Raw genomic sequence first — 1,129,009 nt, 5'->3', positions numbered from 1 at the left:
TACTGGGAGACCTCAATTTCCACCTAGAAAAGAACAACGACAACAACTCCATCACCCTTCTGGACAATCTCGCCAACCTCGGACTCAAACAACTTGTAAACACCCCCACCCACAACGCAGGACACACACTCGACCCTATCTTCACCTCTAGCAAACACATCTCTTTCAGTCACACTTCAGTTCTCCATTGGACGGACCACAGCTGCGTCCACTTTGTCTACAAAAAGACCACAACTCACAACCATCCTCAACCTTCTCTGCGAAGAAACTGGAACAAAATCACCATCGACCAGATCTCCTCAGCACTTCTTAAAAACCCCCCTGCCCTCTCATCGAACCCCAACCAAGCAGCCATTAAACTCACCCAATGGCTAACCAACAGCGCCGACACCCTAGCACCTTTGAAAAAACGTCAAATCAAACTAGGCAGCTAAAACGCCCCCTGGTTCAACGACGATCTTAAGAAATCCAAGAAACTTTGTCGCTCCCTTGAGAAGGCCTGGAAAAAAGACCCAAACACCATCACCAGGGACGCCTTCAAAAACGCCACACGCATACACCACCAACTGATCCGGATTGCCAAGAAAACCGCATTCAAAGACCGACTAGACAACAACGCTCACAACAGCAAGGAACTATTCAACATAGTCAAAGAATTTACCAACCCCACTGCCAACTCCAATGACATCACTCCCTCTCAAACCCTTTGCGACTCCCTAGCTTCGTTCTTCCACGACAAAATCGCAGACATCCACAACAGCTTCGACAACCAACCCGGACACCATCCCACCCAACCTTCTGCCGTACCTTCAACCCCCTTGAACATCCTTAATGACTGGAACCCAATCTCCACTGAGGACACCATTCGCTTGGTGAACTCCATCCACTCAGGATCCCCCACAGACCCATGTCCTCACCACATCTTCAACAAAGCAGACTCCATCATAGCACCCTATCTCCGAGACGTCATCAACTGCTCCTTCAATTCCGCCACCTTCCCGGAAAGCTGGAAACACGCCGAACTCAGCGCCCTTCTGAAAAAACCCACAGCTGATCCCACTGAACTCAAATACTACCGCCCCATTTTGCTCCTACCATTCCCGGCCAAAGTCATCGAGAAAGCAGTCAACAACCAACTCGCTGCCTTCCTCGAATCCAACAACTCCCTCGACTCTTCACAGTCCGGCTTCCGAGCCAAACACAGCACTGAAACCGCCCTCATCGCAGCAACAGACGACATTCGAACACTACTGGACAATGGAGACACAGTCGCCCTCATCCTCCTTGACCTCTCCGCAGCCTTCGACACAGTCTGCCACAGCACCCTTCTACAACGCCTCAACAACATCGGAATCCAAGGTAAAGCACTGGATTGGATCACCTCGTTCCTTGCCGGTAGAACTCAGAGAGTCCGCCTCCCACCGTTCAAGTCAGAGGCCTCCGAAGTCATATTCGGCGTACCACAAGGATCTTCACTCAGCCCCACCCTCTTCAACGTATACATGAGCCCCCTCGCGACCATCGCACGCCAACACAACCTCAACATCATCTCCTACGCTGATGACACTCAACTGATCCTCTCCCTCACCAAAGAACCAAACACCGCCAAAACCAACCTACATGAAGGAATGAAAGAAGTAGCCGAATGGATGAAGCTCAGCCGTCTTAAACTGAACTCAGACAAAACAGAAGTCCTCATCTTAGGTACTTCCCCTTCCGCCTGGGACGACTCCTGGTGGCCAACTGCCCTAGGAAAAGCACCCATCCCAACTGACCACGCACGGAACCTGGGCGTCATCCTGGACTCCTCACTCTCGATGTCCAGACAAGTCAACGCAGTTTCATCATCCTGCTTCAACATCCTCCGCATGCTCAAAAAATCCCCACCGAAACCAGAAAGACGGTCACCCACGCACTGATTACAAGCCGCCTGGACTACGGAAACACCCTATACGCCGGTACCACCGCAAAAATTCAGAAAAAACTCCAACGCATCCAAAACGCATCAGCCAGACTCATACTAGACATACCGCGTAAAGACCACATCTCCGGTCACCTAAGAGACCTCCATTGGCTCCCTATCAATAAGAGGATAACGTTCCGCCTCCTCACCCACGCACACAAAGCACTCTACGAACTTGGACCAGAATGCCTCAACACGCGACTATCCTTCTACTCCCCCTCCCGCCAGCTACGTTCTTCCAACCAAGCCCTCGCTGCTATTCCTCGCATCAGCAAATCCACCATGGGGGGTAGATCCTTCTCCTACCTAGCGGCTAAAACCTGGAACTCCCTCCCCATTCACCTCCGCCTCACTCAAAACCACCTATCCTTCAGAAAACAGCTTGAAACCTGGATTTTCGAGAAATAGCCCCCCACCCTTCCTCAAGCGCCTTGAGACCCTCTGGGTATGTAGTGCGCTATATAAATTATCTGACTTGACTTGACTTGACTTGACACAATGACGTCCTAGAAGTGGCGAATTGAAATTCGATAGATTTCACTGCGCCACTTCTACGAGGCTTTTTAAGTGGAAACGCCCACCCTGCATACATTATACCTGACGCAGGTCTAATGTATTCAGGGCTTTACAAAGTGATGCATCTGCTTAGATGCGTCACTTTGTAAATAGGGCGCAGCATGGCGCATTTTTTACGGCACTAGTGCCTCACAAAAAGTGACATAACGACGGTGCAAAAGTGTTGCATAGCCTCATAAATAAGGCCCTCGGTTGGGTGTGTTTGTGTGTGTGTACACTTGAATGTAACAAGAACAACAAAGCAAATTGAAATAGAGATACTATTTTGCTAGAATGGCTACAGTGGCTTATAGAAGGGGCTTCAACCGTGCCTTAGACACCCCTCTTAACTGCACCTTTTCCCTATATCACGAACACCTTCCACTGCACAAGAATTACACATTTGGCTCCAACACTGGCACTTAACTGACATCAGGTGCTACCGCAACCCAAAAACGTAGGTGCCCCACACCAATTAAATGTCTACATTGATAGAATCATTGGCTCACTCTCTTTACTTCCAACCATATCCTATACAGACTATTTGGGTCAAACTCACTCAGACCACAACCCTCAAACTCTACAATTTGCTTGAGACACATACGCCTCTCCCATCCTTAGCTGGCGCCTACAACCTTCACTACGAGAAGACCCACCCTTTTGTGCTTCCCTTGATGCAGCGATCACCGAATACATCAACATCAACAATAACAGCAACACACCCTCCACTAAATTGATAGAATGGGATGCTTTTAAGGTTACAATATGGGGACAAAGTCTTGGGACACAATAGTCCATACGTCAAACACTTGACAGAGGCATATCAACACTTGAACTCCTAACTCTCAAAAACAAAGCCATCCAACATTCTAGTGGTATGTCCTGACTAACAGAAGTCAGACTGGAAGACTCCGCCCTGCTGGAAAGACTGTGCTGCCTTGGGTGCATAAAAGGAGAATGCCTGTTGCCTTGTTTTTCCCTTTTTTGCGTGTATATATCCCCTGCCTGTGATGTCCTGGCTGTGGGCGGGCTAAGCACCCACAGAAGTGGTTATCTTGTAAGCCTTATAGCCAGAGGTGTTGATTGTAATGGCTTTGCAGATGATGCAGCTGATTTTGAAGATGGTGTCAGCTCAGCTGGCAAGGAGTCAAACCCCATTCCGGAACCATGAGTCAGACAAGGGCTACTGAACCCCAACCGTGGTGGTTGAGGTCTTTTGCCACAGGTGTCCTGGGGCTGCCCTACCATGACTTTGCAAATTGGCCTAAGTGCAACCCTTTCCACAGTTGATTTTCAGGGTAGGATGAGATGTCACAAGCTTTTCATGGACGTAGTTTGGGGAGCAAGACCTCAGTACTCAACTATCAACCAATTGACACAATGAGGTATTCTACAGCCCAGTGCTTGTCTTTATGTTAAGGAAAGTGCTATTAATATCACATCACAACTAAATACTGTACAATTTATGAATAAAACATGCAGGATTGTAGATTTCTGAATTTGATCATGATGTGCTTCAACCTCTTCCATTCCTATAAGCCTTCTCTTTTCCCTCTAGGGCAAAGGGTAACACTGTTATCATCACACACTTTCTATAGGTCTGGGCACGAATAGGCTCAGGTGCAGTTAGCTTGGTTTCAATAGACATCTAGGTTTACCAACAGTTTAATATTTCTTTAGTACCAAAATAATAGTCTCATGCAGGTGTGATGGGTTGGCCAGTCCGTCTTCGCATGTCACATGTCACATTCCCTGGCAGGTTAAGCCCCACAGTTTAGCTGTAAGAATGTTCTCCACAATCTGGGTGTGTCTTTGTTGTAGCCACACTATCCCTTCTTTTCAGCTTGGAATCTTTGATGGGGGGCCAGAGTTGCTGGATTTCTGGGTGGCCTCAGAAGACAGACATGGAGAGGCTGGTCTTTACGGTAGTGCCTGGCTCAGTAACCTTCAAGGTCAGCAATGGGCAGGCTCTCATAGGGTTATTTGACCCTCTAGCCTGAATTTCTTGGGCAGGGGTATTCCCAGGCCTGATCAGGCTCTCACTGGCCGTCACACAATATTTCACTCCTTGCCAGTACCAGTAGCACCAGATCAACAAATCAGAAGTCAGTTGCCAGCTGACTTGACACAGCTCACTCGAATAACTGCATATAAAGGTCAGGGAGATCCTATCACGGCACAGGGCGTCTCCTAGTACACTCTGTTGGGTGTTCCGCTTTCTGGTGTCCTCCTTACTGGTAATCTTTAACTTTGATAACTTTATTTCGGTCAAAACAGACCATAAAAGTGCACATAAAATCAGAACATATCACAGAGGGTTAAAACAATAAATTACATGTACAGTAAAACTTGCAGATAAAATTAGATTAAACCAGATAGTTATCAAACGGTACAGTAAAATTGATAGATGCAAGATTATAAAAAACTTCTGGTAATCATTTTAGGCACCTCCTCATAGATAATATCCTCTTCTGGAGACAAGCACTCTCCTTCCATCCCTAACAGGCAGGCAGAATTCTAGGCAGACCCTCAGCTTCTCTAACAGAAACTGCAGGCTTGAGGTGATGTCTCCTTACCTCTAGGAGACTGGCTGTTAGGCTGACACTAGCCCTGGTTACACAGCAGCTCTTTGAATACACTGCAGAACACTTCTTCCTTGATCATTATGAACTTGGGAATTTTCTGAATCCCTTTCTGGGAGGAATTATTTCTCTTTCTTTAATAGAGAGAGCTGGTACCAGCCATCTTTTTTTTCTTGGCAATGTGTTCTTTGAGATTGAGGTCAGTGTCAAGGATAAATATGAGTGAACAGGCATTGAGTGAAAGTTGGGTTCGAATTCTTTTTAAGTCATGTCAGTTATAAGCATGGGCGAATTTTGCGAATTGGCAATTTGCGAATTTGCGGATTTGCGAATTGGCAATCCGCAAAATTCGCGAATTTGTGCGAATTTGCGGATTTTTTTTGTGTGTTCGCGCGTGTTCGCGAGGTGCTTTGCGTGTTCGCGGGTGTTCGCGAGGCGCTGTGCAATTTCGCGGGGTTTTTTTTTGCCTGCTTAATCACTGCCATCCTCTAATTTTTTATGCCCATCTGCCCTCTGTACCACTTGTTTCTGTGCCCTTCTGCCCTCTGCCCCACTCATTTTTTGTCCCCTTCTGCCCTCTGTCCCACTTTTGTGCCCTTCTGCCCTCAGCCCCACTTAGAATGGCGCCGGCAAGCTGCCAGCGCCATTCTAAAATAGCTAGAAATAGCTTCAACAGGAAGCACTAATAGATAAAGTAAAGCAGGTGCTCGAGTTGAAGGTCAAATTAAGTTACACAATCATTAATCACCCCAAGTTTGGAGTGATTAATGATTGTGTAACTGAATTTGAGCAGCACCTGCTTTACTTTATCTATTAGAGCTTCCTGTTGAAGCTGGCTTTTGTAACTATTTTAGAATGGCTCTGGCAGCTTGCCGGCGCCATTCTAAAAGAGTTACAAAAGTCAGCTTGAACTTTTGACCCAATCCGATCCGTTCGCGGATTTTCGTTCGCGGATTTTGCGGGAAATTCGCGAATCTCGCGGATTGCGAATTTACCGAAAATCCACGAAATCCGCGAGCGGAACGGATTTTCCGCTCATGCTTAGTCAGTTAGCCAGATTTGGACGAGTTGTTGCATGCTGTTTTTTGGCGAATGGTAGGAATTGTGTCTTTTCTAGGTTGAGCTTTAAGCAAATGCTGGATAATCAGACCAGTATGAGGTGTAGGAGGTGTTTGTGGAATTGAATACCTGGATTGGAGGAGCCTTTCACATTGATGTGTATGTTGTTGACATATTGGTGAATGTTAATGCTATTAATAGTGAATAGAGCACCAAAGGGCTCCATGTAGAGGTTGATGACAAAATGGAACTAAATGGAACCCTGCATGACTCCACAGGTAGTAAATATATATGGACATTGCCAGTGAATCTCATTCACGATTTCGGGTGTTGTTGAGGATGAGATGATCGACAGTCTCAAAGGGAGCTGAGAGGTCTAGCAATATAAGGAAGAAGGGGTTCAATTTGTCTATGTTCAGGACGACATAATCTATGATATGGAAAGTATCTATCTCTGTGCTGCAAAGTGAACTAAAATCGATTTGTAGGCGTGCAGGAGACGATTGGTATTAATGTGATCTTGAAGTCACCCATAGAATGCTTTTTCATTGATCATGCCTATGCCTATGATGGGTATGTGAATGATGGGTGAGTTGAAATAAAAAATATTGTCCCAGGCTTGGAAGCTTACCAAACCCACTACATGCTTCACACAGGTACTATGCCACAGCTGTGTTTCTACTATCAGAACTATTTCCCATGTAGCCCATAGCAACGCCTGGTACCAACATTGCAGTGAAATTGCTGAGGCTGGTGGAAGTCTTTGTCATTGGAAGCTGCCCTATCAGTAGGATGAGTATTCTGTATTTTTTGGGCAATGTCGTTCCAGTTCGCCACTGGGTCTTCACTACATGTATGTGACCATTTTTAATAGGAAGTAGCTGGCTTGCCCAATAGTACAGGTGAATATCTGCCACAGCAAGGTTTCCATTGTAGGGGGAAAAAGCACACTGTCTGTGTGCAATACGCTTCTGTTCACACACCCAGAGGAGTGGTTTGCGTAGGGAGGGGATTTAAAAATAGAAATAAAACTTATCTTACAGGGTCCCGCGCCGCCCCTGATCCTGGCCGAGTCCTGTGTTTTCCAGCAGGAACCAGGCAGCCTGCCTCTTCTAAGCCAATTACAACACTGCATGGCAGCATTGTCATTGGTGGGGACAGCGCCCAGCCAGCTATGGGGAGGCAATTTTCTGTATGTAACCTGCATGCAACCTACATAGAGAAAATGTAGAGTGCGCATGACTGGTTTGGCTGGCCCCAGAGGGCCGACCAGTCAGGGTCCACAGCATTGGCCAAGCCACTCCTCCCGACCTGCCCGCCGCCAACCAGGCATGCCCTTCTGCTTTCTCTCAGTGAGAGAAGCAGAAACATAAAATGGTATTTAAAATACCATTTTATGTTTCTGCTTCTCGCACTGCGAGAAAGCAGTGGGGCAGCGCTCCTCCGCCCTAATGGAGGAGCCTCCCCTGCTACTTAGGTAGATTCCGGTCTATTGATACTCAGACCCAATGCATCACCAAATATTCCCAACATTTATGTCAGTCTATATATAGTAGTCATATTGTTTAAAGACAAAAAGGAGGACATTGTTGGCATAAAGCCATGTCCTGTCCTACCTAATAGTTGCCCAGTGGAACCTTTGTAAATGTGCATCTCTCCAAACCAATTGCACCAAGCGTTCATTAGTAAGGGCAAAGAGAAGGGCCGACAGGAGACAGCGCTGTCTGGTACTACATTCAATCAAGTAGGGAGAGCACATGACTGTTTACTCTCACTCGTGCCAGAGATCCTTATATAGGATTTGCACATATCTCTGAAAAAGGGAACCTATGTTCATACATTTGAGCAAGGACATCATGAAGGGTCAGTGAATGGAGTCAAATGCCTTTTCAAAATCTAGAAAGAGCAGCGCTTGACATTCCTCTATGACTTCAGAACACACAGCCTCCTAAGATCATGAGTGCTGTGGCCAGGCATGAAGCAGTTTTGATAATTATTAATCATGGGCCAGATGTACAACAATTGCATTTTGCGACTCACAAATTGCGCCGCTTTGCGTGTCGCAAAATGCAATGTACAACAGTGTCTCAGACACTGTTTGTGATTCCCTGTCGGTTTGCAAATTGCATGTCTCATCAATATTCATGAGGCAAGCGCAATTTGCAACCCCATTGGGAATGGCTAGCACTCCCAGGGATGGTGAACAGCAGACTACCATGTTTGTGACTGCTTTTTCACCACCCCCTTTTGTACCACCCCCTTTTGTACTGCTTTTTCAATAAAACAGATCTTTTTTTTTTACTGCAGCCCATTTCCCTTAAAGGAAAACAGGATGCATTTAAAAAAGAAAAATTAAACATTTCAGTTTAATTTTTCAAGGGCAGGCAGTGGTCCCTGGGACTACTGCCTGCTCTTAAATATTTACGCACACACTCACAACGAGGAAGGGATCCCTTGGGGACCCCTTCCCATTTGCGAGTGGTTTACCACCTACTTGAAGTAAGTGGTAAACTGCAAGTGTTTTGCTACCGCAAATGCGGTCGCAAAACAACAGTATATGGCATGTTGACTCGCTATTAGCAATGGACGCCCCTTCCTAATAGCAAGAGTCTCAAATGCTATTTTGCAAGTCAGTGACTCGCAAAATAGCATTTGTAAATGACTGGAACCTTTTTTGCGGTCAAAAATTGGCCGAACTCCCGTTTGCAGCCACAAAAAAGGGTTGTACATCTGCCCCCATGTCTCTTGTCATGTTCACCAGCCTGTTCACCAGAAGATTGGCATATATTTTAGTTTCAAGGTTTATCAAAGATTAGGCTGTATGACAATCCCCAGTCCCAGGGGGGCTCGTCAGGTTTAAAGAGCACAGATATAGTTTTGCATCTCAAATCACAGGGCAAAGAACCAAGTTGGTGGACCTCCTCATACATTTTCAACATGGGAGGGGATAGGTGTGAAGCATATGTTTTTTTAAAGGCTTCACCAGGGAACCCATACCCGTAACCGGAGGTTATGCGTCAAATCTCACCTATACTTACCAGGGCATCTAGTGCCCTGCTTCCCTCCTCAGAGAAGTGGGAGACCATCAAGTCCTAAACAATGGGTAAATGTCAACCAGCCCGTAGAGAAAATACTGCTGAATATAAGGACTTACAGTAAGCCACAAATTCCTGCGCAATTCCTGTCGTAATGAAAGTCCCAGCTGATCAAGGCAGAGCTGCAACGTTTTGTCAGTATAGGAGGATATTAGTTCAAGTTGTAAACCCCAGATCTTGTCCTTGGGACTTCCAATCTATTTGTTTATACGTTTCTTAGCACCTGTTTGAAAGGAGATAGCTTGTCCCATATGACTGCCTTCAGGGCTTCCCATAAAATGAGGGAGGTGCAACACAGTTCCTTTTAAGAGTAAAATAACAAAATATCTGTGTCCTGAGATGGTATCCACATTCAGCATCAGAAAGACACTAGGTGCTTAGCCTGCACTCACCATCCGGACGTTCACCAGGGAGGCTGAAGGAAGCCAAAAGCTTGGTGTGATCAGTTAGAGCCAGATGTAAATTGCAGATCGTTTTTAGGTATCTAAAGTCAGTAGCTGGCATGAGATGTAGTTAATCTTCGATGAGGATCTGTGAGAGTAAGAGTAAACAAACATTCTAGGCAGAGGGTTGCTGCAAGTGGCAAGAGTCAGACATGGATTGGGTAGAGAGGCCAACAGTCCTGTGGGGTGTTGCTGTACTCTGGGCATCTACCAGCTTGGTCCATTACAGATTTGAAGTCCCCTCCAACAACAGTTGTTCCCAAAGGGAGCTGAGTCAGTGGGGTATAACCGCCCCAAAGTGCTTTTCATCAGCGCAAGGGGCATATATACAGAAATGACAGACCCTCTCTTCTCCCATGGGGTACCCTCAAGTGCTGTGTATCTCTCAATATCCTTGTTGTACAAATGTGTGAAGTGTCATCGGAACTGCTTGTTTTCCTGTATCACTGTACCTCTAGTATTATGTGTGTAACCAGAGTGAAAGTCTTTGGGGTATCCATATGGGGGCAGCAGGTGTGTCTCTTGCCGTATTATTTTCTCTCGATATATTGAAATACACCATCTCTCTTGACCTTATCATTCAGGTTATTTACATTCCAAGACAGTAATTTAAAGGTTTTATGTGAATGTATAATGATGTCTCTGTCGAAAATAAAAAGAGTATTAAGGTAGCTGCGGAGTGTCGTACAACTAGAAACCTAAAACAAAAATGACAAAACATAATAACAATGATAGAGCTCCACCAAGCTATACTTCCAAGCATGAAGCATTTGTCCCCTACTTGAACATTCTTTATACAGGTAATGAAACACACAATGCAGATCAAAGGATATTGTTAAGCGACCCAGAACGGTGATAGTTTAAACCCAGATCTTTTGACTGGGTGTGAGTGTTTGATTGATTCAGATGCTCCGTCCATCACCACCCCCTTTTGTGAGGCTGAATCCATGGCACCCCTGAAAATCATTACTTGGAATACGCGAGGCCTGAATGACAGACGCAAGGCGAGGTTGGTTTTTGCATCGCTGAAACGTCATGGTGCAGATATTTGCTTTCTTCAGGAAATAAACCTGACCAAATATAGAGCTGCGCATTTGTGAGCAGGGTGGATTGGCGAGCAACATGTGTTGTGCTATTCCATTTCTCCGAGGGGGTTGCTATTCTTATTAGGAAGGAGCTGCACTGGCGCACGCGGGTGGCTAAATGTGATCAACAGGGGACATATGTGCTGTTGGCTGGCACCTTGGAGGGCACCCTTTTAAGCGTGTGTCGGTATATGGGCTTAACGCTGAGGTCCCTAATTACTTTGCGGAACTCTGGAGACATGTGGATGTCCTTGGACCGGGAACTGTAGTGTGGGGAGGAGAGTTCAATGTTATTTTAGATCAGCAGTATGATAGGTCAGGTGTCTCCCATCACCCTCACTCTCAGGCGGCCACCCTACTTTTGTCTTTAATAGTAGATAATGGGTTAATAAATGTCTGGAGGGCCAGGCACATGGATATTGAGGAGGGAACTTGTGTATCTTCAGCAAATTCCTCCTGGCTGAGGATTGAATACTGACTTATGTCCAGAGGTGTGGACACATGGGTAACTGCTATATCCCATTCACCCAGGACCTTCTCGGACCACTAACCGGCACTTCTTGAACTTGTGGTTCCAGACTATTCGGGTTGGGCATTCACAAGGCGAATCCCACCTGGAGCACTGAGGGATCAGGCATTTCAAGAGGCCATATGTTGGATGTTAGTTGAATTCTTCAATCATAATGAGGGTACGGTGGAATCCCCTGCCGTGCTCTGGAAGGTGTGGAAATCAGTTATAAGGGGGGAATGCCAAGCAAGCCGGAATTCTTTGAGTGCTTCGCAGAGATCTTGAACAGCTTGAGAAAGAGATACAGGTTCTTGAGCGCGAGTACTATGCTACTCAGCGGGCAGAATTGCTAGACAGCATACACAATAAAATAGACACATTTGAGGAGGCTGCATTGCCCGAAACACACTATCTGGGATGCGGAGCACAAACCAGAAGATATAGTGAAGGAGATCATGGGGCAAGAATTTTGTTGGCCTGTTCCATAAATTCTAGGATAATGACTACATTGCTGAATTGCGCAATGACGAGCATGAGCTTGTCATTGGCCTGGCGGCAGTGCAGAAGGAAATGCTGTCTTTTTATTCTCCTTTGTATTGTATAGCGCAGGCGTAGACCACCCTGTTTTTACTGCTTTCTGTAACTCACTCCAATTACTGTGACTTTTGGAAGGGCACCACCCTTCCAAAATATATATCTTCCTTTCTTAGATGAACCCTTCACAGAGGAAGATGATTCAAGTTATCAGGGCTCTCCCGGGCGATAAAGCTCAATGCCTGGATGGCCTGTCGACAGCTTTCTATTAGGAGTAAGCATCCTTCTTTTACCCCACACTTGATAGTCCCTGGAAAAGGGTGAATTACCCCCATTGCTTAGAGAGGCACTCCTTGTTACTATCTTGAAGCCCGATTAGGATCTACATAATTGTGAGTTATGCAGGCCCCTATCTATGATGAATGTGTATAGTAAAATTCTGGCTTTGTTAATCGCTCCCCCGGATCAACTAGTATTTCACCTGGAAAGAGCTACCACGCATAATTTGTTAACTTTTTTCGCAATCCTTCAGGCATAGAGCTATCAATTGCAGTGAAGGCCATTTTTCTAGATGCCACTAAGGCATTTCATTCACTTAAATGGCCGTACTTGCTTTGCTGGCATGCTTAAGAATAAGCCCTAAATGTACCCAATTGATTGGTCTTCTTTAGCCAGGCCCCACGGTGCTCTTCCGAATCAATGAAGTGGTTTTACCATCGTTTAAGGTCTCTCGTGGCACTCAGCAGGGATGCCGGCTCTCTCCAATACTTTTTGCCATCACTATGGGGCCCCTAGCTGCACATCTTAGACAACATCATGCTCACCGTGGCCTCGCCTTCAGCCATTGGGTGGTGCTAGTCTCAATGTATGCTAATTATGTCACAATATATATTAAGCATCCTGCTAGAAACTTGGACCCCTGATTATGGATTTATATGAATTGGAGATCTCACCGGAATTTCTAATAATTGGGCTACGTCGGTGGCTTTTCTACACTCTGATGCCACTGAGGAGTTCTCTTCAGAATTCCCCCTTCAATGGGCCAAGGAACCAATCATACATTTGTGAATGTGGTTAAGTTTGGAGATAGAAGTCCTCTTGAGATCTCACTATGGTTGCTTGATGGAATGGGTGGAGTGCTGGGTAGTTCCATGGGTGTGCCTCCCGCTTTCTATGGCGGGGCTGCTAGCCATTGCTAAAACGATTATACTGCCTAAATTTCTTTATCTGTTTGACACAAACTGCTTCTGATTGTGCAGATTTATGCAGCTAGTGTTTTCTATTGTGGTGAACTTTGGAGCAGTAAGTCATCTCTAATAATACTACATATATTACAAAGATATAACCACTGATATCTACAGGTGCAAGATACTTTTTTCATTTACAGGTATGTTGATTGTGCATATTATGAAGCAATACTTTATGTAACAAGTATAACGTAAATTCTAGAAAAGCAGCACAATACTCATTGAAGATAAACATCTTGTTCCAGGTCTCCCTCCCCGCAGTACCCTCCCTAATTCCCTTCCCCCGTCTTGCCACTTTGATACTGTGCAATAAAGCCTGCGTCAGAGGTGATGGAAGGTGGGCTTCTTGAGGGTACTGCTCCTGAGGAATCCCATACAATATTACAAGTTCTGATAGAATAATGTGCCCACGAATTTGGTTCCTCCCGAACAGTAGCTTCATGAAGGCCACCTTGGAAGATTTATGTGCTGCATTGGGTAAGATGCAAAAAAGCTTTCTGCTGCCAGACAAGAAACGGCAGTGTTAGTACATATAGTTACTTAACTACAAACGCAATTAACTCCTGCTTCTCAATTGCACTCAGCTACTACTAGTACTCCTTCTACTTCTACCTTCTCAGTACCTGTCCCAGTATCAGTCCCATTAGCTCCCCTGAAAGATTTGCAGGAGATCCTAACCAGCTCCAAACCTTTTTAGCACAAGTACAGTTACACTTCATGGTGAAATCTACATCATTCCCAGATGCTCAATCTCGTATATCGTATTTGATTTAGAATCTTAGTGGGGATGCCGCTATGTGGGCAGTTCCTCTGGTACAATCAGATGATCTCTTACTCTATAGGTGGAGTCGCTTCAGCAGTGGGTTCAAAATAGTTTTTGACCAACGAAAAATTACCGGTTCAGCTGACTGTGATTTACTAGAGCTAAAGCAGGGCAATAAAGACTTGGTCCACTACATAACCCAATTTAATGGTTTAATAGCCGAAACTGATTGGCCTGAAGATAAAAGTGCCGCTTTGTACTATCAGGGGCTTCGAGATGAATTAAAGGATCTCATAGCTCCAATAGATCCACAACCAAGAACCTATGAAGAACTCATAGCATTAAGTCTTCGTTTAGACCATAGAGTGGCAGATCGTCGAGGAGACAGGAAAGGGTAAGAATTTAAACCTACTCTACGTCCTAAGGAAAAAACACATTCCATACCACAGGATACTAGTGAACCCATGAACATTGGAGGTATACGTAAACCACTAACACCAGAAGAAAAAGAGTCCAGTCGTAAGAAGGGTTTATGTTTATATTGTGGTAGAAAGGGATATTTTGTTAAAGACTGTCTACCAAAACCAAGCCCTACCATAATCAAAACGGCAAACTAGAAAATTTGAGGAAGAGCCAGGAGACTTCCTCGAGTAATAATTCAGTCTCTCCTGATCAATCAGACGCAAACACGTTACAAATTTCAGTTCCTCATTTAATACTAAATGTCCAATTTGATTTACTCATCAAGAAAACAGAGTTGCCGTGGTCATAGTGGATTCTGGGGCCAACAGCAATTTTATTGATGCTGCTTTTGTGACAAAACTAGATGTACCTACCTTGCCAAAACAAAAACCAGAAATGGTTTGAGCAATAGATGGTACACAACTAACTTCAAGGTTAATCCCTCATTCCACCATTAAGCTGATCATGGCTTGTTATATCCAAAGACCAAACTCATGTTGAATCCCATACAATATTACAAGTTCTGATAGAATAATGTGCCCACGAATTTGGTTCCTCCCGAACAGTAGCTTCATGAAGGCCACCTTGGAAGATTTATGTGCTGCATTGGGTAAGATGCAAAAAAACTTTCTGCTGCCAGACAAGAAACGGCAGTGTTAGTACATATAGTTACTTAACTACAAACGCAATTAACTCCTGCTTCTCAATTGCACTCAGCTACTACTAGTACTCCTTCTACTTCTACCTTCTCAGTACCTGTCCCAGTATCAGTCCCATTAGCTCCCCTGAAAGATTTGCAGGAGATCCTAACCAGCTCCAAACCTTTTTAGCACAAGTACAGATACACTTCATGGTGAAATCTACATCATTCCCAGATGCTCAATCTCGTATATCGTATTTGATTTAGAATCTTAGTGGGGATGCCGCTATGTGGGCAGTTCCTCTGGTACAATCAGATGATCTCTTACTCTATAGGTGGAGTCGCTTCAGCAGTGGGTTCAAAATAGTTTTTGACCAACGAAAAATTACTGGTTCAGCTGACTGTGATTTACTAGAGCTAAAGCAGGGCAATAAAGACTTGGTCCACTACATAACCCAATTTAATGGTTTAATAGCCGAAACTGATTGGCCTGAAGATAAAAGTGCCGCTTTGTACTATCAGGGGCTTCGAGATGAATTAAAGGATCTCATAGCTCCAATAGATCCACAACCAAGAACCTATGAAGAACTCATAGCATTAAGTCTTCGTTTAGACCATAGAGTGGCAGATCGTCGAGGAGACAGGAAAGGGTAAGAATTTAAACCTACTCTACGTCCTAAGGAAAAAACACATTCCATACCACAGGATACTAGTGAACCCATGAACATTGGAGGTATACGTAAACCACTAACACCAGAAGAAAAAGAGTCCAGTCGTAAGAAGGGTTTATGTTTATATTGTGGTAGAAAGGGACATTTTGTTAAAGACTGTCTACCAAAACCAAGCCCTACCATAATCAAAACGGGAAACTAGAAAATTTGAGGAAGAGCCAGGAGACTTCCTCGAGAAATAATTCAGTCTCTCCTGATCAATCAGACGCAAACACGTTACAAATTTCAGTTCCTCATTTAATACTAAATGTCCAATTTGATTTACTCATCAAGAAAACAGAGTTGCCGTGGTCATAGTGGATTCTGGGGCCAACGGCAATTTTATTGATGCTGCTTTTGTGACAAAACTAGATGTACCTACCTTGCCAAAACAAAAACCAGAAATGGTTTGAGCAATAGATGGTACACAACTAACTTCAAGGTTAATCCCTCATTCCACCATTAAGCTGATCATGGCTTGTTATATCCAAAGACCAAACTCATGTTGAAGAAATATCCTTTGACATCAGTTTGGTGTCATCCTCAACATGCCGTGGTTGACGGACATAACCCAACCATAAATTGGGCTAAGAGAGGTATTACCTTTCATTCTAAATGGTGTCAACAAGAATGTTTACATCCATGAGTAAAAATGTCTATACCTTCACCACTAACTAAAAACAACGCTTATTTATCACTACAGCTGCAGAACAAAACATTGAACTACCTGAGGTTTATGAAACCTTTCAAGATGTATTTTGCGAACAGTGTGCTGAACCCCTACCACCTCACAGGACATATGATTGTGAGATAGATCTTAAACTGGGTCAAAAATTCCATGCAGTAGAATGTACCCACTAACTGAGGAAAAAATCAACATCTATGGGAATACTGAGATCAATATCTAAAAAAATGGTTTTATAAGATCATCCAAGTCTCTGGCTGCTTTTCCTCTGCTCTTTGTGCCTAGGAGTAGCGGTAAATTAAGCATCGATTATGGGCCATTCAATAACATCATAATAAAAATCGATACACCTTGCCACTGATTCCCGTTCTCCTGGACCAAGTAATATCTACAACAGTTTACACTAAATTAGATTTAAGAGGAGCATATCACCTTGTATGAGTTCGAGCTGGAGGTGAGTGGAAAACTGCCTTTCGAACTCGCTTCAGCCTGTTTAAATATTGCGTAATGCCCTTTGGCTTATGCAACGTCCCAGCGGCATTTCAATTCTTTATCAATGATGTTCTTCAATATTTTTTGGACAGATTTGTTATTTCCTATATTGACAATTTATTGATTTACTCAAATTCCATCACAGAAAATGAAAAACATGTGAAACTCATTTTAACCACTTTGTGCCAACATGGTCTTTATTGCAATTTGTCAAAATGTGAGTTTTATACGTTTAAAGTGGAATTCTTAGGGTTTATACTTTCACCTCAAGGAATTACATTGGCCCCTAGAAAGGTACACTTAGATTGTCCAGAATCAAGTTCTGTAAAAGACTTACAGCGTTTCCAAGGATATGCAATTTTTTCTTGATGCTTTCTTAAGTAGTTTTCTACCAAATCAAGTCCTTAACGAAAATATTGAGGAAAAACGTGCAATTTCAATGGACCCCTCAAGCAAGGTCAGCCTTTCAATCCTTGAAAACAGCATTCAATACGGCCCAGGTCCTGTGTCATCCTAACACTGATCAACCTTTTATCATTGAAGCAGATGCTTCTGACACAGCAATAGATGCCATTCTCTTTCAAAAGGATGAACAAATAAACCAACTACATCCAATTGTATTTCTGTCAAAGAAATTCTTACCAGACAAAATGAATTATACAGTGGGTGTAAAGGAATTATTGGCTATTCATCCTGCTTTTATGGAATGGTGCCATTATTTGCTAGGCGCAAAACATACTGTAACAGTTTACACAGACCATCGTAATCTTAAATTTCTATGTTGTGCCAGAGCCTTAACACCTAGGCAGTTACGGTGGACATTTTGTTTTGCGAAGTTTGACTTTGTAATCACTTTTATACCTGGCGCCGCCAACAAAAAAGCAGATGCTTTTTCTTGATGTGAAAAACAATGTGGAGAAACAAGAAATTCCATAACCGCAATCCATGATTCCTCAAGATCAAATCATAGGAGTTACTGTATCAGAATGATTCTTTCAGGACATAAGACAAACCATGCCACTAAAGCAAGTTTTACAATGGCAACAAAAAGACAAAGACAGATCCATTATACAAGGATTACCCTTTCACCAGAAAAATTGTATACGACCTATCTAGAACATTACAGAAAAAGATTTTGCAATGGTGTCATACAAAATCCTTAGCTGCACACCCAAGTATTTCAAAAACTCAAGATCTTGTTCAAAGACATTTCTGGTAGCCTACATGGAGACAAGATACAAGGAAGTATGTATCACACTGTGATATATGTGCCCAAGCAAAAGTAGAACATGGCTTAAAGAAAGGACTATTTCAACCTCTTCCAACTCCAACCGGTCTGAGGGAATATATATCTATGGATTTTATTACAGACTTGCCTAAAGATCAAGGTAAAACCACCATACTAGTGGTGGTTGACAGACTTTCAAAAATGGCTCATTTCATTGCTTGTGACAAAATACCTACTACAACTCAGTTAGAAACGCTGTTGGTACAAAATGTGTTAAAACTACATGGTTTGCCTCATACTATAACCTCTGACTGTTGTGGCACAATTTACATCGAAAGTCTGGAAAGCATGGTGTGAAACGCTACAAATCAAAAGTAACATGTCCCCAAGTTTTCATCCTGAATCAGGTGGCCAAACAGAGCCCGTGAACCAGGTGCCTAAGCAGTACCCCCAATGTTATCTTTTTAAACAACACGGTTCTTGGGTTTATCTCCTCTGGGAAGCCAAATTTACATAAAACAATTTAAAACATGCCTCAGTAAACAAGTCTACGTTTTTTGCCACTCATGGTTACCAGCCACATTATTCTCAAATACTGTTAGCACAGCCTAAGACCAACATACCCTCTTTAATCTCCAGATTGCGAGAAATGACTAGTACCATGAGAAAATTACAACAAAACTTGATGAAAGCAAAAACAGCATATAAGAGATTTGCTGATCAAAAAAGAAAAGCAGGTCTTATATATCAAGTAGGAGATATTGTTTTGCTCTCTACGCAAACTTTCCAATTTAAAAAGAAATATACATTTCATCCACGGTTAATTGGACCTTTTGAAATTGAGAAATACATTAATCCAGAAGCATTTAAACTAAATTTACCAAAATCAATGAAAATATATCCAGTATTTCATCCTTCCCTATTGAAACCAGCACAAAAGAGACAACTAGTACATCCACCACCTCTCATCATTAAAAATCAAGAGGAATATGAGGTACGGAGCATCATGGATTGTAAATGCATTAAAGGAAGCTGTGGTATCTAGTTTCATGGAAAGGCTACGGACCCGAAGAAGATTCTTGGGAACCAAGTGATGCTGTCCATGCACCACGATTGAAACGAAAACTTCACACACAACATCCACAGGCTCCTGCATCAAAAGGAAGTGTTACTATTTTTGATGGGGTGGACTGTCATGATCCTGTCATGTCAAGCAAACAAACACCAAATCAGGTGGCATGGTTGAGGAATATTTAAAACCTATTTATTTTCTTCATAATGTATTTTATTTACTTTTATTTGTATTTGCCAAGGTTTGTTATTCATATTTGTTCTTGCCAAGTGTAGTGAACAATAGTGGGTGTACACCTTTGCTTTTACCACTGCTTGTTGATGGATGATAGTCACAGACTTTTTGTCCTTCTGCAGCTCCGATAGTTTTTCCCGAGAGCTATCATCTAGAATTTTCCCGGAGCTTCCTGGAGTCTTTAAATACCGACCGCACCCTGTTCTCAGTCCGGATTATTGAGAACCTGGATCTCGAGTAGCAACTGTTTTTAGGTTATTGGGTGAATCTGCTTACTGACGCATTCTAGATTCTGTTTCCTCTTCTTTACAGGATGCAGGTAGGGTCGTTCCTTTCTTGTTAGTTTCTGGGTTGAATTTCATTTAAGTTTAAAGTGGCGGTTTTTCGTATTTGACATTTGTCTTTGGCATATGTACAGTGGCGTAGCTAGAACTTCTGGAGCCCAGGGCTATCCTCCAGATTGCCACCCATGGCAGGTAGCGGCGGGAGGGTGGTGGGGGTGATCTGGGGAAAAATTACGGGGAGCAGCAGGGGTGCATTGGCAGGGTTTAAGTTACAACGCCACTCTCTACTCCACTGCATAAGAAAGGGTGTGAAACTGCGGCGTAAGCATAGAACAAACCTCGAAGGTCAAGTCTCAGTTAATGAAAGTCACCCAGCACTAAAATGGTAGCTAAACGCATAAGTAAATGTATCCCTTCCTCCTCTTACACCTCTCCATATTGAACTGCTACTACAAGACCACAGCAATAAAACCACCCGCTAGACATCAAGCACAACACCAAAACAACTCCCACATAGGTCACACTCTACACCCACACTCTACCAAACAACAGTATTTAGAAACATAAGCAAAACTATAGCAATAGAACAGCTTCCTTATCTCTTCCATCCATGCATCTATCTATTCATTCTTTCACCTTTCCATCCACCTACTGGCATCCACTATTTCACCTTTAGATTCTGTCATCCATTCATTCTTTCATCCATCAGTCAATATTTCCTCATTCTATTCATTTATCTATCTATCCATCCATCCAGTTTGCCATCCATCTATTATGCCATCCATCTGCTCATCTATACAGTCTAAAAACTAACCATCCAGTCTGCCACCCATCGATCTATTCACTCTGCCATCCATTCTCTTTGCCATCCATCCTCCACTCTGTTATCTTACCATCACCTCTGCCATTCATCGATCAACTGACATCCCTTCATCAATTCATTAACTCTTCCATTCATCCACTCGGCCATCCATCAGCCTACTCTGCCATCCATCCTCCTATCCTCTCTTCCATCCATCCATCAATCCACTGTGTCATTCACCCTCTCTGCCATCCACTCTGCCACCCATTCACCATCAATCCACTCTGCCACCCATCCATTCATCAACTCTTCTATCTATCCATTCAACCACCCATCCACTCTGCCATTTATTCATCCATTAATCCACCCACTCTGCTTTTCAACCACCCATTCCTCCACTCTGCCATGCATAAATCCCCTCTGCCAATCATCCATTCTGCCATCCATCCGCTCATCCATCCATCCATCCATTTATCCACTCTGCCATCCATCCTGCCATTCATTAATCAATCCATCCACTCTGCTATTCAGTCACTTTGCCTTTAATCCATTCACAATGCCACACATCTATCCATTTACTTTGCCATCCATCCAATCTGCCATCCATCCATACATTCATTCACTTTGCCACCCATCTATTCACCCTGCCATCCATTCATCATCCATCTACTATGACTTCCATTCACAGATCTTTCGCCCACTCATCCATCCCTTTACTCTATCCTCCTTTCAGCTGTCCCTCCACCTATTCATTCACTCAACAATTCATCCATTTGCTCTGCCATCCTTTCACTTGTCCATCCACCTATCCATTCACGCACTCACCCATCCTCCCATCCCTTTACTTTACTATGCTTTCATGTGTCCATCCATCATCATTCACTTCTTCTTTCACCCACTCATTCATCCACATATCCATTCATCCCCCTACTCCATCATCCCTACTTCCTTTTTTTCACCCTTTTCTTCCAACATTCCTTCTTTCTTTCCCTGTTCTATTTACCAGCTGTCGGTTTTCGTCGCCCCTTCTTGCTCTTCTATTCAGGCTGTATCCTGCATTAAGGATGAGCTTTTGACTGCCGAGTGGTAGATAGAAGTTGCCCATAAAGAACGCCCCTCCCCCAACCCAACGCTGTAGCTGCTAAAGAGGGGGTTCACAAGGCCCCTGGCAGCAAGCAGTTGTTATAACAAAAATGTTCTACTGCATGGAACACCAACTGATTCGCCTCTCCAACAAATAAAGCAGTATGTGCTGACTATTGAAAAGAGAAGTAGCACTCACCTTAAATAAAAACAAAAATCTGGGTACCTTTGTCGTGATACATTCTGCCCTGAGTGCAAAGCGCCACAAGGGTGTTGTCCCATAATATCATTGTAAATATATTGTTTGATACATATATTGTATCCTATGTACTGTCTATAAAATATTGCAATATTTAGATTTAATAATAGAAAATGTACAACCAGTGGCACAATTGTGTGGGAAACAATATTTAGGACAACGTATTTATGCCAGACAATTCTTTGTATATGATATTATTGCATACAACCACCACAGTCTCTTCAGTTCTCTTACGATGCACAGGTTTAAAATACTAACCGGATCTGTTTTGGGATTACAATCCAACCCTAGGATGTACTTCTTACTTTATTTCATGATTTGATGTTCTATTACAAATTATATATAGTGCACCAGTGCCATTGGTATGGCTTTGCAGCACTTTGCTGGTTAGGTAGGGCCTCTCTATGCCCCGACGAGTTTGACTATGGAAAGGAGGCATGTGTCTCAAGTGGATGGGTGGAGTTAAGCTGGGGGTAGATGGTACCTGGTGAGTACCACAATGTGTCACGGTGAATACCACAATGTGTCACGGACAGTGGAAGGGCTTTGGTGGGATGCAGAGTGACGTAGGTTGTAGGATGAATGGGGGTGTATCTGTACCGTACTCTGATTCTATTTCGCTTGTAGGGTTTTATAAAGCGCATAGCTATCCAAGTAGGGCCTCCCAGCGCTAAGATAGCAGCAGATAAGGCTCTTATGTACAGTGTACTGGACCAAAGGCAGTTTTGTTTTTTACAACAGATACATCCTGCGCAAGTTGCCGTCCTCTGGAAATGGGGCTGTGGAAGTTCTTCCTGCTTTCACGTGAGACATGTTTGATGTCCTTCTTGCTAGTCCACAAAATGTAATCAACTGAGTCTTTGCATATTGCGGCGCTGGGAGTGATCCTTGCATACCAGAGCACACGAGGAGATGAGAGCAGAGAGATGGGCAGGGCGAACATAGGATATTCGTCTTTTTGGGAGCACTGCAGTCAATGTCGGACATGGGAACGCTTAAGAGAAACTGAATGAACAAGTGCAGTCCTATCCTAACTAAAGCTTACCTAGGACCTCCTTGGAGCGGACGTGGTCAGTCTAAAACTAAGTGAGACTGGTGTTCTTAATGTAGCTGGACTGTCTGCAGAAAATCGATTCAGAAAAGGGGGTGGTGATGAACAGAGTGTCTGAATTAAGCAGACCACTCTTACCCAGTCCAAAGATCAGGGCTTGATCCATCACCGTTATTTATCTCACATTTATATTAACCCCTTCACTGCGGCAGCTATTCCGCCGCAGTGCTCAGGGGCGGGGGGCTGCTCGGCGCGCCCATGCTGGTGACGGAACTGCTCCATCACCAGCCGCGGTTGCACTGTGCTCATGACGGAGCGGTTCCGTCACGGCCCCGCCCGCTCAATGGAACGCTCAGCACAGGCGCCGAATACGTGCCGCGCAGGCGTGCCGAGCAGGCCGTGACGGAACCGCTCCGTCATCAGCACAGCGCGACCGTGGCTGATGACGGAGTGGTTCTGTCACCAGCAGGGGAGGGGTTAAAGACAGAATTCAACTGTTCACCAAAGCGCACAATTAATGTTGAAACCTCATTCTTGAATTCAGTGCCTACTTATTATAAAACAGAAAGACATTTGATGACATAAACTGCTACTGATTGTGCAAGTTTATGCAGCTAGTGTTTTCTATTGTGGTGAACTTTGGAGCAGTAAGTCATCTCTTATCCAAGCACACACTTAATGTTGAAGCTCATTCTTGAATTCAGTGCATACTTATTATAAAACAGAAAGACATTTGATGACACAAACTGCTACTGATTGTGCACGTTTATGCAACTAGGGTTTTCTATTGTGGTAAACTTTGAGCAGTAAGTCATCTCTTATAATACTACTGATGGTTACAAAGATATAACCATTAATATCTACAGGTGCAAGATACTTCTTTCTTTTACAGGTATGTTTATTGTGCATATTATAAAGAAATACTTTATGTAAAGAGTATAACGTAAATTCTGGAAAAGCAGCACAATACTAATTGAAGAAAAACATCTTGTTCCAGGTCTCCCTCCCCACAGTACCCTCCCTAATTTCCTTCCCCCGTCTAGCCACTTTGATACTCTGTGCAATAAAGCCTGAGTCAGGGGTGCTGGAAGGTGGGCTTCTTGAGGGTACTGCTCCTGAGGAATCCCACACAATATTACAAGTTCTGACAGCTGGACTATGGCACACGCTCTATGCTGGAATCAACTCTCAAGTGACCAAAAGACTCCAGGCCATACAAAACTCGACAACCAGGCTCACTCACATCCCCCTATTTCGCACTCTCATCAACTGCATCTCAAAGATCTCTACTGTCTCATGAGCCACAAAAGAGCACTCTTCAAACTCCTTGTGCAAACATACAAAGCCTAACACAAATTGGTCCCACGTATCTTAACACTACATAAACTTCCACACATCTACCAGATACCTCCGCTCAGTCAGATTCCTACTAGCAAACATCCCAGCATACACAGAACCCAATTCGGTTGTTGTGCCTTCTCCAACCTCACATCTAAAGCCTCAACCTACATGCCTATTCTCATCAGAGCCTCCTCCTCAGTTCTTGAATTCCCCCAAAAAACAAAGACTTGGCTCTTCACCGAGCCCTGACCTTGACTCGCCCCATACAGCTCCTGTTTTAGTGCCAGAATACCCTATAAAAATACACATAACATAATGTGAGTCTAAATGTTCTAATCTTAACTCCACATCTACTCAGGTTCATGATCTAATGGTAGTCGGTATTGTGAATTTAGTGCAATTGCAGTTTGACATTTTGACCATAACATTCTGAACCCACGCCCCCTAACCCGAGAAATGTTGTTTGGTGTTAGGGAGCAATTCCAGGACGCGAAAGTAGAATATGCCTCTAGTAATATAACCTTGATATTATCAAAGCTCCTACCATAAGATGATGTTATTTCCTGGTACTGTCAAGATTCGGCAGACAGTATGAAGTTTGCAGTGACAAGCCAAAGCCACTGCTTTAACTTGAAATGATAAAAAGAGATGGTCATTCACAGGTATGGTGAGATTAACTACCACCAGAGTGAGTCGATAGTAGTGACAAATGAAACCAGGCCAGACATCTGGATTCTAGTACATTTAATTGCCATAGATGATTACCTTACCTTTGCTACAGTGAACCTGTAAAAGTAGCACACCATCCATTTATTGGTAAGTGACCGGAAGAATGTTTCTGCCTCAGAAGGTTTGGCTTGATCAATGTGGAGAAACAGTGGAGCATCAACTGCATGGCTGAAATCTTGGAGTTCGAATTTGAAATATATGCTGTAATGGGTTTCAAGTATACTTCGAAAAGCAGGGGAATTCCTCAGGTTGAGTGAAACCTCCCTGAGCCACCTGTTAAAGCCATTCTTCTAACAATGAAATCCATGTTACGGCTGTCACAAAAATTTTTTACCTCCACGAGCCTCAGGATAGTGGTTGTTAATACGCTGTGTCAAACACTGCAGAATGATCTAACAGGATAGTGTCAGTGCCACCGACTAAATCTGCTATCTGTTGCAGCCCAGCTGGCAAGACTGATCAGGTCCTCAGCTTTGCCTAAAGCCAGCTTGAAAGGGGTAAATGAGACCATTAGGTACCAGGAAGGCATAAAGTTATTGCATGACTGAGTCTTAGACAGCCTAGCCGGGTATGGGCCTTTCTATAGATTCATGTAGTTAGCCAGTTGTAATAGATTCAGTGAGGAGTTTTTCAAGAGTAGCAACACAAAGTTTTAAAAAAAAAGTTTCTAGCCGCTGGCCCAGAACAAATCAAAGAGTTAAATTCCGTTTTTTGAACTGAAGGATAAAATGTGCAGAAATAGCTCTAGCTCCAAGGGATTAAGAATGTGGAAATATGGCTTTAGGTCTCCTTGGCTTGGATGTGCAGAGAGATTGCATAAGGTTCCCCAGGGTTAGGTGTGCACTGAGATGGTTCTCGGACCCAAAGATTTAGCTGTGCAGAGAAAGTTCTTGTTGCCAAGAGGCAGATATGCAAAGAGACGGCTCTTGCTCCATCGGATTATGGATGCAGAGATGCCTTTTGGTCCTAAGTGGCACTGACAGAAAGATGGTTCTTGGTCCCACATGGTAGGATGTATGAGAGGTGCTTCTTGGCTCTATGGAGTCAGCTGGGTAGAGATATGGCACATGGTTCAAGAGGAGTAGGGATGCAGATAGAACATTCTTGTTCCTAAGGGGTAAAATATTCATAGAGATGGCTCTTGCTACATGGGATAAGGGCTGCACAAAGATGGCATTAGGTCCCACAAGCTCATATGTGAAAGAGATGGACTCTGGTCCTGTGGGGTTAGGTGTGCAGAGATGGGGGCTTGCTTTCAAGGAGCTATCGGTGCAGAAAGATGGTTCTTTCGACCACATGGTAAGTTGTGCAGAGAGGTACTTCTTGATTCTATATAGTTTGATGTGCAGAGATACAGTTCTTGATACTAAAAAGCCACCTCAGTTAGGACCCAGCCATATGCAAATCAGTCTTGACCCTGCTCCAATGGGAACAGTCCAGCCCAAACTGCCATGCCAGGTTCTCCCTGAACAGAAACGCAAGTAAGCAAAGACTGGTTTCACACTGATTAAGTCTCATCAGCAAGGTATATAGCTTGGTTCCAGGGGCATAGTGAGCACAGGATCTAGTCTAGGCATACTCTTGTCACTTAGGGCATCAACTGCACCAACAACAAGATGATTAATTTGCATATGGCCTTGGCTAACCAAGGTGGGAAAATGGGCCAAAAATATGGATTTGGATAAAGGCTGAGTAATTATCAGTGACTGAGATTAATTCAAGCATTTCATCCATCACTTTTTTCTATACTTCACTGGTCTGATTCTTGGTACTCGGCAGTGAGATGTGCAGAGAGATGGTTCTCATACCCAATTAATTTGATGTGCTGAGAGATTGTTCTTGGTCCCAAGTGATTAGGTTTGCTGAGAAATGGTTCTTCGTTGTATGCAGTTAGATGGACAGATATATGCACATGGTCCCAAAGGAGTATGCGCATGTGCAAAGAGATAGTTATTGTTCCTGTGGGCTAAATATGCAGAGAAATGGCTCTTGCTCAATAGGATTGGGGTGCAGAAAGATGGCTTCTAGTCCCATAGACTTGAATGTATGATGTAGGAAATTAAGTACTTCTTTTAGATATAGTTGCCCCCACTTTTTGGCCACTTTTATTGGAAGTACACTGGGTCCCTGCCAACCGGAGCACAGTGCCAGTGCTCATTCCCTAAAAGCTTCGCCCATGTAAATTGAAACCCAAGTGGCTAGGACTTTAGCACCCTTATATGACCCTGGTACATGGTACCCCAGTAGCCAGGGCATGGTAACTACGAGGGTCCCTAAGGGCTGCAGCATGCATTATACCACCCAAGGGGACCCATATGCAAACTACATGCAGACTGCAATTGCATCAGTCCATTAGAGCTTTAAGTCAAGGTACATTATATAACATTTGAGCCGAGTTTCATTGCTAGTCATCGCAAGTGCTCAGGAAGCCATTTTGGAGGACATGTACTCAGCACTTGTCATTACGAGTTACTCAGCTACATGATGGCTTCACTGAGAGTAATGGTGTGTGGTATCAAATGCCTTGTCTAATTAGATCTGTACTGACACCAGTATCAGATTTATTGGGACATGCACCCAGAGGGCACCTTGGAAGTGCCTCCTGTAACCCTACTAGTGTCTTAGATTGTTGGCTGACTGATACCTTCCAGCCTACCACCACAGACGAGTTTCTGCCACCCTGTAGGGGAGATATTGTGCTCTCAGAGGCCAAGAACTATGCCTGCTTGGCAGAGGTGTTCACGTCTCCTCTGGCAGGATGCCTAGCAATTTAGCATATCAAGGCCAGAGAATTATAAGCCTCTGTCACCTTTTACATGTAACCCCAGTTTCTGCCAGACCTGGGATGTGCTGCTCCTTGTCCTGGGGCCCATTTGGCACCATACCAGGTGGGAAATTAGTGATTCAGGAGGCGTGTTTCACCCACAGGCTATCCACACCCCTAAGGTGAGCTACCTGAAGTGAACATCCAGAGAAGGGGTTCAACATCTTATCTTTGATTAGATAGAGACTTCTGAGTCAGGGTTATGCCCACTCCCCACAGGAAGTAGGCATGTATTTCACAATTCACTCCCTGTGCTCTTGTACCTACCACCAGGGGGCCACATAGTGGGACTTTCCATTCGTCTAATAAGCTTACAAATCCTCCCCTGCATGCATATCCTGACTTCCAGCCATTTGGACACTTATTGGGTACTGAAATCCATTCCCAATCCATGCCGGGTTTTGTAAAAGCCAGCCTGCTTATACTTGAAGCCAGCCTACTCATGCCTGAAACTCCATTACCCAGAATTCCCTGCTCACTGCTTTGTCTCCACCCCTGCAGGCCAAGGATGAGTGGAGGAATTCAGCTCACCTGTGGCTGGCTGCTGCTAGCCTGCTCACACCTGCTGCATATGATTACTGTGAGCTCTTTTAAGCCCCAGCTTCCTTCAGGCCAAGGTTGGTCATTGTAGCTGTTTACTGGTGAGACCGATGTTTGTTTCCGGTGCTCCCTGAGCTTTTGCTATTCTTGTTTCCAGTGTTTCCTGAGCTTTAGTAATGCCTTGTTCCTGACCTGCTGTTGTTTTCCTTGTTCTTTAATTAGCACTGCATGCAGTTCTACCTTGACCCCTGAGCCTTAGTATTCCTTGTTCCTGAACTGCAGCAGTTTCCCTTCTCCTGAATTAGTACTGCTTGCAGTGCTACCTTGTTTCCTGAGTTCCTGAGCTATAGCTATTCCTTGTACCTGAATTAGCACTGCCTGCAGTGCTCCAATTTCCTGAGTTCCTGAGCTATAGTTCTTTGTTACTGTTCCTGGGCTTCAGCTATTTTCTTGTTCCTGATTTGCACTGCTTGCAGTGCTCTCTTGACTCCTTGTTTCCTGAGCTGTAGCTATGTCCTGTTTGCTTGAACTAGTCCTGCCTGCAGTACTACCTTGACTCCTGGGCTATAGTAATTTCCCTGTTTCCTGAACTAGCACTTCCTGCAGTGCTACCTTGACTCCTGAGTTTTTGCTCAAATCGTGTTCCTGCCCCAGCGCTGCCTTTTATGCTACTTTGTTTTCTTGATTCCTTAACCTGCACTATTCTAGTATACCCTTGTAGTCTCCTTTCTGTATATCCCTTCCCAGTCCCTACCTTTCTTCCCTATTCTTTGGTTCCAGTTCCTAGTTTGCTGTCTTTCTATTCTGCTGGCTTGCTTCTGTTATCTTGTATGTGTGTTACCTGCTTTCTGCCAAGTGTGCCCTGTGATTCCCTTCCTTTCCTGTTACGCACTCCTCCTTGCTAGGTCCTTCTCTTTTGTGCTTGTGTTTAGTTCTACCCAATTGCTGTTACTGCCTTGCCTTTTCCTGTATGATTGCCAGGATCTGTGGGCTCAGCTGACTACCTAGATGGTGTTTCTTGTTCACTGTGAGTATTGTCTTTGAGTTACATTTATAACATCACCTTAGGTATAAGCTCCACAGACCCTGCCTTCGCATGCATATCCTACATGTGGGTAATCGCAGTCAGTATCTGTAACAGCAATTGTTGGTGAGAAACTTACTCAGCTTCAGTCTTACTGTGTGGAGCTCCTGAGTGCTTTACCCCACACTCCCCTTTATTGTTAATGTTGTTTCATATATATGCCTTGCACATTCGTCCTGGGTGTAGATTTTCTGAATGCTAAATTGCCTCATGAGTGCCCTTTCTTTCTGAATTTTATCCATCTTGTTCCTTCGTGCAGGCTTCCCCTTTGGATCTCTTTTCTCCTCTGACTTCTTGTATGATCCTGGGCAGCGCTCTACTCCGCTTTCTGTGTATGTTTTTCTACCCAGTTCCCAGTCCTTGCCCAAGTCGCCCAAGTTGTAGGTAGCCCACTGCCCAAAAAGCTCCTAAAGTGAATAATGCAGGTCCCTCTGACACCAGGTCTGTGGATCAACTTCCTGGGAACTGAAGAGGACAAAGAAGAACACAATTGTGAGAACCATGGACCTGCACAAAAACTGGAGTCAAACTCTTACTTGCTACTTGCTCCTTAACTATTACAGAGACCCAACTCGTCCTGCAGCTGTGCATCCTCCCTGACACTTGGAAGACTGTCTTGCACTTCAACAACCAGCTATCATCTCCCTTGTAGTGCAGGTGTCATCCCCCTTCATCTGAAGGAGGCAACCGCATCTGCCTGGTTCTCTGTGTTGCTGACCATTTGGCCCACCGAGGGAGCAGCACTTCAGAAGGAGTTCATTGTGGATTGAGGAGGCCAGCCCCGTCTCTCACTTGAGTTTTGAGATGCTAGACCCTCCAGGAACTTCCTTGCCCTAATACCCTGAGTACCAGGGAACTTGCACCAGCCAAGGCTTTTTTCATGTTCAGCCAGGACACCACTACCTTGGAAGCCTTCCTGAACATCAATGGACATCAAGACAGATGAGACCCATGACCAGAGTGGACCTGCTGTTTTGTTTTTCTCCCCTCTGCAGATATTCTGACAACCATGAGAGCCTCAAACTCCAGTGGCCAGCCAGCCAAGTCCGACTGCAGATGAGATCCTCAGCTCAGGTCCACAACTTTTGGTTGCATCCCCCTAGCCTAGGGCTCCCTTCAACCTGAGCCCTGACCTTTGGATTCCTCCGGACTTGTCCCCAAGTCCCCTTTACTTCAACGGTGTAGCGGTCGAGGCTACCATCCCAATCAGCACATCTGCACCCGGACACACCAGAACAGGTAAAGGAAAACTGCTGGTGGTACCTTGGACTTTGGCACCCCCAGCACCTTAAGTCCAAAGTGCCCCTCTGAACTCCCTTTACAAGTACCTGTTTGCTATATGTGTTTATAACCTACAGAATAACATTGGAGCGTTCGAGGCTCATGCCTCAAAACCGTTATTTTAGCTATTTTCCCTTTTTCCCTCTAATAATCTATATCTCCACTTGTACGAAAGTTATTTAAAAATCTTGGTGTCTATATTCCTATAAAAAACAATGTTATTTTCATAAATTGGTCTTTGATTTCTTATTGAGTATGTGAACCATGTATTGACAGTGTGTTTACAACAAATGCTTAGCACTCCCCTCTGATAAGCCTGAGCTGCTCGATCACAATACCACAAATAAAGCACTTGGGGCTAATATAGTGAGCACTGTAAACTAATAAGAGTAGTCTGGACTTTTTGCATGGTGTGCCCTTACATTCGCATTACCACGTAAAAAGTCAGTTTCCTACATACAAGAGGTCGCCTCTGGTAACATGAGAATAGATGTGCAGAGGTGGGTCTTGTTGACAATGGGCTAGATGTGTTGAAAGATTTTACTTTGAACCACAGGGTGAGGTGTAAAGAGTGGCAGCTCTTGATTCTATGTATTGTAATGTGCAGAGATATGGTTCTTGGTACTACAATGTTAGATGTGCAGAGAGATTGTTCTTTGTCCCAGTGGATCTGATGTGCAGAGAGATGGCTCTTGGCCCGATGTGGTTAGATGTGCACACACATGGCACGTTATCACACAGCACTGGATATGCAGAGAGATGACCCATAGCGCAGTATCTTTTCAAAAACGGAAAGAACGAAGACTAGCTCATAGGGAATTATTTTCCCAAATCAAACATCGTATCCACATTCTGACAAGGACGAGGGAACCACTTCGCTTAATTACACCTTCTTGTTGTGTCCCTTGGTGAAGATTTCCCAGCATCCTTCAGCTGCATGGGTTATGTTGCTTCCAACACCAAGCCCCGTGCACATCATTCATTGTGAGATTCTGACAGCTCTAGCAGCATTTTATTTTGAAACTAATATAGTTAGAGAAATATATAACACTTCCTGTGGTTGTACACCAACAAAAGTATACATTTTTAAGACATTGCCAAAGCTCAGGATTTCGTTGTCAGTTTTAACAATCACCACAATGGACCTTTGGTGCTCTGCACCCTGATCACAACTAACTTTGAGAGCTAATACCTCAAATAGGAAGTTAATAAACTTTGTAAATACTTTCTAAAATAATACGAAAAGTCCAACAGAAAAGAGCAATCAAGCGCTACAGCACTGTATATGGGGGCAGATTTATGTTAACTGGCGCATCCCGAGGGATGCGCCAGTTAACATGCGCCACAGTGCGCCACAGCTCCGCCACCCATGGTGCGCCGCATTTATGATGCGGCGCACCATGGGGCAAAAACGGCACAGATGCGTGACGCATCTGTGCCGGAAATGTGGCGCATTGCTGGAGTTGCGTCGCAAGCACGACGCAGCTCCAGCAATGCTCTGGGGGGGGCCTATTCTTTCAATGCTGCCTCAAGCCTTACGCCTGCTTCAAGCAGGCGCAGGGTTTTGACGCAGCATTGCCCTGAAAGTGACTGAGTGAAATCTCATAGATTTCACTCAGCCACTTTCAGGAGGCGTTCCTGCGCAGGAACGCCCCCCCTGCGCAGGAACGCCTCCTCATGGCGCAGTGCTGTACAACGTGACGCATCTCCTAGATGCGTCACGTTGTAAATAGGGCGCAGGGATGCGCCACGTTTCCGTGCCGTTGCGTCACGCAACGGCGGCGTAAACGGGGTGCAAGCCCTTCATAAATCTGCCCCATTGTGTTTTGGTGTTGCTCTGTATTCCAAATTACTATCTGTAGAAATCACCTTAGTAATGAGCTGTGCCCTGACATACGCCTTCCAAGTGCACCGGCCTACCTGTGTACTGTGGGATTCTGTGCATGGTGCCGTGGTATTCTTTCTCTGGAGGGATCATGGCACACGGGTGGGCTGGCCGAGCCTTACTACTGAAGGAGAGAGCTCACCTGATGTCATGCAGGGAACATGAAAAGCCAATCCAGACAACTGAAGTTGGATGAGGAAAACCAACGCACTCTTCAGTAATCCTTTGAGAAGATTTTTGATCTGGTAAGAGTTTTACGAAAGAAACGTCTAATTGACAAAACATATAAAAGGGCCAGATGTACGACTCTTTTATTTTGCAAGTCGCAAATTGCGTTGTTTTGCAACTCTCAATTTGCGATTTGCAATTTGCGACTCGCAAAATGGAATGTACAACAGTGTCTCAGACATTATTTGCAATTCCTAATGCAATTCCTAATGAGGTTACAAAGGACCTGCCTCATCAATATTCATGAGGTAGGTTGAAATTTGTGACCCTTTGGGAATGGCCCGCACTCGCAAAGGATGGTGGCCTCCTAGGTTCAGTAGACTACCATGTCTGTGACTGCTTTTTAAATAAAGCAGTTTTTTTTTAAGTGCAGCCCGTTTTCCTTAAAGGAAAATGGGATGCTTTAAAAAAATTAATTTACTTTTTTTTTAAGGGCAGGTAGTGGTCCCTGACACTACTGCATGTCCTTTAAAAATGTTTGCGCATGTGAGAGGAATTTAAACAAGAACAAGCATTTGCAATGCATTAAGTCTTGCATTTGCGAAATGACTGTTTTTTATGTATTTGTTTTGGTTAAAGACTTTAAAAACACAGATAATATTGGCCTTTTGGGAAACTTTGAGGCTTGGTGAAAGGTCAAAAGTCAGAAACTGCAGCTTTGCGTTTGCCAGCAGACGTGAGAGGGCAGAGAGACAAAGATAAGGAGACAGGCTGGTGAGGAAAGAGAAAAAGTTAAGAGTAATGAAGGGAAAAGGAGGAGTGCACAAGGGCAAAATTCAGAACAGAGAGAAAAGGCAATAAAAATGATGGTGTGAAAGATAGCAAGGAGACTAGAAAGAAGATGTCGATAGGGACATGACAGAGGAAGAGACAAGGGGAAAAAGGGGTATCAAATTACAACAATAAGGCCATAAAAGAGAAAGAAAGTGAAATCAAAAAGACAATTATAGATGAAAGTGAAAGGAATGAAGGATATGGAGTGCACAGTGATATTAAATTGGGGTTTAAGAAAAGGATGGTAGGATGTAGGAGAGAGAGAATAGGATGAGAAGAAGTAGGAGAGAGAGAAGAACTGGGAAAAGAAGAAGGGAGGGCAAATTGCTGCAAAGCCAATAGCAGGGCCGGATTGGCGATTCCGGTCACCTAGCAATCCCCCGGTAGGCTTTATGGGGTGGGGGCTGGTTTAATGACAGGGGGCCGGTTCCATTGCTGGGGGCGATTTGGGCGTGTGGACAGGTGATAGGTATTTTAATGTGGGGTGGTGTTCCTTCTTGGGTCCGCCTGCATCAGCAGAAAAATTGCATTGGTGGCGGGGGAGACGAGCCTCTGAAATTACAGTGCACTGTGGTTAAATGTCTGTGGATTGTGGCATTTGTGTTAGACAGTTCTGGGAAACCTAAAAAATTATTTTAAAAAATCTCCAAAATAGATGTATTAAAGCTGACTGATTAAATGCAAAAACATGATTTGTTTGGTTCAGCATTCTGCCTTCAGTTCTTCCACTGAGCTCTTCCACTGTGAGAGAGTGGACACGTTTGTCATGTCCAGCCCACAAACTCGATCTAAGCAAAGTTTTTAATCAACACCTCCATTTTGCCTCCATCTAATTAAACAACACTATTGGAATTAGCATGTAAATATTCCCTTTACTAGAAACAAGTTTCACACAGATGTGGCACTCCTCGTTTTTAGGTTTTGACTGGCGATGCGCTTTGCGCATGCGCCAAAAAAACTTATGTTTTGTGTGTGGGGTCGGGTCTACGCCCCCTCCATTCCCCTCCTCCCATTGGCTAGCTCCATAAATGGAGGCTAGCCATTGGGAGAGGGCTCTGTCCGTCAATCTCGGACCAGATTCGGGGGCGTTCCCGAGAATTTTTGGCTTTTGGCTACGTCAGTCGAAAGCCTGTTCTCGGGAACGCCCCCGAATCTGGGCCGGCATTGACGGCACCCGTGATCTCCTCTTCGCCTCTCCTCCCCCTTGACCCTGTGATAGCCCAGGATCTTCATGATAGTTACTGGGTTCATCACAGACTGTGGTGAGAGCATAAAGTGCGCTGAAGGCATCATCCAGCCTAGTGGGGGATCCCTTGTGTCTTCAAGAACGTGATGCAGGCGGCCAGATTATGGTTGTCTGACTCCCAGAGCTCTGGTGACCAGCATTTTGGCAGACTATGTAAAATATAAAAGAAACGTGCACAGCCGCCATTGTCTCTGCTTGCTTATAGCATGGGTGGAACGGGATGCCGGATTTCCATCACACAGAGTGTAATGCTGTGCATTGTGAGCATGCCTTTGAGAAAGATATGTAAAGAGTTGGCTGAGCCACCGCGTTAAACAAAAGAAAGGGGGGCGGCCGATATTGTTAAAGCTATAATAAAAAAAACAAATCCAAAGATACGAGGTATGCACTGGCCGTGGAGCGAGGACGGTAGGGAGCAACTTTCAACAGCAGCTTTTAACACATGTCATCTCCTCTGCATGTATTTTGGCAGACTATGTAAAATATAAAAGAAACGTGCACAGCCGCCATTGTCTCTGCTTGCTTATAGCATGGGTGGAACTAGATGCCGGATTTCCATCACACAGAGTGTAATGCTGTGCATTGTGAGCATGCCTTTGTGAAAGATATGTAAAGAGTTGGCTGAGCCACCGCGTTAAACAAAAGAAAGGGGGGCGGCCGATATTGTTATAGCTATAATAAAAAAAGCAAATCCAAAGATACGAGGTATGCGCTGGCCGTGGAGCGAGGACGGTAGGGAGCAACTTTCAACAGCAGCTTTTAACAAATGTAATCTCCTCTGCATGTCGTGCCTACTACAGCAACTAGGAAAGACATTAACAAAATAGTGCTCATTAAACGTAAATAAAACGTACACCAGAAGAACACATGTAACCAGGGCAGTCCTCATGGGAGGCTGTAACAGGAGAGAAGGAGGGACTACTAAATGAGTAAACCAATGAAAACCAATCTAAACGACACTCAAAGGAGCCAATAAGTGCAGAGTGCAGATTCAGAGTGCAGATTCAGAGTGCAGATTCAGAGTGCAGATTCAGAGTGCAGATTGCAGAATGCAGAATGCAGATTCAGAGTGCAGAGTGCAGATTTAGAGTGCAGATTCAGAGTGCAGAGTGCAGAGTGCAGATTCAGAGTGCAGATTCAGAGTGCAGAGTGCAGAGTGCAGATTCAGAGTGCAGATTCAGAGTGCAGAGTGCAGAATGCAGATTCAGAGTGCAGATTCAGAGTGCAGATTCAGAGTGCAGATTCAGAATGCAGATTCAGAGTGCAGAGTGCAGATTCAGAATGCAGATTCAGAGTGCAGAGTGCAGATTCAGAGTGCAGAGTGCAGAGTGCAGATTCAGAGTGCAGATTCAGAGTGCAGAGTGCAGATTCAGAGTGCAGAGTGCAGATTCAGAGTGCAGAATGCAGATTCAGAATGCAGATTCAGAGTGCAGAGTCAGAGTGCAGAGTGCAGATTCAGAGTGCAGAATGCAGATTCAGAATGCAGATTCAGAGTGCAGATTCAGAGTGCAGAGTGCAGATTCAGAGTGCAGAGTGCAGATTCAGAGTGCAGAGTGCAGATTCAGAGTGCAGATTCAGAGTGCAGATTCAGAGTGCAGAGTGCAGATTCAGAGTGCAGAGTGCAGATTCAGAGTGCAGATTCAGAGTGCAGATTCAGAGTGCAGAGTGCAGATTCAGAGTGCAGATTCAGAGTGCAGAGTGCAGAATGCAGATTCAGAGTGCAGATTCAGAGTGCAGAGTGCAGATTCAGAGTGCAGATTCAGAGTGCAGATTCAGAGTGCAGAGTGCAGAATGCAGATTCAGAGTGCAGATTCAGAGTGCAGATTCAGAATGCAGATTCAGAATGCAGATCAGAGTGCAGATTCAGAGTGCAGAGTGCAGAGTGCAGAGTGCAGAGTGCAGATTCAGAGTGCAGATTCAGAGTGCAGAGTGCAGAGTGCAGAGTGCAGAGTGCAGAGTGCAGATTCAGAGTGCAGATTCAGAGTGCAGAGTGCAGATTCAGAGTGCAGAATGCAGATTCAGAGTGCAGATTTAGAGTGCAGATTCAGAGTGCAGATTCAGAGTGCAGATTCAGAGTGCAGAGTGCAGATTCAGAGTGCAGATTCAGAGGTCAGATTCAGAGTGCAGAGTGCAGATTCAGAGTGCAGAGTGCAGATTCAGTTTGCAGAGTGCAGATTCAGAGTGCAGATTCAGAGTGCAGATTCAGAGTGCAGATTCAGAGTGCAGAGTGCAGAATGCAGATTCAGAATGCAGATTCAGAGTGCAGCTTCAGAGTGCAGATTCAGAGTGCAGAGTGCAGATTCAGAGTGCAGAGTGCAGATTCAGAGTGCAGATTCAGAGTGCAGATTCAGAATGCAGATTCAGAGTGCAGATGCAGAATGCAGATTCAGAGTGCAGAGTGCAGATTCAGAGTGCAGATTCAGAGTGCAGATTCAGAATGCAGATTCAGAGTGCAGATGCAGAGTGCAGATGCAGAATGCAGATTCAGAATGCAGATTCAGAGTGCAGAGTCAGAGTGCAGAGTGCAGATTCAGAATGCAGAATGCAGATTCAGAATGCAGATTCAGAGTGCAGATTCAGAGTGCAGATTCAGAGTGCAGAGTGCAGGTTCAGAGTGCAGAGTGCAGATTCAGAGTGCAGAGTGCAGATTCAGAGTGACGATTCAGAGTGCAGATTCAGAGTGCAGAGTGCAGATTCAGAGTGCAGATTCAGAGTGCAGAGTGCAGATTCAGAGTGCAGATTCAGAGTGCAGATTCAGAGTGCAGAGTGCAGATTCAGAGTGCAGATTCAGAGTGCAGAGTGCAGAATGCAGATTCAGAATGCATATTCAGAGTGCAGATTCAGAGTGCAGATTCAGAGTGCAGAGTGCAGATTCAGAGTGCAGATTCAGAGTGCAGATTCAGAGTGCAGAGTGCAGAATGCAGATTCAGAGTGCAGATTCAGAGTGCAGATTCGGAGTGCAGATTCAGAATGCAGATTCAGAGTGCAGAGTGCAGATTCAGAGTGCAGATTCAGAGTGCAGATTCAGAGTGCAGAGTGCAGAGTGCAGAGTGCAGATTCAGAGTGCAGATTCAGAGTACAGAGTGCAGATTCAGAGTGCAGAATGCAGATTCAGAATGCAGATTCAGAGTGCAGATTCAGACTGCAGATTCAGAGTGCAGATTCAGAGTGCAGATTCAGAGTGCAGAGTGCAGATTCAGAGTGCAGATTCAGAGTGCAGAGTGCAGATTCAGAGTGCAAAGTGCAGATTCAGAGTGCAGAGTGCAGATTCAGAGTGCAGATTCAGAGTGCAGATTCAGAGTGCAGAGTGCAGATTCAGAGTGCAGATTAAGAGTGCAGAGTGCAGAATGCAGATTCAGAATGCAGATTCAGAGTGCAGATTCAGAGTTCAGAGTGCAGATTCAGAGTGCAGAGTGCAGATTCAGAGTGCAGATTCAGAGTGCAGATTCAGAATGCAGATTCAGAGTGCAGATGCAGAGTGCAGATGCAGAATGCAGATTCAGAATGCAGATTCAGAGTGCAGAGTGCAGATTCAGAGTGCAGATTCAGAGTGCAGAGTGCAGATTCAGAGTGCAGAGTGCAGATTCAGAGTGCAGAGTGCAGATTCAGAGTGCAGATTCAGAGTGCAGATTCAGAGTGCAGAGTGCAGATTCAGAGTGCAGAGTGCAGATTCAGAGTGCAGAGTGCAGATTCAGAGTGCAGAGTGCAGAGTGCAGATTCAGAGTGCAGATTCAGAGTGCAGATTCAGAGTGCAGAGTGCAGATTCAGAGTGCAGATTCAGAGTGCAGATTCAGAGTGCAGAGTGCAGATTCAGAGTGCAGAGTGCAGATTCAGAGTGCAGATTCAGAGTGCAGAGTGCAGAATGCAGATTCAGAATGCAGATTCAGAGTGCAGATTCAGAGTGCAGATTCAGAGTGCAGAGTGCAGATTCAGAGTGCAGATTCAGAGTGCAGATTCAGAGTGCAGATTCAGAGTGCAGATGCAGAGTGCAGATTCAGAATGCAGATTCAGAGTGCAGATTCAGAGTGCAGAGTGCAGAGTGCATATTCAGAGTGCATATTCAGAGTGCAGATTCAGAGTGCAGATTCAGAGTGCAGAGTGTAGATTCAGAGTGCAGAGTGCAGATTCAGAGTGCAGATTCAGAGTGCAGATTCACAGTGCAGAGTGCAGATTCATAGTGCAGAGTGCAGATTCAGAGTGCAGAGTGCAGATTCAGAGTGCAGAGTGCAGATTCAGAGTGCAGAGTGCAGATTCAGTTTGCAGAGTGCAGATTCAGAGTGCAGATTCAGAGTGCAGATTCAGAGTGCAGAGTGCAGATTGAGAGTGCAGAGTGCAGAATGCAGATTCAGAGTGCAGATTCAGAGTGCAGATTCAGAGTGCAGAGTGCATATTCCGAGTGCAGATTCAGAGTGCAGATTCAGAGTGCAGAGTGCAGATTCAGAGTGCAGATTCAGAGTGCAGATTCAGAGTGCAGATTCAGAGTGCAGATTCAGAATGCAGATTCAGAATGCAGATTCAGAGTGCAGATGCAGAGTGCAGATTCAGAGTGCAGATTCAGAGTGCAGAATGCAGATTCAGAGTGCAGAGTGCAGATTCAGAGTGCAGATTCAGAGTGCAGAGTGCAGATTCAGAGTGCAGATTCAGAGTGCAGATTCAGAGTGCAGAGTGCAGATTCAGAGTGCAGATTCAGAGTGCAGAGTGCAGAATGCAGATTCAGAATGCATATTCAGAGTGCAGATTCAGAGTGCAGATTCAGAGTGCAGAGTGCAGATTCAGAGTGCAGATTCAGAGTGCAGATTCAGAGTGCAGAGTGCAGAATGCAGATTCAGAGTGCAGATTCAGAGTGCAGATTCGGAGTGCAGATTCAGAATGCAGATTCAGAGTGCAGAGTGCAGATTCAGAGTGCAGATTCAGAGTGCAGATTCAGAGTGCAGAGTGCAGAGTGCAGAGTGCAGATTCAGAGTGCAGATTCAGAGTACAGAGTGCAGATTCAGAGTGCAGAATGCAGATTCAGAATGCAGATTCAGAGTGCAGATTCAGACTGCAGATTCAGAGTGCAGATTCAGAGTGCAGATTCAGAGTGCAGAGTGCAGATTCAGAGTGCAGATTCAGAGTGCAGAGTGCAGATTCAGAGTGCAAAGTGCAGATTCAGAGTGCAGAGTGCAGATTCAGAGTGCAGATTCAGAGTGCAGATTCAGAGTGCAGAGTGCAGATTCAGAGTGCAGATTAAGAGTGCAGAGTGCAGAATGCAGATTCAGAATGCAGATTCAGAGTGCAGATTCAGAGTTCAGAGTGCAGATTCAGAGTGCAGAGTGCAGATTCAGAGTGCAGATTCAGAGTGCAGATTCAGAATGCAGATTCAGAGTGCAGATGCAGAGTGCAGATGCAGAATGCAGATTCAGAATGCAGATTCAGAGTGCAGAGTGCAGATTCAGAGTGCAGATTCAGAGTGCAGAGTGCAGATTCAGAGTGCAGAGTGCAGATTCAGAGTGCAGAGTGCAGATTCAGAGTGCAGATTCAGAGTGCAGATTCAGAGTGCAGAGTGCAGATTCAGAGTGCAGAGTGCAGATTCAGAGTGCAGAGTGCAGATTCAGAGTGCAGAGTGCAGAGTGCAGATTCAGAGTGCAGATTCAGAGTGCAGATTCAGAGTGCAGAGTGCAGATTCAGAGTGCAGATTCAGAGTGCAGATTCAGAGTGCAGAGTGCAGATTCAGAGTGCAGAGTGCAGATTCAGAGTGCAGATTCAGAGTGCAGAGTGCAGAATGCAGATTCAGAATGCAGATTCAGAGTGCAGATTCAGAGTGCAGATTCAGAGTGCAGAGTGCAGATTCAGAGTGCAGATTCAGAGTGCAGATTCAGAGTGCAGATTCAGAGTGCAGATGCAGAGTGCAGATTCAGAATGCAGATTCAGAGTGCAGATTCAGAGTGCAGAGTGCAGAGTGCATATTCAGAGTGCATATTCAGAGTGCAGATTCAGAGTGCAGATTCAGAGTGCAGAGTGTAGATTCAGAGTGCAGAGTGCAGATTCAGAGTGCAGATTCAGAGTGCAGATTCACAGTGCAGAGTGCAGATTCATAGTGCAGAGTGCAGATTCAGAGTGCAGAGTGCAGATTCAGAGTGCAGAGTGCAGATTCAGAGTGCAGAGTGCAGATTCAGTTTGCAGAGTGCAGATTCAGAGTGCAGATTCAGAGTGCAGATTCAGAGTGCAGATTCAGAGTGCAGAGTGCAGAATGCAGATTCAGAATGCAGATTCAGAGTGCAGCTTCAGAGTGCAGATTCAGAGTGCAGAATGCAGATTCAGAGTGCAGAGTGCAGATTCAGAGTGCAGATTCAGAGTGCAGATTCAGAATGCAGATTCAGAGTGCAGATGCAGAGTGCAGATGCAGAGTGCAGATGCAGAATGCAGATTCAGAATGCAGATTCAGAGTGCAGAGTCAGAGTGCAGAGTGCAGATTCAGAATGCAGAATGCAGATTCAGAATGCAGATTCAGAGTGCAGATTCAGAGTGCAGAGTGCAGATTCAGAGTGCAGAGTGCAGATTCAGAGTGAAGATTCAGAGTGCAGATTCAGAGTGCAGAGTGCAGATTCAGAGTGCAGATTCATAGTGCAGAGTGCAGATTCAGAGTGCAGATTCAGAGTGCAGATTCAGAGTGCAGAGTGCAGATTCAGAGTGCAGATTCAGAGTGCAGAGTGCAGAATGCAGATTCAGAATGCATATTCAGAGTGCAGATTCAGAGTGCAGAGTTGTTATGGCTGTCTTTTTGCTAGCTCTCTGGAGAAGGAGAATGATGGAGAGTGACTCCAGCCTATCACCCCCATAGCATAGGGATTAGGCCGATAGACAGGGACCCTGTCATACATATATAAAGGCATTTGCGTGTTACTTCCCTTAGAGTAAGGCTTATGAATTTAAGTGAGGGGTTAGATATATAAGTATTAGTCATGATTCACTCATTTGCTAACATGCCGATCTGTTTTTCATGGAGCTATGCATATTATGGGCTCCGTAGGCCTTAAACGAGACAGACTCCATTTTGCTTTCTGCCTGGTAGCTCGAGAAGGCTTTCTAGGTCAAGTGTGATGTTTTAGTTTTAAGCTGTTGTTCGCTTGGAGAGAACCGGTTCAGGCTGACCCTTATCGAAGGAATGTATTTTTCTCCACTCCGAAGACACAACTTCAGGCCGGCTGGCTGGGAAAGTGTCCTTGGTACGGGGAGGTACAAGAATTTGGTGGGCGGCAGGTTACTGGCCGTGAATTTCCATGAAGGAACGGGCTTTGATATTAGCGAAGGTGTTAGTCTTTTTGTCAGTTAGTTCGTATGCGGCATCTAGCCGTTAGCATCTCTGCCATTATTCATTTTCATGGTGGACAAGTCGCCATCTTTGAAGTCGGAGAAAGATTTAAGATCGAAACTCTCTGAGATAGACTGAACGAGAAGTGGCGCGGAGCGCACTAATACAGAGAGAGAGAGAGACGGTAGTTAATAAACAGCAAGGTTCCGAGGTCCTGAGGGAGAGCAGACGAGGTTGAGCCTAGCGGTGCAGACGTGTACTTGTGACGGCTGAGGGTGACTGCAAGGCGAGCCAGGACCCAGAGACGAGACAGGAGCCTAGATGACTGCCGAGTCCCGATTTCCTAATAACCAGGTGATGTCCGACCGATTCCTGTAGCCTGTGCACTCTAATCTTTATCTTTTATTCCCTTTGCAAATGTATTATTGCATAGTAATGTGATTCATGTTTATTGTTAATAAATATCCTAATTCATATAGAATTACCGTGTGCCTGGTGCTTATGTTCAATCTTGGTAAACGATACTCCTAGGTGAAAGCTAGGCACGTGAATGGATGAGTAATCCCAATCAGGTAAGTGGTGATCACACAAATAGGGAGTGAGTGAACCTTTGATGCCAAAAGCAGCGAGTACACTATATAATCTGGACCCATATCCAAAGTCATTATTGTAGTTTCATTCCGAGTAGACAGCTGAGATAATATCCTAATATATATATATATATATATATATATCGGTGTTCATAGGAATGTGGTCGTCGTTGATATGCGGCGTTAATGAGAGCACTGGGGGGGTCGAACCAGTGTTTATACCCACAGGATTGTGGCTTGCGTAAATGAGAGCACTAGGTGGTTGAACTAGTGTGTAGGTTTCGCAGGATCGCGAACGGTTTGGAAAAGGGAGCATTGGGTTCTGCAGGCCCGTGTGTAGACGCACCAGATTGTGTGTCAGATCTGCCCTAGGGTAGAACGGTCTGGGTCGGGGTGACCGCGAGGCCAACTGATGTGAATAAGATATTGTAGAAAATCTGTATATGTATATTGTCATTCCCCATTCTTAGGTGCAACCTGTATATTTATCTGTATATCTACTTATTGTGAATACGATCTAAGAAGGGAAGGTGAGTACGTTTTGGCTGGGTCACAGGGGCCCCTGGGGGCTGATCCCATCTAAACAGAAAATCCAGCCATTACATCTGGCGTCACGAACTGTTTACGAAGCCTGTGTGCATTGTGTTGTTTTCATCTCGTTGGTTTGCGCTCGGCTTGTACGTATAAAATTTTGTTTATAATTGTGTATATAATTTTTTGTGTGTCATTATGTTTGTGAAAAAATCACCGTCGGTTTTTAAATTACCGATCCAGATTCCCGGCTGGGAGTCTACGCCTTACGAGGCTTTGGCCCGTGAGTGGGCTGATTCTACTGGTTTGAGTGAAAATTGGTCTTCATTCTTGGAGCAGGCGGAGCCTGCTGATGTGATTTCGTGCCTACAGAAAGCGCCAGTAGTGAAGGGTGATGAGCTTCCTATTTTAGGACGCAGAGGGTGGATTATTCTTAATGCATACAGAATAATGCATGAGAGGTTTGTGCAACTACAGAAACAGTTTAAAGATTCGGAAGGACAGTGTGTCGAGTTGCAAAATGCGCACACTTTGTTGCGTTGTCAAAATAAATTGCTTGCCGATAAACTTGAAACATATCAGACCATTGCCGAAAGGGCTGCGGTCCGTATTGCACGATATAAGTATAAACATCGTCGTGGACGTGTGTCTTCACGCAAAGTGCGTATGGTTGTAGCAAAAGCTGGAATGGATTGGAACCCCGATGAGTGGGACGGTAATATCTGGGATTCTCATACTTCTGACTCCTCGGCAGAGGAGGGTGACAAGCGCGAGTCTTCTCGCTCCGGACGTGATTGTAAATCTGCTTCGTGCATTGATTCAACTCCCGATTGTGACCGTGCTCGTTCTTCCCGTGCGGATGACGTAGCTTGCCCTGATTGTGCTGTTAAATCTAAGATGCGGGCTTCCTCGGAAGCTCTTCCCGCAGTTTCTGCTCACCCGATCTTTCGACGGAAATTACAACAAGCCCCTGGTAATCCGGGTGGTATTGCTCTTGACTGTATTGAAGATTTTACTCAGCAGGAGATCAGCGACATCCTGCAACGATTTAAACAACGGCCTGGTGAGACCTTGCTTACCTGGATGGTGCGCCTTTATGAGCTTGGCGCTTCCGGTATTATGCTCGATGCTGTTGATTGCTTACGATTTTGCTCTTTGAGTTCTGATTCTACTATTCAGGACCATTTTCGGAATTTTAATGGTAATGTCCAAACTTCTTTGCTCCAGCTTGCGTCTGATGGCTGTAATCATAAATATCCAACTGAGTCTGATTGGCCCTCTGATGAAAAGCCGTGGTATACTCTGCGCGATGCGTCGCAACGTTTAAAGGAAGAAGTCATGAAAACCTGTATCTTCCTTAGTACTGCTGACAGATTATTGGATGGTCTTTTAACATCTTCTGTGCGTAACCGCATTATACGTACTTCTCCTGTTGCTTACAAGCAGGTCATGATGACTTTATTGATTAACCAAACTGGCAATCCTTTGTCTGCTGTACTTGAGTCTGTTCGTCAGCTTGGTGAGCTGGGTGAATGGTTTAAACCTGAAAGACAATCCCGACCTGAGGGTCGTACTGGTGGGGACTATAAGTTCTCTAGACGTGACATGTTTTTTGCTCTCATTGCGGATGGTATCAAAAGGGAAGAGATTGATGGTGAACCTAATAATGTCCTATGGGATATGTTTCGTAAGCGTGGTTTGGATCGAAAGGAAGGTGCCCGTCGTGTGCGAAAGAATGAGTATGATCGTGGTTCGGATGACAGTGGTGATGAGAGGCGACGTGTGAATTCTGATCGCCGTGATGATCGGCGCCATGAACGTGGTGGTTCCCCCCGTCGTAATGAGGGGAGGGGGAGAGAAGATGATCGTGAGAGGGGAGGAGATGATCGTGGCTCTAGCAGACGTAGAGATGCAAGGAGTTATTCCCCTGACGTACGAAGGAGGGAGGATCGTAACAGACTCTCTGACCGTAACTCACAACTTTTTGAACCCGATACTAATCCGTTTCGTACTGGAGATGGATATGAACAAGAAATTCTGATACCCAAGAAAACTGAAAACATTTACCCTGATCTGTCTTGGTTGACGGAACGCAGGAAAAATGACTAGGAAATAGGTCAAGCTCCGGTACGCAGGTGGGCCCACAGAGATTACAGACCCTATGTAGATATTGAGATTTTTTGGAAACATCGTAATATCCAAAGGGCCCGAGCGTTAGTTGATACTGGGGCGGAGGCCACTTTAATTCATGGTAAGTCGAGAAAATTTCATGGACAGTCTTTCACAATTACCGGTCTGGGTGGTAAAGAAACACCCGCAGTTCAAACTGCACTTGAAATTAAAATTGGTAGGATTCCTCGTAGAGAATACTCTGTGTTGGTTGTGCCACTTTTGGAATACATTATTGGAATTGACATTTTGAAAGGTATGGCTTTGCATTTGGATGATGGTTACTATCAATTTGGTACTAGACAGTACATTTCGACCAGACCCGTACGGGTTGGCCGTTTACGCATGCCACCTATTACGATCCCTCTAGCGACGAAAGTGATTTCTCAGAAACAATATCGCATCCCGGGTGGTCATGAAGAAATTACAGCTACGATTCAGGATTTGGTTGACGCGGGAGTCATTACTCCGGTCACATCTGCTTGGAATAATCCTGTTTGGCCCGTGCGCAAAAGTGACAATTCTTGGCGCATGACTGTTGATTATCGAGAATTGAACAAACATACACCTAAATTGACTGTTGCAGTGCCTGACATTGTTACACTGATTGAGAGAATTCAAAAGCATCCAGGTACGTGGTATGCTTCTATTGATATTGCTAATGCATTCTTTTCAATTCCGATTGCCCCCGAATGCCAGGAGCAATTCAGTTTTACATGGAATGGACGTCAAATGACGTTCCGGAGTCTTCCTCAAGGCTATGTACATAGTCCTACGATCTGTCACCGGCTGGTGGCGGAACATTTGTCTGAAGTGCCCACGATTCCACAAGTTCAGATCTGTCATTATATTGATGACATCTTGATTCAAGGTGAAACGCAAGACCAGGTACAGTCCCATTTAGATCAAATTATTGATTGTTTGCGAGCAAAAGGTTGGGAAATTAATCCTGACAAATTACAAACTCCATCCCAAGCTGTAAGATTTCTAGGAATTAATTGGCATGAGGGTCACAGAGAGGTGATTCCACAGGTTAAACGAAAAATACTTGATTTTGTTGTTCCCAGAAATAGGAAAGAGGCGCAATCCTTTATCGGATTGTTTGGATTTTGGCGTCAGCATATTCCCCATTTGAGTCAGATTTTGGCTCCTTTGTATCGAGTCACTCGTAAAAAGAATGCGTTTGAATGGGGCGAACCTCAACAGACTGCTTTTAATTTGGCTAAAGAAGCTATTCAGTATGCTTTGGATTTGTGGCCCGTGAGTGATGGTGATGTGGATTTGAATGTGTCCGTGGAAGGTCTGTATGCCAATTGGAGTTTGTGGCAAAAGCAGGGCAGTCAAAAAGTGCCATTAGGTTTTTGGACCAAAAAGTTGCCAGAGGCTGGTGAGCGTTACTCACCTTTTGAAAAACAGTTGCTTGCTTGTTATTGGGCTCTGGTGGATACCGAGCAATTGACTTTAGGCCATGCTGTGATTTTGAGGCCTGAAATTCCCATCATGCAGTGGGTTTTGAGTTCACCGAAGTCCCATCGTATTGGACATGCTCAGGAGGCTAGTGTGATTAAATGGAAATGGTACATTCAGGAAAGGGCACGTGTGGGTCCGAAAGGTGTGGCGGTTTTACATGAGCGAGTGGCGCAGGCGCCCTCGAATGAGGTTGAAAGTGAGTGTTCGGTTCCCGTAGTGCAGGAGTCTCCCGTGAAGTGGGGTAAATCATTTGATGATCTGTCCGCGGAGGATAGAAAACATGTGTGGTTTACGGATGGTTCTGCGAAGTTCATTGGTGACAAAAGACATTGGAAAGCTGTTTCCTATAACCCGATTACACAGAAATTGTTAAGTACAACTGGAGATGGTAAGAGTAGTCAATATGCTGAACTTTATGCGGTTTACCAAGTTTTGAAACAGGAGTTACCAGGTACATGTCATATTTTCACTGATTCTTGGTCCACTGCAAATGGACTAGCGGTGTGGCTGCCGACGTGGCACTCGCATAATTGGGAATTGCATTCAAAAGAGTTGTGGGGTAAAGAGTTGTGGCAAGATATTTGGGAACTGCTTCCGCAGAGTACTGTAACAATCTTTCACGTGGATGCTCATACTCCGATTGACTCCCTTGACAAATTTTTCCATAACATTGCAGATGAACAGTCTAAAATTTCTGAGGCAGTGGTTGACATGCAAGATTCTGATTTGGCGGGATTGGCGAAATGGGCCCATCAGAAAGCAGGACATTTTGGAGAGAAAGCCACTAACAGGTGGGCTGCTGATAGAGGAATTCATATTCCCTTTTCTTTAATTAAAGATGCCATTTTACATTGTCCCATTTGCCAGCATTCAAGAAAGAAAGGGGTGCCTCAAATTGTTCGAGGCCACTTACATCGAGGTAAATTGCCCGCCCAAATTTGGCAGATTGATTATATTGGTCCGCTCCCTATGAGCAGAAATTGTCAATACATTTGTACACTGGTTGATACTTATAGTGGCCTTTTGGTCGCTTTCCCTTGCAAGAATGCTACCCAAGTGAATACAATTAAAACTCTGGAGTTAATTATTCTGTACTATGGTGTCCCATTCCAAATTCAATCAGACAATGCATCCCACTTTCGTGGAAGATTGGTGCAGGAATTCTGTATAGAGAATCATATAGATTGGGTGTTTCATATTCCATATTATCCACAAGCTTCAGGACTGATTGAGAGAATGAATGGCTTGTTGAAAGAACAGTTGCGCAAGTTGACTGATGACCGTTACAGCCAGTGGAGAGATGTCCTACTTCAAGCTTTATTAATTTTGAACAATCGTCCTTTGTTACATGCTGAATCTCCTTTGATGCGTTTGTTTCCTCCACATGTTGACGCGAAACCTAATTCTGTTGCGACCACTGTCACATATTGGGTAATTACCCCCGGTGCTTTGGCTCCATGTAGAGCAACCCCAGGCTCCGCAGGCCTCGACCTGCATGCATTAAATGATGCACACTTCCCAGGAAAAGATCGAATCATTGTTGAAACTGGCATTGGTGTCTCTATACCTGCCGGTAGTTTTGGATTAATTGCCCCTAGATCTGGCCTGGCCCTGAAAGGTGTACAAGTACTCGGAGGAGTGATTGACAGTGATTATCAGGGAGAGATTAAGGTTCTCTTGCTTAATAGCAGTGAGACTGATTTGTTGATCAAAAAGTCTGACCGTGTTGCTCAGTTACTGATTATGCCTGTATTCAGTGGTGAGATCAAGAAAGGCTCTGCCCCAACGTTGCTAACTGTGCGAGGACAAAAAGGCTTCGGATCGTCTGATCTTCCTGGAGCTAAAATATGGGTGCAATCGCCTAAAAATCCTCCTGAACAGGCTGATATTATTGCGACCGGTCATGACAACACCGTTTTGGTGATGAAGCCAGGGAAAGATGGCTGGGAAGCTGTCCCAGCTGATAAATGTTACTTGCGAGAATGATTAAGGCCTGTGTTTCTATTCTTTCAGATCATTCTTTGGACTGCTGCTGCAGGATGTGTCGGCGTTGGACTCCTTTTGGCTTGCTACGCCGGGAGAGGAGAGGATCCACCGACGCCGAGTGATGGGATAATAAGAGCCGCGCGGTCCGCGTGGCGCGCCTCTTCAAATTTTTGGATCACACTCGCGAAGCGAGTGACGAACTCTCCGCATTTTTGCCTTACCCCCATGAAGTCCGTCACTGACATTTTAGCGACCTGTTTGGTTGCTGTCCCTGCATCTACTGAAACTCTACATTATGTATTTAATGTATCTAATGCCCGACCTAATGTTATTCTGGGCGATTTCGCGGCCCATGAATTTTGTCCCTCATGTACTCTTCTTCCAGACCTGGATGTCCCTATTAATTCCAGGATTACTACTTTTAATATTACCCCTGGTGATCTTTGTTTTATTATGACCTGCAATCCTAAGGCCATTTCTGAGTGTCTGCGGTTGAAACTCCAAGCCGCTACTACTTTTTCATTTCATCAACGTTTGCTGTGTTCAAAAAGACTTCCTAATTCATGTCTTTCAGTGAATAACAATATGACCTGTAAAAGTTTGGTTGTAGCCACTAGCCATTATCGTTCAATGTTATTACCAGCTGGATGGCTCTTTTCCTGCGGGAATTCATCTTGGCCCTATATTCCTGCAAATATTTCTGGTGGCCCATGTGCTATCACTAGGTTAAGTTTGCTAATGTTTTCTTCACGTCCTTCTTCCCATTCTCGTATTGTTCGAGACTCTATGTCATTACATGAAAATTGTGATTCCTCTGTTCATCTTTTTTCTAGATCTGAATATCTTGGTTTAGCTTTTTCTATTATTGGTGTTCCGGCATTGGCCGTTTATAATGCCAAAACAATCGGCAAAATGGCCTGCTGGATGGTGAAGTCAATCAATCAAACGTCTGCTGTTTTATCTGATTTATTATTAGATTCCCAAGGTGAACGTAGAGCTATTTTGCAAAACCGTGCTGCAATCGATTATTTGTTGTTGAAACATGGGCACGAGTGCTCTGAATTTGAAGGTCTATGCTGTTTTAATTTATCTGACCATTCTAAAGATATCCAATCCCATATTAATAAACTCCACGACTTGACTGCAGAAATTAGAGAACACATAGATCAGGGTTTCTTTGACTGGCTTTTTAACTGGCTCCCTGACATGCATTTTTTACGACAAATTTTGGGAGGGGTTATTGTTGCTGTTTGTATCCTTATAGCAATTTGCTGCTTTATTCAGTGTATCCCTTCCCTATTACAATTTTTTAGACTTACTAAGACTCGTAGATCAGTTAGTTTTGTTTCATATTATTCGTCTACTGACGTTAGTTCCATTTAGTTGGTGGATAATAGACTGGAGTCAAGGGGTGTAATGTTATGGCTGTCTTTTTGCTAGCTCTCTGGAGAAGGAGAATGATGGAGAGTGACTCCAGCCTATCACCCCCATAGCATAGGGATTAGGCCGATAGACAGGGACCCTGTCATACATATATAAAGGCATTTGCGTGTTACTTCCCTTAGAGTAAGGCTTATGAATTTAAGTGAGGGGTTAGATATATAAGTATTAGTCATGATTCACTCATTTGCTAACATGCCGATCTGTTTTTCATGGAGCTATGCATATTATGGGCTCCGTAGGCCTTAAACGAGACAGACTCCATTTTGCTTTCTGCCTGGTAGCTCGAGAAGGCTTTCTAGGTCAAGTGTGATGTTTTAGTTTTAAGCTGTTGTTCGCTTGGAGAGAACCGGTTCAGGCTGACCCTTATCGAAGGAATGTATTTTTCTCCACTCCGAAGACACAACTTCAGGCCGGCCGGCTGGGAAAGTGTCCTTGGTACGGGGAGGTACAAGAATTTGGTGGGCGGCAGGTTACTGGCCGTGAATTTCCATGAAGGAACGGGCTTTGATATTAGCGAAGGTGTTAGTCTTTTTGTCAGTTAGTTCGTAGGCGGCATCTAGCCGTTAGCATCTCTGCCATTATTCATTTTCATGGTGGACAAGTCGCCATCTTTGAAGTCGGAGAAAGATTTAAGATCGAAACTCTCTGAGATAGACTGAACGAGAAGTGGCGCGGAGCGCACTAATACAGAGAGAGAGAGAGACGGTAGTTAATAAACAGCAAGGTTCCGAGGTCCTGAGGGAGAGCAGACGAGGTTGAGCCTAGCGGTGCAGACGTGTACTTGTGACGGCTGAGGGTGACTGCAAGGCGAGCCAGGACCCAGAGACGAGACAGGAGCCTAGATGACTGCCGAGTCCCGATTTCCTAATAACCAGGTGATGTCCGACCGATTCCTGTAGCCTGTGCACTCTAATCTTTATCTTTTATTCCCTTTGCAAATGTATTATTGCATAGTAATGTGATTCATGTTTATTGTTAATAAATATCCTAATTCATATAGAATTACCGTGTGCCTGGTGCTTATGTTCAATCTTGGTAAACGATACTCCTAGGTGAAAGCTAGGCACGTGAATGGATGAGTAATCCCAATCAGGTAAGTGGTGATCACACAAATAGGGAGTGAGTGAACCTTTGATGCCAAAAGCAGCGAGTACACTATATAATCTGGACCCATATCCAAAGTCATTATTGTAGTTTCATTCCGAGTAGACAGCTGAGATAATATCCTAATATATATATATATATATATATATATCGGTGTTCATAGGAATGTGGTCGTCGTTGATATGCGGCGTTAATGAGAGCACTGGGGGGTCGAACCAGTGTCTATACCCACAGGATTGTGGCTTGCGTAAATGAGAGCACTAGGTGGTTGAACTAGTGTGTAGGTTTCGCAGGATCGCGAACGGTTTGGAAAAGGGAGCATTGGGTTCTGCAGGCCCGTGTGTAGACGCACCAGATTGTGTGTCAGATCTGCCCTAGGGTAGAACGGTCTGGGTCGGGGTGACCGCGAGGCCAACTGATGTGAATAAGATATTGTAGAAAATCTGTATATGTATATTGTCATTCCCCATTCTTAGGTGCAACCTGTATATTTATCTGTATATCTACTTATTGTGAATACGATCTAAGAAGGGAAGGTGAGTACGTTTTGGCTGGGTCACAGGGGCCCCTGGGGGCTGATCCCATCTAAACAGAAAATCCAGCCATTACAAGAGTGCAGATTCAGAGTGCAGATTCAGAGTGCAGATTCAGAGTGCAGAGTGCAGAATGCAGATTCAGAGTGCAGATTCAGAGTGCAGATTCGGAGTGCAGATTCAGAATGCAGATTCAGAGTGCAGAGTGCAGATTCAGAGTGCAGAGTGCAGAGTGCAGATTCAGAGTGCAGATTCAGAGTGCAGAGTGCAGAGTGCAGAGTGCAGATTCAGAGTGCAGATTCAGAGTACAGAGTGCAGATTCAGAGTGCAGAATGCAGATTCAGAATGCAGATTCAGAGTGCAGATTCAGAGTGCAGATTCAGAGTGCAGAGTGCAGATTCAGAGTGCAGAGTGCAGATTCAGAGTGCAGAGTGCAGATTCAGAGTGCAGATTCAGAGTGCAGAGTGCAGATTCAGAGTGCAGATTCAGAGTGCAGAGTGCAGAATGCAGATTCAGAATGCAGATTCAGAGTGCAGATTCAGAGTGCAGATTCAGAGTTCAGAGTGCAGATTCAGAGTGCAGAGTGCAGATTCAGAGTGCAGATTCAGAGTGCAGATTCAGAGTGCAGATTCAGAATGCAGATTCAGAGTGCAGATGCAGAGTGCAGATGCAGAATGCAGATTCAGAATGCAGATTCAGAGTGCAGAGTGCAGATTCAGAGTGCAGATTCAGAGTGCAGAGTGCAGATTCAGAGTGCAGAGTGCAGATTCAGAGTGCGGAGTGCAGATTCAGAGTGCAGATTCAGAGTGCAGATTCAGAGTGCAGAGTGCAGATTCAGAGTGCAGAGTGCAGATTCAGAGTGCAGAGTGCAGAGTGCAGATTCAGAGTGCAGATTCAGAGTGCAGATTCAGAGTGCAGATTCAGAGGCCAGAGTGCAGATTCAGAGTGCAGAGTGCAGATTCAGAGTGCAGAGTGCAGATTCAGAGTGCAGATTCAGAGTGCAGAGTGCAGAATGCAGATTCAGAATGCAGATTCAGAGTGCAGATTCAGAGTGCAGATTCAGAGTGCAGAGTGCAGATTCAGAGTGCAGATTCAGAGTGCAGATGCAGAGTGCAGATTCAGAATGCAGATTCAGAGTGCAGATTCAGAGTGCAGATTCAGAATGCAGAATGCAGATTCAGAATGCAGATTCAGAGTGCAGATTCAGAGTGCAGATTCAGAGTGCAGAGTGCAGATTCAGAGTGCAGAGTGCAGATTCAGAGTGCAGAGTGCAGATTCAGAGTGACGATTCAGAGTGCAGATTCAGAGTGCAGAGTGCAGATTCAGAGTGCAGATTCAGAGTGCAGAGTGCAGATTCAGAGTGCAGATTCAGAGTGCAGATTCAGAGTGCAGAGTGCAGATTCAGAGTGCAGATTCAGAGTGCAGAGTGCAGAATGCAGATTCAGAGTGCAGATTCGGAGTGCAGATTCAGAATGCAGATTCAGAGTGCAGAGTGCAGATTCAGAGTGCAGATTCAGAGTGCAGATTCAGAGTGCAGAGTGCAGAGTGCAGAGTGCAGATTCAGAGTGCAGATTCAGAGTACAGAGTGCAGATTCAGAGTGCAGAATGCAGATTCAGAATGCAGATTCAGAGTGCAGATTCAGACTGCAGATTCAGAGTGCAGATTCAGAGTGCAGATTCAGAGTGCAGAGTGCAGATTCAGAGTGCAGATTCAGAGTGCAGAGTGCAGATTCAGAGTGCAGAGTGCAGATTCAGAGTGCAGAGTGCAGATTCAGAGTGCAGATTCAGAGTGCAGATTCAGAGTGCAGAGTGCAGATTCAGAGTGCAGATTAAGAGTGCAGAGTGCAGAATGCAGATTCAGAATGCAGATTCAGAGTGCAGATTCAGAGTGCAGATTCAGAGTTCAGAGTGCAGATTCAGAGTGCAGAGTGCAGATTCAGAGTGCAGATTCAGAGTGCAGATTCAGAGTGCAGATTCAGAATGCAGATTCAGAGTGCAGATGCAGAGTGCAGATGCAGAATGCAGATTCAGAATGCAGATTCAGAGTGCAGAGTGCAGATTCAGAGTGCAGATTCAGAGTGCAGAGTGCAGATTCAGAGTGCAGAGTGCAGATTCAGAGTGCGGAGTGCAGATTCAGAGTGCAGATTCAGAGTGCAGATTCAGAGTGCAGAGTGCAGATTCAGAGTGCAGAGTGCAGATTCAGAGTGCAGAGTGCAGAGTGCAGATTCAGAGTGCAGAGTGCAGAGTGCAGATTCAGAGTGCAGAGTGCAGATTCAGAGTGCGGAGTGCAGATTCAGAGTGCAGATTCAGAGTGCAGATTCAGAGTGCAGAGTGCAGATTCAGAGTGCAGAGTGCAGATTCAGAGTGCAGAGTGCAGAGTGCAGATTCAGAGTGCAGATTCAGAGTGCAGAGTGCAGATTCAGAGTGCAGATTCAGAGTGCAGATTCAGAGTGCAGAGTGCAGATTCAGAGTGCAGAGTGCAGATTCAGAGTGCAGATTCAGAGTGCAGAGTGCAGAATGCAGATTCAGAATGCAGATTCAGAGTGCAGATTCAGAGTGCAGATTCAGAGTGCAGAGTGCAGATTCAGAGTGCAGATTCAGAGTGCAGATTCAGAGTGCAGATTCAGAGTGCAGATGCAGAGTGCAGATTCAGAATGCAGATTCAGAGTGCAGATTCAGAGTGCAGAGTGCAGAGTGCATATTCAGAGTGCATATTCAGAGTGCAGATTCAGAGTGCAGATTCAGAGTGCAGAGTGCAGATTCAGAGTGCAGAGTGCAGATTCAGAGTGCAGATTCAGAGTGCAGATTCAGAGTGCAGATTCACAGTGCAGAGTGCAGATTCATAGTGCAGAGTGCAGATTCAGAGTGCAGAGTGCAGATTCAGAGTGCAGAGTGCAGATTCAGAGTGCAGAGTGCAGATTCAGTTTGCAGAGTGCAGATTCAGAGTGCAGATTCAGAGTGCAGATTCAGAGTGCAGATTCAGAGTGCAGATTCAGAGTGCAGATTCAGAGTGCAGAGTGCAGAATGCAGATTCAGAATGCAGATTCAGAGTGCAGCTTCAGAGTGCAGATTCAGAGTGCAGAATGCAGATTCAGAGTGCAGAGTGCAGATTCAGAGTGCAGATTCAGAGTGCAGATTCAGAATGCAGATTCAGAGTGCAGATGCAGAGTGCAGATGCAGAATGCAGATTCAGAATGCAGATTCAGAGTGCAGAGTCAGAGTGCAGAGTGCAGATTCAGAATGCAGAATGCAGATTCAGAATGCAGATTCAGAGTGCAGATTCAGAGTGCAGAGTGCAGATTCAGAGTGCAGAGTGCAGATTCAGAGTGAAGATTCAGAGTGCAGATTCAGAGTGCAGAGTGCAGATTCAGAGTGCAGATTCAGAGTGCAGAGTGCAGATTCAGAGTGCAGATTCAGAGTGCAGATTCAGAGTGCAGAGTGCAGATTCAGAGTGCAGATTCAGAGTGCAGAGTGCAGAATGCAGATTCAGAATGCATATTCAGAGTGCAGATTCAGAGTGCAGATTCAGAGTGCAGAGTGCAGATTCAGAGTGCAGATTCAGAGTGCAGATTCAGAGTGCAGAGTGCAGAATGCAGATTCAGAGTGCAGATTCAGAGTGCAGATTCAGAGTGCAGATTCAGAGTGCAGATTCGGAGTGCAGATTCAGAATGCAGATTCAGAGTGCAGAGTGCAGATTCAGAGTGCAGAGTGCAGATTCAGAGTGCAGATTCAGAATGCAGATTCAGAGTGCAGAGTGCAGATTCAGAGTGCAGAGTGCAGATTCAGAGTGCAGATTCAGAGTGCAGATTCAGAGTGCAGAGTGCAGAGTGCAGATTTAGAGTGCAGAGTGCAGATTCAGAGTGCAGAGTGCAGATTCAGAGTGCAGATTCAGAGTGCAGATTCAGAGTGCAGAGTGCAGATTCAGAGTGCAGATTCAGAGTGCAGAGTGCAGAATGCAGATTCAGAATGCAGATTCAGAGTGCAGATTCAGAGTGCAGATTCAGAGTTCAGAGTGCAGATTCAGAGTGCAGAGTGCAGATTCAGAGTGCAGATTCAGAGTGCAGATTCAGAGTGCAGATTCAGAATGCAGATTCAGAGTGCAGATTCAGAGTGCAGAGTGCAGATTCAGAGTGCAGAGTGCAGAGTGCAGATTCAGAGTGCAGATTCAGAGTGCAGAGTGCAGAGTGCAGAGTGCAGATTCAGAGTGCAGATTCAGAGTACAGAGTGCAGATTCAGAGTGCAGAATGCAGATTCAGAATGCAGATTCAGAGTGCAGATTCAGAGTGCAGATTCAGAGTGCAGAGTGCAGATTCAGAGTGCAGAGTGCAGATTCAGAGTGCAGAGTGCAGATTCAGAGTGCAGATTCAGAGTGCAGAGTGCAGATTCAGAGTGCAGATTCAGAGTGCAGAGTGCAGAATGCAGATTCAGAATGCAGATTCAGAGTGCAGATTCAGAGTGCAGATTCAGAGTTCAGAGTGCAGATTCAGAGTGCAGAGTGCAGATTCAGAGTGCAGATTCAGAGTGCAGATTCAGAGTGCAGATTCAGAATGCAGATTCAGAGTGCAGATGCAGAGTGCAGATGCAGAATGCAGATTCAGAATGCAGATTCAGAGTGCAGAGTGCAGATTCAGAGTGCAGATTCAGAGTGCAGAGTGCAGATTCAGAGTGCAGAGTGCAGATTCAGAGTGCGGAGTGCAGATTCAGAGTGCAGATTCAGAGTGCAGATTCAGAGTGCAGAGTGCAGATTCAGAGTGCAGAGTGCAGATTCAGAGTGCAGAGTGCAGAGTGCAGATTCAGAGTGCAGATTCAGAGTGCAGATTCAGAGTGCAGATTCAGAGGCCAGAGTGCAGATTCAGAGTGCAGAGTGCAGATTCAGAGTGCAGAGTGCAGATTCAGAGTGCAGATTCAGAGTGCAGAGTGCAGAATGCAGATTCAGAATGCAGATTCAGAGTGCAGATTCAGAGTGCAGATTCAGAGTGCAGAGTGCAGATTCAGAGTGCAGATTCAGAGTGCAGATGCAGAGTGCAGATTCAGAATGCAGATTCAGAGTGCAGATTCAGAGTGCAGATTCAGAATGCAGAATGCAGATTCAGAATGCAGATTCAGAGTGCAGATTCAGAGTGCAGATTCAGAGTGCAGAGTGCAGATTCAGAGTGCAGAGTGCAGATTCAGAGTGCAGAGTGCAGATTCAGAGTGACGATTCAGAGTGCAGATTCAGAGTGCAGAGTGCAGATTCAGAGTGCAGATTCAGAGTGCAGAGTGCAGATTCAGAGTGCAGATTCAGAGTGCAGATTCAGAGTGCAGAGTGCAGATTCAGAGTGCAGATTCAGAGTGCAGAGTGCAGAATGCAGATTCAGAGTGCAGATTCGGAGTGCAGATTCAGAATGCAGATTCAGAGTGCAGAGTGCAGATTCAGAGTGCAGATTCAGAGTGCAGATTCAGAGTGCAGAGTGCAGAGTGCAGAGTGCAGATTCAGAGTGCAGATTCAGAGTACAGAGTGCAGATTCAGAGTGCAGAATGCAGATTCAGAATGCAGATTCAGAGTGCAGATTCAGACTGCAGATTCAGAGTGCAGATTCAGAGTGCAGATTCAGAGTGCAGAGTGCAGATTCAGAGTGCAGATTCAGAGTGCAGAGTGCAGATTCAGAGTGCAGAGTGCAGATTCAGAGTGCAGAGTGCAGATTCAGAGTGCAGATTCAGAGTGCAGATTCAGAGTGCAGAGTGCAGATTCAGAGTGCAGATTAAGAGTGCAGAGTGCAGAATGCAGATTCAGAATGCAGATTCAGAGTGCAGATTCAGAGTGCAGATTCAGAGTTCAGAGTGCAGATTCAGAGTGCAGAGTGCAGATTCAGAGTGCAGATTCAGAGTGCAGATTCAGAGTGCAGATTCAGAATGCAGATTCAGAGTGCAGATGCAGAGTGCAGATGCAGAATGCAGATTCAGAATGCAGATTCAGAGTGCAGAGTGCAGATTCAGAGTGCAGATTCAGAGTGCAGAGTGCAGATTCAGAGTGCAGAGTGCAGATTCAGAGTGCGGAGTGCAGATTCAGAGTGCAGATTCAGAGTGCAGATTCAGAGTGCAGAGTGCAGATTCAGAGTGCAGAGTGCAGATTCAGAGTGCAGAGTGCAGAGTGCAGATTCAGAGTGCAGAGTGCAGAGTGCAGATTCAGAGTGCAGAGTGCAGATTCAGAGTGCGGAGTGCAGATTCAGAGTGCAGATTCAGAGTGCAGATTCAGAGTGCAGAGTGCAGATTCAGAGTGCAGAGTGCAGATTCAGAGTGCAGAGTGCAGAGTGCAGATTCAGAGTGCAGATTCAGAGTGCAGAGTGCAGATTCAGAGTGCAGATTCAGAGTGCAGATTCAGAGTGCAGAGTGCAGATTCAGAGTGCAGAGTGCAGATTCAGAGTGCAGATTCAGAGTGCAGAGTGCAGAATGCAGATTCAGAATGCAGATTCAGAGTGCAGATTCAGAGTGCAGATTCAGAGTGCAGAGTGCAGATTCAGAGTGCAGATTCAGAGTGCAGATTCAGAGTGCAGATTCAGAGTGCAGATGCAGAGTGCAGATTCAGAATGCAGATTCAGAGTGCAGATTCAGAGTGCAGAGTGCAGAGTGCATATTCAGAGTGCATATTCAGAGTGCAGATTCAGAGTGCAGATTCAGAGTGCAGAGTGCAGATTCAGAGTGCAGAGTGCAGATTCAGAGTGCAGATTCAGAGTGCAGATTCAGAGTGCAGATTCACAGTGCAGAGTGCAGATTCATAGTGCAGAGTGCAGATTCAGAGTGCAGAGTGCAGATTCAGAGTGCAGAGTGCAGATTCAGAGTGCAGAGTGCAGATTCAGTTTGCAGAGTGCAGATTCAGAGTGCAGATTCAGAGTGCAGATTCAGAGTGCAGATTCAGAGTGCAGATTCAGAGTGCAGATTCAGAGTGCAGAGTGCAGAATGCAGATTCAGAATGCAGATTCAGAGTGCAGCTTCAGAGTGCAGATTCAGAGTGCAGAATGCAGATTCAGAGTGCAGAGTGCAGATTCAGAGTGCAGATTCAGAGTGCAGATTCAGAATGCAGATTCAGAGTGCAGATGCAGAGTGCAGATGCAGAATGCAGATTCAGAATGCAGATTCAGAGTGCAGAGTCAGAGTGCAGAGTGCAGATTCAGAATGCAGAATGCAGATTCAGAATGCAGATTCAGAGTGCAGATTCAGAGTGCAGAGTGCAGATTCAGAGTGCAGAGTGCAGATTCAGAGTGAAGATTCAGAGTGCAGATTCAGAGTGCAGAGTGCAGATTCAGAGTGCAGATTCAGAGTGCAGAGTGCAGATTCAGAGTGCAGATTCAGAGTGCAGATTCAGAGTGCAGAGTGCAGATTCAGAGTGCAGATTCAGAGTGCAGAGTGCAGAATGCAGATTCAGAATGCATATTCAGAGTGCAGATTCAGAGTGCAGATTCAGAGTGCAGAGTGCAGATTCAGAGTGCAGATTCAGAGTGCAGATTCAGAGTGCAGAGTGCAGAATGCAGATTCAGAGTGCAGATTCAGAGTGCAGATTCAGAGTGCAGATTCAGAGTGCAGATTCGGAGTGCAGATTCAGAATGCAGATTCAGAGTGCAGAGTGCAGATTCAGAGTGCAGAGTGCAGATTCAGAGTGCAGATTCAGAATGCAGATTCAGAGTGCAGAGTGCAGATTCAGAGTGCAGAGTGCAGATTCAGAGTGCAGATTCAGAGTGCAGATTCAGAGTGCAGAGTGCAGAGTGCAGATTTAGAGTGCAGAGTGCAGATTCAGAGTGCAGAGTGCAGATTCAGAGTGCAGATTCAGAGTGCAGATTCAGAGTGCAGAGTGCAGATTCAGAGTGCAGATTCAGAGTGCAGAGTGCAGAATGCAGATTCAGAATGCAGATTCAGAGTGCAGATTCAGAGTGCAGATTCAGAGTTCAGAGTGCAGATTCAGAGTGCAGAGTGCAGATTCAGAGTGCAGATTCAGAGTGCAGATTCAGAGTGCAGATTCAGAATGCAGATTCAGAGTGCAGATGCAGAGTGCAGATGCAGAATGCAGATTCAGAATGCAGATTCAGAGTGCAGAGTGCAGATTCAGAGTGCAGATTCAGAGTGCAGAGTGCAGATTCAGAGTGCAGAGTGCAGATTCAGAGTGCGGAGTGCAGATTCAGAGTGCAGATTCAGAGTGCAGATTCAGAGTGCAGAGTGCAGATTCAGAGTGCAGAGTGCAGAGTGCAGATTCAGAGTGCAGATTCAGAGTGCAGATTCAGAGTGCAGATTCAGAGGCCAGAGTGCAGATTCAGAGTGCAGAGTGCAGATTCAGAGTGCAGAGTGCAGATTCAGAGTGCAGATTCAGAGTGCAGAGTGCAGAATGCAGATTCAGAATGCAGATTCAGAGTGCAGATTCAGAGTGCAGATTCAGAGTGCAGAGTGCAGATTCAGAGTGCAGATTCAGAGTGCAGATTCAGAGTGCAGATTCAGAGTGCAGAGTGCAGAGTGCAGATTCAGAGTGCAGATTCAGAGTACAGAGTGCAGATTCAGAGTGCAGAATGCAGATTCAGAATGCAGATTCAGAGTGCAGATTCAGACTGCAGATTCAGAGTGCAGATTCAGAGTGCAGATTCAGAGTGCAGAGTGCAGATTCAGAGTGCAGATTCAGAGTGCAGAGTGCAGATTCAGAGTGCAGAGTGCAGATTCAGAGTGCAGAGTGCAGATTCAGAGTGCAGATTCAGAGTGCAGATTCAGAGTGCAGAGTGCAGATTCAGAGTGCAGATTAAGAGTGCAGAGTGCAGAATGCAGATTCAGAATGCAGATTCAGAGTGCAGATTCAGAGTGCAGATTCAGAGTTCAGAGTGCAGATTCAGAGTGCAGAGTGCAGATTCAGAGTGCAGATTCAGAGTGCAGATTCAGAGTGCAGATTCAGAATGCAGATTCAGAGTGCAGATGCAGAGTGCAGATGCAGAATGCAGATTCAGAATGCAGATTCAGAGTGCAGAGTGCAGATTCAGAGTGCAGATTCAGAGTGCAGAGTGCAGATTCAGAGTGCAGAGTGCAGATTCAGAGTGCGGAGTGCAGATTCAGAGTGCAGATTCAGAGTGCAGATTCAGAGTGCAGAGTGCAGATTCAGAGTGCAGAGTGCAGATTCAGAGTGCAGAGTGCAGATTCAGAGTGCAGAGTGCAGAGTGCAGATTCAGAGTGCAGAGTGCAGATTCAGAGTGCGGAGTGCAGATTCAGAGTGCAGATTCAGAGTGCAGATTCAGAGTGCAGATTCAGAGTGCAGAGTGCAGATTCAGAGTGCAGAGTGCAGATTCAGAGTGCAGATTCAGAGTGCAGAGTGCAGAATGCAGATTCAGAATGCAGATTCAGAGTGCAGATTCAGAGTGCAGATTCAGAGTGCAGAGTGCAGATTCAGAGTGCAGATTCAGAGTGCAGATTCAGAGTGCAGATTCAGAGTGCAGATGCAGAGTGCAGATTCAGAATGCAGATTCAGAGTGCAGATTCAGAGTGCAGAGTGCAGAGTGCATATTCAGAGTGCATATTCAGAGTGCAGATTCAGAGTGCAGATTCAGAGTGCAGAGTGCAGATTCAGAGTGCAGAGTGCAGATTCAGAGTGCAGATTCAGAGTGCAGATTCAGAGTGCAGATTCACAGTGCAGAGTGCAGATTCATAGTGCAGAGTGCAGATTCAGAGTGCAGAGTGCAGATTCAGAGTGCAGAGTGCAGATTCAGAGTGCAGAGTGCAGATTCAGTTTGCAGAGTGCAGATTCAGAGTGCAGATTCAGAGTGCAGATTCAGAGTGCAGATTCAGAGTGCAGATTCAGAGTGCAGATTCAGAGTGCAGAGTGCAGAATGCAGATTCAGAATGCAGATTCAGAGTGCAGCTTCAGAGTGCAGATTCAGAGTGCAGAATGCAGATTCAGAGTGCAGAGTGCAGATTCAGAGTGCAGATTCAGAGTGCAGATTCAGAATGCAGATTCAGAGTGCAGATGCAGAGTGCAGATGCAGAATGCAGATTCAGAATGCAGATTCAGAGTGCAGAGTCAGAGTGCAGAGTGCAGATTCAGAATGCAGAATGCAGATTCAGAATGCAGATTCAGAGTGCAGATTCAGAGTGCAGAGTGCAGATTCAGAGTGCAGAGTGCAGATTCAGAGTGAAGATTCAGAGTGCAGATTCAGAGTGCAGAGTGCAGATTCAGAGTGCAGATTCAGAGTGCAGAGTGCAGATTCAGAGTGCAGATTCAGAGTGCAGATTCAGAGTGCAGAGTGCAGATTCAGAGTGCAGATTCAGAGTGCAGAGTGCAGAATGCAGATTCAGAATGCATATTCAGAGTGCAGATTCAGAGTGCAGATTCAGAGTGCAGAGTGCAGATTCAGAGTGCAGATTCAGAGTGCAGATTCAGAGTGCAGAGTGCAGAATGCAGATTCAGAGTGCAGATTCAGAGTGCAGATTCAGAGTGCAGATTCAGAGTGCAGATTCAGAGTGCAGAGTGCAGATTCAGAGTGCAGAGTGCAGATTCAGAGTGCAGATTCAGAGTGCAGATTCAGAGTGCAGATTCAGAGTGCAGAGTGCAGATTCAGAGTGCAGAGTGCAGATTCAGAGTGCAGATTCAGAGTGCAGAGTGCAGAATGCAGATTCAGAATGCAGATTCAGAGTGCAGATTCAGAGTGCAGATTCAGAGTGCAGAGTGCAGATTCAGAGTGCAGATTCAGAGTGCAGATTCAGAGTGCAGATTCAGAGTGCAGATGCAGAGTGCAGATTCAGAATGCAGATTCAGAGTGCAGATTCAGAGTGCAGAGTGCAGAGTGCATATTCAGAGTGCATATTCAGAGTGCAGATTCAGAGTGCAGATTCAGAGTGCAGAGTGCAGATTCAGAGTGCAGAGTGCAGATTCAGAGTGCAGATTCAGAGTGCAGATTCAGAGTGCAGATTCACAGTGCAGAGTGCAGATTCATAGTGCAGAGTGCAGATTCAGAGTGCAGAGTGCAGATTCAGAGTGCAGAGTGCAGATTCAGAGTGCAGAGTGCAGATTCAGTTTGCAGAGTGCAGATTCAGAGTGCAGATTCAGAGTGCAGATTCAGAGTGCAGATTCAGAGTGCAGATTCAGAGTGCAGATTCAGAGTGCAGAGTGCAGAATGCAGATTCAGAATGCAGATTCAGAGTGCAGCTTCAGAGTGCAGATTCAGAGTGCAGAATGCAGATTCAGAGTGCAGAGTGCAGATTCAGAGTGCAGATTCAGAGTGCAGATTCAGAATGCAGATTCAGAGTGCAGATGCAGAGTGCAGATGCAGAATGCAGATTCAGAATGCAGATTCAGAGTGCAGAGTCAGAGTGCAGAGTGCAGATTCAGAATGCAGAATGCAGATTCAGAATGCAGATTCAGAGTGCAGATTCAGAGTGCAGAGTGCAGATTCAGAGTGCAGAGTGCAGATTCAGAGTGAAGATTCAGAGTGCAGATTCAGAGTGCAGAGTGCAGATTCAGAGTGCAGATTCAGAGTGCAGAGTGCAGATTCAGAGTGCAGATTCAGAGTGCAGATTCAGAGTGCAGAGTGCAGATTCAGAGTGCAGATTCAGAGTGCAGAGTGCAGAATGCAGATTCAGAATGCATATTCAGAGTGCAGATTCAGAGTGCAGATTCAGAGTGCAGAGTGCAGATTCAGAGTGCAGATTCAGAGTGCAGATTCAGAGTGCAGAGTGCAGAATGCAGATTCAGAGTGCAGATTCAGAGTGCAGATTCAGAGTGCAGATTCAGAGTGCAGATTCGGAGTGCAGATTCAGAATGCAGATTCAGAGTGCAGAGTGCAGATTCAGAGTGCAGAGTGCAGATTCAGAGTGCAGATTCAGAATGCAGATTCAGAGTGCAGAGTGCAGATTCAGAGTGCAGAGTGCAGATTCAGAGTGCAGATTCAGAGTGCAGATTCAGAGTGCAGAGTGCAGAGTGCAGATTTAGAGTGCAGAGTGCAGATTCAGAGTGCAGAGTGCAGATTCAGAGTGCAGATTCAGAGTGCAGATTCAGAGTGCAGAGTGCAGATTCAGAGTGCAGATTCAGAGTGCAGAGTGCAGAATGCAGATTCAGAATGCAGATTCAGAGTGCAGATTCAGAGTGCAGATTCAGAGTTCAGAGTGCAGATTCAGAGTGCAGAGTGCAGATTCAGAGTGCAGATTCAGAGTGCAGATTCAGAGTGCAGATTCAGAATGCAGATTCAGAGTGCAGATGCAGAGTGCAGATGCAGAATGCAGATTCAGAATGCAGATTCAGAGTGCAGAGTGCAGATTCAGAGTGCAGATTCAGAGTGCAGAGTGCAGATTCAGAGTGCAGAGTGCAGATTCAGAGTGCGGAGTGCAGATTCAGAGTGCAGATTCAGAGTGCAGATTCAGAGTGCAGAGTGCAGATTCAGAGTGCAGAGTGCAGAGTGCAGATTCAGAGTGCAGATTCAGAGTGCAGATTCAGAGTGCAGATTCAGAGGCCAGAGTGCAGATTCAGAGTGCAGAGTGCAGATTCAGAGTGCAGAGTGCAGATTCAGAGTGCAGATTCAGAGTGCAGAGTGCAGAATGCAGATTCAGAATGCAGATTCAGAGTGCAGATTCAGAGTGCAGATTCAGAGTGCAGAGTGCAGATTCAGAGTGCAGATTCAGAGTGCAGATTCAGAGTGCAGATTCAGAGTGCAGAGTGCAGAGTGCAGAGTGCAGATTCAGAGTGCAGATTCAGAGTACAGAGTGCAGATTCAGAGTGCAGAATGCAGATTCAGAATGCAGATTCAGAGTGCAGATTCAGACTGCAGATTCAGAGTGCAGATTCAGAGTGCAGATTCAGAGTGCAGAGTGCAGATTCAGAGTGCAGATTCAGAGTGCAGAGTGCAGATTCAGAGTGCAGAGTGCAGATTCAGAGTGCAGAGTGCAGATTCAGAGTGCAGATTCAGAGTGCAGATTCAGAGTGCAGAGTGCAGATTCAGAGTGCAGATTAAGAGTGCAGAGTGCAGAATGCAGATTCAGAATGCAGATTCAGAGTGCAGATTCAGAGTGCAGATTCAGAGTTCAGAGTGCAGATTCAGAGTGCAGAGTGCAGATTCAGAGTGCAGATTCAGAGTGCAGATTCAGAGTGCAGATTCAGAATGCAGATTCAGAGTGCAGATGCAGAGTGCAGATGCAGAATGCAGATTCAGAATGCAGATTCAGAGTGCAGAGTGCAGATTCAGAGTGCAGATTCAGAGTGCAGAGTGCAGATTCAGAGTGCAGAGTGCAGATTCAGAGTGCGGAGTGCAGATTCAGAGTGCAGATTCAGAGTGCAGATTCAGAGTGCAGAGTGCAGATTCAGAGTGCAGAGTGCAGATTCAGAGTGCAGAGTGCAGATTCAGAGTGCAGAGTGCAGAGTGCAGATTCAGAGTGCAGAGTGCAGATTCAGAGTGCGGAGTGCAGATTCAGAGTGCAGATTCAGAGTGCAGATTCAGAGTGCAGAGTGCAGATTCAGAGTGCAGAGTGCAGATTCAGAGTGCAGAGTGCAGAGTGCAGATTCAGAGTGCAGATTCAGAGTGCAGAGTGCAGATTCAGAGTGCAGATTCAGAGTGCAGATTCAGAGTGCAGAGTGCAGATTCAGAGTGCAGAGTGCAGATTCAGAGTGCAGATTCAGAGTGCAGAGTGCAGAATGCAGATTCAGAATGCAGATTCAGAGTGCAGATTCAGAGTGCAGATTCAGAGTGCAGAGTGCAGATTCAGAGTGCAGATTCAGAGTGCAGATTCAGAGTGCAGATGCAGAGTGCAGATGCAGAGTGCAGATTCAGAATGCAGATTCAGAGTGCAGATTCAGAGTGCAGAGTGCAGAGTGCATATTCAGAGTGCATATTCAGAGTGCAGATTCAGAGTGCAGATTCAGAGTGCAGAGTGCAGATTCAGAGTGCAGAGTGCAGATTCAGAGTGCAGATTCAGAGTGCAGATTCAGAGTGCAGATTCACAGTGCAGAGTGCAGATTCATAGTGCAGAGTGCAGATTCAGAGTGCAGAGTGCAGATTCAGAGTGCAGAGTGCAGATTCAGAGTGCAGAGTGCAGATTCAGTTTGCAGAGTGCAGATTCAGAGTGCAGATTCAGAGTGCAGATTCAGAGTGCAGATTCAGAGTGCAGATTCAGAGTGCAGATTCAGAGTGCAGATTCAGAGTGCAGATTCAGAGTGCAGATTCAGAGTGCAGAGTGCAGAATGCAGATTCAGAATGCAGATTCAGAGTGCAGCTTCAGAGTGCAGATTCAGAGTGCAGAATGCAGATTCAGAGTGCAGAGTGCAGATTCAGAGTGCAGATTCAGAGTGCAGATTCAGAATGCAGATTCAGAGTGCAGATGCAGAGTGCAGATGCAGAATGCAGATTCAGAATGCAGATTCAGAGTGCAGAGTCAGAGTGCAGAGTGCAGATTCAGAATGCAGAATGCAGATTCAGAATGCAGATTCAGAGTGCAGATTCAGAGTGCAGAGTGCAGATTCAGAGTGCAGAGTGCAGATTCAGAGTGAAGATTCAGAGTGCAGATTCAGAGTGCAGAGTGCAGATTCAGAGTGCAGATTCAGAGTGCAGAGTGCAGATTCAGAGTGCAGATTCAGAGTGCAGATTCAGAGTGCAGAGTGCAGATTCAGAGTGCAGATTCAGAGTGCAGAGTGCAGAATGCAGATTCAGAATGCATATTCAGAGTGCAGATTCAGAGTGCAGATTCAGAGTGCAGAGTGCAGATTCAGAGTGCAGATTCAGAGTGCAGATTCAGAGTGCAGAGTGCAGAATGCAGATTCAGAGTGCAGATTCAGAGTGCAGATTCAGAGTGCAGATTCAGAGTGCAGATTCGGAGTGCAGATTCAGAATGCAGATTCAGAGTGCAGAGTGCAGATTCAGAGTGCAGAGTGCAGATTCAGAGTGCAGATTCAGAATGCAGATTCAGAGTGCAGAGTGCAGATTCAGAGTGCAGAGTGCAGATTCAGAGTGCAGATTCAGAGTGCAGATTCAGAGTGCAGAGTGCAGAGTGCAGATTTAGAGTGCAGAGTGCAGATTCAGAGTGCAGAGTGCAGATTCAGAGTGCAGATTCAGAGTGCAGATTCAGAGTGCAGAGTGCAGATTCAGAGTGCAGATTCAGAGTGCAGAGTGCAGAATGCAGATTCAGAATGCAGATTCAGAGTGCAGATTCAGAGTGCAGATTCAGAGTTCAGAGTGCAGATTCAGAGTGCAGAGTGCAGATTCAGAGTGCAGATTCAGAGTGCAGATTCAGAGTGCAGATTCAGAATGCAGATTCAGAGTGCAGATGCAGAGTGCAGATGCAGAATGCAGATTCAGAATGCAGATTCAGAGTGCAGAGTGCAGATTCAGAGTGCAGATTCAGAGTGCAGAGTGCAGATTCAGAGTGCAGAGTGCAGATTCAGAGTGCGGAGTGCAGATTCAGAGTGCAGATTCAGAGTGCAGAGTGCAGATTCAGAGTGCAGAGTGCAGAGTGCAGATTCAGAGTGCAGATTCAGAGTGCAGATTCAGAGTGCAGATTCAGAGGCCAGAGTGCAGATTCAGAGTGCAGAGTGCAGATTCAGAGTGCAGAGTGCAGATTCAGAGTGCAGATTCAGAGTGCAGAGTGCAGAATGCAGATTCAGAATGCAGATTCAGAGTGCAGATTCAGAGTGCAGATTCAGAGTGCAGAGTGCAGATTCAGAGTGCAGATTCAGAGTGCAGATTCAGAGTGCAGATTCAGAGTGCAGATGCAGAGTGCAGATTCAGAATGCAGATTCAGAGTGCAGATTCAGAGTGCAGAGTGCAGAATGCAGATTCAGAGTGCAGAGTGCAGATTCAGAGTGCAGATTCAGAGTGCAGAGTGCATATTCAGAGTGCATATTCAGAGTGCAGATTCAGAGTGCAGATTCAGAGTGCAGAGTGCAGAGTGCAGAGTGCAGATTCAGAGTGCAGATTCAGAGTGCAGAGTGCAGATTCAGAGTGCAGAGTGCAGATTCAGAGTGCAAATTCAGAGTGCAGATTCAGAGTGCAGATTCACAGTGCAGAGTGCAGATTCATAGTGCAGAGTGCAGATTCAGAGTGCAGAGTGCAGATTCAGAGTTCAGAGTGCAGAGTGCAGATTCAGAGTGCAGATTCAGAGTGCAGATTCAGAGTGCAGATTCAGAGTGCAGAGTGCAGATTCAGAGTGCAGAGTGCAGATTCAGAGTGCAGAGTGCAGATTCAGAGTGCAGAGTGCAGAGTGCAGAGTGCAGATTCAGAGTGCAGATTCAGAGTGCAGATTCAGAGTGCAGAGTGCAGATTCAGAGTGCAGATTCAGAGTGCAGAGTGCAGATTCAGAGTGCAGATTCAGAGTGCAGAGTGCAGATTCAGAGTGCAGATTCGGAGTGCAGAGTGCAGAATGCAGATTCAGAATGCAGATTCAGAGTGCAGATTCAGAGTGCAGATTCAGAGTGCAGAGTGCAGATTCAGAGTGCAGATTCAGAGTGCATATTCAGAGTGCAGATTCAGAGTGCAGATTCAGAGTGCAGATGCAGAGTGCAGATTCAGAATGCAGATTCAGAGTGCAGATTCAGAGTGCAGAGTGCAGAATGCAGATTCAGAGTGCAGATTCAGAGTGCAGAGTGCAGATTCAGAGTGCAGATTCAGAGTGCAGAGTGCAGATTCAGAGTGCAGATTCAGAGTGCAGATTCAGAGTGCAGAGTGCAGATTCAGAGTGCAGAGTGCAGAGTGCAGATTCAGAGTTCAGAGTGCAGAGTGCAGATTCAGAGTGCAGATTCAGAGTGCAGATTCAGAGTGCAGAGTGCAGATTCAGAGTGCAGAGTGCAGAATGCAGATTCAGAGTGCAGATTCAGAGTGCAGAGTGCATATTCAGAGTGCAGATTCAGAGTGCAGATTCAGAGTGCAGAGTGCAGATTCAGAGTGCAGATTCAGAGTGCAGATTCAGAGTGCAGATTCAGAGTGCAGATTCAGAATGCAGATTCAGAATGCAGATTCAGAATGCAGATTCAGAGTGCAGATGCAGAGTGCAGATTCAGAGTGCAGATTCAGAGTGCAGAATGCAGATTCAGAGTGCAGAGTGCAGATTCAGAGTGCAGATTCAGAGTGCAGAGTGCAGATTCAGAGTGCAGATTCAGAGTGCAGATTCAGAGTGCAGAGTGCAGATTCAGAGTGCAGATTCAGAGTGCAGAGTGCAGAATGCAGATTCAGAATGCAGATTCAGAGTGCAGATTCAGAGTGCAGATTCAGAGTGCAGAGTGCAGATTCAGAGTGCAGAGTGCAGATTCAGAGTGCAGAGTGCAGATTCAGAGTGCAGAGTGCAGAGTGCAGATTCAGAGTGCAGATTCAGAGTGCAGAATGCAGATTCAGAGTGCAGAATGCAGATTCAGAGTGCAGAGTGCAGATTCAGAGTGCAGATTCAGAGTGCAGATTCAGAGTGCAGAGTGCAGATTCAGAGTGCAGATTCAGAGTGCAGAGTGCAGAATGCAGATTCAGAATGCAGATTCAGAGTGCAGATTCAGAGTGCAGATTCAGAGTGCAGAGTGCAGATTCAGAGTGCAGAGTGCAGATTCAGAGTGCAGAGTGCAGATTCAGAGTGCAGAGTGCAGAGTGCAGATTCAGAGTGCAGATTCAGAGTGCAGAATGCAGATTCAGAGTGCAGAATGCAGATTCAGAGTGCAGAGTGCAGATTCAGAGTGCAGAGTGCAGATTCAGAGTGCAGAGTGCAGATTCAGAGTGCAGAGTGCAGATTCAGAGTGCGGAGTGCAGATTCAGAGTGCAGATTCAGAGTGCAGATTCAGAGTGCAGAGTGCAGATTCAGAGTGCAGAGTGCAGATTCAGAGTGCAGAGTGCAGAGTGCAGAGTGCAGATTCAGAGTGCAGAGTGCAGAGTGCAGATTCAGAGTGCAGATTCAGAGTGCAGATTCAGAGTGCAGAGTGCAGATTCAGAGTGCAGATTCAGAGTGCACAGTGCAGATTCAGAGTGCAGATTAGGAGTGCAGAGTGCAGATTCAGAGTGCAGATTCAGAGTGCAGATTCAGAGTGCAGAGTGCAGAATGCAGATTCAGAATGCAGATTCAGAGTGCAGATTCAGAGTGCAGATTCAGAGTGCAGATTCAGAGTGCAGAGTGCAGATTCAGAGTGCAGATTCAGAATGCAGATTCAGAGTGCAGATGCAGAGTGCAGATGCAGAATGCAGATTCAGAATGCAGATTCAGAGTGCAGAGTCAGAGTGCAGATTCAGAATGCAGAATGCAGATTCAGAATGCAGATTCAGAGTGCAGATTCAGAGTGCAGATTCAGAGTGCAGAGTGCAGATTCAGAGTGCAGAGTGCAGATTCAGAGTGCAGAGTGCAGATTCAGAGTGAAGATTCAGAGTGCAGATTCAGAGTGCAGAGTGCAGATTCAGAGTGCAGATTCAGAGTGCAGAGTGCAGATTCAGAGTGCAGATTCAGAGTGCAGAGTGCAGATTCAGAGTGCAGATTCAGAGTGCAGAGTGCAGAATGCAGATTCAGAATGCATATTCAGAGTGCAGATTCAGAGTGCAGATTCAGACTGCAGAGTGCAGATTCAGAGTGCAGATTCAGAGTGCAGATTCAGAGTGCAGAGTGCAGAATGCAGATTCAGAGTGCAGATTCAGAGTGCAGATTCAGAGTGCAGATTCAGAATGCAGATTCAGAGTGCAGAGTGCAGATTCAGAGTGCAGAGTGCAGAGTGCAGATTCAGAGTGCAGATTCAGAGTACAGAGTGCAGATTCAGAGTGCAGAATGCAGTTTCAGAATGCAGATTCAGAGTGCAGATTCAGAGTGCAGATTCAGAGTGCAGATTCAGAGTGCAGAGTGCAGATTCAGAGTGCAGATTCAGAGTGCAGATTCAGAGTGCAGAGTGCAGATTCAGAGTGCAGAGTGCAGATTCAGAGTGCAGAGTGCAGAGTGCAGATTCAGAGTGCAGATTCAGAGTGCAGAATGCAGATTCAGAGTGCAGAATGCAGATTCAGAGTGCAGAGTGCAGATTCAGAGTGCAGAGTGCAGATTCAGAGTGCAGAGTGCAGATTCAGAGTGCAGAGTGCAGATTCAGAGTGCGGAGTGCAGATTCAGAGTGCAGATTCAGAGTGCAGATTCAGAGTGCAGAGTGCAGATTCAGAGTGCAGAGTGCAGAGTGCAGAGTGCAGATTCAGAGTGCAGAGTGCAGAGTGCAGAATCAGAGTGCAGATTCAGAGTGCGGAGTGCAGATTCAGAGTGCAGATTCAGAGTGCAGATTCAGAGTGCAGAGTGCAGATTCAGAGTGCAGAGTGCAGAGTGCAGAGTGCAGATTCAGAGTGCAGAGTGCAGAGTGCAGATTCAGAGTGCAGATTCAGAGTGCAGATTCAGAGTGCAGAGTGCAGATTCAGAGTGCAGAGTCAGAGTGCACAGTGCAGATTCAGAGTGCGGATTAGGAGTGCAGAGTGCAGATTCAGAGTGCAGATTCAGAGTGCAGATTCAGAGTGCAGAGTGCAGAATGCAGATTCAGAATGCAGATTCAGAGTGCAGATTCAGAGTGCAGATTCAGAGTGCAGAGTGCAGATTCAGAGTGCAGATTCAGAATGCAGATTCAGAGTGCAGATGCAGAGTGCAGATGCAGAATGCAGATTCAGAATGCAGATTCAGAGTGCAGAGTCAGAGTGCAGAGTGCAGATTCAGAATGCAGAATGCAGATTCAGAATGCAGATTCAGAGTGCAGATTCAGAGTGCAGAGTGCAGATTCAGAGTGCAGAGTGCAGATTCAGAGTGCAGAGTGCAGATTCAGAGTGAAGATTCAGAGTGCAGATTCAGAGTGCAGAGTGCAGATTCAGAGTGCAGATTCAGAGTGCAGAGTGCAGATTCAGAGTGCAGATTCAGAGTGCAGATTCAGAGTGCAGAGTGCAGATTCAGAGTGCAGATTCAGAGTGCAGAGTGCAGAATGCAGATTCAGAATGCATATTCAGAGTGCAGATTCAGAGTGCAGATTCAGAGTGCAGAGTGCAGATTCAGAGTGCAGATTCAGAGTGCAGATTCAGAGTGCAGAGTGCAGAATGCAGATTCAGAGTGCAGATTCAGAGTGCAGATTCAGAGTGCAGATTCAGAATGCAGATTCAGAGTGCAGAGTGCAGATTCAGAGTGCAGAGTGCAGAGTGCAGATTCAGAGTGCAGATTCAGAGTGCAGAGTGCAGAGTGCAGATTCAGAGTGCAGATTCAGAGTACAGAGTGCAGATTCAGAGTGCAGAATGCAGTTTCAGAATGCAGATTCAGAGTGCAGATTCAGAGTGCAGATTCAGAGTGCAGATTCAGAGTGCAGAGTGCAGATTCAGAGTGCAGATTCAGAGTGCAGATTCAGAGTGCAGAGTGCAGATTCAGAGTGCAGAGTGCAGATTCAGAGTGCAGAGTGCAGATTCAGAGTGCAGATTCAGAGTGCAGATTCTGAGTGCAGAGTGCAGATTCAGAGTGCAGATTCAGAGTGCAGAGTGCAGAATGCAGATTCAGAGTGCAGATTCAGAGTGCAGAGTGCAGATTCAGAGTGCAGATTCAGAGTGCAGATTCAGAATGCAGATTCAGAGTGCAGATGCAGAGTGCAGATGCAGAATGCAGATTCAGAATGCAGATTCAGAGTGCAGAGTGCAGATTCAGAGTGCAGAGTGCGGATTCAGAGTGCAGATTCAGAGTGCAGAGTGCAGATTCAGAGTGCAGAGTGCAGATTCAGAGTGCGGAGTGCAGATTCAGAGTGCAGATTCAGAGTGCAGATTCAGAATGCAGATTCAGAGTGCAGAGTGCAGATTCAGAGTGCAGAGTGCAGAGTGCAGATTCAGAGTGCAGATTCAGAGTGCAGAGTGCAGAGTGCAGAGTGCAGATTCAGAGTGCAGATTCAGAGTACAGAGTGCAGATTCAGAGTGCAGAATGCAGATTCAGAATGCAGATTCAGAGTGCAGATTCAGAGTGCAGATTCAGAGTGCAGATTCAGAGTGCAGAGTGCAGATTCAGAGTGCAGATTCAGAGTGCATATTCAGAGTGCAGAGTGCAGATTCAGAGTGCAGAGTGCAGATTCAGAGTGCAGAGTGCAGATTCAGAGTGCAGATTCAGAGTGCAGATTCTGAGTGCAGAGTGCAGATTCAGAGTGCAGATTCAGAGTGCAGATTTGTTGGACGTGGCCCATCTGGCAGGTCCGCCCCTGAAGTTTTTATGGTATATGTAACCTGGGGAGGGTGATTTCCCCTCTGAGTGAGTGTGAGGAGAGAGCGACCTACCCTTCCATAGGAATGCATGGGGAATGGATGAGTCCTCGGTAGTTCCCGGTGCGTAGGGTGTGCAGGGTCAAGTCTGGTATGTATGAACTCGTGAGATTGAATGCTGCGCAACGGTATATGAGGTATGAGTGTGTCTAGTGTAGAAGTCCCCCTTTTGGAAGTTGGCATATTTGTGGAATATGTGCCTGGAGTATGATTGGCCGGGGCTGGCTGGTGAGCCTGGCTCCCAGGATCTGGGAGGGTCTGCCCCGGTGGTGAATGGAGTGTTTAGCATGCTGATGTGAGGGGAGGAGTGAGCCTGGGTCTGCTTGTGGATTGACTGTCTGGTTTGAGTGTCATGAATGAGGCTGGGTTTTCCCCAGACAATGCTGGCTCCACCCCCTGGGGTGCGGCTGATGTTCCTAGCCTGGCCAGTGTAAAGAATCCCCCCATAACCAGTTCCAGCTGGTTCTCCCCCTGCCTGCCCCTTCAGACCAAGAATGTGTGTATAAAAAGGGTGCTGTGACACTCTGGACTTGTTCTTGTTCTCAACTTGAATCTACCAGGAGCTGCTGCTGCTTGGGCTCAGGGTTGGCTTGCCTCCCTGGGCCCTGCCCTACTCCTGGACTCCTGATGGTTTTCCCCCTCCTAGGAGCGGCTACGCTCCACCTGAGGTCCTAGACTCCCTATGGACTTTGCTACCTTCATCTAGCCTCTGGAGAGCGCTTTTCTCCTGATCCCCCAGCGCTGAGAGCGCGGCATCTATACCCTAGCGCTTGGGAGCGCTGGATTCATCGAGCCGGTGCCACCCGGCATTTGCCCTGCCCCACGGAGTTGCCAGACGCCCAGCGAGTGCCTACCTCGCCTACCCCCTTGCGTGGCATATTTACGAGGGAGCCTACTCCTCGCTACCTCCCCGAGTTCACCGCTGCAGCCCGGAGTCGGCTGTGGAGGCGCTGTGCCCGCCTCCCTACCCAGGGCCGCGCTGCCATTGGCGGCCCCGGATAAAGCATTGCCGTCCCGCCATTGGTCCTGGCCGCCGGGACTCCTTCCGCGTCATTGCGGGGCCGCGCAGGGATTGGCCCGACCTTGGAGGGCTTCCCCAGGCGCACCCGGCAGTCTATGGCTCTCCCGGAGGAGGGAGCGCCGCCATCGCCACGCCAAGAAGCTGAGGCCCCGTGAAGCCGCCGCCTCTATCAGCCGGTGAGTGCGGACGCTCCTCTGCCAGGGGGAGTGCTGTGGGTCCGCGAGGCCTCCTCCCTGGGTCCCAGAGTCCGGAAGGACTCCCACGATGCTCCGCATACGGCTCCTCCTTCCTTGAGCCCAGAGAGGCTCCCTCTTGGCCCCCCCCTCACCTCTGAGCCCGGCGAGGCTCCCCCCTTTGGCCCCCTTTACTCCCGAGCCCGGCGAGGCTCCGCCTTGGGCCCCCTTCATCTCTGAGCCCGGCGAGGCTCCCCCCTTTGGCCCCCTTTACTCCCGAGCCCGGCGAGGCTCCGCCTTGGGCCCCCTTCATCTCTGAGCCCGGCGAGGCTCCCCCTTTGGCCCCATTTACTTCCGAGGCCGGCGAGGCTCCGCCTTGGGCCCCCTTCATCTCTCAAGCCCTGCGAGGCTCCACTGTGCCAATGCCCCCCTCGTTCTCGAGCCCGAGTGGCTCCTCCAGTTGGCACTCCTTGTCCCCAGGGTCGGCGAGGCCCACACGACGTCCCTCAGTTGCCCAGCACTTAGTGGGCAACTGCTACGTTTAGGTTTGCCCTGGGCTCCCTGCCATGAACATTGAGACTCTGGGCCCCTTGCCCTAGAAAGGCCCGCTGGCCTGTGGATGGCTATGGGCTAAGACTAGAGTGATCCCTACAAGTATTCTATGTTGCACCTCTACCGGTGCCCCTGTATGTTGTGTACCTTGACCTCCTTCGCCCCCCTCTGAATACCAGATGTCCCCTGTATGTGATTCCTAGCAGTGGTCCCTTGGCCCTGCGCTGTACCTTCTCCCCTGTAGCCCCTGCCCGTGCCCCTGGCACCTTGTACAATGTATGTTCCTATGTGTCCTGCTTAATACAGAAACTATTTTTATATACATATGGTGTGGAGTTCCTTTTGTGGGAGGTCGGGGATGTTGTTGTTGGTGGGTGCGTGCGCAAATGCTTCACATGTCCTCCGAGTTAGGCCTGGCTGCCCGCGCCGCGTTACCTAGAGGGCGAGCAGGGGTCGATTTTACATAGGAGTGGTGGTCTCTGACTGGCTGGGGTGCAAGTCCTGGCCGGCCGGGGGTCTCATTTCCTACACTGGTGGCTAGCGGTGGGATCCGGACTTGTGTTTGCGCAGTACCACAATGATAACTGGCCTCCCTACAAAACTCTGTATTGTAAATGGTCGCAAAGAAAAGAGATTATTGTTTTAAGAGTTTACGTAAATGTCCGTCCTATGAAAGATGTGTTCTGGTTAGATGGCCCTAGCTAGGGAGGGTAGATCAACTCCCTAGTACAATGTGTTTTCTGGACTCACCGGAAGGGTGGGATCCAGTGGTGGCAGCATAATTATGTTCAATGTATATGGCCCCTGTCCATTCCTTAGAATAATGATACCTGTGCCACATAGGGTCAGGTCAGGTTGCTAAAAAATGTCTGTGAAAAATGTTAAAGATTGTTAGAAATACCCGTCCTGTGGAAAGTTTTAAGGGTTACTTAAATATCTGTTCTGTAGAAAAAAATGTACATGTATGCTGAGAGTTAGGTGTCCCTAGCTTGGGAGGGTAAATCATCTCCCTAGTGTAATATGGTTTTCTGGATTCACCAGAAGGGTGGGATCCAGTGGTGGCAGCATAATTATGTTCAATGTATATGGTCCCTGTCCATTCCTTAGAATAATGATACCTGTGCCACATAGGGTCAGGTCAGGTTGCTAAAAAATGTCTGGGAAAAATGTTAAAGATTGTTAGAAATACCCGTCCTGTGGAAAGTTTTAAGGGTTACTTAAATATCTGTTCTGTAGAAAAAAATGTACATGTATGCTGAGAGTTAGGTGTCCCTAGCTTGGGAGGGTAAATCATCTCCCTAGTGTAATATGGTTTTCTGGATTCACCAGAAGGGTGGGATCCAGTGGTGGTTGCAAAATTGAGTTCAAATATGTATGGTCCTTGTCCCTGCCCTAGAGTAATGGTACCTGTGCCCCGAGGGTCAGGCTGAGGAATCAGGGGCGGTGGAAAACTGTCCTACCAGTCCAGGGAACGGTATGTGCATGAATGTTGAGGTATGCTGAGTAATGGAGTATAAGTTCTCTGGGATGGGGAGCTTGCTGAATCAACGTTAATCTTGTCCTTCCTTATCCTGATGAATGTGTTGGAGGCAGCATGTGTTCCGTGCACCGCTGAATGTGGTTGATGCGTCAGGTGTCCCCCCCCCCTTTTTGCCCTGCTAATTGTGTTTGATGCATCATGCGTTCCGTACCCCACTGAATGTGGTTTAGGCGTCAGGTGTCGCCCTGGCTGAATTTATGTTAAGTTGTATCCCGGACAAGGAAGACCTGCTGGCTCGGCCGCGGCTTGCCTTGGGGAGAGCTGAACCTTGAGACCTGCTGGCACTGCTGCAGCTCGTTTTGTTAAAGTTATGGTAGTTGTATCCCGGACAAGGAAGACCTGCTGGCTCGGCCGCGGCTTGCCTTGGGGAGAGCTGAACCTCGAGACCTGCTGGCACGGCCGCGGCTCGTTTTGTTGAATTCATGTTAGTTGTATCCCAGACAAGGAAGACCTGCTGGCTCGGCCGCGGCTTGCCTTGGGGAGAGCTGAACCTTGAGACCGGCTAGTACTGCCGCGGCTCGTTTTGTCGAATTTATGTTGAGTTGTATCCCGGACAAGGAAGACCTGCTGGCTCGGCCGCGGCTTGCCTTGGGGAGAGCTGAACGCTTAGTTCCCAGGTGGAAGACCAGTGGAGGAAGGAAGTTCCAAGACTGTTAGGAAAGTGTGTTCTGAGGGTGTTTCTCCTGGGAGAACGCGGAACCTCAGAAGTAGAGGTAGGGTGGGGCATTCTTGCCCGTGACCTCTGGCAAGCCTGAGGGTGTGGACCCTAGGTGGAAGGAACAGTGGTAGTCGTGGCTACCCTGAGAAAGGGAGTGGAGAAGGGCTATTGTGGGCCCGGGGTTACCACCCCCCACTTCGGATTTGCAGGGACCAGTGGTATCTGGGTGGCCTAGGGCCTGGTCCTAGTCACGGACAACTAAGGCGTGCCAGGGGGGTGGCCTGGTTGGACCTATGTCTTTCTTATTTTTTTTTATTTTTTTATTTTTCTTGATTTTTAGCCTGTGTGTGTCTATCGGCCCAGGTAGGCGTCGAACTGTAGGGTGTCTCGGTAGCGCGAGCCACGTCCATGTTCTACCGCCCTGCAGCAGGGAAGTCCATCACGGTAGTGATTGGTCTACCCGGCGTTTGGGCTGGGAGGGGCATGTGTTGGACGTGGCCCATCTGGCAGGTCCGCCCCTGAAGTTTTTATGGTATATGTAACCTGGGGAGGGTGATTTCCCCTCTGAGTGAGTGTGAGGAGAGAGCGACCTACCCTTCCATAGGAATGCATGGGGAATGGATGAGTCCTCGGTAGTTCCCGGTGCGTAGGGTGTGCAGGGTCAAGTCTGGTATGTATGAACTCGTGAGATTGAATGCTGCGCAACGGTATATGAGGTATGAGTGTGTCTAGTGTAGAAGTCCCCCTTTTGGAAGTTGGCATATTTGTGGAATATGTGCCTGGAGTATGATTGGCCGGGGCTGGCTGGTGAGCCTGGCTCCCAGGATCTGGGAGGGTCTGCCCCGGTGGTGAATGGAGTGTTTAGCATGCTGATGTGAGGGGAGGAGTGAGCCTGGGTCTGCTTGTGGATTGACTGTCTGGTTTGAGGTCATGAATGAGGCTGGGTTTTCCCCAGACAATGCTGGCTCCACCCCCTGGGGTGCGGCTGATGTTCCTAGCCTGGCCAGTGTAAAGAATCCCCCCATAACCAGTTCCAGCTGGTTCTCCCCCTGCCTGCCCCTTCAGACCAAGAATGTGTGTATAAAAAGGGTGCTGTGACACTCTGGACTTGTTCTTGTTCTCAACTTGAATCTACCAGGAGCTGCTGCTGCTTGGGCTCAGGGTTGGCTTGCCTCCCTGGGCCCTGCCCTACTCCTGGACTCCTGATGGTTTTCCCCCTCCTAGGAGCGGCTACGCTCCACCTGAGGTCCTAGACTCCCTATGGACTTTGCTACCTTCATCTAGCCTCTGGAGAGCGCTTTTCTCCTGATCCCCCAGCGCTGAGAGCGCGGCATCTATACCCTAGCGCTTGGGAGCGCTGGATTCATCGAGCCGGTGCCACCCGGCATTTGCCCTGCCCCACGGAGTTGCCAGACGCCCAGCGAGTGCCTACCTCGCCTACCCCCTTGCGTGGCATATTTACGAGGGAGCCTACTCCTCGCTACCTCCCCGAGTTCACCGCTGCAGCCCGGAGTCGGCTGTGGAGGCGCTGTGCCCGCCTCCCTACCCAGGGCCGCGCTGCCATTGGCGGCCCCGGATAAAGCATTGCCGTCCCGCCATTGGTCCTGGCCGCCGGGACTCCTTCCGCGTCATTGCGGGGCCGCGCAGGGATTGGCCCGACCTTGGAGGGCTTCCCCAGGCGCACCCGGCAGTCTATGGCTCTCCCGGAGGAGGGAGCGCCGCCATCGCCACGCCAAGAAGCTGAGGCCCCGTGAAGCCGCCGCCTCTATCAGCCGGTGAGTGCGGACGCTCCTCTGCCAGGGGGAGTGCTGTGGGTCCGCGAGGCCTCCTCCCTGGGTCCCAGAGTCCGGAAGGACTCCCACGATGCTCCGCATACGGCTCCTCCTTCCTTGAGCCCAGAGAGGCTCCCTCTTGGCCCCCCCCTCACCTCTGAGCCCGGCGAGGCTCCCCCCTTTGGCCCCCTTTACTCCCGAGCCCGGCGAGGCTCCGCCTTGGGCCCCCTTCATCTCTGAGCCCGGCGAGGCTCCCCCCTTTGGCCCCCTTTACTCCCGAGCCCGGCGAGGCTCCGCCTTGGGCCCCCTTCATCTCTGAGCCCGGCGAGGCTCCCCCTTTGGCCCCATTTACTTCCGAGGCCGGCGAGGCTCCGCCTTGGGCCCCCTTCATCTCTCAAGCCCTGCGAGGCTCCACTGTGCCAATGCCCCCCTCGTTCTCGAGCCCGAGTGGCTCCTCCAGTTGGCACTCCTTGTCCCCAGGGTCGGCGAGGCCCACACGACGTCCCTCAGTTGCCCAGCACTTAGTGGGCAACTGCTACGTTTAGGTTTGCCCTGGGCTCCCTGCCATGAACATTGAGACTCTGGGCCCCTTGCCCTAGAAAGGCCCGCTGGCCTGTGGATGGCTATGGGCTAAGACTAGAGTGATCCCTACAAGTATTCTATGTTGCACCTCTACCGGTGCCCCTGTATGTTGTGTACCTTGACCTCCTTCGCCCCCCTCTGAATACCAGATGTCCCCTGTATGTGATTCCTAGCAGTGGTCCCTTGGCCCTGCGCTGTACCTTCTCCCCTGTAGCCCCTGCCCGTGCCCCTGGCACCTTGTACAATGTATGTTCCTATGTGTCCTGCTTAATACAGAAACTATTTTTATATACATATGGTGTGGAGTTCCTTTTGTGGGAGGTCGGGGATGTTGTTGTTGGTGGGTGCGTGCGCAAATGCTTCACATGTCCTCCGAGTTAGGCCTGGCTGCCCGCGCCGCGTTACCTAGAGGGCGAGCAGGGGTCGATTTTACATAGGAGTGGTGGTCTCTGACTGGCTGGGGTGCAAGTCCTGGCCGGCCGGGGGTCTCATTTCCTACAAGATTCATAGTGCAGATTCGGAGTGCAGATTCAGAATGCAGATTCAGAGTGCAGAGTGCAGATTCAGAGTGCAGAGTGCAGATTCAGAGTGCAGATTCAGAGTGCAGATTCAGAGTGCAGAGTGCAGAGTGCAGATTCAGAGTGCAGAGTGCAGATTCAGAGTGCAGAGTGCAGATTCAGAGTGCAGAGTGCAGATTCAGAGTGCAGATTCAGAGTGCAGAGTGCAGAATGCAGATTCAGAATGCAGATTCAGAGTGCAGATTCAGAGTGCAGATTCAGAGTTCAGAGTGCAGATTCAGAGTGCAGAGTGCAGATTCAGAGTGCAGATTCAGAGTGCAGATTCAGAGTGCAGATTCAGAATGCAGATTCAGAGTGCAGATGCAGAGTGCAGATGCAGAATGCAGATTCAGAATGCAGATTCAGAGTGCAGAGTGCAGATTCAGAGTCCAGATTCAGAGTGCAGAGTGCAGATTCAGAGTGCAGAGTGCAGATTCAGAGTGCGGAGTGCAGATTCAGAGTGCAGATTCAGAGTGCAGATTCAGAGTGCAGAGTGCAGATTCAGAGTGCAGAGTGCAGATTCAGAGTGCAGAGTGCAGATTCAGAGTGCAGATTCAGAGTGCAGATTCAGAGTGCAGATTCAGAGGCCAGAGTGCAGATTCAGAGTGCAGAGTGCAGATTCAGAGTGCAGAGTGCAGATTCAGAGTGCAGATTCAGAGTGCAGAGTGCAGAATGCAGATTCAGAATGCAGATTCAGAGTGCAGATTCAGAGTGCAGATTCAGAGTGCAGAGTGCAGATTCAGAGTGCAGATTCAGAGTGCAGATTCAGAGTGCAGATGCAGAGTGCAGATTCAGAATGCAGATTCAGAGTGCAGAGTGCAGAGTGCAGAGTGCAGATTCAGAGTGCAGATTCAGAGTACAGAGTGCAGATTCAGAGTGCAGAGTGCAGATTCAGAGTGCAGATTCAGAGTGCAGAGTGCAGAGTGCATATTCAGAGTGCATATTCAGAGTGCATATTCAGAGTGCATATTCAGAGTGCATATTCAGAGTGCAGATTCAGAGTGCAGAGTGCAGAGTGCAGATTCAGAGTGCAGATTCAGAGTGCAGAGTGCAGATTCAGAGTGCAAATTCAGAGTGCAGATTCAGAGTGCAGATTCACAGTGCAGAGTGCAGATTCATAGTGCAGAGTGCAGATTCAGAGTGCAGAGTGCAGATTCAGAGTTCAGAGTGCAGAGTGCAGATTCAGAGTGCAGATTCAGAGTGCAGATTCAGAGTGCAGAGTGCAGATTCAGAGTGCAGAGTGCAGATTCAGAGTGCAGAGTGCAGATTCAGAGTGCAGAGTGCAGAGTGCAGAGTGCAGATTCAGAGTGCAGATTCAGAGTGCAGATTCAGAGTGCAGAGTGCAGATTCAGAGTGCAGATTCAGAGTGCAGAGTGCAGATTCAGAGTGCAGATTCAGAGTGCAGAGTGCAGATTCAGAGTGCAGATTCGGAGTGCAGAGTGCAGAATGCAGATTCAGAATGCAGATTCAGAGTGCAGATTCAGAGTGCAGATTCAGAGTGCAGAGTGCAGATTCAGAGTGCAGATTCAGAGTGCATATTCAGAGTGCAGATTCAGAGTGCAGATTCAGAGTGCAGATTCAGAGTGCAGATGCAGAGTGCAGATTCAGAATGCAGATTCAGAGTGCAGATTCAGAGTGCAGAGTGCAGAATGCAGATTCAGAGTGCAGATTCAGAGTGCAGAGTGCAGATTCAGAGTGCAGATTCAGAGTGCAGAGTGCAGATTCAGAGTGCAGATTCAGAGTGCAGATTCAGAGTGCAGAGTGCAGATTCAGAGTGCAGAGTGCAGATTCAGAGTTCAGAGTGCAGAGTGCAGATTCAGAGTGCAGATTCAGAGTGCAGATTCAGAGTGCAGATTCAGAGTGCAGAGTGCAGATTGAGAGTGCAGAGTGCAGAATGCAGATTCAGAGTGCAGATTCAGAGTGCAGATTCAGAGTGCAGAGTGCATATTCCGAGTGCAGATTCAGAGTGCAGATTCAGAGTGCAGAGTGCAGATTCAGAGTGCAGATTCAGAGTGCAGATTCAGAGTGCAGATTCAGAGTGCAGATTCAGAATGCAGATTCAGAATGCAGATTCAGAGTGCAGATGCAGAGTGCAGATTCAGAGTGCAGATTCAGAGTGCAGAATGCAGATTCAGAGTGCAGAGTGCAGATTCAGAGTGCAGATTCAGAGTGCAGAGTGCAGATTCAGAGTGCAGATTCAGAGTGCAGATTCAGAGTGCAGAGTGCAGATTCAGAGTGCAGATTCAGAGTGCAGAGTGCAGAATGCAGATTCAGAATGCAGATTCAGAGTGCAGATTCAGAGTGCAGATTCAGAGTGCAGAGTGCAGATTCAGAGTGCAGAGTGCAGATTCAGAGTGCAGAGTGCAGATTCAGAGTGCAGAGTGCAGAGTGCAGATTCAGAGTGCAGATTCAGAGTGCAGAATGCAGATTCAGAGTGCAGAATGCAGATTCAGAGTGCAGAGTGCAGATTCAGAGTGCAGAGTGCAGATTCAGAGTGCAGAGTGCAGATTCAGAGTGCAGAGTGCAGATTCAGAGTGCGGAGTGCAGATTCAGAGTGCAGATTCAGAGTGCAGATTCAGAGTGCAGAGTGCAGATTCAGAGTGCAGAGTGCAGATTCAGAGTGCAGAGTGCAGAGTGCAGAGTGCAGATTCAGAGTGCAGATTCAGAGTGCAGATTCAGAGTGCAGATTCAGAGTGCAGATTCAGAGTGCAGAGTGCAGATTCAGAGTGCAGATTCAGAGTGCACAGTGCAGATTCAGAGTGCAGATTAGGAGTGCAGAGTGCAGATTCAGAGTGCAGATTCAGAGTGCAGATTCAGAGTGCAGAGTGCAGAATGCAGATTCAGAATGCAGATTCAGAGTGCAGATTCAGAGTGCAGATTCAGAGTGCAGAGTGCAGATTCAGAGTGCAGATTCAGAATGCAGATTCAGAGTGCAGATGCAGAGTGCAGATGCAGAATGCAGATTCAGAATGCAGATTCAGAGTGCAGAGTCAGAGTGCAGAGTGCAGATTCAGAATGCAGAATGCAGATTCAGAATGCAGATTCAGAGTGCAGATTCAGAGTGCAGATTCAGAGTGCAGAGTGCAGATTCAGAGTGCAGAGTGCAGATTCAGAGTGCAGAGTGCAGATTCAGAGTGAAGATTCAGAGTGCAGATTCAGAGTGCAGAGTGCAGATTCAGAGTGCAGATTCAGAGTGCAGAGTGCAGATTCAGAGTGCAGATTCAGAGTGCAGATTCAGAGTGCAGAGTGCAGATTCAGAGTGCAGATTCAGAGTGCAGAGTGCAGAATGCAGATTCAGAATGCATATTCAGAGTGCAGATTCAGAGTGCAGATTCAGAGTGCAGAGTGCAGATTCAGAGTGCAGATTCAGAGTGCAGATTCAGAGTGCAGAGTGCAGAATGCAGATTCAGAGTGCAGATTCAGAGTGCAGATTCAGAGTGCAGATTCAGAATGCAGATTCAGAGTGCAGAGTGCAGAGTGCAGATTCAGAGTGCAGATTCAGAGTGCAGATTCAGAGTGCAGAGTGCAGAGTGCAGAGTGCAGATTCAGAGTGCAGATTCAGAGTACAGAGTGCAGATTCAGAGTGCAGAATGCAGATTCAGAATGCAGATTCAGAGTGCAGATTCAGAGTGCATATTCAGAGTGCAGATTCAGAGTGCAGAGTGCAGATTCAGAGTGCAGATTCAGAGTGCAGATTCAGAGTGCAGAGTGCAGATTCAGAGTGCAGAGTGCAGATTCAGAGTGCAGATTCAGAGTGCAGATTCAGAGTTCAGAGTGCAGATTCAGAGTGCAGAGTGCAGATTCAGAGTGCAGATTCAGAGTGCAGATTCAGAGTGCAGATTCAGAATGCAGATTCAGAGTGCAGATGCAGAGTGCAGATGCAGAATGCAGATTCAGAATGCAGATTCAGAGTGCAGAGTGCAGATTCAGAGTGCAGAGTGCGGATTCAGAGTGCAGATTCAGAGTGCAGAGTGCAGATTCAGAGTGCAGAGTGCAGATTCAGAGTGCGGAGTGCAGATTCAGAGTGCAGATTCAGAGTGCAGATTCAGAGTGCAGAGTGCAGATTCAGAGTGCAGAGTGCAGATTCAGAGTGCAGAGTGCAGAGTGCAGATTCAGAGTGCAGAGTGCAGAGTGCAGATTCAGAGTGCAGATTCAGAGTGCAGATTCAGAGTGCAGAGTGCAGATTCAGAGTGCAGATTCAGAGTGCAGAGTGCAGATTCAGAGTGCAGATTCAGAGTGCAGAGTGCAGATTCAGAGTGCAGATTCAGAGTGCAGAGTGCAGAATGCAGATTCAGAGTGCAGATTCAGAGTGCAGATTCGGAGTGCAGATTCAGAATGCAGATTCAGAGTGCAGAGTGCAGATTCAGAGTGCAGAGTGCAGAGTGCAGATTCAGAGTGCAGATTCAGAGTGCAGAATGCAGATTCAGAATGCAGATTCAGAGTGCAGATTCAGAGTGCAGATTCAGAGTGCAGATTCAGAGTGCAGAGTGCAGATTCAGAGTGCAGATTCAGAGTGCAGATTCAGAGTGCAGATGCAGAATGCAGATTCAGAGTGCAGATTCAGAGTGCAGAGTGCAGAATGCAGATTCAAAGTGCAGAGTGCAGATTCAGAGTGCAGATTCAGAGTGCAGAGTGCATATTCAGAGTGCATATTCAGAGTGCATATTCAGAGTGCAGATTCAGAGTGCAGGGTGCAGAGTGCAGAGTGCAGAGTGCAGATTCAGAGTGCAGATTCAGAGTGCAGAGTGCAGATTCAGAGTGCAGATTCAGAGTGCAGATTCACAGTGCAGAGTGCAGATTCAGAGTGCAGAGTGCAGATTCAGAGTGCAGAGTGCAGATTTAGAGTTCAGAGTGCAGAGTGCAGATTCAGAGTGCAGAGTGCAGATTCAGAGTGCAGATTCGGAGTGCAGAGTGCAGATTCAGAGTGCAGAGTGCAGATTCAGAGTGCAGAGTGCAGATTCAGAGTGCAGAGTGCAGAGTGCAGATTCAGAGTGCAGATTCAGAGTGCAGATTCAGAGTGCACAGTGCAGATTCAGAGTGCAGATTCAGAGTGCAGAGTGCAGATTCAGAGTGCAGATTCAGAGTGCAGAGTGCAGAATGCAGATTCAGAATGCAGATTCAGAGTGCAGATTCAGAGTGCAGAGTGCAGATTCAGAGTGCAGATTCAGAGTGCAGATTCAGAGTGCAGATTCAGAGTGCAGATTCAGAGTGCAGATGCAGAGTGCAGATTCAGAATGCAGATTCAGAATGCAGATTCAGAGTGCAGATGCAGAGTGCAGATGCAGAATGCAGATTCAGAATGCAGATTCAGAGTGCAGAGTGCAGATTCAGAGTGCAGAGTGCGGATTCAGAGTGCAGATTCAGAGTGCAGAGTGCAGATTCAGAGTGCAGAGTGCAGATTCAGAGTGCGGAGTGCAGATTCAGAGTGCAGATTCAGAGTGCAGATTCAGAGTGCAGAGTGCAGATTCAGAGTGCAGAGTGCAGATTCAGAGTGCAGAGTGCAGAGTGCAGATTCAGAGTGCAGAGTGCAGAGTGCAGATTCAGAGTGCAGATTCAGAGTGCAGATTCAGAGTGCAGAGTGCAGATTCAGAGTGCAGATTCAGAGTGCAGAGTGCAGATTCAGAGTGCAGATTCAGAGTGCAGAGTGCAGATTCAGAGTGCAGATTCAGAGTGCAGAGTGCAGAATGCAGATTCAGAGTGCAGATTCAGAGTGCAGATTCGGAGTGCAGATTCAGAATGCAGATTCAGAGTGCAGAGTGCAGATTCAGAGTGCAGAGTGCAGAGTGCAGATTCAGAGTGCAGATTCAGAGTGCAGATTCAGAGTGCAGAATGCAGATTCAGAATGCAGATTCAGAGTGCAGATTCAGAGTGCAGATTCAGAGTGCAGATTCAGAGTGCAGAGTGCAGATTCAGAGTGCAGATTCAGAGTGCAGATTCAGAGTGCAGATGCAGAATGCAGATTCAGAGTGCAGATTCAGAGTGCAGAGTGCAGAATGCAGATTCAAAGTGCAGAGTGCAGATTCAGAGTGCAGATTCAGAGTGCAGAGTGCATATTCAGAGTGCATATTCAGAGTGCATATTCAGAGTGCAGATTCAGAGTGCAGGGTGCAGAGTGCAGAGTGCAGAGTGCAGATTCAGAGTGCAGATTCAGAGTGCAGAGTGCAGATTCAGAGTGCAGATTCAGAGTGCAGATTCACAGTGCAGAGTGCAGATTCAGAGTGCAGAGTGCAGATTCAGAGTGCAGAGTGCAGATTTAGAGTTCAGAGTGCAGAGTGCAGATTCAGAGTGCAGAGTGCAGATTCAGAGTGCAGATTCGGAGTGCAGAGTGCAGATTCAGAGTGCAGAGTGCAGATTCAGAGTGCAGAGTGCAGATTCAGAGTGCAGAGTGCAGAGTGCAGATTCAGAGTGCAGATTCAGAGTGCAGATTCAGAGTGCACAGTGCAGATTCAGAGTGCAGATTCAGAGTGCAGAGTGCAGATTCAGAGTGCAGATTCAGAGTGCAGAGTGCAGAATGCAGATTCAGAATGCAGATTCAGAGTGCAGATTCAGAGTGCAGAGTGCAGATTCAGAGTGCAGATTCAGAGTGCAGATTCAGAGTGCAGATTCAGAGTGCAGATTCAGAGTGCAGATGCAGAGTGCAGATTCAGAATGCAGATTCAGAGTGCAGATTCAGAGTGCAGAGTGCAGAATGCAGATTCAGAGTGCAGATTCAGAGTGCAGAGTGCAGAGTGCATATTCAGAGTGCAGATTCAGAGTGCAGATTCAGAGTGCAGAGTGCAGAGTACAGATTCAGAGTGCAGATTCAGAGTGCAGATTCAGAGTGCAGATTCAGAGTGCAGAGTGCAGATTCAGAGTGCAGATTCAGAGTGCAGATTCAGAGTGCAGATTCAGAGTGCAGATTCAGAGTGCATGTTGGACAGGCCCCAGAAGGCGGCTCGCTCCCTCCCCGCATGACAGAGCCCGGACACCGGCACTCCAGAAGCCACCCCCAGAAGTAACCCGTAACCCGTCCCACACGGGACACCTGGCCCGAACATCTCCGTAACACCGGCCTGGGCCTCCACTGACACCATCGCCCGGGCCCAGCCGCCATCTTGGACCATGCACCACGAGGCCGCGTGGCCTCAACTCGACCCTAACCCTGGGCCTGGCCAGGCCCCGACAGCCCGGCACCACCATCCACCCGGGAGGTGAGCGGACCACTTGGCAGGTCAATGGGAGAGAGGAGTTTCGATGGCTCTCCCCCTCCAGGTGTCGATCGCCCCCAGCTCCCCCGGGCGCTGGCTCCACCCCCCCGCTGGGTGTCTGGACTCCCTCATCCCGGACCTCCCGACCTCCAAGTGCGAGGGTCCGGACATCAAAGGGCACCAGCCCTATAACTGGGGCAGCTCCAGAGCAGGAAGGCAGTTGTATCCTGGAGTCGAGAGACACCGTGAAGAACTCATCCTTGACGGACTGCTGGCGCTGCCGCAGCCCTGCCTTGTGAACTGTCGTCCTGCCTGCTGGCGCTGCCGCAGCCTTCTGCAACCTTCATCCTCGTCGGGACCTGCTGGCGCTGCCGCGGACCGTTGTAACTACCACCTTCGTCGGGACCTGCTGGCGCTGCCGCGGACCGTTGCTACCTACGATCATCACGGGACCTGCTGGCGCTGCCGCGGCCCGTCCTCCTAGAACGCCGAGCTCGAGGATTGTGAGCTAACCATCTTTTCACCGCATCTACCAGATTGGTAACAAGACTGTCCCGCTACTCCCTTTCCCATCCAAGAGACTAGAATCGAGGGGACCCCTGAGTCCTGACCTCCTTGTACCATTCTACCGTACTTCAAGATTGCTTATAAATAACGTTAAACCTTATCTTTGTGTGGTGTCCATCTGTGGGGGGGAAGTTACTTGTCTGTACGATCGCTGGAGACGGCTCTCCCCGGAGACCTCTCCCCTTGTCCTCGGCCGACCCTCCAGGTCCCGTCTAACAGTGCAGATTCAGAGTGCAGAGTACAGATTCAGAGTGCAGATTCAGAGTGCAGATTCAGAGTGCAGATTCAGAGTGCAGAATGCAGATTCAGAGTGCAGATTCAGAGTGCAGATTCAGAGTGCAGATTCAGAGTGCAGATTCAGAGTGCAGAGTGCAGATTCAGAGTGCAGATTCAGAGTGCAGATTCAGAATGCAGATTCAGAGTGCAGATGCAGAGTGCAGATTCAGAGTGCAGAGTGCAGAATGCAGATTCAGAGTGCAGAGTGCAGATTCAGAGTGCAGATTCAGAGTGCAGATTCAGAGTGCAGATTCAGAGTGCAGAGTGCAGATTCAGAGTGCAGATTCAGAGTGCAGAGTGCAGAGTGCAGAATGCAGATTCAGAGTGCAGGGTGCAGATTCAGAGCGCAGAATGCAGATTCAGAGTGCAGAATGCAGATTCAGAGTGCAGAGTGCAGATTCAGAGTGCAGAGTGCAGATTCAGAGTGCAGAGTGCAGATTCAGAGTGCAGAATGCAGATTCAAAGTGCAGAGTGCAGATTCAGAGTGCAGAGTGCAGAGTGCAGATTCAGAGTGCAGAGTGCAGAGTGCAGATTCAGAGTGCAGAATGCAGATTCAGAGTGCAGAGTGCAGAGTGCAGATTCAGAGCGCAGAGTGCAGAGTGCAGATTCAGAGTGCAGAATGCAGATTCAGAGTGCAGATTGTGTGGGTGACTCTATGTGTGTGTTGGTGGCTTTGAGTGTGTGGCTCTGTGTGGGTGTAAAATGCAATAGGTCATGCATTTGCGAGCGATTAAGCTATTGGCATTGTAAATGACAGTGCCATTTATTTCTGATTTTTTTTAAAAAAACACCCCCCAAAAAATTTCATGAGCAATGCCAATAGCTCTACCTTTAATATTGCCGAGACCATTGCATTGTAAATGCTTGTTTACACTGTCACCCTGCCTCGGAGACACACATTTCTCAGTCAGTCCCTTCAACGCTCAGTTGGAAGTTGCCAAAACCCATTTTTTAACTTTAGACACGCAAATATCCGGTTGTATATTATTAGATAGGTTGAGTAGCCCATTGAGTCTGTTTGTGTTTTTCCTTTTGCTTTTCATGTTAAAAATGCGAACTCGAGTAGCGGAAAACCCAGAAAAAACGTGAGCAGGCGGACTACTCGCTTGTAAAAAGCTTTCTGAACTTCCTAGTCAACTGCTATTAAACGCGTAAAGTGTATACATGTTGTATGTGGTCTTTTTTAGGGTGTGCAGGCAAAAATGGGGGTAAAATTGGGGTCTGCAGTGCTACACGGTGAGCTCTCCTAGATATCAAGTGTGTATGTTACTGTTTTAAACACATTTTTGGTCTGGCAATAATTGTCAGTATGGAACTAATTAAGTTCTATCAAGCCCTTTGTGTGGTGAGGAGGGCCCCTCAGTGTTACACATGCTTTTACGGAGGTTTAGGGACCTTGTTGCTTCACTGCTGATTGGGCTCTGAGACGACCATCCTGCCTAGTTGCCTGTTGTGAATGGGTATAAACAATAAACGTCCGATTATGGTGCCGGTTGGACCTATCCCCCCTCAAGAACACAAAGAACCTACTGACATTTTCTACCTGAAATAGACCATCTAATTTGGAAAGACCACCCTGTGTCCTTCCTGATTTTATTTTCACCCAGTCACTAATCTCAAACTTATACTCCTTTCTCTCCAGGCTCACATTTGTCCCCTTGCCTCCTACACCATTTCAACCTTTCAGCCATGCAGGGACCAATTTAGTACCAGGTAAGCATCACACATCTATTGAAATGGGGGTCGCAGTGTGTGGGGGGGCTCTGTGTGGGTGTGTGTGTGGAGGGCTCTGTGTGGGTGTGTGGCGGTGCTTTGTGTGGCTGTGTGTGTGAGGGGCTCTGTGTGTGTGTGTGTGGGGGGGGCTCTGTGTGTGTGTGTGGGGGGGGCTCTGTGTGTGTGTGGGGGGCTCTCTGTGGGTGTTTGTGTGTGTCATTTGCGAGAGATAAAGCTAGTTGCATTGTAAATGACAATGCCATTTATTTATGTTTTTAAAAAAAAACATAAATAAAAATAATGTCAAGAGCAATGCCAATAGCTCTAACTTTAACAAAGGCAAAACCATTGCATTGTAAATGCTTGTTTGACCTGTCCTCCTGAATTACTGAACCTGGGAAAGCAAAAGGGGCCTAAGGGGCAAGGGACTAGGCCCCGGGCTGGGAGTCAGACGGGACCCGGTCCGGTCCTGGACCTCAGAGGGTGTGATGGCCAAGTTTGCGCTGACGCCTATGCCTGAACTAAGTTGTGCCGCACTCTACCCTACAACAGTGGGTCATTGAGGATGGGAAAGAGAGTCGAAGGAAGAGGAAACAAGAGGAATACGTGAGAGAAGGATGGAATCAAGTACTGGGGTGAAAGGAAGGAGGAACAAGGGTATGGGAGGGAGGAATTAGAGAGCATTAACCAGGATAGAAATTAAGTAAAGAATCTTAGGTGATCATGGAGAGATGGTAGGGAAGAGTGAAATGGAAAAGAAAGGAACACAATGGAATGAGAGGGGAGATTATATTTAGAACATGGGTTAGAAAAAAGGTGAGACAAGGAGGATAAGAACTGAAAGGATAAGAGAGCAGAGGAAAAAGAGAGGAAAATCAAATGGCAAAAAAGGTTTCAGAATGTTGAATTTGACATCTGAGTAAAAAGCGTAGAAGGGAGGATTAGGAAAAAGAGTAGCAAGGGAAAGAAAGGTAACCGGGAGAATGCCCTTCTTTCTGGGAAAGAACACGTTTTAAAAAAAGCATGATAAACAGCTACATGAAGATTATTGAATTTGTCTGAAAGTACTTGAACAGGAGTGAATGTGAAGATGCCAGGGGCCTCTCATAGATAGGAAATGTGTTTAATAGCCAAAGTACTGGAGTCAGAACATCCTATTACATCTCCCTAAACTTGCAGTTGCAGTTTAAGGAGATAGTGGTCTTGTTGTAACTGGTGCTCCTCAGTGAGAAGACACTAGATGCCACCCCTAGTGTATTTATCAAAATGCAAACAGAAAATAAGATGTATACTTTATAACGCATGCTATCAGAATAATGGTAATCAGAATAATGGTAAATAAATTGGTCAAAAAATGTCAAATTCATACTATGCAATTCATTTTTCTTTTTAATTTTAGTTCAGTTCGACAACTGTTTATCCACACTGAAGTTAAGACCTTAGTTTTTTTTAACATCTCATTGTACAAGTTCATGGGTTGTATGGCATCACAACGCGGGCTTTTACCCCGCGTGCCATTACAACGCTGTTTTTACAAAGCAAGTCGTTACAACGACTTGCGCTGGTGGCGCTGGATAGTGGAATAATTTAATTTTCTATTCCAACTTCAGCCCACGTTACAGTAGGGAAGGTTTTGGAATAGAAAATTAAACTATTCCCTATCCAACAGTGCCCTCCAGCGCAAGTCGTTGTAACGACTTGCGTTGTAAAAGCAGCGTTGTGATAGCAGCGCGGGGTAATGCCCGCGTTGTTATGGCTGTTTGCCAAATTCATGACATTGAAGACAACAGCCAAAGCATGTTTCACAAAAGTGTAAAACTGCTTTCTCAGGACTCCTTCTCGGAATTTGGAAAAGTTACTTTTCAATCTATTTATCAGATATTGTGTTCCAAATTTAAAATATCAATGTATCTTGTTAGGACGGCTTATTCTGTTTTATTTATTTGTTATTGTTTTTCATGCCTAGCATTTACTACATTACCTCTTTCTTCCCAATGCATGCACCAGATTTACCTCACTTGGTACTGCCTGTGCATATTCCCTACCAAATAGAAGCAGTCTCTACTGTATTATACCTGTAAAATAGCATCAGTTCCTTCCGACCTGCAGCATGCCTGCTGTTGAGTTTACCCCACTACTTACTAGTATGCATCATAGCTTGCTGACTGTACAGTTGTACATGACCTGTGTGGCTACCCAAGGCCATCTCAGCCTACTGCCTGTGCAAGTGCATTCTTGCCTGTTCTTGATGCGCCTCTTTCCATAACTTAACACAGTCAATGAAAGCAGTCTTCAGGCCAGACTTAAATAAGAAACACAGATGTGCCTGTGGTGTTGGAAGCCTGTCCATTTTTCTACCGGGCTTATAGCTTTTTCTGATATCCTTGGAAACCAGTCATCATCTTCACAAGGAGCACAATGGAGGACATGGTTTTTCCCAGATTGTAAACAAAGCAATCCCCTCTTGCCAACCAGACCTGTTCTACCATTGGTTGGTTTGATGGTCTTTGGTTAGTAGGGGTTTTGCATGGCCCCAGCTCGAAACCCTCACAGTGCGAACTCAATGCGCGCCCTTTCAGCGTCTGATAATGAGCTCACTGATGGTGTGAGGAACATGGAGGATTTTCCTTGCTTAGCACAAATGTGTGCATAGGCCGTGCGATTATATTATATGATGGCGCACTGTTTTTATTTTGAACCTGTGAGGGCTTTATCTTGGATATACTGTGATAAAGCTGTTGGGCCAAACTCTTACAATGTCCTTTGCAAACATCTTTGTCCTCTCATCAAAGCTCAACCATATAGCCATTCATACATCCTTCCATCCATTTAAATGGGATTACTCTCCGTAGTCCACTCCAGGTTCTTTTGAGATTCAAAAGGCTGTGCACATGCGATGCACATTTCAAGCACATGCTTGTCATAAAGTGTCCTACAAATTGTCACACAAGTGAATTGTCACAAAAGTGGCTTGCCCTTGAGGACAACCTATTCTTCATGTTCACGGTTGGGCTAAATGGTTGGTGGGGTCTGTAACTATTTGCTGCTGATACAATGGCAATGGGATATGCCAATTATTAACTCCTCAAGTAAATGGACATACGTATCTGCTAATCTGCTTCACATAACACTCAGAATACTTGAAAAGAACTTGAAAGAATATGCATCCGTAAACTCTCTCCTGTGTTACACATTCAAAATGATACTGGGACTTCATGGGGAGATGCTCTTCAAGGATGGTGAGCTGTAGCACTATTCTTCCACAGGCCTTCCCTGTAAAGTGTTTTTTAGATACATTATTGTTCATACTGACTGCTGAGACATGGTTAAATAAGTCCTTGTCGGCCTATGATTTCTCCAAATTAAATGCAGGTTTGATCTGCTTTATTACATCAAAAGCCGTGTTTTTAGGCTCTTAGCGCTCAGTGCACTTTACCACCACTAACCCGTGCTAAAGCGATTGTTCTCTTTCCTTTAAACATGGTAAAATTGGCACATTTAATTTACTTGTAAGTCCCTAAGTATGTGGTTCTATATGTACTCAGGGACTGTAAATTAAATGCTGCTAGTGAGCCTGCAACACTTATTGTTACACCCACGTAAGTAGCCTATTTAAACATATGTCAAGGCCAGGGCCTGTCATTACAGCCTACCTGTGCAGTTGTAAAACTGCCATTTTGACCTTGCAATTGGAACCTTTTGCCAGGCCTAAAATTGTTCCCTTTTACTACATATGACACCAGGATGTCACCACTACCGCAATCCCTAGTAGTGATTACTAACTGTTGTGCTTGCTTTCTACACACCATATGGGGGCTGGTCTTACTTTTACTTTGTTCTCTCTGATTCACTACTTGTGTCTATTTTTGGTCCTCTCTGAAAGAATGTCTATGGGTACATATGACTGGGTGGGTAACCTGGTGCTCTTTAAGGTCATCATCTACTATTTACTGTGCTTTAAAAGTTGGTATAATTGAATATGTAATGAAAAATGTGCTGTAAAATTCACCATTTTGGTCTGTCTTTTTCCAACATTTTCTTGGGGGGAGAAACCCCCCCAAACTCCCCTAGTAGCGGTCAGGCTCGCTCACTGCACTTGATCCCTATGTGTAGGACGGGGGCTGGTCTGGCAAAATTTGCCAGGGCTGCTTTCAGTTCCCAGTCCAGCCCTGGCCACTAGGTCTCATAATTTGGGCCCTAATGGCTTTACTAATGTTTCTAGCAATGCTGTACAGCATCCACAATGCTATGAAGCATGACTAAGAAACCCACAAAACCTGGATCGGTAAATGGAAAATAAGAAGCACTATGGTTGGGGGAGCATCACAAAGGATGTGGGGGGAGCATCACAAAGGATGTGGGTGGGGGAAGAATTATAACGGGCATAGCCGGGGTAAACAATTTGGGTGGCGTGGATGGGAGGAAGCAACTTGTAAGGGCTTGAGAGGTGCAACGCAAGATAGAGTGCAAGGGATGGAAGCAACAAAGAATGCGTTTGGGAGAAGAAACAGGAGAGACAGCAATGTGATATAGGCTGTGGCGAGCCAAACATGTGATAAAAGCAGTGTATGTGGAGAAGTACATGTGAGCAAGTGCTACATTGAATGGTCGGGGAGAACAACACAGGCGACAAATAGGAGCACAGAGTGTAGAGGGAGAGAAGTAGATGGAGGAAGAAAACTGATTACACATGCACTCTAATTTATGAAGTGCTTAACCCAAAAGAAAATTGTAGCAGTGGAAAAGCAAGCAGTGGAAGGACACTTGTAAAACATCCATGTTCCAGGGAAAGGACATACTCAAGAAGAGAAAGGAAAAGGCCACACTAGCTATTTACAGAGTATTTTTTATTTTCCATTTAAATTCTTCATTTTTTATGAGTTCATGCTTTATTAATCTGCTAATATTTAGTTCCCTAAACAGATGCGGTGCTTGCAGCGGTCAGCAGACAACTGGTTGAGAACCATGACTCCAGGGTAATTCAAGAGTTTAACACTTCTGAGCAGAAAAACTGACCCATCGTGAAAAACAAACTAGCAGAACTGTGTGTTTAAGATTTTGCTAATCCAACAATTTCCTCGAACAATATCCACCTAGGAAAACACGTTCACGCGGCTTAAAAACAAATATTGAGATGAAGATTTACACAGTAAATCTCATTACTAGGTAACTGGATTGTCGTCCCGTACTCTAGATGTTAAAGAAATATAGATAAACGTTTTCTAAAAAATGAAGGATCAGCTTATAAAAGGGCACATAATGTTATTTAACACGTTAATAGAGAGAACAGAACTGTGTTAAGTTGTACAAAAATACGTTTCAGTTTAAAGACTTCTGGAATTTGCAATATGCAAGTACTCTAGCTCACTTCCAATGACAACAAGCAAACAATTCATGAACACTCTAGGCTTCAGCAAAGCTCCTGTGGCATTTGCAGACCGTAATACCGACAGCGTGTGTTGAGTGGCTCAGCAACCGGTGCTTTAATAAGGCGTATCGATAAGATATCGAAATAAGTTTCTGTTAGACGGGGACCTGGAGGGTCGGCCGAGGACAAGGGGAGAGGCCTCCGGAGAGGGCCGTCTCCAGCGATCGTACAGACAAGTAACTTCCCCCCCACAGATGGACACCACACAAGGATGAGGTTAACACTCTTTATATACGATTCTTGAAGCAAGGATATCAGCGATACAGTGAGATCGGGACACGAGGGTCCTCTTAATTCTAGTCTCTGGAAGGGAAAGGGTAGCGGGACAGTCTTGGTACCGGTCTGGTACTGAGGTGGTACGATGGATAGCTCACAATCCTCGAGCTCGGAGTTCTGGAAGGTCGGGCCGCGGCAGCGCCAGCAGGCTCGGTTGATAAGTCTCACTTGAGAAGGGCCGCGGCAGCTCCAGCCGGCAAAGGCGATGGTTCACACAAGGATGGGCCGCGGCAGCGCCAGCAGGTCCCGACGAGGATGTAGGTTGCAGAGGGCCGCGGCAGCGCCTGCAGGTCCCGACGAAGATGTAGGTTGCAGAGGGCCGCGGCAGCGCCAGCAGGTCCCGACGAAGATGTAGGTTGCAAAGGGCCGCGGCAGCGCCAGCAGGTCCCGACGAAGATGTAGGTTGCAGAAGGCCGCGGCAGCGCCAGCAGGCAGGACGATGATTCACAAGGCAGGGCTGTGGCAGCGCCAGCAGTCCGTCAAGGATGAGTTCTTCTAGGTGTCTCTCGACTCCAGGATACAACTGCCTTCCTGCTCTGGAGCTGCCCCAGTTATAGGTCTGGCCTCCTTTGATGTCCGGACCCTCGCTCTTGGAGGTCGGGAGGTCCGGGATGAGGGAGTCCAGACACCCAGCAGGGGGGTGGAGCCAGCGCCCAGGGAGGCTGGGGGCGATCGGCACCTGGCGGGGGGAGAGCCATTGGCACTCCTCTCTCCCATTGACCTACCAAGTGGTCCGTTCACCTCCTGGGTGGATGGTGGTGCCTCGATGTCGGGGCCTGGCCAGGCCCAGGGTTGGGGTCGAGCTGAGGCCATGCGGCCTCGTGGTGCAGTGTCCAAGATGGCGGCTGGGCCGGGGCAATGCTGCCGGTGGTGGCCCGGGCCGGCCGATGTCGGGGTGTTCGGGGGCAGGCGTTCCGTTGGAGACGGGTTGCGGGTTGCTTCTGTGGGTTGCCGGGGTGGTTCTTCTGGTGACACCGGGAGAGCCGGTGTTCGAGTCTTATGATGTGGGGAGGGAGCGGCCCCTTCACGAGGCCTGTCCAACAGTTTCTTTATGAAGAAGAGAGCCCTGACCATGACAATATACTAGTTCTCTAACCGAATCGGCCGACTGTTCGAATGGAGCACATGTGACAGGAAATTAAGTTTTCCACAACTCATTTCCAGGAATTCAAGAAATAAGTCTAATCAATCAGTGGTCATACTCAACACAACTGACAACTAGTAAACTTCTCTTTTTAAAATCATTGGACACAAACATCGACCAGCTAGCTAACTTTTTTCAACAGCGTTAACTGTGGAGGAAACAAATACAGAACTGAAGAGCATATCAGACCCGACAGGATGGTAATGCCCAAATAAATGCATTCATATGGGAGGTTGCTGCTCAAATTTTTTCTAATCCGCAAAGTGCTCTTTAAAAACAATACACCCCTTTCCTTAACACGAATCTCAGATGATCCACTGATGATGTACTTGAACTAAGTGAAAAAAGACGAAACATCATAAAGTCATGCAAGGGATGGGAATTCAGTATGCTTGCAAAAAACCCGATTTGCTTGAATCCTAAATAGTGCAAGTGCATAATTCCGAACACTTTTTGTTTTTCCACACGCCACAAATACTTGAATCGTAGCTTCCCCACTTGGACAATGAGTATAGTAGGCATATCACGTGCGATTCGTCCCACAAAACTTTGCCCCCTCTCCCACCACAAAAAGGCACCATACCAGTGGGTGGTCTTCACTGCGTAGTCTTTATTAATTTTTCATCAAGCCATCTTTATTTGCTGAGGCACTGTCAACATTCGACCAACTTTTGTTACAAAAACAACACACATTTATAAACATTGTGATAAGCAATATTCATTTGAACCGCAGTTTACAATAGTATTAACAATTCAGGATCTCCAGAGCCCCTCGGGATGCGGGTTGTACCAGCAGGCCACAACCCACCTCCATTGCTTCCATTTGAGGTAACTACCCGTCGTCTACCCCCTAGACGCGGCCACCAAGGCACTGCTTGGCGCCTTTTACTGTGCACCAGCTCTCACAAAGTTGCTTCCTCCAAGCACCGGCATCTCGGGTAGGGCCGGAGAGTCCAGGACCACCAGCAGGACAGCCCCCCTCTCCCGCCAGCCCGGAGCCCCATTGGACTGCCCTCTCTGTTCCAGGATTAGGCCAGTCCCCGCCAAAAGGAGTCCTTGCCATTTTCCTTGCCCAGGACCCCGCCACAGGACGAGGAGCCTACTGGCGCTCTCGTCCCCCCCCAAAAAGCTGCTCCACCTTCCAGATCTAGCACTAAGGCCCCCCATATAGTGTGGAGAATAATTCCAACACTGCATTGGACAGATGTATCCCATCTGCCAGGCACAATCCCATTTTGATCACTGTATCATGGTATGCATAATGGGGCGTATCGGGGCAAACCTGCCAACAACTTCCCGCAACTCCTGATGCCTGAATCATGGTATGCATAATGGGGCGTATCGGCGAACCTGCCAACAACTTCCTCCCCCTCCCGATTCCAATCAATCAATCAAAAAGTCTTTATTGCAAATTTTCATCATAAAAGACATACTATATAATACAAAATCATGACATAACCTCCATTTCATATGGAATAAAATTGAGTATCATGTATGTTTATACATAAAAATATAAATAAGTATAAAAGCTAAGACCAATTCTAAAAAATGTATTAAATACACAGATTGCAAAAGACTTTGACAACTACGTATTAACCAATTATTAAAAGCTTCAACAAAACCCATGACCCACAGGGAATACTTTTACATCAAACTGTAGTATCATTTACATCACTTGATTAGGAGCTAATCTTAAGAATCCGGAGAACCCAAGCCCAACTTACAAATTTGGCTACACCTATAACCACTAAGGGAGAGGTATCTGTTTTCAGGATTCTGCTCGCCGCCAACGCAGATCTAGTCCCCATTGACCGACAAACAGGTCTTAACCACTGCCGTCTGGGTCGATGATATTCCGGGCAGACAAAAAGAAAATGGTCGACCGGTTCAACCTTGTCCGCGCAAAATGGGCACTTATCTCTGCCTAAATTGGTCCATCTGCTCATTAGCCCTCGTAACGGTAGGGTGCCTATTCTAAGCTGGTGATACAACTTACGGTCTAAAGGTTTCGTTATGATATCCCAATATTCTTCCAGGTGCGGGTCGTCCTTGAGACCAAGAAAGATTGCCGTCAGGGAGCTGCCAATCATAGATTCATATTTCTTAGCTTCTATCCATGACCAGTACATATCCCTTAAAATCTTTTTAGGGTGAAAGACCGCTGTATCGGGCTTGACCCATAGATCCACCAGACCCATATCGGTCAGTAGTATTTTGATTTCAGACAGCCAAGGGATTCTGTGGGAGCATCCTAACCCTTTAACTTCAAGTAAGGCCTTGGCATATAAGGACAATTCCGGTGTAGTCCACAGATGTTGCCAAAACGCCAGTGGTCTATACCGTATGACGTCCTCGACAGGCTGGCAGCCCAGGTCCTACACTAGGGGAATATGTGGGGTGGATTGAGGTAACCCTACCACGGACCTCAGGAATTTATTCTGAGCGACCCTTAAAGGGGCCAGGTTACTAAAACCCCACAATTCTGCACCATACAAAACGGCGGGGAGGATTTTTAAGTCATAGATTTTAACTAAGGGGGCCAACGGTTTAGTTAGGGAGAGCTTATGTTCTTTAAGCAGAGCCCCTCCTAGTTGAGCGCGCCCCATTGGACTGCCCTCCCTGTTCCAGGATTAGGCCAGTCCCCGCCAAAAGGAGTCCCCAACCATTTTCCTTGCCCAGGACCCCACCACAAGACGAGGAGCCTACTGGCTGTGGGGAAAAATATATCACAATACCATATTCTCCTCCACACTATCTCAGACCTACTCAGCTAACCGCTCTGACCAAGCTGCTTGTTCCGTGCTCCTGAACACCCCTCCCCTTAGAAATCTATTAACACCTGACCCCATGACCTGTAGTGCCCTCATTGACACGTCATGGGTTAACAGCTGTGGAATGCCTCTGAATCTTGCAGGTTGGCTTAAACTTGCTTTCTGGTCCCTTGTGCCCATATATTGCTCTATGTTCTGGGCTTGCATGGCACTTCTATTTGTATATGTACAACCGTATTTGGCCTTGGCCGCATCTTATGAGTTTACTGATGACTGCACTTTCTGCCCTATATATTCTGCTGTGACTATTCATGAGGGGCAGAAGAAGCTTGTTCCAAGACGTGACACTGCGTCTGCATTCTGCCTTGGCATGCCAATAAACGGACAAAGGTGCAAGAACATTTCCTGTGTTTTGGGAGGCAGCTGTGGTTTATTTGCTTTGCGTCTTCGTCTTCGCTCTGAGGAGGGTTGGAGGATTTATTACCCAGCTTAATGGATTTATTACCTAACAGAAGTGGTGTTAGAAGTGGGATCATTGACAAAGGTGCAAGAACATTTCCTGTGTTTTGGGAGGCAGCTGTGGTTTATTTGCTTTGCGTCTTCGTCTTCGCTCTGAGGAGGGTTGGAGGATTTATTACCCAGCTTAATGGATTTATTACCTAACAGAAGTGGTGTTAGAAGTGAGATCATTGAAGGACTGTAAAGTCACCAGTTGGTAAGTAGGCTGTAAAGCTAAAATAACTTGCTGGCGTGACCTTTCAGTGTTTCAAATGCTCAGTTAGAACATAGTATTTTTTTAAAACAAAAAAAAGAGAGGAGGTAGTAACCGGCATCTAATCTAACTAGGGGACTGTAGAGAAACATTGATTGATTTTTTTTCATCATTGATTGAAGTCTTTTCCATCAAGTGATTGAAATTTTTATCATCATTGAAATATTTCTCTGTATCAACACCTTGGAGTTGATATGCGGCAGGGGTCTCCGGTACCCCATAAGCGACAGGAGAGCCTAGACACGACAATAATTTATGACCCAAGAGTAGAGGGTTGAAAAGATAAAAACAGCCCTCCCAGAGTGTAGCGAGGGAAGCGGTGACCATTGGCTGGCTGCAGGACACAAGGAAATGTGTTTTCAATTTTGCACTGTCCTGTCATTGATCAATGACTGTATTTAATTATGTTTAGAGTCTTTAAAAAGTATTGTCCTGCTATGTTTATTTGAAAATGCTTGTATGAGTGATATCAAAACAAATTGCATCAGAGAAGTCAAATTGTTTTATGTGGTGTCTGAGTGTTCCACAACTGTATATTTTTTCTCTCAAGTCTCTCTGTCCAAATCTTAACAACATTTTACTTCCAGGAGACATATTTGTTTATCTTTCAGGGTTTAAAAAAAAAATTGTGAGTGAAGGGCACAATGGGTTCTGACAATTCTAAAGGAACTATGGAGGTGGTAAGGCCTCGCATGGTGAAAAAGACAAAGAAATTATTTAAAGAACTGTCATTAGAGAAGGATTTTAAACTACCAGCAGATAGCCCTGCAGCTCAGGTTGTGAAAGATACAAATTGTTTAGAATATGTAACTCCTTTTTGCGCGCTAGTATGGACGTGGAAAGGGAATGAAGGGCTGTGGCCTAGATTTGGTTCTCTTGAGATAGATGATATTGAACGTTTGACAGAAAGAATACACTTAAAGGGTGACCCATCATGGGATTCACATTATGTAAAAGATTGTTTACAGCAGTGGCTTTCAATTGCAAAAAATAAAGCTCTCCTTTCAAAAAAGAAAGGCCAGGGGAATGCCTCCACTGAATATAAAGACGGTTCTGCAATAGCAATGGTGAATATTGAGTGCAAAAAGCCTACTAAAAAAGAGCTAGAATTAGCAAAATATTGGCCCTCATCTTATAGCCAGTGTTTATTGGAATTAAGTAACTATGTGCAAACAGAACAGCATTTGTTGTCACTATGGCAAAAGTGTGGGTTTTCAACAATTGAAGCAGAACATGTTAAAGAAATACCAAATGCCACTACTTCTAGAAGGGCTGCTGCTCTGCTATGTATTTGGACGCACCGCCAAGTAAATATTGATATAAATACGTTGAAAAAACTGTTTATCGCCTCCAAGCCTCAAGGCCTTTTTGTCAAACTGGGGGAAGGAACAGACAATGAGCAAATAACTAGTAGCGCATTGACTGAGGAGGAGATGTTGTTGCTTACTGAGGAAGAAAGGAAAAGACAGAGAGTAGATGCAAATAGTGAATTTAATTCCGGGGTCTCTCATAGAGCCAGCAATGAGAACAGCCACCAAACAGTGGGACAAAACACCCAGTCTGCGGGGCCTGTTTCTCCTGCACCTCAATTCTCATCCCCTCTTCCAGTACCTTCAATTTACCCATCACTTTCAGGCCCCTACAAACAGTGTGAAAGACATAACACACCTGAACAAGCACTGGCTTCACAACCAAGCTTAGCACGTGTACCTTATTTCCACATATCCTGGAAGGTGATTTAACTAGGGTACCTGACATACCAACTAACAACAGAGAGGTCAGTTTTAGAACACCAGTCCTGAATGGGCACTTATCCTCAGGAGGGTATATGCTACATGCTTTTGAATCCCCAGCCCAACCTTCCACTTTTGGTCTGAGTGAAGACTTAGGGCTGAGTGCAAAAGAGAGAAAAGATGAGGAACATGAGCAGTTGGCACACCTGAGGAAAGAGACAGATGAGTTCCAAGAAGAAGTGAACACTGATAGGGAGGAAATACAACGCTCCATTAATAAACTACAGGATAAGCTAGAGAGAAGGGAACGGCTGATGCATATACAGTCACAAACACGGTCCCTAAAGGGAAAGGGTGAGAAATCATATACTGATGACATATTATTGAACACTAAACTAACTGCACCAAAAATAGTGTTGGGGGGGACAGCCATGCTAAAACCTTGGACCCCCTTGGAGGCAAACCAAATGACTAAGGACGCGCCTGACCCACTGAATGCCAGTGTAAAATATTATGAGTGGCTTCATAAAATATGTATTGCCTATACCCCCCTCCCTCGATATGTAGAAATGCTATTAAAAATAGGATATGGGACCAGATGGTCTTTAGTAAAAAGTGCATTCCAAATTCCACAGGAAAGGGATTGGACCATACTGACTAATAATATGGATGTCACAGAAAATAGATTGATTAATTGGTTAGAGTCTATCAGGGACACAATTAATGGCCTAGCAGTTAAACATGGTGATTTTTCTCAAGTCACTGCCACGTTGCAGAAGCCAGGTGAGTCAGTGGCTGATTACATCTTAAGATACAATGAAGCATGGGATAACAGTGCAGGGGTACCACGCACCACAGAGGCCTATAAGGTATTGGCTACGCAAACCCTTATGAATGGATTGCTAGCTTCTGTGGTCCACAGTTGTAAACTACGCCACCCTGATTGGTCCACTAAAGGATATCACGAGGTGTGCACGCTTCTCATAACTATGGAAAGAGGTGGTATTTTTAAGGTAAGGAAGGACATCGCTAAAAATGACAAAGGAATGATGTTGCAGCAAATACAAAGAGAGGAAGAGCCAGAGGGAATGTACTACCAGGGGGCACAGCAAAGACAGGATAATGGACAAGGATACCAGAGGAGAGACAAGAGTAGGGATCGGTGGTATAATTGCCAGAGGTATGGGCACTGGGCACGCAATTGTAGAAATAATAGAGGTAGAAGGGACTGGAATGAGAGAAGAGACCGGTATAATAGAAATGATAGAAACAGGAATGAAAGGTCAGACAGAAATGAGACCCAGCCATCTGCACCACCCATGCCCAGAGACCTGAAGCAGACCGAGCACTCCCTGAGGAATCCATTCCAGGAGCAACATGGATCAGCATAGGACAACGCGGAGAGAGAGATGGGACAAACTGCAGCAACCAGAGCCCAGTGCTTTATGATGAAGGTATCAGAGACACCTGAGGAGAATCCCATGTTTCAAATTAAGGTAGGAGATAAAGAGATCGATTTCCTAATAGACAGTGGTGCAACCCTATCCGCAGTAAGAAACAAGTTGGGTCCTGGTAGTGGTGAAACAGTTACTACTATAGCAGTAAATGGAATGATGATGCATGAAGAATTGTCAGAACCCCTACCAGTTTCTTTTGATGACCTCACAATGACACATCAGTTTCTGCTGTCACCAGATGCACCCATCAATTTGCTGGGGAGAGACCTCCTCTGTAAATTGCATGCAACATTATATTTTTCACAAAATGGGATTTACTTACAAGTACCTGAGGACAGGTTAGAATTCGCTAATAGAGCACTTACTGCTTGCAAATTAAGTGAGGACTCTGTGTTATGTGCACCCCCTGTCTTCTCTCTCTCTCCAACACGATACCAATGGACTACATTACATGGAGGTTTTTAAGAAAACATGTTCCAAGAACTGTTTAAATACAGCCCTGACATTGAGAGTGAATTGGTCACTCATTTAGTGCAGTTGACATTAGTACCTGAGCCCATACACTGTACTGCAGCATTTTTCACAGGAGCAGTGCCTGAATGGTACGCCTACAGGGCAGATAAACATTTGCACTGGACAATGGAGTTGTTTGAGCACACATTATATGTAGGAAAATAAGGGTGTGCAGTGAGCATTGAACTAGGACCACAGGAAATGAGATTATTTCAAGTGCCAGATTCTGAACCACATGTATCCATAGCTGTAGCACCAGGTTACTACCCTAAGGATTTGGGCCCCATGGTCAAACGCCTTCAGGACTTACCTAGAACTAAGGATTTTACATTTCCTTTAGGAATGGTGTCTGTGTTAGGAGATGGAGAAGGATGGTGTTGGACGTTGTGTATGAACAGAAAGGACAGGACTGCAGTTTTTGACAAACTTGAAGGGAATATGGCTTTACAGCTGACTAAAAACAAAATCTGAGAGCAAGTGAACTCAGAGGTCTGGGCAAAACACAAAAATGAGGCAGGATTATTGAAAACATGCCCTCCCTATAAAGTGACACTTAAAGAGAATGCTGAATTACCTTATGTCCGTCAGTACAGGCTGTCACCTCAGGTAGAGGAGGGAATAAAACCTGTGATTGAATCTCTCTTGCAACAAGGTATCATTAAAAAGACATCCAGCCCCTGTAAGTAAGTAAGTAAGTTTATTGCTTGATTAATTAAAATCTTAGCAGTCAATAAGAAATGTATAAAAGGATACATATATGTGACGTTATTTCATATTATCTTAAAAAAAAAAAAAACAGCGTGATGGATATGCATTAAAATCGACCAATTTTCTGGTTAAAATTACATACAGTTTTTTTGTGATGAAGGTATAAAATTTAAAAAAGAAGTAAGGGTAAGTCCCCGTCTGAGGGTGACGCCAGTATCCATAGTTCTAGTAGTCTATTGTTTGGTCGTGGACGACTGCCTCAGGATCGGAACGTAGTGGGAGTCAAAGAGAGTTGCCGGAATAAAAGAGCTTGGGTGCGCGCAACTGTGCTCAGGCTGCGGCGAAGAGCTTTGTTTGGGCAGTTTTCATGTAGCGGACGAAGCTGCAGGTTAATTTAACGTTGGCCCCGCTGAAGCACGCCTTCACTGCCTGTCTGCACGTCCGGATATGCATTTCATTTATATGCGGTTTTAGCAGTTCTCTCCTCTCCCGGTCTAGGAACTTACATATGCATAGGAGATGCAGCATATCTTCTTTGGTTTCGCCACATAGTCTGCATTGTGTAGATGTGAATATACGTTTCCAGGGAGGCAAATGTGGTTTGACAGGAAGGATGCCGATCCATCCAGCCCCTGTAATAGTCCTATCATTCCATTACCCAAGGGAAATACTGGGCAGTATAGGTTCATACAGGACTTACGACAGATAAACAACATTGTGGTTCCCTTAGCACCTGTTGTGCCTGACACCAATACCATATTATCTTCCATACCTGTAGAGGCAGTCATTGATCTCTCCTCTGCATTTTTCAGTATTAGAGTCCATCCAGAGAGCGAGTACCTCTTTGCTTTCACAGTGAAAGATACCCAATATACTTTCAGAAGACTGGTACAAGGCTATACTGAGAGTCCCACGGTCTATGCGCAGGCAGTAAAGAGAGACCTGGATAGCCTATACCTGGAAGGAGGTAGTATCATCTTGCAGTACGCGGATGATTTACTCGTGGCATCTCCATCACTTGAAGCCTGTGAAAAGGACACTGTAGCGCTGCTGCATCACCTCCAGGAGAGAGGACACAAAGCTTCATTGTCAAAATTCCAGTGCTGCCAAAAAGAGGTGGCTTACCTGGGTTATGTGGTATCCAAAGGAACACGCCGCATATCACCTGACAGGATAAAAATGATTCAGGGCATGCAGCCTCCGTCCACCAAGAAAGGAATGCAGTCATTCCTGGGGATGATGAACTACTGCCGCCAGTGGATCCCTGAGTACAGATCCTATGATGCCATCCTGCGACAAAGTACACTACAAGATGCTCCCAACAACATTGTATGGACTAATGAACTTGCAATCTGTTTTAAGAAACTGAAAGAGACTTTGTGTACTGCGCCAGCCCTGGGGCTGCCTGATTACAAACTGCCCTTCCATCTCTATGTGTCAGAGCAAAATGGCATTGCAAATGGTGTGCTGACACAGCAGCATGGCTCTGGAAAAAGGCCTGTGGCATACTACTCCGTGACTTTGCCTGCAGCAGTAACTGGGCATCCAGCTTGCTTGAGAGCAGTGGCATCAGCAGCTGTAATGGTAGAGAGGACGGCTCCCATTGTGTTCGACTACCCTTGTATTGTTTATGTGCCACATTCGGTACAGTTGTTGTTGTCATCTGCAGCAACACAACATTTTTCGGCGGCCAGGCAAACAGGTTATGAGGTCACTCTGTTGTCTAACACCAATATTACCATTAAAAGATGCCCACCTGTTAATTTTGCAACATTATTACCTCCACTAGGTGATTCAGATGAGACCCCTGACCATGACTGTGTTGAAGATGTAGAGACATGCACCACACCCAGACCAGATTTGCAGCAAACACCATTGGAAAAAACTGACTATGAGTGGTACACTGACGGTTCCTCCAGCAGACTAACAGACACTGATTACAGAGCAGGGTATGCTATAACAACAGTAGACACCATAATTGAAAGTGCAGCCCCCCCACCTGGCACATCTGCCCAGCAAGCCAAGCTGTATGCTGTCACAAGGGCATGCATCCTAGCGGAGGGGAAAGATGTTAATATTTACACTGATTCTCGTTATGCCTTTGGAGTTGTACACGATTTTGGCCAGCTGTGGCAGTAGCGTGGTTTCATAACAGCCGCAGGACGCCCCATTCAAAATGGCCCCTTAGTAAAGAATTTGCTACAGGCAATACTACTGCCCAACAGAGTAGCAGTAATAAAATGTGAGGCACATACAGGAGCTAATACTGAGATAGCCAGAGGTAACGCGATGGCTGACACAGCAGCAAAAAAGAGCATGTTACAGCCAGTACAGATGGTGCCTTCAATGGCAAAAAGTATTCCAAAAATACAGCTGATTCAGAGACAATTGTTGCTAGCTGATGTGAAAGAAGCACAATGGTCTGCACCTCCAGAGGAAGAAAGAGCGTGGAGTGATGCTGGATGAGAGCCAAATGATGAGGGATTGTGGGTACACCAGGATGGGAGGCCTGTGGCCCCACGCAGTATGTTCCTGCCTCTTACAAGGCTTGCCCATGGACCCACTCACATGGCTCAAGGAGGGATGAATGCTTTGATTAGACAAGAATGGTTTGCACCAGGGATAACAGCTTTCACTGCACAATTCTGCTCCCAATGTCTTGTCTGTGCCCAACATGCTAAAGGTCGGTCCCCCGCTACCCATGATCACTTGCCAGTACCAGAGGGTCCCTTTACCAACCTTCAAATAGACTTCGCCTACATGCCCCCAGTGAATGGATTCAAATATTTGCTGGTATGTGTGGATCAGTTTTCAAAATGGGTGGAGGCGTTTGCCACTAGGAAGAATGATGCAGCAACTGTTGTGCGATGCTTGATGAATGATATAATACCCCGATTTGGGGTCCCCCAGAGCATAAACAGTGACAGAGGGGGTGAATTTGTTGCTGCCATTGTGGAAAAGATGTGTGAGTGTTTGGGAATAGAGTGGAAACTGCATGCCCCTTACCACCCACAAAGTTCAGGGCAGGTGGAGAGAATGAACTCCACAATAAAACATAAATTAGCCAAAACAACTGATGCAACAGGCCTGAAATGGCCAGAGGCGCTGCCTTTAGTGCTGCATGCCATAAGAGCAACACCGTCTAGAACAACTCTCTTGTCCCCCCATGAGGTATTGATGGGGCGGCCTATGTCGGTGGGGTTGAGGTTGCCTCTCACAGCATCCCAAGCAGCACTGCTGTGGACGGATGAGCAGATTTCTGACTATGCTGTACAATTATCAGTGGTATTGAGGCATCACCATCTCCAGGTGAAGGAAGCTTTGCCCCATCCTTCCTTAGAACAAACACACCCTTTTAAACCTGGCGACATGGTCATGGTGAGAAAAATAAAAAATGTTTCTCTTACTTCTAGGTGGACTGGACCCCACGTTGTGCTCCTGGTTACCAGAACATCACTAAAGGTGGAGGGGCGTCCCAAGTGGCTGCACGGAACACGATGCAGAGCTGCACCAACAACGCCTGAGGCAGAGTCACCTTTAACAGATGAGCAACGGCCACAAGTGGAGCAGCGCGAAACACAGACAAGGGGGAGACAGACCAGACCTTTCCTAACAACGCTGAGGGTCCTTCATCAAGTGTCCCAAGAACGGTGACACCAACTGATGCTGTTGAGTGAAGCACCCAGGGCAGGTCCGTGAAACCGCCCCTGAACAAGACGACTACGGACCAGGAGGAGAAGCAGATGACAGCACACCACAAGAACTTTCATTATTGACACTTCCAGAAAGTACCCTGGAACTGAGACAGAAAGGCACTGCCTAACAACATTTTAAATTCTGAAAGTGACATTTACCACTGTCCAGAAAATTCATTGCATTATGCTAACAATATTTTTGAGTACCTTAATTATGTGTGTGCTACCTGTACTGCAACAACCTGCTGACCATCCCCTCATTGCAGTACATGAGGTACCCACGTTGTACCATACTGCCAAGTATTCAAGCCCAATATCAAGTGTCTCCTACAGTAGAATACAAAGACAAGGAAAAAGCATTTCCTGTATGTTTAAAGCATCATGTTTCAGGATATAACCCAGCTTCGTGATACTTAGGACATTTAAAAAATAGCCAGTGTCCTAACATATTAGAATTTGATAATATCACAGGGAATTGGAACATAAAAGACAGACAGTAAGTAGGAACTGGACAGCTAAGGTACGAGGAAAACAAGTAAACTATACTTTGCATTACTGGAACATCACTGTAGATAGAGAGACACTATTAATAACACCTGATGGTCTTCTATATGATCCATTTATTGAGCAAAAGAATAAGCATGCTAGGGCACCAAATGTGATGTCTAAAATATTAGAATACCCCTTATGGTCAGCTCGCTGCTCGTACATGGCACCATGGGCAAATTTTACGCTTATAAATTCTTCATGGATTGATTACAAATGGCGTGATCAATTCCAAAATACTTTCCCTGAAGGGGTAGGCCTTCCGCTCAGTAAATATCACACATTAGACACACAGTTACAGGTCGGAATGTATTTTGTTTGTGGCACTAAAGCATACAAGGTGCTTCCCCGGCACTGGGAAGGCATGTGTGCTATTTCTTACCTTACACCAAACATTTCAGTCGTGCCACACATTGCAGCCCATGAGCCACTAAATTTGGGGAGTTTTGCTCATAGATATAAAAGAGATATACAGGCACCTATTCTGGAAACTAGACAAGGTCTATTCTTTGAACTAATGTGTATATTTATTCCTGGATATGGGGTATACGATTTATAATTGGCTCTAGTTAATATGTCTGCTGAGCTAGCTGTAGCATTCAATGCAACAAGAGATGCACTTCAACAGTTGCAGATGGAAATTTACTCAGTAGCTGCCATGACTATTCAACATCGAATTGCACTTGACCTCCTGACACTACAACAAGGAGGACTGTGCGTTTTATTAAATTCCTCTTGCTGTTATTTTTTAAACAAAAGTGGGAACATAGCAAGGGATGTGGCACAAATTAAGAATGCAGTTCAAATATTCCGTGGAGCAGGAAAAATTACAGATTCTGATGACTGGTCCTGGCTATGGTCATGGCTACCAACAGGATGGTTAAAGCACTTACTTTTGGCCCTACTGGGTATATTTTTAACAATAGTGATATTTTTGTGTTGTCTTCAGTGTTGCTACTCCATGGTACAGCAATGGTGTAGTAAAAGCATCCATTCAATTTCCGCAGTTAAAACTCTACCTCCTACAGAACAGTAGCTAGCCTACAAATATCTCCAAATACAACAGGATGTAGAGAAAGCACACAAAGAAACATTTCAATTAATGGCTATAGAGATATAATATAAAAACATTAAGTATTAGTATATAATTCTATCTATGTAGAAAAATGAATACGTCTTGGATGGTTCTACGCCAATATATGCATGGTATTTAAAAACCGTGTGATGCTAGTCAAAGATAAGTACTTTTTCGATATTTCTACCAATGTATATATTCATATTTTTCTTACAATGGTATTTGATATTGCTATCAAAAAGGAGGGATATTGTGGGGAAAAATATATCTCAATCCCATATTCTCCTCCACACTATCTCAGACCTACTCAGCTAACCGCTCTGACCAAGCTGCTTGCTCCGTGCTCCTGAACACCCCTCCCCTTAGAAATCTATTAACTCCTGACCCCATGACCTGTAGTGCCCTCATTGACACGTCATGGGTTAACAGCTGTGGAAAGCCTCTGAATCTTGCAGGTTGGCTTAAACTTGCTTTCTGGTCCCTTGTGCCCATATATTGCTCAATGTTCTGGGCCTGCATGGCACTTCTATTTGTATATGTACAACCGTATTTGGCCTTGGCCACATCTTATGAGTTTACTGATGACTGCACTTTCTGCCCTATATATTCTGCTGTGACTATTCAGGAGGGGCAGAAGAAGCTTGTTCCAAGACGTGACACTGCGTCTGCATTCTGCCTTGGAATGCCAATAAACGGACAAAGGTGCAAGAACATTTCCTGTGTTTTGAGAGGCAGCTGTGGTTTATTTGCTTTGCGTCTTCGTCTTCGCTCTGAGGAGGGCTGGTAGCTTTATTACCCAGCTTAATGGATTTATTACCTAACACTGGCGCTCTCGTCCTCCCCCAAAAAGCTGCTCCACCTTCCAGATCTAGCGCTAAGGCCCCCCATATAGTGTGGAGAATAATTCCAACCCTGCATTGGACAGATGTATCCCATCTGCCAGGCACAATCCCATTTTTATGCCTGTATCATGGTATGCATAATGGGGCGTATCGCGGCAAACCTGCCAACAACTTCCCCCAACTCCCGATGCCTGAATCATGGTATGCATAATGGGGCGTATCGGCGAACCTGCCAACAACTTCCTCCACCTCCCGATTCCATTTCCGCACTAACGTGTCCACTGCCTCTTAAGGCCCATTGTCCCCCCAAATTCGATGCAGGAGCGCCTCCGACCAAAATCATGATGGTGCCCGGCAGGAAGCTCCTTACCCCTGAGAGTGTAGAGAAGAGTGCCTCCTTCACCCGTCTTCTGCCCACCGGAATAATGCTATTGCTGCCTGCATGAATCCCCAACACATCCTTGATGGGCATGCCTTTATTAAGCGCTCCCTGCAAATGGGCCGTGAGCCCCCCAACTGTAGCTCCCCCAACTCTATCCAATGATGCTGAATTCCCTTCACCCTGTGTGCTCACTCCTCTCTGGATGCGCCAAAATGTGCCCTGCTCTGCTTATACAGGAATCACCGCACCAGCAGTCCCACAGCCATCATCCAAACTAGCTGTGGTCTGGCATACCGTCCAAAACAATCGGACCTCCATCTGCCTAGACTTTTGATGGTTTCTGATGAGTGACCCAAAGTTTACCTTTGTCCTACGCCCTCCACGTTACTTGTGCTGCACACCCCCTCTGTCCTCACCAAGGACTGCTGACGTTTAAGACCAGAGCCAACCAGCATACAGGCAACTAGCACTTTAAGTACACCTACCCTAATGTTCCTTGAGGATTTAGCAATTCCCCACATTGCCTGTGTATTTAATTTTGCCACCTGTTACTGAGATGAGCCTTTAAAATGCCTTACCCATTCCATGCTAATTGTGCTGCGAACCCTCGGTCCTCCCCCAAGACTGATGGCGCTTCACAGTAAGGGGCAACCCAGCATGTCAGTGATTGGCAACATAAGTACCGCCACCCTAATATTGAATTTGCCAGCCATTCCACACCTTGCCTGTGTATTATGCCACAAAACATCGCCAACTGTTATTGGGACGTGCCTTTGAAATGCCTTACCCACTCCATGCGAATTGTGCTGCTGCAACCTCAGTCCTCACCAAGGACTTCACCACCCATTAGTGGGACGAGCCTTTCAAATGCCTTACCCACTCCATGTTAATTGTGCTGTGCCCCTCTTCCTTCACCCAGGACTGCTGACGCTTAAAGGAAAAAAAAAAACATATACGTAACTGGCCATTTAAGTACAGCTATCCTACTATTGAAAGCTTTGTAGTTGTACAACTATACATCTATATCCAGGCCGATAATTTTTAGTTCCTTCCACTCTGTTTTTGGCAATGTAACAGCATTGAAAAGGCTCCTGCGCAATTGCTGATGGTTCCTTTCCTTCCCGACTCAGGCACTTACTGCCTGCTCAAGCTTTAAACCTCCCCGCTGTCTTTGATGCCAAAAAGCCTCTGTGCTAAGCCTCTGGGCTACTTACATTTGGCTTCCTCTAATTCACATCCTCAAGGAATGAATGAGCATCAATGGTGCTTTTTTAACTGCCCCATCCTTATGTGTCTTACAGATTACCAATAGCTAGAATAGGACGCTATCTTTCTAACACGACCATCCCAAAACCAGAGTTCCCACCGGGCACTTATGTTCCAGTCTTGCTTAATGTATTGTTGAAACCACTTTAGAGCACTTCTGAGTAGCTCAGGAATTCTTTATTACCATTGATTTAACCCACATAAGAGCTGCATTTCATGCCCAGATGAATACTACGAATGATCATTTGTCATTACTGAATAGAACAGATGTATGTTTTGAAAATAACACAGTTCACACAAACTGGAGGGTTACTAACAAAATACATCTATATTATTTAAAATAACACCACTATTGTTTCATGACGTTCATGTCCATAAAGGAAGGGTATTTGTGTTACGGCATAAGCACTTAAAGAGTTTGCAATTGTTCAAAGACTATTTCTATACCATTACTGTGTAACATCTCTCTACCCGGACATAACCGCTTTACATGACACATGATATAAGGCAATGAAATATCACACCGGAGCGCACTGTAAACGTGCAAATGACACACAGACTAAAAACTTGGCAATTTTAGACAATACAGGGGTGGTGTGTGGTGCAGACAGATTACCTTGTACCAGCCAGATCCTTCCAGACTGACTCCTCGGCTGTGAGCATCAGTGTGCAAGTCCCCTTCTTAAAACCTCAAGTGATTCTAAAATTGTTTAGACCCAGGAAGTCTCATGTAAACAAAAATCCACAGCCGAATTACTTAATCCCCCATCTGTTGTCATTTTTGACATATTCTCTCTGACTGTAGAATATTCCATCCCTAAGACAAACATGTGCAACTGAATGTGCAACTGACAGCAGACATGAGTGACAGTTCCTCTAGTTTTCCCCACTCTGAACTCATTAACCGATCATAGCTCCTCAATAGACTGCGTTTAAATGCAATCTCCGACATGAGCGCCTCTCCGGTGCCTACCTTTAGTTACGGGCGCCATCCGGACTGCAAACTCAGCAAAAACCTCTTCCAAATATTCCTTTACACCACAGTAAATAACAGAACGTAGATCGGCAAGATGGCGATCTGTAAATTTGGCGCTAAAGTAGAGAAGTGAACTATCGACCAGACCGGCTCTTAAAGTAGGAAACTCGAACCCTTCCCGTGAAGCCAGCTCCTGTGCTGTCATGTTCGGAGACATCAAAGAAAGACTTCATCAACAATGTTCACGGAAAGGTCTTGGGAGTGTGCATCCATATGTATTAAGCAAGCAGGGGGATTACGGACTTGACTGTACGGTCCAGGGACTTTTATAGGCCCAATGCGCAGGGCAGGGTAATGAGCCTGTCCCTAATGTGGCTATCGCTCCCTGTTTGTCGCAGAGAACGGATAACTTCCTGTTATAAGCGAGAGTAGCACCTAAAATAAGATGATCGTCTTTTAAATAGACAATTGTATAAGCATCAACTTATTTTTTTTAAGTCTTACAATCATGTATTAATTATTATGCTGCTCCTTTATGCTCACTAATGGAAACTCTTGCGTGGAGTTTTACATAGCGTGAGCTAAACCAAAGCGTTTTTACATGAGCCCCAAAAATGCTTAATGTGTAATCCAATAAGTGCCATGGCCCTCATGAGGAGGCCACCCCAGCTTGCACCCTCCATTGCCACTGCCTTCGCTGCCAATAACAGTACTTAGAAACTACTAACCGACACGCTGCTACACGTGCACCACTTCAGAGTGTATGAAGTGTATGAGGCCCCCAAATGCTGCAAGATTTGGGGGGTAAGAATTAGTGTTTTAAGTCTATTGCGTTAAATGCTGGTGCTGAGCACCGGAAAACCATCGGATCAAATTAAGCACTGGGCCCCAATTACTTTACCGATGGACACCTGAATTCTATTACCGGCTCGGGGGATTAAGTGATCTGCCCAGAGTCAACGCCTATTAAGTATCCCTGCAGAGACTGGAAGCTGTACCCACTGAATAACTCTCTCTGGGCCCACATGGAAAACTATTGTGTGTAGTTTTACATAGCGCTACCTAGCCCGAAGGTATCAACTTCCTAGTAGCCCCATTCCATTTTTGGCACGGGATTAAGTGGTTTGTCCAGAATCTCCGCACGTACACGCCGAGACTGGAAGCTGTACCCATTGAATGACTCTCTCTGGGCCCAAATGGAAAACTATTGTGTGGAGTGTAGGAGAGTAGGGTCTGCTATCCAATGGTCACCCCAAATTTTTGCTTTTTGCTTCACTGGTTTATGACTTAATGTGGCTGTGGGCCTGCTAATCAGACCCACAGCCTGCTGTTCTCTCTCTAAATTATTGCCAATGCACTCTAGGTGCATTACGAATTGGAACTGGTTCACCTTATGAGCCCCTGTAACAGTGTACCATAGGTACCCAGGGCATAGGTGCATCCAAGGCCTACCAGGGGCTGCAGCATGTATTATGCCACCCCTGGCCTGGCCTCCAGATTTGACACAACTGGCTGATCACTCAGCTGGGGTAAGTCGGTGTAATCACCTCTTACTTAGATATAGTATCCCTATATCTAACCCTAAACTGGACACATATGTTCCTATCAGCCACTCCTATGGAAGGCCTCATCAATCCTGGAGGCAGAGTGCTTGGAAATATGTGAGATGGTGCTCTAGCATGAGCTGAGCCTGTCTGCAGCTGTCGGGAACCACTCCCTAAGCTGTTCCGGGATATTGCCATACCATATACTCTTAAGGGCATTATAATCCTCGCGGTTATATGCTATCTTTGGTTTGGCTTTATCAAAACATGTCGAGTAAGGTGTCATACGAATTGGAATACTATCCCCTCGACAGTTCTGTCGAAGGGGATAGCATTCCACCCTTCTAGAGGGACACGACATGTGTGTAGCCTTAACCCCGGTTAAAGTTAACCAGAGCCTCAGCATCACAAAATGGATGCTGCCACCACAGACACGAGTCTGGCCTCCTGCTGCTGGGAGTCCTTCCAGCGAGGAAGGCCCGGACAAAGGGTTTCCTGCCTGGGGAGGTGCGAGCACCACCCCAGACAGGGTTTTGTGTATTGGGTAGGACAGGGCTGAATAGAAACAGACATGCCCGAGGCACACAAGGTGTCCCCGTGCATAAGCCAGTCCAAACCGGTCCTGGGACTTTCCAGACCCAGGACTGGCGAGGAGCTGGACAAAGGAAAGGGGGTGTAACTGGCCCCCTTCCTGGTTCCTCCCAGAGGAGGGACCTAGTAGGTGATCCACCCCTCAGATTGGGAATAAGAGTGGGAGCAGTGCCATTGCACAGCAGATCATCCTGAATCAACTTTACACGAAGAAGAAGACTGGACTTCGACATTCTGCTGCTCAGAAGACTGAAGAGAATCTCCCTTGTGGCCTAGGAGTGGCCACCCTGTGAAAGCAGGCACCAACCAGCAACTTGACGTCTGCTTTGCCGCCACCTCCCGCTGGAGCCCGAGCCCAGAGCCTGACAAGACCCAGATTCCCAGACTTCTCACAGCCCGATCCACAGTCCCTGCAAAGAAGGGACCCGTGGAGGCACCGAGTGACATGGGACCGGACCTCTTGAAAGACACCCGAAAAGCTGACAGCGCAACAACCAAGGCACCCTCGACGTTGTGCTTTGGGGACTGAGAACCCCCACCACCGAGCAGCCCTTGCACCGAAGATCAGCTCCCCAGCATCTCCACGATCTGCGTGGGGCCCTTTTGCATTGTGCCACTTGACGCGCCATCCCGGCCACTAGCCACGTGGTCAGCGGCCATCTTGGCAATGAAACCGACAAACTACACTGCGGGTCTGGTTGCTCCAGACTTGCCCTAGCTCCTGCAGAAAGGAGCCCCCGCTCTGACCTTGCTGGTCCGAGTGGTAAGCATTTTTCGATTCATGCGTGGCTTGCATTAGCCAAGGCCTGTTTGCTCCGATCAAGTTGCCGACACCGCCAACAGCGAGAAGCCTACGTCGGACAGCTCATGACCGACTCCTGGACGTCCTCGACCCCCGGTGTCCACGTGCCTGCAGAGAGAAGCTACACCTAACGCCTGTTTGCACCCAACATCGCCTGGTTCCAATCTGGTTCCACGGTAGTCACTGGCTAGTGACTTTGAACATTGTCCCCTCTGCTTTCAGGTCTTCACATCTTCAGATCCACCCTTGGATCCACCGGAACTCTTCACATCGAGCCGCCTGCAGCATCTTCAGCTTCAAGCACCATCGACCAGCGTGACGAAACCCGACACCACTTCGACCCTGTGCACCCGCTTCCTGTGGGTGAGGTAACTCAGCTCCGCCGGTGTTCCTACACTGGTACACATCTCAAGGGCCTGTGTCTTAAGTTTCAGCTTTATAGGTCACTCGGAAGGTTCCGAACTAACTAACTTTGTACTTTTAACGCACCATAGACTTTACATTGGAAAGTGCGTGCACTTTGAACACTGCACCCGAGTCCCGCGGGCCTTTCCCGACTTAGTCACTGCTAGTCTCGAATAGCTCCAGCGATTCCCAAGGCCCTAGGCCTGTTCCCTTTCCGATTGGTACCTCTTATACCACTTTCTTAGTATATGGTTTAGGTGGCCCCTAGGGCTCATCCATATTGTGCAACTTTTGTGTATTTTAAACTGTCTTGTGATTTAGCGCTTGTGCTTCTGTGCTCATAAAGAGTCCAGGGGATTTTGTAGTTAATAAATCTATATATATTTTCAATATATATATCTGTGTGGTGTCCCTTTCATTTGGTATTCAAGGGGGTTGTGTATGGTAATACAGCTGGCTTCACATGCCTTTCAGAGTTTAGCCTAAGACTGCTTTGTCCACGTTACCACTAGGATAACTGGTCTATAAGGTTGACTTACAACCAATCATCATAAGGGTTGCTTGGCATGGTACAAAGTGATCACTAGAACTAGTGAGCATTATATACCAGGCCAACTTCTCACATTGGTGAGCAGCGGATTGGGATCTGAGCTTGCTGTTGTTTTACCATTACAATCTTTGAGATTATCATCTGAAAGATCATACAGGTACCTGCTAGGTACATATAAAACAAGACTAGTATACTTAAGTTCTACTGAACTTAGTTGTTGTAGAGCAAAGTGAGTAGCACACCCTGACTACAACTACTAGATAGGTTTAGTAGGTAAACACCAGTGTAGGTAGATTGCAACACATCCACCCACACTAGAGCAATGTCTGGAGCAGAGGGTTCCACTGGGAACATCCCTGTTGAGAGTGACCCTCCAAGGGCACCATCCAAATTTGCTATTTTTTCCTTTAAGGAATTAAGACAGCTTTGTGTCTTAAGGGGTCTGAAGACAGGGCCTTCCCCTACTACAGACCACCTTAGAGAGATCTTGGATCAGTCTGAGACTCTAAAGTCCTCTAAGGCAGACCCCACAGGGAATGCTGAAGGAGGCCATCCTTCTGAGGATGACACTGTAGAAACCCCTGTCCCTATCATCCTGGTAGATGTGGAAGCCCCCATCACTGGAGCTCCTCAGGTAGACCCAGAGGAGGAAGAAGAAGAGGAAGAAGAGACAGAAGAGGGGAGCAGTGAGTCACATGAAGACGGAAATAGTCAGGTGCTGGTCAGTAGACTGAACCAGGCTAACTTAAGCCTATTTGGGACTGAATCTGGTAACAACCCATTCAGACCCCCAGGTGGACTTAACCAGAAGCCTAGGAGGAGAAGGACTCACTCAGGTGACTCTAACAACTCCCATGCTTCTAGAGGTTCTCATGGTCACTCCAGAAGGGAGATGGCTAGCCCTCAGAGAAGGGAACATGAGGCCAAGATGAGAGAGGCTGAGCTTAGGATCCAGAGGCGAGAATTAGAGGTTGCCCTGGCCCAAGAGAAACTTGCTAGAGCAAGACAGCCTAGAGAGAGTGGGGTAATAGAACCCACTGGTGGCAGCAATATCCACAAGGATAAAGACAGGTCTTTTGATAACAGAAACCTGAGTAAGATTGTGCCCCCCTACAAAGCTGGGGATGACATCCATAAATGGATAACTGCAATGGAGAGAGCCTGCAGAGTACAGCAGATCCCTCGGGAGCAGTGGGCAGCAATCTTGTGGCTCTCCTTTGAAGGTAGAGGCCGAGACAGACTCCTCACAGTTAGTGATGGGGATTCTAGAAACTACCTGGTCCTGAAGAGTGCTCTGATTGATGGGTTAGGCTTAACCACTGAACAGTACAGGTTAATGTTCAGAGATACCCAGAAGACACAGACTCAGGACTGGTCTGAGTTTGTTGAATGTGCCACTAAGGCTCTGGAGGGATGGTTGCTGGGAAGCAAGGTTACAGACTATGAAGGATTGTATAATTTGCTGATGAGAGAACACATTTTAAATAATTGTCAGAACCAGCAGTTGCATCAACATTTGGTTGACTCAGATTTGACCTCTCCCCAAGAATTGGGAAAGAGGGCAGATAAATGGGTAAGAACCAGAGTTAAGCAAAAGAACCAGAACCAGAACCAAGGGGGTGACCAGAAGAGGCCTAGGCCTGTTCCCTTTCCGATTGGTACCTCTTATACCACTTTCTTAGTATATGGTTTAGGTGGCCCCTAGGGCTCATCCATATTGTGCAACTTTTGTGTATTTTAAACTGTCTTGTGATTTAGCGCTTGTGCTTCTGTGCTCATAAAGAGTCCAGGGGATTTTGTAGTTAATAAATCTATATATATTTTCAATATATATATCTGTGTGGTGTCCCTTTCATTTGGTATTCAAGGGGGTTGTGTATGGTAATACAGCTGGCTTCACATGCCTTTCAGAGTTTAGCCTAAGACTGCTTTGTCCACGTTACCACTAGGATAACTGGTCTATAAGGTTGACTTACAACCAATCATCATAAGGGTTGCTTGGCATGGTACAAAGTGATCACTAGAACTAGTGAGCATTATATACCAGGCCAACTTCTCACATTGGTGAGCAGCGGATTGGGATCTGAGCTTGCTGTTGTTTTACCATTACAATCTTTGAGATTATCATCTGAAAGATCATACAGGTACCTGCTAGGTACATATAAAACAAGACTAGTATACTTAAGTTCTACTGAACTTAGTTGTTGTAGAGCAAAGTGAGTAGCACACCCTGACTACAACTACTAGATAGGTTTAGTAGGTAAACACCAGTGTAGGTAGATTGCAACACATCCACCCACACTAGAGCAATGTCTGGAGCAGAGGGTTCCACTGGGAACATCCCTGTTGAGAGTGACCCTCCAAGGGCACCATCCAAATTTGCTATTTTTTCCTTTAAGGAATTAAGACAGCTTTGTGTCTTAAGGGGTCTGAAGACAGGGCCTTCCCCTACTACAGACCACCTTATAGAGATCTTGGATCAGTCTGAGACTCTAAAGTCCTCTAAGGCAGACCCCACAGGGAATGCTGAAGGAGGCCATCCTTCTGAGGATGACACTGTAGAAACCCCTGTCCCTATCATCCTGGTAGATGTGGAAGCCCCCATCACTGGAGCTCCTCAGGTAGACCCAGAGGAGGAAGAAGAAGAGGAAGAAGAGACAGAAGAGGGGAGCAGTGAGTCACATGAAGACGGAAATAGTCAGGTGCTGGTCAGTAGACTGAACCAGGCTAACTTAAGCCTATTTGGGACTGAATCTGGTAACAACCCATTCAGACCCCCAGGTGGACTTAACCAGAAGCCTAGGAGGAGAAGGACTCACTCAGGTGACTCTAACAACTCCCATGCTTCTAGAGGTTCTCATGGTCACTCCAGAAGGGAGATGGCTAGCCCTCAGAGAAGGGAACATGAGGCCAAGATGAGAGAGGCTGAGCTTAGGATCCAGAGGCGAGAATTAGAGGTTGCCCTGGCCCAAGAGAAACTTGCTAGAGCAAGACAGCCTAGAGAGAGTGGGGTAATAGAACCCACCGGTGGCAGCAATATCCACAAGGATAAAGACAGGTCTTTTGATAACAGAAACCTGAGTAAGATTGTGCCCCCCTACAAAGCTGGGGATGACATCCATAAATGGATAACTGCAATGGAGAGAGCCTGCAGAGTACAGCAGATCCCTCGGGAGCAGTGGGCAGCAATCTTGTGGCTCTCCTTTGAAGGTAGAGGCCGAGACAGACTCCTCACAGTTAGTGATGGGGATTCTAGAAACTACCTGGTCCTGAAGAGTGCTCTGATTGATGGGTTAGGCTTAACCACTGAACAGTACAGGTTAATGTTCAGAGATACCCAGAAGACACAGACTCAGGACTGGTCTGAATTTGTTGAATGTGCCACTAAGGCTCTGGAGGGATGGTTGCTGGGAAGCAAGGTTACAGACTATGAAGGATTGTATAATTTGCTGATGAGAGAACAAATTTTAAATAATTGTCAGAACCAGCAGTTGCATCAACATTTGGTTGACTCAGATTTGACCTCTCCCCAAGAATTGGGAAAGAGGGCAGATAAATGGGTAAGAACCAGAGTTAAGCAAAAGAACCAGAACCAAGGGGGTGACCAGAAGAAAACAGACCAGAAGGGTGGGGAGCAGAAATCTAAAGACCAGAAGTCTTCAACAGGGCCCCAAACTGATACAGAGGGTGGGTCCCAAACTTCTAAGAAGAAGAAGAAAGAAGGTCAGAAGAAACCCTGGTGTAAAACTTGTAAAAACACCTCTCACTGGACAAGTGAGTGTAAAAAGGGTGGAGCCCCCAGCACTGCAGCCCCTAAGGCAACTGCACCCACTAGTACAGCTAGCAGTGCTGGTCCTCAAACCAAGGGGGTAGTGGGTATCACTTTGGGAACTGAAGGAGATTCTGACCTAGTCAGAACCCTTACACAGGCTGTTCTGATTTGTGAAGGGGACATAGATTTGACCCCTGACATCAGTCCCAGTAACCTTGGCAAATACAGACAGACGCCTTTGATTAATAACAAAGTGGCTCAAGCTTACAGGGACACATGTGCCAGTGTCACTATGGTGACACCTAACTTTGTGGACCCTGGACAGTACATGCCAGGTGATAATTACCTGGTGACCAATGCCAGCAATGTCACTACTACACATAGTGTGGCACTTGTTAACTTTTCCTGGGGAGGGGTAACTGGCCTAAAAAGAGTTGTGGTTAGTGCTGATCTCCCAGTTGAATGTTTGTTGGGCAATGACCTGGAGAACTCTCTATGGTCAGAAGTTGAGTACCGGACTCATGCAGAGATGTTAGGGATATCATCACATGTCCTTGCTGTGACCAGGTCACAGGCCAAAAAGTGCCTCTCTGAACCTCAGGTCTTGGATCCTGGAACAATGAACCAAGCACCTTCCAAGAAGAAGAACAGGAAGGTTAAGGTTGTGCCTTCCCAACTGCCTGCAAGTGAGGATCCAGCTTCACAGGAAGCTGGTCTTGAGACCCCTGAAGGAACTGTCTCTGAAGAACTTGAACCTGATCAGGTTGAGTTTCTGGGGACAGGGGGACCTTCTAGGGCAGACTTGGGGCAGGCTCAGTTAACCTGTCCTTCTCTTGAACCCCTCAGACAGCAGGCTGCTGCTGAGGCTGCTGGGAATGCTCAAGGTGCCCATAAAGTTTATTGGGATGAAGGACTCCTTTACACAGAGGGTAGAGACCCCAAGCCTGGTACAACCAGGAGGTTGGTTATACCTCTGCAATTTAGGGGTTTCCTTCTCACCTTAGCCCATGATATTCCTTTAGCAGGATACTTAGGCCAGAATAAGACCTGGGACAGGCTTGTCCCTCACTTTCACTGGCCTCACATGTCTGAAGACACCAAGGAGTTTTGTCGCTCCTGTGAAACCTGCCAAGCCAGTGGTAAAGCAGGTGGAACAACAAAGGCCCCCCTGATACCACTACCTGTGGTGGGGGTTCCCTTTGAAAGAGTGGGGATTTATATTGTAGGTCCAATGGATCCCCCTACGGCATCTGGGAACAGATTCATACTGGTGGTAGTGGATCATGCCACCAGGTACCCAGAGGCAATTCCACTTAGGACCACAACAGCTCCTGTTGTGGCCAGGGCCTTACTTGGAGTTTTCTCCAGAGTGGGGTTTCCTAAGGAGGTAATATCTGACAGAGGTGCCAACTTCATGTCAGGATATTTGACAGCTAAGTGGAAGGAATGTGGTGTCAACTACAAGTTCACCACTCCTTATCATCCACAATGTAATGGGCTTGTTGAAAGATTTAACAAGACCCTGAAGGGCATGATTAAAGGATTACCTGAAAAGCTCAGGCGAAGATGGGACATCCTACTGCCCTGCCTTGTGTTTGCTTACAGAGAGGTCCCTCAAAAGGGGGTTGGCTTCAGCCCCTTTGAATTGTTGTTTGGGCACCCTGTAAGAGGACCCCTGTGTCTGGTGAAGGAAGGATGGGAGTTACCTCTCAAAAAGCCTAAGCAAGACATAGTGGACTATGTACTTGGTCTCCGCTCCAGGATGGCAGAGTACATGGAAAAGGCATCCAAAAACCTTGAGGCTAGCCAAGAATTACAGAAAGCTTGGCATGACCAAAAGGCTGTCCTGGTTGAGTTTCAGCCTGGACAGAAGGTATGGGTGTTGGAGCCAGTGGCCCCAGCAGCACTCCAAGACAAATGGTCTGGACCCCATACAATTCTAGAGAAGAAGGGAGAGGTTACCTACTTGGTGGACCTAGGAACTCCCAGGAGCCCCCACAGGGTGCTCCATGTCAACAGATTGAAGGCATATGTCAGCAGGGCAGACATGGGCTTGCTCATGGCTACAGATGAGGGACAGGAGGAAGAGAGTGACCCTCTCCCAGACCTGCTCACTCAGAACCCTGAGGATGGCTCAGTTGATGGTGTGGTCTTAGATGGCAGCCTCACTGAACATCAGCAAAATGACTGCAGACAAGTTCTACAGGCATACAGGCATATGTTCTCATTGACACCCAGTCAGACTAACTGGTGTACCCATGTGGTGGACACTGGTGACAGTCTTCCTGTAAAGAGCAAGATTTACAGGCAACCTGACCACGTCAGGGACTGTATAAAGACTGAGGTGCAAAAGATGCTGGAATTAGGTGTCATTGAGCCTTCAGAGAGCCCCTGGGCTAGCCCAGAGGTTCTGGTCCCCAAACCTCACACCAAAGATGGCAAGAGAGAGATGAGGTTCTGTGTGGATTACAGAGGACTAAGCATGGGCGAATTTTGCGGATCTCGCGTTCGCGAATTTTGCGGATTTGCGAACTCGCAATCCGCAAAATCCGCGAATTCCCGCGAATTTGCGGATTTTTTTTTTTTGTGTTCGCCCGTGTTTCTGCCAGTTCGCGAGGGTTTTTACAATTTCGCAATTTGCGAACTTACCTGTCGGGTCGCAAGTTTTGCGAACTTGTTGTTTCTACGTGTCCAGCCTGTTTGGGACACTCTTCTTCATCACTGCCACTCTCTGTCACCACTGCCACTCTCTGACTACTCATGCCACCCTCTGGCCCACCCATGCCACCCTCTGTTTCATCACCACACCCTCTGGTTGTCCAGTGTACATTATTTTCGGCAAAGCAAAGCACACCTTCCCTGCCTCAAGTGACCTGAATTAATTTGGGGCTGATTAATGTGTCATAGAATATTTTTTTAGCTGGCACCTGCTTCCTTAGTGCGCCCTGATTAGTGATCTTTTGCACTTGCTAAGTGCTTTCATTGTTGCAAAATTAGTTACAACACCTGCCCTGCCCCAACTGACAATAATGAATTAGGGGCTGATTAATGGATTTTAACTTCCAGCCTGGCTCCTGCTTGTATCCCTTAGCTGTAATTCAGGACCTTTGTGGCATATGTGTAACTATTCTGAGGTTCAGAGCAGGGTCACATAATAGTTTCAACTGGCAACTGAACTCTGGAGGGGCCCCTCAGGAAGCACTACAGGAAATGGCTACTAATGATGAGCCTGAACTTTTGAACCTGGTAAGTAGTTACTTTCAGTTTTGCTAAGATCGTATTTCTGCAATTTTGCACTTATTCGCGGGGCGCGAACTCACGCAAACAGTGCGAGCAGTGCGAGCAAAATCCGCTGCTCGCGGATTTGCGGATTTTGCGGGAGATTCGCGAATCTCGCGGATTGCGAATTTCCCGAAAATCCGCAAAATCCGCGAGCGGAACGGATTTTCCGCCCATGCTTACAGAGGACTCAATGCTGTCACCAGGACAGATGCACACCCTATTCCAAGGGCAGATGAGCTCATTGACAAGTTGGCTTCTGCCAAATATTTGAGCACATTTGACTTGACAGCTGGCTACTGGCAAATCAGGTTAGCTGAGGAGTCTAAAGCCAAGACAGCATTTTCTACCCCTAGTGGGCATTATCAATTTGTGGTAATGCCCTTTGGTTTGAAAAATGCACCTGCCACCTTCCAAAGGTTGGTGAATCAAGTCCTTACTGGGTTGGATGACTTTTGCGCAGCATATCTGGATGATATTGCTGTCTTTAGCTCCACCTGGGAGGATCACCTGGTCCACCTGAAGGAAGTGCTTGAGGCTCTGCAAAAGGCAGGCCTCACTATCAAGGCAACAAAGTGCCAGATAGGGCAGAGCAAGGTTGTATACCTGGGCCACCTGGTAGGTGGAGGCCAAGTTCAACCACTGGAGAGTAAGATCCAGACCATAAAGGACTGGTCCCCTCCAACTACCCAGACTCAGGTCAGAGCTTTCTTGGGCCTGACTGGGTACTACAGGAAGTTTGTTAAGAACTATGGGTCTATTGTGACCCCTCTTAATGATCTGACATCTAAGAAGATGCCCAAAAAGGTTCAGTGGACAGAAAACTGTCAAAAGGCATTTGATGACCTGAAGAAGGCCATGTGCTCTGCACCTATCCTGAAGAGTCCTGACTACTCAAGAGAGTTCATTTTCCAAACAGATGCTTCTGAGTTGGGAGTGGGAGCAGTGCTTTCACAGCTTAATGTAGATGGCCAGGACCAGCCCATTGCTTTTATTAGCAGAAGGCTGACCCCCAGAGAGAAACGTTGGTCAGCTATTGAGAGGGAGGCCTTTGCTGTGGTGTGGGCCCTGAAGAAGTTGAGACCATACTTATTTGGCACTCACTTCAAGATTCAGACCGACCATAAGCCCCTCTTATGGCTTAATCAGATGAAGGGTGAAAACCCCAAACTACTCAGGTGGTCCATTTCCCTACAGGGGATGGACTTTACAGTGGAGCACCGCCCAGGGACTGACCATGGCAACGCAGATGGTCTCTCCAGGTACTTCCATTTAGAACATGAAGACACAACTGGTCAAGCTTAGTCTAATGTCTCTGCGTTTGGGGGGGGGGTTGTGTAGGAGAGTAGGGTCTGTTATCCTATGGTCACCCCAAATTTTTGCTTTTTGCTTCACTGGTTTATGACTTAATGTGGCTGTGGGCCTGCTAATCAGACCCACAGCCTGCTGTTCTCTCTCTAAATTAATGCCAATGCACTCTAGGTGCATTACGAATTGGAACTGGTTCACCTTATGAGCCCCTGTAACAGTGTACCATAGGTACCCAGGGCATAGGTGCATCCAAGGCCTACCAGGGGCTGCAGCATGTATTATGCCACCCCTGGCCTGGCCTCCAGATTTGACACAACTGGCTGATCACTCAGCTGGGGTAAGTCGGTGTAATCACCTCTTACTTAGATATAGTATCCCTATATCTAACCCTAAACTGGACACATATGTTCCTATCAGCCACTCCTATGGAAGGCCTCATCAATCCTGGAGTCAGAGTGCTTGGAAATATGTGAGATGGTGCTCTAGCATGATCTGAGCCTGTCTGGAGCTGTTGGGAACCACTCCCTAAGCTGTTCCGGGATATTGCCATACCTTATACTCTTAAGTGCATTATAATCCTCGCGGTTATATGCTATCTTTGGTTTGGCTTTATCAAAACATGTCGAGTAAGGTGTCATACGAATTGGAATACTATCCCCTCGACAGTTCTGTCGAAGGGGATAGCATTCCACCCTTCTAGAGGGACACGACATGTGTGTAGCCTTAACCCCGGTTAAAGTTAACCAGAGCCTCAGCATCACAAAATGGATGCTGCCACCACAGACACGAGTCTGGCCTCTTGCTGCTGGGAGTCCTTCCAGCGAGGAAGGCCTGGACAAAGGGTTTCCTGCCTGGGGAGGTGCGAGCACCACCCCAGACAGGGTTTTGTGTATTGGGTAGGACAGGGCTGAATAGAAACAGACATGCCCGAGGAACACAAGGTGTCCCCGTGCATAAGCCAGTCCAAACCGGTCCTGGGACTTTCCAGACTCAGGACTGACAAAGAGCTGGACAAAGGAAAGGGGGTGTAACCGCCCCCCTTCCTGGTTCCTCCCAGAGGCGGGACCTAGTAGGTGATCCACCCCTCAGATTGGGAATAAGAGTGGGAGCAGTGCCATTGCACAGCAGATCATCCTGAATCAACTTTACACGAAGAAGAAGACTGGACTTCGACATCCTGCTGCTCAGAAGACTGAAGAGAATCTCCCTTGTGGCCTAGGAGTGGCCACCCTGTGAAAGCAGGCACCAACCAGCAACTCAACGTCTGCTTTGCCGCCACCTCCCGCCGGATCCCGAGCCCAGAGCCTGACAAGACCCAGACTCCCAGACTTCTCACAGCTCGATCCACAGTCCCTGCAAAGAAGAGACCCGTGGAGGCACCGAGTGACGTGGGACCGGACCTCTTGAAAGACACCCGAAAAGCTGACAGCGCAGCAACCAAAGCACCCTCGACGTTGTTCTTTGGGGACTGAGAACCCCCACCACCGAGCAGCCCTTGCACCGAAGATCAGCCCCCCAGCATCTCCACGATCTGCGTGGGGCCCTTTTGCATTGTGCCACTCGACGCGCCATCCCGGCCACTAGCCACGTGGTTAGCGGCCATCTTGGCAACGAAACCGACGAACTACACTGCGGGTCTGGTTGCGCCAGACTTGCCCTAGCTCCTCCAGAAAGGAGCCCCCGCTCTGACCTCGCTGGTCCGAGTGGTAAGCATTTTTAGATTCCTGCGTGGCTTACATTAGCCAAGGCCTGTTTGCTCCGATCAAGTTGCCGACACCGCCAACAGCGAGAAGCTTACGTGGGACAGCTTGTGACTGACTCCTGGACGTCCTCAACCCCCGGTGTCCACGTGGCTGCAGAGAGAAGCTACACCTCAATGCCTGTTTGCACCCGACATCGCCTGGTTCCAATCTGGTTCCACGGTAGTCACTGGCTAGTGACTTTGAACATTGTCCCCTCTGCTTTCAGGTCTTCACATCTTCAGATCCACCCTTGGATCCACCAGAACTCTTCACATCGAGCCGCCTGCAGCATCTTCAGCTTCAAGCACCATCGACCAGCGTGACGAAACCCAACACTACTTCGACCCTGTGCACCCGCTTCCTGTGGGTGAGGTAACTCAGCTCCGCCGGTGTTCCTACACTGGTACACATCTCAAGGGCCTGTGTCTTAAGTTTCAGCTTTATAGGTCACTCGGAAGGTTCCGAACTAACTAACTTTGTAATTTTTACGCACCCTAGAATTTACATTGGAAAGTGCGTGCACTTTGAACACTGCACCGGAGTCCCGCGGGCCTTTCCCGACTTAGTCACTGCTAGTCTCGAATAGCTCCAGCGATTCCCAAGGCCCTAGGCCTGTTCCCTTTCCGATTGGTACCTCTTATACCACTTTCTTAGTATATGGTTTAGGTGGCCCCTAGGGCTCATCCATATTGTGCAACTTTTGTGTATTTTAAACTGTCTTGTGATTTAACGCTTGTGCTTCTGTGCTCATAAAGAGTCCAGGGGATTTTGTAGTTAATAAATCTATATATATTTTCAATGTATATATCTGTGTGGTGTCCCTTTCATTTGGTTTTCAAGGGGGTTGTGTATGGTAATACAGCTGGCTTCACATGCCTTTCAGAGTTTAGCCTAAGACTGCTTTGTCCACGTTACCACTAGGATAACTGGTCTATAAGGTTGACTTACAACCAATAATCATAAGGGTTGCTTGGCATGGTACAAAGTGATCACTAGAACTAGTGAGCATTATATACCAGGCCAACTTCTCACATGGAGTTTTACATAGCGCTACCTAGCCCCGAAGGTATCAACTTCCTAGTAGCCCCATTCCATTTTTGGCACTGGATTAAGTGGTGTGTCCAGAATCACTTCTAGCTGCACACTTATTACCTCATTGTTGGACAGGCCCCAGAAACGGGCTCGCTCCCTCCCCGCTCGACAGAGCCAGGGCACCGACCCTCCAGCAGCTACCCACAGAAGTCACCCGTGACCCGTCCCACACGGGACACCTGCCCCCGAACATCTCGGTGTCACTGGCCTGGGCCACCGCCATTACCCTTGCCCGGGCCCAGCCGCCATCTTGGACACTGCACCACGAGGCAGCGTGGCCTCAGCTCGACCCTAACCCTGGGCCTGGCCAGGCCCCGACATCCCGGCACCACCATCCACCCAGGAGGTGAACGGACCACTTGGCAGGTCAATGGGAGAGAGGAGCGTTGATGGCTCTCCCCCGCCAGGTGCCGATCGCCCCCAGCCTCCCCGGGCGCTGGCTCCACCCCCCTGCTGGGTGTCTGGACTCCCTCATCCCGGACCTCCCGACCTCCAAGTGCGAGGGTCCGGACATCAAAGGGCGCCAGACCTATAACTGGGGCAGCTCCAAAGCAGGAAGGCAGTTGTATCCTGGAGTCGAGAGACACCTAGAAGAACTCATCCTTGACGGACTGTTGGCGCTGCCGCAGCCCTGCCTTGCGAACTGTCGTCCTGCCTGCTGGCGCTGCCCAGGCCTTCTGCAACCTTCATCCTCGTCGGGACCTGCTGGCGCTGCCGCGGCCCGTTACCATCTACGACCTCCTCAGGACCTGCTGGCGCTGCCGCGGCCCGATACCCTCTACGATCTCCTTGGGACCTGCTGGCGCTGCCGCGGCCCGACCTCCTAGAACGCCGAGCTCGAGGATTGAGAGCTACCATCATTTCATCCACTACCAGTTGGTAACAAGACTGTCCCGCTACCCCCTTTTCCTTCCAAGAGACTAAGAACCGAGGGGACCCCTGTGTCCAGACCTCCTTGTACCATACTACCGTACTTCAAGATTTGCTTATAAAGAATGTTAAACCTTATCTTTGTGTGGTGTCCATCTGTGGGGGGGAAGTTACTTGTCTGTACGATCGCTGGAGATGGCTCTCCCCGGAGACCTCTCCCCCTGTCCTCGGCCGACCCTCCAGGTCCCGTCTAACATTTGTGGCCAGCGGCGCGATCCGAACCAACGCGTACCGTACAGAGAGTAACTCACCCCACGACTAAACCACAATGCCAACGAAAGAGAGTGGATCCACACAGAAATTCCAGATGGAGAAATTGGAAGAGTACAGCCATCGAGAGCTAAAACAATTTTGCATAGAACTAGGCATTGCTACCACCGGTCTGAGCACGAAAGACGATTTCAAACACGCCCTAGAATCTTGGGCAGAAACCGGTGCCGTCAGACCCCGGGACCAAGACGTCGAAGCACCAGAGACAAACACCACTTCTCCCGAAGAAAGGAGAGCGGGTCTCTCCCGGGAAGAGATCCAAGAGTGAGAAAAAAACAGACTCCACGAATTGGAGTTGGCACGGCTCAAGTTGGACGGAGAGCTGAAACTAGCAGAACAAAAACTGAACTTAGAACACTTACGGCTCCGAGAAGAGCGGGAAGAAAAGCAAAGACAAAGAGAACTCGAAGAGAAAAGACTGGCATACGAACACGAGCGCAAGCTAGCTGAAATCGAACTGCGAAAACAAAACAAAGAACTAGGGGTGCCCGAGCAACCGCGCACCCCGGGCGCTACAGAACCGAAAGTCCACATCCCTTAAGATGTCGTCCGAGAATATTATAGGAACGACGACATACAACAGTGGTTCAAGGCCTATGAGATCGCCATGACCTCCCACCGGATCGATCGAAGTGACTGGGGAGCCGGCCTATGGGGGAGGTTCGTCAATGAAGGCCGCGATGCCCTGCTACAGCTCCCGGACCATCAGATTACGTCCTATGATCACATGAAGGCCGCCCTCCTCACTTGTTATGGTCTCACACCCGAGATGTACCGCCAGAGGTTCCGCGACTGCACCCGGATCCCGGGTACAACTTGGGTGGAATATGTGAACTATTTCAGCCGAGCCTTCGAGGGATGGATCAAGAGTAGCCGCGTAACCACATACGAGCAACTCTTCAACCTCATTGTATGGGAGCACCTCTCCAACAACTGCTTTGTCGAGCTCAGGCAGCACCTCCTCGACAGTAAATTGACTGACCCTCGGCAGCTCACCGCTGAGGCTGACCGTTGGGAGAGCACCCGAGTGGCCCGGAGTGGGCCAACCGAGCAGAACCGAAACAACCAAGGTCACCATCGTCCCCGAGGAGGAGGAGGCCAGGGCCGGGGCAGAGATGCCGTCCCGGCAGCTCCCGCCAACAACACCCCGCCCCCGGCTGGGCGGGGGAACCCTCCGATGCGCCCGGGGTTCCGAGCCAATGTCACTTACCATCGGTGCCAGCGGGTCGGCCACTATGCCAGCGACTCGAACTGCCCAAAGAACCAGACTCCCGGGCCCCGCCAGGTCGCGGCCGCCGCCCTAGGAGAAGAACAAACGTCCGAGGAGCATGAAGAATACGAGCAAGAGCAGCCAGAGTGGGAACCTGCCGCCATGGTCCTGGCTTGCCTAGGGGGAAGAGACATGATCCCGCGGGTCCCCCTACCCGCGAACACCAGAAAGTACAGCCAGTGGGTGAACATCAATGGACGCAAGGCCGAAGCCCTGCGTGACACCGGGGCCAGCGTGACGGCCGTCCGCTGTCACCTGGTGACCCCAGAACAAATCCTGCCAAACGTCCTTTGCCCCGTCCGATCGGCCGACAACTCTGAGAGCCTGTGTCGGATGGCCTGTGTCCCCTTTGAATGGGGAGGAGTGTCCGGCATGCTAAAAGTGACTGTCCGCGATGATGTCCCGGTGGACTGCCTCCTGGGAAACGACCTTGAGAGTTCCCCGTGGGCGGCCGTTGAGAGAAGAGAACACCTGGGGATGTTGGGCCTCCCGGACTGGGCGTGCGTAACAACCCGGTCCATGGCCGCCCGTGCCATCCCCAGACCCGAAGAACCCGAATAGCCAGCACCTCCTCCCCCGATCACTCCAGAGGAAGACACCGTCCCTACGGACCCCCCAGAACGAGCCCCGGAAGAGCCCGCTCAGCGCCAGGACCTTCCAGACCTGGCTCAGTGGCGTCAAGAGGGGGGGCCCACCCAAGAACAATTCCGGCAGGAACAACAGACCTGTCCCTCCCTCGAGGGACTCCGACAACAAGCCCTCGCCCAGAGCGCGGGAGACACCGCAGGGGCGCACTGGATCTACTGGGACAATGATTTACTATACAGCGAGCAGAGAATCGCTGAATTGGGGGCCAGTCGGGTGCTGGTGGTGCCCCTCCGCTTCAGAGACTTCCTGTTGAACTTGGCACATGATGTCCCCCTGGCTGGGCACCTGGGGCAAGACAAAACCTACAACCGTCGGGTGACTCACTTTTACTGGCCCAAGATGAGAAATGACGTTTCCAACCACTGCCGGGCCTGCCCCACCTGCCAGGCCAGCGGAAAGAGCGGCCGAAAACTCAAGGCACCCCTACAGCCATTCCCCGTCGTCACCACCCCGTTCGAACGGGTGGGAATAGACATTGTGGGGCCCCTGAACCCCCGAACAGCACAAGGGCACCGATTCATCCTGGTCCTGGTGGACCACGCTACTCGCTATCCCGAGGCCATTCCCCTCCGAACAGTGACAGCACCCGTGGTAGGCCGAGCCTTGATGGGAATCTTCTCGCGAGTGGGCTTCCCCCGGGAGGTCGTCAGTGACCGGGGCACGAACTTTATTTCAAAATATATGAAATCCCTCTGGCAGCAGTGCAGAGTCACCTACCGATTCACAACCCGCTATCACCCACAAGGAAACGGACTGGTCGAGCGGTTCAACCGCACCCTCAAGGGAATGATTATGGGGCTAGAGGAACCCCTACGCCGCCAGTGGGACGTGCTCCTCCCATGCCTCCTCTTCGCCTACCGAGAAGTCCCCCAGAAGTCCCTCGGTTTCAGCCCTTTCGAGCTCCTATACGGGCACCCTGTCCGAGGGCCTCTTAGCTTAGTTAAAGAAGAATGGGAAATGGCCCCCCTGAAAACCCCTCCAGACGTCTATAAGTACCTCCTGACCCTCCGCAACCAGACCAGGCGATTCAGGGAGATCGCTAAAGCCAATCTTGAGGCCAGTCAGGAGGACATGAAGAAATGGTACGATCAGCATGCCTCCTCCATTGAGTTCGAACCTGGTCAGCAGGTGTGGGTGATGTCCCCCACCGAACCGTGTGCCTTGCAAGATAAATGGACAGGACCCTTCAAGGTGGTCGAACGCAAGGGCCCTGTCACCTATCTCATCGACATGGAGTCCCCCCGAAACCCCCTCCGGGTCCTCCACGCCAACAGACTCAAACCACACTTCGTGCGCTCAGAACTCAGCCTACTGATGGCTACGGACAGTGGGGCGGAAGAAGACTCCGAGCCCCTCCCTGACCTTCTGAGGACCCGGGAAAAAGATGGTTCCGTGGACGGGGTCCGACTCTCCGATGCCCTAACCCCGGAACAGCAGCGGGACTGTCGGGCCCTCCTGCTGCAATTTGCGAACTTGTTTTCCCTCACCCCCGGGGTCACCCCCTGGTGCCTTCACGACGAGGACACTGGAGACAGTCCTCCTATCCGACACCGGGCATACCGAGTCCCCGACCGGGTGCGCGCCTCCATCCAAGAAGAGGTCGCCAAAATGCTCACACTCGGAGTCATCGAGCCCTCAGACAGCCCCTGGGCTAGCCCAGTCGTACTGGTACCCAAAGCGGCTGCCCCGGGCACCACCCCCGAGCTCCGGTTCTGCGTCGACTATCGGGGTCTGAACGCTGTCACCCGAACCAACGCCCATCCTATCCCCCGAGCAGATGAACTGGTCGACCGCATGGGGGCTGCCCGCTACCTGAGCATCTTTGACCTGACAGCGGGCTACTGGCAGATCGGCCTCACCCCCAGGGCTCAAGAACGATCCGCTTTCTCCACCCCGGATGGGCACTACCAGTTCACAGTGATGCCCTTCGGTATGAAAAACGCTCCAGCCACTTTTCAACGACTTGTGAACCAGGTATTGGTGGGCCTCGAAGACTTCAGCGCCGCCTACCTGGACGATATCGCAGTCTACAGCCGCCACTGGTCCGACCACCTCTGCCACCTCCGAGAGGTCCTGCAGGCCCTTCAACGAGCCGGCCTCACCATCAAGGCCAGCAAATGCCAAATCGGCCAAGGGTCCGTGACCTACCTCGGACACCAAGTGGGGAGCGGTCTGGTGGCCCCTCTTCAACTCAAGATCGCTGCCATCCAGTCCTGGCAGCCCCCCGTCACCCAGACCGAGGTACGAGCCTTCTTGGGGCTCACCGGATACTACCGGCGGTTTGTGAAAGACTATGGCAGCATTGTGGGGCCCCTCACGGAACTCACATCCAAGAAGCATCCCAAAACGGTCAATTGGACCCCAGACTGTCAAGCGGCCTTCGAGAAGCTGAAGGCCGCCATGTGCACCGCCCCGGTGCTCCAGGCCCCCGACTACAGCCGGGAGTTCATCGTCCAGACTGATGCCTCAGACCATGGCATTGGGGCCGTCCTCTCCCAACTGAACCCCGAGGGAGTCGACCAACCAGTGGCCTTCATCAGCCGACACCTGCTGGCCCGAGAACAACGCTGGAGTACCATCGAGCGGGAGGCCTTCGCAGTGGTGTGGGCCCTCAAGAAGCTCCGACCCTACCTCTTCGGTACCCACTTTCGGGTACAAACAGATCATCGCCCCCTGCAATGGTTAATGCAGATGCGGGGGGAGAATCCCAAGCTGTTGCGATGGTCCATCTCCCTGCAGGGGATGGACTTCACTGTGGAGCATCGCCCTGGCCAAGACCATGCCAATGCGGATGGCCTGTCACGCTTTTTCCGCCTCGACGAGGAGAGTCCCCAAGAGGATGGGTGACTCTCCCCGCCTTCAGCTGGGGGGGACGCATGTTGGACAGGCCCCAGAAACGGGCTCGCTCCCTCCCCGCACGACAGAGCCAGGGCACCGACCCTCCAGCAGCTACCCACAGAAGTCACCCGTGACCCGTCCCACACGGGACACCTGCCCCCGAACATCTTGGTGTCACTGGCCCGGGCCACCGCCATTACCCTTGCCCGGGCCCAGCCGCCATCTTGGACACTGCACCACGAGGCCGCGTGGCCTCAGCTCGACCCTAACCCTGGGCCTGGCCAGGCCCTGACATCCCGGCACCACCATCCACCCAGGAGGTGAACGGACCACTTGGCAGGTCAATGGGAGAGAGGAGCGTTGATGGCTCTCCCCCGCCAGGTGCCGATCGCCCCCAGCCTCCCCGGGCGCTGGCTCCACCCCCTGCTGGGTGTCTGGACTCCCTCATCCCGGACCTCCCGACCTCCAAGTGCGAGGGTCCGGACATCAAAGGGCGCCAGACCTATAACTGGGGCAGCTCCAGAGCAGAAAGGCAGTTGTATCCTGGAGTCGAGAGACACCTAGAAGAACTCATCCTTGACGGACTGTTGGCGCTGCCGCAGCCCTGCCTTGCGAACTGTCGTCCTGCCTGCTGGCGCTGCCGCGGCCTTCTGCAACCTTCATCCTCGTCGGGACCTGCTGGCGCTGCCGCGGCCCGTTACCATCTACGACCTCCTCGGGACCTGCTGGCGCTGCCGCGGCCCGGTACCCTCTACGATCTCCTCGGGACCTGCTGGCGCTGCCGCGGCCCGACCTCCTAGAACGCCGAGCTCGAGGATTGAGAGCTACCATCATTTCATCCACTACCAGTTGGTAACAAGACTGTCCCGCTACCCCCTTTTCCTTCCAAGAGACTAAGAACCGAGGGGACCCCTGTGTCCAGACATCCTTGTACCATACTACCGTACTTCAAGATTTGCTTATAAAGAACGTTAAACCTTATCTTTGTGTGGTGTCCATCTGTGGGGGGGAAGTTACTTGTCTGTACGATCGCTGGAGACGGCTCTCCCCGGAGACCTCTCCCCCTGTCCTCGGCCGACCCTCCAGGTCCCGTCTAACACTCATCAGTGTATCACCCTAGGCACCAGTATTTGTTTGCTGGAATCTCCAGCGAAGTTTTACTTCAACAGTTCAATCAGTACGTTTTTTTTAAAAAGATTACTCCATGTACTTCTTAAGTTCAAATCCAAAGGTTGCTTTATTCACTTTGTATTCATTTCAAAATTCAAGACAATCCGTGTTCCAATGCATTTCGGTGTTTAACCACACCTTCATCAGGGAACGTCTACAATTTAAATAAACAAAATACTTTCTCAGTGCATGTATCAAAACAAACAACATTTCTACGCGCAGTACTGTCAAGTTTTATCTGTAGATTAAGTGAACTTCATTCTGTCAAATGTAACCATTATCCGTAAGTGTTTCAAATACTCTCTAAGTTTAATTACACTCGGGGTTTGCTACTAAGTTTACGCGCTTGTTGCATGTTACTGTGGGCGCTACCCCTACAACTCCATGAATAACGGTTATCTCTATGGAGGTAATCCCCGCCAATTCTCACCTCGTTCAAATAGTGAAATCAGCTCATTCTGCTCCCGTGGAGTCGTCCTACTCCGTTCGAAGTTCGAGTAATCTAATCTCACTACGCGCTGGTACGCGCATGCGCTGTATGTAGGTAAAACTTTTTTTCCTGTGTTCTAACTTTATTGTTCACTACGCTGCCAGACCAATTATCGGCTCGTGCGGGCCCATCAATATAACTTTATGCGGTTGTGCTGTGCTTATAACGCAACATTAAGTTCAGATAATGCGATATAACTTAAATGGTACTAGAATTTATCACAAATAACAAGTAAATTCAGTCCTGTCATTCATTCCATTGGGCTTCAGACTGCTGAGGTAATAAATCCAATAGTTTTCTCTTTTTAAGAGGTTTTTCTTGTTCATTGTCCCTTCTTTTTTAGGGACTATTTCCAATATACATGCCCTTAGTTGGTTGATGTTGTGATGTTTTTCAACAAAGTGCATGGCCACTGTTGATTTCAATGATTGTGTCCTTATGTTACTCTTGTGCTCATTGAGCCGAAATTTAAGCTTTCTTTCCGTGTATCCTACGTACACGCTGCCACATGGGCATTTTAGTAAATACACTATGTTGGTTGTATCACAAATGGCATTCACTTTTAAGGGTATTTTATGTCCTTTCATCGGGTGATTGATGCTTGCACCCTTCATAATGTTGTGGTAGTTTCCACAATTTAAACATGGTTCTGTTCCTTTAAAGGTCCGTTGACTAGATTTTTGTGTTGGTGTTGTTAACAGTTCTCCGATGTTTTTACCCCTGGTATGAGCAAAGAGTGGTTCCTCATCGAATATACCTTTGAAGTCTGTTTCTAGTTTGACAATCTGCCAGTTTTTGTGTATTATTCTTTTGAACTGAGCACTCACGTTAGAAAATTTGCTGACACAGGTTATTCGTGGTTTTTTCTCTGTTTGTTTGTACGTTAGTAATTCAGTTCTGGGTTTTTTAAGAGCTCTCTCTTTGGATTTTTTGATGATATCCTCCGGGTATCCCCTTGATAGGAATCTGTTGCCCAGTATGTTCAGTTGCTCTTGACGGTCATCATCTTCCGAGACCAATCTCATAACCCTGAGGAACTGTGAGTAGGGAAGGTGGGTTTTGAGTGACTGTGGGTGATGACTCCTATATTGTAACAAATTGTTTCTATCTGTTGGTTTCCGATAGAGATTTGTTATGAAAGTGTTGCCCTTTTTGGTGATTTCTACGTCCAGAAATTGTATTGTGGTTTTGTTGATGTTCCAAGTGAATTTTATTCTGTCATTCCTGTTGTCCAAAATTCCTAGTTGTTGTTCTAGTGATGCTTGCGTCCCCTTCCACACTAGGAAGATATCGTCTATGAATCTCACGTAGGTGAGAAGATGAGTGGCCCATTCTTGGTTATTGTAGATATGTTCTTCTTCAAAAGATCCCATGAACAAATTGGCATACGCCGGCACGGCGCAATTACCCATCGAAGTTCCATTCAGTTGGATAAACCAACGGTTGTTGTAGGTGAAATAACTGTTCAACAAGGTAAACTGCATTAGTTCCATCAAAAAGATTTGTAGGTCTTCTGGGTAAGAGCTATTCAATAGGGCTTTCTCGATAGCCTCCAGGCCTTCTTTGTGTGGGATAGCAGTATACAGGGTTTTTACATCTACAGTTGCCATGATAGTGTTGTCTTCCAATTTCACCTGTTGTAGTCTTAACAGAAAATCGGTGGTATCCTTGATGTGTGATAAGTTTTTATTGACCAACGGTTGTAAATGTTTATCAATGAATTTTCCAACTGGTTCATGAATACTCATCTTTGTCGATACTATAGGCCTACAAGGCGGGTTGTGCTGATCTTCATGTACCTTCGGTACCATGTACATAGACGGGCTTTTTGGATTTTCTTGAGTCAGATAGTTCTTGGTTTTTTCACTGATAGTTCCTCTTTCCACGGCTTTTTTCAAAATTATTTGAAGAGTTCTTCTTATTTCTTCTGTGGGGTCTCTTTCTATTTCCATGTATGTGTTTGTATCACTCAGATGTGTCATGACAGCTCTTTCATAGAAATTTGTGTTGAGTATCACCATAGCACCTCCCTTGTCTGCTTTTTGACAGACAATTTTTTCGTTTCTAGCCATACTCTCAATGGCTCCAAACTCTTTCTTAGTCATGTTTTGATATTTGCTTCTTTTGTTGGTGTTGATTTTACCGATTTCTTGCTTGCATAGGTTTTCGAATAGATCGATGGTTTTGTGTGAAACTGGTGGCATATATGAACTGGTAGTTTTTAATCCTTTTAATTCATCGTCTTTGTTTGTGGGTTTGTCAGTTACGATGTTTTCAAAGAAATGTCGGAGTCTCATTTTCCGTGTTAGTTTAAAAAGGCTAACTTCAAGTTCCAACTGGTTGGTACGTGCGCAGGGTACAAATGATAAACCACGTTGTAAGGTGTTGATTTGGTGTTCACTCAGGGTTTGATCAGAGATGTTTATTACTAAATTGTCGGTGTCCTTCAATGGTTTTTCTTTTTGTCCTTTTTTGAGGTCACTGTTCTCGTTTGTGGTGGGGCTTTTTCTTTTGTTTTTGTTGCGTCCCCTCCTGGGTCTTCTACTTCTTCGGGCCTGAGACTAAAAAAGGATCCGCTGTTGAAGTTCCCTCTGTTGGCGTTGTTTTCTCTGGTGGTGTGGGTTTTTGTTGGCTTGGTGGTTTCTGCGTTCTTGAAGTTGATCTGTCGCTATCCGAAGATGAAGTGTCGGTCTGTGATGTGTATTGCTTGTTTTGGCGCCTTTTCGCATACACTTCAGCCCACGTGTATACCTCTTGAAGCTTATAATCAAGGGTATCCCTTTTATACTTCCTGAGTTTACGTTCGTTCACTTCTTGAGTATGATGGGCTAATTGTGTATTTATGTCCTCTAAGATTTTCTTAAGTTCTTCTTCTGTGACTCCTTTCTTTAATTCTTCAGTTGTTGTTTCTATTTCTGTTTTGAGTTCCTCCAATATTTTCGCCAGTTCCTCTATGATCAATAGTATCAAATCTAAGCTGCACTTATTGAGTATTGCAAACCAACGTTCTGTGAAAAGTTTAGAGTTTTTACAAAGTGATGGCTTCAGGGCTATTCGAAGGCCTCTCGGTATTCGTTGCGCTTTGTGATATTGAACCATGGTGCTCGCGTGGAGACGTTGATTGATCTCTTTTCTTGTGAGATACATGAGATGTTTTATTTTTTGTTCTTTGTTTCTTGTGAATGTATGTTCCGTTGTTTCTGTTTGAATCAGTGAATAGATTCTTTCACTGACCTCTGCCGTGAATGCGAAAGTATCTGCCCTTTTGTCCGTTGATTTAGTTATATCTTCGTATTGCATTTTGTTCGTTGGCGTGCTACTTCCCAGTGGGGGGAATATGCAATCAGCTTTGTGTATCGGGTTGTGCACCGCCTGGATATCAACTCCAATTTCCACTGTGCACTAGGGTATCACTCCCCTCCTGGAGTGTGGGTCAAATAACTTCTAGCTGCACACTTATTACCTCATAAGTGTATCACCCTAGGCACCAGTATTTGTTTGCTGGAATCTCCAGTGAAGTTTTACTTCAACAGTTCAATCAGTTCGTTTTTTTTAAAAAGATTACTCCATGTACTTCTTAAGTTCAAATCCAAAGGTTGCTTTATTCACTTTGTATTCATTTCAAAATTCAAGACAATCCGTGTTCCAATGCATTTCGGTGTTTAACCACACCTTCATCAGGGAACGTCTACAATTTAAATAAACAAAATACTTTCTCAGTGCATGTATCAAAACAAACAACATTTCTACGCGCAGTACTGTCAAGTTTTATCTGTAGATTAAGTGAACTTCATTCTGTCAAATGTAACCATTATCCGTAAGTGTATCAAATACTCTCTAAGTTTAATTACACTCGGGGTTTGCTACTAAGTTTACGCGCTTGTTGCATGTTACTGTGGGCGCTACCCCTACAACTCCGTGAATAACGGTTATCTCTATGGAGGTAATCCCCGCCAATTCTCACCTCGTTCAAATAGTGAAATCAGCTCATTCTGCTCCCGCGGAGTCGTCCTACTCCGTTCCAAGTTCGAGTAATCTACTCTCACTACGCGCTGGTACGCGCATGCGCTGTATGTAGGTAAAACTTTTTTTTCTGTGTTCTAACTTTATTGTTCACTACGCTGCCAGATCAATTATCGGCTCGTGCGGGCCCATCAATATAACTTTATGCAGTTGTGCTGTGCTTATAACGCAACATTAAGTTCAGATAATGCGATATAACTTAAATGGTACTAGAATTTATCACAAACAACAAGTAAATTCAGTCCTGTCATTCATTCCATTGGGTTTCAGACTGCTGAGGTAATAAATCCAATAGTTTTCTCTTTTTAAGAGGTTTTTCTTGTTCATTGTCCCTTCTTTTTTAGGGACTATTTCCAATATACATGCCCTTAGTTGGTTGATGTTGTGATGTTTTTCAACAAAGTGCGTGGCCACTGTTGATTTCAATGATTGTGTCCTTATGTTACTCTTGTGAACTTTAAGCTTTCTTTCCGTGTGGCCTACGTACACGCTGCCACATGGGCATTTTAGTAAATACACTATGTTGGTTGTATCACAAATGGCATTCACTTTTAAGGGTATTTTATGTCCTTTCATCGGGTGATTGATGCTTGCACCCTTCATAATGTTGCGGCAGTTCCCACAATTTAAACATGGTTCTGTTCCTTTAAAGGTCCGTTGACTAGATTTTTGTGTTGGTGTTGTTAACAGTTCTCCGATGTTTTTACCCCTGGTATGAGCAAAGAGTGGTTCCTCATCGAATATACCTTTGAAGTCTGTTTCTAGTTTGACAACCTGCCAGTTTTTGTGTATTATTCTTTTGAACTGAGCACTCACGTTAGAAAATTTGCTGACACAGGTTATTCGTGGTTTTTTTCTCTGTTTGTACGTTAGTAATTCAGTTCTGGTTTTTTTAAGAGCTCTCTCTTTGGATTTTTTGATGATATCCTCCGGGTATCCCCTTGATAGGAATCTGTTGCCCATTATGTTCAGTTGCTCTTGACGGTCATCATCTTCCGAGACCAATCTCATAACCCTGAGGAACTGTGAGTAGGGAAGGTGGGTTTTGAGTGACTGTGGGTGATGACTCTTATATTGTAACAAATTGTTTCTATCTGTTGGTTTCCGATAGAGATTTGTTATGAAAGTGTTGCCCTTTTTGGTGATTTCTACGTCCAGAAATTGTATTGTGGTTTCGTTGATGTTCCAAGTGAATTTTATTCTGTCATTCCTGTTGTCCAAAATTCCTAGTTGTTGTTCTAGAGATGCTTGCGTCCTCTTCCACACTAGGAAGATATCGTCTATGAATCTCACGTAGGTGAGAAGATGAGTGGCCCATTCTTGGTTATTGTAGATATGTTCTTCTTCAAAAGATCCCATGAACAAATTGGCATACGCCGGCGCGGCGTAATTACCCATCGAAGTTCCATTCAGTTGGATAAACCAACGGTTGTTGTAGGTGAAATAACTGTTCAACAAGGTAAACTGCATTAGTTCCATCAAAAAGATTTGTAGGTCTTCTGGGTAAGAGCTATTCAATAGGGCTTTCTCGATAGCCTCCAGGCCTTCTTTGTGTGGGATAGCAGTATACAGGGTTTTTACATCTACAGTTGCCATGATAGTGTTGTCTTCCAATTTCACCTGTTGTAGTCTTAACAGAAAATCGGTGGTATCCTTGATGTGTGATAAGTTTTTATTGACCAACGGTTGTAAATGTTTATCAATGAATTTTCCAACTGGTTCATGAATACTCATCTTTGTCGATACTATAGGCCTACAAGGCGGGTTGTGCTGATCTTTATGTACCTTCGGTACCATGTACATAGACGGGCTTTTTGGATTTTCTTGAGTCAGATAGTTCTTGGTTTTTTCACGGATAGTTCCTCTTTCCACGGCTTTTTTCAAAATTATTTGAAGAGTTCTTCTTATTTCTTCTGTGGGGTCTCTTTCTATTTCCATGTATGTGTTTGTATCACTCAGATGTGTCATGACAGCTCTTTCATAGAAATTTGTGTTGAGTATCACCATAGCACCTCCCTTGTCTGCTTTTTGACAGACTATTTTTTCGTTTCTAGCCATACTCTCAATGGCTCCAAACTCTTTCTTAGTCATGTTTTGATATTTGCTTCTTTTGTTGGTGTTGATTTTACTGATTTCTTGCTTGCATAGGTTTTCGAATAGATCGATGGTTTTGTGTGAAACTGGTGGCATATATGAACTGGTAGTTTTTAATCCTTTTAATTCATCGTCTTTGTTTGTGGGTTTGTCAGTTACGATGTTTTCAAAGAAATGTCGGAGTCTCATTTTCCGTGTTAGTTTAAAAAGGCTAATTTTAGGTTCCAACTGGTTGGTACGTGCGCTGGGTACAAATGATAAACCACGTTGTGAGGTGTTGATTTGGTGTTCACTCAGGGTTTGATCCGAGATGTTTATTACTAAATTGTCGGTGTCCTTCAATGGTTTTTCTTTTTGTCCTAGTGCACAGTGGAAATTGGAGTTAATATCCAGGTGGTGCACAACCCGATAGACGAAGCTGATTGCATATTCCCCCCACTGGGAAGTAGCACGCCAACGAACAAAATGCAATACGAAGATATAACTAAATCAACGGACAAAAGGGCAGATACTTTCGCATTCACGGCAGAGGCCAGTGAAAGAATCTATTCACTGATTCAAACAGAAACAACGGAAGATACATTCACAAGAAACAAAGAACAACAAATAAAACATCTCATGTATCTCACAAGAAAAGAGATCAATCAACGTCTCCACGCGAGCACCATGGTTCAATATCACAAAGCGCAACGAATACCGAGAGGCCTTCGAATAGCCCTGAAGCCATCACTTTGTAAAAACTCTAAACCTTTCACAGAACGTTGGTTTGCAATACTCAATAAGTGCAGCTTAGATTTGATACTATTGATCATAGAGGAACTGGCGAAAATATTGGAGGAACTCAAAACAGAAATAGAAACAACAACTGAAGAATTAAAGAAAGGAGTCACAGAAGAAGAACTTAAGAAAATCTTAGAGGACATAAATACACAATTAGCCCATCATACTCAAGAAGTGAACGAACGTAAACTCAGGAAGTATAAAAGGGATACCCTTGATTATAAGCTTCAAGAGGTATACACGTGGGCTGAAGTGTATGTGAAAAGGCGCCAAAACAAGCAATACACAACACAGACCGACACTTCATCTTCGGATAGCGACAGATCAACTTCAAGAAAGCAGAAACCACCAAGCCAACAAAAAACCACACCACCAGAGAAAACAACGCCAACAGGGGGAACTTCAACAGCGGATCCTTTTTTAGTCTCAGGCCCCGAAGAAGTAGAAGACCCAGGAGGGGACGCAACAAAAACAAAAGAAAAAGCCCCACCACAAACGAGAACAGTGACCTCAAAAAAGGACAAAAAGAAAAACCATTGAAGGACACCGACAATTTAGTAATAAACATCTCGGATCAAACCCTGAGTGAACACCAAATCAACACCTTACAACGTGGTTTATCATTTGTACCCATCGCACGTACCAACCAGTTGGAACTTGAAGTTAGCCTTTTTAAACTAACACGGAAAATGAGACTCCGACATTTCTTTGAAAACATCGTAACTGACAAACCCACAAACAAAGACGATGAATTAAAAGGATTAAAAACTACCAGTTCATATATGCCACCAGTTTCACACAAAACCATCGATCTATTCGAAAACCTATGCAAGCAAGAAATCAGTAAAATCAACACCAACAAAAGAAGCAAATATCAAAACATGACTAAGAAAGAGTTTGGAGCCATTGAGAGTATGGCTAGAAACGAAAAAATAGTCTGTCAAAAAGCAGACAAGGGAGGTGCTATGGTGATACTCAACACAAATTTCTATGAAAGAGCTGTCATGACACATCTGAGTGATACAAACACATACATGGAAATAGAAAGAGACCCCACAGAAGAAAGAAGAAGAACTCTTCAAATAATTTTGAAAAAAGCCGTGGAAAGAGGAACTATCACTGAAAAAAACAAGAACTATCTGACTCAAAAAAATCCAAAAAGCCCGTCTATGTACATGGTACCGAAGGTACATAAAGATCAGCACAACCCGCCTTGTAGGCCTATAGTATCGACAAAGATGAGTATTCATGAACCAGTTGAAAAATTCATTGATAAACATTTACAACCGTTGGTCAATAAAAACTTATCACACATCAAGGATACCACCGATTTTCTGTTAAGACTACAACAGGTGAAATTGGAAGACAACACTATCATGGCAACTGTAGATGTAAAAACCCTGTATACTGCTATCCCACACAAAGAAGGCCTGGAGGCTATCGAGAAAGCCCTATTGAATAGCTCTTACCCAGAAGACCTACAAATCTTTTTGATGGAACTAATGCAGTTTACCTTGTTGAACAGTTATTTCACCTACAACAACCATTGGTTTATCCAACTGAATGGAACTTCGATGGGTAATTGCGCCGCGCCGGCGTATGCCAATTTGTTCATGGGATCTTTTGAAGAAGAACATATCTACAATAACCAAGAATGGGCCACTCATCTTCTCACCTACGTGAGATTCATAGACGATATCTTCCTAGTGTGGAAGGGGACGCAAGCATCTCTAGAACAACAACTAGGAATTTTGGACAACAGGAATGACAGAATAAAATTCACTTGGAACATCAACGAAACCACAATACAATTTCTGGACGTAGAAATCACCAAAAAGGGCAACACTTTCATAACAAATCTCTATCGGAAACCAACAGATAGAAACAATTTGTTACAATATAAGAGTCATCACCCACAGTCACTCAAAACCCACCTTCCCTACTCACAGTTCCTCAGGGTTATGAGATTGGTCTCGGAAGATGATGACCGTCAAGAGAAACTGAACATAATGGGCAACAGATTCCTATCAAGGGGATACCCGGAGGATATCATCAAAAAATCCAAAGAGAGAGCTCTTAAAAAAACCAGAACTGAATTACTAACATACAAACAAACATAGAAAAAACCACGAATAACCTGTGTCAGCAAATTTTCTAACGTGAGTGCTCAGTTCAAAAGAATAATACACAAAAACTGGCAGATTGTCAAACTAGAAACAGACTTCAAAGGTATATTCGATGAGGAACCACTCTTTGCTCATACCAGGGGTAAAAACATCGGAGAACTGTTAACAACACCAACACAAAAATCTAGTCAACGGACCTTTAAAGGAACAGAACCATGTTTAAATTGTGGAAACTACCACAACATTATGAAAATACACTTAAAAGTGAATGCCACTTGTGATACAACCAACATAGTGTATTTACTAAAATGCCCATGTGGCAGCGTGTACGTAGGCCACACGGAAAGAAAGCTTAAAGTTCGGCTCAACGAGCACAAGAGTAACATAAGGACACAATCATTGAAATCAACAGTGGCCACGCACTTTGTTGAAAAACATCACAACATCAACCAACTAAGGGCATGTATATTGGAAATAGTCCCTAAAAAAGAAGGGACAATGAACAAGAAAAACCTCTTAAAAAGAGAAAACTATTGGATTTATTACCTCAGCAGTCTGAAGCCCAATGGAATGAATGACAGGACTGAATTTACTTGTTATTTGTGATAAATTCTAGTACCATTTAAGTTATATCGCATTATCTGAACTTAATGTTGCGTTATAAGCACAGAACAACCGCATAAAGTTATATTGATGGGCCCGCACGAGCCGATAATTGATCTGGCAGCGTAGTGAACAATAAAGTTAGAACACAGAAAAAAAAGTTTTACCTACATACAGCGCATGCGCGTACCAGCGCGTAGTGAGAGTAGATTACTCGAACTTCGAACGGAGTAGGACGACTCCACGGGAGCAGAATGAGCTGATTTCACTATTTGAACGAGGTGAGAATTGGCGGGGATTACCTCCATAGAGATAACCGTTATTCATGGAGTTGTAGGGGTAGCGCCCACAGTAACATGCAACAAGCGCGTAAACTTAGTAGCAAACCCCGAGTGTAATTAAACTTAGAGAGTATTTGAAACACTTACGGATAATGGTTACATTTGACAGAATGAAGTTCACTTAATCTACAGATAAAACTTGACAGTACTGCGCGTAGAAATGTTGTTTGTTTTGATACATGCACTGAGAAAGTATTTTGTTTATTTAAATTGTAGACGTTCCCTGATGAAGGTGTGGTTAAACACCGAAATGCATTGGAACACGGATTGTCTTGAATTTTGAAATGAATACAAAGTGAATAAAGCAACCTTTGGATTTGAACTTAAGAAGTACATGGAGTAATCTTTTTAAAAAAAACATACTGATTGAACTGTTGAAGTAAAACTTCGCTGGAGATTCCAGCAAACAAATACTGGTGCCTAGGGTGATACACTTATGAGGTAATAAGTGTGCAGCTAGAAGTTATTTGACCCACACTCCAGGAGGGGAGTGATACCCTAGTGCACAGTGGAAATTGGAGTTACTATCCAGGCGGTGCACAACACGATACACGAAGCTGTGTCCAGAATCACCTCATGTTACGCGTCTCTGCCGAGACTTGAACCTGGTTCCCTCTCTCTGATAGCGACAGCCCTAGTTGCTTGTCCACTTCCTCTCCCCTTTCGGTGTTGGTTAAGTTCACCGCCTATCTCTGCTGTATATTTGTAACCTTTGATGCATCCGCTACCTTGGGCAACAATTTATTTATTTATTTTTGCCTCCTAGGGAAGCACGCATAATGCCCAATTGCACCTCCACCCGGTTGCATGTTTTAAGGCCTACTGTGCCCCGCTAATACTGGGTGTCTACCCGGCCTTAGGTGATACCACCTAATGGTAACAACGCTGCACAGCCCTATCCTCCACCCCGAGGGCAGGTTTCCTTATTGCAGAGGTTCCAAAAAGCCGAAACCTGTATTTCTTCTTCCGCTATGTGTACCAGTTAGAATTAGACAAACTTATGCTTAGCTCGAGTCCCGGTGTGCTGCCTTCCAAGCCCCGCATATCACCTTGCGGCTACCTAACCTGCGCGATGCTTATCATAATCACACTCGCCTGTTTTCCCCCAATCCTTCGTGGCATCTGCCCGGCCTTACCACTTCACACTGACTATGCTAGATATTTTGCAGCGCTTTGAAGCAGGATCTGTGAACCAATCTGCATACCGCCTACAATTTAGTTAACATCTGGAGCACAGCAGCCTTCGCCAATGTCTGTTGCCATTGAGACCTTGCCCATCCGCAAGCTTCTGCCAGTTGCAGCAGCCTTCGCCACTGTCTGCTGCCATTGAGACCTTGCCCATCTGCCAGTTCCTGCCAGTCGCCGACCTGCGACCCCGTTGTCACCATGTTCACGTGGTGCGCCTCCCGCCGACATAAATGGAAGAGAAAGTTCCAGCCATTAAACTTCTGTGTGCTTTATCTCCTCCCTATAACCTCTAGTAGTGCAATCGTGGAGCAACATTTTCAGAAATACCATATGATTTGAGGCATTTAACTGATATGCGTCAGCAATTCTCTGTTGTAATTTTCCCTCCTCTGTATTAATGTTAACATCTTACTGTCAGCAGTAAACTGTGTGGAACCCCTTAATGAGCTAACCAGGGAAACTTTCAAACCTGCTGAGCCTCAAAGTGTGCCAAAACTCCCCCCCCCCCCCATTCCCCGCCTCACACTCGGCCGTCTCGCCAATCCTGCGCTTGTTTCCAAACCAAGCGCTTCTTCCCCCGCTGCCTTCCGGTCCTTCCCATAACGCCTTATTTGCCTTGCTTCCCGCTTTTATAAACATCACGTTGTACCAGGAAGCGTTTAACGAACCCTCCTTCTTATTAAAATTAATTGCTAAAAGTGACGGTCAAACTGCACTAAATTACCTACCTTGCCAGACCCGGGCCTCCTTTGCTACGCTGTGAGGCCCTCACACCAGTGCCCACCGCAACTTGCTTCTGGCTGCAACCCCCTGGGCTCCCGAGGCGAGAGGACAAAGAGGGCTTCTCCCAAGTGTCTGTCTTGTTTTCGTCTGTCAGATTCCTTCTGACAGTGATGAGTTTTTGGATAACGAGGCAGTAGCCTTATTACTCCACATTCATTTAGAATTGTTTAGTCGCTGTTTAGGTTGTCTTATTGATGTGTCTTGTGTCCAGTGCTCTTATCACCTGCTCAGGAGGGGAGGGGCCGTGCTGCCTGCATACCTAAGTGACGCTCTACCAGCCTGCCCTGCCTCCTCATATTTCCTTACGACCCCTTCCACTCACCTTAACCAGCGGTACCCTGTACCAGCCTCCCTCTCGCTCGTGCACAAAATGCCACTAAAGGCCCCCCGCCCCTAGGAGCGGGGGGGCCTCTCAATCCATGGCCCATCATTTTACTTCACTGTTCCTCTTCCCTAACCAACATGTTAGAGAGCATGTTGATGTGATTCAGTAGAGGAGCTGTGCTATGCAAAAAAGGCACTTGTAATTAGTGGTTAATACAAAGTAATCTTCCTTCATATACAGGCTATATTAATAGAGAACGTGACAAACGGACACATTTTAGGTAACTAGTGACAAAATCTTCCTAAAAAGATGTATTATTAAATTCTTTAGAGTTTAGAGAGCCTTAACTCCACTTCTCTACCATGGGGGTGCCTTATATGTAAGAAAAGGAAAGGTTAGGGAAGGTTAGGGCCTGGCAAGTGGGTGCACTTGCCAGGTCGTCGTGGCAGTTTAGAACTGCGCACAGACACTGCAGTGTCAGGTCTGAGATACCTTTGCAGGACTATTCGTTTGGGTGGCACAATCAATGCTGCAGGTCCATTAGTAGCATTTGATTTACAGGCGCTGGCACACTTAGTGTACTTTACTAGGGTTTTACCAGTAAATAAAATATGCCAATCATGGATAACAAATTACAACCACAATTTATACAGGGAGCACTTGCACTTTGACAGTGATCGGCAGTGGCAAAGGGCCCAAAGCATCTAAGCCAGCAAAAAGGAAATCCAGCACAGCATCAAACAATACAGGAGGTAGAGGCAAAAGGTCAGGGGAACCATGCCAAGATGCTGAGTCTAACAAAGAGCTATTTGTGGGGTGCAGTGCTATCTATTTAGGTGTCTACATGATACCATGGCAGTTACTTGTAAAGTGGTGGTGAAATAAGCTCCTATGTGATATTTTTTAATATATCCTTTGTATTAGAGTTCATTTGTAGGTCAGTGGTGTTGCAAAGATATTTTCTAGGCATCGTTATTTTAGTCCCTTTTCACCTTATTGTTTATCTAAGTTGCATAGTTGTAGTGTTGGTGATCTATGCAAGGGTAGTAGACCTTATTACGTTGTGTCAGTGAAAGGCTGTATCTGAGTTGGCTAGAAGAGATTGGTATTGGAAGGGTTAAACTCATATTGTCTGGCTAGTAGTGTGTGGTAGCAGTTAAGCCCACTGAATTTCACAAATGAGGGATATTTCTGACATGTATTGCTGTATGTGGATGCTACGCATTTGTTCTACTTGTGCTAGAGTGTCACTCAAAGTGTTACACATTAAGTACTAAACTATCAGACATAAGCAGGCTGAAAATAAAGAAATGTCACACATAACCAAAGATAAAACCTGGCAGCTATGAGTAAAATGAAAGAAGGGATACGGAAGGAGGATATGTACATAGCTGCCCAGTTTTCAGATTGCTTATATTTGTCATTTGCATAGGTACAGGTGGTCATGAGTGTCATACTACTATATAATGTTCGACACTTTGAGTGATACTTTCTTACCAGCAAAACCAAGCAATAAAGTCCATTTAAAGTCCTTCATATCACAAAATGTCACCTTCCAAACAATGACAAGCAGTAGCCTGAATACATGGTACATTCTAACACCATTAATACACCTAAGAAGTAGCTTGACCCAACCCAGAACATCCTAACTCCATTAACAGTATCAGAAACAGCAAAGCCACCCATAGTGTTCAAACCTTGTACACATCCAGCAGATCTACCCCTACTCAATGTGCTCTAACGCTGTTTAAATCCATCAGAGCCAGCCCAGTCAGTTCAAAACCATTCTAACCCCATTGCCATCCAGTAGAAGAAGTGCGGCCCTGTCTTGTAAATGCAAAAATAACAATTGATAGACAGTATGCAGAACAATTTCATACATTCACCCCAGTACAGAGATCTGGGCCTAAATCCATCGTTTTTTGCTCACCATGCCATTCCAGTTTGGACCCAGCCATATGCAAATCAGTCTTGACCATGCCCCCAATGGGAACAGTCCAGCCCGAAATGCCCGGCCAGGTCCTCCCTGACTGGAAACAAGCATCCTAGGACTGGTTTCGGGGTTTCACCCCTCTTCAACCAGGATAGCTTGATTACAGTGGCATGGAATGCACAGGACTTACGTCTGAGCATACCCGTCCCACTCGACGAGACAAATGCAAAAAGAACTATGATGGGCAGTTTGCAGAACAATTTCATACATTCACCCCAGTACAGAGATCTGGGCTTAAATTCATCGTGTTTTTCTCACCATGCCATTCCAGTTTGGACCCAGCCATATGCAAATCAGTCTTGACCCTGCGCCCTATGGGAATAGTCCAGCCCAAACTGCCAGGCCAGGTCCACTCTGGACTGGAAACAAGCATCCTAGGACCGGTTTCGGGGTTTCATCCCTCTTCAGCCAGGATAGCTTGATTCCAGTGGCATGGAAAGCACGGGACTCACGTCTGAGAATACCCGTCTTACTCGGGGAGACAAATGCAAAAAGAACTATTGATGGACAGTATGCAGAACAATTTCATACATTCACCCCAGTACAGAGATCTGGACCTAAATCCATTGTTTTTTTGCTCACCATGCCATTCCAGTTTGGGCCCACCCATATGCAAATCAGTCTTGACCCTGCGCCCAATGGGAACAGTCCAGCTAGAACTAACAGGCCAGGTCCTCCCTGGACTGGAAACAAGCATCCTAGGACCGGTTTTGGGGTTTCACCCCTCTTCAGCCAGGATAGCTTGATTCCAGTGGCATGGAGAGCACGGGACTCACGTCTGAGCATACTCGTCCCACTCGTGGAGACAAATGCAAAAAGAACTATTGATGGACAGTATGCAGAACAATTTCATACATTCACCCCAGTACAGAGATCTGGGCCTAAATCCATCGTTTTTTTGCTCACTATGCCATTCCACTTTGGACCAAACACATGCAAATCAGTCATGACCCTGCGCCCAATGGGAACAGTCCAGCCCAAAATGCCAGGCCAGGTCCTCCCTGGACTGGAAAAAAGCATCCTAGGACCGGTTTCGGGGTTTCACCCCTCTTCAGCCCGGATAGCTTGAGTCCAGTGGCATGGAAAGCACGGGACTCACGTCTGAGAATACCCGTCTCACTCGGGGAGACAAATGCAAAAAGAACTATTGATGGACAGTATGCAGAACTATTTCATACATTCACCCCAGTACAGAGATCTGGGCCTAAATCCATCGTTTTTTTGCTCACTATGCCATTCCACTTTGGACCAAACACATGCAAATCAGTCATGACCCTGCACCCAATGGGAACAGACCAGCCCAAACTGCCAGGCCAGGTCCTCCCTGGACTGGAAACAAGCATCCTAGGACTGGTTTTGGGGTTTCACCCCTCTTCAGCCAGGATAGCTTGAGTCCAGTGGCATGGAAAGCACGGGACTCACGTCTGAGAATACCCGTCTCACTCGGGGAGACAAATGCAAAAAGAACTATTGATGGACAGTATGCAGAACAATTTCATACATTCACCCCAGTACAGAGATCTGGACCTAAATCCATCGTTTTTTTGCTCACTATGCCATTCCAGTTTGGACCAAACAATGCAAATCAGTCATGACCCTGCGCCCAATGGGAACAGTCCAGCCCAAACTGCCAGGCCAGGTCCTCCCTGGACTGGAAACAAGCATCCTAGGACCGGTTTTGGGGGTTTCACCCCTCTTCTGCCAGGATAGCTTGATTCCATTGGCATGAAGAGCACGGGACTCATGTCTGAGCATACCCGTCCCTGTCTTGTAAATGGCAGCCGTTCAGGCTTCGCTAAATCTTAAAATAAGAACCCCTAGGCTATTATTTTCTGGGAATGGTCAGACCACAACTAGTATATCCCATTCTTTCTGTAACCCCATTCACAGCCCTGTTTAACTCATCTGTGGCAAAAGTAAAAATAAAAACAGCCCAGTTACATGCTGCCAGGCGGAACTAGTGTTTTCATGCTGCAGACGGGGCTGGGGATGATCATTCAGAGCCTTGGAATGCTACAGTACTGAAGATGAGAAAGTCCGAAACCGGTAAGGTAAGGCCTGCCTGTTACTGAACCTCCTGTTTCAGGCCAGAAAGAAACTGTTATGTTCTGGGCCCTAGGCCCACATACCAAATGAATGACCACACAGACACTAGATTAGGTCAAGTCAAGTCAAAAAGGCTTTATTTCGACATATAACAATATCTTAAAAAGCATACATACAATAAAAAATACTTTTCAGTGCATTTAAAATAAACCATAACTTTCTGCTATCAGAAAATGGATCTATAAGTTTCTTAAAATACGCATTTAGTTTAAAACAGACCATGATTAAAAATGTAATTAAACAATTTGCCTAAGTCTTTTTGACCGAATTCGCCATGCCCACCCAAGGTACTTCGAGGTGGCACATGCGTAAAAAGTACGAGTGTCTGAATAGAGAATCCTTAAAGCCACGTTACAATGCCTAGTGCCCAGAGTACGACACATGGGCTTAAGCCATTTTGACCGTGGAACTATATATGCAGGACACTCAAATAAAAATTGGGGGACAGATTCTCTGCGCTGTGGGCAGAAGGGACACCACGGAGCAGTCTGGTATGGAATTTTCCAGTGACAAGTAAATTCCATTACGGGGAGAAGACCAGTTCTGAATTTAAAGTACAGGGACCTTTCCCAAGGGGCTGAAATAGTGTCCAGATACAGTTCTCTAAAGGGGGTATCTTTGGACTCCATAAAGTTTCTAGTTGACTTGCATATCGAGGTGGAGGAATTCCTTCTATTTGTTACCCAATTCCAATATAGTTGTTTTATTGTGGATTTGGGGGGGGCTGACTGTTGGTGCCATGCTTCTTCCAGCCCCAGATTGGTAAGTAAGGCTTTAATATCCGTTAGCCACTTTATTTTCGCCCACCCTGTCGATCTTAGTATCTCCCGCAGACCATCCGCATAGCTTGAGAGTTCGGGAACTCTCCAGATGCGAGCCCACAGAAGCAAAGGGCGTATCTTCGCTAGATCTTCTATAGCCCGACAGCCCATGTCCAATTGCAGAGGCAAGATGGGGACAGAAGGGCCAAGGGACATCAGGCTTCTCAAGAAGGAATTCTCAGCTCGAGTAAGGTCTTTCAAGTTCGACATTCCCCATAATTCCGCCCCATACAAGGCAGCACTTACTCCTCTGGCCGCGTAGATGTCCAATACTGCAGCTATGGGTTTAGTTGAGGCTGCTCTCTGCTCTTTTAGCAGGGTCCCGGTAACTCTTTTTAGATTTAACAACATCTTGAGCAGATGCTGGTCCCATTTCATGGAATCCACCAACCTGATGCCCAGGTAGTCGAAGGTTTTAGTCCTGTCCAATGCCACGGAGCCCAATGTTGGCGGAGGGCCCAGTTTTTGCGGAGGGTTCAAAATAAGGTACTTTGTTTTATCTGTATTTATACAGAGTCCTCTTTGTTTACAGAAATCGTCAAAGCCTGAGAGAAGCTGTTGTAGGCCCATTGGCGATTTTGACAGGAGCAAAGTATCGTCCGCAAAAAGCAGGGTGGGAATGGAACGACCTGCCAGACGAGGGGCATCTGCTGGAATCCTTAACAAGTGGTCCACCACCCCATTGACATAGAGCGAAAAGAGTGTTGGGGCAAGAACACACCCTTGCCGCACTCCTCTGTTCACATCTATTCTTCGGGTTTTTTGGCCATTGGGACCCCAGCGGATTTGGGCATAGTTGTTTTCATGAAACTTCATGACCAGGTGGAGCAGGTAAGGTGGCAGGCCAAGATCATTAAGAACCTTCCATAGATTATTTCTGGGGACCAAATCGAAGGCCGTCCGGAGGTCGATGAAAGCCAGATATAATGTACCCTTCACAATTGTGACGACCTTCCAGTAGATCATAAGAAGCCTTAGCGATTGTTCAATTGTTCCAGTGCCAGCACGGAACCCTGCCTGAAAATCCGAAAGAATCCTGTTCTCATCTGCCCATTGCTGTATTCTTGTTAAAAGAACCTTGCCTGCGACTTTTTGTGAGCAGTCGATCAGGCTGATTGGCCTGTAGTTCCCTGGATCTTCTCTCGAACCTTTTTTGTGAAGGGGAACCACTTCAGCGGCCATCCAAGAAGCAGGCAGAGGTGCGCCCTCCATAGCAGCATTCAAAACCGAGGAGATCAGAGTGCTCCAATCATCTATGTCAGCTCGGAGCAAGTCACCCGGAAGACCATCGGGGCCAGCCGCCTTGCGTGGAACCAGAGATTTTATTGCACCTTCCGCTTCTATCTTAGTAAACAGACTTTCCTCGGATCTTTCCATCACTCTAAGGGGCTGTGGTAAAACGAAATCCAACGCTTCAACTGCGGTTGCCGTATACAATTTCGAAAAATGTGTGAACCATAAGTCCTCGGTTATGTTACAGGTGATAACTGTATCAAGGGGTCTGTTCTTCTTGTGAACTAGGTCCCAGAAAGCTTTTGCGTTTTTTCCGCCGCTGGCAGTTCGGAGATCCTGCCAGAACTTGTCTTCCCAGTCTCTCTTTGCTGTTTTAAGCTCCGATTTATAGCCCTTCCGTTCGGTGGATATTAGGGTGGCATTTCCACTTTTCACCGCCAGTATCAGGGCTCTCTTCTTGGCACGACACTCCTTCGTGTACCATCCTGACTTGCCCTGCTGGTTATTGCGATTAGGGTTCCCATTTTTTACTTTGGCCTTGAAAAGGTCCCCAATTGAGAGTGAGACCTCACAGAACAATGCTGTAATCTGATTAGGGCAAATAGGCTGGCTTTTTAAAATGGCACAGGCTGTGGAAGTAACAGTTCTGATACATGCCATTTTCTCCTCATCTATTGCACCTTTGTCCCATTTCAGGCGTCTTAAGCAGTTAGTTGGAACCACTCCTCCCAATGGCCCTGTCGCAAGAGCATCATGAATTCCACATCCAGGGAGGTTCTCTTTCCACCAGGTTGATAGGGTCAAAGAAAGGGCATTATGGTCACTGTCCAGGGAGGGTAGAACTACCATATCCTTCATGTGTGCCCACAAGGAAAAGTTTAGAAGGATATAATCGATCCGGGAAGAATGACCGACTCTGTTATATGTATGAGCCCCCACTAGATTAGGGTACCGTGAACTAGCCCAGAGCACATGCACTCAGGCTCTTTTATTTGTGGGGTCACCTGACTGGTGATGCCCGTGTTGGATTGGTGAGGGGGTGTGTGTGGGCCAGCCCTTGGGGGAGTGGCTGGCAGAAACACTCGACTGTGTCCAGCAGGACACAACAGAGACTACAGCACCGCCTATTGTCTTCACGGTGGGAGGCAGAAGCCCGGCATCTGGGCACAATCAATTGGCAGTGATCAGTAAAAAACGGACTTCAGGTGTGGTCAGTGGAAATGAGCTCTACCCTACTGGTTTGCTACCTTCTTGTGTTGCACATGGACGAGGCACCACTTGGATGGCATAGTGGGTACGGCAAGAAAGGCAAAACTGTTGCTCGCCACTTCAGTGTCTGCTCTCAGCCAATCCTGCAGCGTGGTCACAGAGAGGCAGGCGCCTTGCCAGTATTGCTAAAATATAAAGCAATGCACTGTCCCTGGATCCACGTGAGGGACCAAAGCATTGGCACGTATGGCAGGTCTGGATTGCCTCTGTTCACGACAGACAGACAGACCACTTGGTACTCTCTCTAGCCGGGCAGGGTATCTCGCTTCATTAAACTGCCTCAGAAACTGGGTGATTTTCCGGAACAGGGTGTGGTGCAATGTATTCCATTTTCTAAAGTTGAAAATTAAGTTTGACGAGGCAAAGAGCATGCTGCTGGGCAGCACATTGACCTTGCTGCTTAATTGTACTGCAGCCTCCCCTAATTACAGCACACATCAGACTGGTCCCTGGGGTAGTATATTTGCCTGATGTAGGCATTTTAAAGCAGTGATGCGGACACCAGCTCTAAAATGTGTTAGTCTAACCCCTAATGCACGGTACTGGCAGGATGTATTTAGATCCTATCTTGGAATACATTTGAACTCCTGACTCACAGGTTTCAAGTTTCCCTGGTCCATATGTGAGTAGTTCATCCTGTTTTACTTAGAATTGTGGGTCTGCGAATCAGCTTTGCTCACTGGTCTATTTGGTGCTGAAGTATGAGACCCAGAACCAGGGCTGAGGATTAGTTGGTCCTTCTTATAGGAGTTATATGGTAGGTGCTCTATTTATGAACTGAATGTTATTTTAGAGTATGGTATGAAAGGGGTAGAGCAACTTAGTTTCTTACCAAAAAAAGGTTGTGGAAAAGCACGGATATAACCACATATATGTTATTATTCCGGAGCTTCCTGGAACTCTGCGTAACAACAACTAATTTTTATCCAACCGATCTATGCGCTATATATACACAGCATTATTATCCCTATTTAATGATGCACAATTCTACTAAATAGGAGGATTAGCAGAAGAATCTGGCACTTCCGGGATTCGAACTCCTGACCCAGGGAATATTAGCCTTGCGTTAACTCACGGAAGCCATCTTGCCAGCAAAAAATATTAGTGTGAGGCAACCACCCCTCTGGTGTTCATGCCTCTTCTTCCTCATCATCATCGTCATCCTTCTACGGTGGACCAGCTACAGCCGTTCGCACGGGGCCCAAAGTGGGCACCTCGATCTTAAAGTACCGTATGTTTCCTTCTAATAGAGCTCGGCTGACTAGACAAACATGGCTGCTGCATGTGAACGAAGAAGACAAGCAATGATGGGTGTGAAGGAAAACAGGGGACAACAACGTTGTTTGGAACGTGGTGGTCATTTTATAATTCGCTAAACGGAACAGAGCGTAACACTACCAATACAAAAACGAAAAAACAGGAAAGTTTTGGATTAGTCTTTAGAAAAGCATTGCATATGGCAAGCAGGAAACCCACACATTTAATGCATAGAGGTATAAGAAAATATGAATTTCATAATACATTAAATCTACTTGACAATAATAGTATGTATCAGTTGCGCACGTATTATCTTTTTAGAAATTAAACTCGAAAATTTTTAGATTTTCTATATTTTTGCAATATTAGCATTGAATTTGACACTGAGATGGTGCTTTAAGATGGCTACCACACTCACCTCGCTCCCTAAGGTACCTTTGGCCACAGTGGACTCTTCCCTTCAGTCGCCCAGTTGGAGTGCACAAATTAGGCATTTTTTTTTAAGTGTGGTGAAAACAAATATTTTAATACAATCAAAACAAATCAGTACACTAGGTGGTGTGATTTCTACACAATATGGCTTGTGCAATGTATAGTTTTATCAGTAAAATGTATGTCAGTGCTATTGTAACGGCAATTAAAAATATACTGGCTGTGATAGCAGTGTGCTGCCATACCGTTAATACTCCACTCTATGGCACTCTCCTCTACTCTCAACGCCACTCTACTGCACTCTACTCTACAATTCTCTGCTCTACTCCACTTAATACCACTCCATGCCCCCTCCACTCTACAACACTTCTCCATTCTACACCACTTCATTCTACACCACTACACTCTATGCCACTCTACTCCACTCTATGACACTCCACTCTATGCCAGTCTATGTCACTTTATTCCACTCTACGCCACTACTCCACTCTATGCCACTCCACTCTTTGACACTCTACTCTACGACACTCCATTCCACTCTATGCCCCTCCAATACACTACACTCTACCACAATCTATCCACTTCACTCTATGCCAATCCACTCAACTCATAACTTAGCATTTGGAGTTGTGTAGTATCTTTTACCTACGTTAGTGTGAATGGTGTTTATAAGTGATGTAATCTACGAGGAATTAATTAAAGGTGTTTTATATATTAGGACTGAAAGCCTTTTATTACAAAATGACTCCAAAGCAATAATTGTCGTGGGGATGACCCGTATATTTACACAGTGTTAAGTTACCAGGGGTTTATTAGGAGTTTAAACGCCATTTTTACTTTCCTGCTCTGCTCTGCACACGACACGCACTTCTTGGCACACAGTTACATTGAAGAGAACCCGAGTTGTCCTCTGATTTTGCTAGAGGCTCCAGTTATTGAGGAACATGTATGTTCATTTCCATTTCTGAATTGGATGGCTGAAACGTTTTCGGATGAGAACAATGACTTCCTATTTAAGGCGTTAGCAACGTATGGTGCATACACGCTGTTGGAGTAAGACACTTTTTATTTTTTTCTCTCTTCCATGACTGACGTCATGTCTTGAACAGCTAATTTTTCCTTCCCCCATTTTTCAAACCCTTCGAGTTTTTGTTTAATCGAGTAAATTATACTACATTTGTGTATTATTCCCAAATTCGGAGTTTGGTCCCGTTTTCCCGTTGTGACAAATTTGAACTTGGCTCTGGCTCTCGAACTTGAACTCTGTGTTCCTGATTTGCCCCCACTGCTTCCACGTGCTCTGATCAAGGGAGGGTGTTGTGGGGATGACCCGTACATTTACACAGTTTTAAGTTAGCATGGGTTAATTAGGAGTTTAAACGCCATTTTTACTTTCCTGCTCTGCTTTGCACACAACACACACTTGCGCTATTGTTTAGAGAACACTGAGTATTTTGCTTCACATGAAAATAACTTGTTTTGCTGCATTTCTAAGCTGCTTCGATAGTTTAGTCTGTACAGTATGAGCCAAGATCGTCAAGGTTATCTTAGACACTGTGGCTGTTGTTTTAACTGATCAGCTCACGTTCTAGCCATAACATATATGCAGCTGTGGCCACCTCTGATATTGGCGCGTTTAATAATGCACTGCGTAGGCATGATCACACACATGGAAGAACATTCGTATGCTGAGAGCTTGTACAGAATCTGATGTGATCCACTTCTGCTCAATACCAGAGGTATGGGGCCGCCTATGTAACCCTGAGAGACCTTCTTTAGTTATAAAATAACCTACTAGCAAGGGAGGGTGAAATATAGGTATATTTAAACCTGTTTCCATTTAGCATTCTAACATGCTTTCTCCCTTTGTATTTTATGGAATAGTAGCTATGCTAACAATCTTGTTTCTAATAATATGTCTGCTTGTATTAGCTAAAGTGCTGCATATGAGGTCACGGTACAAAAGGGGGGTGGTGATGGACGGAGTGTCGTGCTTGCGTGCGAGGACGTGGTTGGCAATTCTCACCTCCAGTTGGTTGGCAGAATCAATGCGCATGCGCGAAGGGCCGAGCATGCGCAGATACATCATTCCCGACATTTAACCACCCCCTTCCCTGCATTGAACGCTTCGCGTTCCGTTCCGGTTCAGAGGTCGTTTGTAGTTCGTGTCCGGGTCACGGTGGTGGCGAGCAGCGGGATCCGTCGGGACTTCGGCGGGCATCGAGTCGTCTCCTGGCAAGTAAGGTTTATTGAATTGACATCGATGTTGTACGCACCTTTTCATAGAGTGTGAGGTGCGTTTGTCTAGTATCACCCGCGAGTACTTTCACATTGTTTATTAAGCCTCGGCAGCAGTTCCCTGAGCTACTAAGGGATTGGTTAAGATTGTTTTTGCAGTTTAGTTGGAGTATTTATTTTTCACGCGGTGCGTGTTAGATTTATGGTGAATTTGGAAGACTGTGTTCTTCCCTGGATACTGACCGAGACTAGTGGAGCATTGATACTAATCCCGGCGTTTAGTTATAGTTTAACTGGAACTAGAGGAGTGTTGATTCTAGTTCCAGTCTTTGAGGCTTTCTTTAAACCCATACACAGGTAGGCAGAACGTTGTATTCTCCTCAATTACCTGTGTAGCACAGAGATAAGGACACTCACTTTACAATATATTACAGGATACAGAGACTACCATTCCTGGCTACCATACCTTACAACCCTAAGTACATGTTGCCAGCTCTCTCATCTCACCCCGTAGGTAACTTTCTCGCAATCCTTACCTTTCCTACTACACTTAGCAATTACTACACTAACCATTGTTCTTTGTATTCACATAGGATTCCAGTATTCAGAGATTTGGTGGCTCCCCAGGAATAACAGTTACTCCTCCGGTGTATGAAGAAACCTGTGTTTTCTTTTTCCCCCACTTTCCTTGTTTTGTCTCCCTGTGTTCCCTTGACGGGCATCACTATCCTTGCTCAGTGATATCATTCTGGCAGGTGGAGAACCAATCAGGGGAGGCAGTGGAAAGAGCATCACCTTCCAGGTACTTCTGAGGCAACATTCGTGTCAAGCATTACACGGAGCATCTGAATCAATCAAACATTCACACCCAGTCAAAAGATCTGGGTTAATTTCCATCACCGTTCATTAGCCCACTCTGCCACCCCAGTTCAGACATGGCTATATGCAAATCAGTCTGACCCTGTGCCTCATTGGAACAATCCAGCCCGAACTGCCAAGCCATGTCTTCCCTGGACCGGAAACAAGCCTTATATGCTGCCGTAATAATTCTCGGTAACTGCCGGGGTTTGTCGGCATCGGGGACATCGCGTAAGGCATTAGACACCTGTAAGTTAACCGCATCTCCCTTGATGTTAGAAAGGACGAGATCAGAAACTACATCAAAAGTGCCAATGAGTCTCATTCCCAATTCAACTGCAGCCTCAGGTCCGTGCTCATCCTAAGCACGCTTAATGACCGTCTGCAGGACAGCCATTGACGGAGTGTCGAAGCACCTCGTGCACACTGCCGCAAACATTCTACCCCATGACTCGCAGTCACCGGCTTCCGGTAACCAAGTATTTGGGCAAACTAATTGTAAGAATCCTGTATTTTTCTACAGGACTCGAATTAGGAAAAACTGCCTCCAGCGGGCCAAACTTCTCTGCAAGCCAAAAAGGCATATCATCCTTATCTTGGGGACGCTTGCCCATAACCGCATCACGTCTGAGCATACCCTGCCACACTTATGGCGGCCAAAAGCGGTACAAAAGGGGGGTGGTGATGAATCAAACCCAGATCTTTTGACTGGGTGTGAGTGTTTGATTGGTTCAGATGCTCCGTCCATCACCACCCCCTTTTGTACCGCTTTGGCCGCCTTAAGTGTGGCAGGGTATGCTCAGACGTGAGTCCCTTGCTCACTTTGCCACTGGATTCAAGCAAGCCGGGCTGAAGACGGCTGGAATGCCAGAAACCGGTCCTCGGAAGCTTGTTTCCGGTCCAGGGAAGGCATGGCTTGGCAGTTCGGGCTGGACTGTTCCCATGAGGCACAGGGTCAGACTGATTTGCATATAGCCATGTCTGACTGGGGTGGCAGAGTGGGCTAAAGAACGGTGATGGATCAAACCCAGATCTTTTGACTGGGTGTGAGTGTTTGATTGGTTCAGATGCTCCGTTCATGACCACCCCCTTTTGTACCGCTTTGGCCGCCATAAGTGTGGCAGGGTATGCTCAGACGTGAATCCCTTGCTCACTTTGGGACTGGATTCAAGCAAGCCGGGCTGAAGACGGCTGGAACGCCAGAAACCGGTCCTGGGAAGCTTGTTTCCGGTCCAGGGAAGGCATGGCTCGGAAGTTCGGGCTGGACTGTTCCCATGAGGCACAGGGTCAGACTGATTTGCATATAGCCATGTCTGACTGGGAAGGCAGAGTGGGCTAAGGAACGGCGATGTATCAAACCCAGATCTTTTGACTGGGTGTGAGTGTTTGATTGGTTCAGATGCTCCGTCCATCACCACCCCCTTTTGTACCGAATATGAGGTCACGGCGTTAGAAATACATATTTCAAACTTGCTTGTGTCTTCTTTTACTCCCTGTTTTGGACTGGTATGCGAGTATAACAAAAGAGGGTTCTTGTTTTCCACACTGCCTGAGGTATCCTAAGTCGCCTGTTCTGGGTTGTCTCATCATTGGTATTTTTGCTATAGGACAAAGAGCCAATGAGACACTGATGCTAGTCTGGTAGGGGATGTTGGGTACTAAGGTGAGTTTTGGCACACCCTAATTCACTAAGGTCCTAAGTCTCTGTGCACAGTTCTGTGTAGGAGCAGAATCCCTGCAACATGGTGCCCAACGTGGTTGGTCTTATTTACAAGACGCTTGAGTAGTGCTTATAACAGTCCATGACCCCCTCACTATTGTTTCCGGTTAACAGTGGTGACGGATAAAACCTACCTATAGTTACATAGGTCCTTTAAAGCTTGAATCTATCAAAAAGGTTTCCATTTGAATTACTACCCAGTTGTGCTTCATAGTATTGCCCTGTACTTCTTCTTTCTGTGTCTTAATGGCTGACATTGACATACCGCAGCATAGTGGCATTGCGGTTTGCAATCATTTGCAGGCTCATAATGTCGGCTTGGAGGGCATGGCAATTATTTTGGTGGTGAGTGCTGTGGTAGCATACCCTTTTGAGATATTCTAATCATGGGTGACGTTTCCTGCAGTGGAGGCGGCTACTCAGGTGTTTCACACTTATATTCACACAGTCGTGCCCGGGGAATATGTTCATTATAAGACACAAGAGGTTCCGATTTCTGCATGGCAGCACCGAGTTTGGTTTAATGACGCCCTTCCCCACAGCTTAACGGCGAGTAGATTAGGTCCTTTGTCCATTCCTGGCGCTTCTTGGCCTGTTTTGGCTGTATTTACCCCGCATCCTCATTCGGGGACTGTCCCCGATGCTGACTTAAGGATCCTATATAACTCCGCAATTGGGGTTATTAGGGCCCTTGTCCAATATATCACCCACAGTTTCCAGGACGGGCCTGTTGGACTTGGCCCTTCTGGCAGGTTCACCCCTGAACTTTTTGCATTTGAACTCTGAAATAATTATAATGATTTCTAGTCTTTGCGCACTTTAGCACTGTGGCGCAGTGTAAAGTGCATGCGCTCTCTGAGTGCGTGTGTGAGGATGGCCTGCCCTCCCATAGAAATGCATGGGGAATGTATGTGTCCATGTTAGTTCCTGATGCGTGGGGAGTGCATGTGCGAGTTTGGTATGTGTGGACTCGTGTGATTAAATGCTGCGCAATGATGTGTGCGGCGTGAATGTGTCTAGTGTGGAAGTACCACTTCTAGAAATTGGCATGTTTGTGTAATTTGTGTCTGGCGTGTGATTGGCTGGAGCTGGCTGGTGAGCCTGGCTCCAGGAGTCAGGATGGGTCTGCCCCGGTGGTGAGTGTTGAGATTAGCATGCTGATGTGAGGGAGGGGCTGCACCTGGGACCTGAATAGGGCTGGGCTTTCCCCACACAATGCTGGCTCCACCCCCTGTGGTGCGTCTAATGACCCTAGCATGGCCAGTGAATAGTAAGAGGGGCTGAGCCCATCAGAGTGCTCCCAAACCAGCAGAATCTGGTTTTGCCCCCACCCTGCACCTTTAGACAAAGGGATTTTCTGTATAAAATGAGGCTGTGACCTCATGTTCAATGTTCTTATTTCCTGACTCAAATCTACAAGGGGCGTGCTGCTGCTGGGGCCCAGTGGAAGGCTTGCCTCCCTGGGCCCTGCCCAGCCCCTGATCCCTGGAGGACTTCTTCTTTGGACCCTTTTTGCTTGGACTGGGAGGGCTGCAAGACTTTCCCTTGTTTTCCCCAGTGGCTCTGTGGAACTGGAGTTCTTTCTCCTCTAGCACCTGGGGCGCTCCTTCGCCATTTTTGCCCGTTTATTTCACATTTTAATTAGCAGGAGCCTACCCTGCATTGTGCCCAGTGCGCAGGTGCCCACCCTGCGTCTTCATTTTGTTAATATCACTTCTTAAGGGTGCCAATCCGTTTATGTGTTCATCGGGTGCCCACCCCGCTTCCACGTTTGATTTTATGCCCGAGGGTGCCTGCGCCTCGTTGTGTGCCGAGAGTCATTGCGGCGGCCCGAGCCGCATTAAAAAAAATGGCCGCTGCGTCCGTGGCCCGCCTGGTTGTGGGCAGGGCTGCCGGACGGAAGTCCCGATTATGCCCGGGAAGCGGTTTCAGAGAGAGAGGAGGTGGGGAGCCCACCCCGCCTCCTCAAACACCCGGGAAGAAGAAGTGGCGTCCTCCCGCGGCTCCCGGGGAGTAGAGAGAGCCCCGGGAGAGAGGAGCAGAGGTATTGCAGGGCTCCCGTGTCCTGGAGGGAGCCCCGGCAGAGAAGTCCCACACCGCAGACAAGAGAGTAGCCGCCACGTGACCCCCCGTGTGAAGCCAATAAGCTTAGACGACTGGGGAGGGGGGGGAGACAGAGTAAAGGGCAGCCCCGGGTGCTCAGTGGGCCGCCCCTACAATCGGGGGCAGTTTTTGTCAAGGAGCTAGATGGCTTCCCCGTCCCCACCAACAGCCGTATTCGAGCCCGAGAGGCTCCTGGGGGCATTCACTGATTTCGAGTCCCCCGAGAGGGACTCCAACGTCCGGCCCCATTTATTTAGAGCCCACAAGGCTCCTACAGGATTGGGCATTTGTACTTCGAGCCTGAGAGGCTCCACCAGTGCGGTGGCATTATTGTATTTTTAGGAGCCAGAGTTCTCCAGTAGGCCCAGCTGTTTACGAGCCTAGAGGGCTCCCATGCACACAATATGGATTTCTAGAGCCAGAGGGCTCCACCCTTTTGCGCGGTCTTTCTTCCTAAGGGCTACAGAGAGCCCCTGCCGCATTTTGCTGATTCTTAGCTGCCCAGTAATTAGTGGGCAGCTGCACCGTTTAGGTTTCTTTCTTTTAGGGACATGTGTTCTTCTGGACTTAGGAGTGAGTCGCATTCCTTCACCCCTACCCTGGCCTTCCCCAGCTGCGCAGCACTTAGTGCCAGCTGCAGCATTTAGGCCCTGTTCTGTCCCTGTCCCCAGCTGCCCAGCAAGTAGCGCCCTCCTCTGAGCCCCACACCTAGGTCGCCCCAGTCAAGCGCTTGGAGCACGCCGGCCATCCGAACAGGCCTACTGAGGAGATCACTCGCATTATCCCGCGCAACCAGAACGGAAGGTACGGTCCGCATCCACCGCCAGTTATTATATGTTCTATGTTCTAAAAGTGTTACTTCTACAAAGTGCTAATTCTAACAACAGCTAGTTTTAAAAGTGCTTATTTCTGACAGTGGTCCAGGTGGCCCTGTCCCATTTACATAATCCCTTGTAAATTCTGCCCGTGCCTATGGCACATTGTAAAGTGTGTGTTTACTATCTAATGTATTTGGTAATACAAAGGCTATTTTTACATATACCTTGTGTGGAGTTCCTTTTGTGGGGGGCCTGGGATGTTGTTGCTGGTGGGTGCGTGCGCAAATGCTTTACACATCGCCTCTGAGATAGGCCTGACTGCTCGTGCCAAGCTACAAGAGGGTGAGCAGGGGTTGTCTTGGCTGGTGACTTCCTTGCCCTGACTTAGAATGGTGGTTTCTGCCTCGCTTTGGCGCAAGCCTTAGCCAACCAGAAATACCCATTTCTAACAGGGCCCCTGGTGTTGAGGCGCTTCCAGCTGGACCGAGCGGAATGAAGCATAGTCCTGTGATGGTTAATGCGGTTTTGGGCAAGCGTCCCCAAATAAGGATGATATGCCTTTTTGGCTTGCAGAGAAGTTTGGCCAGCTGGAGGCAGTTTTTCCTAATTCGAGTCCTGTAGAAAAACACAGGATTCTTACAATTAGTTTGCCCAAATACTTGGTTACCGGAAGCCGGTGACTGCGAGTCATGGGGTAGAATGTTTGCGGCAGTGTGCACAAGGTGCTTTGACACTCCGTCAATGGCTGTCCTGCAGACGGTCATTAAGCGTGTTTAGGATGAGCACGGACCTGAGGCTGCAGTTGAATTGGGAATGAGACTCATTGGCACTTTTGATGTAGTTTCTGATCTCGTCCTTTCTAACATCAAGGGAGATGTGGTTAACTTACAGGTGTCTAATGCCTTACGCGATGTCCCCGATGTCGACAAACCCCGGCAGTTACCGAGAATTATTACGGCAGCTTATAAGACTATAGGCCGTAATAGTTTAGGTCTCAAGCCTTTTTCTATGAAAGAGAAAAAACAGACTCAGGCTTCAAAGTCTGATGAGGTTGATCAGCCCAAATTTCAAAAGCAGAATTGGAGTAAAAACAAAAAACAGGGTAAACAGCAACAAAAACAGGAGTCCCATTCCGCATCACCGTTGCCTGCGTCTACTGAGCGCGTATATGATTTGCGCGACCGCTCTACAATCAAATCACCTGATCTATTTCAGGTTCCTGATCAACGCTCTCCTCGTTCTTTACAGGACACATCGGCCTCATCATCCGGTGGTGGAGGCGGCGGCAGAGGTCGGGGTGACCAGAAGAGTCGCGACCAGCCCCGCCTGAAAGACAGAAAAGGCAAGCAGGACGATTCTTCACAGAAAAGACCCCAGTTTCAGAGAAAGAAAGTTGCCGCTTTAACAGCGAGATATGCCAAAGATAGTGAGAACGCAGCTTCAGAATCTGACATGGGCCCTGACGCTGTTGGACAGCGTGGCGGAAATTACCATAGTACTAGAGGCCCTGCGTCCACTACTGAAGGCGACAGCGACTGACAGGTTTGTTGTTGTAGAGACAGCTGACACTAGAGTAGCTCCCCCTGACAGGCTTTATGAGATTGACCTTTTAATTGAAGGTGACATGCAACGTACCATAAAAGGGGTATTTTGGGAAAATCTTACGACTACCTATGATATTTTGTTAGCGGAGGCTGACTGTCCCCCACCTTTTGTTCTCACAGCTCCGAGAGCGGAGAAGGTAATCCTCCCTAGTTTCGCTCACACAGTGTCGAAAGAGCGTGTGCTGAATTCTGCAGAAAAGTGGGCTAAGGCGCTTGCGCCGGCTTTGTACCTTACTCATTGTGGTTGGGATACATTTTCCCCCGACACAAGATTCCCTTGCGGTCTATGAACAGCTTTAACCTCAATATCCCATGCGGCGAGAAGCGAAGGCTGCCGTGGCAGAAATCCTGGAACAATTGAAATATCAAGGAGTAATTGAAACTTGTGTGTCTCCGATGAATAACCCACTTGTCTCTGTGAACAAGCCTGACGGTTCGTACCGTTTGGTATTGGATTACCGGCATTTAAACTCGCATTGCCGTACCTGTGCAGTACAGAATACCCACAGCTCTGCTTTAGTGGATGGTCTTGTGCGAAAACGGTTTTAAACCACACTCGACATATCCAATGGTTTTTTTGACCACAATTTGTCTGGTCTCAGTTCCCAATGGACCAGTTTCACCAGCGGTGGCAAACAACGCCAATTTAGACGCTTGGCCATGGGCTATAAGAATAGTCCAGGTGTGTTTTGCATCGACCAGAAGGAAGACTAATCTTTATCCGTAACACACAAAACTATTATGCAATCTAAAGACATACCCACCTACAAAGAAGCTTTACTTTCCAAAATAATAATATATGTAGCTGGCGAGTCTTGTATTTCATTGTGAAATCTGAAATCAACCATCTCAAAATACCACACACACACCGGGAATGTGAGAAAAACACTAGTGCTTTATCAACCAAGTTAGCTCCTCAGGAAACGCACTCATGGGATGAAGACAATTATAAACCCGACCCACAGACACTAACCAAGAAAGAAAAATCATACACATGCAGCAAGAGCTTTAATTTGTCATCGCTACTAAAGAACCATAAGCAAACACACAGTAGAGAAAAATTGTGCAATTACAATGAATGTATGAAGAACTTTAGTTAGTGAACACTCCTAAAAGATAATCAGCTAACACACACAGGGGAAAAATCATACCATTGCAATAAATGTGCGTTGAAATTCAGTCAGTTATTAGACCTCCAAGACCTCCAAACACATACAGGGGAAAAACCATCCAAGTGCAGTGAATGTGGAAGTAGTTTTAGTGATTCCTCAACACTCAGGAGTAATCAGCGAGCACACACAGGGGAAAAGCCATTCCAGTGCAGTGAATGTGTAAAGAGCTTCAGTCTCTTATCACATCTCCAATCACATCAGCGAACACATACTGGGGAAAAACCATACCATTGCAGTGAATGTGGAAGTAGTTTTAGTCATTCCTCAAATCTCAGGAGTCATTGCCACCAGCAACACGCCTGAGTCGCGCCAGAGTCAGGCCCGTCTGCGCCCGTCCGCGCCAGACCAGCGCCAGCAGCCAGTCCAACTCCTCGAAGTAAAGCGCCCTATGGCCACACTTAGATACTCCAGATTAGAGCTCCTTTCCCTAAATACCTCCCTTTCCTCCAGTAATAGGCACATCCTGAAGCACGTACCTTTGTCCTTGTCTAACCATTTTATATGCTTGTATGGAAATGTCCGTTCCCTCCCCAAACACTCTCTTGAAATATGGGCCCTATTAGACCAAGAATAACCAGACCTCTTTTTTATCACGGAGACCTGGCTCCAAGAAACATCTTTCCCGGACTTAGCAACAGCTCTGCCTACGGGTTATAGTATTCTAAGACTAGACAGGACCGCCAAGAGGGGAGGAGGAACAGCAATAGTCTACAAATCCTCCATACAAATCTCGACTATTGACATGCAAATTACTGAATGGGGTGAATTCCTCATCTTTTTCCTTGATCTAAACGATAAGGAATCCTGGAAAGGAGCGCTTGTCTATAGACCGCCTGAAAATAAAACCTACTTTGCCAATCAGCTATTGGACACTCTGGCCCCTCATGTCTTAGCCTGTAAGAATTTTCTGCTAATAGGAGATTTTAATCATCATTTTGAGCTGAGGCAAGATATACATACCTCTGAATTAATAAACAGCATCAATGCATTGGACATGACACTACTAGAAACCGGTCCTACGCACAAGGCCGGACATACCTTAGACCTTCTATGCACTAACTCCCAGGGAATTCAGATTGTGGATCTCTATCCAGTCCTATGGTCTGACCATGTGATAATAAAGTTCAACATTAGAGTGAATGTGATCAAACCTGTCCACCCAAAGAAGGTAAAAATGAGTAGGGCCTGGAACAAAATCAATTCTGACTCTTTTACCAGCGCTTTTACGCCTCCCCTTGTGACTCATAATGCTGATCCAGATAAGGTGGTAAAAGACCTAGATGAAGCAATCACCATGGCATTAGATCACATAGCCCCTAAACAGCTAACTAAATGCCCTAACACAAGATCCCCCTGGTTCACATCAGACTTAAAACTAGTGAAACAGACCACTAGGTCCGCCGAGCGTAAATGGCATAAAACAAATAATCATATGGATAAACAACAATATAATACTGCACACAAGGACTATATGAGCCAGATAGCCGCAGCGAAGAAAATCTATCTAGGAACTTGAATTGAACAAGCGGTAAACTCACATAAAGAGCTATACTCCATATTAAAGGAATTTTCAAATCCCTCTTCTTGCCAGCCACCTACCACTGAGTCCCAAGAGTGGGCCGACAAGCTTTCCACCTACTTTAAGGACAAAATAGATGATATTCATAAGGCCTTTCCCAAAGGGACTGAACAATCTAATGCTAAGGACAATGACACAAGTTCATTTAATACGTCTACTCCTGAACAAACATCCTTGTTTAAAACCTTGTTAGAATTTCATACTCTCACTGAGGAAGAAGTTAGCAACAAATTAAAGAAAGCAAAATCAGGTTCCCCAAGCGATCCTGCATCGGCCCAGATTTTAGAAAAAATAGCCCTTGCCATGATAACTGAAATAACGGCAATTTTTAATCTATCACTAGCCCAAGCCACCTTTCCTGCGTCTTGGAAAGAAGCAACGGTTAGACCCATTTTATTAAAAAAATAATGCTGACCCGAAGCAACCAGTAAACTATCGTCCTATCTCCCTCTTACCACTGTTTGGCAAAATAATGGAGTCCCTAATCAATATCCAATTAACCAAACATTTGGAGGACAATATGCTATTGGACACCTCCCAATCGGGCTTTAGAGGCTGCCACAGCACCGAGACTGCCCTTCTGGAGGTAGTTGATAACATCCGGCTGGCCATGGATGCAAAGCAATCTGCCATCCTGATCTTATTGGACCTGTCCGCGGCCTTCGACACCATCTCACACAGCGTTCTGTTAAGGCAGCTGGCTGAGATTGGTGTCGGGGGTCCCGCACACAGGTGGATCAAGAACTACCTAACAGGGAGACGGTCAAAGGTCAAAATTGGTTCATTCTCTTCACCTTATGTGGAAAACGATAAAGGTGTCCCGCAGGGTTCAATTTTGAGTCCAACTTTATTTAACGTATATTTATCACCACTGGCCAAGGTAATCAAAGCCTATGGCTTTGATACGGTATCCTACGCTGACGATACCCAGATTTTGATAACCTTAGGCCCCAACCCTTTAGAAGCTAAAGTTAGATTCCAACAATGCATGATTTCAGTTCGTGAGTGGTTGACAAACAATTATTTAATGTTAAACGCCGGAAAAACGGAAATCATGCTGTTTAGTATGGCCAATAAAATTTGGACGGATGATTGGTGGCCTCCGTCTCTAGGCCCATGTCCAGACCCGAAAAATTCAGTTAGGAACCTTGGAGTCACCATCGATGACAAACTGTCCATGTCCCCACATATAAATAAAGTTGTTCACACCAGCATTGGGCTAATGAGAAGCCTCAGAAAAATCTTCAAGTGAATTCCACTCGCTTCCCGGAAACCCCTTATTCAGGGCCTTATAATCAGTCGCCTTGATTATGGCAATGCGCTACTTGCTGATGTGAACGAAAGCTCCTTAATCAAGCTTCAGACCCTCCAAAATTCAGCAGCGAGGTTGACCCTCGACCTTCCACCTCGCACCCCTTCTGTCCCATGTCTAAAGAAACTACATTGGCTCCTAATAAGAAAACGTAACAAATTTAAAATATGTTGCCTGGTGCATAAATCTATAAATGGACATGGTCCCAAATACCTGCAGAGAAAACTCCAGGGTTATTGTCCAGGGAGAACCCTCCGTTCATCCATCAAACACCTTTTAAGAGTCCCAAAGGTTAGGACGGTCAGAAATGGGGATAGAAGCTTTACCAAAATAGGTCCCACCACTTGGAACACTCTACCATTGTCCATCAGAACTGACCTTAATCATAAAACGCTTCGTAAAAATCTTAATACTTGGCTCTTTTAAACTGATATAAAATCTCCTGTCTGTCTATCTCTAGTCCAGCCTTCCGCAAGCGCTCTGAGACCGAACGGTGATTCATGCGCTATATAAAAGTAAATACATAAACATAAACATTTGCTGCCCCTATTGTCTCTCTCTTGAAGGGAGTCGACCCAGATGCGTGTTTGTATTTGGATGACATTTATCTCACAGACAACGAAATATGGGTGCATCTGTGTCGCGTTGACCGCATAATTTGTTGTTTTGCGGACTTCGGGTACAATTTCAACTTTGCAGAGTCTAATATTGCAGAGTACACAGTGTTGTTCCTGGGCTATGAGCTCAACAATGAAGGTAGAGGATTGACTCCTAAATTCTTCGAGAAATGCGCACAGTTGCGCGCTTCGACAACTCTGAAAAAATTACAGTCTTTGCTGGGATTTTTTAATTTTGGGCGTACTTACATTCCCGGATATACCCAGCGTATCAAGCTGCTGTATGCTTTGATACAACCAACTTTTACCAAATCGTGCTGGCTGCCTGAACATTCAGCCCTTTTGCAATCTTTGCAGGCTGATCTTCTAGAATATAAATTCTTATTGACTCGTGATAATCGCACAAACCTGGTGATAAGAATCGACCCTGGGATGATGGGTTTCACGTACCTTACTTTTAACGAAGGTGACACAGTATCCATCGCTTACAAGTCACACTTGTACACTTCGGCTGAAATGCGGTTTTCCACTGTGGAAAAAGTTTTGACAACAGTGCAAATGGAGATTCTGAAGGAAGGCGCACTGTCCCAGGGATAGCGCATGTTGGTTGTTACCCCGTATCCTTCCCTGGAGGCAGTGACGAAAGCCAGTGTACCAAATTCTAAAGCTTTGCACCCCCGGTGGATACAGTGGGCGACATCATTGACATCTCCGGATGTCACCTTTGTTTTTGATGCCTCTTTGCAGTCGCAGGAGTATTCACAGTATGAATTTGTTCATCCTGCTCCTTTGACAATGCGTCCTTTGGAGGATTTCCATTGTATCATTTACACTGATGGTTCTGCGCATGTCGCGCATGGGTCTAAGCATGCATATGTCTCAGCCTGCGCAATTGTGGTCGGTACAATGGTGAATGGAGAGTTCAAGTCCGATGTCGTGCATACACAGACGTTAGGGGACTGTACTGCCCAATTGACAGAGCTCCGTGCTCTTCTGCTTGCATTGGAGTACGCAGATCATGGTGTGACTACTCTTATTATGAGTGACTCTTATTACTGTGTCCATTCTAACAATGACAATCTGTTCTTTGGGACTCAAAATGACTATCGAGACTCTAAAGGTAGCACAATAAAACATAAAATGATCTGGGTCCGAGTGGCTGAACGTAAAGAGCGACTGCCACTTGCGTATGTTATTCATACTCTCGGTCATCAGCATGTCGGAGTTCATGCTGTTGGCAATAGTTTGGCCGATGAGGCCGCAAAAAAGTCAGCAGTTTCGACATATTTGGTTGCAGCAGTTACACTTTCCAACAGTAAGATTGATGATGATATCTTGGCAGCAATTGCCGCTAATGAGAAGGGAAGTAAATATCCTACTAGATTTCCTTCAAATTATTCTTATCACTTAAGTCCTGATAAAGTTCCTTATGTGAAAATACCTGACGTTGGTGAAAGATTGATTTTCAATGCGGACCGCAGGCCCTCACTGATTACAGCGGCCCATGAAGGTGTTGTGTCCACGCATGCGGGCGTTTCGGCTTCTGTATCTCAGCTACAACAACGTTTCTGGTGGCGGGGACTGTACAAACAGACACATGATTATGTCCTTCAATGTGACATTTGTCAGCAGATCAAGCCTTCGACTGTTGCGCGTAAGCCCCAGACACAGTTGTACATATCTAATAAACCACTTGGGAGTGTTTATTTAGATCACTGCGGTCCTTTTTCTTCTGATACTGCGTATAAGTATATCTTAGTTGCAGTTGATTCTTGCACACGCTTTGTATGGGTGTGGCCTCACAGCAGCGCTGATTCGCAAACTGTCATAAGAGACTTACGTGTCTTTGTGGGAATTTTTGCCTGAGGCACCTTCCATTCAGACCAGGGTCCAGCGTTCGCCTCTAAGGCGTACAAGGATGCCATGAGTTCAATGGGGGTCCAAGTCAAATTTTCGTCTCCATACCGGCCTGAGGGCAACAGTGTTGTGGAGCGAATGAACCGTGATTTAAAGCAGTCTTTGACAGCCAGGGTTATAAGTACTGGCAGGAACTGGCTAGCCCATCTCAATAGCGTACAACGTGCACTTAATAATCTCCCTAGAAGGTCTCTGGGTGGGTGGACCCCATACGACATGCTCTTTGGTATCAAAATGTTCGTCCCGGACCTTGAAGGTCTAGACCAGGCGGCGGCTGCTGCCCCCTTTGACGTAGATGCACATTGTCATGTTTTACAGAATCTAAAAGAGGCGAGAGACAGTCTTGCAAATGAACACTTGCCCTCCACATCTGATGCTGCGTTACAGATCCCGGTAGTTGTCTGGCTACCCCGAGTTGGAGAACTGGTCCAAGAGAAGATCGAGAACAAGAAAGAATTTGGCCCCTCGTATCAAGCTCCAGTTCCTGTGCTTGGCGTGCAGGGCACAAGAACAGTCGTTTTACCACTACTTCCAGGTCGTAAAGAGAAAAGGTACATCTCCATTGACAATGTCAAACTACACAGAGTGGCCGATTCTTCTTAGCATGACATCTGGGGTCTCCTGTCCGGCACTACAGAGGCATTCTGTTTTACTTTTGGCTCCTAGGAACAGGCCTGATGTTGCTTTAGAGATGCCTGCAATTTCAAGTCCCTTGTTGAATACAGTACCTGAAGCCCGTCTTGATGATACTGAATACACTTACCCCATTGACTTATCGATGCCTGATTTACAGACCTGTGTGGCCAATGAGTCCAGATTTACATTTGACACTAACTCTACAACATCGAAGTCCCCTTCAAAGATTTTGATTTTTGGTACGTGGTTGAAAAAACATTTTTTAATTCCCCCTTGGACTTACGTCTGGTTGGTACTTTTCTCAATTTTTGTGTTCATGTCGATTGGATTTGTGGTGTATTTTTTCCGTCTTGTGAATGGACACTACGTTGAGCAACAAACGGTTATTCGACCAATTAATGGAACATTGGCACCCCATGCCTCATCCCACATCCACAGATTAAAGAGAGACTTGGCCTTTGTTAATATTACTGCTTGGCTCGTTTTAGATGGGATTGTATGGGACACTGTTAAATTCCAGATACATGGTCCCACAGAGGTTATAAATGTCACTAACATACTAAGAGTTTCTATGGGGGAAGTAATTAAGCAAAATATACATTCTGATGATTGGAATGTTCAAGCCATTGAGGCTTTGTTTTCGGATTTGAAATACTATGTAGCCTTTGATGCTGAGGATTTATATTTAGATTCTGCTAATTTGTATTGTTACCAACACTTTGGAAATCATTACCTGCACAAGGCAAACACAGGAAGGAATAAAGTTAATTATACCCAATGGGAACATTGTCCCGCTCCTGTTGAGGGTTGCTCCAATGCTCTTCTGAAGAGGTTCACATATTTTACCGATTTCAATCAGTCAAATCCTAATGCATTTTATTTTAAGTTGACAGAAAGGTCCTCTTCCAAAGTTAGACTTACCCACACTAAATTATTATATTCCAAGTCCTTTCTTGACCAATTGGCCATTGGGGGCTATGAACTGTGGAAAGATACCATTGATCTTAAAAAATTAAAAGCTATGCATTGTGCTTGTCTCATCCCGAACCATATGTTTTTTTAATACAACTATTTCACAAACCATCTGCTTTGGATTGGCTACTACTAAAAAATTATATGCACCTTCTTTTCCCGAATTAGAACAGTATCCCGGCTGGGATAATTATACAAGAATATCTATTAGGTACGATGCTGATTTCTTCATCTAACATTTCCAGTTTGGATCCTGAGGGCTGGTTGCTTTGGCACAAAAGTGCTGATTCTTGTCCACATCGTTTTCTGGGTTTGTCCCCTGGATATACACAGGTTAGGGTTGACCCCCGGTTTGAGAGTGACCATTCCATCACTAACTATTCAGTAGGCAAGCTGTGTCAGAATTGGCTCAAACACTCCACTTTGGAGTCAGTTAAGCTTCATATGTCTAAACTGACTGGCGATGTTGATATGAATGACTTTGTGAAAGGTCCTGCAGCTGGCAGATCCAAAAGGTGGATTTATGCTGTTTACAATGAAGTTTGGAAGCTGTCCCAGATTAAGGCTGCTTCACGATTAAGAGCTATTGATCAAGCTAATTTGGAAAAAGTGCTTGCAGTTGTAGATAATAGCAATAACATGCTTTCTTCCCGCATTTACACTTTAGACAATATTGTTTCATCTGTGGTTGATATTGTGCAAGAAGATGTGTCGGTTTTGTTCATGGACAAAATCAACTGCGTTCCATCATGCAGTTTGCGTGGACTTTGCAAACGTGGAAGGCTAGTTGAGTGCCTTGGGACTACATGAACACGTCCTCCTTGTTTGCTCCTTTTAATTTGACTGAAAAACAACAGTTTATGTCAATGAAAGATGCAACGTTTTCTATGTTACATATTGAAAAGTTAGAACCGTTACCATTTTCTGTGGCTGAATACAATTCTGCTGTGTGGTTTTTTCATGGGTTAATCACACTCCCTTTTCCCTCTTTTTAAATTTGAAGCTTGCATGAAGTATTATTCCATAGGCAGATATGAACCTTTAGGCAGCGCTTATCTCCATGAAGCTTGGTCACTGCCATTTACATACAGATGCCTGAGGGAGGGTAGAGAAAAGTATTTAAATAGTGAAGATTGCTCAACAACACCTGATCACTCATTAGTGTGTAGGAATATCCAATTGCATGGCTCTTGTAACCAGAACGCGCCTAATTTGGCCTGTGTTTTAAAAGGCACACCCACACCTGCTATCACACCAACATTTACATTACTAGCAAACTGTAGTTATTTACTTTTGTATAATGAAGACTGTTGTGGGATGTTATCCGGAATTCCTTACGTGGTACAGTCTCTGAACGTGTAGTTTGTTAAAAAAAACATAATGTTTCCTCCTCCACATGTGAAGCTGGATGTTTCCATCTGGCTGTCGATTCCGACCTTGAAAGCAGAGTTCAACAAGATGAGTCGAATAAGAGCTCTATTGTCCCAGAAAGAGGTTGCCCTCACATCTGCTCGTGAAACATTTGTCCTTCACGTGGCCAACACCCACACAGAAATGCTTTATTAAATACAGATTTGCCCCTGCATTTTGAGGAGTTAATTCACACTATCTTTAATGCTTCCTCGACCACAGGGCTGGCTCACTTTTTTAAAGCTGTTAGTAGTGGCCTTGTAACTTGTTTTCAAACTATATTTGGTGTGTTCCCAGCATTTTTTCATTCCATTTTTTCCAGCCTGTTTGGTGGATTTCCCTTAATGCTCGCTCTGATTGCAGGAGTGCTTCTACTGCTTTGTTTATTTAAAAATGGATGCACATCCTGTGTTACAAGACGCTCTGCCCCAGTTGTTGCTGCTCCGCAACTGAATGCTTAGTTATTATGGAGCGCTGCCTCTCGCTACATTGAGTGCGGCATATGGATTATCCTTTCGATTTTCCTTTTTCACATGCGTGCAGCCTGTCTTTCATTGCCTGAGCTACAATTTTGACTGGGCCCTTGATTTGTGTTTCTGCAGTACGGTGTCTCCCAACGCGGATTATGACCAATTGATGAGCCCCTTAGTTGCTCATGAATTGCTTTGTTCTGGAGGAGGGATTATGGCCTTTGCGCAATGCATGGAGTCCTGGGGCGTTGGAATGTTTTTGCAGCGGCGCATGACTTCTTGGCACGCAGTTACATTGAAGAGAACCCCAGTTGTCCTCTGATTGTGCTGGAGGCTCCAGTTATTGAGGAACATGTATGTTCATTTCCATTGCTGAATTGGATGGCTGAAATGTTTTCGGATGAGAACAATGACTTCCTATTGGAGGCGTTAGCAATGTATGGTGCATACACGCTGTTGGAGTAAGACACAGCTAATTTTTTCTTCGCCCTTTTTCAAACCCTTCGAAATTTTGTTTAATCAAGTAAATTATACTACATTTGTTTATTATTCCCAAATTCGGAGTTTGGTCCCGTTTTCCCATTGTGACAAATTTGAACTTATCTCTGGCTCTCGACCTTGAACTCTGCGATCCTGATTTGCCCCCACTGCTTTCACGTCCTTCGATCAAGGGAGGGTGTTGTGGGAATGACCTGTACATTTACACAGTGTTAAGTTAGCATGGGTTTATTAGGAGTTTAAACGCCATTTTTACTTTCCTGCTCTGCTTTGCACCCTACACGCACTTGCGCTATTGTTTAGAGAACACTGAGTATTTTGCTTCACATGAAAATAACTTGTTTCGCTGCATTTCTAAGCTGCTTCAATAGTTTAGTCTGTACAGTATGAGCCAAGAACATCAAGGTTATCTTAGACACTGTGGCTGTTGTTCTAACTGATCAGCGCACGTTCTAGCTAAAACATATATGCAGCTGTGGCCACCTCTGATATTGGCGCGTTTAATAATGCACTGCGTAGGCATGATCACACACTTGGAAGAACATTCATAAGCTGAGAGCTTGTGCAGAATCTGATGTAATCCACTTCTGCTGAATACCAGAGGTATGGGCCGCCTATGTAACCCCGAGAGACCTTCTTTAGTTATAAAATAGCCTACTAGCAAGGGAGGGTGAAATATATATAGGTATTTAAACCTGTTTCAATTTAGCATTCCAACATGATTTCTCCCTTTGTATTTTATGGAATAGTAACTATGCTGACAATCTTGTTTCTAATATTATGTCTGCTTGTATTAGCTAAAGTGCTGCATATGAGGTCACAGCGTTAGAAATAAATATTTCAAACTTGCTCGTGTCTTCTTTTACTCCCTGTTTTGGATGGTATGCGAGTATGATGAAAGAGTGTTCTTGCTTTCCACATTGCCTGTGGTACCCTAAGTCTTCTGTTCTGGGTTGTCTAAGCATTGGTATTTTTGCTATAGGATGAAGAGCCAATGAGACACTGATGCTAGTCTGGTAGGGGATGTTGGGTACTAAGGTGAGTTTTGGCACACCCTAATTCACTAAGGTCCTAAGTCTCTGTACACAGTTCTGTGTAGGAGAAGAATCCCTGCAACATAATATTATGTTTTGCAATTCTTTATTGGAAGATTAAAACAGTGTATAGGGGAAGGCTGATCAGGGAACATAAGATACCATATGTGAAACAGTAATACTGTACCAAAAACACAGCACAAGATGAAGCAAAGCACTAGGTACATAGTATTTGATATTTCCATGATGCAAGGGCCCTTGAAGAACAAAGAAGGGCACGTGGTTCTACATCTCTTTACCAGGATGGTCAGCAGGGTAAGGGAGCCAGAAGCATATAACATGACCAAAAGAAACAAATAGACAGCTGCGGTCCGTGCAGGTAACAGCAGCGGGGTCACGTGGGGGGGGGGGGGGGGATTGTGAGGGACAATGCAGAGGGGAAATTAAATAAATAAATAATTTTCCTTTAGCATCGTCACTCGAAATCCCCCCACGCGGCCCCACCGCCCCACCACTGGTACCTGCATGGACTGCGGCTGCAAAAAGAGGAATCACAAACAGGGAATCCAGAGTCACATCCACACGTCCGGAGGGGAGGGCAGAGAGGTGGAAAGGGGAGAAAATGGGAGAGAAGTGGAAAGAGAGGAAAAAAGATGAGAGGCAAAGAAGAGAGATGTGGAAAATGTGGGAGTGGGAGAGAAAAGTGGTAAAAATATGCACGCACCCTAAAGGACTGTGGCCAGATGTTATCTCAAGGGCTGTGTCTGTGTGATTTAAAATCTGGTAACCCTCTTGGGGACAGAGGAGTTCTCAATTAAGGGCTAGTGGGGCTTTATTCCAAAGGAGGGACACCCAGGTGAGGAGGAAGGTCTCTGACTTATCCTGTAGGTTATAGATGACCCACTCATAGGTAGCTGTCTGGCACATTGTCTAAGCCATTCATCCTGGTAGGAGGGGGTGGGGGATGCCAGTGGCAGAGAATGCAGATCTTGATATTGTTTAGGATTTTTAAGTCCAGCTTGCAATTCCGTCACTTGACTTTCACCGCTGTAATATCTGAGATGTTACACAGAGCCCATTTGCCACTTGCTGATGTTCGTGAGCAGCCAAATAGTTTCTGTTTAACAATTTGATAATCTATTATTCACCTGTAGGGTGAGAAGTAAAGAGAGCAACACACAATCATGTGAAAATACACTATTTAACATTTTCTTGAAATGTGAGTTCAGCTCAACTGGATTAGTTGCCCAGTTTTGATGACACTCAGATCTCATCCCTGAAGCTCAGCAAACTGCCTTTCATGTGTCTTGCATAGTTTTCCTCGAACCTCTCATTCTGGGCAACGGTGAAGTAATTTTTCCAGTCTCCGGCCACACCTGGGAGGTAAAAAAAATGATGTCAATGAAGAAATATATTGATTTGTTAGCTCTTCAAGTGTCAAGGAGGGATCATCACAAGTTGTCAACTGCAATAGGATGCTTTGTCTGTTTTGGTAGTGAGACCATGCTGTGATCATTTAAGGGTCTAAATACTATGATGCTGAACCTCTTATTGCCAAGTACCCACAAGGGAACGTTTGCTCAAAAAGAGAACAGTTGTAAAGTAAAAGATGAGGTATTAACATGCAATTGCTATTAACATAAAACTGTTAGTTGTCACAACAAAATCTTTCCAAAGGGACTATATAAAATAAAAGCATTGTTATTAATAAAAAATCTGAAATCAATAACAATGGAACTTAACTGATAATAAGTAATAATTTTCAAATGAACACTACTGTAACCTCCCAAAATAAGCAACAGATCCTAAAAGAAGCAGGCAATCCACTAAATATATGAATTGTCTATGGTTAGAAGCTACAGCTACAAGACGTCAGCTCCTGAATATACATATATATCTTTTATATACAGATGTGACGAGTACAATACCCTTCTCCTCATTCAACGCCGATAATAAGTAGCATATTTACACTCGGCACATCTCTATATATGGTTTATGCCACATTATGGCATTTTTGTGTCTTTGTTTTTTTTTTAAAAGGTATTTAACCAAAAACCGGATGAGAGGGGTTATATTTGGGCAGTATGGTAAAATCACATTGAGCAAGCCTCCTGAGCATTACGAGGATTGTTTATCTGTGAAATCATTGTTACATATAGCATGTGTAGTCGAAAGATACATGTTTCTCATTTAAATTATGCGGTACTGTGAATATATATGTGTGTGTGTGTATATGTGTATATATATATATATATATATATATATATACATACATATATATATATACATATACATGTTTTTATTATTTGAGAGTGCAATAATGGAACCTTTAGTGATGAGCATTAGGGCAATAGAGGAGGTGACATAAGAGCAGCACTTAGCACTTTCTCAATCTGGATATTCTACAGTAACAGCATTTCTCATGAACTTTTTAAAATAAATTTGCATCTGTGAGGTTTGTGAATGGAATATCGTACACATTATGCATCCTAGTATTAGTGCAATAGAGGAGATGTTATAAGAGCAGCTAATGGCACCTTCTAACTTTCAGATTTGATAGAAAAAGCACCTTGCACCTTATATCCAATACTGGGAGTGTCTGGAACTGAATACTAGGTTGCTTTCTTCCTTGTGTAGCACCTCTCATCCCTGGTACCTTACAGGGACAGCACATTGCAATTTATAATTCATTTTATCTGTGTATTTTACTGTTTAATACATGTTACAAAAAGCACTTTGCACTTTATATATATATATATACATATTTTAACATTAATACATGGGCTCATTGAATTGTTCCAATTGTAATAGAGTTTTAGGGATGTAGACAGCACTGTTCCATTTTTCTATGATACAGATCATTATAGACTATACAGCCACTCTAAAAACAACTGCCCATTAGGACTGTGTACTTGGCTTGATACAAAATCTGTCTGTTAGCGAGCCTGAAACTTGTGAGTTATATTCTTTAATTGTGTTCTTCACAATTATTTTTTTGACCATTTGGTTTGCTTCGGTAATGAACCAGCAGTAATGATATACTTTATTTGATAGGAATTAGAAATGTGTTGTTTCACCTTTAAATACTATATGAAGTTTTCAATTGGTGGTGGGAAAGGGTACAGCTGTCCCGTTAAAATGTCACTCTGCACTTACCGAGTGGCAGTCTCCACTGGGTATAGTTAGGTCATTGTTTCCATAAGAAAATCGTTTTTTGTGTTGCTAATAACTTTTGCACCGTTTGACATTTCGTCACAAAACTTTCCAAAAAAGGGTTATTTTTTGCCTAGCTTGTGCATAGAACGTTTTGTGGTGATCTGTCCAGTAGAAGCAGAGAAAAAGGGTGCGTCTCCATAGGCAAAATCCTAATGCATTTTCCATCAACTTCTTTAAGAAACACTACTGTAAAAACTGCAAAACGGAATTACACAAAATTTGCCAGGAAGCTAGATCTTGGTACACAGATTTTGCCTTTTCGTGATTTGGTGTAAATCTATTCAGTAGTTTTTTGAGAAATGAAGGTTTAAAATATTTGTATATCTGGAGGGCTGGGCCCACAAGAGGCATGCACGAGCGCCAATTTTGTTGTGAGTGTTATGATTGACTCAGGGAGCTTTTTTTTCCTTGGACCAATACACTCCCGCGGGAGTCAGACTCCAGCGGGAGCAAGCGCTCTGATGGGATGCCAGAAACATCAGAAAAATGTTGGTGGCAGCCAATACAGGATACGAGGACATAGGGACTTATTTAGATCTTGACAGAGAGGTTACTCTATCACAACGGTGTCAGATATCACATTTGCTGAAATATAAACCACATTATAGCTTATGGGGTTTATATTTTGATGCATGGGACATCCGTCACAGTTGTGACGGAGTAACTTGTTTGCCAAGATCTGAATCAGGACCTTAGTCCCCAGTCATGAACTTAAACACAAAAAGTGATATAAGGGGGCATGTTAGGTATACTCTGCCCCCCTAGGGCCCATTGGGGGGCCTAGAGGGACTCCTTGGGGCCACAATTGAAAACAACAGCACTTTTTTGCGATTCTATGGGACTCCTGCGGGATTGGGGGAAAAACTAAATGGCGGCGCAGGGCTGCATTGTTTATTTAAGGGGAGGGGGCATGCGTTCCCCCTCCCCAAGCCAATATAGGCTCTGTGGAGTCCACCCCTGATGCTGCATTCCATAATGGTTGTGCGGCCAAACTCACTGAGTCAAAATGGGCACAAAGAGCCCACCCCTGGGGCTGAAATGTCCTCAAAAGGGGTGAATATGCATGGCCCCCCTCCCGAGCCTTCATAGACCCTGAGGCTTTAATTAAAGGAGAGGGGGCTGTAGTGCCTCCCTCTTTAAGCCATTATAGGCCCTGGGGATCCCACCCCCGGGGTTGATAAACTTTTAAAAAGGGGCCTGTAAAGCCCCCCTCCCTGAGCCTTCAATAGCCCTGGAGACCCCATCCCCCATGGCAGGTTCACATGCTGTATTCCGGGGAGCCAAAGCCCCTGACCCAATAGTTACCATGTCCTCACCTGCAGGCAGGTAAACATGTGTTTTCTGCGATCTGGCGGGAGCATTTTATAATCTCCTGCCAAACCGGAGCAAACACAAAGTCTCGCCCAGCAGGTGGAAGCTTCAGAAATGCTTCGGCGAGGTGGAACCAGACTTGTTCTCTGTTTACCTGCCCACAATGATGCGGGCAGGGAAACAGATAAAAGATTGCTCCTGTCCGGAGGGAGCAGCATAATTGCCTGCTCCCTCCAGGGGGGAGCAATGTCAGCTCCCACAGCATGCGGGGAGCCAGCTGGTCTGTGGGGGTCCTGTGGCTCCCCCAGCCCCCCTCATGTGCATTGTGTGTGCCCTGGGTGGCTACTGGGGCATCCACCTTTAAATAATGGGGGCTCGGGAGACAGGGTCATCAGGCAATAATAGGCTCAGGGAGGGGACTGTATGGCCCCCTTCCCCTTTTAATATACATACGGCCCTGGGGAATAGGGTTCCCCGCACTTAATGAGGTTCGGGGAGGAGAGCCACGCACCCCCCTCCCTTTCAAATAAAATACAGACCTGGGGGATGGGGTCCCTAGGGTCTAGTGAGGCTCCAGGGGACCACATGTTCCCCCCTCCCCTTCAAAATACAGCCCTGGTGGGTCCCCATAGCCTAATCAGGCTGACGGAGAGAAGCCATGTGTCCCCCTCCCCTTAAAGAAACACAGCCTGGGGATAGGGTTGCAGGAGCCTGATAAGGCTCAGGAAGGGGGGTCATGCAGCCCCTTCCCCCTGGGGGCCCGGGGCGTATGAAGACTCAGGGGAAGGGGACCACATGTTCCCCCTCCTCTTTATTATTGGTTGGGCCCCAGGGAAAGGATTCCTGGGGCTTATAAGGCTAGGGAGGGGGATTTCAAAATAAACAGATAGGGAAGTGTAGAGGTATTGGTGATAGAATCACCCTCCTAAAATATGTATACAAACAATGGGATTCTATCAATACGTGCAGAAAATGTATATATTTTTTGTGATGAATTTTATTTATACAAAAGAAAAGGGGGCTGGAGGGCTAATCTTTGCTAATGGCAAAGGTAAGCACTATGTGTTTTTAAAATACCCCTCACACACTAAGAACCCCTTAGTGTCATGCTTCATCATGGGGGTCTTCCCGTCCCTCTACGGGGCGGGGCGTGCTAAGGGAGGGGGATCACCTGGCCCCCTTCCAACTTTTTATTGTAGTTAGCCCTAATAGAAGTGGCCCCCAGAATCTAACCAAGCTTGGGGAGGGTGGCTGTGTGTCCTCTTCTGTGTTTATTTGCATTTGCCCCCTGGGATGGGGACCCTGGGGGCAGTTAAGGGTAAGGGAAGAGGCTGCACTGCCCTCTCCCCTTAATACATATGCGTTGGTCCCAAGGAATGAGGTCCCTGAATCCCAACAGCACATGAAAAAACCTGATTTGGTGTGGAGTTGGCAGCCTGCTGTTGTTGTAATCGAATCTAGGCCCCTACTGTAATTTTCCCAATTCATGCCCTTATATAGGTATACTTTATCATATCCTTATACAGGCATAGAAATCACTACCCTATTTGGTCTAAACCATACAGCCCAAATACGGCATGGCTACTTCCACTAGGTTCCGAGAATTAACAACGATTTCTTGGAAAAACCCGCCTTCAACAGCTAGGAACTTCCCCCTGCTTGAAAATTAAGTTCTCCAAGAACTCCTGGTGTTTTCCAAGAATTTAGCCTTTAAGTGACGATATTAAGTCCAAACATGCGTCAAACTCGGCACCTTCAAAGTATAAATATGCTCAGGTTCGCCCAGTCAAACACACAGTGGTTTGGAGCAGATCGACTATCTACTTGCCCGATGCCCTGCAGCAGCAATTGCCCGTAGGAAGCAGACCCTCCAGCTGACGCACTGAGAAAGACGCTGTCTTTTCTCTTGCCTAGAAATCCAGCTCCAGTGTTTCCGGCTTACCTTTGCGGGTATCTGGGAAATCGAGTTCTGAGAGAGAGAGATACAAGACCTCCTTCATTCTAAAACCAAGGTAAGGAGCTGATTAGACCTCTTAGAGAATTCTTGGAATAGATTACTGGTAGAGAACTTCTAAACTTAGGCAACTCCTCACTTAGTACTAGACTTAGGTTAGGTACACCCGGGTATGCGTATTTTAGAAGCACCAGTTGAGTACTTTTAGTCATTATTTATTACTGTATGTATGTTATATATTTTATGCACTTTATGGCTTAGAAACCATATCATGCTTTTACAGTACTACTTTATAATACTGTGTGTATTATATATCTTGTACTTTATAACCAGTATTACGATTGTAGCAGTTCATTTCCAATGCTTGAGAAAGAAGACTGTTCAATAAATACTTTTATTGGAAACGCCCGTCTCTCTATTTCTCTGCATCTCTGGTGAAACGAAGCATGCACGATTGACTGAGTAAAATAGTTATCTATTGTTTCCGCGACTCTAGAGATTTGATTTCTTATTCTTGGGAAACAAAGTTGTCAAGTTTATGCGGTTGTCAGAAACTAATCCCTTCTTGTGAATTCGAGAAAGTTTCTAGTGACCTCTGAGCTAGCTGGCACTCACTATTAAGTTTAATATATTCGGTAGAGACCAAGTAGACCTCAGTCCTACGAGGGGGCGTGGCTAAGCGCGCAACAAGAATGGACGCCTGCGGGTAGAGCTCCGTGCCGAGCTCCCCTTCCCGGCGCACTTCTCCGCAGAATCACCCTGCAGAGCCGGCCGAAAACCACCGGCGTGAGGCCCACACACCTTGACACAGCACCTGTCCGATTTTGGTGCCGATCGGACCCGTCACGCTGCACCGGGGTGTCCCGAGGAGCTGCTGCCGCACATGTCGATCCCAGGCCCGGCGGACACCCAAGACACGCCGGGGATCCGGTGGCAGAGGTAGGCCCGGAGGTGCGGCCTGCGGCGGACACCCGCGGAGCGTGCACACCCGCGACTGAAGTCACCCACGGCTTGCCCTCAACAACGGGTGGGCACCGCACCCTGTGCACAGTGGCGCTTGGGGTTGTCCAGGTACAAGGGAGGCCGAGAGGAGGAGCCCTGAGACCGGAGGCCGGAACCAGACGTGTACGTAGTCCCGGAGCCGACTCCCATCACCGGACAACACGTGGCCCAACACCGTGGAGTGGCGGATGGTGAGCGATTCAGACCCGAGTGTCTGAGGGGGCGGACATCGGGAGAGTAACCTGCGCACGGCTGTGGAAGGCCTCGGTCGAGGGTCACACACACATGGTACAACGGCTGTGGCGCAAAGCGCGCGAAACCCTCACCGGCAGCAGCGCCGGAGACTCGCAATCGCCAAAGAGGCGAGCAACACGCCTCGGAACTGGTCACAAAGCAAACTCCCGACCTCGAGTGGGACCCCAGTGTCCATGCCACGTGTGTAGCACCGGCGCGCATAGGCGCCCGATATCGGACCCCCAGGCAAGACTACAACATGGCGCCCACAGCGCTGCACCAGTGAGTGCCAGCCCTAACACTCTTCCCGTAGGGGGAGACCGGTACCGGGCACGCGGCCCACAGGCAGACGACGACATAGGTGATCGCAGGCAACCCACCTGGCCGCCACCCACATGTGAAAGGCCACAAATAAGCCCACGACGAAGGCTGGACCGGGCAGAACAGCGACGAAACCACGGAGTGAGCACGGCCCACCCCAGTTGCGGCGTTGGGAGGTGCAGCGCACCAGGGAGCCCACTGACGACCGGTGAGTCCAGTCGGCGCACAGCAGGCTGTCTGGGAGGAACACGCTGCAGCCGAACGCCACAAGTGGGCCAGCCAGTGTGCCCACCCAGATCTGACCACCAACAACCACCATCACACAAGCGAACACGCTAACTGCTGGCCCACCACTGGCCACTGCCTTGGAGTTTCAGCCCCGATCTCCTTCCCTCCACGGATTCGCACTCTGGCCCACCTCCCGGGAGCCAACTCGCTACGGGCCTCGCTGAGGGCGCTAGCTGCTGACCTGGGCACTGATATCTAACGGGACCAGGGCGCGGACCGGGACCGGAGGCGCAAATCACAAAGGCAAGATGGACAAATCTGGCAAGACCGCCGATCAGGACCAGACAGCGGCAAAACTTGACACCATGCTAGCGGCCATGGAAAGGCTGGAGGAGTCTATCCAACTCACTCGCACCTCCCTGGCCACCAAGATCGACAGCGTGGCCATAGACCTCACACACCTACGAGCAGATCATAAAAAACTGGCGGACCGCACCACGTCCCTGGAAGGCAACGTGAAGGAGCTCCAACCCCAAGTAGGACAATCGAATAAGCACATACAGGATCTGCTGAACAGGGTGGAATTCTTTGAAGACAGAGACGAGGACGCGGAAGGCAGGGCACGAAGGAACAACGTGCGGCTGGTTGGAATTCCGGAGAAATGGGAAGGGAGGAACCCGGAGGAACACATGGAGCGCTGGCTGACATCTATCCTGCCGGAGGGTTCACTCTCGCCTCACTTCGTGGTGGAACTCGCCCACAGGGTTCCCACCAAGCCCTTGGCGACAGGCTCTAACCCGAGACCCATGCTTCTCCGTATATTGAACTACAGAGACAGAGACTCGATCCTCCGTGAGGCACGCAAACTCCAGGAAGTGCGAATTGACAACGCACAGGTGACGTTCTTCCCGGACTACGCAATACAAGTGCAGAGGCAAAGACACTCCTTCCTAGCGGTGAAACGATGTCTGCGCCAACAAGGCCTACAATATTCCTTGTTATTTCCGGCAAAATTGAGAGTGATAGCCGGTGAGCGGACACACTTCTTCACAGACCCTAACGAGGTGGAGGCATGGCTGGACAGCGGCACAGACACTGCCCCCAGAGCGACTGCGGACCACTGTGGCGGGCGCCAGCCTGGCGGGAGCAGGAGGCGGCGCCGACCTCGACAGCGAACACAGATGGGCGCGAGCGGAGCGTCGAGAACACCCCCACCAGCTGACGCTATGCAACAGGAAAAACAAGATGCCCTCCGCCTCGTGATGGAATTAAGTCGCTCCCCCACACTGAGTGGGCCGGCTGGAGGCAGCACGCGAGATCTTCCTAGCGACGATGAAGCCATCTATGGTGTGCCGGACTCTCAGGCGAGAAGAAGCTGGACCGGATGTCACTCCTCAGACTGCAGATTACATCAGCTGACCGAATCATAGGACACGACACCCTGGAGCTCCTTCCTGAGAACTGCGACGCTAACCACGAGGGAACTGCTGACCTACGCCGCGATGCACTGGCCGACAGGGACTCTCGGGTCGGCAGGCGCCGCACCTAGCCCTAACTGAAAACTGGGAGCAGAGAAATTGACTAACTCCTTTTTAAACGGATGTATGGCCTAGTGACAGCTTGGCGGCTGGTGTACAATCGGCACACGGCTCCTGGGAACCCCTGCTCAACAACCGACCGACCAGGACACGTAATGTATGGTGTTTAATGCATGAATGTATGGCTCCCCTGTATATTGAATAAGGCCTGGGCTACCATATACCTCCGGGGGAGGGGGGAAGCCCTCATAGAATGACACTGTTAACTTACGAACTATAGCTATAGCGCGCACTGCATAGCAACCCCCCCAGAATTAGACTTTGTTACTCTCCTTGAGAGCATGGACGGGAGCATGTTTGGCCTCCGACCTTTTGGTATTCCTTATGTTCATTTTGTTAAATGGCTAAATGTTCCACTAGCCGTGTTATTCACCCCCCCTTTTTACACTAATGCTGTGGTGTGCAAGACTGGATGTACTTTTGATAGACAGTGGGCAGATTGGACACACAATGGGGATTATGGGGCTCGCAGGGGTTGCCGGGGGGGATGGGACAGGGGAGTTGCTAAAGAATTGTAATGTCTGCGATTAAAATATGTACATGGAATGTGAGGGGTATGCACACACCATCTAGGCGATACCAGATTTACTCATACCTCAAACGCCATCATGTCCAGATAGCCCTCTTACAAGAGACACACCTCTGTGAGTCGGAGGTCAACACCTTACGACGCAGGTGGTGGGGACAGTTATATGCCACACACCACTCTTCCTATGCCAGAGGGACACTGGTGTGGGTGCGACCGGGCACCCCATGGGCCTCACTGGAATCTCAAGTGGACCCTGGAGGGAGGTATGTAGTTCTCAAGGGCAGGTTAGACGGGAACCCACTAGTACTGGCCTCGATCTATGCACCCAATACGGGGCTGTCGGACTTCTTAGCGCAATTGTCGAACACGCTGGCATCATGGCACGGCATTCCGTGGGTACTGGGTGGGGATTACAACTGCACCTTAGACCCCGCCCTGGACCGTTCCCGCCCCCCACCGCTTAACTCACCAGCACAACACGCCGCACGCGCCCTCAAGGACTGTTCTGCACAATGGGACTTGCAAGATACGTGGCGCAGCCGTAACCCCAACACCAAAGTTTACTCATACTACTCGGGGGCACATGACCTACATGTTCGCCTCGACAGGTACATGGTCACCGGGGAGATGCTGCCAATTGTCAGGGACACGCGTTACATGGGCCGCACACACTCAGATCACAACCCACACCTCATGGAACTAGCCTGGGAACAACCAAGACCGCCGGTACCCACCTGGAGGCTGCAACCTGATCTATTACTAAATGGCCCATTTAGGACCTCAATAGGTGCACAAACAGCGCAATACTTTGAGGACAGTCATGGGACAGCTTCCACGCCTCAGTTAGAATGGGATGCATTCAAAGTGGTCCTCAGGGGGCAGTGTCTAGGCACACAGGCTCATTCCAGACGACAGATAGAGGCAGACCTAAAACGTCTGGAAACAGACCTGCTACAAGCAGAACAGGAGGCAACCGAGGGCGCCAACACTAGACTATTAGAAGCGAGGGCGGATCATGACAGATTAGTGGGTAGACTAAAGCATGTCAACTATGCTGCTCACTCGGCCCGCACACACCGCTATAGCGACAAACCAGGCAAATTATTAGCCTGGTTGATACAGCTTGAAGACCGAACCTCCCCGGTAATGGCGATACGCCCAACCAACGACACAGAGGTGTATACACAGGCGGACATCCATGCCGCTTTTGTGACACATTATGACGCGTTATATCGGTCACAACTGCAGAATCCACAGCCAGATATCATGGCGTACCTAGACGAGGTGACGCTCCCCACTCCGACCAATGATCAACGAGATGATCTTGGGTCGCTGTTAACGGCGGGTGAGCTACGTGATGCCATCTTCGCCCTCTCCAATGGCAAAGCCCCAGGCCCGGACGGGTTGCCAGCTGAATACTACAAGGCCTACTCGGACATCCTAATCCCCGAACTACTCAGAACATACTCGGCGGCACTAGAGGACTCATCCTTACCCAGGTCCATGAATGAAGCAACATTGGTATCTCTCCTCAAACCGGGCAGGGACGGCACGCTCCTCGGCTCATACAGGCCTCTGGCACTGTTGAATACAGATTACAAAATCCTGGCGTCGACCCTGGCTCGAAGACTGTTTGCCCTGGTGCCTGCCTTAGTGCACAAAGACCAGAACGGCTTTGTTCCAACGAGGTGCACCTCCCAAAACATAAGGAGGCTGTTTCGAGTGCAGGAGTACGCGATCCGGAACTGGCCGAGATCGGGCTGCTTAATTTTAGACCTTGAAAAAGCGTTCGACTCCGTGGAATGGCCCTATCTACTGGCGGTGCTGCGCAAATTCGACTTGGGCGACGACTACATTGAGCTGGTAGGATTACTGTACATGAGGCCCGAGGTGAGAGTACGCACGGGCAGACTGCTATCCGAGGCCATTCGAGTAAGGAGGGGCACCAGGCAAGGCTGCCCACTGTCCCCACTACTCTTCTCACTGGCGATGGAGCCTCTAGCCGAGCGACTGCGTAGCAGTGGCACACAATGGGGCATTCCACTGGTGGATGGCACACACATAATATCGCTGTATGCTGACGACTTACTTCTGTACGTCAGAGACCTCGAACACCTGCCACCGGAACTATCGGACATCTTCCGAGCGTTAGAGATCATGTCGGGCCTAAAAGTCAACTGGGCCAAATCGGGGGCGTACCCATTTGCTCCCGACACCCCGGACCCTGAGCTCAGGATCAATGGCGAGAGGTTGCCGTGGCACCAAACCATGTTCAAATATCTGGGAATTCACATTTATAGAACTCCCCCAGACATCTTAGATGGAAATTTGACACGAGCCATAACATCCATCAGGTCACAGATCGCCTTTTGGAAGACTCTCCCCATCAATGTGCCGAGCAGGGTGACTTTAACGAGAATTGGTCGTCCTGCCCAGACTCTTATACTACTTTGCGAACATCCCACTATACGTCCCGGCCCGCATCTTCAGAGTATTAGAAACCATGCTTAGAGACTTGATTTGGAACACGGGAAGGCCCAGAGTAGCACTGACAAAATTGTACATTCCAGTTAGCGATGGAGGCCTAGCGGTACCAAACCTGGAACTCTATTATCTGGTGGCGCAACTGCAATGGGTAGTGGCTTGGCTTTCAGGTAGAAATCATGAGGACACAGCCACAGCTGTGGACACACTATCTTCGCTACAGATACACTCATTATTCCACCCGCTGACACGCGCTAGGAAACACACCCAACTACATGTAGAAGTGGCTGCAAAATGCTACACTCGATGCCTACGACTTACCAGAACCACCACACCGTATGCCCCGGCGCTCCCACTTCTAGGCACCCCCAAGGCCGCAACCGTGGTTACAGAAACGGCCCTGGAGCAGTGGACACGCTTGGGTATAGAAACCATGGCAGACCTATACACTGACGGCGCCCTGCTCCCCTTCGAGACACTTGCCGCCGACACGGGGTTACCGGCAGGGCAGTTCTTACAACACGCTTCCATAATCAGAGCGTTCACACAGAAATGGGGAAACATTACTGAAGAGCCTCCCATACACCAACTGTTACAGTGTATGCACGTCATGGGGAATGGCACACACGTGGTGCACTGGCTAACCCAAGCGCTGCTCTCACACACACAATGCACCTTACAACCACTGTGGGATGAGTGGGCGGTGGACAGAGGGAAGGCCTGGACAGACAAGGAGTGGGCGGTGATACTGGCAAGCCCCAAGAACATCCCCCGCAACGCCCGCTTTAAACAGATCCAGTTCTACATACTGCACAGAGCATACCTCTCCCCAGACAGGATAAATCTATACTTTCCAGGAGCGGCGGCGGGGTGCCCGAGATGCGAGACGGAAGGAGCGGATCTCTTACACGTGCTGTGGCAGTGTCCGCAGATCCAAACGTACTGGCGGTCAGTGTTACCGATATTGGATCGGAGCACGGCGATGCCGATCCCTCACACATGGGAGGCATGTCTGTTGGGCCTCTACCACAGAACCAAGCACAACAGAGTGCCCTCCCGCTTCTGGGATCTTGGTCTTATTACGGCCAAGAGACTAATCACTAAACACTGGAAACGCTCAGAACCACCCAGGACAGAGCACTGGCGCACCTCCCTGGACAACTGGGCAAAGGCGGAAAGCATCTCCCTTCACAATGAGGAGACAGCAGGGCTGCGCAAATTCCCCATTGCGGCGCTTTGGGACGAAACACTACACTCCTTCCACAGAGAATACCAGACACTAGAAGAACCTACAGGACACACCTCCCCAAGCGGAGAACACGGAGACAGGCGCACAACACCAGGCACTGATGACAGTGGCCCCATTGCTGGCACTCCCATCACATAGTCGATATGAGCACTGCCCCACCAACCCCCCCCCCGCCCCACTCGCGAAATGCGCCCACCGCTGATACAGCATCGCCCTCCCTGTACCAATGGGGCGAGCACGAACACCACCCCCAAACCCCCCCCACTGCATGATCGGGTGTCCATCACGCCACACGCCATATACTTCCAAGTTTGGTAACCCCATACCTCCCCGTTCTTACTATCTTCACCTCTCCTTTACAACGTGATAACGAGGATGGCATGATTGAGCTATAATTCCACCATTGTATTTCATTGTGATGTAACGGTGTAGTATATGTTTTGCTCCGTGATCCATGTATACAACTTTTGAGTTTCGTGATACGGAATACTGTACAATTCCTGTTTTCTTTATCCTGTGAACCCAATAAAGGATATATTTAAAAAAAAAAATTTAAAAAGTAGATCTCAGTCCTACGTCTAAACTACAGTATATATTATTCCAATGCGCAGAGCCTATTGGGAATATAGGAACTACACTACATGGCGCCCAAAGGTGATAATTTAACGCTAGATACTAGAGTAACTCAGTTGTGCTTTTCACACAGACCCCTTTTTCCCGTAAAATACTCCAATAGACGTCTGGAGTGGGTAAATGGATAATATCCGCCAAAACTGAGTAGGACGAAAATCCTATGTATTCGTTTTTGGTTTATTCAACGTTGAAGGACAGTGTTCCAAAATATTGTGCACCTAATTTTTTGTTTCCTTGAAACTTGTTCTGCAAACTTTCATTAAACAATGTCGAATAACAGCGACAACAACGCATCCGGTGGAGCTGCAGTAAATGCGAACCAACCGGGTTTAGACGTTACAGGGTTTAATGAAAACGACGATGATGCTGTAATCATCCGGCAAATATAAGAAAAACCATAACTATAAAACTTATAGAAAATGGGGTATCATCGAGAAGTGGTAACGTTATATTTGTAATAGAGGCACATGAATATCGGCAGACAGAGGTATTCTATTCATGAATTACTTTTCCACAAGCAAATCCAGTAACACAGGAGTTCCACTACTACAAAGCAGAGGAACCTCCAGCGGAATACGTTCCTTTAGAGGACGTTGAAATTCCGCTAACTTACCAGGAGCATCATCTCAGGTTTAATGGCGTCCTACAACATCAAAATCACATTACCAGGCTCGGTCCACTAGGTAGACCAGGAGCTACATGGCCGGTACTAGCCAGCTATACACCACATCCTGACATTAACGGAATGACAGGTCCAGAACTGTTAGCTCAGCTGAAGCAGTTAATTAAAATACACAGACAATTTGTTCAATATTTCATGAAGACTTTAACAGTCCAACCTGCTATAAGGATTCCACAGCACACCCCTCACCAGTGGAATACAAATAAAATAACACCACAGACTATACAATCAGTCATTGGTAAATTGCCCGCAAAAAGGGAACAAATTCCGTTCTGGTTAGCTCAAAAAATTACTCAGATAGAAGCAGTATTTCCCGATAGTACACCTCATGAGAAACACAGAATTCTGACAATCTGTTTACCAATGGGGATAGCACCACATGTGGAGGACTGTGACACTTTGGGTACAGTCTTTGCTTCAATCTACACAAAAACACCAGGTGTACCGACCATGGTGGTGATACCAGACGTTCTGAGGCAGATTCAAAATGAATACGGTCCAGAACCGGCCTTAAATTTAGGTATGAAATTAATGAAAGATTTCAAACAGGTCTCAGCTATATTATTAGCTAACATTAAAGGTGAAGCAGCATCTGTGGCAATCCGCCAAAAGTTAAAAGAAACAGATATAACAGATCAACCATATGAGCTTGCTAGAATTATTGAAAAATCTTATGACGAATTAGGAAGAGATAGATTGGGTGGGAAACCAGTAAAACCTGAATTAACAGAAAATCCTGAAAAGGTGTTTATTAAAAATAATCTCACTACTCCTAAAAAGAAGTGGGAAAATACTAAACAGACTTTTCCTAGAGAGAAAAGTTCTCAGTCCAGAGGAAGATCTCCCCAAAGGGGAGGTTGATCTCCCCAACGGGAGCCCTCTGAAAAAAGGTATAACCTTAGGAATAGGGATAATTTGAAAAAAACCTGACAGATATCAAGATAATGATACACGTCCCTCTCGATCTTTTCAGACTTCCTCGCAGAAATCGGAAAGAAGAGACAGTCAGAACACAAGGAGGAACGCGTCAAGTCCAAAGACAAAGAACCCGTTCACGAAAGTAAAAAATCTCAATTTCCTAAAAAGAAGGTAGCAAGCATAAAAATCAGACATGCAGAGGATCTTGAGGACACAACTCAAGAACGGGGAATGGGCTCAAACAATGCTAGACAGCGCAGCAGAAGTCACCATAGTTCGCAGGATCCTGAAGGATCATCTGGAGACAGTGGACTTGAATGAATGCATTCAGGTTGAAACTGCAGACACCAGGGTTAGTGTACCCCACAAGTTATATGAAGTAACGCTCCGGATGGAGGGGGACATAACTAGAAAAATAAGAGCACTCTTTTGGGAAAAGCTCTCTAAGGGCTATGATATTCTTCTAGCTGAATCTTTCCTTCTTGGATGGGTTTTCTGCAATCTGTACCGGTGTGGTCCAACCGCAGCGACGCACTACCAGCAAGCACGCCGGAGCCTGCTCGAAGATGGACCATGGTGGGTGAACACGAAAGTGATTAAGGGCAGGCTGGCGACGCCAAAGACAGACTTTGGCATGGTCCCACGGGAATTTCGAAAAGTGGATTTCTCGGGGCACAGCGAACTTTACATCCCGCAGCAACAAAAATGACTTGCAATACAATACCCATTGGAGGGTTTTACAACAATGCCTAATTAATGAACCACATTTACCAGCAAACACCACGAGCCATGAGGGGCGGTCCACCGAGGACAAAACTACTAATGAGGAAAGAAACATGTGGTTCCCATTGACACTAATGAATGCAGTCACGGCGCACCTCTGAGGAAGTTCGAGTTGGAGAACGAAACATGTTAGGATTGCCGTTTTGCTGAATAAATGAGGGATGTAAGCTTCGCGTGTGATGTGCGGCTGATTCTTTCCTTCTTGGATGGGTTTTCTGCAATATATATATATATATATATATATATATATATATGTATGTATATATATATATATATATATATATATATATATATATATATATATATATATGTATTCTGCATTTCTCCACTCCCTTCTGCAACTTGTCACCAAAGACTGGAGCACGGACACCAAGTAAGTGCAAGAATTTCTTTTATTTTTCCTTTAGTTACTAATTGCCATTATGCTTTTCATATAATGAATTTAAAGTACAACAACACTTGAAAGCCTGAGTTTATTTAATGCAACTTTAATCTACATATAGTACCTTTCTTTATGCATCTATATACCTTCCATGTACTAATGGATCTATATATTTATTTCTTTTCTTCTCATTCAGCATATCCAATGCACTACCCTATTTCTCACCCTATACCGCTCTCAATATATCCTCTACCTCAACTTTCAAACTCATTCCAAACCTCATTCTATTACTCTTTCCAATGCACTACCCTATTTCTCACCCCATACTTCTATCAATATATCCTCTACTTCAACTCTCTCCTTCATCACAAACCCAATACCACTAATATGATCCCCAAAATATCCCTTTCTAGACTTTTCCCTACTCTACTATACCTTGCATCATCTCATACCTCTTTTACTATTCCAATCCCCCACAACAAGCCTTTCTAAACTTTTCCCTCGCGCTCCCCCTCCATCTCCCTTTTACTTATCCCAACCCTCCTCCTACTTCCCTCACCTATCCCTCCACTATCCTTTTCAATCCAAATAACAAACTAACATGTCCACCACTCAAATTAATTTCATATTTCACTATACTAATTCACCATTGATCCTTTGTGGGTTCCGGAGTTGCGTGATACTTGCCAAAAAATCTCTTCAACACCCCATCAGGGATAGCAAGTGCTATATAAATGCAAACCTTGTTTCCCTTTTCTATCCCTCCGCTTGCCTTCTCACTCCAAATAACTGACTAACATGTCCACCACTCAAATTACTTTCATATTTCACTATACTAATTCACAACTAATCATTTATGCATTCTGGAGTAGCCTGCTACTCACCAAAAAAGACCTTTGACGCCTCGCCAGGGATCATAAGCGCTATTTAAATGCAATTACAAAACAAAATAATACATGGGGCTTGCCCAGTGTGAAATGGCACATTGCTTGGGTTGCGTCTGTTTCAGACAGACTCCAGCAATGTGTCATTTTTCTGCCGATGATACGTCAGGATTCCTAACGTATCTCAATCCTTGCGACATGGAGGCCTTACAGTAAATATGGCGGCCCTATTTATGAGGCCCTTACGCCACCATTGCGTCACTTTTTGTGACACTGTGGCGGCATAAAAAATGCACCACACTGCGCCATATTTACAAAGTGACGCATCTAGGCAGATGAGTCTCTTGTAAACCCCTGTGCTACATTTCACTACAACAGGTATAATGTATGCAGGGTGGAAGTTTCGACACAGAAAAAGCTTGTAGAAGTGTTGCAGTGAAATCTATGAGATTTCACTGTGACACTTCTATGGCCTCACTGCGTCAAATCCTTCCGCTTGCTTGAAGGAGGCGTAAGGGGTGACACAGGCCTTTTCACATGTGGCTTGCCCCATGTGAAATGACACGTTGCTGGAATTGCGTTTGTTTCCAGACATACTACAGCAATGAGCCATTTCTGCGCAGACAGATATGTTAGGATTCCTGACGTATCTGTCAATCCTTACGACATGGAATTTTCCTAACCGTAACCAAGGTTCATACTTTTTTTCCATTGACTATATGTGTGTGCATGTGTGTGTGTGTGTAGTCTGTCTGTGTGTGCGTGCATGTGTGTGTGTGTGTCTGTAAATAGCGAGAGAGAGAGATAGAATCGATAATACGTAACTGTGTAAGACGGTCCTATATTGCAATCGAGAGTCCTATATGGCCAGAATATGGCAGCTGGTTTAGGGTCATTTTTGCACCTGAAAGAATTTCCCCACCATCCTGTAAGGGAATATCAAAGGGGAGCACAGGGTTCGGGTATTTTTAAATGTCAGGGTTCTCAAAGGAGTCACCCACAATGGCTTTGACCTTATCATTTTAGATATCACCCAGCTGTTTGAAAGCACAATATTATGTGATCAATTTCCAGGGGAAATAACATGTAATATGTATCACATCTTTTGGTAGGTACCCGAAAGTGTCACAGTTTCTGTTAAGTACCATAGGCCCAAAACGATAAACATTTTCTACCAGGGTGATAAAGTGTGAAATAGAGTAGCTAGAAATGTGGGTTCCTCTCCCACACTTCGAGCTACTCGTCTGCAACCAGGACTCGATGCTCCATCCTCTCCAGAGAAGCAAGTGCATCCTTACCTTTCCTCATGAAAGGACTGATGCTATGGTCCAGGAATGCCTGTGGTAACGTAGAGTAGTTAGCCATTGGGTTGTCTTTCATGGACTTGAATGATGTTAGACGGATAATATTTTCCAGAACTTTCTCCTCCAGGTCCTTATTCAGGAGCCGTGCCACTTTCCTGATTTCTCGCATCGGGTCCTATCAGAAAACGAATAGAGAGAAACTTATTGGTAGACATGGAAGTCAAACGGTCAGACCTCTCCCAGTAAGAGGATCAGAAGAAGCCCGGTCATTGGATTCTTTCTAGAAGTTAGAAACCTATGGTAATTACACAAACGTTCTCACCTCCTTCATGTCCTCATAAAACAGGTACAGGATGCAAGGGTCATCTCGTTTCTCCCACCAGCCCTTCACGTGGTCGTGCCACAAACCACACGACACTGTTAAAAAAGACAGAACCACTCTGATCATATAAAAACTCATTCACTAACTATTTCTGGGGACTGCAAATGGCGCCTTTCTAAGGTGGCTACTTGTAGCAATGCTGCACTTGGGGAAGGTGGTCTTTTTGGCTCCTGGTATGCAAGATGTGCCACGTGAATTGTTTTCCTCGGAAATTATCAACAACGTAGAACAGTATTTAAATACCTAGGTGTTGCCTCCTGGTGTATTAATGAGATGCATTAAAAATGTTGGGGCATATTATCAAGCCTGTGCGCTAAAATTATCGCTGCTTTATCGGCCGAAAACGGCCGATAAAGCGGCGATAATGGGCTTGATAATATGCTCTATGGAATTCCAATCGAAGCACATGTTAGATGTGAAGACATCTAACATGGGCTTCGATTGGAATTCCACAGAGCATATTATCAAGCCCATTATCGCCGCTTTATCGGCCGTTTTTGGACGATAAAGCGGCGATAATTTTAGCGCACAGGCTTGATAATATGCCCCGTTGTGTACAATATTGGAGTTAGACAATCCATAAAAAAGGATGTTTTATGCTTGCTGCTTCTCATTTCTAAGGACTGCAAATAACTGATGCTACAGCTACCAAATGTAATGCTGCTCAGTTTAATAACCTGGGAAGCATAAAAGGCTGAACTGGTCTTGCAAGCTTGAAAGTCTTGGTCTGCAGGTCAAAGCATAATTAAATATCAAGCACATAACCTCTGAAGCCATATTGTGGCACTGTGTACATCTGGGGCCTCATTTATGAAAAGTGACGCATCGCTGCGTGAAAACAGCGATGCGTCACTTTTCAGTGCGCACTCCTTGCGACACCAATGATGCATCATATTTAATGTATGACGCATCATGTCGCAAGGACTTACAGATACGTCAGTATTTCTGACGCATCTGTAAGCGCAAAAGTGACGCATTGCTGGAGTGTGTCACAAAAGTGACGCATCTCCAGCAATGCGTCCTTTCACATGGGGAAAGCCCCATGTGAAAGGGCTTGCGTCAGTCTTTCGCCTGCTGTGAGGCAGGCGCAAGATTTTGACGCAACAGCATCCTAAAAGTGACGCAGTGAAATCTCATAGATTTCACTGCGTCACTATTACAAGGCTTTTTGCGGGGGAACGCCCCCTCTGCATACATTATACCTGACGCAGGTATAATGTGGCGCAGGGGTTTAAAAAGTGACGCATCTCCCTAGATGCGTCACTTTTTAAATATGGCGCAACAAGGCGCATGTTTTACGCTGCCGATGCGTCACAAAAAGTGACGCATCCGCAGCGCAAAACTGACGCAAGGCCTCATAAATGAGGCCCCAGGTGTGTTCAAACTGTCTCCAGAAGAGCCTAAGCCATCCCAGGTTCTCCTGAAATCCACAAATGATGCATTTACAAAGCATGAAAGTTTCAGTAAATAAAAAGCGATGGGTAGAATACTTCATCTCAGCTGCTGGTAATTAGTCCGACAGCATTCCAGTCCGTTTTGTTTTCTGCCCACTGTGCCACTCCAGACAGAGACAGCGATAGGCAAACCAGGCTTGGTGCAGCCCACACTGCCAGGCCAGCCTCTGCCTAAATGGCAACACAACAGCCCAGTCTGGTTCAGAGCAGCTGAAGCTCTGGCGGACGCCCCCTTCTGGATGCAGGTTGGAGAACCTGGTGCGCAAGGAACTAGATCGATGAACGATAATGCCACGTGAATACCCAATATTTTCACTGCGGTGACATTCAATCAATCATCATTCCACCCGTCTCTCTGCTAGAGAAGGAATCGAGCTGAATTGCAAGGACTTCATTGTGGAATATAATCTACTGCCACCCTCTGATAGGGGGCAGAGTTTAGTCTAGAGCCAGATCACGAGAAAGGAAGGGCATGTAGGGGAGAGATGAGGAAGCAGGAACACTTGATAAACGAAATTTGGACTGAGAAAGTTTGGATGGAAAAGGATTTGCAGCATATCATGAACCTCACCATGGCTCTGCCACCACCCAAACCAAGCTCCACGAGGGAATACGGGATCCATTACATATGCAAGAGGAGGGGAGCCTGTAGAAGTGCAATGTATGATGGACTCTTGAGGTGAAATGTACACACGTTATACGCAATCCTTGTCTGCCCCTCTGCTAGGTGAAAAGCGAATGTGCAGAGCCTGGAATTAAGGGGCCCATTAGGATGCCGGGCGGACTTCCATCTGCCTGCCGCCACCCTAGCAGTGCTGGGACCGGCTACCAGTGGTGCGGCGGTCCCGCACCGGTGATTAGGATGCCACCGCCACTGTGGCGGTGGCATCCTCCATTCCCAGCATTGTGGCAGGCGATGCTCACAACACCGCCCGCCACAATGCTGGGAATGCGCTGCATGCATTGTCATGCACAAGGTGACAGGCACCGCGAGGTGCCTGCCACCATGTCCATGACAATGCAGGGGGTACCATAGGTACACCCCATGTGCACCACCTAGCCTCCCAATAACCTGGGGACCCGCAACGGGCCCCCGTAAGACAATTCTGCATGCCTTTCCGTGGCAGCAACACCGCCACGGAAAGGCCTGTGTCCACCCCCATGCTAATATGGATGGCAATGTCTAGCAGACACCGCCACCTTACGAAACCCTTTTCTGCCCGGTCGACTTGTCGACCGGGTGGAAAAGCGGCGGACGGTCTTCCCGTCTGCCGCGGTACACCCCGCCATACTAATATGGCAGGGATAAATGGGTGGCGGGCGGGGAAGGATGTAGGGCGGATCGCGACCGCCATGCGGGCGGTGGCGATCCGCCCTACATTCTAAAGGGCCCCTAAGTGTTAGATGCACCCACACCTAGGCTTACACACCACTCCGTTCAATACTGGAGTTAAAATGACGGGAGCACACATGCTGGTTGGCATGGGTCTAGAGTAGTCCACTGATCCGCAACACCAATACTTTAACAAGGGCCAATTTCATCCAAGCTGAAAGCTGCCCACTTGCACCCCTTTCCGTCTTGCTGGCTGTTATCTCACCAGATGTCCCTTGTGCTTCTCATCTCTGATTATGACCCCTACTCTAATTCTTCATGGTGATGCAGCACCGTGCTCCCAAGGGGGAAGGGAGCACAGATATACACTGCTGTTGTGGTGTCTCAGTTTGCTTTCTGGCCCGGTATTTGTGAATGGGCAGGCGCCAGTAGAGTGGGCAACATTGTAATTTTTTTCACAGAAATTACGTGAAGGTAAGCCTTTTGTGCTTAATGTAATTGCCCGCTGTCTCTCGGCAAAATATCACACAAGAGCACACCTTGCCTAGAAAAGTCACACAAGATATTAGGAGGAAACTAGTTTGCAGCGAAAATGCATCCCTCAAGAGATTTTCTGCTCGAACCAGTCTCCCACACGCAACTGTGTGACCGCAAATATGGCCAAACAAGTTTATGCAATGCAAATTTCTCGTAATTCCCAATTTTGGTGAAACGTTGTCAATGTAATAAAATTGTCACCCGGGTATAGTAGTCAGTACTGCATGATCAAACTTTGGACTGACTCTGAATAATTATTTCTCTCACCTTCCCCAGCCATGTACTTTTCCAGGAACTCCGCCCACATCTTTATGGGGGGGAGTACTTTCACTGCCATCTGGAAAAAGTAGAATGACACAGCCACGTCCTTGGCATTGCGGGCCATGTATAGAATCTGCATAGAAAAGAAGATAGGAATGTTAGGTCCAGCAGGCATTCTGTTAACAAAGATGGACTTTCATGATTGCCTTAGAGGTCACGTGATCCACCTCAGCATCTATCACTTCAGCTGACCTCCTGCAGACAAAGCAGTGCAAACTCTGGGGTTTGGCCATTCCATGGTCCAGCTCTGATTCCTACAGGTTTTGTCAGATGCCTAGCTCTGATATTGAACACCCATCTGTTTATGAGGTGCTAATAAACGTAGTGGCAAACAAGTTCCTGTTAACAACTGAATTGGCAATATTGGTTGTGAGAGAGCGCAATTTGAGTAAAAATGTAGAAGTGCATAATATTTACATGTAGGATGCACGAATTTAGTTAAAGCACATTAGAGTGTCGAAAAATATAGAATTGCATATACACACGAGTGTTTAATCAATATAGAATGCATATTTTAGAGTGTGAAACTAATGTAGTAATCTTTAGAAATGTTAGAAATGTTATTAGATTCCATGTTATGTAGCTGGTGCAGAAGAAAATGTAATGCTGCCAAACGTAGAAATGTGCAGGCCTCATGGCAATGTATGAAGAACAAAAACGTGCCTTTACATTTTCGCATAAGATGGATTTGCTATTATTCAGAATATTATTGATCATATGTTAAAGTTATGTTTTATAGAAGTGTTACATATAATCAGGGTGTAATAGGTTAGAATATTGTTTTAGGCTAAGAAATAAAAGGTTCACGGAGTGCAGGCCTTTTGCAAGTAATTTAGTAGGCCTGGAAAGATAAAGTTGCTTCTTTGATCTGCATGTGCTAGTTAAATTCGAGTCTCGTTAAGCATAAATTGCTGACCATGTTCGAAGTTTTACGACTTGAGAGATAAACTGGAGGTCGGAATTTGGGGCCCAATTCATGGGTGTCTGTTTGCAGGTGTGAGGGGGTTCCAATCAAGAGTGTGATAAATAGAGCTCTGTCCTGGGAGACAGGCACGGGCCTGGAGGAGGCTTCAGGAATTTCCAGGGGGGTACCGGCGAGCCGAGAAGAAGCCTGGGAAGCAAGGTCAACGCTAACAAGAAGCCCAGAGGAGTATCAGTATGGAAAAAGCCAGAACCGAAACCACGCGAGAGGTGTACGTGAGGGGCGTCTCTGAGGGGCGTTTCAACTGTAATTGTGATTTTGTATAAGGGACAGCACCCTGGGGTGGAGAGTAGAGCAGATGGCCTGAGGATCCTTAGAGAGCGGATGGGTAGGCAGAGAGAGCATGACTGCAATGCACAGATTTACACCAAAGACTAAGGGAAAGTGAGTGAACTTCTTCGGAAGTCACCTAGTCTAGTGTAGGGACAGTCTAACCTGTTTTTTCTCTTTTTGTAAATGACGCTTAAGTTACAACTAGTGTCTATTCTTGCAAACTTGATGGTATTTGAAGTGGTTTTGGTGGTATTTTTCTGTCGTCTAAGATCGTTTAGAGAATTCATGTTTGTCTTAGTGCCAGTATACCTTTTGAACCATATATTGAGATGTTTGTATCTCCGGTTATCTTTAGCTTTGTAATAAAACTTTAAAACTTATTCGTGGTAAGTGGTTCTTCAGAGTCGTGCCAATTATTGGTTTGATTAACCTGGTAGTGGATTGCTTTTACTCTATGACAGGCAACAAAGATTCAGTCGACCTAGGTGGGGATTTAGATCTAGAGTGACCAGATAAGAGATCGGAAATCCCGCCTTCCCAGTTGTGTTTGTTCCATAGATACATCCCCAGAAAACGTTGTTTCAAGCAGCAGTCTTTCCGTTTGACATTATGTAAATGCTGTAAAATTGGTGGCCCCCAAAGACGATCATCAATAGGTTACAGGTAGTCAGACAAACCGGTAACGTGTTCAAAGGTAGCAGGGAACTACTTTTGCTTTGCAACACCCATATGGCAGTGACTGGTTGGTGCAGAGGGGTCATGTAAAAGTCAAAGAAGAGAAAGTTGTGGAATCAGCTTCCCTGGTTAGCTGTGCACATTAGAGTGACAAGTGTAGAGTGAGTGTCAGGACTCAGGGAATAAAGGGGTGAAATCAGTATGATTCTGCAAATAAATTAACTGGAAGCAATGTCTGAGGATAGCAGTTTGGGGTCGTTAGGAAGGTGGCATCATTTGTAGCTTGGTCAGCTTGCCGCCAAAATGTAGAGTTGCTCCCTGCAAGCAATGCTTGTTGCCAAAAAAACCATAACCTCTGTCTGTATCACATTCATATGATCCTCTGTAATGCAGTTTTAGTAACTGCATGTGTAGTCCTGAATGTACCAACCATTCACTCAGTTATGGATGTTGTTCTATATTACCTTGATGATGTTTCCTGTGACACTGAATATGTTGGCAAACTTTCATGCTTTTTGTGGACTCAGAAGCGACTGTGCCTTGCACATTTCCTGAGAGCATAACCTAATTTTCAAACCTGAAAGAAAAGTAGGGTTTTGTGATCATAGTAAGACAAGTGCTATGCAGGTAGATGATATCTTCCCCTCAAGGACTTTTTGAGCTTCCTTGGGGAGAAGATCCACCCCCCTAAACATTAGATAAGCTTTAGCTGCGAGTAACAAGCTTCCTGAAGTATTCTTTATTGACTTGTATTAAGAGAAAATCTTTATATATTGGTTTACTTGTTTATGCTTTTAGCTTTTTGGCTCCAACTGACCTGTTCTAGCGAGGGCCATGGACAGTTGAAGTGACACTTGTCTTTGATATTTTGCTGAGCTGCTTCCTATTTCCCATTGAATGCTAGTTGTTCCTTAAACTTCCCAACAAGTTCTGTTTTAGTTTTAACACAGTGATCCAGCATATTGGTATGATACTACTTTATTGTTTCTCTTGACTAATACCCAGAGTATTGTCTCTTCATTTTTAAATTTTCTGCAACATCATGTTCTTTTGTTAACTTTGTGTATGTAAGTCTCTTTTCGTTTATAGCCTATTTTATGCTTAATGTAAAAAATATCCATGCTTCAATATTTACATAGGATTAAAATCTTAATTAAAATTAAGAATTAGGGTCATTTCAATAATGCTTTTGAGAATAAAAATTATTTATGATTAACTGCCCTAATCTTTTCATGGAATGCCATAGTATGTGAAATTTTATTTAAAAATGTATAGTGTTTTATAATCATGTTTGTATTTGGTTTGCAATCTTAAAGAAATCCTGTCATTTTAGAAGTCGAAAATTGCAAAAAACACAGTTGATGGACAGAATGCAGAACAATGTCTTACATTCACCCCAGTACAAAGATCTGGGCCTAAATCCATTGTTTGTTTGCACTCCACACCACCCTAGGTCAGACAATGGCTATATGCAAATCAGCCTTGACCCTGTGCCTCATGGGAACAGTCCAGCCCGAACTACCAAGCCATGTCTTTCCTAGACCGGAATCAAACATCCAAGGACCGGTTTCTGGCTATCAGCCTTCTTCAGCCTGGATAGCTTGAATCCAGTGATGTGGAGAGCCTGGGACTCACGTCTGAGCATACCCAGCCCACCCAGGGTGAAAATTACAAAAAACACAGTTGATGGACAGAATGCAGAACAATGTCTTACATTCACCCCAGTACAAAGATCTGGGCCTAAATCCATCGTTTGTTTGCACTCCACACTGAACTGGGGTCGCAGAGTGGGCTAAAGAACGGTGATGGATTAAACCCAGATCTTTTGACTGGGTGTGAGTGTTTGATTAATTCAGATGCTCCGTCCATCACCACCCCTTTTTGTACCGCTTTTGGCCGCCATAAGTGTGGCAGGGTATGCTTAGACGTGAGTCCCTTGCTCACTTTGCCACTGAATTCAAGCAAGCCGGGCTGAAGACGGCTGGAATGCCAGAAACCGGTCCTCGGAAGCTTGTTTCCGGTCCAGGGAAGACATGGCTTGGCAGTTCGGGCTGGACTGTTCCCATGAGGCACAGGGTCAGACTGATTTGCATATAGCCATGTCTGAACTGGGGTGGCAGAGTGGGCTAAAGAACGGTGATGGATTAAACCCAGATCTTTTGACTGGGTGTGAGTGTTTGATTGATTCAGATGCTCCGTCCATCACCACTCCTTTTTGTACCGCTTTTGGCCGCCATAAGTGTGGCAGGGTATGCTCAGGCGTGAGTCCCTTGCTCACTTTGCCACTGGATTCAAGCAAGCCGGGCTGAAGACGGCTGGAATGCCAGAAACCGGTCCTCGGAAGCTTGTTCCCGGTCCAGGGAAGACATGGCTTGGCAGTTCGGGCTGGACTGTTCCCATGAGGCACAGGGTCAGACTGATTTGCATATAGCCATGTCTGAACTGGGGTGGCAGAGTGGGCTAAAGAACGGTGATGGATTAAACCCAGATCTTTTGACTGGGTGTGAGTGTTTGATTGATTCAGATGCTCCATCCATCACCACCCCTTTTTGTACCGCTTTTGGCCGCCATAAGTGTGGCAGGGTATGCTCAGACCTGAGTCCCTTGCTCACTCTGCCACTGGATTCAAGCAAGCCGGGCTGAAGACGGCTGGAATGCCAGAAACCGGTCCTCGGAAGCTTGTTTCCGGTCCAGGGAAGACATGGCTTGGCAGTTCGGGCTGGACTGTTCCCATGAGACACAGGGTCAGACTGATTTGCATATAGCCATGTCTGAACTGGGGTGGCAGAGTGGGCTAAAGAACGGTGATGGATTAAACCCAGATCTTTTGACTGGGTGTGAGTGTTTGATTGATTTAGATGCTCCGTCCATCACCACCCCTTTTTGTACCGCTTTTGGCCGCCATAAGTGTGGCAGGGTATGCTCAGACGTGAGTCCCTTGCTCACTTTGCCACAGGATTCAAGCATGCTGGGCTGAAGATGGCTGGAATGCCAGAAACCGGTCCTCGGAAGCTTGTTTCTGGTCCAGGGAAGACATGGCTTGGCAGTTCGGGCTGGACTGTTCCCATGAGGCACAGGGTCAGACTGATTTGCATATAGCCATGTCTGAACTGGGGTGGCAGAGTGGGCTAAAGAACGGTGATGGATTAAACCCAGATCTTTTGACTGGGTGTGAGTGTTTGATTGATTCAGATGCTACCGTCCATCACCACCCCTTTTTGTACCGCTTTAGAAGTCGAAGCGGGTTGACTGACTGTGTACTATGGCAGATTTGGTTGAATACATATGAACTGAAAAGAAGAAATCACTGAACGGATCTGAATTTAATGACTCTCAAATAAAAAACTACAGACCTATGTATTGCATGTCCTTGAATGGAAATAGACTAGACTTCTCCCATTTAAAAAGGCTCCATGGCCGTACTGTCACTTACACTGTGGGAAAGTATTTTGCCGTTTTATCCCTGTAAGGGGCAGGAAATGACACATTTTATTTAGCAAGTGGAAGTGAACAAACATGTGTTCATTATTGACAATACCAAACAGTGGTCTAGAATCTTTCAGAAATGTTCGGAAGGATTGTGGAGACTTCTTTGGGCCAAAATGAGAACTTTAAATGTGTACTGGTTGCTCTATATCACACAAGGTAATACAAATAAAATAAGCATCTTGAAGATCCAAAGACGCCAAAGAGTCGTTGGAAGCTTCAATGCTGGAATCTTTTGTAGCCGTTCTGTTTTGAAACTGGACTTTTCCTCGTTTTGATTTAATATTTAGATCCCCGATGCCTTCTTTCCTGTGTTCCTTTTAACCATGTAGCTATCTAAAGATTTCATTGGCTAGATCTGACACAGGCTACTGAGATTTCTACTGTAGGAGTTCTCAGACTCTTACTCTCCCTCTCCTTCCACTTTACAATCCAACCATCTAATTCTCCGGGTAGTTTTATCTGCAATAGTATTTTAGGCCTCCTGTTGTGGCCTGGGTTCATCTAAGGATCGAAAGTTCTCTTTCTTCTCCCTCTTGCTTCCATTTCTTCTGATTTATTGCCAACTGCCCTAATCGTTCAGTGCGCTGCTTGATTAAATTCCTTTACCCCCAAAGTGTGTTTTTATAATTCTTTGTGGGATGATGTATGACGGTTTCAACCTGCTATTGATATGGGTTCCTTTTGATCTCCTGCACGCCCTTACTTCACGGTGTGGGTTTTTGGATGATGACTTTTGACACATCAAGGGTGTTTCGCTGATGCAAAATTTTGGTTTTTAGTCTCCCCAGATGTTGGTTGTGGGTTGGCTATGGTTTACATCTCTGAATGATGCGGGTTTCAGTGTGAGTGGGGTTAGGGTTTGGGTAGTGGACTACTTTTGGCATTGCCTGCATCCCTCATTTATTTTCACTGGCACTTTTATTCCACATAGTCCAATGGCGCAATAACACTTAGGACATTTTTTTTTATTGCAGGCCCACTGCAAGACCCCATTCGGCGGGTCACGGGGCAGATGGGGGGTGGGGGAGATGGGGTTACTGGGTCCTCGGACACTGGTTGAGGTTGTTTGCCACTGGTGACCTGGTTACACCCTACTATGGTTCTGCAAACTGGGTCATGTACACCCATTCCGACAAAGACTCTCGGGGTAACGTGGGAGGACAGTCAGAGGTTTCACAGAGAGGTAATGTGGGGGTCCATTACTCAGAACTCCACAGTCAAGCCCAGTGCTTAGCTTTGTAAGATAAAAGTGCTTTGATAACACAGCACATGTAATACTACACAATTCACTGGGGCTCAGCTATGGGGTTGTCATTCCAAATACAATTCCTACATAAGCATTTACACTTTCCAGTGCTTTGACCGGTCACTCTTTTGACAAGGGAAAGCCACAGCAGCTTTACTCCGGACTTGGCCTGCAGCAGGTAAATAACATGGCAGACTTCTTGTAGGGTGCCAATCCTAGCAGATGTAGCTTCTAGGCTGCGTCCTGGTAAAATGTTTTGCGAGCATTTTGGGCCTCTGTGCCAAGATCACAAGAAGTACACATCTGCAGAGAGAGCCTTCAGGCTAGGTTGCGGATTCTAGTTTGGCGGCGACAGCAGCTCCCCTACTGGATTCATTAGGAGTTGGGTAGCAGTAGTATCAGGCCTACATGCACTACAGGGGTTTTGGACAGATTTGGATTCTTCTCAGGCTTGATTTCTGTAGGCAGTACACTGCAGGAAGGCAATGGAAGACTTGGAGACCCCTCCCAACATTGATTACCTCTGCCGTCGCTCATAAGGGCAGTCAGTCATTTCTGAGTGTTTCACGTGCCAGGAACACAGTTGTTTTCTCTTCGTGGGCAGTCACACCTCCTGCAGAACCAGCACTCTCCTTCACTCCCTGAGCAGGAAGGCAGGTTTCTAGGTGCTAGGCACACCTTCAACTTCTCCAGCATGTTGTGCAGACTTCAATGATGACCCTACACCTCCTGGAAACTGGCTGCCATGAAGACTTCAGCCCTGGGCACATAGCAGCTCTGTGAGTACTCTGCAGAGCACTTCCTTTCTAGGTCGAGCAGAACCTGGAACTGGAACAAAGTGAGCGGTTTCCAGACAGGGATTGTGGATCCACTGTCTAAGATTTCAGAACCATGCTTGAGGTGGTTCTCTTTCGGATATAATTTTTGGGCTGCTTCTCAGAGACAGCCTTTGTGGAAGGTGATTGCTCTCACTGCAGGTAATGGACCGGAATATCCAAAATAAGGGGACAGTGAAATGAGAGATCTCTGCACCTGGTGGTCATCAGCCTTCCTCAAGCAGTAATCAGAGAGATACAAAAGGCTAGGCACTGTCTAGAAACATCTTGACCTTGAACAACAGAAATTACAGTCCTACCCCTCACCCTATCATCTATCAAATGACAGTGCTCAGGAAGAACGAATCAGTGGCCTTTTGGTAACAAGCCCCTAGCTAAAATCCCACAAGCAGCCCTGTTTCCTTCCTTCCTTCGTCACTTCAGTGTCTGTATGTCCACCCTCCAGCCACAGGAATTCAATCAGTAATCTCCCTTAATGTGTGGAAGCAGCATCACTCTCCTATTTGTGCCATGTTAAACCAGGGGTCATGCAAAATGGGTCCCACTGGCCCCAGTACTCAGACTCATACCACTCAAAGAGTCGTAATATCACTCATGTAATATAGGAGACGTGGCCAGGCAAGATGGGCAAGTAGATGTGCCTGCTGGCACTCCAGCCGACACAAATAGTATCCTGATATAATCCTGCGACCCCCTGTTAAGAATGGTTTCCAGATAACCTGCCGGCATCACCTGCGGTGTATCTGAGGGCTCTATCCTGTTTCCTGGAACTGGTTGTCTGTTCTGGTGGGACGCGGTCTGCGGAGATGAGTCAGCGCCATCTGTGTATGAGGTGCAAACAACTCTGAGGCCAGGCGTAAGCAGCAAAGGGCGTGGCCTGGCAGTGGTCTGGAGGGCTGGCTTGGGCATTCAGAGGACTGGGACCTCGGGAGGGCATCCGGGAGGTGGTGGAGTTGGAGAGGATCGCTCACTTGGACCCCGTGACGAAGGGTCGGGGAGAAGACCTCCAGAGGTGCACTGGGGCCACTTCCTATACCTGGCAACTCACCTGCAATGAAGGAGCGTCGATGGCTGGCCTATGAGCATGGTGGAGGCAGCCCTACTGGGCTGCAATACTCTGCTGGGGGGAAAGAGGAGAGGCCTGGTTACAGCTGCTCTAGATCTCTCCCGAAGAGAGGAGCCTTTTTGTGGAGCCTGCAGATGATGTGCAGGGACCTGTGTGCTGCTCTTATGAGCCCCCATAGGTGAGGTGCTTGCTGGGGGTGTAAGGGGACTCCAAGCACCTACTCAATATAAGACTTCATGAAAGTTAATGCCCTGAGCACCCTGATGGTGATGGCCCCTACAAGAGCAGGGGTCAGTGATTACTAGACTTTTAAGATGACCGCAGGCCTTGTGGGCCGGGAGATTTTGGGCATTGTTACTGGGGTATATACCAACAAGAAAATGTCCTGCTGAGGAACATGACCATACTGATTGAGAGGCCAGCTAAACTTAGGAAAGAGTGCCTGCTTGGGGGAACGCAAGGCTTGTGATACTCGGACAGTACTTTGCATGGCCCCCTTGTCCTGAACCTTGGGCTTGGAGTCTAGCGACGCAGACACCTCTAGCCCTGAGGGTCCTGTATTAAGCACACAGCTGTGAAAGGATTCCTGGGCAAAACCCAAGCGCATATCAGGAGTAATAGTGCCTAAGTAACAGTGGCTGGGGTGGAAATCCTGGTAGAGCTTATCGAGGCCTCTCTCATCTGCTTGTTGTGGGTGTCCGACGGTGGTTGGCTTGCGAGCTTAATGATGGTGAAGGAGAAGGAAAACTGGGCAACTCAAGCCAACAAAATTCTTAACTAGGCACAACCAGTGCTTCCGATCCCAGAGCCAAAAAGGTAACCTCGGATGGAAACATAGAAACAATACTGCAAACGACTCCCTCCCCGGGGATATGTTGGCAGTGATTCAGAATTCATGGGAGGAGGTGGTACATAAAACCGACTGTTACAATTGATGTCAACTTGTTGCGATCTGATCTATATAAGGTATCGGACCGAGTGACAACCGTGGAACAAAATAGGACTGCTATGCAGGAGGAAGTTTGTATACTCTGTGACATTGTTATTGGTCTACAAAGACAAGTCATATGCTTGGATGATCATGTAGAGGATACAGAGGGGAGATCCCGTAGGAATAATTTGCCATTTGTGGGGATCCTTGAAAGGGGAGGGCAGTCCAGCAAACGTTTGTAAGAAAAACACTGTTGAGTGAGTGCATAGGGCCCTAGTACTTCCGCCTGGACCTGGTACACCACCTCAGGAAATTATAGCATAGTTGTTCAATTTTGAAGACAGAGCTGTAATCCTACAGACCACTGGAACCTGGGGGCCTCTGCAGTTTGAGAGACATCCCAACTGCATCCCAACTGCATCTATCTGGATTACACTCAAAGGACACGATTCACAAAAGTAATCTGAGACAAAATCCTAACTTTACGACTTTCAGTATTCCCAAAAGGCATTTAGGAGTAGTAATTTTAGAATTCCTAACTTTACTACTCCCAAATGCCTTTTGTGAATACTTAAAGTCGTAGAATTAGGATTTTTCTCAGTTTAGGAGTAGTAAAGTTAGGAATCCTAACTTTACTATCCTAAATACCTTTTGTGAATACCCAAAGTCGTAAAGTTAGGATTTTGTCTCAGATTACTTTTGTGAATCTGGCCCAAAGAGTGCAGGACAAGAGGAAAATGCCATTTGTGGGGTTCCTGGATAGGGCAGAAGGACAGTCCACCAAACTTTTCTTAGAAAAATGTATCACTCCCACTTTAGTTCCCAAGAGACTCCCTAGGTTTTTTACTGTTGAGCAAGAGCATGGGGCCCTAGTACCTCTGCCTAGACCTGGTGCACCGCCTCTGGCAATTATAGCCCAGTTGTTCAATTTTAGAGACAGAGAGGCAATCCTACAGGCCACTGGAACCCGGTGGCCTCTGCTGTCTGAGGGACATCCTATCTCCTTGTATCCTGAATAAACTCAACGAGTGCACAACCAGAGGAAATTATCCTTTCTGTGAAAAAATACTCTGTGGGGCTTATTCACAATCCCCTTGCGCTGCCTGTGCCTTACTTTTTGTGGTGCACCGGTGGCGCGTTTTGCTACCCCATATCTACAAGGACTGGAAAAGCCACCCGGCATGACTTTTCCTATCCTTGTAAATACGGCCCTTTTACACAAAGAACTATGCGTGAAAGGGGTGTTCCATTGGAGTTGCCTTTGGGTGTTCCCATGCAACACCCATGGAACCTGACATATTTCCAGAAAAATCATAAACCTGAAAATGCGTCTCAATGCTACGCCTCCCCAGGGTAGGAGTTGGGATACACAACGAGGAGAAGTGTATTTATTTCTCCTCGTTTCTTTCCTCTTTCTATGGATGCTGGATTCTGCAGCACACATAGAATGAGGAAATCACCTCTGGTGATTGTTTATGTGCAGGAAGGAGTCCCTTCCTGTACATAAACAATCATTACAACAATGACATTTTGCAAGTTCCATGTGTGCTAATGCAGCACAAGTAGAAGTTGAAAAACGCCATTTAAGGTTGTTTATTGCAGGAAAGGACACTTTCCTGCACATAAACAATCATCCCTGTGATGCAGGCATCCTTGCACCATGGTGCAAATGTACCTGCGTCTGCACATGGCAGCAAATTATATGCCAGAGCATAGGATAGCAAAGGGATGATTGTAGATATGATGCATCCCTGTGCTTTGAAAGTGCTGCAGCCTGGCGCAGCAGAAGGGCTTGCGGTGCGGTGCTGCGGCACTTTCTTGTAAATGAGGCCCTTAGTCTGAAATACAGCCTCCTTTTGCCTTCCAATTCGAGAATGGAATACAAAGAAATAGTTATGGGGTTTTTGGGATGATGAGGCCAGTGACTGGTTGGATTTCTGGGGAAATTCGGGTGATCGCCTGGTGTCTCCGACGGGGTCGAACCAACCATCAGCATCGAGCTGATCTGGCCGTGGTCAATGACGACTGGGCCATTGAAGGACAAGAGACACCAATGCAGGATCCGGGAGGATCCAGGTCTGCCCAGATGGTATCTTACAGGCTACAGAGGTTGTCCCTGACTCCGATGTGGCCTCCCAGGAGCAACAGGGAGACAGAGATCAAAATGATAACACTTCCCTCTGAATGTGTGGTTTAGACTTGTGATTGCCTATTGTTTGACCTGACATCATTGGTGTAGGCTTCCCTTGTATTTTTGCCATTGCCTCCTGTTATTTTGCTGTATGTTGGACTTCGTTTTGCTGGTCGAGATGCTTTGGGCATTTTGCCACTGCAGTTCAGTGCCAAAGTGCAAGTACTCCTTGTAAATTGTTGTTATGGATCGGTGATTCCATGATTGGCATATTTTGATTCACTAGTCAGTCCCTAGTACAGTGCACTGTGTGTTCCCAGGGCCTGTAAATAAAATGCTGCTAGTGGGACTGCAGCACCGATTGTGCCACACACATAAGCAGCCTGTAAATGTAACTTAGACCTGCCACTGCAATGTCTGTGCTCAGTTTGGTACTGCCATGTCGAAGTGGCAAGTGAACCCACTTGCCAAGCCCTAACCTTCCCTTTTCTTACATGTGAGTCACCCCTAAGGTAGGCCCAAGGCACCCCTGTGGGCAGGGTGTAGTATTTGTGAAAGGTAGGACATTCCCTGATGTGTGTGACATGTCCTGATAGTGAAATACTGCCAATTTTGTTTTCCGCTATTGTAAGACTATCTGTCCCATAGGATAGAATGGGAGTTATTTATAACATCTTATAAATATTACTTCCCATTGGAACAAGATAGGAAAGTAAACTTTATTATGCCTCAACTCAGAATGTTAAGATGCATCTTTGACTGAGGGTGATTTTTACATTCTGGGTTTGAAAATACCATTACCTAACTATCCAGTGTGCCTCTGCTAGGTTGTGTTGACTGTCTGGCTTTGGAGTGACAGGGGCTGGGAATATGAATTCTGTTCAGACGGCCACTTCAGGGGTTAGGTGAGTCTTGCCTTTTCAGGGTGAGTCAGGACTGAACTGAACGGACCTGGGCTGCATTCAGAGTAGGGGGTAGGAGATATATTTCACACCTGAGTGGGCCTGGTCTGCCTTCCACAATGCTGTCTCCACCTACTGCCAGGAAGCTGCACCAGAAAAGACAAAACTGATTTTGACTAGGCAAAGAGCTTCTCTGCCACAGAGAACAAAGGATTTTGTATTTTTTTTAAAAGAGGTGCCCAGACCCCAGACTTTTAGATCACTTCTGGGAATCAAGAGGATCCTTTGTCAAGAAGAAGAGCTGGAGAAACTCTGTCTTGGGTTGGCCTGCAGTGGTTGTTTCTGCCAAGGAAAGGACCCCTGCTTGAGGAAGATCTCCAAGGGCTTGAAGTAGAGCTTGCCTCCCGGTCTGAAGTCCCAGGGACACAAAGATTCACCACCAGAATTCCTAAACTTCCTTGCTGGGAGTTTTGACCGCTAAGAGGTGCCTGCTGCTGTTTTGGACCCTTGGAGGCTGTTTTCCGCTGGCAGCTGGGAAAGTAACGCAACTTTGAGAGGCACAACGCATCCGTACCTGTTTCCGACGCATCACCGAAGAAACCGATGCAGCGCCTGCCCGTGTCTTGAGAAATCGATGCACGCCGAATCGAGTGCACCGATCTACGAAGGCCGAGATCACCGCACCAATTCCGATGCAGGCCATGCTGTGCGGCTGCAAGAACCAATGCATTGTGGGAGCATGGCTGAAGAAACCAATGCAAACATTGTTGCTGCCACCGCATTGAGAACCAAGGCATCCCCGATCCCCAGACTTATAAAGTCCCACTGGTAAAGACTGTTACTTAGTGTTGTTAGTATTGCATTACAGTGCCAATGGCTGGTCACCCAATGGTGAACCAGACTGGGAATGGGAGTTGGACATTTCTTATGTTATCTTTTTTTATTCCTAGTGTGGATTTTCCTTTTATTTTAGTGGTAGATGTGACATGCAGCATTTCCTTGGGGATTCAACGGGAGGGATCCGGGGCGACGATGGGGGGTATCCTTATATACAATACTAGCAGCCCGTCCCGACGTTGTCCGGGTATGAATTGCTGCCGGCCAGTAGTATATTGTTTTGTAGGATTTCGTTTTGATAGCATTTCTTATCTGTAACAGGCCTGTGAAACGCTCCGATTCACAGTGCACTGCTGATGCACTTAAGAGTGCCCGTTCAGTAGTGTGTGAACTCGAGTTTCCCTACTTTATTTTTCCTTGCAATAATATATAGCGCAAACTCAAAAGCATGGCATGAGTACAATTTACATTACAGAAGAACACATTCATTTGTGGTAGGCACGGGGAGACAAAGCGATTTGCCTGGAATCACAGGATGTTGAGCTGATGCTGAGATTTGAACGTAGCTCCCCAGCTCTAAAGTCCACAATTCTAGAACTTGTGGCGGGAGGTGTGTCTAAAAGTGTATGTTGGTGCTGGCCATCAATGAGAGAGACCTGTGCATTTTTCAAATGGGTGGTGAAAAAAAAAAAGTATGTTGCTGGAGATGTGGGCCGCCGTGCCACCAATGTACATACTGGGGGAGGGTAAACACCCATTATTCCGCAACTTTCTTTCCGCATACCATCACTCCGCATACTTTCATTATGAAAGTACCATGACTCCGCAATGCCATTATAACGCATGGCATTACATTTTATATGCTTTTACCACGCATACATTTACAACGAAATTCGTTGTAAATGCATGAATGGTAAAAGCATGCTTTTTTTAAATGTTTGGATAAGGTAAGTATGGGTATAGGGGTATATGTTTTGGGGTATGGTGTTTGGGTATTTAAAGGGTTCAGATATAGTTTTGGGTTATGGGGTACAGGGGTAGTTTTAAGGTTTAGGGATAGGTATGGGTTTTGGGGTACAGGGGTATTTTTAGGGTTCAGGGCTAAGTTTGGGTTTTGGGGTATAGGGGTATTTTTAGGGTTCAGGGGTAGGTTTGGGTTTTGGGGTTCAGGGTTATTTTAAGTGTTCAGGGCTAGGTTTGGGTTTTGGGGTACAGGGGTATTTTTAGGGTTCAGGTCTAGGTTTGGGTTTTGGGGTACAGGGGTATTTTAGGGTTCAGGGGTAGGTTTGGGTTTTGGGGTACAGGGTTATTTTTAGGGTTCATGGCTAGGTTTGGGTTTTGGGGTACAGGGGTATTTTTAGGGTTCAGGGGTAGGTTTGGGTTTTGGAGTACAGGGGTATTTTAAGGGTTCAGGGCTAGGTTTGGGTTTTGGGGTACAGGGGTATTTTAGGGTTCAGGTGTAGGTTTGGGTTTTGTGGTACAGTGGTATTTTTAGGGTTCAGGGCTAGGTTTGGGTTTTGGGGTACAGGGGTATTTTTAGGGTGTAGGGGTAGGTTTGGGTTTTGAGGTACAGGGGTATTTATAGGGTTCAGGGCTAGGTTTGGGTTTTGGGTTACAGGGGTATTTTTAGGGTTTAGGGATAGGTTTGGGTTTTGGGGTACAGGGTATATTTATAGGGTTGAGATGGGTTAATGTTTAAGGGTGTTGGAGTATTTTAAGGAGTAAGAGTGGGTTATGATTATGGGGTGCAGGGGTATTTAAAGGGAGCAGGGTGGGATTAGCACACGATATGAGACATGGCATGAAGGGCGGAACGTACCACACGCCCCCAGCATTTGTCACGACCCCAGCACACGCCCACAGCACAACGCAGACACGCCCACAAGGGACTACTTTGCTGGCACGGTTCTTTTACCTTTTAAATGTATATGGTGGGCGTCTGCATAGCCCATGTCCTTCTGCTTCAACTGCCCTTTCCAACGCTGTATTGGGTGTTGTGATTGGTGCTGTGGTTCCTGAGATTACCCGCCTCAAAGGTTTGGGCTCTCTCTTTATTATATTAGTATGGAAGTATGGATGGATAATGTCCCTTAACGTTAATACAGTGGGATCCTAACTTCTGTCGCTGACCATGGAATGTATGTGGCCTGGCACAATACACAAAGCAGTACCATGTCTTACACTATCTCCGTACATATAAGATTTAGATTGCGCTCCTTCTGGAGATGAATCTAACGTGATCAGAACTGGAATATATGTGCAGGTGTTGGAGGGGCATATTCATAGGGACCACATATTCCAGATATGCTCGGGAAGCACAAATCTGGGTGGCTCCAGTGGTACTCCAAGAGGTACTGTGTACACAAATTGATCTAGACAGCTGATACGCTGATACTTTGGAAGGTTTATTGGATGATCTCCCACTCTCACTAATATCGCTTTATGCACCTAATACTAACCAAGCTCTGTTCTTGCAATCTTTGACCCCAACACTGTTACGTTATGCACTAGCACCGAGTTACTGAGGAGGGGACTATAATTGCACCACGGACCTCATTGACGACCGCTCCTGCTCCCCAATGCTAGGAGCACAATCAATATCTCTCTCATATCCCTTACAGAGATGGGTCACTAATACCCAGGTGAAGGATGCATGGCGCAGTCTGAAACCGGAGACTAGAGAGTTCCCATACTACTCTGGTTTACACAACCTACATACCAGGATTGATCTTGTTTATTGCTCTTGAGACGCCCTTGCCAGTGTGCTACGGTCTGAATATATTGGACTTACTCTCTCATTGCCTTCTACAATTGCAACTGAGCAGGGGGACAAGCAGGCCCAAAATACCAATTTGGCGCCTTCATGTGAAGGCACTCTGCGATGCCCCATTCAGATCGATTCTTTCCGGGTATTTTACCTCTCATTTTCAGGAAAACAAGAGGTTGTGCTCCATGGTTACACAATTAAGGTGGTTTATGGTACTAAACTAATCCTTCGTGGACCCGGCCCATCCTGGGGGAGGAGGCATGACAACTCTGCACAGAATGGGCTCTTTTTCTGGACCCAGCGAGCGGAGGCTTTCTACCTAGGAGTCCAGAAATCTGTCTGGAGGTGGAAAATGGTGGGAAGCCGTTCAGAAACCACACAAGGGCTGGTCGTTTTTCAGGAGACATCTCTAAGATGACCTTTGAATACATTTTACATTAAATCCCACACTGGCACCAGTGTGGATTTAATGTGCTGAGAAGTGTGCTATCAAACTTCGCAGGTTTCAGTAAAACCATTATGGAACTGTGGAGTTTGTAATGACCAACTCTCAGACCACATACTCTTTATGGCTTTACTGCACTTACAATATTTAAGAATGGACTTAGGCACCCTAGGGGTACAGTGTCCATACACATTTATCCTCACCTATGGTCTAGTGCACCCTGCTAGAAGGGTGGCTTACCGAGGCTATAGGCAGTGGACTTCTCTGGTCACAGTGCCATTGGTAACCATGGTACCTTTTACAAGGGGCTTACCTGTGGCCAGAGATGTGCCAATTGTGGGTCCAAAGTAACCGTTTTTGGAAAGAACACAGGCCCTGGAAACTTGATTGGCAGGGACCCAGGGCACATCAAGTCAAGTTGCATCACATGTCAGGCATAAAGTCAGGGGTAACCATGCAAACAGGGACACTTTTCTATAGTAACCCATTATACATAGATTTTTTTAAAGCCTTGTATTTATGTTCTTTCCTGTCCCTTTCATTATGCTTCAGTGGGACCTTAAGTTGGTTCTCGCTTTCCTAATATGCCCTTCTTTGGAGCCCCTTCATAATTGCCCCCTCCAACTGCTCACCATCAAAACAGCCTTCTTGGTGGCAATGACATCTGCCAGGAGGGTGAGCGAGCTGCAGGCTCTATTGTCAAAGCCCCCATTTCTAGAAATATTCCCAGACAAATTGGTGCTTTGCGCTCAGGCCGCTTTCCTCCCGAAACTAAGTGGTAACTCCATTTCATGTGGAGCAATCTGTTACCGGGCCCACTTTCTACGCTCCTTATTTTCTGCTGTTCTGTCACTTTCTTTCACTTCTACACTTTTCCACTTTTTCCTCTTCCCCCTTTTTCTCATTGTGTCCTCACCGCTGCTCGTCCCCGCGGACCGCCACTTTCGAAATTGCTGCTTTTCCCACCTCCCAGCTGTCACGCCCTCCCCCTCACCCTACATAATGGCAGCCGATGCGCGGTGAAAGAGCGATCTTACTGACCTTGTCGGTACGTAGCTTTCCCGCGCCGCACAGCTATGCCTGGTAGCTGTTGCACCTGACCCTTCCAAATCCTGAGTTTGAGGTCCTCCTCCACCCACAGGCACTCGCCTGCGCCTCATCCTTGGTGGTGCAGTGGGGAGCATCTCTGCTTTGCTGATGCCCTGCCCTCTGTCTCTCTGCTTTCTGCCTTCTCTCTTGATCTCTTTTCCTCCTCTCATCTTTTCTGCTCTCTTTCACTTTCTGTATTTTTCTGCTCTTCTGTCACTTTTTTTTGCATTGTTCTGGACCCTCTTCTGTGGTTGAGGTGTGGCGCAGCGGCCAGGGTGCCTGACTCCGGACCACGGGGTTCATGGTTCAATCCCCAGTGCTGGCTGCAGGTTAGTCCAGCACCATGTGAATCTGGGCAATAGCTTGCTTAATCTTCCCAAGGGCCCCCAGGACACCTCTCAGGAGGTAGCTGCCTTTACAAATGCTGACATTTCATTTCTGCTCTTCTGTCACTTTCTGCATTTTTCTTCTTTTCTGTCTCTTTCTTTCACTTGTGCACTTTTCCACTTTCCACTTTTGTGCCTTTTCTTCACTGTGTCCCCACTGCTGCTTGTCCCCTGCAGCTTGCCCCCCTCCAGTGCCCTTTTCCCGCTACCGGCTTTTACCACCTCCCAGCCATCAAGCCCTCCCCATCATGCTACTTAATGGTGGCCACCCAGTGACTGCACAGCAGGTGGATTGAACAAGCGTGCTTCAGCGTGCCAGAGGCAAGTCTGTTTGCACCCATCCATGCCTGGACCATGCCTAGGGCCCTGGTCCGTGGACCACCCCCCGATATTACGCCAGCACCCTCCACACCGGACACCACACCGCCTGCCACTGCGCATCGCCGAATGGCACCCAGGGCTCTTTTTCCTGCCGTAACTGCAGCTGCACCATCGCCAGCCACTGCACACCAGACACACCCATCACTCGACCGACAAAGACCGGACCAACTGCCTCACCTGTACCCTGCTCAACACACGCTCCCTCTGCAAACAAGCCATGGATATCTGGGAGCTACTCAACTCTGTCCACCCCAACATCGAATTCCTCATGGACACCTGGATGAACTCCACCTCCGCCCCAGACATCGCCACTGCCATCCCGTACAGCTACAAGATTATTCACAAGGATCGCATAAACAAACCGGGTGGAGGCATCACCATCATACACAAAAGCACCCTCCACCTCACAACCCACTCAGACGTCCACTTGACCAACATGGAGCACCTCCACTTCCAGGTCCAGACCAACCTGAACACCACACTCCATGGCACCCTCATCTACAGACTCCCCTGGACCCCATCCACGCTTCAGCAACTCCATCATCGACTTCATAGCACCCCATGCTCTTGCATCCACAGACTACATCGTCCTCAGCTACCTTGACTTTCACCTGGACAACCCCAACAACAAGAACACCACGTCCCTGCTGGAGAACCTCGCCACTGTTGGACTTGAACAACTGGTCATATCCCCTACTCAGCAGGACACACGCTTGACTACCTCTTCTACGCCAGCAACAACATCACCTTCAGCCACACCACTGAGCTCCTTTGGACCGACCATTGCTGCGGCCATTTATCCTTCAGCAAACTCACGTACACCTCCATGCAAACCGCTTCCCTCGCAGATGTTGGACCAAGATCACAGTAGAAAAGCTCACTGCATCCCTCAGCAAAACCCCACCACTAACATCCGCAGATCTTAATACACTGGCTCCCCTCAAGAAAGTCCCAGGCAAGCGAAACTTCATTAATGCCAGCTGGTACTCCCCCGCCCTTCATGAGTTCAGACGCATCTGTAGATGGCTCAAGAGGAAATGGAGGTGCAGCAAGACCCTGTAAGACTGCTCAGCCTTCAAAACCGCTTTCACCGCATACCACCACCTCATTAGAACAACAAAGGAAGCTGCCCTACAAGAAAGGGTCAAGACCAATGCACTCAATAGCAGAGAACTTTTGGCCATGGTCAAAGAATTTGTCAAACCCAGCTCAGAGACAGCAGACATCCCACCCTTCCAAGACCTCTGCAGCAACCTCACAACTTCCTCCACCGCAAGATTAAGGAGATCTACAACAGCTTCGATACTGAAGACACTCTTACCCCACCCACAACCACCACACCCAACGACACCGGAACCCAGCAGATCCCACTCAGCTGGACTTTCTTTACTGCTGACAACACCCTCAGGATCATGAAGAGCATCCACTCCGGAGTACTCTCGGACCCCTGCCCACAGCACATATTCAACAGAGATGGCACCTCCATCACCCCATACTCTGCTGCACCATCAACTGCTCCATCAACTCTGCCTCCATCCTGGAAGACTGGAAACATGCAGAGATCAATCCCTTGCTAAAGAAACCCTCTGCTGACTCAATGGACCTCAAGAACCTCAGACCCATCTCTACTCCTCATCCCAGCCAGGTTCATCGAGATGGCCAACAACAGCCAACTTTCCGAGTTCATCGAAGCGCTCCACATCCTGGACCTCACCCAATTCAGATTCCAAAGCAACCACAGCACCGATATTGCCCTCCTCGCAGCCACAGGAGACGTCCGCATCCAGATCAATGGAGAAAAAACTGCAGCCCTCCTCCTAGACCTCTCGGCCGCCTTCAATAATATCTCCCACCGCACCCTATGCACAAGAATCCTTGACACCGACATCATATGACAAAGCCCTGGAATGAATCCGCTCCTTCCTCACCAGCTGAACACAGAGAGTCAGACTTCCACTGTTCTACTCAGATCTCACAGAGATCAGCTGCAAAGTGCCTCAGGGCTCCTCCTTGAGCCCCACTCTCTTCAACATCTACCTGGCCCAGCTCACAGCCATCATCAGGAGCCACGGACTTAACATCGTCTCCGATGCATACTACACCCAGCTGATTCTCTCCCTCGCCAATGAACCCACTGTTGCCAAGAACAACCTTGACCATGGGATGAAGACTGTCTCCACCTGGAGAGGGACAGCTGCCTCAAGCCATATACCTCATCCTGGGCTCCAACCCCTCCACCTGGGACAACTCTTGGTGGCTCACAGCACTTGAACCACCCACACCCACAGACCACGCACGAAAACTCGGCGGCATTCTGGACTCCTCGCTCACCATGAACCGCAAGATCAATAGCATCTCATCATCCTGCTTTCACATGCTACGCCTATGCTATGCCTACTCCGAAATATCTTCAAGTGGATCCCCACTGAGTCCAGAAATACGGTCACCCAGGCACTCATCAGCAGTACACTAGACTATGGCAGCACATTCTACGCTGGCATCACCCAGAAACTCCTCAAGAAACAGCAGAACATTCACAACGCCTCCGCCAGATTCATCCTCAATATTTCCCCCGGAAGCACATCACCAGCCACCTGAAGGACCTCCACTGGCTCCCAGTCAACAAAAGAATCACCTTCAAGCTCCTCACACATGCCTACAAAGCCCTACATGACGTGGGACCTGAGTACATTAACCACCACTTGCAATCCACGCGCCCACCAGAGACCTCCGCTCTGCCCAACTAGCTCTGGCCACCATCCCACATTTCCACAAGACCACAGCCGCAGGAAGGTTCTTCTCCTACCTACCAGCAGAGACCTGAAACGCCCTGCCTCTCCACTTTAGGAAATCTCAGTCACTGCCTCAATTCAGGAATGTCTGAACTGGGGTGGTGTGGAGTGCAAAAAAACGATGGATTTAGGCCCAGATCTCTGTACTGGGGTGAAGGTATGACATTGTTTTGCATTCTGTCCATCAACTGTGGTTTTTGCATTTGGCACCCCGAGTGGGATGGGTATGCTCAGACGTGAGTCCCATGCTCTCCACACTACTGGATTCAAGCAAGCCGGGCTGAAGACGGCTGGAATTCCAGAAACCGGTCCTCGGAAGCTTGTTTCCGGTCCAGGGAAGGTATGGCTTGGCAGTTCGGGCTGGACTGTTCCCATGAGGCACAGGGTCAGACTGATTTGCATATGGCCATGTCTGAACTGTGGGGGTGTGTAGTGCAAAAAAACTATGGATTTAGGCCCAGATCTCTGTACTGGGGTGAATGTATGACATTGTTCTGCATTCTGTCCATCAACTGTGGTTTTTGCATCAATTCAGGAAGGACATCAAGACCTGGATCTTCGACTGAACCACAGTGCATTTGATGGATCAGCAGCACCCACCTCAGTGGGGGAACATCCTTTACAACGCAACTTTTACCACGCAGAGCCTTTACAACGCAACTATTACAACGCATGCCATTACAACGCATTGCGCTGGGGGGCGCTCTAGGATAGGGAATAGATTTAATTTACTATCCAACACCTTCCCTACTATCCACGGGGACTGGAGTTGGAATAGTAAATTAAACTATTCACTATCCAGCACCCCTCAACACTATGCGTTGTAAAAGCTTGCGTTGTAAAACTTGCGATGTAAAGGCATGCATGGTAAAAGTATGCGTTGTAATGTCATACATGCACCTCAGTGCCTTGACACCCTTATGGGTGAGTAGTCCTGCTTTACAAGACATTGGATTGACTGGTTGATCGATTGAAGGGTTTGTCACTGGGGCCAGTTTTGTAGCAGTGGTGCAATATCGCCCTCCAGTGGCAAAAGCAGCAAGCACGTGTTTCCAGACTCCTGGGGCCAGCCAGCACTTCCCCAGGGGCTGACAAAAGAATATTGCCAGGGCTACCTTGGGTCCTCAGTCCGGCCTTGCCGCTGGGTTCCTTCATTCTTTACACCTCGCTTACCTGACATCTGCATAGGGTCTGGCATGAAACACACAACGAGCCAGATATGTCTAGACTTTTCCAAACCATTCTTACACATGAGACTGGTTGTCGCTCTATAATATTGTTATTCAACTCCTACACGGGGACGGGGATGTGCCCTTTGCTGCTCTCTGGGCTTACTGGGACAAGACACTATCCATTATGCTCACCAATAAGAAGTGGGCCTAATGCCTGGGGGTATCAAAATGCATGTCCTTGAACGCTAGACGTAAATAAACCCAACACTATTACCTTCACCACACGCATCTTCTGCCACACAGACTCCCACGTACGTACCAGGGGACTCCGGACTCCTGACCACACTCTCAAGATCCTAAAGCAAATTTTATTCACATGGTATGGTCATGCCCTCAGCTGACTCCTTATTGGGCAGCGGTAAAAGCAGTACTCTGTGGAGTTGTAGTTTCACACAGTGCATACAGCCAGCCTTTATTATCTCTTAGGGATTACTTCCCGTACAGCAGAACATAAAGCCACTAACACATTTCTAGACCTTGCTTTGGTTTTGGCCAAGCGTAAGATAGCAATGTGTTGGAAGTTGGAGGCGTCACCGCCCATCAAGCTGAGGCTCTGCAATTTATGCACTGGCATTATAGCAGAACAGGAGGTGTCACATTTCTCTGGCATTATAGCAGAACAGGAGGTGTCACATTTCTCCGGCATTATAGCAGAACAGGAGGTGTCACATTTCTCTGGCATTATAGCAGAACAGGAGGTGTCACATTTCTCTGGCATTATAGCAGAACAGGAGGTGTCACATTTCTCCGGCATTATAGCAGAACAGGAGGTGTCACATTTCTCTGGCATTATAGCAGAACAGGAGGTGTCACATTTCTCTGGCATTATAGCAGAACAGGAGGTGTCACATTTCTCCGGCATTATAGCAGAACAGGAGGTGTCACATTTCTCTGGCATTATAGCAGAACAGGAGGTGTTACATTTCTCTGGCATTATAGCAGAACAGGAGGTTTTCACATTTCTCTGAGCGGTCCGCTCGGTTGCATCTAATCCCCCAAATTGGCAGAGATATTTAGACGTGGCTAAATCTGGACAAGCAGGTGTTTATTCCTGAATGTGTGTGTGGAAGCGAAGGCTCTGACCCTGCTGGGCCTGTGCCCCGAGGCATGCCTTCCCACTTCTCCCCCACCCCCTCTGCCAGAGATGATGGTCTTACTTAATAACCCTGCAGACACCAACCTCCCTCTCCACGTACCCCGTTTATCATTGCACCACATGGCAGTCTCTAGTTGTTTCTTCCACATGTTAATTGCTTTTCACACTGTTTACTATACAGCACCTCTCCAAGACTACAAATGCACGTATGCACGAAAACTGTGATGCAGTGTACAATCTATGTATATTTTAAACTGTGGTAGTCTTGCAGTGGACAAATAGTGTGCATTATAGTGGTATTGTTTAAACCAGACAACTGTACCTAATGCTATTAATCCTAATATTGTCAAATTATCAATAAATATATATATTTTATTGTTTTAAACAGATGGGGTCCCAAGAGAGCAGTTGGATTATGAAAACAAGCAGAAATTAGGCCTGGCCATATCTCCTCTAGATGGTACCTAGTCAAGCTGTGGGACATCACCATAAGGCCTCCCAAGATGTAAACAAAACCCAGTCTCCATTTGAAGGCTGAGTACAGAAGATGCAAAAAAAGCTAAATGGGATTGAGCCTGATGCTACTAAAACCTGCAGATATCTCCCACCTCCATGGTTGCAATCATTTTTTCCATGCGTCCCTTCTGCCTCCTTTCGTCTCATGATCCAGCCAGACTTGGTTACCTTGCAGTTGTTTTTCCAGAAGGACTCAGGGATGAGATGGACAGGAAGGTGGGTCTTGATCAGTCGAGGAGACGGCAAGGCAGCTAACTGTTCGACCCCTGAAACAAAAGATCCAGGCATCAAATCGGACCAGCACAGTGGAGTGTTGGACTACCACTTTTATACACTGACTAATGGTGGGCAAATTTGTCATACCAAAAGGAGGAATGTTGAATTTCAAGCATTCCTGAAAAACTTGCCCTCCTTCCCCAGTCAGGTGGGAGAGTAAGACAGATGCTTTCAAAGCGAAAAACGAGGGCATTCAGGCACCCTAATCTAGCTCAGAACTTGTAGATCCCATTGCTGATCCTGGGGTCCTTTTGTAATGCTCCTAAGCTCTACAGACCTCTGGCTTTTGTGCCCAACAACCTGTTGCATCTAGTGGTTGTGGAAATGTTTGAATCTTAAAACCCGGTTAAGGCAATTCTTTTTTCTGTTGAATAACCACCTTGCCAGTCACTGTGGTTGCAATCCGTGAAGAAATTATGGCTACTCCCAATGCTACTCTCTTACTCCCACGGGTGGCTGGCGACATTTTAAAGTGGTGGGGTGTAAATGTCTGTCTTGAGTACCATCTGGCAGTGAGCCCAATTCTTAGAATTCTGGAGACCGAAGATTGATCATTGCAGCAGGGACAGTAACCAACTTAACTACCTTAGCAAAAAGACTATGGGCTCCATTAGGATGACGGGCGGACTTTGCCCGCCCGTCATCCCATCGTAGATCGGGACCGCCCGCCTAAAGGGCGGGGGTCCTGACATTGGCATTAGGATGCGCCCGCCACAGTGGCGGGCGCATTCCTCAAATTAACATTGTGGCGGGCGGTGCTCACTGCACCGCCCGCCACAATGTTAAAAACAAATGCACGCATTTGCATAATCGAAGCGGCAGGCACCGCGCGGTGCCTGCCGCTGCGATTATGCAAATGCAGGGGGGTACCACAGGTACCCCCCCGTGTCCCACCCCCCTTTGGCCGTCACTCTGGGGGCCCACAGGGGCCCCCTAGAGTGAACACTGCATGCCTTTCAGTGGCGGCATTGCCGCCACGGACAGACATTGAAAAATGCCTATTCTAATATGGCTGGCGGTGTCTGATAGACACCGCCAACATGTTATCCCTTTTCCGCCCGGGCCGCAAGGCGACCGGGGCGGAAAACAGGCGGGCGGTGTTTCCCACCGCTTCGGTCCCCTCCTTAAGATGTAACACACAGTTATATGTAATCATGATTTTAGTCCACATAATATTCATTATATGTACTAATTATGGATGTGCGTGCACCTATATTCAAAAGTCAAGTGCACTTTAACTGCTATGCTAACTTAGCGTAATTAGAGACCTTATGTTCTCGAGTTCCAATGTTTAACTGTTCATGTGAGAATTGTTTTGTTAGCATGTGCTTTCCTCTGCAGGTGCAGCTGCAAGGCTTTGTTAGTTAGTGAAAAAGCATTATTTTATTATAGCGATAGTAAGGTATGGGAGGAAACCTTTGTTAAGGAGAAGACTTCAAACTAAGTGGGAGACAAATTCTCATGGTGGAGAAGGGATGGGCAAGGTCAATTGACTGTACCCAATTGAAGGTGTGGGAGAAGAGCTGAATATTGCAATTTCAACAGGGGAGAAATGGAAATGTACTTGAGATGATGACGTTGGTTATCTTGAATACTGTGGATCATGTTTAAAAGCCACTATCACCACCAGAACGTCACTTTTTTGATGCTGTGATGGTGATAAAGGCTTTGTCTTATTTAGAAGGCAGTGTTAAGCCACTTAATGTCCATCAACTGTTGTTTTTGCATTTGTCACCCCGAGTGGGATGGGTATGCTCAGACGTGAGTCCCATGCTCTCCACACCACTGGATTCAAGCTATCCTGGCTGACGACGGCTGATAGCCAGAAACCGGTCCTAGGATGCTTGATTCCGGTCCAGGAAAGACATCGCTCGGCAGTTCGGGCTGGACTGTTCCCATGAGGCACAGGGTCAAGGCTGATTTGCATATGCCATGTCTGAACTTGGGTGGTGTGGAGTGCAAAAAAACGATGGATTTAGGCCCAGATCTCTGTACTGGGGTGAATGTATGACATTGTTCTGCATTTGTCACGTTTTAGGTGCTTCATTATGGACTACATCTCCCAGAATGCCTGCTATGTAGTCTGTCCTTCCTTTCCTCTTTCAATCCCGCTCCTGCTTTCTATATCTGTCTCTCTCAGTAAGCCCTCGGTCCTTGTCACCTGTGGTGTTGCCCTTCACGAGTTCTCATTGGACCTGGAACCTTGATATTCGGCGTTCTGTTTCACTCTGCTTTGGGATGTTACTAATCACTCAGAGACGCGCTGTGAAAGAGTGATTGAGAATCGAGCCTTCGTTTGCTGTTTCCGCGGTGTGTGGGAACCTTTGACCCCATCTGGGAGCCGCGCTGTGAGAGCCGGGTGAGAGGCTCTCTGCTTCCATGAACGCTTCCATTTAGAACGTGGTAACATTATCGCGCATACTCTCGGAAGTATCGGATATTGGATATACGGAGCGCCAGCATGTAGTACATGCTCGATGCTCCTTTACGTTGTGTTTATTTTTTTTCTTCTTTTTGGGGCACGGCTTTCCGCTGAATATTTTGGCTTACCTCGGAGCTGGTGAGCAGCTCGGATTAAGAACTTTCGAAATCGCCGGAAGCAAGAATCATTGTCTTTCGTGTTCTACGCAGCTGTGCAGGAAGAAACTACTTTTGTGTAGCTAAGTAGTTTTTCATTCATATGACTGTGCAGCATTATCTACAAAGAACCTTTAGCTTTCCAGAACTGTGGTGCTTGGGCAGCTACTATTTGTTTGACTTTGCTTTATTTTTTCCTTTTTTTGCCCATGTCTACTTGGATGAATGCGGCAGCTTTATTAAGTAAGTGTAGTCCCACACATTAATGTATAATTGATATTGTAGTCCGAGGTGGTGTGCAATTATTTGTGTCCTTGTGTCTCTATGCAGGAACCAGAACACAGATTCAACATATGGTGTCTCTCCTGTTGTCGAGGCCTGTAGATGGTTTCTGGCTGCCAGTCCTTTATGTTTTATTTCTCCACTTTTCCCCTTCCCTGGGTGAGGTCCTCATAGGGGAGTATTTATGTATACGACTCACTTGAGGTGCCGTTCCCAGGGAGGAGAGAAACTAGCAACTACATTGCTCCTGCTGTACCTGATGCTTAAGGTTAGTCAATCTGCCTGACGTTGTGACAGCATTCTGTCCATCAACTGTTGTTTTTGCATTTGTCACCCCGAGTGGGATGGGTATGCTCAGACGTGAGTCCCATGCTCTCCACAACACTGGAGTCAAGCTATCCTGGCTGAAGACGGCTGATAGCCAGAAACCGGTCCTAGGATGCTTGATTCCGGTCCAGGAAAGACATGGCTTGGCAGTTCAGGCTGGATTGTTCCCATGAGGCACAGGGTCAAGGCTGATTTGCATATGGCCATGTCTGAACTGGGGTGGTGTGGAGTGCAAAAAAATTATGGATTTAGGCCCAGATCTCTGTACTGGGGTGAATGTATGACATTGTTCTGCATTCTGTCCATCAACTGTTGTTTTTGCCCTGTAAATAAGGCACCCTTTCACGCTATACTTAGAGTGAAAAGGGTGGGTAATGGGTGTTTCAGTGGGCGTTCTCCAGCATCACCCATTGATTTTGATGCTGCCCCACATTAACGATTCAGAAAAGGGGGTGGTGATGAACAGAGTGTCTGAATTAAGCAGACCACTCTTACCCAGTCCAAAGATCAGGGCTTGATCCATCACCGTTATTTATCTCACTGCACCATCCCAGCTCAGAACCTGGCTATATGCAAATCAGTCTGTCCCTGGCCCAGTGCATCATGGGAACAGGGCAGACTAAACTACCAAGCCAATTCTTCACCAGAAAGGAGACAAGCTACCGGGGACCGGTTTCTGGCATTTCAGCCGTCTTCGGCCCGGCTTGCTTGAATCCTGATGGTGCAGTGAGAAAGGGACTCATGTCTGAGTATACCCTGCCACACCTATAGTGGCCAAAAACGATTCAGAAAAGGGGGTGGTGATGAACAGAGTGTCTGAATTAAGCAGACCACTCTTACCCAGTCCAAAGATCAGGGCTTGATCCATCACCGTTATTTATCTCACTGCACCATCCCAGCTCAGAACCTGGCTATATGCAAATCAATCTGTCCCTGGCCCAGTGCATCATGGGAACAGGGCAGACTAAACTACCAAGCCAATTCTTCACCAGAAAGGAGACAAGCTACCGGGGACCGGTTTCTGGCATTTCAGCCGTCTTCGGCCCGGCTTGCTTGAATCCTGATGGTGCAGTGAGAAAGGGACTCATGTCTGAGTATACCCTGCCACACCTATAGTGGCCAAAAACGATTCAGAAAAGGGGGTGGTGATGAACAGAGTGTCTGAATTAAGCAGACCACTCTTACCCAGTCCAAAGATCAGGGCTTGATCCATCACCGTTATTTATCTCACTGCACCATCCCAGCTCAGAACCTGGCTATATGCAAATCAGTCTGTCCCTGGCCCAGTGCATCATGGGAACAGGGCAGACTAAACTACCAAGCCAATTCTTCACCAGAAAGGAGACAAGCTACCGGGGACCGGTTTCTGGCATTTCAGCCGTCTTCGGCCCGGCTTGCTTGAATCCTGATGGTGCAGTGAGAAAGGGACTCATGTCTGAGTATACCCTGCCACACCTATAGTGGCCAAAAACGATTCAGAAAAGGGGGTGGTGATGAACAGAGTGTCTGAATTAAGCAGACCACTCTTACCCAGTCCAAAGATCAGGGCTTGATCCATCACCGTTATTTATCTCACTGCACCATCCCAGCTCAGAACCTGGCTATATGCAAATCAGTCTGTCCCTGGCCCAGTGCATCATGGGAACAGGGCAGACTAAACTACCAAGCCAATTCTTCACCAGAAAGGAGACAAGCTACCGGGGACCGGTTTCTGGCATTTCAGCCGTCTTCGGCCCGGCTTGCTTGAATCCTGATGGTGCAGTGAGAAAGGGACTCATGTCTGAGTATACCCTGCCACACCTATAGTGGCCAAAAACGATTCAGAAAAGGGGGTGGTGATGAACAGAGTGTCTGAATTAAGCAGACCACTCTTACCCAGTCCAAAGATCAGGGCTTGATCCATCACCGTTATTTATCTCACTGCACCATCCCAGCTCAGAACCTGGCTATATGCAAATCAGTCTGTCCCTGGCCCAGTGCATCATGGGAACAGGGCAGACTAAACTACCAAGCCAATTCTTCACCAGAAAGGAGACAAGCTACCGGGGACCGGTTTCTGGCATTTCAGCCGTCTTCGGCCCGGCTTGCTTGAATCCTGATGGTGCAGTGAGAAAGGGACTCATGTCTGAGTATACCCTGCCACACCTATAGTGGCCAAAAACGATTCAGAAAAGGGGGTGGTGATGAACAGAGTGTCTGAATTAAGCAGACCACTCTTACCCAGTCCAAAGATCAGGGCTTGATCCATCACCGTTATTTATCTCACTGCACCATCCCAGCTCAGAACCTGGCTATATGCAAATCAGTCTGTCCCTGGCCCAGTGCATCATGGGAACAGGGCAGACTAAACTACCAAGCCAATTCTTCACCAGAAAGGAGACAAGCTACCGGGGACCGGTTTCTGGCATTTCAGCCGTCTTCGGCCCGGCTTGCTTGAATCCTGATGGTGCAGTGAGAAAGGGACTCATGTCTGAGTATACCCTGCCACACCTATAGTGGCCAAAAACGATTCAGAAAAGGGGGTGGTGATGAACAGAGTGTCTGAATTAAGCAGACCACTCTTACCCAGTCCAAAGATCAGGGCTTGATCCATCACCGTTATTTATCTCACTGCACCATCCCAGCTCAGAACCTGGCTATATGCAAATCAGTCTGTCCCTGGCCCAGTGCATCATGGGAACAGGGCAGACTAAACTACCAAGCCAATTCTTCACCAGAAAGGAGACAAGCTACCGGGGACCGGTTTCTGGCATTTCAGCCGTCTTCGGCCCGGCTTGCTTGAATCCTGATGGTGCAGTGAGAAAGGGACTCATGTCTGAGTATACCCTGCCACACCTATAGTGGCCAAAAACGATTCAGAAAAGGGGGTGGTGATGAACAGAGTGTCTGAATTAAGCAGACCACTCTTACCCAGTCCAAAGATCAGGGCTTGATCCATCACCGTTATTTATCTCACTGCACCATCCCAGCTCAGAACCTGGCTATATGCAAATCAGTCTGTCCCTGGCCCAGTGCATCATGGGAACAGGGCAGACTAAACTACCAAGCCAATTCTTCACCAGAAAGGAGACAAGCTACCGGGGACCGGTTTCTGGCATTTCAGCCGTCTTCGGCCCGGCTTGCTTGAATCCTGATGGTGCAGTGAGAAAGGGACTCATGTCTGAGTATACCCTGCCACACCTATAGTGGCCAAAAACGATTCAGAAAAGGGGGTGGTGATGAACAGAGTGTCTGAATTAAGCAGACCACTCTTACCCAGTCCAAAGATCAGGGCTTGATCCATCACCGTTATTTATCTCACTGCACCATCCCAGCTCAGAACCTGGCTATATGCAAATCAGTCTGTCCCTGGCCCAGTGCATCATGGGAACAGGGCAGACTAAACTACCAAGCCAATTCTTCACCAGAAAGGAGACAAGCTACCGGGGACCGGTTTCTGGCATTTCAGCCGTCTTCGGCCCGGCTTGCTTGAATCCTGATGGTGCAGTGAGAAAGGGACTCATGTCTGAGTATACCCTGCCACACCTATAGTGGCCAAAAACGATTCAGAAAAGGGGGTGGTGATGAACAGAGTGTCTGAATTAAGCAGACCACTCTTACCCAGTCCAAAGATCAGGGCTTGATCCATCACCGTTATTTATCTCACTGCACCATCCCAGCTCAGAACCTGGCTATATGCAAATCAGTCTGTCCCTGGCCCAGTGCATCATGGGAACAGGGCAGACTAAACTACCAAGCCAATTCTTCACCAGAAAGGAGACAAGCTACCGGGGACCGGTTTCTGGCATTTCAGCCGTCTTCGGCCCGGCTTGCTTGAATCCTGATGGTGCAGTGAGAAAGGGACTCATGTCTGAGTATACCCTGCCACACCTATAGTGGCCAAAAACGATTCAGAAAAGGGGGTGGTGATGAACAGAGTGTCTGAATTAAGCAGACCACTCTTACCCAGTCCAAAGATCAGGGCTTGATCCATCACCGTTATTTATCTCACTGCACCATCCCAGCTCAGAACCTGGCTATATGCAAATCAGTCTGTCCCTGGCCCAGTGCATCATGGGAACAGGGCAGACTAAACTACCAAGCCAATTCTTCACCAGAAAGGAGACAAGCTACCGGGGACCGGTTTCTGGCATTTCAGCCGTCTTCGGCCCGGCTTGCTTGAATCCTGATGGTGCAGTGAGAAAGGGACTCATGTCTGAGTATACCCTGCCACACCTATAGTGGCCAAAAACGATTCAGAAAAGGGGGTGGTGATGAACAGAGTGTCTGAATTAAGCAGACCACTCTTACCCAGTCCAAAGATCAGGGCTTGATCCATCACCGTTATTTATCTCACTGCACCATCCCAGCTCAGAACCTGGCTATATGCAAATCAGTCTGTCCCTGGCCCAGTGCATCATGGGAACAGGGCAGACTAAACTACCAAGCCAATTCTTCACCAGAAAGGAGACAAGCTACCGGGGACCGGTTTCTGGCATTTCAGCCGTCTTCGGCCCGGCTTGCTTGAATCCTGATGGTGCAGTGAGAAAGGGACTCATGTCTGAGTATACCCTGCCACACCTATAGTGGCCAAAAACGATTCAGAAAAGGGGGTGGTGATGAACAGAGTGTCTGAATTAAGCAGACCACTCTTACCCAGTCCAAAGATCAGGGCTTGATCCATCACCGTTATTTATCTCACTGCACCATCCCAGCTCAGAACCTGGCTATATGCAAATCAGTCTGTCCCTGGCCCAGTGCATCATGGGAACAGGGCAGACTAAACTACCAAGCCAATTCTTCACCAGAAAGGAGACAAGCTACCGGGGACCGGTTTCTGGCATTTCAGCCGTCTTCGGCCTGGCTTGCTTGAATCCTGATGGTGCAGTGAGAAAGGGACTCATGTCTGAGTATACCCTGCCACACCTATAGTGGCCAAAAACGATTCAGAAAAGGGGGTGGTAATGAACAGAGTGTCTGAATTAAGCAGACCACTCTTACCCAGTCCAAAGATCAGGGCTTGATCCATCACCGTTATTTATCTCACTGCACCATCCCAGCTCAGAACCTGGCTATATGCAAATCAGTCTGTCCCTGGCCCAGTGCATCATGGGAACAGGGCAGACTAAACTACCAAGCCAATTCTTCACCAGAAAGGAGACAAGCTACCGGGGACCGGTTTCTGGCATTTCAGCCGTCTTCGGCCCGGCTTGCTTGAATCCTGATGGTGCAGTGAGAAAGGGACTCATGTCTGAGTATACCCTGCCACACCTATAGTGGCCAAAAATGATTTAGAAAAGGGGGTGGTGATGAACAGAGTGTCTGAATTAAGCAGACCACTCTTACCCAGTCCAAAGATCAGGGCTTGATCCATCACCGTTATTTATCTCACTGCACCATCCCAGCTCAGAACCTGGCTATATGCAAATCAGTCTGTCCCTGGCCCAGTGCATCATGGGAACAGGGCAGACTAAACTACCAAGCCAATTCTTCACCAGAAAGGAGACAAGCTACCGGGGACCGGTTTCTGGCATTTCAGCCGTCTTCGGCCCGGCTTGCTTGAATCCTGATGGTGCAGTGAGAAAGGGACTCATGTCTGAGTATACCCTGCCACACCTATAGTGGCCAAAAACGATTCAGAAAAGGGGGTGGTGATGAACAGAGTGTCTGAATTAAGCAGACCACTCTTACCCAGTCCAAAGATCAGGGCTTGATCCATCACCGTTATTTATCTCACTGCACCATCCCAGCTCAGAACCTGGCTATATGCAAATCAGTCTGTCCCTGGCCCAGTGCATCATGGGAACAGGGCAGACTAAACTACCAAGCCAATTCTTCACCAGAAAGGAGACAAGCTACCGGGGACCGGTTTCTGGCATTTCAGCCGTCTTCGGCCCGGCTTGCTTGAATCCTGATGGTGCAGTGAGAAAGGGACTCATGTCTGAGTATACCCTGCCACACCTATAGTGGCCAAAAACGATTCAGAAAAGGGGGTGGTGATGAACAGAGTGTCTGAATTAAGCAGACCACTCTTACCCAGTCCAAAGATCAGGGCTTGATCCATCACCGTTATTTATCTCACTGCACCATCCCAGCTCAGAACCTGGCTATATGCAAATCAGTCTGTCCCTGGCCCAGTGCATCATGGGAACAGGGCAGACTAAACTACCAAGCCAATTCTTCACCAGAAAGGAGACAAGCTACCGGGGACCGGTTTCTGGCATTTCAGCCGTCTTCGGCCCGGCTTGCTTGAATCCTGATGGTGCAGTGAGAAAGGGACTCATGTCTGAGTATACCCTGCCACACCTATAGTGGCCAAAAACGATTCAGAAAAGGGGGTGGTGATGAACAGAGTGTCTGAATTAAGCAGACCACTCTTACCCAGTCCAAAGATCAGGGCTTGATCCATCACCGTTATTTATCTCACTGCACCATCCCAGCTCAGAACCTGGCTATATGCAAATCAGTCTGTCCCTGGCCCAGTGCATCATGGGAACAGGGCAGACTAAACTACCAAGCCAATTCTTCACCAGAAAGGAGACAAGCTACCGGGGACCGGTTTCTGGCATTTCAGCCGTCTTCGGCCCGGCTTGCTTGAATCCTGATGGTGCAGTGAGAAAGGGACTCATGTCTGAGTATACCCTGCCACACCTATAGTGGCCAAAAACGATTCAGAAAAGGGGGTGGTGATGAACAGAGTGTCTGAATTAAGCAGACCACTCTTACCCAGTCCAAAGATCAGGGCTTGATCCATCACCGTTATTTATCTCACTGCACCATCCCAGCTCAGAACCTGGCTATATGCAAATCAGTCTGTCCCTGGCCCAGTGCATCATGGGAACAGGGCAGACTAAACTACCAAGCCAATTCTTCACCAGAAAGGAGACAAGCTACCGGGGACCGGTTTCTGGCATTTCAGCCGTCTTCGGCCCGGCTTGCTTGAATCCTGATGGTGCAGTGAGAAAGGGACTCATGTCTGAGTATACCCTGCCACACCTATAGTGGCCAAAAACGATTCAGAAAAGGGGGTGGTGATGAACAGAGTGTCTGAATTAAGCAGACCACTCTTACCCAGTCCAAAGATCAGGGCTTGATCCATCACCGTTATTTATCTCACTGCACCATCCCAGCTCAGAACCTGGCTATATGCAAATCAGTCTGTCCCTGGCCCAGTGCATCATGGGAACAGGGCAGACTAAACTACCAAGCCAATTCTTCACCAGAAAGGAGACAAGCTACCGGGGACCGGTTTCTGGCATTTCAGCCGTCTTCGGCCCGGCTTGCTTGAATCCTGATGGTGCAGTGAGAAAGGGACTCATGTCTGAGTATACCCTGCCACACCTATAGTGGCCAAAAACGATTCAGAAAAGGGGATGGTGATGAACAGAGTGTCTGAATTAAGCAGACCACTCTTACCCAGTCCAAAGATCAGGGCTTGATCCATCACCGTTATTTATCTCACTGCACCATCCCAGCTCAGAACCTGGCTATATGCAAATCAGTCTGTCCCTGGCCCAGTGCATCATGGGAACAGGGCAGACTAAACTACCAAGCCAATTCTTCACCAGAAAGGAGACAAGCTACCGGGGACCGGTTTCTGGCATTTCAGCCGTCTTCGGCCCGGCTTGCTTGAATCCTGATGGTGCAGTGAGAAAGGGACTCATGTCTGAGTATACCCTGCCACACCTATAGTGGCCAAAAACGATTCAGAAAAGGGGGTGGTGATGAACAGAGTGTCTGAATTAAGCAGACCACTCTTACCCAGTCCAAAGATCAGGGCTTGATCCATCACCGTTATTTATCTCACTGCACCATCCCAGCTCAGAACCTGGCTATATGCAAATCAGTCTGTCCCTGGCCCAGTGCATCATGGGAACAGGGCAGACTAAACTACCAAGCCAATTCTTCACCAGAAAGGAGACAAGCTACCGGGGACCGGTTTCTGGCATTTCAGCCGTCTTCGGCCCGGCTTGCTTGAATCCTGATGGTGCAGTGAGAAAGGGACTCATGTCTGAGTATACCCTGCCACACCTATAGTGGCCAAAAACGATTCAGAAAAGGGGGTGGTGATGAACAGAGTGTCTGAATTAAGCAGACCACTCTTACCCAGTCCAAAGATCAGGGCTTGATCCATCACCGTTATTTATCTCACTGCACCATCCCAGCTCAGAACCTGGCTATATGCAAATCAGTCTGTCCCTGGCCCAGTGCATCATGGGAACAGGGCAGACTAAACTACCAAGCCAATTCTTCACCAGAAAGGAGACAAGCTACCGGGGACCGGTTTCTGGCATTTCAGCCGTCTTCGGCCCGGCTTGCTTGAATCCTGATGGTGCAGTGAGAAAGGGACTCATGTCTGAGTATACCCTGCCACACCTATAGTGGCCAAAAACGATTCAGAAAAGGGGGTGGTGATGAACAGAGTGTCTGAATTAAGCAGACCACTCTTACCCAGTCCAAAGATCAGGGCTTGATCCATCACCGTTATTTATCTCACTGCACCATCCCAGCTCAGAACCTGGCTATATGCAAATCAGTCTGTCCCTGGCCCAGTGCATCATGGGAACAGGGCAGACTAAACTACCAAGCCAATTCTTCACCAGAAAGGAGACAAGCTACCGGGGACCGGTTTCTGGCATTTCAGCCGTCTTCGGCCCGGCTTGCTTGAATCCTGATGGTGCAGTGAGAAAGGGACTCATGTCTGAGTATACCCTGCCACACCTATAGTGGCCAAAAACGATTCAGAAAAGGGGTGGTGATGAACAGAGTGTCTGAATTAAGCAGACCACTCTTACCCAGTCCAAAGATCAGGGCTTGATCCATCACCGTTATTTATCTCACTGCACCATCCCAGCTCAGAACCTGGCTATATGCAAATCAGTCTGTCCCTGGCCCAGTGCATCATGGGAACAGGGCAGACTAAACTACCAAGCCAATTCTTCACCAGAAAGGAGACAAGCTACCGGGGACCGGTTTCTGGCATTTCAGCCGTCTTCGGCCCGGCTTGCTTGAATCCTGATGGTGCAGTGAGAAAGGGACTCATGTCTGAGTATACCCTGCCACACCTATAGTGGCCAAAAACGATTCAGAAAAGGGGGTGGTGATGAACAGAGTGTCTGAATTAAGCAGACCACTCTTACCCAGTCCAAAGATCAGGGCTTGATCCATCACCGTTATTTATCTCACTGCACCATCCCAGCTCAGAACCTGGCTATATGCAAATCAGTCTGTCCCTGGCCCAGTGCATCATGGGAACAGGGCAGACTAAACTACCAAGCCAATTCTTTACCAGAAAGGAGACAAGCTACCGGGGACCGGTTTCTGGCATTTCAGCCGTCTTCGGCCCGGCTTGCTTGAATCCTGATGGTGCAGTGAGAAAGGGACTCATGTCTGAGTATACTTTGCCACACCTATAGTGGCCAAAAACGATTCAGAAAAGGGGGTGGTGATGAACAGAGTGTCTGAATTAAGCAGACCACTCTTACCCAGTCCAAAGATCAGGGCTTGATCCATCACCGTTATTTATCTCACTGCACCATCCCAGCTCAGAACCTGGCTATATGCAAATCAGTCTGTCCCTGGCCCAGTGCATCATGGGAACAGGGCAGACTAAACTACCAAGCCAATTCTTCACCAGAAAGGAGACAAGCTACCGGGGACCGGTTTCTGGCATTTCAGCCGTCTTCGGCCCGGCTTGCTTGAATCCTGATGGTGCAGTGAGAAAGGGACTCATGTCTGAGTATACCCTGCCACACCTATAGTGGCCAAAAACGATTCAGAAAAGGGGGTGGTGATGAACAGAGTGTCTGAATTAAGCAGACCACTCTTACCCAGTCCAAAGATCAGGGCTTGATCCATCACCGTTATTTATCTCACTGCACCATCCCAGCTCAGAACCTGGCTATATGCAAATCAGTCTGTCCCTGGCCCAGTGCATCATGGGAACAGGGCAGACTAAACTGCCAAGCCAATTCTTCACCAGAAAGGAGACAAGCTACCGGGGACCGGTTTCTGGCATTTCAGCCGTCTTCGGCCCGGCTTGCTTGAATCCTGATGGTGCAGTGAGAAAGGGACTCATGTCTGAGTATACCCTGCCACACCTATAGTGGCCAAAAACGATTCAGAAAAGGGGGTGGTGATGAACAGAGTGTCTGAATTAAGCAGACCACTCTTACCCAGTCCAAAGATCAGGGCTTGATCCATCACCGTTATTTATCTCACTGCACCATCCCAGCTCAGAACCTGGCTATATGCAAATCAGTCTGTCCCTGGCCCAGTGCATCATGGGAACAGGGCAGACTAAACTACCAAGCCAATTCTTCACCAGAAAGGAGACAAGCTACTGGGGTCCGGTTTCTGGCATTTCAGCCGTCTTCGGCCCGGCTTGCTTGAATCCTGATGGTGCAGTGAGAAAGGGACTCATGTCTGAGTATACCCTGCCACACCTATAGTGGCCAAAAACGATTCAGAAAAGGGGGTGGTGATGAACAGTCAGGTTCTGAAACTGGGATGGTGCAGTGAGCTAAAAAACGGTGTTGGATCTAGCCCTGATCTCTTGACTGGGTGAGAGCTTTCTGCTTAATTCAGAGACTCTGTCCCTCACCACCCCTTGTTGTAAATATTTTTGTCCACCCTAAGCGTGGAAGGGTATTCTCAGATGTGAGACCCTTGCTCATTGCACCATCAGGATTCAAGCAAACCGGGCCGAAGACGGCTGTAATGCCAGAAACCGGTCCCCGGGAGCTTGTTTCCTTCCCAGTGTAAGAATTGGCTTTTGTAGTTTGGTTTGCCCTGTTCCCATCATGCACTGGGACAGGAACAGACTAATTTGCATACAGTCAGGTTCTGAAACTGGGATGGTGCAGTGAGCTAAAAAACGGTGTTGGATCTAGCCCTGATCTCTTGACTGGGTGAGAGCTTTCTGCTTAATTCAGAGACTCTGTCCCTCACCACCCCTTGTTGTAAATATTTTTGTCCACCCTAAGCGTGGAAGGGTATTCTCAGATGTGAGACCCTTGCTCATTGCACCATCAGGATTCAAGCAAACCGGGCCGAAGACGGCTGTAATGCCAGAAACCGGTCCCCGGGAGCTTGTTTCCTTCCCAGTGTAAGAATTGGCTTTTGTAGTTTGGTTTGCCCTGTTCCCATCATGCACTGGGACAGGAACAGACTAATTTGCATACAGTCAGGTTCTGAAACTGGGATGGTGCAGTGAGCTAAAAAACGGTGTTGGATCTAGCCCTGATCTCTTGACTGGGTGAGAGCTTTCTGCTTAATTCAGAGACTCTGTCCCTCACCACCCCTTGTTGTAAATATTTTTGGCCCCACATTAACAAGCGTGGCGTAAATATGGGGTAGCGTCAAAATTAAGACCAAGAAAAAACTGGTCTTAACATGGTGCAAGAAGGAGAAATGCTTTATTTCTCCTTGTTATTTGCTGTTTAACCGCAAAATGCTACGCATGATTTTCTATGTGCAGGAAGGTAATTTTATATGGGAAGAAACCGTTACATAGACCTACACACTTTGAAGCGCTAAATGCATAGGAGCGAGCGGCACATGCTAGAGAAAAGGAGAGATATCAGGGTAAAGCCAGAAAGGTAGTGCGTACATATGCTGATGCTAGATGAGACACATAACAGAAAAGGTAGAGAATAGATATGATAGAGAGAGCGAAGTTGTACCCTGCATTGACTGACAAAAAAAGGGGACAGGGAGAAAGAAGGAGAAGAGACAAAGGTATAAAGGAGCAGGCAAGAGGAAAGAGGATAGCGATACGAGTGATAGTCTTTTGGATGTGTTGGTTTCAGAATGCCCACCTTCATACAATGAGCCTTACATGATGAGAGGGGGATGCACTAATGTGAGTGGTCAGACGGGAGTGGCTACCTCCCCAGTGAATGTGAATTCTAATGCGATGTGGGTTACTCCTGTGAATGCGAATCAAAAAATGAGGGGAGGGGGCTCAGGAATGTGAGTACCTAGCTCTTCCACAGGTCTCAATGCTCCAGATGTCCTTAATGTTCATGTTACTACCGGTCCAGTGGCTCCTGTATACAATCCCAACTCAGCAGGAAATGTGAGACATAATTTGTCTCTTCCAGCTAAATCTCAAGTTTCAGGGAATGCCCCTATGAGTTCATGTCCCTTTAGTTCCAATAAATGTGAGTTCTCCTTGTGGGGTGAGTTCAGATCCATTGAGAGATCAAACAACATTTCAACCTTAAAGGACATTCCAGGGATTACCAGACATTGATACTAAATGCAAATAGTAGTACACTTAGATAGGGAAGAGTGCCCAAAGCTCCTGAGGGCCAGTCTAATCTGGGCATCCTAGAATCAGATGAGTGGTTAAAAACTTTTAATGAAGAATCAAATGGAAGTGGAAGTACAGAGTTGAGTCAGGGTACAATCAGGTCAACCCCAAAGGTAAATGTGGTGGATGTAGTCAAATTGAAACTGGAGTTGGTTGAAATGATTAGTGGAAGTCTTGAATTTGCCCGAAAAGATGTTTTACAGCAAAATTAACTTTTTTTTATGAGCAAGGACATTACGAGACGAGCAAGGCAAGCTCATGAAAAGCTCATCAACCTAGCCAAAGAGTATGGAGTAGATTTGGAGCAGACAAAGGCCTTACAAAAGAGCCATTGACTTGCTTTGTCTGATCAGGATATCTAGAATTTGAGAGTACCAGGGTTGAAAATGCAAATTTGAGAGTTGATTTGAGCATTAGGATAGGATTTGGAATACATTAGATAAATGGGAGGACAAGTGGTGATGGAACTAGGGTCCCATAAGATATATGGGGGAACCCCACCTTTAGGAGAAAGGGAGCAAGTGTCACAAGTTTTACCCCACTGGAATTACTTACCAGAGGGCATGTTATTGTGTCTTGGAGTAGAAGTGATTTTACGTTATTCACAAATGATTTCCTACAATTGAGAGAGAAGCCTGTGGAATGGTACTAACAGATTGATCAGTTTGTAAAAATGTCAAAGTTACCGTAGGACTGATATGATTACCTTGTTTGACATTGTTGTTCCAAGCGATTTGTAGTCTGTATGCAAAATAGCAACAGAATGGCCTGAAAGGGAGCCAGAAAGAAATGTATAAACACATGGCCCATCAGGTATTGTAATGAAAAAATATGATCAGGTGATGACTTGGTTGAAATCTAAGCTGCTACAACAGGTTATTGATTGGGTTAAGATTGATAGGACGGCCCCAGAACCTAAACAGACAGTTCATACATTCTATGAGAGATTGTTACAGGCAGTATAGCTGTGAAGAGCTGACCCTTACCTCCAGGGGGCGGCGAACCCATGTGGACTCCCACACCTTCGGAACAACCCGTACCGCAACTCAGACAACCCAGGCTACTCCTCTCTCTATCTCCCCACAGGCGCCGACGGTAACACCGGTACATGGCAGACCGGAAGTGACCTTTCTTGACCCCGGAAGTGTGGCGGGTACTGAAGGACCGGAAGCGACCACACCTGACCCCGGAAGTCATTCTACTGGATTCCGACCAGATGGTAGAAAAGCCGACGACTCGGAGGACTCAGCGTTCCCAGCAGCGGACTCGTGGCAGGAGTTAGCAGCACGCGAAGAACCAGCAGCGGAAAGCGGAGGAGAAAGGAAGAGCCGAAACGAAGAAGAGGAAGAAGACGTGTGGTGTGAGGACTGGTGGCGTCCTCAGGAGGTGGCTGGAGAGTGGCCGTAACTGGGAAGAGAGTTACGGCGGGGCACGTGAGTACCTTGTTACCTTTCTCCGTGTTTCCCCTTTGTAGTAGTGTACATAGCGTACGTAGTCTCCCGAACCACACTCACTGTAAAAACGTACACCGACACTGTGTTTCCCCCTCCCAACCACTCTCTCTACCCGCTACCCGTCTTTTCTCTCTCTCTACCTACAGTACCACCCTCCCTCACGACCGTTTCAAACCCCTCTCACTTCCCGGTGCAGGTGACAGTATTACGAGGTTCGTTGTCCTCTGGACTAACCGCCCTGTGTCTCTTTCTATTTACCTCCGAGGGGCACACCGTTACCTACATCACGGAAAGACGACCTCAGCCCAGCAGCGGACATCCTACCGACGACGCTTCCCCGGAACCTCATCCCTACACCCTTACCTGGACTTCCACCCGGACAACCGTACTTCCTAGACTAACTTTCTGTAAAATCAATAAAGTTCTCGCTAATCATAGCGCACTTCATACGGCCTCCACGCCTGTTATTCCGGCCCGCCCTAACCCCCACTCCACAATAGCATAATGGAGACGTAGGAACCTAAAGATATAGAACAGTTTGTGTTGCGGTTTGTGACAGGATTGAGATCTGAAAATAGTATGATGATTCAACAGCATTTAATATGTTGGCAGAATAAATCCATTTTACATTATGCCAAATGCTGTCATGATGCAATTGAGATGAAAGAGAAGAGTCTTAAGGAGAAGCTGATGATTGTGGAGATGAAAGCAGCATAGAGGGACAACCAGAGTCAGCCCTTTACGGTAAATGTGGCCCCTATGCAGGGTGTTTCTCAGCAGGGAGCTTCTTTGATGCAAGATGGAAGAGGTTTTCAGTTGCAGGGTAGAGGTCGAAGTATTCCTCATGACCCGAGTACTGGAATTGATGTCCTAGGAAAAGTCTAATCTATGCCACTACTGTAACAGGTTGGGGCATTGGAAGCGCAAATGCTGTCCTAATCCAGCTAATCAGGGACAGAATTTAGGGTTCGCACAGCCTTAGAGTAGTAACCCCATGCAATCCCAAAAAAGACTGAGACCGAGGCCCCGAAATTTTAATGCACCCCAAGGTCCAATGATGCAAGTCCCACAACCCTGATCCCACTGCAGACTGCCAATAACATTAGATTTAATTCAAATCAAACTCCAAATATGAACCCAAATACTTTCCAGAACCAAAATATAGCCCAACAGTTTCCGGTATTTGATACATCAGAAGAATATGATGGTGCCTGAGGAGGAAGACTGTGCACTTTAAGCAGTCTTAGAGGTAGACCTGATAAGCCCATTTGTAGATGCTGAAGTAGCTGGCCCCCCTGTGACATTTATGAGTGGCACTGGTGCTGCCTGCTCTACTGTAAGAACAGTGAGGTTCCAAACCTACCCCTCTCAGCAAGAATAATCTAAGTAGTAGGAGTGGCGAATAAGCCATTGCCAAGTCCATTGACAGAAGAGGTTCCTGTAAAAATTGGATCCTTTGCTGCAAATCATCAGTTTGTGGTATGCGATTCGAGCCCTGTGTTTTTTTTGGGATGTTACTTTTTTGTGCAAGTTAAATTGCATAATCTACTGAACACTCAGAGGCAGAGAATTTCAGACTAATGATGAGGACATTGCATTCAAGGTAGCAAAACAGAATTTAGCTGTTACGATTTTCCCCATGGTGACAGTTGATGAGTTGACCTTAGATCTCAGAAATACTCTGAAGATGGATGTCTGGGATTTTTCAGGAAAGGACATTGGACTCATTAAAGGAGTTGAGCCTGTCCGTATACAAGTAAGGCCTTTTGCTGAGTACCCAAGAAACTACATGCAATTTAACCCCTGAAGTGATTGCTGGTATTACTCCGATGATTGAGAACATGATCCAACTAGGATTTTTAAAAGAAATCCTTGGTAGTCATTGTAACTCACCTATTCTGGGCCTGCGGAAGCCAAGCGGTAAATACCGCATTGTGCAAGAACTGAGGAAAATCAACAGTATCGTAGTTCGAGGTTGTCCTGTGGTACTGAATCTAGCTGTGATATTATTTCAAATTCTATGTGAAGCTGAATGATTCACTGTCATTGACCTTTGTCAGGAATTCTCCTCCATGCCGCTGCACGAGTAAAGCCAGTGTCTGTTTGCATTCAGGCTCGGCAGTCAAAGTTTGGCATGGTGCTGAGTTCCTCAAGGGTATACAGAGAGTCCATCCACCTCGAACTAGATCTTGAAAAATAATCTGGAGTTTTTGATCATGTTCTGCAAATCAGTGTTGGTCCAATACATTGATGACCTACTGATTGTGTCAAACACTTGAGAAGCTTGCAAAGTTGATAGTATTGCCTTGCTGAACCACTTGGCCAAGAACAGACTTAAAGTGTCCCCGAATAAGTTGAGTTCTGTTTCACAAAGGTCCTGTATATAGGACATCACATTGTGAGAGGTGCAAGGGAGGTGTCGCAGCAATGAATCTTGCCAATCAAGCAGCTGAATCTGCTAACAACCTATTTGGGAATAGTGGGTTACTGTCATCACTGGATATTCAACTTTTCCCTAGTGACCAAGCCTTTACAGAGGCTGAAATACAAGGATGTTTGGATCTGGTGCCAAGGGACAATGACTGGTGGGTGGCATTCCTGGACCTGAAAGAAAGACCCTGCCATGCCCTGGCACTAGGAATGCCTGATTACAACAAAGCATTTTTGCTTTCATGCAGACCGTGGAAGAGTTGCACTGCCTCAGAGCTAACACAAAATCACAGAAGTACACTATTTTTCGGCTACATTAGATCCCATAGCCTCAGGTTTGCCTGGATGTCTGAAATTCATAGCAGCCACAGGTTTCAGTATTGAGAGGTGCCAGAATTTTGGGATGGATCACCCTTTGACTATTTCTGTTCCACATTCTGTCAAAATGCTGTTGACTAGAATTTGTGCACAGAACCTAACGAATAGCAGGCTTACTAAGTACAAGCACATTGTTTTTTGTGATAGAAAATTGAACCCTGCTACTTTACTGCACCTACATGATTGTGATGTTGATGCTGCTGAAGTACAACATAACTGTCTCACTCTTACTGAACTCTGCACCAAGCCAAGACCAGATATACATGATGAACCACTACCTGAATCACATTATTCCCTATTTGTGGATGGCTCATGTGTGAGAGACCAAGAGGGAACTTGGAGAGCTGCCTATGCATTCTGTACTGTTTAATGGGTAGTGGAAGCTGCCTGGTTACATGGAGTATTCTCTGCACAGGTAGCCAAATTGATTGCCCTTACCAGAGCATGCTGCTTTTCAGACCAGCTGAAGGTGATGATTTTTACTGATAGTCAGTATTGCTTTGGTGTCGTTCATGACTTCAGACTTTACGGTCTAAAAGGGGCTTCATGACCTCATCAGGTTCTCCCATTTGCGATGGAGAGCAAGTATGTAAGCAGTACTTTGGCTGTTTAAGGCTTCGCAGTTGCCTGAGCAAGTTGCGGTTATGAAATGTTCCACACATTGCAAGGGAGATGATTATGTGACCGTTGGCAACAGATATGCCGATGAAGTCACGGAATACTGTGCTCATAACGCTTGTATGGTTAATGGGGCGTATATCAATGAGGGAGCAGACTAAATTGATTACAACCTTTTGCTAACAATTGCTGATGCTTGGGAGGAAGTTAAGAGGGTGCAAGAAGAATTGACAGAGACAGAGCAGCAGGGTTGGGTAAAGGCAGATTGTGCAAAGAGAGATGATGACATTTGGGTTTCAGGAGTTGGAAGCCCTGTGTTGCCTAATAGTTTGTTGCTGCCTATGGCTAGGCATTATCATGAACCAATGCATGCGGGCAGAGAACCCATGGTGCGGTTGTTTCGGCAGACATGGTTCAATACTAAATTCAGATTGATAGCAGAAGCTTTGCGTCACAGGTGTGTTGTTCATCAACAGATGAAGGTAGGGAAAAGGACTGTAGTTACACTGAGTCACATTGTGAGATCAGGAGGTCCCTTTAACAGGATGCAGTTAGACTTTATTGAGATGCCTGTGTGCAATGGGCTGAGATACATCCTGGTGGTGGTGTGCATTTTTTCACGTTTGGTTGAAGAATAACTGACTAGGAGAAATTACAGTCTCACAGTAGCTAATTGAGGAAACCTATCCCCAGGTATGGATTTCCGATTTGTCTGGAGTCAGACCGAGGAACTCATTTTAATAAAGAGAATGTTGTGTGCAGCATTACAAGTGGAGCAAAAACTACATTGCAGTTATCGACCTGAGGTTTCAGGCATGGTGGAACAGGTCAATGGAACTTTGAAATCCTGATTGGCTAAAGAGTCTGCTTCAACATCTCTGAAATGGCCGAATGCTTTGCCTATTGTGTTGGCGAGTCTTCGCAGTGTACCTCATTGGAGGACAGTATTGTTGCCCCACGAGATTATCATGGGGAGGGCTATGCGATTGACAGCTGTACCTGCAAATACACTTGTCAATATCACAGATTAAATGATTCTTGATTATTGTAAAGGATTGGCTGACGTAGTGCATTCTGTGTCTCATAAGGATGAAACAGCCCCTACCACTCCCCATCAGGAGCAATGCCATGACCTTAGTCCCGGTGACTGGATCCTGGTGAAAACGCATGCAAGGAAGAGTAGCCTGGAACCTAGTTGGTGTGGTCCCTACCAAGTGATTCTGGTCACCACAACCACTGTAAAGTGTGAATGTCTCCCCAATTGTGTGCATGCTGCCTAAGCTTGCAGAGTTTAGAATCCCCTTGATGAAATTACAGCACCTCTCCCAGAAGTGCCAGCGGTGGTCGAGAGACCACTGAAGCAGGGTAGTCAAGCTGTAGGAAACCAGTCAGAGCCTGAAACAGCACTTGATCGGTCTGAGGGGCTCTTGATGAGTCGACAGGAGGAGCTGAAGCCAGAGAAACATTTACAGAGGTGGTAAATGAGACAGAGTCAGACCCTAACAAAGGACTTGTTGTGGAGCCGCGAGTGGTGGGGTAGAGAGCGTTGGCACAGAAGGCAAGAAAGGGGGAAACTGCAGCTGCCGACTTAACGTGAACTTCCAACAATTCCTGAAATATCTGAAGAATCTGATTTGGGTGGTAATAAAGGTAGAGGGCCTGCTTTGAGGAGATCAAAGAGATTGAAGGTGCTGTGTCAGAGATACTCTTCTACTGAATTGTCATACTTAGCTACAGATGACTGAGGGAGGGCATTTGGAGAATTCTGGGACAGTATTGGAGATTCATCTACTATTACATGATTTTCAGTACCAATTGCATCTATCTTTAGAACTTCCTGTGCCAACAAGAGTTAGCCATGTGAGATATGTTACCAGGATATGATCGACTTCCCGTTGTTGAATGCGAGAGAACTTCTTGTGCAACTGAATGAACTAACTTGTTCCCTTTTGGAAATAATCATCAATGAACTGTTTGTTATGAGAAGACTGTGGGGCTAATTGTTTATCTACTTGTGATAAGAGACTTTTAATAGACTGCTGAAAGAGAAAAGAAGGTTACATAGGCCCAAGCAATAAAGAACTGTAGGGTTGCCTATTAGAAAAGCATGGAGTAGGGCAAGGAAAGTTTCAGGTAGAACTTTGAAAATAAGAGCTGCAGTTCCATTGCTTGAATTTTGTTTTGCTTTTGCACAGGTGAAGGTTGACAGAGAAGACTCTGCTGCTGCTATTCTTCACCCACTGGTCTGATTTTAGGGAAATTATGTTAACAAATCCATATTTCTGTAGACATAGGTACATACTAGGGATTACCTTCTTAGTTCTAGTCGCAGTACTAATTTTGTTGCTTGTAGGACTATATTCCCCTACCCCTAAGGCAGTAGATGAGAAGGTTAAGTCTAAATCCAAATCATCACATGTATCTGATACCTGTACTCACTAGATGATCAAGATGTACATACAGATTTATCTAGAGGAGATTACACTCTGAATGCACTAGATTTCTTTACGAATATTTCAACACCGCGTGTGCATGAGATTGCTACATTTGCATGCAATTGCCTCCTTCAGTGGTTGAAGGCATAACTTATCACCATATGCTTTTAACATTAGTTAGTCATTCCCTTCCTATGTCCCAGGGCTATAGAGGGGGGAGTGGGGGGGGGGGGGGGGGGGAAGGTCTAATAGGAAAAAAAAAAAAAAAAAAAAAGTTAGTCATTTATTGAGTCTTCTCTATAGGCAGGGTCATTTTCAGTATTATGATTCGAATTATGATTTGATTCTCTCAGGCATTCTAATGGATTAACAAGGATACCCAAATGGTTTCATGAAAAGAAGGATCATCGATAGGAGTACAGAAGCATTATCCTTAGATTGGCAGCATGCAGGGAAATTATGTATACAGAACGCTAAGAATGAGTTGTATACTTTGTTTGTGGTAAAGAGTGAATATGGTCATACATTCGAAGATAGAGCATAGTGGGAATTATACTTAGATGAAGACAGTCCTTGTTATTCCTGGAATTTATTTTATTTGTGGGAAAAATGCTTTTGTCAAATTGCCCAGGAAATTGTATGGTGCATGCTACCTTGGAGTGGTGCGTCCCAAAATATATAACGTAGGGAATTTGGATCATTCTGTGTGGGAAGTGAAAAATAGACCCAAGAGAGGAGGTAATCAAGGAGAAAATATGGGAGATATTTTTGGTGCAATTATTTCAAATGTTTTAGTAATACTGAATGACATCAAGATTAGAAAACTGTCCACTGTAGTCAATAAGTTGTCTATTAGTACGGCAGGAACTTTATTGGTTGTAGAGACTGAAATGGTGCTCTTAGGTCAATGGTTTTTCAGAATGGGCTTGCATTAAACATTCTTCTTGCAAAAGAGGGAAGAGTCTGTTGAATGCTGAACGTTCAACAATTGTGTACCTATATTCATGATAAGAGCAAGGATTTTCTGAAGTATATTAAGAATATTACTGACTTACAGAGAGATTCGAGTGGTTTGACAACTACAAGTGCATGGGAAGCCATTGGAAATTGACTTAGTGCAGTAATAAACTGGTTTGGAAATCTGGGAAGTGGAATAATAGGTTCTGTCTTGGAATCTCTTATAAGTATTGCTCATTGTGCAATAGTTGTATTGGTGTCTTTTAAGTTGTATAAGATGGTGAAGGCAAAGAAGGGGTCTGCTATGCTCTCAGCGTACGGGTAGGAATAGGTAGAAATATGTAGAAATCAGACTACCATGGTTGGACTGTTTATTCTTTTCACCATGTTCATAATGCTGTTTACCTTATTTTGTTGTATCTGCCTAATGAGCAATCACACTCATTCTTTCTAAGCAAGACTATGATTGTTTCAATAAATGTATTCAAAACTATATTTGTATCTTTCTTGTTTTAACCGTGGACATGCATACGGAATCAACAAAAGGGGTAAGATCTGTTACCACGATACCCTTGGGGATCACAGTGCCATGTTCGAGGTTGCCAAAATCACCTGCCACCCCAGGAAAGTTAGGAGTTTAGGTCAGGCACTTTGAGCTAGCTAGGAAATGGACTGACAGTCTCTGATGGTGTAGATGGACTCAGTCCATATATTCTGAAATTCTGGTGTCCTAATAAGCAGCCCTATATTTTCAAGTGGGAACTGTAAAACAGGATCACCTCTCAGTAAAACAACCAAATCATGCTGCAAACAACTTCAAGTTTTGTCAAGTGAAGCTCACTGTTTATCCCACGAGGTGGAGCCTCGTTTGTTCAAGAATGCAACATTGTCTTCTTTGCTTCTATGACGCTCTGGTTACAGGCAGAGTCATAATGTGACCAATGGAGATGCCTCCTTGACTGCACAGTGGACCCAGAACATTAGAAGCCAGAATTCACTCTTTAACTTTACCAGGAGAAGTTGGAATATCACAGGTATGAAGTGCTTAACAAGAGCATGTCAAATTCACCTTTAGGTTTTATTCCAAAAACTCTTTCTCTGTGTTGTTCTCAGCACTTAATGCTCCTTCTGTTCAAGCACAAAGAGGCCAATGTACATGCATCCAGACCCCTTAAATGTTCCTTCTTTGATCCAGCTATTTTTTAAATTTGCTGCCAGCCAAAGTACAAGATTTAAATCGCAAGATGAACGCACTCACGTGCTCTTTCTTTCAAACAATAACAAATGTGCTGAGCTGATCTACTTGGTATTCTGTTAAATGCTTTTTAAATACAAACAACACAATGATATAGCATTGCAGCTTAGCATGCACATTTTCCACTGAACAATTCTCTCCTACCACCATAGCTGCCAAGTTTTCAAAATGTTTATGTGTGACATTTCTATGTATATGAGGGAAATTACTATGTCCATGGGTTGCCAATCTACTGCCAAATTTTTGACACTTTGAATTATGCTTTCTCATGGGAAAAACAAATCAATTATTAGTGTCTAAACTAAACCAATATTTGAGCCAGGAGTCAGATTGTCCAGTCACTAACTTTACTCACACATTGAGGTAGGCTGCAAGGGACATAGCTATGACAGCATTTTTTCAACATGACACAGCTTCCCTCACTGTCAAGGAGATGAGCGACCATGTTGCGAACTGTATTGTGGCGGGTGACTTGCCAACACAAACTGGTATTGTGTCACATATTACCCTACAGAATGAAGCACCTGTGGCACACTTTGACTGTCAATTTTGAAACGCGGCTGATCTTTCGAATAAGTAGAACCATGCTAATTGGAATGATTTGATTAGGAATGTTCATGTTGGGCCAGGTGTATGACAGTTTTTAGCGATAACAAGCAGAAAATTGGGCCGTTTGCAACAGCTAAAAAGGGTTGTAGCATGCGCAATCCCTATTTTGCAATAAAATGAAACCAGATTGGTGCAAGGCTCTGTGCACTAAACTTTAAAAAGCATTGGCAGGAAACCACCATGAGAGTGGTTCCTGCCAATGGTCTATTTCTTAATTTGGTAGGTGGAACTTCTGTCAGGATGACAGAGTAATTTACAACATCTCCCTGATGGAAAAATGGGCCGCCCACCAACATGAAAGAAACCTTGGAATTACCAAAGATTCCAAGTTTTTAATGAATGCCCAAGTGGATAAATTAGCAAGGTCAGGCTTCTTTACCAAGAAAACTCTGAGATGCATCTTCCCCCACCTGGCATTTCCACACAGGGTCCAAGCCGCTATCTCTATTGTGTTGTCTAAACTTGATTACGGCAATGGCCTCTACCACAGATCATCTTTATCAACTATGAAAAGACTACAATGGATTCAGTACTCTGTTGCCAAACTACTCCTGCATGTAAAGCCACATGCCCACATCTCCCCTTCCTTGAAGTCCCTACATTGATTACCGGTTGCCAGAAGATCCACATTCAAGCTGCTTGTATCACCCACAAAGCAATACATGGAAAAGAACCACTTTTCATCAGGAATAAAATCCCCAAATACATTGAAAAAAGGAACCTAAGCTCCAGATTGGCACCTGGCCTCAAAATGCCACCATACAAGAAAATAACAATAGGTGCACATCTTTCTCTGCTCAAGCAGCCAAACTATGGATTTCCCCCCAAAGTAAGATTTACAGATAACTATTTTATCTTCAGAAGACTACTCAAGAGTTGGCTCTTTCCTATTTAACCACCATACTGAAACACAAATGTACAGCATATCCCTGTGTATATAAACATTTAATTTGATTGCATTTATGTATATAGGAATGTGTATTTCTTGATATAAATATGTATAATATGTACTTATGTATCTATATATTTATTACTTTATCCCTACTGTAAAAAAAATGTTGACTCTCTCCAATGCACGACCCTATATTTCACCCTATACCTCTCTCAATATATCCTCTACCTCCACTCTCTGGCTCATCCCAACCCTCATTCTACTACTATGATCTCCAACATAACCCTTTCTAGACCCTTCCCTCTTCTATCCCACATTGAATCACTCCAAACCTCATTTTAATATTATGTACTCCCAAACAACCCTTCCACATTTTTCCCTCACCTATCCCTCCTTTGACTCATCCCAAAACTCATTTTACTACCATGATCTCTCTAATCCATTTCGAGAGATTCTTCCCTCTTCCACCTCTCCTTATATTTATCCCAAACCTCATTTTACTACTATGATCTCACAATAAACACTTTCTAGATGCTTCCCTCTTCTACCCCCCCCCCCATTCTCAACTAGCAGCCTCACATGTCCACCTCTCAAATTAACTCAAATTTCCCTATACTAATCTACCACTAATCCTGTTTGGGTTCCAGAGTAGCGTGCTACGAACCTGAATGCACTTTCACACGTTGTCAGTGGTAGTAAGCGCTATATAAATTCAATTACAATATAAATAAGGCACTGTGTAGCATGTCTTGGGTTTGGGTGGTATATGCCTCAAATTACCTACACTGTAAACTAGAGCTGTTGTATCTTCCTGTCTGATATTAAGCACAAAATAAGTGTAGTAGTCAGTCCAGGAAGAAAGAAGCAGATGTTGTTTAGTGTCAGCAATCTACCTGTTTTGAAGTGTTCTATAGTACATGGGAGCCTATAATCCCTGCATAAAAGCCCAACTCTAATTTCCTTCTTGTTCTGTAATAAAGAAATGAGATAGCCGTTCAACCGTAATAACTTATTAGACTGCAGTTCTGACATCACAATGCCCACTGCCAGAGCCAGAAACCGAGGGGAAAGGGAGGTCTATGACAATAATTAAAGCTGCACTTTAAAAAGACCAAAATGAAACATGGCTTTCCCTTCCATGTGTATTTAAATGAACAGTAATAAGCAAAGAGGAGATACTTATGGCAATGTTTATTTTTTTCTGGTTTACGTAAATATGGGAAAACAGAATATCTCTGCCTTTAGCCTCATTCCCCTATATGGTCACAGAACTCTTTAGTGACTTTTAATATTCTTATACTGTACATCAGTTGACTTTATCCTATACATAATTCAGCAAAAAGGAGTAGAATGTTAGTCTTTGGACCCAGCACTAGACTTTTAACTACTGATATACATTATGAGTAAGGTTCATCATGTAGAAGGCTGGCTTAGTATATGGGAAGCACTCTAAGGAGTGACCTTGCACTAAATCAGGCAACACTTATGGTGATTTTAGTTGTCTTTTATAACCACAGGAAGCGTTCAAAGTGGTAGCTGTGGAGAGTGGCCTCCAGGCTTATCTTGAAGGAGTGTAAAGCAGCTTGTTTTACCACATTTATTCGACAGTGAAGAGTAGATGAAAAAGAACTACACATTGTTTTACTACAAAAAAGTCTATTTATTATGAAACACAATCACAAACACATTGATATATCTCCTAACCCGATGTATCAACAATACATACAAAAATACTTTGAAATAATCAGGTTAATAGCACAAATATACACTGGTCTCCTATGGAAGACCAACACACATACTAAGAAAGTGGAATGTGAACTGCAAAGGAGAACAGTACTTGGATCAGAAGACTCAGAGGACCTGGAGAAACAAAGAACCACCCACAGTAAGTACCCAGGAACCCCACTGAGGCTGTGTGCAGAGTAGAAACACAGTTGTGTGCCCAATGGTAGTCTATAGATAAGTTATGGTTGCAGTTTTAAAGAAGACGAACCCTTCCCAGAGGACCCCAAAGAAATCCTTTGGAAGATGGAAGGTTGGATAGCCACCCCCCCCCCCCATGGATGCACCAGTAAACAGGTTACCTCCACCAGGGAAGCCAGGTGCATAGGAGTGAATTGATGTCAGAACCTGCCGTAGACGACAATGGAAGACTTTGATGAAGATGCCTCTGGAAAAGCCTGTGAAGGAGTCTGGTGGAATCCAAGGATGGATTCTTGAAGAGGAGAACCTGCAAGCAGAAGGGATAGAGTCTATGCCACTCGGAGGTGACCAGAAGGCATGGAAGCACAATGCCCACTGATGTCAGGAGGTTTAGGAGTGAAGACAGTGACTTTGTTGCTGCAGATGTGAGGACCAGGCAGCACTGGGAAAGACCAGAAACTGTGCACATACTGTCTCACGTCAGATGTTGGTGTCTAGGTGGTCGGTGTTCAGTGGGAGCAGCAACAAGCCTTGGTATCCGCAAACGGCCTGGAAAGCGAAAAGATACAAACGCTGGGACCAGCGAGGTACAAGGGAAACACAAGTGCAGAAGAGTCACAGTAGGACCGAGCAAACTGGGGAGCTCACTGAAGCAAAGGAAGACCCTAAGAAGAACCACAGGCCGAAGGCACAGGAGTCACAAGAGAACATCCAATAGCTCACTAAAGATGGAGGCCCACCATGCAGAGGAGGCAGAGAGGACGCTGTTCTTGGACGGATGAGGTGCTGGAGGCGGTAGCTTCTTGTAGCCTGAAGAACTCTAGAGAGTAAAGCCAACCAGCCTTGTGTGAGAAAGTTCCTCTTTTGCATGGTTAGTCACTCACTTTATGTCTGGTTTTGATGTAGTTTTGAATGTACTGCACAGGGTCCCTGCCAACTAGGTCCCCTGTGTCAGTGCTTCCTCCCTAAAACAAATCCCTAATTGGTCCTTCTACCCCCTGTAAGGCCCTAGTAAATGTTACCCTGGATACCTAGGGCTTGAGAGCTGAAGAGGGTACCTTGCGACCACACTCACTGGGACCATGTCTCTGCCCTTGCAGCTTGCATGCTCATGTGAGAGAGAAAAATGACAAGGTCAACATGGTACCCTTCCTGAGTGCCATGCCCGCTAACACAGCCTGAAGGCATAGGCAAGACATCCCTCTAGCAGGCTTCCTAGTCCTAAGGCAGGGTGCACTTTACCACAGGTGAGGGCATAGCTGCATGAGCTAGTGTGACCAATTATATGTACATTTCACAGACCGTCCATAATTTGGACCTCATGTCCATTGTCCATGAGGATCCCTTTTATGGACACCTTTTGTCTGTAATTTTGGGCCATGCAGGGAGCAGAGCTGTTCCCCTGCAAGCGGCCTCAGTTTACTGATGGGGCCACCTCGCACTCATGCTCGAGCACAAGAGCAGCCCCACCCCTCCCATTGTCATTCTGTATGTTTACTGATTGTTACATACAGAATGACAATGGGATAGTATGAGCTGTTACAGCATGTGGTGGCCTCCTCCTGCCGCGGTCTAGGGCAGGGCATTCTGTTAGGGTTGGATGGAAGAATGTACAAAACAAATGTACAAAAACGCCCATGCTGCTATGTACCAGTTCATTAAAAGAAGCTTCCGAAAGAAGTTAAAAAGAAGAGATTAAAATTCTTACACAGTTTTATCATTTGAGAGCTGAAGCATTTTTAATATTATATACAACAAAGCCATAGTAGCTGCTTTTTATTTATTTATACAACTAACATCCATTGAAAAAGCCAACAGTCAAGGCTTGTTGTAGGTCTAATGCTACTAGATGCAATGTTAGAAACAGAAAAATATGGGCGGCACATTATGCTCATCACATATTTTTAGATGAGGTGTTTTAAGCCACACCCTTAATTACATCAGACACGCCCCTTTGCAAGACCCCCCGTTTTTTCATCCCACTTAAAGCCCTGGAAACAACACCATGTCACAGTCACTTCACGTCCTGGCACTGTGCATCACGCATGACTTCCAAGTTTTCAGCTTGCCTATGTGCAAGGGCATAGTGAACCCTCCCCCACCCCACCCCTTGCTTTAGGAACTACAGCAAGGGTGAAGTTCTTTATGAGCCTCTTCTGTTTGCAACTCAGTAGACAAAGGCTCACCTCATAATCAATGTGAAAAGCTGGGTGAGTGAATAAGAGAAAGAATGGGTAAAGGGCCTGATGGATTAGTGAAAGGATGACTAGATGAGTAAAAAGGTGAAAGGATGGATAATGTGAGAAAGGATGGATGGATGCGTGATTGGAAGGACGGATGAGGGTAAATAGATGGATGTATGGGTGGAAGGGTAGATGGATGGGTAAAAGGGTGGATGGATCAGTAAAAGTATGGATGGATGAGTGAAAGTGTGGATGATGGGCAAGTGAATGGGTGTATGGATCAGAGAAATGATGGATGGATTGATAAGTGCAAGGGTGAATGAATGGATGGATGAATGAGTGAATGGGTGGATGTAAGGATGGATGAGTGAGTGAAAGGGAGGGTAAATGGACAAAAAGATGGATAGGTGAGTGAAAGGATGGATGGATGAGAGAAAAGATGGATGGATGAGTGAAAGGATGGATGAGTGATAGGGTCAATGGATGGATTCATGATTGGATGAGTAAATGGATGAGTGGGTGGATGGGTGAAGGGGTGCAGGGTTGATGAAAGGACAGGGGGCTAATTGAATGGGGAAAGGAGAGAGAAAGGAAGGATGCATGGATGAGTGAAAGCATGGATGAATGATTGGCAGATGGATGGGCCAATGGGTGCCGGATGAGTAAAACAGGAATGTAAAGATGGATGAGTGAAAGAATGCATACATGAGTGAAAAGGAGGGTAGAGAGCTGGAAGAAAGGATGGATGATGAGTGAAAAGTTGAATGGGTAGATGAATGAATGACTAGGTCGATGGCTGAATAAGTGGAAGGATGGGTGAAAGGGTAAATAGTTGGATGGATACGTGAATAGATGGATGGGTAGAAGACTGGATGGATGAGTGAAAGGATTGCTTGGGTGAAAGGGTAAATGGTTGGATGGGAGAGTGAATGGATGGATGGGTGGAAGAATGATGGATGAGTGAAAGGATGGATTGGGTGAAAGGGAGGATGGACGATGGATGGATGAGTGAAAGGGTAGATTGAGGGAAGGATAAGTGAAATGATGGATGGAAGGATGGCTGATAGAGAAGTTTGCAAATGGTTGAAAAAGTTTGGATATAGATGGGCACTCAGATGGAAGGACAGAATGAATGGTGAAAGACTGAATGAGTGATGAAAGAATTAAAAGATGATAGAATGTACATGAAATGGTGAATATCAGGGGTTTGATAGAAGGATGAAGGGCTAGGTCATTAGACAAGAGAGCTCTTCTGGGGAGGGTTGTGATGACTTACTTTGCTTTCTTGGTGCCTTACGAGCTTTAGTTTAAAGTGGGAGGTATTTAAATTGTATGGCTACTCCCTTCCCTATGTGTTACTATTCTGTATTTACTGTGTGCTTATATGTGGAATCTATATGTCATGCGTATGACATTTTGAGTGACACCCAACTTGAATGTTACACAAGTAATTGTAAATGTTTGAATGTTTTGTTTTAGGTGTAAAGTTTTACTGAGAGCCTCATAGTGCCATGAGCTGTGCTTGAGATGTGTACTGTGTTTGTAGCAATAGGCATGGTGTAAAAAATAAACGATGTAATAGTGTATCAACAGTGCCTTATTTAAGAAAGCTGCAGGGAAAAACATCTTTGTGACATCTGTCAGCTAGGGCAACTCTCTGAAAGCCCCCATAAGCAAATTCAGATCCCATATTTTAAGTTCCACTTGCTGAAATACCCATAATGTATTCCCTAAAGATGGTTAATCACAGCAATCCTCCCTTTAGTTCACCCATGCGTGCCGCTTTCCATCCTAGAATGGCACTCAGATATGAGATGCTAGTAACAAAGTCTATCCGAGCAGCTCTTCCTGACCACTTCTCGCACCAAACAAGCCTGCTCGGGACCATGAGTTGTAAACAAAATATCAGACTGGACAACCCAGTTCAGTAACCATATAAATAGATTATTATAATATGAAATACCGCAAAAAGAACTACACAGTTGCTCAAATCTGTGCGCATACCGAAAAAACGTGAAGTGCACGTTTGACTCAACCTATTAAAAAACTTGAACTTAAGTGGTTGTCTATTTACTTACTATTATACTATCGCGCATCTTCTTCTGATATGTCTGTAAAATGTACCTTTTGTCCCATTGATTTATCCTGAATTTTGACCTTCTGCCCTGAATTTTTGTCCTGAATTTCAACCCTTTGTCCTGAATTTTTACACTTACCACCCTGAATTTGCACCCATGCCAGTTGGTCACCCTAGCATGAGCAGATATGCCCTTGCAATATTGGGGTCCATTTCTTACTATTGTAAGTGCCAGTGAAGCCATAGCGAGTACATGGGTTGGAAACTCAACAACTCGAGTTCCCCAGCACCATGATGGCTTCACTGAGCACAGGAGTGTTTGGTACCAAACTACTCCTTTCAATAAATCCACACTGATGCCAGTGTGGGATTTATTGTACTATGTACCCAGAGGGCACCTCAGAGGTGGACCCCGGAAAACCTGTCAACCCTGTTGTGGTCTCTTATCAGCTATAGGCAGCCATCTACCACCAGACATGTTTCTGGGCCCCTGGGTAGAAAGCCCCAGCTCCCTGGGACCAGACACAATGCACATTCTGGGCAGAGGCTTCAACCCTCCTCCCCAAGGATGGGCCAGTGCTTTAAGAGGGAAGCTCAAAAGGCCTGCCTCCTTTGTAATCCAACCTTCAGCCTCTGCTACAAGCAGCAGATGGCAACTCCTGGTTTACACCCCCACTTTGGGCAGGAAAACCGGCGGGAAAGAATCAAAAGAATAGGAGCTGTGCCCACCTCTGCCAACCCCACCCCTAAGGTGGAGGAAGCGAGGTGAACGCAACTTCCAGTCCCCTCCATCTTGAAGATGGGGAAGCCCTCTAATCAGGGCTAGGTCTATGCCCCCTCCTACCGGAGGGTGGCATAATAGAGGGTGTAATCCCCCAGGTAAGTGCCCATTGGCCCTACTTACTACTCTAAAAACACCTCCTAAATTTAGCATTTAGGTGGCTCTCCCAGACCTAGAAACTAGATCTGAGAGTACCTATGAAGAAAGAAGGCACCCTGCAGCAGAAGCCTGAAGACGACGACTGCCTTGGCACCAGCCCTACTGGCCTGTCTCCAGCTTCTATGAACATGCGACCTGTCTTGCAGCCAGCGACCTCTGAAACATCTGGGAGGACTACTGCCTTCAACAAAGTCTACAATCTCCTGGGGACAGTGGACCTGTCTAGAAAAAAAACAACAACAGAGACTCCAGATCCAGGCGGATCTGCAACTCCGGCCCACTCTGCACCTAACACCTACGGCCCAAGTCTGAGTGGCCCGTCTGCCCAGTGAAGTGTCCCCAGTGGCCAGGACTCTGAATCCAGCATTGGCAGACCTCTCATGAACCCCACTACGCCGCCTGCAGAGTGAATCTGAAGGGTCCCCACACCGCAACCAGCCTGGTAAGAGGATTTCCGCTGTTTAAAGGCTCCCATGCACTCTCAGCCCCCGGGCTTTGGTGAAGTCGACCAGCGGTGGCCTTGTGACCTCCCAACACCGTAACTTACCTGTGCTGTCACTGGTAATCTGCCTGGACACACCAGTTTGACGTCTGCAGCCTGTTTCCAAAAAGAAGATACTCCTTAGGATTGCATTGGGCACCTGACGCTGTGTTTGTACCCTGCAGCCGGCCGCCCCTGTGCCGCTGGTGTTGTATGTTTGGTGCTGCTTTGTGTCCCCCCCAGTGCTGGTCCTTATACCCAAAGCTTGGCCAGTGCAACCGTTGCACTTTCCTGCAAGCAGCGTGGGTCTAAGGACCCCCAATCTCCTTTGAACTGCATTGGGCCAAACTCCGATTTTGACCTCTGTACCCAGCCTCCACATGTCACTGGTGGTACAGTGTTGGTATTTACCTACTCCTTGCTCACTGCTGACCTTTGATCCTGAAGACTGGACTGTAAGTTGAGTACTTACCTGATAACCACAAAACAGTTTTTCCCGTAGAATAACATTGAACTGTTCAAAAAATATTCTAAATGTCAATTTTTTTTTGTGAAAAGTATTTTTTATTAAAAATGTACTTCCCTTATTACAAAGATCTTGGTCTTAAAATAAGGTACAAACAAAGTATTTTTTTAATTGGTCTGGATCTCCTTCTTTAGTCATGTGCCCAAATATTGATCACTGTTGTGCAATAAATGCCTTACACTCCTCTGTGTTCGGCCTGAGGCTGCTCACCCACACTTCTACTAATAGAGCACTTTGGGTTCTAAACTGAGCCCTGTACTCTTCTGGGGATCCCCTGTACTCTGTGCACAGTGTTACCACCTAGTGGTAATTTCATATACAGAGCCAGCATCCTACACCTTGGCAATGGCAAGTCGACAACGTGCACAGGGTTTTGGTCCCAGCGGCCCTGAAGAAGGATACTGTCCTCAAAATTGCAAAGACCGGTCAACCCTCTAGGGAGCTGCAGAACCACCACCTGTGTTTCTGGGCCACAGGAGATCCGTAGGACGACAGGAGCAGCAGACTGGTCAGCTTTGGTGTGATGCCTGCAAATGCAAGGGAGTAACGTCTTCACTCCAAATGAGATTTCTTTGGATGCCCTTGATGCCCACAGGTTTTCTGGAGAACCTGGGTGAAGCACAGAAACAGACGAGACAGAAGGCTTGAAGAAGAGTGAAACCAGGAGCAGCAGCAGGAGTCTTCCTTGATGCAGTCTCAGTTCCAATCACAGTTTCAGATGTTTGAAGAGCGTCTTGGTTTAAGAGATGAGTCTTGTTCCATGATCTGAGGAACCACCCACAAAGGAGCCCTTCAGTATCCTAGGGAAAGAGTTGGAACCACTCGGAGTCCCTCCCTGAGGAGAGGCTGGACAGAGGGGAGGATACTCCCTTGTGTAGTTCACACCAGAGGGTTCCTAAACTGGCTCAAACCGGAGTATGCAAGGATGGCACCAAATGTACCCTTCAATGCAGTCTGGTGGCACAGCAAAGTGCCCCCACTCCAATACACTAAGTCCTGTCTGAGAATAAGTCCTGTCAGGGAGGTGATCACACCTTCCTGTGATAGGAAACCTATTGTTCTACCGCCCCCTGCTTGAGCTCAGTTCAGCAGCAGGAGGGCAGATCCGTGTCTGTGGTCGGCAGCAGCACAAGCTTACTGGCAGATCCTGAAAGGCTGTTACCGGGAGTACAAGGGGTTCCCCTAAAGAGTCACCCATTACATGGGATCATACTTCCAGCACTGGTATTGGTGTTGTGGTATGATTTCAACATGTTTAATACCAAACTTGACCAGGTTCGATGCAGCCAATATATAGCTAGACATCTTGTAATGACTGATGTCCACTATATATCTTAAAATGGCTGACCACATTTACAAAGCTTGGAGAATCGACACCAGGGCTTATAGGGATGTCCTGCTCATGCAGGGGCACTCTCACACTTATAACCAAGCACCCTGCCCATAGGACTGAAGGTCCTACCATAGGGTTAACTTATAGGTTTTAAGTGCAGTGACCTCAGATATAAAGAAACATATCTGTTGTGAGGGGTGCAAGCACCATCTTACTCAGGTTGAAATGGCAGGCCTGTTGTCAGAGTTTAAATCAACTCCCATGGGAGGCACAGAACATGCTGCAGCCCATGGGAGACCCCTGGTCTACCTATGCCTGTGAGTACCTTGGTACCATATACTAGGGACTTACCCATGAGGGCATACCAGTAGCCAATTGGGCATGTACTAAAGTACTTACCAGAGCCAATTTAGGGAAGAGAGCACAGTTGCAGAGGTCCTGATTAGCAGGATCCCAGCAGACTACAGTCAAAACACACTCACCAAGCAAAAATTTGGGTTAGCCATGAAAACAGATCCTACTATCCTACAATTTGCAAGCCCGCATTTGGGTGACAGTATGGGAATAACAGAATGGGGTACATTGCAGAAATAGGATGTATTGGTAATGATTGGCATTGGTTACATTACTAGAGTAACAAGTAGCTCTCCGTTTCAGGATTGGTTGCCTTGTTTTCACTCTACTACAAGATGATAAGAGATGGAACAAATCTTTTAACCATTTTTCCCCAGAGCTATTTTAATTTGTCAATAGTATTAAAAAAAAAACGCAAGAGGTTTGTATTGAATGCATTTTAATTTACAGCATTTAAAACTGGTTGCTCTTGTAACTTGTGAAGTGTCTCCAGTGCTGTTTCAAACAAGACATTTTAGAAATACGGCATCACAGTTTATACCACCAACAAATCCGAATGACACTGACTCAAAGCAATTTTTCCATTCCACAAATGCAACCAAAATGCAAATGTCAGCGAAACAGAAGACTTTATGTGATATGTAACCCAGATGTATTGTCAACAAAGGTATAGCCAAGTAGCTAGGCAAACCCTAAAAGCATCCGTGCACAAAAGTAAAATCTGCTTAAAAAACCCTTAAAATCAGGAGAAATAACATTAAAAGAGGGCAATAGTGTGCATTTTGAAGCCTACTAAGAATATGATGCATGTTTTTACATATACAGCCTGATTCATCAAAGACCCGTTTTGCGAGTCTATAATAGCGATTCATAAGGAATCGCTATTACAGACTCGCAAAACTGGATTCATGTAGGAATCGCAAAAAGAATTGCGATTCCTACACATTCCTTATGTGCGATTAGCAAATTGCTAATCGCAAATAAGGAATAACTCCCCATTCATTCCTATGGGCCAAAAGGCCCATAGGAATGAATGGGGAGTATTCCTTATTTGCGATTAGCAATTAGCTAATCGCAAATAAGATAGCGATTTTAAGGGTGCCATGGGTGTCCAAAGGACACCCTGTAGCACCCCTTAAATGCAAATTCAAACAGGTGTTGCGCACACACATGTCCAAATGAAATGAAATGAAATGAAAATAAATTTGTTAAGCGCGGTTGCTGCCCACAGGCGTCCAATCGCTGAGTTGAAGCAGAGATGCGGCGGAGCAGAGGAGTTTAAGGCACGGAGGATTGGGCAAACAGTAGTGTTTTCAATTTTTTCCGGAATGAGAGCAGGTCTGGGTTGGTCCGAAGTGAGAGGGGGAGAGCATTCCAGAGCTTGGCGGTGTTCAAAGAGAACAGCCTACCCCCGGACCTGGCTCGCTTCACTCTGGGAACTACTGCCAGGAAAGCCTCCGTGGACCGGAGGTTCCTGTTTGGGTGGTAGGGGATGACAAGGTTATTATTGATTGCTGGGCCCGTCTTCCAGAAGGCACGATGCGCAATGCACAGCGCCTTAAATGCCACTCTCTGCCTCACTGGCAGCCAGTGAAGACTTTTCAGTCCAGGTCTGGCTGACTGGGTTCGCAGGATCTGCAGCAGGGTGCGTGCGGCGCAGTTTTGTACCACCTGCAGCTTCCGGAGAGTCATCTCAGGTGCCCCTACGTACAGGGCATTGTTTGAGTCCAGGCGGGACTGGATGAGGCCTTGTACTGCCACCTTTTTGGCATCCAGAGGCAGAAGCGGGAGGACCTTCCTCAAGGTTCTGAGTAGGCCAAAGCATGTGGCGGACAGCTTAGTGGCCTGGGTGGAGAAGGAGAGCTTTTTGTCCAGCCACACTCCTAGGCTCTTAACACTATCCTTAGGGGTGGGTGGAGAGCCCAAAGCGTGGGGCCACAAGGAGGTGAAAGGCACTGGTGAGGCTGGGCCTAGAAGCATGAGCTCTGTTTTTTCTCCGTTTAGCTTTAGGGAGGAGTTGGTCATCCACTCCTTGACGTCCTCTAGGCATTTCAGCAGCCCTACCGGGGATTGCCTGTTGTTCTCTGTGGCCAGTGAAACCACTAGCTGAGTGTCGTTGGCGTACGACACGATTTTAATGCCGTACGGTTCGACGACCCCAGCCAGCGGTCTCATGTATACATTAAACAACACAGGGCGCAGGGAGGAGCCCTGCGGTACTCCGCAGCTCAGAGGTTTGCTGGATGACACTGTATCACCGTCGAAGATCTGAAAAGATCTGTCAGACAGGAAAGAGTCGAACCACCTTAATGCGTCACCTGAAACTCCGATGTCGTAGAGACGGTTCAGCAAGGTGGCATAGCTGACCGTGTCGAAGGCGGCACTTAGATCAAGGAGGATCACTGCCACTGATCCTCCCTGATCCAGTACCCTTCGAGATTCTTCGGTGACCGCTAATAAGGCGGTTTCAGTGCCATGCTTCGGTCTGAAGCCTGTCTGGGATGTATGTAATAGGGAGTGGTTCTCTAGGAACTGGACCAGCTGGACATTTATATACTTCTCCAGCACCTTGCCAGCCCAAGGGAGGAGTGAGATGGGGCGGTAGCTGGAGTGATCATCAGGGTCCAGGCTAGGTTTCTTCAACAGCGCCCGCACCATGGCTTGCTTCCAAGCTGTGGGGACTGAGCATGCGGATATGGACGAGTTTAGATGTTCCAGGATTACAGGCAGGGTGGCTTTGCATGCCTGCATCAGGACTTCTGGTGGAGCTGGGTCACGTGGGGAGCCCGACTTAACTTGGCGTGCCACTTTGCCTAGGGTGTCAAGGTCCAGAGGAGGGAAGTGCTCAAGAGTAGGCTGGTGTGGGGGAAGAGGCAGTCTAGGGGGGGGTGGGTCAGTCGCATCCGGGGCTGTGGCAACTGTTAGGAAGGTGGAGTAGATTTTCAAAACTTTATTGTCGAAGAAGTCCGCAAGCTCATTGCATTGGTCCTGAGTTTTGATCGGAGGGTGGGCAGTGTTGACACTGGTGCATTGTTGAATTATGTGGAAAATTTCCTTGGGCTTTGATTTTGCTTCCAGGATTTTATCAGAGTAGTAGGTTGCCTGGGCCGTCCTAACCCCTTCTCTGTAGGCTTTGATCGCCTCTTTGTAGGATGCCTTTTTGTCCGGGAGGAAGTCTAATCACCAGGCTCTCTCTCGTTGCCTACAAAGGCGTTTTAGCTCTCTTAGAGAGTCGGAGAACCAGGGAGCTGTTTTCTGCATTCTCTTTGAGGAGTATCTGCGAAGAGGAAGGATCGTATCTAGTGAGTTCGCGATCCAACCTACATAGTTTCCGTTTGCCACATTGGGCTCTGGGCAGGGTGGCGGACGGATGGAGTCCAGGTTGTGCATCCAGGATTCCAAGGGGAGCTTTGTCCAGTTCCTCCTGGTTGTAACTTGGGGGGGTAACTGGGGGGCTTTGTGAGTAACCCAGGTGAACGGGACCAAAATATGGTCCGACCATGGGAGGGGGATGGGTTGGTCAACAGTCAGATCAAAGCAGTTGCTAAATATTGGGTCGAGTAGACTGCCCTTTTCATGGGTCGGAGCTGTCACCAGCTGGGACAGTTGAAGAGCTCCAAGGTCATCTATTAGCTCCTTAGCAATGTGGTCTGAAGGGGAATTAAAATGGAAATTGAGGTCCCCTAAGACCGTATGATTGGCAGAGGATAGAATTCTTTTCGCTAGAATCTCTGGGAGAGACCTATGGAACACTTTTGCTGGCTCAGGGGGGCGGTAAATCAAAGTGCCGGAGAATGAGTTATTCGCGTTGAACTCTATGCAGAATGCTACACTCTCGCACTCAGGGATAGTTTCTCCTGTAGTACGGCAGCGGTACTGGTCCTTTAGTATGATCGCCAGACCTCCGCCTCTCCCTTCCAGTCTGTCCAATCTGAAGATATGGTAACCTGCGGGTAAGGCAGAGACCACATCTGGCTCAGATTGAGCAGTGAGCCAAGTCTCTGTTAGGAAGACCGCGTCTGGCTTGTGCTCCTCGAGCAGCATGGCAATTTGTGTGCTATGTTTTGGCAGTGATCGGCAATTTAACGCATACATGCAGTATTTTTGTGCCGAGGCCAACGGGGAGGTGTTGCGGAAGGAGTGTTTGCAGTCCGGGCAGCGGGAGGGGAGCTCTGTAGGTGCATAGATATGAGTGCACTGGGCAACAGCTATGCTTCCTATGCTGTGTAAGGCCGCCGAGCTGTATGTCCTGCCCTGGATAGGGGGGGAACCAGGGTTCGTGGCCCCTGGTCCCGTCTGGTCGCGGACGGGCGCAGACGGGCTTGCCTTTGGCGCGCCTTCGGCACGCCAAAGGACATGTGTGTGTGCAACATGCAACTTAGAAAAATACTTTTAAAAGCATTTTTCTACGTTTTCGCTATTTACCACGAGGTTTGACCTCGCGGTAAATAGCGGGCCGAAATTGCGAATTCGCAATTTTTAAATGGATGATGAATTGCATTTAAGGAATCTCAAATAATGATTCCTTAAATGTAATTCCTCGCAAAGTTGCGAATTCGCTATTACCGATTTTTGCATTTGGGATGATGAATCCCAAATGCAAAAATAGCGCTCGCAAAGGGCCAGATTCTCAGAATCTGGCCCTTTGCGAGCCGATTTCGGCTTGATGAATCAGGCTGATAGTCTCTCAACAAGTTCTATTAAAAAAAGAAGCAATATATGTGAGACACAGGGATGATTAGGTGCAAACACAGTTCCAATGCGGCATTATTACATGACATCATGAAGGTGAGAGAGTTTCTCTGATTGGTTGACATTCTTCCTGATGTTAATACTTACTTTAATGGTACCATAATAAAACTAAATGCATGTAATCTATGAACAAATCATGAAAGTAATCCCCACAGAGCATACTAGTGCTATTAGGGGGATTAAAATGAAACACGCCAAAGAAAGAACAAACACAACACTGAACTAGCTTTAAATTTAAAGAGCATGCTAATTTGTCTTTTTATTGAAATCATCACATTTAACTTGAATGCTCTATTTGACCAAACCTGGCTCTTTATGGTTTTCAAATAGAGCTGCAATTTCACTTTGTTTTCTTTTCCTTTATTACTCATGCCCTCCCTTCCTAAACATGTGAATGAGTGCAGCACCACCTCATCACCAGTGCAGCACTACCTCATTACCAGCACAGCACAGCACCAGGTCCACATCCGTGCACCACCTCACATCACTGCACCACCACCAGCACAGCTCAACCTCCGCACTAGTGCAGCCTTACTTCAGCAGCAAACTCAGCATCAATGCAGTATCACTTCAGCATCAGCGCAGCATCACCTGAGCACCAGCATAGCACTACCACCTCAGCATGACTCAGAATCACTCCGCACCGACATAGCATCACTCAGCACCAGAGCAGCATTTCCTCAGCATCACTTAACACCACCACAGCACCACCTCAGCATCAGCACAGCACCACTCTGCATCAGTGCACCACCACCAGTGCAGCACCAATTCAGCACCAGCACAGCACCACCTTAGCGCCACCTGAGCAGCAACTCAGCAACAACGCAGCACCACTTCAGCATTAGTGCTGCACCACCTGAGCACTAGTGCAACATCACCTCAGCACAAGCACCACACCACCTCAGTATCACTCAGCACCACCTGAGCACCACCTCCACAAAATCACACCACCAGTGCAGCACCAGCACAGCATCACCACAGCACAACCTCAGCATCAGTGAGGCACCACTTCAGCACAGCACCACCTCAGCATCAGCACAGCACCATCTCAGAATCAGCAAAGCACCATCTCAGCATCAACACAGCACCACCTCCTCATCAGTGTGACACCACCTCTTCATCAGTGCAGCACCATCTGAGCATCAGTGCAGCAACACCTCAGCTCCAGTGCAGCCCAACCTCAGCATCAACGCAGCACCATCTCAGCATCAGGACAGCACCATCTCAGCATCAGCACAGCACCACCTCCTCATCAGTGCAGCACCACCTCCTCATCAGTTAAGCTCCAACTGAGCATCAGCGCAGCACCACCTCAGTACCAGTGCAGCAACACCTCAACACCAGCACAGCCCCACCTCAGCTCCAGTGTAACCTCACCCTAGCAGCAATTAAGCACCAACACAGCACCACTTCAACATCAGCGCAGCACTATCTCAGATTTCAGCACAGCATCACTTCTGCACAGCACCAACTCAAAGTCACTGAGCACCACCTGAGCACCAGCGCAAACCTATCACCTCAGCATGACTCAGCACCACTGCAGCATAACTCAGCACCATCACAGAATCACTTAGCACTACCTCAGCATCACTTAGCACCATTTCAGAATCACCTGAAGACCACCACAGCACCACTTCTTCATCAGCACAACATAATCTCAACATCAGCACACCACCATTTCCTCATCAGTGCACCAACACCGATGCAGCTTCACCTCAACATCAGCACAGCGCCATCTCAGCATCAGCACAGCATCACCTCTGCATCAGTGCACCACCACCAGCACAGCCTCAACTCAGCACCAGGGCAGCCTCATCTTTGCACCAGCGCATCCCCACCTTAATAAGAATTCAGCTCCAACGCAGCGCCACTTGAACATCAGCTCAGCACCACCTCAGCATCAGTGCCGCATAACTTCAGTACAGCAACAACTCAGCATGATGCAGCACCACCTGATACCAGCTGAGCACCACCATCTCAGCATGACTCAGCACCACCTCAATATAACTCAGCACCACCTCAGTATCGCTCAGCATCACCTGAGCATCACCTCCACACTGCACATCACCACCTCAGCATCACTTAGCACCACCTGAGTATAATTTAGCATCACCTCTGCACCAGCACACCACCACCTGAGCATCACTCACCACTATCTCAATCTGCCCTCCGTCCACTGCTCGTGATGTTATTCAGGTACTATTTTCCAACCTCTACCCTCCCGTTGTTTATGTCCCCCTCTAAAAAAAAGCCTTTATCAAACAAGCATTAGAACAGTCAGGAAGAAGTTGCCACTATTGCAAGGACAACAAAACAAGAAGATATTTTTAATGTTCATTTTTTTTAATAGGGTTGTTCCGTTGTACATAATGTCTTCTTAGTTATATATATGGTAACAAAAATGTTTCGAACACTTTTTTATTATAACTTTTCAACAAGCTTCACAGCCGCCACACTACTCTACAGCATTTCTTAAACACATTGGCAAAGCCATTAGCTCTGGCTAAATACTTATAGGGTCCCAAAGGCGAGACCTTTTTCTGAGGTTCATCCACAAAACATTCTGCATTCCATGGTTGAATTGCTTACCAATTTTCTGACTCCTTCTTTCTGCTGTAGGTAAATGGGAGGGGCAACTGTGTGTGGAGGCACTTTGACAAGAGAAACCCTGAATAATGTCACTACATTATGATGTCCTTAGGAGAGAGGTAATACCTTGCAATGATCCTAAGGAATTTTTAATCTCATGTTGAAACAACCATACATGATGACTGTACCTGTTTATCGTTTTTATTTTTTTAAATGGCAATACGTTGTTATAATAAAAAATACTCTTGTTCTTTTGTCCATCACTTTTACTGAAAGCCTGCTTCATGCCTTTGAAAACTCTCTTCAGATTTTCTTTATCCTCCTTTATTCTTTTTTTTTTTTCAAATACTCATCTGCCTCAGACCACATTTGACAGAAAGTAAATAGTCAATACCGTAACAAGATCTCAGGAGACATAGGCACTTGGATTGGTGGGGCCCGGTGGACAATGCCCGCCTACCGGTATATGACAATCCCACAAAAAGTCGCATACCCCTTTCCTAGTAAAGGGGTGGTCTCACTCTCATCTGATAGTAGATGACCGATGACTGTTGGTACAGGCCCGTATAAGATGGAAACTTGATTTCCCAATGGGACCGACCCAGTCTGGGAGTATCCAATGAGGCCTATTGATAGGACCAAAGATGGTGTTTTTAAACTCAAAACATAACCAACATAAACCCCCAAAAACTTTTTCTGTGCCCCGAAATGCTAGCCACTAAATGACTAACGCTGAGACCAATTAAGCAGACCCTCCCATATTACTTTCCTTTTGCTGTTCTGTAATCCACCCAGATCTATCTTAGAAATCCATACTAATATAATAAAGAGAGAGCCCAAACCTTTGAGGCGGGTAATCTCAGGAACCACAGCACCAATCACAACACCCAATACAGCGTTGGAAAGGGCAGTTGCAGCAGAAGGACATAGGCTATGCAGACGCCCACCATATACATTTAAAAGGCAAAAGAACCGTGCCAGCAAAGTAGTCCCTTGTGGGCGTGTCTGCGTTGTGCTGTGGGCGTGTGCTGGGGGAGTGACAAATGCTGGGGGCGTGTGGTACGTTCCCCCCTTCATGCCATGTCTCATATTGTGTGCTAATCCCACCCTGCTCCCATTAAATACCCCTGCAACCCATAATCATAACCCACCCTTTCTCCTTAAAATATCCCAACACCCTTAAACACTAACCCATCTTAACCCTATAAATATACCCTGTACCCCAAAACCCAAACCTTTCCCTAAACCGTAAAAATACCCCTGTAACCCAAAACCCAAACCTAGCCCTGAACCCTATAAATACCCCTGTACCTCAAAACACAAACCTACCCCTGAACCCTAAAAATACCCCTGTACCCCAAAACCCAAACCTAGCCCTGAACCCTAAAAATACCACTGTACCACAAAACCCAAACCTACTCCTGAACCCTAAAATAACCCTGTACCGCAAAACCCAAACCTAGCCCATAACCCTTAAAATACCCCTGTACCCCAAAACCCAAACCTACCCCTGAACCCTAAAAATACCCTTGGACCCAAAACCCAACCTACCCCTGAACCCTAAAATACCCCTGTACCCCAAAACCCAAAGCTAGCCCTGAACCCTAAAAATACCCCTGTACCCCAAACCCCAAACTTAACCCAGAACCCTTAAAATACCCCTGTACCCCAAAACCCAACCTACCCCTGTACCCTAAAAATACCCCTATACCCCAAAACCCAAACCTAGCCCTGAACCCTAAAAATACCCCAGTACCCCAAAACCCATACCTATCTCTAAACCCTAAAACTACCCCTGTACTCCAAAACCCAAAACTATATCTGAACCCTTAAAATACCCAAACCCCCCAAAACATATACCTCAGTACCCCAAAACATATGCCCCTATACCCATACTTACCTTATTCAAACATTAATAAAAAAACATGCTTCTACCATTCATGCATTTACAACGAATTTATTGTAAATGTATGCATGGTAAAAGCATATAAAATGTAATGCCATGCGTTATAATAGCATTACGGAGTCATGGTACTTTCCTAATGAAAGTACGCGGAGTGATGGTATGCGGAAAGAAAGTTGCGGAATAATGGGTGTTTACCCTCCCCCGGTAAGTACATTGGTGGCACGGTGGCCCACATCTCCAGCAACATACCATTATTTTTTCACCACCCATTTGAAAAATGCACAGGTCTCTCTCATTGATGGCCAGCACCGACATACACTTTTAGACACACCTCCAGCCACAAGTTCTAGAATTGCGAACTTGGGGAGCTACGTTTGAATCTCGGCATCAGCTCAACATCCTGTGATTCCAGGCAAATCGCTTTGTCTCCCCGTGCCTACCACAAATGAATGTGTTCTTCTGTAATGTAAATTGTGCTCTTGCCATGTTGTCGAGTTCACGCTATATAATATTGCAAGGAAAAATAAAGTAGGGAAACTCGAGTTCACACACTACTGAACGCACACTTTTAAGTGCATCAGCAGTGCACTGTGAATCGGAGCGTTTCACAGGCCTGTCACAGATAAGAAATGCTATCTAAACGAAATCCTACAAAACAATATACTACTGGCCGGTAGCAATTCAAACCCGGACAACGTCGGGACGAGCTGCTAGTATTAATAGAAAAATGTACAACCACTACATTGACTTGCAAGAGCACATGAATGGTAACAATTTGATTGTAGGAGGTGGATATTGTCATTTTGATGTTCTGAACCCTCAACGTATTTGAGATATAAACACAAATCCCTCTTTGTGTCTCCCATGTGCCAACCGCAGTGCTGGAATATGGAATGTCTTAAAACCGTCAAGGTGTAGCTCATTTAACAACCACGTCTCCTTGAGAGAAAGAATATCAAAGTTGTTAATAAAATCAATCCAAGCTGAATTATTTGCCTAGGACTGGAGGCCAGAAACATTCCAAAAGACTACTCTAACAATCCCTTGGACTGATTCAACTTGAGCATTTAAACCATGTTCGCTCTCACCCTGTCAATGGCATCACCCATTTGCATTTCTGCAACCACACTGCAGTCATCTACTACAAAAGATGTAACAACGTTAGGTTCTCCACCACTTCCTAGTTCATTCTGAACAGCTTTTAAGATTCCTACAGAGGATAACTCACCTTTACTATGAGGATCCATAGAAACATTATGGTTATGATGATTATGAGTTAATGAAGACGATATCGCTGCTGACGTATCACAATCATCTGTGTGTGGTACACTATCGGGTTCCAGGGGACAAGCCCTCAGTAGTGCTTTGGGGGCCAAGATAGCTACAGGGTAGTAATAATCATAGGTTGCCACGAGTAAATCCACCTCCTCAAGAAATGGTAAAGGCCCAAACCTGTTTTTTACTTCTAAATTGTAAGTCGGATTACTGTTACATTGTTTACTTGTGTAAAAAGCAGAGGGCCTTATTTATGAAGGTCTTGCGCCACCGGTGCGTCACTTTTAACATGGGAAAAAGTGAAGCACCGGTACGCGCAAGGCCTTCATAAATAAGGCCCAGAGTACTTATCGGGCACTCTTTCGGCCGGTAAAAATAGCCCAAAGGAAGAACATTAATGCCCTCTACCATGAGATTATTTACACCAGTTCGACTTAGGATTTCATGAACTAGGGCAGAGGAACCCAGAGAAAGAACTACGCAATCCCCTTTAAAGGTTTTCTACTAGTGGCCCCCCACGGGACGCGTCTCACCATTTTAAAAGAGGTAAACATCTCCTGTGTCAAGCCAGCCTTAACACCTAGATAGTGTATGGCTTTATTCCTCAGGGTGACCCAAGATTCTTTATCGCCCTCAGAAGACGAAGGAACATTTGCCAGAACCAGTGTGCAGGGGACGGCAACAGGAGGAAGGTTTAAGCTGATATAATTTGATGGGATCTCTTGATTATATGCCACGCGAGTTCCTTGATTAGGGCAAGTATCAGGTTGAGGTAAATCACCCCGTCTATCATCATTAGATGCTCCCGTGCCCCCTCTTACTCCTGTGTTATTTGGCCGTAAGCCACTAGAAGTTAGCCTCTTTATTTTGATGGGGCCCACTACTCTACTAGTGCTCTCACTCTCACTGCTCTGTTTGCTGCGTCCCGGAATACTGGCTCGTGATATCTGTCTGAAAACTTTACCAAATTCGTCACCCCCACCTATCTCGGGATGAATGGTTGTCGCTTCCGTTAGGCGCCCTGTGATAGAAACTAGACCCATTTCAATGTTATCCAGTCTCTTCTCTAGGGTGCCAATAGAGTCTTTAATAAATGTTGTTAGATCAGTTAATAGGCGCATGATTCCCGACATATTATTGTTGGATTGACTTTTACTATTACTGCTGTTTTTTGAGCAAGTTACCCGTTTTTTAACTTTATTGGTAGTTAAAGTGTCCTTACCCTGATATGATTTAGGATCAAGTTTTAAACTATTAGGAGTATTAGGAGCTTTGTGTATCAGTGGCGGTAAAATTATGGGGGCATCTTTCTTCTTAGAGATACACACTCTTTTTGGCGGTGGCAGTGTTGCAATGTCTGGGTCATTTAAAGAAATCTCATCATTCCCAATCTGTACACAACCATTTAAAGATTCTGTGGTTGCCCCATGAACAATTGTCTACCCCTCATGCACCCTTTAATCGAGGGATTTGACCCTACTGTTTTCGGCCAGATCATGTGAATCCTTATTCAATGCCTGCTCGGCATTAAAAATGTGTTTTTCAAGGGCCCCCACCGCCCCTGTCCGGTATTTCATTAATGGCATATTGGTTGCTTTAGCCTTATTTACTGTCTGGCCAGAGATTGAATTTTGTAGCTCTTCCCCATGTCGTAAATCACAGGACAACCCCAACACAATCAAGTGAAACAGGCCTCAGAAGTTGGAACACTAAAAACACATAAAAATACACCTCGCAGGTTCGATTCGTTCCCCGTTTTAAATGGGGAAACAATGAAGAAACAGCCAAAAGTCAAATGAATTTACCAAAGGCTGATGATTTGGACCCAGAAACCAAGAGCCATAGCCCAGCCCAGCCTCTTCCGGCCATTGACGGGCAAGGACAGGCCCGCTCTTGGCCAGCGTGCGTCAAGGGGCGCAGGAGCCCCGCGCGGCCTTTATGCACCCGCTGGCGCGGGAATGGCGCACGCCTCCTGCCGCGATGCCGCTGTGCCCCCTAGGATATGAAGTCCCGTGACAAGAATGTCCATCAGGCTGGGGTGGCAGTCCGTGAAACCAAGAAGGCTGAGGCGGGAGCAAGAATCTCCGTGCGGCAAGGGTGAGGCAAGGGTGGCGGCAAAATCAGCTAATCAGGCATATAAGAAGAAAAATGACAATTTACTTTAGGAAAATGTACTTTATAACTTCAGGGAGCCAAATATGCACCACAGGTCACCACAAACGTTGCAGGAGCGTAACACAGGCCCCCACAGCCCCCATGGTGCGGGGGGCCCGAAGCTCCAAGGGGCCCCCTCGGCACTGCACTCTGTCCGGAGAGCTCCTAATTAAGCCTGGAGGGGGGCCCTCTACATACCTTGCAGGGAGGCCCCCTCAATTTTCGTTACCCCAGTGAAACATTGTGTAGGTGTTGGAAGAAATGAAGCCACACAAATGAGGTAACATTGAATTCAAGCATTTAAACAGGTAGGGGCGCCAAACTGAATATGCCTTCTAAAACAACCAGCTCACCCAACTGTATGAGAAGGCGGCAATTCCCACCTCCTCCTTTGTGTAAAAATGAAAGGAAATTGAAGATGGAGATGTTCCAAAAACAGACCAACCAGAGAAGCTTTTGCATGGTACATAAGAGGAACCACAATCCAGACCCTCATCCCGAAACAGCACACACCTTTGCGTTATAAAATAAACAAGCGTTATGCTGCTAATGTAAATAATATATTTATTCGAATTAACACCCAACAACTGATCCAGCATAATCCAGCAAAATGCATATTAGAAGGAATAGCGCATATACCCTAAGCATTGTTTATCACACACCCTTGAAACATTTGTCTAATTCTCCCTGTGCTGCCCTTGACTTGATTATCTTCCTATAACGCTGCCTGCTTGCCAATGCATGCAGTACCTTTCCACAGACCTGTCACAGACTTTACGGTCTTCAGTATAATGTCCCTTTGTACAGCCTGCCTCCCAGCACTCCTCCTATCACTCCCATCCCTCTAATTAAGGGGTGCCTATATACACTGTGTACCTTTGTATTTTTGTGCAACTTGGTCTCGGCACTTTACTCCTAGAATCCAGTACCAAAAGCCAACTTGCACAGGAATATTAGTATGTTGCAACTAATAGGGAGTTCGGAGACTGTGGGGCATATTACCAACAACTAGCGATAATTATCGCTATGTTGGTTTAGCGGCGATATTTTTATCGCCGAGCTGCGGTGATTTTTATCGCTTAGGAGCCTTGCTATTATCAAGGTTTATCTCCTAAGCGATAAAAATCGGCCGAAATGCATGAATATCGCTGTAAAGGCAGCGATATTCATGCATTACCGAGCTAATGCTCTTAGCCATGTTATCCACCTACCATTGGATAACATGGCTAAGAACTGCTCAGGGGCAGGTGTTAGCTTTTGGAGATATTCGCGCTTAGCGCGAATATCTCCAAAAGTAGGTAATAGGAGATAACGATGTTAGCGACTGTTTCCAGTCGCTAACATCTTGGCACGCCCACTTTGCATGTCATTAGTGATAAATATCACTGACATGCAAAGCAGGGCCCAAGATGGTCGCTATCTCCTACTAGCTGTCGCTAACTGGTGTTAGCGACAGCTAGGTAATAGGGAGATAATTTTATCTCCGCTTTCTTGGCTTTAAAAGCCAAAAAAGCGCAGATACCCCCCTTGATAATATGCCCCTGGATACCTGACACATTACGTGGAATATTTTATTTCCAAACGAAGATTAATACTAATCAAGAAGCGAAAACAATGTGAATTAAATTTGTCAGAAACAAGTACACAGAGATAATTTTCTGCCTCGAGGCAGCAGCTAGTCAATTTCCAGCTTGTTAATTCCTGTAAATCCCACTAATGTGAGGTGTTGCAATCTGTGCCAAACGAATCTGAAGGAAGACTATTAAAAATGATGCTTACCTATAATATTGATGTAGAGTCTTTGAGGCAACTTCTTAGGAAAGGTGTGTCTTTTGTTTGTGTGAAGGAACACGATGTAGCTTTTGAGAATATCAAAGTACAAGCAGCCCGTCCCGACGTTGTCCGGGTATGAATTGCTGCCGGCCAATAGTATATTGTTTTGTAGGATTTCGTTTCGATAGCATTTCTTATCTGTGACAGGCCTGTGAAACGCTCCGATTCACAGTGCACTGCTGATGGACTTAAGAGTGCGCGTTCAGTAGTGTGTGAACTCGAGTTTCCCTGCTTTATTTTTCCTTGCAATATTATATAGCGCGAACTTGACAACATGGCATGAGCACAATTTACATTACAGAAGAACACATTCATTTGTGGTAGGCACAGGGAGACAAAGAGATTTGCCTGGAATCACAGGATGTTGAGCTGATGCCGAGATTCGAACGTAGCTCCCCAGCTCTAAAGTTCGCAATTCTAGAACTTGCGGCGGGAGGTGTGTCTAAAAGTGTATGTCGGTGCTAGCCATCAATGAGAGAGACCTGTGCATTTTTCAAATGGGTGGTGAAAAAATATGAGTATGTTGCTGGAGATGTGGTCCGCTGTGCCACCAATGTACTTACCGGGGTAGGGTAAACACCCATTATTCCGCAACTTTCTTTCCACATACCATCACTCCGCATACTTTCATTATGAAAGTACCATGACTCCGCAATGCCGTTATAACACATGGCATTACATTTTATATGCTTTTACCACGCATACATTTAAAACGAAATTCGTTGTAAATGCATCAATGGTAAAAGCATGTTTTTTAAAGATGTTTGGATAAGGTAAGTATGGGTATAGGGGTATATGTTTTGGGGTACTGAGGTATATGTTTTGGGGTGTTTGGGTATTTTAAGGGTTCAGATATAGTTTTGGGTTATGGGGTACAGGGGTGGTTTTAGGGTTTAGGGATAGGTATGGGTTTTGGGGTATAGGGGTATTTTTAGGGTTCAGGGGTAGGTTTGGGTTTTGGGGTACAGGAGTATTTTAAGGGTTCACAGCTAGGTTTGGGTTTTGAGGGACAGGGGTATTTTTAGGGTTCAGTGCTAGGTTTGGGTTTTGGGGTACAGGGGTATTTTAGCGTTCAGGGGTAGGTTTGGGTTTTGGGGTACAGGGTTATTTTTAGGGTTCAGGGCTAGGTTTGGGTTTTGGGGCACAGAGGTATTTTTAGGGTTCAGGGGTAGGTTTGGGTTTTGGGGTACAGGGGTATTTTAAGGGTTCAGGGCTAAGTTTGGGTTTTGGGGTAGAGGGGTATTTTAGGGTTCAGGGGTGGTTTTGGGGTACAGTAGTATTTTTAGGGTTCAGGGCTAGGTTTGGGTTTTGGGGGTACAGGGGTATTTTTAGGGTTCAGGGGTAGGTTTGGGTTTTGAGGTACAGGGGTATTTATAGGGTTCAGGGCTAGGTTTGGGTTTTGTGGTACAGGGGTATTTTTAGAGTTTAGGGATAGGTTTGGGTTTTGGGCTACAGGGTATATTTATAGGGTTAAGATGGGTTAGTTTTTAAGGGTCATGGAGTATTTTAAGGAGTAAGGGTGGGTTATGATTATGGGGTGCAGGGGTATTTAAAGGGAGCAGGGTGGGATTAGCACATGATATGAGACATGGCTGGAAGAGCGTAACGTACCACACACGGCCCCAGCTTTGGCACGCCCCCAGCACAAGCCCACAGCACAACGCAGACACGCCCACAAGGGACTACTTTGCCAGCACGGTTCTTTTACCTTTTAAATGTATATGGTGGGCGTCTGCATAGCATATGTCCTTCTGCTGCAACTGCCCTTTGCAACGCTGTATTGGGTGTTGTGATTGGTGCTGTGGTTTCTGAGATTCCCTGCCTCAAAGGTTTGGGCTATCTCTTTATTATATTAGTATAGATTCAGTTATGCACTCTTAATAAAAAGTGCTCTGCTGCCATCTGGTGGATAAAGAGGTTTCATGCTTTTACCAAATAACTCACATTTCTGTGATGTTACCTGCAATTTATGGCTTGAAATCTTAATTCTGAAACCTTTGGAGCGATCATAGTGCCCCTGGCTAGCAGTATTTATTATCGTCTGGCAGTTGGAACTGGATTGGACCTAACCGAGCAGGACCAAGTCTGATTTGCATATAGCTGGTCTCTGTCTAGAGCAACATAGGGGGTGAAAAATAATGGTCTGGCTCAGAGCGATTGTCAGTGGCTGAGACTAATTCAAACTTTTGTCCATCACTTTGTTGTTGCATCAGACACATCAGAAAAGAGACGTACACTGTGTTGCAGTAACAATTCCACTGACCTCCTCCAAACCCACCTACCCTTCCCCTTAAACCATTCATGTTTGTGTGTTTACATTTGACCCTTTCCAGCACTTTGCTGCCTCTCGGATAGGTTCATGCTATATATAAAACATATACATATATGCATATATATAGGCCAGAAGAACAGGGGCCCCAGGAAAAGGAGAATCTCTAGCTAAACCACTTTTGTACATGACAGAGACAAAGCAGTGAGAAGAGACAAGGACCCACATGTGCAAAGGCTTTTTGTGGTCACAAATGGGCCTCTTCACAGAATCTGCCCCTTTGCAAACACATAAAAAACCTTTTAACATGTACAAAGCCCTCATTGTGATTCGGTAACCTATTACCATATCGCAAATTGGGTTTGCGATTTGATATTAGGAGGGGGGGGGTGTTTAGGGCATCCGTTCCTAATACTGAATCGCAGAGGTATGTCTGAATGTTGTGCAATCGAAATGCGGTCTCAAAACATTTGCATTTTACTATCTACTTCAAGTAGGTAGTAATCCATTTACAAATGGGAAGGGAATCCCAAAGGAGCCCCTTCCCCTGTGAATGCTTGTAAAAATATTTTAAGAACAGGCAATGGGCCCATGGACCACTGTCCACTCTTATAAAAAGAAAGCAAAACTTGTCATTTTCTTTTTAAAAAGCATCCCATTTTCCTTTAAGGAAAGCAGGCTGCATTTAAAAAAAAAAAGATTGCTTCATTTAAAAGATTTGAGTCAGGTTTTTGCAAAGCACATGAATGCCCTCAGGCATCTTGGCGCTGCTTCTGTCTTTAGGAGGGAGATGCTACCCTAATTGCTACAAGCCAAGTTTCAAGAGATTTCCTTCGGGACATGGGGAGAGAGTTCCTCAATTTTGCAGTTGCCAAAATAAAACTTCTATCTCCCCATGAGGCTCGTTTAAACTTGGGAATCACCAGAAACTTAGTTGTGGATGATCTCAGTTTCCTTGACGGGCTGTACCATGTAAATCTGTGCTGCAGATAGTCTGTGCCAACATAATGTAATGCCTTAAAGGCTGTGCATTAGGCCTTCAAATAAACTCTTTTTTTCTACTGGAAGCCAGTGCAGCTTGTCCAGGGCCCTAGGCACAGATTGATACTTGAGAATTCCCAAAAGAAGCTTTGCTGATGCATTTTGATGATGACACAACTCACGTATCTCCACACAGTCACACTGATGGCCCGATTTATCGATATCTAAGAAGGTAATGACTAAGGCTGAAGCGTCCACATTCACTGGTCATTAAGACACTCATGCCATAGTGTCCCGATATTGAAATACGACACAAATCAGATATTAGCAAACCAAAAATTATCGTCTCTCGTACATGTCTAAGGCGGTTGTAGCCGCCGTTACTGGTCGCGTGTATACAGGCCGATCATGATCGCAATGCCCGGATCTACATGAGGACTCTGATCTGAATCAAGTAGATAGAAAGGATGCACACTTACCTTCCCGTCGGTACTCCGGGCGTCTCTCCTTGGTGAAAGGAGTCCCAAATGATGACAAGGGCGGAACCGAGAGATGACTGATGGGTACTTTTTCATCTGAAGAAGTATCATGCATTGGAGGTGTTGATTCTTTTCACAACACCTTGACTGAAGATTAGGTCAGTGGTCAGACGTTCCTCTACACTTTATGTCCTAGACCTACAGTTACTCAGTGTTTTGTGGGTAATAGTAATAGGGAATGTAACTGTTTATGGTCTTTAAAAATTCTCCCTAGTACCCTCCTCTTATCGGTTTGTTTACTGATGCATTTTGCAGCATCTGTAGTTTGTGGAGGAATCTTTTTTTTATTATTCTGAAATAGAGCATTGCCATAATCTAATTTGGACAAGGCCAATGCTGTCACAATAGTTTTTGGAAGGTCAGATGAAATGTAAAGACAGACCCTTCTCATTATTCCCAGGATGAAGAATATAGATGAAACTAAGGAATGGACCTGATCTTCATAGTTTGATTTACTATCAAAGACAATACCCACATTTCTGAATTTCCTCACAGGCAAGGGCAATTAGCCCATTTACTGAGGCCACCAGATTGGTGACCAGAAAACAGGTGTCTTTGCCTAGAAGAAGGACCTCCGTTTTCCCGGAGTTAAGTTTTAAGCAATTGACCTTCTTTCAGTTGTCTATCTGTCCCATACAGGAACTAAGTGCCTGATTAAAACTTTGGCGGTGTGGCAGCAGGCCGTCATGCCAACGCGCGGCTGCCACACTGCCAAAGCCTTCTGCGGACTGTCCGACAGCTTAGTTTTTTCCTGATCTGGCGGGAAGTGCTTTGACTGTCCCAGGGAGTAAGCCTTAGAAAGGCACCATAAAAACAAATGCCAGCCCACCCACTCGCTTACCTGCTCTATCAGCTCTAAAAATCGAGTACTCTGCCAGGATCGTCTTAACCAGGTCTTGACCAGATGCTAGGTCTGCCTAGGTTTCAGTGACAAAGGTAAAAATCTGGTTTCTATGCCCCTAAAAACTCAGCAAAATCCAAATTATGTTAAATTATCAACCTTTCATTAAGCAGGGTGTATGTGAAAGACTTGTGTCGGCTGTTCAAGAGTCAAAGAGTGTCTGTCTTGAATAGTGAAGAACCAAAGGTCAGACGTGACAAGATTTCACTCAGTCACTTTTAGGCCCATACTGCGTCAAAACCCTAAGACTGCTTGAAGCAGGCGTAAGGATTGACCCAGCATTAACTAGATAGGGCCCCCAGAGCATTTCTGGAGCTGCGTCGCGCTTGCGATGCAACTCCAGCAATGCGTCACGCATCTCTGCGGTTTTTGCCCCATGGTGCGCCGCATTGTAAATGCGGCACATCCATAATGGCGGAGCTGTGGCACACAATAACTGGCGCATCCCTGCTGATTTGCAGGGATGCACCAGTTATTGTAAATATGTCCCTGCAAGTGTCTGTTTAAATAGCCCGTCATCAAGGGGGTGCGTTCAGGAGTGAGGAGAACAGTGCAACTCAGCGCACAACAATACGGTGAGGACAAATAATAGAGCAACTGGGGTCCAGCAATCCCTCTGTTTCCTGGCTCCCGTGAAGAACAATCCGTTCTGGTAAAACAAAGCAACTCAAATTTAAGGGTGAAACTCAACACATAAAATTATTAACAATGGAGGCAGCAGCCTTTCCAATATAGCGCCAAGAGCCTGGCACCTCCTTTAAAACCGGCACACTAGTGCCTACAAGGAACGCAAATGTGAGCGCAATGAATAGTTGCAATCGAAGCATCCGCATTCTAGCTACGTGGACGCACAGAGGGGCTGTTTAAATAGCCCGTCATCAGGGGTCCAGAAGTGAGGAGTCAGAACAGCGCTACTCAGTGCATGACGATAAGGTGAGGGCAAATAACAGAGCAACTGGGGTCCAGCAACCTCTCTGTCAATCAAAGCAATCATACACTTGGAGGTCTGCTGACCCCAGTAGGCCACCATCCCTGTGATTTTAGCGATTCCCAATGGGTCACAAACTGAGATCTACCTCAATAATATTCATGAGGTAGGTCTATTTTTGACTCACTTGGAATCACAAAATGTGTCAAAGACACATTTGTACATTGGTGTTTGCGATTATCAAATATCGAATCGCAATAATTTGCTAGTTGGTAATCGCAAACAATTATCTTTATACATGTGGCACAAAATGTCTTCAGGGATAATGATGTAAAGAACAGGGAAGCAAAAGTCAGCTCTGAACCCAGATGTTAAATACCCAGCAACTCTTCTGACTATAGAAATGCCCTGCATCAGCTTGCAATTCAATTTTTATTTTATTTTGCTATTTTAGCAGTTTGTAGCATTTTTAAAACATAGTCTCCCTTTGCACGTCTCAGCTAGCACATGAGTATGTGTGATGTAAACAAGAAGTGACTAAACCACAAACCTGCCAACTCCTGATAACTTTTCTCCATGTGACGAGAGGCATTGTAGGATGTGGGGCTCTGTGCTGAGCACACCCTAAAGCACTTGTACTTGCCCCTCTGCCAAAATGAAACACAAAAACTTCTGAGGCTGCCACTGATGTCCTGAGGAGGTTTCACACCCAGGAATGGACATCAGCTGTGGAAAGCCTCCAAACAAGAGCTCATTAACCCATCTTTGCAGGGGTTTGTAGTTCACTTGGCGTTTCACCACGTGTTATTGACTCTTAACTGGAGACCTGATGTGACACAATGTGGGACCTTATGAGTTGGAAAGTCTGAAACCAATAGTTTTGCCTTTTGTTTAGTTGCAGCATCTCTTCTCCCTTGCTAGGAGAGTTAGTGATCGAATTTCCTAGCCTACCTGCACAGTGATCTGACTGCATCAGTGCGTATGACAATAGATGGTAAATGCACCGCTGGGTTTAGATCAGCTAGAGGGGTTAGACAGGGGTGCATTTTAGCCCCCATGTTGTTTTCATTGTATATCAATTCACTGTATTCAGTTTTATCAACTGCTACACCAGATATACCTAGCATGGGTGGGTCCCCTCTGCCCGTACTGATGTATGCCGACGACACGGTCCTCATTTCCAGAACCCCAATTGGATTACAGTTGCTCCTTGACTCTTTTGGGGCCTTTATGCAGAAATTAGATCTGGTAGTAAATATGGAAAAGTCTCACGTTATGTCAATTGGGAAAGGAAAGAAAACTACAAAAACCTTGCGATGTAATGGTGTGATATTGTCTAAAGTTAAAACATTTACATACCTTGGTGTAATTTTCGATGACTTGGGCACCTGGACCCCCCAGATTGCTAATAAAGCGATGGCTGTACGAAGGTCATTTGCAGCCATATTGAGCTTCGCAAAGAGACTGGGAGGGAAACCTACTGAAGCCATACTTTCCCTGTATAGAGCCAAAACCCTGGCTCTGGCTAGATATGGGGCTGGGATTTGGGGATATAAGGATCTTGCCCCAATACAGAAAGAAGAGAACAAGTCCATGCGTTCTCTATTGGGTCTACCACAGTCCACACCCTCTTTTTCTGTCCTTTCGGAATTAGGGCAAGGACATATCGAGGATGCCCTTAACCTGGCCCCACTACTCCTCTGGGTGAAATTATGGATGAATCCTAGTCTGACTTTAAATCGTAAAATTATCAGCGACTGTATGGGGAGAGATAGAGTCAAAGACATAAAATGGCTGAAACACATCAAATCCGTAGTTACACAATTGGGCCACCCGGAATTGTATTGTAACCCGGAAAGGCTGTGTAAAGACAATGTCACATGGATTAACGTCCAATTTATGAACTATAGAAACACCCATCGTGAAGCCCAGGAAATCGAGAAAACTACAGTAAGGGCACACTACACAGTAATGTCAACCATGACCATTCAGCCTTATTTGATGGTAGTGAATAGGCCATATCATCGGTGGCTACTGACGAAATTCCGTTTTAACCAGATGCATCTCCTATTGGGTGAATATCTGAAATGGAATAAGCCTAGGGATAATGCTCCTTGTAAATGTGATGCCTACACTGATCAAGACTTGACACACTTTGTATTTTTTTGTCCCTTTTTTGTTGAGGGAAGGAAAAAATATATTTTACCACTTCTGAGGGACAAGGGATTTAAGCAAGTGAAACCCGCATTGTTGTTCCTACAACTCATGGAGACCCCTATCGTGATGTTTGGGGTTGCCAACTTTTTGGTAGCAGCGATGCGCGCCAAACGGCATAGATTACTGAATACTTCAATGACGGAATGTATTATGGAATAGCCAAGGTTTAGATTAACTTTTTCCATCATGTGTTGTTCATTTTTGCTCCCTGTTGTGTTCAGGCTTTCAGGATGAAGTAACATGGTAATGAAACTACCTATATATCTAATCTGATGGTTTTTTGGGTACATGAATTATTTCTAATGCTTTAATTGTTTCTGACTTTTTCCCACACAATTGTTCTTAACCGTTTTTAACCGTTTTTAACAATTGCCTGTAATTGTATTGTATCATTGATTTGTGTATGTTTGTGTATGTATGTGTATTCTTTTATAAATGTGTGTGTAGTATACTTTTATGATTTTAAAATAATCGAATAAAGTATTTTTGACTCTGACTCTGAGTCAGTGATCGACCTATTTACTTTTCTTTACATTAGTCATAAATGTCTGTACCTGGTGGCATTCCTGGAGAGCACATTTCCAGGTAGGGAACCCGGTTGAAAATTGTATCTCTGCTGCACTTCTTGGCATCTCCATCCTGGTAGATCATGTCCACAATTTCACTGAGCCAGGTGGTCCCTAAAAAAGTCAGAAAATCACTGATTAGACAGTGGTGAAAACCAGAAGAAGCAGATGTAGGTGGGATATCAGACGGATACTCTGAAAGCTGCATGGGAGATGGGAAACGGATGACAGACTGGAGGCAGATATACAGTCCAGTAGCTAAAAAGCTTTAAGTAAGTGGCGAATTAGTGGGGTGTGGGAGTGGTGGAGTAAAGCAATGCAGAAAGTGGACTTTGTGAATGTGCGATGAGAGGGAACAAGGCATATAATGGGGTTTTATTCATTTCAGGTACAGTGACATGGAGAACAACATGCGGGCTACTTATACAGGAAATAGAAACAGAGGTGACAAGATAAAAGAGAAATTGACATGGTTCCAGATCACAAAGCAGTTTTGACTTGTGCAAGAACATGACCTTGGTGATAAAGAAGGTAGTGTTAGTAGCAAATACCTTTTACCGCCATATCATAATAGCAGATTTGTGAAGGCAGTGATACAGGAAAAGAATACTTGTTTGCAGTGTAACATTTAAAGGCCTGTGCCTTCTTAACTGTTCATCAAACAGAATGTTGCTGCAAGGGTCGCTTGCCTATTTATTTTTTTGGCTTTGTGTTATGCTACTGTATTGATATATCTAAGTAAACAACTGAACATAAATTAATAGACACAAACCAATATAAAAAACACACTTAAAACAGATTCTGTCATATCACAACAAGATTGTCAAAACAGAAGGCAACACCAAGACCGCAGTACAACACAGCAAACTTTCAATGCAATAATGCAGCACAAAAATAAAGTAGTGTTAGGACATCAGAACACATGACCACCAACCACAAGATGCCACACAATAAACATGCACAAACATTCTTGTCACACGTTGCTACCTCCAGAATCCCGGTGTCATAATACAATGGTAAAACATATATGGGGCAACCAATGGCTTAATTTACCACCAAGGAAATGAATTAGCACCATTGAAAAATGTTTTGTGATCTGGGTCTTTAGCAATAGGGCCCATTAATGTCATCAGTGGAGGAAATAGGGGAAGACAAGATGGGTTCTAGATCTAGCATCTATCACTGATCTGGATCTGACCTGGCGTCAAATAAATATGCTGAATTTGTCCCGGTTTTGATATTCGCCTTGTCGTGTATCATGCATATTAACACGCTTCAAGGCTACGCCGTTTTCTCACTATTCACATTTTGCTTTTGGGATTCGTGGTCACCTTCATGTTCTCTAACTCACTGAGGGGCATATTACCAAGGGCCATTATCGGTGCATTAGCTGGACTTTTTCTCTCTAATGCGGCGATAATTTCATCGCCCTATTACCAAGCTGTCGCTAACACCAGTTAGCGACAGCTTGTAGGTGATAGCAGGCATTTAGGGGCCCACTTAGCATGTCAGCGATAATTATCGCTAATGACATGCAAAGTGGGCGTGCCAAGATGTTAGCGACTGAAAACAATCGCTAACATCGCTATCTCCGATTACCAACTTTTGGAAATATTCGCGCAAAGCACAAATATCCCTAAAAACTAACGCCTGCCCTGAGCAGTTCTTAGCCATGTTATCCAATGGTAGGGGGATAACATGGCTAAGAGCATTAGCTCGGTAATGCATGAATATCGCTGACTTTTCAGCGATATTCATGCATTTCGGCCGATTTTTATCGCTTAGGAGATAAACCTTGATAATAGCAAGGCTCCTAAGCGATAAAAATAGGCGAAGCACGGCAATAAAATTATTGCCGCTAACCAAGCATAGCGATAATTATCGCTTATGCTTGGTAATATGCCCCTGAGTTAGTTAGTTACCCACGCCACTCTGCGAGCACGTGTCGTTTTTCGGTACGCATCTAAGTTATTCAGCATGTGCACCTACACCATTGTATTCACGTTATTATTGTACTCGGGTAGCAGCACGCCCCAACTAACATGGCATAGTCTTTCCTTTTTTTAGAGTAGCATGCAATTTCAGTTTTTGATATTCTCAGCCCCGACCTCGCGCTATATCCTCTGTATCCTTTTTATTTTTTTCACAGATACTCCCCCTAATGAAGAGCATCGCTCGAAATGCATAGGGGATGCATTTATGAATAACGTGTATATATGGAATTGCTTAAGAAATCGCAATAATGCAGTGACTTTACTTTGAATGTACTCAACGTTTATTTACGCTTTTTGAGCTTTTGAAGATTGGTTCAAATTAAACCATTTACGTTTCAAAAAGCATTGGAAGTTACCTTTTGATTCTACATCATTTAACGCGCTGTCAACGTTTTGTGAGAATTCGGGATTTATCTTACACTGCGTAAGATTTTCTTGGTTGACTGAATGTTTCGAACTCAGCATCATGATTGCAACAGGGTCTACCTCTGGACAGAAAAGCAGGTAGCAACCGAGAAGAAGTATGAGAACTATCAGTACCCACAGTACATGGGACTGAGTGAAGTTTGTAAGCCAGGAAGAATGCAGGAGCTTACCTGGCTATAGAGTTCTGGTGCGAATTGAGCATGCATTCCAACAACCAGTCATCATGACCTAAAAACCAGATATTTTAATCTCGGGACATAGTAAAATAATATCTCTTGTGTAACCACCGAGTTAGGGCATACTTGAAGACTTGCAAGAAAACAGAGGAGTAGGGCATTGACGAATGACGAAGGAAAAAGGAATGCTGAAAGACACCAGCATGGTTCTTAATCATGCATAATGGAGATTTGTTTGTTGAACAAAAAGTTGCACATAGCAAATCATGTTAACCCATAGTTTTCCAATGTACTTTTGCACAATGCAGAAATCACATGCAGGCATTCCCATAAACCATGCAAGTCTATTGCTAAAAAATTGAGAAATCCTTGCAACAATAAGGTGGTGAAATGGACCAGCACACCAGGCATATTGAACAAATAATTGTAAATAATAGAGTGTCCAAAGGTCATTGTCAATCAATTATTTGTGATCAAATAATACATGCTTAGAAGTCAAACGCACTTTCGTAGTAATGACCTAATAGGAACAGCGTGTGCCGGAGTACATAGGATTAGCCAGAATATGGTGACCAAAAGAAGGGTACAAGCCGATTTTGCTTTGAGTTCAATGAAAATAAATTAGCTCAGGTATCACTGTAAAGAAAGAAACAAGTGAAGTAGAATAATTTCAAATGTAGCGAGGAGAGACTACATGTCCTTACCTATGTGTGCCAGTGAATTGACTTGAACATTGCGGGAACTTGTGCAACAGATAAGTCAGCAGATGCTAGATACCCTGCAGGGCGAAGAGCTAGAGCATTAATGTCTGGGTGTGTATGCTCTTTTGTATTGTAGTTGGAGAGCAATTTTGGGGGAGAGTAAAGACTGGAGCACCAACCACTGTTTGAAGACGAGGCAGAGATACGCTTGAATGGTGTCTAAAAGAGAGATATCAAGGGATAGATGTACTTGTGTGGTGTCTGCAAGAGGGAAAGGAAGACATGCTTGTGAAAGATCTCATGGAAGTGGTCTACAGTTTACACAGGACCACTGTCTGTGCATGATGCACATGGCCGATAAAAACAGCTCATCAGCATGATGTTCCATATCATAAAAAAAAATCCGGAATGCCACATGGGAGGAAAAATAAAAAAAAATGTCCGAAATTGTATAAATAATTATTACATGGGTATAGAAAAAATGTATTGCAAAAGATACAATCATGGATCATCAATTACAGAGTCATGGACAGTAAACAATGCTTTCAAAGATGTCATTCAAACATTGTGAACACAAGAACCTCTAAAAGGTGTATGAAAACCAAAGTCTGACAAGCAATCAAACGTTCATCATTGTGATAAGTTGACTTTCAGATAGCCACACATGAATCTGCAATTGACTACAGTGAGAGGCAGTGAGCCGTGCCTGACACTGAGCTGCATCACGGGGGACTACATTTCCCACCACCCTCCAGGAGACTTCTCACATAGAAATGTGATGCAGGCCTGCGGTCTGTGTAGCCGCAAACAAACCTGCAATTGACTTTGGAGCGGGGCAGTGAGCCATGCCTGACACTGAGCAGCGTCACGGGGGACTACACTTCCCACCACCCTCCAGGAGCCTTCATGCATAAAAATATGACGCAGCACCAAGGCAAGGGCAAAGCCTGGTCGGGCCCGTCCAAGCCCGTCCAAGCCTGAAGGAGGCCTGGCTGAGCCCCACCCTCTGACCTGTGTAAATGGAGGTGGTCCACAGCTACAGTCGGAAGGCACCTGCCAAGAATGTGTAAGCGAAAGGCAACGAGTGAACAACTGGGGGAAGGGGGTGATAGTTAACACCCTCTTTTAACAAGGGCTGCAAATGCTCTCTAGCAAGAGATAGAGCTCACTGAGCACCGTCTCTCTTTGGAAGAGGGTATGTGAATCATGGGTCCACCTTTACCCATACCCGAGGCTCCCTATGTTCCTCCTAATAGTTTCCATGTGACTTTGCTCAAAGATGAGTCCCCCTCACTATCTGAATCAAATATTCAACCAGTGGCCAAGAGGAAAAGGAGTGGAAGGAATTCAAAGTCTAAACCTGCAAAAGTTTCAATAGTTGCGGAGTGGTGACACCCATAGAAGGAGTAAAGAGTACAGATCAGACATAATTGGACCTAAGGGTCAATGAATCTATTCTTTTGTCTTCATAACAGGGGTAGCTCCCTCTGAGAGAGTGCCACACTTTTCTATAGGGTCTCGAAGACTAGAGGTGGTAGATTCCTTCCCTTACTTAGGGGTTTTGTTTGATAAAAGCCAGTCCTGGTCAAATATGGTGGGTAACAGGGGCCTAGTGATGGAGAGAAGTATGGCAGCCATCTCCAGCTTCATCTAGAATCTGGGTTCAAAACCATTTGAACCCATAAAAAAGATATATGGGGTGAAGACAATACCTGCTGCAACCTACGGGGCAGGGGTATGAGGTACCGCTCCCATAGTTTGGCTTCCAAAACTTGAGGATAGATTTTTTAAAAGACGTGTGTTCCTCCCAGTTCCTGTTCTAATTTTATCTGCCACCTAAAACTGGGATTAGCATATGTGACTGACAACATAAGGCTTGCACCAATATTGTTAGGGCATTCAATATGGCGTAGGGACATGGTAAATTTAACTTGAACCATTATAAAAAACTGTTTGAAACTGGATGACACGCACAAAATTACTTAGTTGCAGTATGTAAGGTTAATTTTGACCGTACTGGGATTAGCTGAATTGTTCATAACCCTAATTCATGCCTAAAGATTACAAAGAAGGAAGAAAAGGCAATATTTTCAGCCAAGGCAACATTTGATAGATAGGAAAAGAAACATGCAAAGTCAACAATACTGTTATACCAACGGACTCCGCCCACATTAGAATACTCATACTTAGATAGAATTGGGAAACTACACCACAGATGTATTTTACTGAGGTTCCGTTTGAATTTAATCCCTGCTACTGCTTGATTATTCTGCTTCATTGCTCAGACTTATTGAGTTGGTGGTCCTGGTTAGCCATTATTGAATGAAGTTGACCATTATGCTTTATCTCACACTTGCCTCTTGAACTTGAACTCTTTATGTGTATATGTTAACACCATTTTCATGTCATTCTTTATAATATGGATTCTTACTTTTATTGGACGTTCTGAATGCATTATTTGTTAATATTTGTTCTAACCATATTTTTCATGATCAATTCTGTAATTTGACTGATAATTTAACTAATTAAATAAAAGAGGGCAAACTTACTAAATTAAAATAAAACCATTAAAACTTACACCTAACTCTCGTTATTGACTGAATTTAGAAATTGTATTGTGATTTTAATTTATGTGATGCATAGCTCTTGATCTTCTGATAAACGACTGCAAAGGTCTGTCACAGAGAAGTGAGAAAAAAATACCCCAAGCAGGGATCAACCTGGTTGGTGAGTGATAGAGATGTTTAACCATTTATATTTAAATTGATTTCCGCTCCAGCAATTTTATTCATCAAGTGTATTGAGTTCATCCTTCCTGGATCATACACACATGGTACATTTGCATTACGGAATCAAAATTTTGGTGGAAAAAATCCCACGAAGCAGAATGGACATGGTGCTCCTACAACTTGCCAGGAGATAATATCTCAAGTGTGACAATTCTATGTAAAGTGTTCAACCAGGGGAGTTTCAGTAGTGCTACAGTTGATCTAACTGCAGTGTTGCAGCCTCCTAGTTTTTACGGCTTTTGTGGCTTTTCCAAAGTATATATAATGTTAAGTCAGTGGAAGAAGTGCCCATCTGGCAAGTAAAGTTTTTACCTCATCCAGCATAGTTTTATAAATCTGCTGAAATAATGCAGAAATCGTGTTTATATAACCCCTGCGTAGCTAATCGGATGCTGTACAATATACTGACACTGCAGATTTAAAGACAGCACTGCAGGTGAGGCTTTACATAAAAAAGGACTCTGTTTTACTTTGATTGCTCTTCTATCCTCCTACCCTCGTATATTCTTAGATTATATTTATGGCCGCTGTATTACAGCTTTTAGATATAAAATCACATAATTTACACACAATTTGATCTTAGAATTTGTTTCTAACAAGGGGACAATGGATTCTGAGCAAGGATTCCAACCACAGGTGTTCAATAAACAGAATAAAGAGTATAGGTTACATTGGGCATCCCTGATTTTAACCAAGACACCTACTTTTGTAATTATGATGAGTCATGCCTCTGAACCTTGACATAGATTCCAGATCATTTTTATGATAGAATCTGGAAACCTAAACTTAACCCAAAGTAAAATCAAGGTATCACAATTTACCAAATTAAATGCCTTCTCTGCATCTAACATCACAATTGATGCTGCTTCTTGGAGGTTAGAAGATAGTCTATTGGTTCAATCAAAACATTTGTATTGGCAGCTATCAATCTGTTGGCCAAAAAGAAAAGTCATTCTGGTCTTTATGAACCAATGTTTGGTCTGGAATTTTGATTTGTGATGCCCAAACTTTAGACAACTGTCAAGATCTTCGGCAGTGGGCTGCTAGATCACTCCAGGGATCTCCCCCTGCTATAAAGATTCTGCTTCTGGATCCTAAACAGCGAGAGCGCTGAGGAAGCCGAATGTGCAGATGCTGAGGGTACACTGATGGTATATGGCTGCCGGAGTCAAGAGTCAGCATATACGATCATATTATTTGATACCCTTTGAACAAACTTACAGATTAGCAGCTTCTATTCCGCAAAGACAGTACCAGTGCCAACGCGTACTGTAAAGTGCTCCTGACTTCATGGCAAAGATCGTTTGGAGACTGGGATTCATCAAGGTCCATGTGGGAGAGTCACCAGGTTTCTCTTTGCGGTAAGTGCAGCACTCTGCCGTGAGGAGTAAGGGTAGTGGGCTTTTTTACTACCCAACCAAGAGTCTCCAGGCAAGCTCACATAGATATAGCCCATTATCTGGTGTCTAGTGCTGTTGAATGGAGTGGCACCTAGTGATTGAACACCACAGAACTAAATGCTGATCACATATGCTGGCAGGGGCTCTGCAAGGGAACCGTCCATTGCAGCCCTAACATAAGGTAGCTACATTCTGATGGGGCAAGTTCTACAGCAACAGGCTCGATGCCTCCCCTCCAGAAAGCCAAAAGACGCACTACACAGACACACCTTGCGCAGCTCTTAAAGAGAAAATTCTGACTCATAGAGACACTGTGCATAGTGCTATCATGGTGATAGCTGCCTCAGTGGATGTCGTAGAGCCTCTAACTCAACAAGTAGAGACTAATGAAACATCATTACTTGGGTGTTTACTTGGAAGATTCGCAGCTCAATTGAGGAAGAGCACACTGTTGTTAAAGCAATCTTCAGGGTCCATTATAAGGTGTTCATACAGCACACCATCTTTTTTCATTTGCCCCCCTTTGGAAATTTACAGGAGCAAGCTTGTGGGGCAGCCCTATACGAAGCAGATATCTGGGGTCACTGCAATTTGGAGATGTTGGAAACAGCAGAGAATAACTTTCTGAAATCACTGCTAACAATTCTGCCTAGGATCCTAATCCGGGATCTATTTCAGAGTGCAGCAATAAGACAGATACAATATTGGCTAAGGGTCTGGCCACAAGAGAACTGGAGCCCTATAGGGAGTGGCTCCAAGGTTTCCCAGAGGCGTCTTGTGTGGATAGGATCCTGTGGTGTGCCTACATAAAGTCATGGCAATACAAGTTGGGCTTGGAGGAATTTTGGTCAAACGATATATCTGGTGAAGCCATCAGAAAGCTCAAAATGGCCTATTGGCCTCAAGTCTTGGGAGAAAAAATTAGCAGGCCACTTTGGGCAGTCTAACCAATGAGCTTCTTTTATTTAATGTGGTTTTGAGTTCGACCCTTATTCAGATAATGTCACAAACCTGTTTGCAAGAATACATTTTTATTAAGGGGCACATTACTGTTAGCTCCCTTCACTAAGTGCCCCATGAGATGTGAGGCCATTGAATCCATTGAACATGTTTTATTTTTTTTTGTGGTCTATAAAAAGCAACGGAAATGTTTGACATTACCATTATGTAGAATGTTGGGTCTCAGTGACCGCACCACCGCACTTAGAATATGCATTACAGACACAAGTGGACCAGTTGTCTTTTCTGTTTGTAAATTTCTGATATGGTATTTGTGGATAAAGAAAATGAATTAGGAAGATAGGTTTTTTATGGACATCTTACATGTTTTAACTGTTTATATTTCTTGTCAAAGGACTGCAATCTGTTTTTATCATTTTTTAACCTACAGCATTTTTATATGTGTATATGTGCACTGGCATTTTATATTGTTACTTTGTATGGTTTATTATGAACTGAAATAAAGGATATGATGATGAAATATCATTAAGCACTTCCTCTAACTCAAGGCAGAAGAGAAGCGTGCTGCCTCTGCTGGGGATTATTATCCGCTCTGTTATTCTGTCTGGCAATGGTTCTACAGAGGAAGGAGAAGAAGCTGCAGCCTGGGAGAAAATCAAGCAACTCAAGCAACTCCATCGCAGGTTCGTCCTAGTTTGGAGAACTTAAGGTGGATGGTGAAAAGACTAAAGGAATATTCACTTTTTGCAAGGTATTTAAATGGCAGTGCAGAAATGTCTGAGCTACTGAGGGCTGCAAGCGTGGCATTTTAAGATTGTTTAGTGGTCTACAATGGTCCTATTACTTCCGGTAATCTTCATTACTCTGGGTCCCGTAGTCCTCGACACCGTCAAGAACAATATGAGATATTCCATCTCGCTGACAGAAAAAAAGAAGAAGAAGGAATGCTGGACCTACCCTCCCCCTGCCGCTGGGAGTACATAAGCGTACAGGTCCCAGAATTCCCTCTGAAATACCAAGCCATGGATGAAGGACGGCAGTTCGGGAGGGAGGGAGGGAACCCATGAAGGTGTTGAGGACTACGGGACCCGGAGTAATGAAGATTACCGGAAGTAATAGGACATTACCCCAAGGTCCCTCCATCCTCGACACCTTCATTAACAATATGAGAAATACCAAAGCAAACCCTGGCATTCATCCAAAAAAAACACAACAAACCACCAGGACAGCAAAGAAACCCAGAGATTTATTGAGAAAAACAGAAATCATGGGCGAACACAACCCAACACCCCAAAAGCAAAACCGCCCTCATCACCCAGTATATTGAGAAGGCGGTAATGCCTGATGAAAGTATTTGAAGAAGCCCAGGTGGCCGCCTTACAAATCTCAGAGAGAAGGACACCCCGGACCTCAGCCCAAGAGGCCGCCACCCCCATTGTAGAACAACCCTGAAAACTCACCAGAGGAGGGGCCCCAGAAAGAGAGTAGGCCAAGGAAATCACCTGCATCAGCCAGTGACCGATAGACACAGAGGACGCCCTACGCCCACGGGAAGCAGCCCCAAAAGAGACAAAAAGGGAATCAGTCACACGAAAAGCCGCCGTGCGCTTAAGATAAATGCACAAAGCCCTGCATACATCCAACAAGGACCAACAGGGCCCACCCGTGGAATCCAGTCAAAATGCCATACAGGGCGTCCTTGTCAATGTACTTCCCCTTAAGGTCAGAGTCCCCAGCCCAGGCAGACTCATCGCCAGAAGACACAGAGGAATCCAAAGCCGGCCCTTTGCGGCGGGCCCCACCATCACCCATCTCCAAAATGGTCTCCTTGATCAAGCGCTTCAAGCGCGCATCCTCACCCCCACCGCGGCGCCTGGACCGGGCAGGAGACGGAGAGCGGGAATCACTGGAAGAAGAGGAAGAGGACCTCTCCCTATGACGCCTTTTCCGCGAACATTTCCCCATAATGAAGAAGGCACACAAGGAATAGTACACTTGGAAAAACAGCAAGTACCACAAAAGCACACAAACCGCTATGCGGTACTCACCCACTGTCCCGGTTTTTAAATCCTCCGAAAACCGCCGGAACAGAAATGCCTGACCCGACTCAAGACGGAAGACAGGCATCGGCAAAACCGGAAGGCGTCATCCAGGCAAGCCAATCCAGAGCCACGAAGGAGGCCATGCCCCCCAGAAAGCCCGGCAGACCAGGAGGGGCGACCATCGGGCAAACGCTGAGCCCACGCAGTACAAACATCCACGTGTGGCCCGGAGAAGCGTCCACATCAGCCCGCGCCACTCCCCCCAAGCCCGGCAGGGAGGGAGAGGCAATCCACCAGAGGGAACGGAAGTCCAGCGCAGGACCGCACATGCTCCTCACACACCAAACATCCTGTCAGAATGACAGAAAAAAAGAACAGAGGGATTGCTGGGAACTGTACGCTTATGTACTCCCGGTGGGAGGGGGAGGGTAGGTCCAGCAATCCTTCTTCTTCTTTTTTTTCTGTCAGCGAGATGGAATATCTCATATTGTTCATGAAGGTGTCGAGGACGGAGGGACCTGGGGGTAATATGAGGCCATCTTGAGCTGGTTTTCTTCGTTCATCTCCGAAAGAATTCTTTTACAGGTAACTCATCTTAAGGATAATAGTCCAAAGCTTACCATACTAAAGACATAGTTGCATGCATATTTCACATCTGCCGTACTAGCTACGCATGTGGTGGCAATATATCTGGCTAGGTCTTTAGACTGGCAGGTGAGGGATGTGGTAAGGGAGAAGCTTGGGAAATGGATTTGGTTAACGGTGCGAATTTAAGATTTTGCCTTTAATCTTGTGAATTATTATGGCCCAATATTAGATGAAGGGATCTGTATAACCTCGCTATGGAGGCAGAAGGGCCCATGATCTATAGAGGCAACTTGAATTTTCACTCAAGACTTAAAGCTAGACACCTGTATTGAGATCAAAAAGCAACTGAAACTCAAAACTGCCTTACCTCTTGCAGTATCTATCTGGAAGATCCTTGGTGAGTAAATCATCCAGGCAATGGTGCAGTATACTTGCTTCTCTCGCCAATTTAACACTGCATCATGACGACTAATTCTTAGTGACACAGACTTTTAGGTGGCGGAATATGGATATTTTGACTAATGCTTTTTCAGATCATTCCATTGTATATATTCATCTGAAGTTAGAAGATATAAATACTGCAAGACCTAGGTGGCAGTTCAATAAAAAAACATCCTGGTAGGCCATGAATAGCTTACAGAGATGCATATTTATCAAGGACTTTTTTATATTAAATCACAAGTATCCACAGCCTTTTCAATATGGGAGGTCTTTAATGTAACCCTGGGTGGAGCACTCCGCTCTGCCAGCGGAGTTTATGGTATTTTGCCTACGCTGCGCTCCGTTGAGATCGCTGAGTTGAGGCAAAACACTGATCCCATAGCAGAGCGGATTTAGCCGGTTCCTCCACCCTTCCTAATTTAATGAGGCAGCCCAGAGACGCCACAGCAGGTAAGTGCCTTTTTTTGTTATAATTAAATTAGGGAGGGTGGAGGCGAAGGAAGGGGATGGGAGCAGAACAGAGTGCAGTTCCACTGAGTACTTTTCCATCTCTGTGGAACTCCGCGTAGTGCCACTCCGCCAACTCAGCCCGGGCTTACTTTAAAGCCACATTTTGTGGCCTCGTGATTGTGTATAAATCTAAAAAGAATACACTGCAAAGCGCCTGAATATGGGAACTACAATTGGCACTTGATTCAGCTCATGGTACCTTTGTATGGGTACAGTCGGATGAAAGAGCAAAGGTAAAAGAGCAGCTCATATTGGCTAAGCGCCATATAAGAGACTTGTTCACCTTTGAGGAAATTAGAAATTCTAGGACCTATCAGCAATAACAACATGAAGAAAGTCAGTTGATAGTAAGACTTTTTGCCTGGTCCACACCGATCAAGCAGGTTTCACAATGTATTACTAAAATTGAAAATCCTTTCTAAAATACAATTCAGACAGATGATAAGAAATTGCAGAAGAGTTCCTCCAACATTACAAGAATGTATATGAAAGCACCCAAGCAGTCCCTATGTCCAGTCTCAGACAATGTTTTTTGCTTAATTAGACTCCTTGAGTTATCCATAGATCAAAAATATAACTTACTAGAGCGCATTTCAGTGCAAGAGGTGGCAGCCGTTCTGCAGAAAATACCCAAAGCTAAGGCAAGGGGCAGTGATTGAATGCAAACTGAGGTGTATAGGGTTTTTGCAAAAGAATTGCTTCCATTTCCGATAGATCTATTTCATTTAATTAGGGAAGTAATGGCTATGGCATCTACCTTTAAACAGTCCGTGATAATCCATTTTGTGAACAAAGATAAACTACATTTGAATGTGAACTCATACCGCCCAATAAGTCTTCTTAAGGTTGGTCCCTATAGTCAAGGGTGTACTGTATAACGTGGCAATGTCTGCAAATACATTTCTTAATAACATTGCTGGCAGCATTGAAAGTGCTTACGAAGAACTTTCTGTTGCTGATGTTGGAACATATTTTTGGGACCAATAGATGTTCCCGATATGTTTACCAGGTCCATTTTGTCAGTTGTCTGAGAAGTCTAGCTGGATCGGCTCTGTCCGATAGACGTGAACATTGAGTTTATTGCTAGTCGATAACAGGGAAAAACTGATTTCAGATTTCCTGTTGAATACTAAATGATTAATTAAAAATTCCTAGTGAACTCTGCAAAACGGAACTTCTGACGGTCACCTGGAAGTCCCTCGCTGACAGGAGGAACCTTGTTTCTTGGCCCCGCTGTTTCCTGCGCCGTGTGTGTGCCATTGCCTGACTGTCTCCCCCGTCGCCGCGGCCTACGAACTCAGCGGCCGCAGTGCGGGGGGACCACATTGACCAGAGCAACATGCGGGACTGCCCCGCCCACCAGCCGCACTTCCGCGCCTGGAGGCGCTTAAAGATCCTGCGCTTGTCCGGGGGAGCGGGTGAACTCTGCAAAACGGAACTTCTGACGCTCACCTGGAAGTCCCTCGCTGACAGGAGGAACCTTGTTTCTTGGCCCCGCTGTTTCCTGCGCCGTGTGTGCGCCATTGCCTGACTGTCCCCCCTGCCGCTGCGACCTACCAACTCAGCGGCCGCAGTGCCGGGGGACCACATTGACCAGAGCACCATGCGGGACTGCCCCGCCCACCAGCCGCACTTCCGTACCCGGAGGCGCTTAAAGATACTGCGCTTGTCCGGGGGAGCGGGTGAACTCTGCAAAACGGAACTTTTGACGTTCACCTGGAAGTCCCTCGCTGACAGGAGGAACCTTGTTTCTTGGCCCGCTGTTTCCCGCGCTGTGTGTGCCCCATTGCCTGGCTGTCCCTCCCGCCGCCGCGACCTACCAACTCAGCGGCCGCAGTGCGGGGGGACCACATTGACCAGAGCACCGTGCGGGACTGCTCCGCCCACAGCCGCACTTCCGAGCCCGGAGGCGCTTAAAGATCCTGCGCTTTTTCCGGGGGAGCGGGTGAACTCTGCAAAACTGAACTTCTGATGCTCACCTGGAAGTCCCTCGCTGACAGGAGGAACATTGTTTCTTGGCCCCGCTGTTTCCCGCACCGTGTGTGCGCCATTGCCGGACTGTCCCCCCGCCGCCGCGACCTACCAACTCAGCGGCCGCAGTGCGGGGGGACCACATTGACCAGAGCACCGTGCGGGACTGCCCCGCCCACCAGCCGCACTTCCGCACCCGGAGGCGCTTAAAGATCCTGCGCTTGTCCCGCGTCGCGGGAGGTCGCCGGGATGAGCCCTGGCAGAGGGTGGGCCGTCTGTGGCCGTCCGGGGCAGGAGGAGGCAGGGCAGGGCCACCCCCCTGACTTCGAACTCTCTACCAACGGCTATACACGTAAGATCTTTGGTACGGTCACTTGTCCATGGACTTGTATTTGGAATTCATTGACCGATAAAGTGACTATTTATTGTTACCCTTAAAGATTCTATTTCAGCACACTTACTTACAAGGGAAATGAATCGCCGTACAAGTGGGGGCAGGAAATCCTTGGTGGGTGGGTCTGTTCAAGGGACTCTAAATCAGTTCATTACAAGGGCTGCTAGTGCCTTGGAAAGAGAAATAGTTTTAACTGAAAGAAAGCTATCCTCAGAATTACTACAAAAAAAACGCTCCTCTCTGGGTCCTATTCAAAATGCTACTACCCCAGATCCTAAGGTATTGGATAAAGCTGTAGAGGGAGAGATTGGTCTTCCTTTCCAACTACAAGATCAGTACGTACTCACTGATTCTAGTAAGGAGTACGACTTAGACGCCCCTCACACTGAATTGCCAATAATAACTATTACAGAGGGGGAAACCCAACCCAAAACTGATTCCTCTACGAAGGTGGACCATTCATTAAAGTCAGGACAGGGAAAAAAAAGGAAGCGCCGGGGGTCCTGCCTAGAGGGTAGGCGTGCAAAAACCACTAAAATTAACCCAGGCGCTCCCAAGACCCTAATTTTGAATAATGAAGATAGGGATACCCTGTCCCCTTGCCCATCTACATCTTCTAATACAAATCTAGAATTAATGGGAGCCATAGAACACCTATTGAAATCCCTCTTGCTTCCCTTAGTAGAGAGAGTGAAACGGGTTAGTGATCAACTGGAGTCTCTTAAAGAAGTAATTGCAACTAATACCAACCGGCCAAACATCCCGGCCGCTCTTTCCCCAAAATCGGTATCACTAGGGCAACCGATAAAGGATAAAACGTCTGCACCACAGGTTCACAAAGATGGAATTACCAGTAATTTACAAACAAATAAACAGGCACCCCTGGAAGTGGACAATGTCACTACAAGAGAAAAAGAGGGAAATAAGGTTGGCAAAGTAGGCTCACCAGTTCCCAAGCCCATACAAGCCGTGAGAGAATATCTAATGAACAAATCTACATATGGCGCCTTACAACACATAGACCTCCCACCAGAAGCGGCACCCTATGTTTTAGCCCTGACTGGGGTTCCTAAATTAGCAGCAGGGAAAAGGAAACTTATCCTGGACTCAAAAATAGGGTGATATATTGGCTTCGAAACAACCGGCCTCTACCACCCAATCTAGAAATGAAATGAAATGAAATGAAATGAAAGGAAAACTGGATTTCTAGAGCGCATGGCTGCCCGGGGGCGTCCCAGCGCTGGGATTGTACTATATATTGTACTATATATCGAGAGATATTGCATGTTAGACGACTGGGCTGGGTAGGACAAAGACCAAAAGATAAGAAAGGTGATGTCATCATAATAAACTTTAGGGACCGTAGGGTCATTGCATACATGAGGGATTGGTATCTGGAAAGTGGGGGGTGGGAAATATCCACGTATGACTTAAGCTATTTTTATCCAGCATCCCTGGTGGCTAAATCGCAATGACCCTGGAACCCCTATTCAAAAAAATTTAATTGCTAAAGGTTTTGATATCCCAATGTCCAATCGCTTCTCACCCCTGTTAGGACTTGAGGGGGTAGACTGACTCGCTAAGCGATCTTCCGGCGAGTGCCTTCCTATAAGCCAGATAGCTACATCAGAGGCCAGATTAGTCGATGGAGATGCAATTAGGGATGATGGTAAGAGTCCCCTTGTTTTAGGGGAACAATACCCTGATATTCAGGCTCTAGAATCAGCGAAGGACCATAGCCCAGACCCATGCCGCATTGATCAGTGCAGTAGATCTACTACCAAAACCAAGAATAAAAACTTGTATGCCAACACCCTCACTGCCACCCTTTTGCGGGTCACCAAGAGACCCTTAACTAATGTGTCAGTTCACTCAATAGTCTCCTGGAAAATAGCAGGGTTAAAGAGTAAATTATTATCTTTAGACTGGCTAGCATTCATTGACCGTTATACGATCATTATATTCGAGGAAACCTGGCAGGTGGACCCCCAGTTTAGGCAGGGCTACCTAAACTTTTTTGTTCCCGCAATTCGAACTACAAGAGGTAGGCCAATGAGGGGCTTAATTATCTGGGTCAAGCAGGATGCCAAGTACAAGGTTACCCAGATTGATTCTGGATGCAAGGACATCCTTATCATAAGGTTAGAATGCCCTATTGAAATCCCTCTTGCTTCCCTTAGTAGAGAGAGTGAAACGGGTTAGTGATCAACTGGAGTCTCTTAAAGAAGTAATTGCAACTAATACCACCCGGCCAAACATCCCGGCCGCTCTTTCCCCAAAATCGGTATCACTAGGGCAACCGATAAAGGATAAAACGTCTGCACCACAGGTTCACAAAGATGGAATTACCAGTAATTTACAAACAAATAAACAGGCACCCCTGGAAGTGGACAATGTCACTACAAGAGAAAAAGAGGGAAATAAGGTTGGCAAAGTAGGCTCACCAGTTCCCAAGCCCATACAAGCCGTGAGAGAATATCTAATGAACAAATCTACATATGGCGCCTTACAACACATAGACCTCCCACCAGAAGCGGCACCCTATGTTTTAGCCCTGACTGGGGTTCCTAAATTAGCAGCAGGGAAAAGGAAACTTATCCTGGACTCAAAAATAGGGTGATATATTGGCTTCGAAACAACCGGCCTCTACCACCCAATCTAGAAATGAAATGAAATGAAATGAAAGGAAAACTGGATTTCTAGAGCGCATGGCTGCCCGGGGGCGTCCCAGCGCTGGGATTGTACTATATATTGTACTATATATCGAGAGATATTGCATGTTAGACGACTGGGCTGGGTAGGACAAAGACCAAAAGATAAGAAAGGTGATGTCATCATAATAAACTTTAGGGACCGTAGGGTCATTGCATACATGAGGGATTGGTATCTGGAAAGTGGGGGGTGGGAAATATCCACGTATGACTTAAGCTATTTTTATCCAGCATCCCTGGTGGCTAAATCGCAATGACCCTGGAACCCCTATTCAAAAAAATTTAATTGCTAAAGGTTTTGATATCCCAATGTCCAATCGCTTCTCACCCCTGTTAGGACTTGAGGGGGTAGACTGACTCGCTAAGCGATCTTCCGGCGAGTGCCTTCCTATAAGCCAGATAGCTACATCAGAGGCCAGATTAGTCGATGGAGATGCAATTAGGGATGATGGTAAGAGTCCCCTTGTTTTAGGGGAACAATACCCTGATATTCAGGCTCTAGAATCAGCGAAGGACCATAGCCCAGACCCATGCCGCATTGATCAGTGCAGTAGATCTACTACCAAAACCAAGAATAAAAACTTGTATGCCAACACCCTCACTGCCACCCTTTTGCGGGTCACCAAGAGACCCTTAACTAATGTGTCAGTTCACTCAATAGTCTCCTGGAAAATAGCAGGGTTAAAGAGTAAATTATTATCTTTAGACTGGCTAGCATTCATTGACCGTTATACGATCATTATATTCGAGGAAACCTGGCAGGTGGACCCCCAGTTTAGGCAGGGCTACCTAAACTTTTTTGTTCCCGCAATTCGAACTACAAGAGGTAGGCCAATGAGGGGCTTAATTATCTGGGTCAAGCAGGATGCCAAGTACAAGGTTACCCAGATTGATTCTGGATGCAAGGACATCCTTATCATAAGGTTAGAATGCCCAAATGCTAGAGACCTGTACATCATAAATGTATATGCGAGGGGAAAACCGGGTGGCAAACAGTCAGAGGTAGTCTCTAAATTGGGATTGCACCTGGACAAATTTAATGGTAAAGTTCACCTGCTGATAGCGGTTGACTTTAATTGTTGCTTTGAGCCCCTTGACCAAAATGACATTAATCTAGCCAAGGCGGAAGATAGTGCATGGGGCATCCCGCAACTAACTATTCCCCCGATTAAGCGATGGACTCGGGCCACACTCCAGCTCAAAGCCTTATGCCTAGAACAGGGGTTGCGTGCAGTTAACGATTCAGAAAAGGGGGTGGTGATGAACAGAGTGTCTGAATTAGGCAGACCACTCTTACCCAGTCCAAAGATCAGGGCTTAATCCATCACCGTTTTTTAGCTCACTGCACCATCCCAGCTCAGAACCTGGCTACATGCAAATTAGTCTGTTCCTGTCCCAGTGCATGATGGGAACAGGGCAAACTAAACTACCAAGCCAATTCTTATACTGGGAAGGAAACAAGCTTCCGGGGACCGGTTTCTGGCATTTCAGCCGTCGTCGGCCCGGCTTGCTTGAATCCTGATGGTGCAATGAGCAAGGGACTCACATCTGAGTATACCCTTCCACGCTTATGGTGGACAAAATGATTCAGAAAAGGGGGTGGTGATGAACAGAGTGTCTGAATTAAGCAGACCACTCTGACCCAGTCCAAAGATCAGGGCTTGATCCATCACCGTTTTTTAGCTCACTGCACCATCCCAGCTCAGAACCTGGCTACATGCAAATTAGTCTGTTCCTGTCCCAGTGCATGATGGGAACAGGGCAAACCAAACTACCAAGTCAATTCTTATACTGGGAAGGAAACAAGCTTCCGGGGACCGGTTTCTGGCATTTCAGCCGTCGTCGGCCCGGCTTGCTTGAATCCTGATGGTGCAATGAGCTAGGGACTCACATCTGAGTATACCCTTCCACGCTTATGGTGGACAAAATGATTCAGAAAAGGGGGTGGTGATGAACAGAGTGTCTGAATTAAGCAGACCACTCTTACCCAGTCCAAAGATCAGGGCTTGATCCATCACCGTTTATAGCCAGGTTCTGAGCTGGGATGGTGCAGTGAGCTAAATAACGGTGATGGATCAAGCCCTGATCTTTGGACTGGGTAAGAGTGGTCTGCTTAATTCAGACACTCTGTTCATCACCACCCCCTTTTCTGAATCGTTTTTGGCCACTATAGGTGTGGCAGGGTATACTCAGACATGAGTCACTTGCTCACTGCACCATCAGGATTCAAGCAAGCCGGGCCGACGACGGCTGAAATGCCAGAAACCGGTCCCCGGAAGCTTGTCTCCTTTCTGGTGAAGAATTGGCTTGGTAGTTTGGTCTGCCCTGTTCCCATGATGCACTGGGCCAGGGACAGACTAATTTGCATATAGCCAGGTTCTGAGCTGGGATGGTGCAGCGAGCTAAATAACGGTGATGGATCAAGCCCTGATCTTTGGACTGGGTAAGAGTGGTCTGCTTAATTCAGACACTCTGTTCATCACCACCCCCTTTTCTGAAGCGTGCAGTTAACGGCAGGACCAGTGCAGATAAAGAAGGAGCTCCAACCTTTGATAATGGGGTGCGCACCAGCAGAATAGATTATATATTGATCAATTTAGGGTTTTGGGAATCTATTCATGATATGTCTATCATAACAAGAGCAGAGAGCGATCATAATCCCCTCAGTTTAACTTTGGACCTGAATGGTTCATCGCAGGTTGATACCAAAATAACTACCACCGACCTACCTCAAACAAATGATCAACAGAGGGTGAAATGGTTTCAATGCATATTAAAGGAGGATCACATCTCAGCTATGGGGGAATTAGCTGAAAGGGCATCCGTAGAGTTAGAAGATTGCTTACTAAACGAAGCTCATCTGTCCAAGGTTTCTATTATACATTTAACACTTTTTAGAAATCTTAAAAGGTATTTTATTAAAGAGGTGACAGGTTCTAGACATTATACCAAAAATCACAAACCAGTCCACTGGTACGATGAGAGCTGTAGGGTCACTTATAAAACACTAGCTTTAGCAGTAAAATCTAAAAATAGGGATGTAATCCAAGATGCAAGGCACAAGTATAAGAATGCTCAGCGAGAAGCAAGAAAAATCTGGGACGAAAAATACTGGCAGGAACTATACGAGGCTAGTAGATCCAGAAATATGGCAGGATTTTGGGACCTGGTGAAATGGGGTAAGGGCTGTCCCAGAGCTAAACCAGAAAACAATGTCCCTCCAGAAACATGGGTGAAGCACTTTAAGATGCAGTTTGCTTGCCAGGACCGGACAATGGGATATCCCCTACCAATGTCCCTGTTAATACTTCACAAACTCCTTTACAATTTAGCCAAAAAGAGGTAGAGTATGTCTTAAAAATGGTCCCGAAAGGTAGAGCGCCAGGTCTGGACACCATACCAGCTGACCTTTTCATTCATGGGAAAGATGTATGGGCAAAATACATAATGCACCTCGCAAATGCGATTGATAAAGGCTCCCCAATACCTGACACCTGGAAGGGAGCCGAGATAATTCCAATATTCAAGAAGGGTGACCGCTCGGACCCCACCAATTATAGGCCAAGCAGCCTAATAGAATGCATTCAAAAGGTGGTGGCCAGGCTAGTTCTATTGAGGATTCAATGTTGGATTGACGATGTAGATGCACTGTCACTCCTACAAGCTGGTTTCCGAGCACACACAAGCACGGTGGACCAGGTTTTTAGATTTGCCACTATTTACTGGAAGTGGGTAGTTCTTGGAGGGGGAACCCTATATGCCGCTTTCGTCGATCTAAAATCGGCTTTCGATTTAGTGCCCCGAAAGAAGCTGTGGCAAGTCCTCCAGGACCAAGGTATGCTATCCGAACTACTTGCGTTTTTAGTCAAACTCCATGAAAACAACTATGCCCAGGTGCGGTGGGGACAACAAGGACAGGCAACAGATAGGTTTAAAATTCTGAAAGGCGTAAGACAGGGATGCGTCTTGGCCCCAACATTGTTTTCTCTGTACATCAACAGGGTTATCAAATACTACAAGGACTTTCCAACTGATGCTCTCAAGGTTAGTGGTGAGTCGATACCCCTGTTGATGTTTGCAGACGACACCCTTTTGATCTCAAAGACACAGCAGGGTCTACAAAGAGCAATTGGGCGTTTTGAGACCTTTTGCAATGATTATGGCCTTGTTATCAATGTGTCTAAAACCAAATTTATGGTGATGCACAGGCATAAAAATGTGATAGGGAGAGCACTAATGAATGGGGAGCCTCTTGAGCAAACCCAATCTTTCACATATTTGGGCATCACACTAGGATCAAGACTTGAATGGAAACCCCATATCAACCAACTGGTAACCAGACAAGCCCAGTTGGCGGGAGTACTTTTAAGGGAACTGCTCTCCTCGGCTACCCAGCCCATAGCCCCAGCACTAAAAATCTATGGCACAAAAATCCGGGCATCGGTGCTGTATGGGGCGGAAATTTGGGGGACGTGTAACATCACAGCCCTGGCTATCGCCCAAATTAAAGTCATTAGAGGCCTAGTGAGGCTACCTCCATCCACCCCACTTCTACCTCTATATATAGATTTGGGCTGCCAGAGGATAGAGGATGTAGCACAATTCAGACCTATAGCATATTGGCGGAGGGTTTGGGTTACCCCAGAACTAAGCCACTATGCTCAGGCACTCCTTGAGGTAAGGGATATGGATACTGGCAATAGAATAAAATGGTTTTGAGATTCTAAGGCCATCTATACCGCTATGGGCCTTGTTGATCTCTGGTAAAATCCAGCGTGAAACACCTTCCCCCACGTAAGATCCTCAAGAAACTGTATTGGTCAATGGTCTCTTCACGAGACTTCCAGAGATGCACCGTGTCCTCACTACAATGTGAGTTTCTTGACCTCAAACACCTGCCAACTTATGAACCCTACTGGGATATTATTACAAACCCTCAGGACAGGAAACGGTTCCATCAATACAGGGTGGGCACTTTGCCAATTAACACTTTTACAGGCAAATGGTCCAATGGTGGGAGTGTCATGTGCCCTTTTTGTATTACACAACCAGAGAGCCTTGCTCACATCCTGTTTATCTGTCCGATGTACAAACTCCCCCGATTAAGGTGGATCAAGCCGATCTGCCTTCAGAAAGGTATACTAAAAGGCACAGAGGCCCTCCAGATTTTTAAAACAGACAGCTCTGAAATTCTCATAATTGCTGTATCTAAGTTTCTTAGCTGGATGTGGGCAATACGCAGGAAAAATCTGAACTCTGTAGCCCTCACTATTGTCTGAGTAAACCTGTGCACTTTACGAAATGCTGCTTCGTATAAAATGTTCTTCTTTTTATAAAATTGTTGTAAATACTGTTCTTTTTAATGTCTTTTTAATCTATTTTTAACATATTTATGATCTTAAACAGAATTTTTTAATTAACACAAGGAATAGCAAGTGGACAGAACTGGATGGAAGATCTAATTTGAAATGCCCCACTTTTTCACAGATGTTCTACTCCGGCATGAAAATAATTATTTGTTACCTTAATCTCTTTTAAACTTTTGTTGTATTTAATATGTTTGTCTTTCATGACATGATGTCGAAATAAAGACCAATTGAATTGAATTGAATTGACTCTGTCCGATAGACGTGAACATTGGGTTTATTGCTAGTCGATAACAGAGAAAACGTGATTTCAGATTTCCTGTTGAATACTAAATGATTAATTAAGAATTCCTAGTGGAACATTGTATCTATGCATGTATATACAACAAAAAAAAAGCATCATATGTTCCAACTGATTAAGGGCGAAACTCTTGTAATTGTAATTACTGTGCATTATGTTTACTTGCGTACTGGCTGTTTTGCACTAAGCACATGTTAAACTTTATAGGACGAGTGGTGTGTGTTCTTTCTTGTAAAGCGGTGAGGGGTTAGGAAAGAGGGCTTATAAATTAGGCGGTAAGAAAACGGTTTGGGTGCAGTTGATAAAGTATTAAGGGTAAGGAATTTAGAGGATAAATGTAGGGGCAAGAGGTAAGTATAATTGGATAATTGTGTAAAGTAAGGGGATAAGTGTAAAGGGCTAAGGTTAAGCTTTACGGAAAGGGGTAGGGAAAGGGAAAGGCAGAGGGAAAGGGGAAAGGAAAGGGAAACAGGAATGGCTAAAAAATGGAGGCTATTCACAAAAATAAAATGACGTGAATAAATTCACACGTGCAGTTTTACTCTTACACTTTGTAGTATGTTCACTACTTTAGGCTACTCGCCATTTACAAGTGCAAATTTACTACAAAGTGTAGGCCTACATGTCTCCATCGCCTGAATTCAGGGAGAAGAGCTTAACTTACATGTATAAATCTACTACTTATATCTTTTCACTTGTTAGTTTTCTCCATTGGGGCAGAGCTCTTCCCATGGTAAAGTACATGGAAAAGTTTATTACAGTTTAGATTTTTTTTTAAAATATTTTAAGATAAATATACATGTAAACTAATTTAGAATAGTTATTTTACATGTAAAAAAAAATGGAAAGCTAAATTGTGAATTAAATATTTAGTTTCAATATATTATCCCACCTAATATATACATTTTATGTTTATGTATTATGTTGCAAAAAATATAAAATGTTATAAACTGAATTTATTGAAAAAATTAAATTATTGTATTAAAGGTATTATTAACATATTTTGTAATCAAGAAATACTATGTTTTATTTATACATAATTTTATTAACATTAACTTAAATATATTTATATTTTTTTTATGTTAAAATAAGTAAATTTAGGTTCACATTAGTTCCTATGGACTTTTATTTTGAGTCCCTGCCGCCATTATTTTTCATGGGATGGTGTTACAATAACAGTAGCCATGTGTGGTGCAGAACTTACTCCAGCTCTGATCTGTAAAACATTTACAACTGTTTTGGGTGCTTTTCAGCTGTAATAACTGTAGTGTGTGAGAAGAAATGGGTTTACTCTTTTGTGGGTGTGTGCATGTCACTCCCTAAACCCTCACTAGCCCTCCATTAACTTCTCCTTAACACTCGACATTTCCCAATTTTCCAGTCACTTCTTCCTGTCCCTCACCCGCTTTCTACTTAAACACAAACCTACATGTGTGGAGATTTCCACAGTCGGGTCGAGATCTCCACACTAAAAAGACTGAGGAGGCAACGCTGTTGACCATGGCATGTCATGCCACGTCATGTCACATCATGTTGCGTCACATAAGGTCACTCTTTGTCACTTTGCATCATGTCACGATACGTTGCGTTACTTAGATTTGTAGAGTGCATTATCACCAAGGAGGGTATCCTAGGAGCTGAACAGATGAAGAGCAGGTCAGAATCTATCACACCTTAGTCCTAGTGAGACTACTCAAAACACTAGGTTTTCAGCTTCTTGCAGGATTCAAGAAGTGAGGAGAAGGCTCGTATGTGTAGCTGCAGGTTAATTCACTTGAGGGGCAATGTAGGAGAAGGCCTGATTGCCAGACCTGATTTTCCTTGAACATGGGATTTTGGGAAGTAGAAGCCCAGATGAGCTGAGGTGTCTGGAATGTTTGTGAAAGCAGATGTGATTGTTGAGGTATGCTGGGCCAGTGTTATGTAGTGCATTTAAAGTGTGTATGAGGAGTTTGAATTGTGCTCATTTGTTAATAGGGAGCCAGTGGAGCTCCTTTAAGTGTGGTGTGATGTGAGTGCGATGTGGGAGTTTGAGAGTGATTGCAGGTTTGTGACTACAATTCAGAAGTACATTAGTTCTATTATTGTAGTTCTCCTAAACATATTACAAAATACAATTTGTGAATAGGCCCCCACAATGTGTAAAGTTAAAGAGGTAATTGTAAGGGATTAAGAGTACGGCATTATTGGTTAAGGGTAAGGGGTTAAGAGCAAGGGTGTTTACATATTGGGATTTCCTGCACACAAGAAAATATTTATAAAAATACAGGACTTATTTATTTATATACCAAACATTTATGGTAAAATTCATGAAATAAGTATACACATGACTGACTGGTGATAATAATAGAGTAAACAAGCATTGCCAATGCCAATAGTGTTAGTTTAATGTGCTTGAACCTTCTCGCCTAAAAGCATCCATCTCAATCAGCATTCACACTGCTCCCCCTGCACTGGCATAGACACAACACTCACCCTCTTTCACAGACTGCTTACCTTGTATTCATTTCTCACTGACCACTTACTCTGTACTTACCATGTATTAATTAACAATGTACCTAGCAATTGTACACCACCCTGTCTAAACACACCCAACACTCACCATACACTTACCACTTGTTACCCTGCACTCACCTACCGCTAACTCTGCACTCACTCAACCCTCCTCTGCACCCAGAAACTGCTTGATGTAAACCCAAACACTGCTCATCTTACACTCATACACCACTCACCCACCTAACCATGCATACCACACCACTAAAACACTACTTATGCCGACTGATCCCCCTTCATTCGCCCACCTCTCCACTCAACTCTTACACACCTCTCACCCTGCACTCACACACTTTTGTTCACCCTATACACACACAACTCATGTTGCACAATCACATATCTCTCACCCTATACGCACAAGCTACTCCCCTACACACTCACACTGCACAATCGCAAATCACTCAGCCTGAACACTAACACACACGTAAATTTGTCTTATGCACCTCACCTCACACAGTACTTAACCAACTCTTACTCTGCACTAACCCATCTGCTCACATACCTCTCGCCCATCTGCTCGCATACCTCTCACTCTGCACTCACCATCTGCTCATATAACTCTCACCCTGCACTCACAGATTGCTAAAACATCACTCACACTGACTGCTCACCATAACTCACACGTCACTCACCCTGCACACTCATAGATATGTTGCTCTGCACTGGGACACCTCTTACCCTAATGTCAGACACTGCTCAACCTCACTTACGCACTCCTCAGTTGACACACTCAATTCACACTGATATCACTCACCCAGCAATCATGCAATGCTCACCCTGCACCCGCGACATTGATCACCATGCTCTCAGCCACTGCTCACACACCTATCACCCTTCATCCAAACACCTTTCTCCCTCTACTCACACATTCACCTGAACACTCGCCTCTCAACATTCACACACATTAACACACCACTCATTCTGATCACTCACCCTGCACACAAACACACATCAACATGTGCAGGCTCCTCTTACTCTGCACACTCACTGACTGCTCAGTCTGCATACTCAAAACTCATCCTACACACACAATTGACCCTAAACACTCACACATTGTTTATCCAACACAAACATAACACTCATCCTACATTCACACTGCTTGCTCTGCGTTCAGGCACCACTCACTTTGCCCTTAGACACCCATCATCCCGCACACTGAGCCTCTGCTCAGACATTGTTAACTCAGCTCTCACAAACCACTCACATATCTCTCACCTTATTTATTTTATTTTATTTTTTGGTATTTATTGAGCGCTTATATCACCCATGGGTTTCATAGCGCTAGCTAAAGAAACAGAAAAACTCAGGGCGGTCCAGGCAGCGAGTTAGAAGAGCCATGTTTTAAGTGCTTTGCAGAATTTTTTGTGGTCAGTTTCCAGTCGGAGCTGTAGTGGCAGAGCATTCCATACCTCTGGCGCAGTTCTAGAGAAGGATCTGCAACCTTTCCTTACAGTGCGGATCTTGGGGACGTTTAGCAAATGTTTAGTATTAGAGCGGAGGGTTCTAACTGGGTGATATTTGGTGAGTTTCTTAGCTAGATAGATAGGACCAGTGTTATTGAGTGTTTTGTGAATCAAACAACATAGTTTAAAGTTGATCCTTTTTTTGATATGGAGCCAGTGGAGAGTTTCTAGACTGAGAGCCGATGGAGAGGGAGGCGCCTCTGACGCGCCGAAGACAAGCCAAAGACCTGCGGTCTGCGCCCGTCCGCGACAGGACGGGGCCAGGGGCCATGGAGGTATCACCAAATACCCTGCTTGTCCCGCTCCCCACCAGGATTACCTATTCAGCTCAGGTAATTAGGGATCTACAGACTGTCGACTGTCATAGAGACTCTAACCTTATAGTAGAAGGGCCTTTCACATGTCTATATTGCAAATCCCAGTTCTCTACCCTGAAGGGAGAAAGTCCTGAAAGATGTGTGAAAACCCATACACCCTCTTTCAAAACATCCAAAATCGCTGGTCACAAAAACATCCTCTGCAATGTACGCTCTCTACCTAAGCATACCTCTGAAATATGGGACCTTATCTCCACGAACGAGCCTGATTACTGTTTCATGAGTGAAACTTGGCTCAAACCCCATTCCACTCCCTCTATTACTTTGGCCATTCCTTCAGGATTATATAATAATCAGGTTAGACAGACCTAAGAAAATAGGTGGAGGAATTGCTATTGCTCATAAAAATAATATCAACTGCTCTGTTTTGGCAGAACTCTGCACCCCGGACATTGAATTGCTGATTTTTAAAATAATTCATTCCACTAAACAAACCAGATTAGGTGCCCTGGTTTATCGTCCCCCAGGACCAAGTTTTAACTTTGTCAATATACTACTGGAAAATCTTGCGCCATATGTGCACAAAGACAAAGAATTCCTGCTAATAGGTGACTTCAACCTACACAGTGAACTCAAAAATTGTAAAGAAGCACAAGAATTTCTAAATGATCTCTCACTGCTAGGTCTCGAACAACACAATGTGGACCCGACTCACGTGGCCGGACACACCCTAGACATTATCATTACCAATTTCTCCAGTGTTACATGCCTTCCCCCCACACAGGTCAGCTGGACTGACCATTTTATCCTTGAGTTTATTACTCCCTATCCTGTAACCACTATCCTCAAACCTACCAACATCCCTAAAGTACGGCGGCAATGGCACAAAGTTAACGAGACCTCCTTTGCAGAGAAATTTGTTCAACCCTTCCATATGGTTTCTGAAGATATCAACAAAGCTGTTGATATGTTCAGCAAAATTACTAAAACAGTCATAGATGAGATAGCCCCCTTAAAACAATTTAGACCCCGACCAGCAAAAAAACAAGAGATCTGGTTCTCTGAAGAGCTCAGGAATCTAAAGAAAACAGCCAGAAAATTAGAAAAGATTTGGAGATCTACCCATCTTGTAACTGATAGGAGACATTACTGGGATGCTTTAAGCATATATCATAAAGCTATTAGAACAGCGCGAAAAACCCATATCACCACCCTTATTACGGCTGCAGACAATTACCCCAGAGTATTATACCAGGTCCTGCATTCCTTTACTAATCCTACAGCATGTGAGAGTCCAGACACTTCTTCACAACTACTTTGTGACAATATATCTCAATTTTTCTCTAACAAAATAGATCTCATCTATGCGAAAATAGTCAACTCTAACAACACGTTGACTACCAATGCAGTCTCTATCTTTCAAGATTCAGAGCTTAATAGCGGTCCCCATACCTTAGACCTCTTCCCCCCTATTACTCCCAAAGAGGTGTCTCTACTCACGATGCAGGTTAAAAGTGGAAGTCCTGATGACATCATCCCGGCAAGACTTATGCCCACCTTGCTCGGAATTTTATCTCCCACCATTGAAAAACTTATCAACTTATCCCTCTGTACAGGCTCTGTTCCCAAACAGTGGAAACAGGCCTTAGTTAGGCCAATCAGGAAGAATTTCACAACTCCCTGGACTGATCTATCAAATCTCAGACCAATCTCGTTGCTACCTTTCTTGGGAAAGCTCACTGAGAAATATGTTAATCGTCATTTATCCAGCTACATTGAGAAAGCTGGCGGCCTAGACTACTCCCAATCTGGGTTTAGGCCGAAAGCCAGTACAGAGTCCACCCTTCTGTCTGTTACTGACGACCTGCATATGTTTCAGGACAAAGGCTACTCGGTAATTTTGGTGTTATTAGACCTGTCAGCAGCGTTCGACACCGTGTCACACAACATCCTTGTTGACCGGTTGTCGAACGTAGGGATTAAGAACAAGGCCCTTGCTTGGCTAAGGAGTTTTCTTACTGATCGCACCCGACTGTCACCATGGGTGAATACCGATCAACTGAGGTAGAGATTACGAAAGGGGTGCAACAGGGCTCCTGTTTGAGCCCAACACTCTTTAACATCTACGTGGCACCCCTGGCAAGAGTGATGCGCAAATTTGGTTTCATTCCCGTGTCATATGCGGATGACACGCAGCTCCTCTTTCCCTTTCAAAATCTCACCACGGAAATAAGAAACTCCTTCTCCGCTGGCATGAAAGCCGTCGCACAGTGGATGTCCACCAACTTCCTACAGTGCAATGTCAACAAGACGGAAGTAATGCTGTTTGGAGATGCCAAATTACTGTGGACCCCAGACTGGTGGCCATCTGATCTTGGTACTGTTCCGGAGCCCAAACAGATCGTCAAAAATCTGGGGATTCGCCTTGATCATGACCTTTCCCTCAAACAGCACAGTAACATGGTAGCTGGCTCATGCTTTCACACCATCAGTATGATGCGCAGAATTTTTCCCCTGCTACCGGATTCTTTCAGAAAAACCCTAGTGCAAGCCCTTATATTGAGTCGCATTGACTACTGCAACGGGTTGCTCCTCTCTGCTAATGAAGGAGTTCTGGATAGGCTCCAGGTGGTCCAGAATACGGCAGCTCGCCTTGTCCTAAACGCCCCCCCTAGAACAGCATCAAAACCTCTCCTTGAGAAACTACATTGGTTGAGTATTCGACAAAGGGCCAAGTTTAAGATATGTTGCATTATTCATAAATGCTTAAACGGACATGGCCCCACATACCTGGAGCAGAAATTCACCCCCTACATTCCCTCCAGATCCTTGAGATCTAGCGAAAATTCTCTGTTGGTAGTACCCCGTGCTAAAAAAACTAGACACGGAGGGAAAGCTTTTTCTGTTGCAGGGCCCACACTGTGGAATAAACTTCCTCTGGCCCTCAAGCTCTGCACAGATCATTTAAAATTCAGGAAACAACTGAAAACCCTGCTGTTCACTGATAAAATCTAGCCCCATGCCTCTTTATCTGCATACATATTGAAATTTTATTTGGTATCACAGCGCAGAGATACTCCAGTTGGAGTCGATTCCAGCGCTATAGAAACCCACAAATAAAATAAATAAAGAGCGGGGTGGGAGATTTGAGACCAGTCTTGCCGCGGTGTTCTGTAAAACCTGTAGTTTGGACAAGAGTTTTTCATTTATGGATGTAAGCAACACGTTACCATAGTCCAGGCGATTAATAATGAATCCCTGGACAAGTGGCATACGGGAGCAAAGGGGAACCCTTGCACCCATACACTACTCACTTTGCACTCGCACACCACTTACCTTCCATTCACCCACTGCTCACCCAGCAGAGAGACAGTGCTCACACTGCACTCAAACAACACCTCAATACTTTCCCCCATGACTGTGCTCCTCCATTCTGTGTTACAGACACTGAATAAAAAACACTGAAATATCTAATTATTTGTAACCTAAAAAGTATCTCAATTCCGAGGCTATTCAATCATTCAAAAAGAGGTGGCTTGCTCACAGTGATTGAGAAACGAAAAAACAATGATCACAGCTGCTTATAGGGTAAGCAGTCTTTCTGCCAAATCAAAAGCTGTACTTATGCGAGCCAACATCTGTGCAGAGCCACTGTCCCTTTCTGTAGTACTCCTGAAAGTTTTTTTTTCAATCACATAAAGCTTGGCGACCGCTGCACAGTCTAGCTATTCAGAAAAGGGGGTGGTGATGAACAGAGTGTCTGAATTAAGCAGACCACTCTTACCCAGTCCAAAGATCAGGGCTTGATCCATCACCGTTATTTAGCTCACTGCACCATCCCAGCTCAGAACCTGGCTATATGCAAATTAGTCTGTCCCTGGCCCAGTGCATCATGGGAACAGGTATCGCTTTGTTCGCCCTGAGTTGGCAGGGTATGCCCAGACGTGGGTCCCTTGCTCACTCGACCACTGGATTCAAGATAGCCTGGCTGATGAGGATTATGAATACGAACCGGTCCCAGGATGCTTGTTTCCGGTCCAGGGAAGGCATGGCTTGGCAGTTCGGGCTGGACTGTTCCCATGAGGCACAGGGTCAGACTGATTTGCATATGGCCATGTCTGAACTGGGGTGGCCATCCATCATCCCCTTTGGTATTGCTTTGTTCGCCCTAAGTTGGCAGGGTATGCCCAGACGTGGCTCCCTTGCTCATTCTACCACTGGATTCAAGATAGCCTGGCTGATGAGGATTATGAATCCGAAACCGGTCCCAGAATGCTTGTTTCCCATCCAGGGAAGGCATGGCTTGGCAGTTCGGGCTGGACTGTTCCCATGAGGCACAGGGTCAGATTGATTTGCATATGGTCATGTCTGAACTGGGGTGGTGGAATGAGCTAAAGAATGGTGATGGATTAAACCCAGATCAGTTGACTGGGGGTGAGTGTTTGATTTGCTCAAACGCTCCATCCATCATCCCCTTTGGTATCGCTAACAGAAGGTGTGACACCGTCCACACGTGGACACGATCTCTCTTTGACCTCACCTGCTTTGGGATAGGTGGCGATGAGGACGTCATCCGGCCTTGCCTCGAACTCCTCCACTCGCGGAAAGTTTTCTACCATGCTCCTGGGCATGATGGTCCCTCTGAAAGGGACATATTCATCAACAGCGAGAGCATGCGAGACATCCATCCTGCAAGAAAAGGGAAAGCTGATTAGGATACCACGCATAGCTGTCAGATTCAGTAATGCCCTCCTCTGAAAAAAGAGATGTACGTTGTGTGTATATATATATATATATATATATATATATATATATATATATATATATATATATATATATATATATATATATATATATATATATATATATACATATATATTTATATATATATATATAAATATATATATATATACACACATATATGTATTTACATAATCACAGGTGTTTTTATCTGCATATATTCGTGACTGTGTGTTCGCTTGTTTACAATTGAATTTATGTACTTATTAGTTTACTCATCATTTTCACTCAAGTATGATTTATCCAATAATTCACTGTTCTGTTTATATAATTGTCTTTTCTATTTACTTGTTCATTTAAATAAATATTACTGGAAGTATTTTCCTCCTCAACTATTTCTGAGGTTATGCCTTTACTTGCATATGTATTAATATATTTACTTATTGTTATGCATGTATTTAGTTGTGTATAGTTACTCAAAAAGAATTTAATAACTTTTAATTCATGTACTTATTTTTGAGTTCTTAATTTAATAGTCACCTTTTTTTTCTGTATACCTACTAATGGCAATCTTATAAAGAAGGATTATAAGGCAGTCTGCCCACGTGCACGGCTGATTGCTTCACCAGCTGATTCGCTACCATGGTGCAGCAGGTGCAGCAGGTGCAGTCGCACTGGGGCTCAGATGCCTGAGGGGCCATTGAACCCTGGTTATTTCAAATTTCAGACTTCAGACGACAGTAAAGTTGCAAATGTCCTTACTTGCACTGAGGCACATGACACATTGGCTACGCCATTGCGCCTCGCTCTTTCTCTACGCCTGTTACCTCCCCTGGAATCATAACATCTCAGAGGACGACTACTTGCCACAGTCACAGAGCAAATCGGATTGAGAGCATGAAAATAAAAGCTTCAATTAAATAAATGAACCCGCTCAAGCAATCGGGGTCACCATGATCCCAGAAAGGGCCTAGCAGTCTTTCTTCCCCCGCTGAGAGGCAGACTGAGGGTGTTAATCCACAATCTGTCCCTCAGGAGGAAAGAAAGTCCACTAGACAACAGGGAAACATGGTAAAAAAAGAAGGGGTGAGGTTGGCTCAACTGGGCATCAGCCCTTGATTCCCACCCAGAAAGGGCCCAACTCTCTTTCACCCACCCAAAGGGCAGATTGGGGGCTTAATCCCAATTTGCTCCCCACCCCAAGGGTGAAAGCCCACTAGAGCCGGGGTGAAATTGTCAGGAACCAATAGAAGAGGTGAAGGAGGCCCACCTAGGCATTGGCCCATGCCCTCATCCCAGAACGTACCCAACAAACTTTCTGTCCCTCTAATTGGAGCAGATAGGGATTTAATCATCGCTTTGCCCCTAACAGGGCAGAAAACCCACCAGATACCAGAGAAAAAGACAAATAAACAAGAATTGGTAAATGTAATATTTGATTATTAATCATTTTGTTGTTGATGAAAGTTTTAGCTTGGTGAGCAGTTGTATAATATAAGTTAATGCAACTACGTAAAAGTGTTATGACTTGTTTATTGAGAAAGACAATATATTGTGCAGTAAGTGGTAGTAATATAAAGGTTGATTAGCTGAAGGGCAGAGGATTTCACTAAAATGAAATGCAGCCAACACCGTTCTCCAAATAAACATGTGAGAAGCATCTTTTAGTATGCGTGAGAAGTTGGCCTGGTATATGCTGTCCACTAGTTAAAGTGGGCACCTTGTACCAGTCCAAACAACCCTTATTGATGATTAGGTTAAAGACAACCTTTATAGAAAGCTATCCTAGTGGTAGCTGTGGAGAGCAGCCTTCAGGCTAGTCTTGAAGGAATTTAAAGCAGCTTGTTTTACCAGATCAGAACCTCCTGAATGACCAAATTAAAGGAGAACCACACAAGTGTTATATAAAATAGATGCATTTATTACTAAACACTCTCTACTAATCTCTTTATGAGATTAGAGCACAAGGCACACAATACGTAATCAATAGAACAACAGTAAATACCACAATACAGAGCGGGCTCCAGGGTGACAACAACAACTTTACTAGACACAGTGCCTAGAGCACGTAGAATCGTTGGGACCCCAAGGAACCACCAAAAGGAGTGACACAGGGAACCCACAGAGGACGGGTGCAGTGTGAGAACACAGACGTGAGCTCCGTACAACTCTATGGGAAAGTCGCGGTTGGAAAATTACAGTTTAAGGACACTTCGGAGAGGACTTCAAGCAAACCCTATGGAACATAGAAGGTTCTAAGGCCAGCACCCTTGTGAGTACTGAGGTACCCGTGTTACCTATGCCAGAGGAGCCGGGTGCATAGGGGTCAAGTGGTGTCAGAGACCCTACTCTTTTTCAATGGCGTAATGCGAAGAACTGCTGTTGCTGGGAAGATGAAAGTGTCGGGTGGAATCCAATCCTGGATCCGAGGTAAGAAGAACCTGAAAGCAGAGCGGACAGAGTCTGGGTCACTTCAGGGTGACAAGGGCGTGGTCGACGAATGTCCACCGATGTCGGGTGCTTTAGGTGAGAAGATAGGATGGCTGACTCTGCAGCCACGGGGACCAGAAGACATTGATGATTACCAAAGCCCAGAGGTGAACTGTCCCATGAAGGATGTCAAGTGCTGGGGGGTCAGTGTCCGGATTGAACACCAACAAACCTTGGCAACGGCAACACACACGGGCAGAGGAAACAAGTTATGGTGAGGACCAGCAAGGTCCTGGGGACTCTCCAAGCAATGGAGAGTCTGGGCACGGCTGGAGCAACCAATGGACCAGGGATAGCGACGGGACCACGGGCTGAATCACGAAATACCAGCCCATAGAACACTTATGGTGTGTAGGCCGGAAATCTTCTGTGGAAATACTGCTCGGGGTCAGGACTACATGTAGCCCAAAGCACAGCAGCAGGGATCGCCACATAGCATATGCTGCTGCAAAAGTACACAGTGCACAGGGGTTCGGGTTGCACAGTCCCCACAAGGGATACAGGTCTCAGAAATGCTTAGAGGTCAGATCAAGCTCAGGAACGCTCAGGAACCCACCTCCTGTGTTGCAGAAATCGTTGGAGTCCTCAGGAGCTCCAGAGATGCAAACCGGTCAGATGCGTAAAAGTGCCTGCTGCTGCAGTGGAGTAACTCCTTTACCCCAAGAGAGATTCTTCTGTCATCCAGCGAAGTGTAGACTGTCGAAGTACGTGGTTTCTGCTTGCAGAGTTTACTCCAGGTAAAATCTAAAGTTCTGTAGTCAGGGGTTCCTACTTTATATCCAAGGAAGGGGTTGGACAAACTCTGGGGACCCAAGTATGGGAGGATCAGGACAGAGGGGTGGCTACACCCATGTCCTTTGTCCAGTTTCGCACCAGAGCAGTAGCAAATGGCTCCTGCAACTGGTTTGAGCTCGACTATGCACAGGGACACCAAATGTGTTCCCGGGTGCAGACTTTCTGGCACTCTCAGAGTGCACCCACCCAGCCCCAATACACTAAAGCCTGTCTGGGAGGTGGTCACACCTTCCTGTGAGAGGAAACCTAGTCAAGTCAAGTCAAGTCAGAGAATTTATATAGCGCACTACATACCCAGAGGGTCCCAAGGCGCTTAGAGAGGGGAGGAAGATTACTTGTCAAATATCCACGTTTTAAGTTGCTTTCTGAATGCTAGGTGGTTCTGGGTAAGGCGAAGGTAAGCGGGGAGTGAGTTCCATGTTTTAGCAGCCAGGTATGAGAAGGATCTGCCGCCCATGGTGGTCTTGTTGATGCGAGGTACAGTGGCGAGGGCTTGGCTGGAAGAACGTAGTTGGCGGGAGGGGGTGTAGAAGGACAGTCGTGAGTTGAGGCATTCTGGTCCGATGTCGTAGAGTGATTTGTGTGCGTGGGTTAGCAGTCGGAAAGTGATCCTCTTATTGACGGGTAGCCAGTGGAGGTCTTTAAGGTGACCGGAGATGTGTTCGTTGCGTGGGATGTCTAATATGATCCTGGCTGAGGCGTTTTGGATTCGTTGGAGTTTCTTCTGGAGTTTAGCGGTGATGCCTGCGTAGAGGGTGTTTCCGTAGTCCAGTCGGCTCGTGACCAGAGCATGGGTGACTGTTTTCCTTGTTTCGGTGGGGATCCAGCGAAAAGTTTTTCTCAGCATGCGAAGAATGTTGAAGCAGGAAGAGGATACGGCGCTGACTTGTCTATTCATTGAGAGTGAAGAGTCCAGTATGATGCCTAAGTTCCGTGCGTGGTCTGTCGGGATGGGTGCCTTTCCGAGGGCTTCCGGCCACCAGGAGTCGTCCCATGCAGAGGGGGATGTACCTAAGATGAGGACTTCTGTTTTGTCTGAGTTCAGTTTCAGACGGCTTTGTTTCATCCATTCGGCAACTTCTTTCATTCCTTCGTGTAGGTTAGTTTTGGCGGTGCTGGGGTCATTGGTGAGAGAAAGGATTAGTTGAGTGTCATCCGCGTAAGAGATGATGTTGAGGTTGTGTTGGCGGGCGATGGTCGCGAGGGGGCTCATGTATACGTTGAAGAGGGTGGGGCTGAGTGAGGATCCTTGTGGTACGCCACAGATGACTTCAGTGGCCTCGGACTTGAATGGTGGGAGGCGGACTTTCTGAGTTCTTCCGGTGAGGAACGAGGTGATCCATTCAAGTGCTTTTCCTTAGATTCCGATGTTATTGAGGCGTTGTAAGAGGGTGCTGTGGCAGACTGTGTCAAATGCTGCAGAGAGGTCGAGGAGGATGAGGGCGACTGTGTCTCCATTGTCCAGTAGAGTTCGAATGTCGTCTGTTGCTGCGATGAGGGCGGTCTCAGTGCTGTGTTTTGCTCGGAAGCCAGATTGTGAGGAGTCGAGGGATTTGTTGGCCTCGAGGAAGGCGGCGAGTTGGTTGTTGACAGCTTTCTCGATGACTTTGGCCGGGAATGGAAGAAGCGAGATGGGGCGGTAATTTTTGAGTTCGGTGGGGTCCGCTGTGGGTTTCTTCAGAAGGGCGGTGAGTTCAGCGTGTTTCCAGTCTTCCGGGAAGGTGGCGGAGTTGAGGGAGCTGTTGATGACGTCTCGGAGGTGCGGTGCTATGACGGAGTCTGCTTTGTTGAAGATGTGGTGAGGACATGGGTCTGTGGGGGATCCTGAGTGGATGGAATTCATCAGGCGGATTGTGTCCTCAGTGGAGATTGGGTTCCAGTCGTTAAGGGTGTTCACGGGGGGAGACTGTTCAGCAAAAGGTAGGGTGGGTTGGTTTCCGGGTTGGTTGTCGAAGCTGTTGTGGATGTCTGCAATCTTGTTGTGGAAGAATGAGGCTAGGGAGTCGCAGAGGGCTTGAGAGGGGGTGATGTCGTTGGAGTTGGGCGAGGGATTGGAAAATTCCTTGACGATGTTGAAAAGTTCCTTGCTGTTGTGGGCGTTGTTGTCAAGTCGAACCTTGAATGCTGTTTTCTTGGCCTTTCGGATTAGTTGGTGGTGAGTGTGGGTGGCGTTTTTGAAGGCGTCCTTGGTGCTAGTAGTTGGGTCTTTTTTCCAGGCCTTTTCGAGGGAGCGGCAGAGTTTCTTGGACTTCTTAAGATCATCGTTAAACCATGAGGCCTTTTTGCTGGCAGGTTTGTTTTGACGTTTCTTCAGTGGTGCTAAGGTGTCGGCGGTGTTGGATAACCATAGGGTGAGGTTGGCGGCGGCTTCGTTTGCGTTAGAAGAGTGGGCTGGGGTGTTTAGAAGGAGCGATGCGGAGATCTGGTCCGTGGTGATTTTGTTCCAGTTTCTTTGCAGAGTTGGTTGGAGGTGGTTGGTGGGTTTTGGTTTGTTGTAGGTGAAGTGAACGCAGCTGTGGTCAGTCCAGAGGAGCTCCGTAGTGTGGCTGAAGGAGACATGATTGCTGGAGGTGAAGATGGGGTCGAGTGTGTGACCTGCGATGTGGGTGGGGGATGTGACCAGTTGTTTAAGTCCGAGGTTGGCGAGATTGTCCAAGAGGGTGGTGGTGTTGCGGTCGTTGATCTTTTCAAGGTGAAAATTGAGGTCTCCCAGAAGGATGTAGTCTTTGGAGGGGAGCGCGTGAGGAGTGATGAAGTCCGTGATGTCTTCACTGAATTTTGTGCGGGGTCCTGGTGGTCTGTGTCAGGCCTTCCCCTGCTCGTGATTGGCTCAGTAGCAGGAGGGCAGACTTGTGTCTCTGGCTGGCAGCATCCATTTTGTGATACCCAGGTGGAGAAAGCTGGTACGGGTGTACCGGTGTTTCACAGAAGTCCCTCTAGAAGTGTGGAATCATACCTCCCCTGCCAGTTACTGGACAGGAGGTATGAATCCAAGGTGTTCGAACCAAACACAACATGTTTCTAAGCAGCTGTTTTAAAGTTAGCATTTACCACGAGGTTATAATGCACTTAAATATATATGGTTGGCTGCATCACAGACAACCCCGGAAAATAGGTTCCGAAGGTGGCAGAGGGGCTCTGCATGCAGGGGCCCCCTCTCACATAAAACCCAGTACCCTGCCTTCAGGATTGATAACGCCTGCCATAGGGGTGACTGATAGTTTTATATGTGCAGTGATTTAGAGTAGATACAGGTAACCTATATCTAAGTAAGGGGTGCATGCACCACCTTACACAGGCTGCAGTAGAAGATCTGTGGTGCCATTTCGAATGTGGTGCCATTTCGGGGTGGCATAATACATGCTTTAGGCCCTGGGAGGCCTCTGGGGTACCTATGCCCTGGGTGCATGTGTACCATATACTATGGACTGATAGGGGTACCCGAGGATCCAATCTGGAGTGTACCTAAAGTACATGCAATCAATTTAGAAGAGAAAGCAGATAGACTGAGGTCCTGAATAGCAGGATCCCAGTCAGTCTAAGTCGAAAACAGTGATACATCAGCAGAAAGTGGGGGTAACCATAAGAAGCAGATCCTACTCTCTTACAGTACGGTTGTGATTTAGTGGTGAAAAGGGGCATCGTAGAAACTACGAGAAGATGAGTTAAAAGTCTTCAGAGAAAAGATAACATTATACATCTTAAAAGCATGCTTGAAATGTACGCTCACACAAGATTGAATTAAAAGCGTTGGACAAACCAAAAAATGCATCTGAAAAGCACTCATATCATATGGAGTCCTAATGAAATATCTACATCGTCTGTGAAGTTGTTAACTAATATAGAGGGAAGGCGACCGAACAGAGGGAGATTAGGTGAAGTGCAGAGAACAAGTAAACAATCGTATGCAGATATACTATAAAAAGCATGTTAAATGTTTGTCTGAATGTGCCTGCCCGGCAGATTTACTCCAAGAGACCACAACAGAACTGTGAGAAGCTTTATCTGTTGTCTCTCAATACTTGTCTCCTGTCCATGTAGTTCATGCTAAGGCCTTTTATATTTCACTTTTTGGCCCTCTGTTTAATTATATGCCAATTTTTTTAAGGCCGGCAACAGAGTGTGCACTCTAAGATAGTCCTGGACTCCTGATCCAAGTCTAGATTTCTCACTTTTGATCTCTATCCATACAGTTATTATGGACTTTTTCTTAGCCACTTTTATTAGGTCGAGCATTTGAGACCTTTTTAAAAAAATGTTTTTATCTTTTTATTGAATTTTCTGAAACACAGGATAAACAGTACATGTGCATAGAAGTACAGTGGCAAAATAAATAAATATACAGACAGAATGTATTAGTGCTCTTGGAGTAGGGATCGAAAGAGGGGGTGAAGAGAAGGCTGTGTAGGATTTAATTTAATGACATGATTGCCATGATGACACATGCGTTTGGCAAACAACAGTCAAATAAAGTAGGTTGTGCAAATCTTGAGATACATATTGTGTTTGGTCGTACTAACAATACATCACATTAATCATGAATAAGTATTGGCAATATTATGGTAACCACTGTCTGCCTCTTGACCAAGTTGTGTACTTAATGGGAGAACCAACTGTGGAGTTGATATACAATGTCTAATCTGGTTGCGAGTAGGACATAAATCATACACAGTGGGATAAAAAGTACAAAAGCCTTATGTGGGCATTGAGGGAATCTAGGTAGAATATGTGTTATAAGGTAAATTGACTGTGAAAGAGAATGTCTTAAGAGAGAGTAGCTCTCTCCTGAGAGATTTTTTTTACTGTGGATTATAACTAAGTAGTTTGGTGTCTAATGAGTACCATATTGGTCTATGAGGGGAGCGCCAGGGGGAGATTTGTAGTGTCACATTTATCAGCATCTCTAAGGAAGGTTATCCATTCTTGCCACATTCGAAAAGATATTGCCTTAAAATTCCTCCCATTATGTAGAATTAAATTGCATGCTAACGTGAGCATTAGATCCTGTAGAAGGTGATCACCATCAGCTTTCAGCTGATTGTCTACAGGGCAGAGTAGGAAGCATGAAAACTCCAGTTTAGAAATAATATTGAAAGTGTGTTTTATGCACTCCAGTATTTTACTACAGAATGTATTTAAGATCGGGCACTCGAAAAGCATATGTGCTAGATTGCCTACGTGTTTCGCTCAGTTCCAACAATTAGGACTAGGAGTGAGTCCTATTTTAAAAAGTTTAGAGGGTGTCCAATATGATCTGCTGATAATCATATATTTAGTTTGAGATAAGGTTGGTGATATCTTAGTAGAAAAAGGAGATTTGTTCATGTAATCCCAGTCAAACACCGCATTCCTAGTGTTCAATTTTGCTACCCATTTTTCTTGGTTACGTGAGAGGGATTTGTTTAGATTGGGTAGCAGAAGCTTATATATGTCTGAGACCATTATCATTATGACTTGTTCTGAATAAATGGCCTAATAAGTTAGAGAGGGATGGAGTTATCGCCTTGAGGGATTTTTTAGAGATTTGAACTTTGAGTTGCAGTAGTTTGTAAAAATCCATGTTTTTCAGGTTGAATTGGTTCTGTAATACTGAGAACGGTAATGGTGACGAGCCATGGTAAATGTCTTTTGGTAGATTAATGCCACTACTCGACCAATCTGACCAGAAGATTGAGGAGCCATTAATTTTGAGACTGGGATTGCTCCATAAGGAAGAATTGATCTTTGTAATTTCACTTCAGATTGTGTATCTAGATGGAGGAGGACATTCTTTGTGTTTTTGTATTATGTTCCTGGAGTGTGGTAAGTGTGTTGTATGCATAGTTGCCATAGCTGCAAGAGGTGCATTGTTAATGAGAGATCTTTCTATGGCTAGACAAGACGGTTCGTAAACTGGATTGTTAATGAACCAGTTAGAACCCTGCTTGCAGAGGTATGCAGTTTGGTGATTCCTGAAGTTAGGCAAGCTGATTCCACCTTTGTTTTTTGCTAGTTTAAGTATCTTCAAGGAGATTCTGGGCTTCTTCCCTAGCCACAGGAAATTATTAAAGGTTTTATCCATTTTGTTTAAAAAGTCCTCAGATAACATCATTGGCAGCATACTACTCAGATAGATAACTAATGGTGTAAACATCTTTTTTAGTGTTTAAGCTCTGCGCCACCAAGAGAGGAATTTAGGCGACCATGAGTGAGCTAATTTTTTTATGTAAGGTTTTCTCATTGGTGTGTAGAGTAGTGATTAGATCATTGGTGAATTCTAGCCCTAAATATTAAATGTACCCCTGCTGCCACACTAGTCCAGATGAACCTAAGATGTCTTTATTGCCACATTGGTTGAGAAGTTTAACTTCCGATTTATCTTTGTTAAGGGAGTATCCAGAAACATTGTTGGATTGACTACATTAGAGCTGATATAGAGGAGGGGGCATTATCTGTAATGATGAGCACATCGTCAGGGTACGCCGCCAGCTTGACAATAGTGTTGTCAAAAGTGATCCCTGAGATGTCCTGATTTCCTCGAATATGTTGTAGAAAAGGTTCTAGAGCAAGGAAAAAGAGTGGAGGAGAAAGAGGGCAGCCTTGCCTAGTATCTTGCATTAGGTTGAAAGAGGAGGAAACTATACCACTCGCTCTGTTATGTTATGTTATCATGATCTTGTAGAGCGCTATATCACCCAGGGGTATCTAAGCGCTAAGTGCTTGGTTTGTATTACAAGGCCATAAGCATTTTAATCAGATTGTTCCCTAGATTAAATTTCTTTAGCGTTGCACTTAGATATCTCCAGTCCAACTTATCGAAAGCTTTTCGGCATCTAGTGTGATCTCCACTTTGGGTGAGTTTCTTAATTTAGCTTTTTCGATAGTGTGGCACAGTAGTCTTGTGTTGTCACTGGATAATCTGTGCTTTAGGAAGATGTGCATGTACACCTGAATCAGTATTTTACCATGCAATTGTATTCCATGGTAAAATACCGATTTTCAAAGCCCTGTGTCAATGTTAAAATTGGCACCTACATACCAAACATGCATTTTCAGTAATTTTACCGACTGGTATATTTACCGATTCGGTAAAATATACAGAATTGGTAATTTTACCGATTCTGTAATTTTACTGAATCGGTAAAATTACCGATACGGTAAAATTACCGAAAATGCATGTTTTTTATCCCCCTACATCTCCATGGCCATTTACCGGTCGGTAACGGCTGAATTCGGCCGTTACCGGCCGGTAAATGGCCAAAATCTCCCACCTACATCTGGCCCATAGTGTCTGGTAAAATTCTCTAAAGATCTCAGATATTCTATCAGGATTGGTCGTAATCTTACAGTCCTTGTCTTTCATGGAATTGATATCATATTTTTAGAAGTTTGAACTTTAGGTAAGATGCTAGTGATTTGACAGCTTTATTAGAATCACAAAGTTTAATGCTTTTCTGGTTATTAATCCAGATTCCAGCACTTGAACTAATGATGTTGTTGTAGTCAGAGTCAGAGTCAGAGTCAAAAACACTTTATTCGATTAAATTAAAATCACAAAAGTATGCTATACATTCATAGTTAATTATTGGAGTATATAACATTTTTTTTATAAATAACTTAAAAACAAGACACATTATATACAAATCCAAATTTCATATTTACAAAATTCATATTTACAAAAGTTATAGAAAAATTGAAATTTTTGTCCTCATACTGCACTATCTGTGATTTACTACAGAATTTCATTTCATTTATACGGTTTGTGATATGGAGTATGTTCGATGATTTATTTACAATAATATTAACAAACCTATAATATAATCATTTACAGTGCTACCCCGACTGGGCGTACAGTTTTTAGCAGAGGCTAGGACAATTAATCGGTAACCTCACTCTATTTCGACGAGACCTGATGGACATAGTGAGAAAATTTGCTACCCCATACATGATTAGGGGTGTTTCCATTAATTGTAAAAACAGAAAGGCCGGTTTCACTTGGGTAAACTTATGATCATTTAATATTGGCTTAATATATTTCTCTCTTGCAGTTCTGAAAAAAGGACAAAAAAAGAGGAAATGAAGAGAATCCTGGTCTGAGAAATCGTCACACTTACAGGGGGCGTTCTCATGTGGTTTACACCATTTATTGTATTCGCCTAACAGGAAGTGAGATTCTGTAATTTTACTGAATCGGTAAAATTACCGATACGGTAAAATTACCGAAAATGCATGTTTTTTATCCCCCTACATCTCCATGGCCATTTACCGGTCGGTAACGGCTGAATTCGGCCGTTACCGGCCGGTAAATGGCCAAAATCTCCCACCTACATCTGGCCCATAGTGTCTGGTAAAATTCTCTAAAGATCTCAGATATTCTATCAGGATTGGTCGTAATCTTACAGTCCTTGTCTTTCATGGAATTGATATCATATTTTTAGAAGTTTGAACTTTAGGTAAGATGCTAGTGATTTGACAGCTTTATTAGAATCACAAAGTTTAATGCTTTTCTGGTTATTAATCCAGATTCCAGCACTTGAACTAATGATGTTGTTGTAGTCATACTTTTTATTTAATATTGTACTAAGAGTATCGCTGTCTTTGCTAGTGATATGTATTTTTTCTAGTTCTGCGATTTCTCTTTCCAGCTGAGCTAGTTTGGAATTGGCTTCTTTATTCATGTTGGACCTTATCTTGAGTATGTCACCTCTCATTGTGTGAGGACTGAAGTTTCACCTTCCTTATTCTCTAAGAGAAAGTTATCATTAGATTCTGTAATTGCTTTAATGTTACTTTCAGAGGAAATGATTTCATCGTTGAACCGCCATAAGGGTTGTTTTTTGCTTGATGTATGGTCAGTAATGGAAAGTGTGATGTAGGAGTGATCCGATATTACTCTAGGTTCTATTGTGGATTGGTCCACTTTACTTTTCGCATTACCCGTGATCAAGATGTAATCTATGCAGGAGTATGATTTATGGGGAAAAGAATAAAATGTGTAGTCCCTTTCTGAGGGATTCTGAATTCTCCAAGCATCTATTAGGTTACATTTTGCGCAGATTTTTAAAAGTTTTTGGTGGGATTTGTTCGAGTGAAACGGGAACTTTGATTTTTATCTAAATGTGGATCTAAAGGGAGGTTGAAATCGCCAGCTAGTATGATAGTGACGGTATCCAGAATTTTTTCTAGCTGTGTATAAATATCTTGTCAAAAGGTAGGGTCATCTTTGGTAGGCGTGTATATATTAATTACATAAAATTCAGTGTTGTTTTTGACTCACTTTGTGATGCACCATCTTCCCTGTGAGTCCGAGAGGAAAGAAGTTTTTGGCTATTAAGGTTATGACTCCACTCTTTTTGCCAATTGCTGCGGAACAGGCAACATCAGGGAATTGGTGACATTTACATTTTAGGGATTGTGTGTCATCAAGCTTAGTTTCTTGGAAGAGGATAACATCTCCTCTTTGTTTGTTGAGGTGTTCAAGGATCTTCCTTCTCTTAACTGGATGATTGATCCCTTTCACATTCAAAGATACTATTTTAATGGATTGGTTTGTTCCCGTCATTGTTACGTGTTGTGTCTGGTGGTGGTGAGTGATCTTTTTGATTTCACCTGTTTGGTGAGTATCATTCGTGAATGATCACTCAGGGTCAATAGTGTTGTGGATGTGGCAGGTGATAACATTTGATTCTTCCCTCTGGATATGACATTCAGAACGAATAAATAGAGTATGAAGAGTAAAGTGTAAGAGCGCCTATGAAAAATGTACTGCAATCCCAATGAGCCCCAACCCATACAAAACCCCTTTCCCAACCCCCTCCTCCAAACAAAGCTTATGGACATGGCGATTAGAGGAAGGACTGCTCTTTCACAGTGATGGAGCAAGGTTGCACACGTAAAGCGACTTGCTTGTACTCAACCCTCTCAAATAACTCATAACGTACTAACTAACATGTTTTGTCTAATTAATATTGCATTACACGACATATCTAGCATCTAGGGGAAGCTTGACTATGTGCTTTTACTAACCATAATTCGCTTGTATTAAAACGGCCGCTGCTACGCAGAATTTTCCATTGCCCACGCGTCTGTCGCACTTATGTGACAAGACGTACTCTCTGCTTTGGTGGCAAACTTTTGCTTTGGCGCACTAGAACTAAGATGGCTGCTCTGTGTTATAACATGCAAGAAGCTTGCATCGCTGCTTTTGCTAAGCTGTTCGTTTTACTTAATAAATAACGCTGAAGTTAAATATAAAATAATGGGAATAGAGTAGAGATAAGTGGTATATAGAACATTCATTTATTCTTTGTTCTAAAATGTTTCTTTTCTACCTTGCTACTAGCTCGTGTTTGGGCCTGAGATGTGCCTGCAACTCCATTTTGAAATCCGCATCGCACATGCGCACCAGAATCCAGAAACACTCAAGTCATGACATTGAATGAATGCCAAGGACAGTCTTGACTGAGATGCACCTGGGAACTTCACCTCTTGACACTTTGGAGAGGAAGACAATATTGTTAACATTGTATTTGTTATTAGAACATTCATTGTTGGGTGGAATAAAAGTGCATGGGAAAATAAATTGATGGGTGGGAACGCTAATTTCAATATTCAAGAGAAAAGTCTAATTTTGGTATGGTGTGATGACCTCTCCTCATTCTTTTGTCCAATCAAAATTGAAGATCCTTACACTTGTAACATTGGGGAGTGGTACACTGCCCTGGAAAATGGTATAACTAGAGTAGGCTTAGCTAGATAATTTGTCCGACTTGTCCGAATAGCTGACCTGTCACTGCCCCAACGCACTCAATAGGTGATCGAGAGCAGAAGTGCTGGTGTAGCACTCTGTCAGAAGATTCGATAACCCAATTGGGGTTCTGGGAAGGAGTTCGATAACCCATTCGGGGTTTTAAGGGAGAAGATTTCGCTAACCCAATCGGGGTCTGACTGTTGGCTGCAGTGAGGGTGTAACACAGGTGTTGTGCCTTAGCTGTGGGTGCCAGTCTTAGCCTGAGGTGGATCTGTCCTGATCCAATTTGGCTCGTACCTGTCCTGATTCTGGTCTACACCCGTTCTTTCCTGCTGGCACCTGCAAATCTTGGGGTTCTGTCCTTTATCCCAGCCCGTGGCCAGGGTTGGTCTTCACACCATTTTAGGTAAATATTCTGTGTGGGTATGTCATATTGTTTCCTTTTTTCAACCCTTCCTATTTGTCAAATGCTTAAAGACAGACTTATAAAATCTTTGCATATTCTCATTTCAATTTTTATCTTCCTAATCGAAAGATCTTTGGTTGTGAATGCTTGGATTATGACATTTAAGAATTTTTCATAGATAAAGAATTTAAACCTTTCCCGAGTTTGTGGTTATTCAATGAGTGCAAAACATTATTTACTGCCTATTATGCTAACACCTTTGATCCTTTAGGATTCAAGGTACCAGTGACTAGGATTGGTAAGTCAAATGGTATAGGACCTGAATGGATAAGCAAAATTGATTAAGCGTAGGTTTACCTGTTCAAAGTATGTAGGTTGTTTATGGGTCCAGGTGAGTATGGTAAAACGGGCAGGTGAGACAGCGCTCTATCAGTTCTTTTGTTAGCAGAGGTAAGGTTAGGGTTTAGTTAAGATAGGTAGTTAGTTATAGATAGTTGTGGTAAACTGAATTGCATTTATATATTTGAATTTATATTGATTTTATGCATTAACCAAACCTGTTTGCATTTGTTATATGTTTGTTTTGGAATCCCTGGGGGAAGAATAAGCAGGTGGTAAATGGAAGCCACTCTGTAGTGAGGTTGCTTGCCTGCAGGAAGTAAGTGCAGGGTTAGGTAAAACCGGAAGCACTTTTTAAGGACTTTTCTGTATGAGTGTGTGAATAATTGATAGCAAAGAGTTCGCTGGCAAAACTTTATTTCGATATCACCAAAAAAGGGTCACACTGGAGAAGTAGCAGGTTCTTCTGAGCTTGATTGACAGCAAAGGGGTTCGCTGGTGAAACTTTGGCCTTATATCACCTAGAAAGGGTAAGCCCGAGGGAGTAACAGGTTCTCTGATGCTTGCATGAAAGGTAGACGGAAGGGATCTAATTGTAGTGTATGGAGAGTAAGCGGAAGGGATTTACTCGTAGTGAGTGCAAATCATCTTTTCTTTGAATTTAGTCACTCAGGCACAGTGGCGAATGTTTTTACGTTGTTAATTAATGAAATGTGTATTTGAAAAGTGAAAAGAAATAAGTTTTGAATTACCTTGCAAAGAAGGGAGTCAGTTGCGGAGCAGCGCTGACGTCACATAGAGCCGGTATTGGTTGAGACAGCGGGTGTGTAGCTGAGGTAATACTGTGAAGGAGGGGTGAGTGTAGGAGCGTGGGAACTCGTCTCACAGGGAAAAGCAGCGCAACCATTGGTTGAGTCTATTTGCATTCTAACTTTTGATTGGTCATTGAAAATAAGAAACCCGTTGGTATTGGAGAATCTTTTGTAAACAATCGAGTATCATCTCAAAGCAAAGCGGCATAAAATATATGTGGCATATAGGTCCAATTGAAGGAAGTAGACCTGATAGAAAGTATCTACGATTTGCCCAAGAACAGTACATAAGAGGAAGACCTTATATCATGTACGGAGAGAAAAGAAAAATGTCATTTATTAAAAAGATGAAAAAAAAATTAAGAAAGAAAGGCGATCAAAACAAGAGAAGGGATTATCATTCCACCACCAAATATGCCAGCATCATATATGATGGTTGAAAGGGGCTATCACACTTGTGTGTGGTTAGAAAATTGGATGGAGTACACTAAAGATGACAGGGTTTTAGCATTTCCAGAGAATGGTACTTTTAATGGCAGGATTTTAAACAATTTGAGAACTTGCATGAATGAATTAGATCCCAGACCTAGATTAACACAGTATGAGGCATTAGAGGAATGGGAAACTGAGGCTTTTGAACGAGATAGACCCAGAAGTAATAGGAATTGGAGTAAGTTTTATCCACGTTTTCCAAAAGAGACAAGAGACAAGCAAATGAAACAATGGAGACAGTCTATGTTAGTGGAGGGATTGTACCCAGTATTGACTTTACAAGAACCTACAGGAAGTAAGAGGACAGAGAAAACTAAAAATGTAATGATTAGTGGTGAATCAGACGATGATTATTTGGAGGATTTGTTAATGAAAAATCCACCACCTTATAATGAAGAACCAAGTACAATTAATCCTAGTGCTCCGTTTCTGAAACTACCTTTAGTTACGCAAGTAGTACATGAAACCTCATTAGAGAAATTATTACAGGAAAGGGAATGAAAAGCATTGAATAAACAAAGAATTGAGTTAATGTAGAACATTTCCCTATTGAATACAAGTCCGGAAGCCCTAACAATTCCGGTAACTATTGGTCCTGTTGTTTCTTTGTATGGAGATAAGCAGCCTGGTCCTAAAACTCCTGTTCTAACTACACCCGCAGTACAGCCAAGGAAAGAGACATTAATTGTGGATGATCAAGCAAGTGAATGTGAGTCAGTGATTTCCCTGATGGATTTACCTATAAGAGAACCAGAAGGTGACTTGGTCAGGAAAAATACTCCTGTAAGTTCTAGAGAGGTATGGATGAAGACATCCTCAGGTCAAAAAGTGCCACGGTAGTAACTCCAGAAGAAATAGAGAGATGGTCCCGAGAAATAGAAAAAACTAAATCACAGCCAAAGGTATTGGGCATATTCAAATTAAGAGTCGAATTAGAAGAAATGATTGCTGGAAATGTGGGATTGGACAGGTTAAATACATTCAGTGAAGACGAGTTATTGTTCATATATAAAAGTATTACTAGAAATACAAGAGTGTTTCATGAGAAGTTAATGAATGTGGCCTCTGATATGGGAATTGGCATTGGCAAATCTAAAGTGTTACAGAAACCATATTGAGTTGAATTTTCTGACAAAGATTTAGAGAATATGAATGTGTCAGGTAGAAAAGTGCAAATTAAGGAGCTTATGTCTTTGTTGCAGAACTGGGGTGACATAGATAGGTGGAAAACTAGATGGGCAAAGAAAAAGGAAGAGGCTCAAGCAAAACAAACTGCATCCGAATATATATTAAAAGAATCAGAAAAGGTGGAAAGGCTATGTCTCATGAGAGAAGTGCCAGGTGGAGGTTATGTATATGTCCCATGGTCCCAACAGGATATTTTGTCATTTACAAATGATTTTCTGAAACTTCGAGAGAAACCTGTAGAGTGGTACAGACAAGTCGAAAGATTTGTGAAGGTTTCAAAATGTCTATGAAAGGATTTGGATTGGTTATTTGACATTGTTGTTCCTGTAGATTTGTGGACAGAATGTAAAATTTCTGTTGACTGGCCAAGTGATGAGTACCCTAGAGACCCAAAGACAGGAGCACCATCAGATGAAGTAAAGAAAAAATATAATCAAGTAATATTATACTTAAAAGGAAAGTACCCCCTAAAGAAACAGATTGGACTAGACTACTCAGAATAAAGATGAATCTGTGTATGCATATTATGAACGTCTTTTACAAGTGTTTAAACAGTATAGTGGTCTGGAAAATATTGATACAAAAGACATGACGCATTTTATCTATCGGTTTGTGTCAGGAATAAGACCAGAAATTTCACAACGGATTAAAGATCATAAAATTTGCTGGCAGGCCAAACGGATCGATGAAATTCTTAAATATGCGAAATATTGTGAAGACGAACTTGACAATAAGCGAAAAGAATTAAAAGAAAAAGTAATGTGGGCACAAGTAAAGTTAGCAGAGCAACAGGTGCTCCAATTAAGCCAAATAAAAAATAATCAGGCTCAAGGAGAGGGTAAAGGGGGTAGACCAAAGGGAAAGTTCAACAGAGATTAAGCTAAAAAGAAGTTCCCATGTCATGGGTGCGGAAAATTGGGGCATTGGAAGAACGAGTATAAAGCTGTACTGAATAATAACAATATGCAAACTAATCATTTGAATCCACAGACGCAGAATGAGGTGTTAAAGAAATAGCAGCAGGTAATACAAAACCAGTTACCCCTTGCACCTATGCCAGATTCTGGGAGCAAAGCAAATTATAGTGTGGATACCACAAATTGGGAGGGAAGTGGTAGGAGAGACGCAGTGATATCCCAATTCCTTTTGAGTGACACATTTTTTGAAGAAGACATTTACTGACGGTACCTAAGAGAGGGGAGGACGAGGAGTGCGTGATTGGCGCATCCTTGCTGGTAGATCAGTCAGGTCCATACATTCAAGGAAAGGTTGAGGGAAATGATCTCACCTTCCTATTGGACACTAGCGCTACCCGTTCTACTGTGAGAACAGCAGACGTTCCAAACCTACCCCTCTCGGGAGAAGCGATCCAAGTAGTGGGCGTTTCTAATAAACAAATTAGTACCCCAGTCACAGATCCAATGGAGGTTAGAATAGGTAATTTTAAAGAAATGCACAAATTTGTCGTATGTGATTCTAGCCCAGTAAATCTGTTAGGTAGAGACTTGTTGTGCAAAATAAATTGCACCATCTTTTGCACCCCAAGTGGTGTTGAAATTCAAACCCCAGACGAAGATGGAATCTATAAATTAATGCTATCAAAACAGGAAGATGAGAATTAAAAGTTGACTGTAGAAGACCTATCGAAAGAATTACAGCATACAGTAAATCCTAATGTGTGGGATTTTACAGGCAAAGATGTAGGACTAATGGCAAATGTTGATCCAATAAAAGTGACAGTCTTGGAAGGATCAGTTTACCCAAATATTCGACAGTACAAAATGAGCCCAGAAATAAAAGCAGGTGTTGCAGCAGAAATAAAGCGCCTAATTGAAACAGGCATTTTACAAGAAATAAGGAGAAGTCCATGTAATTCGCCAATAATTGGTATAAAGAAACCAAGCGAAAAGTACAGGGTCGTACAAGACCTCGGCAAAATTAATAAGATTGTTGTCCCATTGTGTCCAGTTGTGCCGAACCCTGCAGTGATTCTGTATCAGATACCATGGGAAGCTGGATGGTTTACTGTAATAGATTTGTGCCATGCATTTTTCTCCATACCATTACATCCAGAGAGCAAATATCTTTTCTCATTCTCATTCGATGACCATGTGTACCTTTGGAACAGTGTCCCTCAGGGGTACACGGAGAGTCCATCAATCTTTAATCAGATCTTGAAAAAGTGCCTTGAGTCTGTGGTACTGCCCGGACAGTGAGTACTGGTCTAGTATATAGATGACCTATTGTAAACAGAAGATATATCCTGAGCTAAGAGAATAGTATGAGATATATACAATCAAAAAAACAAATTTGTGTATTCTTTGTTTCTTCCTTTTCTTTTATTCAACAAATGATCTTACCAACAAGGTCTAGCCGCCAACACGTGTTTTGTCTATAGTGGTATCGACCACAGACTTCTTCAGGGCTAGAATATCATAATACATATAATCAGGAATTTTCATATCATATACTAAAACAGGAAAAGATGTTTTATATTATTTGAATACAAAACAGAAAAGAATCAGAGTAGATTTCTAAAGGTGGCAAGATGCACAAGTTTATGAGAGATTGAAAAAGTGTTTTCACAATCTAACATTGTACACCAGAATGATCCCATAGATTCCCATCATGTAGTGAACATGCCAGTGTGAGGATCATGAGTTACTGTGACATCCATTCGTAACTCAACGTTGTGACTAAAATTACATAAGTAAAATCAGAAAAATAAAGGCCAAAACACCCGATGTGAGAGAGTAGAAAGGAAAATAATCCACACACAAAAATGAATCTCCTTAGAGAAAAACACCAAAAGAACCAAGATAGCTCACCTCTAGCTAGGCTATCAATTCTCAGTCTTCTGATTGTAGATGTCAATATGGTAATGGAGTATCTCAAGTGATCCATATTCGAATAAAAAAACCGAAGTATATTTATAGCAGTTATCAAATTTCCTGTGTTACATATAATGGTGAGTAAGTATAAAATCATAACTCACTGTATGTTTGAAGACTTCAATGCCAATCTATCAATGATTGCAATATGCACTCCAACGTAATGGAGGAACCAGTAAAGCACCTAATAAATTTCAAAAAGAAATAGACAAAGACATCACTAGAAAAGACCTCGAGACCGCATCTCATCTAAAAATCATCTGTCAGCATATTTGAAAATACTTTACTAATTGCGGCCATTCTTTTGTTAATAATATCTAATGAAGTTGTAAAGATTAGGCACATTAGTCTGAGTTCACAACTCCAAAATCTTCATCTAGGCTCACAAAATAGTGTAATCTCAAATATAATTTTTTGCCAAAACAAAAGAATATTCTCAGTATATTATGTCAGTCGACGGCCCTATTTACATGTATTATTAGATCCATGCAGGTATGTAACTCCAAGGTTGAATAAAACCGGCGGGACAGTTTCTAAATTCTCCCGCTACTTATCCGCTTAATGCAGAAAGCCGGTTATAGTCTCGAACTCCCGCATTATTGTCGAACAATAATATAAGTGTCCTAACGCCATCGTAATCTCGAGTTCCAAAATCAGCGCCATGTTATATAGACTGTGTAGTTACTACAAATGTTTAAATCAACATTTAAAACGTATATAAAAAGGAAAGTTTCAATGTGTACATTCTTTGATTCATTCATAGTTTAAATTCTAAAATCCAATGGGCCAAAAAGCGGTGATACATTTTTAAAGTTACCCAATAATTCCTTTGATTCAAATACAGTTAATAACCAGTCTGGAGGTTGTATACCTTGCCAAACATGGCCAAGGCGAGGGAAAAAACCTAAAGTCCAAAATCTATCAACGAACAAGTATCGTCCAAGAGGGAAAAGTAGGAATGGCGTCCCACATCGGCGCCAACTTCATATAGTGTTTCGATGTGTGCTCGTTAACAACTATGAAATCGGGCGCCATGTTGTGTAAACGGAGGGGTTCCCAATATGGAAAAATTATTGCAGCACGTGGAATAGTAAACGACCAACCCTCCACCTCAATCACCATGAAAAGGGACATGTTAAATAAAAAACTTAAAAGAATTAAATCGAATCAAGAGGGAAAAGGAGAGTTGAAAATAAGAAAAAAAAGGAAAGACAAGAAAAGAAAAACCAGTGAGCAAGAGATTAATAAGGTCGTCTAATCTTTAAAAACTCTTTTGCATGATTCCATTATTCCTTTGGTTCCCATCCACACTATCGTGGCTGTATATATATATGTACATTATCAAATCATTTAACATATGACAGTCAAAGTCACACAGGTGAACATGAATTCATAGAGGTGTCAATATTACTTTAAATCAGCATTAAGGATTCATATAAGCGATGTTTTATGACATAACGAAGACAATCGTATATCTCCAAAGCAAATTACAACGTGATAGTACATGAACTATTATTTTCAATAAGGCATATTCATATAAACAATGTTTTATGACATGAAGAGGGCAATCGTATATCTCCAAAGCAAACTACAACGTGATAGTACATGAACAAGGCATATTGATCAAAAACCATTCTGTAGTCAGTTCATATTCCAAAAGACCATGATAGATGTCCCCCAATTACATCATATAAAGAATTCACTCTCAATTCATTGTTTTTACTCATCTTATTTGGGCTATTGATTCTTGACATAAGCTAGATTGCTCCAGTAAGTGGTGTTGTAATCTAACAGCCAAGGAAATATTGCAATTCATTATCAAAATTCAAACCCCTATCAACAGCATGAGCTGTTCCTTTAACATTGCTCCATCCCACCATTTACTTATCTCAGATTTTTTCAATCGTTCTAAACGCATACATTTCTACTTTAAAACTTCACTTGAACTATTGGTTCCTTGTGCTGCGGCTTTATTGATCGATGCACCTGAATTCAGACTTTTAAAAAGATCGTCAGCCACATTGCCTCTCTCATTTCTGTAACACATTTTAACAATAAATTCTACAAGGCTTAATGCCAAATCACCCACCTGCTGCACACCCAAATAATTAATATATACAAAGTTGGATGGCTGGGTGATAGTTGCGCTGGGTTATGGTGATAGAGTGTCTATATAAACAGTAAAGCAAGCTCAAAGGATATGGCGAAGGCCATCCACCAACAGCCAAACAGGTAGAGAATAATCAATACCATGTAAATTGTAAACAAAAGATATATCCTGAGCTAAGAGGACAGTATGAGATATATACAATAAAAAAAACTAATTTGTGTACTCTTTGTTTCTTCCTTTTCTTTTATTCAACAAAGGATCTTCCCAACAAGGTCTAGCCGCCAACACATGTTTCGTCTATAGTGGTATCGACCACAGACTTCTTCAGGGCTAGAATATCATAATACATATAATCAGGAATTTTCATATCATATACTAAAACAGGAAAATATGTTTTATATCATTTGAATACAAAAAAGAAAAGAATCAGAGTAGATTTCTAAAGGTGGCAAGATGCACAAGTTCATGAGAGATTCCACTCACAGTACATGAGCTGGAATGTGACTCGCAAACTGAACATCTGCACTTATCATTCCATGGAATTGAAATTCTGCCCCCAGATGTAAGAGGTGGGAATCGTGAACTTAGATTGCGTCAACTTGAGGCTCGTTGGATCATGCGAGCTCCTGCTGTTGATAGGGGTTTGAATTTTGATGATGAATTGCAATATTTTCTTGGCTGTTAGATTACAACACCACTTACTGGAGCAATCTAGCTTATGTCAAGAATCAATATCCCAAATAAGATGAGTAAAAACAATGAATTGAGAGTGAATTCCTGATATGATGTAATTGGGGGACATCTATCATGGTCTTTTGGAATATGAACTGACTACAGAATGGTTTTTGATCAATATGCCTCATTGAAAATAATAGTTCATGCACTATCACGTTGTAATTTGGTTTGGAGATATACGATTGTCTTCTTCATGTCATAAAAAATAGTTTATATGAATATGCCTTATTGAAAATAATAGTTCATGTACTATCACGTTGTAATTTGCTTTAGAGATATACGATTGTCTTCTTTATGTCATAAAACATCGCTTACATGAATCCTTAATGCTGTTTTAAAGTAATATTGACACCTCTATGAATTCATGTTCACCTATGTGACTTTGACTGTCATATGTTAAATGATTTGATAATGTACATATACATGTACATAGAAATAAGAGTGAGGATAAATGAACACAAGTCAGCCATCCGCACAAAGAAAGCAACTGCCCCACTTGTGACGCATTGGCTCGAGAAGGGCCACCAGGTCGATGACCTGAGGTGGTGCATCCTAGAAGTTGTCAGTCTTAATAAAAGAGGTGGAGATCTGACCAAAAAACGCAAGAAAAGGGAACAATACTACATGTCAAGGTTCAGTTCTTACAAAACAGGACTGAATAATAAAGAGGAGTGGGAGAGAATCCTATAACCCATAGCCCAAAATTTGTACGTCAGTAAGAAAAAAGAATAAAAATCTGCCACCAACAGTTTAGCCCATGTTGTGAAAACTGTGTAGCATCTATATCCAGATACCCTAACAGACAGGAATACCTCTGTGGTAATAGCAGTAATAAACTAGTAAATCAGACTTAATAGTATAGTATGCACATAATCAGATAGTACAACATCGGGAGTGGATCCTAATAAAACAAGATTTAGAGCATAATAGCGTAGTAGCACATAATAATTAATAACATTAAACACAAATCTACAGTACTAAAACTCATTTTTAAAAATTAATTATTAAAGGTAGTACAAATAATTATAACTCAGAAGGACCTATAAATCCTTCTGAATTTGTCCCCTATAAACAGAGCTGGAACAACTTATAGGACAATAGAGTACGAATCGCGAAACAACTGTAAAGTGGTCTACATAGATCTATGAGAATACTGTGAAGAAAATCATATAATTAGTTGCCCAATTCAAAATGGCGGCCATTATATACATTCGGTAAACGAATACCGGAACATTCAACATTGGTACTGGGATCACAGCGATGTTTAATATAGCAATAAACTAATTAATGCCCGAATATAAATTGGAACGTTATGACTTTTTAAAAAACGGATAGATCGGAAGAAACAAAATAAACACGAATTGCGGATCTTTTAAAACCAATACATAGCGGTTAGAGATGAAGGCAGATAAATAAAGTGCAAACGATAATAAATAAATATATAGATCGTGAGAACACTATAAAAAATTGGATGTATAGGGTAAGACTTTCCCAATCCAAAATGGCGGCTGCATAAAAAGTTCGTGAAACCCCGATCGTGACAGTTTAGGAGGGGATAAGAAGTATGAAGGTAACTAGGGTATTGAATTCATGTGTCCTCGACAAACTAAATTAGGATGCCACTAAAAAAGAACGCATTGGTGCCGAAGATATAATAAATAGTAGCGAGAATGCAAGAAACTGGGGAAATAGATCTTCGTTTTTTTATTAAATGTTTTATTTTTTTTTCTTCGTGATGCACTAAACGAAGAATATATAAGATCGACTATCAAACGACCAATGAGATAGGCATAGACAGTAAGCCAAATCATGAAATACAGGTTACTGTGTAACCAGAAGTAAGGGATTCTAATCCGTTACAAGATGGCGACCACAACTAGAGCATCAAACCTCTAAGGACATATGTTTTAATTTGAATAGGGCTGCCAGGTGTGAACAATTAGTTAATCAATGAGAGTATATATACTAGGTGGACCCAGAGAGGAAACCATTACCAAACAACTCGAGAAGGAGGAGGACGCCACGCAGTTCAGCTACCTTAACCAAGTAAGTAAGATGGGGGCTTGTCACTTAAACAGATGGAGAGTAGAGATAGAACACATTTCTAATAATAATTTTTTTTAACTACCTTTGGTCTTTCTAGAGTTGGCAGCTAATCTAGAAAAGCCCAACAGAGTGACCCTTGACCTCATACTAAAGTACTAAAGGAATAAAAAAGGAGGAAATCAAGTATTAAGGAGGCTTTTTCACCAACAAAAGGTAAAATTTTGAAGCTAGAGAGTAAGGACAGCCAGAGGAAAATAAAGCCCAGATAGTCTAAAAATGTAAAAATTATCTTTCAGACAAAGTGGTGAGATATACAATCAAAAGGGTAGCTCCCAGAGGCGTCCTTCTAACTTTCTAAGACACCAAAAAATAGGACCGGTAAGCACCACTTTTCTTGCCTAGACAAATAAGAATAGGAAGCTAAGAAAGTGTTGAGAATAACCTGTAGAAAAAAGGTCCAAGAAAAACAACCCTTTATAAAAAGAGACGTTTTTCTGTCCCAATAGGATTGAAGTGGGTCCATTTTTTAATCAACCCGGGTGGAGATCAAGCTGAACCAATACAGAAGGTAAAAAATAAAAAAATTATAAATGGCAGCACAAGAGGGCAAAACGTAGGAAATAGTCCAACAACAGGGTAACTAAAATATGGCGTGTTCCCTCCTAGAATATACATACATAGAAAAGAGGAAAACGAACAAAACCTCCCTAGGAGAGCTGAAGAAAACCTGCTCAGAAACCTAGAAGACACTGCCAGGAAGACAAAAATATAAACCTGAGTAAGTATATAGAGGTACCTGTGGGTGGGACTCTATATATATAAAAAAAGTTTAAAAAAGGAGTGAGATCTGACTGTCCTTTTTTAGATCCATTCAAAGCTCACATCACCGGTGTTGGAAAAGTAAAACTGCTGACACCCCAGCCTAGCGTCAAAAACATACTATGCTAGTCAGGTCCCCCCTCTTAGGAGTACTAAGATGTGGTGACTTAACACTACAGGGTACAAAGGGATTAGTCTCAGATTACAAGGTTACGGGGTTACCAAATAATAGGATATCAATGATAATGCCAATAAATCAATGTGCAATTGTTAGATTAAATGTTGGACCTAATGAAATGTATTGTGACACGTTTCTTTAGATATGATTTATATGAACAAGTCCTGAAGAAGGTGCGAGAGTACTCAAGGCACTGAAACGCCGCGTCGACAGTTTGTTCTTGATGTTGAATAAATATGATGTATATGTAGACTTGTGTATTTATGCCTTATGGCAATTTTTATAAAAAACTGGAGTTTTTATTTAAGGTGATCAACAGCAAAAACGAATGTGTATAAACTTGAATTTGTTTTGTAATAATGTGTCATTATCATTTTTTTTAAATCTTTTAATAAATGTATGAAACTTTTAATCTTTGTGTTTGCTATATTTTCATGCTAATTTGTGGTCTGATACATATCAAGGTGTAAATTTGGTAACCCACTCAACAATCTAGGTCCCCCCCACATTGATGCAAATGCCCTTTTGGGCTTCTAGCACTAGGCAATAACTGCCAAATCTAGGAAAAGGAGTTTTTTTGCTTTCATTACATTGTTGACCCAATCCTTTTCCTGTCAAAGGGGTAGCTCCCTCTCTAATATTGACATACAGCCACGATAGTGTGGATGGGAACCAAAGGAATAATGGAATCATGCAAAAGAGTTTTTAAAGATTAGACAACCTTTTTAATCTCTTACTCACTGGTTTTTCTTTTCTTATTTTTCCTTTTTCTTCTTATTTTCAACTCTCCTTTTCCCTCTTGATTCAATTTAATTCTTTTAATTTTTCATTTAACATGTCCCTTTTCATGGTGATTGAGGTGGAGGGTTAGTCGTTTACTATTCTACGTGCTGAAATTATTTTTCCACATTGGGAACCACTCGGTTTCCACAACATGGCGCTCGATTTCATAGTTGTTAACGAGCACACATCGAAACACTATATGAAGTTGGCGCCGATGTGGGACACCATTCCTACTTTTCCCCCTTGGACGATACTTGTTCGTTGATAGATTTTGGACTTTAGGTTTTTTCCCTCGCCTTGGCCATGTTTGGCAAGGTATACAACCTCGAGACAGGTTATTAACTGTATTTGAATCAAAGGAATTATTGGGTAACTTTAAAAATGTATCACCGTTTTTTGGCCCATTGGATTTTAGAATTTAAACTGTGAATGAATCAAAGAATGTACACATTGAAACTTTCCTTTTCATATATTTTTTAAATGTTGACTTGAACATTTGTAGTAACTACACAGTCTATATAACATGGTGCTGATTTTGGAACTAGAGATTACAATGGCGTTAGGACACTTAGGGCCATATGTATCATAGTTCCGTTTTGCGATTCCTAAATAGCGATTTTTGAGGAATCGCTATTTAGGAATCGCAAAATGGTATGTATGAAGAAATTCGCTTTTTATTAGCGATTCCTTAATCTTCCGTAATTGCGAATTCGCATTTTACGAATTCGCAATTAAGGAATAATTTCCAATGCATTCCTATGGGCCAGGAGGTCCCTAGAATTGATTTCCAAATAATTCTCAAATTGCGAATTCGCAATTTTCTAATTGCAATTTGAGAATTATTGCAAGGGTGCAGGGGTGTCTCAAGGACACCCTGCTGCACCCCTGTAAATCACATGTGTGTGCATATGGCGCACATACATGCCCTATGGGCATGTATGTGCATTACATGCCACATTCAAAAATACAAATTAGTGTATTTTGAAAAGAAATTGCAATTTACCACCAACTGGAAGTTGGTGGTAAATTGTGATTCCTTAAGCTGAATTCGCAACAGTAAAATGCTTCATACATAGCATTTAATAAATCGCAAAATTGCGAATCCTTAAATGCTATGGCAAATTAAGGAATCGCAAGTATTTGCGATTCCTTAAGATGCGATAGTTTGATACATATAATTTTATGCAAAACAGCCTTTTGCGATCCGCAAAGGCCAGATTCAGCGAATTTCGGCCTTTGCGAATCAAAAAAGGCTTGATACATATGGCCCTTAGTCCCTCTTTGCTCTCGATTTATAGTGAGTTCGGATTTATAGCCTGCACAAACATCGCGCCAGCACGAGACGCTGTGGTTTATCTGATCGGTTTGGACAGCACACAGTCCTTGGTAAGTTTTACGGGATTTGTGTTTTTCCCTGTTTCTATATTATTGTTCGACAATAATAAGGCGGGAGTTCGAGACTGTAACCGGCTTTCTTTATTAAGCGGGTAAGTAGCGGGAGAATTTCTAAACTGTCCCGCCGGTTTTATTCAACCTTGGAGTTACATACCTGTATGGATCTAATAATACATGTAAATAAGGGCCGGCGACTGATATAATATACTGAGAATATTCTTTTGTTTTGGCTAAAAATTATGTTAGAGATTACACTATCTTGTGAGCCTAGATGAAGATTTTGGAGTTGTGAACTCGGACTAATGTGCCTAATCTTTACAACTTCATTAGATATTATTAAAGAATGGTCGCAATTAGTAGTGTATTTTCAAATATGCTGACAGATGATTTTTAGATGAGATGCGGTCTCGAGGTCTTTTTTAGTGATGTCTTTGTCTATTTCTTTTTGGAATTTATTAGGTGCTTTTCTGGTTCCTGCATTACGTTGGAGTGCATATTGCAATCATTGATAGATTGTCATTGAAGTCTTCAAACATACAGTGAATTATGATTTTATACTTACTCACCATTATATGTAACACAGGCAATTTGATAACTGCTATAAATATACTTCGGTTTTTTGATTCGAATATAGATCACTTAAGATACTCCATTACCATATTGAAATCTACAGTCAGAAGACTGAGAAATGATAGTCTAGCTAGAGGTGAGCTATCTTGGTTCTTTTGGTGTTTTTCTCTTAGGAGATTAATTTTTGTGTGTGGATTATTTTCCTTTCTGCTCTCTCACATCGGGTGTTTTGGCCTTTATTTTTCAGATTTTACTCATGTAATTTTAGTCACAACGTTGAGTTACGAATGGATGTCACGGTAACTCATGATCCTCACACTGGCATGTTCACTACATGATGGGAATCTATGGGGATCATTCTGGTGTACAATGTTAGATTGTGAAAACACTTTTTCAATCTCTCAAAACTTGTGCATCTTGCCACCTTTAGAAATCTACTCTTATTCTTTTTTGTTTTGTATTCAAATGATATAAAACATATTTTCCTGTTTCAGTATATGATATGAAAATTCCTGATTATAAGTATTATGATATTCTAGCCCTGAAGAAGTCTCTGGTCGATACCACTATAGACGAAACGCGTGTTGGCGGCTAGACCTTGTTGGGAAGATCATTTGTTGAATAAAAGAAAAGGAAGAAACAAAGAATACACAAATGTGTTTTTTTATTGTATATATCTCATACTGTTCTCTTAGCTCAAGATATATCTTTTGTTTACAATTTACATGGTATTGATTATTCTCTACCTGTTTGGCTGTTGGTGGATGTCCTTCGCCATATCCTTTGAGCTTGCTTTACTGTTTAAATAGACACTTTATCACCACAACCCAGCGCAACTATCACCCAGCCATCTACCTTTGTATATATAGATGACCTATTGGTGGCGCCCAAAACTCGAAATGACTGTGTTGTTGATACCATTGCTTACTGAATCATTTGGGTGAAGGAGGACATAAAGTGTCACCTGAAAAGCTGCAATTTTGCACCACATCAGTGAAATATCTGGGGCACCAGTTAGAAAGAGGTGTCAGTAGGGTTAACTCAGAAAGGATCTGAATAATAAAAAACATGAATCTACCTCAAACTCAGAAAGAGATCAGAATGTTTCTTGGAGTTGTAGGATACTGCAGACAGTGGATTGTGGGAATTGCAGTCTTAGGAAAACCATTGATACAAATGACAAAGAAAAGAGCAAAAGACCCAGTAGAATGGGATGAGGAAAGCATGGCTGCTTTCTTGAAATTAAGAGACTGTTTATGTACAGCTCCGGCATTAGGGATGCCTTACTATTCAAAGGAATTTGCACTATTCTGTGACACACAAGATAATTGAGCACTTTCAGTTTTGACCCAAACTCATGGTCTAATGAGACGTCCTGTGGCATATTTTTCGTCCACATGGACCCAGTTGCATCTGCATTGACAGGATGTCTGAAAGGAGTAGCTGCAACTTGCATGAGCCTTGAGCAAAGTAAGTCCTTTATTATGGGACATCCAGTGACCATGTATGTTCCACATGCAGTGGTGATGTTTTTGACAAGAACCGAAACTCAGTATTTGACTCCTAGTCGGCTGACTAAGTATGAGCGAATCATTGTAGGTGCAGGAAATGTAACCATTGCCAGGTGTAATATTTTAAATCCAGCAACCCTGCTACCTGATTCACATTTTGCAGAAGTAAAGGGAGAAGTCGAACATGATTGTATCGACCTGACTGAATACAGTACTTAACCACATCCTGACATAAGAGAAGAGCCATTGATAAATTCAGAATATGAGCTATTTGTAGATGGCTCATGCATGAGACATGAGGAAGGAGGTTTGAGTGCTGCCTATGCTGTGTGTACCTTGGGGGGTCCAATTGAAGCATCCTATTTACCTGGAGTCAAGTCTGCACAAGTAGCCGAATTGGTTGCATTAACAAAAGCTTGCAAATTTGGGAAAGTAACCATTTACACTGATAGCCAGTATGGTTACGGAGTTGTGCATGACTTTGGCCAGCTTTGGATGCAAAGGGAGTTTCTGACTTCTTCAGGTACTCCTATTAAAAATGATCACTATGTAAAAGACTTGCTAGAAGCAATTCAATTACCAAAAGAAGTGGCTGTTGTCAAATGTGCTGCTCACCAATCTGGAAATGACAAAGTTACAGCTGGTAACCGATATCCTGACCAATTAGCCCAACATTGTGCCAAACATAAGATGGCAATAAACAAGAAAATTGATACACCTGGAAACAGCTGCCAACTTACGTTGCTTGAAGGAGCGAGAACATGGGAAGAAGTGAGAGATTTGCAAAATGAAGCAGAACCAAAGGAAAGGGAAGAGTGGAGAAAGATAGGTTGTCAGAGAAGGGCTGAAGATGGTGTCATTGTTTACTATGATGGTAGGCCTGTGTTACCAGACTATAAGCTTGCTCCTATGGCTAGGATGTACCACGGAGATGCCCACCTAGGGCGGGATGCCATGATTCGATTGTTCAGACTATCTTGGTTTAATGCGAAATTCAGGAACATTGCAGAGGGTCTTTGCCAAAGGTGTTTAGTTTGTCAGCAAATGAATCCTGATAAGAAAACTGTGGTTTGCCCTGGGAAGATTGGGAAAGCAGAAGGCCCATTCATAAGACTACAGGTTGATTTCATCCAGTTACCCCCTTGTCGAGGATAAAAGTATGTCCTTGTCATTGTCTGCCTGTTTTCAAAATGGGTGGAAGCTTACCCTACAAAGAGAAACAATAGCATCACTGTAGCCAAACTCTTGCTTAGAGAACTAATACCACATTTAGGTTTTCCAGTAACAATTGAATCAGACCGAGGGTCTCATTTCAGTAATGAAATAATTGGTCTAATCTGTGAAGCATGCAAAATTGAGCAAAAGCTGCACTGTGCATACCACCCAGAGGCTTCTGGAGTGGTAGAACAACTGAATGGCACAATCAAATCAAGATTGGGAAAGATATATGCATCTACCAAATTAGAATAGCCTGATGATTTACCTCTTGTTCTGATGGGACTCAGAAGTATTCCAGATAGGAACACAGGCTTGAGTCCACATGAAACACTCATGGGAAGAGCAATGAGGCAGGCATGGGTGCCAGGACACAAGCTGATAAACATTTCTGATGACTTAGTGCTAGAATACTGCAAAGAACTGGCTGACCAAGTGCGTTCTATCTTTCACCAGGTTGGGGAAGACGCTGTCGCCAGAAAATCAACTCCAGCACATGATCTGATTCCAGGTGATTGGTTTGTGATAAAGGAACATACTTGAAAGTCTTGCCTAGCTCCGAAGTGGGGAAGGCCAAAATTGATATTGGTCGCCACTACAGCTGTAAAGTGCAAGGGAATTCCGAATTGGATCCATGCGAGTCACACCAAAAGAGAGACCGAACCTGATGAAACTGAAGCTGAAGTTTGTACAGCTGAGGGATCTCAAGATATCGATCCTGAAGTAGCTGAAGAGGAACAACCGAGCACCAGTCAGGATGATTGGATTCCAGTAGTTGACATACCTGCAGATTTCGTAAGAACCAGAAGTCAAACCTACTTAGATAGACAGAGTGATAGTGAGGATGAGTCAGGAATAGAAGAACGTACTCAGATTACAGAAATCCAAGCCAATAGTAATTCTGCGGAGGACCAGATAAGGAAAGATCAATATATTCAGACATTTACGATACCTGTCAATGCTCCTGAGTCTGAGGAGGGACAAATAGAGATTAGGGTGAGAACTCAGGCAGAAGAAAATCAAGAGAACGAAGAGCCTGAGCAGGACCAGATAGATGTAGAAAAATGTGTTCAGGAAGAAGAAGGCGAACAAAGCCAAAATCAAACTCTGCACACTCATGAACAAGGCCAGATTAGTATTCAGGCAGAAGAAACTAAAATAAGACCTGGACCTAGTCAGATAGAGAGGGATACAGGGGACAGCGTTGATGTAGATGTGCCACAACTGAATGAAAATAAGAGAACACTCGAAGAAGGTCAGAGCACAGTGCCAGCTAAAAGACCCAGAAAGGGAGATAAGTGGCCTGGTTTTGTCAAAAGATTGAAATTTTGCCTTAAAACAATAAATGAAGAACCAGAGCAAGTAAACGAAATATCAAGTCAAGCTGGACGATCTACAGAACAACTAAGAAGGAGAAGTCCACGACAGAAAAGACTGAATAACAAGTTCAGAGGCCCTGAATGGACTTACGTCATCCTTGAACACGTAGAAATAAGTGACAAAAGTGGTGACAAATTAATTGCTGATCAGACTGACGCAGAAGTGAGACCTACTTGAAAAAAGTTCCACAGGTTAAAAGACTGTGTAAAAGTCACAAAGAGGGGTTAAGTCTCCTAGTCAGCAATGGCTGATCATACTGTTAATGGAAGACCGAAAAGAAACTGTTTAAAAACATGCTGTAGAATCTGCACATATAGTATAGTGACAGTACTCATAGTATGGTTAAGACTGACAGTAGTTATTCCTTATCTAATGAGTAAAAACATACAGAATAACACTAGTGTACCTGAGACAATGGATGCACCTAGGAAAATAGATACACACGAAAAGGCACTTAGCATTAAACCACAGAAGGTAGATTTAGAAACATCAGATGAGGAAAGATTATACTATAGTAGAGTTAGAAATAGAACACATTTGAATGTATTGCTAACCTATTAGTACTCTATGTAGAAGCCATGGAGATAAATGATTGCTATGTTTGTATGAAATTACCCACATCTGTTGCAGAAGGTGTGACGTACCACCATTTGCCTCTGACCTATTGTATTTCATGTAGTATTTTAGCTAGTTTATTTTATAAGAAAGGACCCTTACAATATTATTAATCTAATTCAAATGTGATATTTTCCGAACTTCCTATACGTAGTAACCTGAATCCTGTACATACTAAAAGTGATGTAACACGTTATATGGGTGAATATTTTCTAAGAATATGTACAATACATATAGCTGAAGCACACAAGAACAATTTAACATGCATTTTACATGAAAAAGAGAAAATATTTTAAAATTTTGTTGAGAAAAGAAGACAGGATTTCCAGAGAAAAGCCAATGAACAGAAATGAAAGATTCCTAAATGGACTGAAAATACAGGGGTTACCTCAAATGGCAAGACTCAAGCTGCTATGATGCTGGATTTCGAAAAGAAAGGAAAACTCTGTCTCCACAGGGAGAGAACGAGTTATTATAACAATATATTCATATATTCATTGGCTCCAGTGAGTGTGAACACAATTATAAGGTAATTGGGGGTTGGGGATTCAAAGATGGAACTGAACCTGTGTTTCCTGGAACGTATTATATTTGTGGGAACAAAGCATATTTTAAATTGCCTGACCACGGGTATGGGACTTTCTATTTTGGAATAGTATTCCCGAAAATATACCATGTAAATAAAGCCACTGGAAGCAATGAAGAAACTAATGGACTAATACGTAGTAAAAGAGCTAGTTTTTCTGGAATCGTAGGTGATATATTTAGTGCATTGATACCTTCAGTGGGAGTAGTTCTGAATACTCAAAGAATATGCAAATTATCAACAGTGGTGGATCGCTTATCGACTGACACTGCTGGAGGATTTCTGATGATCAATACCGAATTGGTTGCGATCAGATCAATGGTTTTACAAAATCGACTTGCTCTTGATACATTATTGGCAAAAGAGGGCAAAGTCTGCAGAATGTTGAAAGCGCAACATTGATGCACTTACATACCAGACAAAAGTATTGAATCAAAGGGTATGTAAAGAACATTACACATTTGGTAAGAGAACTTAAACCACTGGAGGTTGATAGTGCATGGAAGAAACTTACAGATGGTCTCTCCTCTATAGGTAGTTGGTTTTCTAATGTAGGGAAATGTTTTGTAGGTAAAATACTGATGCCAATGGTGGGAATAGCCCTGATGATATTAGGGATAATGATTTGTTGCAAATGTCGTAAGCACAAAAAGACATATACAGTAAAGAGAAGTGTGGCTCAGGGGTTAGAGGCGGCAGACCTGAAGCTGGAGTTCGGCCCTGGACCAAGGTTCAATTCCCCGCCTTGGCGGGTCTTGGGCTCAATAATCCCACGGACTCGATAATTCTCGCTCCGGTGCCTTCTCGACTCACGGGTTCACACTCTGGGACTCTGGGCAATAGCTTGCTTAATCTCCACATCGGGCCCTCGCGGTGGGATGTCTGGCTTTCACCTTGTGGATACCCTGCCAGGGTTATCTCACAGGGGAATACCAGGACGGGTTCCCTAAGCAAGCGCGGAGATGCCCCAGGGTAAGTCATGCGCTATATAAGCTTCATACATTTACATTTACATTTAAATAAAAAAGGAAAGGAAAGAAATATTGATGAAATTGAGTTAGAAGAATTGAATGGAAACTTGTACAAGAAAGTGAAAAACTTCCACATAAATAATGAAAAGAAACAAAACAGAAAGTTTGAAGAAATTGAGTTGAGTAAAATGTAAAAGTTGGCATCTGTTTCATTAATTAGTGATGGTATAAAATATCATCAAAGAGGGGATTCATGGGGCAAGGTTGTGCATATAAAGCGATTTGCTTGTACTCAACCCTCTCAAATAACTCATAACGTACTAACTAACATATGTTGTCTAATTAATATTGCATTACACGACATATCTAGCATCTAGGGGAAGCTTGACTATGTGCTTTTACTAACCATAATTCACTTGCATTAAAATGGCCGCTGCTACGTGGGATTTTCCATTGCGCATGAGTCTGTCACACTCATTTGACATGACGTACTCTCTGCTTTGGTGGGAAACTTTTGCTTCTGTGCACTAGAACTATGATGGCTGCTCTGTGTTATAACATGCAAGAAGCTTGCATAGCTGCTTTTGCTAAGCTGTTCGTTTTGCTCAATCAATAACGCTAAAGTTAAATATAAAATAATGGGAATAGAGTAGAGATAAGTTGTATACAACACATTCAATTATTCTTTGTTCTAAAACTGTTTCTTTTCTACTTTGCTACTAGCTCGTGTTTGGGCCTGAGATGTGTCTGTAACCATTTTGAAATCCGCACAGTAGGCTTAGCTAGATAATTTGTCCGACTTGTCCAAATAGCTGACCTGTCACTGACTCAACGCACTCAAAAGGTGATCGAGAGCAGAAGTGCTGGCGGAGCACTCTGTCAGAAGATTCGATAAACCAATCGGGGTTCTGGGAAGGAGTTTGATAACCCAATCGGGGTTTTAAGGGAGAAGGTTTCGCTAACCCAATCGGGGTCTGACTGTTGGCTGCAGTGAGGGTGTAATGCAGGCGTTCTGCCTTAGCTGTGGGTGCCAGTCTTAGCCTGAGGTGGTCCTGTCCTGATCTAATTTGGCTCGTGCCTGTCCTGATTCTGGTCTACACCTGTTCTTTCCTGCTGGCACCTGCAAATCTTCGAGTTCTGTCCTTTATCCCAGCCCGTGGCCAGGGTTGGTCTTCATACCATTTTAGGTAAATATTCTATGTGGGTATGTCATTGTATTGTTTCCTTTTTTCTACCCTTCCTATTTGTCAAATGCTTAAAGACAGACTTATAAAATCTTTGCATATTCTCATTTCAATTTTTATCTTCCTAATCGAAAGATCTTTGGTTTTAAATGCTTGGATCATGACATTTAAGAATTTTTCATAGATAAATAATTTAAACCTTTCCTGAGTTGGTGGTTATTCAATGAGTGCAAAACGTTATTTACTGTCTATTATGCTAACACCTTTGATCCTTTAGGACTAGGATTGGTAAGTCAAATGGTATAGGTCCTGAATGGATAAACAAAATTGATTAAGTGTAGGTTTAACTGTTCAAAGTATGTATGTTGTTTATGGGTCCAGGTGAGTATGGTAAAATGGGCAGGTGAGCCTGCGCTCTATCAACGGTACAGGCTGTTAGAACTGTTAGGACTGTTATCACTGTAAAAGCATCACACTGACTAGCATGTAACTAGTATATAACTGTATACTGTATTCTAGTATGTAACTGGGGTGTATAAAACTGGGGTGTATCCTCCAATAGTAGATGAGCTTATAACTATTAGCTATCACTATTAGCTATGTTATCAACAATTATTTCATTTTATCATTTGTAACAAAAAAATATAAGATTGACCTTGACTTCTAGATATTTTATGACCATGGAAGATGGACAGATTGTGAATGATTGAAGTGTACTGTGCCTCAATAAATTGCATCACCAGTTAGTCTTGCATTACTACAGATACAGGCACAGCCTTGATATGACTAATCTTGAGCAGACTTGTAACATATGGTCTACCAAAGTTGCCTTTAGGTGGTCGAATATTGCAGCGATTAAGCAAAATAGTCTATATACGTTTCACCTTTACACTGCTTTGTCTTGAGGCATCTGGATTTTGGGAATCTTTATCAGGTCATCAGGTCTTGTTACCTCAGACCATTTTGGAAGTGGTTGAATGTAGTCACTTATAATCACAGGTAGTTACCAATAGGCACCTGTAATCTAATTGAGAACTAAGGCATCGAAAACACCTAACACCTAACAAGGATTCACAGTCAACGATTCATATGTTAGGACTCCGGTGTGAGGAGAGATGGTTAGTTAGAGAATTCCCCATGTTTGGATCGATGGATGGTATCGAGTCGTGTTGTACTGAAGGAAGATGTATCCATCTGGGAGTCTTCATTGTCCTCCAGGAATTTTTTGAGAATATTAGGATCGCTGAAACATGCATGCTACCTTGAGCTGAGATTCTGTATTTTGCCGGACCGGAGAATGATCCTTGAATGTTCATATTTTTCATTATATCCACTGTACCCGAGCACACCTAATCATTATTTCTATAATCCAATTCAAACATATGTTGCAATAGGAACAAAATAAATTGATAAAGAAAGTCTTTTCATAGCATGGTACAAGTTCCAAAATCAAAAAAAGACTTTAGTCCAATTTCCCAGAATTGAGCTTCAAAGAAGTGCTTGAGTCACGCTCTCCAATCAGATCTTGTGGATTTTATTTCACATAAAATATATGTTGACACAGCAGCAGCCGACGCGCGTGTCACCCACAGGGCTTTTTCAAGGCTTAAACACGAGTGGAGAATCAAAAAACCTTTTTTGATTATGACTGCCAAAATGTAGTTTGGTAACTTGTTGGAGCGTTTGTTTTCTTAACCACAGCTTTATTTTCTCCCCATATAAAAGCACGTATTTAAAGTTCCCGGTTGAGACGTAGTTTAAAGAAAAGATGTAGTCCAGGCAGTCTGGGGTAGCCACAATTCATCAATGTGTCATAAACGGCTCGTCGAACCCTGATAAGTCCAGTAGCCATACGAGATTGGGACAGAAGAAACGCGCCGAAGAGAACGCCTATCTTTTCCAGGCTACTGGTCTTATAAGGGTCCGACGAGCCGTTTATGACACATTGATGAATTGTGGCTACCCCAGACTGCCTGGACTACATCTTTTCTTAAACTACATCTCAACCGGGAACTCTAAATACGTGCTTTTATATGGGAAGAAAATAAAGATGTGGTTAAGAAAACAAACGCTCCAACAAGTTACCGAACTACATTTTGGCAGTCATAATCAAAAAAGTTTTTTTGGAAGGAGGAGCTTCACGGGCAAGCAAGATGGCCGTGTAAGCTCGGAGCTCCGGAGACCCTCCGACCCTCCGCACCCATCCTGGTTGAGATCCTGTTCAACGATGGTGGATTCTTGTTGGTGAATGGTCGTAGAGACGGGATCTGCTTTCCGATTCCAAATCCGACACTCCTGGCCGAAGATACGTCGTGTTGAATTTCTGTGCCAGGGGCGGACCATTGTCCCGGTGATGGCCGGCGGCTGCGACACTGCAGTGCCCGATCGATGTGCCGAGTGAGCGACTCCTGACTGGGTGGCGGAGTAAACGGAGTCCCGGAGTTGCGGAGTGGCCTGTAGCTGACTGAACATCTGTGGCTGATACACTCCGCGCCTGCCTGAGTACTCGAAGTGACCTCGGAGTGCCAATCCTTTGTTCTGCCCCTGGCTCCAACATGGCGGGCAGGGGAGACCCGGACAGAACGGCAAACTGGGCCAGCAGGAAGACGGTCCAACCCCAGACCAACAAGATCGACCGGTACACCCAACAGAGGACCTCACCAACGGTGGCCGCTCATTCAACGGATTCCCTACACGCGGGTTCCCCAGATGAGTCGGAACCGACGCTCCGAGACATCATGGGGGCTATATCTGGCATCAGGACGGAGATGCATAAACAACATGAAGTCCTGACGCATAAAGTGGACACTCTGGCGATCGACCTTAACTTGATCAGGGCCGATTTTGGTAAAACCAATGAAAGGGTCAAATCATTGGACATTAAAACCGCGAGTCTCACGACGGACGTCTCGGACCTGCAGACGGAGGTCCGGAATTTACGGTCGATCAATGACCTATTCTCAAGGCGGCTGGAAGACTTTGAGGGACGGGCCAGGAGGCAAAACGTGCGCATTATTGGGGTGCCGGAGGGTGCAGAGGACTCGGCCACTAACCTCTTTGTCGAGGATCTGATAAAGACTGATCTGGCCCCGGCGGGCCTCAGCCATTTCTTCTCTGTCGAGCGGGCCCACAGAATGCCGGGCGGGCCGCCGAAGACGGGCGCCACACCGAGACCCATCATCGCCCGCCTGTTCAATTTCAGGGATCGGGACGTGATCCTGCAGGCCTCGAGACGACATGGGCCCCTCAAGTTCCAGAACGCGGATGTTAATTTTTATCCGGACTTTACTAGGGCCGTCCAGAGACAGCGTCAAAGTTTTGCGGGAGTGAAGCGGCGTCTCAGAGACTTGGGTTTGAAATACTCCATGATGTTCCCCGCTAAATTGCGTATTGAGCGTAATGGTCGTGCCATGTTCTTCGACATGCCTGAGTCAGTGAGCGACTGGCTGGACACTCTGCCGCAAAGAAGCGAAGAGCAGGGGGAACATTCGGAAGGTGCCTCTGGAGGCCCTGATCATCAGGAGTAGTACTCGTCGTACTAACTTTGTCGGTTGGTGTTCCTGTCGGCTATGATCAGCAAGTCATACTATTGCACTTTAATGTGAATATCCTTTCTCTAACATGGGGGGTGGCGGGAGGGGACAACGTGACCTCCTTTCTCCTCTAGGGTCTTCTTGTAGTTTAGTTCATGGGGCGACAGGCACACTGCTGGTTGGGGGAGCTCTTTAGTCTGATGCAGGGGTGCAGGTGGGGGGTGGGGTGCGGGGGGGGTTTGTTTGTTTTCCTTGTTTCTTCTTTCCCTTTTTCAGGCAATGCAATGTATGCTATAGTTCGTTTACGGTATCTGTGAGGTCTGCCGGGGTCGGCGGCGGCTCGAGATTTGATGATGGGGGTAGGAAATTGAAAGTCCTGTGTTGGAATGTTAATGGCTTGGGTGATCGTATCAAGAGAGGGGTGGTATTGCAACTGTTTAGAAGACATATGCCTGATGTTATATTGTTACAAGAGACACACTTGGTGGGTAATACGTGTTGTGCACTCAATAGGAAGGGTTTCAAAATGGTGGCTCATGCTGGGTTCTCCTCGGGGTCCCGAGGGGCGGGAATCATGGTGCGCACGTCTCTCCCATTCGAGATTACCTCCACTGTCGTGGACGAGAGGGGGCGGTACGCCGCCGTCACTGGGAGATGGGAGGGGCGGTCCTTGATTCTGGTTTCAGTTTATGTCCCCCCGGGGTTGCAAAACAACACTTTTCAAGATCTCGGGAGCGCCATTTTGAATCTGCCTGAGGGGCTGCTTATTGTGGGTGGGGATTTCAACTCAGTTTGCTCCGGGACCTTGGACAGACATCCGCCAAGGGATCTACGTAGTTCGCAATCTTGGTTGCCCGATTTCCTTGACACCATGGGTTTGATTGATTGCTGGAGACTTATGCACCCCGCCCAGAACCAATACTCGTTTCATTCTGGGGCACATGGTAGCCTCTCGAGAATAGATTATGTTCTGACCTTAGCGGTCCATGCGCCGGCGATTTCTGAGGCCCGCTTGTTAGCACGGGAATCTCGGACCACTCCCCGGTGTGGGTTTCCTTTGATTTTGACATTGCGATTACCGAGCGGCCGGTGGTGGTCAACCCATGGTATTATCGGAATCCAAAGACGCGTGGACTCCTGGCCAGGGCCATCGAGCTCTATTTTACTGAGAATACTGGGTCGGTCTCGTCAGCCGCCACCCTGTGGGAGGCGTTTAAGGCTGTGCTGCGAGGTGAGGCCCTCACCCTCATAGCAGATGTCCGTAAACACAGAGATGCCGACATGGTGCGCATTGAGGCAGAGATTATGGAGCTGGACTCTCGATTGGAGGCGGGCCCGACGCCCGAGTTGCTCCATACCCTCTCTCTTAAGCAATCGGAATATCGCGACCTTGCCTCCGACGCTGCCATCATTATGGGTAGGGAGCAGCAGGGCAGAATTTACGATGCCGGCGACAAGGCAGGTAAACTCCTGGCTTGGCTCGACAAGAAGGAGAGAGCGAGCTGAGTAGTTCCGGAGGTGCTGGGAGACGACGGCCTGATTGTCACTGATCCGAGGGCGATAGTCGAGTCGTTCTCGGACTACTTTCAGGGCATTTACACCTCGACCTCAGATCGGTCCGAGACCGACTCCGGTGCTCTCCTGGCAGAGATCGACCTCCCGTGCCTGTCGGAGGCAGAACGTGACGACTTAGACAGGGTCATCTCTACAGATGAAATTGCACTTGCCATCCGCTCCCTTAGGTCTGGTAAAGCACCCGGCCCTAACGGTATTCCGGGGGAACTTTATAAAATCAGACCAGACGTTGTTTCTCTGCCCTTGCGGAATATGTTCCTGGAGGCGCGAGATACTGGCATGCTTCCCCACGACCAGAGGCTGGCCACCATTGTGGTCATCCATAAGGAAGGGAAACCAAGAGATCTGTGCCGATCGTATCGTCCCATTTCTCTGTTGAACGCAGAGCCTAAGATTCTAGCCAAACAGCTTGCCAACCGACTGATTGGCGCAATCGGCGACTTAGTGCACCCGGACCAGTCAGGCTTTATTCCACACCGCAACACTGCCCTTAACCTTCGTAGACTCCACGGAGCCCTGGCTAGGGCCCACACGCTTGAGGAGCCGGCTGTTCTGGCGTCACTGGAAGCCACGATGGCCTTTGACTCCCTGGAATGGAACTACCTGTGGGCAGTGTTGGCGAAGCTCGGCTTCGGACCGGAATTCGTAGGGTGGGTCCAGCTGTTGTATGCTAGCCCACTGGCCAACGTGATGGTCAATGGTCGAGTCTCGGCGTCCTTTGTTCTTCAGAGGGGCACCAGGCAGGGCTGTCCTCTGTCGCCCCTCTTGTTCACACTCGCACTTGAACCATTGGCGGCGTGGTTGCACAGCCACCCGGATATGCATGGTATTCGCTGGTCTCCTGAATTTGAGGACCGAGTGTCCTTATATGCAGATGATATCCTTCTGTACCTCACTTCCCCTTGCAAGTCTCTCATCGTGGCCTGCGACGTGCTTCGCGTCTTTGGTCAGCACTCCGGCCTGATTATTAATTGGTCGAAGTCGCATCTATACGTCCTGAAAGTGGGGACACCTCGTCTCCCGAGGGACTGTGGCATACAGGTAGCGCGACAGGGGTTCAAATACTTGGGGATCTACATCTCCACTGACCCAAAAGCACGCTATGAGAATAATTTGCTTCCCCCTCTTCTTCGCCTTCGATGTGACGTGGAGGGGTGGCGTAAACTTCCTCTCTCCTTGCTTGGGCGTGCCGCGTTATTTAAGATGATGTCCCTGCCGAGATTCCTGTATGCCCTGCAAAATACCCAAGGCCCCGGTCCCGGCCAGGTACTTTGGCGAAATCGAGAGCTTGCAACGTGCCCTGCTCTGGGACGGCCGGCCGGGCATTGCTATCACGAAGCTCACGCTTCCATGGTACGATGGGGGAATAGCGTTACCTGACGTGAGAAGATACTACTGGGCCACCCAGCTGGCGGCTATCAATCATGGCCTGTATGGCCCTGCGGATAATCCAGGATATGCTATGGATCGGTGGCTCTTGGATGGTGGGATATATCATAGGGCGCTGTACACGAGGTCTCTTGATAGGCGGATGTCTAGACCAACGAAAACTGCTGTACACATCTGGAGAACGATCACAAAGGCACAGGGGTGGAAGGACAGGCTCACAATGGCGACTCCACTCTATGACTCTGAGATCCTGGGCAAACTGTGGCACACTAAAGGTTTTGATAAGTGGGACATGATCGGGATCTCCAGGTTGGAGGATATGATGTTGCATGGGGAGGTGAAGTCCTTCGCCCAGCTGCAAACGGAGTTTCACCTGGGTGTGACTGAACACTTTCGATATGCTCAGCTCCGCCAAGCCGGAGGGTGAGGCGATTCCCGAAAGTTCTCCCTTAGAAGACCGTGTACTGGACGGCCATATGCCGGACAGTGCCATCTCCCTGACATACAAAAAGCTGATCAATGTGCGCACGGATCTTCTTCTGGGGGTGAGAGACCAGTGGGTGCGGGATGGGATAGAGATCGACGACGAGGACTGGCAATGTGCTGTGTCGTCCCCCAAGGAGGTTGCTGTCCCCGCCCGTCTTCGATTGGTACAGCTGAAGATCTTGCACAGGGTCTATTTCACCGGCCCCAGACTGATGCATATGGGATATTCTGCCAACGGCCTCTGTCGGCGCGGCTGCGGGGCCCTCGCCACTTTCATGCACATAATTTGGGAATGCAACGCGATAGCCGCCTACTGGAGGCGGGTACATGCGATCATGAATGAGGTTACCGGGGTGGAAGTTCACGCGGAGGCCCTAAGATGTCTCTTAAATATCTGGGGCCCGACGGACTATAACATCGCTCAAACCCAGTGGGTGACTCTTGGGAATATGGTCGCTAAGCGGGACATAGCTCAGATGTGGGGAGCAGCGACAGCCCCGAAGGTGGTGCAGTGGAAGGCCAATATGGATTGGTGTATGTTTCGGGAAAAGACTGTGTATGTGGCCAGGGGTAAGCCCAAGAAATGGCAGAAGTTATGGGGGGCCTGGAATGAGTATAGGGGTGACATTTGCATACCACTGGAATCCGTTCCGCTAGAAGAACACTTGACCCCGTAGCCCATGACTCCAACTTACGATTGTATGTTTTATTCTCCTGTGTTTCCTTCCACCATCGGTCCTTAGTATCTACATTGTTCTTAATGTAATTGTTGTCACTGTGCTTGGCTGACTCCTCGAATGTGCCTCACTGCATATTGGATTGATTGCCTTCTTTCTTGGCGCTTGTTTCGGCGCCCCTCTTCTGTACTTTTCTATTTCTTATAATTTAAATAAAATTTAAAAACGTAACCTTCATTCGCTCTGATACATTGCTTCTTGCACTCTGATTTGCTGCTTCTTGAATTGATGCCTAGCCTCCGGGATGTAAGGCTAAATAGCTGTGTGCACTATTTTAAGATAAAGGTTTTAAAATTAAAAAAAAAAAAGTTTTTTTGATTTTCCACTCGTGTTTAACCCCTTTAGTGCTAAGGCATTATCAGTAGTCTCATATAATTTCCATTGAAATCAATGGAAAGTCCATGACGAGTTACCGTTGTCATTAGCAGCCAAGAGGTTAAGCCTTGAAAAAGCCCTGTGGGCGAAACGCGCGTCGGCTGCTGCTGTGTCAACATATATTTTATGTGAAATAAAATCCACAAGATCTGATTGGAGAGCGTGACTCAAGCACTTCTTTGAAGCTGAATTCTGAGAAATTGGACTAAAGTCTTTTTTTGATTTTGGAACTTTTACCATGCTATTAAAAGACTTTCTTTATAAAAAAAAAATGTTCCTATGGCAACATATGTTTGAATTGGATTATAGAAATAATGATTAGGTGTGCTCGGGTGTAGTGGATAAAATATTGGGTCAGGATTCTTGGGATCCATAGACTGATTGACACCCCAGTGGTTGGGTGTAAAAACACCCTTTTAGAGCACCTCTCACTTAGTAACTTGCAAGAAAAGAATTCTTTTTTTTCGGACTTAGATAGTCAATAGATGTGTGGATCAATCTGAGCAAACCCACTATTTGTGCCCTTATATTCATATTTTTCATCTTTGTGCGAAGAGCAAGCCTTTATGAGTTTCCACCATTGCTTTCGAGTAGTCCTGGGAGATGAAGATTTTATTGTCCTTCCATAGGATGTGGTTGTGTTTCCTCATGTGAGCTAATATGAGCTTGATGTGCTCATACCTTAATGGTTTGCACACAATGGGCTTGGTGACTTTTGATGTTGGAGTCTCCTTGCAGTGACTCTGTGTGCCCTGTCAAATTCAAGTAGTTTCTCAAATTTTATGTTAGTCGCTTGCGAAAACCAATCTTCTAAGAAGAGAATACATGATTCATATGAGGCTTCTTCTCCCTCGGGTATTCCGAAGATACGTAGGTTCTCACATATGTTTCTGTCCCCCAACTCTGAGAGATCTCTAGAGAATGACCTGGAAGAAATAGTGAGTGTTTGGATGGATTTTTTAACAATGTTTTCACTGCCTTCCAGACTACTGATCCTCCTCTCAGCCTCTGAGATTCTATTTTTAGTTTCTCTGATTTCCTGGCGTATGGCTGAGATATCACTCTGCATGGTCTATATGACCTTGGTCGATTTTGCTAAGTCGTGGACGTCAGCCAGTTTTTTAAGGAGCATCTCCATTGTAGCACTGATGTCTTGTTTAGACTTTGTTGGAGAGTCTGGGTTCAGGTGATCTGCTTTCACTCTCTTGAGCAACTGTTTATTGTCCTTATCCGCCATTTGGTTTTCGGTATGATTGACACGCTGCAATAAGAGGAGTTACGGTGGTGAGTAGCGTGGGTGAGATGTTGTGTGGAGCACAGTATACACTGTGTACAAGTTTGTTGAACTGTGCACAGGGTTGTTTGATTTGTTTAATACTGGTGCCGGGATGAAGTACACAAGGCACATAGAGAGACAAAAGCCTGTTGTAAGAGCAGTTAGAGGCTATTAGCTGATAGGAGGTCAATACCAATAGATTATGAATGTCTCCGTAGTGCTTGTCTGTGTCAACCATGTGTTTCTTCACCTCTGATTGAGTCACCATCTGATCACCTCCTGATCACTTCCTTGAAGTGTGTGATTCTTGGGCAAAATTACGGTGAGTTAATTTATTTAGAGTACCTTCCGACTTCAGTTAGTGGTGCCATCTGAAGGTCAGGCAACCTTGCAAGCATGTCAGGTAGATGCTATTGCGACCTTGACTGACTATGAGCAATGGCAAAGATGAGGAAGTAGTAGCACTTACTTGGGAGCCGCCATCTTAGGTATCGGTTACCGGTTCAGTCGTGCTCATCCAGATTCCCAGAATGATCTTCTCTATGCAGTCTTTCATAAATGTTCAATGTTTATTGTTCAAGAATCACTGGCATCATTTGTTGACTCGCATACAACTGTAGGCAAAGCTAGCAACAGCCCATATTAGGGTCTTAGTCGTGTGCACCTGTGAGTAATGCTGGCAACCGCCTATATTATGGTTTTGGTCGTGTGTATCTCTGTGGTGGGAGCCGCCATTTTAGATATCAAATCAGTGTCAGTGGTGTAGACAGTCAAGATCGGTGGACTACAGTGCGGAGTGTTCATTGATCAAGAGAAGACAGTAGCAAACCACCTTATTTTGCAAGGCTGTCTTGTGAGATTGATTCACAAGTCAATGTTGGTCGTGTGCACCTCCGTGGTGGGAGCCTCCATTTTAGAAGGTCAGGCATTCAAGATGGGAGGTTTATAGTGGCCAGTGCTTATTGAACAAGTGAAGCCAAGTACATGCCACATACATATCTACCTGATTCTTGCAATACTGATTTGCGAAGAAACATAATGTGACCGTTGACGTGCTTCGCGTAGGGAACATCTTCACGTTGGGAGCCGCCATTTTGGGTATCAGGTCAGGCAAAACAGGTTAAACAGATTCGTAATCTTTCAAGGATTGCCTTATCTTTGTAAGCCTTCTTGGATATTTGAATGTCATTAGTGTGCATTGTATTCATTGTTAAATCATATACAGCTGCATTCATTACTTTAAATAACACACCTCCACAGCGCGAGCCGCCATTTTATGCACCAGGATCAGGCAAGTCTGGCAGGACGGGCCGATGGTCTATAGTAACCCAGAGCGGCTCTCAGTCAAAGTAAAATGTTGAGTCCTTATCTACCTTTCTCTGTGAGACCGCTTTGCAAATTCATTCCACCATGATGCTGACTCGCAGGGTAGTATTGCAGCACTATATGTCAACAAAGGGAGAGGTAGGGAGAATCAAGGACACTCTCTTAATCCCCGGTTAAATGTCATACAACAAAAGAAGAGAGGTCTGGTCAGTAACAAGACTGCCAGGAATATGGAGCAAAAGATAGAAGGGTTTTAACACAATCACTCTGATTGAGTAGGAAGGCCCTCACACACCGACCTGGTCAGTGTCATGCAAGAATCCTCAAAACCGGACCCCGACGAATCGTCGGGGTCCGGTTTTGAGGATTCTTGCAGGTTGAGAAGCGGGTTGAGAGCGCTGAGGGCGATGTGCCAGGCGCGCTCCAATCCTCCTCCCGAGACCCATGGTGCTAGTAGCGCCCTATTTTAAAGTGCTGATACACCCCTGAATTTGGGGTTTTTAGAATGAGCATTTGCTCTTCTATTTTTTAAGCACTTTTTTCACTTTTTCTTTTTTCACTTTCACGTCCCCAGGTTAGGGTGGACTATTAGAGTGTCCATACCGCCGGGGTATAGTCCTGAAGAATGCCTTGGTGAATACATACCACTAGTACGGCAGAAACATGTTGACTGATTAATTTAATCACGTGGTATTTAGCTGAATTTAACCAAATCCTAACAACCTTGGCACTTAAATTCAGACACATATACCACCTACACGTGTCTTAGGGATCACTCATTAAAGGTTTTTTTTATACCCTTTTAGGCACTCTTAATCTCTATTTTTCACAACACGTCTTCCCCACACGACCAGCTCCGCAGTCTTTCTGGCGTCGCAGCACACTGAAGAGACACTCGGTCTCTTCGGTGGGGCCTGATGATGAAGCATGACACTGACCAGGTCGGTGTGTGAGGGCCTTCCTACTCAATCAGAGTGATTGTGTTAAAACCCTTCTATCTTTTGCTCCATATTCCTGGCAGTCTTGTTACTGACCAGACCTCTCTTCTTTTGTTGTATAGTATTGCAGCACCCCAAAACTCTGCTTTGCAGTACACTCCGATCACGTCCGAGTCAGCCTCAAATCTTCAATCTGGCTAGTCTGCGAATCCTGCATTCCAAACGCTGCTATGACCAGATCACGCAGACCAAAGATATTCACAGCTATGCTTTTTCTGTTCCTCAATTATTAGTTTGTGCTCCTTTATTATCGAATGTCTGTACCGCCGAAGCGGAGCTGTGGACTTACGCCGCCATCTTCCTCGCTCTCCAAGCCACGCCCTAAAGCATTCAAGACCTTTTGAACTTCTCTTGTGGGCTTAAAGCCATCCCCCTACTTTTGATTTCTTTCAGTGTGCTTTAAAAATCCTAGCTTGCTAGTGGTCAGTCCTGCCTCTTTCTCCCTCCATTTTCTCTTCAGTTCCTCACAGGGACCAGGGTCTAAGTACGGTCTCATTACACTATGGTTCGTTATCTGTTCTTTGGGAGACTATTTTTTGTGTGGTTTCCTGCTCTGTTACCTCCTGCCTGTGTTCAGCTTTGGTGCCATAGCTGCTTATATTTTGCTATAGCATTTCTCCCTTCCACCTTTTCTTAATGGATTGAAAGTCGTAAATCTAAATAATGGCAGAGCCGAGTCATGAGCTATCTCTTCACTGTACCCAGCTCCCAGAAGACCCCAAACTAACAGACTCCCAGTGCGCTCACATTTCTTATGTTATTACGGGGTCCTTCCAGTTCTTGTTTTTATTTTTTATGTACCCATGTTAAAGTCAAGCCCAGTAAAAGAAAGGAGGCGATTCTTTGGTCTGTTTGCATTTATTATTTATTTAGCTAGTAATACAATCAGTTCTGCCTCTAGGCGCTATGAGAATTCGAACAGGAGACAAGCCCGGTATGGAGAGTGCTCCACAGCTGTTCTGAAGAGCTGGGTCCAAGGTGCTGGGGTGGAGGGTGCAACCAACCACAGCCGATTGCACCCTCTGCAGTTTTGACCATGGATTTTCAGGAGAACAAGTTTGTTGGTTGACCTGTTTGGACTTTAAATTAAGCGAGGCCAGGGTGCAGCGCGAAATGAACTTATTCAGCGCAGAAGAGGCAGCGTGAGCTATGCTGGAGCCACGAAAGCACACACAAGCTTTCAGTACGAGCCCCCTCCGAGGAGACATGGTCCCTTCACTGTAAAGGAGTCGTGCGATAGAAACAAACTAGAGAACATATCAAACATATCCACCATTGATAAATAAGCACGCACCAGGAGATCGTCTTACATTTGTACATTAGAAGAAAAAAAAAACACAACCCTCAGCAGCTCACCTAAAATTGCATTGCTATCGGGAGGGAAATATTTGGCGAATTAACCGAGCAGCGCTCTGAAGCTGCCTAGGAACGGATAGCGCTGAATAAAAGAACCAGATAAATAAATGGATATTTATAACTTGAAACGGTGCGTTTATAATGTGCGAGCCTGGCGTTACATTGCGCACGGTTCAGAGAAGTGAAAGTGTCCTTTTTCAATAAAATACCAAAAACAGTTTTATGCTTTACATTGGAGTTGCATCTCTGTTGGGGGCTAGCCTCTGTATTTAGCAATGCCAATAGCTCAAACTTAATTAATGCGAGACCTATTGGCAACGCCAGTGCTTGTTCTAGTGAGACGAGGCTCACCCTGTGCTTCTTATTGGAGTGGTCAGTGTGAATTTTCTGGGCTTTCTCCAAATTGCTCCGGACTACCGCTGGGGACCACTTACTTTGTAGCATCAGGTTCATCCACACTGTGTTGCCTTGTGTGAAGGGGTCTCGGCCCCGTAGAATCTTAAACAGGCTATAACCTGTAGCAGTGGGAGTTATTTAATACGCCCATACTGTGTGTCTAATATCTGTCTCACAATTCTTTCCTGCGCTGATGGCTGCTTGCACGGACCCCATGATCACCCTGTTTAATATCTCTGCGAGGCCATATACTGTAGGATGGTACACCGGGGTGTGTTTAGTCACAATGCCATTCCTTTTCATGAATGCAGTCCATTTCTCAGAGGTGAACTGGGGGCCATTGTCTCTTGTAAGGACTTTCAGAATGCCCTCTCTCAAGAATGTGGCTGTGAGGAAGGCTACAATCCTGTCTGTATCCGCTTTTTCGCACAATTCTACTTCGGGCCACTTGGAGTATCGGTCCATCAACACAATGGCGTACTTGGGGACACCCCATGTGTCGAGGATGGGTCCCAGAATGTTGGCCAACAGTTCTTCCCATGAGCTGGTGGGAGTGGTGAACTTCCCCAACGGTGGTCATAACATAGTTTGTGCCTTGTCCAATTTATTGCATTGCTTGCAGGCCCGTACATGCTTCTCCACTTGGCTGTCGACTGCTGGCCACCAATAAGATTGTTTGACTCGAGTTTTCGTCTTCACAATTTCTAAGTGGCCCTCGTGCATGATCGTGAGCAGGCGATCCACTAATTGTTGTAGAGGTATCCCTTTGTCTCCTCGCAAGAGGAATATGGCGTTTTCGCTAATGGACAGCTCCTACTGCACTGAATTTCCGGAGGTGGGCGTCTAAGTGCTTCTTCTCTGGACACCCCTGCATGACGCATCTTTTCACACTCTCGAGAAGGGGATCTTTGTCAAACGCTTCCTTCCAATCCTGTGCGCTTATGACCTCTTCCTGATCATTGGTGAAGGTAATCGTGTACTCGTCCCGTTCTGTATGTGCGGGCGCACTTTGCATCGCTGCCGATCTGCTGAGGTAGTCCGCCACTTTGTTCTTAGTTCCAGGCATGTATTCGACATCATACACGTAGTCCGATAACCTGAGGGTCATTTTTGCAATGCGCGGGGTGGTGCTGGCATGTCCGCTAGACATAAGGACTTTAACTAGCGGCTTATGGTCCGTCCTGAGGAGGAACCTGGAACCCCAGAGAAACTGTCAGAATTTTTCCATTGCCCAGATGGCCACCAGCATCTCCTTCTTGATGACGCTGAACTTCACCTCATTGGGGGCCAGAGAACAGGATGCGAAGCTGATGGTAGTCATGGCGCCATCCGTGGACTTTTGTGACAGAGCTCCCAGTCCTTTTTTCGCTGGCGTCTGTGGTGAGGATGGAGAGGGCGGATTGGTCACAGCCATGTAGGGTCAACGCATCACAAATGTCGTTCTTGATTCGCAAAAAATCTTCATTGGCCTCACTGGACCAGACAAAGGTATTCTTTTCTTTGAGCATCTGGTGTAGGTGGTGTGTCTTGGTGGCAAAGTGTTGTACAAACTTGATATAGAATTCGGCCAATCCGAGGAAAGAACGTACTTCTTCCTTGGTTTGAGGTGGTGCTGACTTGATTGCTTCCACGTTGGCATTCTTGGGAGAGATGCCTTTATCGCTTCTCTCGTGTCCTAAGTAGGTGACGGCGTGGAGGCCAAATTTGCACTTTTCCCACTCTGCTGTAAGGCCGTTTCGTGACAGGATGCATAATACCGTAGAGATCTTTGCATTGTGATCTTGTTTGGTCTTGCCCATGATCATGATGTCATCCTGGAAGTACTGCACTCCACTGATGTCTTTGAACAGTTTGTGCATCAGCTTCTGAAACACCGCTGCAGCCGATACTAGGCCAAAGGGCATCCGCCGGAACCTGTAGCAGCCGAATGGTGTGATGAATGATGTGAGTTTCCTACAGGAGGGCTGCAGCAAAATTTTATGGTAGGCCGCTGTGAGGTCAATGGTCTAGAACCATTTGATCCCCTTGGTCTGGGCCAACATTTCATTGATTTTGGGCAGTGGGAATGTGTCCACTATGATGTTTTTGTTGAGTTCCCTCAGGTCGATGCAGAGGTGCACTTTCCCGTTGGGCTTGCATGCGACCACCAACAGTGGGAATGTGTCCACTATGATGTTTTTGTTGAGTTCCCTCAGGTCGATGCAGAGGTGCACTTTCCTGTTGGGCTTGCATGCAACCACCAAGGGAGCAAACCATTCCGCACTCTCGATTGGCTCGATCACCCCATTGTCTTCTAGGCGCTGTAGTTCCATTTGCACAGCCTCCCTGCAGTTGAATGGAATGTTCCTTACTTTATGGCATACTGGTGTGGCTCCTTCCTTAAGGCAAATTCTATGTGTGAATTTGGTGAGCTTGACTATGTGCCTCCAAAAACTGCTGTGAAGTCATTTTTCCATGCTTCATCTTCACTTGCCTGTAGGTTGCCTGTCATAAGTACCTGTGTGGCACCACCTGGATTTAGTTGGATCCCTAGCGCCCCTTGGTCTGCCCAGCCTAGTACAGAGGGCCCTTTTTCCGCCACATACAGTTTCCTTTCCAAGGTCCTACCCTTGATCTCAAAGCAGGGTGGGCCGAAGCCTACCATGGGAATTCTCACGCCCGTGAAGGTGACGGGGTGAATGTCTGTGGGGTGTAGGTGAGTGCCTAAGGTGTGCACGAAGTCCCTCTCCTAGATACTACGCTGGATGATGGTGTATGGTGACCCTGAGTCTGCTACCATGAAAACCTGTACACCCCCTATGGACATAAGCAAGAGGGTTTCTTGGTGCTGTTACAATCAATACCCAGAACCTGGTCATTAATGCAAAGAACACAGTCCTCATCAGCTTCACCCTCCACCCCTTCAATGTCAGAATCCCGTAGGACACATTTTACAGAGGCGTTGATGGGCTTGCGTCTACACACTTTTCCAAAGTGACCCATCACACCACAATAAGAGCATTTGACACGAAAAGCTGGACATCGTCTGTCATTGGCCGACTGCGTATGACTGCTGCATCTGTAACATGTATTCTTGTGGTCACTGGGTGCCTTGTGGGATCCAGCCGCTCTGGCTAGTGGTTTCCTGTTAAACTTGGTCCCACTTGTGGGTGGAGGTTTGCTGTTGTGGGATTTGGTGTCAGTCACTTTGCACACTGTGGCCTTACTGGCACAGTCCTTTTTCGCAGCATCAGCACACCATTTGGATAGTTCAGCTTTCATGACCATAGCAATGATCTCATTTAGGCGGGCATTTCCGCTAACCCACAGCTTTTCCTGAGTATTAGTATTGAGAGTGTGTATTATTATCTGGTCAACCACCAGGTCATCGTGGGGGTGTGCGAACTTGCACGTGACCGCTAACCTTTTAAGCGTCGCCACGTAATCCTCCATGGCCTCCGTGTCTGTATGCTTCCGTTGGAAGAAATTATAGCGGTCTATGGCCGTACACACCACTGGTTGGTAATGACTATCCAAGTCATCCAGTGCATGTTGAAAGACATCATCATTATTGGGGAGCCTAGTCTTCTTTACCATATGCTTGTAGAATCTAAGACCTTCTAGCCCCAGATTGTGCAAAAGGATTTTCTTCCTGTGTTTGCTGGAAAATGCTTCTTCCCCTTCGTCCTCCAGGGCTGACAAGTAATTTAGAAAATACCCCTTCCAGTCCTCTCATTTCATGGCAGGTTCACCCGGTTTTGGCAGAAAGGGGACAGGATTTGTGAGGCAAAATGTCTGTGCACACATCTTGACTGGGCTATGAGTCCGTGATCCACCTGGTGTGGGCTAGTGACACTAGGGCGGCAGCGAGCTGGGTGGGTATGGAGAGACTGCCCGGGGTACGTGACTTTTGGCTGTGTGGTCTTGACCCTTGTGCGCAATGGGCTGGTGTGTGTAAACATCCTACTCTTCTACTCCCTCAGTGCTCGTGGAGGTATCTTGGGGTGTGATTGATGGGACCTCAAGTCCTGATGAACCCTGTGTGTAATCTTCCTGACAGTCCTGCAATGGGCACCTCTGCAAGAACTGCTTGTGGCAGCAGGGTGAAGAAGCGCAAGGGAGGGTCCCTGTGGGAGGCTCCTCTAATAGGCAGGCAAGCAGGCACTCCCGGCACTTACTTGGGACCAGTGGTAGAAGTGGGCGGGGACGGAAGGGCACGGCGTGCCCCTACTTCTCAAAATTATTCCAGTCCGTTCCCCTACTTCTTACTCTCAAGAAAGCATCCCGGGACGGAAAGAATAGTTCTCCTTAAAAACGATCACTTTTTTTTCTATTCGATTCCAGGGGCTGCTCGCACTTCTCTGTGAACTCCAGAGGCTGCAGCAGCCCCTCCCTGACCTCTCAGACTGCAGGCAGGCCCATTGTCATTCCGATTGAGGCCGATTGGCCCCTTTCGAATGACAATGTGCCAGCAGTGCTCACTTAAAACTTGGCTATTCAGTAAAGTGTTTGGCTCTGACACATAATGTCTGCTCTCCCCGGAGTATTAGCGCCATGAATACCTTTGGGTGAAAGTACACTCTATATATTTCATCTTGTATCTTTATTGGTGGTTGCCCTGAAGTTTGCAAATTAACTACTTTTAATGGGAAACATTTGCAATATTTTATGGTGGAGGCCTGGAGTTAAATATACCTTTTCTCCATTTTCTTGTGTGTTTTTTGTGAATGTTTGTAATGATTTATGTATTTTTTCATTGTCATGTTGTTTTAACCTTTGGGGCCTGGTCTGCACTGCACTAGACCATGAGTGTATTTTTTAATATAGTTTCATATTATCATTAATCATTTAGTGGGTTGTGGAAAGATTACAATCAAAATGTATGTTCTTTTTTCTCTAAATGTACCTGTTGGTGGCTAGGTTTGGGGTTGCTCTCAGAGTTCTGGCACATGTAGCCAGGCATCTTCTTCTGTTCTCAGCTAACTTCTTCTTCCCCATTTGCTTGTGTACCATTTTGTTGTGAGTTAGTTTATGTGTGACATTGTTGATACTGTGTTTGAGGTATTCTTAAACCTAATTTAGCTTCCGTTTTTGGCTTTGCTGATTTAATGGTGGTGGGTAAAGGGCAGGTGCATGTATGTGGGCCCAGTCACATTGGGTAAATGAATAATATCCTTGCCATCCTTTTCCTGCAATGCTACATGAGGCTTTTCAGAGGTGGGGAGGCAGGGCGCGGCAACTGTGTTCTTTGTTGTGTATACCTTCTTCATTGCTATCCATGCAGTTATAGCTATTTTTGTTTAGCCAGTGTGTATGTTTACCATAGGCCACCATTTTGTTTTTGCGCGCTATGTCTTCATATGTGCTAGCAATACAGCAGTGCTGTGAGAAGTTGTAGCGAAGCGAGCATCTGCTTCTGTTAGTCACTACAAGACTTGTTAACCTGAAAATTGTGGTGGTAGATCTACAGGACCCCCTTTTGCCCTCCGTGGCTGTCCAGGAAAGCATCATTTCTGCAACAGCAGGAATGAGTGCAGCAGGTTGTAATTCCTGTTCACTCTTTGATTCCGAACAGAGACCTCTTGCCAATGGTTGGCATCTTTTGGCACCTGTTACACAATCACAAAAGCGTGAGGTTCTGGGGCACTTTGATAAGAAGAAAGCCTACTTGTACTACACAAAAACATAGAATTGTTGCAGAAACAGCCTGGAGTGGCGGGGTGATAGAAAAGCAAAGGGGAAGCATCCCTGATATACCTTTCAGTAGATACTGTGCAGAGCAGTGACGGGACAGAAGAGGCAACAGGAAAGAAGAAGTAATAGGCCAGGAGAGGTGACCAGAGCAGGAGAAGGAACGGGCAGGAGAGGTGAGGGGAAAGGAGAAGTGACGGGAAAGGAGAGGTGACGGGAAAGAAGAAGTGACGGGAAAGGAGAAGTGACGGGACAGGAGAAGTGACGGGACAGGAGAAGTGACGGGACCGGAGAAGTGACGGGACAGGAGAAGTGACGGGACAGGAGAAGTGACCGGGCAGGAGAAGTGACGGGCAGGAGAAGTGACAGGCAGGAGAAGTGACGGGCAGGAGAGAGTGACGGGCAGGAGTAGTGACCGGCAGGTGACGTGATGGACACGTGTACATTACGGGCAGGAGAGGTGACCAGGCAGGAGAAGTGACCAGGCAGGAGAAGTGACTGGGCAAAAGAAGTGACCGGGCCGGAGAAGTGACGGGCAGGTGACGTGACGGGGCAGGAGTGGTGATGGGACAGGAGAGGTGATGTGGCAGGAGAGGTGACGGGGCAGGAGACGTGGCAAAGCAGATAAGTGATGGGGCAGGAGCGGTCATTAGGCATGAGCAAGAGCGGTAACCGGGCAAAAGCGGTGAACGGACAGGAGCAGAGAACGGGGCAGGAGCAGTGAACAGGGCAGGAGAAGTGACGGGCAGGAGAAGTGAAGCGCCAGGAGAAGTGACGGGGCAGGAGAAGGGATGGGGCCAGGGAATTGACGAAGCAGGAGTGTTGATCGAGCATGAGCAGGAGTACTAACTGGACAGGAGCAGTGAAAGGGCAGGAGCAGGCATTTCCCAGGGCGACTTGAAGGGTAGGGGGCTAGTTTAGTTTGGGGGGACCGGTTTTGTACAAGTGCAGGAGTTTTAAAAACACTGCAAAGTTCTTCGTATATTCAGAAGGTTTCGGTCAACAATACATGTGCCAAGATAACTTTGGTGATCAATGTACCTGCTGGAGAGAGATGGAAGCATGTTTTGTCTAGTGGCTGTTTTACTCATCTAAGGTAGCGCAGAGGGGTAATATGCCTGCTGCAAAGAACATGTACCATGCATATCAAAGAGCAATATTTTATGTGCATAGTTCAGTGGGTACTGCTTTGTGTTCACTTCCCCAATGAAAGGACACTTGAATACATATGGCCTGGCAGTTCGGGCTGGACTGTTCACATTGGGTGCAAGATCAAGACTGATTTGCATATGGCTGGGTCCAAACTGGAATGGCATGGTGGACAAAAAACGATGGATTTAAGCCCAGATCTCTGAACTGGTGGGAATGTATGACATTTTTCTGCATTCTGTCCATCAATTGTTCTTTTTGCATTTGTCACCCCGAGTGGGACAGGTATGCTCAGACGTGAGTCCTGTGCTCTCCATGCCACTGGAGTCAAGCTATCCTGGCTGATGAGGGCTGAAAGCCCGAAACCGGTCCTAGGATACTTGTTTCCAGTCCAGGGAGGACCTGGCCTGGCAGTTCGGGCTGGACTGTTCCCATTGGGTGCAGGATCAAGACTGATTTGCATATGGCTGGGGCCAGACTGGAATGGCGAGCAAAGAAACAATTGATTTAGACCCTGATCTGTGTACTGGGATGAATGTATGACATAGTTCTGCATTCTGTCCACTAGTTATTCTTTTTGCTATATTATGATTGAGCTGCTACTTGGCTGACATGAATATAAAGGAGCCTTTGTGGGTTTCCGTGAGCCTAGATTCTCCTGAGGGGTCCCTTTCTCTTCTGAGCCCTGCTTAACACATGTGTACAGGAGGAGCCCTGTATTCATGACCTCAATGTTTGAGACAAAAAATAATCATGGATTTCTGAACAATGAGAGTAAAAGCATTAAGGTAACATGTAGTTCCTGCTTATATTTCGCACGCTTTATGTAAACCTGTATTCCCTATGAGTGTTTGCTTTTTCCTGAATTAAACCTCAAATAAACATGTTTATCCATTGTTTGAATTAAATAACGTTATAAGCTGTAACTGCTAAACGTACTAAAAATTGGCATGTTGTGCTATTTCTAGCCACACCCCTGACTCCACCCACTGATTCAATCTTCGGTTATTCCCGCCCCCTGATTCTCCACCCACAGTTCCCCTACTTTTTTTCCCACTTCGACCACTGCTTGGGACGTGCCCCTAGTCTGGGGCACGTGGTGTAGGTCTGCAGGGCTCTGGCAGCTGTGCTATGCTCCGCAGTTCAAGGGTGTTTCCACGTGGTGCAGGCTGCAGGTTCTGGCAGCTGTGCTCTGCTCCGCAGTTCACGGGTGTTTCTTTGTGGAGTTAATCAGCACACGCTGTCTCATGCATGGGGGCTGGAACTCCCTCCTGGCCGCTCAGACTCTCCAGGGGGGCCCTGCTCTTGCCCCTCGACCCTCTCACACGCTCTCCCGCACTGAGGATGCGCGCCCCGGGCGCTTCTGGCCGTCGTTCCGCGAGCGGGAGCGTCGCGCAGCGGTGCGTGCGGATTCAACCAGCCTCGCCGTCAGTTTGTAGTGCTGGTTTATTTGTAATGATGACAGGAACACCGGGTATGTTCACTATACTGATTTATTACTAGCGGAGGAGCGCCGGGGTCACTCCTGCACTGCGATCCTCCCAGTGCAGAACATGGCCACCGCCGCTCCCAGCATGCACCAGCTATCACGTGGTGCAAGCGACTAGAACACTACACTACATGTAGGCATGTTAATAAAAAACTGCATGTGTGTGCGCTGCGTCAGAGCAGACACACACACGGGCGGAGTGAACACCACAACTGCGCATGCCTATTCATTTTCCTCCAGGGCCTACTTTGCATGTTAATGATTGTTATTGATAACTACAGAGCAGGTCCAATAATCCATCACATTCCCTCACTACATTACACGCAGGACCGACACAGCCATTCATCTTTCCCACTTTAATAAATGGTTTAAACCTGAACACTGTTGAAAACCGTGGGCATCACTACCCCTCCTCCACACACACTCTCTCTCACCAAACCAAGGCTCCTTCCTTTTTCTCCGATCCTTAAATGTAATTAACACTTAGGGGCACGATGTGGAACCTGTTTAATTTTTTTAAACTAAACCCACTCAATTGGAAGATCAATATTCCTGGAATTAGAAAAAAAAAGATTCTAAAGTTTTCTTTTCCAATTGTTTTAACAAATAAATACGCTACTTTTTATAGATGCATGGGTTAAATGCAATGCTAAACTTCGCAGTAGAGATGAACCATCTATATGCATTCCATTGTTTCGCAAATACGTGTGAATGTGTACATATCTGTTCAATGGTACCAACCGTGCAGCTTTCATTGTAACAAACTAGACGCGTTTTGAGACAGTCAGTTCATAGCTGAAGGGGGGACCCAGGGAGAGCCAGGCGCGAGCCGGTCTCTTCCTGGGTAGGTTCGCGCGAGAATCGGGAAATCAGGTGGGGACTGATTAGGGGAAGTAATATAAGGGAGACAGGCTGGCGGTTGGGGAACTGCGTGGCGGGAGGCTAGAAGGGAGGTTTGTTTTGCGGCGCGCGTGGTGTACCTTGTTTTCCCTGGTCACATGGAGGAAGCGGCGGAGGTCAGGAGGGCCGTGCAGATACTCTGCGAGGCCGGGCGCGAAGACCTGCTGCGGCCGGGTGTCCCGGCGGACGGGCCCATGCTTGTTTTGCCCGCCGCAGCTGTGGAGCCCCCGCCGGGTGACCCGGGCGCCCTCCAGCAGGTATGTGATTTACCGTTCTTTAGCGCTGGTTCACGTGGGGCGCCCGGGGGGAGGCGGGGGCGTTCCGTGGGCCGGCAGGCTCCGCGCTCAGGCGGACTGGCCCCGGGGAAGTCGGGGAAGCCCCAGGCGGGCCCCAAACCAAAGCGGGGGCGGAGCCTTTGTATTTACACGGGCACTCGCTGACCCCTCCCCCTGCTGTGATGCCTGTAGACTCCTTAACTACAGTGCCCCCTTTGCCGGAAGGGGTTTCTCCATACCTGTGGCTGAATGGTCAATGTTTCCTGCTCTCCCCCGCCACGCCGGGGCCTGGTCCTGCTCCCCTCCACACTTTTGGCCCCCCACTTCTGGGTGGCGCTGCTGCTGGGCCACATTCCGCCGCGCTGCCGGCTCCCCCCCCCCCCCCCGAGGCCCCCCCCCTGCCTTTGTTGTGGATTCAGTGGGCACTGTACCTAGCTTGCTGCCCCCCCCGGCCACCAAGTCTGCGGCCACCGGTGTACCTGGCCCCCAGTCTGCCACCCCCACGCCCTTGGCTCCTGGTGGGAGGGGTTTGTTACACAAGGGGGTGCCCCCGTTTCCTGGGACAGCCCTGTTCCCGGTCCCTAGGGGTCGGCCAGGTGGCCTCCAGGGTGGTCCTGCGACTCGGTCGGGTGGTGTCCATGGTCTGGCGTCGGTGGGTCGTCCATTGGGGGGTGATTGCGGTTCCGCTTTAGGGGAGCATGTTGTTGCGAACCCTTCCTTGTCCGGCTCGAGCGGCCGCAGTTTTCAATCTGCGCCTCCGGCTGGGCGGCTGTTGGCAGTTTCTACGGGCCCGGGAACTGTCCACACGGCTGTTTCCAGTGGTGGGCTTTCAGGGGAGTTATCTGGAGCGGATAGCTCTTCTACAGCTTTCGGTGCACACAGCTTTCAGAACATTGACTGGCAGTTTTATGATGGGGGTATTGGTGATGGGGCTATGCCCAGTGGCAGCGCGCAAGTCGCATTTTCTGATGAAGCTTTCTGTGGGAGTTTTCATGATGATGATTTGGAAGAAGGGGAATTGAGAGACAAATATGTTGGGCTTTTGGCAGCACGGGCCCAAGGGGGTGGGTTGGGGCAACCCACTGTTTCTCGTGTTTTGCAGGAGTCTCGTGCGGACCATGCAGCTGTACGAGGGGCAGTGAGGTCTGGACCTTCTCAAAGGGATCGTGGGGCTGTTCAGCCACAGTCGGAGCAGTTGCCGAGAGGTAAGGATGGGTGGTGGTCTGTGTGGCAACCTAGGGAGAGTCTCCCTGTTAAGAGTACAAGATCTATTGGTACGGGTGATGGGGTTGTGGTTGAGCGAGTCGCTCTGGCACTGAGGCTTGAGCGGCCGGTGATTTCGAATGTTTCTACTGTGCAAGTTGCAAAGGATGTTTCTGCAGCAGGGTCTGGGGGGGTGGCTGCCACACGGGTCACGGAGGATAGTATCCTACCAAAGAAATTGCCTTATTCCGGGGTGGGGATGCCGTTGGGGTCACATTTGTCTGAAAAAACAAAGAATCTCATATGGTCTGGTGCATTTGTGGATGTTTTTCGGCTTCTACATAGGGATGTCCAAGCTAAAGAAGGGTCGAAGGAGGAGGAATTAGAATTGGCTCGGAGGCCTCGTGTTCCGAAGTCAATAGAGAATTGGACTTCGGCCTTTCTTATTTATGCCAGCGTTTATTGCCAACGTCATCCAGAGAAGGCAATAGACATGTTTAAATATGCAGATGTCATACGCAAGGCTCACAGTTACTTTGGAGGCTTTGCCTGGTTGTCCTATGATGACGAATTCAGGGCGCGCATGAGCGCTTTTCCTGAGCGTTCATGGGGTGAGGTTGATTCCGAGTTATGGCTGCAGTGGATGGCTTCGGCGAATCCGCCTGCTACGACCCACACGGCTAGCGGGCAGCCAGTGTATTATCGGCCCTTTTCAGCTCGCCCCGCTCAGTCTGGGGCGGGGGTTTGGGGCAGAGGTCAATCATCCGCCTCTGGCACATGTTGGCATTTTAACAGGGGTTCCTGTAACAGACCAGCTTGCAGGTATAAGCATGAGTGTTCGCAGTGTGGGGGGAAGCATGCGCTCACCCAGTGTTTTCCCGGCCAGCGATTTGGTGATCAAGGACGGGGTTCAGGGGGTAGGGGACAGCCGCAGCAAGCTGTTTACAAGGGCTCCTACTCCTATTAGGCAAGATGTTCTCGATCTCTGGCTGGTGGAATATCCTGATTTTGAGGCTGCTAAGATTTTGTCTTGGGGTTTCCGAATTGGGTTTCGGATTGGGTATCAGGGACCCAGAGTGGGCAGGTGGTCGGACAATTTGAAGTCTGCGAAAGAGAGTCCCCATGTTGTGCGGAAAAAGCTGGATGCTGAGCTGGCAGCGGGTCGGATTGCTGGTCCTTTCTTGAATTGTCCTCTGCCTGACTTGATTATATCGCCCCTGGGTGTGGTACCCAAGAAGGCGGAAGGGGAGTTTCGTCTTATCCATCACCTGTCATGGCCCGAGGGTGCATCCATTAACGATTTTATCGATCCAGCTGACTCAACTGTCAATTATGCTTCAGTGGACGATGCCTTACGGCTCGTGCGCACGGCTGGGGTTGGGGCGAAGAGCGACATTCAGTCGGCTTTCCGGCTATTGCCCATCCATCCTTGGGATTTCAGTCTGTTGGGAATGCATTTTGATGGTAGTTTCTACGTGGATAGGGTGTTGCCCATGGGCTGTTCAGTGTCATGCTCCCTTTTTGAGACATTCAGTACATTTCTGCAGTGGCGCTTCACTTTTGTTAGTGGCCACGTCTTGGTCTGTCATTACCTTGATGATTTTCTTTTCATTGGGGAAGGTCACTCTGGGCAGTGTCAGTCGGCTTTGACCATCTTTCAGGCTCTGGCAGAGGAATTTGGCGTGCCATTGGCGCCGGATAAGACAGAAGGTCCCTGTACATCCCTGACTTTCTTGGGGATTGAAATTGATACCTTGTCTATGGTGGCGAGATTACCCGAGGCTAAAGTGAGGGAAATGTCTTCTTTCATACATCTAGTGTTGGGGGAGCGGAAAGTTGTTTTGAGGACTGTCCAGAAGCTTTTGGGGTACCTCAATTTTGCTTGCCGGGTTGTTCGGGCGGGCAGGACTTTCTGCAGACGTCTGGGTCTTTCCATGTCAGGCGCAAGCCTTCCCCATCATCGGGTGCGCATTACCACCGCTGTGCGTGCCGATTTGACTGTATGGCTTCGTTTCCTGCAGGAGTTCAATGGCGTGTCCTTGTTTTTTGCGGACGAGGACATGGTGTGGCAAGTCCAGTTGTTCACGGATGCGTCGGGAGCTCACGGCTTCGGCGTGTTTTGGGAAGGTCGATGGTGCGCGGCCGGCTGGCCGGCGCACTGGAAGGAACAGGGTCGCAGCATAGCGTTTCTGGAGCTCTTCCCGCTGCTGGTTGCTTTGTATCTCTGGGGGGGGGAGTTTCAGAATCGCTCCGTATTGTTCCATGTGGACAATTTGGCAGTCGTTCACCTTGTCAATCACCAGAAGGCTCGTGACTTGCGGGTTTTGCGGCTCCTGCGCGCATTCATGCTGCGGTGTCTGCAATTAAATATTGTCTTTAAAGCACGGCATGTTCCTGGTACTTCTAATTGCATCGCTGACTCTTTGTCTCGCTTTCAGTGGTCCGAATTCCGCAAATTGGCTCCTGGGGCGGACATGGAACCCACGGCGATCCCACAGTACGTATGGGACCTGGGGCATTGAGGGTACAGCAATTGGTCGAAAATTCAGTGGCTGACTCCACAAGGCGGGGTTATGTGAAGGCCTGGCATGAGTTTCTGCAGTTTGGTAAGGATTTGGCGGGGCCAGTCGGGGCCGGGGTGTCCGATGAACAATGCATCTTACAATTTGTTTTACATTTGGCGGACAAGGGCCTATCGCCTACAACCATTTCTGGCAAGTTGGCTGGGGTTTCTTTTTATGGGCAGCTTTGGTGGGGGAGGGATCCTGTTGGGGGGGTGTTGGTTCGTAAAGTGTTGAAAGGTTTGGCCAGGCTTCGGGCTGGTGGTCAGCAGCTCCGGCAGCCGGTGACTTTTGAGTTGCTCTAGTTGCTGTTGCCGGAATTGGAGGTGTGTTGCCAAGATGATTTTGAGTGTGCCAAATTTCGTTTGTGTTTTGTTTGGTTGTTCTTTGGGGCATTTCGGGCATCAGAGTTGTTGGGGTTGAGGGGTAGGGTAGGTATGACCAGCGGTGAGGTGGTGTTGGAAAGTGATAGAGTGCGGCTGTGGCTGCGGGCGTCCAAAACCGACCAGATGGGGAGGGGTAAGTGGGTGTTCCTTGGCAGGAGTGGTGTCCTTGCATGTTGCCCGGTTGGAGAATGGGAAGTTTTTGTGGCCTCCCAACATTTTCTACAGGGGCCCATTTTTTGTCATGCTGATGGTAGTCCTATAGTTGCATCTCAATTGTTGGCTGTATTACGCAAGGTTTTGTTGTGCCTGGGGAGGGATCCTGTTCAATTTGTTACCCATTCCTTCCGAATTGGGGCGGCGACAGAGGCCGCTAGGTTGGGGTGGGACTGGTCTCAAATTTGTCGCATTGGACGTTGGCGTTCCAAGTGCAGTGAAAAGTATGTGAGAAAATAGTACATTTTGCTTGTCTAACATTTCTTTTTCTCCTAGGTCCTTGGCCCTCAGTCGCCGGATCCAAAAGAAGGGTGTGGATACTGGGGCACTCTTTTGTTAAACGGGCAGCTTTAGCCGCTGCCAGTCAGCTTTGTGGGAGATCACTTGGTTTAAACAGCATGTCGCACGAAGTCTCCTGGCATGGAACGGGGGGCATGCGCTGGGGTGGGCTTTTTCCCGCCTTGGCTGCTTTGGTTTCACAATGTTTGGGGGGCCCTCCGGATCTCCTGGTACTGCATTTGGGCGAAAATGACTTGGTTTCACTCTCTGGTTTGACTTTGTTAAAATTGATGAAGCAAGACCTGGAAATCATCAAGACCACATGGGTGAGCACCATGCTGATATGGACTGAGTTTGTGCCTCGTTTGCAATGGCGCGGGGCGAGGAATCATTCCGCCCTGGAAAAGGCTCGAAGGAAAGTTAATAGAACAATGCGACTTTTTTGTCACCATTTGGGTATCTACAGTTTGGATCATTACCATTTAAAAGTCTCTGAACATCATTTATTCTGTGAGGACGGTGTGCATCTCTCTTCTTTGGGCATCTCTTTTTACCTTCTGGAACTCAGGGATTTGATTAGCAAAGTTCTTCAGGTGCAGTTGTGGTGTGCTCCTTCCTTTCCATTTAGGTGGGGCAGGAAAACGCTAAAGGTTTTCCTGGGTGGCGGATTTTTGCTAGTGGGGTGGGCAGCCTGGAGCGGGTTGGCCATCCTGAAGGGTAGCTCGTTGGGTAGTACTAGGGGTAGTAGGCAGGAGTTTGTTCGGGGTTTTGGGATTTAGGTTTCGTAGGCTCACTGTAGAGTTGAATTGTGTAAATAAATAAATAATGAATGTGTTCATGAAATTTATGATGCACCTGTCTTAAAATAAAGTGGCCTTTCTTGCTCCTAAAAGAGGTGTGGACAGTGATTTCTTGCGCGAGGGGGGACCCAGGGAGAGCCAGGCGCGAGCCGGTCTCTTCCTGGGTAGGTTCGCGCGAGAATCGGGAAATCAGGTGGGGACTGATTAGGGGAAGTAATATAAGGGAGACAGGCTGGCGGTTGGGGAACTGCGTGGCGGGAGGCTAGAAGGGAGGTTTGTTTTGCCCCACCCACCCTCCCTCATTTTTATTTTTATTTTTGTGGGTTTTTATTTTTGCGGTACTCTAGGTGCTGCTTTGTTTTTAGGTTTGCCACTGTTAGGTCAGGTGCTTTTGTTCTTGTAGGAGGCGGATTTTTGCTAGTGGGGTGGGCAGCCTGGAGCGGGTTGGCCATCCTGAAGGGTAGCTCGTTGGGTAGTACTAGGGGTAGTAGGCAGGAGTTTGTTCGGGGTTTTGGGATTTAGGTTTCGTAGGCTCACTGTAGAGTTGAATTGTGTAAATAAATAAATAATGAATGTGTTCATGAAATTTATGATGCACCTGTCTTAAAATAAAGTGGCCTTTCTTGCTCCTAAAAGAGGTGTGGACAGTGATTTCTTGCGCGATGTCTGTTTGCCCAGAGCTCTCAACATACCCGAATACTGCTGTCCTTGTAAAGCCACCTCCAATAAATTCTCCTGCCCCTCTCCGTGCACTGGAATTCCTCGTTTAGGATGCCTCGAGCCACAGGGGCAGATCTGGGGGTACTTTCAGCATCCACTAACACTTACCACAGTAATGCTTAAATGTCTGAATGTCCTGGGGACGGAAAAGGCCGAGGGGCCAGTAGGCACTTGGCTCTGCTAGAGACTGGTTTCACTTTTAAAACTGTTGCAGCCAGAGTCAGGCCAGACGTGGTTTATCCTCCTTGTCTGTGTGCTTCACGTTCCAGTGTGGTTTTTGAAGAGTTGAATGTACATAGCATTCATTTTTAAAATATAACCACTTTATTTCTTGTAGACCCGGACTTTCTCGAATATACGGCGTGATACAGAGCAACGTCTTAGTATCATAGCACCCGGTCGGGTTCATTATGTCAACCTTTAAAGTTTGAATTTGCTACTCGTGCATTTGAAGCAGTATCTTGCAAACGGCGCACATACCCCCATATCAGACCCAAACCACTGCACTACCTTATGGCTTTGGATTGAATGTATTGCTGCAATATAGACACAATACCTGCACTTTGAAATAGAGTTGCTTCACAAATGTATCAGCGAAGAAGTTCTTTAAATAGTCAAAGATTAACTTACACTTTTAGAGGGGGCTTTGGGTACAGCGCTATGGAACTAGGGAGTAGCATAAGGGGCTCATTATCCAACCTGCAGAAGTCACAATGTTATTCAGCTACAACAGTTTCTTGAGCTACTACCTGGTGAGCGCCCCGTACTGTGTTACCACAGTGTTAACGGACAGGCCCAGTACAGTTTTACCAAAGTCTGAGGGGCTAGACTCTGTACAGTGTTACTAAAGTCTCAGGCTCCGTACAGTGTTACCATATTGCTAGTGGACAAGCCCAGTACAGTGTTACCACAGTGTTAATTGACAGACTTATACAGTTTGACTACAGTGTTAGGGGCTATGCTTAGTACAGTTACCACAGTGTTAATAGATAGGTCCAGTACAGTATTACTACAGTGTTAATTGATATGTCCAGTACAGTGTTACCACATTGTTAGTGGACAAGCCCATTACAGTGTTACCACAGTGTTAATTGACAGACTTGTACAGTTTGACTACAGTATTAGGGGCTATGCTTAGTATAGTTACCACACTGTTAATAGGTCCAGTACAGTATCACTACAGTGCTAATTGACATGCCCACTACAGTGTTACCACATTGTTAATGGGCAAGCCCAGTGTAGTGCTACCACAGTGTTAGTAAAAAGCTCTATTGTGGATGTAGTTTGGATGAATTATATTAGCAGCATTGGTGTAACACTTATTACCACCCTTGTATCAAGGCACTGTAGGAGGTGTGCAACAGTTGTTATCCAACTTACTTGGTACCCACCTTTCAACCTTGGGCACAGTTATTTGAACGGTGCACAGACATAATATCGAGTCCAAAATATCGTTTGGACAAAAGATCGAGTATTTAATATAGACTGGACAAAATATCGACAGGACAGAATATAGACAACAAAAATATTGTTTTTAAGGTAAGTGAAGTAATATCGACTGTAAAAAATATAGATAGATAAAATATCGAAATATATAATATAGATAGTTAAAAATATCGATTTTGTAATAATATATAATATTTTGTAGTGTATTTTTATGTTATAATATGTGTGAAAAGTGTGTATTTATGTTATAAATAATGTTATTAAATGAAAATTTTTTTATGAATATTGCGTAATGTAATTCTGTAGCGGGTTGTGGGTTTATAGGGGAATAGGGTGGGAAGTAATTTAATTATAATTAATTAAATATATAAATGTATTTATTGATAGTAATCGGTAATTAATTGTAACTTAATTTATATTTGTTAATTAATTTAATTAGATTTTTCAAATCATTTATATTAATTGATAAATTGGTAATTATGTAAATTTTACTAATTTAATTTCTGTAGCGGGTTGTGGGTTTATAGGGGAATAGGGTGGGAAGTAAAATAATTATAATTACATGAATATGTAAATTTATTTATTGATATTAATTAGTAATTAATTGTTAATTAATTGATATTAGTTTATTAATTTAATTATAATTATTAATTTATTTATATTAATTGATTAATTGGTAATTATGTAAATTTTACTAATTTATTTTCTGTAGTGGGTTGTGAGTTCATAGGTGCATAGGGTGCAAAATAATTTTATAATATTTAATTAAATAAAAAAATAATTGAACGTTATTTATTTGGAAATAATTGAGAAATAATTTTTAAGTAAAAAAACATTATTATTAATGTATAATTAATTTGTATTAATAGGTGATTAATTACAATAATTATTGTTAAATAGTAATTTTAAAATATTATTTATTCTATTAGATAACATATTTATTTACTTTTTATTAATTATTAATAGATATTCACTGTTAGAATTTTAAATAATATAAGAAATATTTACTTTCCCTAATGTTGTATTCTCTGGAGTGGGAATAGTCATTTTTACCCCTACCCTATCCAACGCTTTCCCTACTGTTGCACACACTGGAGTGAGAATAGTAATTTTAACCCCTACGCTATCCAACACTTTCCCTACTGTTGCACCCACTGGAGTGGAAATAGTAATTTTAACCCCTACGCTATCCAACGCTTTCCCTACTGTTGCACTCTTTGGAGTGGGAATAGTAATTTTTACCCCTACGCTATCCAACGCTTTCCCTACTGTTGCACCCACTGGAGTGGGAATAGTAATTTTTACCCCTACGCTATCCAACGCTTTCCCTACTGTTGCACCCACTGGAGTGGGAATAGTAATTTTTACCCCTACGCTATCCAACGCTTTCCCTACTGTTGCACTCTTTGGAGTGGGAATAGTAATTTTAACTCCTACGCTATCCAACGCTTTCCCTACTGTTGCACCCACTGGAGTGGGAATAGTAATTTTAACCCCTACGCTATCCAACGCTTTCCCTACTGTTGCACCCACTGGAGTGGGAATAGTAATTTTAACCCCTACGCTATCCAACGCTTTCCCTACTGTTGCACTCACTTGAGTGGGAATAGTAATTTTAACCCCTAGGCTATCCAACGCTTTCCCTACTATTGCACTCTTTGGAGTGGGAATAGTAATTTTTACCCCTACGCTATCCAACGCTTTCCCTACTGTTGCACCCACTGGAGTGGGAATAGTAATTTTAACCCCTACACTATCCAACGCTTACCCTATGCTTGCATTCTTTGCAGTGGGAATAGTAATTTTTACACTTTTGTTATTGTACGTTAATAATATTGGCTATTATTTAATTATATTTTGTTACTCTATATATATGTTTTAAGAAATATGATTAAAAAAAATTATTTTGACTTTCATTAATTATTTATTATAAATTAATTTAAGTATTTTAAAATATATTTTAGTAATTAATTATTAATATTAATGTAATTTAACATTGTTTTTATTAAAGTCAATATTTTTTACAACTATATTTTTGTAAACGATATTTAAAACTCGATCTTTTTGTACTTACCTGTTAGTACATAGAAACTCGATATTGTGCCTGTCTATATTTTGTCAACGATATTATTGCAACTCGATATTTTGGCAATCGATATTATTTCAGTGATCCTATTTGAACATGTGACCTACAGGTTGTACAAGCTGTAAATCGTAATCATTGTGTAGGGGTAACCCACACTTAAATGAATGAACCAGCCCCCTCCTCTAACTGTGCTAGGTTCTGGAGCAGGTACCAGAGGTGGTTGCATCCTGCAAGACTGTGAAGTCTTGCTTCTCATTAAAAGGTCACAGATGAATTTATGTCAAATTGGATAGCATTTGGGATTCAGTTGGGACCAACCAATCTGTTTCTGAGGTATCGTAATCATCAGCACTTAAGGTGTGTGTGTATTAGGTGTCCACCTATTGCAGGCAGGGTGTGTCCCATACTAAAGAAGCTCCATGTTTTCTGCGGAGCCTAAAGGAAGACAACCTGTGATTCTCATCTCTCCCTCACACTGCCACTATCCCCTCTTGTCTCACAATCCCACTGCCCCCTCTCATCACTCCCTTTCTCCTCTCTACACTGCCTGCTCACACATACCGCTCCCCCAGCTCCCAGATGTAAAGGTGAGTTGCCTTATAACCCCCTCTCCCTTTCGCTCTTCCCATTGTTCTTGGGAAGGGGGAGGAGAGGGCCTCAGGTGATTTTAGCCTTAGGGCTTTCCTGGCGGCGCAAACCAGCGCTAACCGTATCAGCTCCCTGTGGGCCCTGGCGGCCGTTATGGCGCCGGTCCTCGAGGCCCCCTTGGGGGGCGGCCTCTGCTAATATCTATCTCTTCTCCCTTTCTCCCTCCCACATGCATTCTCATTCATAACCCACCACCTTGTTTCCATTTTTACCCCGCAATATGCACTCTATGTTGTTTCAGGAAAGGGGGGGGGGTCGGCCCCCATGCACGCATGGCTGGGCCCGGCCCCCCCCCCTTGCCCCTGTTCATTGGTCGGTCCCGCCGTTGACCCGGAAGCGGTTGAGTGCTTCCGGGTCAAGGGGCGGGACCAAAAGGAGAGTTAAAGAGCCTGGGGTGCGCGGGAAGCACCCTCTTTGTGCCCGTGCTTCCCAGGCTCGCTCCTCGCCCCGTTGTAGGGGCTGATTATTTTCTGTTTATTTTGTTTTTGCAGGTTTAGGAGCGGATCGGGTGCGGAGGTCGCTAGAAGGGGACTCCGACAGCATCGCGGAGCAGCCAGCTGGTATTGTGCGGGCCGGAGAGGACTGGGGGTCGTAGCCGCATTGCATCGGAGACACGCGGGCGGATCGTACGGCACGGAGCATCTGGTATTGTGCGGGCTGGGACGGCAGTGGTGCAAAGATCGGCTCGACTTAGCTGCCAGCAAGTTTCTCGGGCCCGGTAATGCGCAGAGGGTTTGTGCGGGCGGGGACAGGCGGGGCGGCTGTGCTGGCCGGTTTGCGCAGTGAGTGAGAGCCTGGCGCAAATAACGGCAAGGTCCCGATTTATGCACCATACAATAGGAGGGCAAAGGGCTTAAAAAACACAGTTTGGGTTGTTCATTAGGAGCTAGAATCGGCCCGACTGTGCGTGGGAGGTTTTACGCAATAGAAACAGCACGTCCTGGATGAAGCTAAGCAGGGTCGGCCCGGGCAATAGCTGGATCGGAGACCAAAGCTAGTTTAAAGGGGTCACAGCAGAGCAGTGCCTTGATTATTGCAGACATTTTTTTCTCTGCTGAATACTGTGTTGATTTAAGGGGTTGATCGCCAGGCCTGTTATTGGGCAGGACACACTGGAATATTCAGTGAAAGCGTAATTTACAAGGTTTTGTATTGTACATTAGGTTTTCAGGTCGGCTGTGAACAGATAAGCTACCAGTTTTTCAATAATATTAGGGGAGGGGCTGCACAGTGTGAGGACCAGGTGGGGCAGTAGGGGGGCTGTGTGTGTATGATAGGGGTGATTTGAGGCCCCTGCTGGAAAGGACTTTTGTCTCGTTTGAGCCAGGTTTGGTTTTAACGTTTCTTTCATCGTAGGATTACAGACAGTGGGCGCTGTGGACCGCTAGCGGAGGAGCTCACGGTGGACGGTGGAATCCGAGGACACAGGCAGGCCTGCATTTCACTGCTTCTGGCGGGCCGCGGGGCTAGAGTTCGCTCGCCCAAACACTCCAGGCTAGCTGGTTTGTGCGGTCACAGTTGCGTGGTGCTTACGGCCAGCTTGGGAGCCTCCAACTTGCTGACAGGCACAAGGCACATTGTGCCCATAAGTAACGTATCATGTAGTGCAGGTGCTAGTAGAAAAAATGTCTGGTAAACGGGGCGCAGGGAAATCGCGCATGGAGCTAATGTTTCAAATCATGATGCGCAGAATGTCAGCAATGGACAAGAGGTTGGGAAAGGTGGATAAATTTGGAAAGACGGTGGCGGAATTGGGTCAGAGGGTTGATGCACAGGCAGGGCCATCAGGGAGGCCCAAGCGGATAATAGTGCCACCTAAACCGAGGGGCGAATTTGAGGCCCCACCTAAGCGTGGCAGAGCTAAGAAGGGTTGTAGTCGCCCCCCCCAAGCCCTGTGTAGGAGGGGGGTCCCCGGGGCCAGTCCCTAGCGAAGCGCCCACAGCACCCTAGACGCCCACGACAGCCCCACCTATCCCGATAAGTGTACCGGTAGCACCGGCCCCAGCCACGCCACCTATAAACTTAGTCTCAACAGTGGTCCAAGCCCATCCTCTGGAGTGGGTCAGGTACCACCAGAACTGGCAGCACAGATAGCGGCAGTGCTTCCGTGGTTGGGGATTGGGGGAATGTTACCATCCGCAGCTGACCCCACGGCCGAGGCACAGAGAATGGTCGCAAAAATCATGGTGGCTAGGGGCGAAGGTAGCATGCCAAGCACACCAGTTTCTCCCCAAACAAGTCCGGTGAGCAATGCGGGGACAGTCAAGACCGTAGAATCAACGCAACTCGCTGAAAGTGGTAAGGAGGTTGCCTTGCAGGTATTGGGCAAAGGCACGATACCCTCCAGGGGGGAGAATTAGAGTGTGAAAGAATTGATTTGGGCAGACAAATATGTGAATATTTTCTCATTGCTGATTGACAACAGGGAGTGGGAATATGCCAAGACACAGAAAGATATGATGTTGCCTAGTAAATGGCAGTCTCAGTTGTATAAATTCAGGGTGGAAGGGACACTCATCAACTGGATCAGGGCCTTTTCTGTGTTTGTGGCGGTTACCGCTGAACGTTCCCCCTCAACGCAGGCGGAGATGGCTTGTTACCAGAGTAGGATTACAATGTTCAGTGAGAATCATGGGGGGGATGCTTGGAAAGAATATGACATAGCTTTCAGGAAAGCTAGGGAATTCAACAGATCTTTAGCCTGGGACAAAGTTGACTCAATTTCCTGGCATTCTCAGTTTGAAAGGGGGCAATCTGCCGGTGCTAGCACTAACTGGAACACAGGATATTCGCCCAAGCCCCAGCAGTTGAATGATGCGATTGACGAGAACATTTGTAGTGTGAAATATGCGTTGTTTGACCAGGCAGTGGAGATGTTGAGAGTTTTGGGCCCAGGGGCATTGATGGCAAAATCAGACATTGAGTCAGCATTTAGACTACTGCCAGTGCATCCATCTGACCAACATCTGCTGGGGTTTTCCTTCGAAGGCAAATATTATATGGACATGTGTATGCCCATGGGTTGCTCCATTTCATGTGCTTACTTTGAAACATTCAGTTCCTTCCTGGAATGAGTTCTGAGACAATCTACGGGCCACCAGCATGTGATGCATTACCTCAACGACTTTCTTTTGCTGGGGGTGGCGGGCTCACAGGAGTGCGCGTGGGCATTGCGGGAGTTTTGCGTGCTCATGCGTGCTTTTGGGGTCCCGCTGGCACCAGGAAAACCAGTGGGGCCATTGACATGCCTAGAATTCTTGGGCATTGAACTTGACTCCGTTGAGGGTTGTTTCAGGTTACCCAAGGAAAAAATTGCGAAGTTCAGGGCAACCCTTCAACAATGTTTGGTGAAGGAGAAAGTCACATTGCAGCAGTTGCAGCAGACAGTTGGCCAGCTGAATTTTGCATTAAGGGTCATCCTATGGCACGCCCATTTTCCCGCTCAATTGCGCAAGCCATGAAGGGCCTGCGAGACAAGCACCATCGCCCGAGACTGTCAGTCGAGGTTCGCCAGGACATGGGGATATGGATTGCATTTCTGGAGGATTTCAATGGCAGAGTACTGTGGGGTGCCCCCACTGTGACCTCAGCAGAGTTAGGACTATGGACTGACGCTGCTGGCAGTGTAGGGTTGGGCGCCATACTGGGCAACAAGTGGGTGGCACAAAGATGGCCCAATTGGTGGGAGGAAAGTGGTTTGACAACAAACACTGGGTTCCTAGAACTGTTCCCAATCTGGGTTGCTTTAAGGGTCTGGCCAGATCAATTGTCTAATCGATCTGTCATTTTCTGGTCGGATAACAAGACTGTAGTGGAATGCATCAATCAACAGGCATCACGGTGTAAGTTGATACTCCGCCTTATAAAGGAGATTGTGCTAAGGTGCATGAAGTTGAACGTGCAATTCAGGGCCAAACATGTTCCAGGGGTCTTGAATAACGCAGCTGACGCCCTTTCTCGCTTTAAGATGCAGGTATTCAGGGATCACCTACCAGCTGCAGAGGCCTCCCCAGCTCACTTCCCATTAACACTTTGGCAGATTGGTGCCCCCAACTACATGACCTCGTGGCAGCCAGCCTAGCTCCCAGGACCATAACAGCTTACGAAGGGGCGTTCAGGTCTTACTGTAATTTTCTGGGACAGGGTTGGGAGAACAAATGGGATCAGGAGGCAAATTTTAATGGGTACATGGACAAATTGCACAAGGAGGGGCGCTCAGCTGCGACAGCTAGCAGACACAAGACAGCTGTTTCCTTTTTCGCACAGACAAGGGGAGCCAGGGATCCTACAAAAAGCTTCCTAGTACAAAAGGCGATGAAGGGGTGGCGGCGCCTACAGGAAAACACTGCCGATGGCAGAAGGCCAATAGGTCTAGAACGGTTGGCAGTACTATTGCTCGCCCTGCCGGACACATGCAGCTCTTCGGGAGAGGTACTCCTATTCAAAGCCGCTTTTTCCCTGGCATTCTACGGGGCATTGCAGGTAAGTGAACTAGTGGCTTGCAACAAACTCAACAGGTTAGGTGGCCTTCAGCTGAGTGATATTACTATACGGGGCGACTCAATGTGGGTTACCATCCGGAGATCCAAGACTGATCACGAGGCCTGGGGGGAGAGTTTGGTGCTACACCGGGCACCGAATAACCCGTGCTGCCCAGTGTCGCATGTGGAGGCGTTCATCAGACAACGGGCGGGTGAGGCAATGGGAGCATTGTTAATACATGCAGAAGGTACCCCATTGACCAGGTTTCAGTTTCAAAGAGTGTTAGCAATGACTATCGCCAGAACAGGTTTGAACCCCAAGGAATTTGGAACACATTTTTTCCGGATAGGGGCGGCCACCGAGGCCACTGCGAGGGGATTGCATGCCAACAGTGTGAAGAGGATTGGGAGATGGTCTTCCAATGCCTATAAGCGTTATGTGCGGCTGCACATGTTGTAAGGGTCAGCCCACCTTCCCTGATACCTGCCTTGTTTATGTTTATCTTTTAGTTTCTCTTGCCTGTGACGCAGGGCTAAATTACTACAGGGTCAGAAAATGCAACCATCAACATCTCAGCAACGGCAAGAACACAAGAGGACACATGTAGTATTTGTGGTTGGTCATTCTTATGTGAAGCGTGCTAAACCAATTTTCCTTTCAGGATGGGTAGACGGAGGGCGGAGTGCGGGGGTTTCAATGTTTCCTTTCATGGCAGAGGGGGGCTCCGCCTTAGCCAGCTTAAGGGCTACATCTCAGACTTACTCGAAAGACACACCCCACCGCCCTCAGTGGTCATCCTCATTTGGGGGGGAATGATTTGGTGAAGCTAGGCAGAAGGGTCTTGTTGGCAGAGATCATTTCAGTGGTAGGGTGGCTGGCGAAGTTGTTACCAGATTGCACCATAGTGTGGTCACAGTTGATACCTAGACTTCAGTGGAGGGGGGGTGAATCAGACATGGGTGCATTTGGGGAGAACAGTTCTACTTACGGGATGGGGTCCACTTGACCGAAGCAGGTAATGACCTACTGGTAAGGAACATACTGGCATGGGTAGAGGGTTTTGCTAGGAAGGTATGACCTTTCAGTGTAGGCATTTTGGGGGGGGGGCAGATAGTCGGTCAACTATGCTGGCCTATGGCGGTAAGGTCATAATCGGTGAGCAGCAATTTAAGGTCCTTATGGGGCGGCACCATTAGCGAATTGGGTTGCCCAGGGGGAGGGGGCACTGGTCTCTCCTAGAACTTCAGAGGCAGGATATCTGCTTGCTTGGAAGGTGCGGGGGAGGGAGTCATGCTTTCCTCGGGTTGGTAGCCACCCCGCACATACACTATGACGTCAGCAAATGGCGCGAGCGTAAGGGCCCTCCTTTTTGGTTAAATGGAATTCACGGAGCGTACGAGGGTAACCAGGAGAGGGACGAACTCTCCCGGTAACCGGGCCCTTGTCGCGCATGCGCACTCAGATGTGAGGGCGTAGCTGGGGAAAGGATCTGACACCAGTTAACGACCTTGCCGTAGGCCCAGAAATTATTAGAATGCAAAATTGATATGTAGGATGTTAGATTCAGTTAGGAAACACTCTGTATTAGACATTTGTTAAGGTTAGCCCATCATACCTGTCTAACTTGCTATAAATCTAATGTCTGAATTTTTCATTTAATAATTATGTAAATAATGTTTATCTTACTCATTTTAATTTGTTTTCATATTTTAATAAATACGGCCGGAGGGTGGTGAGACCCCCTGCCTTCCAAAAAGAATTCTCTCAATGACTGATTTCTACGTGGATGGTAAATATTGTTACATGATGAGGGGGGGTGGTCAGTAGTCCCAGACCATGAGGAAAGGGGGGGCCGCTCGGCCCCCACGCACACATGACTAGGCCCGGCCCCCCCTTGCCCCTGTTCATTGGTCGGTCCCGCCGTTGACCCGGAAGCGGTTGAGTGCTTCCAGGTCAAGGGGCGGGACCAAAAGGGGGGTTAAAGAGCCTGGGGTCCACGGGAAGCACCCTCTTTGTGCCCGTGCTTCCCAGGCTCGCTCCTCACCCCGCTGTAGGGGCTGATAATTTTCCCCACCCTCCATCCCTGTTAGCAGAATTCAATTGGGACGTTGGTAGGTATCACCGGTGATGTTGTGAATGCTGTAATTATGGATGTGATTTTTCTTCCTTAGGCCTTTTTCCCTTGTACAGGCAATATTAGTAAATGTACTTAATTGATTGTGTTAATGCGTATTTACTGGTTTTTCTCCTTAGGCCTTTTTTCCCTTCATAGGTTTCTAATTGTTGTATTTATTGCGTTGGTCAGGCGGTAAGGTCATAATCGGTGAGCAGCAATTTAAGGTCCTTAGGGGGCGGCACCATTAGCGAATGGGGTTGCCTAGGGGGAGGGCCCACTGGTCTCTCCTAGAACTTCAGGGGCAGGATATCCGCTTGCTTGGAAGGGTGCGGGGAGGGAGTCACGCTTTCCTCGGGCTGGTAGCCACCCCGCACATACACTATGACTTCAGCAAATGACGCGAGTGTAAGGGTCCTCCTTTTTGGTTAAATGGAGTTCACGGAGCGTACGAGGGTAACCAGGAGAGGGATGAACTCTCCCGGTAACCGGGCCCTTGTCGCGCATGCGCACTCAGACTTGAGGGCGTAGCTGGGGAAAGAATCTGACAACGGTTAACGACCTTGCGGTAGGCCCAGAAATTATTAGAATGCAAAATTGATATGTAGGATGTTAGATTCGGTTAGGAAACACTCTGCATTAGACATTTGTTAAGGTTAGCCCATCATACCTATCTAACTTGCTGTAAATCTAATGTCTGAATTTTGCACTTATTAATTATGTAAATAATGTTTATTTTACTCATTTTAATTTGTTTTCATATTTTAATAAATACTGCCGGGGGGTCGTGAGACCCCCTACCTTCCAAAAAGAATTCTCTCAATGACTGATTTCCACGCGGATGTTAAATATTGTTACATGATGGGGGGGGTCGGTAGTCCCAGGCCATGACATACAGCACCATAATTACCAAATCACAACAATGACAAGTGTGGCAAATTGACCCTCTCTGTCCTGTTAAGCCATCATCTTGTTGCATTCCTTCACTTGATTCCCTTTTTTTCTAATGAAAGTCCGTTTTGTGCATGTATGCTTCAAGGGTGTGACACTTAAGAGTTGGGTGTTCCTAAAGTGTTTTTTATTTTTATTTCAATTAATCCTTCTCTCAGAGATGCATTCGTATACGTGAGAGCAATAACAAAAACATTTTTTTTAATTCTCCAGCAATGCAAAATCATACTTGTATGCTGGTAATGAAACTACCAAAAGTCAGGATGGACTCTAGCTCTGTTAATTAATTGTAAATGAACAATTTTCATAACCATATAACAGTTAAGCTAAAAGCGCATCACTATTGTACCCAAGAAAAACAATTAACTATAACAGATGAGCACTTTCTGGATGAGCTTGTGGCCTTACGTTTTATCTAATATTTCTTTAATAATTACATTTGATCCAGACCATGACATACAGCACCATAATTACCAAATCACAACAATGACAAGTGTGGCAAATTGACCCTCTCTGTCCTGTTAAGCCATCATCTTGTTGCATTCCTTCACTTGATTCCCTTTTTTCTAATGAAAGTCCGTTTTGTGCATGTATGCTTCAAGGGTGTGACACTCTTTAAAAGAGTTGGGTGTTCCTAAAGTGTTTTTTTATTTTTATTTCAATTAATCCTTCTCTCAGAGATGCATTCGTATACGTGAGAGCAATAAACAAAAACATTTTTTTTAATTCACCAGCAATGCAAAATCATACTTGTATGCTGGTAATGAAACTACCAAAAGTCAGGATGGACTCTAGCTCTGTTAATTAATTGTAAATGAACAAATTTCATAACCATATAACACTTAAGCTAAAAGCGCATCACTATTGTACCCAAGAAAAACAATTAACTATAACAGATGAGCACTTTCTGGATGAGCTTGTGGCCTTACGTTTTATCTAATATTTCTTTAATAATTACATTTGATTCAGTAATTAACTATTCCATTAGGATTCACTTGTTTCACTTGGAGTCACAATACCGAACAAGCAGCTTCCCTGCATGTAGGTCATGAGGAACGGTTACTCGTGCCGAAAATATTATTCATCTCTTTCAATTCTGGTCTCTCTCTCTCTCTCTCTCTCTCTCTCTCTCTCTCTCTCTCTCTCTCTCTCTCTCTCTCTTCTCTCTCTCTCTCTCTCTCTCTCTCTCTCTCTCTTGTATTCTCTCACACCTCTCTTTCGCTCTCTCACACACTCTTCCCAGCTCTCATATTGGTTCCCTTCAGGTCTACGAGCACACTTTCTTTTCCATGCCTTTTCAAGAATTCCGTCCCTCAAACCCACGCTCTCTCTCTCTCCTCCTCTTCTTGGGGTGTCTTCTGTCTACTCAGGCGCGCTCTCTTTATGTGTCTATGGCCTGATCTCCCCTTCTTTTTCACACACTCTTTCTGCTCCTCTGTCTGGAATTCACTCACCACTTCATGCACAAACTACCTATCCCTCTCCATCTTCCTTTCTATCTATTCTGTGCAGCTCCCACCCCTATCTATTCACCATGCCACATAATTCCACTATACAAATACACTATACACCACACAATTTCACAACTATCCAGATTCAAACCACATGATTCCACTCCAAACCAAATACATCCACTCCACTCCAAACTAAAACACACGGGTAAAAGACATTGTCATTTACAACTCCAAAAGATCTAACTCTCACAAATGCGAGACCGGTTGCATGACAAATGCTTGTTTCACTCCCCATTCTGTCTATCTGCTCAGCTGTTGGCCTGGAACTTGCAAAGGAAATAATGAAATGTCACTCACAAGAACAACAATGTTCTACTTTTAAAAATAAATACAGACAGGAAGTATGTTGTTTTTTGTCTGAATGTAACTGTAAAAATCTGTAAAAACTGAAATCTGGCAGCCTTTCTTACAATAAGCATTGTGGGCCGTCTAGAGCCTACCTTAGGGGTGAGTTATATGTAATAAATCAGGAGTTAAGGCTTGACAAGGGGTTTTATTACCAAGTTGAATTGGTAGTATAAAATTGCATTCAGGCTGCAATGGCGGGCCTGAGACATATGTTAAGTGGATGCTTTGTGGCACAATAAGTGCCGCAGGCCCACTAGTAGCATTTAAGTTACAGGCCCTGGGAATATGGCATACTACTTTACTAGGGACTTATAAGTAAATTAAATAAGCCAATCAGGTGAAAGCCAATCTTACAATGCTTTAGGGGTGAACACAAGCACCTGACCACTGGTTAGCAGTGGTAAAGTGCACAGAGTGCAAAGGCCAAAAAACAACAACAATTCAGCGAAACAAGGGGGTGCAGGCTAAAGGTTTGGGGGAAGACCACCATAAGGCAGACAGGTCTAACAATAATCATGTCCAGGCCTTTGCAGAATCTTAAAATATGAACAGATGGCTGGTATTATTCTTTGGGAAAGGTGGCAACTCTACACACAATCCACATTTGGAAGGTTTTTACAGTATCAGGTACATTTGAGTTTGAGCAAGAATGAGCCAGAAGTTTCCAAAACACTGTTAATCATCATTATCAGCGGCCCACATCAGCTCCCTCCATCAACCAGTCTCTTATTGTTCCAGGTCCTGTTAACTCAGTCTGTTAGACCAAACAACCAAGATTTCTCGATTGTTGCAGCCAAGCTTTGGCACACGCTCCCAATGAGATTAGTAAAGGAGTCTCTTTTACTTAACCTAGAAAGCCTCTTAGAATAATACTACCCCGTCCTGAGCGTGGCGGTATTGTCAGTTGTCTTAAGCACCAGGGAAGTTAGATGTACGTTGCACTTTATAAATTACATATTAAAGTTCTGTTGGGGTTTTGGTGTGGCGACAGCTTTTCTAAACATGGTAGGCCTTTCTTCCGGTAAGCATTTTGGATATTGCATAGTGTGAATTTGATCTTAGCATCTGGTAGGAGCTTTATGGGGGGTTTACGGAGGGTCTCTATAGATCACACAGCTGTTTTCTAGGTGTCTCAGTGCCCCACTGGGGCGCTCCTCCCTTATGGTGGAGGAGCATGCTCCCCGCTGAAAGCCAGAAGACAAATGACTAAATTAAAATGATTTTTTCTTTTGAATTAACATTATTTTTTTTTGTCCTGCTGGTTGCAAGCCGAGGGAAGGGTGGGCCCATCCACACTGATGCTGCAGCACCAGGGAGGAGGGGGAAGTGGTGGACACTGCTAAGTGTGCATGACAGTTTGGCTGGCCCTTTGGGGCAACCAAACCGCCATGCACACTTAGCCTTTCTCCTACCCAAGCTGTGTTGTACAGCTGGGTGGAGAACCAACGCAGGCTCCCAGTCCACATCTGAGCGCCGAACCAGGGCGCTCAACCCAATCCCAGCACTGTGCAGTGCTGGGATTGGCATCTGAGAGCCTGCGCAGTGTGCAGCAGTCCTTCAACGCCTGGGAGGCAAGGATCGGTAGGAAGGCTTCGGCCGTTGAAACAAGTAAGTGCAATTTTATGTATTTATAATTGTCTTTTTTAGTTTGTATTCCCCCTCCCCCGCCGCACCACTTAGGAATACGAGCGACCACTACTGGTGCCCCATAACAAAACACCGGAATGTGTCAATCTGACAGGCAATCTGGAGGAGAGGGAAACTTGTGCGGAGTGGCATGCCAATCCTTTTAACCACAGCATTGGTTTGGGTGAAGGTGAATAAACAGTCTATATAACAAATCAGCCCTACTTTTTTCAATTTCTCAGTAGTGAAGGGAGTGAATCCGAGGCAGGATGGCCCATTGAAGGGGTAGGTGTTGTAAACTATTTACTGATGGACTGGAATCTGTGTCAGTTTGGCACTGCAAGATGTACAAGCTAGAAAAGGCCTACTATAAATAGGCTGTGTTTTGGGGTGCCTTGGGATGTTACGGGCCAAAAAAGTGTCCACACACTTGCCGTTTCAAGCTGGTCCGTCTGGCAGTGCCTGACTGCCACACCCACTGAAGATTCCAGTCCAACACTGAGAATGTCTGTCCACAAATGGAGTTTCAGTTTTTCCTGCGTATCATCCGATGTGGAATGGCAAAGAAACTCTGATTTAGTCTGTGTGTGTCTGCGCGCGTATGTGTGTGTAAATTCCAGACCTTTGCTGGACACTGCACTGTGATGTCTTGGAGGATGGGTCCGAAAATTACATGCATACTGATTTATTTTTGCCACAGAAATGAACAATACTGTTTAAAGCAAGTCCAGAAATGCCAAATCATTCATTCAGGTGGGTCAGCAGTAAAAACATGGTCGACAGTGTCGTAAACTGCAGAGAGACTAACGAAAACCAGAGCAGTTTCTTGCCATCGTCAAGTGTAACAAGGAGTTCCCTCATTGAAGGCTTTGGAGCAGCTGGGCACATGTATCTCAAGGGCCAGATGACCCTCAACCGGTTTCTCTGTAATAGGGTAGTGAATGGCTCCCAGAATATTAGGATGAACACTGTTGGTTAAAGCCTCTAAATCAGTATAAAAGTGAGCCCAAGCGGTCTTCCACAGAACCCTAGGCGTACAGAAATTATACCAGGTGCATCCAAATTAGGCTTAAATTGGATAGTGTAAAAACAACCACTATTTGAATGTTTTGAGGGGGGACCAGTAAATTGAACTACCTTGAAACAACGTACTGAAGCTACTTGAGAACCATCTAGAGCCCGGATCCAGCAATCACACGGCCATTATAAAGAGTCGCCAGGTCAATGTTAGGTATAACTAAACCAGAGGCTGAAAATCATCAAGTCACTAAAAGGAACCCAAATAATCTGGTACGAGAGCTCATAAACACCCGTCATAATGCCTTCAAACAGCAGGGAGAACACATGAGTACTAGGGAAAGTCCTTTCAGTCAGGCCCTGACTCGAAGGGAAGATCCAGGATTCCGGGTTAATCAGAGCGATTCTTCCTTACCTGACCAAGCTTGTGTGACCGTGGCGTTACTTGTACCTTGTTCTTCACATTTAGCCTAGGTCATTATCTTAACTGATATGGTTTATTGAGGATTTTTTTATTTACACTATATGTGTGCTTTTATGCTTTTAACATATGAAACCGAATAACGACTAATTTGATTTACCCAGTATTCTAAGGATGACCTACGCCTCCTATTAGAGGCCACTCCAAATGTCCTGACTTTAATAGAGTCCCTGGTGTGAGAACTAGAGCTAAGGAATCTTGGGACGATCTCAAAAACAAGGCAATACATTGGATTGCTCAGGGAGTACCAGAAGCAAACGTGCGCTTTAAGGAAATCCTGATGACAAGAATGGTCAGGTAGATTGGTAAATTGCAAAATACTGTGGAGAGGGGCTGTATAGTCCTGAATCTTTTAAACACTTGGTCAAATATATCCTCCAGTCACTGCAGAGCCCGAATCCCTTAAGTGGTAGCCCGAGGAGTAACATTAGAGCTGTTCCCCTGGGTTTCTTCTACACGCCCGAACTCTGGGCACAAGTACAGAGTCTAAGTCCATCCACAGAAAGGCTGATTACTTTAGCCCAGAGTATCCCAGCTCCTACTAATAATCGTTATGACCCTTAGAAGGCCAGCATGATTTGGACAGACTCATAGAATTTGAGCCCGCAGACCCTGGTTAAAAGAAGTGGCAGCCTTCTCACCAACGCCATTAGCACATACTGCATCACCCACAATCATTGAGCACATTTTACAAGGGGTAGAGGCTTTCTCCTACAATAATCCCAGTCTTTCTAAAATTACTATCATTTCAGAGAATATATCTGGTTTGGCTAGCAAAACAGACTTAGAGGACTGGGCATAAAATGCTAAAAAAAAGACCATATTATTTGCATTCAAGAAACTTGGTCGACAATATCAATACACTTCGATGGATATATATCATTCTGTACTTTGGCTAAACCATCAAACTTGGGTAGGTCCAAGGGGGGCCTTCTTGCACAAGTTTCTAATATCAATTTATGTTGTATATTTTACAGTCAAAGTGTGAAATCCCGGTATTGTATAGAATGCCTAGGTAATGTATAGAATGCCTGATGGTTTTCGGCAAGCTATGAAATATACGTTTTTTGTGAAAATGTTACATACTTTTCCTAGGCATTCTATACAATTCCTAGGCATTATACAGAATGACCAGTACCATTTACGCAAAGTGTTAAAAGGCCACAAGATGAGATTCCTAGGCATTCAGCAAAGTGTGAAATCCTAGTATTGTATAGAATGCCTAGGTAATGTATAGAATGCCTGATGGTTTAGAGGTAAACTAGGAAATATACGTTTTTTGTGAAAATGTTACATTCTTTTCCTAGGCATTCTATACAATTCCTAGGCATTATATAGAATGACCAGTACCATTTACGCAAAGTGTTAAAAGGGCACAAGATGAGAAGCCTTTATTAATTAATACGCATTTGAAACTGAAAGAACAAAACTACGAAATAAAGCACAGGATATTCTTACCGGAAAACAATGAAAGCAGAACTGAGATTGAAGTACTTGTTACACTCTCTATTATTATTATTATTATTATTATGAAGCACTTGTTACACTCTCTATTATTATTATTATTGTTACGCTCTCTATTATTTTTTCAAGCTTTTCCTCAGTCTCTACGTCTTGTAAAACGTCGTCAGGCAGGGACGACGTCGAGAGACCTACTCTAGCTTTGCAGCCGATCAGAGCTTCTTATGGTGACCTCTTAATCCCAGAATGAAAAGCTCTGGTATTCATAAATTGGACGAACCGCAATCCCTCACTCCAGCAGCTAGTTTTTTCATCTTGCATCCAAGCACACAGCATATTTTCAATGTCCTGATTAGCTCTTTCGATGCTCCTCTGACTTTGTGAGTGGCACGGCTTGCCATGGACGATCTTCAAGGTGGGCCAATACTCCTTTAGGCTGCTTACCCCATTGTTTGCAAATTCCCTGCCGTTATCGGACTGTAGAATCGTTGGAGCACCATGCAACTTAAATATGTCGAAGAGCTTGTAGGCTACTTCTTCCGCTCTCTTTGATTTCAGAGCCCTGAGAACTACAAACTTAGTGAGATGATCTTGGTACACCATTATAAACTTGTACTCTTTGTCAGGATGGGACTGAAAATCGATGAGATCAACCTGACAACGGGAGTTGAATTCAGAAAAAAACATTGGCTTGACCACAACACCTTTTTTAACACCTTTTTGCTTCTTCTGGCAAGGCTCACAAAGGTGAATGTACAGCTCAATATCATGATGGGTAATGTTCTTATACTTGGGTGAAAGTTCTTTCAACATCCTGTCCCGCCCTCCATGACCAACAGCCAAATGGGCCTTATGGAGTACGCCAAATAACTCGGAGTCCGTGACGTAAAACTGAATAGCACTCGTACCTTCTTTAACAGGATAGATCAACTTAGTCGTATTCTCGACCATCATTATTACGTCATAGTGTTTCACCAGCCAATAGTCCTGTGGTTCCTTCTTAATGGTCGTCTTATCCTTTTCCACATGGTCCGCTAACTTTTGGTAACTGGTTTTGGTTAGGAAAACACAGTTTTTAGTAGCATTGGCTCTTACTTGAGATAATTCATCGCAGAACCGTTGTTGCATGTCAGCATGGCGTGATTCCTGTCTTGGCACTACACTCCCTTCCGACATGGTGATTCAAGAACAACGGGAAAGGATGATGGCAGAGCGTCTGTGGAACCTCAGCCGGATGCTATACACGACCTCTGACCCTGCTTGCAGGCAGGTTGCTCTCCACACCACTGCACGGCTGCCACCTGCTCTTTTCCTGGTTACTTGTGCTGTCTGTGCCCCTCGCTTGCTGGCAACTTGTGCACTCTCTGCCCCTCGCTAGCTTATAACCTGTGCTGTCTCTGCCCCTCGCTTGCTGATAACTTGTGCTGTCTCTGGGATTAGGTGTATTATATACTTTGCCGGCAGACAATCCGGCAAAGTATACAATGCCTAGGCAATGTATAAAATATCAATTATTTCATACTTTGAGGTTCGATTTCCAGGCATTCTATACATTACCTAGCCATTCTATAGAATGCCAGATTTCACACATTGCCGGGCGGGAACAAAATGGCGGGATTAGGCGTATTATATACTTTGCCGGCAGACAATCCGGCAAAGTATACAATGCCTAGGCAATGTATAAAATATCAATCATTTCATACTTTGACGTTCGATTTTCAGGCATTCTATACATTACCTAGGCATTCTATAGAATGCAGGTTTTCACACTTTGACTGTAACATATACATCAGAAGGTAACCCTGACATATTAGTAATAAATGTTTAGAATAAGGTCTTTGACTCTGCTAGGGCTGAAGTGATGAAAGCTCTTGAATCGGACTTGTACCATTTCATTGACCAATCCAGCAAGGACTACTATGTAGTCTGAGCAGGGGATTTTCATATCACAGTATGCCCCCTTCCGTCCAAATAGGTGTGTGGTCTCACATACAGGGGAAATGATCTGGCCCACTTCAAACATTGTCCTTATGGTTCAGCACTAAATGATCTTATGCTGAAACACAAACTAAAAATAGAAGAACCTTGTAGCCTTGACCGCCACCCTCAGTCTTCACCTTTCTTAGGGAGAGGCTGTAACAGTAACATCAACCACTTCCTTACCTCGAATAGTGACAGAAATATTCTACTGGAATCACAGGTGAGAGGAAACTGTAAAAGTGACCATAACACTTTATATTAAAACGAATGACTAATCTACATATAAGTTCTGATGCAGGTGAAACTGATCACATTATTCCCACTAGCCTGAATGGTATACAAATAAAATGGGCAGGTGTGGATCCCCCTAGTTTTTTGTAAGACCTAGTAGATAGGAACCTGGAGTCCTTCGTGATAATCCTGGCTCCAGAAAATAACTATTAGGAGACACTAAAAGTCCATATTTCCATTTCTAATTCAATCAGCCAAATATTGACCGTGAGGACAAAAGGCCAAAGGAGATATAATATAGGTATGAAACAACCTCATTAAAACGTTACATCAGAGTCTCAGGGTCACTATGGCAGTCTGGGAAGTTAGAATTAATTATGAGAAGGCAATAAACAACAGAAAGAAAGAATTACAAGCGGAATCATAGGAAGAACTTAGTACAAGCTAAGGATACCCGGGGCAGCACAACGTTTTGGAGAACTAGTAATGCCGCACTGTTCTCCAAGGGGCGAGGACCTGACCTGGAATACTCAATCACTCCTGCAGAATGGATGGACAATTTTGGCTCCGTTTTTTTGCACACCGGAGAAGCAGGAGTAGCTATCCTGACTCCTGTGGTTATTCCGTCAAATTATATGGATTTCATCATGGAGAAGATAGAAAGGGCACTGAGCAAACGTCTTACGGGGAAGGCCCCCTGACAGGGTATCAATGGACACTTACAAGTCTGAATTGGCCTTTGGGCCACACTCATGACCATGGTATTAAACGTGGCAAGAGCAGTTTATGCACCTTGTTAGAAATAGGCGTCTCTAGTTGGTAATGCTTGCACCCTGTCCAAGTAGAGACCCTTCCTTGTAGTCAGGGATTTACACACCTGAAATAACCCCTGCTCACCATCTTGGTAGCTTGGCACGATCCATCAGGCTTATTTCAGAGCAATGTGTAAAGCCTTTGCACATAACACACAGCAACACAGTGAAAACACTACAAATGGACACCACACTAGTTTAGAAAAAGAAAGTATTTTAAAGCAAACAAGACCAAAACAGCAAAAATCCAATATACATATATCAAACTTTGACTTTTAAAAGGAAGAAAAAAGTTCTGTCTATGGAAAACTATGGATGCGTCAATTTTGTTATAAAGTACCTGTGATGCAGCAAAACTCACAAGCACAACAGGCATAGAGAAGGTGATACACCAGTTCCTAACACGCAGGGAAGGTGATGCGTCAGTTACTTGCTCCAGGTGAGGTGTTGTGTCAGTTCCTTGATGCCACGCAGGGGAGGTGGTGCGTCGGTTCCTTACTGGAGAGGAGGTGATGCGTCGGTCTCTCACTGTGCAGGGAGGTAATGCATCGGTTTCTTACTGCAGCCCTGGCGTTGATGTAAATTTGTCACTGAAGTGCGGTGCATGGTAATCCGAACACACTAGAGGTTGTTGCAGTGGCGGTCACACAGGCACTGCGTTGATTTCTTCTGCCTCGGTCCAACGATGCCTCGTTTTTTTTAGCCGCACAGCAGGGCCTGTGTCAGAGTCAATGCGGTGATCTCGGACTTCAGACATCGGTGATCAGGACTCTGCATGCAGAGGTTTCTCGGGTGCATCAGAATTTCTTCTGCATGGCAGTGTAGCATCAAATAAAACAGCGGCAAGAATAGCGAAGCGTGAATATTCTTGTTTTTTTCAGTTCTTTACAGCTTTCTGTAGTAGTAACAACCTTCAGGGGCCCAGAGCTGGAATAGGCACCCACAGGCAGGTCAGAACTCCCAGTAGTAGAGTTCAAGTAGAGTAGAGTTCAAGGAGACTGTGTCCTTGAGACTTCAGAACAAGAGGCAAGCACACACAAGCCCTTGGAGAACCTTCTCAAGCAGATTTCACAGAAAAGTCAGTCTTTGCCCTCTCCTTAGCAGAAGCAGCAATTGCAGGTCAACCCACCAAAGCAACACACAGCAAAGGTGCAGTAATCCTCCTCATAGCTCTTCAGCTCTTCTTCCTTGGCAGAGGATCCTCTTGATTCCAGAAGTAATTTAGGTTTAAAGTATTTTATTGAAGCAGGGTAAGGAAGGAAACAACAAAAACAACATAAAACCACAGGTGCCCCTCAAAATCAGTGCGTTTGGTACATTAGATACATAAAGGCAGTCCTTTCGACACGGTGGGCACAATCGTGCTTGGGTCTCACAGCTCGCGCACCTGTGGGTGAAAACAAGAGGGGAAAAAGGGAAAAAGGAAAAAGGGAAAAAAAGGGGGGGAACAACCCTGCCCCTCCTCCCACCCAACCAACAACCCCCAAACTCCCACACCCCCTCCCCCACCCCCTGTACTGTGCCGTCAACCACACGCTCATCCCCTGTGGCAACCTACTGTCTACCCCCACTACCAGTAGCCAGCTTGGGCCGATCAAACAGGTGGGTCCGGCGGTGGTGTCAGCCGCAACAGTCTAAGATACCTAGGGCAGGTGATTTCTTTGAATTCTGAGCATAACAAATTATGGAAGGGCGCCCACAGCTCCTCAAAAGCGTCCACATCTCCCGCCACCATCAGGGACAGCTTCTCCATGCCAAGGACATGCCACAATCTGTGCAGCCAGCCGACAACAGTGGGGAGCGTGGTGGAGCACCAGTGTATGAGTATGTTCTGTACAGCTGACCCCAAAGCTATCGCTGTCTGTCTACCCCTTTTAGATCTGAGAGGGTACATCAATCCATTCGGCAAACCCAATAGGACATATGCAGGGAAGCGGGGTAATTCTATTCCAAAGCATTTGTCAACCTCATTGAGGACCTCCTCCCAGTAAGGAGCCAAAAGGGGACAGTCCCACAATATATGGGTAAGCGTGCCAGTCTGACCACAGTTGCGCCAGCATGTCCCTGGTATTGAGCGGTCCATCTCGTGTAATTTCTCAGGAGTGCGATACCAATAGGTTGTGATTTTGGTGAAGGTCTCTGTGAGCCCGGTGTGATAGGCAAAGTGGCGAGCTCGGTAGGAGATGTGGTCCCAGTCAGTATGGCTCAGCTCTCGACCAAGCTCCCGTTCCCACCGCTCCCTGCCCGGGTTGTAGATGTGAAAGGGGGGGGCTGCAGCATCTTATACAAGTCGGAGATGAGCTTGGCGTCCGACGAGCGAGTCACTAGCCAGCGCTCGTATGGTGTGATCGTCCGGTCAGCCGTCGCGCGCACCTGAGGCTGTAGCGCCCAGTGACGCGCCTGCATGTACCGCATGCGTCCCGTCTCGGGGAGGCCATAATCCCGACGCAAGTCCTGGAAGGGAATGATACCCTCTGGGCCATATAAATGATATAAAGTGCAACAACGGGCCGCCCGCCAGTGATCATAGGCTCCCGGCTCCATACCCGGGCCAAAGTCCGGGTTACCAATCAGCGGCGTGAAGGGAGAGGGAAAGGTAGTGAGTTCGTGCTTGGTAGCCACAGAGTCCCATACACGAAGTGGGACCCGCGTCACAAAGGAGGCATAAAGGTTAGGGGGCCGATGGGCCCGTCTCAGGAAAGGCACCTCTTGTAGCGTTCTGCCTGCTACCGCCTGGTCCTGAAATAGCCAATGTTTGTCCGACTTCCACCGGCTCCACTCCACCAAATAGCGCAATTGGGCGGCCTGAAAATACTTCTGCAGGTCTGGTATCCCAAGTCCACCAGACTCCGGCGCCAGCGTAGCTATGGTCCGTTTAATCCTTCGCCTACGGCCCTGCCACACAAAACGTGCGATGGCCGATTGAGTCTCCGCGAGCCATCCTTTGGGAGGCTGTAGCGGGAGCGCCCTGAACAGGTACAGGACCTGTGGTAGAAGGGTCATCTTCACTGCGGCCACCCTGCCCAGCAGCGACAACGTGCCTTTATCCCAGCGAGCCAATTCCTCCTTGATCTTTGCACTCAAAGCTGTGTAATTGGCCGTGACCATCGCGGGTAGTGAGGGTGCCAAGAGGATCCCCAGATACGGGATCCGGTCCTCAGACCAACTCAAGGGGAAAAGCCTCTGCAGGTCAGCTCTGGTGGCGGTAGTCAGCGAGATATCGAGGGCCGCAGACTTCCCGAGGTTCACCTTGAAGCCCGCCACCGTGGCAAAGAGGTCCAGCTCCGCGATACATGCAGGCAGGGACCTCCGCGGGTCGTCGAGTGTCAATATGACATCATCCGCGTAGAGGCTGAGAGCATGGTGGAACTCTCCCATCCGGACACCTATGATGTCGGGATTCTGGCGGACCCTTTGAGCGAACGGCTCCATATAAAGAGCGAAGAGCAGAGGGGACAGTGGGCACCCCTGTCTTGTACCACGCTCTATTGGAAAGTGCCGAGAGCTGCCCCCGTTCACCCGAACCACCGCGGATGGAAGGCGGTAGCAGTTGAAAATCAGGTGCCGGAACTTCTCGCCGACCCCAAACTTGCCCAGGACTTTCTCCAGATAAGGCCAGTGCACCCTGTCAAACGCCTTTTCCGCGTCAATGGAAAGGAGCATGCGTTCCCCGGGGATCCTCGAGGCGTTCTCAAGGATGTGAGTCACCCTCTTCGTGTTGTCCACAGTCTGCCTGCCTGGTACGAAGCCGGCCTGATCCGAGTCGACCATGCCCGGGAGATGGAGCGCCAGACGTGCCGCCAGAATGCTAGTGAAAACCTTCAGGTCTGTGTTCAAGAGCGAGATGGGGCGGTAGGACCCGCAGGCAGTCCGGTCTTTGCCCGGCTTCGGGATCACTGAGACCGTAGCCTGAAGAAATTCAGGGGGAATGGCACCCGGCTCCGAGAATGTGTTGAAAAGACGTGTCAACAGAGGCGCAAGCTCCTGACAGAAGGTCTTATAGAAGAGAGGGATGAAGCCATCAGGTCCCGGAGCCTTACCAGTCTTGAGCCGGGAGATTGCTGTGACCACCTCCTCAATCCGGATCTCTCGCTCCAGATATTGGGCCTGATCCGGCGTCAACAACGGAAGCGACACCGAATCTAGATAATCCGTTTCCACCCGTGCGGAGGGGGCCTCGCCAGCATAGAGGTCAGCGTAGAAGTTGCGGAAAACTTCCGCGATCTGTCCGTCTTCCGTGACCGACCCTCCGGTAGGGGTAACTAACTCCTTCACCCGGCGCTGTTGGTGTTGCACCCTGAGCTTGTGCACCAAGAGCCGGCCGCACCTGTCCCCACCGGTGTAATACTTGTGCTTCAAGCGAAGCACCGCGTACTCCGCTCGGTCTGTGTCAAGAGCGGACAGGAGTTTCCTGGCGGCCTTCAATTGCCTCCAGACACGGGGGCACCCGTTCTGTGATGTACCTGTTCCAGCTCCCGCACCTGTCGAGTAAGCTCGTCCCTTTTGAGCTGGCGATCCTTAGTCTCCGCCGAGGAGATAGCGATAAATTTGCCACGGAGCACAGCCTTCAGGGCAGCCCATTGCGTCGCGCGGGTGGTGTCGCCATTGTCGTTTACACGCTGGAAGTCCTCTATGGCCGCGCGAATCTGTTGCACCGTCGATCGTCTGTGCAGCAACGTGTCCCGGAGACGCCAGACCCCCCTCGGGCGAGCCACTGGAGGTAGACGGAAGGTGCCCTCTACCGGTGCATGGTCGGAGAGAGAGAGGACCCCCATGTCGGCGTTTGAGGCTAGTTCGAACATCGGGCCCGTCACTAGTAGATGATCCAGCCTCGCGTAGGACTTGTGGGCATGGGAGAAATAAGAATATGCGCGAGTCGCGGGGTGGAGGCGGCGCCACATGTCGTGCATGTCGAGCTCCTCCAGTCGGGTACGAACCGAGCCCGAAAGCTCTCCCAACTGGCGGCGCCGCTGCACAGACCTGTCCAGAGTCGCATCAAAGACCACATTCAGGTCCCCCCCTAGTATAATGTGCCGGTCAGGAGTGGATGCCACGTCTTCCAGTGCCCTGTGCAGAAATTGGTCCTGATGGTCATTGGGGCCGTATATGGAGCCTACAGTAAACACCAAGCCCCCCACCTTGATCCTGTATGCCAGAAGTCTCCCCTTCTGCTCCGCTACCTTCTGCAAAACCTCCCCTCTGAACCCTCTGGAGAACAAAAGCCCCACACCTGCCGTTTTAGAAGCACTGGAAGAAAAGAGTTGCGTGGGGAACTTAGGGGTGCGCATTCTGGGACAATCCTTGGCCAGCAAGTGGGTCTCCTGCAATAGGCAGATGTCGGCCTGGGAGTTCTCTAACAGGGACAGGACAGCCCGCCGTTTAACCGGATTATTCAGCCCCTTCACATTCAGAGTAACAACTTTAAGGGCCATCATGGAGGGGAACACCAGAAACGCACACGTAGGCGGGCAAGGCCAACCGGGCAAAGCTCAGAGGCCACAGCAAGAAACATCATCTCACAGCGAAAGCAATCTTCCCAACGGCACAGTACAGTCCCCGAACCCCAAAACACCCCAACTGTGTGGACCCCCCCCTCTCCCCAGAACCCCGCACACCCAGCCCCACACTCCCCCAACCCCTCTCCCCCCAACAGACCCCCCAACAAACCCCCCAACTCGAAACTTTCCCCAGCAACTCCCCTTCCTCCCCCCTGCTCCCCAAGCCATTCAAAAAAGTCATTGTCCCAGTCCGGTCCTTATCGGACAAGGCCGTGGAAAGTCGATCGAGTGGACGTCCAGCCACCACCACCAGCACCCCGCCCCCCCTACCCCTAGAACCCCCGCACCTGCAATGATGAAAGGCTAGTGTAGACTCCCCCCGGAGTAAGTTCAGGCCGTCAAGGCCACATCGCCGTTCGTTGTCGCTCTGGAGGCCTCCTGGATAGCGCTCGACATGTCCGCTCGAATCGTGGGCGAGTCAGGCCTCACAGGCGGCGGGGATCTCCTCTCACCGATCTGTTGCCAGCCGTCTCGAGTGCTTTGCCTGCGGCGCGGCGCCGGGGTGTCTGTGTCCGAAGCCGTGATCCCCAACACTCCGCAGACATCCTGGAGGGACCGGAGCTGATGCAATGTTCCATTCCACCGGAAAATCAACCGGAAGGGGTGCCCCCACGAATACTGCGTTTCATGCTCCCGAAGGAAGTCCGTGGCAATTTTAAATGTTTTCCTCTTCTGCAGCGTGATCGTGGATAAGTCTTGATATAGAGCCACCGGGTGATCTCTGAAGCGGAAAGGCTGCTGCCGCCGCGCCTCGCGGAGAATCCGCTCCTTCAAGGGGAAGTCTGGCAGAAAGGCCAAAATGTCCGGGGGGGGGCGCCGAGGCCCTGCGAGGACGGCCAACCCTGTGCGCCCTGTCGATACGTATTTGGAAGTCCTCAGACTCCCCCAAGATTTCACGGAATAGGGCTCCCAGGTAGGCGGCCTTGTCCTCACCCTCTTCGTTGGACGGAACACCCCGGACCCTAATGTTGTTCCGCCTGGACCGGTTCTCAAGGTCCTCGGCGTGGGCCTGTAACTCAATCTGCAGTTCCCGCAGCCGTAGGACCTCCTGCTGCAAGTGGGTGATCTCCTTGTCTCTAGAATGACCAGCCGCCTCCACAGTGTTAACTCGCTCCCCCAGGGAGTCCACTTCTCTCCGGACTTCCCGGACCTCTCCGGCCACCTCCTGCTTCAAAGTCTGAAAATCCTCCCTTAAGGAGCTAAACAGCGACTCCAGGAACGACCGGGTCACTGGGGGCTCTCCGTCGTCAGCGCCCCTGGAGTGAGCCGGGGGGCTCGGGGCAGGCTGGCCTCCCCCGCTGCGCAGGGCACCGCGCCCCAACATGTCCGGCAAAGCCCGATCGCCTCTCCTCTGCCCCCTAGCATTCGACATCTTGGGAGGTGGGAATCACCGACGTCCACAGCTCGGCGAGCAGGCGCCACAGGTCGGTGCAGTCGAGCGGTAGAGGCCGGCCGGTCCCTCTGTCTCTGGCTGGGGGGCACTGCCTTTCAGAGGCCCCGGTCGAGGCCGGGCGGCTGCTCAAAGTTCTTCAAAATGGCCGCCCGTCACAGTCAATGGGGCCAACGCCCAGGGAACGAGGCCGACCCCCGTCACGGGACCACTTGCAGGGCGCACAGTCAAAGGGCAGGCTCTCAGGGCGCGAGGCAACCAGGGCCGGCTCGCTGGGACGTGCAAACACGCTGGAAGCGCGACCTTACTCCGTCGCGGCCACGTGGGGTAGGCCTTCACGAGCTCCGGGCTTGCGTAGCCGCCGTAGGCCGGCAACGCCTCCGCTGCCACCGTCTGTTCGGCTCCGCTCCGTCGATGAAGGCCGCCTCGGCACCCACCCAGGCGCCGCTGCACGGGCACGCCGGCAGGCCACTCGCAGTCGCCAGGTCACCTCGCCGGAACACCAAGTCTGAAGGTCTCGCGTCTCTCGGGCCTCCCGTAGATCTCTCAGCGGGCACCGCCTCAATCGGTACCGGAGCGGAACCACCGCCGCGGCAGGACAACTGGGGCACACCGACTGCTCTGCACCACCACGGGGATCACCAGGTGTGGTAGCCGCTCGATCCGGGGGAGATCAGCGGTTGTGAGCGGTGCAGGGTTTCCAGGGGCTCGGGAGCTCTCGGCAAGTGCGTCCTGTCAGCCCGCCATCTTGGCCACGCCCTCTCCAGAAGTAATTTAAAGTTCTGGGATTGTAGGTCTAATATGTATACCAATGTTACCCTTTGAAGTCTTTGTTCAGATAGTCTCTCTTGCTCAGTAAACCAAGTTTTGTACTCCCTGGTCCAGTTTCACTACAGGAAGTGGAGACAGGATTGTGCAAGTCAGCCACAGACTATTCCGGTGTTAGTGACAACTCCTCTCACCACTCTATCACAGGATGGCTCATCAGCATATGCAAGGCGTACCTCAGCTCCTTTTGTGTGAGTGTTTGGAGTGAATGCACAAATAGGCCCCCTGTCAGGCTAAAACCAGACGGTGAATCCACAAGCAATCAGAGGCACACAGGAGGGTTAACAAGAAAATGCCCTCTTTCTAAAAGTAACATTTTCAAACGCACAGTTTTAAAACCACCTTCGCTAAAAGGTGTGTTATCAAATTCTGAGTTTAGAGAGCCTAAACTCCAAATCTCTAGCTGTTCGCAAACAATAGTTACACTTGTAAAATGTTGCAAGGCAGGGCCCTCTATGGAGCAGAACTCTGGGGCACTGGTAACACAAATTGTTTGCCTAGCATTGAAAATCGTTTTCTTAGATCTTTGTTAGACTTCCCTCCCAGTACCCCTCTGACTCCTCTTTATTTGGATTTTGCCCATAGACAGCTGGTTTACAAGTTAGACTGTAAACTACTCATAGTTCATGGTTCATAAACCTTATTTCGATTTAAAAGAAAATCACAAAAGTTGGAACAACATACACATAGAGGTCAAGTAAAATAAATCCAGCATGCATCTAAAAGATTATCTTAAATTGAAACAGCCACCCTTGAATTTCATGATAAAACAATAAATAACTTTTAAAAAAACACTAAAATACACCCCGGCAATACTGCCGCCTGGAGAATCGGCCATCATTACTTTGAATTACAAGGAAACATCAATACAATACAGTAAAGTGCATAGTGTAACTTTGATCACATCTTACTACTAGACATGGCGTAAGCATTTACCTATTCCTCCTTTCATTCCATCGAATCACCCACACCCAGCCCAGGAACTTTGCATCAGCGATCACAATGGGCCCATCCATTGATGTTTTAGGATCCTGAATGCCTCGGGGCTGGACCTGGTCCCCAAGTTTAAACATATGGGTTTCATCCATTGGGACCTGGGTTTACGGTACACTGGGCAGGCAAAAAAGATGTGTCCAAATGACTCTTTCGAATCAGGACAAAAGGGGCAGTTGCTAGTATTTGAGCTACACCATTTATTAGTAAAAACATGTGTAGGGAGCGATCCCACCCTAAACTGGTGATACAGTTTCCTGTCTTTAGTGTTGGTAATTAGATCCCAGTAACCCTCATATTTGGGTTCATGCTTACTGTCAAGGAAGGTTTTGGACAAAGAGGGACTAGTTGAAGCTGCAAAACGCCTCATAATTGTCCGATTCCAATAAGCTGCCTTTAACTAAATTTTAGTTGGTCGGCAGAGGAGGTCCATAAACGGCTCATCCCCATCTCACAGAGTGTATTTTTAACACACCTTAACCACAGAATTTTTCTAATGACATCAAGTTCTCTGACTTCCAAGACAGCCAGGGCATAGTGTGAAAGCTCAGGTGTCACCCAAAGCCTCCTCCAGTATGCAGCTAGCCTGTAATGTGCCACATCCCTGATTGAGTGGCATCCCAAGTCTAAATATAAGGGTAATAACGGGGTAGACTGAGGGAGGCCGACTATGGACCTCATAAATTTGTTTTGTGCTGCCACCAGAGGGTCCAAATTGGCGTAACCCCAAAGCTCTGCCCCGTATAAGATTGAGGCGCCAATTTTGGTGTTATAAATTTGTAACACAGGGGCAATTGGTTTGGTGTGTGATAGTCTCTGCTCCTTCAGCAGAGCACCCGAAAGTTGGGCATGCTTAACAGTGAGGCAGTCTATTTGGGGCTTCCAACTTAGTTTTTTGTCGATTGTTACCCCCAAGTAAGAAAAAATCTCCGTTTGTTCTAAAATGCCTCCCATCATTTTGACGCTAACCACGATGTTCTTAAAGCTATGTAGGACTATATATTTTGTTTTGCTCACATTGACAATAAGATCGTGGTCTTCAAAAAACTCCTCAAATCTCGTGAGGGCACATTGAAGGCCCTGTCTCGTCTTGGAGAGAATAAGGGTGTCGTCAGCGAACATAAGTAACAGGATCTTAAACCCAACTAAAGACAGAGCATCCGTGGGAAAGTTCTCAAAGTATTGCACTACCCCATTAATGTATATTGAGAAGAGGGTGGGTGCTAAAACGCACCCCTGTCTCACCCCCTTCTCAACCGGGAACTTTTCGGTGGTACTTCCCCCCGCATTCCATCTCACTTGCGCGTAGTTGTCGGCATGCAACTTGATCAGGAAAGCCAGGATATCCAGCGGCATGCCTAACTTAAAAAATGTACGCCACATCTTGGTGCGGGGGACGAGGTCAAATGCCGACTTAAGATCGACAAAGGGTGCATAGATAGTGCCTCTCCCTAGTATTACAGTACGCCAATATATAAGAATAAACCTGAGCACCTGATCTACTGTGCTGGTGCATGGCCGAAACCCCGCCTGGAGATGGGAGAGGATGTCGCATTCCTCCATCCAAGCCTGGATTCTACTGAGTACCACCCTTGCTGACACCTTTTGAATACAATCAATAAGGCTTATGGGCCTATAGTTCCCAGGTAGGGAGCTATCACCTTTTTTAAAGGTGGGAAGTAATACTGCTCCTGCCCAGGTACCGGGCATGGGTGCTCCATTGGCGATGGCGTTCACAAGAAGCTAAATATATGATGCCCAGGTATGTATGTCATGGAGAAACAGATCAGCAGGAATGCAATCGGGCTCAGGCGCCCTGCCTTTTGGGACAAGGAGTAGAGCGTTTTCAGCTTTTTTCTTAGAGAAGTGTAGAATTGAGATGGGGGGTGGCATTTCGAACAGATCGTGTGCATCTCCAGCACAAGCAAACTGGCCTTTGAAATATGAGACCCACTGGTCTGGCTCCACGTGATTCGTGGGCACCTTGCTAGGGGACCCGCTACCCCACTTAACCATGTGCCAGAAGGCTGTCATGTTTCTCCCAGTACATGCATTAAGCCGTTCGGCCACATTTGATCACCCCAGTCCCTTTTGGCACGGTATTGGGCTGCCTTATATGCAGTCCTAGCCTTAGGTATGTCTTCCCTGTCTTTTGACCTAATTGCTAAAGCTAGACTTCTATAGGCCATGCGGCAAGAGGTATTATACCAGGGAGAAGCTTTATTGCCTGAGTGAATCGTGGGTTTTTTGGTTTTAGTGGCAAACAAGCCTTTGAGCTTAGTAAGAAAGGTCCTCATGGACCTGCACAGCTCTAGAATTAGACTCTTCCTGCGCAGCAACGGTCTGAAGAATATCTAAGGCGTTAGCTACCAACCTACTCATTTGTTTCACATGCTCGTCCTTTTTAATCACATTTGCCCATTTGACTCGTCGAGAGTCGTTTGTCATTTGGGCCTCTACATAATCTACACGTGGTGCCAACCCTGCTCCACGAGATATATGCGAGGGACGTAAGGAGAGTAGTAGCGGGTTATGGTCACTTTCTGGTCATTTGCAAACCACCATATCTATTAAGTTAGACCAGAACTCATTGTTGAGTAGGAAAAAATCTATATGACTGATACGATGCCCAGTGCTAAAGGTAGGCATACCATGCTTGTCAGATCTAGATCTCCCGTTAGGTGCTCTAACCCCTTGTTCCAGAAAAAAAACTTTTAACTGGAGTGCTGCACTCAACCATCTTTTTATTGCAGGAAGATCCAGCGGAGGAATGGACCACTGAGCGTCCTCCTCTGTGCTGAAATTTATATCATGTAAATCCAGGGGTTCAAATGTGCAGTTACAATCACTGGCTATTATTACGTTGTTATCACCTCTATGTTCTAATAAAAAAAGCATCTAAAAGTGTTACCGTAGGAGAAGCTATCCCACCTTGCAAACCCCTTGAGTACACATTAATGAGTAGCAGGTCGGGAATATTTCCCTGGTGTAGACTAATTATGAGAATGTCCCTACAATTGATATGGATCTCCTCCATCTTAAGTTGGTCAAACTGCCTAACCCAAGTAGTCAGTCCCCCTTTTGGTCTACCACACTGCCCTTGTTCGGCAGCTTTGGAAACATTTAAATAACCTTGGCGGAATACCTGGTCCACGGCCCAAGTCGCCTGAAAAACCAAAATGTCTTGCTCCTCAATAAATGTGGAACATTTAACAGAGGCTGTTTTTTGTAAAAGCCAGCGATGTTCCATGAAGCTAATTTAGGAACTACAGTATCACTATGAATATCACTGTAGCCTAACTGTGGTCATAAGCCACACCTCACCACAGGAGAATTAGCCCCTTCAGTCCTGAGGTTAGCTACAGATGTTGTACCACAAACACTCCCGATACCACTCCAGTGCTAACCCGAATGCTTTTAAAAATTCGGCCCATTTAGTGTGAGTAAAAGTGGAGTATCTATGTTAATTGGGCCTAAAACCCGGTCGCCCTCTCCCAACTCAGCCATTGGAGGCGGGATCTTGTTAGGGACCAATGGGCGACCTAGTCAGTCAATATCATCCAGGTTTGAGAAAAGTTCAAATCTGTTGTGGGTTGGTACTTCATATTCTTATAGACATTGTACATGGGGTAAGTCCCTATGGTCGAACCTTCCGGTTACTTGAAAAGAGATGTTTCGGTAAAAGAAACCTAGTGGCAAAATGCTAATATCGTCCCTGCTCACATGCCTAGCCCTAGCCCTCTCTAAGATGGTTTTACCTATCAGTGGGGACCCAAAGTTCAACACAACACAGTCACCTCTGATGTATTTCAGTGATTTCCCTACCCATGGAGTTCTGCGTATCATTTTAAATTCTTGGAATAAGTGGTTACCCAGCCCAGTTCTGACGTTCAGCAAATGAAGTGCCTTGTTTCTAAGTGATGACCAGTGTTCCCCATTGCCAGTTGATAAGACTGGCACATTAGAAAATATGATCGTATATGGCGTGGCTTCAGGTGGTAGGTTGAGGGAGTCACTGGGGCTCTCCATGCCACCCTGTGCCGTCCCTAGATCTTGGCGCCCAGCGAGTTCCCTCCTGGGGCCGGCCTTTGCTGTAGTGGTGATTGCGCTACGGGAATTTGCAGTGGGAACCTGCACAGCAATATTTGCGCAAAGACCAACTTCAATGATGGGCGGTTGTATTATATGCGCCACAACCGGACTGGGTTCAATCAAACCACCAGAATTTCCATTACTCGATGTAGGCTTTGGGGAAAAAAGGTGTTGTTCTATCAGTCTTGAGTCTATGCCAGACAATTTTGTGAGTAGAGGATCAAGCATTGCTGCACGTTTCTCTTCAAGTTTAGCTAGAATATGGTCTTCAAAATCACTAGACACCTGTCGAGGATTGGCCGAAACCCTGGCACCTGATAGACTCGGAGTACCTAGGTCTGGAGCAGCATGGAGGCCACCCTTATTACCACAAACAGTCCCTCTTGTTTTTGCCACTTTACTAGCCGGGTGCATAGTTTGAGGCAGTGCACATGCTTTTCTTTTTTTGATTGTATTAGCACCCTCCCCATCCTTAATATGCACTGATTGTTGCTGGTGTGTAAGGATCTTGGCCAGGGGGGAGTGTGTGGGGGTTGGGATGCAGGCTAAATTAGTTGGATCATTTGATTGGGATACTGGGGACATAGAAGCCACTGGCGGCGTACAATCAGTTGTTCAATTTGAAATTATCAAGGGACCGGGCAAGAGAGCTTCAGAGGAGGCTCGATGGGGATCTAGGGAGAGTCTCCTCTGGGTAAGCTCAATTTAATGTATTAGGACAGACTCAGCCCGCATAAGAAACGCGTCCAGAGTGCCCACAACCCCTGGGCCACCTGCCCCCTTCCGATTAGCCTTGCTCATGACAACTTAATACAAGTAAAACACAAAAAAGGAATAAAGATATATGTAACACTGCAATTAATGTGAAAATGTCAAAAACAACTAACCAAGTCCTGAATGGCACAGGAAGACCAATGGAAAAGGGGTGACCCAGCCCTGGCTCCTCCTGGCTCTGATGGGCGCGGACGGGCCCGCCCTTGGCCTGGGAAGCACCAGGGCAAGCCCGAGCGCGTCCCACGCTGCGGGAGCCCTCTAGCGTTTTTAAGCGCCTCCTGGCGCTTTCTCTCTGACGCGGTGACTGGCGCCTCGAGAGGGACGCTGGGAGTTGTAGTCTCTGTGTGTGCGCACCAGCGACGGGAGCAGGATGGCAACAGGAGCGGCGTTGCAGTTCCCTTGGACTGTTTCCTGGAGAGTTACAGGCAGTGCAGCAAAGGTTTGTAGGGACCAGCGCTGCGGGAGCCCTCTAGCGTTTTTAAGCGCCTATCGGCGCTTTCTCTCTGTCGCGGTGACTGGCGCCTCGGTAGGGACGCTGGGAGTTGTAGTCTCCGTGTGTGCGCACCAGGGACGGGAGCAGGATGGCAACAGGAGCAGCGTTGCAGTCCCCTTGGACTGTTTCCTGGAGAGTTACAGGCAGTGCAGCAAAGGTTTGTAGGGACCCGCGCTGCGGGAGCCCTCCAAGCCCGGACTGGCCGTAGCGGGTACCGGGCAATCCCCCGGTGCGCCGCAAGGGTGGGGGCCGGTTTTGGGCCCCTGGGGGCCGATTTTGTTACAGGGCCGAAATCGGCCCTGTAACAAAATCGGCCGAAAACCGGCTATGGGAAAGAGCTCGGCGGCACCCCCAACCCCCCGGGGCTGGGGGGGCGGCCGAGCACTTTGCCAGGGCCGGTTTTGGTTCCCAGTCCGGCCCTGGAGCCCTCTAGCGTTTTTAAGCACCTCCTGCCGCTTTCTCTCTGACGCAGGGACTGGCGCCTCGGGAGGGACGCTGGCAGTTGTAGTTTCCGTGTGTACGCACCAGCGACGGGAACAGGATGGCAACAGGAGCGGCGTTGCAGTCCCCTTGGACTGTTTCCTGGAGTGTTACAGGCAGTGCAGCAAAGGTTTGTAGGGACTACTAATATTTTGGTATTGACTGTGGTCCGTTGAATAGTGTTCCCCTTATCGTGAGGCTCTGTCTGGTCTTTTGAAATTCTCCCAGGTAGCCTCGATTCCATGGTTCAGCTCTTTGAAGGATTTATTGAGGAGGCTTGGGATGAAGGATTTCTAGTCCAATCCAGAAAGTCTGGCTCTTATTACAAGGGCCAGGCTTAAAGCGATGTTTTGGGAATCAATATCCGAAAGTTGCATTTACTATTCTTTTGTCCATACTACATATCTCTGAGGAAAAAATGGATAATTCCGTTATGCTGATAGACTGGTCCCAGCCACTACCGAGAGGTGTTGAGAATGGTGTTCACTGACACATGCAGGGTAATGGTTTATGGCCTTGCCACATACTGGTAAGCACTGTGGATGAAGTGTTCTAAATGTATTGCATGAAGTGCTGTATTTTGTACATGCTTTTATTTTTCCTGTTTTTTAAACTATTTTATGGCACCTATGTCTTTTTAACCCAAATAAACACGAAAATGTATTTTTTAATACTCTGTTTTTTTATACTCTGTTTTTCTATTCCCCTTGTGCTGTGTACTCTTTAAGATCTCTGTGAATAAAATAAAGTTATATATGATGATGATAGCCTATGGGATTCAGAAAAGGGGGTGGTGATGGACAGAGCATCTGAATTAAGCAGAACACTCCTACCCAGTCAACAGATCAGGGCTTGATCCATCACCATTTTTTAGCTCACTGCACCATCCCAGCTCAGAACCTGGCTACATGCAAATTAGTCTGACCCTGGCCCAGTGCATCATGGGAACAGGGCAGACCAAACTACCAAGCCAATTCTTTTACTGGAAAGGAAACAAGCTTCCGGGGACCAGTTTCTGGCATTACAGCCGTCTTCGGCCCGGCTTGCTTGAATCCTGATGGTGCAGTGAGCAAGGGACTCATGTCTGAGCATACTCTTCCATGCTTATGGTGGACAAAATGATTCAGAAAAGGGGGTGGTTATGGACAGAGCATCTGAATTAAGCAGAACACTCCTACCCAGTCAACAGATCAGGGCTTGATCCATCACCGTTTTTTAGCTCACTGCACCTTCCCAGCTCAGAACCTGGCTACATGCAAATTAGTCTGACCCTGGCCCAGTGCATCATGGGAACAGGGCAGACCAAACTACCAAGCCAATTCTTTTACTGGAAAGGAAACAAGCTTCCGGGGACCGGTTTCTGGCATTACAGCCGTCTTCGGCCCGGCTTGCTTGAATCCTGATGGTGCAGTGAGCAAGGGACTCATGTCTGAGCATACCCTTCCACGCTTATGGTGGACAAAACGATTCAGAAAAGGGGGTGGTGATGGACAGAGCATCTGAATTAAGCAGAACACTCCTACCCAGTCAACAGGTCAGGGCTTGATCCATCACCGTTTTTTAGCTCACTGCACCATCCCAGCTCAGAACCTGGATACATGCAAATTACTCTGACCCTGGCCCAGTGCATCATGGGAACAGGACAGACCAAACTACCAAGCCAATTCTTTTACTGGAAAGGAAACAAGCTTCCGGGGACCGGTTTCTGGCATTACAGCCGTCTTCGGCCCGGCTTGCATGAATCCTGATGGTGGAGTGAGCAAGGGACTCATGTCTGAGCATACCCTTCCACGCTTATGGTGAACAAAACGATTCAGAAAAGGTGGTGGTGATGGGCAGAGCATCTGAATTAAGCAGGACACTCCTACCCAGTCAACAGATCAGGGCTTGATCCATCACCGTTTTTTAGCTCACTGCACCATCCCAGCTCAGAACCTGGCTACATGCAAATTAGTCTGACCCTGGCCCAGTGCATCATGGGAACAGGGCAGACCAAACTACCAAGCCAATTCTTTTACTGGAAAGGAAACAAGCTTCCGGGGACCGGTTTCTGGCATTACAGCCGTCTTCGGCCCGGCTTGCTTGAATCCTGATGGTGCAGTGAGCAAGGGACTCATGTCTGAGCATACCCTTCCAGGCTTATGGTGGACAAAATGATTCAGAAAAGGGGGTGGTGATGGACAGAGCATCTGAATTAAGCAGAACACTCCTACCCAGTCAACAGATCAGGGCTTGATCCATCACCGTTTTTTAGCTCACTGCACCTTCCCAGCTCAGAACCTGGCTACATGCAAATTAGTCTGACCCTGGCCCAGTGCATCATGGGAACAGGGCAGACCAAACTACCAAGCCAATTCTTTTACTGGAAAGGAAACAAGCTTCCGGGGAGCGGTTTCTGGCATTACAGCCGTCTTCGGCCCGGCTTGCTTGAATCCTGATGGTGCAGTGAGCAAGGGACTCTATCTGAGCATACCCTTCCACGCTTATGGTGGACAAAACGATTCAGAAAAGGGGGTGGTGATGGACAGAGCATCTGAATTAAGCAGAACACTCCTACCCAGTCAACAGGTCAGGGCTTGATCCATCACCGTTTTTTAGCTCACTGCACCATCCCAGCTCAGAACCTGGCTACATGCAAATTAGTCTGACCCTGGCCCAGTGCATCATGGGAACAGGGCAGACCAAACTACCAAGTCAATTCCTTTACTGGCACGTCTGTTAGTTGCGTTTGTACTTCCTGAATAGCTGAACTTGCGTGCGTAATTGTAGTTTGATTATTTGTCAGCTGGAAATAAAGGAGTACCTGCAGGGCACTCGCTCTCTCGGATGTCATTGAGAATGTAGCGATTAGATGATCTACCCAGGATTGTTCTGTCACATATTTATCATTTTTGGTGATCTTATAAGGGTGTTTGCTTGATCCCAAAAAGCTTTGGGGTTTGATCTTCTAGCATTATACAACAGTTTTGACCAAACATTGTACTGCTGTATTTTATTACCCTCCCAGATTTGTTTTTTCAACTGCTTTTTAAGTTATTGTAATTGCCCCTGTTTCATTTCTAATGCGTTGTTACCCCTTGTGGATCTGATAGCAGCTCGTAGTTTTTTCCCTACATTTTTAGCTGTCAAACTCAATGTTCTGCGCTCGCAGTGCGGCATGCTTCAATGTAAATTTGTTGAGTTAGCATCGCTGGGGAGATTTGTTAGAAAGGTAACCCAGACGTCTATCATCAAGCCAATTAGTGAGTCTTGAGATGCCCCCAGTTCCCTTGCCCACTCTGCAAATGTGGGAGGTGAACTACTGGTCCAATGTAATCTTTTTAAGATTTATAGTTGTTATGGTTCCATTCTCAGATACTACAGCCACATGCCTTGGAAATGTGGTTAGTAGTTGTTGCCCAGAATGATTGCTTTCTGTAGAGTGTATAATTGAAAATGCATTTGTTTGTGCTAGCAGTGGTAATGTGACAATTGTGTAATCTAAAATGGAGCTAACATTGGTGCACTTGTAAGTGCAGATTGGAGGTCTATCCTGATCCACTCTGCCATTTAGTACTCACATGCCCAGATACTCTAGGTCTGTCTAGTTGTTGCCCAATCTGATCAGTCCTTGAGAAGATGGGGTGCACTTGAATTTGTACTGCGTATATTGCATTAGCATTAGTTAACTGGTCGTCTTCTTCTGGAGTATATATTAAGTTTGAATTGAAGTTTCCTGTTAAAATTATTTCCCATGCGGGATGCTCAAACCGGAGTTCTGATATAGTTGTAATTAAGGTTTTGAATAGTTATTTTTTAATCTTATGCTTTGGATGTGTATAAAGGTTGATGAGAATAATTGTTCTTGCATTTTTATTGAATACCAGATCCATTTTTAGGTCTCGTCTTGGCAGCGCGCATGCGCTGTCTCTCCGAGACTTCAAGTAATCAGTATCAGGGGGTGAAACTCCTGGGTACTTACTATTGCCGCTTGCCATTTATTAACACTCGAATTGTTCTTCTTAGCAGGCTTATGGTTGGCTGTGCATTGGAGAAGTCACTTCCGTTTTATCCGGAAGCAGCACAGCCTAACTACAGTTTTCATCAGCTTTAATGTTTTAATTGTGCCTAAGGGGACATTTTTTTTAGGATTGTTCCAGCCCAGCATTCTTACTTGCATGCATAAATAGCATGGAGCTCCTCACGAGCGCCGCCTGTTAATTACACACAATCAGCACGGCGCTCGTCATAACGCAAGTTTATACACACACCGTACAGGGGCACTTTAAAGATAACCCACTTGACATAGCGTGGACATTGAGTGAAAGACGACAGATCCATAAAACGGCTTCATGAGGGAGTCACAGTGTATATCTTTGGAAAAAAAAACTTGCGCTGAAAGTTTAAATAAATGATGGGAGCGGGCCCATGCTACCTTCTGTCCCGACAGGGGGCTGCACACCATCACCACAATGATGTCACACACCAGCCGCTGTATTCCAACAGTGCTTCCCAGGATTTACAATGCACCTGTTAAACTTGCTGTGTAAAGAGGTCAGAGGCTGCGTGGGTCTCAAAGATTAGAATAAGGGCCGACAAGGATGGCTCCTCGTTGACAGCCGTTGCATTATCAAGTTTATGATTATCCATTTGTATATCTCTGCGGTCACGTTTTACTATCGTAAGCGGCGCAGCATTTTATCTTAAGCCCTCACTGAAGCCGTTTCCTTCGGCCTGGGTAGCTCGGCACAGTTTAACAAAATATTGCACAGTGCCGGGTTTCTCGATTGGGTTCCACATGAGCTGCAAAGTATGGATGCTGGGGCTGAAAAGCAGGTTACATCAGGACACAACTACGGAAAATGCTGTTCGCATCGAGACAAGTGAAGGTTCAGGGTGAAAATGCACACATTTAAATGCTTGCAAAAGGCTTCGGGGAATAACATCGAGTGAAATCAAAGAAATATATGAATTATACCCATCATCTAGTCCAATCTCTAGGGCTTATTGTCGTGATATGAGCCTCCATTTGTATGCGCACCATCCTTTTGCCTTGCACCCATGATTTCAAGGTGTGACCAAAACAGCGCTTTGAAGAACGTACTGGCTAGAACTCAGGCTGTTTTCAGCAAAACAAATAAAAGGGAAGGGTAGGGCAGAAAGCGGCGCCATCTATAGAAGTTCTGCTATCCGTGGATAGCATTGCAGTTGCTTTTTGTAGTGGCTCCATCGCATGGCTTTGACCCCCTCGCAGTCGTCGTTGTCTCCCCCAGAAAGACACCAGCCTTGTGTTGACTGCCATAAGCTAACGTTACATTTCAGGTGGACACTGAGAGCTAATAGTGAGACAGCTGTCAAACACCTGTCCTCGGAACAAGTGGTAGAAGTGCTGCATTTTTGTGGTTTCATTATAGTGGGTAACGTTTCCCCATAGCCTCTCCGCTTCATCCTCCCTCGAAAGGTGCCGGTGTAGTCTTTAATTGTCATTCCCTCTGTTGTTTAGCATATTGAGAGCAATGCAACACGTTGGCGTTCTACATATAAGAAATATATCTGCATGTCCACAATTGCTTGGGTACCGTCTGTGGAAGTACGCGTGATAACAGCGATCTTCATTACTTTTAGGTCAGGCCTACATAAAAGGGTAGGCTTTGGTTGCCTCATGTGAATACATCGTATAAATAAAATATATATGTACATAGGAAACGCTTGGGGCCACCCTCTTTATTTATTGGTGTGTTCATCAGTCCGTCACACTTTGCTTCCACCAACCACGGCATTCAACAGGGGGCGATGGGACAGCTCATTTTAGGTATCTCTTTGATCACACAGGCACATCTTTCTAAAACGTAAATGGAAATGCACTTAAGTGCTAAGGCTATTGGTCAAGTATTTTACTTTGCTGTGTCTTTTTTTCTTTCCATTCCATTCTTTTTTGTCATGGTGAGTATAAACTATATCTCGGGCTAAAGCAATCCAAAGCGAGTACACCTGCCTGAAAGTATCTATAAAAACAAGCATTTGCAATGCAATAGGTCTCGTATTTGTGAGAGTTTGAGCTATTGGCATTGAAAATGACAATGCCTTTTATATATGTGTTTTAAAAACTTGCAAGCGTCAGAACTCTGTCCATCACCACCCCCTTTTCTGAATCGTTTTGTCCACCATGAGCGTGGAAGGGTTTGCTAAGACATGAGTCCCTTCCTCACTGCACCATCAGGATTCAAGCAAGCCGGGCCGAAGACGGCTGTAATGCCAGAAACCGGTCCCCAGAAGCTTGTTTCCTTTCCAGTAAAATAATTGGCTTGGTAGTTTGGTCTGCCCTGTTCCCATGATGCACTGGGCCAGGGACAGATTAATTTGCATGTAGCCGGGTTCTGAGCTGGGATGGTGCAGTGAGCTAAAAAACAGTGATGGATCAAGCCCTGATCTGTTGACTGGGTAGGAGTGTTCTGCTTAATTCAGATACTCTGTCCATCACCACCCCCTTTTCTGAATCGTTTTGTCCACCATAAGCGTGGAAGGGTATGCTCAGATGTGAGTCCCTTGCTCACTGCACCATCAGGATTCAAGCAAGCCGGGCCGAAGACGGCTGTAATGCCAGAAACCGGTCCCCAGAAGCGTGTTTCCTTTCCAGTAAAAGAATTGGCTTGGTAGTTTGGTCTGCCCTGTTCCCATGATGCACTGGGCCAGGGACAGACTAATTTGCATGTAGCCGGGTTCTGAGCTGGGATGGTGCAGTGAGCTAAAAAACGGTGATGGATCAAGCCCTGATCTGTTGACTGGATAGGAGTGTTCTGCTTAATTCAGATACTCTGTCCATCACCACCCCCTTTTCTGAATCGTTTTGTCCACCATAAGCGTGGAAGGGTATGCTCAGATGTGAGTCCCTTGCTCACTGCACCATCAGGACTCAAGCAAGCCAGGCCGAAGACGGCTGTAATGCCAGAAACTGGTCCCCGGAAGCTTGTTTCCTTTCCAGTAAAAGAATTGGCTTGGTAGTTTGGTCTGCCCTGTTCCCATGATGCACTGGGCCAGGGACAGACTAATTTGCATGTAGCAGGGTTCTGAGCTGGGATGGTGCAGTGAGCTAAAAAACGCTGATGGATCAAGCCCTGATCTGTTGACTGCGTAGGAGTGTTCTGCTTAATTCAGATACTCTGTCCATCACCACCCCCTTTTCTGAATCGTTTTGTCCACCATAAGCGTGGAAGGGTATGCTCAGATGTGAGTCCCTTGCTCACTCCACCATCAGGATTCAAGCAAGCCGGGCCGAAGACGGCTGTAATGCCAGAAACCAGTCCCCGGAAGCTTGTTTCCTTTCCAGTAAAAGAATTGGCTTGGTAGTTTGGTCTGCCCTGTTCCCATGATGCACTGGGCCAGGGACAGACTAATTTGCATGTACCCGGGTTCTGAGCTGGGATGGTGCAGTCAGCTAAAAAACGGTGATGGATCAAGCCCTGATCTGTTGACTGGTTAGGAGTGTTCTGCTTAATTCAGATACTCTGTCCATCACCACCCCCCTTTTCTGAATCGTTTTGTCCACCATAAGCGTGGAAGGGTATGCTCAGATGTGAGTCCCTTGCTCACTGCACCATCAGGATTCAAGCAAGCCGGGCCGAAGACGGCTGTAATGCCAGAAACCGGTCCCCAGAAGCTTGTTTCTTTTCCAGTAAAAGAATTGGCTTGGTAGTTTGGTCTGCCCTGTTCCCATGATGCACTGGGCCAGGGACAGACTAATTTGCATGTAGCCGGGTTCGGAGCTGGGATGGTGCAGTGAGCTAAAAAACGGTGATGGATCAAGCCCTGATCTGTTGACTGGGTAGGATTGTTCTGCTTAATTCAGATACTCTGTCCATCACCACCCCCTTTTCTGAATCGTTTTGTCCACCATAAGCGTGAAAGGGTATGCTCAGATGTGAGTCCCTTGCTCACTGCACCATCAGGATTCAAGCAAGCCGGGCCGAAGACGGCTGTAATGCCAGAAACCGGTCCCCGGAAGCTTGTTTCCTTTCCAGTAAAAGAATTGGCTTGGTAGTTTGGTCTGCCCTGTTCCCATGATGCACTGGGCCAGGGACAGACTAATTTGCCTGTAGCCGGGTTCTGAGCTAGGATGGTGCAGTGAGCTAAAAAACGGTGAGGGATCAAGCCCTGATCTGTTGACTGGGTAGGAGTGTTCTGCTTAATTCAGATACTCTGTCCATCACCACCCCCTTTTCTGAATAGTTTTGTCCACCATAAGCAAGGAAGGGTATGCTCAGATGTGAGTCCCTTGCTCACTGCACCATCAGGATTCAAGCAAGCCGGGCCGAAGACGGCTGTAATGCCAGAAACCGGTCCCAGGAAGCTTGTTTCCTTTCCAGTAAAAGAATTGGCTTGGTAGTTTAGTCTGCCCTGTTCCCATGATGCACTAAGCCAGGGACAAAATAATTTGCATGTAGCCGGGTTCTGAGCTGGGATGGTGCAGTGAGCTAAAAAACGGTGATGGATCAAGCCCTGATCTGTTGACTGGGTAGGAGTGTTCTGCTTAATTCAGATACTCTGTCCATCACCACCCCCTTTTCTGAATCGTTTTGTCCACCATAAGCGTGGAAGGGTATGCTCAGATGTGAGTCCCTTGCTCACTGCACCATCAGGATTCAAGCAAGCCGGGCCGAAGACGGCTGTAATGCCAGAAACCGGTCCCCGGAAGCTTGTTTCCTTTCCAGTAAAAGAATTGGCTTGGTAGTTTGGTCTGCCCTGTTCTCATGATGCACTGGGCCAGGGACAGACTAATTTGCATGTAGCCGGGTTCTGAGCTGGGATGGTGCAGTGAGCTAAAAAACGGTGATGGATCAAGCCCTGATCTGTTGACTGGGTAGGAGTGTTCTGCTTAATTCAGATACTCTGTCCATCACCACCCCCTTTTCTGAATCGGTAGCCTATGGGAGTGCTAGTCCTTGCAATAGTGAAAAACAAAATACTTAGTATTTCACTATTGCAAAACACACTAGTACATGTCCTACCTTACACATAGTAGAGAAATAAGACTTCCGCTGTGTGAACAAAATCACATCAACAATTCCACTCAATAACACACTATACTCATAAAGTACACACTCTTATTTTCCATCAATCTGTGAAGAACTATGTCTAGATATATACCCCAAATTGAGATGTAGCGTTTGACATTATTTTATTTTTTATAAGAACTCTGTTCTCCAGACTATTAATAAAATCTTGATACCTAAACAACAAACAATAAAGTTCATACATGGTATGCAATACGACACCTAACACAATACACACCACTTTTAAAATCCGGCGAAAAAATGCAAAAAATCAAATAAACAAACAATGAATGAAAAACAATTATACTAGGGGGCCCTTTTTGCACAATTATACATAAGCTGTTGCATAGGCTGATCCAAAGTATAACATCAGATTAAAAGCACTGGTAGGATAATTATTTATTCCTTCCCAGGATTCCTTGTAGTTGGATTCAAGTGGACTGGCGTCGATGCGTTTCGGTGGTATGTGCATACATTTAAAACTACCTTCTTCAGGACACAGAAAATCAGGAATTTGTTACTCCTCCTTTTTCTTCATTATCTCAAATATGAGGATCGAAGGGAAGAGTTCGTAATTCCAAATTAATGTTTGAAAACTATCACTTTTAAAATAATACTTCTCAATATTGTATAATGTGTGATATAATCTGATGTATTAATGTGAAAAGGTTCTGCATGTTAAATACACGTTCACTTTTGCTGCAATATGTCTTTTAAAAGGAAGATGTTCCTAAAGTTGAGCAGTGCAGAACTTCCTAGTCAATTTCTTCTTTTCACACACGCTAGCATTTAAATAGATGCTTGACTGTTTATTTCTCATCCTTTTATTGTTAGTGCTGAGACAAGTAAAGAGCAGTTCACAGCTGCTGTTGACCAGGGGGCCGCATGTAAAGGTCGGGAGGACCGTACTTTGAGTAACAGTGTAATAGACAAATGAATCACAGTAATTCCATTGGTTTAAATTGCCAGGTGTGATTTTCTCTTTTATTTGTTCATTTTTGCTTTTTAAATGATCAAATGTTACTAAGTTTATTCCTCACTGTTAATGTTTTTTTATTGTTATTCTGTTAATGGTGCAGGACCTACTCCTGTTGTAATTTTTCAGAATTTCTTGTTTTGTATATTGGGGGTGGGGGTTATGACCGCTTGTGTGATGAGCCGCATGACAGTTCACCAGATTTGTCATACATACATATTAAATTTCTGCAAGGCAGATACTTTAGCAGCTACTCACACATCCGTACCCAAGCTCTGTCCTCAGAAAATGTATATTGGCGATACGTCACATCATACACGGGATGTTTTGCCCACCATCATCAGCTGGGTTCTACTTCATCACATAAGCCCTCATAGCAGGGCCCGGACTTTTAAAAGCATAAGCTGTTCGGTGAATGAAACTCCCTTCCTGCATTCGAGAGCTGCCGGTTCTGAGGTAGGTCGTGAGGTATAACTGGTGCCAAGGGGAACCATCAGGAGTCCATGTTCTTGGCAGTACTAAGTGAATGGGGCCCTTGCCCTGGTGTGAACACGTGACATACAGGCGGGACTGAGAGAAAGTGCAGAATGACTGGGCTTCGTAGATATGTAGTGAGAGTCAACGCAAGTACTCTGAAGAGCAACAGCGAGTGTAGGAAGACTCATTACTCAAAGATAATCTCTAGCCTATTAGTATGCTTGTTTCAGGGACAGAAATGATTCACTGAAGTTCTAAAGGGAATAACAATAAACTATCAAATGGAGGATTCTCACCTGAATACAAAAAAAGTCAGCCTTTACTGGTTGATAATAGTGCATTGACCATGCACTAGAGGCGTGGCATTTTCACGAGGTGAGGGCTGATTACATTTATGCTGAGACTGGATTCTTAGAGCTGGTAACAAAGAAGAAGGGAGAGAACTGTCCGAACCTCATTTGCCATGTTGGATGTGTCAAAAGTTAACATAAATGGAATTCGTACCTCCTTATTGGTTGAGGACAGAGTTTTATTGCGAGGAAATGGCACTGCACTGGATCATGGTGAATTTGCTCGTCAATGAAGTTGATAATACCTGTTATTTAGCCAGAGAGCGGATAAAGAACAGGGGACGTTCACTATTTACCACCCAAAATAGTGGTCAACTTAACCAAAATGTAACCAAAAAGATCCAACCACCCCAAAGGTCCTGAAACTGATTTATGCAGACAGCCCACACAATCGCCGAAGGAAACAATACATAAATGAATTAGTCCTTTAGGATTCGAGTCACTACAATAAAAATAATATTTACTTAGATTATGACGGTTACTACAACAAGATGGAGGTTTCAAAGCGCTGTAAGGAACAGGTGTTGTTTTACCATACCCACGCGCCATCATTTTACCGATTTGAAAAGGGTTTCGCCGGCCAGGAGTCATATACAAAACATATCTCTGTAGGAGGTGCAATAACCACCTGAGCTGTCATGCTCATATTGAAAGGTCTGACCTGGAGGCAAAAAGCAGAGTAGTCCACCGAGCTATAGGACAGAATATTTGGAGCATATAGTCATTATCAATCGTTATCGACCAGATAGGCCAAATAAATAAACGAGGACATAACCTTTCTTTGAAAAAGTTAATAATTAGCTTTACCTGTTATGTTGCTGGACTTCGGTCGTGGTGAAGAGTAGAGGTCGGCAGAAGATAGGTAGGAATTATTGGGTTGCGTGGGAGGGGGGAGAAAAAAAAACCCTGTTAGCGTTCAAGTAGCGCCTGTACCCTTGGCCCGAATTGGTTTCCTTCCTCCCCTCACCTCCCCCGCTTAGTTACTCTACGACCCTGTCACTCGGTGACCGACGCCTCACCTCTGAAAGTGTAAACCACCCACGCAGCGAATGGGCACGTCCCTGCAGCTTCAAAGGTGACGCGAGTTGTGAAAAGAGGAGCGGCGGACCTGGCAGAAGGTGCGGGCGATATCCAACTGGAAATACACCTGCCCCAGCACAAAGGTCAGAGGCGCGGCTCGGTCCAGGTTCTGAGCAGAGCTGCACTAAAGAATGCAGGCGCGCCAAAGAGTGGTGGCCCTCAATGTTTGAAAAAGTGCAGCACAATCAGCTGCTCAGATAGCGCTCTGGGAGGAAACACACTGGCGCTGCCACTAAACTAAGAAGCAACAGGGGGTCCGGTTTCTATTCACAGGCCTGTTGCTACCTCACTCTGTACACAAACATATATGTGCGTGCCTCTCCTAGCCTACCTTAATTACCCATCTCTTACCTCCTTAACACCGGTGAGAAGGTGGTCGGCAGAGTTTTAAGTGGGATGAAAAAAATTGGAGGTCTCATAAAGGGTGCATGGCTATTGAAATAAAGGGCGTGGCTTAAAACAAATAAGCTAAAAATCTGTGTTTACCAAAGTGTGCAGGCCGATTTGTATTTTGCTATTTCTAGCGTTGCATCCAGATATGATACAACAAGTAACATCATACCTACAGCAAGTCAGTACTATTGGCTTAGTCAATGGTTGTGAGTTGCATAAGATAAATAAGCAGCAACTATCGCTTGTATCTAATATTGAAAAAGCTTCTTACAGCTTTGGTGGCACCACGACAATGTTGCTGCTCCTGAGATTCTAAAAGAGAAGGGAAATCCACAGAGAAAATGACTCTTAACCTCTTTGCTGCTAGGTCGGCACCTAGGGAAACCTAGCACACCTATATATGTTTGAAAACTAGACACCCAGGGGAATCCAGGATGGGTTGACTTGACTGGCTCTCACCAGGTTCTGTTACCCATAATCCCCTGCAATCCTAAAAAAAAGTCCAAAAAAACACATTTTCCTCAAATTTCTGTGGTGGAAAGTTCTGTAATCTGCATGGATCCACAAATTTCCGCCCACCCGGCATTCCCCAAATCCTTCTTAGAAAAATGGTACCTCGTTTATATGGGTAGGTCTAGTGCCCACGACAGGAAATGGCGCAAAACGCGACATGGACACACCACAATTTCACAGCGAAAAATTACCCTTTTTTCTGGCAAAGTACCTAGCTGAAGTTTTTGAACCCTAGCTCTGCCGGAACCTTTAGAAACCTAGCAAACCTATACATTTTTGATAACTAGACACACAGGGGAACGCAGGATGGGTCATTTGACTGGCTCACACCAGGTTCTGTTACCCAGAATCCCTTGCAAACCTAAAACATTGTAAAAAAAAACACATTTTCCTCACATTTCTGTGGTGGAAAGTTCTGGAATCTGCGTGGATCCAAAAATTTCCACCCACCCCGTGATCCCCAAAGTTTTATGAGAAAAATGGTACTTCACTTGTGTGGGTAGGCCTAGTGGCCGCAACAGGAAACAGCACAAAACACAACGTGGACACACCACAATTTCACAGTGAAAAGTGACCCTTTTTTGGCAAAGTGCCTAGCTGTAGTTTTTGAACCCTAGATCTGCTGGCAGCTATGGAAACCTAGAAAACCTATACATTTTTGAAAACTAGACACCCAGGGGAATCTAGGATGAGGTCACTTGACTGACAATTACCAGGTTCTGTTACCCAGGATCCCTTGCAAACCTAACAAATTGTCAAAAAAACACATTTTCCTCACATTTCTTTGGTGGAAAGTTCTGGAATCTGTGTGGATCCACAAATGCCCACCCACCCCCGTTTCCCAAAGTCTTCCAAGAAAAGCGGTTCCTAACTTGTGTGGGTAGGCCTAGTGCCCGCAACAGGAAACGGCGCAAAACGTAACGTGGACACACCACAATTTCACTGCGAAAAATAATCCTTTTTGCAAAGTGCCTAGCTATAGCTTTTGCACCCTAGCTCTGCCCGCACCTATGGAAACTCAGAAACCTATACATTTTTGGAAAGAAGACACCTCGGGGAATCCAGGATGAGGTGACTTGACTGCCTCTCACCAGGTTCTGTTACCCAGAATCCCTTGAAACCTAAAAAATTGTAAAAACACATTTTCCTCATATTTCTGTGGTAGAAAGTTCTGGAATCTGCGTGGATCCACAAATTTCCCCCCACCCCGGTTTCCCCAAAGTCTTCCTAGAAAAACGGTACCTCACTTGTGTAGGTAGGCCTAGTTCCCGTGACAGGAAACGGTGCAAAACGCAACGTGGACACACCACAATTTCAGTGTGAAAAATTACCCTTTTTTGGCAAAGTTCCTAGCTGTAGTTTTTGAACCCTAGCTCTGCCGGCACCGAGGGAAACCTAGCAAACCTATACATTTTTGAAAACTAGACAACCAGAGGAATACAGGATGGGGTGACTTAACTGCCTCTCAGCAGGTTCTGTTACCCAGAATCCCTTGTAAACAAAACAAATTGTCAAAAAATACACATTTACCTCTCATTTCTGTGGTGGAAAGTTCTGGAATCTGCGTGGTACCACGAATTTCCACCCACCCCGCATTCCTAAAAGTCTTCTGAGAAAAACGGTACCTCACTTGTGTAGGTAGGCCTAGTGCCCGTGACAGGAAACGGTGCAAAACGCAACGTGGACACACCACAATTTCAGTGTGAAAAATTACCCTTTTTTGGCAAAGTTCCTATCTGTAGTTTTTGAACCCTAGCTCTGCCGGCACCGAGGGAAACCTAGCAAAACTATACATTTTTTAAAACTAGACAACCAGAGGAATACAGGATGGGGTGACTTAACTGCCTCTCAGCAGGTTCTGTTACCCAGAATCCCTTGTAAACAAAACAAATTGTCAAAAAATACAAATTTACCTCTCATTTCTGTGGTGGAAAGTTCTGGAATCTGCGTGGTACCACGAATTTCCACCCACCCCGCATTCCTAAAAGTCTTCTGAGAAAAATGGTACCTCACTTGTGTGGGTAGGCCTAGTGCCCGCAACAGGAAACGGCGCAAAACATTACTTAGATACACCACAATTTCACAGTGAAAAAGAATCCTTTTTTGGCAAAGTGCCTAGCTATAGTGTTTGAAAACTAGATCTGCCGGCACCTATGAAAACCTAGAAAGCCTATACATTTTTTTAAAGTAGACACACAGGGGAAGCCAGTATGGGGTGACTTGACTGCCTCTCACCAGGTTCTGTTACCCAGAATACCTTGCAAACCTGAACCAATGAAAAAAAACACATTTTCCTCAAATTTCTGTCGTGTAAAGTACTTGAATCTGCGTGGATCCACAAATTTCCACTCACCCCGCATTCCCCAAATTCTTCCGAGAAATATGATACCTCACTTGTGTGGGTAGGCTTATTGCCCACAACAGTAAACGGCGCAATACGCAACGTGGACACACCACAATTTCACAGTGAAAAATTACCCTTTTTTGGCAAAGTGCCTAGCTGTAGTTTTTGAACGCTAATAATGCCGGAACCTAGGGAAACCTAGCAAACCTATATATTTTTGAAAACTAAACACCCAGGAGAATTCAGGATGGGGTGACTTGACTGCCTCTCTGCAGGTTCTGTTACCCAGAATCACCTGCAAACCTAAAAATTTGTCAAAAAAACTAATTTTCCTCACATTTCTGTGGTGAAAAGTTCTGGAATCTGCGTGGATCCACAAATTTCCACCAACGTTTTGCTACCCAGAATCCCCTGCAAACCTCAAATTTAGCTGAAAAAATAACTTTTTTCTCAAATTTCTGTGCGGGAAAGTTCTGGAATCTACATGGATCCACAAATTTCCTACCACCCAGTGTTCACCCAGGTCTCCTGATAACAATGGTACCACACTCATGTGGGTGGGTCAAGTACCCGTGACAGGCAAGAGCCCAATACGTATTGAGGAGACATCAAAATTACCTATCACAAAACAACCTGAATTTGCAAAGGGGGTCACATGGGTTTTTTTGCTCCGGGCTCGGCGACCATCTAGGAAAACCTACCAAACACACACATTTCTGAAAACTAGACACCCAGGGGAGTCCAGTGAGGTATGGCTTGCATGGGTCCCCTAACGTTTTCCTACCCAGAATTTCCTGCAAACCTCAAATTTAGCTGAAAAAAATCACTTTTTTCTCAAATGTATGTGTTGGAAAGTTCTGAAATCTATGTGGATCCACAAATGTCCTACCACCCAGTGTCCGTCCAGGTCTCCCGATAAAAATGGTACTTCACTTGCGTGGTTAGGCAAAGTGGTTAAAACAGGATATGGGCCAAATCGTATTGTGGACACTTCAAAATTACCTATAACAAAACTACCTGGTTTTTTTTTGGGGGGGGGGGGCACTTGGGTTTTTGGCCCGGGCTCGCAGCCATCTCATGTGGGTGGGTCAAGTACCCGCGACAGGCAAGGGTCCACAACGTATTGAGGAGACATCAAAATTACCTATCACAAAACAACCTGGATTTGCAAGAGGGGTCTCCTGGGTTTTTGGTCCCAGGCTCGGCGGCCATCTAGGGAAACTTCCAAACCCACACATTTCTGAAAAGTAGACACCCGGGGGAGTCCAGTGAGGTATGGCTTGCGTGGGTCCCCCAACATTTGCCTTCCCAGAATCCCCTGCAAACCTCAAATTTAGCTGAAAAATTATTTTTTTCCTCAAATTACTGAGTGGGAAAGTTCTGGAATCTTCGTGGAGCCACAAATTTCCTTCCACCCAGCGACCCCCCGGTCTCCTGATAAAAAAATTGAAAATGAAAGAACATTTGTGCCGTCACGGTGATCCCACGCAAAAATGTATGGAAAAAGTGATTTTTCAGCTATATTTGAGGTTTGCAGGGGATTTTGAGTAGGAAAATGTTGGGGGACCCATGCAAGCCATACCTCGCTGGACTCCCCCGGGTGTCTAGTTTTCAGAAATGTTTGGGTTTGGTGGTTTTCCAAGATGGCCGCTGAGCCCGGGGACAAAAACCCAGGTGACCCCCCTTGCAAAACCAGTTTGATTTGTGATAGGTCATTTTGATGTCGCCTCAATAGGATTTGGGCCCTTGCCTGTCACGGGTACTTGACCCACCCACCGAGTGAGGTATCATTGTTATCGGGAGACCTGGGGGAACACTGGGTTTGAGGAAATTTGTGGATCCACGTAGATTCCAGAACTTTCCCACACAGAAATTTGAGATAGAAGTGATTTTTTCAGCTAAATTTGAGGTTTGCAGGGTATTGTGGGTAGGAAAATTTAGAGGACCCACGCAAGCCATACCTCTCTGGACTCCCCCGGGTGTCTAGTATTCAGAAATGTATAAGTTTGATGGGTTTCCCTGGACGGCTGCCGAGCCCGTAGCCAAAAACACATGGAACTGTCCTTGCAAAACCAGATTGTTTCGTGATAGGTAATTTTGATGTCGCCTCAATAGGTTTTGTGCCCTTGCCTGTCGCGGGCACTAGGCCTACCCACACAAGTAAGTTACCACTTTTCTCGGAAGGCTTTGGGGAACGTGAGGTTGGTGGAATTTTATGGATCCACGCAGATTCCAGAACTTTTCACCTCAGAAATGTGAGGAAAATGTGTTTTTTTAGACAAATGTTTAGGTTTGCAAGGCATTCTGGGAAACAGAACCTGGTGAGAGCCAGTCAAGTCACCTCATCCCGGATTCCCCATGGTGTTTAGTTTTAAAAAATGAATATGTTTGCTAGGTTTCCCCAGGGGCCGGCAGAGCTAGGGTTCAAAATCTACAGCTAGGCGCTTTGCAAAAAAAGGTCAGATTTCACTGTGAAAAGGTGGTGTGTCCACGATGGGCCGTTTCATGTTGTGGGCACTTGGTCTACCCATGCAAGTGATGTACCATTTTTCTCAGAAGACTTTGGAGAACGCAGGGTGGGTTGAATTTTGTGGATTCACGCAGATTCCAGAAATTTCCATCACAGAAATGTGATGAAAATGTGTTTTTCTGGTCAAATTTATAGGTTTGCAAGGGATTCTGGATAACAGAACCTGGTGAGAGCCAGCCAAGTCACCACATCCTGGATTGCCCTGGGTGTCTACTTTTCACAAATGTACAGGTTTGCTAGGTTTCCCTACGTGCCAGCTGCACTAGGGCCCAAAATCCACAGGTAGGCACATTGCTAAAAAAAAAGCCTGAGCCTAGTGGGCTTTCTGCCACCCTGGGGGGAATCGGGGGAGGGTTTTGGCCTAATATGCCCCCAGGGGGGCAGAAAGACTGCAAATATTGCTGGCGCCTAGTGGGCCTTCTGCCTCCCCAAGGGGAAGATCAGGGGCCACTGCCCCATCTGCCCTCCCGGGGGGGCAGAAAGACTGGAATTTCTCTGGGTGGTGGGTGGAGGTATTGTCATGCCCATTTTGGGCATCCCCTACACAAATAAAACAAAAGAATCCCTGGTTTCTAGTGGGATTTCTGTCCCCGGGGTGGGGCAGATTTGGAGCTACAGCTCCCATCTGCCTCCTGGGGGGGCAGAAAGACTGTCATTTTTGTGGGAGGGTGGGGGTATTGGCGTGCCCGTTTCAGGCAACCCCACCCTAAAAATCTCTGCAGTCAAGTGGGCTTTTTGCCCCCCCGAAGGAGCAGATTAGGGGCTAATGCCCCATCTGCCCCGCAGGGAGGCAGAAAGGCTGTAATGGTGGCAGGGGGGTAGGGGCATTGGCATGCCCATTTTGGGCAGCCCCCACCCTAAAGCAAATTGTGCCAAAAAAATCCATGGCATTTAGTGGACTTTCTGTCTCACCGGAGGGGGAGCTTGGGCGCTACTGCCCCATCTGCTCCCGGGGGGGGGGGAGAAAGGCTGTAATGGTGGTGGGGGCTTTCTGCCCCCCCGGGGGGGCAGATGAAGGGCACTGTTATGGTGGCGAGGGTGGGGGCATTAGCATGCCCATTTTTGGCAGCTCCCACCCTAAAAGAAAAATGCACCCAAAAGGCTTTCCACCCCCCGGAGGGCAGTTTGGGGGCTACTTCCCCATCTGCCTCCCAGGGGGGGCAGAAAGACTTAATTGTGCCCATTCCTTTATGGGGGGTGCGAAGGCCCTTGCCCAAAGGGCCGCTCCCCCTCCCTGGTGTCTAGTGAGTGGATCCCTTCTTGGGGATCGCTCTCCTGGGGCAATCCCCAAGCAGTGTTCCCCTGGGGAGGGGTACCATTGAAAAGGGGATATTCTCCCCTTTTCAATGATCCTCCTCCCGTATTTCTATGTGCTCAGGGGGCTGAGATAGCCCCCTGAGCACGTAGAAAGTGAATCGAGCCTAAAGACTCATTTCTGTTTCGGTTTCTTTGAAATGACGTCAGCGCAACGTGCGCGCTGATCTTCAATTCACGGAAACTGCTGGGGGGCCTCAGGAGCTGGGGAGACAGGGGAGAAATAGAAATCCCTCTGCTTTCTCTAGCTGAGGGATTTTGTGCCCCTGTCCTCATGACGGAATGGTTCCATCATGAGCACAGGGGCACCAATGCCGTCATGAGCATCAAAGGGGTTAAAGGATTTCCCTTCCACTGCAATGCTCACCTGGCATGACATCATGCCGTTACTTCTCCACTACTGAGAAGTGAGCAGTGTGAGCGTGCACACATCGATGTGTCTGCTGTCACAGCAGTCCGGAAAAAAACGGACCACCTGTCCCAGTGCTCAAAACAGAGCCCGCTAGAGAACCGTTTCAAGGCCTCCTTTAAAAAACTGCTGGTGCTCAGCACTGGTGAGACCCGGCCCATTTAAAGCCCTGGTGGTTGGCGATGGCAGGGTAATGGGATGAGAAAATATAGGATTGCTGGGGGTGAGAGGGAGATGGTAGGAGAATTGTTGGAGATAATAGGTGATGAACATGGTGACTGCAGTATAATGAAATCAAAAAAGATTAAAAGCAGTTTAGGAAGAATCACTGTCCCCGGTTAGTTGGAGACTGCTGAATGCACAACCTTCATGCAGACAGGTCAGTGGGCCCCTCTAAGGTTGGCGCTCTGGGTCTGGGCCCAGCCCGTCCATGCCAAGGGCACCAAGATTAGGATTGCATAGTGCCTGGCACACCTACATTCAAACCCATTTTGATGAGGCTGGCACCTGTATACCTGCCTAGAGCATAGTTACGTAGGCGGTGGTTGGACAAAACAATGACCGGCTATGTAACAGTTGCTTCTCAATACAGGTAAAATAAAATAATTAATACTAACAGCAAATGTTTGAGTGACAGCAGCAGAACTTTTATGATGCTGACCTGGAATAAAGGGGCAATGGTATCTAAACTTGCATATTCACTCACCCATCTGCTTATACTTTCCTCTCAATCCCACTGTAGGAAGCTGGCTCTGTATATCATATTGCCACCAGGTGGTAATACCATGAACAGAGTCCAGGGGTCCCTCAAAATTGCACAGGGCTCAATGCAAAACCTAAAGTACTCAGGTAGTGAGGGCGAGCAGCTTGAGGCCTAACACAGAGGAGTGTAAGACATTTATTGCACACTCATGATCAATAAAGGGCACACGCCTCAAGAAGGAGATCTGGGCCAATTTGATAAAATCATACTTTTTTGTGTTTTTATTTTTAAGACCAAGAACTTGTTGCTAAGGTAAGCATGTTTTTAGTAAAGGTACTTTTCACAAGTAAAAGTTGAAAATGCAATTTTCTAACAGTTCAAGATTATCTTGTGGAGGAAATCAAATGAGGGATGTATCAAGCGAGTATACAACTTACAGTTCTGATGTTCGGGTGGTCAGACCCACACAGAGTGCAGGGCCGGTCGTGGGGGACTGAGGCACCTGTACGGTGCAGATTTCGGTATCTTCACCGAGGCAGTCAATACTGGCAATGATCTTTACCCTCGCAGTCGGTGGGGGCAATGAGCTAGATAGGGTTCAGCAGGCAGCAGCGCAGGTACCGTCGCAGTCGCTGGTGGTCAGCGTCTTTGGATTTGGTGGGGTTCGGCCATCATCGGATTGTCTTGAAGAGATCGCGGTAGGGCAAGCAGTGGAGGAGGCGACCAGCCTGGCCACTAGCAACAGGGTTCAGGTTCTCGGGCGCGAGCCGTGGTCACTCAGGTTGTGGGGTGAGAGGATCCCTCAAGGGCGTGGAGGTCATCCCGGTACAGGGCTTTCTCATGCAGGGTGAAGTCACGTCAACACAAGTGCTGGTCCTCTACCACTGTGGTCTTTGGTAGATCTTTTGTTCCAATGAGTCTCGTCTACACCAGTGACGGTCCACAACTGTGGTGGTTCTTGGAGTTCTTTTGTAGCAGGGAGTCTCGTCAACAAGGGTCGATCCTCCCTACGGTGGTTCTTAGAGTTTGTTTCTTTTAGGACAGCTCAGCTGTCCGCGGATGATTGGAGTCTTTGTTGAAGGCATCTCTCCTGCCCTTGAAGTTTCTTAGTGAAAGCAAACGTTGTCCCCACACATCACAGTGACCACGACCTGATCCAAGTAGTGTTTAAACTGTCCCCAAGGCTGACACCTAAATTAGAATGTGGCATTAGGGACTTGGCATACTCAAATGACAAATTAGGATTTGCTTGGCGAGGGGTTAACAAGGCTGACCTGTTCCATATGTTAGTCGGGGACAACCCTGAACTTTTAAACTCCTACTTGTCTGAATGGGAACCCAATCCCGAGGGGATAAGCTCATTCGCTAAATTTTGAGAGACCGTAAAGTATTCAATATCAAAAGCTGTCATCGCCATGCAGCAAGACTCTAGATGGTTTAATAGAGAGTGCTCAGTGATTAACAGATAATTATGAAAGGCCCTATCAACTAACCCAAGGTGCCCCTTTCTAATTAAGTCACTTAGACAGAAGTATAAGCTTGTCTTATTGCGTAGGAAGAGGTAAGTACTATCTAATCAATGGGCTAATCTCGCTAATGCCGCCACCCTAAGGATGAGGAAACATTTTGGGCTGCCGTTAAAGACATGGGGCTATCATTAACACCAATTAGCTACAATATAACCAGCAAGGCTTGGGAAGCTAATTTTTGGAAGATCTATACTGCCACCTCCCAGGAGGAAGACTTGTATGGGCCCCAAGCCCCCATTGGGGTTTCAATATCTTTATCTGAAGTTGAGGAAGCTATACACCAGAGCCCGGACAATAAGGCCCCTGGTCTTGATGGGTTACCCATCGACCTCATTAAATATAAAACCGAATTCTGGGCTCCACTGCTCCTGAATGTTTTTAACAACTTATCCTGTGCCCCATTACCTGGTCATCTAGTACCATTATCCAAATTTTTAAAAAGGGTGATTGCTCCTCACCCAGTTGTTATAGACCAATCGCCCTGATTGATAACACTCTGAAAATTTTAAGGAGGGTCTTATATAACAAGATTAAACCTGGTCTGAGTACAATCTCATCTTACAACCATGTCAAATGTAGGCACGATCGAGCAATGTCTAAACCATAATTTAATAATAAAGAAATACACCATTGCTCAGAAGTCAACCTCAGCTGCAAAGCATGAGGCAGTTACGGCTCCAATCAGAAGATGGTATTCGCAACCCTGCCATCGGCCTGTTAAGCGCTGACATGTAAGAATCATGGGTGGTAACAGTCTCCTGTTTTTTATATGGCCGGCAAGGCAGAAGGAGGGAAGTGGAATCTGTCACCTCAGTGCTGGCAACAACCCCCCACCCCACACTCCACAGATCATGGTGGCTCCAGTCTGCTGCACGTGCCCACTAGGCCAGGGAAATACTTTGTATTCCTTCAGCCTTTTGAACAGGGAGCCAGATCCTGGTACCCCTGTTCAACAAGACTGTCTGACAATGCCTAGGATTGCTTTCCATGGGGCGTACAAGTCCCCCTGACAAAAATGCGTATCCAGTAGATTCACTTGGTGAGTCCGTCGCACTTGTGCCTTACCAGCCAGGGTGCTAGCATACCCCAGATATATAAAACCTGGGATTACCCCGATGTCCTGGAACCCTGAAGAGCACTCAAGAGTTTCCCACAATGCACAGCAGTGCAGGAGGAAACTCTAGGGGTTCCCCAGGTCCAGAGGCTTTGTGCTAGGTGCTATTACTACCATGTTACCCTCCAGAGATGCCAGATGGAACTGGGAAATCAGTATGGCAGTGATTGGAGTGCCACACTGATGTTCACCACTCCCATCACTGCCCTGTCCCTGCAAAAGAGTGATACTACTGTCTGTTGCTGTGCTGTGGGCATAGTGTTGTGTGGCAATTGGATTGCAAGCCTGGGCTAAGGTTAAAATCAGATTACAAAAAAGAGAATCTGACAAGGAGGTGGAGGATACCACCATATTAGTATACATCCAATCCATTTGGTCTCTGTGAGCATTACTTTAAGATGTCTAGATAAAAAGGCTGATACCTTTCTGGGACCGCTCCCTGACGATGAGAAGGGACAAACAAACATGATTAGAGTCCGGTATAGGTGATCAGTCATACTGGGCCCCTACACATTGCTACAGTATCAAAACAAAAATTGGATGTTGATTGCTATAAGTGTCATACTATGCTTGCGGTTTACAAATATTTAGTGAAATAAAACATATTTACTCACAAGGTAAACATGTACATATGTATGTCAACTGGAAACGTATTTTGCACATATAATCTCTTAGCTTTTTATTTCACCACAGGAAAATCATTTTCTTCTCGAGAAATACCTTCCCCTATATTTCATGAAATATGCAGTGTTCTCTACCAAATCCTACCCTTTAAACAGTTATCAAAATATCTTTTAATATTACATTTACAAATGTGCTATGGTTAAAATGGGTATGTGAAATGTTGTGCCCTCTGAAGACCATGTGTCAGAAAACCCTGTGTTACATTGTAGAACTTGTATTAGACTTGTATTACAGATTCCCCATAAGGGCATGAAACACTCAGATTCCCATAGGTTCCTAGCGCCCTTCTGGATGATTAACTCAAATAAACAATCACTGGCATAGTCAATAGGTCTAGCTTGAATGTGCTGCACCCTGCAGTAACACAAGCACGCCATTCACCCTGCACTCATATTGGTCGAGTCTTCTAAACAAGGTGTAAAGGGAACAGGAGTGAGAAACAAGAAACAGTGTCTGCCTGCTCTGCTGCCATTAAATATGAATACAACAGAGAATGCAGGAGAAGAACAAAGCATGCAAGAGGGCACATAAGGCTGAAGCAGAGAGTGAGATACTTAGGAAAAGTACCAGCAAGGGTATTTGCAGAGCCGCCGCTAAAGGGGGCCTTCGAGTACCGATGCCATAATCGATGCTGAGCCCTGGAAAAATCAGTTCTGGGTGCCCTAAAGCACCTAGAAGCAGTAATGCTGTAGCCCAAGGCCCCCACAGGTGCCAGAGAGGCTCCAGGCCCCCCGGCCATTGGGGGGGGGGGGGGATCCGACAAGGTACAAACCCCCCAATGGGGGGACACCACCAGTAGAGGTGGGAAAGTGGGGCGGGACATGAGTCACCGCTCACCCTATGTAGCTCCTATCATCGTAGAGCAGGGACGTGGCGCACCAACGTTATTTAAGAGAAGAAACAAAAACAGTGATCTTGTCAAGATAGAGGGGGGCAAAGGGATTACACAACTACCGGTTAGCCAGGTCCCCCATCGACACACAGCAACTCCACAGGCTAACCAATAAATACCACAACAAGACAGACACTGCAGTCCTTTTGCAAGGTTTTGAGGAAGGGTTCATCATACTATTTGAAGGCCCACTCCCTCTAGGCGGTGCAAACAACCTAAAATCGCCGCTACACCACCCTGAGGTGGTTTGCAAAAAACTGGAGAAAGAGAAATCCTTGGGTAGGATAGAGGGCTCCCTGCTGCCTCACATGCATGAGGGGTTAGTAATCTCGCCACTGGGGGTAGTTCCCAAAATAAGAACCAGGCCAGTTCAGACTAATTCACCACCTCTCCTTTCCTGAGGGGAAGTAGTAAACAACGGGATCAGTGCTGAAGCTTGCTCCGTGGGGTACCCTACAGTCGACGACGCCATAGACTTAGTGACATCCTCAGGCCAAGGTGCCCTCATGGCGAAAGTAGACATAGAGTCAGCCTTCCGCCTCTTACGGTGCATCCTTCAAGTTACCACTTCTTTGGGTTTCAGCGGGAAGGGGCCCTGTACATTGATAAAGCAATGCCTATGGGGTGCACAGTTTCTTGTGCATACTTTGAACAATTCAGCACCTTCCTGGAATGGGCCCTGCATGATAGGTACCCCGTGAGGGGTAAACTCCACTACCTAGATGATTTTCTGTTCACAGGCCCCGCAAAGTTAGCAGAGTGTAGTGACACACTGGCGGAATTCTAAGAGTTAGCTGAGGAGCTAGGGATCGTGCTGGCCGCTGAGAAGACAGTTGGCCCAGCTACAAAAATTACATTTCTGGGGATAGAACTAGACTCAGGTGCGAGAACAGCCAGATTAGCCGAGGAGAAAGTGAGGGATTTCAGAGAGGAAATAAGGGGCCTCTGCGGCTGCAACAAAGCAACTCTCGGCGACCTCTAATGGTTGATTGGCAAACTCAATCTCGCTGCCCGGGTCATCCCTGTGGGAAGGGTTTTCGCCAGGCACTTAACTCAGCTAACAGCAGGACTCACTCACAAACACCACCTGGGGGCACCCGCTTATGTGGGACACATTCCTTGCAGATTTTAACAGTGTCCTAATCTGGAGGGAAGGCTGGGTGACAGCCAGGCAGATAGCCCGGTTCATAGACGCTGCAGGTAGCACAGGCTTTGTGGAAATCCTGGGCGACAGATGGTGCACAGGCCAATGGCCAAGCAGGTGGCACAAGCAGGGCATCAGTGACAACATGAATTTCTTGAGCTGCTCCCCATTATAGTGGCACTAACTGTCTGGAAGCGGAAACTGAGGAACATGAAGCTGACGATGTGGTCAGACAACAAAGGGGTGGCACAGGCAATCAATAGGGGCTCAGCCAGGTGGCCAGACATGCTGAGACTAATATGGCGAATGCAAAAAACAACAGTTGATGGACAGAATGCAGAACAATGTCATACATGGAAAATATGGGCAAAACAAGAAGCAAAATCGAGTGGTTTATCTAGATGGCATTCACCAGCAAAAAGTCTAGATCATGGGCGCAGGCCCACAAGTCCGCCGTTGCCCACTTCACAAAGATTTACGCAGGCCAGGACCCCATAGCCTACCATTACATTTAAGCGGCAATGAAAGAGTGGAAGCACTCAGAGAGGTATGGGGAGACAGCAGGTGACCCATAGACTCCCGAGATTGGGCCAGCTCATGGGCATGCTAAGGGAGATAACGAGGGATAATTTCGAGCTCCACCTTTTTAGGGAAGCCTTTTCCACTATATTCTTTGGAGCCGTTCGACTCAGTGAGCTAGTAGCGCCCAGGAGGGATGGGCCAGCGGGGCGGTGACTGCAGGCATGATGTCAGACCCAAGGTAGCCGAGGTTGAGATATTACTAAGGCGGTCAAAGACGGATCAGACCAGTAAGGGAGCAGTAGTGCAGCTAAAGTGCATCAAGGACCACAGATACCGTGCCATCATCTACCTGCACACGTCCTTCAGGGAAGGGTCCGCTTTTCAAGCATGGTGATGGGAGCCACCTAAGCTAATTTCAATTCACGGCAGTGATGCACCAGGCCCTCACTAAAGCAGGGCTACTCCCAGTGGCCTTTGGCTCTCACTCATTTAGGATTGGTGCAGCAACCTCAGCAATGCAGCACAGTATGACTGAGGCAGGGATACAAGCAGTCAGTAGGCAGATAGCGGTCCCGAGCATTCAGGACCTACATGATACACCAGCTCCTGTAAAAATCCTTGGTACAGACATAGGGGTTGCAGCATGGGGAGAGCGCAGCCTCCAGTACGAGAGGCTGTCTGACATTTGTGACCATTGCTTCAGCAAGAAAGCAACCCCGCCTGGTGTGGTTATCCAGGCGGACCTCATGGAGGCAGCAAGGTACTTTGGGAGTACGACCATCATTTGGTCAGAAGTGATCTGCAGAATGGTGTGGCGGAGAGCCAAGTCACACAAAGCAGTCGATAACTTGAAGAGAAAACTGAACATTGCGGTTAACAAGTTCTGCAAAAACAACAGCTTGGAAAGCATCAGGCATGGGCTCATCCACCCAGGCCGCCCAGAACTGTATGGGCGGGATGGGGTGCATCTATCTGAAGACTGGATGCGTGTTTTTTGGGGTAAACCTGTGGGGTGCAATGGCCCTGGCAGTTTGCAAGGAAAAAAATAAGGAGGTTGGGGTGGGGAGCCGCAGGAAGACATTAGCCTTTAACGGCATGGCAGAGAAGAAATGGTACAATGGTTGGTTGTGGAGACAGGGCGGTGTGTAGGAGTAGGGCCACTCACTTTGGGATGCCTCACGGTAGGGTGAGTTGGTCTAGAAAAAAGGGGGCAGCAAACAGAGATGGCACTCTCAGCCCAGACCCCGCCGGAGAACAGGGCACAAATGAGACTAACAAGCTACCCCCTGCACAAAAATATCGTGGAAACCAACGAACAATTATATGACCCAGAAGGGACAAGAAAGGAGATAAGACTACAAAAGAACTAACCAATGAACTGTCGGGCCATTTACGAACTTGTGATGTGCATACGATGTACGGCAAACAATGTGTATGACATGCAAAATATATGATTTATGACCCAAAGAATGACAGTTTACAAATGATGATTTATGACCAGGTGTCAGACAATGTATTTTTTTTTTTTTGAAAATCTGTTTATTAGCATAGTAGGTAAAGCAGTCACAGAAATTTCCAGTCCTGGAGGGAAACAGGGTAATACATACATAAGGTTGCTTAGAACATATAATTGCATAGTTGTCTTGAGTTTTCATTTTGTTGGTGACAAGAACCGTCACACTATAGACAAACCCCGGTCAATGCTATCCCTCCCCCCACCCTCAACAAACCCACCCGACACTCTCACAAAAACATATGATTGAACAATCATTAGACTGGGGCACTTACGGTATTACAACATATGGCTCCATCCGTCTGTACACATAGATGGAATGAGACAAGTACAGTGATTGTGAATGGGGGGGCCCCTCGCACCTCTCCATAGCGCACCACGGTCAGTGACAGTGCAAGTCAGTCCGGCTAAGGACACATTTATCCTACATTCGGAGAGGCACCTGCATCCTCGTCCTCACCGTCGTCCCCAGTTTCAAACATACCTAATGTGGTAAACCAGTCCAGTGAGATTGGCGTTTTCCTCAGGCCTCTGTATTCCTCCCGCTGCAGCGCATCTCCCTCTGCCTTACCCCATCGCACCACCTCTGCCTTCCACAGTTCAGGGCTGGGAGGTTTGGGTGACTTCCACCTCATCGTGATGGCACGCTTCGCCAGCAACAGGGCCAGGTCCGAGAAACGTGCCGCCACGGTTCTGGTGCGTTGTGAGGGCCCCAACCCTAGTAACGTGCATTCCAGTGTAGGAGATCGGGACAGAGCGCCCGCTTTCTGGAGCGAATCATGAACCGTGGTCCAGTAATATCCTAGTTTGGGGCATTGCCAAAGCATGTGTATTAGTGATACGTCCTCGGTATCACATCGGGGGCAATTACTTTTCGCATCAGGAAACATCATATGTATGCGGTGTGGGGTCAGGTAGGCTCTGTGTAGTAGCATCAATTGAATGAACTTAAACTTGGGGTTCCTAGCTACTTTTTTGGGAAACTGAAGGATACGTTCCCACTCTCTATCTCTCAGGGGCCTACCAATGTCCCCCTCCCATGCTGCCCGGAGTGGTGACAGATCGAATGCCCTCCCCTTCTTAACACTAGCAGTGAGCCACCTTGTCAGGTGGGCGCCCGTGCCCATCAGGTAGTGCATTGTGATGAGAGGATTTGTAGCTGGCTCTTGGCCTCCAGGGGACCACTTGTGTGCGATATAGTGGCGAAGGCCAGCGTGTAGAAGGAAGGTGCCTCTAGGGACTCCATGGGTAGTTCTAAAGTCTTCAAAGGTCAATAGGTGCTCTTCCGCGAACAGGTCACCTACGTGTGACACTCCCGCGTCATGCCATTGTTCCAGCGAGTCCGCCGATAGAGTCCCCGTGGCCAGCGGGATACCCAAGAGCGGGATCGTGAGTGCATAAGTCGACCCAGGGGACGTATACTTTAATGCCTTTCGCCAGTAAGTTATCACCAGTTTGAGGAGAGGCGGGGCATCCCTCGGTATAACCGAGTTGGGCAAAAGTAACGTGTGTATTCTCCCCATTGCATGCTCCCTATCCGTCATATTGATCTCCTGAAGATTGCGGCCCGCTACCCAGAAGGCCAGCCATTGCAGCTGACACGCATAGTTGTAGGCTCTAAAGTCAGGCAAACCCATGCCACCGGCGTCAGAGGGGAGCTGCAGCTTGGACAGACCTATACGCCTGCGGCCGTGCCCCCACACAAGTTCGGTGAGTAGAGTGTCTAGGGTCTTAAAGGTTGCTGCTGGGATCAGGTGTGGCAAGTTAGTGAAGTGGTAGAGAAGGCGGGGGAGCATCACCATCTTGGATATCGCCACCCTGCCGGGTATAGAGAGTGGTAGTGTGAGCCAAAATTGTATCTGCGATTTCAGTGCTCTGATGGCCCTCCCCTTGGTTACCGTCAGGCATTTTGTCGGCTTCCCTGTAGATCTGCATCCCCAGGTATCTGAAGGTGGTTTCAGCCATCTGGAACTCGTGGGGGGCGAAGGGTAGGGGAGTAGCCAGGCCTGCGGCAGCAAATGTGAATCCATAGGATTTGGATTCGCTTATGGTCAGGCCTGAGATCGACCTAAAGTCCTCAAAGACCTGGGCAATAGGGCTCAAGTCGCCCCTCAAGTCCCGGAGATATAAGATAATATCATCCGCGTAAGCGGGCACTATATGTGCCGTCCCATGTCTTAGAATGCCATATCGGGGGGCCATCTGGCGGAGCCTACAGAGCATCGGCTCAAGGACAAGGATGAAGAGGAGGGGGGAAAGTGGGCAGCCCTGTCTGGTGCCCCGTGCTATAGCTATAGGGGCTGATATATGGCCTGAGGTGCGCACTCTAGCTGTGGGGGCGGTGTACAGCAATCTGACCCAAGCGAGGAATTTGGGTGGAATCCCAAATTTAGACAGCGTGTCAAACATATAGTCCCATCTAAGGGAATCAAATGCTTGTTTCAAATCTAGGGATATGCAGCCTTCGGAGCTCGTGTCCTCACGGTCACCGAGCATGAGCTGGGCTAATCGCCTGAGGTTCATGGCCGTGTTGCGGCCAGGGACAAAACCACATTGGTCCGAATGGACCAGCTGAGGTACGTATTGCACGAGCCTCGATGCCAGCACCTTGCTCAATATCTTGGAGTCAGTATTGAGAAGGGACAGGGGTCTATAGTCAGCCATCTGAAGCCCTTCTTTAGCAGGTTTCAGAAGGGACGTGATTAACGCCTGCATAGACGATTGCGGTAGGGTAGTTGTCCGTAGAGCTTCTAAATAAATAGCGTGTAACAGTGGGGCCAGTAGGTCTATGTATGTTGCATAAAAGTCGGCCGGTAGGCCATCTGTTCCAGGGGTCTTGCCCTTTGGAAGGGCGCGTATTGCCTGTCTGATTTCAGTTATAGTGATGGTGCGCTTAAGGTCTTTGATTTGCCCGTCAGTAAGTTGAGGCAGGGCTAAGTCCCTCGTGAAGGCCTCGAATGCAACCTCGGGAAGGGGCTGTGGGGGGGATGTACAGCGTTGTGTAGTATTCCTTGAACGCAGTGTTGATCCCGACCTGGGTGGTAGTTGGGCTGCCTGCTTGGTCCAAGATTTTCAAAATGGGGTGGTTCACTGGGGAGTCCCGCAAGAGGCGGGCTAGAAGGGGGCAAGCTCTATCCGCCTGTGTATGCTGCCTGGTCGTGTATTCTCTATAGTCTAGGAGCCTCAGGTCTTCCAGTAGCTCTGCATGTCGAATGTGAGCTTCCTGAAGTGGTGTGAAGGGTGCATGGGTGCCGGCAGCCTCATTCTCTAGGGACGCTAGGGAGCCCTCCACCTCCTTCAGTTGATTAATTATCTCCCGTTTCCTGCCCATTCCAGCGGTCATTGCTGCCCCCCTCAGACAGACTTTAAATGCATCCCATTCCACTTGACGGGTGCTGGCCGTGTTCATGTTTGTGGAGAAATAGGTTACTATAGCATCGGACAGCGAGGCCCGGAATACCGAGTCCTCAAGGAGATCTGGAGACAGTCTCCAAGTGGGGATGGGGGCTAGTCGCCTGCCCCATTGCCAGGTGAGTTCTACGGAGCTGTGATCGGACAGAGTTTTTCCCATGTGTTGGGCCTGGACAATTGCATCTGCTAAGGAGCGGGAACAGAAAATTTGGTCAATTCTGGTATGAAGCTGGTGTGGTGGGGAGAAAAAAGTATATTCCCTCTCTTGTGAATGTGTGCTGTGCCATGCATCAGTCAAGTCCCAGCCCTCAGCCCACCCAGTAAGAGCATCCGCTTGTTTCCTACTCTCAGTCGCCTGTAAAGGGGGATGTGACCTATCCAATGTAACATCAAGCACAGCATTGAAATCACCCCCAATAAACCAACGATGATCAGCCCATTCCGCCAGCGCCCCGTTCACTGTTAACAAGAACTCCGATTGATTTGAGTTCGGCGAGTAAACACATCCAAATACAACAGCATCCCCGTCTAACAGCCCCCGCACAAATACATATCGGCCTTCCTTATCGATTCTTTGCTCTAACATCTGGAAGGGGACAGAGCCGCGGAACCAAATCGCTGCTCCCCTCGAAAACGCAGAATAGGAGGTAGCAAATAGTTGTCCCCTCCATTTCTTGCGCAGCTTTACAGCTTCAGCAGCGTTCAAATGTGTCTCTTGCAGGCATGCAATCTGAGTCCCCCTGCGATTAAGCTGGGCCAATATTCTATGACGTTTCTGCACTGCTCCCATGCCACGCACATTCCAGGTGCACAGTTGGTAATTATTAAGTGGTCCCATAACCATCTGTGTGGTGCGACCCAGTGAAACGCCCGGGCCCCCATGTCAGTTCTGCGTTGCGATAAGGTGAGAGTGTCGTGAAAACAAATAACCCCTGAACAAAAAGGTCCCCAAGCCAACGTGCCCGGGATCCAAACCGTGGTGCCCAACGTGGGCACAAGTCAATGGAGTCCGTGTGCATACCGGGGGGTGACAGGCCTCTGTCGACTGTCACTGAACGGTCTGCATGGGCTAGTTAGTCCTCAACAAAGTGGGTCTCCCATGCAACCCACCACATACGAAAGGAGGGGGCGGGGGGGGAGTTCAGTTATACATTACCACCCGGAGGGGATCATATTCTCAGCAGATCAGAACTCCTCTGCCATTTGGGCTGTAATTTTCAGGAACAGCGGCAAGCTGTCCACTGAGCCAGACACCTCTGTATGAGTGTCGGTGGTGGCGGTGTGCCTGTCTCCAAGTGCTTCCGCGTCGTGAGCTGCCAGTGCCTCCTCCGTGAGCTGCTGCCGGTGAGTTAACGACGGGCGGCTAGCCACCCGAGTACCAGGAGGGTGCGTCTTCGCAGAGGGTCCATGGGAAGAGTGGTGTCCCGGGCTGGGAGTGTTGTGCCGTCGGTCCGGTGGGTCTCCGTGGTCGCTGCGGCCGCCTCCGTGGTGCTCCTCGAATGGGTCCTGTGAGGTCGGTGGCGTCAGAGTGACCTCCATCCATTCCTCTGCCTCTTCTGGTGAGTTGAAGAAGTGGGATTTGTTGTCGTGCAGAATTTTGAGCCGAGCAGGGAACAGCAGCGCATATTTCATATTCCTGTCTCTTAATTTGCGTTTTAAACCCATGAATGTGGATCTGGCGCGCTGCACAGTGGGCGTGAAATCAGGATAGACTGAAATGTTTTTATCTTCAAATCGTATCGGTGCTTTCTCCCTGGCCGCACGCAGTACAGTGTCCCGGTCTCTGTAGTGAAGGAGGCGCGCGATCAGGGGACGAGGGGGCGCCCCCGGTTTGGGGGGCCGAGGAGGCATCCGATGTGCCCTCTCCACGCTGTACAGGGCAGTGAGATCTTCTTGGCCCACCAGCGTTCGTAACCAGTCCTCCACGAATTGGGTGGGGTTCCTCCCCTCGCTTCTCTCCGGAATGCCCAAGATGCGGACGTTGTTGCGGCGCGCTCGTCCTTCGGCCTCGTCCACCCTGTCCCAGAGATGTTTGAGCTGTTTCTCCACTCCCTCCAACTTCGTGGAGTGCTCCGTCTGTTGTGGCACTAGGTCATTCAGCGCTATCTTCTGCTCCGCTACTCGTTCCGCCAATTTGTTATGGTCCGCCCTTAATAGCGATAGGCCAGTCGCCATATTGTCTATACGCGATTCCAGGGCTTCGCGAGTCGCTCGTATCTCATTGAGGATAAGGTCCAACTTTGCGTCCTGGGACCTTTTTCCAGTCGGCGGAATGATGTCCATGTTGGAGGAGGCCAGCGGGTCCTCGGAGCCCGTGGACTGCAGGTCCGCCGCAGCGCCCTGTTCATGAGTCTTGCCCCTATGTTTGCCCATGGATCTCGTTAGCAGGGTGGCGCTGGAAAGGGCACAGCAGATCGCCGCCGCCCACCCTCGTGTCTACTCTGAACGCCGGACCGCGTCCACCGCAGGATCAGGGTGTGGTGGTCAAGGGTGGTAGTAGTGTAGACCCAGGGTTTGGCAGGGAGTGCGTGGAATCTCTGTCCGTGGCGTCGGTATCGGGATAGGCGGCTTCCACCGGGGGGGGCCCCGTGGGCAGAAGTGACCTTAGCTCCCAAGAGGACAGATGAAGGGAGAAAGACGGTCTGTTGCAAATGTCAAGTGAGTCGGCCTCACGCAGGAGCACTTGAGAAGTCTGGGCTAGCGCGTGGTGGCAGGTCCGCAGCGCATGTGTCTCACCCCCTTACCACTGGCTGGGGCCGGCTGTCTGGATATCCAGGATCTGCTGTCCACTGTCCGCTGTTTGCTGCCGGGCACACTGACCCCAACAGTGCGTCACTCCACGTGAGATCCCTGTCGCAGTTCCACCGGTCGGCAAGTGTGTGGGCCAGGGAGATGTCTCAGCGCAGGGCCGGGGACACTGTCCGTCCAGGACCCGAAGACAAGATGGCGCTGATGATACTGCGTGTGAGGCCTGCAGTGCCCGGGGAGGTCCGGAGCAAGCCCGGTTAGTAGCGCCGGTGTCAGGAGCCTGGCGCCGCCCGCCCCACAGTCCCGGTCAGCGCAGCAGATAACAGGCGGCTCGCTCACTGTGTAGGCTGGTGGCGAGCCGGCCAGCCGGTCAGGGAAAGCCTCCACTCGCTCCGCAGGTCCCCCAGCAGGGTGGCCGGGCAGGGCTCCGCAGCGGAGAGGGAGGCCGCAGGGTCGCTGTAGGAGCAGGGCGCTTCTTCAATGGCGGTGTCTGCCGCTGGTGTCCACCTCTGTGTTCCGGCGCGGAGTCCCGATCGGACCGCGCCAGCGGCTATGGGGAGGCCGGGGAGATTGCCCACTCGAGCCTGGGGCTTTACCACAAGCAGCAGGCCGCGGCCGGGGCAGCCGTAACAGCGCGCCAGCAGAGCGGGCAGAGTGGAGAGACACCGCTCCGCTTCCAGCAGGACACCTCCGGGGGCCCCAGGTACAGCAATCAGGTGGGTTGCAGGTGGGGGAATCAGGATAATTCGCTTGTGTGGAGGACTACGGACAGAGCTCTAGAGCTACACGTCCACCATCTTCGCGTGTCAGACAATGTATGACCAAAGTATATGCATGTAATCCTAAAAAACTGCGGCCAACAATGGCCACTATAACCACAACACATGTTGGCTGTTTATTAGAGAAAACATGGTTCGGAATTTGCATGTACACTGAAGTGGGCACAGTGCGGGGGTTTATGTGTATCACACATAAGGGTATATTCTCAAGAACGGGCGATAATTATCGCCAACCTAGGTTAACGCAATTTTACATAACGCCATCTATCGCAGGAAACTAACGCTGTGTTAACGGCGTATTCTCAACATGCATGCAACAGGCGATAGTTCACCGATAACATGTCAAATGTCTGCGTTAAATTTACCGGGATGCCGCTAAAAAGGAAACCTGAGCGTGAAAAAAGTGGCAATGGGCCCAACAGCGATAAAAATATCAGCGACAATCAGTGCCAGGCTTGCTATTCTCACGTATCAGGTGGGAAAAATCACCATAAAAGCTGTAAAAAACAAAACAAAACTCAAACAACTGAGATGCACCTGGAGGAAGCTGGACTAACTACAGAGGCCGACTAGGACCCCACAAACCCCCTGGAGGACCAGCCAGGGAAGGAGAAGGGCAAGGAGAAGAAAAAGAGGAACCTGCGATTCAGTCCGCAGGAAAACAAGATCCTGATTACAGAGGTGATAGAACACCACCAACAACTGTATATCACCTCCACTGTGTCATTGACAACTAAAAATGCAATATGGCAGTCCATCTTGGCCAAGGTGAATGCAGTCGGAGTGAAAAGAAGGGAATGTGGACGACTGCAAGAAGCGCTGGAATGATGTGAAGTGCAAAACCAAGCTGAAACTCGCTAACAACCGGAAAGCCGCAATACAGACTGGAGGTGGGAGTCCAGCACCATTGCAGGAGCTGGATGAGCTGGAGGAAATGGTGTCCACAGTCATCAGTGGGAAGACGGTGGCAGGAGTTGGGGATGGGACACTGCTCAACATGACCTGACCCAACAGCAAAAGGGTGAGTAACAGGCAGGGACTGGGGGGACGGGGGAGATGGGCACAAAGGCACACATGCACAATTAAGTATAGCACAGTGCACACCCACAATGATTCTGGATCATGTCCCTGATCTCCTTAGCATACTGCAGCACACATAGAAACAGCAAGTAGGCCCCCGTCGACAATGTGCTCAGAGGGGGCCCTCCCCACACATCACTAATCTCACAACAAACCCATGCATATGTGCTAAACCCAGCAAAGCTGCGGGTCCGTGAGCAACACCGACAATGCAAGTAACACTGCATGACGATTAGCATGGCTGCAGTCCAATTATCGTGACATGGTGCACGCCATGACACAGAGGTGGCTGAGTGTGGACCACATCCATAAAGGAGCAGGTCACACTCTGACACATTCACGGGCACAAACAACCCCTGACAACAACAAGACATCTGCAGACAACCATGCCCAAGAGTCCCAACTCCCACCAAGAACCCAATGTACCCAAGTCTGCAACATCTCAGCACTGTATAAGCACAGAAGTGAAAGGCACACCACCTGAAAGGGATAAGGGCTAGCAAAATCAAAGCAGCAGGGGTGACTCTCCCACTATGCAGCACACACACATTAGAATCAGAGCACCTTAACATTGACAACAATGTGGTACAAACTGCAACACTTTCACAACAGAACAGAGGACACAACTGCTTTAGCTTGTGTGTAGAAACTGGCCAGTCCCTTTTGGCATAGCAGGAAACTGTGAGATGATAACGTACAAGTACAACCCTACATCCCTGATGGTGTAGAAATGTCCACTGTCCCGCATCAAATATGCATCTCCCAAACAGTCACAATGTACATTGTCATGCAGTCTGTTTGTAAACTTGTCCAATGCGTGAACATACATGAAACACAGTTAAACTTCATCTCTCCTTTACATTTCAGAGCGAGAATCAACACCTCCTGCAGAGCAGACCATACATCTCTTCACCATCAACACCGACGCCCTCCAACAGCTCATGGACACCCTCAGCACCCCACCCCCAGGAGCAGGGCAGCCCAGCTGCATTGAGGAGACCCCACCTCTTGCCAAGACCACACAGCAGGAAGCACTCACCACCACTGCTGTCTCCCAGGACTCCCACAACCAACAAATGGCAATCCACTACCGTTTGTTAGAGTGCCAGAAGGAGATGGATGATCAGATGCTGGTGGGATTCGACCTCATTGCAGCCAAACTAGTTGCCATATGTGGGTGTCTAAGTCCCATCAGGTACCACTTACAGACCCTAACGGTCACCCACAGTCTGCTCCATGCTCTCCAAAAAGCCATGGCTGACATCGCTGGAGTCCTGACTCTGAGACAAGAACAACTGTCTAGTCAGAGTGGCTCCAGCGATGTCAGCCGGGAGTTGGGACACATGCAGAGGATCATGGAGAACATGGTGCGGATGCAGGCGGAATGAATGGCTGCCATCTCTGCACACCAGCGAGATGTAGCTGGAACCTTCCATGCCCTGCAGATCCTCATCATGGCATTGCTGCCACAAGGCCGGCGTAGATGAATGCTGTTGCTACTACTCCATCCACATCTTTGCCCCTGATGTGTCAGTGCCTCACATTGCGGCAGACAATTCACCTCTGGCCCCTGTTGTGTCACTGGCACACAGTGCAGCAGACAATTCACTGAGGGATAAAAAATTAGATTTTTCATACACGAGGAATAGTGGACATATATATCAATTGTGATAGCATGATGTATCTATACACCCCCTCTGCTTAATATGCACGTATATATGCTGTAGCCGGCAGGAAAAGGTTCATTTTGTCGTTATGTTCCATCCTAATAGAGCAGTCTGAGAACCAGGCAGTCGCCATCTTCTTTCCTCTGTGTCAGGACAAGCTGTGATCACGTGCTATTCTCTAGTATTTGTCAAGTCCCAGTTCATTTAAGTTACTGAGAGCAGCTACAGGTGAACTGTTTTCCCTCTGTCCTGGTACTCAAGGTTGCATCTGGCTTTGGGTGCGATAAGCGCATTCCTTTAGGCGCCTTGCCTACCTTCCCGGGCACCAGGACAAAAGGGAGTCACCCCTTTTGACCTTCCCAGTAATAAATAGTAAAGCTTTGAGCCAATCATGTGTACCATATATGGTCCTTCCTTGGAACCCAAGGGCTGAGTGGTGTTTTTCCATTTACGGTGACTTCATGTGATTGAACTGAAAGTATATATGTTTGGTTTTGACTTTAAGCCAGCAGTCTTCTCTGCGCACCTGATGGGTGAGGGTCAGAGAGGCTCCTCTATAGAGTATTTTGCTTAATAAACGGTTGAACCTTCGTTACTGCCAACTGACTGATTATTTTGTAATGGTCTTAGGACTATTGGTAGATGTAGTCCTTTATGTTATTTTTATGGCACTTCAGTTGGCGACTCCCGCAGGACTCCGTGATAGGGTCGTCCTCCCGTAACCGGGTAGAAAGGACAAAGAAAGGGGAGCTCTGGTCGAGTGGGTTGACTGACCGAAAATTCTGACTTACTCCGCTCCCGCGATCAGGGAGCCCCAGCTGCTAGTGACCCTTCGCCGGAGTCCTACGGGCATAACCAGGGAGCTGACCGTGTTGGTCTTCAGGAGTTGGCAGTGGAGAATACGCAATTGTACCTGCGTGCACCAGGTGAGTGAATTGTCTTTGATGTTTTGTGGACGCCCTGTTGAGCAGTGCTTTTGGAAACAGTTAACTGTATTGTATCTGGTGGTCGGTGTACCACGGAGAACTTTGGGGGTCTGACGGGGCAGCAGTGTGGCTGCACGGGTAGATGCTCCACTGATTTGTTTTGTGAATAATAGAGACGCCGATTGGACGCCTTGGTGTGGCTTGTGCGGTGCGCACCTTGCCAAACTGCTTTCGGAAAGGCCCGTGGTTGAACTTGGTTAGCCTTTGGGACATATCTGAAGCGATGCTAAGGCTGCGGGCTTAGTCAGAATAGTCCCAGGGGTGAACCAGGAAGGCTTCGGGATGGTCTGCAGGACAGTCTGTGGTTAATACCTGTCTGACAGTCTCTTGGTAGACTTTGGACTGCTTGATTTCGGTATCTGTTGGTCTGGAATCTGAATTGATTAGTTCTCCATGAACGGGAGTCGACGGGCTCCGTACTTTTGTTTGGAAAAAGACATGTCGTTTTGAAATTCTTTCTTGGTGTATATATGGGGGGGGTTTGACTACCCAAAGATGTGTGAATAGTTGATTCAGTAGGTATATGATGATAAGACTGCATGTTATAATAATTGTTTGGGTGAGTTAATATCTTTATGGGTGTGGTAATGAGCAAATATATCTCTCAATGGTACATGTGCAAGAAAGTACAAAAATAAAAGGCAGTGTATGTGACATTTGTTGTATATAAAGAAGTATACATATGACTCAGTGATTGCATCAGTAACTGTATGGATAACTATACTTGTAATAGTGATTTTATAAAACTAACTATGAGTTACTATCTATATGAATAAATGAAGTGCTGTTTGTATAAGTGTTAGGGGTAGTGTTTTAGGCTTTAGGGTAGTGTAGTGGTTTGTATAGTGAACGGGTTCTGCTGGGGATAGATTTAGGGTTTAAGGCAGTGCATTGGCCTTTGTGTAGAGTAGGGGGTCGTGTTGGTAGTAGATTTAGTGGTTATGGTAGTACACTGGTGTTTGTGTAGTGTAGGGGTTCATGCTGAGGGTAGTGTTTTAAGGTTTAGGATAGTGCAGTAGTGTTCATCTACTGTAGGGGGTAGTCTTTTAGGCTTTAAAGTAGTGCAGTGATGTTTATGTAGTATAGAATTTCATGCTGAGGGTAGTGTTTTAAGGTTTAGGATAGTGCAGTAGTGTTCATCTACTGTAGGGGGTAGTCTTTTAGGCTTTAAAGTAGTGCAGTGATGTTTATGTAGTATAGAATTTCATGCTGGGGTAGTGTTTTAGGATTTAAGGTAGTGTAGTGGTAGGGGTTGTGGTGGGGATTGTATTAACATTACATTATGACCACCCTAAGCACAATTATCAGTAGTAACCATCAAAAAATTCCAGGTGAAGTTATCAGCAGAATGCTAGGAAAACGTTTATCAATATTAAATGCTTCTAATCAAGTAAAATTCAAATCATCACATGCAGCGTGCCACAAATGGTATTACCACAGCAGTAAATCTCCCCAACTTAGATTTAAAGTGGATAAACATGTTTCATGTGACAGACCCATAGGCCAATGCTGCAGCTTCCACGTGCTTCAACACCCTTCACATACTCATCAAGACCTTAAAATAGACCCACCCCCTGAATCAAGGAAGACCATCACCCAAGCACTCATCACCAGCAGGCTGGACTACGGAAACGCCCTCAATGCCGGAATCAACAAATCTCTACTCCATAAACTTCAGACTGTCCAGAACACTGCAGTCAGACTCATCCTCAGCATCCCACGACAAGACCACATTACCCAGCATTAACGAGCACTCCACTTGCTCCCTGTTGAAAAAAGAGCAACCTTCAAGCTGCTCACACACACCTATAAAGCTATCCACAACACCAGACTCCAATACCTCAATCTCCTTCTACACCCCCCTAGAAACCTCCACTCCGCTGACCAGGCCTTGGCCGAAATCCTCTGTATCCATAGAACCAGACAGGAGGTACACCCTTCTCCTACATCATGGCCAAGAGCTGGAATGAACTCCCCCTCAGCATCAGATGAACCCCAACACTGAAAGCATTCAGGAAGAGCCATAAGACCTGACTTTTTGAATCACCAAAGCTGCATAAATCCCCCCCACATACTCCCCCAGTGCCTGGAAACCCTCACAGGTGAGTAGTGTGCTCTAAACATCCCTAATTGAATAATTGATATGCCACCACAGTGTGTGTTTGAGTGTTATCAACAGGCCCTGCCATTGGTTTGGCTGTCTGTAACTCTTAAGGATAGTGAAATGAGCAATACTACCTTCTTTAATATACACAGAATCTCTGAGATTGTCTTGGTTTGGCTACTCTTCTGAGAGCTACTTTCAGGGTGCTGGTTGAGCTACCAGTAGCTTCCGAGCTACTAGTTGGAGAACCCTGGTATGTATAGTGAGTGGGGAATTGTAGTCCTGAAGCACAAATGTGAAGGTTATTACACCACTACATGCATAATACATAGCACTTTGAATCACTCCATTCCCTAAAGCCTGGGTCACTACATGAGAACATGCTTACTGGCTGAATGATTACATTAATATAAGTAAAGACACTGGGTGAATTCTTAATTGGTTGACTTTTTACTTTAGTGAATGAATTACTATATGGTACTAAAAGAGTCATTTTGAAATTGCAACAGCAGTCACAATGTGTTTGCTGGAGTATATAGATAGTGACTGGGGAATTGTAGGCCTGAAGCACAAATGTGAAGGTGGTTACACCACTACATGCATAATGCATAGGAGTTTGACCACTGCATACCCTAAAGCCTGGCTTACTGCAAGAGTATATGTACTTATGTAACTGCAAACACATCAACCAACCAAATCATTCTCCCTCAATTTTGCCAAATGGACACTGATTCATAGTGTGATTCTAGACAAATAACAGTATCCCTTGCAGTGTATAAAGAAAGATTAAAAATATTAGATAAATAAATGTATTAAAACTCGGAGTAATGGAATTAAATAAATTAATAGTCGGATATAAATTAGAATACTCAAAGTTTAATAGAGAGTATCTCTGGCACGGGATGCAGGGAAAAAAGGGGTTTAGGGTAATGAAGAATAGTAAAAAAAGTTTTACAAAAAAAAGTAAAGTGACTAGAATAATAAGTCGGAAAAAAAAGGGGAATGAATGTTAATGCTCGTATTTAAAAAAAAGTAGCCTACAGAAATGCTTTAATAAGAAAAACGAGTTTAAATAAAGCATTTTAGAAATTATACGAAAGTTAAAAATTATGGAAAGAGGCACGTTTACATAAACATGTGACACACTAAAACAGTTGAAATGAGAATGCCTGTCAACTGAAAAATGTGACTTAAAAGTTGGAAGAGCAATAAATTGATCCCATAGAGTGTTAAGTAATCAAAAAGTATATAAACCACACCCGTGGGATAATTAGTTTCGTTTCAGAGAATCAATACGGCCGAAGAAACTACGAGCAAGGTAATGATTCAGGGCTGCAAAAGCATCTTGAGAATATTTTTCATTTCCTAAGAGGGAACATATTGTTAATGTATATTTAAAATACATTAAACATTATCTTCCTTCCAGAGGAGTTGAATGAATTTCGACGGAGGAAGGAAAGAATATCGAAGAGAGGTAAATTATCTGAATGGGTATATGTTTGATATTTTTTAAAAAGAAAGCAAACATATTTAAATGATTATAGAATGTGGTATGATTAACCCCTTCCATGCTGATGACGAACCCCAGCCGTCATGCACTACGGTGCTCGTGTGCTGATGACGGCTGGGGTTCGACACGGCCCGCCCCTGTTTGTGTTGTTTACAGCACACCAGGGGAATCGCGGCCGCATGGAAGGGGTTAAGTTTAAATGGAATATAATAACAAGTTGACAAAAGAACCATTACAAGAAATATAGGTTAATTAAGGAATTACAACGTGCAAAGTAATAATTAGGAGCGATGCCATCATCTTCAATTTATCTTTCATTTCCACAGGGGGATCATATTGTTAATGTATATTTTAATTTATATATAACTTTATGATCCTTCAACTCGAGTTGGATGACTTTCAACAGAGGATTTCAAAACATAATAAATAATATTTTTTTTAGCATGCAAGTATTTCTTAATGATTGAAAAATGTAGTATAAATAAACTATCGACGAAAAAACGAAATACTTTGGAATAATGGAGAATACTCTTTATCTTCTAGAGTGAAAATGTTTTTATATTGAGTAGTGCTTTTACCAATTTTCACTCGTGAAGAACAGGAGGATTATCTTCGCAAGCACTTCTTTTGAAAAAAATAATTTAATTGTGGCTTCAAATGTAAATAATTATTTCCATTTTTAAAAATGATTGTTAAATGTAATAATGAAATGAAATGTACATAAAAAAAGAAAGATGAAATAATGAGGGAGTGTTTGTTGTAGTACTTCTATTCTAATTTATCTAAAAGTAAAAAAGCCCAAACATTTAAATAAAAAGGATGGGGCAACACTTATATAATGTAAACATAAGGAATGAGTGCTTATGATAAAATAAAATAAATGTGATCCAACGCGTGATACCAATGAATGAAAAAAATGTGCATTTCACCCATATGATGATTATAAGAGACTCAATAAAAATATTTTGAAAACATGAGCATTTTTCTTTCAAGGATGGTTTGAAGAATTATACATTAATAAAAGAACATAGTACTCCACGCTAAAGGAGAAAAGTCAGCACAATTATGATACAATAGAAAATAGAATAATATTTTTAAATACCTTTACAGTCAACAAACTCATAAGCAGAGAACACAGTTTAAGTTAAAAACACCCTACCACACTTAGGCGCCCATTATGATGTCGGGCGGATTGCCCCAGCCAGGCTGGTGGTAGCCACCGCCGGCCTGGCGGGGGCAATCCGCCCGACATCCTCTCCAGAATTCCCGCCCGCCATATTAGAATGGCGGGGAGGACCACAGCGGACGGAAAGACCGTCCGCCGCTTTTCCGCCCCGGTCGCCTTGCGGCCAGGGCTGAAAATGTTTAATATGGTGGCGGTGTCTATTAGACACCGCCAGCCATATTAGCATGGGCTTTCAGACATGCCTTACCGTGGCGGCAATGCATAAAACGGAAAGGCATGCGGTCTTCACTCTGGGGGCTCCCTGTGGACCCCCAGAGTGAAGGAGGGGTGGGGGTTGCACACGGGGGTACCTGTGGTACCCCCCTTCATTTGCATAAACAAAGCGGCAGAAACCGCGTGGTGCCTGCCGCTTTGTTTATGCAAATGCTAAAAATGCAGGATGTGCCCGCCACTGTGGCGGGCACATCCTAATACCCCCGCGGGAACCCCGCCCTTATGGCAGGTGGTCCTAATCCCCGCTATGATGAAGGGCGGACAAAGTCCGCCCCTCATCCTAATAGGCCCCCTACTTTTTGAAACGCATTGTAAAATAAAGTGCGTCACAAAAATGGGCTACATTCATGGTGAGGGTATTGTAACGTCACATAGAAAAAACAAGTCAATCAAAATTAGGATCAGGAAGGTAGAGTTAACCACACAACAGCCAATCAAATGTTTTTCAAAATCTGGGCAAGGAAAGGGATTGGTCGGTAATACGTCTTCTTACAATGCTTCACAACCAATGAAAAAGAGGTGTGTAGAAAGTTTCTGTTTTTAACATACAAGCAAATCAGATGACCTTGCAAGTACACGCAGAGAGAGGCAATTATTAAAGATGACTTGGTTTCACAAGACCACGAAAGGCTTCTTGCAGAATAAGTATGCACTTATCTGCCAGACCCCATTTAATGATTAACCAGGCTCTCAAGCCTAAACACGTCGGAAATCATCTCTCATCACTTTCTCTTTTTCCAGGTGGACCGTGAAAGTGCGTGTCTCCTTCTCCTTTAACTTCTTTCTTTTTCATAGCAATTGTTACTCATACACTATCCAGCAAATACCACACAGATGCAACCCCCTGGATTTCCAATAGTAATTGTTACTCATACACTATCCAGCACATACCCTACAGATGCACCCTCCTGGAGTTAGAATAGTAATTGTTACCCCTACACTAACATGCACTTACCCTACAGATGCACCCCCCTGGACTTAGAATAGTAATTGTTACCCATCCCACAATACATAAAGCCCCGGGGGTAGTGAGCCCCGGGGCTGGGGGGCCCCCCAGGGTCCCCCATAAAATTTATTAATTTTGCCCAGTATTTACCCCCCCCGGGGCAAATTATAAGGGCCCCCCATAAAATGTAATAATTTTGCCCCCGGTATTTACCCCCTCGGGGGCTAATTATAAAAAAAGCTCAGTTTTATTTTATTCATTTTACGCACCCTACACGCACCAGCCGGGTTTAAAAAAAAATTGTGGGCGCTGGCGATCCTTCCGGGACCCCCTAAGCAGGTCTAGAGGGTAAAATTATTTCTACCCTACCCCCTTTGTACGTTTTGCACACATATTCCACTAACTCCCTCATCCTAGCTTCTACCGAGGCACAAAATGGCTGCCAGCAGTTCCTGATTTCGAATGTTGACAACCACTTGACAGCCAATTAGCATTCAGCGTGTGATCGAAAGGGTGCGCTTATGGTACGATGTTAATCCTCGCACACTTACCTGATGAACGAGGTGCCGCTTCGCTGAATTAGCTTTTTTTAAAACTGTCACTTGCACTTTAGATTTTAAAATTGTATCGCTTTGCCAGAACACGTGCAGCCTGATGAATGAGGTGCCGCTTTATTGAAATAACGTTTTAAAAAACTGTCACTTGCACTTTACCTTTAAAAATTGTATTGTGGTGCTCAAATTGCTCATACTTCAACCCTCGTACTCCTCTGTGCCCCGAGGCCCCGTTCCAGCCCGCCTGCGCCTGTCCGCACCTGTACCGGGACAAGGGCCACAACTCATAGTCCTTCCACATCAGACTCCACCCTGGTTTACAATCGCCAAGCCCTCCTCAACTTACGTCCACCGACCAATTGCCCTGACTTCTGTTTTAATCTTATAAACCCTCTCTATTACCATAACATCTGCCAAAGCTGCCATTACAAACTAAGGGCCCCACAACGAACACATGCATGCACCCCACCCTCTCCTTTAATGAACATGAAACAAATCCAAGAAGCACTCATTAACGCCCGATCCCTAGGTAAACACAAAGATGAAATCGCTGAGTTTATCAGTGCTCACAAACTTGTCCTACTTTTCATAACCAAAACTTGGACTAACCCCTCGTCAGAACCTGACCATCTGATAGCCACCCCAGAAGGCTATAACATACTCAGACAGTACAGAAAGCTAAAAACGGGGGGAGGAATCGCCATAATCAACCGAAATCTACTAAAAACTACCATTAGCTCAGTTCCACTTCCCACATGTGAGGCACTGCAATTCTCTGTCACCCTAGGTCCCTCCCAACGTTTCAAAGGTATGCTTTTATACCGACCACCAGGCAGCAAAACACAATTTCTGGCCACCTTTTCGGAAATGATGGAGTCCCTTGCCACAGACAACTCCACTACCATCTTAGGTGACTTCAACTTTCCCCTAGAAAATTTCGCAAATAACGATACCAAAAACCTCATAACTGACCTAGAAACCCTCAGTCTCACGCAACTGGTTACTAGTAGCACTCATGAAGCAGGTCACACCCTAGATGGCTTATTCACAAACGATAAAAATATAAACATCACTAAGATCTTCCCCTTAGGGTGGACAGACCACCATGCGGTCATGTTCACGATTTTATCCGACTCTCCTCCACACCCCGACCATAACACTCGTTCTTCACATACTTTTAGGTCATGGAAAAATCTGGACTACCAGCAACTCAGAGATCTACTGCCCTCCTCAATAACTGTGCTCTCCCACAATCCTAACATAGCAGCCGGAGAGTACTCCGAATGGCTCACCACGTCCTTGAACAAATTAGTCCCCACCAAATCAACATCTAAAAATCATAGTACACCCTCAGCACCCTGGTTTAATGAGGCTCTCATATAGCAGAAACAAATATGCAGGAATAAAGAAAGACACTGGAGAAACACCTACTCAAGCGAAGAGAAGGAAACATACAAAAAAGAGCTTACCCAATACAAATTCGTAATCCTGCAAGCAAAAAGCAGCTACTACTCATCCCAAATTGAGCAAGCCAAAAACTCTAACAAATAACTCTACCAGGTTGTAACCAAACTATCCCACCTACCCCCACAATCCATCCCTAAACTATCCCAATCATTCTGTAACAACCTAGCCACATTTTTTTTTGATAAAGTAAGTAACATCTACACCCAATTTTGTGACTAAACCAACACAGACTCCCCTTCCACTGCGACCACCAAAAACCACCCTACTTTTCTGCAGTTTGACAACACCAATCCCACTCAGGTTGCCAAAACAATGAACGCCATCAAATCAGGGTCAGCCAAGGAACCTTGCCCATCAGCCATACTTCTCCCGATCTCAGACATCATAGCACCTCAACTCACCAACATTTTCAATGGAATGTTTAATTCCGGTATATACCCGACAATCTGGAAAGACACCCTCCTCAAACCTCTTTTAAAAAAAAACCATCTCGATGCAGACGACTCCAACAACTACCGACCCATAGCCAGTCTGCCGTTCCCTGCCAAAATCGTCGAAAAACTGATGAATCACCAAATCTCCCAATTTATTGAAGAGCACTCCCTCCTCGATGACACCCAGTTTGGTTTCCGGAAATACCACAGCACTGAAACTGCCCTCATCAAAGCCACAGATGAGATAAGAGCGGCCCTAGATCAAAGAGGAGCGGCGGTGCTCATCCTTCTGGACCTTACTACGGCCTTCGACATGGTCGATCACAAAATCTTGATTGACCGTGTCACTGCCATAGGCATCCAAGCTAAAGCAAAAGATCTTCTGTCATCCTTCTTAGCTTACCGTACTCAGACGGTCCAGCTAGGAACCTTCCAATCCGAACAAATGACGTTACCCTGTGGTGTCCCTCAAGGCTCATCCCTCAGTCCAACCCTTTTTAATATCTACGTAACAGACTTGCCTAAGGTCATTAAGGACTGTGGGATGAGCCTAACATCCTACGCAGACGCCACCCAATTGGTTCTCACCATCAAAGACAATGGAGACTAAATTGCCGCCAACTTCCAACAGGGCATGCTGGCCATCAGCAACTGGATGTCAATAAACTGTCTCAAAATTAACTCCAACAAAACAGAGGTCATCACATTCGGCAAGCTCACCCCTACCTGGCCTGATGCCGACCCACTGACCTAGGCCCTCCTCCCCTCCCAGTCACTAAGGTAAAAAATCTGGGCGTTCTCATCGGCGACAAACTCACTTTTTCCGCACACGTTAACTCCATCGTCTCCTCCTCTTTCTTCAAGCTAAAAACCATAAAAAAGATTCTCCCTTTTCTTCCCCCCAACTCTGGCAAGACCCTGGTCACCGCTTTTGTAATGTCCTCTGTGGACTATTGTAATGGACTGTTGGTCAACGCCCAACTCAAAGTCATCAAAAGACTACAGTCCATACAAAACGCTACGGCCAGGTTGCTCTCTGGCACTCCCAAGTTTCAACCTATTGCCCACATCATCAAAGGCAGTAAAGAACAGAATAAAATTCAATGCCCTCTGCATCGCCTTTAAAGCTGCGCAAAAACAGGGCCCGCAATTTCTTCTAAATCCCCTTGCATTTCACATCCCCAAACGATCACTTCGATCAATGAATGCATCCATCATGACGGTCCCTTGAACCAGAACTGTCACTTGGGTGATTGCAGTTTCACAGTATCAACAGCTAAACTCTGGAACTCCCTTGACCCCGACATCAGATCAGCCCCTACCTTGACTATCTTTAGGAAAAAAGTGAAAACCTGGATTTTCAACCAATAAATCTGCTCCCTTTCAATTCATATTCTGCTCTGTCCACAGCGCCGAGACGCCCTCGGGCATTTGTTCGCGCTATACAAATCGCATAAAGAACTAAATAAATAAATAAATTCACCGCGCCCATAGATATATAAATGACTTTAAGTGTAATTTTCTCAGGAACTACTGAACAGATTGACACCATTTAAGCAAAAGGCACAAGTCTGAACTGAGGACTACCTCTTTGCCAAATTTGATGTAATTCCGTTCAGCCGTTCGGGCTGTAGCTGTGGCTAAAGGTCCTACGGGAAATTGCATGGGGAAAACATGTTTTGGGACCCCCCATTTTTTCTCGGCCCCCACTTAACGAATCACCCCGAAACTTTCAGGACAGGTGCAGACCAGAGCTGGCCAAAAGTTTGGACAATTACGCAAAGATTCATCAATCCGCGCCAAAGTTATTGGGAATAGAATGTTGCGGATTTCCTATGCATAATAGGTCCTAACTATAACTACATATATATTACCTTCTGGTCAGCTCCGGTCCGATCCTATCCTGAAAGTTTCATGGTGATTCGTGAAGCGGGCCGAGAAAAAAGGGGGGTCCCAAAACGCGTTTTCCCCATGCAATTTCCCTTAGGACCTTTAGCTGCAGCTATAGCCTGAACTGCTGCTTTGCACAGTGGTGAAGGTAGGGGGCGGGCCTGAGATGATATGTGTGGAAACACACTCTGTGGCGCGTTTTAAGTTGGGAGATTAACTCCCCTTGACTACTGAGGGTCCCTGGGGGCCAACGAGCCCACCAGGTACCTCCAGTAAGCGCCACAGAGCTGCATTGCAGAGTGTTGTAAAAAGGGGCGTAGCCTCTGAACACCTCTCTGCAACGCAGCCTCCTGGCGCATACTGGAGGTACCTGGTGGCCTAGTTGGCCCCCAGGGACACGCAGGATTGAGGAGTAATTAATTCTCTAACTTAAAACGCGCCACAGGGCGTGTTTGCAGACATATCACCTCAGGCCAAGCCCTTTCCTTCACCACTGTGCAAACGCGCCCCGTGGCGCATTTTAAGTTGTAGAATTAATTCTCTTTCAATACTGATGGTCCCTCAGGGTCAAATAGCCCAACATACATCTCCAGTGTGCGCCCGGGAGCTGCGTTGCAGACAGGTTGTCAGAGGCCGCGCCCCTTTTTACACTTCTATGCAACGCAGCTCTGTTGCACTTACTGGAGGTACCTAGTGGGCTAGTTTGACCCTAGGGTTCCTTAGGATTGAATGGCACTTAATCTCTCAACTTAGAATGGTGACAGGGCGCGTTTAAACAGTTGTGAAGGGAGGTGTCACAGTTCATGCACCGGTAACGCTGACCTCTTTGTACCGATCTTCTGTTGAGTTCTAGGGTTTAGAACTACATTCCCCATCATTCTCATCTCTCAGGCGCCTGAGAGACATGCAAAACGAGAACTCAGAGAAACTGGATCTGCCGAAAAAACAGATACAAAAAAGCTAAATAGAAGATAAGAGATGATGTCTTCCAACGCCAGCCTTGAACAATGATTTGAACGATAAGAGAAACATACTTGCCCCAGAAAACTTCACTTCAGATGAGAATTCGAGAAAGCCTAAACAGATTAATTCTGTTACGGTCCTGAAGAGAATCCCTCGAATCTAAGGGATTCGAAACGCGTCGACCTTGTTGTATGACCTTGCTGTGTTCGACTTTGTTGTGTTTTGACCTTATCATCATTTATCTGATTTCCTAGGCCAATCGCTGTTGTAAATAATTTGAATTTCTTAAAAGTATCAAGTATCACCTAATGTGATCTAAAGAAAAAGATCCAATGTTGCTTTTAGAACCTTGGATTTAGAAAGGTTCTAGATCTAGGGATTTTATCCTCACAAAAAAACTCTTTCCTTTTCCCACAGACCACCCCCACTGTTTGTCTAACACATTTGTATATATGTTGTAAAAATGACGTTGTATGAGTCTGATGAATGTGTTTGAATTTAAGTGTCTAGATTGTACATCCTTGTATTGTTTCACACATCTTTCCAACACCCCCATATATATATATTCACAAATTTGTCTTAACATTTCGAGTTCTCCCCTCCTTCCTAACTTGCAATTAATATAAATAGGAAGCATTCACTTTTGCTAGTGAACTATCAATGTCGGATGTTTAAAAATTAAAAATTTAAAAGAAATAATTTTTCAAAAAACAAATAAATATATTTTTTGGAATGAAGGCATTGGCTCATGGGGGCACGCCACCAAGTGACTGTTTACACGGATCATCGCAATCTGCAATTCATGAGAGCCGCACGTCACCTCACTCCTCGCCAGTTACGTTGGATGCTGTTTTTCGAAGAATTTCATTTTACGTTAACCTACAGGCCTGGAGTGAACAACAAGAAGGCTGATGCCTTAACACGTCAGGAAAACACAAAAATGCATGCTATAACGCCAGAGAGAACCATTATCGAACCCTCTAAGGTTCTGTGTACGACGCATAGCGAGAATTTTCTGCTGAACGTCAAAACAGGGGTACAAACCTGTGCATGGAGAACGTGGATAAGACACCATAAAGAGTGGACGTTGAAACAAGGCATACCCATGAAAGGGTCACAAGTCCTGATCCCTACCGCAGCATTACGGAAGACTGTGTTTTCATGATGCCATGATTTACCTTGTGCTGGACATGCTGGATATGCCAAAACGTTGGAGAAGGCATTACGACAGTTCTGGTGGCCCTCAGTACATCCTGGTCTGCAAAGGTGGGTGAAGGAATTTACGAAATGCGCCCAGATGAAGGCGGACAGACAACAACCTCAAGGATTGTTACAACCTATGCCCACTCCTGAACTGCCTTGGGAAAGGTTCTCTGTGGACTTCATAGTAGGCCTCCCTAAAGATCAGTCAAGTCAAGTCAAGTCAAAAGATTTATATAGCGCGCTACATACCCAGAGGGTCTCAAGGCGCTTGAAGAAGGGTGGGGAGTTACTTGTCGAATATCCACGTTTTGAGTTGTTTTCTGAATGCTAGGTGGTTCTGAGTAAGGCGAAGGTCAGTGGGAAGTGAGTTCCAAGTTTTAGCTGCTAGGTAGGAGAAGGATCTACCTCCCATGGTGGTTTTGTTGATGCGGGGTACAGTGGCAAGGGCTTGGTTGGAGGATCGTAGCTGGCGGGAGGGGGTGTAGAAAGATAGTCGTGTGTTGAGGCATTCGGGTCCGATTTTGTAGAGTGCTTTGTGTGCGTGGGTTAGGAGCCGGAAAGTGATCCTCTTATTGACGGGGAGCCAGTGGAGGTTTTTCAGGTGATCAGAGATGTGTTCTTTACGCGGGATGTCTAATATGAGCCTGGCTGAGGCGTTCTGGATGCGTTGTAGTTTTTTCTGGAGTTTTGCGGTGGTGCCGGCGTAGAGGGTGTTTCCGTAGTCCAGTCGGCTCGTGACTAGAGCGTGGGTGACTGTTTTTCTAGTTTCGGTAGGGATCCAGCGAAATGTTTTTTTGAGCATGCGAAGAATGTTGAAGCAAGATGAAGAAACGGCGTTGACTTGTCTGTTCATCGAGAGTGAGGAATCCAGGATGACGCCCAGGTTCCGTGCGTGGTCCGTCGGGATGGGTGCTTTTCCAAGGGCCTCTGGCCACCAAGAGTCGTCCCAGGCGGAGGGGGAGGAACCTAAGATGAGGACTTCTGTTTTGTCTGAGTTCAGTTTCAGACGGCTGTGCTTCATCCATTCGGCTACTTCTTTCATTCCTTCGTGTAGGTTGGTTTTGGCCGTGTTAGGGTCTCTGGTGAGTGATAGGATCAGTTGAGTGTCGTCGGCGTAGGAGAGGATGTTGAGGTTATGTTGGCGTGCGATGGCCGCGAGGGGGCTCATGTAAACGTTGAAGAGGGTGGGACTGAGTGAGGACCCTTGAGGTACGCCACAGATGACTTTAGTGGCCTCTGACTTGAATGGTGGAAGGCGGACTCTCTGGGTTCTTCCGGAGAGGAACGAGGTGATCCATTCCAGTGCTTTTCCTTGGATTCCGATGTTTTTGAGGCGCTGTAGAAGGGTGCTATGGCAGACTGTGTCGAAGGCTGCGGAGAGGTCGAGGAGGATGAGGGCGACTGTGTCTCCATTGTCCAGTAGAGTTCGAATGTCGTCTGTTGCTGCGATGAGGGCGGTTTCGGTGCTGTGCTTGGCTCGGAAGCCGGACTGTGAGGCCATAGTAGTAGTCATAGATTACCTCACCAAAATGGGACACTTCATTGACTGTAACCGGGTTCCCACAGCAGGGCAGTTGGCACATCTCCTTTTGGTACATGTCGTGAGACTACATGGACTCCCCAGGGTTATAGTCTCTGACAGGGAGGCGCAATTTACGGCTCTTTTTTGGAGAACCAGATGTACAGAACTACAGCTCTTCTCTTCCCTCTCTACCAGTTTCCACCCTCAAACCGGTGGGCAAACAAAGCAGCTGAACCAAACGCTCAAGCAATTCTTGCGATGTTATGTGCAGGATAACACCGATGCCTGGGTGAATTGGCTCTGGGTGGCTGAGATCGCATACAACAGCACACAACACTACTCCACACTTCACACTCCTTTTTATAGTTCTTATGGCCACCATCCTAGGTTTAACCCTCTGTTGCTCCCAGATACCAACGCCAGACTGCCGGACGTCAGGGACAGATTGTTGCGTGTCCGCAAGATCCTCCTTGCCACACGCTCGAATCTTATACGTGCCAAGACAAGGTACAAGGCTCAAGCTGAAAAACATAGGAGGCCTTGCCCTGTGTACAAAAAAGGGGATCGGGTGTGGTTGTCCACCAAACACATATGGTTCAAGAAACATAGTGTATTCAATCCCCGGGTTATTGGCCCGTATAGTGTGATAAAACACATCAATCCTGTGGCAGTGAAACTGCGCTTGCCGGCACATTTCAGGATTCACCCTGTTTTCCACGTGTCCCTCCTGAAACCCTCACACTGCCCTGTACGGCGGTGCCCTTCGCCTATATGGGTGCTTCAGGACCGAGAGTATGAGGTTCAGAGGGTGCTGGATAAGTATGGGCGGAAAATCCGTTCCGCTCGCGGATTTTGCAGATTTTCGGTAAATTCGCAATCCGCGAGATTCGCGAATTTCCTGCGAAATCAGCAAATCCGCGAGCAGCGGATTTTATGGCTTGCTCGCACTGTTCGCATGAGTTCGCGGCTTCCCAGTTCAACTTCGCGCCCCGCGAATAAGCGCTAAATTGCAGAAATACGATCTTAGCAAAACTGAAACTACTTACCAGGTTCAAAAGTTCAAGCTCATCATTAGTAGCCATTTCCTGTAGTGCTTCCTGAGGGGCCCCTCCAGAGTTCAGTTGCCTACTTGCAACTATTATGTGACCCTGCTCTGACCCTCAGAATAGTTACACATATGCCACAAAGGTCCTGAATTACAGCTAAGGGAGACAAGCAGGAGCCAGGCTGGAAGTTCAAATCCAACAGTGACACATTAATCAGCCCCTAATTCATTATTGTCAGTTGGGGCAGGGCAGGTGTTGTAACTAATTTTGCAACAATGAAAGCACTTAGCAAGTGCAAAAGATCACTAATCAGGAAGCACTAAGGAAGCAGGTGCCAGCTAAAAAAATATTCTGTGACACATTAATCAGCCCCAAATTAATTCAGGTCACTTGAGGCAGGGAAGGTGTGCTTTGCTTTGCCACAATAATGTACACTGGACAACCAGAGGGTGCTGTGATGAAACAGAGGGTGGCATGGGTGGGCCAGAGGGTGGCATGAGTAGTCAGAGAGTGGCAGTGGTGACAAAGGGTGGCAGTGATGAAGAAGAGTGTCCCAAACAGGCTGGACACGTAGAAACAACAAGTTCGCAAAACTTGCAACCCGACAGGTAAGTTCGCGTTTGCGAAATTGTACAAACCCTCGCGAACTGGCAGAAACCCGCGCAAACACAAAAAAAAAACAATCCGCAAATTCGCGAGAATTCGCGGATTTTTGCGGATTGCGAGTTCGCAAATCCGTAAAATTAGCGAACGCGAGATTCCCAAAATTTGCCCATGCTTAGTGCTGGATTCTAAGCTGGTGAGGGGGCGCGTGTATTATTTGATGTCCTGGAAGGGCTACGGGCCGGAGGAGAACTCCTGGGAACCTGCTGGGGCAGTTCATGCCCCTCGCTTGGTGGAGAGGTTCCACCGTTTGTGTCCGAATAAACCGGGTGCTGGTCAGCGTCCCTCATGAGGGGGTATGTACTGTCACAGTTCATGCACCGGTAACGCTGACCTCTTTGTACCGATCTTCTGTTGAGTTCTAGGGTTTAGAACTACATTCCCCATCATGCCCGGGACGTAAGCAGCGTGATACGCATCCGGAAGGAGGAGGGGGTCATTGTAAGTTCGGGTGGCCCGGAGGTTGAGGCAAAGACCCTGCTTGCGCTGGCTGAATCAAAAGCAGATTTGGCGGGTGTTCTAAGCCAGAGGGTTAAGGAGAAATGGGATGCCACTCAACTTGCGCATTTTGAGTATGGGGAAGGAAGTAGCAAATTGCTAGCTTGGAAGGCGAGAAATGATCGTGCACGAAATTTGAAAAAGGAAGTGAGGGAGGTGGAGTCAGGTCAGATGGTTACGGACACTAAGAGTATAGTGGAAGCCTTCCACAGGTATTTTATGGGAGTATATAAGGAGGATCTTGCACCTGAAACCCAAGTACTAGAGCGGTGGTCAGTGGCGGCGAAGCCACTGTCTGATGACATCCAGGAGGCATTAAATCTGGAAATATCGCAGGCAGAAGTGGAAGAGGTGATTAAACAAGTAAAGCGGGGAAAGCACCAGGACCTGACGGGCTTCCAGCTGAAATGTACAAGGCACTGACTAATATCTTAGCGCCTTTTATAACTCAGCTATTTAATGAGGTTTTTTTGGGCAAGGCTTCTCTGCCTCCCTCATGGAATGAGGCGAATATTAAATTAATAGCTAAGCCTGAGAAGTCCCCAAAGAATATGGATTCATATAGGCCTATATCACTATTGAACTGCGATTATAAGTTGTTTGCAAAGATTATGGCCGATAGGTTGAGTAAAGTTATACACCAGCTAGTGCACGAGGACCAAAAAGGGTTCATTAAGGGCAGATACCTGAAGCAACTAACTTTTTCCCTTATTGGTAGTATAGATGTGGCTTCTGCTTATGATCTTCCCTTGGCGGTCATCGCATTGGATGCCGCCAAGGCGTTTGATCGGGTAAATTGGGTGTATCTACAGGCCTTGATCAAGCACCTTAAACTGGGCTCAAACTTTAGCACCTCCCTTGCCTCATTATATCAGTCTCCCATGTATCGGGTACTGGTTAATGGGAGCCCCTAGCCTGTAGGATTAGAGCAGCAGAGAGGATTACCCTGTTCAAATTCGAGGGGTGGTCTAGGAAGATCGGGTTATATGCCGACGATATAATTATAGATGTCATCAGTGATGTCACTGACCATGTCATGAATGATGTAATATGTGACATCATCAGCAGTGAATTGCGGGTGCGCGAAATATAGTTAGTACAACTAACTATATAGGAGCAATTTCAATGGTTTTGTATGAGTGAAATGTCCAGCTAACTATAACAACCCTAAAACTTATAGTTTTATGAGCGAATTTCAAAGGTTTTTTAAAAGCTAATTTCTAACTATATAAGGCCTGAAGCCAGTGATTTTTTCAGTGAATTTGCAAGGTTTTTGCAAATGCTAATTCCTAACTATATAAGGGCTGAAACCTAGGTTTTTTCAGTGAATTTGCAAGGTTTTTTAAATGCTAATTCCTAACTATATAAGGCCTGAAACCTATGTTTTTTTCAGTGAATTTGCAAGGTTTTTTAAATGCTAATTCCTAACTATATAAGGCCTGAAACCTATGGTTTTTTAATAGAATTTGCATGTTTTTTTAAATGCTAATTCCTAACTATATAAGGCCTGAAACTTATGGTTTTTTCATTGAATTTCGACGGTTTTTTAAATGACAATTTTTGAATGTATTAATTTTTTTTTATACTGATTTACTACATTTTTGCAGGCAGGTGTTTAGAGGGCTGGCCCCCCTTTTTACAACACTCTGCAGCGCAACCCCTGGCATGTTTGCAGAGGGGGAACTAATTCTCCTTGCATACATGGGGTTCCTGGGGTCCAACTAGCCCACCTGGAACCTGCAGTATGCGCCAGGGGGCTGCATTGCAGAGAGGTGTAATGAGGCCACACCCTTTTTTACACCTCTCTGCAGCGCAACCCCTGGCGTGTTTGAGGAGTAGGAACTAATTCCCCTTGCATACTGGGGGTCCCTGGGGGCCAACTAGCCCACCAGAAGCCTCCAGTATGCGCCAAGGGGCTGCGTTGCTTTGCCCCTGGGGCGGCAGTTCCCGGGGAAGTGTGGGGGGATTGTGGACCCCCCACACTTCTTTATCACTATGCCTCCGCGATTTGGTCCCCCCGGGGGTAATTTTTAAAAAAACAGACCAGGTTTTTTTAAATTTATTTGGTCCTTTTTTGTCCTTGTGCGACCACCTGGGCAGGCCTAGGGTGTCAAGGTGTATCTACCCTGCCCCCTTTTTGTGTTCTTCACGTTTGTTTTTTTGCTTTCTTTTGCCTTTGTCTATCGAGCACAAGAGGGATGCCAACACTTCCTGGTTAGAAGTGTTGACAGCCAATGAGCATGCAGCTTTCTCAGGAAGGCATGCTGATTGGCTGCCACTGTCTGTCAACACTAGCACAAGATGGATGCCAACACTTCCTGGTTAAAAGTGTTGACAGCCAATGAGCATGCAGCTTTCTCGGGAAGGCATGCTGATTGGCTGCCACTGTCTGTCAACACTCCAAACCAGGAAGTGTTGGCAGCCATCTTGTGCCTCGGTAGAACCAAGGCACAAGAAAGCAGTGAAACAAAGGTGCAAAACACGCAAAGGGAGCAGGGTAGAAGCATCCTGACTCCCCAGGCCTGCTCAGGGGGTCCCACAAGGGCCCCCCAGGCCCCCAAATTTGTTTTATTTCTTTTTTTTTAATTCGCGGGGTACGTGCACCGTATGAGTATGGTAAGCTTACTGTAAGCTTACTGCACTCTGTACAGTAAGCTTACTGTACTCTGTACGGTACGCGTACGGTGCGCGTACCCCGTGATTTAAAAAAAAACTGGGAGTAAAAAGGTTTTATCTTTTAAGATCCCAGGAAAGAAATAATACAATGAAGATCAAGAAATTTCTAACATGTAGTACACCCTATACTGTGTACTGTCTGATCTGCCCATGTGGACTCCAATACATTGGGAGTACCATTGAAACTAAGAAGAGAGTGCTTGAACACACCAGGGCTATCAAGAACTGTGATATGACATATCTGGTAGCCCGGCATTTTCAATTGGAACATAAGAGTGATAAGAATCTCCTAACATTCTTTGCCCTGGATCATGTTCCCGAACATCCTAGAGGAGGTGACAGGCTGATGATGTTGAGGAGACTAGAGTCTCGATACATCATCGACCTGCAAACGCGAAATCTTGAAGGATTAAATACAAATGAGGAACTAGCAGTGCATCTAGGCAAATGATAATGAAGTGATATGAATTTTTATCTGTTTCAGTGCAAGAAGAAAATTTATGAATTGTGATAGTTATAACTCTTAGTGTTGGATGAATGTATGAATTACAGAGTAAAGAGTCTATGCTTATGCAAGGCTTGATGGCAATGAAAAGGTATGTTGTTGAGAGGCAATGCCCATCATGGGCTTTATTAAGCATGGTATTGCGCCATATATGATGTAAATGTTCGTCTATGCTAATGCAGGATTTTTCGCAGCGTATGAGAACCAGGAATTGGGCTGGAGTATATACATTCATGGGTTGTATGTACTTACAGACAAACAGCGCAATAATGATGCACTAATAGCGTAATATTATACTTAAAGATGGCGTATGTATATAACAAAGTCCTCTTTTCATGTCTGTGCACTTGTAAATGAAATTACGTTCATAAAAAAGTCTGTGTCGGGCGTGCCAATTTAACATCGACCAAGGCAACTGCCGAAACGCGTCTGGCCACTTTGAGGTTGAAATAAAGTGTTCAACTCGCCCCTGAGAGGGCTTTCCTTTCTTTACAACGAGGAAGTTTGGAGCATGGATATATATATATATATATTCACTGAAAAAACCATAGGTTATAGACCATATATAGTTAGGGATTAGCATTTACAAAACCTTATTTTACTCGCATAAAACCATTGAAATTCGCATATATAGTTAGTTGCGCTAACTATATATCGCGCACCCGCAATCCACTGCTGATGATGTCACATATTACATCATTCATGACATGGTCAGTGACATCACTAATGACATCACTGATGACATCTCAAATGACATCACTGATGACATCACTGATGACATCTCAAATGACATCACTGATGACATCACTGATGACATCTCAAATGATATCACTGATAACATCACTGATGACATCTCATTTGACATTACTGATCACATCAATGATGACATCATTCATGTGATAATACGATGAACCTCTTCAGACTCTAATATAACCTTAGATACACTCAGTGTAAACAGACACTCACAGACTGTCACTCATCCATGGAGTTACTCACACACCTAGTCAGTCATGCAAAGAATCAATCGCATCTCCATTTCCTCAACTATACAGTTATACACACCTTACTTATTCAAACATATACTAACACATATTTACTCTCTTATCCAATCCCTGATACAAGTTCACAATGATCCATACAGCCACTCAAATATTCACTGGCTCTTATGCACAGTTATTTATATATGTCAACTCTCACATGTACTGTGTTTTACATATGTACTTACTTTGACATGTAGCACTGAGATATCCATTCACTCACCAATACACTCATGCACACAGTCAACCGCTCATACAGCTGTTTCCACATGCACTTTTGAACCCATAGATCTAGTGAATCAACTGCTCACACATCTATGCACAGAGTCATACACCTCCCAGCCACCCACACACACACTCAGTCTCCCATACAAATACTTGGGCAACCAACCAATAACCCATATAGTTACTCATATAGCTCCTGATCAACACATGCAGCAGTTTACAGAACAACAGACATAATGATGCACACATTAAGACAGTTTAGTCACTAACCCATGCACTCAGTGAGACACATTTAATCACTCACTCATACAGTCAGTCATGCACCTACTAAATCCTTCATCCAGACACTTATACATCCACTCATTCTTCAATATGTAAGACAAATTTTAACTTTTCAGAAACAGACAGCCACTGGATGATGTCATCAGTGATGTCATCAGTGATGTCATTTGAGATGTCATCAGTGATGTCACTGACCATGTCATGAATGATGTAATATGTGACATCATCAGCAGTGGATTGCGGGTGCGCGATATATAGTTAGCGCAACTAACTATATATGCGAATTTCAATGGTTTTATGCGAGTAAAATAAGGTTTTGTAAATGCTAATCCCTAACTATATATGGTCTATAACCTATGGTTTTTTCAGTGAATTTTCAAGGTTTTGTAAATGCTAATTCCTAACTATATATGGTCTATAACCTATGGTTTTTTCAGTGAATTTCAATGGTTTTTTAATAGCAAATATCAAATGCTGTCAAATGTCAAGTACATGATAGGTAAAAACATTTTCGTGTTTATGCACGCTGATGTGCTTTGAACGCTGCCCCCCCCCTCTTTTCTCTTAGGAGTACTCTCTCTTTGCAGATAGTGAAGGGTAGTTAACGCAGGCCTTTGCCCCCGTTGTAATCCGTCGTGCCTGCTTCTCTCTCCATTTGATTGATTGTTATCTAAGCATTTACTGTTTTAGAATTGGTTCTCTTTGGTTCATTCTGTATTTACAAACAAGCACAGAGTCGCAATACTCTGTTTAGTCTTTGCAGATAGTGAAAAATAGTTTAAAAAAACAAAAGGAATCGAGCAAAATCAGTAGGCCACTAATGGGATCTGTTTTTGACCTCGCTAAAATAGAAACATTAAGAACAACCCCTCATGAGAAATACGAAACTAGTAAGATGAAATTAGCTCCACACCATGATGGCTGCAAGAAAGCTCGACTCCGCCGCCCACCCCACCCAAAATAACGACAAACCCTATGCAAATATTATAAATATATACAACACACCAGCAAAGTAACAGGGTAAAACGTTTTATTAAATAACTATATACATGACAGCCTGCTGCAACATCGATCCAAATGCCTTTTGGTGACTCTTCCATTGTCAACATTGTCCCACAATCCGTTTGACCTGAAACGATTACACAAATAAAACATTTGTGAGTTTTAAATTTCCGGAGAAGTATAATTCACCAATAGTTTTCTCTGTAGATCTTTTTCCATTAACAATCCCAGTTCCATCACCCGCCCAGGATATCACTACTGTTAGTTGTCATTGTTGCTTCTGTTTTAATAAAAAATGTTTTAAGGTGTTTACTGTTTTTGTTGCGATGTATATATTTATAAGTTATTAAAGTGTTATAATCCTACTATTTTTTTAATCGATTATTGCTGTTTGAGATATTCCCTGTCTACAAACAGAGAAGAATAGAAATATTCTGTCTCCCTTTGCAGATAGTGAAGGATAGGTAATGCGGACTTTTGTCCCCCGTTATAATCCGTCATGCCTGATTGATTGATTGGCTGGAAATTTATTGTTCAAGGAATAGTTCTTTCGAGGAACTCTCTGTTTGCAAATAACGTGGAATAGAAATATTCTGTCTAGTCTTTGCAAGTAGTGAAGGGGGGGGACCTTTGTCCCCCGTTGTAATCTGTCACTCCCCACTGATTGAGAAACTACTTCCACCCGGACCATTTATTAGAGGTACATCATCTGACTCAACCGGAGAGAACCCCTAATAAAGAAGACATATGTAAAATACGAAGTAATCCCTGTATCCTGTTAAACAGAAACTTTAGCATGAAACACACTTGAAAAGGAAAGGAAAGAAATCGAACAAAATCAGTAGGCCTCTGATGAGTTTTTGACTTCGCTAGAAATAAGAAACATGAAAATGGTGAAAGAATCCAAGCTTGACGTTACGGCAGCCACGAGGTAGCTAGGCTCCGCCACCCCCCCACTGCTCCAAGCATGTCTGTCCCACCGCCCGCCACGCCCAATAACGGTAACATGAAATAAATACAAATCAGCAGATACCTACCCCCATTCCGGAAACTCCCGAAGTGCAACAGGTTCGCGGCTACGCCCATCCGGAAGACGAGGCCTTCGGCACGTGTAGGGCGAGTCCTGCTGGCAGCCGTCGGCCGGGAGGTCATCCCGTAAGGTGGGCCGGGAGAGGAGCCGAGGCTGACGGGATTCTTCTTCTGTCTTAGATAATGACTGCGACAACGGGGGGGATGTCTTGCATATGCCACCGACCCCCCCCCCCGTATCTCCAGGTCTGGCCCCGGCTTGATATGAGCTCCCCGTTCGGGCCTAAAGCGGCGCCCTGCAGGCCACGGGGGGGGGATGTCTTGCCTCTGCCTCCAACCCCCACCCTCTTATCGCCTGGTCCGGACATCACGGATATCAACGCCAGGTGTCGGCGTGGGGTGCGCTGGGAGGGAGAGGCGGCGCGAACGAGCCTCTGCCACCCCCCCAGGTGGGGGCCCCTCAGCTGCACCCCCAACGCTCCACTCACCCAACAAAAGGGTTCGTCCACTCTTGCGATACAGCGACGCTCCACTCGCCCAACAAAAGGGTTCGTCCACTCTTGCGATGCAGCGACGCTCCACTCACCCAACAAAAGGGTTCGTCCACTCTTGCGATGCAGCGACGCTGCACTCACCCAACAAAAGGGTTCCTCCACTCTTGCGATGCAGCGACGCTGCACTCACCCGACAAAAGGTCTCGTCCACTATTGCGAGGCAATGATGCTCCGCTCACCCAGCGGGGGTCTCGTCCACTGTTGCGGTGCAACAGCGCTTCTGAGTTCAACTACAAAATGAGTCCTGCATCCAGAAACGTTCTCCTCAACTTTGAAGATTCTATAAGAGCCATGGGAATGACTGCCATGATCACCCACGGAACGACCACGACGTAGCCGCGGGACGTCGGCGCGCTCATGCCGGCGCCGGCCTCAGTCTTGAAATCACCAAAATCCTGCAAGACTACCAACTTGATCAGTTCCGGTGGGACACCAGTATGACCCGGTAGGAGAGATTTTTGCCTCCCACCCCTCTTTGACTGATGGTTCATGTCGCCAGTCCCCTCTACTACCCTTCAACGTAAACTTTTGGACTGCCGAAAGAGGTCCCGGTCCAACCACGAGTTGGTGGAGACATTTTGACTATACTTGGACCTTCCAGACCTCACCCAAAATGGCGCCGGTACAAATGAAACTATTGTGCCCCGATTGCTTAGCCTTGATATCATGAGATATGTATGCAGTTTTTAGCACATGAATTGATATGGGATAAGACTGATTATATGTTCGGACAATGAATTGATCCGGGATGGGTATTGATTATACGTTCGAACAATAAATTGACATGGGACTTGTACTGATTACACATTCGGACAATGAATTGATATTAAGTTCTAATACATCGTTGATTACTGTATTTATTGAAGGTTAGAATTGTCGAAACTTTTGGTACTTGCTCACAATGAATTATCGATATGATTTTGTCGCACTTGTCGCACTTTTTACTGATTATATGTTCGGACAATGAATTGATCCGGGATGGGTATTGATTATACGTTCGAACAATGAATTGACATGGGACAGGTACTGATTACACGTTCGGAAAATGAATTGATATTAAGTTCTAATGCATCATTGATTACTGTATTTATTGAAGTAATACTGATCTCTCCGCATGAAATTAATTTTCCACATGCTACACAAGTCAATCTCATCTGCCCAAAGTTCTTTTGCAGATTTGGGACCGTTTCCCTTGCCTCTGACTCACTTATTGCTAAGTCATTGGTGGATGTTTTTGCCGGTCGGGGGTTATCCCCCAAATCTCGAAGTTGTGCTTTAGAATAATTAAGAGGGTGCCACCTCTCCATGTGCCGATGCATGGTATGATTACCATAGCGCTATTTTTTTTCGGTCCCTCTCGAGAGTTTTTTTTTGCAGATGAGGCAGGTAACGAACCTGGCTTTAACTTTCTTTTCATGAGAAGGAAAAGAAAAAAACTTGCCAGATAAGATTCACTTTCACATGGGACGTTCTTGGCATTTCTTTTAGTTTTTTAATGTACATGTTCATAAAACGATTACACAAATGAAACATTTGTGAGTTTAAAATTTCCGGAGAAGTATAATTTACCAATAGTTTTATCTGTAGATGTTTTTCCATTAACAAACCCAGTTCCATCACCCGCCCAGGATATCACTACTGTTCCCCATGTCATAAACCATTGTTGCTTCTGTTTTAATAAAAAATGTTTTAAGGTGTTTACTGTTTTTGTTGAGATGTATATATTTATAAGTTATTAAAGTGTTATTTTCCTTCTACTTTGTTGGAGTGCTATATATTTTTAATGTGACACATAATTGTAAAGACTTTGATGTACAAAAAGGCATCCCTGGAATCTTCCGCTTCAGGCTCAGTCCCACACACCCTCACAGTGAGAATCCCCTCTCCAATCACAATACAGGATGGTTATCAGATTGCAGGAACGCGTGTAGTGTGACGGATCTCATCGGGTGGGGGCCTTGATCTACTGTAACTTCTTTGAAGAGGGGTGATTCTTTACAGTTGAGGCCATAAACTACATCTGCAGGGCTAGGTGATAGCCTGGGACGGGCCTGGACAATCGGACACAGAGGAAGAGGAGTGTCAGAGGGTGCAGTAGTGAATAGGGTGAAAGGCAGGTGTCGGGCGGGCACAGGGTGTTATTCTCAGAGAAGAACAGCGCAGATGGGAGGAGGTTTCTGGCCCATGCATGAGAGAGAGAGCGGGAGTGACCAGTGCGTGGGGGAGATGCTTGCGAGGGTGCAGACAGTGGGTCTGGTCAAGGCATCTAAAATAGCTGCTGTGCTTGACAAAAGTGTGGCATTGCAAAAAAGGCAAGATGGCGCATACAATGTTTATCAATAATGATTTATTTATAACAAATAAAATATTTACTCGCAGTGACAAAATGGCGGTCAACACTTCCTGATTTCCATCGAATCGAACGTTAACAGACGTCACGCAGCAAAAAAAATAAAACCCTCACGCACAACCACTGGAAGACATGTATCAACATATATGAGCCTCCTCAGCCACCCTCAAAAAACATAAGGGATCAGGATACAGGGTATAAGGGGGTCTCCCGTACCCTTATACCCCCTTATACCCTGTAATTTAATTAAACCGAAACACAAAATGGCGAACTCCCGTTTCGCTACCAGTTCGCGATCCGGGAAGCGCTTCTACCGTGAAAAATCAAATTTTTTTTATTTTCCCCACGGGACCCTCTTTAATAACCCCAACATCATTCCTAGGGGGTCAAGAGGGGTCTACCTTGCCCCCTTTCATTAAATTCCCCCTTCGTTTTTCACCTCTTCTTGTCTCTCGATCCTACTGAGAGACAAGATGGCGGCCGCACCGGACTGTTTAGAATGTTGACAGACACCGGAGAGCCAATCAGCATCGCTTCGCAAAGCTCCGTGACGCGAAAAGTACGCGATCTGGAGCGCTATCTGGGACGCTGTCACAGATATATACATTTTTTAAAACGTTAATTTCTCAAAATCCACTGGAGCACATATATTGAGGCCCAGCAAAGGCACATCGGGCTAACAGTCCCTACAATTTTGCCAAGTTTCGTGCAAATCCATTCAGCCGTTCGAGCTAAAAGTGAGGCCAAACGCCCTATGGAAATTAACATGGGAAAAACGCGTTTTGGGACCCCCCTTTTTTCTCGGCCCCCCCTTAACGAAACCCCCCCAGATTTTCAGGGGCTGCTCAGAAACAAACTGTGCCATTTTCCTGAAAATTTCAGCCGATTCCTTCCACAAACGCCAAAGTTATTAGACATAGAATTTTCAAAAGTCCCATAGAGAAAAAATCCTAACTATATATACCTACTGACTATATATATAAATGCTCCAAATATATATATGCGCTTAAAACGAATCTGCAGCACAACAGAAAAGTTTGACGAAGGAGCTAAACTAATGATGGAACGGTTGAGGGCTAGGGGATACAGTGAATCCACCCTTTCCAGAGCAGTAACCAAAACAAAGGAAAGGTCAAGGGAATCCCTTTTAACATCCAAGCCTGTCGAAGCAGCAGGCAGTGATGAAACCCCATGGCTGATAACTACTTTAAGCCAGCAACAGCGTAAAATTAAATCCATCATACACAGACACTGGCCCATCTTACAAACTGATGGTGTATTATGCTCGAGAGTCCCTGATAAACCCACTGTCACCTTCAGAAGGGCTTACAGCATACATAGCAAACTGGTTAAGGCCAGTCCTGAGCTGGGTAGCGGCTGTGCCTGGCTAAGCAGGAGGGGCTTTTTTAAATGCTCCTCCTGCCGGGCATGCAAATTTGGGCAGAACACCACGCACTATGATACTCCATTCTTCCATACTAAAACTGCAATTAAGGGCAATTTCAATTGCCGCACGGAATTTGCTGTATATGTCCTGACGTGCACCTGTGGTTTGTGCTATGTTGGAACCATAAAGTCGCAGGTGCATGTCAGGTGCAAGTCAGGATATTGCAGCATCTCCGGCCCATTGTGAACAATGACGCAGCCTATCCTGTGGCATGCCATTTTCACATAAAACACGGCAGGGATCTGTCGTGTTTAAGATATTTTGTCATCGATGCAGTGCCCCCATTGAGAAGGGGTGGGGACAGGGAAAGAATATTAAGGAAGATGGAAACAAGATATATCATTTAGCTTGACAGCAAACAGCCCAATGGTCTGAACGCGACCGAAGATCTCCATAACTTTTTGTAAATTCACCTTTTTGGTCAGTATTGGTCCGCAGCAAGCACATGAGAATATTGTCAAGTTCTGGTCATTCTATGAGTAATTAGAGTCCGGTTAGGACCTATGTCAATATTAGAGACCCATAGAGCTGCACACATGCACATACTCAGGGCACATAAATGAAATTAATGCACCTGATAATTCTATGAATTAATAGCATGTGTAAGATCAACCCTATCCTTTTCAAGTATTGTATATAGTTCTAAAATTCAATCAGTTTCCTTTTTTTTTCTTTGTGTTTACCCTTTTATTTTTGTTTTCCACAAATTAAGCACATGTAAAGACTAGCACTTATACTTGGTTTTAAGTATGTAAATTGTAAATAGGTCTTAATATTTATGAAATACAGAATTTATCAATTTTAAATTTTGAATAAATATGTAGGAAAGAAGTTCGTGGGTAAACACTGTGGTTTTTCACCACATTTATATAGACTTTCTCATGAATCAATGGTTCACAATCGGTACAACATTTATCAAATTAGTATTTTCTAACAAGCTGCACTAGTCACTTTATGTACCATTGGTATCTGCATTTATGCAGTGAGGATATTTGTTAAAATGAAATTTGTGCAATTATTACAATATTTTTCAATGTGGTTTTATAACATCATGAAATCATGGGACCATTACACATAGTAAAACAATGTGATTTGTTTTAGGAGATATATATATTTTACAGGCAAGCTTGTAAATTTTGGAGAACGCGACATGTCGTTTCCTGAATCCCATATGTATTATGTACCGTTTCTATGTCCATGAACCTGGTCATGTGATACACTGCAGGAGGTGTGGCCCATAGGAGGGGTCAGGGAAACACAGCATTAAAAAAGCAAGCTGACACGTCAATCAGGCGTGTGAACAAGAGTACTTGATACTCGAAACGCGTCGCTTGAAAGGTAAAAAATAAATAACATCTTGCCTTAAGCCGTGGGGTCCATCTCTTCTTTTGCCACGCTCCGTGGAGGTCTGAGGAATTGCTTAATATATATATATATATATATATATTCACTGAAAAAAAACATAGGTTTCACACCAGTTATAGTTAGCTGGAAATTTTACTGACATAAAACCATTGAAATTCCCACGTTATAGTTAGTTGGACTCACTATAACTTGCGCGCCTGCAATGCACTGCTGATGACGTCACATATTACATCACTCATGACATGGTCAGTGACATCACTCATGACATCACTGATGACACCATCCAGGGAATGTGTGTCTTTCTGAAAAATCAATATGTTTTATATTTTAGTTTCTATTTTTGAATATGTGTTTCAAAGGTTACATTACACTGAAAGGAGGTCTGTCACTCGGTCACAAGGATGGTGTCACTGTTTTTTTATTCTTTTTTGTTGTTTTATATTTTTTAGTATCAGTATGAGTGTCTGTATGGTTTGGTGGGGGTATTACTTAGCACATAGATGCATCAATGACTGACTCACTGTTTGTATGTGTTTTGAAGACAGCATATGTGCAGGACTGTATGGGTGGATGAGTGTGTATATGTGTGTGTTAGTGAGTGAATGACTGTCTCACTAGTGTCTTAATGAGTAACTACATATGTTTTAATCTAGTATATGTGAGTATTGATGTATATAAGTGAGTATATATGAGAGTGAGAGATTGTAAGAGTTCCTGTTTAAATAAGTATGTGTTTCTATAAGTGATTGTTTAAGAGAGTAAGTATGTGTAAGTTTCCTTAGAAGTAAGGTGGTAGTGTGTGTTTAGCTGTATATGCAAATAAATGGATGATCAATAGTTTATTTGCATGTGTGATTATGTGTGTGAGTAACTTTTGGATGACTGTCGGTGTGTAACAGGATGTATAGGTGTTTCACTACATATGATGAGTGAATATATGTATGAGTGACTATATAGAACTGTTGGTGAATGAGTGGATGTGTATATAGATGGCGGTATTACTGAATTGGTTGTTGAAACTGGTATGGGTATCTCTATTTTTTTGAAAATTTTAGTTTCTATTTTTGAATATGTGTTTCAAGGGTTACATTACACTGAAAGGAGGTCTGTCACTCTGTCACAAGGATGGTGTCATCAGTGATGTCATGAGTGATGTCACTGACCATGTCATGAGTGATGTAATATGTGACGTCATCAGCAGTGCATTGCAGGCGCGCAAGTTATAGTGAGTCCAACTAACTATAACGTGGGAATTTCAATGATTTTATGTCAGTAAAATTTCCAGCTAACTATAACTGGTGTGAAACCTATGGTTTTTTCAGTGAATTTAATAGGTTTTTTAAATGCTAATTCCTAACTATAACTAGTGTGAAACCTATGTTTTTTTCAGTGAATTTCAAAGGTTTTTTAAATGGTAATTCCTAACTATAACGTGTGTGAAACCTATGGTTTTTTCAGTGAATTTCAAAGGTTTTTTAAATGCTAATTCCTAACTATAACGTGTGTGAAACCTATGGTTTTTTCAGTGAATTTCATAGGTTTTTTAATAGCAAATTGTTGGGCTACATCTGGCTGATATTTGGGCTACATTTGGTTTTTTTTGTCTCTGGTGGCCATCTTTGGGCTACATTGGGCTACATTTGGGCTCTAACATATATATAGCCCAATGTTGCCCAATATATATTTTTTCAAAGTTAATTTTCGTAAAAACCACTGGAGCATATATCTTGAGACATAGCAAAGGCACATCAGGGTACCAGTCCCTACAATTTTGCCCAGTTTGGTGGAAATCCATTCAGCCGGTCGGGCTAAAAGTGAGTTTGACCGCCCTATGGAAATTAACATTGGGAAAACACATTTTGGGACCCCCCTTTTATCTTGGCCCCCGCTTGACGAATCCCCCCACATTTTCAGGGAAGGAGCGGAGCGAGCCACGAACTTTGAGAAATTCGCGAAGATTCGTCCACCGGCGCCAAAGTTATTCCCAATAGAATGTTGCGGATTTCCTATGGAAAGTAGATCCTAACTATAACTACCTACTGGCGACCGCCAGTAGGTAATATATATATATATATATGTCACGTTGTTAGTCCGAATTCCCTGCTAACCGGCGATCTCTTTACGGTGCGGTTTCCAACGGCAGGACCACGCCGATAAATATTTCAGAACACTTCTGGGAATCCAGAAAAAACGGGTCGCACTCACCAAAGGTAATCGCTTAGTAAAGTTTCCTTTTTATTTAGTTTTCATTTCATTTTTCAAACGGTCACTCCAGAACAGGACAAACAAAACCGACGCCTTTCGCGGCAGCCGCTGCTTGATCACGGCATATATCCACAGTTTTTTTCTCGTGATTTCAACAAGTTTGAAAAACGGACAATTACATCATTTTCTGTTGTTCACTTGAGCTGCCACTTAGGCTTGTGGGACATGTAGTATGTACTGAATATCGGAAATGCCAATCGTGCAAACATACAAAACTTAAATAACGATTTTATCAGTAATTGGCAACATTATTACCTGACACATTGCTTGTTTGCCCCCGTTTGTTAACGATGCAGTATAATATACAGTGCCTATTCACCAGTTCATCACTATATGTGATACGATGTGATATCATCTAGTATATTTAGAACATTTACATTCTACATTGCAGTATTTAAACAGTTTTATACTATAAATGCACATATAGCTCCTCCGACTGATTTAAACCAAACGGGGTCATTGTCCTGAACTTCAAAACATGTTGAGATTCCTTTCCAACGAAATAGTGATAAAGATAGCCGATAAGGGCGGAAATGTCGTTATTTTAGACAAACAGGCCTATATAAATGAAGCACATCGACAACTTGGGAATACAACCTATTATGAAAGGTTACAAGTGAATCCAACAACTAAAATGAAAAGAGAAATAGACCAACGAATCTGTAATTGGACAGCTCAAAAATTAATCGATGAAGATGAAAGAAAATATTTAGTGGTGGCCCACCCAGTGATGGCCACCATTTACTTCCTCCCAAAGGTGCACAAAGATGCTGTGCAACCTCCTGGATGACCGATAGTCTTGGCAAATGGATCTTTATTGGAACCTATGATATCACATCGTATCACATATAGTGATGAACTGGTGAATAGGCACTGTATATTATACTGAATCGTTAACAAACGGGGGCAAACAATGAATGTGTCAGGTAATAATGTTGCCAATTACTGATAAAATCCTTCTTTAAGTTTTGTATGTTTGCACGATTGGCATTGCCGATATTCAGTACATACTACATGTCCCACAAGCTTAAGGGGCAGGTCAAGTGAACAACAGGAAATGATGTAATTGTCCGGTTTTCAAACTTGTTTAAATCACGAGAAAAAAACTGTGGATAGATGCCGTGATCAAGCAGCGGCTGCTGTGAACCTCATCGGTTTTGTTAGTCCTGTTCTGGAGTGACAGTTTGAAAAATGAAATGAAAACTAAATAAAAAGGAAACTTTACAAAGCGATTACTTTTGGTGAGTGCGACCCGTTTTTTCTGGATTCCCAGAAGTGCTCTGAAATATATATATATATATATTCACTGAAAAAACCATAGGTTATAGACCATATATAGTTAGGAATTTGCATTTACAAAACCTTGAAAATTCACTGAAAAAACCATAGGTTAGAGACCATATATAGTTAGCTGGACATTTTATTGACATAAAACCAATGAAATTCCATATATAGTTAGTTGCACTAACTATATATCGCGCACCCGCAATCCACTGCTGATGATGTCACATATTACATCATTCATGACATGGTCAGTGACATCACTGATGACATCACTGATGACATCTCAAATGACATCACTGATGACATCACTGATGACATCTCAAATGACATCACTGATGACATCATCTAGTGTCTGTGTGTTTTTGTAAAGTTTAAATATGTTTTACATATTGAAGAATGAGTGGATGTATGGAAGACTGAGTGTGTGTGTGGCTGGCTGGGAGGTGTGTGACTCTGTGCATATCAATGTGTACTTGTATCAGTGATTGTATAAGAGAGTAAGTATGTGTTAGTATATGTGTGAAAAGTATGGTGTTCTGTGTTTAACTGTATAGATGAGGAAATCGAAGTGTGATTGATTCTTCACAGGACTGACTAGGTGTATGAGTGCATATGATAGTGTTGTAATAATGAGTGACTGTATGTATGAGTGATTGTATGGGTGAATGAGTGAATGTGTGTGTAGACGTAGGAATCAGTGAGTGCGTATGTAGTAACTGGTATTGGTGTGTCATGATGTCATCAGTGATGTCATTTGAGATGTCATCAGTGATGTCATTTGAGATGTCATCAGTGATGTCATCAGTGATGTCACTGAAGTATGGTGTTCTGTGTTTAACTGTATAGATGAGGAAATGGAAGTGTGATTGATTCTTTACAGGACTGACTAGGTGTATGAGTAACTCCATGGATGAGTGGCAGTGTGTGAGTGTCTGCATAGGTGTATGAGTGCATATGATAGTGTTGTAATAATGAGTGACTGTATGTATGAGTGATTGTATGGGTGAATGAGTGATAGAGGCGGCAGACCCGAGAGCAGAGGACGGCCCGGGACCAGGGTTCGATTCCCGGCGCGGCAGGTTTCTGGACCAGGGTCAGCGGACTCGATAATTCTCTCGCCTCGGTGCCCACTCTGATCAGCGATCACACTCGGCAACTCTGGGCATTAGCTTGCCTCATCTTCACTAACGGCCCCACCAGACCGCCGGGGATGCCTGGTCTCACCCTGGAGATACCCAATAAGGGACCATCTCTCAGGGAAGCCAGGAAGGGTTTCGCAGCGGTCGAAGCGCCTTGGGACCCTACGGGTAAGTAGTGCGCTATATAAATGCCAATACATTACATACATTACAATACATTACAATGTGTGTGTAGACGTAGGAATCAGTGAGTGCGTATGTAGTAACTGGTATTGGTGTGTCATGATATCATCACTGATGTCATTTGAGATGTCATCAGTGATGTCATCAGTGATGTCATTTGAGATGTCATCAGTGATGTCATCAGTGATGTCACTGACCATGTCATGAATGATGTAATATGTGACATCATCAGCAGTGGATTGCGGGTGCGCGATATATAGTTAGTGCAACTAACTATATATGGAATTTCATTGGTTTTATGTCAATAAAATGTCCAGCTAACTATATATGGTCTCTAACCTATGGTTTTTTCAGTGAATTTTCAAGGTTTTGTAAATGCAAATTCCTAACTATATATGGTCTATAACCTATGGTTTTTTCAGTGAATTTCATTGGTTTTTTAAAAGCTAATATCTATAGCTGTAAAATATATTCTTTATTACGTGACGTATCACGTAGCCACGTGAGACGCCTCATGACGCGTCGCATAACCGTGACGTATCGGTTCTGCAGCGCAAACAAAACCCGTAACGTAAGCGTGCCGGAGCACGCTTACAGATATATATATTTTTTTTAACCTTAATTAGACAAAATCCACACATGCACATATCTTGAGGCCTTGCAAAGGCACATCAAACAAACAGTCCCTACAATTTTGCCAAGTTTGCTGGAAATCTATTCCCTTAATTTTTTTTTTACTGTTTCTCTTGGTTTTCCCCTTGTTACGCTTACCGGGACGCTACCCGGTACGCGAACCGGACGCTCCAAAAACACAAGATGGCGGACTCCCGTTACGCTGCCGGTTAGCTGCCCGGTTCGCGTACCGGGAAGCGCCTCTACCGCGAAAAATCGCGGGGGACTTTAATATCCCCCTCATCAATCCTAGGGGGTCAGGAGGGGTTTACCTTGCCCCCTTTCCTTCATTTCCCCCTTCTTTTTTCACCACATCTTGTCTCTCGAACCTACCGAGAGACAAGATGGCGGCCGCTCCGGACTGTTTACAATGTTGACAGCTACGCTGCCGGTTAGCTGCCCGGTTAGCTGCCCGGTGAGCTGCCCGGTTCGCGTACCGGGACGCGCCTCTACGGCGTAAAATCGCAAAATTTATTGCCCCGCGGGGCACTTTAATATCCCCCTCATCAATCCTAGGGGGTCAGGAGTGGTCTACCTTGCCCCCTTTCCTTCATTTCCCCCTTCGTTTTTCACCACATCTTGTCTCTCGATCGTACCGAGAGACAAGATGGCGGCCGCTCCGGTTTGTTTAGAATGTTGACAGACACCGGAGAGCCAATCAGATTCGCTTCGCGAAGTTCTGTTACGCGTCAGGTACGCGAACCGGGGCGCTAACCGGAGCGCTGTCACAGATATATATATTTTTTTAAACATTAATTTCTCAAAATCCACTGGAGCACATATATTGAGACATAGCAAAGGCACGTCGGGCAAACCATATCTACAATTTTGCCAAGTTTCATGTAAATCTATTCAGCCGTTCGAGCTAAAAGTGAGTCCAACCGCCCTATGGAAAAATGAATGGGAAAAACGCGTTTTGGGACCCCCCTTTGTTCTCGGCCCCCCCTTGATGAAACCCCACCAAATTTTCAGGGGCTGCTCAGAAAAAAATGTGCCATTTTCCTGAAAATTTCAGCCAATTCCGTCCACAAACGCCAAAGTTATTAGACATAGAATTTTCAGAAATCCCATAGAGAAAAAATCCTAACTATATATACCCACTGGCTATCGCCAGTAGGTAATATACATATATAAACATATGTAATCTGCATATCTATATAAATATAAATGCATGCATACATATACATATATGCATACATATGCATGTTATTTACATGAAAGTTTTAAAAACACTAATAAAAGCAAAGCTAAAAAGCCACCTCATTACAAACAGAATGGCTTTAACTTAAACGAGGGCGAGATCTATTGCATTTTCAATGCTTGTTTACTTTGGTTCTATCAAGAAGGCATTCAGATGTGTCACACATTTGCCATAAATTCTGAATGTTAGCACTCTAGTTGCTCATTAGATCACTGTAGTAAAGCTAGTGCTCACCAGGGAAGTCTGCTGCTAATCATGGTTTGCAGCCATTTTCCCTCATTTTTTATCCCGCAGACTTTCAGTCCGCATACCATTATCCCGCAAGGTCATTGAGCTCGCATACCATTATCCCGCATTTTTTCAAAACGCATGTGCATTTATCGCGCATGCCTTTACAAAGAATTACGTTTTAAAGGCATGTATGGTAAATGCATTTGCGTTGTGAAAACCACGATGACGAGAGAGGTAAGTGGGTTTGTGTTAATTTTTTCGTGGGTTAGTGATTGTGTAGTGTAGTGTAGTGTTGTGTAGTGTAGTGTTGTGTTAGTGTAGTGTAGAGTTGTGGTGGTTGTTTAGTGTAGGGTCATGCTGGGGGTAGTGTTTTAGGGTTTAGGGTTGTGTTGTAGTGTTTGCGTAGTGTAGGGTCATGCTGGGGGTAGTGTTTTAGGGTTCAGGGTAGTGTTGTAGTGTTTGCGTAGTGTAGGGTCATGCTGGGGGTAGTGTTTTAGGGTTGTGTTGTAGTGTTTGCGTAGTGTAGGGTCATGCTGGGGCTAGTGTTTTAGGGTTTAGAATAGTGTTGTAGTGTTTGCGTAGTGTAGGGTCATGCTGGGCGTAGTGTTTTAGGGTTTAGGATAGTGTTGTAGTGTTTGTGTAGTGTAGGGTCATGCTGGGGGTAGTGTTTTAGGGTTTTGGGTAGTGTTGTAGTGTTTGCGTAGTGTAGGGTCATGCTGGGGTGTAGTATTTTAGGGTTTAGGGTAGTGTTGTAGTGTTTGCTTAGTGTAGGGTCATGCTGGGGGTAGTGTTTTAGGGTTTTGGGTAGTGTTGTAGTGTTTGCGTAGTGTAGGGTCATGCTGGGGGTAGTGTTTTAGGGTTTTGGGTAGTGTTGTAGTGTTTGCTTAGTGTAGGGTCATGCTGGGGTGTAGTGTTTTAGGGTTTTGGGTAGTGTTGTAGTGTTTGCGTAGTGTAGGGTCATGCTGGGGTGTAGTGTTTTAGGGTTTTGGGTAGTGTTGTAGTGTTTGCGTAGTGTAGGGTCATGCTGGGGGTAGTGTTTTAGGGTTTTGGGTAGTGTTGTAGTGTTGGCGTAGTGTAGGGTCATGCTGGGGGTAGTGTTTTAGGGTTTAGGGTAGTGTTGTAGTGTTTGCGTAGTGTAGGGTCATGCTGGGGTGTAGTGTTTTAGGGTTTTGGGTAGTGTTTGCGTAGTGTAGGGTCATGCTGGGGGTAGTGTTTTAGGGTTTAGGGTAGTGTTGTAGTGTTTGCGTAGTGTAGGGTCATGCTGGGGTGTAGTGTTTTAGGGTTTTGGGTATTGTTGTAGTGTTTGCGTAGTGTAGGGTCATGCTGGGGGTAGTGTTTTAGGGTTTTGGGTAGTGTTGTAGTGTTTGCGTAGTGTAGGGTCATGCTGGGGGTAGTGTTTTAGGGTTTTGGGTAGTGTTGTAGTGTTTGCGTAGTGTAGGGTCATGCTGGGGGTAGTGTTTTAGGGTTTAGGGTAGTGTTGTATTGTTTGCGTAGTGTAGGGTCATGCTGGGGTGTAGTGTTTTAGGGTTTTGGGTAGTGTTGTAGTGTTTGCGTAGTGTAGGGTCATGCTGGGGGTAGTGTTTTAGGATTTAGGTTAGTGTTGTAGTGTTTGCGTAGTGTAGGGTCATGCTGGGGGTAGTGTTTTAGGGTTTAGGGTTGTGTTGTAGTGTTTGCGTAGTGTATGGTCATGCTGGGGGTAGTGTTTTAGGGTTTAGGGTTGTGTTGTAGTGTTTGTGTAGTGTAGGGTCATGCTGGGGGTAGTGTTTTAGGGTTTAGGGTAGTGTTGTAGTGTTTGCGTAGTGTAGGGTCATGCTGAGGTGTAGTGTTTAAGGGTTTTGGGTAGTGTTGTAGTGTTTGCGTAGTGTAGGGTCATGCTGGGGGTAGTGTTTTAGGGTTTAGGGTAGTGTTGTAGTGTTTGTGTAGTGTAGGGTCATGCTGGGGGTAGTGTTTTAGGGTTTAGGGTAGTGTTGTAGTGTTTGTGTAGTGTAGGGTCATGCTGGGGGTAGTGTTTTAGGGTTTAGGGTAGTGTTGTAGTGTTTGTGTAGTGTAGGGTCATGCTGGGGGTAGTGTTTTAGGGTTTAGGGTAGTGTTGTACTGTTTGTGTAGTGTAGGGTCATGCTGGGGGTAGTGTTTTAGGGTTTAGGGTAGTTTAGTTGTTTAGTGTATGCTAAAGGCATATTCGTTCTAAAAGTTTTCGTTATTTTAATTTGCGGCCTAATAGTACATGCGGGATTTTTTTTGCGGACTGATGGTATGCGGGATTTCGTCATATATTCGCTAATCATACTTTCTATGGCAAAATGAACCCCCTCATTTTGTTCCTTTTTAAATTAAATGTTTTAAGAGTTACCACTTTATTCCAATCAAGATGGCTTCAGGTGTGCCATACCTTTGTAATAAGTAGGACTGTTAGCACTCTAGTTGTTCTTTAGAACACTCTGGGACAATCTGTCATTGGGCTATAGTTGGGCTACATCTGGCTGATATTTGGGCTACATTTGGTTTTTTTTGTCTCTGGTGGCCATCTTTGGGCTACATTGGGCTACATTGGGCTACATTGGGCTACATTTGGGCTCCAACATATATATAGCCCAATGTAGCCCAATATATATTTTTCAAAGTTAATTTTCGTAAAAACCACTGGAGCCTATATCTTGAGACATAGCAAAGGCACATCGGGCTACCAGTCCCTACAATTTTGCCAAGTTTGGTGTAAATCCATTCAGCCGTTCAGGCTAAAAGTGAGGCCAACCGCCCTATGGAAAATTGCATGGGAAAAACACGTTTTGGGACCCCCCTTTTTTCTCGGCCCCCCCTTGACGAAACCCCCCCAAATTTTCAGGGGCTGCTCAGAAACAAAATGTTCCATTTTCCTGAAAATTTCAGCCAATTCTGTCCTCATAAGCCAAAGTTATTCGACATAGAATTTTCAAAAATCCCATAGGAAAAAAATCCTAACTATATATACCTACTGGCTATCGCCAGTAGGTATATATATATATATATATATATATATATATATATATATATATATATATATATATATATTACCTACTGGCTATCGCCAGTAGGTATATATAGTTAGGATTTTTTCTCTATGGGACTTTTGAAAATTCTATGACTAATGACTTTGGCGTTTGTGGACGGAATCAGCTGAAATTTTCAGGAAAATGGCACATTTTGTTTCTGAGCAGCCCCTGAAAATTTGGGGGGGTTTCGTTAAGGGGGGGCCGAGAAAAAAGGGGGTCCCAAAACGCGTTTTTCCCATGTTAATTTCCATAGGGCGTTTGGCCTCACTTTTAGCTCGAACGGCTGAATGGATTTGCACGAAACTTGGCAAAATTGTAGGGACTGTTAGCCCGATGTGCCTTTGCTGGGTCTCAATATATGTGCTCCAGTGGATTTTGAGAAATTAATGTTTTAAAAAATTTATATATCTGTGACAGCGTCCCAGATAGCGCTCCAGATCGCGTACTTTTCGCGTCACGGAGCTTTGCGAAGCGATGCTGATTGGCTCTCCGGTGTCTGTCAACATTCTAAACAGTCCGGTGCGGCCGCCATCTTGTCTCTCGGTAGGATCGAGAGACAAGAAGAGGTGAAAAACGAAGGGGGAATTTAATGAAAGGGGGCAAGGTAGACCCCTCTTGACCCCCTAGGAATGATGTTGGGGTTATTAAAGGGTCCCGTGGGGAAAATAAAAAAAGATTTGATTTTTCACGGTAGAAGCGCTTCCCGGATCGCGAACCGGGCCGCAAACTGGTAGCGAAACAGGAATTCGCCATTTTGTGTTTCGGTTTATTTAAATTACAGGGTATAAGGGGGTACGGTATCCTGATCCCTTATGTTTTTTGAGGGTGGCTGAGGAGGCTCATATATGTTGATACATGTCTTCCAGTGGTTGTACGTGAGGGTTTTATTTTTTTTGCTGGTGACGTCTGTTAACGTTCGATTCGATGGAAATCAGGAAGTGTTGACCGCCATTTTGTCACTGCGAGTAAATATTTTATTTGTTATAAATAAATCATTATTGATAAACATTGTATGCGCCATCTTGCCTTTTTTGCAATGCCACACTTTTGTCGAGCACAGCAGCTATTTTAGATGCCTTGACCAGACCCACTGTCTGCACCCTCGCAAGCATCTCCCCCACGCACTGGTCACTCCCGCTCTCTCTCTCATGCATGGGCCAGAAACCTCCTCCCATCTGTGCTGTTCTTCTCTGAGAATAACACCCTGTGCCCGCCCGACACCTGCCTTTCACCCTATTCACTACTGCACCCTCTGACACTCCTCTTCCTCTGTGTCCGATTGTCCAGGCCAGTCCCAGGCTATCACCTAGCCCTGCAGATGTAGTTTATGGCCTCAACTGTAAAGAATCACCCCTCTTCAAAGAAGTTACAGTAGATCAAGGCCCCCACCCGATGAGATCCGTCACACTACACGCGTTCCTGCAATCTAATAACCATCCTGTATTGTGATTGGAGAGGGGATTCTCACTGTGAGGGTGTGTGGGACTGAGCCTGAAGCGGAAGATTCCAGGGATGCCTTTTTGTACATCAAAGTCTTTACAATTATGTGTCACATTAAAAATATATAGCACTCCAACAAAGTAGAAGGAAAATAACACTTTAATAACTTATAAATATATACATCGCAACAAAAACAGTAAACACCTTAAAACATTTTTTATTAAAACAGAAGCAACAATGGTTTATGACATGGGGAACAGTAGTGATATCCTGGGCGGGTGATGGAACTGGGTTTGTTAATGGAAAAACATCTACAGAAAAAACTATTGGTAAATTATACTTCTCCGGAAATTTTAAACTCACAAATGTTTCATTTGTGTAATCGTTTTATGAACATGTACATTGAAAAACTAAAAGAAATGCCAAGAACGTCCCATGTGAAAGTGAATCTTATCTGGCAATTTTTTTCTTTTCCTTCTCATGAAAAGAAAGTTAAAGCCAGGTTCGTTACCTGCCTCATCTGCAAAAAAAAAACTCTCGAGAGGGACCGAAAAAAAATAGCGCTATGGTAATCATACCATGCATCGGCACATGGAGAGGTGGCACCCTCTTAATTATTCTAAAGCACAACTTCGAGATTTGGGGGATAACCCCCGACCGGCAAAAACATCCACCAATGACTTAGCAATAAGTGAGTCAGAGGCAAGGGAAACGGTCCCAAATCTGCAAAAGAACTTTGGGCAGATGAGATTGACTTGTGTAGCATGTGGAAAATTAATTTCATGCGGAGAGATCAGTATTACTTCAATAAATACAGTAATCAATGATGCATTAGAACTTAATATCAATTCATTTTCCGAACGTGTAATCAGTACCTGTCCCATGTCAATTCATTGTTCGAACGTATAATCAATACCCATCCCGGATCAATTCATTGTCCGAACATATAATCAGTAAAAAGTGCGACAAGTGCGACAAAATCATATCGATAATTCATTGTGAGCAAGTACCAAAAGTGTCGACAATTCTAACCTTCAATAAATACAGTAATCAACGATGTATTAGAACTTAATATCAATTCATTGTCCGAATGTGTAATCAGTACAAGTCCCATGTCAATTTATTGTTCGAACGTATAATCAATACCCATCCCGGATCAATTCATTGTCCGAACATATAATCAGTCTTATCCCATATCAATTCATGTGCTAAAAACTGCATACATATCTCATGATATCAAGGCTAAGCAATCGGGGCACAATAGTTTCATTTGTACCGGCGCCATTTTGGGTGAGGTCTGGAAGGTCCAAGTATAGTCAAAATGTCTCCACCAACTCGTGGTTGGACCGGGACCTCTTTCGGCAGTCCAAAAGTTTACGTTGAAGGGTAGTAGAGGGGACTGGCGACATGAACCATCAGTCAAAGAGGGGTGGGAGGCAAAAATCTCTCCTACCGGGTCATACTGGTGTCCCACCGGAACTGATCAAGTTGGTAGTCTTGCAGGATTTTGGTGATTTCAAGACTGAGGCCAGCGCCGGCATGAGCGCGCCGACGTCCCGCGGCTACGTCGTGGTCGTTCCGTAGGTGATCATGGCAGTCATTCCCCATCGGGGGTCGGGGGCCCCCGTGGCTCTTATAGAATCTTCAAAGTTGAGGAGAACGTTTCTGGATGCAGGACTCATTTTGTATTTGAACTCAGAAGCGCTGTTGCACCGCAACAGTGGACGAGACCTCCGCTGGGTGAGCGGAGCATCATTGCCTCGCAATAGTGGACGAGACCTTTTGTCGGGTGAGTGCAGCGTCGCTGCATCGCAAGAGTGGAGGAACCATTTTGTTGGGTGAGTGCAGCGTCGCTGCATCGCAAGAGTGGACGAACCCTTTTGTTGGGTGAGTGGAGCGTCGCTGCATCGCAAGAGTGGATGAACCCTTTTGTTGGGCGAGTGGAGCGTCGCTGTATCGCAAGAGTGGACGAACCCTTTTGTTGGGTGAGTGGAGCGTTGGGGGTGCAGCTGAGGGGCCCCCACCTGGGGGGGTGGGAGAGGCTCGTTCGCGCCGCCTCTCCCTCCCAGCGCACCCCACGCCGACACCTGGCGTTGATATCCGTGATGTCCGGACCAGGCGATAAGAGGGGGGGGTCAGAGGCAGAGGCAAGACATCCCCCCCCTGTGGCCTGCAGGGCGCCGCTTCAGGCCCGAACGGGGAGCTCATATCAAGCCGGGGCCAGACCAGGAGATACGAGGGGGGGGGGTCGGTGGCATATGCAAGACATCCCCCCCGTTGTCGCAGTCATTATCTAAGAAAGAAGAATCCCGTCGGCCTCGGCACCTCTCCTGGCCCACCTTACGGGATGACCTCCCCGGCCGACGCCTGCCAGCAGGACTCGCCCTACAAGTGCTGAAGGCCTCGTCTTCCGGATGGGCGTAGCCGCGAACCTGTTGCACTTCGGGAGTTTCCGGAATGGGGGTAGGTATCTGCTGATTTGTATTTATTTCATGTTACCGTTATTGGGCGTGGCGGGCGGTGGGACAGACATGCTTGGAGCAGTGGGGGGTTGGCGGAGCCTAGCTACCTCGTGGCTGCCGTAACGTCAAGCTTGGCTTCTTTCACCATTTTCATGTTTCTTATTTCTAGCGAAGTCAAAAACTCATCAGAGGCCACTGATTTTGTTCGATTTCTTTCCTTTCCTTTTCAAGTGTGTTTCATGCTAAAGTTTCTGTTTAACAGGATACAGGGATTACTTCGTATTTTACATATGTCTTCTTTATTAGGGGTTCTCTCCGGGTGAGTCAGATGATGTACCTCTAATAAATGGTCCGGGTGGAAGTAGTTTCTCAATCAGTGGGGAGTGACAGATTACAACGGGGGACAAAGGTCCGCATTACCCACCCTTCACTACTTGCAAAGACTAGACAGAATATTTCTATTCCACGTTATTTGCAAACAGAGAGTTCCTCGAAAGAACTATTCCTTGAACAATAAATTTCCAGCCAATCAATCAATCAGGCATGACGGATTACAACGGGGGACAAAAGTCCGCATTACCTATCCTTCACTATCTGCAAAGGGAGACAGAATATTTCTATTCTTCTCTGTTTGTAGACAGGGAATATCTCAAACAGCAATAATCGATAAAAAAAATAGTAGGATTATAACACTTTAATAACTTATAAATATATACATCGCAACAAAAACAGTAAACACCTTAAAACATTTTTTATTAAAACAGAAGCAACAATGACAACTAACAGTAGTGATATCCTGGGCGGGTGATGGAACTGGGATTGTTAATGGAAAAAGATCTACAGAGAAAACTATTGGTGAATTATACTTCTCCGGAAATTTAAAACTCACAAATGTTTTATTTGTGTAATCGTTTCAGGTCAAACGGATTGTGGGACAATGTTGACAATGGAAGAGTCACCAAAAGGCATTTGGCTCGATGTTGCAGCAGGCTGTCATGTATATAGTTATTTAATAAAACTTTTTACCCTGTTACTTTGCTGGTGTGTTGTATATATTTATAATATTTGCATAGGGTTTGTCGTTATTTTGGGTGGGGTGGGGTGGGCGGCGGAGTCGAGCTTTCTTGCAGCCATCATGGTGTGGAGCTAATTTCATCTTACTAGTTTCGTATTTCTCATGAGGGGTTGTTCTTAATGTTTCTATTTTAGCGAGGTCAAAAACAGATCCCATTAGTGGCCTACTGATTTTGCTCGATTCCTTTTGTTTTTTTAAACTATTTTTCACTATCTGCAAAGACTAAACAGAGTATTGCGACTCTGTGCTTGTTTGTAAATACAGAATGAACCAAAGAGAACCAATTCTAAAACAGTAAATGCTTGGATAACAATCAATCAAATGGAGAGAGAAGCAGGCACGACGGATTACAACGGGGGCACCGGCCTGCGTTAACTACCCTTCACTATCTGCAAAGAGAGAGTACTCCTAAGAGAAAAGAGGGGGGGGGGGGAGCGTTCAAAGCACATCAGCGTGCATAAACACGAAAATGTTTTTACCTATCATGTACTTGACATTTGACAGCATTTGATATTTGCTATTAAAAAACCATTGAAATTCACTGAAAAAACCATAGGTTATAGACCATATATAGTTAGGAATTAGCATTTACAAAACCTTGAAAATTCACTGAAAAAACCATAGGTTATAGACCATATATAGTTAGGGATTAGCATTTACAAAACCTTATTTTACTCGCATAAAACCATTGAAATTCGCATATATAGTTAGTTGCGCTAACTATATATCGCGCACCCGCAATCCACTGCTGATGATGTCACATATTACATCATTCATGACATGGTCAGTGACATCACTGATGACATCACTGATGACATCTCAAATGACATCACTGATGACATCACTGATGACATCATCCAGTGGCTGTTTATGAAAAGTTAAAATTTGTCTTACATATTGAAGAATGAGTGGATGTATAAGTGTCTGGATGAAGGATTTAGTAGGTGCATGACTGACTGTATGAGTGAGTGATTAAATGTGTCTCACTGAGTGCATGGGTTAGTGACTAAACTGTCTTAATGTGTGCATCATTATGTCTGTTGTTCTGTAAACTGCTGCATGTGTTGATCAGGAGCTATATGAGTAACTATATGGGTTATTGGTTGGTTGCCCAAGTATTTGTATGGGAGACTGAGTGTGTGTGTGGGTGGCTGGGAGGTGTATGACTCTGTGCATAGATGTGTGAGCAGTTGATTCACTAGATCTATGGGTTCAAAAGTGCATGTGGAAACAGCTGTATGAGCGGTTGACTGTGTGCATGAGTGTATTGGTGAGTGAATGGATATCTCAGTGCTACATGTAAAAATAAGTACATATGTAAAACACAGTACATGTGAGAGTTGACATATATAAATAACTGTGCATAAGAGCCAGTGAATATTTGAGTGGCTGTATGGATCATTGTGAACTTGTATCAGGGATTGGATAAGAGAGTAAATATGTGTTAGTATATGTTTGAATAAGTAAGGTGTGTATAACTGTATAGTTGAGGAAATGGAGATGTGATTGATTCTTTGCATGACTGACTAGGTGTGTGAGTAACTCCATGGATGAGTGACAGTCTGTGAGTGTCTGTTTACACTGAGTGTATCTAAGGTTATATTAGAGTCTGAAGAGGTTCATCGTATTATCACATGAATGATGTCATCATTGATGTGATCAGTAATGTCAAATGAGATGTCATCAGTGATGTTATCAGTGATATCATTTGAGATGTCATCAGTGATGTCATCAGTGATGTCATTTGAGATGTCATCATTGATGTCATCAGTGATGTCATTTGAGATGTCATCAGTGATGTCACTGACCATGTCATGAATGATGTAATATGTGACATCATCAGCAGTGGATTGCGGGTGCGCGATATATAGTTAGCGCAACTAACTATATATGCGAATTTCAATGGTTTTATGCGAGTAAAATAAGGTTTTGTAAATGCTAATCCCTAACTATATATGGTCTATAACCTATGGTTTTTTCAGTGAATTTTCAAGGTTTTGTAAATGCTAATTCCTAACTATATATGGTCTATAACCTATGGTTTTTTCAGTGAATATATATATATATATATATATTTATATATATATATATTGCACACAAAATGCCTCGCACTTGAAACGGAACCTTGAAGGGCGGCCAGTGTTACTGCTGCGAGGCTTTTCAGAAATAATTGCCACAAACCCTCCTTGTGAACAAAGAGGGACACCAGCCCTGGCTGAATTGCTGAATTTCTTTTATTCGTGGAAACAGCACGAAGACAAAACGGCTTCCTTTCCCAACGTTTCTGCTACTGCAAGCCTTGATCACGGGAGAAGTCTCTGGCTTGTTGAACTGCCCACGTGGTTGATTTTAAACCCTGCAGGCCGTATTCTCATGCCGAGTGCGCAGGGGGAAAAAGACTGTTGGCTTGAAATGGAGGCGCTTTAATATGCGTGTAATCCTTCATTGTACCTGTCACTTCCCCAGCGCAGAAGTTCAGTCAGCCATAAAGTACATTTCGTGTTCTCATGTTTTCCACTCATGTAGAAATGCAGCTTCAGCCCCCAACTTCCACTGCCTGGAAATCGCTTTCACAGAGGGCAAGCAGGTCCCGTTCTACCAAAGTTAATTGCACACAAAATGCCTCGCACTTGAAACGGAACCTTGAATCTTGATTGGAGGACTGTTTGGGGGTAGGAGGCCTGTATCACTACTCCCAGCATGCCCCCTGTCCCACACTCCAGCAGCATGGAGGCCTCACCCACCCAGGAGCATGTGTCAGCCATTGCACTGTTCCCCCTCAGCTAACATGTAGGTAGCCATCTTATATTGGAGGACTGTTTGGGGGTGGGAGGCCTGTATCACTACTCCCAGCATGCCCCCTGTCCCACACTCCAGCAGCATAGAAGCCTCACCCACCCAGGAGCATGTGTCAGCCATTGCACTGTGCACCCTCATCTAACAGGTAGGTAGCCATCTACACTCTTCTTGATGTGTGTGTGTGAGACCTGCATCCCTACACACAGTAACAATTGCATGCAATGCATTTACACCTGACATGTATGAGAAAATGATGTACCTCTGCACCATGAAATTACACAGTCTTGCAATGAATAATACTAGTGGTGACTTCACAATTGTGTAGTGTACAGACAGTTGATGACACGCAGATGACACAATACTTGCACAGTGCCCAACACTGACCATTACCCATCTAATCCACAGGTGATGAAGAACTCACTGCTGAGGACCACAACAACGAACAGCAAAGCCAGTCTCCACCCCCTGTACATGGACTCTCTGATGTAGACTCCCAGGACAGTTTGGACGATGAGCTCCAGGCCGGCCCATCTGGTGTGCCACAGACCCAGAGGTCCCAAGACCCCATCCTCTCCACCACCACATCTGCTGCAACAACAACAGCACAGCAGACCCCTGCAGTCACGCCCTCTGCCATTACCGCTGCCACCCCCGCCACCACCACCACCGCCAGTACCACCAGTACCACCTGCAGCACCCTCCCTGTCCCAGGGGATAACCAGGCCCACCAACAACTGTGGAGGGCAGAAAGAGTGTGCGTGGACCCAGAGTGGCGAGGCAACAGGTCCGTGGCAACAGGGCAGGTGGGAGGGCTAGGGTCACCGCCAGACCTCAGGAGGAGTGGACACCATCCCTGGATCACTTCACCAGAGTTGTGGAGGCATACCAACAGGTCCAGGGACAAAGTGACCGGTCTGATGAACTATTACGGGAGCTCATCCTGCTGATGAGGTCCATCGACAACCGCCTTGGACAGATGGTGGACCTCATGGGCCAGCAAGTGGCGTTACTGAGGGACAGGCCATCGTCCCAAACAACACCTTCGCCCCCCTCTGTTGTGCTACAGGATGACAGTGCACCATCCTCCCCTGCGGCCACAGAGAGGGGTGAGTCCTCAGACGCCGCTGGCCAAGCAGCAGCCCCCCCAAGAGATCAAGGGGGCATCCAAAGAAGAGCCTGGGAGTCTCTGGAGGCAAAGCACCAGCCACACGCCAGTCACGGAGCCAGCCCTGATGGCAACCCTCTTCCCCACTGTATTGACTCTTTGAACTGTCCTTCCCTGCAGTGCCTCGTGAATGGCACATGTCTGTTGAACTGGGTCACCACATCCATGTGGTCTCTACTCTTGCATCTCATCTACTATGACTGTCAACTCACTGCTCCATCACCACCTACATGTGAAAATGACCGCACCCCTCACATGTCAACTTTGTAAATAAAACACCTTACACACTACAACTTGTGAAGTCTTGTCTTCAGTGCTATTTTGACAGTGTCCAAAATGTCCATGGTGTATACAAAAGATGTACATTATGTAGGCCAGGATGACTCCGTAGCACCTAGGGAGACACAACAGAACAACAGTCACTGGCGTCAGTGTGCTATCACAGGCATAACACAACACCAAACATCAACATAACTGTACAGGCAGACAACACAATGTGCAGCAAGTATCAACAAACAGCGTCCTGCATGTGATCATGTGAAATGTCAATGACACATTTTCGCATACAGGTCACTCCACATGTGCCTGTCTGTTACATCCGCGCATAGCCCTTCACAACAACACCAACCACACCAGACAATGTACAAGTTGTACCTCGTCACCCACCTTCAAGTGAAGTAGCAGTCGATGAGCTGTTGGCGCAGGTCAACTCCTTCCTCCTCTCCACTGTCCTCATCACTGGACTCAGGTCCTTGAGCAGGCGGTGGCCTTGGTTCCTCACCATCGTCCATGAGCAGGGGGATCCCCTTGTGGATGGCCAGGTTGTGCAGCATACAGAATGCCACAACGATCTTGCAGACCTTCCCAGGCGAGTATGCCAGTGCACCTCCTTTCCTGTCAAGCAAGCAGAATCTTGACTTCAGCACGCCAAAAATCCACTCGATTACAGGCCAGGTCCTGCCATGGGCCTCATTGTATCGGACATCACCCGGGGTCCTGGGATTCCTGAGCGGACTCAATAGCCATGGCCGACTGGGATATGCCGAGTCACCTGTGAATAACAAACATCCATTGCAATGTTGAACAGCCAGAGTGCAGCAGGTAACACACAGCATGCCATAGCAGTAGGCATACTCACGCACAATCCAAGCACGCTCGGGATGCAGATTTTCCATCATCCGTGGCACCATGCTGCTCCTCATGATGTACGAATCATGTGCAGAGCCAGAAAATCTTGCACACACATGGGAAATGGTCATGTCCGCAAGGCACACCACCTGCACATTGATAGTGTTTATAATTTCTAAAAATGTGCTTAGTTGCCTGTGGTGGCACCAGACCTACATGGGTGCAATCGATGGCACCAACAACATGGGGGATGCGCCCAAGGGGATAGAAGTCACCCTTCACACCTGCCAATTCTGCTCCCCTAGGGAAATGAATGTAGCGATTCTTATATCGCATCCAGGCTGCAAGAACATCCCTCAGCACCTGGCTGAACATGGGCTGCGACATCCCTCCAGCGCTGGCCAAGGTCTCCTGGAAGGAACCAGCTGCAAAAAAGTGGAGGGCTGCCATCACCTTGTATGTGGGTGGGAATGCTGTTGGACAGTGGCAGCGAGGCTGCAGGTGGGGGCTCCAAAAGATCACACAGAGTCTACAGTGTTGATCTGTCGAGGCGGAGTTTCCGAATGATTGCAACATTCTCCATGACCTCCAGCACTGTCAGGTGACGTAGGAGATTTGGCCTCGTCCTAGTCGAGATCTAAATGTGCAAATGTCAGTGACAACCATCATGAGATGGCCACAGCACTCACAGATGTAAATGTAAATGTACATGTATTTATATAGCGCAAATCACTGACCGAGGTCGGTATCTAAGCGCTTGCTTAGGGAACCCGTCCTGGTATTCCCCTGTGAGATAACCCCCGGCAGGGTATCCACAAGGTGAAAGCCAGGCATCCTGCCGCGAGGGGCCGTTGTGGAGATTAAGCAAGCTATTGCCCAGAGTCGCAGAGTGTGATCCCATGAGTCGAGAAGGCACCGGAGCGAGAATTATCGAGTCCGTGGAATTTTTGAGCCCAAGACACGTTGAGGCGGGGGATTGAACCCTGGTCCAGAGCCGATCTCAGCTTCCGGGTCTGCCGCCTCTAACCCCTGAGCCACACTTCTCCATGTTGTCAAGGCAAAACAAAGACTGCCCTGAGAGATGCATGGCACACCAGGTTACATGGGTGGCCAGTTGAGACGAACAGAGGGCACACCTCTCCACTAACAATACACAAGTGCCGCAAACAACACATAGGTCAATGTGAATGCACACATACTGAACCACACATTTCACATGTGCACGTCTGGTGCTGTACCATCCGCAAATGTGTCTAAAATGACCATGACTTTGTCATACACATCTGCTGTACCTGTCACACCTCAATGCATCATGTAAACTCTGCACACATCCACAACATAATGATCACTGTAGACGGAAAAATTTCAGTTGTGTGCATGAGCTGATGTGAAAGCACCAGTCTGGCACAATGCCATACAGTGAGACAAGCCTTGACAAGCTCAGCACTGACCCACAACACATTGATTTCTTCAACATCATTGTCACCAGCATCAAGAGTGTCAAGCATCATAAACCATCAAATGCATAAGTGACATGGCAGGGATCACAGACCAAAGTGCGTCACACAGAACGTGCGTCCACCTGTGGATGATATGGAAGATGGCATTGTGTGTACAATGATGATGTGCCCTTCAGCATGTTGCTGCTGTGTACTGATGCAGTGTTCACGATGGACATAGCCAGTAAATGTTACTAAAATGGCGGTAGCTACCGCCTGGCCCCGGCGGTGTGACATCAGCACCACCCCCTTCACAAGTGCGGTAGCCATTAGCATGGAGACATGTGTATATGGCTGTGTGCATGATCCGCCACCCAGATGGCGGTAGCTACCTCCTGGCCCCGGCGGTGTGATACCAGCACCACCCCCTTCACAAGTGCGGTAGCTATTGGCATAGAGACATGTGTGGATGGCTGTGGGCATGATCCACCACCCAAATGGCGGTAGCTACTGCCTGGCCCCCGTGGTGAATCACCGCCATGGAGCATTGCCTACAGCCAATGGCAGCGATGATCACGGTGGCATGATGCAGATTTGAAAATCGCGGAAGGCATGCTCCGCCACCGCGGAGGCGGTCATTGGATGGGTTTGAAAGATGCACCATCGCGGTAGCGCACCCCGGGCCCCCGCGGAGCATCACCGCCATGGAGCATTGCCTACAGCCAATAGCAGCGATGATCGCGGTGGCATGATGCAGATTTGAACATCGCGGAGGGTGTGCACCGCCACCGCGGAGGCGGTCATTGGATGCTTTTGAAAGAGGCAGACCTGGACACCCAATTGTTTCAGCTTTTCAGCTTACAAACAAGCCCAGGGGGCTATACATCTGTGGGAGTGAGCCTCACATTTCCACTGCTCACAGAGCCTGCTGCCTGGGACCCTCTCCTGCTGCTGTCTCAAGAGCCTGCTGCCTGGGACCCTCTCTTGCTGCTGCCTCAAGAGCCTGCTGCCTGGGACCCTCTCCTGCTGCTGCCTCAAGAGCCTGCTGCCTGGTACCCTCTCCTGCTGCTGCCTCAAGAGCCTGCTGCCTTGTACCCTCTCCTGCTGCTGCCTCAAGAGCCTGCTGCCTGGGACCACTCGCCACTCACTTCCACCACAGGTGTCCCATGTCCACAGGGATGGCAAAGACAGAGAAGATCCGTGCCAGTCCATTCACAAGTGAGGAGCTGGAGGTCCTTGTGGACGAGGTGCTGGCACAGTACCCAAGGCTGTTTGGTGGTCCCAATGTAGTGGTAAGTCACCAAGAAGGTAGCTGTAGGGCCGGGGGTTGTCAGACGTGTAGTTGTGCTGCTGCAGTATATGCCTGGGGGTGTGGGGTTGTGTCAAACACTGACAGACAAGCTGTCTCCAGGGCGAGGGAGTGTGTGTGTCCCAAAGTCACTCTTTTCCATGCCTGTACTAGTATGTGTGAGTGGGGTGTGTTACATTGTCAGCCATACAGAGCCACCGGATGTTAGCCATGTAGGTGCCAGGACAGTAATTGATTGTGTGAATATTTCAGTGTGCCCCTGTTGTCTGACTCAGTGTGACCCAGAGAGTAGGTCCAGTGCCTGCCCACCCAAACGAGAAAACATCAGCAGACTTGCATGCTCCTTCCTCCAGTTCCTTCACAGTGAATAGTAGATATGGCCCATCTGTGTCCTGTATAATTGCACACTTACACACTTCTGTCGATGCATATTTTGTTGATGCATCCTGCTTTTGTGACATTGTCATGGTCCCTCAACGCCCCAATGTGTGCATGCAATCACATCCGTTTGGGCAATGCAGAGTGCCCTTGTCAGGGGTGCCACAGTTTTGGAGGGAGGGAAGTTACAATTGGTCCTGAGTCTGTGTCTTTCTACTGCACTGATAGATGTTGGTACCTGACACTGTGTAACTGGTCATTTACCCTTCTCTTCTCTCATACCTGCAGCTCAAGGTACACCAGCATAAGGCCGTGTGGAGGGCCATTGCAGCAAAGGCACGAGCCCTGAGGGTATCGAACAGACGACGCACCCACTGTCACAAGAGGTGGGACGACATCAGCCGGCTGGCAAAGCAAGTGGCAGAGATGACCTTGGGGATGCTACCACGCACAGGGCGTTTGGCATGGTGCAGCATGACTCCACTGATGGGCCGCATCTTTCCAGTGACTCATCCAGACCTGGATGCATGTCTGAAGGAGCATCGCCAGCAAGGCATGGGTGGTGAGTATCTGGGGAGGGTGCCTTTTGCTGGGAGTGGATGCATGTGTACAGTGCCTGTGGCAGCGGTGACCCATGTGATGTGTGTGTGTTGCTGTGCTGTGCTGTGTAATGTGAGTGGCTGCTGGGACCTGTGCTTGTATGAGGCATTGGGCCACCCTGGCCTTACTAAGCTGATCCTCCCTGCTGTACTTTCGCATTGCCAGATGTGTTAGGCTCCACATGGTCATTCATCATTGGGATAGTGTGGGGAATCTATTATGGGGTGAACAGCAGTGTCCGCTTTCTGAGTGTGACTTCATTAATGCCTACTTTGCATGCACCATCATCGTTGAAGCCCACACATCTGAAAACAATGTGCCCCAGATTACAACATGGTGCTTGCTATGGCCTACTTGGCATTGTGGACTGTAATGTCATAATAGGTGTGTGCGTTGTACCCTCCTGTTCCCTGAAGGTCTGTCAGTGGTAATTGTTGTACCCACATCAAGTCTCTAGGTGAGGGCAGGGCAAGTTGTGTGTGTGGTGCACTCCATCTACGGGCATGGTGTAGTGCTGTGTGGCAAATGCAAAAAACCACAGTTGATGGACAGAATGCAGACCAATGTCATACATTCACCCCAGTACAGAGATCTGGGCCTAAAGCCATCGTTTTTTTGCACTCCACACCACCCCAGTTCAGACATGGCCATATGAAAATCAGTCTGACCCTGTGCCTCATGGGAACAGTCCAGCCCGAACTGCCAAGCCATGCCTTCCCTGGACCGGAAACAAGCTTCCGAGGACCGGTTTCTGACATTCCAGCCGTCTTCAGCCCAGCTTGCTTGAATCCAGTAGTGTGGAGAGCATGGGACTCACGTCTGAACATACCCATCCCACTCGGGGTGACAAATGCAAAAAACCACAGTTGATGGACAGAATGCAGAACAATGTCATACATTCACCCCAGTACAGAGATATGGGCCTAAATCCATCGTTTTTTTGCACTCCACTCCACCCCAGTTCAGACATGGCCATATGAAAATCAGTCTGACCCTGTGCCTCATGGGAACAGTCCAGCCCGAACTGCCAAGCCATGCCTTCCCTGGACCGGAAACAAGCTTCCAAGGACCGGTTTCTGGCATTCCAGCCGTCTTCAGCCCGGCTTGCTTAAATCCAGTGGTGTTGAGAGCATGGGACTCACGTCTGAGCATACCCATCCCACTCGGGGTGACAAATGCAAAAAACCACAGTTGATGGACAGAATGCTGAACAATGTCATACATTCACCCCAGTACAGAGATCTGGGCCTAAAGCCACCGTTTTTTTGCACTCCACACCACCCCAGTTCAGACATGGCCATATGAAAATCAGTCTGACCCTGTGCCTCATGGGAACAGTCCAGCCCGAACTGCCAAGCCATGCCTTCCCTGTACCGGAAACAAGCTTCGGAGGACCGGTTTCTGGCATTCCAGCCATCTTCAGCCCAGCTTGCTTGAATCCAATGGTGTGGAGAGCATGGGACTCACGTCTGAGCATACCCATCCCACTCGGGGTGACAAATGCAAAAAACCACAGTTGATGGACAGAATGCTGAACAATGTCATACATTCACCCCAGTACAGAGATCTGGGCCTAAAGCCACCGTTTTTTTGCACTCCACACCACCCCAGTTCAGACATGGCCATATGAAAATCAGTCTGACCCTGTGCCTCATGGGAACAGTCCAGCCCGAACTGCCAAGCCATGCCTTCCCTGTACCGGAAACAAGCTTCGGAGGACCGGTTTCTGGCATTCCAGCCATCTTCAGCCCAGCTTGCTTGAATCCAGTGGTGTGGAGAGCATGGGACTCACATCTGAGCATACCCATCCCACTCGGGGTGACAAATGCAAAAAACCACAGTTGATGGACAGAATGCAGAACAATGTCATAGATTCACCCCAGTACAGAGATCTGGGCCTAAATCCATTGTTTTTTTGCACTCCACACCACCCCAGTTCAGACATGGCCATATGCAAAACAGTCTGACCCTGTGCCTCATGGGAACAGTCCCGCCCGAACTGCCAAGCCATGCCTTCCCTGGACCGGAAACAAGCTTCCGAGAACCGGTTTCTGGCAACCCAGCCGTCTTCAGCCCGGCTTGCTTGAATCCAGTGGTGTGGAGAGCATGGGACTCAACTTGTGTGGCATCAACCTGGCTCACTCATGGCAGATATTATGCGTTACAGGCACTGTTGTGGTCTATGTTGTGTGTTGCTGCACAGTGATTGCAGGGTGTAGTGGTTACCATGCAGAATTGGGCCTCTCCTGTACTGCATTGATTTGAATTCTTGTGACCAGATGATGACACTTTCACAACCCTATATCTCTCATTCATGCAGATTCGTAAGAGACCACGGAGGAACATGTGCCAGAAACCAGTGGTGGCGAGACTAGCACAACAGCTGCAGCGGAGGCCAGTGACACAAAGCCCACCAGCACATCTGAGGGGGACCGAAGTATGCAGGAGGAATCCGTGGCTGAGACACATAGTAGCACATCATCTGATGCCAGTGGGGATGCATACATGTTGGCAGGCACAGGGGATGGGGAGTCTGCATCATCATCTACCACCCACAGGCCAGTGCCCAACCTCCCATCCATTTCCTCTGGTGCTGCCTGTATCCATGTCACTAAGAGGAGACGAGTCACATTCACACCTGGCACTGCTGCCACTGCACCTGTACCCCCTGCTGCCCTCAGTGCAGAGTATGTAGAGCTCCTGCGCCAGCTTTGTGTGGGCCAGACCGCCATGCTCAATGCCTTCAGTGACCATGACAAGAAATTAGGCCAGGTGGTTGCATACATGGAGGGCATACACTCTGAAGTGGGTGGGCTACACCGTACAGTCCAGGCGTTGTCATCCACAGTGACGTCTGCCCTTCAACAGGCACATGCTCCCATTCCAGCTCAGGTGCCTTTGTCCACCCCCCAGTCAGTGGCCACATCAGATGACAGTGACCACGGTTCGCCTGCATCACCAAAGCGATACAACACAAGGAGCACACAACAGACACAACCCAAGCATTCCCACCCACAGACACCCTTCCCACTGAAGAGCAGGGCCACCCCAGAATGCACAGAGAAGAGACAGTCAGGGAAGAGTAAGGCCAGAAGAGCAATGAGGCAGACATCAGGCTCAGATGCCGCAGAGGCATCACCAGCAAAAGACTCTCTTGTCACTGAAAAAACACACAGACCTACCCATGCAGTGTCTGTGCCCACTGAGGAGGTGTGGCATATCAGGGGTACACCTAGGAAGAGCATAGGGACACATTCACCCACCACATCAACCCCAATTCCAAGACCATTGAAGCAGGTGGAGGAGGGCAGTGTAGAGACCACCCCAGGCCAAAAGGCTAAGGAGGGCACTGTAGACACCATCCCTGGCAAAAAGGCAAAAAAGGGCACTGTAGAGACAACCCCTGGCCAAAAGGCTAAGGAGGGCACTGTAGAGACCACCCCTGGCAAAAAGGCAAAGGAGGGCACTGTAGAGACCACCCCATTCTAAAAGGCTAAGGAGGGCACTGTAGAGACCACCCCTGACAAATAGGCAAAGGAGGGCACTGTAGAGACCACCCCTGGAAAAAAGGCAAAGGAGGGCACTGTAGGGGGTACACCTGGCAAAAAGGGAAAGGAGGGCACTGTAGGGGGTACACCTGGGAAAAGGGGAAAGGAGGGCACTGTAGGGGGTACACCTGGGAAAAAGGGAAAGGAGGGCACTGTAGGGGGTACACCTGGCAAAGAGGGGAAGGTAGTCCAGAGGCGTAGCCAGACCAAGCGTTCCGCAGGATCCAGCACATCACCAGAGGATTTGCCACTTTCTGCACCTGATGTGGGACAGTTGGTTTGTGTGCCTGTTCTGTCATCACCACTTCCCATCAGCCCCAAGACAGGGAAGCCATTTCATATTCCCAAAAAGTGGAAGGGCACCCCTCAAACCTCTCCCACCCACACTGTCAGAGGTCTGCATGACTCCACCTCCACGTGCCACTATGCCACCTGGTCCACACAGCCCTCCAGCTTGCCAAGTCACTGTTAGCCCCACATCACCTGTGGCTCTGTCACCCCAGTCAAGTGGGCCTGCTGTCCCCGACACACAGCCAGGTCCAGGTCCGCATGACAGCCAGGAGTGAGTTGAGATCACCCTCATACGCCTGTGCCTCATACAGGTGTGCTAGTCCTGACCATTGTTTACAACCTGGGTGTGTTGCTGGCCCTGTTGCTCTGCTGTGTTGGGCTCTCTCCCCTGTGCTATGGACACAGGCCCTGTTGCTCTGCTGTGTTGGGCTCTCCCCTGTGCCATTGACACTGGCCTTGTTGCTCTGGTGTGTTGGGCTCTCCCCTGTGCTATGGACACTGGCCCTGTTGCTATGCAGTGTTGGGCTCTCCCCTGTGCCATGGACACTGGCCCTGTTGCTCTGCTGTGTTGGGCTCTCCCCTGTGCCATGGACACTGGCCCTGTTGCTCTGCTGTGCTGTATTCTCCCCTGTGCCATGGACACTGGCCCTGTTGCTCTACTGTGTTGGGCTCTCCCCTGTGCCATGGACACTGGCCCTGTTGCTCTGCTGTGTTGGGCTCTCCCCTGTGCTATGGACACTGGCCCTGTTGCTCTGCTGTGTTGGGCTCTCCCCTGTGCTATGCACACTGGCCCTGTTGCTCTGCTGTGTTGGGCTCTCCCCTGTGCCATGGACACTGGCCCTGTTGCTCTGCTGTTCTTTACTCTCCCCTGTGCCATGGACATTGGCCCTGTTGCTCTGCTGTGCTGTACTCTCCCCTGTGAAGCCTATCATGTACTTGCTGTCTCACCTGTGCCATGGACACTGGCCCTGTTGCTCTGCTGTGTTGGGCTCTCCCCTGTGCTATGGACACTGGCCCTGTTGCTCTGCTGCGTTGGGCTCTCCCCTGTGCCATGGACACTGGTCCTGTTGCTCTGCCTGCTGTGCTGTACTCTCCCCGGTGCAGCCCATCATGTACTTGCTGTCTCACCTGTGCTATGGACACTGGCCTTCCTGTTTGTATTTAACCTGTGCATAGTATCTTGCATATGATCATCATTTTGTGCCTTGCTGTTGTCTACTATTGTTCTACTGCTACATCTGTGCAATATGTGAATAAATACAGTTACTCCTGTTGTGTGTTGTGTCAGTTTCCTTGCTGATTAAAGTCATTTTGGTGTTTGCATTTGATTGGCTGTGCCCCATGCTCTATGTATCACATCAACATTGCAAAGCTCTTTGCACGCATTAGATTTTTAGACAGGGGTGACAGGGTCTTCTGTCCATTCTGAACCCAATAATAGTGTAATCTGTGATGGCTATTTTACATGCCATGCAGTTTTCTTCTTGGTGATTTTCTATTGTTGGCTACACTGTTCACATGGAAGGTTGGGGGACACTGCCAGCACAGGGTGTGATGTTGTGCAAAGGTTTGGAATCAGGCTGGGATATGTAATGATGTATGTGTGTCGATTCCTTTATGTGTGCCCAGCCGTGTATGTGTATGGTCATCTTGTGTTGGCCCTTAGTCCTGGTACCATGGCCTACATGAGATGCATGGTCTTGGGTGTAGAAGAGGTGTGCAGTGTGAAGGGTGTAAGTTTGTAGTGGATGTGTGTGTGCCCCGGGATTGTGAGAGACACACATGTGTCACCCAGGAGTTGTGTGCCTGTTGTTTGTTTTGTCTTGCCCTGTGTATAAGATTGTATGCACTTGTGTGAGCTGTTTGTTGTGCAATGTGCTGTGTGTTGGTGTCTCCATCCTGTTGTGTGTGTCTCCTACTTGTGGTGTTGGTAAGTTAGAAGTGTGCAAAGTGTGTGAGTTGCACATCAGTGTTGTGTTTATTTGATCCTCAATGTGTCTTGGGTGTGTTTGGCTAGACTGTGTGGTCCTGCTGCTCCACACTGGCATTGTGTTTGTCATGCATTGCAGGCACATGGTGGCTTTTCTCCTCCGGTATGGCATGGTATGTGTGGTGTGAAGCCATCCCCTATGTGTGCCACTTGTGCCTGGCCATTGTGGGTCTTCCCTCCCTCTATTTGTGTGTGGTACACCCCTTACATGTCTTCTAATGACATGCAGGGTATTTCACTTTGATGTCAGCTGTCACCTTGGTTTCCATGTGTGTGTGCCTCCACATCACTTCATTTGCGAGCTTGTGCTTTGTGGTGCAGTTCTTGGGCCATGAGTGTTGTTCCCATCTGGACATTTCCACAATGGTGTATGTGTGCTGTCCTTGTGCTATTGGTCATTCTTTAGTGGTCATGTGCACTTCAGCTGTATGTGCTGCCCAGTGCTCTGGAGGAGATGGCTTGGTGATTGATTTTTCCGGTTCCGGTGCGCAAGTGGCAGCGAGGAGGAGACGTGCAGAGCGCAGAGCTGAGGAGCGGAGGAGCGGCGGAGCCGTACCGAGAGAGGCACTGCAAGTTGCACGGCAAGTCCGTACGAAGAAGGGCAGTGGAGCAGCGTTCGGAAGAGGTGGGGCAGCCGTGCGGTAGTACAGTGTCGCAGCGTGCTGAGCTGAGCACCGCGAATCGCAGCCGAACCGAACCGAAGGAGACAGCAGAGGGAGCAGAACAGTTTGAGCTGCGAGCTGCCAGCTGAAGGAAAGTTGAAGGAGACGAACGGCAGTGCAAAGGTTCGTTCAGCGGCAGGAGCAAAGATAAGAATAAAAGTGAAAGAGTGGGGTAAGGGGGGCTTCAACCAGTCCCATTTTAATCCTGGTCCCGAATTTCACGGCGTTCTACAACTGGATGAGACTCGAGTGAATTAGCAGGTACCAAGTGTTTTAAGTATACTAAGCTGAGGAAAAATGCTGAGGAAACGCGGCGGTGGAACAGGGAGTGATTGAGGGGGAGCGGCAGGTTGCGCTGTGAGCACTGCGAGCAGAGGCATGAGCCGTGAGCCGTGAGCCATAGTTATAAAATTGATTTGACTTGTGCATTGTGTAGCATGCATTGATTTATGCCGGCTCTGGTTTTATCCTGAAGCTGAAGGCGTGGCTTTTCACCCAGTAATATCTTTGCCACCTGCCTAGAGCACTGTGTTATGTACTGATTTTTTTCCTCTTTGCCAAAGCGCCGGGACACTCTTGTGAGTAGCTGTGCGCTATAGAAGAGCTTTATAATATAATATAACATCTTGTGACGAGGCTCCGCCAGCTCTGCCCAGCCCCGCCAGCCTTTTTAGCTCTCCTTGGTTCCACTCATAAATAATATTACATTACGTCCCTTATATCCACTAAACCTCCTGTTATTTCCGAAGAGTTTCTGTTTCCGGAGGAGGAGGAGGAGGAGCTAGCTCGAGCTGCGGCTGTGTGTAGAGTATTCCATTCTGCCACAAACGTTGCCATAATCCTTTTCCATCAATTCGCAGAGTCTACTACGGAGTCTATTACGGTTACTACGTTTATCACGCCACCATATCCCCAGTGCCAGACGGGGGTCAGAGTGTGGATCTGATTGGTTTCTGATTGGGCCACTGCTGAATCGCCCAGGGCTAGGGCAAGGTGGTACATGAATAGTAGTGAGTAGTAGTGAGGTATCTATGAGGCAGCTGAAGAATTTTTGAGCCAGTCAACTCTGCTATCTTTTTCAGGGTGGAATTCTACTTTAATCTAAACTCATTCGTATGGTTATCTGCCTTCAATATCTCTTATTAACAGCTGGAGGAATAATAGGTCTCAGTGGCGTTAAATCGCTGGGGCAATGGTAATGTCTGTTAGGCGATTGCGCTCACAGTCTAAAGCAAAACAGAAACTATAGTAACCATTGTTCAGAGTGCCAAGAGCCTCCTGAGTCCTTTAAAACCTCAGAAAACTATTCGTAGACGTAGAAGTGGTGGGCATCTAACATTGTTGAAATCTTATCCATCAGTAAAGTCAATGTTTACTAAAAAGGGAAGAAGTACTAAGTATGGAACTGGTCAAAAAAATGGAGACAAAGGGAAGGAGGGGAATATAACAGTGGTTTCAATGGACTCCGAAATAACTGCCAAGGATGGAGTGGAGAGTCATATAATAGGTCCAGAGGTACTTTTCCCCGTTATAACTATTGTAAAGATGAAGGGGGATGAACCAAATGTAGGACCCCCTCTATCTGTAAGAAGAGCCGATCTGCAGCAAGCTGATGGGGATGATCTGCAGCAAGCTGATGGGGATGATAATAATTCGGAAATGGAAATGGAGATGGCCCTATCCAGTCTTGAGACAGTGGGCTCCCCTCAAGGCAAGGGCAGTGAAAGAAAGGAAGCCAATTCAAAATCTCCGCTAGCAGATCTGATATCCCTTTTTGAAAAGGCAAAAGACAATGTTAGCGTGTCCCAGAGGCTCATGTCGGACTCCTCTTTAGTAAAAATAAGTGATCTCACTCCAAAAATGGAATGGCAGAAAGAAGGCAGCTTACTGATTGGGCAGGCGAAAACAGAGGATTTAACTCTTCCGGATATTGCCATTCCATTGGAAAAGAATGCTGATCGAGTGAAACAGCTAGAAAAACTGGATGCTCAAGGTTTGGTTTCTGAATCTCATCATAACAAAGAAGGATTGACATCTCGAGAAGGAGTTCATACACACACGCCTATTATGTATAGTAGTACTCCTACTAAATTATCTTTGGTACCGGACTTACATGATTTCTCTGGTGAAGAACAATCAATGTCATATGATAAAAGGATAAGGAATTCCCTGTATTCACTGGTCATGAATGAGAATACAGGGGCAGAGGGGCTAATGAACACGTTTTTTAAACTGGAAACCACCCTATCCGCAATCCTGTCTTTGCTGGAGAAAAGTACTTCTAACACCGATCATATTCTCAGAGTCCTCACACCCATTTTAGGAGGGGTTTTACATCTTAAACATCATAGACAATCTTGCGTGAATTGTGCTTCTGCTACAGTTAGTAAATCATGTCAAACGAATAATATAATAAATAATGCTGATAAAGTGTATGGGATAGGGAACCCAAAAGATTTGTTGGCAGACTTTGATAGCTTGTCTCCTCCAAGAAATACAACCTCAAGTCCGACCCATGTTAACATTAAGGATTCTGTAAAGGTCCCCATATTGGGGGAAACGTTAAATGTAAGAGTCTCTCCCGTAACAGACACAGTGCGTGGTTTTCCTATCTTCAATATGTGTAAGTTAAAAAAACTTAAACCACAACAACCAGATGAAATAATTACTATCCTAGAGAGTTCTGCTATGGGGGAAGCTTCTATAGTAAGAAAGGGAGCAAATAAAAACGGTCATAGGAGAAAAAAGAAGTTGAAAAATCGCCGGTTCCCAAAACGCAAGCAGAGAAAGTTGCGGTTCCAACCAGCAAATGAAAAGGAAAACTCTTACATAGCCCCTGTGGACGAAAAGAATACTATGTCTTCTGTGGGGCAACTGAAAATGAGTATGACACGGAATCATGAGCAGGATCTTGCCCTTCAGCAGAATAGTTCGCCTATTAGGCCGAACACCAATCAGAATAATGATGGGGAAGGTGAAGGCAGGTTAAGAAGGGGCTCTAATCAGCACAGTAGCCTAGGTTTTAAAGAGGCTAATTTAAAAAGCACCGTAACATTCCAAAGAGAAGAACTAAGTGGTGCCGCACAGGAGTTAATTGGTCCCGTAGTGTCTTCAACGATCCCAGAATCAATTAATATCGGGGGAATTAGTCGGAGAATGATTATAGCGGATAATAAAAATAAAGGGGCGAATTTAAATGACGATCTCTGCAGAAGTCAGCAAGATATTAATGTAATCAGGCTTCCTGAATCAGGAGCTCAGCAAGTGAATAAGACTTTCGTTTTTATCCCACTCTTTGATGCTGAATTAATAACATTGAATAGAAGCGCTCTCCTTAGAATTATATCTGAAATAGATGATTTAAAGCTAATTACCAGTAATGATATAGAACTGGTTCATCTAGACTGGAGGTAAAAACCACATGTAACTAAAGTTATTTTTACATCTGCAGTAGTGTACTCACTCGTTTTAGCAAATGTGGACGGATTTAGAAAAAGAGGAATAGACGTTCTAAATTTTATGGTCCCTTGTGTTGTCCCGCCCAAAAACCCCGAAATACCTAATCATCGGCAGGGTAAAGGATTTATTAAACAGGAGGGAGAGAATATACCAACGAAATTTGAAGTTTTGGAAATAACAGTAGGAAGGGTATCGGGTGCAAGAGAAATTAAGTTTTCAGCTCCCGAGGTCCAAGAGGTCCTTAGTATAGATGGGGGAGATGATGTGTCTAAATGGAGCTGGATCGCAAGCACTTTGAATGGGGTAAAAACAACTAACACAAAACCCATAGAGCGGGGGTAGCCTTTTGGGGACAATTGTGTCGTGGAACATGGCGGGGCTAGGAAAAGAAAAACATAAGCTCAAATCTTTAGAATACCTAGCACCCAAGATAATTTTCCTCCAGGAGAAGTGGGCAAGGGAAGAGTTTCAGTTAGAGAACTATTATGTGTTCTGTAGTGAGGCAAAAAAATCTATAAAGGGGCATGCTAGTGGGGGTCTAGCCATCTTGCTAAGTTGTGAGTTAGCATGGGACCCAGTGATATATAAACATTCTTCAAATTGCTGTATCTGTGCTAGGTAAAAATGGAAAAAGATATCTTGGGACATGCAACCTTTCTGCTTTTGGTAAACGTGTATATTCCACCAGGGAAAGGATTTACTCCATTAGTTGACTCCATTTGCTCTTTTGTGCAAAATTTATGTCGTGATGGAGAAAAATTATGCATATTGATGGTAGGGGACTTTAACGCTAAAATAAGCAACAGCTCCATCTCGTCCTTTTCCAATGTGAACTTGGAGTATGTTTGGTTTATACCAGAGTCAATATTCCCGGCCAATTTAAAATCTGACAAACGTGGCCTTTCACTGTTGCAGAATCTTAGGAATCTTGACCTAGTATTATTAAATGGTAGATTCCCAGAGGACTCTCCCGCAGCAAACACCTTTCACGGGACATTTGGCTATTCCCTTCTTGATTATATGGCAGTGTCTTTTCAATTATTTGGGGCATGTTCACAGTTTAAAGTGCTTCCCACTTAATTGAGTGACCATAACATCTTGGCTGTAAATTTAGCATTAAACTTTGAGAAACCTGAACTCTGGAATCAAAGGAATGACAATGTAACTTATTGTCGAAATAATGGTCGCACCTGCTGGTCATACAAGAACCTTCCGAACTTCCAGTGGGTATTTAAAAATATTGTGCCTAGTTCAACCTTGGAGAGCCTGATTATGAATTACGAAAGATTAATGGGTGCCATAAGAAATCTGGGTAAAAAGAAGCAAGTTGTACGAACCACCCCTAAAGTAATATTCCCTACTGAAATTAAAAAGCTTAATAATAAGATAAATGGGTTGATTAGATCCCAATTTACGGATCCTAGCCCAGTAAGACAAAAAGAGATATATAGATTAAAACAGGTCCGGAAAAGAAAATTAGCAGCAGTCCGTAGGGCCTCTGAAGATGAAAAATGGGTTAACCTTAGGGAGGTGGCACGCTCGGGGAATACTAGAAAGTACTGGGCCTTAATAGCTGAATTCTGTGATAGCAGAGAAAGGTCTCAACCCATGGTAATTCCAGAAACAGAGTGGTCTATTTACATGTCCTTACTGTATGCCCCTAATCTATTAGATGAGGAGGTTGAGGGGTCTGTTAATACTATAGCATTGGCAGGTGATGTAGAAGCGCCATCAGAGAGGGAAATTGAAGGATATATTAAGGGGTCGAGATACTCGGGTGCATTGGGTCCGGATGATGTCCCTGTTGCCATAATAAACAAGCATTTACAATGCAATGGTTTTGCCTTTGTTAAAGTTAGAGCTATTGGCATTGCTCTTGCCATTATTTTTATTTATGTTTTTTTTAACATAAATAAATGGCATTGTCATTTACAATGCCACTAGCTTTATCTCTCGCAAATGACACACACAAACACACAGAGCCCCCCCCACACACACAGAGCCCCCCACACACACAGCCACACAGAGCCCCCCACACACACAGCCACACAAAGCCCCCCCACACACAGCCACACAAAGCTTCCTGCACACACATCCACACAAAGCTTCCCACACACACAGCCACACAAAGCTTCCCACTCACACAGCCACACAGAGCCCTCCACACACACCCACACAGCACAAGCAGGCAACAGGGGCACACGGAGGCACAAGCAGGCAACAGGGGCACACGGCGGCACAAGCAGGCAACAGGGGCACACGGAGGCACAAGCAGGCAACGGGGGCACACGGAGGCACAAGCAGGCAACGGGGGCACACGGAGGCACAAGCAGTCAACGGGGCACACGGAGGCACAAGCAGGCAACAGGGGCACACGGAGGCACAAGCAGGCAACAGGGGCACACAGAGGCACAAGCAGGCAACAGGGGCACACGGAGGCACAAGCAGGCAACAGGGGCACGAAAACGGAGGCACAAGCAGGCAACAGGAAAACGGAGGCACAAGCAGGCAACAGGGGCACACAGAGGCACAAGCAGGCAACAGGGACACACAGAGGCACAAGCAGGCAACAGGGGCACACGGAGGCACACGCAGGCAACAGGGGCACACGATTACTGGTGGCTGACATTATTTCATGAAGTTGACCCATCACTTGTTTTGCTTTCCTTAAACAGAACAGTCAAAACCTAAAAAGCAGACTAACACATCATGTTTTTTGAAGCCCTGCCTCTCCTAATGTCTTCTAGCTTATTATAACAATTTACCAAATACACACATACCTGAGCACATTATTTACAACAGAATTTTACACTATGTCTCTTTAATTTTTGATTTGTGTGCATTTATGTATGGTATAATGCACTCTGGGTTAAGTAGTAACTGGTCTTGGTACCAAATGACCCAATTTACTATAAGCTCTTTATTTTGATGAGTCATCGATCTTGATAACTATTAATTCTCTATTAAGTACGTCCCGATTTCTATCTGGACGTGTATTGCTTCCAGCAACATCCTGCTCTGTATAAACGTTAAAAACATTCCCATACTGGTCTGTAACTGCACGTGTGCTATTACAAATGAAAAATCGCTCTTCATCTAAACTCAGATTGGGGCAATATTGCGTTCGTGGGACAGTGGACTCTTGGTCTAATATCATTCTCAATCTCTTGACGCTTAAGCTCCTTCTTACGCGTCTATTCAAAGGGGAATAATAAGTTGCTACCTACAAACTAGTGCACACAACCACCTACCGTACTCCATGCAATCAGCTTACCTGACCGTCGGTACATCGTCACGGTCATCCGAGCCATCGGGAAGGTACAGAGCCATTCAGGAGCAGGCTAATATGGTGCTACGAGGGTCTATCATGTCCGGGTACGCATAACGCAAGAGAGCGTGATGACGTGATCCCGGTACGTCTCTGTTGGGTGGGAAATGTAGTGTCAGAGACGTATAAGAGTCTATAGAAAAACAACGCACAGGGTTTCGGAATCCGCTATGGGTGTCATTTACATTTGCAATGTAAATTACGAAGTTTCTCCCACATTTGTAAATTGAAATGGGACAAAGGCGGGTGAAAGTCAATGCACGGTCCTTTTCCTAGCTTGTATTTATTCATACCGAGGGATTTTTCATGCAAATGCCTGTAAGCGCACATGGGATGTTATAATTAGATTTCACCAAGTGCGTTAAAATGTAGGTTACCATACGTCAGCATTGAATGAAAATCGCTCTTTTAAATGCTTCACATCTGTTTGCGTATGACCAGGGCAGTTCTGATATAGTTTTAAAAACGTTGCGTATAGCATAAAATAATCGATAGTGCGTGGGATTCCCTCTAATCACAGCAGGTTGATACATATAATAATAATTAAAAAAAGAAGACTATTAGAGAAAGAACACAGTTTTGAAATAATGGACAGGCCAACTCCCCTCGCCCCCTTACACCCCCGGGACAGACAATGAATGGCCGCACCACCAAACGGAAAGAAAAGCTGCATCTGCGAGCCTTACAACAAAGGAGGCGAAACCAGAACACACCCGCCCCCGCTCATGAAACTGGTGACAGTTCAAGCTTTCCCTCATTTTTTATTGAATTGTAAGATTACCTCCAAAACATCAAACTCCAATAAATAACGACTCCTACTTCAGCAAAACAACAACAGGGCAGACGCCCACATCTCCAAATAGGCCCTTCCGTAACAAACAAGGAACTTTGCAAACTGCCTGGTCATCCTACGTCGATCATGAATTTGCACTTAACAATGGGCGGTGGTAAACAAGCCTCATATCAATACGTAAAAAGACGCAAATTAGTGGCTAAAAGGAGTCAATTTGGATCCACACTGGAACTATCGTTCTATCTGTGAGGGTGTACCATTCGGGCCGTGACGGAATCCACTGCCTCCAACTCCCCAGGGTGGGCGTCACCGCAGTGCCGGTCCTAGGCCTTCTGAGGCCCCGGGCGAAAGGGAAGATGTGAGGCCCCTCCAAGTGACATCACAGAAAGTGACTTCACAGGACTTTTGATCTTAGTTATTTGGCATCATTTGAGTGCATCCCACTGAGCGGGGGCTGGCCATAAAATCATGTCCAGGGCCGTCATTGGTAGCGCTTTCGCGCGCTACCAGATTGACGGCCCTGGGACCCACTGTCACCTGCATGAGGAAGATTCAAGGCCGGCGACGCCAGCGTCACGTCATCACCAGGGCACGCACCACCACCAACCAAGCTAGGTGGTGGGGGGCGTGCAGGCGTCTTTGCGTGCGTGCGCAGACAGTGTTGTTCCTCGTATTGTGCAGGAGGTGCTGACTTAAAAGTAGCAGCAGGCTCTGCTCATAGATGGGACGCAGAAGACCCTAGGTGAAGTAAGAGAGAGAGAGGGGGCTTGGGGGGCCAAGGGGGCAGTGATGCCTAATGAATAATGGCTGAATGAATACAGAGCTCTTAGAAGTCTCCTCTCGCACTTTCTTTGCAGCCAGCAGACACCCTTGAATTGAATATCACAGAAATGCTGATTGTAGGCACACGCATCAGAGGCGGTAACAGATGTCCCCAATGTCAAGTCAGAGGCGAGGCAGGCAAGGACGGTCTGGAAGTAAGTGAGCAATGTGTTCAGTCAGGCACTTTGACCTCGGGGCCACGTGCAACAGAGTGTGGAGAATGAGGCCTGGTAACTGTCTGCAAAATAAACACACTCGATATTATTGGACGGAAGAATGCAGAAATAAATCTGAACCTTTGATACCAGAGCTCCGCCGAAGCAGCCGACCCTCTCTACCTTCAGCTCCAGCCATCGTTCATAATAAAGACTGGACTAGCCTGTCCTAGGGGCCTCGCATTCTATGCCCCTATCTTTAATACCAGAGCTGGACACGCCTGTCCTAGCACCTCGGATCACTGTTCTCCCACTGCCTTCATAACGGAACATTGACTTCTCCCAGGCCTCCTTCCCTGCCTTAGTTAGTTACTGCCTGCAGCCTGCGGCCCGGTCCCTGCACGAGTGCTGTGCTCACTGCGCAGCACTTTTCCCCATCATCATTTATTTATTTATTCCCGCAACTGCGGGCCGGCGGCGGGGCCCCCCTGAGCGTGAGGCCCTGGGCAGCTGCCCATACCGCCCATGGCTAGGACCGGCCCTGCGTCACCGGGCTCACAAGGAACAGGGCTCCACTGGGAACAGAAGTGCTTTTTTGTCTGATGGGGGCAGCGAGTGGGCGGAGTAATTAAATGTGGCAGGGCGATTGGATGCAGTACACGATTGTGTCCGATTGCAGTTAAAGGGCCTTTCTCTGGGCAGGTTGTGTTGGGATGAAACTGGGAGGCTTTTGCTAGGGTGAGGAGTGAGCTATGGGTGTGGAAGGAAGTCGCACGATTGATGGAGCAGCATATTAGCACTCTCTCCCTGGGCTCCAACTGGTGCTTACAGTGTTAATAAAGCAAGGAACCGAGCCACTGCTGTGCGGTACTCATTTTTAAAGCGGGGGTGAGCGAGTACCTTTTTTTTCTAAGAAAGTTCGCATGAAGAGTGTTTCTGATGCTCGCCCCGTATTCAGGCCTCGCACCATCCGCTTCTTCGGGGACGGTAAGGTCTTCAGCGGGAGGGAGGCGGGAACGGCCACACACTGACAGCGGAGGGGGGGGGAGCGGGAACAGACACACACGGACATAAGGCAAAAAGCACTCACGCAAGCAGGAAGGCGGGTGCCGGCTCAATGCCGGACCAGATTCGGGGGCGTTCCCGAGGGCTTTTGGCTGACGTAGCGTGACGTAGCCAAAAGCCAAAAAATCTCGGGAACGCCCCCGAATCTGGTCCGGCATTGACGGACAGGCCCGTCTTCCAATGGCTAGCCTCCATTTATGGAGCTAGCCAATGAAAGACGGGGGCCGTTCCTGTCTCCCGTAAAATTCTCATTAGGTTTTCGCCTAAGCGAAAAAGATGCGCAGAGCGCATCTTTCGCCAGGCAAAACCTAAAAAGGACTGGGGCGATTGGGCAAAAGCACTACAACCCTTATTCGTCCATTGCTACAATTTTGGGGACATCCCTTACTCCTGGAAAGGAAGCATAATAGTCCCGCTTTATAAGAAGGGCCCTAAAAACTCCCAGGCAAGTTTTAGGCAAATCTCCCAGCTAGATGCGACGGGAAAACTGTTTGCGAAAAGTATCCTGGTTCATTTACAAGAGTGGGTATTTGGAAATAATTTAATTCCCCTTGAACAATCAGGGTTTAGGAAAAATAGTGGTACTTTAGATAATATCTCTGCTCTGCAAACTTTAATTGATAAATATCCCGTCGGTCGGAAGACACCATTGTATGTAGCATTTATTGATTTCTCCACAGCGTTCGACAGGGTAGATCGGGGGACGCTGTGGAGGAAATTGATCACTATGGGGATCCCGGGGAATCTGCTAAGAGTAATAATTGCTCTCCACTCTTCAACATGGACCCAAGTTTTGTTAGGGGGGACTCAAGGTCTCTCAAAGAAAATTTTAACTAACAATGGTTTGAAGCAGGGGTGTTTATTGGCTCCTTTGCTTTTCTCAATCTACATAAATGACTTACCAAGACGGATTGGGGAAAGCAAAGGGGATCCTCCTCAATTGGGTGACCTAAAAATAAGCTGTTTGCTGTATGCAGATGACGCTATACTAATGGATTTAACCCCAATTGGACTGCAGAGACGACTGACGGAATTGGTTAGGTACACTAAGGAATACTTTTTAAAAATACATGTCTCAAAGTGATGATTTTTAGTTATAATGGCTGTAAGGTTAGAGCAAAGCTAAAATGGTTTTTAGGAGATGAAATAATGGAAATAGTCAAATTTTACCCTTATCTAGGAAAAATCTTCACTAATAGGTGTTCTGCTAACAGACATATGGACGACTGCAAAAGTAAAGCTATTTCACAAGCCTCTGCAATTAATCGCTTGTACCTGCAATGTGGTAAAATACATTTTTCGCATACTATTGCAGTGTATAAAATAAAGATTCCCCCCAATTTGAATTATGCAAATGAAACGATAGATGAATGCGATTGGGTAAAGTTCGAAAAAGTGGAAGGTAAAATTTGCCGAAAATTATGTAATCTGAGTTATGCTGTATCAATCGCCGCCCTTAGGCTTGAATTTGGACTTCTTTCAACATATGTTTTAACAATGGCAGCTTGTTTAAGGTGGGGAAATGCATTGATAAATTGTCAGGAGAATCTTTTAAGGTTGGCATTGCATAAGGAAATTTTTACTAATATGCAGTCGAAAAGTGTAATTTTTAGGAATTTTTTTAAGTCTTTAAGCAGTTTCGGTTTAGACTCTGAAGGGGCAGCAGGTTTGGCCAAAATCGCATTAAAGCATATAATTAAAAGAAGTATATATGTGATCTCGCGGGAAAGAGACTTGAAAATATGCCGTGTGAATGGAAGGTTGGACTGTATCGTGGAGAGCTCTATAGTTAAAAATCCTCAGCCGTATGTTCTTTGGAACTTGAATCATGGAGTTCGCAGAGTGATTTTATTATTAAGACTGAACCAGTTGCCTTTAAGGGTTGTAACAGGAACGATACTGTGATCTATGCAATGGTGGCATACAAGATCTTAATCATGTTCTGATTGTGTGCCCAACGCATCTTTCAATACGCCGCAAATACTTAAGGCATGGTTTTTTACAGTATAAAATTTCCACTGCAGAACAAGCCCGTAACTTTCTCCTGTTTCCCCCATCTGAATTGATTTGTTTTAAAATGTTTCGTTTTTTTAAAGAATTTTTGAATATCTATTAGAAAAATTAGTGGGCGAGGGTGATCCTTAGGTTTTTATAGTATTGTATGATGTGATTTTATGCACTAGCTCTTTTTAAGTACTCTACGCATTTTAATCAGTAACTAAACATGATATTCAGTAATTGATTTTTAATTGTGGATTAGTATTCCTGTAAGAAAGTTTATTTTCCAAACGCATTTTCTTAGAAGTATAGCTCCTGGGCAACTATTTGTGAGAAATGCTCTAGAATAGGGTATTTAATGCACTAGCACTTTATGTAATGCATTAGCACTTTATTTAGCACTTTAAAAAAATATTTGCTGCTATTGTGATTCTATGTTATTCTCCTAAATTGTTGTGTGTATATAGGACGATAACTGTACTCTTTTTAAAATATGTGCCAACTAAACGTAGATTATTTTATAAAATTAGGGAGATAGTTAAAAGTTTTACCCACCTGAAATGATCGTTATTAGCCTGAAGTGTTCTCTATTATAACATTGATGCCCATTGGAAGTGATGAACTCTATGAAGTAAAATGTTTTCCATTCCTTGCAGGATGCAATTAAGAAACTGAACTTGTAACTTTCTGTATTTTGGACATTGACTTCCGTAGTTCTCAATAGCACAGAGTCTAAATGAAGAAAAATGATTATGTTTCCTTGGGTGTAATCTAGGAAAATCGAATTTATACCTTTTTATATTTTAAATATTGTGATTTGTATGAAATGTTGTTTTATGGATATTTTATGTGGCATTCCTCGGAATTCCAAATCATATTAAAATATTGAATTGAATTGAGATTGCTTGGTTCTTGTATCCCAGAATGGTGCATGTGTAGTTGTTGTGTTGGATGTGTGTGTGTTGGCTGTGGTATTGTTTCACTTCCTGGGTTTGCTGTTGTATTTGTGCTGTGCTGGTTTGTGGTGTGTGTGATGAGGTTGTGACTATTATGTCTGTGTGTGGCTGTTGTGCTTGTCATGCACACACTGCTTGTAGTGCATGCAGTGTTGTGTGTATATTGCGAGAAGTTGGCCTGATATGTGATGTGCACTATTCTAGTGGGCACCCTGTGTCAGTCCAAACAACCCTTATGGTGATGGTTGTAAAGTCAACCTTATAAACCAGCTATCCTAGTGGTAGCATGGACAAAGCAGTCTTAGGCTAATACTTCAGAGAGCTTGTGAAGCCAATTGTTTTACCAATAATAACCCCTTGAATATCAAATGAAAGGACACCACACCAGGTATATATAAAATATATATGCATTTATTACTAACACAACCCCTCTGCACTCTTTATGAGGTCAGAGTTCGAGATACAGCACAAGTGACTCTATAAGCATACTATAAGTTGCACAAATACAATTCTGCCCTAGGGGCCGCATGAACCATATACTAAATAAGTGGTATAAGAACCAATTCAGAACAGGTGAATAGGCCTAGGGCCTAGGGAATTGCTGGGACTACACTGAACAACCACATGTTAGGAAGTAGGAGTCTCACAGGATGCGTGTGCAGTGTCTAAACACACACGCGAGTTCTCATAGACTTTAAATGGGAACATAAAAGTTAGAAACTAGTTGATTTCGGACAGTCCGGGTGGACTTGCGGGGAAACCCAGTTAAAACAGAACACTTGGATAGTTATTACCCACGGGAGCACCGGAGTACTCGAGTTACCTCACCCAGGGAAGCCGGGTGCATAGGTGTGAAGTTGTGTCTGGTTTCGTCGTCCATTCCTAGGAGAGCTGCAAGAAGATGCTGCAGGCGACCAGGAGGAAGATGTCCGGATGGATCCAAGGGTGGATCGGAGAAGTGAAGAACCTGAAAGCAGAGGGGACAGAGTCTGGGTCACTAGCCAGTGACCAGGAAGTAATCAGGAAGGAACCAGGCGATGTCGAGCTGCATACCACAATGAACCGCTGCCAATCTTAAGTATTGCTAATGAAAGTGAATTGTTATATTGTGAGTGCAGGCATCTCACAATAGATGTTCCGTGGGAACAGATGTCGAGCTGCAAACAGGTGAAGAAGTGAAGCTTGTCTCTGCAGTCACATGGACCAGGAGTCGTCGACGATGACCAGGTGCTGGGTACGGACTGTCCCATGAAAGCTCTCGCTGTTGGCGGTGTCGGCTTCCGGATTGGAGTCAACAAGCCTTGGCAAAGGCACCCCAAGCAGGAAGTGAAGATCGGCTTCTTTTACAAACCAGCAAGGTCTGTGGAGCTTCCCCTTTACACAGCTGTGGCCTGTGGAGGGAGTTCCAGTGGGGCAGGCAGGCGGGGCGGGGGAGAGGCTGGGTGGGGGGGGGTGATAAACACCGGAAATGGATGATTGCAGGTAATTAACCAATTAAATTAATAAAACAAATTTTGTTCTGTGCCCTGCATCACAAAATGCGATGCAGGGCACGGACGAAATTCGTTTTATTAATTTAAATGGTTACTTACCTGCAATCATCCATTTCTGGTATTTATCACCCCCCACCCTGCCCCTCCCCCGCCCCGCCTGCCTGCCCCACCAGAACTCCCTCCACGGGCCGCGGCTGCCTTTACAGTAAAGCAAGAGCAAGCCCAGAGCAACCAAGCAAGCAGCATTGTTTTAAAATGGAGTCTTCAAGATGGCCACTAGCTAGCAGGCTAGCAACCGCAAAGATGCGTCAAGAGGAAATGCAAGAGCAGGCCCCACGTTGCACTCATGGAGTGTGGAGGGCTGTACTTTGGCGCACTTACAACTCCGGTTTGGAGCTTCTCAAGTCCCAATGCACAACTTCGAGGACACCTCAGAAGCTGCACAATTTAGCAAAGAGCAAAATGGCCAGGTGTCCGGTCCCACATCTCTCATGTCCGCCACGGGTCTCAGATTTGCTGGAGGTGTGGGTCGGCGTCAAAGAAGTATGGAAGTCCAGTCCTGTGAAGCAGAGTTGTCGGGATACTTTGGGAGCGTCGACAAAGCAAACAGGCAATTCGCTAGGTGGTGCCTGTTTGCACAGGGTGGTCACTCCTTGACCACAAGGGAGATTCTTCAGTCTTCTAGTTGCAGTAGAATGTCGAAGGTCCAGAGTTTTGTTTCAGAGTTTCAGTTCAGGATAATCTAAAGTCTCTAGACTCAGCTCTACGAATTGAAGGGGCGGGATTACCTGCTAGGTCCCTCCTATGGGTGGGACCAGGGGAGGGGGTTGATACACCCCTTTCCCTTTGTCCAGTTTCATGCCAGAGCTGGGACTGGAGTGCCCCAGCAACTGGTTTGAAACGGACTATGCATGGAGCACCTTGTGTGCCTCAGGCAGTGTCTCATTTCATTCAATTCATCCTGCCCCAATACACTATAGCCTGTCTGGGGCGGTGCTAGCACCTCCCAAGGCAGGAAACCTTTTGTCCAGGCCTCCCTCGCTGGAAGGGCTCCCAGCTGCAGGAGGTCAGACTTGTGTCTGTGGCAGCAGCATCCATTTTGTGATGCTGAGGCTCTGTTTAACTTTAACCGGGAAATCTACAACTACATGTCTTCTCCCTCTAGAAGGGTGGAATGCTACCCCCGTCACCAGAACTTGCGAGGGGGTAGTATTCCAAAGCATATGACACCTTACACGACATGTTTTGATAAGGCCAAACCAAAGTTAGCATTAACCGTGAGGATTATAATGCACTTAAGAGTATATGGTATGGCTATATCATAGAATAGCTATAAGGACATGGTTCCGAAAGCTTCAGACAGGCTCAGCTCATGCTAGAGCACCATCTCACATAAATACAAGCACTATTCCTCCAGGATTCTGCCATAGGAGTGACTTATAGGTATATATGTGTCTATATGTAATGATAGGTATAGGGATACTATACCTAAGCAAGGGGTGATTACAAGACCTTGCCCCAGCTGAGTGATAAGCCAGTTGTGTCAATGTGGATGGCCAGCGAGGGGTGGCATACATGCTGCAGCCCCTGGTAGGCCCTGGATGCACCTATGCCCGGGGTACCTATGATACACTGTACAGGGGCTCACAAAGGTGACCCAATACCCAATTGGATATGTACCTAAAGTACATGGTATGAATTTCGGGAGAGAACAGCTGGGCTTTGGGTCTGATTAGCATGCCCACAGCCACACTAAAGTCGAGAAACCAGTATATCAGAGCAAAAAGTGGGGGGGACCATAGGCAGCAGACCCTACTCTCCTACATATGTGGCCTTGGCATTGCCTGATGTGCATACTCTGATGTCCTGTGGTGTTTGTTGATTGGTGTTTCATGTGCATCTGTGGTTGGTTTGATGTGGCAGTGAGGGTTTGTCCTGATGCACTTCTTTGTGTGATATGTGTTATGGTGTTTGTGTTTTGTTCCTGAGTGATGATGTTGTGAACTCCTGTTGTGTCTGTGCTCCCATTGCCTTTCCCCAGTTTGGCTGACAGGGTGTATCTGTTTCTGTTGGGGTTCAGTATGTGTTCCTGTAGTGTTTGTGTGTTGTTCTTGTGCAGGCATCTGTTGAGTCCTCCCTGTGTGTGTGTTGGGTTTGTGGCTACACCCAGGGTGTGTGTTTGTTTGTGTGTGTATATGGTGGTAACGATTGTGAGCCTTCAGTGTGTGTGGCACTGGCGTTGTGTGTTCCTTATCAGCCACTCCTGCAGTGGCTGTCTCCCTGGTTGTGTGTTGAGTGGTGCAGGGTGTGTATTGTGCTTGCTTGCTGCAGTGTTTGTTGCTTGTTGGTGTGCTTGGGGGTGCTCAGGATGGGCACCTGCCCTGTGATTTGATGGAGTGTGTTGCTGTGTGGTTGGGGCCGTGTGTCCCTGTGGTGTTTGTGCCCTGCTCATGCCTTGGAGTGGCCCTGCCTTCTGCATAGTGCGCATTTGTTGACCGCGGAGGTGACATGACTGGGAGCAGGACGTTGCTGCTGGTTGGCGGTCAATGTGTGCCCTGGATGCTGAGGGGTGCCTTGTTGTCAGGTGGGTCATGTGGGGGTGCCCTTGTGGTTGTGTTGTGACCCCCAGCGGGGTGTCTGTGTGGTGATTGTACCCTGTTCCAGCCTGTGTGTTGTGTGTTGCATTTGTGTAGTTGCGTACCTGCGGCGGTGTCTGCGGCGGCCCATCTGAAGGTAGTGTTGTAGTAGGTACATCACCGGATGCATATGGAGGGCTGGGTCCATTGCGTTCATGACCGGTTCTCGGCTATCTTGCTCCGCTGTCGAGTTTCCGCCTGCTCAGGTTGGGCGGTGTCTCCGCTGCGGTGCGTCTGCTTGTTTGGGCCATCCTAATTTGTGTAGCGGGCGGACGTCATTCCGCACGGCGGTGAGTCTCGATTGGCTCACACCGCCGCGGGCGCACTTTGATGGCGGTGTGCGGCTCCCGCGGCGGACGGGAAATTACCTATGTTTTGCTATCCTAATGTGGCAGACGTGAGTACCGCTGCTCACGGGCAGAAAAAGCTGTTTTTCCGCCCCGTCACCACTGCAGTGGTGCCACCGCCTGACATCCTAATGGGCCCCTATATGTCTGATGACAAGTTTGGCGGGCAGTGTTACTCCATAACAAATGTGATGGATATCCCATCCACCAAATTACAATTCCATTATTTTATATGGAACTTGTAATACGGTGAATGGGCTATCTAAACGGGAGTACTTGGTGCTCTGATTGGGTGCAATAACAACGTTCTGTCCCAGGACACCAGTGGTAAAAAGGTCTGATTGGCAGAATCTGAGCCCAGGATCCCCTCTGCCCAAGGGCTACTGCTGCTGAGGGCTAATAGTGAGAAGCAAGTATGGGGAGAAGAGGAAAAAGCAAAGAGGAGGCTAGCAGAGAAAAGAAGCCGAAAAAGAGCAAGGGTATAAAAATTGAAGCATCAGCAATTATCTGGAAGGGATTGAGGGGCCGAAACAAAACCCACTATTTAGTAATCATTTGTTGTCGCTATCTGGGATGGGCATGTTTGTTTTGAGCTCAAGTTCCTTGTACATTGATTCATAAAGCAACAATTATTTATTGCCAATTGAGAACGGCTTGAGACTTAAGTAACAAAATGTTTTTTCAAATCCTTTAATTAGGGCTCCCGGTTATATGGTATTTTATTTATCAACATTTCCATCTGTATTAATCCATATTTATTTTTTGGGCAATTTATCTGAATTTATCCACATTTATTTTTGTTGCAAGCAAAAGAAAAGGCTGCAGCTAGTGTTTCCCCCATTAATTTAAATTAAGGAAACTCAATGTATTCGTCTGAAAACGTTGCCATTGTAGTACAAGCACATGTGCATTTCAAGAGACATTAATGACATTAAGGCTCTTTCTGGTTTGTTAATTAAATTAAGACCACTGAAAACCCGTTCAGTATTTGCCGATGGCACTGGAATGGCCATGAGATTCCAGGAAAGATTACACAGTGTTGGCCTTTCTTGCTTCTGAGAACACAAGTATTTCATTGCACTGATCTCTATTTGTGGAACAATGTGCATTGGATAACGGCATACCATTTCTTGTAAATAGTGAGACTGCTTTTGCCCCAGCCCCGCTGACCTCCTTGAAATTATCTTCATTCATGCCCTCTCTCTCCGGCCATGCAGTTGTCAGTCAGGTGCTGGGGTGCAGAACATCCAAACAGCATTCTTGAAACTTTGTTGGGCACATTTCAAAAGTTCTCTCTGCTTTCAAAAGAGCGCTGAGGTCATGCCAACTCAACCCAACCCACTTCACAGCAGCAGTGTGTGCTGCAGAGAAAGCTTGTCTGCCCCTCCACCACAGTAAAACTATTTTGACATTCTTAGTCTGAAAACCTGTGAGTGCCCAAGTAGCGTTTCAAAAATAAATAGGTGAAAAATGTTCCCTTTCTTTAGGCCGAAAGGGTGAGAAGCACAGCTTTAGAAAGTGAAAACGACACTGTGGGAAAAGCGTTCAGGCAGGCTATCAGGTTGCAATGTGCCATTATGTTTCAAATATGCTCTAAGTGCTCCAAGTGTATTCTCTGCGTAATGGGAGAGTGAGGCGGGCGAATGAGGGAACACTGAAAGAATACTGGAGCCTGTACCAAAGTGCTGCTAAAACCACAAGTATTGCACGCATTGCACTGGAAATTGACACGTGTGTACACACCCTAATGCCTTTCACCCAAAGAAAACTTTATAGGTCATAAAGCTATGATTGTCACTCTTTCTGCTATATGTCCAACGTCAAAAAAATATAACCCTTTACTTTCACAAATACAAAGTCTGTGTTTAACTAAAAAAATCCACATTTTTTTTTAGGAAAAGCATTTCAGTACTGAACATAAATATACCATCATATAATTTCTTGTAAATGCTAAGACTATTGTTTCCCCAACCCCACCGACTTCATTGACATTATCTTCATGTATGCCCTCTCTCACCAGCTACATTGATTTCAGGTGCTGGGGTGCAGAGCATTGCAAAGGTATTCCTGAAACTTTTTTGTGCACATTTTGAAAGTTCCCTCTGCTTTCAAATGAGCCGTGAGGCCACTGAAGTTCATCCCCTTGTGAATGAAGAGGGGATGAGTGTCGTGACGGAGAGGTTGGGATCCGACAGTGTGGGCGACTGACAGTAGGGCAGTAGGACCCTGTGGGTCCTCAGGCAGAGTGACCAGGTCACCGGACACCAGATCCGGTGGCAGGGACAGGAAGGGGCGGACAATGACCAGGACAGAGACATGGACGGACGTGGGGACGAGCAACTGCATGATGTAAGAATAAAGAAGATTGAAACTAACCTGTGTCCTGTGTATGGTGTACACCCCTGCGCACAGCATGGACACGACAACTGGCGACGAAGGAAGAAACGATCGTCACGACGTGCGAGGAAAATCGTCGTGTGTGGATTAGGATCATGGAAACATCAAGGTGACGCCAGGAGCTACACGGGAGCCCACCCCGATCAGCGTCCTACACAGAGTGACAAAGCGCGGTAAGGAGCGCTCAGGAGCAGCGGAGCAGCGTTAGTGCCGAGCAAAGTTGTGAGGCGATCGCGCTCGCGCGTTTAAATGCGAAATCTCGCGAGACGTGAAAATACCGGCGGCCATCTTTGGATCAGGCAGAATAGGCCAATGGGAGCACAGCAATAACGTGGCGGCCATTTTGAAGTCAGGAAAGCGAGATTTAGAGCGCGAAATCTCGCGAGAACAAGGGGCGGCCATTTTAGATGGGACAAAAATACTAATAGCAAGAAGAAAAGGACAGCGGCCATTGCAAGGGCAGGCAAGAAAAGAAAAGAGCAGGAACACAAAGAAAAGTGAAGAATAAAGGGGAGAAAACAAATAGAGATCGCCCAAAAGCATAGAATAACTAACCTATCAGGAAGAAGAAAAAGAATAAGAGACACAACAAATAGTGTCACAGTAACAGGAATACTACAAAAGAACAGAAAGGAGAAGAAAAGAAAACAAAAGGACAAGAAAAACAAAGAGAAGGATAAGAATAACAGAAAGAGAAAAAAAAAATAAAACAAATAAAAGGACAAGGAAAAAGGGGACACAAGAGAAAAGAAAGTAGAAAAGTTAAATCAAAGCACAACACAAGAAGAAGAAGAAGACGAGAAAGACGATAAAAGGTAAACACAAGAAGACAGAACAGATAAAAAGAAGAAGGCAAGAATGGCAGATCCAAAGCCCAGCGCGCAATACAGGAGACGAAACAAGGACGAGAAGAAAAGACAGAAAGAAAACGAAAATAAGAATGGAAAAGGTCTGAAAAGAGAAAGAAAATAAAAGTTTGAGTGAAGAATAAAGGATAAATAAAGCGCAAAAAGGGCGCACAAGTGAAAAAGGGCAACAAGAGAAAGATAGAAGACAGTGCAATAAGAAAAAGGAAAACAACAAGTGAAAGGAAGAGAAAGGACATAAAGAAAAAGACAAATCGACAAAGAGAAAAGAAGAAAATAAAGAGAAAAGAAGAAGAAAAGAAGAAAGAAGATAAAGAGATAAGAAGAAAATATAGAGAAAAGAAGAAGAAAAAAAAGATAAAGAGATAAGAAGAAAATAAAGAGGAAGAAAGAAGATAGAGATAAGAAGAAAATAAAGAAGAAGAAAGAAGATAAAGAGATAAGAAGAAAATAAAGAGAAAAGAGAAAGAGAAAGGAAGAGAGAAAAGAAGACAAAGAGAAAGGAAAGACATAAATATAAGAATAAGACGCAGGAAGGATGCAAAGATAAGAAAACAAGGAAATACAGAAGAAGAAGACTAGAAAAGCCCAGAAGAGGCCGAACAAGAAAAAAAAAAAGGACGAATAAGAAAGAAGTAAAAAAAAAAATAAAGGAAAGGCCAGAGATAAGGCCAAATAGAGGAAAAGACAGAAAAAGAGAAATAACAAAGGAAAGAGGGACAAAGACCACCAAAGAAACAGAAAAGAGAAAAGGAGAACATAGAAGAAAAGAAAACAAAAGGAAAGACACAAAGACAAAGAAAATAAAATGGGTAAAAAGGAGCAACGTGACAGGACTTTGGCGCAGGAGAAACAGCAACAAAAGGAAAGGATAAAGACATACAATGAGCAGAGCGGACAGGCGCTACCAAGGAAGATCAAGGCAAGGGACACTGCACGGCCAGGACCAAAGGTGGTGAGACAGAAAGAAACAATATCGATATTAAGACAACCGGTTCTCCAAAGATTCACTGGCGGTGACGAAAGTGAAAGGATTGATGATAATGGCTGTCTCCGACCGACAACAAACAACAAGGAAAAGATAGCGTGTCAAGGAGCTAAAGGCGGATGAAGAAGAAATGGCAGCGGCAACTGCAGCCACATAGAAGGAGGAGGATAGAGGACAAGGAAGCGATGGAGACACTAGATCACCAAGGACATTCAGTAAATAACAGAGACTCATTGAAGAGATGTAGAGTGACAAGCTCTCTCTCTCCCTCTCTCTCTCTCTCTCTCTCCCTCTCTCTCTCTCTCCCTCTCTCTCTCTCTCTCTCTCTCTCTCTCTCTCTCTCTCTCTCTCTCTCTCATTATTTCACCTTCATCAATATAACTGTGAATGAGGACTATGATAAATGTGTCACGAACTTTTGTTTGCAACAAGGGGGGAGATGTCGTGACGGAGAGGTTGGGATCCGACAGTGTGGGCGACTGACAGTAGGGCAGTAGGACCCTGTGGGTCCTCAGGCAGAGTGACCAGGTCACCGGACACCAGATCCGGTGGCAGGGACAGGAAGGGGCGGACAATGACCAGGACAGAGACGTGGACGGACGTGGGGACGAGCAACTGCATGATGTAAGAATAAAGAAGATTGAAACTAACCTGTGTCCTGTGTATGGTGTACACCCCTGCGCACAGCATGGACACGACAATGAGGATGTTGCTGCCTCCAAGAAAAGAAAACGCAGATAGTCCCCATTAACCGCACTTAGTTACCCTACCACTTCCTCACCTTGCAGTGCTCCTGTCTCTTGTGAACACCCCTCTTCTCCTTTGTTCTTGTGACCCTATTTTTGGCTAATGGCGTATTATTGCCATTGTGATGGGGAGGAGAGCGTTCTTCACGTTCAGAGCCAATTAGGAAAAACCTGCTCAGGTTTGTCAGTACTTTTCAATTTCTTTTTATAAATGCAGATAAAGGAAAAATAGTTTTGCGTCTGTATTTATATGGAAAAATCAATTTAACCAGAAGCCTTACTATTAAGTCTCTCGTGTACCTCCACCACTACTGTAAGAAGGTGGGCTCTTCATTCTGAATTTCAGACTCTTGGGGATCAGTCAGCTGGCGTATTGGACTATAGGGAGAGGGGTCGTGCCACAGGACAGTTATTACAGAAAGTCCAATTCAGCATGGCTTCAAGGAGTGTTTGTTTCACACCAGTCTCACGTTTTCATTATGAGTACGTGGCTTTGCAGCGTCTCCTGAATTTACTTGGGGATCTGATTTTTTTACTCACTTTTGCAACTCTTTAATGTGTCCTCAATTTAACACGACACATATCTTAACATTGGCTCGTGTTTTATCTGAAATATTTTGACACCTGATATTTTTTTCCTCGCCCGCAACATTATTGATTCAGTTTTTGTCCTCGCATGCAACAATGTAGAACCGCCTAGTTATACATGAAACCCTTACTTTGTTCAATTTCTGGTGCTAGTATAAGTAAGGATTTTGTCACTGCACATTTTATAAGTTTGATCATTTTTAGGTCGAAGACTTCGCCGTCTGGTTTGCTAAACACATCTTGGGGACATTCAAAAAGCTTTCCTGGGAATGTATTCTGCCGGTGGCTTGCCATTAGCTCTGTGGTTTGTAACTCACATTTTTTGGCTTTCTGTTTGCTGGCTCTTTTCCTTTAGGCTGTCCAACTTAAGTTTTTCCCTCCCATTGCCCAAACCTTACAGCATTCCTTCACGAACTTGGTTTCTATAAACAGTCTTTAATCTTGTTCTTATCTTGTCCCATTTGCTGTGCATTCAAAGACAGAGGTCAAATGTCAGGCTCAATCTTACAGGGAGCTTGGTGTTTAATTTTCTTTATATTACTTCAAAGTCAGAGAGTTTATGTGACAATCCTGCTGAGTACCCATGTCAGAGGACACGATCTAGGATTTTTTTTTCTAGCACAGAACAAAAAAATAAAGTATGCTGATGTTTCAGAGTAGCTCACTAGGTGATGAAATTTGCAAACATTATCGTTTGTGTGGCACACATTATTGTTTTAGGTGCAAATGTAATGGTCATTTCAATTGAAATGTCTGTAATGGCAGTGCACTACCACACCATGCATACTCCACCCTATGTCACTCCACTCCACTTGATGCTCTTCCACTCTATCCCACGCCTCTCCATTCTATGCCACTCCACTCCACTCTACATAATGCCTCTCCACTTTTTACCCCATACACTCTAAAACACTCTGTGACGCCACGGCATTCAACTTCAAGACACAACACGCCACTCCACTCTATGTCCCTCCACTCTACATTACTTACCCCTCTACCCCACTCTAATGTACCTCACTTCACTCCAATCTATTCCACTCCACTCCAATTTACCCCGTCTACTCCCACTCCTTTCCCAACAATTGACCCCATTTACTCCACTCATATCTACCCCACTCCACTTCAACCAATTTACCCCACTCCATTCCAATTTACCCCACCCACCTTAACTCCACTCAACCCCACCTCAATCTACCCCACACCACTCCAATCTACCCCACTCCACTCCAGTATATCCCAATCCACCTCACTATGAACCCATCAACCCCACTCCACTCCACTACGATCCAACCTACCCCACTCCACTCCAATCTACCCCACTCTACTCAAATCTACCCCACTCCACTCCATTCCATCCCTCTTCACTCTCTCTAATCTACTTTTTCACTCCAGTCTATCCCACTCCACTCAATCTAACCCCGCCTCCCTGGCCAATAACTGCAAAAGTTTGCATCCTCTGCCAATGTAGAAAAGGTAAAGGTCTGCAAAGTTTCATGGAGATTCATAGTTACCCCCCTCCAGTCTAGCCATTGTACTCAAATCTACCTCATTCCACTCAAATCTACCCAATCCACCCCAATCTAACACACTAGACTCAAATCTACCCCAATCTACTCCACTCCAATCTACCCCACTCTAATTTACCCCAATCCATCCCGCTCCACTGAACCCAAATTCAACCCACTCTACCCCAATATACCCCACTCCATTCTATTCCACTCCAGGCCACTCCAATCTATCCTAGTCCAATGTACCTGACATCATTCCAATTTACCCCACTCCATTCTAAACTCCATTGCAAAATTTCTTACTCTCCACTCCATGTCACTAACTATTACCCATCCTGAACAGCTGCCACACTGGTGTACTACATTGCTAAAATAGGTGAGACCTATTGACTTTGCCATTCATTGTTTGGTATTTGGAAATACCAACTCTCTGGGTTGTTGTAGTGGTCTGGCCATGCCTTCATACAAAGCAACACTCCCAATTTATTTGGAAAGTTCAAGATTCTTTGGTTACAAATAGATGCAGTTGTACTTCCTCATTACACGTTTTCCACTTAATTGCAAATGAATGGGTATAAACAGTGTTGGGGTTGTGTAGACAGGCTGAGGGATCTCTAATCGTCAGACGTGGACAGGGTGAGGCCGGGAGGCCTAGAAGGTGAGAGTGGACATAGAGAGCTTTGAATCATTTAGGGTATTTGAGGCATGGGTGTTGTTAGGCCATGCTGTGTGTGAGTAGCATAGAGATCATAAAGGGTATAGATGGTGTCAAGGAGTTTACAAGGTGTAAGGATTATTGTAGCAGCTAGGCAGATGCTACTGATTTGCAGAAGGAAATATTGTAAGGGGCAATATATACACATTGAATTTGGTGGCCAGGGCCATTCACTGTCGGGTGTGGTTGGTATAGGGTGTGAAGGGAAATGAAAGTTGCCACCAAACTGTCAGTGTTTACTGTGATCAAAGAGTAAAACATGGAAGGTAAAAATTCTTTATATGTAGGAGGATGAGCTTGTAAGGCAGAAATACCCACATGGCGGGGGGGGGTTGCTTGCAGCCTTTAGACATTTACTCAGTGCTCCTTTGTGAACAGCAGCACTGAGCTGTGCTTGATTGAGCACTAACATTCAGAAAGATGTTAAACAAACTGGCAAGTATTTAATTACACTTCAGGTGTCCTGCACCACTTGCAGCCTTGCCAAGTACCACGCATTATGGGTTTGGGCAATGCATTATAGTGCACCTCACAGCATTCCTGCACTAAAATGCATGTGTCAAACAAAAAAAGCTTGAGGCACTTTTCTTTCAGTGATACTTGAGTGCAGCCAGCACTCATTTGTTTAATCTTATTACAGTCTGTGCTGGCACTGAAAAGTGGTGGCAGGCATTTCCATGGAAACCTCAACTGGGCCCAGCTTGCTGAAGCGTTTCTTCCCTGCGTGTAGTCAACATTCAGCATGATTAGGCAAGCTAAGTTTAAATCACCACTCTGTATAGCCTGTGAGCCATATACACAGACTTTTAAACCCAGGGGCACACTGGGTCTACAATCTAACAGCAACAGGACTGCTCTTGCATATCATTATGTGGAGCCTTTTAATGGCTGCTTGTCGGTCTGTTGTTTGGGCAGGTGGGCCATTTTTACTGCTGATTAACCTAATATGAGCACTTTTATGTAGTGCCCAAAACTCTGGCCACATATGTTGAGGAATACATATATATAACACCCTATGTGTGCACTTAATACACATCTGACATTGCCTGGACAAGCTTCAGAAACTGTTCAGAATCAACTTAGCGGTCACTTTATTTTTCTGACTACCATGTTTGCTTGCTCATCAGATTGTTCATTTCCCTTACACTGTACGTCTGTTGTATAATTGGCACAGTGCATAATTAGCATAGTGCCAAACTTGCATCTCTCTGTTGACCATATTTGGCACCATGTCCCTTTTAGTTCTGTTGGGGTGGCATTACTAAGTATATGTTCAGTTCAGTTCAGTTCAACTGCTTTATTTCGATTGTTACATCATAAAAGCAACACATGGAAAATACAGCATGGATACATTTAAAACTATTTACATTCATTAAGAGTTTTTATCCCAAAAAATTAAGAGCAAATAAAAATTTAAAATTGCCTGATTCCATAGCATAAAAACAGGATCCTAACAATCTTTAAAAGAAATAACAATTTATCGATCGGCCGTAGAATTAAAAGTCAATCAATTAAACAATAGTTAATAGCCGTTTAGTCCTGATGGACCATGCCCATGATAAAAATTTTGCAAGGCCGAACACATACATGGGCCGAGTATCTGATATTAAAATTCGGAGTGCCACGGAAGAGTGCCTAGTACCCAAGGCCCTACATACAGGTTTAAGCCACAGTTGCCTTGGGCGTACATATGCCGGGCAGACAAACAAAAAGTGTTCTACTGACTCCGTGATGGTGCCACAGAAGGGACAGAATGCAATTGACTGGTACGGTGGCTTCCAATGGGCTGTTAGGGCACGTCCAGGAAGAGACCCCGCTCTGAATCTAAAATACAGGGCACTGTCGTAAGGTTTCCAGACCATATCCAGATAGAGCTCTCGGTAGGGTGCGTCCTTGTGAGTTAAAAATTCCTCTGTAAGCCTACCAAGAGATGGGTCCGTAGTGATTCTGCTGCTTACCCAGTTCCAATTGTCGTGTTCTATCTAGGACCCCGATCAATATTGTGACCTTATGCCCCTATACGGCTATAATCAATCCATACCCCTATAATGGCATAAACGATCAGAGCCATATTTCAGAAACTCGTCTCTGCAGCTCATTACAGTATATGACACAGCAGAAGCCACTATCTAAGATTCCTAGATTACACACCGAGTTCTTTCAACAGATAAAACCCCCAGCAACCTGGGAAAGCCCCGCTTGCTATGTTTTGATTAGTAATAGAACTCTAATTAGCACTGTAAGAACGACCGGTTCTTAGTGACATCTTTATTGATGTCTTATGTCCAAAAACTTACGTCAAACAAGGCACCTTCCAGGTATAAATAATACCAACGTTGCCTTAAGCAAACACAGCGGTGGTGGTAGAGAATACAGGAGCAGAAGAGCTGTCCCTTGCAGAGCCCAGCAGATGCGAGAAGCCCACGGACGCTGCCCCTCCTCCTCCTTGACGCGCTGAGAAAGACGCTGTCTTTTCTCCTGCTGAGAAAATCCAGCTCCGGCGTTTCCGGCCTACCCTTGCGGGTGACTGGAATATCGAGTCCTGAGAGGAGATACCAGACCTCCAACATTCTATTCCAGAGGTACAGTGTTGACTAAACCCTTAGAGAGAATTCTTGAAGCAAACCCTTGGCAAAACCAACTTAACTTAAACTGTTACTTACTCCCTCCCACGTATTAGGCTTAGGTCAGGTACACTGGGGTAGGCGTATCTAGAACCATCAGTTGAGTACATTAGTCAAATGTATATATGAATGTATATATTTTATTCATTTTAACCATTGTATGGCTAAGAAACCATATCAATGCTTTTACAGTATTATTTCGCAATACTCCTTTTACTGTACGCACTTTTTATAATAACAAGTCTTGCAATTGTGGCAATTCATTTCTCTTGCATGAGAAGAAAGACTGTTCAATAAATAATACCTTTTATTGAAAACGCCCGTCTCTCTATTCTCTGCATCCTGGTAAAAGTAATCTTGCACAACTGACTGAGTGAAATAGCTGTCTATTGTTTCACACGACTCTAGAGATTGACTCTTATTCTAAGGAGCAAAGTTGTCATGTTTATGCGGTTGTTGGAAAACTGAATCCCTTCTTGTCTGTGCCTGGGAAGCTGATCACTTCCTATTCAGTCAAGAAAGTTTCCAGTGACCTCTGAGCTAGTTGGTACAAACCCAATTAAGTTTAGCATAGTCAGTAGAGACCTAGAAGACCGCACTACTACGTCTACACTGCTGTTTATGTTATTCCAATGTGCAGGGCCTATAGGCAAAATAGGAACTACACTACATGGCGCCCAACGTTTGGTAAGGCGATAAAACTAACGCAAGATGTTAGAGTAACTCAGTCGTGCTTTTTCACACAGACCCTTTCTACCGTAAATACTCCAATAGACGTCTGGAGTGGGTGAAAGGTTAAAATCCGGCCGAACTTAGTAGGAAGAGATTCCTATGTCAAGCTCTGGTTTATTCAACGTTGAAGGATACAGTGTTCCAAAATATTGTGCACCTAATCTTTGTTTCCTTGAAACCTGATCTGCAACAAAAGACCTTCCTGACAGTAAAATGCCAGGAGAAGGCGGGAACAACGGAACCACTGATGCCGCAGTAAATGCGACTCAGCAGGGTCCCGATGAAATTAATGAACCGGGTGCGATAATCATCCCGGTCAACATAAGAAAAACTATAACGTTAAAACTTATAGAAAATGGACTGACCACACAAGGTGGCACAGTCGTCTTCGTGATAGAGGCACACGAATATCGGCAGACAGAGGTATTCTATTCTTGGATAAAATTTCCAGCGGCAAACGCTGCAACACACGAGTTCCACTATTACAAAATAGAGGGTCCACCGGAAGAGTACGCTCCTTTCGAGGAGATTGAAATCCCATTAAAATACCAAGAGCACCTGCTCTGGTTTAAAGGCGCCCTAAAACATAATGATCATATTACCAGGCTGGGTCCACTAGGTAGACCAGGAGCAACGTGGCCGGTTCTAGCCAGCTACACACCACATCCGGACATTGCAAAAATGACGAAAGAAGAACTTTTAGCACAGCTAAAAACATTAATTAAAATACATAGACAGTTAGTCCAATATGTAATGCGGACTGCAACAGTCCAAACAGCTGTTAATGTCCCACAGCTGACCCCTCATCAGGGGAACACAAATAAAATTACACCACAGAACATACAATCATGTCTTGGTAAAACACCCATAAAACGGGAACAAATTCCTTTCTGGTTAGCGCAGAAAATTACTGAAATAGAGGCAGTATTTCCGAATACTACCCCTATTGAGAAACACAGAATTTTGACCATCTGCCTTCCAATGAGGGTCGCACCACATGTTGAGGACTGTGACACTTGGGGTACAGTCTTTGCTTCCATTTACACAAAAACACATGGTGTTCCGTCAATGGCGGTAATACCAGATGTGCTAAAACAGATTCAGAATGAATACGGTCCAGAACCTGCTTTAACTCTTGGTATGAAATTACTGAAAGACTTCAAGCAGGTCTCGGCTATATTACTAGCCAATATAAAAGGAGAAGCAGCATCTGTGGCGATCCGCCAGAAGTTGAAGGAAACAGATATAACAGATCAACCAATTGAGCTTGCCAGAATTATAGAAAAATGTTATGAAGAATTAGGTAGAGACAGCTTGGGTGGGAAACCAGTAAAACCCCAAATACTCGAAAATCCTGAAAAATTATTTATTAAAAATAATTCTAACACTCCTAAAAAGAGCTGGGATGGAAATAAACAATCCACTCCCAAGGAAACAGTTTTCCAGTCCAGAGGAAGATCTCCTCGACGGAGGGAAAGAACTCCGACTCGAGAACACCAGTCTCCCCAGAGGGAGCCCTCTGAGAAAAGATATAACCTTAGAAATAGGGATAACTTGAAGAAGCCTGATAGATATCAAAGTATTGATACACGTCCCTCTCAATCTTTTTCGCAAAAATCGTAATGAAGAGGACGGTCAGACCCAGGAGAGCACACCAAGTCCAAAGACAAGGAACCTGCTCAAAGTAAAAAATCACAATTTCCAAGAAAGAAGGTAGCCAGTATTAGAGTAATCGAACATGCTGAGAATACTGAGGACACAGCTGAAAAACGGGGAGTGGGCACAGACAATGCTAGACAGTGCAGCAGAAATCACCATAGCTCGCAAGACCCTGATGAGTCATCTGGAGACAGTGGACACGAATGAATACATTCAAGTAGAAACTGCCGACACCAGAGTAAGCGAACCTCATAAGATATACGAAATAACACTGCGTATAGAGGGTGATAAGACCAGGAAAATAAGGGGTCTATTTTGGGATAAACTCTCAAAAGTCTATGACATCCTGTTAGCTGAAAAAGATTGGCCCCCGGAGTTTGTCAGGGAGTGCCCTCGTGGCGAAGAAATGAATATGCCTGCCTTCTCGAATCACATTCCGATTCACACTAAATATATATATGCAAGGAAATGGGCAGTGGCCCAGGCACCAGCATTATATAAAAATCATGTAGGATGGGATGAGGACTCTCCTCCTCACAAAATCCAGTTAAAAAGTCAACCGACTGCACAAAGGCAGTATCCAATTAAGCAAGAAGCTAAAAAACAAGTCAGGGAGATTTTAGATCAACTTGAATACCAGGGGGTGATTGAAACATGCACCTCTCAAATGAACAATCCTTTGTTTCCTGTCTCCAAACTGGATGATTCATATCGTCTAGTCTTGGACTACAGACACCTTAACTCATGTTGCAAAACATTTGCAGTACAAAATTCGCATAGTGCTGCACTAATGAATAACATAGTTCGCAAAAAATATAAAACGACACTAGACATATCTAATGGTTTCTTTTGTCAAAATATTGCACCGGAAAGCAGGTACTTGACCGCTTTCTCAGTAATGGGGTCACAGGAAAATTTCTGTAGGCTCCCACAGGGATTCAAGAACAGCCCAGGACTATTCTCAGCCAGAGTAACAGAGTTACTACAAATATATGATGATGAGGCATTATCTTATGTCGATGACATCTATCTCACAGACAACGACTTGGAGACTCACTTGAAAAGGGTAAATACCATAATACTTGGGTTTGCAACAGAGGGTTACAAATTCAACTTTAAAAAGTCTCGAATTGCCCATCTGACAGTATTATTTCTAGGATACGAATTATCAAGTGAAGGAAAAAGCCTAGCGGACAACTTCTTAGAGAAGTGCGCTGTACTCCAAGCACCAAAAACGCTGAAGAACTTACAATCAATTCTAGGCTTCCTGAATTTCGGAAGAACTTACATTCTAAATTATGCTGAGAGGGTTAAACCTCTCTACGAACTAATTAAACCTGATTTTAAACCAATCAACTGGACTCAAAAACACACAGAAATTTTGAGATCATTGCAAACAGACATGTTAGCAAAAACAAAATTAGATACACGTGACAATACACGCAGCCTTGTAATCCGAGTCATCCCAGGAAGATGCGGATTCACGTACCTGACCTCTAATGAGGGAGAAACAGTACCAATAGCTTAAAATTTCACTTGTACACACAAGCAGAAAAAACATTCAGTCTCACAGAAAATACTGTGAAAGCAGTGCAAACTGCAATAGCGAATGAACGAGAACTAGCACACGGCAAAAGGATCATTGTCCTCACAGCGGAATCCGCCTTCGAGGCGCTATTCAGCCCAGTAAACCTGCCTACGGTGTCACTGGATCTGAAATGGATACAGTGGGAAAATTCTCTTGCTGCGGAAGACGTGAAATACTATTTCGCGCCGCACATGAAAAAACTGAATGATTTAACTTATGAAAAAGAATATCCTCTGCCAATCGAAATTCTTCCTCTACAACAATACTCCTGTATAATCTACACAAACAGATTTGTACAGCATTACAACGTAGAAAATAAATCCTACGATGCAGCCTGCGCGATTGTTAAAGGTCGCTGGCTGTGCGGTAAATTCAGACCGAAAATAACAAAAACTGAATCAGTGAGAAACTGTTCGGCTCAGCGAGCTGAAATCAGATCTTTAAAGATGGCGCTTAAAAATGCAGAACGTGAATTCCCGACACTAATCGTGTGCGATTCGCATTTCTGCGTCAACAACTACAATAATAAGTTGCAGAGTTGGATTCAAAATGATTACAAGGATGACACAGGTGCCACAATCAAGCATAAAATGCTTTGGAAACAGGTAGTTCTTTTACAGAAAGAACTACAAAAGACTCACGTGATACACACTCTGAGTCATCAACGTGATGGCGTTCACGTTGCAGGGAATTGATTGGCTAATACAGCCACAGCGGAAGCAACTAAACCGGCTTCCGTAGCCACAAAAAAGCGTTCAGAAAAATATATAGACGGGGAAACCATGCTGGCAGTAAAAACGTCCTTAAAAGGCAACTGTGCAGCACTACCCGTGAACTATCCACTCAATTATGCATACGTAATTGATGCAAACTCCGTTCCTTTTGCTCGAATCCCTGGAGTGGGGGATAGGGTAATTCCAAACATGAACCGGAGAAAGTTATTAATAGCAGACGCACACATGGGTGAAGGTCCAAGGCACAAACAGATGAAGGAATCTCTCACTGAATTACAATCAGTATACTGGTGGCCGGGGATGAGCGTGCAACATCAAATATATGTAGTAAAGAACTGTCCCGACTGTGACAGGGATCGCAGTAATGAACCGGTCCAGCCTGTTGCCCAGTTACCGTTTATAGACAGGGTAATGCTGTCTATATGCAAACCAGCGTCCTATTAATTGTTTAAGACTACATTCACTTTAAAAATGTGGCCCCAGCGCTCGGCTGACGCCAAAACTGTTATAAAAGATCTGCAAGTCTTTATCGGCACATACGCAATTGCCATGTTCCATTCTGACTAGGGTCCTGCTTTCAGCTCTCAAGCTTATAAGGAGGCCATGGCCAGCATGGGCGTTGGGTTGCGATACTCTTGTCCATCACACCCTGAGGGGAACAGTGTAGTAGAAAGAAAAAACCGAGACATAAAGCAATCTATAACAGCGAAGGTATTAGGTTCGGGTGATGGGTGGGTCAAACATTTAATAAGTGTCCAACGTAGTCTAAATAATTTGCCAAGAAATTCTCTAAAAGGTTTCAGCCCGTACGAACTATTGTTCGGAACTAGAATGCATGTTCAGGACCTCGATAGTCAGGCTTCAGTGGTAAAAGGTAAGAATAAAGACTTTGACATCAAAGATCGTTTGGCTGTTTTAGAGGACTTGAATGAAACAAGAAAATCCTTAAGCAACATAAAGTTAAAGCAACAGCCAACTACCACTGAAGACACACCCCCTGTCCCAGCAAGACCTGTCTGGATTCCATAGATTGGGGATCTAGTCAGAGAGAAAATAGCGGTGAAGAAGGAATTTGGGCCTTCTTACAGAAAAGCAGTACCTGTCTTGGCAATCAACGGAACAAGATCAGTAGTACTACCGCCTCTTTCTGGTAAAAAGGAGAACCGAGTTGTATCAATCGACCTGGTAAAACCACAATCATGTGGCCTATAATCAACAGTAGGCCAAGTGGACTCCCAAGAAACAACAGAATACCCAAAGTTGCAACAATCCAAGAGGTTCAAACTGAAAGACTAATCACATTTGATAAACCTGCAGTACACAGAGAGGGACTATGCAATAATGCCATGGAACTCGTGCCTCTTGAAACACAGATTGAAACAGTTCGTCATGAAACACCAGTCTACAATGATGTGGCATCAGAATGTGCTAGCGAAAGACAAATTGAGAAACAAATTCCAACAATTGACAGAACTGCCTCTGGCTACTATATCAACTTCGATACCTTTTCTGAAGATCAAAACGACCCTGAAGTGAGACCAGAAACAAAGACTTTTAAAGAAAAAGCAACAGAACTCTTTCATCAACTCAAGGAAACTTACCTTATTTCTCAATGGTTAGAGTTTTGGTTTGGGCTAGGTGTATTTTTCCTCCTACTTTGGCTCATCATGATACTTTGTTTGGGAACATTCATTGAAGGGAAATACAGTTCAATGGACACAGCAAATCAGAACATCAACTTAGTTCTAAAACCTGACAAATCATCCCACGTGAAGAAAAGAGGACTATCATCAGTAAATGTCACAGCCATTCCAATACCCGGCGGGGTAGTATGGGACAAAACTGACTATGAAGTATATGGCCCGGTCGAGATCTTGAAATATCCTCACCAGTTCAAGGTTTCGTTAAGTGACTTTGTAAAACCAAGTACATTCTCTGATGATTGGGATTTTGAAAGTATAAATAATATGATGTCAGATTTAGTGCTGTCAGCAAGATTTACAGAACATGATTATTTACAAGGTTCGTCTAATTATGAACAGATGTACTGCTTCTCACATTACGCTGACCAATACTTACATAAATCTGCACACCCTAGAAATATTTTTAAATATAACCAATGGGAACATTGTGCTACTCCACCTAAAAGCAGTTCGAAAACATTCTATGAGAAATTCCAGCACTTCTCAGGGTTTAACACAAGTGATGCAGAAACGTTTTATTATAAACTGTTGGATAAAACAGGGACGAAAACAATGCTGACAAATACTAAATTGATATATTCAGAAGCATTTTATGAAAAAATGATGACATTTGGTTTTGATTTCTGGAAAAACAACATTGAAACAAAAACAATCTGGGGTACAAAAGATTGGCAGGTACAAGGCCTAGAAGCATTATTTCGAGCCTGCATGATCCCAGAACAAATAATGTTCTTAAAGGACACAATTCACCAAACAACCTGTCTTGGCCTAGCTAAGATTAAAGACCTTAACAAACTGTCTATTCCAAAGCCAATACCTGATAATGCAACAACAGAAGTTGAAATAGACGTATCTAAAATTTTACATCTAAACAGAACACATCCTGATTGGAAAAAGTGGTTAATTTGGCCTACTGACACGAATAACTGTCAAGATAGATTCCTGAACAAAACACAGGGGTTCACAATGACCAGACCAGACCCTAGATACTCCCAGAGACAACATCCAGGGATAGTAACAACATACAGTGTAGGGAAGCTGTGCCTGGAATGGCTAGAATCATCCACACTGGCAGAAATTAAGCAACACTTATCTTTACTTAATGATGGTGCTGATTTGCGCGATTTCATTCTGGGACCACGCAAACAGCGTCAAAAACGCTTCATAGCGACCAGCATATATGCGGCGTACAGCGAGGCTTGGAAAGTAACTCAAATTGAAACAGCTGAAAAAATACGAGAAATTGATCGTATTAATTTGGAAAAATCACTTTCTGTTGTGGACAATGGGTTAATGACTCTGTCCTCCAGAATATATTCACTGGACAGTATTGTATCATCTGCCATTGATATAATAGACAAAGACTTGCTAATGTTATAACATGGCCAGTCGCAATTGCGTTCTATTGTACAACTAGGCTGGATGATGCAAAATCTTCGTTCAGGCTATGTGCCATGGCGTTTAATCAACACAACGTCATTGTTTTCCATCTTTAACCTTACTGATAAACAAATCAGCTTGGCACAGAAAGGAGCAGACTATACAATCCTGAGCATCAAAAAACTTGAGAGATTACCATTGACAATGTCAGAAAGACCTGTCATTGAATGGATAATACACGGGATTATCACAATTCCGATAACAACTTTCCAATTTAAAAATTGCCTTGAATATATACCGACTGGCCAGTATGAACGATTGGGTAAAGGGTACATTAAGTCAGCATGGAAATTACCATATACACACACATGCTACAGTGACAGCAACAAAAATGTATTTCTTAGTGGTGAAAATTGCAAACATTCACTAAGCGGTATACTTTTGTGTCAGGGTATTAATTTACACGGGCCTGTGAAGGAACTTCAAACAACTTTTCATGCCACCAACATGTCACACCTGCAACGCAGATAGAGCCTTTCTTTAAGCAACTCTCTAACAGGAGTTACATTCTAATAACGGATCACAGCTGTTGTGGCTTGATGCCAGGGAAAGCATATCTCGTAAGCGTAACTTCCATGGTCACTTGCTGTATGCAAGCATTGTTTCCAAACGGCCCTGAAGATTCCGAGACGCCGATTTGGCCTCCTTTGAATGTCTCTTCTATACAAATTGATACTTTAAGCAGAATGAAGTCTGTGCTTTTACAGACAACAGTGCCCATAACGTCATCAAAAGAGACGTATGATCTCCAAGTTGCAAGGACAGCTTCGGAGATACATGACCTTTTATCAACAAATTGCCTCGTGCATTTCACAGAAATGCTTAGCCAAATTCTAAATATGTCAGATGCCGTAGGTATCTCAGGCGTATATAAGACAATTTTTTTGGGACTGTTAACACCATTCAAAGCAATCCTGGGAATTATTCCTAATTTTGTCCATTCAGTCTTTGGCGGCATACCCCTAACTTTGGGACTTGTAGCAGGCATTTTATTTTTGACCCTCCTGCTCCGATATGGCAAGCCAAAACACAGACATGACTCCGGCAAGGATGGAAGAAACGATCCTAGCAGTACGCTACCGGGACCGCATAACTAGAGTCCTTGGATTGGCCAGGCTGAGAGATCTGAACATGACCTGATTTCTTTCATTCAGACCTATATGGCAGACCTGCATCTTACCTGTACTTCGATGTATGCTATGCGGAGAAGAATGCATGTTAGACACCTGTCTTGCATTACCATCAGCAGTACCAATGGATATCGATACTTTGCTACAGGGCTTTAAGTGGGATGACAAAACTGGAGGGTCTCTCAAAGGGGCGTGGTCAATGTAATTAGGGGCGTGGCTTTAACACACGCTAAAAAATCTGTGTTTAGCATAGTGTGCCGCCCGACTTGTATTTTGCCGTTCCTGTCATTGCATCCAAATATGTGAGACAACAAGTCACATTACACCTACAACAAGTAAGGACTATTGGCTTTGTCAATGGTTATTAGTTGCATAAGATTAATAAGCTGCACCTATGGCTTGTTACATATAACATTGAAAAAGCTTCCAATTGAAACCCTGGTGACCCTACTGCAATGCTGCTGCTCTAGCGTTTCAGAAATAGAAGGGAAATCCAGAAAGAAAATGACTCTTTAAAGGATTTCCCTTCCACTACACCGCTCACCTGGCATGACGTCATGCCGTAACTTCTCCCCTAGTGAGAAGTGAGCAATGTGAGCACGTACACATCGATGTGCCTGCTGTCTTGAAACGGGTCTCTGTCAGGCTCTGTGCGCCCTGGCACTTTTTTCTGGACTGCACTGACAGCAAAATGCTGTCACTGCAGTCCGGAAAAAAACGGAGCGCCTGTGCCAGGGCTCAAAACAGAGCCCGATAGAGACCCGTTTCGAGGCCCCCTTTAAAAAACTGCCGGTGCTCAGACCCCTTGAGACCCGGCCCACTTAAAGCCCTGCTTTGCTAAGACCTGTAACAGCTCACGCATCGTGTTGTCCCCAGCGGCTACCAATCCTGATGACGGCATTCGTTGAGACTCCTGCGCTACGACTAGGTGGCGGCAGTGAAGCGGTACAAGAAAGCAACATCACCCAGGTACGGCCTTCTGTGAGCATTGCTGATCCAAACATCGATGATAGCAATCATTCTCACACCTGCCAAGTTACAGCATTATCGAACTTGGTCGAACTGTCACCTGAATATGTAGACCTATTCTTTAAGAGCCTGTCTGATATGATGTTCTGCCCTGAACAACAACAATGATTTTTTGGGAAACACATTCCGGCGCACAGCGTTCCCATAAACTCTGAATTTGGCCTTCAGTTTTGATCAACAAAAACTACTAAAAAACGTTTGGAACTCTATTCCCCCGTTCACCAAGAAAACATTTTTGGGGGGAATTGAACACTTTTTTTCACAATATTTACAGTTTTTCTGGCACAAAAACCTTTCCTTAAAGTAGAACTATTCATAAAGAACAGAACTTCTATTTTTAGGTAGATCTATAGACATAATAACTTTACCTCAGCCTCTAGCACATGTTACAGCAATTGCATTTATATGTGATGAAATAGTCTCGCCTTTTTTTTCTGCATTCAGAGACATTTCATGTGTAATTTTTTTCGCAAAATCGTTCGATTGATTACATATGCTATAATTTTTTTATGATTTCTATGCTTAAAGACGTACAGTACCTATATTTTCATGTATTTCAAAAACGCCATTTCAAATGCAATATGTATTTTGGGGTGGGAAGTATTACACACGCATCTTATTGCTTTAGTTTTTAGTTTTTAGTAATTTGATGGACATAAATTCGTGGAGTGGGTGTCGTGTTCTATCTAGGACCCCGATCAATATTGTGACCTTATGCCCCTATACGGCTATAATCAATCCATACCCCTATAATGGCATAAACGATCAGAGCCATATTTCAGAAACTCGTCTCTGCAGCTCATTACAGTATATGACACAGCAGAAGCCACTATCTAAGATTCCTAGATTACACACCAAGTTCTTTCAACAGATAAAACCCCCAGCAACCTGGGAAAGCCTTGCTTGCTATGTTTTGATTAGTAATAGAACTATAATGAGCACTGTAAGAACGACCGGTTCTTAGTGACATCTTTATTGACGTCTTATGTCCAAAAACTTACGTCAAACAAGGCACCTTCCAGGTATAAACAATACCAACGTTGCCTTAAGCAAACACAGCGGTGGTGGTAGAGAATACAGGAGCAGAACAGCTGTCCCTTGCAGAGCCCAGCAGATGCGAGAAGCCCACGGACGCTGCCCCTCCTCCTCCTTGACGCGCTGAGAAAGACGCTGTCTTTTCTCCTGCCGAGAAAATCCCGCTCCGGCGTTTTCCGGCCTACCCTTGCGGGTGACTTGAATATCGAGTCCTTAGAGGAGATACCAGACCTCCAACATTCTATTCCAGAGGTACAGTGTTGACTAAACCCTTAGAGAGAATTCTTGAAGCAAACCCTTGGCAAAACCAACTTAACTTAAACTGTTACTTACTCCCTCCCACGTATTAGGCTTAGGTCAGGTACACTGGGGTAGGCGCATCTAGAAGCATCAGTTGAGTACGTTAGTCAAATGTATATATGAATGTATATATTTTATTCATTTTAACCATTGTATGGCTAAGAAACCATATCAATGCTTTTACAGTATTATTTCGCAATACTCCTTTTACTGTACGCACTTTTTATAATAACAAGTCTGGCAATTGTGGCAATTCATTTCTCTTGCATGAGAAGAAAGACTGTTCAATAAATAATACCGTTTATTGAAAACGCCCGTCTCTCTATTCTCTGCATCCTGGTGAAAGTAATCTTGCACAACTGACTGAGTGAAATAGCTGTCTATTGTTTCACACGACTCTAGAGATTGACTCTTATTCTAAGGAGCAAAGTTGTCATGATTATGCGGTTTGTTGGAAAACTGAATACCTTCTTGTCTGTGCCTGGGAAGCTGATCACTTCCTATTCAGTCAAGAAAGTTTCCAGTGACCTAGTTGGTACAAACCCAATTAAGTTTAGCATAGTCAGTAGAGACCTGGAATACCGCACTTCTACGTCTACACTGCTGATTATGTTATTCCAATGCGCAGGGCCTATAGGGAAAATAGGAACTACACTACACAATACAAAGTTTTTAGGACAGCTTTCGGAGGGGAGGACCGACTTTCCCAGGCTTCACTGAGTCCCAATTTACCAAGCAAAGCCTTAACATCGGTTAGACTAAGTATATGTATGATCCAGAAACCAGTCACTCAGGGAAGAGCACCAGTGTGTGCACGGACTTATTCCTTACGGCCCAGCAAGCATGCATGAATACAGACAAATATATGTAATTCTTTCCCTGAGCAAACTGTTGTATTGTGTTTTTCTTTCCTTGCTGCTTGGAGATTGTAAAAGTATTTATTTCCCTAACAAATGGGGTCAGAAGTGGGATGATGTGTTGAGCAGGTGGTAAGTGAGGTGACTACCTTGCTGCTGTGGCCTTTCAATGCGTAGAATATAGTTGGTAGTGAAACAGGACTGAGAAGTAACTACGTTACTTTTAGTCAGTAATATTACACTTACTGTGGCTTATCCTTAAGAAGGACTATTATCCATGCAAAAGAGTCTGTAGCAGGATGGGATTTTTTTCCCAGAAGAAGAACCCCTCCTAGGTCATAGTGAGTGGAGTGTCTGATTGGCAGGACAGAGGGAAATTATTTTCAAATATTGATCAATGACTGCATTTGAATTGTACTAATGGTGATGTGCAGATATGTTATGTTAATATGTATTTATTAAGCGCTCGTACGCCCGGGGGCTTCATGGCGCTATAGAAAGAGAACACAACACAACAGTTAAAAGTGAGATACAGCTCAGCAATATGCCTGTGAGAATAGCGAGGTTTTGAGGGAGTGTCTGAAGCTAAGAAGATCTCCGCTCAGTTTCAATTGTAAGGGAAGCGAATTCCAAAAGGTGGCTGAAGGGTGGTCGAAGCAGCTACCACCTAGGCGCTTCCTTTTGTAGGATGGAACAATCAGTAAAGATTTTTGAGCAGAGCGGAGATTTAAAGATGGATTATATCTGAAGAACAAGTCGTTTATGAACTTCGGGCCTGAGTCTTGTAAAGATTTAAAAATAATACACCCAGTTTTAAATGCGATTCGCTGCGCAACAGGCAGATATGTTTTGTTACATTCGCATAATGACTGTGTTTCTGTGAGTAACACATAAAATTGTCAACAGTTGTTGAACTCTTTCTCCCCCTTGCTAGCTGATGCATAAACTTTTTTTCCTTACAGGAGACCTTTGATGGATTTATCTTTCACGATGTAAGTGCACACATTGTGAGTAAAAAGTACATTTCATTGGAGTGGATCTCTGAGACAAACGATGGTAAGCCCACTAGAAAGTTTTTTAAAATGCTGGCAGGAGAGAAAAGTTAAAAAATTATCACCAGATAGCTCTGCAGATAAAGGTTAGAATATTAACTTCTCCAAATTAGGTTAAGTAGTGTGTGCACTAGTGTGCACAGGGAGCGGGAAGGCAAAAAGTGTAGCTTTAAGAAAGCCTAGATGTGTAGGCTGCACCACACAGAGCTGTAAGAGCAGATACATACCTACATTCTAGAAATTGCATTTATAACATAATAATTTTAAAACTCACTTTACCAGTTAAAAAAACACTCAATAGGAGAGGAGAAGGTCTCACAGGAAAACATTATTTTGTGTGTTTAACACCACCAGGGCATGTAAAACGTAGAAGTACATGACCCTGCCTAATCAGCTAACAAGCACCTACCTTAGAGGTAACTTATATGTAATAAAGGAAGAGTTGTTTAACCGCATGCGCGCTAGCGGGTTTTCCCGCTGCGCGTTGAAGATTCGAAATTCGCAGGTTACGTGACAAAGCCAGCTCGTCATGCGCGCAGCGCAGGTAACGCCCATGACGAGCTGGCTTTGTCATCCGCATCGAAGGGGTTAAGGCTTGGGAAGTACTTTTAAATGCTAAGTCAAAGTAGCAGTAAACTACACACGCAGGCTGCAATGCGCAGGCCTGCGACAGGTTTGAAAGCCTACGTTTGTGGGTGGGACAAGCAGGCCCACTAGTAGCATTATTTAATTTGCAGGACATGCGCACATGGTATACACCAGCAAGTGAGCTTTAACAAGCTGCTGAGTGCCACCAAATAACTGATATTGATCAAGGTCTGTTCTTGTGGCCTTTTTAGTGTACCATACAGCAAACAGGGACAACTAAGATTAGCATATGGGGTGATTAATAAGGGAGGGAAAGCTAGAAACTAGAGTTTACCCAGAGTACAGCATGCCATCCACCCACGCTATGGCAGCTACTGAAAATTCATTCACTTTCCTTCTCTTTAAAACTACCCATTTGACCTGGGACACACTGTGGCAGTTTTCAGTACAAACATGGTGTCTCAGTAAGATTTATGAGTCCATGTGCAGGGCTATAAATAGACTAAAGCCCAGGAACGGAAATGGCATAGACAAGCAAAACGTACACACTTGTATTAAAAGTCACAATGTACACACTTGTATTAAAAGTCACAAGTCTTGACAGTTTAGAAATATTTTTTTAGCATTTTGGATAAAAACAAGATGAACGGCAGGACTTTATTTCCTTTTTATACATTATTTTACAATTTCTTCCCTTTGGAAGCACATTTGTGGTTTTGATTGTAAATAAATCTTGATTTCTAAACGGTAAAACAAACATTTCTATGTTACACTGAAGGATAATGTTCTCAGCAAGAAATGAATCAACATAGAATTAAAATCTATATAAATAAAAATGTAAATGTTCGTTTGTTCAAAATCGTAAATCTCCGAAAGTTCTTCACCGATTGCTTTGAAATTTTGACACAACGTTGGATTCGAATACGCGCGTGTTTTTATATACACAACGTTGGATTGGAATACGCGTGTGTCGAATACGCGCGTGTTTTTGATCGAAAGCCTAAACAGACACATAAAAATTTCAATGTTTGTTTGTTCAAAATCTTAAATCTCCGAAAGTTCTTCACCGATTGATTGTAAATTTTGACACAACATTAGATTTGATTAAGCGCGTGTTTATATATACACAACGTTGGATTTAAATACGCGTGTGTCCAATACGCAAGTATTTTTAATCGAAAGGCCGAACAGACCCTATCGATTTGGTTAATGCGCAACAACTACAAGGGACGCATAGAGACAATAGTCTACATATACTAGGATGGATAGTTGGTGTCAGGATGGCAGACCAGGAAGTGGGTGGAGGGAGGGAAGAGGAGTTGGTTCACTTTGCAACATTAAGAAGGGACGCATAGAGACAATAGTCTACATCAGAGGTCTTCAAACTTTTGGATGCCGAGACCCCCCTGTCAAGATTTTCAAGCATAAGGACCCCCTCCTGACAAAAATTTCTAAACTTCTAGGTTATGAGGAAGGTGAGGACCAAATTATGCAACAGGCTTCACTAAATTGTGTGAGTAGAAAATGTAAATAACGTTCTGTGATGCTGCGTATTTTGGGGTAGCATTGCTTTATTATTTAGAATTTTTTTAACACAGTAATACTGAGTAAAGATTTCACCCCATCAGTACCAGTTTATAACCAAAATACAGCAATTAACATCAGAAAGATGTCTAGTCAACCTATGTGAAGGGCCTCCCACTCCGCAGGAATACGCGTTGCCACATTAGAAGCTCACCTGGCTATGGCTGGGAGCAGCAAGGGTGCATTCAAACCGTGGTGGTCTTGTGCAGAGTTAAGCAGTTTACGCATGCCCCTTTCCTCTCACCCCCTTCCTTCCATCACTCTCTTCTCTCCTCTCCTAACCCCTCACATTACAGGCTGATGGTTATTAGCCCCAGGACACCTTTTGGTAACAGTAGTGCACTACAAATGTAAATAATAGGCAGAAGCAGGCGATCCACTAGACCCGAACTTCGGGGGGGGGGGGGGGGGGGGGTTAACACTTCCATCCAGGGCTTGTCCAAGCACTGGTCGCACACGGTGCAACACTCTTCCCACCTTCTCCATGAATTCCCTCACTACCACTCACCAACAATACACCTCATCTCTCTATAGCACCTGTCTGACAAACATTTCATTTTTTTATAGCGCTACTCTTAGTTTACTCACACTCAGTTCTCTGATGTGCATGGTACATCTTCTTTGTACCAGGCACTTTAACCTTCTGCACTGTGTGGGTGACAAGAGTGCCCATGTGACTGCACGGTTAGCAATGCAACAGTGTGAGAGTATGGTAAAAGGAGTGACTGCAGGGTGAGTGAGGTCACCATATGAATTTGGGTTTGGCTGTAAGTGCAGAGTGGGACGAATTAGTGCATGGTTAGTGATGGCCTTCTTTGAGTGAGCTACAGATTGAGCAGTAAGGGGGGGACAGGTGAGTGGAGTGTCACATGAGTGCAGGGTGAGAAGTGTGCTCGTGTGACTGCAGGGTGAGGTACTGAGTGAACAATGCAAGCAAATTTTTAGTGCAGAGTGATCACTGTGAGAGCAGGGTGAGCGGGTGAATGTTGTGAGTGCATGGTGATCAGTGTGAGTGCATGGTGATCAGTGTGAGTGCATGGTGATCAGTGTGAGTGCATGGTGATCAGTGTGAGTCCATTGTGATCAGTGTCATGGTGATCAGTGTGAGTGCATGGTGATCAGTGTGAGTGCATTGTGATCAGTGTGAGTGCATGGTGATCAGTGTGAGTGCATGGTGATCAGTGTGAGTGCATGGGTATCAGTGTGAGTGCATGGTGATCAGTGTGAGTGCATGGTGATCAGTATGAGTGCAGGGTGAGCGGGTGAACAGTGTAAGTGCATGGTGATCAGTGTGAGTGCATTGTGATCACTGTGAGTGGCGGGTGAATGGTGTGAGTGCATTGTGATCAGTGTGAGTGCATTGTGATCGCTGGGAGTGCAGGGTGAACGTGAAAGCAAGAATGAGAAGTGAGTAGTTTGAAAGCAGGGTGCATTCCTAGAAACTGGAAGCGTAGGGTTCAACAATTGCTATAAAGGCATTAATCAGGGTTCGAGGGTGGAGGAAATAAATAATGTGCGATCCTGCTTCCAGTCTAATGATTAGGGTTACCAGCTCATTATCACCTACAGCTGTATTTTTTGCACTTATCTGTGAATACTTAGAACAGCAAATATAAATAGAAAGCACTTTTAATTGTTAGATAGGGATGTCTCAATGATCCATGACTAATAATTAAAGAAAATAAAGACAGAAAAGTCACATCACTAATTAATACATACTTTTTTATTTATAACTCAATTTAGTGTCAAGAGCAGGTCTCTGCAGGATCTTTAAACAACACATAGCAGACATGTTTCTTTTGGCAACCCAACTTTATATTTCTTTACATTAAATGCATTCTCACACTACAGCAGTAAGTGTAAAAATACAAATGTAAGGAATAGGCAGAGTGGGGGCCCAGGGGGTACTGGAACCATAAAAAAACTAAGCTTTGGTAATCAGTTAACAAAGGCATGTAAATATGCTAATGGTCTTTAAAGACCTGTGAAAAACTTGAGCCGGAGATAAGACTCCAGACACTGCCCAGCTGAGGCCCCAGGAGCACGAGCTGCACTGCAGCAGCCCGGGCTGAGACACAGGATGGGGGAGGAGGGGGCTAAAGCCCTGGAGGCCAGGGCAGAAGTGACACTGCGAAGGCGCGACCCCCTTTGAATCGCTCCACGGCCCCCCTGGGGGTCGCGCCCCACAGTTTGAAGACCCCTGGTCTACATATATTATGATAGGCAGTTGGTGTCCGGATGGCAGACCCGGAAGTAGGTGGAGGGAGGGGGGAGGAGTTGGTTCACATTGCAACATTAAGAAGGGACCCATAGAGACAATAGTCTACATATATTAGGATAGACAGTTGGTGTCAGGATGGCAGACCGGGAAGTGGGTGGAGGGAGGGGGGAGGAGTTGGTTCACTTTGCAACATTAAGAAGGGACGCATAGAGACAATAGCCTACATATATTAGGATGGACAGTTGGTGTCAGGATGGCAGACCGGGAAGTGGGTGGATGGAGGGGGGAGGAGTTGGTTCACTTTGCAACATTAAGAAGGGACGCATAGAGACAATAGTCTAAATATATTATGATAGACAGTTGGTGTCAGGATGGCAGACCGGGAAGTGGGTGGAGGGAGGGGGAAGGAGTTGGTTCACTTTGAAACATTAGCGCGTGTTTATATATACACAACGTTGGATTCGAATATGCACGTGTCCAAAACGCGTGTGTTTTTAATCGAAAGGGTGAACAGACCCTATCGATTTGCTTGCTGCGCAACAACTACAAGGGACGCATAGAGACAATAGTCTTTAAACATAGTATATACCCACAAGCATTGTGAAATTAAACATATTAGAAGCGTGCGCTTACTCTTTTCTTTCTCTTCCATTTAACCAGACTGAGCCACAGCAACGCGTGGCCGGGTACAGCTAGTTATGAATAAAGATATTATAGTGTAAAGTATTAAACTCGTTTTTGCATTTTTATGATCTCTATAATGTATAAGATAACTACTGTAAATATAAGTAATGTAACTATTTCCAATAAAATTTCGAAGCACTTCATTTTTACGATGCAGTACAATGTAAGGCAATCGCTTTTATGGTGCTTTTACTTTTCTGTGTTATTTTTTGCAACGTGTTCAAAGTGCACATTCAGATTTCTGTTGTAAATGGGCAAATATGTTGTGAACAAAATAAGAAGATTTTGAGCTCTAACAATGCCAATATTCCTGCATTTTAGTGACAAAATGAAAATGTGAGTTCTTGGTTCAGTGTGGCTTAATGGTTATGCAAAGAAGAGAGTTGTTATGGATTTCTAGGTGCATATTGGCATTCTGAACTAATGGTGTTAATGGGTGCTACAGACCACACTGCACAGAAATACAAAAACAGCAACATTTAGATCCTACCTTTCCAAGCATACTCAGTCCGTAGTCATGCTTTTTGCCATGCACAGCTCTGATGGGACTTTGAAAGAGGTCAAACACTGAAAGGCGACTGAGGGTAGTACATTTACGACAACAGTTTTAAGTGTCAAAGGCCGAGTTCAGTATTTAGCACACTGGCGTCACATGACAGCAGGTCATCATGTATACTTCTAAATTTTTAAATATGTAAATGCAATGTATACATTTATTCTATAGCCCTTTAAGTAATAGCAAAGAAAATAAACAAGGTGAACTGGTTGGAGGGGAAGATATTTATTTTCAGCAGTTTTGATTCTATTTTGGTCTGCAGCAAATTCTTCATGTAAAAAAAGTCTGTAGCCACACATGTACGAACAGTCTTGTGTCGTATTAGCTATCACAGCACTGAACGTAGGACAGTTTCCTATATGTTAAGCAAAAGCACACTAGAGTTCAACTTGTTGTAAATAGGCTTTCCGGATCAGAGAAAAAATGTATATGAGAAATGGGTGTAGTTTTGAAGAATAGTTCAACAATAACTTAATTCTTTTGTATTACATTTCCTAAATATTCCATGAGGAGATAACGCACTACGGGTAATGTACAGACAAGAACATAGCAGTTCAAAAGTGTCGACATATAAAAATGTTAATTGAACTTGGCTCTGATGATGTTTGATGCTTTCACGTGCCTAGGAAAAATTGGGTCAAATTGATGCTTTATGCATGTTAAAATTTTCAGGATATCGTGATTAGTAATGTAAATACATTTAATAAATGGAATAATTTACATAGAGGTTGCAATGAAATGATGGTTTTGATTCAGCCCTCCTGAAACTAGATTGGACACACAGGTGAGTTCTAAGTCCGAGGATGAAAATTATTGACCCCTTTATGGTATATCTTGCAGTGTCAATAAATACATAGAAGGAGGCAGTGTTTCACTGAATAGGAACTTGCTTCAAGTACCACCACAGTGCACAAACAAAACTGGCTAAAGGAAGCATTGCAAATTCTGTTAGAGGCAGAGTGGACATCACTGTTTTCTTGAGAAACAGTACCTTTGGGGAAGATATGCAAAGTGGGGCTTGTCCTACTAAATAACATTAACAAGGGGCGAAGTATAGATACCAGAGAAGAGACAACAGTATGGATCTGTGTTATTGTTGCAGATGCCAAGAGACTTACAGGAGAACAAGCGCTACATGAGAAACACTTTCTAGAGAAAACAAAGTATCAGCATAGCAGAACACCCATCACAGTGATTTTAAGATTAAGGTATAAGACACACCAGAGGAGAATACCATGACTCCACTCAAGGTAGGAGATAAAGTGATCGATTTTCTTAAATTTTAATTTGGATGCACCCCACAAATTTGCTGAGGATATACCTGCTCTGCAATCTTTTTGCAATAGAGTACTTTTCAATAAACGGAATTTACTTAAAAATACCTGAGGACAAGTTAGAATAGAGCACATACTTCTTTTTTTTTTTTTTTTTTTTTTTTTTTTGGGACATTTGTAGAGCGCTGCGTTACGCACACCGGCGTGTCCACGCGCTGAAAGTGGGAGAGGCAGCTATCAGGGGACACAGAAACTGAGCGGACAATTATTTAGTGTAGAGAAATGTTTTAAGTTTCGTTTGGAACCTAGCCTCCTCCGGTTCCAGGCGCAAGTCCGCTGGCAGTTTATGCCAGTTAGTTGCCGCTAGGCATCTAAAGGACCTACCTCCCATGCGGGCTTTCTTGATTCTCTGGATCCTCAGTAGGCCGCCCCCTGTGGATCTAAGCGCACGTGTTGGTTTGTACACTTCGATCAATTTAGTCAGAGGGTCGGGTGCCCTGCCATTCAAGATGCGATGACAGGTGCAGAGGGCTTTGTATTCCACTCTTCTCCTCACAGGGAGCCAGTGTAGCTGCTGGAGGGCCGCCTTAGAAGGCGCCCTTTTAGGCAGTCTAAGAATCAAACGCGCTGCCGCATTCTGCAGCACTTGCAGGCGAGCCATGCTTTTTTCTGGAGCCCCCAGGTACAGCAGGTTCCCATAGTCCGACCTAGCTGTCACCAGAGCATGAACCAGGGTTTGACGGGCTTCAATCGGGAGTAAGTCAAGGACTTTTCTCAGCTTCTTCAGAATCCCGAAACAGACTCCCACCACCCGATTTATCTGGGGGCCAAAAGTAAGACCCGCGTCAAACCACACCCCCAGATTGCGTGCCTCTTGGCAGGGCGTTGGGGTTGGTCCAAGGCAGGATGGCCACCATGCCGACGACCAGGCAGACTGGGCTCTCCCCACCACCAGCACCTCTGTCTTGCTGCCGTTCAGCTTCAAACAATTGATGGCCATCCATTCGGCAAGATCTTTCATGCACGAACGGAAGCCATCAGCAGCAAGACAGGGCGCGTGCGATAGGGAGATCACCAGCTGCGTATCGTCGGCGTAAGAGACCAGTTGGAGGCCATGGCTCTCCACAATCGAGGCAACAGGCGCGACATACATATTAAAGAGGGTTGGGCTCAATGACGAGCCCTGCGGCACGCCTTGGCCCAGAGGCACCCCCTTTGAATAGCAGTCTCCCTGCCTGACTCGAAAGCTTCTCCCATTGAGGAAATCTTGGATCCATCTCAGCGCGGTACCAGAGATGCCACCTCTGTTCAGACACTGTAGCAAGATGTTATGCGCTACAGTGTCGAACGCCGCGCTGAGGTCCAACAGGATCAAGGCCATAGTTTGGCCTGCATCCACACCCTCTCTCAGATGTTCCATAGCCATAAGAAGGGCGGACTCGGTAGAATGTCGTGGCCTGAAGCCAAACTGCGTCGCGTGGAGCAGTCCCCTCTCTTCCACATGCTTCATAATTTGGGTATTGACCACCTTTTCCGCCACTTTGGACAGAAAAGGCAGGAGGGAGATGGGCCTCAGATTCTCTAGTACCTCGAAGCCTAAGTTGGGTTTCTTCCGGAGAGGGAGCACCACCGCCTGTTTCCACCCCTCAGGCAGCTTTCCTGATCCGCAAGAGACGTCGAGGACGTGCCTTATATAAGGCTCCAGGACTTCCAGACTATCTGCCAAGCGTTTCGGCGACACCGGGTCCCACGGGGACCCTGATTTGACAGAGCGGCACACCGCTACTAATTCCTCAAGAGGAGGGGTGCGGAAGTATGTAATATGCCCTGCCGTCTCTGTGTCCCCCAATGCTACCTCAAGGTCAGACCCTGTCGGCGGATTAGGGAAGGTCGAGTTGATCTTCTCTACTTTAGCAGAGAAATATTCGGCGATCCGGTCACATGACTCCGTTGAGCAACTCTCCGGCTCAGTAGGTGCATTTACCGAGGTCAAGGATTTATAGATGCCGAAGAGTTCCTTGGCGGAATTTTCCGCCCCCTGGATTTGTCCAGCATAGTAGGCTGCCTTAGACTTTTTTATCAGCCTATGGTGAAGGCGCCTTTTTTCCAGAAACAATTCCCTGGCCTTGTTATCATAAGACACCCTCCAGACTTTTTCTGCCCGCCTACAGTCCGCCTTTGTTAGCCTCAGCTCAGCACTGAACCATGGGGCTGAACGATCTTTCCGAGCACATGTGGATGTGCGGCAGAGTGGGGCTGTCTGGTCAAGCGCTTCAGTGATGCGCTGATTCAGGTTGGAGACCGCTGTTTCTATGTCTTCGCCCCCAGGCTGACCATCCCTACTTAAAGCTTGATTAAAATCCTCCACCGAGAATTTAGCCCACTTCCTCCTAAGATAATTAGGGGGTGCCTGGCTGGCTTTGTTGGATTTTATGCTCTGTATGGAGAATGTCACCAGAAAGTGGTCGGTCCAGGGGATGGGCTCTATACCTGACACCTCCACACCTCCCCAATTAGCATAGACCGGGTCCAAAAGGTGTCCCTGTCGATGCGTGGGGTCCACTAGCTTCAGATCCAATTGAAGAGCAAGCATGTCCCGACAGAAGTCCTTGACCCCTGTGTCCTCTGGGCAATTTAGGTGCAAGTTCAGGTCTCCTAATAGGAGGAATTTGTCCCTGCGCAGGGTCGCCTCCATGAGGCTTTCTAGCAGGCTCTCCCTGAACTTTGTGCAAGCCCCTGGCGGCCGATATACCAAACAGCCATTGATCGTCGTGCCCCCGTTGATTTTAATCGTGAAAAGGCCCGCCTCTCTCTCCACGATCGGCGTGCGCTCTAAGCAACAGCCCAAAGTTTTCCTAAAAATGATCGCAATCCCCCCTCCCACCCCCTCTGGCCTATCCTGCCTGACCCAGGAGTAATTCTCCGGCGTGGCCTCGATAATGTCAGAGTCGGAGAACTGGTCTAACCACGTTTCCGTTATAAACAGTAGGACGATCTTTTTATCAGTAATCAGCTCGAACACATCAAGCCTGTGTTTACGTAATGATCTCACATTCAAGAGACCACAAGACAATGCCTGTTCCGTGGTATCCCGCGGCATGGTAGTAACACGGAAACCACAGTGAGGGCATACCCTATCGCTGCTCATCATACCGTGCATACATATGGAGGCAGTGCGAGGACGGAAGCCAAGGAGTTGATCCTTAGTCCAGTAGATCTTACGACCAGGGGTTGTCGCCCTAGCCCGCAGTCGGCCGCGGACGGGCGCAGACGGGCTCGACTTTGGCGACACTTCGGCGCGCCTTCGACGCGCCCGCTGCGCTCGTCCGCTGCGCTGCCTTGTTAACATCCGCCTTATATGCCCCAGAGCGAGTGCCTCAGGATGACTAGACCGCTAACCGGTCTCCCCCGCTCACCGGAAGTGGCAGTCTCGACCTTCCACGCCCTCCGCGCAACGGTGCTAGTCACCGCGTCGGACCAGGGCGGGAAGGAGAGGAGAGAACAGCCCCGGCGTCCGCTAAGGCAGGTAAGCCTGCAATTGACCCCACAGATTCTTGAAACTTTAGAGAGGATTCTCTAGTATGTGTAACCCCTGTCTTGTCTCTCTCTCTCTCTCCACCATGTTACCGATAGCCTACGTTAAAGGTATATTTCTATAATGTCATGTTTCAAGAACTGTTTAAATGCAGCCCTTACATTGAGAGTGACTTGGTCACTCATTTAGTGCAGTTGACATTAGTACCTGAGCCATACACTGTACTACAGCATTTTTCACAGGGCTAATGCCTCAGTGGTACGCCTAGATGGGAGACAAACATTTGTACCGGACCATGAAGTTGCTCAAGGACATGTTGGGTGTGGATAAAGATTGCTGTACCGCGAGCATTGAACTAGGCCCACAGGAAGAAAGATTATTTTTGTGCCAGCTTCAGAACAACACTGTCTATGGCTGAAGAAATTTATTTAGCCCTAAACGTTTGGGCCTAATGGTCAAGCGCCTCCAGTAACAAAGCACTAAGGATATTACATTTCCATTGGGACTTGTGTACGTGTTAAAGGATCATGGTGTTAGACTGCAGTTTTGGTAAGTGTGAAGGGAATATGGCTTTACATATGACTAAAAAATAATATTCTAGAACTTGTGAACTGATAGTTTTGTGAAAAAACAAAAAATGTCCTTCCCATAAGGTGATATTTGAAAAAAGAGAGGATTGGTGAAATCATGTTGTCCAAATACACAGATGACTTTATGAACTTGTGGTTCCCTTAAAGCCTGTTGTGCCCGACACCAATACTGCTTTAAAGTCCATCCACAGAGTGAGGGCCGTTTTGCCATTGCCCTAAATGATACCCAGTACACTTCTTTCACTGGGAGTCCCACGGTCAATGGCAGGCACTAAAGAGAGACTTTATCACCTACACCTGGAAGGTGGTAGCATTATCTTGCAGTACGCTGATGACCTCCTTGTGGCATCTCCATCACTTGAGACCATTGAAAAAGACACTGTAGCTCTGCTGAACTACCTCTACGGGACAGGACACAAAGCCTCATTGTCAAAATGTCTGCGTTGTCAAAAATATGTGACCTATCTGGGTTATGTGATATCCCAAGGTACACATGCATGTTACCTGACATAATAAAAATGATTACGGGCATGCTGCCCCTGTCCACCAAGAAACAAATTATATCCTTCCTGGGGATGATGAACTATTGCTGCGAATGTTACATGAATGCAGATGCTATGATGCCATCTTCAAACACGGTACACTAAAAGGTGCACCAAACAACATTCTGTGGACTAATGAACTTGCAAACTGTTGTAAGGCATTGAAAGAGTCATTGTGCACTGCGTCAGCATGGGAAGTGCCAACTACAAACTGTCCTTAAAACCTCTATGTGTAAGAGCAAAATGACATCATAGATGATGTGGTGTTGCAAATGGTGTGCTTACACAGCTGAAAAAAGACCTGTGGGGTACTACTATGTGACTTTGCCTGAAGCAGTGACTGGGCGTCTGTGGCTGTGATTATAGAGAGCATGTCTCCCATTGTGGCAGGCAGGCATTGAAAAGTGCTGATACACCCCCTGCGTTTGGAGTGTCCTCCTGGATTGGGCCAAATGTTGCTTACTGTAAAAGCATGGTTAGTGGGGCCCTGATCTTTTTTGAGCTTAGGGTATACACTGCTATAAATGTTTTATACTGCAGTTAATATGGCACTTTAGAGTTTATTGTATATACTGCATATAATTGTATGATAAATACCACCCCAGCCTACAGCTTGATTCCTTATTGCGACTCTGCATCTCTACCATTCAACCATGCGCCCGCCTAACCCCACCCGGAACTCTAATCTCGTGAGTTACGGACCCAACTCCTGGTCCATTAACTACCCAGACAAAATGACCAGTAATGCAAAAGAGAACTTCAAGCACAGTACACAGCGACCAACGGCAACACGAAAACTAACTAAATGGAAAAACACCTTCTCTCTTCCCCTTCAAATCTCCAAGTCAGTAATCATTCCCTATGGTGAAAAAATCTCCACTACCATCTCCCCGACCGTCAAAGGGGAACTCACCCGTTCCATCTACAGAACTGGAACCATTCTCATACAGGCCACTGACCCGCACCTCACTACTTTTGACTACCACTTCCCCACACTTCTCTCCTCATTAACTCAACTGAGCCACCAAACCCTATCTCCCCTATCCCCCACCACACTTGCTAATAAAGTGGAACCGATCCAATCATCCTGCCCTGAAGAACCTCTCTTCAACTCATGGACATCCACCATCACTCCCTACAATCACACTACCCCTATTGTTACTCTCAGTCGCCAAACACCCACCATCATTACATCAATTGATCACACCAGGAACAACAAACTCATAATTAACAAACACCACAAGGCCGATCTCGACCTTGACAGCTCGGACTCTAACCTCAACCCTCCCGTGACTGAAATCCACACATGCACTCCCCTCTCAACCCCTGATAATCTAAACCGTCCCTCACAAACTACCCCTTCCTCCAACACAGACCCTTTTCCCCCAACCCTTACTTCCCCCTTCTCCAATGTCATCTTAAATCCAGCAGTCACTCTCCCCCCTACTACTACTGCACACCTCCCCTTCCGATGTCCCACATCCACAGGCACAACCTATCTCCGCTGCTTACCTCACTGACAACCCCCGTGACATCCCCATGTCCAATGTCTTCACCAATCCAGCAGACACTTTCCCCCTATTATAACTGCCCACTCCCCTTTCGCCATTGCACACCCACATACACAACCTGCCTCCACCGCTAATCTCATTGACACTCCCCAGAACTCTGACTTCCTACCTAGAATTTCTCTCCCTCCTCACTTGGACAGTAGACCCTCTACTCCTCCTCTGAACTCCTTGAATGGGAGCATTACTAATCCTGCTCCCCACGTCCCTTCTCCTAATCCTACTGATTCCGTCCAATCCCACACCCCTGTTCACTCTCCCTCCATAGACCCAAGTCATTCTCGCCCCCTGCCAAATACCTTAAACTTTTTCAGCTCAATAACACAGCAACTGAACAGAATGGAGTGGAAAATTAACTCCCTTGCGGCCGATTTCCTATACTTACAACAACACCTTCTCAACAAGACCAAGCCACCATGCTCCCTCTCCCAGGGTAGATTTGCTCCTACCCCACTCAATACCTCTCCTAGATCACCCCTCCATCCTCCAGTTCATCAGAGAGTCAGGCACTTTGACCCAACTGGGATCGCCACCCCTATTAGGTACCGAAACCTGATGAGATCAACGACTCTCACCCGCTTTGAGCCAGATGTCAGCCCCTTTCCCCATCCCTGTTATTGTTGGCACTAACAGAATCCCTAAAACTGTCCACTCACCTAGACCTCCTGCTCAATACTCCTCTATCCACCTAGCTCCCCCCACCATCGAGGCTCCCCGCCCTCTCTCTTGCATGCTCCTAAACTGCAGATCAGCAGTACAACATGCCACAGACATTGCTGAAGCTCTATTCGCTGAAGAAATTGACATTGCTTTCCTCACAGAATCCGGTCTCAATGTCCACTCCACCCCCATTCTTGACATTCTCACCCCTCCAGGGTACAACATCATCAGACAAGACAGACCTATCAAATCAGGGGGGGACTAGCCATCATTCACAAAGCTGGAGTACAGATTACCAAACTTAAACCTGCAGAATACCAATCGTTTGAATACATGGGTGTCAAACTCACTGCCAAGGGCACCTCACTCATCAAATTCCACACCATCTACCAATCTTCCTGGAGAGCGTACCCTTATTCCCTGAAGAACTAACAGACCTAATAACACATTTCTCCATGACAGACATAAAAGACATGTCCAAGGGTGACCTCAATATCCACTGTAATGACCCAGAAGACTCCACTGTCCAGAACCTATCCAACCTACTTGAAATATACAAACTCAAACAACTCTGCAATAAACCAACTCACATCAAAGGTGCAACACTGGATGCAAACATTACCAACAATTGACCTGATCTCTCTAAGAGTGATTTCTCTCACTGACTGGTCAGACCACGACCTCATTCTGTTCAAGATTGGCACACTTGTCAGCTACCAACCTATTTGTGATGACAAACCTAAGCACTGGACCAGAAACATCAAAGAAGTCCCTTTACCCGAACTTGAATCCAGGATTCATGCCGTCTACAACTCCAACCCTCCTCCTAGAGGACCGTTGAACTCACTACATACTTTAACAAAAAAATGACAGAGGTTTTAGACCAAGTAGCTTCACTCAAACTCAAACAGATGAGGCGAACCAAATCTAAACCCTGGTTCAACATGGATCTTAATATTGAAAGGCGTCAACTCAGACAAACGGAAAGGTCTTGGAGTCTAAACCCCACGACCTTGCACCTAGCACAGCTTAGATCTGCTCGGCTGGCATACAAAAAAGACATTTTTAGTGAAAAGGCATCTTTCTTCCGCAGATTCTCTAGTAAAAGAGAGAGGTACCCCACACCAAAGGGATAGGGTACCAGAACTGACTCTATGTCAAAATAAATTCCCTTTGGGTTGTTTTAAGAAGAAGACACCAATTCTTACAGACTACTAAACAAATATCATTCACTCTTTAGGACCTTTCAGTTGGAGCAATGCAAAATACAACAAAAACAGTTCTATAAAAACAGAATGGATTCAATGTGACAATTTATTCATATAAAAACCAAGTTAAAAAACAAATATTAAAAAAAAATTCTTTTGAAAGAATTAGAATTTGGTAAAACAGACAGTAAAAAACGGAACAAATCAAATACACATTCTAGAACTAAACCTAAGCAATTCCTAAAAGTAATAAGGGAGGTGCAAAATCAAGGTAAAAGTTCTACAACAGTTAGAGTGATCCTTGTTCATTGTATATTGCACTTCTCCCCTTAGCTCAACGTGTTTCAACGGACATTAAAATACAGCCGCCTTCATCAGGAGTATATTGGCTGTCTTCCCAAAGTTAATTTCTGAAAGTTAAACAAATTGTATTTTAGATTCCAATTACATAATAAAATATAATATAAATAATACTATACATCACAGGTGAATCCATAGTAAAAACAGAAATGACAAAGTTAATAAGAACAGTGCTCCAAAGTATGGCCTTGTACGTTCTAAAAATGAGAAAACAGTTACCTAGAAACACACCCAAAATATAACAGTGTAACAGTATCAACCAATAGTATCCTATTTTGTAGAGCAGAAAGAGATACAAATGCATTGTAAGTCATACATACATCAAAGAGACATGACCTACTACTTAAACAATAAAAAATGTACACATATACATCACAAAACATTACTTCTTTATGAGGTAGTTTTTCAGGCAGTTCATTACAGGGAACAACATTCTCCTATACTTTTAAGACGTTATTTAACGTTTCATTATGGTTCACACTGGTGAGTGGTGTTGGACCCAGTAAGCAGAAACTTACTTGGGTAGAAAAAGGTTGGCGCGAACCCCACATAAACAAGGTATTCACATTACCAATACTGTACCGCTAAGCTCAAACGCAGTTGAAGAGACCAATAGATAGAAAAATGGGAGTATACCTTATTCCAATACTCGCGGGTCTTTCTATGACGATTATCGTCCACACAAGAGTGATCGGCTATTACTTGAGGTCTAAAGTCACAAAAACAGGAGCGACATCAATATACACTCTATCTGTATTAGAACTAATCAATTCACTCCCTTGGAGTATACTACTTACATTGTCTTAATTCTTTATTAGTCATATATAGAGGTCATCCTTGCAGTAATAGGCATACGCTGTAGATGAATCAGCCGTAGAAGAAAACGTATCAATCTAGGGTCACAATGAGAGCGACAGTAAATTGTCTATTTTTATTTTTATTGTTATTTCCACCACAGTTGTTTATCTCTAATTACTCACAGAGGTAGTACTTACATCAAAATATCCCTTGCTAAACAGCAATGTGGGTCAGTAGTTTTGGAGATTGTCTATCCAAGAACTAAGCGTCGAAAATATAATCTGTAATTAAATGTATACGTCCGATTAATAAACGCACCAAACAGGAGTGCATTATGTATGTGAGACAAAGAGTTTAATACTCACTTATAAAAAGACAACAAAATGTTTCTGCACGCGGTACGGAGGCCTCTCTTGAATCACTAAGTAACACAAGCAAAGCGATAGCGATTTAATAGAGAATATTGGTGCTACAATAAAGATAACTAAAGCTCTAAGTAGGTGTTAAAGAAACTCACGTTGAGAGAGCTTAAATAGATCGACACTGGGTCCAATGTCCGCTTAATAAAAGAGATTTTAGCCTCAGCTTCTGTGAAGAATTAAATACAAGAAAATATCAACATCGGGAATGCCGAGGTTTCCTCTAAATCACAATGATTATTATAACATAATACTAATATTTCCAGTATCAATGTTACGGAAATGTGCAAAACGCGTAATTAAATGCGCGCATTTAGATACAGCCAACGTGCATTGGCGTCAGAATTTAAAGAGACCGAACACTGTGATCTTCGGCGTTTCTAATAGATATAGAGGAAATACTACCGATGCTTCCCACACTAACCAGCAATGGGCTAACATATCGAAATCAAAATATAAGAAGGTTATAAAATGATGTATATATATATGTATCATGTCGAAATATCATTACTGGGTCTCAAACGTTAATTGAGCAATTTCAATAGTGGTTGACGCTTGTGCTCGAAATAGACGAAAGATAGCACACAGGGGAGCACGCGTCAAAAAGTCATTCTATGAGTACCTATTGCCCACTAAGACATGACTAAATAAAAAAATTGTATTTATGAAGAAAGATTTCTTAGAAAACCATTGGCATCAAGGCCTAACTGGCAAAGTTGTTTTCATATTAACCCTAGCGTAATTCATTTCTTATATTACCGAGATGTCAATAGACAGATATTACATTCTTTCAGATACAGTCACAAGTGGCACCAATTCCTGTGCCAAAGATGAATGAAAGGAAAATATATACATAGTATGCAGGGTGTAAAACCAGAGCGAGGTACTGAGGCAGATCTATTTGCCACTAACTATTCTCTACCACTCTTCGCGTGAGTTGAGTCCATTCCTCACAGTATCTAGATATGAAATATACCACTGTTCCCTTTGTTTAAGGACATTGACAATGTTACCACCGCGTTTTCCAATCTTTACCCTCTCCAGTATGAACCATTTGAAATCGTGTTCACCATGTTTCATTTCCAAAAAATGTGGTACAATTGGCGCTGTTATTTTTTTGGTTTTAATAGCTGATCTATGTTCTTGCAGTCTGATTCGCACTTCCCTTCCTGTTTCACCTACATAGTATAGCCCACACGGGCATTCTAAGAGGTAAATAATGTTTTTACTCCTGCAATTATTATGGGTCTTACATTTGATCAGTTTTTTATTGCAAGTTATTTCAGCAGCCACTATACATTGATCGCAGATATTGCACATCCCACATTTAGTGATTCCAACCACTCTAGTGTTGTCTAATGTCCTCTGGTGATCGACTGTCTCATCTTTGTATGTGTGTACCAGGAGGTCACGAAGATTTTTATTCTTTTTAAAAGCAAAAAGAGGTTTCTCCAGGGCTGTCTCTTCATCGTGGTTCAGAATATGCCAGTGTTTATTAACCGCATTCTTCATTTGATTACTGATGTGGGAAAATTTACTGACAAACCCCACTTTATTAAGTGGTTCTTTCACTTTCTTTGTTTTCTGAATTAGGGCATCACGATCATAAAATCTGGCCCTTTTTAGAGAATGATTTAATAGTCTTCTGGGGTAGCCTCTGTCTTGGAGCTTTTTCTTCAGAGTAGCTGCATGTTTATAGTAGTCATTAATATCAGAACAGTTCCTCCTAAGTCAGAGGAACTGGCTAAAAGGGATGCTTTCTTTTTGTGACTTAGGGTGGAAGCTTGAAAAGTGAAGGAGGGTGTTCTTGGCCATAGGTTTAGTAAAGAGTTCGACCAGCAACACCCCCTCAGAGCTTTTGATTGAAATATCAAGAAAGTCCACTTTAGTTCTACTATAAAATGAGGTAAACTTCAAATTCGGGTCTCCTAGATTAATCCAGCTAAGGAATTGTTCCAGTACTTCAATGGTCCCTTCCCAAATAAAGAAAATATCGTCGATGTAGCGGTACCAGCCCGCTACATTTTCGAAGAAAGGGGCCAACTCATTGTCAATATGTTTAGCCTCAAAGTTCCCTACATACAAACAGGCCAGACTGGGGCACATGTGGCCCCCATGCTGGTCCCCTTAAGTTGTTTAAAGTATTGACTTTTAAACAAAAATATATTGTTTGTAAGAATCAAACGCACACAGTCCACAATAAAATCCTTATTGGCACCCCCAAGGTCTTGGTTGGAGAGAAGGTCATCAATGACCTTGACTGTGTCTGCCTGGGGGATATTCGTATAAAGAGACTCAATGTCCAGAGTAACTAGACATTGAGTCTCCTCACAGAATGGTAATCCCTCAACCAGTGAAATGATGTGAGCAGAATCTCTGACATATGACTTAAGGCCACACACCAGAGGCCTCAAAAAATGATCCACATATTTACTTAATGGCTCTAACAGAGAATCAATACTACTCACAATAGGTCTTAAAGGGGGGTCTGATTTGTGCTTATGAACCTTTGGAAGGCCATAAATTGCAGGGATTTTTGGTTCCAGTTTATTTAAAAATTTGTGACTTTAGACCTCAAGTAATAGCCGATCATTCTTGTGTGGACGATAATCGTCATAGAAAGACCCGCGAGTATTGGAATAAGGTATACTCCTATTTTTCTATCTATTGGTCTCTTCAACTGCTTTTGAGCTTAGCGGTACAGTATTGGTAATGTGAATACCTTGTTTATGTGGGGTTCGCGCCAACCTTTTTCTACCCAAGTAAGTTTCTGCTTACTGGGTCCAACACCACTCACCAGTGTGAACCATAATGAAACGTTAAATAACGTCTTAAAAGTATAGGAGAATGTTGTTCCCTATAATGAACTGCCTGAAAAACTACCTCATAACGAAGTAATGTTTTTTGATGTATATGTGTACATTTTTTATTGTTTAAGTAGTAGGTCATGTCTCTTTGATGTATGTATGATTTACAATGCATTTGTATCTCTTTCTGCTCTACAAAATAGGATACTATTGGTTGATACTGTTACACTGTTATATTTTGGGTGTGTTTCTAGGTAACTGTTTTCTCATTTTTAGAATGTACAAGGACATACTTTGGAGCACTGTTCTTATTAACTTTGCCATTTCTGTTTTTACTATGGATTCACCTGTGATGTATAGTATTGTTTATATTATATTTTATTATGTAATTGGAATCTAAAATACAATTTGTTTAACTTTCAGAAATTAACTTTGGGAAGACAGCCAATATACTCCTGATGAAGGCGGCTGTATTTTAATGTCCGTTGAAACGCGTTGAGCTAAGGGGAGAAGTGCAATATACAATGAACAAGGATCACTCTAACTGTTGTAGAACTTTTACCTTGATTTTGCACCTCCCTTATTACTTTTAGGAATTGCTTAGGTTTAGTTCTAGAATGTGTATTTGATTTGTTCAGTTTTTTACTGTCTGTTTTCCCAAATTCTAATTCTTTCAAAAGAAAAAAAATGTTATATTTGTTTTTTAACTTGGTTTTTATATGAATAAATTGTCACATTGAATCCATTCTGTTTTTATAGAACTGTTTTTGTTGTATTTTGCATTGCTCCAACTGAAAGGGCCTAAAGAGTGAATGATATTTGTTTAGTAGTCTGTAAGAATTGGTGTCTTCTTCTTAAAACAACCCAAAGGGAATTTATTTTGACATAGAGTCAGTTCTGGTACCCTATCCCTTTGGTGTGGGGTACCTCTCTCTTTTACTAGAGAATCTGTGCACGGTCCTTTGTGGCTGGAGAGTTTCTTCTCTTAACTATGGATCATATTAAGACCTTTGGGTTTAGTGATGATCAATTACAGCGTATTATCAGCACAAAAAATGGAAATAAAATCAGTGTCGTATCCAGTAAAGGAGAAAACTGGGGCAAATTGTTAAACTTTAAAAAAAAGCTTATTAGAACAGAAGCTCATGCTGATTTCCTTGTTGAATATGTTAAATCTGGCACTATCCCGATAGGCCTTCAGGTCCGAAATGAACCTGGATTGTTTACTGAGAATAGGAAATTCTTAGAAACCTGGACACTGATCTCAAATAGATGTAGCAGAGATTGGATGCTGCTCATTATTGAAACTGCTCAAGGTCTTATTATACTTGAACAGGAGGAAATTGATAAACTTGAAACAGAGCTTAAAAGCTGTCCAGCTCTTGAGGAGGCTAAAAAGAAACTGGCTGATATCAATAGAGATGTGGAAGGATACAGCGATTACCTCCTAAATAAGAAAACCAACAAACTTAAGAAGGATATTGAACGTTACTCTGAAGAGAACACATACCCCTATCTAAAAGAAAATTATTACCAGAACAAAAATGATGGCAACTGGGATAGACCACAAAATCGACAGGTCTATTCTAGGGGTGGTAATAAACAGGTAACATTTTCCGAGACATCAGGCTCTAGCAGTGAGGAGGATGAGTGCCAAGGCTCAGAACCTGGTAGAAACACACGCGACCAAGGGTTTTTTTTAGAGTCACGCCCCAGGAGAGCGCAAAGGTACAACGGGAACCAGGGGCGAGGCCAATTCAACCGGGGCCGCCAACAACAGTTCAACCGTGCCCCTCCTCAACAAGAATATATGAACACACGAAGCAAACAATATTGGAGACCAGCAAATTACCAGTCATAAATCTTTCTAGTAAAAATCTCAGCAATGTTGAAATAGAAATTTTGAGTAGAGGCTTTAGCTTTGTTCCATCCACATCCTTAGACAAATTCCAACTAGAAAAAGACCATCGATCATTTTTTAGAAAGATCAGACTTAAACGGTTTTTTGAAAATAGAGACAGTAGAATCCAGGAAAATATATCTGGTTTAAAACCCAAATCTACCTTCACACCAACTCTTGGCATGGTAGGCAAAAATATTGAGGCCTTTGAGCTAGCTGTGGAAAGCGGTATAGACAAACTTATTGACAATAACAAGAAGCCGCTTTCGTTCAATATCACAAAGAACGAGAGAGAAGCCTTAGATAAATTAAGGAATGATAACTCCCTTACAATTAAGCCAGCAGATAAGGGTGGAGGAGTTGTCATTTTTGATACTGTCAATTATGAGGAAAGAATGCTTAAGCTTCTGGAAGTAAAAGAACATTACACTCATACCAATGCTGGCTCCCTTGCTAAGATGTCACAAGACTGTATTACCCTTCTCACCAATGCTAAAAGGGAGGGTTATATTTGTGAAGAAGAGTTCACATTTTTAAATAACCTGGAACCAAAAATCCCTGCAATTTATGGCCTTCCAAAGGTTCATAAGCACAAATCAGACCCCCCTTTAAGACCTATTGTGAATAGTATTGATTCTCTGTTAGAGCCATTAAGTAAATATGTGGATCATTTTTTGAGGCCTCTGGTGTGTGGCCTTAAGTCATATGTCAGAGATTCTGCTCACATCATTTCACTGGTTGAGGGATTACCATTCTGTGAGGAGACTCAATGTCTAGTTACTCTGGACATTGAGTCTCTTTATACGAATATCCCCCAGGCAGACACAGTCAAGGTCATTGATGACCTTCTCTCCAACCAAGACCTTGGGGGTGCCAATAAGGATTTTATTGTGGACTGTGTGCATTTGATTCTTACAAACAATATATTTTTGTTTAAAAGTCAATACTTTAAACAACTTAAGGGGACCAGCATGGGGGCCACATGTGCCCCCAGCCTGGCCTGTTTGTATGTAGGGAACGTTGAGGCTAAACATATTGACAATGAGTTGGCCCCTTTCTTCGAAAATGTAGCGGGCTGGTACCGCTACATCGACGATATTTTCTTTATTTGGGAAGGGACCATTGAAGTACTGGAACAATTCCTTAGCTGGAATAATCTAGGAGACCCGAATTTGAAGTTTACCTCATTTTATAGTAGAACTAAAGTGGACTTTCTTGATATTTCGATCAAAAGCTCGGAGGGGGTGTTGCTGGTCGAACTCTTTACTAAACCTATGGCCAAGAACACCCTCCTTCACTTTTCAAGCTTCCACCCTAAGTCACAAAAAGAAAGCATCCCTTTTAGCCTGTTCCTCCGACTTAGGAGGAACTGTTCTGATATTAATGACTACTATAAACATGCAGATACTCTGAAGAAAAAGTTCCAAGACAGAGGCTACCCCAGAAAACTATTCAATCATTCTCTAAAAAGGGCCAGATTTTATGATCGTGATGCCCTAATTCAGAAAACAAAGAAAGTGAAAGAACCACTTAATAAAGTGGTGTTTGTCAGTAAATTTTCCCACATCAGTAATCAAATTAAGAATGTGGTTAATAAACACTGGCATATTCTGAACCACGATGAAGAGACAGCCCTGGAGAAACCTCTTTTTGCTTTTAAAAAGAATAAAAATCTTCGTGACCTCCTGGTACACACATCCAAAGATGAGACAGTCGATCACCAGAGGACATTAGACAACACTAGAGTGGTTGGAATCACTAAATGTGGGATGTGCAATATCTGCGATCAATGTATAGTGGCTGCTGAAATAACTTGCAATAAAAAACTGATCAAATTTAAGACCCATAATAATTGCAGGAGTAAAAACATTATTTACCTCTGAGAATGCCCGTGTGTGCTATACTATGTAGGTGAAACAGGAAGGGAAGTGCGAATCAGACTGCAAGAACATAGATCAGCTATTAAAACCAACAAAAATAACAGCGCCAATTGTACCACATTTTTTGGAAATGAAACATGGTGAGCACGATTTCAAATGGTTCATACTGGAGAGGGTAAAGATTGGAAAACGCGGTGGTAACATTGTCAATGTCCGTAAAGAAAGGGAACAGTGGTATATTTCGTATCTAGATTCTGTGAGGAATGGGCTCAACTCACGCGAAGAGTGGGAGAGAATAGTTAGTGGCAAATAGATCTGCCTCAGTACCTCGCTCTGGTTTTACACCCTGGATACTATGTATATATTTTCCTTTGATTCATCTTTGGCACAGGAATTGGTGCCACTTGTGACTGTATCTGAAAGAATGTAATATCTGTCTATTGACATCTCGGTAATATAAGAAATGAATTATGCTAGGGTTAATATGAAAACAACTTTGCCAGTTAGGCCTTGATGCCAATGGTTTTCTAAAAAATCTTTCTTCATAAATAAAAAATTTTTTATTTAGTCATGTCTTAGTGGGCAATAAGTACTCATAGAATGACTTTTTGACGCGTGCTCCCCTGTGTGCAATCTTTCGTCTATTTCGAGCACAAGCGTCAACCACTATTGAAATTTCTCAATTAACTTTTGAGCCCCAGTAATGATATTTCGACATGATACATATATATATATGAATCATTTTATAACCTTCTTATATTTTGATTTCGATAGGTTAGCCCATTGCTGGTTAGTGTGGGAAGCATCGGTAGTATTTCCTCTAAATCTATTAGAAACGCCGAAGATCACAGTGTTCGGTCTCTTTAAATTCTGACGCCAATGCACGTTGGCTGTATCTAAATGCGCGCATTTAATTACGCGTTTTGCTCATTTCCGTAACATTGATACTGGAAATATTAGTATTATGTTATGATAATCATTGTGAGTACGACTTTCATTTCTACTGGGCACTTCGAGATCTTTGTCCTTCGTCTTTGTTGCTGCTACTTAGCCGGGCGGTAACATTTTCCGTTGTGTATTTAAACGCGCGGTTACATTGTATCGCGGTTCTCTTTGAAGAAAACTGTTTGGACTGCACGTGGGACGCCTCAAGCCACTAAATGAAAGGTATTTCTCTTTCCGAATCGCGTTTATTTACGACCTCTTTGATTTAGAGGAAACCTCGGCATTCCCGATGTTGATATTTTCTTGTATTTAATTCTTCACAGAAGCTGAGGCTAAAATCTCTTTTATTAAGCGGACATTGGACCCAGTGTCGATCTATTGAAGCTCTCTCAACGTGAGTTTCTTTAACACCTACTTAGAGCTTTAGTTATCTTTATTGTAGCACCAATATTCTCTATTAAATCGCTATCGCTTTGCTTGTGTTACTTAGTGATTCAAGAGAGGCCTCCGTACCGCGTGCAGAAACATTTTGTTGTCTTTTTATAAGTGAGTATTAAACTCTTTGTCTCACATACATAATGCACTCCTATTTGGTGCGTTTATTAATCGGACGTATACATTTAATTACAGATTATATTTTCGACGCTTAGTTCTTGGATAGACAATATCCAAAACTACTGACTCCACATTGCTGTTTAGCAAGGGATATTTTGATGTAAGTACTACCTCTGTGAGTAATTAGAGTTAAACAACTGTGGTGGAAATAACAATAAAAATAAAAATAGACAATTTACTGTCGCTCTCATTGTGACCCTAGATTGATACGTTTTCTTCTACGGCTGATTCATCTACAGCGTAGGCCTATTACTGCAAGGATGACCTCTATATATGACTAATAAAGAATTAAGACAATGTAAGTAGTATACTCCAAGGGAGTGAATTGATTAGTTCTAATACCGATAGAGTGTATATTGATGTCGCTCCTGTTTTTGTGACTTTAGACCTCAAGTAATAGCCGATCACTCTTGTGTGGATGATAATCGTCATAGAAAGACCCGCGAGTATTGGAATAAGGTATACTCCTATTTTTCTATCTATTGGTCTCTTCAACTGCTTTTGAGCTTAGCAGTACAGTATTGGTAATGTGAATACCTTGTTTATGTGGGGTTCGCGCCAACCTTTTTCTACCCAAGTAAGTTTCTGCTTACTGGATCCAACTCCACTCACCAGTGTGAACCATAATGAAACGTTAAATAACGTCTTAAAAGTATAGGAGAATGTTGTTCCCTATAACGAACTGCCTGAAAAACTACCTCATAAAGAAGTAATGTTTTGTGATGTATATGTGTACATTTTTTATTGTTTAAGTAGTAGGTCATGTCTCTTTGATGTATGTATGATTTACAATGCATTTGTATCTCTTTCTGCTCTACAAAATAGGATACTATTGGTTGATACTGTTACACTGTTATATTTTGGGTGGGTTTCTAGGTAACAGTTTTCTCATTTTTAGAATGTACAAGGACATACTTTGGAGCACTGTTCTTATTAACTTTGTCATTTCTGTGTTTACTATGGATTCACCTGTGATGTATAGTATTGTTTATATTATATTTTATTATGTCATTGGAATCTAAAATACAATTTGTTTAATTTTCAGAAATTAACTTTGGGAAGACAGCCAATATACTCCTGATGAAGGCGGCTGTATTTTAATGTCCGTTGAAACGCGTTGAGCTAAGGGGAGAAGTGCAATATACAATGAACAAGGATCACTCTAACTGTTGTAGAACTTTTACCTTGATTTTCCACCTCCCTTATTACTTTTAGGAATTGCTTAGGTTTAGTTCTAGAATGTGTATTTGATTTGTTCCGTTTTTTACTGTCTGTTTTCCCAAATTCTAATTCTTTCAAAAGAAAAAAAAATGTATATTTGTTTTTTAACTTGGTTTTTATATGAATAAATTGTCACATTGAATCCATTCTGTTTTTATAGAGCTGTTTTTGTTGTATTTTGCATTGCGCCAACTGAAAGGTCCTAAAGAGTGAATGATATTTGTTTACTAGTCTGTAAGAATTGGTGTCTTCTTCTTAAAACAACCCAAAGGGAATTTATTTTGACATAGAATCTTTCTTCCGCAGCCAACTAGATCTGGAGAAAAACAGACGGAGAGAACTATTCAACATTGTCAAAAGCCAAACAAACTGCACTCCCTCTCACAAAATCAAAGCCACCAAAGAGCGATGTAAAGAAATTGCCACCTTCTTCCCTAATAAAGTCTCAAAACTGGATCAATCCTTCATCCAAACCGCAAACCCTCCTTCCCTCTTAACCTGCCCCCCTTTACCCACCCTTCACCAATCAGAAAGAGTTCTTACCAAGGACAATCAGGTCTGCCTCCAGCTAAAGAACAATGCGCATTGGTCAGACCTTGACCTAATGCCGGAAAACGAGGTCTTCAGTATAATTTCTAACCTAAAATCTTCTTCCCACTCTTTGGACCCCCTCCCATCCACAATTATAAAAGAACTCAACCACACCATTTCCCCTTTCTGGACAAATATCATCAACGCCTCTCTCATCTCAGGCTGTGTCCCAGACTCCCTTCAACTAGGACAAATCACACCCATTCTCAAGAAACCAGGGGCCGACCCTAATAATCTTAGCAACCTCAGACCTATCTCCACCCTCCCGTTCCTTGCAAAAACATTGGAGAAATGAGTTCTCCTCCAACTCAACAAACACATTGATGAGTTCAACCTCCTAGACACCTTTCAATCAGGATTCAGGATAGGCTGTAGCACTGTAACAGCTATGCTCAACATCTCTGACAATATTTACAAGGCTTTAGATCAGGGGTCTCCAAACCGGTCCTGGAGGGCCGGATCCATGCCAGATTTTTAAAATTACTACATGTATCTCAATGGGGATATCCAAAAAATCTGGCATGGATCCGGCCTTCCAGGTCCGGTTTGGAGACCCCTGCTTTAGATGAAGGTGATGCCAGCCTACTCATCCTTATTGACCTATCTGCGGCATTCGACCCAGTAAACCATCCAACTCTTCTGGAGGCCTTGTCGAAGCGCTCCGGCATTAATGGCACAGTACTAAAATGGTTCACCTCCTTCCTTCAACACCACTCGCAACAAATTAAAATCAACTTCTGTCTCTCAAAGCCAACAAAAGTCACACTTGGGGTCTCACTAGGCTCGATCCTCTCCCCGTCCCTCTTCAATCTCTTCATGGAGCCCCTCACAATCTTCTTGAAAAAAGCTGGAGTGAATTACCACCTTTACTCTGATGACACACAAATCTATTTCAAAATCAAGTCTCCCAGCGACATCCGACACCTCAATGTCACTCTAAACGAGATCCAAACTTGGTTCAACGCTAATCACTTAAAGCTCAACCCAGATAAAACTGAACTAATCCTATTCTCTCCAAAAAGCAACCACTGACCAATCCAGGAGTGTCTCAAGAATCTGGTTGCCCTAAACTGCCCCCTCTTCCTATCAGACTCAGTTAAGTCTCTAGGCATCATCCTTGACAAGAACATGTCAAGACTGGACGCCTCAGGGCAACTGTAGCGCTTTACAAATCCCATTTTCATTTCATTTCATTTCAATGGAGGCCCACATCAAAAACTCTGCAAAAGGTGCTCTTTTCTCACTAAAACACCTCAAGAAATTGAAACCTTTTCTTCCCCATGATGACCTCAAGACAGTAGTTCAATCCCTAGTTCTCTCTCAAATCGACTACGTGAACGCCATCCTCACAGGGACTCTAAAAGCTTACCTAGCCCCACTAAGGGCAGTGCTGAACATGGCCGCTCGATTCATATCTGGAGTAAAAAAAATTGAACACATCACTCCAGCTCTCAACTCCCTTAACTGGCTTCCCATGGAAGGGAAGTATATTTACAAGCTGGCCTGCATCACACACAAAACTCTTCACTCTCCGGCCCCCAACTACCTGAACAACGAACTGGTAAGAGCAGGTTAATCCAGAGCTCTGAGAAGCTCCAACTCACTCCTTCTTATCCCTCCGAAACTCAAACAGAAAACCACCCAGTATCGATCGTTTTCTAGAAACGCTCCCAGGATGTGGAATGGTCTCCTTAGAGTCCTCAGATGCAACCAGTCCTTCTCCTGTTTCAAAAGAGACCTGAAACTTCAACTCCTTAACAAATACTTTCCTGACCAACATCAACTAACCTAGGCTTCAATATCTGAGTTGACTCCTCTCTCTCTAGACATTCATGGATAGTTGGTGACCGGACTGTGTTAGACACGTCCGTTTGTTTTCTCTCCCTCCCCTGCACTGTTTACCTATTTTTCATGTTGTATTTTTTTTATCTCTGTTTTGCTTCCTTACTGCCTTCCCACTATGTAATGCAATTTCCTTCTGTTTTTTACAGTGTGTATGTAAAACGCTCTGATACCTATGGGTCAAGCTAGTGCAGTATAAAACTTTTTTTTTAAAATGTGTTGGACTCTACTATTAGGGCCATATGTATGAACACATTTTCCCATAGACACAGAATGGGTAAAACCCTTTGATACATCTGGCCCTTAATGTCTAGGTGCCACATTTGGTACAGTTGTTGTTGTCATTAAGAGCAACAACATTTTCCTGCTGGCAGGCACACAGGTTATGAAATTACCTTGTTGTCTAAATGTCATATCATAATAAGATGCCCACTTGTTATTTTGGCAACAGTATTACCTGCAATAGGTTATTCTGATGAGAGCCATAAGCATGACTGTGTTGACACTGTAAAAAACGACACCACAAAAAGGCCAGATTTACAGCAGACATCATTAAAAAAGGCAGACTATGAGGTGTACACTGGCTGTTCCTCCAGCAGACTCATAGACACTGTAATTACAGAGCAGGGTATGCTATTACAACAGTTTAATTCCAACAGTTTACACCATAGTGGAAAGTGCAGCTCTGCCATCTGGCACATCTGCCCAGTAAGCTGAGCTGTATGCTGTAACAAGAGCATGCAGACCAGCTGAGGGGAAAATGTTAACATTTATACTGCCTCACATTATGCCTTTTGGAGTTAGCCTTACATAAAAAAGGTAAACCCAATGGTACTGGGACCTGGGTGAGAAATGTTACGCTATAAAGTGGCCCCAGTAACTAAGGACTAATTAGGTTTTGAAAATTTAGAAACATATAAGTGAAAAGGATGAATCTGCAACAGTTATATCATAGGGGAACGCTATTTTATCACATTACCACACCAATCTTATTTTTCATTTTTTGGGAAAAATTACCAATCTTCAGAGTTTAAACAAAAAGTGCCCAAAAGGACAGAGAAATAGGGGAGGGTAAGTGCATTTGGAGTGACGATCGTGATCATGTGAGAAGCATGGAAAGAGATGTGAAATCATAAATCATATCGTGAATTAAGTCAGACAAATAATAGCAAGCCAAAGCTCCATGAATTCGTTATATACATTTGAACATCACTATGCCCTATTCTTGGAACACAGTAGAAATCTTTGTTGATGCAAGGGCTAGTTGGGAGCAAAAGGAATGTCGACGTTTTGACCCCGTAGACAAAACGTTAAAATTGAATATACCAGAACCTTTTCTTATTTAGGTGTAGTCTTGGACGGAGCGGGCTCTTGGGGTCCAGCAGTAAGGAGCAGGACACTCCTATTTAAAAGATCGACTGCGGCCCTAATACATTTTTCACAGAAATTGGGCACAAGACCACCCGAGATCCTACTTACTTAATATATATATGGCAAAATGCAGGAGCATAGCAATGTATGGTGCAGGCATTTGGGGTCTTTGTAACGTTGCATCAATTCAAGCAGTAGAAAATAATTTTCTAATATGTATTTTAGCAGTCCCGCAGAGCACACCTGTTTTTACCTGCCATGCTGAACTGGGCATCGAGCATATTACAGATCTTATTAAATTGCAACCCATTTTATTATGGCACAGGGTCTGGTCCACACCTACTCTAGGGCTGAACAGAGAAATCATTAAGGATGCTATGGCCCTGGACCAGGCAAGAAATATCCCATGGTTAAATTATGTCCGGAAGACACTTAACGATTTGGGCAGACCTGACTATTATGATAAGCCGGAGTCGGTCTTTGATATATCCAGAAAAGCAATGAAAGTCTTATGTATGAGCCACTTTAAAACACTCAGAATAGCAGGGGAGATCAATAAAAAATCTGTTTTACAACACCAGATGATCATGGTATGCTACACGATGCAAACCTATTTGTGTAATTGCCAGAAGGGTTTTGATAGATTTTTATTGACCAGGTTTAGGTTTGACCTATTTCATCACCTGGTATCTTTCCCGGAGAAAAATGACTGGTCTAAGAATCTGGTGCTTTGCCCCTGCGATAACACCTCTCAGCAATCTACCATACATGTGGTCCTATTTTGTCATTATTATGCTAATGAACGAGCAAAGTGGATTAAGTGGTTTCTGAGGCAGGGGGCATGGCGGCAATGCCGTCCGGCGTATATTTTTTTACAACAGCTGGATAGTGATTATTGCATTATGATTATGATTGGTCTGCTAAAGAGCATCCTGAAGAGACTAAATGAAATTAGGTATTTATAAACTGGATAGATATATGTGTTTTTACATGGAATGCCTATCTATATTTTAGATACAGATGCACTGTCTGCATGGTAATTTCGTATGAATTGGACTATTTTATCTTTTTTAACTGTCCCTTTTATGATTTTATATTGTTGCTAAAATCGAATAAAGTATTCTTCTTCTAGTCCTTAGTTACTGGGGCCACTTTATAGCGTAACATTTTGGAGTTAGCCATCATTTTTCCAGCTGTGACAGTGATTACGTAACAGCATATTGGTTATTATATTTTTATCCCACATAGGAACTTATACTAAAATAGCCAGAGGTGCCGCCATTGCTGGCAGAGCAGCAAGAGAGAACATGTTACAGCCAGCACAGATCGTGCCTTTAATGGATGAAAGCATTAAAAAAATACAGCTCATTCAGAGACAATTGCTGCTAGCTGATGTGAAGAAAGAACAGTGGTCCACAACATCAGAAGAGGACAGAGTGTGGATTAATGGTGAATATGAGCAGAATGATGAGGGATTGTGGGTCTACAGGGATGAGAGGCCTGTGGGCCTATGCACTATGTTAATTTCCCTTGCTTGCAAGGCTTGAGCATGGATCCTCTGATATTGCAAAAGGAGGGATGAAGGTGCAGATACATTTTGCTTTTCAGTGAATTATTAGAAATGTTCGTGTGTGTGGATACATTTTCAAAATGGATGGAGATGTTTCGGACAAGGAAGACTGATGTAGCAACAGTTGAGTGATTCTTGATGAAAGATTGTGTACACAAGTTTGTGGTTCCCCAGATATAAATATTACAAAAGGGGGGGGGGGGACTTTATGGTATGTTTTGGTAACAGAGTGTAAAGTGCATCCCCCATACCATCCCCCAAAGTTCAGGCCAGGGGAGAGGATGAACTCTGATTAAAAGAAATAGATTAGTAAAGACAACTGATGCAACAGGCATAAAATGTCCTTGATGCAAAATCCATTTCTCATTGTAGGGGTGCAATATAATCACATGCGTAGACTGCATCAGCATATAATCTTTTGTTGTGTAAACCTAAGTGTTAGGATCTTGTATTCTAATAGCATGAATGTGATGTGTGTAGGCCAAAACGTAGAATATATGAAGAATTCCGTAGTAAATCAAATGTAACCAGCAGAAAACAATAACAATAAACACTTGTGTTGTGCAACTGACAATCACTTTATTATTGAACATGCGTATTAATCGTGTTGTTTTATATATAGATGAAAATCTTAACTTTATATGTCTTCATTTCCATTTAACTTCGTAATGCTCATATGAATTTCTCTTATTTTAGCTGAAAATGAAGGCCTGAAATGCATTTGTCCTGGAAACTCTCGCATTTGAATTAATAGTTGAATTTCATGTGCATGTTAGATTGTGTTCTTTCTCATTTTTATGTTGCAGGTGGAAGAAGAGCCCTTGTTAGTTAGAATAATGTCTTTGTTTTCGGAGCTAGGCAAGGAGAGAAGAGGATACATTTGGAGCTAAAACCGCATTTTCTCACAGGAGAGGGCCTGGGAATCAAGGTCATTGTGCTTTTTTTTTTGGGAGTAATCATCATCTCGTGGAAAACTACCTATGAGAATGTAGACTGTTCGGATGGTGTGACCTGAAAGGAATCATTGGAAGACACCTGGATATTTGGAGTTTTGCGAGTAGAGAAAGAGCCCCACTCTTCTCTGCCTTTTGGAGAGAGAGCATCTTAGAACAAGCCCTGTCTCAGTAGCTTCATGCTATTTGACCCAACTGAAGTGGAGAGACTTCGGAGGAAGCCTCCAAAAGCTGACACCTTAGCCTATCATGCCCCGATAAAAACTTCATTAGGGATGTCACGTTAAAGGTAGTGTAGGGATAGATTAATGCTTTATTTCCATCAACCTCCTATGCAGGGGAACCTGGACTCTAGTTCTTTGATCTTTTACATCCTGATTCTTGAATTGTTTGTGCATGTTGAACCACCTTACCCTTATTAATAGATGTGGCTTTAAATTGGTAACAATGTATTTCTACACCCTCATCTTTTTTGAGTTTAGAAAGCTTTATTGATCAAGATAAACCAAGTAAAACATCATTACAGAATCACAATCAATAAAGGGAAAAAACATTATATAATTAAAAAGTGAAATATAAAAGGAGCAAAAACCCCAAAGGGGAAATATAAACAATATACTAAGGGAAAAAGCATTTTTTGAAATTTTATGGAAATGGAAATGGAACAGGAAAGAGAAAGGGGAAAAGGAAAGAAAAGGAAAAAGGAGTGAAAGAAAGGCGAGAAGAAAAGGGGAAAGAAAGTGGGAGGATAGAAAGGAGGGAGAAAAAGTAGAAAAAGGAGAAGAGGCATATTAGGGTAAACGTCTGGAAAGAAAGTCAGTTAAGGGTAACCATAACAGATCTCTTTTGATTAAAAAAAGAGTTAGTTGTAGCATATGCACGATCAAGTCTGTGATGATGACATAATAAATTCCACCAGGCAGTAGAAGAGATCTTTGAAGTGTCTTTCCAGTTAGATGTGATAATCTGCAAAGAAATAGCTATAAACAAATCTATAAAATTACAAACACTGCGTGGAACACTCCAAATAGGAGAGGAACCACCTAGAAAAATATGAACAATATCAAAGGTATGATTTGAGTTAAGAATTTCATTCAGCTTGCACCATATATGTTGCCAAAGGGAAGCTACCAAGGTACATTGAAATAACATATGAAACAAGGTGCCATCAGGGTGAGAGCATGACCAACAATGGCTAGACTCTAGGACCTTGAACTTAAAAAGGTCATGTGGAGTAAAATTATAAAAGAAAAAAGGGGTCTGAGTGGTGCTAGCGGAATGAGAAACTGTGTGGATTTTAGACCAGATAGACTCCCAAGTAGGAAAGGAAAACTCTTGTGCTAGATACTTTTCCCATGCAAGTTCAGATTTGGATTTGGGGCGATCAGGAATAGGTTGGGAGAGGATCTTATAAATGGCAGCCGCTTTGAGTGGGGAAGTGAAAACTAAAGGAGTGGAGTCAGTTGGGATAACATCAGATAAGGTGGTATGAAATGAGGAGAGTGTAGTCAAAGCTATGGTGAAGTCAGAAAATTGAGAAGAATGAGTGTTAGAAATATGAGATGAGGTGCAAAGAGTAGGTAAATCCAGTACATAACCATCGACAAGGAGATCGTCCAAATACATAATGCCTTTGTCAATCATTTCCTTCCAGAAGAGGGCCTTGTTATTAATCCTTAGGGAGGAATTATACCATAACGGGGTAAGGGAGTGTAAGTGCGCTTGAGTACACCCTCATCTTGAGGTGTCTGTATGTCCAGTGGTGTTGGGCTTTGTAATAAATAGATTAACCTTATTTAGTAGTCTGTGATTCTTATTGGCCCAGGGAACTGCAACTGAATGGATTGACATTGTTAATAATTTCTTTCCCCTCTACGCTCTCATGCTGAGAAAAAGTGCCATTGAGGTTCTAGAGCAGATCCAGAACATGCTTTTCCGGCTCCTTCAGCCTCATGCTCTGCGTGTAGTCCTGCACGCCATAAGGATGAAGCCATCTAGTACAACCTTAGAGACATGGTCATGGTGAGAAAAATAAAATATGTTACTCTTACTTCTAGGTGGACTGGACCAGAGACAGTGAATGGATGCAGCAAATGGATTAACCGTAAAAGACGCATGTCTGCACTACCACAATGTATAAGACACAGGTACCAAAAATTGATGAACATCCCAGAAGAGCTGTGCAACACACCTGACAAGGAGAGGACAGATCCGACTATTCATAAGAGCAACACTGCGGGCTCAACATAAAGTGTCACCAACTCACACTATTGAATTAAGTTCACAAATAAATCTCTTCTTAAAAAATAAAAAAGACCTGGTATTAACAAAAAATAAATACATTTCATCCAATCATATATCTTAGCTAAAAAAAATTCTCAAAGAAAGGAAAAATTGACGAAAGGGGACAACACAGGGCAGGTCTGTGAAACCACCCCTGAACAAGAGGACTGCGGAGCATGAGGAGAAACAGATGGCGGCACACTGCGTGCCTATACATTAATGACACTTGCAGAAAGTGCCCTGGATCTGCTTGACTGAGTGACATTGTAGCATTGCATAGAGCAAACAATATTTGTTGGACACCGAATTAATGGTATGCTGCTGTATTGGTACCATCGGCTGATATCACAATGCCACAGGAAGTAATATGCATTGAATACTACCATATCATTTTGTCTATGCTTCAATAATCACTATCCCATCAGAGTGTAGATACGTGACAATACATGCATTCCATCTAAGCACTGTCACTGTCACTGTGGAATGCCACCCAAAGATTTGCATATATATATATATATATATATATATATATATATATATATATATATATATATATATATATATTACCTACTGGCGGTCGCCAGTAGGTAGTTATAGTTAGGATTTTTTTCAATGTTAAATCTCAAAATTCTATTTGGAATAACTTTTGCGCCGGTTGACGAATCTGCCTGAAAATTTCCTGAAAATGGCCTCGCGGCGTTCCGGTCCTTCCCTGAAAGTTTGGGGGGGATTTGTCAAGCGGGGGCCGAGATAAAAGGGGGGTCCCAAAACGCGTTTTCCCCATGTTAATTTCCATAGGGCGGTCGATTTCACTTTTAGCCCGAACGGCTGAATGGATTTCCACCAAACTTGGCAAAATTGTAGGGACTGGTAGCCCGATGTGCCTTTGCTATGTCTCAAGATATGTGCTCCAGTGGATTTTGAGTAATTTAGGTTCAAAAAAATATATATATCTATAGCAGCGCACCGGTGCGCGCACCGGGGAGCGCTCCAGGCGCGCCACGCGAGGTGCGCATGGAAAGCTGATTGGCTCTCGGGTGTCTGTAAACATTCGAAACAGTCCAGAGCGGTCGCCATCTTGTGTCTCGGTAAAATCGAGACATAAGAGGTGGCTAAAACAAAGTGGGAACTGACCATAAGGCGTCAGGGATAGACCCCTTTGACCCCCTAGGTTTGATGTGGGGGCTATAAAAGGGCCCCGCGGGGCATTTAAAATATTTTTTTTTTTTCGTTTTGCGCGGGGGAAGCGCACGGTGCGCGCACCGGGGAGCGGCCCTGGGAGCGCACTATGATGAAAAAAGGTGACAGAGTGTTTAAAAAATGAAGTTTTGATTTAGAAATTGGAGGTAGTTCTAAAAAGAACTTTTTTTTTCTTCTTTTTGTTGTTTTATATTTTTTTTGTGTTTTTTGAACTTTTTGTACTTTTTTTGGCTTTTCAAAACAGTTTTATATATTTTTTTGTATTTTTTTGGGGGAGAAACAAAAAAAGGGAATTGAAACTGGCTCAACTGGAGCAAAAAAACAAAAAACCCAAAAAATTACTTCTTTTTGGGGCACTTGTGATTATCACCTGCAAGGACGATGAGTTTCACACTTTGTTCCCCATAGGAGATAAGTTTGCCACAAGCTTTGCAAGTAATTTTAAAATCAGCAAACCTCGGCTGAATGCAAGGCATCACCTCAGATGTTTCTGGTTGCGAGGAAGTGGGTTGGTTTCTTTGGGAGGGGGTCCTTGATGAATGGGGGAGGTTACTGGCCAGTTCCCGGAACTCTGCACGAGAGTAGTTGTTTGGATGCTTTCTTGTCATGTGCCGAATCATGGTATAGTTACCAAAAGAATATTTCTTATTTGGGTTGCCCCGTGAAAGTTCATCATTGCAGATGAGGCAAGTGACTTTTGGCGCATTCACCTTTTTTTTCCCCTCTGGAATTGAAAAAAACTCCCAAATGAAGTGTGGTTTGGGTTTATAAGGTGTGTTTTCTTCAGGCAGCCATCTTCTTCTCCCCTCCTCCTCTTCCTCTTCCTCTTCCTCCTCCTGTTCTTGACCACCAACATAATTTGGAGCTGGTCCTCTTGGTGGTTGTGGTGGTGGTGGTGGGGCAGATGCACCAGCTGATGCTACTAATGAAGCCATTTTATAGTACAAAATATTACTCAAAGAGCAAAAAAGTAGACAGAGCAACAAACAGGTCTTCCTCAGTCAAAGGACAAAGTCAGAATAAGGAAAAAAGGTGGGGTCTTTCATCATTTAGAAAAAAAAACTGTCCTGAACCAATGAGAAGTGTTATTTTCAGGTCACAAGACCAGGGGCTTCATCATTATGAAACCAAAACTGTTATGAACCAATGAAAAGTGTTATTTTCTGCTCACATGACCCGACGCGCTTACGCTACGCGCCCGGGGCGCGCCCGGGGGCGCGCCCCGGGTCGCGCAGCGTAAGCGCGTCGGAAGTTTACGTTGTGCGATCGTATTCGCTCGAGTACTTCCGGGTGCGCTTACGCCGTGCGTATCACGCGGTCGCGGCTACGCGATACGTCACGATTATGTTTTCGTTTGCGATATTGGCGCTTACGGGACGCTCCCCGGAGCGCGCCCCGGGGCGCTTTGTAAAAATACGCTTTTCGGGGCGCTCCCCGGGGCGCGCTCCGGGAGCGCTCCCCAAAATAATTTTTTAAAAAAAAATTGGGAAAATTGTAGGGACAGGTAGCTCTATTCTGAAGTGGTTTGTAAAAAACATTAACTTTAGAAAAATATGTATTGTGCTACATTGGGCTTAATATATGTTAGAGCCAAAATGTAGCCCAAATGTAGCCCAAAGTAGCCCAATGTAGCCCAAAGATGGCCACCAGAGATCAAAAATTGAAAATGTAGCCCAAAATTCAACTAGATGTAGCCCAACTGTAGCCCAATGAGAAAATGTACCAGAGTGTTAAAAAGAACAACTAGAGTGCTAACAGTCTTATTTATAAAGTGAAACTTATAGTTAGGAATTAGCATTAAAAAAACCTTTGAAATTCACTGAAAAAACCATAGGTTTCACACCAGTTATAGTTAGGAATTAGCATTTAAAAAACCTATTAAATTCACTGAAAAAACCATAGGTTTCACACCAGTTATAGTTAGCTGGAAATTTTACTGATATAAAACCATTGAAATTCCCACGTTATAGTTAGTCGGACTCACTATAACTTGCGCGTGCAATGCACTGCTGATGACATCACATATTACATCACTCATGACATGGTCAGTGACATCACTCATGACATCACTGATGACACCATCCTTGTGACACAGTCACAGACCTCCTCTCAGTGTAAAGTAACCCTTGAGACACATATTCAAAAATAGAAACTGAAATTTTTAAAAAATGGACATACCTATATCAGTTACAACAAGCAATTCTGTACTTCCACTATCTATATACACATCCACTCATTCACCAACAGTTCTATATAGTCACTCATACATATACTCACTCATCATATGAAGAGATACACCTATACATCCTGTTACACACCGACATTCATCCAAAAGTTACTCACACACATATTCACACGTGCAAATAAACTATTGAACAACCATTTATTTGAATATAGAGTTATACACACACTTCCACCTTACTTTTATTGAAAATTACACATATTTATTCTCTTAAACAATCACTTATAGAAACACATACTTATTTAAACAGGAAATCTTACAATCTCTTACTCTCACATATACTCACTTATATACATCAATATTCATATATACTAGATTAAAACATATGTAGTTACTGATAAAGACACTAGTGAGACAGTCATTCACTCACTAACAAACACATATAGACACTCATCCACCCATACAGTCCTGTACATATGCTGTCTTCAAAACACATACAAACAAAGAGTCAGTCACTCATGCATCTATGTGCTAAGTAATACCCCCACCAAACCATATAGACACTCATAGTGATACTAATAAAAATATCAAATAACCCATATACATACGCATGTAGCTACTTATCAACACATGTAGTCACTTATACACAAAGTGAAACACTAATATATGTATTTAAATATTTAAACATAACTCACTAATATTTATTTTTCAGAAAGACACATATTCACTGGATGGTGTCATCAGTGATGTCATGAGTGATGTCACTGACCATGTCATGAGTGATGTAATATGTGATGTCATCAGCAGTGCATTGCACGCGCAAGTTATAGTGAGTCCGACTAACTATAACGTGGGAATTTCAATGGTTTTATATCAGTAAAATTTCCAGCTAACTATAACTGGTGTGAAACCTATGGTTTTTTCAGTGAATTTAATAGGTTTTTTAAATGCTAATTCCTAACTATAACTGGTGTGAAACCTATGGTTTTTTCAGTGAATATATATATATATATATATATATATATATATACATATATATATATATATTCACTGAAAAAACCATAGGTTATAGACCATATATATAGTTAGGGATTAGCATTTACAAAACCTTATTTTACTCGCATAAAACCATTGAAATTTCATATATAGTTAGTTGCGCTAACTATATATCGCGCACCCGCAATCCACTGCTGATGATGTCACATATTACATCATTCATGACATGGTCAGTGACATCACTGATGACATCACTGATGACATTATCCAGTGACTGTATGTTTCTGTAAAGTGTAAATATGTCTTACATATTGAAGAAAGAGTGGATGTATAAGTGTCTGGATGAAGGATTTAGTAGGTGCATGACTGACTGTATGAGTGAGTGATTAAATGTGTCTCACTGAGTGCATGGGTTAGTGACTAAACTGTCTTAATTTGTGCATCATTATGTCTGTTGTTCTGTAAACTGTTGCATGTGTTGATCAGTAGCTATATGAGTAACTATATGGGTTATTGATTGGTTGCCCAAGTATTTGTATGGGAGACTGAGTGTGTGTGTGGGTGGCTGGGAGGTGTATGACTCTGTGCATAGATGTGTGAGCAGTTGATTCACTAGATGTATGGGTTCAAAAGTGCATGTGGAAACAGCTGTATGGGCGGTTGACTGTGTGCATGACTCTATTGGTGAGTGAATGGATATCTTAGTGCTACATGTCAAAGTAAGTACATATGTAAAAAACAGTACATGTGAGAGTTGACATATATAAATAACTGTGCATGAGAGCCAGTGAATGTGTGAGTGGCTGTATGGATCATTGTGAACTTGTATCAGGGATTGTATAAGAGAGTAAATGTGTGTTAGAATATGTTTGAATTAGTAAGGTGTGTATAACTGTATAGTGGAGGAAATGGAGGTGTGATTGATTCTTTGCATGACTGACTAGGTGTGTGAGTAACTCCATGGCTGAGTGACAGTCTGTGAGTGTCTGTTTACACTGATTGTATCTAAGGTTATATTAGAGTCTGAAGAGGTTCACCGTATTATCACATGAATGATATCATCAGTGATGTGATCAGTAATATAAAATGAGATGTCATCAGTGATGTCATTTGAGATGTCATCAGTGATGTCATTTGAGATGTCATCAGTGATGTCATCAGTGACGTCATTTGAGATGTCAACAGTGATGTCATCAGTGATGTCACTGACCATGTCATGAATGATGTAATATGTGACATCATCAGCAGTGGATTGCGGGTGCGCGATATATAGTTAGCGCAACTAACTATATATGAAATTTCAATGGTTTTATGCGAGTAAAATAAGGTTTTGTAAATGCTAATCCCTAACTATATATGGTCTGTAACCTATGGTTTTTTCAGTGAATTTTCAAGGTTTTGTAAATGCAAATTCCTAACTATATATGGTCTATAACCTATGGTTTTTTCTGTGAATTTCATTGGTTTTTTAAAAGCTAACATCTGTAGCTGTAAAATGTATTCTTCTTTAAATCCCAAAATATATTTAGATGTTTATTGATAATTTTTTTTTTAATATTTTTTTTCTTCGCTTTCGGTTCGCGAACCGGGAAGCTTTCCGTTAGCTCATCTTGATGCCGCGACCTAGTCCGCGAACCGGTAAACGTTTCGTTAGCGTAACTGTGACGCGTCGCGGAAGCGCGACGTATCATTGTCGCGTAATGCGTCTTATGACGCGCCGCGTTAGCGCTCCCGGAAGTGTTCCGGACCGCGAACCGGAAGCGATCCGGGACGCGGCGCGCACCGCGTAACGTAAGCGGAACAGGTCATGTGACTTGTTTATCAAACTTTTCATTGGTTCATTTCACTTTTGGTTTCCAAATGATGTATGACTAGGTCATGTGACCTAAAAATAACACTTTTCATTGGTTCAGAACTTTTGCTTTTCCAAAATCATGAAAACCCCTCCTTCTTTCCTCACTCTGACTTTCATCTTGGTGAGAGAAAGACCATTTTTCTGTACTTCAGCAATGGCTTCTATCCTTGCTTCAGCTGGTGGACCCCCACCACCACCTCCACCTCCTCATGAGAAGAGAGGACCAGCATCTCAATTCATTTCCAACAGAGAGGAGGAAGAGGATGACCTTGAGGAAGAGGAGACTGATGAACCTCAGTTTATACAGGAGCTGCCCCGTGTTTCCCGACGGAAAACAAGTTTTATATGGCAGTTTTTTTCAATCCCTCGAGGGGAGAAGAAGGTCAATGCGAAGTATGCCACCTGCCTCATATGCAAATACCAATTATCTAGAAGGCACAGAAAAAAAGTATAGTATGGGCAACTATACTATGCATCGCCATATGGCCAGGTGGCATCCACTAAACTACAGCCGGGCAGAGTTGCGTGACCTCCAAGATAATCCCCGACAACTCCTGTGGCCAGGTCAACGTCAACTATCTCTCTGACAGGAAGAGAGGCACAGGAAACTGTGCCAAACATACAGCAAAACTTCAAACACATGAAGTTTACCTGCATATACTGTGGTGCTCTGCTCTCATGTGGGAACATGAGCGTGAAATTAATCAACATTGCGTACGAAAACCACAAGTGCCCTAACCCACCCAAACAGTAATTTTTTTTTTGCTCCTGTTGAGCCCTTTTCAATGCCTGTTTTTTGTTGTTTCCCCTCCATGAAACACAAAAAAAAAACATAAAACTGTTCTAAAAATACAAAAAAAACAAAAAATGTTCAGAAAAAAAAGAAAAAAATAAATAAAACAACAAAAACATTAAAAAAAAGTTCTTTTCAGAACTACCTCCCCTTTCAAATAAAATTGCTAGAATGTTTAGCACTCTGGCAAGCTCTATTTCTTTTGGTTCGCTTTCCGGTTCGCTGCCCGGTTCGCGAACTTGAAGCGAACCAAAAAAATATTTTTTTTTTAAAAAGAAGAGTTACTATAAGGGAAGTAAACAGAGAGTAATGTTAAAAGAAAGACAGCTATAGGGAGTAAACCAGAGATACTGTTTAATAGATCTATTTATTAATTCAGGATGACGATAAGGTGTGATCTCTCCTGAGGTTTGTTTAAGGTGAGACCTACTCAGGGTTACAGATCAATTTTACACTTGTTGAAGAATACAGAGCAGATAATGCATGTGAAGGCCTACCAATGAAGTAAGTCATGTCCTCTTATTACATCATTCATGACATGGTCAGTGACATCATCAGCAGTGCATTGCGGGTAAAAAGAGTAGAAAACATTTACCTTATAATTCTTGTTAACTTTTTTAAATATTTTTTCATACTTTCAATCTGTAAAAGAGAGAACAAACATTTCCAAAAATATTCAAACATGTATTTAAAAATTAGAAAAGAAAAGGGAAAAGGTTCAAGAAGAAACAGTTTTTCAACAACTTTGACATTTACAGAAGCCTCTGCTTCTCTACGTCCCCTACACAATCCTAAAGATGTATATTTTAAACAAACAGTATCTTTATGCTGATGAACTGAGGCCTATTTTGGAACATGGTGCTTCTTTTGCACTGCTGATGTCTCACAATAGTGATGCAATAGCAGCGCAAAAAAGATGTAAAGCCATCATAAAATTGTGTCTAACATTTTAAATGATTGTTTCAGGATGCAAATAAGATGTGTGCTTTCAAGAGCTTTCTTTGAGGTGAGGCCTATTCCTTGTTTTTTAAAAAAACAGTACCCAGAAGTACAGCACTGTAAGCATTAAAATTGACACTTACAGAAGACTCAGTTTCTCCATATCTACCTCACATTTCTAAATGTATATCATAAGTACAAAAAGCAGAACATTAATTATACATGTTAAATGGTTTATTTTTGCTGTTCTCAGAATGTATCAAATTTCACTTAAATCAGTGACTTGAAGGTATTCATCATGTAACAGCGGGGAAAAAAAAACACAATCAAAATGATTGTGTTTAAAAAACCCATACAACCTAAGAAATCTGAATTCAAAACTCCTTAAAATTAACTTACTTTCAATGACGTCGAAGGATGTCCTATGAACAGCGTCCACTCTGTTGTGCTATAAATATTTTCAGCCCGCCACTTTCTGAAAGAAAACCTCCATCGTTTTGAAAAATATGTTACATAAAAGAAAAGACTTCTCACATTCTACCACATGTTTCCACTAGGCCAAATCATGTTGCAGCGATTCCCAACTCTTGTAATTCTTCCAATCAAATCCCGTCATTTTCTATTTTCGCAACTTTCAAAAAGAAAACATTTAAGATTATTTTCACAATCCTGGACTACTAATATCTTACCCTTCTTTGTCACTCATGTTCTCCTTTTCCTATGACACTGATACTGCTTACTATGAAGCAGACTTACTTGCATCAGGTTTATATAGTTGGATTTTTAAATTGACATTATAATTAAAAGTTTTGGACCAATAATCTAGACAGCATTGCAGACTTACATTCCCTCTACTTGATGAACCTTTTGCAATTCCTCACAGGAAATCCCGAGATTCTTTCTTTAAAATTTTGGTTTTAAAAACACCAGGTAAGAATTTTTAAGGTCAAACGGCAATTTTTTTTTGAAAGTTACAACGGAATCATTGCAGAATGACCAGCCGTTTCGAGACTTTAAATAAGCTGTATAATGTCCTGATGTTGTTGAAGGACCATCGTGATAGATAATTGCTACAGTTACAAAAGTCCTTCCTGATATTGACAGCTGAGAAGCCACAAATTTTTTTATTAAAGTTGACAATTTTGATCCATCAGGCCTACATCGTTGGATCATTAAAATGACATACTGGCCATATCTACGTATAAATAATGTTGACATAATTTCAGATTTACATTGGCTACACTCCATGTTGTGATCCGCTGCATTTACTAGCTTATTAAAGGAGACTGATTTACTGTCTGGCAAAGTTAAATATATAAATCTTTCTGAGTCTACACTAGTAGTACTTGATACCATACAGTTCTCGCAGTCATGCTGCCATTGATAAGAAAGCCCAAACAGGTGATCTACATCTACACCCTCATCTTGCAATGCATCAAGCATATACATTAAAAACTCCTGACAATCTTGCTGATTATTTTCAGAGAAGTCTGTTTGACCTGAACATTCATCTAACAGATAACGAACTTCAGACACACTTTCTACTTTTGTTCGATCAGTGCTACATTTCTCGAAAACAGAATTCAACAAACAGCATAAAATTTGTTCTGAATTCAACAGAATCTGTTCTTTTAAACTCTCTAGTGAAAAGAGAACATTAACCACTACATTTGCATAACAGTTGACACCAGAACTGTTTTCAAATTGAAAACCGACAACATCTTCAACAGAATCCACTTTCTTTCTGCTAACAATTTTCGGTTCATTGACTTTTGGTCTTTTTGCTACAACCTCCCTACTATTACTGATATTTCTACGTTTCCGGCCTACCACACGTTTCTCAAACAAAGGATATTGAGGCAAATGTGGCGCATACTCTCTTCTTAACCTATTGTATTCCTTAACACAATCTAGATCCGCACAAATGTTTGTGACATCACAGTCAATCAAGTACAATCCCAATAAAGTTCTAACTCGTGACAATGCCACATATGCCATACCCTCCTTGAACACAGAACTGCCAATATTCACCAATGCACTGTCTACACTTAAACCTTGCGATTTATGGATTGTCACCGCATATGCCAAGCAAACAGGAAACTGTTTACGGCGAACATATAAGTCTTTAACAAGCAAAAACCTAGCAGAACAACGACCAATTAGCTGTACTTCCTCAATGCCATCAAATTTAATTTTTAAAAATTCTATTCCATCTCTATTTCTGTATTTCTCAAAATCAACAACATTACCCATTGATCCATTTACCAGACCTCTTTCAACATGTAAATTCCTTCTCAAAATGATTCGGCAATTTAAACATACATTCAAAGTCTTTTCAAAACCCGCTGTTTTAGATATAGTCTTCTCTAATGAATCCAATTTTGATTTCAAATTCTCTGACAAAATAATTGTTGATCCCATATGCTCTATTTTGTCAATAGCTTCAAGTTTCACAATCTCTTGCTTTTCTAAATTCAACATTTTGTTGTTGAAGATGGCACATTCTGCAAGAGTTGGCATCAAACATATTCCGGATTTCTTCTCAGTAATTTTCTGAAAAATATTCTCAGGCACAATCTCTTGTTCGGGATATAAATTTGAAAGTAATCGTGCATTTAAAGCTTCTTTTCCATGCTCGGTCACTTTTCCAATTCTAATATCTTGTAGAATATTCTTGTAATCTTCATCCTTCGCCTGACGCATATTTTCATGCAGTTCAGCATAATTGAAGTTTAACCATATATTGACGTTGCCAATGCTCCCTAGGCACTTCCTGGTATCTTCATGCGTGAGTATTTTGAACACAGGTTGACCTTTTACTGGTGTCAGCTGCAGAAGATCTCCGAAAACAATGATGTGTTTGCCACCAAATAACACATCATATTCAGTTTTAAGTACTTCTTGCATTCTCAAATGCACAAAGGCAAGCATGACATTGGAAACCATGCTTACTTCGTCAATGATAAGTAGTTTCATTTTCCTCAAGACTCTTGAAACTTCACAGCAAGCATCCCCAGATAACTTGTGGTATTGTAATTTGTTGTCATGCTCCACTGGCACCATCAGTAGACGATGCAAAGTAATACCTTTAATGTTATGTGCTGCCAGTCCAGTAGGAGCGGTGACAACACAAGACAGCGATGACTCAGTCCTTTCCTGCAAATAACAAGAAATTGCTTTAATGAGGAAACTTTTTCCAGTTCCCGCTTCTCCACTCACGTACAGTCGGACAGGCTTCAACGATGTACATGAGCACTCTTTCTTCTCATGACTTAATCCGTGCTCAATTTGCTTGGTAACTTCATCATATATTTTCCTCTGCTCAACGTTGAGTTGTTTTTCCAAGTCTTCTAAGTTAACTGAATCCTCCTGAGCATGTGCCATGGCTCTTTCCACTTCATTCATAGCAGTGGCAGCTTCATTTTCGATAATAGGTCCTCCAAGTGGATCTTGACTCAATGAAACAGAACTCTGACTGTCCTGAGAACTGTCTCTGGCAATCTCGGCTGCAATCGTTGCTTCCTGCTCAATTTCCAAAGTTAGCATTTCTTGATATTTGGGAAAAGCAGGACATTCTATGGTCTCCTTAGCAGCAGTGAAAGAGTCTTCGTAACAGAGGAAATCTCCAAGCAGTTCCTCTTCTGCACGCCAAGGCTTGAAAAGTTGCAAAAGTGCTAAATAGAAAAACTCCTTTTTTTCTGGAGATTCGCCACTCAATTTTCGATGGTTTACTAATTGGCATTTTCTTTGCTTGACCAGGCATCCCTCACTTCCAATTACAGCATACACTCCTTTCTCAATATCTTCTTTGATGTTCCTCTTGAATATATAATTTTGTAGAACCTCATATAGACAAACATTCTCAAGGTGACTGCTTCGATTTGGATAATATGTATCCAACATGTTGGTCTTCAAAATGTCGGTACTGTTTGGTTCCTTTTCTGCCAAATACTCAATTTCCCGGACAGGTTTTAGAACTCGATTTCGCGTTGCAGCAAGACCAAGACTCGCCCAAACGATACTCCTGGATTTGGCATAGAGACTTGCTGAAGACAATCGATCAGAACATTCGTAAGCTCCGATTTCTCGATGCGACAACATCTTCAGACTGAAACTGTACAACTTCTTGCTGAGGCTCTTTTCATGGGAAATGTCCTCCCACATATCCTTCAGTTCTGTCTTTTCTTTTTTGGTGATGTAAGATGTCACATACCAAGCCACAGCCATACAGTTGTCAGCCACAAACTGTATATCCATGTTAGCATTCCACATGGACAAAATCACTGGGTTGTAGTCGTTGATGTACTTGGACTCTTCGTTCCTTTTCAAATTGTATGTATTTTTGGGTGATTTCCTCGTCACATTATGTCGCAGTGAAGACATCAAACTGTTCACTCTTCCTTTAGAAATCACCGGTCGTGGAAAGTTGAAACGACATTTGGTGTAGAACTTGTCCTTGTTTCTGAATTTACGACGACAGTACTTTCCACAACGATGGCTTTGGAAACGTAGAACTTGTTCTCTTAGGCTTTTCTTCTCCGTTGCGTTTGGAACAGCACACGTAGAATACTGTTCTATGAAATTCATCACTAAGTCATCCGGATCTGTTCCAAATTTAGGTGCATCCTTGATCCACAACAACATATTTATATGAGGAGCACCTCTTGCTTGGTACTCCTTTCTCCAGAAGAAATCCAACACCTCTCCAAGAGGTGGATTCTTCTTATTTGTGATGAAAGACATCATAGCTTCAAATCTATGATTGAAGTACCTGCATACATTCACTGGATCCAAAGAACACAGTTCTCCAGGTGTCTTGAATTCAATGTTTTCAATATTTCCATTTGCCTCTCGTAGAAATTCAAGTAAGTCTTCCCAGCCATACTCGGCACAGCTCAGAGTGAGGAACCATGTCGGAGTTCCTAAGTTCCTCAGCATACATTTTAAATCACCATGACGACGGTACCAGTACTCATTAGTACCACGCTGACACGCCATGAGATTAATTAAGTGAGAATCCAAAATACTGTCTTGGACATTGACTTTATGCATAAAATCACTTGCCGAGATGTTTCGCATCTGTATACCACTTTTTAAGATGTGGTTCACTGCATATGACAGTCCAGACAGATCGCTTTCAAACAGGAGATGAAACAAATAGGGAATGCATTGACGAAACCTAGGATCTTCTGCATACAATCGTAAAGTCCGGTATTCAGATGCAGGAATTTGATGAGGTCGCTCATCATATCTTCCTCCTCGACCTGTGGGAAATAGCTGTGGGAAACACCGAGCTTCCAAACTTTCCTCCCAAACACTAATGGGACTCCCTTTGGCTTGTTTCATTTGAAACAACTCAATAGCATTCCCCATGACTTCCTTGGAATGCAAAGGATGAACACTATAATGTTCATATATTTCTTCACTTTTAGAGGCCTCTACTTTCTCAATTTGGCCAGCACACAAATCGCTATCCTCTTCATCACTTACTTCCTCTTCTGCAACATATACATTCTTATAGTACTTATTATTTATCTTCAAATACAATGTTGCCTTTTTGACTTTCCTAACATCCACTAAATCTTGCCATATTTTCTTATTCTTTGTCGGAACCCCATTAACCAAGATAACCAGAGGTTCCTCTTCCACTTTTTCTACTCCAATTGTGTTAATGTTTTTGTTCAAATCTAGAGGCAAATAAACAACTCTTCCCTTTAATCCTCTCTGTAAATCTGCTGGAGGCAACTTCCCTGTCTTTGGCTCCATTCTTACAATAGCCTGAAAGGGATGGATACTTTGAATCAAAATAGATTCATAAGTATTTAAATCCTTCAATTCAGAAGGAATCTCAACCAATTCCAGATTATTATGAACTGCCCTAGCAGGCATCTGGTTTTGGTTTAATTTATTACAACAATAAGTACACACACGTTGATCCGATCCCAAATCAAAATAATTTTCTACCATCAAGTATGTGGCAAAATCCTTCCATTCACTATTATTTTCCCTTTCACTTTTTGCATATAAATCCACTAACTTAGTCTGATTCTTATAATAAGTGCGTCGACAACATACACAAGTGAAATTAGGCCTCTCACTTGATTTAATCTGAAACGTGGCAATTTCCTTCTGAAAATTATCTGTACTGGAAACCTGTACATAATCTTCAACATTACCCTCTACTTCTGGGTCAATTTGAACATTCTCATCTTTACTACCAAAGTAACAAAACTCAATTTCTTCACAAATATTCTTCACATCTATTTCAGAACCATGCAAAAGAGCAGCACATAATTGTTTAAGCATAATTGCTGGACTCTTAGCATAATACAACATTCTCACTAAGTTTCTCACTTTATTATGATGCACTGCTAGCATCCTGAAATGATGAAAAACACTCTGGCATACTCTCCTGGAAAGACAAGCCAGTGAATGACCACGCAAACCTGTCATTTGTCTCACTCTGCAAGGATCTAAATCTTGCAACAACTTCATTTTCTGCTTCAAACTTTTCTTATTAAATGTCCGTATAAAATCACAAAGCAAATTGATGGAAACCTGTCGCACACTGCAAATAGAACTACACTTCCAAATGTACACAGGACCCTTAGGACGTCTTCCTAAAACCTCATCACTTAGCGCCTCTTGTGGAAAATTAATACGTTTTGGTGAACATTATCTGCGCCATCTTCCCTTTTGCCCCGATGCCACACTCTCTGTCGCACACACCCACCACTTTAGCTGCCTTGACCAGACCCACCCTCTGCACACCCCTGACCCCCAGCACGGCTCTTCGCCTACACAAGCACCCCCACGCACTGATCACTCCCGCTTTCACGTGTCTTGCGCGTAAGCGGCAGCCATTTTTTTAAGCACCATGACCTTCCTACCCCTCGCCGATAGCCAGCGCGTCTCTCTCTCTCCTAACCTCGCAGGCATCCCCCGCACGCTGACAACCCCCTCGCTCTCACATGCCTTGGGTCATAAACCCCTCCTCAGCGCAGATCTGCCTCAGAATCCCATCCTGTTCCCAGCGCGACACCTCCCTTCATTCCTTTCAAAGTCTCAGGCCCTTTGATGCAAACCTCCCTTTTTCCTGTGTGCCCGTCTGTCTTCCTTGTTCCCAAGCCACCACCTGGCCCTGCGGATACTGTTTATTACCCCGTACAGTAGGAAGCCTCCCCTCCCCATCAAAAAAGACCCTCGAGCCGATCAAAGCCCCCACCCTACGAGATCCGATCAAACTCCACACATTCCGTGAATCGGCGGAATGTCCTGCTGCGCGATAATCATCACCTGTTGTGACCGGGGTGGGGAATTCAACTGTAAATGTATGTGGGAACGGGCCTGAAGGGGAGATTCCGAGGATGTTCTTTCACATATCAAAGTGTTACAAGAATGTGTTACGCGCAATAAAGATCATAAACCTGAGTATAAGAGGCCAGGCCTCAGTGATGCGGTTATAGCACCTCGTGACGATACTTGCTGTCCGAATTGATGTGTTCTCCTCCGGAGAGAATAAACCCTCGTTTCCTGCCTTTCAGTCTCCAGCGCCTGCTTCTTCATTGATTAATATTGGTGGGTCATAGAGGCGACACCGCCGGGCAACACAAAAGGGTCTTTGGTTACTGGTTGTCTTTGCACCCTTTTACAATTGGCGTCCCAAGCGTGGGGCCCATCAGCGACTCGTGGATCCAGTGGGAGAGGTCCTGACGACAGAGTGAACGACTGCAACGATCGGAAGGTACCCTGTCCGATAGACCCTCGTCTGACAGCCGATCATCCGAACTTCACTGGTTCCGAACAGACCTCTCTCGAGTGATCTACGGTCCTGACTGGGAACCATCAGGAGTGCCACGAGGAGTACGAAGGAAAGAGGACGATCGTGCGCTGGATTCGGAAGACAAGAAACTGTCCATACGGTCCGGGTAAGGTCGTGTAAACACGACAAATCGCGAAAAAAAATTGATAATTGATGGAAAATACTAGTATTTGTTCTTTGTTAATTTATTTGGAGTTTCGCTGTCGGCAAACGGAGAAACAACCGGCTCTCTCTTTGCAAGCAGTGAAGGATAGGTAACGCACCCGTCGTGCCTATCTTTCTCCCCCACTGACCAATTGCCCCTCCCCATTGATTAACTGTTACGGATTGTTGTCTGGAGACTCTCTGTCTGCAAACAGGAAAGAATAGGTCCCCTCTTTGCAGATAGTGAAAGGGTAGGTGACGCAAACCTTTGCGGGCCTACTTATTCTCCCCATTGACCATTTTTATTATTTTATTGACCAAACATTGATTGCCCGATATTGGTTCTTGAGGTATTCACTGCCTGCAAACAACGTAGAATAGAAATATTCTGTCTAGTCTTTGCACGCAGTGATAAGATAGGTAGTGCTGACTATTATCCCCATTGTGATCCGTCATGCCTGTCTTCTCCCCACTGATGGATAGCTGGTTCAGCCCGGACCGTTTATTAGAGGTGGACCATCTAGCTCCGCTGGAAGGCACCCCTAATAAAGAAATGTTCACAAAGTATGGATTAATTACCATAGCCTATAGTAAGCTATGGCACAAGTATACCAAAGCAAACCAAGAGAAACAATGGCCACTGATAGGATCCTTCGATTTAGACAAAATAGAAACGGTAGAAATAGCCCTTTGTAATAATAAGACAACGCCTATTATGCTCGATAGTCTCGGTATGTGGCGCAAAGAAGCTACGCAACGAAAGGAAAGAGACGAAGTCAAAGTAGTTAAAGAAACGCGACAGGTAACCCTCCAAACGTCTGGTAGGCAAAAGGAAGGGCCAGCGACGACACAGTTCCGAGGATTAGGCACTAAAAGAGAACGGTGTAAAGGGATGTGCCGACGGGACAACCCCGAGACACAACGACCCAAAAGTAATCCCCCGACACTATGCACAGGACGAACAGATTTAAGGCAAAACCAATGTGCTTTTTGTAAATGTCTCGGGCACTGGAAAGCCCAATGCCCGACTCTACAGAACATAGGTAAGAGCGGAGGGTCGACAGAAATAACAGGTCGGCAGAAAGGGAGAAGGCGCGAGATAAAAACAAATCAGACTAACACGGACAGGACGGATAGAACCACCACGTTTGATTATGCTCGATGGCACAGATTTCGTCAGACCAATTTCAACGACATGTCTGAGTTCTGGGACTGATTGCTCCCTGTTGCCCCCCCCCCCCCCATTCTGAAAAACAGAAGCAATTACAGGCCCGCGTAGACAATCCCCCGTTAGAAAAAGGACTCAAGGAAACCAAGCATTTGTTATATAATTTAAGGTTTAATTACGATAAAGATAACACACAACCAACGATAAATAGAAAAACTAGTAAAACATTCTTTAAAGTAAACTGTACTAATAGGAACAATACAAAACATATTACGCTCACTCCGGAAGTTCTCAAAATGTAACAAGTCAATGGTCCCGCCCATCCGGAAGGTGAAACACACAGCACGTGTGGGGCGGGGCCAGTCATCAGCCATAGACCAAAAGAAATCGCCGACGAGAAGGTACAGGAGGCTCCATGGGCCGACATGAAATGGTCTTCCCATACTCTCCTTCCTGGGGTGACGTCCCCTGGGCCATGAGTAGGGAGGGGGCGGATGCAGATGACCCCCTCCCTCGTATCTCCTGGTCCGGCCATCACGAATTCCTCCATCGAACTGGCGCAGGGGGACTGGGAGGGAGAGGTGACGCGGACGAGCCTCTCCCACCTCCACAGGTAGGAGGTTTCCCAGCCCCGGCCCGGCGCCGAAATCCTCCAGCCGGGCCACAGATCTATTTGCGTAGCACAGGACGTACAATGCCTGACGGACCTATTTCCGCAGCACAGAGCGTACAATGTTCAACGGGCCTATTTTCGCAGCACAGAACATACAATGTCCGACGGGCATACTTGTGCAACACAGGACATACAATGGTCCCCCAAGAGTCGGAGTCAGGGGTGTAGGGTGGTCATCATGTGCACCCCTGATTCAAAGGGGCGGCGTGGGATGCGCTGAGAGAGGAAGGCAGCACGGACAAGCCTCCCTCACCTCCCCAGGCGAAGGCTCCACAGCTGCACCCTGGCGCCCCGAACCAAATGTCCTGCTCCAACAGCATGATGTTCTGTCTCTGTCGCCACAAGAAGTTTCTTCCACTCCTGAAAGACACGACGAAGGGCGGCGGCTGCAGGGTCTCAAAATGGCGTCTGGGCCCTCTGGAAGGCGGGTCTAGGCCGCCGGAGTAACTTTGTCCGGAATTGCAACTCGGGCACTCGCCCACCTGGGCACGAGCCCCCACCTCCGACAAACATCCCCACAGCTTTGAAGATTCTACCAGAGTCCCAGAAGCCCTCGGCCCCTACAGGCTTCCGGTAGGGAACAACTGGAACGACCACGACATAGCCACAAGATGGTGGTGCCCTCGTGTCTGCACCAGCTTCAGTCTGAACCACCCAGGAACATTATGGGCTAACGAACTTGAGTAAGTTCCGGCTGAGCATCAACGTGACCCGGTAAGAAAGATTCTACTTCCCTCCCCCTTTTTTGATTGACGGTCCACACCACCAGCCCCTCTGTTAGCACAGGTTATTGAACTGCCGAAAGGGACTCTGGTCCAACCGCCGATCGTCGGAGACATTTTTTCCTTGATACTACTTCCGGACTAAACCGGCCTCGCCTAAAATGGCGCCGGTATCAAACAGGAACTAACGGACACCTCGTGGTGTTCTTTGACTAACAAGACTTGATGTTCTGAGTTATGTATGTGAACCTTTGTGCACCTGATGAAAAAGGGAGGAGGGTTCACTTGGCGAACATTTGAAAGGATCCTGTTAAAATGTTGATTTCAATGTACGATTTATTATGATATTTATTGTAACCGATACATAACGTAGCTTGCGACGCACGCCCACGGTATACATCTAGGAAATGTGATTGCAATTAGTCTGACTGTGTTTCAATTTATGAAATAAATACCCTATGATCCCTCAATTATTAAAAGACGTTTTCAGTTTCTTGCAAATAACTAAGTAGACGTTTTTCAATGTTTTTAAATACTGCAAAATAGCCCCCCCTACTGTATGTGCTTCAGCCATCGCCGTGTCCGACCAAATACGATTGCATTCACATATTTACTTACTGAACGATTACGCAAATAAAGGTTTTCCAAACTATGAACAGGTATAGCATACTTTTGTAAATGTGGGAATTGGCGGGAGGGCTATTCTGTGCGCAACAGTTTTGCTCTCTTTTCAAGGTTATTAGAAAATGATTGTTCGGCCCTGGATTGATGATCGAATCAAAAGGTATGATACGCTGCCTCCAAATATGCGACTAGGCTCAGGAACTAACGCATGAAGAAGGACCCCGACTTCTGAGAATGGGTAAAGTAAAGCGGTGTGAATGATAGAATGTTATAAAGGTATGGTGGTCGAAGGTACTAAGGGACAGGGTTGACCGAAGAACCGATATGCCTTAGAACATCACAGTTTTGGGAATGATTTAAGGATCCCGGTGGCTAGATACATCTACAAAACCAGGTACCTCGCGCTAGGCGCCTCTGATTCCTCTTTTTAGCGTTTCCCTACACACGATCTATAATGCCACCCTCGAACCCCCCATGAACAACCTATCACACTGCCCGCCCCCTTGACTTCAGACACCAGGACCCTAGGGATTATATCCAGAGAAGATAAGTACGGGTATGTGGTAAGTAAATAACTTTCGTGCCCGTACATTTGATATGCTCGAATGTTGTCCCCCCCCCTCCCTTTCTTCCTTTTTCTCCCTCTACAGGTTACATTGGAATAACGACTAGGGTATGGTAAAAGATCTGGAGCCATACCATGTCCGATACACGAAGCGGACCTACGCTGCAAGATGGCTCCTAAAGACACCCGACTCAATGCATGTCCTTATGTACCTGGCCTAATGCTCTTCCGTCCCAAACTGCATGCTTTCTACATTCTAACACAAACCCAAAATGTTTCATGTTGAGTAATACACTGAATAGCCTAAATAGTACATGGCCACTCTCCATGTCACACGTGTACTATTTAGCCTATTGTTGATCTCTCTCTCTCCCTCTCTATCTGTCTCTCTCTATCTTTCTCTCTCTATCTTTCTCTCTCTCTCTCTCTCTCTCTCTCTCTCTCTCTCTCTCTCCTCCACTCTTTCGCTCTTCCTAGCAACTGGCACCTAATTGGCGAACCACTACACCTGGTGCACCACCTGATTGGCTCCAAATACCACAAGTATTTGCACAAATTTGTCTTAAATATAAATTGCATCGATACCACGTTACTACCTCTCCTTTTCTGCTAAATATTGATGAAACCTAGATTGACCAAAAAGAAAGGGACAGGTAAGACGACCAAGGTTCTCTAATCTGACCCATTTTGAGGGAACTACTTGTCAGTGGCATCCATGATAAAATGTTTCTGGTAAACGCGACCTTCCCTGTCCCGAAATTATCTCAACACCCAAACAGTAAAAGTGATCGAGACACCCCCGTTTTCCCAGAATGCCCCCAGTTTTGTATCAGCTGCCCGGGACGAGAGTTTAAAAATGTCCCTTGCCCCAGTTCGCTATATTCCTAGTTGTTTTCCATTAGACCCCGCTCACCCCAAGGGTGGGTTGAACAGCCATCGCAAGTCCGAGTTTTTTTTTAATAAAGTAGCCAGGTTGTAAGAAACTATGTAGAATTTAGAATAATGTTTGCGAAGTTAGAATTAAGTCAAAAATGAAAGAACTTGTTGCAAGTAAACCTGTTGAAAGTAAAATGTTTAGCCGAAAGATAGGATGCATTGATATAATGAAAAATCGTTTAGCCTATGTTCGTCCCTCAGAAAGATATCTATCAGACCATGGTGAATAACACGTTACACTTTTTCGTAAAATACAAAGCCCTGAAGACCGGTCAAGCATTGCAAGACTCGTACTAGGGAAATGGGTCACTACCAGGAGAACTGACATGACTGTAATAAACGAATGCAATGAATGGGTATCAGACCTCGTATCACGACAAATGAATGTAATAAACCGACAAAACGCCAAAGAAATAACCACAAAGGGAAGTTGTTGGGAATCCAGCAAGCCCATCATCAATTGTTTATACGTTGGCTGCAGACCTCAATGTTACGGATGTTTACCCCAGTTGCTTGGTGTTGGGAGAGAAATAGATTTACGTAATTACCTTCCTCTGCAAAATCTCTAAAGACTGTCTTTTCAAACTCATTTAAGGGTACCACTGTCGGAGGAGAAAGAGACCGGATGTGGGAGCACGCGGCCTGACTGCAGATCGTGGAACCTCAGCGACGGAGGCCAAGGCGAGACCACAACAGTAAGGAGTCGCAGGACAAGGCACTGTTTCCGACAAAACTAAAGGAAAGGGCTGACCTGAGGCCCCTGCTCTATGATCGACGCGTGCCGAAAGGTCCCCGCTCTCTGAACATGATTATGGACTCGCCTGTCTAAAATTTTCCGTCTCCCTGGTCTGTTCCCGACCTGGCCCTGCTCCATCCCCTCCTCCTCCGACCTGCCATAAGGACTATTCGCCCACACACCCTCCCTCCACCTGAACTTTCAAAATCCTCTAAATCCTACTGTGCCATCCGGAGAAGGGTATTTCCTGCGTCAAAGAGGAGGGAGCCCCGACTAAGTAGACCACGAACTGTGTTAAATCTCAGAACACGTGACCTAAAAACACCACCAAGGGTCACCCCAAAGAAAAGCTAAACGAAGTATGTGGTTCTGCCCGGTACCGAACACCTTGAAGATGATGGAAGCAACAGGAAATACCCACCACAGAAACCCAAGAACAGACAGACTCCACAACTCAAAGACAATTGCACCCTTCACCACAATCCTTTTCTGTCTCCTTCTAATGACCACTCCCTGGATTATGGAAGAAAATGCATCTGCTCCAAAACCGTAACGCATTTCTCCCATGAGGTCTGGCGAAACAATACAAAGGCACTCTCCTGCCCGCAGACCTCCAACGGCTCAACCCACATGGACATTCCTGCTAACGAACGAATTGTAATACAGGTGTTCAACAGTGCCAACAGAAGACGACAAAGAATGCTGAGAACTGACTAATAATGGTCCACGACCATAAGACACTGGGAACACTGATTATTGTTTTTACTATGTCTCATTTCTCTCCCAACCACCATTGAATTGACTATGCTCCAACCGAGTACAAAAAGAACCTACTTACGTGGTAACCTATCGGCTCCTATTCCGAATGACTACAAGCATCTATGATCTGTACCCAACGCTCTCACTGCATAATTTTTGTCTGATATTGCATTACTATGACTTTCCTGCAACAAAGCTTAACGATGAGCCCGCCCACTGGATGAAAAGATTTTAAAAACGTGATGTTTTCCTTCACCTGGGTTATCACTTCCTTACTTATGACCACAACGGTAGACATAGATAGGAAATAGGCCAGCAAGATGTCTTAGAAATGTTAAAGGGAGGACTGTGGAAAATTAATACGTTTTGGTGAACATTATCTGCGCCATCTTCCCTTTTGCCCCGATGCCACACTCTCTGTCGCACACACCCACCACTTTAGCTGCCTTGACCAGACCCACCCTCTGCACACCCCTGACCCCCAGCACGGCTCTTCGCCTACACAAGCACCCCCACGCACTGATCACTCCCGCTTTCACGTGTCTTGCGCGTAAGCGGCAGCCATTTTTTTAAGCACCATGACCTTCCTACCCCTCGCCGATAGCCAGCGCGTCTCTCTCTCTCCTAACCTCGCAGGCATCCCCCGCACGCTGACAACCCCCTCGCTCTCACATGCCTTGGGTCATAAACCCCTCTTCAGCGCAGATCTGCCTCAGAATCCCATCCTGTTCCCAGCGCGACACCTCCCTTCATTCCTTTCAAAGTCTCAGGCCCTTTGATGCAAACCTCCCTTTTTCCTGTGTGCCCGTCTGTCTTCCTTGTTCCCAAGCCACCACCTGGCCCTGCGGATACTGTTTATTACCCCGTACAGTAGGAAGCCTCCCCTCCCCATCAAAAAAGACCCTCGAGCCGATCAAAGCCCCCACCCTACGAGATCCGATCAAACTCCACACATTCCGTGAATCGGCGGAATGTCCTGCTGCGCGATAATCATCACCTGTTGTGACCGGGGTGGGGAATTCAACTGTAAATGTATGTGGGAACGGGCCTGAAGGGGAGATTCCGAGGATGTTCTTTCACATATCAAAGTGTTACAAGAATGTGTTACGCGCAATAAAGATCATAAACCTGAGTATAAGAGGCCAGGCCTCAGAGATGCGGTTAGAGCACCTCGTGACGATACTTGCTGTCCGAATTGATGTGTTCTCCTCCGGAGAGAACAAACCCTCGTTTCCTGCCTTTCAGTCTCCAGCGCCTGCTTCTTCATTGATTAATATTGGTGGGTCATAGAGGCGACACCGCCGGGCAACACAAAAGGGTCTTTGGTTACTGGTTGTCTTTGCACCCTTTTACACTCTTCTGTCTCTGTTGTCACAAGTTTTTCTTTTTCAACTGGACAGCCATCCTTCACTTCATAAGCTCGACCACTGGTGTCAACTGCAAACACCAAATCATTATCCTGAAAATAACTCTCCTCATTAAAAAATGCCTCACAACTTGAACTATGCATCCATTCTCCGGAAAAAACTTCACAAAAGTTACTACGATTTACTACTCTCTTCCATCTACTTTTTGTTTTGAAATCAGAAATTACCTTGCTTAGTTTCCTAATTCTATTGATTACCAAAATAAACAACTTTCGCTTAATTTCAAAAGCATGATCAATAATTTTCTCTACATTTTTCTTCTTCTTATAAAATGCCACTTTCTGTTGGCCTTTCTTAATATTTTTTAATAAATTAACTATTATCCTGTTACGGAACATTCGTTTTCGAATGTCCCTAAACTGTTGTTTCCTTCTACTATCATGCACAGAGTTATCTCTTCCTCTACCAGTAACATTTTTGATGGGTCTTTCCTTTCCATTTAAATTGCTTTTCTTTTTCTGAACTGAAACATTTTTGGGATAAATACTTTTTTTACTAAAAATATTTCTTAAGAATGATTTTGTGCTCTTACCCGGAGCTTTCTTGGTGTTTTGAAAAGTATTTGGGGAAGAGGACTGCTGCAATAAAAGATCATCCTGCTGTCTTTGACGTTTTCTAGCCTTTCTAATTCGGTTTTTCGTTGGCATTTTTCAAATTAAGAAAAGATCTGCAGTTGAATCTGTGGAAAAATATAATAAAAAATGTTATTAACCACTATTACCAAACAGTAAATGAATAACAGTCATCAAAAACTTAATGCCCTACTTATTATTTAACATAGCAAATCTTTTGCACCAGCACTGCATCACAAAAATGACACACAGTGGTACAAAACAGGCATACAACAATCATAAATCTCTCCCTAATATTTTAAATGATTAATTCAGGATGACGATAAGGTGTGGCCTATCTAAAGGTTTGTTTAGGCCCAGATCTTTGGACTGGGGTGAATGTGTGTCATTGATCCACATTCGGTCCATCACCTGTTTTGTTTGTTTGAGGTGAGGCCAACACATGGTTGCAGATAAGATTTTCACTGAAGAAAACAAAGGAGATAATACATGTGAAGGCCTACCAATGAAGTAAGTCATTATTTGAAATCAATTACATTTCTGGATATGTCCTGCTAGAGCTTCATAGGTTGTTTTGGGTCATATTTATAAGGCATTTGAGTGTCTATTATGTTATTTTACCCTTTTTAAATGGAAAGCGTACCTCATGGGGCAAGTGTCTTGTAAATACGCTCCCACTTGTGCTTGGCAAATTTAGATTTTGATTATGGGAGTTACATAGCCATGTTAATAATGTCCAAACAATGGTGCTAGGGCATTCCAGAAAACGCTTTCATGTGTCTCAAGGACATTTTCAGTCATTTCCTCTTGAATGCAGGTATACAATTGATTTATATGCTGTGTTTAAAAACGATTTTTTGAAATCAATTACATTTCTGGATATGTACTGCTAGAGCTTCATAGGTTGTTTTGGGTCATATTTATAAGGCATATGAGTGTCTATGATGTTATTTTTCCTTTTTAAATGGAAAGCGTTCTTCATGGTGCAAGTTTCTTGTAAATACGCTCCCACTTGCGTTTGGCAAATTTAGATTTTGATTATGGGAGTTACATAGCCATGTTAATAATGTCCAAACAATGGTGTTAGGGCATTCCAAAAAACGCTTTCATGTGTCTCAAGGACATTTTCAGTCATTTCCTCTTGAATGCAGGTATACAATTGATTTATATGCTGTGTTTAAAAACGATTATTTGAAATCAATTACATTTCTGGATATGTACTGCTAGAGCTTCATAGGTTGTTTTGGGTCATATTTATAAGGCATTTGAGTGTCTATTATGTTATTTCACCCTTTTTAAATGGAAAGCGTACCTCATGGGGCAAGTTTCTTGTAAATACGCTCCCACCTTTGGACATTATTAACATGGCTATGTAACTCCCATAATCCAAATCTAAATTTGCCAAGCACAGGTGGGAGCGTATTTACAAGACACTTGCCCCATGAGGAATGCTTTCCATTTAAAAAGGAAAAAATAACATCAAAGACACTCAAATGCCTTATAAATATGACCCAAAACAACCTATGAAGCTCTAGCAGTACATATCCAGAAATGTAATTGATTTCAAAAATCGTTTTTAAAAACAACATATCTGTTTCAGCTTACATAAGAGACCATGGAATGGGCTCCATGTACAACAATAACTTGTGTTACTGCATGCCAGAATGCTACACCGAATATGCAATTACAATTTCTCAAAGAAACAAAATCTATTTGTATATCACTAGAGACAAAGCCACATTTTAAAAACACAGCTTTCTTCATCATTTTCTCCTTAAATCATACTATTCTCTATCTAAATTAAATAAATCTTTTCTCACCTTAGCAAATACTTTTTGAGTTTTGAAAACAGTCTCAGAAATACACCAAATTGTCTTCAGCAGAAGAAAAAGGATGCACTCCAGAGGCTGCAGCTATTGAAAGCACAGAAATACAGATATTCATTTCACATATCTCTCATATTAGCCAATCATAACTCTTCCCTCACTTTTTTCAAATCAAAACCCTTCCCCCCTCTGCCCTCTCTGCCTTTTTTCCATAGCAACCACCTCCTGGAAGACCTCTCATGTTTGCAAATTCACACAACAATGTTTCAATTGAACTCTGAACTCTCAGTGCACCTGCGTATCCAGTGCAATCTTTCATTAAATGTTTCTTCCTTGACCATTCAAATTACATCTTTCAAAGAACACATCCATGCACCCTAACTTTCTGTTTTCAGAAATGGAAATGCACCAATCACTGCTAATGAATCATTAGCACTGGAAATCCACAGGTTTTTTTCTTTACACACTTCTACTGTTTCAACTGCCCTTTCATTACCACACTTCATCTGACTGCAGCCCAACCTTCTCTCACCATGTTTAATGTCTGGATTGTTGGACATAGTTACATCCACTGGGCTCAAAGGTATGCTGAGAACAGAAATTTACCTAACCTCAATTTACAAGATGTGGAAATTAAGTGGTTGGGCCAAAGAGGATTAAAATGTCACCAATTGATACCATTGGTGAAAACCTTTATGCATTTGCCAAAACCTGACCTGTTAATTGTGCACTGTGGAGGTAATGATTTGGGCACTTTGACTGGGGTAGGTCTGGAAATGCTTTTAACCTCATAGCTGCTATTACACATTCCTCCCCAGTGCTGCGCTGTCCATTAGAACTAGTGCTGAATGGACGTTCAATGGTCGTGCGCAGCACTGGGGAGGTAGCGCTGCTGACGACCATTGGCCGTCAGCAGCACTTAAGGGGTTAAAGGACACCTTTGAGCAATTAATGGCACTTTTTCATCAAACTGCCTTGGTATATTCCAATATATGCCAAAGACAGAAATGGAGGTGGTCCAACCAATTTTGTCCACAAATTGAGAAAGCGAGGAAGCATGTAAACAAATCTGTTTCAGCTTTCATGAGAGACCATGGAATGGGCTCCTTGTACAACAATAACTTGCGTTACTACATGCAAGATATCTACAGAGGAGATGGAGTTCACTTCTCAGATGAGGGCAACAGAATTTTCATTCTGAATTTAAGACTGTGCATTGGTACCTACTTATAAGTACCTAAATGTACCATAAACCCAAAAGCTCTTCTCAGAGCTACCCTTCATCTGATCACTCACAATTATTATTTTTTTCTAACTTTTTTCACTAATTTTCCACAAAGTACGCTCCCCGGGGCGCTACCCGGTTCGCGAACCGAAAGCTAACCTCGCGGAATTTTTTTTAAAAAAATTTTTTCCGCACATATAAGCCTCCTCAGCCACCCTCAGAAAACCTAGAGGGTCAAGATAAGTCTACCATGACCCCTTCTACCCATTCTAAACATTATTTGCCCTCCATCTTGTATCTTAATGCGACCGAAACACAAAATGGTGGACTCCCGTGACGCTTAAGGTTCGCGAACCGGGCCGCTTCCCGGGAAGCGGTCCTAAAAAAAGGTGGGAAAGTAATTTACAGAAAAACGACTAGAGACACTCTCACCAAATATAGATTGGCTCATACTACATAACAATCCCTTTCATTTTCACAAATTTGATTGAAATTCCATTTAGCCATTAAGCCTGTAGACCTCTCTAAGTACCGTGAGGTAAATTACTTCACAAAACACATCTGAAGTGTTGGAATTGACAACCAATGAAAATGTTACTTTCATTTTCTACTTTTATTACCTGACATTTGATTGGTTATATACCTGAATATATATAAAGGAGGAGAAGAAAACACAGCCATTTTGACTGCTACTTCTTGTTGTACTTGTACATCACATTTGAATAGCTATCAAACACTTCAACTTGTTTGTGAAGGTAAGTTGTTATTTTTAAAACTGAAGTATATTGTGCACTATAACTTAATATGGTAGACTTTTTCTGATAGATATATACTATCCCTCTATAGTAGTTATAGATTTAGATAGACTTCTCTGTTATAGTTATGAATGGAGTTAGGCTTCTCTTGGTTAAATCACATACACTTTTTTTATAGTCCTATTTCCACTCTGATACTATACACTGCCAAAAGATAAATTCACTGATAAAAACTGCCTATCTAAAATTAATCCCTATCTCTACTAATATATATTTTTTTAATCAAAATTTCAGGCAAAATGGAAGGCGAGCAACAAGTTAAATTTACAATTGTAGTGGAGGAGAGCAGCCAAGAAAAAATTGATGATTTTATGGATCAAAGTAGAGACCAGGAACTACTTCAATGTGTTGAAGCAGTGGATAACCTGCTTCAAAATGAGGACATGTTACACCCTATATTCAATTTTGAAATTTCTGACACTGAAATGTTAGAAAATTTAATGAATTTTGAAACACAATCAAAATAAAAAAAAATACTTTAAAAATAAAGAAAACAAAAAAAAAACAACAAAAACAACAAACAATTAACATACAGTATTAGAAAAGTCTATCATTCTTTTATCCTTATAGTACGCTGCCCAGAACGCTTCCCGGTTCGCGAACTTGGCGCTCACCACGCAAAAAAAAAAAAAAATAATAATTTTTTTTGACCCTCCTGGGCCCTTTTAAAACCTCCACATAAAACCTAGGGGGTCAACGAGGATCTACTATGCCCCCTTATGGTAATTTCCCCCTTTGTTTTGGCCTCCTCTTGTCTCTCGATCCTACCGAGAGACAAGATGGCGGCCGCTCCGGACTGTTTAGAATGTTGACAGACACCGGAGAGCCAATCTGCTTCGCTTCACAAAGTTCCGATACGCGAAAAGTTCGCGAACCGGAGCGCTGCCCAGAGCGCTGTTACAGATATATATCTTGTTTTAAACGTTAATTTCTCAAAATCCACTGAAGCACATATATTGAGACCTAGCAAAGGCACATCGGGCTACCAGTCCCTACAATTTTGCCAAGTTTCGTGGAAATCCATTCAGCCGTTCGGGCTAAAAGTGAGGCCAACCGCCCTATGGAAATTAACATGGGAAAAACGCGTTTTGGGACCCCCCTTTTTTCTCGGCCCCCCCTTGACGAACCCCCCCCCGAATTTCCAGGAGCTGCTCAGAAACAAAATGTGCCATTTTCCTGAAAATTTCAGCCGATTCCGTCCACAAACGCCAAAGTTATTAGACATAGAATTTTCAAAAATCCCATAGGGAAAAAATCCTAACTATATATACCTACTGGCGACCGCCAGTAGGTAATATATATATATATATATATATATATATATATATATATATATATATGTCAAAAAAGAGGCTCCATTTTGCCGGGGGCCCCCAATCCTGCAGGGCGAGCTCTAAGACCAGGAATGGAGATCCTGGGAAACTGCGGTTTTGCCACCAAAGATAAAGAGCCCACCGACTTGCTGAAAGCTGGCTTTTATTTCGTCATGCAATGCAGAGTAGAAATGCACTTTTAAATCCTTACGCGTTTCAGCCTTAAGCCTTGTTCACAGGTGAGTGCAGTTTTATAAATCTGTAGTCCAAGTGGTCATGTGGTTCCATGTTGTAACCACTATCCCCAGAATGCATCAGTTTTTTCAATTATGCAGCACGACATGGCATGTATTTCCAATTCCTCACAGCCAATGTCCAGAAATATCATTTCCATATCTGCAGATGCACACTGGTAAATCTATTCAGCACAGTGCGGGTCCCTCCGCATTGCTAAATTGTTGCTTGTCATGCGGTGCCGTCAGAGAGAGAATCATCTCCCTCCTCTCCCTTTCTCAATCAGAATGCTGCCACATTGCTACGGAAGTCCTTCGTGCTGGCGCATTTGAGAGCGGATCATGCCCCCTCCGTTTTATGTCAAAAAAGAGGCTCCATTTTGCCGGGGGCCCCCAATCCTGCAGGGCGAGCTCTAAGACCAGGAATGGAGATCCTGGGAAACTGCGGTTTTGCCACCAAAGATAAAGAGCCCAACACCGACTTGCTGAAAGCTGGCTTTTATTTCGTCATGCAATGCAGAGTAGAAATGCACTTTTAAATCCTTACGCGTTTCAGCCTTAAGCCTTGTTCACAGGTGAGTGCAGTTTTATAAATCTGTAGTCCAAGTGGTCATGTGGTTCCATGTTGTAACCACTATCCCCAGAATGCATCAGTTTTTTCAATTATGCAGCACGACATGGCATGTATTTCCAATTCCTCACAGCCAATGTCCAGAAATATCATTTCCATATCTGCAGATGCACACTGGTAAATCTATTCAGCACAGTGCGGGTCCCTCCGCATTGCTAAATTGTTGCTTGTCATGCGGTGCCGTCAGAGAGAGAATCATCTCCCTCCTCTCCCTTTCTCAATCAGAATGCTGCCACATTGCTACGGAAGTCCTTCGTGCTGGCGCATTTGAGAGCGGATCATGCCCCCTCCGTTTTATGTCAAAAAAGAGGCTCCATTTTGCCGGGGGCCCCCAATCCTGCAGGGCGAGCTCTAAGACCAGGAATGGAGATCCTGGGAAACTGCGGTTTTGCCACCAAAGATAAAGAGCCCAACACCGACTTGCTGAAAGCTGGCTTTTATTTCGTCATGCAATGCAGAGTAGAAATGCACTTTTAAATCCTTACGCGTTTCAGCCTTAAGCCTTGTTCACAGGTGAGTGCAGTTTTATAAATCTGTAGTCCAAGTGGTCATGTGGTTCCATGTTGTAACCACTATCCCCAGAATGCATCAGTTTTTTCAATTATGCAGCACGACATGGCATGTATTTCCAATTCCTCACAGCCAATGTCCAGAAATATCATTTCCATATCTGCAGATGCACACTGGTAAATCTATTCAGCACAGTGCGGGTCCCTCCGCATTGCTAAATTGTTGCTTGTCATGCGGTGCCGTCAGAGAGAGAATCATCTCCCTCCTCTCCCTTTCTCAATCAGAATGCTGCCACATTGCTACGGAAGTCCTTCGTGCTGGCGCATTTGAGAGCGGATCATGCCCCCTCCGTTTTATGTCAAAAAAGAGGCTCCATTTTGCCGGGGGCCCCCAATCCTGCAGGGCGAGCTCTAAGACCAGGAATGGAGATCCTGGGAAACTGCGGTTTTGCCACCAAAGATAAAGAGCCCAACACCGACTTGCTGAAAGCTGGCTTTTATTTCGTCATGCAATGCAGAGTAGAAATGCACTTTTAAATCCTTACGCGTTTCAGCCTTAAGCCTTGTTCACAGGTGAGTGCAGTTTTATAAATCTGTAGTCCAAGTGGTCATGTGGTTCCATGTTGTAACCACTATCCCCAGAATGCATCAGTTTTTTCAATTATGCAGCACGACATGGCATGTATTTCCAATTCCTCACAGCCAATGTCCAGAAATATCATTTCCATATCTGCAGATGCACACTGGTAAATCTATTCAGCACAGTGCGGGTCCCTCCGCATTGCTAAATTGTTGCTTGTCATGCGGTGCCGTCAGAGAGAGAATCATCTCCCTCCTCTCCCTTTCTCAATCAGAATGCTGCCACATTGCTACGGAAGTCCTTCGTGCTGGCGCATTTGAGAGCGGATCATGCCCCCTCCGTTTTATGTCAAAAAAGAGGCTCCATTTTGCCGGGGGCCCCCAATCCTGCAGGGCGAGCTCTAAGACCAGGAATGGAGATCCTGGGAAACTGCGGTTTTGCCACCAAAGATAAAGAGCTCAACACCGACTTGCTGAAAGCTGGCTTTTATTTCGTCATGCAATGCAGAGTAGAAATGCACTTTTAAATCCTTACGCGTTTCAGCCTTAAGCCTTGTTCACAGGTGAGTGTAGTTTTATAAATCTGTAGTCCAAGTGGTCATGTGGTTCCATGTTGTAACCACTATCCCCAGAATGCATCAGTTTTTTCAATTATGCAGCACGACATGGCATGTATTTCCAATTCCTCACAGCCAATGTCCAGAAATATCATTTCCATATCTGCAGATGCACACTGGTAAATCTATTCAGCACAGTGCGGGTCCCTCCGCATTGCTAAATTGTTGCTTGTCATGCGGTGCCGTCAGAGAGAGAATCATCTCCCTCCTCTCCCTTTCTCAATCAGAATGCTGCCACATTGCTACGGAAGTCCTTCGTGCTGGCGCATTTGAGAGCGGATCATGCCCCCTCCGTTTTATGTCAAAAAAGAGGCTCCATTTTGCCGGGGGCCCCCAATCCTGCAGGGCGAGCTCTAAGACCAGGAATGGAGATCCTGCGAAAACTGATGCATTCTGGGGATAGTGGTTACAACATGGAACCACATGACCACTTGGACTACAGATTTATAAAACTGCACTCACCTGTGAACAAGGCTTAAGGCTGAAACGCGTAAGGATTTAAAAGTGCATTTCTACTCTGCATTGCATGACGAAATAAAAGCCAGCTTTCAGCAAGTCGGTGTTGGGCTCTTTATCTTTGGTGGCAAAACCGCAGTTTCCCAGGATCTCCATTCCTGGTCTTAGAGCTCGCCCTGCAGGATTGGGGGCCCCCGGCAAAATGGAGCCTCTTTTTTGACATAAAACGGAGGGGGCATGATCCGCTCTCAAATGCGCCAGCACGAAGGACTTCCGTAGCAATGTGGCAGCATTCTGATTGAGAAAGGGAGAGGAGGGAGATGATTCTCTCTCTGACGGCACCGCATGACAAGCAACAATTTAGCAATGCGGAGGGACCCGCACTGTGCTGAATAGATTTACCAGTGTGCATCTGCAGATATGGAAATGATATTTCTGGACATTGGCTGTGAGGAATTGGAAATACATGCCATGTCGTGCTGCATAATTGAAAAAACTGATGCATTCTGGGGATAGTGGTTACAACATGGAACCACATGACCACTTGGACTACAGATTTATAAAACTGCACTCACCTGTGAACAAGGCTTAAGGCTGAAACGCGTAAGGATTTAAAAGTGCATTTCTACTCTGCATTGCATGACGAAATAAAAGCCAGCTTTCAGCAAGTCGGTGTTGGGCTCTTTATCTTTGGTGGCAAAACCGCAGTTTCCCAGGATCTCCATTCCTGGTCTTAGAGCTCGCCCTGCAGGATTGGGGGCCCCCGGCAAAATGGAGCCTCTTTTTTGACATAAAACGGAGGGGGCATGATCCGCTCTCAAATGCGCCAGCACGAAGGACTTCCGTAGCAATGTGGCAGCATTCTGATTGAGAAAGGGAGAGGAGGGAGATGATTCTCTCTCTGACGGCACCGCATGACAAGCAACAATTTAGCAATGCGGAGGGACCCGCACTGTGCTGAATAGATTTACCAGTGTGCATCTGCAGATATGGAAATGATATTTCTGGACATTGGCTGTGAGGAATTGGAAATACATGCCATGTCGTGCTGCATAATTGAAAAAACTGATGCATTCTGGGGATAGTGGTTACAACATGGAACCACATGACCACTTGGACTACAGATTTATAAAACTGCACTCACCTGTGAACAAGGCTTAAGGCTGAAACGCGTAAGGATTTAAAAGTGCATTTCTACTCTGCATTGCATGACGAAATAAAAGCCAGCTTTCAGCAAGTCGGTGTTGGGCTCTTTATCTTTGGTGGCAAAACCGCAGTTTCCCAGGATCTCCATTCCTGGTCTTAGAGCTCGCCCTGCAGGATTGGGGGCCCCCGGCAAAATGGAGCCTCTTTTTTGACATAAAACGGAGGGGGCATGATCCGCTCTCAAATGCGCCAGCACGAAGGACTTCCGTAGCAATGTGGCAGCATTCTGATTGAGAAAGGGAGAGGAGGGAGATGATTCTCTCTCTGACGGCACCGCATGACAAGCAACAATTTAGCAATGCGGAGGGACCCGCACTGTGCTGAATAGATTTACCAGTGTGCATCTGCAGATATGGAAATGATATTTCTGGACATTGGCTGTGAGGAATTGGAAATACATGCCATGTCGTGCTGCATAATTGAAAAAACTGATGCATTCTGGGGATAGTGGTTACAACATGGAACCACATGACCACTTGGACTACAGATTTATAAAACTGCACTCACCTGTGAACAAGGCTTAAGGCTGAAACGCGTAAGGATTTAAAAGTGCATTTCTACTCTGCATTGCATGACGAAATAAAAGCCAGCTTTCAGCAAGTCGGTGTTGGGCTCTTTATCTTTGGTGGCAAAACCGCAGTTTCCCAGGATCTCCATTCCTGGTCTTAGAGCTCGCCCTGCAGGATTGGGGGCCCCCGGCAAAATGGAGCCTCTTTTTTGACATAAAACGGAGGGGGCATGATCCGCTCTCAAATGCGCCAGCACGAAGGACTTCCGTAGCAATGTGGCAGCATTCTGATTGAGAAAGGGAGAGGAGGGAGATGATTCTCTCTCTGACGGCACCGCATGACAAGCAACAATTTAGCAATGCGGAGGGACCCGCACTGTGCTGAATAGATTTACCAGTGTGCATCTGCAGATATGGAAATGATATTTCTGGACATTGGCTGTGAGGAATTGGAAATACATGCCATGTCGTGCTGCATAATTGAAAAAACTGATGCATTCTGGGGATAGTGGTTACAACATGGAACCACATGACCACTTGGACTACAGATTTATAAAACTGCACTCACCTGTGAACAAGGCTTAAGGCTGAAACGCGTAAGGATTTAAAAGTGCATTTCTACTCTGCATTGCATGACGAAATAAAAGCCAGCTTTCAGCAAGTCGGTGTTGGGCTCTTTATCTTTGGTGGCAAAACCGCAGTTTCCCAGGATCTCCATTCCTGGTCTTAGAGCTCGCCCTGCAGGATTGGGGGCCCCCGGCAAAATGGAGCCTCTTTTTTGACATAAAACGGAGGGGGCATGATCCGCTCTCAAATGCGCCAGCACGAAGGACTTCCGTAGCAATGTGGCAGCATTCTGATTGAGAAAGGGAGAGGAGGGAGATGATTCTCTCTCTGACGGCACCGCATGACAAGCAACAATTTAGCAATGCGGAGGGACCCGCACTGTGCTGAATAGATTTACCAGTGTGCATCTGCAGATATGGAAATGATATTTCTGGACATTGGCTGTGAGGAATTGGAAATACATGCCATGTCGTGCTGCATAATTGAAAAAACTGATGCATTCTGGGGATAGTGGTTACAACATGGAACCACATGACCACTTGGACTACAGATTTATAAAACTGCACTCACCTGTGAACAAGGCTTAAGGCTGAAACGCGTAAGGATTTAAAAGTGCATTTCTACTCTGCATTGCATGACGAAATAAAAGCCAGCTTTCAGCAAGTCGGTGTTGGGCTCTTTATCTTTGGTGGCAAAACCGCAGTTTCCCAGGATCTCCATTCCTGGTCTTAGAGCTCGCCCTGCAGGATTGGGGGCCCCCGGCAAAATGGAGCCTCTTTTTTGACATAAAACGGAGGGGGCATGATCCGCTCTCAAATGCGCCAGCACGAAGGACTTCCGTAGCAATGTGGCAGCATTCTGATTGAGAAAGGGAGAGGAGGGAGATGATTCTCTCTCTGACGGCACCGCATGACAAGCAACAATTTAGCAATGCGGAGGGACCCGCACTGTGCTGAATAGATTTACCAGTGTGCATCTGCAGATATGGAAATGATATTTCTGGACATTGGCTGTGAGGAATTGGAAATACATGCCATGTCGTGCTGCATAATTGAAAAAACTGATGCATTCTGGGGATAGTGGTTACAACATGGAACCACATGACCACTTGGACTACAGATTTATAAAACTGCACTCACCTGTGAACAAGGCTTAAGGCTGAAACGCGTAAGGATTTAAAAGTGCATTTCTACTCTGCATTGCATGACGAAATAAAAGCCAGCTTTCAGCAAGTCGGTGTTGGGCTCTTTATCTTTGGTGGCAAAACCGCAGTTTCCCAGGATCTCCATTCCTGGTCTTAGAGCTCGCCCTGCAGGATTGGGGGCCCCCGGCAAAATGGAGCCTCTTTTTTGACATAAAACGGAGGGGGCATGATCCGCTCTCAAATGCGCCAGCACGAAGGACTTCCGTAGCAATGTGGCAGCATTCTGATTGAGAAAGGGAGAGGAGGGAGATGATTCTCTCTCTGACGGCACCGCATGACAAGCAACAATTTAGCAATGCGGAGGGACCCGCACTGTGCTGAATAGATTTACCAGTGTGCATCTGCAGATATGGAAATGATATTTCTGGACATTGGCTGTGAGGAATTGGAAATACATGCCATGTCGTGCTGCATAATTGAAAAAACTGATGCATTCTGGGGATAGTGGTTACAACATGGAACCACATGACCACTTGGACTACAGATTTATAAAACTGCACTCACCTGTGAACAAGGCTTAAGGCTGAAACGCGTAAGGATTTAAAAGTGCATTTCTACTCTGCATTGCATGACGAAATAAAAGCCAGCTTTCAGCAAGTCGGTGTTGGGCTCTTTATCTTTGGTGGCAAAACCGCAGTTTCCCAGGATCTCCATTCCTGGTCTTAGAGCTCGCCCTGCAGGATTGGGGGCCCCCGGCAAAATGGAGCCTCTTTTTTGACATAAAACGGAGGGGGCATGATCCGCTCTCAAATGCGCCAGCACGAAGGACTTCCGTAGCAATGTGGCAGCATTCTGATTGAGAAAGGGAGAGGAGGGAGATGATTCTCTCTCTGACGGCACCGCATGACAAGCAACAATTTAGCAATGCGGAGGGACCCGCACTGTGCTGAATAGATTTACCAGTGTGCATCTGCAGATATGGAAATGATATTTCTGGACATTGGCTGTGAGGAATTGGAAATACATGCCATGTCGTGCTGCATAATTGAAAAAACTGATGCATTCTGGGGATAGTGGTTACAACATGGAACCACATGACCACTTGGACTACAGATTTATAAAACTGCACTCACCTGTGAACAAGGCTTAAGGCTGAAACGCGTAAGGATTTAAAAGTGCATTTCTACTCTGCATTGCATGACGAAATAAAAGCCAGCTTTCAGCAAGTCGGTGTTGGGCTCTTTATCTTTGGTGGCAAAACCGCAGTTTCCCAGGATCTCCATTCCTGGTCTTAGAGCTCGCCCTGCAGGATTGGGGGCCCCCGGCAAAATGGAGCCTCTTTTTTGACATAAAACGGAGGGGGCATGATCCGCTCTCAAATGCGCCAGCACGAAGGACTTCCGTAGCAATGTGGCAGCATTCTGATTGAGAAAGGGAGAGGAGGGAGATGATTCTCTCTCTGACGGCACCGCATGACAAGCAACAATTTAGCAATGCGGAGGGACCCGCACTGTGCTGAATAGATTTACCAGTGTGCATCTGCAGATATGGAAATGATATTTCTGGACATTGGCTGTGAGGAATTGGAAATACATGCCATGTCGTGCTGCATAATTGAAAAAACTGATGCATTCTGGGGATAGTGGTTACAACATGGAACCACATGACCACTTGGACTACAGATTTATAAAACTGCACTCACCTGTGAACAAGGCTTAAGGCTGAAACGCGTAAGGATTTAAAAGTGCATTTCTACTCTGCATTGCATGACGAAATAAAAGCCAGCTTTCAGCAAGTCGGTGTTGGGCTCTTTATCTTTGGTGGCAAAACCGCAGTTTCCCAGGATCTCCATTCCTGGTCTTAGAGCTCGCCCTGCAGGATTGGGGGCCCCCGGCAAAATGGAGCCTCTTTTTTGACATAAAACGGAGGGGGCATGATCCGCTCTCAAATGCGCCAGCACGAAGGACTTCCGTAGCAATGTGGCAGCATTCTGATTGAGAAAGGGAGAGGAGGGAGATGATTCTCTCTCTGACGGCACCGCATGACAAGCAACAATTTAGCAATGCGGAGGGACCCGCACTGTGCTGAATAGATTTACCAGTGTGCATCTGCAGATATGGAAATGATATTTCTGGACATTGGCTGTGAGGAATTGGAAATACATGCCATGTCGTGCTGCATAATTGAAAAAACTGATGCATTCTGGGGATAGTGGTTACAACATGGAACCACATGACCACTTGGACTACAGATTTATAAAACTGCACTCACCTGTGAACAAGGCTTAAGGCTGAAACGCGTAAGGATTTAAAAGTGCATTTCTACTCTGCATTGCATGACGAAATAAAAGCCAGCTTTCAGCAAGTCGGTGTTGGGCTCTTTATCTTTGGTGGCAAAACCGCAGTTTCCCAGGATCTCCATTCCTGGTCTTAGAGCTCGCCCTGCAGGATTGGGGGCCCCCGGCAAAATGGAGCCTCTTTTTTGACATAAAACGGAGGGGGCATGATCCGCTCTCAAATGCGCCAACATATATATATATATATATATATATATATATATTTATATATATAATCTTTACCATCGTACATTAGAGATACAGGCCACTTTTTATCTAAACTTGAGGAGGTTATTTGGAGTCCATATTACCATTTTATTGTAATGGATATCTGCTCTCTTTATACTTCGATTAATCATCTGGATGGCTTACAGGCTATTCAACACTTTTTGTCAAGCAGGGATATCAAATTTTATGAACACAGTAAAATGCTGATAAAAATGATTGAGTTATGCCTCTACAATAACTTTTTCCTTTTTACCAACAAGGTTTACCAGCAGCTACGGGGCGTGGCCATGTGTGCATGCTTCGCCACCAGCTATGCGTGTTTACACGTAGGCTGGTTGGAAAAGCATGTCCTGGGTCGCGCCTCGGATGCTGTAGGAAATCAAGGTACTGGAGTCGTACAATTTTGGCATTTTATTGATGATTTATTTTCAATCTGGCAAGGTTCTAAAGAAACTGCGGAGCAATTTGTGAAGAATATTAACAACAATATGCTCAATCTAGAATTTACGGTTACCATCAGCAAAGAGAGGGTTGAATTTCTGGATGTTGAAGTATATATCTGTGATAATAACATCCACACTAAACTCCACAGGGAGAGTACAGCCGGCAATTCAACTTGCCATGCCTCTAGTGCCCATCCCCGCCACATAATTAAAAGCATTCCCTATGGGGAGTTTTTAAGAATTCAGCGCATATGCAGCAATGAGAATGATTTGGAATTATGCTTAAATGAATCATTTCAAAGATTATTAAATCGTGGTTACAGAGAAATTGATCTTAAGAATGAATTAAAGAAAATGTTTTTAATCACTAATGCCTCGCTAGAAATTAACAGTATTGACAATACACTGTTGTTCTTTTGCCCTGCCGGATTGTTGAGGCTGCCAGAAGGGGACCGCTGTAGGTATGTGACCATTGCCGCTCCCAGAGTCTAAATCGCCACCTACGCGGAGGGGACTACATTACCCAGAAGCCCGTAGTGGCGCTGCCTTAGCACGTCACTACCGAGTGCCAGGAGGTGCTTAAAACTGAGGCAGGCCCCACGCAGCGTGGGACGCTGTTGTTTTTTTGCCCTGCCGGATTGTTGAAGCTGCCAGAAGGGGACCGCTGTTGGTTTGTGGCCGCTGCCGCTCCCAGAGTCTAAATCGCCACTTATGCGGAGGGGACTACATTACCCAGAAGCCTGTAGTGGTACTGCCTTAGCGCATCACTACCGAGCGCCAGGAGGTGCTTAAAACTGAGGCAGGCCCCACGCAGCGCGGGACTCTGTTGTTCTTCTGCCCTGCCGGATTTTTGAGGCTGCCAGAAGGGGACCGCTGTTGGTTTGTGGCCGCTGCCACTCCCAGAGTCTAAATCGCCACCTACGTGGAGGGGACTGCATTACTCAGAAGCCCGTAGTGGCACAGCCTCAGCGCATCACTACCGAGCACCAGGAGGTGCTTAAAACGGAGGCAGGCCCCACGCAGCGCGGGACACACGCAGGCGTGCCCGGGCGCTGCCCGGGCAAAGCCCGGGCCAAGGACGGGTCCGACCCGTGCCCCTCATCGACCAGAAGAGGCTGGGCTGGGCCACCCCCCTAAAGATACTCTAGGACATTAAGTAAGACTTTGAGCAGGATTTCATGTATTATTTTCTATTGTGCATTGTGTACTGTCCTTAAGCTAATTTGGTATAGACATGAATAATAATATACATAAAGGGGGGGTAGGAGTGGTTCGGACCCTGGATGCCTTTCTTAATCATGCAGAAAGTGTGCTCATGCATGAAAATGAGATTATTGAAAGGAGGCTTTCATTAGATCCTTTAAGCCTACCCCCTGGACAAGCCGTCATTGAAGACCTAATTTCTGATCCTAGAATGTGCTCTCAATCTTCAATTTTGTCTAGTGGTAGATCCCAGTTAGGCTACCCCCATCAGGCCAATGATGTGAGGACTGCTAGTATCACTGCAGCTGTTGATAGTAAGGCCCGAACAAGACAAAAGAACGCAGCAATAGCTCCTGGTACAGCTGTTCAAACAAGGAAAAGGAAAGCATGTAATGCCCCGAGAACGAGTGCCCAGGTTGCAAAAGTAGCTAGAAATAGGAGCACGGGTCCTGTAAGGGGAGGGTCTACTATGTTATCTGCTGAGCTAGTTCACATTGGGGACGATACACCAGGTAAGGATCGACCACAGCATGGACAGCCACATCTAAATTCCAAAGAGCGTAATGAAGATTCTATGAAACAACTTAAAGATTTATTCACAGTTTTATTGGATCCGCTTTTGTGTAGATTAAATGTAATAGATCAAAGGCTAGCCAATATAGAAGACCATCTATTTAAAGCATCTGCTAACCCTAAAGGGAGTGGTACTAGTGAAGCATTAGGGCCCATACGGGCAGGTAACTCTTTTAATTCTTAAGTCCAAATACCGGCCCGTGAAGATCCCCCAAACCTTACCCCTCCTCCGGTGTGTCCCAATAATCTTCTTGCCCCGGTGACAGTAACATCTAATGCTTTACACCCATGTAATCAGTTGTCTAATGGCCCTGTGTTGAGGCCTCAGGTGGAGGGCAGTGGCGAAAAAATCCCAAGGGTTTTTTTTAGATCTACCCGCAGAGGCAACACCTTATACCATAGTGTTGGCAAATGCTCTGCTTTGGGACCACGTGAGGAGGAACACTGGTCCTCACAAAAAAATAAGGCCCTTCACTTTTTGGATGTAAAAACAGGGCTTGGGAATCACCTATTTGATACATTCTTGATGGCTAGAAGGGTGGCTTGGGTGGGTAAATCTGTAAAAGGTATGGCCGGGGACAGTATAGTTATTCGTTTTAGGTCTCCCAAGCTACTCAGGTGCATTCTGGAAAGGGCAACATCCCCCTTAATTAGGGAAGACGTTATATTCCCCTGGGGTTTTTCTACCGTGCTAGCTTATCCTTAACCATAGGTATCAGGGTCAAGTGCTGGGACCAATCAACTATGTTGTCCCAATTCGTAACAGATACGAGGCTCTGAGTTCTTTGGAAGAAAATGATTGACTGGGTTACCCATTTCAAGATTGTAACTGTGTGCACCCAGTTAACAGGGATTCAGGAAAGATGGGTCTCATCAAATTTAGTCATCAACAGAGGGGTTTTCAATTGGATATAAATACACCCACAGTTGGCCAACCTCATAATGAAATTATTACAGAGGCTGATGAAAGTCCCCTAGTAATATATCAAGAGGTAACGAGTTCACAAATAGTCAGGGCTGACATATGTGTTGAGGAAAGATTTGGGGCCCGATGTAGGTAATCTCGATTTACCTACTCTTAAATACCGAATCATACCGATTAGTTATTTAAGAGTAGGTAAATTGGAAGTAGGCAGATGTAGGTAATTTTTCTTTTTCAATTACCGAATCTGTAAGATTCGGTATTTACCGATTCGGTAATTACCGAATTGGTATTTGCCATTGATTCCTATGGGCCTTGAAGCCCATAGGAATCAATTGCAAATACTGATTCGGTAATTACCGAATCGGTAAATACCGAATCCTGCCAGGGGGAACGGGGTGTCACTTTGACACCCTGTAGCACCCCAATGTCAGGCCTGTGTGCCATGTGGCACACAGCCATGTGGCACACATACATGCCCTAAGGGCATGTCTGTGTGTCACATGGCCAGGTGTACATGCACAGATGTGCATGTACACCGGAATTCGTTATTTACCATGCAATAGTATTACATGGTAAATAACGAATTCTTAGGGGCCTGTGGCACTGTTTAAAGCGCCACCTACATCTGCATTTACAGATTCGGTATTTTTACCGAGTCTGTATTTACCAATTCGGTAATTTTACCGATTCAGTAAATACAGATTCGGTAAAAATACCGAATCTGTAAATACATGCCCCCTACATTGGAAAAGGCATTTACCGGTCGGTAACGGCCGAATTCGTCCGTTACCGACTGGTAAATGCCTACCTACATCGAGCCCTTAGTGCGGTGCAAAATGGCGGAGATATTCGTGATGAGGTACGTAATTTCTGCCTTATTTCAAGGAATATAGCTGGCCTGAAAAATAAACCACAGTCAATGGATTGGTGGTCCTTTATTGATACTAACGTTATTGTGGTTTTACAAGAGGCTTGGTTAGTGGACCCGGTATTTAGATCTGGTTATATACATCTTTACAAACCTGCCATTGCTGCGCAAATGGGGAGACCGATGGGGGGGCTTATCATCTGGGTAAGGCAGAGTGATAGGTATTCAGTCCAGCAGCTGGATACGGATGGAAATGATATATTGGTAATTAAGATAAGAAGAAATGGTGCAAAGGACCTTATAATTATCAATGTATATGCAAGAGGGCTACCCGGAGGGAAAGGCTCAGGTACTATTGCCCTTCTAGATTCCTATCTTAATATGTACAAAGGAGTGAATGACATAGTGGTCACTGGCGATTTCAATTGCACTTTTGAGCCCCTAGACTCAAATGATATTGATCTAGGACACAAAGAAGATCTGTTATGGGAAATCCCCCAATTATCCTTGGCCCCGATTAAGAAATGGTCGGAGGTGGCCATACAACTTAAAGTTGTATGCTTGGAGCATGGACTTAGAGCGGCTAATGGGAGGACCATGTCTGATAAGAATGGGTCCCCAACTTATAGCTGCGGGACAAGAAGTAGCTGTATTGACTACATACTTGTTAATAAGGAATTCTGGCCAAATGTAATCGATATGATCATTGAGGAGAGGGTGGAGAGTGATCATAACCCCCTGGTGCTGAAAACGGTATGTGTGGGTAAAAATTCAGATGATATGCGCCCACCGGGAGTTGAAACCCATCTAAGCAATGACACCAGAAGAGTAAAATGGTAGAAAATATTACTAAAAGATGACCAGATGGAGGCTATAAATACCTTGGTGTCCAAAGCAATGGTAGATCTCCTAAGCTGTCAAGACAAAACAGGAAATGAGTCCAAAGTTACACTGGTACATAATGATTTTTTTAACAAGCTGAAAGGCTATTTTATTTCTAAAATACTAATTAAGAAAGAGCCTGCAAAGGTATCCGTAGATTCATAGTATGGGAATACACATAGGGTGGCTTACAAAGCACTAGCTTTGGCAATTAAATCTAAGAACATGGATAGCATCCACCAAGCTCGAGTGGAGTAAAAGCTGGCACAATACAAAGCCAAGAAAGATTGGGATGAAGATTACTGGCAAGAGTTGTATGGTGCCAGCTTAGATAGGAATATGGTTGGATTCTGGCATCTGCTGAAGTGGGGTAAGGGTAGAACTAGCCAACCACCACCAATTATGTAGCGCCAGAGAAATGGGTTTCGCATTTTAAAAAACAATTTGCCATGAAACATGGAGACTGTGATTTACCACAGGGGCCCTTGGATAATCAAGCTGATATTCCTGTATTGTGTTTTACCAAACAGGAAGTAGAAGCTGCCCTAAATAGTGTACGAAGTGGCAGAGCTCCCGGGCTTGATTGTGTCCCTGCAAATTTGTTTTTGTACAATAAGGCACTCTGGGTAACATACATACAGACTCTTGTAAAAACGATTGCAAAGGGCTCCCCAATCCCTGAGTCATGGAAAGGAGCGGAGATCTTACCTATTAATAAAAAAAGGGGATAGATCAGATCCGGGTAACTACAAGTCCATCAGTCTAATTGACTGTTTACAAAAGGTGACAGCTAGGCTTGTGTTGAGTCGTATTCAAGATTGGATCGATGAATGTAACATCCTCTCCCTGTTATAGGCGGGGTTCCGCTCACACCAGAGTACAATAAACCAGGTTTTTAGATTTGTTTTAATTTATTGGCGCATCACGATCCTTAATGGCGGGAGATTATATGCCGCTTTCGTAGACCTAAAGTCGGCTTTCGACTTGGTCCCTAGAGCCAGGTTGTGGGATGTTTTCGCCGCACAGGGTTTGCCCAGGGACTTGTTGGCATTTCTGATTAAACTTCATGAAGCAAACTTTGCCCAAGTCCGTTGGGGCCAGCATGGCCAAGTGACTGTTAGATTCCAAGTTGCATGAGGGGTCAGGCAGGGGTGTGTATTGGCACCGACTTTATTTTCACTTTACATTAATAGGGTGACGAAGTACTATGATAATCACCCTACTGATGCCCTGACTTTAAATGGTAGTAAAATACCTTTGTTAATGTTTGCCGACGACACCCTGCTACTATCAAAAACCCAGCAAGGTCTGCAGATGGCTACAGCAAGGTTCGAGCTATTTTTTAAGGACTATGGTCTCATAATAAATGTAGACAAGACTAAGTTCATGGTCCTCCATAAACAGAAAATAGTAAAAGGGATAGTTACTATGAACAATGCTATACTTGAGCAGGCAAATGTTTTTACTTACCTTGGTATTACACTAAGTCCCAAACTTAAGTTGCATCCACATTTGGACATGTTATTGCTTAGACATGCTCAACTGTCTGGTGCTCTGTTAAAAGAACACCGGCTATCCCACACCAAGCCGATTGCCCCTATATTGAAAATTTACAATGCAAAAATTACAGCATCACTATTGTATGGGGCAGAATTATGGGGTTTCAGTAATTTAACTGCACTCTTGACCTCGCAAAACAAATTCATGAGGGCTATTACGGGCTTACCCCAATCCACTCCTCTATTACCGCTTTATTATGATCTGGGAAGCCAGTACTTGGAGGACGTGGCTCGTTTTAGACCAGTGGCCTACTGGAGGAGGCTCTGGGTTACCCCGGAGCTTACCGAGTATGCCTATGCTCTCTTGGAGGTCAGGGATGCAGCTGGTGCGGGGAAAATTTTGTGGTTGAAGCAGGTTAAGTCAACATTGTGTGACTTGGGGCTGAATATGTTGTGGCAAAACCCAACTAATGTTATATTTCTGTCCCGTAAAGAACTAAAGGGGCTATACTGGAATATGGTTATGATGAAACGCTTTTCATCTATGACAAGTACTTCCCTGTCAAGGGTCTTCTTAGAGACCAAACATATACCCATTTACGAAAAGTACTGGGACCTTATAACGGTTCCTTGTGATAGGAAATAGTACCACCAATTTAGGATAGGCACCCTTCCTATCAAATCATTCACAGGTAAATGAGGTACAGGTTCCAGTATGGAATTCCCGTTTTGTCCAACACAACTGTAATCTATTGCCCATGTTTTCTTTATTTGCCCAGCCTATAGGAATTTGAGGCATAAATGGTTAAAGCCGATTTGTCAGTTGATGGGGATCATTACTGGCACTGAAGCCTTAAGGATCTTAAATACAGATGGAAATGAATTAGGTATAATCGCTATCGCCAAATTCTTACATGGCATGTGGATAATCCGTGCCCATGGTGTGAGTAATCAATGAATGTAAGAGATGTGATTGTATTAATTGGTTTTACTGATGCCTGGTATATAGATGGTGGCTGTTTTATGGATATTATTGTTTTTATAATGAATTTTATATTGTTGTGTTCTTATCTAGGACCCTAATTCGATATTCCCGATTTATGCCCTTGTGAGGTTATAATCAATAATGTTCTGACAAAGGCATAAGAATCAGATTCATATTCAGTAATAGCCCATGCAATCCAAAACACAGCACGGCTACTCCCATCGACTCCTAGAAAGCACAATGCGTTCTTTAAACAAACCTAGCCTCCAGCAGCCGGGAAAACCCCCCTGCTTTTGTTTTGATTTGAACAAGAACTCCTGATGTCCTGCAAGAACTGTTAGTTCTTGGTGACGTCTTATGCCCAACCTTACGTCAAATCCGGCACTTTTCAGGTATAAAATACCAACAGTTGCCTTAAGCAAACACATGGTGGTTTGGAGCAGAGCGGCCATCTACTTGCCCGAGAGCCCAGCTGATGCGAGTGCCCGCGGAAGCCGCCCCTCCTGTTTGACGCACTGAGAGAGACGCTGTCTTTTTCTCCAGCCGAGAAAATCCAGCTCCGGTGTTTCCAGCCTACCCTTGCGGGTTGCTGGAATATCGAGTCCTGAGGAAGGAGATACCAGACCTCCCACATTCTATTACCAAGGTATGGAGCTGACTAAACCCTTAGGAGAATTCTTGATGCAGATTCTTGGCAAAATCATCTTAACCAACTTAACTTAACATCGCTACTTACTTGTCCCTTCCCAAGTATTAGGCTTAGGTCAGGTACACCGGGGGAGGAGTAGTTAGAAGCACCAGTTGAGCCTTTTAGTCAATGTATTTATGTATGTATATATTTTATCCATTTTAAAGTATCATATGGCTAAGAAACCGTATCAATGCTTTAACAGTATTATTTCATAATACTACTTTTACTGTACGCACTCTACTTTACTTCAAGTATTGCAATTGTGGCAATTCATTTCTCTTGCATGAGAAAGAAGACTGCTCAATAAATAACACCTTTTTATTGAAAACGCCCGTCTCTCTATTTCTCTGCACTCTGGTGAAACTAAGTATGCACTGCTGACTGAGTGAAATATCTGTCTATTGTTTTCACACGACTCTAGAGATATACTCTTATTCTGAGGGAGCAAAGTTGTCATGTTTATGCGGTTGTCGGAAACTGAATCCTTTCTTGTCTGAGCCAGGGAAGGTGATCCATCCCTCTTCATTCAAGAAAGTTTCCAGTGAATTCTGAGCTAGCTGGCGCAAACCTAAATTTAGTTTAACATAGTCAGTAGAGACCTAGATGACCTCAGTCCTACGTCTACACTGCTGTTTATGTTATTCCAATGTGCAGAGCCTATTGGGAAAATAGGAACTACACTACATGGTGCCCAACGTTTGGTAAGGCGATAATGTAACGCAAGACAATAGAGTAACTCAGTCGTGCTTTTTCACACAGAACCCTTTTTCCGGTAAAAACTCCAATAGACGTCTGGAGTGGGTGAAAGGTTAATATCCGCCGGAACTTAGTAGGATGAGAATCCTATGTATTAGTTTTTGGTTTGATCAACGTTGAAGGATACAGTGTTCCAAAATATTGTGCACCTAATCTTTGTTTTCTTGAAACTCGATCTGCAACAGAAAACTTTCAGTCAGTGAAATGGCAGAAAGTGACGAAGAAAGGGAGCGAGCAAGACTAGCAGCTCGACTCTTAGAGGAAGACGCAAGTCTCCATGAAACTGAACTGGATGAAATACTCATTCCGGTCAATGTAAGAAGAACTATAACTCTAAAACTTATAGAAAATGGCCTGACACCGCGAGGTGGTACAGTCATATTTATGATAGAAGCACACGAATATCGGCAGACAGAGTTATTCTATTCAAGGATAAACTTTCCAGCAGCACACGCTACGACAAAAGACTTCCACTATTACAAAATAGAGGAACCTCCGGATGAATACACTCCTTTCGAGGAGATTGAAATTCCACTAAAATACCAAGAGCACCTGCTCTGGTTTAAAGGCGCCCTAAAACATAATGATCAAATCACCAGGCTCGGTCCACTAGGTAGACCAGGAGCAACGTGGCCGGTTCTAGCCAGCTACACACCACATCCAGACATTGATAAAATGTCAGTTCCGGAACTTTTAGCTCAGCTAAAACTCTTAATTAAAATACATAGACAATTAGTCCAATATGTCATGCGGACCTCAATAGTCCAACCAACATTTAACATTCCACAGCAGACCCCTCACCAGGGAACCATAAACAAAATCACACCACAGAACATACAGTCATGTCTTGGTAAAGTACCCATAAAACGGGAACAAATCCCATTCTGGTTAGCACAGAAAATTACTCAAATAGAGGCAGTATTCCCGGATACTACTCCTACTGAGAAACACAGAATTCTGACTATCTGCCTCCCGATGGGGATCGCACCACATGTGGAGGACTGTGACACTTGGTGTCACATCTACATCTTGCTTCCATCTACACAAAAACACACAGTTTCCCGTCTATGGCGGTCATACCAGATGTATTAAGACAGATTCAAAATGAATACGGTCCACAACCAGCTTTAACTCTGGGTATGAAATTACTAAAAGATTTCAAGCTGGTCTTGGCTATATTATTAGCCAACATAAAAGGTGAAGCAGCATCTGTGGCGATCCACCAGAAACTGAAGGAAACAGATATAGCAGCCCAACCATTGGAACTTGCCAGAATTATAGAAAAATCCTATGAAGAGCTAGGAAGAGATAGTTTGGGTGGGAAACCGATAAAACCCCAACTAACTGAAAATCCTGAAAAAACATTTATTAAAAATAATTTAAAAACTCCAAAAAAGAGTTGGGAAGGTAATAAACAAACCATTCCCAGGGAAAAACGTTTCCAGTCCAGAGGAAGGTCTCCTCAGCGTAGAGAGAGATCTCCAGGTCGAGAAGACAAGTCTCCCCAGAGGGAACCCCCTGAAAAAAGATACAACCTTAGAGATAGGGATAAAATAAGAAAACCAGACAGATATCAAGATGTTGATACACGTCCCTCTAGATCATTTTTACTGAATCCGTCTCGATCTTCCTCACAGAAATCGGAAAGAAGAGGACGGTCAGAACACAGAGAAGAGCACGCCAAGTCCAAAGACAAGGAACCTGCTCATCAAAGTAAAAAATTACAATTTCCCAGAAAGATGGTAGCAAGTTTTTTAAGATTAAAAATGCCAAGGATACTGAGGACACAGCTGAAAAACGGAGAGTGGGCACAGACATTGCTAGACAGCGGAGCAGAAGTGACCATAGCTCAAAAGACCCTGATGAATCTTCTGGAGACAGTGGACACGAATGAATACATTCAAGTGGAAACTGCAGACACACGAGTTAGTGTGCCCCATAAGCTATATGAAATAATGTTACGTATAGAGGGAGATAAAACCAGGAAAATAAAAAGTCTCTTTTGGGAAAAACTTTCAAAAGGCTATGACATTCTGATAGCTGAAAAAGACTGGCCACCAGAGTTTGTCAGGGAGTGCCCTCATGGCGAAGAAATTATTATGCCTGCCTTCTCGAATCATATCCCGATTCATAAAAAATATACTTATGCAAGAAAATGGGCACTAACCAAAGCTCCTGCTTTGTACAAAAATCATGTAGGATGGGATGAGGACTCACCTCACCACAAAATCCAGTTAAAAAATCAGCCCACTGCACAAAGGCAGTACCCAGTTAAACAAGAAGCTAGAAAACATGTCAGGGAGATCTTAGATTAACTTGAATATCAAGGGGTGATCGAAACATGCACCTCTCAAATGAACAATCCTTTGTTTCCTGTCTCCAAGCCAGACGATTCATATCGTCTAGTTTTGGACTACAGACACCTTAACTCTGGTTGTAAAACAGTTGCAGTACAAAACTCACATAGTGCAGCACTAATGAATAACATTGTGCGCAAAAAATATAAAATGACATTAGACATCTCTAATGGATTCTTCTGTCAAAACATTGCACCAGAAAGCAGGTATTTGACCGCTTTCTCAATATTCGGGTTGCAAAAACATTTTTGCCGACTCTCACAGGGATTCAAGAATAGCCCGGGATTATTCTCAGCAAGGGTAACAGAGTTACTACAAATATATGATGATGAAGCATTATCATATGTTGACGACATCTATCTCACAGACGATGACTAGGAGACTCACTTAAAAAGGGTGAACACCATAATACTTGGACTCGCCTCAGAGGGTTACAAATTCAACTTTAAAAAGTCACAAATTGCCCATCTAACTGTCCTATTTTTAGGTTATGAATTATCAAGTGAAGGCAAAAGCCTGGCAGACAATTTCTTAGAGAAATGTGCTATACTCCAAGCATCAAAAACGCTGAAGAATTTACAATCACTACTAGGTTTCCTGAATTTCGGAAGAACATACATTCTAAATTATGCGGAGAGGGTTAAAACTCTCTATGAATTAATAAAACCAGATTTCAAACAAACCAATTGGACTCAAAAACACACAGAAATTTTGAGATCACTACAAACAGACATGTTAACTAAAACAAAATTGCAAACACGTGAGAACACACGCAATCTTGTAATGCGAGTCATCCCAGGAAGATGCGGATTCACATACCTGACCTCTAATGAGGGAGAAACAGTACCTATAGCTTACAAAACACATTTGTACACTGAAGCTGAAATGAAATTCAGCTCCACCGAATTTTTTTTAACTGCAGTTAGAACTTCTGTAGCAAAAGAACGAGACCTAGCCCAAGGCAGAAGAATAGCTGTTTTTTCAGCAGAATCAGCCCTTGAGGCATTAACAAGTCCTCGTAACCTGGTTAAAGGGGTATTAGATCCAAAATGGATAGAATGGGAAACTTCTTTTGCTACAGAAGACGTGAAATACTATTTTGACCAAAAACTGAAAAAACTAGATGATCTAGTATATGAACGCGAATATCCTCTGCCAGCTGAAATTCTGCCTCTGGAAAAATATACCTGCGTAATCTATATGGACAGATTCGCGCAACACTATGATGTAGAAAATAAAGCATATAGTGCTGCGTGCGCGATTGTTAAAGGTCGCTGGCGCTCTGGTAAATTCAAACCAATGAATACCAAAACAGAATCACTCAGGAAATGTTCAGCTCAGCGAGCTGAAATAAGAACCTTAAAGATGGCGCTTGAAAATGCCGATCGCGAATTCCCCACACTAATAGTGTGCGATTCGTATTTCTGCGTCAAATCCTATAACAGTGACATGCAGACATGGATCAAAAATGGTTACAAAGATGACACAGGTGCTACAATAAAGCATAAAAGGCTTTGGGAACAAGTAGTTCTTTTGCAAAAAGAACTACGAAAGACTCACGTGATACACATGATGGCGATCACGTTGCAGGGAATTCATTGGCTAGTACAGCCACAGCGGAAGCGGTTCACCCTGCTACCGCAGCCACTGAAAAGCTTTCGGAAAAACACATAGATGGGGAAACCATGCTAGCGGTAAACGCCTCATTAAAAGGCGATTATTCAGCATTACCTCTCAACTATCCACTCAATAATACATACATTATTGATGCAAACTCCGTTCCATTTGCTCGAATCCCTGGAGTGGGGGATAGGGTAATTCCAAACACGAACCGGAGAATCTTCTTACTACAAGAAGCACATATGGGGTTGGGTCTGAGGCACCAAGAGATCCTGAAATCTCTGATGGACCTACAATCAGAGTACTGGTGGCCGGGAATGAGCATAGATATCTACTATTTTGCAAAAAATTGCAAGGACTGTAACAGAGATCGCAGTTGTGAACCGGTCCAGCCTGTAGCCCAGATACCACTATTACATAGCATCAGGCTATCTATAGCGTAGAAATCCTGTCGGAGAAATGCGTCCCCATAATAATTAAGACTGAATTCCCCTAAAAATGTAGACCCCAGCACTCGGCTGACGCCAGAACTGTTATAAAAGATTTGTGAGTCTTTATCGGCACATATGCAATTGGCATGCTACATTCTGATCAGGGTCCTGCATTTAGCTCTCGAGCTTACAAAGAGGCCATGAACAGTATGGGCATCGCATTGCAGTATTCTTCTCCCTTCCATCCTGAGAGAAATGCGGTTGTGGAAAGAAAAACCCGGGACATAAAGCAATCTATAACGGCGAGGGTATTAGGTTCGGGTGATGGGTTGGTCAAACATTTAACAAGTGTCCAACGTAGTCTTAATAATCTGCCAAGAAACTCTCTAAAAGGTCTCACTCCAAATGAACTATTGTTCGGAACTAGCATGCTTATTCAGAACCTAGATAGTCACACTTCAGTGGTAGAAGAAAAAAGCTTTGATATCAAAGATCGTTTGGCTGTTTTACAGGATCTAAATGAAAAAAGAAAAAATCAAAGTAACATAAAGTTGAAACAACAGTCGACATCCACTGAAGAAAAACCACCTGTCCCAGCAAGACCTGTCTGGATTCCAAAGATTGGGGATCTGGTCAGAGAAAAGATCACGGTAAAGAAGGAATTTTGGCCTTCATACAGAAAAGCAGTACCTGTCTTAGCTATCAACGGAATAAGATCAGTAGTACTACCGCCCCTTGCTGGTAAAAAGGAAAACCGAGTTGTATCCATCGACCTGGTAAACCCACAATCATGTGGCCAATAATAAGTAGTAGGCCCAGTGGACTCCCAAGAAATAGCAGAATACCAAAGTTTGCTACAATCCAAGATGCTCATGCTGAGAGACTAATCAAATTGGAGAAATCAGCAATGAATAAAAAAAGGACTGTGCAATAATGCCATGGAACTGGTGCCTCTTGAAACCCAAATAATAACAGTTTGTCAAGAAACACCAATCTACAATGATGTAGCCTCAGACTATTCTAATGAAACAAAGAAAAATGCAAAAGCAAATGAAAATCAGGAAGCAATTCCAACAATTGACAGAACTGCATCAGGCTACTTCATCAACTTCAACAATTTCTCTGAAGGCCCAAGCGAACATGAAGAAACGCCTCCAACACAGGTAGACACTACCTTTACTTTCTATAGTATAAACTGCAGATCGCTTCCTCAACATAAATTGGATATTCTGAATGTTCTGTTGGACTACAAACCCAGTGCCATGTTTCTCACCGAAACTTGGCTAACAGAGAGTTCAGGGCCTGATATAGCACTAGCCCTCCCACCTGACTACGCCATCGTTAAGAGAGACAGAGAGGGAAAAATAGGTGGGGGCATTGCTGTTATCTTTCGTAGATTGTTTACCTGCAATCTGGAACCAATTAGTATCCCGGACTGTGAAGCTACAATATTTAAGATTACACTAAATAATAATTTTACATTCTCCGGTGTCCTGGTATACAGGCCCCCCTCCGGGAATCTTAACAATTGGGCAGCCGATTTGGCCAGTTTTATTACCCCCCTTCACCTCACTTCTAAAAATCTCACCCTGCTCGGTGATTTTAATATGCACTTTGATGACCCTAATACAGCCTGCTCCAATTTACTGGAAGACTTAGCAGTACTGCAACTAAGACAACTAAACTCTGGCCCCACTCATAAGGCGGGACATTTACTAGATCCCATCATCCCAAACATCCCTGAACTTAGATGGAAGACCACGACTCCAGTTTGCTGGTCAGATCACCACCTTATACATTTCGGCCTAACATTACCAACACCTACTCTAACAAACTCTGTATGGCCGGTTTCGTCCATGCGAAATTGGAAAAAACTAGATGCTAGCAGACTTAACGAATTTCTGGCCATCAGTCCTCCGGCTCCTGCCTCAGACATGGAAGGTATAGCCAATGCAATGCAATCCTGTTAGGAAAAGGCCGTTGATACCTGTCTCCCCCCTGCTCAAACAAAAACAAATGTACATCGACCCCCAGGCCCCTGGTTTACTGAATGCCTGAGGACGGAAAAATAATAATAATAATAAAATCATTTATAAAGCGCCTGGCTGCACAAACAGTGTATCCCCGCGCTGTAAACGCCGCGTGTAAACACCTTGAGAGGCAATGGAGGAAGGATTATTCTACTGAAAGAAAGAGGGAATATCAAATCGCTAGAAATAAATACCATTCTGCATGTACCAAAGCTCGCGCCCTCCACGTTGCCAATACCATCAATTCCGCATCAAACAAGGCAAAAACACTTTTTAATACTGTTAAAGAGCTCGCAGGTGCCAACACAACTGCCAACGCCCTCCCGTTGAACACCAAATAATGCCAAGACTTAGCGTCGTTTTTCACTGATAAAATTGAAAACATTATTCATGTCATTAAATCTCAACCTCTCCCCAATGACCTTCCAGTCTTTCTGCCACCAAGCCCACCGGTTAAAAATATTCTCAAACATTGGCCTGAAATCACCTTGGACTCACTTAAGTCCTCTCTTAGGTCCATCAAATCCGGCTCCCCCCGAGACCCCCTCCCGGTAGGTACTTTAAAAACCCTTGAGGACCCAGCTCTGACTATTGTTGCCAACACTCTTAACTCCTCCCTCACTCTTTCCACGGTACCTTCACTGTGGAAGCACGCCATGGTCAGTCCCTTATTGAAGAAACCCTCGGCAAACCCAGAGGTGCTGGCATATTATCGACCTATATCCCTTATACCAGCTTGCTCTAAGCTTCTTGAGAGACATATTCACTCTGCTCTCACCCTATTTACCGAAAACAACGCCCTCCTCCATCCATCCCAGTCCGATTTTCGTGCGGTTTCTCAACTGAAACAGCTTTATTAGGCGTCACGGAAGCCATTAGGAAGCGCCTAGATGGGGGCCAAACTGTCGCACTCATATTGTTGGATTTGAGTGCGGCGTTTGACACCATCTCACATGCCAAACTGCTGACTACATTAGATAGAAATGGCATTCGAGGTGCAGCACTTGAATGGATTAGGTCTTTTCTAATGCACAGGACCTTTCAAATCACCTCATCCCTTGCCTGTTCCGACACCTTCAGTGCACCACATGGAGTCCCGCAGGGCTCCATTTTAAGCCCCCTGTTCTTCAACATCTACCTTCGGCCATGGCCGACTTAGCGGACAGGTCTGGTCTTACCCTTATGACCTATGCTGATGATTCTCAAATCATCTTTTCTTTGTCCGAGCCAAAATCCCCAGCCCCTTCTCTCCTCAGACAGGGGCTACTCCTAGGGAAAAACAAACATCTGTGGAACCCTTCCCACTGGCCAGCCAAGTTAGGGATCATCCCAACCCCAGTTGACCATGCAAGAAATCTGGGTGTCTGCCTCGATGACACTCTATCCATGAGGCAACAGGCCAACAAAGTAGTTGGCCTTTGCTTCACCATAATGAAATGGTTGAGGAAGATCCTCTGGATGCTGCCCCCTGCAACCCAAAAGACCGTAGTAAACGCACTGATAACATCGCGTCTCGACTACGGTAACATTCTGTACATGGGATCAAATCAGGCCGTGATCAAAAGGCTGCAGCTTGCTCAAAACTCAGCGGCAAGACTTCTTTGTAATATCCCCAAATTCACCAGTATATCCAAACATCTGAAGGATTTACATTGGCTCAGGATTGAGCAACGCATTAGGTTCAAAGCTCTCACCTATATGTTCAAAATTAAAAATCTCACGGCCCCCAAATATCTGCAAGCACTTGTCACCCCTTACACCCCTGGAAGGATGCTGCGCTCCCACTCAGGAGCATTTTTTGTGATCCCCAGATACAAATTAGCAAGAATGGGGGGAAGATCTTTCTCCAGTCTGGGGCCCACTCTTTGGAATTCCCTCCCAGCTAATATCAGGACAGAGGAAAACTATGCCAGATTTAGAAAGAATATCAAGACCTGGCTTTTCAATAAATAATTCTCTGCAAGCCTTCCTGCGTAACTTCGCCCAGCAACATGTTGTCGGCGCCGGGAAACCCTTTTTGGGTAGCTGTGCGCCATACAAATGTAAAAAATAAAATAAAACACAAAGTTTTAAAAACAAAGTAATTGAACTTTTCCAACATCTGAAAAAGACTTACCTAATTTCACCATGGATTGAATTTTGGATTATGTTAGGTGTACTTTTCCTCCTGCTTTGGCTCATCATGGTTATATGTTTGGGAAGATTCATTGAAGGAAAATATAGTAAAATGGACACAGCAAGTCAGAACATCAACTTGGTCCTAAAGCCACACACATCTTCTCACATCGAGAAAAGAGAACTATCATCAGTAAACATCACAGCCATTCCAATACCCGGTGGTGTACCATGGGGCAGAACTGATTATGACATTTTGGGCCCGGTCGAGCTTTTAAAGTATTCCCACCAGCTCAAGATTTCATTAAGTGATTTTGTAACACCTAGTACCTTCTCTGATGACTGGGACTTTGAAAACATTAATAATATGATGTCAGATTTAGTAATGTCAGCAAAATTTACAGAACAAGATTACTTGCAGGGTTCATCCAATTATGAAGAGCTTTACTGCTACAACCATTATGGTGATCACTATTTGGATAAAAGTGCTCAGCCTAGAAATGTTTTATCCTTTAACCAGTGGGAACACTGTCCTACTCCACCAAAAGGCAGTTCAAAAAAGTTTTCTGATAAATTCCAATACTTCTCAGGACTTAATAACAGTGACCCAAGAACGTTTTATTTTAAAATGTCAAATAGAACAGGAATGAAAACAATGTTGACAAATACTAAATTGATTTATTCAGAAAAATGTTATGACAAAATGTCTACATTAGGTTTCGAAATTTGGAAAAACACCATTGAAACAAAAACAATCTGGGGTTCCAAAGATTGGCAAGTACAAGGCCTAGAAGCACTGTTTAAGGCCTGCATGATCCCAGAACAAATTATTTTCTTGAATGACACAATTCAACAAACTACTTGTCTTGGCCTTGCTAAGATACAAGACATGAACACACCATCTATTCCAAAACCTATTCCTGATAGTGACAGCACTACTGAGGTGGATATAGACGTTTCTAATATTTTATACCAAAACAGAACACATACTGATTGGAAAACGTGGTTGATCTGGCCAACAGACACGAATAACTGTCAAGATAGATTACTGAACAAAACACAGAGGTTCAAAATGACCAGACCAGACCCTAGATATTCCCAGAGACAACATCCAGGGATAGTTACAACATACAGTGTAGGGAAACTATGCCTTGAGTGGCTACAGAAATCCACACTGGCTGAAATTAAGCAACACTTGACTTTACTTAAAGACGGTGCTGACTTGCGTGATTTCTTAATGGGACCACGCAAACAGAGTCAAAAACGTTTCATAGCGGCCGGTATATATGCTGCATACAACGAAGCATGGAAAGTAATGCAAATTGAGACAGCAGAAAAAATACGAGAAATTGATCGTATTCATTTGAAAAAATCACTTTCTGTTATGGACAATGGGTTAACGACTCTGTCTTCCAGAATATATTCACTGGACAGTATTGTATTGTGTGCCTTTGATATAATAGAGCAGGACTTACTAGTGCTACAACATGGTCAGTCTCAATTACGTTCTATTGTACAGCTTGGATGGACGTTGCAAAATCTGCGTTCAGGCTACGTACCATGGCTTTTAATCAACACAACGTCATTATTCGGTCTCTTTAACCTTACAGATAAACAAATCAGTTTGGCACAAAAAGGGGCAGATTATACAATCCTGAGCATTGAAAAACTCGAGAGATTACCATTGACAATGTCAGAAAGACCTGTCATTGAATGGATAATACATGGAACGATTACAATTCCGATAACAACTTTCCAGTTTAACTACTGTCAAGAGTATATACCAGCAGGCCAGTATGAAATGTTGGGTAAAGAATACATCAAATCAATCTGGGATTTACCTTATACACACAGATGTTATAGTGAAAGAAACAGAGAGGTATTTCTTAGTGGTAAAAATTGTAAAAAATCCCTAAGCGGTAAACTTCTGTGTCAAGGAATTAATTTGCATGGAGCCTGCAAAGGATCTTCAAATAACCTTTCATGTCACCTGCATGGCAAGCCAGCAAAACAGATAGAGCCATTGTTTAGACCACTTTCTAATGGTAGTTACATTTTAATAAGTGACCACAGCTGTTGTGGCATGCTGCCAGGAAAAGCCTATCTGACAACTGTAACTTCCAGGGCCGTTTGCTGTATGCAAGCATTGTATCCACACAGCAATCCAGATATGGGGGCTGCGTTATGGCCTTGGTTGAATATCTCTTCTATTCAAATTGATACTTTAAGCAGAATGAAGTCTATTCTTTTACAAACAACTGTGCCTCTAACTTCATCAAAAGAAACATATGAACTGCAAGTTGCAAGGACAACAGCAGAGATACATACCCTTTTATCAACAAATTGCCCCGTACATTTCGTAGAAGTATTAAGCCAAATCTTAAACATGTCTGATACCAGTGGCATCGCACATGTATTTAAGACAATTTTTTCGGGACTGTTAACACCATTTGAAACAGTTCTGGGCATGTTCCCGAATTTTGTACATTCTGTCTTTGGCAGCCTACCCTTAATCTTGGGACTCGTGGCAGGAATTTTATTTTTGCTTCTTCTGCACCGATATGGCAAGCCAATCCACAGGCAAGACTCTAGCTACGATGGAAGAAACGATCCTAGCAATACGATACCGAGACGTATCACTAAGGTCCTCATATTGGCCCGGCTAAGAGATCTAAGTACAACCTGGTTTCTTTCATTCAGACCGATCTGGCAAGATTGCGTCATACCTGTGCTTCGATGTCTGCTATGCGGAGAAGAATGCGTGTTGGACATCTGTCTTACACTACAACGCGTCGGCGTCCTGCTCCACCCAGATACTGCAAACACCAGGGCACAATAGGAATATAATTCGCACAAATTCTACACTTCCGCTTAGTTTTGTGTGTTCCTATTTTGTTGCACCATATGTCAAAATTAATACGTATCTAGTGGTGGTGGAAACAAGTAGGCTCGTATTTCATTTTTCTGTCCACTTGTTCATTTTTCATTCAGGATTGGTGCCTCAGCACAACGTTATATTTTGAGGCATAGCACAGTTGTTTTTCGTAATCACAATTGTTATTTGTGTACATTGTAATTTTATGTATTGTTTTTGGTTTCAATGCACTTGTGTACTTCTGTGAATGTGGTGTGCATCCCTTGATGCCAAAAAACGTTTCAAAAAACTTTTTCATAAAATACAAGTGATCAATCACAAATGGTTTGTCCGCCTAGCAATTAATTATACTAGGTGCGCATTTGTTTGTATTCATTCACACTGTCCGGCACTTTCTTTTGTTTGGTTTACACTACAATCAGCAGTACCAATGGATATCGATACTTTGCTAGGTCCGGTAACGACTCATGCATCGTGTTGTCCCCAGCGGCTACCGATTCTGATGACGGCATTCGTTGAGACTTCACCACTACGGGTATGTGGCGGTGAGGTAAGAGAGGAAAGCAGCACCAAACAGGTACAGCCTTCTGTGAGCATTGCTGATCCAACCATCGATGATAGCACTCACGCAGAGAACTGCACAGTTGCAGCATTTTCATACTTGGTCGAACTTTCACCTGATGTAGTAGACCAATTTTTTGCGGGCATGTCTGAGATAATGTTCTCTCCAGTCAACGAGAATAACTCTTAATAAAAACAATGAGCACACAGCGTTCCCTGAACTCTGAATTCGGCCTTCAGTTTTTGATAAACAAAGCTACAGAAAATATTTGGAACTTTTTCCCCTGAAAGCGAAATTATTTTTGCCCATATTTTCAAAATATTTACTTTTTTTGGCACATGGTACTCTGCTTAAAGTAGAACTATTCTTAGAGAACAGAGCTTCTATTTTAGGATACTAGAGACAATATTTTACCTCAGCCTCTAGCACATATACAGAAATTAGTATAAATATGTGATGAAATGGTCTTGACCTTCTTTTCTGTATTTAGAGCCATTTCATGTGTAATTTTTGCAATTCGTTCAGCTGATATATATATATGCATTTCTCTGAATAATAACACTGCTTGAAAAGCGTACAGTACAAATACTCATTTCCGTGTATTTACCGTATACCATTTCAAATGCGAAATATGTATTTTGGGGTGGGTCGGAAAAAAACACATGCACCTTTGAATGTTTAATATTGCTTAGTTTTAGTAATGATGGACATCAATTCGTGGAGTGGGTGTCGTGTTCTTATCTAGGACCCAAATTCGATATTCCCGATTTATGCCCTTTGTCGTAATTGGACAATGGCCGAGTTAGCGCTTAGCTGTAGCTACACGTTTTCTGTTATATTGGCCATACTCGAAAGCGCCATTTTGTAGTGTTACGGCGGCCATCTTAGATCATGAGCGGCCTCGTGGCCAGCGTACCCTTTAGTCCGTTGTCCGTACCACTGACCACTTGAGTTTGCCCAGCAACAGGCTATTTTTAGTAATGGTCAAGCCTGTACATGCGCAGTCCCCTCTGACCAGTCACCCCTCAGGAATGTGCCGCAAACTGACCAGTGGGTTTGAAACCCTCCAATGAGCTGGCAGTGTTCCAAAACATGACCATATATGTACATAATGTTCTGTAACTTTGTGCCGCCTGTCCTTTTTATTACCTGTAAAACGTATAAAAGAGGGGGTCACACCGATGTTCGGGGTGATACTTCTTGCATTACCGAAGGGTGCTGTAGGAATGTACCACCACCCCATGGGGTCTTAATAAACTTGTTCTTTGAATTTTTCAGTTTCCGTGCCAACAGTCCTTCCAATGTAAGTGGGTTATCTTTGGAGCATGTAGGCCTTGGGAACCCGATACTACAAATTGGCGACCACGAAGGGACTCATCGGCGACTCGGATGCCCGAAGGAGAGGTCGTGACGAAGGTTTGGACACTCGCCATGGACGCGCGCTGCCACTGAGTGACCCGAGTCTTGGCACCCACGGTGTTTCTTCCTTTCCTTCCGATCTGACCTTCCAGGTGGCGCCGGTCTCCGACTGAGTTTTCGACCGTCTGTGTTGCTGGATAAAGCGCCGTTTGGCTGATTCGATTAAAAGGACCTTGGCAGTTGGAACCTGGACCTTTGATACTTTGGGTAAGATTTGTGATCGGTAAGGTAGTCTGCGGACGCTTACTGAGGTTCTATGATTTGTGATCGGTAAGGTAGTCCTCGGACACTTACTGAGGTTCTGTGATTTGTGAGCGGTAAGGTAGTCTTCGGACGCTTACCGAAGTTCTATGACCTATGATTTTGATTTGAGTTAGCTAACATTTGTGAATTTGTGATCTTTGAATCTATATGTGTAGTGCACTTCACATAGGCAGGCATGTAGAGATGTTTCTCTAACTTTGTTTTTTTTTCCCTGAGCGGCACATTTGTGTGAAGTACTGTAAGTGCCATTTTTCTACGGTATCGCGCTTTTGTGGTACCACCTTGAACATGCCTGTTTTAAGCACACTCCGAGGGATGTGCTGTCTTGGAAATGGTACCACAATTAGGTTAGCGGAAGCACAGCCGGCTCCCCCAGAGGGAACACCAAATAGGGACATGTATATAAAGTATGGCCTTCCACCTATAATGTACAGTAAATTATGGAATAAGTATACTAGATCTGATCCTGAATTGCAATGGCCTCTACATGGGTCGTTCGATTTGTGAAAAGTACAGTTTGTGGAGCAATGTCTGTTTCAGCGAAGGTCTAGACAGAACATGTTTGATTGTGTGCGAATGTGGGAGAAAGCGGTGCGTGAGCGAATGAAGCGCGAAGTTGCCTTGGCGGACAAAGAGCAGCGCAAGGCTGCTCGGGATAAGGCTTTACAGCTTGAGGAAAAAGAGGAGCAGGAAAAGAAAGAGAGGGAGGAACGGGAACGTAAATTGCAAACGGCTGGTCAATTCCCTATTCGTCGACCGCTTTATCCTGTCCTTACTAATGAAATTGATGATTTTTCTTTATTAGATCGATCACCGCCTCCGTACGTTTCGCCTACGGCTCCACTTGCAGAATCGGATGATGAAGGACAGGATAAGTCGGGAAAGAAGGGGATATCTGCTCTCAGGTTTACGGCGGAGAGATCCGCGCATTTACGTAGTTGGGCTCGTAGAGTGAATACGAAGTATGTTTCTCAGTCTGACCTTGTTTCTGAAAGGGGTACCTGGACAGACCAAGAGTTATTGTATTTTATGTCTACTTTGGCAGACGAAGTTGTTACCTCATTTCGTAAAATTTCAGATACATTAGAACCTAAGGAGGTGTCAGTTCATCGTGAGAATTTAGAAAACGGTGTATTCGTTCTTGCAGATGTCGATGCCTTTTACAAACAACTGATCAAGCTGCGGGATGAGACTAGCAGATTGCGAGACGAGCTGAAAAAGATTAAGGAGTCCGGGCTGGAATCCGACGGGCAGTCTAAGGAGTGTTCTCTCCGGGGTTCAGATAAGAGTTCCGCAATGCATGTTATGCCTATGCGTGAAGCTGCACCTTTGTATGTTGCACCTAAGGGGGAAGGTACAGATGATGATAAAAGGTCGAAGGATGCGAAGGGGTATTTTGTATATAATTGGGTGTATACGCCTTGGAATAGAGCGGATGTTATGGCGTTAAAAAATTCTCTACCTGACCTTCGTAAAAATCCGGCAGCATTCTATGAAGGGGTGGAAGGGGCTATTTCATCTTGTGTGATGACTCTGGTTGATATAGATTTGTTTTTTGGGTTAATACTTCCGCCTGACATGTGGAGACAAATTCGTAAAAATAATGATGAGACAATACTAGGGGGAACATGGAAGGAGATAAATCAAGCAGACTTAGAGAGGAAACCGGCATGCAAGCCTTGCCAGCTGATTTTAGATCTTCCAACGGCTATTTTGATTAAATTAAAAACGCTCGTACCTTCTAAAAAGATAGATTGGACCATGTTAGCTTCGTGTAAGCAAAAGCCAGATGAAACGGTCTCAGACTTTTTTACACGCTTCGAAGAAGCGTTTCACGATTACAGTGGTCAATCTTTAACAGATGATACAGGTCGGCATTTGTTTGTAGATAAGTATGTGGCTAATCTCCTGCCGGAGATTGCCAAACGATTGAAGTCGAGTGAAAGTTCCTGGGCCACGGCGACCCCTGCGTCTTTGTTGACTATGGCTCAGTATTACGAGCGGCAGGAGTTGGAGGCTAAAGAAAGTGTTGATAAAAAGGCGAAAGAATTGAAAACGAAGGTGATGTTGGCACAGGTTCGTGGAACACAGGGTAGAGGGAACGACAGGGGTAGACGAGGTGGAGGAAGTACGTCGTATGGTCGTACGGATATTGCGGAGGATTAATGTGCTTATTGTAAGGAGTTTGGTCATTGGGCTGAGGATTGTCCGGTACTACGGGAGCAACGTAGCCAGCGTGGTCGAGGAGGTGGTAGGTCGCGGGGCGGTTATGCGGGGGCGAGAGGTGGCGGAGGTGATCGTGGAAGGGCTGAGCAAGGGGGCCGTGGCCAGGATGAACGAAATACTTTTGATAGACGGAATCAATATCAGATTTCAGAGGGTGAGAATGTGGAGCACCAGGATTATGTGCATGCGTAGGACTGCGTAGGATGGGGTGCGGAACCAATTGAAGTGCTGGTAGATCAGGAGGGTCCGTATGTAACAGCGGGCATTTTGGGTTCTACTGATCAATTCCTAGTAGACACCGGAGCTACTCGTAGCGCATTGTCAAAGAAGTTGGTTCCGAGGGCTCCCCTGTCTGGCGAAATGATAACATGCGTAGGGTTTGATGGCACACCCTCCCCTAGCCCTTTGTCTAAACCCCTTGCACTCTGTCTTGATAAATTTTTTAGTTTCGGCCAATTTTTGTTATCTCCCTATACCCCAGATAATATCTTGGGCCTTGATTTGCTTAAATATTTTCGAGCAACGATACGGTGCGCTCCTGAAGGAGTGCGGGTTATCCTGAATGACAATTACCCTGACCCGAATAGGTTTTATACCATATCGGAGATTCCCGCTTTGGCCTCTCTCCCGCACACGTTATGGGCGACCTCAGACACGGATGTGGGGGAGATGCGTATTCCACCTATTCATATTACTGTTAAGGAGGGGGCCTCTTTGCCACGAGTGCCACAGTATAAGATTTCAAAGGAAGGTGAAATTGCCCTGACTCACATTGTTCAAGACTTGATTGCTGCTGGGGTGGTGGAGGAGGTTTCTTATAATGTCTGTAACAGCCCTATTCTCCCGATCCTTAAAAGAGATACTGATGACAAAGTCTATCGCTTTATTATTGACTTGAGAGAAATCAACAAAATTGTCATTCCCCAATACCCGGTGGTGTCCGACATTACGACCTTGCTCACACTGGTACCACCAACAGCCACGACCTTTAGTGTAATTGATTTGAAGAATGCGTTCTTCTCCATTCCTGTCCATCCTGATAGCAGATATTTGTTTGGCTTCACGTTAAATAATAAATCGTATATATTTTTTCGTGTTCCTCAAGGTTACACTGAGAGCCCGAGTATCTACAGCCAGGCTCTGAAAAGACAGCTTGATTCCTTTGAGTTGCAGTCGGGGGTTGTTCTGATCCAATATGTGGATGACCTTCTGCTTGCCGCAGATTCTTATATACAATGTGAGGAGAGTACGGTTGCGCTGCTTTCCTTTTTGGCACAGAATAATCACAAGGTTTCTAAGAAAAAGCTTCAATACTGTAGACCCAAGGTGACCTACCTCGGTCATCTTTTGTCTAAGGAGGGGCGTGCATTAACATCAGATCGAATTCAGGCGATTTTAGACACACCAGTCCCCCGTACACAGAGAGATGTACGCGCCTTCATAGGGTTAACGTCTTTTTGTAGGCAGTGGATTATGGGGTTTTCGCACATTATAAAACCCTTGTTAGCATTACTGTCCAAAGCTACGCCAATGCCTCTTGAATGGACAGATGAATGTCAAAATGTTTTTGAACAGTTGAGACAAGCCCTTTGCTCTGCCCCCGTATTAGGTACACCAGATTACACGAAGATTTTCACATTGTACGTACACGAGAAAGATGGGTGCGCGTTATCAGTGTTAGTGCAGACACACGGGGACAAGCAGAGGCCATGTGCGTATTTCTCAGCCCTTCTTGACCCTGTAGCACGAGGGTTACCTGGGTGTTTTCGAGCAGTCGCAGCAACAGCAGTAGCGATACGGCAGAGTGAGGGAATAGTGTTATCGCACAGACTGTTGGTGTTAGTTCCTCATGCAGTAGATGCCCTGCTAAACCAAACAAAGACCCAATATCTCACGAGTGCACGGTTAACAGGATATGAGCTTACCCTGTTGGCGCCACATATCACACTAAAAAGATGTGCTACTCTGAATCCTGCCACCTTATTGCCCTATCCGGTCGAGGAGGGTCAGGAAGAAAAACATCATGACTGTGTTTTCCTGACCGAGGAACAGACAAAGGGTCGTGTTGACCTACAGGATATGCCACTTCCAGATGTGGATGGGGAACTGTGGGTTGATGGATCATGTTTGAGGCTGCCAGATGGCACAACTTCCGCAGCCTATGCAATAACGACACTTAAGACAGTGGTGGAAACAGCTAGAATACCACAGAAATCGGTTCAAGCAGCGGAGCTGATAGCCCTGACAAGAGCCTGCGAATTGAGTGCTGGCCTATGTGTGAACATATACACAGACAGCCGGTACGCCTTCGGGGTAGCACATGACTTCGGTCTACTCTGGAGAGAGCGTGGGTTTTTAACTTCTCATGGAGTACACATTATGCACGGAGAGTTGGTGCGTGATCTCCTCAACGCGTTGCTTTGTCCAAAGAAAGTAGCGATAATTAAATGTAGCGCCCATAAAAAGATCACTGATGAAATAGGTCAGGGAAATGCCTTTGCGGACAGCATAGCGAGACAAACGGCTATGTCCCGAACTGACTCCCCCATGTACGTGACAAAATCCCAAGCAGAGCGATGGAATGATGCTAGAGCGGAAATATTAGACATTCAGAAATCAGCTACTGAATCAGAACTTGCATCATGGGCAACTGATGGGGTGCTAGACGATGAAGGGTGTTGGAGAAGCAAGGACATGGAGAAATGGAAATTGCCTGCAGCTTACTTGCAAGCGATGGTCCAGATGACACATGGGTTAGCGCACGTGGGGGCTCTTGCAATTACTCGATTGTTAACGAGAGTTTGGGAGCATCCCGAGATTGCTAATACTGCTAAGAGAGTAGTGCAGACCTGTCTGATATGTTTGCAGCACAATCCTGGAAAGGGGACCCATACTCCGAAAGGAGGGTTCGTTCCACCTTCTGCGCCATTCGAGGTACTCCAAATGGATTATATCCAGCTTGAGCGCTGCAATAACCTGAAGTACGTTTTAGTGGTGGTATGTGCTTTTAGCAAATGGGTTGAGGCCTTCCCCACGAAAGATAATACAGCACTGACAACAGCTAAGGTGTTGCTCAAGGAGTATTTCCCTCGATTCGGAATTTGCAAATTTTTGTGGAGCGACAATGGGCCTCATTTTGTCGGGAAAATTGTGGAATACGTGCTGAAGGGGTTAGGGATCCAGCAGAAGTTTCATGCTGTGTTCCACCCTCAGTCGGCAGGTCTTGTCGAGCGGTATAATGCCACGTTGAAATTAAAATTGGCTAAGATCGTGGCGTCCACGTCATTAAAATGGCCGGATGCCTTACCGCTAGCGTTACTCTCTCTTAGATCAGTGCCCCACTCACGAACAGGCCTTACACCATATGAAGTGGTGTTTGGAAGGCCTATGAATATCTGGGGGGTGCCCAAGCCGCGATTGATACATGATGTGCCTTGTATAATGATGAACGATTATTTGGCACGATTAACAAATGATTTGCTTTCTATTCATCAACAGGTTCGAGAAGCGCTCCCTGACAACTCTGCTGGAGATGGCCATGATTTTCGCCCTGGTGATTATGTAATGATCAGGTCGTTTGAGAGGACGAATAGCTTGGAACCGAGGTGGCGTGGCCCCGAGCAGGTCCTCCTGGCTACTCGAACGGCTGTACGAGTGACCAACAGGAAGCGGTGGATACACTCATCCCACTGCCGTCGTGTCTCTCCTGACCTGGTGAATCCTACTGTGTTGACCGACTACAAAGAGATTCTGGATAAAGAAAAGAGCCCAGCGGCGACATCGGCTGAAGCTGAGGGAGCCTTCCCGGACCACACTGTTTCTGGACGAGAGCACTACAATCTACGGCCACGATAAGAAGATTTTTTTTAGGTTGTTTTTTGAAACTGATTGGTTACCGCTCCAGGTTTGTGAAACGGAAACCGGGAATTCCAAGGGGGGGGGATCAGTTCTGCTCAGTGTAGCGACACCCGTCTTGGCCCGGAGAAGAAAACATCGGCTACCTCAGAGTTCAGCACCGTATTTTTCTTTTTTAGGTATAATACACACATATGTACATTTGAGAACCTTGTGAACTTTTGCACTTTTTGAACATTTAAGACTTTGAACTATAATTGAACTATGGCGTCGTCTGCATCACGGGACAAACGAATATTGGGTGCCATCCTTTTGTTCTAACGATTGTGGTGATAGCAGTAATAGCCTGGGTAGTTGAACTTGTGGTGCCTGCACGTAAACATTTGCTGCCGACTACCCCGGCTCCGCCTGAACATTTTCACTTCACTTTGCCTTACCATGAAGAACGGCACCGACAGACTTATTTGAACAATAGTTTTATTCAGATCCTACATCATACGCACAATATGACAAATACATCTAACTGTTGGGTGTGTGGGATGTTGCCTGGGCACCAGAAGAAAGGGGGTACTCCACTCATTCCTCTCCCGTTTTCACATAATGGATCCTGCAATGCCTGGTACACTCTGCTCTTCACTTTGAGATGGCCAACAAAAGGGGGGGTGCTTTTCCGTTTAAATAAAGTATGTTACCATGACCGAGATGGGTATCCACGTGCTGAGGGTACTCGATTTGAATGGGAGGAGTACCGCCCCGATAATGTATCTGCCCCACGAGTTTACAGCAATCAACGGAATATCAATGTATCGAGTGCACATGTCATTAACGTTGTTGCCACTAAAGCTGATCTGTGTATACGCAATAAAGGTACTATTTCTGTTGGGAGAAGCGAATGCAACACCACACTCACATTTGACAGTCCTAATGGTATATCGTTTGTAACATCCCGCAATACTTACTTTATCTGTGGAACGAAGGGTTATCATCAGCTTCCATTAGGATGGTCAGGCACTTGTTATGTATCTTTCGTATTGCCCCCTGTATTCATTGCCCCACCAATGTATCACAATGACTATATTTTGTATCACGACTTTGTGTTGAATCGAGCTAAACGTGCTGTTGTGTCGAATGATATTGACCAGACAGATACTACTTTGCAGCAGTACGTGGATTTTAATTTTGGACTATTTTCCTTTGTGGGGGCTGCTCTGAATAGCAGAAAGATACGACGATTGACCCGTGTTGTTGAAGCTGTAGCCAATGATACTGCCATGGCATTGGGAAATATAACAGAAGAACTGCAAATCTCTAGGATTGTTACGCTTCAGAACCGAATGGTTCTTGATGTAGTTCTAGCCGACCGTGGGGGGGCATGTAGAATTATCGGAAGTAGCTGTTGCGTATATGTACCTGACAATTCACCATCTGTTTATGATGCTATTACCAAGCTGCATAAGATAGCTGCCGAAATACATCCGGACAATGGCACTTGGACTCTTTCAGGGTGGTTCTGGTCAATGCTCTCCACTTGGGGATGGAAGCTGTTAACTATTTTATGTATTATTGTGGTGATACTGTTTGGTGTATGCTTATGTATTCAATGTGGTCCAGCTTTGTGTTCTATGTGCCTAACGGCTTGTATACCATCAAGACGAACTCTTGCTCATGACAAAATGATGCTTCATAAAGAAGTAACCCAAATAATGTTAATCGATATCGAAGATGAACACCCAGATTATGTTCACTATGAGGTAGCTTCAGCTAAACGCTAAAAGGGTCGTCTGTCGTAATTGGACAATGGCCGAGTTAGCGCTTAGCTGTAGCTACACGTTTTCTGTTATATTGGCCATACTCGAAAACGCCATTTTGTAGTGTTACGGCGGCCATCTTAGATCATGAGCGGCCTCGTGGCCAGCGTACCCTTTAGTCCGTTGTCCGTACCACTGACCACTTGAGTTTGCCCAGCAACAGGCTATTTTTAGTAATGGTCAAGCCTGTACATGCGCAGTCCCCTCTGACCAGTCACCCCTCAGGAATGTGCCGCAAACTGACCAGTGGGTTTGAAACCCTCCAATGAGCTGGCAGTGTTCCAAAACATGACCATATATGTACATAATGTTCTGTAACTTTGTGCCGCCTGTCCTTTTTATTACCTGTAAAACGTATAAAAGAGGGGGTCACACCGATGTTCGGGGTGATACTTCTTGCATTACCGAAGGGTGCTGTAGGAATGTACCACCACCCCATGGGGTCTTAATAAACTTGTTCTTTGAATTTTTCAGTTTCCGTGCCAACAGTCCTTCCAATGTAAGTGGGTTATCTTTGGAGCATGTAGGCCTTGGGAACCCGATACTACACCTTGTGAGGTTATAATCAATAATGTCCTGACAAAGGCATAAGAATCAGATTCATATTCAGTAATAGCCCATGCAATCCAAAACACAGCACGGCTACTCCCATCGACTCCTAGAAAGCACAACGTGTTCTTTAAACAAACCAAGCCTCCAGCAGCCCGGGAAAACCCCCTGCTTTTGTTTTGATTTGAACAAGAACTCCTGAAGTCCTGCAAGAACTGTTAGTTCTTCGTGATGTCTTATGTCCAACCTTACGTCAAGCCCGGCACCTTTCAGGTATAAAATACCAACAGTTGCCTTAAGCAAACACACGGTGGTTTTGAGAAGAGCGGCCATCTACTTGCCCGAGAGCCCAGCTGATCCGAGTGCCCGCGGAAGCCGCCCCTCCTGTTTGACGCACTGAGAGAGACGCTGTCTTTTTCTCCAGCCGAGAAAATCCAGCTCTGGTGTTTCCAGCCTACCCTTGCGGGTTGCTGGAATATCGAGTCCTGAGGAAAGAGATACCAGACCTCCCACATTCTATTACCAAGGTACAGAGCTGACTAAACCCTTAGGAGAATTCTTGATGCAGATTCTTGGCAAAATTATCTTAACCAACTTAACTTAACATCGCTACTTACTTGTCCCTTCCCACGTATTAGGCTTAGGTCAGGTACACCGGGGTAGGCGTAGTTAGAAGCACCAGTTTAGCCTTTTAGTCAATGTATTTATGTATGCATATATTTTATCAATTTTAAAGTATCATATGGCTAAGAAACCGTATCAATGCTTTTACAGTATTATTTCATAATACTACTTTTACTGTACGCACTCTACTGTACTTTAAGTATTGCAATTGTGGCAATTCATTTCTCTTGCATGAGAAAGAAGACTGCTCAATAAATAACACCTTTTCATTGAAAACGCCCGTCTCTCTATTTCTCTGCACTCTGGTGAAACTAAGTATGCACTGCTGACTGAGTGAAATATCTGTCTATTGTTTTCACATGACTCTAGAGATATACTCTTATTCTGAGGGAGCAAAGTTGTCATGTTTATGCGGTTGTCGGAAACTGAATCCCTTCTTGTCTGAGCCAGGGAAGGTGATCCATCCCTCTTCATTCAAGAAAGTTTCCAGTGACCTCTGAGCTAGCTGGCGCAAACCTAAATTAAGTTTAACATAGTCAGTAGAGACCTAGATGACCTCAGTCCTATGTCTACACTGCTGTTTATGTTATTCCAATGCGCAGAGCCTATTGGGAAAATAGGAACTACACTACAATATTAACTTATTGTATTTTTGTATGTCCGGAATATGTAACTTTGGATCATTTCTATGGGTATTTTGTAAGGATGAATTCTAATGTTTTTATGGTTATTGTTTTAAAAATGTAAATGTCTTTTATGATTATGTAATCGAATAAAGACTATTTGAATTGAATTGACAATACACCCTTTATAGGTGAGGTGGTGCCTATAAAAGAGGACATGACGGTTAGATTAATTACTACTTTTAGTAGTCAGGAGAGAAAGATTCGCAATATTCTTAAATCTAACTGGCCGATCCTTAAAACTGACATTACTTTGGCACCCCTTTTGAGCGAGGTCCCCTGTGTTACTTTTCGAAGAGCACCCTCTATGAGGGATGCTCTAGTTAAGACCAGTCCTGAAGTTCTGAAATCCTCAAATTGGCTCTCCAATCGCAGTGGCTTTTTTAAATGCAGTTCTTGCAAAGCCTGTAAGTTTGGCAGCAACACGAGGAAGTACAATGATGCTTTTACTCACACAGCTATCAAGATTAAAGGTTTGTTTACCTGTAATATGGATTATGCCGTTTATGTTTTGAGATGTACTTGCAATTTGCAGTACATTGGGAGCACTAAGCTCCAGGTTTACAATCGTATTCTACAACACTTACGTGCAATTGTTAACTCCGATCCCAGCTACCTGGTGGCGCGTCAATTTAAATTAGTGCATCAAAATAATCTCAAGGACTTGAGTTATTTTGTAATTGACGCAAGTCCCTAGATCTAAGAGAGGTGGTGATAGGGAACGCAAACTTAGACAATTGGAGAGCCATTACATTCTTCTTCTTGATAGTAAGATTCCGAATGGTCTTCACACAGGGGATGTATATATAGTGAAAGTTAAAAAAAGTTAAAAAAGCACATGATTTGGTTTCTCCAATTGGTTTAAGGAGAAAAAGTGCACACATAAAAAGAGGGTCACTGCTCCCATGGTATATTTCAACTTTACGCATCCCATGTGTACTATTTATGATACATGTTAAGTAAATACAAGCATAGTGCTCCTATACCTTAGCGTCAAGTTCAATAAAATCACAATTGATGTGTTACATTTGATCTACAATAATATTAAAGCACAGTGCTAATAAACATACATTGTTTTATGCTAGTAACCCATATTTGAAAAAATTTACAAAGAACAATGTTTAGCCTCACTCTATGTAGAGACTAGCTCTCAAAGAAATGCCTCTTATTACCTCACCATTGGCAAATCTCAATGTGCAAATTTGTGCAAAAAAGTGCTTAAGTGAAAGTGCAAAGTTATATATACATAGTAGCTTGTTCTTCATACGTCCTATTGATTCTTTTCTTATTTCTAAGATTCTTAAATTGTTTTCATGATTGTAATACGCTCTAGACCCAATCTCCGGACGTGACGGTTTTTGATGTATCTAGTGAGGAAAGAAATATACTTACAATTCATTTTAGCGTCTCAAACTTTAGAAGATATTGTCAATTACATAGGAGTATATTTCGTGTGATACAAAACGTCAGGTTCAGGGACTTCTCCCAATACACAGTTAAAAGGAATGTCGCAATGGAGGGAACCGGTTAAAGTTCCCCAAAACTCAATAAAACCGAGACTACCTCAGGAAAAACTAAGTAAAAGAGAAACTCCCCCAGCTAAAACCACTAATCCACCCCTTCCCACTGTGTGTGTGGATATAAGACATAAATATAGCAGCCATTAATCTTAAATCTACAGTTAAATCTACATGTTAAAACTGATAATAAAATCTCAGAACTCCAAAGCCGGCAATATCCTCCACTGAAGCCCGTTAAAATCTGGAAAAGCTCCAGACTAAAACTTGGTAAAAGAGAAGAAATTAAACCCGCTAAAAAGCAAACGAGATCCATCATCAATTCATATTAGCAGCAAAATACCTGAAACAATCTGTAAGGTAGCGTTTGGCTGCAGTGGCGCGTCGCGCTTTAGCGCTGTTACTCGATTTTAAAACTACTTCCTAGTAACTATTTGCTTTTCATTTGCTTTTCACTATTTTGTATCCCCTGATTTTAAAGCCCTCTTACCTGCATTTTAAATCGTGACCAGCACCGCTACTTCAGCGGGTCCGGTTCCTGGGGTGGGAGCCCATTTCCGGCGCCATCTTGGAGTGGTGTGGGGTCAGGCGCCAGTACTCACGTGCGCTCTACTGCGCAGGAGCCAGCTAGGCTCTCCTACTTAAGGCGAGTCCTTTAGAGGCTCTGCCTTGACAAGGTAGCGTTTGGCTGCAGTGGCGCGTCGCGCTTTAGCGCTGTTACTCGATTTTAAAACTACTTCCTAGTAACTATTTGCTTTTCATTTTTTGTTGGTATCCCCTGATTTTAAAGCCCTCTTACCTGCATTTTAAATCGTGACCAGCACCGCTACTTCAGCGGGTCCAGTTCCTGGGGTGGGAGCCCATTTCTGGCGCCATCTTGGAGTGGTGTGGGGTCAGGCGCCAGTACTCACGTGCGCTCTACTGCGCAGGAGCCAGCTAGGCTCTCCTACTTAAGGCGAGTCCTTTAGAGGCTCTGCCTTGACAAGGTAGCGTTTGGCTGCAGTGGCGCGTCGCGCTTTAGCGCTGTTACTCGATTTTAAAACTACTTCCTAGTAACTATTTGCTTTTCATTTTTTGTTGGTATCCCCTGATTTTAAAGCCCTCTTACCTGCATTTTAAATCGTGACCAGCACCGCTACTTCAGCGGGTCCAGTTCCTGGGGTGGGAGCCCATTTCTGGCGCCATCTTGGAGTGGTGTGGGGTCAGGCGCCACTACTCACGGGTTCTCCTACTTAATGCTCCTCCCCCAGCGCAGCGGGATCGCGCAGCAGGGTCGCCTTTCGCTTAGCCTGAGTCGTGCCAGAGTCCTGCCCGTCTGCGCCCGTCCGCGCTACGGCCGTGCGGGGCGCTGCGGGTAGGTGGACCGTATCTGGCAAGGCATATCTACGTGAGTCATGATGCTCACATACTCCAGAGAGAGTCTATGGTCTATTGGTCAGGCCACTTATCGATGTGTGTTACCACCTGTCCATCCTCTCTGTGGCCCTTATCATTGCCCCTGCAATAGGTGGATGCTTGACCCCCCGGGGTCTATCCACCGGAAGGGCACCCTATCCGCCCCCCGGGCTAATGGCCCTGTGCCCACTCTGCGGGTGCTGAATCTGAACGCCAGATCGGTGGCTAAACATCATCAAGCCATCTATGACCTAATTGAGGATGAGGCCCCCGACGTCTTCGCCATCACAGAAACCTGGCTTCAGGATGCGGACGCGGTCATCATCAATTTAGCCTGCCCCCCTGAGTACTCTATGTACACTCTGAATCGATCTACGAGAGGTGGTGGCATAGCCCTCATAGTCAGGTCCTGTTTTACCTGTAAGTGGAGCGGCCTTAACATCGCCGGCTGTGAAAGCGCCTCTTTCAAGATCTCAGTCAGCCCCCAGTTTGCGCTCTCCGGGATGGTTGTCTACCGTCCTCCTGGTAGCGATGTAGTGTTCAGAAATACATTTCCTGATGCTGTCCATGGGATGTGCTAACTTTTCCATCTTGGGCGATCTGAACCTGCATTTTGATATTCTGACCAACCCGACGGTAAGCAGTATTCTTGCTGACTTAGAGGCTCTTCAGCTCTCCCAGCAGGTATCTCAGCCCACCCATATAGGGGGACACATTTTGGACCCCTTCTTCACCAACTTGGACGAGACTAAGGTTATGTCCATCTCCCCTCTAGGGTGGACAGATCATTTTCTGGTGACCATTCAATACCCTCTGCCTGAGACCCCCCCCACTCCATCGGTCAGAAGGGTCTCCAGGCGGCATTGGAATAAACTTAGGCTGGAGGATCTGCACCGTCTCCTAGCGGAAGAGCCGCTAGGCCCATTGAATAATGTGGAAACGGGCTATGATCAGTATTGCACTTGGATTTCCAAGGCCTTGGACTCTCTGATTCCCATTGTCTCGAGTAAAGTCAGCACCAGAGAGTCGAGTCCTTGGTATGACAGTGCACTACGTACCTTGAAGGGTATTTGTAGACGGGCGGAAAGAGCATGGCGGAAGTCTTATGGGGCTGATTTGAAAGCCGCATATGTTGCTTCCGTCAAGACCTACCATTGTGCTATCTGTAGAGCTCGTGCAGCATTTTACGCCGCGGAATTCTGCAACAGCTCAAACCCGTCCAAGACCATATTCAAGGCCGTGAAAGATCTCTTGAAGAAAAGGACTTCCTCTGTGGCTGTGGGGTCCATCTCCCACTGTGAGTCCTTGGCCTCCTTCTTCTTGGAGAAGGTCCAGGCTATTTACCGGGCCTTCCCCAGTACGGGGACTGATCTGGGAGTCCTAGATGGGGTTCAAGGCCACTCTACCCTGCACTCTTTTCCCCCACTACTCTTGGAGGGGTTTAACAAATTTGCTTCGCAGATTAAATCTGGCTCTCCGTCGGATCCAGTAAGACCCGCTCTTTTTAGAGAACAGGCCTTTTTGGGACGCTCGGCAGTATGTTCCCTAGTTAATCTCTCACTGGACTCAGGTGTGGTTCCAACTAAATGGAAGCAGGCGGTGGTCTCTCCAATCATCAAGAAGCCTTCGTTGGACCCCTCGAAACCCAAAAGTTATCGCCCCATCTCATTGCTACCCTGGCCGGCGAAGATTGCGGAGGCTCATGTCAATCTGGCCTTGTCAGAACATCTTGCCGGGACTAATGCCCTAGACCCTACGCAGAATGGCTTTCGTGCTGGGCACAGCACGGAAACCGCCCTTCTTGCCATGGTAGAGCACCTACGAGCGGTGTTGGATGCTGGTCAGACGGCGGTGCTGGTATTATTAGACCTCAGCGCCGCCTTTGACACTGTTTCCCACAGCATTCTATTGCACCGGCTAGAGGAGATCGGCGTTGGGGGACAGGCTTTGCAGTGGTTCCGCTCCTTCCTCGACAATCGTTCCTTCTTTGTGGCCATCCCCCCCTTCAAGTCCAAATTCCAGCCGCTGGCCATGGGGGTTCCGCAGGGATCCTCGCTGAGCCCCACGTTATTCAACCTGTACGTGAGACCGCTGCCTGAGGTCGCTAGGCAGTGGGGCCTGACTTTGGTCTCATATGCCGATGACACTCAGCTGGCGGTTACTCTCAGCGGGGATGCGGAACAAGACGCCCCCAGGTTTCAGAATGGACTGAAGGCGGTGGCCAGCTGGTTGACGGCGAACTGTCTCCAGCTTAATGCCACCAAGACAGAGATTATGATTGTCGGTAAGAGAGTGGAGCTCTGGGGTGACAGATGGTGGCCGTCAGAACTGGGACCGACTCCGACTCCGGTTTCGGAACTAAAAAACCTGGGAGTCTGGCTGGATGCTGGTCTCACTTTCGTCGGCCATACCAAGAAAACAGCAGCTTGCTGTTTTGGCCTTCTTCGGGGCTTAAGACCTGTCCTTAAATTTTTCGATGCCCCAACTAGGCAGCTGGTGATTCAGGCTACAGTTATCTCTCGCCTGGATTACGCCAGCTCCCTCCTGGTGGGGGCCAATCAGGCAGAAATTACCCGCTTACAACAGGTACAAAATGCCGCAGCCAGAGCGATAGTCGGTCTGCCCAGATTCTGTCCTGTTTCCAATGTCCTTCGCTCCTTGCATTGGCTACCAGTGAGGAAGCGAATCCATTTTAAGGTCCTCTGTTTGACTTTTAAAATTTTGAAGGGAATAGGTCCTCAGATTCTGTCTAACTTCCTGTCATTTTATGTTCCTACACGCGCTCTGCGTTCCCTGGGCCAGGCTCTCGCTGTGGTCCCTAGATTCAGGCTTTGTCGTGCCGGTGGACGCTCTTTCTGTGTCAAAACTGCAACCATCTGGAACTCCCTCCCGGTGGAAATTCGCCTGCTGGAGGATCTTATGCTTTTTCGGAAAGCCATTAAAACATTTCTGTTTTAGTCATTCTTTTAGCTGCCCTTTTCTGTCTTGGCCTCAGTTATGCTATGTTCTACCTTGTTAAGGCGCCAGGACGCTCCTTCGCTGGAGCAGCTGTGCGCACAATAAATACCTATAACATAACATAAATCTATAAGAAGTTGTGCAAATCATCGCTGTTGTTGAGGCCATTCGAAATTTTAGTATCTAGCAACATAATAAACTCTGATTCAACCTATCTTAATCTTTTCTTTCTGTTCCCACTCTGATGTTTTTGGGCACTGAGCTGATGACATAATATCTCAGATCATTCAGGTTGTTATTATGTACCATTTTTAGATGTCGTGCCACAGGGTAATTAGGGTCCGAATTAACCACTGCTCTAAGGTGTTGCAATATTCTATTAAAAAGCTTGCAGTTTAGTGCTACCCACATAAAGTAGGTGGCACGTGCATTCTAAAATATAAATTGCATAATCTGTTCTGCAAGTGTAATGACCTTGAATTTTAACTGGTTCTGGACTAAAGGCAGTGGTGTATTCCAAAACATTTTTTTCCAAATTTACATGCACGGCATGAGCTGCATTTATAAAATCCTGATTTTGCTGAGAGCCAGGTATGAGATACTACAACTTCCGGACTATTTCTTACCAGTGCATCCCTCATTGAGGGTGCCCTTCTAAATGTTAAGCTAGGAAGTTCTGGCAAGATATGTCACATGGTTATGTCAGACCGAATACTTGGCCAGTTTTTATATAGTATCTTCCGAACCTGTCTCTCTTGTCTGCAAAAGTTTGTTATCAGCCTAATATTGCATTGTGGTTCAATATCAGTGATATTATGCTCTTCCTCCATCTGCCCAGATGATAAAGGGATCTCAGGTATTGTAGATGGACAGTTTGCATGACTAAAACCTTATCTCTAGCTTTCTTTAGATCCATGGCTTTATATCCTCTCTTAATAAATCTTTCAAGAGCTTCATCCTGACATTTTTTCAAGTCAACATCGTGACTGCATATGCTTTTAATTCTCAGAAACTCCCCATATGGAATACTACGTATGAGGTGTTGAGGATGTGAGCTGGTAGCATGGAGCACAGAGTTTCCAGTCATCAACTTCCTGTGCAATCTAGTATGAATGCTGTTCTCTTTAACATAAATCTCCACATATATATATTACCTACTGGCGGTCACCAGTAGGTAGTTATAGTTAGGACCTAGTTACCATAGGGAAATCACAACATTCTATTCCCAATAACGTTGGCGCTGATTGATGAATCTTCGCAAATTTTCAAAACTCGTGGGGCGCTCCTGTCCGCTCCTATCTTGAAAGTTTTGGGGTGATTCGGCAAGCGGGGGCCGAGATAAAAGGGGGATCCTAAAACATGTTGCCTCCATGCTATTTTCCAATGGAAACTTTAGACACGACTACAGCCCGAACTGCCGAACGGAATTACACCAAATTTGGCAAAAAGGTAGCCCTTAATTCAGAAAGAACTCTATTTGTTAATGGTGTCAATTCGCTCAGTAGTTGCTGAGAAAATAAAAATTAAAAAAATATCGATATATAGAGGCGTGCAGGATCCTTGCACCCTGCAGATCAGGATTCGCGCCCCTGCCGATCACGAGCTGCATTCTAATTGGCTGTCAACACTCCAAAGCAGGAACTGTTGGCAGCCATCTTGTACCTCGGTAGAAGCGAGGCACAAGAAAATAGAAAAACTAAGGCGCAAAACAAGAAAAGGGGGCAGGCCTGACCCCTAGGTCTGCTTAGGGGGTCCCACACAGACCTCCAGGGCCGTAAAAAGGATTTTCTTTTTTTAAAACGCTGAGATGCGTGTACGCGGATCTAGCCACGAAAATGAAAAAACAAAGCACTGGCTCCTGTGCTTCGTTATTAATTAGTCCCCGGGTGGGCCAAGTCCCGGGGGCATCTCAAAAATATATGTGCGGGAAACATGGGAGACCCCCGCAGCCCCGGAGACGGCCACCCCCGGGGCTTTCTAAAAATATTTGGGGGGCCCCAAGCCCCGGGGACCGCCACCCCCGGGGCTTGTTTTTTTTTTAAATAACTGACCTGTGTGGGGGGCTCAAGCCCCCCCACATGCCCTGGGGACTGTAGTATCCTGCGAGACTCATTCTAGTGTCCCGAAGGAAGTTGTCATGCCAGCCACTCCCTCGAGGGCTGGGCACACTGCACCCCCACACCCATCCAACACAGGTGTCATGAGTGATGTGACCCCACTAATAAAAGGGCCCGGGTGCACGTGCTCGTGGCCAGTTACTGATATAAGTTCCCTGGTGTCTGTGTCAGTCTGTGGCGCCATGTGGGCCTGAGGCCCTATACTACACTGGCGACGAGGCGGGTAGCTGACCCTGCATGTCTGCTGAGCTGCCCTTCGTTGTTCCGCGTGAAAAGGAGGAGGTAATCCCGGCAAGCAGCACCCCGGCGCACTCGGTCACACCACCCGAGACAGAGGTGAAGTGTGTGCCAATCGAGTCGCCCATTCACACCTCCTTGCTCCGGAAGGATCAGTGCACAGAGGCTCGCACATGGCCCCATCGCTGGTACCACGGCCGTGGCCGCGCGGCGGAGGACAGAGGACACCAACTCCCTGAACTGGCATCCCTGCAGAAGGTCCAGGCAGGTGCCCACGCACTGCTGACATTGCACCCCCGGTACCGGGCTGCAACACAACCGAGGTCAGTCAAAGTCGCTGCGAGCCCTGAAGCGCCCACAGGCTATCCCGCTCGCTGAGCCGGCACTAAGAGGGAAGAAAGAAGAGACGGCTCCCAGCAGTCGCCTGAACCCCAAGAGAGCGCTAAACCACACCATGCCCGCAGGTGCCTGCATCTGCGCAGAGGTAGCCGCCTCCTTGACCTACACAGTCCAGCAACCCTAAGAAGACCGCGACGTTGCGACACTCAAAGCCCCACCCTCTCCCTCTCACCGCGTTACCGTGAGCACCACGACAGTCCTCACGCGGTGGTGTATGCAAAGCAGAGAAGTGCCACAGAGGGTGGTGTCGATGCGGCGAGAGGCCCTGAGCCAGTTCACTGTGGCTGCTAGAGTCAACAAAGAGACGGAGCCTGCAGGCAGCGCCATCTCGCGGCCGCCACGCAGGCAATCTGCCCTGAGACACGCAACAGTGAGAGAGCTGCAGCACGCTCTGTGAAATAAACTGTGCATGCATTGTTTCATACCGGGCAGTGGCATAGTTCTCCTCCGCCAGGCACTGTTGGCGGCCACCAGCTCCCCACGGGGGCCCCTCGACCATCTGCACAAGAATGAACTCTTGCCTGCGCTGTTGATTCTGCGTAGCCTGCAATCGAAAAATAAAGCTACGGCACGCCGCAGGTGCCGCCAGCGCCCCCAGCGCCCATTTGTTCCCTCCACACCAGGACACCATAAAAGGCCTGCACGAATGCACCACAAGCCACGGGGACACCACACCGGGCTCGCCTCCTCAGCGCCAGATGCAACACCGTGCCTGCGCCAGGGAGGAACACACAGCACCAGCAAAGGCTGCCCCTCCTTTCAGCTGCTATGGCCCAGAGAGGGAACAGACCACGGACGCAGCGCCACCCAGCAGCCACTTGCCTGCACCACATATAAGGAACCAAAGCAACCACAGGACTCAATGAAGAGCTCCACCACCCAGAAACCCAGCAATGCACCAACCCTGAGAAGCCCCTGCGACCCGGACACCACGGTGCGCACCCATGCACAAGGCCACCACAAGAGGGAAAAGCAAAGCTGCCGATATCTCAGGCATTAGCCACACCTGGCAGCCCTCTAGAAAGGGAACCACACAGTGTTCATGACCCCACACTGTAGCCCACAGACAGTCACTGCACGGGCCCTGTGTCACCCGACAGCACCATACAGACCTGCAGTACTAGAACACTGCATCTTGGTAACCAGCTGGCAACGGCGGTCAACAGACCCTAGAGTGCGCACCGCCGCCACCAGGAAGACTGCCGGCCCACGCCTCAGCCACTCGCTGCACGCCAATGAAGAAGTGGCAGTCATCTGCTAAGATATGCCAGCACATGCAGTCACCAAGTGATCGAGATACAACCCAAGGCCCAGGACTACAATCGCACAGGCATGTGCCTAGACGCACAGGATAGCGAAACCCAGCCAGACAGCAAACTCCAAGAGAACACAGGAAGGCGGGGTGCATAGTGCGCCATCCAAACGGATGTATGACGTTACAACGCATGCTTTTACCACGCATGCCGTTACAACACAGTTTTTACAACGCATACCATTACAACGCATAGCGCTTTGGGGTGCTGGATAGTGAATAGTTTAATTTACTATTCCAACTCCAGTCCCCGTGGATAGTAGGGAAGGTGTTGGATAGTAAATTAAATCTATTCCCTACCCTAGAGCGCCCCTCAGTGCAATGCGTTGTAATGGTTTGCGTTGTGATGGTTGCGTCGTAATGGTAGTGCATTGTAAATGTTTTGTTGTAAAGGCTGTTTACCATCCAAACAAGCTGCTTAGACTCCGGAAAGGAAAGGACTGTTACATAACACAGAGTAGTCCCTGGGAGCCTGGAGTTTCTACAGCCCAAGCAAGCGCTGATCACGCTCAAGCAGCAACACCAAAGACGCTGCGATACAAGCCGCCACACTCAAGAGCCCCAAGGTGCCCCCCGCTGCACCAGCGCAAATCAGCATCAGAGCAGCCAGAGCACTGCCTGCCACGTCTGCAAGCACGGGGAGAGACCGACAAACCCCTCAAAGAGCTACAAGAAACTTAGAGCTACACCTGGACCGCCACCACTAACAAAAATGGACAGCCAGCAAATGACTGCGACGTCTCATGGGTAACTACCCCACTACAAGCACAAGAAACACTGGTGCTGAGCACGCGCCACACGTGGCTGCACAACACCACCACCGGTGAAGAGGTCTCATCCCCCACTCCTACTGGTGAATAGGCACAACCTGCAACCACCCCACAGGAGCCCAAAGTGCCAGAAGAAAGCGTCCAAGAACGAGACCGAGCACACACAGAGCACGCAAAGCCAGAAGCTCGCAGAAAGCAGCACCAGTGCACCTGATTGCACAGACAGCATCCAGGAGACATCTCCACAAAGAAGGACTGCTGAATGCAGGTAGGAGGGCACCCACATCTCCACCGCCCCAGGGAAGCCCTGCAGTAGGCCGAAGACCACCCTCGGTGTCCTCCCTCACACTGCCTCCGCCGCGACCCAAGATCAGCAAGAGAGGAGTCGCACACCCCACGTGGCAGGCCACCACAGCAACATGCGCTCCAACAAACAGCGACACGAGACCGGACGTCACGTCGCCCGGCAAGCAAGGAGCATGTCACAAAGTGACCAGTCCAGACAAGCACACCGGAGCAAAGGCAGAAGCCGGTGCCATGACAGCGCCGCCTCGAGGTCAAAGCGCAACGCCCTCGAAGAAAAGAAGAAGAGTGACAGCCCTGTCACCACAAAGACTGATGAACACAGGTGGGCTGAACAAACCAACAAAGGGAGAAGACAGGGGACTCACAGCAAGCCAAGAGCACACCCTGACACACCAGACAGTCACCACGGCGGACGGACGTCCCTGGATACAGCCTCATAGATGAACCGAATGTAAGTCGCAGCAAGCGCCAACCGCGTCTCATCCTAACGCTTCCCCTGGCGACCGTCCATCCCGAGCGTCGGATGTCTAAGTCAAGCGGCATCGCTGCCCCTGTTCGCAGATGCCACGGGTGAAGATCAACACAGAGTGTCTGTCCTCACACCGCCTCAAGATGGAGTCGGCAGTGGCCCCAAGCCATGCAGGAGAGGATCACTACACTCTTCGTGTCAAGCCGCCACAGACACTCCAGCTCAACCAGGCGGAGGCACCCGGCTTCCAAGTCCCTCTGGACATCCAACACTCCCTGCAAGTCACCACTACCTGTCATCCCGAGCCACCACATGGCTGGTAACCGCCATCACACCAGCCATCAGCACCTGAGTCAGGCACCACTCCCAGAAGATCGGCGGACTGGAGTCCTGCACCGTCGCCACACCAGCCGACAAAAGAAACCAGAGGCCATGAAACCAGAAACCTGTGAACCTGGCCTACACCGGAACCGCTGCAGCTAGCGCAAGTCTTGGCCAAGACTCATCCACCCGTAAGAGTTGTGCGTGCGACCAAGTAGCGGCTCCTCAGCGGTCCTGCAGCTGCCCCCAGATGGCACACAAGTGGCCTCCAGCGCAGCCCTCCCACAGTCCCGCAGCAACTCCAACAACGGGCCTCCCCAGGTGGGAGGGCGTGAAAAGACCGGTCACAGCCAAAACGTTCAACAGGGACAGTCGGCCCAGCAACACCTTTGTGAATTTTCACGTGGGACTCCATCCATGTTCACGACGTAACGCACTAAATTGAACTGTTAGAACATACCACAGACCAACACCGACATCAGCAATGCAGAAGTCGTGCAAGACAGCAGGACATGTCATCTTCAGCGAACCGATGGTCTGCAGCAGATGTCTCCAAGCCAGCGGGCGTGTCCTGAGCCCTCAGGTTAAACTACGGGGGCCCGCCGAGAAGGTTCTGCCGCAAGCAAAGTCACCAGCCCAAGTCTGCTGTCGTCCAGCCACCTGACTCGAGAATCTGATGGAACCTGTGGTATCCAGTTAACTGTTTGCTTGATCCTTACAGGTTGGACTAACACGTTTGTTCCTCAATAAAGTTGGGGAGGAATGTAGTATCCTGCAAGACACGTTCTAGTGTCCCGCAGGAAGTTGTCATGCCAGCCACTCCCTCGAGCACTGGGCATACTGCACCCACATACCCATCCATCACGGGTGTCACGAGTGACGTGACCCTGCTAATAAAAGGGCACGGGTGCTCGTGCTCGTGGCCAGTTACCGATGTAAGTTCCCTGGTGTCTGTGTCAGTCTGTTGCGCCATGTGGGCCTGAGGCCCTATAGTACAGGGACCACCACCTACCCGGGGCTTTTCAAATGTTGTGAGGGGGCCGCGAGCCCCCCTCCTGAAGCCTTTGATGGCCCTGGGGACCACCACCCCCAGGGCCGGGACCGCCACTGCGCAAGAGTCGTGTACCGTAATGTGCATGTGTCGCGAATGCGCGGGAGAAGGAGTCACGCACCGGACGCATACAATTGCGCACATCAAGTAATATTACATTTATATGATGTAACAGAAAAACACGGAGCCGTCGCACACTGTACACAGATCCTTCACGACTTTTTGAAAATGGCGACTAGAATGTTGTGTACCGTAATGTGCATGTGTCGCGAATGCGCGGGAGAAGGAGTCACGCACCGGACGCATACAATTGCGCACATCAAGTAATATTACATTTATATGATATAACAGAAAAACACGGAGCCGTCGCACACTGTACACGGATCCTTCACGACTTTTTGAAATTGGCGACTAGAATCCGCGCACCCACCGTGATAGGTTAGCTTTGGGTGCGCGACTCCGAAAAAAATTGGAAAAAAGAAAAAAGAACATAATATAAATATATTAAAATAATTTTTTTTTAAAAGAAGTAAACAATATTTCAGTTTGAATTTTTTGGGGGCATTTTTTTGCAATTTTCAAAAAAATATATAATGTTATTTAATGAATAAAATATTTATAAATAAACAGTTAAAAAACTGTAGAAAATCAGTACAAAAAAATAGATATTACTACTATTACACTTAAAAATTAGCATTTAAAAAACCTTTGATATTCACTGAAAAACCATAGGTTTCAGAGACAGGACAGTTAGAAATTAGCATTTAAATAAAAACATTGAAATTCACTGAAAATACCATAGGTTTCAGGGGTGTTATAGCTAGCTGGACATTTCACTCGTAGAAAACCATAGAAATTCCTCCGTTATAGTTAGTTCTACTAACTATAAGTTGCGCGCCCGCAATTCACTGCTGATGATGTCACATATTACATCATTCATGACATGTTCAGTGACATCACTGATGACATTACTGATGATATTTCAAATCTCATCAGTGATGTCACTGACCATGTCATGAATGATGTAATATATGACATCATCAGCAGTGCATTGCGGGCGCGTGAGTTATAGTTAGCAGAACTAACTATAACGGAGGAATTTCTATGGTTTTATACGAGCTAACTATAACACCCCTGACACCTATGTTTTTTTCTGTGAATTTCTAAGGTTTTTTAAATGCTAATTTCTAACTATAACATCTCTGAAACGTATGTTTTTTTCAGTGAATATATATATATAAATATTTATTTTTACTGTAATGTAGCATTTGACTATCTTAAAGCTTCAGCAGCTGTTCAGAAGCAAATTAGAGGTCACGTTTTTTTCTGACTACCATGTTTGCTTGCTCATCAGGTTGTTCATTCTACTTACGCTGTATTTCTGTATTATAATTGGTATCACAACAGGAGAGAGGGACTAGGAGTGCAATGAAAGGTCCAGTACCCCTTCTCCTAAAAGGGGTCAGTAAGTGAAATCACAAGTGTTGGGTACTTGTTCCTGTTGAAAAAAGAAGAAGAGACTAAGTATACTCATAAGAGATTGGTTGGATAAGAAGTAGTGTGGAGGAGATCTTCCAAATTTGGAAGTGATTCCCTCACACAACTGTAAGGGTGTCATGCTTCATCATCTGGCTTTTTGCTCCCCCAATCTATTCCACTCCAATCTAACCCATTCAAATCCTACTACAATCTACCCCACTCCAGTCTACCCGTATCTACCACAGTCCATCCAACCCCACCCAACTCCACCCATTACACCCCACCCCACTAACTTTTACCCATGCTGAACAGCAGCCACACTGGTGTACAACTTGGCTAAAAAACTGCCATAGTTATCGCATAGGTGAGACCTATTGACTTTGCCAATGTCTGTTTTTCTTTGGGGCCTCACATGGTAACTCAGCTGTATTTGCTGGACAGTTAGTGGGTGTGGGAACGACATAGGGGCAGTTGTGTGCAGTGCATGCCATATGAAAGATCTGAGTTAGGACGGCTGCTATAGGCAGGTATCCTGGCAAGATTTTATTAGGACACTCCGAGAAATGCACATTTCGGCTGCCTGCCATTGTGTAATCTGCAAACTCACATTTCAGTGTCAGCAGATGTCAGGAGTTCTGGTCTCCGTTTTATAAAGATGCAGCAATCGTACATCTCCAAACATTACAACAGGGGCGCAAACTAGTCTGTGACAATAAACCCTTCCTACTGTCTGAATACCTAAAAACAGTGGTACAAGTAGATGCCACGTCACGCTTAAATTACAGAAATGACCGTATAATTCCCTCAAGCAGGCGCGCAACGTCCATTGGACTTCAACGAGATTTCATTGATGTTTACAAATTATTGCAGTGGGAAATACAGATAAACGAGGGTTTTAAAGAGCAGGCTTGGGAACCAGCACGTCATCCAAGGGTATTGATTAACATTGAGACTTGGATGTCTGCATTTTTAATATAAACAAGTGTGCATTGTGAAGTATTTCCTGACAGGTCAGTGTATATGTTTAAATACATGAACATCATTAGAAAAGCACAAATGAACACTGGGGCTTAGCATGGCCCTGCTATGATGCAAAGTTCAGGACTGGGCCACGTGTCTATCCTGGAAACCCATGAGGGAAAGTGGAATGCACATTTTGGTTACAGTGGATGGCCACCACCTGAATAGAGCCAGATTTATTTACAGAAAATGCTTTGTTATGCTGTGTGGATTTGTAAGCCCAAAACACCCACAAGGGTATTCTCTCTCTTTGCAGGCGTGTGGGGCTAACCTCGAGGTGAGCATTCGAGGAGACAAATCTTCAGCTTCTAGTGGAATTCAAAAAGAGATGAGGAGGCTCGAAGGTGTTGTGGTTGGTTGTTCAATGCGCTAGAGGTGATGTATGAGAAGGCACAACCTCCTGATCTGCTTTGTGAATGAGTGGTACTTGTTCTAGTGAGAGTCCATCTAAGCAGAGGTGCCTGGTGGGTAACTCATGGTCACATTGGCATCTGACAATCGTCGCCGGAGGGAGAAACGACAGAGCTTAGAACAGAAAGTCTTAGGGCTTGAGGTCATACACAAATGCACTGGGGCCCCAAGAGTGTGGAGGAACTGCAAACAACATGACTGCTTCTCAAGCACCTACACCTAGCAGGGCAAATTAGGCAACTGCATGCCTGAAGCACAAATTCTACTTAGGGAGTAACCGATGTGGCAAGATGCTTGAACACGACCTCTGGGCCAAAATCCATGCAGATTGGTCTAAGTGAGTCAACCCAGCCGTCCACTGAGGTGCACGCAGATGCACAAATTACATCGGTGTTCCAGAATTTCCACAGCACACTATACACAGCCTCAGATAGCACTTTCGATGACTTCTAGGATTATCTCAAGGACAGCCTGCTTACCTCTCTTACACCCCATGGTTCCGAGACACTAGAGAACCACATTCGAAGGTAGTATCAGCAATAGCCCGCCTGAAACTGATTAAGTCCCCTGGACCCAACAGCTTTTCCCCCGGAATTCAACAAGGTCTTTCACCAAGACCTAGCCCCAGCATTCACACACCTTTATAACTCCATTGCCAACACCAGCTCTGTCACTGACGCTATGGTAGAAGCCTCAATCTCTGTAATTCTGAACCCCAGCAAGGAAAGACTCTCTGTGGGTCCTATAGAACCATCTGTCTCCTGAACATTGATGCTAAACTGTTGACTAGCATTCTGGCTCACTGGCTCAACCCTCTAATGCCTGGCCTAATTGACCCGGATCAGGCAGGCTTTTTGATTTCACTGTCAATGCAGAGATAACACCAAACCCATTTTACATTTAATGGATAAGATCCATAGATTCCAGAAAGAGGCTCGTCTCCTCTCTATCAAAGCAAAAAAAGTGTTTAATAGAGTCCATTGACCCTACTTGTTCGAAACTTTAGGTAACTTTGGTTTCAGAGATAAATTTTGCAATGGGCTCGTAGTTTCCACAGTGCTCATTGGGCATCAGTGAGAGTTAACAAGGTGATGTTACAGCCTTTCCCCATTCCAACGCAGAACACAACAGGATTGTCCCCCACCCCACCTTTTATTTTCTTATTCATTGAACCCCTAGCCCAAAGGGTAAGGTCTAACTCATCCATCTCTGGAATATAGTTCAGTGGAGACCACCATCTCATCAACCTCTTTAATGATGACGTGATTCTAGCTATGACTGACCCAATGTCCTCTCTCCCTACCCTCTCCCTGAAGAACTCCATACTTTTGGTAATCTATCCAGTTTTAAGGTAAACATGCAAAAGTCCCAGATCTTAAACATCTCAGTAGCTCCACCTCATGAAGCTCATCTTTGCTCCCTATTCCCTTTTGAATGGGGAAAATATTCTATACCCTACTTTGAGCTCAAGCTGACACATACTGTCCCTAAAACCACCACACTCAACTACGTGGCCCTTACCTCGCAAATATTAGCTGACCTTGTACTTGGTGCCGCCTCTGCCTTTCAAGGCTGGGCAGAATAGAGCGATATTAAAATTCCTATTCTGCAACGCGTTCTTTACCTCTTTCAGACCCTTCCACTGACCCCACTGACACAAACTTTGCTGTCCCTGCAAATAGAACTTAAAAAGTTTATCTGAGATGGGAAGAAACCGCACCTTCAGAAACGCCTACTATATCGTCCGACACGGGAAGGTGAACTGGCAGTGCCCTTTCTACTGTAATACTACTAAGCCTCTCAGCTCTGCTTTCTAGTGGAGCGGATGGTCCGCTCTCAGAGAAGCATTGGTGCGTCACTGACCTGGACTGTAGTAGGCTCTCATATATGGAAAGAACCCTGGCTCCCACCATAGGCATAGGGCGTGTGGACTACTATTCCTAGCCTGTGACTAGCTAACGTTTCCAAGTATGGGACGCTGTAGCAACCAAATCTGGCCTGACTTCCTTTCCTTCCCCTAATCATGGCTAAACCAGATTTCCCTCCAGGGATGCAACAGGACAGGTTCCGGCGCTGGCAGGAGGGTGAGTACAAATGCATAGGATGCATGTTCGATATCAAAGGGATCATTCCATTTGAACACTTAAAATCTGACTAAGGTTAGAAAGAGGCAGACAGTATCCAAAACCTCCAGCAAATACACTGGGTGATTCATCTCTCCATTAATCCACACACAGAGATGCCCCTCACGCTTTTCCTCCTTAAAAAAGATGATAAGCCCCTCATTACTGAGATTTACATCATGCTGGGAAAGGAGGTGTTACCAACTAGAGCTACGAGACAAACTAGATGGAAGGCTGAACTTGGTAGGGCACTCTTTGACAAAGATTGGGAAGACAGCTACTACAGAGGCCCACGACATGCCGTTCCGGTTTGAACCAAGCCATTTGCAAATCAATCTTGACCCTGTGCCCAATGGGAACAGTTCAGCCCGAAAAGCCAGGCCAGGTCCTCCCTGGACTAGAAACAAGCATCCTAAGACCAATTTCGGGGTTGCACCCCTAATCAGCCAATTTAGCTTGACTCCAGTGGCATGGAGAGCACGGGACCCAAGCCTGGGCATACCCGTCCCACTCTGGGTGACAAATTCAAAACGAACAATTGATGGACAGAATGCAGAACAATGTCATACAAACAACCCAGTACAGAGATCTGGGCCTAAATCCATCGTTTTTTTGCTCACCATGCCGTTCCAGTTTGAACCCAGCCATATGCAAATCAGTCTTGACCCTGCGCCCAATGGGAACAGTTCAGCCCGAACAGCCAGGCCAGGTCCTCCCTGGAATGGAAACAAGCATCCTAGGATCGGTTTTGGGGTTTCACCCCTAATCAGCCAGGATAGCTTGACTCTAGTGGCATGGAGAGCACAGGATCCATGTCTGGGCATACCTGTCCAACTCAGGGTGACAAATGCAAAAGGAAACAATTGATGGACAGAATGCAGAACAATGTCATACTACACCCCAGTAATGAGATCTGGGCCTAAATCCATCAATGTTTTGCTCACCATGCCGTTCCAGTTTGAACCCAGCCATATGCAAATAAGTCTTGACCCTGCGCACAATGGGAACAGTCCAGCCTGAACTGCCAGCCTAGTCCTCCCTGGACTGGAAACAAGCATCCTAGGATCAATATCGGGGTTTCACCCCTCATCAGCCAGTTTAGCTTGACTCCAGTGGCATGGAGAGCACAGGACCCACGCCTGGGCATACACGTCCCACTCTGGGTGACCATTGCAAAAGGAACAATTGATGGACAGAACGCAGAACAATGTCGTACAAACAACCCAGTAAAGAGATCTGGGCCTAAATCCATTGTTTTTTGCTCACCATGCCGTTCCAGTTTGAAACCAGCCATATGCAAATCAGTCTTGACCCTGCACCCAATGGGAACAGTCCAGCCCGAACTGCCAGGCCTGGTCCTCACTGGACTGGAAACAAGCATCCTAGGACCGGTTTTGGGGTCTCACCCCTCATCAGCCAGGATAGCTTGACTCTAGTGGCATGGAGAGCACCGGACCCATGTCTCGGCATACCTGTCCCACTCACGGTGACAAATGCAAAAGGTAACAATTGATAGGCAGAATGTCATACATTCACCCTAGTACAGTGATCTGGGCCTAAATCCATCTATTTTTTGCTCACCCATTCCAGTTTGAACCCAGCCATATGTAAATCAGTCTTGATCCTGCGCCCAATGGGAACAGTCCAGCCCGAACTGCCAGGCCTAGTTCTTCCTCAACTGGAAATAAGCATCCTAGGAACGGTTTCGGGGTTTCGCCCCTCATCAGCCAGGATAGCTTGACTCCAGTGGCATGGAGAACACAGAACTCACATCTGGGCATACCCGTCCCTCTCAGGTTGATAAATTCAAAAAGAGCAATTGATGGACAGAATATAGAACAATGTCATACATTCACCCCAATACAGAGAACTGGGCCTAAGTCCATCATTTTTTTGCTCACAGTGCCATTTCAGTTTGAACCCAGCCATATGCAAATCAGTCTTGACCCTGCGCCCAATGGGAACAGTCCAGCCTGAACTGCCAGCCTGGTTCTGCCTGGACTAGAAACAAGCATCCTAGGACCGGTTTCGGGGTTTTACCCCTCATCAGCCAGGATAGCTTGACTCCAGTGGCATGGAGAGAACGGGGCCCACATCTGGGCACACCCGTCTCACTCGGGGTGACAAATGCAAAAAGAAAAATGGATGGACAGAATGCAAAGCAATGTCATACATTCACCCCAGTACAGAGATCTGGGCTTAAATCCATAGATTTTTTGCTCACCATGCCGTCCCAGTTTGAACCCAGCCCTCTGCAAATCAGTCTTAACCCTGCTCCCAATGGGAAAAGTCTAGTCCGAACTGCCAGGACAGGCCCTACCTGGACTGGAAACTAGCAGCCTAGGACCAATTTCGGGGTTTCACCCCTCATCGGTCAGTTTAGCTTGACTCCAGTGGCATGGAAAGTACGGGACCCACGCCTGGGCATACCTGACCTACTCTTTGTGACAAATGCAAAAGGAACAATCGATGGACAGAATGCAGAACAATGTCATACAAACACCCCAAAACAGAGATCTGGCCCTAAATGCTTCGTTTTTTTTCTCACCCCGCAGTCCCACTTTGCACTGAGCCATATGCAAAGAAGTCTTGACCCTGCACCCAATGGGAACAGTCCAGCCTGAACTGCCAGGCCAGGTCCGCCCTGGACTGGAAACAAGCATCCTAGGTCCGGTTTCAGGGTTTCACCCCTCCACAGCCAGGGTAGCTTGACTCCAGTGGCATGGAGAGCACGGGACCTCGGGTGGCAAATCAAAAAGGACCAATGGCTGGATAGAATGCAGAACAATGTCATACATTCACCCTGTATAGAGATCTGGGCCTAAATCCATTGTTGTTTTGCATACAATGCTTTTCCAGTTTGAAACCAGCCATATGCAAATCAGTCTTGACCCAGCACTCAATGGGAACAGTCCAGCCTGAATTGCCAGGCCAGGTCTCTGGACTGGAAACAAGCATCCTAGGACCGGTTTTGGGGTTTCACCCCTCATCAGCCAAGATAGCTTGACTCCAGTGGCATGGAGAACATTAGACCCACGTCTGGGCATACCAGTCCCACTCGGGTGACAAATGCAAAAAGAGCAATTGATGGACAGAATTCAGAACAATGTCATACGTTCACCCCAGTACAGAGATCTGGACCTAAGTCCATTGTTTTATTGTTCACCATGCCATTCCAGTTTGAACTCAGCCATATGCAAATCAGTCTTTACCCTGTGCCCAATGGGATCCATCCAGCCCGAAATGCCAGGCCAGGTCCTCCCTGGACTGGAAACAAGCAACCTAGGTCCGGTCCCAGGATTCTTGTTTATGGTCCAGGGAGGACCTGGCTTGGCAGTTCGGGCTGGACAGTTCCCATGAGGCACAGGGTCATGCCTGATTTGCATTTGGCTAGGTCCAAACTGGGGTGGCATAGTGAGCAGAAGAACAATGGATTTAACTCAGATCTTTTGACTGGGGGTGAATGTATGATTTATTTAGCATTTCGTCCTTCATTTGTTTGCATTTCACTTTTCACTGTAAGTGAGATGGGTATGCCCAGACATGGGTCCATTGCTCAATTGGCCACTGAATTCAAGCTAGTCTGGCTGATGAGGGGTAATACCCCGAAACAGGACCCAGGATGCTTGTTTCCGGACCAGGGAGGACCTGGCTTGGCAGTTTGGGCTGAACTGTTCCCACGAGTCACAGGGTCATTACTGATTTGCGTATGGGTGGGTCCAAATTGGGGTGGTATAGTGAGCAGAAGAACAATGGATTTAGCTCAGATATTTTCACTGGTGGTGAATGTATGATTTATTCAGCATTCCACCCTTCGTTTGTTTGCGTGACCCTAGGGCTGTAGTCGGACAGCTGTGTTAACCAAGATTTAATCATTTTGATTTATGGTGCTGACCCCCTGGGTTCTAGGCGACCAGTTGTGTATGTTTACAACTGGCCGTGTCTTTAAATAAACAGAATTGATCCATAAAATAAAGTCAGAGTACAGGAAAACACATAGTTGTGGTTTTCCCTTCCTGAGTTTTTGGAGGCATTAGTCCCTAATGGCTACGGTGTCGCTGTGTAGGCGTTCTTTTATCAGGTTTGAGAAGGTGGGAGAAGAGAAATTAGTGAAGGATGGAGGGGAAGAATTAGCAAAGAAAGGATATGGAGTAGGTGCAAGCCTATGGCACATTTTAGAAGATTGGTGCATGGGATTGAAAGTTTGCGTGTTGGTGATATAAAGAAGTCGATGGTGGTTTCTGTCGGGGGTGTTAGGATGAATTAAGGGTGGCTGGGTTTAAGTAAACTGATTGCATTTTGTGAGGTGTGGTTTTGGTATATACTGATTATATATGGTAAAGAATTTGGTTGAAGGACCTGAATAATAAAGCAGCCTTTTCTCTTTAATGTTATAGCGTGCCATCTCGACTGATGGTGGAAATCAACGGAAATTGTTGCCTACAGGTTGAGCGCCTCAAGAATAAATCCTTCGCTCTCTGGCTTCCTCAAGCCATACACCCACGTTATAGAATTCATTACATGGACCCTTGAAACTGACTTGCTCCTTCATCCATTATAACTTCTGACTGAAATGCTAAAACACTGTTACCCATCTAATTGCTCTTACTTCTCCATTGTACTAAATCTGGTTCTGAAATTACTTTTGATCTTTCAGATCACTGATCTAATTAGGTTACCTTAAATATGTTTATTGTGGAAATACTCCAGCTCTGGTAATGCTGCCTGTTAATGTGGTGCAAGTCTTGACTTTTGAATACATGTTTTTGGTCTTAACTGATGTTAAACTCTCATTCATTCTCGTTATCACAATTTCTGCATAGTATGGCGTATTGTTTCTTTGTTATTCCAAAACATTGGTATTCTTCTATATCTGATGTGCATGTAAGTCTTGTGAAGCTCTCTGACACTCTTTATGGCCTTGTTCCCCAAAAATGAGAGAGGAGGAGGTTGGGGTTGTCCCTTGACCATGCTAACTGGTGCTATTGTGTGCATCCTTGGAGCTGCTCTGCAAACCATTCTTTTTAATGCGGTGCATGTTTCTTGTCCTTGCTAATGCATTATTCTAGCTTCAGGACCAACGGTACCCATAGAATGAGCAAAGAGCCCAAATAAACTGCTGGTCAAGGCTGAATATCAGGGGCGTAGCCCGGGCTCCCGCAGCGCATGGTGTGGGGAGGGGACCCAAAACCCTCCTGAGGGCCCCTACCTTTCAAAGGGGGCTCCATTATGCCCAAGACCTGTAAGATATGGGAGATTCGGGGCCCCTCATGCCATTCTGTTGGGTGGGGGGGTATTTGCATTGCGCCACTGCTGTATTTCTAAATGTTGAAAAGCCAGGCAGTGGCCCTGTAGAATACCTGTAGTACTTCAATCCTGCTGTATGATTTGCTTCCCGCTTGTTTTGAGCCCACTCACTTTGGGGAAGAGGGGAGCAGCACAGACCACTGACACCAAGTTTGTGCGAAAAGGGCTACGTCATTGAAACGGATGCCCATCACATAACAACCTGGTACTTTGCCTTACAAAACTACATCCTCACTATACAAATGTAATCACCTATGATAAGCTACCCCCACCCCTAAATTAGCAACATCATACTTGCACCAGATTGGCCTTCTGTAACTGAGATCTCTAAAATCACTTCCCTTTTTTATACCTCGATTAACCTTTCATCCCATTCAACTTCTTCCCTACCCTTGGTTAACCAGGAGGGAACTTGCCTACCTGTTCTCTTTCAGCCTAAACTGCTGCCGACAACAATAATAAACTTCTGTAAATCATTGCAACTTCTCAGCCAACCGCTGGTGCACCTGAATAAAGTGACAACCTGAATAGCATAGCATCCCTTTGCACACCTGATTGCAATAAAACATGCCTAGCCCCCAAAATCCGTAAATCAAGCCAGTGGACCCCAAAATCCCTAAATATGGGGACAGGAGGGTTGGGACAAAAATGCTACCACACAGCTACCAGCCACTATGTCACCAAGACAGAATGTTGGCTGGTATTTCAAACGACAGGCTATATATCCCTTGGGCTACATATGTAGCCCAAATTACACCCAAACCCTGAGCAGTTGTCAAACTGCTCCACTTCCCCAAAATACCATGGTGTCAGACCTCCCTGTGGTCAGCTGGCCCCTAAATCCCCCTTGGGGAAGAGTGGAGAAGAAAGACCATTGACACTAGGTTTGTGTGAAAAATGCTGCTTTATTAAAACAGGCATACATCACAAAATAACCTTGGCCTTTGCCTTACAAAACTAAAACCTCACTATACATTTTTAATCACCTATGATAAGCTACCCCCGCCCCAAAAATATCCCTACCCCAAAAACAACTTAAATCAGCAATATCCTATTAGCACCAGAGCTGGTCAACTGTAACAGAGAGCTCTAAAATCTTTTCCCTTTTTCTACCTCTATTAACCTTTCATCCCATTCAACTTCTTACCTACCCTTGAACATCCTAGGTTAACCAGGAGGGAACTTGCCTACCTGTTGCCTTTCAGCCCAAACTGCCGCTGAAAACAACAATAAACTTCTTTAAATCAAGGCAACTTCTCAGCCAACAGTCACCCAGAAAAGGGGGAGGCAAAATTGCTCACCTCTTTTTCTGGCCACCCCCACCCCGAAACCCATGTGTACTTGAAGAGATATGAGCCCAACTACTGAATATGCTGTACTTTTGCCAAAACAAACTTTAACTGTAACAGGTATAGTTCCATGCCCATGAAGGACAAATGGACACATCTCCTTAAAAATATTCTACATCCTCATAATGGAGATCTGAATGGACTACTTTACCTAAACCAGCGTCACTTCAGAAAGGACGCAACTCTTTATTTAGCTTCCTCCTGGCCTTGTCAATGGATGACGGCTTGACAGCCCCACGCCAAACCCTTCTGGGTATGAATTCAGTCCAAAGTATGTGGAAACCTGCCCTAGCCTATGGATCTCTACCAAGTCCTCCTTCATGGATTTTATTAGCGCTAAGGCCTTCGGGAATACAAGGTCATTCTAGCTTAGGTGAATCAGAAGCAGGGCTGGGCTGGGATCTGGGGGCTTGCTATTGAGAAGCTGTGCTGCTGCATGAGCACTGTTGCAGGCTGCTTTAGCAACACTACTGCTGCTTTTACTAAAGGGGGATGATACTGCAGCACAGCTGCAAAATTGGGCCACGGTAACAAAAATGGCCCCCACTGCTCAAAAACTGGCCCCCACCCATCCGGCCCACCAGGAAAACACCTGGTGCCTGCTACAGCCAGTCCAGCCCTGATCAGAAGAATATCAGGACATTTCTCCCAAACAAAAATTCTATTCAGACAGGGAATAAGCTCCCTCCATGTCATCCCACCTTTTTCCACCCAAGTGATTGAATATAAAGCATTGTTAAACTTCAGATTTGCCCCATGGCTGCTGTCCCTCATTTGACGCTCTGCCAACTTAACGAAGGAGTGGCCCACAATCCAAATCTTCAGCCCTGCAGCCTGAGGCCCGGGAACAGAACCTGTAACAGAAACAAAGCTGACAACCTGTACAGTCACTGCTTCAATTCTTCCACATTGAAACTCTGTAAGCAATTTGATGACCATCTTCACAGCTCCATGATGTACCCCTGACCCCAACCATGCCTGCCCACTTCCATAGCTATCCGTATTCTGACTGTGTCCCGAACTTGCGTGCATCCGAGCCAATCAGTGCCAGCACCTTGCGCATAAAGGACATCAGTTGAAAAGATGTAATTGGCTTACCATCCTCGTGTTTAAACAACTTCTCCCCAATAGGGATTGTCCCAGGTTCCAGGTCACAGGGCTGTACCCCAGCGCACCAGGTAAATGTAAGCTACAGGATATATTCACAGGAAACCCCTCCCGCTTTTTTCTTCTAGTCTGTCTTAGACTTGTACAGCAAAACACCCAAAATTTCTCACACCGACTAACCTCCTCCTTGCCCCCCAGCAGCTCCAACACTAGAATTGCCCCAAAAAACATCCCCGACATAAGGGCTGAAAACAGCACTCCCTCACTATCCTAGGAAGGGCTTTGAGTATCTCACTTACTGTGTCCAATTCCATGGCCTTCGATTGGGGCTGCCTTGATCAACTTCTCTTACATAGCCCTCTAAAATCCTTCACCCAAGTTTACCAGGTGTAACTCCACAAAACCTTGCCCATAAAGGCACTAACTGCTTACTTGCCTGAAATAGTCACCCTTGACAGGCCTTTGTCCATGAGGGATAAAGAGCACCACATTATCCACCCTATCCGATTTCTTCGACCTCCACTTGCCCCCGCCAATAATTCAGACCAATCCTGATAGTACACCCTTCTCATTGAAATTGCTAAAGAATCAGCTACCAAATGAAGCATTCTATTTCACCTTGGGACCAAAGCTCCTCCGGCATCCTTGTCCTCACTTGGTCCGCCTCCCTGGCCAGCCCATGGAACCTCTCCCACTGTGTACAAGTCAAGGCATCAGTAATGTCATTGTCCACACCGGTCATGTGTCGGGCTCTAAAAATTATGATGAGTTTTAAGCAGTGCAAGACAAAGACCCTCAGCACCTGCCACAGCTGTGGCTCCCTGACCTATTAACCATGTGCACAACTGACATGTTGTTGACTCTTTAAAGGACTATCCTGTGTGACTACAGTCCCCCCCTCCATAGCACCACTGCCACTACAAAGGTAAACAATCTAGGAATGCAATGCTACAACCACCCTCCTTCCATGCTGCTGACAAGTCTTCTGCACACCTATGTCCTTGCCAATAAAGGCCAAAACCGCAACACCCCGCTGCTTCTGAAAAAATCTGCTTGAAAAATTAGGAGGCCCCCTATCTTGGTTTGTCTGGGACCAGAGGGAAGAGAAGAAAAAACAAGTGGTGTCCCACAATACAAATACCAATATTAAAGTCACAGAACTTCTAAATGGGAAGTGTTGTGAATCTATCAAAGATGTAAATCTGAACATTAATACTCAAGTGCGAGAGAGGCAAGAGGTAAGAGGTTATGATCTAGCTGGTACACCACTGTTATTGAAATCCTAACACAATTACTAACACAATATTTACACAAATTTTGCAAAGTGGATTAAAGAGGCTGTTCACAAGAGTTTTTTTTTTAAAAATGTATACAAAATGTTTTCTTTTTATTTCATAGTTTGGTATCTCAATGCTTTAAAAACATATATGAATACACATCTCAACACTTTTGACAATCAATGCAAAGTTTATAAAATATAAAACATAATACATAAAACAAGAATCAAGGAAATGTCGACGCTGCGTTTTGGCTTTTTTCATATACAAACACCTTCTTCAGGACAGATTCTAAATTAAAGAGACACAGAATTACCAAACAGGGATTTTCGCAGTGTTTCTTTGTTGCACATGGTTAAAACTTTCCCCTATACATATATAACTCTTAAGTTCACATGCCCTATTTCTCTTTAAGTTTACACAGTGTCTTGTATCAATTGATATTGTTAAACATTTGTATTGTTGCAATCTATTACCTCTACCTCTTTCTAGTCTGGTCACCATATTGGTTCATGTCAAATTCTTTGAGTATCTATCTATACAGGGCAACCTCTACATTGTTTTATATTTTAATGACGCCGGAATGTCACATACCTCGAAATTGAAATAATTTTGCTTGGACTCAGTAGTGAACTGGAGTTTGTACTGCCTCAGGATCCCTTTAGATATATGGGTCTGTGGGCAATCAGTGCTTGTTGTGAGTATTCTATCAACTGACTGTAAAGCAGAAAGAAAATAATTAATATGCTGTCTGCACCATTTGTTAGGTCCTTACTGCATAGCTAGTAGAAAAACCACTATTACCTTGAACAAGAATAAATGAAGCGATAAACATTGTCCAGGGGAGCCACCGGTTTAGAGGAAATACTTCTTAATTGTATTTCTGCAAGTAAGATGATGGTCAGGGTTACTAGATGTCTCTTCTATTTTTGTTCAATGTGTATGCTTAACACCATGGCTGCTGTGCATTTTCCCCTCCTGTGCTTATTTGTGAGCTTTCCCATTATAGTTGACGAGCTCAGCTCGTCATCAGCACAGCTCAACTGTGCCTCATGATGAGCTGAGCTCGTCATGAGCATCAAAAGGGTTAATAAGGCATAGGACTCACCATTCATAGGGTAAGCGAATCACTGAAAACGTAGACCTTCTTCTGCTGGGTTTCTTGGCACATAAGGACTCAGGGGTCTACCTCCCGTCTTTATGGAAATTCAGACTCACTCTGTGAAGATAAAGGGTATAGTTTTTGCTCCCTGTACATTATGGACTGGTGGGAAAGTTTTAACCATGTGCAACAAAGAAACACTGCAAACATCACTGTTTGGTAATTCTGTGTCTCTTTAATTTAGAATCTGTCCTGAAGAAGGTGTTTGTATATAAAAAAAGACGAAACGCTGCGTCGACATTTCTTTGATTCTTGTTTTATGTATTATGTTTTATATTTTATAAACTTTGTATTGATTGAGATGTGTATTCATCTATGTTTTTAACGCATTGAGATACCAAACTGTATGAAATGAAAAAAAAAATTGTATACGCTTTTTTAACATAAAACTCTTGTGAACAGCCTCTTTAATCCACTTTGCAAAATGTGTGTAAACATTGTGTTAGTAATTGTGTTAGGATTTCAATAACAGTGGTGTACCAGCTAGATCAGAACCTCGAACCTCTTGCATCTCTCGCACCTGAGAATTAATATTCAGGTTTACATCTTTGATAGATTCACAACACTTCCCATTTAGAAGTTCTGTGAGTTTAATATTGGTATTTGTATTGTGGGAAACCGCTTGTTTTTTCTTCTGAAAAAATCTGAGCATCTCCCTCCATTTCAGTTAAATCTGCAAGTTAAATCCCAGTAAAGGATTGTAAGAAGGCTCTCCACATTCTCAAGTCCTCTTTAACATCGGCCGACAGCCTGATGTGATCGTGAGGTAACGGTAGTCCAGAAAATGATATCCCTGGCGAACTTTAGATGACCCAACAGGACATCTACCTCTTTCACCAGCACCCCCAAGTCACCCAAGAGTTCCCCAAAGCTGACCAGCAGGCGCTGGCAGTCTTCAGAACTGGATTTTCCTATGAAAAAGAAATTGTCCAGGCAATGCATCATATGTTCGTGCCCTGTGCACCAAGTGATTAGCCACTGCAGAAACGGGCTGAAACACTCATATAAAGCAAATAAAATGGAGCAACCCATTGTGAACGTCCTAGTTAACCAGGAGGCAACTTGCCTATCTGTTCTTTTTCAGCCTGTACTATATGCCTTCAAATTGAATGCCCAGCAGTTGAATGTGGGCAGGTTGTACTAGCAACAAATGGAAGGCAGACTTAATGTTGCTCTTAGCCCTAAGTGCCCCTGTCCTGCTCTTTCCACTTAGGGCAAGGCCACATCAACAGATGAAAATGTCACAGAAACCTGTTCTGCTGATATGAAATCATTAACTGACTGTCTTTTCGGCCATGAAAGATGTTGAATTAACCTAAATTGTCACTGCTGTTTTTTGGGAACTAAGCTGATTGGAGACACAATGAGGTGCTCTGTAGGCCATTCCTCAAAGGGGCCCGCCATCCTATCTTCCTGAATTTTTTTACTTAATTTGTCCCACATTACCTGTGCATGCTCACTTGCTGACTTCAAGTTCACTGCCCTGCGGCACATCTCAAGCCACAGTAATCTAATCTGAAACCTTCCATAGAAACTTGTAGTAGTAGCCTAACGTTGTCTGTCCTGTCATATTGTGAGAGCCAAATTCGAGTCAATCTAACTTAATGGGCTTCCCCTCCAGATCCCTGTTTCCCCCCCACTTGCCCTGTAGCCAGTGGCCTGTCCATATTGTTGCCCTGATACAACCCCTTGCTGACCCCTCTGTGCCATCTGCGGCTGTCCATAACCTGCTGAATAACCAGAAGACTCACCCATCCCAAAGAAATTGACAAATGGGTGTCTGCCTGCACATTCAGAACATTCATGCCGGAACTTACAAAATTCCCTCATGCAGAGTCCTTCATTGAAATCCAAACAGGCCCCACTATGGCTACCCTGTCTTTTGCCTGAAACCTCCCCACTCCCTGTTTGGGGCGGCCCTGAAAGGGCTTATACATGATTGGCAATCCTCAAGCGGTAAAAACCGTCTTGACAAATTTTGCCGGGCCCATCATGTGATGCCATAAATCCATGTCCAGTTTCCCAGATTAAGAGTGGTCTGCTCAATTCAGACACTCTGTTCATCACCACCCCCTTTTCTAAATCGTTTTTGGCCACTATAGGTGTGGCAGGGTATACTCAGACATGAGTCCCTTTCTCACTGCTCCATCAGGATTCAAGCAAGCCGGGCCGAAGACGGCTGAAATGCCAGAAACCGGTCCCCGGTAGCTTGTCTCCTTTCTGGTGAAGAATTGGCTTGGTAGTTTAGTCTGCCCTGTTCCCATGATGCACTGGGCCAGGGACAGACTGATTTGCATATAGCCAGGTTCTGAGCTGGGGTGGGGCAGTGAGATAAATAACGGTGATGGATCAAGCCCTGATCTTTGGACTGGGTAAGAGTGGTCTGCTCAATTCAGACACTCTGTTCATCACCACCCCCTTTTCTAAATCGTTTTTGGCCACTATAGGTGTGGCAGGGTATACTCAGACATGAGTCCCTTTCTCACTGCTCCATCAGGATTCAAGCAAGCCGGGCCGAAGACGGCTGAAATGCCAGAAACCGGTCCCCGGTAGCTTGTCTCCTTTCTGGTGAAGAATTGGCTTGGTAGTTTAGTCTGCCCTGTTCCCATGATGCACTGGGCCAGGGACAGACTGATTTGCATATAGCCAGGTTCTGGGGTGGGGCAGTGAGATAAATAACGGTGATGGATCAAGCCCTGATCTTTGGACTGGGTAAGAGTGGTCTGCTCAATTCAGACACTCTGTTCATCACCACCCCCTTTTCTAAATCGTTTTTGGCCACTATAGGTGTGGCAGGGTATACTCAGACATGAGTCCCTTTCTCACTGCTCCATCAGGATTCAAGCAAGCCGGGCCGAAGACGGCTGAAATGCCAGAAACCGGTCCCCGGTAGCTTGTCTCCTTTCTGGTGAAGAATTGGCTTGGTAGTTTAGTCTGCCCTGTTCCCATGATGCACTGGGCCAGGGACAGGCTGATTTGCATATAGCCAGGTTCTGAGCTGGGGTGGGGCAGTGAGATAAATAACGGTGATGGATCAAGCCCTGATCTTTGGACTGGGTAAGAGTGGTCTGCTCAATTCAGACACTCTGTTCATCACCACCCCCTTTTCTAAATCAGTTTCCCAGATTAAGCATTGGGGTCTACCATCATGCGGGCTCAGAATTCTTCTTCCCTAGAACCTTCCTTGGACCTGGGTTTTGCCTGTGGAGCAGTTTCAGCATTTTAATATACTCCCCCTTCCAAATCCTCTCCTTATTGGACTGCATGAGGTGGGACCCCAATGGCTTAGAAGTTTCCATATAAGGCAACTTTTTGAATTTCACCTCTTTACTTTCAAGCGCGTTCCTGAGTCTGTACTTGCATCGATTTTTTGCCCCCTCTCATGTTCTGAAACTACCCCCATGTCAGTCACCTTACCGGATTTTCCCGTCTGATCTGTGCTTGCAGTTCTTTTTTCTTTGACCTCCTGTTTACTGTCCCCTTGCTTCACTACAGAGTTGTCTGTGCCCACTTTTTGGTCCTCCTTTCAAACACTAGTGTCCCACACAAATAGTCCTTTCCTTAGACGGGCCTCGCTGCTCTCCTGAGGCTCCCTTGCCTCCACCCCAATTGACAACATGCATTTTGTGTAAAGCCCACAACTATGTATCTTTCTTGGTGCCAAGGTCGCTGCCTGCTTGGGGGCCCTTTGTTTCGCCACCTTCTCTTGCTGCCAGGTCCTGACCCATCCTCCTGAGTGCTTCTGCACATGTGGGACCTGGAAAACACTAGGTGCAGATTATTTAGAAGACCGCCCCACCACACCTTCCTGCTACCAATTCAAAACCTCTGCCTGCCCCTTGTCATTGTCCCTCATCTCCGCTTCTTCTAGTCTTTCTTCTTTGTAATCAAGTGTGGATGGTTCCGTTTGCACCCCTAAGTCTATACGTGCAACGTCATCTACCCGCCTCTTAAGAGGCCCACTTTCATGAATCATGCGATCATATGACAACCTACTGAGGGAGCCGTACTTTGCCCTCCCCACCTCCCCAATGATCCGGGACGCTTATTCTTGTGCTCCTTCTTGCTGGGGGATGCTCCACATTCTCCTGCCTGGTGCACCGCAGCGGCCACATCAGACCTTCTTGGGGCAGTGATCTTGAGGTCCCCCGACGTATTCCAGCTAGCCGTATAGGCTGCGCTCTCTCTTCACCTCAGGGTCATTGAGCTGCACATGGATCTCCGAAGTTAGGCCCCACAGCCAATGCACTGAGAAGCAAAACAGAACCAAGGCCTGGTGTGCTGGTAAAAAATGACACACACTGAAGCTCATTTCATGCCCTCCCATCCATACCCATACTTAGCCTACTTTCCTCTGCTTGGTTTGCCCGTGGGTTGGGGCCTACCCAGGATGGCAAACTGACCTCTCCTGCTGCCTCTCCACTTTCCCTTGATCTCTGGCATGCCCCTGCCTTATTCACTCTACAATATACCCTGCTTGGGGGCTTCACCACTGAGGTGCTGTGTGAGTTCCCCAATCTTAGCCTAAAGGCCTCATGGAGGTCCTCTCTCTAAACATCCTCCGCCCCTCACTACATTCCTAAGTAGCTGTCACGACCACCAGTCATGGCTGTCCAATCAGCTGCGATCATGGACCCGCTGGGTCCTCATGGAGCCCCTGAGGCTCCACAGGTGCCCCCATGCTCACGTCACTGCTCCAAACTGCCCTGACCCCATAGGTGCCCTCTTCAGCCAGGTATCACTGCTCCTGTCCTCTTATGCAGGCCTTTATCTTGTGCTGAGCAGAGGTCTTCCTCCTTCTTCCGAACCAAAGTCTACACCTCTTCTAAAATCAACTGGTCATATACCTTGCGAAAATCAACTTGCAAACGTACCTCTCCAGCCTCTGCACTACTATTCATTTGAGTTACCTCCTCGTCTGATCCCTTCTCCTCCCTCTCCATAGTGCTGGCTTTGTGCGAGCGCAGTCCTTAAAACGTATCTCCATTAAATGCCTCCGACTTCACCCTCCATCCACGTAAAGCTGCGCTCATGTCCGCAAGAAGGGAAGCACTGTTGAAGATGGTGACTCTACTGCGGCTACTATATTTGTTTGGAGTACTCCCGGTCTGGATCCCGGTGGGGATGTTCTGATACCTCCAAACACTGGTTACGTCATTCCTATGGGAAGTGGGGAGACATAAGGTGGCACTAACCACGCTGAGAACGAAGGCAGCAAGTGGATTCTTTGCTATTACATTGCGCTAGTGCATCATCATAGGGTTTTGTTTTCAAATATGCAAACCTCCACCCGGAGGTAACCACTGGATTTGTAGTAGTGTCCAGAGAAAGGTAAGAGCTCAGAAAATAGTGAGGTAAAATTCTTTGAATCGCCTTTATTGAGCTACATTTATTAATTAGAAAAATAGGTAATTCAAACAAAATAAAAAGTTAACGTGCATGGATCGTGCTAATGGACCACTTGCACTATTTGTGTATTAAAAAACTGAGGTCGACATGTTTCAGCCCCCTATACCCAGATGGGTCTATGGGGCTTTCTTTGGGACCATTAAAAAAGTACTCACACGATTTGTGCAGCAATTATAGAAGTGGTTCTGTTATTCCACTCCAGATACAGAAAGGGCAATAGTACCTTAATTTAACAGTTTGTGTACTTCCTCGGAGGGCGGAGAGAGTATCTTACTCAAGTGAAAGCTTTGCTTTCACTTGAGTTAGATTGAACAAGCACTTGCAATGCAATAGGTCTCGCATTTGCGAGATTTTGAGCTATTGTAATTGTAAATGACACTGTTTTTTAGCAAAGTTTTTTTTAAAACCTGCAAGCAACAACTACAAATTCAAAGTGCACATAAATAAAAGCCACTGTCATTGTTATAATCAATGCCAAAAGGACAAAGTTTCGAAAATGCGAGACCTATTGCATTGGGAATGCTTGTCATCCTTCTGTTCAGGGGATTTTCTTCTTGCCTGCAACAAGTGGCGCGTACTTTGTATTTTAGTCAAAGGTCCTGTTTTGTTGGGGGTTAATAATGATAAGCAAGTCTAGGCGAAAGAAAATCCGGATTCGAGAGAAAAGCTTGGAAAGACTAATATAATAGAGGCGAGCGATAACAAATATAGCTAATCGAATTACGGGTTGCCCCTTCCCCACAAACAGATTTTTGTAGCCATTCGTCGTCTTTACCTGCTTTGGTTGCCCAGAACTGAACCAGCTGTGTTATCGCTGCCTTTCCCTCGGGAAGCACGCATTTCTTCTTGCACCCTGGGTTGGGCTGGTGCCAGGTGAATGGGCTGAGTCCCGAGAAGATTTTCGAAAACGCTGAAAGAGTCCGTATAAGAGAGCCCTTCCGCCACTACTGGAGCCAGCAAAGATTCATAGCGAGTGGACTGGTTGCAGCAAAGCGGCGCCAACAGATACAGACAATCAGGGTACAAAGGCAAGTTTTGTTCTTCACCACTTACTAACTCTTATGGATTCTTTACGAGCTACTCCTGATTTTATCGTGAAAAACGGATGCACAGACTATTGTCGAATTCTCTCTTGCCATATTATTGATAGTGAATCTTCATGACTCGTACTCAGTCAGGGGCGTAGCTTGGTCAGCATGATTCATTGGTTGGGGTCGGGGTGGCGGGTCTATCAGGCAGGGTCGTCTTGTTAAAATACATGATATGAGAAGCAGGTCACGAGACGAGCCTAATATGTAGTAGAAAGAAAGTGAAATGCGGATTTTTGGGGGCACTTAAAGCATACATGCCAATATTTCAGAAGAGCGAAGTGGGAGATTTTTTTTAAAAATCGGGAAAAACGGGCTTTGAATCGGGTTACTGGCATGTATGGGCTTTGGAAGTGTGCTGCTGCAGTATCGGACATTTGAAGCGCAAACGCACGTTTTTTTCTTACCTTTAAGAAGCATGGAGCGCAATGTTAGGCAGAGAGAGGGGGGTGCAAGTGTTATGTATGCACTGGCCTGACAGGTTGCTAGCAGAGCATAACCCCCCCCCCCCCTTCCCTTTGTGGCAGCCCGAGCTGAAACAGCTTCCCGTGCAAACACACAGTCCCCAAGTACTTCGCAGGTCTTTAAAAGACCATTCGTGTGTTAATGAGGCTTTGTTGGGTTTTCACCCCTTCTAGAGCCCCAGGATCGGCACTTTGACTATTGCTGGAAGAATTAGCACGTTACACAATACCAAGCCCTGTCAGCTGAAACCCCAAGGAATCGGGTTTTTGCTTGCAGGAATCGGGAGGCGGGAGACTAGCCTTGAAATCGGTAGTCTCACGCCTGAATCGAGAGAGGGTTGGCATGTCTGCAATTAAAACGCATATTTTCCCAAAATGTGTAAGGCTTTTAAAACATAGACGCAAGAGTGTGTGTGTTTTTGTCCAAATGAGCATGTACAAAAAATCCCATTTGACATCTGACGGCCACTTTACATTACTCGACTGAAAGCCCTTGTACCAAACTATTTACTATAAGGAATACATTTTTAAGAGGGTGTAACACCCTGGCCCGGATTCAGGAATTTTTATTTGGGTGGGCCAAAGGTGAATTCAGGTGGGCCACTGCAGCAGTCGCGACTTACAGCAGGAAGACTTACGGCAGGAGTAATGCCCAGCCAATCACAATGCTGCAAGCAGCGCTGTGATTTGTCAGGACGCCACCCAGCTACGAGCTTATGTGGCCCAACAATCTTTGCGCACTCAGGAGTGGGCACACCATTCCTCCCCTGCTCTCCTGTACAAACGCTATTCTGCAAGACGGTATTAGGAAGGGGTGTCCCTTGATAATATCGAGCCACATTTGCATGTATCATTGTTTTGCGACTGCAATTAAAGTCGCAAACACTCGCAGTTTACCACCTACTTCAAGTAGGTGGTAAGCCACTCGGAGAGATAAAGGGGTTGCCAGGGGACCCCTTCCGCTTTGTGAAAGGATGTGAAAATATTTATTAAGAGCAAGCAGTGGTCCCACTGACCTCTGCCTGCTCTTAAAAAATGAAACCGACGGCAATGAGGAGGTTTGCCTGAGTCTGCCGCTCCGTCAAAAGGTGGGAGCAACTAGTCGATATCCGAACCCCACACCACACAAAAAGAAAACAGAATGACCCCCCCAGGTGTCGGTAAGACTCTAGAAGAAGAGGAAGTCTGAAACAAAGATCCACCACGGAGAATAAATGAGTAATTACCAAACTTCTAAGGAGCTGATGCGAGGAACAAGATGGCGCCTCGAAACTGAAACCGCCACCACGAAAACATAAGACGAACAAAAGAGCTACGGAGCGCCTATACCAGCAGCGACTCCCCGGCAAATAAGGTCAGTTTAAGCGGAAACCCCCATGACACCCCCCCCCCCCCCCCGCAGTGAGCAAGTGTAGCCCGCCGACAGTAGCGCAGCGAGCAGCGTAAGGAACTAATGCGCATAGGTAAACAACAGCTGCAGCAGCTGCGGGGCAACGGAGTGAGACAGCACCGCTAGGCAACCGGAACAAAAGAGCCTACCCTCAAAGTATCCTCAGGGTGCAAGAGCGGAGAACTCGATCCGGGTACAAAACTGAAACTGAAAATACCCTGAGACGAGGCCGCCATCTTAGAAGGAGAGCTCGTACGGCACACCACGCACAAACAGCGCGCTCCAGAAAAGCCCACAGTGAAGATCGCCGAGGAGCTGGTGAGCGGAGGAAGAAAACAACCCCCAAACTGCAGGGGAAAGAAACAAAATAGGGCCACAGTAAACAACCTCAGGGCTACAGGGCAGTGGAGCATATGCAAAAACAACCCCCAAACTGCAGGGGAAAGAAACAAAATAGGGCCACAGTAAACAACCTCAGGGCTACAGGGCAGCGGAGCATATGCAAAAAAAAAAAGAAAAGAAAACTGAAACTAAACTCCCCAAAGTGACTTACCCAGGGAACGAGTCAGCCATCTTAAGGGTGATCCATACACACCGCAAGCAAAAAGCACGATCCGGACTGTGAGATCGACGAGAGAGCGGTGAACGGTGAGGAGGACAACGGAGCACCCCAATTGCGGGGGAAGAAACGAACAGAGACTCAACCATCTCCCTCATCCAAAGAGCAAGGAGGGGTGGCGCACACACGTAAGCGCTACCGGACGAACGAACAAAGCCAGTGGGGAGTAGAACAGGGAGAGCAGCGGTGCGCACCACCAACTAGGGAAGCTCCTTGCAACAAAGGCTAAATGAAACAGGAAACCTCGCAACGTCTCAGGCCAAGAAACCTAAGCCCTTGGGTCCCTGCAGAAGGGACATAGCGAGTAAGGAAGTACCTAGCGGGGACAAATAAGACAGTGTGACAAAGAAGAGTGGGCCAATTACTCGCAATACCCATACAGGCTCATCCAGACGAGTGCAGCTCCGGCCCGGTAAAGGAAAATGAAACTGAAACCAAAAGACCCTCAATAGGTAGACTTCTTAGGGGAGGTGAACACTACAACCCCAATCAAGCCGGCAGCTCCACCGAGGAGACACACAGCGGTAGCGGAAAAGCGCTGGGGGTCAATGGCTACATAGTCGCAAGATGCAGGCATAAAGAGATACCACTACCAAGGCAGAGACTGGCACGACCACCCTAAATGAAAACGTCAACAGGACGGGTGGCATCATCAAGGATATCGCAAAGACACGCCAAGCAAGATACAGGCCTGCCTATCCCTGCTGACATCCAAAATAGCGGCTCCCCAGGGCGCAACACCATCCAACCCTGCAAGATTACACACCAAGCTGTCCTAAAGGTGAAATCCAAACAGGGTCAACATGGACTCTCACAGGAACAGAGAAATCAACCAACAGCTCAAAAAAGAGGCAGAAGATTTGAACTCCACCAATCGAAGAGAGGACTGTCAGCCATGGCGGAGAGCGAAGGGAAAATTCAACCGTAGTCGAAAAAGAACAGGGGGGACACATTAATGGACTTTCCCATCAAGCAAAAACCGGATATCAACAGCACACTCAAAATGATTCTGAAAAAGCTGGCTGAGGTCCACGACCTAACCAAAACCACGAAACAGACTACTGATGCAAACCAACTGGAACTAGCAGCTGTAAGAGTGGACATGCACACGGCAAACAACAGACTGACAGTGGTAGAACAGAGAATAAGCGACATAGAGGACGGGGATCAACAAATAAATAAAGACCTTAAGGCGCTAACTAAGACCACAGCAGCCCTCCAGAGGCAGACGGCGGAATTGGAAGACCGAACAGAAGGGGGAACATCAGAATCTTAGGAGTGCCGGAGGGCGAGGAGGATAAGGCAGGCTACTGCGTGGCCTTCATCGAGGAAATGATACCCAAAATTACAAACATCAAATTCGATCACCCCTTCGAGCTGGACAGAGCATACAGAATCCCAGCCTTCAAAGCAGCCACAAGGGCGGGACCTCACCCAATAATATGCAAGCCACTAAGATCACAGCATGCAGAGGCACTATTCGGAGTTGCAAGGAAAAACCAAAATATGCAGTGGAATGGGCGAGGCTAATCCTCACACAAGACTACTCCAAGCCCACAGTGGACATAAGAAAAGGATTCCTGGCCCTGCAAGACAAAATGAGGAAGGGAAACATCATATTCTCATTTGTGGGCCCCACAAGATTCTGAATAAACGATAAAGGAAGAAAGCATATCTTCGAGGACCCAAGAGAACTAAGCATGTACCTAGAAGGTCCGACGCAACAGGAGATGGAAACATCCCAAACAGGAACAGGCAAGAGAAGAGCTTCGCCGGAGCTAAGAGTGGAGTGAACAGGAGGATATACAAGGGACAAGATGAACACTCAGGAATAACAACCGTATCTACCTCCGATCAACCACCTCTATCTCAAGACCAAACCAATATGACACAGAGAACATCTTCCTCAGGGCGGGAACAGGAGCGAACAAGAAGATGACCAAGGGATAAGAGGAACACTCGGGAACAACAACCATATCTACCTCAGATCAACCGTTTCTGCCTCAAGACTAAATCAATATGTCACAAAGAACATCTACCTCAAGGCACTGTGAGAAGAGCCGTAGCAAGGCCAAGCGAAACACCATGCCGCAGCAAACAGAGACGACTATGTATATCCTTATATCCTTTTTATATGTGATATCTGTAGGTTCCTATGATGGAGGGAGGGATCAGGAGGGGACGCTTATACGCAAATGGAGAACAAATGTATTTATTTATGAGATTTGTAGAGCGCACAAATACCCGTGGGTGTCTCGGCGCTGAGGACAGCAGACATGTACTCTGTAGCAGAGAGCTTACTGATTGAACAGCCAGGTATTTGTCCTTCTTCTGAAAACTAATAGAGACGGGCTGGATCTAATCTCAGCTGGAAGGACATTCCAAAGTTTTGCTGTGGCCACAATGAAGCGCTTGTCACCCCAAGAAGCGTTTTTTGTACGTGGGACAGTAAGCCCACGATTAGCTGTAGAAGAGCGCAAGGACTGAGTAGGAATGTAAGCTGCTAAAGCCTTGTTAAGGAGGGGGGCGTGGCTAGCCGAGCAGCGAGATGGCCGCTCTCTGAGTGAGCTCCGCCGGCTGCTACGAATAATCCTTGAATAATCCTGTTCCTGGCGACTGCGGACCCTCACCCTTCTGGGGTTCTGCTCCTTAAACCCGGGTGATCCTTCTGCCCAGGTTTGGAGCGCGACGGCGGCTGATCCGAGCAACGGGACGAGCCACCGTTCTCACCGGCAGGCGAGCGGACCTGGTCCCCGACCGGAAGTGCCTGCTGTCGAGGACCGGATACCACTGTGCGCCGCGGCTGCAAAGGCCCCAACCACTCGGACCCGTACTGAGGAGCGGACCGGACGTGCCGCTGCCATAGCCACTGCTGGAGCCTGTCTGCGGCGGCTCCCTCACTGAAGACGAAGCTGCTTCCGCTCGGCATGAACCTCCGAGGGGATCGCTGAGACCGGCGCACCTGGGCACTGGACGCCGCGCCGTTTCGTGGCGCTCCCGCAGCCGCCGGAGCGGCACGGACACTGAGGGAGCCCGGTGGGGGCCGGTAAAGTCGCACTGGCGTTGGTTGAGGCGCCGCGGTGGCGTGAGCGGAGGTGGGCGAGCACTGCAGCGGAACCTGGACGGTTACAAGTAGGTTGTGGGCTATACTGATGAATGGAGACGCCGAACCCTTCCTCCGCTATGTTACTTGCTGAGGCTTGATACCACGCGACTGGGGGGACGCCTTACCGCGCTGCACCCCAGACACCTGCGAGCTGCATTTTCACTGCTGGTGCGAGCCAATCCTAACATACGCTACGGGAGACCGCCATTTTGTACACGTGGTGGCCCTGGCCTGAGATCGCCTACAATCCCAGCTGAACACCGTGAGGCGGATCCCATTACCCACTGAACTGCCTCAGTTGCGCCGGGCGCACACTTATACCGCCTGAGGAACCGCCTGTTAGCGGAGCACTTGGCGGCTGTGACGTGGTAGGGTGCTGCCCCATTGCGATACCGGAGGACTCTCGGACCGCGAGTATGGGGAAGAACGATGTCAAGCAGCCTAAACTGAGCTTTGACAATAAGAAGCCACCGAAGACCACGGCGGTGGAATCAGATGGGGGCGCAGCGTCGGCGCGGAATGATACCCCGGACATAGATTTTGGGGCCCTCATCATGGAGGTGAGAACCAGCTTGAAAAGCATAGATGCCAAGCTTGACAACATGGCGGCGCAGCTCGAATCTGTGAAGGCGAAGGTGGACACCCACGAGAAGAGGCTGGACTGTCTTGAGAATCGACAGACGGAATGTTGTGAATTCCAGCAACAGGCCAAAAAACACATCACGGCGCTAGAGCGGGAAATCGACAGCTTGCGCACCAAGTCGGACGATTTAGAAGCGCGCTCCAGAAGATCCAACGTCCGCATTACGGGCATTCCAGAAACTACGAACACAGGGAAAATGGAACAGTTTGTGTCAAATCTCCTCCATGAACTGTTTGATCCGGATCTGTCCCCGGTTTTCACGGTGGAGAGGGCGCACAGGTCCCTCGGGAAACAACCTCCGGTGGGTGCTCCACCGCGCCCAATTCTGGCTAAACTGCTAAATTACCAGGATAGAGATGTCATTCTACGCTTGGCGAGAGAGAAAGGTAAAATCTTACATCAAGGGAATCACATTTCTTTCTACCCGGATTTCACCCCTCTGGTGCAGGCGGCCCGTAAAGAATTCCTGCCTGCAAAGAAGATCTTACTGCAAGCTGGAGTGCCCTACTCTCTCCTATACCCGGCAAAGTTGAAGGTTCAGCATGAAAACGCCTCTCATTTCTTCACTGACGCCAAATCCGCCCTCAAGTTCGCTAAACACATATGTGCTGGGGCGAGGAGGAAATCGCCGAGACTTGAGGAGGCCTCAGACCAACTGAGTGACAATGATTGACGTCTCCACGGCGCTTCCCCGGAGCGGTGACTATTGTGCTCTCTGCCTTGAGATTGGTCACCCACGAGGTCATGCTCCCACTGTACTGTCCCTTCTGGGGTAAGTCATTGAGTCGCCTTTGCACTAACTTTTGGCCGTGGCCGCCGCGCCCCGGCTGGGACGATAACTGCCTCTAACCCCTGTGGAGTATGGGGTGGGGGCCACTGTCAGGACCCAGGAACTTGAAAGTTTGACTGTAGCCACCCCGCGCAACCGGGGCTGTTTGCCGGGCACACCACGCCTCATGGGGTGCCTCCCTTTTTTGTTGTTGTTGTTGGGGTGTTTCCACGCGTTGCGTGAACGCTTATGGGATATGTCACGACCTGATTGGGGGGTTGCTGAGGGAGGTGGATGGGGAGGGGATGTTCGAATGTTTCGAATTTTTGTTCGTGTTTGGTGCAATGTACTACTACACATGCCTATGTATCTAACTGCTGCATCTGCAGGTATGGTGTCTGGGTGCCTGGGAGGCATTACAGGGCGGGGATTGTTGGGGGGGGCGAGTGACAGTCGAGTGCTTTAATGGGAGGTGTTAAACTCTGGACTTGGAACATTAGGGGCCTGGGGGATTTTAAGAAAGCTCGTCTGCTGCACGGAATGTTGTCCAGACACAATGTGGATGTGTGCTTCCTTCAGGAGACTCATCTGAATGTCGCCCCATCGGCTCGCTTGAGAAACTCCAGATGGGCACATGTTTATTCTTCCATATACTCAAAGTATGCGAGGGGTGTTGCGATACTTATTCGTAGGGGGCTTGATTGGAGGGAATACTCCCAAGTTCGGGATGAGGAGGGAAGATATGTCCTGCTCCATGGGTCATTACAAGGTCGACCTATTGTCCTGGCTGCAATTTATGGACCCAATGTGGACGATCCCGATTTTTTTAGAACTGTCTGGGCGAAAATAGTGTTGCTGGATTGTCAGTCGATTGTGCTGGGTGGGGACTTCAACATTGTGCTGAATGATGACATGGATCGTAGAGATGTGAGCAGGCCACAGCACACTAGGGCGCGCCAGGCGGTGTCTGATGTCATGAGTGAGGGACTGCTGACTGATGTGTGGCGGGCTCGGCACCCGGGAGTTAAACTGGGGACATGCTACACGTGTCATAAGGACGCTTGGTCACGGCTGGACTTCTGGTTGGTCTCCCCAGCAGTTGCGACATGGGTCACTGATGCGGAAATCATGGCTAGATCCTTGTCGGACCATGCTCCATGTATGCTGGAATTGCACCCCCCAGGCACTGCACATAGGGCATTCCAGTGGCGGCTTCCCCCACACGCACTCACTGACCCTGTGTTCGTGGAAGAAATAAGGGAGGATATTAATAATTACTTTACTGAAAATGCTGGGTCTGCCACATCTGAGGCAGTTGTTTGGGATGCCTTTAAGGCTGTCATTAGGGGCCAATGTATTGCACGCAAAGCGGGGGTGCTGCGCACTATACGGGGTGAGCTGGCTAAACTTGAAGGGGAACTGAAAGCCCTAGATGCTGCGTTTAGTGCAGACCCGTCATTGGTGACTGCTGGTGCTCTGAAATCCAAATTGCTGGCCTTTCACGAGGAAGCCGAGCGGGAGGTGAAGTTTTTAGGGAGACAAGCAGAGGCGCGTAGATATGGGGAAGGAGATAGACCTAGTAGGACCCTTGCCAGGCTGATTGCTCCCCGCGCACAGTCAAATTATGTACACACTATCTATGATGCCACTGGTTGCCTTGTCACAGGCCAGGAGGCGGTGTTAGGCGCCTTCGCAGACTTCTATGCTTCCCTGTACACCTCACGACAGCCCACTGCGCCAGCGTCGCTGCGAGACTTTCTTGACTCCATAGCGCTGGTGTGGTTCAACAACAATCATAGACAATACATGGACCTCACAGTTACGGTACAAGACATCGCCCAGGTGATTAAGAGTATGCCAGCCAATAAGGCTCCTGGCCCAGATGGCCTGACCACCTCCTTCTATAAAACATATGTTACTGAACTGGCGCCGAGACTGCACTCTGTATTTGTCGAGGCCCTCGAATTGAATTCCCTTCCGGACTCCATGCGTGAGGCTCTAATTATTACACTCCTCAAGCCGGATAAGGATGAGCAGCAGTTGGACTCCTATAGACCCCTGTCCCTTATAAACGTTGATGCTAAGATTTACGCGAAGGTCATTGCAGATAGGTTGCAGCCGCTGTTACCTATAATAGCACTCCCGGATCAATCGGGCTTCATACCTGGCCGCGCGACATCACACAACCTACGGACGATTTTCTCGGTCCTTCATTATTTGCACCCGTCGGTACAGGCGGCGGTGGTGTTTCTGGACGCCACCAAGGCCTTCGACTCACTGGAATGGCCCTACCTGTTCAGTGTTTTAGGGCGGATGGGCTTCAGTCTGAACTTCATGACCCTGATTAAGCTCCTGTACCAAGAACCGAGAGCCCGGGTGAGCGTTAATGGACTCGTCTCCAAGCCATTCCGTATCTCACGAGGGACTAGGCAGGGTTGTCCTCTGTCACCGCTCCTGTTTGCGATTGCAATGGAGCCGCTGGCCGCCAGGGTCAGACAACACCACACTGCTAGGGGCATTGGCTTCAGCGCTAGGAGCTTGCTAATCTCGCTGTATGCGGACGATGTAACACTGTATGTCCTGAATCCCAAAGATAACCTGAGCCCGCTACTCCGTGAATTTGTACGATTTGAAGGACTGGCAGGGATATCCATCAATTGGGCGAAGTCGGTGGCCTTCCCCCTGACGGTGAGCACTGTACGCCCTGCTCCTGACTACCCGCTCAGATGGGAGTCAGATGCTGTCAAATATCTGGGCGTCTGGATAAGTCGAGATGTGCAGGAGCTGTGGTCGATGAACTTCGGAAGAGCGGTGGACTGGCTGGAAGGGAAGGTCGAGATCTGGAATAAACTACCACTGTCCCTGGTCGCGAGAATTGCATTAGCTAAAATGGTGATCCTCCCTAAATTCTTGTATTTGTTTGTAAACGTGCCGCTGCCTATGACAGCGCACTTCCATGCCCGGGTCCGCTCCCTTCTGCTTAAGCTGGTGTGGTCTGGAGGTCAAGCCAGAGTCTCCTGGGACCTACTCACGCTTCCGCTAAAACAAGGTGGTCTGGGTGCCCCAGATTTGAAACTCTATGCCCTCTGTGCGCAAGCCCAATTCCTGCACTTCTGGGCGTTCCCTACCCCCTACCAGCCGCACGTGGCAGTGGAACTGGCCGTGGTCGCCCCCTTGCCGTTGCGAGTGGCCTTGTATGGTAAGGTTACTTGCCCGTCACGAGAGGTGGACACGGTGGAAATGGTCCGCTGGTCCTGGCGCGAACTCCAGAGGCGAGCCGGGCTCTCCATGCTTTATGCACCGGCTGTCCCCCTGAGGGGTAACCCGTTGTTGCCTTGCCTGACGGCCAGGGGCGACGTCCTCACCATCAGTGGTAATCGGCTTCTCACCTTTGCTGACTTATATCCTGAGGGCTCCTTTTTCGAGATGCCCGCCGACACGGTGGACCAACCCTGCACATTCGCTGACATATTGCTGTATCACTCCCTTAAGGAGTCTTGCAAGAAGATAGGGCCGTGCTTCCCTGAGGAGCCCAGCGCGCTCGCCGCCCTACAAAACTTGCTTTCTAGGCCTTCCCCCAAAAAGCTGGTGTCCAGGTTGTATAATTGTATGCAGGAACAGGCGCCAGTGACGGTGGCCGCGGCCAAAGCCGCCTGGACTGCAGACCTGGGGGACGAGATGCCGGAAGACGCATGGGAGTTTTGTTGTGCGCAACTCACGGCCCTGTCCCCAAATTATCGTCTGCGGCTCATCCACTTCAAATTTCTACACAGATATTACCGTACTCCGACACTATTACACCGCATGGGAATCCGGGAGGACGCAGCTTGCTGGAGATGTAGAGGTGACGGAGCGTCCTTTATCCATATGGCCTGGACCTGCCCCAAGTTGTCTAACTACTGGACAGAGGTCTTCGCGGCCATTAATCAAATCACCCAGCGGGAGGACTCGCCGTCTCCACTGCTAGGGCTGCTGGGGTATGTTAAGGACACTGAGCCCTGCGACAGGAAACTGCATGCGTTGCTCTTATTGTATGCCAAGCGCCAGGTCGCACTGCGGCAGACCGGCCCCCCCCTCTCTCGACAGCTGGATCAGAGACGTGACTTACGGCCACGCGCAATTGACGCATTACTGGGAGACCATGCCCACCGCTTCCAGACCCACTGACATATGGGGCCCGTTTCTACAGTGGACCTCTGCACGCACGAACACTGACACCCCACATGCCTCACGTGATACAAGCATTTCGGATGATATGGGCTGAGGGTGCGCACTGCGTAGGTCATTTCGGGTGGTCCTGTATTCCCACGTTGACACTGGCATACCCTGCCTGGACGCATGCTGTGCGCCTGCGGCCTTCACTGGCCTGGTTGGAGTCCCTGTCCCCCCCCCCCCGCGCCCACCTGGTAGCCCCGTGCTCTGGGCTTTGCCCCTGCCCCCCCCCCCCCCACCCACTCACCCCGCACCTATGCGTGACCGGACGAGGCGACTTTACACTCTCACTCTGGTACTAGATGGCACTTGCAATGCAGGTCGTGTGGCTGGCCCATGAGACCTTCTTGTGGATTGACGCGTTGTATGGATGTGTTTTCCATGTACTTGCACCTCTGTTTGTAGTTTCTAACTTGATTTGTTGGGGGGTTGGTTGGGAGAAAAATGGTGCCGACGGACGCATCCTATTCGGAACATGAGATAGCGAGTGTATTACCGCTCCTTCGCTAGGGGCGGCCTCGCTGGTTTCCTATCTCCTTCAATTGCTGGAGGCACTGTACAAAACGTAAGACCGTTTCTTTGCTGAAGTCATACTGTGCACATTCAAAATTCTGTTGTGATTCATGCTTCCATCTATATGTTATGCCCGGTTGGGTGTTGGACCCTATCTGGGTCTCAGAACTTTTTGTATGCACTACTTGATAGCGGCCTGCCTCCGGGTTGTTGGCGTGACGCAGTGTGAAACTTCTCTTTCCTTTGTTCATAATAAATGTCTTACACCAAAAAAAAAAAAAAAAAAAAAAAAAAAAAAGCCTTGTTAAGGAACTGAGGTCCAGCGTTGCAAGAAGCTTTATTAGCAATGCATAGAGCCTTAAACTTTATGCAGTTTTTCACAGGGAGTCAGTGATATTATCGGACGATGTGGGAAATAGACTTGTGTTTAGCAGTTCATGATAACATTCTGGCTGCAGCATTTTGAACAAGTTGGAGTTTATAGATGACTTTGTTTTGGGCATTCATAAGAAGTCCATTACAGTAGTCAATGGTGGACATGACCGGGGTACTAACTAATGTTTTCCCCGCAATCAGAGGTAGGAATGGCAGAAGCTTTTCTATTATGCGCAACTTGTGGAATGATGATGATGATACTACCGAGTTGGCATGGGGAACAAAGGACATTCTGTCATCAAATATGACGCCTAGATTCCTAACCTTGGTCACTGGAACAGGGGGAGGACACTGCAAAGAAGGCCACCAGCTGGGGGACCAGGTTGGTGATAGCTTACCCAGTATCATCACCTTTGTTTTTCTCAGAGTTCAATTTGAGACAATTAGTGGTCATCCAACTACTGATGGCAAGCTTGCCCTTCTGAAAGTTAACTGCCACAGTATTGCCATCATTATGTACTGTGAGCACCAATTGGGTATCATCGGCGTATGATGTAAGGCCCATCCTGTATGATTTGATGATTTTAGCCAGGTCCGACACATAGATGTTAAAAAGTGTCAGACTTAAAGAAGATCCTTGTGGAACACCACACGGGAGGGTCAGTTGAGATGAATTAAAGGGGCTGAGATTTACTGATTGTGAACGGTCAGTAAGAAAAGAAGACAGTAAGGCTCTGGTCATTTGTTGGATGCCTATTTGTGTGACACGGTCGATCAGAATGGCATGATCGACCGTGTCAAAAGCTGCTGAGAGATCCAGCAGTATGAGGACAGCCGTCCCTCCCTGATCGAGAATAATTCTAATGTCTTCTGATGCTTTTATGAGCACCATTTCTGTACCGTTGGCTTTACGGAAGCCAAATTGAGTGTCATCCAAGAGTTAATGATCTTCAATGTACTTGGAGAGCTGGGTATTTATGACTTTTTCAAAAATGTTGGCTGGAAAAGGCAGACTAGCTATGGGTCTATAATTCTTAGTTTCATTCTGATCCAGATTTGTTTTTTTCAATAGGGGTTTAATAATGGGTTTTTTCCAAGTTTTGGGATAGATGCCTGATGTAAACATTGCATTACAGATGTTAGAAAGTGATGGTGCAACTAGATCAGCTAGTGATTTGAGAACTGAAGGAGGGCAAGGGTCAATGGCAGAGCCGGACTTGATGGTGGCGACAACAAATACGCACATATACTATACCGGGTCAGCTGAAGGGCACCCGGGGGGTTGAGAAACATTAGAATACTAAAATAATGACTCCCAGGGAGACGTAACGGCGATCTTGTCGTCGCACGTTCAGAATATGAGGTTTTGTAACAGAGGAGGTGGGGATGGAGGGGAGGAAGGGGGGAGGGACTGTCTGTCGTGTCTGTATATTTTGAAACTATCCACTGTCTTCTATGCTATCTACATCCTTCTATCTATACACCTATATACAAGAAGTAACATGTCGTCTGGAACTGGTGGGGGGAGCAACAGAATCAGCGCGGTAAAGTACAGGTACCAACCACCACTTCCGTAAGGTCACCCAGGCAGGAAGGGAGGGCTCGCACGGAACACAAGATGGGGAAATGGAGAGGGCCAAACTGTGCTAACACGCTATAACCAATGACACAAAATGACACGTCTAACCTGGCGACTAACCTAAATATTGTCTCCCTCAATGTCAAAGGCCTCAACCACCCAGTCAAAAGGAAAAAATACTAGACTACCTAGCTAAGACCAAGGGGGATGTGATCCTGCTGCATACAATACATGACGAATCTCAACAGAATAGGCCATCAGGTATCACACCTCTACAAGCTACTATGTCCTAGCACCACCAAAATTAATGATAAAGCAGCTACATACTGAGAAAAACAACTTGACACCACATTTAGCGAGAGCGAACTGTATCTCCTCTGGGCCTCCCCCTCACGAAACAAAATCTCCCCGATACTAGCACAGACAAAATTCTGGCTACTGCAAAAGACATACTGTACCCCGGCTTTCCTGGCGGCGCTGGGCCTCAGGGAAAATGACCTGTGCTGGAACTGTGACAAGGAAAAGGGGGACCTAACACAGCTAATATTCTACTGCCCAAAATTTAAAAGATTCTGGGAGAAAATATTCACCTTCATAAAAAAAGCGCTGGGGTGCACACTAAAACCATAATTCTCTACCCTTACCACCGCATTCATGACCGCAGAACTAGACTCACAACACAACAGGGACCTGTTAGATCTCCTACTGACAGCAGCTGTGAAAAGAGTACTCTCCAAATGGAAGGATACAGCTAAGGCGACTTTCAAGGGATGGCTCAACCTTGTGACGTACCTCAGAGGCGCGGACAGTACTGCCCTGCGGAACTCACCATGGAGACCAGCTTCCAGGGGAATGTGGGCTTCACTGGACGAGTTCCTGGACCCCTACGAACCCCCATGAAAGAGGGCTTATGCCCTCAAGCATACCCCCACAAGCCCAGAACACACCCACAAAGGAAGTAATCTTCTTGTATACTTTCTCCTCTTCTCTATTCTTCATCCTCTATCCTTTCCCTTTTCACTTACTCTTATTATTTGAGCGAGACTGTGGATAAGGGGTCAGCCAAACATATATGCTATGTACCTGTATCCTCGACAACGACAGCCAGTTTGGGCTGCCACCCTGCAATGATAAAGCGATGATAATTGTATGTGTAAAAAAAAATCTATAAAATACGTTGAAATTAAAAATGAAATGCATCCCATGTAAGGTCCCTTTGATGGGAAGAGGAGGTTTCTGAGGTGAGAGTATCAAGCAAGTAACACTACTCAGCCTTCTTCGTTGACAACCTTCAGGGAGAATCTCTCTTCTTTACTACCTCCACCTGACCCCGTACTCTGCAGCACACTCCCTTTATGCCCTGATTATCCATTTTCTACCATCCATCTCTCATGTACCTTATCTCACAACTGACATTGGGCCCAGCCCCATATCAACCACCATCCGGCTCCTTTTTAGGTTTCGACCTGGCGTAGCACCTGCGAAGCAGGTGCTACGCACAGGGCGAAAGCTTTTGTTTACACTATGGGGGACTTGAACACTCCCCTTCTCCCATTGGCTAGCTCCATAAATGGAGGCTAGCCATTGGGAGACAGAGGCTGTCAATCACGCTTTCTGGTGAAAACGCGATTCGGGGGCGTTTCTGGGACTTTTTTTTAAGCCCCGCCCCTTTGTCCCGGGCCGCGCTGTCATTTGCTGCTGGCCCGGGACACCCCCCCTGACGTCATTCCCGGGCCGCGCTGTGATTGGCTGCCGGCCCGGGACCTGACTTGTGTAACATTTGTCTCCTCATCACATGGGCCAGAAGCGATAAGGTGTGGAGAAATGCTCAGCATCGCCTGGCAACAGATGTAGGTGGTTTGCCTATTGTACAAATTTTCTTTGCCACAGCTTGTCTAACTCGTAAAATGCACAGCCCTGACCACCGAACTAATGTTGTATATTGAAGGAAGGGCTAACTTGCCGTTCCGGTTAACTTCGGCAACCCCGTTTGCCCTGTCGTGGCAATAAAGTTATTTGAATCAGAGACAGGAAGGGGGAGGGACGGGCCCGTCCCACTGTCCTGCGCTCGTGTTTCTGCCCTACTCGCACCCTTTCTCCGAGGAGCGCTCCTCCCACACTCGCCTGCCCTGTGAACGTAGCAGGTCCACCGCACCGGGCGGCATTGGACTGGGCGGGGCTAAGAGTGAATCACGGACACTCCCTTCAGGAGAGAGGTATTCACAACACCCGGAAGCCTCCCACCGGTAAAAGAGGTGAGTGCCGGGAGCCGTCAGAGGGGCTGCAAAGTCCCCGGGCCCATCGGTAAGAGTACCCAGGTGCACCGTGGTTTTGTCCTAAATGGAGTACGGGGTTAGCCCCAGCTCTCGGGAGCTAGCGTTAGATGTCTGTGCAATTAAATAATATTGAGCGCAGTGCAGAGAGGCGTTACAGGCAGCACTAGGAAAGCTGCGTGATGCAAGAAAGGAAGAAGCCTTGCGCTTTCAGAAATGGATGGGGCTGCTGCTTAATGAATGCTGGGCAGCCTGGGTGGTTTGGCATGAACTGGGGTTAACACTGCCCCTCTGAAGCCAGGGCAGTCACTCTTCACCTTCAGTCATTACTGTAACTTCCCACATCCCCTTCTCTTGGCTCCGTCATTCCCTCCGTGGATAATAACTATCTCCGTGCTTCCTTCCACTGCAGCACTGCTCTCACCTCCCTCCAGTCTCCCCTTCCTCTGCAAGGCCGTCTGCACCCCCCTTCTCGATCCATTAGCCAGTCACCCTTTTCCTTCCTTCTACCTCCAGTGGTGCTGACTGCGGGGATCAGTGTTAGACCCCATGGTCACCGGCTCCAATCTGTGCGGGCCCGCTCGGTTCATCGCCTCCCAATGTCGATAAATCCTCTATAATTCATCAATGCACTTAACCGTCCCCACTGCTCAACACACATTACTGTACTCAAATCCAGTGGGTTCGTATAACACGATGTATTGGAAACATGTGCTTTATGTCTTAAGTCAACTAATGGTCGACTTCTACCTGGTGTTTTTATCATACCTGCCTATATAAAGCACCTCGAAACGCTGCAGCAATGTCCGTGCTGTAGTAAATATAAATGCATTCTTACAATGATTGCCGTTGAGCCGTAGTAATTTTCTCTTCACCATAGCGTATTCCCTATTGACTCCCTGCTCCCCCATCTTTACACACCCCTCCCCCTCCTTCTGTGCCCACCCGCACCACGCAGTGCAGTCTACCTGGGCCGCCCTCCCTCCCCGACAGGTATGCTCGGGGGGGGAGGGTGGCTCCCTCCCAAGCTGTGGTGATGGGGGGTGCTTAGTCACGCCGGTGAAGCTTCATTGTGCTGTAATGAACGTGGGTCTCAGTCCCATTCGGGCCTGCACGCACCGGTGCACCAGGGTGGGCGTGGCCTCACTTCCCAGGTATATTGTTGTGATGACAGTGCTGTGCCTGTAGGAGTGGGGGTGTAGTTATACGCCCTGCCCCCTGTCACAACCGAGACAACTTGGGCATGTTTTGTGTGAACTTGGGGGGGGGGGGGGCGGATGTAGAGATACCCCCGCTCCCTGTGATAACCCAGGCAGTCTGGGAATGTGTATTGTAAACCTGGCGAGGGGGTAGATGAAGCGATACCTACCCGGCCTCTGTGGTGATAACCCAGGCAGTCTGGGCATATGTTGTTTATAGTTGGCTGGGGGGTGGGTAGTGACACCTCCCCGCCCTTCTGTGATAACCGATATAGCCAGGGCATGAGCTGTTTAAACTGGGGAGGGGAGAGGGGGTAGATGTAGTGATGCGTCTCCGCCTCCTCTTATGACCCAGATAGCCTGGCAATGTTTATTTTTTTAAACCGGAGATGGGAGGGAAGGGGTTGATGTTGTGACACCTCCCCACCCTTTGATAGCTCTGCAGGTCTGGCCGGGTGTTTGCTTGCCTGCCAGGTGTGTGGCTCACATTACCGCCGCAGTGACTCGTCAGCTAGGTGCTTCTTACACCCAAGGCGTATTCTGGAGAGGAGGGGTGGAGTGGAGGCTAATACCGACTGCCACTTGTTTAACAATGTGTGAGATTGCTCTTTCTACTGCACGTGCTTTCACATCTTCCTTAAAAGAAGTGGGACTCAGTGCCAGAGCCTTTCCATTCTTTATCCATTTGTAGGTTTCGCCTACCAGACACCGTAAGCTGGATGGAGAAGACCTATTGTGGGCTTACTGCCCCTCCTCTGCTTATTACTGGCTGGCTTTGTCGCTCTCGTTTGCTGGCTTTCTTTAAACATGTAATATCATCCTGGGTTTGTTTCTGCTCTGGGCTATTGCCTCCTTACCATGATTTGGCTTGGCCGACTTGTATCCTTTCACTGCTCGCTTTTTTTGCATAAACAATCCATGAGTACTTCTTTTCCATCACTCTCCCACGTGGCCCCCCCCCCGAACTCTGGGTTGCCGTCTCCCTCGTGTTGCAAACTCTCCTTCGTGTGCTTCTCTACCCTACCAAACTCCACCAACTCCCAACCCCAGTATAGCTTACCCTCGCGATCGTGCATCATACCACCACTTTTAAAAAATATATATTTTATTTTCAATCAATTTATTTTTAAAGACGGATCAGGAAGCAGATTACAGCTTTTTGTTCAGCATTTAAAAAAAGCACTACTGCGCTGCCTTTAGTCCAATTTTTTTATTCTCCGATCCATCTCTGATTGGTTAATTAAAAAAATGCTGCCTGCATCATTTGGTTGGCACATACATGCAAAATAGTGCATGCACAGGTCATCAAGCATTTGCACACCTACAAATTGATGCAGCTGCTGAACCTGTGTCATCGCACTGTTTTGTTTTTTCTTCTTCTTCATCTGGCCATGCTGTACAGAATTGCCAAAAGGCATTGGTAAAGGTAGTAGCTCACAAATACAGATAGCTATTGGTTTTACCAATGGTTGCTGATTTTTTAAAAACGTATCTTTGTGTTTGAATTATGCCACCAGTTTACTGCATTTCAAAGTCAATAGTACAGTTTATTTGCACCAAAGAGAATCCTAATATCCTGTGATATGCATTAAAACTAAAATATTTATTGTTACCTGTTCTAATCCCAGCAGCCTGCTGGGAATCACCTGTACTGTTTGTTCTATTAAAATTACATGCAATGGTAAATTTGATTTTTAATACAGCTTCTGAAAGCCATAGTGGTATTTTAGCCACCCTTTCCAATGTAATTGCTAAATGTCTACGGGGAATATAGAATTAACAAATGTTTTTCTACTCCCCATGAACCCATTATCGCTACAGAACATCCTCCCAGATCCATCTACTTATCCTGAAGAATGACCTGGACGGACTTTCTAAGGAGGACTGGCACTCCTCTTGAGTCAGACTTGTATCTTTTATGTGCTAATAAAGTAGATCTGCTATGCCCAATAAACTGATTCTATTGCCAACTAAGTGGTTTTCCAGATGTAATACCACATATGGTTGTACCTCGGCAGAGTTTGATACACTACCTCTCCTCTTAATCTTACCACCCAATGCATTACACGATCCATGTAAATTCTTAAGGGTTAACTTTTAAAGTCGTCATTTGAAGTTTCTTACTTTGTTTTGTCTCCCACCACTGGATAACCTGCATATATTTTGCTGCTGCATGTCACATAATTCACCCGGTCTTCATAACTAAAATCCCAATAAAACATACAAAATAAAATGCTTGTATTCCCTCACCCACCACTCCATAACCGTGTGCAAGGGAAACAAAACCAGGGGATAGTTAAGCTATCCACTTCCCTTCCGGATACTTCAAGGTGATGGTAGATTTTATCTGGCAGCCAGGAGCTCCTCTAATTACCGGCCATCTTAGTTGTCTTCCCAGCCCCGCCTCAATTTCTTTTTAACTTAGATTTCTTTTTAATGCAAGCCTGCAGACGTTATGTTTTGTGAGTGCTATGTTTTTTATATTCTTTTTACTTTTGCAGCATATGCTTGCATTAAAAAAATATAACCATTGCCCCAGGTAGCCAAAATACTGGCTTTGTCAATGTTTAATAGTTTTGGTGTTAAAATTATTGCACTGGTACTGTAATATGAGTGGGCATTTGGAAGGAAATGACCACCCCAATCAAATATCCTGCCTCTATAAATGTGCACTGTCATTATGCTGTAGAACGCCTAGTGCACACTGGTGAAAGCACGATTCAGTAATCCTTTTGATCCAAAACCAATACTAACACAACACGAAAAACTTTACTTTGGTATTCTTGTAGAGTAAGTAAGCCGAGTTGAAACAGACCAACAGCAGATGCTGATAACCCATAATGTACAAGCAAAATGCAGTACTGAATGTAAATAATAGAAAACACATACCAAGTGGCTGAGTTTACTACATTTTATCAGTTAATATTCTCAGGAGGAAACGTCTTGAAGCTCTAAGTAGAGGGGAATTATTAATAGCCTGGGTCAGAGATGGAATTTTGGGCTTGTGAAATGTGTATGAACCCAGAATGCTGGAAAGTCCTTGACGGGAGTGTCACCATCTGACGATTCGCATCCATGCCCACTTCTTATTTTGGACACCAGGGGCAACTACTCACAGGGTCCGCCAGCTTCTCACTTCCCAACCATCCTCTAACCTTCCTACCAGTAGCCGCTGCATGCTTGCTTGTCACACTACCTAGTAATTCCAAGGCCTCACAATGACAACCCTGCAAGTGCCACGTATGACTGACCAGTGAGTGCCTCACACTGTTTACTAATCGTTTCCGCACACTGCTCACCAAGACAGGCTTCTCACACCGCCAACTTATTTTTCAGCACACCCGTAGCAGCTCCTCACACTACCTACTAGTGCCACCTCCATTCATTGCATTGAAGTGCTCTCTCCTCACAATGAAGATTAACTACATTTCTAAGAAATTGCCACTGCCCAAGTCCCATCTAGTCTGGGTAAGATTAAGAGAGTAATGTGTCCCTTTCCACAGCTTGTAACTGACTGTGGTTATAGAGGCCCAGAGTCTTCGATCCTTTGGTCCACAAGCAGATGATCAGAGAAATGTAGATTCTCAACAAATAGGGAGAAGTAAAAAAAAAAAATAGATGATCCAGCAAATGAACTGCTTCAGACACTGAAGACAGTGTAGCAAGCGCCTCCAATCAGACCCTAATAATAAAGACAGGTAGTCGACCTAAAAGTCAAAGCTAAACCACTCGGAGCCGAAACCAGAAGTTCTCAAAGAAGCCAGTTCTCAAATCCGTGACTCGCTCCAATACATCTGAGACAACACATTCACAAAGCGCATAAACAAGCACAGAAGTGACTTCGAAACACACTCATATCAAGCTACGATTAAACAGGTACAAGCCAAACAGTCCATTAGGGATTATGGAGGATCACACAACGCCAGCCAATCTGCATCCGTCACTGAACCATCCACGGAGGAAATCACTTCCCATTACATTCTTGTAGCTTGTGCGACAGATCCTGTCCTTCAGGGCACTACACTAAAAAAAACCAAAAAAAACGTACATTGTATCATGTCACAAAAACACATTCAGTTTTACTTAAAAATATCCTTTTTGGGTTTCGCCTCGCCAAAAGGCTGCGCAGCAGACTTTCCGCACAAGGCGAAAGCTTATGCCTAGAGATGTGTACTCATGTCCCGCCCCTCTGTTCCATTGGTTAGCTCCATAAATGGAGGCTAGCCATTGGAACAGAGATCTGTCCGTCATGGCCGGAGCAGATTTGTGGGCGTTCTGGACATTTTTACTCATCCCGCCCCCTTGCGATCGTCATGCGGCGGTGGGCGGTGTTTATTTAAATTTTTTTACAGCTTTGTTTTCCACCATTTTGGAAGTGTCCTTTGCAGGGGTGGGTTGCGCGATGTCCCGCTGTCCGTTCAGGCCCCCCCTCCCGCTTTCCGTGTGCCCGTTCCTGCCCCTCCTCCCGCTGTCCGTGTGCCCGTTCTGCCCCCCCTCCCGCTGTCCGTCTTCCCGTCCCCCCTCCCGCTGTACGTGTGCCCGTAGGTGCTTGTTTCCTTGGCCTCCTCTGCTAACTAGGTCTGTCGCGGATTGGTGTGATCGGCTGTTCGTGGGGGGGTTTGGTGTGTGTGTGTGTGTGTGTGTGTGTGTGTGTGTGGAGAATTCCAATTTCTTTCATGTTCAGCGAGACAGGGGAGGTATTCTTGCCGGTGCGCTTTCAGCCCGCGCACCTCTTTTGCTTGGCCCCCTATGCAAGCTGGGCCTGTCGAGAAATAGATGCGCCCGGGGTTTGTCTGCAGGTAATAATGAAGAGTTCCCGGCGAAAAATCACAAATGGTTTTCCGTGTTCTTAGGAACAGAGCAGCTCTATGACTGACTGAGCTGTGTACGTGTTTAAAACACGTTTGAGGACGGCAAATTTCTCCAGTCTGGGAGGAGATGTGCCCTAGCAGCTAGAGCTGGGTACCCAGGTTTGAATCTTCCTCTGCTCAGCATCATATGATTGTGGGCAAATTGCCTAAGCCCGCCGTGCATACACAAATATGGTGAAAGAGTGTCACTTCAAGTTTGCGAATACCTATGTCAAAAAAGACTGCCATAAAAATCTTGTGTTAACACTTTTGCAGCTGCAAGCAGACAGACTCAATGAAAGTGCGGGTAGAAGAATCATTAAGACGCTTTACATTTTGCACGGTACAGTGATAATAAATAGTTTTTTTCTATTTAAAGAGTGTGCACTTAGGTATTTTTTTCTCAGAAAAGCGGGAAGGTGAGCTATTTGTAGCCAGTTTCTTTCTGTTATGACATCCACCCCTCTTTCCACCTCTGCTCAGTTACAAGCGTCTTCCTCCTCACTCCCACCACTTCACATGCGCGCACTGTTCACATCCAAAACGAGATGTCACCTTTGCACGATGTGAGATGTTGCAGCGGGTTGACACATCCGCCAGGCAGTGGGTCTCAAGTGGCATGTACGATAGAATGTCAAATGTGCTATGCGCTCACTTGACGGCTTACTGAGGCAGGGTGAGGATCCCGGAAGTGGGGGTACATGACAGAAAGTCATAGGCAGGGAGGGTGCACATGCCAGAAGAGCACAGGGTTCAAAGAACGACTCCATTCTATAAACTAACAATGAAGAAATCTGTGAAGTGGAAAAATAACCCTCGTGGGAATCTCCCGAGAAACACAGCCTGCCAATATTTTAATGGTGTTTTTAATTTGTCCCATTCCTGTCAATATTGCTTAATTAATAGTGTTTTTTTTATCTGTCCCATTGCGCATAATCCATTGCTGGGGCTCCTTCAGGGTGCGATGGCTGGTGCAGTTGTCTATGGTGCTTTGTAACACTTTAATGGCGACACAGCTGCACGTGTGTTGTAGTGCTGGATAGATGTGTAGTGGGGTCTGATGCAGCTGCAATAGGTCTCGCATTTGTGAGATTAAGCTATTGGCATTGTAAATGACAATGCCATTTATTTATCTGCTTTCAAAACCAACACATAAATACAAAATTTGTCATTTACAATGCCAATAGCTCAAACTTTTACAAAGGCGAAACCGTTGCATTGTAAATGCTTGTTCATTATTCCCAGTAAAAAACATTAGTAAAACTTAAAACATTAAATATAACAGTAGATATAATTAGAACACACTTTAAAATATGTTCCAAGGTGGCCCTAATGACCCAGCTGCTAATTAAATAAACAAAAACAGAAAGGCCATCACCAGGCTGGCTTTAGCGCTGGTGTGAAAGTCTTTATTGGTGCCCCACCACTGACCTCTTTCTCGCTATCCTTACTACCACCCTCCAACAGTGCCCTTCATCTCTCCGTAGTCTCTCCCCCTCATAAACTCCTCCTCAGACTCTCATTCTACCACCCTCCACCAGTGAATCCCATTTCTCTGTAGCCCCCCCTCCACCCTATGACGTGCTTCTCAGATTCTCTCATTGCCACCCTCCACCAGTGCCCCTCATCGCTCCATAGCCCCTCCCCCATGACCACCTCCTCAGATTTCCTGACTACCACCACCCAACACTTTAGCTCATCTATCTGTAGCCTCTCCCCCTCATGATCTCCTGCTCAGACTCTCTCACTACCACCCTCCACCAGTGCCCCTCATCTCTCCAAAACCCCTCCTCCTCGAATGCCCTCACTGCCATCCTCCAACAGTGCCCCTCATCACTCCGTAGCCTCACCTCCTTCTGACCCTCTCCTCAGACTCCCTCACTACCACCCTCCACCAGAGCCCCTCATCTCTGCATAGCCTCCCATGACCTCCTCTTTGGATTACCTCACTGCACCCTCCAACAGTGCCCCTCATCTCTCCATAGACTCTCCCTCTATTCACCTCCTCCTCGAATGCCCTCATTGCCACCCTCCAACAGTGCTCTTCATTTCTACTTAGCCCCTCTCTCATGTGCTTTTTCATTAGTTGTATAGCGCTACTCGTAGTGTAGGGTTTCACAGTACTTTATATTACGCACACATTATGCAGAGACAATGAATCATACAAGTGTGTAAATCAGCCTATGGGGAATGTCACATACGCCAATGAGGATTACCAGGTGTAGGACTCACATGTAGAACTCACATGTCATTCATACTGGTGGGCAGTATGTTTTAAGAGGGTTAGGTCTGGAGAAGCACAAACACAGAATTTAAAGCATAGCCTAGTGGTTGGGGGCTTGGCTTTACTGGTTACAATGTATATCTGCCAAAACAAACTCTTTATAGCAACAATAGAATAATTAAAGACTTGGGAAATTCCAACTATATCGCAACACACTAAAAAGGTCTAATTGTACCATTCAGGTTTGTATGCAGCCCTTTGATGACCGTTCATAGGTCACTGTCCTATGATAGGACTGTAACTTCTGAACTGCAAGTAACACAAGAATCTCTGTAACAGAGGCAGTAACCCACTGAGCTAGCCACATAAACTACAATTTATCTGTATTCCAAAACTACATAGAGAGAAAAGATTACTCTCCAGCAGGATCGCTAATCACCAGAGTTATCTGGACATTTTTTTTGTTGTCTTGCATTTGTGGCAGAGCCAGTCATGAAAATGATACAAACGATTTAAATTAAATATACACGGCATACACAAAGTATGGGTCTTGCTGGGCCGTCACATATTTAAAAAATATGAATAAATAGCCACCCATTTTCAAAACCTACATGAAGTATGTATCTTGCTGGGCCTTTGCTTATCTTTTTTTTAAAAAACGGAATAGCCACACATTCTTTTACCTGCTTGGTTGGAAATCTGTCTCAAAGCCAGGGCTTTAAGTGGGATGAAAAAACTCAAGGGTCTCTTCAAGGCGCGTGGCTTAAAAACAGGTAAGCTAAAAATCTGTGCTTAGCATGGTGTGCCGCCCGACTAGTATTTTGCTATTTTGCGGTTTCTGTCATCGCATCCAGACATATGATACAAAAAGTAATATATTACCTATAACAAGACAAGATTATTGGCTCTGTAAATTATTTTTAGTTGCATAAAATGACTAAGCCGCAACTATGGCTTATATAATATATTGAAAAAGCTTCCACTTAAAGCCCTGGTGACACCACCACAATGTTGCTGCTCCTGAGTTTCAAAAAGAGAAGGGAAATCCAGAGAAAAAAATTACTCTCTTTAAAGGATTTCCCTTCCCCTGCAATGTTCACCTGGCATGTCGTCATGCCATCATTTCTTCACTAGTGAGAAGTGAGCAGTGTGAGCTCGCGCACCTCGATGTGCCTGCTGTCACTGCTGTCCCGAAAAAAAACGGACCGCCTGTGCCAGCGCACAAAACAGAGCCCAATAGAGACATGTTTCGGGGCCCCCTTTAAAAAACTATCGGTACTCAGCACCGGTGGGCCTGGCCCATTTTAAAGCCCTGATCTGGTAAGCAGCAGAAGGGGTCAGGAAAGGTGAATCAGGATAAACCAACTCCTTTTCTCCAGCGCTGAAGAGAAGGAAATAGCCACGCAGCACCCAAAGGTTACCTGGTGCCAAAGAAAGGATTTGTCCCCTTCGCCATGCCCCTATTCTAACTGCTCGAGTGGGCGGGTACACTGCCCACCTTTCTGAAAGGAGGTGCATGATTGGGGTACCTGTGAGAGAGAGCTCAGGCCCAATCACGCAACTCCTAGAAGAAGAATTAAAATTACGTTCAGAGGAACATTTTAAATTATAGTGCCGATTTTTCTTTTGGCCTTCTTGATGTCACGGCAAGAGCCAAGGTTCATGTTTGGGTGGGCCTGGCCCAACCGGTCCAACCGCTAGAACCGGGCCTGGTAACACCCCAAACAAACCCTCTGGAGCTACACCCCCATACTGACCCCTCAATTTACCATCGCACATAATTACTTTCCTTCTGTATCCTCACACATAACCCTGTGATATCTTATTATTTTTTACCTTTAACTTTATAGTGATTTCTGATCATGTTTCGTATTATTTCATCACTGCTCTCTCAGTGCTATTATTACTTTCAAATTTTCTTATGTTCCAAAAGTAGAGGTCTGGTCAAGCCTTCTGATTTTTGTTCTAGAGGGGTTTCCATGGCTCTACAGTACTCATGAGTGCTGGGGAAAGAGGGTGTCTGAAACTGTCTAGTAGCTTAGATGGCCTTTGTAAATAGATGGTACCATGAGGCACAGAGGGCATCAGGTCCTGTAGGCAGACCTGCAAACTCACACTGTGCCACAGTGTGACACACGATATCGGCCCCTTTTATACTCATATGGCGTGGAGCCAAAATTAAATGGTGGGAAGGAAAACAATATGAAAAGCACTGTAAACAGTGGATTTTCAGCTCATTTTCAGAGGCTTTACAGTGACCGTTAATGGGCTGCAGCAGCTTTTTTTCTTCTTTTTGGAGGAGGTGGCTTGTGGTCGGGGTGGGGACAAAAGTGCCTCTTAGGTACTTCTTAGCACAAGGCCCCCCCTCCATGACTCCTCCTCTTGAATGAATGAATGACTGGTATTTATAAAGCGCGCAGCTACTCCAAAAGGAGTGTCCCGGCGCTACAGGTTCACACAATACTGCCCTGAGATGGTTTAGCTCCTGAAAAGCCAGACTTTCAACAGTTTTTTTTAATTAGTCAGATCCGTGGAGGTTCTAAGGGGCCTACGGAAGTTTATTCCGTGTTTGTGTGCCCATGAGGCTAAAGGATTTACCAACCCTGTGTGCCAGGCGTACCTTAGGGACACATACATACATACATGCATACATCGCAGCGGATGATCTGAGTGCTCTTGTAGGTGCATACCAGCAGACACATCTCCTAAGGTAGCTGGCCCACTTGCCATGTAGAGCTTTAAAAAAGTTACCATGGCCTTACATTTTACCTGCTCCCTCACCGGAGCCAGTGATGGGCTTTAAGATGAGGGGCCATGTGGGACCTACATTTTAGACGGAGAATTGCCCTAGCTGCTGAATTTTGCACCACCTGAAGGCGCTGTAGGAGGAAGTTCGGCAGGCCCAGGTAGAGAATGTTTGCATAGTCCAGTCTGGACGTGATCAATGCCTGGACCACTATCCTCCTAGAATCCTATGGGAGGAGCCGAAGGAATTTTCTCAACATCCGAAGTAGTTCAAAGCAGGACTCTACCAGGGCCTGAACTTTGGGAACGCATAGAAAGGGCATTTATCAATATAGATTCCCAAATTCTTCACTGTGGATTGAGCCAAGCTGGGGGGGGGGGGGGTGAGAATTCTTCTGGCCACTATTGGCTCCTGTCCTGCACTACAGGTAAACTGAAAAAAACAATTTTCGATTTGTCAGAGTTGCATTTAAGCTGGTTCTCCTCCAGCCACCTGTAGACCTCTGTAAGACCAGATCTAATTGTGCCCCGTCAAACTCAGTTCTTTGTTGCAAGAGAAAATCAGCTGAGTATCGTCAGCATATGAAATTATCTTGGCCCTATAGGCCTCCACCTGTGGTGCTAGGGGGGACATATACAAGTTAAAAAGCGTTGGGCTAAGTCAAGAGCCCCGAAGAACTCCCACCTGCAAACTGGGCATGGGAGATGAGAAAGGGGGAGTCCAAATAACCTGTTCTCTGTCCTCCAGATAAGATGCTATCCAGGCTAGGGCAAAAATTGGGGGACCCCCTCTTGTACTGCTTGAGGCCAGGGAAAAGAGGGGAATTACAATCTGAACAATATTAAATATTTCCCTCTTAGCCTATAAATCCTTTTATTTAAACGTTGTTTATACTCATTTGGACAGACATCACAATACAACAGTGACACATGTAATCATCTCGTAAAGTAGTGTGTAGTGTAATTTAGGTGGGCACTGAGGCGTATCTGCTTACTGTGGGGCTTGGCACTGAAGAATGAAACTACAAAAGTATCTTAGAGTACATGTAGGGGTTGAGGGATAACCTTGTATAGAGATTAGCAACCAAAATATGGATCAAGCACTGACAAATAGTAGAATGATGGAACATGTGTGGTGGTCACTTCTGTCTCTCAAAGGTAGACCCTTAAAAGCAAATACCTGTCTAGTTGCTTAGTGCTCATCCTTAGGAGTTGTTCATCTGCTGTCCCTGTGTAGGCTCCAGAGCATATACGAGATGGAAGATTGCTCCTCCCAAGAGCAGCGCTCTGTCACCTCTTGGGACCTTTCTTGCTTCATAATCAAGGCAGTTTATTTTGCATGATACAGACCTCTTCAAAGATGATACATGCATGTACAACCACATTTAATTTCACTGTTTTCTCAAAGAACCCTGCACATGTTTGAGCAACATGGCTTGGGCAGTCTCTGTCATACACACACCAAAACATTTTACATAGCCACACTGCACTCTTGCACTTTCTATTCATCCACACACTAGAATCTAATGCTAACCGTCGCACCTATCACTGCATATTTCTTCACTTCACCCAAGGGAGTTGGAACAAAACATGAAAGATCACACCTCTGGTCCTCACCACAACATTGAAACACGAATGATGTAGTCTAAATGACTGAACTACACTCATGCAAGCCATATGCAAATGCACTTCAGAACATTGTCACCAGAAGTGCACCCTCATAATCACTGAATATTCCCATCACTGTCACTGGTTTCATTCGTGGAGTGCGACTGTGGCAGCATACCAAGTTTGGTAAATTATAGTGACAGGCCTTTTATCTGTGAGACATGAATAAGTGACCATAGGCCCTTTCATCTAAAGTTCTACTGCTCATGATGAAACCGGAATCCTGAACACTGACATCCCATGGATTGTACAAGTGCGTGTGCACTAGGATAGATTGTGTGACCTGCACAAGGGGTAAGGCTTGCAAGTTCCATTTTGTAAGCCCACAGCATGGCCCAAAGTACAAGATGGATGAGAGGTTGCTTTCCCCAGACCGCATATGTGTATTGCTGACCTCTCCTAGATAGGAGGGGGGACAACCAGACAGTATAGTGAAGAAAGAGGAGACATGCTTTTTTACCTTTTTTGGTGTGTGATTGTGTTAACTTGATCGTCACTCAAGTATCCGTGCATAGTGCTGCTATTGCTGCGAGCAGTTGTTTCGGGATGCCCCATCTTGCCAGCTTTCTCCATAAGACATTATGGTCAATGCCGTCAAAGGCCGCAGTATAATCGACAAAGCAGGCATACAGAAGGGGACCATTTGTTTTGTGTGCCTTTGAGCGCAGATAAGTGAGGGCGATGACTTTGTCTAAAGTTGAAGCATTGGGTCTAAACCCTGTTTGGTAGGATGGAATTATTTTATTATCTGTTATCCAGTGTTCTAATTCCTGTGTATTTTGGCAAAGTTTTGCCATACGGGTCTATTAGGGCTATTAGCCTGCAGTTTTCGGGTCGGGTCTACCTTTTTGTGTATCGGGTGGGGGATCGAACCCTTCCATGATTCCGGAATGACTGATGTGTCAAGACATTCACTAAACAGATTGAGCATCACTGGAGCCCAGAATGTTTGATATTCTTTAAAAATAATCCCAGGTGTCCTGTGCCCCATTCCCTCCTGCTGTTTTTTATTATCTTCAGTATCTCCACCATAGTTACTGTTATCTAACTGTCCTCCAGAGCGTCTAGGAATTTCTTCAGCTGGTCGAGATGGAAGATCTGAGTTTTGACTGAGTCCACAAATAGCTATCCAGGCAAGCCCGGCAACAGGAAAACGACGTGGTTCACAGACGTCCTCAAAGAATCGAAGAAATCCTGCCAAACTCTCGAGACAACCTGGTGCCGCGAACAGATGACAGAAAACATGACAGCACTCAAGAACGCCACCCGCAAACACCACCAGCTGATCCGCACCACAAAAAAGACATTGTTCAAAGAACGGCTGGACAACAAGACACACAACAGCAAGGAACTCTTCAGCATCGTAAAAGAGCTCTGCAATCCCAACCCCAACAGCAACGACATCACACCGTCGCAAGACCTCTACAACTCCCTCGCCACGTTCTTTCACCGCAAGATCGCCGATATCCACAACAGCTTTGGCGCCCAGACTCCGCCCCTAGCCACCGAACCAACGCCCCCTACAACCACCCTCAGCGCTTGTACTCCCATCAGCAGCGAAGACTCCGCCAACGCTATGAACACCATCTACTCCGGCTCTCCTTCCAACCCATGCCCTCACCACATCTTCAACAAAGCCGACACCATCATCGCTCCCCACCTACGGAATGTCATAAACAACTCCCTCGCATCCGCCACCTTACCAGAGAGCTGGAAGCACGCAGAGATCAACGCCCTACTAAAGAAACCCACAGCGGACCCTAAAGACCTCAAAAACTTCCGCCCCATCTCTCTTCTTCCCTTCCCAGCGAAAGTGATCGAGAAGATCGTCAATAAACAGCTGACTGCATTCCTCAAGGCCAATAGATCCCTCGACCCAACCCAGTCCGGATTTCGAGCCAACCACAGCACCGAGACCGCCCTCATCGCAGCCACCGACGACATCAGGACCCTACTCGACAACGAGGAAACCACCGCCCTCATCCTCCTAGACCTCTCAGCCGCCTTTGATACAGTCTGCCATCGCACCCTGATAACCCGCCTCCACAACGCCGGGATCCAAGGTAAAGCCCTGGACTGGATCACCTCATTCCTTTCTGACAGAACCCAGAGAGTCCGCCTCCCTCCCTTCCACTCCAAGGCCACCGAGATCATCTGCGGCGTACCCCAAGGCTCATCGCTCAGCCCAACCCTCTTCAATATCTACATGAGCCCCCTCGCCACCATCGCACGCAAACACAACCTCAACATCATCTCATACGCCGACAACACCCAGCTGATACTCTCCCTCACCAAAGACCCAGCCACAGCCAAACTCAGCCTCCAGGAATGAATGAAAAACGTCTCTGAATGGATGAAACTCAGCAGTCTGAAACTGAACTCAGACAAGAAGGAGGTCCTCATCCTCGGACCATTCCCATCCACCTGGGACAACTCCTAGTGCCCCACAGAACTGGGCACCGCACCGACACCCACTGACCACACACGCAACCTAGGATTCATCCTGGACTCCTCTCTCGCGATGACCAAGCAAGTCAACGCCATCTCATCTTCATGCTTCAACAACCTGTGCATGCTCCGTAAGATCTTCCGATGTATCCCTACCGGAACTAGAAAGACGGTCACCCAGGCACTCGTCACCAGCCGACTAGACTACGGGAACGCCTATACGCAGGAACTACAGTCAAACTTCAGAAAAGACTCCAACGCATACAGAACTCATCCGCATGTCTCATCCTCGACATCCCCGCCACAGCCACATATCAGCCCACCTGAGAGACTTGCACTGGCTCCCCGTGAACAAAAGGACCACGTTCAGGCTCCTCACCCACGCACACAAAGCGCTCCACGACATAGGCCCTGAATTCCTCAATAACCGCCTCCCGTTCTACACTCCAACACGCAAACTACTCTCCGCCAGCCTCGCCCTCGCCACCGTCCGACAGAACCACCGCCGGAGGAAGATCATTCCCCTACCTGGCGGCCAAAATGTAGAACTCCCTCCCCGCCCACCTACGACTGACCCAGGACCACCTCACATTCAGGAAACACCTCAAGACCTGGCTCTTTGAGCAGGAGCGGCACTCCCCCCCCCCCCCCCAAGCGCCTTGAGACTCCCACGGGTGAGTAGCATGGTCTACAAGTGTATTGATTGATTGATTAGGGCTTGCGCCCGCGTTGCAGCACAAGAGCCCTTTTGTATGTGGTTTTTGAAAGCTGCTCACACGCTTGTGCGTGTGAGCAGCTTTCCACGGCTGCCATTGGCTTTCGCGTGCTTTTTTTAAAAAAAAGCAAGCGCGCAATTGGGCAAAGGCGGGCGCATGTCCCGTCTTTGTAACGCCCATTCCTGACGGTGGCCAGCATGCGCAGCAGCGTGCGTTCGCTTCTCTGTCGCGCTCCCTCCCCCACTCCTCTGTGGTGCGCACGCACCACTAATTGTTTTTTGTTACACTGGTGATCGCGACACGATCACTTTCAGTGCCGCTTGTTTTTATACTCATTAAGCACTGCTCCTATGTCTCCCAACATAACACCGCTCTCTTCTCTGCACATTCCTCACACTCCTAATAACCTAAAAGAGTGAAAGATTGCTTTCATCCAGAACTGTCCAATCATCTCACAAAACTGACCCTTCACCTCTCCCACAAACACCCCCACTCTGATATGGGTCTCTAGCTATCTTAAGGAAGCTGTTCATATAAGGGCGTCAACCTTCACCTCTCCTCTGTACCTTTGTCCAGCCCCCTCAGCTATCTTTGCCTTGCGGGTGTTGCCCTCCCATGGTGCCAGCTTCTGTCTCTCTATCGTGCCCCCCACCCCGCCCTCCTCGGCTCTCATTACATTAAGATACTTCTTGTCCCTATCGGGCTCCCTACCCAGGGTCGGATTGGGATCACAATTCGGCCCGGGCACTGACGAAAAAAGTGGCCCACATTCAAGAGGCGTGGCCCATATTCAAGGGGCGTGCCCTTTCATGAAACACTATTTGCACAGACAAGGAATGAAAGTGGGAGGATACTGTTCTTGCACAGGACACAGGGCCAAGGTGCCAATGGCCTACATGCAGATCAACTAAAAAAAATAGCATAGCCCCTTTCTGTCACAAAATTATTCCAGCCCTCCAGCACAGGAGCACCTGAAAAGCAGCAAAGCCCCTGCTATTACTAACCTACTTAGCCCTCCCCAGACCTTCAGCTCAGGAGCACATGAACAGAGGTAAGGCCCCTGCAATTAGTAAATTAATCAGCCCTCCAGGCCTCGGGAAAATGTCCTGGCAGGGGAGCACAAAACACAGCTTTCTGGGTCATCCAAGGTAGCCAGGGGGAGGCTGAGGTGAAGCTGGTGCATGGGAAGTGCCTTCCCAGTGTGTTCTGGCAGTTTGAGTGTTTACCATTTACTGTAGTATTACCCTTGTACCTGTGTATGGTACCCTTTTGTAACTTGCACACATCACTTTTCTCTGGTATCACACTGTATGCTACCTCTCACTTTTGTTTGCTTTAGATACAAGTGCCACCATTGCCTCATGTAACGTTTGTTCTTGTGCTGGAGTGTCTGCCATTTATTGCAGTATTATACCTCTACTTGTACTTTGTACGCTTTTGTAACCTGCACACATATCACTTTTTCCTCCTGTAATGTACCGATTGCTACCTCATGTATTTTGGTTGCTCACTATTGTCACTTTTGATTCATGTAACTTAACGTTTGCTTTTGTAATTTGTCCACTTGTAATTTTTCTCCTCATGTATTATTGCTGTTCCTTGTGTGAAGCGCTCTGACACCTTCGGGTAAAGTCCGCGCTATATAAAATCGCATAAATAAATAAAATTAAAAAATTCCAAACATCACCTGGCCCCCATAGCAAGACCCATTCTTCCTCGTCCACTGTGCCCTGAATGTGAAGGGCTGTGGACGAGGTGCTAAGACTAACACCGTTTCTGGGCTGCATGGGCCCCAGGGGGGGGCGAGGTGAAAATGGCTCAAAGGCCTGAGAAACACCTGGCCCCCAGGGAGGCCGATTCTTGCAAACAATCACCCCTCCCCAGCCCAGCCTCCGCTTGATTGCTTGGCAGGGCAGGGGTGAAGGAGAGGCCACAGCTGACAATCGCTGTCCGGCCGCACAGCGAGGCTGCTTTCATTTTCTCTGTCTGTCTCCGTGCCCTCTGTGGACTGGGACAGGGGAGAAAAAAACGGCCCACAGAGGGCACTGAGGCACCGGCCCTTCGGCCCATGCCCGAATGCCCGCCTTGCCAATCCGCCCCTGTCCCTACCTCCACCTCTTCCACGTTGTCCGCCCTACACTAGGGATGTTGTTACCATACCTTCTCTTCTCTCTTTGTACCTCCACCCAACCGCGTGACCCCTGCCTCCTAAACCCTCGTCACCTGAAGGATGCTACCTTCTTTCAGGCCTTCTTTTCCACCGACCCTCACTCTCCATATTATCGGCACTCGTGACATGAATGAATCTGGTCCTCTCATGCCCTCAGTCTCTGCTTCCTCCATCCCATCCTTATATCCTCGCCTCTCGTTATGATAAGGTTGCTGGTCCTCTCGGGCCCTTATCCTCTGCTCCTTTAAATCTAGGCTCTCCTAGCTCTCTCAGCAGGTTAACAACAGGTTTAATTTGATTAATTCCGCTGGAATGTCAGAAATGCCGGGCATGACTGTATTTCATGGCTTTTATGTTCTTGGAGCCCATTTCCCATAACAAGGAAAAAAAACAGAATGACATAACAAAGCATGCTTACCACCACAACCTGAATTCACACACAGAGTCTGCCTCTCCTCCTCTCAAAGAAACGCACAAACACACATGTGCCGTCCTGACTAAATCTCTATCACAACAGGACATCAAACACCCATTCCTCTACCACTCTCCACCACGCACCCTCACAAACTTTCGGCCCGCTTCTCAATCAAACGTTAGTTTTCCTTTTTCATCACAGGTCCTCCCTCCCTCTCACTACACATAATTTTATGCTGTGGACTGTAGATCTCTGTCATTGTGCCCACACACTCCATTACTTTCTCGCTCTCTTTCTCTCGCTCGCACACACACCCGCTCGCACACACACACCAGTCCTCATCTTCCCATCACATACACACACACACACACACACACACACACACACACATAATTTCCACCTCTTCCCATTACATACACCCCCTCCTTCTCTCTTCCCATCCCACATACATATACACGCACACAAATGGCTCTCACCCTAACACAAGAACCTGCTTTCTCCTCTCACTCCCCATCACACATACACACAGGAACACCACGCTCTGTTCTTTGATTACATTGTCCATCATAAACACCAGGTACCATTACCCCAAAATCACAAACACGCACACTCATTACGTCCCCTGACACTTATCGCATGACTGGCAATGCAATAAAAAAGGTCTCACATTTGCAAGAGTTTGACCTATTGACATTGTAAATGGCAATGCCTTTTATTCATTTTTATTTATGTTTTGAAAACCTGCAAGCGGTGCGTAAACACGCACTTTGTACTTATAGTCCTAGCTTACGAGAAGTAAGGCTGGCAGTAAAAGAGGCGCAGTTACTGTCAGCCTTGCTTCCATATACTCATCGCTTGCAGATTTCAAAACACATAAATAAAAGACATAGTCTCTTACAATGCCAATAGCTCCAACTCTCTCAAATGCAAGACCTATTGCATTGCAAATGCTTTTGTGTAAGTGCCAGGACTATTCCTGATACATTGGGCTGTAAATTACTAACTGCAACTGCCGTTAGGTAGATGGCAGGGTTAGGCCTCTGCAGTATCTGTTGTTAGGGAAAGGAGTCTTTTGATGGGGAGAGCACTCTGAGACTACCAAGCAGGCAAGGGTTGGTGTCACACTGACAGCCAAATCCCCAGGGGCGATGGGACATTGCCTGAAACCCAAACTGAGGAATTATTGCACTGTCTTGGGTGCCAAGACATCTACCCTGTGAGTAAGGGAAGGAAATGCCAACCCTGCAGGAGGAGCTAATTGTGAAAGGGACTGATGTAGGGAGCCAAAGGCATTGTGGTACTGCTAGACTGGGCTGGACAATCTTTCTCACTTATCCCCAAAGTAGCCACTAAGGCACTTAGAGCAGTGTGTGTACCCGAATGGTAGGCCGGACTGAAGCCAGGATATGCGTCTGTTGGTAGCCAGTGTGCCCCACTAGTGGAATGTATGACCATGGGACTGCCCAAGTGTGCCGTTAGGTCAGAACCAGTCCGGAAGGTCAGTGACCTGAGAGGTGCACTTTGGGTGCATCATGAAGAATCAACGTCTTCGCCTCGAGGAACTGTATGCTGAAAAGATCACCTAGCATCTGCCAGGATGACGAATCATCACCTGCAGGCATCTGATCCTCGTGCTCAAGAAGAGGTGCAAAGTACTCAACGGTGTGTAAGAGTGAGCTGCTCTGGGAGTGAAGTAACCACCAGAGCGCAGGAGGGTGCCACAATCTGAGGCCAAACACCCGAAAGAGGTCTACCGAGGGGAGCTTCCACTCCTGCCTTGACCCTCGTAGTGAAATGCTTCATGACTGGCTACTACGTAGCTCCCTGGAAGACTGCCATTTGCTGTCTGGAATCTTCCTGCTACCAGTGAGATCCCACTCTTGTGGGAGGGCTGAATGCGGCCCAACACTAATCCTGAGGAGGGGGAGCCACAGAGTCGGGAGAACCCATGAAGGGGCAGGTGGCGGGGTCATTGGATTAGCAGTCAGCATAGCTGCCAAGGTTTGACATTGCTTATGTGTGACATTTTCATAGTTTCAGTGTACTTGTGAGTGACATTCAACAACCAATGTGTGACACTTAAGATTCAACTGTCAATAAAGTTTCCCCTTTGGGTGAACTTGAAAGAAAACCACAGTTTTATACAAGACAACAAGAATTGACCTACATTCACAAATGTGCAGCAAATAATGAAAAACATGCAATAGTCATACAAAAAGAATGTACATTTTATTTCAGTAAGTTAAAACCCAGATTTTAGTAAACACATAATAATACATCAGTAATTCATTACACAGAAAATGGGACAATATAAAAGGAAAATAATTCCTATTAAAAAGGAGAAAAAGAACACCAATTTCAATAGTTCAATAAGATATGCTCCATGAAGATATGTCAGATTTCACAGTCACATGAGCTTCTTATTTCTATTGCAAAATGTTTCTCCACAAAAAAGTGCATCGACGCGTTTCGGTTATGGCAAACAGATATTCAAGGCCAAAAACCTTCCTCAGGATTAAAATTGATATCCCACTTAAAACAATATCTGAAAATGAAAATACATAAAATAAGATATACACCATATGACTATAACAATACTACATTACAGCATGTGATTACAGAACTGCTCCTACATTAAACACTCACAACATGAAGACTGTGGATATTTATAAAATTTCATAGTTATTTACTATATTCGAAGTGTCAGCCACAAGCACTTAAGGACACTAGTTATACATACATATATGTTCCTTTATAGATGAATCATTTTAATGATTCATACTTATTATACTTACAGTTCATAATTTACAATCGTGATATACACAATTATGTATGAACTGCAGTGAAGAGTTTGTATTCAAACTGCGTGGTAAGGTTAGAACAATGTACCCCCCCCCCCGACTCTCATTGTCCTAATTTTGCTAAAAGTTTTAGTTTGGGTAAAAATACATTGTTTTTAGTAAAACCAACCACTGTGGTATGTTTTAAATCCAGACCAACACTATTTAAATATACTGCCTACCAGTATGGATGACATGTAATTCTACAACTTAATCCTCACTATTTTATGTAACATTTCCTTTAGAATGATTACAAACGTATGAATTATTGTCTCTCTATATTGTGGGTATGATGTAAAGTGCTCTGACACCCTACACTAGTAATGGTGCTTTATAGTAGTTTCAAGATCCTCTTTTAGTTTCTCATTCCTCATATGGGTGTAACTTTTGGTAGTTATCCGTTTCCATGGATGTCATTGCTTGATTTGACTCGGGAGAAAGTGTCAATCTTAAGTGTCACTAACAAAAGAGAGGGACCCAAACAAACCAAAGGGGTAGGGTACCAAAAGACACAACTGTCAATAAAGTTTCCCCTTTGGGTGAACTTGAAAGCAAACCACAGTTTTATACAAGACAACAAGAATTGACCTACATTCACAAATGTGGAGCAAATAATGAAAAACATGCAATAGTCATACAAAAAGAATGTACATTTTATTTCAGTAAGTTAAAACCCAGATTTTAGTAAACACATAATAATACGTCAGTAATTCATTACACAGAAAATGGGACAATATAAAAGGAAAATAATTCCTATTAAAAAGGAGAAAAAGAACACCAATTTCAATAGTTCAATAAGATCTGCTCCATGAAGATATGTCAGATTTCACAGTCACATGCGCTTCTTATTTCTATTGCAAAATGTTTCTCCACAAAAAAGTGCATCGACGCGTTTCGGTTATGGCAAACAGATATTCAAGGCCAAAAACCTTCCTCAGGATTAAAATTGATATCCCACTTAAAACAATATCTGAAAATGAAAATACATAAAATAAGATATACACCATATGACTTGATATACATGCCACACACTTTAGTGTTGTAGTTCGAGTCCGCTATCGTAAGAAGTTTAGTCCGTCTTTGAACATTTTTTCGAAGGCGCCGTATCACCCGGAAGTCATCTCAAACCCGGATGCGAGTTAGGCGAATACGCGCGCATAAACTATATAAAAACATCGGTCCTCATAGCTGCCAAATATCTTTGGAGGACAGAAAATAGAACCCCACGCTACGGCCCTTGGCGCCACATTAGCAGGTATGTTATTAGAGCAAAACCGTTGGTTTTCGGTCTACGTTACATGGAATTGCGTGACTTTAACTCCGTGTTCTGTCTAACGTTGTTTTAGGCTGCGGGCGGTCGGACTAACTATCGGAAATAATTACAGTCCGGTGGCGTGTTCGTTTGTAGGACGTGATTGAGGACGTCTTTGGACCTGTGTAGTATATATTTATACGCACAAGAGAATGCTTTTAAAGGTAATTTAGATTAGTGAAAAACTTTCCTAGCATTATGCTTTAACAGTTTGCTGATAAATACGATGCGAGGCTGTACATCGGCCGACACTGTTGAAAATTTTCTAACTGATCCTAGACATAGTACAAAGTAGGCAGGTTACCATAAGTTGGACTATATATGTCTACACGAGAGAATAATGTAATGTTGCCTATAGGTCTAGAATTGGAAGTACCAAGGTGGCAAAGACTCACAAAATTTCTAACTGTCTTTACAATATAGTGCGCTTTACTTTGGCTCTGTATATGTGGTTTTTAAAAACAGCAGAAGCAGCGCACATCATCTGTTATGGCACACTTACTATAATCACCATAACCATTACAGGACCAATATCTAATGCACTTAAGGCATTAATTGTTCTGTACCACTTATTGCATAGTATAATAAACAGCTAAAGATGTGATGTGAACCAATCACAGTCCACCCCTGAAATGTGACAAGTAATCTATCTTGGTGGTTGTTGATATATAGAACACACCCCTAACCATTTATCAACCCTTGTAGGTACACTGTGAAGGTGGCCGATCATTGTAATGCTGTTGACTGTAAGCAACACTGCTTGAATTTTGTCAAGGTAAAGAATTTGCATACCTAATAGAGCAAGATTTTAGAATCCATTAGTTAACAAATGAGTCTCTCTGATTTTCATATCCACAATAGATTGAATGTTGGGTATAATAAGTATGAATCATTAAAATGATTCATCTATAAAGGAACATATATGTATGTATAACTAGTGTCCTTAAGTGCTTGTGGCTGACACTTCGAATATAGTAAATAACTATGAAATTTTATAAATATCCACAGTCTTTATGTTGTGAGTGTTTAATGTAGGAGCAGTTCTGTAATCACATGCTGTAATGTAGTATTGTTATAGTCATATGGTGTATATCTTATTTTATGTATTTTCATTTTCAGATATTGTTTTAAGTGGGATATCAATTTTAATCCTGAGGAAGGTTTTTGGCCTTGAATATCTGTTTGCCATAACCGAAACGCGTCGATGCACTTTTTTGTGGAGAAACATTTTTGCAATAGAAATAAGAAGCTCATGTGACTGTGAAATCTGACATATCTTCATGGAGCATATCTTATTGAACTATTGAAATTGGTGTTCTTTTTCTCCTTTTTAATAGGAATTATTTTCCTTTTATATTGTCCCATTTTCTGTGTAATGAATTACTGATGTATTATTATGTGTTTACTAAAATCTGGGTTTTAACTTACTGAAATAAAATGTACATTCTTTTTGTATGACTATTGCATGTTTTTCATTATTTGCTCCACATTTGTGAATGTAGGTCAATTCTTGTTGTCTTGTATAAAACTGTGGTTTGCTTTCAAGTTCACCCAAAGGGGAAACTTTATTGACAGTTGTGTCTTTTGGTACCCTACCCCTTTGGTTTGTTTGGGTCCCTCTCTTTTGTTAGTGACACTTAAGATTGACACTTTCTCCCGAGTCAAATCAAGCAATGACATCCATGGAAACGGATAACTACCAAAAGTTACACCCATATGAGGAATGAGAAACTAAAAAAGGATCTTGAAACTACTATAAAGCACCATTACTAGTGTAGGGTGTCAGAGCACTTTACATCATACCCACAATATAGAGAGACAATAATTCATACGTTTGTAATCATTCTAAAGGAAATGTTACATAAAATAGTGAGGATTAAGTTGTAGAATTACATGTCATCCATACTAGTAGGCAGTATATTTAAATAGTGTTGGTCTGGATTTAAAACGTACCACAGTGGTTGGTTTTACTAAAAACAATGTATTTTTACCCCAACTAAAACGTTTAGCAAAATTAGGATAATGAGAGACTGGGGGGGGTACATTGTTCTAACCTTACCACGCAGTTTGAATACAAACTCTTCACTGCAGTTCATACATAATTGTGTATATCACGATTGTAAATTATGAACTGTAAGTAACTAAATAATCTCTGTGACAAAAGCAGTAACCCACTGAGCTACTCACATAAAATGCACTTTAATGATCCGCATGTACATGTTATTTGCAGCAGGCATAGTAATCCTCTGTGCTACATCAGGGTGGGTGCAAACTGCCACTGATAGAATGCTGATGTTGCTCCAGCAGGAACATTATTCACAAGAGTTATCTTGGCATGATTTTAATCGTTGCCAGAAAACTCTTGGAGACACAAGGGATTCGGCAGAAGATGTTTTTTAATTGTGAAAACATCTTCGTGGTTAAAAGGGACGATTCCCGGACTCCTTCTCACTCACAGGTGGAACCAGTTTAAAACATAAGTACACAGACTACACAAGCCTCTGCACTGCAACAAATGAAAGTGAAACGAAATTGAAAACACTCCATCAGGAGACGGAAGCCTGACTGCTGAACATGCGGAACCCTGCACCACAACAGCTGAAATAAACGCTGCTCTATTATTAAAAGGAAAATGTTTCCTACCTTACACTTGAACCTACTTAAAATTTTGGGAAAATGAGGCCCCTACACTTCGAGGAAAGCCAAGCGTGAGAGTGCTAAGACTCACATCTGTCAATTGGGTATGCATGCATTATTGAATGTGTAGTGGACTTCCATGTGTTCTGTGTAATATCGAACTTGTCTTTTCCACGAAGAGAAGCACTGAGCTGGACTGTGATCTTATTGCACTGCTGTGGGTATGGTATTGATTCCTGAGCCTGATTTACCTGCGCCATTAACTCCACGAGGAGCCTGTGACTGCTCAACCCCCTACCACTGAGAGTCAAGTGTGGAAATGTTTTTCCTTGGCCCCGTTTGCAGTGCCATAGTAAGACATGCCCCAGGACTGCAGTAATAAAAGACCTCTACTCTTACATTGTGGCCCAGTTGCCCCTGCCTGCTCCATGGTCTCCTCAAGAGGTGTCATATTGGTCACGTTGGACTGGTTCCAGATGTTTGCTGTATTAGTGTTTGGCTGCAGACAGACATGGTGTGTACAAGTGGATGCAAGTAGGAGGACCTCATTTTTAAATAAAATGAGCAGGTTGGTAAGTGAGAGGTGCTCATGTACAACAAGGTGAGAAATAGTGGAAGGGAAAATAGCCATTCTTGATGTCAGCATTGAAGGATAAAACTCATCAATCAAAGCATGGTGAGACCCAAATGCCTCTTGAGCGGGACAAATATAAAAATTGGGAGAATAACCAAAAAATCGAAAGGAGGGAACGGAGATAGATTAAAATGCCATTAAACCACGAGCAAGGGTCAATTGTTTCTGATAAACACTTTAATTAGTTTGTATTTGTGAGAACATAAAATGTAAACATAAAACGGCACCATTACACACTCTATTAGTGTCCCTCCATGAACAATATGCAAGTCACTTGTGTGGGTCAAAGGAATCGGACCATCATAGTCCCACCATTTCCCCGAAATCCAGGCGTGTTTCCGAGGACACCAATCACTTGAATTTGGGTTCTTCGATTGTTGCTGACCAGTCCATTGCAGAAAGTTCAAAACATAAAGATAGTGGGGTAAGACTATTATTTTGAAAAGGGCCAAGTGTATTGAGTGGTAGTAAACCCATTGTTAAATGTCGATGTTGAGAAGAGTCGCCAGGTTAAGATTCCATGTCAGCTCCGGCTTGCAGGAAATGTGTATGCCTAAGTGTTTGAATTTGAGTCTCCTTATCGGTATGGACCAGGACCCTCGCGTGACTGTGGTGTCTCCTTAGAATGTGATCAATAGTGATTTATCTTTGTTTACTCAGACTCAGGATGCTCCCTGGTACAATTCGAGGATCTTAAGGCATCATGGCCATTTGAGATGAGGGTTTGCCAAGTTGAGCAGGACGTCGTCCGCGTATAGTGCAATTTGCTCTTCAGTGGAGTTTTCCCATTGCCAGACATGCATCTGGGTGTTGCATTGCACTTGGCTGGCCAGGGGTTCTATTGTAAGGGCAAAAAAACAAGTGGTGAAAGGGGACAGCCCTGTTGAGTGTCCCATTGAATGGGGAAGTGGTCTGATAGTGCTCCGTTTTTAGTACGAGGACCTGCTGTTGAGAGTATAGCATGTCGATATATAACTTTGCAGGTGGGGGCTGAAGCCCATCTTTTCCAGGACTGTTTCAGAAAGTTCCAGTCTACGGAGTTAAAGGCCTTTTCATAGTCTAGCATGAGTGGCATCCCGGAATGCCTGGATGGCCTATAGTACAAACTGTAGGTCTGTGGGATCTGCACTTTTACGGTGTTGGCAAGTCACATTTTGTGGCACTGTGCCTCTTGTGGAGATAGTGGCAACTTTGTCTATCTTGGTCTGGGCGCTGGTCTCGGGGCCTCTGTCTTTCTCCGTTCTGTCTTGTCTGTGAGTGGGGGGTCCCGTATTGTTGTTTTGTGAGAGTTGCTTCCTGTCACAGGACACTCCAGGCCTGCTTTACTTCTGCGGGTGTGAAGAGCATCAGTGCAGCCTAGATAAAGGCTGAAGTTCCAGTGGCATTGTATGGTTCCCCCTCCAAGAGGTTCAACATAAGCAGTTTTGTTCAGGGCTTCTACAACACCCTACCAGGCCTCGCCTCTCGGTGGAACAGCCCCTGGGTGTGGCGGGCTACGATGTTTCAGAGGCTGCGACTTGCCCCTTGGTTTGGAACAGCACGAGCAGCCTCAATCAGGTCTTCCTTGCGTTGGCAGTCAGAGTCCGTGTCCCAGGTACAAGGGGCAGCTGCAGGCGGTGCCAGACAGTAGGTGGTCGACTTCGCCAATAATTTGTGAGAGAAGGAGAGAGTGAGGCACTTCGGTAATGCTAGATTGGGGAAGGTCCTGAAGAGCAGTTACAGCGTGTCTGCCAGCTTGGCAAGGCAAATCATGGCTTCCAGCAAGGGACACATTTAATTCCATTCTTAGCTACAATTGCCAGAAGGTGAGATTTACAATGAAATGGGATTGGTCTCTAGTGAGACCAGGATTAGCACATGGCTGAAACCCCGACCTTCCCTCCTGTCTGGCGCCCCTCCCTTGAAAGAAAAGCTGCTCTAAGTTGTTTGCCTGATACAGGGAGGGAATGACTCTTGACCCAGGGGCTCAACACCCATTCGCTGAAAGGGCTTTAGCCCCCCCTCCAGCTGCTGTTAGAGGGGCTAGCTGGTCTGCAGCAGATGGCCCAAAAGGTCATTCTCATCCTGCTTGAAGTTAGAGAGCCATTTATAGTTTTACAGGCCTCTCTAATTCTTTTTTTTAAGTGTATTGATTCTTGTGATTTCACTTTTGTAACAATAAACACTCACCTGGGCTACATAAGGTGTTCTAGGGGTAGTCTGTAAGCAGCATTGAACTTAAATGTCATCCACTAAGCAGCATGTGTATTGTGTTGTGCATACTCCTATTGGAACGAAAGGAGAGGAAGGCTACTATCAGCATGAAATTATGGCAGAGCTAGAAACAGTAATATTCTGACACCTGGTTTGGTTTCCAAAGAAAAGTGCTACATTAAAATAGAAATCTTCTGGTTGAAGAAGGCAAGATGGGGACCTCGCGGATGGTCGTGTAAAGCTTGAGTTCCCGGACCCTGCTCTCCATACTTGGCTATGGAACCTCCCCACTAATTTGAAATGCTCTGAAAGGAGATAACACAAAGTACAAACCTCGCCTCCTGGGATTGGAATGCTCTGGTACGGCGGCATCCCGAGTGGTGGTGTTGCATTTCTTGGAGCTGGTCTGCCATTCTTCTGGGTCTTCATACGTGAAGCGGGTGACGCCCGCAGCGCAAGCACGATCAATGAGTGAAGGAGGAGTTGACCTGGCGGCGCCCCAGTGGTAACGCCTCCAAAGTCTGGACGAGGGAAGGTTCGTAACCTGATGGAAGTTGGAGGAGCAGCTGGTGGCAATTCTATATGTGGAGGAAAAAGTGGCAGTATGGGAGATCCAGCAGCTGAATGGCAAGAGACCACACAGGGAGAAACCAGCGGTAAGGCCATTGTGCCGTCTTTGTTTTTCCCTGGAAAATCAAAAAAGCAGCCTAACCCCCACATGCAGGCCCTGCTAAGGAGGTTAATGGACAGATCAATAAGGTTGGGGAGACTTTGATTACTAATCTTGATCAGAGGGATGCTGATGTGAATGGTGTCTGTCAAACTGTGGGCATGCCTCGCAAAACTACTACCCAGAGTGCAGGAGGGAACAAAGTGCTTCAGAATTTGATAAAGGGAGAGGTGATTGTAGTACCACTGATATTGGGGATCCCCTGATCAAACAAATTGCACCGGATGGCTTCAGTAAGAATCCCTCAGATTAAACCAGTATAATTGAGGGGCAAAGGAGTGAACCCTCTAGCGTTGACATTATAAGTTCAAAATAGGATGACACCACCCAAAGATTGGTAAAAGAAATTGATTCAGGGGACAACTTCTTCTCCCTTTCTGATCCCTCGGAATCCTCGGAGGACGAGACTGAACCAACTACTCGGTCTAACCGTAGGGGGGGATCCCCGGACAGTGGCCATAGTGAGATAAGTAGCTCCCACCAAAAGATCTTGGCACTGACAAAGGGGGCAACCCAGAAACTACTCCACGAACGGTACCAAAGAGAGGTGAATTAGGTGAATACCTTAAGGCCAATATGTAGCACTGATGCCATGCTATTGGACTATTCTTTTCTAGCTGAATCCGGGGCAAGTGGTATGACTAGCTCTACTCAGTCAAGTGAAAAGGCATTGGAGAAATCAGGGGACATTTCATTGGCGGTCATATATCAGAGCATAATGGTCCATGGAGAGGAGACTCGTATTGAGAGCCAGCTGACTCTGGGGGCTTGCTGGAAACTCCAGAACTCGGTTCGGCATATTGCAAAATCCTGTTCAGAATTTGTAGAAAGATTCATGCGAGGCAGAAACACCGATCTCTAACCTGGAGGATGAACTAGCAGCTCAAAAGGCAGTGACAGAAGCATTGGGCTCATCGAAAGATGACACACAATGGAAGTTGACAGACCTTGAAAATCGTCTTCGTCGAAACAATCTGCGGGTCTTGGAGATTCAGGAAGGTGCAGAAGGACTGGATGCACAAACCGTCCCTGGACTGTCGCAATGGGATTGGAATATGGAGATCCAGAGAGCGCAGAGATTCCCCTTTAACACCTTGGCTGCTTGAGATATCCCCCTGCTGTGCTGAAGGTCAATAGAAACGGGTGTGGTCATGACGAGCTGAGCTCGTCATGAGCACACAAGCAGTGTGCCTCATGACGAGCTGAGCTCGTCATGAGCATGGAAGGGGTTAAACAACGTGAAAAATCAGGACAAAGTGCTCCTAGGTCTACAGCAATTCTAATCTCAATTAATAACGTTTTAGCTCGAGAAGCAGTCTATGATCTAGCCCGCCCAGATCGAAAGAAAATGGGGAAAAGGGTGGAGTTTTTTGTGCGACCTGATTATTGTCCCTTTCAAGGCAAGGGGGCTCAAGCCTACTTGCTAAACCCAGCTAAATTTAAAGTTATATTCAATGAGCAAGTTCGGTTTTTTACTGCAGAACCTCAGGCCAAAGAGTACTTGCAGTCTTTATAAGATGGGTCATAGGCTAAGGGCAGCCTGATTGAATAGGAGGTCTTAGCTTTGTTCTGGCCTTTGGTGCTCCTTTTGGGTGTGTTTGTCTCTCTTTCTGATTCTGTTGATGGGGATACTGTTTGAAAGGGTATACATTAATTCTGCGGGAGGGGGTAATCCGGGTGGCAGGAGCTTGATCCATCTTAGGGACCATTGGTCCTAAAGCCTCTTTTCAGGGTAAGGGTGGAGGGGGGGGGGACAGGGCTTTGGCGGACACCCTGTGATGGAGGATGGAGCGGTGGGAGTAGGTTGGGGAACATGGGGAGGGTAGGGGAGCACAGGGGCTGGGAGGGGGTGTGGGGGTCACAAGATAAACCAATCCATGACATTTTGAGAACCAAAAGAGATGAGCACAGGCAACTGAATTATATGGTCGTAGAATGGATAGAAACACCGATATTTGATGTGGGATAGGAAATGTAATATAGGATAACGTGTCTGCTCCTTTAAGGTATGTGGACTGAATAACTATGGGAAGAGACAACGGTTGGCAGCGGAGCTACGGGTGGCCCAACCAGGTTTGGACTAGATACAAAAAACTCACATTCTGTGGTGTAAGCGGAAGGTTTGAGCTGAACTTTGATACTCTGTACTGATATGTACACAATAATCTACAACAAATTGAGGAGTAGCGGTTGTAGCTAAACACAGAATACAGGGGTCAGGAAGAGCTCTGGCAGATAAATAAGGGCATTGGGCTATCATTGAATGCATAAAAGGTGTGTGTTTCTACATCCAATATCACATCAAATTTGGGTCACATTTCAAGATGTAGGGACAAATCATATCAAAACCAAGACTATTTGATGGAAGGTGCACCTTAGATTTATTATCTAGTACCATGGAGTACATATTTCACATTCTATCCGTTGTAGTGCATGGTCTAGGAGCATCCTTCCCCCATGAAAGCAAGAGAGTGTTCTCCTTCTCTAACGTCCCACACTAAAAATATTGGAAAGGTATTATGTGTCTGTGTAAGTGCAATGTGAAATTAAAATTTTTTTTTTGTTTGAACAAAGCAACAGGATACGACCTATGCAACTGGCCAATTGTATTTTAGAATTAAAAAAAATCATGATAATTCTGGACACTAGAAAAATAAATTCCAGATCCTGCCAGAGCCATTGCCCCAAAGTATTTGGAAATGCAACGTTTGCCATTCATCTTGCTAAATGTCCTTAATGGACACCCCTGTAAATGTTGAATCCTATTTTGCCGAGATCATTCTGCCTGGCACTGTGTGCTTGAAAATACCCAACTCACCACATTTTGCCCAGATAAATCCCCCCATTGTAACACATCGGCCCAGAACCATGAAAGAAGGCCCCAGAAGTATTTTTGAATTAAACTCTGAAGATGGCTTCGCCCCCACTGTTCTTGTCTTAGACGCCCCCTCCCGAAGTTCGAGTCAGTCGCGCCCCTGCCTTGACCTTATGTTCCTCGTTTATCCTGGTTCTTTCAGTAAAAAAACAATGGGATTTAGGGCAATGACAAGCCAGGCAGCATTCTTTCAGCACAAAACACATTTGCACAGTACGTTCTGAGATGTTTCCTGTCATATTCTTGTTTTTTATTACGGGTGGACAGAGAACTCCGCTCCGCCAGCGCAGCAGACTTAGCCAGTCACCTCCGCTCACCGGCCCGGTCTCTGCTTCTAAAAGCATCCAGGCCGAGGAGAGCCTCCCTGGGCCCTGATGGACCCCCGTCCCCAGCGCCCAGACACTCAGATGGCTTGCAGGTCCTGGGGGCTCCTGCACCCCGGGGCCCGCCAGACGGAGATCTAGCCTTGGCCCAGGTCCCAGCTACCGAAACCTAGCCAGGACTGGGAGAACCTCCCCAGGCCCCTGTGGACCTCCGTCCCCAGCGCCCGGACCCTCGGCTGGCTTGCAGGTCCAGGGGGCTCCTGCACCCCGGGGCCCGCCAGACGGAGATCTAGCCTTGGGCCAGGTCCCAGCTTCCGAACCCTAGCCAGGACTTGGATAAACCTCCCCAGGCCCCTGTGGACCCCCGTCCCCAGCGCCCGGACCCTCGGCTGGCTTGCAGGACAGGGGGCTCCCGCATCCCAGGACCTGCCGGACGGACACTCCGGGACCTGCTGGACAGAGCTCAAGCCCCGGGCCCGGTCCCAGCATCCAAACCTTAGCCAGGCCGGGGAGAGCATCCCCGGGTCCCGGTGGATCCCTGTCCCCAGCGCCCTGACCCTCGGCTGGCTTGCCGGACAAAGGGCTCCCGCACTCCGGGGCCTGCCGGACAGAGCTCAAGCACCGGGCCTGGTCCCAGCTTCTGAGCCTTAGCCAGGCTGGGGAGAGCCTTGCGGGCCCCGGAGGACCTCCGTCACCAGCGCTCGGACCCTCGGCTGGCTTGCAGGACATGGTTTCCTGCACCCTGGGACCCGCCGGACTGAGCTCAAGCCCCAGGCCCTGTCCCAGGTCTGAGCCCTAGCCAGGCCGGGGAGAGCCTGCCCAGGCCCCGATGGACCCCCGTCCCCAGTGCCCGGACCCTCGACTGGAAACAAGGAGGGTTAAGCCCATCCCACATCCTCTCTCCACCGGTCTGCCTGGGAATCCCATTTTCCTTGACTATTAACCCCCCACATAGAGGGGGGCTTACAGAACCCTGGGAAAGGACAAAAGTAGGAGTTGCCGGGTGGCCATCTGGTTACCCGGCTCACAAGGCCATATGGTCACCCGGCCCACAGGGCCATCTGGTCGCCCAGCCCGCAGGGCAATCTGGTCGCGCAGCCAGGCGACCAGATGGCTGGGGACGCCCAAGCACCAGATGGCCTGGTAGGGTACCATACCCAGTCACCCTTGCAGTCCGACAACAGCGAGGGTGGCTAGGTGCTCCGAGGCTCCTTCCCCAGGGCTGCCCGCCTCCCTGCTCAACTTGCATGGGAGCAGTGGGAAGGGGAGGCCTGGCGGCCCAGGCCATCTGGTCACCCTGCTGACCCGCAAGGGATGGTGGCCCTCATCCTCATACCCCGGTGGGGCAGGGAAGGAAGGGGGAAGCCCCCATGCCGGTGGACACGTGGTGGAGGCAGGCTCCCGCCTGCGTTACCCCCTCAGCGTCCCTCCCGCCGGCCCGGCGACAGAGGGACCCACCCCTGAGTGTGGTTGAGGAGGGCATTCACAGGCACCCACGCACGGAGAGACAAAAGCTTGGCTCAGAGAATGACTTTCAATAAATCGCAGCGAGGTAGCTCCTCTACTACTTACAAAACCCTGACCCAGAATCAGATCGTCTATGAATGATTTAGCACCGGGTGTCCCACGAACATGCGGTGCACTAAGGGCGATGGAGGCGGCCCCCTTCTCTCCACGCTCCGGTCCCCGAGTGAGTGGCTCTACGCACCGGCCCCCCGAGAGAGGCCAGCTATCCCAGGCCAACCGAGGCTCCACGGCACTGCGGTATCGTTACGGTTTAGGGGGTATTCTGACTTTGAGGCGTTCAGTCATTATCCCACAGATGGTAGCTTCGCCCCACTGGCTCCTCAGCCAAGCACATACACCAAATGTCTGAACCTGCGGTTCCCCTCACACTGAGCAGGATTACTATTGCAAAACACATCATCAGTAGGGTAAAACTAACCTGTCTCAGGACGGTCTAAACTCCGCTCGCGTACCCTATTAGTGGGTGAACAATCCAACGCTTGGTGAATTCTGCTTCACAACGATAGGAAGAGCCGACATCGAAGGATCAAAAAGCGACGTCGCTATGAAAGCTTGGCCACCAAAAGCCAGTTATCCCTGTGGTACATTTTCTGACACCTCCTGCTTGAAACCCAAAAAGTCAGAAGGATCGTGAGGCCCCGCTTTCACCGTCTGTATTCCTACTGAAAATCGGGATGAAGCAAGCTTTTGCCCTTCTGCTCCACGTGAGGTTTCTGTCCTCACTGAGCTCGCCTTATGACACCTGCGTTATCGTTTGACAGGTGTACCGCCCCAGTTAAACTCCTCACCTGCCACTGTCCCTGGAGTGGGTCGCACCCGGCAGGCAGAGGGTGCTTGGAGCCAGAAGCGAGAGCCCCTTGTTTCACCTGGTCCCCGGCTGAGAACCACCAGCCTGGGAGGGGTGTTCCATCATACCCAGCCCCTAGTGATCTAGTGGAAAGCTACCTCTCTTTCTGGTAACCCGTGTGCACCGAGTGATGGAGGGGACCCAGGGCGCAGAGGCGCCCGACCTCCTGGAGCCCTGGCTGGGATCGGGGAGGCGGACGAGCTTCATCTGGACATCCAGGCCGGCCCGGCCATCTGGTCGCCCCATTGGAAAGCATTGCGTGCGCCCAGATGGCCGAGGGGGGTAAAAGGCGCGACCTAATGGCCGGGACCTAAAGGACGACCATCTGCCCTCCCGAGCCTTCGCAGTAGGGCTTCTGCCTGCCCTTGCAGGGCTCGGGGACCCCGGCTTGGCCTCAGGCACGGGTTGACCGCCGGAGCTCTCAGGTCCGGGGGGAGGACTGCCCAGGGTCCATGGAGCCCATCCCGGGCACTTTGCCACGTCACGGGCCGGAGGAGGGAGCCCCCGGACAGAGGGGAGTTGTTGTCCGGGCATAGCCCATTTGGTCCCAGGCTGAGAACCGTCAGCCCGGGAGGGGTGTTCCTGCAGACCCTGCCTCTAGTAATCCGGAGGAAAGTTGCCCCTCTTTCTAGTTACCCGTGTACACCGAGTGACGGAGAGAACCCAGGACGCGGAGGCGCCCGACCTCCTAGAGCCCTGGCTGGGATTAGGAAAGCGGCAAGCCCTCATCGGGACTTCTAGGCCAGCCCTGCCATCTGGTCGCAGAATTATAATTTTGATTATGATTTTTCATCAAACCTGAGCAGGGTGATAAAAAGAAATCTACTGTTTGTCTTTAAGCATTACAGTATGAGGAATTGAAGTTAGCTTAGAATTTAGACTACAGATTATCATCTATTTAAATGTCTTTTCATTTGAAAACATCATGGGGATGTGACTGATATGACCCAGGATCGTGGGGTTTACTTCTGTTATTATTTTCGAATTGTGCTTGTTTCTATTTGGAGGCGTTTTGGAATACAACCTTTCATTATTATTAATAGCCCTGATGAAGTTCTTATGGAATGAAACGTGTTGGCTGATGTCCAAACTCTGATTATTGTAAAAAATAAAAGAACTTTATGGACTTATTTTATTGATTTTAACTGGTGCACCCTCTACAACGGAAATATCTCATAACAAAACGTATTTGTAAAGCTAATAAGTCTTGCCATTGGGATTTATTGGCTTTGCCAATGCCTTTTAGCCTTGCTTTACAGCATCGGCAGGATGCTGTGCTTTATGGTGAAAAGCTAAAAAAACAAAAAGGCACAAGGATGCTTCTGCGTCATTTTGTAGGCATGCACATGCTCAATCCTGCATGCACACCTACTGATCTGTAATGTATCAGTAAAAAAAACAAAAGAAATAGAAGTAGAAGCATTGAAAAACGCTTTTAAGGCAAACAGGCTGGCAGCAATTTGCTGCCTGATCTCCGCACTCAAAAACAAAATACATTTTTAAAAAGACAGTGGGTAAAGCAGCAACAGGAAGCTAGAGGGTGGGAGGTAGAGGTAGCATTTGAAGGGAATGCAAACAAGTGAGAAAGAAACATGAGGGGAGAAGCATGCAAGAGCAACACAGAAGAGGTGGGGAGAAGCACACAGGCAAGAGAAGCAACACCAAAATAGATGGAGTAGAAGCGAGAAGTACATGATGGAGGCAGCTGGAAAACACATGCACTCTACTGAAGTGCTTAACCAAAAAGAAAAAAAGTAATGCCTGAGGAGATAGTAGCGGAAGGACACAAGGAATGGCTCAGTTACCTACCGGTCACCCTCATTACACAGAGCCCAGGACTTTCCTCTCGCAGGCCTTACCAAGTTTGCAGCTCCCATGCTCGACAGAACACCATTCCCTAGCTGAAAAAAAACGTTCCTCCAAGATGGCTGCCGATTATCTAAAGTACCAAAAAGTAAGAACTAATATCCTGGCATAACTAAGCCAGGAAAAATATATAAAACTGAAGATCAAAAATCATATAAACAGGTGGCAGGACCAGCTCAGAACTCGGAGCAATGAATGTTACCAGTATCTGTAATGTATCAGTAAAAAAAAAAAAAGAAGTAGAAGTATTGTAAAACGCAGTTAGGCAAACAGGCTGGCAGCAATTTGGTGCCTGATCTCCGCACACAAAAAATCCAAATACATTTTTAAAAAGACAGTGGGTAAAGCAGCAACAGGAAGCTAGAGGATGGAAGGTAGAGGTAGCACTTGAGGGAAATGCAAACAAGTGAGAACGAAACATGAGGGTAGAAGCATGCAAGCGCAACACAGACGAGGTGGGGGAGAACCACACAGACAAGAGAGAGCAACACCCAGATAGATGGAGTGAAAGCGAGAAGCACATGATGGAGACAGCTGGAAAACACATGCACTCTAATGAAGTGTTTAACCAAAAAGAAACAAGCATTTACAATGCAACGGTTTCGCCTTCGGAAAAGTTTGAGCTATTGGCATTGTAAATGACAAACTTTTTATTTATGTGTTGGTTTTGAAAACAGATAAATAAATGGCACTCTCATTTACAATGCCAATAGCTTACTCTGTCGCAAATGCAAGACGTATTGCATTTGCACACACACACCCACACAAGAGCCCCCCACACACACACACACACAAGAGCCCCCCACACACACCACACAAGAGCCCCCCTCACACACCAGAGCCCCCCACACACACACGCAAGAGCCCCCCACACAAACACACACACGCAAGAGCCCCCCACACACATACGCAAGAGCCCCCACACACACGCAAGAGCCCCCCCACACACACACACGCAAAGAGCCCCACACACACGCAAAGAGCCCCACACACACGCAAAGAGCCCCACACACACGCAAAGAGCCCCACACACACGCAAAGAGCCCCACACACATGCAAAGAGCCCCACGCAGAGGTCAGGGGTGGCACAGAAGCAGAGTTTCACCAGCTGAGGCTCGCATGAAGCCTCTAGCATGAAATAGAGGGAGGGTAAGGGAGAAGTGATGAAAGAGAGGAGGTAAACAATGAAGGGAGAGCTCCATACGTGGGGCGGGGGGTCGAACTTGGCCAGAGGTGGAGGAGGTGTACCCCAGATTCGAGGGACTGCCCCTTCCAGCAATCTAGGAAGCTCTTTTCAGGAGAATTTGTTTGAAAAAGCAGGTGGAGCAAGTTGTTCCAAGGGGAATAGCTGTTTTTATTATTACTGCTGATAAGTTATCTGTGCCACCTGCTCTTGTAAGTTTTAGCATCTCAGTTGTTTTCTTAATGATTGGTATTGAGAACCCCTCTTTGATCTCTTTATTAGCAAGAAATGTTATCAGGCTATAAAGTAGTGTCCTCCAACAGTGAGAAATGCCCTGCGTGGCCGAAACAGGTCGGTGTGACAGACTGGCTCTGTTTACTTAATTAAATACCTGAAGTGAAGGATTTCTGAGTGCGGCGTATTTTTGCTAAAAAAAAAATAGATATATATATAATCCTGCTATTGTTGTATACACACAGCTTGTCAACTAGTAGCAAGGTGATCCTCATAGCTATATGCATTGCGTAACTCATACAAAATCATTATAGGTTTCTTTGATGAAGCAAGGTAATAGTGTATTGCCTGTTGCACAAAACGGTGAAGATTTAAAATCATATGATGTATTAATCAATACAAGACAGGTTCCTTTTAAATCCAAGTACAGTTTGAAGTAGAATCCCCAAACTGAAACTGCATATTAAAAAGATTTAATTAAAAAAAAAGAATGACTGGTGCAAACTAAGTCAGACTGTATTATTCATTCAACCACATATCGCTTGTTCTTTTTCAAAGAAAAGGAATACTGAAGAAAATATTTAGAGCGCACATAGAAATCATTTTTTCACCACTTAGTACAAGGTCTGGAGCAAAGTCTGCTTTGATGCCGCTAAGAATTAGGAACAACGTTTTTTTCCGTTTAACGTCCTCCGTGCATGAAAAGCATAGGACAAAATAATTCCAATGGGTTAATGTCTCTATGGTTACCAGGTCACAAGCTCAAGCTCGAATGCCATCCCAGGATCCCTGGCTGACATCAAAGGGGCTGATTTACTGTAGCTGCTACTTCCTCCAGAGGCAGGCAGATGGCGTGGCCGCCTCCACGGAAGTGTGTTCTTAATCTGGGGCCCTGAGTTTTAGCTGCGATAGTAGTTTGTGCAGGGGTCCTCAACGAAAACATACACCTTAGCGATGCCTATGCAATGCATGCATGAGGAAACATTATGCAGTACGTTGTATCGAAAATATTGGCGTTTCTGAAACCTTTAATGTTGCTGTGAGGAAAATATATATATAGAATACACAGTATCGTTCCGAAAAAGGCCACGTCGACCAAAGTGCTTTACTGCCGGTGGGAAGTCTGCGTTCTTAACTTAAACATAGAAACCTGCCACATATCACCACGGAATGCTTGTAACGTCAAATAAATATACAACAATAAGCTCCACTGCGGTGCCGAATATAAAAGCGATCATACTAAGAGTGCGTGCTGCACTTGAATGGGCGCCGTTTCTCATTGGAGAACCGGTTACTGAGTATCATCCCTGGGGTACAGGGGGAAATGCATTGTGTATGAACGTCCAATTGAAGAGTTGCTGGTGAACCCCTGTATTCTAAAGGCACAGTTGAATACAATCAGGAAGCAGTTGGCCCTCCCCTTAATCGGTAGGTAGATTACACACATCCAGAGTTGAAGGCATAGGATTCCTTCCATATCTCTGACAGCGGTGTGTGTGCAACACTACCACTGCCTACGCACACAACTTAACCATAAAGTAAACTATCAAGATGAATAGGATGAAAGACCACGAGCAATTAAGCAGATTAACGTGCAGTGTACGAATAGGGCCGACTGTGGGCGGACACCTTAGACCACAACAACGATTCCAAAAAACACACTTAGATGCGAACTAGTTCCCAAGAAGGCACTCGTCTGCTGTACAACCGATAGTAATATTGGAGAGCACGAATGGATGAAACAAACTTCTACATAAATGCACTGACTAGAAACAAACAGCCCAGCAAAACACAGTGCTTAAAACACCTGCTACCCGCCCTTCAATAAAATGTGTTAAACCCCATGGTAATGAGTCGCCTTAAACGACCGCACACACGAGTTTATAGTCTACATATTTATTTCGTGCAGGGATGGAATTGCACGACAACGTTTATAAGGGGTCAGACACATCACAATGAGAAATAAACTAACCCTCAATTCTAAGCCAAATGAGCATCTTAAACAGGGAAGCATGAATAACTATAAAAACCTATCCCAGGGCGGCGTGAACACCCGAGCAACACAGCACTCACCGTGGGCGGAGGCGCGGGGCTGCAGCTGTCCTACTCGGCAACACCTGCCCGGCAACGTCCTCCGCTTCTTCCGGGGCTCCCTCCAGGCAGGCCACGGGAGCCCCGCGTGGGCCGCCATACTTCTTGTGGGCCGCCGTCTTCCTTCTTCCCCTGGGCGGCGGGGGGGCGGGCACTTCCGGCCGGCCGCGCTAGGATTGGCCGGCCGGCTGAAGAAACCCCCGGGTGGGACGGGATACCACAATTTGTGAGGACACGGGGGGGGGGCGGGAGAGGACGAGGGGGGCGGGCGGGAGAGGACGAGGGGGGCGGGAAAGGACACGGACGTCGGGAGGGAGGCGGGAAACGTGGGGACGGCGGGAGGAGGGACACAAGGCAGGACAGCAGCAAGCACGGCCCGGCCGGACCAGATTCGGGGGCGTTCCCGGCGTCGCGTGACGTCGGCAAAAGCCAAAGAATCTCGGGAACGCCCCCGTGTCTGGTCCGGCATTGACGGACAGGCCCCTCGTCCAATGGCTAGGCTCCATTTATGGAGCTAGCCAATGGGACAGGGGGGCGTGTTCCAGAGTGCTTACTGTACTCAATAGATTTCTCTGGAGGCGGAGCCTAACGGCTCCGTCCCCCAGCGAAACCTAAAAAGCACAATGGCCACGGCTGGTCTTTCCGAGCTAAGACGAGAGGGAAATGCAATTTTCCAATTAAATTAAAGAATAAGCATATGTTGTGCACACAGCCACTCTGAAGGTGCACACATCGCATGTGCGTGCACATACATGAAGTTAACAACAAAGTGCAGTAGTGAATGTTTTCGACTTGGGTTTTTACTTTTTTATAAACTTCGTTATTCTATCACGCCTCATCTTGACGATTGTTATCCTTTGGGCACGGTGCAAAAAATAAAGGTTTGTTTGTACACTTCAATGTGGTATCCAACACCGCCAAAGCAGATGTTTGCCATCACAGACCAGGGGGTTAGAATGCCTGTGCTAAACGAATTTACGGAGGTGATGACCCCAGTTATTGTGCAAGAACCCCTTGGAGGCCCTTGTCAAACACTACAAAAATGACGAGCAGGAAGCAGCATTCCGTTTGCACAGTAAAGGATGTTTACATTTTGATGGGTACGTGAAATCTGAATTATTACTACATTTAAAGACTGAAAACGCGATGCTACATATAATATCCAAATCCAACGTTGAAAACTACACCGGACAAGGGAGCAAGACATTTTTACGCGGTTTAGTCCCTGTCCAGCCTAGTTCATGTGGAAACTTTTTGGGCTAATTAAAAAACATAAGTGTCCGAAAACTAGGCCAGGATACAGCAAGATGCTTCCATCTGCGCGGAAAAACCACCTGTTCTCGGAAGGTCGTTCTAAGAGAAAATGCATGTCTTGTGGTAACAGTTTTAAACATAAGTACCCGCTATATTCAAAAAAGATAGGAGGGTGGGGGCGATTCCCACGCTTGTGGCTGAAGGCTCTTTACAAATTCCACAAGGGTAGCAGCCAGGCGGACTAATCTATCGATTCTCACTATTTAGAAGGAATACCCCCTTCTTTGAGTTAGCCATGCTGACAAACTGTTTAAAACTTTCTCCCTCTTTAAACCTCTCTCACTCAAGTCAACGTAAAAAACCCAACCTCGCCGTTTTACGTTGTAAAACATTTCAGCCACAATACCCACCGCATATTCTAGGCACAGGTGCACACCCCCGCCCCTCATCTACGTCCTTGGACCCTACCGTGTCCTCCGCCGGTGCCGCGGGCGGTCCCATTCCGGGGACAGGGGGGTCAGAGCGTAGGCAGGCCGGGCAGTTCTTCACCCTGGGAGCGGCTATGCCCCCGCCCGCAGCGGCGAATCCACATCACATCCCCGGGACGGCCGACGAGAGGCGACCGTAACTCAGAGCCGGGTCCTGGAGCCGCCCACAATCACACAGGAGGCTGGAGCCGCCCACAGCCTGCGCAGGAGCTCGGGAAACACAGCCACAGTCCAAAGGTGCCCGCACCGCTGAGGCAACAGCCAGCGAAGTGAGCTGGAGGAGAGGAGGCGCCTGCGAGCATCACTGCCCAGGGCCAGCGGGAGGAGGGGGCTCTGGAAGGGGGAGGGGGCGCACCAGCAAGTGCAAGGAGCCTGCGCCCGCACGAGACAGGCGGGAGAAATAAAGAGGCTGTATATGCATATCAAAGAGTTAGGACTTGGAGATAAGAGATTATCACTCGTGCAAATAGAGGGTGGGAAAACAGGAGGGGCCATATAGCGCCATGGCAGTGACAGAGATAGGGCGGCACTATGCTGTCACGAGAGAGGTAGGAGAGGAGAGGCAGCGAGATGCTACACACGCTCACGATAGAAACAGCAAGATACAAGGCCCTACGTACATGAGCAAGAAGAACGAAGAAAACGGCAAAAATCAGACGTATACCATTTAAAAGGGGCAAGGGGTAGCAACCGCTAATCCTCGTGTGCCTAATTAAAACTTACTATCGCTGTGATTTAACTAATGTAGCCAATGATCATTTTAAAGTTACAAATGAGTCTTTGCTAGTTTTAGTATCATGTTAGCATTTATTGCAGCCTCAAATGTGTCACATGTACTGATTACAAACAATGGCTCAATTACAAACAATGGCACCATTACAAACAAACGCACAATTATTTGCGATTCTGGTTAATGCGGTAAAAATCACACGGAAGGTCTTGATCTGATGCCTCTACTGGGCGAAGTTTGTCACTTCTGCAACCCCTGTGACTTTAGTCAGTTTCGCGCTCGGGAGGCGAGGCGCACGTCCGTGACGCTTTGGCGAGCGAGCGCACAGCCCCCCAGCGCTTCCTCTCTTCAGCCGGTGTCAATACCGGGTGCGGGGTGGAAGGCGATCTCCCCCAGCTTCTGGGCCGAAGACTCACCCTCGCAGGCACGGCCCCCGTCGCAGCTCCCACTGGCCTCCGCTGACGTCGAGGGTTCCCCCGGAGTCAGCCACTCACAGCGCGGCTCCCGGGGCAGATCCTGATGACGCGGCGAGGCTCCAACCAACGGCGGCGCAGCTCACGGGGACAGGCCCACTGCAGCGGCCAATCAGAGCGCGCCTCTGCCGACGAGCCTCCGAAAAGCCACCAATGCGGTCGCAGCCCCTTCGTGCCTCGGCCAAGGTGCCGAGCAGCTGCCGGTTGACCCCCGGGCGGGACGGGATACCACAATTTGTGAGGACACGGGGGGGGCGGGAGAGGACGAGGGGGGCGGGCGGGAGAGGACGAGGGGGGCGGGAAAGGACACGGACGTCGGGAGGGAGGCGGGAAACGTGGGGACGGCGGGAGGAGGGACACAAGGCAGGACAGCAGCAAGCACGGCCCGGCCGGACACAAGGCAGGACAGCAGCAAGCACGGCCCGGCCGGAGGAGACTCGGGGGCGTTCCCGGCGTCGCGTGACGTCGGCAAAAGCCAAAGAATCTCGGGAACGCCCCCGTGTCTGGTCCGGCATTGATGGACAGGCCCCTCGTCCAATGGCTAGGCTCCATTTATGGAGCTAGCCAATGGGACGGGGGGCGTGTTCCAGAGTGCTTACTGTACTCAATAGATTTCTCTGGAGGAGGAGCCTAACGGCTCCGTCCCCCAGCGAAACCTAAAAAGTAATGCCTGACGAGAAAGTAGCGAAGGACACAAGGAATGGCTCGGTTACCTACCGGTCACCCTCATTACTCGGAGCTCATTACCTCCACGTCCGTCTTCCTGTTGCAGTCCCTACAAAGTGAGCCAATACCTAAGCAAACCAAGGTTGATCATAATACAAGAGAAATTACAAAACACTATCCACATACTGCAAGTATAATTTTAATAAATAATGATTTGGGAATCAAACATCATGTACAGAAGACAAACCTCTGGTGCCAAAATATGCTAATGCCTCACCCCGTCCTTGAAGATGGTAATGCGTCATGAAAGTGTGGGAGGAAGCCCAATTGGCTGCACTGCAAATGTCATTTAATGAAACACCTTAAACATTGCCCATGAAGAATCTATGTCCCAGGTAGACTTAGATTGGACAGAAAAAGTCAGACTGACTTTTGAAACCTCATAAGCTTACATAATTGCCAACCTAATCCATCTTAAAAGAGTTGAAGACAAGGGCCTTGATGCAAGACCAAATGTAACAAACAAGGAATGAGTCTTTCGAAAGGAAGGAGTAGCTTGATGTACATGTAGAGAATGACCATTCTGTACATCTAAAGAGGTTGGATTGTGATAAAAAAAATGGCAAGTCAATGTCCTCTTTGCTGTGGAAATGAGAAAAAACTTTCAGAAGAAAAAGAGGACTGGGCCTTAGAAAAAACCTTGTCATTACAAAGTCGCAGAAAGGGAGGAGAAGGAAGAAGAGCACCTATCTCTTCGATTTGCCAACCCAAACAAACAGTGACTTGGAACAGAAATCTTAGCTAAACAAATTTAAAACCCCAAAACTGGAAGGGCTCAAAAGGACTGAACATCAAGGCATGGAGAACTAATGGGAGGTCCCAGGATGAAACAGGATAGTGGGTAACTGACCTGTGCAAAAATAAAGATCTCAAAAGCCATGAGACAAGCTGAGAAATGGAAGCAACCTCTGCCTCCGAAAAAACAGAATTGCAGCCCATTAGGAATGAATCGTTTAAACAACCAAACCCAAAGAGAAATCACCCTTTAAGAAGCATCCAGAATTCTGAATTCATCACAAGAAACAGGAGATAAGTTTCTAAGTTTCGCCAATGGCAAGCATAAACATTGCTGGTACAAATTTTCTGGACAATTGAATAAATTCGGCCTTCTCTGAAAAACAGCTCTGAGCCAGAAGGGTTAGCCTCTCAAAGGCCAGGCCCCAGACAAAGACGTCTGAGGGAATCTGTCTGAAGCTGTGGAAGTCTTAATGGAGAGGGATAAATCGTAAACTTCCAATGGGATTGAACGTTGACATCCAGAAGATGCAGAGGAAGCCCTGGTCTTCTGGGACACTCCAGGACAACCAAGAGAACCTCCTCATGATCCTGCCGAATTTTTCTTAACACCTTGTCAATTAATGGGAAAGAAGAAAATCCAGGGAGAAGACCCCGAGGCAAGGTGATGGGCAAGGAATCGCAAGCCCAGACCCTACTAGAGGTAGCCACACTGCAAAAACGAGGAAGAAGAGAGTTTGCCTTTGTGGTGAAAAGATCTAACTATGGAAGGATGAACTTCTGGACAAGTTGATTGAAAAGATTTGGACAAAGGCAGAGAGGAATCGAGGAGAGAAATTTCCGGTTCAGGCAGTCTACAGGCACATTCTCCTTCCGTGGGATGAAACCGATGTCTCTCAGCCCAACAGCTGATCTTCAGCAAAACGAGATGTAGCTGGGGAGTCACACCCCCTTGCCAATTGACGTATGCCCTGACAACCTGATTGTCTGTCTGATTTAAATATTTGTAATAGAAACAGAGAAAACCAAAGGAGAGCCTTCCACATAGCTGCTAGCTCCTTCCAGTTGGAAGATTGAAGCTGTTTTAATGAGTTCCATTTGCCCTTGGTCTGCTGACCCCCTTAAATTGCTCCATACCCCACCGGCAACTGCGGTGATGATTGAGGATGGAGGAGGAATCAGAAGTAATCCCTTGTCTAGAGTCTAAGGAGAGAGCCTCAATAATTGAAGTTCTAGAGAAATGCCAGACCTCATTGGGTTGAAAGCCCGTAATTTTGAGACAGGGGATTCCAAATCTGTAACAAGGGGTGGACTAAGAGTTACCAATGAGACCGGCTGCAGAGAAGAATGACCACAGCCAAAGCCATTTGTCTACGGCTCTGCAACCAAAGCCTCGCCGGATCAGTGGAATGAGATAATAGGAAGGACAGATGAACATCAGGTTTTTCTTTCCGTCCTCAGTAAAGAAGACCTTCCCTCTACCTGCCGGAAACAAAGTTCCCAGTAACTGCAGTGTCTGAGAAGGCTGGAAGTACGACTTCTTGTAGTTGAGAAGAAATCTGAAACTCATTAGAAAGTTGCAGGCCTGTTCACATGATCTGTTGCCTTAGGAAGAGAACAAGATTCAACCAGCCATTCATCAAGATAAGAGGATACCTGAATACCTTGAGAATGTAAAATACCCCTCAAAGTTGCCAAGAGCTTGGTAAAAATTCTCGGAGCCGAGGAAAGGCTGTAAGTCAGGACCTGGAACTGATGATAGTTCTCGTTGATGACAAATCGCAAGAATTTCTTGTGCGTAATTGAAATTGACACATGCAGAGATGTATCCATCATGTCCAGGGAACCCAAACAGTCTCTTTGATGGACTAGTTGCAGGTTGGGCTCTACTGCCACAGTCTTGAACGAAGGGTGAGGAATATATTCAGCCCTTTGAGGTCCAGAACTGGGTGATAGCCTCCTGATGCCTTTTTCACAAAGAAAAGAAGAGAATGTAATAAATGCCAAGATCCTGTTTGACTGGAGAGACTGGCATGATTGCAGACTTTTCCGGAAGGAGCTGAACTCTGGACAGAAGGACTTATCAGCTTATTGGATGCCTTGGCAGAGGAGTTTGACAAAAGCTGTCGTGAGGCAGGATGGAAAAGTCGATGTGATATCCCTTTGAAACAATCTGAAAAGCACAGGTATCTGTTATTCAATGATCCCTTTCGTTTCAAAGAACAGCAATCAACCCCCCTCTACTGGGATTGTGGCATTGCCAGGCTTTTGGAGGAGCAGAAGTTAAGGAACCAGATGGGTGGAACTAGGATTTGTCATTGGCAGGGGCCCCCACCATGACATCTAAAGGGCTGGTTGAAGGTTTTAACAGAGGAAGGACCAAAAGCTCTGCGATATCCAAATGCTCTGCCCCTTGGGTATTGACTATCCACCTTCACTGTAGGTAGCACATCCTTTGCAAAACCATTCAAGGGATACTGCTTTGAGAGAAAAAGTGGAAACAATGATTTGTTAATGTCCTTCCACTCATTGGTGATGATGACCCTGTGCCCGCTCTATGTAGAAGTAATGATTTTGGATCTGGCTGATAATATTTCATAAGGAAATCCTTAGTACTTGCTTGTAGCATAGGCAAATCCAGATGTTCCTTAACAATGTTAAAAGATCTCAGCTAGTTTTTTGCCTTATACTTTGCGACCCTGCATGTCTTCCTCTTCTAGATCGTCTTGAGGGGCTTCATCCTGGAAAGGTATTTTTGAAGGAGATGGTGCTGCAGAATCCCTCGCTATAAAGGCAGCCTCTACCGCTGCCTCAAAGATCATCGGGTAGACTGCAAAGAGGGGGAGCAGATGAAGATCTAGCTTTCTCCTCCATTACAGCGAAAAACAGCACACCGGCAGGTAACAAAGCAAAACGTCCTGCTTTTCCGGTTTCCAGGATACAAAATCTCTTGGCTACCAAAATCTCGCTGGAGCCGCCATTTTGAAATCAGGTAGTGTCCAGAAATATCCTACAGCAAGCCAATGAGGATGACAATAAAGCCAACCATTGGTAAGCAATGGGCTGACTTTAAGCCTAGTGCAAACTGACAATGGGCCTTTTCGCAAAGCAGTTAGCTTGTGTTGTCTGATAGGCAAGGCCTAAAAAGACTGAACGTGCAAAATTGGTTCTAAAATGCCTTGAAAACACCCAGAGACGGAGCTGTGTTTGGAGGAAGTGGATTTGGTGTGGGTCCTGGAGCAGGTGAACTTGCAGGAGTGGCAGGCGAATGGACCGTGGGTGCGTCCTGGGGTAGCTTCACAGCATTGGAGAGTGCGTCCGGGGTTAAGGGCAAAGAGGGTGGCGACGTCATATGTTATGCGAGTGGAGTGGGTTTTGCGAGGACCAGGGGGTCTGGCGCTGGGCGCGGTCCAAGCGCGGACGGGCGTAGACGGTCTTACCTTTTGGCGCTCCTTCGGCGCGCATGGGGCGCGACCGCTGCGCTTAAACGCTGCACGCAAAAACATCTGTCATAAATGGGTGGTGGGGGGGAGGGGCGAGGGAGGCTCAGCTGGGAGGCGGGGCGGACTCTAGAGGACGGGCTTGCAGGCACTACAACAACAAAATGGCAGCAGATAGGAAAGTAAACACAGCCACAAAGATCAATGCAATGATGAGACAATGTATGCAAAAGCGCTACTATGAACTATTTCCTGATCAAGTGAAGCACAGTCAAATAATTAGCGTTACAGCAGCGTCAAAATAAATTATCGTGCTAAAGTTGGCAAAACGCCCTGAGATTCCGTTTAAATGTAGGCAAAGCTAATCCCGTTAAAGCAGATTTAAGAGACAGCAGATCTGGTTAAGGAACGCAGCACAACAATACCAGCCCGAGCAGGGAGCTTGGGGAGCGACCGCTATCAACCGCGTCGAGACGGTCTGGAGGGAGAAGAGACTTACATGGGATGACTAGAAGCCTGGAGGAAGAGGGGAGCAAAGAGGGAGGGAAGAGAGGCCTGGGGGGAGAGGGGAGGGAAGAGAGGCCTGGAGGGAGAAGAGACTAACTAACATGGGATGACGAGAAGCCTGGGGGAAGAGGGGAGCAAAGAGGGAGGGAAGAGAGGCCTGGAGGGAGAAGAGACTCACATGGGATGACGAGAAGCCTGGAGGAAGAGGGGAGCAAAGAGGGAGGGACGAGAGGCCTGGGGGGTGAAGGGAGGGAAGAGAGGCCTGGAGGGTGAAGGGAGGGAAGAGAGGCCTGGAGGGAGAATAGACTACCATGGGATGACGAGAAGCCTGGAGGGAGAGGGGAGCAAAGAGGGAGGGACGAGAGGCCTGGAGAGAGAGGGGAGGGAAGAGAGGCCTGGAGGCAGAGGAGAGCAGCAGAGGAGGGGCGAGAGGCTTGGATGGAGAGGGGAACAATGAGGGAGGGAGAAATCACATTGTTTTGACATCAGGAGTTGAGGCGCACAATGTCAGCCCCTTGAACTTGAGAGCATCCTTGGCTCATGCAGATTAGACCCCTTTCTTATCGGCTTCGGCAAAAGTCACAGGTCACACAACACATCCTGACCAATAACAAAATGAATACAACACAGGTAGTTTGTCGTTAGATGGCGGTGGGTGTATACAAGCCACAAGTTTCTGTGCCAAGCAAGGCTCACCTCCCCTGGAGCTCTGCCTCGAGCATATCTCGGAGAATGGCTGACAGCCAGAGGGGTGGAGGGGGCGCAGTGCCCCAGCAGTGCATGTGCTGCCAAGGCACATTCCAACCCTGCTGCCACTCTGGGCTGTGCCAACTCACACATGCTCTTCTCGGAAGAGGGGCGAACAATGCAGAGTGCAAATGGAGGGAGATGGAAGAAATGAGGGAGGGACGAGTGGCCTAGAAGGAGAGGGGAGCAGCAGTGAAGGGGTGGTGAGGGGAGAGGGCTGCTACCGAGAGGCGTGTGTGAAAGATAAAGGGCGGTGTCCATGTATTGGGCATGGAGCTGATACAGGAAAATGCTCATTAAACGTGAGGACGATGGGCGCCGAAGGATTAAAAATAGCAAACAGTAAGGGAGGGTGAGGCACAGGGTAATTTCTCTAAAGAAGATTTAAGGGCTTCAGAGCAAGCCACGAAGAGCAGCATTTTTACTGCATGTTTACAATCGCTGCGCAGAAGACAATGTGGAAATCTACTACCAAAGCACAGGCATATTAAGTGACATCAAGGGACAATGAGAAGGATTAACAAACAAAAGTAAAACAGCCGGAAGTAGAGAGAGAGAGACCGTGGTGTAACATCCAGAACTGGCGACTTAGGACCTGGGGAGCAGGTTTCGAGTCTCGGCAGTGGTAAAACTGTGCATTTAAAAATAAAAAAAATACATAACGATCGTCAGTAAAACGATGGCAGGAATGCGATAAACCCCCAAAAATATATATCCAGCAGGCGATGTTAAGGTGACTTGGAGAAACCCTGGAGGTCATAGGAGGAGTGGCGAGGAGTGACTCAGGGGAAGTACCAAAAACAAAACAAGCATTTACAATGCAATGGTTTCGCCTTTTGAAAAGTTTGAGCTATTGGCATTGTAAATGACAACATTTGCATTTATGTGTTGGTTTTGAAAACAGATAAATAAATGACATTGTCATTTACAATGCCAATAGTTTAATCTCTGGCAAATGCCATACAAAGCACACAGACCCACACACACACATACCCACACACACACATACCCACACACACATACCCACACACACAGACCCACACACAGCGAGAGCCACACACAGAGAGCCACACACACACACACAGCCACACACACACACACACAGCCACACCCACCCAGAGCCACACACACCCACCCAAAGCCACACACACCTACCCAAAGCCACACACACACTCAGGAGAGCAAGCACAGCAAGGGGGAAGGGACGCAAGCACAGCGAGGGGGCAGGGAAGCAAGCACAGCGAGTGGGCAGGGGAGCAAGCACAGCCAGGTGGCAGGGAAGCAAGCACAGCCAGGTGGCAGGGAAGAAAGCACAGCCAGGGGACAGGGAAGCAAGCACAGCCAGGGGGCAGGGAAGCAAGCACAGCCATGGGGCAGGGAAGCAAGCACAGCCAGGGGGCAGGGGAAGCAAGCACAGCGAGGGGGGAGGGAAGCAAGCACAGCGAGGGGGCAGGGAAGCAAGCACAGCCAGGTGGCAGGGAAGCAAGCACAGCCAGGTGGCAGGGGAGCAAGCACAGCCAGGGGGCAGGGAAGCAAGCACAGCCGGGGGGCAGGGAAGCAAGCACAGCCATGTTTCCAGTGCTTGGCTATTCTGAACAAACCATTGGTATCCGGCCTGCCACTCAAACTAAAACAACTCCCAGAATACCTTCTTTGAGCATTGGTACCCAGGAACCTGCACTAGCCTAACTGACAGGGTGGGTGTGTCTCAAACGCTGTGGGGTTAGGGTTAGGTAAGACGTGTGGAGTAGGCCCTTTTTAAAGCACCCACCCCTCAGACAATATCCAAAAATGTGTGAGATAATCAGTGTTTACGTGTTCATTCACAAATGCACTTTCTGGAGCTAAATTCAGCAAATATTGTTCCTATGAGTCAGCACTCAGAATGTACCCTCGCAAATAGTGTTTGAGCCCACAAATGTTAAACTTCGGTGTGAGATATGGTTTGTGAATGAAGCCATAGAACTCCCACGCCCTACAAGTGACTAGTCTCCAACAAACATAATCCTAGAAATAGCAGAGAGGCACAACTCATAGGCACAGCAATAAAACTCTTTAAAGTGGGAAACGGAATGGCAGGAAATGTGGCACAAAACTGCAGACCTATCATTTCACTTTTAGTCCTGACCCATTATTAGCAGGTGAGGTGTGTCTGCAGGAAGGAAACAACTTGCCAGCTCTGTAATACAGATAAACCCTAAACAGAAAGCAAAGAGAACAGCACCATTGGGGAGGGTGCAAAGCCAAAACACACACAACAAAGAGAACGTCAAGACACAGCAACAACCAGTACAAGAAACACCAACATGTAAAGCAAAACAAACACAACTGTAAAAGCAGTAATATTAAAAACACGCTGGAAACAAGACAAACAACAGACACGAAAAAGGCAATATAAAGAGTACACGCCAACTGCATATAAAATAAGATAGAATAAGATAGAATAAAAGGCAAAATAATTTCAACAAAAAGAACAAGACATGCAAAAAAGAGACAACACATAAAATATGACACGCAAACGAAGTAAAGCGCCAACCACCTGTAAAATGAGGCTGCTCTTACAATGAGTGCCCACCTGAAGTGATGGGAGGTCGATGGAAGAGCCATCTCCTCACACTACATACACTCTATTGAACAGCCTTACTGTGAGGACCTCGAGTGGGAATAAAATAAGTACAATAGGGTGCGTCCACGTACGTAATAGCACCGTTCCCACTCAAGTAACGCAATGACCAGCATGAAGCAGTGTGACATCACCACGGCAGATCAAAGAGCACCAAAATCTTCTCGGTACAAACACGTCACTGGGTCACACTGGTGTAGCGGCTCCTCCTGCGAAGGTGAGGGGGGACCCACCGGGTCAGACACAGAGGACGTGGCAAGCCGGCTAGCAGGACAAATGTCCTGCACTGTGCAGCGAACAGAAGAAAAACGAAAGAAGCGACCTTTGAGAACTTGTGAAAGAGGCAGGGTTTCTGAAGAAAGCATTACTCACGTCTGTACCTGACCCCACCATCCGCTGGTGACTCAAGGTGACTCAAGGGATGGCAAATATCTTCTGGGAACAACCTGAGAGGCTGCAAGAATGCGGATCTCTGGGGCCTAAGCTGGGCGCTCCTACGCCAGGCCTTTAGAGACAGCTGGCACAGCCTCAAAAACAACTGCACCCGCTGTGTACTGCAGGAAGGACGCTGAAGAGGGGGCATATGGGGGGCTGCCCACAGGAAGGGGGTCTGGCCACAGGTTAAGAGAGAGCGGGGAAGAAAGGAAAGGTGGTGAGTATCGCAGGATAGAGGCAGAGGGAGGATGGAAGAGATGTAACTTGGAAAACTTTGCATGTTCTACGCTGAACTCGCTGCTAAACGTTGCACATGTTGCACTTTGCTAGAAATTCCATCTCAGAAGGTCCAGCTCTCTCGGGTAGGGGGTAGATATTTCCAAGCGGTGGCTTCTCAGCTGTGGAATAGCCTACCCTTCTCTCTGACAGATCCCGGACCTCCTTACTTTTAGGAGGAGTCTTAAAACATGGCTCTTCCTGCTTTGAGCTTGCTGCAATGGAATGCTTTTGGTTGATGTTATGTGGTCTTTTTGTTAGGGGTGGTCGAATTAGACCCTAATCATAAGTGTTCAAGATGAATTCCCCAGGGCGTAGAATGCACAAGTATAGAAACCCTCTTGTGTTTTCTATCAGACTTTTGCTCCTTTCCCTAAAGCCTATTACTGTGTATGGTATGGAGTTTGTTGACGCTCCCTAGGCAGGTTAAAGAGGAATCCCACCCACGAATCAGTGCTTGGCTTACTGTTCGGTTAGTGACCACGCCCCCTCTACTCAGCGTTCTGCTCCGTGAGGTTCCCGTAGTGTTCAGAGCTCCTGCTGAATTCTCTTGTTCCCGTTTGTGCTCCTTTCCAGTTCCTGACTCTTCCACCCTTTGGGTCACGGTATTTCTCTGTGTTGGATTTGTGTCCTGCCTGTTGTTTTGCCTTCCGCCCTGTTCCTTTGCCTTTCCTCGTCTCGGCACGCCCTTCCCCGGTGCCGTGCGTCCCCTTCAGCCTGGATACCCCGCCTGCCCTTCTCTCCTCTATAGTGTCAATATCCTAGCGGGCAAATCCAATAACTGTGTGTTTTCTCCGCAGTCAATTGTGATCGAGGAGGTTTTGTGTATATTTGTGATTTGCGCTTCACTCCGTCTTTAGCTTACGAGTGGAGCGTATTTTGGCTATCACGTTTTGTTGTTGTTACGCCCACTCCGTTCTGATCTTCGGTACCTATTCAGACGGGGTGTGTCTATTGTCCGCGCTTTATGTTGTTTGTTTCCTTTCTCCACTTTGTCTTAAGTTTATGAGTCGGAGGAAGGAATTGTCTGTGTTCTATGTTTGTCACTCGCTCCACGCTGTCTTGAGTTTATGCGCTGGAGTGGGAAGATCTGTATCACTTTGTCTTTAGCTTTATAAGTGATACTATTGTCATCAGCTGCACTTGTGGTGCCCAGTCCTGCTCTGTCTTAAGTTTATGAGTAGAACGGGCATTGGTGCATTCCACCTTGGAGATATCCTGGCTAGTTGTCCTCCAGATTCTCTGCTGTATCTCCTGGTTCTTGCCTGGACTTCTAGCTTAAAGCCCTGATACTCTTCTATGTGGTAAGTGGAATGTTATGTTGAACACTTGTGTACCAGCCTTGTAGAGTACTGGTGAGGTTAGTATTGTTGTCTATTTATTTTCCAGTCTCCTGCCATCAAGACTGCAGCTACGCCACCTTGCTGGGGGAGAGTGGTATACTCCCTGGGAAAATTCCCCCCACACTTTTAGGTAGCAGCTGCCTGTCAGCGACGTTATACCTTCTCGCTGTGGTAGTTGTTGTCTGGAAGTGTGTGGGACATTCATCTTTGCTCCTGTGGACGAACTACCTCCTCTCTCGAAGGGGATCCTTGACACTTTGTTTCTCAGCGCTGGGACACTCCTGGGAGTAGCCGTTTACAAATATTAGCTAACATAACATAAGATAACATGTAGGAGAGGAAGGAAGCAGGTAAAATGGAGGAGAGGTGGTGGTGAGGCATTAGGGAACTAAAGAAGGTAAAGGGGAAGTAATAAAGGATGCAATGGTGTGGGTGAGGGATAAAGAAGGAGGCAAGAAGGAAAGAACGACAGAAAGGATGGGTCGAGGCATAGGAATGAAGGAAGAGATGTTGGAAGATCAATGGAGGGGCGCATTTAATGCGGTCTACGTAATTGTTTGTTCATGGGATGATGCCCCAGAGTAACACTATATGTAAAACTACCACATCAAAAAAAGACGGCACCAGTTTCTACCTCCGAATCGGCATCCCAGTTCCGATTGGGGTCTGTGCCGACACACAGACTGCCGGACTTCTTAGAGCGGGTCTTGCACCACATGCGGTTCTAAAAGACACAACAGCGAAGCGATGACCCGGGCAGGAGACAACTTTCAGGTGACAAGTCACAGACACATTCCTTTCCTGCAGAGAAACCAGCCATTCGTCACTGAGCAGGGCACAAATACTCGGGTGACCGCCGGTGGTCCATATTTCAACCTCGTCTTTCAGTCCCACACAACCTGCACTGAGCACGCGGACACAAGAAACGCATGTGCACTAACTTAGGCATGCTATAGAGTGTATTACGGGAGCCCTTGGCTCTGGCAGGGAGTCTCGAAAATACACTTTCTCCAGATATTGAAAGCCTGTTGTTAGAACATTAATGTCTGGTCCATTAATCTGTGCTACAAAGAAGCCCCGCTGCAGCCATCAGCGTCTTCATAGTCCAGACTGCAGTGCAGGTGAAAGGCACGGTAATGGAGGCCCTGCTAAACATAGTAGTCACTGCGCCAGTATTTCCGTTGGCCTAAAAACTAACACTGCACAAAATACAAGGACTAGTTGCACGCCAATGAATTTTAAACAAGGAAAGGCACGGACAGCGGGAGGGAGGGCAGGAAAGGCATGGACAGCGGGAGGGGGGCGGGAAAGGCAAGGACAGTGGGAGGGGGGCGGGAAAGGCACCGACAGCGGTAGGGGGGTGCAGGAACGGGCACACGGACAGCGGGAGGGGGGCGGCTGGAATGGCCACAATCAAAAGCACTCACCTGGACCTGGACTTCCTCCGGCGGCGGTCGGCTGCGGAATGACCAAAATAAACATGGACGACCCAAAAAATAAACCCCGCCCACCGCCGCACTGACGTCCTAAAAGGGGCTGGATGAGAAAAAATCTCAGGAACGCCCACGATTCGCCTCGTAGAATGACGGACGCCTCTTTTTTTCCAATGGGTAGCCTCCATTTATGGAGCTAGCCAATGGAAAACAGAGGCGGGACAAACATCCATACTGTAACTCAAAAGATTTCGCCCTGCGCGAAAGTCTGCTGCGCAGCTTTCGGCGAGGCGAAACCTAACTAGGCACAGCCTCCTCCTGCGGGACAACCAAAAGAAATCTCTGGGAAGAGGTGTAGCACAGCGGCCAGGGCAGCTGACTCCAGAACCCGGGGGCACACGGTTCGATCGCCGGCGGCAGATCAGCCCAGCACCATATGACTCTGGGCAATAGCTCGCGTAATCTTCCCGACGGCCCCCTAGAGCCTTGACACCCTTAGGTAATTGTTTGCTCTTTTCAAATACTGGACATTTACATTTGTGAAATCGCCATTGGAGGAAGGAGTCACACGAAGGAGGGACAATTGCAGGAATAGATCAGTTTGAAGCTAGCATTTCTGGGGGCCGCAGCTAACAGCCATTGGCAATAGGTGGGTTTGCCAAAGCCCCACAGAGAGATACAACAGGTTAGTGCTAATGCTCACCCTAAAAAGAGTGTGTATACACAAACAAAAATTGACAAAAGTGAAAGAATACAAGTAATATACCACTGCTCTGTGGGAGGGAGCAAGACACCAAAAAGCAGGATAAAAAACACAGATGACCCAGATACAAGCAAGCTTTTGGAAAGGACACAAGAACAAACAAATTAAAAAACGATGGGCAAATGTAAGCCCACAGAGTAGATCCAGCATCGTGTCTCGAAGAGACAGAGCATGCAATGCCTAGAGCAGACCTAAAAAGAATACTGGGGGATTTAGATTAATTTTTCACCTACTAGAATTCGGCTCGTTCACAACAGCAAAAAAATGTAATCAAATGGCTGATATTTTTGGGTGATAAAGATGACAGCTCCAACAAACCTATGGCTGCGTTCTCTATGAGTATGTTTTAATGTGCTCACCTCTGAGGACAGTATTGTCTTCCTATGATGAGTGTCCTGTTCTGGGCCCCTATGTTTTGTAGTAATTCCTTCCCAATTCTCCTCGTTGTGCCTCCCTACGCCTCCTCTGGGGAGGCATAACATTCAGACGAATTCCGAGGTTTATGATTTCTCGTAAATCTGGGAATGTGTCAGATTCGGTGGGTGTTGCGTGGGAATAAAGCAAACACAAGGAGATGATGGATGGAGCACTGAAGCTTTTCAGACACTCACCCCCAGTCACAGATCTGGGTTGAATCCATCATCGTTCTTTAGCTCACTTTGCCATCCCAGATCAGGCACAGCTATGTGCAAATCAGTCTTGACCCTGTGCCTCATGGGAACAGTCCAGCCAGAACTGCCAAGCCATGTCTTCTCTGGACCGGGAACAATCATTCCGCTACCGGTTTCTGGCTAATAACCCTCATCAGCCAGGCTAGCTTGAATCCAGTGGCAAAGTGAGCAAGGGACCCACGTCTGGGCATACCCTGCCAGCTTTGGGCGAACAAAGCAAACACAAGGAGATGATGGACGGAGCAATGAAACTTTTCAGACACTCAACCGGTCACAGATCTGGGTTGAATCCATCATCGTTCTTTTGCTCACTTCGCCACCCCAGATCAGACACAGCTATATGCAAATCAGTCTTGACCCTGTGCCTCATGGGAACAGTCTAGCCCGAACTGCCAAGCCATGTATTCTCTGGACCATAAACAAGCATCCTGGGACCGGATTCGTGCTAACAGCCCTCATCAGCCAGGCTGGCTTGAGTCCAGGTGCAAAGTGAGCAAGGGACCCATGTCTGGGCATACCCTGCCAACTTAGGGCGAACAAAGCAAACACAAGGAGATGATGGACGGAGCACTGAAACTTTTCAGACACTCACCCCTAGTCACAGATCTGCGTTGAATCCATCATCATTCTTTAGCCTACTTTGCCACCTCAGTTCAGACCCAGCTATATGCAAATCAGTCTTGACCCTGTGCCTCATGGGAACAGTCCAGCCCGAACTGCCAAGCCAGGTCTTCCCTGAACCGGAAACAACCATCCTGGGACCGGATTCTGGGGAACACCCACAGCAACACCCATGGAACGCCCCTTTCACACAAAGTGCTGAGTGTAAAGGGGACGTATTAACAAGGAAAGGAAAAGTCACGCAGGATTACTTTTCATGTCCATGTAAATATGGGGCAGCAAAATGCCCCGTTGGTGTGACAAAAAGTCAATAAGTCTCTCTATCTACAAGGTCTCACTCAGATTATTATACTCCTTGTGGTGATAAAATCAGTATAGTTAAGTATAGTAATAATAACATGTTCTATTATATGTGCAGAGTACCAAAATAGCTTTTACTGAGCTGCTGTTTACAATGGGATCGAATATCCTTGATCTTGAACAAGTATTTCGCTCTATATGTGTTCTCTAAACAATCACGTTTAAAGCTTAAGCATTACCTGCTTATGTACCTTTCTGCATATAAAATTGAAGGCTTCGCACATTATTTTGTCCAGCAGCATGGTGCTCAGTGCCGGTACATTACATAGGGAAGTTAGCACTATAGTTTGGTATGTTGACCTGTGTTATGTCAAAAAACAAATTGAGGTGGGGACTGAAGCTGGGGCGAGGTGTGGAATGCAACTAAGCTGCCAGACACGTGTGGGAGTAGCTAGCGCACTTTGTGAACCTTACAGACAAGGGCTGTCTTGGAATAATGGTGGTGCTCGGAGTGTTTGGAAAGATGGCAGATTATCTGGGTGAGCTGTGGTGGCAGGAGGAGCAGGAGCCTACTGGCAAGGAAGCATCAGGTATTTGAAAATATGCAAGGCATGTGCAGTCAAGCATTTTCTGTAAAAGTCTGGCTTCTCTCACTGTGACTCTCTAATAAAAGAGAGAGGGACCCCAAAACCAAAGGGATAGGGTTCCACAATTGACGTTAGTCTGAAAGAAATTCCCTTTGGGTAAAATAGCAACAGTACATAAGTACTCACAAGCATACAGACAACAATTTACAGGGAAGCAATGTAGATAAATAGGATTCAACCACTATATGTGAAAACACTCTCAAAACATTTCAAATTATAAAAACAATTTATTAAAGATACATTACATTAGATAAAAAAACAGAAATTTGGGAAACATATAAGGACGGTGTAATAATCAATAAAAACAACAACATTCAATTAAAAAGGAGTATGCAGGAAAAAAGGATAGAAACCATTCATAAGAAAACAAATTTGGTTTCCTCCTTAGTGTATATTCCTAGATTTACTCCTTGGGCGTCGACGCGTTTCGGCGGTGTAAACATATTAATCCGCCTTCATCAGGACAGTAGGACAATACAGTTTCCCAAATAGATTCTGAAATTTAAATAAAACCAATTTTAGGCTTACCAAGTTCATAACATATGGTAATCAGAAAATCACAATCTTTAAAAAACCCTAATGTTTCTAAATCATTGTACCAACATATTTACATTGCTTCCAAGACACAGTACATTAAGCAACTCATCAAAATACATAGCATCCATAGTTAGACAACAACAATTCAAGATTTCCTATTTTTCTGCACCAACCTTAAGAGTACTGATATATACATATTCAGGCCTGATGTAGAGTTCAGGAACATTTGGATTTATTTTAGGGTACAGGTATTCCCAAATTACATAGAGGGAGAGGTGGCACTAGATAAAGAGCATTGGTACATCACCTACCTCAGATGTATGATAGGTCTGACCAATATTGCAAGGGGTATTCCGCCTCCTATACGTCAGAACAAGGAATTCGTCCAGCGAATTATTTTAAATATGAGTTCGGATACGTATTCAGGTACCTATTCATAAAGAAATAAGTTTCAGGATATTGCAGGGTAGCCATTTTCGAGGCTACGTTACAGAATTCACATAGGACTATGACTTATATCTGTCTTTTACCTGCATCGCCATTTGGGCTATGTTTTATGAGCTTCGGGCTATGTTTTATGCGCTTCTGTCTTTAGTCATGCTATGCCTGTTTATTTCATGCATACGCAACTGCTTATAAAATCACTTATGTTAATTTCAACATCAAGTGAGAGAAATTGATTATCAGCAAACCAGTCTAAAGGCTTTTATTTAGCCAGTATTTTTATACGTGGCGAATTCATACACTTAAGCCAGAGAATTAGTTCAGAGAATTAGTTCAGGTACTTACTATTTAGTTTTTAATGATGAGAGGCGTAAATACGTCTTTAAAGGTCGTATACTTCTCCAGTTAAATGACTGGACACTGCAAGAAATTTGTATATATATATGAGCTACGCATGTCTTACCGGTTTTTACAAATATTAAAGATGCGTGCTTATTTAAGTGGGATACTTACGATTGATTAAAAATGCTAGTACATGAGCACGCAGTAGTGAAGATTTACACTTTAAACTTCGGTCCTGCTCAGGCGCAATTAAAATACAGCATGGGTTCCGGGATTTGTCCAAAGATACCCGCTGTGCAAGGAAAGTCCTCTCTATAATCCCTGTATAATTAAACAAGAAAGAGGGGTCAAATGCCGTTATTAAAAACGTGCTTCTTTCTAAGAAAAAGCTATTGCCATATAGCGTAGCCCCTACTAGCGGTCTGCATACCTTAGTCTTTCGATCGTCGGACGTCCTGCGTGCTCCTCTCCGTGTCCCCGGCTAGCATCGTTTGGAGGAAACACACGGATTTAAATACCCAGCATTACGCGGGTGTTTGTTGATGACGGGGGCGGGAAACAATAGAACGGGGAAAAAGACTACCCGTTACTAATGATTGCGGCAACCGCGTTCTGTTAAAAATGATTTCATTTCCAATATTTGGAATGCTCAAAGTGCTCTATATTTAATAATGAAATAGTTGGTATTTTAATTTATATTCACGGAGCGTTTTAGTTGCACGTTGATTAATGTCAGAATTTAATAGAACGTGAGAAAAGACCGTGAAAAGAGATACTACCCGTAGTCGTGCTAGCGTTAATCAGTGAACACATCTAATTGTAAAGACGTATTTTTTTCTTTTTGGCCACTTAATTTTTACATTATGTTGGCGATTTGATTTTCAAGTTTATGTCTGCTTGACAAATTCCAAGATTAGTAATTCTTCGTTAGGTTTGTCAGCTCAAAGATTATAAAATGGTTATAAAGATGAGAATATACTGGAGATCCGGTAGCTTAATAATTATGGGCAAGGAGGTTGCATGTATAGACAGATCGCTTATTCACATTAGGAAGCATACAACTGACATGTTTATATACTTATACTCCAAACTTACTCACAGGAACACCACAGAGCCAAAGGTATCCTATATTGCTCCAATGATCTTGTCCCATTCTTCTCTTGAGTTAAGCCCTCTCCTCACTGTGTCTAAAAAGGAGATGTACCACTGCTCTCTCTCTTTTCTCCTAGCAACCATATTGCCACCTCGTTTGCCAATTTTTATTTTTTCCAATACGAGCCAGCCAAATTTGGAGAGGAGAGGGGCGGAAAAGGCGGGTGATGAACCCGCGCGGGCACGCCTCCAGGGGACATGGCCGGCAATCTCCATACTGCTGCCATCGTGTTAGAGGGCAATAATGAGGACCCACCTGTGCGTTATTGGCGGCGAGGCGCCGGGGGAGGGGTGGGGTGCGCTTTGTTGGCCGGCAATCTCCAAAAGGCAAAACTGCACTACTGCTGCCATCGTGTTAGAGGGCACTAATTCGGACATAGAGGGCACTAATTCGGACACACCTGCGTTAATGGCGGCGAGGCGCGGGGGGGGGGGGAAGGGGGGTTGCTTTGTATCGTCTGCGAATTTGGCCGCTTCCATGTAACCAGACCACGAGGGGCCGCAGCAACCCCTTCTCCATTAAGCGGGAGACGATTAATGCGTGACACTCGGCCGGTTTCCATCAATGCCTGCCCTGCGGTGGGTTTAAAGCAATGCGAGTAAATTCGACATGGGTTTAGGGAGCAGGTTGCTGAGTGACTCAGAGGAGCCCCGCAGGAGGAGGCGCCTTCTCCCGCTTCATTGAGCGGGCCTCGCGTCCGGTGTTGTGGGGGAGTGCGGGAGGGGGCCTAAGGGGGCTAAGGGGGCCTGAGGCTGGCGAGGAGCAGCCTGCACAACCGAGCAATGGAGGGGGCAGCAGCAAAGAGGGCGCCAAGAGGGAGGAGCTCCCCCTATAACCGTCCCGGAAAAAAGGGGTTGGCCTACCTTGCGTGACCCCGCCCCCCCTCCCTCCCCTGGGCTGGCCTCATTTCCCTGCGCCCTACTACGGGGTTTGCCCTCCTATGGGGACCCCTGCAGGGACCTCAGGCCTCCCTCATAGTGGAAGAAGCGTCAAAGTAAAAACATCCTGTATTTAATACTTCTATCACAATTGTCCGAGTAAAGGTTTCTGACCGGGATGGGTTTAATTTGGTCTTTTATTGAAGAAAGCAATCTAAAAATAAAAACCTAAGCTATACACATACAAGATACAGGACAGTATTGTTCTATCTGATGTATACATTGATTTACTAAAATGCTACGGGCAGTGAAGTGATAGCATATGCTCCTTGACACTCAATGACATCACAATAAGTGACATAATTTCACCATTAACCCTGGTGGCATCACAGGAAATGTCACATGGTCTTCAACCATGCTAGAATTACTGGCCGTGACTTCACTGAAGTTAAAAAATGCACAATAAATGATAGTGAAAAAGAGGATACTAAAGTAGCTAAATGAACAAAACTAGGCATGGCCACCTCCTGCGAAACAACCAAAAAAAAAACAGTAGTGAAATCGCCATGGGAGGAAGGAGCCTTGTAGTAAACGACTTCCCTGTGGTGCTCTACTGATTAGAATGTTCATGACATCATAGAATGCCTGGGGAACTTACATTAAAGGAACTTATAACTACAGTGGACTCTGCATCTTCCTTTACTACAAGCCTCACAAAGGAGGAACAATTGCAGTAATAGACTAATCAGAAACCAGCATTTCTGAATGCCGCAGCTAACCGCCAATGGCAATAGGTGGCTTTGCCAAAGCCCCACAGAGAGATACAACAATTTGTCGCTAATGCTCGACCTAAAAAAGATGAAAAGATGTAATTATTGCATTTGTGATCACTTATTTTTGCCCTTTGTCCCATGCTGCCTTTGTGCTTGCAGATTCCTCTGACTCTGTCAGAGGGTTCACCGAATAGATGGCCTGAGCCTGTCACTGCTTCGTTCAAAACCTTTGAACACATTTCCATCAACATTGCTTTCCTTCTCTAATACAGAGACTTCTTTGGTATTCCCTAACATGCAGAAGATTTGCTGGGTCCATGCATTAGATCTGCGTCAACCTGGACACTGGCAAGGGCTTGGCTAAGGAAGCCATCATAGCAAACACCACTTGAGCAAACTCCTGAACACTGCCCAAGAATGTGTCATCATCTGCTATGCCGATGGTTCTCTGCTGTGCTATCAAAGTATCCTGGCCCCACCTTAACTTGGTGGTATGAGCAGTATAGAGCAGTGCTATACGAGTCCATTTACCAATAAGAGCTTGAGCAGTTCTCAGCAGGGAAGCCTGACAGGAGAGACTGCCTCTGGTGATTCAGGAGCAGAATTGATGCGAGGTCTTGTTATGACTCTTCAAAACAACAGATGATATATAGTTATTGTTCCCCAATTGGAATATAAATACTGGTACATTTCTGTATTGCAGTGTTAGATATATTATGTAACGATAATGTATATACAGTGTAATAACTGTAGATGCATATACAAGCTTCCTGTTCATTAAGATGAGACATAATACAAGATATTAATATTATAATGGAAATACACTGAATATACATAACCACATGGATGATATTTAAGAGAAAGATATGTCATTTAAAACAAAATAAAACATGGAAACTTACTCAGGACACTTTTTTTGCTGTATCGATTTTTGGCCAAATGGCCTACACTACACACAGTGATCCCTTGGAAGCACTTCAGAAACCTTTCATACCCATTGTGGTATCTTTTATATATCTGTTTACGATGGTGCACACATTATGATTGGCCTTGGGATGGATGTACTCTGCTATCAACTATGGGATAATACTGTCCCTTCCCTCAAAGGTGCTTATGGACACAACAATTTAAGATCCGATTTCATATTTATAGGCAATCAATCTTTCACTGTGTGGCTCTGTGTGCAATTGGAGTGGAGGAATATTTTGCACTGTATATTTAAAATGTGGGCAGGATTTTTTACTCCACTTTGGATGAAGCCTCATCTCAATCATGAGTGGCGATATGAATAGAGACCAGTGTCAAAATCATCATAATAATTATTGAGGTTATAAATCTCATACACTTCCTTCTTAGAAGTGGCATGGGAGCCTTAAACCTTTGCTCTTTAACCTACTTTCACCATATATGCCTGGTCTTTCAGCTTGTCTTGCTGTTTCTTTTTCTTTGTACCATGAGTGTCTCATCCTTTGTGAAGGACTATCAATATTGCCTGTCAAGGACCTAACCGTGTCCTAGCAGTACTCATCATCACACTCTCCTGATGATGTAGAGTAAGGCTTTTTTTGATAGCGGCTGTTCGGATGGCCGATAGCTATCGCAGTGGTCAGGAGACTGCCCGACAAGCAGTCATCGGTTCGACCACCGCATTAGGATGCGACTGCCAGGCTGGCGGTTGGAAAGTGCTCCTATGCACAGTGACTTGTGCTGCAGCCCATGAAATGGGTTGTAGCACAAGCCGCTGTATAACTGAGCACTTCTTGCACATCCATATGCCATGCACCATGTGGTACAAGGTACACAGTGCATGGAGGTATGTGGGGGCACTACGTGTGCCCCCTGGGCTACTTTACAGTGGCCCACGATGAAAGGGGGTCCTATTTGGGGCCCCCAAAATCCGTATCTGTCTGTCTTTTCATGAAGGTCTTTCAGACATAAAAAGGCTGTCGGAAAGGCATATTGTAATCCCGAAGGCGGTGCCGGCCTCGGCTCTGCCTCCATTCGGGATTTCTATTCCGACCGCTGCCCTGATGGGCTCATTGATCCTGTCGTAGGCCACGATTTCCCCCCCCCAACTGCATTCGGTCTGACTGCTTGGATCGTAGTATGGCGGTAGGACCAAAGGGTTGTTGGTTGGTCGAACCGCCACCAACGACCTGTAGGTGGCGGTCCAACAGACATCGTAATCAGGCCTTAAGTTTGCTTTGGGCTTTCATTGCGTACATACAAATGTCATCTATAAGATCGGACTACCTTTAAATATGGATGCTTGAACTGTCGGAGCTTGTATCCTACCAGAGTGGACTATTAGGATTGCTCTATGAGGAATATTCATTATTTGAAACTTGGACTAGAATAGTATTCTTCATGAGAGACATGGGGATATATTTTATGTCTGAAGATGCTTTTAATGTGTTGTTTGAATATGAATTATAGAATCTTTTTGTGAGAATAACATATGTTGTGCAATAATGATTTCATTTTTAGTTTGCTTCCCATTATTACTGTTTTATAAAACGGAAGCTAGAATTGGTTACCTGTTTTAGAGGGTGCAGATTTTAATTAATTCAGTATGTGCAGAAAAGTGCACGAAACTGGGTATTAAAATGGCCCCAATGTAGAAGCCAATAACTCTTATTTAGGATTGAAGTCTTAGGACACTTCAGGGTGTCTTTAGCTAAGTATAATGTACAAACACTATCTTTGTTGTATTTAGAGCAAAATGTTGGGGCCGGTACAAAAAATGCAAGCAGCACTGAGCTGGAAATGCTAATGAGGGAGTTAAACTGAATAGGGTTGTCTACATTACTGTTAGCTTCAAAGGCATTCTTGTTCACCATGGGTGACATTTTTGTAACTTGTGCAGAACTTGACCAATACAGGACTCCAACAAGACCAACTGAACCTGAGCTTACAAAGCAAAAGCTAAGTGGATACCAAAAGGAACTATGACATAATAGACACATAAACTGAAATAGCAACAGGAAAAAACCCAAAACGAGAAGGAACCAAAAAAGTCCTAAACACAACAGACGTGGGGGAACGTAATAGTTGAGTGTGAACTAGAATGAACTGCCTAACAATCAAGCAACACTGTCATGCATCTGCTCCATGTTGATTTAACCTTAAATACTGCCTTTGCCTAGTCTCACCCAGACAAGCACCCTGAGCAAAACTCAAGTCAGCATTGTACATTACCCTTCTGTGGGACGGCGACATGTAAATGCTCAGTTATTCAGCAGGGACCGCAGGGGCCTTCAGGCTCCCCTGCGGTCCCCAACAAGGTGGCCATGCCCTGGGCGATGGGGTCCTCAGGGCAATAACAACCCAGGGAGGGGGGGGGCTGTGCTGGCCCCCCTCCCATTTAAAAAATAAAATGTTGAAGGCCTGCCTTGGAAGTTGGCATTGTGGGGCCGAAATAGACCTGGGGAGGCGGGCCACAAGGCCCCACTCCCATGTAAAAAATAAATAAAAGGGGGGGTGTGGCCAAGATGGCGGCGGAGTAGGACGCTCTCTCGAGTCCCTCCGGCGCCGTGCCAGAGTTTAGCCTTGTCATAGCTCCATTGGCGGCCTGCTTTTCCTTGCCTGGGCCCCGCTGCACTTCTGGAGTCGAGAGGCCGGGTCTGGGGCCTCGGTGGGTGCCGCGGAGACTCGAGTGAGGAGTTGGCGGCGGCGGCGACCTGCGGCCTAACGGAGGCCCTGCAATCCCCGGCCTGCAGTGGGGCGAGACGCCGGACTTCCGGTCCGTGGCAGAGCGACGCAGCCCTGGATGGAGAGGCGGCATAGAGCAGACGACCAGCCGGCAGAGCAGCACGATGCCTCAGCGTCACATCGGGGGCCGGGACCGGCAGGGGGTGCTGCGAATCGAGGCGGCGGAGCCCGGTGAGTGCTGCGGGCTTGCGGCTTCCCCTCCCCCCCGGCCCGATCTCCGCTCGAGAGGAGCGGACTGAGCGAGGCTTTACAGGCTGTTTTCTGCCCTTGGGGGGTAATCCAGAGCAGAGCGGAGACCGGTGAGGGACACAGCTGACCTGGCAGACCTCTGGGGGGGCCCCCCGAGCACCTGGCGACCCGGACTCGAGTTCTTTGGCCTTGGGGGTCAGGCAGGCCCGGAATTGGACAGCTACATCCCGCGGGAGGGGTCGTGGAGTGGGCCTGAGGCGGGAAGGCCCTGATCCCTGGAGCCTGAGCTGGCGGAGCCCGCAGACCTGGGATCTGCCCATAGTGTGGAAGTCATTGCCCAGTGGAGGGGGTTACAACTCCCCGCCACGCCCCCCTCACCTGGCTACAATTGTGCAGAGGGTCTGCTGTGGAGCGGAGAACTCCTTTACTCTGCTGGTTTCCTGGTCGCTGGAGCGAAGCCTGCATCTCCTAATCTTGGAGCAACGTGCCTACATTGATTTCCTGCAAAGCGCTAGCTGACAGCGCTGGTGAAAAACCTCTCGCGTTTCCCGCTGCGCGGGAAACACTCGTGTGAGGAGTGAAGGCGACGGGCGGTGGCTGGTCAGTGTGAAACTACAAAGCCCACAAACCCATCGGGGCCAAGAACAACTCCCCGCCACGCCCCCCTCACCTGGCTACAATTGTGCAGAGGGTCTGCTGTGGAGCGGAGAACTCCTTTACTCTGCTGGTTTCCTGGTCGCTGGAGCGAAGCCTGCATCTCCTAATCTTGGAGCAACGTGCCTACATTGATTTCCTGCAAAGCGCTAGCTGACAGCGCTGGTGAAAAACCTCTCGCGTTTCCCGCTGCGCGGGAAACACTCGTGTGAGGAGTGAAGGCGACGGGCGGTGGCTGGTCAGTGTGAAACTACAAAGCCCACAAACCCATCGGGGCCAAGAACAACTCCCCGCCACGCCCCCCTCACCTGGCTACAATTGTGCAGAGGGTCTGCTGTGGAGCGGAGAACTCCTTTACTCTGCTGGTTTCCTGGTCGCTGGAGCGAAGCCTGCATCTCCTAATCTTGGAGCAACGTGCCTACATTGATTTCCTGCAAAGCGCTAGCTGACAGCGCTGGTGAAAAACCTCTCGCGTTTCCCGCTGCGCGGGAAACACTCGTGTGAGGAGTGAAGGCGACGGGCGGTGGCTGGTCAGTGTGAAACTACAAAGCCCACAAACCCATCGGGGCCAAGAACAACTCCCCGCCACGCCCCCCTCACCTGGCTACAATTGTGCAGAGGGTCCGCGCATCGCGGGACGCGCGCGGGCGACGCCGGGCTAAGCCCGGGCAAAGGGCGGGCCCTCAGTGGCCGAGGTAGGCCGGGCCGGGCTCAGGTATTTTGATTATTGAGTTGTATACCCTGTGATACTCGGGTGTGCCATTATATTATAAGCTTAAGTATTGCTAGAGATATTGAACGATTGAACGCCACTAACTGTATGAACTTTTTCTCTCATGATCATTGAGTGAATATTTATAGTATTTTATACAGTGTTTGTTGTTTTAAGAGTGTGGTTATCTTGTAGGCTCTATTTCCATATGCTACTATGGAGTGTAAGACATTACGATCTGGGAAAGTTGTTATGGAGAATTATGATTCATTTCCTAATTTAAGTCATGTCGGAAAAAAGAAAACTAATAGAGGCATCATGAAAGGTCAGATGCAATTAAATCAAATTTGGGAGAACAGTTTGAGTAAATCTCTTGAAGTTCCTAGAAAAGATGATACTGAACTACTACCGCAATTGAATCTCTGTTCAAATACGGAGGAAGCTGGTTTTCCAGCTCTTACGGAGGGAAAAAAAGGGTCTCTGAGTCAGACTGGAGAGGCCAACCGTTTAACATGTGCTGTGAATATGATTGATGCTGTCCCCTTGCTAAAATCGCAATCCTTGACCCATGAAACTCCTATGGGGAATGGTATTCTGGAAGAGGATAAGGGCGATATCTCCATACTCAACAGCATTGATTTAGAACTCTGCGGCCGATATATAGATAAGACATCTTTACCCCACTTAGTAGGTAATAAAACTCCTCGTGGTGAAACCCCATCCTGTCTACTATTATATAGTAGTACGCCCTCCATCAAATCTAAAGATAGTCTTTCTCCGCAGTTTGAGATACAATCCCCGCACTTTAACATGTCAGGGATTTGTCCCCTCACATCTTCAAATTTTCCAAAAAACGAAAAACCTATCTCAGAGTCACTCATTGCCCTGGAACAGATTCTATCCTCTATGTTATTGCTAATGGGAAAATTTGCTGTAAATTCTGACTGTATCTTGTCTTCGGTTACTGAGATTCTGCAGGCCTTGTTGGCACAAAATGGGAAATTGGTAGAAAAGGTACTTAAGCCTCCCTCTACTCCTGTTGACACTGGTCTTTCTGTTCTTAATGAGGCAGACAAAAATATAGAAGAGAGGGGAGAGGCTCATCTGGGATCTTCCACAGAGGCGGGGATGCTTAAGTCACTTAATCAACCTATTTCACCCGCCTCGCATTTGAGGATTGAGCCTTTGTTACCTGAGCAGGAAGAGAGTGTCTGTGAAGCTCCTACAACGGGGGGCCACGATCTCTTTCCTATTTTTGTACAGGACAAAAAGGAGCCAGAAGCTGCCTCGGGGTCTCCAAAAGTCACCAAAATGAAATCAAGAGAAAAAAAGGGGAATCCTACACGTAAATATAAAAAGAAAAGACCTAGACAGATTATTTTTCCAAAACATATAATAACTGTAACACCTGCTCCCATAGAAAGAGGGCATAGTATTCCCCCTGTTAGTCCGGAGAAGGTGGAAGTGGAAAATATCTTAGAGGATTCCAAGGGACTTCCCTCGGCTGAAGTAAACACGGATATGGTGGTCTCTGGTTTAGTAGTTGATGCCCCTGTTCCCCAACTTACAAGTACAGATGATAAATATTTCCCGATAGTAACACGAGTATATAATCCAACTGCTCCTATTTTTCTGCCCCAGAAGGAGATAGTTAGGAAGGCAATACCACAATTTGTAAAAAGTCCAATCTCATACGTGGATACTTGTGTACTAGATTTTCTCCCATTATTTGACGCTGATCTAAAAATGAATAGATCTTTGCTACTTAGCTGCTTTAAGGAGATTGAAAGTTTAAAGTTGGTCCTATCAAATGATATAGATTTAGTTACCCCAATAAGATCATTAAATGGCCAACGAATAAGGGTAAAATTTTATTCGAAGATAATTACTAACTTAGTTCTCCAACAAGCCGATGCATTCCAATGTAGAGGTATTGACGTCCTACCCTATGTTAATAAAAATTTGTGCCTTTCTCTTAATGAAAGGAACACAAAGCTAAACATGGGACAGGATGTCCTTCCGTTATGTAATAACGATCTAAAAATTTGGATCTCTAGAGGCAAACGCATGGTTTCCCAGGTTTGTCCTGTACCTAGTAGTACAGACAATCTATTTACTGAAGACTCTGCGATGTGGAACTGGCTACCTGGAGTTCTCTCAAACACCACCTCGAGAAACCCACGGTCACCCTCACATCTTTAACCATTGTTTAAAAATTGTCTCTTGGAATGCTGCCGGCTTGACTAATTGCCCTGAAAAATTTGATTATCTCTTCTCCCAAAATGCAGATGTCTTATGTATCCAAGAAACATGGTGTCATATTTTCCCACATGTTGGAAATGATTACTTCGTACTGGAGGCTGCCGCAACGCCATCAAAGAAGGGCCATGCTAAAGGCGGAATTGCCTGTTTATTATCTAATGCACTACAATGGCATTTCGCACACTATAAGGACGAGAGTAATCTATTCCAAGTTATAACTATTTCTAACCTGGATCCTGGTGTCCAACGGACCTCGTTTATCATAGTAAACGCCTATATTCCACCTGAAGATAATTTTACGGTAGTTTTAAAACGTATGTTTTCCTATCTAAAGCGTCTATTAGAGGTGGATGATCCTCCATACCTATTATTAGTGGGGGACTTAAACTGTAAAGTGTCTAACACTTCCCTAGACTTATTTCGAAACAAAGCAAAGGAAGAGGTTTATAATATCCCCCAAGCCTCTTTGCCCAATAAAATAAAAACTAATAAAAGGGGCAAGATTCTCCTCGGGGAACTCAATGCCATAGAGGGAATTATTATAAACGGCAGAATGCCCTCTGATACTCCAGCTAATTACACTCATGGTTCATTCAAGGGAGAATCTATTTTGGATTACGTAATTACAGACTTTGAAATGTTCTCTTTCTGCAAAGATTTGGTAATCTCTTATACCCCCTTGAGCGATCATAAAATCATTAAATTAACTGTCTCTTTAACATCTCCTGAAGCTGACCTCTGGTCATTAAAGAACAGAGGTTTCACCATTAATAGTCACTCAGATAGATGTTTTTGGAGATCTAGTTATAACAAAGATGTACAAAACATCCTTACCCAATTTCTAACTGAGCTTGACTATTGGCAGGGAAGGGAATTTATGTTCCTCGAAACCCTTATCCAAAAAATTACTGAAATAGTTAGGACTTCAGGAAATTTTAAAAAGAAAAGTTTCTCTCCTAGTCCTCTATTAAGGTTGAATAAAGAAATTAATAAAGTTGTTAGGATGCAATACCTAAATAGATCTGGAGAGCTTGGGTTAAAACTAGCTTTATTAAAAAGAAGGAGGGTGAGATTGAGAGCCAAATTAAAAAGAGATAAAGAAGATATCTTATGGATTAAGCTAAAAGAGGCATCTAAGTGTAAAAACGTCAGAGATTTTTGGTCCATAATAAGGCAAGGATGTGGATCTGTAACAACGTCCACTCCGATTGCAATCACAGAAAATGTCTGGACCCAATTTGTGACTACTCTATATGCGTCCAACCATGTAGGGACCGATGTTTGGGTTCCAGATTTCAATTCTGACGTTATAATGGAACTCCCCACTGAGCACACCATAGCCAGTGCAATCAGGAGTATGCGCTCTTCTGGGGCTATGGGACCAGATGAAGTGCCTATGTCCACAATTAAGCAAGATGTAACTACTTGGAGTAGGATCCTTCTTCCAGTGTTTCAGGTGTGTTTTAAAACAAGAGCAGTCCCGGACTCTTGGCGGGGAAGTATTCTGATCCCAATTTTTAAAAAAGGAGACCGGGCTAATCCCGCTAATTACCGTCTAATTGCATTATTGGATGCTATAGGGAAAATTTTCGCTAAACTTTTATTAATATCTATAACCGAATGGGCAGATAAAAATAAAATTATACCCAGGGAACAGACAGGTTTCCGAAAAGAGCACGGAACTCTGGACAATTTAACCATGCTACAGGTAATTGTAGATAAATATGTTCGTGTGCGTGGTGGAGGCGTATATGCAGCATTTATAGATTTCTCTGCAGCGTTCGATAGGGTGGACAGACCAACGCTGTGGAGAAAGCTGTCGGCATTGGGTATGCCGGGGCATTTATTGGACTTAGTTAAGTCCTTGCATTGGAACACATGGTGTCGGGTGCTACAAGGAGGTGATAGGGGTCTCTCCCAAGCCATCCCATCCCGTAATGGCCTAAAGCAAGGATGCATACTGGCACCCACTTTGTTCTCCCTATACATGGCTGATTTGCCAACTGCTGTTGCTGACTGTGAGGGATTAGCCCCAAAAATTGGAGGAACTGCCATACCCATTCTAATGTACGCAGACGATATTCTTGTTCTAGATCTGACCCCGAAAGGTCTTTCTAATCGTCTCCATACATTGAATGAATTCGCTGATGCACACTTTATGAAAATCAATAGTTCAAAAAGTAAAGTTATGTGCATCTTTGGAAAAAAGAAATGCAGGTCCAAGAGTTTTAATTGGACATTAAGTGGTGAAAAACTAGAGGTAGTTAACTCCTATACGTTTTTGGGCAAAATAATATGTTCTAACCTTAGTGAGAAACCCCACATTGAAAATAACTCTAGAAAAGCAATGGCCCACGGGAGGGGATTATGTTCCTTGTACAAAGCGACTGGGAGGAGACACTTCTCATGTTGCCTGGATGTATTCCGTGCAAAGATTCCTGCTACCCTTTTGTATGGAATGGAATTGGTGGATCCATATCAATGGGAGTTTATGCAAAAAATGGAGGGGAAGGTATTAAGGAAAATTTCTTCTTTAAATTCTGCCTGCTCCACTTCATCTTGCAGGCTGGAATTCGGACTGCGAAGTTGTAGGGCTCAAGGGTTAGCTGCTCTAGTAAAATGGATAACATGCTTGGCCCGAGGCAAACCAGGAACCTTACGCGAAAGCTTAAAAAAGGAGCTCTTGGGCAACTTTAATGAGTTCTCGCAGCTAGTAAAAAACTTTCGACTGGCTGTTTCAATACTGGAATTGGATGAAAGTACGTTGTTTTTACTTTCTCCATTAGAACTAAAGCTAAAGTTAAAAAGTATGTCCTGGGAATACTGCTACAAACTGGATATACTTGCCCAACAGAAAGAGAAAGATAAAGATAGGGAACTCCTGGTTTTAACCTATACACCTAAACAAGCCCAACAATATCTAACTTGGAACATTCCACATGGTGTCCGTAGGGTATGGTACCTCCTTCGCCACAATTTGCTTCCACTAAATACATTACTTGCAAAATGGTATGGAGTGTCCCCCGTGTGTAATTTTTGTAATAATGCCGTTCAAGATTTTAAACATGTTCTGCTTATTTGCCCAGGCCTGTACTTATTGAGGAAAAAATGGATAAAACCAATCTGTATACAAATGGGAATTACGAATGTAAAAATGTTTTTTAATGCTCTCCTCTGCCCCCCTAATGAAATGTTCTGTTTTAGAATTTTTAAATATTTTAAAGAATTTTTAGATATCTATTAATGTGATTCTGGTGAGATGTTAATGAGTGTAATTTTGCATATAACAAGTGGTCGTTTAGTCGTTGTATTAAGTTTGTGTTTTTAAGTATGTTTACATGTATGTTATTTTATGTGGCCCTCATTGAGAGCCAAATCATAATAAACTTTGACTTGACTTGACTTGGAGGGGGTTACTGGGAGGCCTGGTTGCGCTACTCTGCCTCCCCGAGCTCTCCCCGTGGTACCCCGAGGCGCCTTGGTTAGGGGAGGAACCCTGCTGAAGAGTTGCCACCGAGACTTGGACATTGAACTGAGGTCTGGCTGGTCCTGCTTGCGCACCGCATAAGTGAGACGCGACGGGAGTGCCAGGCGCCTACTGTCTGCTGCGGCCGCACAGGAGGGGTGCACCAGAGCTCGGCCCGACTGAAGGGGGTCGTTTACATTTCGTGGGCCAGTGATCTCCGGCCTTGCATTACGTCTGCACTGCACCTGTGCCTCGTCTTGCTGTGTTGCGGAGCGGGGTGCCGAGGTCGCCTGAGTGGAAGCTGGGTCCACCCAAAGAGAGCGGCTGCGGTGGCTTGGATAACGCGTCGTGGGTGGAGCGCCTGCCCTGGTGACGGAGAGGAGTGGAGGTCAGTTGGAGTACCGGAGTCGTCCCTGGCTGCGAGGGGGCCACTGCGCCCTGCCGGAAGTGCCGCAATGTTGAATGCGTCCCGCAACAAAGGGAAGGCTGGTAAGGATGGGGCGTCGAAGACTACCCTGCACCCGGCATCCCCCGGAGCCAGCGCGTCGCCTAAGAAGTCGGATGATGAGGCCCCTGCGACTAAGGCCTTCATGACGGAGCTCTTTGCCTCCATCAAGGAAGACATTTCGGAATTGCGTGCCCAACTGGCATCGGACCTCCGAGAGGTGCGGAGGGATGTGGATGGTATCCGGGAGCGGGTGGCCACCTTGGAAGACCACGATCTGAGTGTTGCAAATGACGTGCATCAGCTGCAGCAAGACATCATCCGTCTCACCGAACAAAACCTAGACCTCCAGTCCCATACCGAAGATTTGGAGAACCGTTCTCGACGGAACAATATTCGCATTCGAGCGGTGCCATGGGACGGGGAGGCGGGGGACCTCCGGGGCTATGTCCAGGCCCTTCTACTGCAGGTGCTAGGCGACGACGACATCCAGGAAATCAGGATGGACAGGGTGCATAGAGTTGGGTTGCCGAGGAGAGGGGGGCCACTTCCGGACATCTTAGTTTGCATCCATGATTTTCAATTAAAAGAACGCATTCTGCGGAAGGCCCGAACCATTACCTCACTGCAGTTTAGGGAGCACAGGCCGCAGCTGTACCAGGACCTAGCGGCAACGACCCTCCAGAAACGACAGGAGTTTCGCCCAGTGACTGCCTTCCTGCGGGAGCGTGGCATCTCCTACTCTTGGGGTCATCCCTTCCGCATTATATTTCGGTGGGAGAATAGATTGGCGCAGATTCGCTCCCTCCAAGTGGCGAAGGATCTCCTAGGCTTGAATGATGTGCCTTCCTCGCAGGCCGCGGATGGCTCTCCACACAGGAGGCGCAGGCGCTCCTCCTCTTGGCAACGGGTGGGCCCAGATTTGGATACCAGACGGCCTGACCTCTCGACTAGCCTCCAGGAGAGGGGGGCCGCTGTGGCCTCGGTGGCCTCAGCGACTTTGGCGTCCTCCCAACAGAGCTCTGGGGCTGCCTAACTTTTGGCCGATAGCAGGCAGGCGCCGGAGGGGCGCATGACTTCGAGTACCGTGGGTTTGAATGTACTTTTGGAGAAGACACCCCGGTTCGTGGTCCCTGGGGGCACCTGATGTGGTTTCCCGGCCCCATCCCAGGAGGATTCTTCTGTTCCATCCTCTGCTGGGAATGTCAAATGTGCTGGTTTATGGTGCCTTGTTTTTTTTACTATTTTGTTTGGGGGGAGAGTTTGGGGGACAGGGGTTTTGGGGGGGGTTGCATGGGGGTTCGATGGTGGCGACGCGGGTGCTCTTTGGCTTATGTGGCCGGATTGGGTGTGGGTGAGTGTGGAATGCGTGTCGGTAAGGGGGTGTCATGAGGTGGCTGTAGAGCGCCCTGATCTGTTACTCCATTATGCCTGTTAGTATAGGAACTTGGAACGTTAAGAGCCTGAATTCGCCGCAGAAGCGACAGAAAGTATGGAAATATGTGACTGATCACCAGTTGGATGTGGTGGGGCTCCAGGAGACCCATTTAGCGCGCAAGGACGAGCTGCGCCTTAGGCATAGGGCGTATCCCCTTATATATAGATCTTCTGCGTCCACAAAACACAGGGGGGTTGCGCTCCTCTTTTGCGCTGCGCTACACTTCCAGCCTGTTGACGTGCGCAATGATAAGGAGGGCCGCTGGCTGATGGTGAAGGGGCATGTTCAGGGACGGCTGTGTACCTTTGTGGTAGTGTATCTCCCCAACGCTGGCCAAAACAAGTTCCTACAAAGCTTATTGCAGAAGGTGGGCGATTTTGCAGAGGGTCACATTCCTTTTAGGGGACTTTAACTTGGTGTGGGATAAGACAGTGGATAGCTCTGGGACCCATAGGGCTGACACGGGATGTTCTCTGCCTCTTCGCAGCAGTTGGTGGGGGAGCTAGGGCTGGTCGATGGTTGGCGCTTTTTCCATCCTACCTCCCGGGATTACACATTTTTCTCTCATGTACACCACTCTTACTCCCGACTGGATCACATTTTCCGTAGCCAGGCTCTTAGAGGAGATGTTCTCGATTCTACCATTCTTCCGCTCTCGATCTCTGACCACAGCTTGCTGGTGCTTAGCCTCCGCTGGTCGCCACCTGGTGGCGGGCAGCGGAAATGGTACTTCCCGGCATCGGTAGTGCTGGACGATACCTTTAATAAGGCGTTACGGGAGGCTATCAGGGAATTTTTTGTGCTTAATCCCGTATCAGACACCTCGGTCACCAACACTTTGGACGCCTTTAAGGCGTCCATCAGGGGCACGTGCCTGGGCCTCAATGCACGCCTTAATAGGCTGAGGCGAAAGGAGCGGGAGGACCTGGAGGCGGAGTTGCTGACACTCGAGCAGGCTCACAAGCTCAACCCGTCGAGAGTGACTCTCCGGCCCCTGACAGCGGTCCGAGGGAAATTGAGGGCCCACTATAATAACAGGACCGAACTCACCCTGCTGCGGCTGGGAAGACAATCCTACTCCTGTGGGAACAAGGTGGGCAGACATTTGGCGTGCCAGCTGCGAGACCGGAGGGAACGAGAATATATCGGTGGGATTCGTGATGCGGCGGGGGTGTTACAACATCGGGACGAAGCAAAAGAGGCCGTTTTTGGCCGCTTTTATGCAGATCTCTACACGGGGGACAGGTTGGACGCGGGGGTTCAGAAGGAGTATTTACGGCGCCTGCCCCTCCCCAGGTGTCTAAAGAGTGGAATGAGCTGTTGGGGGCCCCGATAACCAGGGAGGAGGTGCTTGAATCCATTAAGAGTCCTAAGTTACACAAGGCCCCTGGGCCGGACGGTTACACCGCCGTTTTCTACAAAACGTACGCCACTGACCTCTGTGATTTTTTGGTATCCCTCTTTAATGGTATGGCCGAGTCCGGCTCCTCACCTGGCTCCCTGGCGGAGGCGGTGATTACGGTCCTGCCGAAGCCTGGAAAGGACCCCACCCGGTATGCCTCGTTTCGCCCCATAGCGCTCCTTAACATAGACGCTAAACTATACTCGGCGATTCTGGCGCATAGGCTACAAGACTTAATGCCGGCGATTATTCATCCTGACCAATCGGGATTTATCAAAGGGCGCCAGACTCACAATAACACACGCAGGGTGGTGCACCTGATTGAAAAAGCAGACAGGTTCCGCATTCCGGCGGTTCTGGTGGGGCTGGACGCCGAAAAGGCTTTCGATCGTGTGGATTGGAACTTCTTCTTTCATACAATGACGGCCTTTGGCTTCTCGGAAACGTTTATCAACATGGTAAGGGCTAACTTTAGCGATCCTAGATCCCTCGTGGCGGTAAATGGTCACATGTCGGCATTCTTCCCGCATTCCAGAGGCACTAGGCAGGGATGCCCCCTTTCCCCCCTCCTATTCGCGCTGAGCATAGAGCCCCTAGCGGTGGCAGTGCGAGAGCATGAAGGAGTAAGGGGTCTCCCGTTTACAGGAGAGCAACATAAAATCACGCTTTTCGCGGACGATATTCTATTTTCCGTAGCGGATCCGGAACACTCGCTGCCCTGTATCAGAGAGCTCCTGCTGCAGTATGAAGAGGTGGCTGGCTTCAAAGTTAACTATAGTAAATCGTATATCTTAAATCTTACTCTTTCGCAGGCTGCGATCGACCGCGTGCGGCCCCTGACACCTTTGGCCTGGGCCGACGGTTCAATTGTCTATTTGGGGGTCCACTTGACTCTGACAGTGGGCAAGCTGTTCTCAGCCAACTTCCCGCCCGTGTTAGCAAAGACCCGAGCGGAATTGGACAGATGGAAACCTAAATTTTTGTCCTGGCTGGGTAGAATCCATGCCGTTAAAATGGTCCTCCTCCCTAAATTCCTGTACTTATTTCAAGCCCTGCCCATTCCTTTGGACAGCGATTATTTTTGGCGTCTCAGAACCCAGATACTGCGCTTTGTGTGGCAAGGGGTTCGGGCGCGATTCTCCTTTGAGGTACTGCGGCGGCCAAAATCCGAGGGCGGAGTGGGACTTCCTGACTTACAGCTCTATTATAAAGCAGCGCAATTAAGAATCCTGGTGGAGTGGTCGCAGCAAATGTCGGAAAAACATTGGCTGCACATGGACCGGAGCGTGGCTGGCAGATCGGTTTGGGACTTGGCGTGGAAACCAAAGAAGGACCGCCCTCTGAACGCTTATATCAGTACCCCCACGAGTACCACTCTGAAGGTGTGGGACACCCTGGCATTGGACGATCGTTGGACTACATTCCCCTCGCCGTTCACGCCCTTGCACTTCAATCCGGTCTTCCCACCGGCGTGCCAGGAGGGGGCCTTTGACGCCTGGAGGGAGGGAGGCTGCAGGGCCTTGACTCATTTGTTCCACGGGCAAGATCCCCTCACATTCGCTAATTGCGTGAGGGACTACGGGGTCCGCTTGTCCGACGATATCGCCACGCACAACTACTTCATTGGGCCACGTCGCCGGGGGTACTAGAGGCAGCTACGAGACCTCCGTCGCCATTCGAAGCCTTCCTTCCTGGTTCATGGTTCACCAAGGTGCATCTAGTGGGGACTGTGGCTTGGCCGCCTTGGACATAGCGAATTGGGCCTGGAAGCTTCCTACTTGGCCTTTGGAACGCTCAAGCTCGTTGATAGCCTCACCGAACTGTTACTATGCGGCTATATGATTATGAAGTCGTGATTTTGGTTTTGATGTGCATATGTCGTCTTGAGATATTGACGCTTTATAGCTTCGAATTCAGCCCCCTGCGTGGGGAAATGTACGGCACCTCGGTGGCCTTCCCTGTTTTCTTGTCTTTCTCAAAATAAAAATGTAAAAATAAATAAATAAATAAAGGCTGTGCACTGGTGGCTGCGTCAGAGATTCTGTGGATGATGTCATCAGTGATGTAATATGTGAGGTCATAAGCAGTGCATTGAAGGAGCATGAGTCATAGTTAGCTCAGCTAATTATAACTGCTGAATTTCTATGGTTTTGTACGAGTGAAATATCAGTCTAACTAGAACAGTGAATATCTAAAGATTTTTAACAGCCCTGTAACCTTTGTTTTTTCAGTGAATTTCTATGGTTTTTTAAATGCTAATCCCTAACTATAACTTACCTCTAACCTTTGATTTTCTTCAGTGAATTTCCGTATTTGTTTAAGTAGCAATGCTCTTTGCAGAATGGTGTGGAAAGGGGACAGGGCCCCTCACCAGCTGTCAGAAACCCTGCTGTGTTAAACTTGAAAGTACCAGGAGGGCTTTTTGGTCCCTAAGGTGCCTTAGCATCCAAGAGAACTTAGTTCCCCAGCCACTAGTGTGCTAGGAGAGGTGTTTGTAGGCTAGTGCAGAAAGGGTGTGTGGCTGCAGAACACCTCTTAGCAAACTGACTGTATGGAACTTGCTGGAGGTAACAAGAGGGATACTTGGCCCCGATCTCCCCCTAATAGCCAAGGAGACTTCATCCCCCAACTAGTACTATGCCAGCAGGCACGGTTGTAGAGTGATGCAGAAAGGACGTTCTTGATGATTGTACAGGTAGTGCCTGTATGATTCTCTGAGTGATATTGCCAAGCACAGACTGCGAATACCAGGTGTTTTTGACAAAGTGTAAAACACAAATATAGACATACTAGCAGCCCGCCCCGGCGTTGCCCGGGGCAGAAGTGGGCTGGGGGCAGCATTTTAGGCTCCTGTGCACTCCCGCCCGGACCCCCGCCTGCCCCGACATTGCCCAGACCGCCTCCCGCTGTTAGGCTTCTGTGCACTCCCGCCCGGGCCCCCGCCCGCCCCGACATTGCCCAGACCGCCTCCTGCTTTTAGGCTTCTGTGCACTTCCGCCCGCCCCGACATTGCCCAGACCGCCTCCCGCTTTTAGGCTTCTCTGCACTCCCGCCCGGGCCCCGGCTTGCCCGCCCCAACATTGCCCAGACCGCCTCCCGCCGCCTCCCGCCACGCCTTTGTCTTACCTGAGCCGCCGCTCCTCCCCGCGCTCCGGACTTCACCGCCACTCCTCGCCGCTCGTCACCGCTCCTCCCCGCCTGTCATCATCATGCACGTCTAGGTCGCGGTCAGTGCTCCGTCGCAGCCGGCGCTAGTTTTAGGGGACTACTTTGTTTTTAAATTTAAATTTTTTAATTTACATTTTATTTTTATTTTATGTCGCCTATGTCCATCTACACACCCTGCGGATTCCAACAATGTATTGAGTGTGTGGATTGGCGCTGTGGTTCCCGAATTTACCTTGCCAAAAGGTTTCTGTTCTCTCTTTATAATAGTAGTATAGATTTGACATAAGTGTTCATTGTAGCTATTTAGCATGATACTAATGTAACGTTCTCCTTTGTATTTATTTGTCGAAATAACTAAATCAAAAATGCATTTTTCTCCTTCAAAGCAACACCGGAGGTCGCAATGACATCAGTAGTCACTAATACAAATGAAAAAGTGTAAAACAGATATATAGACATATTTTACACAAAGTTTCGGTCTAGATGTATAGTAACATATTGATAAACATTATTTTAACAACATATTTGTAAAAAAAAACAACCGTTTCAAAAAATTACTTTCAACATCGGAATTCACGAACACAACATAACTTTCAAAGAAGCATCAAACTATCCATTGTTACCTAAACTCATGGGGTTTAAAAAACTGCAGCAAAACTAGTGCAATGCACAATGTGTGACAGGACCTTTCTAGAGGGACGAACAAAAAATATTGCTGTGGGACAACGTCCATCTCATATTATCTTGAAACCAATCATAGATAACGTCTCCAACTGGCGGTCTACAAGAGGGAAGCTGGAGGACCATCTACATCAATACCTGCACAGAAAGTCCCTTTAGCGGTACAGACTACTACAATAGATATGGCTCCACAGTTTTCAAGAATGGCCACGTATTGCTTGGACTTCAGTGTTGTTATAACAGCTGGTGAGCAGTGTGTTACAGCTATTCACAATGATGCCAAAAATCATACATGGTATTTCTTTTCCCCTTTCATATTTTTTTGCACATCTCATAAGAGGAGTTCATAGTGAGCAGCAAGAATGTAATGCAAAGCTGAAGGACCCTCAACTTCAATAGCAGCACAACAACACTGAAGCAGAGAGTCCATTCAAAAGTCCAATCTCAATTCCAGGATTTGGCTCCGCAGTGTTCCCCGTTGGCATCATACTGCATGGATTGTGGAGTTGTAGTTAGTGCTTGAGAGCAGTCCATAACGGCCCTTCGCAATTCTGGAAAGAAAAATAAATGTTGTTTTTTTATTTGTACCCTTCATAGTTTTTTTACATTGGCAGGCATGTTATTATCTTACAGAATGGGTATCTAATATCTATGTGTTGTTCATTTTATTATCTTCCTAATTATTGTAACACTACTTACATATAGCTTGCCATATAGACAAGTCAAACCATCCCTCTACAAATAAATACACTGGTAACTTTTGCCAGTTTTTATAATTTACTTTTTCACTTTTTAAATTTGTCAACAGTCTGTGTTTAACCTCATAGATGCTATTAAACATTCCTCCCCAGTGCTGCGCTGTCCATTGGAACTAGTGCTGAATGGACGTCCAATGGTCGTGCGCAGCACTGGGGAGGTAGTGCTGCCGTCGGCCAATGCACCGAGGCAGCACTTAAGGGGTTAAATATTCTAGTAAATGCATCACCAACATATACAAACATACTCTGGGGCAGGTTTACAACCCCTTGCGCCTCTTTTGCACCGCCGTTGCGTCACTTTTGTGACGCAGCAGCGGCGCAAAAGATGCGCCATGGTGCGGGCTATTTACAACGTGACGCATCTGGGAGATGCGTCACGTTGTAAAGCCCTGCGCCTTAAGGAGGCATTCCGGTGCAGGGGGGCGTTCCGGAGCAGGAACCCCTCCTAAAAGTGGCTGATTGAAATCTACAAGATTTCACTCAGTCACTTTTAGGCCAATGCTACGTCAAAACCCTGCACCTGCTTGAAGCAGGCTTAAGGCTTGACGCAGCATTAGTAGAATGGGCCCCCCCAGAGCATTGCTGGAGCTGCGTTGCGCATGCGACGCAACTCCAGCAATGCGACACCTTTACGGCACAGATGCGTGACGCATCTGTACCATTTTTGCCCCATGGTGCGCCGCATTGTAAATGCTGTACATTCCAATACGTAAACTTTCATATTGTTATGATATGAATTTATATTTACAAAACATCACTCATTACTGTATATAATGTCCTACTATTTTTCAAATATCAAGGTATAACTTTTTCTTGATCTTAACCACATCAATTGGTCTTGGTCCTATCTCATATATTCAAAGTCATATATCTTTCACTTTGTCAGTTTACATTTATGGCACAACATATAACTTTTGTATACCATACAAACAGTCACAATATCTGACTTTTAACAACACATTTATGTAGCTCTATGACTAATGGGTGTCGCCGACGCGTTTCGACCTTGTCATGGTGGGACATGCACGTTTATTTTATCGAGGTCTTCCTCAGGGCTGTGGTTACACTGTCTGTAGGACAATCTTCCAATCTATAAAATTAACAATGAATATGGTTGTTTTAATAATGGGCATTTATGATTCAAGGAGTACCTTATATCTTCTCGCTATATTTGACTTCTGATTGTACATACCCGCTTGGATGTGATCGCTGGGTACCTTGTCTTTTCTCTCCTGTGTGGTATAAAGTGTTTGTTTAGATTCTAGGTGTGGGTCATACTTCTGTTGTGGCTAACATTTGTACACATTTTAATACTTAAAACACATTACTACCTACCCTCGGTATCTTTTATCTGTTTGTCTCGAGGTATTCTTGTCGGTAGACTCTTATCTTTGTCTGGCTTTGTGTTCTTTTTGGAGTGCTGTGAAGGGAACCATAAGTCTAGTTTAAGTTATTGGTGTCTTTGTGTTCTCATTGGACATTAAGGAACTTTATTATGTTTTACTGGTGTTCCTCTATGTGTGGGGTGGACATATTCCTTAAACTGGATTAGCTTAGCGATGGATTAGTTATGGTTTAATAGCCGTTTTGTATGTTTGCGTGTTTCCTCTCCGGGTATACATTCAAACAATAGCGCTTTAGTTGCCGAGATTCGCGCTTTGCATAGTCTGACTGAGCCTCTTTTTTTTGACGGAGTTCGGTCATTGCATACATTGAGACCCTTCCATGATTGTCTCGCACTCCACGCGTCTGCAACAACTCGCAGACCACTCCGTGTCCACAGCATTTCCCACGCGTCTTACTTCTACACGTGACGCCACGCGACCACCTACTGTGCCCATGTCTGACCTCAATCCCAGCGTTTGTGGTATTGTGTTTGCATACCTTTCTTGTTTTATTTGCTCCACTTGTTCCTCACACAATCGTCTTTTTGCTCCAGCGTCTCTTCTCCAACTTCCGTGTTTCGGCTTCTTTGGACAGCTGTTGGCGGGTGACGTTTCTTCCTTAGTCTCTTTTCCGTGTCACGTGATACATGGGGGTTCTGGGTTTTGTAGTTCTAAAAATGAACCTTCTATATTTCGTCTGGATGTTTTCGTGGTCGGCATTTTTAATGCTTAAGGTGTTGTGTGTCCATCGATCTCTTTTGTTTTATTTTTAGTGGTTGTTGGCGCATTGTTTACACAAATAACTTTATCATCTCTGTTCATTTGGTCGACAACCGTGTTCTTTTCTTTATCTCGGTGTCAATTGTCATGGTGTACCTCTTGGGTTATGTTCTTGGTTCTTTTTATTGAAAAATTATTTCATTATTATCTTTTGCCGGTCTCTATGTTTTAAATACAGTTGGTCAGTTCTGACATTTCGTTCAGACCGTTTTCTGTTGTCCCCAAGTATAGAATAATTTTGGCTTCGAATTTGGACATAATATTTTCCACATTGCTGCCTACAATGTGCTTAAGTACTGTCCATTTTAACTCTTTTTCTGAGTGGCCCATCTCGATGTAATGTGACACCATAGGTGCATTTGGTGTCTTACATTTGATCCGCGACCTATGTTTAGTTATTCTTTTCTTTATTTGTTGGCTTGTCTTTCCTACATATGCTTTAAAGCATGGACACATTACGCAGTATATGACATTCTGCGTGTTGCAGTTGGTAAATTCCTCGTGGTTGATGTATTTTTTCCCATATTGAAACTTGGTGCCTTCTATGGTGTTAGCACACGAGATGCAGTTGCCACATTTCTTGTGTCCTTTTACGGGTGGTAAAGCCAGCATAGACCTCAGTGATACATTCTGTATTTTGACCGAAGTATTTGCCCTCACCAGTTTGTCTTTGATGCTTAAATTCTTTTTTAAGGCAAAAATCGGCAAATTGTTGAACTGCTCTAAACTTTTTACTGTGTTCCAGTTTTTTTCTGATTATTTTTTGTATTTCATTGATCACGCCAGAAAAAGTCGTGACACATACCAAGGGTGTATTAGTGTCTTTGCTTTTGGGAGATAGAAGGGTCTCTCTCGGTGTATACCATGCCCTTTTCATGGCTTTTTTTAGTAGCTTCTTTGGGTAGCTTCTCTCTAGCAGTTTGTTTAGGAGTATTGTAGCATTGGCAAAGTAATCTTCTTTTTTGCTTCAGTTGCGCCGTATTCTAATAAATTGACTTAGAGGTAAGTTTTCTTTCAGATTTCTCTGGTGGAAGCTTTGAAAATGAAGGAATGTATTTCTGTCTGTGTCTTTCGTGTATAGAGTTGTATATATATATGTCCTTCTTGATGTCGTATAAGGAGATCTAAGAAATTCATCTCTACTTTGCTCTTATTTATGGTAAATTGGATGTCTTGGTTTCTATCGTTTAACCATCTTGTGAAGTTTCTTAATTGCTCTTCATTACCTCGCCACAGCATAAAAACATCATCAATATAACGGTACCACATTTTAATGTGGCCGTCATATGGATTGTTATGGAAGATCCATTTTTCTTCGAACATTGCCATAAACATTATAGCCATTTCTGGAGCAAAAGGACACCCCATCGCGGTGCCCTTCACTTGAACGTATTTGGTACCATTGAATGTAAAGAAGTTGCTTTTTAGACACATCTCAGCCAGCTTTAGTATATATTCTGTGGGTACGTTCTGTGGGCGTTCTCATTTGTCTAAAAAGATTTCCATTACTTCTAAGCCTGCCTCTTGTTGAATGTTTGAGTACAGGCTTACAATGTCAAGTGTGACTAGAAATTCTTGTTCTTCTTCGAAAGGGTGGTCTTCCAGGATCACAATTGCCTGCATCGTGTCTTTAATGTAGCTTGTTGTCTCGGCTACTAGGGGCTTCAGGAATGTATCGACGTATTTCGCCGGACTCTCAAGTATGGAGTTCACGCCTGATATTATAGGTCTTCCTGGAGGATTCCTTTGGTCCTTATGTATCTTTGGTAGTATATACATTAGGGGTGTCCGAGGATTTTCGTTGTTCAAAAATTTGGCTTCTTTTTTGGATAGCCACCCTTCTTCTTCTCCTCTGTTTATAAGTATCTGTAGTTGAGATCTGATTTTGTTTGTCCAATCTTCGTCCGTCTTCCGGTAGTATTGTTCATCGCTTAGTTGTCTTATTACTTCTGCTTCGTATTGTTCTCGTTGGAGTATCACCAAACCACCACCTTTATCTGCAGGTTTCACAATGATTTTCTCATTCTTTTTCAAGTTCTCTAGCACCTCTTTTTCGTGTCTGGGCATGTTCCATTTCGTGTAGATTCTCTTATTTTCAAGTTAGGACAGATCTCTCAGTACATTTTTCTCAAATGTCAATAATTCTATAGGCATATTTGTAGTGTTTGGAAAAAAGGTAGACTGATTTTTTTAAGCCTGAGTAATTCCTTTCCGTGTGGTCTGGACAGTCTGAGAAGAACATTTTTAGTCTCATTTTCCTGAATAGTTGTATGATTTCCAGTTTGCTAAGTGCTATGTCTGGTTTAACTGTAGGGATAAATGAGAGCCCTTTTTGTAACACGCTTGTTTCTTCTGGTGTAAGTTCATGGTCTGATAGATTGTATATAGGGTTATTCTCTCTTCCTACCAGCGGTAGACATTCCTTCTCGTGGTTATTTGTCCCTGGAATTGATTGGATTGTGGATTGTACCATCTCAAACCTCTCGCTCTGCCTCTTGCTCGGCGATTTCCTCGGTCTAGAAAAGGTGCCGGCTGGTATGTTTGTCCTTGTTGGTTTGTAGATGTACTGGTTGACGGTGTATTATCACTCGAGCTGTCTGATGAGGATGATGCATCGGAGAATGTCAAAAATTGCCATCTACTTCTTCCTCCGTATGTACGTAGCACTCCTGTGTTTTGTGGTTGTTTGAAATAGTCTTTATCCAAATATGGGTACGTCTTTTTTTCGGAGAAATTACTAATGTCTTTCTGAAGTTTTAGTTTTTTGGCTTCTTCCGTTGTTTTTTGGAAAACGTCGTTTTCTTTTTGTATTTTAAGGAGCAGTGCTTGTGCGTTCTCGATGGCCGTGTTGTTCAGCAAAGCTTCTTCTAATTCTTTGATCAGTTCAAGTTCTTTTAGGCTCAAACGTTCCGCAGTTTTGATTGAGTGGAACATCCAATCTCTTGAGCACTTTGTTCCTATATGGCTGAAGCCGTCCAGATATTCAGGTTGGTCTACAAAAATGACTGGAACATTCTTTATCTGTTGGCCAGCTGGTATGGTCCCTGCTTTCAGATGTTCAAAGAGAACTTCTCCCTGTAATGCAGTCCTTATCTGTTTCTTTTTTAATCTAGTTATTTTCTCTAGTTCTGATTGGTGACTTAAAGTGGTTGATATGTTTCCTGGATTGAGTGTAGAAGGTCTTTTGAGGAATTCTTCTATCTCTTCTTCTCTGAAGCTCAAAGTTTTAGGTTCTGCCATTTATTTTTGAAAAGGTCTTATAAGGTTTTTTTTGTTGTTGTTGTCCTCCTTGAATGTGCCCCTGTTGTTTATCTCTTTCTGATGTCTTATGGGTTGTTGTTTTTCTGTCGATTGGACATGGATTTTTGCTTCTTCAACTGGGTTCTAGATGTCCTGTTGAGAAACCTTGAGCTATTTTTTGTGTTTTCTAACCTCCCTCGTAGACATGTATCTACTCTGAAAAGTGGTTTATATAAATGGGGATCATTCCTTTAGGGGAACAGGGACTTGAATCGAGTTATATTTATCACCAAGCACAGTTGCCCCTGACACCATTGATCACAAATATTCTTTTGTAACAGTAGTCCCTTTTATTGACTCTGTATTTTTTAAGTTATTTCACTTTTCCTTACTATTTTTTATATATCACATTTCCAATCATCTTCTTTACTTTACTTTACACATAATTAATTTACAATATTTACAATATTTTTACTGTACATTCCAATACGTAAACTTTCATATTGTTATGATATGAATTTATATTTACAAAACATCACTCATTACTGTATATAATGTCCTACTATTTTTCAAATATCAAGGTATAACTTTTTCTTGATCTTAACCACATCAATTGGTCTTGGTCCTATCTCATATATTCAAAGTCATATATCTTTCACTTTGTCAGTTTACATTTATGGCACAACATATAACTTTTGTATACCATACAAACAGTCACAATATCTGACTTTTAACAACACATTTATGTAGCTCTATGACTAATAGGTGTCGCCGACGCGTTTTGACCTTGTCATGGTGGGACCTGCACGTTTATTTTATCGAGGTCTTCCTCAGGGCTGTGGTTACACTGTCTGTGGGACAATCTTCCAATCTATGAAATTAACAATGAATATGGTTGTTTTAATAATGGGCATTTATGATTCAAGGAGTACCTTATATCTTCTCGCTATATTTGACTTCTGATTGTACATACCCGCTTGGATGTGATCGCTGGGTACCTTGTCTTTTCTCTCCTGTGTGGTATAAAGTGTTTGTTTAGATTCTAGGTGTGGGTCATACTTCTGTTGTGGCTAACATTTGTACACATTTTAATACTTAAAACACATTACTACCTACCCTCAGTATCTTTTATCTGTTTGTCTCGAGGTATTCTTGTCGGTAGACTCTTATCTTTGTCTGGCTTCGTGTTCTTTTTGGAGTGCTGTGAAGGGAACCATAAGTCTAGTTTAAGTTATTGGTGTCTTTGTGTTCTCATTGGACATTAAGGAACTTTATTACGTTTTACTGGTGTTCCTCTATGTGTGGGGTGGACATATTCCTTAAACTGGATTAGCTTAGCGATGGATTAGTTATGGTTTAATAGCCGTTTTGCATGTTTGCGTGTTTCCTCTCCGGGTCTACATTCAAACAATAGCGCTTTAGTTGCCGAGATTCGCGCTTTGCATAGTCTGACTGAGCCTCTTTTTTTTGACGGAGTTCGGTCATTGCATACATTGAGACCCTTCCATGATTGTCTCGCACTCCACGCGTCTGCAACAACTCGCAGACCCCTCCGTGTCCACAGCATTTCCCACGCGTCTTACTGCTACACTTGACGCCTCGCGACCACCTACTGTGCCCATGTCTGACCTCAATCCCAGCGTTTGTGGTATTGTGTTTGTATACCTTTCTTGTTTTATTTGCTCCACTTGTTCCTCACACGATCGTCTTTTTGCTCCAGCGTCTCTTCTCCAACTTCCGTGTTTCGGCTTCTTTGGACAGCTGTTGGCGGGTGACGTTTCTTCCTTAGTCTCTTTTCCGTGTCACGTGATACATGGGGGTTCTGGGTTTTGTAGTTCTAAAAATGAACCTTCTATATTTCGTCTGGATGTTTTCGTGGTCGGCATTTTTAATGCTTAAGGTGTTGTGTGTCCATTGTTCTCTTTTGTTTTATTTTTAGTGGTTGTTGGCGCATTGTTTACACAAATAACTTTATCATCTCTGTTCGTTTGGTCGACAACCGTGTTCTTTTCTTTATCTCGGTGTCAATTGTCATGGTGTACCTCTTGGGTTATGTTCTTGGTTCTTTTTATTGAAAAATTATTTCATTATTATCTTTTGCCGGTCTCTATGTTTTAAATACAGTTGGTCAGTTCTGACATTTCGTTCAGACCGTTTTCTGTTGTCCCCAAGTATAGAATAATTTTGGCTTCGAATTTGGACATAATATTTTCCACATTGCTGCCTACAATGTGCTTAAGTACTGTCCATTTTAACTCTTTTTCTGAGTGGCCCATCTCGATGTAATGTGACACCATAGGTGCATTTGGTGTCTTACATTTGATCCGCGACCTATGTTGAGTTATTCTTTTCTTTATTTGTTGGCTTGTCTTTCCTACATATGCTTTAAAGCATGGACACATTACGCAGTATATGACATTCTGCGTGTTGCAGTTGGTAAATTCCTCGTGGTTGATGTATTTTTTCCCATAATGAAACTTGGTGCCTTCTATGGTGTTAGCACACGAGATGCAGTTGCCACATTTCTTGTGTCCTTTTACGGGTGGTAAAGCCAGCATAGACCTCAGTGATACATTCTGTATTTTGACCGAAGTATTTGCCCTCATCAGTTTGTCTTTGATGCTTAAATTCTTTTTTAAGGCAAAAATCTGCAAATTGTTGAACTGCTCTAAACTTTTTACTGTGTTTCATTTTTTTCTGATTATTTTTTGTATTTCATTGGTCACGCCAGAAAAAGTCGTGACACATACCAAGGGTGTATTAGTGTCTTTGCTTTTGGGAGATAGAAGGGTCTCTCTCGGTGTATACCATGCCCTTTTCATGGCTTTTTTTAGTAGCTTCTTTGGGTAGCTTCTCTCTAGCAGTTTGTTTAGGAGTATTGTAGCATTGGCAAAGTAATCTTCTTTTTTGCTGCAGTTGCGCCGTATTCTAATAAATTGACTTAGAGGTAAGTTTTCTTTCAGATTTCTCTGGTGGAAGCTTTGAAAATGAAGGAATGTATTTCTGTCTGTGTCTTTCGTGTATAGAGTTGTATATATATGTCCTTCTTGATGTAGTATAAGGAGATCTAAGAAATTCATCTCTACTTTGCTCTTATTTATGGTAAATTGGATGTCTTGGTTTCTATTGTTTAACCATCTTGTGAAGTTTCTTAATTGCTCTTCATTACCTCGCCACAGCATAAAAACATCATCAATATAACGGTACCACATTTTAATGTGGCCGTCATATGGATTGTTATGGAAGATCCATTTTTCTACGAACATATAGAATAGAATTATTGACATTTGAGAAAAATGTACTGAGAGATCTGTCCCAACTTGAAAATAAGAGAATCTACACGAAATGGAACATGCCCAGACACGAAAAAGAGGCGCTAGAGAACTTGAAAAAGAATGAGAAAATCATTGTGAAACCTGCAGATAAAGGTGGTGGTTTGGTGATACTCCAACGAGAACAATACGAAGCAGAAGTAATAAGACAACTAAGCGATGAACAATACTACCGGAAGACGGATGAAGATTGGACAAACAAAATCAGATCTCAACTACAGATACTTATAAACAGAGGAGGAGAAGAAGAAGGGTGGCTATCCAAAAAAGAAGCCACATTTTTGAACAACGAAAATCCTCGGACACCCCTAATGTATATACTACCAGAGATACAGGAACTGCACTCGGAGGAGGCGCACCCGCCGAACGCGCTGCAAGAGCCAACACACGGCTCCGTGCAATACATATCTTGAAACCGACATCGATACCGCCATAATTCTTAGAAAGAAAGTACTTGTCTGATGAAACAAACGCATACGTAAACATCTATATTGGGTCGCCTCCGAGTACATTATAATACGCCCTGATTTATTATTCATAAACAAGATTTTAGACTGTTGCTGGACGCACTCGAACCAGCTTTCATAGGTCACGGGCCCGGCTGGGTCGGAAATATCACCAGCTAAGCGACCTTTTTTGACGTCGATACGGCCTTCTAGCCCTGATGAATCGCGAAGGCGATGAAACACGTGTCGGCTGGCTGTAATCTCCATTAAAGACTCCAAGATTCACTCATCTTTTGGATTTCTTATACTTCTGTCATAATTGGTGTTGAGATTTATGTTAATTGTTACCGAACAATCTGTATACTCACATGGGAGTGCTTCGGCAAATTGTAAAGTATTTAGCAGTAGTTGTCTCTACTCTAGGGAGTGGTTTAGGTTGGTCCACTCGCCGAATAGCACCTAAGATATTTACAATAAACAGAATTGTATGCGTATAAACTGGCTGTGCATCCATCTAGAACTGAGCTAAAAACCTTATCTTTATAGAATAGAATTATTGACATTTGAGAAAAATGTACTGAGAGATCTGTCCCAACTTGAAAATAAGAGAATCTACACGAAATGGAACATGCCCAGACACGAAAAAGAGGCGCTAGAGAACTTGAAAAAGAATGAGAAAATCATTGTGAAACCTGCAGATAAAGGTGGTGGTTTGGTGATACTCCAACGAGAACAATACGAAGCAGAAGTAATAAGACAACTAAGCGATGAACAATACTACCGGAAGACGGACGAAGATTGGACAAACAAAATCAGATCTCAACTACAGATACTTATAAACAGAGGAGGAGAAGAAGAAGGGTGGCTATCCAAAAAAGAAGCCACATTTTTGAACAACGAAAATCCTCGGACACCCCTAATGTATATACTACCAGAGATACATAAGGACCAAAGGAATCTTCCAGGAAGACCTATAATATCAGGCGTGAACTCCATACTTGAGCGTTCGGCGAAATACGTCAATACATTCCTGAAGCCCCTAGTAGCCGAGACAACAAGCTACATTAAAGACACAATGCAGGCAATTGTGATCCTGGAAGACCACCCTTTCGAAGAAGAACAAGAATTTCTAGTCACACTTGACATTGTAAGCCTGTACTCAAACATTCAACAAGAGGCAGGCTTAGAAGTAATGGAAATCTTTTTAGACAAAAGAGAACGCCCACAGAACGTACCCACAGAATATATACTAAAGCTGGCTGAGATGTGTCTAAAAAGCAACTTCTTTACATTCAATGGTTCCAAATACGTTCAAGTGAAGGGCACCGCGATGGGGTGTCCTTTTGCTCCAGAAATGGCTATAATGTTTATGGCAATGTTCGAAGAAAAATGGATCTTCCATAACAATCCATATGACGGCCACATTAAAATGTGGTACCGTTATATTGATAATGTTTTTATGCTGTGGCGAGGTAATGAAGAGCAATTAAGAAACTTCACAAGATGGTTAAACGATAGAAACCAAGACATCCAATTTACCATAAATAGGAGCAAATTAGAGATGAATTTCTTAGATATCCTTATACGACATCAAGAAGGACATATATATACAACTCTATACACGAAAGACACAGACAGAAATACATTCCTTCATTTTCAAAGCTTCCACCAGAGAAATCTGAAAGAAAACTTACCTCTAAGTCAATTTATTAGAATACGGCGCAACTGCAGCAAAAAAGATTACTTTGCCAATGCTACAATACTCCTAAACAAACTGCTAGAGAGAAGCTACTCAAAGAAGCTACTAAAAAAAGCCATGAAAAGGGCATGGTATACACCGAGAGAGACCCTTCTATCTCCCAAAAGCAAAGACACTAATACACCCTTGGTATGTGTCACAACTTTTTCTGGCGTGACCAATGAAATACAAAAAATAATCAGAAAAAACTGGAACACAGTAAAAAGTTTAGAGCAGTTCAACAATTTGCCGATTTTTGCCTTAAAAAAGAATTTAAGCATCAAAGACAAACTGATGAGGGCAAATACTTCGGTCAAAATACAGAATGTATCACTGAGGTCTATGCTGGCTTTACCACCCGTAAAAGGACACAAGAAATGTGGCAACTGCATCTCGTGTGCTAACACCATAGAAGGCACCAAGTTTCATTATGGGAAAAAATACATCAACCACGAGGAATTTACCAACTGCAACACGCAGAATGTCATATACTGCGTAATGTGTCCATGCTTTAAAGCATATGTAGGAAAGACAAGCCAACAAATAAAGAAAAGAATAACTCAACATAGGTCGCGGATCAAATGTAAGACACCAAATGCACCTAAGGTGTCACATTACATCGAGATGGGCCACTCAGAAAAAGAGTTAAAATGGACAGTACTTAAGCCCATTGTAGGCAGCAATGTGGAAAATATTCTGTCCAAATTCGAAGCCAAAATTATTCTATACTTGGGGACAACAGAAAACGGTCTGAACGAAATGTCAGAACTGACCAACTGTATTTAAAACACAGAGACCGGCAAAAGATAATAATGAAATAATTTTTCAATAAAAAGAACCAAGAACATAACCCAAGAGGTACACCATGACAATTGACACCGAGATAAAGAAAAGAACACGGTTGTCGACCAAACGAACAGAGATGATAAAGTTATTTGTGTAAACAATGCGCCAACAACCACTAAAAATAAAACAAAAGAGAACGATGAACACACAACACCTTAAGCATTAAAAATGCCGACCACGAAAACATCCAGACGAAATATAGAAGGTTCATTTTTAGAACTACAAAACCCAGAACCCCCATGTATCACGTGACACGGAAAAGAGACTAAGGAAGAAACGTCACCCGCCAACAGCTGTCCAAAGAAGCCGAAACACGGAAGTTGGAGAAGAGACGCTGGAGCAAAAAGAGGATCGTGTGAGGAACAAGCGGAGCAAATAAAACAAGAAAGGTATGCAAACACAATACCACAAACGCTGGGATTGAGGTCAGACATGGGCACAGTAGGTGGTCGCAAGGCGTCACGTGTAGCAGTAAGACGCGTGGGAAATGCTGTGGACACGGAGGGGTCTGCGAGTTGTTGCAGACGCGTGGAGTGCGAGACAATCATGGAAGGGTCTCAATGTATGCAATGACCGAACTCCGTCAAAAAAAAGAGGCTCAGTCAGACTATGCAAAGCGCGAATCTCGGCAACTAAAGCGCTATTGTTTGAATGTAGACCCGGAGAGGAAACACGCAAACATGCAAAACGGCTATTAAACCATAACTAATCCATCGCTAAGCTAATCCAGTTTAAGGAATATGTCCACCCCACACATAGAGGAACACCAGTAAAACGTAATAAAGTTCCTTAATGTCCAATGAGAACACAAAGACACCAATAACTTAAACTAGACTTATGGTTCCCTTCACAGCACTCCAAAAAGAACACGAAGCCAGACAAAGATAAGAGTCTACCGACAAGAATACCTCGAGACAAACAGATAAAAGATACCGAGGGTAGGTAGTAATGTGTTTTAAGTATTAAAATGTGTACAAATGTTAGCCACAACAGAAGTATGACCCACACCTAGAATCTAAACAAACACTTTATACCACACAGGAGAGAAAAGACAAGGTACCCAGCGATCACATCCAAGCGGGTATGTACAATCAGAAGTCAAATATAGCGAGAAGATATAAGGTACTCCTTGAATCATAAATGCCCATTATTAAAACAACCATATTCATTGTTAATTTCATAGATTGGAAGATTGTCCTACAGACAGTGTAACCACAGCCCTGAGGAAGACCTTGATAAAATAAACGTGCAGGTCCCACCATGACAAGGTCGAAACGCGTCGGCGACACCTATTAGTCATAGAGCTACATAAATGTGTTGTTAAAAGTCAGATATTGTGACTGTTTGTATGGTATACAAAAGTTATATGTTGTGCCATAAATGTAAACTGACAAAGTGAAAGATATATGACTTTGAATATATGAGATAGGACCAAGTCCAATTGATGTAGTTAAGATCAAGAAAAAGTTATACCTTGATATTTGAAAAATAGTAGGACATTATATACAGTAATGAGTGATGTTTTGTAAATATAAATTCATATCATACAATATGAAAGTTTACGTATTGGAATGTACAGTAAAAATATTGTAAATATTGTAAATGAATTATGTGTAAAGTAAAGTAAAGAAGATGATTGGAAATGTGATATATAAAAAATAGTAAAGAAAAGTGAAATAACTTAAAAAATACAGAGTCAATAAAAGGGACTACTGTTACAAAAGAATATTTGTGATCAATGGTGTCAGGGGCAACTGTGCTTGGTGATAAATATAACTCGATTCAAGCCCCTGTTCCCCTAAAGGAATCATTCCCATTTATATAAACCGCATTGTAAATGCAGCGCATCATGGGTGGCGGAGGCATGGCGCACAATTACTGGCGCATCCCTGCTAATTTGCAGGGATGCGTCAGTAATTGTAAATATGCCCCTCTGTATTTTACAGAACACTGTGGTAAATTTTGTAATCTCTTTTTTAAAACTTTCACCTGTAATATATGTGTCTTGTTCTGCAACTCCTCCTTTCAACAACTCTTCATTTTCCCTAGAATCCTGCTCAGAACCACAGAAACGAAACTGCACATCACCACAAACCTTTTCTACGTGTGCTACACTACCATGCAAAAGTGCTCTACTTATTTCTCCTAAACATAAAGCTCCTTTCACATAATGCAGCCTCCTATCTAAAGGTCGCATTGTTGAGTGGTGTAACTTATTTTGTGTTTTAAAATTTGCATTGGAAAGATACATGGTAATTGTCTTAATATATCAATGGATTGCTGTCTAATGCTAGAAATACTACTACTACAATTCCATTTGCATACAGTACCCTGACTACACTTTCCTTGTACCTCTTCTGCAATAACTTCTTACACATTTCTAGATACTATCACCTATTTTGCTCTAGGACTACCATTCTTCATTTCATAACATTGTCCTCTTTAATCAATTTATTTATTTGAAACATTTTTTAGAGCGCAAACATGACCCAAAACTGGGTATCAGAGCGCTGTACAAAGGGTCCATGGCAAGAGTTTTAAAACAAGGGTGCAGTACAAAATAGCACACAAGAGGTATCTAAAAAGTTATAGCAGGTAATACATCAAAAAGGACATGTGAAGAGAAACATAACAAATTTAGAGCGATCACTAAAAAGATTGTCAAGCTGGCCGTGGAAGTGAATTAAAGATGGCATCAGGGCTATTGCTGTAGATGGTCGTTCAGTTTTAGCCACTTGACATGTTTTTTGAAAGAGGTAATCGATGGGTTGGATCTGATCTCGGGAGGAAGAGCATTCCAAGTTCTAGGAGCAAGACCAGATAAGGCACGTTGTAAGTTATTTTTGTATTGAGTTTGGGTGGTTTCAAAAGTAGAGTATTAGAGCTTCTTAAGTTCTGACTTGAGCCAGATAGCTCAAGTTGTTTTGCTAGGAAGGCGGGGGTGTTGTAGCGAATAGCTTTGTGGGTCAGGCAAGCAATCTGGAAGCGAATCCTTGCTTCAGTGGATAGCCAGTTAGGCTGAATTAAGTCTGGCGTGATATGGTCATGTTTTCTGGAGCCCGTGATGAGTCTGGCGGACGCGTTAAGAGTGGCTCTCAGCAGAGCCAGACTAGTTTTAGGAAGGCAGGCAAGGGCCACCAAACCATATTCCAAGCATGAGATAATTCGGGATTGAACAGCTGTCTGGATGTCCTCAGGAGGCAAGAATGGCTTGACTTTCCTTATGGAGTTGACATGATGATTAGCATCCCTAATAGTGGCACTAATGTAAGCTTGCATGTTTAGGTATTTGTCCAGGGTGATGCCTAAAGATCTAGCAGAGTCAACAACATGAGGGGTGCAGTTGAGTGCAAAGAGTTGTTTTTTCTAGTCTTGGGTAGGAGCTGAGTGGTTGGGGAGGGAAATCTGAAGGAATTCTGTTTTAAGGGAGTTTAAAAACAGATGATTATGTGTTAGCCACTATTGTGTTTTCCAAATCACATAATATAGAGTTTTTATGTCATCAGGGGAGGAGATCTTCAAATAAAGTTGTGTGTCATCAGCATACATATGGTATTGAATGTTGGAGTCGTTCAGAATATTGGAAAGATGTTCCATAAAAAGGTTGAAGAGTGTGGGCGACAGTGCAGAACCTTGAGGTACTCCAATTCTGACTGGGGTACTGGCAACAAGTGATTGGTTAACTTTGATTCTTTGGGTACGGTTATGCAAGAAAGAAGCAAACCAATTTAAGAGAGGGCCTGATAGCCCCGTCCTGTGTTGAAGAATAGCATTCCGGTTTTCATGTTAAATAGTGTCAAATGCAGTGGACAAGTGAAGAAGGATCAGAAGACCAGGGACATTTTGATCAAGGGATCTCAAGGCATCATCAACTATGTGGGTTAGTGCTGTTTCAGTACAGTGCCCTGCTGGGAAACCAGACTGGTAAAAGTCAAGGAGCTGAAATTTCTCGATGTGGTTGCAGAGCTGTGTGTGGGCGCATTTCTTGAGTAATTTCGCTAAAGTCATGATGCTAGTGATCAGATCGAAATTAGTGAGATCCGCTAGGTCAACATTAGGCTTCTTAGGGATGAGAGTGACTTGCCCCATCTTGAGGCAGTCAGAAATCCTCCCTTGTACAAGAGATTCTTGAAAGATCCGGGCCCAAAGTGGGAGAATGGCTGAATTGAGATCTTTGAGAAGTTTAGCGGTACGTGAATCTTTGAAGTGGTTAGAGGGTTTGAGAGACGCCAGGGAGAGTGCCAGCTCAGCATCATCGGTGAGCAGGATGGAGTTCCAAGAAGCGTTTTTTTAGGAGAGCCTACAGTGGGATGTGATAAAGCAATCTCTGCCTTAGGTACACCCACTGCTTGGGAACTCAAGGACCACTGATTAGTTGCAGAACATTGCAGTTCAAGTTACATTTTCCTTGCCTTCACTGAGAAGTGAGCTGAGAAATCTTCCTCACTGTGATACGAGGTCATGAGTGCCAAAATGTGGTTTATGGTATGAGTGGCTTGTTTTTGGATGATTTCAAACAGTTTCTTGGGTCTATTTTTAGCGCTATCCAGCTGGGTCCTAAAGGTATCTGATTTCGCACTGCGAATGTGTTTGTTGTATCCGCTTCTCATCCTCCTTAACTGCTTGAGGCTTGTAGTGGAGGGAGTGTTTCTCCATATTCTCTCTGAAAGCCTAAGTTTGCAACGTTCATCATTTAGGGATTCATTAAACCAGGGTTTGGATTGTTTGGTCTATAGCATGAACAGATTTGTTATCCAGGAGATAGCTTTATGTATCCATTGTTCACTAAAAACTCTACAACAGCTGCTTCTATTAACTAATCTTTTCTTCTGGTTTTGTTTCCTTATGCAAAACACAATTTTGTCAAGAGACTTCATTCTATTTAGAATCAAAATGAAAAGCTTCCTCTTCAAAGCAAAGGCCTTATCAACTACTCTCTCAACCCGTCCTTTCTGTTTCACTTCATCTCTCCTTTTTCTACACTTTTTAAAAATATAACACTAAATTTACAAGGCTGTACCTATGTAATCATTATAACATATGCACAGAACCTATGCACCCATATAAACACCCACTTACAACTCATGCAGTCATTGAAATACTGAGGCACACTCATGCACTAATGAAACACTTAGGGTCTACTCATGCACTCATGTAATTACATAGAGAGTACCATTGTTGTAAACCTATCACCCATATTGTCTAAAGACTACATATGCCTCAGTAAAACTTGTAAATACATGGGTTTGTGGTTAAATACATCAGTACTCCACAGATGATTAAATGGGTGCCTAGGTAGTGCCTAGGTGATTCCCTGACTATGTTATAACTCCATGAGTCATTCCATATCTGCATACTTACTGCCTGTGTGTTGGCATGAGTATACCACTAGTATCTGGGTTTTTGAATGAGTGCGAGTTCAGCCTGAATGACTCGACAAGTGTATGGCTAATGCTTCAAAAATTCAATAGATGCAGGTAGGATGATTAAATGAGTGTAACTCTAGTGCCTTGATTGCAAGAGTGCATACATAGTATATAGGTGTTTTATGCAGTGCATGGATAGTTATTTATATATTGTTTAAGCCCATGCATAGCACCTAGCCTATTGGATGAGTGGATGAAAAGTGTTTCAGCGATTGGATGCACCCCATGTCTTTTTGTCTGACTGAACAGGTAGTGCCTGGATGATTACATAACTACATGGGTAGTGCCCGGAGAATTGAATAAGTGCATTAGTAGTGCCTATCTTATTAGATGAGTACATGACTAGTGTCTGCATGATTCCATTGTTAAAGCTTGAGAGATTGGATGAAAGTAAGTATACTGCAGGTGTGATTGTATTAGTGCAAGACTATTGGCTCTGTAATTAAATGACTGTATAAGTACTGGATGGGCGATGGGTTTACTACAATGGTACTCTGTATGTAATTACATGAGTGTATGAGTAGAGTCTGAATGTTTCATCTGTGCACACGTATGCCTCAGTATTTCAATGACTGCATGGGGTGCAAGTGGGTGTTTAGATGGCTGTATAGGTTCTTCACAAATGTTCTAATGATTGCATAGTTACAGCTTTGTTAATTGGATGTCAATAGATAGTACCTAGGTGATTAGATGAATGAATACATAGTGTCTGCATACTTCAATAACTACATCATATCTGCCTGCCTAACTGCAAGAGTAAATGCATAGTTTCTGGATAATTGAATAACTCCAAGGAAAGTGAATCACTGATTTGATGACTGCCTGAGTAGTGGTCGGGTGATTCCACGAGTGCCTGAGAAAGTACCTTCATTCCTGTTAGATACATATCAGTTGTCACTATATCTCTGAATCATTGGTTATCTCCTTCTGTCAGTATCAAACTACCTGTTTTACTGGTATACATGCTTTTCTTCTTAGTTATTTGTGAGTGAAATATAGGTATCACACGTGATATATAATTTCATATATGGCCCTCTAGAAACATATGTTGCTTTGTTACTGAGCGTATACATGCATCAGTAAGTTTCTAAAACGGAAAAAAACATTTTGAACATTTTCAGAGCACAAAACCTTTTGTGAATGGCATACCTACACCATTTCTCAAATACTTCTTCTGCTTCTAAAACATATATTCAGCATAAGGCCAAACCCCGGGGGATGGGGCCCGGGAGGAAGGCCGCGCGGCCCCCCTCCCTCTATAAAATCATTAATTTAAAAAAAAGAAAAAAGAGGCAAAGCACCAGGGGATGGGGTCCCCGAGGCTACTGGAGGCCTCAAGAGGGGGGCCAGGCAGTCACCCCTCCGTAAAAAAAAAAGTTAATATGTGCCCATGCCCGGAGGATGGGGTCCCCAGGGCCCCAAATATTGTAAAAGAAGGAGGGCCACAGCGCCCCCTTCTAAAAAAAATTAAATAAAAAAAAAATTGGCATCTCGCCGGAGTACCCGCCCCCTCCCTGCAGCACTCTGCAAATGCGCCCTCTGGTGCCTTGTAACTTGGGGAATTAATTAATCTCGAATACTGAGGGTCCCTGGGGGCCAACTAGCCCACCATGTACCTCCAGTATGCGCCACAGAGCTGCGTTGCAGAGAGGTGGCCCAAGGCCACGCCCCTTTTTACACCACTCTGCAAAGCGCCTCAAAAGGCATTTGGCATACATTCCTAAAAAAGGGAGTTGAAATAATCCAACCGGGAAATTACCAATGCCTATACAATTCGTTTTCTAGTATACTCTGGTAAGAATTTTAAAAACTTGGCTAGAAATTTTAGCAAACAAAAGTATTCAGCAGAGACATCCCTAATATGGGAATTAAAGTAGAGGTCCAAATCAAAATTTATACCAAACATTCTTACAGTCTGGGCAGGCGCAGGAGGAGTGCCCAGCGAGTGTGGCCAACAACAAGCCAAATTAAACAGAGAAGAATTGCTGAAGACCTTTAATTTAGACTTTTATTTAAGCTTCTGTCAATGTGATTGCATCCAGTCTGCGGCAGCTTTCAAGCAGCCCTGAAAATGCACTTCCAGAGATCTGTGAACCTGCTGGAAACTGAGTAACAGTTGTATGTCATCAGGGTACAATACTATCTTAAAGCCCAACAGTTCAGCTGTCCCCCAAAGGAGCCTTATAAATGTGGATAAGAATGGAGCACAGGCTGATCCCAAAAGTACACTAAAATATAAGTCTGTGAATCCAGATGGTAAAAGGTGGAAGTTGTACAACTTGTCCTCAAAAATAAAGAAAAGATTTCAACCATTTGAGAGCGACATCCCTCACCCCTATTATTTCCAGATGTTCCAGTAGAGTATTATGAGATACAGTGTTTAACACTGCACACAGACCTAAAAGAACAACCACAGCTTTGTTACCCACATCCAGCACCAATTTATCAAATTTGAAGACCTCCATATTGCAGTCTCTATGCTGTGCCCTTGACAGAAACTCACCTTGGAAGCATGCACAATCCTGTTTTCCTCCAATAATAGTGTCAGTTGTGTATTACCCAACTTTTCAAAAACTGTGGCAAGCACTAAAAACCTAAAAGTATTAAGGTTAGAGATATCTGCCTCAAGTGCTTGTTCCAACAACGAGGAACAACAGTAAATAATGAATGATAATAATTGAATGAATAAATCATTGCTATAATTTTTTAACAGAGGGCTACATTCTTTAGTAGCCACAGAGGGCAGGGGGCTAAAAGACACCCAGATCTAACTGCTAAAATGCACATTTCAGTATCTCTAAGTGAGACCAGGTCAAAAGAATTTAAAATTGCTTCTTCCATGGGATGTATCATGAGGCCCGTTGGGGTCTTGGTTATTTCATACCCTGTAGGGAATGATAAGTGGATATCCTCGGCCTTTTATCTAAAAATGAGCTGCTTGTTGATCTACTAATGCTTGAGAGGGGGAATATTTTGTTGATTACCCAAAGGGGACCGTTCAGCACAGGAAGAGCAACGGCAACCAGGAAGTCTTGACTGGTTGCGGATATGGGCTGTACGGTTTATCATGTGTGGGAGAAACAAAAACGTGCCCAGTGCCAGGACCTCACATGAACTGGTTGGCACTCTCGGACCGAGTAGATATTTACGCAACGAGCCGGTGCCCTACACAGCACCAGGCACGTTTTTGACTGTCCCACACAAGACAGACTGTGCAGCACATATACCTAACAAGTGGAAACTTCCTGGTTGCCAGATCTTGACACTGTTGCTCTTCCTGTGCTTTCTGTTGTACTTTACCATTCAGCCTTGAGAAGCCCCAGGTCTGCTTGCTGTAAGGGGGTGAAACACATGCTGGCAGTCTTCACTTAACGTGTTGCCCGAATCGTCAGGATTTGTTCATAGCAATCTGTTGAAACAAAATAGGTGATTCTGAACTCAAGAGCCACTCTCAAGCACAGGCTTTTATCGCAGGAAACTTGCACAGTAAAATTAAAAAACCACAGACCTAATTTATTAGAATAAAATGTATGTTAAAGCATCATCTCAGCTCTGACCTTACTCTAAAGCATGCACTTCACTCAGTGGGTTAGGGATCTCCCATTAACAAAGGACATCTAAGAGAACTTAATATCCCCATTGCAAAAGGACAGGCTGACAGAAAAGTTTTAACAATCTTAAAAGTTTCCCTGCATGAATTTTTGGATTTAGCAATTTGGTGAGCAAACATCGCTTTTGTTTTCTCGATACATTTTTTAAAGTCTTTCAAAGTGGCATTATATACTGCATTATCCTCCGGGCAATAGCTTTTCCTCCAGATTCTCTATAGCCTTTTACGTGCTTGCTTCATACTTTGGAAATGGGAGAAAAAACACACCGAAGATGTATGATTTCTCATAGGCCCTATTTTGTTAATCAGGGCAATCTTGTAAGTAAGACCATGTGTAAGGAAGTTAGCGTCCACTTTCATGTTGCCCAACGGTGTGTTGAAAATACCAGACAGTCTTAAGACATCAATAACTCTGATTTTGTGCCTAGGGCATGAAGCTACTTTCAGAATGTGTGGTGCCTCTCGTAAGTGCAAAGGAGACCTAGAGAATGGGATGAAATGGTGATCAGACCAAGTCACCGGCTAGAGTTTGCCCACCTTGAGAGAGGTACAGTTTGTACAAATCAGATCTAAAGTATGGTCTAATTTATGCGTAGGGCCAACCACCTTTGAGGCAAGATTGAGATCACAGTAAACCTTTCCAAGCTCCACGGCTGCTTTATTGTTGGGCTCATCCATATGTACATTGAAATCACCTAGAACAGTGACGTTGGAATAGTGCAAAAACCACAAGGTAAGAGCATTTAATAACTTTCCATCAAAGTAACAAAATAGAGAGGCGGATGATAAAGCAAGGCCCCTGAGAAAGACACATTGTTAGAAATCTTGAGAGAGATCATAAAGCTCTCTGCGCTGCCAAGCTCCTTCTACTTTCATTAGAACCATGATAGAAGGATCAATAAATCATGGAGATTCCTCCCCACCCCATTGCAGCCCACTCGGTCAAGATGTAATATAGAGTATTCATAAGCGATTGCCAGGGAGATATTGGGCCTGAGTAAGTGCTCAGCCCGCTTTGGTGATAAATACCATATCCAAGGTGTTGTCACTTAAGAGGCTCTAAAATCCAATTGATGTTTAGGAATAGACCTCACATTAATTAGGCATGCACAAATAGCCTGAAAATTGTTAGATTCGGATAAGTTTTTCTGCGCCGGACAGCAAAATGAATTGGGGGGTTGTAACATTCTAGCCTCTAATAGTATCGTTTTGTTTTGAAACCACATAAGCTGCAACTATAGGCCTATTATTTATTTACTGGGTGTAGGGGACTAAGTACTTGTTGCAGTAGCCCCCCCACACTCTTTTTGCCTGGTTTTGTGATGCAACCTTGACTGAGGTGTACTGGGTCCCTGCTAGCCAGGTTCCCAGTACTAGTGTTCTTTCTCTAAAACTGTACCACAATTGACACAACTTCAGCTACCGCTGTAAGTCCCAAGTAAATGGTACAGCTGGTACCTGGGGCATTGGGGCTGAAGAGGGTCCACTAGGGCTGCAGCACAAATTGTGCCACCCTAGGGGCCCGTCACCAAGTTCATACAAACTGCCATTGAAGGCTGCGTGTCTTGGTGAAGAGAAAGAGTCGAAATGGAACACATCCCTGTGTGCTATGCCTGAAGACAATGCATGCAGTATCGGTAAGATGCCTTCTATAGGCCTTACAGTCCTAAGGCAGGTTGCACTATACTACATGTGAGAGCCATAATGCATGACCAGATAAGCCCCTGAACTGGGCACTTAGGTAACTGCCACTACAAGTAAACAGGGAAGCCATGTCAAAACATGTGCGGGCCCTGGTAAAAAACTAGTTCCCCAGCTACATGATGGCTTCACTGAAAATAAGAATGCTTGATATCAAACATCTCGTATTGATGAACCCATAATGATTCCAGTGTTGGATTTATCAATACATGCACCCAGAGGGCACCTGAGAAGTGCCTCCGGAAACTGCTGGTGGGCTGACTGACTAGTTTTAGCCAGCGTAACACCAGAGAAGAATTCCTACCACCCCCCCCAAGGGAGAGCCAGAAGCCACCTGCAGCCTCTTTGTGTAGGCCCCTACAACTACAACTGCTCCCTGTGACAAAACCTGACACCTAAGGACACCTCTGTGCTTGTCACCCCTGGGCCCTGGAGAAAAGAACCAAAGGTGCCCCCACATCCCTGGACATCGCAAAAGTTGAGCCCCCTTGCTGGTTCAGCTAGACTTGTCCCTCAGTCCAAGCCTGCAGCCTCTTTGTGACCAGACCGATACTCCATAGAAGTGAATGGGCACCAGACACTTTAATTCACCTCCGCATCTGGACTCCCCAGAACCTTCTGAAGTGAGCTTTTGGTGCTTCTTTGAACCTTGTCCCATACTCACCTTACGTCCAGAAGATCAGTCTCGTAAGTCTCTGCTAAGTGCCTTGATCATGCATGTGTTTTTCCTGCATAGCTTAACATTACGCAGAAAATTTTCAATTCCGATTTCATACATCAAAAATCACTTAAAATCTCCTGATACTGAAAAACACCCCTCTGCACCCAGACACCCCAGTGCCTCCTCGGGTGACCTGTTGGTGCTGCCTAGGACCTTGCCCCATACTCACCTCATGTCCCAGGGAAGGTTCCCATAAGTCGTTAGGTAACCACATGCAGCATATGTTTTCTCCTTAGCTTAACATCCCTGCAAAGTGCTTTAATCACAATTGAAAGTATAAAACAGCTGTTTACTTCAAATATACTATTTTACCTGAACAAATTTTCTCTGGTGCCTAAACATATATCAAGATACAGGCTATTTTTATAAATTGGTGTTGATCTCCTTCTAAATAAATTAAATGTAAATCCAGTACTTGTATAGCGCACAAATCACCCTCGAAGGGGTATCTCGGCGCTGGGGGCCGTTGGGAAGATTAAGCGAGCTATTGCCCAGAGTCGCATGGTGCTGGGCAGACCCCTGTCGCCGGAGCCGGGGATCGAACCGTGATCCCCAGCGTCCAGCGTCAGACGCCCTGGCCGCGGCGCCACACCTCTTCCCTGGAGTCCTTCTGGAGTCATGTTGTCATTTAATAATAATTGTGTGTATTTGCAAATGTCTTACACTCCTCTGTGTTAAGCCTAAGGCTGATCTAGCACACTACCCCTAACAGAGCACTTTGGGATTGCGTAGCAAGGCCCTGTCTTCTTTTAAGGGAACCACTGGACTCTTTGCATGGTATATCAATTTATTGTTATAGCACATTAAGAGCGCGTTTCCTACACTGGGTTAAAGCAGTGTGTTTCAAGAGGAGCACAAGGTCCAGCATTCTTGGAAGGCTATGTTCAAGCCGCCTTGAAATACCAGCATTTGTAAAGCGCACAGCTACCTCCGGAGAGGTGTCCCCACTCTGGGGGCCTTCGGGAAGATTAAGCGAGCTATTGACCAGAGTCACAACGTGCTGGCTAACCTGCCGCTGGCGCCGGGGATCGAACCCTGAGCCCTTGTGTTCCGGAGTCAGCCGTCCTGGCCACTGCACCACACCTCTCTGCAGTCTTAACAGAGAGTCCCTGTTCCAAGTGATCCTGGCATTACCATAAGATGGTAACCTGACAGCATGGCTGGTGCTGGCCATGGTCGAGTTGAGGAGGGGCTCTGACTGGCTAGCCCCTGGCACTCCTTCGGTGCTCCTGTGGGAAATCAACACCACTGCCTGCATTTAGGGCAAGGAGTTGGGCCAGCCGCTCCCCGTGCTCGAAAATCAGTAGATCGCTAACACATAAAATGGCACCTCTAGATGGCCAAGGGAGCTAGTGAAAAATATCAGCCCACTCGAGAAATCCTTAAATTCAAAATGATCTGGAAAGTTAACTCCGTTACCCACAACAAAGCCTCCCGACCAACCAATACTGCCCATGGTTTTTCAAATAGATTCAGGCTCAGTACCAACAAAACAGATCAATTCATGGCATAAGGTACAAACAGTTAAAACCTCTGCCTCATGCAACAAAATCTCCCTAGTACTCTCACAAACGAAATTCTGGCTACTCCATAAGGCTTTCTGGACCCCTGCACGCGTATTCTCACTAGGCCTCAGGGAAGATGCACTATGCTGGAACTGCAGCAAGGAAAAAAGGGACCTAGCACACCTAATCTACCGTTGCCCAACACTCAAAACATTCTGGGAGAAAATCTTTGGTTTCATAAATAAAGCACTGGGCTGCACACTAACACCTGATCAGAGCAGGGCAAAGACCTACTAGATCTGCTGCTGACCGCGGCGGTAAAAATGGTCCTGGCCAACTGGAAGGACACAAGTAAGACATCATATAGAGGCTGGGTCAATTGGGTTACGCACCTCAGAGGGGCGGATAACACTGCACTACAGAACTCACCCTGGAGGCCAGCAACCAGGGGAATGTGGAAGTAACTCAGACACGTACCTAGACTCTTACGAACCCCCATGAAACCATTTCCTCTCGGCTACAACGCCCCCTCGGTGGGCGGTGGGGCTAGAAGATGGAGCGCTACTACCGTGGCCCTACGAGAGACGGGTGGGCTGAATCGACTACCAATCTCGCCACAAGCAACCCAGCGGGGTGACGGCTTTGTCACGCGACTATAAGTCTTATTAGTCTCATTATTACAGTACCTTTCTTGTATCCTCCTTTCACCTCTTTCTTTTCTGCTTCTTTCTATCACCCTTTGCCTAATTTTCAGCAAGTCAAGTCAGGGGTGTTAGCTAACCACATATTTCAAAGTGCCTGTAAACACTGCTCTACAAACTACGTTTGGCTAAGCTTGTAACAGAAATGCTAATGTAATTGCTTATAAAATTAATAAAATACTTGGAAATAAAAAAAAATAAAAAAAGAATCCTTGGTGCGTAGCATAAAGTGCAAATTAGTTTGAAATCCATTAATATCATTTATACATTAAAACGTTTCACCTTTTAAAATGCTCCACATAGATAATAAATGCAGAGATTCAGAGTATGTAAAAGCACTAAATCAAAAACCACCTACCACTGTCATACCAAATCTAGGTGATGCTGGTATCCTAGTCAAACTATTAAAAGCTTAGCAAGTCTTATTAGTCTAAACATTGCTTATTTTTTGTGCCCTGTTTTAGTTTTCCGCCTTGAAACTTAAGTTCCTTCTAAAAATGAAAGTGAAAATGTCTGGGAGGAAATTTTGGGGGGCTGAGGGAAGACACAAACAGCAAGAGTCTCTGTGAGCTGATCTAAAATAAAGTACTGGGCTTGCATAGACTATTGATGACAGGATGGCAACATGGGACGTGACCCAGTGGTATAGGTGTCAGGGCAGGAGTTTATCAAGTTTTGTGTCTCACCCTCATGAATGCAGGGTGTCAGTCTGGCTAGGGTTTGAACCATGGCCCAATCAGGATTCATCTTCCTTGACATCATTCGCCCATAGAAGTTTACTGAAGAATTGGGCTTGGGTTGTGAACCTCTATTTACATGTTGCCTCTTTTGGCACAGGAATACAGCCGAGATCTGGGTGTTTAAAGGTTGGGTAAGTTCTGGGAATACTTGATACTTGTATTGCTCTTCCTCTTGTTATTTTGCTCATGTAGTGTAATGTCACTCACATTGCCTTTTAATGGTTGCCTGGTGTCTGCTCATGTCATTATCTGGTTTACCGGGCTGACTATGATGATGCTCTTTTGGTTTAAATGCCCAGCACTTCCTTTCATTTCACTACGTGGAACAGAGACGAGGGAGCTCAAGTGCCCCAATATCCCATCTACGTCAAACGACCAGGGGACCAGCAGACCTTAGCTCGACTATGACGACGCTATATCATATTGCCCTTGAGGGGTGGGAGGGCCTGGGTGGCTGCAGTACATTGGGTTGATTTCGGGAGGACGAACGGGGGGAGGGAGGGTGGGTTTGTTGCATTTGTTTTCTTACCTTGAACATGTTGGGTCGGGTCTTATTGTTTTGCAATATATTATTTGTAACACAATGACAGCAACAATAAAAAGATTTAAACCTAAACATGCCCAGCTCTGTGTCGCTCCTCTCTTTACGTTTGACCTGTGTAGGTGGCTATAAGCAGAAGAAAAATGAAAAGCCAGCACCAAGAAATCATAAATACCATACAACAGGTTGCAATTGACACGTAAAATGGACAATGAAACTAATTTGACAGTCCAGCTTGCATATATCTCACGCAACATCAATATGTCACGTTGTTGTCTATAAAGGTGCTTACATCTGCCCTTCCCTCCTTGACACGTCACACACTAATATCCAAAAGTATAATAATGTCAGAAATACAGAAAAAAAATAGGGCTTCAATTCTGCACTCCACAGACCACCACCATCACAAGCACCACACTGCCGCTACCACTGTGACCTCCACCACCACTTTCACCACCACCACCACTAATTATCATAATAGGCTGACTGAAGATTGCAATGGCATGTGATAGAGAGCGCAGGTCACCCAGCTAGGAAATTTTTACTAATACTCACCTGGGCCCATAATTTCCAAAACTACACACCTTAATCATTTACTTAGGTAACTCACGCACTACTATCAGTATAATTTGTGATTCTCCACTGCTAATTCCTATATCTATAACCTAGCAATGTAGATACCAGGAACCTAAACACATAGGATCAGGGAGTTGAGTTATAAGCTAGGTTCTCAAAACATTTATAACATTTGTAAATATGAAATAACCACAGACTCTGGGTAGGTTTAAAGTTTTATCTAATCATCTTCTTCATCATATGTCATGAGCATAAGGTTAAAACAGATCAAACTATCAATAATCAAAATCATAAACAGCGTATAGCTATGCAAGAGATAGAGTATACTCAGCATTTAAGAACTTAGAATAAAGGGAAGGTAAAATGAGGAACTTGCTAATATTAGATCACAGTCTTTCGCAAATTCAGATTAAAGGAGGGTAAAGAAAGGGAACATACTAAACCCAAAGACGTTCAAAATTCAGATGACAGTTTAAAGAAAAACTTATAGCAATTCGAGATTTAGAGTTTTAGCATAAACTGTAGGGAAGGTAAGATTTGGAACATGCTATTAAATTCAGCTTATCTCCTTAAAAGAAGGGTAAGACAAGGAACATATACTAAATAGAAACGATTTAGCATTGACTAAAGGTGGGTTGAAAAATGGAACATACTATCAGTCAGCAATACATGAATATCTCATTTACCAAGGGACGGGGAAGAAAATGGAACATATGCAATCAAAACTTTGCAATTTCAGGGAGGGAAAAGAGAAGGACGCTATTTAGAAAAGACAATTACCCACACAGACTTTATATTTACCTAGGATAGAGTGAAGACCAACCCTGGCCACGGGTCAGTTTGGAAAAGACGGGAAGAACCCCCAAGGACTTAGGTTCCAGTAGGCGAGCAGGTGCAGCTCATGGACAGTCAGGACAGGATAACCCCAGAATTTGGATCAGGACCGGTTCATCAAAGGTTAAGACCAAAACCCGCAGCTTCGGTTGCAACGCCTGCGCTACTCCCTCTCTGCAAGGAATCTGCCAATAACCCCGATTGGGTTCTCGAACCTCCCAGCAAAGTGCTTCGCCAGCACTTTCAATTGCCAAAACCCCGAATGGGTTTCTCAAACCTCCCAACAAAGCGCTTCGCCAGCACTTTCAATTGCCAAAACCCCGAATGGGTTTCTCGAACCTCCCAACAGAGTGCTCCGCAGCTCTCTGTTTCAGTCACCTATAGAGTGCGTTGGGTCAGTGACAGGTCAGCTATTCGGACTAGTCGGACAAATTCTCTAGCTAATCCTACGCTAGTTATACTGTTTTTCGGGTCAGTGTACCACCCCCCAATGTTGCAAGTGTAAGGATCCCCAATTTTGATTGGACAAAGGAGGAGGACAGGTCATCACACAACCTAATTTCTAGACGTTCTCAGGCTTAATATTCAATTTCTGTACCCGCCCCTTAAATTCCAGGTTCTCATGACATATGCTTTTCGGTGAACAATGGTGAATATAATATTCGTATATAATTGTTACAACTGTAGTACAGTTCAGCTTCTTCTAGCTGGGTTGAAGTTTAGGTTCCCAGGAGCATCTGGGGGGTGATTTTCAACCAAGCAGGGCCACCGTACCTACCTGCTGCGCTGTGACGGTCATCCCTGGGTTCCCGACACTGCTGGTCTCCCTGCTGCCACCAGCAACATCCCGCGGCGGCAGAGGGGGAGACCACAGCTCCCAGGCTGCACAGAGACTGCCCCGCCCACTACCACGCATTTCGCGCGCCCGGAGGTGCTTAAACAACGGAGGCTCCTTCTAAGGAGCGGGGGTGATTTTCAACCTAGCAGGGCCACCGGACCTACCTGCTGCGCTGTGATGGTCGTTCCTGGGTTCCCGACGCTGCTGATCTCCCTGCCGCCGCCAGTAACATCCCGCGGGCGCAGAGGGGGAGACCACAGCTCCCAGGCTGCACAGAGACTGCACAGAAAGAGAGAGTTCTCCCAGTTAATTTTAGGTCCAGAGGGGGGAGACAAAGACAAGCAAAAAATATGAAATACCTCTATGGGGACCTATATTACTTTGACATTGAATAAATCCAAGCTATTTTTATAACAGGATGCCAAAGAGGAAAGTGGAAACTTCAAAGTATTATCAAAACATATACATTTTATTTTTCTTTTTTCCTTTTTTCAGATAAATATATTTTGAGACATTTGTGCAGCTGTACATATCATTTCATCATATATCATGCTCAACAAATTCATGACTGTTACACAAATATTTTGAAAAAAATCTATAAAGTGCAAATGCAAAACAGTAAAGCATAAGAACAAATGTGCCCTCTAATAACATGTAATCTTAACATTCATACATACATGCTCGCATACCAATCATACCTTTTCTTTTTTTTAAAAACGTACCTAACAACATAAACACATAGACTAGATCTCACAAGACATAGAAAAATGACAACCCGAAGGTGTACTTGATGGAATACAGTAAGAACTAAGATGGAACAGTTCTGCCAGTTAACTTTTTGGTCTAGATGGAGTTGACCAGTTCATATCCAAACAGTAGATGTTGCACAGAGACTGCCCTGCCCACTACCATGCATTTCGCGCGCCCCGAGGCGCTTAAACAACGGAGGCTTCTTCCGCGTCGCGGGACGCGCGCGGGCGTCGCTGGGCTAAGCCCGGACAAAGGGCGGGCAGTCTGTGGCAGTCCGGGGCAGGACGAGGCTGGGCTGGGCCAGAGACTCTACATGTTGCGGATGCCATCAACCCTAATACTGTGAGACCTTGTGAACTATTTTCATTGTGTTTTTAAAGTTCGTTGTGCCCCAGGAATTGGCACAATTGTAATCTTATTGTATTGTTGAATTTCATGTCGGCTTTCGGTCACTAGTAGTAGTCTTGTTTTAGTTATATTATACTTTATCTTGCTTTCTTCTCCCCTTTTTAGCTATGTCTAAATCAAAATCTGTGAACAACCCATCGGTTTTGGCTACACTTGATAATTACCTGGTTAAGGTGGTCAGCAAAATTAATAATGATAGGCGATTGTCCTTGGGGTTAGGAAGTCCTCCCTTGTCACCTACCCCACTACTTACATCAGCCCCATCAGTTCCGGGCGACCGTAATGGCCTTAATAATCCCGATGCTACCGATGAGGAAATCACTGAACAACCGGTGTCAAACCAAGTTGTAGTGGATGACTCCACTGACACCTTGATACAGTGCTCCCCGACCCCTGCTCCCAGAGTGGTCAGGGCCTGCAGAAAAGTCCAAACCAAACGAGGTGGAACTCGTAACACAAAAAGAAGAGCAGTTACACCTCCTAGAAATACTACTGAGGATGGGGAGTCTGTGGTTAAAGATGGCGCAGTAACCCTGGACATTGGACAATTTAACCTTTTGGTTAGCGCCATTGATTCTAAGATAGAAGGAATTATCAAACCCCTGGTGGCTAAACACGACCAGCTTTCTGATGAGGTGATAAGACTAGGGGGCCTTTTGAACACCTATATGGCTTCAGTTAGAGGCACTAAGACCCACGCTGAGAGCAATGTTACCAGTGTTAGTAAAACCTCTGCGAGTAGATCTAAGGCTCCAGTTGAGAGCATCAGCAGTAATGTCAGTATTGCTGCTGGACAAGAGGGTGGACCATGCGCCAATAAGATAGCTACGCAGAGTGCGCCTTCTGCGGCCTATTTGGATAAGCAAGCCGTAAAACTAGATGAGACCAAAGAGGGATGGACTGAAGTAAAAAGTAGGCGTTTTATTAACCTCCCACCTGATTGTGCACCATATGTGGTGGTCTTAACTAATGTACCATCATCTGAAACCCATTTGAGCCATGGCCAACAAGAATCTCATGAATCATTAAAAAATAAAACTGTTTCCTGGCTGACTAGACAATGTGGGTTCCCAATTGCTTATTCTGATCAAATGTTGACTACCAGAAGAATTAACTGAATAGGGAACTCAAGGAAGAACTGCAGGGGCGATTGCGTCATTGTTAATTTTAAACATCTACAACATGCCACTACCGTCCTGCTTAGAGGAGCTTCCCTACCGATTCTTGATAATAGTGTGTGTGTGCGGTCACTTGGATTATTTTATAGCCACCTTAACAAAGCTCCTAATGGCAACAATAGTACCAGGCCTTATACGCCTTTGCATAGACCACTATTTGATATACCGATCCAAAATCGATTTAATACTCTAAACTCCTTGGATGAAAATGACTGACATGGGAGCTGTTTAACCTGCCTGATTTAAGAGGACGCTGTTTTGGGGCTGCTCACACGGAGGTCGCTCTGTGCTACATTTGTGCCCATACCTCGCAGCACCCGCTACGCGGGTGCCGCTTCGACTATCAAGATACCGGGAGGTGTTCTCCGGCTGCTGATTGGGCTGTGCAAGTGCCTGGGACCGCGGAGGGTGAGCGAGCGGGATAGCGACCGGCGCAGGGACTCAGTTGTCCAGGAGTCCCTGCGAGACTACAACACCTGGTCTGCGTTGCTTGCTCGGCCCCGCCCACCGGCTACCACGGCTTAAAATCTACCAACTCTCCTACCCAAAACGGGAGCTGTTTAACCTGCCTGATTTAAGAGGACGCTGTTTTGGGGCTGCTCACACGGAGGTCGCTCTGTGCTACATTTGTGCCCATACCTCGCAGCACCCGCTACGCGGGTGCCGCTTCGACTGTCAAGATACCGGGAGGTGTTCTCCGGCTGCTGATTGGGCTGTGCAAGTGCCTGGGACCGCGGAGGGTGAGCGAGCGGGATAGCGACCGGCGCAGGGACTCAGTTGTCCAGGAGTCCCTGCGAGACTACAACACCTGGTCTGCGTTGCTTGCTCGGCCCCGCCCACCGGTTACCACGAGGGTATTAAATCAATATTGAAACCCGCTCCGCGGGAGCGAGCGGGAGCGCCGGGCTAAGCCCGGGCAAAGGGCGGGCCCTCTGTGGCCCTCAGAGGCTGAGGAGGCTGGGCTGGGCCCGAAGTCCTGGACAAATCCCTGAGTAAGTAAAACTATTTCCACGATCCCTTTCACTGTCAAACTGCTAGATGGCTACTGCCGCTGTCAGCGCTGCCATTACCGGCTCGGATAAATCTGGGAGCATTTCAAACAGAACACTGGATGATTATTTTCCCAAGGCTGCTCCCGAGGGTAATAAAGAACTATTACTTGCTGAGAAGCGGGCAGATAGGCGTCGTTCAATTGAACGCATTAAAAATAGGACACTGTCTGAGCCCATTCTTTCTGTCACCTTGGACAATGAAACTAATAACACTCTGACAGATAATCTATCTCCAACTGCCAGTGTGCCTCTATTGCTTAAGGAATGCCTAGCTCCTGCCTCTTCACCAACGCAAACTTGGGCCGAGTCACAAATTGAGGGCCAAGATCTTCCCAGTACACCTAACCCCGTAGCAATTTTGATTTCTCCCACTATTAGGCCGGGAAAGGTAGTAAGAGGGAAACACCAGAGGACATTGGCAAATAAAGTACATGGGCCTCCACCCCCTAAAAAGAGGCGGACAAAAATGGACACAAGTAAGTCCAAGCTAAGCCACGTGGATTTTGGTAAGAAGACTAGTCTTGCCACTACTATGACCTTGGGAAAGTCAGCTAGCAAGCAAACAACGGCAACTACCTTAATCCCGTTAAAACCCACAACACCCCCTTCCCCATCAACCACATCGCCTGACATTATCCACACTCCAATGGAAGAAGGTCCGCAGACAATCTCTCCGAAGAATCTATTGGACGATATTGAAATGATTGTGTGAACCTATATGTTAGCTCTATCTGATAGACTAAAGGGAGTGGAATCAAGGTTGGGGAGGATTGAGTTGGACTTGGTAGCTCTTGGCCAACTGGAAAGGCCATTAAGACCCCAGAATGCTACACAGCCCCAAAAAGCCCCACATACAATGTGTACTCCCTCTATTGAAAAGGCAGTTGTAAAAGCTACTAACTCTACTATTGATAACAACATAGTAGTGGCTAATGCAGCTGCCCCCAGCCACCCAACTATAGGTGCTCATTCTGTTAGTAAACCGCCCAAAAACTCTGACCCAAAACAATTACAATCTTCCAAGAGTAGACCTACCGCAACATCAAATTCTACGGACACCCTAGTTAATATCCAATCCAGGGAACCAACTGTTCTCCCAAACTGCCTGCCTAGAGTTGAAGAGAAAGAGGTTGGTCACGTAAGAGGGGGTCAGGGAAGGATACCACCTGCGGAACTTCCACCGGAAGCCCTACCATATGTAGTGGTGCTTACCGGGGTTCCTGAGTTGACAAGTGGTAAGCGGAAAGGTTTCTTTCAGCTAAAGAATAAGATCATGCACTGGTTGTCATTGTACAGACCCAAAGCCAACAATGTAAATGGCGAAATAGTTCATGTGCGCCGTCTGTCTTGGCTGGGTGGCAGAACAAAGGATATAGGGGGTGACATTGTAGTTGTAAATTTCAGGGACAGGAAGGCGGTCCAATATATTTTGAGTTGGCCTTACGGCAACGAAAACAACTGTATAGTGCCACGCCCATTAACTTATTTTTATCCAAGATCAACTGTATTCCCCCCTCAACACGCAACTAGCTTCATGCCCTTTAACACACAATTTTCTAATATGGAAGTAGCTAGGAACCCTGCTTATTTGCACCATCCTGTCCCACCCCCTTTGATCCATGGGTGGAACACTGTACCAATTAATCACAACCTAGGAGGAAATGGTAATATGTCCAATCTTATCCCATTTACTCCCTTGGAACTAACAAATAGGTTTGAGCCATTCAGTGGCTTGGAAGAGTGTGATTGATGTTTAAAGAACACGGAAGATAATAGAGGTACTGAAAATGTTTCATGTATTTTGGGGTGTATTGTGGAAAAAGGATTAAGTTGTTTGAAGCCAGGCTCATACACTGCCGTTATTTGCGATGAAACAAACAAAAATAGATTGTCTGCTGCATTACCTGTAGTGCTTCCTGGGACAAAAGAGGGCTTATTCTTGTTACCATTCGCCCAAGTCAAAAAAGTAGAGATGCTGGGGGGATTGAAAAGGTGTCGTGTACTTTGGGACACAACTACCGAAAAGAAGGTGATAGTAGTCCTAGGGTGGACACATGTTCTATTGTTATAGGTTCAGATGAAGTGAATAGGAGCTCACCAGTAGTTATACCTGCTGTGCCCCATGATACGAACAAGGGACCTTCCCTATTTACCCTCGTCTCATGGAACATTGCGGGGGTGCGTGCAAAATTGAATGATCCCGACTGGAACGCATACATAAATACTTTTGACATTTGTGTGTTGCAGGAAACTTGGGCCACAGTACAACTGCACAGGGTTGGCTATAAAACCTACCAAATAGAGGCTGTCCCTTCTATGAGAGGTCGCGCATCTGGAGGCCTCTTAGTATGGGTCAATGTTTCCATTAAATTAACTATTAAAATGATCAACACCGACTCCCCAGACATTCTTTGTCTAGAAATAACGACAGTGGATAATAGGGCGTTTTATTTATTCAATGTTTACAACAGCCCTCAATCTTCCCACAAGGAATCCATGTGTATAGGGAAGTTGGAGTCGCTTATGGATTCACTAAAAACAGAATCAGGTGTTATTTTATGTGGAGACTTGAACTGTAACTTTGAACCAATCTCAGGGATAGCTATATTGTTTGAGGAGGAGGACAACGCCAATGCAATACCTGCCCTGAATGAGAATTGTATGGTTGCTGGTACAGCATTGGCCTTACAAATTACACGGTTCTTGACCTCACATGGTCTGAGAGCATGTAATGGCCGTATGCCTTCAGATAGTCCGAAAGCCCCTACATTTAAGAAAGGCAATTATGGGAGTAAATTAGACTACATTATCGTCTCCTTTGATCTCTGGCCCTTTACAGTGGACCTAAAGGTCAAAGAAAGATACGAAAGCGACCATTACCCCTTAGAAATGAGTTTTTTACTAAGCATGGTAACAGGACTTGACAACACGGAGGGAGGTCACAGTATAGCAACCTTAACCACAACTGATAATATTGTTCTTAGTAACAATCGTAGGGCGGTTAAATGGGCATTTGTGCTAGAAAAAGAGGATTTACTGGCCAATATTTACTGCATTTTTGCAGATACCCTGGACCCATATTGTCCCCTTAGCTGCAACCCTAAAGAATGTATTGATTTACATAAGTCCCTTTTCCGCCAATTATTAGAAATTCTTACTAAAAAACCTAAAAGAGGTGCAGGTAGGACTAGTGCAAAAACCGTAGGCAAACCTTGGTATAACAAGGAATGCCGCCCCGAGGGAGAGATTGCACGGATAAAGAATGGAAACTGGTCTTGGCCAGCCCTGTGAATGTCCCGCGTAACTCCCGCTTCCGCACCATCCAGCTGTACATACTACACCAGGCATATCTATCACCAGACAGAATTAATAAATACTTCGCAATAGACACTGCAGCATGTCCCAGATGCGATCTGCTAGATGCTGACATCCTGCATATGCTTTGGGGCTGCCCGACACTGTCCAATTACTGGGGGGAGGTGACATCACTCCTGACACGCAGCACAGGCCCGGGACTACCCAACACGTGGGAGGCATGCGTTCTTGGGCTGTATAAGAGGACTAAACAGAACAAAACACAAGCCCGGTTCTGGGACCTAGGCCTTATCACAGCCAAGCGCCTGCTCACCAAGCATTGGAAAAGCAGAGTACCGCCAGCTCCCGCGCACTGGTATGCATCCTTCGTTAACTGGGCCAAAGCAGAGGGCACGGCACTGCGCGGGGAGGAGATAGCGGGTCTGAGACAGTTCCCGATTGCACACATCTGGGATGAAATCCTGGGGTCCCTGCAGGCAGAGGGTGTGGCCAGGGGAATCGCGCAGCGACAGCCGAGGCGGGCAGGCCCCCCACGAGCGACAACATCATAGACAGGGCTGCACACCACGGTCACCCCCCCCTCCCCTCCCCGAGGGCGACACCGACCCTCCGGCACGTACGCCGCGAACACGGTCGGCCACGCTAATGAGGGCTCTCCACCACGTAATGGCCTGCACGCTGCTCTCAACCCCACAACCCTGACACAGCCCACACGAGTACACTTCCTCCCCCCCTACTTCTGACCCCCTCTGCACATTCCCATGTTGAAGGTTTCGCATTCCTGTTCTCCCCAGCTACGGGAATACCCACTACCACATAGCGACAGACAGACACCCCTGGCTAAACCCATGGCAAAGAACACGGGAGCGGGTGGCACCCACCGAAAATGTCGCAGGGGCGACACATACGATTGCCACACATGTCGTGCAACAAGCGGACAGCTGGTGGGACGCCGCCGCTCACTGACCCTGTTCACCACCCGCTTTACAACTAACCACACGGGACGGCCGCAGCTCTCTCACTACACTGATGCGCTCCTAGCACATGCATAAGCAAGTTGAAGAGACATTGCTGCCGCATGCACCGTGGGTGCATGGAGCTGCACTGAAACCGTAGGCACACTGGGACGTACCGATGTGCACAGTACTGTTTTTTTTTTGTTGAAAAGTTATTGGTTCAATTATAAATAAAATGTAAAATGAGACGTCATTTACAGTGATGGCCGAGTGCTAAAAGCGCATGTTATGTATAATTTACTCGTGGCACGACACGCCGGACAATAAGTAGACCTATGCATAATGCCCTCCCCTGTAAACATCTGCCTCGACAATGCACAGATTTTTTTTTGCAGCCGGCCCGCAGGGTTGTAGGCTTTGCTATATGTACTGCACTTTTTGACCAATAATAAACGTCTTCAAAAAAAAAAAAAAAATAACAAGGAATGCCGCCTTGCCAAAACTGCACTGATTAACGCTGTTAAAGGGGAAAGTCCGTTAATAATTAGAGAGAAAAGAAAGGCTTATAACAAAATAATACTAAGAGCTAAATCCTCATGGGATGAGGAATTGTGGCTCAATATGTTAATAGCCGCTAAAAACAAGGACCAGAAACAATTCTGGGAACTGGCAGCTAAGGAAAATAAACGAGAGAAAGGTTCCAGGGAGGTCTACTTAGATGAAGACACTTGGGTCAAGCACTTTTCGTTATTGTATGCAGCCAAAACCCCGACCGAGGCAGCAAATGATGTACCCCCGCTCACAAAACCAGCTAACACTCACCAGGTAGTGTTCACTTTAGAAGAAACAGAGGCAGCAATTCTTTCAATTAAGAAAGGGAAGGCGCCAAGGCTTGATAGAATCCCTGGTGACCTGTATTTGTATAATATTGATGTCTGGGCACCCTATTTAACCCATTTATTTAACATAGTTGGGGCTAGTGAGCACATTCCGGATACTTGGAATGGCGCAGAAATCATCACCATTTTTAAAAAAGGGGATCGTGGTGATCCAGCAAATTACCGCCCCATTAGCCTTTTAGATATCACGCAGAACATATATGCCAGGCATATTCTAAATAGAATAAATTCATGGTTGGAGGAGGAGTCAATTTTATCTAAATACCAGGCGGGATTCAGAAGCAAAACAAGTACTATTGATCAAGTATTTAGGTTATGCTGCTTGTATTGGAAGTATGTCATCATCCGCAAAGGTCACTTGTATGTGACCTTTGTAGACCTACGAGCAGCATTTGATCTCATTCCACGAGATCTACTTTGGGAAACCCTGAATAGGCAAGGGCTGCCTGGCGACTTATTAAAACTTGTAATAGGATTGCATCGGGAGAATTACGCTAAGGTTAGATGGGGCCCAAATGGGGAACTCACAGACCCGATCCCGATAAAAAGGGGAGTGCGACAGGGCTGTGTCCTGGCTCCTACTCTATTCTCCCTTTATGTAAACGATATTGCAGCCTACATGGATAATTGCGATAACGATTCTCCTCGACTGGGAGGGGAACGCGTTGCGTCCCTCCTCTTCGCGGATGATACAATCCTAATATCGCAAACGCCACGTGGCCTACAGATCCTATTAGACAGGTTCCAACAGTACTGTATCCACAAAGGTCTAGAAATCAATATAAAAAAAATGAAATATATGGCACTGAACCCGCATAAAACTTTTAAAAAGAACTTAATGTTAAATGGGCAAAGATTAGATTACGAGCACAGTTTTACTTACCTGGGGGTCTTGATGGACTCTGCAATGGGATGGGGCCCACAATTGGAAAAATCTAAATTGGTGTTTAAACAAAATTGCTTCCTAATTACACAGAGATACAACAAAAGTGTGAACAAAGCAGTTACTCCCGCAATAGAGCTCTTTAGATACAAGGTACAATCCGCCTCCTTGTATGGGGCTGAAATTTGGGGGCCAGTATGTAAAAAATCTTTTGAAGTACTGGAAAACAAATTTGTCAGGGGATTATTAAAAGTTCCAATCAACACCCCCCTGATACCCCTATTTTTAGATCTTAATATTAAACACACAGATCAGCACGCTATATTGAGACCATTGCTGTTGTGGGTCAGATTATGGACAACCCTGGAATTATCTGACTATAGAAATGGGCTGAAGGAAGTACTAGAGCTGGATAGAGATAATAAGATCCTTTGGTTTAAGCATGTAAAAAACTGGCTTACCAAGCTCGGATTATCACACTTTTGGAACGAGCCTGAATCTCTAAACTCAACTTCCAAGAAAATTGTTAAATTAAGCTTCTGGTCATACGTGAATTATGAATCTGTGTATTCAAGAACTCACGGCCCTCTTACTGAAAAATTTCTTTTGGCAAAAAATGAGGCTCTATTCGAACAATTTCTAGATGAAATTCAACCTCCACTGGCAAAATCTTTATATCTAAAATTTAGGTATGGAACGTTGAGGATAAAAGTAACTGAGAAAAGATGGGGGAAGACTGACAAAGAACATTGTACCTTGTGCACCAATAACCAAAGGGAGGACATTTTCCACATATTGTTTTTTTGTCACAGTTATCACAACGCTAGGAAAAAGTGGATAGTCCCCTTGTGTCATAATATTGGCTCTACTTCCCACAGGGAAGCTGGCAGAATCCTAAGTATGGACACCAGTCAAGTAATCGTGTTCGGTATTAGCAAATTTCTATTGTCCACTTATTTTGTTAGAAGGAAATTATCTCTTTCATTTTAAACTAAAGAAAGTTCTATTCAGACTCCCCGTAACCATGAACAAAGCCAATGCATGCATTTTTAATTCTGGTTGTTAAATTCAATTTAATGTTTTTTTAAACTTTTCTACTGCTTTTAAACCTTTTTAATATTTATTTGACACTGTGCCAAACTGAAATTATGAATCATGTGCTTTTTTTTTCTTTTCTTTTTTTTTTGATGATATACTAGCCAACGTGTTAAATCTGATGAAATATAGAAGTAATGTAGTACTAGGGTGCCCTCATAACGAATGTCATATTGTTGTATATTTTATCATGAACTGTATATTTTATTGTTATCTTTTATGTTGCAATGCAACAAAATAAAGATTGAAATTGAATTGACTGACATGCCCAGGATGACCAGTGTAAACCTGACGAAACACGAAGTGCCCAGCTATATAAGGTGGTTGATAATACCATTGCACCAGAGTCTAATGTGGTGGCCAATTTAAGTCCGACCACCGAGAGTGGGACCCAGAGTTCTGGTAACGGGAATGAGGAAAATGGTACCAAGTGCCCTCTGCCTTCGGATGGAATAGGAACAGGGGGCAAAGGGATTACAATTTTTAGCTGGAACGTTGCAGGACTAAAATCTAAGGGGAATGTTCTAGGCTGGTCGAATTTTATTAACACCTATGACATTCTTTGTTTCCAAGAAACATGGTGCAGGGAAGAAGTCAGTTATGAGGGATTTGTCTCCTATAATTTGTCAGCGCAGGGTACTGGACCAGGGAGAGCAAATGGTGGTCTATTGATACTAGTTTCTATACAACGCCCGAATAGTAATAAAAAAGTATATCACTGTGGGGGACCACGTTCAGATTCTTTGGCTCGTGGAAGACAAAGGGCGTAATATCCTGTTGTTAAATTATTACAATAAAATTTTTGATAACACCAGGGTGAAAATTGTAACCAACCTGGCCAGTACAATTGAAAATGTATGTCTAGAAGGGAATGTTAATTTTGATTTTATTTGGGTGGGTGATTTTAATATTACATTATGTGAACTGTCAACACAAAAGGTCTGTGGGGTCACTAATAATGCTGGATGGGATGATTTGCACTTTGGACATAACAGTTATGGAGAAGCATTACATAAATTCATGGTCTGCTACGACCTGGAAATTATGGATTACATGAAAGATGCAAACGGTCAGACCATTCCGACTTTTAAAAACCAACATTCTAGCTCTGTTATTGACCATGTGATTGTTTCCTCCGATATTATCTCGTGTTGTGCCCCCCCCCAGAATTGAAGAAAGTACATTAAATGACCACAATTATATCATTCTGGACACAACTTTCTGGGGTAGTAGCTTGGTTAAAGTAGGGATCACAATCTCTAATGTTGAGCCACACAGACCTAATGGAGTCAGATTAAGATGGTGTAACGACCGGATTTTTGTACCAGATAGAATCAGCTCACCAAGACACCACTAACCCAGCAGAAATGTAACCACCTCCCTCCTTAGGACCTATTTACAACTGGTATCTGTGTTCCTACCTAAGGATGGGAAATTAGCAATATACAAGCTTAGATCTTCTAAAACACCACACTCATACAATATAGTCTTGCGGCCACATGGGCCCAGACTAATCTACCCTGAGGCAGTTCTGATTACTTACCATTACACACTGACTACACCCAGTACTCGCTCAAGCCACAATCTTGTGGGTATATGCACTGTATCCTCCCAGTGCTCTCACTATTTCATACAAACACAAGCCACAATCCTGTGGGTATACACATTGACTACAGTCAATGCTCTCATTAACGCAGCTACACACCGACGATCACTTTCCTATGAATACCTTCAGCTCTCTCTCTCTCTGTTGGGAAGTTTCTCTCATACATCTAATACCTACTGGGGATGTCTCATATATTTTATGTGATACACAAGAATGGCCAAATTACATTGTGTAAGAATTATTCCTTATTTCAAGAGCTCCTCTCCTCCTCATTATTCAGTTACCATTTACCTGGACGGGAATTGCATCCGTTCACATAACAGCATCTGACTAGAAGAAAGGCTAACTTTACCATAAGATAATAAAACATACACACTAGTTCACTAAGAACTAGGGTATCTTTATTCATTAACAATATCAACAATATAATACTGCACTATAACACATAGCCTGACAAGAAAAAGGGGAATAGACACATACACAGATCTGCGGGGTCTCTTTATTATAATGGAAAGCTTTATTACTATAACACATCCACATGTAACTGACAGGGACTGCAGATAGCTAAAAAGGGAATGGATTATACTGCACACCGCTGAAAGAAAAAGGATGAGCAAAACAGTAGGGAATCTAGCCTAGGAAATAAAAGACAAGATTAATGTTTATGGGCACTAATATAACAGGACAGATATCACCTGATTAGTATAAAGTCTTGCTCTAGCTGTCATCTGGGTTCCTCTCTCGTCTGTGCCTTGGCTCATCTCAGATTCTCCCCTGCACTCTTGGACACGCATCTGCGCTGATCACTCTGCACTGGATTCCTCTCCCCCACGAACTGTCTTCACCTTTCAGCTTCAGTCTAATGATATAGTTTCTGCCGCTCTGATAACCGTCTGCTCCACTAGTTTCTTCACTCTGTCTGATTATCCCAGCTCCACTGTCCAACTCATTCCAGCTGCTCCCACAGACTAATCCACGATATAACTTCAGTCTCTTCTAAAAGGCATCACTCCAGACTCCAGCTGTTAACTGCCTGCTCCAACTGATCACAACTCCTTCTGATAAGTAACTGCTTCTGACTGCTTTCTTCAGCTCCAAACATCATCTGCCTTCTCTCTGCAGCTTCAAACACCATCTGCTCACAACTGCTTCTGACAACTCCAGCAACCAACTGACTGCTCTCTGTTCCAAACACCAACTCACTGACTGTTCTCTTCAGCTCCAAAAACCATCTGACTTCTCTCTCTCCAAGAACCGACTGACTGCTCCGCCTCTTCTGTACTTCGCTAATATGGAATGCTCTCTCCTCATGGAAAGTTCCAGCCAGTAGCCTCCTCTCACCGAATCCATGCACCAGGCTCCCTGCTCCAGACGCCCCCACAGTGATCAACTGCTTGTTTCGTCTAGAGACCTGAGCCCAGGGACATTTCTTGATAAGATTCAGCTCCGGCCGGTTCTCTCCAGTTTGCAAAGAGCGAACAACACCTCATAACTAAAACATCACCTTTACCCTGCAAGCATCTCAGTCTGCAGGGACAGAAAGCAAAATGGAGTCTCTCTGGTTCTGGGCCTTGTAGGCCCGAAAAGGATGAAATAACACTTAGCTCTGTCAGAGTACATACACAAACCATACCAATATGTAATATAAAGTCAGGACTACACGATCCACCCTCTACTATAGGTAGGATGATGAAAGGACACATAATTATGTCAAAGCCAATAGGCAATAGATGGATTAGAGTCAAGAATAAGGGATCTATCATCATATAAAGCAGCTATCCTCTAGTTTATGCTTCTAGGTCTGAAAAGAGGCCTAAAAGGACCAAAACAAGCTAAGAATAGGGATCCAGGATGGTAGCAAGCTTAAAGTCACCATCACTCAGAAATAGAGCCAAAAACACGGTCAGAACAGATGGGCAGGGTAAAAGGCCCATGACCTAATCAGTTCTATAGTGAAGGACAGTCTGGCAGAAATTATTTTCATTCTTGAAAATGGTGCTGATTACGAGAAGATTTTAACCTCTTTTGTTGGCATTAATAATTCTATTGATGCCAGGTTCACTAAACACAATATTGGCCAGCGCAGAAAAAACTAGGCTGGTTCAACCATCTATGTACCATCTCTTTATCTAAACTTAAACAGGCACTTGCAAAGAAGCCCAGGGACACTGATTCCATCATTAAATTACGAGCGGACTACAAGCTTGCACTGAAACAGAGGAAGAGTGAATTACAGCAGCTGGCCTGGGATTCTCTTAACCAAGCAGCGGAACTATCCAATAGTACTCTGTTTTGGGCAACGGTCAACTCTCCTTTTCTTAAAGATGAAAAAATACCGGAGCTGACCTTTAATGATCCCGAGCGAAGGGTGGGTTTCTCACTTTTCTAACATCTTTGATTCCAATGGAAGTGTAGACACCGACCCTAGCAGGTGGGTTGTTTTATCGTTTGATATAACAGCTGATGAGGTTGAACTTGGCATACGTTTGAGCAAGGGGGGGAAAGCCCAAGGCCCTGACGGGGTGCCAATTGATGTATACAAGGCAGCACCTGAGATGTGGGGACCTCTCTTGGCTAATGTTTTTAATGCAGCTGTGTGTTCTGAGGCCCCTAAAACCTGGGCAGAATCTATTATTGTCCCCATTTATAAAAAGTGCAGCAGGTCCTACGTGAAGAATTATCGCCCCATTTCTCTTCTTGACTCCTCAGTTAAGATCATGAGTAGAGTCATGCTTGTCAGGTTAGAGGAATGGGTCGAGCGAGAGGGCATACTGGCTGATAGCCAATATGGCTTTAGGAAGGGCAGGGGTACACTCGATCAGTGCATCAATCTTGAATTGCTGATCGGGAAATATACCGAAGCAAAACCTGGCTCACTTAACTTATGCTCTGCTGACCTGAGCAGCGCCTTTGACATGGTAGACCATTCTATTTTATGGTCAACCCTGTTACAGTTGGGGGCTCCAGAGGGCATAATTTTCTTTCTCGCCAGGTTGTATGGGAACCTACAAACTTGTGTGCGCTTTGGCACCAAAGGTGAATGCACCCCAAAATTTAGTGTTAAAAGAGGTATTAGGCAGGGCTGTGTATTGGCCCCCTTACTTTTTATATTATTTATTAATGGAATCGATGCCATTCTGAAAAAGATTAATGCAGACGCCCCCCAGATCAACGGCGTCCCTGTTCCGGTGTTATTATACGCCAACAATGCCGTTCTATTATCTAGAACTTCCCTGGGACTACAACGTTTGATTGATAGTTTTTCTACCTTTATTAAGGATAGGAAACTACTAGTCAACAAGGGGAAAACATACACTATGACCTGTGGGGTTAAAAGCAAATTTTCAAATGCCTTTTTTATTGATAGCGAAAAGGTGCAGCAGGTAGATAAATTCTGCTACCTTGGTATCACCTTCTCCAAAGATGGATGGAAGAATTTAATGATATTCGGAACAAAATGGCCAAAAACTCCTTTGGTGTTTTTCGATTTGCTGCCAAGGTTGGGGACCGACGAACCAGGGATATGCTTAAGATTTATCAAGCAAGATGTGTATCCATTGCATTATATGGGGCGGGTGTATGGGGCCACAGTTGCGATAATAATTATTTGCAAATAGAGGTAAATTCCTTCCTAAAAAAGCTCCTATGTCTGCCACCTTCGGCTCCAACTGAGTAAATCCACCGGGAACTAGACATACACTATTTGATAGACCCGCTATTCCTAAGGCCACTTATGATCTGGCGTTCAATTTGGCTTAAGGCGGAAAAATCTTTTAATAGGTCTATAATAGAGGATTGCTTGACACTGGATAAACATCTTAAGATACCTTGGGTAAAATATGTTGTTGGCTGCTTTTCTGAGATATTTAACCTGAATATCTTGCTTGATCTAAGTGCAGCATCTAGGATACCCATAGCTGAGCTGAAAAGTACATTTTTGGCCTTTAGAGCAAGGAAGCGGGCCTTAGCCTATGGTACCTTGACAACTGTTGTGTTCTAAACTAGATATAGTCTGGTAGAATGTTTTCCTTTGTATTTAACCATGGTGACCAGGCCATCTCACAAGTTTGTACTTACCAGACTTAAATTTGGTTTGGCACACCATCTGGTGGCTCTCCCATCCATTAAGAAATATCCGTCGGGCCATGTTTATGTGATGGCGTTTCTACTCAGAGCACTTTGCACTTTCTATTGTTTTGTAAACTGTACTCAACTTTCGCACTGCATTTCTGAAACCGGTGTTTATTAAATATGGTGTACGTACAGTTAATCAGGCAATGATTTTAATCTTTAATCTGGAATTGGCTGATATCTGTTTTTATACAGCCACGTTTTAAAATTACTGTGTTAATGCCAGGAAAAGCATGTGTTTTTAATGAATTATGTCTGTAACATTGCATGTGCCGAATAAAGCTTCATGAATTGAATTGAATTGATTTATTAGCATGCAGAGTGTGTGTGGTCACTTTGCACCAAAACAACTATAGGCATAGCATCAGGAAGTTAGATCCTTGGTCCTGCAGAAAAGCCATGGGGACTGGCTGGACACCTGCAGACGGTTAGAACGCAAAGAACAGACGGGACAAGCCCTTCTGGGATATTCCTCTTATCTCCCCACTTCTTTTGAGTTAAACAGATATAGACTGCAGATGTGTGATTGTGTGTCGGACTGCATGAGAATATTGTAGTGAGTACTCAACCCCAAACTGTATATAATTGTCCAAATTGTTAATTTTGATTACAGGCTGTATCGGACTTCGATGGATTAGTCTTCTAATAAAATCAAGTTTTTTTGTAAAAAAAAAATAACTATAGCATTATGATTAGGCAGAAAGAACAGCTTAGCGAAAGCAGCAAGCAAGCTTTAAGAATATGAGAACACAGAGCAGCCATCTTAGCTTCATTGCGCATGTGCAATTAGTTTCCCACAAAGACATTGAATACGTCACGTCACATGGTTATGACCGACACATGCGCAGTCTAAATTCCCGCGTAGCAGCGGCCATTTTAGATTGCAAGCAAATTAAGGTTAATAACACATAAGCAAGCTTCACTCGGTCGCCCCGTATAATGGAAAATGTGCAAAATTAGTCAAACTAACAATTTGGTTATTTTATTAACGTTATTCGAGGTTCATGAATACAAGCAAGTCGTTTAACGTGCGAATCCTTGCTCCATCAATCCCCTCTTTGATGATATTTACTATCATCACTATTAATGAAACCAGATGCCAACTTTTCACATTTCACCCATTTCAATCTCTTCAAACTTTCTATTTTGCTTTTTCTCAGCGTCTTTATTAGGATGAGAATTTTTCACTCTTTTTTTAAATCTGATTATTCATTTCTTCTAATTCGAGCTCTTCAACATTTCTTTTTAGTCCTCGCCTATTGACAGTATATTACTTTTTGTGCTTTCGACATTTGCAGCAAATTATTATAATGAACACTAATAAACCTATTCCCGCTATTGGCATCAGTATTTTACTCACAAGACTTTTACCTAGATTAGAAAAACAATTACCTACGGAGGAGAGACCATCAGTTAGTCTCTTCCAGGCACTATCAACCTCCAGTGGTTTGAGCTCTCTTTCCAAATTAGTTATGTTTTTCACATACTTCTTAATTTCAACACTTTTGTCTGGTATATAAGTGCAACAATGTTGCGCTTTCAACATTCTACAGACTCCGCCCTCTTTTGCCAATAAGGTGTCAAGAGCAAGTCGATTTTGTAAAACCATAGATCTGATTGCAACCAATTCGGTATTGAACATCAGGAAACCTCCAGCAGTGTGAGTTGATAACCGATCTACTACTGTTGACAATTTGCAGATTCTGTGTGTATTCAGAGCCACTCCCACTGTAGGTATCAATGCACTAAATATATCACCTATTATTTCTCCAACACTTTCTCTTTTACTACGTATTAATCCATTAGTTCCTTCATTGCTTCCAGCGACTTCATTTACATGGTATATCTTTGGGGAGACAATACCAAAATAACAGCTTCCATACCAATGGTCTGGCAATTTGAAATAAGCCTTGTTCCCACATATATGATAAATTCCGGGAAACACAGGTTCTGGCCCATTTTTGAAACCCCAACCTCCAATTACCTTGTAATTGTGTTCACATTCACTGGAACCAATGAATATGTTATTATAATAACTGGTCTTCTCTCTTTGAAGACAAAGTTTCCCCTTCTTTTCGAAATTCAGCAACATAGCAGCATTAGCTCCACCATTTGAGGTGCTCCCTATATTTTCAGCCCATTTAGGAGTTTTCTGCCTTTTGTCATTCACTTTTCTTTGGAAACTTTCTCTTCTTTTCTCTGCCATATTTAGAAACATTTTCTCTTGTTCGTGTAATGAACATGTTAAGTTATCTCTATGTGCTTCACCTAAATCTATTGTACCTATAGTTAGAAAGTACTCACCCATATAACGTGTTACATCACTCTTAGTATGTACAGGATTTAGGTTACTACGTATAGGAAGTTCAGAAAATATCACATCTGAATTAGAGTAATAATACTGTAAAGGTCCTCTCTTATAGAATAAACTAGCTAAAATACTACAGGAAATTCCATATGTTAGTGGCAAGTGATGGTATGTCACACCCTCAGCTACTGAAGTTGGTAGCTTCATACAGACGTAACAATCTTCTATCTTCATTGCTTCTACGTAATGTACTAAAAGGTTTACAAATACATTTAAATGAGCACAATGAAAAGCAATAGATAGAAGGTTATAAGCTCGCGCTCTATTGTCAACAGTACTAAGTAGAACTATTAGAGCTGCTACTAGGGATAATAATGACGTCTATCTATCGTCATAAATAATGTAGTAAACCACATTAACAAAATTATATACAATGTATCCCGAGCAGAATCAAAATGTATACAAAACAACTATTGAATAAAACATCATATTCCAGAGTAGGTGTCAGTCTTCTTCTTTGTTCTTTACAGCATCTCTTTGGATTGCTAGCCAACACGTGTTTAGTCTATTTATAGCAGTTTATACATTTAGAATTCCTCAGGGCAGTATTTTTATTTGCGAAACTGGCGTCTCCACTAACTTTCTGTTTCAAACGGCGTTATGTATAAGTAAAATCCAAGTCAAACGATCGAATCAATGAAGAAGTAGCACTACAGCACGAGTACGCCGTACTCGTGCTGCCATCGTGATTGAAAACAACATAACCAACATTGATGTGAAAATCGGACTTGCCCTGACGAGGGTTTCGTTCATTAATATTAACAGAGGTGCTACTTCTTTGTTGATTTGACTTCGATTTTACTTATACATAACGCGGTTTGGAACAGAAACTTAGTGGTGACGCCAGTTTCGCAAATAAACATACTGCCCTGATGAAGTCTAAATGCATAAACTGCTATAAATAGACGAAACACGTGTTGGCTAGCAATCCAAAGAGATGCTGTAAAGAACATTAAAGAAGAAGACTGACACCAACTCTGGAATATGATGTTTTATTCAATAATTGTTTTGTATACATTTTGATTCTGCTCGGGACATTGCCAGATTTGTGAGCAGCGCACTTGACCACGGCCAATTCTTCTGGTAACTGGATTGCCTCCAGTAAGTCTTGCACATAATTTCCATTTCTAATAGGAGTACCTGAGGAAGTCAGAAACTCCCTTTGTACCCATAATTGGCCAAAGTCATGCACAACACCATAACCATACTGGCTATCAGTGTATATGGTTATTTTCATGTTCCTTCCAAATTTACAGGCTTTTGCCAATGCGACCAATTTAGCTATTTGTGCAGACTTGACTCCATGCAAATAGGATGCTTCCACTGGACCTCCCAAAGTACATACTGAATAAGCAGCGCTTAAGCCTCCGTCCTCATCTCTCATGCATGAGCCATCTACAAACAGCTCATAATCTTTGTCAGTCAATGGCTCTTCTTTTATGTCAGGGCGTGGTTTTGTGCTATACTCAGTCAGATCAAGTCAGTCATGCTCAACTTCTCCTTTCACTTCTGCTGTGAGTGAATTTGGTAGTAGGGTAGCTGGATTCAAAATATTACATCGGGCAATGGTTACATTTCCTGCACAACAAGAATTCTCTCATACTTAGTCAGCCGATTAGGTGTGAGATACTTAGTTTTGGTTCTGGTTAATAAAATTACAACTGCATGTGGAACATTCACAGTTACAGGATGTCCCATAATAATGGACTCACTCTGTTCAAGACTCATGCAAGTTGCAGCTATTGCTTTCAGACATCCAGGTAATCCAGCGGCAGCCACTGGATCCAAAGTAGAGGAAAAATATGCTACTGGACGTCTAGTTAAACCATGAATTTGGGTCAGGACTGAAAGTGCACAATTGTCTCGTGTGTCACAAAACAGTGCAAACTCCTTTGAGTAGTTAGGCATTCCTAATGCAGGAGCTGTACACAGACATTCTCGTAATTTCTTAAAAGTTGGCATGCTTTCATCATCCCACTCCACTGGGTCCTTTGCTCCTTTCTTTGTCTTTGTTATTTTTATCAATGGTCTTGCTAGGACTGCAAATCCCACAATCCACTGCCTACAGTATCCTACAACTCCAAGAAACATTCTGATTTCTTTCTGGGTATTGGGCAAATCCATGTTTCGAATTATTCTAATCCTTTCTGTGGTAAACTTTCTGATACCTCTCTCTATCTGGTGCCCCAGATATTTCACTAAGGAGGTACAGATTTGTAATGTGTCTGGCAACACTTTATGTCCTCCTTCACCTAAATGGTTCAGTAAGGCAATGGTGTCAACGACACAGTCTCTCTTACTTTTAGACGCCACCAAGAGGCCTATATATTGCACCAGGACTGATTCTCCAGGCAATATCAAGGATTCAAGGCATTTTTTCAGAATTTGATTAAAAATCGAAGGACTCTCTGTGTACCCCTGAGGAACACCATTCCAAAAGTAAACATGACTGTCAAATTCAAATGAGAAAAGAAATTTGCTGTCTGGATGTAATGGAATTGAAAAGAATGCATGGCACAAATCAATGACAGTAAACCATCCAGCATTCCATGGTATTTGGTACAAAATCACTGCAGGGTTTGGCACAATAGGACAGCAAGGAACAACGATTTTATTAACCTTGCGCAGGTCCTGTACGACCCTGCACTTACCACTTGGTTTCTTTATTCCGATTATTGGCAAATTACAAGGACTACTCAACACCTCTTGCACAATGCCTGCTTCCAACAACATTTTTATTTCAATAGCAACCCCTGCCTTTACTTCTGCACTCATTTTATACTGTCGAGTATTCGAGTAAACTGCATCTTCTTTTATGGTTATTTTAATTGGGTCAACGTTTGCCATTAATCCTACATCTTTTCCAGTAAAATCCCATGCTTCTGGTTTCACTGTCTGTTGGAGCTCTTCAGGTAAGTCTTGTATTGTCATTCTTTTAATTTCTTAGTCCGGTCTTATTAGCATTAATTTGTAGATTCCGTCTTTATCTGGGGTCTGAATTTCGACGCCATTTGGTGTGCAAAAGATGGTACAATTCATTTTGCACATCAAATCTCGTCCTAGTAAGTTTACGGGACTTGAATCACAGACAACAAATCTATGCATCTCTTTGAAATTCCCTATTTTAATCTCCATAGGTTCTGTAACTGGGGTACTAATTAATTTATTAGAAACGCCCACTACTTGGATCGCTTCTCCCGAGAGGGGTAGGTTTGGAACGTCTGCTGTTCTCACAGTAGAACGGGTAGCACCAGTGTCCAACAGAAAGGTGACATCATTTCTTTCAACCTTTCCTTCAATGTATGGCCCTGACTGGTCCACCGGCAAGGAGGCGCCAAGCACGCACTCCTCGTCATCCCCCCTCAGGCACCGTCAGTAAGGTTCATCACAGAGGAATGTATCATTTAACAGAAATTGCGAAGTTGCTGTATTTCTATCCTCCCTTCCTTCCCAAATTTCGGTGTCTTCACCCTGTTGTGCTTTGCTCCTATAATTTGGCCTAGGTGCACGAGGTAACTGATTCTGTTTTACCTGTTGCTGGGTCTTCCGTGGTCCCTCATTCTGCGCCTGTGGATTTAAATCATTAATTTGTACATTATCATTCTGCACAGCCTTACACTCGTCCCTCCAGTGCCACATCTTTCTGCACCCACGGCAGGGGAACTTTTTCCTGGCCTCTTCTCTACTCATTTTTACCCTTGGCTTTCCCACATTTCCAGGGCCCTGATTCTGAGTATTTGTCATTTGCTTAACTGCTGTTCTTGGTGCTCTGCCAATTTTACTTGTGCCCACATGACTTTTTCCTTTAATTCTTTTCGTTTATTTTCTAACTCATCTTCACAGTATTTAGCATATTTAAGGACTTCATCAATTGGTTTTGCCTGCCAGCAGATTTTATTGTCTTTGATCCACTGTGAGATCTCAGGCCTTAACCCTAACACAAATCGATAAATGAAGTTGGTTATGTCTTTCATTTCAATATTGTCTAGGCCACTATGGGCCAGATGTAGGAGCCCTAATACTGGTCGGTAACGGCCGAATTCGGCCGTTACCGACCGGTATTAGGGTTTCCAGATGTAGGGGGCCTATATTTTACCGATTCTGTAAAGTTACCGAATCGGTAAATTTACAGAATCGGTAAAATACCGAATCGGTATATTTACTGATTCGGAAAAACCACATGTAGGTGGCACTCCTAAGAGTGCCACAGGCCCTTAAAAATTTGTATTTTACCACCCAATCCTATTGGGTGGTAAAATACCGAATTCAGGTGTGCATGCACATCTGTGCATGCACACCTGTGCAATGTGGCACACAGACATGCCCTTAGGGCATGTCTGTGTGCCACATTGCACACAAGTCCAGAATTGGGGTGCTAGAGGGTGTCAAAGTGACACCCCCTGCACCCTTGCAGGATTCGGTATTTACCGATTCTGTAAATACCGAATCTGTATTTCACATTGATTCCTATGGGCTTCAAGGTCCATAGGAATCAATGTGAAATACAGATTCGGTATTTACAGAATCGGTAAATACCGACTCTCACAGATTCGGTAATTTTTTACTTACATCTGCCTCCTTCCAATTTACCGACTTTTAAATACCGAATCGGTATGACTCAGTATTTAAAAGTCGGTAAATCGGATTTACCTACATCTGGCCCTACATGTCTTGAACACTTGTAACAGACGCTCATAATATGAATGTACAGTTTCATCTCGATTCTGAGTAGTTCTATCAATTTGGGTCCAGTCTGTCTCTTTTTCAGGCACCTTTCCTTTCAGGTACAACATCACCTGATTGTATTTTCTCATGACATCTTCAGAAGGAGCCCCTGTCTTTGGATCCCTAGGGTATTCCTCACTTGGCCAATCAACAGCAATTTTACATTCTGTCCACAGATCTACGGGAACTACAATGTCAAAGAAACCATCTAGATCTTTCAGCTTATACTCAACTCTGAGTTGAGTTAAAAGTTAGGTACTCAAAACATTTATAACATTTGTAAATATGAAATAACCACAGACTCTGGGTAGGTTTAAAGTTTTATCTAAGCATCTTCTTCATCATATGTCATGAGCATAAGTTTAAAACAGATCAAACTATCAATAATCAAAATCATAAACCGCGTATAGCTATGCAAGAGATAGAGTATACTAAGAGTATACTAAGCATTTAAGAACTTAGAATAAAGGGAAGGTAAAATAAGGAACATGCTAATATTAGATCAGTCTTTCGCAAATTCATATTAAAGGAGGGTAAAGGGAACATACTAAACACAAAGACGTTCAAAATTCAGATGACAGTTTAAAGAAAAACTTATAGCAATTCGAGATTTAGAGTTTTAGCATAAACTATAGGGAAGGTAGGATTTGGAACATGCTATTAAATTCAGCTTATCTCCTTAAAGGAAACGATTTAGCATTGACTAAAGGTGGGTTGAAAAATGGAACATACTATCAGTCAGCAAAACATGAATATCTCATTTACCAAGGGACGGGGAAGAAAATGGAACATATGACGCAATTTAGAAAAGACAATTACCCACACAGACGTTATATTTACCTAGGATAGAGTAAAGACCAACCCTGGCCACGGGTCAGCTTGGAAAAGACGGCAAGAACCCCCAAGGACTTAGGTGCCAGTAGGCGAGCAGGTGCAGCTCATGGACAGTCAGGCCAGGATAACCCCAGAATTTGGATCAGGACCGGTTCACCAAAGGTTAAGACCAACACCCGCAGCTTCGGTTGCAACGCCTGCGCTACTCCCTCTCTGCAAGGAATTTGCCAATAACCCCAATTGAGTTCTCGAACCTCCCAGCAAAGTGCTTCGCCAGCACTTTCAATTGCCAAAACCCCAAATGGGTTTCTCGAACCTCCCTACAAATTGCTTCGCCAGCACTTTCAACTGCCAAAACCCCGAATGGGTTTCTCGAACCTCCCAACAGAGTGCTCCGCAGCTCTCTGTTTCAGTCACCTATAGAGTGCGTTGGGTCAGTGACAGGTCAGCTATTCGGACTAGTCGGACAAATTCTCTAGCTAATACTACGCTAGTTATACTGTTTTTCGGGTCAGTGTACCACCCCCCAATGTTGCAAGTGTAAGGATCCCCAATTTTGATTGGACAAAGGAGGAGGACAGGTCATCACACCACCTAATTTCTAGACTTTGTCAGGCTTAATATTCAATTTCTGTACCTGCCCCTTAAATTCCAGGTTCTCATGACATATGCTTTTCGGTGAACAATAGTGAATATAATATTCGTATACAATTGTTACAACTGTAGTACAGTTCAGCTTTTTCTAGCTGGGTTGAAATTCAGGTTCCCAGGAGCATCTCTTCAGTCAATCAGCTCCTTGGTGGGATTTCAAAGGTCATCTGCTCTGGAGACTCGCGGATCTCGCGCAGACGCAGTTTCATTCAAGATGGAGTATATCATGATAGAACAGGCCAAGTTTAGAAGTGTTACATGAAATGGAAAATAAACAGTTTTAGAACATAGAATAAATGATTTCACTGTATACCATGAATGACTATACTACAACCATTACTTTATAATAACTATAGCATTATGATTAGGCAGAAAGAACAGCTTAGCGAAAGCAGCAAGCAAGCTTTAAGCATGTGAGAACACAGAGCAGCCATCCTAGCTTCATTGCGCATGTGCAATTAGTTTCCCACTAAGACATTGAATACGTCACGTCACATGGTTATGACCGCCGCATGCGCAGTCTAAATTCCCGCGTAGCAGCGGCCATTTTAGGTTCCAAGCATATTAAGGTTAATAACACATAAGCAAGCTTCACTCGGTCGCCCCGTATAATGGAAAATGTGCACAATTAGTAAAACGAACATGTTGGTTATTTTATTAACGTTATTCGAGGTTCATGAATACAAGCAAGTCGCTTAACGTGCGAATCCTTGCTCCATCAATGGCATCCTGAGAATCAAGGGGAAAGTCTCCAAATTCCCTAAAGTGCTATCACTCAATACTAATGGCAGAGTGTGTGCTATATAAAGGCTGATAACATAACAGGTAATACGCTGAAGAAATTGTGATCTATCCACTAAATAATTACTTTTCTTCCATATCACCTTTCATACCAAACTTCTTGTTACAAAAATCCGTAAGTGGTGCTCAATTTTTTAACAAGTGTCATAGTAGGAGCTATCTTGCTGGCATAAGGAGGGGTTTGTGTTCTGGGTGATGAGACAACCTTTTGGCTAAAGGGTGAGACGGGATGCAACAGCAGGGTACTGATCCACAGGAGCTGATATCTGTGGGATAGGTGGAAGACTAAGGACTATGATTAAAGGAACTGCAGGAATAAGTGGGTCATAACGATGGCGGACGGACTTATGCCTGTCTGCCATTGATGCTGGGATTGGGACCGCGCCTGTGAGGTGGCAGTCCCGCACGTTTGATTAAGATGCGAGCGCCACCTTGGCGGTCGCATCGTGCCTGTTTGCGGTGCGTTGCCGTGGGTGCTGCTGGCTGCAGCACCCGCCGCTATGCTAAAAATGCTTGTTGTGAGTTTCCCTGCACTACAAGGCAGGCACCACCCAGTGCACATCCACCTCCCCCAACATTAGGGGGGCCCACAACAGGCCCCCAAATGCAATCCCCACCAGCTTTACCGTGGCAGTTTCACCTCCATGGACAGGCTGGCGTGGATACAGCATCATAATTTGGCAGACGGTGCCTGCTAGGCACACCACTATTTTTGAGATGCTTGGTGGGTCCGCCAGGCAATCGTAACGATTGCCTGTAGTAGCCACATGGTGGACGGGCTTTGTGTCTGTAAGCACACCGGCCGCCATTGTAATATGGGGGGCGGAGAAGTGCTTCGAGATGGCGGTGAAACCGCCACCAGCAGGCTGCCGGTGGCAGTTTCACCGCCATTGGAATGAGCCCTAAGTGTTCGAATTGTGAAATCTAAGTTGGAGAACTGTGGCAATAAGTGGTGAAATTGTGTCACCGTGTAACTTTAGGAAAGAGGTAAACTAGGCACACGAGGGATGGAAATGTGGGATTATTACATCAAACTGACAGATAAGAGGAAATATTGAGACACAATAAGGGAAATGGATAGATGGTGGTGAGGGGAAATTATGATTGGAAGAAGCATCAAGGGATAGTCAGGAGAATTTTAAGATAATGGGAGGACCTAGTGCCCTAAAACAGAGTGCTAACGAGTTTACACTTAGGATATTAGAAGGTGATGCATGTCTGAAGATAAGGAGTATCCAAATAAAGCCTTCAATAGCATAATAATTGATACAGGCAAAAGAAGAGAGTAGAGATAGAATTTGAGTAGCGCATACTATAGCTAGAGGCACCCTACCTTGATACGGCTGACTAGGCTGTCCTCTGTGACTCTCTTCACACACATTCAATATTGCAACAAACCTTAATGAAATTTACATTTGTAGATTTATATAGCACAGCTTCTCACCCGTGAGGGTATTCAGGCGCTGTCCATGAGCATGGGGAGATTAAGTGAGTTGGACAGAATCACAGGATGTTGAGCTGACGCCGAGATATGAACTCGGATCCCCAGCTCCTGGCTCGGCAGCTTTGGCCCCAAGCTCCTTTTTTGGGGGATCATCGCTGGATTGCACGGCCAGGGAGCCTCCGGGAGGGGCTTTGTAACAGAGGGAGTGCTGAATTGTTTATGTAATTGCTGGATCACTGTCTCTTGCTGTAAAACCAATAAAAAGTGTTAATACAAAAAAAGGCCTTATAATTTAGATGCAATATAATGTTGGTGTTCATAGTGGCACACAGGCGTTACCGACATTTTTCTCACTTGAACATTTCACTCCTCAGCATGGCGGAACAGCAAGATTACTACCGGCGAGAATGGCAACTTATCCATGGTGTTCCCATAATCTGGGCCTTTTCCCAAAACTGGGAGCGGATCGACAATTTCCAAGCACGATGTGATGACATTGTCATAGCAACCTACCCCAAAGCAGGTAAGCTGCTCAACACCAAAGGGTCTTAAATAGATCGTAGATGTGTTTGTGTGTGTGTGTGTGTTTTACTACCCCTGTGGACACTGTGGTGTGATAAAACACTCAAGCTGTGGTGGCATGACTGCAACATGTGGACCTGAAAATAAGTCCACACAAGCCAATGTCTTTTAATTGATAGTGAACAACTTCAGCAACATCTGTAGCGGTTTTGTTTTATTAACTTGGTGGGGACCTGTGTTTCATCATGTGTGTTTATTTTTTTGCTCATCTGCCGCTGTAACCAGGAAGTGGTATTCCATGCTTAAACACCCCAAGGAATCTTAACACACTTCAGTAAATCTGATCCCCGGACTAAGACCATGCTGATATTGTAGGGACAGAATTGCTGACACTGGCTACTTATAAACAATTGAACAGGCTTTTCAATCTTGTGTAAACCTTTCTTATTTAATTGAAACAAATATTTAGATCACACGAAGTGCTTTCATTTGCACACTGTGTTCCAGAATTATTAAAAATCAAGTGGTGCGCACTTTCCGCGCCCAGGCCCTACCGGGAATATTGGATCCGGCTGGAACCCCGATTACGGATCCTCCGGCCATAGCGGAGAGCTTTGCTACATACTTCGCCGACCTCTACGCCCCTTCAGGAGTGCCTGGAGCCTGCCACAGTTGAGAAATTAATTACTGATTTGTCACCCAATGTGCTGTCTGATGAGCAGCGGGACCAGCTGGAGGCCCCCTTATTGGATGAGGAACTGGGAGCCTCCCTGCGAGAGCTGAATCCCGGGAAGGCGCCCATACCCAATGGGTTTCCGAGCAAGTTTTTTCATCGATATAATGTGCAGCTGGCCCACCATTACCGGGCTGTAGTGGAGGAGGCGCGGGCCAAGGGGATGCTTCCCCCGGACTGGAGACATGCGGAGGTGGTGGTTTGTCACAAGCCAGGGTGCCCCCCAGAATGTCACGCATCTTAACGCCCCATCTCCCTTTTAAATGCGGAGGCCAAGATTCTGGCACAGGCGATGGCCAATCGACTGCTGCCACACATTGCGTCGCTGGTGCACCCCGATCAGGCTGGATTCATGCCGCAATGAGCTACTCAGCACAATATTAGAAGGGCGCAGGTGGCGGTTGCGGCGATTCAGCGATTTGGGGAGCCGGCAGCCTTACTTTTGGTAGATATGGACAGGGCATTTGATTCCCTGAGTTGGGTCTACCTGTTTGCCCTGCTTCCTAGATTCAACCTGGGCCCGCGATTCCTTTCCTATGTGAAACTATTGTACACAGGCCTGACAGCGTCGGTGTGTTGCGGGCGCAGCCTCCTCAACCTTTGCGATTCAGAGGGGCACGCGGCAGGGCTGTTCCCTGTCGCCATACCTGTTTGCCCTGGCTATGAAGCCCTTGGCGGCTTGGGTGCGCATGGATGCACAGGTACATGGGTTTCAGTGGGCCACTGGTCTCTCCAATAGAATAGCATTGTATGCGGGCGACGTTCTCTTCTTCTTGACGGCTGTGGACAGAACGGGCCACAGCTTCTGCGTATAATAAAGGTCTTTGGGAAGACGTCGGGTCTCTATCTGAACCCCAGCACATCCACACTGTGGGTTCTGGGTGGGCAGACGAGGGTGGATGCATGGGCGACCGTAATTCAGTCGGCTGCGGGTGGATTGAAATATCTGGGGGTGGTGCTCTCAGAGGTACCGGCAATAGCCTGGGAGCGTAATGTGGCACCTGTGTGGGAGCGGGTGCGGGTAGACATTAAAATGGTAGCACTCTCCCGACTTCTCTACCAGCTGCAGAACCACCCGTATCCGATTTCGGCTAGATGGTTCCGACTGGTGAACTCTGTGTTGGGGCAGTTTCTGTGGGAGGGAGGGAAGGTGCGAGTGGCAATGCGTACATGTTTCCTCTCTACCTATTGTGGGGGTTGGCATCCCCGGATCTCCTCTCATATTATCAGGCCTCTGACCTGCTGGTCCTCAATGAGTGGTGGTATGGGGACAGGAAGGACCCGGCATACGCGCTGGAGCGCTGCCTTATGGGCCATCACACGTTGCACACAATCCTGTACTCAGCGAGGCTGCAGAATGCGCTGCCGCCGGCTACAAGAGTGGTGTTCATGATTTGGAGGCAGGCGCTGCAGCGCATGAGCTGGTGAGGCGTCTTGACCCGGGAGACTACACTGTGGAACAACAGCAGGCTGCCACAGTTGGCGGCCCTTTCGGGGTTTAGGGGAAGGACACCATCGGTATTTCCACCTTGGGCGATGTAGTGGGCGACACAACACTTAAATCCTTTCGGGATCTCCAAGAGGAGTTTCATATGCCTCAGACGCAATTGTATCTGTATCTACAGCTGCGTCATGCGTTATACACTAGCCTGCAGGGTCTGGAGTCCATTCTTGAGTTCAGCCCCATCGAAGCTAAACTCTTTACGAAAGATTTAGGGGAAAAGAAGATTTAGCGTATCTATCAATCCTTGGTCGTACATTTCTCCTCCGCACTTCGGAAACTCCGTGGGGACTGGGAGGCAAACGTGGGCAGGTTGGAAGAAGAGGACTGGGCAGAGGCCCTGGCAGCCTCACGGGGGGCGGCCATTGCAATGTGGCTTCGCCTAGTCCAATTCAAATACCTCCACAAGGTCTACTTTACTAGGATGCGATTGTGGTGGGCGGGGTTGATCGCCTCCCCGGTATGTCTGCGTTGTGACCAAGTGAGGGTACATTTGTCCATACAGTGTGGCTGTGCATATCATTGGATCGTTTCAGGAGGGGGGTCTTTGCTTGTCTCTCAGAGGTCCTGGGCTGGGAGCTTTCCCGCACACCACAGCTGGCACTGCTGCATGTCATGGAGGGCAATGTCTATAAACTGCACCTTTTGCTTTTGGGTCTCACCCTGGCAAAGCGGGACATTGCTAAGGCATGGAAGGCAGCGAGGGCTTCATCGGTGGCAGCTTGGAAAAACGGCCTGGACTTTTGCATGGGCCTGGAGCAGCCCATCTTTGTGGCAAGGGGGGCTCGCGCAAACACTATAAAATTTGGAACCGATGGGCGAAGTATCGGGGCCTTTGGCTGGAACCCCCTGCAATGGAAGAGCCCTTGCTGCCAGTTTAAGTCGAGGATTTCATATGGGAATAGCGGGTAGGAGTAGGGGGGGGTGGCGAGTTGGAATCGGGATCTTCTGAGCATTTTTCCTTGCTTAACTGTGGACAAGGCGATATGGACTAGTACGACGTTTGGGGGGGTGGGAGTTGGTGGGGGGAGTTGGGGATGGGGTGCGTTACTCTTTTATGCTCCAGTATATGGGGTTGTTGTTTACGGGGGATGAAAGAATACAAAACAAAAGTAGTTTGCTGTCTTGGATGTACTGGGAATGTTTTGGCAGATGACGCTGCACGGTATATGCAAATTGAATAATAGAATTTGTTAAAAAAAAAATCAGGTTGTGCAGCGATGCATGAAAAGCACATGACTAACTTGTTTGAATTGAAGACAATTGCAATATCAAATTTACCTAGAGGTGAACATCAAGAATGTCATTGAGTGACATTCAGGCAAAAAAAATCTTTTTAGCATATAATGTCAAATACCATACCAAGGCACGAAGACATGTTAGCTGTCTCTTTCATGAGATTTTTATTTGAGGTATATCCTACAGTATACATTTCTACATGCCTACAATTTCACTGGGGTCAGTCACCTAAAATGAGTTGTTTTGCAGAAATTCAGCATTTTACATGTTCAAATATGAGGTGATATTCCACTTGTGATTCCTTAGTGGTAGATTGCATGCAAAATTACTTCATGATACATTAGTAGATCTGGTTTTACATGGTTTTCTAGTGGTTAATGTGCTGCTCCCCTCTTTCTTCGGCATCCCTTTATTGGATCTAGGCCTTTGTCTAGATCCAAATGGTTTTATACATCAGCGTAGCTCTCACTGCAGGTTCTTGTTCCATGAGATAGTGATCAGTGCTCTTGTCTCTTAAAACTCCTCAACTGATTGATACCTGCCAACCCTCCTATTGGTGACTGTGCTCAACATTAAGCTGAGTCTTTCCACTCTATGTTGAGCCTTCTCACATGTTAGAGTTTTCCCATGAGCACTGGCTCCTTCAGCCAGCATCTCTCGCCATTTGGTCAGTTCTGATATAGGCCTAGGCAATTTTGTTTGTGCTCTTGCAAACTCAGAAAAATCCCAATTGTTCTTTATATATTTTATGCCTCTTTTTTCTCCTCAAAAGTTGCTAAGATCTATGATGCCTTTCCTGTGGCAGTACATAAGGAAGACTATCCAGTGACCTGCGACCAACCCCGGTGATATGATTATTTTTGACATCCCTTCTTTGGATGAACTCAATTCTCTTTTTGACTATCAAATCAGGTTCGCCACTTAACTCAGCCCATCTCACAATTCTGCGCTTGGGTACTACTGTTATCCTTCCCCATCTATCTAAACTGATTGCTAAGTCTATCAACTTAAGTTCCGTCCTCAAGAAATGAAAACATGCCAAGGTGACTCCATTCGGAAAAACCTTGCACTGGATCCCTCCGTTTTAGAGAATCTCAGACCGATATCCCTACTATCTTTTTGTACTACAATTTTAGATAAAAATGTGAACAATCTACTGACCACTTTGATAGAATCCAAAGAAGCGCTTCATCCATCTCAATCAGCCTCTAGGCCTCATTATTCTGCTGAGTTGGCTCTTCTCCTGTTAAAGGAAGTCCTCCGACAGAATGCGGACAAAGAACAATCTTCTGCCCTTATATAACTGGACCTAAGCGCTGCCTTTGACACTGTATCCCACCGCCTCCTAATTAACAGGCTCCAGGAGTGTGGGATCGGTGGAAAGGCGCTTAAATGATTTAAGTCCTTTCTCCAGGATCGAACCTTTCAGGTTACTCAAAAGCCCTATGTTTCTGAGACCTTCACCTTGGCTCAAGGAGTTCCACAAGGATGATTCCTGTTTGTAAAGCACAAACATATCACCCTTCTTAAGAGTTTCAAGGCACTGGGGGCCGTCAGGGTTTTTAAGTTAACTATTACCCATAGTCACATGATGCTGAGTTGCCGCCAGCACCAGGAATCGAACCGTGAACCCCACGCTCCAGAGTCAGTTGCTCTGACCGCTGCGCACATCCCTCCCTAATCTATCTTGAGTCCGACCCTGTTCAATATCTATATTAGACCACTAGCGAATATCATCGACGAATACAAGGTTCAGTTGGTGTTGTATGCCAATGACACCGAAATTATTGTTACTCTCTCTGAACCGACTATATTTCAGCAGATTGTTTCAGATCGTGTCTGGCTGTAGTTGCCACTTTGATGGCTGACAGTTGCTTGAAATTTAATGAAATTGGATGCAACCAAAACGGAACTCCTGATAGTAGGGAAAACCCTCTTGATCTGGACCTCAGCCAGGTGCCCGTCTCCCTTGGTCAGCCCCCGAAACCCAAACAGAAAGGAAAAATCTGTCCGTTTGGTTTGATTCCAAACTCTCCTTCGAGGATCAGATCAGAAACACAGCGGACAAGTGCTTCAATACCCTTAAGGCCCTTATAAAAATCTTGGACTTACTTCCAATGAAGTCTTATGAAACCATTGTGCATGCACTTATTACTTCCCAACTGGACTATTGCAATGCCCTGTACCTCAGGCCCACTAAGAGCAGTCTCAACTCACTTCAGAGAGTTCAAAATGCCACGTCTAGGCTTGTTCTAAATACCCCTAGAAGATCCTCTGTGTCGGAAGCTTGCAACCAGTTGCACTGGCTTATAGTAACCCAAAGAATTAAGTTTAAAGCCAGGTTCTTCTGCCGCCGCATTCTTCACCGGCAAGGCCCCAAATATCTGCATCCATGATTCAACCATACATCCCTGGTCACGATCTCAGATCATCTGCAGCAAAACTAGCCAAGTTGCCCAGGGCAAATAAAGCCAGAATGGAGGCATGCTATTTCTCCTTTTTGGCCTCCAAAATGTGGAATCCCCTCCTTATGATCCAAAGAGCAGCACCCGTGGAGAAATTTTTCAGAAGCAAACTGAAAACCTGGCTGTTCTGCACCTCTTGATAACTTCCCCGTTGTCTTTAGATTCTTTATCGTCTCTTTGTCCGTTGGTCAGGGCCTCATTGCGGGGTGACAACGTCTGATGTAACCAGGTGCTTTACAAAACACATTATTATTATGTAACTGATGCTTGTTTGCATATTTTTCACTCGTCGCACAATGGTTACAGCACAAAATGTCTTTTGAGAACTGTTAAACTGGAAACATGACATTGCATGTTCCCTGCATTCAGTGCTTTATTTGAATCTATGGTTATCATTGGGGGACCGCCAGCATTTATTTTTGTGAATGGACACTTTTTTGTCATCAACTAACATTTCCTGAGAGCAAATGAGGGAAAATCACAGAAAGGGGAGAGAAGGATGAAGAGGAAAACGGAAAAAACGTTACAGAGGGAGAAAGCAGGAACCTGCAATAGTAAGATAAAGGGGCAGGGAGTGTCTTTTAGTCGATTGAGGAGATATGAGGGTCAATCCAGAATACGCAACCTCGGTATTTGGTGCCGCAAAATGTAACTGGGCCCTCCACGAGCTTCTGTTCATAGCACTATGGGCCAGATGTATGACCATTCAGTTTTGTCGGTCGCAAACCGCGATTTTCTGCCACTCGCAATTTGCGACTTGCAAAACAGAATGTTCTAATGTGATCCAGATGTATTTAGCGATTACCAATGGGGTTGCAAATGACCTGCCTCATCAATATTCATGAGGCAGGTCGCGATTTGCGACCCATTGGAAATGGCCAGCAGTCACAGGGATGGTGGTCTGCTGAGGTCAGTGGTCAACCATGTCTGTGACTGCCTCTTAAATAAAGCAGTTTTTTTGGTCTCACCTAGGCAGCGTTTGCGCTGTCTTTGCAAGACATGCTGTATTCAGGTATGGACTTGAAGCTCCGGCCATGGCCCGCCCATCTTTTCAATTGGCTCCTGTTACTGTGTTTTCTAAATGGTTGCTTTTGATCTGCGAATAGGCTTAGTAGTCCCTCCTTTGTACCGCCTTTCTTCCTATTGTAACCTCCCATGAGGAGTGGTCCTCTTACTGTGTTGTTACTCAGTATGTTTTATTTACAGTTTGTAAGCACTATTTTACTAATGACCTTCTCCTGGTTGCTGTTGCAGACACGACAAGCTCCCCCACTTTACCCTACACACAGCACATGTAGCGAGGAACACCTTCATCTTCATCAATGGCAGCAGTGCCTTTCGTTTCCATGGTGCGGCTAGCAAAACTCTATTTTTCAATAATATATGCTTTTAGTAGCCAGCACAGCATGCTGCCAGTGGGCCGCTGTTTACTAAAAGCATATATGTTATGTTATGTTAATTGTGTCTTTTATAGCGCTCGGCTACTCGAAAGAGTGTCCCGGCGCTTTATTGACAGCCTGAAAAAGACAAACACAACACAGAGATTAAAGAAAACGGAGTCAGCAAAATAAAAGGGAGTCTAAGAGGCAAAAAGCCAAGTTTTCAGGCCCTTTCTGAAGGCCAGCAAATTTGAGGTACTGCGTAGTGTCGGGGGCAGAGAGTTCCAAAGCTGTGGAGCCCGGGACATAAAGGAGCGACCTCCAATGCGGGCCTTCTTCACACGAGGAACAGTGGCAAGAAACATCGACTCTGATCTCAGAGATCGTGACGGACGATAGAAGGCGAGCCTCCTTTGAAGGTATTTAGCCCCCGAGGCGAAGAGGGCCTTGTGTGCAAGAGTTATGGCTTTGAAACTATCCGCTTCCGGATAGGCAGCCAATGAAGAGACTGCAACAAGCCAGAGACTCTGACTCACCTGTGCAGGCCAAAAATGGCTTGCGCTGCCGCATTCTGAACCACCTGCATCCGTTGCAGGAGATACTCCGGCAGGCCAAGATATAGGACGATGGAGTAGTCCAATCTTGAACCAATTAAGGCCTGTACCGTAGTCCTCCTATGGTCCTCAGATAGCAAAGGAAAAAACTTCCGAAGCATACGGAGGAGACCAAAACAGGTGCCAGTGAGGGCAAGGATCTGAGATCTTAAAGTCAAGCCGTTGTCAATTTTAATCCCCAAATTCTTAACCAACTGAGACGATCGCACCGGAGGAGACATATCAGCGGGCCACCATACCTGCCAGTCTGGATCGGATTGACAACCGAAGAAGAGTACCTCCGATTTGTCTGAGTTGCACTTGAGGCTGTTCAGTTGGAGCCATTCGAAAACAGCCCAAAGGCACTCACGGATACTCTCTCCATCAAAATCCTCTCCTTTCCCACAGGTAAAGAGCAGCTGGGTGTCGTCGGCATAGGATACGATCTGGGCCCCGAAAGACTCAGCCAATGCTGACAGAGGGGTCATAAAGATGTTAAAAAGAGTCGGGCTAAACACAGAGCCCTGCGGGACTCTGACTCCCAATGGCGGCATCTCAGCAGAGCTAAAGGAGGCCCAGACCGTTTGTCGACGGCCAGCCAAAAATTATCTAAACCAGCTAAGCACCGTCCCCCTCAGAACGATCTCATGAAGTCTGACGAGCAAACTCTCATGGGGGACGGTGTCAAAGGCCGCCGACAAGTCAAGCATTATCAGCATGGCTCTGCCACCCGAATCCAGCGGCTCCTTGATGGCTTCGGTCACCTCCAGCAGCGCCGTCTCAGTGCTAAGATTAGGGCGAAAGCCCGATTGAGTGGAATGAAGTAGATCGTATGATTCCAAAAAATTAGAAAGCACAGTGTGCACGTGCTTCTCCACGATCTTAGCCAATACAGGAAGGAGAGAAATAGGCCTATAATTGGCCAAAACCTTGGGATCTAAACCAGGCTTCTTAATGAGGGGAATGGCCATAGCCTGTTTCCAGGCCGGTGGGACCACCCCCTGGCTCAAAGAGAGATTCAGGAGGGGATTCACCAACGGATTTACCACTGCCGCCATCTTCGCCAGAAATTTGCCCGGACATGGGTCGAGCGGCGAACCCGATTTAAGATTGGCCATGAGTGTCAATGACGATGGAGCTGAAATAGGCGGAAAGTCTGTCAGGACTGACCCTAGGGGGACCGATGGAACTGGTCCGTCCTCAGAGCAAGGGGAGACAACAGCCGGCCTCAATGGAAAAGAGTCCTGAATCAGCTTAATCTTAGTAGTGAAAAAGCTGTCGAGATCCGACGCCCATATCTCGGTAGGGGCGGTCTGAGTCGCATTCGACCGTGGGGAAATTAATTCCCTAACAATCGTGAAGATCTCTTTGCAGGAATTAGAGGCAGCCTCAATCCTCCTAGCAAAGTAACTCTTCTTCTCAAGGAGGATATCCCGATGATAGGCCTTGACCATGGTTCTATAATCGAGTCTGGCTGCAGAATCTTACTGAGCACGCCAGGCACTTTCAGCCACCTTGCACTGCCTGTGGGAAGCAAGCAGCGCTTCAGTGAACCAAGGAGCAGAAACCCGTTTAGATAGTGAACGGGAGCCCTCGAAGGGGCCAAATCATTCAGCCTGTCCACAAGCCAGGCCTGCAGAGACTCCAGGTCCCTATCTAAAACCCCAGTGAGAGGGCATGGATGTTCGCACAATGCCTGCGCCAACATTTCTGGGGTCACCTGATGGTATGCCCTCAACGCTAATCCTTGCTGTCTGAGGGCACTGCTCGGGGTTTCTTATTCCCCCAATATGTGAAAATTGACCAACCGATGATCTGTCCAAAGGACCGGCAGAAGTGCCGTCACCTCAATGGGGGACGTAGAGAAGACCTGATCCAAAGTATGGCCTTTATCATGCGTTGGTTCAAAAAGATAGGGGGCCAGGCCCAGGGGGGCCGTAATATCGGACAGTTTGATCACATCTGGGTCCGAAGCCTCATCCATGTGAAAATTGAGATCTCCAGCCAAGATACAGTGGTGCAGTTGTTACATTTCGACTTGCGTTTTATTGTAGCAGACATATTGAGAGATGACCAGTTGTAGCTGCGTGTCCAGGACACTCGCTCAGCCGGGTGTCTTTTTGCCTCACACGATGTAATCGGCTTGTATGTTTGATCACTTATTTTTCGCTTGTTTAAAATGTTATTACAAATGACTCGATCTCACGAGGGGGACTTTCCATCATCCATTATAAAAGGCAGCTGCTCATCAGAAAACGCCATGTACAATGCTCCGTGCCAATGAGGGTGAACACATTCTGGCACACTTGGAATTCAATTTGGATCAACAAGGAGAACTGAAACTTAAACCACATAGTTGATACATGCATGCACTTGCCACTGCACAGCTGTATCGCAAACATAATAACAGTACAAGGTGGCTCAACAAGCAAAACATCTCTGCCGACTTGGGATGTCATGGGCGGACCATACTTCTAAGGTGGGTAAATGTAATATCTTTACAATGAGTAATCGTAACAATTGCTATTTACAGCATGTAAAGATGTCAGGAGCAGTGCTTTAAAAATGTTATTCTTGTTCATAGGGTTCTCATTCAAGGTAGCAACACACCTTAACAGCAGCCCCTGCAAAACTCCTGGTTGGAAAGGGTAATGATTTACCTATGTGCTTCAAATCATTATGAGCAAGGGAATTGCGTCAGAGAGAGAACTGATTTGCAGAGGATCACATAATGCGAGGAGGCAAGGGACACCTGTGATAGTGTGTGAGTCTGCTGTTTACACCGGTGACACTTGTTGTTTTCCTGCTTCAGTGGTAATTGTTTGTATTGCTATGCATAAAAAGAAGCCCTATGGTTTCATCTGAATACAGCATAATTTGAAAAGCAATAAATTCATCTAGACGCAGCATGATTCCAGTAGACACCTCCCTTCGGCCTGCAGGAAATGGTGTCATTTTTCGCAGACCGTGCATGTGTTACATAACTTTACTTACTTTGGGGCCGATTAGGATGGCGGACTGAAAGCGTCCGGACCGCCAGTCTCGCGGGAAATGACCGTCCGACCGCACCGTGGGGAAACCGTCGGTGCTATTAGGATTCCCCTCCAGCAAAACCTGACCACGGGGGACGGATGTCTCCAAAGACCGCCGACTGTGGATGGAACCATAGAATAACCGACCGCCGCGGACAGAGTAGCCGCGGTAACAGGCTCAACCGCCGACAGTGCAGCGGAGTGACCGGCCGCACGATTAGGATAACACCGCCAGGGCAACGTAAAGAATCACCCTCCACGACCGTAGCGGAAAATAACATCGATAAATGTAAGTATCAGCGGAAGGGCCAAAGCTAATCCACCATGGGGGGTCAGACTGCAAAAGAAATGGTGGCAGCAACGTACCATACAATCCAGCAAATCAGAACCCAAACCTACCATGAACACATCCCTCCCCCCAATAACCATATCAAAAACACACCCCCATGGTGGAAAACCTGACAGGCAAGGGTCCACACCCACAACATACCTGACTGCAAGATACCATTGGGACATAGCCACAAAGAAGAAAATAAAAGGATCCCCTCCCATCCCCACAATCCTTTGCATCACAGCAGAACTGAGAGGAAGAGGCACACAGTCGGGTCCGTGCGGTGGGCTCGTGGCAATGCTTTCCCTCTCCTTTGTGGTGCTTCCGCCGTCTATGAGATGGAGGTGTTTCCGCTGCGGTGTTCTGGTTTGTTTGCGACATCGTGATATTGCGGACGGTCGGGACATCATTCCGCACTGCGGTGAGCCTGGATTGGCTCAGTCCGCCGTGGTGTCTGGTGTGTTCCCGCGGCGGTTCACGTTTTTACGCGGCGGACGGTAAATGTGCCCAGTTTCCCTTCCTAATATGGCAGACTGAAGGCCCGCTGCTGGCGGACGATGAGGTGCATTTTACGCCACCTACAGCGCAGCGGTCATGCGTCCGGCCGCTATCCTAATCGGCCCCTAAGTGTTATTATGCACACACTAGGAAGAAAGTGCACAGGCAATTTGGCAGTGTGTTAGTAAACGGAAGCGAGACACTGACAAAATGGACGTTTACCAGTGATGCTCTAGTTTTCTTGAAGGGTGTTGCAGCATGTGCTGGTTTTGATAATTACCACGTTTGCTGATTTACTGAATGTGATGTATCTATATCCCCGGAGGCACTCCAGCTAATTCTTGGCTAGAGATTTTGTTTCCAGTGACGCGAAGAGCATTCTGATTCTATTTACTGGTTAAGTCATCGGGGGTGACCCAGGAACCATCGCCCGGATCACAAAACAGTTTTGTGTCAGAGGCATTACAATTTATTCAGCATCCCCCCCCAACCAGACCTTCCGTCCGCCCTCATCCTAACTCCCCCCATTCCAACCCCACAACCCAAGAAAGGAAATCGGACCAAATTCTGTTCATTCTGAGCAGGCTTTGCAACCTTTCCTATAGCTGCCTGTATCTTCCTGTTCGCTGACTAGGTTTTCTGACTCTCCGAACGCATCACCTCCCGGGGCGCCATAATGTTCTGGTAAATTAAATCCAAAGTAGGAGTATCTGGGCCCCTGGTGGATTGGCTCCTGCTAAACCTGGAGTATCTGTATAGTCCCACTGAAGCTCCTGAGATGGCCTCTTTCTCACTGCCAGCAGATCAACCTGTTGAGCGGCTTTATCTGGCGGTGAGTTTCATTGCTGAGTATGCTCTTGTGTGATTCTTGAGAATCCTTTCTGTCGGAACAGTCACCAAGTGACTCCAGGTTCTCTGCGTTTCCATCAGAGGGGTCAGAGAGGGAAAAAAAAGAGTTCCCCTACGTCGGTATCAGACCATGCACCAGAGTATTTGCTGCGCCCCTGAGTTGATATCTGCTGGCCCCCATTGTTACTCAGTTAGTTCAATACCTTAAGTTGTGAGCAGTTGAGGCTGACTCCCCCAGATACACCTCTCTTGAGTTTCTCACCCAGCACTGGCCCAGCCCCTTCCATGCTTTTCTCACCCATTTTACAGTTCCCTTCAGTACTCACAGTTCTCCCAGTGTTGCTTAGACTGATTTTTTAAGCTACCCAAATCCATTCCCACTGTACTCGAAGCACCATCCCCATCCGGTAGCTTCTTGAAAGCCTCACTTCGTCTGGTTACAGTTTTAGCGTTGGAGGCAGGTCCTTCAACCCGGGCTTTGACGCCCCTCACAGTCTTAGGCGCCATGAGCAGTGGTCGGCATGTAAAGATCAAGAGACTGCTCCGCCATTGCCTGGATTGCTTCTCCCACACATAGTGCTCGAACTGCACGGACAGCCTCTCTCCTGCTTCCCGCAATGCAATCTCCACACTCGGGCTCACGAAGCACAAACCAGAAAGGCAGCCGCAGAGACAGAATTGGGGAGCCAAAAGAGCTGTGCACCACCACACCAGCAAGATCCAGTTGATCCGCAATCTGCATCAGCTTTCAGCATTGGTTGACGTAAGGGACAGCAGCTGCTCACGCTGCAGGCATCTTGCCCTGGGGCAAGGGAGCATTAATTCAGAGGCAAGCAAGCAGAATTTTGTATCACTCAATGATTCATTAAGGTCCTTTTTCTCAAGGGGGCTTCTCAGGTAGAATGTCGCAGAACTTTGTCAAATAATGAAATGGCAGATGCAGAAGATGGAGTTATAGAGGGGAATGTGGGGAGTTTCAAAGTTTTAGATTGTCTCAAGAAAGTTTATGCTGGTTAGGCATTTAGAAACATGTAATGGGGGCTATAAGTTATCCGTAGCCACACTCAATATATGTGCTTTGAACAGTAGAGCCAAGAGACATAGGGTGGCATCAATATTGAGGATGTGGAAGTTTGATATTATCTGCCTCTATGAGACCCACATCCCTTGTTGTAAGAAAAATGTATTTTCGGATCTTGGACTGGACCTCTTGGGTTGCACATGACAAGGGTTAACTTCTAGTGCGGTAGCTATACTCTGTAGATGTTCTAGTTGCACAGTACTTTGGAAATTATCAGATAAAATGGGTAGGTGTGTCATTATTTGGGGAGAGGTGTTGGCCTAATGGCTGGGCGGTTGATCTCGAATCGGGGGAACTGGGTTCAAGTCTCGGCAATCACTCTGTACATCCTGTGATTCTGGGAAAATCACTTAATCTGCCCATGCTTAACAAAAAAAAAAAATTAATGTGTCTTCATGTAACGCAACTGGTGCAACGGGTCAAGTTTGAGCTATATAAAACTCTGCAAAATAAAAAAAATAAAAAAAATATATAGATTGTAAGATTGGGGTAGAGAGGTTTAGGCTGTGCTAGGTCTATGGAGCCAATATAGATGAGGCTGAAACTCTGGAGTTTCTGAATGTTGAACCAAAAATATCAACAAAGGGAGTGAAGAGGTGGTGCAACAAGGCACCGCGGTGGGCTAATCCTCCTCTTATGAACGTCTAAATAATCAACAAAGACCACCTGAAACAGACATACAATACATATTCCGATGGTGTTGGAATACACTCAGTGTGTTAAAATACCCCTCACACACCAAAAGGGCCCTTGGTGTCATGCTTCATCATCGGGGTCTTCCCGCCCCCGCTGCGGGACGGGGCAGTGCTGCGACAAGCGGCTACGCCGGAGCACCTTTTAATTGTGAGTACTATGTGAGTGATAATGGAGTGAGTGTCAGTGAGGTCAGAAGTGATGAACAGTGAAATTAAAGTTAAAAAATACCTGGCCTGGTGTTTAGAAAAAATTATTTAATAGGCACTGGCTGGTATCGTTAAAAGGGGTGAGGCGGAGTGCAAGATCGGGTTACTAGTCTTGCTCTCCTGTGTGGGTCAACATGTTTCGGGGCGACATGCCCCTTCGTCAGGACCACGGAAGCCACTGACGAAGGAGGAAGCACTGAGGTGTGGGGGTTGATTGGACCCTCTATACCCTTCGCCCAGCTTGGCTCATGGGGCATTGTCTCATCATTCAATAAGCTTACATCATCAGTATTACTGACCGAGCTTCTTTCACGTGTATTTAAATTATTTATACACATTGATCAAACACAACACTCTCTATCTGTGGGAGCGCATTAGTGAGTGACAGGGGGATCTATACATCCCGGTCCTGACGAAGGGGCATGTCGCCCCGAAACATGTTGACCCACACAGGAGAGCAAGACTAGTAACCCGATCTTGCACTCCGCCTCACCCCTTTTAACGATACCAGCCAGTGCCTATTAAATAATTTTTTCTAAACACCAGGCCAGGTATTTTTTAACTTTAATTTCACTGTTCATCACTTCTGACCTCACTGACACTCACTCCACTATCACTCACATAGTACTCACAATTAAAAGGTGCTCCGGCGTAGCCGCTTGTCGCAGCACTGCCCCGTCCCGCAGCGGGGGCGGGAAGACCCCGATGATGAAGCATGACACCAAGGGCCCTTTTGGTGTGTGAGGGGTATTTTAACACACTGAGTGTATTCCAACACCATCGGAATATGTATTGTATGTCTGTTTCTGAATGTTGAGCTCTCAAAATGGCTGACTCCATTGATAATGTACATCTATATACATCTAGAGGTCAATAAAAGATTAGACTTCCCCCCAGGGGTGTACGGGAAGAAAGCCTATGCTTTTTAAGGCACTTAGCTGGTTGGTTGAAAATCACAGGCTTGACAATATGTTGGGGAAATGTATGGCCCCCAATCCAGGAAATAACTTTCTTCTCACTCTTGTATAATAAATTAGTCAGAATGGACTATTTTTTTATATCCAAGGCACTTAGCAACCAAACCACAATTGAGAGACACCATAAGGTGCTTTCTGATCATAATCCTCTGATCATAAAGGTCTCGATGAAGGGTAAAGCACAAGCTAATTGGTCCTTCAATAGGAAGGTTCTGTGTACTTAGGAACATCTAGAACACATGTGACATCGGACAGCTCACTTTTTGGAGATCAATAGGGGTTCAACTAGAGAAACAGTGATTTGGGGCACATTGAAATCAGGGATTCGGAGGGGGGGGAAATCTTCAGTTATGCATTAAAGCAGGAAAGGAGGAAGCGTAAAGAGATGCAAAACTTCCTTAAAGAGCTGTCTTTTCTTGAAAAGTGTCAAATGCACAGAATATCCCAGAATATTAGCAACCCCGAAATTCAGCAGAAAATTGTAGTTGTTAGAAAACTGCATTATCTTAGCTCTATCTAGGAAGTTGCTGCTAAATTCCACACACGAAAAATGGAGTACTATGAATATGGGGAGAATGTGGGTCGCCTCTTGGCCCTTCGAACTAGGCAAAGGAAAGTGGCCATAGGGATTGAGGCAATGTAGGATGAGGAAGGTGTGAAACACGTAATACTCTCTGAAATTGTGAAAGTCTTCAAAAACTTATATGAGAAATTATGCACAGAGGATGGGCAGTCCATGGTCTGGAATTATGCTGAAATATTAAGTTTAATCGATGGGGTCCGGCTTAGCTCAAAAGATCAGTCTGTTCTAGAGCAACCAATCTCAGTGAAAAAAGTGGCCAAGCAATAGAATCATTAGCCAGGAAAGGCTACAGGGCCAGATAATATCCCCTGGCATTATACAAGGTACTGCCAAAAGAACTTATTGAGGATATGTTGGTGCTGTTTCGAAAAGGATAGCCAGAGGAGACACCATCTTCATGGGGAGAAAAGTATATAGTTGTATTTAAAAAAACAAAATACCTTTGAATCCAGGATTCTACAGGTCGATCAAATGAATTAATTGCGACGCTAAGCTGTATTCTAAAATCCTGGCAATCCGCTTAGGTAATGTAATTACAAAATTATTATCCCTTACACAGCATGGGTTTATTCCCGGCTGGGGGGCAGTAGATCATATCAGAAAAGTGATCACACTTTTTGACATTACCGAAACCACCCAGGGGAAAATGGGCCTGATTTTATTAGATGCAGAACAGGTGTTTGATCGGGTGTACTGGCCTTTTTAGGGGGCGTGCTAAAAAAATATAGTTTTGGCCCAGGATACATTAGAGCCATCAAATCATTGTACTTAGATCCAAGGACTAAATTGCGGATTATGGGGTTTGAATCCGAAGAGATTTTCATCTCTAGGGGAGCAAGGCAAGGGTGTCCATGCTCGCTACTACTTTTTGCGATGTACATCAACTCCCTGATTGTAAATTTGGAAAGCAATTGCCAGATTAACCTGGTGGTAGAAGGGCAAGCAAAATATAAATGATTAGCATATGCAGACGATATAGCAATAGTTACAACAAACCTACATTAAGCTTTGGTGGAGATCGAGGGGACAGCAAGGACATTCGGGCTCTCCTCGAAGTTTAAGTTAAACCATGGAAAACACAAGTAATCTGCACTAGCAATGTTGGGCAGTCTGACCACCGGGTAGTGAGTGAGGCAACTGGGAATATGCATCTCTATAGCCGTGGAAGATATAGTAGAATTAAACTTGAACCCCTTGTTACATTCATTAGAACAAGATCTTAGAAGATTGTATCACCTTTTCCTGTCAATGGTGGAAAAGGGGAACGTAATAATAATGACGGTCCTTCCTACTATACTTATTCAGAGCTATCCCTTTAGAAATCAATCACAGGTGGTTCATGAAAATAGAAAGCTTGTGCTATGGCTTCCTCTGGGAGTTTAAAAAGACAAGAAGAGCTTCTAAATTCATGACACTGCCCAAGAATCGGAGGAGCTGGGTGTGCCAAATATAACCATGTACTATTGGGCATGTATGTTAAAAATATGGGAATTTTGATTACAGGAAATACACACATGCTTTGTTCAACAGAATCCCCTTCAATCTACGAACCTATAATGGGGAGGGAGCCAGGGGTTGATTGCTGAACCATTGTGAACCTACCTATTACAAAAAACTAAAATTAAGGTCCTGCTGTGGGCATTTAGAGTATAGTGACAATGTAAAAATAAAACAAGACTACCCAAATATAATTACTACACGCCATTATGGGGGACTCATAGCTTACCAGTGATATTCCATTGGTCGCAAAAAGGAGTCCTATGGCTGGGAGGTCTCTTTTCTGGAGAAAATATAAGCTCATGTGGGGATCTTTGGGAGAAATACAGGATTTCCACTCAACAGTTCTTTAAGTATCTTCGGATTTAGGATTTTATGAATAGGCTGGGGAAGACCTCTTGTCTAATAATTCAGATAAATATTATTGAGGCAGTTGTAAAAGAGCTAAGATCGGTGATATTTTTGACTTATTGATTCAAAATCTATTGTATTTTTTAAATTTCAGAATGTTAATGGGAGGGTAGGCTGGGGACAGAGGGCTGAATATTGCAAGATTTCTCAGACGTTGGTGACAAGGTTTTATTGATAGCTGGTCTAAAGAGTCAACATTTAAAAACTTTATTCGATCTGTATTTTAAACCAGAAAAATTGTTTAAATGGAGCAGAATAGATGATGATCGCTGTCCTTGTTGTGGAGACCCTGGTGCTGAAATTGTTCACATGTTTTTTCTCTGTCCAAAACTAGATCCTGTTTTGTATGACATGGGTACATTTTTAGTACACATCATTGGAGGCCAAATAACAATCATTCCAACATTGGTGGTATTAGGAGTAGCAGACTAATCAGTGGAAAATGAGTCGGCATAAAAAGATGGCTATATATTATCGCTATGGCAGTGGCATAGATGTGGATTGCTACAAGCTGGCTCAACCCAGAACCCCCCACTTTTTACGAGTGGAGATATAGATTTCTGGCTATTTAACCTTGGGAACAAAGTTGTATGAGTGTAAGGGGCGAAAGGCTCAGAAATGGGGGATCCGGATATGGCGGTCGGTCTCTCATTGGTTAAATCATGATGAACTGCACCCGTTGATATCCTAGTTTTAAAAGCAAGGTATTTAATCTTATCATGTACTGTACTAACGGAAACGTATGTTAACTATATCATAAGTCTATTTTTTTAATCTACCCTCTCTCGGATGAAGAAGTTTGAGTTTCTTAAACCTGTAATGTGCTCCTGAATTATCAGGTATTGCACAAGCACTTTATCTCAGATATGTATTGCGTTTGCACTAATCTGTGTCCTGTATGGCTAATTGGCACAATTCTCTCTTTATAGATGAATAATATCTAATTGAATAACTGTCTAATTGGTGTATTTGTTTTTTCTTTCACAAGTTAATGATGAATTTTGTCAAGCTGCTGGACCCCTGATGTATGCAAATAAAAATAATTAAAAAAAAAAAAACGATTCATCATAATGCAAATAAGGCAGACGACTTCTAAGTTCCAGGCTTGGCTTCACCTAAGAAAATAATAATGCGGTCCTGGGAAACTCTATTTTTCTTATGTTCCTTTTTACCTCATTTGCCGCAATCGGGGACAATTAGAAACAGTCAGGCTCCGGTTTTAGGTACTAAATAAATTGCTGAATATGTACATTAATATATTATAGATACGGTCTAAACTCTTAGCCTCTGGAAACCAGCCGTCTTTGGGATAGAATACCCTTCCTAGACTCTTCCCTCCTCTACCACTCCTTGCATCATCTCATACCTCTTTTACTATTCAGATCTCCCAAACAAGCCTTTCTAAACCGTTTCTTCTGACTCTCCGCCCACCTCCACCTACCCTACACTCTTCCGAGACCTCCACCTACTGCTATGAGCGCCAAAACAAACAAGCATTTGCAATGCAATAGGTCTTTATTTGATAGCGTTTGAGCTACTGGCATTGTAAATGACAATGCACAATGCCTTTTATTTATGTGTTTTAAAAACCTTCAGCGTAAACACCAACTTTGTAATTATTGTCCTTGCTTACAAGAAGGAAGGCTGGCAGTAAAAGAGGCGCAGTTACTGCCAGCCTTGCTTCTCGTAATCAACAACTATAAGTACAAAGTGCTTGTTTACGCTGCAGGTTTTCAAAACACATAAATAAAAGGCATTGTCATTTACAGTGCCAATAGCTCAAACTCTCGCAAACACGAGACCTATTGCATTGCAATGCTTGTTTTAAATGCAGCCCGTTTTGCTTAATGGAAAACGGGATGCATTTAGAAAAGAAAAATTACGTGTTTCAGTTTTATTTTCAAGAGTAGGCAGTGGTTCGTGGGACCACTGCCTGACTCTTAAAAAATATTTTCGGTTCCCAACACAAAGGGGAAGGGGTCCCCTGTGGATGTCTTCCATTTTATGACTGGCTTACCACCTACTTGAAGAAGGTGGTAACTGTGATTGTTTTACGACAGCAATTGTGGTTGCAAAACAATCATACATACCATTGCGACTCCCTACTTGAAGGGACGCCCTTTCCACTCGCCTTCCTAATAGTGACACACAAACCCTGTTTTGCAAGTTGGTAATAGGTTACCGACTCGCAAAATAGGGGTTGTACATACCACAACCCTTTTTAGTGGTCGCAAACGGGCCGATTTTCCATTTGCGACCGCTAAAAAGGGTCGTACTAAGCACTGCCTGCATTACTTGAGAAACTGCAAGGAAAATACATGGAGCATTTATCTCAAGTTGCTTTTGAAAGCTTATGCAAATGTCACTTACATATTTCATGCATAGTATTTTGCGCTATATAGTTGCATACTATTTCATAACAATCTTTGCGTTACACTTGGAAAAAGGACTATTCTGACGAGTCTCCATTACAGTATTTCTTCTCAATTTCCTCACCTCACGTAAGGCCATTACTTTTCTGCACCAGACCCCTATCATCAGGAAACCATTGGGTGCCCTTCTTCAGAGTTTACTAGGTATAAGTCTTGATATATCCGACAGTGTTTACGGCATCCAGCAATGCGGAATTGCCTTGAGGAAGTAGCCAAAAAAATTGTTAATAGAATATTTGCAGAATAGGGACAGTTCCCCGTTGAATTCTGACTGCAAACGGTCTCCGCAAACAGCACAGAACTAATAGCACATAACATTTAAGTGAGAAGATTACATTTAATAAATGAACAATGTCCGAAGAAAAAATGCATATACTCTGTAATTATAACTTAAGACAATCGTGAACACATTATGAGGAAGAAAATACGTGGCAAGAAAAGGCAAGTTATGGGAAAGAAAACCTATGTGTTATACTATGGAATGAAATGAACATTTTCTGGCACATACTTTGGGTTTTTATCCGAGCTGTTTTGACATTATACTACTTATCGACACAAAAAAGATTCCAATGTTCTAGAAAATATATTCGACTCAAGAAAGAAAACAAGACATGTTAAGAAAATCCTGTCCAAACGAATATTAATTACTTTATATAGTGTTTCATGCCATACCGCACCTTTGTCCTTACAAGCCCTGTATTTTATGTAACATAACAGAAGTCAGGGAGCTGCAAATTACTGCATAGCTAAGTGGTTAGAACGTATCACAGTGAGTCATCCTGATTGGGGTTAATCACCGACAATTATTTATTTTATCATGCATGTTGGATCCTAAGTTGCATTTGATTTACACATTCCTTTTTACATTCCTGACTAAAATAGTGTCTGTAAGGCATACAGAATGTTACACTCAGCAGAAAATAGGCATACCAGTGTAAACAAGTAAGAAACTGTGCGATTATTCTATTCTGTCCATCCAAAGAGTTTTTGAAACGTGTTTTCAATCTCAAGTTTATCATCTGTTCACACTGAAGGGCACCTGGAAGCGCTTCCATCGTTTAAAACACAAACCTCCAGAAGAGCACTGTACTTTTATTATGAACTTTGTACCTGTCTCTCTGAGGCGCTATTTAAAATGAAAGGCTGCAGACATTGAGAACATTATTGCTGGAGTGATTGATGGTTTGTAAATAGTGCTCCTGAAATAATTACAACTCTCAGAATAGTGCACCTGAAATTAGCATTGCTTTTCAGGAAAAAAATGGAACAAAACAAGCGTGTTTAGGTACATGAAACCTTGTGAGATTCGATTAATAAAAAACCTTTGCTTCAGTCGCCCAGCTGGGGGTGCTAATACTCTCTGTGGTGGGAGCAAGCTCAAAGCAGGACTTCAGGATGACCTCCCTTAGATATGCAGATGTTCACTTACAGGTAACAAAAGGCCCATTGGAATGACGAAGGACCAATGTCCTGTAAAACCCTGAAGCTGCTTTCTCAGACCAGGGATGAGCCTTGCTGCAAGCACACTTTTAGGTCTCGCCTAGATAGCGTATGTGCTGTCTCTTTGAGACCTTTTGTTTTCTGTTAGTGGGCTTAGACACCACCCGTTGCTTACCATTGGTTGGCTTCATTGTCGCTCTCTTTTGCTTCTTATTGGTCAGCTGTCATAAGCTTGTGTCCGTCCACTGCTCATTTTTTTAATCTGTACTTTTTTCTTTGGTTCAAGCACTCTTTCTGAGTGTTCCTTTTTCACCTGACTTCCTTGTGTATGTGTCCCGTCCCTCTGTGTTCCACCCCTGTCCGTTTACTTGCCCCATCCTCCCTCTCTCTGTTTGTTGTCGGTGTTTGCTTGCCCTCGTGTGCTGTCTTTCTTTCAGTAGTCTGTGTTGCCCTCTCCCTCCTTCCATTCGTCCTCAACCTGCCTACACCCGCCTTTCATTTTGCCTCCCGCATGTTGCGACCTGCCCCACCCTCCCTCCCAATAGCAATTTAAAAAAACTAGGATGCTGCCAACACATCATTGTAATTCTAATTGTTATTGTATATGGTATTTCTATAGCACCTATTACTCCTGATGATAAGTTAAAGCACTTTGCAGCGAGTAGCACGCTACTCCAGAACCCTATTTTAGAGGTGAAAGGGTAGTCAAATAGTAAACATTTTTGTTCTCTTGTGCATTAGTTGTAATAAGTGTGTTAAGTTTTTGTTCTTGAGATCTCATACAGTATCATTTTGAAAGGTATAGATTGATTTAAGTGAAGTTGTAAAGGGAATATGATGGGTGTTATTGGGCGTGGTGGACATGTAATGCCTGTTAGTCGGATGAATTAGATAAAGAATGGAAGCATTGGGAAAGGATGTTTGTGAGTCCATAACAGTCGGAAAGGATTGGGATGAGTCAGAGAGTGGAGGTGCAGACAAGGTTGCAAGGGAAAAATATATTCTTTCCCCACAAGTAAAAATTAATATCCATACTAATAATATAAAGAGAGAAACCAAACCTTTGAAGCGGGTAAGCTCCGGAACCACTGCGCCAACCGGAACACCGCATACAGCATTGAAAAGGTGAGGCTAAGCAGATGGACATAGGCTATACACCAGCGCAAAATGTAGTTTGGAAGGGACAAAGCACGTTGTGGGACAAAGTAGTCCATTGGATGTAGCACCACCTCTGAAGTGGCCGTGTTCGTACAGCATAAGAATGAGAATAGTGTATATCACATTGCAAATGTGTGGCGTCTGAGTACGCCGTCGGATGACGTTGCTGTGGCGTCTCAGGGGACCACGCCGTGTTGTTGACGTGCTTGAAAGTACGAGGCCAAACAGAAGACACCCGGGCACGATGTGCATGGCAGGACGGCTGTGACGCTTTTGCAGACTGTGAGGCCAGCGAAATTGGGAGCGGTCACACACGTTCAACTCTAGCGCCGTACATAGCGGATGCGTGCCGGATCACAGACGCATGGGAGCGGGTAATTACTGTGCCGTATATGCAGACTGTGAGGCCACAGAAGTTGGGAGCGGACACACACGCTCAACTTCAGCACCAAGGTGAGTTGTCAAACAACAAGATTACTGCAAGTGATTAAAGACCCATTACAACTACAGTGCTAAATAATTTTTGTCATACCCAGACAACATCGGGACGGGCTGCTAGTATACATATATAGTGACATACCCACACATATAAGTATATAGCAATATGTATACATATTATTATCTTTGTGTCTTGTAAAGCTCTCGGCTGCCCTACGAGGTTTCCTGGTACTGGACCCTGGTAGAGTGAGTGCAGTCCCTAGTTTAAAACAACCAAGTCTTCAATTCCTTACAAAACTCTGTGAGAGAAAAACAGTTTTGCCGACATTCCGGGAGGTTGTTCCAAAGCTTCGGATCAAGGTAAGAAAATGACCAGCCCCCCCCCCCATGCCTTCTAGATGAATTCTCTGCACTTTATACATGGACTGGTTAGCCGAAAAAAGCATGCGTGCAGATGATAAGGCGCCACCAGATCTTGAATGTAGCGTGGGGCAGTGCCAAATCTAGCCTTGTACATATAGCGCAAGACTAGACAATCTGGTTAAGAACGATGTAGCCAAAAAGAAGGGGTCTATTATTCTGGATCAAATCAGAGCTGACCGTTTACTAAAAGACCTTGATTCCCTAAGCAGCACCTTGTCACTAAAAGCACAGGACACTTGCATTATATTGGATGAGGGCACGAATAAACCGGGAATAACACCATCATCTTCCAACGTACCACCGACCATCCAACCTCGATCTGTTAATACAGGGGCTAAGTGTGCAAAAACCAGCAAAGCTACTAAAATCATCCCAACCCCTGCACCTAGGAAAACTACCCCCTTGATAACCAACAATAAAAACACCACCAGTAAGGGCGATGACTCTACCCAACCGATCACAGCAGTAGCCTCAGCTGTGGACAACAACAAAGGTACCGATCAAGTCGGGTCTAATAAGCCTCACAAACGCGAAGGGCGCGTTTTACCCTTACACCTGCCACCGGATGCTTGTCCGTTCGTCCTGGTTTTGGCAGGAGTACCGGTGCTGAGGGAGGATCAGGGGGAAACATGGGTACAATTACGAAATAAGTGCATAGATTGGCTAACTAAACACAAGGGGGTTGGATATGACATATCAAGAGAAATCATATCGGTTCGCAGGGTGCCCTGGATCGGACCATTACCCAAAGATAAGGACGGAGATTGCATAGTTCTTAACTTTAAAAATCCAGGCACCGTAAGGCATTTGCTCAACATAAATGGTAACTGTTCGGCCATTTCTACGGTTGCTACTATGCTACCCTTAAGCTATTTCTACAGACAACCCCCTATGCATTTCCAACCACCTTTTTTGCAATTCCATCCACCATCTAGGAATTTCCAGCCACTTGCTATGCAATTTCAGCCAGTAGCTTTCCCTTTTAACACCTACAATAGATTTGCACCTTTAACAGGTATGGATATGTTAGATTGACCCTCCCCAATAAAGCAAGTTGACCCAGCTGTTCCATCACCAATTTTGATGATCGGAAATCAGGAAGCTTCGCGTCCCTTGGCAGAGACTCCCGGAAGAGGCAAAACTATGAACAATAATCATGTGGATTCTGTCCTCTCCCTAGTAAGTTGGAACATAGCGGGTCTTAATTCCAAACTGAAAATTAAAGAATGGCTGGAGTGGGTCAACAACAACTGTGACATCTTGTTGCTTCAAGAGACTTGGTGTACAGCAAGCCCCACAGTGGAGGGCTTTTGCTGTTATAACTTAAAGGCCTCCGCTTCATCCATGGGACGCCCCAGTGGGGGGCTATCAATTTGGTCTAAGATAAAACCTGGGGTACAAACCAAACTGATCCCAACACCAGGCAAATGTTTTATGGCTGTGAAATACATCAACAGGATGATTTTATGTGTAATTAATTTTTATAATAACGACTTTGTTAACCATCCCAATGGAAACTTTTTGTCTTTATTTAACTTTATTGACGATATCGTGGAGGGTAGGAAATATGGGTCTTTTGACGGTATTTGTATTGGTGGTGATTTCAATGCTCATATGTTTCGCACTAGTGTCCCATGTCGCAATGGGGAAGAGCTTAAGAATTTACTAGCATCCCGTAACCTAGTTAATTCTATGGAAATTGCTGGAACTAATGCCGAAAACAAATCCGCACCAACTTACATAGGTCAAGGCTGTGCTTCCACGATAGATTATATATTCCTTTGTTCTTCCCTATGTGATATTATCCAAAAAGCTGAGGTCATCTGCTCTGCATATAGTGACCATTACCCACTTAGAATTTATCTAGACAACCCTCAATCCACAAAGGCTGCACTGAGAATTGAGAATGGGCTACATGATTTGGTACTGTCTACTGACAGGTTAAAACTAATATGGAAAGGGGTGGATAATAAAGCTATCCTGGCAAAGGTAATTAAAAAGCACCCTCTGATTATAGAGACCTGCTTGTCGCTTGATAGTACTGGTGAAGTATTAACTGTTGCTTTCAGTAATCTATGTGGGGCCATTAAAAGGGAATCCTCCAAACCATTCAGGCCCAATATAGACCATAGCCCCCGCTGGTTTGACTCTGCGTGCTCAAAGGCCAACAGGGAATTGAGGGTAGCTTTACAACAAAATCCTAGGGACTTTAACCTAGTGAGAGAATTAAGATCTAAATACAAACTCGCCCTGCGGATAAGATCCGAGGCCTTAGTGGTCAACCATTGGGAGCTACTTACACGGACTGCCTCGCTAAAAGACACTGCGGGTTTTTGGAGAGAAGTTAAATCTCTCAGGTCCTTTGGGTCAAACATCCAACCTATTAATTGTAACATAAATGGTGAGGTTTGGGTGGAGCATTTCTCCAAAATCTATACTGTAGCAGCCCCTATTATAGATCCAGCATCCCTATCAAACAATGTTAAACAACTGAACTTTCTAATATCTGAGGTGGAGGATGCAATCTTGGAGAGCGCCAGTAATAAAGCCCCTGGCCCTGATGGTCTATCTATTGACCAGATTAAATCGGAAGTTAACTTCTGGGCCCCTTTATTATGTAATCTATTCAATAATCTGTCCGACAGCTCAATCCCTGAATCCTGGTCGAACAGTGTCATCGTACCGATATTCAAGAAAGGTGACAGGTCTGATCCGGCCTGCTACCGTCCGATTTCACTGATCGACAACACACTAAAAGTCCTGGGTAGGGTACTTTTTAAGAGGATAAGGGGATGGGCTGAGGATAATAATGTGCTTCACTGCAGCCAATTGGGGTTCAGAAGCCATGTGGGCACGGTTGAGCAGTGTCTCAACTTAAATCTGATCATGGCCAAATATATTACTGTTAAAAAATCCCCACTTTATTTAGGTTTTATGGATTTGAGTTCTGCTTTTGATTTTGTCAACCGTTCTAGGTTATGGTCACAATTACTTGATTATGGTTTAGATGATGCATTAGTATATTTTTTGTCATATCTACATAGGGATCTTAAGGCAAGAGTACGCATTAACAATGATGGTGAACTATCGGATGATATTCTTATTAGAAGAGGTGTCCGACAGGGCTGTGTACTCGCCCCTTTGCTTTTCATTTTATATATTAATGGTTTGAGCCCTGCCCTGTGTAAAAATACCAAGGACGTTCCAATCATTAATGGCTCCCCCATTACCACCCTACTTTACGCGGATGACGCTGTACTAATGGGGCGTACCCCTAATGCTTTGCGTTCATTAATTACAGGGTTTGTTGTTTTTATGTCGGATTTAGGTCTAAATACCAATTTTAAAAAATCGTTTATCATGAACTGTGGACCAAAAAGATACAACATTCTTTCAATTAAAAGTGGTGATAATGAATTAAAATGCACCAGCACTTTCCCCTACTTAGGGTTATTATTCTCCAATACAGGTTCATGGCAGCATCACACTGCTTACGCAAGAAATAAGATAGGTAAATCCATTAATTCAGTCTTGTCTCTTCGTCAACCAAGAACAGCTGATGTGATTACGCCCCTGTTAAACATCTACCGTACCCAATGTCAGCCAACTGGGACATATGGCGCAGAAGTGTGGGGCTATTGTAACAGTCTGCCATTGCAGGTGGAGGAAAATAGATTTTGCAGGAAAGTGTTGGGTGGCACCTCATGTGCGCCAACTTTCATTTGTCACCAAGAACTCATGCTGCCATATATAGCGGATTTCATTAGGTCAAGGCCCACGCTTTTTTGGATTAAATTATGGACGAATCCAGCGGCTTCCTTGACCCGCAGTATAATTACAGATTGTCTCTTACATGAACGATCTTACCTCATACCCTGGCTAAACGCAGTCAATACCAGCCTGTTGAGCGTGGGACTCGGCTCTTTGTTTAGCTCCCCAAATACCATCGTCCCTGCTCATAAGAATATTGTTAAACGGGCACTGTTTAAATCATATAAAGAGGAACGCATGAGAACTGTGCTAATGAAACCTGCTATTATTAAATATCTTCCACTAACTGAGACAGGAAACGATATTTTAAACAAACCTTGCAAACCCTGTAGATATTTGTTGAAACCAATAGGAAGATGGAACCGGAGCCTTCTATTTAGGTTCCGAGATGGTAGTATTGTAAATTTATTGAGTTTTCCACTTGGCTATAATAAGAATTTAGAACAACTTGATTGTCCCTGCTCTGCCGGTGGGAAACAAAGTTTATTGCATTATTTTATTTTCTGTGGCCATTACAAATTGTATATTCATCACTATTTAATGCCGATATTTAGAAAATATACTCTGAGAGATTTTAAATTGGCATTTAAATTTCTGCAAATGTTACCAACTGATGATATTATATACACTGTAAGCTGTTTTATAAAAGCCTGTGTGAAATCGAGGGCTAGTATGGAACATGCATAATGGCCTATGCACGTATAATGCACTTTAAATTTAAATACAACCAGTATAGATGATTAACTATATGTACGGAATAAGTGACTATTGGTATTGGCAATACAGTAATTCATGAATGCATTTTTTAATTGTATGTCATTTTATATTCTTTGTATCATGCACTTTATACAATATGCTGCTTATGACCATTGGGTTGTGCGTTTTTTAACTTTTTATATGTTTTTAAAGTATTTTATAATGTTTCATTCTGTATGTACTTTTATGGATTTATTATAATCCGAATAAAGATCATTTCCATTCCATTCCATTCCATATAGCGCAAGGCTTTGAACTGTATACGTTTGAACTGTATACGTTTGAACTGTATACGTTTGAAGCTCGTGAAGAAGATGCAATGCTCACACATACTTAGGAAGGGGAAAGAGCAGCCTGGCCACATGATTTTGAACCACTTATAAGATCCGGATGACTGCCTTCTTGGCCCCCAAGTATAAGATGTTTCCGTAGTCCGTTCTGGATAGGATTAATGCTTGAATCACAGTTTTTTTGGCAGAGAGTGGGATTATGCCTATGATATTTTTCCCCACCTCAGGATTGCGAAGCAGGTAGAGGCTACCTTGGCTACCTAAGGCTTCATAGTAAGTTTCTCATCCAACCTGAAGCCAAGTTTCTTTACCTTGGGTGACCGGTCTGGAAGGCTACCCAGAGCCTCCAGACAATGCTGAGGACCAAATCATTGTGGACTGTTCCTAAGGTCCATAACCCAGTCTTTTTGCCATTGAGCTTGAATGAGAATACATACAAACGCACATAAACACATAATACTGATAAACACCCCTCTCTAACTACACATGGCACACCCCAGATTGCCCTCCCGCTCATCTGTGTCTGCATGGTGTACTTTAACTTCCAGGTACTTAAAGACTCTGGAGTCCCATTGAATCCCCAAGTCCAGCACATGTCCTGCCACTCCGAGGAGACCAGGAACATGCATGTTTTCCTCCAGTTAGTGCACCGTCCCTAAAACCCGTCCAAGGTTCTCTAAGAGGGCCATGCTCCATGGAAATCCAATTTGGGCCTCCCACACGTAAAGGAGCATTTTGTCTGCATAGAGCGAGACCACATGCTGACCATCGCGCAATGGGACTCCCCTGGCATTGTGTAAGGGTGCAGTGGTGTGAGTGAAAAACAAGTTTGGTATTCTCTTATCAGTGGTACACACGTGACAATTGTGATCAAAAGTGTGCATCTAAAAGCAAGAAAAGCATGGCACTTTCCTGTCTAATCAACAATATAGATAAGGGTTTGCACACAATTTCAGTTGACGTTTTGATCCCTAAGGATTTCTTGATTTTTGTTTGGAATGAATGATCATTTGGTTTATAGCATTGTTGCATTCATATGTCTAGGGGCCATTGTTTTTTATTACCACACTATGTAGAGTATGTAAAAAGTTCACATCCGTATGCCCATCTGCAACAAAATATCCCATAGCTTTGATCTGTTCACCAAATTAAAAGATCCTTAAAAGAAAGATATATGGTTCCTCTTGTTGCAGCAGAGTAGTTTTCAATGATTAGATGTAAATTCAAGCATTGCTCCTGGATTCCCAATCCTTCTCTGATTCCAAACTGCACCATGTTATTCGCTGTGTAACTCCAGAAGACTGCGTTCCTCATGTAAATTGGGGGCAGTAGAGCTGGAACTGCTAGGCCTCTACACAAGAAACTAACAAACCTAGGTAGTTTCAGCCGATTAGGAATGCTCATTACCTCCCGTCCCTCCCTTGCCTTCCTTCAGTACAAATGAGGCCCCGCCTCCCACCCAGACCCACCCCCAGCATAAAAACTCTGCCCGCCCCCACCTGTTTTTTTCTGTCTCCCTAGTGAGACTTACCCTTTCAGCTCCTCCCTGTGGCGGTGCCGGGAGTCTTCGGTCTGGTTCTCTGCAACGTAGGAGCCCTCTGCAGCGTTCTCCTGGCGGTGCCTCCTCTCCTCATCTGCCTCGTGGTATGGGGGGCGGAACGGTGGCTCAGGAATCCGTGGCGGTGTCGGGCGGTACTCCTATGGCTGGGGCTACTTTTCCGGGTCGGGCTGCGTGGCAGCCTCCTCCCGGTCTGCTGTCTTCCCGGAGGCCAGGTTGGATGGGTTTGTGCCCATTTTTTGATTGTTTTCCCCATCCTGCTTGGGCGTTTCTCCTGCCCTGTGGTACCGGCCTTGGTGCTGTTCCTCGGCGGATGTTGTAGTGCCTTTGGTAGCACTGGGTTTCGCTGGATGGGGTTTGTGTCCTGCCCATGTTCCTTGATTCATTTGATGGTGGCTTTGGCGGTTGTCTACCACTGGGTCACATGGGGTTGTTGGGGGCATGCTGGTGTCCTCTTCCTCTGCGGCTGGGTCTCCGGTCCCCCTGGGGCGCCCTGGTCACATGGGCTTCGTGGGGGGTGTTCTGCCTCTCATATCTGGGTTGGTGTTAGACTTGATTGACGTTGCTCTGTGCTCTGAGGTTCGGTTGGTGCCTTCTATTCCCTCCTCGTCCGGATAGTCATGTGGGCGACTGGTCCACGTCTGGGTCCTTGGATGTTGTGGGTCCTTTGCCCGCCTCTGGTGCTGCATGTAGCTCCAGGGTGATGGCGTTCGGGTCGTGGGTCACTGGGCTCCTGTTCTGGTCAGCAGTGTTTTCCTCTTTCCTGCTGGGCAGGGACTGTGGGTTTCTTTCCTCTGTGTTCCCGGCGATTGGGCTTGCCCTTTCATCCCGGGGTGGGGGTTGGTGTTGTGTGAGTGGCGTACGTTGCTCATACTTGTTGTATGTGCATTGTGCTTGTGGCTTTGTCAGCTGTGGCTATGTCCGGCTGGCAGCTACTTGTCGGTTGCATGTGGGGCCTGCCATGTGCGGTCTCTCCTCTGCCCTCTGTCTTCATTCTGCTCTGTGTTGGTCCTGAATGGTTTCGGGTTTTTCTACACCCTCATTTTGCGTCAGGGGTTTCACTTCTGTTCTGCGAATCCCTCTCTTCCTCCAGTGGCTTTTCTCCTTGGAAGGGGTCGTGCTTTCCTGTTGTGCTGTTGGACTCTGTCCTGTCCACACTGCTTGGTGGGTCTGTTGTTCTGCTTGGCTGCTGCCGTAGCGCTGGGGGCTGACCTGTTCGCTGCTTCTTCTGTGCCCTCCTTGGTGAAGGGTTTCGAAGAGTTGGCGGCGGCAGTTCGTGGTGGCTTGGTTTCGCCGCCTTGGGCCCTCTGCATGCCTTGCCTTGTACGGGGCGTCCTGCCTTTCTCAGGTGCCTTGCGCTGGGTCTTCTCCGTCGTCCCCGATGTGGGTGTCCCCGCCGTCTTTCAGGTGGGCGCGGTTTTGACAATTTTTTTCACCCTGGCTTGCTGCCTCCTTGTCTGAGTGCCCTGCCCTGTTGGGTCCCTGTCACTGCTGTCTGGTCGGTTCCCTGACAGTGGGTGGTCGTCTTTGGCGTTTCCTCCTCAGTGGCGGCCGGACGTTTGTTGGCTGGGTCCTGTGTACTGTGGGCCATGGGTGCTGGGGCGTCTTGGTGCAGGTTCCTACGGATCAGGGGTTTGGCTGCCTCCGGTGCCTGCTGGGTGGCTCTGCTGGACTGGGTGTCCTGTTTGCTTGCTCTGTGATCCATCTGCTGGGTTCCTGTTGGAGGGGCTCGGGTCTGGGGCCTGCTCCTTTCTGTTGCTGGGGCTGGGGTGTCCGGCGGCTTTGTGCCCGTCCTGGTTATCCTGGGGGTCTGCTCCAGGTTTCGGACAGTTCCCTTCCGTGTGTTGGCCCTTCGGGCTGTCTTTCCGCAGGCCCTGCATTGCAGTTTTTGCCATGCCCTGGATTTTGGGGACGCTTCTCTCTGCTTCTTTTCTGCGTTTCCTGTGGTTCTCTATGGGGAACGCCCGTGTTCTGTGTTGGGTCCTTCCCCTTCGGCCTCAGGCCGTCGCCCTGGGTCTTCTCGCATGTCTGGACGCTCTTGTGGCTCTCCTTGCTGCGGCAGGGGTGTTCCTTCATCCTTTTCTGGTCGACCTCTTGTGGATAGTTCTTCGGGAGAACGGGTTTTTGGTGACCCGGTGAGTGTCTTCTCTGGTCCCCTCTCGGGCCGGGTGTTTGTCCGGACTCGTTTTCTGACTTTGCTCGACCCCGTTCCCTTGTCCGGCGGGCGCCTGGTCTATTTTCCTTCGTTGGTTTGGGCCTTGTGGTCCCGGGGGCTCCTCAGGCAGTCCTGTGGCTACGGGTGCAGGGGCACCTGGCTTCTGTGGTCTTTCTGGTTCCCTGACCTCGTTTCCTTCTTCTCCATCTGACTCCAGTTGGGTTGGTCTCGGGGGTTTGTTGTCCCTGCTGCCCTTGTCGGTCCGTCTCCGGGAGCGGGGGGGGAGGGGGGATATCCTGGTGGCTCGCCCGCTGTTGCCTTCTGGCTGGGAGTTCGCTGGCTCCTCCGGCTCAACTTGTGGTGGCTTCGGTCACCGGCATGGTCGGGGCTTGGCTAGGTTCGGGTTCCAGTTCTGGTTTCTGCTGCTCTCCCAGGGGTCCTCTTGCTGGCGGCTTTGAGGCGTTTGAACTTGCCCTGGTGCCCCTTCGGGGCTCTCTGTGGGGTCCTTGGGTGTTGGCTCAGTCTGTCCTCTGCCGCGGTCAGGGTGGGTCCAGGTTCTGGTCCTTTTTCCTTGGTTGCCTGCGTCCTGTTTCTGTGGACTCTGGTCTGGGTGGTGCTGGGGCTGCTGGCTCTCTGCCTTCGGTGGGTGGCCTGTGTGCTGGCAGTTCTGTTGTACTGGGTCCTTCCTTCATTCTGGGTTTTCTCTCTCCTTCCCTGTGTCCGGCCTGGTGGTGGGTCGTTAGGGCCTCCCTGTGGTGGTCCTATTGCGGCACCAGGGTCGGCCAGGGTTGCCCGGTTCTGGTCTCTGGATCGGGTGCCCTGGTCTTGGGGTGGTTGGGGGGGTGTCGGTGGCTGGCCCTCTCCTAGGCCCCTGGGTTTTCTGTGTGCCTCCCCCATTCCCATACCCTGCCTTTCCGTTGCTCTCGGCCTTTCTGGTGCGGGCCCGGTGGGTCTGTACTCGGGGGTTGTTGGTTGCTCCCTGTTGGCCTTGGGCTCCTTGTTTTCCTCTCCTGTCCGGGTTGTGTTGCGCTCGGTAGAGGTTCCTTCCGGTGGTTCCGTGCCCTTTGATGATTCGAGCCCTTCCCCTGGGTTCTGTGCGGGGCTTGCGCCTGCTGGCTGATGGTTTTGTGGCTGGCCTGGGCTGTGTTGGGGGTTCCCGTCCGGTTGGCGGTGGCTTGCGGGCTTCCCGTCATTCCTCGTCTCGGCTGTCCTGTGCTTGGTGTTTGCTGGCGTTTTCAGCCTGGTGTTCTGACCTGGGTGTTGTTCCCATGGTGCTGGCCTCCTTTTGGTGTGGCCATTCCCTCTGACTGGGGCTCTTCTGGGTTTGTTGGTGGCTCCTCTGTGGGTGCAGTGGGCGGCTTTCCAGCTTCTTGGTGCTCCTGGCTTCCTTGCGTGTTGCCTGGGGTCTGTTGCCTGGTTTTGTTTTCCGGATCTGGTGGGTTTGTTTCCCCGCCCTGTCGGGCCCTTCCCTTCGGGGTCTTTGCTGCTGGTGTTGGATGTCCTATCCGGTCCTCTCTTTGGGCTCCTTGGGGGTCTTGGGTTGCGACTCTTGGCTTTTGGGCCTTGTTTTTTGGTTGCAATCGCCCCTGCGGGGCGCTTGGGGATGTTGTGGGCCCTGTCTTGTGCGTTTTTCTTCTGACTGGTCTGTTCGTATCTGCTGGTTTTGGGTCCCGTTCCGTACCTTGTCCCTCCGGTGGCTCGGCGTTTTGGCTCTGTCATGGGGTGGTTTTGCCTGGTTTCTGTCCTGCTCCTTCCTTGACTGTGTAGTCTTGTTTGCTCAGTTTGGCTGTCCGGTTTCTTTTGCTGTGGTGCCTGCTGGTTGTGGAGTCCTTCCAGGTGGAGGTCTGTTTGTTTGTTCGCTTTGGTCGAACTCAGGTGTTGTTTGCCTTCCCCCGCTCCGTGGGGTTGTTGGTTTCGGTCCGCAGTCTTGGTGGCTTTTCCTCTTGCGGGGGTTCGGGCCATGGTGTCTTGTCCTCTTTGCCAGGCCAGGGATGTTGATCTGCTGTGTTTGCGGCACTGTTTTATGTTCTTTGTCACTCAGTAGTCCGTCTCTGTTTTCTTCTGTTTGCTGTGTCCTCAATTGTACTGAAGGAAGGTGAGGGAGGGATGGGAGGTAATGCATCCATTTCTAACAATAATGGCATTACTCCGAGTCCTACTCCCTCGCCTTTCTTCGAGGACCCTCCCTCCCGGTGCGGTTCAACTGAGTGCTAGCTCGGCTTGTTTGTGTACAGGTGGAGGTGGGGGCGGGCAGAGTTCTAATGCTGGGGGTGGGTCTGGGTGGGAGGCGGGCCTCAATTGTACTGAAGGAAGGAAAGGGAGATCGGACTAGGAGTAATGCCATTATCGTTAGAAGTGGATGCAGTAAGATGCAGCTTGATTCCCATCGCACAGTGAGTACAGGGCCCTTGTCTGGGCATACACATCGCACTTACTGCATTGTATTGAGAGGAAAACAAAAAGGTGATGGGTGGAATGCTTGATTTAATCTCATCCGCTGGTAATTAGTCAGGAACACATTCCAGTTCCATCGGTTTTTTTTTTCTCCATTGCATCACCTCTGTTTTTCCGTCAGAAGTAGGCAGAAGGCAATCATGCTTCATGTCATACCCATAATTAGCTCCCAGGGGTCAAGAATCAATGAGAAATAGCAAACAAATGGTAGAAATCTGTGACAAGCAAACCGCGAATGTGAAATAACTTGTCCCTCTATCCTAGGCACGACCTGGATGAGCGAGATTGTGGACATGATTCTGCATGCGGGAGATGATGAGCAATGCCAGAGAGACTTCATCTACAACAAAGTGCCCATGCTGGAGTGCTGGGCACCCAATGTGATACCACCCGGTGAGTGACACAGGAAAATCGAGGTAACGTGGAAGCACTGGGTGAAAGGTGAAGGAGTGGGTGTAATGGTACTGGAGCACCGGTTGTCAGAAATGGTGTATGAGTGCTGATGGGCTGCAGCGGAGCTGAAGGGAATGATGCAGGAGTCCTAGCTATAAGATAGCTCTGAGGACAGTGTGGAATGAGGTGTAGTGCAGGATGGAGTAGTGTAAGTGTAAGAGAGATACACTCAATTGTGAGAACAAGTGTGTGGTGTAGGCCTCAATGAAATGATGAATGAGTGCATGCTGTGGGGAGCTTAGTCCGGCGGTGTTAAAAAAAACGGCTACAGGCGAGCATAAGCACAGGGGGCGAGAACACTCTGACGGACCTGTATCTCTGGTAGAATATCTGGTGCATCAGAGTCTAATGCTCGAAAGCATTCCAATATCAGTCAAGAGGTAATGGAAAGGAGTTTTAAAACTAATGGAAAGTTGGAAGGTTTCACAATCCTGCATACTTCGCTAATAAAAATGTTACAAATGTCAATAAATGCACTTAATATGCAGTCAGACAAGCTGGATAGTCAAATTACTCTGATGAACATCATACCAGATTATATTGCCAATATAAACATCAAATTGGATTCACTGTCAAGCCAATTCATTGCTAAAAGCAGCATTCCCATACCAGCTCCAGCAACTAACTGTGTGCGACAACATACTAAAAAAATTAAGTGAACTACCAAGCATCTTAATGAACATTCTAACAGAATGCAAACAGCCCACCAAGCCATCAGAGAAACAACACATAGTTGCTAGAGATATATCAAATGGGAATAAGGTACAATCAATGGTAATGCATAACAAAGCTGTTGCAGTTCTACTGAATGGGCAATCGATGCCCAAACGTTCATTTTTGCCAAAAATTCATAATAACAATTCTCTACCAATGGATAAGGAACCCAAAGGCAAGGAATGGAAGAAAAAATCTTAACCTGAGAACATCAACCCTTACCACCTGTTGCCTTTGACCCTGTGTACAGAAAGCCAGTGGATGGGCCAACAAACTGCTCTATAGGCCATTTGAATAGTGCTCTAACGAAAAGGCAGAAGAAGCGTGCTAGGAAGGCCAGGAAGCACCTTCACAATAACAAGGAATTAGGCCTTCAGGCAAATTACCTTTATCCCATATTCAACTTTAAAGAGAAAAAAAAATCAGTCCAGCTGACATAATAAAGGAGAGGTGGAGCATCACCTAGATCAGCAGGTGACGTTGGAAACATCAATACTAACAGTTGGAGAATCATTTACTTCCAATAAACCTGCGGTTTTAAAGAAGGCACATGAGAACTGCTTGGGTGGCGGACCGAGTCATATGCAACTTACTCAGCAACAAGCAACTATAATGATAGCAAAATGTTGCCATATACGAACAAAACATACTGTGCTTTTCTGTAAACACTTTTCAGGGCTGAGAAAGAAACTCATTAAACCCTTGTTATTACAGTTGGGTTTTAAAAAATACCGCCCGGCTTTTATTTATCTGCAAATGCTACAGAACTTATACACATGTGTAGTAATGTCACGATTTCTGCTGGCCGTTATCAATTACAGGAAGGAGTTGTAAATAGTAATTAAGTGATTATGCAGTTGAGGACAGTTTGTATATACATGTTTTTATACAGAATAACTTTTTGTGCTCCGTTTTAAATTTGCATTCTGGTTTGTAAACTCTACCATGGATGTATTTTTGCAGCTTTTATGATCCACTTTGTGATTTAGAATAAAGCTTATTTTGATTTTATTTTATTAACAAAACAAGGGCTAATGATGCCTCATTAAACAGAATTAGCAGTGGTGGTACCAATTTTCTGCGGATAACAGCCATAAAAATAAAAGAAGCTGGTGCCAAATCCAACTGTCTAGTTCAGGGGTTCCCAAACCAGTCTTGGAGGGCCGGATCCATGCCAGATTTTTTGGATCTCCCCATTGAGATACATGTAGTAATTTTAAAAATCTGGCATGGATCTGGCCCTCCAGGACCGGTTTGGAGACCCCTGGTCTAGTTCATGATTTACATTCTCATCTGGAGACAAATATCCCTCGCGGTGGAGATCGAGATCAAGAAATCATATTACAGATAGAGCCCTCTCCTGGTAGAGAACTGAGTGTTGATACAAATGAATTCTCAGCGCCCTAAAGAGCAAGGCCATAACCCGAATGTGCAACCGTGTAACCAGAACAGTAGCCCAGCCCTTACGTCTCATTCAAGAACCAACGATCAAATACAACATTCAAACAAACCGGTATTATTAACTCCACATTATACTTCACAAGGCTCACAAGACTATTTAAACAGAGGAAATGTCCTGACCCTAACAGCAGCTATCCCAGCATTACAGCATATAACTTCAGGTGATCTGCTGTCAATAGAGTTTATCCAACAGGAGGGCAATAAAGGAAGGGAAAAACTTTGAAGTCTGAGGATATTGCCTTAGCCATCTTAAATCACACTTCCCAATTTGAGGCCTGGGGTATATCTTTGTCCGTTCCAATAAAAAATGGGTACCCACTACTCCTGCAACAGCAGCAAAGAATTATGACCAATGATTCCAATATAAGGTCCGTCTATTCGGTGCTACGTGGCACAAGAGGTAAAGAGGACTATAGGGACCATCGACCGCAAACACGAAGAGAATGACCCAGTCGAATGAGCAACAGAGATGAGAATTGGCAGATAAACCTTTTGTCATGGAATATAGCAGGCGCAAAGCGCGCCTTGCAGGACAATGTACCCCCAGAGTACTGGAATAACTATGAAATAATAGCTCCAGCCGAGGTCCCTGGGCATATTGTACATCATGTAAAATTCACAAGGACCCAGCGATATGGGTGACCAAAGGGTGGCCTAGCAGTCTACATCTCGACAATTTTAAATAATAAATCTGCCCAATTGCCGATAACAACCCCAGACATGCAAGTTATAACAAGCATTTGCAATGCAATAGGTCTCGCATTTGCGAAAGTTTGAGCTATTGGCATTGTAAATGACAATACCTTTTATTTATGGGTTTTAAAAACCTGAAAGCGGTGCATAAATAAGCACTTTGTACTTGTAGTCCTTTCTTACGACAAGCAAGTCTGGAAGTAAACAAGACACAGTTACTGCCAGCCTTGATTCTTGTAAGCAACAACTATAAGTAGAAAAGGGCATGTTTATGACTGCTTGCAAGTTTTTAAAACACATACATAAAAGGCATTGTCATTTTCAATGCCAATAGCTCAAACTTTCACAAATACGAGGCCTATTGCATTGCAAATGCTTGTTTTTATAGATACTTTCAGGCAGGTGTACTCGCTTTGGATTGCTTTAGCCCGAGATATAGTTTATACTCACCATGACAAAAAGAATGGAATGTAAAGAAAAAAAGACACAGCAAAGTAAAATACTTGACCAAAAGCCTTAGCACTTGAATGCATTTCCATTTACGTTTTAGAAAGATGTGCCTGTGTGATCAAAGAGATACCTAAAGTAAGCTGTCCCATCGCCCCCTGTTGAATGCTGTGGTGGGTGGAAGCAAAGTGTGCCGGACTGATGAACAGACCAATAAATAAAGAGGGTGGACCCAAAGCGTTTCCTATGTACATATATATTTTATTTATACGATGTATTCACATGAGGCAACCAAAGCCTAACCAGTTATGTAGGCCTGACCTAAAAGTAATGAATGTCTCAGCTATCAAGCGTACTTCCACAGACGGTACCCAAGCAATTGTGGACATGCAGATATATTTCTTATATGTAGAACGCCAACGTGTTGCACTGCTCTCAATATGCTAAACAACAGAGGGAATGACAATTAAAGACTACACCGGCACCTTTCGAGGGAGGATGAAGCGGAGAGGCTATGGGGAAACGTTACCCACTATAATGAAATCACAAAAATGCAGCACTTCTACCACTTGTTCCGAGGACAGGTGTTTGACAGCTGTCTCACTATTAGCTCTCAGTGTCCACCTGAAATGTAACGTTAGCTTATGGCAGTCCACACAAGGCTGGTGTCTTTCTGGGGGGAGACAACGACGGCTGTGAGGGGGTGAAAGCCATGCGATGGAGCCATTACAAAAAGCAACTGCAATGCTAGCCACGGATAGCAGAACTTCTATAGATGGCGCCGCTTTCTGCCCTACCCTTCCCTTTTACTTGTTTTGCTGAAAACGGCCTGAGTTCTAGCCAGTACGTTCTTCAAAGCGCTGTTTTGGTCACACCTTGAAATCATGGGTGCAAGGCAAAAGGATGGTGCGCATACAAATGGAGGCTCATATCATGACAATAAGCCCTAGAGATTGGACTAGATGATGGGTATAATTCATATATTTCTTTGATTTCACTCGATGTTATTCCCCGAAGCCTTTTGCAAGCATTTAAATGTGTGTGCATTTTCACCCTGAACCCTCACTTGTCTCGATGCGAACTGCATTTTCCGTAGTTGTGTCCCGATGTACGCGGCTTTTCAGCCCCAGCATCCATGCTTTGCAGCTCATGTGGAACCCAATCAAGAAACCCGGCACTGTGCAATATTTTGTTAAACTGTGCCGAGCTACCCAGGCTGAAGGAAACGGCCTCAGTGAGGGCTTAAGATAAAATGCTGCGCCACATACGATAGTAAAACGTGACCGCAGAGATATACAAATGGATAATCATGAACTTGATAACGCAACGGCTGTCAACGAGGAGCCATCCTTGCCGGCCCTTATTCTCATCTTTGAGACCTGCGCAGCCTCTGACCTCTTTACACAGCAAGTTTAACAGGTGCATTGTAAATCCTGGGAAGCACTGTTGGAATACAGCGGCTGGTGTGTGGCATCATTGTGGTGATGGTGTGCAGCCCCCTGTCTGGACAGAAGGTAGCTTGGGCCCGCTCCCATCGTTTATTTAAACTTTCAGCGCAAGTTGTTTTTTTCAAAGACATACACTGTGACTCCCTTCCGAAGCCGTTTTATGGATCTGTCTCCTTTCACTCAACGTCCACGCTATGTCAAGTGGGTTATCTTTAAAGTGCCCCTGTACGGAGTGTGTATAAACTTGCGTTATGACGAGTCCGTGCTGATTGTGTATAATTAACAGCGCGGCGCTTGTGAGGAGCTCCATGCTAATTATGCATGCAAGTGAGAATGCTGGGCTGGAACAATCCTAAAAAAAATTTCCCCTTAGGCACAATTAAAACATTAAAGCTGATAAACTGTGGTTAGGCTGTGCTTCCGGATAAAACGGAAGTGACTTCTCCAATGGACAGCCAACCATAAGCCTGCTAAGAAGAACAATTCGAGTGTTGATAAATGGCAAGCGGCAAGAGTAAGTACCCAAGAGTTTCAACCCTGATACTGATTACTTGAAGTCTCGGAGAGACAGCGCATGCGCGCTGCCAAGACGAGACCTAAAAATGGATCTGGTATTCAATGAAAATGCAAGAACAATTATTCTCATCAACCTTTATGCACATCCAAAGCATAAGATTAAAAAATAACTATTCAAAACCTTAATTACAACTATATTGGAAATCCGGTTTGAGCATCCCGCATGGGAAATAATTTTAACAGGAAACTTCAATTCAAACTTAATATATACTCCAGAAGAAGACGACCAGTTAACTAATGCTAATGCAATATGGGCAGTACAAATTCAAGTGCACCCCATCTTCTCAAGGACTGATCAGATTGGGCAACAACTAGACAGACCTAGAGTATCTGGGCATGTGAGTACTAAATGGCAGAGTGGATCAGGATAGACCTCCAATCTGCACTTACAAGTGCACCAATGTTAGCTCCATTTTAGATTACACAATTGTCACATTACCACTGCTAGCAAAAACAAATGCATTTTCAATTATACACTCTACAGAAAGCAATCATTCTAGGCAACAACTACTAACCACATTTCCAAGGCATGTGGATGTAGTATCTGAGAATGGAACCATAACAACTATAAATCTTAAAAGATTACATTGGACCAGTAGTTCATTTCCCACAATTGCAGAGTCGGCAAGGGAACTGTGGGCATCTCAACTCACTAATTGGCTTGATGATAGACGTCTGGGTTACCTTTCTAACAAATCTCCCCAGCGATGCTAACTCAACAAATTTACATTGAAGCAAGCCGCACTGCGAGCGCAGAACATTGAGTTTGACAGCTAAAAATTAAAGGAAAAAACTAGGAGCTGCTATCAGATCCACAAGGGGTAACAACACATTAGAAATGAAACAGGGGCAATTACAATAACTTAAAAAGCAGTTGAAAAAACAAATCTGGGAGGGTAATAAAATGCAGCAGTACAATGTTTGGTCAAAACTGTTGTATAATGCTAGAAGATCAAACCCCAAAGCTTTTTGGGATCAAGCAAACACCCTTATAAGATCACCAAAAATGATAAATATGTGACAGAACAATCCTGGGTAGATCATCTAACCGCTACATTCTCAATGACATCCGAGAGAGCGAGTGCCCTGCAGGTACTCCTTTATTTCCAGCTGACAAAGAATCAAACTACATTTACACACGCAAGTTCAGCTATTCAGGAAGTACAAACGCAACTAACAGACGTGGCAGGAACAATAATAAAGGAGGACAAATTACATATTACAATCAATACTTCCAAGGTTGCAAGAAGCATAAATCATTCAGTCAGACACTATTCTTTACATGAAATTGTAAAAGTCCTAGCCAAAGGCAGGTTGAACAGTGCCCCAGGCAGGAATGGCATACCGCAGGCAATTTATAAACAAGAGCTCAAATTTTGGGCAACACCTACAGCCCACCTGTTTGATGAGGTGAGCACCACAAATCGCCTGCCAGAGAGCTGGAGGGGTTCCATAATAAATCTGTTATTTAAGGGTGGGGAGCGATCTGACCCAGCCAACTATCGTCTGATAGCCTTAATTGTTCCAGAAGCAAAGTATTATGTCTCATTGATCCTGGCAGATCTAATAAGTTGGTCCGAAAGCAATAAAATAATTCCTATCAATCTGTCTGGTTTTCAACGTGGTTCAGGTACCATTAAGAACGTACTTGTGTTGGGTCTAATGGCAGATTAAAGCTTACAGCAACAAAAGAACCTGTTTTTATGCTTCATCGATTTTAAAGCTGCTTTTGATCGAGTGAACAGAAGTATTTTATAGGCAGAAACTGAAGCAGTGGGGCTTACCAGAAAAAATATTAAGACCCATAATGGAATTATATTCTGATACATGGATGCAGTGAAAATAGCTGACGGGATGAAGCTTTCCAAAAACAATTGACAGGAAGGATGGCCTAAAGCAAGGATGCGTTCTAGCGCCACAACTATTCACTCTATTCATGGCCGATTTGTCACCTAGGCTTGATTAAATCAATTTGCACCCCCCACGATTGGGAACTCGCATTATCTTACACTGACAATATAGTTCTAGCAAGTCACACCAGTATTGGCCTCCAGAGAGCGATCGATGACAAGCATACAAAAAAGTATTATCGCTTCCACAGAATGGCTCACCGGCACAGGTCCGGGTAGAATTTGGGCTAGACCAGTGATGGAGCAATCATCAGCAACAGCAGCACAGAAGATACGTCACAATAAAAGCCTGGTACAAAGTTTGGTGCAATCGAGGAATTGAGATCAACAATGCACTTTGGAACGAGTTACAAGGCGATCCACATTCTGCCTACTCTAAATATCTTCAAACTTCCTTACAGTCCACTGGGAAGGTAGACCTTTGACAGAAGAATCTTCCATTTACCACCTTTCAGCAAATCTTCAAGAAGGAACTAAAACAACACTCACTGCTGGAGGATAAAGCCATCCAAAGGTAGCGAGCCTACGCATTAATGGTTCTGGTATCCTATACAAGATTGCAACCATCGTCATACTTGGGTCAGCCATTTTCTTTCTATTTAAAGTCCAAGTTTTTACCAATACGTTTTGGCAAACTGCCATCTAATGCAGATCAGCCAAGTTGGAAACATCTGAGCCCAAAGTCATGTGATCTTTGTAGATCACCGATACAGGTTTTTATTCACCTAGTTTGTATCTGCCCAGCTTTAAGTAAGGATCGCCGTAAATTGCTAAAGGGACCATTCAACACAAGAGGCATTTGTTCCTGTAGAATTGCAATATTAAAATGTCTCGATCCAGAAGATCCCCCGCTGAACTGCTGTTTAACACATTTTTTAGCTAAAAGCGAAGAAGAACTGAATCGAGGCTGGTGGCAAAATTACCACTAAGTTAGATCAGTACAAATGTAACCGATAATATAACTATCGTTGAACACATTCCTCATAATGTTAAGAGAGCTGCCCAATGGCACTTTAGATACTAGGTTATGTGTTAGTCAAAACCTATCACGATTTGTTAATTTGTAACCGAATGTAGCATGAACTTTTGTGTTAGTAATTGTTTTTCTCTCTTTATTTTTTAAATTTATTTTCATCAAAGACCAGAATGGACAAATTAGGCAGCATACATACGTGAAAAATTGCGGCAGTACATTGTTACATGGTGGACAGTAAACGCGAAAGCACATGTTCAAACAATACATTGATCACGACGCCCAATCAGCAGGTCAATTTCGCCACCTCCACCTTTAGTTTGTGTTGGCTTGCATATCTCTCTCCTATAGTTGTTCCATTTCTCCCAGATCTGTGTCCACTTGGTGGGGCACCCTCTAGACTCATATATGGCCTTTTCTGTTACCATACACCAGTCCATGTCTTTTCCCCAGTCCTCTAACACTGGTGGGTCCCGTGCCTTCCATTTCCTTGCTATATTTCTTTTGGCAACTATCAAACCTAGAGTTACCCATGTCTGTTCTTTAGAATTCAAGTCTGTTGGGTCTCAGACATTTAAGAGACCTAGCTTAATGTTACAGCCAATGTGCTGTCCCAGTACCTCTGCCATGCATCCCGCCACCGCTGACCAATACCTTTGGATAATTATGCACTCCATGAGAGTGTGGATAAATGTGCCCTCTTGCCCTCAATTCCTAGAGCACCCTGCCTCTGTTGTCATATCCCATTCTCACCAACATTGGGCCGGCTAGGTAGGTTCTATGTAGAATTTTCATCTGTACGAATCTGAGCTTCGAGGAAATGGCCACTTCCTTAGGAGAGGCCAGGGCCGCGAGCCACTCCTCATCGACAAGCCCAGCGACATCATAGTCCCATTGTGTACGAAGGCGGAGAAGAGACTCTGTCATGTTATTGATTAGCTTCTAGTATATGAGCGATATGGCTTTCTCTGGAAGATCTCCATCTAAGACCCTATCCTCGACCGGGGAAGGATCTGGCGGTAACTCCTCCTTTGGTAGGGCAGTGAGTAGCGCATGTCTGATCTCCAAGTATCTAAAGTGTTCAGTGTTTGCCAGTTCATATTCCTTCTGTAATTGGGCGAAGGGAATCACTCCACCCTCCTTCCATAAATCACCAACGCAGGAAATACCCATTAGATCCCAACGGTCGAATCCCCGAGTGCGACTGAACTTGCCCAGCTGGTCATCATGCCAAAGCTGTGTAGCTAGCGTGATCTTCCCCTCCAAACCCAGGCTCCTATGTGGCTGCTTTCCACACCTGGACCACGTTCCCTGTGGGCCCGGTCAGTTCCAACTTTGTCGGGCATGAATATAGTGCCCCTGTGAAACCACCCCCGAGAAGAACCATCTATCCATTTGGAATCCGGGGTCACTCTGGGTCCTATATGTGTATTGGTTTATAGCAGCGAGCTGGGTCGCCCAGTAATACTTTTTAATGTCCGGGAGGCCAATTACCCCATCGAACCACCCTAGAGTTAACTTTTGGGTGGCGATCCTCAGTGGGTTACTGTCCCATATCAGGTCTCTAAGAACCCTATTGATTTCCTTAAAGTAAACCGATTCGACCTGGTGAGGCGCATTTTTCAGTACATACAGGAATCTTGGGAGGGACATCATTTTAAAGAGGGCTTCCCGCCCCAGCAGGGACAAAAGGAGCAATCTCCAGTGTCGGACGTCCCTCTGGAGGCTGAACGGTTTTGTAACGGAGGCTGAAAGTTTTGTTCATTGAAGCGAGACAGGTCTGTAGAGACCCGAATTCCCAAGTATTTGAAGTCTTCCTTCGCTTCCTTTATCGTAAATCCGCTTAGAACACTAGACAATTGATTTTATACACTGCAAATCTGCCAAACATGGAAGATGTGCAACATCCTGTTCAGAGAGGCTGCAGGCGATGCCAAATATAGTAAGATATCATCAGCGTATAGTGGAATGCGGTCCTCCCAACCATCAGCCCACCTGAGAGCTCTGACAGAAGGGTCCTTTCGTATCCACATCGCCAGTGGCTCAAGTGTCAGGGCAAGAAGCAGTGGGGATAGGGAGCAACCTTGTCTGATGCCTCTACTGAATGCGAAGGTGCCAGATTTTCTATTGTTGACTACTATTTGGGCCAACAGTTCTTGGTACAGAACCGGACCCACCCAGTAGATTCCTGACCAAGTCCCAATTTCCTAAGCACTACAAACGTGTAAGGCCATTCGATTGTGTCAAACACCATGGCCGCATCAAGAGAGACCACCACTCCGTCCTTGCTTATCATCCTGGCTCGGCTTAGCAACCTGTGTAGCATTTGCAGATTGAGGGAGGTGTTCCTAGCGGACATGAAGCCCGGTTGGTCCAAGTGCATTAATGTTGTGATTACCCATAGTAGGCGGGTGGCCAAGACCTTTGCAATATCTTCGCTTCTCCGTTAAGCAGTGATATTGGTCTATACGAGGAGCACTTGTTTTTGGTTTACCCTCCTTGTGGATAACCACGATCGTTGCCAACCTCTGGTCTGGAAGAAGCAGTCCCCCGCCTTACTTTCCTGAAACATTTTAGTTAGGAAGGGTGCGGGCTTACTCGAAGTTAGAATATAAAGTTCGATGGGCAAGCTGTTTGGGCCCGCTGCCTTACCCCACATCAAATGTTGGATGGTCTTTAACCCCTCTGCACTATTTAAGTCCTGATCTAGCTCAGATCTTTCTTCCTCAGTGAGTACCGGCAACGAGATGTCTCTTAGAATGGCGGCTGCCTCCTCCATGTGCGGCATCTGGGATGCGTAGATCGTTTGATAGTAATGGCCAAAGGCATCCGTGATCTCCTGCGTCTCAGTGAGCTTACCACCCGATTCGACCTTTATTTCAAACATTACTCGATTTGCTTGGTCCCTGCAGTCTAGCCAGGCCAGCTATTTATCTGCCTTGTCCCTGACATCATGAATTCTGCTGAGTGTTGCTCTATACTGTACCCTCGCCGCATTCGTGGCCAAGTCTGTGTATTCTCTGGTCTTCACTTATAGTGCCTGCTTTACCTCTACCAAGTCCTCATCCTAGAGTTGCCCCTCCATCTGCAGTATTCCTTCTATTAAGTGAACCATTCCTACCTGTTCCTCTTTTTTTACCACCACTATTTGAGCCAAGGCCACCCCTCTGATTAGCACACATTATAGGCTTCCCACATTGCACGGCCGAGTCTACTGAGCCCTCGTTCTATTGAAAATATAGTTCACAGTCATGCGTGATTTGGTCTCTTCTTTGGGGGAGCTTTAAATACCATGGATTGATAGGAGCTATCCTGCCAGTCATGGGCTCTCCCACCTCTAGCTGGCACCAAATGGACAAATGATCTGAGATACTCCTGGTTAGGTGACTCATTTCCTTAATACTATTAATTTGGGACTCTGGCGTCAATATGTATTCTATTCTGGGAATGCTACGATGGGCCCCTGAGTAAAAGGTGCACTGTTGCTCCTCTGGATGCAGCCTCCTACACACATCCACTAAGCCCATTGCTCCAAGGAAGTTATGGGTCTGCAACCGGGCAGGAGGAAATACTCTCTGGGGCCAGCGATCTAAGGATTCAGAGACAATGGAATTAAAGTCACCCCCTATCACTAATCTACCCTCCGGCAAATGAAGAAGGAAACTCCCAAGATCTTTAAATGCTTGGACTTGGAGACCCGGGGGCAATAGGCTGAGACCAAGTTTAACTTGCAACCCTCCCATGTCCCTGAAGTTGCTACAAATCTGCCTAGGTTGTCTGTCGAAGTGTGGTCGAAAGTTATTTGAAAAGTTTTCCGCATCATTATTCCCACCCCCCTAGACCCAGACCCGAAAGCGGAATGTGCCACCAGTTTGAAACCCCATCTCGTCATTGCTTGGCAAGCATTCCCTAGTAAATGCGTTTCCCTTAATAAAATAACGTCAGGGGAATGTTGTTTTATAAATTGAAGCACTATTCCCCTCTTGATCTTGTCCCCCAGTCCATTTACATTCCAAGACAACAATCTGAGCCTTTGCTTAACTGTTGAATCCATACTCGCCTAGGGTACAATATTTCAGCCGCCAGGGGACCCTCCAGCAAGGCACATCGTACTGCGCTGCTCCCGCTAACCATCCCACCCAGTTGTGCGTCAGTACCACTCCATTTAACGTGTTTGTTAAGTCATCACTAGTATCTTCTGCCTTGTCCATCCCGTCCAAAATGTTGATTAACTGGACTGAACGTCCCTTCCCACCCCGCCTGGCACTAACGTGTTTTGTTTTCAAGCTTTTGTCGTGGGTACATGTCATGACAAAAAAGTGTAAGTGCACAGGGTCCCACCCCCGAAACTTTTTCAACTGTGCCGCCCTCCCTGCCTCCCTGATTGTTGGTATCGGAACCTCCTGACGCCCCGAACTTGCAGAGTGGCTATCGCCCACCCCTTTAACTGAAGGTGGGTGTGCCCAACCTGACACCCGTAAGAAACATTAAAGTCAATTACTGAGTCAGTGCCTGGATGCTTCCATCAATTGCTACATGAACTAACAACTCACAGTCTCGCATCGGCAATGTAGTTTTCAGTCCATGTCTTGCCCCTGCCGATGGTCTAAACAGAGTTGCAGCCATTGCCTGGTCCCAGAAGGGAGCGACTATGGGACCTTCATATTTACAAAAATTAATACAGACCAGATCTTGTGTGTCTCATTCCGCTGCCTCACGCTCTCCCTGCAGGGAACTCTCGTCCTGCATCCCTGGTAGTTTCTCCTGACCAGTTTGTTGTTTCTGGTGACCCTTCCGCCTGGCCTGTTGCCATCCGTCCAGTCCAGCCAGTTCCAACCTACTTCAGGAGTGGCGAAGAACCAGACCTTTCCTTCTAACTGCACTCTTAATTTGGCTGGGAAGATGAATGTGTATTTAATGTTCTTGTGCCGCAACTTTTTCTTCACATCCAGGAAGCTGCGCTTCTGCCATTGTACCTTAAGTGTAAAGTCTGGGAAGAAAGTCACTCTGCTGTTTTGGAATTTGATCGGTGGTGCTGTTGAGACGTCTACAGGATGATATCCCTGTCCCTATAGTTAAAGATTCTTTCCACTATAGGTCTGGGGGGGGGGCGGGTTTCGGCTTGCCCCAGGCACTTTATGCACTCTCTAGACCCTGAAAAATTTTGACAGCCTAGTTGGTTTCAGGTAGGTTGTGACCAGATCTTCAACAAGCAAGTCCGTCGCTTGAGCATCTGCTTGTTCCAGGACCCCCAGTATGCGAACGTTGCTGCGCCGTGAACAACCCTCGTATTTGTCCAACTGTGCCTCCCACTCAGGGTCTGCAGATCATCCACCCTCCGCTGGAGGGCGGTCATGTCAGTGACGAGGGAGCTCGTAGTTGACTCAACATCTTTGAATCTGGTGTTCATTTAGCGCATATCCGCTCTAATTAGGGAGACTCCTGATGACACGGACTCAATCCTGGATTCCAATGACGTTCTCACTGTCGTTATAGCTGTTACGATATTCTGCAGAGTTAGCTCCTTTGTCCCTCCCCCAGCCTGTGTTTTCTTGAATGGGTCTTCTCCTCCCTTTTGGTTGGTTCCAAGGCCCTTGTCCCATGCGTATTTGTCCAGTTTGGCCTGTGTGGAGGCCTTAGAGTTGCGGCCACTGACCATGATCATGTGAAGTGGGCCTGAGGTCGAGTGAAGGAGCCCAGCCAGGCAGCTCCTGTATGTCGTTGGGGGCAGTTGTGCTAGAATACATCCACGTGCCCAGGCAACTGTGATATGTTTTGATTACTGGGTTTGTGCACTGCACGCCGTGGGCAAGTCAATCAGTGCCCCGCCCTTGGTTGATTTAGCCTGGTGACTTCTAGTGTTTTGCAGGCCTCAAGTCACTGCCCAGCCCTGATTGCACAAGCTAAGGGCTCTTGCAGGGTCGCTAGAGGTCCCCTTGGTCACAGGCATCAATGATGATCACTGGGCTGGTTCGCCCACTGTATGAACACCTTTCCTCGCCAGTCCCCGGCCAGGGAGAGCAGGGCCACCCTCCACCACAAACATCCAGAGCCGCCCAGCCAATGTTACTTGGCTGCGACGGCCACCGAGAAGCCAGGCAGCGAGGGGCTCCCTTGCCCGAGATTGGTCACGCTGCTTCGTGGTGATCGGACGCCCCCTTAGTTTGTCCGGGCCTCCGCCTGACTCGCCTCTTCATGGGCGGTGCGCTGCTTGTCCTTCGGCGAGCAGCTAGGCCCGTCTGTGCTGTTAGCCCCCAGGAATCCGCTGGGTACCTCCAGCTACTTCCGTGCCATGTCGCCCCGTCGCCTTTAGGCAGAATCGCGAGGGGCTCCTCTGTCGCTGCTATCTCCCAACTGACAGGCCGGGGTGAGAAGGCAGTCCCTAGCTCTCGGGTCTCTCGCCGTCCCCAGTGTCGCAGGACCCTCAGCTTCATCGCCATCACTGAGCCGACCTTGGGCGGGGCCGGTCACTCACCTGGCACTCCGCTTGTCGAAGTCGCTTCTGATCTGGGGCCTCGGTGGAGCCGGTCATAGTCACATCAGGGCCACAGAACCCCCCCGCCCCCGAGATGCCCAAACCCGCAAATAACACACAGACACAAGTGTTAAGTTTGGAAAAAATTGCTGCAGGTTTATTACATACAACATATGTAATGATGGTGGGTTAACTTACGGGCGATCCAAGGGCAGGCTGCATTCTCGCCACCTGCCCGCCTGTTGAGCCAAACAGCACAGTGGCGAACCACCCAACTGCTGCACAATTATTATAATTATACTACACACGCCCCTTGCAGGGCGTGACTAGGCACACCCCCGGCTGCACAGGCCCACAACCGCCCGAAGGACTACTGGGGCGCCGACACGAATTCCTGCACCTCCCATGAGGTTACAGGTTAGGCTCTGAGGTTAGATTCTGGCACCTCTATGTGCCCGCTGAAGTACAGTTTTTTGCACCTCTCTTCTTCCGGATCGCCCAGTAACTCCGCCACAGCTCGTGCGGTGGTACCCGCTGCCGCACGGGCCCCCCACCACTGCTACTCTTCTTTACCTGCAACTTTGCTCAGAAATGCTTCCTTCAGATGGAGGAGGAACAGGGCTAAGCCTACAGGCGTGAGATGACACCATCTGCCACAAATAACCCCTGACCTCCAACCTTAGCTCCGCAGAGCTTCTCGTCAGTCCAAGGAACAAGTCCAAAAGACAGGTGCGGGGACCCTTCCACCACACAGAGACCAAATCTCCTGACATGAACATTACATGCCTGAAGGACTGACAGTCCCCACTGCCACTAATCTGCAGATCCCCCCGGGGCCTATCACCAAATCAGAGTAACCATCCCCAGTTCGTGAGGCCATAGTACCAGTCAAAGACCAGGGGAGAGGAGGGGCCCCTACTGCTGAATGCCCTACGTAACATAACTAGGCCGTCCAGCACCTGCCACTGGGACACAACTCCTCACCTCACACAAAGCGCCAGAAGACTACACCCAGGTGAAGTTACAGCACTGCTGCAACCCCGTCCTCTGCACAATCAACAAGAAAGTGTGCGTGCGTTGAACGCTTGTGCTGCTATCCACAAAGCACAGGGGAATCGGGGTGGACCAATACTTAATAGACTATAAAACTTGGGCGAGGTCCAAAAATGCTAAATACGGGATATAACAAGATTACAAAAAAGTGTAAGTGCACAGGGTCCCACCCCCGAAACTTTTTCAACTGTGCCGCCCTCCCTGCCTCCCTGATTGTTGGTATCGGAACCTCCTGACACCCCGAACTTGCAGAGTGGCTATCGCCCACCCCTTTAACTGAAGGTGGGTGTGCCCAACCTGACACCCATAAGAAACATTAAAGTCAATTACTGAGTCAGTGCCTGGATGCTTCCATCAATTGCTACATGAACTAACAACTCACAGTCTCGCATCGGCAATGTAGTTTTCAGTCCATGTCTTGCCCCTGCCGATGGTCTAAACAGAGTTGCAGCCATTGCCTGGTCCCAGAAGGGAGCGACTATGGGACCTTCATATTTACAAAAATGAATACAGTCCAGATCTTGTGTGTCTCATTCCGCTGCCTCACGCTCTCCCTGCAGGGAACTCTCGTCCTGCATCCCTGGTAGTTTCTCCTGACCAGTTTGTTGATTCTGGTGACCCTTCCGCCTGGCCTGTTGCCATCCGTCCAGTCCAGCCAGTTCCAACCTACTTCAGCAGTGGCGAAGAACCAGACCTTTCCTTCTAACTGCACTCTTAATTTGGCTGGGAAGATGAATGCGTATTTAATGTTCTTGTGCCGCAACTTTTTCTTCACATCCAGGAAGCTGCGCTTCTGCCATTGTACCTTAAGTGTAAAGTCTGGGAAGAAAGTCACTCTGCTGTTTTGGAATTCGATCGGTGGTGCTGTTGAGCCGTCTACAGAATGATATCCCTGTCCCTATAGTTAAAGATTCTTTCCACTATAGGTCTTGGGGGGGGGGGCGTGTTTCGGCTTGCCCCAGGCACTTTATGCACTCTCTAGACCCTGAAAAATGTTGACAGCCTAGTTGGTTTCAGGTAGGTTGTGACCAGATCTTCAACAAACAAGTCCGTCGCTTGAGCATCTGCTTGTTCCAGGACCCCCAGTATGCGAACGTTGCTGCGCCGTGAGCAACCCTCGTATTTGTCCAACTGTGCCTCCCACTCAGGGTCTGCAGATCATCCACCCTCCGCTGGAGGGCGGTCATGTCAGTGACGAGGGAGCTCGTAGTTGACTCAACATCTTTGAATCTGGTGTTCATTTAGCGCATATCCGCTCTAATTAGGGAGACTCCTGATGACACAGACTCAATCCTGGATTCCAATGACGTTCTCACTGTCGTTATAGCTGTTAGGATATTCTGCAGAGTTAGCTCCTTTGTCCCTCCCCCAGCCTGTGTTTTCTTGAATGGGTCTTCTCCTCCCTTTTGGTTGGTTCCAGGGCCCTTGTCCCATGCGTATTTGTCCAGTTTGGTCTGTGTGGAGGCCTTAGAGTTGCGGCCACTGACCATGATCATGTGAAGTGGGCCTGAGGTCGAGTGAAGGAGCCCAGCCAGGCAGCTCCTGTATGTCGTTGGGGGCAGTTGTGCTAGAATACATCCACGTGCCCAGGCAACTGTGATATGTTTTGATTACTGGGTTTGTGCACTGCACGCCGTGGGCAAGTCAATCAGTGCCCCGCCCTTGGTTGATTTAGCCTGGTGACTTCTAGTGTTTTGCAGGCCTCAAGTCACTGCCCAGCCCTGATTGCACAAGCTAAGGGCTCTTGCAGGGTCGCTAGAGGTCCCCTTGGTCACAGGCATCAATGATGATCACTGGGCTGGTCCGCCCACTGTATGAACACCTCTCCTCGCCAGTCGCCGGCCAGGGAGAGCAGGGCCACCCTCCACCACAAACATCCAGAGCCGCCCAGCCAATGTTACTTGGCTGCGACGGCCACTGAGAAGCCAGGCAGCGAGGGGCTCCCTTGCCCGAGATTGGTCACGCTGCTTCGTGGTGATCGGACGCCCTTGTTGTGCCCTGGCCTTTTAGTGGCCACCAGAGGCCTGGGTGATTGGTGGCCTTGCGCAAGGGTTGGCAGTGCCGCAGCAGGAAGGAGGCACCGACACTGTAGTGCTGTCGGAAGTGTTGTGCTCGAGCGCGCGCACCCCTTTTATTGAACGCCGCAGGCCACGCCTGGCCTGCGGATGTGTGGGTGCGTGTGCGTGGTAAGCTAGACCGCTAACAGCCACTACAGCCCTCAGTTTGTCCGGGCCTCCGCCTGACGCCCCTCTTCATGGGCGGTGCGCTGCTTGTCCTTCGGCGAGCAGCTAGGCCCGTCTGCGCTGTTAGCCCCCAGGAATCCGCTGGGTACCTGCAGCTACTTCCGTGTCATGTCGCCCCTTCGCCTCTAGGGAGAATCGCGAGGGGCTCCTCTGTCGCTGCTATCTCCCAACTGACAGGCCGGGGTGAGAAGGCAGTCCCTAGCTCTCGGGTCTCTCGCCGACCCCAGTGTCGCAGGACCCTCAGCTTCATCGCCATCACTGAGCCGACCTTGGGCGGGCCGGTCACTCACCTGGCACTCCGCTTGTCGAAGTCTTTTCTGATCTGGGGCCTCGGTGGAGCCGGTCATTACCCAGCGCCTCTCCTGTGCTCGGCAGTTGTTCTTTCTTCGCCATGGGCACGCGGGCCAGGCAGCCTCGGGTAGTCGAGTGTACTACACACGCCGAGGCAGGTCCTCCAGGCCGCTCCCTTCACTGGGATGATCTCTGTCGCCCGCAGTCAATTTAGCAGATCAATGGCTCAAAAGGATCAAGCAGGTTTTATGGGCCCAGCCCTGTCATTTCTGTCTCAGTAATTGCGGATATGTGAGAGGATAGTCCCTGGAGCGTGTGCATTCGGCGGTGCCTCCTCAAAGTGCAGCCATGTTACTTGTCGGTTGGCCACGCCCCTGTTTTTCTCTTGTAATCATTTTTTTAAAATGGATTTTAGTGGCATCACGTAGTACGATTTATTGTCTAATTGTTATGGTTTTATTTAACTAAACAATAAACTTTATTCATTCATTCATTCACTCTGACGGTCCTGTAGGGAGTTGTGAATGGGTACATGGTGTGACCGGACTTTAAGGACTAGAGTAGAGCACTAGCTGTCGGTGGAAGAGTTGGACACTTGTGCCTGAACATCTGTCAGGATGATTGTAGTAACAGTGGCTCTATGGGTCATGTGGGAAGTGGTACAGGAGAGTTCATTTCCGGTTACGGTGGGTGGTGGTATAATATCACTTGAGATAAAATAATCGGGACACTAAATTTGGTTCAGTGTGTTTGTTTCATTTACACATGATATTTCTCTTCTATAGGGACTGAGATACTGGAGGAAACCCCATCTCCTCGAGTGATAAAGACGCATCTTCCTGTGTCGCTCCTTCCCAAGTCCTTCTGGGAGAAAAAGAGTAAGGTAAAAAGCAGACATAGTCACAGGAAGCGACCTGTCGGGTGTAGTGGGGGAGCGGAGGAAGAGCCAGAAGAACACCCTGACTGGGTCTGAGGGAGAGATTCAAAGGGAGTAGCACACCAGATAAAGGGCAATATTAAGATGAGCAGCTGGTGTGCCTGGGGTGCTGCGCTATTGAAGTCTTAAGCATGGTGGCCGTTCGGTGTGAGAGGCACAGTGGCAGCCAAAGTTGACTGTGAGGATTCTCATTAACCTATTGTTACTCCACCCTGGAGTATACATTGTTTTTTTTCACCTTAAGTGAGGTTACAGCCAATATTTTTCACCTCAGCTCACGTTTTCTTTTGCAATGATGAATTCTGTCTTTAACCTGGTTGAGTCACATCAGGACTAAGCCAAGGAGCCTGTATTTGCCCAATTCCAGTTTGAGAGGGCCACAGATAATGTTACTCCTCAGTCAAGGTCTTAGGATCATGTCACTTGAACTGAGGGTAGAAACCCTTATTTCGGTACCGTTTAATTACAGGCATGAGGAATAAACTATCTACTTGTCCATGGTGCAGGTTACTTCATAAATCTACTTGTCCTGTAAAATAATCCACTTGTCCCTTTGGTGCCACGTAGTGTGGCAACAAAATATGGCAGCAATCTCATTGCATAAGAGCTCTGATATTAATTTCTCTGATTATGCCAGAGCTTATACTAGAGAAGTGTCTAGATACGAATTATCTTATTTTTCCAGCTTTTCACACATCTACAGACTGGGGCTAAAGGTAGTGGTAAGCAATAGTTCCAAGGCTGGAATGCCCTTTTGGGTTCGTGCGAACCTACTAACTTGCATGTTTTAGGGGTTTTCACCAGTTCTTCTTTAATCTTTTCCCATACTGAAAAAGGTTGAAAATGTTCTCCTCGCAAGGCCAGAAGTAAAACTTCTTCCAGGGTTGGGTAGAAAGTTGTGGGAGGGAAAGCGAACTTGAAAACGCTTAACAGATTTTCACGTGAACAAATCAACACATGCATTTTTGCTTGTGCTAAAATGAAGTACAAAAGTATTTTCTAGGAGTATAATTTCCTAGCCTACTTCTGTAAATTCTTGTGAATTCACCAATGCAATGTATACCATGGGTGCACTTTTGTTTTTATTAAAATTCTATCTAACTATATGCCTGCCTACTTCAGGGTGAATGACAGCATTCTGCTCTTTTACAAGAAGCATATCAGCACACAAGTTTGTTTTGTTCAGTGCCAGAAACTACTGTGGGAATGCGTGCTTTTTGAGACCGAAACATTGATTTGCTTTTTAACAATGTTGTTGTAATCGTGCAACAACAGCATCCACAACAATAACATTTTACAAAAGGCATGTCAAAACAAGAGACACATTTGACAAAACCAAAAAGTTGAGCAACAATGTCAGACCTATTGCTTTGCCAAGCCCTGTTTATTTTCCTGTTTGCCATAACTTGTTGAAACTGGTTCCACTGATTTTTCCATCATGAATATTTTGGGGAAATACTAGCATGCATCAACACATTTTACTAAATGATGCTTCAAAACATTTCGCTAAAATTTCACAGTAGTATAGCAAAACCTTTTTTGTCCTAGTTGCATTTTATTATGAACATTTTGTTTTGAAAGGAAAGAATCATCAATCTAGCTTTTTAAGCTTCTGCAAATATTTGCATCTAATTAGAGAGCACTCAGGGAGCATTATATGGAGCCTCATTTTGTTAAAATTTGCAAACGTGTGTACACATTTTTTTGTGGAACTATACACTAGCAGCCAAAGGGTTTGTACTGCAGGGGGCTAGGCCATCTTGACCCAGGGACAAAATATACATGACAACCTCAAGGGGGGGAGGGAGCACACTGCTTCTCATCCCACTGGTCTCCTTTACCCCAATGTGTCCTGGATGACAGGCTATAGGAACTCTACAGCCCTGAATTATTATTCTAGTTCCTATGGTTGTGGGGTCTAATTTCCAATGGTAACCGGGTCTCTGGGCCTCCGAGCTAGCACCCATTCTTCTTTCATAGACCCGCCTTTTGCTCTCACCTTTTTATATAACAGCTTGAAAATGACCACATAGTCTCCTTTCCAAAGGTGCTCCCTTGGTGGTTACCATCAGGTGCACCCCAGTGGTTTAAAAATGCCACACTAGGGCAACTTTGTAACCTGTGATTCCTTGCTCTCTTTATTCTTCTCCCTGTCTTCTCTATGGGAACTTCCCTCCCGTACTGCATCCTTCTTTTTTCTTCCCTTTGCCCATCTGCTCCTTTGAAGGCCTCCGCCTTACATGTTGACCCTGACTGTGCAGCCTCCTCCATTACTATACCTTGGACCTGGACATACCTGCCCTTTAGCAGCCTCACTTCCCTAATTTCTCTGTCACATCCAACACCCACAGACCTTTTCAGCATATTAAAAACACCTTTAGCAGCCTTACATGGTATTAGGATGAAGGTCGTTGTTGAAGCCTGCCATCCAGCCACCGTCTGACTCTCCTTCTCTGAAGAGGTTTTCTCCTTGTTCGTTTTCCTAGATCTAAGGCTCTGCCGAACATCAACTTCTTCCTTTTGTTTAGTTCTGGCACACCCGTGATGCAGTTCACTAGGCTCTGCCCACCATTTTGACTAATTTCCCCTATCTCAGTCTATAATCTCTCCCTCTTCCACTTCATCATTACGGTAATCTAATAATATATTCTTCTCACACTCTTGCCAAACTACCTAGCTCGCCATCACACTTGTTCCAGGCACTTTGCCATCCCTAACACCCCACATCCCCAAACTCATCCAAACATACCAAATCCAACGCCTTGGCCGTCTTCTGGAAGGAGGCCTCATTAAGCCTTCCTCCCTGTTCCGAAGTGTGGTTTCAAGCCATCTCAGAGAAGTCCACATAGACCTGGCTTCTGACTTCTGAGCGGTGTAAGCGAGCTGCATGGAAGTCTTCCTGCTGGGTAGGGTGTCCACACTGCTCCCGTCCTAGAACTAGCAAATCACCCAACTTGTCCTTGTCCAGGGCCTGCTCGCTATGCACCACTCACTCCCGCATCAGTTTGCTGGGCTCCTCAATCACCCAGAGTGAGTACAGTAGTCTCTGCGTGGTACAAGCTCCAAAGACCATAGGGGGTAGAGAGAGGGAGAAAATACTCCCTTGGCTTTTGTCTTCTCCCCCAACCTGCCCTGGACCTTTCCTTCGACCAAACCTGTCAAGGCTCTCTCCTGACACCTTCACTGATCACTCAGTCTCCAAAATGCTTCTGCCCTCTTGAGACACAGTTCCTGGTGCCTACTTGTGAAAATCACTACTGTCCGCTCCCGCAGGATAAGGGCCTTCCCCGTGTTGTCTTCTACTGAAGGCATGTCTAGTATTATGTCTGAATGCAAGCACCTACCTCTTGCAACTTCCCTATGCCTCCTGATAGCAATGGGCCTGTCAAGGGCCCGCTGCTCAGCCATGGACAAATCCAACTGCAAGTCCTTGTCCCACACAACCTGAAGCTACATCCCCTCGCAAGGCCTCGGCCACACTGCACCCTTCACAACTACTCCAGCCAACCCACATACCAGCCCCACCTGAGGACACACGTACCTGCAATAGTTTTTCCTCTTTGGCTTTCCAAATGAGATCCGCCCTGCTGGCCTTTCAGCCCCGGAGCACCTCCCAGCCAGCTCAAGCTCTGCTTGCTCCTTGCCCACGATCCACACCTATTCCTCCATTCCTCTGTAGTTTTCCCTTGGGAGGATAATAAGCCAGTATGGTGCCTTCCACTCCCCCCGCAGCATGGTGTGTGGGGCATGCCCACTTTGGCAGCCACGTCTGGTTAAGAACCCCATGCTTCAACAGATCTACCTGCCCTGCCCTCTACAAAACCAGCAAGGCATCAGTACTGCCTAATTCTAGCCTGTCGCCATTTTGTTTAACCCTACACTCACTAGATCAAATTAGAAATGCACTAATCGCCTCCATCATGAACAGGTGTGCTTTCTGTCTTCGAAAAATGGAAAGGGACAATCTAGCCATCCTAACCTTTGAAGGACCTTAGCCCCTCCAACATGTCACTCAGCTAATTGTCCTCTTACATCTCCTGGATTCAACCATCCACCCAAATATCCCAGTGGAGGTAGGGCTCCTACGTCACACCTCCCCATAACCCCAATTTACCCCATCGCCTTGGTCACTCCTGGTGATATTGCCTGATCTGCATGAGCCACATAGCAGTGGGGAGCTGTGACTCTCGGACTGCCAATCTAACATTGGGTCATGTCTTTCTTCAGAAAGCTTGGGTCATGCCTTTCTTCAGAAAGCGTGCACATGAGCCACAGCTCCCCTCCAGGCACCTCCAGTATGGCAGTTGGTGGTACAGGAGAGGGTGATGTGACAGTCCAACCAACAGCTCCCTGTTGATAGTTTCTCAGAAATTGCAGATGCACCATTTGTGAGGCGTTGCCTCATGCACATAATGCTGCCATCTCTTGGGACAAACTGAAGTTGAGACCAGTAGCTGAGGTGCCAAATATTTCACCCGCTCGAGCCAGAACTAAACTTTATTACATGCCCTGCGATGCTGTACCCGGCATTGTGGATGACATGTGTGCTTAGCCGCTTTCTTTCACACTTGGGTGTGAAACGCAATATACTATATTACTCCAAAAGTTACATTTAACAAATAAATCAAACATCCACCCCCAGTCAAGAGACCTGGGTTAAACCCATCGTTTTTTGCTCACCATGCCACCCCAATTTAGACTCAGCCATATGCAAATCAGTCTTGACCCTGCTCCTCATTGGAACAGTCCAGCCCAAATTGCCTAGCCAGGTCCTTCCTAGACTAGAGACAAGCATCCTGGGACCAATTTAGGGGTATCATCCCACATCAGCCAAGCTAGCTTAAACCCAGTGGCACAGTGAGCTTGGAACCCACGTCTGGGCATACCCGGTGCACTTAAGGCGAAAAAGCAAAAGACACACAAATAATGGACAGAATGCAGAACAAAACAAACAGTCTACCCCAGTCAAGAGATCTGGGTTAAATCCATAGAGTGTTGTAGAGTGGCATAATATGGAGCAGAGTGTTGTACAATGTAGTGGCATACAGTGGAGTACAGTGTTATACAGTTCAGTGTTGTTATGTGGAGTGTCGTACAGTAGAGTGGCAGAGAGTGTCATCGTGTGGAGTGTCATAGAGTGGTGTGTCAAATTGTGGTCTGTGGTAAAGTGTATGTAGAGTGGAGGAGAGTGTCGTAGAGTGAAGTGCGCTGTTATATAGTGGAGTGGCGTGTCGTATATGGGAGTGGAGTGGCGTATCCTAGAGTGTCATTCAGTGTAGCTAAGTGGCGTAGAGTGGATGGGCATAGAGTGGAGTAGAGTGTCATAGAGTGGTACAGAGTGTAGAAGAGTCTTGTACAGTGGAGTTGCATAGAGTACAGTAGGGTGTCGTACAGTGGAGCGTCATACTGTGGATTATTGCACAGTGGCATAGAGTGAGGTAAAATGTTGTGCCGTGGAGTAAATTGGAGTGGAGTCTAGTGGAGTGGCATAACGTAGTGTGTAGTAAAGTATTATAGAGTGCATTAGAGTCTCGTGGGGTAGAATGGCTTGGAGTAGTGTCGCGTAGAATTGAGTAAAGTGTCATAAATTGGTGTGGCGTCTCGTTCATTGGAAATGGAGTTCTGTGTTGGAAAGTCTAAGAGATTGGAGTAGAGTGTTCTACAGTGGAGTGTACTGGCATTGAGTGGAGTACAGAGTTGTATAGTGGAGTGTATGGGGATAGAGCGTGGACGAGTGTCTTAGAGTGACATATAGTGTATCAGAGTTTTGTACTGTCCAGTTATATAGAGCGCAGAAGAGTGTCGTAGAATGGAGCGTAGGGTGGTGTCGAACAGTGGCATAGAGTGGGGTAGACTATTGTGCAGTGGAGTGGAGTAGAGTGGAGTGTCCCCCATTGACTAGAGTAGACTAAAGCATAATAGAAAGGAGTGTTCTGTTGTAGATTAAAGTGGTGTAGAGTGGCCTGGTATATCATACAGTGTAGTAAAGTGTCATAGAGAAGAGTGCTCTGTTGTACAATAGAGTAGAGTAGCGTGCTGTAGGGTGTTTGAAAGTATCGTAGAGAGGAGTGCCACTGAGTGGATCAGAGTGTTATGCAGTGGAATGGCGTGGAGTAGAATGTGGTAGAGTGGAGTGGCTTTGAGACTCGTAGAGTTGAGTGGCATAGAGTAGCTTAGAGGTGAGTGGTGTAGAGTAGAGTAGTAGATTAGAGTAGAATCGAGTACTGTGTCATTGAGTAGGGTACAGTAAAGTGGGGTGTAGTAGTATAGCAGGATTTGCGTAGAGTGGAATATAGGTACATACAGTGGCATAAAGTAAACTACAGTGGCGCACAATCAGATAGACTGCTGGAGTACACTGTTGTACCGGGGATGGCAATACAGTGAAGTCTTGTGTGGTAGAGTGGAGGGGCATAGAGTGTTGTTGAGTTGAGTAGAGTGGAGTGGTGTAGAGTTGAATGGAGTCCAGTGGAGTGGCATAGAGTGGAGTAAAGTTTTGTAGAATGGAGTGCTGAACAGTAAAGTGTGGTTGAGTGTTGCAATATAGAGTGTGGTAGAGTTGAGTGGCAAAGAGTGAAGTAGCGGAGTACAGTGCAGTGGAGTTGTGTGTCGTAGAGTGGAGTAAAGTTGGGTGGAGTGGCATAGAGGGAGTTTCCTAGAGTGTCTCAGTGGAGTAGAGTGTCATAGAATGGCATACAGTTGAGTAGACTGTCATTCAGTGGCGTGGAGTAGATTGTTGTACAGTGGGGTGTAGGGGCAAAGAGTGTAGTTGAGTGTCATACAGTGGCATATAGTGTATCAGAGTGTTGTAGAAAGGATTTGTATAGAGTAGAGAGTTGTCGAGTGGAGCAATGTAGAATGGAATGTTGTACAGTGACAAAGAGTGGGGTAAAGTGTAGTCGAGTGTTGACACATAGTGTAGAGTGAGTAAAGTGGCGTGGAGTGGCGTGTTGTACAGTGCAGTGACGGGGAGTAGAGGAGTGTCAGAGTGGTGTGTCGTCAGGTGGAGAGATATGGTGTGTCATAGAGAGTGGTAAACTGTTGTAGAGTGGAGTACAGTCTTGAGGAGTGAGGTAGAGTACAGTGTAGTAGCGTGTGGTATACTGAAGTGTCATAGGGTACCGCTGTGTGGAATGGCGTAGAGTGGAGTAAATTGTGGTAGAGTGGCATAGAGGGAATTGCATAGAGTGTGGCTGAGTGTCATAGTGTGGACAGCATAGGATGGAGTAGAGCTTGGGAGAGTGGAAAGTTGAAGGTGGTGCATGCAGTATAAACTTAAGTTACAACTATAACTTCAGAATTTCTAATGTGTGGATAATTTCATGTGGTTTTGTATAGAAAGATTAAATAAAGTTTTCTAAACTATATCCTTAACTTTGTTTTTTTCAATGAACTTAATTTTTTTTAATTGTTTAATAAAAACTTGTTTCAGATTGCTGTGTCTCGTGCCGTTCAGTTGAGTGTTGTTAAGGGAAGTGTTGTAGCGTATAGTGAAGACAGTGTCACAAACTATTGTCGTAGATTATAGTGCTGTAGAGTGGAATAGAGTGGAGTGGTGTAGCATACAGTGAAAATATGTGTTGTGGATTGGATTGGTGTGTTGTATAGTGGAGTGAAGTATTGTAGAGTGGAATAGCGTGTCACACATTGGAGTGTCGTTGACTGTATAGCAGAGCTGACTTGAGTATGATAGACTGGAGTACAGTGTGGTGCAGTGGAGTAGCATATAGTGAAGAGCATACATTGGAGTGGGATACACTGGAATAGCACAGAGTGTAGTGGCATACAGTGGAGTAACATAGAGTGGAAAAGCGTAGAGTGGAGTAGCGTGCAGTGGAGTGGCATATACTGAAATGGCATAGAGTAGAGTGTCATTGAGTGGAATAGCATATAGTGGAGTGGCGTAGAGTGAGGTGGCATAAGGTGGAGCGATGTTCACTGGAGTAGTGTACAATGGAATACGTAGAGTGGAGTGGCATACGGATGTAGATGGAATTTGGCAGGAATGTACATGTGTTGTGGAGAGTAATGCAGAACAGCGATTTGCTCTGCCTTGCGTTTCTTCACATTTACCAAGCAGCGCAGGGCCAAGCATAGCAGCCTTGTGTTGCTTTGTAAATATGACTTACATATTGAGTTGCCCATGCAAGACCATCCATGTTGCAAGGGTAACGCAAAACAATAATACCTCTGGCCCTTAGTTATACATTGGGCCATGGTATAGTGCGGTAACATCGCTGTATACCGTGGCACATGCCAAAAATTAGGCAGAGTGTGATTGACTAAATTAAAATGAAGCCATATTATTTTTAAGTACACTTTGCCTGTGTTCTAAATTATAGCCTTAGATATAGGTAAGTAGTAGGTTTTATTGTTATTTCCTACCTATTACCACTTTATTAAAGTGGTAAAATGTAGGGATTTTGTTTTTATATATAGTTTTAAAAAAGTTTACTGAGTACCGTAGTAGTATCTAGCAAGTACCATGTATTACACAGTATTTTGTAGGTATATCTGTGTGATAGACTCCATAAACTTTTTTGTAAAGAATTTAGGGCCTCATTTACAAAGAATTAGCATGGGGCAACACTGCATGTAGTTTTGCTGTGCTGCCCTACGCCAATGTGAAAGGGCAGGAGTGCACCGTATTTACAAGATACAGTGCACTCCTGTCCTTTCAGCCAGCGCACAATTTGCAGCTAACTCAGGCACCCTTGCACCATGGTGCAAGGGAGACTATGTTTTTGTCATGATTGATTGTGCAGGAAGGTGCCCCTTCCTGCACCACAGCAATCACAAAAGGCGTTTTCCTCATTCTATGTGTGCTGCAGAATGAAAGGGGAAAAACAGGAGAAATTAAAACATCTCCTGACACAGAGTAAGGCAAAGCAGCATTTTGTGCTGCCTTGCTCCATATCGGAGGCCATTGCAAAGCCACACAGGATAGCTTTGTGTAGCTTTATAGATATGCTTGCGTAGTCTGTGCCACATGAGCATCAAAAAGGGGGATGGTCTGACGGCACAGGCCTCTTGTGAATGAGACCTCAAATATGTTAAAAAAAAAATAAAAATACACTATAGTGTGCTGTGTAAAACAGTGTTTTAACAAAAATTGTTACTTTAATTTTTTTTTTATAAAATACTGAGGTGCTTCTTAGTCGTATTGTGGTACTCCATCATATAGTTTTTAAAAATGTATACAAACTTATTCATTTTCCCTACCCATTACTACTTTAATAAAGTGGTAATAGGTAGGGAAATATATAAAACCTAATACTTACCTATATCTAAGGCCCTAACCCAGAACACAGCCAAAGTGTACATAAAACAACATGGCTGCCTTTAACTTTTGTGAAGGTTATAATTAGCCAATTGCATCATGGCTTCTCATCGAAAATGACAACTGCAGTTTCATAAAAGTTTGTGAAATTACCACAGCCACTTATATCACTAAGTTTAAATGACTTATAAGTTAATAAAATCAAACTCTACTTACCTCAGTTACCCAAAAGGATCATCTCCACACCATAATCTACAGTCCTGCCAAATTTCATCCAGGTCTGTCCAGTCGTTTGGCCGCTACTTGCGATACAAAGTCTGTGTTTGGAAATTGCCTATGTAAAATGCTTTGGAGTAAAAGTGTGTTTTGGGAGCTCCCCCTTTATTCTTTCCAGCCCCTTGACCAACCACTGTAAAACTTTGCATCCTCTGTCAATGTAGAAAAAGCTATAGGACTGCAAAGGTTTGTGGAGATTTGGCAAATTGACACAAAGTTATTTACTTCAAAAATTCTGAGGAATTACTATATATATCTAGAATCATAACTTTAACTACAGAGTGATTACCGCCACCCTTAAATATACAGAATTGAAAAAACAAAGGTTAAAGTTATATTAAAGTTAAGTATTGTAATAGGACATTAGCTTATGCTAAAAAGAACTTAAAATTCACTGAAAAAATTCAAAGGTTAAAGTGGCATTATTATGGTTAGGTTTTGAAATAAGATTAGCACGCACTGGCAAAGCGAATAGGTCTAACCTATGGGAGAGTTATTAGCTTTGTATATTTCTTATAGTCATGTTCTACAGCGGCGAGACTGCTGTGCAGCATAGCGGAAAGTTAGAAAAAAAGCACAGTGACATGGCTAGTATTGACTGCGATTGGCAAATGCAAAAACAACAAGGTGATGGATGGAATGCTAGAATTAATCTTGGTCACTGGCAGTAGCTTGGGCCGCATCCAAATCCATCGTTTTTCACCCACCCTGTCACCTCAGTTTGGACCCAGCCATAAGCAAATCAGTCTTGACCCTGGTCCTCATGGGACTAGTCCAGCCCGAACTGCCAGGCCAGGTCCTCCTTGAACCGGAACACAAGCAACCTAGGATTAGTTTCGCCTTAGTTAGGGCTCCTCAGCCAGGTACAGCTTGGTGCAAGTGGTACAGTGAGCCAGAGACCCACCGCTGGGCATACCCAGCGCACTTATTGCAACAAACACAAAAAACTATGAGGTAATGGATGGAATACCTGAATATTCCCAGCCACGGGCAATCGTTCGGGCCACATCCCTATCCATCGTTTTTCACCTACCATGCCACCTCAGTTTTGACCCCGCCATAACAAAACAGTCTTCCCCCTGGATCCAAGCTATACTTGGCGGAATAGCCCTAACTAGGCCCCTCAGGAGGACAGCACCATAAAGGTCATGTGGGGCAGGGAACATAGTGCCGTTTGCATCTTTGTAGCATCTTGACAACCATTGGCATGCCGTTTTTGTGGTAGTTTATGGTGAGATAGGAGGGAGCAAGCAATAAGTAGAGACGGATCTGGGTGTGGACAGGGCAAGCAGCAATTGGGGAGGGGCAGACCCCACAAGCAACAAGGCAGGAGGCGGGTGGGGGCAAGGCAAGCAACAATAAGAGTGGTACGGAATGACGTGTGAGTACAAGGGGAAAAAAGTTCCTCTGAAGGTGGCGAGCATTGGAAGGACAATGGACAAGGGAAGCAGTACTTGGCCCATGATCCAGGGTAGTGACAAACAGACGATCAGGAAGAGAAGTCAGCACTGGCTGACCAAAGTGCAGCAAGGAAATGAAAGTGACGATGAGACCAAACAGTGGGAAGCAATGGCTGACATAAGTCTCCTAAGTAAACAAAATGTCTCACAAGAGACAGTGCAGGCATAGTCTCAGGTGAGAGACCTAAAGTATAGGGTGTGGGGGTGGAGGTGATCCAGCAGATCTAAAGAAATTCGGTCTCATATGTAATCTCTACACCAGGATACTCACCATTATTTATAAATCTATCACTAGGCCCATTCTTTGCAAGGTTATGTATTTTTGACCTACTGAATCATATGACCTAATTATTTTAATCTAACTCATGATTTAATTAAGTCACATACAAGGCAATGGATTAACTAATGGTAACACAAAGAAATGATCAAGACCAGCTTGTCATTTCGAAAATCCTTTTATTAATTTTATTTCATGAAGAAGCCTTAAACTTTTTTAGCAATTTTATTTATCAAACATTAATCATTATTAGCACAAAGGGTCATGTATTTCAATGAACCATCATCAGCATGAAGAAAGCTCAAACATTTATTTATTTATTACTCCAAAACCTTTTTCCCTAACTTAACTAAGAAGAGACCTGAAAGAAAGCAGAATTAAAGAGTCTTACGTGAAAGGGAAAACTGGCAGCATCTCTGGAGCACAGGATCGATCGAACAGTGCTCTTAGGAAGGGGGCAATTCTAATAGTATTTTCCTATCTAAAACTAACTAAAAGAATACAAATATTCAAGCAGAACTGAATCTCATTGGCTGTTGGATGTCATACGATGTGGTCATCATCTGTTTTCCACATAGCCAAAGTCACTTTCAAAAGTACTATTGTTCATGAGTATGACACCGGCAGCTTCCGAAGAAAGTAACATTTAACAAACGCAAAGGCTTCCTCCGTCTGCTCATGTTTTTCCGTCTTTCCGCTGCTGAACGACAAGTACGGCCTTGACCAAGGAATAAATTGAACCAAATGTCCTAAACTTCCACACAGCCTTTGTTTGCAAGCCTCTCTCCAAGAATTAATGTAGAAAAACATCATTTTCCATTCCTGCGTAGCTGTGCAAGGCTCACTCTGGTCAAGCCATCTTGTCATCCATTTTAGAAGTAGGCCTCAAGCCTTTTGCATGCAATGCATTGAGGGTGTCTAGTATGCAAAGAAACACAAGACAATAATTAATTCAAGAAATAATAATTATTCTGTTACCCACCCTTTTCCCACTAAGTTTAACCCATTAGCTATGTTACCTAATTTTGCATTACAAACAAATAAACAAACACATACACATGAGACGACAATACATAAACAAAAGCACATTTAAAGAATGTACATGCTATTATTTCCAAAACGGTTGCAATTAGTAAATGACAAACAAAAGACAAAGTGATTGTATTATTTAAAGCAAAATGACAAACATAACTAGAGCACAAATGATTAAACACATATGTTCATGATGGTGCTTTTTAATCTAGGTTGAGTCAGTATTCATACAAATCATGCAACACACATTAGTAAAAATAAAAATAAAAATCACGAGAGTTTCATTTGTCACAAATTTTTTGGAAATAGATCTGAAAGTCCGCTCCATCAGAGGCATGGAGGTAGAGGCAAACTGTCAAAAAGGTAAAGGTGCCTGCCAGACATAGTGAAAGTCCTAAAACAACAGGCAATGCCCCTGAAAATTTGTGTCCTGCCTAGGAGGAAACAGCATTTCCCTCTCAGACTTTATCATGCAGAATCTTGACCACGCAGTCTTTACCTCACATGTAAGTACTTTTTTTTAATAACATACTCTTTATGTGATTTAAATACATGGATTTTAGGGTTTAGGGATAGGTCGACATATAGGGAGGTAATGATGACTTTTTTGTTCAGGGGTAGGTAGAGGAAAACGAAAATGAGGGTGACTTGAGAGTTCGTGAGTGGGTAAAGGTAATGGGAGGCAAGGGTGATTTAAGGGTTTGGGTGAGTATAAGTAAAGAGGTCTTGAGGATCTAGGGGTGGGTAGAGTTACATAGAGGGGAAGGTGACTTGAGGGCCCAGGGTTGGGGAGAGGTAGAGGGAATTTAGGGTGACATTTAGGGATTAGGACTGGTTAGAGATAAAGGGAAGTGAGGTTGACTTGAGGGTCCAGGCGTGGGAAAAGGTTAAGGGAGGTGAAGGTGACTTGAGGGCATACGGAATGGTAGAGGTAAAGTGAGGTGAGGGTCACAAGATCTCAGGGTGAGTAGAGGTAAAGGGAGTTGAGGGTGGCTTGAGGGCACAGGGGTAAGTAGAGGTAAAGGGAGGTGTGAGTAACTTCAGGGCTCAGGATAGGCAGATGTGAGAGGAGGTGACGGTGACTTGAAGCTTGAAGGCTCAGTGATGGGGAGAGATAAAGGGAGGTGAGGGTGACAAGGGCTCAGGGTGAGTAGGGGTAAATGTAGTTAAGGGTAGCTTGAGGGCTTGGGGTGAGTAGAGTTAAATGGAGATGAGTGACTTGAGAGCTCAGGATCGGCAAAGGTAAGAGGAGGGGACAATGGCTTGAGGCTTGAGTGCTCAGGGTCGGCGTGAGGTAAAGGAAGGTCAGGGTGACTTGAGGGCTCAGGTGGCTAGAGGTAAGGGGAGCTGAGGATGCCTTCAGGGCTTATGTATAGGTAGAGGTGAAGGGAGGCCAGAACCATATTCCGATGGCCATGAGTCAAGCAGGAATTACTGGATCCTGGCTGTAGTGGTTGTACTCTTGATGTCCCAGAGGCCAACCTATTATGGGTTCCGTGCAATTGGGCTAAGTACCCCTTCAGGACTCAACTCTCAGTGGTAGTGCAGGTTGAGCAGTCCAAGGCTTTTCAGGAAGAAGGTAGGTGAAAGGTGAGCACTGACTTACAACTGAAAATACATCTAGCCCCCAATAAATGATTGTCTAGTGAAATACTTGTTTGTATGTAAAAAAGTCTTTATCTGATGGGCGTGGCTAAGCGCGCAACAAAGATGGCAGCAGTTTCTTGTGCTCTGCGATATCGTTGGTGCGGATGCTCAATTTGACACCTTAGACAGCTGACAGCGACGGAACGACCTGTGAGCTTTGGAGGCAGCCCAAAAGTGTTCTGCTCTGCCTTATTGTGTGCTGTTTTACAGGACGCATTTTGATCAGACGAGGCTCTGAAATGGTGCCTGTTGCGGCAGCCTTGTCACAGTTCGACGTACATTAGTTGGAGTCTGCTTATCTTCTCATACTGGATGCTTATTTCCCATGCTGAATATGAGGTATTGTGTGCACCAACCTTTTCAATATTAGACCACTAGTCTTGGAACTTCCAACTTTCAGTGAAGGGAGTACTTATTTTTTGCATCATTAGAATATACAAAATGGTGGTTGCTGACAGGAACTTTTTCATATGATATAATTCCAAATCACAAATACTAATAATAGTGTTGGCATATAATTCATTACGGGCAGTCTACCACTAAAGCGGTATTTTGACTGTGGCGTTTCTTTGAATGAATGTCCGTTATTGTAGCTGTATTGCTGCTACGAAATGGCTGCCATTGTCAGGATCTTCATTGTGTGCGCATCGCCTGCTGACAGACTCTAATTTTAATAGCGAGTTATAATTCAGCGTATCGCCTGCTGACAGACTCTAATTTTAATGGAGTTATAATTTACCGCTTGATTTCTTTTTGCCAAATTTTCTTCAGATGAGTTCGCCTCCTTAAGGTCTAGCACTAGTACTTCTCTTCTCTGGTATAATTCCTGCCTTTCTTTATGTCTGCATGTTACAGCGTAAATCTTCTACGCACAGCAGGTATATTATTGACCCTGACCTTAGTGGCCTTATTTCGCTTTGCCTGCTCCTTTTACTCATTCTAATTGGTTGTGGTTATTGCAAACGTACCCAATGGTGGAAGGCATGGTTGTTACTACTAAAGACAGAGATTCCAAAGGGAACCTAAAGTGCTCTAAACAGACCTCACCTACCCCAGAATCACCAGCTAAGGGTAGTCCTGAGTCTGCCTCAACTTTGGAAGCTATATTACTCAAGCTCAATACTGTTCACAATATAGAATAAAATACCAAAATAAATACAGATTTGCTTCAGGTAGAGGTGGCTGCAATTCTTAATGACCTTAAAAATCTTATAATACGTGTTTCTAATGCGGAAACAAGAATAAGTAGTGTGGAAGACTTTACAAACAAATAAGCGAAGCACATCCAAAATTTGGAACGTTCCATTACTTTGTTAGGGGGAGATCTAACAGAACAGGAAGATCGGAATAGAAGAAGTAATCTTCATATTTTTGGATGATAGGAGGATTTTCTGAAATCTGCTCCGTCAGTGATTGACTTCCTGTTTTCCTGGATACAAAATGCCCTGAATCTCTTTCAATAAAGATTTTGAGCTAGAACGTGCTCACAGGGTCCCAACCTTTAAACCCAGAACGATGTCTTCTCCAAGGCCTCTGATTTTTAAACCTTTGCGCCATCAACATACTGATCAAATTCTGGAACAAATGGGGAAGATCAAGACAATACAATGGAAGGTCACAGAATATCTATTTTACAAGATTTTGCCAGATACACTGTAATCGCTTGCAAAAGCCTCCTGAATCTACGCAGGAGAGTCACTGATATGAACATTCTATTCTCTTTTTCTGGACCTTCAAGATTCTGGATTACTTTCAAAGGTCGTCCACAGATTTTCTCTGAATCTTCAGATCTTTCGATGTTCTTGGATAATCAATTTGAATCACAGATGGACTCTGATTCTCTTCTTGGTACTTCTCGCTCCTAATCATTTGTAAATATTGACCTGGTCTGTCTATAATGTTTTCCATTTATCTGATGTATACGCTGGTTCTATTTTATATTTTGTGCGCAATCTCTAGTTTTTGCTAGATTTTGAGCTCATGCTACAATTGTTGGTAATTATACTGATGTTTCGCTCATGCTCAATGCTAATTGGCATTCTTGTTTACAATACTATTTAATCCTCCGTGCTGTATTTAGTTCTATTTGGGATTACATCCATACAGATTTTTACTGTGTAATGCTGGTCTACCTAGTTGATATGGTTCCTTTCAGTTATATTGTTTTAACTGAATGATAGTATGTATGTATTTATTCTTTTACTCATCTTTATTTTCTCTCTTTCTAATCCCTTTGCTATAGGTAAGTAGTCGACCCTTTACTCTACTTCTTATTCGACCTTTTATTCTGCTTCTTACTCTACCTCTTATCTTTTTTCGGGGCTCTTTCCTTGATGGTAATCTATTTACATGTGATATATTATTTAATGACATCATTGATCACCAATGAAATGACAGTTGTATAGTTGTTTGATATTCTTATATGTATCAATTTGGAATGTATTTGATCATTTTACAATTTAGTTTTTTTAAGTGTATCTAAACTGGAAGTTATATGTTATCTATACTACTATTATAAAGAGACAACTGTGTCCTTTGAGCCAGGTAAACTCGAAAAGTACACCACCAATCAAAACACCCAAGACATCTTTGAAAACCTCAGGGCAAGCAGAAGGACATAGGCTATTAAAAATCAAACATATACGTTGTTTAAAAATTTTTGAAATAAAAATAAAGTAGTCCCTTGCAAGTAGCGCCGGCCTTGATGTCTGCGTGATGACATCATTTGCGCTCCCAACACTTCCTGAACACTTCCTGACATGGCGGCAAAGATCGCAACCTGCTGGGAGGACTGCCACAGCCCTGCTTGCTGCTGGGTGAAGTGGCGGCCTGTGCGGGCGGGGCGCCTGGATCAGGACCGGCGGCTCAGGTAAAGATCAGGCTCTCCAGGACACGGGCGAGAGGAGGCCGGGCCGGGGCGAGAGGAGGCCGGGCCGGGGCGGGCGAGGGCCGGGGCGGGAGGGGGCCCGGGCCGGGCCGGGAGGGGGAAGTGGGCGGGAGGTTGGCCCTGAACAACGGCGGCTAAAAAAAAATACTGCCCCCAGCCCCTTTCTGCCCCAGGCAACGCTGGGGCGGGCTGCTAGTTATAGATATGATGATTTGCTTGATGAAATGACATCTTACGATAGACATTCTATATACATCTAATTTGTATCTAATATTTGCTCTAATTGTATGGTATTGTTCACATTATTTTTACTCGACAACTTTACAGTTGGATATTTATTCTATATATTGTCCATATCTTTTTAGATCTTATTTGAATGAACTTTATAAGCTTATGCTGGTATTTATGTGCTATTACAGTCTTGTAGTATTTGCTTATGGATACAGTACTATGCAATCCTCTGTGCTGTATTTAGATCTCTGTGGGATTACTTCCCTACAGATTTGTACTGTACAATGCTAGTCTACCTAGTTGATATGGTTCCTTCAGGTATATTGTTTTAACTGAATAATTCTAGATCTGTATTTATTCTTTTACTCATCATTATTTTATCACTTTCTAATCCCTTTGCTATAGGTAAGTACTCTACCCTTTACTGTACTTCATATTCAACCTTTTATTCTACTTTTTACTCTACCTCTTATTTTGTACGGGCCCTTTTCTCGGTGGTAATCTATTTACATGTGATATATTATTTAATGCCATCATTGATCACCAATTAAATGGCAGTTGTATAGTCATTATTTGATTTAGCTTTTTAAGTTTGTCTAAAGTGAAAGTTATATGTTATTATAGTTATGATGGTTTGCTTATGAAATTACATTTTATGATAGACATTCTATTGTCATCTATTTCTTATCTAATATTTGCTCTAATTGTATGGTATTGTTCATGATATTTTTACGCCACAACTTTACAGTTGGATATTTATTCTACATATTGTGCGTACCTTTTTAGATTTCATTTTTCATTAACTTTATGGATGGGTTTGTAATAATCTTAGGCTGGAATTTATGTGCTTTTACAGTCTTGTTCTATTTGCTTATAGAATGTTCATTTTTTTCAAATGTTCCACTTATATTCATTCAGTCTTATATTATCTATTGTTGCTAGCAAGAGATATAGGTGATATAGTTATACATCTGAGAAGGCACTACTAATTTAGCTGCTCAGTGGCTTGTTTATTTGTGAGCCCTCTGCACCGAAGTTGATAGCCTCTGCTGTTGCTCCTCCACGTTGTTCACCTATGCAATATGTCTCTTACAGACATCCCCTGGTGGGGTTGAAGTTTGGTGTTGCTCCATTTATTCTTGAAATGAATCTGTACCCTCTCTTTTTCCTCCTACTCTTTATTCCTTTCCTTTTTCTCTACCTTAATTTTGGGACATCTGCTTCATTTCATTTTGGGATATATGCTTAATTTCCTTTAGTTTTTAATTATATCTTAACTGATCTGGTTCTTTTATCAGAAGCATTCACTCTTTATGTGCCATGTTTAACAATGACTGGCTTAAATGTAGTTCTCCTTAATGTTAGGGGTTTGAACCACCCAGTTAAGAGGGCCAAGATTTTAGACTATTGTAAGAGTTTATCTGGTGATATGGTCCTACTTCAAGAGACTAAGATAGGTTTTAAAGAGGCTCTTCTTATGAGAAAAGATTGGGTACTTGATGTTACATGTTCCGAAGCTTCTGGGAAGAAGAATGGGGTTATTATCCTTATCTCTAAAAGTTCTGGTTTGTCTATAGTTACAGCTGAAGATGATATCAATGGTAGATGGTTACTTACTTGTCTGACTAATGGTTCAGATGATCTATATATTATGAATGTATATGCTCCAAATATAGCTGTTCCAACTTACTGACATTCTGACATTCCACAAAATTCAAGAACACTTGTTGAAGGTGATTTTAATTTCCTCCTTGATCCTATTTTAGATAGACCCTCTGCTTTTAAATTTCAACCTCCTAGGGCGCACAAACTATGCTTAATATGTGCTCATCTCACCATCTTGTGGATGCATGGAGATTACACAATCCTACGGGTAGTGACTTCACGTTTTTCTCCTCTCCACATTCTAGTTTCTCTCTTATTGATTACCTTTTGGTTGACGCCTCTCTTTTAAAACATGCTATAAATGTTATGATTCATCCAATAGTTGTCTCTGACCACGCGGAAGTCTCGTTAACCATCCTTATTCTCACGAATACTAGAGGTTCTTGTAGTTGGCGTTTAAACACAGAAATCTTAGAAGATAATGAGGAGGTCAAAGAACTTAATGATGAGATTGTTACCTTTTTCATAGATAATGAATCCTCAGTGGATTCTCCAATAGTATTGTGGGATGCATGTAAATGTACTATACGGGTCCACATTATTAAAAAAATGGCCAAAAGGAACAGTGGCATTAGGAAACCTCTTTGGGGGTGACATTATACGGAAAGAGGAGTTAATTAGACATACTAATGACAAATTACTCTTGCAGGATATAAAACATTTAAAATATTATTTTAGCTCCATAGTCACTAAAAGAGCCAATTTTGGAGTGCACGTACAAAAATCCTGTCAATAATTGTTATGGAATAGCGCAGATAAATTGTTATCTGCTACTAAAATATCAGTATACTAATACCAATGCTACTTGTATTACTGATATTACTGTTAAAACTGGCTCGAAAAAGTTTCACGCCAAAGAAATTCTTGGGGTCTTATGAAACTATATACACCTCTGGATCAGTGTACCAAGAGTACCTGCCAACAGTTTCTTAATTCTCTCACTATTGATACTATTTTGCATGCTGATATGATTGAACTTGGAAAACCAATTGATACTGATGAGATTATTCAGGCTATTAAGGCTACCCGTTCGGGGAAAGCTCCCCGACCAGATGGGTTCCTATTGCCTTCTATAAAACATTTACCTCTTCAATAGTCAAATATTTTAGGAAGATTTTTGATAATTATGTTCTTTCTGGCAAGGGTTCAGGTACGGCTGCTGAGGCTACTATTGTAGCCCTACCAAAAGAAGTTAAGGATCATTCCGATCCCAAAAACATCCGTCCCATTTCCTTCTTAAACATGGAAGCTAAAATCTTCGACAAAATCTTAACAAGACGTCTAGGGTCATATTCCTAATGTTATCCATGATTTCCAAATAGGTTTTGTCAAGGGTAGGCTTGCCAGAGACAACTTTTGGACTTTCTGTCACATTTTAGAAAAGCAAAACTTTCCTCATTACCATCGTCGGCGATTGCCCTTGACGCCGAAAAGGCTTTTAACAAAGTCTCTTGGCCTTTTATACAAGCATTATTAGATAACATAACCTTGGTTATTCCTTTATTAATATGGTTATGGCTCTCTATGTGCAACCAAAAGCTAATATCCAGATTAATGGTACTAGGTCTTCTTTTTTTAATCCTTGCCAAGGTACTAGACAAGTGTGCCCTCTCCCACCCCTTCTTTTTCTCCTATCCATTGACCCACTTCTTCTCTTATTTAATCTGAACCCGGATATTAACCCCTTCGCTGCTCATGACGAGCTCAGCTCGTCATGCAGTACACTGGTCGTGTGCTCATGACGAGCTGAGCTCGTCATGAACAATGGGAAATCAGAGAATGCAGCGCCGCGGGGGAAAACCTCTAGCAGCCAAGGTGTTAAAGGTTTTCAATATGGATCGTATACACTTAAGACGGACGCTTATGCCGATGACGTCCTTATTTTTTCAGAGGATTTTTTCAGCTATCCCTTCTATCTCTCCTATTATTAGTGATTTCTCGGTCGTTTCTGGGCACAGTCTTAACAAAGAAAAAACAGAATTGTTCCCTCAAAACTTTCTGTGTTCTCCATCACATGGGTGATTCTGGTTTTAAATGACAATTTACTCGTATTAAATATCTAGGGATCTGGTTCTGAAAGGATCTTTCAGATTGCATCACTTATAATGAATCCCACATCATAACTAAGGTAAAGGATCTTTTGTCCTCCTGGTCTCCCAAATATATTTAGTGGTAGGGCAGGTTACAAACTCTTTAAATGATGATAACCCCAATCATTAATTTTTTATCTTCCATGCTACCTATTAAGCTTTCCTCTGCTTTCTTTCATGAGATTGATTTAATCACTTCAAGATTCTTATGGAATGATAAGAGAGCTAGAATTACTTACAAATACCTTAGGAAGACTTCTGTTATGGTTAGCTGGAATCTCTGGGATTGGAATCCATACCAAATTTCATTTTTGATGTCTCAAGGTGAACTTTGGTTCTTACCAGATTCCCAGCATATACCTCCATGGATTCGTATTGAACGAGAATTATGCGCTCCTTTTTCCACTCCTTCTTTACTCACATCCTCCAAACTTGTTTTAGCTCCTTCTCAATGTATTGTATCAGACACGGTTAGTTTGTTAAAATATATTAATATGAAAGTATCCAAACCTATTCATAAATCAAGATGGTCCTCTTCATGGTTTAATCCTACACCTCTTACTGACATTGATCCTAACACTGCTCTCTCGTGGGCTGCTAAAGGTATCAGACTGGTGAAAGAACTCTATGATACTAATCATGAACCTCTTCCTTTTTCTTTCCTAGCCAGGGAATATAATCTCAGCAACATGGTTTTTTATTCATTTTTGAAATTACATGTTAAACTCTCAACAGATCTGGTTATTGTCTCACTTCTGTCTATGTGAGTACATTCAGGTCATACCCATTCTAAAATGTTAAATGTTTTATCCACTTCACTGCCTTCACATTCTCCAATTACTTATGTCAAATGGTCTCACAATTTTAAAGATGAGATTTTTGAACATGCCAACTGATTGGGATATTATCCCTACGTAACAAAGTTTCTCCTTCACTAATCCAATCTAAATTCTTCACATTAACCCGTTTTCTGCGCACGTCCATTGGCGGACGTGGCCCCGCCCACTCTTCAAAGCCACCCACTGCAGCGGATTTTTGGCCACGGTAAACAGATTAAATCTCTTACATTGGACCAGTGCTTGTTTACATAAGTTGAAGTTAGGAGATAGTGATCTTTGTTGGAATTGTAATTTAGTACCAGGCACCCATCAACATATGTTTTGTGAATGTACATTATTAAATTCCTTTTGGGGCCTGATACAGAAACATTTATCACACATTTTTAATACATCTTTTGTTTTCTCTTTACCTATGATTTTGCTAGGTCTATAGGCTACAGTTACCCCTTTACCTCTTGACAATACAGACTTGGAGCTCTTAGATTTACTCTTATCCATTGCTGTCAAATTTATACTCACAGAATGTACATCTTTTTTCATCTCCTGTCTTATCATACCTGGTGGGCATGGGTTTCATATCTTCGTGGAGCTCATACTTTTGTTGAAAAGAAGCATTACTCACCTTCAATTGCTAGTAATGTTTGGCGGTCTTTGGATAACTATATGGATTTGTCTTCTATGGAGTTGGTAGCTCAGTATCCTTTTAATTCCATCTCTTAACTTGTTTTCTTAGAGATGTAGCAGATATCCCTCCCCACCATTGTATCCTTCTTCCTTTTCTGTGGCATTTTTCCTCTTTCTCTCTTTCTTTTTCTCTTCCCTTCTTTCACCTCTTTTACCCTCTCTGATGTATCTTATCTATTAAGCAATACAACTAACACATGCCTTTGTTGCAATATATGTAGGTGCTCCATCTGTTGCACACTCCTGAGATTTATACTTAATACTTGATGAATTTACAATATTTATTATTTGTCATGATATTTCTTTGGTCATTTGTATGTGTAACGACCGGATTCTCAGACCAGATAGGATCAGCTCACCAGAGCACCACCAACCCAGCCGAAACGCAACCACCTCCCTCCTCAGGACCCATCTATCCAGGCACCTGGGTACCTACCTGAGGATGGGGAACTCGCAATATACAAGATCATATCATCAGAAACACCACTAAATCTATAGGGATTACTAGGAATACTCACTGATTACTAAGGACGTCCATGCCCTACACCACACTCATACCTCATAGTCTCGCGACCACATGGGCCCAAAATAATCTACCCTGGGGCAGTTCTGATTATATACAATTACACACTGACCGCAATCAGTGCTCACCCAAGCCATGATCCTGTGGGTAACTCAAGCCACAATCCTGTGGGTATAAGCACCAGTGTCCCCCCTGGTGTTCTCTTACTTACATCCCAAGCCACAATCCTGTGGGTATAAGCACCAGTGTCCCCCCTGGTGTTCTCTTACTTACATCCCAAGCCACAATCCTGTGGGTATAAGCACCAGTATCCCCCCTGGTGTTCTCATTAACGCCGCCTACCAACGACAATCACTTTCCTATGAATACCTTCAGCTCTCTCTCTCTCTGTTGGGAAGTTTCTCTCACTGTTCACTAGAGGATCACTACTACAATATTATGAATAAAGGCCAAATTACATAGTGTATAACTTATTCTCTTAGCTCAAGGGCCCCTCTCTCCCTAATTATTCAGTGGTCACTTACCTGATCGGGGGTCGCTTCCGTTCGTGCACTGACACCTGACTAGAAGAAAAGGTTACCTGCACTATATAAGAACAAGGCATACGCTGGTTCACTAAGAACTGGGGTATCTTCATTACAATAACAATAACAATATAACACTATACTATAACACATAGCCTGAAAAGTAAAATAGGAATAGACACATACACAGATCTGCGGGGTCTCTGTAAAGCTTTATTACTATACCACATCCACATGTAACTAACAGGGACTGTAAATAGACTGCACACCGCTGAAAGGAAAAGGATTAGCAACACAATAGGGACAAGGTTAATGTTTAAATGTAAGGAAACTGATTAACAGGAAGGATATCACCTGATGAGTATGAAGTCTTGCTCTAGCTGTCATCTGGGTTCCTCTCTCGTCTGTGCCTTAGCTCGTCTCAGATACACGCATCTGCGCTGATCACTCTGCACTGGATTCCTCTCCCCCACGAACTCTCTCCACCTTCCAACTTCAGCCTACTAGTTTCTGCCGCTCTGATAACCGTTCGCTCCACTAGCTTCTTCACTCTATCTGATTATCTCAGTTCCAATGTCCAATTCACTCCAGCTGCTCCCACAGACTAATCCACGATATAACTTCAGTCTCTTCCAAAAGGCATCACTTCAGACTCCAGCTGATCACACCTCCTTCTGATAAGTAACTGCTTCTGGCTGCTTCCTTCAGTTCCAAACATCATCTCACTTCCCTCTGTTCAAAACACCATCTGCTCACAACTGCTTCTGACTTCTCTCTCTGGTTCGAGCTCACTGACTGTCTGTCTGTCTTCTCTCTGTTCCAAGCATCTTCTTCTTTCTCTGGTTCCAACTGTCTCACTGACAAACTGACAAACTGACTCCTCTCTGTCCCAAGCATCGACCGTGTCTTCTTGTCTCCTCTGCTCCAACTCAACTCTTTCTAACTGTCTTCTCTCTCTGTTCCAATCATCGACTGTCTCTTCTTCTCTCCCTGGCTCCAACTCCACTAACTCACTCCGCCTCTGCACTTCACTAATATGGAATGCTCTCTCCTCATGGAAAGTTCCAGCCAGCAGCCTCCTCCCACCGATTCCATGTACCAGGCTCCTTGCGCTAGACGCTCCCACAGTGACCAGCTGCTTGTTTCGTCTAGAGACCTGAGCCCAGAGACACTTCCTGATTAGATTCAGCTCTGGCCGGTTCCCTCCAGTTCGCATAGGGCGAACAACACCTCATAACTAAAACATCACCTTTACCCTGCAAGCATCTCAGTCTGCAGGGACAGAAAGCAAAATGGAGTCTCTCTAGTTCTGGGCCTTGTAGGCTTGAGAAGGATGAAATAACACTTAGCTCTGTCAGAGTACCTACACAAACCATACCAATATGTAATATAAAGTCAGGACTACAGGATCCACCCTCTACTATAGGTAGGATGATGAAAGGACACATAATTATGTCAAAGCCAATAGGCAATAGAGGGATTAGAGTCAAGAATAAGGGATCTATCATCATATAAAGCAGCTATCCTCTAGTTTATGCTTCTAGGTCTGGGAAAAGGCCTTAAAAGGACCAACACAAGGCAAGAATAGAGATTCAGGATGGTAGCAAGCTTAAAGTCACCATCACTCAGAAATAGAGCCAAAAACCCGGTCAGCACAGTATGATAACTTTGAAATATTTTTATCCTAATCCAGTAGCAGGTTGTCATGAAATCCTTTTAAATTCCTTGTTAATATATATTTGACTCTAATTTGCTGTAGTTCTATTGTATTGCAAATGTACTTCTTTTTAAATAAGTAATAAAGATATTTGAACTAAAACATTTTTTTTAAAAAGAAGTATTTATCTACAAACAGACATAATAATAAATAAATATGTCTGCTGTCCATGGCGTTTCTCCAGTGCGATAAGTCTTGCCTGGTCCTGTGGTCAGGTCTCCGATGCTCCTGGTTAGTAGAGTTGAAGTCATTGCTCTTAATTTCCATGGGACGTTATTGATGCCCCTCTACCTTCTTCATGGCCCCTCTCTCCTGGCATGCAAATAGGGTTACTGCAACACAGACATGGCAACAGCCCTCTCTGTTCACCACAGCCCCCACCTGGCATTCAGAGGTCACAAACAAGATGACGGCCGTCTAAGGGTAACGGCCATCTATCAGACAACAGCCCTTTGTCTCTCACAGTACTGCACAAAGGGCAGTAATCCTTATTCTGCCCCTTGTCCTACCATCTAAGGGGGTCTCAAACTTTGGCGCATGGGCCAGTAGTCCAATCGGTGCAGCGGTTCCCACGAACCAGAATCTCACACTCCACTCGTGGGATCCACACAACATAATACTCACGGAACCTCCCTTCCTATGAAGCAATCTCCTTCACCTCACAGGACCCACTGTTTTTGAGTCCGGCAGAAGCTGGAGGTACATGCTCCAGATGAATGTTCTTGGCCCACTTGCATGATGTCTTCTCACTCAGCATGGAATACTGGTAGAACCATGCTCCCCAGTCCTAATCACAACAGGTAGAGGTTGTGCTAAATTTCTCCATGCTGATGCATGGCTTCAGTTTGACAACTTATGAGTCTCTGGACCCAATTTTTATAATCCTTTTTGAGACACGCTTTTGATTTAGTGACTCTACATTTGAGGTTTGAATTCTCGGGCTGGCTCACTTTGAAGTGACCACTTCTTTGTTGTGCATTTCCTCTAGAGAGCAGTCTATCACATCAGTACAGTCGCCAGCCTTGATAGGCCCAAACATAGGTCACAGGAGTGACCAGAGATTCACACTTGGATGTTAGCCTAATTCATATGTGCTTCAAAAGGTTATCAAAGGGCCCCAGCCCTAATGTTTATGGTTCTTTTATCAACCCATCTTCTTCCTCAGATGTGCCCAGGCCTCTTTGACCAGGGGATTCCTTTCAGAATCCAAGAGCTCCCATTTAAGTACACTGAAGAGCCTGGCTCCTACTTCCTTCCATGTGTATCCCAGAAAAACATCTATTCAAAAATCTGTCTGGAGGAACCTCTCCTGCACAAATACTCTGGCATACGCATGCATTCAGACGAGCACAGTCACAAATGTACTGTACCCAAGCACTGATACATCCTTGCGCTCTCATTCAACATCATGTACTATCTCCTTTGTGATTTACCTTCCTGCAGGCGCACACACATCCAAGCTTGCACACACGACAGCTCCCACTATTTCTCCTGCACTATATCATCTCTCAGGCATATGTTCTTCCTCGCACACACACACAATCAATTGTGGTATTTCTCATGTACTGTAATGTCATTTATGTACTTCCTTGCGCCGTACAGAATCCAATCCAAGCCAAGGGGTTAGTTCAGTATACAGCAGCAGAACCTATTGGAATAAGCCAGGAAGCACTTTTCTAGTGACACGGACACATAGATCTGTTCACTCTACTGAGGACTAAAAATTGGGGCCCAGGTTTACGAAGGTCTTGCATTGCCACTGTGTCATGCAGTTTGTGTGACTCTGTGGCATAGTAAACCTGGAGTAACGTAAGTCGCTGCCTAACGTTACTCTGCATTGGGAAGCGTTCCATGGGTGGAGTATGGGTATTCCTATACATCCACCCAAGGAATTTAAAGCATTCCCAGATGTAAAACTAGTAAATCTGATTTGCGTCATAATGCTATGCTTTACCAGGTGAGGCATAATAATGAGAAATATGATTTTTCTTCTTTCTGTGTTTGCTGTATTTTACAAAACCCCAGAGAATTGTTTTTGTGCAAGAAGGTGTCCCTTCCAGCATGAAACCAATTCTGGCTGTAACACAGGTATGTGTATGGTATAGCATGTTATGGAGGCGTATCACCTATGATATGCAAACAGCATGCACACACATGCACATAGGTAAGCACTGTTATTACTAGTTGGTACACTTTAAAAAACATTTGGCTTATGTTGGCTTTCCCAAATTGGGTTGGAAGGTAGTATAACATGGTGTGGCATGTCATGGCCTATTATTGCTTAGCATATTATGGCGTGACTATGATTTGGCATGTTATTGAGACTTACTACCTTTGCACTGCTAACAGCACGCAAAACAAATGCACTTAGACGAGCACCAATATCACCAGTTGGTACATGTAGTTTACATTATCTTTCCCAAATTGGGTAGGAAAGCGGCATTACACAGAATACGACCAAAATGAGGACGCTTCATAAACAAATGTACCCTTAGCTTTAACTTTATTAAAATGTAATAAACTGTGTTGTTCTGTGGCTCAGAAAAGACTGGCTGGATAAAGGCTTACTGGAAAGTGAACTATTGAAAAATCTGGAAAGCAAACAAAAATCCAGGGAAATATTGGGACGAATAAAAAAAAGTCAAAAAAAGGGGCATAAAGGAAGCAAAATAATCAGACAAAGTGACACAGGAGTGTATAAAAGGAACATACAAACAAAAAATACACACTCATCAAAAAACAAAGTACCACAATCCAAGCACATGCAGTGCGAAAGAACAGTAATCAAGAAATTAATCAGTCATTGGTCCATGCTCCAGGGAAGAAAACAAAAACACTGAACCAAAGTGAAGTCTGAATGCACAGATGTGCTCACCAATGAAAAGGAAGAAAATAAGAGTGACATTGAAGCAAACCAATGGTAAGTTATTAAAAACCCTGTTGAAAGTTTTTTTTAGAACCTATGGATCGTCGAACGCGACAGCACATGTGTGCAGTCTTAGACGAAACCTAAAAAACTATTGTTTGAAGCCCGCTCCAAAAAACACTGAAATTCATCAGCTATATCTTACTGAGATAGCTATAACTTGTGCTTCCACCATCCGCTCCATATGACCTCACATATTACATTACCCGTGACATGATGTTAAATGGCATAATTGATGAATCAGGCGGGTAAATCCAAGACGCTCTGTTCCTCGTACAGACCAATCTTGCTGCTCAATGCCAAGCCCAAAATTCTGGCAAAGCTGCTTGCGACCAGATTGGTCAAAGTAATCACCACCTTGGTACACCCGGATCAGTCCGGTTTCATGCTGCCCCAGAACACAGCCCTTAACCTGCGCAGATTATACGGAATACTGGGCAGAACTCCGACGATCCAGGACCCAGCGGTACTACTGTCCTCAGACGCCACCATGGCGTTCGACAGGGTCGAGTGGTCCTACCTATTCGCAGTGTTAGGAAAGATGTGCTTTGGACTGGAGTTTGTGAGTTGGGTACGTCTGTTATATACGAATCCCCTTGCCAGAGTGGTTGTAAATAATCGCAAATCCGACGATTTTCCTCTTGTTAGGGGCACAAGACAGGGGTGTCCTTTGTCCCCGCTTCTCTTTGCTCTAGCCTTGGAGCCCCTGGCGGTGTGGGTACAGTGGGACCGATCGATACGGGGTCTGCGATGGACGGTAGAGTGGGAGGATAAAATTTCACTATATGCAGATGATATCCTACTTTACCTCACTAACCCTAGGGGATCCCTGATCTGTTTCCTAGATGTACTAGCCATATTCGGTAGATTTTCCTGTTTCGCGATTAATTGGGCGAAATCAGTGCTATTCATCCTCAGGGGCGAGCCACCAGTAATCCCGCAGTCATGCCCAATACAAATCGAACCGGTAGGGTTTAAATACCTCGGTATCAATGTCACGCTTGACCCAAAGTTAAGATATGCCAATAATCTGGACCCTCCATTGATTCGGTTTAAGAGAGATGTGGAGCGTTGGAAGGCTCTTCCGCTCTCCCTGATGGGTAGAGGGGTGTTATTTAAGATGATGACCCTCCCTCGATTTTTGTAGACACTCCAGAACACAATGGATCCAGTACCGGCATCCTACTTCAAAGAAATAGAGGCCCTCCAGAGGAAGCTCCTTTGGGACGGTAGACCCGTATAGCTTTCCCCAACCTCACTCTCCCTTGGTACGATGGGGGGATTGGACTGCCAGATCTACGGAAATACTATTGGGCTTCTCAGCTGGCGGCGGTAAATCATGTCATAAATGGACCCCCAGGAGATCCGGGGTATGCAATGGACCACTGGCAGGTACCGGGTGGTGATTTCACCAGGGCGCTGTATGCCAGACCTCGCTGGTTTCCCCTTGCTGGCCCAACGGCACATTTCATGCAGGTGTGGCACGTGGCCAATAAGCATCTTAAATGGGAAGGGAAGCTTACACTAGCCACCCCCTTATGGAGTTCGGAGAAGCTGGGGAGTCTGTGGAAGTCCAAGGGATTTGATAAATGGGATCTTATAGGGATCATGCAGATTAAAGATGTGTGGGGGAGGGACGCAGTGCATAAATTTTTTTATCTCTCTAGCAACAATACAGCCTTCACGATAGTGAGCTTTACCGTTACCTCCAAATTTGACATGCTCTACTTACACATATTCCTAGAGACACTACGCTTCCTGACGCCTCCCCTCTTGAGGATTGAGTGTTAGATGAACACCTCCCGGAGAAAACTATCTCTCTAATATACAAAAAGCTTATAAATAATATGGAGGACCCGTTGGGACTCATCAGAACACAATGGAGGGCAGATGGGATGGAGCTGGACGATGAGGACTGGCAGGAGGCGGTCTCCTCTCCGAAAGTGGTAGCGATTCAGATGAGGCTTAGACTAGTGCAATTGAAAATCCTCCATAGGTCATATGTTACGGGGCCTCGACTGGTTCATATGGAGCGAGTGGGGAGTGTCGGAGGGGTTGTGGAGACCTTGGCACCTTTATGCATATTTTGTGGCACTGCACGGCGATACAAGACTACTGGGTGAGGATTCATGATGAGGTGCGGGATGTCATGGGGGTGGAAATACGACCAGAGGCCCGCAGGTGTATACTAAACGTTTGGGAACCCACAGACTTAAGTGTCTACGGTAAACAGTGGGTAACGTTGGCATGATTGATAGCGAAACGAAATATAGCTCAGCTATGGGGAGCTAGTCAGCCGCCCCGGGTTTCGAAATGGGTGGAAGACTTGGACTGGTGCATGTTTAGGGAAAAGTCTGTCTACATGGCATGGGGATGTCCTGAGAAATGGGGGAAGGTCTGGGGGGCCTGGAATAGATACCGTGGAGAGATCTGTGTGCCCTCGGCGCGACAAATAGAGGCAGAGGTGCATGGATCCCCGTGACCCTTATTTTTATATTGTGTTTAGTATTCTGTACATATGGGAAAGTAACAATGGTCAGTGAGAGAACTGCTAAAGTCACCTGATGTTTTTCTTTGTTATTTTTGTTCAATAAAAAGAATTTAAAAAAAATGTGTCTAACATTTTGTGATCCTGAGCAAATACTTTACTTCACTGTTCCAACTTTTTCTTCATTATCACATATGAGAGCACCTTCAAATATTTGAGTTCATCATTTCTGCTGTACAAAAGCATTTTTTTAATTTATCAGTTTAAACATTTGCTCCATGTATAAGAATAATCTAGGCCATATATAGGGTACACCTGACCACTGAGTTTTTAGCTCATCAACAGCATCATCATCAGGGGTTGGGTAGGAATGTTTCTTAGTTCAATTTAAAAACTCTCAATTTACATAAATATATTACTAAAATATGATGTCATATTGTCGCAATGTCATTTATAGACATCAGTTTCCATTTAAATAGCTACAATGTTTCCCACTGACATTCAGTTTTACTGATAAAACTGTATAGCCTACAAATGATAATATTTGGAAATTGGTTTTTAGAACATATATATCATTAGCATGTCAACAAGTAAAGTGTTCTGATTTGTTTTGATCCTATTAAAATGTTCGTCTCCATCACACTTCTGAATTTCACAAAACGTGCATCCCTAACCGTATATATAGTTTGAAATATTGTATTGCTCATTTACAAGCTACTTAAATGCTTTGTGTTAGATGAAAAACTGCCACCCTATAACCTTTCATTTTACACTTGCTGTTCCGCAGCGCGATGTGTCAGACAGTTCCTTTTACAAAATCCTCTTACTTTGCAGTCAGATAAAGAAAATTAAATACCAATTTCCAGAAAAAAAAACAAGCAACAACTTGTCAGAAGACCTAAGCTGCCATTTGACCTCTGTCTTTGAATGCACAGACAAGATATAGACAAGTTTTAAATGATGCTTTGGTGCTCATTCACTTTTTTTTTAAGTTCAAATCATTTTTTATTAAGCAATAACAAAAATGATAACGGCAAGAAGGTATCAGTAGAATTACAGTCGTATTACAAAAATGCCGCAATCAAACATGGATCATTACATATAAAACAATACATACATACAGTAAAGGAAAATAAAGTATATTGAAGACAGGAAATTAAACATCAGTCCGGATCTGTAAGAGAGATTAGATGAATGGATGAGTGAATAAACACAATAAAATACCAACATTGCATTCTCACAGTTGTATATAGTTCCGTAGAGCCCTCCGTCCAAATCTAGCCATATAATACCATTTATACTTTGTCGTCCCTGCATAGTGTGTCTAAGGTTGTCAAGCCCATGAGCACAGGGTATAGCCAGTACAGTACATGCAGCGTGCACCCCACAATTTACTAAGTGTAGACCTCATCAGTTAGTACTTCAAGGTGGATCGAAGGTGAAGGAGGCCTGATCCAAGAAAGACCATAATTTTTTGTTGGTAACCTGCCATGGTGATGAGTGTAGGGCGGGATTGTCAGTGCCCCTAATGCAGGACAGCCATTCCCTCCATGCATTGAAGGAGACCTCACCCGTTGATTTCCAATTGCATAAGATCACCTTGCATGCTAATGTTAGCAAAAGATCCAGGAGCTGGCGGTCATGGTCCCCCTTTAATAATGGGTCTAAGGCTCCTAGGAGAATGTAAATGAATTCCCTTGCCGGGTGTATGTTTAACGAGTGCCCAATGTAGTCAAAGATTTTTGCCCAAAAGGTGTGAAGCATGGGGCAATCAAACAACATGTGTGGAAGGTCACCAATGCCGGAGGAGCAGTTCCAGCAATTCGGTGTATCCCGCAGGCCAACCTTAAATAGTCGCTGTGGGGTCCAGAATGCCCTGTTAATAATCATATATTTGGTCTGTGATAATATTGGCGATACCTTGTGTGTGAGTGCTGATGCATGTATCCTGACCCAGTCTATACTTATGCCAGTGTTGTTTGGTTCTGATTCCCATTTGACCTCATTGCGCCTCATCGATTTGTTGGCTGTTGGCGCAAGTAGTTTATATATTTTTTAGACAAACTGTCCAGAGGAGTGAAAGTGGGGGAGCATAGATTTTAGCCAAGGCGTCACTAGCTTGAATGTTCTAGTGGATAGGGCTGACTTTAGCTTCAGGAAAGCGTAAAAGTCAATCGGTAACAGGGAGTGTCTAGCCTGCAGAGCCGAGAATGGCAGTGGCATATTATTTTCGTGGAGATCAGCAACCACATTAATACCTTTATCAGACCAGTGGTCCCATATGATGGGCGATCCGCCGATTTTAATTGACGGGTTACGCCATAAAGATGCAGAAGATGAATTGTAGATTTGCTGACCAGTGTTGTGAACGTGATCTATCCGCAAAAGTGCTCTCTTGGTATTGAGCATGATGTATTTAGAGTTTGTAAGGTGTGAGAGGTCCATTGTTAGGACAGCAGAGAGCGGGGCCTTGCCTATAATGGATTTCTCAATATCGATCCATAAGGGCGTATAAATAGGGTCTTCGATAAACCAGGAGGCTCCCTGCTTACAGAGAAATGCGGTTTGGTAGTTTCTGAAATTTGGTAAGCCTATCCCCCTTTAAGCTTTGGAAGTTGCAGTTTCTTCATGGCAATTCTCGGTTTCTTCCCTTTCCACAGGAAATCCATGAGCGATTTCTCAACTTTATGTAGAAAGTCCTCCGTGAAGGTCATGGGGAGCATACATGCCATGTAATTTACCAAGGGACTGATCATCATTTTTAGTGTTTCCGCCCTACCCCACCACGAGAGGAATTTTGGGGACCAGCCGTCTAATAGTTTTTGTATTTTTTTATAGAGCAGCTCTTCATTAATTTTTACGGTGGATATCAAATCCTTTTCAAATTCCAATCCTAAATATTTAAAACTCTTCGGCTGCCAGGTAAGCCCTGAGTCACCCAGGATGTTTTTATCACATTGGTTATTTAATGATTTCACCTCAGTTTTATCCTTGTTCAAGGAGTATCCAGATACACTTGAGAATTCTTCTATTGTGGACAGTAACGCCGGGATAGCCTTATCAGCATGTTCACTCATGACCAACACGTCATCTGCATAGGCCGTGAGTTTAATTATACAGCCAGAGAACCGAATTCCAGCAATGTCCGGATTTTCCCTTATATAGTACAGAAAGGGCTCAATTGCCAGGAGGAATAAGGACGGGGACAATGGACAACCCTGCCTAGTGCCCTGCTCTAGATTAAAGGGTGAGGAAAAAGCGCCACCAGCTCGTACTCTAGCAGAGGGACAGGCATAGAGGGACATGACTAATTTAGTGAATAGGGGACCCAGGTCGAATTTGTGTAGTGCAGCATTTAAGTAAGTCCAGTCTACTTTGTCGAACGCTTTCTCAGCGTCTAGTGTAATTGCAATGGTGGGTGTGGATAAGAATTTCGCTTTTTCAATAACATGAGCCAGGATTCTCATGTTATCGCTCGAGAGCCTGTTCTTCAGGAAACCCGCTTGCGAGGGATGTATTAGGGACGGCAGGACCTTCTGGATGCGTCTCGCTAAAATCGATGCCAGGAGCTTACAATCTAAATTTATCAGTGAGATAGGCCTGTAGTTTTTGGGGAGTTTGTGGTCTTTGCCTTCCTTGGGTATTACCGCAATTACAGCCTCAGCCATAGTTCCCTTAACTTCTCCTGTAGTGCTAATTTCATGAAAAACCTCTAAAAGAGGAGTTGTAAGAATATGGGCGAAGGTCTTATAAAATTGCGCTGTATAGCCGTCAGGGCCAGGGGCTTTCCCCTTTTTGAGGGATTTGATCGCGCTAATAACCTCCAATTCAGAGATCGGTTCATTCAAGGAGTCCCTTTCTGCGATCGTAGGCGTTGGGAGTGTGCAATTGGAGAGGTATTTCTTCATTTTTTCACAATCCACATGCATGTTCCTAGCATAGAGTTTCTCATAAAAGTCTTTGAAGATATTCGCAATCTTAGTGGGATCAGAGTCAGGAGTACCATTTCCATCGAGTAAGGAGGTAATGGTATTCTTCTGAATTTTAAATTTAAGATAAGCCGCTAGCCCCTTCCCCGCTTTGTTCGAGTCACAGATTTTGAAACACTTCCTCCTGTCCAGCCAAATTCCTGCCTTTTCACTGATAAGTTTGTTATAGGTGTATTTTTGATTGGACAGTTCAGTTAGGACTTCAGGGTTTCTACTCCTCAAGTATGTACGCTGGAGTTTTGAAATGTCCTCCTCTAATTTCAACAAGGCTGCAGTGCGGTTCTTATTGATTGCAGAGGATATTTTTATAATAAGTCCCCTTATAGTGGATTTCAGTGCCTCCCATCGGATGGTGTCTGAGGTGTCCCCTCTCTTGTTTAACAGTAAGAAATCTTTAATGGCAGTGTCAAGGGTTTCTTTGTGTTTCGTGTCATTAATAATAGTATCATTGAATCGCCACATAGATTGACGGGTAGTTGGTTTAATATTAGATAGTGTGAGGGAGACGCAGGAATGATCAGAGACTAATCTGGGAGCAATGTCCGCGTCCTCAACTCTTGCCACCGCGTTTTTAGATATGAGTATGTAGTCGATTCTCGAAAACGAGTCATGTGGTGGGGAGTAGAAGGGGTAGTCTCTACCATCAGGATGCAGCAAGCGCCACGTGTCTACCATATGAAATCTATTGCATAGTTTCATGAACGCCTTATGGGCTCTGCCCGGGCGAAAGACGCATTTAGAGTCTCTATCTAGTATAGGGTCGTATGGGAGATTGAAGTCGCCCGCCAAAATATGGACTGCCGTGTCGGGGATGGAAATGATCTGCTTCGTTAGGCCTACCCAGAAGGCAGGATCGTGTGTATTTGGGGCATAGATAGTCGTGATAAAGAATTCAGTGTCATCTTTGAGTAGTTTCGCCGAAACCCATCTACCTTTTGTATCTGTTGTACTAGAGACTATTTCTACATTTGCATTCTTGGCCACTAGCATCACCACCCCATTCTTTTTTGAGATTGCCTCAGAGCCTATCACTTCGGTATAGTATTTATTGCGCAGTGTGTGAAATTGCTTTGCTTCTAGTTTTGTTTCCTGCAGTAAGGCTATATCTCCACGCTGCCTTCGTAGGTAGTCAAGTATCTTCTGGCGTTTAACCGGCTGGTTAAGGCCTTTCACGTTCAACGATAGTATTCTAAGGTTAGCTATAGTTCTCGTCCCTATTGGAGTATCTATAACAGGAGCCATCAATTATACAACCAGTGATATCGTCTCATAACACATGTGTGTGCATAAGGATTGGGTCGTGAAAGCATTCTCATACCCCTGAAAAAACCAGCAGTGCCATTTCTCACGTAGAATGCAGGGCTAGCACAATATGCAGGAAAAAGAAGGACAGAGCATAAGCTTCGGAACGTAATGTGGTACAATGGATGCAGGCTAGGATGCAAGATGGACAAAACTAAACAAAACAAAATGCAAAATGCGAAAATAATCCCCCCCATCCTCCCTACCAACCTCCCTCCACCCTCCTCCCTCACCCACAGCCCACCCCTCCCTCCCCAATAGTAGAAACAACAGAACATGGCGACTCGGGAAGTACGACCACGAGGCCGCCTCCAAGCAGCTTACTCATAACTATTGATCTTTGGGGCTGCAACCCCTATCTAGAGAGAAAAATAAGCCCAGTATGTAGGCAACAATAAACAACAATGGTGCCATAACAGTGAACACAGGAAAGTCGCTGCATTGACTTCAGTGTCGTGAACCAAGCACAACAGTAATTGTCGAGGAATAATCGTGGGTGCACTTAACAGCAAGGAGGAGTGCTACAAAACAACACCACAACATAGTACCTAGGTGAGGCCCAAGAGGGATACGAGCAATATCATGGCAGCATAGACATAACTTTTATGATACAGCTTTTGAGTTAAGGGTTCAAGAGGCCAGAGGATCGCTGGCAGAGAGTCCAAAGGTACACAGAAGAGCACCATTTCAATCAGAAGAACAGGCCAAAACCATCTCCAGGTGAGTGGGTCCTACGAGGATTCAGGAACATTAGAGTAGTAGGAACATGAGAGTACCAAAACCCCAGACCAAAGCTTATCCTAGGCCAGATGGAGAGGCTCCTTGCTGAGCTGAAGGGGAGACTTCCATTGAGCCATCTCCGTGGTCGAACAGGAGCTGTCTCAATTTTCGCGGGTCCGAGAACACATGAGTCACACCTTTTATAGTTACTTTAAACTTTGTCGGACCAATAAAGCCATACATGTGACCAAGTGACTTCAGTTGGGGTCTCAATGCAAGGAAGGCTTTCCTAATTTCCATAGTTTCCTTACAGAAGTCTTGTGAGATGAAGATTTTGTGACCTTTCCATAGCACATGGTTATGTTTGCGAGCAAAAGTAAGTATCTGCTCTGCGTGCTGGTACCTAAGTGTTTTGCACACAATCGCTCTTGGGCCTTTCTGATCCTTAGAAATACGTCCCGGTACTCTATGTGCTCTATCGAACTCCAGTGGCTGAGTGAAGGTTAGATTTGTGGCCTGCGTGAACCACTCCTCGAGGAAGGGTATGCATGAGTCATGGGATTCCTCTGATTTCTCCGGCATACCAAAAATTCTTAGGTTCCCCCTTCTGTTTCTGTCTTCCAATTCCGCAACTTTCCTCACGAGATGGTCGGAACATAAGGAGAGGTTCTTGATAGCTCCACATGCTTTATTTTCAAAGTCTTCCAATTTGCTTATCCTGCTCTCCTAGCCCTTAACCCCGGTCGCGCCCCCAACTGCGTCCAAGCCGCTCCTGGACGCACCCATGGACCGTTCTCCTGCCTCTCCTGCAAATTTAGCGGCACCGACAACATCTCCGCTGCGACCACAACACAGATTCCCGACCCCAACCACCTAGAATGCATCCTTCTCAACACCCGCTCGGTCCACAGGCACGCCATTGACCTTTGGAACCTACTAGACACCATCTCTCCTGACGTCGCCTTCCTAACGGAAACATGGATGAACGCTTCCTCCGCCCCTGACATCGCCATCGCTATCCCTGATGACTATAAGATCACACGCAAGGACCGCACCGACCATACAGGAGGAGGAATCGCTATCGTCCATAAGAAATCAATCCGCATCTCAACCAGCTCTGACGCCAACCTCGCTAACTCCGAACACCTTCACTTCCAGATCCACATCGACCCCAAAACCACACTCAGAGGCACCCTCCTCTACAGACCACCAGGACCCCGCGCAAAATTCAGCGAAGACATCACGGACTTCATCACCCCACACGTGCTCCCCTCCAAAGACTACATCCTTCTGGGAGACCTCAACTTCCACCTTGAAAAGATCAACGACCGCAACACCGCCACCCTCTTGGACAACCTCGCCAACCTCGGACTTAAACAACTGGTCACTTCCCCCACCCACATCGCAGGTCACACACTCGACCCCATCTTCACCTCCAGCAACCATGTCTCCTTCAGCCACACTACGGATCTCCTCTGGACTGACCACAGCTGCGTTCACTTCACCTACAACAAGCCGAAACCCTTCATCCACCTCCAACCAACTCTACAAAGAAACTGGAACAAAATCACCACGGAGCAGATCTCCACATCGCTCCTTCAAACCTCCCCAGCCCTCTCTTCTAACGCCAACGAAGCCGCCTCCAACCTCACCCTTTGGTTATCCAACACCGCCGACACCTTAGCACCACTGAAAAAACGTCAACACAAACTTGGCATCAAGAAGGCTTCATGGTTCAACGATGACCTCAAGAAGTCCAAGAAACTGTGCCGCTCCCTTGAAAAGGCCTGGAAAAAAGACCCATCCACCAGCACCAAGGACGCCTTCAAAAGCGCCATCCGTACTCACCACCAACTGATCCGGAAAGCCAAGAAAACAGCACTCAAGGATCGACTTGACAACAACGCCCACAACAGCAAGGAACTTTTCAACATCGTCAAGGAATTTTCCAACCCCTCGGCCAACTCCAACGACATCACCCCCTCTCAAACCCTCTGCGATTCCCTAGCCTCTTTTTTCCACAACAAGATTGCTGACATCCACAACAGCTTTGACAACCAACCCGGAAGCCAACCCACCCTACCATCAGCTGACCATCTTCCCCTCGTTAACACCCTTAACGCCTGGAACCCAATCTCCACTGAGGACACCATCCGCCTGATGAATTCCATCCACTCTGGATCCCCCACAGACCCATGCCCTCACCACATCTTCAACAAAGCAGACTCCATCATAGCTCCGCACCTCCGAGACGTCATCAACTGCTCCTTCAACTCCGCTACCTTCCCAGAAGACTGGAAACACGCTGAACTCACCGCCCTTCTGAAAAAACCAACAGCAGACCCCACTGAACTCAAAAACTACCGCCCCATCTCGCTTCTTCCATTCCCGGCCAAAGTCATCGAGAAAGCTGTCAACAACCAGCTCGCCGCCTTCCTCGAAGCCAACAAATCACTCGACCCCTCACAATCTGGCTTCCGAGCCAAACACAGCACTGAGACCGCCCTCATCGCAGCAACAGACGACATTCGAACTCTACTGGACAATGGAGACACAGTCGCCCTCATCCTCCTCGACCTCTCTGCAGCCTTCGACACAGTCTGCCACAGCACCCTTTTACAACGCCTCAGAAACATCGGAATCCAAGGAAAGGCACTGGAATGGATCACCTCGTTCCTCACCGGAAGAACCCAGAGAGTCCGCCTCCCACCATTCAAGTCCGAGGCCTCTGAAATCATCTGCGGCGTACCACAAGGATCCTCACTCAGTCCCACCCTCTTCAACGTATACATGAGCCCCCTCGCGGCCATCGCCCGCCAACACAACCTCAACATCATCTCTTACGCGGATGACACTCAACTGATCCTATCTCTCACCAAAGACCCCAGCACCGCCAAAACTAACCTACACGAAGGAATGAAAGAGGTCGCCGAATGGATGAAACAAAGCCGTCTGAAACTGAACTCAGACAAAACAGAAGTCCTCATCTTAGGTAAATCCCCCTCTGCATGGGACGACTCCTGGTGGCCGGAAGCCCTCGGAAATGCACCCATCCCGACAGACCACGCACGGAACCTTGGCGTCATCCTGGATTCTTCACTCTCAATGAACAGACAAGTCAGCGCCGTATCCTCTTCCTGCTTTAACATTCTTCGCATGCTCAGAAAAACATTTCGCTGGATCCCCTCCGAAACAAGGAAAACAGTCACCCACGCTCTAGTCACGAGCCGACTGGACTACGGAAACACCCTCTACGCAGGTACCACCGCTAAACTCCAGAAGAAACTACAACGAATCCAAAACGCCTCAGCCAGGCTCATATTAGACATCCCACGCAACGAACACATCTCTGGTCACCTTAAAGACCTCCACTGGCTACCCGTCAATAAGAGGATTACTTTCCGTCTGCTTACCCACGCACACAAATCACTCTACGACATCGGACCAGATTGCCTCAACTCTCGACTGTCCTTCTACACCCCCTCCCGCCAACTTCGCTCCTCCAGCCAAGCCCTCGCCACTGTACCTAGCATCAACAAGACCACCATGGGAGGCAGATCCTTCTCATACCTGGCTGCCAAAACATGGAACTCACTCCCCGCTTACCTTCGCCTCACCCAGAATCACCTAGCGTTCAGAAAGCAGCTTAAAACGTGGATTTTTGACAAATAATCCTCCTCCCCTTCCTAAGCGCCTTGAAACCCTCTGGGTATGTAGTGCGCTATATAAATTTTATGACTTGACTGACTTGACTCTCGGACTCCGTTAGCCTTGAATTTATGTCTTTGATATCCTGGCGGACAGCAACAACCTCATCTTTGGTGGATTTGGCCAAGTCTCTAACTTCTTCTAGCTTGCTCAAAATTGTTTCCATGGCTTCCGCCATTAATTTGTTCCCTTTGACCGGTGTTGGTGGGTTGGATTTCAGGCGTTTAGAATCTGCACCATTATCCTTGTCTCCCATTTTAGTCGTGTGTAGCGATGGGTTGTGTAAATACCTTGGCGCCCCTCAGGCGTACAACGCTGATACCAATCTATGTTGTGACAGTGCAGGCCAACTGATTAGATACTTCTCCCTTAGCGAAAGGACTTTATTCAATTGGAAGTGGTGTGTGCAATAACAACCTATAAGCTGCATTCCCTTTCATAAACACACATCGGTAGGCGTCACTACATTATACAATGTTAATATCACTCCCTGTAACTACTAGTTACATTAAGTTGTTATAAGGGATCAGTCAGCATAGCACACAATGCTGTAGGTTTGTGTACATGTAAATGCTCCCAGTTCACCTGATGTTTAATGACTTTAGATCTGCTCCGACACCAAACACAGCAAACACAGCAAACATAGGGCAGGCACTGAAGGTGATTACAGCAGTTGACAAGCACCTAAATCGTTTTCATGATTGTTCGCATTGACATATATCAAAGGCTGTATACATCATAATCCACACGGCATCAGGTCTCAGGGTGATGCAAGCGTGATGTCAGGTGTGCTGTAGAGCCGCTGTGGGGCCGTTTTGAAACAATTAGCTCCTGCCCTCTAACGCATGTTATTTGCAGATTTACTGTACAAATGCGCCTGTATGGGAAATTTTAGGCGTTCTGCACCACTCCTCACAGCCAAACACATAGGCACAGACCCAGGCACTGAACAGAGTGGCAGGGTGATCTAGCAGCAGGATGACCCAGTTACGATGTCTGCGCGACGTCAGGCGCGCTGGGGAGCTGCCATTACAAGCTGCCACAACATAGAATTGAATCTGGTAAGTCCGTTTGCATTCGGCGCATTAATGTGGGGAAGAGACCATACAAAGATCGACAGTGTGCACATGGCCCTCGTTATGTTAATATCTGTTAATAGCTGTTGTGAGGATGTGAGGCTGTGCTGTAGAGCACCGAGATCAGTCGCAGTGTAGCAGTTGCCGCCATTTTGTTGAAGCGCGTTTCGTGGGCTTAGCTGCCGCGCATTTACACGCACATCCTTACGGGTATTGAGTCATTGTGATATTGAGTGATTGTGGCCAGAAGCAGACAAATACAGATGGCCCCAGCAGTCTTATATATTTTGCATAGATTATGGGGCAGCGTTCAAAGTCGGGAGCTTGATCATACCGCCATTGGAATTGGGTTTGCTGATACTTCGCACCGTTTTTCTCTTTCCCTTAAGTAGTCAGCAGAAGCGTACTCACGGTTCCGACATAAGTCATGCCGCCGGTTTGGGAGGAATTGAGGCCATTTCAGGCATCGTGTAGGTTCCGTCACTGCCTGCGGTGGAGCGGACCAGGTGCCCGGGGCAACCGCGTTGTTGTATCCGGCCTCAGTCTCCGCCCGCTCCGCAGTCACCATCGGTCGGAACAAAGAGGCCTCTTTCACCAGGATTCCGAGCTCGGAATCAGCTCAGATTTTCAGGGCATGCTGAGTTAGGGTTCCGATGAGCGAATTCCTCGTAGTTCAGGAACTGGATCTAGGTAGCAGCACTCTGTGGTCGACAAGAGTGCAGCTGCCTGGAGGAGGACTGAATCACGCCGCCATTCTTCCCGGCGTCCAAGCCACGCCCCCGTGCTCATTCACTTTTTAAATGAGCAGAACACTTGTTCTTTCCCAACCCAAGCTCCTTCGCCAAAACAGGCCAGTAGGCCTAAAATATAGCTTGCCCTGCTAAAATCTGCCTTGCTATAGTGAGTGTGCGGGTAGATTTTTCAAAGCCTGCATCTCAGATTGTAACATTGATGAAGTCACTGATAACACAATAGTCATATGCAGCATAGAGTTACTGAGCATACATATTTGGGTCCATAGCATGGAAATAGCATCGCCTTGAAGGCAAGTATGACTGTGCTTGTTGAAAATTATTTGATGCTCTGTTTACAAATCTCTGAAGTTTGGGGTTCACATATTACACTGTGTTAAACAAGATAAGCGCTAAGTGTACCTGATGTAGCTTGCAGAGGTGGCTTCAAATTAGGTTGAGGCTTAAAGCCAATGACTGTTTCAAAACAAATCTTTGAGAAAGGTAAAGCTTCTGTTGACAACAGGTTATTCATCAGTGGATATTGGGGCACCTGCTTTTGTTAAAAAGTTTTAATTCAGTGCCTAGACAAATTCTGCGAAGTGAGGATATTTATATGGTGTGGATGTTAACTTCCAGAATATCGCTGAAGATTTTGATGTAGTGCACATTGTGGAATAATGAAGCATGCAGGGGTGTACCACTAGAGATTGTTTATCTCACACTGCTCTTGTAAGCATGGCTTAAAGGTTGTATATCTGAAAGAAACACGTTAGTTATAGATTCCTTACCTTAGAATTACCCCAGGCTTCAGATTGGATCCGGAAAGATTTTTCGTCCGCAGTACATCTGCACGTTGGAAGATGTCGTTGGTCGGCAAGCCGGGATGACGTTGCGGCAGCTACTTAGACGCTGCACTTGCGCGCACGTCAGTTCTTCTTTTTTTTTCTCGCACCAGCCAGCGCAGATCCGGGAAGAGCGGTACCTCCGTCATTTTTTTACTAACTTTTTCTAGACTTTTGTCGACGTCTTGTTTGGACTCTTAGACTCCGAACAGGTGCACGAGGGATGCCCGATTTCAAGGCCTGCGGTTCCTGTAACCGACTGATGTCGGTGACGGATCTGCACCGCTTGTGCCTCTGTTGCCTGTAGTGCAACCATGACCCCAAGTCGTGCATCGACTGTCAGTTGTTGACGCCGAAGGCTTTGCCGGGGGTGGGGGGGTCCCGAAAGCTGCTTGAACAACGGCAGTCGGCTCCGCGCAGTCATGGAGCCAACATCAGTCCGGCTTGAGGTCTTTGCACTCGGGGTCGGGTAAGTCGAAGCATAAGAAAAAGTCAAAGAAGCATCATCGCTCTTTGCCTTCTCTTTGACAAGGCGTGTGGGTGGTGCTACTCCCGCAGAGCCTGAAGGGTCGTCTCCGGGCTTCCCTCCCTTTTTCGTATGTTCTACAAAGCGATGCATGCCATCTTTGGGCAGACTGCCGGCGCACCTTCGGGCCCTGCGGACTCGGTTGGAGGACCTTGGTCTTCGCTGCCGGCGGCTCCAGCCCCGGTGCCGCAAGCCCCCCTTGGATCCAGGCCTGGATCCGGATTGGTGCCGGTTGACCTTATTACGCCTCCACCGGCGCCACTTCTGACGACACCACTACCATGCCCAAAGCCAGTTGGCCCCGGCCAGCGTTGACCCCAGCCTTCTTTCTGACGTGGACACGATGCCGGATCCGGCGCCGAGTGGGGCTTTCGTGCCCCTGTTCACTTCTGGGACCCCTTTCCAGCCACAGTGGCAACCAAAGGAAGATGAGGAGGACTGGGAAGGGTCAGGTGACCCTTTAACTGACCAGCTTGGCTCTGAACGACGACTGTGCCAACACCCTCGCTCCGCTCAAGAAACCCCCCAACAGCCACGCCAACAAGAGATTTATCTGGTTCACCAACGAGCTCCAAGCCTCCAAACGTGCATGCCAGAAACTGGAGAAGACATGGCTCCACGAACGCACACCGGACAACCACGCAGCCCACAAGGATACCACCTCATCAGATTAGCCAAAAGATCCTCTTTCAGAGACTGCTTGGACAACAACGCACACGACAGCAAAGAGCTCTTCAGCATTGTAAAGGAACTCTCCAACCCCAGCGCCAACGCCAACGACATCCCGCCCTCACAAGAACTGTGCGACTCACTAGCCATCTTCTTCCTCCGCAAGATCGCTGACATCCACGACAGCTTCAACACCACGACCGCCCCGACTGCGCCATACACTACCAGTGCCAACCACCTGACCTCCTGGTCCAACGTCAACGACGACGAGACACGCAAGGTCCTGAACTCCATCCACTCAGGATCTTCGTCTGACCCATGCCCACACCACGTATTCAACAAAGCAGACGCGGCCATCGCACCCCAACTACGGAAGGTCATCAACATCTCCTTCAAAACAGCGACATTCCCGGAAAGCTGGAAGGACGCCGAAATCAAGAAGCCCAAAGCGGACTCCAAGGACCTCAAGAACTTCCGGCCCATCTCCCTGCTCCTGTTCCCGGCAAACGTTATCGAACAAATTGTCAACATGCAACTGGCCCGCCACCTGGAAGACAACAACATCTTGGACCCGTCCCAGTCCGGATTCAGACGAAACCACAGCACCGAGACTGCCCTCATCGCCGCCACAGACGACATCAGGCGCCAACTAGACAATGGCGAAATATCAGCCCTCATCCTCCTGGACCTGTCTGCCGCCTTCGACACGGTCTGCCATCGCACTCTAAAAACACGCCTCCTAGAAGCCGGAATCCAAGAGAAGGCTCTTGACTGGACCACGTCCTTCCTCTCCGGAAGAACCCAGAGCGTCCGCCTCCAACCCTTCCGATCCGAAGCCACCGACCTCATCTGCGGCGTCCCCCATGGTTCATCCCTCAGCCCGACGCTGTTCAACGTCTACATGGCCCCCCTCGCACAAGTGGCCCGCCATCAGGACCTCAACATGATCTCTTACGCCGACGACACCCAGCTCATCCTATCCCTCACCAAGGACCCACACACCACCAAAACCAACCTCCACGAGGGAATGAAGGCCATCGCCGACTGGATGAGGACAGACAAGACGGTGGTCCTCATCCTCGGACCCACTCCCTCAGCCTGGGACAACTCCTGGTGGCGGACCACACTGGGAACAGCACCACCACCCACCGACCATGCACGCAACCTAGGATTCATCCTCGACACCTCCCTCTCCATGTCAAAGCAAGTCAACGCCGTCTCCTCCTCCTGCTACAACACCCTCTGCATGCTCCGCAGGATCTACAAGTGGATCCCCACCGAAAGAAGAAGAACGGTGATGCAGGCCCTCGGCAGCAGCAGACTGGACTAAGGGAACACACTCTATGCAGGAATTCCAGCCAAATACCTACGACGACTACAACGCAGCCAAAACGCCTCCGCCCGACTGATCGTCAACGTCCCCCACCACAGCCACATCACCACCCCACCCGAGAGACCTGCACTGGCTACCCGTAGACAAGAGGATCACCCTCAAGCTCCTCACCCACGCACACAAAGCACTCCACAACGCCGGACCAGTCTAAACAGCAGACTCAGCTTCCACACCTCCACCTGCCAGCTCCGCTCTGCCAGCCTCGCCTCGCAGCTGTCCCCCGCATCCAACGAACGACCTCCGGCGGCAGATCTTCTCCTACATCGCTGCCAAGACCTGGAACACCCTCCCTACCCACATACGGCAGACCCAAGACCTTCTGCCTTCAGAAAGCTCCTCAAGACCTGGCTCTTCGAGCAGTAGCAGCATCCTCGGCCCCTCCCCTTAGCGCCTTGGGACCCTTACGGGGAAGTAGCGCGCTTTACAAGTACGCTGATTGATTGATTGATTGAACAGGACTGGAGAGAGGAACTGGGGGATGCCAGTGGTCTCAACACTTCACCCGACCTTGGCATGTTGTCTCCTACCTTGGCTACGGAGGAAAGCGCTTCATGCACTGTGGTGCTGCTTTGGGCGCCCGAGGCTCTCAACCTCGAGCTTCTTACGGTGGCAGTCAGGACTAACCTCCTGACTGAGGTGCTTCAACCGGCGGCGAGCTCTTTGGAGCCCCTGCTTCTGTTTAATGAGGCCCTCCCTGATATCCTTTTTGGCACCTGGTCTAGGCCCAACACAGGGGCTCCCGTGGACAGGATAATCGCCCGACGCCACCGCCCAGCTGCGGGCGACCCCACTTTCATCTCCCAACACTCCATCCCGGAGAGCTTGGAGGTCCAAGCCGCAGCCTCCAAAAGCGCCTCCCCTACTGCTCCACCAGAAAGGGAATCTAAGAAGCTGGATTATCTTGGCAAGAAAATCTTTTCTTCCACCAGCTTAGAACTGCGGTCCGTAAACACTGCACGTCTCTTGGGCTGTTATTTGCACTCTGTGTGTGATACGGTGGCACAAGTGCTGCCTCGGTGTCCGGAGGAGGCCCGGGCAGTGCTCTCTCAGGCTGCCGTCGCAGGGAGACACGTAGCTAGGTTTACAATTTGTTGTTGACTGGACACCGCCGACTCTCTGGGCAGGACCATTTCAACATCGGTAGCACTCAGACGCTATGCCTGGATGAGTCCACTGGCTTTTCAGGGCTTGTCCAGAACACCTTGATGGAAATGCCCTTTGATGGCCGTCTCCTTTTTGGCGACAAAGCAGACAACGCCCTAGAGCGCTTCAAGGACTCACGTGCTACGGCCAAGTCCTTGGTCCTCTCCTCCCATCCGGCGCAGTCTGCTTTTCGCCCCTTTCGTGGCTTCAAAAGGGGTGACCCACTACTTCCCACCCAGGGCCACAGCCCGCAGCAAGGTACCCAACCTTTGCACGGCAGGGGGCGTGGGAACCAGCATTGTGGTTCAGGGGGCCAGCGGGCGAGCCCGTCCACTAACCCCCCCTTCTGCAGCAGCCTCCAAACCCTCCTAGTCCGACCTTTCAGGCTCCTCAAACGCCAGTGGGCGGCAGTATTCACCATCACCTCCCCCACTGGCGCACCATCACTTCGGACAGCTGGGATTTGCAGATAGTCTGAAGGGGCTACTCCCTCCCCTTCGAGACTACCCCTCCAGCCATGCCACCCCGTTACCACCGCATGTCGGAGGATCATCTGGCACTTCTCCAGCAGAAAGTTACGGCTCTCTTGGTCAAGGGAGCCATTGAGTGCGATTCTGTCCCAGAAGTAGGTTGAGGTTGCTACTTAGACTACTTTCTGGTTCCCAAGAAGGAAAATGGCCTGCATCCTATCTTGGACCTCAGGGACGTCAAAAGTTCAAAATGTTGACGCTTTCTCAGGTCTTGTCTGCTCTCGACCCGCAAGACTGGATGGTAGCCTTGGACTTGCAGGACGCTTATGTCCACATCCCCGTCCTGCCGGTCCACCAGCGTTACCTGTGGTTCACGGTAGGCCACAAGCATTTCCAGTTTACTGTGCTCCCCTTTGGCCTTACCAGCGCCTCTCGGGTGTTCACGAAGATGATGGCGGTGGTCGCTCCTCATCTGCTCAGATCAAGGCTCTCAGTCTTCCCCTATCTCGACGACTGGTTGTTGAAGGCGGGATCGCCCCAGGCAGTCATCTCCAACCTCCAGACTACTGTCGACCTCCTGCATTTGCTGGGGTTCTCCATCAATGTGCCGTCACACCTGATTCCCTCTCAGAAACTCCTCTTCATCAGAGCAGTTCTGAACACAATGCAGTTTCGAGTCTATCCTCCCGAACAGCGAGTCCGGGACATTCAGGCTATGATTTCGATCTTTCAGCCCTTGTCCCCGGTTTTCAGTCAGAATGACCCTGAGGCTGCTGGGCCTCATGGCCTCTTGCATCCTGCTGATCAATTTTGCCAGGTGGCATATGCCGGCTCTGCAGTGGGACCTGAAGTTCCAGTGGGCGCAGCATCAGGGGAATCTGTTTGATTATGTCCAGATCTCGGACGGCACTGCTCAAAAACTGCAGTGGTGGCTCACAAAACAGTATTGGGTCAGTGGCAGGTCCCTCTCCCTTCCCCAACCAGAATTCACAGTGGTGATGGATGCCTCCCTTCTAGGATGGGGCGGCCACATGGGAGAGGCCGATATCAGAGGTCTCTGGTCTCCAGCGGAGTCCGGGCTCCACATCAACCATCTGGAGCTCCGGGCAATTCATCTTGTACTGAAGGCCTTCCTTCCCTCTGTCCGGGGAAGAGTAGTGCAGGTGTTTACGGACAACACCACCGCCATGTGGTATTGCAACAAACAGGGCTGGGTGGGGTCGTGGACCATATGTCAGGAGGCCCGTCGCCTCTGGACATGGCTGGAACATCAAGGTAATTCCTTGGTGTTCAACACCTGGCAAGTTCTCTGAACGCCAGGGCGGACAAACTGAGCTGCAGGTGTATGATGGATCCCGAATGGCGTCTTAACTCGGAGGTGATGCAAGGTCTCTTTCAACAGTGGGGAGAGCCTTGGTTAGATCGATTCGCCACTGGAAAGAATGCGCAATGTCACCAATTCTGCGAGTTGGAATTTCCAAGGCGGCACTCGCTCGGCGACGCTTTTTTGACGCGAGTGGAGTTGCGGTCTGTTGTACGCCTTTCCGCCTATACCACATCTGCCCAGAGTGCTAAAGAAGATCAGGTGTGACTGGGCCCAAGTCATTCTTCTGGCTCCGGATTGGAACGAAGAGCCTGGTATCCCGAGCTGCTCAACATGGCCATTGATCCTCCGATCAGACTGCCTCTTCGGGAGGATCTTCTGTCACAGCAGCAGGGGACGGTCCTCCACCCAAACCTGTCCAGTTTTCACCTCCTTGCGTGGAGATTGAGCAGCGGCAGTTAACGTGCGTCCTGAAGTTTGTGATGTAATCTTGGCAGCTAGGCGTCCCTCCACAAAGACGGTATATGCCTGCAGGTGAAACAAATTTGTGGCATGGTGCACATCAAAGGCTGATGATCCCCTTTCTGCCCCTATTTCTTAAGTACTCCTGTTCCTTCTCTCTTTGGCCCAGCAGTGCTCTGCTCTAGGCACTATCAAAGGCAACTTTACTGCCATCTCTGCTTTCCTTCGGCTGTCAGATCAGCCTTCTCTTTTCAAGTCCCCGGTGGTTAACCATTTCTTGAAAGGCTTAATGCATCTTTTTCCTCCAATTCCATTTGTTATGCCTCAGTGGCACTTGAATTGTGTGCTGACTTATTTGATGTGCGCTCCCTTTGAGCAGCTTTACGTCTTCTAACTCTTAAGACTACTTTCCTGGTAGCCATCACTTCTGCTAGAAGCGTGAGTGGGCTCCAGGATCTTTCCTCAAAGTCTCCTTTCCTGTCTGTCCATCCGGACAAGGTGGTTCTCAGGACCGTCCATCCTTTCTTCCTAAGGTGGTGTCTACCTTCCACATCGGGCAGAACATTACTTTTTCCAACTTCTTTCCGCCTCTGCATCCTTCGAAGGTGGAAGAGAGACTCCACCGTCTGGACCCAAAACGTGCACTCTCCTTCTATCTGGATTGCACAAAACAGTTCCAGGTGGATGATCAACTGTTTGTTGGCTACGTGGGTGCAAAGAAGGGTCAGGCCGTACACAAATGCACCATTACTCGGTGGGTTGTGTTGTGTATTAAGGCTTGTTACTCTCTAGCTGAAAACGAGCCTCCAGTGGGGCTGCGTGCTCACTCTACCAGGGCGACGACGGCCACTACTGCCATGGGGAGAGGAGTGCCTCGAAATAACATCTGTCAGGAGGCCACATGGGCCTCACTGCACACGTTCACCAAACACTACTGCCTTGATAGCCAAGTCCAGAGAGACGGCTTCTTTGGCTGTTCTGTTCTCCAGGACTTTCTGGTGTGATCTTGGTTCTCAGTCCCACCACCAGGCTTGGTATTGCTGGGGTATCTATTCTAAGGTTAAGGAATCTATAACTAACGTGTTTCTTTCAGATGCACAAGTTACTTACCTTCGGTAATTATATATCTGTAAGAAACATTAGTTAGTTATAGATTCCTTACTGCCCTACCCATCCTCCCAGTTCTGCGAACTGATTTCAAGGCAAGGAATCTATAACTAACTAATGTTTCTTACAGATATATAGTTAGGGAAGGTAAGTAACTTGTGCGCCACTGCTGTTATCTTAGGAATTACTGTATTATATTTTAGTAAACTATGATGGGTTGAACATAGGGCCTGACAGAAGGTGTCTTTTGAGTCGCAAAAGCATACCTCTCAACCTCTTGACTTAAAATTGGGGCTCATGTGAAGTCATGAAGAGGGTACTCTCAATAAGGTGAACAGAACACTGTCAAGAGACTTAGAGGAATATTTACTAAGATTTAGCACAAAACATGTTTTGCCCTGGATAATCACACAAAAATAACGCAAAACAGGACATAGCTCTGCTTTTCAGTACTTAGTGTTCCATGGATGGTGCTTGGGCATTCCAATGTAGCGTCCCAAGGTTTTTTTCACAAAAAAACTATTTACTAAAAAAAAAACAGACCAGGTTTTACGTTAAAAAAATAGCGCACATTTTAAATACCAGCTATCAAAGAGAATATTTGTATTTATCCTTTCTATTCTGACTTTCCATACAGCACACATAAAAGTGGGAAAAGTTTTAAAGTTAGTCTAAGCATAGTATTTTGTAAGGGAAGGGTATCCTTCCAATACAAAACCTGTGCTAGACTCACTCAGACATGGTTGAACTATGGTGCAAAGGTGTTACTGTCTAATTTATTAATGCAAGCTGATTCCAATTTCCTCAGTTCGTTATCTCTATTACCTCCTCGTACATTTCTGGGTATGGCATTTTTGACAAAATATTTAAGGTCTCTAACTTGATTGTGTGTTTGTGGAAAACGTCTTGCAACTGGGCAGGTTTTTTATTGCTCATGTTGTAGTACCCTTTTTGCACTTGATGTTTGGTCCTACCTACATACTGCTTGTTGCATGGACACTAGCACCTAGAATGCATATTCTGTTTTGCATGTGTATGCCCCTCTAATTTTCTGAGGAGTATGGTCAAATGTTTTATAGTGAGTTTTATTTATTCCATACTCCCATGCCTTGCATTTACTGTGCTTGCTAAAACCTTGGCTACCTGTTAGCCAGGTTGCTTTATTACCACCAGTAAGGTTATTTCTAACCAACATATCTCACATGGATCTTACTGTTTTGAATGTGCATCCTAGATTGTGTGGTAATGAATGGGATCATTTTTCACTAGATGCCAATGTTGATTAAGTATTTTTCTAATAGCTACTTGCTCTGTGCTGTAAGTAGTAAAAACCTGAATTTCTCTGCTTATCTCGTTTCTTTGCTTTTTTTTGCAGTGTGCCTATGAGAAGTAACTCTTCCCTTTTCTATTTTTTAGGTTTTTGTATTATTTTAGAGATAACTTTCAGTACACATCTCCTTTGTCTGAACTGCAAGACCATTTCCTGAATGTCTGTCAAACTCTTTGTCTTCACTGCAACTTCTGCATAATCTCAAGGCTTCTCCATAGGGTATACTAGCTATTACATTTTTAGGATTAAAACTATTTTCATGTAAAATCATATTTCCTGCAGTGGGTTTCCTATATATCTTTGTTTCTACCTTGTTAATGCTAATGTATATGGTCCAAAAGGGGGTGGTGATGGACGGAGCATCTGAATCAATCAAACACTCACACCCAGTCAATAGATCTGGGTTTAATCCATCACCGTTCTTTATATAAATTTCTTTATTCGGCTTGTTTCACAATGGAAAAAACCATAAAAGAGCAAAGAATCATACAGTGCAAAAATACATGTGTTACATAAAATTTCATATAAAATTCATTCCACAATATAAAAATTAATCTAGGGATGCAAGGGGCCGCTCAAAATTAAGATTTACCACGATTTTAAATGTTCTTTCTATGTCTCAGAATGCATTTTAGAAAACTACTAACAAAATAGCAGACATTTTCCGTTTCCAACATTTGCAGTCTTAAGAGGGCAGGTCTGCATTGTCTTAGCCCCCACGATCTTAGTATCGGTAAAAGCCAGGTCTTTCTGTGGGCTTGATGGTATTTACAGAGTAGGATCACATGCAAGTTCGACTGCGATGACAAACCGTCACATGGGCAGGGGGAAAGAATGTCACTCCAGCAATTTTGTGTTGGGAAGGTAACCATTCTGAAGAAGGTATTAAGCCTGAATCTTGTGATTAACATTCTCTCATAGGTTGTTATTTGAAGTCCCAAGTACGGGTGGATATCAGGGGCTGTTTGGATCATATTTGCATGGATGACTGCCGTTTTTGAGGAAATGGATGCAAGTCTTAAAGTTTCCAGGTGTCTTAGTGCTTTCTGTTTAAGATCTTTTTTCGAGATGTCTGTTACTGACACCGGGTCCAAATAGTAGTTCTCAACACCTAAGTCGTTAAAAAAGTTTCTCACATAGGAGAGCCATTTTATTTTTGTGGAGTGATCCAAGTTCATTGTGTCTAAGATAATGGCTTGTGTCAGGGCGTTTTTGTCTGACTTCCAAATGCGTTGCCACAGCATCAACGGCTCAATTTTAATTAGGTCCTCTATATAGGGTATGGCTAGTTCGAGATGAATTGCATAGGTAGAGGTGCCTTTAGGAGTGGCTAGCAAAAATCTTAAAAAGGCGTTTTCAGCTTTCTGGATGGGGCTAGTATTTGTGTACCCCCAGACTCCCGCGCCATATGTCGCGATTGCCTGGCATTTGGCGTTGTAGATCTTAAGGAGCTCTACTGGTGGTCTTTTGCCTAATCTCTGTGAAAAGGTTGTTAGAGCAGCGATAGCTCTCTTAAATAAGTGTGACCTAGTGTTCACTGCTGGCTTCCAGCTAAGTTGGTCATCTATCATAACCCCTAGATAGGGGTACTGAGGGGTAGCTTCGAGTTTTTGGTTATTGAGGAAAATGGGATTTGTTCTTTTTTGACCTCTACCAACTGTCATTACGAACGTTTTTTTTACGTTCACCTTTAGGTCGAGATTGCCCATGAATGAGGTGTACTTGATTACTGCTTTCTGCAGTTCTCGGGGCGTTCTTTAGCCCACTCTCTCACCCCAGTTCAGACATGGCCACATGCAAATCAGTCGGACCCTGTGCCTCAAGGGAACAGTCCAGCCCGAACTGCCAAGCCATGTCTTCCCTGGACAGAAAACAAGCTTCTGAGGACCGGTTTCTGGCATTCCAGCCGTCTCCAGCCCGGCTTGCTTGAATTCAGTGGCAAAGTGAGCAAGGGACTCACCTCTGAGAATACCCTGCCACACTTATGGCGGCCAGAAGCGGTACAAAAGGGGGTATATGACCAGCTTTAAAAATAGTACTGTTTTACTTATGGAACATGTAAAGTATAGATACAGATTTTTGTTATTGATTCTGGAAACACGTTCTTTTGCACGCTGGTCAGTCCCCTTCCATATTATGAAGAGATCACCTATGTACCTGACCCATAAAAACACATTTGTGCTCCATTCATGCTCAAATTCAATCTGAAGCGCATGCTTCTCCCACCAGCCCATATGCAAGTTAGCATTGCTGGGAGTAAAGCAGTGCCCATCGCTGTACCCACGAAGGTGTTTATGGAGCTGATTATTAAACAGAAAGTAATTGTTTTCAGGACACCCCTTAGCCATTTTCATCATCATTTGAATATGTTTTAACAAAAATAACAGTCTTGCACCTAAAAAGGATTGCATATCTCTTAAACCATCAATGTGATTTATACTTCTTTATAATGCTGTTACGTCAATACATACACTTCTTCCCATGGAACGTCAAATATTCTCTTGAGAAGGTCCCCAGTAGCATGCATATGACATGATATTGTTTTCACATAGTCTTGTAAAAATTATCTATATCCTTGGAGGTATTCTCTAAGAGACTTTCCACTGCTGATATGATGGTCAACTCGGGCGGTTTTGACAAATTGTTATGATTTAGGAATTAGACAAAAAATTGGCATCTTTGGATCCTCATTTCTCATAGACAGGAATTCTTCTTCTGTCAGGAATCCCTCATTGCGCCATTCTTTTAGTTCACTGTGGTATTCCTTTTTCACTGTAGTTGCAGGTTGGTAGGTCGTTTTGTGTAGCACTTCATGTCACTCATTGTTTTAGCACTTTCATATTTTTTTTTAAAACAAACTTTTATTAGGTTTTCAGACAATCAACATCACATTGCACCAGTACAGTACTAGATTCATGTAACCCATTTTAATACTGACATTCTAATAAGCCTCTCCACCATACTAAGTCCTCAAGCCTTGCAACCTATCCTTGTATGGTCAGCAGCCTACTACTCTGGTAGTCATATCCTGTATCCTGCTCAACAATATTCCAGTTCGTACTTACTCATTGCAATTCTACAAACCCTATGTAACTATACAAACTATCCCCAACTATCCCCCACCCACACAGGCGGGTCAAAATGATCGCTGTGCTTATGCAGATAATTCACTGGCTTTCCAGGCCAACTCTTAACGATCTCTGGTACAACCTCAAATAATTAGCTCTTCTTCCGCTTATGATTCTTTGGGTCATAACACAATATTTTCTCCCTTACCTGCATTTCTTACTACGCCTTGTTTTTTGGCTCTTAGTTTCTTCATTAGGCAAACACATACAAAATAAACACAGAAACAGAGTATATGGGAACCTAATGAAAAAACTAAGAGCCAACAAACAAGGAACAAACATAGACGAGTTTTAGTGGATTTAGTCTACCTAAGGAGTTGAAAACATTTTGTGGACTTGTGGCATTGTAAAGTAGAGTAGCGTAGAGTGAAGTGGGTTCAAGTGTGGTGGCGCAGAGTGCAGTGGCATAGAGTAAAGTGGTTCAGAGTAGACTACAATGGCATAGAATGCTGTCACGTACAATAGGGTGGCTCAGAGTAGACTGGCATAGAGTGCAGTAACAAAGTAGAGTGGTGCAGACTAGACTATTATGGTGTACAGTTACGTGGGTACAGTGAAGGGTAGAGCAGAGTGTCATGCAGTTGAGGAGCATAGAGTAAAATGGCGTAGAGTGAAGTGGTGTAGAGAAGAGTGGCGTACAGTAGAGGGTGGTAGAGTGCAGTGGTGAACAATAGAGTGCAGTTGCGGAGAGTGCAGTTGGGCAGAGTAAAGCGGCATACAGTATAGTTTTGTAGAGTATAGTGTGGGTGAGTGAGGTGGGAAAGAGTAGAGTGGCATAGAGTAGAATGGTGTAGAGTGAAGTGGGGTACTGTAGAGTTGCATATAGTTGAGCAGACTACAGTGTCAAAGACTGCAGTGGTGTAGTGTAGCAGAGTAGAGTTGCATAAAGTGAACTGGTGTACAGTGTAATGGTGTGGTGTAGAGCAGAGTGGCATACAGTAGAGTTCAGTGGTGCTGAATAGAGTGCAGTGGAGTAGAGTACAGTGGCGTTGAAGAGAGTGGATTATAGTGGCTGAGGGTGGCGTACAGTAGTCTAGCATGCAGTACAGTGGTGTAGAGTAGAGCGGCATAGAGTGAAGTGGGGTGAGTGAAGTGGAGTAGAGGAGAGTGGAGCACAGTTGAGTGACCTACAACAGAGTGCTTACAATAAAGTGGGGTACAGTAGAGTGACGTACAGTAGACTGGAATATTAAGTGAAATGGGGTAGAGTGGAGTGACATAGAACGGAGTAGAGTGGCTTCAAGTGATGTATAGTGTCCTAAAGTAGAGTGGAGTAGAGTGCAGTGGCGTACAATAAAGTGGCATATAGTAGATGGCATACATTGTAGTGCTGTGTAGTTAAGTGGGATAGAGTGGAGTAGAGTAGAGTGGTGCAGAGTACAGTGCAGTGGCATGGAGTGCAGTGGAGATAGAGTATAGTGGTGCAGATTAGAGTAGAGTGGCGTAGAGTGCATTGAGGGACTGTAGAGTGATGCAGAGTGGAGTGCATACACTCACTGTAGAGTTCTGCAGACTACAGTACAGTGGCATAAAGTGCAGTGGCGTACTGTAGTGTGAAGTGGCGTAAGAGTAGCTTGGAGTGGAGTATAGTAGAGTGGAGTAGAATTAAATAGGGTAGTGGAGGGGCATAGAGCAGAGTGGCATAGAGTGCAGTGGGTACTGTAAAGTGGTGTAGTGCAAAGGCATACAGTCAGTGGCATAGAGTTCAGTAGGTACAGTGCAGTGGCTTAGAGTAGAGTGGTGTATAATGAAGTGGGGTAGAGAGTGAAGTGGGGTACAGCAGAGTGGCATAGAGTACCATGGCATAGAGTTCAATAGCATAGAGTGCAGTGGCATAGAGTACAGTATAATCTAATCACAACAATTAATTTACTATACGTCGAGCGCCTCCACACTCAGTCTTTTTATATTATTCGCACACTACATTAACTATAACTGGACGCCCGCACTGCTCACGCTTCTCACCTGCTGTTCTGCTGTTTGTCCGCCACTGGGCTATCACTTACCAGGCTCCTTAGCGGCTTGTCACCGCAGACCTCACCGCCAGTGCCAGGAGGCGCCTCATAATCCACCGCAGGCCCCTGCAGCACAAGACGCGCCTGGCCCATCTGCGCCCGTCAGAGACCAGAGGAGGCCTGGCCGAGCCTACTCTCTTGGCTTAGTTTCCCTCTGATCTCTGATCAGCAGGATCATCCTCCTCCTACTTTTCTCAAGTCGAGTTTCCCTTTTCACGTAAGCTGCGGACGATGAGGTAGGGAGCAAACACCTTTCCCACTGCAATTCCTTATTGCTCCTTATTCATGCACTAACTACTTGACTGGATTTGTAGCTGGATATTGGTTAAGGAGTTGATCCCCCGACGCATTTAGGTTAAGTTAGCCTGGATATTTGCAGTTCCCTTGTGGTTTGAACTGTTTTCACCGTTTCCTAACTGAAAATATGATATCTACGTGTGTCGGGTGCAGCATCGATTTGAGAACCTTTACCCTTGCTCTTTTAAGAACAAGCATACTAATATACTGATAATGGGTAGGCGCAGGGTGGTGGCAGGGCCTACAAGCAAAGAGCATTTACTCATTGGTAGCACCATGGACACCTTTCTTTAGCACGCAGCGGGGTTCCTGGATAAGGAGATCAAACTGGCTACCAGATGTTTATCTCGTTCACCTGTTCACCGTCCTGCATTGATCTCCCCTACCACCCTTCAGGCTGACACCTTAACTCAGCCTCAGTCTTTTGCGGTAGCTCGGGTTGAGGTGTTCCCATCTCGGGCAGATGATATTGTTCCTCTCTCCCCGATAGTCATCACCCGGCGCACCGCACTTTCACCAGTTCTAGTCCCAGTTCCGGGTCTGGATCAGGAAAGCCCCCTGGCAATGGCCTGAGTGCAGGAGGTGCAAAGAGGAAGCCCCCTATGGTGGGGGCCATGTAAACGTAGTAAGAAAATTGGTCCTCAGTCAACTCCAGCAGCACACTCGCTAGACATGCTTCAAGCAGCTCTATTGTCAGCTCTGGACACCGAATTGGACCCTATTTTACATTGTCGTGCTGCACTGGAAAAGAACCTCCGCGAACTGACAGCCTTCTTTGCAATGGGACCGTGCTTCTTTCACCACAAGTTTTCCCCCTGTAAGGCCTTTGACTGTGACTGCCATTCCTAGTTCTAGTGGCAGTGACTTGGGGCAGGAAACACGGTGGTGTCTACTGTTGCTCAGCAGTCAAATATCGTGGCAGCTGTCACCTCAGTACCAACCATGATCAGGCTCGAGCCCCTTGATCGTTCAAACACCTATAGGGGGATATTATTTTGAACTCTGTCCCCTTTCCTTCTCACCAACCCCGGAGTGTTAATGTTAGTGGTTTGCATCGTTACGCTGATGGGCGAGATGGGTCTGATGTTATACCCCTTCCCGCAGTGTGGGCTCTGTCCACCTCCCTCCCGAGTCCACCCCTCATCTCGTGGTGTTAGCCAACGTACCGATCACGTCTTGAACCCAATAACAAGGAAGACTTTTGCGTGCTAAAGAACAAGGTGGTGCACTGGCTCAATTCTAACATTGGTCCTGGCCCTAGAGTGGAAAACCAAATTCTTATAGTGCGTCGGACCGAGTAGGTTGGTGGTACCAAAAGATCTTGGCAAGGGGACTATTATTGTTAACTTTAACAACCCAATCATTGTAAACCACATTTTAAGCTCAGTAGTGCAGTCCGACTACAGGGGTTGGAACTCTGCAATTCTGGCACTCTGGTTGGGTTTCTTTTACAAACAGGTAATTTTTATCCGGGTTCTGACAGTGAGAGGATCTCCGAGGGGGGTTACGGGCCGTATGGAGGGGATCTTAGGGGTAAGCACCGTAAATAGGTTTGCCCCATTGAGCACGTTGGAAGACTGTGATTGACGATGTGCGGGTTTGTCCGACTCCACAGTCCATGCATCACAGGGGAACAATCCACCCCTGGAACAGGTATTGTGTAAGAATGGAGGGTGTAAGTTCCTTTCCTGGAACATTGAGAGGCTCGCAAGTAAGATAGACAACTCTGGGTGGCTTGCCGTTGTGAAATCATTTGACCTGATTTGTCTCCAGGAAACCTGGACCAGTGAGAGCAATTATTACCTGGATGGCCCTAAACCTCTTTGTCCCAGCAACTCCATCCTTGTCATGGAGAGCAAAGGGGGGCTTATTACATTTGTCTTGTTAGCCATCCTTGATATCGCAGTATCTGTGCTTCATGCCTCACCCAATGTACAAGTGATTTTGCTGTCTAGTGGCAAGAGTAGACTCCTTTTGGTAAATTTTTAAAATGTGGGAGCTATATTCAAGGGTGAGGGTAACATACGCAGTTGGGGTTAGTATTACGGGGATGTATCCTGAATGTTCAGAACTGTAGTTATAGCTTCTTAACAGGGGACTTTAATTTCCATATGTGTGGTGATTTCAGAAAAGGAGGAGTGGAAGGCTTGGGTTGTACACGACAATCAGGTCTGCACATGGAACATACCCCTCAGGGTCCTGAGCTTAACTCTTTTCTGCTTGAATTCGATTTAACATCAGTCATGAATAAGTTGCCCCCAGGGAAAACTGACATCCCCCCCACTTTTTTCGGTAGAGGGTGTGAGACTATTATAGATTTTACCTTTATATCTACCCCCTTTTTTTCTTTGATCATAGATTTTTTAGTTCAGACAAGTGAATTCAGTGACCATAATCCTATTTGTATAACAGGCTGGTCCCGAGCATTTGGAAGTTCCGTGGTGTGTGGGGGAGGAGACCCTCACAAATCAGTGTTGTAGGGAGTTTGCCACTTGTCTTGATGACGAGGCTGGTGCCTCTGACATCTTTGGTGCTTTTGATACAATATCTACTGTCATACGGTGGCTACTATGTGCCCCGGATTGGGGCAGGAAGCCTGCAGGCCCGAGATGGTTTGATTCTGCATGTTCCCAGGTTTCTAGGAAGTTGAGACAGGCTCTGAGTGACAAGCCCCATGATATGGTGGCGGTTAAAGGTCTTCGCAGAGCATATAAGGCTGTGTTAGCAACCCGTAAGTCCACCTTGAAGGATGAGGCCTGGTCGGACCTAGTGGAGGCAAGCACATTGCAAAACAGCTCTAATTTTTGGGCTATTATTAATAGCCCATTTGTCTCTGAAGAGAGTGTTCACTTATTGAACGCTCACATCACGGAGGATGTTTGGGTTCATAATTTTGAGGGTATCTTTCAGCCAGACTCCACGCCTATCGAGAGGCAGAATAGGGTGGGAGGTAAGGCGGATCACATCTTCTCCGAACTAGAGATAAGAGCGGGCATACTAGGCCTGACAAAGTGAAAAGCCCCTGGGTCAGAAGGGATTCCGCCCGATCTCTATATCGCCCATGTAGACATCTAGGCACCCATCCTCACTGCTGTTATTAATGCCTCGGTCCGGGCTGGCCGCCCTGATTCTTGGGCTTCATCAACCATTGTGCCGAAATTTAAATAGGGCGATCGGACAGCACCTCATGTTACAGGCCCATTTCCCGCCTGGACTCTGTGGTGAAGGTGGTGGGCCGCGTGATTCTTGATAGATTGGTATCTTGGGCGGACGAAAGTAATTTCTTATCTAAGATTCAATATGGGTTCCGCCCCGGTCGATCCACTGTGGAGCAGTGTCTTAATTTGTATCTTGTTTTGAACAAGTATACGGTGGCTCGTCCCAGCCCTACATACCTAGCCTTCATGGACCTGTCCTCAGCCTTTGAGTGTGTGAACAGGTCCAAGTTAAGGCTGCTGATGTCATCCGTCGACATTGATAATAACGTCATTTTGTTTTTGAGGGATCTTCATCGAGATTCCAGGGCAGTAGTACATTACTCGCCAATTCAACGTAAAGAGGGGGGTGCGCCAGGGGTGTATCCTTACACTCTTCCTTTTCAATTTATGCATTAATTTTCTAGAGAAGGTTCTCTTAAATACTAAAGCAGACACCCCCCCAGGTAGGCAAGCGCAGTCTGCCGGTCCTTGTATATGCGGACGATGCAGTCCTCCTGGTGAGGACTGCAAGGGGCTTACAACTTCTTCTCAACTCTTTTGCCTCTTTTATGGAGGATCTGGACTTATCAGTGAATCATTCTAAGTCATACATCATGCAAGTGGGCCATGGTAAGGCAAAGGCAAAGCAGCCCATTTTTAAATTAGGATGATCATCAATACCTTAAACAAATGTCTTCTCCTACGTGGGAGTAGTGTTTGATGACTCCCTGAGCTGGTGCCCCTTGATAACCGCAAGTAAGGGGACCTATTGAAAGCCTCTGCAGCCATTTTTAACGTTGCCAGTAGAGTGGGAGGGAAACCAATAGGGGCGCTCCTGAATATCTACCTAGCAAAATGTATCTCAAAGGTTAGGTATGGGAGTGAGATATGGGGTCATATTGAGCTTGGGCCGTGCAGAGCACTGAGAATTAATTCTTTCGGAGAGTTCTCTCTGTTCCGCAATGTACTCCATCTTATGTTGTTCACGAGAAATTGGGGATGTCTTTCCTTGCTGATGATCTAGCTTTCCGCCCTTTGTCCTTGTGGCTCAAGATTTGGTCAAAGCAAGAGAATACACTTAGTAAAGACGTCATACGGGATGTCTCTCTCTTGATTATGCCTCGTGTATCTGCTGCTCCAGTACATAAGAGTTGGCCTTGCCAGGCTAGGAAGAGTAGATCTTTACACGAACCTAGAGGGTATTTATAAAGGGGACATCGTTTGGGCCAGAAATTGACATTTTGATAGAGAGGATAAAGAGTTGTGTAAACCGAGTGTGCAAAAGTATGTCATATTGAAAACGGTGCCTACCACTGAGCCTTACTTTCTAGAGCTCAAAAGTATCTACGACCGTTTCCCATTGACAAGGTTCCAGCTCGACCTCTTTCACTATCTATTGGCACACCCCCAAGGTTCCCATAGAGGTCAGTGCCTTATGCTCTGTGGCTGCGACAGAGAGTCTCCTCAGGACATGATGCACTTTAAAAAAAATTGTACTTTTTATGCTGTAACCAGAAAGTTATTTATTCCATTAAACAAAAATGGGCCTTAGGAGGTTGAGATTAGCTTTTATCTTTTTACAACATCTTTCCATTGATACTGTTTTGCACACTCTTAGTTTTTTTACGGGAGGCCATTAGACTTTGGAAAAGCCGCAATTGATATTTATATTGCAAATCATGTATTTTTATCTTGTATTTTGATTACTCTCATTTTATTATATTTGTGAACTTATAACTTGTATGATGGGACTTTGCAGGTTGTTTGACTTTTATGGTTTTATTCTTAAAGCCGAACAAAGGAGCCGATTCACAGAACTAATCTGAGACAAAATCCTAAACGTACTACTTTTGGTATTCACAGAAGGCATTTAGTAGTAGTAAAGTTAGTATTTTGTCTTAAGTTAGGATTTTGTCTCAAGTTAAACTTAAGTTTGTCTTAAGTTTTGGTTTTAAGATAAAATCCAAACTTAAGACAAAATCCTAACTTTACTACTGCTAAATGCCTTCTGTGAATACCAAAAGTAGTAAGTTTAGGATTTTGTCTCAGATTAGTTCTGTGAATCGGCCCCAAAGTTTGTTGATGATGATGAACTGGTTATACCCTTGCATATTTTTTAACTTATGCCATGTGAAATCATGGGTGTCATAATACTTTTTACACCTAAAATTACATTATTTCTCAGAACACAGTCCATGGTGAGTGGCGAGTTATAGTCTATGTAGTGTGCCGATTGATGTGACAAGACTATGTACAGAGTTGCGCGACTTATAGTAAATTGAAGGTGGTGCATACCATATAAAATGAAGTTATAACTGGTGATGCACAAATTATAAATGTAAGTTATAACTATAACTTTAGAATTTCAAAAAGTTTATGTAGTTTAGGTTGGGTTTGCTTAGCGAGAATACATAAAGATTTCCTAACTTTAACTTAACTTTAACCTCATTAAATTTAAACAGTTTTTATTTTTTAATAGAAAAGTGTTTCAAAATATAGTGTTGAGTGTCATTCAGTTGAGTGTTGTTAAGTGTAGTGTGGTAGAGTATAGTGGAGGACGGTGTCATAGAGTGTTGTGCAGTGAAAAACAGTGTAGTGGAGTAGAGTGGAGTATGGTATAGTGCATTGACGTACACTGGAATGCTGTAGAGTGGAGTAGCATACAGTGGAGTGGTATAGAGTGGAGAGGGGTAGAGTGGAATAGAATAGAACAGAGTGGCATAGAGTGGATAGGTGTAGAGTTGAGGAAGCCAAGTGTGCATATGTTGGATTAAAAACTGTACAAGCTATTAAACCTTACCTTTTGGCGGTCAAAAGTAATCATGATCGTTTTTTACTCACCAGATTTAGGCTCAACCTTTTTCATTACCTGTTGGCCCAACCATGAGGCAACCATAGAGGCCAGTGCCTCATGCCCTGTGGCTGCGACAATTGGTCTCCTCAAAACACGATGCACTTTTTAATGTTTTGCAGTTTAAGTAGGCTCCCCGAAAGTCTTTCATTATTCCTATTCTTAAAACGGCTGGTTTTAGAAGGGTGAGACCTGCTTTTATCGTTTTACAACTTTTATCAAATTAAACTGTATTGTATACTCTTAGTTTTTTAAGGGCTGCCATTAGGCTTAGGTCAAGCTGTGACTAATTTTGTTGATGGATTCTACCTACTCTTTTTATTACCTCACTGTAATCCTTCTATTATGGTCACCTTATTGGGATAGTCTGTATATACGTAGAGCTTTATTGATGTTTGTATGACTTTTACAGTTTTATCTGAAAAAAACGAATTAAGTTTGTTGATAATGATGAGTGGAGTGAGGTCAAATGTAGTGTTGTGCAGTAGAATAACATAGAGTGTAGTGGTGTACATTGCAGTGGCTTACAGTGGAATGGTGTACAGCGGAATAGGATACAGGGAAGTGGTGTAGAGTAGAGTGACGTGCATTATAATAGCTCTAAGTGAAGTGGCGTACACTGGAGTTCCATACAGTGGAATAGCGTACATTGGAGTAGCATAGATTGCAGTGGCGTAGAATGGAGTGGTGTAATGTGTAATAGCGTAGAGTCTAACAGCATAGAATAGAGTGGTGTGCAGTGGAGTGGCATACAAGAGAGTGGCATAGACTGGAGTGGCATAAAGTGCAATAGTGTTGAGTAGCATACAGTTGCGCTGCATGAGTTGAATGTCGAAGAGTGGAGTGGGGTAGATGGGAGTGGTGAAGAGTACAGTGGTGTTGGGTGTATTGAAGCAGAATGGAATAGCATAGAGTGGTGTGTTGTAAAGCGGAGTGGGGTAGAGTGTAGTTGCGTACAGTCTAATAGTGTAGAGTGGAGTGACTTAGAGTTCAGTGGAGTGCCATAGAGTGGAGCGGCATACTGTGTAGTAGCATAGAATGAAGTGGTGTAGAGTGGAATAGCGTTTAGTAGAGTGGCATACTGTGGAGTAGCATAGAGCGAAGGGCCACACAACGGAGTGATGTAGGCTGCAGGGTTGAATAGTGTAGTAGCATACACTGCAGTAGCATAGAGTGGAATAGTGTAGTGTGAAGTGGGGTACACTGCAGTGGAGTAAAGTCTAGTGGCATATGGTGTAATAGTGTAGAGTGCAGTGGAATAAAGTGGAGTAGCATAGGCTGCAGTGGCGTAGAGTGGAATAGCGTTGGCTGCAGTAGCATACAGTGGAGTGACATAGAGTTGAGTGCCATAGAGGGGAGTGGTGTTGACTAGAGTGTAGTAGCGAATAGTGGAGAGGCATAGAGTGGATTGCCATAGAGTGTACTGGTGTACATTGGGATAGCATACACTGGAGTGGTGTAAAGTAGAGTGGCATACAGTGGAATAGCATAGAGTCTAGTGGCATACAGTGAGGTGGTGTACAATACAATAGTGTGAAGTAGCATGCAGTAGAGGAGCATACACTAGAGTGAGAGTGCTTACTTTGAAGTGGGGCACAGTAGAGTGCCGTAGAGTAGGCTGGCATACAGTGGAGCGACATAGAGTGAAAAGGGGTAGAGTAGAGTGGTGCAGAGTAGAGTACAGTGTTGTAGAGTACAGTGGTGTAGAGAAGAGTGGATTAGAGTGACATAGAGTCGAGTAGAGTGGCTTCAAATGACATAGAGTACAGTAGCCTAGAATAGAGTGGCGTAGAGTAAAGTGGCCTACAGTAGAGTGGCGTACATTGAAGTGCTATAGAGGGAATTGGGGTAGAGTAAAGTGGCCTAGAGTAGAGTGACATAGAGTGCAATGTTGTAGAATACAGTGCAGTTGCGTAGAGTGGAGTACTGTACACTAGCATAGAGTGCAGTGTAGTAGAGTGGCTTATATAGCGTTGAGTGCAGTGGCAGAGTTTGTGGTGTAGAGTAGAGGAGAATGGCATAGAGTGTAGAAACATACAGTTGGATGATGCAGAGTCGAATATAGTGGCGTATAGTAGAGCGGTGCAAACAACAGTAAAATGGTGTATAGTGCAGTGGGGTAGAGTGCAGTGATATACAGTGGTGTAGAGTGGCGTACTGAGCAGTAGAGTAAAGTGGAGTAGAGTGGCATAGACTGGAGTGGAGTTAAGTAGCTTGTAGTGGCATAGAGTAGAGTGGCATACAGAATAGTGGTATAGAATGAAGTGGGAGAGAGAGAAGTTGGGTAGACTAGTGTGTCGTAGAGTAGCGTAGAGTAAAGTGGTGTACAGTAAAGTGGGGTAGAGCACAGTGGCATAGAGTGCCCTGGCGTATGATAGATTTGTGTACAGTGAAATGGGGTAAAGTAGAGTGGCATATAATAGAGTGACGTAGATTAGAGTGGTGTACAGTGAAGTGGGATAGTGTAATACAATAGAGTGACATAGAGTACAGTGGCATAAAATGTTGTGGAGCAGAGTGGTATAGAGTAGATTGGTGTAGTGTGAAGTGGGGCATAGTAAAGAGGGGTAGAGTGCAGTGGCATACAGTGTAGAGTAGTGTAGAGTGAAGTAGGGTAGTGGTATAGAGTAGCACGACATAGAGTACAGTGGCAAAACAGTATATGATTGGTTAAGGCAAGTCCTGACAAAAGAAAAAAGGCAGCCATATTGTTTTCACCACACTTGGTCTTCGTTCTAGGTTAGACGATGAGATAAAGAGTTATACTGTTTGTTAAATGCATAGGAAGGTATGTAAGAGTTTATCAAAGTCAATAAAGTTAGTGAAAAGTAGTTTAAATGAATTCTTTTAAAAAGGTTCTCTTAAAGTGTAAATTTTTTTTTTTTTATACACACCTGTATATTTAAATTTACGTACGTTCTGTGGTGCCTTCTAGGTACTTTTGTGGTTGTAGCACAGTACTATACAACCCTTTTTTAAATATATAAAGTATTAAACTACTTTTCCCTAACTTTACCTAATTTGTTAAAGTCCTGGTTTGCATGGAAGGGCCTGAAACGGCTATTGGAGTAGTTCCCATCGTTTGTCGGGTAAGTCACACAAGCCTAAAAAGTCACAGAAGTTGAAGTGCTCTTCAACTTCAATGCGCCTGTCTAAGTCATCAGCCAAGCCACAAGTCTAGGCACCTCCCACACATTCCGCTTGCAAAGCCTGTGCCTGGATCTGTGCCTCTCTGACTTTCCTGGAGCTGGACCTAGCTCTGCCCAATTCTGGAAGTTATATGAGGCTATCACCTCTTTTTGGGTGTGCTGACCCCTCTGGAGTGCCTTCAGGCGTAGACGTTCTGAAGGCACACCAACTGGATTTCCACTAAAGGTGTGTCCTATGTTCCAGTTGGGCTCTCTGGATCCAGTTGTGGTCAAACCCCTGTCCCGAATCCACAACCTTTGCCATTACTTCAGGAGGAAGGTGCTCCACATTGTCTGTTGGGGTTATGTTCGTCTACTCTAGAGACCCCGCTGCCATGCCATTGTTCTTAGATCTGCTGACAGCGGGCCACCTATTCTTGTTGCACCAGGAAGTTCTGGTTCTTTTGGCCAAATATTTGTTTAATTATTTTTCTAGATAGTCAAATTCCTGGGATACAGTATTAGGGTTATAATCTGCAATCTGATTTTCTACGTGGGACAGCTTGTCCTGCCACAGTGAAAAATAGGTTTTGGGTGATAATCATGGTAAGGACATGTTAACATGAGATTTCTACATGTCCTACTTTTAAATACCATGCACAATGCCTTGTGGGCTGCATGAACTACATAGGCATGACTTATTGATATTTAAAAGGGTTTCTTTTGGTTGAATTGCAGTGTTCACACTGCTATATGTTTACACTTCTACTATAGTGGATAGCACAATAGGTGCTGCAGTCCACTATTGACATTTAACTACCAATCCCGGGATACACTTTGTAACATATACTAGGAACTTACAGGCAACTTGAATATGCCAATTTGGAATATGCATTGGCTCTACCTGTAGGAAGTGTAACCAACAAGGTAAGCAGATCCTAACGGGAATAGAAGGCGGAGGTACGTGATCTCGTAAGTGAAGGCTAGTGCGTGGGTCTTCACAAAGACAGGAGAAGGGATTCCTCCTTATTGGAAAAAGACCCTCAAACACCCAACAAGCAGGTGTCTTGCTTCATCATTGGGTCTGCTCCTACTCGGGTCGGCGAGTAATGAAAACAGGAAATTGTCTCTGCATGACCCTATCCTAGTCACTATGATGTCTGCCTGTGCTCTTTGTCCAGTGACCAAAGAATTATGGTAAACGGATGGCTGGGCACCGCCAAGAAATATGATTGGACGTGCAGAGAAAAGAATAATAAGACCCAATCAGATTTTACATTTTCTCTTGGCAGTGTGTTTAAAAACTGATACAGGCCCTTGTCCAATGCAATGCAGTGCAGCATGAATAACCCCACATTACTCAGAGGTACCACAGGGAGGACAGACTGGGTTTAATATATCCTGTTTCGTTACCAGCCAGTGTATCCTGTCAGAAAAGCATAGTCTGGTTCACACAGCGGGGGCTGAATTACTAGTACCAGTAGTTCGTAGCTGCACCAGTCTTAAGATATCATTGAGGGAATTGTTACTGAAGGATAATATCTGACAAAGAAAGAAATACTTTGCTTAGATTGTAGCATGTTAAATATGCCCAAGTGGGATGTTTTATCTAATATATTAAGCCCAAACCACATGGAATACTTACTAACAAATTACAAAATAAAACTGTAGAAACGCATAGAAAACACTCCCAAGTTATTTGAGGTTGAAATATACATATTTACCACTGGGGGTTGCATGCCCCATGGAGAGCTCACTACCATGGGTGCAGGATGCATACCACTGGTGCCGTCGCAGGTCCTGGCCCCCTGGAGCCCAAGCGTAACTGTGACCCACAGCTCGAAAGCAGCTGATGCCATTGAACCTAGCGAGTGCGGGAGTGGCGCCCTGCGCTCATGGCTAATTGCTCACCTGCAGCATCTGGAGTGACTCCGGCCACGTGAGTGTTGTTTAACCCGATAGCCATACTGGAGACGTTACCAGAACTTTACTGTAGAAAGCCACACCTGATGGCCAACAGGAGTCACAAGACCTAAAATGATGGCCAACGACAGGATTAGCTACAGAGAGGGTCTGGGCCCTGACACCCGCACCGAAGATCCCCCTGCGGCCTTCACCTCACGGCTGTAGTTTCAGGCTAGACACTTTCTAGTGTTCTGCCTAGTATAACCCACACTTTACACCCACCCACCCACCACAGACATCACCGGTCAGGTGACCCTGCAAAAAAAGGGTCTGGGTGCATGTGCCCTGGGCCAGTTACCAGCACCATAACACTGTGTATGTGTGCCGTTAGTGCTTAGTATGTGGGCCTAGGACCCAAGGCACCACAATGGCGACAATGGGGTCGATCCCCACACGAGTTGGTGCTTCCTCGTGAGGGGCAGGGGCGGCCTTAGTTTTAGGATTTGGTCCCCAGTCCTCTTTTGTTGACCATGTCCAATACCATCACATGACACACTAGTAGCTTAAAAAGGAGTCCTAACCTTATGTCCATGCTTGTTATTGCTACCTGTGGGTTCCTGCATTCTGGCTCCAGGCTTTCCGGTTGATTGCAGCTGTCTTTTCACGGGCTCGTGTAGAGACTTGGATATTCCCCTTTTTTCTTAGCTTTTATCCCTCTCCTTCTTTATGTCCTGGTCCTGGTGCTTTGTTTCATGAAAACTCCCTTTCCTGCCCGTCCCTTTCACTAGTGAGTTGCCTGTTTAGTTAGTCATTAGTTAGCGTTTTTTCAGTGTAGTTCCCGCCCCTCCCGCCCCTTCGTTTTTGTGTTTTTGTCTGTATCGGGCGACTTTTCGCCAGCATTCAGGGGCTCCTGTTTGTGTATTACCGCTCTCCTGTTACGGAGACGCGGTGAAGGATCCGGTGATTCGCGCGCATTGGTAGTTGTGCGCAACCCGTCCGCCTCGTTGTAGGCGGAAGTGACGTTTTGGTCGACTCCGCGAGAGAAACCCGGCTGGGTTTTTCTCTTTATTGAAACATCACAGAGCGGAATAGACAACGCGTCCTTGAAGTCTTTTTACCCCCATTCCCGAGACCACATCTGACAGGGGTTTTTTACATGCCCAAAGAAGCGGTGTGTTTTTTTTACCCTGTAATCCCCTACTTTGTTCCAAACCAAACACCCTTACAAGACGAGCAGTCTGGCACTGCATTCACCTAAGAGAAGTTATCTTGGGTAAGAGTTCCTCTTTGACTGACAACTCCTTGAAGCCAATCCTGCTCACGCTATTGGTAAGTGTATGTGATATGGTAATACTGGATTATGTCATATGTCACAGAGGTAGGATTGGGGACTGAGTAATTATTGTAGGGTATACTTTGTGTTTCCCTTTGTATGCAGGTGCAGAAGAAGGAGGTGGGTGTTCCTTTTACGGCACGTTCCAAGGGTGGAAGGTTTGGTTGCCTTTTGATTTCCACCCTCTTTTCTGGGTCAGCAGCTTCCTCATTGTATCACTCAGTGAGTGGCTGGTGAGTCGGGGAAGTGGACTGGACTATTCCTCGTTCCTGCAGTGTGTGGGTTGGGCAGGAGTCCAACACTTAGGCATGTGCAAGCTGTGCATCTGCACAGGGCCGCCGAACCCCAGGGGCCTCCACACCAATATATATCCTTAATATAATAATCCTCTGAGGATGGATACATATTTGCCTGGCGGCCCCTGGCAGGGATTTGGCGGCCTCCGGCTCTGTTCCACTTCCAAACACCCTGACCCCCTGCTCTTCACTGGCCTCCGCGCTCCGCCCCGCCCGGACTCCCTCTTCCGAGCCCCCTACCTACGCTCCCTGCCCAGAGCCACCATGAGCCTAGAGCCGCCCCTGTGAGGGGAGAAGAATAGCTCTTGTCCAGGGCATCCCCAGCATTGCGTCGTACTAGCATGGCGATGGAGGGGGCTCGGCGGTGCCGACCCCCACTAAAAGAAGTGAGTAGTACCCACTGCTTCAACTTGCCCGCGTGGGCCAACACTGCTGCGGCCCCAAAGCCAGCAGGTGAGAGAAGCACAGATCAGCCTTGCCACGAACAAGGAGTCCCCCACAACCCGCACAACAAGCGGAGAGTAAGCCAGCATGCTGACTGGCCCAAAGAGGACTGCGCCGGAAAAGGGAGTGGTATGTCGCCGCAATCACATCGCTCACCACCACCACCCGAGCAGTGACCCAGTGCTACAACCGCAGTACCTGCAGTTGACCGGAGCAGGCGCCAGAACGTTGCAAAACTTATCGGAGTCGGTCTCTGCAGATATGAACATAGAGCCCACAACTGTGGCTGCTGTGTCCATAGGAGAAATGCGGCCTGCAAAATAAGGATATCTCCCTGTGAGCATTGCTACACCTGGACCCCAAGGCCGGGAGGCCCCCGGCATCGGGAAAGGCTGTTGAGGCCGCGCGAGGGGTTACAGCACAAACTAAAGTATCACCGCAGCCAGGAGTGGTGAGTACGGGATGGCCCAACAGTAAAATTGTCAGGCCGCCCAGAAGAAATATGCATATGAGTGCCCCCCCCACCCCCCCCCCCTGAAGCTGGGCATCTCCGAAAGGCTGCTAAGAAGCACAGGGCACCATCCAGCACAGCCCGTGGCATCTAAAGCTGCCGCTCACACCGCAGCATATGGCGAAACTGACCTGGCAGCGGAGACTGCGGCTGGGGAAGTGCACGCCTCACCAGTATATTCAAGGCCTGGCGACCGGAGGCCTGCAGTGCATCTGGAACCTCCACAGCGATGTATAGCTGTTTGCCGCACTGCACCGGTGTTCCGACGTTGTAAGCACTGGCCTAAAGGCTGCTGACTTGTAACTGGAGATCCTGCAGCGATAGGAACCTAGCCTGCAGCAATAGGAAAGGTGTTGCGGCCTTCTGCAATGCCTGCAGCACATGAGAGAGCCAGTGGCACTGCGTCATCCAGCAAGCTGCATGCGGTAAGTGCGTAATGGCCCCCTAGCGTCATGGTGCTGCACAGCACTCAGTAACAAGTTCAAGTTCAAGTTTGGGCATTTGTATAGCGCACTGCTCACCCAGAGGGTCTCAAGGCGCTTGGGGAAGGGGTTCATTATTTGTTGAATAGCCAGGTTTTAAGATCTTTTCTGAAGGAGATGTGGTTTTGAGTAAGGCGGAGGTGAGTGGGGAGTAAGTTCCAGGTCTTGGCGGCAAGGAAGGAGAAGGATCTGCCGCCCATGGTGGATTTTCAGATGCGCGGGACAGCGGCAAGGGCTTGATTGGACGATCTTAGTTGGCGGGTGGGTTTGTAGAAGGACAGGCGAGTGTTGAGGCATTCGGGTCCTAGATTGTAGAGGGCCTTGTGTGCGTGGGTGAGAAGGCGGAATGTAATTCTTTTGTTGACGGGAAGCCAGTGGAGGTCTCTTAGGTGTTCGGTGATGTGATCTTGGCGAGGGAGGTCTAATATGAGTCTCGCTGATGCGTTCTGGATGCGTTGGAGTTTTTTCTGTAATTTTGCTGTGATTCCGGCGTATAATGTGTTACCATAATCCAGTCGACTCATGACCAGTGCGTGGGTGACAGTCTTTCTTGTCTCTTAGGGGGATCCAGCGGAAGATCTTTTTGAGAATGCGAAGTACGTTGAAGCAAGAGGATGAGACTGCGTTGACTTGTCTGGACATTGAGAGAGAGGAGTCTAGGATGAAGCCAAGGTTACGTGCATGGTCTGTGGGTGTGGGTGCTGTGCCCAGAGCGGAAGGCCACCAAGAGTCGTCCCAAGCAGAGGGGGAAGATCCTAGGATGAGCACCTCCGTTTTGTCTGAGTTGAGTTTTAGGCGGCTATGTTTCATCCATTCGGCTACTTCTTTCATGCCTTCGTGAAGATTGGTTTTGGCGTTGTTAGGGTCTTTGGTGAGGGAAAGGATTAACTGGGTGTCATCAGCGTAAGAGATGATGTTAAGGTTGTGTTGACGCGCGATGGAGGCAAGTGGACTCATGTAAACGTTGAAGAGGGTGGGATCCTTGTGGTACGCCACAGATGACTTCAGTGGCCTCAGAGTTGAATGGGGGAAGTCGGACTCTTTGAGTTCTCCCAGCGAGGAATGAGGTGATCCAGTCCAAGGCTTTTCCTTGTATTCCGATGTTGCTGAGGCGTTGTATAAGGGTACTGTGGCAGACTGTGTCGAAAGCGGCGGAGAGGTCGAGTAGAATGAGGGCCACTGTTTCACCGTTGTCCAGTAGTGTTCGGATGTCGTCAGTAGCTGCAATGAGGGCAGTTTCGGTGCTGTGTTTGGCTCGAAACCCGGATTGAGATGGATCAAGGGAGTTGTTGGATTCAAGGAAGGCGGCGAGCTGGCTGTTGACGGCTTTCTCGATTACTTTGGCCGGAAATGGGAGGAGGGATATGGGTCGGTAGTTTTTCAGTTCAGGGGGGTCTGCTGTGGGTTTCTTCAAAAGGGCGCTGAGTTCGGCGTGTTTCCAGCTTTCTGGAAAGATGGCAGAGTTGAACGAGCAGTTGATGACATCACGGAGATGGGGGGCGATGATGGAGTCCGCTTTGTTGAAGATGTGGTGGGGGCAGGGGTCGGTTGGCGAGCCAGAGTGGATTGAGTTCATTAGGCGGATGGTGTCTTCAGTGGTGATTGGGTTCCAGGCGCTAAGGATGTTAGTTGGCGGAGTAGGATCTGAGGGGGGTGGGGAGGGTTGAACGCTGGGAGTGTTCTCGAAGCTGTTGTGGATGTCGGCAATTTTGTTGTAGAAGAAGGAGGATAACGCATCGCAGAGGTCTTGGGAGGGAGTGATGTCGTTGGATGCTGCAGTGGGGTTGGTGAATTCTTTGACGATGTTGAAAAGTTCCTTGCTGTTGTGAATGTTGTTGTCGAGACGATCCTTCAATGCTGATTTCTTGGCGGATCGAATCAGTTGGTGGTGTTTGCGGGTGGCTGCCTTGAGGGTGGACATGTTGTCTGTGGTCGGGTTTTTTTTCCATGTTTTCTCCAGGGTGCGGCATAACTTCTTGGATTTTTTAAGGTCATCATTGAACCAGGGAGCCTTTTTGCTGGCTGATTTGATCTGGTGCTTTTTCAAGGATGCTAATTCGTCAGCACTGTGGGTGATCCATTGCTTGAGATTGGTGGCCGCTTGGTTTGGGTCCAATGAGAGGGTGGGATGGTTTTGGTTGAGTGATGTGAGGAGTTGGTCGGAAGTGATTTTGTTCCAGTTTCTCCGAGGAATAGGTTGTGGGCGGTTCTGGGTCAAGGTGGTTTTGTAGCTGAAGTGAACACAGCTGTGGTCCGTCCAGTGGAGGGCTGTGGTGCGATCGAAGGAGATGTGCTTGCTGGAGGTGAAGATAGGGTCGAGCGTGTGTCCGGCGTAGTGGGTGGGGGTGTCAACAAGTTGTTTGAGTCCGAGATTGGCCAGGTTGTCCAGAAGGGTGGTGGTGTTGCTGTCGTGTTTGTTTTCAAGGTGGTAGTTGAAGTCTCCTAAAAGAATGTAGTTCTCGGAGGCGAGGGCATGAGGGCTGACGAAGTCTGTGATGTCATCGCAGAATTGAGTGCGGGTGCCTGGAGGCCTGTAGATGAGGGTGCCTCTAAGTGTGGTCCTAGGGTCGGTGTGGATCTGAATGTGGAGATGTTCGGCGGTTGCAAGATTATCATCGGAGCTGGTCGTGATTTTGATGGTGTTCTTATGGATGATGGCGATGCCTCCTCCATTGGTTGGTGCGGTCTTTACGGATAATCTTGTAAGCGTCCGGTATGGCTATGGCGATGTCGGGTGCTGATGATGTGTTCATCCATGTTTCTGTAAGGTAGGCGATGTCCGGTGACGCAGTGTCGAGAAGGTCCCAGAGTTCCGTTGCGTGTCTGTGTACCGAGCGTGTGTTGAGCATGATGCACTTCAGGCGGTTAGAGTCGGGGCTGTGTATGGAGGAAGTGGGTTTGGTGAGGGTCCTGGAACAGTTGAACTTGCAGGAGAGGCAGGCGAATGGACGGTGGGTACGTCCTGGGGTGGCTTCGCAGCATTGTGGAGTGCGTCCGGGGTTGAGGGCGAGGAGAGTTGCGGCATCATATGTGACTCTAGTGGGCTGGGTACGGTGGGGAACAGGGGGACAGGCGCTGGGCGCGGTCCAGGCGTAGACGGGCTTACCTTTGGCGCACCTTCGGCGCGCATGGGGCGCGGCCGCTGTGCGTGAACGCTGCGCTAAAATGCATCTGTCATATATGGATAGAGGAGGGGGAGGGGCGAGGGAGGGTCAGCTGGGAGGCTGTGCGGGCTGTGGGGGCCGGGCTCTGAGGCACCAACAACAACAATTAAAATGGCGGCAGCGTAGGAAAAACGAAACTGGAGGTAGGCTGGGGCACAGGCAATCGACGATGCTTGCTGCTTAATCGCGCTATAGATGTCAGAGTGAGAGATAAAGCGCAGTTATTACAATACCCCAGAAGCGTTGCAAAAGGCAGAGATCTTAAAGCGCCGTGTCTACAATACCCCAGAAGCGTTACAAATGGCACAATTATATAGCAATGGCACTCGCGCGGCAGCGCTAAGCTGAGTAGGAAGCAGCAGTTGGGCAGATCAAGTAGGACAATAGTGCAGGTAACAATACCACTCAGGAGCAAGGGCGAAGGGAGCGACCGCTTCTGAACTGAACGATGAGAAGATGCTCCGGACTGACAGTGGCTAACTTGTGTGAAGGAGTCGCCCTAAACCGGCCCTGAGTGCCCCCCGCATCAGCATCCATAAGGAGGGCGTGGTCCTTATCAATAAAGACTGCCCTGGCCTCCTTCTAAAGTAGCTACAGTGCCACCTAGCGACCGTTGTGCCAACCCGCGCTTTTGCCTCAAAATAAGTCGGCCCACACGCGGCAATAAAAGAAAGTATGCTCCCTTCAGAGGGCCACCTATGTGTCAAGGGAAGCAGTAAAAGCACTGACAGCAAGCCCCTCTGTGTCCATACACACACAGCCCAGCCCAACGTAGCTATTGGTACCTCCTGTGTGGATGCCACAGGCGAGTGAAAATCAGCCTCTGTGCTATCCATGGTGAGTGCCGCTACTGCCACAGAGCCCGTCAGAAAACAGCAGGGCCCACTGCATAAGAGGGCCTACAGGGTTTATTGGCTACACCACCACCTGGTGCACGCTCCCCGCACTACACCCCATTACGTAAAAGCAAAGCAAGTTATGAGTCCTACAAAAACGACCTCTCCCCAAGGCAAGCTCTGCAGAAGACTGCCCACATCACACAAAGCAAAATATATTGTGGTCTGTAGTTCCCTAGTATGAACTACATTGCTCTAGGTTAAGGGGAAAGCTGTCTGGGTACAAGACTGATGATACTGCCCGGAATGGATTTGAATTCTGAAAGAACACCAGTATAGAGGCCCAAGTAACCCAAAGCAGAAAAACAATGAAGCAGCATTCCCAGGACAAAAGAAGGGAGGACAGGCCCAGGCGGGCCCGAATGCCAGGAATACAATTGGCCAAGTAAGGTCCCACTTTGTAGTATGTGACGAACATGCAGAAAACGTGCGACCCCCAGTGGCTAGGGTGCCACCACAAGCAAGAAGAGTGCGCCACCTACCCTCAGTGGTAAACGGACCCACCGCAAGCTACAGATCAGGCACACCAAGTAACAAGAAAAGGATCTTTAAAGAAGGACTAAGAACGCAGAGTCCGAGGTGCGCCAGCTTGGGCACCCAGAAGCGTGACAGTACGGGCATGCGCCTGGGAGATAGAGACATCTCCACGGAGAAGCACTGCTGAACGCAGCACAGAGAGCATCTTCATCTCTATTGCACCAGCAAAGCCCTGCAGTGGGCCAAAGACAGCACCGTGTCCTCCCTCACACTGCCTCAAGAAGGAGTCACCAGAGGCCCCAGACAGGCAAGAGAGAATTGTGCACCCCACGTGGCAAGCCGCCCCCACAACGTGTGTTCTGACGGACGCCACAGCCGCATCGCAAGCGTGGAGCACGTAACTCGAAGTGACCAACTCCCCCAAGTATGCCCAAAGGGAGGCAGGATCAAATGCCACGACGGCGCAGCCTCGAGGCGCAAGCACGACACCCTCGAGTGAAGAGGAGCATCGCAAAATCCCTGAGGAGGGGATGATGCCGGGCAAGGTCCCCAAAAGGAAGAAGCAAGTCCTTCTGACAGGACCGACCTGCGACAGGTCCGCAGGACAGTGAAGACCTTCCCAAGAACTGGACTCGACCAGCGAGATGTCCATGAGACGTAAACATGAGACATGCAGCAGGAAAAGAGAATGCGTAGAAGTTCGTATGGGCGAACACCGCAGTAACGTGCGTTGCAAAGAAACAACGACCAAAATGGCGACGCACTATGCAACAATGGGACACAGCGTCCATGATTTGAAATGGACAGTCATAGAGGCTTTCAAGAATGACAAGGACCTCTTATCAAAGGAGCAACATTGGGTGTACCACCTAGGTACCCACCAGACAGGCCTGAATGACGAAATACATTGGTCCCAACTCAAGATTTAAAAAACGTAAACCCTCCCCAACTAGAGGGCTGTACTGTATGTCATACTTGCTAGTTGCACCGAATATCGGCCTAGACTTTTTGGCCATACAAACTGAATGCTGGACATTTATCTTCCACTTTTAGATAGAATAGCTCCACAATTTCCAACTAAAATATCAGTCATATTGTATAAAATGTATATCAAATGTCCCCAATGACCCCGCTCTTAGTCTAGCATCATTTTACGTTCTTCGAGAAGTATTCCGGGAACCAGTGTTACTTCCCGCGCATGAGTGCAGTGGCACTCTTCTCCGCGCATCGCTAAACAGCTAGCACTCTGCCTCGGAGCCCGCACACGCGCAGAAGCATCTCCGCTCCGCGCATGCACACTCCGTCCAGGAATATGCCCCCCAACTCCGCAGCAATATCTATCTGCCTTTAACAACCTACAAATTTAGCAGTCAACGTCCGCTGGTTTTTATGCGAACACAAGGCAATACTATTAACAAGCAATAATAACCATTTAACGATGGCCGACGCAGCAACCTTGAATTCGTACCCCTCGAGGACACACCTATCCCGAGTCCGCTAATCAAACAACCAATTACCCAATTAACACTACTATAAAAAACCCCGCCCGACCATGGCTTCTCACAACCACGGAAGCCACGGACGAAGGAGGAAGCACCGACGTGCTGGGGGTTGAGTAAGTACGGCATAGCCGATTGGGACACACAGTTGGTAGCCCATTTCTGCTACTCACTGCAGAAAACAACAACCATTTGGATGGCTCAGATACCCGGGACAAGAATATATTTTCTTTCCCTTTCTTTTGCTTTTCCACTCTACAGATGGACCTCCATTACCCTTTGTCCAGACTTGGCTCATGAGGCACTGATTCCCATCTTCCTAAGTATGTATCACTGACAGAATACATGCTGTTTTCCAAGCTAACAAACTGTATGTGTGTTCTAGTGTATGTGTGGTTTACTAGGATGTTGTATAGCACTTTATTTCACACCATTGTGAACCTCAGTATTCATCTGATATACGTAGCACAAATGTCTAAATGTGTGTTTGTAGTCCTTCCATTTCTTTCTCCCTTACAGGTGACTATTAGGTGAGCGCAATGGGATCCGCGCATTAATAACCACGTTCTCTTGTTGTTTCAGGCTTATTACATCAGAATTACTGATAGAGCTAGGGACACGTGTAAATATAAATTATATATACACATTGATAAAAAGTATATCATCACTTTTCTTTGTACATACACCCTAGAATTTTTGTGGTAAAACATGAGTGAGTGACAGGGGGATCTGACCCTGGTCCTGACGAAGGGGTATAGCGCCCCGAAACATGTTGACCCGCACAGGAGAGTAAGCCCATTAACTTGCTATATCTCTCCGAATCACTTTTTTAACAATACCAGCCAGTGTCTATTAAATAGTTTTTTCTACCACTAGGCCAGGTATTTTTTAACACCACCTACTTATATCTCACCACTGACCCTACTGACACTCACTTCCATTCACTCACATAGCACCCACAATAAAAAGGTGCTCCAGCATAGTCGCTTGTCACAGCACTGCCCCGTCCCGCAGCGGGGCGGGAAGACCCCAATGATGGAGCATGACACCAAGGGCCCTTTTGGTGTGTGAGGGGTATTTTAACACACAGAGTGTATTCCATGAACATCAGGATACATACCAACTCTACGTGAGGTAGTCCTTTGTTGATTAACTGAACCACCACAGGCATGCAGGAGGAAAAGGAGCAGAGCGACAGGACTCGTACCACCACAAGATGAGCGCACCCAGAGACATCAGACAGACATCAAGCCGGACCTACGTCCCTGGAGTCAGCCAAATGGGAGAACCAAATGTAAGCCGCAGCTAGCGCGAACCGTGTCACTCTCCAACGCTTCCCAGTGTGACCGTCCAGTCCCGAAGCCAGACCGACGTCCCTGGAGACAGTCCAATGGGAGAACAAAATGTAAGCCGCAGCCAGCGCGAACTGCGTCTCTCTCCAACGCTTCCCAACGCGACCGTCCAGTCCCAAGCATCAGCAGTCCAAGTCGGACGGCATCCCTGCCCCTCACCGCAGATGCCACGGGTGAAGAACAGCCTCAGCAGGATGAAGACACGGCTGCGAAGTCCCTCTAGTCCTCCTCACTCCACAAGGTCACCCAAGACAATAGATTGCCGCCTGTTGCCCAACTGAAGGAAAATCACTGTTTTGTCATTGTTATCCAGGTGCATCATCACCAAGGAGCATCGCCCCACCAGAGTGGATCACCACACTTCAGACAACAGGAGTTCAACGAGGTGAGCCACCCAAGAACTCTGTGTGCCCACATCAACCTGAAGCCTGCCGAAGTAGAACTCCAACCATTGAAATATCCACCCTTGGTGTTACACAAGACTTGGCCGTGGCCCTGTTGGGAGTTCCTCAGAGACCCCTCAGCGCGGCCTACGAAAAGGCCCGCACAGCCCACGCGGTCACATGGCAAACCAGGGGGAAGGGCCTCAACGGAGTTACTGTGAGAGGGGAATCCGAGTAGGAGAGATGTGTCAGCAGCATCTCCACAACAGGCACAGGAAGCAATGAGGTCACAGTCGAAGACTGGGCACACAAAGACCATCAGAGGGTGGCACAGAACCTTAGTCATGATGGCAAGAACATCTAGACGGAGACACCACCCTCTGCGGCTACATGAGCGACTTGGCTGTTAGTCCTTGGCAGTTCCTCAGCAACACCTTTGTGCGGCTTACACAAAGCCCGCACTGTCCACACTGTCCCTTGGCAGCCCGACAGGAATGCCCTTCAGGAGGCTCCAGTGAGAGAGGAGTCCAGGCAAGAGAGGCAAGTCTGAAGTTGCTCGGCTGTCAGGAGCGAGGAAGACCATCAAGCACATCGCCTCCAAGGAAAGGCCTCACACACCGAGATCACCTCCAACAGCTGTAGGTTTGTCGTCCACGGAACCTGAGCGCTTGAGAGATCTCCAGAGTGGACTCCACCACCGCTCCAGATGCACTGATACTTGAATTTTGTAAATAGACTCCAACACTGCGAGACCTGGCTGGTCTAAAGTACAACGCCAAGGCGGACTAAAGCATCCTGACCATGCGGTCTAAAGCTCCAGCGCTGCCTGACTGACGGCCTGAAGAGACTCCTTTGGTGCTATGTGTTGTTTATTTGTTTTCTTACAGGTTGGACTTTTGTTTGTTTCTTTTCATTGAAGTTTGGGAGGGATGTAGGGTCCAGATGGACACGTTCTAGTGTTCTGCCTGTTGTTCCCTACACTTTACACCCACCCACCACAGGCGTCACCAGTCAGGTGACCCTGCAAATAAAAGGGCCGGGCACACATGCCCTGGGTCAGTTACCAGCCCTTAACACTGTGTCTGTGTGCCGTCAGTGCTTAGTATGTGGGCCTAGGGCCCAAGGCACCACAATGGCAAGTCTGCTGGGCTAGAGAGCCGGTCTGATCTAGACAGCAACTTCAAGATGAACCACAATAGCTGCTGAAGAGGGAATACCTGGGATCTGAGAGTGATATAACTGTATGGATCTTTGTGAAGGACTGTCTGAGAATGTGTGGACTTAATCTTGCTGGGCAAGGACTCGTTCCCCAGCATTACTTGCCCTCCGTGCCACAGGATGTGGCTCCAGCACTCCCGGCGTAGTAAAGGCAGCTTTGCTCTCCTGCAGCTGGTGGGCCCGTCAATGGCTGACACGGCTGGGTTGGGCTATCCCTCTTGGCCCGAATAGCTTTCCTTTCTGTAACTCGGGACCTAGGAGGAGGGACGGAGCTGGTGCCGTCCATGCCGCCGTAATGGGGAAGAGGAAATCCGATGCTCCTTTTGCACATGTCCCAGTAAGTAAGAAAAGATACACTACTAATACTTTTGAATGCCTTTTGACTGATGCCACTATTAACAACTAAATTGGGATTGTAGAAGAGAGGTTGGATGCCACAAAAAAGCAGTTTCTAAAGCTATCACAGGCATCCCTCCCGAGATAGTCACTCCCCCAGGGTAATAGCACTGACCCCCAGGATAACAGCACTGACCCATTATGCAGGCCGATTGCTAGCAAAGCGCAGGTTCCAAATTCCCCCCCCCCCCACCCCCACCCCACCTCCGGTTATCTGGGGTCGGCAATAGTGTAAACAACAGATGTTTTAATGGCACATTGGGTGTCACTCAGGACTCCAGAAAGGAGGCACATTCTGAGCTAATATGCAATTCCCTACAACAGGCAAAAAGAAAGAAATTTCCTTAAAAACAATCCACATTGGGTTTCAAGAAAATCCTTGCAGTGGCAACCCAAGTTAATATCCCGGATGGCGACGAATTGCCGGTTCGGAATCTTCACAATGTAGAGAAACACAATGTAGTTACATCACTATTGATCTTAAACACACAGCCGAAATAATGCTGTTAATAGAAGAACACTCCCCCGATATTCTGTTTTTGACAGAAACCTGGCTCTCCCCGGCAGCCGATCCAGCCATAATAGCTGCGCTCCCCGCAGGCTTTCAAATCCTGCGCCAGGACCGGTTAAAAGGGAGGGGAGGAGGCCTAGCTATAATACATAAAGAGGAGTTCAACTGCAGAGCGGTCACCGAAACCATTCTAGACTGTGAAAGCCTCACCTTTAAAATTGAACTGTCCCCCAATCAGTGCCTTTCAGGCACTTTGATCTATCGACCTCCAGGGCCCCGAGGCAGTTCCACGTTAGCCTACCCACTTATGTATCCGAACGTATTAACGCCTCATCCAACTTTATCCTGCTGGGTGATTTTAATTTTCACTTTGACTCGCCCTCTGACCTTACCGCCTCGACTCTAACAGGCGACCTAGCAGCCTTGCTGCTCTCACAACGAGTCACCCTGCCCACACACGAAAAAGGCCATCTGCTCGACCCAGTTTTTAGCAACTGCCCCAACCTCCTAACTTGTCCTCCCATACCCCTTCCCTGGACGGACCATTTTCTGATCCCCATCATTGGACCATTCTCAAACCCCCCGAACCTATCCCCACTACAAGACTCAAGAGAGCCTGGTCCCATCTTATGATTGATAATTGGACCAATGCACTTACAGAGACCCAACCCCTGGTCACGGATAACCCTGAGCCAGCTTATCAGGCCTACGTCAATTGGATCTCCCAATCTCTTGACATTGCCCTCCCGAAAAAGGTAATCACTCTTAAACGCCTCCACAAAACTGCCCCGTGGTACACGGAGAATCTGAGAAACCAAAAACGATGCTGTAGGAAACTCGAAAGACGCTGGCGAACCGATTATTCATCGGTACATAAAACTCTCTACCGAGAAGCTATCAGCAACTACAAAAGCCAGATAAAGGAAGCCCAGGCCTCCTACTTCTCGGAAAAAATTGTCCTTGCAAAATCCAAACCGAAGGAAATTTTCAAAATCATTAAACAACTAACCAAACCCCCTTCCAGCCTACCAGTGGACAAACCCACTTCCCACTGCAACAAAGTTGCCGAATTTTTCCATCAGAAAATTAGTTCAATCTACTCGGCCTTCCCCCGACCAACCCACCTCCGTTCACTACACTTTCACACCCCGTTGAACCTGTTCTCAATCCTCAACCACCCACGCTGTCCCATTTTCCTCCACTGGAACTTGTCTTGCTGGAGTCTCTAGCACGCAAAGTCAAATCTGGCTCTCCTAATGACCCTGCCCCCCCAGAGATAATTATGGCCGCTGCACAAACCACTCTACCCATACTAAGGGACGTCCTAAACACCTCCATCTCCACGGGCATAGTTCCCACAGTCTGGAAGCAGGCCATGGTGAAGGCCCTGCTGAAAAAGCCCAGCCTAGACCCCACAGATATGAGCAACTACCGCCCAATATCCCTGGGCGAGCAAGGTCCTGGAGAAATACATAAACCTCCAGCTTACCAACTTTTTAGAAACCCATCTGCTCCTGGATCCCACCCAAACCGGATTTAGACCAAAACATGGGACCGAGACCGCCCTCCTCATGGTCACCGAGGAGGCCAGGAAAATCTTAGATCAGGGAGGATCAGTGGCAGTGATCCTCCTTGATCTTAGTGCGGCCTTCGATACGGTCAGCCATGTCACCCTGCTGGACCGTATGGCCCAGGTCGGGATTAAGGGCAAAGCGTGGACCTGGTTCCGGTCCTTCCTGGAAGATAGATCTTTCCAAGTGTTTGATGGTGATTCAGTCTCCACCAGCATCTCCTTGAATTGCGGCGTCCACCAAGGTTCCTCTCTGAGCCCGGCACTTTTTAACCTGTACATGAGAACACTAGCTGATGTCGTCCGTCCGTTTGGGATTAAGATCATCTCCTAAGCGGACGACACGCAGCTGGTGGTCTCCCTGACACAGGAGACCAATCTCCCTGTACAGAGCGGCCTCAGAGAGTGCCTAGAGGAGGTAAAATCCTGGATGTCCCAATCATCCTTAAAATTAAACGGAGATAAAACCGAGCTCATGGTCCTCGGCAACTCGGTCCCCAGCCTCCCGCCCACCCTTTGGCCACCCAGTATGGGCCCCCTACCTACTCCCAAAAACAGCATAAAAAGTCTGGGAATATGGATGGACAACTCTCTCTCCTTTGGCATACAAGCCACCAAACTTTCGGCTACCTGCTTCGGCATCATGAAGATGCTTAGGAAAATTCTCCCCCTCCTTCCCATGGAAGCCAAGCAAGCAGCGGTACAAGGCCTGATTCAATCTCGTCTCGATTTTAATAATGTCCTTTGGAGCCCCGGAATCCACCTTGAGGAGGCTACAGATTGTGCAGAACTGCGCCGCACGTCTGCTACTTGACATCCCTCGCAGACAGTCAGTAAGGTCTGGGCTGGTCTCTCTTCACTGGCTACCAGTACGCCAAAGGGTTTTGTTCAAAGCCATGTGCATATCCCACCAGTCCTTCTGGAACTCTGTCCCCATGATCACACAGGACCTAATCCTTCACTATAGGCCCAATAAGAATCTAAGATCCAACCAGTCCTTCTTGGCAGTCACTCCAAGAGTAAGGAGATCCAGATCTGGAGGTAGGTCTTTCGCCTTTAACGCGGCGAGGGCCTGGAACTCCCTCCCATTGCACCTAAGACCCAACTCTAATCACAAGACTTTCCGCAAACAACTAAAAACCTTCCTATTTCATCCAGTCTAATTTCCTCCTCCCTCTGTTGTGTTTTTTTCTCTGGTCGGTTTTGGTGTTTTCAGCGCTTGGACGCCCTTGGGCAACAATTCGCGCTTTACAAATCAACATCCTATCCTATCCTATCCTATCTTGGCTGCTGATTTGGAGGGACAGGCAAATGCAATGGAGTCTATCTGTGTTCAACATTTAAACCCAGTACTATTGGCCTTAAAGGGAATTGAGTTAACACTGAAGGATATAAAAGATCAATTAATTGATTTGAATGCCAAAACCAACGATAACTCAAAACGGGGGTGCCATGTTTCAACAGTAATGAAAGTCTTGTCTGTGAACAAGCAACTTCGGGTGGATCCCAAGTGGCGCGACCAAGAACTCAAATAGGCATAAACACAGCAATAAACTGGTCTATCCCAAGCCTCATTTGTCGGACATATCCAACAACCAAAAGCGACCACAGCTGTTGGAACCAAGTCCAAAACCAGTATTACTAGCAGGTCGCCAACCCAGTAGCTCATCTGCTCTTGATACTTGTGTCTTTCCTATTATTCAATTACCACCCGAGGCCCCCCGCTGGTTATTGTACTGAAAAACGTAGCCACCCTATCTAATGGCCACTTGGAAACTGAAGCCCAGCTTAAAAACAAGGTCATCCATTGGCTATGTGCATCTTTGTGAGATCTGAGTAGCAATACTGCCTCAAACAACATTATTACTGTTCTAAGAGGTCAATGGATAGGCACTGTGCCAAAAGGGGAGCAGGGCAATTGCATCATTATCAACTTCATTAATATGTAATGATAGTTAGCTTTATCTTGTACAGACTTCCTTACAACGTCCATTACCAACGTGTGAAAGCGGTTCCACTCAGCAGTTTTGATAGACCCAACACTATGAAACATCCACACTTTGAGACTTAGAATCCTTTGTTTTCTAGTCAACAATCCTTCACTCACTTGTTTCCAACTTATAACTGTTTCTCATTACTGGCTGATGTTGATTGACTAGAACTTGCTGTTTCCTACACGAATCAAGATAGCAGGGTTAACACCGACGTCTAGTTCAACATTATTGTTTTATCAAATCCTATTATTCAAGAGTCCTCGCCCACAATAGTTGTCTTGTATGCTCACAGCATCCAAAAGTCCCAGCATATAGGCAACTTAACACCAGAAACAACTAATAAAGGGTGGGACTCAAGGGTTCTATTTTGGAACATAGCAGGGATTGCCCATCAACTTCAAGATGCAGAATGGTTAGACATGATCGGTGACTACCAAATTATCTGTTTACAAGAGACCTGGGCTTGCTGGCATATATTTCTGAACAGGTTTTATACAATTTCATCTTCTGCGGATCCAGCCTCACATGACCCCACCAGTGGAGGTTTATTAACTTTAATAAGTACGACCCTTCCTTGCAAAATAACCGACACGGTCATTGACTCCAGTCAAGTCAATTTTCTTTATTTGATCAATTTAAAACGCATATCATAAAAGTACAAGAAGACATTTAAAAAATAAATATGTAAATATTTGATACAAAATCCATTTCTAAATACAGAGAGCCCCTTAAAGAGGCTTACATTTTGTCCCGGTGTGTTGGGCAGTACTGAAATACTACATATCATAATGTCTTGTAAAAACAAACGCCTCATAGTCCCAAATTAGAGAAGACTAGGGCTCAAAGTTTTCCTTCTTATTATACAGGCCCATAAAAAGTACCTATTGAACAACATATAAAAGAATCGGAAAGTCTCTTTAAAAAGTAAAGTGCTACATGGCATTGCTTAAAAATAAAACGTCTTAAAATTGGGAGGATACATTTTGCCCGTTCTTCCTTGTAGTAACCACAAAATATGAATATGTGAAGGTCCGACTGCTTTGATTCATTATCACAGGGGCAAGATGACAAATCAGAATGGCTGAACTTCTTTGAAGGAAAGCCCAGAATCAGTGGTATTAGATTCATTCTTAACCTGGTCAGGAGGAATCCATGCTGTGGTATTCACTGAGATTTATGGTGTTTGGTGGTATAATATAACTAATTTCTTTGCACCGTTGGCTTCCTTTCGATCAAGGGCAGCCTTATTTAGGTAGATGGCCTTTAGTTCATGCTTTGAGATCCTCCGGCATGCGCTAGGGTCATCAAACCGATCCATTAGCCCAGGTGAGGTCAAAGTTGTCTTCACATACTGGAGCCAAGTAATTTTGTGAGTGTAGTCTAGATGTAAGCAATTTTTTTAATGAAAGAATGTGTTAAGTTTACCTTGTCCCTGCGCCATATATCATGCCATAACATAATTAGTGCTTACTTAATACAGTCTGACATGTAAGTCAATCCCAGCTCTCAATGGGAAATATAATTTGGTGAAGATCTGGGAAAGCAAACTACACTCTTTAAAAATCTGTCTTCCAGTTTTTGAAGTTGATCTAGATGAGCCAAACCCCGCACTCCTGCCCCATAGGAAACAACAGATATAGTCTTTGCTTGATGTATCTTTTTAATTGATTTAAGAGGTTTTGTTCCTAGCTTCTCAACAAAGCATGAGACTGCTCCCATACTCCTCTCCATTACTAGGGCCCTGTTATAAACCATGCTTGACCAAGACTGATTTTTGTCAAACATAATCCAGAGGTACGGAAAGGACTCTACCACCTGTAGTCTCTGTGTTCCTATGCGGAAGTGAGGTGTTCTTTTAGTTGAATGTGCCCCTGTTATGAGAACGAAAGATTTTGATTTGTTGACCCTCCGGTCCAAAGAGGACATAAAGGCTGCCTTTATTAAACGTTAGAGGGCCAGCCCCATCCTGGCGATTAAGGCTGCACCATCTGCATAAACTAGAATTGGTACTTGGTCATTGACTCACCGTTTTTTCAGATTATATGTATTAAGCGGAGGACAATGCCCTTGTCAATCCTGATTAACTTTTATCATAATAACTTTGATAACTTTGATGCAAATGACCCTTGGTTTCTGCGCTTAACAAAGTCATTGAACGTGTTAGGGGATTTCAATATGTTGTTGGGGGGTGATTTTAACACAAGGCTGTGTTGACATACTAGTAATCTTGTTTGTGGCCTATGGGAGACTGACTCTCCGGATTTTACACATTTCAATCATAGTCCATGCGGCTCTGACTTAATACTCTTTTGTCTACACACAATTTATTTCTAACTGTTTATTTGTTTAGCGATGGACAGGTTTTTTTCCTTTACGGGTAGAGGCTCTGGAAGCCTAATTGACTATATTGCCGTCTCACTAGAGATTAGAGACAGTATCATAGATTATGTCATTCTATCTACCAAAATGAGCAATCACAACCGACATGTTATCTACCTAAGACCGGGACTAACACCCTGGGCAACTACACAGCATGTACCTAACGCATATTATTCTAAAAATCAGGGACTTAAGCATAGGTGGTCAGAGGTAGACCAAGGGGAGCTTCTAAGACTGTTGCTGGGAAGCTGTGAGAGTGAAATTTATATTTGTTTAGGTTACGTCAAGAGTGTGTCCTTGCCCCGTTTCTCTTCAGCATGTACATTAATGAGCTAGAGAAACATCTAGGACAAATTATTGCAGATCCTCCAAACCTTTCTGTCTGGCGTGCATTTGAAGCCCGTGTTGCCATTATCGGTGTGGAAACAGCCTGGGGAGAAGTTGGAACCCTGTGGATTCTTTACCGCTTGTCTCCCGCAGCCCAACGCTCTCTGGTCATCTGAGCGGGGCTGCCGAGCGGAGACGAGCGAGGACTGCACCACAACCCCCAGAAGCCCCAGCGCTCTGACGCGTCACCTGCTAGCGCCAGGAGGCGCTCAAAAGCGGCATCATCCCCATTGAGTGGGGGAAACCTTTCTGTCTGGCGTGCATTTGAAGCCCGTGTTGCCATTATTGGTGTGGAAACAGCCTGGGGAGAAGTTGGAACCCTGTGGATTCTTTACCGCTTGTCTCCCGCAGCCCAACGTTCTCTGGTCATCTGAGCGGGGCTGCCGAGCGGAGACGAGCGAGGATTGCACCACAACCCCCAGAAGCCCCAGCGCTCTGACGCGTCACCTGCTAGCGCCAGGAGGCGCTCAAAAGCGGCATCATCCCCATTGAGTGGGGGAAACCTTTCTGTCTGGCGTGCATTTGAAGCCCGTGTTGCCATTATCGGTGTGGAAACAGCCTGGGGAGAAGTTGGAACCCTGTGGATTCTTTACCGCTTGTCTCCCGCAGCCCAACGCTCTCTGGTCATCTGAGTGGGGCTGCCGAGCGGAGACGAGCGAGGACTGCACCACAACCCCCAGAAGCCCCAGCGCTCTGACGCGTCACCTGCTAGCGCCAGGAGGCGCTCAAAAGCGGCATCATCCCCGTCTCGCGGGACGCCCGGGGCTAAGCCCGGGCAAAGGGCGGGCCCTCTTAGGCCCTCAGAGGCCTGAAGAGACTGGGCTGGGCCCGAAATCCTGGTCCAATTGACGAGTAAGTAGTGTTTCACTTACCATCATAGCCCCTCTACTGCCGCATTATGATGGCCACAACTGCTGCTAGCCCTGCTATTGTTGGTTTGGACAAAAATGGGGGCATGTTAAATCGAACTCTGGATGATTATTTCCCTAAAGTAGCTTCCGAGGGAAGTAAAGAACTACTATTAGCAGAGCGGCGGGCAGACCGTCGCCGTTCGATTGAACGCATCAAAAACAGGACTCTATCTGAGCCCATTTTCTCTGTCACCGTGGATAATGACCATAATACTATACTGTCAGATGCTATATCACCGACCGCTAGTGTGCCTCTATTACTTAAGGAATGTCTGGCACCTGCCATTTCCCCTACGCTAACCCAGCCAGAAACCCAAATCATCATACATGATCTCCCTAGTACACCCAATCCTCTTAAAACCATGATTTCACCTACAGCTAGGCCGGGGAAGGTAGTAAGAGGCAAAAACTTGAGGCCCTTGCCACATAAAATACATGGGCCTCCACCTTCCAAAAAGAGACGGAAGAAAATGGACTTAAATAAGCCTAGATTAAGCCACACTGAATTTGGGAAGAAGTCCAATTCTACTACTAACGTGGCTACGGGAGAACTTGTTGGTAAACAAACAACAGGAACTGAATTAACCCCCACCAACACCTGTGCTACCATCTTCCCAATCACTTACAGAGTCTGACATTATCCACATTACTACGGAAGAAGGACCTCAACCAGCCTCCCCTAAGACTCTTCTGGACAATATAGAACTGATTGTGCGGAGTTACATGTTGGCCATAGCAGAAAGACTTAAGGGAGTAGAACTAAGGTTGGGGAAAATAGAGGTGGATCTGACAGCATATGGGAATTCCATCAGGTCACTAGGGCCTCCAACAGTATTACAACCTCCCAAAGCTCCTACCATGATACACACTCCCCCAACAGATGTAGTGGCCGTAACACCCTCTACTTCCACTATTGATAACAACCAGAAAGCAGCTACTTTAGTTGCTTCTAACCACTTGTTTACAGGTGCACCATCTGTTAGTAAACCTCCCAATAAACCCAATCCAAATCACCCAAAAACATCTATGGGTAGACCAATTATAACACCGAATTGTAACACTGACATTCCAGCTAACACCCAAGTAAGGGAAACAAGTATCCCTCCGAACAGACCCCTAAGACCGGAAGAGAACGAAATTAGCCACGTAAGAGGGGGCCAGGGCAGGAGACCACCCACCGAAATCCCGCCGGAAGCTCTACCATATGTGGTGATACTTACTGGTGTTCCGGAACTGTCAAGTGGTAAACGGGAAGGCTACTTTCAATTAAAAAATAAAATTATGCACTGGCTGTCATTGTATAGACCTAAAGCTAGCTATGTAAATGGTGAAATAGTCCATGTTCGACGCCTGTCATGGTTGGGTGGAAGATCTAAGGATATAGGGGGTGATATTGTTGTTGTAAACTTCAGGGATAAAAAAGCTGTACAATACATCCTGAATTGGCCTTATGGCAATGAAAACAATTGTATTGTACCGCGCCCTTTGACCTAGTTTTATCCAAGATCCACAGTGTTTTCCCCCCAATACTTAACCAACAATATCCCCTTCACCAACCATTTTTCTAATATGGAGACTGCCAGGAATCCCGCCTACATGCATCAATTAGCTCCAACTCCTGCGATACATGGGTGGAATACTATACCGACCAGTCACAACACAGGTGAAAATGGAAAAATGGCTCATTTGATGCCATTTACTCCTTTAGAGCTATCAAACAGGTTTGAGGTATTTAGTGGCATGGAGGAGTGTGATTGAAGTTTAAAGAGCAGGGAGGATGCTAAGGGGGATGAAAATGCCTCATGCATTGTGGGGTATAATGAAGAAAAAGGGACTAGATGTCCAAAGGTAGGCACACGAACTGTTGTAATTGGTGATGAAGTTAATAGTAGTTTGCCCCTTTCTACATCCCTAGTGCCTCTTGGGACAAATGAGGGATCTTCCTTGCTCTCACTCGTTTCATGGAATATAGCAGGGGTGCGTGCGAAATTATGTGATCCGGATTGGAATAAATACATGAACACTTTTGATATCTGTGTGTTGCAGGAAACATGGGCCACAGTACAGATGCACCGGGTTGGTTATAAATCCTACCAAATAGAGGCTGTGCCTTCATTAAGAGGTCGCGCATCTGGAGGTCTACTAATATGGATCAGTGTATCCATTAACATCGGTATAAAAATGCTTAATATTGATTCTACAGACATTCTTGGTCTGGAAATAACCACAGTAGACAATAGGGTGATCTACCTCTTTAATGTGTATAATAGTCCCCACTCTTCCCACAAGGAGTCATCATGTATAGGGAAGCTAGAGTCATTCATGGATACACTAAGAACAGACGCAAGTGTCATCCTATGTGGGGACATGAATTGTAATTTTGAACCAATTATAGGCATAGCCCAATTGTTTGAAGATAAGGATACTGCCAATGGAATACCTGCCCTGAATGAAAATAGAACGGTTGTTGGCACTGCACTGGCTCTCCAGATCACAAGGCTGTTAACTTTTCACGGCCTGAAAGCATGTAACGGGCGTATGCCATCTGATAGCCCAAAAGCACCCACTTTTAAGAGGCGTGACTACGAAAGTAAATTAGACTATGTCATTGTCTCTTTTGACCTGTGGCCTTTAACAACCGATTTAAAGGTTAAAGAGAGATTTGATAGTGATCATTGCCCATTAGAAACTAGTTTTCTTCAAAGTTTACTAAAGGGGCCGGGAGATATTGAGGGAGGTCACAGCATAGCATCCTTATCTATAATAGACAACATTATCCTTAGTAACAACCGTAGGGCGGTTAAATGGGCCTACATACTGGAAAGAGAGGATCTACTGGCCAACATTTACTGCACTTTTGCAGACACCTTTGATTCATATTGTCCTCATAGCTGCGTTTCTAAAGAATTAATTAAATTACACAAATCCCTTTTCAGTAAACTACTAAAACTTCTTACAAAAAAACCTAAAAAAGGTGCAGCTACGACAAATGCCAAATCGATAGGTAAACCTTGGTACAACAAGGAATGTTGTCTTGCCAAAACTGCACTGATTAATGCTGTAAAAGGGAAAGGTCCAATAGAAATTAGAGATAAAAGGAAGGCATACAACAAAATAATATTAAGAGCGAAATCCTCTTGGGATGAGGAAATATGGCTCAGTATGTTAGCAGCTGCCAAAAATAAGGACCAGAGACAATTTTGGGAACTTGCAGCTAAGGGGAATAAACGCGAAAAAGGTTCTAGGGAGGTTTTTCTAGACGAGGATACATGGGTCAAGCATTTTACATCGCTGTATGCAGCCAAAACTCCAACCGATGTTGTAATAGACGAATTCACTGTCACATTGCCAGATAACACCCACCCGGTAGTTTTTGACATACAAGAAACAGAGACAGCAATTGCTATTAAAGCACGGGAAGGCGCCCGGGCTTGATAAAATTCCGGGCGATCTTTATCTGTACAATGTCGACGTCTGGGCACCCTATTTGAACCACTTATTTAATATTGTTGCGGCAGGTGACCACATCCCGGACACATGGAATGGTGCAGAAATCATTACTATTTTTAAAAAGGGGGACCGTGGCGATCCAGCCAACTATCGTCCCATCAGTCTTTTAGATATAACACAGAAGATATATGCCAGGCATATTTTAAATCGAATCAATACATGGTTGGAGGATGAGTCAGTTTTATCCAAATATCAGGCGGGATTTAGGAACAAAACGGGAACCATTGACCAGGTACTTAGGCTATGCTGCTTGTATTGGAAATACGTTATTATCCGCAAAGGTCACTTGTATGTGACCTTCGTAGACCTACGAGCAGCATTTGACCTAATTCCTCGTGACTTACTCTGGAAAACTCTGAATAGGCAAGGGCTGCCAGGTGAATTGCTAAAACTTGTGATGGGCTTGCATCAGGAGAATTATGCTAAGGTCAGATGGGGCCCAAATGGGGAACTCACAGACCCAATCCCCATAAAAAGGGGAGTACGCCAGGGATGCGTACTGGCCCCCACGCTTTTCTCCCTTTACGTAAACGATATCGCAGCCTGTGACAATGACTCGCCCCGATTGGGGGGGAGCGTGTTGCGTCCCTCCTCTTCGCGACGACACAATTTGAATTTCGCAAATGCCACGCGGCCTACAGACCCTACTAAACAGGTTCCAACAATATTGTAAATCAAAAAGACTAGAAATCAATATAAAAAAAAACAAAATATATGGCACTAAACCCGCACAAAACTTTTAAAAGGAACCTAATGTTAAACGGTCAAAAACTAGATTATGAACATAGTTTTACTTACCGCTACAACTTCATTCAACATACCGCTTATCAACAGGTGTGGCCAGAAACCTCCTTTTAAATAAAAGCCAGCATCAATACAGCGAAGCCCACAAATTTGTTTTCAAAGTCAAGAAGTCAACTAACATACCAAATAGAAGCGGTTCCACCTTGAAAATAGACCGTGGCAGCCCTCAAGCAATCATAGTCGGGCAGCGTTAGGAAGTCAGATTGCAATTTTCTCTATACAGACCCCAATTGACTTCAGTCCTGAAGATGGTTTCCGCAATTGATTCATAGGAAACCGAAACGTCGACATTTCATCTTATCCCTGTCTTGTTTTATTCAGTGTGATTTGGGATAGGTGTTTTTAGGTTCTGTTGAGTCACGTATTAATTTACTTATGTGTGTACCCACAGTCCTAATTTTCTTTTTGTTCACTTATCTGTATATGAAGTGATTTCTTTAAAAAAAATTGGATAAAATTATATTTTTCTAATACACCTTGTGTTGTTTTTTGTATGTTGTGTCTTGTTGAAACAAATTGTTTAAACTGAATTGAAACTCCACAGTGTTTGATTGATTCTCAATAAGGATCACTAATCGATCCTTCCTAAAATTAGTCTAAATAATTAAGCACGCATGAAATAAATTCCCTTGAAGCCATCTTCACCCATTCATAATATATAGAAGGCCAGATGTGTCTCAGCAGCCACCTCGGGAGCTGGGATATGGGGAACACATGAGCCTCTCGGGTACAGGTTGCAGAAAATCATTTTGTGCGCAAACATTTACACTTACCTAGGTCTGTACCAGCATTCATTTGTCATGAAGAACTAGGCCTTGGCCGCATAAGAGATCTCGTTTAGTTAGTTCCACTAATGCTCTGGATCTTAGTTTGGAATCGCCCTGAAGCTGCAATAACCAAGACCGTAATCAACGATTGTCTGAAGCTAGATAAGGCAATATCAAGTATTGATTGGTTGAAATATGTTAAAATACAACTGACACTGAAATGGAGGCACGATCTCTTTAACCACCCCACGAGTATTACTAGGCCCACGAAAACTCTAGTCAAGAAAGAATGGATGGGTTATATGACGAGAAAAAAGGAGGAGGAGGAGCTTAGCAAACGTTCAGTCTTCATTTATGGCATGTTAGTAACAACTAGATTCAGGGAGCCATGTCTGCTCACTATCTCATATTCGCATTGCTATTACCTAGTCAGATTCCGCCTAGGTCTGTCACATCTTCTGGTCGACTATTCCTCAACAGCCAGGTGCGATCAGGACCTTACAGTGTGTCCCTGTGACTGGGGCTCTGTTCAACCGCAGCTGCACTTTTTCTTTTTCTGTGAGTTATACAAAAGGTATAGGCATTGTTTGCCATACTGTTTACAAGTATATTTCATTGCCTGTTAGATTACAGAAGCTGGTGGGAAAATACTTATTTGCCATCGTCATAATTCTGCTAGCTATCTCTTAATTGTGTAGCGAGTTTTGTACATAGTTTTTAGAACCTAATAGATACCCAGGTCCTATGACTGTCACACACTCGTGAGTGAATGGATTTCTAGCATACAGGAATATGGTAGTGAGTTGTAATTACAACAAACCCATTTTTATATAACATGCATATTTTATCACATATTTACTGTTATTATAAAAGTATATGTGAGAAGTTGGCCTGGTATATGATGTTCACTATTCTAGTGAGTACCTTGCACCAGTCCAAAAACCCTTATGGTGATGGTTGTAAAGTCAGCCTTATAGACCAGCTATCCTAGGGGTAGCATGGACAAAGCAGTCTTAGGCTAAACTCAAGAGGGCATGTGAAGCCAGCTGTTTTACCACATGTAACCCCTTTAATACCAAATGAAAGGACACCAGACAGGATATATATATAAAATATATATGTTATTTCTTTTTAGACAAACCCTCTGAACTCTTTATGAGGTCAGAGGCACAAGCACAATACAAGATATTCAATTAAAATACAATAAGTTGCACAAAATACAGTAGGGCCCTAGGGGCACGCTAAACCATATACTAAAAAAGTGGTATAAGGACCACTACACAGAAAGTGACTAGGCCTAGGGAATCGCAGGGGCTACGCTGAGCTACCAAGAGTTAGGAAGCAGGAGACCCACAGGAGGCGTGTGCAGTGTCTAATCACACACGCAGGTTACCATAGAGAATGAATGGGAACGTAAAAGTTATAAACTAGCTCTTTTAGGGCACTTCTGACTGGCCTCTGTAAAAGTTACTTGAAACCTAGACAGCTGGATGGTTGATACCCACAGGAGCACTGAAGTACTTGCGTTACCTCACCCACAGGAAGCGGGTGCATAGGTGTCACAGTGTGTCGGGTTTCGTCGTCGAATCCTATGGAGCCTGGAAGAAAGATGCTGCAGGCGACCAGGAGAGAAGTGTCCGGGTGGATCCAAGGGTGGATCGAAGATGAAGAGGACCTGAAAGCAGAGGGTACAGAGTCTGGGTCACTAGCCAGTGACCAGGAAGGAACCAGGCGATGTCGTGAAGCAATCATGTGCTGTTGTGAAGCTTGTCTCTGCAGCCACATGGATCAGGAATCGTCGACGACAACCAGGAGTCAGACACGGACTGTCCCACGAAGGCTCTCGCTGTCGGCGGTGTCGGCTTCAGGATTGGAGTCAACAAGCCTTGGCAAAGGCAACCCATGCAGGAAACGAAGTTGGCTTCTTACTCAGACCAGCAAGGTCTGAGGGGCTGCTTCTTTTGAGGGAAGCAAGGGCCATTCTGGAGCAACCAGACCAGCGGTGTAAATTCAAAGGATCGTTGCCAAGATGGCCACTAGCCAGCGGGAAAGTGACCGGGCAGACGCATCGAGCAGGAAATGCAGAAGGGCCCCACGCAGAACTCGTGGAGTGTTCAGGGCTGATCTTCGGTGCAGATGATGCTTGGGGATGGGGCTTCTCAATCCCCAATGCACAGCTTCGAGGGTGGCTCGGGACCTGCACAATTAGCAAGTCGCAGACTTTTCAAGATGACCGGTCCCAAGTCTCTCGTCGCCTCCACGGGTCTCAGCTCTCCTGGGACTGTGGATCGGGCTGTTGGATGTCTGGAAGTCCGTTTCTTTTCAGGCTCTGTGCTCGGGCTCCAGCGGGAACATTGACAAAGCAAGCCTTTGATCGCTGGATGGTGCCTGCTTGTGCAGGGTGGTCACTCCTTCACCACAAGGGAGATTCTTCAGTCGTCTTCTTGCAAAGTAGATCGTCGAAGGTCCAGAGTTTCATTTCAGAGTTTCAGTCAGGATTAATCTAAAGTCTTGGGACTCAGCTCCTACCTATATACCAAATCTAGGGGCTGGATTACCCGCTAGGTCCCTCCTATGGGTGGGACCAGGGAAGGGGGTGGTTATACCCCCTTCCCTTTGTCCAGTTTCGTGCCAGAGCTGGGGCTGGAGCGCCCCAGCACCGGTTTGAACTGGACCATGCATGGGACACCTTGTGTGCCCCAGGCAGTGTCTCATTTCTTTCAGCCCTCCCTGCCCTAATACACAAGAGCCTGTCTGGGGTGGTGCTAGCACCTCCCAAGACAGGAAACCTCTTGTCCAAGCCTCCCTCGCTGGAAGGACTCCCAGCAGCAGGAGGTCAGACTTGTGTCTGTGGCAGCAGCATCCATTTTGTGATGCTGAGGCTCTGGTTAACTTTAACCGGGAATAGTAGGAACAACATGTCTTCTCCCTCTAGAAGGGTGGAATGCTACCCCCGTCTCCAGAACTGGTGAGTGGGTAGTATTCCAAATCGTATGACACATTACTCTACATGTTTTGATAAAGCCAAACCAGAGTTAGCATTTAACCGCGAGGTTCATAATGCACTTAAGAGTATATGGTATGGCAATATCCTAGAACAGCTATAAGGACATGGTTCCGAAAGCTGCAGACAGGCTCAGCTCATGCTAGAGCACCATCTCACATAAAACCAAGCACTCTGCCTCCAGGATTGGTAAGGCCTTCCATAGGAGTGACTTATAGGTGTACATGTGTCTAGATATAAGGTTAGATATAGGTATGCTATATCTAAAGCAAAGGGTGATTACACCAACTTGCCCCAGCTGAGTGATCAGCCAGTTGTATCAATTGGGGTGGCCAGCCAGGGTGGCATAATACATGCTACAGCCCCTGGTGGGCCTTGGATGCACCTATGCCCTGGGTACCTATAGTACACTGTACAGGGGCTCATAAGGTGACCCAGTATCCAATTGGAGATGTACCTAGGGTACATGGAGTCCATTTTAACCCTTTCCATGCTGATGACGAGCTCAGCTCGTCATGATGCACGGTTGAGCTGTGCTGATGACGAGCTGAGCTCGTCATGAAAGGTGCAAAATCACTCTTTCCAGCACAGGAGGGGAAAACACCTAGCAGCGAAGGTGTTAAAGTGAGAGCAGATAGCCTGGGGCCCTGATTAGCAGGATCCCAGGCCAACTAAGTCGAAAACCAGCTAAACACTAGGCAAAAAATCTGGGGTAACCATAGTCAGGTATCCACCTTCCTACAGTATGTTTTGCATATTTTCATTTTTGTAATCACCTTAGACCGCTTTAAATTAATGACATTGATTGAATGTCCTGGTATGGTATCGGAGAATCTAGGCCTAAGTCATGGAATGTAAGTATATTTCTCCTTTCCTCACTAAAATTGCACCTTAATATGCATATCACTATTTTTATACCCTCCAACTTCTTCTTTGGTAATTCGAGAACATGGGTTTCAACGCTACTGGTTATATTCGAGTGCGTTTTTATAGTTTTATTTAGCAATCTTAACACAGATTTTACAGTAAATGTTCCTGGTTGTTTTTTTGTACAAACGTTTAGCACATGGAGGCCCGGAGACTGTACGTATAATTGGTTGACATGGAACAAGTATAAATTGTATGAATTTGGAGCTTTTATGGTATATTTTTTAAACCGAATAAAGATTATTACTCACTTACAAGAAGCTCATACACCCCATAAAACAACATACCAGCCTGTTGACACATAATACCTTCTGACAGTTCTGGTTTTCTAGCCCACAGCAGCTTGCATGCTGGGATGTTTTGGTCAATATTTATAATGGTAAATTATCTAAAACTTCTTGAATGCAAAGTACTGTTGGTAAAAAATCTAGGAATCAGTCATGGTGCCAGGCACAGCACGCGACACTTGGCAGCCCCGTAGCCATTGTTATTCGAATTTCTTCAATGCTCCCCACTTGGGCAAACATGTGGAAGGCTGTGTGTTGCCATTAATTCTTAGAAAGACAAAATGATTAGCATCTAAGTTGCAAACCAAGGAACAAGATGACTTAGTATTCTAGCTCTGCCATTTATTTAATTGTGTGTTCTTGGGCAAGTCACTTTACTCCTCTGCCTGCATTCCCCTTTCCTGCAAAGTATAAGACCAGCTTCAAGCAATTAAATTTGCTCTACACAATAACATTTATTTTGTCACAGTGAAGCAATGCACAGCTTGCCCGGAGACGTCTGTTATTCCTTGCAAGGTGAGAATAGTTCTCTCAGTTTTCTTTATTTTGTGTGCAGGTAGAGAACAGGTAATGCAAATCAAACGGGAAACAAGCTTTACAACGCAACTTTTACAATGCACTACCATTACAACGCAGTCATTACAACTCAACATCCCTTACAACGCATGCCATTACAACTAAACCATTACCACGCATGACACTACAACGCATACAATTACAACTCATGTCATTACAACGCATACCATTACAACGCATAGTACCCTTACACTATCCAACACTTACCCTATTGTTACACCCCGCCTGGAGTTAGATTAGTTATTTTTACCCCACACTATCCAACACTTACCCTACTGTTACACCCCCGGGGGTTAGAATAGTAATTTTTACCCCTACACTATCCAATACTTACCATTTTTGCAATGTAATGGTATGCGTTGTAAAGGTAGTATGCGTTGTAATGGAATGCGTTGTAAAGGTACTTTTAAGAAAGTTTGTTTTAATGGCATGCGTTGTAATGGAATGCGTTGTAAAGGATGTTGCATTGTAAAGGTATGCGTTGTAAAAGTATGCGTTGTAACGTCATACATCCAATGCAAACACAAACTGAAGTAAATGACTTACACAAAGCTGGTTATCTGAGTTTCTAGCTCATCATGACTGCGTCATCGTTTGTCTGTATTCCTCACAGTGGCACGGCAGCTCTCCGATTGTTAAATCATCGAGTTAGGCCTTACAATAAGAAATGGCTGCTGGTGCCCGCCCTTCATTGAAATTCCCTACCTAGGCTAGGTGGAAACGAGGTTATCTTCACGTTGTACTCATACGTATTTTCGTAATGTGGGCCAACCTTTTACTTTGGATATACTGAAACCTGCAAACTAACCCTGCAGTGGCATTACGCGAATTAATAGTACTATTTCAAAAATGCATTGGGAAATTGAAGATTCATTCATTCCGGCCTGACGTCTCTGCTTAATCAATACCAACCTACCTTCGACTAGCCCCTTAAAATATCCCCAACTGTAATGACATAGCGATGGCTCAGCAAGTTAAGCGCTCAATTGGGTTTGTTTTGCCAGAGTCTGAGCTTGTATCCTGTAGGACATTTAGACCAGTGCTTGAAATGGAATTATCAAGTTCAAACTCTGGCAAAACAAACTAGGCCTTTCATTCTTCTGAGGTCGATAAATTGAGCGCGGTTACATTAGTTAGTAGAGGCACCAGTTACGTGCAGCACCTAACATGGTGACAAAAATGGTGGCACTAATACTACATCGGAATCTATACATTATATTCATTATTAATTTCAATTGAATTGTTGCCTGTGTCACTCAGTTTAAATGAGAGTTTCAGGCCTGTGGTGTTTGTCTGGAGCCTCAGTTTTAATACCTGAATCTAGTCTGGTTTCAGAGGATGGGGCCGTCACTTTAATATCCATTGTTATAATCTGAGAGCGAGGTTCCAGGTTGCTCAAAGAGTTAAAGTCCCTCAATTTTCATTACAGTCAGATTCTGAAATGCTAATACAGTCAAGAGCTGTAATTTCTTTGACTAAAATGAGGTTCTAGGCTGAGGTCCATTTCTGAAGCAGTCGAGAGGTGCTAGTGAGTTGTGCCCAAGTGAGTAAGGGTAATGCTCCTTTACAGGACTTTCTGAAGATGTGTTACAAACCTTTCTCTGAACCTCACCAGTGGGTATGGCAAAGAAGTAGCAATCCACCTTCGGCGCTTGCAGGGTAGCCTCTCAAAGAACAGAAGCAGCGAATGCATGAAATTATCATTTTGGGGTTTCGCCTGCTTTCAAAATCTCTTGTAAAGAAAATAAAGATCTTAAAAGGGGCTTAGACTTTACTTTACCTTTACTTACCATTGTTTGGCTCACACGTCACTTGTGTTTCCTTGCTTCCTATTGGTCAATGCCTCCTCCTCACCTCCAAATTTCTATACATTTAATGTTAAAAATCAAAACTATCTAAACACATGTCTAACTTGGAAAGCACAAACCAATCGTGTTATATTAAATATATCCAAAATCTATATGTAGAAATCATGTATAGTTAGGGTACAGGACATATACACAAGGTCAAAGTGATATAGGGGAAGTGGGGTGTGAGGTACATACATCATAAACAATTACATTTAGGTACAAAACAATATTCATAATATTACATTCAAAGGTAGAGTAAAAACATATAGTAAATCTCAAGGTTGGTTTTTAAAGCAATCTATGACCTTCACCCAACCCTCATATGCCAGGCGGGAACTGAGAAGCTTCTAGCCTTCACCTGCTCACATTAGCCAGCCCACCTGTGCCCATTCATACTTTCACTCATTATAATTACCTCTCCGCTGGAATGCACTCCTCTTTGGGCTCAGGGTTGTTTCCCATAATCCCTACCATGGGACCATGCTAAGGAACCACCTCAAATCAGGAATCCTATCAGCAGAGCCTTACCTGACCTACCTTTTGCCTCCTAGCTTAGAAGGCCATTATATGTAATTGTTATGGCCTCCTAGTTCTGTCAGTACCAATTCAGCCCAGTTATAGCTGAGTATGGTGTGAATGCATATAAATCCAGGGATGAGCCAAGCAGGCGGCCACCATTGCTATGTGACAGTACACAACACTGGAATGGGGTTGATTTGCACTCAGGCACGTGAGGTCTAGCTTGATCGCTAAAAAGGAGGGGACATCTCTGCCCAACCCAATGTAGTCCTAGTTGGTCAGGAGTGCTAAGCACAGTGATCTGGAGGTGGTCATGGTCACCACGGAGTCGGAAAGGGGCACACTTATTGTGCAGCCATGTTAAAGGTGTCACAAATTCTCATAAACCATTCATTGCTACAGTGAAGCAATCTTTCACACGACACACGTTTACATTGACGACCTGGTTTCCATGAAACAAAAGAACATTCTACAGTATACATTAGAGAGAGACCCCGGCTCCTTCAATTGCACAAGTAGGGACCAACTTCATATGATTATGAAAAATCCTCCTCATCAACAGCACAACCCACAAATACTCAACTGTCCTTCAGTAAAGCTTTATACAAGACCAGACGGGACAGTGGGCCACTTATTCACCTTCAATGCACCAACCCATATATCACCAGTATATTAAATAAGAAAATTCTTTCAAAAGGTGTGCAATTTAGAGTACTACCTGTCCCAGAAGTACATCCCAGATACAACCTAGGAAAAATACAAATTTCAAACGAATTTCGAAAAGCACCACCAAATTGGATATAAATTGCCACTAGGCTTGATTAATATAGTTCATAAACAAACAGTAGTTCCAAATGGACAACGCTGAATCCATGGTTGCAAAAGAGTTCCTTTAATATGCCAAGAGAAACCAGCCAACGCGTTTCGTTCCGTCAAGCGGAACTTCTTCAGGGCGCAATTGTGTACACGAAGGTCGAAATATATTCCAGTTCACAAAGTCTGTTTTGAAACCGGAGCCAAATCCCACTAACTGGACGTTCGATAAGTATAGTCTTCATCTAAGAGTATATGCAACAAATAAGTGCCTTTTGTGTTCACGAGATGTTGTAGTCAAAGGGCGTTCACTTATCTTCACATTCCATATTTTAACGTATCGTTTATTTCACTGGGCCCTGCCGGGAAGTGTTTGGCGCGCGGACTGTGAACACGCCAACTGGGGAAAGGGATACGACCCCAATAGGTAATTACCTAAATGCAATTACACACCTGGAGCCTACTTTAGAATATTGGAAGTGATTATACGACGGTGCCAACAGAGTGCACGTCAGACCATTTAAAGGCCAACACTTGGGCCCAGTGAAATAAACGATACGTTAAAATATGGAATGTGAAGATAAGTGAACGCCCTTTGACTACAACATCTCGTGAACACAAAAGGCACTTATTTGTTGCATATACTCTTAGATGAAGACTATACTTATCGAACGTCCAGATAGTGGGATTTGCCTCCGGTTTCAAAACAGACTTTGTGAACTGGAATATATTTCGACCTTCGTGTACACAATTGCGCCCTGAAGAAGTTCCGCTTGACGGAACGAAACGCGTTGGCTGGTTTCTCTTGGCATATTAAAGGAACTCTTTTGCAACCACGGATTCAGCGTTGTCCATTTGGAACTACTGTTTGTTTATGAACTATATTAATCAAGCCTAGTGGCAATTTATATCCAATTTGGTGGTGCTTTTCGAAATTCGTTTGAAATTTGGTCCTTCAGTAAAGCCTAGAGGGCATGTTAGACACATCAGATCACACTCTTATGTGCACAACACAGCGCCACGACTACATAGTTGGCTGAGCATTGTCACGCCAGCAGCTTACCCATTTCCTCACAACCTTAACACAGACCTCGATCAGAAGCTCATAGGTACCTTACACACACCTGCAGTACAGTTCAGATGCATTATATAGGCTCACTAGGAGGCTCATCAGCTTTAACACTTCAGGTAGATCAGTGGGTAAGAATTCAACCTTGTTAGACAAATAAAAGGACAACTTCTTACAGCACTCACACTCATACACTTACCACTACATGACTGCAGTTAATGAGAAATGGTACAACAAAGCAGAAAATGAAAAAGCACTGAGACCATACACATGGTACAAACATGTTTAACAAAATCTGGTATCCAGTTGTGGGGGTATGAGTGGACCTTTAGCGGGGAGAGGCAATAGAAGCCTCCACACAAGGATTTCGGGAAAAAAGCCTGAACCCCTGAGTTATAAACCCACTGATCACTGGTAACCATCTCAAAGCATGAGAGGAGTGGAAGCAGCCTCCCGCTCTCACGTTGAGGGAGCACTTTAGGGTTTCCCCTTGTCACCAGGGTCCAGCGCAGCTAATGAAAAGCAATATTATAATGTGGAGAATCTCTAATTTACTCACAGATTGTCAAGTTCACATAGGAGAAACATGGTACAGGACAGAAAAATAAACAGACAAATGTGGCATACCTTGTTCAAACAATGCATAGAGGTTTTTTCTTAACATGTGCATGTGAATGGAGTGAAACACAAATTCTTAGTAAGTGAATTGCAAAAAATCATTGGCTCTGTTGGTACACAGCCCCTCACTGAGATTTTCCACACCACTCCACAAGCCCTCTTCACAGCAAGCACCCACAAATCTGATCAAAGGCCCAAAAACTCTACTCAGACCCAGGGACTGAAGAAATAAATGGGCCAAACTAGAGTTTGGAGATGGAGTTTACTGTGTCAGGATGGCGAAGTACATTACCTCCACCAGTCAAATTCAGAGATGTCTGCCGGCTCAATGGACATCACTCTACATAGATAAAAACCATGATCATGGCAGTTCCGTCTCTGTACATTGACAGGAACCACCATTATGGCAGTTCTTGTCAATGTAGAAAAAGTATTACAGCAGGTCCTGCCAGCCAGACTTTCAGCTGTCAAACTTTCCAAAAGGCTTGCTTTTCAAAAACAAACTCCTAAAATTTTGAAAAGCAAAAAACGAATACTCCACACCCTGGAAGGTTTCTACAAGGATGTACGGGCATTTTCATTTTTTTTGTACCTCACTACCTGCTTTTTCCTGGTGGTGACAGACCTGAAAAGAAAAGGCCATTACACGGTCGTCCTTACGTTGGGTGGATGATGTGATGGCCTTCGTTTGACGACTCCTACTCTATCAGAGGAAGTCTTCTGTTAATACAGCCAACAAGGGCTCCATTGACAAACTACTTAAGATACTCCCATCTCTAAATGAGTCAAGCGAACTGAGAATTTCGGAGGCATGGTAATCTGTTGTGTTTGCAACTAAGTAATCTAAATGACTAACTCTAAATCGGAAACAACATATCCTACACATTTGGTGTTTGTTGCAATTTACCTACATCTACTGTGCCAGATTAATTTCTCACAATTGTAAACTTGATAATCCATTTTAATAGTGAAATGGAAAAAGGGTGCAAGTAACCCACATGTCATCTACATCATTGAACCACCGTGTAAAACAATGAAGATAGGGTATTTTTAGAACTCTAACATATCCTGAAGCAAACATGAGCTGTTGAAACAGATCATGAAAAAGACGGAATACTATGTCCATGGAAATCAATACATTTGCCATTAATTTTCTCTGTCTCTATCTCTTTCTGCCTTGCCCCATTACATTTGCCAGTTTTAATACTTTCAATGTGATCAAAGCGCTCAATATGATATATGGGTCATAAGCGCGTATTTTACGGTTTAAATGACAGAGCTGAGCCAGTTTAATAATGCTACATTCAGGTTTTCGTTTTTTTTTTACCTGTTGCTTGTCAAGTTGCATGCACTTAGTAGGCGCTTTAGACTAATTGTAGTGCTTGTAGCAAATGAAAGAAGAATTTCCGTTTTTGAGCCTACCGGCTGCCTCCTTGAGGAGATGTTCAGGTAGCGAAAATAGCTCTCTTGAGGTTTCCACGAAGCCCTCTTCTCATTGTAAGCTGTAGCTTTAAGACTAGGTTCCATTTTTTTCTCCCGCTTTTTAGGGTTTGACTGGCGATGCGCACGTAGTGCGCATGCGCCAAAAAACCTTTTGAGTTGTGTGTGTGGGTCGGGTCGGGTATACGCCCCCTCCTTCCATTGGCTAGCTCCATAAATAGGGGCTAGCCATTGGGAGAGGGCTCCGTCCGTCAATCCCGGACCAGATTCGGGGGCGTTCCCGAGAATTTTTGGCTACGTCAGCCGAAAGCCTCTTCTCGGGAACGCCCCCGAATCTGCTCCGGCATTGAAGGCACCCGGAAGAAGTCCAGGTGAGTGCTTGCTTTTTTTTTTTTGCCCGTTCCCACCCCCTCTCCTGCTCTCCGTGTTCCCTACCGCTGCCTCGGCTCCCGTTCCCGCCCCCCTACCACTGCCTCGCTCTCCGTGTCTCCCCGGCCCCGTTCCCGCCCCCCTACCGCTGCCTCGGCTCCCGTTCCCGCTGTTCGCTAATTTCGGTAGGATACCATTGCAAAAAATAGTAACAATGGCTAACCTTGCTCAAATTGGCACTTTTTTATTAAGCACAGGAAATAACAATAATTGAAGCCTGGGATAGTTTTAAAATGAGAAGGAACAGATATCTTGACTTATTTGTCATCGATTGTATTCTGGCAAGTCTAATCAGGTTAAGTCCCATTAAAGCCCCTAGCTAGGCTCAGTGGGAAGAGTTTGTGACACTCTGCCGACCTGTAACAAGATGCTTTACCAGACAAAGTGAGAACTGAGGACGAACTGTGATGCTGCAAGCAGCATGCCCATATGGACATGCGGAATGAACGGTTGCAAGAACTCCTCCGCCGCTATACATAACAAATAATTAAATTAAATTAAAAAAAACACGCTCCAAGTTGCTGTGATCAAATACAACCTGACCCACACTATATTAAGCACAGGAAATAACAATAATTGAAGCCTGGGATAGTTTTAAAATGAGAAGGAACAGATATCTTGACTTATTTGTCATTGATTGTATTCTGGCAAGTCTAATCAGGTTAAGTCCCATTAAAGCCCCTAGCTAGGCTCAGTGGGAAGGGTTTGTGACACTCTGCCGACCTGTAACAAGATGCTTTACCAGACAAAGTGAGAACTGAGGACGAACTGTGATGCTGCAAGTAGCATGCCCATATGGACATGCGGAATGAACGGTTGCAAGAACTCCTCCGCCGCTATACATAACAAATAATTAAATTAAATTAAAAAAAACACGCTCCAAGTTGCTGTGATCAAATACAACCTGACCCACACTAAAGAGCGCACGAGGTTCACGTAAAAGAAATCCCAAGCCTGGAGCACTTTTACCACACCTTCCCATTAATTTTTTACAGGTAACTTAAAACCAACTTCCAGATCCTAAACCAGTCCCCAGTGTACATAATGTACTGTGCAGAACAGAGCCACATCCGTGTCCCCTACCGCTGCCTCGGCTCCCGTTCCCGCCCCCCTACCGCTGCCTCGCTCTCCATGTCTCCCCGGCCCCTTTCCCGCCCCCCTACCGCTGCCTCGGCTCCCGTTCCCGCTGTCCGCTAATTTCGGTAGGATACCATTGCAAAAAATAGTAACGATGGCTAACCTTGTTAATTCTTGATGATCCCTGCCATCTTGTCCCTGCCAATAGTGTTTGCAACGCTGCACAGATATTTCTCTCATTTGTTGGGTTTAAATGTTAAAAAATTGAAGTATGAGTCAGAGTTCCGCCTCCATTGCCATGAGGTCATATTGTGATACCATGGGGTTACATTGGAGCAAAGGATGCCAGAATGAGTCCCAAGGTTCCTCTATTGAAGTTAGAGCACCCATAGTGAATTTTCTTACATTAGGGGACTGCTAACAGCTTCACACAAGGTAGATATATAATCCGTTTATGCAAAGCTTCTATTCCTTAAGCTTACTAGTAAAGGACTCCTTTCCTTTGTAAAAAGAACATTTTGACAGCTTGTATCATCTTTGTGTAGTAGTTACTTTGGGATGGCGACTCCTTTATCTTTGCTGGTCAGCCAACATGTTTAATTAAATCTTTGGCTGCCGTTGCACTGCAGATTCATCAGAGCTGTAGGGCTTAGTATTAGATACACTGCTAAACATTGGATTAGTATATGCATAATAATGCAGGGATGATGTCTAGATGAGCTTATCACAATGTCACATGTTTTTTGATTTTGTTCACCTCTCTGGGGTATTTATAATATACAGAATGATATTGGTATCACTAAGGATATCTTGAAGGTGCTTTATCATACCCTTAAGTGTGCCCCTGTTGCCTGCTTGTGCCTCCGTGTGCCACTGTTGCCTGCTTGTGCCTCCGTGTGCCCCTGTTGCCTGCTTGTGCCTCCGTATTCCCCTGTTGCCTGCTTGTGCCTCCGTGTGCCCCTGTTGCCTGCTTGTGCTGTGTGGGTGTGTGTGAAGGGCTCTGTGTGGCTGTGTGTGTGGGAAGCTTTGTGTGGCTGTGTGTGTGGGAAGCTTTGTTTGGCTGTGTGTGTAGGAAGCTTTGTGTGGCTGTGTGTGTGGGGGGCTTTGTGTGGCTGTGTGTGTGGGGGGCTCTGTGTGGGTGTGTGTGGGGGGCTCTGTGTGGGTGTGTGTGTGTGGGGGGGCTCTTTGTGTATCATTTGCGAGAGATATAGCTAGTGGTATTGTAAATGACAATGCCATTTATTTATGTTAAAAAAAACATAAATAAAAATAATGTCAAGCGCAATGCCAATAGCTCTAACTATAACAAAGGCAAAACCATTGCATTGTAAATGCTTGTTTTCTTCTGAAGCCTTTAAAACATCAGTTGTAACCACTGAACAAGTGATTAGCAGCAGAGCGATGACGAGATCAGAACCTTCCCAGCAGAGCTTGTAACCCGGCTGTGGACAAGGGAAATATTTTGGTAATCTCCGCAGTTAGCAATTAGCAGTTAACAGCAAGGTAAGCGGTACACTCCAGCACCCCCGGACGACCTCTCAGCGCTGCCAGGCACCTAAGATCTGAAATGCTGCATATAACTGTTACAGTTCTGTTATTACCCCCAGCGGAGCTCTGAGGCGTCGCATCTTACCTTTCACCAGGGCGTTCACAGGCAGTTAATTCACGAGCAATCCACGGATAGCAGCATCAGTGCGAGAGAAAGGAGACAGGAGTATAGGCAGGGGGGTGGGGGGCGAAAGGCAGCCATCAACGAGCGCTCACAAAGTCGCAGAGCCCACAGAGTCCATAGGTATCTGCCTATATCTGTATCTGTAGTGTCCGTAGCGCCTCAGATGTCAGATTTTGCAAAACCATAAATATGCCCAGGTTTAAATCATCATCTGGCAGATGACAGACCACATCCTTGTGCCATAAAAAGTTTTCCGTGGGGGCGTGGCAAAGATGGCGGAGTGAGTGGTCGCACTTGCCGCGATCTCCTCCGAACCCGGGCCCCTAGACTGTTGTATTGCCGCTAATCTCCCCCCACGCTGCTATCCAGCGGCAGCGGAAGGTGCGGGGAACTTAGGTGTCTCACCCCGAAGGAAACCGAGGCTTGGGGATACCGTCGGCGAGCTCCGGGAGTCGAGCCGGGGTCGAGGACGGCCTCCGAGTCCGGCCGGAAGTGGAGCCGGGCCCACCCTTGGACATTGATCGAGCCCGGGGAGCTACCCTGCGGCCACGGATCCCGCTCGGACCTGTGCAGAGAGCCCCTACCGGGGCTGGCTGATGCCCGTGAGTAGCCCGGCAGGTTATCCCCCGGAGGCGGTGGAGCGGAAGGCCGTGGGTGCGGGCCAGGGCCGAGTGCAGCGAGAGGCCGAGTCGCGGCCGTGCAAAGGACCCGGGTGGCTCTGGGAGAGACTCCTGGCTTGAATGGACCTACGGGAGGCGTGGTGGCGGTCCTCCCCGGCGGCCCGGCGGTGACGAGTGCCCGCATCCAGGTGAGAGAGACCGCTCGGGCCGGCTGCGTCCCTGGCGGCCGTCGGGGCAGTCGACCTACGCAAGGCCCCGGATTCACCCACAGAAGGCCTGAGAGGGACTGGAGGAGGGCCTCCCGGGCAGCGAGTAGACACTACCTCCCAGGTGCCCAGGGGTCGTGATTTTGAAGGGCAGTGACTGAGTCAGGCCGGGAAGCTTGGAGGACCCGCAGCAGGGGCTAGCTTGGTGCCGGCCCTCACGCTAGAGAGTGGGTACCGGGAGGCCGGAGGAGCCAGGAGATACGGAGGCCCGCTGAAAGCTGCAAATAGACCTACAGGGGGGATTGGGACTCCATCCCCCAGCCCCTACCAAACCGGAGAAGCAAGGAGCCCAATCCGACCGGACAGCGGGGGACTGCGCAGCCTGCCGGCGGGGGAGGCAGCACGGCACCACTGCCGCGGCCTGCGGGCCTTGAGCTGCTGGTGGAGAGCGGGCCCTCGAGACGGAGGTGAAAGCGAACACGCCTGACCCCCCCTCAATATTGCCTGGGGGGGACTGGATGACTGCCGCCGGTCTGGCGGGTGGCTGCTTGGACAGGTTGGTGGCGCAGTGGCATAGTGAGACAGCGTTGGGCTTAACTTGCCCCTGAGACGCAATTGGCCTCGGAGCGTGAGGTCTTGCCCCCGCCCGGTCCGAGTGGTGGTGGAATACATTGGCGTTGCCCTAGGAGTAATAGGCGAGCCCGGTGGTGGTTTGGATTGTCGGAAGAGGGGTGCTGTGCTCCGGGTGGACCGCCTCACCATCGTTGCCTACGGTCGGGCCGGCCCGACGCGTGAGGCCAGATCCCCAGGGAGGAATCGGATTGGGACAGAGCGGACAACAAGAGGCGGCATACGGGCAAAGGAGACTCAGGAGATCGGGGCAGGTCGGCTGGCTAGTGGCCCGGAGGTGCGACGATTATTGGTATCTCTAGTGGTGACTGCAGACTCCAGAATATCGCTCAGAATGGCCGGCAACAAAGGGAGTAAGAAGGGTGATCGTACACTACCGGACATGCTGAACAGGGGCGCCGCACGGCAAGATCGAGGCCAGCACTCTCCAGGACAATCGAGCATCTCTCAAGGGGCAGGTGGAGGGGAGCCGCCAGTCACCAGGTCCTTCCTGGAATCACTCTTTAGCTCCCTCCGAGAGGACTTTCAGACACTTAAGCAAGAAGTGGCGGGAGAGGTCCGCGAAATACGGAGGGAGGTCGATGGCCTGGGAGAGAGGGTGTCCTCCGTAGAGGAGGCCGGACACGCTCGAGATGAGGAACTCACGCAGCTTCAACAAGAGGTGATACGGCTTCGAGACCAACAAATCGATCTTCAATCACACATGGAGGACCTCGAGAACCGTTCCCGGAGGAACAACATTCGGGTCCGGGGTGTGCCTCTCGGAGAAGAAGGGGAAGACGCTGCGGCCTATCTGCAGGATCTGTTCAGAGACGTATTGGATGAACCGACCGATTTTCTTGTCAGAATCGACAGGGCGCATAGAGTGGGCCCGCGGCGCAGATCCCCAGCCCCCCCTCCTGACATCTTGGCCTACTTGCCGGACTACCCCTTAAAAGAAAGGATCCTCCGGGTGGCCCGAACCAAGCCTTCTCTGGAGTTCAGGGGTCATTGTGTGGCCCTCTATCAAGATCTTTCAGTGGTCACACTACAGAATTGCAAGTCCTTTAAAATTGCGACCAACTTCCTGAGAGAGCACGACACTCAGTACTCTTGGGGCCACCCGTTCCGCCTCATTTTCCGATGGAATGGTACATTGCATCAGCTATGCTCCATTCAGGACACTTGTGCGGTACTGGGCATCACAGCAACTGATGAGGACGCACCCACCCCACACTGTAGACGTGTCACCAGAGACGGCTGGCAATCGGTCCCTGCCTGCCGACACTCAGCTTCCTCGGCGAGACCTGACTCGCCTACTATCCGGGCGGAGATGGATAGTGCAGTGAGAGGAGTTGCTAGAGACACGGCGACTGGTGAAGTTGCACTGACCGCATAAGGAGTACTCCGGGGGGAGATCGACATCGCTTTCTTGGAATTGCAGGTTTGGGGGCCGGGAGGGGGGTGGAGCGGGGGTTGCGTGGTGGCTGGACGTCCACTTTTGTGACTTTCCATAGACTTGTCCGTTATGGGCCGGACTTGGACAATGGTTCCTTTGGAACAATTTGTTGGGGGATGGGGGTGGGGTTGGGGGGAAGTGGGGGGTCCAGTTGGGGTATGGGAATGTTGGGGTGGGACCCGGGAGTTGGGTGAGGGGGAAGGGGTCGTCCAGTGCACCAGGCAGGTATTCGTTGCTTTAGCTGCTTTTCTTTACCTTGTTTTGGCCAGAAGGGGACAGGGTGCGCATGCGGAGAAGTGGGGATGGGTTGGACAGTGCGATACGCAGTACAAGGGCGTGTTGGAGTCAGCCGCGCCTTGCGGGTTCCCTGGCAGGAGGGGTTGCATGCCCATATTTTATTCTCTGTCCGCTGTTTCACTATTGAGGCCGGGGTGGGTGCGCGCGCCTTCCGTGGCCTCGGCGCGGAGTGACCTCGCTTCCACGCACTCCATCCATTATGCCTCCTTACACTTTTAAGGTTATGACTCTGAATGTTCGGGTCTGAATAATCCCGTCAAGCGGCGGGCAGTGCTCTCCCTACTGGAGAATACTCGCGCGGACATATGCCTCCTTCAGGAAACACACTTGCTGCCCCAAGACACACATAGGCTGCGCTCCCATAAATTTCCACTCCAATTCTTCTCCTCTTGCACCACCAAGACAGCGGGGGTGGCGATCCTGGTGGCCAGACACTTTAAGGGGGAACATCTCCATAAGTTCACTGAGCAGAAGGGCAGGTTGCTGGCGCACAGGTTCAGGGTAGGGGGACTCACGTTTACGATCGGCTCCCTTTACAGCCCCAATGATAGACAGGACCGCTTCCTGCAGTTAGCTGTGGAGGACATTACGGCCTCCCCAGACAGACATATTATCCTTGGAGGAGACTTTAATATGGTCTTTGACTCTACCATGGATAGATCGGTGCAGCGCTCTCCGCAGGTCGGAGAATTCTCGGCCTGTTGTAAGGCCTGGCTTGCAGAGGTAATTCTTGTGGACCTTTGGCGTTATATGCACCCCACAGACAGGGATTACTCGTATTATTTCCACGCACACAAGACCTATGCGAGGCTTGATCATCTTTTGGTCACGTCACCAGTACAGGCGTTGGTCTCGACAGCGGATATGGGGGTGTTGTCCTTATCAGACCACGCACCAGTGGAAGCCTCGTTGTGTCTGCCCCCGCCACTCGTCCTTCAAGGACGTGGCGCCTTCGGGACACCCTGCTACATAGGAAGGTGGTGGTGAACCAAGTTGAGAAGGTGCTCCGTGACTATCTGGCCCACAATGATAACCTTGACACCACCCGAGCTACACAATGGGCAGCTCTGAAGGCTGTCCTCAGGGGGGAATTTTTGGCGATCTCCGCAGCTGAGAATAAGGAACGAAGGGCTAAGAGGGATGAGCTTACCGATAGGGTCCAGGAACTGGAGTTAATTCACCGCAGGACGGGGGCGCCAAGGATTTGGCGACAGCTCAAAGAGGCAAGGAAGCTTTTGGCTGCCCTGGATATGGATCGGGCGGAGTACGCGGCTCTCCGGCTGCGCCATGCATTTTATACAGGGGGGGACCCTTGTGGCAAGCTGTTAGCCAATAGACTCCGGGTTGCACGTCAGAGCCAGCTAGTAAAGGAGATCTCCGACACCGCGGGGAGAGTGGAGACGGAGGATGCTCGTATCTCGGCCGTGTTCCGGGGGTTTTACGCCAACCTTTACGCCGGGGACCCACCGGACGAAGCAGCCACGACCTCCTACTTAGATTCGGTCACCCTGCCGTCCCTGGACCCTTTGCAGGCGGAACACCTAAATAGAGATATTAGGGTAGAGGAAGTGGTGTCGGCCATTGCCAGACTCAAACATGGCAAGGCACCGGGCCCGGACGGCTACTCCGCGCGTTTTTATAAAACATTTTGCACATCGCTAGCCCCGGTCCTTACTCACCTCTTTAACTCATTTGCGGAACCTGGGGCCATCCCGTCGGAGCACCTGCGAGCCTCCATCACGGTCATCCCTAAGCCGGGGAAGGACCCGAAACACTGTGGGTCCTATAGACCGATATCCCTTTTGAACGTGGACTTGAAGCTCTACACCGGGATCTTGGCCAGTCGACTAGCGCCTCACTTACCCGGTCTAATCGACCCTGATCAGGCGGGCTTTGTCCCGGGGAGGCAGACGGGCGACAACACAAAGCGGGTGGTCCACTTGCTGGAGAAAGCCTCCCGGGTTCCTGGGGAGAGGATGATGCTGGCAGTGGATGCAGAAAAGGCGTTTGACCGAGTGCATTGGCCCTTCCTGGAACAGGTACTGGTGAAGGCGGAAATAGGAGAGAAATTCCGCTCCATGATCCTCAACTGCTACAAAGAGCCGACAGCTGTGGTCCGCGTGAATGGACACAATTCTACGGCTTTCAACATTGAGAGGGGCACTAGACAAGGTTGCCCACTCTCACCCTTAATCTTTGCCTTATACATGGAGACGTTTGCCCAACGGGTTCGAAGCAACCCGGCTGTGGAGGGGATACGGATGGGTGGCTTCACGCACGCGCTCAGCCTCTACGCTGACGATGTCATCTTCACGTTAGCTGCACCCTGGACCGCCTTACCGGCGTGTGTGGAGGAGCTGGCTTCCTTTAGGGCAGTCTCCGGCTTTAAGATGAACATGGGGAAGTCGGTAGCTTTGGATGTCTCCTTGGAACCAACCACTAGGACATACCTACAGAATAGATTCCCCATGCTCTGGTCGTCGGAGGCGATCTCGTATCTGGGGATTAAGATAGCGCCCACGCTACCGGCTATGGTTTTAGCTAATTACTCGGCCCTGGGGGCAAAAATCAGAGAGGAACTGGGTCGCTGGAACCGTGGCACCCTCTCTTGGCTAGGACGGATTGCTGCTGTTAAGATGACGATTTTACCGCAGGTTCTTTACTTATTCAGGGCTTTGCCGCTCCGGCCACCTGCCGGATGGATCACTCAGCTGCAGTCCGAGGTGGGGCGCTTCATCTGGCATGGGAAAAAAACCAGGATGCGCAGGGCCCTCTCCCTTTTGTCTCTTGAGGTAGGGGGTCTGGGCATCCCTGATTTTCGTAAATACTTTCAGGCAACTCAACTGAGGTATCTCGTCGAATGTAGCCGATGGGAATCGGATAAGCATTGGCTTTTCCAGGACCAGGTGGTGGCGGGTGGGCCCCTGCAGGAGATACCGTTCTTGCGCCGGTCTCACCGTCCTAGGAACCTGTACGCCTCCTTCATCACTAGGGTGCCTATGCAGGTCTGGGACGCTACTTGCCTTAAGTATGATCTCACCTCCTTTCCGTCGCTGCTCACACCATTAGTAGATAATCCGGATTTTACCCCCGGAATGGAGAAAGGGGCCTTTACGCATTGGCGGCAGGCTCGGTGTAGAGCTCTGTGCCATATGTATGGACCGGAGGGGATCATCCCGTTTACACAGTTTTGTCAGGAATTCTCTCTTCCCGAGACCGAGAGACACCGCTATTTGCAAGCCCACCATTGGGCTCTCCAGCCGCAAGTGAGAGAGACGGCGGATAGGCTTCTCTCACCGTGGGAGAGGTGGCTATTGTCTCGTACGTCGGACTCGAAACTAATCACGGATCTGTACAGGTTTTTACAACTACCCTCAACACATTACCACAATCCGGGGAGGGAGAGGTGGGAGCATGAGCTAGGGAGAACACTGAGCCCCAAGGAGTGGGAACACATTTCCTATAGGGCGCGTCACTCTGCATATCACATGGGCCTCACAGACACACTGACCAAAGTCTCCACCTACTGGTATTACACGCCTGAACGGATCCACGAATTTGACCGCAGTAGAGAGGATACATGTTGGCGGGAGTGCGGACAACGGGGCACACTTACGCATATTTTATGGGATTGCCCCCTTTTGGACGCATATTGGAGGGAGGTGCTAGATGAAGTAGACTCTCATTTTGGTATTGAGCTCCCGCGCTTCCCTGCATATGTCCTGTTAGGACTCCCAAATGGCTTAATGTATCCCCTCAGGTCCTGTAAAGGTAGGCAAATAGCTATCGCCCTAGGCTCTGCGGTTCAGAATATCTTGATACACTGGCGCACTGTCACGCCGCCCACCATCACAGGCTGGCTCCATAGATTGTGGCACGTGCTGGGTATGGAAAAACTATCCCTCATGGTGGCTGGGGACACATCACAATTTAATGAACTCTTGCAACCGTTCCACTCTTTACTGCTTACGGAGTTCAGAGAACTTACTTGTCCCAGATATCTCCGCCTCCTGCGGCTTGCGAGCCCGGCAGCTCCTGAGCGGTGAATTGGTACGAGACTCGCTTCCCCGTGAATGGTGGCCTTGAGGTACTTGTTACATGGAGATCGTGCACTGGACGACGGGTGAGGAGGGTGGGGGGGAGTTGGGCTGGGGAAGTTGGAAGTTGGGGCTGGGGGGTGTTTGTACTGAAATGTCGTGTCACGCTGGATCGATGCACTCCTTCTATCGCCATGCAGGACTACCGTTTTCGGACTATGCTTCATAGCTTTTTGAACAAGTTGGGGTACTCTGGCTGAACCGGGTTGCTATATGGTGGTGTGTATTTGTCCTGGTGTGTCATGACGAATAAAATACTTTAAACTTAAAAAGTTTTTACCCCAATTCAGTCTTAGTTCAGTCTTAGCTCAGTATAACTCAGCAACTCGATTGAACCGAACCGAGCCAGCTGGATTTTTTAAACCCTCATCATCATCACCTTCATGCAGGGCTAAGGGCAGAGTTCAGGAGCAGGAAAGTGCTCAGCCAGCGACTACACATCCCGACGCCATCTTGCCTCCTCTGCCTCGCTCTCTGATTGTACCGTATTTCTTGGCATGGATCAAAGCTTGCTATTTGAAGAACCTATGCCACGGTCTCATCGCGTGGTAGACACAGGAGACCAATGCACTGAAGAAACTGAACTTAGTGAAAAGTTACAAGATGCACTGGATAATAATGCGCATACATCAAAGACATTGAAGCCAACTCAGAGACGAGTAGAGACAAGAGGAGCAAAAGCAAAGGAAGTTAAAAATAAAGATCAAGAACAAGATAAAGACAAAAACAAAGGGAAAGATAAAGAATTGGTCAAGGAGAAGGAGAAGGAGAGATGCAACAAAAGGGGCTTAGAAAAGGAGAAACATAAAGACAAAGACAAAGCTAAATGCAAAAACATGAGTAGCTGCGAGCAACAAGGAGACTTTGAAAAGCCTGAAAAGGATGAGAAGAGTGATAAAAATGTAGTCAAACCTAACGGCATGGATTTAGAGAAAAAGAAGGAAAAAGTCAAGGAGAGATCCAAGCAGAAAGAGAAGGACTTTGAAGATACCGAAGAGACGGAATTAATGGTCAAAAAAGCAAAGCAGCTACAAAACATTAAGGATTTGAAACCAAATGCAAAATTGACGGGGCAATCAACGGCCTCGCAGCCTAGTATTTTAAATATCTTCAGCCCAATATCCAAAATGGGGGCGAATACAGGGCCAAGTCATGAGCCTGTGGGTCAGGACTCAATGACACAGAGTGGTGCAAGCGGAGCAAGTTCAAAACTTGTTCCAGTGATTAACGCTCATTCAATCCAGAATCCTCTCTTGGACAAACAACTCTCCCTGGAAATTAACTTACACTCAGATGAATCTGATGCAGATATTTACGAAACTGGCATCTCGACTTCCAGTGAGGCAAGTGATGTTAACCAAGGCCAAGACCAAGATGTATCTACCCCAGAAATATCAGGCGGATCGGATATTAGGAAAATGAGCGATCCTGGGCAAGGAATTACACCTAGGAAAAAACTTGAGAAACGAAGAATAAGGAATAAAAAATTAAACAAATCAACTTATGAAGACACCACTGACCAGGGAAGCAATCCAGAGCGAATCAATACACGAAAAAACCTAAAACCTAAGAAATTAAAGGAAATAGCACTGGCTCAAGAAAGTGCGGAGTACTCAACCTTGGACATCTCTCAAGACGATGAAATAGGAGAAGCGATCGAACCGTCTCTGAAAGATATACTAAGCTCCATAAGGAAACTTCATAAAGATGTTAAAATAGACACTCAAAAGCATCATATAGCCATCCAGAAGCTGCAAGGTGCGGTTAACAAGGTGGGAAGCATTTGTCTAGCGATATCAGAAAGGATGGTGTCAGTTGAAACACGAACTGACCATCTAGAGAAGAATGTCACCTGCCTTCAGAAGCAAGGAAAAACACAAGAAGGAATTATACAGGACCTGTTGACCAAGATCGAGGACCAGGAGAATAGATCAAGGCGAAACAACTTGCGCTTCCTGGGGCTTCCCGAAGGTATCGAAGGCAATGACCCAAGGGGGTATGTAATTAGACTTCTTAAAACAGCCCTCCCAGAACTGCAAAACTGGGAACTTGAGAGAGAGGTTCAACGAGCCCACCGCTTCCCTCTTACCCAGTCTAAGCAATCACAGAACCAATCTAAATTTCCAAGGGCAATGCTGGTGTTTTTTGGAAGTTTTTTACTTCGGGACACTATCTATGACATAGCTCGGCCTACAAGTAAGCGAGAATTTAATTGCACCATTTTCTTTGTAAGACCAGACTTTGCCCACGCAACCGTCGAGAGGAGATGGAGGTTTAGGCAGCTATTTACTCCCTTCGAGGAGATTGGAGCGAAAGTATTTCTACAGAACCCTGCCCGACTAAAAATAGTCTTTAGAGGATCAACACGCAGCTTCACTAGCGAAATACAGGCTGAAAATTACCTCAAAGAAATCTCAGAGACCGCAAAAAAATATCAATAATGTTCAAGAAAGAAATCTTTCGATATGATGTGGATTGGACCATATGTACTATATAAAGAATCTTTTTGTGAAAAATATGGGAAGAACAATATCAATCACTAATCAAATATGGTATAATATATGACTATTAATAACTAGAGTTAAATTCTCATTTTCATAGATCTTCACCCTATGTAACTATTAAATTCAAGTGGGGCGGGGGGGGGGGGGAGTGCACGAAGGCGTACTGACCAAACGGACGCCCACACCTGGATCCTCCAGGACCCAGGATGCCTCAAGGGGAGGTAAAGGGGGGGGTGGGAAGGGGGGAGGGGGGGTGAGACCAGATCCAAAGAAGTTTATCGGGGGCTTGAGGTACACACAGAGAAACATAATGAAAGAAATTACTGGGCAGCAGTTACCGTTTTAAGAACGCAATATATAAAACACTCATTGTGTAATAATAAACCACCGTTATGGCTAAACTAAAAATACTTTCAATGAATATATGTGGCCTCAACGATGTAAAGAAAAGGCAGAAAGTGGCAGAGGGACTCAAGCTTTCATCTGCCAATATAATTTGTCTGCAAGAAACGCATATTGAGGGGGCACGAAAGCATCTACTTCAAACACTCGGATACCGGCTTATTTCCGCCACTACACAAGGATCACGTACCAAGGCGGTGGCGATTTTAGCAAAAGGGGCAGGGTTTCAGTTTTTAAGATCAGTTGCGGACAAATCTGGACGATATGTTATAGCGGAGTGTGGATATAACAAAGGGAAGAATAAACTAACACTTTGCACCATTTATGGAAATATTAGTGACGATCTAGACGTGCTGATCACTGTTTCTGATGAACTTGTGCATTGGCCCCTTCAATTGATAGTGTGTGGGGATCTAAATATTCACTTACCTAGCGACTGGTCTATGGGTCCAGAGTTTAAATTTTGTGGGCGGAAACAACGTTTTTCAAGCACTAAAAGATATGTGTGGGATACATGGTTTAGTAGATGGATGGACAGCGAAACATCCAGGGGATCCCGGGTATACCTATTTTTCTCACCCGCACTGGATTACATGTTTATGTCTAATGCATTAAAATCAGAGTGTCAAATAGAAAAATTACCTAGAATCCTCTCGGATCATAATCCATTAATGCTCAGCCTTACGTGTGGCACAGATAAACCTTTGCTAAACACATGGACATTTGAAAAGGCACTCTTGCATAACGAAGGATATTGTCAACATATGAGAACATGGATTCCGGTTTTCCTGTCCAAAAATATGGGGTCTGCAACAGTGGACGTAGTGTGGGACACCCTGAAGGCCTGCATCAGGGGCGAAACTATGCGTTTTTCTTTCCAGCTTAATAAAGAAAGGAGGTTAAAAATGATAGCTCTTGAACATAATTTACGTAACGCTGAGGAGGATTTGATCGAAGCCGTACATGAGGGCAGGGAAATAGATTCTGTGGTAAGTGGGGTAGCAATCGCAAAGAACTACATCTCGGAAATTTTCATTGAAAAGGCGATTGTCAGAGCAAATTCCCAAAAAGAGAAAACGTACGAGTTAAGTGAACGGGTAGGTCACCAATTAGCTGTCAGAACCCGGGAAGAAACATCAAGTACTTTAATAAAAGAAATAATTGATCCTGGAGCCGGCCTGAGAGTAGAATCTTCAGATATTAGAACAGCTTTTCAGAATTTCTATCAGAACTTATATCATGAAACTGATACTGCGGGCCGCAAACCTCAGTTATATCTGGGTCTAACTATAATAGATCAGTTGGATACAGATGATCGGGATTTACTAGATAGCCCCATACAGTGGGAAGAAATCTTATTATCAGTGAACTCTATGCCTAATGGTAAGGCAACGGGTTTGGATGGAATACCCACAGAGTTCTATGTAAAGTTTGCACCACAAATTAGGGGATTATCTCAGAACTTTTCCAATTCATTGGGCAAGGAGAGAACCCACCGAGGTCATGGTCATTAGCGAAAATAATAGTTTTTCCAAAGAAAAATAAAAATCCACAGGAATTGGGATCTTATCGACCAATTACCCTGATAAATGGGGATTCCAAAATCTATTCCAAGCTATTAGCAGCACGGCTGCCACCTATGATCCATAAAATAGTTTCTGAGAGGCAACATGGGTTTGTGCCAGGAAGGTCTACTATTGACCACATACAAAGAGTTATTTCCCTCTTTGACTATACGGGAACTACAGGAGACCCTATGGCGCTAATCTTGCTAGATGCGGAGAAGGCGTTTGATAGGGTCTCCTGGAAGTTCCTGTGGGAGGCAATGGCAAATTGTGGTATCGGTGAGAAGTTTATAACTGCAATTCAACAGTTGTATATAAACCCTAGGGCCTGTGTCTTGATCAATGGGATGCTGTCAGAAAATGTTATTATTACCAGGGGAACAAGACAAGGGTGTCCTTGCTCACCCCTATTATTTGCTATCTATATAGATACATTTATTTGGAGGTTGGAAAATAATGTATTAATCCCTCCTATCCGAGTGCGTGATATAGATACAAAATGTCTAGGATATGCTGATGACATCGCCATTGTCACAGGGACCCTATAAATGCTATAAATATGATAGAAGCCGAAGCATTACTCTTTGGTAAAGCCTCTGGGTATAAATTGAATGCAAGCAAGACACAGATTGTGTTGAATTGCAAGATTATGATGAGTGACTCTAGAGTAACTGAAAAGGCCACTTATTTAGGGGTTAGCATCTGTGCTACTATAGAGCTTATCATCAGTATTAATATAGATCCGCTAATACAACGCACCAAAAAAGAACTGACCAGATTGAACAATCTACACCTAACTATTGGTGGTCGAACTAACGTAGTTAAGATGTTGTTTTTACCTACGTTTTTGTATTTTTTCAGGCTATTTGTTTAGAATTTTCTCCACAGGTATTTAGAAATATAGATACATTGTTTACTAGGTTTGTTTGGGGATATAATCGACCGCGTAGGGCATTGCGGTGGCTCACTAACTCAAGAGAACGTGGAGGTTGGGCGCTCCCCAACTTCAAGTTATATTATTGGGCCGCAGTATTAAGGTATAGCTTGAGTCTTATAACTGGTAACACAGGAAGCAGCAATATATTAACACCACAAGAACTTATTCTGGGAGAAGGGGCCTCTGGATGCCTATGGCGACATGTTAATGACGGGTATTTTAAAAAAGTCAAATTTAAGACCATCAATAATATTAGCAAAGTTTGGGGGGATGTTAAAAAGCTATTAGGACTAGGTCGCTATTCTTACTACACTCCCGTGAATCAGAACTCAGATCTTCCAGAGATATTTCATGATAACTATATAAAGAAATGGAAGGATCTGGGGATCACTCAGCTTGGCTGTTTTTTTTCGAATAATGGATTTAAATCATTTGACGAATTAAAACTAGAATTCAATATTACTAATAAGGACTTCTTTAAATTTCTTCAAGTGAGAGATTTCCTATTGAAGAAAGGGGGTGGCCGAATCAAATTTCAATCGTGTGCATTCATAGGAAACCTAAATAGGGGAATACCCCTATAAATTGGTAAGATTTATGGGGCTCTGAATGCATTGCTACCAGATGACATGAACAAACACATAGTGGCATGGCAGACTAAACTCGGACTCTCTACCCAAAGTGTGGCATATTCATATGAAATGTCACTTTCATGCCTTACGTCCATTAGGCTTCAAGCACAATACTATAAGAACTTTTTCTCATTGTATTATACTCCATCTAAAATAGCTAAATGGGGAACTGGGAAAGGTACAACCTGCCCACGTTGTGCATTCCCAGCGGCAGATATTATCCACATGTTTGCCTCCTGTGCCTTGCTAACTAATTTAATCGCCAAAATATCAGGCTTTCTTACAGAGATAGCTCACCATGAGGTAAACATTACAACAGCAGAAGTCATGCTGGGGGTATAAAACAGCGCTAGGCCAAAACAGATACAAGGGTTAATTTTTGTCGCGATTGGGGTGTTCCGGCTGTGTGTTGCATCAGCTTGGCTTGATACGATACCACCATCATATATACAGTTGAGGGCCAGACTGTTGGCGACATGTAGCCTTGAAGTTGCCATCTATAGGAATAAAGGCTATAAGACTCATAGAAGAGGATTGAAGATATGGGGTCCCCTTCTCGAATGGATCAAAGAGAATGATTAGGGGGAACAATGGGAGATACTTGATATAGTAATATCTTGTTAGACGCATGAGGTCTTCTTTTATTTTTATTTCTCGTTAATGTATTTCTCTCTCCTCCCCTTCTTTTTTTTTTTGTTTTTTTGTTTTCCTTTTCTTTTTCTTTTTTCCTTTATTTTCTTTGTATCTATTTCTTTTTTTCAGAAAATGATTGAACTGTAATGTGTATCTACTGATATTTGACTGTATAAATTGCAACCTGGTCTCGCGGGGGGAGGTGGGTGGGGGGGGGGTGTAAAATGTAAAGCTAATAAAAATGTGTAATAAAGATTGTTAAAATTAAAAAAAGGAAATCAATACATTTGTACCCGAAAGAAGGTCAGCTGGTGGCATGTTGATGGTACTGGACAGTGGCATTCATATTTTATTTGTTCTGCCTCTTTATGTTTTCACATTTTGTGAGAATCAGGATGATTTAGGCTGGCCCTACAAATTCAAAGTAGAGGGTTACACTAACTTGTTTTCTTTATTTAGGTGGTCTATGTGGCGCGAAATGCAAAGGATCTGGCAGTCTCCTATTATCATTTTGATCGGATGAACCAGCTGCACCCAGAGCCTGGTACCTGGGCAGAATACCTTGAAAAGTACATGGCTGGGAAGGGTAAGTTATGATGCTGGGTTCATGGAATGGATGCATGGTTCATGACCCACGCAAGTGTAACCAGGCTGACCAAACTAACATGTCATCAAGGGACCCATGGTGAACATTGAAACTGCATTTACTTGATCTTATCTACATATTGAGAATGAGCCTGCAGGTATTTTTTCTGTTATGTTCTGTGCCAAAACATGCAAGAGTTGAGAGTAGTTCTTGCTGCTTTACAGCTGTAAACAATGTCTAAAGTGAGATGTATTGTTTGTCAGTGTAACCAAATTCTAAATAAGCTCATCGCAGCTGCCACACTTTCCTCCACCCTGGTCAGTAACCTGAGACTAAAAAGTAACCTGCATCTGTCTTAACATCTCGAGCAAGAGCTGTACCGCCCTGAGCACTGAGTAATCTATACCCCACCCTGCACAGTGAGCAGGCTATTGAATGCTGGAGTACTGGTTCCAGGCTGTGACAGAAGGTCGCGTCTTGTGTCACGTAGTCACGAGCTGCCCAGCCATGGTCAAGGGGCACTGGTAGCAGGAGTCTTTGACATGAAACATTCAAAGCACAGCGATGTGGAGCACAGGGTGTGCCCAAAGCCTACACCTTGTTCACTGTGCCACTTGGGACTGGCCATATATTCTGCTCAGCTACAGGGGTAGTGCACACAGGAGGTGGATAAAGGTCATGTCATGCGCTAAACATGCACTTAGTGCAGTGGTACAGGCCAGAGGATATAGCTGCAGGCGGCTTGTGTCCTGTGTCCTTAGGCATAGTCCTGGGCTGTGTCCAGTGGGCATGTGTGAGTGGGTTACTGGGCATAAGTTGTGGCCAAAAGCCATGGCCTGTGCCTACAGAGCATGGGCACATGACAGTCCCTGACAACATTGTTGCAAGAGCATTGGTAATAGGGTGCTGCCAAAGAGCACAAACTGTGTTCACCGCCTACAAGTCATGGCTGCAGACATACAGTAAGCACATATGGGTAAGTACAGATTTCCTATTGTTAACACCAAAGCTATATATCTTGACTATACATATTTATATACTGATTGGGCCAGTGGAAGGGGTTGCAAAGAAAAACTTCAGCGACCGGTGGCGGTGTGTTTTAATTTCAGGACATGATCAAATAAATTATGCAACTTTTGTGAATAAGTTAGTGGTCAGATTTTTTGAGTCCGCCGAATTCGACAAAGTGTCTTAGCATCTCTGACATCTACAAGAAGGAGTTAATTGCTAATGGAGATTTATGGAATATTGAGAGAAAGTGGATTATTAGTTGGAGAAGACGATAGTCTACTACAAGTAATAATGTTACTGTTACTTTTTGGTCTAGTGATGGTTTCAGTAACTTAAACATGAGCTCAACCCCTGGTAGCTATGGCACAGAGCTGATAGACTTAACTTAAGAAAATGTATAAAGCATTTATAAGTACCAAAACGGTTAAAAAGTTGAGAATGCAACACAATAAAAATGGCATCACAGTTTATAAACATAGAACATATGTTAATGAACAACATGACACCAAAACCACAAGAGTCCAAAAAGGGGAACCAAAGATATGAATTTTTAAACGTTTAGATAAAAAGCTTTATGCACCAACAGTGGTCATCTGGTTGTGCTTGATTGGCACAAGGGGAAGCTTTAAGGCTGACCATGATGTGAATACAGAGACCATGATGTGAATACAGAGACCCAGTTCATCCTGGTCATAAGTTTTACTTTTTTACGTAGTCTCTGAAATTGAAGTAAAAAATCCTCAACCGTACAAGGCAGCTGGCTGAGGCGGAGATAGGTTGCACAAGGCCAGATAGCCATCAGACGAAGTCCCGGGGAAACCATTGACTTTTTTTAAAAAAAGCTCCAAGCAGGAGAAATGCAAAAGCTGTGCAAAGGTAGCTCCATCATCTGCCGGATACTTGTGGTACCTTCGCCTGGTGAAGATTTCTACCTCCAGACCTAGTCACTTTTCTGAAGCTCCGATTCCTCCAGTTGTAGCTAAATAGGGCTTCTCGAGGCAGGATACCTTTTCTGCAAAAAACAGCTGAAACAGATTTCCTGCTGTGGAAAAGCTCCAAGCACAAGCAACTTGAATCTTCAGCCCATCCGCAACACACCTTCAGCAGACTGACTTTGGTTTGTTCTGGTCCTTCGTTGGTTCTCCAGCCCAAACATCTTGAAAAAGTTTCTAAGTCCAAACGTTTAGGTTTAGGCAGAAGTTGTACACTCTGACACTTATCTAAGAGCCCCAGGACTTTAGGGACATCAATTAGGTGTCAGGACCTACTCTGATAGACGCTACCTGCGGGGTCTAGGGCAGGTCTAATAGAAAGTGTTCAACGGGGCTCTTCAGGAAAATTTACTTCTTGCATTTTCTCTGTCCCTGTAGCTTAAAAAGAAGTCAGGCAACTGAAGTCCACTTCTTGGTCCTAAGTACAAGTGGGAGCAGGTCCAGCCATTAGGGTTCTCCTCACAGGCCACAATAGCAGGTGCAGTCCTTCTTCTGTCTTCCACAGAACTAGCAGTGTTCTGAAGAGGGTACATGTGGTGCCACCTTTATGCCAAGCCCCAGCTATGGGGGAAACTCCTGGCCACTCATTAGTAAACAGGGTAAAAGTTCCCAGTGGTGATCCTACCTAACTGCGCACCAAGGTATGTGTGTTTTCCTACAGTCTATCCCACCCTGTCCTTCTCTACCTAAAACCAGGATGACAGAACCTTTCTTCCCCAATGCAGAGCTCCCAGCGCCCACCCAAAGGTGTTGCAATGAAAATGGTAAAACTCTCCCTTGTGGTCACTCAAAACCGGTTCTGGGGCAGCTCCTTTACCACTGGGAGTGATGCCTGGCTGGCTAGCAGGACAATAGAGTGGGAAAGGCCCTGGTGTAAGCTACATCTTCCAGTGACAGAGTGAAAATCCTCTGGGTCACAGCCCAGATAGTCATCCTCTGAAACAAAAGGGGCAACCCAGTAACCCAGGGACCTGGGCCAGATAATTTTTAACAAAAAGTTGGTCCTTATGGGGAAAGTGTAGCCCTTGACTTCCACAGCAAAGTGTCAAGAAGGCGATACAAACACCTCTAACACAAATAACTTAGCATTACATTATCTTTTTATGTTATTTTAGCAACCTTTTCTTTGATTGTTAACAGTGAGAAGTAAAACGTATATTTTCTATATCGAACACAAAGTGCTCCTAAAAAAGGGGGTGACGGCGCAGTGAAAGTGACTATAAGTGCAGAAAGTGTATATGTGCTATGTACGGAAATATATATACTTGTGGCTGATAGGGATAATAGAGTGTTAGAGATTTATTCCCGCTAAGCGAGTGTTGATAGCCACCATGAGTTTCCTGAAAAACAGTCCACATATAATGTTTTTGTCGATGTTTCAACCCCTGCTCTTGGATTATTTCAAACGAGGTCATCAACATGATGCAGAAATATATAGGAGACTCCGACTGATTGGCGCAATTAGTCCTCCAATCAAGAGAATCTTTAAACATCAGTCTTCAAACAGTTTTCAAAATAGGTATTCATACATGCTATTTTGGACAGAAGGTAAATAGGCACTGTGAAATCATGTGTACATCACTGGGTCAGTGTGAAATGGACCTCAGGGAGGTAGCTCAAGTCAACAAATTCCCTGCAGAAGAGTGCACTATTGTACTGTATGTGACCGGAGGAGTTGAAGTTCGGAAAGGAGGCCTTTCATCATCAAAATTAAATCTGTTATCAAGTGCGCTTTAGTATTGCACTGCAATTTCTGTTTCCTAGCCCTCTAAACTCAGGCATCCCTTCTGGGCTATAAGCTGGACTAAAGCACACTTGAAAAAAGATTGTGCTTTGCTTGTGACGGAAAGGTTCTGTCACGGCCCGCCCGCTCTTCAGAACGTCAGCGCAGGCGCGGAATTCGCGGCGAGCGGGCCGTGACGGAACCGTTCCGTCACCAGCACAGCCCACCCGAGGCTCGTGACGGAACGGTTCCGTCACAAGCATGGGAGGGGTTATTATTAAAAATAACAATGGGTTGTATTTTTTCAATATTTAATACTTAAATAAAAGTTATTGTAATTTATAATGGCAATAGCTTAAACTTTTGCAAATAACTTTTTGGAAGATTATGTTTAGTGTATTTTATTGTGATGAAAATACAAGAACAGAAGTGAATTATTAACATTTTTTTGTGACATTTATAATAAAGTTTGAAACATTGAGAGAACATATTTGAATCAGTTGTTGTTGAATGGTTGCACAGATTGATGCTGTGGTGGCTCTGAATGATGTGGCGGCGACGAGTGATGCTGTGGTGTTCAGTGATGCTCTGGTAGCGCATAGTGATGTTGTGGTGCCCCTGAGTGATGCTGTGGTGATGCGATGGATAGTGAGGGCGATAGATAGATAGAGGGAGGGCGAAAGATAGATAGAGGGAGGGCGAGAGATAGAGGCAGGGTGAGAGATAGAGGCAGGGCTAGAGGGCGAGGGATGGAGTGTGGGCGAGGGATAGAGTGTGGGCGAGGGAGGGAGTGTGGGCCAGGGAAGGGATGGAGTGTGGGGCGGTGGAGGGATGGAGTGTGGGGCGGGGGAGGGATAGAGTGTGGGGAGGCATGGAGTGTGGGGCGTGGGAGGGATGGAGTGTGGGGCGGGGGAGGGATGGAGTGTGGGGCGGGGGAGGGATGGAGTGTGGGGCGGGGAGGGATGGATGGAGTCGGGTGAATGGATGGATGGAGTGCGCGGATGGATGGATGGAGTGCGGGAATGGATGGATGGAGTGCGGGGATGGATGGATGGAGTGGGGGGGATTGATGGATGGAGTGGGGGGATGGATGGACGGATGGATAGAGTGGGGGGATGGATGGATGGAGTAGGATGGATGGATGGATTGGGATGGATGGATGGATGGATGGAGTGGGGTGGATGGATGGTTGGATGGATGGAGTGGGGGGATGGATGGAGTGGGGGGATGGATGGAGTGGGACAGACGGATGGATGGATGGATGGATGGAGTGGGGGGATGGATAAATAGAGTGGGATGGATGGATGGAGTGGGGGGGATGGATGGAGTGGGGGGATGGATGGAGCGGGGGGATGGATGGAGTGGGAGGATGGATGGAGGGGATGGATGGATGGAGGGGATGGATGGATGGAGTGGGATGGATGGATGGAGTGGGATGGATGGATGGATGGAGTGGGATGGATGGATGGATGGAGTGGGGGGATCAATGGATGGAGGGGATGGATAGATGGAGTGGGGGGATGGATGGAGTGGGATTGATGGATGGGTGGATGTAGTGGGGGGGATGGATGGATGGATGGAGTGGGGGATGGATGGAAGGAGTGGGATGGATGGATGGAGTGGGGGGATGGATGGAGTACAGCGCATAACAATGAGACTAACAGATCTGAGACATACTCAGGTGTTTTTGCGGTATGATTAAGCATCAAATGAAAAGAGTCTATGGAGCTCTACAGTAGACTTCACGTTAGTTAGAGATAGAGACTGGGAAGGAAGGAAAAAGCACCAATTAAAATCAGGTGAGTGGGGTCTCCGTGAGAAAGCTAGTCGCGGGCAGCGTAGAGTAAAGGGGTACTTACTGGGAAGGCTGAATTAAAATGCCAGTATCTTGAAAAACAGCTGTATTGTTCAGGTTCGAAAATCAGAGCTGATTAATCTATTAAAGGCAAGTGATAAAGGATCAGGTGGGCTCAAGTGTTCGGAGCCACACTTTTAGAAGAGGCGGCAGATTTACTTAATATTTTAGGGTGAACCCAGGTCACTGAATGAAGGCCCGGGAACGGAGAGCGAGCATTTCCTGCTGCTACGGCTGCCTGCGCTGAGTGCGAGGAGGAGCCAGTATGGGGGAAGTTAATTAAGGCAATTACAGCTGGAGGAGACAGCCTCGGGGAGGAAACTAAATAGAGCCGGCTGTGAGCACGGGAGCGTGGACGGAGCTGGAGGAGTTAACCCTTTCAGTTCTTGCTGTGGTGTATGTTAATGAAAAGAGAGAAAAGGGTTATTTCAACCCTGAGTTTGAACAAATATATATTCCTAATGTAAGCTGGTAAAAAATTTAATTAAACATTCCAAGGTGGGAAAGTCCACGGTGTGGGGAGGGAGAGGGGTACTGGGAATGTACCAACTGTATACATTGCATATGGGAATTAAGTAACTCTGACAGATTACAACAGTACGGCCCATGTGTCGCCTAGTCTCTGGAAGTTTACCTGCAATGGTTTCCACCCTTGGAGCTTCTCCGAACCCCTCAGCAGCAAAGAGGAGGCTGCTGAGAAGAGGCTCAGAGTGGCAGCACTACGAGGTCATTCAGGGTCGAAAGGTATATCCTGTTACTTTCATCCAGTGGCGTAGAGAACCCCCACTTAAGTGGGGGTAGACAATGCACCCCATGACCTTCTAATTTGCGTCCCACATAAATATTGATTGTTTTTATAGTTGGCCTCTTATGCTTGCAGACAAAGACTCATAAAACGATCTTTGGGAAGGGCAGGGCTGAGTTGCAGGTCAAGAACTGCTAGGGGTGGCAAGTTCTGGAAAGGAGAGGGAACAAGAAATTATGAAAACATAATTCTAAAAACAAAACAATTACCAGAAAGCAGAGTGAGTGGAGGCACGTGTGGAAAGGGGTTGAAATAAGATTTTTAAAAAGTTTTTTAAAAAAGGAAATATTTTGGTAGCTAAGAAATAGAAAGGAGGAAGGTGTGAAGGTTGAAAAGAAAAGTAAAGGAAGGAAACAAGGAATGAAATATAAAAGTAAGGAGGGAAAACTGAAAGGAGAAGTGAAAGAAAGTGTGAAAACAACTAAGAACGGGTGCACGGATGAACGGTCGAAGGATGAAAGTTTGAAACAGGAGGTAAAATTATCAATTAACAAAAGGTTGGAAGCAAGGGTAAAAGTTAAACAGATGGGTAGGTGGATGGAAAGTTGAACAATCGGCTGATAGCATAAATGAATAGAAGAGTGAAAGGATGGAAATTGGATATGTGCTGGGAATGATCATTGAATGGATGGAATGGTGAAAAGACTGGTGGATAGATGAGTGAAAGGAGGTATGAGCGAAATAATGGGTGAATAAATGAATGGTTTGATGGGTGGAAGAAATGTCAATAAATTAAAGGATGGGGCAAAGGATCCAGGAGTAGATAGATAGAAGGGTGGGAGGATAAATGGATTGATTGGAGGATGTAGAGGTAAAGAGAACTAATATGAGAACTGTTCGGCTCACTGTTTCTCTCATTTGCTGTCTTTAGAGATTTGATTAAAAGTGTGGGGTATTTTTGTTTTCTAGCTACTCCCTTGCTTTTATTCTTCAAATAGGAAGTATTGGGGGGGTGGGCGAGGTGGAACAAGGGATTATCAATCCTGTGTTGTCGTTCAGGGTGAAAGCAAGCAGATGTCACTTGTGTTGCCCCAGGCAATTTGTTGCATCTACATCCATGCCTCAAACCCGCTCCCGCCCTCCGTCCCCTAACCAGCATTAGTAATGGTTTCACTAGGGGCAATATGAACGAAGCACACTTCAAATACATGTCCAGTGGCTTATTTTAAATGAGGTGGCACCACCTGCAGGCGTAAGACCGTAACTACATTTATGCAAGGAAATCGAAGCGGTCCGCTGTTTGCTTAAAAGCAGTCTGTCCAAATATCATTAATTTCACACTCAAAGCTGGCGAGGGCTGCTGCTTGCATATGGGTTGGTAAATGGATATCCAGACCGAGCTTGTGCTTTGTAAGGAGGCTGCTTAGAGCCTTTGATAAGGTTTTTCTCGCCCTAGTGATGGTTTCCTGTTCAATATCTAATTACAATCTGCACATCTCGGTGTAATTACATAACGTAGTAACATATTTGCATAGACTGAATTTTCTGTTTCTGGCCCTCGGAGCACACAAGACACCATCCTGTTATACCGCTACTCTTCAATTACTACACCCCGATCAGAGGGGCGATGTCTACTCCGTGCGTTGTGCTTCTCCACTCACAAAACTCGTTGTATTAATGTCTTAATTAAATGGTTTTAGATTTGTCCTTTTGCTCTGACAAAGTTTTTTTTTAAATACACTCAAGCATGTAATTAGATTTATTTGTTTAAAAAAGAAGTGAGAAAACGTTGGCAGTAAGAAAGCACACGGACATGAAATGCACGGGTTGCTGCTGCCCCATAGGAGAAGGGTGGATGTCCTGTATCCCAGCATGTTCTGCCAGTTGCATTAAGCAGCTGAGACATGCACTCACCTTTCCCTCCAAAAAGTACCCGCTCTGTAAGTGTTGGCGGCTGAAGGCTGTGGCTGCCTGAAAATCTCCTTCGTTTGCTGGGCCAGTTTACAGTTATGAAGATGGAAAGGAAGGAGGTGGAAGAGATGAAAACCTTTTAAAAGTATCTGTAAACATACGAGGTGAGCACTAAACATGGGAGGCCTACCAGATTGCCTAGTATCTTCCTGACTCTAATCCCAAAAAGAAACACGACTACCTACTCCGCGCCTGCCTACCTAACCCACAATGGTCACAAATGCCTTATCAACTCAGAAAACGCACACAATTGTTATAGATAGAGAAAAATGTGTATGCTTTTTTGATTCGGCACTAGGACAGATGAGATTATGGATGAATATAGGATGCAAATTACATCATGCCCATTTGCTCAAACGTATGCCCCTTTCAGACCTGAAAGGGAATGACCTCGCTTGTGCTAGCGAAAAATGCAGCCTCCACCGATTATTGGGCAGTGTCTGAGCACAGAAATAAAATGGAGAAACAAGCTCTTGGCATTGCTGTGGGGAGGGAGGGTGGAGAAATGCGAGACACGGCCTGGCGGCCACGAAGTGTGAAGCAGTGGGCCGGGGGAGGAGAAATGGGAGACACGGCCTGGCGGCCGTGAAGGTGTGAAGCAGTGGGCGGGGGAGCCCTTTGAAGTGAAGCTCTCCGAGGGAAAAGCGCGTGCTTGTGTTCACGTGAACTGTACGAAATCCCCGATGGTTTGAGAACTTATTTTGCCCACTAAAATTCTCCCCTATCCATTCCTTGTGGAATGGGATAGGCGAGCCCTAAAAATCACTAAGAAGTGGCAAAAAAATGGTCATTGCTAATTATCTCTGTACGAGCTGTCGAAGGGTTCTGACTCTCTCATCCATGTACTGTTCTTTTGTCGATTTTAGAAACGGGTTCGTACAACGTGAATTGTTCCCCTTTGTAGGAATCTGGGCATTATGTAGAACAAGGAGGCGTTCAGAATACTACAAACTGACACAAGCCAGATTGGGGTCTTTTGATTGGCTAAGTTCTTAATGGCAATGTGGATAAGATGCACAAAGCATGTATAAATTAGCTTTTTTTTTTGCTTTAATTGTGGAGCTAACTTTTCGTATGCTGCTATCTAGTTGGACTGTTGACTTTTTCTTGCTAGAGCTTTCTGTGAAGGAGTTTTATTTCCCGCATGCGGTTATTTGAATGCATTTACCGGTGTAAATGTTAACATTTTACAAAGGAGCTTTATTTTTCACATACTGCTATTTTAATGTGTTTAATAGATGAAAATGTTTAAGAGATGGCTGTTCTATGAAATATGTATATACTGTGTTATTTATAATTGTTTGCCTTTTTTGTGTTGCTCTTTTATGATCTAAAGTATCCGAAATAAAGTCATTTGATTGATTGATTGGTACTGGGTTTAGGACTATATTCTTTCCCTATTATCGACTGATAGTGATACACCCTAGTTTCACGTGAAGGTGTAGAAAAAAATCTTTTTGTAATTTTTTATTTTTTGTTGATATTTATTAATTTATGAAAGTTATTTACAAAGAGCAGACCTAGCCGTAAGGGCAATTGAGAGCTAGGCATGAAACATGAACTTCAATAACAGAGTTATTGCAGCTTAGTGAACTTTCAATTGATTGTTAATCTTTAAGAGAACTTGTGAATATTTTGTTTTCAGGGGTTTCCCGAAGGAGAAGAGTTTAGAGATGAATCTGAGATCCAGGGGTAAATGGTTCTTAAGGTTTGGCGCTTGGAAGGTAAATGGTTAGTTCTGCTTGGTTTTTAGCTTTCAGAATTTCTAGGAATAAGTATAGTTTACGTCTTGTGTTTATTTATCCACTTGTGATAAAGTGTTAGCCTTTCGAATTAATGAGTAAACCAGAGTGTACTGCAGTGTCAATAACTCATTCCATTATGAAGTGGAATCTAGCTTCAAAGGGAAGCAGCAGAAGTTTCCTGTAACAGGACTGAGGTTGTCTGATTCCTTGCTGCCTTTAATAAGGCGAACTCCATCATGCGGATTGGGGTTGAGAGATGCTGGCAGCATCATATAACAACCAGATTACGATTTTTGCCTTCTACTTGTGAGAGAACCAAGACTTTTGCGTTAGTATTACAGTCCGAGGGAGGAATGGTTGGTTTGAGTTAGGTGACTGATACAGTTTTTGTGTGTTTGATTATGTCAGATACCATAGGTAGCTTTCAGTTAATGATAAAGCCAAATGTCTTGGCAGAGAGAATAAGTATGGATGACAAGCCAGAGTCCTAGTATATTTCTGGACATTTTTTGACAAGGAGGTAGGGATTCTATGAATTAAAGGAGTATTATATTGTTATTGTGGAATTCCTTTTTAGATATGTGACAATCACGTTTTCTTGTAGCTTTGGGTCAAGTGGTTCCAGGGTTGACGTTTACAGGCAGGGGTGATCTTAATGCAATGAGATAATGGATGACACAATTTCAGGTCTTGCCTTCCATCCCCATTCCATAGGATGGGATATTGAGTAAAGGATCATATCAGTTGCATTGAGTGTTGCTGGTAAATCCAATCGGACCAAAAGTAGGTGTTACCTCGGTCTATCTAGTATGCATAAAGTGTTTGGATTACTTCAGGAGTTGCTGTTTTTAATGAAGCCTTTAGAATGGATTGAGACTGAGATGAATTTAGCAGATAATTTTTTTTAATGTGAGACAAAATTTGCGGGGAAACAAGCTTTTACTATACTCTTTCAATGAAGGGCAGTTTGGAGACTTGTCTTAGATTTTGGAATAGAAAGCCCCTTCTAGTGAGTAGATGATGACTTTGTTATATCCTGGGCACTTGGTTTTATGAGCTGTATGGAGTATTAGAATAAGATCATCAAGATATGATAGGGGGTGTGTGGCGGTCATAATTTTCAGGAAGGACCCAGCGTCTTGCTGCGTGAATGACAGTTTTTAGGACTGCTTCTTTTTATTGTTAACAAAATGAAGGTTACGTTCGAAATATTGTACATTTTCAGAATCCTGTTGAGGAATATTTTTGCTTTTAAGATGGGGGTGAATCACTGCTTGGCTTTTGAAGATTTGGACCTGAAAACAGAACTAGATAGTGCCTTATCAAAGGCTGTTATAAGACAACCTGTGGAAACCTGGAACAGTGATTCTTTATCAGAAGGCAAGGTGGATGTTGATCACAGATGTTTCGAAAGTCGATGAAGGGCTTTCATTATCTAAGATATTCCAGGGACGTGCCTTGAATGGCTAAATTGGCAGAAGTATGTCAAACTTAATTAAAGGATGGTGCAACCAAAACGCTATAACACTCAGCCATGTAGACTCTCATTGTGAATATGGCAGAGCCATTCTCTTATTCACAGCAGAGCAGGGGTTCGGGCCTGTGAGCACAATCTCCTGTCTGTTCCCTGCACCTCCACGGGGGATGAGACAGCACTCCCTCCAGAGAGGTCACAGCAAGGCCTGCTCACGGACACCCTCCCCAACCCCTGCCTCCCCTCCAGCCCACAACAGCTGCTACTCTATTTTACCACCAACTTCAAGCAGCTGAGAAATGTCAGCAGAATAGTCCTTGGAATCAGAGAAAACCCTGATTTTGACGTGGTATTTCCTGCTCCACATAGTTATTTTCCATTCCTGGGTCTATAACTTTAAATGCCTGTTGTTTGGTATGAGGATACTGGCAAAAATCAAAAATGTCTGCCTCGCAGTTCACTTAAACCAAAGAATGGGCATATTGGAATAAGATCAATTATATGCAGAGGGACATAGCGTGCAGCGCACGATGTTGGATGTACTCTGCTAACGCCCCATGCCTGGCGCCTAAGATCCTGCATCATTCTGGCTTCACTGACACAAAACACTTGGTTCAAGCACCAAGGTCAACTTTGGCTGACTGAGGGCAAAATATTATCAGCACTGATCTATCGGAGGAACCCGTATGACGGAGAGAAGCCACAGAGTCTCCTAGGCCCACAATGAATATCAGTCTCAAGATGGCAATGAGACTAAAAAACTCCAGGCCTGGTTGGCCTTAACCACCCCAAGCCAAGAGAGCAACAGCTGCCAGTGACAGAATCTGATTAGGAAGGGCTGTCTTTCTGCAGTCCAAGCGGCTTTAAGACTTTGGACTGAGAGACAGAGCTGCCGCTACAGGAAGGAGACCCCTTTTGGAGATGAACCTTGCCAAGCAACCCTGCAACCCAGTGAGAGCCACGGGGCGGGCCTTGCTGGCCCTGAGGACAGGCATGCTGGCCCTGAGATGCGGCTGAATGCTGTAGTTGGAGAAGCCGCTGAGTTGGCCCATTAAACTTTGCACCCCTCACCCCCCTGCCTTCTCACAGTGGCACACAGCAAATTGATGTGGGTCCCCGGTTCACTCCCCCTCCCTTCGATTTAATGCTGCTGCACTGGCAACTACGCAACCTGTACCCTAAGACAAGACCCCAGAGGAAACACACAGCAACCAGAACTGTAGGAGGTAGGTTGGGCATGGTACCGAATGAGATACTCAGAGTGGGAGGGCGGTGGAGGCAGTTATCTACTTACAGGTCTTTAGAGTTTGGATCTCCCGGTGGCGAGCTGCAAGAGGTTGGACTGGGCCTCATTTGGAAATGTAATTGAAGTGTCCCCCAAGCCAGAGAAATCTTTTCAGGGTATGAGACTCTCTTGCGATAGGGGCCTCTTCCACCATTTGTTCTCCTCCTGATACATCTCATCAAACATTAAACAGTCACTCCGTGGAGTGTGAGTATTCTGCTGCTGTCAGGCATAGACCTATGCCCAATTGACAACCAGAGACAACACCTGAGACTATGCCACTCGTACCGCACAACTGCTGGGGGTCAGGCATGTCAGAAGCGCCTGAAAACTTCCATATCTTTTGAACCTGTATATGTGGCCTACTTCATGCCAAACGAAACTGGCATGATGGGGAATGCTTCAAACTGGACACATTCACTAACATTCTAACGATGGGAGCAGATTCACGGGCAGAGCCCAGCACCACGCCACCGGAGGTCTCCTACCTTTTCTCTAATAAAATCTACTTCTGTTCAATGAAAATCATCTAGAGTTACTACTAATAGTGGTGTAATGTAACCTCATCATGCAAGATCACATTAGTGTCCACCATATGCAATATTACCATCAGTAATCACATCAGTGAATCATGCCGGAGTGTCAGCTGTAATGTAAAAAGAAAAGGCTTTGTTAATGTGGAAAGCCTTGATATAGGCCATACATAACAATCATAGCCGCATTCCCTCTGGCACCAAAGTAATAGTATTATTCATAGGTCTTCCCAACATAACGCTTGCCACTGAATAATCAGCTGTAAATATATTTTGGAATTGCAACCCTTTTTCCCGAAGTATGATGTTATAAGTTTTGAAAATGCACCATTCTCATCTCAAATACACACTTTTAATATTTTGTGTACATATATTTATTCAACTAATTAAGCAAAAGCTTCTCATTTAGTAGGTTGGACTGCATACAAGAAAGTTGCATCTAGGTAGCTGTAGAGCTACTGATGGCTCCCGAGCTACTCATTGGAGAAGCCTGCCCTAGACTTTGCAAAGGGCACACACTTTAATACCAACATCATACTGCATGCCATACAGTTCTCCAGACTAGCCTGATAAACCAAAATGGAAGAGATGGGGGTGCATGTGGCACTCCGCCACCATGACCTCCCCAATCCTGCCTGCCGGGTCACCAAGGCAGAACTCTGGAAGCCACTAGAACGGCTGGGCCAATACATTTTGGACCTATTCTAGAATCATAATCCAATGGCTCTTTTCAGCAGCATGTAAGTGTGGAGCAAAGGAATTCATTAACAACACAAATTACTTCAACTGGAATTTCTCTGGACACATAGTAACCACAGACAACTTCTCCACGTTAGTTAGTTTATCACAATGGCAAAAATAACTGGACATAGAGACATCTCAAAATGAGAGTGTAGAAATACATCGAAATCAGCATAAAGCCAAATCTGCAAATAAAGTTGAGGCGATGTAACATGAAAAAAACAATTAATTCAAGAAATAGGATGCAGAGGATCTGAAAGCATGAGTACAAGTTTTCCTGCATCAAGGGTTTATGTATATAAATCATTGATCTGTCCCTACCCTAACACTAAGATGACATCCCTACTTGAGCATTTTCGGAAAAAATCTAGGAGTCAGCATGTGGAGTCTTCCTAAGAAGTCTCTCCACCATTGATGGTCAGATAGCATAAAGGTACAAGACAGAGCCCTTTCTAAGATGCTCTCTCTCCAAAGGCAGAGAAAAAGTGGGCGCTTTCCCTACTCCAACATTGCATTACTACAGGTATTTTCCCAAGAGTCCTTGCAGGTCATGCCATCCGCTCTTAACACGTTCTCATCGGTAATTTTCCATGGGGTAGCAATGTTCCTGAAATGCAACATGTTGACCTTTGTTCCCAGGCTTTCTCCAATGTGAAAACACAACAATTTTCCTTAACGTTTTTTGCTTACGATGTAGCTCCTTCTAGCTCCTTGCCTGACTAATAATACGCATTGTTGTAGCTAACAAGGGCGCGTCATCCACCTGCAACACAAAGCATGAAAAAGAGCTAAATCCACTGCACACATGAACTCAACTATTGATTCTAAAGCGAGAGCCTTCATGGAAATGCATTTCAGGCCTACAAGTTCAGCTAACATTGAAAAAAAATTGCATATGAGCTTAACGAGTTGCATATGAAATTAAGGCACATTCTTTAATATTTCTACCTACATGGAAATGACACACTAATGAACACATTTAATAAATTACACAAATTCTTCACATTCATGTTTTCTGCTAGTTACATTTACTTTCTAAGTGAATTCCTCAATGTTACATTCAATTGGCCTAAAATACATCACATTTGGGTTAATACATTTCATAATTCTAGCACTTCATGTTAACACAACAAAGGATAATATGCGGGTGTGCTCTGCACGTGTGAGTATAATGTACCCCTACAATTAAAATGCAGTTTCCGCTACACTACACTATGCCAGATGATTGATCAAGAAGCTCCAGAGCTCAGGGAGGGAAACAGCAGCTAGGGTGAAAGGTGCTGAGGGTTGCACAAGGCGCAACAATCTCTTCCAACTTGTAGCCAGATTTACAAACATTGTATACTGTGCTTACATCTCAAAAGGGATGCAAACCAGCCAACATTTTTTTGTTGTTATTTACTTTCCAGAACAAAATTTGTTTTGTGCTGGAAAGTTGCATAAGGTTAATGTAAAGCAGCATGAAGCACTGCTTTGCATTACTCAATTTCCAGAGGACTTTACATAGGTGATACTTGTGAATTCCCATGTAACCATCCATGTTTTTTGATGCAAAACCCTATCTAGTAACAAGAGTGGACAGGTTTTTGCATAAAAAAATTAACGCCACTTGAAAGCGGATGTATGATCATACATAACGCACCATGACATCACGGGCTTTAACCCAGCGGTGAATACCTCGCAAAGCCCAACACTTCGCCATCTTTTACATCGCACGTATTTACAACGGCAATACGTAGATTCCTATTGGCAAGCATGATACATCACAGGCGCTTAAACTAGCTCGTCATGACAACGCGTGCTTTGCCTTTTTTGTTGTACACACACCCTGGATCAATCTTCCCTTACCATAGACTGGATGCGCAGCTCCACACATTGGAGCTAGCATTGCCTTCCTGGTGCAGTTCAATGCCTTTAAAACTACTGAAAACGGTTTTATTTTACTTTACCCCGGGCTGCCTCCAGTTAAAAGCATGCCAATGGGGAAAAAAGATTGCCGCTTTTTAAAAAAAATTGTTATCCCTCTTTCCTGAATCCAAATGTTGCCATGTATGCACCTGTAACGCCCTGAACGTCTCAGGATCGTTTAACAGACACGATAATGAGGACGCAACCACTTGTGAAGGGTTAGTTATTTTAATGAAGGCAAAAATAATACAAAGAGTAAACAAAAGTTATAGTCACTGGAATCCTCCAGGCTAAGTACGTTACCAGCCCACAGCACGGATGGTCCTAACCGTCCTCTGCATATACGCCGATCCCGGCGTATGCCAACAGAGGGCAGAAATGAAATGGCCGACAATGCCAATCGGTAGGCTGTGAGGGGCACGAAGAGTGTTGGGGAGAATCGAGGAGTCAGGGAAACACCCAGCCGGGGTCTCTACCTGAAGGGAGCAGCCGCTCAACCTCTTCCTCAGACTGCACCGGGACGCGGAGTCACCTCCTGGTGATGCGTCACCGATACCCCAATCAAAAGCAAGACGACTGAACCGAGAGCAGCCGCTCGATCGATCCTGTGGACTTCCGAGTCTGTAACGCGGCAAACACCTCCTGGTGTGCGTTACAGCTGGCAGTCCCTGTATCTCTGGTCGGGCTGGGAGTTACGACTCCAACCAGCAAAAGCGCCACTGCGCTTTGACTCAGCCGAGCCAAAAAGCGAAGCTCAATGGTTGACCGGTAGAGCTTCCGGGTCCTTCACAGGTGACGATGGGGCAAGACACGGCCCAGGGAGTAACAACTCGACCTACCTCCGTTCTTGCCTTACTGGAGCACCACTCCGGAACACTGCTCTTCACGAAGCAGGTACGTCGGTGTAAACACAATATCCGACAGCGTTGTACCTCCCGGTTCCTCCCTTTATAGGGCATGTTTTCCTTGAGTTATGTAACAGCTCACCTGTTTACATAACCTCTCAACCGCTAAGCATCCTGGGAGATGTAGTCCGTTTTCACTGGTTACCGTTTTCCTCCCCTCGCATGACAGGAATTCTTGACAGCACCTCACCAAAGTGTCTTTGACAGAGTAACACCTGAGAAGATGTCAATACATCAGAAGCATAGATCATGTCAGTTTAAATGTTTGCCATGCAGGCGCCCTGTATAACGCACCCGCTCAGCAAACCTTTTTGTTGAAAGGGCACAAGCTCCCAAATTTGGACTTTGTTTTCTATGAATATTAAACAGAAGGATGCAAAGGGAGATGTGTTTATTCATATAGCAGCTAATCTGCAGTTTCCCTGCCAGGGTCTGCCAGCCGTGCACAGCAAATAAGGGCATGGAAAATGAGGGACGGTAGCGCCACCCTTCGGAGGGCGTGGCAACAGCTAGTATGACTCGGCATTGTGTTCAGGGGGACCCGTGAGTCTGGAGTCACTATCAGTGGGGCCAGCCGAGGCTCCAGTGTCAGTAACCATGGGGTTCTTCTGACACTAAATAGAGCAAGGGAACCACAGTTTAGCAGGGTAGGATGATTGATGGGTTGCACTGTTCCTCTGGACAGTAAATGAGGCCTCTTGTCCTATGAATCAATTACAGACTACAAGGGAGGATCTGGTTAATAATAGAGATGAGAAAGCTCAAAGATGCTGTATAGATAATGTCACGCACCTAGAAAGTGGGGTATCTATCAGACTAAGATTCCGTCCCAACATCTTTACTGATGAGGTTTTTTTAAGAACGGGTAGAGAAGAAATCAGTGGAGGATTATACTGCAGGTAATATGACTGGACTCTGTAAATGTCAGTCCCCTTCTTTTCTTCCTTGCCCAAAGGGCTACTCCTCTCAATACCCCCTGTGTCAGCCACTGTGTACTCAATAGTGGACTTGAAAGGTATCGGGTGCCTCAATAAGAGAGTCACAGTTAAAAGCCAAAAGACGCGGTCAAAAACCTCCTTTGGAATCTAGCAGCTTTTGAATGAAAACGAAATGTAGTAAAGAAGTAGATGAGCAATGCAGCAATCTACCCATGGCATTAGAGCAGAACAACAGCCAGGCCAAGGCACCCAATATAAGATCCAAAAGGAATCTTGGATGCAAGGAGCAAAATCAAGCACAAGAAGTGTAGAAAGTGGTCAAGAGATGTAACCACAAATAAGGGGATCAAAGTGTTGTGGTGCATTCGGTACTCATCAGTGCCTCATTTATATATGGTTTAAACAGGAACTAACATCATATGAAAAGAAACCACGTCATCTTGGATTGAAAACTCCCATAGTAATCCCAGGCTAGGCCACTATCTTGGTACGTGCTTTTTCTAAGGCTCAGCTATACCCCTTTCTTGCACATGCTGTTGACGAGGCTCACAAAGAAGACAAAGTTTGGCATCTTTTATCCAATGCTGAACTTTGTAATCCTGCTGCCATTCGTCCAACTTGATGCTCCACCCAAGTCTTGGAGCGCCCCTGTGGGTGACGGCAACCACTGAAAAGCTGGCAGGGCCTAAACCTTGAGGGCTCCCAGCCATGCACTGAGTGCAGAGTCCTATGACATTCTGTCTGGACACACAATAAGCACACTATCTCACTTTGCATGCTCGCACCTCGGGTAAGCTCCTGGCATGGATGTAATAGTAAATCAAAGACCATCGGATCATCCGTCCTTCCACCCACCCATCGATTCATCCACCCACCCATCATGCATCCATCATGCATCCATCCACTTTTGCAATTTTGTTCATCCATGCATCCACCCACCAATCCATCCACCCACCCATCCATCCATCATGCATCCATCACCAATTGTCGACACCCACACATTGATCCATCCACCCACCCATCATGCATCCATCATGCATCCATCCACTTTTGCAATTTTGTTCATCCATGCATCCATCCACCCATCCATCATGCTCCCACCCAGCCATCCATCCACCCACCCATCCATCCACCCATCCATCCATCATGTATCCATCACCAATTGTCGACAACCATCCATCCATCCACCCATCATGCATCTACCACCAATTGTCGCCACCCACCCATTCACCCATCCATCCATCCATCCACCCAACTACCCATCATGCACTCATCCACACTTTTAGCCATCCACCCACCCATCATGCATCTACCACCAATTTTCGCCACCCACCCATTTCTCCATCCAACCACCCATCATGCACCCATCCACACTTTTAGCCATCCACCACCAATTGTCGCCCCCACCCATTCGTCCATCCATCCATCCACCCAACCACCCATCATGCACCCCTCCACACTTTTAGCGATCCACCCACCCATCAAGCATCCACCACCAATTGTCGCCACTCACCCATTCATCATCCAACCACCCATCATGCACCCATCCACACTTTTAGCAATCCACCCATCATGCATCCACCACCAAATGTTCCACCCACCCACCCATTCATCCATCTATCGACCCAAACACCCATCATGCACCCATCCACACTTTTCGCCATCCACCCACCATGCATCCACCACCAATAGTCGCCAACCCATTCATACATCCATCCACCCAACCACCCATCATGCACCCAACCACCCATCATGCACCCATCCAAACTTTTCGCCATCACCCACCCATCATGCATCCACAACCAATTGTCGCCACCCTCCCACCCATTTTTCCATCCATCCACCCAACCACCCATCTTGCACCCATCCACACTTTGAGCCATCCATCCACCCATTCATCATGCATGCATCATGCAGCCACCCATCTACACTTGTATTAGGCTGCTGTCATTGGAACATTTATTTTATATAAATATATATATATATATATATATATATATATATATATATATATATATATATATATATATTCTTGTTTTATATCATTGTATCTTATACAATCATCTTGATTTAACTTGTCCGACGTTCGCCTGAAAGCATGCGTTTCATATTAGAGGTATATACAATCATCTTTATTTAACTTGGCCATCCTGCAGATAGGTACTTTTTTCCCGCGTTGTCATCGCTAGCGATGTAATCGCTAGCAATGTATATGTGACTGCGCTGTTGTAGCATGTGTCCTGAAAGCATGCGTTGTAAAGCCGGACGCGATGTAAAAGTCGTGTTGCGATTGCACCGCATGGAAATGCATTCGTTGTAACGGGTGTTTCCCCTTGAAAGCAGACATGAAAAAAATAAATGTTTACATTTCTCTTTTCTTTTCCGATTCTGCATGTGTTCTGCACTGTACATCACACATACAAAGTTTTTTTTTAGTTGTCCAAGCATAATATTTTGTACTGGAAGACAACCCTTCCAGTACAAATCCTATGCAAAATCCACGCACACAGCATTGCACTATGGTGCAAATGTGTGTGTGTGGTGCTTGGCAGCAAAATTCTGCACCAATGCTAGGGAGAGGGGAGGAGAGAGCCATATGTCTGTAGATATAGTGCTCCCCTGCTCCCTCCCTGTCACACAATGCAGTGCAGCATTTTTGGCCTGCTTCGCTGCGTTGAGTGACACTTTCATAAACCTGACCCTTGATTTTCTAGAGGTAGTGTTCACATCCAAAATTGTTCCATGAATCATGTCTCCACTCCATCCTACCGACAGATCGAATATCCCTCTACTTTCTGGTGGAACAGGCACAGCGAGCACTCCTGCAACAATCCTTCCCTGGAACCCCACCACTCCGACTAATAGACCCCATCTTGAAATATGGCAACAAAGACCTCATTCTTCAATCAGTAAAGGAGCTGGACAGGATTAACTATGAAGTCCACAAAATTCTTGTCGGCCCTGACTACATTCACCTAGTCCAAAAACAAAAGAAGCTCTTTAAACAAGTAAAACAATATAGATTTTCTATTCTCTTCACCACATGTTCATACTTTGACGATAAATATTGTCACAGAACATAGATGTGAAGTAAAATAGTAAACCTATATTTACCTATGTATATTTATCTTTGCAATATTGTGTTAGTCAATATTCTGGGTGTAATATTATTGCAAGACAATATTTTGTTACTCAATATGTTGGCATACAGAAAGAGGAGAAAGGTGATGGCAGAGCAGGCTTGGGGGCAGTGATAACGGTGGGCCCAGCAATTCCTGGTAATGAGATTCTAGTCAAAGTTGTTAATTGACGATGACTGTAAACATCCCTACCATCATCATCATCAACTTTATTTCGATCATAGAAGATCATAAAAGTACAAAGCACAATAGAGTTAAAATGCAAAAGTAAGGTAATCTTAAATAACATCATTGTCATAAAAATATGATAAAAATTACAGGGACTAAAAATGCTATATATCATAAAGTGCATTTAGTGCGCTGTTGGACTTGGCCCTTTTTGCAGGGTCATCCCTGAACTTTTTGCCTTCCTCCTATATTTATTCTGACCTGTTGTTGGCTATTTTATGACTCTGGGCACTTCCCCACTGCTGACCAGTGCTAAAGTGCATATGCTCTCCCTACTGTAAATTGATGAATTGATTAGTGGTTCCCTGATTGGATGTTTGGTTTACTTGTCAGACCCTAGTACAGTGCACTGAGTGTGCCCGGGGCTTGTAATCCAAATGCTGCTAGTGGGCTTACAGCACTGGTTGTGCCACCCACAGAAACGGCCTTGTAAAACGTGTCTAAGGTCTGCCATTGCAGAGCCTGCATGCAGTCTGGTACTGTCATGCTGACTGGGCAAGTGCACCCACTTGCCAGTCCCTACACCTTCCCTTTTCTTCATATTAGTCACCCCTATGGTAGGCCCAAGGGCAGGGTGCATTGTAAGTATAAGGTAGGACAAGCCCTGTTGTGTGTGGCATGTCCTAATAGTGAATTTTAGCCATTTTAGTTTTTCACTATTGCAAGGCTACCTGTTCTCCATAGGCTAGAATGGGCTGCTGGATTGTTACATGTTTATAATCCTAGCAGACTCGGAGAACATGGTAGAAATTCGAGTTTAGTATGCCTGGACTCAGAATAATAAAATACATCTTTTAGTAACTTTTATTTTAATATTCTGTGTTTGCAAATACCACTTTTAGAAAGTAGGTATTTGCTTGCCTAACCATTTGAGCCCGCCTCTGCTAGGTTGTGTATTTCTTGTCTGGGTTTGTGTGTGACAGGACTGGGGAATTCCAGGAGACAGGCTGGGGCTGCCTGGTGGTGAATAGGGAGATCTGCATCTAGATGGGAGGGAGGAGTCGCACCTTGGACCTGAATATGACTGTGCCCGCCCCCCCCACAGTGCTGGCTCCACCCCCTGTGGTGAGTCTGATGTCTCTGCCCTGTACACTGAAAGAAGAGAAGGAAGACTGTCAACAAAGAGCTCCAGGACTGTACTTGCCTTCCATAATGCTGGCTCCACCACCTGTGGGGCGTCTGATGTGCCTGCCCTGCGCTGTGAAAGGAAAGGAGAAGTCTGGTAAACAGAGTGCTTCAGAACTGTCTTGAACTGGGTACAGGCCCCTCTCCCCTCAGAGAACAAAAGATTTTGGGGTATAAGTATTGCTACCCTGAGCGCATGAAATTAGATCACTCCTGGAACTGACAAGAAGAAACCTCTGCTGAGGAGAAGGAACTTGAAGAAACTGAGGAGAGACTATTCCCAAGCTGAAGTGCTGCTTGGGGGATTGGGCTGCAGTGGTGACCTGCCTGCCGAGAGGAGAAAGGACTTTGTGGATTTTACCTTTGCTTTCAACTTGTGCTAAAAATATCTCCAAGGCCTTGGAAGAAAGCTGCCCCCTGACCGAAGTCCCAGTACCAGTGGACTTCACCAGCCTTTGTGAATTGCTGCTGTTTCAGTGGCTACAGAGGTAGGGAGCTGTGACCGACTCTCACGACCGGCCCGGTGTCCTGTTGGCACCGCACTGAGCAACGTTTGCCTCAAACAACGCAAGCTCTGCGTTCACCGACTCCGTCTTGACGCCGTCAACGAGCCGTAGCCTGCACCCCGACTGGAAGGACACCGCAACGTGCAACGCCTCGCTACACAGAATTGAACTGGTCTGACCGACGCGGTCAATGCTGCTGACTTCGAGTCCTGTGACCGCACCGGAGTTGGGCACCGCCTCGCACACCTCGCGACGCACTGCCCGACTCACACCGCTGTCCGGACTGACCGACGCCAGCTCCCGAACTCCGGCTCGAACGCCGCACCATAAAGCTGGAAGCACCGCAACGAGCAACATCCACCCCGAACAACGCAAGCTCTGGGCTCACCAACGCCGTCAATGAGCCGTAGCCTGCAGCGTGACGGAAGGGACACAGTGACCTGCAACGCTTTCTTTTCCTGCACCGCGACGATCACCGGAACCGGCTCGCACATCCATGCCGGCGGCCCCAAGTAAAAGGTACTGTGTTTGAGTCTGTCGACATTTGAGTGGGCCCGGACCACCGCGGTCCGCTGGATTTGTTAGACTCTGTGTTCTTTCAGAACGCTGGAGCCGGACAAGGCTACCGACTCACACAGAACTTTGATTTACACCGTTTTTACCAGAACTCTTGATATTTGATAGTACTGTGGATTCTTTTTGTCGTTTATTGGTCTTGTAACTCTATATAAAGTATAACTTATTTTTGATACAAAACCTTATGTGGTGTCCATTTGTAGTGTTGTCACTGGGTTACTGTAGGTAGTCACAAATGCTTAACTTACATCGCCTCTGAACTAGCCTTGACTGCTCACGCCACGCCGCCTAGAGGGTGAGCAGGGTTTTTTTTAAGAGGGTAATTCCCTTGCCCTGACTAGAGGAGAGGGTCCCTGCTTGTCACAAGTACCTACCTGTGTCAACCATAGACCCCCAATTCTAACATGCGTCTAATCCAAAATGCATGCCAGTATCTAGACAGGCCAAAAACCACTACTCTGCGAGTATCAGTCATAAAAATTCTTCACACCTCTAGGTATTGGCCTGGACCGACGAGTTTACACAATGGAAATATCAATTTTTTCCTTGAGGATTTATAGTAGGGACAAAAAAATAACAAATGTACAATTGTTTCTGGACTGGTGTTGCACGCGGGACAGCAGTCGTCATTAAGAACATCATTACACCACTTTGAGCAAAACTGTTTTGTGAGAAGGATCTTATAGCAAAACTGGAAAAATTATTTACGGGCCATTGGGGGAGATGACCCATGCCAAGGAACCCCACGACCCAGTGAGAGCCACAGAGGGCGGGCCTTGATGGTCCTGAGGACAGGCCCGCTGGCCCTGAGACGCGGCTGAATGCTGCAGTTGGAGAAGCCGCTGAGTTCAGCCATTGAACTTTGCACCCCTCCCCCCCCCCTGCCTTCTCACAGTGGCACACAGCAAATTGATGTGGGTCCCTGGTTCACTCCCCCTCCATACAATTTTAATGCTGCTGCACCGGCAACTACCCAACCTGTACCCAAAGACAAGACCCCAGAGGGAACACACAGCAACCAGAACTGTAGGAGGTAGGTTGCGCATGGTACCGAATGAGACACTCCGAGTGGGAGGGCGGTGGAGGCAGTGATCTACTTACAGGTCTTTAGTATTTGGATCTCCCGGTGACGAGCTGCAAGAAGTTGGGCAGGGCCTCATTTGGAAATGTAATTGAAGTGTCCCCAAGCCCGAGAATTTTTTTCAGGGTGTGAGAATCTCTTGCGAAAGGGGTCTCTTCCACCATTTTTTCTCCTGCCAAACATTAATCAGTCACTGCATGGAGTGTGAGTATTCTGCTGCTGTCAGGCGTAGACCTATGCTCAATTGGCAACCTGAGACAACACCTGAGACTATGCCGCTCGTGCCGCCTCACTGCTGGGGGTCAGGCATGTCAGAAGCGTCTGGGTAACTTCCTCACCTTTTGAACCTGTATATGTGGCTTACTTCATGCCAAACGAAACTGGCAGGCATGATGGGGAAAGCTTCAAACTGGACACATTCATTAAAATTCTAACGATGGGAGCAGACTCACAGGCAGTGCACCACACCATGAGAGGTTCTAGACTGGAGGTCTCCTACCTTTTTCTCTAATAAAAGCTATTTATGTTCTAATGAAAATCATCCAGAGCTACCACTAGTATCTAAGCTCATAATGCAAGATAACATTAGTGTCCACCATATGCTATATTACCATCAGTAATTACATCAGTGAATCATACAGGATTGTCAGCCGTAACGTAAAAAAAAAAGGCTTTGATAATGTGGAAAACCTTGATGTAGGCCATTACATAACAATCATAGCCGCAATCCCTCTGGAACTAAAGTAATAGTATTATTAATAAGTCTCCCCAACATCACGTTTTCCACTGAATTATCAGCTTTTAATATATTTTGGAATTGCAACAATTTTCTCGAAGTATGATGTTATGAGTTTTGTAAAAGAACCATTCTAATCTCAAATACACACTTTTAATATTTTGTGTACATATATTTATTCAACTAATTAAGCAAAAGCTTTTCATTTAGTAGGTTGGACTGCATACAAGAAAGTTACATCCAGGTAGCTGTAGAGCTACTGATAGCTCCCGAGCTACTCATTGGAGAAGCCTGCCCTAGACTTTGCAGAGGGCACACACTTTAATACCAACATCATACTGCATGCCATACAGTTCTCCAGACTAGCCTGATAAACAAATATTGAAGAGGTGGGGGTGCATGTGGCCCTCCGCTGCCAAGACCTCCCCTATCCTTCTTGCCGGGTCACCAAGGCAGAACTCTGGAAGCCACTAGAACAGCCGGGCCCATACATTCTGGACCTATTCTAGAATCACAATCCGATGGGGCTTTTTAGCAGCATGTAAGTGTGGAGGGTAGAAAATCATTATTAATACAAATTGCTTCTACTGGAATTTCTCTGGGCACATAGTAACCACAGGCAACTTCTTCACGTTAGTTTATTACAATGGCAAAAATAACTGGACATTGAGACATCTCAAAATGAGAGTGTAGAAATACATTGGAATCAGTATAAAGCCAAATCTGCTAATAAAGTTGAGGCAATGTAACATGAACAAAAGTTAATTAAAGAAATTGGATGCAGAGGATCAGAAAGCATGAGTTCAATTTCCCTGCATCGAGGGTTGATGTATATAAATCATTAATCTGTCCCTACGCTAACACTAAGATGAGATCCCTACTTGAGCATTTTCAGAAAAAATCTAGAAGGTGTAAGCATGTGGAGTCTTCCTAGGAAGTCTCTCCACCATTGGCGGGTCAGATAGCATAAAGCTATAGTGTCAGAGATCGTTCTAAGATGCTCTCTCTCTCCAAAGGCAGAGAAGAAGTGGGTGCTTTCCGTACTCCAACATTGCATTACTACAGGTATTTTCCCAAGAGTCCTTGCAGGTCACGCCATCCGCTCTGAACACAATCTCATACATAATTTTCCCCGGGATAGCGATGTTCCTGAACTGCAACATGTTGACCTTGATTCTCAGGCTTTCTCTGGTGTGAAAACACAACCATTTCCCATATTGGGTTCAGCTTACGATGTATCTCCTTCTCTCTCCTTGCCTGACTAATAATACAAAGACATTATTCTAGCTAACAAGGGCACTTTTTCCACCTGCAACACAAAACGTGAGAAAGAACAATATCTACTGCACACAGGAACTCAACTATTGATTCTAAAGCGTGAGCCTTCATGAAAATGCATTTCAGGCCTACAAGTTCAGCTAACATAAGAAAAAAAATGGCATATAAGCTTAATGAGTTGCATAGGTAATTGAGGCATATTCAGTTAATATTTCTACCTACATGGAAATGATACATTAATGAACACATATAATAAATGAATGACTGTCAGTAGCACAATGCCAATTCTTCACGTTACTGTTTTCTGCTAGTTACATTTACTTTCTATGTTAATTCCTCCATGTTACATTCAAGTGTCCTAAAATACATCATGTTCGAATGAATGCACTTCATGTTACGAGAAAGGATTGTATTCAGGATCGCTCTACATGTGTGATTATAATGCACACCAACAATTAAAATGCAATTTCTGCTACATCAGTCGCCCCCTCTGATGACCTGTGTCATCACAAAACCCTTTAATTCCCTGTGGAGTAGACCGATCTAAACAGATGTCATAGCTAGTCTCCTCTGTCTAAACTCCCCCAACCGCTTCAAATTCTCAAGTAAAGTCAAATCAGCTTTATTATGTGTAATATGTACAACCATAAAAGCATACTAAATAAGATGTACAATTGTACATTTGTACTTTAAAATATAACAGTATACATATTAATAAAATTTTCGAATCCATACAAATTAAAAACATCAATATTTCATAACCATACGAAATAAAACACCAATATTTCATATCACTCTATACAAGATTAAAAAATATGCGATTTTACAATGCTTTTAGATGCAAGATAGCCTATGTCTTAAGAATACATAATGTGCAAAATATTTTCATGTATCAGGAAAGGATAAATATCACACAAAGTGCAGAATGTTTACATAATAAATAAAGTGCATAATAGACTATATCTTATAGATACTTAAAATCAAAGTACTAGCTTGTATATAGATACCATATAAATGACAGGCTAAATGCAGTCATCAGGCTTTTTGTGTGTTAATGCATCCAAATGTGAAAAATCCTTTCTTCTCCTGATTGCCATTTGTATAAAGAGAATAACAGTATTCATAATTTTTATGTTATCCAGGCCACATATAAAGTTAAAAGTATGTTTATGATAAAAAGGTATATTAGTTAAAAAGAGTGGTTTTAAAATAGATTTCCGAATATTCCTATAAAAACTTCAAAAAAGTATGAAATGCAACTTAGACTGGGGGGTCTTTCCATCACACAGACAGTTCGGAAGATTGAGACCACTTTTCCATGCTAGGGAATGCTGTTATGTAATGTGGTGTGCCAAGTCTTAGCCTGGTTAGATAAAATCTATGTTGGGTGTTTCTTACCAGAATTAGATGTGTGTATGCCTATCACAGGAGGGAGTTCACAATATGTATTAACACTTTGTTTTCGTCTAGCATCAGCCACTCTTTCCCATTCCCAAATGTTGGTATATCTTAACTTCAGGTCGCTTTTGCTGTAGTCCTGAATAAGCACAGGCTTCATTCAATCAAGGTCAGTCTTACAACTTTTTAAAAGGTTATGGACATGCTCGAGCCAGGGGATTTTTCTGCTGTGATCGAGGGCCAACCAGTCCAAAATGAGATCATTAGTAAATTTGGTCCCATCTTTTAACCATATCCCTCGCCAAAAAGTAAGACCCGCTATATGTATAAGATCACTTAAATACGGTACAGACAATTCTTTATGTACTATATAATTGGCTGTGGCAGTTGGGACTGCCAACACTCTTTTAAAAATTTGTTTTCTTGAATTTGTAACGAGGCGATGTTTGCTGTCCCCCATGTGGCTGTCCCACAACAAGCGCCCGTTACACACTTACTTCTATACAGGGCAAGGATTTCCTGTATGGGTTTATTTCGTATTTTAGCGGAAAATCTAAAAATACTCTCAGTAACTCTTAAAAATTTCAAATGACAGGATTCAATATGTGAGTTCCAGGTCCCTTTCCTATTAAAAATGTATCCCAAATATGAAAAAGTTGGGACTCTATTTATAACGGTTCCACCCACATGATATAATCTGTTCTTCAGCCTATTACTCCTGCATGTCATAACAAATGTTTTAGTAAGATTTAGCTGAAGGTCTTTTTCTGACATGTACAGGGCACATTTTTCTATTAGGTATTGTAAACCATTCGCTGCCCTTGATAACAGGACGGCGCTGATACACATCTTTATCATATTCCCCGCATGACTCTAAAATTTGGGGTACATTCACCCATTGTACCAAAATGTACTCTGGGGGTTAAAAAAGTGTAACTCTGGGATAACTATATAATGATAACAATTAGAGCTCCTAGCTCTTTCAAGGTTTGCCATAATTTGGCATGATTAACAAGATCAACAGCGCTAGTGAGATCTACGAAACAAAGATGTAAAACCCCCTCCTTGGCTAGGGTACATATTTCCCTATTAGTAACTCCAAACCATATTGGGCTTCTGTGAGGATGTTATTCTCGTTGCCCAGTTTTCTAATCTTTCCAACACGATTCTACCCATCAGTTTGGAAGTGGAATCAAGAAGGGATATGGGACGGTAGCCATTAGCCTTCCCTCTGTCCCCTTTTTTAAAGATGGGTACGATAATGCATTCTACCGAGGATGCAGGCTGCACCCCTCCCAAAGCAGCATTAAAAACATTTCATAAGATGGGGGTCCAAAATTCAACATTACATTTAAAAACGTCAATGAGTACCTCATCCAGACCAGCGGCTTTCCCATTGGTGCTTTTTTGTAGGGCAGATTTAATTTCATCTGGTGCAATTGGGGTTGATTTTACGGGTTCTACTAGTATAAAATTACCATTATTGCATTTGGTGACTTTAACTGCTTCTGGATTAAAGATAAGCTCAAAATGCGTGATCGAATTTTCGGGGTACAGCGATATAGATTTTCACTGTAGTATTCTCTTTAAAAAAGGGTGTTCAATCGTCTTCCAGAATAAGGCTGCATCCCTTGTCTCTGCAGCCTGCACTAAACTTTGTAAAGCCTCCTCACAAATTAAACTTTTCTTTAGGTTCATAATTTTTTTGTAATCTTTCCTCAGGGTGCTAATTCTAACACTATCCCTTGGCTTTCCTTTAAGGGATGTTTTTAATTCCCTATTTAGCCTCGAGCACTCCTGGTTATAATCACGGACGGTTTTCGTCTTTTTAGATGTTAGGTCTCCCGCTATTTCAGTGATAATGTCACAAAAAGCATTTATAATTGCTGAGTCTATAGAGGAGCTATCCATACAAATATTATTATTCTTTTGTTTTTTTCCCTTTCAGATCATCCATAAAGGTTGTTGGGTCCACGCATGACGATTTAATGGAAACTCCATTATTACCTTGCGGCTTTATGTCTGTATCTGCTGTCTTGCCCCTGACTTGTCGGGTCAGGCCAAGCATCAGAGATAAAGTTAGGGGGTGGTGGTCACTAAGCAAGTTTGCACAAATTTAAAAAAATTCCACCAGACTCTTACACTTAGCAGATACAATAAAATGGTCAATGTTCGACGATGACCTCACCCCTACATAAGTGTGTATAACTGTCTCTCCATCGGAATTATCTGGTTCCATTACTGCTAGATTGTATTTGTGGATAGTGTTATTAATTGCTTCCACATAGGAATTGTGTGTGAAGTGGTGTATTCGGTCACCAAAACATCGCAATATCCACATTGTTCTCCCGCCACTATTTCACATTTTTCACAGTTAAAATCACCCGCCCAAATAAGTACGTATTCCCCTCCTACCTCCTTTATAAAATTGTCCAGGTCTTCTTCTAATGACTTGATAACCCTGGACCTTGTACTATCAAAGATATTATTATATAAATATATTAGAAATATAGTTTGTTTGCCCTCCGAATAAAGGTGTAAAAGCTGATAATACTGTGACTTAATATTGACTTTCCTTAATATTAAAGGTGAGGTTAATGCAATTAATGTCGCTAAACCTCCTTTTGCTCTCTCCATTCTAGAGGGACTAGCATTAGTAAAAATTGTCTGAAAACCATTATTAGAAAAGGGCTCAGTATTCCAAGTTTCCTGAAGCATGATTAATGTACACCCCTCAATCGTTTTTAACAATTCTTCGTTAATAATCTTATTTTTTTTTATTAAACAATTTTTATTAAGCAAAAGAAAAAAAGTACAAGGCAATGGCAAAGCAGTAGGCAGGTCCATAATAAAATGACACAGTGTACAATACAGAGAAGAATCAATAATCACCGGAGCTGTTCCAAAGAAGAACCAGGGTGCTATCTTTCCTTCTAAGCGGTAAACAGTAAGAGCTAGGAGACCTGAGTACAGCAACAACATGTAAGGCTGGTGGGGTCGCACAGTTGAGCAGTCATTAATGAAGTGAGGGTGGGGGCTTCACATCGTTTACTAGTTGATCTAGTAATAAGTCTCTTTCAAGTCGCAGTTCTATGGAAGGAGATATACAGATATCCCCTCTGTATTTGTTCCATCTCCCCCATTTGTGGTCCCACTTCTTGGGGCACCATCTGTGTTTGAACACATCCTTCTCAGCAATCATTGCCCTGTCCATGTCCATAGCTCAGTCTCGTAAGTATGGGGCAGTTCTCACCCCCATTTTTGTCCATTATTGCTTTTTGCGATAGCCCATCCCATCGAAGCCCATGTTTTTTCAGCCAGTGAGAGATCAATGGCATCCCATACATTGAGGAGGCAGAGCTGGGGGGAGGCCTTCAAGCTTTTGCCGCAAGCCCTCTCCATTTGTTTCATGACTCTATCCCAATAGTGCTTCATTAGAGGGCAGTTCCATAAAATGTGGAAGAAGGTGCCAGTCTGGTTGCACTTTCGCAAGCATAAGGGGTCAGGTCTTCTACCCAGTTTAAATAGGAGTTTTGCGTCAAAGTACACACAGTGGAGGATTTTCAATTGGATTAGGTGCAGTCTCATGGGGATGGCCACTTCCTTAGGGGAATCTAGCACGTCGCACCAGTCCTCATCATCTATGCTCCCCAGGTCTGACTCTCAGCCCTCCCGCAGATGTTGCATAGGGTCAGGGTGATTGTTTTCAAGCTTTTTATGGGTGAGGTACATTGCTTTATTGGGCATTGGGTCAAGTATCAATCTGTCCTTCAGAGGGTAAGACACTGGCAGGGGGAGCTCTTTGGGCATGGCTGCAGAGATGGCATGACTGATCTGAAGGTATCTGAAGGTTTCAGTGTGTGCCAGCTGGTACTTGGGTACTGTAGGTCGGCAAACGTGGCCAATTTCCCCTTCACCCAAATGTCCCCCACTGTTGAGATGCCTATAATATCCCATCTGTCAAAGCCAGGGCATTTACTAAGTCGACCCAACATATCTGGTTCCCAGAGTGGTGCGACTTTTGTCAGTCGGTTGTGCCAGCCCCATTTCTTTGTGATTCCATGCCAGACCTCCACTGTTTGTGTGGTGGGACCCGTTAGGTTAAGCTTACGGATGTTTGTGTAGAGGGCCCTATTATATTATCCCCGTCCAAAAAGCCAGTGGTCTGTGCGAAAGTTTGGATCATCGTAATCCCCATACGCCTACCTATTAACCGCAACCAGTTGTGATGCCTGGTAATAGAGTTGCATGTTCGGCAATGCAATGCCTCAGTCGTACCATCCCATATCTAGTTTATTCATGGCTATTCACGGTGCCCGAACATCCCATAGCAGACCCCACACTACGCTATCAATATTGGAGAAATAGGCGTCAGGGATAGTATTAGGGGTATTTTGCAGCGCATATAGGAAACGCTGGAGCGCAAGCATCTTAAAGAGCACCACACGCCCCAGGAGGGTAAGAAGAAGAGACTGCCAATGTTTGACGTCTGATTTCAGACGTGTCAAGGGTCCCAGTAGGTTACTTTCATAGAATAAATTAGGATAGGGGGTAATGAAGATTCCAAGGTACCTAAAATCTCGAGACGCCACCAGGGTGTCGTAGTCCCTAGGACTAGTTGGTAGGTCATCCCATAACACATACATCTGGGATTTAGAACAATTTATCGTGTAGCTGGAGTGGGTGCCGAATATGTGGAATATGTGGAGCACTCGCCGTGGGGATCGCGAAGGTGAGGCCAGATAAAGGAGGATGTCTTCTGCATAAAGCAAAATGCGATCTTCATTATCCTCTCTCCACTTTAGTCCCCTTATTTCCAGATCAACCCTAATCCAGACTGCCAGCGCCTCCAATATGAGGGCAAAGAGCAGTGGTGACAAAGTATTGATCTTATTTTTAATCCCTGCCACATTTCAGGACATATTGTGTAAGGATTCTTGGGTTCGTGTGCTTGATTCAAGTTCTGTCAATTTGCTGGTAAGGATGTTATCCTTATTATTCACCAGTGGTTTGCACCTGGCCTCCCTGTGGGTTTGTGTACAGGGATCACCATCTGAATTATTACCAATAACAGACTCCAAGGTTCTATCTAGTAATTCATCCACATCCTCCCTGTGTCAATCAATCTCGCTGCATCTTCTTAATGATTCATACCTATTATGAAAGTGAATAATTGGAATTGAATTATACCTGTTGAAAGTATTTACATTGCTATAACTTGGTCTATAAAAAAATCCTAATGGGATAGCTATTATGTAGTCATTCTTGTTCAAATTAGTCACTGTGGTGTTGTTTAGGAATACCTCCATCAGGTTCCCTACCAATTCCCTTCTGCGAAAATTCACCACAATATAGTCTCCCTGACATTGTTTCCTAGAACTTCCCACCCAGTTCACTGTCCTTAACATTATAATATTTTGTTGTAACACATTAATACCGAAGTTAGTTTTTACAGAGATCCAATGTACCACTTGGTTTTTCAGTGACTCATATGATTTGCAGTTTTTATCTTCTAATCTAGGGACATTTTTCAAAACAATAACATATTAAACATATTAACATATTTCCTCTGAACACCTCTCTGCAACGCAGCTCTCTGGGGCATACTGGAGGTACCTGGTGGGCTAGTTGGCCCCCAGGGACCCTTAGGATTCAGGAGGAATTAATTCTCCAACTTAAAACGAGCCACAGGGCGTGTTTTCAGACATGTCACCTCAGGCCACGCCCCCTTCCTTCACCATTGTGCAAACAAGCCCCGTGGCGAGTTGTAAGTTGGAGAATTAATTATCTTTCAATACTGAGGGTCCCTGAGAGCCAACTAGCCCAACAGGTATCTCCAGTATGCACCAGGGAGCTGCGTTGCAGACAGCTGTTCAGAGGCCACACCCTTTTTTACACTTCTCTGCAACGCAGCTCTGTGGCGCTTACTGGAGGTACCTAGTGGGCTAGTTGGACCGTAGGGACCTTCAGGATTCAAGGGGACTTAATCTCCCAAATTAAAACGGCCACAGGTTGCGTTTACACAGTGGTGAAGGGAGGGGACGGGGCCTGAGGTGACGTGTGCAAATGCCCTGTGGTGCGTTTTAAGTTGGGGAAATAATTCCCCTTCAATCCTGAAGGACACTGGGGGCTAACTAGCTCACCAGGTTCTTTCAGTAAGCGCCACTACGCTGCGTTGCAGAGAGGTGGACTAGGCTGTGCCTCTTTTTACACCTCTCTTTGCACAGTGGCGAAGGGAAGGGGCGGGACCTGAGGTCACCTGTGCAAACACGCCTTGTGGCGCGATTTAAGAGGTAGTTTTAATCCCCCTGCCCTAATATATACTAGGGGCTTACAGACGAGGTCATGCTAATCACAGGGGGACCCCAACACATAGTGTTCCCTAGTGTATGTAGGTGTTTTCACTGTATTCTAAGTGTCTTTTAACATAGCACTGGCTCTAGGACTGGTTAGTCAGACTCAGTTACCACCATTATCCGTCGGAAAAAGTTGAGGGTACAGGATGATTTTGCAACAAGGCTTCTTTCTGCTCTTCTGTTTTTTCTTTCTCAACGTTTTCCTTCTTCCTACACTTTTCTTCGTCTTTGAGGACTTCTGTTGCTTCTTTCTGCATTTCTTTTGCTTATTTCTGTGCGTTTTTTCTTCTTTCTACACATGTCCTACCTCTGTAGGCATAGTTAGAAACTAGCATTTAAAAAACCTTAAAAATTCACTGAAAAAACCATAGGTTTCGGGGGCGTTACAGTTTGCTGGACATTTCACTCGTACAAAACCATTGAAATTCCCCCGTTATAGTTAGTTTAGCTAACTATAACTTGCGCGCCCGCAATGCACTGCTGATGACGTCACATATTACATAACTCATGACATGGTCAGTGACATCACTCATGACATCACTGATGACATCTCAAATGACATCACTGATGACATCATCCTTGTGATAGAGTGGCAGACCTCCTCTCACCCTAATCTAACCTTTGATACACACATACAAAAATAGAAACTACAATTTTCAAACAATGGACATACCAATACCAGTTACAACAACCTATTCAGGAATTCTAAGATCTACATACACATCCACTCATTCACCAACAGTCCTATATACTCACTCATACATGTACTCACTCATCATATGTACTCATACACCTATACATCCTGTTACACAACGCTAATCATCCATAGAGTTACTCACACACATAGTCACTCATGCTAATAAAGAATCAAACATCTCTTTACCTGCATATACAGTTATACACACACCACCACACTTGCTCCTACAGAAACTTACACATATTTACTCTTTAAAACAATCACTTATAGAAACTCATACTTATTCATAAAGGAACTCTTCCAATCTCTCACTCTCACATATACTCGATTATATACACAAATACTCACATATACTAGTTTAAACATATGTAGTTACTTATAAAGACACTATTGAGACAGTCATTCACTCACTAACACACCCATACACACACTCATCCACCCATGCAGTCCAGCACACACACTGTCTTTAACACATACAAACAGTGACTCACTCTTTCATGCATCTATGCACTAAGTAATACCCTCCACTGAACCATACAGACATTCAGACACTCATACTGATACTCAAAAAACTAAGTAATAACCCATATAGATACTCATTTAGCTACTCACCAACCCATGCAGTCACTTATACACAAAATGAGAGACTGATACCGATATTTACATATTTAAACATTACTCACTAACCCATGGGTACTCACAAACTTTCTGTCGGGGGCCAAATTTACAGTGTGCTTTGTGGCCGAGGGCCGCACTGTTAGGGGTGGGGTTAGTGGGGGCGGGATCAGTGAGGGGCGGAGCTAGAGTAAAAAAAAGCCTGTTTCAAAACATTAGACAATGCTGTATTTCAAAATCAGATGCAACTACAAAAAGCACATTTTGATAATACATTTTTATTTGAAGGTCTTTAGTGAAAGTAGAATAGCAAGTACAAAGCCAAATGGAAAGGGGAAAAGTATTTTGCAAGGCACAGAGTTTATGCACTAATTCTACACTTCATGTCTGCAATTAATTTCTTGTACTCTGGAACTTTTTCAGAGAGTGCAAGTCTCAGGAGGTGATCCAGATGTGCATCAGTCAGTTTGTTTCTCAGTTTATTTTTCAAAACACCCATTGTAGAAAAGGAACACTCGCATACATATGTGGACCCAAACATGGTAAGTATTCTTTGTGCCAATGTAAAAAGAAGAGGGAATTTTTCAGATGGCACACTTTTCCAGAAATCTTCTGGTTCCCTCCCCAAGAAACAGGACTCAAGCACAGAGCTGTATTGCATGTCAATTAGTTCCATCTCAGCTTGTGCCCTTTTCAAACCAAGAAGTTCAACAGCTTCAAGATTCCTTGCACTAACCATCCATGGGTTTTCTATAAGCCTGAAAAGTGGGGTGAGAACTCTAAACTGAGAGAATCGCCTCTTAATGTCCCCAGACATTTCTTCCAGATACACACACAGATTAAGACTGAACAACATTTCCTGAGCTTTTTCAACCCTCTGCGTTAAAGCCTGCAACTTTGGAAAGTGTGTAAGATCACCATCGTTCAACTGCTCTCGGAATAGCTCGAGTTTACTTTCAAAGGAGTAGACGGCACTCATCATGGAGGACACCAGTTTCTGTCTACCTTGAAGTGCCAGATTGAGAGAGTTTAAATGTGAGAAGATGTCACACAGAAAATGGAGCATGGTGAGCCATTGCAAGTCATATAATTCTGGGAAGGACTGCCCTCGACTAATTACAAATTGTTCAATTTCTGGAAGCAAAGTAATAAATCTTTCTAGCACTCTACCTTTGCTCAACCACCTAACTTCAGTATGCAACAACAGGTCTGCATGTTCACATTCGGCATCCCTCAGCAATAATTTAAAAAGTCTGTGGTTGAGTGCTTTTGCTCGAATAAAATTAACAATTCTCACAAATTGCTTCATAACATCATTTAGTTGTCCTTGTTTTATTTTTGCGCACAATGCTTCCTGATGTATTATGCAATGATAATCAATTAAAGTGGATGATTGAAGTTTTTTTCTTAACAGAGATACAAACCCCTTCTCATGTCCAATCATGGAGGGTGCCCCATCTGTAGTAATACTTACAAGATTATTCAATGGCAGGTGATGAAATTCAAAGAAATTACACATGCTGGCCAACACATCCTCTCCTCTTGTGTGACCATGCAATGGCAAAAGGCAGAGGAGCTCTTCCTTTGGAATGATATCTTGTTCCAAATACCTCACCCAAATCATTAACTGAGCCACATCACCTACATCTGTGGACTCATCAACAGCAATGCTAAAGAAAGGGGACATCTTGACTGCATTGATGACCTGTGCGAGAACATTGTCACCCATTGACTCGATTCTACGTGTGCATGTGGAATCTGACAGTTGTAGTGCCCCTATTTCCTTCATGATGTTGGATTTATTAGGATAGTGGGCAAATAAAATGTCTGCTGCCGAGAGAAAAGACTTCTTAACCAGCTCTGCGTCTGTAAATGGCTTTTTATCTTTTGCTAGCAAGTAGCAAATTTGGAAGGATGCCTTGGTTACAACCTCAGATTCTTTCATCTGGCACAGAAAGAGCTTTTGTTGGGATAGAAGGGCTTGCTTTAGAGATGCCACCTTCGCAGAACGCGGTTTTGAGGACATTGGAAAGTTTTCTGTGAAGTCAGAATGTCGTGTTTTATAGTGCCGCTCCAGGTTATATCTTTTGAGCACATTAACCTTTTCTTTGCAAAGGAGACAAGTAGCTTTATCTTTTGGACATTCCACAAAAAGATATTCTTCTTCCCACGATGCATGGAACACCCTGTGTTCACTCTGTATGGATCTGGGTCTTTTGCAAGACTTTGTTACCGGGCTGTATGCCATTTCTTTTGGATTTCTATGAACACTGCAGGGAAACAGGATTTGTGTTCACGACCGATGGCACAACCCCGTCTCACGACCGATGGCACGACCCCGCCTCACGACCGATGGCACGACCCCGTCTCACGACCGATGGCACGACCCCGTCTCACGACCGATGGCACGACCCCGTCTTAAATACAGAGCTCTTCACAAAGCAACGAGGTGACACTGGAGAGCTGCTATTTGGGGGGAAACATGTTTGAAAATAAAATTTGTGTTAAAAAATGTAAATGTCCACATTTAGTGTTTACTTCTCACAGCATATTTTGACAGTGCCCTATGTGCACATATTTAGATTCATTTGTGCATTCAAGTTTCTAATTAGGTATTGGCACTTCACAAATGAAACATCTTGGTATCACATTTCTCATGTACAGCTATCCCCCTACTTGAGAGCATTAGTGAAATGAAGAAAGAAATAACATGAGACCACCCTTTCTTAATTAATTAAGTTTACATTTGTACAGTGCATCCACTACCTCAAATGCCTTTCCATATTACCCGGACAGGTGAAGTAGTAGCTAAGCAAAATATCCTGCCACTTGCAATAGTGAACAGAAGTCTAGAGGTTCTGGCAGGCCACATATGGTAGAGAGGGCCCTGCGCTCTGGCAGTCGTTGGGGCAGAGAGTCCTGCCCTCTGGCAGTCGCTAAGGAAGAGGCATTACTTCCCTGCAAAATTCCTCTGCAGAAGTGAAACTATGTGCCAGATTTACCACTTATTCATGCAGAGCAGTGCAGCAAATGCGTTGCGTGAAAAGGAGAGGAGAAGAGTGCCATATTTACAGAAATATGACACTCTTCTCCCCTTTCCCTAGCAATAGTGCTGAAATCACCAACTGTGCGCGAGAGACATATTTGCACCATAGCACAAGGGTGTCTCTGTGAGTCTACTGTAGGTTTTGTTCTTGGGTGAAACCCTTTCAGTACAAAAAACTATGCATAAGCTGAATTTAACTCTTTCCCCTCTTTGGTATTTAATTTGTCATTATATTCAGATATACCTGCAACAAGTCAGGACTATTGGCTTCGCCAATGGTTGTTAGTTGCATAAGATAAATAACCAACAACTATGGCTTTGTTGTATATAAAAGTATTATATTGAAAATGCTTCAGTTCTGAAAAGATGACTGCTAAAGAACTAAACCCATTCTATTTGAAATTACATCAGAATCTTTGAGGAGTGATGCTGCTACTGAGATGGTATTTTCTTTCACCTGGAGGGCGAAAATGGAGACCCCAATAGTAGTTAGTTGCATAAGATAAATAAGCAACAACTATGCCTTTGTTGTGTGTAATATATACAATTGAAAATGCTTCAGTTCTGAAATGATGAAACTGTGAAAGAAGTTAAACAAGCCTGTTTGGAATTACATCAAATACTTTGTGCTGCTGTTGAGTTGAAAAATGAATCGAGTGTATGGACACGTATGAAAGGCAGCATTTATTTGAATGACAGAAGCTATTGCCTTTGACAGAATAATGTATTTATTTTTATTTATTTATAAAGTTTTATATAGCGCGAACAAGATCCCGAAGGATGGATGGAAGAACATGCGATGCCAGAGTGCGGCTTTGTGACTTAGATGATTGTCTTGTGGGCACGGGTGTAACACAGGCCCTTGTAGAGTGCATTTTAAAGCCCAATTTTCACATGAAATTGCTAAAAGGCAGCCATGGGATCTAAAAGGGCTCTTGTTAAATATTTGATTTCTTTTATAGTGTGCCAAGAAAACTAAACCGGACACTTCTCAGGAGTTTAACCCATTTTTTTCAATTTGCAATCATTGCCCACATATGCCAACAAGTATTGGCGAAGCCAATAGATTTTGCACTGTTGACATATTGGCTTTGTAAATACTTTTTTGTCAATTGGCAAAATCATAGCATTGGCAAAGAAAAAAGGCACGTTGATAAGGCCGCTGCTACTCACCCTAAAATTCTGTATGTGTGTGCATGCATAATGACATATGCATGCATGCGTGTGTGTGTTTGTCACTATTCATCCCTGTGCCTATTGCTTTTCTTTTGTCTTTAAGTATCCATCTAAGATGGCAGATGACGCTTAAACCGGCAAAAGTTCATTGTATATAATGGAGTGGCCTGGCAGCAAATGGCAACTGCTGGGCCCTCCGAAGAAATAAAAAATAATCTTAAATAAAAAACGGAGTAAAGCAATGGGGATTAGTCAAGAAGCAAAGGAGGCGCACAAAAGGGATGTAGGCATTACAGAGCAGCCTATCAGGCCAAAGGCAGCTTCCAGTCCTCACAAGTAAGCTCGGGGTAGGGGCGCCATGGAGGAGTTGGTTGAGGGAGGCGTGTGAGAAAGAAGCAAAAGGCAGGAGATGCTTTTGAGGCATTACAGTCAGTGCCGATATCCCAGGTCACCATACTCACCATGTCAGTCAAACATAGAACTGTGAAAACACGCACAGAAACAAAAGCTTCACGGAGGAGTTTCTCGTCACTAGATCATGATAAAGGGCCCTCCCTTACAGAAGGATGGCTCCGTCTTTGCCCCAAGTGTGCACTGAAAGTGGATTCTAAACGTGTGACCTGCTCGGCCACATGAATGGCACCACAGCTAAACTCGGTTTATTGATGCTGGTCTTCTAAGTTGAGAAACACACGGTTTTCAAACGTACTTTAAAAACAACAGCGCCATCTACTGTCGTATGCACATAAATAAATATGCAAAACCTCGCAATAAACATGTATAAAACATTTTAGCCCCCTCGAAGATCCCGAAGAATAACTCCACATTTATAACAAACAACGAAGGTTATCTTTACATTTTGGGTTATTAATAAGGTCCAAAAATAGAACTAAAAAACGGGGGACCAGCAATAACATTGATGCCAATTGCATACACTTACTTGTTTCTGAGGCGAGGCGAAGCGGCAATTATTATAACGGGGCACTGAATCTCATCCCCTTCAGTTGGGCACACACTGCTGTTTTCGGCGCTGTGGTAAGTCCGACGTAGGTGGACGAGGGCAGGTAGACAAAGGGAGAAAATTGCAGTGCCATTCTTTTTAAACCCTCACCTGCTGCGACGCAATCCTATGACGTCACAGTGGCAGGTGAGGGCGGGGGCCGCAGGTCAGCATGCAAGCGGGTGAGGGCGGGGGCGCATCATGCAAGACACTAATTGTCTGCGCATGTCCATTTCGCGGTAAATGCGCCCCCCCCGAGAAATCACAACAACAGCAGTAATGGCGAAGTCCGTGACTGTTGTTGTTTTCCCTGGGGGGCCGCAAGGAGAGGTCTGGCGGGCCGCAACTGGCCCGCGGGCCGTACTTTGAGTACCCCGGCACTAACCTATGTATTCACTAAGATACACTTAATCAGTCCGTTATGCAATAAATTCTACCAAAAGAAATCATCCATTTAGACACTTATATACCCATTTATTCTTCCATCGACCTTGAGATGTACATATATAAAACATATTTAATTTTCAGAAAAACACATTCACTAGATGATGTCATCAGTGATGTCATTTGAGATGTCATCAGTGATGTCACTGACCAGATCATGAGTGATGTAATATGTGGCGTCATCAGCAGTGCATTGTGGGCACGTGAGTTATAGTTAGCTGAACTAATTATAACAGGGGAATTTCAATGGTTTTGTACGAGTGAAATGTCCAGCTAACTTTAAAACCTATGGTTTTTTCAGTGAATTTCTAAGGCTTTTTAAATGCTAATTCCTAACTATTACGTGCCTGAAACCTATGTTTTTTTCAGTGAATATATATATATGTAGAAACGCGTCTGCCAAAATCGTTTCACGGACTGCGAGGACTGAGCTGTGTGGCACTTAATAAATCCCCTGTTGTTACCCGGAGCTGTGTCCTGCTTGTTTTCCAGTGGAGAGGAGCAGTGGTATGGATATATAACGCCGGCTTGCGGATACCGGCTTAAGGACACACACTCTCGTTCAGGTGCTCCGCGCTCTTCAGCAAAATCTTTGGTAGGAGTACAGACAGTGCTAAGCGCGGCGCCCCCCCGAACAAAAAGTCATTGCCATTTGGCGGTCATTTCAATGAGGGGAGAGAGTAGGCAGCACGAAGTTGCCTGATAAGGATTACAACAGAGGTTAAGTGGGACTATTTATTCAGGACTTTGTATGCGAGTGCTGAGTCAAGCACCCTGAATTTGGGATATCACTTGTTGTTTGGCTCCGCTTTACACTAAATGCGGAACCAGGTTGGACTACAGTACCCAGCATGCAAGTTGCCCTGAGCCACAAGCACACCTGCACGAAGGAGGAGGGGCCGAGAGACTACCTTAAGGGAGTGGTCTCTGAGTCTAATCCAGGATCTAACCACCAGCCTGTGATACCGGCACTGATGACGGCCGAACCCGGCTAGAAACGCGTCTGCCAAAAGCGTTTCACGGACTGCGAGGACTGAGCTGTGTGGCACTTAATAAATCCCCTGTTGTTACCCAGAGCTGTGTCCTGCTTGTTTTCCAGTGGAGAGGAGCAGTGGTATGGATATATAACGCCGGCTTGCTGATACCGGCTTAAGGACACACCCTCTCGTTCAGGTGCTCCGCGCTCTTCAGCAAAATCTTTGGTAGGAGTACGGACAGTGCTAAGCGCGGCGCCCCCCAAACAAAAAGTCATTGCCATTTGGCGGTCATTTCAGTAAGGGGAGAGAGTAGGCAGCACAAAGTTGCCTGATAAGGATAACAACAGAGGTTAAGTGGGACTATTCATTCAGGACTTTGTATGCGAGTGCTGAGTCAAGCGCCCTGAATTTGGGATATCACTTGTTTTTTGGCTCCGCTTTACACTAAATACGGAACCAGGTTGGACTACAGTACCCAGCATGCAATTTGCCCTGAGCCACAAGCACACCTGCACGAAGGAGGAGGGGCCGAGAGACTACCTTAAGGGAGTGGTCTCTAAGTCTAATCCGGGATCTAACCACCAGCCTGTGAGACCGGCACTGATGACGGCCGAACCCGGCTAGAAACGCGTCTGCCAAAAGCGTTTCACGGACTGCGAGGACTGAGCTGTGTGGCACTTAATAAATCCCCTGTTGTTACCCGGAGCTGTGTCCTGCTTGTTTTCCAGTGGAGAGGAGCAGTGGTATGGATATATATATATATATATATATATACACAAAAGAACTCCCCAAGCCACCTCCAATCCAATCGATCGGCGAAGCAAACAAAGGAGACGGACCACAGGATCTGGCCTTAGATGTATTTAATGGAGCAGGTAGGCAACAGCAACAATGACGAGCTTCGGGCCCATAGGCCCTTGATCACATGGCACTGAAAAAACCAAAGGTTACCGGGACGTTATAGTTAGGCTCAGAGGTCACTCGTACAAAGCCAGAGAAATCCAGCCTTTATTGTAGTGTAGTTCCTATATTCCCAATTGGCCCTGCGCATTGGAAAAACATAAACGATAGTGTAGACGTAGGTCTGAGGTCGACTAGGTCTCTATTGAATATGTTAGACTTAATTATGAAATGCCAGCTAGCTCAGAGGTCACTAGAAACTTTCTCGAGTAAACAAGAAGGTGTTAACTTTCCTGATTAGACAAGAAGGGATTAGTTTCTGACAACCGCATAAACATGACAACTTTGCTCCCCCAGAATAAGGAGTATATCTCCAGAGTCGCGGTAACAATAGATAGCTATTTCACTCAGTCAATCGTGCATGCTTAGTTTCACCAGGAGTGCAGAGAAATAGAGACAGGCGTTTTCAATAAAAAGGTTATTTATTGAGCAGTCTACTTTCTCAAGCAAGAGAAGTGAATTGCCACAATTGCAATACTTGTCATAAAGTAAAGTGCGTACAGTAAATGAGTATTATGAAATAATACTGTAAAAGCATTTATATGGTTTCTAAGCCATAAGATACTTAAAATGAATAAAATACATACAATCATAAAATAATGACTAAACGTACTCAACTGGTGTTTCTAAGATACGCCTACCCCAGTGTACCTAACCTAAGTCTAGTACAGGGAAGCAGTAGATGAGTTACAGTTTTTTGCCAAGAATCTGAATCAAGAATTCTCTGTGGGTCTAATCAGCTCCGTACCTTGGTTATAGAATGAAGGAGGTCTTGTATCTCTTTCTCAGGACTCGATCTCCCAGCAACCCGCAAGGGTGACCGGGAAACACTGGAGCTGGATTTCTCGGCAGGAGAAAAGACAGCGTCTCTCTCAGTGCGTCAGAAGGGAGGGTCGGCTTCCTTCGGCACTCGCATCAGCAGGGCGTTGGGCAAGTAGATAGCTGATCTGCTCCAAACCACTGTGTGTTGCTTAAGGCAGATGCTGGTATATTTATACCTGGAAGGTGCCGAGTTTGACATAAGGTTGGACATAAGACGTCACTAAGAACTCGCAGTTCTTTCAGGACTCCAGGAGTTCTTGGACAAATCAATACAGAAGCAGGGGGAATTCCCGGGCTGCTGGAGGCTTGGTTTGTTTAAGAACGCGTTGTGCTTTCTAGGAGTCTATGGGCTGCATTGGCTATGTCTTAATATGGGTATGATTCTTATGCCTATATGAGGGTATGATTTGACATAACCACATAAGGGCATGAAATCGGGAATATTTACTAGAGTCCTAGAATCATCTACAACACCCACTCCACGTATAATGTCCATCATTACTAAATACTAAGCAATGTTTAAGCATATCTAAGCATGTGTTTTCCATCCCACCCCAAAATACATAAATTGCATTTGAAATGGTATATACACGAAAATTAGTATTATACTGTACGTTTTTGTAAGCAGTGGTGTCATTCAGAAAATGCATATATATTGTACATTTAAAATGTTGACTGAATGAATCACGAAATTTACATTTATGAAAGGGCTCTTAATACAGAAGAGAAGGTCGAGACCATTCCATCACATATTTATACAAGACTGTACATGTGCTAGAGACTAAGTAAAAATATTTTCTCTAGAGTTTCTAAAAATAGAAATCTTGTTCTCTAATAATAGTTCTACTTTAAGCAGAGTATCATGTGCCAAAAAGGTAAATATTTTGGGAACTGGAAAAAATCAATTTCGCTCTCTGGGGGAAAAAAAATTAGTTCCAAAGTTTTTTAGGTTCTGTTTACCAAAACTGAAGGCCGAATTCAGATTTCAGGGAACGCCATGTGCTTGCTTTTTTTAACAGTTATTCTCGTTGTTAGGGGAGAACATCAACTCAGATAGGCTGGCAAAACATTTGTCTACAACAGTAGGTGAAAGTTGGGCCATTTCCGAAAAAGTGGAAATAGTGCATATGTGAGATGCATTACCATCAGCGTTATCTGGATCAGCAATGTTCACAGAAGGTTGTACCTGTGTGCCGCTTTCATCTCGTACCTCACCGCAACCTAATCGTAATGGTGAGGTCTCAACGAATGCCGTCATCAGAATGGTTAGCCACTGGGGACAACACGTTGCATGAGCCATTACCGAACCAAGCAAAGTATCGACATCCATAGGTACTGCTGATGGAAGTGTGAGACAGACGTCTAACACGCATTCTTCTCCCCATAGCAGGCATCGTAGAACAGGTAAGATGAAATCTTGCCAGATTGGTCTGAATGAAAGAAACCAGGTAGTATTCAGATCTCTTAGCCGAGCCAAGCCGAGGACTTTAGTAATCCGCTCTCGGTATTGCATTGCTAGGATTTTGTCTTCCATTGTAGCCTGAGTTTTGTCTGTGACTTGACTTGCCATATCGGAGCAGAAGGAACAAAAATAAGATTCCTGCTACGAGTCCCAAGATGAGAGGCAGGCCGCCGAACACAGAGTGCACGAAATTCTGGAAGATGCTCAGGACTGCTTCAAAGGGTGCTAACAGTCCCGAAAAAATTGTCTTAAATACATGGGCGATGCCACTGGTATCAGACATGTTTAAGATTTGGCTTAACATTTCTACTAAATGTACGGGGCAATTTGTCGATAATAATGTATGTATCTCTGCTGCTGTCCTTGCAACTTGCAGATCATACGTTTCTCTAGACGAGGTTAAAGGCACAGTTGTTTGTAAAAGAATAGACTCCATTCTGCTTAAAGTATCAATTCGAATAGAAGAGATATTCAAAGAAGGCCATATTGCCGCCTCAATGTCTAGCTTGTTGTTTGGATACAATACTTGAATACAACAAGTGACCCTGGAAGTAATGCTCACGAGATAGGCCGTTCCTGGCACCATGCCACAACAGCTGTGGTCACTTATTAGAACGTAGCTGCCGTTGGAAAGCTGTCTGAAAAAAGGCTCTATATGTGTAGCAGGGGTGCCGTGCAGGTGGCATGAAAGGTTATTTGATGAACCTTCGCAGGCTCCGTGTAAGTTAATTCCTTGACACAGAAGTGTACCGCTTAGTGAATTTTTACAGTTGTTACCACTAAGGAATACCTCTTTCTTGCCCCCACTCCAACATCTATGTGTGTAAGGTAAATTCCAGGTTGACTTGATGTACCCTTTACCCAACCTTTCATACAGGCCTGCTGGTATATACTTTTGGCAATATTGAAACTGAAAAGTTGTTATCGGAATTGTAATGGTGCCATGTATTATCCATTCAATGACAGGTCTTTCGGAGACTGTCAATGGTAATCTTTCTAGTTTTTCAATGCTCAGCACCGTATAGTCTGCCCCTCTTTGTGCCAAAGAGATTTGTTTATCAGTAAGGTTAAAGATAGAAAATAATGACGTTGTGTTTATCAGACACCATGGTACGTAGCCTGAACGCAGATTTTGTAACGTCCAGCCTAACTGTACAATAGAACGTAATTGGGACTGGCCATGTTGTAACATTAGCATATCCTGTTCTATTATATCAATAGCAGATGATACAATGCTGTCCAGTGAATAAATTCTGGAGGACAGGGTCGTTAACCCATTGTCCACTACAGAAAGTGATTTTTCCAAATTAATACGATCAATTTCTCGTATTTTTTCTGCAGTTTCAATTTGTGTTATTTTCCAAGCTTCATTGTAAGCTGCGTATATACCGGCGTATATGAAACGTTTTTGACACTGTTTGCGAGGTCCCAGTAAGAAATCTCGCAAGTCAGCACCTTCTTTAAGTAAAGTCAAGTGTTGCTTAATTTCAGGTAGTGTGGATTTCTGTAGCCATTCGAGGCATAGTTTTCCTACACTATAGGTTGTTACTATCCCTGGATGTTGTCTCTGGGAATATCTTGGGTCTGGCCTATTTTGTGTTTGAACCCCTGTATTTTGTTCAGGAATCTATCTTGACAGTTAATAGTGTTTGTGGGCCAGATCAACCATTTGTTCCAATTAGGAAGTGTTCTGTTAGGTTTTAAAATATGGGATACTTCTATCTCCACTTCTGTAGTGCTATTACTATCAGGTATGGGTTTTGGTATAGATGGTTTGTTTAAGTCTTTTATCCTGGCTAGGCCAAGACAGGTAGTCTTTTGAATGGTGTCATTCAGGAACATTATTTGTCTGGGATCATGCAGGCTCTGAATAATGATTCTAAACCTTGTACCTGCCAGTCTTTTGTACCCCAGACAGTTTTTGTCTCAATGTTGTTTTTCCAAAATTCAAAACCAAACGTAGACATTTTTTCATAACATTTTTCAGAATAAATCAGTTTAGTATTTGTCAACATGTTTTTCATTCCTGTCTTATTCATAATTTTAAAATAAAACATTTCTGGATCAGTGATATTAAACCCTGAAAAGTATGGAAATTTCTCATAAAATGTTTTTGAGCTGCCTTTTGGCGGAGTTGGACAATGTTCCCATTGATTATACATAAAAACATTTCTAGGATTTGCCGATTTATGCAAATGGTGATGCCCATAATGATTATAGCAATACATTTCTTCATAATTTGATGAACCTTGTAAATAATCATGTTCTGTATATTTAGCTGACATTTCTAAATCTGACATCATATTGGTAATATTTTCAAAGTCCCAATCATCAGAGAAAGTACTAGGTGATACAAAGTCACTTAAAGAAATCTTGAACCGATGTGGATATTTCAAGAGTTCAACCGGGTCATAGATGTCGTAATCAGTAGTGTCCCACGCTACACCACCAGGTATAGGAATGGCTGTGATGTTCACTGATGATAGTTCTCTTTTTTCAATGTGAGATGATCTGTGAGGTTTTAGAACCAAGTTGATGTTCTGACTTGCTGTGTCCATTGTACTGTATTTTCCATCAATCATTCTTCCCAAGCTTAGAATTAAAATGAGCCAGAGTAGGAGGAAAAGTACACCTAACACAATCCACAATTCAATCGACGGTGAAATCAAATATGTTTCCCCAAGTTGATGAAAGAGTTCTGTATTTTTGTCTTTGAAAGTTTTGTTTGCTGGCTTGTTTTCATGTTCACTTGGATCATCAGAAAAGTCATTGAAATTGATGAAGTAGCCAGATGCATTTCTGTCTGTCAATTGTTTGAATGGCATCAGGATTGTTATTAATCTTTGTAGTTGCTTCTTCCTTTTTCATATTGGTATAGTCTGAGGCTACATCATTGTAGACAGGTGTTTCTTGACGAACTGTTGCAATTTGGGTTTCAAGAGGCACAAGTTCCATGGCTTTGTTGCATAGTCCTTTTTTATTCACTGCAGGTTTATCAAATGTGATTAGTCTCTCGGTTTTAACCTCTTGGATTGTATCAAGGTTTGGTCTTCTGCTACTTCTTGGGAGTCCACTGGGCCTACTACTTATTATTGGCCACATAGTTGTGGTTTTACCAGGTCGATTGATACAACTCTGTTCTCCTTTTTACCAGCAAGGGGCGGTAGTACGACTGATCTTGTTCCGCTGATAGCTAAGACAGGTACTGCTTTTCTGTAAGAAGGCCCAAATTCCTTCTTCACCGCGATCTTTTCTCTGACCAGATCCCCAATTTTTGGAATCCAGACAGGTTCTGCTGGGACAGGTGGTTTCTCTTCAGTGGCCGTTGGCTTTAGCTTTGTGTTACTCAGACTTCTTCTCGTTTCATTCAAGTCTTGTAAAACAGCCAAACGATCTTTGATATCAAAAGCTTTTTGTTCCACCACTGAAGTCTGACAATCGAGATCTTCGATTATCATTTTTGTACCAAATAAAAGTTCATACGGAGTGATTCCCCCCCCAGAGAATTTCTTGGCAGATTATTAAGACTACGTTGGACACTTATTAGATGTTTGACCCACCCATCACCCGAACCTAATACCCTCGCTGTTATAGATTGCTTTATGTCACGGTTTTTCCTTTCCACTACCGCATTTCCCTCAGGATGGAATGGACTAAAGTACCGCAATGCAATGCCCAAGCTGGTCATGGCCTACTTGTAAGCTCGAGAGCTAAACGCAGGACCCTGGCCAGAATGTAGCATGCCAATTGCGTATGTGCCGATAAAGACTCGCAAATCTTTTATAACAGTTCTGGCGTCAGGCGAGCGCTGGGGCCACATCCAAATGAATCTCGTATTAATATTTATGGGATCGTATTTGTCCGGTCGGATGCCTGCGTGTAGATAGTCTAATGCTGTCTAATAGAGGTGTCTGGGCTGGTCTTACTGTGCTAGAATCAGATATCTGGTCCGGTTCATAACTGCGATCTCTATTGCAGTCCTGACAATCCATTGCAAAGTTATAAACTTGCACGCTCATTCCCGCATACCAGTATCTTGATTGCAATTCTATTAGAGATTTCAGGATCTCTTGGTGCCTCAGACCCATTCCCATGTGTGCTTCTTGAATCAAGAAGACTCTCCGGTTCGTGTTTGGAATTACTCTATCCCCCACTCCAGGGATTTGAGCAAAAGGAACGGAGTTCGCATCGATTATGTATGTATTTCCGAGTGGATAATTCAGAGGTAACGCTGCATAATTGCCTTCCATAGAGGCTTTTACTGCAAGTAGCGTTTCACCATTTTAGAACGCTTTTTTGTAGCTATGGAAGCCGGTTAACCAGCTGCCGCTGTGGCTTTATTAGCCAATGAATTCCCTGCAACGTGAACACCATCACGCTGAAGACTCTGCTTATGTATCACGTGAGTCTTTCGTAGTTCTTTCTGTAAAAGAACTACTTGTTCCCAAAGCTTTTTATGCTTTATTGTGCAACCTCTTTCATCTTTGTAACCATTTTCAATCCAGGTCTGCATGGAATTATTGTAAGATTCAACACAGTAATGCGAATCTCACACTATTAGTGTGGGGAATTCGCGATCTGCATTTTCAAGCGCCATCTTAAAAGCATGTAGTTCAGCTCGCTGAGCTGTACAGTTTCTGAACGATTCAGTTTTAGTGATTAACGGTCTAAATTTACCTATGCGCCAGCGACCTTTTACAATCGCGCACGCAGCACTATATGCTATTTTATCCACAACGTAGTGTTGTGCAAATCTGTCTGTGTAGATTACACAGGTGTACTGTTCCAGAGGTAGAATTTCAGTTGGCAGAGGACATTCGTATTCGTATTGGAGAAATTCTTGCGTTTTTAAGTTAGGATCAAATTCGTATACTACGTCTGATTCAGCAAGAGAATTAACCCATTGTATCCATCTCGGATGTAAGGCTTTAGCATTCTAAATGCTTGCTCTTGTTACTGCTTCTAGGGCAGGTATTGGTGTACCGATTATTATCCGTTTACCTTGTGCCAGGGCTCTTTCTTTTGCTACAGCAGTTTGTACCGCAGTTAGAATCTTTTCAGTGGAACTGAATTTCATTTCAGCTTGTGTGTACAAGTGTGATTTGTAAGCTATTGGTACCGTTTCTCCCTCATTAGAGGTTAGGTACGTAAATCCGCATCTTCCTGGGATGACTCGGATTACAAGGTTGCGTTCGTTTACGTGTGTTTGCAGTTTTGTTTTAGTTAACATGTCTGTTTGTAATGATCGTAAGATTTCTGTGTTTTTGAGTCCAATTAATTGCTTTAAAATCAGGTTTTATTAGTTCGTATAGCGGTTTAACCCTCTCTGCATAATTTAGAATGTAAGTTCTTCCGAAATTCAGGAAACCTAGAATTTATTGTTAGTTTTTCAGCGTTTTTGGAGCTTGGAGTACTGCACACTTCTCTAAGAAGTTGTCTGCTAGGCTTTTGCCTTCACTTGATAACTCATATCCTAAAAATAGGACAGTGAGGTGGGCAATTTGTGACTTTTTAAAGTTAAATTTGTACCCTTCAGATGCGAACCCAAGTATTATGGTGTTCACTCTTTTCAAGTGTGTCTCCAGGTCATCGTCTGTTAGATAGATATCGTCGACATAGGATAATGCCTCATCATCATACATTTGTAGTAACTCTGTTACTCTGGCTGAAAATAATCCTGGGCTATTCTTGAATCCCTGTGGGAGACGACAAAATTGCTTTTGGGCCCTCATACTGGAGAATGCGGTCAAATACCTGCTTTCAGGTGCAATGTTTTGACAGAAGAAACCATTTGAAATATCTAATGTCGTTTTATATTTTTTGCGCACGATGTTATTCATCAGTGCTGCACTGTGTGAATTTTGTACTGCAAATGTTTTGCAACAGGAGTTTAAGTGTCTGTAGTCCAATACTAGACTATATGAATTGTCTGGTTTGGATACAGGAAACAAAGGATTGTTCATTTGTGAGCTGCATGTTTCAATCACCCCTTGGTACTCGAGTTGATCTAAGATCTCCCTGACTTGTTTTTTAGCTTCTTGCTTAGCAGGATACTGTCTCTGTGCAGTAGGTTGATTTTTTGACTGGATTTTATGGTGAGGAGAATCCTCATCCCATCCTACATGATTTTTTATATAATGCAGGAGCTTGGGCCACTGCCCATTTTCTAGCATATGTGTATTTTTTATGACTTGGAATGTAATTTGAGAAGGCAGGCATAATCATTTCTTTGCCATGTGGGCACTCCCTGACAAACTCTGGTGGCCAGTCCTTTTCTGCTAGAAGGATATCATAACCTTTATTTTCCTAGTTTTGTCCCCCTCTTTACGTAATGTTATTTCATATAATTTATGGGGCATGCTAACTCTGGTATCTGCAGTTTCCACTTGAATGTATTCATTCGTGTCCACTGTCTCCAGAAGATTCATCAGGATCTTGCGAGCTATGGTCACTTCTGCTGCGCTGTCTAGCATTGGTGTATGAAAAAAGGGGTCCCTGTGGAATTTTATAAGTTTACTTATTTTATTATAAAGGAACCAAATTAGTATATACACAAACACTGTCAATTGATCACAATGAATGAACCATAATATTTGGTAAATAAAAGTGCCCCAAGAAAGAAAATGGGAGTGGGATAGCGTGATGCTGTGAAGGGAAAAGACAGTGAAGGAATAAAGTTGGAGACAACTTATATATTTCGAAATTAATTCCCAATGCAATACAGTTTCAAGGCTTCAGATCCCTGAGCCGAAACACGGGATCATAACATATCCCCAAATATTTTAAACAATTTCTGTTGACATAGAGGTATTCAGCTTAATATGGACGTGTCAACTGAACAAAAAATGAAGTAGCCGTCGACGTTTCGACCCCACGCTACATTGGTAGGCGTATTAGATGCCTTACATCGGGGTCTTCATCAGGACAGGGTAAACAACAGGGGTGCACTACAGTATCTAAAAACGTAAGAAGAATACAAAGTATAAATTGAGGGGTAAACACTCAATGTCAAGTTACCGTAGTGAGCGGCAACCACATCACTAGTACTGTTACCATGGTTATTTAGAGGCAAAAATGCAAATCGTGTACTTATTATAAGTGTTACACCTTTGAAACAGAGAAATAAATCAAAACATTGATACAGATTTGAACAATTTCTAACAGTTTATACATTACCTATAATTGGTATCTTACTTTGTCGTATTTAAGCTGACAAACACAAACGCCAGATTCCTGACTCGGCCAGGGGAAAACCAAAGCGGTCCAATGAATATTTTGTTTTTAGAAAGAGGAATGGGCCTTTACGGGGATGAATGACTTAACATGACATCACTTGGATAGATTAAAAAGGGAAAAGGAAATTATGTCATAGCGTGGGTCCAAAGTTAATTTCCAAAATGGGATGGCCGTGCATTTCTACAAGGTTGGATCCCTAACTGAATTGTAACAGAGAACACGTACTTGCTCAGAAAGAGCAAGGGGCATGACTGAATGAGTCCCGTGTGTCCAGAAGGGGGACGAGTATTAATTAAGCAACCACGATTTTGAGACAACAATTCAAACATCGTGTGTGGGTTCAGGGCTTACCTAAACAGCCCGTATGGATTGGCTGTATCCAATTTCTTAATATCTCATTTTTATCCACTTGGATCGATGTTGTGGGTAAAAACCACCTAGGTGCCAAGGGTACGTGACTGTGTCCAAATCAGTCCCAAGTGTCCAAAAAGGTGTATCTGTGGACAGGGGGACGAATGTTAATTAAATAACCACAATTTAAAACCAAAGTTCTGAACCTCATGTGTGGGTTCGGACTTACCTAAACAACCCGTATGGATTGGCTGCATCCTATTTCTTTAGTCTTAATATCTTCCCACTTAGGTCGAAGTGGTGATAAAAAGCACCTGGGTGCCAAGGATGCGTGACTGTATCCAAATCAGTCCCGAGTGTCCAGCAAGCAATGTCTGTGGACAGGGGGACGAGTGTTAATTAAACAACCACGATTTCAAAAAAACTTATTCGGACATCGTGTGTGGGTTCGGGCTTACCTAAACAGCCCGTGTGGAATAGCTGTATCCAATTTCTTAAGTCTTTTTGCCGCGTTTATACACATTTGAGTCAGAAGGCTGTGCGTCGCAGAGGATCGCATCAATGTCTAGCATTGTCTGGGCCCATTCTCCGTTCTTGAGTTGTGTCCTCAGAATCCTCGGCATGTTTTACTTTAATACTGGCTACCTTCTTTTTGGGAAACTGTAATTTTTTACTTTGATGAGCAGGTTCTTTGTCTTTGGACTTGACACGCTCTTCTTTATGTTCTGACCGTCCTCTTCTTTCCGATTTCTGTGAGGAAGTCTGAAAAGATCGAGAGGGACGTGTATCAATATCTTGACATCTGTCAGGTTTTCTCAAATTTTCCCTATTTCTAAGGTTATATCTTTTTTCAGAGGGCTCCCATTGGGGAGACCTACCCCCCCTGTCTGGAGACCTATCTCTCCGTTGGGGAGACCTTCCTCTGGTCTGAAACTGTTTTTCTCTGGGAGTGGTTTGCTTATTACCCTCCCACTTCTTCTTTTGAGTTATTAAATTATTTTTAATGAAAGTCTTTTCAGGATTTTCTGTTAGTTGTGGTTTTAGTGGTTTCCCACCCAAACTGTCTCTACCTAATTCTTCATAGGATTTTTCAATTATTCTGGCAAGTTCAAAAGGTTGTTCTGCTATATCTGTTTCTTTTAATTTCTGGCGGATCGCCATGGATGCTGCTTCTCCTTTTATGTTGGCTAGTAGTATAGCCGAGACTTGCTTAAAGTCTTTCAGTAATTTCATACCTAGATTTAAAGCAGGCTCTGGACCGTATTCATTTTGAATCTGTCTTAGTACGTCTGGTATAACCGTCATAGACGGAACACCATGTGTTTTTGTGTAGATTGAAGCAAAGACTGTTCCCCAAGTGTCACAGTCCTCCACATTGGTAGGCAGATTGTCAGAATTCTGTGTTTTTCGTGAGGGGTAGTATCAGGAAATACTACCTCTATTTGAGTAATTTTTTGAGCTAACCAGAACATAATTTGTTCCCGTTTTGCGGGTAATTTACCAATGACTGATTGTATAGTCTGTGGTGTAATTTTATTAGTGTTCCCCTGGTGAGGGGTGTGCTGTGGAATTTTTACAGCAGGTTGGACTGTTAAAGTCCGCCTGACATATTGTACCAATTGTCTATGTATTTTAATTAATTGTTTTAGTTGAACTAAAAGTTCTCTGTCTAACAATGTTTCAATGTCATGATGTGGTGTATAGCTGGCTAGAATCGGCCATGTGGCTCCTGGTCTACCTAGTGGACGAGCCTGGAATTGTGATTTTGATGTTTTAGGGCGCCATTGAACCAGAGCTCATGCTCTTGGTAAGTTAGTGGAATTTCAACATCCTCGAAAGGGGTGTATTCCTCTGGAGGTTCCCCTGCTTTGTATTAGTGGAACTCGTGCGTTACAGCATTTGCTGCTGAAAAATGTATCCAAGAATAGAATACCTCTGTCTGCCGACATTCATGTGCCTCAACAACAAATATGACTGTACCACTTCTCGATGATACACCATTTTCTATACGTTTTATAGTTACACTTTTCCTTACATTTACCGGGATGTTTTTCGCATCCAGGTCATTTTCATTAAACCCTGTAACGTCAAAACCCGGTTGATTTGCATCTACTTCAGCTCCACCGATTTCGTTGTTGTCGCCGTTAGTTGACATTGTTTAATGAAAGTTTGCAGAGCAAGTTTCAAGGAAATAAAGATTAGGTGCACAATATTTTGGAACACTGTATCCTTCAACGTTGACTAAACCAAGAACTAATACATAGGAATCTCTTCCTACTAAGTTCTGGCGGATATTAACTTTTTACCCACTCCAGACCTCTATTGGAGTTTTTAAGGAAAAAAGGGGTCTGTGTGAAAAAGCACGACTGAGTTACTCTAGTATCTAGCGTTAAATTATGGCCTTACCAAACGTTGGGCGCCATGTAGTATAGTTCCTATATTCCCAATAGGCTCTGCGCATTGGAATAACATAAACAATAGTGTAGACGTAGGACTGAGGTCGACTAGGTCTCTATTGAATATGTTAGACTTAATTATGAAATGCCAGCTAGCTCAGAGGTCACTAGAAACTTTCTCGAGTAAACAAGAAGGTGTTAACTTTCCTGATTAGACAAGAAGGGATTAGTTTCTGACAACCGCATAAACATGACAACTTTGCTCCCCCAGAATAAGGAGTATATTTCCAGAGTCGCTGAAACAATAGATAGCTATTTCATTCAGTCAATCGTGCATGCTTGGTTTCACCAGGAGTGCAGAGAAATAGACAGATGGGCGTTTTCAATAAAAAGGTTATTTATTGAGCAGTCTACTTTCTGATGCAAGAGAAGTGAATTGCCACAATTGCAATACTTGTCATAAAGTAAAGTGCGTACAGTAAAATGAGTAATATGAAATAATACTGTAAAAGCATTTATATGGTTTCTAAGCCATGATACTTAAAATTGATAAAATACATACAATCATAAAATAATGACTAAACGTACTCAACTGGTGTTTCTAAGATACCCCTACCCCAGTGTACCTAACCTAAGCCTAGTACAGGGAAGGAGTAGATGAGTTACAGTTTTTTGCCAAGAATCTGAATCAAGAATTCTCTGTGGGTCTAATCAGCTCCGTACCTTGGTTATAGAATGAAGGAGGTCTTGTATCTCTTTCTCAGGACTCGATCTCCCAGCAACCCGCAAGGGTGACCGGGAAATACTGGAGCTGGATTTCTCGGCAGGAGAAAAGACAGCGTCTCTCTCAGTGCGTCAGCAGGGCGGGTCGGCTTCCTTCGGCACTCGCATCAGCAGGGCGTCGGGCAAGTAGATAGCCGATCTGCTCCAAATCACTGTGTGTTGCTTAAGGCAGATGCTGGTATATTTATACCTGGAAGGTGCCGAGTTTGACGTAAGGTTGGACATAAGACGTCACTAAGAACTCGCAGTTCTTTCAGGACTCCAGGAGGTCTAGGACAAATCAATACAGAAGCAGGGGGAATTCCCGGGCTGCTGGAGGCTTGGTTTGTTTAAGAACGCGTTGTGCTTTCTAGGAGTCTATGGAAGTAGCCTTGCCGTATTTGGACTGCATTGGCTATGTCTTAATATGGGTATGATTCTTATGCCTATATGAGGGTATGATTTGATATAACCACATAAGGGCATGAAATCGGGAATATTTACTAGAGTCCTAGAATCATCTACAACATTATGGTTAAAGATCTAACTATAACTTGCTCCCCCGCAATGCACTCCTTATGGCCTCACATATTACATCACTCATGACATGGTCCGTGGCATCACTGATGACATCTCAAATGGCCCTTCTTCCCAGACTGCTTTCGGCCCCAAGGACCCCATCCTCCGGGGCCGGGCCTTTTCTTTTTTGTTATATAATTTTCTTTAGAGGGAGGGTGGCCCGCCTCCCGGTCCATTTTCAGGACCCCATCCTCTGGGGCATGGCCACTGCGTTGGGGATCGTGGGGGAAGCTTGAAGGTCCCTGCTGGCTCCCTGCCTCCTGCAGAAGCTGGTATTGCTTTTACGTACAGGGAGCTGCTGACATGTAGCTCTCTGTTTGTAAAAGGAAAGTGTGCTCCACTTTCAGCAAGCAAGATCAAAATGCTCTTGCTTGCTCAAAGAGGAGCATACTGTTTGCTATGGCATTGTGGGACCAGTGCACCTACCAGGAGGTGGGGGGGGGAGGAAGCAGGGCCCCCGTATTGTTTTGTTTATTTAAATGATGTAATATATGTGCCCCGGGTAGGTGGTGGACCCCTGGGCAGCGGGAGCCGCTGGCCCCATCATGCATTTATATACAACAGTGCCCCGGGGAGGTGCTGGTCCCTGGAGCAGCAGGGGAGCCGCAAGCTCCCTTGTATATAATTAAATTACTGCCCCAGGAAGGTAGCGGTCCCCTGGGCTGTGGGGGAGGCCATAAGGCCTCCCCCGCAATATATTTTAATTACATTTGTGCCCCAGGGTGGTGGCAGTCCCTAGGCCAGAGAGGGAGCTGCTCCCCCACATATATTAATGATACTGCCCCTGGGAGGTGGCGGTCCCTGTGCCTTTGAATAGCCCTTGGTGGGGGGCCCGTGCGCCCACCTCTTATTTTTACCATATGGCCCTAGGACCTGACCCACCCTTGCTTTTTTTATTTTTTATTTTTCCGATGATTAACGGATGCACCTGCTAATCCAGGTCAAAATAAAAAGCAAGCTGCTGTCCTCCCCTTTGCGGGGTCCCTGAGGGATCCCCCATCATATCTGGCATGGGGGGGGTGTCAGGGTATTCCTACCCTCCCCCTTTTCTTGTTTTTTTTGTTTTTCTGGGACTTGGCTTCAAGCCGAGTCCCAAGATGGCTGCCAACACTTCCTGGTTGAAGTGTTGGCAGCGAATCAAATTTTAGTAGGATTACTGAGTCCACTGCAAGGACTCGCGTCCCCAGGTATCTATATTTTTTAAAGATGGATATCTCGAAAACTACTGAATGGAATTACACCAAATCATATAAAGCATACTTTCTAGGCCAACATTTATCTATCTGCCAAATTTGGTGTAAATAGACTTAACATGGGGCAAATGTATTTTGGGACCCCCCTCTCCCCCCCCCGCACTTGATGGATCACCCTGAAACTTTCAACACAGCACCTGAACCAACAAGCATTTGCAATGCAATAGGTCTCGCATTCACACGATTTTGTGCTATTGGCATTGTAAATGACAATACCTTCTATTTATGTTTTGGGTATTAAAACATAAATACAAGGCATTTGTATTTACAATACTATTAGCTTAAAAAATGCAAAGAACCTCACCATCTATACCAACAGAAAGGGCGCTTTGGATATATATTAGGCCAAAGAGCAAACACATCGACTGGCGCAAATGAAAGCACCTCAGAATACTGAAAGGACAGCAACTTCACCTGAAAGCAGACATTGCTTGTCACAAAATGAAGGGTCCCGTGCACCAGTGGTATTTCATATCAATAGAATAGGTCTTGCATTTACGCGAGTTGGAGCTATTCACATTGCAAATAACAATGCCTTTTATTTTTGTTTTTGATTTTAAAACTTAAATAAAAGGCATTCCTATTTACAGTGCCAACAAAAATAAAAGTCATTGGTATTTGCAATGTGAATAGCACTGATTGTATACAGTAACCGCAGTATCCCATTGTTTGTTATAACATAAGTAAGGCTCACAGTTTTCAGTTTTTACTGATGTTTACAGATTTTACAGATGTTTACAGATGCATGCATGCGAAGAGCAGATGGTGAAACAGAACAGGTGTTCTAATGCAATATAGTGATCACCCCATATCGACACCCTCACCTTTTACTCCCGCCCCTGCGCTCCTGCTGACTTCTCTTCACTTCGACCTGTAAGGTTGTAAATGCAGTGCGTATTAAGTGCGGTCTGGATCAGGTAATGGCAGCGACGCTCCGGGCTCCAGCTATGTCTGGCTCAGGAGAATCCTTAGACCAAGGTGTTGCACTATGTGATTACACGTTTGCAGCACAACTGAAGCTGTGCGTGTGTTGCCATGTGTTGGGGTGATCACATGCTCTTATAGACAAACATTGAGGAGAATGGCTGAGAACACAAGAAGAGGTTAGCACACTGTTGGGGGCGTGGAAAGGTTAATGGTTGTCACGTGGAAGAAGTGAATCCAGAGAACTTTCTCGATCCCTTGTGTCTCCGATCAAGTTGGGGTAGGCGAGCCAACACAATAACAAGGAGAGCCGAGGCGGAGCTGAGCCAAAGGTCTGGCTCTGATCTTAGAGCATGTGCACGAGCCAAAGCCTGATAATACGTCTTATGTAAATCACAGGACAAGCCACGTAAATTTGGATTATGCCTCTGCCGTCGTCCCCACTGTCTCCCCCCACCTTCACCCAGGCAGCACCATAGCCAGCCCTCGCTGAAGGCTTCTCGTAGACCCGTGCTTTCGTAGGGGATTTCTGAGTGTGACTAATCGTGCCTGTGTGTTTTTAGCTTTCACTGAAGGCATCAGCTGCCTCCACTCACTGCGAGAGCCGAGGGTGAAGGGGAGGGAGAGAGTAGAGGAGGAGAAACAGACATAAGAGGGAGAGCACACAGAGGTTGAGGAAAGCAGAACCATTGATGTTTAGGGAGGGCAGACAAGTGACGGAGGAGAGGGAACAGACGGGAGGAGGGTGATTCGAAAGGTGACCGAGAGGGGCGAGATGGGAAAGACCTGAGGCATGAGAAATGAGAAGAGATACGGCGGACAGGGAAGGCAGAGAGGAGATGAAGACTAGCAGAGGTGACCAGACCAGTCGAACGCGCACTTATCAAAAGGCTGATTGGGGTAGCTTCTGAAAGTTAGTTTTGTCAGTGCTTCTTTGTTACCGCCCTGTCTTCTTTTGGGACGGCCCATCTGTACTGGATCCTTTGATTCACGGCTTGTTTATATAACACGCCTCCTTTAGATAAGAAATTGCTTCACGACAGCCGTGAAGCAAACGATCCAGTCCAGATGGGCCTTCCCAAAAGGAAAAAGGGCATTGACAAAGAAGCCTAATTTTCAATCTGAGGCCACCGTTTACCATAAACGATGACGCCATCCAATGAAAATGAGGGGATGGTCTTCGAGCCCCCTTCTGAAATCTCCCCTCTAACAATATGTCTCGCAAAGCAAGCAGCGCATGCACACTGCAACGCTAGGCGAGACCTAAAAAGGGGAAGTGCTGTGAAACTTTTGTGAGATTCGTCAATGGCGCCAAAGTTATTGGCAAAACAAAAAACGCTTTTCCTCTGGAAACTTTGGTCCTAACTATAGCTACATACTGGCGACCTCCAGTAGGTAATATATAAATCCTACAATTCTACCTCTCAAGAGGATTCCTCACCATCAGTGCATGGAAAAACAGAGGCATATATATACACTTTTTAACACATATCTGGAAGGGGAAATTTTACATTTCAGGGATGGATAGTGGTAAAGTGAGTTACGGATAAATTTAGAGAGCTGGGTTAGGTAATGGGAACGGGTAAGGGTGAATGCACGTTTTATGATTGGGTAGTGGTAAAAGAATGTAACATTCATTTTAGGGTTTATGGGTGGGTTGTGGTAAAGGAAGGTTAGGAGTACATTTTTTAAAAGTGGGTTGGTTGAATCGGAGGTTCCCTCAGAAAAAGAAAAAAATAACCAATATTAAATTCAAAATTCACACACACACTTACATTAAATATACTTATCAAGCATGGTAATGGCTTCTGCATGGTAACGGCTTCGGCATGGTAAAGGCTTCTGCATGGTAATGGCTTCTGTGTGGTAATGGCTTCTGTTTGTTGCAGGCTTCTGTGTGGTAAAGACGTTTGTTTGGTGAAGGCTGCGTGAAAAAAGCATTTGTTGTCATATCATACAAGCCTACTGTGCTGTCGCCTTTCTTTTGTATCTGTGGGCATCATCCCAGAATATTACCATTATATTTGTGTTTATCTCAATCAGTCCATTTGGCAACAAATTATTTAACTGAGGTGAGGAAGGTAAGTTACAATCAAAATTTATTGATCTATTTTCCAACTAAGCAGACTCAGAATCCACTTATAGATGATCTGCCAAAGTCCATGACCATTCATGCCATGTGTACTTGTTGTTGTCACAAACATTAAATCCTGTGTTGTTTCAGCTGAATCCTGAAAAAGAATATGGCATGCATCTAAATGCAAAAATTACTAGCAGACTGTTACAATATTTAGTAGACTGGAGGTGGTTCGTTGCTGAGGATGGATCATGGGAACCGATTTCTAATCGTTTTGATCCATGTTTGGTTTGTGACATGAGTATGTGTATTTTATGACAAGAATCACGACAAAGCAGAAGCTCTACCACTGAGCAGGTGAGTTTTAGGGGAGAGTTATTTCGTGATCTTTGACATATCTTGTGACAATCACCAAACGAGAAGTCACAATACTCCAAACTTGCACACACTGAGTTTCCTGGGCAAGGAAGGCTGGCAGCTGTCCTGAGTATGCTGAACTCTCCCATTGTTTTAGAAATGGCGACAGCCATCATTATAATTTCCTCTTGATTTATAAGGTCATTCTAGCAATTAAATGACTTTGTTGCTGCAGCCAGGGCCTTGATTCCTGAACGTATGCAAACGTTGGATATTGTTTGTTTTCCTGAGGGTGTATTTGGAAACTGAGGTTCACCACAGAGAAGTATTCTGTAGATTTTACTCACATTTTAAGAGGAACTTTAATACTTTGAAGTACTGTCTAAGAGAAGCATTGAACTATACTTTTGTTGCACATTATTCAGATCCTAATTACACGAGGTAACTAAATAGATCCTCTTTGCCTTTAAAAACGATAAAAATATTCATGATTCACATATTGTAGTCCAGTTGTAGTGTTTACTTGGCTGAGCATTCCTGGTGAGTGAAACTGCTGTCTGTCATCGTCATGTAATGAAAATATGTTTCTCTATTAGTGAAATCCTTATTGATTTAATTTGTGAATCCATCTTTGAGTTTACACAGCATAGTTTGTGATGCACTATAGCAGTGTAATTAATGTCACTTTTGAGATCAAAGGTGTGGTAACATGATGCCACTAATTATGTAATTGGTGATGAAATCTGTGACATATTGTGCGGTTATGAGCAATGCATTGGGAGAGTGTGCTGTTTACCAAAAGTGGAAACATTTTCAGTGCACCATCACGCCAAGTTACAAAATGTTCTATGAAATTGATGACTCAAAATACAAAAACAAACAAATATTGTTTAATAAGCCTCAGAATTTTTTTTTAAACTATTTATACATTGGAGCAAATCATAAATTCACAAAAAACCCTACAGATTGCCTCTAACAACTCACACCTAGACCACTAGATATACAATGCCATTGTTGGAGGGGTCAGTGGTAAATTTGCCTCTTTGCACATCCAAATTTATTTGCTTTGGTCTTTAAGGCATTACAGTATTACAGTGGTCATTATTTTATTTCAATTTTGGCAATTTCATAGAGCGCAAACTCGACCCAAAGGTATTGGAACGCTTTACATAAGTGCATTTTACATTACACAAAGAACCTTTCTTGTATTTTTTTTATAAGTATGGACAGATTGTGATTTGCTTTAGGATCCTAAAGATGTTGAGCAACACCACGTCTCGAACTTGGGGGCTAATTACAATCAGGCTCGGACCGCCCGATGAGTAGGTAGCAGTCCCGACCTTTGAATTACGATCCAACCGCCGTGTAGGCGGTCGGAAACATGTCTTTTTGCTTTAAAGCTTGTGCTGTGGCCCAGAAAAGGGCCACAGCACAAGCCTCAATGCAAAAGGCATGTTTAGAAACATCTCTGCACCATGAGGTGCTTTGCACATGGTGCATGGAGGATTCGGGGGCACCATGGGTGCCCCCACGGGCCCTATAAGCCGAGGCCCATGGGCAGGGTCGGATTGGGATCACAATTTGGCCCGGGCACTGATGAAAAAAGTGACCCACATTCAAGGGGCGTGGCCCACAATTAAGGGGCGTGGCCCACATTCAACGGTCGTGCCCTTTCATGAAACACCATTTGGTTACACATGTCAATGTCCTTGAATATTAGATGTAAATACATTAAGAATTTGGACAAGTATGGTAGTGCACTGTCCAGTGACCACCTGAAAGAGGGCACCAAAGAGCAGAAATTGGATTATAAATTCAAATCTGTTCCAAACAGGGGCCGAAAAATATGTTTGGGCCAGGGCCCCCAAAATCCTTAAGTTGTTTGGCACAGACAAGGAATGAAAGGTGTGTGAGAGGATACTGTTCTTGCACAGGACACAGGGCCAAGGTGACAATGGCCCCATGCTGAGCAACTAAAAAAACAGCAAGGCCCCTTTCTGTCACAAAATTATTCGAGCCCTCCAGGGAAGGAGCACCTAATAAGCAGCGAAGCCCCTGCTATTACTAACCTACTCAGCCCTCACCAGACCTTCAGCTCAGGAGCACATGAATAGCAGTAAGGCCCCTGTAATTAGTAAATGAATCAGCCCTCCCCAGCCCTCCAGGCCTCAGGGCAATGTCCAGGCAGGGGAGCACAAAACACAGCTGCTGGGTCATTGATGGTAGCCAGGGGGAGGCTGAGGTGAAGATGGTGCAAGTTGCAAAGATCACCTGGCCCCCACAGCGAGACCCATTCATCCTCGCCCACTATGCCCTGAATGTGAAGGGCTGTGGGCGAGGTGTTAAAACTAACATTGTTTATGTGCTGCGTGGGCCCCAGGCTGGCCGAGGTGAAAATGGCTCAAAGGCCTGCGCAACACCTGGCCCCCAGGGAGGCCGATTTTTTTTCAAACAATCACCCCCTCCCCAGCCACCCTCAGCGTGATTGCTTAGCAGAGCAGGGGGTGACTGCGGCTGCACAGTGAAGTTGCATTCATTTCTCTGTCTCTGTCTCCGTGCCCTCTGTGGGCCGTTTTTTTTCCTCCCCTTTCCTAGTCCACAGAGAGCACGGAGACAGAGACCGAGAAATGAAAGCAGCTTCACTGTGCGGCTGGGAAAGGGGAGGAAAAAAAACGGCCCACAGAGGGCACGGAGACACCGGCCCTTCGGCCGATGCCCGAATGCCCGCATTGCCAATCCGCCCCTGCCCATGGGGTGCGGAAGCCCTACTAGCGGCCCCCAAAACTCGCTTTCTGTCTGCTTTTTCATGGCGGTCGTACCGCTTTGAAAAAACAAAGGGAAATCTTAACTCCGAAGGCGGAGCCTGCGCAGGCACCACTGCTATTCAGGGCTTACCTGCCCGAGCGCTGCCCCTACAGGATCTCCAATCCTGCCAGAGGCAGTGGTCTTTCCCCCCACCCACAGCACTGCAAATTCCAGCATCGTTATCGGTGATTGGACTGCGGCCCTGCATGTCAGGCAGACCGCCACCAACGGCCTGTCGGTGACGGTCAGTAATACTTTGTAATCGGACTATTGGATCCCCAGTTCCAAGGTCGGCAGCTCTGACCATTAGCTGCATCCTATACCACTTTGTAAGGCATGTTATATACAGGGCTCGAGTCGGGTTACCACACGGGTTGATGGCGTCCCCCCACTTATTTTACCGGGTTTTTACCGGGTGGACACCGTCCCCCCCTTCCCAAAAGCTGAACTTTCAATTAGTAGTGGCGGAGGCAGGATGAAAGCAAGGGATGATTGAGAAGAAGAAGATGGCGCAGAGAGGGGAGAAGCAGATGAACGAGGAAAGAGGGCACACGAGAGAAGAACAGAACAGAAGAACGTTTGAGAGGGGAGAATGTGCCAGCGGAGAACCAAGAGGCAGGATTCAGGCTATGAACAGAGGGGTGGAGTGACGCTGCAAGGGCAGCACAGGAGGCGTGCCTCGGGCGTGGCAGAGGGGGCAGTGTCACGGTGAGCAGGAGAAAGCTGTGACATGTCTACTTCTACACATTGACCCTTCCGAGATAGTCTTACCACAGCCGGCAAATATGTGGTACCTTCGGCTCTCCAGCATGAGTGAGATAAAGCTTGTTACAGGAGCCATAGTGAAAAGACCTGTAATGAGAGGGGACTACCTTTCATGACATCACTTCCTGTTGTGACGTCACTTCCGGTGACACAACCTAACTTGGAGCGTCCCCCCACTTCTTTTTTTAGGACTTGTGCCCTGGTTATGAATCCATGTCCCAAAATACCTATGTGGGTTTACAACATTTAATAAAGTATCACCCAAATGCCATTGTGTTGTGCACATTGTCGAAAACGCTGCATTAGCTTCTCAGATATGATTCCACAGTGGCCCCCCATTTGTAGATGTTACAAGTGCTAAAAATAATAGTACTGCTTTTCCTTCAAACATAGGTCCTTAAGGAAACTTCTGACATGAACATATAAGTTCAAAAAGCTGTTCGGTTACTAGCTAGAGGGAACTTGCTGATACATTCTCTGAAACTGGGTGAAATTGGGCAACTGAGTGCATCAAGTAAGGTGACATTTAATGCAGGAAACATTCTTGTGTTTTCAGACTTAGGCTGCACCACACTGCTAACCAAATATGAGTTTCAAACCCTAAAGAAAGATTATCTCTCCCTATGTATTGGCTCTTTGTTACTGTTCCCTGCCAAACTGCGGATATGACTTGGTGATAAGATACACTTATGGATCCATCATGAAGCTGCCCAGGACTTTCTCAAGTGGTTGCAGGATACAAATGCTTGAACCCCTCACAACATGTTCCAGTCCTCTGCCCAGTTGTGTCGCACATCTGTGTCAAGCCTGTCAGAAACTCTGTTGCACAGGTGACTAGACAGTATTGATCACGTTTGAATCATATCTGTTTTTGTAAATCTTTGTGATGTTGCGGTCCTGTGATCTAGAGAAGAGGTTGTTTGTTATTTATTCAGTTCTCCTCCCCAGGCCTTCTTTGGACCCTATTTTCGGTCCCTGTAGCTAACACCGAGGAACCGCTTTTAGATTGTTATGTTTCAATATACTTGGCTTGTGCTGATTATCACTGTCAATCTGTTCAGTGTTCCACTTGTGATGATATTTTATTTTGTATCATATTCTGATTTTCAGTTACAATTATTAGACGAAATATATTCAGATTTGACAGTTGGCATCCTTCATATCCAGTGTGGTGTAGGTCTGTGTACTCCTTTTCATAGAAGAGTTAAGGAAATAAATGCAAACTCTGAATGAGGGACACAAGTGTTACTGTCCCATTGCATTCTTTTCCCCTCCAACTCCAACCAACCTGCAAGAAGTATTCTAGTACCAGACCTTTGTGCATGTATGTTTTTGTCAACATTTTCTGGGGGTTAATCAAAACTATTAGCAATCTCAGGATAAGGGTCAGAGTTAGAGTTTGGCGAATGGTATACTCCCATCACAAATATCTGACCCACCTTATTGCAAGTACATTACATCCTATGGCACTTATAATATGGCTGGCAGAATGTTGATAATGTTTGTGATAAAGTATCCCATACGTCAGTATAGCAGTCACATTTGTGAGAGAATATCCCATCTGTCAGGATAGCCATCATGTTTGTGATGGAGTATCCCAACTGTCAGGATAGCCATCATGTTTGTGATGGAGTATCCCATCTTTCAGGGTAGCCATCATGTTTGTGATTGAGTATCCCACCTGTCAGGATAGCCATCATGTTTGTGATGGAGTATCCCAACTGTCAGGATAGCCATCATGTTTGTGATGGAGTATCCCATCTTTCAGGGTAGCCATCATGTTTGTGATTGAGTATCCCACCTGTCAGGGTAGCCATCATGTTTGTGATTGAGTATCCCACCTGTCAGGATAGCCATCATGTTTGTGATGGAGTATCCCAACTGTCAGGATAGCCATCATGTTTGTGATGGAGTATCCCATCTTTCAGGGTAGCCATCATGTTTGTGATTGAGTATCCCACCTGTCAGGATAGCCATCATGTTTGTGATAGAGTATTCCATCTGTCAAACTCTAAATCAGGCCATAAGAGTGACCCATAACTATAGAGTACAATCTCAGAATCAGTCCTACATATGCATTCATTTTAAAATCCTTCCTTCACAATTTTCTCTACTGTAGCATTATTTTCCTCTGTTCCCGTCCCTTTAACCCCTTTGGCTGTGGTTTGCCTCCCACATTTCCACTTATTCATACTTATTTGCTCTGTCTCCTTTTCATTTTTCACATCTGCAGTTGGCTACGGCTCATGGTATGATCATGTGAATAGCTGGTGGGAAAAGAGAAAGGACCACCCCATCCTGTACATCTTCTATGAGGACATGAAAGAAGTAAGAGAAGATCCATCCACACCTCTCACAGCCAAACACTCCACGGAATGTCCAAAAAGTCCTGAACCTCTTTTTCACCCACTTTGGTTATATCTTCCTCCTTCTTAAGTCCAATTTCCTCTCCTACCACAGGACCCAAAGCGTGAAATCCAAAAGGTAGTGCAGTTCCTGGGGAAGGACCTGGAAGAGAATGTGCTCGAGAAGATTGTCAAAAAGACCTCATTCGAAGTTATGAAGGACAACCCCCTCACCAATTATGAGACCGACTCTGCACCTTTCTTTCAGACAAACATCTCACCATTCATGAGAAAAGGTAATTGTTCCACCACTACAAATAAGGGGCATCACCATCTGGTCTTGAGACGTATAAATGCTATGGAATGCCTACAAACAGCTATTTGTGTGACAAAGGTGTCCGTCTGTCTGGCCAGCAGCCTGAGTGCCCTCATAAAGCCAAAAAGAGAAGGGGTGAGCTCTCAACTAGGTGCAACTGACTCCACTAACTCTCATAAAAAGTTATACATATCTCCAGGAGCAATGTGCTGTGGGAATCTGAACTTCACATCAAGTCAGCCCAAACTTTCACAATATACTAGTGCATTTGAACGGCTGCTAGGGCTTGGCCTGAGTCAATCACATATAAGCCATTAGATGATAAGTGACTGACATTGTCTCTGCAGTGCCTGCCCTATAATACCAGGCTATCAACCAATGAGTCATTTATTGACAGAACAGTCTATGATTGCTGTTCTATTATTGATTCGTTGCTTCCCAGTTATGGTCTAGCCCTGCACACATGCCAGGGATGGGTGGCCCTCTCATGATGTAGGTGTTTCTTAGGCCTTACCATCCCCAGCTATCTCTTTACCTATTGTCTGTCTCCATAATATATATACATGTTATGTACATATTATTGATCTGACTCCACAATACATGCAGCGACAACAATTTCCAGAGTTCAATTGCTTTTCTTGTTGCAGAGGTTTGAGTAGGATCTCCTGGGTGTATGTATGCCATAGAGGTGCACTGCAAGCATTTACTTTGCCAAGCCAAGTGGGCATTCACCTTCTGAGACCATGTATGAGTGCCAGTCATGCCTTCAGGAGGACTCTAGAGAGAGTGGTCCCCCTCCATGAACCAGGACCAGAGATTTTAAGGCCCCAAGGACTGGACTGTCCTTACCTTAGATCTTTCTGTGTCCGCTGTGCATACTTGTGAGGCGCATAGTACATAGAGGAGTCAGCAGACATGCTGATTCCTTGTGTAAGCTGTAAGTGGAGGATGTGCTGAGAGACACCACTAAAGTCTACAAATCCGGGTGGGCAAGTACACAGCCCAAGGAAGTGTCCTAGTTTAACAAAAATGTTGTCAGGCCTCTTCATAGATACTGTCCCCTAGCAATTGCAGCAGCTTCAGGCCACCCAGAAAATAATTTTAGGCATAGAACAACACTTGAGAGGTGCTAGGGTGGACGGTGTAAAACTGACCTTCCACCTGTTCAGTGCCGAAGCTCTATCTTTCTCAGCTCCCTGTGTAATTAGATCTTCCAGTCCAGGATATGTGCTTTACATTCTGAGAATCGAATTATTCATGTTATATTGGGATAAACAGGACTATAAATCCAAGGATGCCATGCAAAAATCATGGTCTGGGTGAACTACTTGTAGTAGGGAAATGTCAGGGCTTTGTACATGTTCTATTTGCCGTTTCACAATTGATTGATTTCTCTCCCTGTGTAGTTTACCTCAGTTCTGGGTACTATTTGTTTGCCTTCCTTATATGAATAAACCTCCAGAGTCTGGCACCCAGCACGTCTGTGCCTAATTGGTTATTTTACTACGGAGAAGGTTTCCTGGAACCATAACCACAATGAAAGCACTATGTAGAATAATGCACTTTGCACGTATAAGACTGATTTTCGTTTTCATAGTATAAGGTGAACACATGAGAGCTCCGGGTTAAGAGGTCAGGCACTGTCTGTAAATGTTAGCACAAAGCCAGTCCACATACCTAGGTTTGCAAGAAAAGGGGGCATTTAAGGCTGCATACAGTGAGCTTAACCAGTTCTGTGCTTCACTTCCAAATCTTGGACACTACCACCATTGCCCCAAAGGGTTATATTTAACGTGTCGGCGAAAGGGAAACTACGATTGTGTACTCTGGAAAACAGGGGGGCACGTGGGTCTTTTACTAAGAACTGGGGTTTTATCTTTTTTTAATGCGTAACACTTTTATCTTTTGTAACTTGCTAAGTTTTTATTTTAATTATGCAATAAAGTTTTCATACTTGCTTCACTTCAAGGCATTGCTGGCGACTGGAAGAACCACTTCACTGTGGCCCAGAATGAGAGGTTTGAAGAAGACTATCGGAGGAAGATGGCAGGGAGCCCCCTTTGCTTCCGGTCTGAAGTCTGAGGATGTAGTTCCCTTCTGGGGCCACCTGGTTACACTTCCTTTAAATAACCCGCTTTACAGGCCTCGTTCTGGAACTAGCTTACTCAAGGGAGTGAAAATGACATGAAGAGCACACGTATTGGAGTACGATTTGCTAATTTCAAGGAAGTGAATACATGCTTATAAATTGGGAAGTTGTAATTTCCTTCCTATTCCAAGGCATTACCCTTCATTAAAATTGATTATAGAGTCAATCAATCATTAGAAGTTGATCAACAGTGTAGATCGTTGATAGAAGCACGACCTGTCGAGCATTACTGTTGAGGGCAACAGCAAAAATTGTTAATAAAAATTGTATATTGGAAGTTTCCAGTTTAGTGGGTAAGAGACTTTTGTTTTTTTTTTTTAATGTTCCCCACAGTTCAGGTACAAAAGGAACAGCGGCAGGGCCAGCTACTTGTCATACTACCCTTCCAGTTACAAAATGATATTGCAAAAACTAGCTGCTTAATAACATAATTATAGACTGATGTGGGTTTGTTTACTGTCAAAATAACATGGTTATTGGCTTTTCTCACTGGCACAATAACTATCTGATGGAAAAGTGACTATTACTGTCTGATGGATCACTGACTGAGCAAAAGACCCCGATACCATATCAAGTCAGTTTATCAGCGGTGTGGACTTGGTCCTAGTGTTGCTCGAGGACAGTGTCAGATAGGGAAGTCTTGGCTGCTCTGTTTCCTTTGTGATACACCTACTTAGATCAGCTGTGCTTCCTGGGATTGACCACCAAGTGTTTGTAACCCAGTTAAAGTAGATAGGATTTGCTGGTTAGGTTCTAAAGTGTCTTTTATGACATTGCATGCAAATAGTTGCTGTACCCAATTCTGTTATACACCAAGATCTCTTATCCACTGCATGCTTCTGACCGAAACCCTCCATCATATACAACTAAAGAGCCAATAAGTGATTCTTGGCTCAAGGAGCTTAATCCTTTCCTGTAAGTAGAGTCTTTTGAAGATAAGAAAGGCTTTCACATTAACAGCTTCTCTTAAGAGTGCCAAAGTGTAGAGTGGTGGTCGCCTTCTAATTCACTATCCAAAAAAACTCTTCCACTACTCAGATTCATTACGGTCAGTAAAATCTTTATTCGGTCAAAACATGACCATAAAAGCACAGAATAAAACCTCAATATCACTCAGTAATAAAAATTGACTTTAAATATCAGCGTATCATCAAAGACAAAAAGACATAACGGCATAAAAACGTGGAGACATACCCTTTAGTGGAGACAACTTGGTACTTTATAGTAAACCACCCCACAGTTACCCCTAAGACACAGGCCATGATTATGGGCCTCTTAAATAAGAAGGTAATTTGAAAGGGGTAAATCAATACAAACTTGCAGTCTATATACGTCAGTTAATAATACAATAAAATGTCATAATGAGAGCTATACGACTAGACAAGGTCTGAGGTTAGCCTGATTATGGGGCATATTTACTTCTTAATCTTAAAGCAGAAGAAATGTAATTTATAACTGAATAACATGTTGAAGTTGAGTCTAAACGCTGTATAAACTACAACCCTTCTTGGTGTGCATCAGAATTCTTATGACATAAGAGAGAGTGTAGAAAGTGCGATCATAAAGTGCAGTACAAGGTGCAAAAAAAGCATAAAGTGTATCGTAGATTGGGGAAAGATCGCATCAGATTCATTTAAATGTTAGTGTAGCTGTAACAGTCACTCCTTTGGAGACTAAACAGCAAAAGCAGCTGTTACTTGGACTTTTCCAGAGTCCTTGTGGTCAGCGTCCAGGAGGCACAACCTGTGACTTACCACATTCTGATAAAAATTGGCTACATGAAGCACATTTCATCAACATTGTGATTCCATGTTCTGGCTGAGAGTGGCCAACAAAATACAGCTGAAGAATCTACCCAGCACATTGGTTCTCTGATGCCCAGTGGCTCCTCATTCTGGCACATTCTCACTATACAAGAGAGTCTCAAGTCTATCTCAGTCAGTCACGGCCTTTTGATAATCTACCCTCTCAGAAATAAAGCCTGGTGGCAGATCTCTGATGGCCTTGCCCCATTCCCATTCCACCAGACCTAAAAACATCAACTCCAGTTCAGAAAATGGATTGAAGGTCATTTTGTTCACCACTTGTCCAAGTGTTCTTTGTCAAATTTCACTGGCCAGAGGCTACAACGGAGTCACGTGTGACAACACTAAAGCAACAGGGGGTATAGGGCAAAGAATGACTGCACTTTATCCAATATTTTATGGTCTAGTTGTTTTCTGGGTGCCAAGAACCTGAAGTCACATACCCCTAGACTTCCAAGGGCAATGCCCAAAACGCTTTGCAATGAAACACAATGGTTCAGCACTCCCACACAATACACAGTAACAATGATAGTGAAAACAATCATAAAAAATCAGTTCTGTAGGACTTAAAGGTTTCTTTTTCTTTTATTCAAAATCTTCATACAAAACTTTGTATGAAGATTTTGAATAAAAGAAAAAGAAAACGTTAAGTCCTACTGAACTGATTTTTTATGATTGTTTTGACTATCATTGTTACTGTGTATTGTGTGGGAGTGCTGAACCATTGTGTTTCATTGCAAAACGGAGTCACGTGTAACAAACTGCACAAGCACAGAAACTAACGATCATTACCTCCTCGAGCCTCTTCCTCTCACAGTCCTCACGTCGGTTCTGCAGAACCTACCCACCAGACTGGACTTCCCTTCGCATTCCCGGATGACCCCTATTTCTCAAGTGCAAGTACCTCACATCCTGGGAGGGATTTTCTGTTTTTTTTCATCCTGCAGCGGTTGCTTTCTTGGCTCGGTAGTTCATTTTCTTTCCCCTTTTTTCTTCGGTTTTTCAGGTCTGCTGGGCGGTTCTCCTATTTTCATTGTGATCGCACATGGGGGCTGGGCCTGCATGGTTACGACGTGATCTAGGGTTTGCTGGGCTGCCGGTAGCTTCCTCGTTGCAATAGTAACGTAAGGGGTGCCGCCCAGTTATTTTCTTCGGTACTATTGCCTCATTCCTGTGCTTTAGTGGCTTTGGTGTGTTGCTTTTTGGTGCCTGTGTAAAGTATCTGGTCTGTGCTTGAGACCTGTATGCAGCCCCATTATGAGGGATCACAAGGCCTCTCCGGTTTTGGCTGGGCCATCATCTGGTGTTCTGGTGTCCCCTGACCTAAAGGCCATCATTGTGGCTGCTGTGGAGGCTGCTTTCTGGGCTAGCGAGGGTGCGCTTCCTGCCAAGTGCCTAGATTGGACTCTCCCATTGGCAGGGAAGATGAGGATTTGAAGGGCCCGTTTGTGCAAAGCGCAGACATGGGCGAGGTTCTACAGCATGTGCGGGCCAATTTGGGCTTTGCTGTGGTCATTCCACTTCCAGAAGAGGACAACTTCTTTCCCAATATCAGCGCTTTGAGCCGGAATCTCCGCCCTTACATGCATCCATTTGCAAGGCACTGGCTAATGAGTGGGAAGATGTGGAGAAGCAGGCTTTTCCCCATTTCTTGCTGAAGTGTTACCCCTTGGTGGCCTTTGGGGAGGAATTTCCCTATTCTGCTAAAATTGACAACATTATGGTTGAGTTGTCTTCTCAGGTGACAGTGGAAGTGACAGTGATGTCTGGGGATGCTTTTCCTTTGGATTAGGTGGACCGTAAAGTGGAAGGGTCTGTGATGCTTGCCTATGCAGCTTTGAACTTTGCTGTTAGTGCCAATGCTTACTGTACTCACACCATTCAGGCCCTTCTTAAAGACTTCCATTCTTTGACCGAGAAATTACAGGACTGCGCAGATTTTTCTACATTGTTGGTTTTGATATAGAAGCAGGTGTGCTTTCTTTCTGATGTCACTTTTGATCACTTCTGTAGCTGTCTCTAGTGCCGCTATTGCCGCCTGATGCAACATTTGGATGCGGTCTTTAAAGGCCTATGCTGTACAGAAGGCGGTCCTTCTTAAACTGCCTTTTACAGGTTCTAAGGTGTTTGGCAGTGACTTGGAGGTCATGATAATGAAGTCTGCAGAAAATCAGATGCTGGTCACTCCAGTTACTCCTGTTTCCAGAGGCAGAGGTTTTGGTGTCCGGAGGGCTTTTCCTGCTGGGGGTGAGGCCCCGCAACACCAGCCCTTTCGAGGTAGAAGTCGAGGCCGAGAATCCCAAGGCATGATGGTCCATGTCTGGTCAGGTGGGGGTGCATATGCAGCACTTTCAGAAGGTTTGGACTCAGTCAGTTTCCAATGACTGGGCCATCCAAGTGGTCTCTGACGGTTAAAAAATAAATTTCAGCAAGGATCCTCCTTATTTTTTTAGACTCTTGCTCCTCGTTCCCCAGCGAAGTTGTCCGCTCTCCTTCAGGGGATTCAGTTGCTTCTTCAGAAGGAGCACATTGTTCCTGGGCCTCCTGGGGTGCAGTTCCAGGGGTATTATTCCCTGTTTTTCCTGGTGCAGAAGGCTTCTCGGGACCTCCACTCTGTGCTGGATCTCAAAGAAGTGAATCACTTCATTTCCTATGTCTACTTCAAGATGGTTTCGCTGTAGCAGAATTTGACCCAGTCGTGGTCCATGGCAACCATTTCCAGTTTTGGGTCGTTTGGGCTCACCTCTACCCGGAGGGTGTTCTCCAAGCTACTGGCTCCTCAGGTGGGTATTTTACATTTGGCGGGTATCCAGGTGTTTCCATATCTGGACGACTGGATGCTTACCTCTTGTTAATTTTCCAAAGCACAGTCGGAGGTTTGCAGAGCGACTATGTTGCTGCAGGACTTTGGCTTCCTGATCAACTGGAAAAAGTTGCAGGTCGAGTCCTCCCAGGATCTCCTTCTCCTGTTAATTGGGGCACGCTTCCAGATGGACCTGGGAGAGATTGTGGTGTCAGAAGAGCAATGTGTTTATCTCCTCTCCCATCTGTCCTCACTCTTTCTTAGTGCTTCAGCCTCTGCCCGGATTTGGCTTTGCAATCAGAGGGAGATGTGTTCTTCTTTTGCTCTGGTTCATTGGGGGAGGTTGTACGTTTATCCGCTTGTTCACCATCTACATGCGCATTGGGATTCGCTGTCTCAGTTTTACTAGGCTTTGATTCCTTTGACCATTCAGGTCCATCATATTCTCCAGTGGTGACTGGACCACGCTGAAATGGGCAGGGGATTCTCTTTGATTCCTTGGCTTGTTCTAGTTCTCCCAACTAATGCCAGTGGGAAGGGTTGGGGTACCAATCTGGGGCAGGTCTCAGCTCAGGGCCTATGGGACCCGCTGGAGGTGCATCAGTCTTCTAATTGGATGGAATTGGTGGCTGTCCTGCAGGCTCTCTGGGCTTTTCCTACCCTGCTGCTGGGTTCCTCTGTGTGTGTGTGTGTGTGTGTAGACAATCAGGTGGTCCGCTCTTACCTGAACTACCAGGAGGGCATGTTTCCTTTTCTCGTTCATACTCCTGGCTTAGCAGATTTGCCGTATGCTCTGATCTGAGGTTTCCCTACTCGGTGATGATGTGTCTGGCTCTGGAAGTCTTTCGCTTCCTTCAGTCCTTGTTTGGTCACCCTTATCTCAATCTGTTTGCCACCGAGGAGAATGCCCTTCTTCCCCACTTTTGATTTCTAGTTCCCTCCTCGAGGGCGTGGGCAATGGATGCCCTGGCAGTTCCCTGGCCTCTGGGTCTCCTTTATTGTTTTCCACCCCTCCCCCTTTTCGCTTGGGTGGTCCAGGACCAGGCGTAGGTCTTTATGGTACCTCAGGCTTAGTCTCAGAGACCTTGGTTTCCTTGTGTTCTCCACCTGTCTGTCTCTTCCCATTGGGGCTGCCCATTCTTCCATCTCCCCTACGCCTTGGATACTCTTCACTGGTTGAAGCTAGTGGTTTGGCACTTGAATGGCAGTCCCTCTTGGGGCAGGGTTGCACAGTGGATGTAGATGTGGATGTGGCTGAGCTCATCCTGCAGTCTCTGCAGCCGTCTACTGTTAAAGCTTATTACTGTCACTAATGGAATTTCCCGCTCTGGTGTAGGATAGGCGTCTCTCCTCTTCTTCCTGTGTGCCTCCTGCTGTTTTAGAGTTCCTTTGGATGGTTTTCAGCTAGGTTCGGCTGTTTCTACCCTCCATAGTCAGTTGGCAGCTGTTGTAGCATTTCAGGGGGAGTGTGTCCAGTCGGTATCTCCTTTGGCGGCTCATGTCCTGCTTAGTTGTTGTCTTCGCTGGCCAGTGGTACATTCCCCTATGTCTCTGTGGGGTTTGCTGCTGGTTTTGCAGGGTTTTCAGAAGGCTCCCTTTGAACCTCTGGAGTCTGCGGAGTTCTATTTCATCTCTGCTAAAGTGGTGTTACTGGTAGCCATCTCTTCAAGGAGGCAGGTTGAGGAGCTTGGGGCCTGCTTTTTCCACCCCTCCTTTCCTTTGTTTTATTCCTGACAAAGTGGTGCTTCGGCCTAGTCTGGCATTTCTTCCGAAGGTAGTGTCTTCCTTTCATTTGTATTTGGATATTGTTTTGCCCACCTTTTGTCCCTCTCCTGTCTCTGCTGAGGAGGTGTATTTGCACTTGCTTGATGTCCATCGGGCTCTTTTGATTTGCTTGCATCGCACTGCAGACTTCCACAAGTCAGATGACTTATTTGTCTCCTATGTTTGGACCGGCTGAGTTGTAAGCCCTCCCTTTCCACCTCATCTCGTTGTATTAAGTTGACCTCTCCTTGAGTCTTTTTTGGGGAGGTCTGCTAGGGGTGTTTCAGCCTCCTCGGCGTTCTTCAAGGGAGCTGCTATTTAGGACATTTGTTTTGCTGCAACCTGGTCTCAGCCCCACATGTTCATCACCCACTACTGTTTGCACGTGGGTGGCGCTGTCTCTATGGCCAGAGACTGCCGGAGGACCCCCACCCCTCCGTTAACCAATATTTAACAACAGGACATGAGAGGGATTTCTTTGGAAGGCTGAGGATCTTTCGATCCCCCGGCCGTATTTATTAAAAGATACAAAATAAATCAAAAATTGAAATAAACAATATTTACACAATTACGCAGAAAACCTTTACAATTGATATATACAGATATCAGATGGCTAACCTTAACATACTTCTAGTACAAAGTATTTCCTATCCGAGACTAACATATCAATCACATAAAATATTGATTTTCTGCGTACCTATTTGGGCCTACGGCAAGGTCAATAACTGGTGTCAGACCCTTACTAAATCACGCCCTCCTTAAGGAGTGCGCATGCGCAGAGGGCCCGTTTACCGGGAGGGTACTTCACCCGACGGTTACCCCCGTACGCCTGACTAACCACGCCCTTCCGTTGAAGTGCGCATGCGCAGGGGGCCCGTTTACCAAGATGGTATTTCTCCCCCCGGTTACCCCCGTACGCCCGAGTAACCTTGCCCTTCTGTCGAAGTGCGCATGCGCAGAGGGCCCGCTTACCGTGAGGGTCCTTCCGCCCCCCCCCCCGGTTACCCCTTGTATGCCCTATTAACTCAATTAAAAGGGGGCCCTTGCATCTCTGCGCCGTTTACTGGCGTCATTGTGCACGTGCTGGGTGGCCAACCAGCCTAGAGAAAGCATGACTGTCTCCCCCACACCCATGTACCCAACAGGCTGTACCTGCCCCTGGAGTTCTATGAGAGAACACTTGTCTCTCCCTTTGGGCAACCCCATTCGAGAATGGCGCTGCCCCCTAAGGACCTTAAATTAACTGCTCACCAATCATGACCTTACCGCCACAGGCCAGCGTAGTTGACCGACTACCTGGCCCCCCTACCCTCCTACACTGAAAGGTCATGCCCTAACCTTAAATTCTCACACCTAGCCATTATATGTTTAGTCCGACTATCGGGCCCTACCAACTCCTTGCAAGATCATACCTTGTCCCTATACTACCTTCGTAGGCAAGAAAACTTGTCTGCAATGGTTTCAACCCCAGATGTGGACAAAAGGACGCCGTCTTTCAAGAAGCACGATCCCCCCAGATGCATCCCTGGGCTATGGTCTGCAATTAGCAAGCCTCACTATTATTGTTACTAGGTATTTGCTTCCATGGGCACAATGACCTCACAAACTTGCTTCCCAACTTCGGGAGATCTGGAATGCCTGCGCCAGGGTGTACCCCGAGTACGGACATGTCGACCACCCTTCTGCCCAGGCATCCCGGTGTACCCGTTCTTTCAGGCCGCCCCCCCCCCAAAATGCGTGCTAAATATGCTGGGGCTGTCTGATCCAGGGAAATTAGACCTGCCGCCATAAGGCCACCAGATGGGCTTAATTGATGGCATTACGCTGCGCCCGATAAGACACGGCGTTCATGACGCTGACACCCACTGTTAGTGCAACTGAAAAGGCTATCCGGGGAACCACAGGCCCCCAAAAGCTCCCACTGGCATATTGTGAAGTCGGTGAACCACCCACACCTGACCACTACCCTCTGGGAAATGTTCAGTGTATGTCTACCTCCTTACTATGGAAGCCCCCAAACGCGCTGTGTCCGTAAAAATGGCAACTGGGAGCTCGGGCCCTGTAAAGGCAGAGTACTGCTTCCCGACAAGAGGTGCTGAGGTGTTTCATACGCCTATTACTCCTCCGTTTTGCCAAGCTGGCAAGGCACACCCCTGTGTACTGCCACATTACTACAGCTGGCACCCCAATTGGTAACCTACGAATATACTATCAGGACCACGGTGGCCCTGCGAGCACAGGTGCCGTGACGGTAGAAATACTGTTTCCTGATAAGGAACATACTGCCATATTATGTGAAGCAACATCCTGCTACATTACTGCGGCCAGCCCAATCTATGGTTAACACACCAATAAACAATCAACCCAGTGTTGGCACCTCTTGAGTCCTTGATCGATCGCCCATCACACTTGATGTCGTTGCTCGCCATTCCTGTACCTGACGTATGCGTCCCTTTGACTTTCCACCTCCTGCAGTTTTTTGGGGTGTGGAGCACTTCCCAGGTATCCGCCATGGATCTGGCCATGCATAATGGGAAAAACAAATACAAACGATTATTGTTTCTGGCTTCCTGTTGAAAGATGCAGTACACGTGCCTGTAGTACATTGCCGTCACATGCTAAGCCTTAGCTAAGATTAGCACCAGATGCATTCCCATAAAACTTGCAACTGCAAGTGTTTAGCATAGCATCAGTCTGTGCCACATGCGGAGTATTTGAATTAGTGTTACAGAGAGGGTGCCCGGTAGTATGACCTTCATGAAAGTATAAACCTGGAGTCTACAGTAAATGCAGTAGCCCCTCCATGATTACTTAAGGACAGTACACAGTGTGAAGTGCAGTGAAATAGCGCATTCATGGTTACCAAAAGGTATGCTGCAGCCTAGCACATTTCTTGCCAGGCCGATGCTATTGGAATTCCCGAAGTCTGTCCCGACATACGTGTATGAGTGTGTCTGTGTGACATGGTACCCCCTTCCCAAAGCTTACGTGTGCCACCCTTTGGTGCCTAGGGCTTTAGGCACCGGCCCCGCATTCCAACGTACCTCCGCAACTGCGCGCAGGGATACCCTTGAAGATATGACAACAGGGCCTGTGGTGTATTGTTCTTGACGTCAGTGTTGAAGGTGTGCCTGAGTGACCCTCTCCAAGGCCATTTGCCAAGTAGGCCTGACCTCCCCGCCATGTAAAGACATTGATGTAATATTCTAAGCGTACCTCCCTCAGTAAGTACAGACCCCTTATTGAAACCTGGAGCCCGCCCCAGAGGTAACCTACATGTAAAGAAAGAAGATTTGGGCCAAATTTTGCAAATTACTAACTACGTCAGCTGACCCCTTAGTGATAGGTCTGAAAACACATTTCACAGGTATCTCCTGCAGGTGGCCCTACCGGTGGTGCAAGCCACACTACCAGCATTTGGCTTACCATAAACCTAGTTACTGTTACAATTTCCACCAGGGCACATGCCGTATCTACAATGACTCAGTAGCGCCTTCATGGTTACTTAAGGAAGGTATAGAGTATAAATTGGAGCTTTTTCGGGTCCTTATGAAAGATTTCCCCCCGCTAAGTCCAGTGCCATTTTCTTCACACGAGTAACATTGACGTTGTACGTTCAAATTAGAGCGCTTGCAATTAATATAATAGTGAGTCAGCTCTTTTCCGGACTGGTTGACCTGAAGCTAAGGGACTCTGAGCTTTGTGAATCCAGCCTAGTTGAATAAGACATGATGTTGAAAGCCCTTAACATCACTTCCAATTTCTGTTTGTCCATCAACGTCTTTAGGCATATGATAAAAGATCGAAAGGGACACAGTCTTTTTGCCAGTTCAGCAGCAAAGTCTTTAAGCATAGGATTGGCACAGTGCTATCCATGCAGAGCTGTAAAATAGTCCAAAGCCTTTTACCCCCCCAGACACAACATTCAGCTTTGGCTTTTAGTAAATTCCCAACAAAGCCAACCTGACATGATTAAAGCACCCCCTGACATGTGTTTCACTCATTAGAGCCCTCAGAGAGGTATAGCTCTGTCCCTATCCAAAGGGAGCACCCAGTTTAGTCTAAACAAAACCAGTTCAGAAATAAAAGGCTGCATAAATTATTCAATAAAGAAGTAGAGAACCCTGTGTAGTTCTCCGGTTAGGGGGAAAGCAGCTCCCGTATAGAGTACCAACATCAGCGGCACCCTAAATTCGCTCACCTCAGGTGCCTTGCTGAGCTTAGCGTTTCTGTCTCCCCATAATAATAAATGAGATAAGTTTTTTACACACTACTGAGACCCCCTTACTGTTATGTGTGTTACTCCCATTGATTTAATACCCTGGTAAAGACAAATCTAGGTACAGAGTAAACTGGCTGGGACAGCATATTCCACTTCGCATCATTGTTCCGCCCTAGACTTACATACAGGTTACTCGCAAGGAGGACCCAAAACAGATAGTATTACCATAGAGAATTTCAAAGATTGCTTTAACTATCAATCAATGGCTACATCTAAACTCATAATTGTGAAATAAAACATTCCACCCAGCAACAAATCAATTAGAGATTTTTGGGACCAAATATGATTCTCACATCTTAGAGGCAATTAAGAAGGTTGCCAAATGTGTGTGAAACCATGACTCAAGTGGTGAAAGGCAGCCACCAGAAACCCAAGCCACCCCAGACAATGCACTTTACATAATATTGATGCAGTACCCGCTATGAGATTACCCTTAAGCATTTCAAATTGTTCGTAACAGAACCATACTTTTACAATATCCCATCTATAATAATCGAACCCTTGAACCAGGGTTTAGAGCACCCTCGCATCACCATAACTGTGCTAACAACTCATATTCCAACAACTCATGTTCCTTGACGACAGCGCGAATTCGAGCCAAAGGTCATTCGAGTCCTTTACCTGAGCGCCCATTACGTTACACAAGCACAATAATCTATATCCTCAAAACCACCAGGGAATCCAGGAATCCCTGCTGTTGGCGTGCTATGACGTACATAGTATGGATACTTGAAAATCTTAGTGCTACTGTGCAAGCTGCAAGACATTGTAGCAATAATTAAGAAAACTGCTATCTACTACAATGTACAGGGCGCGAAATTGCAGTGTGTGTGTGTGTGTGTGTTTCATTTATTTTTTAAAGAAAGAATCATTTGAAAACGTGTCCCTTACTGCGCCTCGACAGAAGAACTCAAAAGCTATTTACAGTGAAAAGGTGCTTTCCAAAAACATTCACAGCCCCCGTGAACCACCTGTAAAGCTCTTGCCTTTCTGGGAAGCTGCAATAAACCTGTCCGCTGGATGGCCGGACCTTCCTCGTGGCAAAACCTAAATCTGTCGGGTTGCGCATTTCTGTCCACAAGATGGCAGGATGGTCATGTATTAGGATTGGAAAGACCGGGTAGCGAGTTCTCAAATACAAATTCCTTTTGCCACCATGATTTTTAAGTCTGACGAAGAAAAGTACAGGGCACAGTACGCATATCCTGAGAAAAACCTAACAGCGAAACACAGGTGATAAGCCTGTCCCATGTCGATTGCTAACTCCACCCTGGTTACCATTTCAACAAGCATTTGCAATGCAATAGGTCTCGCATTAGGAAAGTTTGAGCTATTGGTATTGTAAATTACACATTTTTTATTTATGTTTTGTTTTTGAAAGTAGAGAAATTAATAGCTTTGTTATTTACAATGCCAATAGTTAAAACTTTCGCAAATGTGACACCTATAGCATTTGTAATGCAATATGTGTTGTATTTACATGACTTACATATATTGATATTACAAATAACAATGGCTTTTAATTTTTTTCCAATAATTAATACTTAAATAAAAGTTATTGTAATTTATAATGGCAATAGCTTAAAGTTTTGTGAATAACTTTAGTGAAGATTATGTTCAGTGTATTTTATTGTGACAAAAATCCAAGAACAGAAGTGAAATATTAACATCTTCTTGTTACATTTGTAATAATGCTGGAAACATTGAGAGAACATATTTGAACCAGGTGTTGTTGAATGGTTGCACAGATTGATGCTGTGGTGGCGCAGAGTGATGTTGTGATGGCGAACGTGTGATGCTGTGGCTTTCAGTGATGCTGTGGTAGTGCATAGTGATGTTGTGGTGCCCTTGAGTGATGGTGTGGTGGTGCAGAGTGATGCTGTATGCTATGCTATGTTTTGTTTTGCAGTCCTATGTTTTGTTTTGTTATGCTATGTTTTGCTATCCTATGCTTTGAATTGTTATGCTCTGCTGTGTTTTGGTATGCTGTGCTATGTTTTGGTATGCTATTCTATGTTTTGCTATGCTATATTTTGTTATGCTATGCTATGTTTTGTTCTGTTTTATTATGCTATGCTCTGTTTTGCTGTGCTATGTTTTGTTGTGTTTGGTATGCTATGTTTTGCTATGCTATTATATGTTTTGTTTTGCTATGCTATGTTTTGTTGTGTTTTGTTAAGCTATGCTGTTTTGTTGTGTTTTGCTATGTTTTGTTATGCTATGTGTTGTATTTTGTTATGCTATGTTTTGTTACGTTATGCTGTTTTGTTATGCTATGTTTTTTTTGCTATCCTATGCTTTGTTTTGTTATGTTATGTATAGTTTTGCTATCCTATGCTTTTTTTGTTATGCTATACTATGTTTTATTGTGTTTTGTTTTGTTATGCTATGTTTTGTTATGCTATGCTTTGTTTTGTTTTGCTATGCTATGCTATGTTGTGTTTTGTTAAGCTAGGCTATGTTTTGTTGTGTTTTGTTATGCTATGCTATGTTTTGCTATGCTATGCTTTGTTATACTATGCTATGTTTTGCTATGCTATGCTGTGTTTTGTTATGCTATGCTATGCTGTGTTTTGTTATGCTATGCTATGCTTTGTTATGCTATGCTATGCTATCCTATGCTTTTTTGTTATGTTATGCTATGCTATGCTGTGTTTTGTTATGCTCTGCTATGTTTTGTTATACTATGCTATGCTTTGTTATGTTATGCTATGCTTTGTTTTGCTATGCTATGTTTTGTTGTGTTTTGTTATGCTATGCTATGCTTTGTTGTGTGTTGCTATGCTACGTTTTGTTTTGTTATGCTATGTTTTGTTTTGCTATCCTATGCTATGCTTTGTGTTGTTATGCTATGCTGTTTTTTGGTATGCTATGCAATGTTTTGTTATGCTATGCTATGTTTTGCTATTCTATGCTTTCTTTGTTATGCTATGCTGTGTTTTGTTATGCTATGCTATGTTTTGTTATGCTATGCTGGTGAGGGTGTGTACGTGTGAGTGAGGGGGTGTGAGGGTGAGGGTGTGAGGGTGAGGGGGTGTGAGGGCAAGGTTGTGTGGGTGAGGGGGTATGAGGGTGAGGGGCTGTGAGGGTGAGGGGGTGATAGGGGTGTGGGGGTGAGGGTGAGGTTGTGAGGGTGAGTGAGGGTGAGTGAGGGGGGGTGAGGGGGGGGGTGAGGGTGAGGGGGTGTAAGGGTGTGAGGGTGAGAGGGTGTGTGAGGGTGAGTGAGGGTGTGTGAGGGTGGGTGAGGCGGTGAGAGGGTGTGAGGGGGTGTGAGGGTGAGGGGGGGTGAGGGGGTGTGAGGGTCTGTGAGGGTGAGGGGTGCGAGGGTGTGTAAGGGTGAGGGGGTGTGGGGGTGTGTGAGGGGGAGGGGGTGCGGTTGTGAGGGTGAGGGGGTGTGAGGGTGAGGATTGGGGGGTGAGGATGAGGGTGTGAGGCTGAGGGGGTGGGTGAGGGTGAGGGAGGGTGATGGGGTGAGGGTGACCAGGTGAGGGGGTGTGAGGGTGTGAGGGTGAGGGTGTGTGAGGGTGAGAGGGTGTGTGAGGGTGTTTGGGGTGTGAGGGTGAGGGTGAGAGGGTGTGAGAGGAGTGTGTGAGGGTGAGAGGGGGTGAGAGGGTGAGTGAGTGTGAGAGGGCGGGTGAGGGGGTGTGAGGGTAAGGGTGAGGGGTGTGAGGGTGAGGGGGTGGGAAAACGAGGGGCTGTAAGGGGTGTGAGGGTGAAGATGAGGGGGTGTGAGGGTGAGGATGTGGGGGTGTGAGAGTGAGGGGGTGTGAGGGTGAGGAGATGTGTGAGGGTGAGGGGGTGTGAGGGGGTGTGAGATCCCTGGCAGTGAATGTGCTGAACCAAGACTGGGTAAGAATGGCAGCATTGCTGGTTATATAAAGTCTATTCCCTGCCACCTTCGACGCTCCTGACCTTGTCTTCTTCTTGCTACTGCACCCGATCTTAATATGAATCAAAACATATTTTCCAGGAACATAGTGTGATGCAAAGAACGTGTCACTAAGTTTCAATGCCGACTACAGTTTTTGATTTCTAAAATACCGATTTGTTGACCCACAACACATCATTGGTATTCCACGTACCGCGCAGTGAATAGCTGGTGCCTGGTGAATGTTACCCACTATTACAATACTAAAGGATGGCTTCTCCATGTTACACAGAACTTTACCTACAAGACCTGTTAACATATTTTTCAGACGTCACGCTGAGGTATTGACCAGGAATGGAGGCTTTTAAAGGTCTTTTGCAGATGTTCGAAATTACCTAACTTGCATTTGCACAAATGTAGCCTCTTTCCCAGGTTTGAGCAGTTACTAACATGTTCCACCGTGTGTCTTCTTAAACGTGCTTTTAGTACACCTCTGAATTTCCTCAGCTGTAAAACTACGCATACTAATATTTTGTGCTTTGCACATTTATCATGGTCCAGATGAGAAAAAGTCCTATGGGGAACAATATCTTGACTGACTGCACTGAATAGACCACTGTGATGGGTCATATATGCAAAAACCCCAATAAAATCTGTTTTGAAAAAAATGGTGCGTGTCGGCACTGTAATCAAAAGGGTCCACCTCAAGGGGGTTAGTGTGTATCCTGTTGACTTTGGAATACACACACTTGTTTAAAATACCCCTCACACACCAAAAGGGCCCTTGGTGTCATGCTTCATCATCGGGTTCTTCCCGCCCGGCTGCCGGACGGGGCAGTGCTGCGACAAGCGGCTACGCTGGAGCACCTTTTTAATTGTGGGTGCTATGTGAGTGAATTGGAGTGAGTGTCAGTGGGGTCAGGAGTGATAGAGAGGTGATGTTAAAAAATACCTGGCCTAGTGATAAAAAAACTATTTAATAAACACTGGCTGGTATTGTTAAAAAAGGTGGTGTCGGAAAGAGTAAGCGGGTTTATGGGCTTACTTTCCTGTGTGGGTCGACATGTTTCGGGGCGCCATGCCCCTTCGTCAGGACCGGGGTAAGAGATCCCCCTGTCACTCACTAATGTGTCGCCACAATGGGTGTATTTACAAAAAAGTGAAGAAAAGATCTATGTGTATGGATATATACTCTATATTTTAATACACATCCCTTTCTAAATAAGATACTCATGTAGTATGCCTGAAAAGACAAGAGCACGGTATTATTAATGCGCGGATCCCAAAGCGCTATTTCCTAAATACCTGTAAGAAGAGGAGAGACATACATATAGCAGTGGTCCAGCCCTAGGAAACCCAGGGAGGGATCTATAGTTTTACATTGATAGTCATACACATAAACTAAACTCACACATTATATACATATATAGTACAGAAGGATTGGCTGGATAGTCTGTACTTATTTTCAATACATACTTATTATGGTGAGGAACAGTGCCTCATGAGCCAACACTAGATCGAAGGGTATTTTAGGGGTCCAACTGCAGGTGGGACAAAAATAAAACAGAAATGCATATGTAGAGGATTTGGTCTTAGTATTCTGGTGGTAAGTATCTAAGAGTTATATTAGTGGCACCCCCTATGCCACTGTCTACTCGTCCTTCATTGCCAGCTATGCCGTACTTACTCAACCCCCAGCCTCGTTGTGCTTCCTCCTCCGTCCGTGGCCTCCGTGGTAATGAGGATGGAGGTAGGGGCGGGTGTTTAAATAGCTGCAGTAATTGGTAAATTGGGGTGGGTCTGATTGTTGAAGGGTCGCTGATTCCGGACACCTGTGCCCGAAAAATAGAGTGCCGAGAACCGGTTACTACGGTGGCCATTGTAAGCTGGTCACCGACACTGGTTATACATGGGGAAAGAGGGTGGGTTTCAAGATGCCCCGTAGTTTTTTGCTCCGTAAGACATTGTTTTTCAAAAATAGGATGTCAGAAAAAGGTTAGGGAGATTGGTATTCTGACTGGGTGCGGCCGCTAACTGGGGCGGAGGAGTGTTCCTGGGCCGCGCATGCGCGATCTGCTTGGCGAAGCCTGAGCATGCGCGGAGGAGTGGGTTGGACTCCGCGCATGCGCGAACTGCTTGGCGAAGCTAGGCGAAGCCGCTAATCGGAACCCTCGGTATGAAGGCTGGGGCGCCAGATATCCTGATGCAAGTGATGCACAGGGTGTGGTGTACCCCAAGTTAAATTGTTGAGCGACTTCATTAAATGAAAAATTCTAATTAGTGCTAGGTTGATGTAGAAATGTAAAAAACTAAAAGTATTGGTTTTGCTGAAAAAAATATATGGGGACAGCTGAATAAGTACTTGTAGACTCGTAATAAGGTTCTATATGCTGCAAATCTTTACCAGACACAGGTGGTGACCGCGGATTGGGCATAGGTCATATGGTCTATAGATACAGTTTTAAAGAAGGGTTTTATGCAGCAATTCTATACCAAACACAGACAATGACAACTGAATAGGCAACTATCATTTCATAATGCTGGTCAGGAATTTAGATGGGACCAGGGTATATCATCGTTTAGGCCGGTATGGTGTGTACCTAGTCGGTGCACCCAGCGTTGTTCCTTTTCTAGTAAGTTTTTGTCATTCTTGAAGACTTCGATCACTGTCCATTTCAGGTCATGAATGCTATGGCCCTTTGTAACATAATGTGTCGCCATTTTTGTTGTGGTTTTTTTACAGCGCACATTGCTGCGGTGTTCATTCATGCGAATTTTCACAGGTCTGCTTGTCATCCCTATATATTCTTTGTTACAGGGACAGGTGATTAGATAAACCACGTTGCGACTATTACAATTCATAAAAGCGCGTTGTTCCCATGTGGTTTGATTAGAGAATATGATAGTGCGGCTTTTTTGCGTGTATTGACAAGACGTGCATGAACCACATGGGTGGTGGCCTCCTATTTCAGAAAGTCTGGTAGGGGCATTGGACTCCGTGGTTCTCGGCCTTGTGTGGACCTGTATGTCTTTCAGATTTTTGCCTCTTCTGTGCGAGAACATTGGTTTCGGAAAATCAAGTTTGCCGCAATTTAGCATTCTCCAATGCTTGTTAACAATTTTAGTGATGTGGTTTGAGTTAGTGTTATATGTTGTAACACAGATGGGTCTTGGGTCAGGCTCTTTGGTCTCTGTTTCTTCTAGCAGGGCCTCTCTGTTATTGTTGCGGGCTCGCTTTTGGCCCTTCTTGATAATGGCCTTTGGATAGTTTCTGTTGAGTAATTTGCACTCCAGATCTGCTGCTTGGGTCTTAAAATCTCTGATGTTGCTGCAATTGCGTCGCAATCGGAGGAACTGCCCATAGGGTAAATTTTCGCGTAGGTGTCGAGGGTGGAAGCTGTCAAAAAGTAACAAGCTATTCTTAGCTTTGGGTTTAAAATGTGTACTAGTTTGCAGTTTCCCATCAACCGGGTAGATGTTCAGATCAAGGAACACAAGGTTCTCTTTGGAAACCGTGTGAGTAAATTTTAGGAACTGATCTTGTTGGTTGAGCCAACCCATAAATAGGTTGACTGAGTCCTGATCACCCTTCCAGATTACTAGCACATCGTCAATGTACCTCTTCTACATTACTACATGGTTTCTGTAGGGATTCTGGTTGCTCAGGACCTTGGACGTTTCTAGGTGGTGTACGTACAGACCTGCCAGACTAGGCGCACAGGTGCTGCCCATGCTCGTGCCATGTTTCTGTAGGTAGTAAGTGTTCTCGTACTGAAAGTAGTTCTTCATCAGTGTGAGAGAAATGCACTCAAGTACCACCTGTTTTGGAGTATGATATTGCCAGGCGGTGGAGAAGAGAACTTCCTCTATTATCTCCAGAGTTTCTTTGTGGGGGAGGCTCGTATAGAGACTCTCTACATCCAAACCTACTAAGAGGTGTTGTTCTGGGTCGAACTGTATCTCCTTCACCAGTTGCAAGACAGCTTTCGTGTCTTTCAAGTAGGTACTTGTAGTTTGTACGATGGGTCTGAGAAATGCATCGACGAACTTTGATAAGGGTTCCAGGATTGAATTGATACCAGATACTATAGGGCGCCCAGGTGGATATGAGGCCACTTTATGAATTTTTGGTATCGTATAAAAATACGGTGTAATGGGGTTGTCCTGAATCAGAAAATCACTATCTTTTTTTTATAGATCCAGTCAAAATCTGTCGCTTCCTCGACCATTATCTGGATACAGATTCTGACCTCTTCAGTTGGGTCATCTCTCAGTACTTCACAGTTGCGTCTATCCTCCAACAGTTTTCTACATTCCCTATCGTAGTTTTCATAGGTCTGTATAACTGTGGCCCCGCCTTTATCAGCTTCCACCCTCAACACCTACGCGAGAATTTTCCCTATGGGCAGTTCCTCCGATTGCGACGCAATTGCAGCAACATCAGAGATTTTAAGACCCAAGCAGCAGATCTGGAGTGCAAATTACTCAACAGAAACTATCCAAAGGCCATTATCAAGAAGGGCCAAAAGCGAGCCCGCAACAATAACAGAGAGGCCCTGCTAGAAGAAACAGAGACCAAAGAGCCTGACCCAAGACCCATCTGTGTTACAACATATAACACTAACTCAAACCACATCACTAAAATTGTTAACAAGCATTGGAGAATGCTAAATTGCGGCAAACTTGATTTTCCGAAACCAATGTTCTCGCACAGAGGAGGCAAAAATCTGAAAGACATACAGGTCCACACAAGGCCGAGAACCACGGAGTCCAATGCCCCTACCAGACTTTCTGAAATAGGAGGCCACCACCCATGTGGTTCATGCACGTCTTGTCAATACACGCAAAAAAGCCGCACTATCATATTCTCTAATCAAACCACATGGGAACAACGCGCTTTTACGAATTGTAATAGTCGCAACGTGGTTTATCTAATCACCTGTCCCTGTAACAAAGAATATATAGGGATGACAAGCAGACCTGTGAAAATTCGCATGAATGAACACCGCAGCAATGTGCGCTTTAAAAAAACCACAACAAAAATGGCGACACATTATGTTACAAAGGGCCATAGCATTCATGACCTGAAATGGACAGTGATCGAAGTCTTCAAGAATGTAAAAAACTTACTAGAAAAGGAACAACGCTGGGTGCACCGACTAGGTACACACCATACCGGCCTAAACGATGATATACCCTGGTCCCATCTAAATTCCTGACCAGCATTATGAAATGATAGTTGCCTATTCAGTTGTCATTGTCTGTGTTTGGTATAGAATTGCTGCATAAAACCCTTCTTTAAAACTGTATCTATAGACCATATGACCTATGCCCAATCCGCGGTCACCACCTGTGTCTGGTAAAGATTTGCAGCATATAGAACCGTATTACGAGTCTACAAGTACTTATTCAGCTGTCCCCATATATTTTTTTCAGCAAAACCAATACTCTTAGTTTTTTACATTTCTACATCAACCTAGCACTAATTAGAATTTTTCATTTAATAAAGTCGCTCAACAATTTAACTTGGGGTACACCACACCCTGTGCATCACTTGCATCAGGATATCTGGCGCCCCAGCCTTCATACCGAGGGTTCCGATTAGGGGCTTCGCCTAGCTTCGCCAAGCAGTTCGCGCATGCGCGGAGTCCAACCCACTCCTCCGCGCATGCTCAGGCTTCGCCTAGCTTCGCCAAGCAGATCGCGCATGCGCGGCCCAGGAACACTCCTCCGCCCCAGTTAGCGGCCGCACCCAGTCAGAATACCAATCTCCCTAACCTTTTTCTGACATCCTATTTTTGAAAAACAATGTCTTACGGAGCAAAAAACTACGGGGCATCTTGAAACCCACCCTCTTTCCCCATGTATAACCAGTGTCGGTGACCAGCTTACAATGGCCACCGTAGTAACCGGTTCTCGGCACTCTATTTTTCGGGCACAGGTGTCCGGAATCAGCGACCCTTCAACAATCAGACCCACCCCAATTTACCAATTACTGCAGCTATTTAAACACCCGCCCCCACCTCCATCCTCATTACCACGGAGGCCACGGACGGAGGAGGAAGCACAACGAGGCTGGGGGTTGAGTAAGTACGGCATAGCCGGCAATGAAGGACGAGTAGACAGTGGCATAGGGGGTGCCACTAATATAACTCTTAGATACTTACCACCAGAATACTAAGACCAAATCCTCTACATATGCATTTCTGTTTTATTTTTGTCCCACCTGCAGTTGGACCCCTAAAATACCCTTCGATCTACTGTTGGCTCATGAGGCACTGTTCCTCACCATAATAAGTATGTATTGAAAATAAGTACAGACTATCCAGCCAATCCTTCTGTACTATATATGTATATAATGTGTGAGTTTAGTTTATGTGTATGACTATCAATGTAAAACTATAGATCCCTCCCTGGTTTTCCTAGGGCTGGACCACTGCTATATGTATGTCTCTCCTTTTCTTACAGGTATTTAGGAAATAGCGCTTTGGGATCCGCGCATTAATAATACTGTGCTCTTGTCTTTTCAGGCATACTACATGAGTATCTTATTTAGAATGGGATGTGTATTAAAATATAGAGTATATATCCATACACATAGATCTTTTCTTCACTTTTTTGTAAATACACCCATTGTGGCGACACATTAGTGAGTGACAGGGGGATCTCTTACCCCGGTCCTGACGAAGGGGCATGGCGCCCCGAAACATGTCGACCCACACAGGAAAGTAAGCCCATAAACCCGCTTACTCTTTCCGACACCACCTTTTTTAACAATACCAGCCAGTGTTTATTAAATAGTTTTTTATCACTAGGCCAGGTATTTTTTAACATCACCTCTCTATCACTCCTGACCCCACTGACACTCACTCCAATTCACTCACATAGCAGCCACAATTAAAAAGGTGCTCCAGCGTAGCCGCTTGTCGCAGCACTGCCCCGTCCGGCAGCCGGGCGGGAAGACCCCGATGATGAAGCATGACACCAAGGTCCCTTTTGGTGTGTGAGGGGTATTTTAAACAAGTGTGTGTATTCCAAAGTCAACAGGATACACACTAACCCCCTTGAGGTGGACCCTTTTGATTACAGTTACTTTTGCAAGAGGAGGACGTGCCCACCTCGGTGCCACACAGCACTACCTCTTCCTCCCCCCTTTTGATTTCCCTATGCGTGTCGGCACTGTTCATACGTCTACCCGGAAGCAAGTTGCAAGCACGTATACCTCGGTGTATCAGGCTGCTCCACCTTTTAATAGTGAAGCAATTATGCGTTCCTAGTAAAATAATTTCCAACTTCAAAATACGTTCAGCATTTTACAGCCAATCAGCTAATGCGCGTGACGTGAATCGCTCTACAATGGAATGGAGGGCACCTTGCATGGATAACATGGGTCAGGTCAGTCGAGGCTGGCAGGGCAGCGCTGTCCGCGATACATGCTTATTCATATCAACATCTTTAAATCCTTCATATGTAGGTTATTTGTTCACTTTCCACAGTAAATCGCTGTAGCACTGGGTAGGGTGGAAAGAGATGCTGTTGATACACAAATAAATTATAAAACGTAGGGCAGACTAGCAAAGCCCGACATCACCACGGCCACCAGGGAAAGCAACACCATTCAACAACTAGGCCCCACAATGCACTGCGTGCACGTGAATTCCAAGCATCCCCGCTGCCAGCCAGAAAAGTCGTCTTTAAATGCATCGAACAGAAATTCTGCATGGCAACTCGCAGCTCACCCCAACCTGGTGAAGTAACAGTTTCCACCGTGGCTGGGGTCCTTGAAGGAATGCCTTGGGCTACCCAGTAATGAATGTTTTTAGCATAGCATTAGCAGACACTACTCTGAGTAACAAAAGTGCTTCCAACACACGAGCCAATGTTAGAACCAAGGGGCATATTATCAAGGGGGTTTATCTCTGCTTTTTCGGCTTTAAAAGCCAAGAAAGCGGAGATAAAATTATCTCCCTATTACCTAGCTGTCGCTAACACCAGTTAGCGACAGCTAGTAGGAGATAGCGACCATCTTGGGCCCCGCTTTGCATGTCAGTGAAATTTATCACTAATGACATGCAAAGTGGGCATGCCAAGATGTTAGCGACTGGAAACAGTCGCTAACATCGCTATCTCCTATTACCAACTTTTGGAGATATTCACGCTAAGCGCGAATATCTCCAAAAGCTAACACCTGCCCCTGAGCAGTTCTTAGCCATGTTATCCAATGGTAGGTGGATAACATGGCTAAGAGCATTAGCTCGGTAATGCATGAATATCGCTGACTTTTCAGCGATATTCATGCATTTCGGCTGATTTTTATCGCTTAGGAGATAAACCTTGATAATATCAAGGTTCCTAAGCGATAAAAATCGCTGCAGCTCGGCGATAAAAATATTGCCGCTAAGCCAACATAGCGATAATTAACGCTAGTTGTTGGTAATATGCCCCCAAGTACTCTGATGTTTTTTATTTATTAACTTAATCCAAATGTTCTTGTAACGTGAGGGTTGTGACGTAGTTTACAGAAGGCAGTCAGAAGCAAGCACGGATTCCGGGAGAAGAAAGCAGGGATTCCAGGAGTGATGCGGTTCTCGGTAGAGAGCAGGAAATGCATAACTGTGCAAGGAAGCAAGAAGAGCCCGGTGAGTGGGGGGGGTGGGGCGCGTGTGTGGGTGTAACTGTGTGTGTGCGCGTGTGTAGCTGTGCTTGTGTATGTATATGTGTGGCTGTGTGTCTGTTAGCTGTGCGTGTGTATATGTGTGTCTGTGTGTCCCGATGCATTGTGCCTGCGTGGGTGTATGTGCGTGTGCGCATGCATGAGTGTGGCTGCGTGTGATTGAGAGAGGCTGTGAATCTGAGGCAGGGGATGTGCACGGCGCCGTGCGCGCCCACGAGGAGAAATTGGCGCTTGTGCCCATCCCCTGTCTCAGATTCCCAGGAGATGGGCGGCTATAGTTGTCGAGCTGGACTCCAGCATGCTTCGCATGCTTTCTCCAGCTCGGTCTAAAAACTGAAAAGGAGTGTCTGCATTTCATGTGAGCACGATACTGGCTTGTACTGGGCAATCAGTCAGTGCTACGAATGCCAGACGGCCAAAGTCCCTGCATGCATGCACTGCATCCCCTAATATGTGGTCTAGTAGAAGCACTACCGAGCGCCAAAGTGAAAGCATTCAAAGTACGAAGGAATAGCGCCTCGTACTTGCACCTGATTTGCCCAGAATCACGGGATGTGAGCGCAGTTGCCGAGACTCATACCTGGTTCTTTCAAAACTGCCTTCATTCGAAAAAATTACCGACAGCCATTATTAAATATTTGCTTTTTTACTGCCTGCGCTGATGCTCGAACCCAGGTCCCCCAAGCCAAAGGTGAGCGCTCTGACAATTGAGCCACACTCACATACCCCATATTGGAGGTCAATCGCCATAACCCTTAGGCCACATCAGGATCTGAAGCACGCTAGTCAGTAAGGGGCCCATCTTAGAATAAGAAGGGAAGTCAGGTTTGGTAGGTAAGTTCTGCAGAATGGAGTAAACTGACGTGAGGACTGTGACAAGGACTCGGAGTCATGAATATTACCGGTAAGTAACCAGGCATCAATCTTGACAGAATAATGTTTTCAGACAGCTTGAATAGTGGCACAGTAACTATTGTGTTGGTTTATGATGATGACAGACACACATATTTCTGGCCAATAAATGTCTTATGAAGGCTTGATTACTGTTGAAATTACTTATGTAGTTGTATGATTAATAAGAAATCAGGACAGTCCCTCTTAGTCAATAAAAGAAAGAGGATAGTGCTTATTCACATTGTGCCACCATAACTCAAGAGATCTTTACAATTAGAACCACTCCTAACAGTTGTAAAAAAAAAAATTAAAAAACAATTCGTGAAAAATTTATAAACAATTTATTATAAAAGTATACAATATAGAATCACAATAACTGTGCCACAGTGAAAAGTTTTAAAAAAAGAGTGTCAGCATCATACAAAAATGATGTACATCTCTACAACGTCCACAATACGAAATTAAAAACAGCAAGAGGGTTAAAAACAAGTTGTCGACGCGGCGTTTCGGTTTCTAAGTTGACACCTTCATCAGGACAGGGGTTTATAAAAACGGACTCGTGTTGTCTTCGAGCCGTATTTTCCTCTTTTCAATTTGAGGAAAACAATCCTTAATTCATCACAGGACATCAAATGGATTATGACATTAGAAAGGAATCTCCTTATGTCTTAGTAATGTAATGGAGTTTTCTTTCTAAGGAGGAAAAAGGAGCCACCGGTATGCGGGACTATTTTTCGAAGTTCCCCTTTAAGTAAGGGACCAGCGCGAAATGCAGCACGTGACTGGATGTCGTCAGGCTCTGTTCGTTATAGTGGGATCATGTTGTTTACTCGTTAACAATGTAAGGGTTTTTTTTTCAGCATTCACCACTCTTACGTCCGAGATTCGGCCTCCCTGCTCCTTTTTCACTCCGGTTTCCTCGGGTTGCAACCCGAGGAAACCGGAGTGAAAAAGGAGCAGGTTGGCCGAATCTCGGACGTAAGAGTGGTGAATGCTGAAAAAACCCCCCTTACATTGTTAACGAGTAAACAACATGATCCCACTATAACGAACAGAGCCTGACGACATCCAGTCACGTGCTGCATTTCGCGCTGGTCCCTTACTTAAAGGGGAACTTCGAAAAATAGTCCCGCATACCGGTGGCTCCTTTTTCCTCCTTAGAAAGAAAACTCCATTACATTACTAAGACATAAGGAGATTCCTTTCTAATGTCATAATCCATTTGATGTCCTGTGATGAATTAAGGATTGTTTTCCTCAAATTGAAAAGAGGAAAATACGGCTCGAAGACAACACGAGTCCGTTTTTATAAACCCCTGTACTGATGAAGGTGTCAACTTAGAAACCGAAACGCCGCGTCGACAACTTGTTTTTAACCCTCTTGCTGTTTTTAATTTCGTATTGTGGACGTTGTAGAGATGTACATCATTTTTGTAGGATGCTGACACTCTTTTTTTAAAACTTTTCACTGTGGCACAGTTATTGTGATCCTATATTGTATACTTTTATAATAAATTGTTTATAAATTTTTCACGAATTGTTTTTTAATTTTTTTTTTTTACAACTGTTAGGAGTGGTTCTAATTGTAAAGATCTCTTGAGTTATGGTGGCACAATGTGAATAAGCACTATCCTCTTTCTTTTATTGACTAAGAGGGACTGTCCTGATTTCTTGTTTTCCCTTCACTCCTCGTCCCTGGATTGGATTCTTTGAGGAGACCTCCCTTTCTGTTTTTTATTGTTGTATGATTAATAACACAATAATGTGTAATTGAGCACAATCACTGTTACTTTTGTGATACTATAATGTTGAGTGAATATTGTACACATTTATACACAGCTGATCATCTCTTATGCATAAACCTTTTCCTTCTGCTAGGATTCTGCAAATGTTCAATGCCTTCGCTTCTAGATCAGTCCTTCTTAATATAAACTCTTAAGATTATGGGTGATATAAATGATTACATTTGATTGAATTTTATGTAGGTGTAATAGATTATGTTTTTAATAAACATATTCATCAATCCTTCCTACAAAAGTAATTGTGGAAAGAAGTTTGCTCACTCTTCGCAGGCGGCTGCCGGAAGAGCTACACTTACACCCTCACTCCTCTACACATCGTAGATAGCCTGATTAGATTGCTTTAAAAAAGTGAAAAGATCGTTTTTTTAAAATTGCATTTTATCATTCTGTTATTATTCATTTTGCTTAGTGGCACTTTTAAAATTACTAGCGCAATTCCATTGGGACATTTGGGACAGATCTAAGCTCTCAAGCCAGCCTCGAACTAGGAGGCGAGGGGAATTAGGCGTCGGCCATCTTGGGGAGGTATTCCCCTGGTCAGTTGGAGCTCTAGCTCATCAGCACACAGGCACTTGGTGCTGTTACTTAAACACGCCCTTCTGCCTCCGCTCAGCGGACGCGCTATGCGGACGCGCCGTAATTGCGCCGGAGGTGCGCCTGAGGTTAGCCCGTCTGGGCCCGTCCGGGCCAGGACGGACCCAGGGCCCAGTCACTCTGCGTCGCCCAAGCCCAAACTCCCTCATTTAACGTATAGTCGCAACGCTCTATTAGCATTAAGGAAGAATGTAACTGGGCAATGCAGCAAATTACGAGTACACACCAGAATTTCACCTCCCTGCACAGGATGTAGGTATCGTTTTACTTCTGAGACGTCTGGCCATAATAAGACCACCTCCTGCTCAATCTCCTTAGGGCTACTTAATTGCAGATCCCTTCCTGCACATGCTACCCAGCTCCACCTTCTTGTGGAGGAGCAAGAACTTGACGTACTATTTCTCACGGAGACATGGACCTCCGAAAGCTCTGACCCTGACATTGTTCGGGCACTCCCCCCTGACTACACCTTCCTGAGGCAGAATCGGGTAGATACACGAGGTGGAGGTATTGGTATTATCCTTAGGAGGGAAATGGCAGCTAGAATCGAGAAAGTAAACATTTCTGGAGCTGAAGGTCTCTTGTTTACCATTACCCTCTCCTCCACTTCCACACTATTGGGGCTGTTAGTTTACAGACTCCCTGGCACATATGGGCAATTCTGTGAGGAATTATTTACGAACGCTATTACCCTAGCGAGTGCTTCCCACAATTTCACCATTTTAGGTGACTTTAACATACATTTAGACGAACCGGATTCATCTGCATGTCTTAAATTAACTTCTAGCTTGGAAGCTTTTCAGCTCACTCAACTGGTACTAGGCCCTACTCATAAAGCAGGACATACCTTAGATCACTGCTATACTAATCTGGGTAACCTTAAATTTACCAATTCAATCAGGGTCCCCTGGTCAGACCATTATCTGCTACTCTTCACGCTGCCTTTGACAGAACAAGACAGACCTGCAACAACATCTAAGAGAATAACCCGGATATGGTCTAAGCTCCCAGTGGATAACTGGAACCTTAATCTTAGGGAATCCCTACCTAGTTTAAAGAATGACCCTATAGAAGCTAATGCCCAGTTCAACCAGTGGATAGAAAATTCCCTAGACCTTACCCTCCCTAAATCCCAACCCTCCCACAGACGTGGGGAAAATAAGAAACCTTGGTACACCGAAGAATTAAAGGCACTCAAGCGGTGTTGTAAACAGGAGGAAAGAAAGTGGAGGAAGAACTCCACTCCAGATACGAAGGAGAACTATAAGACTGCTCTTAGGAAATACAAACGGGAAATTAAAACTACACAATCTAAGTATTTCCAGGTTAAAATTTATGCCTCAGCCAATGCTCCCCGTGAAATGTTTAAAATCTTTAAATCGATTACATCACCGACCTCATTGGCCGATCCCAACAAAGCGCAACTACGTTGTAATGAGCTGGCCACATTTTTCTCAGAAAAAGTGATAAATATCTATTCCTCCTTCCCCCACGCCCCTACAGAATCGTCTACTCCTGTGGGTGAAGACATGGCGGAGTTTAAAGAATTTCCTCCCATGGATGTTTTGACTACTCAGGGACTGCTTAAAAACTTAAAATCTGGGTCCCCAATGGATCCAGCACCCCCTACGATTTTACAGCTGGTATCGGAGACGGTGACTCCACTTATACAGGAGGTGATAAACTCCTCACTGGCCTCTGGCACGGTGCCCCCTTCCTGGAAACAAGCCAGAGTAAAGGCTCTTCTAAAAAAAAAAAACCTTAACCCAGATGACTGGGCAAATTATCGGCCTATATCCTTGCTGCCAACAGTCAGTAAGCTTGCCGAAAAGTATGTAAATGCCCAGCTTTCTGCATTTCTGGAGGAAAGGAATGTACTGCACCCTACGCAAACTGGCTTTCGGAGCCTTCAGGGAACAGAGACTGCCCTTATTACGGTGGTAGAGGAGACTAGGAAGATCCTTGACACCGGCTGCAATGCCGCCATACTTCTCTTAGACCTCAGTGCGGCATTCGATACCGTGAATCATAACATCTTGCTGCAGAGGCTGAGAGAAGTAGGGGTTGGGGGGCAAGCGCTCAATTGGCTGCGCTCCTTTCTAACGGAAAGGACCTTCACGGTCTTTGAGGACAACGCTTCTTCACCCCAAATGCGTCTCCAGTGTGGTGTTCCCCAGGGCTCTTCCCTCAGCCCTACACTATTTAATATCTATATGAGGCCTTTGGCTGAGGTGATTCTGCCCTGGGGAGTACAGCTGGTGACGTATGCAGATGATACGCAATTGATCATCTCACTAGCGTCTCAGAATGCCCCCTATAAAAATCTCTCCTCTTGTCTAACGGATATCCACGCATGGATGGATACATCCTTTCTTAAATTGAACGGTGCGAAAACAGAGGTAATGTTACTGGGACAGAAGCCTCCGTCCACCATTGACAACTGGTGGCCACTTTGCCTTGGACAGCCCCCCCCACCAAAAAGCCAAATTAAGAGCCTGGGGGTCTGGCTCGACCCTGCCCTTAATCTTGGAGTACAGGTGAGCAAGGTAGCAGCGATCTGTTATGCCTTACTGAGACAACTGAGGAAAACCATTAAACTCCTCCCGTTCAGTTCCAGGAGAATACTGGTACAATCCTTGATATTATCGCGCCTTGACTACTCCAATGCACTCTATCTGGGAGCTCCACAAGGCGCTATTAAAATCCGCCAGACGGTCCAAAACTGTGCTGCACGTCTGTTACTGGACATCCCACGACGGACCTCTGCCAGATCTGGTTTGCGCCAGTTACACTGGCTCCCAGTGCAAAGGAGAGTGGAGTTTAAGTCCTTGACCACGGTACATAAAGCCTTCTATAAGACTGGCCCCGTACTAATTCAAGCCATGTTCTCCCCCTATTGCCCTCAACGGACCCTCAGATCTAATAATAAGAATCTGTTAGTGGTCCCTAAAACAAAAAGAACACGTACAGGCGGGAGACGCTTTTCGCTACAGGCAACCAAACTATGGAGTAGTCTTCCTGACTCCATTAGATTGGAACCCAATCATCAAAAATTCAGGAGGCTAGTTAAAACTCACCTGTTTGCCTAACTCTGTGAATGAATGAGCAAAGGGTGCCGGGATGCCTACGGGTAGCTGTGCGCGTAACAAATGTGTAATTCATTCATTATCTGTGTCTTCATTTTTAACAGAAGAAAAGATATGCGTGGGAAACCACTGATGATACAAGGAGCACAATAAATACGGAAAGATACAGACGAAAACATTTAACAAATACATATAATACAAATAAGAATTCTGGTTCTGATATTGAAGGATAAATACAATTTAGATCTCTCTGCTGGTTTTGGAAGACATGCCAAAAGTTCACTGGCCCTTACACACTGAAGGGTGCTTGAAATGTGCAAGTTAATAGATATCAAGTCTTTCGGAAACCTTCCAGAATTTATGAAACTGAAGCTTGCCCACACTGACTTGTCTATATGATGGATACCATTTTATGTGCTCTGGGCAATCCTTTTGTGGCCACATTTCCCTACACTTCCAAATATTTTTAAATATTCTCTTAATTGGATGATTGCAAAGTCAAAGAAAAGCAGGTGCTCTTATAGGCAGATATTGCAAAACATTACTAGCTGCACTCGCGTCTGCAAACATGAAGAAGTGTTGATTTCTCAATTCCACATTTGACACAATATAGGTTTCACTTTGCTCAGTCCAAATGTAAGTTTCTAAATGCTTTTAGAGTGCATTAACTATAATGCTTAAATACCATGGGCCCAATTCACAAAGAAAAGTACTACATCTGCGCCGGCAGTAGTACTCCTACGAACAGGTGCACATTACGTCAGGCATACAAAATGGCAATGTCATGTGGGACATGTTATCTGTGCTGTGTAATAAAGTCAGTAGGTAATCTCAAAGATTGTTTACTCAAGAGTCACTAAGCACTAGAGCCTGAGTTGTGTCCACCACCAGAGAACTGACTCACCAGATGGAAAAGAGTTGGATCAGACTTTTCTGAATGCTAAGAAACTGACAAGTGGGATATGTTTTAGGCCAATTTAACCATGCCTGCATTACCCCAGTCATCCCCACAAACAGGTTTAACAATATGACCACAGAATGATTGGGAACTGTAAAAACTGGGCTTTTGGTGAAATCTGTAAATAATTCATGTCATTGTGTAGGCACTTTATACATTATTTACAAGAATGTTTGTTTATAAAGCTGTATCTGCAAAGCGGGCAGTTTATGATATCTTATCAGGATATTCATACATGTCCTAATACTTATCGATAATTGATCATTTAATGTCGACAGAATTTTAGTCTGCTTTTTTAACTTACAATGGATGTTTACTAATATACAATAAGTATTGTACAAGCCGTTTATTTTAAATATTACTTTTATGTAGGTTTTGTATACTTCTGAATAAAGTATTACTGACTGACTGACAAGTTTGTGGATGTCCTTAAACTTTCAAGCAAATCCACTGCTTGATCAACACATCATCCCAAAATGTGCATGGCTTAGATATCCACAGTGTAAATCCATTTACACCTGTCAAGAATCCTGCATCAGAGGTGTTCTGCGGATACGGATCCCCACACTGAAATGCGTTAGTCTAACGCTTGATGCGTGTAACTTTTCAGGGCTGCCGTTAATCTTGATGACCTGAAACTACAACTTGGTGATTGAGCATATCCTGCAGACATGCCAACCCTCCTTATTCAGGCGTGAGACTACTGGCCCTGCTTTCCAGCACGCTCAGCTTTTCCGAGCGGCAGTGGAGCCCGGCCGAAAAGAAGCTGGCAGGCTGACGCAAACGGGCAATTTACAGGACGGACTTTCTGGCTATTGACTATTTAGCTGGACACATTGGAAGTGGAGCTGACATCGGGAGAGGCGCGGCGGGACTGCGAGATCCAGCAGCCCTAGCGCCGGACCATCGGGTGCAGCTGGGACTCTTCCCGCCCTTTCTTGCCTGCAGTACATAACTGCTCGCGGCCACCGCTTCACGGGCGCCGCTCGCAGCAGTTTGCTGTGACTTGGGATATAACTTTTGCCATTTTAAACCTGCCACCAACCTGTTTCTTTGACCAGGACACATTGGAAGTGAAGCTGACATCGGGAGAGGCGCGGCGGGACTGCGAGATCCAGCAGCCCTAGCGCCGGACCATCGGGTGCAGCTGGGACTCTTCCCGCCCATTTTTTTTTTTTGCTTCCCTCATCCAGTCCCTATTTAGTAACATCCACTTCCCGCGTCAAGCGGGACGCGTGCGTGGGCCGAGCGAAGCCTGGGCCAAGGGCGGGCCCGTTCTAGCCCGATTGAGACCGGACCGGGCTCCCCCTCTAAGTTCTGTAAGTGTGAGAATTGCATGTTTGTATGACTGCCTCTGAATTCTCTTAAATTATCTACTAATTTGTCAACAAGTCTTGATTCTCGTTCGTACATTGTGCCTAGCATACTATTATGACCACTCGAGGAAGTCGGAGTAAAACAGCTGCGGGAGGGGCAAAGTTAATTGTCCTATTAGATAATTTTATCTTAAGGCCCAATTCGGTCATAGACCAAGGGATCTCCCTCATGGAACGTAGGGTGTCCCAAGACTTAGCTTTGGCAAAAAGATCGTCCTTGGTACTCATTGCATCTGCTAGAACCCCTGAGCAGGCTAGGAAAGCAGGTTCTTTGGAAGCTTACGCTGATGTACATAGCGTTCCTAATGTGGTAGATCTGTCAGCATCCCAACTTCTAACTGACTCACAACTAAGCCTGGCATTGGAAAGGACCCCGGAACTAGTCTTGAATCTAACACCAGATGACTGTAATAGAAGACAGTCTAGGGGAAGGAGGGTGGGCGCTATACCGAAAAAAGCGATTAACTACAAAATACATAAGGCCGGAGAGACCTGTGGGTTATCTAATAAGCAAAGGGAGGAATTTGATCAACTATCACTTAGAGGGCATGGACAAACACACATAGATGCGATAACTGGGGCCCAGAATTCAATTAGCGTTGAGGCCTCTGCCATTCTTGTCGGAGACCCTAATGACGAAGAAGCCGATGGGCTACTCCTGGCAAGAATGGGGGAGCTCTTCAAAATCCACCTCTCCCCGATAGAGATTAGATTGGCACATATAGAAAAACAGTTAGCTGAACTGCGCGCTCTCCCCAAGAACCTACCGAACTATGTGGTTCCTAAAGCCGGGGCCAGTAAACCCAATAAACCAAATAATAACAAACCTGTAGGTCTACCAGTAAAAAAAACACACCTGCTCCAGTGGTAATTGCAAAACCGAAGACCCCCACAGTTCCAGAGAGGAGAACGTTCTGTCAACCCAAAAATCCTAGTGTTCAACCCAGACAGGAAGAACAATCACTTAGGGTTCCCACTCTTCCCCCCACAAGGGATTGGAACAGGGGAGCCATAGATGGTAGACTTGCTGTTAACTTGCCTCTT

General features: G+C 45.5%; 2 protein-coding genes across 7 annotated transcripts; one reads left to right on the top strand and one right to left on the bottom strand.

The window, feature by feature from the left end:
• Positions 1-178,368: 178,368 nt before the first annotated feature.
• On the bottom strand, positions 178,369-696,115 carry LOC147705711 (sulfotransferase 1 family member D1-like). 5 transcript variants are annotated; one of them, XM_086932134.1, is made up of 9 exons: positions 430,433-430,511; positions 430,221-430,236; positions 317,246-317,394; positions 285,591-285,716; positions 226,259-226,356; positions 201,965-202,091; positions 198,314-198,408; positions 197,986-198,166; positions 178,369-179,655 (listed from the first exon to the last, which is right to left on the bottom strand). In XM_086932134.1, the coding sequence occupies exons 3-9, from the start codon at positions 317,391-317,393 to the stop codon at positions 179,543-179,545; spliced, it is 888 nt and encodes a 295-aa protein (XP_086788260.1). In that variant the 5' UTR covers position 317,394; positions 430,221-430,236; positions 430,433-430,511; the 3' UTR covers positions 178,369-179,542. The 5 variants fall into 5 exon arrangements, with proteins under 5 accessions (XP_086788260.1, XP_086788258.1, XP_086788259.1 ...); XM_086932132.1 differs by lacking the exons at positions 430,221-430,236; positions 430,433-430,511 and adding an exon at positions 695,917-696,115; XM_086932133.1 differs by lacking the exon at positions 430,221-430,236 and having other exon boundaries at positions 317,246-317,412; positions 430,433-430,556.
• Positions 696,039-1,096,342, top strand: LOC147705710 (sulfotransferase 1B1-like). Of its 2 annotated transcripts, XM_086932139.1 has the most exons (9): positions 696,044-696,169; positions 735,465-735,534; positions 849,555-849,703; positions 884,913-885,041; positions 904,171-904,268; positions 1,026,170-1,026,296; positions 1,093,484-1,093,578; positions 1,093,711-1,093,891; positions 1,095,881-1,096,342. In XM_086932139.1, exons 3-9 carry the CDS (start codon positions 849,556-849,558, stop codon positions 1,095,991-1,095,993), a joined length of 891 nt encoding a protein of 296 aa, XP_086788265.1. In that variant the 5' UTR covers positions 696,044-696,169; positions 735,465-735,534; position 849,555; the 3' UTR covers positions 1,095,994-1,096,342. The 2 variants fall into 2 exon arrangements, with proteins under 2 accessions (XP_086788263.1, XP_086788265.1); XM_086932137.1 differs by lacking the exon at positions 735,465-735,534 and having other exon boundaries at positions 696,039-696,169.
• Positions 1,096,343-1,129,009: the final 32,667 nt, after the last annotated feature.

This window comes from Lissotriton vulgaris, chromosome 7 (assembly GCF_964263255.1).
Source record: "Lissotriton vulgaris chromosome 7, aLisVul1.2, whole genome shotgun sequence".
NCBI classification, from domain to species: Eukaryota; Metazoa; Chordata; class Amphibia; order Caudata; family Salamandridae; genus Lissotriton; species Lissotriton vulgaris.
This window is presented reverse-complemented; position numbering and strand designations above follow the sequence as displayed.

What these genes read in the sequence shown, in the direction of transcription:
- LOC147705711 (XM_086932132.1), bottom strand. Translation starts at nt 695,981, where the DNA reads ATGCGTGCTTCCCGAGGGAAAGGCAGCGATAACACAGCTGGTTCAGTT. An exon ending in TCTGGAAAAACAACTGCAAG is followed by an intron (nt 202,092 to 226,258) that starts GTAACCAAGTCT and finishes TTTTCTATGCAG; the next exon opens with ATTCTATACATGGCCCGCAA. An exon ending in CAGTCCTTTCATGAGGAAAG is followed by an intron (nt 179,656 to 197,985) that starts GTAAGGATGCAC and finishes TTTACCTCCCAG; the next exon opens with GTGTGGCCGGAGACTGGAAA.
- LOC147705710 (XM_086932137.1), top strand. Translation starts at nt 849,556, where the DNA reads ATGGCGGAACAGCAAGATTACTACCGGCGAGAATGGCAACTTATCCAT. An exon ending in ACCCAATGTGATACCACCCG is followed by an intron (nt 885,042 to 904,170) that starts GTGAGTGACACA and finishes TCTCTTCTATAG; the next exon opens with GGACTGAGATACTGGAGGAA. An exon ending in CTCACCATTCATGAGAAAAG is followed by an intron (nt 1,093,892 to 1,095,880) that starts GTAATTGTTCCA and finishes CTTCACTTCAAG; the next exon opens with GCATTGCTGGCGACTGGAAG.